The sequence below is a fragment of the Mesocricetus auratus genome, unplaced genomic scaffold (assembly GCF_017639785.1).
Source record: "Mesocricetus auratus isolate SY011 unplaced genomic scaffold, BCM_Maur_2.0 Super-Scaffold_100026, whole genome shotgun sequence".
Classification (NCBI taxonomy): Eukaryota; Metazoa; Chordata; class Mammalia; order Rodentia; family Cricetidae; genus Mesocricetus; species Mesocricetus auratus.
Window position 1 is genome coordinate 14,384,646 of NW_024429207.1, and position 1,153,433 is coordinate 15,538,078.

General features: G+C 36.4%; 2 protein-coding genes, 1 non-coding gene and 1 pseudogene across 3 annotated transcripts; 2 read left to right on the forward strand and 2 right to left on the reverse strand.

Moving 5' to 3' along the window:
• Positions 1-35,876: 35,876 nt before the first annotated feature.
• Sgcz (sarcoglycan zeta) lies at positions 35,877-948,733 on the forward strand. Its single transcript, XM_005066630.4, has 8 exons — positions 35,877-36,847; positions 626,617-626,811; positions 795,096-795,197; positions 850,119-850,206; positions 918,477-918,599; positions 930,691-930,763; positions 938,013-938,136; positions 942,938-948,733. The coding sequence occupies exons 1-8, from the start codon at positions 36,809-36,811 to the stop codon at positions 943,127-943,129; spliced, it is 936 nt and encodes a 311-aa protein (XP_005066687.1). The 5' UTR covers positions 35,877-36,808; the 3' UTR covers positions 943,130-948,733.
• On the reverse strand, positions 580,041-581,381 carry LOC106020831 (annotated as a pseudogene).
• A 98,706-nt stretch (positions 948,734-1,047,439) lies between the features above and the next one.
• On the forward strand, positions 1,047,440-1,132,142 carry LOC121134106 (E3 ubiquitin-protein ligase Mdm2-like). The gene is given in 7 exon segments (XM_040731733.1): positions 1,047,440-1,047,453; positions 1,050,507-1,050,768; positions 1,051,000-1,051,053; positions 1,052,440-1,052,635; positions 1,059,689-1,059,792; positions 1,130,986-1,131,508; positions 1,131,511-1,132,142. Coding segments are annotated over 7 exon segments (1,785 nt in total).
• Positions 1,132,143-1,137,002: 4,860 nt separating this feature from the next.
• On the reverse strand, positions 1,137,003-1,137,133 carry LOC121134203. Its single transcript, XR_005871242.1, has one exon. It is a non-coding gene; the product is annotated as a small nucleolar RNA SNORA76 (small nucleolar RNA).
• Between the last annotated feature and the right edge of the window lie 16,300 nt (positions 1,137,134-1,153,433).

Here is a 1,153,433-nt window from a genome sequence, read left to right on the forward strand (position 1 = left end):
GAACAGTAGCTCCTCCAATTTTAAGTCTCTATGTAATAGAGGCATCTAAAGAAAGGATTCCAGTATGATTTTGTATTTCTTAAAGCCACAAAAATAAACAAAGATGAGGAGATTATTACAATGAACAAGGGATATTTTTTATTTATGCTAAAAAGCTCTCAGAAAGAATTTTCTTGGCCTATACCCCTAAGTAACTCTTTGACTTCTTTTACCAAACTTTACAGGCATCTGACCTCTTATTCTGTTCTTATTGACCTCTCAAGAAGAGGTACAATTCAGCTTGGAGCCATTTATGTCTGTCATTAATCAACCTAGAAATGATGACAGAAAGCACTGCTTTATGTGATATGTTTTTACCATGTAGCATTGGTCAGAATTCCTCTTCTTGGCAACTGAACATTTGTTAATAATGGATAGACTTGTCAAATACAATGCACAAGGCAGAAGCAAATAGCAAATGTGTTCTTAGAGAGGTTTCAGCTATTCTGATGTTCAGAACACATTTACAAAAGAATTTTACTTTGATTTTTATATCTGAAATGTTTTAAAATTTTATTTATATTTTACATTCTTATTGATGTTAGCAAATACTAATTTTCACTTACTCATGCATCATAACTGGGCAGACATATTATTTTTGTAAGTTTCTGTGTGAATGTGTTTGTGTAGTGTGCATTGTAATTACAAGATCTTCTAGTTTGATGTTGAGGCCTAACTCTGCAGAGCGGGGGTACATCCTTAACCTTCCCAGGGTTTCATTTGTGAGTGACAGAGCTAAGGTTTTCACATAGTCCTTCTTTGTTTCAGTGGATAGCCTACTACCTAACTGTTCAATCTATGATCACATGTCCCTCTTATAGAAAACTTACTCAAACTGGTAGACACCTTAAGGCTGTTGCTTGACTTGTATCCTTTTTATGGCCACTTAATAGTCATTCTCAGAGAGCCCTGGCCAGGAAATGAGTTATGTTCAATTACATATTTCAGATAAGTCATAGAAACAATGACATTCCAAAACACACAAAATATAGATATTTTAATATTTACAGATCCCAGAGGGAAGATAATAGCATTCTCACTAAGGCAATGGTCTGCACTGCCACCTGAGACCATGGTAATGCCTGGGTCAGTGCAACTCTCAAGGGCCACATCTGGGTCTGAGGCTCTGCTGCAGTCCAAGTCTGTGTTGATATTCATGATTCAAGTTACTGCAGTAGGCCATGTTGATGCCTGAGGTCTGTGGTGCAGCCTCAAGCCATGTTGATGTTGTAGACCATGCTGCCACCAGAGGCCATGGTGATGTCTGGGCTCATTTTACCACCAAGGGCCATGTCTGGGTCCATGGACCTACTGTAGCTATGGTTTGTGTTGATGTCCATGGTCCATGATACCACTGAAGGCTGTGTGAAAGTGCATGGTCCACGCATCCTCCTAGGACCTTGTTTAGGTACATGTTTCTATCTGTAGCATGGGGTTATGTTCATGGTTTGTGTTGTCACATGAAATCAAATAGAGGCCCATGATCCATGCTCCTGCTGACTGTGAAAGGCAAGGAGGCTACTTTATGTGTTATCCATAACTGCAAATGTATAGTTGAAAGAGAAAGAAGGCTTCTATGACAACTTCTACCCCACAAACATCCCCTCCAAAGTAATAGCCTGGATAGGTAGTCACTGAAAAGAACTTATAAAAAGTGTGACAGAGAGGCTTTTGAGGGGGCTGTTAGGGGAGGGTCACAAGGGGGAGTGAACATAGAAGGGTTGGGAAGGGATTGTGAGCAGTGCATTATGTGAAACTTCCAGAGAATCAATAAAATGTTATATGTTAAAAAATAGAAAGCTTAATTGATTAATGATTCTAAAAAATTATATTCTAATCCAAAAGAACATTATATGAGTTAGAGGCAAATTACACATGTCATTAAAATGCTTAATGCAGCATCAATAAGGGCATTTGTTTCTTAATTACAGACCATTGATCTCCATATGCATGGGTGGCATACGCATGCATGCAAGCACACAGATAATAAATGTACTAAAATTTTTATAGGCATGATGCCACAATCACAATATGTAACATGAAAAATAGATTTTTTAGATTTCCTAGAAACTAAACATTTAGTTTTCCAAATATAAGGAAAAGAGAAGCCCACATGGCAGAATGTAATTGGCATTTATATATCCAACAAAAGATTTATGTTCATAATACCTCAAGAATACACAAAGTGAAGAAGTAAGAAAAGAACTTCAATTTTTAAAAAAAACAATAATTTGAATGAACATTTCACCAACTGAGGATTTATAGATGGAAAATAAGCATATGGGAAGATATTTAAGCACCAGGAAATGAAAATTAATGCCATGATGGAAATCCAACTTATACTTAGGTCCGTATTAGTTCTAAAATAAAATTAAAGTACAGATTGTAGGAAGAGTTACCTCTAACATGATAGATCACTACATTCATGACTTAGTAGTGGGAAAGTGATGTGACAGCACTCTAGGGGGAAAAACAGTCTGACAGCTATTTTTATTTTCTTTTTAATTATGTGTTATGGGCATGTGTGCCTAACCACTTTGTTTGTGTTTGGTGGCCACAGAAATCCAGAAAAGAATATGAAATTCCCTGGAATTGGAGTGAAATACAGTTGTGAGGTTCCATATGGGTGTTGGAAATCAAGCCTGGGTCCTCTGGAGAATAGCAAATTCTCTTAACTGTCCCTTGTGGTATTATATAAAGTAAGTCATATTCAGCATGCATTTACTTTATGAGCCAGCAATTTAATTGCCATAGATTTACTCCAGACTAATAAGATCTTTTATCTACATATAGTCTATTTATGGATTTTTACTGTAGCTTTTCTATGATCTTCAAATTGTACATGTAATTGTCCTATAGTTAAAAAAAGCAGAATGTGACATACTCACACATAAATAAAAGGAACAAACTATCTATGTACAGACCTGGGTGGACTTTAGTCTTCATATAGGATGGAAAATCCAGTCACTGAAGATTACATAATATATAGTTTTATAGGATTCTACTCATATGCTACCAAAACTAATAGATCACAGAATAGAGAATTCATCTGTAGTTGCTATCGTTTTAGGATAGACTTGGGACTTCTTTTTAGGTATAGGTGTTGGGAGAGGAGGCTGTAGAAGAAATGTCTCATGTGCAAAATCCCAACTTGATCTTTTCTCAGCTTTCTGACTGAGAATCCAGGTCCTCTCTCTCCCCCTTTCTCCAGCTGTGTAATGGGAAAGCCTCAAAGCCACTTCAGAGGACGTAGCCAACAATTGGTCATCACTGTGTCATTTAATGTCTGGCATTCTTGTGGCTTGATTAGGCTGATGAGTTTTGAGATCTATGCATAGGTTGTGTGCAGAGAATACCGCAAACATGTTCTACTGCATTAATTAAAACACAAAACTACCAGAAATGCTATAAGGACTACTGGTTTATAAGAGGGAGAGAATACGTGCAATTATTTCACATGCTTATCTTCTCTTGAAATTCCTTCCTCTTTATTTCTGCTGAACACATTGAAATACTAACAATTAGGGCAAAGAGTTATGGCAATGCTAAAGACAGTGTTGCAAACTCTTCTGGGAAATAATGAGTTAAAACAGTTGGAAAGTAAAATGACACTAAACAGTTATCTGAGAATAGTTGGCATTGTTGCCAGTAGGTTGTCATAATTTCTTTCAAGATGTGGAGTGAGGCCATTAGATACCTTTATCATCCATTATTCCGGGTGAATAAGAGTTTAAGTGGAATCTAGCATTTGTATAGGCATTAGTTTTCCTGACCATAAATAACAGGAAGACAGTCTAGAAAAGAGAGGGCACAGTGAGAAATAAATTTTATGTTGGCTTTAAGCCTAGTACTAATGAAGGAAGAAGAAGGTGGGCTAGAAGGAGCCATAAGTCTAAGTGGATGATGAATAGCCTCTGTTTTATTCATAGGGGTCATAACCCTGGCATATCAGAACTCGTGACCAAAACTGAGGTTTGTCAGCTCGATAGTAGATGTCTCACCTTGGGAACTCCTTGACAGACACCAAGATATAAAACAATTTTCACACTCTCTCCGTCTCTCATGCTCCCTCACTAATTTCCTAACACTGATGCTGGCTAAGTCAGTAACAGGCAACTCCTTGTCTTTTACCCACATTTGATCCAGGCATCACACAATCACAATCACAATTCAAGACTGAAAGTACTTTCTTTAGAATGTGATAGCCTTGCTGTAAAAAATGTAAAAATTTCAGGAACCATACAGAAACCTCTCAAGCTTCTCAATTATATTTACACAGTAGAGAATAAAAACACACAGTAGCAAGCAATCGGATTTCACAACTGCATCCATTTACTTGACTTTGATGTTTTCAAAATGTTATCCATTCTTAATAGTTACCTGAATTCTTACAAAGGTCTGGGAAAAATAACAAAGCAGGTTACATTCATAAAAGAGACTTAGGAGTCAGCAGCAGTTCTGAGAAAGATGCTGTAGGCATATATCACCAGAAGAGAAATAAACACTGTAACATTGGAGATATAAATATCATATCATGCCTTTATTTTATAGTTTATGGACAAATTCTGTAAAGTATTTTTCACCCATAACACTGCTGTTTCCACATTTTATATTTTCTATGATTTTTTGTTTAGATATTATATAACAGAAGTCACAGAGTAGAGCCATGAAGCTGGTGTTTAACATCAGGCTTTGTCTTTGGAATATGCTTGGTGAGGGTGGTTCATCTCCGCTACTCATCAAGTAAGAATAATGCCTGGCCTGCGTGTGTCACTGAGTCATTGTGAGGCTCCTGTGTAACAGGAGGTAAAGTCAGGCTCCATGGAACTGTAGATTTATATCATTACCTCAAAACGCCGTGAATCAACTTCCTCACATTCCCCCCACAACCCTAACCCTAACCCTAACCCACACCCTAACCCCTAACCCTAACCCTAACCCACACCCTAACCCCTAACCCTAACCCTAATCCTCTAACTCTAACCCTAACCCTAACCCTAACCCTAACCCATAACCCTAACCCTAACACTAACCCACCCCAGGTGCATAATTCTTGCTAAAGTACATGAAATGGAGGAAAAGAAAAACCAAAAAATTCAAGAATGTTTAACTTGCAAAAATGGGGAATATTAACATATTAATCTGCTCTATTATAAGAAAACTAAATACCTTTCTTGTCATTGTGATAAAATATATGACATAAATCACTTAAGGGTAGAAATTCTTATTTTGATGTATAGTTTCAGAGAGTACAGCCATTATGTGGGGGGAGGACAGAGAGGTGCTGTGGTGCATGGTGGCAGGAGCTTTCAATCTGCCTTGTTCGCATAGCCACCATGGAAATCAAGTGGTCTGAAAACAGAAGGAAATACTAACTTTGAAGAGATCCACTTCTAGCTAGGTCATGATCTCTAAGATTTCATGACTTCCCCAAACAGCACTGCTATATAGCTGCAAACATTCAAATATATAATGGAACATTCCACATTGTAACCATAGTGACGACCAACATAATGTATTTACCAACATTAATCTGTTCAAGGAATTTTTAACAATCATGAAATAATTGTGTGATCCATGAGTTCCTTTCTTATCTATGGAAGTCCTATTTTATTTACTTCAAAATTATTAACACTTGAGGTGATGCATAACAAATATTTGTGGAATATGCAAATAAAGCAAGCAGTTATCGGAAAGGGTGGGGTTTTTCAAATTCTAAACTTCATAGACCAAAAGGTGTACTGTTATGAACATTTTGAATTATAGTTATCAAATGAGTTAGTACATGAATAAATACACTTTAATATTTGCTTAATAAGATAAAATTGAAAAATGTTGTGACTGTTATTACCTAATCAATTTTCTTTGGATGAATATAAAATGATGTTTACTATTTCCTAAACAATCCATCCTCTTTCAAAAATCATGAAGCCTGGAGAAAGGCCATCACTTAGCTGCTCATACATGAGTTTAATTATAGACCATAAGCTGATCATTTAGAATATTTTTAAAGTACAACTTAGAGAAGTGTAATGATAATTGTTAAATACTTTGCCCCTAGTCTAAACTAGAATCAAAGAACATGATCTTCCTGCTATTCCACACACAGCTTTTTCATTAGCATCTGGTTGTTTCCTGACCCTCTTTTCTCATTATAAACGTAGCAAATGGCCCAGGTTGAGATTATTCTCCAAGGGTCTTTAGAAGAGAGCTGACCAGGTCTGTTTATTACTTTGCTTTCCAAATGCTGGTATTGTGTAGTAATCAATGCATGACTAACATTCTAGAACCTATTAAGAAGAATGAATTTGGGATCTGCTTGACACTAGGCTTTGCTTCTAGTTGAAAGGGTAATTTGCTTAGATGTCTATTGAGAGGCCTATTTAAAAGATCCACTCTTCCTGGAACTTCATTTTAAGTAAGAACTTTGCCTTCACAGATAGTGTCTGTTTACTCTGGTAAACCATTAACAGATCCAATGATTGGAACAATTTTCAGAAGCCTTGATAGGAATGCATATCATACACTAAGTAGTACTGCATCATATGTAAGCACTCATTCATGCTGTCAGTATCCTCTACTTGTCACTCATATTTCTTGGTGCTGATGACATACTGCAGAAAAAGACAGATAAGGTTCTTTTTCCCATGGAGGTCACTATTTCCTGCTTGATTTTGTGGTGGTAGTGAGATGTGGAGGAGATAGGTAGGATATAAACAACAACATAAAGAAGATAATGATATAATGCTAGTGATTGATAAAAAAGAAATACAATCTCTGTAAACAGAATGATCCCTACAAAGCCACAAATCAGAATTATAGGGAAAGATCTGAGGCAGTGAGAAGAACCAAGGTGGGAATGATTTTGCTACATTCACTGTTTCTCACTTCACCTCTTCTCATTATGGCATATGCTTGACTCTATAAACTTATAAAGGGGATAATCTATTTTGGCTCATAGACACAGGCCACAGTCCCTTACACACACTACTATTATGGGGAAAACAGGCAGTGGAGGAATCTGGTTTACTTCATAGCTGGTTGGAAGAGTGAAAAAGAAGAGGGTTAGGTTGCTCTGCCTTCTTCAAGGGCCCATCACCAATTTTATAATGTCCTTTCATTAGGCAACTCCATTTCAAAGTTACATCACCTTCTAATACCAGCACAAGCTGGAGCAAATCTTTTTAGCATTTTTAGACCCTTTTAACCTTAGAGACAAGTTCTAAGCTGTAAAACTAACCATCATGTAGCAGTGACTTCTTATGTCTTTCTCTAAACATTGTGAACGGGTAGGACTCAATGGGACACATTTCAAGAGAACATGCAGTTAGCATAGACAGTCCCATACTGGTTTGCACTTTGTTTCTTATCCATAAGGTACAATAACTGTCTCATAAATTATTAGATTAAGAAAAAAGAACCAGATAAAATATCTGGTCCAGATAGCTACTTAATAGCTCTTGATTTTTTTTACTCTCTTATATCAATAATACTTAGCATGCTTATTTAAGTAAATATAAAGGGAACTACATTTGAAATATAGTTATTGAAAATCGTTGATTTATTGATGAGAACATGTCTGGAAGATTTAAGTTGGTTATTTTGTTTAAAAATGAGTCTTCCAGTCTGATTGAAAGAAAAATATTAGGCAAATTTCATCTGTGATTCATTTTCCACCATTTGAAAGGAAAGGGTGAAAACGGAGAATATTTTCAATGTGAATAGAAAATTGCCTGTCAAAACAAATACTTCCATGTGACTTATTAAAAATCTACTTAGAAGAATTATGAGGGATTTCTGTTTAAAATCTTTAAGCTTAAACGTACAGTCTTGGGTTTGACATCACATTTTTACGGTTGGCGGTAACTTATAGGTAAAATAAGATTTTCCTTAAGTAATGTGTTTTCATCCTTACTGCCACAGAATTCCTATGGGGATTTTGACAGGCAAATTTATTCACAAGAGGATAAATGAGCAAAATGAACATTGAAGGGCTAGTATGAAAAATGGGAAAACTTTTTAAAATGATTCAATAAGCCCTTAAAAGTTATAGAATGTATGTATATCATTCAAAAACAAAGATATTTGGAATGTCTCAGAATATTTCATGTTCTTTATAGTCTGCCAAATATTTTTATACAAGAGGCATTTAATATAAGTGCTATTATTAGTTACCTTTCTGCAGCTGTGATATGCCATGACCAAAGACAATTTTGGCCTAGGTTCTCAGAGAAAGATCCTACACTGGTAGAGGAGGCATTACAGCTAGAGGCCTGGCATCAGGAGGAGGAAGCTGAAAGCTAATTTCTCATCTGTACACAGGAAGCAGTCAGAACAAGAACTGGAAGTGTGTGGGACCATTGACCCTCAAAGTCTGCCCCTGAAGCACACTTCTTCCAGTGAGTTTCCACCTCATAAAAGTTCCATAAACAGAGGACCGAATGTTCAAATACATGAGCTTATGAGGGATATTTCTCATTTAAACCACCAGAAAAGTACGTATTATTAAATGCAGTAGCTTTTCTTTTTTGTAGTGTTCTTTAAATTTAATTTAAATTAGGAACAAGCTTGCTTCACCTGTCAATCCCAGCCTCCTCTCCCTCCCCTCCTCTCCTAGCCCCCTTTACAATTGCCGCAAACAACATAAAATATCTTGGGGTAACACTGATGAAACAGGTGAAAGACTTGCCTAGCAATAACTTTGAGTCTTTAAAGTCAGGGACTTTCAGCTCTATTATAGAACTATAGTCCTGAAAACAGCTTGGTATGGCACAAAAATAGACAGGTAGACCGATGGAAATGAATCGAAAACCCTGACACTGACCCACACACCTATGAACACTTGATTTTTTACAAAAAAGCTAAAATTATATATTGGAAATGCAGCAGCTTTTCTATTTTTGAAAATTTTCTTTTTTTTTTTAGAAGCAGAACCTAATCTCTCTCTCTCTCCCCCCCTCTCTCTCTGTCTCTCTTTCTCTGTGTGTGTGTGTGTGTTTTCCCACTACAGGTTTGGAAGTTGGGAAATTGAGAATTTGTTTCATCCATGTCAAGTTACTGGCACAGTCTCTATCATCTAAGAGTCCATTTCATGGTATGAGAAATTGGAATTCATCCATTTACCAATTTCCATTACCCTGCACTAAACTCAAATTTCTTACCATAGCCTTCTACTAACTTTATTAGTTACCATTCTTCAATTTTGAATGATTAAGGGACTTGGCTTCTCTGTCTCTAAAGCAGTAACTCCACCCTCTTTTGGGTCCTTCTCTCTGTACCTTTGACCTTACCATGCCAGACATATATCTTAATATGACTAGGTCCATCTTCCTATACAGATCTCAGCATAAATGTCATTGTAACATAGATTGATTTGAATTTAAAGTAGTTAGCCATCTGGTTCATCAAATCACTCAGAATTTCTATGTAATTATTTTTTTCCAGGGTGTTGGTCTCCTGAGTGGACCACCATGCCTAGTTCTGTACCAATTCCTTTTACCCTGAAGTATAACTTTCTAATGTTCATATTACATCATACTTATTTTGAATAGAATTACATGGATAATATCAAATTCTATGTATTTAATTTTTTAAGGATTTCCTTTTAGATGATTTGAAAACAAAATGCTGCAATCTCCATTTATTTTCTCTTCTACTTCCTGAGAGAAACATAAGACCATGATGTTTCTTGTGATTATTGATTCATTAGTATCTAGTTTTTCCAAACTTTATGCTTTGAGAACTTTCCTTGGTTTGTTCTTTCCTTTTCCTTAGTGTTCTAAGGAAACACTCTTTAATTAACTCTTTCTGTATTATATTGATCTCTACTGATTTTGAAGTTGTTTATTGATCTCATTTCCTTTAGTAATTAAGTTCAATTTAACAAGAATTAATCACATGAGTTATTACAAATATATAATTATGCAATGTTTCTTCCACTTCAAAATCAATAAAAAGGAATTCATGGTGCTGTGATTCCCACTTGAAGTTCTTATATATTGCTTCCTAGAGTTTTAGCACTATTAAACAGAACTAATTATATTACTACAAGACGTTAAATTTTACAACATAAGACTTTCAATATTTACATTTGTTGGTATGGTTTTAGTCTGTAATTATCTGTCTAAACTTATGCTACCAAGGAAGCACTTAGTTGCTGAATTATGTCTCAATGGGAGAGCATGTGTTTAGCCCGCGGAGGCCAAGGATACACTCTTCTGTCCACACTGCTAAAGTGGGATAAAGTTCTCTGGACTGTAACATGTCTAACTTGGGTTTTGTGTGCTTGAAATGTCTTTATTTTGCCTTAGCTCTACAAAGACTACTTAGGTGAACGTAACACTGTGTTCTTTTCCTTCACTTTGAAGATATTGTTCTGTTATTTTTTTAGTTTTTATTATCGCTGTCGAGAAGTCAGCTTAGGGCTAATTTGAAATCCTTTGTAGGTAATCTATCTTTTCCCTCTGGTAAATTTTAAAAATTAAAAAATGAAGTCTTTGATGACTTGCAGGTTCCCAGCTCTGTGGTACGTCTGCATTGGTATTTATGTGCCACTCATTTCCTTGAGGAAACATTTGATCTGAGAAGACATTTTTTTAAATCTTGAAAGTTATCATTTCTGTTTTGTCAAGTGCAATTTCTATACTATTTTCTTCCCTCTCTTGAAACTAATGGAATAGATACTGAAACTTTTCGATCACACATTCTTATATCTTGCTTGTTACTTTCACAATTTTACCTCCTTATGAGTTGATTTTTCAATAATGTAAACATTGCTATGTTTCCTTTCTCTTCCTCTGGGTCTGGTATAGACTCCATTTCTTATGAATTACTTTATTTCAGTGGTTATCATTCACATCTGAGATCCCTAGCAAAGCTGCTCCTGAGCTTATGTTGAAATTATAAACAAGTACATATTAACTTTAAAATATCTTAAGTCAAAAGCAGAGTGGCTTAACTCTCACCCTGAACTCTTGGGGAAGGGTCTAGGTCCTGCCCTATATGAAATGACAGACTATGGACACCCCCATGGAGGGCCTCACTCTCCCAGGGGAAATGAGGGGATAATGGGGGGGGTGGGGGGAGGGCACGGGAGGAGGGGAGGGAAAGGGAGAGGGACCTGGAACTGACTTGTGAAGCAACCTTGTTTCTTATCTAAATTTAAACTGAAAAAAAAAAGCAGAGTGGCTTAAGTGACTAAAATCTGTGTTGTCAACCATTTCTAAGAAGCCTGAGATTATTTTTTAGGTAAGGTAAGTTCTCTTCAGTATTGCTTAGGAGAAATCAGACAGATTTTTCATCTAGCTTCGGGAGGTATGGTTTCTATATTTGGTGAATTTTAGGACTACCATCGTGACTACTGTCAATATCTGAGCATGATGGTCTCCATGTGAGTGAGTCTCACAAATTTCCTAATTGAATTTTTTTCTGAGGAGTATATTTATATTCTCCATGGAAAGAGAAGGCAATGGACTAAAGAATGATCATTCCCAAGGCAGTCTTGGAGACCCATTGAGTTCATTTTGAGTTCTTACAGGAACCTGGCAAATCTTGTGGCTGCATTGCTGTCACCATATATGACAACTCATTTAGTCTCCTGAGAAACTTTCAGGCATATATAATCCAGGAGTTACCTCTGTCCCAGCAGTTATTTACCTCTCATTTAGCCTAGTTGTTGGTTTGTGATATTTTTGTCTGAAAAGCTCTTTGAATTTAATGAGCCTCTTGAGAAACCTTCCTCCGTCCATAAAGGAGTGGTCCTACTTACAGGAAACAACTACACATTTTCTGCAAATAAAGTTACATCCAGAGATTAGGACCTAGATAGAGGAATTTTGAAGGGGCCATAAATTCCTTAATTACACATAGTCACAATAAATTTCATTAATGGTACTTCCTTTGGGGCTTTTGTAACCCACCTCTGTGAATGACTGCTAGTACACACCTGAATTTCTGATTTTCATCTCTAAGAATGGCTTTGGTTGTCTATGAGCCCAAAAAGGAGCAAAATGTTAGCTTCAGTTCCCTTCAGTTTTCTTTATCATTTCCATCAGTCTTTATATTTGTTGTAATGACTGCGTATAAAAGTATGAACTATCACCAGCATGACATAGTATCTCTATTTCAATTCCAATAAGAATAGAGAGGAATTATGTTTTTGGAATGAAGAATCTATAAAGTGTATACCACCAAGTTAAGAGAGAAAACTACCAACTGGACAACTGTGTTAAGAACTAAGGCTTATTAAAATGCATGTTAAAACCTGTTATTTGCATCAATATGATATGATCAAGAGAGTTAAATCAATAAAGTAAAAGAGAACTCTGAGAGTCCAACACTTGTCCATGGAAATAAGTTGTAGATACTCTTGGAGTAAATCTAATTTAACAGAACTAATATGACTCCTCAGTAAGTACAGGAAGTTAAAACTCTGACTCCTACAGCTAACATGGTGACTATACAATAAAATTCAACAAAATACAAATATTGACCATAGCATGAGTGTATAGAGAATACTTTACCAAAATTAAAATGATACCATTGATGGCAAAATGTCATTTATAATTGATCACCAAATAATCCAGACAGTAAATGATGTCAGATTCTTTATAGAATCCTGAAAAATAATAATAGGTTAATTTGAAAAATGAAAGCGACTAAAATCAATATTGTAGCTCTTGCTCATCTGTGATTTTGCCTTCAGTGGTTTTCATTTTGTGAGGTCAAATGATGTCTGGAAGTATTAAAAAATACTTTCCCATGTCTAGTTTATATTATTCAACACAGCAATTTCCAAATCATTCATTTTCCTGTACGTGACATAATTTCATTCTTATTTGGGATTGAATAATATTCCAGCACATATATGTATATACATATACACATATATGTTATATTTTCCTTAATAATTCATCTATTACTGGCCATCTAGGCTGGTTCCATGTCACTGCAATTGGAAATATTGCTTCAAGAAATGCAGACACGAAGGCAGTACTTTTATTTGCTGACTCTATTTCTAATTTGCATACCTCTATCACATGGTAATTCTACCATTAGAAATTGAGGATCTCAATTTTGATATCTGCATTCGCTATACTACTTTGTGCATTACAGTATGTAGGTGTTCCCGTTCTTCACTGTAAGTTGGGAGAATTTGTATTTGTGTAAGGTAGCTTGAAACAGTCATTATGGAGGGTATTCTTTCCATGTAAAAATACAACTATATATTCTTTCAACTTTCAATTTTCATGAATTCAATAAGACAAACCAAAAATTTATATAGGTCACTATTAAAGACATATCTATCATCATAGTAACATACTGAATAATTTCCATACCTTAAAAATACTGTGTCTCTTCATTCATAGTTTTGTGATTTCTGAAATACAATCTAGTTTTCAGCCCAGAATTTCTAGGCTTTCTGTATTGGCTACTTCTATGTGTTTAGATTTCCTCTGTAACTTTATATTACTTTTCTGTGAAATATGACATTGTACAATTTACTATTTGTTTATCCAACAAAGATCAATGATTATATAAATATATATAAATTCATATTAAATTATATATATGATATGTGCAAATTATTGGTTAACTGGTATCACATCTTGTAGAGAGCAGATGAATCATAAATAAATGTGTATTGCTGACATAAGTATGGCCATGTCAAGGATAACAATGCCTTAGACCCCCTGGAAATAGCAAGTCCTTATGTGGGACAGGCTTAGGGAAATACAAGGTCTTTCCTTTGTCCAAGTACAGATGTTGACAGTGTGAAGAAAGTCTGAACCCCAGCTTCTTCCTCCTGGATAACTTTAACCTGAGACTGCTCCCTACAGAAACTCCATGAAGTTGAGCTATCCTGCGTCTTTGTTCAGCTCTAATAATAAACCCATTTCCTCATTTTGGTGCATATAATAACTACATTGAGTTTCTGTGTGGTTGGTGTGTCTCAATCAGAGTGCAGAGCTTACCTGACTCCAGCTTTTATGTATATGTGTCTGTTGTCTTTTAATTCATCATCATATATGTCAGAATAATCTCAAAGCCATGTATGTTGGGCAGTATAGTTTGGGTATGATGCTAAAAATATAATATATTCAGTGGCTTGAGGGATATATCAGTGGTAGAGCACTTGTCTGGTTAAGAAAATGGTCCTGGCTTTGATACCTAACACAAAATATAAAATCACAAATTGATGAATAAAGATCATGTATGCTATTAGCAATCAGCTTCAATAATAAGAGTAATTGATTTTTATTCTTATATTTTCATTTTGTAATTAGAATAGCTTTTTGTATTAGCAAAACAAAAATAGTTTTAAGTAATTTTCCAGAAAATTCTTCCTTATTTTTAGACCAACCCTCTCATGTCATGATAGCACTGGTTTTTGTTTATTTATTTCTTCAGTTTGAATAACAGATAATTACTATTCTTTCGCAAATGACCATGACATAATTTTAGGTATCCTAGAACTGTTTTGGCATTGCCATAAACCTCCTGGTTTCTCAATAAATTAGCTAGTTGCTTCAGTACTTTAATGTATGTCTTAAGTTCAAGTCTTTCTGGCTATCCTGGGTCTTGTTCTGAATTCTTCACTTTTGATGTAATCAAAATAATTTAGTATAGGAGCAGGAAAATATATAATGTGGGAAAAATGGTCAATGTGGAAAATCAGGGATCTGCTCCAACGAAATGCTGTATTGGGAAGTTGGTGGATAATAGTGAGCATAAATGTGTCTCTTAGTAATGCTGTGTGCCTAGATCATCCTGGGTCTGTTTCCTGGCAACAAATGGGACTTTTGTGAGAAGAAAGAGTTAATGTTGCTTTGAAAACCACCCAATTTGTTTCCAGGGACTGTTTGGTGCATTTAAGGAATTTGTTACACCATAACACAAGTCCCTTTGGTAATAGCATCAACAATAAAAATTCCTAACTTCTCTTTTGTTGTTTTCTAGCGTGATTGTTTGTTTTTCTTCAACTCTCATATCAAGCATTTTCAAAGCTAAAAGTGCCATTTTCTGAAGTTTGGGGTATTGTAAATATATGGGTATTTATAGACTACTCTGAGAATTTGTCATGAGGAAATGAACACATCTATGAGTCTAGAAAGTTGATTTATATGGATGCAAAAATAGGCCAGTTTGTATAAAAATGTTAATAACATTGACATATAAATCAGTCTAGTTTACAAAGTAAGATAAATTATGCCTTGTTTTCCAGTGTGCTTTTATCATAATAATATGACTGGGAGTTAGCTATAATAAGCACAAAGACTTGAGGCAAATGAGTAGTAAATTTTCCTTCAATTAAGGTCTATAAATACTACCCAAGCTTTGAATTCTACATGTATCTAGTGCATATCACAGATGTATTTCAATCAGCCTTAGCTTTCATGGTAATTTGTGATTCTTTATATTTTGAAACTCAGTTCTGTAGTAAGCTTTCTTATTGGTACCACCAGCCCACAAATAATGACATTGAGACTTATTCTTAATTATGAAAGCTTGTCTCTAGTTGAGACTTTTTTCTAACTACCTCTTATAGCTTAATTAAGATAGCTTATTTATCTATGTTCTCTCATGTGACTTAGTTACCTTTCCTCCATTCCCTATGTCCAACTTGTTCTGTGTTCTGTTCGTGGCTTCTGCTCACCTAGATTCATCCCTCTGACTTCCTGTCTCCTCCCAGAAGTCCTGTCTATTCTCTCTTGCCTAGCTATTGGCCATTCAGCTTTTTATTATACCAATCACAGGATCACATCTTCATACAGTGTACAGATATCCCAAACACAGTTCTCATAAGTAAAAATGAACTATTGATTATAAATGTAGTCTTTTTAAATTGCATGACTTTTTATCATATTGTTAATAATTAGTTGTACATTAGCAGCCAAACTGAGAGGAATGTATTGATATTTCCTATAAGATCTTACCCTGACACCTGTATAACTAAAATACAGGAATCTCTGATAATTCATTCATCTATATTGATATGCTGTGTCATAAAAATGTCATAATTCTCACCTGGTGTCATTCTTAGTGGTATATTGTCTAAAGGTTCACACATGTATATTGACATGTTTCCAGCAATATAGTAACACACAATACTTTCATTAATGCTTAACGACTTCTGTGCTCCTCCCATCCATCTACTTCTCTGTGACCGTCATTTCCATTCCATAACCATTTGGCAATCCTTTTGGTGACTCTTTACCTTTCTTAGATTTTGTTTTTGTTAATTTGTTTGATGAGCCATAATGTTTTTATTATCTTTTTTTACACATAGGCTTGGCTTTATCTCTCCTCTAACCACATACTTTTTTCTTCCTTTAAAACTATTTTGGTGTGTGTGTACTCATATATGTGCTGTGGGCATATGTGTATGTGACAGGAGGGGCCTCAAACTCATGCCATTTCTCAAGGGCAGTTCACTTTGCCTTTTGAGACAAGGTTTGTCACTAAATCTAAAGATTGTCAATCCCAATAGATTGGATTAGCTCCAGGGGATATCCCTATCTAAATCTCCCTAGCCCAATGATTATAGATAAGTACCTTGCACTGCTACTTGTTTGTGGGTACTGGATATCTAACTCAGCATCTCATGCTTGTGCCACAAGCAATTTTCCTGATGGTATTGTTTCCCCAACTCTCCTAACCCCAAGCCTCCAATTGCTTATTGTAGAGTTTTCATTGTACTTTTAAAAACACTTTATATCCAGCATCAATGAATACCATCTTAGTATGAAGTTACTTTATTCTAGATGCTGTGTTTTTAAAACAACAAGAAAAAGACAGATGCTCTACAAATTACAGTTTTGAATGATTTTTTATGTTGTGCCAACTCTATATTCCAGGACTTCTGTGAAGGAAAATATTTATTAATAATTTACAGTTATTACATTTCATAAGCAGATCATTCAGATACCAAATACAGTGAGTAGGAAGGAAAACTGATTGTTGATTTGTCTACTCAAAGTAGAGTCACAGTAGTGGAAATGATCTAAGGATAAATTCTGGAGAGAAAGTTTCAGAAAAAGGCAATATGTTTTGACAACATTTTTAATGGTGAAGCATGAAGGAAAATCATACCTGATGTTTTCACTTGAGATTTGGAAAAAAAAGTCTCATTCAGCGGGAACTCTACAGGTTAACTCCCATGTATATTTAATATATGAAGCTGATGGTGTGTTCAGAGATTGGATTTTTTTCAGTATAAAATAAAACTCTCCTTTGAATTATACATATAAATGTGAGTTTCATAACTACCACATGTCAGAAAACTGTAATGTTTTAAATGTGACTCTCTGAGAGAGCTGGAAAGAACCAACACAAACAGAGAAATTACCCTGAACACAAAATGCAGAAGGAATATGATCAGGAGAGTACAGAAAAATCCAAGAATAAAGGCTAAGCAAAACAAAGTAAAACAAACAAATGAACAAAAAACCAGTAGCATCAGGGTTGCATAGACATACATACATACTAGAGAATTGAGTAAGACCAGAACAAATATAAAAATAACAACTTAGAATTTATATACCCAAGTTTAAGAATAACTGTGATGGAAATATTTGTGAACAAAGACTTTCAGCAGTACATACAACTGATTCCAGTGCAGAAGTTTAGCCTTGCAAGTTCTATGACATTGTTGCTATATTGGGATATTATCTTGTTCATATTTAATTTGGAAAGCCTTTCAAGAACTATCAATTAAAATTTATATGATGAAATCATTTATTTCTAGATACGTTTAGATATGTGTGAGAGACAGATATAGGATGAAAATATTTAAAAGTAGCAAGGATGGGGTAACTGCATAGTTTGACAGCTCGGGGAAATGTGTTAGACACAGAATATAATAGGAATCTACCAGAGATGTTCTAAAGGAATGGCTGCAGAAGTGTGACATGTTTTAAAATAAAACTTAGCCTTCACTATGCACTTCAGTTTGGAACTGGAATGTGCCTAAAAGCCTATGTACTGTTGTCTCAGGCCCCAGCCTGTGGTGCAATTGGAAAGAGGTGGAACTTGTCCCACGGGGGGAGATAAGTATGGAACTATGTCCAGCCTACATTCTTCCTGAGGCCTGGGGACTGCCATCCTGTCAGAACAGCCCATGAAGAGACTGCCAGAATCCTAGTCCTGCCTCCATGCACAGGAGGAGTTAAATGTGGGCCAGTTGCCTTCCTTTCCCCTGCTTGGAGCCTCACGAGGCCAGGCAAGTGCATGGGGGAAACTGTCCCAGCTGACCAGGCAATTCACAGTCTGACAGCATCCTACTCCTGCCTCCACCTGTGGGAAGAGGAGAACCATCAGATTATTGGACCTTCTTGTACACACCAGAAGAGAACCTTGGAAACATACCCATCATGAGAAGAAGAAACTCCACATGCACCCACTGGAAGAGGGATGGCAAGAACACATTCAACAGCGGAGTCTAGGAACTCTACATCAGCAAGACCTGAACGTCTCAGTGCAAATGAAGCAGAAGATAATGACCTTAAAAACAACTTCATGAAAATGATAAGGGCCCTCAAAGAGGATATGAGAAAATTCCTTAAAGAAATGGAAGAAAAGATGAACAAAAAGGTACAAAAATCAACAAATTTATTTAAAAAAAAACAATGAAAGCCAAGAAAAACAATCAAACAGATGAAGGTAACAATTCAAACAGTCCAAAACATGAAAACTAAAATAGAAAAAATAAAGAAAAAACTGAAGGAATTCTGGAAATAGAAAAATAGAAAAGCTGGGTAAATGATCAGGAACTACAGATGCAAGCATCACCAACAGAATAAAAGAGAAGGAAGAGAGAATCTCAGGAATTGAAGATACACCAGGAGAAATGGATTCATCGACCACAGAAAGTCTTAAGTCCAATAAATCCCTAAAACAAAATATCCTGGAAAAATGGGTCACTGTGAGAATACTAAAGCTAAGAATAATGGGTATAGAAGAAGGTAAAGAAACCCACCTCAGAGGTGTAGATAACATATTCAACAAAATCATACAAGAAACCTTTCCCAACCCAAAGAAAAAAATTCCATTGAAAGTACAAGAAGCTTATGGAACACCCAATAGAGTGGACCACAAAAGATGTCACCTCTCCATATAAATAATCAAAACTCCATAAAGAAAGAACATTAAGAGCAGCAAGGGGAAAAGGCCAAGTAACATATAAAGATAAACCTATCAGAATTACACTCGACTTTTCCATGGAAACTCTGAAAGTCAGAAGGTCCTGGATAGATATTCTACCAACACTAAGAGTTAGTTCTTCCAGAAAATCAATGAGATCGACATACCTTTCTCCAAACTTACCAACAGGCAGAGAGAGAGCATGAAAATTAACAAAATCAGAAATGAAAAGGGGAACATGACAAAGGACACCGTGGAAATCCAGAGAATCATAAGGTCAGACTTTGAAAACCTGCACTCCACAAAATTCAAATTTTACTCAAATTTCTAGCTAAAGCAAGAAGACAACAAATGAGATCACGAGGATACAAATTGTAAAAGAAGTCAAAATTTCACTATTTGCAGATGATATGATTGTTTACATAAGTGAACTGAAAAATGCTGCCAGGGAACTCCTACAGCTGATAAACACTGTCAGCAATATGGCAGGATGCAAGATTGACTAAAAAAACAATCAGTAGCCCTACTATATACAGACAATAAATGGGCTGAGAAAGAAATCAGAGAAGCATTACCGTTTACAATTTCCACAAACAACGTAAAATACCTTGGAACAATGCTAACAAAATAAGTGAAAGACCTTTATATCAAGAACTTTGAGTCTTTAAAGAAAGAAATTAAAAAATATACGAGAAAATGAAAAGATCTTCAATGTTCTTGGGTAAGTAGGATCAACAAAGTAAAAATCGCAATCTTGTCAAAAGCAATTTACAGATTCAATGAAATCCCCATCAAAATCATATCTCAGCGCAATTATTCAAAGTACTTGAAAGAGCAATACTCAACTTTATGTGGAAAAGCAAAAGACACTAGATATCCAAAACAACTCTGTACAATATAGGAACTTCTGGAGGCATCACCATCAATAACATCAAGCTCTATTATAGAGCTGTAGTCCTGAAAACAGCTAGGTATTGGCAAATAAGTAGACAGGTTGACTAATGAAATCCAATTGAAAACCCTGATATGGACCCACATACCTACAAACATGTGATTTTTGACAAAGAAGCTAAGATTTATACAATGGAAAAAAGAAAGCATCTTCAAATAAATGGTGCTGGCATAACTGGGTATTGGCATGCAGAAGACTGCAGATAGATCCATGTCTATTGCCATGCACAAAACTTAAGTCCAAATGGATCAAAGACCTCAACATAAATCCAGCCACACTGAACCTCTTAGAAGAGAATGTAGGAGGTACTCTTGAATGAATTGATACAGGAGACTGCTTCCTGAACATAACACCATTAGCACAGACATTGAGATTGACAGTTAATAAATGGGACCTCCTGAAACTGAGAAGCTTCTGTAAGGCAAAGCTTCTGTGTAGTCAACAAGACACAAGGATAGCCCACAGAAAAGGAAATGCTATTCACCAACCCCACATCTGACAGAGGACTGATTTCCAAAATAAATGAAGAACTTAAGAAGCTAAAAAAACCACCAAATAATCCAGTTAAAAAGTGGGTTACAGTATTAAATAGAGAATTCTCAATAGAGGAAACTAAAATGGCTGAAAGACACTTAATAAAGTGCTCAACATCTTTAGCCATCAGGGAAAAGCAAATCAAAACAACTCTTGAGATGCCATCTTGCTGCTGTCAGAATGGCTAAAATAAAAAAAAAAAACAGTTTATGCTGGAGAGGATGAGGAGAAAGGGGAATACTCCTCCACTGCTGATGGGAGTGCAAACCTCTGTGGCCACTTTGGAAATCAGTATGGAAATTCCTAAAGAGAATGGGAATTAGTCTACCACAAGATCCAGCAATCACATCCTTATGCATATACCCAAAAGATGCACATTCATATAACATGGACATCCTTTCAACTATATTCATAGCAGCATTATTTGTAATAGTCAGAACCTGAAAGCAACCTAAATGCCCCTCAACTGAAAAATAGATTTAGAAAATGTGGTACATTTACACAATGGAATACTACTCAGAAGGAAAAAACAATGGATTCTTGAAATTCCCAGGCAAATGGATGAAACCAGAGAAAACCATCCTGAGTGAGGTAACCCAATCACAAAAAGAGAAACATGGTATTTGCTCACTCAAATATGGATTTTAGACATAGAGTAAAGGATTACCAGCCGACAGTCGACACTGCCAGAAAAGCTAGGATACAAGGAGGACCCTAAGAAAGACATCCATAGTCCTCCAGAGTAGGGGAAAGGGACAAGATCTCCTGAGCTAATTGGTAGCATGTGGGAAGGGGAGATTGAGTTAGGAAAAAGAAGGGAAGAAGAGGAGGGATGAGGAGGGTAGGAGGGAGCAGGAAGATTGAGTCAGGGAATCAGTAGAAGAGAGCAAGAAAGAAGATACCATAATAGAGTGCGTCATTATAGGTTTAAAGAGAACCTGGCACTAAGGAAACGTCCAGAGATCTACAAGGATGACCCAAACTAGCAATCTAAGAAATATTGGAGAATCTACCTTAAATGCCCTTCCCAGACAATGAGATTGATGACTACCTTATATGCCATCTTAGATCCTTCATCCATTAGCTGATGGAAGCAGAAGCAAACACCTACAGTTAAACACTCAACTGAACTCCTGTTATCCAGCTGCAGAGAAGAAGAAGTGATGAGAAAAGGAGTCAAGACCAGGCTGGAGAAACCCACAGAAACAGCTGAACTAAACAAGGGTAAGCTCATGGACCCCCAGACTGATAGCTGGGAAACCAACATAGGACTGATTCAGACCTCATGAATGTGGTATCATTTGGGAGGCCTTGGAAATCTATGGGTCCCCGGGTAGTGGATCATTATTTATCTCAAGTACATAAATGGATGTTGGGAGCCCATTTTACATAGAGGGATACTGTCTCAGCCTAGACACATGGGGGAGGGCCTAGGTCCTGCTCCAAATTATGTGAGAGACTTTGAAGATTCCCTCAAGGATGTCCTCATCCTCCCTGGGTAGCATAAAGGGAATGAGATGTGTTGGTGGGTGTCAGGGAAGTAGGGGTGGGAGAGGGATCTGTGATTTACATGTAAAACAAGCTTGTTTTTTATTTAAATTAAAAAAGAACAAAACTAAAACTAATTTATAAGCTACAAAAAAAACAACTGGAACTTTTTTTGTTATTGCTATTGAAAATAGATTCTTCTTTCTTAAAAACCATCCAACCACAGTTTTCCCTCCCTCCTTTCTTTGTAGCTCCCTCTCCCCTCCCCTGTCTCTCCCCCAGATTCACTCTCCCTCTGTTTCCTCTATGGAAAAGACAGGCCTCCAAGAGAGAAGGGCCAAATAGGATAAAACAACTTCAACAGGACAAAGCAAATATATTCATATAGAGACTGGAGAAGGCAACTTCAATAGGAGGAAAAGAGTCTCAGGAGCATCAAAAAGTGTCAGAGACAAACTTGCTCCCAATGTTAGAACCCCCACAAAAAACACCAAGCTAACAGCCATAACACCTATGCAGAGTACCTGGTACAGACTCATGCAGGCCCTATGTATCCCACTTCAGTCTCTTTGATCCCATTGAGCCCTGCTTAGTTGATTCAGTGAGTCATGTTCTCTTATTGTCCCTAATCCACCCTGACTCCTACAATCTTTCCTCCCCTCTTCCACGGGGATCCCTAATCTCAGGCAAGGGACCCCATAGAGGCCTCCAATTTACTCTCCCTCTGTGCATAATAACTGGCTGTGTGTCTCTGTACCAATTCCCATTTGCTGCCAGAGGAATCTTCTGTGATGATGACTAGACCGTACTCAGATCCATGAGTGCAGCTGAATATCATTAAGAACTGTTTCATTGATTTATTCCCCCCCCCCCAGTCCTCTTTGGTTCTGCCTCAGTTCTCTGGTCTCTCCAGTCTTGAGATCCTGGCCATCCAGGCAATATAGGACATGGGCTCCCTCTCATGGCATGGGACTCAAGTTACACCAAACATTGATTTGCCACTCCCACTACTCATGTGCCACCATTGCCCCATACCACTTGAAGGCAGGACTGATTGTAGATGGAAGGTTTTTTGACTGTGTTGGTGTCCAGACTCTTTCTATAGCCACAAGAATACCTTCTTGCTCCAGAGACTGGAACATACACATGAAGGGAGCAGGCTTGAACCAGCTCGACATCTCTATAGGAGTTAGGACCTTTAAGGCGCGGGTTTACTGGAAGGAAGTAATGTTATTAGGGACATTTTTCTTAAGGGGCATATTGGTGAACTAGTCACTTCCTATTTGTGGCTTTTCTTGCCAGCTACCATGAGCTGAGCAGCCTCCAACACCACATGTGTATGTAAGGATGAACTGTGCCATTATAGGCTCCAAAGCAAAAAGGGCCAGGCAACAGTAGTGTGAAACCTACAAGGCTGAAAATCAGAACAGTCATTTCTTCTTTTTAAATGTATTCCTGACAGATATTTGTCACAGTGATAAGACTTAACTAACACTAAAGGGACACACAGCCATTATTATAGTATCCATGAGCCCCAGCTTATTTTCCATATAATGTAGATTTTATGATAAATCACATAATATAATCAAGAAATGGAGGCACACTGAAAATAAACACACTTGGTCTATCCCAAGAATGACTCAGGCAGGATAAATGACATGGACACAGGGTCTGAGGCAGGAAATGGGTCTGACACTTTGAGAAATTGTATATGGTGCTGACAGAGAAGTATGAGCTGGTTTTGTTGAGTGGAACCTAAAACTAAAAGATGAAGTCTTGTAAGAAATGGCAGGAAACCTTACTTTAAAACAAAGACTTGCCTTGCATTTGCATTTTTTGAGATATATTTAGGTGGTGATTTGGATCAATCAGTTTTAAAGAGAATGGAGGTTAATAATCCTACAAATGTATGGAAGGCTCATCTAGACTGAAAGCATAAGGACATCATCATGGAGCCTGCACAAGGGAGTTAAGTAGAAGGATTATAAAATTTAATTTAATGAAAAAACAAGGACCTATTAGACAGAATCCCCAAACTTCCCATGGATCTGAAAGCAATCTCATTTCTCACCAGCTTTTCTGTTCCTTTGGGAGAAGAAGGTAGATTATACATGTCTGAATAGAAAGGAAAAGGACAATATGGAACAAGTAAGTCCACCCTAAGTTTAAAAGTTTGACTGGGAAGGGAAGATGGACAGTAGTTGTATGTTTTAAGAGTTTTGTATGTTTAAAGAAAAAATTATGTGGTAAGTTTATAAAAAAAAAAAGCTTAAAAATAGCATACAGTAAAAAAATCACTTTGAAAAGTAAAAGAATCCATCCAAAACACAAGTAGAGGAATGAACCCCAAATAGCACGTGGGGTACCTGAGTCGGGCACGGGAGGAAAGGTAGCCCTGCAATTGAAATCGGCAAGTTTGCACATGGAAAGCTCGGGTTGCCTATGGCAAAAATGCAAAAATGCCTTATAGAAACTCATTAAGCAATTTTCAATTACCAAAATAAAAGTTAAAATATGAATGTTTAAACTGAACTAAAAATACTACTAAGGCTCATTATAAAATATTTGAAATAAAAACAGATTTACAAGCTAATGCTGTTTATTTTCCTCTTTGAATATTGACTTTGTTTAATTAATAATATGCCCTGTGCAAGAATATCATCTATGAGCACATTATTATTTTCATGAATATGAATCTATAAATAAAAGTTGAGACTACCTATTGGTATCTCCTAACCATTTTTCCTCTTCAAGAATTCTCTTTATCCTGCCAGAATTTCACCGATTGTTCTTTTCGTAAAGACCTCCCGGTGACATGTAATTACATTACTATCACCTTTAAGAAATGAGATCACTGTCTTATTTCTTGTAATTCTGAAATTTTCTAGTGTATCATGTTAGAGTCGCTGATCTGGTTTTTAATTATGAGGCACATCCCACTTCAGTGTGCCGAAGCATAACAAAATGAAGCAACAGCAATGCCTGACGCATAGGAGCAATGTTTGGGGACTCCAAATGTTTGATGGAAATTGAGTCTTATTATGAAGCAAGGTCTGGCACATGCTGCTCATCCGGGCCTTTGCTGTGTCTTGGATGCATCAGCACTCTTGAATATGGGCAGCCTCAGTGCAGACATTAGCAGGCATTGGCAGGCACAGCCTTGACATTGGCAAAGGCTGTGTGCAGTGGAGGCACCTTGGGGAAGCTCAGTGGTGATTCAGATGGAGGGCCCTGGAGGCCTGGCTCCTGACATTGGCACAAAGATAATGCAGAGATGTGCACAGAGCAAATGACCGGCACCGTGCTATTATTCAGGGACTCATCTCTGAGGACCAGTGAGGCGTGTCCCTGTCATTCTCAGGGGAAACAGGGGAGAAACTGAGGTGAAAGTTGTTAAGTGTCCAGGAAGCAGAGGCAGAGAATTACACTCTAGTTGATATTAAGAGTCTTGCTTCATTCCCCAAGTAGGATGGATACAAAAACAAGGGCTTCATCTTCATATGCCTAAAAACCTTTTATTCTCTCCTATTCTGAAAGTCATATCCATTATATCAACTCCTACTCCTAAATTTTAATTCACTTATAAACCTATTAGACTGAATTATTATGTATTTGTATATTGCATGTAATATAATTATGTATACGTATGAAATGTGTGTAGTAGTAATAATATTACAGATAATACAGTTTACATAAGATATAAATAAAATAGAATAAGCAACATAATGCATTATAATTCATTGTAGCAAACTTATGTTCTATTTATCTGTGTTCTTTATATGTACTACGATATTTACTGTTGCTAAAATGATAATGAAAGCAGCAATGTCTCCTTGCAAGCCTACCCACTATGCTTTCATAATTCATTAAAAGTTTTATCTAAATCATCTCATTTCTGTTTCACAAATACAACCCCAGAGGAGAGGTAGTATCACTTTTTATGGGATGTAGTCATTTAAAAAGATGGGTATTAATAAACTCATTCACACACATGGTAGGGGGAAGTAGGACTTAATGCGATGGACTCTGCTTGTAGTACAGAAATAACTTTCACCCCGAAAGAGAATCTGAGTTTAAATCTCTTGTGATGCTTCTATATATTGAAGATTTGTCCCCAGAGTCTCATCCTGGTTTAGGAAAATTCTGTGAGTCTACGAGATGGCATCAAAGCCAAGGTCTTTATAGTTCTTTGTGTGCTTTTGTGTGCATGCTTCACCATGTTGGCTGGAGCACACAGTGGTCTGAAAATGAGTGCCTGGAACAATTTGTTTTTCTCATCTTAACCACTGTGTTTCTGAACTAATGGGTTGTTTAACTATAATGAAATGTTCCCATTAAAGGCTTTTACTCTGAAAAAACCTGCCTCTTGTTAAAGGTCATAAGCGTTGTGTCTAGGCCACAGTCCTCAGGGCCTCAGCTATGGGAGGGTCTCAATGAATGGTAATGAATGAGACCATCAATGGAGAACAAACTTATAGTATCATAAGCTCAGTGATGAAATTAATATTTTTTTCTTTATTTCATTAATAATTATACAACATAGGTTTGTATTATTAAAGAGAATTAAGCATATTAATGTGTTCCTTGTTTCTATTATTAAGTGTATGTAATAAGAACCTATGTGTGTACATGCATTTCACTGATAATGTACATTTGGGATATTTTGATATTGGTACAATCAACAAATATGGAACACTTTCTATGGCAGTGGTCCTCAACCTTCCTAATACCATTACATTTTAATACAGTTCCTTATGTTGTGGTGACTCCTCCAACTGTAAAATTATTTTCATTGTTGCTTTATAACAGTAATTTTGCTACTGATATGAATTGTTATGTAAATGTCTGATACCTGATAAGTGAAAAGATAATTTGACTCCAAAGGGGTCATGATTCATAGCTTGAGACACACTTCCCCAGAGTTTTATCTCATAGAATCTCTATATCTGCTCACATGTGTGTTGTCTTCTAAACAGAGTTATATCTTTTAAATGGAGTTCTTAATAGGAAGATATCACCATAATACCTTCTTCATTTTCTACTCTTCTGAAACCCAGAGGGGTTAATATGGCAATGACCATCTGTGTTCAATGCAACATGGACAGAAAGAATCTGGTATTGATAACAAATAATAAATAATAAAATAAAATACATTATATTAATCAGGCATTAGTCCCATGCATGTCAGATTATCCAGCTGCTGAACATTTAGTTCAAGAAGAAAGCAATTCAAGAGGAACAGTCATGGTCTGCCTTTGACTAGCTGCTAAAAGGAAGAAATATGAAGAGTGAGGACAAGGAAATAGAAGCAACCTAGAAATCTGAATATCAACTACATAGAAATATCAACTGATTTTACATACTGTAAAATGAAAACCAAGCATTCTAAGAAGCTTTCACCAGAAAAAAAAATCTTTCTGGTAAAATCAACTATATTTCCAACAAGACTTAAGTTGTCATTTGATCTCTATTTTACCATAGTGCCACTTTCTAGTTTAGCAAAGGGATGTTGATGGACATGTATAGAAATAAAGCACATCTAAAAATTCTAGATAAAATTTGGTATGTTTTCCCACTCCTGATATTAAACAACAGAATATTATAATTATAATTGGCATAGCGTCTACCAATTCTAACTAATTTTTTATGGTTTCTAGCATATTATATGAGATTTGGGGAAAAAAGAAACACCTATAAATTTATAATGGTTAGTTTTCATTGTCAACTTGACTGGATTCAGAATGGCCTAGGAGACACACTTCTGGATGTATTTACCCGTGTTTCCAGATGTTTAACTGAGGTTGTGAATATGCATCCTGGATGTAGGTGGCATCAGCCAATAAGTTTGTATTCCATATTGAACTGACCATCAGCGTTTGCTCTCTCAACTTCCTGACTATGGATGCAATGTGACCAGCTACTCAGGCTTCTACCACTGCTATTCTTTCCCTGCTATGACTGAATTTACTCAAATTTGTGAGAAATTTTGCATTTTTGTCTCACAGGTGTGCTCTGAGATGTACCAGGAAAACAAGTGAAATCCAGAAGTATAAATGATAGGTCTAATTTCATTCACATAGGGTAAGTTTCATAATATGAAGAGAAGCTACTAGACTCTCCCTGGGGAGGGGTACTTTCTTGTTTTGAATTATTTTCCATAGTGTATTTTACATTTAACTAGGACATGAGAGGATCTTCCTGACTTTTCAAGAACTGGATATACTTTTCCTCCCTAAAGCTGTTTTGTCAGACTTTTTAAAACAGTACTAAGTAACTAACCCATTGTTTCATTAATAAAGACAACAAGACAACAACTCTTTTTTTTTTCTTTTGGTTTTTACAAGACAGGGTTTCTCTGTATTGTTTTGGAGGCTATGGGTCCAGCCGGGACTCGAACTCACAGAGATCCGCCTGCCTCTGCCTCCCGAGTGCTGGGATTAAAGGCGTGCGCCAACACCACCCAGCCTAAGACAACAACTCTTAATCAGTTGTTTATTATTATTTACTGAATGCCTGTGAGGAAGTTCATTATAGAGTTTTAACACTGGAAGTGGCATCAAAGGGACCCAGTGTGTCTAATAAAATGCTTTTTTGTCTGTTATTTTACTGAAATTGATCTGTTTATTGAAGGGTGATGTAAAATAGTTCTAGAAATCATAATAGAGTCTAATTTTAAAAATATTTGTTCTGAAGAGATCCATTTGCCATGAAGTCTCAGCTATGGAAGGGCATTGTCTTAGTTTCCAGTTTATTTGTCTTTCCAACTAATCTTATGTTAAGTATTTTCTATAAAAGTACATTTTCATTTTATCAAAGAAGTATTTTAAAGTATATGGTGATTATCAGTCTATGGAAATTTCATGTTCATAATAATGTTGGTTATGTACATAACAGGGTTATTAAAAGTGCATAATAAAAGTTAGGTAGTTTTTTATATTAATTCATGGCCATAAAGGAAGAAATTGAAAATAGTTCTTCAGTATTACAAAGAAGTCATGCTAAACCTTTATAAAATGTATTTGAAAATGTAGTTTTGTGAAATTCGTTTTTAATGAAAATATAGAAAATACATATATTGCTTCCATATCAGAAAAAAACAAGCAGGAAATTAAGCTTATAATATTACCTCATGAAAGAGACCAATATAATAAAAATGAATTATTTAGGTGGTTTTATAACATGAACTACAATTGCCCCTCTAGTAAGCCTGCTTCTAAAGTGAATTATTGAAAGAAAAATCTACACATATGTTTCATTCTGTCTCTGGCATTTGGAGTCATATTCAACATGTACTTTATGCATATGTGCTTTACAAATAAAAAAATGTACTTACTCGCAGACAAATTAAGTGACATTCTCTATACCAAAGAAATTCATCCATGCTCAGTTATGCATTTTAGAAATTCCTCCCATAATTCCCAAAAACATCACCTTTGAAAATCATCAACATTTGCATTCTTTCTCTTACAGGTGTGCTGTGAGATGCACCAGGAAAGCAAACTAAATCTGGCAGTAAACATGGTAGCTCTCACTGCATTCAGAGCAGCTAAGTTTTATAATATGAAGAGTCAACTAGACTCTCCTTGGGGAAGGGACACCTTCCTGACTAGATATGTTTGCCAAGGTGTATTTTGCCTTTAATTAGGATACAGTAGATCTTCCTGTTTTTCTCTCTTTTTTTTTTTTTTTAGGAAACTGTTCATCATTCTGACGCATACTATTAGTCAGGTTGCAATCTGTGGGCAATGCACTTTCTGTTCAATATCAAGAGTGTATCAGTTTATGTAACAAACCTTTCATATAAAATTTTGCTTTAAAAACCTTGAAGAGAAGCTCTCTAAGTCGGTCCTCACAGCAACCACAAATGTGTACCATTTAAAATGACGTAGGCAGTACCACACTTCCAGGCGCTCACGAACCCATAGCTAAAGATTCAGTGGTTTTTGGTTTGTTGGTTGTTATTTAACTTTCACCACGGGGTGGTTTTTCTGGCATGATGTATGATCCTGACTACAGGCTAACAGACAGCTGCCTGCTTGGCTGTTCTCAGTTGTCTTGGTTATTGTTATTATTTTCACTGAGTTAGTGACAGCTTAACATGGTGTTGGACTACATTTTTAAATTGTTGACTCCACAATCTTGGAAAGTTTCAAGGAAGAAGAACTTTATGCAAAATAAGAACATTTGCCTGGTTCATGCCTTTCCTTTAATTCCAGAACTCAGGAGGCACAGGCAAGTGGATGTCTGTAATTTGAGGACAGCTTCGGGTTTACAAAATGAGTTTCAGGACAGCCAAAAGTGTTACACAGAGAAATCCTGTCTCAATAACAACAACAAAACAACAATAGCAACCCCCCAAAAAACAACCAGGATTACAATAACATAAAGGAATATTTAACAATGGCCCCTAAAATAATGTCTTCCACAACATTGGCAAAGCTCCTAAAGATCCATGACAAAAAAAATGTCAAAGACAATAGATAATTGCCAACGCTACTAGTAAAGTTAAAGTTCTGAAGATCCTGGATAATGCTGATCTCCCCCAAAATAATTAAGGAAGCCTCAGTCAAAATTCCTTTGTTATTATTTAGTTTTAGCATACCAATTTTATATTGAGGCAATAATTAAAATATATCATAAGCAATTTATTCATTGAGTATAATTCAATCTGTTAATGTATTTTTATTTTAGTAACGGCAGTCATAGGAATAAATGGAAAGGATTTCTACCTTAAGAGATTTCTTGAAAATCAATTTAAAATCACAGATGGATGTCAATAAACAATGGAGAAATGATAATCCCACCTTGTGTGTTATCGTTGACATCCATGTCATGGGAAAATTTCCAAATTAGAGGTGGGAGTTCTATTTTAGGATTTAATTATGTTAACTATTTTTTCCAGGTTTTTCAGCTTTTTTCTCCCCAGTTGTATATTACATGTACTCATAGCTTGGTCTTCTTGTGGTACTCCTCACAGTGGGAGCAAGCTGTCCTTAATGCTTTGGCTAGAACTTGGGAACCTATTCTGCATACTGGATTGCCTTGCTCAGGCTAAATGCAAGGTGTTGTCTTTGAATCTGTAATGGTGGCCACACCCCTTTAGGCGTGGCTTCAGGTGCTGACTGAAGAGAAAAGAGCAAAGGGTGGGGCATGGTCTATCTGTCACTGCTCTATTTCTCTTTGGTCAAGGGTCCAATTGGAAGGGCAGAGAAAACGCTGCTGCAGTTATCTGTACTGTTCTGTGTAAGTTGTTTCCCAATAAAACACCCATAATCATTTATCTTGGGTGAAATCATAACACCCATGCCTTCAGTTGGAGGTGCTTCATCCTATGGAAACGATATGCCATGCTTTGTTGGTACCCATAAGAGGCCTGCCCGTTTCTGAACAAAAACAGAGGAACAGTGGATTGCTGTTGAGATGGAGGGTAGGTGGGGGGGAAATGGGAAGATAAGAGGGAGGGGGGGACTATTGTGGTCAGGATGTAAAATAAATTAATTGATTAAATAAAAGAGGTGTGGACTGGATGAAGGAAGTGCATGGCTTAGAGTGAACTTTGTGATTTCAAAAGACTGGTGCCATGTTGAGCTAGCACTTTCTTCTGCTTGAGGTTTGAGCTCTCAGCTGCTGCTCTAGTCACCTACTGCTTTCTACAACCAATTTGCCACCGTGGACTTACTCCTCTGGAAATGTAAGCCACAGATAAACTTTCTTTAAAGAGTTTCCTTGGCATGGTGTTTTAATAACAACAATAGAAAAGTTTTAATGACAACAACAGAAAAGTAACTAATATTACTAACATATTCTAAACATGTCCTCATAGGGATTCTTGGATGGATTTAAATCCCATCAAGTTCAGGACAATATTATGTGTCATATACCATTTTGAGTTTTAAATTTTGGTTTAAAATTTATATTAATTTTGTTTATAGAAATGACTTTTGCAGAATAATTAATGATATTTAGTCGAAAACACCTATCTTATATAGTCATTATAAAAGTATTGGAGCAGAAGGCAATTTTTTTTTTGGTTTTTACGAGACAGGGTTTCTTTGTATTGTTTTGGAGGCTGTCGGTCCAGCCCGGCCTCGAACTCACAGCGATCCGCCTGTCTCTGCCTCCCGAGTGCTGGGATTAAAGGCATGTGCCACCACCGCCCGGCCGGCAATTATTTTTGTAATAAAAAAAGGCCTGGTCCAGTTACCATTAATGTTTAATAGTAAGGTTGTTCATCTCAGAATAACTTTTTAAAAGTAATATCTTTTATTTTCCATGTTATTTTTTCAGAAAAATGGGCAATGAAGATAAATAGCCATTTTGATAAATGTATTGAGATCTTTTCTTTTCCTTGTGCTTTTATAATTCTGACATCAGGATCTATAATGTGGACCAGCATCAGTTTTAATTTTGCTACCGTGTTAATTTCTTAACTGCTATTCATAAAGCACTAAAATTAATTCCATTCTAATTATGCTGTTTATTCCCAAGAATCCAGATTACATATGTGTGCAGATACACCTTTGTCAGTTACTTTTTGTCACTGTATCTAAAAGGAAAGAAACACTTCCAGTATGAGCATTTTGGTAGCTTTGATTGCATATTCTGTCTTTATTTGGCCTTCTAGCTGGATCATCTTTGTCCCCACTGATTCATTTTCTTTATTTTCATTTCCCATTTTTTTTGTTTCTTGCTTTATATTTGTACCTGGGATATCAATTCTATTTTCTTTTTTCTCTTTAGAGAAAACAATTAAGAGTAAATACATAAGATCTGTGTTGAAGGCTATCAGAAACTACTTTAATTTTAGCATTATTTTCTATGGAAATATATATCAATGCTCTAATTAGAAGTGATGAATTAAAGGAGAAAGATGAAAGGTATTTTTTATCCAAGTCATAATAGCAATACTTCATTTAACCTATTTCCTCCTTAATCCTATATTGGCACATAAGACTTATGCAAAGTTAAAATAACTAATGTCACACACTCACATATAAATATAATTTTTAAAACCTTCATGGAAAAATAATACCATTATAAGGTAATGCCTTCTTTGATAAGCATTTGGAATAAATGAGCTGATCAGTACACATAAAATGAAAAACCTGTGAAAACAAGCTATTTAATAGTGTATTTTAGTAAATCATGATGCATTGCCTCTCCTTTTAATAATTTCAAAACATGGAAATAAAATATTGCCTTGCTATGTAATGCAGCATGAAAAATCCAAATAAAAGCATAAAATTACAAATTTGGCAAGAGGGTTTGAAGAAAGGAGTATAAAGGCTTACAAAATTTAAAGCTCTGTAAGTGATTTTATACCACAGACAAATAAGAACTATGACTGGAAAAAAAGCATATTGATTTACAAGTAGCCTACTTTTGTAATTTAAAGATGTTCATGATAGCAAGTATACATCTGCTGTAATATCTATGGTTGAAGGTGACATTGATGAATGTATCTATGGATGAGTGAACCTGAAGTGTAAAAATCTCATGACCTGCAGGTGTTTTTACACTGCCTTCCTCTTGCTTGGGTATTGTAATCACCCAGTGCCTTTTGCCTTTGAATTGCACGTCTTTGCTAAATTGAATGATGCACCTTTCAGAAACTCTGTTATGTTCCAGGGTGATTTTTTTCCTTCACCATCATGGGTAGCTGTCTTATTGTTGGAGTTGTGATTTAGGACATCTAGAAAATATGGATTTCTTATTTTACACCCTCATTTTTGCCTGCCTGATTTTAAGTGTAAAGTCAATTCAATTTTCAGATATTTTCTTCATCTATTTATTGCTCAGATGAGGTGGAACGAAGTTCTGGTTGCCTTGATACATAATATAAATATATCTTAGTAAAATGAATCACTTCCTTTTATCAACTATCATTGTTTGAGTTTTAGGAATATTTAGTCTAATGAATTTATGTGGAAATTCATGTTAGCCATTAGAGACTCAGTAGTCTTTGGCTACATCAGTCTTTAATTAGATGCAATATGTTGCTGATATAGAGATCATCAATAGATTCTGTAGCTCATGAACATGGAAGTTGGACCAATATCAAATGCTGGACATACTTTGTTTTGAATTTCAAACTTATTAAAAATGAAGTCATTATATATGTGCTCATACTGCATATACCTATCTATGACCATACATATGTCTTCAAAATACAATTTTACTATCTTTGTTGAAAAGAATAATAGTATAATAGAATGATAATACTTATAGTATATATTATATGTAATATAGTAATAATCTTTTTTGAGGTGCATATTGCAATTACAAATTTAAAAATCATCTGTGTCTGAAAATAAATCAACATATATCATGTTGTTTTATTATTTTCTAAGATTAGACACTATTTTCTTGGGAATATATAAGTACTTCACATGAAAGACTTAAAACTCACCTATTTTCATGTTGAATCACTGATACTTTCTAGAAAAGAAGCTCTTGAAGGAGTCGTGTTTAATATAAGTTCATGTACTGGCAATGTGCAACTTTATTTTTTTCCATCATATGTTATGTAAGATAATTATGTAAACAGGACATGTAATATTCATTTTCAGATTTGATGTTCAGCCTACTCATTATGGACGATTGACTATTTGATGTTATCTCTGAAGGCTGTAGGCAGAAGTCAAAGAAGAAAGATGGTTTTGATAATCACATGAAATAGAAACAGGCTAAAGTAATGAACCTAGCATGCTTAGTGATGAGCTTAGCTTAGCTGCAAGCAATGTATATGTATGGAATATAACTATAGTTAGTGGGGAAGTGGGGATGAAGAGAGGATATTAGACATTAGAATTGCAATCTTAACGTCTTGCATACATTTATCTACTTATTGCACATTTGCTTATCATCTGCTAGGCTCTTGACATACTTGGGAATCAGAATGGCACAGAAAATGCCTCAAGATAATATTGTTTATTAAGGAAGTCACACAAACAAGCAGCTAATCAATGCATATATGCAATAGTGATTAACTGGGGTTCTGCTATAACAAGATAACTATAGAGACTCTCCAAGGGACTTGCCAATAGAAAATTCTTTTCTGATGAAGGGGCATTAGACTGAAACAGGAGAATGGAAAACATGCAGAGTCGAGGGGGAAAGAGATTTCCTTACAGAGAGGCAGAAGCATGTATTAGCTGACATTACAAGATATGGACCATGCGAAGTAGACCAGGTGGCTGGAACTCAGCAGTGCAGAAGTATGAAAATGAAGTTAGAGAAGGAGTCCAAAGAGTAGATGGAGACGCCTCTAAATTTTGTCAAGATACATACATATTTTTCAAAACTAGTAGAATCCACACTGCTCTTTTTTTTTTGAGAACTGAATTTTTAAGTTTGGGATTTTTATATACCACAATAAAGGGAGACTGAGTCCCTTAAAATCAATCACGGTGTTTTCACTAAAATATCTAAATGAAGTAAAAGAGCCCTCACCTCTACATTGAGAGATTACAAGTGCAATGCATTGACCTGTTAGAATAGATTCACAGAGCCGGCAGAAAACTTACATTCTCATGATGTAAGTCTTGGAAAGAAATCTTTAGCAATCCTACTCCTTGCCATTTAAAAAAAAATAGTATTTAAGGTAAAAGCAACCTGACATTTAAATAGCTAAGATCTAATTGGCTACAGCCGAGATCTAATTGGATGCATGGGAACGATACATGCGAGCCTGTGTCTCCCCATGCTTTTCTGAGCCAGAAGCTGGAAGAGCAGAAGTGCATTAAAATGCCTGTCACCTAGTAGATTCCGGACAGAGGGCAGTCTTTAAGACCCAGCGACTGTATTTGTCTGAAGAGGAAATGTTGCTTTTTGACAGATGAGAGAAATCCCCTTAGTGCTGGCTGTGGGAAGGGAGAAGTGAAGTCAGTCACCTGGTGGTGAGGGCCAGTAAAACAGCAAAGCGGGAGGAAAATTGCTGTCTCCCTCTCTCTTCTCTCCCTCTTTTCTCTCTGTGGGAGCCACCTCCTATTCTCTCAACTCTTTTAGTATAACCTTCAAAGGAGACCGGTCCCTTCAGACTCTATTACCGTCTTTTCCCCACTGAGAGAATACCTCTAAGCTACAAGACGTTTTTTAAGTCTATGCAGGACTTCGGAGATTCGGTTATCTTGCCAGGGAAATTGATGATTGCTAATGTCTGGGACTCACAGCGTGCTAAATTAGCTTCCAGAGTATGCCTGACGGAGGAAGGCTTTTATCACATACTCTTCTCTCCAGTTTGAACACATTTGCTTGAATTTTGCCGCATGATGCTGTCCAGGGAAGCAGCTTTTTTTCTTGGGATGCAGCAGCAACTCGCTGGTTTCTAAGCTTATTGCAGAAGACGAAATAATCTGATATAGAGTGGATCTTTTCCCCCCCTCTGCTTGATTCGACTGAGCCGTGTTGGACCGCGGTAAAGATCACCTGTCCCTAAATCTCTGAAGAAGTAAAACAAAGTGAAATATCATTAGTATTTATTTATTTATATTATTTTTTAACCGGCGGAGGCGGCGAGACCACGGAGAATGAGACTGAGAGAAGCTGCCAGGGCTTGGAGGAGGATAAAGCTGAGTTTCAGCTGGAAACTAAAAGACTAGATCGGTTCGGGGAGCAACTTGGCCGGTTCCTCTCCACTTCATTTAGTTTCGCTCCATGGATAGATCCACGGACCTGGACATCCAGGAGCTCAAGGTACGTGGTCCTGCGGCGGCGGCGGCGGCGGCGGCGGCGGCGGCGCTGGCTTACCGCTCTGCCGCGCTAGCATCCCGGGCTCTGCTCGCCGTTCCCCGGCGTCGCTGAAGTAGTCGCGGGTCCCGCGGGACGGCGAGGGGGCATCTGGGGCGGGGTGTCCCCCGGCACAGCGCCCCTCCCAGGGCCGCGGACACACAGGCGGCTGTCCCTCGCCCTCCAGCGCGGGGCTGCCCTTTGAGTCGTAGCTCCCGTTGGAGGCCACCCGGTGCTCTCCTCGCGGGTGACAGTAGCATTTGGGCTGCAGGACCCGAGGCTCCTCGGTGCCCCGGACATGGCCCGAGGAGGCAGAGGCCGCCCCATGTCTACTCGAGGTCGCCCGCTTTCCCGGCAAAGTTGTCCGAGATGCGCGGCCACTTTGCCTCCGGTCCCCGCCCGTCGCTCTCCTGTCCCGCTCCTGCCCCCGCGCGACACTGGGACAGCCTGTTTCCGTTCGCAAATTCGCTGCACAGAGGTGTCTGTGGCCACCGCTAGGCAGAGACCCTTCTTTCCATCGCCGCCCACACCATTTCCCTTTTAATGGTCACTGCCTTGGGCGGTTAGGGGTGGTGGTCATGGGGCGGGGGCAGGGAGAGAGGAGAGACTTAGGGGTCCCCTGCTGGCCTGTCTCCACCAGCTGTACAGAAAGACCTGCTAATCCTGTAACCAGGCCGGGTATGAGGAACTCGGTAAGCGGAGACTCTGGTGGAATCAAGTCTGGAGGGGGCGGGCGCCCCTCCTCGCCCAGCCTCCCGGGTCAGACACCCCCTTTCCTGCAGTCTGTTGCTGCACCCCATGTGGTGCTTGTCCTTTTGTACCTTCGCCCTATCAGTCCTGAAGTGGCCCCAGAGCACCCAGGTCACCAATTTGCCACTCTGCTCTTGGGTATCTCTGCCTGCAGGGCCCGTTTAAAAAGAAAGACAGAACTTAAAAATCAACAAATCGCCAAAATAATTTAAATGTCCCGCTCACTCTTGGATGATGATGCTGAAAGGGAGAGGCTCTGGAACATTATATTAAATTATATGCATGCATACATTATATACATATGTTGTATGTATTCATTCTACTCTTCCTCCAGGTGTTTTTGCTAGAGATTTACATGTAAGGACTTGGTCTAGCTATGGATTTAATCGACACCCCTTTCTGGCTGGGGAAACTTGACCAGTAGAGGTTAGCTGAAAAGAGTCAGGGAAATGGGTTTCTTGAAGAAGCTGGCTCAGGGATGAGAAATCCCCTGCAGCAGCTCTCTGCTGCAGTCACTAAGCCTGCCCAGCCCCAGGGGGCACTCAAGTATCCTGGTGGTTCCCAAACCACAGGGGGAAAGACACTGGTAGAGCCTAGAGCCCTCTGGTGCCCGCCTGTGCATGAAGCTCTAGGGAGCCTGGGCTATGTGAAGACACCTTAGACAGTACTTCAATCCAAACTTCGGGGTACTTTGGAGGACATGAAATGGGGAACAGGCAGATCTAATGTTCCAGTTAAAGTTGGCAAACAAGTTCCTGTGCCTTGGCCAAGGTCACAATCAATAGACCTCGGCCTGGGTGGAAAAGTCCTGTTACCTCTGTATTCTACCAAGACAGGACACATTGCCTTGTATTTGAAAAGATCACTTGCTGCAGTCCCCAAACATTCTTGTATCTTGGGAGAGATTAGGCTTTATTTGGAAGAACACAGGAATGTGATTTGTATAGTACAGAGAACTAACTGGGTAACGGCTTGCTTATTTATTCATTTATGTTTATTTATGTATTTATTTTGCTAACAATAGGGCATAGAACAAAGGAGAACATTTTTTCTTCCAAGAAAAGGAAGGAAAACACGATTTGAGCTGATCATTCCTCCATGACATCCCTTAGGTTCCTAACGATGAATTCCTGAACACACAGGCAGTGCATTGTTTAAAGGAACAAAGCAGCATTGCCCACTGTGGAAACTTTTGTCTGGTGTTAGTCAACAACAGCAACTTAACCTTAATGCGGATACGACTCAACCACAGTACACAGTCACAGTGCACTAGGCTTTATTGCTGGGAAGCCGTGGGTAAAGGACCAGAAGCTTTGATACAAAGACAGTTCGAGGATGACTGGGGGAAAAAATGAAGGAATGCTTAGAAGAAAAGTTCTATGGAGGATGCTCAGAAGTTGTATCAGGGGCATACTTCTCTGAGGGTCAAAGCAGACAAACGAGGCAATGTAGTCAAGCCTTACTAAGACATTGTTGATATATCCAGTAAATTTGTGTTGTCACCTTTTGATCCACCTTTGGAATACTTAACCTCTGAGAAACATGTGGTCTGTGGTGACATGGCTTGTTGGAATGGCTTGCTTCCAGCAGCAGCCACTGGCTTGGGTTTCTCAGATTACTTCAATTCAAATTATTCTGTGATGGCTTTATGGTAGAAAACCTCCATTGCAGAGCAAAAATGCTGAGGGCACTTATTTGGGAGCATTATTTGATGTTTTGACTTTTTTACCCCTTCATTCCAATTGCACTTTTACTAAGGCAAAGTTATGCAAACTTTAGTTTCTGGGAATCCTTAAAGTACTGGGATGTTTACAGAGATTAGACAAATAAACAATGTATAGGATATTATAATAATTCAATCTAGCTCAGTTTTAAATCATCAGTATCATTAGATGTAGCTGCCAGCATCAGCTTTTAAGAAAGGGTTACTCATCATGTTTGTTTCAGGGCAAATGCCTTTCATTTGACAAGAATATGTATGCATGTGTATATATCTGTGCTATGAGTGTGGTATTTACTTTATGTGGTAAAGTAAATAGAGTTTTCTGCTCCAACTTGAAATACTAAAGATTAACCTTAATAATCAGATGTCAAACATTGCTATCATTATCATAAATATGGCATGCACATTAAAGGATTTGATGGTAGATAATTGAGGTAAAGTTATGTGTGTAAAACTTGCCAGTGAAGGCAAGAATATCCTATTCTGTTTTACACGAAAGCCTCTGATGGAACAAGCCAGTGTTGAAAAGGGATCCATTTCCCAGCCAAAGAATTTTGGTCTGTTTATTTTTTCTCTTTGATCTGTTTCTTTTTGAATATATAAACTTTGCTCTGGATTTTGCCTCAGTATTTGTTTTAAAAAATAGACAACATCAAACAACCCAGAATATGGGTTTGCTGCTTTGGAAATGTGGCAGCTAATGAATATTGACATCTGAAAGAATATTGTCAGCCCCGGACTATCTCTAGTTGCAAGGTACTGAGTGCCTCTGACTAGTTGATATGTAAATATTAACTCTGACTTGAACTGAGCTATACACTTTACACCTTTCAAACAAATTATCTGAGAGTAGAACAGAGTACCACTGATGCCCAGAGTGAACCGGTTAAGATATGTTCTCTATAAGTATCATTTGTGATTATGAAAAACTGAGGATGAATAAACAATGGTAATGAATGTGAATGTTGAGTCTTAGAGGTTCTAAGTTCTTGTGTTCCCATGTAGAAAATTAAGGTTTATAGTGAAAATTATCCACTCCTGAATAATTTGATTTTTGTTTGAGGTTCAGAAACATGAAAACCTGAAACACTATAGTACATTTTTACAATTCTATTAATTTAAGCTTTTACTTATTAATTTTCAAAATGTCTTTAAAAAGAAAACTGGTTAGAAGTTAGAACAAAATTTTCTACCATTGGAACAGCCAGAGAACAGTGCTTCTATTTTAAAATTCTTTTCTAAGGACAAAATGGTAAACTACTTAGTTTATCCTGCTATGAATAAACCAAATGTTTAATAAGGACAGTTTAATTGTTGGAGATAATGTAGTAAAGATAGACTACAGTTGCTTAATATTATCTCTTTAAACTGAACACAATTTCATCAGCTAAGAACGTGAAACTTGACCTATATAGGCAAGGCAAAAACATCCCAGAATGATACAATTAGGCCATTAGGAAAGTACTGTATGGGAAGGAAATGATTACCTAGCAAAAACTTGCATATATTTAAACAAGTGGTTGATTCCAAAATGCAGAAATCTGTAACAAATACCATAGTACATTTGTCTACGATTGCATCAAATAAGAGAGCTGGCACTTAGATGAATTCTAAAAATGATTTTTTTTGTTTCATCAATAAGACACTCAGCCTAGAAAAGTGGAGATTGCCGCAGTGTGGGAGGCTTTGCAAGAGTGTAAGTAGGTGGTATTTTTTATGTTAGTCATTCCATAGTGAAAAATAGTACTCTCCAACACATGTCATATTTTTAGCAACTTGCTTTTTATATTCACACTTTTTAGTTAAGAATAAGGAATCATATATGTGAACAGTATCTTATTTGACTTCTTTCACATCTTCAGGAGATATAATTTCTCTTTGGTTATGTCCAGTTCCAACTTTTTGATAATAAGAACTAGCCAGAGATTTAGTAGCAATTAGTATTATTAGTTAGTTAGCAAATGCCTTTCATTTGACAAGAATATGTATGCATGTGTATATATTTGTGCTATGAGTGTGGGCAATAGTATTTACTTTATGTGGTAAAGTAAATAGAGTTTTCCGCTCCAACTTGAAATACTAAAGATTAACATCAATAATCAGATGTGAAACATTGCTATCATTATCATAAATATAGCATGCCCATTAAATCAGTTTTAAAGTTAGTATTATTTTAATTATTAGATAATAATTGTATATCTTTATGGAAAACAACATGTTTAAAGATTATTTGTTGAATATTAAGCTAATTTATATTTGTTATCTCATTTTTTGTGACGAAGACATTTGAAATTTATGTTTATATATTGTAAAATATATGTATTTTAATAGTCATGATTTAGTTATTTCTCTTTTTTCTTTTTTATTTAAATTAGAAACAAGCCTCTTTTACATGTCAATCCCAGTTCCCTCTCCCTTCCCTCTTCCCTTGCCCCCAACTACCCCCCTATCCCATCCTCTTTCTGCTCCCCAGGGAGGGTGAGGCATTCCATGGGGGATCTTCAAAGTCTGTCATCATTTGGAGCAGGGGACTTGCCCTGTGTGTCTATTCATATACTAGGGATAAATACTGATCCACTGCCAGAGGCCCCATAGATTGTCCAGGCCTCCTCCTAACTGATACCCATTTTCAGGGAGTCTGGGTCAGTCCTATGCTGTTTTCCCTGCTATCAGTATAGGGTACATGAACTCCCCCTTGTTCAGGCCAGCTGTTTCTGTGGGTTTCTCCACACCTTTGCTCATCACTCCTCCCTCTTGCAACTGGATTCCAGGAATTAGGCTCAGTGTTTAGCTGTGGGTGTCTGCTTCTGCTTCCATCAGCTACTGATGAAGGCTCTAGGATGGCATATAAGGTAGTCATCAATCTCATTATTGGGGAAGGGCATTTAATGTAGCCTCTCCACTATTGCTTAGATTGTTAGTTGGGATCATCCTTATAGATTTCTGGACATTTCACTAGTGCCATATTTCTCTTTAAACCTATAATGGCTCCCTCTATTATGGTACGTCTTTTCTTGCTCTCCTCTATTCTTCCCCTGAGTCAATCTTTCTGCTCTCTTGTGTCCTTCATGATTTAGTTATTTCATAATGTATATATACATCAAAACATCATGAAATATCTAAACATAGTTTTTGTTAATTAAAAAATGAAGAATCTGAATAAGGATAGGTATAGAGTATTCCATTAAGTAGTTTGACTATTGAAGAGTGAAATTCTCCAATTTCTGTCCTGTATAGGTATTACCATTTGTTCTTTTGAATCTTTGTCATTAAATTATGTATTTATTCTGTGTGAATGCTTGCGTGTGTGTGTGTGTGTGTGTGTGTGTGTGTGTGTGTGTCTGTTTGTAGGTATGTGAATTCCAGGGTGAGCATATGGAGGTCAGAGGACAACTTACAGGATTCAGATCTACCATGTGAGTCTTGGGGATTATGATGTCAATTTTTAAAAATAATATCCAGAAATGTAGCTAATTGAAGTGGAATAAACTTTAAGTAACAGAAGTGAAACATATTTATAGTTGAATGAGGAGACATATTTGATATTGCTAGGAAGAGAATTAGGAATGAATTGCTCTTGGGACAACTTGTATATTTCATTTGAGAACTGTCAGTCAATTGCTGTCATTAGCAAGCTCAGATCCCGAGATCCTGTGGGTTGTTACAGCTTTGCTGATCTCTGGATGCATCAAATTTTGAAGTAGCAGTAAAAAGGATATTTCAAGATTTATGGACTCAAAATCATAGCTCTGCAAGATGGCTTAATGTTGTAAGACAATAAATCAGCGTGCTTCTTTTGGGGCATTCCTTTTATATGATATTTAGTTACTTATTTCTCATATAGTATTGGGATTTCAGCTAAAGTGCAATTCAGCAGACACAGATTTAAGGTATTAAAGAAAATGAACATTTGCTTTGGTTCTCTATGTATCCCTATGGATTTTTGGTATATGTGCATTTAAATTTTGACATATTATATGGGCAAATGTTCATTTAACAAAATCAAAGTTTACAAGTTTAAAAATTAAACATTAGCTATGGTTTGTTTTTCTTAGCCTTTAAAACTCTGAGAGTCAAAGCTATCTCCTTAAAAGGAGGTAGAATCTAATGTGCTAATTTTATTAGCATATGTGTTTTTCTTGGCTGTATTTTTTGGATAGATATTAGAAGTTTGAGGAGATTTTATTTTCAATAATATTGACTAGAGAATTCTAAGTTAACCAAAGAATGAACAAATTTAAGGATGGGTAGTATTCTTCTGGAAAAAATCACAACCCTTCATGCTTTAAATATTTAAAAAAACTGTATAATGTACCTTGGGAGTTGTCTTGATACATGTCTAGATGAGTTTTTGTAGGTTGGTTATAAAAATACTGTAAGTCATGGTTATATTTTTGTAGTGTTAGATTGGTAACATGGAGTGTTTCTAAGCCAAGACAAAATTAAAAAACTTTAAATTAAAATATTTATATATTTACCAACAAAGACTCTGATTTCCATGTCAGTGCCTATCAGAGAAAGAGGGCCCAAAATATAGACTTAGCTGTTACTGTAAACATTTAGTCTCAATATTAGAAGCCAGAGATCTCCAAAGGCACCACAGCACTTAGTTTGCATATAGCAGCCTTAGGAGCTTTTGCTTGGTTCAGTTTTATGGTGTAAGTTGCAACGATTGTTTCTACAAGCAGATACAGTTCAAATTCCGACTTAGCTCTGCAATAGATGTAGCTCTGTGGACACAGCTCTCAAACCTGCTCACCGTATTCATGTTTCACAGTGTAGAGTATACTAGGGTTTGAATTGGGTTTTATTGGAGTGTTTTGCGCTAATCATTTTTACCTATGACTGAATAAGTTTTGAAAAGTTAATTCAAAATAATTCCAACATTTAACCAATTTACTGGAAGTACCTTTGGTTGGGACTGTTGACTATTCTGCTTGCTCTTAGCTTGCAGTTCACCAGGGATTCTGCATAGAACTGTAAGATGAAAAAGCTCTTGGCCATCTGCTCTCTTAACTCTCTAGCCTATGAGTCTATGTCTACCTGAACTTTTTGAAAATGACATGCTTGTATCTTCTTCAAAGAAAATCGTTTTCAGACTGATAAATTTAACATAGCTGTTTCCATTCTTCAAATATTTCATCTGAACATCAAGCCAGGTTATATGATATCATATTTTCATTTTGTGGGTCAAAATTGTAGCTCAGAAAAATGAAGTCTTCAGAATCAAAAGGTTAATAAAGAAATTAAACAGTGACTCAATTTTTTGTCCTGTGTTTCCAAATTCTGTGTTATTGCATACAGTTTAAAATCCAGACATGCTTGAAAGAGATTTCTCATGGAATACAGGCTTTTCTCTGACATTCTTGTTTCCAGTCTAAGTGATGACATTTGAGCAGCAATCAGCATGTTTACTCGAACTACAGAAAAGCTCTTCATGCCTTTGAAAAATTATCCTGATCCATAATCTTTGGGCTAAATTACTTTAGGTTGATAGTTAGTAATAAAACACAATAGTAAGTGATAGAAGCCTAGGCATGTGCTCATGCCAGTAATCCCAGCCACTGGGAGGTGGATGAAGGACAATCAGAATTTCAGGTTGTCCTCAGCTCTACAGTGAATCTGAGGCCATTCAGACTACACAGGACTTCATCTCAAAAAGTTTCTTTTAAGTGAGGATAATAGTTCCATAACTGTAAATAACTCTGGAGGATTAAATCCTATACAATTTATATACATTTACATATTTTCTCCAGTATTTTGCTTTTCAGCTTACTACCAATTTTAATTTTGTTGAAAAACCTAAACTGAATTTAACTTGTACCAAGGATTTTCCACTTCAGCTTTGGTACATTTAGTTTCTCTTAAAATTAATACACACATATGTGTATATGTGTGTGTGTGTATTTGTGAATTTTCATGCACTTAGAGTACTGTTAAAGAATTTTGAAAGTCAACACTAGACAGTTTAATTCACAATGATGCTAAAGATCTGCATAGAAATTCTTCGTACTTAATAAAATTAAATACATGACTATAAAATAAATTTGGTTTTACCTCTTGACATAATTTTTGTCAACATTTTCACGTATTATTCCAGAAAGGCATTTCTTTTATACTTATGAGAGTTCGATATTTAATAATGCTTTCTAAACTTTTCAAGTCTGAGTATTTCTAGGTCAAACTTTGACTAAATACATAGTACACATTTCCTATTGACTAATCCTCACTTCTTAGAGGCCTTCCCTTTCACCATCAGTGCTGGAGGTTGGCATTCTTTTGAACATGCTTTCCTCAAGGAAGGTCTGTGCTTCTAGGACAAGAAATCAACAGGATGAAGCTGTTCCTTTTGAACTTTGGAGTAGGATGGGGAAACAGACTGCATTTTGTTTCTTATCCTCATACAAACATCTTGCTTAGTCTTTCCCTCACTGTAATTAATGATAGCTATTAGCCACGAACAGTCTGGGTTACTTCTGAAAAATAAGAATTAAAGCCTTAACTCTGTGAAAGTCACAAAAGTATTATATTAGTCTTTGCTTGGGGCATGTATACTCAAACACTAGCTCACATATGATCATTTTCTAATTTTCACGTTTATTGATAAACTCTCATATTTCTGTGGAATGCCTTAAAAGAGAAATGTATTATCTACCTAATCTAAAAAAAAGGGCCTTTGCAACTTTGTTGTGTAGAAACAACCACATCAACTTTCATGGGCAAGAATGATTTTTATTAAACATAAAATAAGAAAAATCATTAATGGGAAAATACTTTATCATCATTATTCTAGGAGTCTGCATTTACTTGGTGTATCTCAGCATTTAAAAAAAACCTCAAACAGAAGAAAAAGTTAATCCAAGGAAATAAATTGCTTACTGTAATGTGTATTCTTCCTGCCTGCCGCCTGGGTCCTGTTGCTGTTTTCAGCCCCCAAATAACACACAGGATGCTATACTAATTATGAAGCTGTTGGCTGTTTGCTGTGATTTCTTATCGGCTAGCTCTGACTTAATTGTTAACCCATAATTGCTAATCTGAATGTTTCCATGTGGTCTTCGCTTACTGGAGAACTGGGTGCGGATCTCTTATTCCTCTGGCTTCCTACATCATGACTGTTTGTGCCTCTTTTTCTCAGAATTCTTCTCGACACCTAGTCTTGCTTCCCTATTGGCCAACAGTGGTTTATTCCACAACCAATAAGATAAGCACAAACACAGAAGAACTTGCTCAATTAGCTTACGTCAAGATTTATAGAATTGTATTTGAGTTTTCAACCTCTCCATCAACACGAGACTCATGAGAAATTTTATTTTGTCTTAAAAACAAAATACGTTTCACTTATCCTAAGCAGTTACTTGGGATTTATCATTAGGAATCCTTTTTTTTTTGCCCTAAAACTGACAGTGTTTTCAGCTGACTTTAATAATATTTACATTCCACCTAAAGACATATTTGTGTTACCATTCTGACAACTACTTGTATCTTAAACTAAGTATTAGGCACAGAATACAGTTTTTTAAAAGTTGTGAATACATTCACAAATAAGCATTTATTATGAACAAATGTATACATACTTGAAATTACCTACGCAACTTGTAAAGTTTACAATCATAAAAACCATGCCTTAGTATTATATATTTATTGCAAAAGGCTTCATCCCTCTATGAATTTTCTTGTTTGACAGAAGCTACAAACTATAGGCAAACAGGTTAAATCAGAATGCTGTACCTATACAGGTATGTCATATGCAGCATTTCACTATGTAGTAGCTCAGTAACATCTGAGTCTCTTTGCCACAAAGTGAAACCCTGTGTGCCTTTGGACTGACAGTCTGATCATTAACACTGATTTTTGGGGAGCTTTTTAAATTCAAATTTATTCTGATATTAGTCACTATTCCACTTTTCACTGCTTTCAAATTTGGCCTTTTTGAAGAGTAACTACTTGTATTAGCAAATCTATGAAATTCCATTGCTCCTTAAATTTATCTGGTGTGGAGACTTTGCTTTAGGAGAAGTTAAAATAAATCTACCCATCTAACTCAGCATTTTGTTTTATGTTTTCAAATACACTTGGTAAAAATCGATATGTTGATCCATTGATTGCTGTAGGCAACAGAGGCAGCAAGATTTTTATTTCATATCATCAACTTTCTCAAAGTTCATATGTGAGTGAGTCATGGTTTGAAGAGTGAGCAATTCCATGTTCTCTTACTGATAAGACCTCTCATTAAATCATTCCTGAAAGAAGTTATGGGCATTTAGTAATAATGGAATGTGCAACACACAGTGGAATCAGTTAAATATATTTCTGTCATGGTTCAATGGAGCTTAGTACATTTCATACACTTCCAGTCAGCTCACAATACACACTGCCTTCATCTTTAAAAATATTGTTTTGTAGTATATCCTTAAATTGAGTTTTGAATCTCTAATACTTTAAGCACTATAATAATCATAAAAGATACTTGGCTTTACAATGTCTAACACTGGAATACAAGTAGTGACTATTATGGCTAAAATTTCATATTTAGACACAATTGAAGTGGGTTTTGGAAACAATTTGAGAGGACAATTGGAAAAGTAGAAATGGAAATGTTCTACAGATAATATAGTGTAATTGTGTATTTTACCCTGATAGTAATAGACTCCTGCCACTATAACATCACCTGAAAACATGCTTGATGAATATTTCTGTCTCCTGTGTCTCAACATTCTGATACTTAGTGAGATACGATATCTACCAAATTTGTAAACTGTAATCATTCAATGTTATGAAATTCCTTTCCAGCAGACACAGGGATATCAGAATTCAAAGACTGAAATACCATTTTCTACTTGTTAAGTTACTGACAAATAGCAGAGTATAAACCAAGCAAGATAATAAGCTGAAAAGTCAGTGAAAAATTATAAATGTTTACTGTAGCATACATTTCTCTCAAAGAGAATGATTCTAAGTAACTACAAAAACAGAGTAAACATTGCTTCTCTCCAACAAGAACATTTTTTTCATATTCTACCCTGTTCCTTGATTTAAAGAATCCAATGTCTAAATTTTGCATTAAAATACCTATGATGCACTGTAATATTATTGAATGTAAGCCTTCAGCTCTGGCATATACATTATTGAATTCTTATTGAGGGTTTGACAGAGTATTTTCAAATGCATATGAAAAATAGGGATTCTTAGCTATATGATTGTCAGTTTCAGAATCTTTTATAACATCCTTCCATGTTTGTTTTCTAACACTTTAGTTTTCTGGGAGTTAGTCCTTGTTCAATTGCTTTTGTCTCCTTGTACACAGCTGGTATGTAATCTTAGTTGCTTGAGAGTAGGCTACAAAGAGACAGCGGCCAGAAATCAACACTCATTTCCCACCTCTCACTTGAATTTTTTTGTCTCTACCATGGAGTTCCACAATCTTCTAGAAAGCCCTGTCTAGATGTTTCACAACCATTTCAGGGTATTAACTCTGTCAGAGCTGTGCCGTTGGAATCACCCTCTAGTTTTCTAGTTTAGTGTTTCATCCTTCCTGAAGAACCTTCTCTATAGACATTGCTTTTCTTCATTTTCATCTAATTCATCAGTGAGTTCATCATAACTTATTTGTTTTTTCTTTCACAGTTTTTGTTTAAAAAAATCATCAACTTTTCCATTTGTCTTAACCTCTCCCAGGAATCATGTGTGGAGCTCTTGTAGTACTGGTGGTCATTGTAGCAAATGCAAAATATGAAAAATAAGATTACTCTAAGGAGCCTGGTGGGAATCACTGTTGACGGATTTATGCGATCTTGTCTGCTTTTTAATTTCAAAGAATTTAACTCAGAGTAAGTTGGGAAAGACTAGACATTGGACCACAAAGGCTGGCCCCGAGTCTACATAAAAAAGGGATTTAGACATTTCTGGAAATGCCTGAGGGTATCTTGTAAAAGGAAGAAAGATGGTCTCTGGAAACTAGTCCCCACAGCAGCCAATTATCAGCTTTGACAAGACTGAGCAAGCTGAAGTAAAAAGTACATATTCTATGAAGATGGATTTTCAAATTATCCATTTGCATTTCCTGTTTTGATGAAATTCTTGCATTAAGTTTTTAGACACTAAAACCCTGATGATTTCCTCAGCTGATTTTCTGTATTTTGGGCATAACCATCAGGGTCCTTACAGCTAAAATTATTATGTGTTTATGAGAATTTGAGAACTGCATCTTCTTTTTTTTTTTTTTTTTTTTTTTTTGGTTTTTACAAGACAGGGTTTCTCTGTATTGTTTTGGAGGCTGTCGGTCCAGCCTGGCCTCGAACTCACAGAGATCTGCCTGCCTCTGCCTCCCGAGTGCTGGGATTTAAGGCGTGCGCCACCACTACCCGGTGAACTGCATCTTTTTAAATTGGGCTGAAGATACTATGCTAACAGAGTGAGTCACCTAAGTTAGCCGCAAACCTATTCTGGAAGACTCTCAATGACACCAGGCAAGGGGCTTGAGATGAGTGAATCCGGGCAATCTTGTTCTGTTAATTACCTGTAAGTCTGTTGGTGTATGGCTCTACAATTATTCTATACATTCCCTTTAGTAGAAGGTAGAATGTGGCCATATGGCTTCTTGGCATAAGGTAATATAGACATGTATAGAACAAAGTAGGAATGAGTTCACAAAATCTAATGGAAGATGTATGTTACGAACCTTCAGCAGTGTGAAATCAACAAGAATGAACAGCAAAAAGGACTGGTAGCTTGTCTATGACTTCTCTACTTCTTTTGACTAGCCTCAAGCAGCTTATGCCCAAGCTACCCACAATTCTAAATAAAACAGGAGTTCATTTCTTACCTGCTTAAATTTTGTTGTTTATTCTCTGTTTCTTATTTTATTTAATCCCCACACTTCAGCATGATACAGTATAATCAGCATAATGTTGACATGGCTCATGCCAGGGATTTTCCCAGCCACTAAACTTCGCTAAATAATTTATTTCTTCCTGATCATGCATTTCCTCTCTCTGTCATATAATACTGCCTACGCACTTGCTGGAACACATTTCTTATCCTTTGCCAATAGATTTTCTGCTCACTGATCAATAACCGAGGAAGATACAATTTTTTCCTACCTTTGTATTCCTACACACTGTACATTGCACCATACATTTTTATGTCAGCTGTGGGAGAAAAAGAAGAGAATGAGAGAATGAGTGAGAAGGAAATCAGGGTATGTTCTATAATATCCTTTTAAACACTTTAAAGATTTTTTTATGTGTATAGGTGTTTTGCCTGCATGTATATCTATACACCAAGGCAACTGTGGAAGCCAGAAGAAAGCAGCAGATTCCCCTGGGATTGGATCTATATCTATCTTGAACCACATGTAGGTGCTGGGAGTTAAACCTTGATCCTTTGGAAGAGCAGCCAATGTTCTTAACTGCTCAGATGTCTCTCTAGTCCGGCATAATAAATATTCTCCTAAGGCTTGTTAAGTATGACTTTAAGAGCAGCATGCAGTCAGTTATTATATAGTTTTTGTGTTTCCTTGAAGCATGAAGAGTTTTTTTCTCACTTGTCTCTACCTGTCCATTAGGTTTATCTTACTATCTTGCTTTTCAGGGATTATATTTATTTATTTTTTAATTATGAAATATATTTGTTAATTCTTCTTAATGACATATTTTGGCAATAATTGGTTGAAGACTGGAATTTTTATTGTGGGGAAGATTATTATTCTTTGAAGATTGCTCTTTGGTTTGATTACTTGTCCAACTTGTGAGTTAAATGAGGACTAGGTGGTACCTACTGCCAATTAGTAATGCTTAGTTACTGATGTCCAGGTTATTTTTTAAAGCTTATTACCATTTAATGATGGCAAAGAAGTTGTTTTTGTGCAGGTGGAAGAATTTCCTCTTTGAGTTTCTCTGTCCAAGTTATCAAGTGATGTTTGCCAAGACATTGTAGAAACCATTTTTGTAGCTGAGACTTTTCTTGTTGCAAATATCCCATTACATAGCAGATTTTTAGGATTTTGTTTTGCTTTGTAATGTATAATCTTCATTAAAATTATTTTCTACAGTTCAAAACTGCGAGTCTATTTTCTGAAATTAGAGACAAGTAATGCTATTTCAACACAATTTTATATTAGCCACAGGCTAGGGAATTTTCAGGTATTATAAGGTATGCTCTACATGTTTACGAAATGAAAAGTAACTCGTGTGGTACAGTTAGGATTCTATAATATCTAGGCTCCAGGGAGAAAGCAGGTTCACAATTGATTCAAATTTCCATAATTATTTTAGATTGAATGGGGGAGGAGTTCTCAAACTGCCTGCTTATTAAAACCTAGTTATTTGCAACTGAAATTGAACACCAGCAAAAATCAACTTTACCTTTCTTTTCTTTATGGTACCATTGCTTTCAGCTGTTGGAAGAAATCACTGCTCTTCTGTCCTAGAAAAATGTTTCTTTTTCTAATTTATTCACATACAGAGTAACACACAAAACACACATGCTCATGTACATACACACATATATACAAAAATACACACACACACATGTCAGTTTATTTAAACATAGCAATATATGTGTACACATATTAATATCAGTTTGTCTAAACACAGCTGCAAAATTGACCTATTGCCTTGTATTAGTGTATATTAATGATACAAATGGTTCATTATGATGTTTCTATATGTACTTATTTCATAGTTTAATCATATTCACCTCTTCTATTTGATTTATTTTATCTTCCCTTATGACTTTTGAAATGCCAGTTTTACAAATGCTAATTTCTCAAAAACGTCTAGGTTTTGCATATTACTTAGACTTTGACTTGTGTGATTTTTCTCATTATTTTGATTGCTAAATAGAGTTTAAGGTACTTGTTTGTAATTTGCTCTTTAAGTTGTCTTAAGGTCTCTTCCCATTTGTTACAATGGTATTACAGAGTCACACAGTTAACAGACAAATATATTTTGCTTATATAGTCTTTTTCAAAGTATCATAGATCAATTTTACATTTGAAAATTATTTATTTATGGCACCTAAAATGTTTTTTCAATAGCATGAATTTGATGAATATTTGTTAATTATCTTTGAATGAAAATTGCCTTCCCACTGACCTTAAGGCATTTTTTTCCTACAAAGTCATCATGACATTAATGTAAATATGCAATACAAATGGTTTGTATGTCCTGCACACATTTCTTCTCAGTTAATTCTCTTGTTTCATTCAACATTCCTTTAGGTGAGGTTGATACTATTCAGCATTCATATCAACCAGTAGCCTACACTGTCTCCTCTTAATATTCACACTAGTGCATAAGACACTTAATGCTATATGAATAGAAACACGACATCCCGAAATTAAACCCCACCACAGGCTGACAGTCATGAAAAGCAAAGCATGTCCTTTCCACATGGCAGTGACTGAATTTGGCATTTCTTATTTTGGACAAGTAACTAATAGGAAATAAATGATAGTGTGTGAAGGCAGAATCTACAGCTGAATCTCCGTACGCAATGTATCACAGTTGGTGCATTAAACTGTTTAGCAATACATTTAACCTAGCTCATAAAATAAAGATTGTTTATATTTTCCTCAAATTATATGCTTTCATGTCTATAAATAATATATCAAAGCAAACAGTCTTAAATTCATAGAAGTGAATTTTATGGAACGTATATCATGACAATAATCCACACATATGATCTTTGAGTAAAATTCACAGATTGTTAAACCCCGAAAAGAAATGGAGTTAAGTAGTGAGCAATGACTGTAACATATTATGCTGATATTCTCTTACCTAGATAAGTATCTTGGATTAAAGCATTCAATACCTGGTTATTGACTAGAATATAATTTCACCATGGGGAGTTTTCTTAAAACATTTTTTAACTCATAGAGAACTCAAGAGTAAAATGAGCTATCATCTACACATTGACAGAGAAAAGTGATATAATTTTTGAGATGCTGATTATAGAACTTATTTATTTTTGTTCAGTTTGGGAGCTAAATAAACACCAATTAATTGCAGACTCCCCTTGTGAGCTATGTGACTTTTGATGAGATAGTTAGCATTTCTAAATGTCCTTTCCTTCAACTGGTAAACTGAGATTAATAACTATAGCTTCTCCATGTAGATTATGGGACCATAATAAGCTAGTTACTGAATGTAGCCATCAATGCTTAGCTTAGAAGCATAGCCATGTATTTGTTATTAATCAATTATTATCATTAATGGCTATTCAAGAGGGCAAAGGAGGATGAGTAAAGCATGGGCAGAATATTAGAAATAGTGAATGTATTTCTCACAATATATTGAGGTGGGTTCCTGGGAAGATAATTTGGTGAGCTTGATTTTGGGACAGAATTGGCACATGACCACACTGAAGTCAGTCCTGGGATGAGACTTTTTGGTCTTTGCACAGCTCTATGGTAGAAGTAAAAGTAGGAGCTTGAGTTTAGTATTACCAAATGTTCTCCAAAGGTCCTTAACTGCCTAAAGGCAGCGTTTCACTTTAAACACTGAGAAAAGTCAATCAGCTTCCACCTAAAAATATGCATTAGAATGTGTTTTGCATGCATTAAAATCTAATTTCACATCTCAACAAGTTTAACTACTTTTGTGCTCAACTAGTCTCACATTGGGTATTTTATTTATTCCTGTTAGGGCACATAATGTGCTTTACCATGTATACAGCTCAAATAATTATTTTTATATGATTTCTTTCAGAAGTATTGGTTCTTTCAGATATTCTAAATTTTTTAATTGAAAATAAATTATCATCTCACACAATATACCTTGACCACAGTTTCCTTTCCTTCCACTCCTCCCAGATTCTCCCCCAACCGCCCCTCTCTCCCAGCCTCTAATTCCCCTTCATTTCCTCTTTAGAAATGAGCAGACCTCCAAAAGACGACAGCAAAACAAACTACAGTTGAGACAAGGCAAAATCATTCATATTGTGGCTAGATAAGGCAACTCAATTGGAGAAGAGTCCCAAAAGCATGAGATATTTTAAATTTTATATCTTTCACATAGAACTTAAGAAAAGTTACAGACTAAGAATAAATTTCTCAACCCACAGAGAGAACTTTGAGTACAAAAGCAAATTTTATTAAAATATGTTTATATGATATGACAAATGAGCTATATTTTCCAAAGTGTTTGCTTACTTATTTATGAGTTTTTGATACAGGATCTCATGTCGCCCAGGCTGGTGTTGACCTTACTATGTAGCCAAGGACCACTTTGAGCTCCCTATCTTCCCAAGGTGATTCCTCAATTCCAGAGTCATGGAATTTGTTGTGTGTATATTTCCCACATTAAAAATTATTCTGTCTGTTGGCTATATATGTGTTGTTTTGCGATCAACACAGTCTTTTCCCCTTAGGTTTTATTGCTACTGCTTTGCTTTGCCTATAGATATTATGTAGGAGAAGTTTATCTTTTGGTTTGCAAAAGCAGACAAATAATGTTGTATGTGCCACCACTTAAAAACTCTCAGTGGAAAATAGTTCCTGAAAACAAACAAGCAAGCAAAATAAAACAAAATCAAGGAGATGGTGTCGGTTCTGATGAATCTTGCTCTATGGTTCACCCTGAGGTTTAAGACAGAAACCTAGGGCTCTTTCCCTGGTTGGTGGAGTTTGTTATTGCTAAGTCCTGCCTCTGGTTATGGAACTCAAATGAAAATTATCACTGAAATTTAAAAGAAAATGGTAACTTTAGTATAATTCCTGAGCTTGCCAGTAGGAGTCTTTCCTGTGTAATTTTTCTTACCTTTATTTAGCTACAACTGTAGCCAAAATTTTTTCTTTATATTTATTATGGCAGATTAGAAAAGAAACAGTACCAGAAGACATGATTTTATTCTCTGCAGTTCTGCCAGTCTGGCTTCTTTAACTTTCTTTCTGCTGCAGTTGTAACTAAGATGAACATATTTTGCCTCTGTGCTAGTTTAAAAGTACTTGTCATTCTGAAGGTAGAATTACAGAAATATAACCAGATCTTTTCTATTTATTTTTTGATGATGAGTTGTTAAGAGCAGGGATATGTATGAAAGGATTCAGGCATTAAGCTGATCTGCCCCAGCAGAATGCACTCAGGCAGTACTCTGGTCAGCCCAGGGTTCCATGAGTATTGCTCTGTAAGCAGCACCATGCTGACCACACCCCATGACAATGGGTGGGGCACACACACGGTGGCGTGGCCATGACTTCATTACATCACTTGTTACGGGGCTGTGCCACTCATTATGGGATTGTGTAAGGACGCAGTATGCTTGTGCAAGCTTCCTCTTTTAAGTGAGCACATCTACATATTCGACCCTTCGCCCTATTTATTCTCTTATACCCTGCCCCTTCACTCTCTTTTCCCTTCTGTCTGTCTCTCTCCCCCCACTCTCCTGCCCTGTATTAACTCGATGGTTAATGTAGTCTCTATGGTTCGTGCTCCATCTCGCCTCAGTAATCTTAAAGAAAAGAACAACAATGCATATAATATTTTTGATAATTTTCTAGAAATTCAGTATATTTTTATAGAATTTACATGGTGCTGTCTATTATTCTTAGCTTTATTTTATTTTGGAATAAATTATTAGGTAAAGTACATTTACTTCATACTGGGAAGTCCCTCTTTTTCAACCATAGTAACAGAGAATGAAATCAGTGCTCTGGACAAATGTTAATAGCAAAGTGTACAACAGTAGAAGTGCTTGTTCATGAGACATGCTGTTACATCAAACCATTCTTCCTTGAACTAGCAAGAAAATAGGAGAGGTGCTCTGTTGATGAAGGAAGGTTTAGAGCACTGGCAAATATACTTTCCTGGCACTGAAGAAGAAGGAACGAAAATGAACATTTTTACTGGATTACACTTTGTAATTCCATCACTTTTTTGATTTACAGAGTGATGACTCAAGACTTTTTCAATTGAAAACAAAATGAGCTTCATCTGTTTAACATTAGTGAAGGTACTATGCATGACTTTCTAATGGCTGATAGACATTTTTTTCACCCTCAAACTGATCAGGATTTAGCACAGTAGTCAGCTTGCTGTAGTAAAGTTTTAGTTCTGTTTATATTACTCATTGAGTTTTGTTATTTAGACAATAGCTTCTATTTCCTTAGAAGAAAGGGAAACCATCACGTTCCTTAAACAAAATAAGGTAATATTCTCAATAGTCTCACATCCATTGGCCTTGACCATCCTGATGTCATTAGCTAGACCAATGTAGTTGTACAGGTGCTTCAAACAGAAATCTGAAATCCAGACTTCTCCAACAACACAGCAGTCATTAAAATAAATGGTTCAGCAAGAATCTGATTGTTTTATTTAGGTAACATTATTTTCCTAAAGCATTAATCAGCTTTAGGTATTCTTGGGAATACATATTAGCATAAAAGAAAATATAGTTAGAATGTATAGATGTACTCTAGCAAAGTCTTACACATAATATGATACATATGCATAGTATTCACATATTAATATTTAAAAAGCAAAGATGATGTTTGTTGTGACTTTGATAGCCATGAGATGCTACAATCCACTTCAGTTAAGTAAGAGACTTGTAAACTAATTTCTTCCAGTGTTTTACATATTCAGCAATCTACATTGTCATTACTTAAAGATGAAAAGAGGGAGTTGTTTTGAGATTGAATGTTAAAAGATGCAAACTAACTTGCTCATTTAATTAAAAAAGCATGCAGATGAGCATGTGGGAAGAGAATCAAGCTCAACATTGTGTTTTATACGTTGTATCCTCCACTAGTTTTCATCATAGTCTCATTATCCAAAACTTCTCTTTTCCTCTAATTGAAGGAACACCTGCTCTTCCTTTCTTATTGAGTTTGCTGTTTTCATTTGCTTATAGTATCTCTAAAGACCGATTGCCAGATTATATCCTTAAAATTGCTCCTTCAGCAGCCTGGATAGGCAATTATCTTGGAAAGGGGAAGGGAAGTCAAAGTGTTCAAAATTCATGTCTGATGTTTCTTAAATATGACCTCTACAAGGAATATTCCTCCCTTAGGAAGATAAATTATAATATGAGCTCCTTACTATGCAGCGAACCAGTGTGAGATTGCATAGGAAGACGTGCATGTCTGGCATGAGAAAATGTTCTGACAAAACCTAAGAAGCAATTAGGAGCTACACAGAGGTTTTGGATTTCAAATTTAATTTTGATTAGCTAATATACTAGACATTATTTAAATGATTTATACTCACAGACACATTAAAGTTGGATGAGTTAAAATTGAAACAGTCAAATAAACCTCAATGCATATTAACATCCAAAACATTTAATGAAAGAAATGGTATTGGGATTATGGAATTTCCTGTAAAGCAGCTTTTGAAATGATTTAAATAACAAATAACCTGGCTAAGGTGTATGCTTTTGACACTCTTATTGTGCATGTTTTTTTATGAAAAACAAAACAAAACAAAATGAAAATCATAATTCCTGTTTGTTTTGTAATAATTATATTAGAATTTAGGAAAAAGGATCTAACTACTTTTGTGTTCAATTCACTTGCTTTACTCTGTGTGGATGATTTTAATGCCAGTTTCAGTGCTCCACTTTTCTTCTATAAGGTAGATAACATGTGTGTCATGTGTTACCACTTGGTATTTTAAATTGGGAATGAAGGCATAGCTGCTATGAATGCATGCATAAGAGCTGCATAAGATTAAACCAAGCACAGTTCCATTCTGGGAAGGGGCGGAGCTCATGGAGGCCCACTCCTTGCTGGTAAACTGTTGGCAATCAATGACTGCTAAGGGCAGGGTAAGTTTACTTCTAGAATGAAGGCTTGAAAAGCTGTCAGTGTTCCTGTGTATGGCCATGCACCATGTACATATAACAGTGTTAAGTGGACTCAGTGGCGTTTTTAGGAAAAGAGAGAAGAAATGAAGTTAGGAAAGAGGAAGAATGGTAGGAGAAATAAAGGAGGAATTGAAGGGAATAAAATGGGGGTAGGTTTTAGTCAAAACACATTACATTTAGGTGTGAACTTCTCAAATACAAAATGAAAACAACAGCGGGGAGAAACAAAAGAAATCATGAAAGATTAAAGTGAATATAGTAGAGCTTCTGTAAGTCAGTGGAACTAAATAGGGTCATCTTTCCAAAAAAACACTTATCGCACGTGAATTTAAAACTGGATCCTTCTGAATTACAGTGTAGCCGCCTCTACAAAAGGAGCATAATTCTTCATTGTTCATAAGTATCCAAATCTGTTATGCTTTACTAGTTTTCTTTGTCAATAAATACTTGTTAGCATGGGAAATTAGAAATGTTCCCTTCCTTTTAGTAAAGATTTCTAGTAATTATAAATTATGAGTTCACTGTCTTCGCAAGACCTGCAGAGTAGGGAATTTATGGGGTTAGTGTTGTGTTATTCTCACTTTTCATTACAATAATGATCTAATAATTAATTATATATTCAAATGAGAAGTTTCTGTATTGTACAAAATTTATAAGTTTATGCAGCAATATAACATTTAGGATTTCTTAGAAATTGAGATATGTAATTTTATCTATAACTAATAGAAACAGAGTAGAGGAACTATAAAAACATTTTATATAATTATTGTGGTAAATAATAAAATGCTTTTACTAGAAAATCATTTTTCTACAAATAGAAAAGAAATATTTTATTTGGATATTCTCAAGCATTTCTATGGAGAAAATCTGAATTTTCTATAACATATGTATATATATCTGTGTAATTTCTCAAAGGAAATATTTTATATGTATTTTATTTATGTTTAGCTTATATTTTAAAGACAAAATTTCTAAAAGCTATCTGATAAATACTCTTAGGTGTTGAATTACTTTGTTGCAATAATATAGTTAGAACCATAAGAACTATATTGATTTAACCTAAATTTTATGTTATCTCTAATTATACAGTTTGCAAAGCACATTTAATAGCAATTTTATTGTTTGCTTAAATTTATTCTTCAACTTTTCCCTTAATATAAATTTAAATGGTCAAAAATTGTCATTAAATGTGTATTCATATGGTCAGTTCTGCCAATTTCTATTAATTGATACTCTAACTTTTTTTTTGGTTTTATGAGACAAGGTTTCTCTGTATTATTTTGAAGGCTGTCGGGCCAGCCTGGCCTCGAACTCACAGAGATCCACCTGCCTCTGCCTCCTGAGTGCTGGGATTAAAGGCATGTGCCAGCACCGCCCGGTGATACTCTAATTTTTATTATGTCAGTAAAGGCATTTAGTGATAAAGAAATTTCATTGATAGTGAAATGGAAAACCCTAAACAAAGCCCTATGACTTCAAAATGACCATTTTGACTGCATAGCCCACTGCAATGTGCAGAGGCTGGCACTGGGCAAGTGGTTAGAACTTTCCCTCTTCTTTTTGAGATTACAAGTTACAGCATTTCCCTTCCCTTTCATACACTGAAACCATCTCACACTCCCTAATGTAGGGGATTGTTTTCTTTTACTCTTTTTCGAAGGGGGGGGTCTGCCACCCAGCTCCCAAGTAAAGCACACACATGGAGATTTATAATTTTTATGAATGCTGGCCTTAGCTTGGTTTGTTTCTAGCCAGCTTTCCTTAACTTAAATTATCCCATCTACCTTTTGCCTTTGGGATTTTTCCTTTTCTTCTGTATATGTAACTTTCACTCTTACTCTATGACTGGCTGCATGGCTGTGTGGCTGTTCCCTAGCATCCTCCTCTCCTTGTTCTCTTGCTCCTTTATCTTTTTCTTCTTTCCTTTTCTTTTTTATTTATTCTCTCTGCTAGCCAGCCTGTCTATCATTTCTCCTGCCTTGCTATTGGCCATTCAGCTCTTTATTAGACCAATTAGGTATTTTAGACAGGCAAAGTAACACAACTTCACAGAGTTAAACAGATGTTCCATAGCATAAACAAATGGAACACATTTTAAATAAATATTCCACAGCACCCTACTCTCTTTCAAGTTCATGCACTTTCTTATTTTAAACTAATTGTCATTGCATGTATATATGTACATACATGTACATACATAATCCAAAACATAACCTATTCAGCAGGTAATACTACTCATATTTTTTTTCAGGACTGATAATTTGGCACTGGGCAACAAATTAGTGTGCTCTTCCCTGAGAGAATCACTTCTTTTGTTAACAGCTTTCCTAGTTGCTTATAGTTCTTTGTGTACGATTGAAACCTCATGGGTTTTTTTCCTATTTTTTAGCATGTTCTTTAATGTGATACTTATTCAGGTTACATTAGAGCAATCCTGCTGGTTAAGTTTCTGATATTACTAGGAAATGCAATCTCACAGCAAACTCTGATCCTGTGGCTCCTACAATATTACTACCCCTTCTCCTGCAATGTTCTCTGACTGTTAGGTGTCAGAGTGCTTTGTATCTGTGTTGTGTGAGGCTGGACTCCACAACTCTGCCTTTTTTTAAAAATCAGTTTTGGTTTTCTGTAGTGGTTTCTGTCTGTTGCAAAGAGAAGTTTTCTTGATGATGGGTGAAGATACAAGGATACTCTTATTTTTGTGTATGATTACAAAATTAGTGTTTGATGGACAAAGATCACAGAAGACAGAAAAGAGTCAATCGGGAATAAGACAGAACCAAAACTAAGTTCAATAGTAAGTTTATGAAGCTAAGTAAGTTTATCATGGGGTAGAGTTCTAAGGGCACAGTAGAAAGATTGAGAGGGAGCAATGGGATAGGATACTACAGAAGAGACAGAGAGTCACTAGATATTCTTGTAAGATGATGTGCCGGAACACTAAAGATACAGGAGTGATTACTGCATCTTGACATTGCCTTTGAACTACAGTGCTTTGGGCTGTAGCATTAGAGAGCTTATAGTTCCACATCAATAGAAATAGAGTTTGTTCAATTCCAGTGTTAATTTGGAATCTCAGTGATGGTAGGATTCAATTTCATTTTATTCACATAAAAAGAAATTTGTTTTTATTATCCCCATGTTCAGGCTTTTCCTCTAAGAATCATAAATACCATGTAACAATCATTGAATTTTCAAATGTCCAGAGCTAGGGGATAAACAAAACAAATGATTGTATTTTAACTGTCAGGGAAGACCTCCCAGAAATATCATAGCTGATAATAGATGGTATATCTTTAAAATTTAACCAAAATTATATTATAGGTTTATAAACACAACCCTGACTTTATTAGATTAGAGAAACTACTGCAATTAGCTAATATAAATGCATATAAACTTCTTGTGGTATGGGGAGATACAGCTTAATTTTCGAGTAAGAACGTAATGATGCTTTGTTTATGCCATGAATAGTGTCTGACATTTATTGGGTATCTACAAATAAAAATTTAAAGAATTTAGGTAATTTATTTTTATTATTCTTTCTCTCTCCATATACACATATGTTTGAATGCACACATTTGTACATACACAGAACCCTACTTTATCATTCTCTGACTATTCTTTTGAGTCCAGTCTTTCTCTAAACCTGGTACTCCATTGTTGTCAATTGTGACCTCTCATTTCTGGTCAAATAGAATCATATTCTGAAAGCCCTTTCCTAATTGTATCTCTTGTAGGGTGTTAACCTATGGATTCTTCTAAATCTTAGTAGTTTAGGCTTTAAATTGAGATATTTGATTCATTTGGAATTTTTTGTGCAGAGTGATAGACATGAATTTCATTCTTTTATTTTTGGAACATAAAAGTTAAAATGCTAAGTATACAGAACAAAAAAGAGTAATTAAAGCTTCAAGAGAAAAAAACACAAATCATATTTATAGGAAAACCCATTGGAATAACAGCTAATTTCTAATAGAAACTGTGAAAGTACCTGGAGCAATGTACGCCAAGTTCTAAAGTCACATACTAGCCTACTATACCCAGAAAAGCATCTGAAATAACTGGAGGAGAAAGAAAATTGTACCATGATGCAAACAGCCTAAAAATTCTTATCCACTAGAACAATCCTAAATGATAGTCTTATCATAATCAATACTTCAGATTAAAGAGAGGACAAACACAACCTAGAGACAGAAAGAAAAAAATTGCAGTTATAATAACAAAATAAAAAGCATGACCAGGAATATAAACAGTGAACAAAAGCCAAAACAAACCAAATAAAATCCTAAACCAATCAATCATACAAACAAACAAACAAAAATCAAAAATAAAATGAGTTCAATTAATAGACACAATAATAACTTTAAATATTAATGTTCTCAACACCAATCAAAAGACAAAGCATAGTTTAATGAATCAAGAAACAAAGTCCACCTATCTGTTTTCTACAAGAAATTCATCTTAGCTTTAAATATAGGCACAGAACTAAAGTAAAAATATGTAAAAAAAAACATTCACGCAAGCAAATAGGACTAGGAAGCAAATGCTTGTGACTTTCTTAATATCTGACAAGAATTAACCTAGAAAACATTACAGTGCTAAACACATGAGTAACAAACTCTAGTACATTCAATTTCATAAAAAGAGTACTACTGGGTTTAATAACACAGATTAACATTAACCCAAAAATATCAGGTAATTTTAGTACCACAGTTTCTCCAATAAACTGGTACAAAGTTTGAACAGAGAAACTTAATTTTAAATAATGTCCTACAATACTTGGAATTTATAGATATCTATGGAATATTCCACACTAACACAAAGACTACACATTCTTCTAAGAAGTCTATTAAATTATCTTTAAAATAGACCCTACCCAGGGGCACAAAACTCATCAAATTAAAAAATTGAAATATTCCATACATAATGTGACCATTAGGCAATAAACATAAAATCACCAGCAAACAAAACAAAACAAAAAAAAACCCCAAAACCACAAAAAACTAAAATCTCCAATAAGTGCAAAAAGTCATTTGGATTAAGTAATTTACTACTGAATTATGAATGGTCATGGAAGAAGTCAAGAAAAAAAAATAAAATGGAAGTACATGAAAATGAAAACAAAATGGATTCTCTGCGACACATTAAAAGCATCTATGTAATAGAAATTTATAGCTCTAATTGACTATATTAAAAATCAGAAAGAGCACAAATTAGTGACTAAAAGATAAAACTCAGCTTAGCACTGAGCCGAACTCCTATAATCCAGGAGGGTGGACAAGTCCATGCTGGAGAAACCCACAGAAACAGCTGACCTGACCATGTGGGAGCACATGAACCCCAGTCATAAAACTGTGGAACCAGTATTGGATCAAACCAAGCCTTCTGAATGTGGGTGTCAGTTAGGAGGCCTGGGCCATCTATGGGACCCCTGACAGTGGAACCAAGATTTATACTTAGTTCACAAATGGACTTTTGGAGCCCATTTCCCATGGTGGGCTACTCTCTTAGCAAATGATATGACAGTCTCTGATGAACCCCCAGTGGAAGGCCTCACCATCCCTGGGGGGTAGATGGGGGTGTGGGATGCTAAGGGATTGGTGCCAGACATTGGAGGATGGGAGGAAGAGGGAACTGGCATTGATATGTAAAATAAGATTGTCTCTAAATTTAAAAAAATAACTCAAGAATTTGGAAAGATAAGAATAAAACAAACATAAATCAGTAGACTGTAAGAAATAACAAAAATCAGAACAGAAATAAAAAAAGCAGAAACAAAGCAAACAGTAAAAAGAAACAATTTCTAGAGACATAAAAAAATAAAGATAGACTCATTGCTCAACTAACCAAGGGAAACAAAAAGATGATCCTAATCATCAGACTAAGGAGTAACAGGAAAAACTATAACAGACACCAAAGAAATTAAATATTATAAAGGATTACTTTAAAAACTTATGTTCCACTAAGCTGGAAAACCCTAAAGAAATGAATGAATTTCTAGATTAAGTAAACCACTGAAGTGAGATCAAAAAGTGATCAACTACCTGAACAGACAGACTCTTGATAAGTACAGAGATTGAAACAACCATAATAAACTGCACAAATAAAATCCCAGGTCCAGAGCCAGGCATTGGTGGCACAAGCCTTTAATCTCAGCACTCAGAAGGCAGAGGCAGGAGGATCTCTGTGAGCTCGAGGTCAGCCTGGTGTACAGAGTGAGTTCCAGGACAATCTCCAAAACAATACAGAGAAACCCTGTCTCAAAAGACCAAAAAAAACAAAAAACAAAAAAAAAAACAAAAAACAACAACAACAAAAAAACCAAACCGAAACAAAACAACAAAACAAAAGAAAAAAAAAACAAAACAACAACAACAAAAACTGCTCAGGTCCAGGTGACGTCATAGCAGAATTTTATCAGACTTTCAAAGAAGATGTGGAACTAGTATCTTTTTTAAATAATTAAAAAAATTAAACAGAAGGAATATTCCCAAACTCCTCTTGTGAAATCAGTATTGCTCTAATAACAATGCCAGGTTAAGACACAACAGCAACAGCAAAGCTCTGCATAAATATCCCTTATGCACACAGCTACAAACATTCACAATAAAATACCAGGAAACTGAATACAGGTACATGAAGATTGCCCACCATTTACCCTCTTGACTAAAGCATTTAGTGGTTTCAACATTTTCATATTTTAAAGGCTCAAGGCAGCACTAGTCTTTCATTCTACCTGCTCACTTAAGTCCTTATTAGATATTTGTCTTATTGCCAAAACCTATTATCCGATGTCTTCTTCCTAGCTTTTATTCTAATTCCTGTTCTTTCCATTACACTAAAGACAAATACATATTTCTCAAGTGCCACTCTAATTATGCCATCATAAATATAATCTTAGTTGACTCTAATGTTGGGAAGAATTCTCTTTAGTGACTCATTAGACTATGGCTATGTCCCTGATGTAAAAACTGTCTACCATCCTATTCTTACTTTTTTTCTCAAAAGGACCCTCTGCTCCAGTGTAATTGGATCAGTCACCACTTTTGTGAAATGCTGATCCCTCTGTTGGCAGCCTTCCCAGAATCCCCTTCTTATTGCTAACAACCAAGTCAGCCAACAGGGTGGAGCCCAGTTCTCATTTCTGAGAATGCTATTTGAATCTTCTTTAGGAAAAACATATTTATCCTCTTTGCTTTTTAAATTTACAGATTATGAACTCTAGCACACTTTTCAAAGTTTTTTCTTGTTGTTCCTATTCTGGAGCCTAAATGTCCTATTCATGAGTTATAGAAACCTCAAGTTTTTCTCTAAAAATCTTTAGGAACAAAGGAGACATAGGGTGATCAAGACCACAACAGCTTAAATGTTGGTATAGACAGTGGCTTTGAATGAGGAGGATTTGAGAAATTAGGAGTCCCTGTCACTAATTCCTTCTTTATGTATGATAAATACAAAGATAAATAAGCAACAATACAATGAGAAATATATTCTTTGAACAGTAGTTAGTTTTAGGCCTAAAGGGTTTTTAATAATAACAGAAAACTTTAGTTTTGAGACAAAAATCTGTGTATAAAGTAAATACCATTTGAATTGTTTCTATGGCAAATCATTATAAAATTGTAGTACATTGTTTTTGCTTGTTCTTTAATCATCGTGATTTCTTGTATATTTCTTTTGAAGGAAATGAAAATTATAGATCCTAAAATGTGTTACATGTAATGTTTCAGCATAATTGTACTTATTTTGTGACAATCCTGATAGTTGACCTACAAAATCTTTACACTTCAATCATTCCATTTCTTATTTGCAGTGTATCCATCAATTGATAAATTAACTGCATGATATATTTGGAGATCAAATTCATCTATTAAAAAATCACTTGAGTTAGTAAAACCAAAACCAATTTAAGCTAAAGTAGCCTGTGGCATTTGCATGAAGGATCAATATGCTTTTTGCACTATAGTTAAATCTCTAAAGCCAAGTTCTTGTTTTACATCAGCCCAGTATATTTTATTTGTTCTAAGACTAATAACAATGTACATTATACAACTGCAGTTCCATCAAGGCATGTGTACACTTAAGCTTGGAATTGCTGTAATTGAGAAGCCGATTCTGAGCCCCATCTCCATAGATTTTGTTTTCCCCTGTGACAACAGAGAAAAAAGGCAAAATAATGTTTAGGAACTTTCACAATATATATTTACTTGAACCTTGATTAAAATACTTATAGAAAGTCAATATTATTTCAGATCATGGGATGGAGCATACAGTTCCAGGAAAGTGAAATAAGGAATAATGCCACAGGCAAGAGGGTTAGCCAAGAATTGGGTTTATGCCTTTGCAATGATTTTGCTAGTATTCTGACCTTGTTCAAATTATTTTAACTATATCTTTAGATGATATTATCAATTCCTAGAACTCAGGGGTATATAAAAATATCAGGTTATAGGAAGATTTTAGTCCAGATGGCTATTTTGTAGGCACATGATAAATGGCAGATTCTTGTATCTGGATTTTTTTTTGCTTTAAGGACTTAGCTATTATTTTTGAATGTAGCATTGCTATGTCATTGATGATATTGCATTTTAATATTGTTTTGTCATCTTTCTGGTGTTAAAGTGGACATCACTGGCATTAGGAATGGCTGAGCTTGGGGAATACGAAAAATATTCCTAATTATTTTAATTATGCATAAGGAGAAATAATGTACCTACATGTTTGAATAAACCCTTTAGAAGTACAATGTATACAAGAGGAGAGACTCAATTGCCTTGACACGTTGATACATAACTCTTGGCTAATGAAGAAAGTAAAAAGTTTAGGGACAGGTAATGAAAGTGGGAAAATGTTCCACTGTATCTGTATTTTCAAATATGTAAAAAAATATAAGAGAGATTTTAAGGGTTGCAATATGTGACTCTTTTTCATTTACATAACTGCAATTGGACACATCTTCCCCATTATCTCAAGAAGGCAATTTACTTCCTTCAGGAACCATTGAAAAGCTACTGGCAGAAAGTCTAGACAGGACCAAAGAGATTCAGGTGACTCACAGAGGTTTCGTCTTGGGCCTCCAACTTGGGTTTTGTAACTGTATGCCTCTTTAGACAAGTTACATTTCTCTAAGAACATTTCCTCACACAGAAATGAAATTGCTATTTCCAATAGCTTTCTGTATTGCTGTGAGGACTAATTGGGATTGTAGATGATTAAGCATGAAGAAATCTTGAATCATGCATAGCTGTTTTTTGAATATTTTGTTCTACTTCTTTTAAAGTGGACCTAAGACTGGTAAAATGATTCAGTTGCTGTGCATTTGAGATCCCAGGTATCATGAGATTGAAAGCTCAGCTAGCCCACTTGAAAAAGTCCCAGACCAATCATAGACCTTGTCTCAAGCGGAAAGGTTCTAGAAAACACCTGAGGAATGATATGCAAAGTTGCCCTCTGACCTCCACACTCAATCTCACACATGTGCATGTGCTCATCCACCCAAACACACCTCACCAAAGCTCCTCTCCCATACATATTAATGAAACAGATTTAGTTGCAAATATTTTAGAAGTGGAGATTCCAAATTTTTTGTTTGGCAATATGGACTCAAAAGGAAAATAATGCCTAGAACTTTCTACAATATATTTAGAAATTTGCAAATATGTATTTAGGTTGTAATTTGATTATGATTCTAATCATAAGTGTTATGTATGGGTTTAGAGTGGGCCTGAGATGGAATGGAACTGATAGGAAGAATTTGGAGTCAGCCAGATGTGGATATGCATCTCAGCTATGCTGAGATTTCTCTCATTTCCGAAGGGTATTGATTACTCCTTTAGTTAAGGAACTTTTAAAGAGAACTTCCATTTCTGATCCACTCTACTCACTATTGACTTGGAGGGAGTTATGAGAAGATGGAAAGATATGACTCCATATGCCAGCAACGTGTTTGAGGGGGCAACTAGGACAGCATGAATTTGCAGGGATTTTTTCATGCATCATACCATCAGGCTGTCTATGTCACCCCCGACACTCTGGTATCTGGTATTAGGATTTCTGAGACTCAGACCTTTTCCAACTTTGTCATGCTCACAGCTCAGTAGAGATATCCCCTCTGCTACCCTGTAGGGAGGGGCTTCTCTCGTTACTGGGAGAGGAAGAAAGCTGCAGAGCAGAAGCTCTGGTGGAATTCTAATGAGGTTCAAACTGAATTTTTCAAATTTTCATACTCAGAAATAAGAGATAATTTATTTAAATCCTGGAAACTTAACAGCCCCCAACATACAGTGCACCATTTGCTCCCTCAGAAGATTTAGTACTGGAACTTGGCAAAAACCATTATGTGTTTACCTGGATGGTTTATCCTAGGTGAAGAGATTTATATTTCTATATTAGGAACTTTTAATTAAATAACTATCCTAAATAGAGAAAGCAAATAGAGACCATAGTGGAGATATTATATAATCAGGTAGGTGCTATCATTCCTTATCACAAAGCTTCCCACTTATATTCTAATTGGCAGTTATAGTTTCATCATGTTAGGACTAGCTGGTCAGAGATCAAGTTGCATTTACAAGTATTTACAGTTTCACTTAATTAAACCAAGAATCACAATTTCCATATGCTTTATAAGTTATAGCATAGGTGTCCTAATCATTATCTTTCAATAATGGCTTAGGAGAAGGTACATGGAGACTACTACTGTTTTCTACTTCACTATTATTGACCAGTAGGAGCAGATTAGATTTATATGTTCTTGCCTGCAGAGGGGCACCAGCTGGTCCATTTCTTGTTTACAAAGAATATCTATTAATAAGCTTTCTAAATTCTAAATGAAATCCATAATTTCCTTCATGCTTTCCCTGCTGGCTGGAAGTCATTATTAGTGATGACTCTAGAGTATTGCAGAGTGACAAAGATTTTGAGAACACATGGATCATTCCAATCTCATAAGTAATGGTGTTGTTTAACTTTATTACACAAATTTAAAGGATTAAAAAATTAAGCATTAGACAAAAATAACTTCTGTATTTAATGGGGATTAAATTACTTTAATGGTTGAGGGAATTGTATTGATGAAGGAGTGAAATGAGTTTCAGGTATTTTACTTGTTGTTATCACTGACATGAAAGAAATATTTAGGAAGCACATTAAGAGGTAGTGGTGCTGTGGCTATAATACGGTAGAAGTCACTTAAGGTGTTAAACTAATGCAGAAATGGAAAATGAATGAATGAGTGAAAGAATGATACAACGGAAAATCACTCCAAGTTCTGTCAAAGTACAAGAATCTTGAGGTACATTTCTAGATAACATGGTTTCTCAAAAACAACCATTAGTACCTAGTTTTAGCAGACAGAATTCATGGTGTGGCTTTTAGGCAAATAACTCAGATATCATAATGTATAGAAGAAAACATGAGTTACTTGTGTTAGCTTATACTAAATGTGCATTTCAAATTGTGTCTATTGCCCACAAAAGTGTACTTTTTCTTGATATCCACGTATGACTCTGGGCTGATTTCTTGGTAGGAAGTCACATGAGGTATAAAATATGAGTCACAGGTTACATTAATATAGAAACTCTGTCTAGTTGTTCCTATCAATTATACTGAATTAATAGAGTAATATAGCAGTCTCACTGTGTATTCATTAATGTTACCATCACTCTCAGTACTGTTATTAATGTATCTTAAGAAAGTTCCTTCTTTACACATCAGTAACATCTAAAGTGTGGTTCTTTCTATTTCATATTACTGTTCATACACCTGAATACTATTAAAATAAAACACAAACATTACTTTCATAAGACTGCTTAAATAAAGAGCTCAGATTAATATGATTTTTACATATTCCTACATTAAATGTTCAATAGTATATCATTAGATTGATAATCATTAAAGCCCCATGGAAATCAATATGTATATTGATTACACAGGAAACTATAAGGAACTTTCTTCTTGAAAGACTTCTTTAAATGGATGAGTCTTTTAGACACATGTGTGTCTATGTACTATGTGCATGTCTGTTGCCTATGGAGACCAGAAGAGGGACTCAGATAACAGGACCTAGAATTATATAGCTGGTTGTGAACCACTGTATGGGTGCTCAGAACTAATATTGGGTTGTCTGGAAGAGCATCATCTGAGGTATCTTTCCAGCCCCAAACTATAAGAAACTCTTTATTTGAAAATTTCCCTTTTATTCTTAAGATGAGTTTAATACAAAATATTAAATATTTTTTATACTCCAAATCCACAAGATGGGGCCCATGCCTGACACTGCTTGGGTAACCAAGAATCAGAGGCTAGAGAACACAGAGACCTAGGGTAAAACTAAACACTACTGATCTAAAAAAAGTGTCAATAAAATGACTCCTAATGATATTCTGCTGTATTCATAGATCAGTGCCTTATACAGGCATCATCAGAGAGGCTTTGTCCAGCAGCAGATGGGAATAGATGCCAAAACCCACAACTAGACATCTCACACACACACACACACACAAAGAGAGAGAGAGACAGAGACAGAGACAGAGAGACAGAGAGACAGAGAGACAGAGAGAGAGACAGAGACAGAGAGACAGAGAGACAGAGACAGAGACAGAGACACAGATACAGTCTAAAAGGAAGGTCTTCATAAAACCCCTCCCTTCAGAGTCTCAGAGCTCAGGGAATCCCCGGGAAATAAAGACGTAGAAAGTGTGTAAGACCCAGAGGAAACAGAGGAAACCAGGATAACAAGGCACTTAGCATCAGTTAAGCCATACACATATGAGCTAACAAGATTACAGCAGTAATCACAGGGCCTACATGGGTCTGTATCAGGTCCTTTGTGTATATACTATAGCTATTAGTTTAGTATTTTTATGGGACTACTGACTGTGAGAACGAGTGGGTCTCTGACTCTAGTGCCTTCTCTTAAGACTGTTTTCCTTCTATTGGGTTGCCATGTCCAAATTCAATATGATAGATTTGCTTCATCTTATTATATTTTATTTTGCCATTTTTGGTTGTTATCACTTGCTACTCTTTGCTAATGAGAGACAAAAAGTAGTAGCTATGGAGGGGAGGAAATGTCTGGAGAAACTGGTATGAGTAAAGGCAGAGGAAGCTACTATAATCAGTGTACATTGTATGAGAAAAGAGTCTATTTTTAATATAAAAAAGATGGCCTCACTCTCTCTGGGGTGTGGATGGGGAGTGGGACTGGAGGGGGCAGGGGAAAGAGGAGTCTGTTGGGGTATAGAAGGATGGGAGGGAGAGGGAACTGGGATTATATGTAAAATAAGATTGTTCCTAATTTAAGTTTTAAAAAGTGAAGGGAAAAAAGAAAGAAAGAAAGAAAGAAAGAAAGGAAAGAAAGAAAGAAAGAAAGAAAGGAAGAAAGAAAGGAAGAAAGAAAGAGAGAAGAAAGATAGATCCATCCAGGTCTCATCAGTTAAGATCGTTCACCAGTTAAGAGTACTTGTTGGACTTTGAAGATCCCCCATGGAAGGCCTCACCCTCCCTGGGGAGTAGAAAGGGGATGAGATAGGGGATCCGTGGGGGGCAAGGGAGGAGGAGAGAGAGAGTGAACTGGGATTGACATGTTAAAGAAGTTTGTTTCTAATTAAAAATTAAAAAAGAGTACTTGTTGCTCTTGTAAAGACCTAAAGGTTGAATTTCCAGCACCCACATGACAACTGAAAAACATCTGTAACTTCAGATTGAGAGGATCAAACACCCTCTCCTCTCCTAGCCTCCATAGGCACTAACACACACACATATTGCTCATGCATATATACAAGCAATATACTCATACACATAAAATAAAAAATAATTTTTAAAAATGAAAAAGAAAAAATCCAAATGTTAAAACTTAGCATAAGCTTGCTTAATTTATTATTAAATATTAATCTACATTTAAATATTTATAGTTGTAGCATATATATGCTATTTTATAGTTCATTTTCTAAAACACACAAATGCATTACAGGTTGAAAATCATTAACCTAAACCTCTCAAGTTCAGCATTTCCCCATGTTTCAAACGTTGTGAGCACCAAAATAATGCCACAAGTTATATTTCTCATGATTTGATACATGAAAACTTAGCTGTGCTTATAAAATGATTAACATCTTAATGTATCACACAAAATTACTTGAGGTTATTTATATGAGATGTGTGGTAAACATGAATGAATTTCATGATTTGTGTTGGGTCCTTACTCAAAGATTCTCTCCTTATGCCCATGCTAACATAGCAAAAGTCTGAAATCTGACACATTTCTAGTTTCTAGCACTTTAGTCTGTGCTCATATTTAGAATTGAATTTCTCCATTTTCTATGTAAATATATTCACACATGCATATTATTTTTTATATATACATATATTTATAATCTCCTATGTAGAACAGATTAAGTAACTGAAAACTGACACTGAACTTGTTCTGTTCTGTTATCCATATTTTAAAAAAAGTCACTGTAAATTGCTACTTTTGTGCCACCCCCCTATTTAAGGAAGGTGCTTCTGAAGCTGGCAGTCAGTGGGGCGAGTGCTGAGGTTCTGCAGATGTTGGCACTGTGACAGTTTTTGTGTATGTCTGCTTCTCATTAGGTTCTAATACATTCCTTTTCTGGTTCTGGTTCTGTGACTAACAGTTTGCTGAGATTTCTAACTGGGAACATAGCAATCTTTTCCATACCATATTCTTATTTTCAGTTATATTATACTACAGTTTGTGTTTCAAATTATTATCAATTATTTAATGTTTTCCTTGCCACATCCTGCATTGAAAGCCATCCCTGTATGAAGGAAGTATATTTATTTCTTCTTTATTAAGAAGTATTCATATCTATTATGAAGAAAACATAAAACTCATTCTTTCAGAGAGTCATGACATGGCTTAATTTGGACTTTGTTTCCTACAATAGGTTTCAGAACAGGACAGACCCAAAATAACATTACTTTGCAAGCGAGAAACACACTGTGTAGCTTGCTTGGACAAATGTAGCTGTGGTAATTTCAAATCCCTCTCCCCCTGAGAAGCTTGAGTTCCTCTACACAAAAATCATGGCTTGACTTGTTACTCCCCTTGACTGAGATTATAACATTATAGCACTAAGATTATAGTCAGTCTGAGTCTGTTTACAGACCCTTCAAAGTGTTGCCTGATGCTGTGGTGCGAAACTGCTCTCTCACCACTATGAAAAGACCTAATCCTACTAGAACAGTGGTCCTCAATTGACAGGTCATGACGCCTTGAGGAAACATATTGAATGTTTGCATTATAATTCATAACAGTAGCAAAATTACAGTTATGAAGTAGCAGCAAAACAATTTCATAGTTTGGGGGGTCAGCCCAACATGAAGCAAAAAAAAACTGTATTAAAGGGTCACAGAATTAGGAAGGTTGAGAACCACTGTACTAGAATTTAAGAGGCCGTATAGAGATAGAGTAACACTAATATGTTTTAGCAGGTATCTAGGGAGGCCAGGTCATTATCCTATGTTATTTGTCAGATAAATGAAGCTATCAGATTGAGGTCCAGCAATGCTAGAATTAAGACAACCGGTGGCCTATACAATTACGGAGAAATGAAATTTTAGTTGTTTGGAGCTACTAACTTTTTGCATGCTTTATTTTATATTATAGTTAACTGAACAATTATCATTCATTTTTTTCATACAATCTTTAATCTAAAATATTTGGGTAATTTCAAGGCCTGAGGTTATTGCATTCATATCTCTCCTTGTGAAATGATGGTTCATGAACTCTAGCCTTTTCATACACAGTTGCTCCAAGATAATTGTAACTGGAGACACCTATGGTGAGGTATCTGGACACACATTTGCTTTCTTCGTGTGCTCTGTGTGGTATATACTTAGAGCTTCAGAACTTGAAATGGGTTAGTATTAAGTAATAAATTCTTTTTCTGGTAATCTTTAAAGCTATTTTCTACACATATTATATGACCATTTGGGGGAATCTCTTGAGTTAAACTAATATAATAAGATAATTTCAAACATAAATTAAAACTTAGCATTATTTCCTCTGAAGAAAATTACTTGAATTTAAAACAGACATTCTATCTGTAGTGGGCTATTTTTCAAGTTCTGGCATTGAGAAAATAAAAGTAGGCCTAATTTTATAAACTCTATCATGAATGTACAAAAGAATATATTTGCTTGCATTGTATCATGGTAATTATAACACTTAAATGACTTGTTATAAATTTACCTCAGCATGTGGGAGGTAAAAATCTTTGAGGTGAAAAGTTAGCTGCAGACATCAGTTCAGTGTTTTCCTTGAATTTGGACTTCAGAACAATCACTCTGGATGATGTTTAATTGTGTTACAGGAGAACTTCAACTGTGTTGGCGCATTGACAGCATCTGAGCTCTAATCGAGCATGCAATCTTGTCACCCAAGCGTTAAAAATACAGTGCTTTATTTTAGCATTGTCAAAGAGGAGGCTGATGACAAAGGCAAGAAGATTATGATAGACAAAATTAAACATAGTTCCAAGCAAAGACCAAGAGAGTTAGTGTGTCAAGGCCTGAGACTGTAGACAAAAGGTACTATTGCATCCCCAGGTCAGCACAACATGTTTAGAAGTTGGAGGGTGAATAAATATTATAAATCAATTTCCTGACTTTGAAGGGGTGATCACAGACCATGTATGTCATTGTCAAGATGATAGGTAATCTGGCAGGGACACATGTCTCCTGGGAAAATTTCTGGGTACCCATAAAGTGATGAGAGTAATAGCAGTTTTATTGGATTTCTCAGAATATTAATGTTCTCGGTTTCCTGTGCTAAGAAAAGCTGATTCATGCTCTATGGAACTCATTGCATAGTGGTAATTTATTAGGCTGATACAGATGCTTAAGGAAGCATGGTGGGAACTGTATCCTAGAGTCAATGATTAGCAATTTTTAAGATTTCCCTTTGTGTTTGTTATGAGTCTATGTCACAAGCTATAGATATTTTCCAAATACAGTACTTTGCTATAGTGGCTTAAACAAACCAGAGACTTACTTCTTCAAACACTTCCAATTTATTATCTTCTAGTGTCAGTTCATAAGTCAAAATGGGTTGCACATAGCTATAATCAATTTTCATCCTGACTGCAAATTTCTTCAGACTCTCACAAGGATACTATATTCTTCACCTTTTTGTCCACCAAAGACTGCCTAGCATTCCTGGGCTTCCCTCTCTACCAGTAAAGATAGTGTTTCATCAATAATCAATCATCAATCAATCAATCAAGTCCACCATTCCCTCTCTCTCCTCTTGCTGTCATCTTTGTATCCTCTCCCCTATGTCCAAGACCCCTCTAATTTGGTTGATTATCTTATAAGAACTCTTGTTATTACTTTGGACCCTCTCAGAATATCCAGAATATTTTTCCATAGGAGCATCCATAGCACAAGACAACTGCACACTAATTTGCCCAGTAAGGTTAATGCCTGTAGATTATCAGGAATAGGGTTAGACATCGTGTTGAAGGGGATTCATTGTTCTACCTACTGTGTAACTCATAGAACACAGTATTGCTTTGATTTTTGGTTGTGTGAACTTTTGGTAGATTGATGAACAAATGAGTATTCTTTACTGGTAGTTCACCAACAGCCAACAGATGAAATAGTTCCATTCAAGTTTGGCTTGATTAATCAGTGATTTTTATTGAGTTTTCTTACAGGAACATGAGAAACTTATGAACATAAATATTACTGAAAAATTAACCCCCAATTTCCCCCAGAAATATGAACTGTCTATAAGTCTTGGACATAGTTGAGTTTCATGAGCCCTCTCCTCCAATAATCTTCAACCATCCTTGCCATTTTCTAAACCTTAGGAATGGGGCAGGCCTCATGCGATAGTCTCCTTATACTCTTTAAATTTCATAAACACCTTGGGACTGGGCCTCATGAGTACCTTACCATCTTCATGACAGGACGTTGACAGTCACTGTTTTATACAGATCTTCCTCAGGCAATCTTAGCTATCAACGGTTTTGACAGTCAGAGGGGATACTGGCCATGTCATGTTTGTAGGGCAACATTTTAAAACAACCTGAGGATTACCTGATTCTCATGCTCAGTGTAATGTATCAAAGGGAGTTTTGTGTGTATATGTTTAGACAGAGGGCATGAGGACACTTCCATGAGGTAGCCAACAGTGATGAAATACTAAAACTCGTTTAAGCATAAATATTTATATATAAATAGCTATGCTTGCTTAAAACCCTGCTTAAGAATATTTTTGCATAAGGGTTATCACAGAAAACATTAAATGTTAATGGTCCTGATTTTATTGTAGGCAAAGTGAAAATAGTTTCATCTCATAAGTAAAGGAATGCACACTCTGCCAAGCAATATTATTTAGAAGAACACCACTGAGAAGTTTGGCCCAGTTTTTCAGCTCTTATAATGCTACCATGGGGAAATGTTGAAAAATAACTATTTGAAGAGAAATAACAACTGCTTACTGCTTACTCCCTACTGCCTCCCTACATAGCTCTGATTGTCCTGGTACATGCTATGTAGACGAGTCTTACTTTGCTTCTTGAATGCTGGTATTAAGGCATACACCATTAGGTGCTGCCTATATTTTGTCTTAAAATGAAGTACATTACTGGTTGTAGATGCAAAAACTAAGTAGTTCCTGGTTTGTCTTCCTCTTCTTAAGCAAGATTTCAGATTTCATGTGGTCACATGTTGCCCCCAGCAGAAAGTTTTATCTAAATGAACTTGCTCCTGTAGGCTTTTACAGTCCATCACTAGACATAACATTTTCTCGACCTAATGTCGGATTATGGAGATATTTAAGCAATAAGAATTATAAGAAATTGAGGTACAGGAATGTGGCAACATGAGCAAAGGGCCTGATTTCAAATTCTCTGCGTGTCCCTTTCCTGCTCATGGCACTACAGAGATAACTGCAACACACCATGCCATGGTTCTATCTTTCTCTCTCCTTTGATGATTGTTTTTGCCATCTGCAAAGTCCCATTCCAGAAAACTTCCTGTGTAAGATTTCTATGAGAATTCAATGATTTCATACAATAAAAGCTTAAAATGGTAGTTGGCATATAGACAATATTCAGTAGATGTTCAAACAATAGGAGATCAGCCAAGTTTGTTAATAATGTGAAGAGTGGTGGTTGCAATGTATCACCTTGATTATCATGGAGCTATATTGTTCATCATTCTTTCTTGGGATAAAATTATTTTCAGTTCATGATCAAACACTCTTCCATGTTTCTGGCAATTCGTGGTTTTACTGAATACCCTTTGGAAATACTGTCCTGATGTCTGTACCTTGACACACAGGGAAATTGAGACTCTAAATGTACCATCCAGTTGAAGGCAGGAAGATTTTCATGAGGGATATCACATCCTACTACTAAGCATTGCTGGGGGCTCACTTACATTTTTATACAGCCATATGCCCCATTTCCACTGTCACATTCAATGCATATTGCTTTGAGGATTAGAACTTTAGTGGCTGTCATTAAATTAGCTCCATTAGCAGCAACAAGAGTACTAGCTCTCCTGACACTTAAAACATGTACTTGGTATGAATCTATTTATGTAGGAATTTTATTTTAGTACACTTTTGGAAATTCCTTTTTTTCTCAGCATATCTGCTTCTGAAAAACAAAGCAAAGAAAAACAAAGCAGTTCAGCCTATTTTTTATTTTCTTGGAATGACAGAACACAAGGACCCAATACCCAGCAGAATTTCTTCAAAGCAGCTCAAAATTCTCTCTAAAGTTAACTGCAAGAGAGCAGAAGATTTGAATGGAATTGATAATTTTAGAAACTATAGAAGTCCCAAATAAGAGAGCACCATGGAACTTCCTGGTTGTGAAGCTGTTTTATTTTGTATTCAATCTGCTGATTTTCTGGGCAGTGGTGCCAGTAACCATTAAGCATTGATTCTGAGATTTGGATTTACAGGTCGTGGTTCTCCTGCCAAATACTGAAAAAAAGGACATTCACATTTCAATGTTGCAAAATAGATTGAGGGAAGACCGTTTTCAATTGATATTCAGTCACAATGACTTGAAAATATGTAAATGAAATGGTGCCAATCTTTGTTTTTTTTTTACCCTAGATATTTCTCTAGTATATCTGATTTACTCAAACAAAGTAACCAGTGACATTCCAGGATTTCCAAAGTTGATTTAGCATTCAGGTGTATTTAAAGATTAATTAGTATTCACATTTCAATCTTCTTTCCATGTTGTTCACCAAAACATAATTCTAGTGGAGTAAAGCAGTATTCCTCCCATCTTCAGAAACTTTGACTATCTAACGGTATGAGAGAATGTTTCCAAAGCAACTGTCATTATGAGCACAGGGATTCAGGACCAGTTTTTACAGAGAAATCGTACGTGAACCAATATTATGTTAAAGACTTTTGTTGCTGTGTTTTGGACAGGAGGCTATGATGGCAGAGCAAAGACCCCAGTAACATAATAATGGACACTTTCATCAAATTCCTCTATTGCAGATTCCTTTATTATATTTTTAGTATATAAAATTCTAAGTGCTTTATATATATTAACTATTTAATGGCTATCATATATGTCTGCTGATGATTTTACTGTTATATATCTTCTGAGAGACCTGGGCCAGTTTTCCCACCCAAATCTCTCTCTAACTCTAACTGAGCCTCAAATTAACAATTATGTTATTAAACACCAGCCTTGGAGTGTAGGGAGATTTAAAAAATGTATTTCTTCTGGACTGTCTTTTTACCTTTATTATTTAGATGGATAATTTTAATTGGTGTCATAAAATTTAAACAGGATTTAATATAAAATATTTTTAAGTACTGTTATCCTCAGGATATTCTTTGTAAACAAGCCTCACTTTCTACAGACAGCAATCCTGTTAGACCCTTTCTAAACTTGGAATTTTTACATTCTGCATTATCTCTTTTCTCTAAATCATAAATATCCCACGTTCATTTGATATGCAGTTAGTCTGAAGACAACAATGAATTCACAGAGAGACTGTGTAATGAAAGTTTGAACAATAAAACAACTTGGGTTTTGAAATAATAGTAGTTTTCTAACTTCAAACAGCAATTCAATCTGCTTTCAAGGTTAAATACAATTTACATTTTCAAGTTTATAGTTGAGTACAAATCCCTAAGGAGTAACATTCAACTTGGTCAAATATATTTTGCACATCATCAGTTATACTTAGTTTACCTGCTTGTGTTAGGTGTTCTTGAAACTATGAAAAATATAATGTTAATGCTTGATTTAGATTGAGAATTATTTCCCTATCATTTAAGACTTGTGGGTACCTAGTGCAATGGAAATTCCCTAGAATCGGTGAGGGTGACCCTAGAAAAGACTCCTAGGACTGAGGGATATGATGGATACAGAGTATGAAGTGGCTATCTCCTGTAGCCAGGCAAGTCTTACAGTGGTGGGACTGGGTCATTAATCCAGCCACAAAACCTTCGACCTAAGATTTGTCCTGGCTGCAAGATATGCTGGGAAAAAAAGTGGTGCTGAACTTGTGGGAGTGGCCAAACAACAACTTCAACTTGAGACCCATGCCAAGAGAGGGAACCTATGAGTGACACTGCCTGGATGGCCAGCAACCTGAGACTGGTTAGCTCAGAGACCTGGGTTGTAGTCCAACACAACTGGGAAAAAAGTCAATGAAATTATTCTTTACGATATTTGCTATGCACAAAGACCAGAGGCTAGCTTAAATGTCACCAGAGAGGCTTCATCCGACAACTTACGGAAGTAGATGAAGAGACCCATAGACAAGCATTATGGGGACCTCAGGGAATCCCATAGAAAAGGGGGAAGAAGGAAGGAGGCAGGGGGTTTAAGGACACCCCAAGAACATGACTCACAATATCAACTAACCAGGGCTCATTGGGACTCACAGAGATTCAAGCAATAATCAGGGGACCTATATGAGTCTGACCTAGAACCTGGCATGTATGTTATGTCATGTTGGGTTGTTGTCCCTGGAAGGTCTATTTTATGTGGAAAGATATGGAGGAGTAGATGTGAAGGGGGAGGAGTTGGTGGGTTGTACTGGGAGGAGAAGAGTGAGGGGAAACTGCTTTAAGGATGTTATATATGAGAGAAGAATAAACTTAAAAATCTGAGAAAAGATGACATAAATAAGTGCATTCATTTTCCAACTGCTGTTTTATTAAAAAAGAATCCTAGTCATCAGATGCCACAAATAAATTTTATCAACACTGTTTTTCATGCTATTGTTACTGAAGACAACTTTTTCAAAATTGTCAATTGTCTTGATAGTTTTCTGTGCTAAAAACAAAAAATTTTAATTGCTATAAAACCAATCACTCTCTCATACACACACATCCATACACACACACACACACACACACACACACACACATATATATATGTATATATATATACACATACACACTTTTAAATAAGTTTCTATCCAAGAACACCAATGGCTTTGAAACTTCTGCAAAGTATCTCAATAATATGGAAAGAAATAAGACAGAGTCAGGGAGATGCCATGTATGTGCTGAAGGAGTAAGATGCCAGATTATTACCAGTCAGCTATGCCTGCATGGTGATACACAATTAACCCATTTTTTTCTGTCTAATCTCTGTATTTCTATTTGGATTTCCCACTTAGCTATATTTTGCTGTGGCATAGGCCAAAATAGCTTTATTCATCAACCAATCAAAGTAATAAATGCACAGCATATAGAAGGTCATTCCCACACCATGGGGGGATCTTTGGAACTTGGTTATCATGAACCTGAGTGCCAAGAATATGGGACACAGGAGGCCAGGGAAAGGCAAGGGGGAGATGAAAGGCAGAACATCATGAAGATGGTAGAAGGTTTCTCTGGGGAACACTTATCAGGTCCTCCTGAAGTATTTATCCAGAAAACTGCACACTAAGAGTCTGGAATGAAAGCTTGAGCTTTGATGATGTGGGTTCCAATGAATCTTCTGGGAAGAAAGGTTTCCTTACAAAACATGAAAAGGAGGCTTTTGTGGAAAACCATTCTCTTAACAAGTCATAAGTAAAAGGTGTTTGTGAAATAAGTCTATTGATGTAATAAATGAATAAAAGTCCTTGCTTAATCCCTAATCAAATACATAACTCTTAGTTCTAGCTGCTCCCTCCTAACACTGACTTCCCTAGTTACTTTCCTTTTCAAATACAAGCAAGGATGTCTTCTGTATAGATTTCTTATGCAGAAGAAGGGTCCTGTATGGATGCCCATCTTTTTAAGTTAACGAAAAACAGTTCCACCTCCTTAAGTCTCTTTCGATCACCAATTATTTTAATATTCTCTGTTATGTACTGTGCTTCCAACCATTTTCTGAGAGATCGGTTCAAGGTTTTTTTCATGGTAGCTCATAATTGTTTTACTGAATAGTATGTAGACATTATAGGGGATTGGTGTGATGGGTAAACATATCTGCATCATTTGGGATTTCTTCCTTCTTCCTGCCTCCTTCCTGGCTTTTTGCAAGTTAATACTTCATGAACTACTCTGACAATGCATATCTTAAAGGAAGTAAGAGAATGCAAATAACATCACAGTGTGTGTGGTTACTACTCCTCTGAAAACAACAGATTGGAAAACTCGAACACGTTAATTGTTTATATGCAAATAAATTCTGTTAAGTACAAATGATCCTTATCTGTTTCTTTAAACAAGCACAACGGGACTTTTACTTGAAGAATGTTTCTAGTGTTTAAAGCTGTTCTTTGTAGGGAATGCTAACTGAGATATGCCAGTGAGTAAAACAAAGCAGAATGGTCCTCACATACTTTGTGACTACCAAATGGGAGAAAAGAAAGACACAATTTTTACCACGGTGAAACTAATTTATGTCAATTGTCATCTGACAATTCTGTGTTCTTACCTAGGTAATTAAGATCTATAGATATATCAAGAAGGCCTTACTTTTTTTAAAGGACATTTAAAAAATATATTAGAGAATATATCCATACAGGCAATCGTCCTTTAGTAGATGCCTAGGAACTAGCTCACTTTAAAAGCTCACAGGTACAGACAAACTGGCATGTATTACTAGTGGTACTCCTTTACTCAGAATCCTTTCTTGGTTTATTTTATTGAACTATGTGCACATTCATTTTCATTTAAATTTCAGGTTAATGAATTATTTGGGGGAAATATGTTAGAGTCAATATTCTTAGAATACTTTAATATGTTGGAAAAATTATTATATACTGTGCGAATTTGTTCTCTCCTACTGTTACAAGCTTTATAAAAAATGGATTTAGTCATGTTTGACTTTCCTTATTGATTTTGCGTGTCATGCTTGGGAACCCTCACTTCAACTGTAGCTGGGAAGTGAGAGAGGATGGGCCTCGATTCCTATGATTCTTTTAGGGAAGCATGCTGTCTGGTGAGCCAGGACCTTCCTCAGGCCCCATCTATTAAAGTCTGCATTACCTCACAACACTGCCAAGCTTAGACCACAGTGTTAACATTCTAGATCTAAGCCATAGATTGACAGAATTTCCTTGGAAATGATGTCTGATATAAGCTATTAGCAAAGGAAGTATTTTTTTAAATAAAGAAAATAATTAAACACTCCATTGAAACTCCAAATTGAAACTTGAAAAGAATTTCTCTGTGTAAAACACTTCCTAAGGTACAACTGGGCTTGTTAGATATTTCATGTGACTAAAAACCAGATTATTAACAATTACAAATGTAGAAAGACAAGAGAATGTGATACCAAAAAACAAAACAAAGCAATTGTGGCATCTAAATTTCTAAATAATAGCCATTGCATAGCAGACAAATCATTAGCAAATTAATAAAGTTTATAGTTTTGTAGTATGTTTTATATCAGTTGAGTATATTACTGTATTCTTTACATTTTCCAATGTAACTCAAACATAAAAACTTTATTTTCTGATTTTGAAAAAAATTATTTAATTTTATACATGTTTTGTCTATATGTATAAAATAAATTTCTCATCCTGTGCTATGGGAACACCAGGGTTATTATTTCTATGTTGTTCTCAATAATAGGATATTCTCTGACATGGAAAGACATTACTGGAATGGACACATGCCATCTCTTTCTCTGATTCCATCCTGTTAAAGGTATAGCATCTGAAGGCATAACTGTAAGACTGGTTTGAGGCTGAACAATAAAAAATAATAACAAAAAAATACAAAGATATTTAATTCCAATAAAACTACTTACCTGTAGACTATTATGTAGAAAAAAAAGGAATTTCTATCTGAAAGAGAAGTTAAACAGAAAATGATATGTTTTAAATTAATTCAGTAAGCATGCCCTTTACATAGGAAATTATTATAACTATTTTCCAAGATCTGAAGGATAAGTTATTTCAATATCTTCTAAATCACAGTACATAGAGCTTGAGCATGCAATTATACTCTTATGTGGTAATCACAATATGTGATACAATTTGGTCCCATAGCACTTGCTGAGATGGTCAAAGGAGATATAACTTGTGCTCTCCAGTATGAAGAGCCCATGAAATGGGGCTCATGTGGCTAAGGAAATGAAGTTCTAACCTTAAGCAATTTAGATGTCACTATGCCATGTGGCTCATCGTGGTAATGTTGGATTACACAGGTGGAAGCAATGGAAAACATGGGACCAGTCTTAGACTGTACTGTGAAGCACACAAACACAATTTTGAGTTCCCCCTTTTTTATCACTGGAGTATCCCCTGGCTTTCTGGCTTTCTTCCACACATGCTATCCTATGAGAAGCAGTGGGGAATCATCTATCTATCTATCTATCTTTCTTTCTATCTATCTATCTATCTATCTATCTATCTATCTATCTATCTTTCTTTCTATCTATCTATCTATCTATCTATCTATCTTTCTATCTATCTCATATTCTATCATCTGTCTAGAGATAGATATATGGAGACACATCATATAGATACCAATACCAGAAATATATACATGTAGTTGCACTCATATATATGAATACAGATGAATGTATATAAATTAATAATAAATAGAATCTATTTAAAGTGAGTAGGTTCATGAAAGGAGTACTTTTAAAAAGTAGAAGCCTAAATATATTTAAAGTTAGATAGTGTGACAGTCACCTAAGGATTATTGTAATCCTTTTCATAAACCTAGAAAAATTTTTCTGAAAGGCAAGCATCCCTTAAAGGGCAGACTTCAATCTCAGCTTTTCTTTTGATTTCTTTCTCCTAACTATGTAGTGCTCAAATGCAGAACTTGGTTTCAAAGAATTATGAGGTTTCCCTAATCCTTAATTAAAATGCCATTGTGATTATGTTGCCTGCAATGAAGAGCTGGTGAATTTGCCTACCCCTGGGAATAAAGAGTTTCTTGCTCTGGAAGGGCATTTGGAAAAAAATGCCCTTTGACTCTCCAATTTTAGTTTTCACTTGCTGCTCAGGGGCTAGGCAGGAAACAGATGGTACACTTAGCTAGAATTTTGATGAGTTCTTAGCAAAGGGACTATTTAAAGGGAATCAACAAGGAATGTCGAAACAGACAAAGATTAGAAACATCTGGAAACCATTACAAGGCTGAAATGAAGAGAAAGAATCAACATTACTTATCATTACCAAAAACCAGGAGTAGACTGGACAGATGACAGCGGCTTCTAGAACACCAAATCAGGAAGGTGGTGGGTGAAGAGGGAGCAATCTGTTCTCCTGCCTTACCTCCTACTGGCTCCTTCTGGTGACTCCCATTGCCTGAGTCTACTGAAACAGAGTACAAGTAACTGGGGTGAGTGGAAGGCAGGGAGGGATAAGACAGTCATTCTAGACAGGAACAAGAAATGGAGATTAACTGGCACAACTTATTTTCAGTCCAGTTCTTTAAATTGGATCACTACACTAAAGATTTTCATACTTCAAAATGGGATGGTTTTGGTTAGAGGGAGATGTAGATGTACCTATTTTAGTTTGCCCAATACTAAGTGAAAATGATTTTTACTTTTTTAATCTTGGGTATTTGCTTAACTTTTAATATAATTGAATTTTTTAGATTATTAGGTCTCACAAAATTTTTCTGTTTGATACCAAAAGTGTATATAAGAGTGTTTCTCAACGTTTTTAATGCTATAACCCTTTAATAAAGTTCTTTTGTTGAGGTGACCCCCATCCATAATATTATTTTCATTGCTATTTCCTAATTGTAATTTTTCTATTGTTATAAATCATAATATAAATGTCTGATATGCAGGATGGTTGATATGCAATGCCTATGGAAGGGTCATAGGAACCAAAAGGGGTTGCAATCCACAGTTGGAGAACCACTGTTCTATAAATAAAACAATATAAAACAAATTTCTGTGTCATGTGTCATGGAATGGTGAAGAATTTAGAATCATAATATTCTTTTAAAAGCAAATATGCTAAGGAGAATCAAGCACTATAAGAATATTTACCCCAGAATATAGCATGTTTCAATTAAAAAAAATTAATTAAATTCAATTAAAATTATAGTGAAAGATGAAAAATATATATGTGTGTATATGTGGTAGATATGGATTTTAACTGTCTAGTAAATAAGATTTTTTTATTTAATTTAAGAAGTCTGTGGAAGTTAAAATAACCAAGAAAGCTATCTACACAATTTAATCCCAAGATTTAATAAGAAATGTAGATTACAAAGAAAGAAATGATTACTAATAACTGTTTGTCATTTCCTATAAATATGTTTTGGCTGAATCTTAGCCCGCTTGACTTTCATCTCTAAACTTGAGCCCTGTAATGGTTAACATTATAAATGACTTAAAAAACTACATGAAGTCAGAGTTGACTATGAGTTTTCCAAGGTTTATTGCATTGTATTTCACAACATCAACTTCTAATGTTTCTTTAGTGTATTTCTTTAATCATGAAAATATATCAAGATGGCCAACACTTGTGACTTTTTTATTTTACTTTTAAATTTAAATTTAAATTAGTAAAAAGGTTGCTTCACATGTCAATTCTAGGTCCCTCTCCCTTTCCCTCCCCTCCTCCAGCACCCTACCACCAATACCCCCAATATGCCCTCATTTCCCCAGGAAGGGTGAAGACTTCCATGGGGGTGTCCATAGTCTGTCATTTCATCCAGGGCAGGGCCTAGACCCTCCCCCAAGAGTCCAGGGTGAGAGTGCATCTCTCATTGTTGGATGGGAGCCCAAAATCCATTTGTATACCCAGAATAAATACTGATTACTACCCAAGGCTCAATAGATTACCTAGGCCTCCTCACTGACACCCACATTCAGAGGGTCTTGATCAGTCCCATGCTGGATTCCTAGCCATCACTCTGGGATTCAAGAGCTATCCCTTGTCAGTTCAGCTGTTTCTGGGGGTTAAAACAAAGTCTTAACCCCTTTGTTTATCAGTCCTCCCTCTCTGTCACTGGATTCCTTGAGTTCAGCTTAGTGCTTAGTCATTTGAGGGCTATCTACATGTCCGTCTGCACTGTCTTCTGAATTGTATGGAATCTCAAACTTAAGATCAATTTTAATTTCATTTTATACTTATACTAAGAACCTGTGTCCTACATATCTAGAACTGTGCTTGGCAAATAGTGGAAGATCAAAGAAAATTCATATAATAAATTGATGAGCTATTTTATTTTATCATTTCATTTTTTGGCAGTACTGGGGATTCATCTCAGTGCCTCCAATATGCTAATCAAGAGATCTTCCACTGAGTCACATTCACAGGCCCTAATTAATCTTTTATATTTATAAAAAAACTACTAACTCCACATTTTTTGTCTACCTGGAAGATTAAAGTTCTTTGTTAAGGTTAAATCAAGTATCATGTCAAGAGCATATTAAAGTATAAATTGTATTTGTCCAACACCATTATATCTATCACTTAAAGCCTCAAAAACTACAAAAAGCATTTCCTTAACTCAGTAATAAAGTTAACAGTGATATTAACAAAAAACTAAATGGAACAACAACTGTTATGAATCCTGCATTTCTAGCAAATGCCTTAAAGGTCAATGTATTGCATGTAGGAATGTACTCCATGTCTAAAATAATTATAGAGATGAACTTTGAAATTATGATGCAACAATTATAAACATTCCCTGAATTCCATATCAAAAGCTAGACTGTACTAAACTCTTGTATGAATTTATTTAATTCTCATATTTACCATGTTGGAGAGACTATTATTCTTCATATGTTACAAATGGAAAACTAACATATGTATCAGTTCTTCCTCGTGTCTCAATGGATAATTTTTATCCACATTGGAATCTTTTAATTTAGCCTGATATTCATTTTTATGTAATCTGTGTTTAATTTAGGATTTTCAGTGCTTTCTATTATCAGGTATTTAACCTCTCTTTTATAATTTAATTAGATTTCTAACCCAATTTGTTATGGATAATAGCATCAATAATTCAGATTCAGTTTTAATGCTTCAGAATGCATACCTTCATGTATTCAAAATTCATATATTGAATAAATTTTATTTTGTATGTTTCACCCACACATCCAAATATCACTTTTGCATAGCTGTTTATATTTATAGGTACATTTTTCTGAGTGAATTTTTATTGCCTAACTTGAAAATAATGTTTCTGGGATTCAAGAGTTAACCTTTGTCTGGTCAGCTGTTTCTGGGGGTTAAACCAGCCCAGTCTTAATCCCTTTGATCATCAGTCCTCCCTCTCTGTTACTGGCTTTCTTGAGTTACTGGCTTTCTTGAGTTCAGCTCAGTACTTAACCAGCCGCTAAATGAAGTTTCTGTTTCCCAGACTCTCTGGCCATAGGATTGTAGGCTGGCACTCCCCAGATCTATGTCTAAAAACCATATTAGGGAGTAATGCAATGTTTCTCTTTTTGTGAATGGGTTACCTCACTCAGGATAGTTTCTTCTAGTGCCATCCATTTGCATGCAAATTTTAGGATTCCATTGTTTTGTTTCTGCTGAATAATCCTCCATTGTGTAAATGTCCCACATTTTCTCTATCCACTCTTCGGTTGAGGGGCATCTAGGTTGCTTCCAAGTTCTGGCTATTACAAATAATGCTGCTATGAACATAGTGGAACAGACATCCTTGTTGTATGAATGGGCATCTTTAGGATATACGCCTAAGAGTGGAGTTGCTGGATCTTGTGGTAGGCCTAATCCCATTTTTCTGAGGAAATCTCCATACTGATTTCCAAAGTGGCTGTACAAGTTGGCACTCCCACCAGCAGTGGAGGAGTGCTCCCCTTTCACCACAACCTCTCCAGCATAAATTGTCGTTGGGGTTTTTGATTATATCCATTCTGACAGGAGTAAGATGGTATCCCAGAGTTGTTTTGACTTGCATTTTCCTGATGGCTAAGGATGTTGAGCACTTTCTCAAGTGCCTCTCAGCCATTTTAGACTCCTCCATTGAGAATTTTCTATTTAGTTATGTAGACCACTTTTTAATTGGATCCTTTGGTGTTTTGGAGACTTGCTTCTTGAGTTCTTTGTAAATTTTGGAGATCAGCTCTCTGTCAGATGTGGGGTTAGTGAATATCTTTTCCCATTCTGTGGGGTGCCTTTTTGTCTTGCTGACTGTGTCCTTTGCCTTAGGAAAGCTTCTCAGTTTCAGGAGGTACCATTTATTAATTGTCTCACTGTCTGTGCTACTGGTGTTATGTTCAGGAAGCTGTGTCCTGTACCAATTTGTTCAAGGGTACTACCCACTTTCTCTTCTAAGAGGTTCAGTGTGGCTGGATTTATGTTGAAGTCTTTGATCCATTTGGACTTAACTTTTGTGCATGGCGATAGACATGGATCAATTCACACTCGTCTAAATGCCACCATCCAGTTATGCCAGCACTATTTGTAAAAGATTCTTTCTTTTTCCATAGTATATTTTTAGCTTCTTTATCGAAGATCAGAAGTTCATACATGTATGGGGATTTTTTTTGTGATCCACTCTATTTGGTGTTCTGTAAGCTTCTTGTACCTTCATTGGCATGTCTTTCTTAAGGTTGGGGATGTTTTCTTCTATCATTTTGTTGAATATGTTTTCTGTCCCTTTGAGGTGGTTTTCTTCTCCTTCTTCTATACCTATTATTCTTAGGTTTGGTCTTTTCATGGTGTCCCATAATTCCTGGATGTTTTGTGTTAAGGATCTGTTGGACTTAAGATTTTCTTTGGTAGATGAATCCATTTCTCCTAGTGTATCTTCAACACCTGAGATTCTCTCTTCCATCTCTTGTATTCTGTTGGTAATGCTTGTATCGGTAGTACCTGACCGTTTGCCCAGCTTTTCTATTTCCTGTCTTTCTTCACATTGTGTTTTTTTAATTGTCTCTATTTCAGTTTTCAACCCTTGCACTGTTTGAATTGTTTCTTGCAATTTTATGTTTATCTTTTCATCCATTTGTTGCTTTTTATGAAATTTTTGGTTTGTTTTTCTTGCATTTTTTGGTTTGCTTTTTCTTCCATTTCTTGCATTTTTTTTTCGTTTGTTTTGTCTTCCATTTGTTGTATTTTTTGGTTTGTTTTTTCTTCCATTTCCTGAATTTTATGGGTTTGTTTTTTCTTCCATTTCTTTGAGGGATTTTCCTATATCCTATTTTTGGGGCTCTATCATTTTCATGAAGTTGTTTCTAAGGTCATTCTCTTGTGCTTCATTTGCATTGGAATGTTGGAGTCTTGCTGGTGTGGAGTCTCTAGAAGCTGGTGTGTCTTATTTGTTTTTCTCTTGCTGTGTGTGTTTTTGTTTTTGTTTTTCTTTCCCATCTCTTCTTCTAGTGGGTGCAGAAAGAGCCACTTACTGGTCTGGTGGTTATGGGACCAGAGTCCCCTTTCGGTGGGTGCAAGCAAGTCCAATACTCTGGTAGTTCCTTTATTCCTCATCCTAGTTCTCTTCCTGGACCTGCTGCCTGACTGCTGGTCCCCTGGTCTTATTGGTGGAAGAGAAGACCTGGGATCTGGGGTGCTTGGCTCCTTCTGGGATGGGAAGCTTTGTGGCAGTCTTCAGGCAATCCCCAGGCACTGGAATGCAGGCCTGGATTCAGGGCGTGTTTACCCTGTCCAGCTGCTTCTGGACCCTGCTTGTGACTTTTATGAATCCTTAAGATACGGTTCAGATTCTTCTAGGGGTGTAGGTAATAATCTGTACTGATTACCCTCCCTAATATAAGAGTTAAGAGTCTCCAGACTATTGGACCTATTGACTTCTCTCAGATAATTTTCACTTGCGTTGTGTTACACAACTTACCTCTAATTTCACCATTAAAAAGCCAGTTCTTACATGCTTCTTGGTGAACAGAATTGATAGAATTATCAGTGGAGTGACAATAGCAAGAAGAGAAATTTTGGATATTGTTCATGCATGGACAATCATCTGTGGATTATTAAGTACACATAACTGGTTGTATTTGATGGTGAATAAAATACAAAGATAAGAGGGTCCTATGTTGAAACTTTAGGTATTCCATTAATTTTAGAAGACTGAAAAGATTTCATTTTGAGTTTTAAGGAGTGTGTTCAGAATGGTGAATTATAGAAGTGTGCCATGCTGTGGCCTCTATGCTCTTCACTGAGAATTTGTTATGAATGAGCTGAAGTGGAAGGACATAATTTGCAGTTTGAAACAATAGAACTATAGAAACATTAGAATAAAGTATCAAGAGACTGGTAACAGGAAGCAATATTTTCTTCCTATATCCTAAAGATTTTTGTTCATTTTTCACTTTATAGAGTCAAGAAATGTACTCAAACACAAACACACACATATATGGCTATTGACCTTATATAACAACTAGTTAATATTATTTTTGTCTGAGTAACTACTGAAGATTATCTGGCTTTTTAATATTTTCACAGCATATTAAAAATTGTACTGTGACATATGAAAATGGGACGTTTCAACAAGATGGCTGGCTGTAGCCTGAGTTGCACAGTAGAATCTATAACGAGAAAATGAAAAAAGTTTATTGCAGCTCAGTAGGTAGAGTGCTTGCCTCATAGGAGGGTAACCCAGGACTTGATCCCCAGTACTTCATAAAGTGTGTGTGGTAGAACATGCCCATAAGTCTGCATTCTTGAGGTGGACGCAACATGAGGATCAGAAGGTCATGACATCCTCAGCTGCGTGAGCTCAAGGTCAACCTGGGCTTCAAAACACCAAAATGTTTGCATAATAGAAATTTCTACAATAGCTTTGCATATCTTCAACAGTCAGTGTAAAAGCTAAAACAAAATGTGTTGATGATAAGATGTGGAATGTAACACTTTTGTGGAAAGACTTTATTTGAATGTAAGAATATAGATACAATCTTAATGTTTGTATAACCTTTATTTTAGCCTTTAGGTCTTTTTTAATCATATTTACATTCCCAAATACTGTTGAATTAAAAGGAATTATAATTATAAGTGGCAGATAATTGATGATATTTAAGGCACAGAGGGAAAATAATGATTTAATAACCTGTTCTATTTTGTATAATAACTATTTAAATTATTATTTGTCATATAAATTTGCACTATCCAATTGACATATTGGAGTATGTGTATGTGTGTGTTTATGGGTATGCAAAATGGGTGTTTTGGATTGAAATAAAATTATGATAATGATAATTTTCCCTTTAAAATGAATGAAATTTGTCCCTGTCTGTCTTTTTGCCAAGTGACATGATTTTCAAAGTTAATAACTTTAATGTAGAGAAGTCAATAGTGTTGCATGACTGTGAACTTTCATCTTCACTGTGAATAATTCTTTTATCATTTAGCTTAGTATTAGTATAGGTTATGTGTTGGTATCTTGTTTTATTCTGTTTTATAGCTTATTTGCATATCTGTTAAATTTGTGATCAGATCAGAATAAGCATAGATTTTACATGAAACAGAGCAAAAATAAAAGAGCTGATAAATTTCAGACTAAATATTACTTTCAGCATATTTCTGAATTTCAAAGCATGTAATCCTGCAAATAATATTCCATAAAAAGCCTATCAGGTCAGCACATCAACATACTAACATAATTGAGATTCCACAATAGCTTTACCTATCTGTACTAGCTGGTGTCAATGCTAAAACAGACGTTTTTTGATGTGCCTGTGCTGATATTAGCTTTCTGCTCATGGGACTCACTTAAATGGTATCAGGTAACTCTGTGCAACATATCCTTTTAGTGACAGCATGACTTCAGTTCTGTTTGGTCTAGAGGATAGTGTATTTTCCTTGTGATCACCATCAGGGTTGTCTTTCTAGTAACAGTTTATGTGGATACTTGACTGCCAACAGGAGGAATAATAATAGAGGTCTGGAAAGAGGAGCCGTTTTTTGTATATGAAAAATGTGTAACACCTAGCCAGCCCACTGCTGAGTAGGAATCGGAATACCAATGCCTAGCCATGTTTCTAGTTCCCAGTCATCCAGCTATTATGAAGCTTGCAGGGTTACTGTTTACTGTACACACTACTTATTTTCGTTTGACCATGTCTCATGCTGTTAGAGAAGTTTTCTCTGCTTAATCTTGCTAATGATCCTGCTAGGTGCTTTCTAAACCTGTTTTTATTTCACCACCCTTGCTTGATTTCTTGCCATTCTCCTCTGATTAAATTGCAGAATTATACATTGAGTCTGTCACTTCTTTTTTTCCCTTAGGGTGACACCAAAACACTGCTCATTTTCTCCCTCAGTCATAAATTACTTTACAAAGCAATGGCTGTGTACACACTTCAAGTCATTTAGTCATGGAATAATGCATTTCTCAGCTTGAATTGCAGGCTGTTCACATTCCCAAAGCAATGACAATTGCTTGTCATTTTTGGTTTCTTGGCTTATGGCTATAAGAGCATCTTGAAATCATGAGACCCGAGTGGTGCTTATTTGGGGTGATTGCTTTTAAGATATCAAGACTGAAGTTCTGTGATATAATAATAGAAGCACACAATCAGTCTGATCTTTTCTCTCACACCTCCTTTTTAAAATTTAAAACTTATGTTTTCATAGTCTGTCATTTCATCCAGGGCAGGGCCTAGGCCCTTCCTCAAGAGTCCAGCCTGAGAGAGCATCTCTCATTGTGGGATGGGCACCCAAAGTCCATTTGTGTGCCAGGGATAAATACTGATCTACTACCTAAGGCCCCATAGATTACCTAGGCCTCCTCACTGACACCCACATTCAGGAGGTTTGGATAAGTCCCATCAGTCCGGGGTTTAAGAGCTCCCTCTTGTTCAGGTCAGCTGTTTCTGTGGGCTAAACAAGCCCAGTCTTGACCCCTCTGTCAAGTCCTGCCTCTCTGTCACTAGGCCCTGCCCTGGATGAAATGACAGACTATGAATACCCCCCCATGGAGGGGCTCACCCTCTTGGGAAAGGAATGGGGATTAGGGGAGGTGGAATGGGGGGTTGGTGGGAGGGCATGGGAGGAGGAGAGGGAGAGGGAACTAGGATTGACATGTGAAGCAACCTTGTTTCTAAATTAAATTTAAAAATAAAATAAAAACAAAAATCACTTGAAGGGAATGATCTAGGGAAAGAATTTTAATGAAGAGATAAATTTTTTAGTTTGCCCATATTTCTTTCCTTTTTTTTCCTCCCAGAACCAAATCATTTGAGATTGACTTCCATTATTTTATTGTTTGGTTATCATTAGATTTGAAAACAAAGATACCTTAATAGGTCAATTTCTATCATTAACACCTTATATTCCAAGAGTATGAGAATGTATCTCAAGATATTTGGAAGTTATTATAAGGTCCATTTTTATTCTGAATTCTTCTTCCTAAGCAAAACAAAACAAACTATAATCTTTCCACTTTCATATCCACAGATCTAATTTGTATTTTATCAATATAGTACATAAGAGTGATAACAGAAAGTATCACAGTGTAGTCAAACATCAAAGTCACACACAATTTTCCTGTATTTTTGACACAACTTCAAGTCCAAGTGTAGCAGTGATATGTTATTTTTAGCTTAAAAATACATATTGTTTCTTGGATGTAGAGTCTTTTATGTTCATATATAATACATAGTTTCTAGAAGAAATACCTCTGCTCCTCATTTTTTTACCTCTTCTGCCTCACAGCCTCAGTTAAACATTAAAATTATAGTTTGTTTTCTGGCCATCAACTCAAGCCATTTTGTGTTGAAGTGACTATAGAGTATGCCCTGGAGGAGTAGGATAAAGAAAAGTATTTAAGATATATATTCCATGATAAGCTAAAGAGATTCTTTAGGCTCCTTATTATAAAGGTAAATGCGCTGGGTTTGGTGGTAGGGAAAACAGAAGGGAGTGGTTGCATGGATCATGCAGGAAGCTCAGGTCTCAAGCACAAGGCCAGAAAAGAGCTGTGGGAAGTCGGGGAGGGGGGTAGCACTTCAAACTGTGCCATATACACAGTGAAACTGCATTTGAGAACTGAAATACAGAGTTTAACAGCTCCTACAAGTATATACACAGGGGATAGGACTGCCACACCTGAAAGGTTCGCCAAGACTGCTATTACAGTGTCTTGGGGAATAATAGGACAGGGCGATGGCTCACAGAGAAAGATGCCTCCTTATTTGTAGAGAACAAAATGGTATATTGTGTGAGACTTTTCTTAAATTTAGAAAGCTAATGTTTTCATACTGCACGTTAGACCTTTATCTTGCTTTGAATACTGACCTTCACCAGTTTATTTTTCCAAAATTAATGTCTTCGCTTTCCTTATCTAATAGTCACCTCTTTCATTAGTGTTGACAGATGGGATAGAATGAAGTCTTGCTCTACACAATGCCACTGGCTTAGGGAAATTTCTGAATCACTTGCTAGTTTCTCATCTAGTTGGGTACCAATTGAGATGAGTCTTTCTCCACTTCTTGGAGGATGCATTTCAGCCCATATTGTGCATTGACTTTTCTTCTCTTATCCATTTCCTGCTATGAGAGGTACCTTTCCCTATGTTCTATCATATGCATTAATTTAACAATTAGAGCACAGTAGCTTCTATTTGTCACATTGGATTCTTTATTTCAATACATGTGTTTGATTCTGTATGACCATTGGTTTTAGCCAAGGATCATATTTGATTTAATGAAAAAAAAATTTAAGAACCTTGAGTTTGCTATCTGTGGAAAGAAAAATAATTGCTCCAAGTTATCTCTTATAGTCAATGTCACAAAGCTCAATGTGGTATTTTTTAAAAATACAAAGTTGTTTGTGTTTTTTTAAAAGATAGAGTTGTTTGAGGAAAATATGATGTTACTTTGTGCAGAGAAAGCAATTTTGATTTGTTCATTTTTTAGTTTATTACTTCATCATTGGTATTGGGTTATTTATTAAATTGAGTTATATACATAATAATTCTTCATGAAATATTTCTTGGGCATTTCCATAGTATATTAGACATTGACCTGATTCTTAGAACTTTATTTTTTTTTACTAAAATCTTGATATGTTCATTTGCTAGACTATTTAAGCATAAATATGTTTTAGTCTTTTTAATTGAATCTCTTGCAAGCAAATGCAAAATGTTTGTTGTTGTCAAAATATTTTGCAGAATCATGAATCATCATCTTATAAATTAAAAACATTTTGTAAATGAAATTTGAAAAAGAAAGATGGCAGTATTTTATGGCTAAAAGAACCAGGAATTTATGATTAGGTTTTCTCAAATTATCACCAGAGAGTAAATTTGGTGCCACAATGCAGAAAGTGGGCAGAATCAAAGCCTCTCCATTTTAACTGTTTAGTTAAACTACTGGTTTGCTGTGTTATAACTGTAATATTGCAAAATCATGGATAGCTTACATCCTTATCTTAATGGGACTAGTAAAAAATGATAGAATGTCTTTCAGATATTCATTTATGTTGTTTTCAAAGTCCATAGAGGTATAAGTAGCATATTTAATATGTTCTTCATCAAAAGACCTTGTGTCATTTTGCACTCAATCTGTATTCATCCCTGCTTCCTTAACTCACCACAAGTGGCAACTTTCCGTTACCACTACAGGGCAGATGAGGGAGGTATGGCCAGTTTTCCCACTCTGGGAAACAGGATTGTCTCACCTGTGCCTCTGCCATTAGAGTCAGTTCTAATGTGTTGCCTAGACAAGGAACAGTGAGTGTCCACATTTCTGAGTGCTGCACATGGTAAGCAGACCTCTGGGAACAGGAACAGAAGAAGAGAAATGAGAAATTTGAACGGGAAGGGGGGGGGAGTTAAAGAGACAGAGAAGCAGAGAGAGAGATTAAAAACAAGTCAAGTCTGTATTTGTATCACTGTATCATTTTCAAAGTTATCTACTCTAGTCAAGTGTTCTGAAGTGATTAAATATCCTGTGAAAGCCCTTCTTTGCATTTCAGCATATGTAACATCTTCTTCCAGGAAAAAAAATTAAACAGACTCCAAGATTGAAGCTACTTGTCTGAGATGCGCTCAGATGTAAGATCTGGTCAGGTGTTTATTTCATGTTTCACTAGCTACACTAATCAGATAGAAGAAAAAAAAATTAGATTTTTGTTTTAATATTTTGTGAACTAAGGTTATGAGAACTGGGATGATTACATAGTTTGTTCAGTTTTTAAAATCCTCATTCAGTGTTTTTGTTGTAGGCAGATGCATCCAATTGATTTTCATTTTGTTGCAAAATACAATAAAATGATTTTTCCTTTAAATTAAACAAAAGAGAATGCTAAATAACTATTTTTAATCTTTGTAATGTATCTCATGTTGCAATTGGTCTTTCTTGTATAGAAATTTTCAGTTTAGAGATACTAATTCATTTTCCTCTCTCTCTCTCTCTCTCTCTCTCTCTCTCTCTCTCACACACACACACACACACACACACACACACACACACACACACACAGGGACAAGCAGTCAAGGTCTCTCTATGCCTTGCTAAAGTAATGAAATACACAGTGCCCAGTGGATTTGTGTATTAGTGTTCTTTTTTAACTATAGATTGAAAGCAATTTAGATTATGAAGACTATGTGGGTGAATGAATAATTTTAGTTGGAATTGAATGCAAATTATATTATAGGCCAATATAGTTCCATACTCAGAATATCATAGACTGTGAGGAAATTATCCACAAATTTGGTATTTTCCTGGTTCATGAGAGAAGAAGAACCAGGACTCACAGATTCACAAACATAGTAGACAAAAGACTACAGAGTTCGCAGCGAAATCAGAGCTTCTATATGATTGCTGAAGAAAAATCTTAGCTCAGTGAAATTTCTTAAACTACTCACTCCAGTCCCTACCTAAAAAAAATATTTTTGACCAATGGTGGTTAATGGTGTTTAAAGTCCCTGAATGACAGCTGGCCTGTCACCTGGTGCCTTCCCTGTTGCAAGAACACAAGCCTGTTATCTCTTGTGCTTGTTAAAATTAACCAAAATAGTACACAGAATGAAAATTATTCATCTTTATAGATCTATTTCCAGCTACTCAAGTCAGAATTACTTTTTTTCCAGAGCCAGCAATCTGATTGTGAATCAATACTACATCCTTTCACCCTACAAAATCTCTTCTTTACTTTTTTTTCTTTTTTTTAATTAATATTTTTTTTATTTTCCATTTTAAATTTAGATAAGAAACAAGGTTGCTTCACAAGTCAGTACAAGGTCCCTCTCCCTTTCCCTCCCCTCCTCCCGTGCCCTCCCCTCCATCCCCCCGTTATCTCTTCTTTACTTTAAGACTTTAAACTATACTTTGTTGATTATGATAATACTGGGAAAATAATTACCTCAAAGCCCACTTTATCTCTTTTCAATTAAAAGAGTACATAGCAAATTATATCTGTATCCAGAGAGGCAGCTGCAACAGGGAAATATCTGGAGGACTTTTTTTTTATCTTTCTATTAAAGAAAAGTGCTCCTATCGTTGCTGGCACTAGAGATAATTAAGTATTTATATTTCAAAAACCACACAGTATGTTTTTGTTATTCTAAATATATTCTGCATTATCAATATGATGCGTAGAATGATGCATAGAATGCATAGAATGATAAGAGATCACCTCTTAGTAATCTAATTTCTGTCAGTGTCACTTCTCCAAAGCATCTCATAGGATTGGGCCATGACTCCTCTTATTTGTCTTGGTGCACCATTATGGATATTTTGTAATGTCTTAAACTTACCTTCATTATGAATCATTTTCATAGTCAACATACAATTTCTTGTTGATTTTTCTTTATGTAAGGAACTAAGAAATGTTGTATGGCTACAGTGAAAGCTCATAGACTGAGCTATATAAAAATTAAATAGTTCACATAAGGGACTATGTCTGTATAATTCAGGTAAAGCATCTTTCCCCATGAAATAGCAAGAGCCTGTGTTACCACACATATCTTCCTGCATTCTGTGACCATCATTTCTAAGAACAAGCATAGGTGAGCAAGTGATTTTGAAACAATGCATTAACATCTGCTTCCTCTGCTTCTCTGTCTCTGTCTCTGTCTCTGTCTCTCTCTCATTCTCCTCTTCATTTTATCCAATGCAGGCACACACACTTTATATTTATTATTCTTAAGGAATATTTTGGGCAGAAATATTAGTGGTATTTCACTGATGAAGCATTCCACACACAATACTAGACCCCTCTAGGGCATGTTGCTCTCAAGTTTCCCAATGCTGTGACCCTTTAATACAGTTTCTCATTTTGTGGTGATGCCCCCAACCATAACAGTATTTTCATTGCTACTTCATAACTATACTTTGCTACTGTTATGAGTCATAATGTAAATGTATGACATGTAGAATATCTGATATATGACCCTTGTGTAAGTGTCATTCAACCCCACAAAGAGCATGCTACTCACAGGGTGAGAACTAGTGTTCTCAAGACCAGCACCAAGATTCCACAAAGACCCAATAAATTACAGGGATAGTAGGATAAGTGAAGAGGAAGCATTGAATGTATTAGAAAGGCAGGGCTTTCCAAATTTTTACTAAAATCACAAGGCATATGTGGACTGGGATGTTGACATCAACGTCTGCTGCCTTCCACATATGGGTTGTGACAATTTGAAGCGATGGAGCTTGTTCACTAGACTAATTTTTCCAAGCATCAAAGCATATGGGAAACCTAGAATAGTTAGAAAAGAGTATCTCTCCTTGTGCCTTGGAGCTGAAGTATATATCACTGTCCAGGAAAGTAATTTACAAGCAATTTGTGATAATAAAATGGTTCAGTCTAGTAGATCTTGAATGCAACATTTCCCAATTACTCCACTTGCTCTTTCTTCCCAGGGCTGGAGTGGCACCTACCCAGAAAATTTGGGCCTGGCGTAGTTTCTATATTTTTATTTTTTAAAGGCTCTTTAGTCTTTTACTGACAATTAACCAATTCTAAGGAAGCTTTTGCCCTTGTGATTTTATAAAAAAAAGTATATACAGCATCACAAATGCCCTCATTCAACCTAAGATTTGCTGCAAGTATAAGATTGTTTCTTAATAAACTGATTTATTGTATTATCTCATTCCTGCCATGATAGGATTTGTTTCATAATGCTCTTGCTTTCAGTTAAGGGATGTTCATCCTACCTTGACTTTAATATACACATTAACATGCTTCTCTCTTACTTTATGTATAAGACCATTATTTTGATTTAATATGTTAAATATTTTGGTTTTTTTTCGTGCCCACAATATAGGGAAATATTTTCTTTTCACAGGAAATCTCTGGAATCACTTAGTCAAATGAGTTTTTTCTTTTTAATCACAATTTTTATGCATTACAATTTGAATGATACTTTATATTTATCCAAGCAAGTAAAATGTAAGACACTTAGTTGACTTCAGTTTCTACATAACAGCCTTTCTTGGACTGCCAGCCTCCAAATCATGACACAGAGACTTGTTATTAATTTTGAAAGCTTGGCCTTAGCTTACGCTTGTTTCTAACTAACTCCTATAAGTTAAAATAACCTGTTTCTATTAATCTACATGCTGTCGCATAGCTTGTGGCTTTCATGTTTACTCCTGCAGGTCCTTGTTCCTTACTGTCTCCTCTAGCATAGCAGGTGTCCCATACCTAGATTCATCTCCTCTTTTCTCTCTGCCTGGAAGTCCTGCCTAACTTCTTCCTGCCTAACTATTAGCAACTTCGCTCTTTATTAAACAAATCATAAATCTCATTGACAAAGACACATCTTCACAGTGTAAAGACTAAAGGTTATTGCAAAAATATTTTTGCATTTCTGCTGTTCTACCTTTTTACTCCAAAACCTTATATTATCTGTTAGTTGATGAATTTGTATTTTCTTTCATTCATGTGTCTAACTTAGTCAATAGAAATTTGTTAAGCTCTTACCAGCTTCTTGGTATTGTTTGTTGCTGAGAATAATGCAGTGTGACAACCAGTTGGCATTCTGGTGATTCCTGGTGTTGGGATATGCACAAAGTCTCAGAAAAATAAGTACAATGTGTTCAGGTGGAATCCAGACAGGGAATGGTTATTTCAGGAAATCAGAGACTTGTTATTATTAAATGTTGCTATATAACAATACCTTGCAGGAGATCTGTTATGGGAGATAAGAAAAAAATTGGGGTAGGCTGTCATTCCTCATCAAATGGCAGAAGTCAATATTGCTGACCCAGGTGAGGAGAGCAGAGAGTAGGAAATTCAGAGAAGTGTTCTGGTAGCTGACCACAGAAGGACTAAGGGACAATTTCAAGATCTGTAGCCATTAGATTATATTATTGAAGGATTGAGCAAGGGCATCATCACTTTCAGGTAAAAATGAATCCCTTCATTAGCTATGAAGGGAAGAGGCAGAACAAGGCCCAGATGTTCTTTTCTACATTGTTTTAGAGAATTAGGATGAACATCTAACTTTCATGGTGGTTTCCTTTGAAAGTTGGTCCCTTTGGAACACAAGACTGTTGCTGGGTTGTTGTCCTACCCAAATAAGAGATGGTGGTGGCTCAGGGTACTAGAAATACCTCCTACAAGAATATGATTTGAATATGTCAAATGTTAGATTTGCCAGTGGAGAAACTAAGTCACAAGTAAAGTATGAAATGATGTACTTTGCCTGAGAGGTGAAAGAATGTACTTGCTGTTAATGTTCAAATGCAGATCACTGCTTAGCAGCCTGCAAATGGGAAGATATGAAGGTTAGTTATGGCATACCAAGCTTGAGGCTCTTGCCTATATTTAAATAGAGGTGTCCATTTCAAGGTATAGTTTTTATGTAAAAGTTTTTTTCCTAAGGTTAAGAGAAGCTAAGAGATGACAACATATGTAATAGGAAAAATATTGAAGGTGTACCTTTCATGAGTAAATTTCTTTTCTTTCATATCTTTTGTCAGTCTGTGATAATGGGCCAAGCAATTCAGGACTTCGATTTCATTTCTCTCTCTCTCTCTCTCTCTCTCTCTCTCTCTCTCTCTCTCTCTCTCTCTCTCTCTCTCTGTCTCTGCCTGTCTGTCTCTGTCTCTCCTTTTCTCTCTCTCTCTCTCTCTCTCTCTCTCTCTCTCTCTCTCTCTGTGTATGTACATATGTATGTATGTTTAACAAAATTATTCACAATAGCCAAATGTAGAAGTAATTCAAGTGATAGATTGGTAGGCAAATGGATTAAGGAAAAAATATCATAGATATGAGAAAGAAATATTCAATCACCAAAAGGAAGAACATTCTAATTCATGTTTCATTAACATTATCATATCAAGTAAAATAAGCAGTCAAAAGATATAAATTCTGCATGATTGTATTAGTTTGGGCTATGTATAAATTAATATCAATCAAATCAATGTATAGCTCAAATCATAGACACTTGAATATGTACCAGACTTTTTATTTTACAAGATGATAATTATTTTATATTGCATGCACAATAGTGTGTGTGCTTGGTGAGTCATGCACTCCAAATGGTCATTTCTCCTCCTGTGCATATTTTACCAATTAATAAGCCAAAATTTCTATATTTCTGTCCTTCTTATGCCACGGACAATCATCCAGATACTCATTCTTCCGTCAAAGGCTTAGATACTTAGTGGTCACAGGTTGGAATTCACTTACCATTATAGATTTCAGCAATTTTCTGTAAAGTGATATATATATATATAAACTCTTCTCCTGAACATCATGAGTAAGTCTCTTTAGATTAATATTTACTGAAAGCAGCATTAAGCATGGGATAAAGGTATTTTCAAGAGAGAGTTTCCTCTCATTTCAAGATAAGAACATAAAATACTGATGTTAGAAAATAGTGATACTGAAAAATCAGGAAATTTTGGTTTCTTGCATATGTGTTTACTCAGTGGATTAACTATTTCAATAAATAGAAAAAATGAGTCTGTCAAATTTGATGAATTTTTTTAGGACAGGTAACAGTCCTCAATGTTTATTTAGGGGGATCATTTTTACAACTCTAATGTATCAGGTGGGAATAAAACTTCAGTCTTTGAGTGCCTTTATTGTTTGAATTTAAAATATTGACTTTTCATTTCATTAGTTTATTAATTAATTGATATTTTGATTAATTGTGTCTAGAGAAATAGTTTAGCAGTTAAGAGCACTTACTGCTCTTCCAGAGGACTCATGTTCCTTATGTACCACCCATGTCAGATATCAATATTTTGGAATATCTCCTTATCATGTTTACTGTTATATATATTTTATTAATACATCAAATGCACATATTAATGAGGTTTACTGTGATAACCTCAAGCACACATACATTATGTATTGATTATATCCATGTACCTTCTTTCCATTTGTGCAATACCTTACACAGGCACACTTGCTAATTCATAATAATCACTGTTTTATTTTGAATAGACTGTGGCTTTCTGCTACCCCCATCTGAAGGTGAGCATTAGATACTCAAGTAACTGCATTTGGCAATTTATTTTGCTGAATGGTGATCTCTAGTCCCAATTATTTTGCTAAAAATGGTAGGATTTACTCTTGGTCATAGCTTAATAGTACTACATCATGCATACATGCCATGTTTCATATATATATGTATATATATAAGTATATATATATATATATACATATATATATATATAGTGCCCAAATAAACTGCTATACAGACATCATTTCTCTATGCTGATTTAATGTTTTGGATGAATACCCAAGAGTGAGGTAGTTTCATATAGTATTTCTATTTTTAGCCATATGGGGAAAGCATACTGTTTTCCATAATGACTGTACTAATTTACTGTTTTGCTAACAGTGAATACATTCCTTTTTAAACTTTCATCCTTGTTAATGTGTTGTTTTTATTGAATCCTTGTTAATAGCCATTCCACACTATTTTTGTTGTATCATTTTACAATTTGAAGAGCATTTTCCCGATAGCTGAGAAGACAGTAATATTTTCATATGTTTATTGGTTGCTTTTACTTCTTCAATTGACAATGACACATTTGGATAATTTGCCAATTTTAAGAGGAATCACTTTTTGGTAAAGGCTGTTTTTTGAATTCTTTGTGTATTCTGAGTTTTAGCAATTGATCAGAGAAATTGCTGGCAAATATTTTATTCCACCCTATGGATTTTTTTATTCACTCTGAGGATCAATTTCCCCATTTAATGCACTCATTTCCTTAATTTGACATAATCCCATTTGGCTTCTGTTTTCTGTGCTTTGGAAGTTCTATCCAGAAGACTATTGCTTTATCACAGTCTTGAAATACTTACCCTAGAAATTCAGAATTTCAGAACTGACAGTGTGGTCTTCAGTGTATTTTAAATGAGTTTTGTACAGGATGGGAAATAGGAGTCAAGTTTTAGTCTTCTGTATGTGATGTCCAGTGTTGCCAGCATCATTTGTTGATGGCATCATCCTGTCATTTGTTTTTGGCATCTTTCTTGTGAATCAGGTGGCTATAGAAGTATGGGTTTGTTACTGGATTTTTACTGTCCTAGTTAGCTTTTTATAGGTGTCATCTTGACACAGAAAATTATCTGAGGGAGTCTCCATTTGTAGGGTTGCCCAGGTCAGATTGGCCTTTTAACAAATCTGTGAAGAATTGCTTTGATTATTGATAGGCGTGGGAGGGTCTAGCCTACTGTAACATGTGCAGTTCTTGAGCTGGTGGTATAAAGCTGGATAAGAAAAAAGAGTTGTCCATGAACTAGCATGCAGCATTCTCCCATGGTTTATGCTTCAGTTTAGTCAGATTCTCCTATCATTGTACTAGGAAATCAACTAAACTAACCACTCTCTTACTGGTCTCTTTCCCTTTCTCTCTTTTCTTCCCCCTCTCTCACCTCTGTCTTCTCTCCTTCAATTCTCCCTCATCTCCTGTCACCTCCATCCTTCTATGTGCCAGGTCTCTCACACCCCCTCCCCTAAATTCATGCTGCTTTGGGTACTAGGCTTTGTAGTGTATTGAAATCCAGCTTTGTGACTGTACTCTTCCAGATTTGCTTCTTTTTCATACTATTTTATTTTCCTTTCCTCAATTCATCATTCCTCCTTCCCTAGAAACTTTCTTGTTTTTTGGTAATTCTGGGAAAATGTTGTCAGTGATGTGGTAGACATTACATTTAATCTGCAGATCTTTTTGGTAGTATAGTTTTAGTAATTTTATTTTTCCTGTCCATCAGCATGCAAGATCCTTTCACCTTTTGGTGTTATATTCATTTTCTTTGTCTGATGACTTGTATTTTTCAGGGTAGAGCTGTTCATTGCTTTGGTTAGACTTATTTCTAGCTATATTGTTACTCTTTGTTCACCACCATAAATGGGATTGTTTTCCTAAATTCTTTACAGAAAACCCATTATTATTAGAGAAAAACTACTGGCTTTTGTGTGTTGGTGGTATATCATGCTACTTTAAAGAATCATTTTTATAAATTATTCAAAAAGCTTATTAATGGGTAATAATTGCATGTGATGATTGTGTTCATAAAGATACTTTCTTTCATACTCAACATGTATTGTGACCACATTACTCTCATGTAATCTCCATTTTCATTTCTTCCCCTTGCCATTAATCTTGTTCTTTCTAAATAGTCTGACTTATAAAATCATCTCATCTACTTATAAATCTATGTTAATTATTTTAAAAACAATGATCTATCAAAGAAAACATGAAGTTATTTAGTTTAGTGTGGTGTTCTCCATTCATAATCATTTTCCTGCACACTACATAATCTCATTCTTTATAGAGAAATGAAGCTCCATTGTGCTTGTATTTTTGTATTGTCTTTATGTTGACTAATGCCTAGGATGTTCCAATAACTTGTGTATTTGGAATACTGCTGTAATAAACACCAGAGTGAAGGTGTCCCTGTAATGTGCTGACACAGGTTCATTTTGGCATATGCCCAGAAAAGATCTAGCTGAGTCTTTGTAGTTCTTTGTTTATGAGGAACCTCCAGATTGATTTTCATAGTGACTAGGCTAATTGCACCCTTGACTACCAACATATAAGGACACCCTCCCTTTCAACATTCTTTCTTGCCAACATTTATTATTTATCTTCTTAATGACAGTCATCCTGACTGTGGCGAAATGGAATCTCAATGCAGTTTTAATTTGCTTCTCCCTGATGGCTAAGGATAGTTAACAGTTTTTCATATGCTTATAGGCCATTTATGCTTCAACTTTTGAGAACTGTCTATTTATTTCATCTGTTCATTTATTGATTAGATTTAGAGACTTTTCTATAGACCTTTTAAATTCTTTACTCTATATATTTAGTCTGTCAGATTTCTTTCCATTCTATAAACTGTCTCTTCATTCAATCAATTATTTCTCTCAATTTCCAGAAGTTTTTTTTATATCATTGAATTTTTCATCTTTTAGTAATGATTTATCAACTTTTGGAATCCATTTGACATAGTCCATGCCTGTCCCTATGTCTTGAAGCATTTTATCCTATGCATTCTTCTCACTGTTTTAGAGTTTAGGGATCACATTAAGGTCTTTGATATGAAACAAAATCCTAATGGCTTTATGTCTACAGATTAATGTACCTTCCAACCCTCATCTTAGAAGCTTCTATTTGTAGTGGATAGTGACTAATGCAAGGACTCCCTGCTAGCCAAGGTGTGGAGAGTGGGAGATTGTAGTGTGCTCAGCCCTAGATGTAACACCTCTCTCCCCAAGGTTTGGGGGTGAACAAAGAGTATGAGTCATTTTGAATCAACAATTTTTGAATCTTTAATTGTTGATTTTCTTCATTTGTTTTGACTATTTTTCACTTGTCTCATTTGTGCTTATATTTTTCTTTGTAGTTTGAAGACTTGTTGATAACATTTGATCTCTTTAGTATATCTTTTTGTATTTAAATGTTCTAATGGGATTAGAATTTTGACATGATGCCATCATGATGATAATTACATTTCTTCTACTAGATGTGGAAATCTTTAAATGACCACTAAGACTGACATGGTGTCATCAGTTTCCCCACTTCTCAATTATCTTGGAATATCCTTAGTTTTCATTCATTTCAAAGGAAACCTGGTTTAGTACATAATACTTTTGAATAAAAAGTTAACCTTTGTTTGTGTGTTTATTTATTTATGTGCATACATGCTCATGTGCCACGATGCACATGTTTCACTGAGAGGACAATTGTGGGATTTGTTCTCTTCTATGATGTAGGTCCCAGGGATTGAACTTGGGTCATCAGACTCGGTAGCCTGCACCCTTACCCACTAATCCATGTTGCTGGTTCAGGATAAAGTGTTCAGGATAAAGTGACTGGCATTTATTCTTGTTTAAGGTAATATTTTTATTAATCCTTGAGAATTTTATAGGATATATTTTAATTATTTGTCCCAGACTTTTCCCTCACCTCTCAGGTCTACCTCCATTCCCCACTTCCTCCTAACCAAGTGTCCTCTTTTTTCTTTCTTTTGGTAACTCCTTAAGTTTAGTTTTTGGTGGCCATATAGTCTTGTGTATGTGCCCACCCACTGGAACAGGGTTGACCTACCATGGGCCTCACCCTTAAAGAAAACTGACTCCATTTCTCTAAGAAGCCATCAGCTGTCAATAGAGCAATAGGACTGGGGATCATGAGCCCCTCCTCATTCCAAGCTGGAACACTGACTAGCTGGATAGTGTACAGATGTCGTGTAGGCAGCCTCACTGCTATGAATTGATAAATGCAGTGGTCCTGTAACATCCACAAAACACTGCTCTGCCCCTCCCCAACCCCTAGCTCTTACAATATTTCCTCATTGGTCTCTGAAATTAGGGGAGTGGTACCTGTCCCACTGTGGCTTAACACTGTATTGGTACTTATTCTTTGCACTTTGATCCCTTTCTTTTTTTTCTAATATCTACCTCAACTACTGTTTTTGCTTTACTCATCTAGCTAGCCTCAAATTTAACATTGCCAACATCCCTGATGATGGGTTCATGTTTATCCCTGTAGAGGGGACAATTGGCTTTCTCTAGCTGTATGATCATAGGTAGAAAATTTCTACTGCCATATTATTGTCCTTCTCTGGGTCACAGTGTTTCTAATTTTCATCTATGATTTCCAATATGCACCCATGGTCACCACCTCAGCATGCCATTGCATACCTGTTGTTTTAATTCCCTCTTTTGGATGGCCAAATAGGTGCTGGAAGCCTCTTTTCAGTCACCATCTATAAACTTTTATTTATTTATAAAAGCAAACATGTTTTATTAAGCAATTTTAATGGTATTTATTGACTGGTATACAGTGATTACTCATATCATATTTCATAGATATATTTTAAATATGTTGTGTATTTTTATGTGTCATTTTGCTGCTGGCAAAGAATCTTATTATAGATGAACTATTATTTTTCAAGCCCAACTTTTGGCTCAGTTATGACAGCTGGTTGGTAAACATTGCTGTGTTTAACATTTTTTGTGAATCCATCTGCTGTGCTACTGTGAGACTGTCTAACTAAAGGAAGAGTCCAGAAGGTGGAATTCCTGGGTCAATATAAGAATGTTTTTATGGATTTTGGCAAGGCATTGAAAAGTTTCCCCTAAGAGACTGTAGCGTTTCATAAAAATTCTGGCAGAATATAAATACAGCAGCACTAGGGTGGCAATAGTCTTATTTGAATTATAAAATGCTCTTGGCTTTCATTGGAAATTGTTTGCAGTCAAATTCCAAAGCAAAGTCTCCTCAAGTAGTTTCCAAAGGATGGCTTACTTCTCCAGCTTTCTCAATGGAGTTTGTGGTTCAAGCAGGACTTAACTTTTAAAACACTTTGTGCTCTCAAATACTATGATGTTGAATACTACTTAATTCCCCAATCCTTGGTACTTGGGAAGAATAAGTACTATGCTCTAAACACTGCATTTGTCCATAATTGAAAGGCTGAATAATGTTATGAATATAATCTCCCCACCTCTGTCTCTCTCTCTCTGTGTGTGTGTGTGTGTGTGTGTGTGTGTGTGTATAAACTATGGACAGCTTCAATAATATTCTTAAGCTTGGAAGCTGAACGAATTTCAAAATGAAGTCGTACTATGTAACTTAGCCTCCTCCCTTGCATTTATGTTCTCTTTACTCCCTCCCATGCATTGTAATTTTCTAATATGCCCATGACTGCAGGCCTGGTTTGTCCACTAGATCTTGCTGTTCCATGCTCCCCTCAATCAGCATGAACTTCCTTCCTCTTGATCTTTGTCTGTGCTGTCGTGTGCCCTGTGCTCTCCTGACTCCAGCTATTCCAGCCCCAACAATTTCAAAGGACCTTCTCTTGGTTCTCTGTATGTATTTAATTCCTGAATGTACTCACTTAGCTCATCATTCCGTGGGAATTCTTATCTTGATTTAATTTTCTATTGTTAGTAAAGCAACTCATTTCTGTGATTCCAAAATCCTGAACTACATTTCTGACAGTGTGGTAACCTTTGTTATTAGATTTCCAAGTACTTCCAATCAACCTGAAGACGCTTCATTCTTAACAAATCAACCAACAAGTAAACATAGCCCACACAAGCAATTCTTTTTTTTATTGTAACTGCATTATAATTTTAATACTCCAGTTAGTGGCCATCAAAGTGAAACACAAAAGCAAATTGCTAGTGGGGACAACGAAGGGTTGTTATCTTTAATATTTAAAGATTGTTTCTAATATCTACACATGGGATCTGAGCAAGGTCCATCTTCATTCTCCTGGGCCTCCAGTTGTAGCTTTTGTCTATTTCACACATGGGTTAGGACGCCTTCCAGACTGCATCTCTGAACACCTACAGTCAAATAAGGTATGACAGAGTTTCTTTACAGTCAGCTTTACACAGAGAGATGAAAGAGAAGGAAAGAGTTATATTTGTAGGTTTTATGGCTGACCCCGGGAAAGAGGAAGGGGGTTGTTTCTATGATTCACTTGGGGAAAGGAATTCTACTTGAGGGAGAGAGAAGGAGGGTGCCACACCTAGCGAGCCAGTCCTTGCTTCTGAGTCCCGGCAACCTATGTAACAAATTGCTTTCTTTTCAAAAACCCACATTTTACACTGGATGCAGTGTTGCACATCTTTAATGTCAGCACTCAGGAGGCTGAAAAGGGATACAAGCGGTTCTTCAAAGAGGAAATGAAAATAATTTAAATTTCCCATGATCTTATGGTTTTTATTTTGTATGGCATGTATTTTAAACTAACTACAGTTTGAAAGATGTATGTTCAATATCACAGTTCTTAGCTTTCCACATTTTTCCTAGTAATGTAGTTTACACATGGATGAAGAGACTCTGCCATAGAAGATTATTTTAAAGCCAGGAGTCGTCTGAGAATAATAAAGCCAGCACATTTGTGGAAAATTATTGTTTGAATTGGAAAAGTGCTATTACTTTTAGATAATTTACTTGTTTATTCTTTTATTAATTCAATGTTTCTATGACTCAAGTTTAATCAAAATTGTTCCTTAAGATTAGTATTTTTCACTTAACCTGAAATACATTTTAGAATAAGCTTTATGTTATAATAGACAAATATAATTTTGAAGTAAATTTATAAGGCAGTCTAAAACAAATAAGTCTTCAAAAATGTTTTGAAATTTTTATTGTAAACATTTTACTCCAATAACAAAAATTACACAATGTTCACTTAGATCTTAAAATTTTACCTTGCTACCTTTTAAAATAATATATTTTACCTATTTCTATAACATAGGAATGAAAAATATGTTAATAAAATTTGTAATGTATAGAAGAATATCAAATGACTCAACAGTCAAACTATCTCAATGATAAATACTTATGTTTCCCATGGTTTAAGTTGACTGTGAGTCTGAGAGCCACTGTACAAGATGATTCAGGTACAGTAATCATCAAAAATTCACCATTGCATGAGATTCTGTCACATGCAGGCACCAATGCCTCTATACGCATTCTTAGAAGAAGCTCTTTCACATGGTTGACAGTTGGTATAGGTTGTCTCAATGGAGTACTCCACAACCTAACTACTATTCTCCATAGCCCTTCCAGAAGACCCTTTCCAGAAGGAGATGTCTAGACTTCATAGTATATGACTGAGGTATGTAAAAATGTGAAGAAGATGATATGGGAAACAAAACATTCCAATTATCTTAGATGGAAGGAGAATCTGTGGAAACAAATGCAGTTTCTGTAGAAAACAAGCAGAAAGTACAGTTAGGCCATGTAAGAGAACCTATGAGAACAAAGCAAGAGAGTCACTTTGTTCCTGTAGGTGCAATTTCCCTTCTCTGTTTTCCTTCCAGTGCCCTGATAGGAAAGGGCTTCTAAATTCTTTACATGCTTTTTCAACCCCTGCATCAAGAGGGAACAAAGCCATCTACTTTGTTGTGATTCCAAAAAGTCTTTGAGACAGGTGCTGTCATTAGCATAACTGAATCTTTTGTCCATAGTCTGTGTGTGGTGGGAGTAGGAGTTGTTAGACATGGACTGGCCAAATAAGGAGAATGAGTTCATTCAGCTTTGCTTAGCTTAATAGAAGGAATGACACTAGGATTTTGAAAAGGGTTTCTTCTAAGAGATCTAGTTCATCCAATTACTAGCTAGTTAGTTCTCTTGGTTAACAGCATGATTGTGATAAATGACTGGTAGAATTAAGTACAGAGCAGTTATGAGAATTTATATTTTGTATATTGAGGCATGGATATAGTGAGTATTTTATTACTTGAAAATTCTAATAATATTATAAACGTTACCCATGTTAAATTTATGAGTACACTCATTTCTGATTTTCACTAGACAGTATATAATACATCATTTCATGAGCTATTCTTCATACCTCAAGACTTTTCCTGATCAATATTTTTGTGGGTGCTTTTTTATTAACCTTCAAACACATTGCAGTTTTTTTCAATATAACCAAATGCAGTCATAAAAAATTTTCAAAATCTTTGCATTGTGTTCCATGTCTATTCCCCTTTAGTTTCTAGTTATTCAGGATTAACAATAAGATACCTTGCTTCTGTATCTCAGAATGCTTGTCTAATTGTTATTGTGCATTTTTAGAAGTAGAAGGTCTGAGTCAGGAATACACATTTAAAACTGTGAACATTTTTTAAGGGTGCCTGCTTTCCCCAACCTTGATAAAGCTGATCCTTACTCAAATTGTTAGATGGGCACCCAAAGTCCATTTGTATGCCCCAGATAAATACTGATCTACTACCCAAGGCCCAATAGATTACCTAGGCCTCCTCACTGACATCTACATTCAGGGGGTCTTGATCAGTCCCATACTGGATTCCCAGCCATCAGTCTGGGATTCAAGAGCTAACCCTTGTCAGGTCAGCTGTTTCTGGGGGTTAAACCAGTCCAGTCTGAAACCCTTTGCTCATCAGTCCTCCCTCTCTGTCACTGGATTCCTTGAGTTCAGCTCAGTGTTTAGCTGTGGGAGTCTGCCTCTGCTTCCATCAGCCATTGAATGAAGGTTCTGTTTCCCAGACTCTCTGGCCTTGGGATTGTAGGCTGGCACTCCCCAGATCTATGGGGGAGGGTCTAGGTCCTGCCCTGGATGAAATGACAGACTATGGATACTCTCCATGGAGGGCCTCACCCTCCCTGGGGAAATGAGGGGATATTGGAGGGTTGATAGGAGGGTGTAGGAGGAGGGGAGGGAAAGGGAGAAGGACCTGGAATTGACATGTGAAGCAACCTTGTTTCTAATTTAAATTTAAAAATAAAAATTAAAAAGAAAAAATCTGACACCAACATTTTCTCTTTGCCATGACAAATGAAATGTGATATTTCATTTTTGCTTTCATCCACATATTAAAATCACATTTTAAAATGGGGGATTCCTGGGGCATATTAAATTAACTAGAACCTCAAGAAATTGGGAAAATTAAAAAGTACAGGGATTGAAACAGATTAACTTCTGTCCCTTCCCTAGATATTTTTCAGTCCTTCATTGTAGGTCTACAAAAGTGTGTTGGTAATTATATCTTGTGGATCCATTTGTAAGAAGTCAAGACTTTCTATCTTGTGAGAATTTTATACTGTACATGTAGTCTCAAAGCTTTTTATTTTTAAATTTAAATTAGAAACAAGCTTGCCTCACATGTCAATCCCAGCTTCTTCTCCCTCCCTTCCTCCCCTGTCTCCCCCTAGCCCCTTGCCCAATCCCCACTCCATTCACCAGAGAGGGTGAGGCTCTCCATAGGGGATCTCCAGAGTCTATCATTTCCTTCAGGGCAGGGCCTAGGCCCTCCCTCAAGTGTCCAGGCTGAGAGAGCATCTCTCATTGTGGGATAGGCATGCAAAATCCATTTGTATGCCAGGTATAAATACTGATCTACTACCCAAAGGTCCCTATGTTGCCTAGGCCTCCTCAATGACACCCACTTTCAGGGGGTGTAAATCAGTCCCAATCTTGACATGACAGTACAACAGTGGCCAACAAATTGTTAAGTTTCAGCCTTGTCTCATTTCCTTTTGACCTACCTTCTGTTTTATAGGAGCTGGGTTCATCATTGAAACATCACCATAATTAATTTGATTTTGACCCAAACAATGACAGAACTAATTGCTCCTCTTTCCCTTTAGCCTTGAGAACCTTTCAGTTTGGGGATATAATGGGGTCTCTATGACCATTGACTGCTTTCTCAAGGCAGGGACCATTGAAGGAAGCTGAGAATTTCCTTGTTTTCCTTCCTGCAGTGATGATACAGAGACCATCACTGTACTGTTAAGAGCACTAGCTTTGTTATCTTTGCCTTAGTTTTCATGCAGTGGTGTATTCATGATGCATGTTTGATAATACTCCTGGTTCTAATGCAAGTGTGAAATTTTTCCCTGATTCTGCCTCTCTCCCTCATCCTTCCTGTCCACCTCTCTCTCTCAACCACCTTCTTGTGTCACATTGTCAGGTTTCTATAAGCATACACTGATTTATCTATTTCAGTAGTCCCTTCTCTGGACCCTAACATGTTGGGAGTTAATCTTGTTATGGCAACCAACATCCAATTTTTGTAATAGCTTGTATCAAAAATTCATTTATAACTAAAATATCCAGGCTTGCTGGGAGAATAAGGCCCAGTGTCTCCTGACAGACTCTTTAAATTGGAACATACTGGTGTCTTCACTCCTACTAACCACAGTATTAATGAAGCTCAAGAAGACATTATATTCAGGGGTTGTAGTACACACAAAAGTCATTTATAGACAGAGATAGTAGGGAGCACCCTGCGATTCCTCTAACACCAGGAAACACAGTTTCAACCTTTGGTTTGTTAATTAATTATGGAGGAAGTGGTCATCCTATAAAATACTGGGATCACAGGGCAGTACCCTTAACTTGCTTTTATGGGAAGGCAGCAAATAATCAAAAACCAAGGCTGGTATCAAAGCACCTCTTCTTTAAAATGAAGCTCATTAAACATTGATGGGTTACTCAACCCAGACCATTGTGTCAGTGTAATGATCATCAAATCTTTAGCTTGTCCTCAGCTACTGCTGCCCCAGTCATTGACTTGATTGTTGTCATCAAAGGGCGAGACAACTGCTGTATACAGTTTAGTAAAAAGGTAGTAATGTACATGTTTTATTTTATAAATTATTATTGCAAAGAAATAGAAAATCCTTTTCAAAATGTGGCCTTGCTATTGATCTTGGTCTAAGAGACTTTGTAATTATCAGCTAATACAGGTTGGTTCTGAGAATAAAAGAACACAGCTGTAAATTAGAATATAGGACCAAAGTGGGGCTTCTGGTCCCCCTGCCTACTCAATGTTTTGCCAAAAGCCCAGAAGAAAGAGCCTAAATCCATTATGACAAAAGAAAAATGCAATTCACATTTTACAAAGTTTGTTCAGGGGTTAAAAGAGAAATATTTATGCTGTATATTATATTGGAAAATCAATGTACTTCTTCACCATTTTTCCCTCCACATCAAAATATCTCTCTGAGAATAGAACTTCATCATTTCCTAATATCGATCTGCCCAGGGGTTCCTTCTGAGTAGCTCCTATTTGGTCAAGGGTGATTGTGGAATATCTTCTGATGGGGCATTTTTTTTCTTAAGTGTTCTTCACTGGACTTTATTTTGTCCAACAACACAAAAATAACACAGACATGATGTGTTATTGAACACTGAAGAAGACACACACACACACACACATTGAATCATTTATAACCTTGTGATTGAAAGACAGCTTCAAGCTGATCTAGGTCAAGTTTAATGGCTACTGTGTTTCAAAGATTCAGAGGGAAAGTATCTACTGAAAAACAGTTGACACCTTATTTTTCTTGAGAATATATGTTAGGGCTTATGGAGTGATTAATTGTATTTCTCTTAGGATGCTGTACATTTTTAATTTAATTGAATTAACTTATGATAGCTCAACCAAGTGATATTTATTAAGGTAATAAATAAGCAGATATTAAAGAATAACTTAGAATTTCATGCATTTGTTAATGCTTTTACAGAGTTTCATTCCAAATTAATTCATATATAATTTAAAAGAAAAATGATACCCTGAGGACTCTAATGCAAATGAGTAGTTGTTTTACAACCTTCATCCACCCAAAATTCTTTTCAACCTCAAAAAACCTTTTGATATTATATTCATAAATAGAAGAAAAACAGCAAAGTTCCTCAAAACTATAAGTCAAAGTAAACCAAGTACTCAGCTAACAGTATTCCTCAACTATCCAAAAACTTTCTTCCTGAGATGTTAAAAATTCAGTTGTTTTGTATTCCAGCACCCACAAGATTGTGTAGTCTTGCACATATAAATACTGAATATGCAATGTTGTCATGTCCTGTGAAGACTATCTAAAGGTGGGTTCTTTTGTATTTTGATTGCATTTTATTCCCCCCTGTCAACCAGAGCTAATAGTTCTTTCAAATAGTTCACTTTGTTATTTCTCTACATCCACTTACATTCTAAGTCTTCATCAATTGCCAGGCACCAATGGAACTGATAGAGGTGATGTTTCAGCTCCACAGCCCTGCCTGCAGTGGACCTGGTGCATGTGCTTTGCCCTTCAGGAGTTTATCTGCTCATTTTCCTCTCGTCATTTGATTCATTTCTGAGCAGGGAGAGGAGTAAGATATGTCTTTTATCTTCTGTGAGTGACAAAATTTCTGAGCCATGTTGTTTAAATATTTTATGCCTGATCACATCTGTATAAACATTGGCGCATCTATTGTCATTCTCTTGGTGGGTAAGCATGAAGATGCTTCATTATTCCCATTTGTACACTTAGCAGATCTGGGATTTCAAAGAAATTAGCGGCAACATATCTTGGTCTTGCTCATTACACTAGCACATCTCTTGAAGGTAAATTTACTGACAACTTTCAAGTCCGGAGAATATTTTGTTATCAACATATATTTTAATGTTTTTGTGAAATTTTGGTTAGTTTTATCACTGAACCACCTAATTGAACAGTCAATCAAAATAGGCAGAAAATAGAATGTATCATTACCATGCCCTCACAGAGAAGCCTGAAAGCCTGTAGAGAGATGACTATAGTTGAGGAATAAAACCAACAGTTATCCAGTGTCCTTGAGCAGAAATTTGAAAATAAAATACAAATTAATATGTGAAAACCCAGAGGAGAGTTTACTAGCCACAGGAGTTGGTCATTCTAAGCAAATATGATTTGTATTGCTTTGAAAAACCACATAGTGAATGAGGAGATTATAAGCATGGGGGGTGTGTGGGCTTTAACAGAACAGTACAGTACACTACAGAAAGGTAGGCAAAGAAATAATTAAAATTTGTACATCTCCATGTGTACATATCTTCACTGGAAACTGACTGAAGCTAATTAATTCTAAGTGATGTCAACCTGTTGAGATGAGTAATATTTACACAAAAGCAAAGCTTGATTCATAAGTAAATAAATAAATAGAATAGAATAATGCCACAGAGCCACTTTCTAGACATGCTGCTTTGAAATAAAATGTATTAAATCAGGGAAGAAGTAGATTTTTAAAGTATCATGATATATAAAAATAACAGAAGTTGTTTTAATGCTGCAAATGGAGGTACAGTAGAGATCAAAATGAAATAGGGCAATAGATAGAAAAATGCTTATGAAGTATTTTATATCTAAGACTGCCAACAACTGTGACAGTGTGGAATTCAATCCTCTGATTACATATCATTTTTTATTTCATTCACTCCAAGATGCTGGCAGCTAATGTTTCATGTTACCTGGACAGAAGAAATAATGTGCATATTACATGAAGTTTTAGTAACATAGTGACACAGTTATATAAAAGATTATACTGGTTATGTTAAGAGGAAGACTACTGAAGAGATGGAAATTCTAAGCTTCAGGAGTATGGGTTGGTTTTTTCCAAATATCAAATATAGTGGCCACGTTATTAAACAAAATAACTTTTCTTTAAAATTAGTCATGGTCTTCAGAAAAATGTATTTTATAACCAACAAAATGAAAATGGCACTAGATTAAGGTCTAGTGTTTCAGCTGTTACCAATATACCCTTGAAGAACTGAAGACAAAGAATATGATGAATGCAATATTTCATCTTCTGTTTTTCTTTTGCTTTGTTTTTCAAGACAGGGTTTCTCTGTGTAGCCCTGGCTAGCCTTGAACTCAGAGATCTGCCTGCCTCGCCTCCTGAGTGTGGGAATTAAAGATATGTGCCACCACCACCTGGCCCCCTTTTGTTTTTCTAAAGACATTATATTTATGTTTCCTAGAATACTTACCTTGTTGAATTTTTCAGATATCACTCTGCTTTTGAGTACATGTGTGAACCATTATCCCTTTAATAGAAAACCTTTTAAACATCTATGGGCTAAAGTTGTTCTTTCTAGAGGATCAGAAAGATAAACTGATATATAAGGCCATTTCAACATAAATATTCCTTGTGGGGGAAATCAGATTTTATGTTGTGTGAAACTGGTGAGCTAATTAAATTCACCTTATTTCTAATGTCTGGGGTTTCTTTTTTTCTAGTAACTATCTCATAATTATTCTGACATTATACACATATGGTTATGTTGATAGCCACGGCTGTGACATTTGGTTTCTTAGCAACTGAAAATATGTCTTGCAAAGGAAAATAATTTGTCACAAAATACTCTAAGACAATGCATCCTTATCATTGTTGGGTAATCTAGTGCGTGTTATCCTTTAGTAAGTGGTAAAAAAGTATCAAATTAAAAGCATGGTATAAAATGACATTTTCTCTGGTAGTTTCCTGAATGGTTGAAGTTAACCAGTTTTTGTGAATAAGACCAGGCTGAAGGTGAAGGTGATATATCTGAGATTATGCCAGGTTGATTGGCGGGTGGTGGGCAGCATAGGTGAAGTACCACTTTCCAGACTTGCAATATGCTACTGTGGCTTTACATGCTTCTACTCTAGTCTACAACTCTACTCACTCAGTTCATACAACTCTGCCCCATAGAAGGCATACAAGGTATCCTTTGAAGGAATAAATATGTTGCAATCCCTACTCACAAGCAAAATAGTATATTTTTATGTCATTCTGAATTTAATTGACTTAAAATGAGTATTTTGGGGCATTGGAATCTTTCAACTTGACATACAAAGAATCCAATCCACATAAATGTAAAGATAGTAGTTTGTTATGGCTGGGGTGGGGACATGGCAACAATCAGGAGGCCTGATGGCTGGAGCAGAGACTCAAGGCTCAACCATGAACTTGAAGCATAGAGAGCAAACTAACAGTGATATGGGATTAAGCATCCAAAACCCATTTCAGTGACATACTTCTTCAAAAAGGATGTACACCCTAAGCCTGCCTAAACATCCCCCATGGCATGGGAACAAAATATTCATATATTGGAGCTTCTAACGGACATTCTCATTTAAGCCACTACACGTATTAAGGTAATTGTCATATAAATACACAAACATTCTGCTTATCGATCAGAGCTCCTCAGAGTATGGTCAGAAGCCATGTCCTTCCTGCTCACTGCCTACCTAAACTCATGCTGAGGATGAATTTGTTCTTTTCTAGAAACCCATATGCTCACTTATGGTGACAAGTCATATAGTCACTTCATAGATGAGCTAATTTGTGTTGGTAAGAAATAGGTAGGTTGTAGTGGATATCTAAGATTGATGCAGAATCAGTGCTTTTCTTACCCAGCTACCTACTCATTCTTGCCCATGCTAGTCATGAGGCTATAAGGACCTCCTGTTCTGTGTTCTCCAATGCAATTTGAATGCATTCAGTCCATTTTCCAGGGAGATCAGTTGCTTTACGGCCCTTCCCTTCTCCATCTAACAGCTTTCCTTCCAGTCATACTTTGTTCAGAGCCTTTGTAAATAGGGCCTTTTATGAAATAAAGTGACAAACAATTCACTTCAATGTGTCATCACTGAAGGTTCATTTGTTTTCTCAAATTTGTTCCCTTTCCATAACCATGGGGACCTTAATCTAGTAACTGATATACACACTCTTTTTGGTTTTTATGAGCTATAGATAGTCTGTCTGTACAAACTCCATGACAAACATATAATATGGATTCAGCTCTAATAATTTTATAACTAAGCTCACCTGATTTTTTTGCAATGCAAAGTAAGTGTGGAAACAATTGTCCTACCAGGGAAAGCATGGATTGTGGAATACAGGACAATGAGCTCTGGTTTATAGCCTCCTTCCTATTGCTTAGATATTCAATCTATTGCATAGCTAGTGAGGGCAAGTCAAGCTACTTAATTCTCTTTAGTATCAAATTGGTTAATCAATAATTGCTTCTTCAATATTTTACACACACACACACACATACACACACACAAACACACACTAATACAAGTGGAAATTAAATCAAATAAATCTGAAGTGGCCAAAAGACTATAGGGATAGAAATTTGAGATAAAGCCAGAATTAATTTTCATGTGAGTGTGTGTGTGTGTGTGTGAGAGAGAGAGAGTGTGTGAGAGAGAGAGAAAAACTTCTTTGTTGCTTTAAATCAACACTATGTCATAATTTCTTGTTAATTATTGGATGGTTGTCATTCCTGCAGATGTATACAACTCATCATGGCAATGGCTGCAAAAAATGCCCGTTTTTCTCTTTCACACTCTATTTCCACTCTGCTGAGTTTATCACAGAAGATGGGAATAGATGGATTTTAGAACACGGAAGGACAGTTCAGGATGAGTGAACTGTCTTGATGGATTACAGGTAAAGTTCAGAGTAAACAGAAAGCTACCCTCTGAAGCTAATGAAGATATACCACTACTAGTGGAGGACATAACTCTTGTGATTCTTTATGTAAATAGTTTTGAATCATTGTAGGGAAATCAGTGAGGTAAAAATTTGGACTTTTAGAATTAGTATTAATATTAATTGGCACTTCACATTTACTGAATCATTAATAGGAACTCATCTCTTAATATAAACTATGTTACTTATTTCTTTAGGGTGAACAAATGTTTGTAATTACTTAATGGCTAGGATATTGAATTTTTAACAGATCAAATTTATCCAGGGAGACATAGTACTCAAGAATACTAGTATATTTTAGCTCCTGTTATGTTTATATTGTTCATAGGCTCTAAGTAAGCACTTAAATCATGGTCTACCTACTAGATCAATAAATTGACTAGTAGTACCAAAGTTTTATATTAAAACCCACCTTACAATTTAATCAGGACAAAGTAGTAATGACTTCTACAATGTTTATTAAAATGTAACACATTATGGTGCAATTTCAATGACTGTAACATGGTCATTTCTAGGGTATCTTTAATTGAAAAGAGCATCTTCAAAACTAACTATTTTATAATCTCTAATGTACATTCTGCACTAATGTGTCATAAACCTGAAATTCACATAGCTAACTGTATTTCTTAAAATTTTTTCCAGAAACACTGAATATTTATTTATAGAAAATTGACTTGTTTATGAGTGAATAATTTAGGACACTCTGATGGTATTTTTTTATTCCTGACAAATTAGGTATAGCACACCTAATATGTAAACAGCTTCAGCACTTTCCCCATGGGTTCCACAATTGCTAATGCTTTCTCATGAGCCTTTCTACTGATTATGTACTTATCCATATGCTTGCTGTGTTTATGCCTTTGTGTGGAGATTATGTGTGTTTGTTCTGGTGCATGTACAAACATGTAGAGAGTGCAAGCTGATGTCAGGTGCATTGTTCTACTGTGTTCCATTTTATTATTATTATTATTTGAAATATACTCTGTCACTGAACCTACTGTTCACTGATTGTTTAGATTGGCTGGCCAGTGACCGACCACTGTCTTCACTTCTCCAGCCCGAGCGTAGGCTACCTGGCCTATACTTTGCATGCATACTGAGGATCAGAACTTGGATCTTATGCTTGCATTGCAGGTACTTTACCAACTGAGCCAACTCCCATAGATCTATAAATCCTCTATTCAGAATAAATAGGAAGCATTAACATGAGAACTCTGTACAAGTAGGTGGGTCTGTGAAATTACTAGAGTCTTTTGGGTTTGGTGCTAATTCTCTTACTTAACAGCAGAAACCAGGGAACAGCTAAACTCTCAGTAAAGATGGTCACAATCTGTTCTGTTTATAAAGATGTTTACTTACACCATTTGTTGGGCTGGAAAGAAAATTTGGGGAAACATATAGAAAAGCAAAATATTCAACATTGGTCCTACTTAACCTCAACATAGACACAAGTTTATTTTGTCTGTAATGGTACTACAAAACATTACAATTCATCTGTCTTATATAACTTATATTTTACATTTTTCTTTTAAACTCTGTCCTCTATGTCTTCAGTTCAAATCTTCCTTTTGATGCCAATTTCTAAGGCACAAGACATAAAATTTCTACTCTTTGCTTCACCAATGACTCTCTCAATTCATTCCATTTCCCAATCAGAAACAACCCTTCTGTGAGGGGATGTTACTTATCATGTGTGACTGATACCTCCTACACCAACAAATCACATAGAGCATTCTAGGCCCTGAAATGTTCTTCAAGATGGTTTAAAACATGCACCATGTAATGTTTGCATTGTTGAGTTAGTAGACACTGATTGAGATAAATTATATTGAAATTATCCTAGCCTTGATTAATGAACATGAAAGGAGAGTAAACATTCTAAACATTATTTTGTATGGCTATTCATTCAAATAAAAATATGGCGCTATGGTTCATTAGAATGGCCAGGATTCCTAGAAGGCTGCCACCTGTACTGTGACAATGCTGACAGTATTCTCATTTGCATGCAGCTCCACTCAGACAGTTGGTAAATGTTTAGACAACAGAATGCACAAATTTCTACATACTTTAATAAGCTGCTGAATCTTTTTGACAAGGTGACTTTGTTTCCTTCGTATGCTTGGAAAATGTGATTGGAAGAATTATGAAATGTCATTTTTTATTCTCTGTCATCACATAAATCTATTTTCAAATGAAAAAACTAGATTAAAATACCAAATCAGTGAAAATGATTCAATTGAAGCAGATCTGCTTTCTTTGTAGTGTTTATTTATCTTTAAGTTTCCAGTTGTATTTCAAGAGGGGAAAATGTTGCTAGAATATTTGCATTTAGGGAAATTATCAATTCACCTAATAGTAGAGAAATAAAAGGTAAATTGAATCCTCAGGACCATAATTTATCTCTAATTTGGAATGACTCATAGATCACCAGACAATCTTACAATTAATTTTTTTAAACCTTATGTCTGTATGAAGCTATGTGCTGGACATTCATAAATTAAGGTATCTCAGTAAAGTCAAATCACTCCATTTTTGCAGTTGTTAGTGTGAGGGTGATGGCATGCTGGTTCAGACTCTGACAATAACATTTTTTGTAAATGCAGTTTTTGAAGAACTGTCCATGTGAAAAAAATCACCACATGTTCAGTAAAATTGTTTCATATTCTGATGCACACAACAACTACCAGAGATTCAAAAAGTATATTTATATGTTCAAAGTTCTGATATAGCTGTTTTTTTCCGCAGTTTTCCAGGTTTACTTGCTGAGAATATCATTTCTGAAGCACCATCCATGGAACTTTGTTCAAAAAAATATTTCATAGAAAGGCTATGAGACTTTTAAAAGTTGGAATGTTTTATATTGTAAAGGTGATGTTAACACGCCATATTGAAGAAAAAGAGAGATTATAATTGAAAAAGAAGCATGTTTGTGTGCCAAGTTTCCAAGAGGTCAATTGCACTGGCTAGTTTTATATCAACTTGATACAAACAAGAGTCACTTGGGAAGGCAGAACCTCAGCTGAGACTATGTCTCCATCAGACTGGCCTATAGGCATGTGTGTGGTACATTTTCTTGATTGATGTGTGTGGGCCCAGCGTATGGTTTGTGGTTCCATCCCTGGACTGGTGTTCCTAATTACTTTAAGAAAGAACTGAGCAAGCTATGAGGAGGAAGCCACTACACAGAACTCTTTCATAACTCCTGTTTCAGTTCCTGCCTCGAGTTCCGGCCGGGACTTCTCTAGTGATGGACCATGACTTGGAAGTCCAATATGGAATAAATTATTTCCTCAAAAATATTTCATAGAATCATAGAAGGTAGCTTGAGATATTCTGAAGTGAACTTTACTTACATGGTATATAATCAGCTATAAGGCCTTTTATGGTATACAATTAGTTATAAGTTCTTAAGTGATGCACTATGTCCCAAGACGAGTATGATACATTAAGAGTGAGGGATTGGGAGGACTGGGGAGTGGGGGAAGAGGGGAGGGAGAGAGAACTGAAAGCGACATGCATAAAAAGTTAAATAAAAACTATAAGGAGGGCCTCCCCCTCCCTGGGGAATGATGTGGGGATTAGTTGGGGGGCTGGAATGGCTGGTGGAGGGACAAGGGAGGAGGGATGGGAGAGGGAGCTGGGATTGATATGCAAAGCATTCATGTTTCTAATTTAAATAAAAACATATATTGAGAAAAAAATAAAGATACAAGGAGGGTCTGGGACCTCCCTGGAACAAATATATATATATATGTATATGTATACATATATATATATATATATATATAGAGAGAGAGAGAGAGAGAGAGAGAGAGAGTGTGTGTGTGTGTGTTTTCATTCACATTATATAGCCAGTTCTGAAAATCGAACAATTTTATTCTGAAAATGAAAAAATACGCTTACTTTAATATATAGTAACTTTTATCTGATTTCTGAAAAGGCCTTCTGCTTCCTTAGAGGTTATAATTGTTCATGGTTAGAGATCATAATTGTTCATGGACATTGCTTTTGCACAGAGTTTAAACTGGGAATTCATTGACTATGTAAGTCATGTGCCACCCAACAAAATTTTGTTCCATCAAGGGTCTCATGTTCCACTTACGTTGTAGTCAGATTACGCGCTTAATAATATCTTAGCCAACTTTTATAAGTACCCTCAGCAATGCTCATAAAAGATGAAATTGCCTAATGACATACTTCTCATAATATCCCTGTTATTCGGAAATGCACTGCTATAATTAAGTTTATGTTTAAGGGTTTAAAATCAAATATTCAAAGTCACAAAATAAACCCTGTATCCAATATTCCTGGTGCTCCGACTCTTGGTGCTCTGACTCTTTAAATGCCTCAGGTAAGGCTGTGAGATGACATTATCCAAAACTGTCTCAGCTGATACCAGGATGCCTTTCTATATTTCATCTTACTATAAATGGGAAAGCAGTGTAAATGCAGATAATAAGACTTGATTTAAATAGATGTTAAAATATGTATGAAATGTCCTTACAAAGGCAAAATACAAAATTAATTGGCCTCAGTCATCTGCCTTAATCAAGTATATTGTAGATGATAATCAGCACATACTTAAAAGATAAAGCTGATAAATCTAATATGCTTAATATTAATTTCCAAGATTGGTTTTATTATCATTGATAGTATTGAAAACCTGAGGCTCAGAATAGAAGTCTGATTCTAAGCTTACTAAAAATAGATCTTTCTGGAAAATTAGAATGGGAAGCTATTAATTTTTTCCAAATGTTTATATTAATACCCTCCCATGATATTTGTAATTAAGAATTCAACCAAGTCCTTTTCCTGCTCTGAGATAATACAGATTCAACTGCCAATTCCTTGGATATGGTCTGTCTTATCTTAGTTTATTGTGAAAACTTGGATTTTGTTTTGTTCTTGAGGTTACATTTAGCCCATGCATAAAAGCAAAGCACCGAAGACATACTTCTGCATGGTGAGGCAGCAGATGTTGTGATGTTTTGCTGTTGTAGGGTTGTTTTTTGTCTTTGTTTTTGGCTTTCATGAGTGAAACTCTGCAGACACATCTGATGTAGTATTTCGGGAAAAAAATCAACCTGTAAAGAAGTGCTTAAAAAGACATGAGAACAACAGAGGCTCAGCAAGTAAATATGAGAAGCAGAAAGAGAAGTCCAGGAAGGGATTTCACACCTACTGCTCTTTTTAAAATTTAATCATTAAAGGTATTTAATTGAAATAAAATTGCGCCACTTCTTCTTTTCCCTTTCTGCTATTAGCTCCTCTCCTTTGTACCTTTCTTCTCCTATGTCCCTTGACTCTCAAGTTGATAGTTTTTCTTTATTTGATTATGTTTGGTATACACATACCCACAGAAATTCGTATATGCCTGTAATTATGTGATTATATAATGTATATAATCAATCTAAAATATAATAGATATTATATGTTAATCATGCTGAGTCTGTCTTTGTTAGTTGTGTGTATATGTTTCAAGTCTGAAACCTCTGCAACTGTGCATTAGATCCCCAGTAAGGGGACTCATGCCTAGGAGAGATGAATTCTCCTCCCAGCAGTGATTCTCTGCCTAGTGGTGGGACCCAGTGAAATGTCTCCCCTTCCACATTAGCACAACCATTGATTTTGTTGTTGCTTCTGTCTTGTTTATATACCCATTTTAAGCAGAGAATGTCTCACCACAGATTTCCTGGTGTTCTGGTTCCTACAATCTTTATGCCTCCTAATCCAGGCTGTCCCCTGAGCAATAGATGCAGGCTCTATGACATAGTTTTATCCACCGTGTTTAGATCCCATTATTCATTGCTCTCTGTATTGTGTCCAGTTGTAGTTCTCCATGATTGTCTCCATGAGTGCTACCTAGAGAAGCTTCTTCAATGAGAGGGCAGTAGCTACAGTTCTCTATGAGTATAAGGATAAGAATTATGCTGTTCTAGTAAAGTAGGTAGGTTCTTTTCTAAAGCTCATGTTCGTTCTAGAACCAGGAAGCTGGCTAGGTTTTAATTGCAGTCATTTATAGCTGTAGCTGAGTAGGACTATTTAACTGCTTCCTTTTGCTTGGCAAATTACCTGTTTTCTGGAACCATGAAAGCTAGACTGCAGGAAAGAGGTTTTTATTTTCTCTCAATATATTTTTTATTTAAATTAGAAGCATGCTTGCTTCACATGTCAATCCCAGCTCACTCTCCTACCCCTCTTCCTTTACACCTCTACCAGCCCCTCCAACCTCCACCCAATCCCACACCATTCCCATGGAGGGAGAGCCCCTCCATGGGGAATCTCCAGGGTTTGTCACTTCATCTGAGGCAGGGACTAGGCCTTCCACCATGTGGCCAGGCTGAGAGGTCCCTCCACATGGAATGGACTCCCAAAGTTCATTTGTATGCCACGGTAAACACTGATATACTACTCAAGGCCCCAGAGATTGTTGTGGTCACCTCACTGACACCACATTCAGGGGGCTCTGATTCCATCCCATGCTCTCAACCATCAGTCTTGGGTTCAAGAGACTCCCCCCAATTGTCAGGTCTGCTGTCTCTGTGGGTTTCACCAGCACCATCTTGACCCCTTGGCTCATCATTCCTCCCTCTATCTCACTGGGTTCCAGGAGTTCAGTTCAGTGTTTAGCTGTGGGTATCTGCCTCTGCTTCCATCAGTTACTGGATGTAGGTTCTAGGATGGCATATACGGTAGTCGTCAATCTCATTATCTGGGAGGGGAAATTAAGGTAGTCTCTTCACTATTGCTTAGTTTGCCAGTTGGTGTCATCTTTGTAGATCTCTGGAAATCCTACTCGTGTTAGCTCTCTCCTCAAATCTATAATGACTCCTTCTATTATAGTTCTCTCATCCTGGTCTTCTCCATTCTTCTCCCAACTCAACCTTACTGCTCTGCCATATATTTTAAAATTAGAACCAGCTTACTGCTCCCCCATATCTCTTAAAATCAGAACCAGCTTACTGTTCCCCCATATCTATTTAAATTAGAACCAGCTTATGTCATCTGAGTTCTATGTTCTAAATATGTGGTGTCTTCAGGAGTTAAGTTCCCACTCTCAAATCCAGAGAGGTAAGCAAAGGCCACATTAACATCTATATTGTTTGTGGAATCACTATATTGTTTGTGGAGTCACATGGACTACCCTGACTGACTCTTTAAAAGGATGATTCCAGTGCCAGGTACTGTTTTTTGTTTTGTTTTCTCTTGTTTGCTTGTTTTCAGTGTATGGATTTTGTAGGGAGAATTGCCTGCCCAAATGGCTTAACGTCCTTTAAAACATTTATTAACATATCTGTTTGTCCACTTATCTATTCACTTATATATTTTGTGTGTAATTTTAGGTAAAGAGAATATTGTATGGTTCCTTTAGGATTTATTGCATAACCTTGGTTGTTGTTTGTACATTCTCACCTCTTCTCCAATTGAATACCCTTCCTTATTTTTCTGCTTTTCACCTCATATGAACAGTGTCCTGTTATCCCCCTGCCTCCAACCCATTGTCCCTTTATACTTCCCTCGTTTGTGTGGTTACCTCAGGTCATATACTCACATCTGAGAATTTGAAGCTAATGACCACAGATGATAAGAACATGAACCTTTGTTCCTTTGAGTCACTTAAAATCTTTCTAAGTCCTTGCACTTACATGAAATCATAATGATTTCATTTTTCTTTATTGAGGAATAATACTCAATTGTATATATTTGCCACATTTTCATTATCCATTCATCTATTTAAGGGCATTTAGGTTGTTTCTAATTCCTGGCTATTGTGAACATGGCATATATGAACATTACTGAGCAAGTATCTGTGGAGTAAGATGTCTAATCCTTTGGTAATATTCCTAGGAGTGATAGAGATAGGTGACATTCTAAGCTCACTTTTAGGTGTTTTGTGATTTTTCTCTACTGATTGTCAGTGTGGCTGGACCATTTTGCCTTTCCACCAATAGTGAATATAGGTTCCTTTTAAGCACAATCTCACTTGTGTTTTGTTAGTTTTGTTGATACTGACTTGGCTGAGTTCAAATCTTTAAGTAGTTTTAATTTGCATTTTCCTAGTTTCTAAGGATGAAGAGTACTTTTTGAGGTATTTACTGTCCATTTTTATTCTTCCATGGAAAACTTTCTATGTAGATCCCCAACCCATTTTTTAAATTGGGTCATTTGTTTCTTTGACTCTTGTGTTTTTAGTTCCTTTAATCTGTTAAAGGCACAAAACAGTGTAAGAGAAACAATGCAGTATTTGTCCTTTTGAATTTGTGATATCTGACTCAGGATGATCCTGATTTCATTCACTTGCCTGCACATTTCATAATTTCCATTTTTCTTGACATCACCATGCAATGGGAGAGGCAATTTTCCAACTATAGTATTTACAACACAGCAAGTAAACTCCATTGCCATGAATGGGTTATATATTGTTGAGTCATTGGCCAAAGCAGTGCTGTAGATGGCCTTCTGTCCAAGAATTACAGGCTAATGGCAAGGCTATTGCTTACCCTCTATAACCAAATTGTAGTGGCCTATTGTTGATTATGGCATTGAACATGAAGAAATTTAACTGATGGCCAACTAGAAGCTTCACCCTTTGTGACTAGCATTTATGGTAAGGGAGGGTACCTCTGGAATGACACCAGAAGAGAAAATTAATCATTGATATAACCAAGAAACAAACCTTGTGCCTTGAAACTCTCACTTGCCTGAAAGCAATTGTGGCACAAAAGATTTGGAAATATCCAAAAATATTCTGATTGGATTTTAGGCTCATCCTGTGTGTTGGAATCCATACTTGACACTGCTAAAGTGGTCAAGGACCTGAGATTAAATAGGTGATGTACCCTAGGGGAAAACCTTCTATTATTAATCTGGCAGCAGATAGTAATTATCACACAGACCCACAACTAGACAATATACAGAGAGTGAGGAACTTTGGAGAACTCAGCATTAGATGGGATATTTCCATCCAACTCCTCCCTCAAGGCTTCCTGATCTAGCATAAACATATAATAGACAAATGTGGTTGATGGCTCCAAGGCATCAGCATGTTTCAGACACAACAGGGTTGCCACACATAAGAACTCAGAGACTATGACAGCATATGTAAGACAGTATTTGTTTAGGTCAGACAAAATCCTAACACAGATAAGTGGGCAAAAATCCCATCCCTAAACAAGATGATATTTGTAATTGATATCTATTTTTCAATTCACAGTTGAAAATTGAGAAGCGAGTATGAGGAAGCTCTTCTTGCTCAAGGAGTATCTCCAGAGACCTGAGACAACACAGGGTATCAGTTAGCAAGAGGATTCATACAAATATCAGGGATAATTTGGAGTGTAGTGCAGAGCCTTGGAGACAAACCATTTACTCATCAGTTCATTAACCCATGGGTGAACATAAATCTATTCACAAGGACAGAACTCATATGGCCTCTTTACTTCTTATAATTTGCAACTTATTTCATCTCAAAACAACTCCAGTGGAAATTAAATTTAGAAGTTTTGGTAGCATCAAGGTCCTGAGGACAGGAAGACTTGGTAGAAGAGGATATGGGGGTTGTCTTAGGGTTTATGTTGCTATTTCATTAGGGTGGCTTTCAGTTCAGAGGTTTAGTTCATTATCATCAAGGCAGGTGGCCTGCTGACATACATAGTGGAGAAGTAGTTGAATTCTCTACAACTTGATCTTCAGGAAGCAGGAAGTGATCTGTAACACTACATAGCTTGTGCATAAGTGAACCCAAAGCCCATCCCGACAGTGACATACTTCTTTCAACAAGGTCAAACTTGCTCCAATAAGGGTGTACCTCCTAATAGTGCCACTCACCATGGAAATTATTGTCTTTCAAAGCCCCACAGGGAGACAATTAAGTATCTTCTTGAGCAATAAGGGATAGTGAACACAGAAAGACAAACATTACACACATACCTACATACAAGCAAGGAACAGAGTAATGGGTCTGAGGAATGAGCAGACATAGCATGCTTTCCAATTACTGTGTGTCACTTTCCTTTAGCTGCTCCCAAGTCGATTGCAATGTTGAAAGGAGTTGTATAAAAAATAATAGCAAAACAATGACTTATAATTAGTGAGGCTAACAACTTCATGTAAGCAAAATGAACAATTTCCAGGGGGCTTTTATGTACTTTCACCAATGCACTGAAAGAATAATGATTAAGCATTTGTTCTAGAAAGTGACTAGAAGGTGTTAAATTGCTTAGCTTTATTACAAATGAAAGACTTGCTTGGTAATTAACATCAAGGCATTCATTTCATAAAAGGGTATTAGCTAATGTCTTGTCATAAAATAGGACAGATTAAAATTTGAAAAGATGAAGTGCTAAGAGTTCTTTCAGGCTGAGGGAATCTTTGCCTTTCCCAAACTTGGTTCAAGTGAAAAAAAATTTAGGCATTTTCAGTGCCAACTTCATGACTGACTCTCCAAGGCAATGCACGAGTTTGTCCCTTGGTGATCTGTATAATGAATGGAGCTGGTTCTAGTCAGTTTCCCATAATAGTGTTTTAATGAGAAAGGAACACTCTACTGATGAATATTTTTGCTCCCTTTAAAGATTTTCTAGAAGTCCATAAATATTGAAAGAGTACAATGCTTATATATTGACAGTCTACAGAAATGTAGAGTTAATTCAACATTTGACTAAAATGTTAAAAATAAAAAACAAAACCAATTAGACAAAACCCAAAGAGACCTAAAACATGTCTAGTTCACTCTATTTAGACATAAAACATATGAATAATATGGCACTTTTTAAGGCATTATTTATAATAGCTCCACACATGATTAGTTTTTATTAGTTACCAACTTTCATATATTGGAATGTGAATTTTGGCATTTACTGTGTATACATATCATATTTTAAGAAAGAATTGGAAGTTGCAAATCTCTTGGTTCATTCATTTTTGAAAACCTTACTGTGACTGGCACATAACACTCAATTAACAATTCTAAACAGATGGAAAGATGTTGAGAAGTATTAAGTATTAAAACTATTTGCATCTTGACTTATTTACTGATGATTTTGCCATTTAGATCTTTTCTGTAGTGATGATTTGTGAATGTTCAAAAACACCTTAAAAGGTGATTTCAGGCAGTGTGCATAATTTTGACATATAATCACTGCTTCTAGTGTTTACAATTATTTACATTATTTGACAGTTACAGAAAATATTTTCAACAGGATTGACATAAGCACATTATGTCATTTATTTTTAAACTAACCAACATCAAAGGAATTTAAACAAATTAACCAGCAGTAATTTCACAGAAATGGTAATGTTTCTTTCACAAAGGAAATGTCAGCCTGCTGAGATGAGGAACTTTTCCAATAACTTCTTATCATGGTGCAGTTGAGCTCCCTGGTGGATTTGTTTACTGATCACACAGGACATGCCTCTCTTACTATGTGTTAGTTAGCTGTTGTCATCTACGTGGCTGGTTCAGTGTGCTTCCACTGTGTGCTCCTGAACCCTACCTGACTCTGCCATCATCACTGGAGTTATAGATGCTTGCCTTTGCACATAGATTTTGCATAGATGCTGGGCATCACATTTCAAATAGATTTGATTGCACAGCAAGCACTTTACTCATTAGCCATCTCTCTAGCTCATAAGCTGGAGCTTTTATGCTGAAACAAAGTGCACAACCACTTCAGCATTTCCTCTCTGCCTGCAGCAGCCTTAGTCTTCTCTGCCTGCCAGGAACTTTTAGAAACAAGAAGGATAGAAGATTGGGTATGGGGGAAGTGCCAGCATTTCCTTCAGGAGTTCCATTTCAGGCAACACCAAACTCAGTTAGATGGATAGAAAGGCAAGAACAGTTCATGCCTTTGGCTTACATAATTCTGCTGAATGCATCACAAATATCATCTTTAAAACACCAAGATTGCTAACTGTATGCATAGGTATATGTGTACATGCATATTTGCAAGTATATTTATCTGACTTTGCAAGACAAGCCCCAGAACAGGATATGCAGCAAAGGGATACGGGCTTCTTCCCAGGTGTTTTCTATGTCCTCTGAAACCTAATAACTTCCTGAAAAGAGAGTTGCACTAATGGTTTTTAAAAAGAAATTTTAAGGAGAACTGTGATTTTTGTTTAAAGAAATAGATCTCTGAATTTATCTGTAGCAAAAACTGTAGTCTCAAAACGTTTACATATTTATGCTTCAATGTTACATCTTTGTTTTTCATTTTTTAAGATCACATCATTTTGGTCTTTCCTTTCCTACTGCCAAACCTTCCCATTGCTCTTCTCTATTCTTCTTCAAATCTATGGTCTCTTTTTTCCCACTAATTTGTTCTTTTACTCATATATATATATATACATATACATATATATATATATATATATATATATGAGCATACATATATATTCTTAAATATGGCCTGCTACGTCTCTGGATTTTTCAGAACTGAGAGTTTGGCATTGGGCAACCAATTTGTGCTCTCCCATGGGGGTAACCACTTCTCCTCTCCCAAGCTTTCCTCATTTCTCTACAATTCCTTGTATAGGGTTGAGATGCCTGGAGGGCTTTTCCCGTCCCCTTTGGCATGTCAAATCCATTCACCCCACATGTGGGCAGTAATGCTGGTGAGTTTCTATGGATGTGGCTCATACATGTCTAGCTATCAAGAACTTCTCCCAAGAAATGAAATCCATTTTTTCATACTATTTTTTATTTGCTTGGAGTATCTGTCAATTTACTTTCAATTCATAAGTCTCTTATTCCAAATGTATAAGATGGTGATATTTGGTAGCAATGAGACCATGGCATCTTAGATGAATATTCTGTAAAAGAATTTTCAAACTATAGTATTATTTCTATTTCTGACTAAAGATTATGAACTGAAATCCAATAACTGGTAGTATAAAGATTCTCAAAATTCTGGTTTCTTTTCCTTTGACATGGGAGATATCACTCAACACGAGACCTGCCCATATCCAGTTTCTTCAACAAGGGCTTTACTTTAACAGGGTGGAAAGTCAGACTAGGATAAACTAGTCCCAGAAAGTTAAGGGAAATTGAATTTCTCTGACCACAGACTTGAGAGTGTTTTACACACAATCAACTTATTCTTCAAAGTAGCCAAGAGTGGGCTATGTATGAAGGTGGGGCCACTTTGGAGGCCAGAGGAAGGAAAGAATTGCTGAAACAAAGTTTGGTTAATAAGCATTATTTTTTATCAGTTGTATGTATATGATACACAAAACTAATGGTTGGAAGATATGGGATAATCATGAGCATGCATAAATTATAGTTAACTGTGTTTATGTGGGAGGCATGTATTCAATAAACCATTTCTGGCAACAGAAATGGGAAGGTGTCTTATTCTTCACAGTTTACTTCCCCACTCACCCAAATATTTTGGTGTTCTGGCAGTAAGAGGTAGTGCAGAATGCTGGGAGTCTCGATAGAGTTCTGAGGATTGATCTGAGGTTCTAGAGGTACAGCCAGAGCTCAGTACAAGGGAGTCCAAGAGTGAATGGCCAACTGCCATCAGAAAGGCAGGCTGGCCAGCAAAATGCCTGCATAAGGACATTTGCTCTAGGCAGTAGGATCCCAGAATGGGGCTGGAATTCATTCCTCAGGGAGAGGGTGCAGAGACATGCTCAAATCACAAACTTAAGCTTGTGTGGGGAAGACCTTACCTCAGTTAGGATAGAATTTGCATTTATATGGATTCTTGGAAGTTTCCCCAGCACCAGATTTCTACCTAACCCCAAAATGACTCCCTCTATCAAGATTTCTCTTTCTTTGCTCCCCCTCTTTGTCCCTCCCCAAATTCAACCATTCCATTGTCTCAAGTTGTCCTCATCCCCTCTCCTTCACTCCTTTCTCCCCCTCCTAATTTACTCAGGAGATCGTACCTATTTCTCTTTCTCAGGGGCATTCATGCATGTCTCTCTTATGGTCCATCTTTTTACCTAGCTTCTCAGAAGTTAGGGATTGTAGCCTGCTTATCCTTTTCTTTTTGTCTAATATCCACTTATGAATGAGTACATACTATGTTTTTCTTTCTGTGTCTGGGTTGCCTTACTCAAGATATTTTTTTCTAGTTCCTTCCATTTGCCTGCAAATGTCAAGGTGCCATTGTTTTTTTTTTTTTTTTTTTTTTACTGCTAAGTAGTACTCCATTGTGTAAATGCACCACATTTTCTTTCTTTATTCTTTGGCGAGGGGTATCTAAGTTGTTTCTGGCTATTATGAATACAGCTGATATGAAGATAATTGAGCAATATGTCCTTGTGGTATGAATGCGCACCATTTGGGTGTATGTGCAAGAGTAGTATTGCTGTTTCTTGAGGTAGATTCCGTTCCCATTTTCTGAGAAACTGCCATACTGGTTTCCAAAATGGCTGTACAAGTTTGCACTCCCACCAGCATGTAAGAGTGTTCCCCTTTCTCCACATTCTCTCCAGCATAACTATCATCAGTGTTTTTGATCTTGGCCATTCTGACAGGTGTGAGATGGTATCCTACAGTTACTTTGATATGCATTTCCTGATGGATAAGGATGTTGAGCAAGTCTTTAAGCCATTTGAGTTTTTTCTGTCGAGAATTCTCTGTTTAGAACTGTACCCATTTTTTACATTGGATTATTTGAAAATTTTAAGCCTAGTTTCTTGAGTTCTTTATGTATTTTGGAACTCAGCTGTCTGTCTGATGTGGGGTTGGTGAAGATCTTTTCCCATTCTCTAGACTGCTATATTATCCTATTGATAGTTTCCTTTGCCTTACAGAAGCTTTTCAGTTTCTGGAGGTTCCACTGATTTATTTTTGCTCTCAGTGTCTGTACTACTGGTGTTATATTCAGGAAGTGGTCTCCTGTGCCAATGCCTTCAAAGCTACTTCCCTCTTTCTCTTCTATCAGGTTCAGTGTAACTGGATTTTTCTTAGAAATAGTGGAGAGGATGCCTCAACTGGCCTTCCCCTATAGTCAGATTGATGGCTTTCCTAATTGTCATCATAGAACCTTCATACAGTAACTGATGGAAACAGAAGCAGGGACCCACAGTTAAGCAGTGAGCCATGCACCTGGAGTTCAGTCCAAGAGAGAGAGGAGGGATTATATGAGCAAAGGGGTCAGAGATAGCTAATCTGAGATAGTGAGGGCTCAAGGACTATGGTCAAACAGCTGGGGAACCTGCATGGGACAGAACTAGACCCTCTGAATGTGGGTGACAGTTCTATGGCATGGGCAGTCTGTAGGGCCACTGGCAGGGGAACCAACATTTATCCCTGGTGCATGAACCGACTCTTTGGAGGCATACCTTGCTCAACCTCCATACAGGTAAAAGGAGGGAGGCTTGGTCCTGCCTCAACTTGATATGCCAGACTTTGTTGACTCCCTATGGGAAGCCTTACCCTTACTGAGGAGTGAAGGGCAGAACTGTGGTTGGTATGTAAAACAAAACAAAACAAAACCTTTTAATGAAAAAAATGAAAAAGAACTTACAGATTGTGGGGCCACTAGCAGTAGAACCAGTATTTACTTAGTGCATAAACTTTCTTTTGGAAACAATTCCTTATGTAGGGATATCCTACTCAACCTAGATACGGAGGAGGGGGGAGGTCTTGCCTCAAGTGATATGACAGACTGTTGATTCTCCATAGGAGGCCTCACTCTCTCTGAGGAGTGGATGGCAGATGTAGTGGGGAGAATCTGGGGGAAGCAGGAGGAGGGGAAGGAAAGGGCACTGGGATTGGTATTTAAAATGAGACTGTTAAAAATAAAAGAATAGTAAAATATTTTTCTAATTGTATGTATAAAAACTTTCCATTAAAGCATCCAAGACCTCGGAATTGCTGAGAAATCAGATGTAAGACTGATAACATAAGAAGGGACTACTTTGCTTTCCAGTGGATAAGAATGACCACAGATTTTGCAACTCAAAAGTGGTTCAGCTCTTGTAGACTACGGGACATGGTGATATGTAGAGAACCAGAAAGCAGGCAGACCTGGCAAGTATTATATTTAAAAAGAGGGTCTATTCTTAAAGAAATCTAACTTATTTTCAGCTTGAATAATAGCCTACTGCATCTTGGACCTCTGTCATTTCCCTGGAATTTCTTTTTGTTTTGTAGGTCAGCTTTCTGAGTCTCATATGGGAAAACGCATAGATAAAATTAGGAAGGAAATAGAATATAAATAGCTATTTTAGAGGATTGTAAGGGTTGAAAAATTACATGTCAAAGTTGAGAATGTGAAAGTTGGATTCTGGGTTTCTTTACTTTAAAATTCTTTTCTATTTTTCCTATGTTGATAGTATTAATATGAATATTGAATTATATTTTCCTTCAAATCTCGAATATGCTGTTTATATGCAACACAGACTTTGTAAATGAATTGTAGGCCTTTCACCATTTATTTTCTATGTGTAATTTTAAATTTATTTAAATATCCCAGAAGTACTCATAGTATATAAATATAAATGCAAGGAAATGGAAAAAACTAGAGTTTTATATCACTATTTCAGAAGAGTATTTGTGAAGGTTTTATGTATAGGAAGAAAACATTATATTGCTGACCCAGTGTACCAAAACTCCCAAGGATGAAATCGAACACTTTTATAATCTCAGAACCATCCTCTTTATTTGGACTAGTCAACCCTGAATTATTGCATTCAAAGTCAAAACGTATGTAACAAGGTATATAGTGTCTTTTTTATATTTCTCATCTGAACACTTTCTCATATTGTATCATTTATTTATAAAAGTGCTGAAATTCTTACTGTGGTATTTTATATTAAGCATAAATTTCCCTTATCAGCATAAGGTCTCAGAGGATGGAGGTTGTCTTCAACTTTCTTTGACAACCCATTAGATCTTGATATGGTGTCATGTGATAACTGTTAATTGACACATATATGCATGCAATACAAATTAGTGAAAAAAACCTCTCATGAAAGTATGTGAGGTTTGAGGGAAGGATAAAGAGTTGCAGTTGCACTACATTCTTAAAACAGTAAATAAACAGACAAAAAATGAGCATGCGAGGCAACTGAAAAAGTGTTTCTTGTTTGAATTTTTTATATGGAAAGTTATCCCTTTAAAGTTTGCAAATTAATCTCAAATTAAAACTGTAGATTTTGGTTCTCTCAACATGTCTAGACATTTGCATGTGCTGCAAATATCATCTAAGGTTTTCCTCCCTTATATCTGGATCAAAGCTAGTGTCTGCCCTGGGACTTTTCTCAGTCCTCACTTTAACCTTCATATTATGGCTGAAATGAACAATAAAGAAATCATGGAACCTGTGTTACTTCCTAAAACAGAAATTTGTTGTATATAAGTGTATGTAAGTCATCTATAGCTTTTGAATCCTTTTACTTTCTCATGTTACCATGAAATCTATCCAATTGGTATGTGGCCAATCACATGCCATTTGCAAAAAAATGCCTACTAGATCACAAGATATCAACACTACACATTTAACATCACAACTAGGGACCAAATAATCTTTCTTTCTAATGTATTTCACCTCAGGAATTTTCTTTGGCAACAGAAAGTGGAATGATATGATGGTATTGGTAATCACACTATTATATTACTAATGTTATTCACTATAGTCTCTATCATTCGTATACCCTTTGAAAACCAAAATACAGTACAAGCACTATAAGCAATATTTCATGGGAATGAGCAATGATTTGTTATGATCTATTAAGTATGACCTGATGATTATATAGGTCTTATTTATCTAAATATATTTATGTAACTATCCCATCTTTGTAACTAACAGATTGACTTTTTCAAATTATATTGATGTGAGAAAAATCATAGCAATTTTTCAGTTAACTTTGAACTTGGCAGTCAAAAATATAATAAGAATGCTTGATGGAGTCAGAAAGAATCATTAATGCTTCATGAGGGCATCAGAGAAATGTCATAAGGAGGTCATTGTAAATGTATTCCTTGGAGGATGAGTAAGCCTTTTACAGGAAGTAGGTACCATTCAGAACCCCAGCACCTATATCAGAAGGGATGGGTTGATACCAGACACAGAAGCAGAAAAGAGTAAGAAATGTTAAGGAAGAGCTACTCGCTTGGGATGTCACTGCAAAAATAACAGATGCATCCAATAGTTATTTTTCTTTCTTAAAGTAAAATATTGTCAATACCATACTGTGTATTTGAGTTTCCTTCAATTTGATGAGAGTATTAAAGAAGTAATGTATTAATGAAAATGTAACTGCCAAACTAAGATGTTAGAAGAAAAGGTCAACATTCCCAGTATAAATATGAATTCTTACAGATTCATTTTAGTGTAGATTTATATTCAATTTCAGAAAATACAATATTTGAGTAAATTTTATTAAACCAATAATTACATTACCATTAGTTAATATTTTCTCTATTTTACACCTGATTCAGATTGTTCAAGGTAATTGCCAAAATCTTAGGGCAGTAATAAAAACTTGCATATATTTTTTTGGGGGGAGCCAAATTTGTAGATTGCTTTTATGTAAATTGCTATTCATTTTTAAAGATAATAATAGCATTCTCTTGTTAATGAATGCATCAGAACTAAAGTGCATTCATATTGTTTGATCTTATTTTTCTGTCTTGGCATTATTGCCAGTGTTCAGTTCCTAATAATTTAAAAAAAAATTGGTTTGGCACAAGTGCAACAGTGCAACCACAAAACTAGTGAGAATTGGCTGCTTCATGGGGAGCTTGGCTGATATTTTGGCACTTTGCTATGCAACTGAAGAGGAAACCTTCAAATGAATAGACTCTTCCCATAGTTTGGGTTTCAAGAAGGCTTATTTTCAAATTATTTTCTACTTTTAATTAAGCCATGACTATTCATAGTTAGGAGTGTTGCCTTGGCACTTCATACTCCATCTACTTGTTCAGAACTGTTTATCCTCAGAACCATAACTGTGATGAACTGAATAACTGTGCATTGTAATGAACCATTTCAGTATACAATAATTAAGGTTTAACATCTAAACTTCCATTATGTTAACTTCTTCCTAGCCAAAGTTTATTTGATTTCCCAAGATAACCCCTTTTTTTAACATGTGAATGTGTAGTTGAATTTTTTTTTGGGTTGCCAGCTCACAAATTACATGGTGACTTATTATTAGTCATGAAAGTTTGGCCTTTAACTTAGCCTTGTTTCAACTGTTCTTATAGTTTAACCCATATATTTAAATCTATGTTTTGCCATATAGTTCTTTATCTTTCCTCTGTACAGCATGTCAGACTTGCTCCTAGTCTGCTGAATAAGTCTTCGATCCAATCCCAATTCCTATCTCTGTCAGGAAGTCCCGCCTATCTATCCTGCCTAGCTATTGGGCATTTAGGTTTTATTAAGCCAATAAGAAGGCACCTTAGGCAGAGACACATCTTTACAATATACAAAAAGATCATCCTACCACATACTTGTATAAAAAGAATTCTTCTTTTTGAAATATTCTTTGTCAATTTGAGATGTAATATATCACTGGCTTCTATATGGTTACTATACAGTGTTTTCAATAATCTGCTTTTAAAGGTGTAGGAATCCTCAGTTTCATTTATCTATCATATCACAGCTGGAATTATCTTTCTAGATGCAAGTATGATAGTGTTTTCTTTCTAATAAAAATCAGGTAACGAGTATAGCATATTTATTAACATAAGGCTGCAAAGACATTCATGATCTATCCATATACCTAATGAGGTTTTTCTTTTTCCCTCTCCTCCAATCCACTCCTATTCTGTTTCTATGACTGACTTTTCTGTCAACCTTCACAATAAACTTTAATGAATTCTTCTGTTCTCGCATGACACATATTTTGCTTCAGAATGTCTCCTTTGCCCTCCTGGATTTGTATGATGTTATGCCATTCTATTCACTATAATACTATGCCTAATCATTCTTCTATTCTGCCTAAGCATAATTCCTATCCATTTTCTATTTCCAGGACATGTTTTATTTATAATGACATAACCTGAGAGTTGGAGTGTTTATCTATTTTCCTAATGGGATTATGTACCTTATAATGTAACATTCAACATGTATTAAATGAATGAGATGAGAAAACAATAAGATCATTAGGGTGTTGACATTCTCTGTATCAACTAGCTGAAAAATCTTAACTCATCTTAATCTTTTTAAGGGTACTAAATAAGTTTGCATTCCATGTAGTGTCTGATTATGTAACTATTTTATTGTTAGAAAGCAAAATATATCTGAATATAGACATTCTTTGGTATAGTTGGTATATTGGTTCTACAACTTTCATTGCATGGAAAAATTTTCACACCCTCAAATCTCTCATAAAATAGTGTAACATTTGCATATAACTAACACAATACTCTTGTACACTTTAAATCATGTCTAGAGTATTAATAATACATGAAATGTATGTATAGTGTAAGTAATTGTTACGTTTTAGAATGCCTGAAAACTAATGACAAGATAAAACAGTCTAGGGGCTGGAAATATTGATCACTAGGTAAAATACTTGCTACCTAAGTGTGAGGACCAGAGCTGACATGACCAGCACCCATATACCCACATATCTACTATGGTAGCCTGTCTGTAAACATAGAACTCAGGTGATAGAGATAGGGAATTCCTGGATTAATTAATTAATTATATTAGAGATTTGGCAAAGTTGGCTTCAAATGATAGACTCTTCCTCAATATATTAGTTGTAGGATGATCAAGATAGACCCCCAAGAGAGCTCTTGGACCCCAGACAGACAGCTGGGAGGTCAGTATGGGACTGATCCAGACCCCCTGAGTGTGAGAGTCACTGAGGAGGCCTGGGCAACCTATGGGGCCCTGGTCAGTAGATCAGTGTTTATCCCTGGCATACAAACAGACTTCGTGTGTCCATAACACAAAAAGGGATGCTCTCTTAGCCTGGACTCTTAGGGGAGTGTCTGGACCCTGCCCTGAGTGAAATGACAGACCCTAGATATGCCCTATGTGGATGGAAGTGGCGATAGGGTGGGAGGCTGGAGGGAATGGTAGGGGAGTGCAGGAGGAGGGGAGAGAGAGGGAACTTGGATTGACATGTGAAGCAAACTATTTAAAATTAAAAAAAGACAGACCTCCAATATGCAAAAATGGACAGGTTCAAGCCAGACTAAGCCCCAGCATTGAGAGAAGGAAGATGGCATCTCTAATCAACAAGGTATCTGTAATCCGTGCCTACTTACAAAAGAAAAGTTTTCTCCAATGGAATTACACTTCAGGGCAGGTCCCATACCCAGTAGTAGTTTTGTGGTACTACTCCTACAACTGGGACTACTAACACAATATAAAGTCAATGGTATTCTTGTAGATTTTTGTCTCATATTGCTTTGTGGAGACATTTATTTTTGGTCTTTTTGCTCTTTTGCTTGTATATTTTTATTTCAGCTTGTGTTTGTGTATTGTCTGTGTGTGTTTGTGAGGAGTAAGAAAAGAGAGAGAGAGAGAGAGAGAGAGAGAGAGAGAGAGAGAGAGTTTTCTGCTTTTTTGGTTTTTTAAAGAGAGAGAGAGCTGGGGGGGCTGGAGAGATGGCTCAGAGGTTAAGAGCACTGACTGCTCTTCCAGAGGTCTTGAGTTCAGTTCCCAGCAACCACATGGTGGCTGACAACCATCTACAATTCAATCTGGTGTATATGTAATAAATAAATAAATCTTTAAAAAAAGAGAGAGCTGGTTGATAAGAGTGATCATTATATACTTATATATTATATGAAACAATACTTCTTATTGAGAAAAGTAATAAATACAAATCAACTCAAAGGAAAAATTTAACACATACACACACACATACACACACATACACACACACACTCACATACACTCATATACACACTCACACACATACATGCACACTTACACAAACTTATGAATATACACATATACACATACATACACACTCTCACAACATACATACACTTAGAAACATGAATACATATGCAAAACAGATATACACACACTCTCACATACTCACATACACTCATACACATACACTCACACACATACACATACAGGAACACTCTCTCACACACTTAAGTATATACATACATACTCTCACAGTTTACACACAAAAAACCACAGACACACATAGATGAATACATAAACACACTCTCATACTCACACACACTCATACAGACACATGTATACATGTGTGCATGCTCACAAACACTTATAAATATAAACATATACACTCTCACAAAAACACCCAGACGCACATGCATAGATGAACACATATGCACACATACACAGTTACATACACTCACACATACACACACAATCACATACTTATAAACAGCCCCCCCACAGAAACCATATATGTGTCTCCAATCCATTCTTGTACACATGTACACACAAAGATAGAAATAAATGTACATGCTCAATGCAGATGCAGTATTCTGCATAAATTTTCAGTTTTTAGTTGACCAAATCAATGATTGTGAAATTTACAATATGGATTATCAGGTTAAATGTGTTTTCCTAGAATAATATTACATAAATATATCATACAATGTTATCAAAAGGATATTAATCTAGTTGTATAAGGAAGTCCTAATTATAAGTGTAATGAGAATAAATGACAAAGGTCTTTAAAACATAAATCCTCGTATTTCTCAAGCAGAATGAGCCAAATGAATGATGGCATCTGCTGGTTTATTTTTTTTTTTTGAGAAATGAACTTGGGAGAAACATACAGTGATACCTAAAGTTAGAAAGTATTGCAAAGTGAGATTATTATGAAGTTTGGCATCAGTGCCATTCCTATGATTCTCATATAACATCTGAAGCGCACTGATACCTCAAAAATTTAATTTTAAAGTTGTAGTATCATTGTAGATAGCTACTAGGTGACAAATATTTGCAGAAAGAGTTGAGGGTGGTATTTGGGTCAATTTAATTACACTGTACATTCTGTTACAGAGCACAATACTACACTGCACACTGGCAGCTCAGTTTTTCCAGATAACAGTAAGAATTCTTTGCCAGCCTAACAGAGCCTTGGTTCCCCTGTGCCTCCTCTGTGTGTATGGTTTTCAGTGGGTCAGAGATGGAGAATCTTGTGAATCTTGTGATACCTTTAGAGGTGAAAGCAAAGTACTAAGTGTTCTTGCTGATAGCTGTTCACACCTAAGTTTATTTCTGTGAGTTTGATTTCTAGTCATAAAAATAATCAAGATATCTATTTATCTATATATGTCTATCTATCTGTCTGTCTATCATGTATGTATGATGTATGTATGTATATATGTATCTATCTGTCTGTCTGTCTATCTATGGTGAATATTTATTATTCACCTTCAAATGAGCTATAGCCAATAAAGTACTGAATATAGAGGAAGGCACATTCCAGTATCTCAAGTACTGTCACATCCCCCAGCTTCTTCAACCTCAAATATTTATATTTCCCTATTCAATCCTTTCTAGAAAGACAAAAGGCATTTTTAAATTTTATTTATTTTGATTTTACAAGCTTGCTTCATATGTCAATCCCAGCTCCCTCTCCCTCCTCTTCTCTCCCATTCCCTCAACTCCCCCTAAAACTCCACCCAATCCCCACTCCACTCTCCAGGGAGTGTCAGACCCTTCATGGGAGACCTCCAAAGTCTGTCATATCATCCAGGGCAGGGTCTAGGCCCTCTCCCATGTATCCAGGATAAGAGAGCATCCCTCTATGTGGAATGGGCTCCCAAATTCAAAAGGATTTTTTAATGATCCAAGATATAAGATTTTTTTATGTATACTCTACCTAATAGGTGTGACTAGAGGTGATTTTCTATAATAAAAGGAAGTTTTCAAAGACAGTCTTAGTCATCAACTCCACTGTTTCTGTCTCAAATGCCTTTGTTCTCTGTTTAACTTTATTAAACTTTTCTCATGCTTTCCCAGAATTTGCAATATGTTTTTATTCAGTTCTCTTGGAAGAAACTGATTTTTTTTCTCTATGTCATTGAACACTATGTGTACCACAAGGTTTTTAATTGAGTATTCTCATATGCTACTAAGGATGGGAGAACATTGAAGTTATTTTGCCCAATCTCTAAATGTGAACAATGGGGAAAGATTGCAAAATCTTTTAGTAAGTTGTTGTTTTTTTTCATATGTAGTTTCTTTGAATTTCAGACTATAGTTATGATGAATCAGTATATTTAAAATATCTTCCACTTTAAAAATGACTGGATTGAAATATTCTAAATATAGCTACACTGATATTTTCATCTGCTCAAAACCAAACTTTTACCAAACCAACAAACAAACTTGGTTTTATTTTTCCAAAATAGACTTTCTCCTGATATCATAGTAGTGCCCCTTTAAAAAATATTACCACTGAATTTTACAATGCCTTCTGGGTTAAGATGATTTTCATTCATTCATCTTGCTGATCTACTTCTGGAATAGGCCAATAACCTTGATAGAGACTGATTTTATCAATTCCTTCAGGGTACAATCTAATGCTTCATGCATGCATTTCCTATGCCATAAATTTCTACCTTATTGTATATGCACAGTTTGTTCATTGGTTTTCATACCTCAATAAAGAGGTTAGTAAATCATCTTATGGTTAGAGATTTCTCTCAATGTGATTGGCTTGGGTATTCAATGATTCTTTTGATGTTAAGGAGGATAATTTACTACATGCCACATTTTATAACCATTGAAGTTACAATGAAGGTCTACAGAATGTGATAGTTATGTGCCTAGAGATAATGTAATTTCTGGTCCTATAAGTAATGTTATTTGTTGTCATTTATTAAAAGAGATTAGGGAGATATGGTAGGGAGAAAGGATACTGGCAAGACGTGAAGAAACGGGATATTTTTCCTGTGCAATACTGGTGTGCATAACTATCAAATAGCTTTTAGTTGAGAAGATGATTTACAGTAACCAAATGAGGCCCAGATGAAATTGTATTATACATTCAGCTAGGATACTTATTAACTGGCTTATGTTCCCATTACTTAGTCATTGTGGCAACCCAGTGAAAACGTGGAGAAAGTGGTTATTTCAGAGCACTTATCCACTGGCTCAGTTACTCAATGTGTTCAGATAAATGAAATCTGACAGGATTCCCAGCAGGGTTGCTGTCAGGGTAGTGATGCTTTTGATTAGATACCAAAGAAGGCCATCTTCTGAGGCAATTATTTGGATTAGTTCCCAGGGCTGAGAGTTACCACCACAGTATCGTTAAGAAGAAATTGTCTTCCCAAGTATTCAAATACAAATAGGACAGTGATTTAATGGTACAAAGTTTAAAAGAATTTGGGAAAGCAGCTGAAAATCTCTTCTTTGAAATTGTTCCGACTATGTAGTATAGAAATGAAAGCGATAACAGATTTGTGAGATAAAGCCTAAGCATGTGCCTAGCATGCCAACTGTCTATCTCAGAAGGCAGAACTTCAGCTTTGTAGAAGTCCTTATCTATTACATCACAAGACAGGCTTTTCCAACTTTAATACCACATTGCTAACATTATTACTGTAAATGTCTAGTAAATGTAGAGTTCTGGTAAATTGAAGAGCCAAGACAAGCTTTCCTATACATCTGAAACTTAGTGCCACTTTTAAAAAGATAATTCTTTGATAACAATAGCATTAATTCTCTTATATTAATCAATTAATCTAGCTGGAGGCAAATACAGCCTCAAACAGATACATGTGTGATAATATTCGGGCAAAATACCACAGGTATTGAATTTCGTAAAAGTCATCTTAATAGCCATGAAAGTAAATTATCATTGTATGAAATTTGCTTGAAACTTGAAATGTACTCATAGAGTTCCTTGTAATTAGATAATATCATACAAAACCACAGGATTAAAAAACTACAAAACGTGATTTGCTGTTTACTCTTTATCATCAGGATCAGGAAATTTTGTTAGAAAAATGAATGTAGAATGGAGAATGGTGAGGAGATGGAGAAAGTTCAGGATAGTGATAAGGGATGATGGAACCTAAAGGAAGTGCAGAAAATGGTGTCTTTTCAATGGGCAGGATATATGATCACTGACAAAAAGTCAAGAACAGTATCAATAAAGTCTGAGATACATGACAACGAGTAGGTATCAAAGCTGTCTTCTAACCTAAAAATATTCTGAACTGATTTTAATATGCATGGGTGTTTTATAACATAATATGAAGGCAGTGATCAGAGAAATTATTTGATATTTTAAACTGTTGGCTCCAGTAACACTATATTTATTATTTATTGCTATTTATATAAGCTATGCTTTATTAAGAATGTTTAGAATATAATAGATGGTTCATTGCACCCTTAAAGGAGGATAAAACTAAAGCTTAAGCATAAAATGTACCTCTGAAAAAGAGCATCAAATTATAATTTATTGCATAAGCAATTGCTCAATAGAGTGTCTTAAATATAGCAGTGAACTGGAGGGAATAAGTCTAGTTTATAATTTAGAAAGCCATTTCAAGAATAAAATCTCAGATGTTTTTCTCTATAACATGCATGATTTCATCTGGTATATATTCACACTTGCTTTGAAAACCACTGTATTGCAGGTATTTGAAACTGATCTTCAAGCCTGTCATAGGGGGATAATAACCTTTCATAAAAGGAAGGCTCATTCTTAGGATGACTTTTTCAAATGTGTGTACTCATATATTTCAAGTTGGAGTTGAGGGACATCCCCCACAGAATAATGAACTTCTGACACTAGAGTTCCAGTGCTATATGCAATTGACCAGTTAATTTTATTATTAGAAAAAGATCCTGTGAGCCATCTACAGAAGTGGCTTACAATTGCCACTCTTCTCTCTGTGTCTCTGTCTCTGTCTCTGTATCTCTCTCTGTCTCTCTGTCTCTCTGACTCCCTGTCTCTCTCTCACTGCCCCTCTCTTTGGCACACACATACTATATAACTATATATGTATTATTTTAATATTTTATGTATTCTTAAAGGCTTTTCTCCATTGTCTTATTGAATTCAAACATATAAGACACATTCAAAAATATTAATATATATTGATTGCATTTCAGATGTTAAAATATTTTTACTAAGTTGTTTCATTGTCTACATTAAACCCCTTGTGTAGTATATAAACATCATATTTTAATGAGTCTTGGAGTCTTTAATTCTCTGATAAATATCAAAGTACAGCATGAGAATCTGTTGAAGCAAGTGGACAAATTATAGTTTTGGGGAATTCCTATCGTCTATAATAATTTAGCATAGATGTACTCAAAGCTTAAGTAGATGCACATAAGGCATACAAACAAGTATTAATTCCAGTTGAACATGCTCATTTATCATGTTGAATATAATCCTTATTATCAAGGGTATATCTGGAGACTGAATCCTATCTGGAGGTTTTTGGTCTTACTTCTGGTGTACAGTTTACATGTCATTGTTAATAAAAGTGGCAAGGATTATTTCATCATCATTTTGTATTTTTCATGCAAATGATGGGTTAGATATATAATAAACAATTCTTGGGCATCATTCTCTGGCATGTCAGATATTTGAAAGTCCATTATCCTGTGAGATGCTCACAATGTACTTGTGGAAAGATAGGTGAAGGGTTGTTTCCTATATCTACTAGCTGAAATAAATACTCAGAAAATTATATACCCTATAGTAGCATAAAACTTACACATCTCAGTCCAGAGACTGAGGTATGCTTTCTGATTATTTTCGGATTCACTGTCTTGATGGAATTGGATGGCAGTAAAGGGCCAGAATCTGGCTGAGTGGTAAAATGACAGCATAGTATGCACAAAACCTTGGGTTTGTTTCCCAGAATAGTAAAACAAAATATCTTCAACAATGCAATCCCAACAAAAATCCAGGCAAAATTCTTCACAGACTTTTAAAGAACAGTAATCAACTTTATATGGAAATACGAAAGACCCAGGATAGCCAAAACAACCCTGTACAATAAAAGAACTTCTGGAGGCATTACCATCCCTGACTTCAAACTCTATTATAGAGTTTTAGTCCTGAAAACAGCTTGGTATTGGCACAAAAATAGACAGGTAAACCAATGGAATCGAATTGAAAATCCTGCTTTTAACCCACAAACCTATAAACAATCAATTTTATACAATAGAAAAAAGAAAGCATCTTCAACAAATGGTGCTGGCATAACTGGATATCGTCATGCAGAAGACTGCAGATAGATCCATGTCTATCGCCATGCACAAAACTTAAGTCCAAATGGATCAAAGACCTCAACATAAATCCAGCCACACTGAACCTCGTAGAAGAGAAAGTAGGAGGTACTCTTGAATGGGAATTGGTACAGGAGACAAATTCCTGAACATAACACCAGTAGAACAGACACTGACATCGACAATGAACCAATGGGAGCTCCTGAAACTAAAAAGCTTCTGTAAGACAAAGGACAAAGTCAACAAGACAAAAAGGCACCCCACGGAATGGGAAAAGATATTCACTAATCCCACATCTGACAGAGGGCTGATCTCCAAAATTTACAAAGAACTCAAGAAGCATGTCTTCAAAACACCAAAGGATCCAATTAAAAATCGCTGTACAGAACTAAATAGAGAATTCTCAGTAGAGGAGTCTAAAATGGCTGAGAGACACTTGAGAAAGTACTCAACATCCCTAGCCATCAGGGAAATGGAAATCAAAACAACTACTCTGAGTTAACATCTCACTCCTGTCAGAATGGCTAAAATAAAAAATTCTAATGACAGTTTATGCTGGAGAGGATGTAGAGAAAGGGGAACACTCCTTCACTGCTGGTGGGAGTGCTGACTCATACAGCTACTTTGGGAATCTGTACAGAAATTCCTCAGGAAAATGGGAATCAGTCTACCACAAGACCTAGTAATTCTACTCTTAAACATATATCCATAAGATTCACATTCATACATCAAGGATGTCTCTTCCACTATGTTCATAGCAGCATTATTTGTAATAGCCATAACCTGGAAGCAACCTAGATGCCCCTCAATTGAAAAGTGAATAGAGAAAATGTGATACATTTACACAATGGAGTACTATTCAGCAGAAAAAAAAATGGAATCTTGACATTTTCAGGGAAAAGGATGGAACTAGAAGAAACCATACTGAGTGAGATAACCCAGTCACAAAAAGACAAACATGGTGTGTACTCACTCATGTGTGGGTTTTAGGGAGTGCCAACCTACAATCCCACTGCCAGAGAGTCCGGGAAACAGGATAGAACCTAAGAGAGATATGCATGGTACCCCAGAGAAGGGGAATGAGGCAAGATCTCCTGAGAAGTTTGAGAGCAGGGCAGGGAGGGAATGGGAAGTGGGAAAAAGAGAAGGGGAGAAGAGAAGGAGTGAGGTCAGGGGGGAGCAAGAAGGTTAAGTTGAGGAAAAATAGGGGCAAACAGGATGAGAAATACCATAATAGATGGAGTCATAGGTTTGAGGAAAAATATGGCACCAGTGAGACCTCTAGTAATCTACAAGGATGATACCAACTGGCAAACTAAGCAATAGTGGAAAGACTCCCTTAAATGCCCAACCCTGATAATGACTTTGACGACTGACTAACTTATATATGCCATCCTAGGACCTTCATCCAGTGACTGATGGAAGCAGAGGTAAGCACCCACAGCTAAACCCTGAACTGAATCCCTGGAAACCAGTGACAGAGAGAGAGGAGCGATGAGAAAAGAGGTAAAGTGTAGGCTGTTGAAACCAACAAAAATAACTGACCTGAAAAAGGGGGAGCTCTTGGACCCCAGACTGACAGCTGAGAGGCCAGCATGGGACTGATTGAGACCCCCTGAATGTGGTTGTCAGTGAAGAAGCCTGGACAATCTATGGGGCCCTGGGCAGTAGATCAGTATTTGTCCCTGGCATATAAATGGACTTTGAGTGTCCATACCACAAAGAGGGATGCACTCTCAACCTTGACTTTTGGGGGAGGGCCTAGGCCCTGCCCTGAACAAAATGACAGACTCTGGAGATCCCCTATGGGGAAGAGCGTGAGGATAGGGTGGGAGGCAGGGGGTGGGGGCTGGGGTGCTGGGGGCCTGGAGGGGGTGCAGACAGAGGGGAGGGAGAGGGAGCTGAGATTTACATGTGAAGCAAGCTTGTTTCTAATTTAAAAATGTAATAAATAAAAAACAAACAAAAATCAACCATTGCCGAGTTAATGAAGAACAGATAATACACATTATATTACAGGTGAAATAACTGAAATAGATCTTTATTTCCCATTATTTGGGGAATGCATGTATGTATTTTAGGAAGCTTCCACTGTATTAGGGTTTCATACTGCACCACAAATGGCCCTTAATCTTGAACAGTAAATTCTGATGCTATCTGCTATCCATGCATATGCATTACTAAACCACTTTTAGGTTTTAAGTCCCCTTTCAATAATTTGCTGACATTTTGGCAATGAGAAAAATGATACAGCACTAAGCAAAAATGTTTCAATATAGACCAATCAAGCCAGTTCCATTGAGTATAAAGCAGGGTACTTGATTTCATTCTCCTCTCTATCATTGCAATTATTTGTGCATCACTTCCAGTAATGTATCCTTCTCTCTTCCTGTCAGCCAGCTCTTAGATCAGAGTTATTAAGAGGCAATCATGTAATGAGTTTTAATGGAGTAGGGTTTGTCACTCAGCCAAAAGAGTTTTCATAACATCTGTTCTGCATTTTTACATTGACCCAAAGCCATTTTTATCTGATATGCTAAACATTTACCTGTGACTTGTTGAGGTATGTTACACATGGAACACATTTAGTTTTGGAAGCATAATACTAATTTAAAATTTTGTTATTCAGGTATGTCAGTAGATAAATGATTACAATAAGATTTGGGCAAAAGTCATAATGACCTTTGTATTGTAAACTGATTCTCAGTTACAGAAGGGAAATTCTGTTGAGAAAAATGTATATATTCTATGTTTGATGAGATTACATTTTTCTGTTTTCTATTAGAGATTACATATTTAATGTAATTTCTTTAAAATTATTTTGGGAATTTTATATCCTGCACCCTGGTTACTCTCATCTGCCAGTCCCCCCATATTTGCCCCTCACTCTTGCAGCATCCTCCAAAAGAAAACCAACTAACGAACCAACCAAACAAACAAACAAACAAATCCTCTGTCATTCCTGTCTCTCCAACAGCTCTTCAGTTTTCTTAGTGGCATTGGAATCCACAGTTAGTCACAACATACCTGTTTCGTCCAATCAGCCTTACTTGCAAATGTTTATTGCAATGAGTCACTGGTCTTGTTCAAGGTCTCTGATTTCTTGTACACCATTATCACTGGGTCCTCATTGACACTCATCTTGGATATCTCACAGCCATGCTGGGTCCTGGACATCCTGTGGATTCATTCCCCAGTACCAGTCCCTTCATGAGCTACAGCAGGTCATAGATGGGGTAGAAGTTAGGGTGGGCCCACCCAATCCCCAGAGTGTGGGCCTGGATAGCAGCTGAACCGGTCAGTCTAGGCCACTGGGGCTGCTCTCTCAGGTGAGGGGAAGAACCAGCTCTTCTAAGCCCACGTCCTCAGGACCAGTTCTCTTACACCCATGGTGAGAGGTAGGGCCACAGAGATTAAGTTTTAAATGACTAGATACATAATATAGAGTATAGTGAAACTAAGCACTGTTTTATAACTGTGGTACAGAGATCAACAAATTATGGTCTGTAGACCTAGTCTGGCCACATGATGTCATCTTAAATCAGGCCTCATTGCAGTACACCCTCTAACTTATTCATGTATTTCTTGGGACTGTTTCAGACTACAAGGGCCAAGTTCAACTTTTTAAATCTACTCCATACGTCATTCAGTCTCTGGCTTTAACTTATTGCAGAGGGAGCTAGTGATGCTAGGATAATTTCCAACTTAGTTTAACCAGTGCTGTTTCTCACACCTATTTAAATTCTTACAGTCTTTTTAATATTTTAATCCATATGGCATTGTGACCCCTTGTGTGCGGAGACTCCACTGTTGTGGACTGAGTCTTGTTATACCATGGAAATGCTTGGATTTTAAACTAGCTTGAATTTCTCCAAAAAACATATTTGAAATACAACAGCATAACATGCAATTTTCAGGATAGGACATATGAATCTGCTAGTGCTGAACACTCTACCACACCTGTGTATCATTCATATAAACAGTGTTTCTCATGAAAGCAAGGGTTGGTGCAAGTTTCTAAGCTAGCAAGTATTAATAGCTAATACACAGCTTTAATGAATGATTAGCATCTCACAAAGGTATCACATTTGAATAAATAAAATGTTTGGCTTACAGCAGAGCAATCTGGAAAAAAAATCTCTAGATGTTATAAGAATTATCTCAAGAGTCTCCAAATGTCTAATGATTTTAAGAATTATCACAATACCAACAGGAAAAACAGATAACCTGCATATAACACTTTCTATGTGTGTATGTGTCTCATGTGTATTCATTGATTCAGTTTGTTATAGCTGAGCACTTACATTGACACTGTGGTAAGTAGTGGGGTTGTTTGTGTGTCCCTGGTGTAATGCATCTTTCAATAAGTTCTAACTGCTCCAATACATATTTGATTGTGTCATTGAATTGCTTGCAATGTAGCTACTCTTCACAATCAATCAGATTTACTATTATATTTGTATATTGTTATAAACAAATAACGATATCACTAATGTCTTAGTATTCCATGGTCAATTTGTGGTAAAACACATTCTGCTTCTCACTCCGCAATATTTGAAATACTCAATCACTCATCTTCCATTTGACAAACATTTCTTCCCCAAATGGAACACTCTTCAACAGTTAGATCTAGGATCATCAGTATTGTGTTGACTTTTTATGTTTTTTTTATTAATTTAAATTAAAAACAAGTTTGCTTCACATGTCAATCCCAGCTCCCTCTCCCTCCCCTCCTTCCCCATGCCCCTACCAGGTCCCTCAGCCCCCCCCAATCCCCACTCCATTCCCCAGGGAGGGTGAGGCCTTCCATGGGGAATCTCCATAATCTGTCCAGGGCAGGGCCTAAGTCCTCCCACAAGAGTCCAGGCTGAGAGAGCATTTCTCATTGTGGGATGCACACTCAAAGTCCATTTGTGTGCCCGATATATATATATATACTGATTTACTTCCTAGGGCCCCATAGATCCCCTAGGCCTCCTCACTGACACCCAATTGTATTGACTTTTAAGCTGATTTTACATTGCATCTTGCAATTCATTAGCAGGATTTGAATGGATTTCTAAAAATCATGGGCCCAGAGACTCTGTAAGCTGGAAAACAGAGGAGGCACCACCTGCTTGCCCCTGTTTCTGAAGGACACAGGATTGTTCATATTGCCAAGAAGACCAAGTTGTTTTCTTTGCTAGGTGTTAACGGCTTTGGTTCTCTCTTACTTTTTGACATTTTTGTTGTATTTTATTTCTTCTAATTATATGGAACTGTAGCAAAGTTCCTCATTAACAGTCATCAAAATGGAGGAAATTGAAGCCCAGTACATTCCTCTTATTTATTTTTATTTTATTTCTCATAGCAGTTTTCTCTTGATTAGTCATTTCTAAATCTTTCAAGGCCTCAAGGACAGCCTGTATCTGTAGCTATATGTAATTACAAAAGACACTAGGCTTGTTTTCTGGTTCCGTCAAAATGAGAAAAGTATTCCATGCTATATTATTTCATTGAGCCAATGACAGGGACAATAGAAATGTACACAATTTACAATTTAAATTGCATTCATAACAATGGTTTTTACTCATCTCTTGGATCTTAAATGATTTTTTTTTACTTGTGATGCATATTGAAGAAACTAAGGTATAGATAAGGGTCTCAGATGTAGTAGGTGTATTTCTGGGACTGGAAGTCCAAGTTGCCTCTTTAATACTTGGTGAGAACCAGCACTTTTTATTTCATACATCAGCTTTCTGTGAGAATTCTTTTCCTCACCCACTTTGCATCCTGCGCCCACAGGACAGCTGCTTCTGGTGGCTCACGGGACATGTAGATGTATGGGACCAAGCATTCAAGGGCCATTTGCTTTCATTTGCAGAGCTTCCCAGCTGCTAGGCAGAAAAGGGATTACATATATTTACTTTTTTCAGCCCTCCAGAGATTCAACACAAAACAGGGGCCTTAGCAGTGAGAATCTTTTTCTTTAATCTTATGTGCCATAAAATATCTTCTCTTGAGAGTTTTGTCTCTAAAAACAATTGAGAAGTGCATGTTCAAGATGCCATTTAAAGGTGATTTAATGGTATCAATTAAAATTTCAAATTTAAATATTGTCAGTACAACCATGATATGTATCTACAGGAAAAGGAAGTAATAAATTAAGAAATATAAACGGAAAAATATGAAAGAATGTAGAGTTGTTAAATAAAAGCCCTTTTTAAAGGAAACATATGGGGAAAAGAAAAGACTAGTACTATATCTGAGACTTTTTTTAAAACCTATGAATTGGAAATGAATTAGACAATATTCACAGGTAGAGATGGAAATAAATGGCTTATATAATTATACCTTATTCATATCTGTTCAAGTACAGATAGTGAATAAAATGGGAATTTCTAAGAGCACATAAATATCAGAAAACTTAACTCAGAAGACATACATTAGCATAAAAAAATGGTGAATCTTTTAAAGAGGAAAAGTTCCCAAACACTTATCCAATATATTTTCTAGCAAATTATCTAAAAACGTTGGAGTATAGAGAACTCTGTGCAATTCAAACTCTTCCCATCCACCTAAATGACATAAAAGTTCAAAAATAATCTTTGAGAACTCTTATAGACAGCCTGAGAAATCTATAGGGTGACTTCTGAATATCTACCTATGAAATTATAAACCTACATATTGGACTGTGGTAACATATTAACATAGAGTATGAGCTCTGGGAAGACAGAGGCAGGCATTGCTGTGAGTTTGATGATAATTTGGTCTACAGAGTAAGGTCTGGGACAGTCAGTGCTACGCAGAGAAACACTGTCTCAATAAAACAAAACACAAAAAACAAACACATTAACAAAGCAAAACAACCAAAAAAAAGCATGTAGTAGGATATGATTGTACATGTTAGAAACACAGGTTTTCTCAGCCATCTATCAAGGCAAAACTGCAGAGCATATAACTGAGATTCATATTAAAAGACACACACACTCACACACACACACACACACACACACACAAAGTAAAACAGTCTAGAGGCCATGTAATTGAGAAAGAGAGGGTAAGTATGCATTCTATACATGGGAGGGACTGAAGTAAGGAAATTGAAGGGTAAATGATATATTTAATTTAAAAATTTTTAACAAATATATTAATATCCTAGAAAGGAAGATATAATTTTTCTTTGACACACAATCTCATAATAATTATAATTGGAATTTCAAAGTAGAATAGAAAATGAGAATGAAGAGTATTTTTTACTATTATCAGTGAAATATTGCTAGAGAATTTCAGCTTCACAATTAGATGAGAGAAAAAGTACTAGAAACTCTGGATTGAGAGAGATTATTTGATCATCTGTATGATATATATGGAAAGTTTAAGAAAAACAGTTACAAATATATCTGTTTATAATTAAGTAAGAAATTTCAGTGAAAGGATGTCTTTTAAAAGATGGAAAATTATAAATTAGTAGCTCACATGTAATAAATACAGTAGATAGAAAATTTTCTTTTATAATGCAAAATAATATATAAATATTCACTTTATTTGTATCTGAATTCTAGAGAAACTTACAGCAGAGAAATTTCACATTTAAATTGGACATATAAGTGAGATTTTCAATGTGAAAATAATTTTATCCATACATATATATGTATGTTGAAAAGTATCAACACAAAAATTCCCTCTAAAGTAATTAAAGAAAAACTGAAACATGTTTAAAATATTAAAAGCTTAAGAGAATCTATCAATGTTATTATGGATAAACAAGCATTATGAGTTTTCTAAAGAATATACAAAATAAAAGGTGACATAGAAAATTATAATTGTTATTAAAACAGTAATATCTCATTGTAATTTCGGGCAGTTTGAAATTGCCACTCAATGAAGTGCATAGATTAAAGCATTCAAGAATATCTGGAAATCAGTTCAAATATGTACCATATATCAAGTTACATAAATGATAAAAACGGAGTGCTCAAGTAATTATGGGGAAATTGGTCAAGTTTTAGCAAAATGAATTTACAATATCCTATAGCAATATAGCTAATGAAAACTAAAGATTTAAAGTAAAATAATTTGGGCAGGAGAGATGCCTTAGCTGTTAAGAGCATTATTTCAAGGCTGGGCATTGGTGGCACATGCCTGTAATCCCCGTACTTGGGAGGCAGAGGCAGGCAGATCTCTGTGAGTTCGAGACCAGCCTGGTCTACCAAGTGAGCTCTAGGACAGGCTCCAAAACAATACCGAGAAACCCTGTCTTGAAAAAAAAAAACAAGAAAAACAAAAAGTGCATTTGTTCAGTTCCCCAGACAGCTCACAACTGTCTAACTCCAGCTTCAGGAGTTATATGGCACCTTCACACAGATATACAAGTATGGCAAAATGCCCATCAACATAAAAATAAATAATTATTTGAAGTTGTTTCTGGAAACATATCATATGTTTTGTAAGACTAGTGAATTTGACCATGATTGGGAACAATTACAGAAGAAAATAATGAATAAAGTCAAGGAAGTGAGTGTCAAGAGTCTTCATTACTTTAGTATACAAAGAAGTCTTGCAGCCAATAGCAACATCCTAATTAATAGGAAAATATTCAAAGACATGTACGGATTTTTTTTCACAAGAATAATCTGAATGGCTGATAACAGAAAATATTTAGTTTCATATAAATTGTGGTAATTGCTCAATATCAGGTTAGCAAAAAAAGTTTGTAATGACAAGCAATTAGTAATAATTTGATGAAATAAGCTTTCTCAAGCTGTTGGGAAATAAAGGAAAAATGGTATCAAAGCATTTGATGACAGTTTGGTGATATCTCCAGGATAGCAACAAACACTGCTCCTTTTCTGTCTAAAAAAGAAGGTGTTTACAAGAAATTCATTTGTATTTACCTGTTATTTGTGACTACAAAAGAGAAAAGTTTTAATTGGGTGGCAGTTTGGATCATAACATACACTTTCTAAACTTGAAATGAGAGATGTTAATATATTGCTATTAGCTATCCTGTATCAACATTAATTCCCTAATAAAATGTCTATAGGAACATCTTGGGAAGAGTACAGAGGACACTGTTTCCTTGGCTATTTAAAATGTTTAAAAATGCATGTGATAATAGTTTATAATTTTTAAAACTTTATAAATATTTGAGTAACTGTCTTTGATTAAAATATTTAAAAAATATTGGCTACACATATATATGAAATATATGTTTCTTTGTCCTTTCCTTCTTGCGGATCAGTAGCTGATGTATGATTTTGTAAGTGCCTCTGAACCCTCCATTTATTGGTTCACACACATCTCTTCAGGTGTAAATTTCCAGCCCAAGCTCTATGTAAAAGAGATTCTATTACATAATTGATCTCTGAGTGGCCTAGATGGAGAGTCAAAATCCCAAGGAATTGTTTTGAGGGTGACCTCAGAAACAGAGCATTGAAATGAGAAAGACTTGACAAGTTGAGACAAAAATCATAATAACATTCCTGACAATTTCCTAATTGAGAAGTGGTAAGAGTTAATATCTGCTAGAGAAACACAAGAAAGGTCACTCTGGGCAAGAAATAAAATTTTCCAGAGTTTAAAATAATTCATGAAGGTGCCAAGACACACTTATCTTACACTGAATACTACAGCCTAAAAGGAATATTTCCACTGTCTGGTTGCTTTATTGTATTGAGTTTCTGGCACTCAGTACATAATGGCTACATGTGTTATTTTTTCATATTTATGCATTTTAAATCTCTAATTAGATATTATATTTTCTTAATGTGCAGGCTGTTTCCCCTTTATTTTCTCACTACCCTAGGAGTATTTAAGATGTTTAATAAGTTAATTTCAGATTTCCTAATTTTAACCTTTGATCACATTTTGATTATTTTTCCTTAATTTCTTACTCTAGGGTGCCCATGTCTCCATACTTAAACCAGATTAATATTTCTCTGTATATTCTTTGTCTAGTTTCCTTAATTAGTTTCTTATTACCTAAAAAATAAGGTTCAAAGACTAAGGAGGTCTCCATGGATAAAGTACTTGTCATACAAACATGAAGATGGGAGTACAGATTCTCAGAACCTGTGTAAATCCCGAAGCAACAGGCAGCTCTAACCTATTGTTCCTGGTGTTGAGATGGGAAATGAAGACAGAAGAACCTGTGGGCTAGCTAGCCTGGGAGAATACACAGAAAACACACCCCCATCCCCCCATCCCTACCAGTACGTTTACATATGCAGAAATATTCGCATGCACACATGTTCATCATACATACACATGCACGTAATGTTCATAGAGAGGTACAGGTGAAATACATAAAATAAAGACACGGTGCCCAAATGTTTCTCGATGTGGGCCCTGTTCTTCTTTTTATTTATTTAATTTAGAAACAACCTTATTTTACTTATCAATCCAAGTTCCCTCTCCCTCCTATCCACCCATGCCCATCACGGATCCCCCCCCCCCTCCATCCACTCCTAAGGGAGGGTGAGGCCTTCCATGGTGGATTATCAAAGTCTGTCATTTCATTTGGAGTAGGGCTTAGACTCTCTCGGTGTGTCAAGGCTGAGAGAGTATCCCTCTATTGGGAATGGGCTCCCAAAGTCCATTCCTACACTAGGTATATATACTGATCAACTACCAGGTCTCCTAACTGAGACACATTTAGAGAGCTTGGTTCTGCCCAGCTTTATGATTGGGGTCCATGAGCTCCCATTTGGTCTGGTCAGCTGTTTTTGTTGGTCTCTTCAACACAGTCTTGACCCCTTTGCTCATCCCTCCTCCCTTTCTAAAACTGAAATCCAGTTCTTCTCATTGTATAGTTGTGGGTGTCTGCTTCTACTTCTATTAGCTACTGGATTAAGGCTCTAGGATGGCATATAAGGTAGTCATCAATCTCCTTATAGGGGAAGGGCATTTAGTGTAACCTCTCCACTATTGCTTAGATTCTTAGTTGGGGTCATCCTTGTGTATCTCTGGACAATTTTCTAGTGCCAGATTTCTCTTTAAAGCTATAATGTCTCCCTCTATTGCGGTATCTCTTTTCTTGCCCTCCTCTATTCTTCCCCTGACTCAGTCTTTGTAATTCCTCATTTTCTCTTCTCCTCTTCTCTTCTCCCTTCTCTTTTTCCTCCTACCCTCCTCCCTCACCCCATGCTTCCAATTTGCTCAGGAGCTCTTGTCCCTTTCCCCTTCTCTAGGGGTGGGGGCATGTATATTATTCTTTGTTCCAGCTCTTTTCTTATAACACTTTTTGTTGTAACAAAGCTGGTAGCTTCAAAATATGTCGTTGTTCCTTCTCATTTTAATAATCTTCCTCCTAAATTCTAGCTGTCTATCAATTGATTTTTATTTCTATAGTCAGTACGATTTGTCCTACGACCCACAACATATGGTATATTATTTTGTCATGTAATATGTCTGTGTGTTGTTTGCATTACTTTATAAGGCAATGTGATATATTCTATGTACTTTCTATTTGTTCAAAAATGAACAAGACTGTGAATACTCAAAGAGACAGAATAATCTATGTTTCGTCATGTTATTTAATATATATACATATATATGTAATTAAGAAGAAAGAGTTTCTGGTAAGTCTTGGATAATTATCAAGGGTTTGACTGAAATATTGGGATTCATTATAAATAGATTTGTGAACTAAAGCTTCTAAACAAAGTTTTTTTGAAAAATTATATTTATTTAATAAAAATTTCAGTAGCTCACTTCAGATATTAATCATATTTACCAGTATAAGCATTTCAGGACTTGGGAAGGGAAGGAGATTGGGGGTAGAGGGAAATAGGGATAGAGTTAAACTAAATATATATGATAATACCAAAAGATATCATTTACTTTGTAAGAAAATAAATGCTTGAAAGACAAACCAGTTTATATCAGCGTAACCATATTGGCTGTAGATTATATGTTTGAGAAATGTGTTGTGCCCTGTATCTGAAAGTGTGAAGAGTAATTACAATGATTTAATAAATCTATTTTCTGGCTCTAGGTGTCTCACCTCGCTGTTGCCCTCCTGAAGTCACTGATCTTTCGTTTTCTTTATAATTTTACCTGTTATAGAATATCACGTAGCTGGAATCATGCAGTAGTAATCTCAGACTACATTTTCTTTTCACCGAGTAAATATGCACTCAAAATTCCTTCGTGGCTTTGTGGCTCTTTAGCTTTTTAGCTTATTTCTTTTTTCCTTTGTATTACAAATTGTTTGAAATATATTTTTGATCATACTTCTCCTCCTTGAACTCTTCTTAAATCCTCCCAGCTCCCTTCCAACCAAACTTCATTTTCTGTCTCTCCAAATATAATGAAATAATAATGCTAAAACAATAAAAGGGTTAAAAAAGCACAAAATACTCTAAGAAAACAAAGTTACACACACACACACACAAACACACACACTCAAATGGAGTTTGTCTTGTATTGTCCTGATCTAGAGTTGATATACATGGGTGATACTATATTAGAGAAAATTAGTTTTAACTCCTTAGCAGATGTCAATTGCAAACGCACATTGATTAGTGGTGTTACTTTGTGTGCATTTCCCTTCTCCTTGCTTGGATTTTGTGTGGTTTGAATTTGTGTAGGCCTTATGAGTCAACATCATCCTGTTGTGTTTACATAATTCTATTTCCTTAGGTTAAAGTGTCTCTACCTCCTCTGTTTCTTACAGTCTTTCTGCCTCCTCTTCTATACAGATGCCTGAGCACTGAAAGAGGAAACTTGATAAAGACATCATCCCATTCAGGCTGAGTGCTCCAGATCTCTTACGGTCTGCACATTGTACAGTTGTGAGTCTTTTTGTTAGTACCCAGCTACTGCAAAAAAGAATCTTCTCTGTAGAGGATTTAGTGAGATGGTGATCTGTGGGTATAAAATATGTCATAGGACTTATTTTATTTTTTATTTTCTAGTCTCAGGTTCTTGGCCACTTTATCAGTATCAGGTATGAGTGAGCTTTAAACCTAATTTAAAAAGTGAATCATTGCTCACATAACAAATGCACCAAGTACATCTTGGAGACAGGTCACTGTTGTAGGTCACAGTGTTTGTAGCTGGTGATAATGATGACTACCTCTACCTAGTAGTCATCATGAATGCAAGTCAGTATGGTGGACACTTCTAGTTAGACACCAGCTTAACTTAACCATGTTCAATAACAAAAGTACGTGCTGTCTTCAGAAAGCAGCCCCTAGCATTAAGTTGCAGAAAACAACTAATAACCTTAGCAATATCCAGTAATGATTTAGCCTTGGGTAGTGACTCAACAATACATAAATCTTTCTTGGAACTGAAGGTTTTACTTGGTTTTAGGAAATTGTTTCCCCCATTATATTATGACTCCTTTCACGTTCATTCATATATATGTTTATATACACACATATATGAAACTTCCATCGCTGTTTGTTTACATAGTTCATTTCAGTGATCCTTAGTATTAGTTTGCCCTCCAGATATTCCTTTCATTGCCCTGCCTGCCCATCCTTTTCTTATTTAATATTCAGATTCTAGGTTCCCTTTATCCCCTTATAACACTTTATTCTACTTTCCTTTTCTTAGAATGTATCTTCCTTACCACTGGTCACTTATTAGATACATGACCTCTGTAGTTATTCTGATTGAAACACATATATTTAAAGTTTAAAAGCTAACATCCAAATATAAGAGAAAACTTATAATATTAGTCTTACTTGTAGCTCTATCCATTTACCCACATATCTCTCTTAGGGTCCTCCCTGCTTCCCAGACTCTCTACAAATTTCATTTTTCTCAAATTCTAAACAGTTTTCCATTATATAAATGCATCAAATTTTCATTTTCTATTCATCAACTGGATATTTAGGCTGTCTTCAATTCATTGACATTTTTACAAAAGTTTTACTTCATTTTCATTTATTTATTTGAATTTATTATTACTACTAATCTTAGGATTATTTTGTGTTTATGAATGTTTTGTGCAACATAAATGCCTCATGCCCAAGGAGGTGGTGAGCTTCCACGTGGTTTTGGGAATTGAACCTGGGCCCTTTGCAAGAACAAGTGCTCTTAACCACTAAGCCAACTCTCCATCCAAATTTATGACTAGTATGAATAGAGCAACATTAACCATGAGTAAGCAAGTGTCTCTATAATAAAATGTAGAGTCCTTGAGGCATATTTCCAAGAGTGGTATATGATGTTCTCTTCCTATTGCTGAGCGATATTTAATTACAAATGTGGCACCCTTTATATATATTTTTTCTCATTCTGGTTTTATTCATAACAATAGACTTAACTAACTCTGTAATTCAGGTAGACTTGGAGGTTAATAAGGAAGGAGGTCAATACTTCAGTGAGAGACAATATTATGGAACATTGCAAGTGTATGGGTTGGGGCTCTCTTGAGCTACAGAAGGAATAGTCTGGTACAAGCAAGTCAAAAATATGAGTCATTCAAAGGCACTATGGTGATACTCTTTCTGGTCTTGTCATTCTGGACCCAAAGCCTCCATGGTTTCCAGAATGCTAATGACTTCTCCACAAAGCCCACATTTGCCACCTATCCACTAATCTTATCAGCATAATGTTTGGTTCAGCATTTGCCATGGAAACGATGGCAGGAACTGGATGGTTCATGATGAAGTCCTCATACTCAAATTTATACCTGTAGATGGACTTGCCAACAGCACCATTATGGTGTATTAAGTCACAGCCATGGCACATGAATCCTGGAATACTGCAAAAAGAGAAACCTTATATCCAATTCCTTTTTCTCCAGTGTTCAGAATATGATTTTTTTTGGATTTTTGAAAATTATTTTACATTCTTTTTTTTATTTTATTTTCCAGTTTAAATTTAGATAAGAAACGAGGTTGCTTCACAAGTCAGGGTTGAATAACGATTACTCTTGCTTCACCTCAGTAGGATTTGTGATTGTCAGTAGTTTCAACTTTACCCATTCAACTAGTATGTAGTAACATGTCATGATATCCCAATTTGAATTAATTCACGGAACACAGATGATGTGGGGCATTTGTATATTCTCACTTGACTTTTGGCATATTTCTTCATATATTGGGCTCACTTTTCAATGAGGTTTCTTTTGGTTATTGGGTTTTAAATTGAGGATTCCTTATGAAGGTTTTTGTTAGATATATGATTTGCATAACTTTTCTACCCTGTAGATTGTTTTTCATATTTCCCTTTTGATGTTTGTTGTAGAGAATATATTTTCAGTTTTAACTAGAACATTTCCTTTTCATTACAGATTAAATTTGTAGTTGGTTTTATGTCTAAAATATTATCTTTAATACTAACTTCATATAGATTTTCTTCTTTGTTATCTTCTAGGTGATATATAATTTCTGTATTAGGAGAAGATAGTTACCCAATGAATATGTTCCTGCATAAAGGTGTTTATAATTACTTTAGTTTAAAGTCTTTCACTCTATAAAGTGTAAGACAACAGCTTCCTGGACGTATGTTTCATATTTTTGAAAGATCACACATTCATGTCAACTTGGGAAAGTTCTGGTTTATGCCTATGTCTCTACCACAGTTGTTAGTAGAGCTTCCTTTTAAAGTAGACAGTGCTCTGGTTTGGAAATTGATTATATGAGTCTTCAGTTCACAAATGCTCTTGGAATGAAATGAGTCATTTCTCTTATGAGTGGAATAGGAAGAGTTCAGTTTTTGACCTACTGAAAAAAGCTGATGAGTTGATGTTGCTGATAGGCAGTACTGGTCAGTCTCTGTCTCTTGTTGCATCACTCAGGGACAATTACAATAATTAAGAATTAATTTTTCAAAGTACAGCCGGGCGGTGGTGGCCCATGCCTTTAATCCCAACACTTAGGAGGCAGAATCAGGCGGATCTCTATGAGTTCGAGGCCAGGCTGGACCGACAGCCTCCAAAACAATACAGAGAAACCCTGTGTCGTAAATACCAAAAAAAAAAAAGGATTAATTTTTCAAAGTACAGAGGTGTGCACGCTCCAGAATCAACTTATCAGTTCAAAATTAAATTTAATTGTGAAAATGCTTGGTTGATATTGAGAATCAGCCTGGATTTTACATAGGTGTCAACATTTCAAATTGAATTTTTCTGAGAACACAAATTATTGTGTCTGTAAGAATAAATATATGTTGCTTTTGATTTGCCAACTCTTCAGTTGAATTCATAGAAAACTGAAAGGTTCTGAAATGTAAACTGTGGCTGCTCTTGCCCTGTGTAACCTTCTGCTTGCTTCAGTCAGGACCATACAGAGTGGCCTGAGAGGTGACAGGGATTTTTGGTCTAGCGAGCTGTACTTGATATCGGAAAAATTGGGAGATTATGGAGAATAGATATTCATTTTGGCAAAAACAAGTGAAGTCCTAATTCATTTCAGGGTTCTAGTTCTGTTATTGCCCCAAAATAAAACTGATAACTACAATGGATTAATGTGTTAAGCAATGATTGATTATCATAACAAATGTAAAAATAAAACCTAGTAAGAGACAAATGGAAAGCATATATATATATATATGATGAAAATTCCACATACTATGCAATGAAAATGTTTTTCTCAAAATGTGTTTACAAAGCAGCAAATCTTACAGATTTGCACCGAAGAGCTGACAGTGTAAGCAATGTAACGGCTTAGATCCTGGTTATCTTATGTTCTACTCCTATCTACCATATTACCAACCCAGCTTCTTCCCTGTTTTGGAATGTTCTAGTCTTCCCTTAATTTAGGACATTTTATATCCTTATTTTCCTGCTCATCCCATAAGGGAAGCTCTTTCCTGTCTCTTGGTTGCAGTTCAGATATCTCTTCAGAGACTGCCTAGTAGAACATAGGTTGCATGTCATTTCCCATCCAAATGTCCTGTTTGATTTCACTCACAAAACTCTATTAAGATTGGCCTCAACATTCTTTATTTATTATGATTGTCCATCTCTTGTGTTTTGCATTAGTGAGAATGACCCTTGAAGAAGAGTTCTCTCTTACTGATGTGTTTTGCATTTTTCTATGTTGCAAATACTGACTAAAGACTCTAGTATTATTCATTGTCAATGACATCTGTATTCTTCTAAGTTAATACCCCAATTAATGTATGAAACATTTATACAGATTATTTGATGAAAAGACTATTTTATAGAGTGCTGAAAATTCTGGGCTCAATTTTAGAATTTTTCATTTTGCTTACCATATCAAATCATCACAAACCGATTGACTTCAAGGATAAAATAGCGCAATTAAACACAAATTTCATTTTACGGCACAGTAATCATGTGGTATTAGGTCACTATTCTCCAACAGATGAAGAAAAATCAATCACTAATTTAAAACAAATACAAAATTAGGAAATTATGCATTTCAAGTAATGTTATACTTACTATTCATAATAAATGAATATTATTCCTGATGAAATGAATAGAAAATAAGCCATGGCTTCCATTTTAAGCAATAATTGTGCTGGATATGCCACCTAACTGTATGTTTTGGGTCTGTGTATGTTGAACATGAAATATACCCCACTACTGGTGCTGTATAGAATGTGAAAGAACAGTTTTTGAATTGATCTATCAAGCATCCCCTTCTGTGATTTTAGATGAGTCACCTTCAGTTGATAAAAGCAAATATGATGACTCAGAGCTCATACAGTAGCTACCACTTAGGTTTGTACATCTGCGAACTTCTGTGAGAGATAACAAGGTCTTTTTCAAAACCAATACAAACATTTGTGATGTTACCTAGGTTTAAGAAAACTTAATACTTTTCATGTTACAGAGAAGTGTTTATTGGATTTTTTTTATTATTGCTGAAGAGGATGAACTACCAAGGCCTGTTTGAGATTTAAGTAGGGATTTTTTTACTTGATAAAGCTTACTTACCTACAAAAAATAAAATAAAAATAAAAAAGTCTGACAGTTCCCTGCACAGTGTGATAGTAGGTACCTGTGTGTAACTTGTATGGCTGCCAGTGGTCTTTAGTATCCAAACAATATTCCATGGACTGTTAAAATCTGTTTAAATTTTGTTTCAATGTTCTTTATTTACTGCTGGCAGTACAACCAAATAACTAAAGTGGGGTTCCTTGAAGTCTCTGACAGATTTTCCTTCCTGAAACTCAGTAATGCCTGTGATGACTGTCAATTCTCTCCTTGGGAAATGATTTTACAGCTTGGTTAGTTTACAATACATATATATTAAATGTGGCTTAAAACAAAGAAGAAATGTAGTTTTCCTAGTTCTTATAATTGTTGCACTAAAAATCATATTTAAGAAAATTGTCAGAGAATTTACAATTGACAGGTGTCTTTTATCCAGATGTCAGTGTACAAAACATCTTGAAAAATTCATTTCTCTTCTCGGCATGCAAAACAATGAATATTCATTCAATATATGTAAATAAGAATGTCTCTCCCTTCCGATTTTGATTCAATTCAAAGGCTAGCTATATTTCATTAAAATATTTCCCACATCCAAATTATTGAAAACCCTAAGTGAGCATCCTTTATGGGTTCAGCAGTAGAAGTAAATACACATATGCATGTTACCATTGAAAACTGGAAAGCAATAGTTATTGTGTCCCCTATTAATTTCAGTGGTCTAAGGTCTGATTATAGTAACCCATGTAGTACAGTTCCAATGCTAAAATTAGGACCAGAGAGAACAACTCATAGTTCTCACTGAGTCAAAGGGTCACAGGAAAGGTTAGAAAAATCCAAGACTTTCTAAGGCAACACTTACTAAGCCTCATGGTATTTATATCCCATGACTGCAAGTTTGGTACTTTTATTGATTATATCATGCTACCTTTTATATACACATTCTTTAGGTCTTGTGTATAAACAATGGCCTTCATATGATTGCTTACACAGTAATCTATATTTATGGCAATGGGTCTCACATTGAGGTGGGGTGTGTAAGAATTATACCACCAGAGAAGCTAGGAAACTAGGAGGACTGTAAGAGAGTCATAGATGGTCCCCCAGAGAAGGGGAAAGGGACAAGATCTCCTGAGAGCCTTCATCCAGTAGCTGATAGAAAAAGAAGCAGACACCCACATCTAAACACTGAACTGAACTCCTGGAATCCAGTTGCAGAGAGGGAGGAGTGATGAGCAAAGGGATAAAGAACAAGCTGGAGAAACACATAGAAACAGCTGATCTGAACAAGGGGGAACTCATGGACCCCAGACTGATAGCTGGGAAACCAAAATAGGTCTGTTCCAGAACTCCTGAACATGGGTGTCAGTTTGGAGGTCTGGTTAATCTGTGGGGCCGTTGGTAGGGGATTAGTATTTATCCTTTTTACAAAAATGGATTTTGGGTGCCCACTCCACATAGAAGGATACTCTTTCAGCCTAGACACATGGGCTAGGGTCTAGGCCTTGCTCCAAATGATATGACAGTCTTTGAAAATTGGAAGGCCTCACCCTCCCTGGGGAGCAGAAATGGAATGGGATAGGGAGACCATGGGGAGCAGGGAAGGAGGGGAGGGAACTGGGATTAACATGTAAAACAAGTTTGTTTCTAATTTAAATTAAAAAACATTATACCAGTACCTTTTTAAAAGGTGTATGTGTGTGTGTATCCTGCATGTGTATATATTTTCTAGTGTGGCTATGTGTGTGTACACATGGTGCACATATGTGTGGCTATGGAGGTCCGAAGTTAACTGATGTTAAGTGTCTTCCCATTATTGTTTACCAGATTCATATATTTACTATTTATTTATAGCTGAGACAGTATCATTCAGAGAATCTGAAACTCACAGATTCTGCTATACTGACTGACCAATGTGCTTCAGGTATTCAGCTGTATCTGCTTCCCTATTTGGGGATTATAGGCATGTGCTACTGTGCAAGGCTTTTTACATGCATTCACAGGATGCAAACACAGGCATACATCCACATGGGGCTGGTTCATTGCAGAATAAGGCCATTCCCAATCATTGTCCAAAAATTTTGAATTCCATGTCTGGAATGGATCTTGCAGAATCCATGGTAGACTTCATCCCTGATTTTTAATGACACAATCTGATGATTCTTATATATGATATATACTTGGAAAATTAATTTATATGAAATGAAGCATATATCAAATAAAATATGAAACATGCCTGTTGAAAGTGTTACATCTCAATTTGTTTTTAGCTAGCTACATCTTTGGGAATGACCAGGTATTAAGTATAGGAAAGTAACTGTAAAAATTACTTGATCAGTTCTCTGCCCTGTGTCTGAAGTATACAATGTCTAACTAAGAGCTTGTAGTACTTATGTAATTAGGAATGTGTGTGTGTGTGTGTGTGTGTGTGTGTGCCTGTGTGTGTATATATAAGCAATGAAAAAGGGTGCTATGAATTAGAAAAAGAGCTAGGAGGTATATATGAGAAGGTTTGCAAAGAGGAAAGACTAGGGGGTAATGCTGTAGTTGCATAATAATCTCAAAAGATAAAAGAACTATTTTTTAATTATTGGGAAATAGTATCTATTTTCCTCATTTAATTATCTCAGTCATAAATTTATTGACTGTATAAAACTATCCTCCTGCCCACCTTTGTTTAAAGGTGTTAAAAAAACACGGTCTATTTAAGAAAATGACTACTCTATCAATTTAAATATGTCTGTGGTTATTGAGCCAAACACTATAATATGAAAACAGTTATTAGAATAACACTATTTTCTATTCTGTGTCACTGTCAATCAAGTTGATGTCACAAATTGAATGTGCAGAATCAAAGTAATCAGTCTTAATTATTCAAAAAAAATACCAGGTCACCTATCATCCTCAATGAAGACACTCAGATTTATTTAGGACACTTACCACTTCCCCTGCAAATTCCCTATTTCAATTTTCTAGCCTCATAAATTAACTATGAAACCTTTTGATGTTCAGATTATTTTGCACCTGTTGAGCATGAAGATGCAAAGGGGAAGAAAATCAGTGTTTGTGAGATTAGTCCCAAGCCAGGTCTGTTACTGACCTATACATCATTAGCCATCTGTTTGCTTTAGAATAAACCCTTGGGTTTTCTCTCCTTTTTTACCCCTGTTGGAGCTCTTCCAGACTGAAGTCCTGATTAATCAGTTTTTCTGGCTCTTAATCGTCCACTTAATTACTAAGATGAGAGCACATTTCTTCCTTTCAGGATATACTTGTTGTCCCCCCCCACCTCCCTACCAAGCTCAGTTGTGCTATTCAGATGTATTGCCAAATAATACCATGATGCCAAAATATGGAGAAATCCACAGACACTAACTAGCCTCTGGAACTACATTTAAGGGTGTTAATTTTTTTAAAAAATTATTTAATTGGAAGTGGTTTTCATTTTATCAATCACAGTTCCCATTCCCTCTCCTCCTCCTGCTCTCCCTTTATATCCACCCAAGCCCCATCCACTTCTTATTAAGGGTAAGGACTCCCATGGGGAGTCAACAAAGTCTGGCATATCAAGTTGAGGCAGGATCAAGCCTCTACCCGCTTTTTCAAGGCTGAGCAAGGTATCCCTCCATAAGGCATGGGCTCCAAAATGTCAGTTCATGCACTAGGGATAGTTAATTTTAAGAGTAGGCAGTGAGTTTGTCTAAAATATGTTTTTTCTATATGTCATCACTGCATGTCTTGTAATCTTTGGTTTAATATTTGAATAAGTAGGAAATTGTGATTAATTGCATTTTTTCTTTAGGATATTATGATTTTGCGAATAAACTGTAAAATTCAGTCAATATAGTTCCATGAAAAATAGATTTCTATTTCTAATGTACTTTGGCTATAAATGGAAAGTCAGCAATAAGAAAATATTGTATAATGATATATAAGTCCAAATAGAGATTTTCAATTTTCACTGTTGCATTCAGTCCCCAGACTTTGCATTTTGGTGGGGTGACAACTGAATTATAAAATGCAATATGTGTGCCCCATATTTTGTCAATCAGTGCCTAAAAGCTCAATTGTTCTTTCCTCATTAGTCTGCCTCTGAACAAAATACTAACTCACTTAGCGATAACTTCATGCACAAATTAAAATGGCAGCACCAAAGTTTGCCAGCGGCATTGATATAATACAATTCATAATAATATTAAGCACTTCCTAGGTGTAGGGCAGGCACTTTCTGTCTATTCCCTCAGTTCTTGGCAATATGCTTGTGAGTGAGCCCAATGAAATTAAGCAATTCATTCAAGATCAAATATGTCAAAAGTGGCGGAGCCGTGTGTGAGGAACTTAGAACCAGAGTTCTCAATTATATTATTTTTACCTCTCAATCTTACTGTAAGTTTGACAGAAGTAAAGTAGTGTTTATCTAAGGGATATCACCATTAGATAAAAAATTAAGTTTTGTCACACCTTTAATCCCAGCACTTGGGAGGCAGAGGTAGGTGAATCTTTATAAGTTCCAGACCAGCCTGGTTTACAAGAGCTAGTTCCAGGACAGGCTCCAAATAGACACAAAGAAACCCTGTTTAGAAACAAAACAAAACAAGAAAACAAACAAAAACATTTTGAAAATTTTATAGGATGCCATTTGTGATTTTGTTTGTATGATTGTTTATCTTTTTAGATAGGGTTTCACTTACTGAGAGCTGTCTCAAACTACCAAGGCTTTTATCTTGAACTTCTGGTTCTCCTGCCTTTCCCTACTGAGTATTGATTGAGGTTACAGGCATCTACTTCAGTGCTAGACTCATGCAGTGCAGGATCAAATTAAGCACTGCCTCCATGCTCAGCATGCCTAGTAACAACTGGGCTCTATCCCCTACCTTGGGAATGTTAAACTGGATTACCATCTAACTGGCTTTTGAGATGCTTAGGCGATTAATGAAGTATACAGACCTATTCCTATCAGATGTTTCCCATAAAGGATTAACTAAGTTAGAGATGCCCGCCTAGAGTGTGGAGCATGCCACCCCAAAGGCTACAGAAAAAAAGAAAGAGAAGAAAGCAAGAAACACCATCTCTGCATCATTTTAATCCCATGGGTCACTCCTGTTTCCCATGCTTCCTGATAACACTCAAATTCTGAACCAGGGTCAATTCTGACCTTCCTTATGTTCTTAGATACTTTTACTATATCAGTAAAATTTCTGGCTGTGATGGATAATATGTCAATGGCTGGATCTAGAATTACTAATAATAAATCTTTAGGTATACTCGTGAGGAATTATTTAGAGTGAGTTAATTAAATTGGAAGACTCACTGTGACTATAGGTAGCACCATTCCATGGGTTCGGGACCTGGACTAGATCACAAAGGAGAAAGTGAGTCACAACATGAGTCAGCACTTTCTGCTATAGAAAGAGTGTGATCAGCCACATCTGAGTTTGCTGTCAAGACCTCTCCAACTATAATTCAAAATAAATGGTTTGCCCTGCAAGTTGCTTTTGTCAGGCATTTTCTCATAGCAATAAGGCAAGTAAGTAATACACTGACTAAAACAGTAATTTAATAAATATGTATTAATTTAATCTTTAGTTGAATAAGTGCTAGTCCGATAGGAGAAATACTCAAATGAGTATTATACTCATTAGAATATCTACTCATCTGTAATCCCTTTGTTCTAACAATAGAATAAAGGAGATAGCTAAATTAAAGTAATCAATATCATCTAGCTATGGATTTTATATCAGACAATTAAATCAAATTATTGAACAATATATCTGTAGTTTGGCATGGTGATATGTTCTAGTGATCTCAGTACTCGGGAAGATGAGACCCATGAATTGTAAGTTCAAAACCAGCCTGAGTTACATATTGGGACTCTGTTACAAAGATTATAGCAAAAAAAAAAAACAAAGAAAACAACAAAATATATCAGAATTATATATTTAATTTTATAAAATCAGGTTAAATACCTGTAATAGAAACCTATGTTAAGAAACCAACATTTTAAATCCAAGTTTTCAATGACTTCAAGTCTATTCTTCTATTGGTAATGACAAAAAGGTAAATTTAGTATGAGTGACTTGTATGGACACTAGTTTAAATAAAAAGTTACTAATAACTGCAAGAGTAAATAACACTCTTTTGTGAGTGACATCTTTTAATTCTCCGTAATTTCCAAAATCAAAACTAAAGGTAAAATACGTTTAGTTTATAAATGTGTGGATATCACATAAGGCAAGTCTATGCCAGTGACTGTTCCTGGAGGAAGGTTTGGTAGCGTTTCACACATGTCTTAGGCTGGTCTATAAGGCTTATATGTGTGTTTCATGACATGCACTTCAAAGAGGGTGACACAAAGTCAAAGCACAAAAGGGCATCCATGTAGTAAGGAAGAGTAATGTTCTTTCTTGGTTCTATGTTTTTTAGGCAGTGGCTCTCATGTTCTCCCTAGTTTTGTCTCTAATGAGTATGTTATGAAAACATTATTCATGGTATCTAAAAAGATCTAGCCTCTGAGAGTTATTCCATATTAAAATTTCCAATTATATGAAATACATGTTGCAATTGATCTTTATTGAGTAATCAGAACCCAAATATTTTGTAGTAAAGAAATAGAACAGATTTTTCTGAAATGGTTAGAGAAAAGGTATGTTCATATTTAAAAATGCAACACATTTAAATAGAATTAGTATATCTGGACAGCAGAAATCGAATTTCAAGCTTTACTTAGGTAACATATTCGGAGGCTATAGTTGGGAGAGCTTGCATCTCAATTTCAATGCTTATTGAATGTACAAGTTAAAATACATTTCTTACCTTATTTTCTTGTGTAAACCATGACTGATCAATCATATAATCAAAACACAACATGCATAGTATCACATGCCTTGGACAAAATATGCATACTCAGAAGATGGCATTCAACTGTGAGTTCAGTTCTGTATTCAGTGTGAGTGGTTGTTTCAGAAATACTGTGTTTGAGAATCACAGTAAATACACTGAATATAGATATATTCCCTTTATATATTTCCATTTTTCATGAACATGAGATGAGAAAGAAAAGTTTCATCAACTCTATAGTAGAGATAGTAACTAGAAATTAGAAAACCCATTTTGCATCCTGTGTGAGCTTTACTGTCTTCTTTTACCTTGAGGTCATCACCTGAGCTCTGTTGATACTGGTGTTCTTGACTTTATGGAAGTGTGAGCTAAATAAACATCCTCACATACTGCAACATACAAGGTATTATTAGATACCTAAGTTCATATGCTTTTATTTTTGTTATGGGAAAACAAAAGTGACTAACACAATTTAATATCACAGTCAGTGTTGGTGAAAAGGTACAAAAGGATGTCTGATGCTAATTTATATGGTAATTTGTAAGAAAAGTTCATAAATACATATCATAGGAATGTCAATATTTTGTGTGAAGAAAATGACCTAACATTTTCTTTAATTTCTTGACTGTACTCTTCAGCACTATTTCTAAGTATTTGGATTTTAGTATGTTATGAGCTTAGTTGAATCTTTAGAGAGAGAAAACTTTTGGCAGTGCCTCGGAAAGTAAAATTGATATCATGGAACAAATGATGTTGTTTTTTTCTAATGCATTATTTCATGCACCCTGTATAAGAAATTTACTCTAAAGAGAAGCCACTGAACCTTAAGGTTTTGAGAACCTGTCACAATTCTTTTTTCACAGTACCAATATTGACAATGATACCTCCCATTTAGGTATCTCCACATCTGCATCAAAGCATGTTGAGAAACAGAGTTATGACCTCTTGATATCAGACAAAATCTGCTGAGGTTTTGATAGGTAGATTAGAATTTGGTCAAAATCTACTACATTCAGCAGTATCACAAGTTAATAGTTTCAAGGTATGACTTTTTGGACAGATGTCCTTTCTAAGGATTGTTTATTAAATGAATTAGAAAACACATTTTAAACTCCCGAGACAGTAGAAATACAAAAACGAATGTCTGTTCAGAGATCATGGGTTACAAGCATGGTCTTTACAGTGGATGGCTAGTTCAGGTACCCTCTTCACTATTGCTAGGTGACTTCGTTAATTGGCATCAGAGATACTGTATCCAGTAACTGAAGGAAGAGGAGGCAGATATCTATAGACAAGCACTGTGCTGAGCTGCAAGAGTCTTGAGGAAGAAAGGGAGGAAGGATTGTATCAGCCATGGGCTCAAGTAGGGAACCCACAGAGACAACTCGTCTGAGATTAGTTGGCTTTTGGTAACCTGTTCCCCAAGCTGGGTTACCTCACCCCACTTTGATGTAAGCAGAGGAGCTAGGTCCTGCCTCAACTTGATGTACCACGCTTTGTGCAAGCCCATGGGAGTTCTTTCCTTGTCTGAATGGAGATGGAGGAAGGGTAAATGGGGAGGGTAATAGATGGGAAATGGGAGAGGAGGGGATAAGAGGAGGAAGGGGAAACTGATTGGTATGTAAGGTAAATGAAAAAAATGTTATTTAAATAAAAAAGAAAAATGGTCCTGAGTATAATGATTTTAAGAGGTATTAAGACCTAAAAGAACTAGGACTGAGAAGAAAATCCATACAAACCCAAAAGATACAGAACTTTGAAGGAATTAACATATTTTACTGATTTTTATCAAGAGGAGGCTGATAACAGAATAAACCTGGCTAGTCCCTGTCCTCTTTGACTTCCTGTGTGATTGATTTTATTTTATTTTTTCATTTAAGTTAGAAACAAGCTTGTTTCACATGTCAATCCCAGCTCCCTCTGCCTCCCCTTCTCCTCACCAGGCCACCCAGTGCCCCATTCAATCTCCACACCCTCCCCAGGGAGGGTGAGGCCCTCCATAGTGAATCTCCACAGTCTGTCATTTCATCTAAGGCAGGGCCTATCCCTCCCCCAAGAGTCCAGGCTGAGAGAGCATCCCTCATTGTAGGATCAGTACTCAAAGTCTATTTGTACGCCAGGGATAAATACTGTCCAAGGCCCCATAGATTACCTAGGCCTTCTCACTGAGACTCACATTCAGTTGGTCTGGGTCAGTTCAATGCTTTCCACACAGCCATCAATCTGGGGTCCAAGAGCTCCCCATTGTTTAGGTCAACTGTTTCAGTGGTTAAACCAGCCAAGTCTTAACTCCTTTGCTCAACAGTTCTCCATTTCTGTCACTGGATACCTTAAGTTCAGTTCAGTGTTTAGCTGTGGGTGTCTGCCTCTGCTTCTGTCAGTCGCTGGATGAAGGTTCTGTTTCCCAGACAAACTGGCAGTGGGGTTGTATACTGGCACTCCCCCTGATTCATGTCTAAAATCCATTAATGAGTGAGTATATACCATCTTTCTCTTTTGTGACTGGGTTACCTCACTCAGGATGGTTTCTTCTAGTGCCACCCATTTGCCTGAAAATTTCAAGATTCCATTGTTTTTTTCCACTAAATAGTACTCCATTATGTAAATGTACCACATTTTCTCTATCGACTCTTAAGTTGAGGGGCATCTAGGTTGCTTCAAATTTCTGGCTATTACAACTAATGCTGCTATGAACATAATGTAACAGATGTCCTTGTTGTATGAATGTGCATCTTTTGGGTATATGCCTAACAGTGGTCTTGCTGGGTCTTGTGGTAGTCTGATTTCCCTTTTCCTGAGGAATCTCTGTAAAGATCTCCACAGTTGCTGCACAAGTTGTCACTCCCACTAGCAGTGTAGAAGTGTTCCCCTTTCTCTACATCCTATCCAGAATAAACTATCACTGGAGTTTTTGCTTTTAGCCATTCTGACAAGAGTAAGATGGTATCTCAGAGTTGTTTTGATCTGCATTTCCTGGATGGCTAAGGATGTTGAGCACTTTCTCGTGTCTCTCAAACATTTTCGACTCCTCTATGAGAATTCTGTATTTAGTTCTATACCCCACTTTTTGATTGGATCCTTTGGTGTTTTGGATACTTGCTTCTTGAGTTCTTTGTAAATTTTGGATATCAGTCCTCTGTCAGATGTGGGGTTAGTGAATATCTTTTCCCAATATGTGGATTGGCTTTTTGTCTTGCTGACTGTGTCCTTTGCCTTAAAGAAGCTTCTCAGTTTCAGGAGGTCCAATTTATTAATTGTCGATCTTAGTGTTTGTGCTACAGAAGTTATGTTCAGGAATCTGTCTCCTGTACCAATTTGTTCAAAGTTACCTCCCACTTTCTCTTCTAACAGGCTCAGGGTGGCTGGATTTATGTTGAATTCTTTGATCCATTTGGACTTAAGTTTTGTACATGGTGATAGACATGGATCTATCTGCAGTCTTCTACATGTCAGCCTCCAGTAATGCCAACACCATTTGTTGAAGATGCTTTCTTTTTTCTATTGTATAATTTTAGCTTCTTTGTCAAAGATCAGGTTTTCATACATGTATGGGTTAATGTCAGGGTGTTCAATTCGATTCCATTGTAATATCTATTTTTGTGCCAATACCAAGCTGCTTTCAGGACTATAGCTCTGTAATAGAACTTGAAGTCAGGAATGGTGATGCCTCCGGATGCTGCCTTGTTAAACAAGGTTGTTTTGGCTATCCTGGGTCTCTTGTTTTTCCATATAAAGTTGAGAATTGTTTTTTCAAGGTCTGTGAAGAATTGTGTTGGGATTTTAGTGGGGGTTTGCGTTAAATCAGTGTATTGCTTTCAATAAGATTGCTATTTTTACTATGTTGATCTTACCTATCCAAGAGCATGGGAGATCTTTCCATTTTCTGGTGTCTTCTTTAATCTTTCTTTAAAGACTCAAAGTTCTTGCAATTCATGTCTTTCACTTGTTTGGTTGGCGTTACCCCAAAGTATTTTATGTTGTTTGAGTCTATTGTAAAGGGTGGTGTTTCTCTGATGTCTTTCTCAGCACTTTTATTGTCAGTATATAGTAAGTAGGACTACTGATTTTCTTGAGTTGATCTTGTATCCTGCCACATTGCCGAAGGTATTTATCAGCTGTAAGAGTTCCCTGGTAGAGTTTTTTTTTTTTGGCCACTTATGTAAACTATCATATCGTCTGCAAATAGTGAATGTGTGAATTCTTCCTTTTGCATTTGTATCCCCTTGATCTCCTTTTATTGTCTTATTGCTCTAGCTATATCTTCAAGGACAATATTGAAAAGATATGGAGAGAGTGACAGCCTTGTCTTGTTCCTGAAATTGTGTTGAGTTTCTGTCCATTTAGTTTGACGTTGGCTGTTAGTTTGCTCTATGTAGCTTTTATTATGTTAAGGTAAGTTTTTGTTATGCCAGGTCTTTCCAGGAGCTTTACCATGAAGGGGTGTTTGATTTTTGTCAAAGGCTTTTTCTGCATCTAGTGAGATGATCATGTGGTTTTTGATTCTCAGCTTGTTTATATGTCTTTACTGTGTTCATCTTCATTGTGGTCATCAGCAGAGCTCAGCTGATGTTAATGACCTTGAATTCCTGAAGTGTGTGCCAAATAAACATCATTGCTTTATGAAATTGCATAAGCTTATTTATTTTCCTTATGGTAATATAAAAGTGACTAATTCCATATGCAGAAAAGCCTTGTATAGAATGCAATGCGTGCCATACATGACTCCAAACCAACATCCTTCTGTGTAGTGGTGTCTTCAAATCCAATAATATAATTCCTTCTCTCTAGTGCTTGCTATCAGATCACAAAAAGTTCATTCTTACTAGGAAATATGCTATATCAGTAATTTCAACATTTACTTGGGTGGTTGGGATCTCTTTTGACTAAAGATTTCATCTAGCTGAGGAAAAATTGATCAAGGATTTTCTAACAAGAAAAAATACACAGAAAGTATTTTCCATTAGAGAGATGTAGAGAGTATCTCTATAATTTAAAGACCATCAAGTGCTGTAAAGGCTTAGGGAAGGAGATTTTATTTTTCTTGGATTCCTATTTGCATAGTGTTATTGAAGATGAATCAAAAATAATATGATCAAATGCCATAGTCTATGCATGCAAGCAATTAAGTGTTCTTCAGTGGGAGTGGAATCCACTCAGAAGCAGAGCTTCACCAAAGTCCACCATATAGACTAATGGATAGGATACGAACTCTGTCTTTTGCAAATTTAAACTTTCATGTATCTTTCACAGCTATAGTGTATTTTTAGGAGTATGAAAAATGATTTTTTGGTCTCTGAGCACAGATTCACTGTTGAAACACTGTAGGATAAGTTATCTTTCAAAGACTTCTAGAAGTTCCTGTTTTGTTTGTTATAACGCACCATTTTCAATCTGCCTCATCTGTTCACATTCTTTTCTTATAGACCCTTATTGCACTTCAATTTTATTATTCCATATCATTGGAAAGTACTTACAGCTTAAATTTCCTAAAATTACTGGGCTTTACAAACAGATTTAATAAAACACATATAAGGAATTTTTATTACATATGGATATATTTTCATCTTATATCACAAACTAGATTGAAAACCAAACTCACATTTTGGATCATTTGTCATCAAAATGTCTTGTGGTAGTGTAGGAATGGCTGGGTAGATATGTAGACAAGAATAATACAGGCTGTCCTCACTTAGATATAATATAACATAATAATATAAAAATGTTTGACTTCTGTGGAAATAGTGCTTTCTCCGAAGAATAGTTAATTTAAACTTGGGGAATTATATTGATAAGAGACAAAAATAAGGGCACCTATGTTGTTATCTATAATAGTATTCACACATCAAGCAGCTACACTATCCTCAAATAAGGTTGAAAGTTATGGGATGTCAGGTATTATTATTTTTCCATGGTGAAAGCATTACAATACTTAAAAATCCTAAGCAGATATTGACACATATCTTATTCATACCCTCCTATGTTCCTGAAACTGATAATGCCCCTACTGGGAATTTAATTCTCTTTTTTTCAGAAATAGAAAACAAGGATTAGGGATGATAAATTGATTCATCTAAATTATTTAACCTCGGAAAATCTCATTTTCTGTATCAAAATGGAGATAATTGATTGCATAGATCTCTAGGAATTATTTTGAGGACAAAATTAGATAATGTTTATCTATGAGATTACTTGGTCTCTTGGGACTTAGAGATTGAGCCCGTGATTCTAAATACTGTCCCTGAATTATAATCACATTGCCAAAAGATCTAGAGAGTGAAGAGAAGCATTTGATGTAGTTATAACGCAGTCTATATTCAACTTATAAATGTCACACACTGGTGTATCTTCTAAGTGATATTCACACAGTATTTTAGGGAAGTAACCAAAAATATGTTACCTCAGACATGGATCATGTTTTCTTGTGAAAGGCATCTATGATCACCAGATTCTTTTCTTTCAACAGCTTATTTTGTGAGGTCACATATTTATTTCACTTATTTGAATAGACAATAGTATGTAATCAAATATCTTTGGACTGTCATATCATAATTCATAGAAGGACTATATAGTTAATAAATTCATACTGTTTGAATTTTTGAATTGTTGGAAAGCATCATGAACTCACACATCAAGAAAAGAAATCAACAGGTGGGCTCCATGTTACTTATGAAGACCACAGGAGGGAAACCAGAGAAAGCATAGAGCAGAAGATTAATACTCACATGCCACCCAGAGCCCAGAGAATTGCTTCACAGTAATAAGACATGTCATCCTAGAATTTTGTGTGCTTGTGGTCATGAGACTGTTTTGTGACGATTTCATTGATCACTGCCTACAAAGAACTGAGACAAAGCAATTATAAAGGTCAAGGACCATAAAACATATAGAATTTAACCTAAGAAATTAAACTTTGATGAATAGAAATACTACAGAAAATAGTCATAGTACTGCTGAATCATTAGGTCTGTTTAGCCACTAGCATCATATCTGAGCTAAAGGCTGCAATGCTAGGTGAAAAGCATACAAATGAGCTGATTATATGGATCATAATTTACCCATTTTATTTTTAATGAGGAAAATTTAGGTTGAATAAATTATATGCATAATGATATTAGTAATGCTCTTTTTTCTAAATAAAAATGATTGGTTATATGTTAATTGTTGCCTAGGAAGTGCAAATTATCATTTCTTAGCATTGATAACAAAGCAGATCAATATTTTATAATTAGCCAGGCATGTAGAAAATCGATATGCATGATTATAATATACAGTTTCCTTGCCTTTCCCACACTTGCAAATTTTCATTGACATGCATGAGTCTATTTAATAGTATTCTTTGGTGTTAAGATTTGTTCTTCTATAATGGCAGAAATTTTATCCAATAATACAATTAGTCCAAACACTGTACATAGAAGATTTTTCCCATTCTCAAACACAAATTTGCATGTAAGGGTAAATCAGATGAATAAATAAACTAGAAACTGACTGTGAAATCCAGTGCCATGATCTCCAGTGTAGAAAAAAATTCCAGAACGTTAAGCACTGTCTGAGTAGTAATCTCATCTATAATGATCTTCAAAGTCTGCCTTTCAAAGTAAGGTCGTTTTCATTAATGGCAGAGAGTCAACTGAGCAGTAATGAAGGAATTGTTGCTTTATTCAATTAGAGCCCTCTTAATGGTTCTTTAGGTCATATTGACTTGATAAGAAGGTACAGATGAGCAACCCCGGGGAATCAAAGGTCTCCTCAGGAATAATAGATGTAAATTTTAGACAAATAAGTATTGAAACCTAATTTCTACTTCCTGCTCACCCCGCTGTGACTCTTCACTGAACATTTACACACTCTGTGACATGTGTCCAAGAGTATGAGAGGAATAGACATTTCACTTTGTCTGCTTCCCTAATGGATTTACTTATTTATATAATTCAGGGATTTGGAAATCACCTTTGTTTGCCTCCCAGTTCCTCTATATGGTTCCATCCTTTGTGTTTGGATTTGTATTACATTGTCTTTGTAAAAAAGAATGCTAATGGGTCAAGATATAATTATTGAACACCTAATGGTGACTAAGCCCTGTGCTAGGAGAAAGATTCAAAAGATACCTAAACTCTTTGTCACTGAAGAATACATAAAGTATTTAATACATGGTTTATAACCTTAAGTAAAGCATATTCTAATTGACAGACAAGATCACTAAAAGTGACAAATCTATAGAAGTATGGGAGGTATTGCTTCAATTCATCTAGTAAATATGGTGTTTATTTTTGTTTTCTCTCTCTCTCTCTCTCTCTCTCTCTCTCTCTCTCTCTCTCTCTCTCTCTCTCTCTCTCTCTCCCTCTTTCTTTTTTTCTTCTTCATACCAGCCAATTGACAGTCAATACTTTGTGAGGATCCTTGCCTTTGCATCTTAGTTTTGCTGCTGACCTTTCCTGATACATTCACTGTACTAGATACACATAATAAATCGCCTTTTCTATGCTAGTCTGTCAGGCTACCTGACAGGGTTAAAAATCCTAGAAATGAAGAGATTGTGGACATTAGCATTATTATCACTTCATATTTTTCTCTTTTTTTGAGACATGATTTCTCTGCATTACAGACCTGGTTTTCCTAGAACTCACTCTGTAGACCAGGCTAGCCTTGAACTCATGGAAATACACATCATGATGTAAATATCTCTGTTTTCTGATGATCTTGGGTGACCTCTGTGAAAGGATCATTAGGCCTTGGAAGATATCACAACCAGCAGTTTGAGATCCACTGGTTTTGACCAAAGCAAACTGAATGTTTATCAAGTATGAAAGGATAGACAAAAGATTTTTGAGTACATAATAAGCTAGTGAATATTGTTTCCATGGAAATCAAGGTGAATTATTAGAATATCCAATAGAGTAAATTCTAGCAATGAATATTGAATCTAACTAAATGTTAGGATAAAAGGCTAACTCAATTATAAGGATTATGGCTACAACAATGTGTGAAATTAGAACACTGACCATGTATGAATCATGTCTTTTAAAAGCTTGTGTTGCTATGAGGATCGAATAATAGGATGATAGAGCCTAGATTCTGGTTCATAACTAAAACTTTCAATAATACCTTGTATGTTGCAGTATGTAGTAAAATTAGGAGGAAGTGTAGAGGTGTGATTTCACAAAGTAAAGTTGAAAAAGAGTTTTAAACAATACAAATCAGGTAATATAATTAATATATAGTGCTTAGATTTTGTAACTATTAAGAATATATCATAAGCCAGAAACTTGAGAGGATAAAACGTATATAAATTCTTATTTGAGGTAAAACATTAAATTGTAGTTAAGAATAAAACCACAGTAACAAAAATAAAATTACAAAATTGTCAGAGAAAATGCATATATCTAATCTATCTAGTATGTATGTGTATATACTCAATGACAGAACATATTCCCTATTCTGCTCTAACAAATAAATTTTTACATAACAAGGGGTATATAACCTAAGATGTATGTGTGACTAAGTTATGAGTAAATTGAGGTATATGGAAGATGGAAATTCGTATCTTATTACATAAAAGTATCCAGCTCTGGGACCAAGCAGATGTGATACTTGAGGGATACCAGATCCTTCTGATAACTTAGTGGAAGTCAGCTGGCATATGTAAATGGGAGACTAGGTAGAAAGCCACCAGTTTATCTCAGAAGTAATGACACCTTGATATGAACCAGAATGGATCAAAATATCAAAAGCCTGAGAGCATGTGAAAGTAGAAGAATTTGTTATTAATTAGATATAGTCTAGACAGAGATGGGGTGTGACTGTTAGGTTAATCATGGGAACATAAAGAGGGGTCAAAGTTCAGAGGTGGGTACCTGTATTTTGGCTCTCTTGTGCTGCATGGGGCTGGGAGACACTAACACTAGATCCTTTAGGTAGATAGTGTCTATACTAATTTGAAACCCACTGCATATATCCAGGACAGAGCCATTGATTTGGAACTTTTCCAAACAAGAGAAGTTAAATAACATTCACACATTTTGTTGAGATGCCCACTAAAGATCAAAGTGAAACAAGGCAATCAATCCTAAAAGGAACAAGATGTCAATGATGAAGGATGAAAGATGATGACATAATAGTATCAGTGAATGAGAAAGTAGAAAATTTGTTTTTGTCATGTGCACACTCTTTCTTTTGTTGGATACCATCTGTTGGGCAGCACTGTGATATTTTAATAGACAACTGTTTTCTGATGCCTATGATAATCCAATTCTTGCATTAGCCTCTTATCTTTATTACTTTAGAGTGGAAATTGTGCCAACCACAGCACTCCAAATTGCTGCTATAACTGTTGTAAATCCATGGGATGCACTTAAATTCAAATTCACGGGCTTGTTTAATGCTAATAGTTCAATTGCCTTAATTTATTTCTTGTCATATTCATATTCTTAAATGATTTTGTAAGTGTATTTAACTTGGAAGTCATTTAATGCCTATTAATGGTACAGTACCATTGGGTCAAATGTATCCTGAAACCACTGAGTAAACTTCTGACTTTTCCTATTATTAAAAATATCCATTTCATTACAGAACAGTCTCCATAAGGAACATTCCAAACAAGTAATTTAACATTTCAAGTTGCTAAAATCACTTTGCATTTGGCTTCCTAGCTTAAAACACTGCACAAGACACGTTATAATTATGTAGGAATGTGCGACTTGTCAAATCTCATAGCTTTTAAACTCCCAATTGATTGAAATGAGGCATTTTCTAAGAAACTCTTTGCCAAATGATGTTCCTTTTTGGGAGGTAGCACTGGAGAGGATTATTCCATATTTTGTTCTCTGTTAGAGGAAAAGAGCAGTAAAAGGAACATTGGGGGCAGAAAAGATAGTGTAGGTGATGTTCAACAGCATGGCTAGACTTTATATAGAGAAAAGCAGGCAGGCAGAGAGAAGGGTAAATGCTTACTGACCTCCTTAAGTACTTTCATAGAGTAGACTACCTTGGCCCTTATCTTGTTGTCTCTGTTCCTGTTGGTCCTGGTGGTAGGCATAAATGAGAAGCAACGAAGTGGCAACCTGAACCTTAGATTATGGTTAGAGTGGATCACAGGATAAAAGATGGAGACCTTCAGCTGAAAGCTAGCCTTCCTAATGTATGAAGAGGAAATGATGATAGGTCTACCATGAAGTAGAATTATATAATCACTGAATTGAGCCGTGTGTGAGAAGTGTCAGCTGTCCATTTTCTTCTACACGTCTGTCTTTGGGGCTGCTGCTACACATCCTTCACTCTGCAAACACACTGCTCTTCCCTTTCCCCCTTCATTCTCATTCCCTCATTATTATCCGCTTCCCTTTTCCACCCTCTGTCTTCTTCCCATTGTCTTCTAGTTTCCACACCCATCCAAAGCTCTCTTGTATATAGGTTTTCCTCTTCATTGTTTCTTCCCTAACTTCTAATGACAAAGTTTCTCCAAAGTTCTGAAAAGTTAGCTCAGATGGGCAAGAACACACAATAACCTCAGACATGAAAAGGCCAAAATTTTAATGTGTTTTTCCTTGGTCTGTGGGGAGAAAAAGAATGTGTATTTTATGCATGAGATACAAGCTTTGTAATTCTAGTATTAGACGTTAGAGCACAGTGCCTAGAGTCATGTCCTTACATTTCTTGCATGTGTTATATTTGTTCTATAGAAGAATTAAGACGTGCAATTTTTTCTTTTCTTTTTCTTTTTAAATTAGAAACAAGGTTGCTTCACATGTCAATTCCAGGTTCCTCTCCCTTTCCCTCCTCTCCTCCCATGTCCTCCCACCAACCCCTCCAACATCCCCTCATGTCCCCAGGGAGAGTGAGGCCCTCCATGGGGGTGTCCATAGTCTGTCATTTCATCCAGGGGAGGGCCTAGACCCTCCCCCAAGAGTCCAGGGTGAGAGTGCATCTCTCATTGTTGGATGGGTGCCCAAAGTCCATTTGTATACCCAGGATGAATACTGATCTACTACCCAAGGCTCAATAGATTACCTAGGCCTCCTCACTGACACCCACATTCAGGGGGTCTTGATCAGTCCCATGCTGGATTTCCAGCCATCAATCTGGGACTCAAGAGCTAACCCTTGACAGTTCAGCTGATTCTGGGGGTTAAACCAGCCCAGTCTTAACTCCTTTGGTCATCAGTCCTCCTTCTCTGTCACTGGATTCCTTGAGAACAGCTCAGCCTTTAGCTATGGGAGTCTGCCTCTAAGACTTGCAAATTTTATAATATGTTGAATTTTTCCCTTTGGTTTGAGATATATCAGATAATGCATGTTTCTGTCTAATTCTTAATGATTCATTAATATGTTAATTGCTTTAAAACACTTGATAGTAGACTAAATTATTCTTGTGAATTAGACTTCATAGCAGGAAAATATCTCCAGTTATATGTAAAAAGTTAGAAGTACTTGCCTCTTTTGAATATGACAGTGAAGACATTTGTGTAATTACTCTTGTCGATGTCAATTGCTTGTGGTAATGCCTTGAGTAAGCTAGAGACAGCCAAGGGAGTGAAATAGATGGAACTCTCCAGGCAGAGAGCTAGAACAGACTCACCCTAACTGGAGTGTCACAGTTGGTGACATCTCTGAAATTCTCAGACTTCTGGATTCTCATTTGCTGACATTGAGGGTTTTGTGTATGGCTATAAATAAGTCACTTAGTTATTTTATCATGTTACTTTCAAAAGATAATAAACAGAGGTTATCATATTCATCTCCTTCTTAAGTTTCAATGTGTTTTAAAAGTAAATGACCCTATAAAATGTCAAGACATTTTAAAAATGAATGATATTTTAAATTTAAATGTGAGCTATTCCTAAATTATTCAGATTCATACAAAAATCTGTGGAATGGATTTCTTAGCCTAGAAGCCTATCTCTGTGTGAACATGATAGTTTATCTAAATGTTGAACATAGTAGCTATATGCCACCCCAAACAAATAAATGTATTATTTTGCAAAGATCAGTTATGAAAAGAGACTTCAAACTGAAAGTGTTAATTTTCCTGAGATGCTATGAAATATCTTCTCATAATCTTTAAATGTGCAAAACTATGACTATTCAACCAGTTAATGTGGTATTTAGTACATCTTGGCCAACTATTTGATTCAGCACTGAGTTTGTTCTCAGATGTTCAGTCTGGTTAAGGAGACTGAGTTGAAGCACTGAACAATGGGCCAATGGATACACAAATTCAGTTGATTGAGAGTGGATTTGACATGCTGCAAGGTGAGAATCTGCGGACTTGGATTAGTACAACTGGCAAAATGTATATTCCCTCTCATATCTAAATGGCAAAAAAAGAACATAGGTCCATATAGGAAAGTGATTCCATATGTTGGAGAAAAGTACCACTTTTAGACAGCAAAGGACAGAAGGGAAAAGAGCAATCAAGGGATTAAGTGACTAATGTAAATATAAATTTTGTCAATAAAGAAATGGAGAAAAAAATTTAAGAGTGTGCTTTGGAGATCTATATCTATATCTATCTATCTATCTATCTATCTATCTATATATATATATATATATATATATATAGAGAGAGAGAGAGAGAGAGAGTGTGTGAAGTAAAGTGCAACAAAGGAGGAATGAAGAAAGAGGGCATATATACAATTTTTTTATTTTTTATTAGTTTTTTACATTTCAATTCCACTTCCTCCTCCCTCCTTCCTCCTCCCCTCCCACTTCCCCTATATTTTAAGGAGTTGCTTTGTATATTCTGGAAGATAGCAAGTATACAACTCAGGAAAACATGGAGAACTTCAGAAGTTTTCTGAGTTACACTTTTTGAAATCATTTCTTTCTTATACAGCAAGCTGCTGCCTTCCTCAGAACTGAAGAGGTTGGAAAATCCCCATCCACATGATGAAGACCAATGCACTCTTCAAGTCACCACAAAGCAGCCAAGACACTACATGATATTGACCACTTAACTTGTCATGACTGTATGCTACAGTCATTCATGATGAAATATTATTCAGAAATTATCAACATTGCAAAATATTTACTATTTGTCTCTGCTCCCTGCCTCTCTCTCTTCTCTTTCTGTTTTTCCCTCATTGTGAAGGTTACCATTAATTATCACCCTGAGAGCGCCTGGAATTATTAGGGAGAAAATTATCTGGTCATGTTTCAGGGATTTTTCTAGATTAGTTGGGTTTCTGGGATGTGTGAAAAGCAGAAAGTGAGCTGAACACTAGTATTAATCTTTCTCTGCTTCTTGACTTTGGATGCAGTATGATTGTCTGTCTTAGTGCCTATCCCTTTGACATAGGGTGTATTGCTTAAGTTTGCTGTAGCAGGAATTTTGTTACTGCAATAAAAAAAGTAACCAATACGTTCACTCAATACAGACTTCAAAAAATCACAATTAGGATTCTACTAGAAACAAAAGTATAGGAAAGCAGTATTATTTGTTTCTTATTGGCTGTTGTGGGGATAATTTAATTATTAAGACAGCAATAAAGGATTCTTTTCTGAAGTACAAACACATGTAGTGCACACGCGTGTGCGTGTGTTTGGATTGAAAGATGACCGTTGTGTACATGGAGTTGGGTTTACTTCCATAATATGAACTAGCTAATCCAATTACTAAGTATGTGTGTTTTATTGTTATGACTTCATTATTACCTCTTAATGCTTGTATTTTCTTTTTCAAGTTTCAATTGTGACCCCTAGTACACTCTGGAATTTATTGCTCTTGGCACAATTTCTTCTCAGTTCTATGGCTTCTCTCCCAAACTCAACTTTCTATATCTGACTTTTGTATAGCTTTGTGAAACAGCAACAAAATTAATATTTAGCAGGAGGTTGTGGTGTAGGTCATGAACGGAGGATTGTTGCATATTGAAGGCAGTGTGAATGCTTTCTTTTTTAAAAATTTATTTATTTTTCAGTTTAAATTTAGATTAGAAACAAGGTTGCTTCACAAGTCAGTTCCAGGTCCCTCTCCCTTTCCCTACCCTCCTCCCGTGACCTACCCCCAACCCCCCCCATTGTCCCCTCATTTCCCCAGGGAGGGTGAGGCCCTCCATGGGGGTGTCTATAGTCTGTCATTTCATGCAGGGGAGGGCCTAGACCTTTCTAACAATCATCTTTGTAGAGAAAGTACTGACGTGAAAAGAATTTGGAGTGCCACAGAAGGAAGATGTGGTCAGTTGTAATAGGATTTTGGTGGTGGTGTTACTCTCTTTTTATACCTCAAAAATATAATAACAGGTATATGCATTGAATATTTTAAGCAACAAATGCAGCTCTAATGAAAATCAAAAAGATCTTAACCTTATAACCTAGGCTGACCTTGAATTCTTGGCAATCTTCAAACTTCCTTTTATTTCTCTCATTGTTTTCTACTTTCCTTCTTGCTTTCTTTGTTTCTGTCCTCCTTCCTCCTCCCCTCACCCCTTCCCTTCCTTCCTTGTTTTCTTTCTTTTTTCATGTCCTTTCTTCCTTCCTTTTCATAAATGGATGCTTATTAAAAGTTTAATCAACCAATTTAGCATTATCCACCAATTCAGGGGTGGTTTTTTTAGTCTTGCTTGCCTCTTATGTTTGTGAGAGCCTTGGCAGAAGCAACTTATTCTTCCTACATGCTCTCTCAGCCTTTTTTGCTTCTTGGCAGCCCTGATAGCTGCCTTTCTCTGAGATTTTCTACCTTCTGGTTTCTTATTCTTCTTGGCCACAGTATTGCTGATGGCCCACTGGAATTTGACAGTTGGCTTCTTTTGAATTTCTTTAAGTCATTCCCTTTAAGTGCCTTCTTCTGCAAGGGACAGTCTAGTCTATCAGTTATGGATTTCTCTTAGAAACACACTCAGGCTTGTATGTTTCATTAAAAGCTGGAATTTTTCTATGGGCCTTCAGGAAAATTTACTTGTTCAAGATTTATCTTATAGACAGAAAAATTAAGTTTGACATTCTTGGCTACACAAGAGAAGAAAAGATGGTAAAAGGCTTAATTTGTTTTAAAATTTAGTTCCCCTTTCATGACATGTAAGTTTTCTATGAATCATATTCATGTACAAAACACATCTCTCTTCACTTACTCTGAATTTCCTTCCCATGTCTCAGAATGAGGCATGATCATTATGAAGTTAGCCAGAAAATGAAAGCCGTTCAAATGGACAGTATTCCTCTTCAAACTACACCAGATCATGGACAAAATTTCATATCACCAGTGAAGAGAAAAGCTGATTACAGATAGCTTGTGGCAGAAGATTCATCTGTGGATATGGGTACTAGCTGTTCTTAAGTCTGTTTTTAGCAATTTCCTGAAAGACAGCACTCCCTGAACATTACATTTCCATTCTGAGTGTCCCATGGAAGGTCAAGAGGATTGAGCAGCCTTTGGTACATTCAGTTCTATGTGTGCATTCTCCTTTTTCATGCTTGCCTGTTACATAATCTTCCACAGTGGCTATTGCATGAAAGCTCACTCACATCATATAGGATATCCTCACAATTTTGCTACTCAAAGGAGATCAACAAGGCTGGTAAGTATTATAACTTACAGGTAGGGATCCAGACAAAATTGTTACCATTGTATTTTCAAAGTATTTCATATGTATACCAGAATGCTGATTTTGTATGGTCTGTGTGTGTGTGTGTGTGTGTGTGTGTGTGTGTGTGTGTGTGTTTGTGTGTGAAGAAATGTCGTGAATAGGTGTCTATTATTAAAGATTTTCAAAGAAACCTTATTAGTCTTTAAACAAATACATAGAATTATATATTATTTACCTAGAATGAAAATAATCTAAGAACATTCATTGGGCAAACACTCCTACTTGTTGTTTTTTATTCGTTTTCTTAAAGTTCAAGGTTTCACAAAATGATCATATTTGAACATATTTGTTCCCCAACTCTTCTCATATCCATCCCTAATTCCTATCCCACAACTTTTTAGTCCTCTTTTATAAAATCCTTCGAGACAAATTATGCTGCCCAAATATTCTTGGATGTGTGATCTTCCACTCAAGGATGATCGATTTACCAGTGGTTACTCTTAGAGAAGACTGATTTGTCTTTTATCTGCAGCTAACGGCAGCCAGTTGCCATAGGCTAGGGGTGGGAACTTGTTCCCAGCTCCCTTCTCCATGCCGGGATTAAATCTGACTTGATCTTGCACAGGTTTTTTTTTTTTTTAACATACTGCCACACCACTGATCTTTTATGTGCAGATACTGTTGTATCTAGAAGATGTTTCATTGTAGTCATCCATAGCCAGTGAGTCTTGCATACTTTCTTCCTCTCTCCTTCACTGGCACCTGAACCTCAGGCAGAAGCAGACATGTTTCATTTAGGTTGAACAATCTGAAGTCTCTTAATCTCTGTTTCTTGGCCAGTTCTGTGACAGCTAATTTTAGTAAATTGTTCCTTAAAACAGTTATAAAATCTAGACTATGTTACTTGACCATATATTATATAGATATACTTATTAATATTAAGTTTTTCTTTAACAAACTAGTTTTCTTTCCCTTATTAATTGTAAGTGTCTGTAATGTGTTGCCTTCAAACCAGCCTGCTCCCTGAGCCGCATCAGTCCCAAATAATACACAAGACACTATATTAATTATGAAGCTTTTGGCCATTTGCTTGTTTTCTTATAGTCTAGGTCTGACTTGATTATTAACCCATAGTTACTCATATATATTTTACAAGAACTTATCTTTTTAGGATGCACTCCTGCCATGTCCATTCCTCCTGGGAGTTACATAGTGACCAGCTTCTTCACTACATTTCCCAAAATACTCCTAGACTCCTACTCCCACCTAGCTTGCTTCCCTATTGGCCAGCAGTGCTTTATTGACATATACACAGGGCTTTCCCATCAAGTGTCACTAATAGGAAATCAATTTTTTTTCTAAATTATATCCTAGGTTGGGAACCTGACACTTACATGTTATACTCATATTCTACCCTTAATAAGAGAGATGCATTTGTTCTTTCTACATCTTTATAAGTAGCTTGTTTGGGGGGATTATGGCTAAGAAGAATATCTATGGGAGAATCTCAATGATTAAGCAGAAAATTCTGTTCTTTATCTGTTCTACTACTGTGTTGATCTTTAAAACCATCAATAGTTAGATGACTAATATACTCATTCAGTTAGAAGACTACATTACATTTGAATTTCAAGCAGTTAAAATAAGTTAACTGTAAAGCTTGTAAAATATTAAATCTAAATATCACACTGAGCCTTGAATTGCTCTTTAAGTAACATCCCTATGCTGAAAAGATCCATTTGCAATACATTTTCATATGCAAGCTAAAGGATTTCAAAGTCTTCTTGAAAGCCCATGGGCCCTGAGTAATTTGTATCACTTACATTCTTTCCTCTGAGTGCTCAGACAGTCATTGTTAGAGTGACTAAGTCTATTACCTTAAACTCAAGTACTAGTCAATTATCACATCTTCATTTCACTTTTGTGTTTATAAATGGTTTGTTGTTACAAGAAAAATTTCATGTACTCAAAATATGAGCTGCATATTACCAGCATAGAACAATGAAATAAAAATGTGGCTATGGATATCATCTACAGTTGCCCTTGTATATAGAAGAAGGTTTTTCAGAGAGAGAGGCTTCCAATTAAGCTTTCAGAATAAAATAAAAATGGAGCCAGGGTTTATAATTTTAAATGCAATTATTTATGCATTGCAATGATTCCAAGGTTGTAATTACAGTGACCAGAGGAGTTCTTTGAGGCTTCCATCAAAAGTGGAAGTGTCTTTCTTTGGAGAGTTAGTATAAAGTGACAGGTAGCACATAAGGGAACACTTCACATCTCATACTGGGAAAAATCTGTTGATAGCTTTCTAAGTATTAACGAGAGGAGAGGCTTAGCACTGAAAACATTGGATTGATTCATTTTTCTGTCTCCTCACCCAGGTGTATGTGATTGCTTATGTATGTATACACACCTTGCCATACACACATGCCTAACAAAGAACAAAAGAGAAATATATATGTGCATACAAAGCTATGGCTTATGCAAAACAAATCAGTATTTATTTTGAGACTTAATGTCATTGTTCCAGGTAAATAGACTATTGGAACCCTTTCTATGTAGTCAATAGTCAAACATGATTTTCAACAACTCATTTTTCTACCTCTATATTTCTAGTACTGGTAATAGAGGAATGCACTGTAACTACTGATATTATGTAGTACTTGGGGTTGGACCCTGGACATTATGATAGGCAGGTATTAAACCCACTGAGCTACATATATCCCAAGCAAAATGCACAAGTTTCATGAATGTTGGACAAGAGAAAGGTCTAAGTTTTTGGTTGTAAATGCATTGTTCAATATTTAAATCAGCGATCTAGAATGGAATGAATGTAGGTAACCCTTGCCTTGTTATAATAATGTACTCAGTAGAGATAACTTCAAGAAGAAAAGATGTAATTGAGCTCATGATGTGGGAGGGTGGAGCTTATCACTGTGGGAAAATGTAGTGGAGCTGAGGAGTTAACAGCATGGAGGGCTAAGAGAAGAAGAGCATAGGTAGCACCAGTGCTCAGCTGCCTTTTTCAGTGTCGTGCACATTAGCAAATAGGTCTTACTTCACCCTCTCACTCATGCTTGGAAAAGCCCTCGCAGAGGCACCCTGTGATGCATCTAAATCACCAAGGTGATTCTAAACCAAATTAGATTGACAGTGAAAACTGACAAAAGCACAGCTGCTGATTTTATAGTTGCTATTAAGTGACTCATGATAATAATATGCCAAGATGCCCCAGATATATGCAGATGTTTGAGCTGACAATGACTCTGAAGTACAGTGATCACAAATCCAAAGGACTAGGAAAGGCTCTGTGGTAGAGCACCAACTGTGCATGTGAGTAGTCTGGATTCAATTCTCACTTTCCTCATTTCAATAATAAAAGAGGAATTTTTACTAATAAGAAGTCACTGCAATTAACAGGGGACACAGGAAAAGCAGCTAGAGGCTACTGTTCTAAAAAGTCTAGGCCAAGTTAACTGCTGTGTTGCCTTTACCAGAAAGACTGTCAGGAAAAAAAAAAGGAATAAGGTTTACAAATCAGGGAAAAATATATCACTTTAATATTGACAATTATGTATTAAGCCTTCTAAATAATAGTTAATGTAAGACATCAAACAACATGCATTCCAAAATCTGCATGTCATAATTTATCACATGAAAGCTGTATCATTATGTATTTGGATTATATGGATTTTGCCTAAACTATGAAGAAGGAATGATCTACCATTGTTCTGTCTGTCAGTATGATTCAAACTCGATCATTTCTTTGTATCAAACAGCATATAATTTTTCTGAATAGAGATTTCATTTTGTTTTTTCCTATGATTTAATAAAAATAAATACAAAACCTGAAAAATGGAAGGGCTGATGCTATTAATAGAAACACATAAATTTAAGACGATAGGGAATATTGGACCCAAAGAAATTTGCAACTGTTTATATTCAGGTTCAGCATTGTTAGTTTTAGTAGGCTGATGGTGAATAATAAAAAGATATTTAAGTACAAATATCCCTAAGTTAGGAAAATATAGTAAATTTAGTTAATGTCTTTAAATATTCGAAGAAATAGACACCTTACAAAATTTGGTCATTATTTTCAAGTTTTGCATGCTAAATTTCAGATATTCTTTGCAAAATTGCATACAAAGAAGGGAATATTCTTTAAAAGAACATAATTTTTAAAAATAGCATAGCAAGATTTCTAGCTGTGTAATTTACGATAAATTATATAAAATTTGTTCTCATCTATAACAGTAGCCAACATGGGCTATTTCTTAGATTTTATGGAATTAAACTAAGATAATAAATCCAAAACATTTAGCAAAGCCTGAGACATCAGTAAGTGTTTAATAAATTTCTTCCTCCATTAACTTTAAATCTGAGATTCTTTGTTACTAGAGAACATTGGAGAAAGATACTGAATTGGAATATTGTTAATCAGGCTGGTTGTCCTATAAATAAATATCTTTAGCATGGTGGTCAGAAACCTAGGGTCTTCTACAAGATCATGAGTAGATTCTTCTGTATCCGTAAAGAAAACTTGCTCTCCTTCTTCAGTCAGCCATCAATTACCTGGCCCTTCCCCATCCATGTTGAATTTTGTCTGTCTTGATCTCCTCTGAATTTTGTGCTTGGAGTCACAACTACTCTGAGTTCACGTGCAATTCTGATGTCATGTCACAAACGTTGTTTCTCTACAGACACCTAAGACCCCTGGCTTTTATAATCTTTTTCTTGCTTTTCTATGATGGTCTCTCACCCTTGTGGGGAAGGGAATGAGATAGATGTTCCATTCATAGCTAAGCACCCCATGGCCTTGTATTTTCTGCATGTTGCAGGTTGTGGTGCTCTGAGTTAGCTACCATCTACTCTAAAAGAGTCTTCTTTGATAAGGATTGAAAGAGGAAGTAATCTTTATGTATAAAGATGTGAACTTAGGGGGTCAGTTTCTCACTGTGACCATTTAACAGAATTAAAATATTAGGTTCTCCTGTAGGGCCCATGGCATAGTCAGCTATGGGGTCCTGGTGTAGTTAACACTGTAAGGCATGAGTTTTCCTCTTGTGGATTAGATCTTAAATTCAAGTGGTTGGTTACTCTCACAATATTTGTGTCACTTCTAAATTGGTGGGCTATATCTTGTCAGGTCAGTAGATTGTGTAGCTCAAAGGGACACAGCTGGGTAAGACTGTTGATTACTTTTCATTTCAAAGACATTAGTTAGAACCTTCCAACATGATGACAGCTAAATGATAGAGATGAATATTTAAGATCTGTGCCTGTTTGATTTCTCCATTTTTATAACTCAGGTAAGTGGTATCTTTAGCAATGGAGTTCTTACCATAGAGTTCTGTATGGTAAACAAGGGTGTGCACAGGAGATAGTAATAAGCAGACTTGGTAATCATTTATTATTTATTTATTAATTGATTAATTTGTCTGATTAGTTATTATCTCTCCTATATTACATCCTGACTGCGGTTTCCCCTGCCTCCACACTTCAGTTGCCCCCTGCCCCTACTGAGACAAGATTTTATTTAGTAGTGGAGACTACTCTGGGACTCATTATGTAGCCCACGCATATCTCAAATTCACAGCATTTCTCATTACCCATCCTTCTGAGTGCAGGGTATGGGAGGATAAGCCATCATGCCTGACAAAATTACCTTAAGCAGTCATAACCATTTTTTTCTTTTTAAAAGTACAGACGGTTCTACATAACCCACTATACATGTTTAACCTTAGATGTTGTATGTGACTGACATCATATAAGATGCAGTTCAGTTTTCTTTTAGTACTATGCAGATGTTATATATTTCTTGAGACACTGATTTTATATATATATATATACATATATATATATATATAATTTTTCGACAAACTGAGACTTGTATGGAGATGTTACTTTTGAGAGAGATATATTTCCTTGTCTGTGCAAGACATTTTCCTATAGAGAAATATCACAACTATAATAATCTTTCATGAAACTGTATTGGGCTTAGTATCAATTTTTTATGGATAAAAGTCTCAATGAGAGTCTGGATTGCAGGATTTGGAATTATATAATAGAAATAATATTCTAGAAGCACAGGGATACACAATTTTTAAAAGAAAGACAAAAAAGCAAAGTAAAATATTCCATGTAAAATATTATTTCTAAATGGAGAAAGAAGTAATTGAATATCCCTGTAGGACATTGTAAATTTAAAATACATCAAAAGATCTAAAATGGAGCAGGAAATAATGAATTGATTGCAAGAATCACCAAAGAGTAAGTCAAATGTAAATAAAGCAGAAAATAAAAACCCAAATAAATTGCTTATTTAAGATAATATTATCTTGATAAATATAACTCATGGTCAAATAGAAAATTTTAAATGAACACAGAGAGTCAAATATGAAAAGATGCCATAAAAGTTGGAGGATCTGTTGGAGAGCTGTGCTTCAATGAGAGAGATAAGGAAAGGAGAAGGGGTAAATGACTAAAATTCATTTTATAAATGTGTAAACTGCAAAACAAAAATGCTAAATGAAGAAAAATAAGATTGTCGTGTTAAATCCTCGTAACAATTGTCATATTACAAAAGAGACATGGGAGTTTAAAAAATAATCCAGAAGTTACAGGAGAGTTACAAAATAAGATAGATTCATAAAGTGATAGAATAAAGCCCCAATACTAATTTGAATTATGATAATATGTGTACATGTATGTAAAAATATCTCATCGTTCGAAATTATAGCACTGCCTTTCATTTATAGTTCCTACTATGTACTGTTAGGTTAATTGACATTTAGGTTTCCAAGGCTTATTTGTGAAATTAGATAAACATTTCTGTGTTTATACAATCATATGACAACTAATTGTACAGAACTTAGAAACTAAGCATAGGGTTTTAACTAACTCTGACTAATCAGGGAAAGAAACTCTTTGCATATAGTGGATATTTAAAATCTTCCTTGAAAAATCTCCAAAGTTAATGATAAAGTTCATGTGTGCATTAGAAAAGCTGGAAAAAACTAACTAGAACATAACACAAACCCACTCACAAGCAAAGAAGAATGGCCAATAATTGGAGAAGATCTATCTGGTTGGGTAATATGGATGCCTGTACTATGCATACTATTGCAGAAATTTGTTCATATTACAACAATAAAAACTGTGTGTTGGTGTCAAGATGGCTAAGATATGATCAATGTTTTGACTAGAAATGTTGGCATAGTATCTCTATTTTTCTTTCACTGGTGTTGTGTAGAGTCAATTTTAAGAAACCAAGGCTAGAAACACCAGGTGGTGGTGGTGCATGGCTTTAACCAAACACTTGGGAGGCAGAGGCAGGCAGATCTCAATGAGTTCAAGACCATCCTGGTCTACAAAGCAAGTTCCAGGACAACCAAAACTGTTACAGAACAAAACCCTGTCTCAAAACAAAGAACCTAAAAGCAAAAATAAGAAATAAAGGCTGGAGATAGGTAGAGGTGACAACTATGTCGATAGCTTAAGAAAAATAAAGATACAGTAGCTGCTGCTATTAATTTGTACCAACGTAGTAATAAAAGTGGCCATGAAATAAAGAATAGTATATGTTTTATATTCACAGGTGAGTAAAGGACAATATTAAAATGAGCTGTTTGATAACTTATAAGGGAAGACTGATTCTGCCATTCTTGTAGGCCTAGGGTGATAAATGATAAATTATGTTTCATGTATTTACGCATTTTTCCTTTGCAATTAATGTGAATGATTAGTAAGCATTCAAATGTCTGAGTTTTGAGCCTTTAAGTAAAATGCTATTATAGTTTGGACCACAAACGAAGTCACATATGAAGAAACAGTTCAAAAGAATAATTTGGGGAGTTGAAAACCATAGAGCAACAGTGCTGTTCTAAAAATAATTGGAGAAAAGATGCATGGAAGAAATTTAAGGCTATGTCTTAAAATACAGCAAATATGAGTCCTGGCTGAAGGCCTGTATTACACTATGAAGACTAGAATAAAAATAAGAATACTGGCAATAAAATAACTTTAACAATAAGTTGAGTGTTTGTAACCCATCAGATATAGGCAAAACTAAACTGTGATGAAGTTCAAAATGTGAGGTATTTAAAATTTCTCCTTGTTAGAAATTTCAGTAAGAAAATTAAAAACATTATAGTGACTTACATTCAACTAGCAATATCCCATGACTTCATATAAATATTGTTTCAAGTTCTTTGATATTATGGCAGTTATAACCAGTTACATATCCTGGTTCACTGGTCCTCCTAAATTACTATGTATGTAAAAATAATTTAAATCTTTGGAAAAACAATGTCCAAAATCATTTCAAATTAAAGAAGATGCTACAGCTGTGACAGAAGTTGAAGTGCATTAAAAGAATCTGAGTATTAAAATGGATTTTTTTAAAGAAACCATTGATGGCAAAAAACAAATAAATAGGGTCACCTTTCATTGCAGTAAAACTTTAATTATTAACAAGTAATTTGTCAGTAGAGATTTTTGGAATTGTTTTGAAGTAATATTGTTCCTTTCTTGTTTATATAACAGCTTTTTCTTGTAAAAATGATTATATATGTAACCTTTTTTAAATGCTCTGCAAAATTGCCCTTCCAGAAGAGGGACAATATATGCAATCAACAAAGCAATCACATTCCTGAGTTGTGAAAGTATTGGATATTACATGTTCTTGTTCTCATTGGGATTTCACGGTTTAGATTGCTAATGCATTACAGTAATTTTCCTGGACCCTTATTTTAATCCCGAAAGACTCTAAAGTAAAGAAAATGAAGTTAAATATATCTGTAAGAAACCTTCCATTAGACAATGGGACTTTTTTGCTGTTGGACTAGAAAAAGTTTACTTTTTATTTCTTCTTTACAAAGCACTTTTAAAGCAAACCCAAGATATGTATGTGATATGAAAAAGTGTCTTAATGTCTTGAAACCATCTTTAAATAATCTTAATTATTAACATTCTAGCTAGTTTGTTCTTTGATTAATCCTACCCTGAAGTATTCAATGAACTTTTGCCTATTTAAAATAAGTATCCTTGGAAAGGCAGAAACTGGGTGTCCATTAGCACATTTTGCATTTCTGTATCTTCACCAACTTGACCTAGCTAAAGAGGTTCATTAACTATAGGATTATAATATTATATATAAGATGATCATTTAATCTACAATTCAAATTGAAGCATTACATTTTACTTTTAAAAATTTATCCTCAAAATAGTATCTTCACCTGATGGTTCTCTTCATACTTGAAGTTCACAGTGTTATATTACTATCACCCAAAGTCAAAATTCATTACACAGAAATCTCTGTGTCCTATATGTTAGCTCTTTATGAAGTGTTGGACGAAGATCCCAGAGGCCCCAAATGTATAGACTCTTGCCATTTTGTTTGTGCTCACCAGAACTAGTGGATAATATCCTATTGCTGAAAACACCCAGGATCTTTGTCACAATATATAGAAGAATCAAGTTGAAACAGTTCTAGAAACTTCCTCTTGTTGGCTATCCTTCTTAGTCACACAAGGAGCTCAGAGGTACTCTGAAGGCTAGTAGGAAGAAAAATCACCAAAGCAGCTATGAACTCTAAAATACTAACCTGCCAACAAGATGCAGCCACTCTTACAACATTGGCACATGTATTTGCAGTAATCAACCACTCTGGGCTTACATTTGAGGCACAATTCACAAGTAGGAATTCTTGCACAATACTATATAAAGTTAACATTCACTGAAACACACCAGCATGTATATATACCACACTCACATACATAGTAATATATTAATTGGAATAATTAATCTGTGTAAAATTATCACCTTGTGTAAATATTTGTCATGTATATTTTTCCAGTAAAATATGATTGTTTTTTATATTTGTTTATCATGTCTATTTCTTTTTCTTTTCCTCTTTCTGCAATCTGAGTTCTTCATATTTTAAAACTGGGACACAACAACACAACTCCGGTACCTAAAGTTCAGGGATCATAGTAGAAGAAGGACAGAAAGATTATAGGAGCCAAAGAAACATGAAGTTTGCTGTCAAGTTGTATAGGGCAACCAAGAGCATTGGCAATGGCCTAAACAATACATGCCTCTAAGAGACCTCTCTGACCAATTACTTCTAGAGAAGTATACCATTCCTATCACTAGGCTTTTTGAGACCTTATTTCTTGCTGCATACAGAGTTAATTGATTAGGTAGATGGCTAAAAAGGTTCCAGAATATGTTCATCTCTGGCCCCTGACGCTGGGCTTCATATGCCAGCTACTATGCCTGGCTTTTGCATGGGTGTTGGAGATCAGAAATCAGGTCTTCATGCTACATGAGAGGCACTTACTATGTTTTCTGAAACTTCATATTTCTTTATGAACTTAACACATATTACTTACATTATTACTTGGATAAGATTGCTCACATGTATTTCACTGGTGCTATAACAATAAATAACAAACATTTTCCCAAATGTAGACTTTTAATACTTCCTAAAGAAAAGTAGTTCTTGTGATGTAGAAGCTATGCTTACGTGAATAATCAGCACATGGACAGTCAGTCAGATTGTAGCATAGTGTGCTTTAAATTTTTCTCTTTTTAAACAGATAGTGGAAAGAAAAGTTACTCAGTTGTGTTGCAGTAGATTATCTGATGTTACTCTGAAGGTGTTGATCTTAGGTCTTATTATGGCCTAGGAGACATTTTTCTTCGTCTAAATTTACCTAGTTTAAGTGCTTGGTAAAATAACAGAAAAGGCAATACAACTCTCTTCAGAGGAGAAATCTGCACAAAACCTAGACCACAAGGAAAAGATACAAACATGTTCTTTGTCTCCAAAAAAAGACAATATCCCTTTACTGAAGACTCCTTATTGCAAACATATGCCCATAATGATCCTGGTAAATAGCATTCAAAAGCTTGGGTTGTTCACACCTTATGAGAAGTTTTCTTTGAGAGTACTCAGAGCTGAGCTGTTGTTGCTCTCATAATTTATTGTTCTATTCTAACTTCACCTGGTTTGGTGGAAGGAAGACAAAGGCCCTCAGACAACCTTAAAGTGAGACTGCCTTGGAAAAGGCAGAACACACAAAAGTAGAACACTTTAACACATACACAAGGAGGGCATTTATCTTAAATTTATAATATACTAACTTGTTTACAAGCTAATTATTTGGTAATCATATGCCTTTATTAGTGGTCATATATGTTGAGAAGTAAGCTATACAAATAAAATGTTAAAATCCCATTGACGTAGGAACATTATATTTTAATGAGCATGACAGTTATTTTGTTAAGTATCAACTCAGGTCATCTGCTCCATCACAGATAATATTCAATATATGAATTTAGCTGCTACTTATATAAACTTTTACTTTGTTTACTTAAAGTCATTCTAATTCCTTAAAAAAAGGCTATACAAATAAAAAATACAAATGAACAAGTTTAGGCATTTTAAACTTACTGATAACACTTCTAGAATGGTAACAGATAGGTATTTTGATAAAATGATTAGATAAAGATGAAAATATATGAAGCAAAGTGCCATTTTAAAGAAGCTATTAGTTCAAATTTTATGACAATATATTTTCACAGTATATTTTATGTAAATGTGATGCATATTTTCCCTATCAAATTCAAACATAATTTCTTATTATTTCTGTGTCTGATCAAAAAAACTCTAAATGGTGCTATACTAGGAGCAATTCAACCAATTTTGAGTTGCAGATGTATAGAGAAAATTTAACAAATTGCTGCAATGTGTTTGTTTGATGAACATTATTTGGCATTAGATTTTGTCAAAAGAAGACGTGGGATCTAAGAAATGAAATCACACAGAGAGATGTTGACAGGACATCCTAGGACCATCAAAGATCTGTACAGAATAAGCAGAAGGAAATATTTGGGTAGGTGAGCTCCAAGGACAGAGGAAGTGGATTAATAGATTATCTGATAATTTTGATCAGATAGTGCTTCAATATGTTTGGCAAATCCGTTAAAATGTTAGTAAAAGTCAAGTATGTAGATAATTAAATTGTTTTAATGCATGTGGTAGAATATATTATTGTATGCAAAAACTCATGATACAAATTTCTGATGTAGTGCCAAACATGTAATACAGAAATTGTAACTGGATAGGAAAATCAACTGAAGCAAACTTTGTTAGTAATTGCCACAATGACAGAAAATTATTTGTTAGTTACAAATAAGGATATAACTGAGTTCATTTCAGTTCCCTGTTTTTGCCTTATGGGTAGCATGCTCACAACTGGACCATCTTCTTCATTTTTAAGATTTATTTTTATTTTATGTATGTTGGTATTTTCCTACATATATGTCTATGTGACAGTGTCAGGTTCCCTGGAACTGGAGTTACATACACTTGTGAGCTGCCATGTGGGTGTCAGAAATTGAATCTGGGTCCTCTGGAAGAGCAGCTAGTGCTTTTAAGCACTGAACCATCTCTCCATCCCTGGACCATCTTTTTTCATATCAGACTAGAGTATGAAAAAGATACAAGCTTCAACCTGAAGCATAAATATATAAAACATAATGTATTTTCACTCCTCTTTAAAACAGAAATTCAAAATAATAGGCACAACAAATATTACTTTGTTTTGCTTTTATCAAGACATCCTCACTTTGTAAAATTATCTTGTTAATTACTGGTGCACTATTTCTGGTAAAATGTAACAGTAACACTTTGAGTATCCTAGATGAATCATTTAGTGACAAGACTATAATTTATCTCTTTTCTTCTCCTGTGTCTGTAGCCCTACTAAGTCCTTTATCTATATTTTTCATATACTGACAGGCTAAAATTTGTGTTGCTATACCAGAGTCTACATTTCTAGCAGTCATTAATAGCTCCACCACCTGAAACTGTGCCTGCCACAGATTAAGCACTGGGATAGTCAAATAGACATGTTCATGTATAAATTAACAAGAATTAAACTCATATTTTGGCCTGGAAATACATTTCTAATCATGTGGAAATGGATTAGCACTGCTTGAGAACACTGAGGCCCAGACAGCACAGTTAATTATTGGAAGCACTGGGACTATGCACATAACTGACATCTAATTCACATTTCACTGTAGCAAGTCAAGTCCTTTATAAGGGAATGAATCCTATTTTAGACCTTCAGTTGTCTGTATCCATTATTTCGTCAATATTTCTAATTTGCTATAGATGCTTCATAAAGTTGTTTAATTAAATTTAAGTAATATATACCATATATTAAGAAATAATATGACCTGGGGGTATTTGGACTGTTTTAACTTAACCTGCCATGGGGCATCTTTACTTATTTCTCTTATTTATTACTAGTGATGATCTTTTATTTTCAATCATAGAGAAAATATTTATGGGCTTCAAGGACAGAATGATTTTTAGAGTCATGATGCCTAATAGGGAAGCAAGTCATTTTTGTCTTTGCAAGTGAAACTACTAGACTCTTTCACCAAGAGGAAATCATTTAGATGCTTCCTGCTTATTCTTGCTCCAGATAAGCTATGGTAATTCTTTAAGGAGGCACACTGACTGCTTGTGGGTGAAGCCACCTCTCAAACATCTGCACTTCCCATATGCTCTTACCCTGAAAGTGCTGTGCTCCAGCCTAGTGCTGATCAGCCCACACAGAGCTAATCAGGGCACAGCGATGCCAAAGCATGTACATCCAATTAAGGGCGCTGCAGCCCACACTCCCCTCGTGGCTGTTGGCTGTGTGACCTTGCATCCTTAGAGGCTTGTATACCCAATCTGGCAGGGAGGGTGTGCATGGCTGTATTCCACTATTTACGCATTTGTCCTTCACCTTCAGCTTGATTGTCAGAAACCTTGCCTGTCAGTATGCTGAGCTATAGCTCCACAAGGTGAACTGGGTCTGTGATGACTAACAGATACTGTTTTGCTGACCTTTGCACAATTTGGGTGCCTCTTAAAAATAAATTTCACACAGTACAAGTCTCCATGAAGGTGGGTTTAATGAAGTATGAAACTCCATAGGCACAAAATATCTGCTGCCCAGCTGTAAATATGACTGGATAATCTATTAGGTAGAGGGGGGAAAATGTTTGGATTAAGATGGGATTATAAAATAAGAAATGGGTTATATTGTTTCTTGTTTTAGATACTGTCAATTTGCTTTAGTTTTGTCATATTAAGACAAAGAAGACAGAAAACAGATTTGCTTCCTGTATGTATCCATTTATTCATTAAGTATCATTTTTCTTGTTTATTATTGTTTTGTTTTACATTGCTTGACTTTATTGTTTATCGTGTCTTGGGTCTGGCATTGTGTTAAGATGACAAAATACAAGTTCCTATTATCAAGCTACAGCATTATAATGCAATATATATAGAAAGGTATGTCATTTTTTCCTCGTTAATATTCATACTAGAACACAAAACAATGGCATGTTCTTTTTCTCAGCTCTGCTCACAAGAGTCTATGTGAAGAAAAAGAAGGATGGGAAGAAATCATATTCCTAGTTGAAAGGTTCAAAGGATATTTCGATCTAAGAGTCTGAAGGAAACACTTCTTGTGATTAGTGTTATAAGAATAACAAGGCTTGATCTGAGCTCAGGGTAAGGATCTGGGAGGGTTGTTCTACAGAGAAGAAATTCTAGGCTAATCCCTTCAGAGAGGATTTAAACTGCTCTGGGACAAAGATCTGCTTATGTGCATTTTTAAAAATAGGTTTAAAAAATGAACAGCAGAAGGACATCTCACTGCAACATATCATCATCAAGCTATAATATCAGTTTATAACAGTCAAATGAAATATTTAGTTATTAGAAAAATAAAAGATGCCAGAGATTGGAGGAACAAGTCAAGTCAAAGGGAACAGAGCGCTCAGATATATGGAGTTTCAAAGGCTTGAGGAACTATGCCTGAAGCATGTGTCAGAGTTTCTGGATGGAAATTTAACTCAAGGACAGTGATCTGTTTTGCTCCCAAGCTTTATTGAGCATCACAAGCATGTGACTGAGCCAGAAGAGCTTAGCAAGCACAGCTTCTCAATATCTCCTTGATGATCTTTGTTGGATGATAATGGCAGCATGCAGACATAGATAAGTGAGGAGACTACAAGTCTCTAGCATCCTCTGTCATAGAGATTTCCACACTGGGACATTTCAGTCCCACAGGCAATATGCTATTTTCTAGCTATGGTTTGTGCTCCATGTAGACCAGTAGTGCTGCTATTCATGATGTCACTCAGTTTCCACATTTCTTCTGAAATTCCTTTACAGTCATACATTATATGTTCCTGACAGTAGGACTTATGGAATTTCAGTTTTATATACCCAAAGTCATGCTTGGCCACTATCCACACACATTATCAAAGTAAACAAAATAATAATAATCATTATGGTAGTAATTTCACATTTGAGAATTTATATGAACCCGATAGTACATTGTGCATGATGCAGTCCCTGACTTACCAAGATTGATTTATACGTTCTCTGATGTTACAATATTGTATAGAAGATTCACATTCTGTAGTAAATATATTTTGAACTTTGCTATATTCCCTGGCTGGTGTTTGAACTTGATTATATTTCTTCATGATACTTAGTCACAACAGCAAGTTAACTCTCCCTATCAAACATGGCATCTAAAGGTTCAACAACCAGTACCCTACCCTGTACTGTGTTAACAAGTTATGATGTTCAGGTTAAACACTTTAAATTCATCTCAGCTTACACTACATTTAAGTAATCATTTTCAAAGCCTTGCAACCATCATAAACAAAGGGCCTCTGTGTACATTATTCAAATATCTGTTTTATGCATGTTAAACCTGATAATGCCAGGCCCTTACACACAAGTTTGTATAGTGGCCCATTGTTAGTGACTGGCTCACCTGGAACGTGGTTGCTGGTTGGAAGAATGGGACTCATATTGTGAAGATATTTCCTATATGTTCTGCTAAAAGGATTAACCTGTAAGTATGTTATTTCAACCTATTTAGGAGCTAGAAGTCAAGGAACGATGTAATAATATACACATTAAGGTAGGTCAGTTTACAAAATTGAGTTTTAGAGAAGGTTAACAATTGTTATTACATTTAGTCTCTACCCCTCCTCTCTGTAAAGTGTGTGTGTGTGTGTGTGTGTGCGTGTGTGTGTACACAAGTGCATATATCCTCCCATGAATGTGCACACATGGAAGTCAGAGAGGTACTTGCAGGAGTCTATTTTCTACTTCTACCATGCAGTTCCTGGGGATCAAAGTCAAGTTCTCAGTTTTCTTGGCTTTTTTCTGCTCAACCATCTTGCTGCCCTGGTAAATAATTAAGTGGACACACATATAGACTAGCCAAACAATGAATCCAAGTGTGACTAGAAAGTCTACAGAATAAAACCACCATCACTTAATGTTTCTTTCCATCCAGGAAATTCTTTTGACAGTTTTACACAAGCTAGAATAATTGAAGATGAGGAAAACACATTAGAGAAAATGACTTAGGCAAATTTGCCTGCAAGAAATCCTACGGGACATTTTCTTAATAAGTGATTTATGAAGGAAAATACAGACCATTGCAGGATCTTCCCTCAATCCACAGGAGGTCCTGAGTGTATGAAGTCCTGAGTAGTAAGCCAGTACGTAGCATTCCTCCATGGTTTCTGCTTCAGTTCTGGATTCCAGGTTTCTATCTTGAATTTTTACTCTGAATTCCTTCAGTGATGGACTGTGATGTAGGCGTGTAAGCTAAATAACCCTCCCCGCAATCTGCTTTGTTTCATGGTATTTTATCACAGTAATGCAAACTCTAAGACAGAAATTGATACCAGGAAGTAGACTATTCCTCTGACAGAACTAACTATTTAGTTTTGGGAAGTTTTGTAGGAGTTTTGAAACTTTGTGCTAAAAAACCCAATGGGTTCTGTGAGCATAATGGAATAATTATGAAATCTTAATACAGGATCTTAGAAGATAAGAATTTGAGGATGACACAGCCAATAGAACCCAATTTGTGAAATTTCAGAAAGAAGCAAAGACTACTGATATCATTTATGCTATTTTTTGTATTAAGATAATGTGATTCTGCTGGGGCTGAAGAGTTAGCTTTCATTAACAAGGTCCCAGAACTACTAAGGAGAAACCTTTGCTTTGTTGAGACTATTGATGGTGATTTATGGGGACTAAAAATCAGCTGCGATTAAGATGGGAACAGCATCATTGAAGTGAAATCTTCTGAGAAGTGTTTCTTCAGGGTCAGCACATAGAAGCTGTAGTTCACAAGAGGTGTAGGCTGCACATTGTGAAATCAGGTGAATTTGGGAATGTGTAAACATTACCCAGATGGTATTGATTTTGAAGACATAAAGGGGTCAATGAGAGCAGCTAAGTCCTGGCACATACATAACTCAAAAAAGGCCAGTGGTGAAGGTAGCTTCCATTGCAGGAGAGGTCTTAGGAATGAGAGATCCATGACAAAACAGATGAGGGTTGAAACCATGTTTCAGGGTTAGAGTGCCAAAAGGGAACCCAGAAAAGACTGTCTCCAAGAATACAGCCCAGTGGTACAGAGACCAAGAATATCAGAGATACTAGTGATGGGATGACTACTAAGGACATCAGTGAGTAGGGAATGGAGCTGGTTTGACTCTAAAAATGTTCAGTGTTCTAGAGAAAAGGATTCCATTAGAACCCATCAGATTGTCAGTAGGTCCCATTCTTCATTCACTGAACTTTTTACTTTGTCAAATTGTGATTTGATTTTGAATGTGAATATACCTTCTTTCTTCCTTATTGTAATAAAATAGCATTGTTTTTCTAATTTATAGGTGTCCACAGTTTTAATATTTTAGATATCATACCTGGATACCTTGGATACTTAAGAGGCACTTTAAAGATTTAGGGAGACATTAAAGGTTTTAGGAAAAAAATGCTTCAAAAATATTGCTCCTATACTTAAGCTTCAGTAAAATTATTTGACTCTCAATGATTTGGGATGAAAGAAAAATATTGTAAGACTTTAATGAAATTAATTATATTGTGTAAATTCTTGATTTGTATACTAAACAGGATGTTTCAAGGAGCCTTTTCATACTTTTAAGAAACAGTCTTCACACTTCACAAATTATAAATGTTATTGGATATGATTTATTTTTTATTTTCATATCAAAAGTCTTTAAAATTCAAATATTCACTTTGAATACAAGACACTCATAAATGAGAATAAAATATATTCTCAAAAAACATACAGAGGAGAAATCTGTGGAGAAAAATACTGCATGTTTTTTTTGTGTGTGTGGATGGAGTTTGCCTTGGAAAAGGCACAAGTAGAATTTATATGGAAATGGAAATATTAAAAATGAAAATAGGTATTGAATACATTTATGAGTACTTTTGTCAATGGATTTACAATGTACCTTTTAAAATGATAATCACCTCTTAAAACAATATTTTGTATAGTATAATTTTATTTAATTTTTATAATGGGTGGTTCTATATATCCACAATAAATAACCTATTAAGATAGGGGCATCATGTATATCTATATCTATGAATGAAGCCAATATATTATTCACTTGCATTTTTCTATGTATTGTATAAAATGAATTATATATAAATATTAAGTTTAAATTTAAAAGATTCATGACTCCAGACAATACTATAAATTGTTATATTTTAATGTTCTTTGTCTTTAAATCAGTCAAACTGAGAATAACAGATATATTTCCTCAATGATAAGAGAAAGACTCACAATTAATAATAATAAATGGAAAAAGGTAGCATAGACCCTAAGACATGAGATTGACTGTAACAACGTTAACATGTTTCTGTATTCTTGTCTCTGTTGTCTGTATTCTTGCTCTGAGAGACCCTGGAGCAATCACACATCAACAACAATAGCAGATCTGTCACTCTGATTCCAGTAGTTGATGCCATTCTTCGATCACAGAAACTGGTACTATTTCACTAGGCCAGAAGACTTAAGTCTTTTTGCACTGTTGGCAAGGTAACACTCAAAATTGAAAGGAGCAGAGCAAAGGGACACTGAGGCAAACTCGGAGAGACCGATTTGGAACATTTTAAGCAACAAAGTTAATAAAAAGATTCATAATGGATGGCCTTCATTGAAAAGTAAGGAATGCAGAGGGCATATGGATGGAAATCAAGAAGGAAATAAATGATAGTTAATTTATAAGAGTTATCAGTTGTCATTAGTTGTTGGCAAATTATATTTTGGCTAATTCTTACTAATAAAGCTGATATTTGTATATCCAATATTTGTGCATTCTTTGGTAATGTGTTGTATATATGAAAGTATGCAATCTATTAACTTATTTAAGTACACAGCATGCACATATATTGCTTTAGTTTGTTATTTTATTTTAAAAAATATTGTCCATTTTTTATCCAAGCTCAGGTCCCCCCCCACCTCTCTCACCTTTTAGGTTTTATTAAGTGTACTCTGACATGGTGACAGAGCTTAGCTCATAGAGAGCTGACTCAGCATGCATGAGACCCTGGGTAACTTTCCTAGGCCCCAGGCAGTCAGCTGGGGTGTTGTATGCTGTAATCCAAGCACTCCAGTAGAGACAGAACAGTCAGAATGTCATGATCATACCAGCAGGGGATACATGATACCTTGTCTCAGGTAAATAAGTAAACAAACAAACAAATATATGAAGCACTATGAAACACTAAAATTATCTTATCTTTACAGTGGCTATCAGTCTGAAATCAAGACTCAGCACCTTTATAAATGTAAATAAGCATACTACAGAATTAATTTTGGAGAACTAAATTTATATGAAATTACTACAGGTTGGATATTAAAGACTCTGAAATCTGTCAGCATTTGTGTTAGGAAACATTTAATGGCGGGAAAGCATCTATTGACCTGTATCTGGGTGTTAGTTTATCTCCTTATTGACTGTTCTGTAGAGTATTCCTGGTCGTTTTTTCCTAATTTGGTATCTCTTTGGCCAATGAGAGCCTGTCTGATTGTATAGCTTCAACTTTGAAGGGAACTGACGACTGCTCTGATTAGCCACTTTGTCAAATGTCAGTTGCAATCAATTTGGCTGATGGAAGGAGCCTTCAACTCTGCTCGGGGAATCAGTTTTGTCAGGGGAGTGGAACACCAAGATGCAGACCAATGCAGTCACTCTAGTTTCATGTCTGAAAGGGCGGCATATAAACACAAACAAGCATAAATAATTGAAATTAAGTGATATGAACAAACACTCCATTGCTCAACTAGCTACTGATCTAATTTCAAGCTTATACTCAAAGTACTGTGGCTAATACAAAGAGAAAAATAGTTGAGTGTTACTGAGTTAAAAAGCATGTTTGCAAGCATGTTCTAACATGAGGGTAAAATATAAACATGCACAGCCAGCTTCATTTATCCTTGCACCTGTGTATGCTGCATCATTACAATTTCCTTTCAACAAGATACACACATATCTATCATGTTATGTTATATTATACTATATGACAAAGACATTTCACGCACACATTATAAATAACTGATCACATAAGGCTTAATTTCTGTTGATTCTGCAAAATTTTTGGTCTCCAAATCTATTTTCATTACTGCATATTTGCAGTATGCTTTGTCACTGCTAAATAATATTTATTATATGATTTGCCTTGAATTATAATCTGGGCATGTTTCTTATACCGATGGTTCCATTATATGTATTAACTTCAAGTGCAATGTGCAACAATAAATAAGTATAAAACATCTAAACATTTCTTGTGCTCACAACTTACACATCTAATATTCAAATGGTATGGCCAAGACCTTATGTGAACCCAACAGCCTTGAATCCAAACTATTTATGAATTGAAATACACTTTCTGTATTCTACTGTAAAAAGAAATAGTTATAACTTGTTATTACAATAAATTATATTCATGGCATTGTAATTTGCTATTTCATGTAATTAAAGATTCTAGGTTTACCTTCACAAATATACTCATTCTGCATTTTACTTCCTTTGTCGCTCTGGTTTTCATAGGATATTGATTTCTTTATCCTAACCAAACTGTCTGAGACCATGTGGAGATTAATTAACCCCTAATCATAATTAACTCATAATTATTATTTTAATTTTTTTCAATCTCACACCTCCTAGGTTAGTAATTTTCATACAGCAGATTTTCAGCCAACATTTTGCTAATTTCAATAGTTAACAAACTTTCTTTTATTCATGAAAGAATTTCAGAGCTCTTTTAAAGTTTCATTTGTTTTACCCAATAAATTGTAACTCTATATACCATTCTGAAAAGAATATTCTTTTATTTTAATAACCTTGTAAATGAATTACATTGAATAAACCAATTGGACAAATATATCAAGGGCTTCATAGAAAATTATACAGCAGATGCTTTCCAAACAATTTCCACTTTCCCAGTGGGACAATTAATAAGTCAATAAACCAAAATGGAAAGTAATTTTTTAATCTAAAAGGCAATATAAATGGCATACACTCAGGGTTGAACTGACAGAGAACCAGGTTAAACAGTGTTCTATGGCCAAAAAGATATGTGTGAAGCAAAAATAATTTTGACTCTAGCCTAGCATTTGGCTTTCAATTGCATATTTTTCACAAGAATTTTTTATTTAAATTAGAAACAAGCTTGTTTCACATATCAATTCCAGCTCCCTCTCCTTCCCCTCCTCCCCTGCCCATCTCAACCTCCCAGCCCCCCACCCAATCCACACTTCTCTCCCCAGAGAGGGTCTGTCATTTCATCCAGGGCAGGGCCTAGGCTCTCCCCCAAGTATACAGGATGAGAGACCATTCCTCCCTGTGGAATGGGCTCCCAAAGTCCATTCAGGTACCAGGGATAAAAACTGACCTACTATCTCAGGCCCCATAGATTGCCAAGGCCTCCTGGCTGACACCCAAATTCAGGGAGTCTGGAAAAGTTCCATGCTGGCCTCTCAGCCATCAGTCTGGGGTCCATGAGCTCCCCTTGTTCAGGTCAGCTATTTCTGTGGGTTTCACCATGCTGGTCTTAACCACTTTGCTCATCACTCCTCTCTCTCTCTACTGGGTTCCAGGAGTTCAGTTCACTGTTGAGCTGTGGGTATCTGCCTCTGCTTCCATCAGCCACTGGATGAAGGCTCTAGGATGGCATTAATACCGTCCTCAAGCTCATTATTGGGGAAGGGCTTTTAAGGTAGCCTTTCCACTATTGCATATTTTGTCAGTTGGTCTCATCCTTGTAGATCTCTGGAAGTCACACTAGTGCCAGATCTCTATTCAAACCTATGACTCACTCTATTATGGTATCTCTAATCCTGTTCTTCTGTTTTTTCCCTCAACTCAAACTTCTTGCTCCCCCATGTTCTCCTCATCCATCCTCTTCTCCCATCTTTTTGCCAGCTCCTTCTACTCTCCCCCCATGCTTCCAATCTGCTTAGGAGATTGCCTTCTTTGGGGTAACATGCATATCTCTCTTAGTGTCATCCCTGTTTCCCAGACCTTTGGCAGTGGGATTGTAGGCAGGCACTCACCTGATCCATGTACAAAAGATGGAGAATATCCTAAACAACCCTGTTTAACAAAGCAACATCTAGAGGCATCACCAGCCTAACTTCAAGCTGTATTATAGAGCTTTAGTTCTGAAACAACTTGGTATTGGCACAAAAACAGACAGGTAGACATATGGGATCAAATTGAACACCCTGATATTAATCCAAACATGTACAAACACCTGATTTTTGACGAAGAAGCTAAAATTATACAATGGAAAAAAGAAAGTATCTTCAACAAATCATGCTGGCTTAACTGGATGCTGGCATGTAGAAGACTGTAAATAGATACACGTGTATTGCTATGTACAAAACTTAAGTCCAAATGAACCAAAGACCTCACCATAAATCCAGTCACACTGAACCTCTTAGATGAGAAAGTGGCAGGTACCCTTGAATGAACTGGTAAAGGAGACAACTTCCTGAACAAAACACCAGTAACGCCGATACTGAGTTCGACAATTAATAAGTGGGACCTCCTGAAACTGAGAAGCATCTGTAAGGCAAAGGTCACAGTCAACAAGACAAAAAGGCAGCTCACAGAATGGGAAAAGATATTCACAAACCCCACATCTGACAGAGGGTTGATCTCCAGAATTTACAAAGAACTCAAGAAGCAAGTCTCCAAAACACCAAAAGTTGCAATTAAAAAGTGGGATACAGAACTAAATAGAGAATTCTCAAAAGAGGAGTTGAAAATGGCTGATAGACACTTAAGAAAGTGCTCAACGTCCTCAGCTAGTAGGAAAATGCAAATCAAAACAACTCTGAGATATCATCTTACTCCTGTCAGAATGGCTAAAATCAAAAACACCAATGAAAGTTTATGCTAGAAAGGATGTTGAGAAAGGGGAACACTCCTTCACTGCTTGTGGGAATGCCAACCTGTGCAGCCACTTTGGAAATCAGTATGGAGATCCCTTAGGAAAATGGAACAAGTCTAACACAAGAACCAGCAATTCCACTCTTTGGATATACTCAAAAGATGTACATCCATACATGGACATCTGTTCCACTATGTTCATAGCAGGTTTATTTGTCATGGCCCAAACCTGGAAGCAACTAGATGCCCCTTAACTGAGGAGTGGATAGAGAAAATGTGGTACATTTACACAATGGAGTACTACTCAGAGGAATAAAACAATGGAATCTTGAAATCTGCAGGCAAATGGATGGAACTAGTAGAAACCATCCTGTGTGAGGTAACCCAGCCACAAAAAGACAAATGTGGTATATACTCATTCAGTCACATATTTTGGAGAATATATACATTATATAGACAAACGTATAAAATAATTTCAATTTAAAGCTTTATTGAATAATCAGCATTGCAATGATATGAAAGTAGAGAGATAGCCATTAAAGTTCATTTTTTTCCATGAAAGATTTGAGTTGTCTTGAATGCTTGGAGTTGTTGGGGTAAGATTCACATTGCTTGTCACACTACTTCCCATGGATGAGTATTTTACTTCTCAGCATGTAGTATCACGAAGAGCTGAACAAGGATGATACCAATGGACAGTGGATAATGCCACAGTAGACAGAGAAAATCCCACAAGGCCTCATCTGTACACAAAGAACTATAGACAACTGAGGAAAGCTGGGAGGAGGAGAGGTGACCTTCTTCAGCAAGAGCACACCCATTGGTTATGCAGTGCCAAACAGACACATAAGCAATATGATACAAACACTTGATCAAACAATTAGTCACAAAAGAGGCCACAGATTTGAAGGAACGTGGAGGTGGGTACATGGAAAGGTTTGGAGTGTTGATAGGGAAGGGGAAAATGTTGTAATTTAATCTCAGGAAGATAAAGTCTTGCCTCCTCTGCCTGCAACACCACAGCACTGAGCACTACAACTTACTGAAATAGGCATTGTTTATTTTCTAATGAACCTACTTGTTGTGTGAAATGCAGTCTCATTATCATTCTAAAGAACAGAATATTTTCCTCACTTTTTAAGGTTATTGCCTTCAGATTTTTTCCAATTTAAGGAAGATTGTTATTATTTTAGAAAGTGTACTTTGATTTCATTTTAAATAAGTTTTAGAGGCTATTTTAAAACAAAGCATCCCTTTCCTTTTCATTAGTTATTTAATTTACCTCCATCTAATTATGCCAGAAAACAATGATTTATTTAAATATATTCAAAAGCATTCTGTTCTCTCATGTTTGGTGTGAATTAGCTATGTGATAAGTCATCTGAAATGGACTAGTGTGGACTTATCTAAGAATAAGAATAATTGAAAATTATATAGAATCTAAATCACCAAGAAAATTATTAGTCAATTCAACTATTCATATAACCTCTCTAAACATGGGGTATGGTTAAAGCTTCCAGGTTCTTCTGCTTATAGAGAGAAAAATATTCCAGTTTTTGCCAAAGGGATTTCATAAAATTTTCCTGTCCTCGTTAGTAAACAAAAATCTCAGTTCTGCAAACTAGAGGTTGGGAAGTCATTGAAAAATATCAGCAGTTGGAGTATGTTGCCATGGCAATGTGCATCATGGGTTAAGTGTTAAGTGGTGATGGAAATTAGCAGAAGTAACCAAGTATTTAAAAGAGAATCTTGATCTGCCTCTGAGAAACCACTGACTCCTGTCCTTTGTAGAGGACATAGCATTCAAAGAACTAATGAGTTAAACCGTGTTATGAACTTAGATGAAACAAAGCTGTATTCTCTCTTTGCTTCTCAAATTGGAGACTTAGCATGACTGGAAAAAGCATTTCTCATGTAGGAAAGAGAAAGCAGTGTAATATCAAACACCACTTTGCCATATTTGAAGCAGGATTTCTCAGAAGTTTATTAAGTATCAACTTGTGTCTTTAAATAGTTTTGGCACAAATAACTAGTTTTAGAAGACATGGATGAATTTTTTTCTATTTTTAGTTGAGATGAAGACTTTAAAAGTAGTAAAATATCCTCCTGTATTATGATCTAGTTTTGGACTTTATATGTTACTTATAAAGAGGTAATTGTTAGTTACTTTTAGCCAATATCAAATCTTCCAAATTTAGAAGGAACATAATGAACACAAAGGAATTTCTCTGTGACACGGTGGGAGTAGATTCCTCTGGAGTCCTATAGCAAATATGGTAGTACCACAATCTGAGGCCTAGGTTGATCACTCTAGAAGGGTGAATCTAAGAGAGGGAGAGACTTGTAGGCTGTGGGCCCAGGCAGAAAGATACCAGGAAGTGAACTGGTATTGAGTTGGGCTCTGATTTTCATTCCTTCCTTCAGGGAACAACCAAAGAAATGAAGGGTATTTTAAATATATGTGGCGGATGGCTTTTATGTAGGTGATTCAAGGATTGATTTGTTAAAAATTGTCATGATGCCAGAATTCTTTCCTGCTCTTCTTCTTCCCATCCTTCTCCAATTATTGCCTTTTCTTATCTTTCCCATTCTGTCTGCCTCTCTGACTGTCTCTCTGTCTCTCTGTGTCTTTCGGTCTGTCTGTCTCTTTCTCCTGTCTAGGTGTCTCTCTTTCCCTCCCCATTTCTCACTCCTCTCAGTTAAAAGCATTAATACAGAATGACCTCGAACTCAATGCCTTGAACACCTACCTGCATCCTGTGAGTGCTCAGATTACAAACTGGAACCATGAAGTCTGGCAGAGGGCAGAATCCTCACCACTTTCTGAACACCAGTGTCTCTCCTAACAAAATCAGCAATCTTCCTGCATGCGCTAAATAAACTAACAGGAAAAACTGCGTCAAAAATAAACCCAAGGCCTATACACACTAATTTAAAAACTATTCTCCATTTACAAGTTTCCATTTCCGTATAATGTGTGTAGAGCATTGACTCAGTCTCACATGAGAGTATATTGAGGGTCTTTTCAAAGTAGCATCTAAAAATAAACAGAAAGTGTTCTGGTGTGCCTGAGACTCAGTCGCTTTGGCATATGTATTACATTTTAAATGGCCAGAGCACATATTTCACTGATATTGGAATTGAAACGATCCAGGTCTCCTCTCTCAAGGATCTTCCATCTGGGAAACCTTTTGTTCATACATATTTAGATCTTGAAAAAAATTGGTTTATTCTTGTTTTCAAGCAAGCAAACCCAGAAAATGTTAAAAACCAGTGTGTACATTTCCAAGAAAACTGTTTCAAACTGATGAGGAAAGGATTTACTTTGTGGCATTGTCTGATTGACTCAGTGTAGTTGCATAATGTCATAATTGCCATCCCAAAAATGTGCTACTTAGTTTAAAACATGTAAAAAATGTCATGTAAAGAAATCTGTGTAAAAACATTATCATTGGGGCTGGAGTGATGGCTTAGCAGTGAAGAATGCTAGCTTGTCGTGCAGAGGACCTGAGTTGGTTCCTAGGTTAGGCAGCTCACAACTACTCATGCATTCAGCCCCAGAGATCTGATACCTCTTCTTAAAGCTATCAGCATCTGAACTCACACACACACACACACACACACACACACACACACACACACACACACACACAGAGTCTTTCTGAACTCCCAGACCTCCCCAGGGCTGACCTCAAACTCAAGTGGATAGACAACATCAATTAAAGTAGATGAGTTTTTGAACAACAAAAAGGGGGTTGTAATATGTTATTTTTAACATTAACAGAAGACACAGTTTTTCTTATATTATAATTTAAAAGCTGAATGTATTATTCTATATTATATATGATGATTATTGTAACACTATTTGATATCTACGAAATGTACTCACATATTTATAAATGAATTGACCTTATAGAATTTAAATAAAATTTTCTATGACATTAATATAAAATAATTTCTCTTACTAAATCTTTTCAGAAAAATACAGAGAAAATGAATTGACCTTATAGAATTTAAATAAAATTTTCTATGACATTGATATAAAATAATTTCTCTTACTAAATCTTTTCAGAAAAATACAGAGAAGTGTTTTTAAAGGATTAAGTGACATAAGCTACCTCATATCTGAACAATGATCAGAAGATGAACAGCACTTCATACTCATGCAGAAAATAGCATTTGGCTAGTTGGTATTTTGTATCATGAGTTGATCCAATTTAATTCATTCAACAAGTTCAAGAGAAAGGCTTTAAGTTTGATATGTATGTTTATTTTTTAATGAGGGTTTCTTCTGAATTGGGATTATCTATTATTGTATATTGTTCTTATAATATTTACCAGTGTTACAATGTTGTCAATTGCTTCAGACTAGACATGTAAACTTAAAACAAAAATCATCTTTTGAAACACTTGTAGCATACTGTGACTCATTAAACATGGTAGTCTTCCCTAAGATTGTACTGGTCTTCCTCTGTTACCCTCTCACTTATTACTTTGAGCCATGGTCCCTTTCCCCACTGCATGTTTTCAGAAGTTTTGTAAAAATTAAACTGACTCTAAATGTAGATTTGTATTTCAATTTTTTGTTCTGTTCCATTGTCCTGTTAGGCTAAGTCTCCTGGTTCCATAAAACTTTTATGCTAGTTTCTTTCTGTTTCTAACAAAAAATGTCAGTGTAGTTTGATAGATTTTGCCTTTAATCTGTAGGTCTCTTTGGATAGCAAAGAAAATTTAATAGTATTCCTTCAGCTTCTGGGTCTCTATAAAATTGATGATGAGCATTTGCATGGACCACACTAGACTTTTAAAACTGGTTGTAACCCAGTTTCTGAAGTTTACAGTCCATGTGCTCTGTCTGGATCTAGGCAATATTAACTTTCCAGATCAATTTTTCTCTGTGAGTCAGTTTTTCACTTATGTGATAAATACCCACCCTTTTAGGTTCTATGGTGAAGAAAAATATGTTGTTATCAGGGATGTTTGGTAGTGGAAATTGCCCCCCCCAATCATCTAGAAAAGGGGAGAAAAGGTTCTAGGCACTGAGAGGAAAGGACAGGGCCAATATAAGCCGCCATGCTTATGGTCCATCCACCTCACAATAATTGACTCTACCAGGTAAGGGTCAAACTTCCAACACAGGAGCCCCATTGTATCCAAATCATAATACTTAGTGTACTTTTCAGCTGTAGAATTACGTCTGTGTAGAATTTATAGTTTTCCTGATCTGAATTCTTTCTTTGAGGATTCTTGAAATTTGTTGAGCTTTTTACCTGTCTTACTCTCACTGTCTCTCTCTCTCTCTCTACCTCTCCATCTCTCTTCCTTTGCCAATCACTTCTTAATACAACCTTTGGACTTCTTCATAGGGATGTAGATGTATTTCTACAGCATCTGCTACTAAATGATTATTCCATTATTTGAAAGGCATATATCTTCTTGATTTTTCATGTTCCTTATTCATTATATTAATATTTGCATTAAAGACATTAGATCTAATTCCAGATATGCAGACTGGCTTTGTCTAGGAGAATCCTTCACCTCTTTTCCTATCCAAATATTCTATAGCAGTGTTTAGCATGATTCACAGATGGGCTTTTCTCTGGATCCTCTAGCATGCTGGCTTTGCACCTGGGTTTTAATCTCTGGATTAAACTTGTTGATTGGATATGTGGGGATGAGCCTGAAGACTATATCTTTAGTATATGTTCTAAAGACTACCTCTGATATGTTGAACTAGAACTGGGTAAGCCTTAAGCCTGAAAACACAGTGACAAACTAGGTACCATGGTTTTCAGGTATGGATAGAGTCTGGGTGTGTAGAATCTCTCCTGGAAATTGGGTCTGCATGGGTGAACTTGGAGACCCAGTATGAAGACCCTTGCTGAGTACTATTATCTCCTAGTGTAATCCTAAACCTTGGGTCTCCTACTCATGGGACTTACTGGGAGCCTATGGCCAGATTTAGATTGAAGTTGGTGTGAGAAAGCTAATCTAGAACCTTAAATGGCAGATTTTAATCTCATTCATGGAACTATAAACACTCTCTTGGGAAATGGACCCATAGAAGTTAGTTTAGAGACATGATCCACTGAATTTATAGGGAGACTGTGTGAATTAATGCTTATCTAGTGGCTGCATCCATGAGAGAAGCTGCAGATCTACTGCTGCAAGACTCTGCCTGGACTTTGCTTCCATAATGAGGGGTTTCAGTAGCATACGCTTGAAGTTGAAGTTAAAGACAGACTACAGTTCAGTTCTGTCTCCTTTCCCTGGTGGGCAAGGGTTTGTATTTGAGGAAGGGTTGTATGTCTCTATTTCTGCCCTTCTTGAAGTACATCTTTTCCCATAATAACATATTACTTAACAGCAGGAATATGTTCTGAGAAATGCTGGCTAGGTGATTTTATCACTGTGGGAACTCCAGAGTGTATGCTTTACTCAAATCAGTAAGGAGTAGTCAGACACTATGTGGCCTCTTGGTAATCAGGAAATGATAAACATGAGGTACATGAAGATGCTCCAAGTATAATGCTACACACCACTTTAAAGTGTACTTTTATGTATGAATAAGAAGAGAGTGCTATAAATTGATGATGTAAAAGCTAAGCATAGTAAATATATGTGATAATAGACATTTGTATTAAGTATCATTATTATCAAGTATTAAATATTTACACAATCATATGTGGTATACTATTGTAGACTTGGAATATAGTGATTTGCTTAAATCAGCATCTCCACAAATAGTTCAGCAATACCTTTGCCTTTGTGCTATGATGTTAAGAAGGCTATAATATAAATGAATGAAGCTGGAAATAATCATTCCATTGAGGTAACCCAGATTCAGAAACAGAAATGCCATATGTTATTTCTCAGATGTTGATGCCAGATTTGAATATTTGGATATGTGTGTTTGAGTGGGCAGATTCAATATTATAAGGTAGTCAATTAATAAGGGGCCTTTTGGGGGGATTTAAGGACAGAAGATAAAATGTAAGTGTGGGGAAAAAGAGAAAGATGTATTAGGAAGGGCTAAATGGGATGGGAAATTAGGGCACATGGTAGAGGAAGGGGAAGGATAACCAAAATTAATTATCTTCAAAAATGCCACATGGAAAATTATTGTAGAAGCAGCCTGAAATAGGTATATATACACACATAAAAATCATATGTTAATAGGGTTTAAATGGGATTACTCTACAATATGGGTGTGATGACACCACCCTAGACACAATAACAAGCTCAGTGCAGGTATGATATATCCCTTTTTCAGCTGTTGGGCAGTGGAGTCCCACTGATCCACACAAAAACAGTAAAGGCCATTGACCTTTGTTACCCTGTAGAACTGGATTGTACAACCTCATTGTTTAAGACACTACATCCCTGAAGCATAGGACATGGCAAAATTAAACTGGTATTGAACTGGAATCTCCATATCTGCTGGATAGTTTTCATGGTGCTAGAAGATTCTATTTATGCCACAGGGGGAAAAAAGTCATCCACAGTTTTTCCCAGCTGTGAAACCTAGGAGCCATAATAACTACTCATCTGAAAATATATGCCACTGGTGCAATCTTTGCATGAATGTTAAAATTTCTGATTGGAGTTAAGATCTTTTCTACAAGATGTAACCTATATTTGGCACAGTTACTGGTGCCTAAAACCGATGACAGATAGTTAGGCCCCAGAGAAGAATTTACTACCAATACTCAGCTTATGGGTTATAGTATTAACTGACTCCCAAGGACTTCTCATTATACATATAGATGAGTTCATCTCTCAACACTCATCACATAAGCTCCTTTTTGCATTAGATAGTAATTGACTTACAAATGAAATCCTCAGCCATAAGGGGGATAACCTTATGCTCATCTCTAAGGATCAGAAATCCTCACTGAAGAAGGAAGAATGATTGTTTCAAAAGAGGCTTTCGATGCTCGAACAAATGGTCTGACACTCATGTTACACAGGTAGTAATAAATAGATTCAGTGGTACTAAAAACAGAAAAAGAAAGCAATATAAATATGGGAGGAGAAAAAGAGTGGGGATAGATGAGAAATTAGAGAGGATAACGAGGCTGGATATGGTCATAATGATATGTGTGTGTGCGCGCGCGTGTGTGTTATTATTAAACAAAATATATTGTTAAGTTGTTATTTTATGGAGCCGCTTTCATATATATGGCTTGTCATGAACCAAAACGTGGTCCTTATGCCACACATGAGTGCATTTCTCTGCTCCACTCAGGTGGAACCCTGAGTAGCTCTTATGATGGTCTCTTGGGTCAGGAATTATTATTCCAATTAATGTTTCTGTGAATTATGACTGCTACATACCCATATTTCCCTATCTTGTGACTTGAAGAGAATATTAAATTAATATTATTTTAATAAGTTGTATTTTAAATACAAAGTTTAGAATTTGAGTTCATAAAATTCCCAATCATACAATTTCTACATGTATGATAAACCAGAAAAAACCTGGGTGAAACTTCAGAGTATTTAGAATACACATCACAGAGTATAAAGATGGGGAATATGGCATACAGAGGGTTTAGAGTGCAGACATTATTATAACAATGAAAAGGAAGTCTGAGTGTGTTGAAGTTATAGGGGCAAAGGACAGATTATGACATCACTGTGTTTCCTGTTGACCGGATGCTCATGTAACATTTAAATATGCATTCCTGATTTTTTAGATCACATCTGATATAGATGACATTATCCCATTAACACTGTAGCAAGTAGCTAGGATCTCTGACAAGGGGACTCTTCAATGCTGACAAGAGCTCTTTTCCTGAAGTGAAATGACAGTGAGGTCCTCAGTAGTTGAGAAACTTGAGCTTCCTTGTTAGCTATGTAGTAGCAGTTGAGTGAGTTAATATATGTAAAGCTCTTCAGTGGTGGAGAACATGTTGTAAGTGCTCAATAAACATTAGCCATCATTGACATTATGGATTTTGTTTCCCTAGATCTTAGCTTAATGTAAAATAAACAGCTTCTTAGAGGACTAGGTTCAGGTTCAACATTGAACCACTGCAAATTGGAAGGCAGTATGAATGAAATATGGCCATATTTCTATAATATCTTAGGATCCTCAATTTTAAATTCATTACCAACCCCTAAGACCGTGTTGTAATTGGTGAAAAGTAGGAAACTCATTTTGTCACTCTTAAGGATTATTTCACAAATTAATAACTTCATCATACACTAAGAATAAGCAACAAAACATGCTGTCTAGAATAACACTAAATCCAAACAAATTGAATTGAAAAATGTACTTTCTAACAGTGTGTTCTAAATCATATAATTTATATCCTTAAATAAAACATGGTCTGGAGGTAATGAATTTGGATGATATAAAATGGAAAGTGGATTTCTTTCCTGAATGATGCTCCAGGTAATATGTCTCTCTATATTATTATCTAATCTGTTGCATTCTGGCATCATCAGGTAGCATTTCCCACAGTTTTTCCAGTCTGATTTCCTCCTTTATCTTTACCTTAATGACTGACACCTGGGAAGTTTTGTGTGGCTCTCCATTGCTTTGGTAGCATCCCTCTTGACTTAGTTGTTTTTCAACTGACACAGTGTTGCCACAGCCCCATCCCTGGGAATGTTCTCTTCCTGACCACACAGTAAACTATCAAATGAAGGAATACCCCTTTTTACCTTCAATTTCTATGAGCTTGGGATGATTCCCTGGATATGCCAGATACTCAATGAATGTTTAATGTAGTAGAGACAAGGCAGGTCAGTGTATCAGATGATATCGATCTTCCACTTTGCTCAGGCTTTGTATCCTATAGTATTTCTTTTAATCACTTAGGAGCTTTGGACAACTAAAATCTACTCCTTTAGATGAAGATTTATCTTTAAAAGTTTTGATCCATTACCATAAAAATTTGAAATGTTATCCTAGTTTTAAAATTATCACAGCATTATTTTAAAATCATTTTATTGATCTAGGGAATATATATGCATATATATACAAAATTATTTTATCACAAAAATATAAAAACATATTATTGTACATTAGCTGAAGATGGAACCCAAATTATAAAGGAAAATAATATTTGTGGTGTTCAGAAAACTGTTATCAACCTTCAGAATCCCTCCTATATACTGCTTTATAATGGAATGAGGCAAGATCTCCTGAGCAGATTGGGAACATCGGGGGAGGGGAGGGGGAACCAGTAAAAAGAGAGGGGGATAAGAGGAGGGGAGAAGGCATGGGGGAGCAGGAAGGTTGAGTTGAGGTAAGAATAGAGGAGAGCATATTGAGAGATAGAAAAATGGATGGAGTCATTATGGGTTTGAGGAGAGAGCTGACACTAGTGAGATCTCCAGAGATCTACAAGGATAACACCAACTGGCAAACTAAGCAATAGTGGAGAGACTACACTAATAGGCCCTCCCAGACAATAAGGTTGATGACGTCTTTATATGCTGTCCAAGAATCTTCATCCAGTGACTGATGGAAGCAGTGTTTACCATGGTTTATGAATGAACTTTGGGAGCCCATTCCACATGGAAGGATGCTCTCTAAGCCTGGACACATGGGGAAGGGCCTGGGCTCTGCCCTGGATGAAATGACAGACTCTGGAGATCCCCCCAAGGAGGGCCTCACCCTCCCTGGGGAATGATGTGGGGATTGGGTGGGGAGCCTGGAGGAGCTGGTGGAGGGACGGGGAGGAGGGATGGGAATGGGAGCTGGGATTGAAATATGAAGCATGCATGTTTATAATTTAAATAAAATATATTTTGAGGAAAATACTGTCTCTGATTAGGTTCCCTCATAGGGACTACTGAAACATCTGTGCTGTTTCCATGCCTTGTGCACAATACTGATACTACACAGACCACTCTATCCTGTGATTATTTTCATGTCCATCTTCTTAACAAGAGAATGGGCTCCAAGACCATGGCTTTGATCTTTTCTGGCCACTCATACTAAGAACAGGGCCTGGCACAAGATTAGTACTCAGGAAACTATTTTTGAACTGAAACTGTGTGACAGTGAATGGAACAAAGAGGCAGCAATCCATTTCAGATCACTTGCCTGCTTTGAAAGTGACTACATAAAGGATTTCTAATTCAGGATGATCTATTATAAACATCGCATGGAAGCCATTATTTTCAGAGAGCATGATGATAGCTTTGGCGTGTGGAAACAGATTATAAAGGCTTTGGCTTGAAATGTTGCTGCTCAAAACAGTGAAAGCATAATCAAAAATTGATAAACTTGTAACAAAACAAAAATGAGCTTCAGTGTTTCTGTTATTATTCTAACAGTGGACAAGGGATTTCTAGATTGCTCTCTAAGTTGTCAAATAACAATTTTTTGCTCATGGATTAAATGGAAAAAAATAACAAGTCACTGAGGATTGTATTCAACTTGCATTTGTCATACAACAAAAGGTTCCTTGACTTGATTGGGAAAGCTCAACTTAATCTACCAGTAAGATTTTGCACACACAGGTATGAAAATACACGCACACACACACACACACACAAATATACACACACATGCATGTACACACACATAAAGAAAAACATGTATGCACTAGCACACATATAAGCATTTACATACATACAGGCATATACATAAACATACACATACATGCACACATACACATATATAAACATGTATGCACAAACACACACACATACATGCACACTGACACATGTACATGAACACATACAAACATACAGAAACATGCAAAAATATACACGCACACATATATTCATGCATATACATACATGTATAAATACACAAACACATGCACATACACATTCTAAGCAAAATTCTGCAGTCAAAAACCCATTATATTTATTTAGAAATTGATCCAGATGTAAAATTTTTCCAAATGGATGAACATACAGATATGATCTTTTCTGCAAAGTTCTAATTTCAAATACCATTCAATCATATTTCAACTGTATTTTTTCAAAACAAGTGACTTTCAGAAATTTCAAGATTATTAAAATAAGGTACTAAATATTTTCTACTCATGGTATAGTGTTTGCTCTTAAGTCTAGTTAGCATATGTATCATCATCTATTGATCTATCAAACTATCATATGAAAATCCATCAATGTAATCCACCATATAAACAAGCCAAGAAACAAAAATCACATGGTCATCTCACTAGATGCTGAAAAACACCCCTTCATGATAAAGGACTTGGAGAGATCTAGGGTAATAGGAACATACCTAAACATCATAAAAGCTATATACAGCAAACCAACAGCCAACATCAAACTGAATGGAGAGAAACACAAGGCAATTCCTCTAAAATCAGGAACAAGGCAAGGCTTTTTTTCTGACAGGATATTTATACTTCTGTCTTTGCTTATTTCATCTGAATACAAAGGTGATAAGAATTAGCCTTTCATGTGTTTCATGCACAAAAATCATAGTAATAATCACACACTAAAGAATGGTTCCAAATTCAGAATAAAAAAATAAACAAGTGATTATCTTTATTACAATCTACATCTTAAACATTAGATGATGGTGATGCTGCTTCTCTCTTCAAAATCATGGTAAAACATGTTTTTTTTCAGCTAATAGACAAAATGAGGATGCTGAATAACCATAGGCAAAGAACATAGTCATTTGCTATTGGAAGACACTGTCCAATATAAAGGATATTTCAAGTCTCAACTTTATATCTTGTAATGCATTTTTTCTAACTGATAAAATGCTACTTCCTATTTCATGATTTCTCTGTATCTCTAAATGTAAATATCATTTCAAAAATTAGAAGATAACAGGATATTCTTGAGAAAGAAGATTTTACTCATATTGTGTTAAGTTTAACACTATGCCTTGAGCAAAGTCTAGTTTCACAGTCATGTAGATGGTAAAATTCTCAAAAATTCTTTTTTATTTCATCCCAGATAAGTTTTAATTTTAACAAAGATTACATTTTAACCAAAAATGCTTAAAACAAGATATAATTTGTATAAAATGAACATGGAGCTCATCCTTCATAGTTTACTCAGAAAGACTATATAAACAATGTTTATAGTACAGAGATGAATGGGCTCCTTTATTTGAACTCCTTGGAATTACAAAATTCAGGTACATACTGCAGTGCCAATAGTGAAGGATTAAAATTATATCTAATAATTATTCTTTATGCGGGGTAGAGGTTTCAAGAACTAACGTTTCCTTAAAGTGGCCCCTTTTATGTCTTATAGACCATGCGTATCAGGGAAATGAGATTTCAGTTCATCTTTAAACAGTAATCATGGCAATCTTTCTTGCCTGTGAAGTCTGTCATTGGGGCCTTCCTATTCCTTAAAACTAATTTCCTTTGCCAAAGATCTAAAAGAAAGTGACCACAATAAAATGTGGTCACTTAAGACTGACTGAGGCTACCCAAGGGATTCATTCTATAGTTCTCCCGTACTCTGTATCATGTGTGTACTCCTCCAGTGTCTCAAAGGGAGATTAAAGGAATCTAGAGCTTTATTTAACTTCATTATTTTAAATTAATATATAACCAAATCTAATGGAGACATGCAGTAATATTTTTAGCCGCACCATTTATGCTTATTCTAGGAGACAATAATGGAAGTGGACTGACACAGAAGCTTTATTAGGGAATGGTTAGGGCAATGAGTTTCTCAAGCCAAGCTCTGATTGGCAATCCATTCCCATTTATGTCACAGCTGTGCACTATGCTTGGGTGGTGTCTGTGTACAGCTGGGGTGATGCTGTTGACAATATATAGAAATGAAAATCATTGTACTTTTGTTAGAACTTGTTCGTGATTTACAATGACAAACAATAGCAGATTCTGTCTGCATTTTTCTTTTCTTTTTATCATTATCTGTTTTTCCTTTCTGGAAAATAACCACTGCAAAATCTCCTAATCACTGAAAAATTAAAACTCACCCTTCCCGCAAAGTGGCAGTGCTTGAAAACAAATACAAAATTGTAGGACGCTTCCTATCATATGTTTTTTTTAGAACCATTAAGAACATTTTTGAAATACTGGGAAGACAAATCATGCAATCTGAGAATTTTCTCCTTTACTAGACTACATAATGGAAAGCATTGGCCATTCAAATTGAATTTGGTATAATACTGAAAATTCCATTTCTTCCTACACGTCCTGTAGTAGCCCCCAAAGAAACAAAATTTGTATGAATGGAAGTAAGGACTGTAAAAGAAGAAACAGAACATGGTTTCTTTTTTTTCTCCATGATGGGTTCAAATTACAGATGAGTTTGTCAAATAACTTTTCACCTACTATTAAGCACTCTGTAGATAAGTATCAATGGCAGGGGTAGTCTTTAAAAATATTAACCTGTTGCATTTCAACACTTCTTTAAATATTAATAAAAAGTTTACAGCACCATCAAGATGATAATGATGCTTCACAGTGCCATTCATTACAAGCATTTGACTGATAACAAACAACTCAAACATTGGCTTTGGCATGAGCTTCATACTCTGGGTAGTGGGAGTAAATATACATAGACAAAACAATCAAATATTCATTACATATTCATTAATTGTCCTTTTAGGCATAAAGTGGTGTGGGGGGTGTTTTGGGTGTGTGGGTGTGTAGGTATTATTGCCTTGGTGGTTCATGCAAATATATTCTCAGATCAACTGACTGGGGACCTGGTTTAATAATAGTTTCTTCTGAACTCAAGTCACTCACCAGGATGTTGCTATGGAAAAATTTTGATTCATTTTAGTAATCAGCCTTTGACTTCTGTACAAGTTTATGAACATCAAGAAACCTTTGTCTTGTGCTACTTGTTCTGTTTCATTCCAATTTTCAGCAAACTTGATTATTTGGTTTTGCAGCTTATATACTAGAAACAGATGACAGCTGGTTGCAGAAGAAATAACTGTTACTGTGTTGTGGAAAAAGAAAAAAAAATGGTATGTGACTGAATAATTATCCCAAAGGTTGAAAAATTCTCCCACTAGTCATGGGCCATTTAATGTATAGCCAATAAATCTTATCTATTTGGTTTCTATCACAACCTCAGGCTTTACTACGTGGGGATTGTGAGCCTTAAGGTGCTTAAAGGTGAATCCTTATATTGCTCGTGGATTAAGTGTGGGGAGTAAAACCATGTGCACAAAGTTTTTTGGTATCAAGTAATATATATTAAAATATGTTTTGTAATTTTGAGAAAGTGTATCAATAGAGGTTATTATTGTTATTATATCTATACTTCTGCCACTTGAAGTTTGACACACTGATCCTATGTGAAGATAAATTAAATTTTTCTGTTAATGAAATGTTTTAGTAAATTTCATAAATAGCATGTAGTGGCAAGTTCTTTTTATTTTATTCTTAAAGTAATAACTTACTGAATGAAACAGTCACATTGTCATTTAATATTTTAGTGCATTCTGTCTAAACAAAATGGAACTACATGCAAAATGTTAGAAATCCACTTATGTGGAATCCAATATATCTTGCAAATGTTATATTTAAGCTTGGAATTTCCAAAATTGTGTTGACCCAGTTGCTTTTAAAGTTTTGAGTCTATCTCATTGTGAAACCATGTACTATACTCCCAGAGTCAGAATATAATATTGTAAACATTAAAATACAAATTTAGTGTATACAGGTTTATATTTTCATTTCCTTGTCTTGTTTCTATAAATTGGGGTCACCAGGGTGTTTCTTGGAAAGGTTATAGAGACAGAAGGAGATCAAATATTTGAACAGTAAGCCAATAGAATTACTGAGGTATGTCATCCAGATTTCATCACTGTGATGTAGTATTCAGAAAGGACAACTTGAAAGAGGAATTATTTATTACTTAAAAGGTTTCAGATTATGTCAGTAGCATCTATTTCTTGGGTATGAAGTAAGGCAGGAAATGATGGTGAACAAGGTCTGGTGCAGTGAATACGGTTCCTCCCTGGCAACTAGGATGAGAGATACAAACAGGATCAAGGTACAAACTAGAAGCCAGAACCAGCCTATCACCTTGAAAGTCATACCCTCATTCACAGCTTGCCCTTGCCTACTATCAACTCATTATGTCTTGTTAAGTATGAACTCAGAGAACATTATCCCAAGAACGAAGTTAGGGCCCTAATATCCTATCACCTTTCAATAGCTCTAGAAACTGGGGGGAAAGTCATCAACACATGAGAATTTTGTGGGACTTTTCATATCATAAACAATGATATTATATGCCATTCTCATGGTTGAAGTAGACCTGTCTCAGCTACATTGCTTATTAAGAAAAATTAGCTAATAACTTGACTGATAGAATACTGATTTTAATGAAAAGTAGAACTTTGTGATTAAAATAAATTATGACCCTTTTTGTTTGAAACCAACCAGCATGTCAATCATCTTATTTAATATCCTCCATTCATTCACAGTAAGAGAGTTTAAATGAGATAACTTTAGAAGTTAATGTTTTCTGCTAATAAACAATGGATATATTTTAATGAAAAGAATGACAAAAGCAAGCGACATTGAGAGTATGTGTCAGAACATCTCTTGATACAATTGTTAGTGCTGTTCTGATCTCTTGTCTTTCTAGGATCTGAACAGCACTGACAAATGCAGGAGAAGCAGATCAGTTGGCAAAAGTAAAGAAGTTTCAGCGGTGAAAAGAGGATTTGGGGACAGTTTTCTTTTATTTTTATTAGTTAAATCCATCTATTTTACACAACCAGCTGCAGCCCCCCCACCTTCCTTCCATTCCCTACCACTTCCCCTCTCCCCTTCCCCCAGTTTGTCTTCCGTGTCCATCCAGGAAAGGAAAAGCCCCCATGAGTATCAATAAGACATGACATATTGAGGTGCAGCAAGACTAAGCAACTTCTCATGTATTAAGCCTGGGCAAGGAAACCCAGTGGATAAGTAGCCTGAATAGGCCATATCAAGTTACAAGATTGGTGCCTTGACCTAGTTGTCATCTAGCAACTGATGGAGGTAGATGCAGAGACCCACATCAAACATTATACAGAAACCTGCAGGAGTGTAGGAGCCAGAGGGATCAAGGACACCCCAAGAAAACACAGAGTCAACTAACCTGAGTTCATAGTGGCTCACAGAGACTGACATGAAAAGGAACCTGCATGGAACTGACCTAGTCACTCTGCATTGTGTAGCTTGGTCCTCTTGTGGTACTCCTAAGAGCACAGTGGGAAGAGGGCCTGTCTCCAACTCCTTCACTTTATTTTGGGACCCTACACCTCATACAGGGTTTGTCTTTCTCGGTTTGGGTTACCTCATTCAGGATGGTTATTTTCTCATTCTGTCCGTTTGCCTTCAAATTTCCTAGTGTCCTTATTTTTAACAGCTGAGTAATATTCCACTGTGTAAATGTACCACACTTTGACATGGATAATTTTAGAAAGAAAATATCTTTTGATTTTGGACTATTTTAATATTTCTACTAAAATTTAATTCTAAAACATTTTAATCATTGGGTTGATCAGGTCAAAAGATATACATTTATGCTACCTTTTAAAATACTAATATGTAGATAGATCTAACTTTTCTATTAAAAATTTCGTGAAAAGAACATAGGAATAATTCTGCATTTTCTCTGTATAATTTTGCTCAAAAATAACATTACACTCTTGTATTAAGTACTAAAATTATTTTAACTAAAGTTTTAAGTTTTAATAAATTTATATAAATTAATCTTTATTTAAAATTAGAATATTGAAGGAAAGCATATATTTAGGAAATACGCATGTAGGAATATTGTAAACAAGTACTTCTATTTTAATTAGTTCTCACCTCTTTTTAAACATATTGCCTAATAATTTGACAGGCAGGACACTGGCCATAAAAAAAGGATTATCTGATGATAAGATAAATTAAGATAAATGGGAAACCATTCTATTGGAAAACCAACATGTCTACTATTTCATTTAATATTATCTAATCATGCATAGTGATAGAATCTGATTATGAGCTGACAATGCATATATTTTAATAAAAAAATAATGACAGCAAGGACCATTGAGAGCATGCTTAAACATCTCTTATAAATACATTTGACTCTGTCTCCAACCTTCATTCTCAGCTCAGTTTGACAGAAGGCTGTAATTTTATCAGTGAGGGACTGAGCGGTACAAGCTTGTTTCTGCATTGTTCAGTAGGACAGACATCTTCAATTACTATGACAATGGGCACCTTAGATGAGTCAGAGGTAAAGTGTGTGGGATTTTAATTGAATTCTATCTGTATCTGATCAGTTGCCCTAAGCAAGCCAGGATGAATTGCTGGTGGAAAGTCTCTCATGAAGTATCACAGAAGCTCTGCTGGGGTAGCCTGACTCAGAGAGGTCCAGATTTGGGGATGGTGATGCTGATCCAGTTTGGAGAATCTAACCTTATTTGGGAAAGAGGAATATTTCTATTAACCATTGCTGCTATAATCCATTTGCATTATGACAAATAGCCACAAAATACATTTTATATAATGAGGGCACATTATTTGCATTTTAATACATGACAATTATTATCCTGTTTACTTCTCATCTGTACCCTGAATGATCCCTCTGTGCCTACTTGAAATACCCAGCTGCCTCTGAAGCCTAATATATCCCAGGCAGAATTTTTGCTTCCTGACATTCCTTTACAGATTGTCATGAAGTTTAATTCAGTTGTAGAAGAGATGCTAGACACAGATAACTGAAGCTACAAATGTTTATTGCTGATCAAATCTAGATGGAAGGACAAGGCTTTCTTGTAGTATCCCAGGGAGATTTCTTTGATACATCAGCTCCCAGGCTGAGCCAGATCACCTGACTCAAGCCCAACCTGTAAACACATCCCTGAGCTGCAGAGAAAGTATCCCGTCTCAAGGCAAGCAGACATGGGCAGCAGACTGGAGGCTGCTGTCTACACACATTTATCATCTTCTTATGTTAACAATCAAGTGAGGCAAGCCTCTTCTGTAAAATAGGAAGAAGAGCTGCTCTCATGGAAGTTCCTTAGCTTTGAAATGAGACTCTGTCAGACAGCATGTCCTCCAGTAGCACAGCAGAACTCATCTTGGTAAAGGGTTTAATGTTCCCATAGGACTTCAGCAAAAAATTAACAGTGCCCTCTACTTCTCAACCAGTTTATTTATCTATTTATCTATCTATTTATTTGATTTTATTTCTCCAGAAAGGGTTTCTCTGCAGCTTCAAACCCGTTCTAGAATTCACTCTGGCCTTAAACTCACAGAGATCTGCCTGCCTCTACCTCCTGAGCACTGAGATTAAAGCATGAGCCACCACTGCCCAGCCTTCTCAAACATTCTTATGTTCAAACTGAAAACACACTGAATTCTTCTCTGCACTAGAAGTGTCAGAAATCTTGTGCTGGCTCCCACGTGTGTCCTTCACCTCCACAGTCCTATGCTGTGCATAGTTACCATGACAAGTCATGTCTCTTTAAAACTTCCTAAGCAAATCTCATATGAACTCAGAGAGACTGAAGCAGCAACCACAGGGCCTGAACAGATCCGCACCAGGTCCTCTGTGTGCATAGTATGGCTGTCAGGTTAGCATTTTCATGGGACTTGTGAACGTGTGAAGGAGTGAATCTCTGATTCTTGAGTTTTCTCTCGGGGCCTGTCTTCTTTCTGTTGGTTTGCCTTGTCTAACTTCAATGTGATAGTTTTTATTTTATCTTACTATATTTTATTTTGTTGTGTTTGGTTGTTATCTCTTTGAAGTCTGTTCTTTTCTAATAAAAGGCAGAAAGAGAGTGTATTCAGAGTGGAAGGGAGGTGTAGAGGGAGGCCAAACTGTTATCAGAATATATTGCATGAGAACTGAATCTATTTTTAATAAATGGGGAAAATAAAATAAAATGTGTATTGGAAATAAAAAGAATGATAAATCCTCCCCCAAATCTGCCAGTGGCTTCACACATATTGGAAGATTCAGCACATTATATAAACCTTCTGTTTCATGTTTTCCTTTACTACCTCATTGTTTTTAGAAGAAAAATAAAAGAAAATGTCTACAAAATATTTTAAAGTGTTCAGCATCCTTAGCCATCATAGAAATACAAATTAAAACTATGTTGAGATTATCTCATTCTAGTCCAGCATAGTCATGGAGTTGCTATTGAAAAGACACCATAACCAAGAAAACTCTCATCAAAAAAAAGAAAAGATTCCATTGGGGCTTTCTTAGAGTTAAATTACCACCATCATGGCAGGGATTATGGCAGCATGCAGGCAGACGTGGTGCTGGAGAGGAGCTGAGAGTAGCAGGGAGAGAGAGGTAAATAGGCCTGGCATGGGCTTTTGAAACTTCATAGCTCACTCTCAGTCACACACATCTAATCCTAGACAGTGCCACTCCCTGATGACTAAGCATTGCAATATATGCTCCTATGGGGGTCATTCTTATTCAAACTACCATATACATTCAGAATAACTCAAACCAATAAAACAAAAGCTGGTGACGATATGGGGAATTGGCGGGCATACAAGCACTGTTGGTAGTAATGCAAATTGATGCAGTCACTTTCCAAATCTAGGAATGCTATGGCTGGTTCAAAAGGTAGAATGATTTCTATGTTTTAAAGGAACAGACACACTTATTTCCAGAGTGCTATATCCTTGTTGAGTCTTTGCATTTGTCTTTTTAAGTTATAGTACTTACCTAATCGAGGGAAATAGAAAGAACTGATGAAGAATTGTAGGGAGAAACATCACCACACATATTTCTCTGGTATTTTCTACTTGATTTGCTTTTTTACTCGTATATTTACAAATTATGTCTGTTTCTACTTTTATAAGAAGAATAAGCTCTCTGCTTTGTTTGTTTACTATCTTGAAGATAGTTTTGAGCTTTGACCAGTATCTATATCATTGTGAAAGTTAGTAGTGGGTCCCGAATTAGTAAATTCATGGCAGAGAAGTGAGATTAATGAGCAAATCTGTGTATATGGAATGAAACTCTTGCAGGAGACATGATGTAAGTTGTCTGTTGGCAGGCCTTCGGTGGAAGGGGCATGATACATATGCTTGAGTGATTTATGCTTTACTATCTTCTGTCTGATGTCATTCACCGTCAGTGCCTTAAATGCAATCCTTTTGTAAGATATTTTCAATTATTTAGAGGTAACACTTCGGGGAACACAGGTCTGCTTTTGGTTGCATTAATGTAGCCTACATTGCTGCTTCATAGCTATCAGATGAATAAGACTTGAAAGTTTGGTGCAAACATCAGTTTGGATTTAGACTTTTTTATGTCTGGGATTTCAGTAGATAGAGATAAGAACATTCAGCCTTCAGAAACTTGTACAGAGCTAAGGGTCAAATAAAAATTCAGTTTTTAGTCACCGTTTATCAAACACAACTGTATAACCCAAACAAGTGAGTGCATATGGTGATAATAAAAGTGGCTGTTCTTTCTTGACTATTTGGGGAAACTTTCAAGATCTTTGCAAGAATCTTATACCCAAATCCTTTGATGTAGGAACAGTGATTATTTTTCACTTGATCTTAGCTGCAAGTACAAGAAATGACTTTTTTTTATTCCCGTGCTGATGAAGCAACAGAGTCACAGAGAGGTGAAAATAAATGAAAATGATGTCAAGTTTTAGAGAAAAACTCATATTCAGGCTTGCAAACAGAGACTGATATTTTTCAAACTAATATTTTTCCAAATAATTTTCAAGTGCACTAGGGAATAGCCTATGAAGCAATTATTGAGGTACTGGGGTCTTATTTCTGTTCAAAACCCAGATTAATTCTGCACATATAATGGACATCTTCAGATTGGTGCATGCATGATCTGACCCCAAGGAGGAGCTTTCTTTATTTTCTCTATATCCCTGTGTTCTATACATCACATCAGGCATGGTATTTTGAATGGACTGAGAGTTTGTGATACAAAGGGGACACAGCTATTTCTACTCTGCTCCCAACCTATCCATCTAGCACAAAGACAGGTAATTCCTGGGACATGCAAGTCAACATTCATTTTCTTAACTGTTAGATGGTAATTACTATTGTAGACATGTGTGAGTGCCAAAATCAGGGGTAAATTGAGAATGCAATGGAAGAGTTCAAACGAATGGCATGAAATGGAAATAAATGGAGCATGCATGAGCCAATGAAGAGTTCTCACTGAGTAATCCCAGAAATATTTGGGGCTACTGTAAGGAAATAAAATTTGGATTAGCTTATTAAAGGGACATTAATTTTATAGATTATGGTTCATTTGTAGAATAACATGGGAGACTATAAATTTTTTTAAATCAAATATGAAATCTGTTCATGGAATTAAACTTCTGTAAACTTGCCAGATAGAATGAAAGTTTGCAAATTTTATTAGTCTTTAGACACCAGAGAAAGCAGAATAAGATGAAGGCCATGAAGATTAGTGATACAAATACAAAAAAGCAAGATAAGACCATCCAAGAGAGCAGTGATTTTCAAAAACCATGGGTTTTAATAAGTTGCTATAAAGGATGGATTGGAAGCTATCTGAACCATACTTATTTTAAATTTAATTCTATATAAACACACATAAGTCAAGTAATAATAAAACACATTAGAATCATCTTCAATGTTCATTTAGACATCCTTTTTTTTTTTTTTTTTTGGTTTTACCAGACAGGGTTTCTCTGTATTGTTTTGGAGGCTGTTGGTCCAGCCCAGCCTCTAACTCACAGAGATCCGCCTGTCTCTGCCTCCCGAGTGCTTGGAGATGTGGTCACTGCCACTTTTAGCTGTGCTTACACACATTTCAATTGTTAGGAGAGTCTCTTAAAAGAACTTTGTTTTTTTGTTTTGTTTTGTTTTGTTTTGTATGCTGAGTCAGGAAGACCCCTTAAGCCAGCTGCATGAGTCTTTGCTTGTTGCTAGCAAAACAGAGCCCATCTAAGAAAATGCTAATACTAAAAATCTGTGCTTCTCTCTGATCTTCTGTTTCTAAAATTCCTTTAAAGCTTTTATCATTCGACATGGAAATTCATGATCTCACTCCTGACGCCATTTTGTAAAGAGAAGCCTTTTCCTTGAGAGAAGCCTTCCCGCCAGCTTGGTTCTAGAGCCACATCAGTCCCAAATAAACACACAGGAGGCTATATTAATTATGAAGCTATTGGCATTGCTTGTTTCTTACCAGCTAGCTATGACTTAAGTAATTAGCCCGTAATTGCTAATCTAAGTATTTCTCTTACCGGAGAATAGTTCCGGGCTTCCTACCCCGTGGCGTTACATCTTGACTCTCCGTGTTTCTCCTTCCCAGAGTCCTCCTGGACTCCTAGTCCCACCTATCTAGATTCCTATTGGCCCAACAGTGCTGTATAGACAAAAGACTTCCACATCAGTTGTTGGTTATTCCTGTAACAGTTGTGCCAGTATTTCATCAGTGCATGCCTAGTACACTCTTACTGTAGTTGGGATTGTTTAATTCAAGCTCCTAGTTGTGCTCTCTTTCTCCTCTGTTTCTCTCATACTCTCTCCCCTCCCCTCTACTTTGCCAGTGTCTGTATTAGCTGACATTTACTGCAAAGAATATCTCTCTGATGAAAACCAATAATCACATTGATTTGTGGGTATGTAAAGATAATCATTGAAAAGGCATGAGTCATCTTCAATGGAGCAGCTCTGAAATCCAATCAGAAAGCAGTTGGTTGACCCTACAATGTTCATACCACTATTGCACTAATGGGTGCTACTTTCCATGCCAGTCATTATTGCAACTTAGTGAGACTGTTAATGCCTTCTTTTTCTCTCAGCAGCCTGCATAGACCCTTTCAGCATTATGAAAAATAGCAGAAGAGAGGAAGGCTTCAGTTCAGTTGCAGCTTCATTTCTCCATGTTGGGTCAAATTATATGGTGTCTTGAGCATTCGATTCTTACTGCTAAATTCTGGTAGACAACCATGAGCAATTAAAGTAGCTTGTATTGTTTTGTTTATCCCTGCTACTTCCCTGACTGGCAATTCCTGGGGAGCTTTACAACACCACACACACTGGGCTTTTTATTTAATGACCTATGGTTTCTAGTAGGAATAGTATTCCCCACTTGTAGTGTAACTCTGAAAGTCCATGTTATCTCATGGGTTCTTTCAGAGTCTTAAGGTCTGTAATATAGACCCAGGTTTAAAATATTCTCACAGAAGTATTGTTGGACTGGTTTGTTCAATCTGGAGTTAATAATCCTATATAGCAGTCACTGGAAAAATCACAACTACACACTGCATAGACTTAATTGTATCAAAGGAATTGTGAGAGTATTCCAATGCTTATCCCTAACCAGGAAAAACCTTACCTAAATCAATGAGAACTGCATGTCAGAGAACTACCTAGAATATTGGTGTGTCTGTGCGTGGAAAGCCTGGATTATGGACCTCCTTTCATGTTAGTAGTCATACATGGAGCACATGCGCTGAGTGGGAAAATGTTATTGGCACCTAACTCAAGAATCTGGCAGCTTCTGACCTGCATCTTAAGTAAGATGGAAAGTATAGCCAATTAAAACAGCTGCACTGAGACACTCTCAGCAGTAACCATAAGCATAAAATATTTGTTATCTGCTCACTGAAGAAAAAATAATAATTAGCTTTTCTCTACAAGGAAACACATACAGAGCCACAGTTTCTGAGTAAAGCAAAAATACCATTTGAATTAGTGTCTTTGGCAACACAAATAATGGTAGCATCATTTTCCAGAGTCAGCAACCCTGTGGGACTGATTTGATCCCCATGCTTTAGCCTTCATAGACTCAGTCCAGTGTGAGAACAGGAAGAAGGTTGGGCCATTTCTTCACTGCAAGCTGTATTACATGGACTTATGGGAACTCTCGTAGCTTCAGCTGACCACATTAATACTGACTAACTCCTGGCTTCTTGTTGTACATCCTAGCAGACATTTTGAGACCAGTCTCATTTAGGCTCATTGACTTTTATCATCAAAAAAGTGAGATGTTGGAGTACACTGATATTTTTTGTCAGTTGAGCTACCCTTGAGAAACAGAGCTTTGCCTTGTTGAGGTTTCAACTCCAAATGAAGCCACCTTATATGCTTTGCTTCTTATGGAGTCATCTTTAGCATGAATTAAAAGCAGCTGGTTAAGGTGGTTCTCATCTGTAGTCCTAGTACATAGTAGTAGTACTTAGTAGTAATACTTAGGAGGCTTCCTGCGATTTCAAGAGCAGCAAGGCCACATTGTGTGATGCTGCCTGTTGAAAATGCCTGCCCTTTCTGAATACAAACCAAACTGCCAAGCAAAAGTGACAATGAAGCAATAACATGTATAGAATGACTCTTCTGGTGAAATGTGGCTACTTTCTACATGAGCATTCCACAAACACGCATCATTAGCTGATTCCAGTGTGTCTGGCCAAGGTAACTTTAAAGTGTGTATACTAATACCTACTTAACAGTCATATCTATTTTGTATTACACCTTCCAAGTAATTCTGCAATGAGGAAATCTAAAAGTCATTCAGTTTAAAGTATTGTTCCAAATGTATTGAGCTGGCAAGTGCGCAGAAGAAAATCTGAAACAAGATCTGCCAGTTCTGATTCTGGTTTCATTCTGGTAAATTTTTTTGTTTTTGTTTTAAACTTTTTACACATGTTACATTCAGTTCCCTCTCCCTTCCCTCCATCGCTCCTTTGCTCCCCAGGGAGGTTAAGGGCTTCCATGAGGGATTTTCAGAGTCTGTCACATCATCCTCGGTAAGGCCTAGGTCCTCCCCCATTTGTCCAGGCTGAGAGAGCATCCTTCCATGTGGAATGGACTCCATAGTCCATTTTTATGCCAGCGATAAATACTGCTCTAGTCTCCAAGGTCCCATAGATTGCCCAGACCTTTTCTCTGACACCCAAGTTTGGGAGAGAGTGTCTGTATCAGTCCCATGCTGGACTGTCAGTCATCAGTCTGGGGTCTATCTCTTCCCCCTTGTTTAGGTCAGCTGCCTCTGTGGGTTTCGCCAGCCCAATCTTGATTCCTATGCTCATCACTCCTCTTTGCAACTGGGTTCCAGGTGTTCAATTTGGTTGTCTGCCTCTGCTTCTGTCAGCCACTGGATGAGGGTTCTAGGATGGCATATAAGGTAGTCATCAATCTCATTATCATGGGAGGCCATTTAAGGTAGCCTTGATGCCAGTTGATGTCATTCTTGTAGATCTGTGAAGATTTCACTAGTGCAAGATCTCTCCTCCAACTTATAATGGCTCCCTGTATTATGGCATCTCTCATCCGTCTCTCCTCTATTCTTACCCTGGCTCAACCTTCCTGCTCTCCCATGTCCTTCTCTCCCCTCCTCTTTTCCCCTCTCTTTCTCCCATCTATCTCCTTTGCCCCCTCCCCCACCCTCTACCAATCCAATTAGGAGATCTCATCCTATAACCGTACTCCTGGGTACCATGCATATCTCTTTTAGGGTCCTCTGTTCTTCCCAGACTCTCTGGCAGTGGGATTGTAGGCTGGCAATGCCCTGCACAATGTTTAAAATCCATATATGAGTGAGTACATACCATGTTTGTCTTTTTTGTGACTGGGTTACCTCACTTGAGAGGGTTTCTTCTAGTATCATCCATTTGCCTGCAAATTTCAAGATTCCATTTTTTTATACTGAGTAGTACTCCAGTGTGTAAAAGTATCACATTTTCTCTATCCACTCTTTAGTTGAGGGGCATCCAGTTTGCTTCCAAGTTCTGGCTATTACAAATAATGCAGTCTACCACAAGTCCAGCAAATCCACTCTTAGGAATAAACCCAAAAGATATCCTCATACAATAAGGACATCTGCTCAACTATGTTCATTCTGATAATGTTTTAAGTTACCTTTTCTCTTCCTGCCAGACATTGATTATCTCTATGCAAATATGGGACTCACTGGATCAGAAACTAGTCAGGGAAAAAGGAAGGAAGAGACAAGAGAGGAGATGGAGGGAAGGAGAGAGAGGCAAGAAGGAGGAAGAAGGGAGGAGTATATTAAGCAAAGGAAATTGGCATTACTTAAGTAATTTCAAGTGTCTTTGAGGAGCTGTTTGAGGCTACATATTTCTATGTATTATAGATGGTAAGGGAAAGATTAAATGCACCCACTTCAATTCATGAGAATAAAATACATTTTCAAAGAATTCTTTCCACCCATAGCAACTTTATGATTCCATTATTCAGATCATTTTATTTTCAATCTGCTTTCCTGTTCATAAGGGTTCATAACTGTGAATTTTATTTCAGTATACCCGAAGAGAAATGTATTGAGATAATCCACACCATCTAGATTTTCATTTCTGAAAGGGATATAAGTCTGTGCATAAAATAATTAAATATCACAGATAAGTTGACTCTTGTTTCATGGAAGAAGCTACCTTGTAATGTGTGCTTTTTTACTTTAGTGCATACCAGCCTTTATCTTTGAAATGTAACTGTAACTTAGGTCCGGAAAATAGATCCCATTGCGTGGAAGTTTGCACCAGCCACAATTTCTTTAAACTAGCTTTTAAAATAATGTACCTAAGGTGATGATGACTTTGAAAAGTATAAATATTATATGATAATTCACAGGAAAACAAAACCAAATGCCATCTTCAGGCTGTTACAATTGTACTTACACAGTTTATATAAAGGAGACAATCAGCATTACTTTAGACCTTCACCTGCCAGATAAATAAAATACAGGCAATACTTAGAAAAATCTCTCTAAAAACAATCCATTAGTCCAGGTAAAGATAAGCCTGATAATGAAACAGGGTAATGTGCAGAGAGTTTTACATTCAATTTCAGAAACAGATACAAGCAATTATGCAGGATTTTTAGTTACGGTTTCTATTGCTATGAAGAGATACCATGACCACTGCAACTCTCATTAAGAAAAAAATAACACATTTAATTGGATTGGCTTAGAATTTAAGAGGATTAGTCTATTATCAACATGGTACAACATGGTAGTATGCAGGCAGAAATGGTGCTGGGGTTGAGAGTCCTTCATTTTGATAAGTAGGCAACACGAAGTGAGCTGAGACACTAGGTGATATCTTGAGCATTTATGATACCCTAAAGCCCATATCTACAATGACACACTTCCTCCAGCAAGACCACACCTAGTCCAGGAGGCCAAAATTCCTAATAGTACCATTTTCCTTGGGAGCCACATATTTTCAAAACACCACATATGACAAATAGAGACATCAGTGTTTTAGTAGGTTAGTGGTACTCAAACTAGGTTTCTGTTTGTAATTACTACAGATATATGAGAACAGAAAAAATTTATCATACACATGTATTTTGTCTTTATTAGGATCGACATAATTTGTTACTATATTTCATATCCAATGCACTTTTAATTTAATTTTATATAAAACATTTTGCATAAGTATGACTGAATATTTTCAATTTTGACAAAATTTTAGGTTTTGTAAAGAACAGTGATAGAATAATATGTAATAGTCTTTGCCAAAATATTTAGTAATATTTAGAAGTTACAAAAATAAAACAAACATTCATTCAAAATTTATGTAGTTTGTTTTAATATCTAATATAGAAATTCAGATGACTATTGACTTATATTATCATGAAATTGGTTCTCCTTCATGGGCCCTTATGAATTACTACATTTAGACATATGAGAAATTTTGGGTTTTGTTTAATACATTCTAAGAATTTTTGGGAACTCAAACTTACCTTTTCTTTTCCACTTAAACTTTAGTAATTTGGTGAACACTGATGATTTAATTTTTGTTTGTTTTGTTCCAGTATTTAGAGTTGAACCCAGGCTCAGGAAAGTTCCCACTTGCTCAGGTCAGCTATTTCTGTGGGTTTCTCAGTGTCATCTTGATCCCTTTGTTTGTCACTCTTCACTCTCTGTAAATGGATTCCAGGATTAAAGCACAATACTTGGCTGCGGATCTCTGATTCTGCTTCCATTAGCTACTGGATGAAGGCTCTAGGATGGCATTTAAGGCAGTCATCATTCTAATTATAGAGGAAGGGCATTTAAGGTAACCTCTCCACTGAAACAGACAGATTGGCAAATGGAATTGAATTGAAGACCCTGATATTAACCCACACATTAACATGATCATTGATGAAGAAATTAAAACTATTAAATGGAAAAAAAGAAAGCATCTTCAGCAAATGGTGATGGCATAACTAACTGGATGCAGACATGTAGAAAATTGCAGATAGATCCATACCTATCACCATGCACAAATTTTAGGTCCAAATGGATCAAAGACCTCAACAAGCCACTCTAAACCTCTTAGAAAAGAGAGTGGGAGGTACCCTCGAACAAATTGGCACAGGAGACCACTTCCTGAACATAATGCCAGTAGCACAGATACTGAGATTGACAATAAATGGGACCTCCTGAAACCAAGAAGCTTCTGTAAGGCAAAACATACAGTCAACAAGGCTAAACAGCAGCTCACAGAATGGGAAAAGATCTTCACCAACCCCACATCTAACAGAAGACTGATTTCTAAAATCTACAAAGAACTCAAGAAGCTAGTCACCCAAACACTAAATAATCTAATTAATAGAGTGGCTGAAAGACACTTAAGAAAGTTTTACATATCCTTATCCATCAGGAAAATGCAAATCAAAACAATTCTGAGATATCATCTTACACCTGTTAGAAAGGCTAAAATCAAAAACACCAATGGCAATTTATCCTGGAGAAGATGTGGAGACAGGGGAATACTCCTCCACTGTTGGTGCAAGTGTAAACTCATAGAAAATGTGGTACATTTACACAGTGGAGTACTATTCAGGAGACAAAAATGATGCAATCTTGAAATTTGTAGGCAAATGGATGGAACTTGAAGAAACCATCCTAAGTGTGGTAACCCAGTCACAGAAAGACAAACATGGTAGTGCTAACTCATATATGGATATTAGACATAGAGCAAAGCCTGCAATCCACTCCTCCAGAGAAGATAGGAAACAAGGAGGACCATAAGAGAGACATACACAGTCCCCCAGTGAAGCAGAAAGGGACAAGAGCCCTGAAAAGTGGACAGCACTGGGGGAGGGTTGAGGGAGGTAGGAGAAAGAGGAGGGAAGAAAAAGAGAGGGAGGAGAACATGAGGGATAAGGACAATTGAGTGGGGAGAGGAATAGAGGAGAGCAAGAAAAGAGACACATCAATAGACGAACCACTGTAGGTTTAAAGAGAAATCTAGCACTAGATAATTGTACAGAGATCCACAAGGATAACGACAAGTAGGAAACTGGTCATTCTTTTGTAACCTCCTGGACTGTGAAGCTGTTCAAACAAAGCTATGCCTGAATCCTCTTGCTGTATAGCAAATTATGGAATATTCCACAACACACTGTATCTTTCTATAGTATTCCATTGATGTGAGATAACATTTCCTGTCTTTGTGGCCTGTAAATTATCCTTGGCAGTACCACAGCATGCATCCTTGATCTAGGAGAGTAGGAAAGAAGTATACATATTAATCAAAATTTTAGTGGTTGTGCTATAACTTGTAAGTTGATATCCTGGGGATTTACAAATGGAACAGCCAGGGGTACCTACACTGTGTGATGATGTACATTTCATGAATTAGGAGGTCGCAAAATTAGAACAGGTACTCTCTTTTGTGTTAATTATGAGTATTCAGGCATAATTGCCATCTTTTAAAATGCATGTTTTTAAAAGGTGCTGACAGCTTGCTCTTTGGAATATAGTTTATTAGGAACCAAAGCCTCACAACCATGAGAGTCATGAGCAGGGGAGAACAGAAGGAGATATACAGTATCATGTCATGAGGCCTGGTTGACAGAGAGAGAGATAGGAAGAGAGGGAGGAAAGGAGGGAGGGAGGGATAGAGAGAGAGTGAGAGAAAGAGAGAGAGAGAGGGAGAGAGGGAGGAAGGGAGGTAGGAGAGAGAGAGAGAGAGAGAGAGAGAGAGAGAGAGAGAGAGAGAGAGAGAGAGAGAGAATTCCTTTTTAAAACCTGGAGCAGAGTGACTATAGAGAGACAGCTGTCTGATCACCTCCAGCACTCAATCAAAGGCCACCTTAAAAGAGCATCATGTGGACCATACTTGAGTACACAAACACACACCAGGATCAACTTCTGAGAGTGTTTGGAGAAAGATGTTCTAACCTACCACTTCAGATAGACTGAATCAGAGCAGGGAATGAGGATGAGGTAGAGCTGACAGTCTGCATTTGAACTACATGAAAGCATATGTTTAAATATTTGTTTAATTTTCATAGTCATGTGGGAATTCCTTGTTGCATACTATTGGTAAGGTAAGCATTCAATTTACTGATCCCATAATCTGTTGAATAATTATTGAGTTGTATGAGATATATTATAGGCCATCTGTCTTTCATAATACTAGACACCTCCTGAGGCTTTCATTGATCAAAAACATTTGTCATCATCATATCATCATCTACACTTTTCAGGGGTTTTTTAGATATTATATTTAAATCTTTGTGTGACATTTTTATGTGTGTGCTCATGTGTTGTGGTACACTTAGATGTGTGTGACAGAGACAGAGACAGAGAGAGAGACAGAGAGAGAGAGACAGAGAGAGAGAGACAGAGAGAGAGAGACAGAGAGAGAGAGAGAGACAGAGAGAGAGAGAGACAGAGAGAGAGAGAATGTAGAGATCCCAAGTTCACTTCTGGTTTCTTCTTTTATTGTTATCTACATTTATTATTATTATTATTATTTTATTATTTCTGCTTTGATTCAGAGTCTCCTGCTGAACCTGGAGTTTAGTATTTAACTGGGTTTGCTGGCCAGTGTGCCCTTGTGGCTGAGTTTCTGGATCTGGGATTATAGGTTTGCAGATTAATAACACACAATCAGTCTTCAGCTGAGTGTTGGGGATCTAAACTCAGTTCTCCCTGCTTGTTCAGGAAACACTATTCCATCTGACCATTTCTCATTCCTGTATTCAAATATAACAATGAACAAATGATGTTATATTTTTCAAAGAGTTCTAAAACCTAATTAGTTTGTACAGCTTACTCTAATCATAGGTAAATTATTCTACTTTCTACTGTTTCACTGCTGAGTTTTCCTTATTTATTTTTCAATGTTGCATGTAAACAATTTATTAGAACAACAAAATACCAATTATGTATCAGTACAACTTAGTGTGCTCTTGTAAATGCCCTATCTAGCCATCAGTCGTTTAAACAAAAGGCTGAAATGGTTGGCACACATCTGTTTCTGCAAGATAATTACTCTTAAATAGTGAAGATACTCTGTTGTTGGAGGAGAGAACTACTTTTTGTTGTGGCAGTGACTGTCCTACATTCATTTAAAATAGGCAAATGGAAAGGGTAGCGGTGACGGAGATGGCTGCACAAGGCACTGAAGGAGATGTGTGTGTGTCACTAGGATGGTGTTCCTCTTGCTTGCTTCTCATTCCAGGTTTTATAGTATTTCATGGGACTTATGATCACCTGTTATTGCCATGTAAAACTGTTCATATTTTCAAGCTAATGGCACAGCTATACAAATTATCAGAACTGAGTCAGACATCTTTCCTCCTTAGGCAGGCTAGCCATACAAATAAAAGATATGTTAGTTAAGTTCTTACTATGCTTATCTTTGCCTAAAGTTACATTGTGTTGGACATACTTCTTAATTAATTTGTTCTTCACAAATGAATATTTAATATATTATAATGTATATATATGTATATATATATATATATATTATCAGTTCTCTAAGCTTCTTATTGACACAATGCTGGCAATGGTTTACTTACTATATCTGTATTCCAAAACCACGATGGATGGAAATATTCTGTGTGTTTGTGGTTATTCTCAGTCCTATGTGCCTTGCTTAGCCTATCTGTGTGCTATTTCCAGGGAAACTCTACATATCAATTTTGAAAAGGATGGGATGTATTTGGGGTATTCTTTACTTCTTGCTGTATTTCCCCTAGACACTAATATTCACAAACTATCTTATTCTGTTTACTTCTTTTAAGTTAGATATAAAGGAAGTTAGACTGCCAAGTTCTGTAACAGTTTGACTTCTTAGAAAGTAGACAACCATGGACAGACTGTTCATTTTTCTGGGACCTCATTTCAATGTTTTCCAAATGATAATAATAATGCTATCTGATTATAGAAGTGCTTTATGAGTAATTATTATCAAGTTTACCTTGAATTGCTTGAATCACAGAATAATCAACACAATTCTGCAAAGCTGACACCCTTCAACCCCAAAAGGCCAAAATTTCCTTTATCCATGACAAGCCAGAAAGTGAAGGTAGAGGTCCTAATATTGTGTTTTCAAATTTATTGAAATTTTTTATTCATGTACGCTTATTAGACATACTGACCAGTTTTATCAAGACATTTTATTCATGTATTTCATGTGCTTTGATGATATTTACCTCATCTATTTCATTTTTCCCAGATATCCTTGCTTCTTCTTTCTTGTAGATATTATGATTGATGTACATTGTTGAACATTAGTATCACCTTAGAAACACATTTTGTGGGTATGTCTTTGGGGCTTTTACTAAAAAGATTTAACTGAAGAGGGAAGACATCCTGTGGCTGCATAAAAAGGAAGAACGTTCTTTCTTTGGTACTTAACAGATACAGCATAACCATATATTCATAAATTCCCTGACATAGTTGACTGCCCTATCAAGTTCTGAGACAAAATTAAGTCTTATTTCTTAAGTTGCTTTCTATTTTATTTTATTACAAAAGTGGGAACTGTAGTAATAAGTTACACTTACATATGCATGATATGTCTTATATTTAACATATATATATGTATATATATATATATATATATATGTACAGAGGTGGGGGGAGGCATAATGGGATACACATGAGAGAAAACATGGTATTGGCCTTTCTGAATCTGGTTCATTTCATTTCAAGCGATGATTTCCATTTTCCTTTAAACACTGTAATTTCATTTTTCTCTTTCTGGCTGAATAAAACTCCATCTGTGTGTGTGTGTGTGTGTGTGTGTGTGTGTGTGTGTGTGTATGCACACACACACACACGCACCACATTTTCTTTATTGATCTGTTAAGGAACATTTGAAGTTATTCTAGCTATATGATAATCCACCATGTCCCTACTTTAGCAACCATTCTCTATTTTTTCAAATTCTCCTTGGGTCACTTCTACTATGATATTTGTCTTGAAATTTAGAGTAATCTCGTCTTTCCTTTCTCTACTAGTGCTGCTGAAATGATTCTAAGGAACACGTTGTTCTGGCACTGATCTCCACCTGCTGTAGCGTAACAAGGGCTCTAGTATGAGATTTATTTTCCTTTCTCTTTCTCACCTATGTTATTGGGACAGCTTTGAAACTATCTATTTTAATGTCATTGGCTTTTTCGTGAACTTACTGGAGATGTAGCAATAGAACACTGTCTAGCTTTACATAAGAAATTAAAGAATCCCATCATTTTCCAGGGATCTGGGGCCATGAGATTAAGGACTTTCTCTGATAGGATCTTCTGAGGCCTCTCTCACTGGATCCACACAGAGAACCACTGGCTGACTCTTCATGTGATCTATCGGGTGTGTTCACTGTGCTTCTTTGTATGGGTGAATTTTTTTAACTGTAAAATTTTATGACCAGTTTACATGTCTTTTCAAAACAATGGCTTAAAAAAAATCAGGTTATATAAAGACTTGAGTTGAATTTGTGTGTTAATGTGTATTCTGCATCTAGATCCTTGTTGTAAATTAGAGCTGTAAATCAATGCAAAGGAAGATTCATAATAATAATAATTGCCTTCATGTAATGATATACACCTAGTAAACTTCCTCTGTTGCAAATCTCTGAAAGAAATCTGGCCGAATCTTTAACTTGCTTGGTAAGGAAGATGCATCCTTAATGAGCCATGAAGCTACTGTCTTGAAGAATTAAATGGGAATGTTCACACTCAACCTCAATCTGAGTAATTAGTGTTGCCATGATATCTCCAATCACAAGCATTTACCTGAGAGTGGATATATGGAACAAATCATATTTTCTCATTAGAGAGATCATAATCACAAACTTGTAGTTTATTCAGAAGTAATTTTCCATTAAGGAGTATTTGTAATTTCATGAGAAATAAAAGGGCTTGGTCTAAGTTAACCAAGCCTGTTTTATCATCAATAGTTTTTTACTGTTTTTGGTGAGACGTCTGGAAAAGATGTTTACCCAAAGGTACTCACTCATTCCTCTCTCTCTAGGTTAATGCTTCTTGGTCTTTAAGTATTGATGGCTTTTCACAGTCTACATTCTCTTCCTATTGTGTTTGAAAGAGGTACAGTCATTTAGTAGCTGTTCTGTTCCTTTGATGAATATTCGTACCTTTTTTTGACAAAAGAGAGAACACAATTGGGAAGTTTCATTTCTTTACCTCACATGTTGAAAGTGGAGACATGATGAGGACTATTTCCAAAAGCACAAATCTTAAGTATAATGACACCTCACAGCTACTGGTGCAGAAAAGAATGGCAAGCTGCTGCTGCTGATTAATATCATCACATATTAATAATATCTAATTAACTTTCACTTGAAGCATAGCAGCTGTATCATATGATCTTTGCATAAATTTCACTGTGATAAAGGGAACTGCATGCTAATATGTTTCTGCTTTAATCTTTCTTAGTAATTCATTCATTTACAAAACTGTACTGCTTGTATATCAAGATGTTCTTACTGCATTAATAAGATTTTTCTTCAAATAGGATAATGCATACTTCATTGTGAAAGTTTATGGCAAATAATACTTTTACCCATTGCAGTAGTAATCCATAAATATATTTACATAGATTGAAAACAAGAATAATATTTCATCACTGATTAAATCATAAAAATTTTAAAGAAATCTAGAAGTGAACACTATTCTCCTAATAAAATTAGTAAATGGAGTAATGTGTAGAGGGCTAAATAATAAACTTATTGCTTTGCATGCAGGAGCACATGAGGTAAAACACAGAACTCATATAAAAATATCATCGTATTAGTGTGTGTTTGTAATCTCAGCTCTTATAAAATAGAATAGGCAGGTCCCAGGGCTCACTGTTGAGCTGCTAGTGTATTAGGTGAGCTACAGGCTAGTGTACATTCTGCCTTAAGAAACAAGTTGCATGCTGTGAAACAACATCTGAGGTTATACTCTGCCTCTTACATCCACTCCTACACATATGCCAGTCCATGTCTACACATGTACACATAGTATAGTCACACAAACAACACAAAGTAAATATAGCACTGAATGTGTGTGTGTGGGTATGGTGTGTGGTGTGTATCTATGTGTGTCTGCATATGTTTGCGCGCATGCGCGTGCGCGTGTGTGTGCATGGAGAGTGGGAGGGAGAGTAGGAGGTGGAGGGCATCAGGAGAGAGAGAGAGACAGAGAGAGAGATAGAGAGAGACAGAGACAGAGACAGAGACAGAGACAGAAGACAGAGAGAGACAGAGCGAGTTAAAGAGCTCGCATTAGATGGTTGTACTGGGAAGAGAAAGAATGTGGTCCTCTTTATTGATTTTGCCACTTCATCCCTATCTATTAATGCAGTGTATGATTACTAAATTCAATTTTCATGATCCTCACCCCTACTGCTTATTCCATTTTTGTTGTTTAAACCACATGAAACTGATGACATCAGATAATAATTCTAAAAAAAAAACATCCAATAAATATGGAAGATGTTTCAAATTTTCCCAGAAAAAATAATGGGGGATATTTCAAGAAAAATGATACTCTATTATTTTAAGATTTAGATGTATATTACATGAAAACCTGAAGCTTGGAAGTTTTCTATAGCATAAAGAACCTCATTTGAATTGTATACAACAAAAAACAGAAATAAATTCATTCAAGGAGTATATATTGAATGTTTAAAAGGAATGTGCTATGCACTATTCTAGGTGTTCTGAATATAACAGACAACTACATAGATATACACTACACTACACTACACACACACACACACACACACACACACACACACACACACAGCCCCCTTACTTTGTGGATCTTAAGTGCCACACGAATAAATACAACATCACTGCATGACTTAGGAATATTTAAAGAAGTACAAGATTCATATTATTAGCCCATGATGAAATGTGACATGAGGAGACCAGGGAGTGTTTTCCCTTCAAGTTAAGTATGGATTTATTTAAACATTAAATAAGCCAATCTGAATGCAGTGAAATTACACCTTGGAAACTATAAACTAACTACACACAGGATCTGGAAGAGTCTCACTACAGATATATCAAGCTTATAGTAAAATGTGTCTCTGGTAATTGGGAACTGATACTTAAGGATGGACATAGGCTTGGACGGGAGTGCTCCATAGTGAGTGGAGAAAAGGTGATGAACCAAGATCTGCTTAGTCCCCCAGGAACCCAGGAACCAGGACAAGTGCCTTGCTACAGAGCCAGAGTGAGAATCAGGTTGATTGTGGAAGTGAAGGTTTGAGGATAGTCTTCCTGCTTTGCTTTGCTTCTCTGGAGGGTTGGCTATGGGTTTCTTGGGAGTGCTTGGTAGAGTTGGGGGCTGGGATAACAGGATGAGTGGGGAAGAAGTTTGGAGGCAAATACCACAGTGGGTGGTCTGCCTTAGAGCTGGGAGGAGACTAGGGGATTGGAGTATGAGGGCAGGGAGCCATGAAGATAGGCAGTTAGACTGTCTGTTTAACTGGAAAAGTTTCAGAACAGTATTTAACAATATTTAAATACCTTTTAAAAATCTACCTTAAGCAATTAGTATTTTGTTATCATCTATGGAAGCCTCTCTGACTTGAATATTGTGACTCAATAAGCACATAGATATGGGAAGTATTTAAATACTTAGAATAAGCAAAACTTTTAAATTGTTTCAAATATTCAAACTGTTTTTCTTTTTTATTTCTTATGAGAACATTTCAAAAGTAAGACTTCTTTACTGTAGATTTGCTTTCAGAGGCAAACTTTTCTATTAAGATATACTAAAAAAAATAATAAATATGGCTGAGAAGTTCTCTGAACATATGGTAGAATAATAGCTACATGTTTTAATTTTTAGTGGTTGTGCTATATTTAAAATTTACTAAAATGTATTTATTAGCTATGGAGAACCTAAAAGTTGATTTGAAATGTGATCAATTCTACTTCAGAGAAAAAGAAAAAAGGAACCATAAATCTTAATACATATATAAGCAAATAATAAATTTTATAATATAAAGAGCAACAAGGACTGGCATATGGTCATGCATACCTATGCTCCCGTAGGGACGTTAAGGAAGAAATGTTCCAATTTTTGGTTTTATAAAACAATATTGACTATAGAAAGTAGATTATATGTTACATCATGGAAGATGGAAGTAGCATTGGTGGGAATTTGCTCTGTTTTCTATAGCCAATTTTGTTAAGATGAATGCTTGTTTCTATTAACATTTAAAATTCTTTATTTTATCATATTGTTAGATCGACTAGCTACACTTTTCTAATGACACAGATTCTGTTTTTCAGTAGAATGAGTGACGCCACAAATATTAAATATTTTAAATTATGATTTATATTTATAAAATTAATAATCTTGGGTTTATCTACTTATGCCTCAAAATTAAGATGGAATACTAAAAGAAGAATTTGATAAACAGAAACACGATTACGTTCTTAATGATTACTGTAATTAAATTCACTCTGTATTTTATTTGTGAATTACTTGACATTGAGACTGCAATGATGAAATTTCTGTTGCTCTGAAAGTTTAGGAACAAATTAATTTTTCAAAACACTTCTGGCAATTTAATGCACCTATTAATTGATATTTAACTTTATGCAGTAAAATTGTTTCCTGAAAATTAATTACCTTATCCTCCATTTGGGTTAATTATGAAGCAATACAGTCTCAAATTAAAAGAGTAAATGGTTTTGGTTTAATTACATTGTGATAATTAATAATGCAGGTAAGTTTCTTACGATAAAGATAGCCATGATCAAAGGATGTATCCTAAAGGATTTGGAGGATAATTTTTTTGTCATATTCTAGAGAAGAGTGCCTGGGTATGTAAGTGGAAGATGAAAGTATGTTAGCAAAAAATAATTAGTAGTGAAACTCTTGTGCAGACTCTGAATTGAAACTTTAATAGCATCAATATTTGCTTAACACAATGTGTGTAATATTTATGTGTGGTAATATTATCAAGTTATCCCGAGTATCAATTTTTGGCAGGTAAGTAGAACTAAGTAATTACATAGGATTTATCATAGAGATCAGGGGTTTAGTTCAGTGGTATAACATCAGTCTAAGGAACTCAAGGCCCTGAGCTTTGCTCTCAGCTCTGAAAAACAAAAGATGGATTGTGCAATAACTGAATTATGTAAGAGATGATCTAGTATTGTCCTGACTTTATGAGCAGCATATTGATGTTTTAATACCTTCATTTCTCTTTTGAACATTTTCTCTTCTGTGCAAGCCCTTGATCAGAAAACACCAATGTTTATGTGTAATACCACAGAATAACTTTTACATATTCATATTATTATGAATAAGATACATTTTCAACTTAATACTCTTCGGATGTAGGGAAACCACACCAACTGTAGAAACACTGTGAATTATACTTTCCTAATTACAGTCATTTTCACTAATTGTTCATTAGTATACTGTTCCAATGTAAAATAAGATTCAAATTTGACCTTCAGACATTAGGATATGCAATAATTAAATTTTTAAAATATTATTTTAAAGAAGTTATGCTATTACTACTCGTCAATTGAAACTCCTCACAAATGGATCTTTAAATGCTTCTGTTTTAAACATCTGTGAAAAACCACAGTGTTGCTAGCAGAAGTTGTTCCACTATTCTTCACACAAAAGCAATGCAATGATTAATGCACAATTTAAATTAATTTCATTATTTAATTAACAGATTGTGAAGGCTTTCACTCTACTTTTATAGCTCAATTACCTGGGAAAGAATCGTATCAAGAATTGTTGCCTTAGGGCAGAGAGATGTCTCAAATCTTAGGAGCATACTCTGTTCTTCTAGAACAGTGGTTCTCAACTTGTAGGTGTTGACCACTTGGGCAAACCTCTATTTCCATAATTATTTACATTATGATCCGAAGCTGCAACAAAATTACAGTTATGAAGTAGCGACAGAAATAATTTTATGGCTGGGTGTCACCAAAACATGAGGAGCTATATTAATGGGTCTCAGCATTAAGAAGAATGAAAACCACAAGGTGTGAGTTCAGTTCATAGAATCCTCATTAGGAAGCTCACAGCTGCCTGTAACTCCCATCCAGGTAATCCAGCAGCTCTGGTCTCTATGACACCTGTAATTAAATGAAAAAACCCAAACACAAAGATTCACACGTATACATATAAAAGGATAAAATAAATCTGGAAAATGACTGTCTTTCGCATAGAATAATTTGCTAATAACGTTTCAGGCTAGTCATCTCTATAAATAATTTGAAAATATAAAAGCATTGAATAGTATGGTCTTCATACGAAACACACTAAAATACTATTAGAAAATCTATATTTTTCACAGGGGGATTACAATTTACTGGAATCAGATCATTATGCAATCACAATTTGAGATGCTTAATTACCTCTAGGGATTTAAACAGCATTTCAAAGGAATGTACAATAACCCATCAAATAATGGAAGTAATATGTAAACATGTCTTTCCAGTGACACCAAAATCATTGTGTTCTGGGAGATATTTTTTTCTGTATGTAAGAATGCATTCTCTGCAATTTACTGTAAAAACATCAATAATAGATATACTTATTCACCAGAGCAATACTAACTTTTTATGTATTATAGTTCATAGTATAAAACAAAAATATTTCTCCCTGTTATATTTAATGCAGTTGGTTTCCAATTCAAATCCCACTCTTCTGTTTATTTCAGAATATCACAATGATTGGTTATGCTATTAAGGTCCAAAACCCCTCAGATATTTCATTCTTACTCTCCTGCATTTATTTAATTGAGAGAATTACATTTATCTTTTGACTCAAAGCTTTGTTGTTCATAAATTATCCTAAGAGCTCACAGCGAGGACTTATATTTCAGTGGTGTTTCAGGCTGTGACTCAGCTACCTGGCTTGCAATACAGTCTGTGTTGTTTTACTAATGCCCTAAATGGACTACTGCGATGCCCTCCACACATTCCATCCTTGAATCCCTCCTGCATCTTTGACTTGCACACAATGCAACAATTCACTTCTGGCAGTGAACTGAGTGGAATACATTAAGCACACATCCTGCATGCTGAGCAGCTTTCTGTTTACTTTGAATTGCAATTCAAGGCATTGAGGTCAGACTTGAAATCTCTGGACATTTTAGACCCTAGTTTTCTCACAATTTTTTTAGTCCCCTTTGTTCCTCCTATGATGGAAAGTGGTCTGAGATACTGTTGACTCAATGTGTACAATTTTGGTTGTAGAAAGAGTGCAATGTTTTCTTTTCTACTTTGGTGAAAGAAAGCATAAAGATGTGCCTTGCCATGTGTGAAACAGAGGCTGAGAGCAGGCTAATGCTGTCTCCAGCTTAGGGAAGCTGTAGAATTGAGGACATTTTATTCTCCAGTTCCAAGGGAGACTATAGAAAAGGGCAAAGTGATGTAACTTCCCTCCAATTTTAATATACTACTTGTCTACTGGGTAGTGACAAATAATGTAACCTCTCAAATGTATTCACACAAATTCATCCATTCTCTTACATTTCCTTATTTTCACATTTGATCATTAAATATTTGCTTATTTTCAAATAAGTGAAACCTTGGAACTGAAGAAAGCATAATACAATGGACACCACCCCCAGAGTAAAGAACCCTGATATTTTGGAAGAAAAGAAATGCAACACTGTCCTTGTTAAATTCCTTATATGACCTATACAGAAATTTCCAACAAGCAAACCAAACATCAAACTTCCTGTAAGCTAATAAAAAGAAATAATGCTGTGGAAAACTCAGAACACAAAATTCTATCGCATACTAACTAGAAATCTAAAATAAATATATACCCTAATAAGAGGAATTTAATTTTGGCTCAATGCAAAATTATTTTGGAAGAGTATGAGATAAATTACCAAGATTATCATGTTGGTATTTAAATTAGTACAATTCAAATTATATTATTTGAAATATATTTGTTACCAAAAAGTTCACCCTGAATATAAACAGATTTCTAGATCAGATAACTAAATTCATAGGCTTCCCACAACTCACAGTCTATGTAAATGATTGTGTAGACATAACAGCAAGAGAAGCAAACTCAGTTTGATGGTACTCTGAAGAACAGTGTTTCAAATAATTATTTGTGTGTGTGTGCATGTGTGTGTTTGCATGTGTGTGAGAGAGAAAGAATGTGTGTATGCACATGCTTGTTACATGAGTGGTTCATGAAAAGGACAAAACAGTGTCAGATGCTTTGCACTTCGAGTTGCAGGCATTTGTGGGAAGTCTTGCTTGTTAAATGAGTGCCGAGGCTCAAACTTGGGTTCTCATTACAAATCAAGCACATGTAACCACTGTGGCAACTGTGCCATCTCCAGGCGTAATAATTTTCTAAGCAAACAAATGGAAAGCTAAAAATTCATAAATTAAAAAAAGTGATGTGAAAGAACTCTAAAATTTAAGTTTAAGTTTATAAAAATGTACTATATAGGAAAACACACTTGGAAATATGCAAGGTCTTCTATTTCAATGTTATATAAATGGACGTTTACTGCAATGAATCATAATTGGATTGCAGCTAAGTTTCATCAATGATGCAGAAAACATTAGAGGTGAAATCATAACAAGTGAAATCATTACAGGTAAAATCATTGCAGGTGAGATTACAGGTGAACCTACTTCAAAATAATTCAAGAGGATTGGATAGTACATGAAGCAATACTATCTTAATGAGGTCTATGTGGGTACCTTATATTTGCCTTTCTCTACATTTATCTTTATTAGTACAATTGCTCTAATAAAAGGAGGGATGCTCTAGAAGTTAATTTGATCACAGCAGTATTACAAACAGGACAAATATTTAAAATCTTCTCAATTCACATGTGCCATTATAAGCCAGAGATCTAGTGTACTAAGCTTCATGATGTAAATACCTGAGAAATGTCATTTCACAGGAGGAAAGTATAGCTTTGGATCATGGTTTTGGGAATTTTATGCCAGAGTCAGGTGGTGCACAGTAGCATATCATTGTGTGGGTGGAGAAAGCTGCTTACCTCGTGGATGAGAGATGCTCTGGGTTCTCAATATCCCTTTCAAGTCCACATCTAATTTACTCTTAGTAGGCTACACTATATAAGGTTCTGTGACCTTACAATAGCAGCAGAGGCTTGGAAGCAAACCTCCAGTACTGAGTTCATGAGAAAAACTTACACACAACACAGCATTTAGTATAAGTCTGCATTCATGGATAACACTAATAGATGGGATGTATTTCTGATAAAATGTAGTTTTGTAGGGCTAAGCATGTAAAGATACTAAAGAAGGAAATTGTGACATACAAATTGATCAAGGTGTATTATGAATTCGAAAATATTGGGAAACAAAGGTTGCAGAACTGTGAGGCCTGGAGTTGTGCTTTGCTATTTGCCTTGTTTTAGGAGTGAGGTTCCTTGCTTCATATCTCCAAAATTACAATACATAAACTTACCTCTGAGGACCGTTGTGGGCATTTCATAATTCATGACATCACCCAATATAGGAAATCAGCACTGTCACTTACATAATACTTAATTTGTTCTGAGAATTGTTAGCATGGGTTGATTTATTTCATTTTCGTAACAAACCTGTGGCATTTTTCAACCTCATACTTTATAGAAATGAGGGAACAGGAATTAACTGACTTGTCTGAGTGGCTGACATTTTTCCCTGATCTATTTGTCACCAGGATCGGTGGTCTTTAGCAGCTGCATGAGTCCTAGAAAGAGGGCACAGCAGCCAGTTAATAAATTGATAAGAATAAGGTAGTGCCTTTTAATTATTGGATACACATTAATTGGTTATACATAATAATTAACACTTTAATTATTGGATAAACATTTTATACCATGTCTACTAACTTCAGTGTCTCCTGTCCTGAATTTTAAAACTAATAATATACTCTGTATCAACTTGTTTCAATTTTTATAGAAATGGAAGGTCAGCCAGCTGTTTTGAGAACTTACATTGTAGCAATCAATGCCCTCAAGACCAGCCATAGTTCAACTTGAGTGATTTCCTAGCAGTCACGGTGGTTTTAAATGATGGGGCATCTTCAAGAGGTCAAGGCAGTGAAGTGCATAGATGGAGAGTCATTTCCAGATGTCCCCAAGCTTGTGATGACTGGAACTGTACGTAGAGAACAGTGGCGATGACTCCACAGGCTGTTCAGAGAATTTTATTATCCTATTCTCTCCCAGAAGGAAGGAGAAAATAGCAATTAACCTTTGGAGTATTATACTGAAAATTTCAATAAATATTATCATACCACACTCTTTTTACAGTCTTCTGAGAAAGTCATTAGTATTTCAAACTCTATAGCAGTTTGTAAAAGTGGAAGCTTCAAAGAATTTAAATCATTTCCTTAAAATTAGACATTCTACAAATTATCTAGCAAGTTTTAAACATGCTTGATATATAATTAAAGTCCCTCCACTTGGATTTATATTGAATTTTGGCTGTTTTAGCATCCAGTCCTTGGAGACAATGAAACACAAGCCTATTTTCAAGCCAAAAATACTACTTTCATTCTTATTTCTATTTTCACACAAGACCCACTTTCCATTTTCTGTTCTCTATGCATTACTGCCATAATTTTTCTTCCTCATTGCCCTCTTCCTCCCCCTTCTGTTTTTGCTTCAGCTCCAACCCAGCATTTGGGTATATGTGAGGCAGGTGCTCTACCAGTGAGCTGCTATCTCATCATTTACATGCTTTTTCTTAAACAGAGAAAAAAAAACTTCTCCAGCTGTTTCCTTTCCAAATAGAAAACACATTAGGTTGGAGAGAATTGGTGTGTCTTACTAGAATTTGTAAGAATTATTTATTGTCATGCCTTTATGTAATTTATGTTTGTGTATCTGTGAACTGTTTATAACCATATGTAATACCTATGGCAAATTGGAGATATCAAGTTTTGAATCATATGAACTGTAAGTCACTGGATTTTGTCATATAAGAAACAGACAAGGAAATATTTTTTTTTGCTCTCATACTTTTTTATTATTTTTTTAAGTTTAAATTTAGATTAGAAACAAGGTTGCTTCACAAGTCAGTTCCAGGTCCCTCTCCCTTTCCCTCCCCTCCTCCCGTGCCCTCCCCCCACAACCCCCCCATTATCCCCTCATTTCCCCAGGGAGGGTGAGGCCCTCCATGGGGGTGTCCATAGTCTGTCATTTCATCCAGGGCAAGGCCTAGACCTTCCCCCAAGAGTTCAGGGTGAGAGTACATCTCACATTGTTGGTTGGGAGTCCAAAGTCCGTGTGTATACTCGGGATGAGTACTGATCTACTACTCAAGGCTCAATAAATTACCTAGGCCTCCTCACTGACACCCACATTCAGGGGGTCTTCATCATTCTCATGCTGGATTCCCAGGCTGATGCCTGGGATTCAAAATTTAACCTTTGTCAGGTCAGCTGTTTCTGGGGGTTAAACCAGCCCAGTCTTAATCCCTTTGGTCATCAGTCCTCCCTCTCTGTTACTGGCTTTCTTGAGCTCAGCTCAGTGCTTAGCCATGGGAGTGTGCCTCTTCTTCCATCAGCCACTGAATGAAGTTTCTGTTTCCCAGACTCTCTGGCCATGGGATTGTAGGCTGGCACTCCCTAGATCTATGTCTAAAATCCATATATGAGAGAGTACATGCCATGTTTCCAGTTTTGTGACTCTGTTATCTCACTCAGGATGGTTTCTCAGACAAAGAAATATTATTCTAAGCTTTTAATGTACTTTTAAGTAGTTAAAGGAATTGTAAAGGAAAAATGTGCCCTGGATTTCTCTGGCCTTTGCATGGAGAAAACCTTCAGAATTAACTCGGCTTCATGAGGTACCAAGATTTTTTTCTGGGTCATTCCCCACTCAGTGAGTCACAGGAGTGCATCTAAAGCAACCTGAATTTTACTCCATTCACTTATGCATCATTTTAATGCAGGTGGAAGACAAAAATAGGGTGGGAATTACATTCAGATGACAACACAACTTACAAACTCTTAAGAAATCAATTTAATTTGCAACTAAGAAAGATGGATATGCTTTGCTGGAAGCGAAGGTATGTGAACTGCACGGCTAAGGAGATGTTATAGGAAACGATCAGAGGGCTTTCTCATTACATTAGAATACTCTCCATTTTCTCTGGACCAGGTGGGATTCAACAGCAGACATCTGAGTATGGCAGGCAGCATAATTCGAATCCTGCTTGTATAAGATTTAATGTGGCAGTCTTAAATATGGGGAATTCTGTCCATGAATGTTTGTGCATCAATATGATGCCTCTGAAGCTGCCTCACTGTTAATGGGATGTAAGGAGGATTAGAAGTACAGTTGAGAAGAAAGCTTGAGGATGTGAGAAGGTCAATAATGCATACATGGGTAGCTAGATAAATGGCCAATAAGCAGATTTTTCTATACTGATTCAAGCGATTAAAATATATTATGCCTCATAGCTGTAATACATATTAGACTCTAAAGAAGTAATGGATCATTTTTACTGATGTATTCTTGTTATATTGGTGAATGAGAAATGACTTTCTATCATACATCTGCTTCTGGGCTGTATTCTCGGCCTCATCTAGTTAAACATATTCTTGGGCTGATAAAAACAATGTGACCAAGACAAGACATTTCCTTTTAAACAACTGAGGCTGTTTCTGCCCTTATGTCCTACAGTATCACCAAACATACCAGAACATACCCATGTCCAACTGAGAGAAAGCACAAACCTTCTTGGATCTACTCCAGTGAAGATTATACTAAACTTCTCTGCATCATTAGACACATTTAAAATGATTATATAGCAGGAATTGAACTTATACATTTCAAAAAAGGTACAAATATGGTATATGTTTAACACAATAAATACAGGGAACAAATAATAGAGATTAGATTATTAAATTCATTTTTCAAAAAAAATTCATTTTTCCAAAATCCTTAAATGTAGCAACCAATATCTTCATTCATTTTAAGGCTAATTTTCTTTCACTTGCCTCAAACTATTACTACTTATCCACAAACTAATAACCAGAATAAACTATTTAAATACAAAAATTGAGAGCTTTTCACTGAAGAATATAAACAGGATGGTTTTATATTTTAGGTGCTGGTATTAACAGCAGTGCCTAAGAGTCAAGAGCACTACGAAAACATCGTCAACAAAGAAGGCTATGCCCAAGGTCAGCTTCATTCACTCCCTTAAGTGAGTTTTTTTTCAAAAAAGATAATGAGGTAGCTACTAACATTGAAAGGCGAGACTGAGCAAGTCTAGCAGAAAGGACATATCCATTAAGTTTACAAAAGGGATTATGTAAGCATACTGAATTACTTCCAATTTTCTTGTGGAACATTTAGTTTTTAGCGACTCCAAGTTCTAGGTCCTGAGTTTTGAAATATAGATGCAAATAATTTCATGTAGTTGTGCTTGAAAGTAAAATAGAGCAATTCTATTGGAATTAAACTTACATATATAGTTGTTTGTCTTACTGTCTTGCATATTTATGTTTTTATGTATGTCTAGTCACTGTTCATGGGGGTAGATTTCATAAAAGCAATGTTTTTCATGCATACCGTGATCTCTGACGTTTCTCCCCCTTCACCTTCTTTCCTATTCCCTACAATTCCCTCCTAAGAGTCTCCTTCCTCCTTCCTGTCCCCATATCGCCTCCTTCTTTCACAACATGAATGCATAACTAGCCTTATTATCTAGGTACATTTTGAAAATCACAAATGATAGCAGACCTATAATGTTTGTCTTTCTAGTACGTTCCACCAATGTCATGACATCCAGTTGTATTTATTTTCTAATAGATGTCATAGTTTTGTTCAAGTTTATGGTAGAGAAAATCTCCATGTACATACCTACTTTTCTCTATCCACCAAGGCTAACTCAATATCTTGGGTGTTGAGAATAGTGCCACAATAAGATTAGTTGATCAATTATTTCTGCTGTGTGTCAATTCAGTGTCTCATGGGTATATACACAAAAGTAGCCTAACTAGGTATTACCTGAAGTCATTTTTCTTTTAATAAAGATCCTACAGAGTGATTTCCATAGTGTTTTGACCATTTTCCATTCTAAGAGTGAGCAAAATTTACCCTTTCCTACATCTGTGCAAACATTTTTTGTTGTTGTTCATTTTTTTATTTTGAGATATTATTTCTCTGTGTATCCCCTGCTGTCCTGGAACTTGGTCTGTAGATCAGCCTGACCTTCATCTCAGATAATCACCTACCCCTGAGGTGCCAAAATTAAAGGCATGTGCCATCACCACGTGGAATATTGTTTGTTTTCTTGATGACACTAATTCTTACTGGGTGACTTGGAAACTCAGTTTTATATCAGTGTTATGTCGGTTCCAAGGTGTTGTATTATAATTGTTCCATGGTATCATGTATTTCTATAAAACCCCCAGTCTTGATTTTTACCTAAAGTTGTCTTGGCTATCTGAGGTCTTGGGTGTTTATACATGAATTTTAAGAGGTTTTCTTTTTTTTCTACTTCTGTAAAGATGAGAACTGGAATTTGATAATAATTGTATTGAATACGTGGACCTTCTTTTTAATGTGATCATTTCACCCCTGTTAATTATGGGGGCCCATGAGCACAGGAAGTCACTTCATCCTCTAGTTTGTGTTTCAATTCTTGTACTGCTTTACACTTTTTATTGCAAATATCTTTCACTTCTGTGGATATTTTTATTTCCAGTTGTGTTATTTTTTTTAAATTTCTGCTTTGAATGAGATTTCTTTCTCAGCGTGAGAATTTTAAGTATTTAAGTAAGCCTATTATTTCTGAATGTTGATTTTTTTATCCTGCTACTTAGCTGAAGTTTTATGTTTGTTTTAAATGAAGCAATTATAGAATTTTATTTCTGAAAATAGCTGCTACTACACTCTTATATATGATCTTGTTAGTGCCATTTTATTACTGATAATGTTTTAATACATTTCATTATTTTGTACTTTTATAATTGTGAGAAAATAGAATGCTTTCATGGCAGGAAACAGGTAATTGATTCATTGGGACCCCTTGGTGATACAGAAAAAGTGGGTGACCATAAGCCTTAATTTACTAAATATAGGGCTTATTGTCACAAAATATATTGAGGAAGCAAAGACCCGAAGACATGTTTCAGAAAACCAGGCGGCCAGAGTGCAGGTAGAAAAGCCAAATATAGGTAATAGTTATAGAGGCTGGTATACAGAATTATTTGAAAACATTTTGATGGGAGGCAGAAGAAAAGGTACGATACAATTTTTAATCATAAGACAAAATTAAATTGCATGTGAATGTTTAAAATGTAGGAAGTCCTCTTTGGAAATCAGTATGGAGATTCCTCAGGAAAATGGGAATTAATCTACCACAAGACCCAGCAATTCCACTCTTAGGCATATATCCAATTGAGGCAAATTCATACAACAAGGGCATCTGCTCCACTATGTTCATAGCAGCATTATTTGTAAAATGTAGGAAGTCTGTGGTCACACATGTGAAAGTGAATTTGTGGAGAGATAACTGAGAACAAGAATGCTATAAATACTAGGTCAACACTTGGGAGATGAACTATTGGCTTGAAATGATCTGCAAATTTTAAATGAAATGCTTCTGGATACATGAAAAACAGCAATGATTATATGCTAAACACACATAGACAAGTACAATACATTTTATCAATTTCAAAGGACAAGAATTACACCATTGTGTACTTAGTATCCTTTGAAAATGTATATTTTGAGACCATAGGGATTTTGTTACTTTAAAACGCAAGGGAGAAGGTTTCCACATCAAGGTTGACCTTGGTTCAAAGCTATGAACTTTACCAGAGTGTGCTTCATACACCACAAAGCCTCAGGCAAGCTTTCTGTGTTTTCATATTTTTTTGTCCCTGTCTTTCTTTTCCTCTGTTTAATATGTAAATGATTATATCATTAAGCTTAAATGAAGCAACATACAAAACACCTTCTATTGTGCTCTGCAAGAGATATGGATTAAAAAGAAGTAATATTTCAACTAAAAGAAATAGGAATTACTGCATAAATCCAGGGATGAAATAAGTGTTAATATTAAATATCTCTTCAGTACTTGGTGCAAGCTAACCAGATCACTGACTTAGCCTGTTCTTTACATGGAGACACAGTACCTAACAAAGCACATGCTACCACCATCAAAGATATTTGTGGAGAGAGACAGAGTGGTAGCTTAATGTTGTAAAAGATACAATAGCTGCTGTCAATAGTCAATCAGAATAGTCCTACCTACATTTCTACACCCAAGACTGTTAGAAAAACTTATGTGTGTTTAAGATGTACATCATATATATATATATATATATATATATATATATAAAGTACATGTTTAATATATATGATATATATATACATATATATATACTAAATTTTCATGAACATAGCTACAATAGCAACATGAATAGCTAGTATTGGCCAGCTCAAAATTTCCCAAATGCCTTAATGTATTTGAAATGTAGTTCCTGTGAAGAAAGTGGTATCTACAAGTAATCTCAGGCTGCACTAATTTTAATGTGATAATATACCTCATCCACATTTAAAAGAAAATTTAAACCACTGCAGATGGCAGGTTAAGGGAGATATTTGGCCTTTCTATACTTTTAATTCTTAAACTCCCAAGTAGAATCAGTGATGTTCTATAATTCATGAATTTAAAATAAGGCAAGAATTTAGCTCAAGATTAACATTGGAGTAGGTGGTATAAGCTTTGCCTTTACTATTTTTACAACATGTATCTAATTTCCACTACTAAAAGAAGTGTTATCTTGATCACTAGAGTGATAATTCTTTGAATAAAATATATCTGAAGTATTTGTAACAGGCTAACATAGTGTTGAATATATACAGTTGTCACAAGTCAGAGACTTAAGGAAGAGGGGGCTAGTTATACAGTAACTTTCAGTAAGTGGGAAGCTTAGCACTTAAAAGTCTGTACATGCATTTTATTAATCTTTGAAAAGTTGTAAATATGGTTCTAAACTAAGAGAGGAAGCAGTAGATGAAACAGATTATATTACCTTTAAGATAAAAATGTATCACATTATAACATAAATTCCATCATTTTCTTACCCCTGGGGCTATGGGGTGGTTAGTTTTTTTCTTTGAACCATATATCCAATCCTGGCTTAGACTTAAAAATGAAAGGCAAAAATGGAAGCACTGCTCTCCCTCTGTTGCACTCTCTCTCTCTCTCTGCTTATTATATTTTTGCAGTGTATAATGGGCTTCTAAAGACACTTGTGGCACCTCTCAATACAAGCTGAAAATCCACGCTATGTATTGAGAACCTGAAGTTTCAGTGCAGGGTTGAAGTGGTCAAGCTTCCCCTTCTTCACTGTTTGGAGCATATTTTCAGATTGTCTATGATATTACTTTACAGTGTTTTCTTTAATTTTGATTGAAACAAGGAAAATAATTTTCAATATCCTTTGATGACAATGGTTAGACATTTGTTCTTTAGATGAGGAGCTATTTTCAATGTGGTTGGTTTGGGGACCTAATGCTTAGGGATAAAATAGAAAAAAATCCCCTGAGGTTCCCTTTCCCACTTCAGATGTATGAGAATTTCAAGTAACAGTTAGCAAATCCAAACACTTTGCCAAGTAGAACATAGACACAAAGCAACTCCTGTTCATTTTCACTCAGTCTCCTTTTCATTCGTCATTTTCACTCAGCTCAGTATGAAAAAAGTTACTTCTGCTCCAAGTGTTTTGTTCATTGTAGTAATTACAGACTAAAGTTTATAGCAGAATTGTACTTAAGAGTGTGGTGGTGAGAAATCTCATGAAATTATGCATGCAGATAGTAAGAATAAAACTTAGTACATTGGTTTCTACTATTGTCTGCCTCTTAGTATCTAAGTATAACCTGGAGTTGTAGAAAAGACTAAGGCCATGTATCTCCCACAGCAACTAGTATGTAATTGGTCTAGGTGGTGTCCTTGACTTTGGGAGCTGAACAAGTCTTATGGGTAATTATAATGGTTATAGGAATTAGCTCCTGACAGATGCTCATCATATGAGCTCTTTCTCTTTCCAGATATAGCTTTATGAATAAGGAGGTGCTCTGTCACCAACAGCTAATTTTGAGGCACTAAATGAATATTCAACATTATACACATGCCACGCAAAGTGAATTTGTTTGTTTTTTGTTTGTTTTTTTAGAGAGCACACATTTGTAAAGGTGTAGTCAAACACTGTATACTTTATACTTCTAATAATAATTTTCTACAGTGAAATTTTAAAAGAAAGAATCATGAATGTAACAGTCACAGGCAGTTCAAGAGCTGACTTTGCACAATGTCAACAAGTAAAAAGATGTGCTGAAGTTATTTGCTAATGATTTGCAAGTCAGCAAGGGCTGCCAGCAGCTGCTTTATAGGTGGAGAGAAATTGCACATCGCTTTTACCCTAAGGGAATATTTTCTAATTCATTTCCTGTTGCAAATGTGAAACTCCGCATTAGACTTAAAAAATGTAGTACTTCATATTAGGAACATAAAACTGATATGGATTAAACTTGGAAAAAACACGTGGATTCACTTGGTTAGTGTGGATAATCAATGCCAACCCTGGCAAGAACATTAGCTCTATCCCTTCTTGAGGGGTTAATGATTATTAAGAGTTGCTGGGGAAGAGATGCCACTTTCTCTAATAATGTATCCATTAGATGATTAGATGGATTAAAAGGGTTCAAAGAGCAATTAAAATGATACCAGATGGTCACGGGGAATGGATTTAATTTCAGTGTATATATGAAACTGTCAAAATAAAGAGAAATGTACAGATATTTAATAAAAATAATTTTCAAATATAAAAATGAAAGTAAAGGCAGATGGTAAAGAGGCCACCTTTCATAATTTCCCTACTGCATTAAATTAAGAACTCTTACAATGACATCCTTAGATCTTCTATATATGTAAGAAAATCTCAGAGACAATACCACAAAGTCATATTTAATCTTCACAGAGTTTTCATTGTGTGGTGCTTGCCTCTGAAGAATGAATTGTATTGGAAGGCAAGACTTAATGATTAAAATCTGTATTTCTTTAGACTGGAGTAAAAATTATGAATAGGGTCCCAAAGGAAGGAATGTAAAGATAAGTGAAGATGGAGTATATAATACAAAAGGTCACAATAGACGAGAGAAGAGTAAGAGTGAGCATAACTTCCAGATGAAACAGGGTAACAGAGTTCCGAGGGAAGGGGTATACAGTGCTGGGATGTGCAGGCCATCCAAGTTTGTCCACTGTCTTTACTAAGAGTAGAAATAAAATCTCTGTGGCACATTTATATCCCAAGCATTTTGCCCACTGATTCTACTGGAGAGACAAACTGCTAGCTGAGACTCCCATGATGAGAGCAGGGCAAGTCTACCAAGAAAACTGAAGAAACATGTCACTACCAGGATTTGGAGAAATGCATTCCTGAGCTAAAGTGAAGCAAAATTATTTGAATTTCTAGGATGCAGCTTCAGAGAGAAGCCTACCACAGAAAAATATAGGGATACCCTTTCATATGTAGTTGGATTCATATTTTTTTTGAATAAATTTGAGGAGAGGAATTCCCAGAACATTTACAAGTAATAACATATAACATTCGCACAGGGCTAAGAGACGTACTTCTTTCCATCTGCCAAATGGGATAAAACAATGACTCTTTTTCCTTGGGTAAAGTACACAAAAATTTCTTGTCTCAATGTTAGAAATAATTATTTCTATTTGGGCCTTCTTTCACTTTCATCAAACACAGGATCAACACATTCTTTGGGTTCATTATTTGTAATATAAAATAAATGTCATTTAAGAGTGTTCAAATATTTGACACAAAATGAGTTAGTGTTCACATTTGGAATCTGAAATTAATTCTCACGTGTGTAAACACAGTTAGGACAAGGAATGTAGAAGGAAATACATATCTACAGTAATGAATGAGAGTGGAAATAATGATCAAATGAGTGGATATACAATACTCTATCATTTTGTAAATGTCTCTAAAGCAATATTGACTGTTAAAAGGCTATTATTAGCAATGTTTTGGGGAGAGTATGGCATATAGAAAACTAAAATGTATGACTGTAATACAATGCTTAGTAGTGGATATGTAGACACATATTTTTGCAGCTTCTTAAACTGCATAAAAAATGACATAATATACCTTTAATCTAGAATTGAAAGGTTAATTATGATTGCTATGAACCCCAAGGCAGCTACAAAGACAATGCAGTGATTTGCAGTAAGCCAGATCATGAAGAAAATGACCTAGAATGATAATGAATTATAAGTCAATGTTAGGTAGAGCAGAAAGAGAAAAAAGAACAAGTAGACCAAAAAGCAACAACATGACACATAATCTTAGCCATACTGGTAATCACATGTTGTCTTGAATGCACAGATGCAAGTGTGGAACTTACCATACTTGGTAAAACAACATTCAAACTGTGCCACCTAAAGAAACTCACTTTGGAAGGAGAAAGGAGAGGAGAAGAAATTGAGTAATTATATTTTAATAAAATAACATTGAAAAAGATGAACACACAAAGAACTGAAAGTAAAATATGTAATAAGAAAATACTTTGGTCATACAACAAGTTACATAAATTAGGAAAAGAAAAGGGGAGAAAAATGTCACAAATCATAAGGCACATCAGGACTGAAAATGGAAATATTCAAAGGAAATGACAGGCAAAAATAATGAAATATTTTTAATAGTTTTATACTAATGATTTCCAATAACTAACATAAAAAATAGTTGTGAAATGGAAATTTTGCATTACTTAATTTTACTGAGTGATATTTCCATGTACTTTAGGAAGAAATTATGCCAATACTATGTAAGAGGTTCACAAATATTTTAAGGGGAGAAAATATAGTTTATTTTACAAAGTCACAATACTCATTCTAGAAAAGAAAATTGTATTTCAATATGCATCATCAATATAGACACATAATCCACAGTGTTTTTTCCAAAATGGAAAATAAATAATGGCTGAGTGGGATGTATCCCAGAAATACAAGATTGGTTTACCCTTTTAAATTCGTCGGTATAATTTGTGTTGGAAAAGTAAAGACACATTATAAATTGCCTGATAAACAAACAAAAACATTTGGTACAATGTGGTGTTCTCATCTGAGAAAAAATTTTGCCATATAGTGCACATACTTGGACTTCTTTGAATAATAGAGTATAACTCTGACACATTCCAAACAGGAGCATGGTGAAACAGCAATGCCTACCTGAGCTCCCTTAATGTGATAAGATAACAAGTACATTATTTTCTATTGCTTCTTGTCTTGTAGAGAATTTTTTGTCAGTGAAATGATGGGTGATGATGTGTCATCTTATAAATATGAGACAATAAACTAACATGGCAATTTATATAGATAATTAGATGCAAAGTGTTATCGGAACTAACTATAGTCATGTTTAGATAAATGATTAATTTACAAAATCAATTCTATTTCTCAAAATGTCATCCAACAGTGAGAAATCTGCTATTTTTAAGAGAATCGAAAAATATTCAGAAGAACAAATCTCATAGAAGATAAGAAAACTGTAATCTTTTCTAAAGGAAATGAAAATTACCTTAATAACAAAGTATGTAGTGTAGCTCTACTGTGAGCTCGGCCCTTCTATTCAATTGACTTGTAATTTTAAGAAAATGACAGCCAATATATCATCAGACAGTTTCGCTGGAAATTAGCAAACAAATTCATATGGAAAGGAACAAGAACTATAACAAAAAAATTGCAACAAGATGGTAAAAAAGAATGCTACCAGGTTTCAAGACTCAACAGACTGTTATAATTAATTGTGGTACTAACAAAAGAGAGAAAAGTTTGCTAAGAGAACATAACATAGTCCTGAAATATGAGAATCCGTGATATATGGATTTTTACTTCCAGCTCATAGGCAAAGATGACTATGAAGGTAGTGATCCTTTTCAAAGACTGATACAAATAAATGAGCCAAATCATCCTTCATCCACACAAAACACACTCGCCATGGAACATCAGTCCAAATTCAAATCTACCATTGTAAAGATGATGAAAGAAAGCAAAGATTAAAACTTTTTCCTTTATGAAGCAATATCCAAAGCATAATGGGCCAAAGAACAAATTAAGTAGAATTTTTGTTTTTTATTGACAGGATTATGGAAGACAAAAAGAAAACCCAATAAATTGAAAATGTTTGTGAAGCGAGCATTAATTAAACTAAAATGATTAACTGTCAAATGTTAAAAGCACGTGTGGGGGAATAGGCACTCTTATGGGAGATGAAAATATACAACTATTAATTTGTGAGACAGTTTTTGTAATTTCATAATGTTGAAATACACACACAGACATGCAGACACACACACACACACACACACACACACACACACACTGTTCATATATTTTTCCAGCAATACCAGTTGATATATTGGCTTTTTCTTTTCTTTTCTTTTCCTTTCTTTTAATTAGAAGCAATCTCCTTCCCCAGTCTCACACCCCAGGGAGAGTGTGCCTTTCCATGGGTGATCAATAAAGCCTCTCATATGATTTTGGGCAGGGTCTAGGCCCTCCCCTGTGTATTTATGCTGAGAAGAGAGTATCCCTCTGTGGGGGAATGGGCTCCCAAAGTCCATTCGTGCACTAGGAATAAATACTGGTTCCACCGAAAGAGACCCCATAGATTGCCCAGGCCTCCTAACTGTCAACCACATTCAGGGGGGCTGGTTTGGTCCAATTTGGTTCCCCAGCTGTCAGACTGGGTCCATGAGCTGCCACTTGCTCAAGTCAGTAGTTTCTGTGGGTTTCCCCAGCATTATCTTGACCTGTTTGCTCATCACTACTCACTCTCTACAACTGGATTACAGGAGGTCAGCTGAGTTCTTAGCTGTGGATCTCTGCTTCTGCTACTATCAGCTACTGGATGAAGACTCTAGGATGGCATATAAAATAGACATTCTTCTCATTATAGCGGAAGGAGACTTAAGATAGCCTCTCCACTATTGCTTAGATTCTTAGTTTTCGTCATCCTTGTGGATTTCTGGACATTTCCCTATTGCCAGATTTCTCTTTAAACCTATGATGGCTCCCTAAATTAAGATATCTTTTTTCTTGCTGTCTTCTATTCCACCCATGACTCAATCTTCCTGATCCAGCATGTTCTCCAATTCTCCCCTCCTCTTTCTCCTACCTCCCTGTCCCTCCCCCATACCCCATGCTCCCAATTTGTTCAGGAGCTCTTGTTCCTTTCCCCTTCTCCAGGGGACTATAATGTCTCTCTTACCGTCCTCCTTTTTCCTTAACTTCTCTGGAGGTGTGGATTGAAGGCTGGTAATCCTTTGTTCTATATCTAATATCCATATATGAGTGAGTACATACCATGTTTGTGTTTCTGTGACTGAGTTACCTCACTCGGGATGATTTCTTCTAGTTCCATCCATTTGCCTATGAATTCCAAGATTTCATTTTTTTCCCACTGAGTAGTACTCCATTGTGCAAATGTACCACATTTTCTTTATCCATTCTTCTGTTGAGGGGCATTTAGGTTGATTCCAGGTTCTGGCTATTAGGAATAATGCTGCTAAGAACATAGTTGAACAGATGTCCTGGTTGTAAGAATGTGCATCCTTTGGTTATATACCTAAGAGTGAAATTGTTTGATCTTGAGGTAGACTGATTCCCATTTTCCCTAGAAACTGTCATACAGATTTCCAAAGTGTTTGTACAAGTTTGCACTCCCACCAGCAGTGGAAAATTGTTCCTCTTTATCCCCATCCTCTTCATCATAAACTGTCTTTAGTGTTTTTTATTTTAGCCATTCTGGCAGGTGTGAGATAATATCTCAGAGTTGTTTTGATTAGCATTTCTCTGATGGCTAAGGATATTGAGCAATTTCTAAGTGTCTTTCAGACATTTTAGCATCTTCAACGAATGGTTCTGGCCTAACTGGATACAGACCTGTAGAAGAATGCAGATAAATCCGTGTCTATCGCCATGCATAAAACTTAAGTCCAAATGAATCAAAGACCTCAACAAAAATCCAGCCACACTAAATCTCCTTAAAGAGAAAGTGGGAACTACCCTTGAATAAGCTGGTACAGAGGACTACTTCTTCAACATAATGCCAGTAGCACAGACACTGAGATTTACAGTTAATAAATGGGACATACTGAAACTGAGAAGCTTCTTTAAGGCAAAGGACACAGTCGACAAGACAAAATGGCAGTTCACAGAATGGGAAAAAAATCTTCACCAACCCCACATCTGACAGAGGGCTGATTTCAAAAAATATACAAAATTTTGGTCTCCAAAATACCAAACAATCCAATTAAAAATGGGTTACAGAACTAAATAGAGAATTCTCAATAGAGGAATCTAAAATTACTGATATGTTGACTTTCTTTGATTTAAAATTATAATTCAATTGAATAGTATGAGCATGCTAACAGAATAGATATACCATGTATATTCATTATAAAGGTAATTTTTGTTTCCTTTAGAAATGTCTACATTTTTCCTCTCTTCTATTAGATTTATTCATTATAACATTTTTTTTTTGGTTTTTCGAGACAGGGTTTCTCTGTGGCTTTGGAGGCTGTCCTGGAACTCGCTTGGTAGTCCAGGCTGGTCTCGAACTCACAGAGATCCGCCTGCCTCTGCCTCCCGAGTGCTGGGATTAAAGGCGTGCACCACCAACGCCCGGCTTATAACATTTTTGATTATCTAATAAATAATAGTTTGAAATTTCTAACTGCTAGATGAAATTTTGAGAAATATAATTGTTTCTCTGTATTAGATTAAAATGCACACAAATATCTCTTTCAGCTTTATTTTAGTAGCATAACCGGACACAACTCATATATCCAACAAGTGAATTGATTAAAGGAAAGAAAAGCTAACATAAAATTGTAAAGAATTCAGTGAACATAATGTATGAAAATATATATTTGCTGCAACATGATGAATCAAAATGTAAGTAGTTGAGTAAAATAAAACATGTAAAATCACTATACAACCCCACCTACACAGTTTTATAAAGTAGGAAGCAACTCTTGAAGACAATACTTTAGGGTACTTTCAACATGAGAATGTTTCACAGATTGGTGACTATCAATGATTAGATAAACATGCATTCTTACACAATGGTAATTGTGATATATATTGTCAAATATAATACAATTATTTATTGGCCTAGAGTTTTAGTAACTTATAGCCATTTAAGTTTAATTAATATGATTTAATGTTAGACAGACATTAGAAATTGTATACAAAACATCAGACTTAGAAGAATTAATTCAGTCATATTTTTTCTTGAATCATTTTACAAACAATTTAATGTTCTCAGGCCTGAAAGTTCTGTGTTAATTGGTCCATAGTTTACCAATAGCTTTGTACTATTTCCATCATATTTCCTAAATTACCATAAGTAGTATCATTGTCATGTGCAATGTTGTAGTCTACATGGGCTAACAGAAAATTGTACCTTGTAAAAATCTACTTTAATTTTAATATGAAAGTATTATTTGTGGGAAAAAAGACATCATGAGACACAGTTTATGTTGCTAAAGTAATATATTTAGAATTTCATTGGCTAGGAAATGCTTGCCTATCAGACATTACCAATAGTAGAACTAAAAGTTAAGTCACAAACTCTGTTGCCTCTAACATTTGAAGGAGTCATTTTTACTAGGAGGATCATTCCAGTGCCAATTTTGTGCTGCCAAACCATTATTACTTATTTTCTTGTTTTTCTCAATAAACTACATGAATATTTTCTATAGCACTAAGACCATGTTTTATATATTTATTGAGTGGTTTAACATGCCATTCATATTTTAATATCCCCAGTGAATTAATATGATATTCCCATCCCATGTATTTTTGTCACGTCTGCTTCGCGGCCTGTGTCCGAGAACGTGCGGAGGGTGTCGGGGATTGAAAACACAGAGACTTGTTCAATGATGTAAAGAGGTCAGGGCAGTTTCCGTGGGAAGGCCTCTTCCAGGAACTTATTGTATCGTTTTTAGTAAACATGTTTTTACTAAACATTGTCTTACAGCTGCCTACTCCCAGGCAGAAGGGGAAGTGGGTCTCTGCTCAAGGTCTGGTGTTCCCACAATTTACCCCTTTTTATTTTCAAATGAGGCACTCCTGGCTTAGGTCAAGTAGGGTCACCCTCCCTTTCCCATCTTTGGGGGACCTTGAACCCCTGTCTTAGGTGGGAGGGGTCTTCCCCACAGGTTGCCCGTCGTCGGAGACACTCCAACCTTAAATCATCTGTAACCAACCTTCATGGCTATCGGGATTGCCATGGGCTAAGCTAGGCAACACTTGGTTACAGATCTCTTGCCTCTGGAACAAGGCACGTTTGAGCTCGGCATAAAGCCAGAATGTCTACTGCAACTGCCACCATTTCCAGGACCCCCATTGACATAGCGCCTCTCCATCACCATACCCATCACCAGATCTGGGCCATAACATTCTACCAGCCTTCATCTGTTACAAGGGAAACATGCACGTGATTTACATTCTGTTACAAGGGTAACCCGCATTTCATTTCCAATTTGATAAAGTTTACAATCGTTTCAAGATCTGCTCAGGAAAGCATTTAGAAAGTGCACTTGCACAGATACATTGGGCACAATCATTGATGTTACATATGTAGCATTATGAAAAATATGAACAATAGTTGTCTCATTAGGACAAGTTGCATTTCTCCAGAAAAATACACTGGCCTAGTCGTGATTCCAGAAACAGGAACCATCAAGTCTGATATTTCAAGTGACCATATCCTCTTCAAATACTGAAAAGAGGCTTTTGCCACTCATCATAGTCCATACCAATGTCCAAATGCTTTAAATGGGTCCTTTTTTCTCTGATGGCTTCACGATGAAAACTCATGGGTCCAGAAGTTTGATGCAGCAGGTCTGTTGAGAAACTGGAGATCTCGAACCGACTGTTTTCTTTCTTTCTTGGGCTCTAGATTCGATGACATCAAGGGTCAGGAACACTGATTTAGGAGATCTCACTCAAACTGGCTTAGGTAGGCTCCCATGGTCTCAGGTCCAGTTTTTCTCTGCTCCATGCATCTCACTAAATGGTCTGACAGCTGCCAAAGCTTTATTCTTTTCCTGCAAGAAAACACAAACATGCCCTCGACCCCAAATTAGGGTCTTCTCCACTGTCTAGTGCATGGATGTCTCCATTTGACCTGAACAATGGTTGCAAGTTCCATCATGCCAGAATCTGTCTGAAGCTCACTGGCATTCACATTATAAAATTTTTAAATGAGGAGTGTATTATTTGATGAGTCATGTGGGGCATTATTTCCCCTTTTTTATTTTCTAAAAAAATTTTTTTGAACTGTTGAAGCTGGACCATAACAGTAGAAGGATTTGTCTACCCTCCTTGGTTAACTATCTAGGTAAATTGGGATTATTACTTAGATTATTTGTAGATGCCCATTAAAAAGGGACATATCCATTAAATATTTCCCAAAAACTTCTGAAAATCACTCAAAGATTGTAAACTATACTGTGTCCAAATAACTTGTGAAAATTATTTGAAGTCTGTGAGCAGTCTTTCCCAATCTAACCTGTAGTGCTCTCACTACCTGACAAGGCCTCATTTGCATCTTAAATTTTTCTGTTAAAACATTAACAGACTGGCTGGATGTTCCTTTTGGCTATATATAAAGCAATCTAGGTAGCTTCTGAACTATTTTTGAAGGGATTTAAGTATACTTTTAATCATATAAGCAGTTCATACTCACGCATTCACAATCACATTTCATACATATCGGTGTGGCCACACCATACATTCAGAACATACATGCATCTTTTAGTCATCCTTTTTCCCTAGGTCATGATTAGTCTGTTGCAATGAAGCTCCCTTAATTGAAATCTATGTAAAAGAACAACTCCAGCCAATCCTTGAACTAAAAGGGTTAAAAAGTCCTGTATGTTCTTTGTCATTCCTCCATTTGAGCTACAGTCATGGGGTACAGCTGTACCTACTTCTTGTAACTCTGTAGATGCAAGGTGGAGAGGCCAGGCTTTTGGCCAAAAGTTTTTAGAGATGACTCACAAAATAGAACTTAAATGTAAACAAAATTTTCCATTCCATATACCTTTGTCTTTTTCTTTTTCTTTACTTAATACCAGTACCTCTTTACTGTTACCAATTTTTTTTTTGAGTCAGGGTTTCTCTGTATTGTTTGAGGCTGTCAGTCCAGCCTAGCCTTGAACTCACAGAGATCCACCTGCCTTTTTATAGAGTAAATATTTAATGGGGTGTTAACTAAATCATCAGTTTGGGTGTATTTTCATAGTTTATATCAAATCCTGAAAAATCTTCTTTTATCAGGAGGTCTGCCTATAAATCCAAGTTAGAAGTTGACATAAAATGCCAAGATTCTCAGTGTTGCCAGAATATCTATTCAGGTGTTTTTAATCAATCTGTCACAAAAATCATAATAAAAATTACAATTATGTTATACACTATATGTTTGATAGGAACAAGATAAAATACTACAAAGTACTAGAATAAATTGAAGGCAGGATACATATGAATTCCATATCCTAAGGATAATTCACTCTTTAGAGGTACACAATAATTTTTAACAAATCTGTGGAAGACTTGTTGTTTTGTGTATTTTATTCTTATGCTGATTTTAAAGCCTTGCCTGAATTGGACTCAGTTTTATTTGAGTTCAATCCTGTACAAGATGGGTATACTCTAGTGCATACTCATTTCATTTCAAAGCATCCTGAATACTTTCATAATTGGAAATGATGGGTGGAGAGTCATTGAAGGGTGTGGCATGCCCCAAACATAAACTGACCCCTTGAAATTACACCATTGTTTGCTGTGGACATACAAATTCATTCTATGAAAAACTTTTAATCATCATTTCAAGATTGTCTCCAGTATTTTGTTTGAAATCTGAAGAATTCGCGTCTACATTGGACAGCATTAAGTTCCTTATAGTGTTTCATATATTAATTGAATAGCGACATCAATCAGAGAAATACCCCATTCTGAAAGTGACACAAAAGGTAGAACAGTCATAAGGGAATTTGATGAATGAGATAAAACGTTTGACAAAGTTATGACAGGATGAAAAAAAAATACTATAAAGCAGGAAAAATAGGGGGAAGAGCACAGTAGCCAGAGGTAACAGAAGGTGTTGTGCTGGAGGGGGCCATGGAGTATCGGGATTAATAATAGGTCTTGGTGTCCCAGCTGGAAGAAGAGAAAGTTATGTATGAAAAAGTCCTCCACTAGTAAGGCCAAGGATCTTTTCTTGTCCTCATAGGAAGACAGACATTTGAATAGTGTGGCCCTTGAGCCTGGAAAATAAGTGGGGGAAAGTTGAAGAAAAGCCAATAATAAGTTGTGAAGTCATTGGAATCATGTTAAATCAGGCTAGTGGGAGAGATGGGCAAAAGGGGGAGTGGGTTAGAAATGAAACGGGTTCTATACTGTACAGGGACAGATTGGAGACAGTGAGGAGTTTGTACAACTAGGAAAATGATGTTTTATTCACAGAAAATAAATCTTGCAAGTGTTTTATATTTTTAAGGGGCTTTTGTATAGGAAAGTGCAAGGACTTACACCTGTTACACTTTAAGAATTATAAAAACAATTATCAGTCAGGTCTCAGGATAAAGAAGGTAGAGGTGGAATTCCTGTACCTTATTTACTAAAATTATAATTGGACACAGGACTGCAGACATATCAACTAGGAAGAAAATAAAGGGGTAAAATGATGCTGGGCATAACAAAATTCGTGGGAAATGATAATCTCTGGGTTTGGGGGATAATCCCAAGAAAAAAAAGGCTCGTAACTTGACACCATAGATTGTAGTTTGGGAACAAGAATGTTTTTCAAGAGTTTTTTTTTTTTTTTTGCTGGCTATACTAGTGTCCATTACATATATACCAAAACTTTAATATTTGTCCAGTAAGTAAGTACATCTAAGATCAGAATAGAACAGATGCTAATGCCATTTTTGTATACAGTTTCATCTAGTGTTGACCTTAGTTGTAGTTTAAATGCATTGTCTCTTCATACCTCATTGTTAGCCATTTTCTTTCCTTCAGTTCCTATACCAAATGCTGCCATGTTAGACAGTACATCTCTCTTACACTCTTAACAGAACAAAGAAACAAAAAATGCCAAAGCCCATTGTAAGAACTCACGTATATATATATTTGTGATGTCCTGTATTCATTTCTTTTCTCTATTTTGGTGCTTTCAAAGAAATAAATCAGTAACAACATTATAGATGTATACCTTAGAGGTTAAATATCTTGCACACTGCTTTTGGTGAACCAGATTTTAGGTGTATCATTGAGGAAGAAATCTCAAAGTATAAGACTCATAATCAGGCCAAGTTGTAATAGTTATTGGCTCCTTGAATTTGGTCAACTGTGACCATCGACTAATGGCTTCAAGGGATGATATCATAAATGTAGATGATCCTAGCAGACTGTTATTTCTATATTCCTAATGCCAAAATATGGTGAATTTTGATTTATACAATTATTGTTGCAAGAAGAATGAAAAAAGTAAGCCTCTCCTTGGGTATATAAGATGTAAGATGTATTAGTAAATGACTCATCAATGTGTACTCCCATATGAGATGTGAGTAGCATTTAGTTTGAGAGACACTGAATAATGTTTATTACTATAGGCATTGCATCATTTTCTCATTTTTATATCAGTAACAGTTGTGGTTACTCACAAATCCTTCCTTGTGGAATCAATGCAAGTTCCTCAGAGCTGGGGAGTACTAGTATCCAACAGCCACTAACACAGAATTCTAGAGATCTGACGTGGATTTCAGAGATGCAATTTACTCAGAAGCAGTTAGCATTCAGTATCTCCCAAATGTAGTACCATGAAGGATCATTTCATTTTTCCAATTCAGGAAACTCCTGTTCATCCTGAGAGTTCCTTTAAAGGAATTCTCACATACAAATTCATCTCCAATCTGTCTTTCATGGAATTCAGAGGAAAACAATATTTTTTCTACACATACATGAAGCTATAAAGACTTGGTCGTGGAATCATACTTCCTTCAGGAGCTTTGTGAGGCATCCTAGAAAGAACTGAGAAGCAAACAAAACTCAAAGATGTATATTAGAGCAACATTGTGTTTTTGCTTCATGATATCATACTAAAATAAGGTTTTTCTCTAGGTATATTATAATGGATTTACGTGTTACACTGAAACTTGAAAACAATGCTAAATTGGGGCAGGAACTTTTGATGACATGACCAAACCCTTCTAAGAGTGACAGAATCACTGACATGAAAAGGGAGGGTACTTTAGTTGAGGCAAAGCTGTCAATGTGCGGCAAGATGTGCGTATTCTGTGTTTTCAGTGTGTGGTTTATGAGATCAATTTATTTTTAGTCCTGTAACCTTTGCATAGGAGTTAATGAAGGGATTCATGCACTCTTGTAACCTTTAGCAAACCTATGTGCTGTCATAGTAGGAACTATACTGAACAAGTTAAATACTTTTATTTTCCGGAGCTGGAAATATAGTAGGTAAAACATTTAATTTCTCAAGACAGTGGAAATAAATGAATACATTTAAAGGACACAATTTCAATCGAAGGCTACAAAATGTGCTCTTTCCTCCAGAAGAACATGTGATGCAGGAAGCAGAATTTGAGTGAAACTGTGAGGAAAATGTGTGAAAGTATCTACTCTGTGTATTTTTAAAGAGTTAGCAATCCTATCTTGAGCTTGAATTGCAGAATGATACCATTAGTATTAGGAGAAAACCCTTATACCACCCTATGAACTCATGTTTCTGAAAGTGCGAAATTTCCCAACCCATTTTCACTTTATCACTTGTACATATTGTTTCTTTCCATGGATATAAGAAAATACAGTGTTCTAAGCCAACTGGGTTAATTCTCTACCAGAAATGTCAACCATTATGTAGTTAACAAAATCTGTAGGCTTTTTTAATGCAGTAAAGGAATATGTGTAGAAAAGCTTTAAATGCAGTACCAGATCATGAGTCATTTCTGGAATTATGGGTTAGATGAAGTACTGAGGCATTAGGTACTGAAACACCAAGCTGATGATAGCTAGGATTTAAAATCAGTTAGTTACTCACACATAGTGGAAAATGCCATGTGGGTGTGTTGGAATCTGAGGACAGAGTCATAATTGCAGGTTTCTTGTAGTTACTTCTGAGGAGATTCATACCTATTTCCTTTTACAACAATCAAACTGAGATATAGAGAAATTAAGTCTTGGTCAAATTTATGTGGCCACTTTTCAAAAATTCAATAAAACCAAACTTTCAAGTCCAAGTATTTCCTCATTCTGTTGTCCTGTTCTACCTCTTATTCTACAGTTTGCCTAGAGCAACTGTAGAACTATTTTTCACTAGAACAGGGCTCATCCCCTATTGCCAGTAACATTTTATGTGAATTTCCCTTTCTCTGTTTGCCTGCAAAGGAAAAGAACAAATTGTTCTCATAATATGTGGCAGGATTGAATCTCTTGTACTGCCTATCTTATCTCTGATGGATTTCCTTTTTTGGTATCCTTAGCCAAGTGCAAACATCATGTGTTGCATTGGCCCTTATTATTTTTAATCATTCTGTTTAAACAATGATCTCTGTGTCAATCTTTCACATAAAATCCAATTTACCTAGCCTTTACTTAAGCGATTAGTAACTGTGTTACTGTTTTTTTTTGCGTCATATCAAATATACCAAAGTGAATTTCTGCTTGTTTAAAGTGGAAAATATTTGTGTAATTCACAAATATAATAAAGAATATACCAATAAATGATCAAATTATATAATTCCATGTGTTTTCTTAGTATCATTTGTGGGAATTCTATATTATTAATTTATCTATATACGAAATAAAACATTAGTTTATCTTTGTGTATATATAGTATAAATTGGCCAAACTTTTATAAATGAGATAGCATATATATATATATATAAATATATATATATATTCTTTGCCTTTATTGGTAATCCTATTCAGGGAGGGTAGTGACTATTAACTTAAGGCATCATGTGTTTTCATAAATTCTGATGCATTATGTTAAATAGTTTATCTGTACATACAAACTGTGGTCTGTATAAGGAAGTTATAATCCTTAAAGGAAGTAGGGAAGAAAAATAAGGTAGAATCTGGTGAACATAACAACTTACATATCACTAAGAGATTTAAATGTCATGTTTCCATTAAAAGATAAATGTTTTTTTTCATGTCCCCTTTCTTTTGTCCTTCTTTTAACCAATATTTCTGATGTTAAATGTGTAGTCTTGAAAATAGTCAAATAAACATATATAAATTAATTGAAGGCTAATGTAAAAATTCTCCTGAATGTGGGTAGTAAAGTACTTAAGAGCCTGAGTGAATGGTGAGATGGGTTTTATTCCTTCAACTATAACTAGAGAGTCAGCTTGGGTCCTGTACTATTAAATATAACTTCCCTGATGATCACTGTACTATTCAAACTGCCCACTACTTGTACTAACTGGGTTCTCAAGTAAACCTGTCTATCGGTGTTTTGACCTTCCTGTGGTGATCTTTGTAATTTACTTTGTGTTCTTCTACAGCTGTTCCTTCTCTTTTATCCTTTTTATGGAGAATCCAATATATTTTCTTAAGTGTCCCAGGGAAGTTCACTGCTGTTGAATTTGACATTTGTCAACTGGCCATGCATGGGAATCTAGAATGGTACTTAGCATTTTGAGAGGTTTACTACCTGATAAAAATATTAATGAAAGAAAAATGAGGGACCTGGAAAGCTTAGCAGAGTATTTAAGCTTATTAGCAGACAAAATGTACGCACAGATTAAAAAGCTTGAGTCAGTGCAACTCAGGCATCATCGAACTGTTGATCCCCACCTGGCTACCAAGCAGCTTACACTTATCATGGTCAGCTAGCAAAAAGGATACTCATGGATAGATAAACAATATCCCCAATGATAAAAGTGATTTCGTGTGTATGGGGGAGATTCAAATGTGTGGTGTGTGTTTACATGTGTGTGTGCATACGTGTTTATGAACGTGTAATTGCAATATATTTCTTTCATTTTCTCACGGTAGAAAAACAATCTTTTTTTTCTGTTGTGAATAGAACACAATGTGTTCAACGGCCACAAGATTCTCTATTCTTGGCAGTAATTTGCTTCAGAGTGTACTAAGCATAATTACTGATTTATATAATTAACATAGTATACAGCAATAACCACTGGTTGATACTCGATAAGTGATTTTTCTTTTGCTATTCCTTTAGTCTCACCAAAGTGGTACAGTACTTATAACTGGTGATTACTCACATAATAGAGTACAGCTATAGTATTTCACATTGTTGTCTCAGTTTTCTATTATAGGGATAAATTAGTTCCTTTATGTCCTGGCATTGCACATCATGCAACCCAGTACTCTGGCAACTGGAAGTGCTATGAAATATAGAGGAAGCAACTCAAGATTAAACATGAAGATGATGCTCTTCAACCACTTTGGGTAGAGTTCAAGGAAAGTTCCTACTTTGCAGTACTCCTAGAATGTGAAAATATGACTAGTAATGTTTCCTGTGAATCACAATTCAGGTGATAGCTCCTACTTGCAGAAGTGTCCTCTTAAACATTTGAGATACAAAAAAGTACTTCAGTAGAAGTTACTCATGCTCCAAGTATCCCAACTAGTGATCAGAAAGCAACTGACTAAGCCAAGGAAATTATAGAATGTATTATAAAAGCAACTGATTCAAGGCTTACAGTAAGTAGTGTCTCTACTATACTTCTTTTTGTTGAAGAAAAATGCATTGTTGTGGGAGAAGTGCTAGTAAACACAGTTATGGATTGAGGGGCCAGTGATCTCACAAAGTTACAGACTGCCTATTATTTAGTTTTAACACGTATTTCACTTCTTTTCTTGGTAATTATGTGGTTCCTCTAGCAGTAATAGTTGTAGATTTGGGGAGACTTCTGAGCTGAGGAGTAATCCTTCTGTACTCTGTAAAGATGTGTTGTTCTCATTGTTAATAAAAATCTGATAGCTAGGCAGAATTTTCAAGCAGAGAGAATGCTGGGAAACATGAAGTGTGAAGTCTCTAAGAGATACCATGAGACATAGTGTAAGCAGGATGGAAAGTATGTATGTGAGGTAGATGAGCCTCAGGGCAGCACATAGGTTAATAGAAATGGGTTAATTTAAGTCATAAGAGCTACCTAAAAACAAGCTTAAGCTATCAGGTGAGCATTTATAACTAATAAAATTTCTCTGTGTGGGTACTTGGGAAAAAAGTGTAGGGACAGAAAAGTCTACCTACACTTCTGACTGGCTGTTGGGGTCCACAGTAATCAATCAAAGTCAGTACTCCAGAAGACTTCATAAATAAACAATAAAAGAGGTAAATTCTTGCATTATATTTCATTTTTAGTTATGGGTATAGAGTCCTTGGAATTACAAGCATTTGTGAGCCATAGGCACTTAGAACTAAATTCAGATCTTCTTCAAAAGCAGTATGCACCCTTAAATAGTAACCTATATATGTGTAATAAGCTTAGCAGTTTATTTCAATGAAACATGGGAAGCAAGATAGCTTCATCATCTTGTTGAACATTATATAAATAATTTATAACATTCAGAGATGCAATATGAATATGTATATGAAATCTAAAATATACACCTTTTTCAAAATACAGTTTTCAAAATAGAGAATTGAATACTTAAAATTGAAAATATTAACAATTTCAGTTTCAGTATGTTTTATAAAATATTTCTAAATAATGTAACTACTTGTAAATTTATCATAAACATATGGCAGCTCTTTTGGATATTTCCATCACTAAAGTTTTGTGTTAACTGTATTGTTGGAGATGATAAAATTTAATTATATTTGCAATTTGAATCTTATGTTAGTATATATGAATTTAGCTAAAAGAGCTCACCATCTGTTGCATGCTTTTATGCCTAGTAACATAAAAATACAGAACAAAATTTTCCAGAATGTATTCAACAATTACAGTTAACTCAATTTTATGTAAAGAAAGTTTTGTGGGTAGTTAAAAAGTAATTTTCCTACTATCCTTAAAATTATTTTAATCTAAAAGGCTATAAAATTATCCTATTCTTCTCTTATATTCTAAGCATAAGGAGTTCCCTAACGCTAAGGTAGACATATATGAATGTGTATACTTTTATGTTTGTTTGTGTGTATGTATGCCTGGCAAAAATATTCATTCTCAGTTGAAAACAACTTGTAATTCAACAAAAATAAAAAGTAATCATTAATATCCTCCCTACAAAGTCAACTAGTAAAATCATATTATTATTCTATTAATAACTTAACAACATGAAGATCATATGTTGGAAATTTTGCTTGAGGTTATATTCTATAAATATTTTACTGTAGAAATCTGGAAAATACAATAAAAGATGATTGACAATACAAGATTACCTTTACATATCTAACTTTTTTCTCAAATAATACCTTTTATAATAGAAGATGATTTGTGTCATGAAGTGAATTTCTTGCTTGGTGGATTGATATCTTATACTTAGTAATCTGATCTCAGTAAAACTATTGATGTCTTTTCCTCCCCAGCAACCTTCATAACACTTTCAGGCTCTATGAAAAATAGCCAGCAAGGGAAAAGCAGTTAGAGATGAATGGGTGTTGATGAGATGGAAGGCAGAGAAAAAAATGCATAGGTAAAAGATAAGTAGGATGCATTATATACTTGTATGTAATTGTCCAAATACTAACCTAGTTAATAAAGTTTGTTTCTACACAACATAGTATATTCTGTGAATGGAATGTAAAATCCGTCTTGTCTGTTTTTTTCTATTTGTAACCTAGTGTTGCAAACACTAAAACAGCTAAACTTTAAAAATCCACATAATAAATTCAATAGTACCTGATTATAGTGTATAAACAGCATCACACATTTGTGAGAAAGAAATAAAACTTTCAGTCTTAGATACTGATATTCAAATAAAAGTCTCATTAAGTTAGTAATTCATATGAAGTACTAAAGAATTTCAAGCCATTTCTAAACCTCAATATGAAATTAAAATTATATGGGTTTTATAAAAGCCACAGTCACATTGGGAAACACTGATATGTTCAACAGCATTAAAATTTAAAATTGTACCTTGAGAGATGGATTAGTGAGTAAAGCTCTTGATGCATAAGCAGAGGGACAGAGCCTGCCTAATGTAGCAATAAAGCAAACCCCAGGATACTCCAACTCAAACATGGTAGAAGTTGAAAACTGACACTCAAGTTTGTCCTGTGACCTCCACATACATATCATGGCATAAGTACTCCATGCAAATGCATCATATACGAATATAAACACACCAAATTAAATTAAGTTTAAAATTGCTAATCAGCCAATAGCAAAATGTAGCTCAGTGGTACAGCATTTGTTTAATGTCTACAAGACTTGGTTTCAGTCTCTGGCCATGTAAAATAATCAATCAAAAACACCCAAAACATAACTTTCAAAGTGGAAAAGGTATAGGTATTGCTAAAACTTCAAGAGGACTTTAGACTTGTACATAATTCAAAACTGAAATGTATGTTATGTTTAAAAATTGAGAAAGCTTTTCTAAATCAAACCAACGAGTCTTAGTTCATTAACAACTCTTAGAAAAACTCTTAGGAAAAAAGTGAAAATATACTTGTCAATCATCTGATAATTAAACTCTGTTGTAATTAGGAAAACAAAAATGTAGCACATGTTTACATAATTATAACCCTAACAGATTGGTAATAGTGAATAATACTGACACTGTAAATATTAATGCAAATATAGAACAACATGAATGCTTACATACTCTTGATGAAGTCAATTTGGAAAATAATTCTGATGATCCACAAATAAAGATGTTCTCATACTATCACTAAGCAATTACATAGTTACAAACATTTTGGACAAGAAATATGCAGTGATTCTCATAGCATATTGTCTCAGTGAATAGGCTCCAACCTGTAACTAATAACCAGGGTATATGGAGTAATAAATGAATATGCTCAGATAGAAGAACAAGATGACATGAAAAACACAAAATAACTAGGCATATTACTTTGGTTGTTTTTCATAAAGTAGGGATGAGACGAAGAACGAAGTCACAAGAAGAAGTGAAGCTTTTACTGTTTATTAAGGCTCTTTTACAGTGTTGGAGATGAATGTATTGTTGATCCACTATAGACAATACAAGGGAAATGTCATCAGATGTGAGGAGAGTTTGGGTCATGACCCAAGAGTATCAAAAGGTACTTGAAGCTTTTGAAAATCTTAATTCCACATAAAGTAAAACTGCATAAAGGGAAAAGTTCTGTTTATTCAGTTACATAGTAACAGCATAGAAGAGCTCCCGTGAGGCAAAGCCCTTTTTTACAGGCTCTTATACCTCCATTAATTAGTTTTCAGATAGGCTGTGATAGCTCACTACCAAAGCAGTGGTGATACAACGTACACTCTTTTCATCAATTTCTACAGTCAAGAATTGGAGCACTTAGCTCCATGCATTTTAGTTTAAGGTCCATCATACACTCAAGATGTCAGTTCTATCTGAGGAAGAACTGGAGTAGACCTTCCCAAGATCACATGAGGTTTAGCAAGATGAAACTCCTGTAGGATTGTAAAGTCATATTTTATTTCATTAAGAGCTGTTGGGATTGTTTCAGTTATAGCCAATACTCATCATGCTTTCAGATAGTAGTACACTTCATCAAAAGTGCTGACAGGAGCCTTATGCAGAATCTTCCAAACTAGTTGCAAAGATTTTTGTTTTATTTAGTTTTGTTTTTGATTTCCATGTGTTGTAGGCATACATATGTATTTGTGGGGGCATGTATACCCCTGTCCAGGTGCATTTGGAGGTCAGAAATTGACTTTCCATGTCCCACTGTCTTGATTATTTTAAGGCATGATCTATCATTGAACCTGAAGCTCATCATTGTATTGGCAAGATTGTCTTGTCCAGCAAGGACTGTCACCCTAAACTCCTCCTATACCTCCTTATCACTGTATATGCCTTCACAGCTGGAACTTACTTGGGTTTTCTGTGTCCAGTCTCAGCACAGAGAGTACTTTATTGTTGTGTCAACCACAGAATTTGAAACTGTAATTGTGGAAATCTAATTTATTTGACTTCTACATTTTCTTGTATTGGTTATCACAAGTCACAGGTCCTACCATGCTCAGTGGGAAAACATGCCTCATAGGCTTTGAAGTCATTTGAGGGCTATCTACATGTCCGTCTGCACTGTCTTCTGAATTGTATGGAATCTCAAACTTAAAATCAATTTTAATTTCATTTTATACTTATACTAAGAACCTGTGTCCTACATATCTAGAACTGTGCTTGGCAAATAGTGGAAGATCAAAGAAAATTCATATAATAAATTGATGAGCTATTTTATTTTATCATTTCATTTTTTGGCAGTACTGGGGATTCATCTCAGTGCCTCCAATATGCTAATCAAGAGATCTTCCACTGAGTCACATTCACAGGCCCTAATTAATCTTTTATATTTATAAAAAAACTACTAACTCCACATTTTTTTGTCTACCTGGAAGAGTAAAGTTCTTTGTTAAGGTTAAATCAAGTATCATGTCAAGAGCATATTAAAGTATAAATTGTATTTGTCCAACACCATTATATCTATCACTTAAAGCCTCAAAAACTACAAAAAGCATTTTCTTAACTCAGTAATAAAGTTAACAGTGATATTAACAAAAAACTAAATGGAACAACAACTGTTATGAATCCTGCATTTCTAACAAATGCCTTAAAGGTCAATGTATTGCATGTAGGAATGCACTCCATGTCTAAAATAATTATAGAGATGAACTCTGAAATTATGATGCAACAATTATAAACATTCCCTGAATTCCATATCAAAAGCTACACTGTATTAAACTCTTGTATGAATTTACTTAATTCTCATATTTACCATGTTGGAGAGACTATTATTCTTCATATGTTACAAATGGAAAACTAACATATGTATCAGTTCTTCCTCGTGTCTCAATGGGTAATTTTTATCCACATTGGAATCTTTTAATTTAGCCTGATATTCATTTTTATGTAATCTTTGTTTAATTTAGGATTTTCAGTGCTTTCTATTATCAGGTATTTAACCTCTCTTTTATAATTTAATTAGATTTCTAACCCAATTTGTTATGGATAACAGCATCAATAATTCAGATTCAGTTTTAATGCTTCAGAATGCATACCTTCATGTATTCAAAATTCATATACTGAATAAATTTTATTTTGTATGTTTCACCCACACATCCAAATATCACTTTTGCATAGCTGTTTATATTTATAGGTACATTTTTCTGAGTGAATTTTTATTGCTATTAGCCTAACTTGAAAATAATGTTTCTGGGATTCAAGAGTTAACCTTTGTCTGGTCAGCTGTTTCTGGGGGTTAAACCAGCCCAGTCTTAATCCCTTTGATCATCAGTCCTCCCTCTCTGTTACTGGCTTTCTTGAGTTACTGGCTTTCTTGAGTTCAGCTCAGTACTTAACCAGCCGCTAAATGAAGTTTCTGTTTCCCAGACTCTCTGGCCATAGGATTGTAGGCTGGCACTCCCCAGAACTATGTCTAAAATCCATATATGAGAGAGTACATGCCATGTTTCTCTTTTTGTGACTGGGTTACCTCACTCAGCATGGTTTCTTCTAGTGTCATCCATTTGCCTGCGAATCTCATGATTCCATTATTTTTTTCTGCTGAATAGTACTCCATTGTGTAGATGTACCACATTTTCTCTATCCACTCTTTGGGTGAGGGACATCTAGGTTGCTTCCATGTTCTGGCTATTACAAATAAAGCTGCTATGAACATAGTGGAACAGACATCTTTGTTGTATGAATGGGCATCTTTTGGATATATGCCTAAGAGTGGAGTTGCTGGGTCTTGTGGTAGGTTTATTCCCATTTTTCTGAGGAATCTCCATACTGATTTCCAAAGTGGCTGAACCAGTTGGCACTCCCACCAGCAATGGAGGAGTGTTCCCCTTTCACCACATCCTCTCCAGCATAAATTGGGAATCCAGCATGGGACTGATCAATACCCCCCTGAATTTGGGTGTCAGTGAGGAGGCCTAGGGAACCTATTGAGCCTTGGGCAGCAGATCAGTACCCATCCCAAGTATACACACGGACTTTGGACTCCCATAGAACAATGTGAGGTGCACTCTCACCCTGAACTCTTAGGGAAGGGTCTAGGCCCTGCCCTATATGAAATGACAGACTATGGACACCCCCATGGAGGGCCTCACCCTCCCTGGGGGAATGAGGGGGTAACGGGGGGGGTTGGGGGGAGGGCACGGGAGGAGGGAAGGGAATGGGAGAGGGACCTGGAACTGACTTGTGAAGCAACCTCGTTTCTTATCTAAATTTAAACTGGAAAAAAAAAGAAAGTTATTTGAATGCATGTTAAACATTAATGTAATTTTGAAAGGTTATATCTGATTTGTTTTACCAAAATAAATCTGGAGAATAAAAAAATAAAATAAAATAAAATAATAAAAAAAAGAAAATAATGTTTCTGGAATCACATGGAGAATGTGATGAAAGAAATGTATCTACTCACAGATATCCAGTGGCTTTGAAGATGACTGCTGATATATTGTCATAGTACAGACTAGAGACATTTTGGCTATTGGCCTGAACACTTTTAAGAGATAGAAAACTTCAAGAATAATCAATCAAAAGTGGAAGAAGAAAGGAAAGAAGAAAAACAGGAATAGGAGAAGGTGGAAGGGAGGAAGGGTTACTTGTTAGAATATCTGTATGTCCACCTGTTAAAGAAATAAAAATCAGAGGTTTCATGTGCCAATAATCTCTAACACTTCTTTCTAGATGATGCAAATTCATGGCAGATTTCACCTTTCTCTGACTCTGATAAAGCTTTCTGTTCTCACTAATGTGATATTCCTGTAGCCTTAGGTATAGTGATTGTAGGATGTATTTAGACATTTTAGTTGGTACTGGGCACCAAAGGATCACTTGTTCTCTCCATATTTATCTGTTGTGGTTTTCTGTAGTGTTATTTCATTTTTGAATGGTGAGTGCTATACCTGCCTGTGGTGATAAGAATAAATATTTAGAATTCAGTTAGGAATTATGCTGCTTTACTAAAGTAATAATTTTAGGTTCTCCATGAAGACTTATGACCCACAGTAGCCTCAGTGAGCTGACTGGGTTTCCAACATCATTCACGTTTTGCCTCTTGTTGAGTGAGCCTCAAGTCAAATTGAAGAGTGGTTGATTATGACCAATATATGGTTTATTGTGACATGATAGTCCTTGTTGCAATTTGTAGGCATAGCTGGATAGAACTGCTTCCTGCTTCTGCTTCTTTCTCTTGGATTTTTCGTGATACCTTTTGATGTCATAAAAGATAGTTCTCATCATTGGGAATTTCAGGTCAGATCCACATGAGGTCCTTTGGGTCAAAGTAAATGTCTTCAGCAATAGAAACTGACCTTTCACTTCTGGGAGACAACCAAAGGCCACAACAACATCCTTATAATGTTTCAGAGAGTCTCTTAGATCTACTGACGATCAACTTCAAAGAGGGATTCTCATGCGTGTTTCTGGAATTTTTGTTGGATCATCTATGTCCTTGGGAGCGTTGTCAGCAGAGGTTGGAAATTTGTATTTCAATTATATATGTATATGTATTGACATACTAACAAAGGTGGAAATCTCATTGTTCTCCAACACTAGACAAGGAATGATAGACAACAAAACTTGTGGTTGTCTAAGTAACAATGTTGAGAGTTCGATAGTCCTCCCCAGGGAAGAGCCCTTCCACCCCCAAATTCATTATCTAGTATCAAGTGGTTGTTCATGAAATCATACTTAAACAAGTAATGTAATCCATATTGAGCAGATTGTACTTACATATCTAGTAGTATATATTCATAAATACTATACAAAAATAGACATCAAAAATTAAAACCAAAAGGCCTGAAATTTGAGGAAAGCAAGGCAGGTTACATGATAGACACTTTATGGGGAAATGGTGTAATTATATTTTAATTCCAAAAGTAAAAATATAAATATTTTCTCAATATATGTTTTTATTTAAATTAGAAACATGAATGCTTCACATGTCAATCCCAGCTCCCTCTTCCACCCCTCCTCCCTTGTCCCTCCACTAGCTGCCCCATCCCCTCATCCCATCCCCATATCATTCCCCAGGGAGGGTGAGGCCCTCCTTGGGGCATCTCCAAATTCTGTCTTTTCATCCAGGGAAAAATATAAAAATTTAAAGAACTAAAATTTGGGAAAAATAGCTACCTCAACAGGGAGCAGCTGGGAAAACGTCGGATACAGAAGATATAATCAACTGGTAAAGAAAAACTTTTATTAAGCATGAGCAAGTACAAAGCAATAGAGAGACGATGCTGTAAGCCAAATCTGGCCTTTCATGAGGGCTGGTAGTCTTAAAGTGTTACTGACAGTTTTTCCTCCTCTAAGTTAGGCTTGAACAATGTCATTTTGAACAAAGACTAGAAGCCTGATATGCGCATACCTTTGGAGGAAACATGTACTTACCTGGTCTAATATTCTTGGACCAGTCTACTGACAAGGAGCATAAAGAAGAAGCCAGAAGGTTGCCATCTTTATTATCTATCTCTGAACCCTCTTCTTCTCTGTCTGCCAATCAGGGATCTGTCAACCTCCTAGTCCCAAAGAAGGAAGAAAGAAGGAAAGCAAGGTTACAACTACTCCTGTTAACATAGGGTTTTGTATTTTGTGTTTATCTTTATAGTTTTCCATAAGTATTCTTATCTCATTTTTATTCATCTGAAAAATGAGCCATAAAGTGACTATTTACTAGATGTTCCAAAAGATGGAATTAATCTTGAAGAGTTAACAAAGGAAGTTACAGTATTTTAGAATGAGTTACAATTAACTTGAATCCTGGTTTATTGAACGTGTTTTGAAATTTTTAAATAGGAAAACAGATGCAGTATTTGGAAAAGATAAAATGCTAATAAAATGTGATATTTTCTCATATACTATACCTCATAAGAAAGACTTAGCTTACATTCATTTTCATTATAAATGAGAGATTTAAGGTTGAAGAATATTAACTTAACCATTCTAAGATAACCATCCTTACACTGTATTTGGATGAAATATGATTTTTGAAGCAGAATTGTTAGATCAATTGTATATATACTTCTTTTTCCTGAGAAAAGATCTAGATGTCCTGTAACTTGCTATGAATTCCAGACTGGTCTAAAACTCATGGAAATATGCTTGTCTCTGCCTCAGGAGTTCTGGGATTGAAGGTACCACCAGAACCAGAGAGTGTATACTTAATCAGCTCATATATTAACTGTCTTGGTTTTATTATGATGGTAATGCAACAACAACAATAACAACCTTTGTATCCAAATGTAGAGTAATACATATTGTTAAAAACTAAGAAAGGATGTAAAGAAAATAATTTGTTTAAACCAGTATTAACATGAAAAATGCCAACAAAATGACCTCTAGAGATCCTCAAATATAAATGCCCTCATGTCCCAATAAAATATCCTGCCTTCAATGTTCAATTCATGGCAGGGTTTATGATCTTTGAAGTATTGATTTTATCTTTAATTTCCTGAAATAATAACTTCTTATAATAATACATCTCCATGTTCTAAACAAATCAGTCATGTGCAGAAAGATCAATCTTTCCTTCTACAAAGTAACTCCCTTTTCAATACATATATTGAAGCTTTTTCTTTTAAAGAAATAGATGCTTAGTTCTAACTCCAATTCTCTCCTTTTTATTCTCTTTGCATATTCTTCATTCCAAATGCAAAAGTAATTCTACAATTCTACTCATTATATTTGCTTAAAGAATCTAGTAAGCACCTTTTCCCACATACTTCATCATACCTGCACTAATTTTACCTAACTCAGTTATTTAGAATTAAATATGCTCAGTACCTTAAAGGGAAAATGGGAAACCTCAGATCTAATCCAAGCTATGAAATATGCATATTATATTTCTGTTAGTTTTCTCAGTTGATATTTGAGTTTCAGATTACAAATTACAGTGTTTGCAACTATGGGAAAAGTACTCTAGGCGTATTTTGGTTAGAAGTATCTTTATGGGTCTGTCTTTCTGATATCTATCATCTATCTACCTATCTATCTATCTATCTATCTATCTATTATTTCTATCTATCCACTCACATGTCTATCTAACCACATATCTATGTGTCTTCTATCTATCTAGCATCTATCCGTCTAGCATCTATGTATCTATATCTACCTATCTCTGTATATACCATCTATCTATCATCTATCTGTATATATCAGTCTATCTCTATATGTTATCTATCTATGTATATGATCTATTACCTGTATATACATATATCAATATATATATACATCATCTATCTATCTATCTATCTATCTATTTATCTATCTATCCATTCAACATCAATACACCTCAATGCACTCACTCTGGGCTCATGAGACAGAGATAAGATCAGTAATCCGCAAAGCAACAATAATTTAAGAAATTCATATTTGAAGAGACATGGAATTGGAGAAAACTAAAGTTGAGTCAAATATAATATGTTTAGGAAGATAGGAAAGAAAACTAAAAATGATCAAATACTCAACAAGCTATTTTTCACAGAAGTCAGAAGAGGAGAGTGTGTAAGAACTCTGTAATGTGACCCCATGAAACGTGTTCAAGAAAAGAAATAATGTTGGGATGGAAGCATCTATGGAATATGCAGAGTGGACAGTAGATAGAGTTTGGACAGGAAATGTTTCATTAAGGAGAAAGAAACAAAAAAGGTAGTGATTTAAATGAATAAATATGGCATGCAGGAATCAACAGAGGTAGCATGGGTTTTGCTTTTCAAAAACACAGTACACAGACTAAAGAGATTGCTCAGTATTTGAGATCAGTTGTTGTTCTTCAGAGAACAATCCCTTTACCTCTAGTCAGGGATTCAATGACAGCAATCACATGACATACAATGAACATTAACAACACACACACACACACACACACGTGCACGCGTGTGCGAGAGAGAGACAGAGAGAGAAAGATACAGAGAGAGAGAGAGAGACAGACAGACAGACAGGCTGACAGGCAGACAGACAGAGACAGACAGAGACAGAGAGAATGCATAAAATTTACAAGGACAAAATATAAAGAAAAAAAAGGAAGCCAGGTTTATGGAAGGGGTGTCTTTGGGTTACTTTTTCTCTTCACATGAGAAAGGTAAGTTGGAAGAAAACATTTCTACCATCTTGTTCCATTTGCTCAAACCTAATATCTTACTTGTTTTGTAGTGAAGAGAATGACTTTTAGTACTTAAATGGTCTCTTAAGTAATAGCTACTGACTTGAAAGTGGCTGAAAGCTAACAGGAAATTATATTCTTTTTTTCATTTTATCATGGTTACAGTTTGTTTCTCATATGGCTTCAGTCTCAAACAACTAGTTAAGTATTGAATGAGAACAAAGAAAGAAAGCAGGAGTGATGTTTTCCTATGTATTTGTATTAATCAACTTTTACCATGGATAGTCTCAAGATAATCCCTAACAAGATTGTAGTTCTTCTGATTACTATGCTTCTGAACTTCCTGTGGTGGTTGGCAGAATGCTCTTTTACCTCCTCTATGAAAGCAAAATCTCAGAAGTTTAGTTTTCTGAACAGTACAAAAACACTTTCTTAATAACCTCAGCTACCATTGCTGTAGGGTAGAAAGGAAGAACTAAGATAATTGAATCAACCCAAATCATCAGGTTTTAAAATTCAATATGATAAATTTTATACAGATATTCTTTTTCTGCAGTAGCTGCCCACAAGGCAAAGTAAATGGATTATTAAAATATTAATGCTGTGCTTGTAGCAGAATTGATGTGGAATCAGGTGCCTTAATGTCTCATAGATTAAAGTTGTAGTACTTTTGTGAGGTGGCATCATATTTTGTGTGACTCTTCCTAGTATCATCTATAATGGATTAAGTACAGAGGACAAAATACATAATGATATTTGCTCTCGTCCTGTCTGCTGGAACTTATTTGCATTGCAGAGTCAGTCTGTTTTGAGGAACATATAAGATTTTTATATGCAGGATCTTTTTAAAACTATGTTAACTCATGAGCCACTCCTCCTATTCCACTATCATACATATTTCCTGTAGAGATGCACTATTAAAGAATCAAGTTCTGAAGGTTTTAAATCTTGCAACGGTTATCCACAGCAGAGCAAATGCAGAGTTTAAAGGAAAAAGAGAAACAAATAGTGTGATCTGTTTATTCTGCTGCAGTGCAATGCCAGGATCGATCTCTCTGGTTTTAGCCAGTGAACAAAAGCATTGCCATCCAACCAAATCAGGAGCTGTGCCTCTCAATGTTTGCTAATGGCCCATTAGGGAGTTTGAATGACTTCCAAGATATTTGCTTCTGTCTCTGGCACCATTTCTTCATTTTGTGGCAAGATCAGCTTGTCCTTCCCCATACACTCACATTGTCAACTATTGAGACAGATGGGACTATCTCTAGTCAAAGTTGAATCAAACTGTAGTAATGTAGCTAAGGTGCCTTTTTCCCCCTAGAGAGGGATCTAGATAAAAACATGTGGAAGAATTTGCTTTATTTTCTCATAGCTTGTTTTATATGCTTAAGTACTTACTATGGAAAGAAGAAATGAAAGTTCCTTAAATATTCATGTTGGAGTACAAAGGGGTCCAGTTCTTGTTATCTGGTGACATATGTAAATGCTGGCTTAATATAAGAACACTTATTGGCACAGATATACAGCAGATATCATAAATAAAAGAAAATTCATTTCCTGCCAGGAAGTTTATACCTTAGAGTTGAGCTAAATAATGCAGGTGGGAATACTAGAAAAATTATTCGTATCAAAACTGACCTGCTTTGAATGACCAAGGGCAGCCAGTACTGTGGTGTACCTTCAGACTAGTAGCATGTGAGACAATGAACCTCAGTGACTACTTCCTAAATAGAGGATAATGATTTCAATTATATTAGACTGTATTGACCACTGTGAGGAACTATTGAGTCTTCAAGTGTTTGCCAGCAGTATGTGTGACATTGACATCTGTATCCTTCACTCTGATTTTTCTTACCTTCGTCACAAGCTAACAGAACTATAGTGGTATTTTTTTAAAGTTCTTTAGAGGGACAGACCAATAGTAAATGGATAGATAAACAAAATAGATAAAATAGAAACAGTGGGAAACTCAGATGACAAAAGATAGAATATGTATTAATAGTGATGCAAGTTAAGAAGAAGGCCCATGATAATGATGGAGACTTTTGTTGCCTCAGATGAAAAATAATTTGGAGCCTAGGGTCCCAGAAAACTTGTGACTGAAAATGCTGTTCCAGGAAAATAGCTTCCAGAATCTTCCACAGGAGAAAGCTAAGAATTTATTTCACAGACAACAGGTTAGTTGGTTTTAGAAAGGAGCTCTGTTGTAAGAAATAGCTTAGGACAGAAGAAGCCAGCAGAACTCTACACAGGGTAAACTTACTCAAGAAAGACAATTCCCTGGCACTTATTCAAACTTTATTTGTAACTCACACCACCACAATGTATTTGTATGCCTCAGTTTGGGACACACCATCCAGTGTATGTTCTAGACTATTATGAATAAGGAAAGATGATGAGAAACCAGAAGAAGAATGAGTGCCCCTACACCCTTCTGGTGTTTCTGATAGAACCACGATGATTGGGTTGAATCCCTTCTAGTATTTCTAGATTAACACTGAAATCAGAACTGCTTGCTTTCAGAGTCTCTGTCCCTAAATTGTCTAATAACTTTCCTCCCCACATTCTCATCAAGATATTAAATAGGTAGTTGGGTACATGATAGATAATACAGATAGATAGATATGATAGATGATATATATGAGAACATATGTATGTATGTATGTTTGTTTGTATTATGTATGTATTTGAGAACTTTCTCTGACCTTTGCTTGTCTTCTGGCCCCCAGGCAATAGTATGGTGCACATCCATATGGATGAGAAATCAGCCTGACTTAATCCCACAGGTGAAATCCTGGGAACACCCTCAAAGATACCAAGAAGCACTGACTTATTTGTTCTGTACATATCGGTTAATCAGATCAAGATGATGACAAATATAAACAACCACAATATTCTAGAAACAAATTAGAAATATCATTCACGTAAGTTTTGAAATCTCATCACTCTGTGCTATATCACCTACATAACTACCAAGCACAGGACCGTTAGAACACACAACTATGGGGTTTATAATTAGATGTCTACTATATATTTCATAAATGATGCAGGGGAGTAGACTAGCAATGATTATTTTGTGGCTGATTTCATGGAGGAAGTGGAAAAATTAATGCGAATCTAATTTGTAGTCAGATGCTTAACATCATAGTTGATCATGTATGTAATTTGAACTTCATAAATTTTGCTTTACATATGTGGCAGTTAGGAATCTGATACTCTAAAACACCACATTCATTATCTTTTGATAATACCTCATATTGTAAAGTTTCCATCCTTAGTGGATTTCTTTGTCCATTTTTTGCTGGGATTTTTGGCTTTCTATAACACTCTTTCAAAAGATAGTTGTGGGCCTTCTGTAATTCTAGACAGATGTGGTAAAGCCTAGTGTTTTTGGATAATACTATCTTAGTACTGTATGCTGCTGAATAGAACCCATGAATACTGTCGTACTTGTACCTTGATTTTGGTGTCTGAAGTATGTACAAAACATATACAAATGTACAAAAATATTTGGACACTCATACTATTAAAACAATAATTCATCCTCATGCCATGCATAATTTATTAACCTGTAATATTAGCAGTAAACTAGGTTCCATTAAATACCATTTATAGTTTTATCTATGCTAAGTTAATATCCTATAACTATTTTCACTTTCCAAAATGTAGCTTAAATTTTCATGCATATTAATAGCATGATTTTTTTATGATCATTACAGTGAAAACCACATTCTAGGAGCAAAATGCCGGTATTACTTTATTGAGAAAAAAATTCACTCCTTTTGTGAATATTTTTGTCAAAATTTTGTATATTTAACTCTATAATATAAATTTTATTTCAAAGAATGGTAAAATGAATATGGATATTTGGAAACACTCTTATTAAGACTGTATTGTTATTAATAAAATTTGCAATTCATAACCAGATTTTTTATATTTATGAGCTTCACATAATAAGTGTTTTTGTACCGTGTGCATCTCTGAGGGCAGCCAAGATAAGAAATGGATGTCAAATTCCAAGTAACTGGATTTATAAGCATTGTGAACTTTCACATAGGTGACGAAGACAAAACTTAATTCCTCTGTAAGAGAAAGCAACAAATGTTGATAATCACTGAGTTCTCTCTTCTTCTGCTCCTCCCCCCATCTATCTTTGGTTCACTTCTGTCAGCAATCTTTTTGTCATTGTTGTTTACATTATGATACTTTTTCTGATTTCATTCAATCATAGAATTAAATATTCAATTTCATTTATCTTGTATCCTATCTCTTTGCATTTTATGGACCTAAAATTTTAATAGTTGTGTTATCTTTAAATATATACTACTATGTGGCCAGTGTGGTCACAAATATGATGTTCAGAGGGTAGGGCTTCAGTCAGAGATTTCATGCATGTTTACAATAAAATGTGATCAAGTTATGGTAAGATGGAGCATAGATTGCATGTCAATTGGTCATAGAGAGGTGGAATATTAGAGAACATTTTGAGTGAAAAATATAGCACTTCCTATGGATCTCCTGGGCACATGGATCATGACACAATTTGTTTGCACAATAATGTACTTTTCTTAAGGAATTAGTATTATTAGAGCAAGGTGTAATGTTAGATGAAAATAGGAGTGGTTCTAATGTTCCAGAATTGACAGCAGGCTATATACCTGTTGAAGAAAGCTGCAGTAATAAGCTACACGAGTGATTGAAGTTTGTCAAGAGGTGGCAAAGCCAGTGAGCTTCAGACTACAGATCCCCATAAGATTAAATAATGCGGGCAGAGGAAAGATAAATTCTTCTGATTCTCACGTGGATAGCACATATAGTGGTAGCTTTTCCCTTCCTTTCTCATTGAACAGGTAGGCTAGGAGACATGTAGATTTTCTAACACTCAGATTACCTATAAAGGAGGTCAGCAAGTCCCACAGGAGTATATGCACATTCATACAGAGACTAAGCATTTTGTGAGTTTAGAATCATAGTACTTGTTCTCAGAATGTTACGTGCTTAGTATAGTTTTGGGGCTACTTGATAGCCTTGAAGCAAAACAAGTGCTTTGCCAGCCATTGTCCTACAGGTTAATACAGAAAATTAAACTACCATTTTTTATTTCTTCCAAATAAATAGTCCCATTTTAAAATGCTATTTCCATACTCATTCAGAGGTTCTTCTTTATATATTTGAAAATGGATCCCTTGCTGACACCTAAATAGCCAAGATTTAGTGAGTCAGGGGAGCAGCACAAGTATCTTGAATGTAATGTTGTGAATCACTTTTTCTATATTCTGTAAAAACTACTGAAATATCACCACATTTTGACAATTTCTTGTAAATAATGTTTTATTTTTCTCAGTTAGAAGATATGAGTTGAATATGTCTGAAAAAGGAGTTATGATTCAACAATCAATCTAAAAATATGGGTACATATGTTTAACAACATACTCAGAAGAGTTGTAATATAGTCTGTTGTCAGTGTGTGGGGAAGGACAATAAAGTGCCCCAGGAATCTTAAAATCTTCAAATCTTCTACTAAAAGTTAAGGTGACCACAGTATCACCAGTGTGTAGTTGTGAAATCACCTCAAATACGTAATTATATCTGACCTTGGTAATGTGGGAATATGTGTTAATTACTTTTCTATTACTGTGATAAAGTACCATGGCCAAGGCAACTTATAAAAGAAAGAATTTGTCTTATGATTTCAGATTAGAGTCCATAATGGTAGAATAAAGAATTGAGAGTCTACCTCTTGATCAGTAGCATGTGCCAAGAGATAACTGGGAATGGTGTGATTCTTTTGAAACTTCAGTGCCCACACCCAATAACATCTACCTTCTAACAAGACCACACGACCTAATCCTTCCCAAGCAGTTCCGCTAACATATGAGCCCAGAGGTGCCGTTCTTATTGAAATGATAGCTGCTGATACCACACTCACACACACAACACACACACACACACACACACACATATATATAAACACATGTACACCTGCATATATATATACATATATTTAGGCATTCAGTCATCATTTGAGTCATGATTTTATTTCTAAATTGATGTCATATTTTAGAAAACTTATGTATTTCAATTTTCCCAGTCTATTAAAAGCCCAGTAACTAATTGGCAACTACTACTAATCAGATGCCTTTTTAATAATCTAATTTCTCCAGACAATTAAAGTAATAGTCATTGCTATCTCGCACTATAAATATAATGCCATTTAGATTTTATTCTATTGAAATTTATATGTAAATTAAAGCATTAGCATTCTGATTTTTATATGTCTTTCTTGGTTGAGTCTGAGCCTACCATGTAGATGGAGTTCTCATCTGTGAACCTTCTCAGACATGTTCTCACACACTAGAGATCTGGAACTATGCCCTGGAACCAGACAGTGCTTAGCTGTATAAGATGTTTCTATGGAAACTGTCTAAGCACAAGCAGTGTTTGCTGCCTGGATTTCCTAATGATATAGACCCAATAATAAGGTATTAGGCAATTCTTCTGAAACCATTAGTAAAACTCAGTGTAGCATATTATATACAGAAACAATTATTCTTTCATGCAACTTGGACATTTTATATTGTAAAATTTTTATACTATTTTAACTTTCATGGTCATTGTCAAAAACCTACTTCCTGCAAACATACAGTATAATAAAGTATTTGCTTCATATCCCATAATTTCTTGCATATAATGTCAGGGGTTTAGTAGCATTAAAACTAGAAACATAGCATAAGTACTTCTTTGCAACTTGTATTTTTTCCATTAATTATACAAATATGTTTAGAATATTATAATGATCATTTAATTCCTATTATCTGCTTTCTCTTTTGTTCCTCAATCAATAATATTTCAATTAATAGTGTTAATTATAGATTTATTTGTACTACAAATTTTATAACATTGGGATAGTTTTCCAAAGAGAAAAATTTTTTAAAAATATTTATTATTATATATTATATCTATTATTTATTTTATATTACTATAATATATTCTATATCTACTTACAATGCACATATGGAAGCCTCATGCCATCCTATTGGATGTTTGCGTTCTTGTTCTCTTTGCCTATATGATGGTCAAATATTGTCTCTGTGACTTAGATAGTGACTTTTTGAATGCTCAAATTTTTATCATTGTTCATATTACTTGGATTATTACTTGTAAATCTTGTATCTATTTAAATATCCCCATTTCCCCTTACTTAACTCATGAAATCCATGGTTGTATAATTAATAATGTAATATTTTATTAATTGTTTGAGAATTTCATAAATGTAACCTGACCTTATTCACTCTTCACTAATTTCCCCAAACCCTAATTCTGGTCCTCTGACCCTTACATTCTTTCTGACCCTCTTCTGTGATGTTCACAGAGTCTTAACTATATAGATTACGTTGCAAATGTGTTAACTGGGGAAAGGCACCCCATCGTTAGTTGATTTCTGTAATTTGACGAGTTGTGGGTTTCTGTAAATACCTCCACCTATTGTCAAAAGAAGCTTATTTGGTGAGGTGTGAGCACTACACTTCTCTGTGGATGTGAGGACAAGTATTTAGAATGCAGATAGAAATTATAATAGTTCAGGTAAATGGCAATAGTAGGTTTTCCTCTATGATCCATGACTTCCCAGGCCACATGCAGTGTGCTAAGCTCACAGTGCCAAGCATGACTTCTTTCTACTAAGTGGGTCACAAGTTCAGTTATGAACAATATCATTCTCTTTGATCCATATGTGTTACAAAATTTTCCTCTCATTTTATGACCTCTTTTGAAAATTTTCCCATGTCTTTAATATTCTATCCATATGTTATGCATGGTTTCACCTTCTTTATTTATGTTACCCAAGACCAACTGGGTAGTAATCATAACAGGAATTTCTTTTTCCTTACATTCAGTTTCACCAGTTTGTTCTCACAGTATATCTTAATGACTGTAGCATAACATATTTCTTTCTTTAATTTGAGAATTTAACACTTTATTTTAATTTATTTTATTATTTATGTATTTAATATGTATATATTGTTCAGCCTTTATGTATAACCCTGCAGGCCAGAAGAGGGCACCAGAGCTCATTACAGATCGTCAGGAGACACCATGTGGTTACTGGGAATTGAACTCAGGATCTCTGAAAAAATAGCCAGTGCTCTTAGTCTCTGAGACATCTTTCCAGCTGACAACCTAACCTTTTCTAATAAAGGAAAACTTTTTAGCTTCTCCTTGGCATCTACACATTTCAAAAATCACTACAGTTGTACCTTGGGGATGTTAGTAATAAAAATAAAGATTATGTGAACAGAACCAATTTGATACCCTGACCATCAATGTATAAACAAAGCTAGCTGTTTTGAGATATTTTGAGATAGAGTTAGATAGAGATAGTAATGATAGAGATAGGTAGGGAAATAGAAATAATTAGAGTGATAAAGGGAAAAAGATTACAGTAACTTTTTATAGCATAATTTTTCTATATCATGTTTGTTATTAATTCTTATTGTGTCTAATATATAAATAGTGTCATAGTCATTGACATAGGTGAATATGTTTAACATGAAAATCATAACCTGTATATCCATTTTTGTAATATTTACTACATCTGTAGTTTTAGGGAGCTACTTTAGTTCTTATAGTTTTAGAACAGAAATAGAACTATTGCATATATAAATCTTTTGCTTGCATTTACTTATGCTTATCTAATTTTCCATGTTTTAGTCTTTAATGAAAATAAGGCAGCCTGTGGGTCTAGCATGATGGCTCAGTGGTTAAAGGTACTAGCTATGCTTCCAAGAGTCCTAAGTTCAATTCCCAGCACCAATATGATGACTCACAGCTTACTATAACTGGAGTCCCACGGGATTTGATACCCTTTTCTGATATGCAAATGTACATGCAGACAAAACATCTATATACATATGTCTGTAAGTACATACATACCACTTTCTGATTCATGAAATTCCAGGAACTCTGATCTTAGTAACATGCTGCATAAACAACTGCATACTATATTAGTTATTGTCCTGTCACTACGACGGGAAAGTCAAAATGGAAATAAGAAAGGGCTTATTTTGGCTCGCAGTTCAGTAATCAACTCATCACAAGGAAAGCATAATAGCATGGGCAGTTCTTGGATGAGATAACAGAAGCATGTGGCTGCCTGCTCACATCATGTGAGCCACAAAGCAGGGGTAGGCAGGAGGTAAAGTAGGGCTATACACATGAAGGCCGGCCCCGCTGACCATTTACTCTAGTGAAGTTCCCCACCCCAAAGTCTCACAACCTCTCCTAACACCACTACGTTTAGAGGCCAAGTACTCAATGACATAGGCACATTAACATTAAAAGCAATTTGTTAATAATTACATAATTGAATCAATTCTGCTAATTATCTGCTGGACAAGTGCACATGAACTGCCATGCATGTTTCTAGTTAAGGACCATACCATTCATGCACTATCCTATTAAACTCCAAAGATACTGAAGCAGTGACTCTTCAGGTTGATGTCAACGTGATCTTAAGTCTTCTAAGACTGACAAATTAGGAAGTAGCTGTAGTCAGGTAGTAAGCATGATGGATATTGTGAAGAGGACATCACTTCAATGATTGCAACTTGCATTAATATTACCTGGAAACTTTTGTGTGTTCATATGAAATACATCTGTGGATTAGTGATGAATTTTTGCCAGATTTTAGCAAAAATAAACACTTGCACAGGATAAATATGATATCAATTTGTCAGTTGTTCAGTTTCCCAAGATGATAATTTTAATTTTAAAGTATCATTTGATTAACCCTGAGATAATTGTTTAATTGATTAGTTTCATTTTTTGTTTAACTTAATGTGTAAAATGCTTGTTTACCTTAATTTTTCATTAAATTTGTTTATTGTGTGTATGTATATTATTCTGTGACATATAAAATTTAGAAATCATTGATTACTAAAGCGTCGTATTTTAATATATGTAAAACTTGACCGTACTTTCAAAAGTTTGCTGAGGACACAGCTGTAGGCTCTTATAGATTCCAGGCAGTTCTTAATTTTCATTTCCTACATTTCACTGCAGTCTTAGACATCTTAACCAGAGAAGTTGGGATCCAAGAAACGTTAGCTTGGAAATTCCACCTGGTAGTTATTTTGGCAAAGCTTGACTTAAATTAAGCTCAAATGGCTCCAAAACTTTGGTCCTCGGTATTTGCTGGAATCTCATCTAAATTGGCTGAGAACATCCAAGGTTGATGTAGCAATAAATCATTATATAAATCCTGGAAAGGATTGAAGAACCTGGTGAGACCCCAGAGCTCTTTAATGAGATGTCTGTGTGGGGTGGTGGCTGAAGCTGATTGCCTTGGTAGAGTAGCTACTGTTTGATTTGGTCCTATTTTGCTAGAGTTGTGGTGCCTACTGGAGGTCACCGAAGCAGTATAGGCTCCATGCAGGAGAAAATCATACTCTATTAGTAATGTCTGCTCTGAGCACAGCTGGATGGAGACACACACAGTGAAATAAGCAGATGTTTAACATTCCTATTACAGTTCCTTTTTCTTAAAGTGTGAGGTAAAACAAAAAGGAATTATTTTGGTGCATGGTAAACACAAGATGAATTTTAATGTTTACGACTGACAAGTACTAATTATTTGTAGTAAATTGAAAGAAACTGAATAGCTTTGAAATAGTTATTAGAACTTAGTTCAATGTATTAATTTATTTCAAGTTTTTAATGTATATAATAAAATCTTTTTTAAAGAGTCAATTCACTTTTCTAAATCATTTCAAATCAGAGAAAACATTTTAAAGTAGGAATTTTATCTTTTTTCAATTGAAAACAGATTCTTTTCCCATAGAGTACATTCCAAATACAGATACCTTTCCATTCCATTCACTCTTCCTAGCTCCCCCCACCTCCTCTCCAGATACAGTCCCCCCCATTTCCTCCTTAGAAAAGAGCAGGCCTCCAAGAGAAGAGAGAAAAACAGGACAAAGCAAGATAAGACAAGCAAAGGAAAAAGCCCTCATATTGAGGGAGAACAAAGAGGAAAAGAGTCTGAGGCACAAGCAAAACACAGCCAGAGGTACATCCGCTCCCAATGTTAGGAGTCTCACCAAATGACCGATACAGCAGCATAACATATACGCAGAGGCGCTGGTACAGACCACTGCAGAACCCCATGAGTGTCTATGAGTCCATGTGAACTGCTTAGCTGACTCTGTGGGCCATGTTCTCTTCCTCGTTCATGTTCTATCCCCTCTGACTCCTTCAACCTTTTCTCATCCTCTTCTCTTGGGTTCCAAATCTCCGAGGGTTTGGACCCGATGGAAACCTCCAGTTTAGACTCTCTTCACACAATGTCTGGCTGTGGGTCTCGGGACCTGGTCTCATCTGCTGCTGGAGGAAGCCTCTCTTCTCCTGGCTGGACTATCAGGCTGAGTCCTGTCCATCCAAGCAGTGTGGGGCATGGGCTCCCTCTAGTGGTGTGGACTTCAAGTTAGACAAGAAGTTGGTTGGCCACTCCCATAAATACTGCACCACTATCACACCAGCTAATTAACTAAGTTTATCTTTCCTTCTTTAACCTCAATGAGATAATATTAAGCATGTGCAGTCAAATTCAGCTTTGTGTCACCGCTTTTAACAGACATATTTATAGATTTATAGTTTTTATTACTGACAAAATGTTAAAATGACAATGTTAAGTATACTTATTTTCAGGTATTAACACTGTCTTTAAAATCTTGTTAATATACACAGGCATTTTTTGATTCTATGCATTTATTACACCTCTGGTTATACAGTATATGTTTTTAATCTCCTAAAAACCTGTGTCTATTTGTGGATTTATTATATAACCTTTAAAATTAAAGTTGGCAAAACAATCACCTGATAAAATTCCTCTCATAGAAAGTATATATATGCTCCTCATGGGTTAGTGTTGTCATTCATTTTGTCTCACAATATCTTTGGTTTATATAACAAAGTGATTTTTAAAAAGTTAAAGCATTTTTAGATTCAAAATGTGCTTCTTATGGATGCATTGATACAAAGTTGGAATTACTTGTGTCTTGAATTTTTTCTAGAACTGAGCTGACCTGAAAAACCATCTGGACCTATGTTTTATCTTGGTGGGAATATATTTAAATGAGATTCAATATTGCTAGTGTTCATGATGTGTATGTGTGTGTGTGTGTGTGTGTGTGTGTGTGTATAAAGTTTTCTGATCTTTCATCACTTGATATTTTCTATGTAACTTAAGTTTTTAAGTTGTCTTATTTAAGGATAACATTAACATCAGAAACCCACAGCCAATCATTATGCAGAGAGTGACGGATCTTAGACAGATCTTAGAGCACTCAACGCTAAATGGGATATTTCTATCAAATTCCTCCCCTCAGGGCTCAGGGAATGTCACTGGAAGGGGAAGTAGAAAGAGTGGAGGAGCCAGAGGAGGACACTAAGAAGACAAGGCCCCCTGAATCAGCCTCATTAAAACCCATATGAACTCACAGAGACTGAGGCAGCATGCCCAGGGCCTGCATTGATCTGCACCTGGCTCTTGTCATATATATTTCCAGTTTAGTTTTTATAGGATTCCTGAATGTGCTAATGAGTAGTTCTCTAATTCTTGTGCTTCTCTTGAGCTCTTTCCCTTCTGTTTCTTTTGTCCAACTTTGATGGGTTAGCGTTTTTGTTTTACCATGTTATATTTTATCATTATCTCTAAAAAACCCACTTTTTTCTAATGAGAGATAGAAAGGGAGTAGGGATAAATGAAAGAGAAGCAGGGAGGAATTGAAAGGAATACAGGAAGGAAAACCCATAATTAAGATATATTATATAGGAAAAAAAGGAAAAAAAACAGAAAAACATGGAAGACATTTTTTTGTTCCTTTTAGGATACCCAGATGGTTAATATGCATATAAAAGTTGTTAAATATTAGCATATGTAATTATTTAGAATAAGTATTATTATATCAAAATAATTATTAGAATGGCTCAAGCAAACAGTTCTGTCACATCAAATAACATGTATCTACATGCACAAAACCTGTCCAGGATAACAAAGTCAATCAAAGTCCCATGTGAATGCAGAGAAGTATGGGGGAATTACACATATTTGTTCATAGCTATAGTCTTTGGAATTAAGAAAAAAATCAGTTCACAAAATGTTCAGAATAACATCTTCATCTGTGATGAGAACACCTGAAGTAGAGTCACAGAAGCACAGCATCATGCCCATTTTATCTATAATCTTGTCTAGGTCCTATCCCTCTTCTGGTGTTTATAGTGCCAAGGGAGGTGTGGTCTCTGTCTCAAAACTGGTTCCCCTTCCTCATTTCCTTCTCCTATGTCTGTTTGTTTTCATATAACCACACTGAATAGACCCACACTCTTTTTTTTTCATTGCTAACACGAAGCTCTGGTTCTGTTAAAATTAAGTTACTGAAATTTTTGGAATGCCAACTTCTTTATGCGGAATGAATGAGCTAAATTTACTTTATATAGCATGAAGAGTCAACTTTCTTGCATCTTTTGCAGATTTATGCAAGAGATAATTTGATATTCATTCAGGTATATTTGGGGGTAAGCAATCTTTATTCTTTGATATGAATAAGGCTATTATGATTATAGCTTGCCAGAACCAACCTAGAGGCTAATTGGGAATTTTCATAACTACTATTTTTAAGGTTTTCCTTTCTTTTTTCTTTTGAAACTTACAAGCTCTAAGCATTTAAAGTTTCACAATGTATTAACCTAAGTGTAATTTTATTGAGGCAAGGTAAATTTTCATTTATCATGAACTAAACATTCTATATTATTTTCTTTCTCAAAAGTTACATATTCCTACAAACAGGATACATTAAGTTAAATGACAAATTTTGAAAGATTTATTTGAATATTCTATACTTAACATGTTTCCCACTTTGCTGTGAACATTACAGAATAGAGCTCTCCATGAAAAGATACAACACAAAGATGTTTAGTGAATAGTCATGATATATTTTTTTTCATATTGAATAATGGTGGTTTCAAGGTTTAAAAAGAGTAGATAAAAAAGCCCAAACCACTATTTTGTTCAGAAAAGTCCATTAGAGTATCTACAAATGAGTTACTAAAGAATTTCAAGAAAATATTCATGCCATAGACAAACCCATTTTTAATGACTTTTAAGATAACTGAAATGTAAAAAAATTCAAACATGACATCGATTTTATAATCTCCTGTCCTCTTATGTCACATAAATTTATTTATATTCAAATGGAGTATTTGAAAGTGATCTTCCATAGTTCACACTGCAATGTTCAATCCTAATCAGATTTTTTCATGAATAAGCATCAGATTTCCAGTGCTCCTAACTACTAGTTTGTTGCTGCTGGCTTAGCCAATCACATTATGAAGGGAACAAGAAGGATGTGCAGGTATTTTGCTAGGACAGCTGAAAAATAAACCCAAGGAGCAAGATCAGTCTCATTCAGAAATGCTGTGTTATGACGATTATATGTTGCTCAGACAGAAAATTATAAAAACTTGGGATAAACAGGAATAACAAAGTTTACTAAACAGTTATAAAATGCCTCAGGATTTATGACATTTACAGAGGAAGAATATGTGAAGAACATATGACTTTTTCTGTAGCTATGTGACAGATATGAAATGATCAGAGTGTATTGTGTGATCAAGAACCCACTAACACTTGAGGGAAAATGAACTTTAAGTGTGGAATGGAGTCACACACCTAATATCCCTTAGAACAGTATACCTAAAAGCCTTATAATAGGATTCTGGCCTGAGAGAAGGAAAAAAATATTTGAGAAAATTAAGCTAATGCTTCACCTATGCAAATTACAATTAATTTCCAAACTCAACTGGTTTATGAATCATTCCAGAGTTAATAAAGAACATCACCGAGAATCCAAACACCTCTAAGTGTCTAAATTAACCTTTGCCCAATTTGCAAGGCTTCCCAGATTTAGTTCTGATGCCAGAAAATAATACTAAAATCCATTGCTCAAAACAGTGAAAAACTGTTGTTTAAAAATGTCAGCAGTTAAGTTCCTGGGCATAATTATTTAGTCTATGACAGGCATCAAGTCTAAGCCCTACCCTGTACTTGACATTCTGTTGAAATAATGATGAGAAATTGCTTGTGCCAAATTCCACATGCAGATAACATTGAAGCATTGCCTTTTAGTACTCACTAAAGATGTTAATTAACTGTGAAGTCCTGAGTTCAAACCCTCAGTCCACTGGGAATGTCATCCAAGGTGATATTGCACTATTTTCATACAAATAATCATAACAAAGCAGATCTCCAAGTTTGGATTTGAAAAACAACGATGGGTCTATTGGGTATGCTTGCATCTTTGGAAACATTAACATAGGTCAAAAAATTCTCTCATTTGAATTTATGCATCCTTTGAGACCTACCACATTATGAGACATGGATATGCCTGCTGATATTTCAGAATCTGCTGAAGTTATTTAGGGTATTATTTTCCTAATATTATCTAAATTATAGCCCTAACAATGCATGTGGATAAGATTATAAATGTGACACTTGGACTTTCTTGGCCTAGTAGCCATTGAGTCTCTTCTTATCTTTAGCAGACCCATCTTGCTTTATATCAGCTGTACAGTCTTTCTACACTAGGGGCATTTTAAAGAGTGCATTCATGAATTGAATATGATCAGCTTCTTTTAAAGGTAGGCATTTGGGATTGGAAAAGTTACCTATGTGTGAGATAATTTAATAGGTTGATTTGGCTATTCTGGGTTTTGTTTTTCCATAAAAAATTGGCTATTGTTCTTTCAATGTCTGTGAAGAATTGTGCTGGTATTTTAATTGGGATTACATTGAATCTGTAGATTGCTTTTGGCAGGATTGCAATTTTTACTACATTGATCCTACCTATGCAAGAGCATGGGAGATCTTTCCATTTTCTGGTGTCTTCTTTAATTTCTTTCTTTAAAGCCTCAAAGTTCTTGTGATACAGGTCTTTTACTTGTTTAGTTAGCATGACCTCAAGGGACTTTATGTTGTTTGCGGCAATATTATGGGTGATTTTTCTCTGATTTCTTCTCAGCCCTTTTATTGTCTTTATATAGTAGAGCTACTGATTTTCTTGAGTTGGTCTTGTATCCTGAAACCTTGCTGAAAATATTTATCAACTGAAGCAGTTCCCTGGTAGAGTTTTTGGGATCACTTATGTAAACTATCATATTATCTGCAAATAGTGAAATTTTGACCTCTTCCTTTCCAATTTGTATCCCCTTGGTCTCCTTTTGTTGTCTTATTGCTCTAGATAGAACTTCAAGTACAATATTGAAGAGGTCTGAAGAGTAGATAGCCTTGTCTTGTTCCTGATTTTAGGAGAATCGCGTTGAGTGTCTGTCCATTTAGTTTGATGTTGGCTGTTGGTTTGCTGTATATAGCTTTTATTATGTGAAGGTATGTTCCTGTTATCCCAGATCTCATGAAGGGATGATGGGTTTTGTCAAAGGCTTTTTCTGAATCTAGTGAGATGATCATGGGATTTTTGTTTCTCAGATTGTTTATATGGTGGATTACATTGATGGATTTTTGTATGCTGAACCATCCCTGCATCCCTGGGATGAAACCTACTTGATCATGGTGAATGATTGCTGTGATGTATCCTTGGATCCGATTTGCAAGTAATTTATTGAATATTTTTGCATTAATATTCAAGAGGGATATTTGTCTGAAATTCTCTTTCATAGTTGTGTCTTTGTATGGCTTGCGTATCAAGGTTATTGAAGCTTCATAGAAAGAGTTTGGCAAAGACCCTTCTGCTTCTATTGTGTGTAATACTTTGTAAAGAATTGGTATAAACTGTTCTTTGAATTTCTGGTAGAATTCTGTACTGAGACCATCTGGACCTGGGCGTTTTTTGGTTGAGAGACTTTTATGACTGCTTCTATTTCCATAGGGTTTATAGTTCTATTTAAATTGCTTATCTGTTCTTGATTTAATTTCAGCAAATGGTAGCTATCTTTTATTCCTTTAAATTTTTGAATTTTGTGGAGTACAGATTTTCAAAATATGACCTGATGACTCTCAGAATTCGTTGTTATGTCCCCCTGATTTTGTTAATTTGCATGTTAACACTCTGTGGTTTGATAAGTTTGGACAAATGTTTGTCTATCTTGTTGATTTTCTCAAAGAACCAACTCTTCGTTATATTGATTCTTTGTATTGTTTCTCTAGTTTCTACTTTATTGATTTCAGCCCTTAATTTGATTATTTCCTGCATGTACTCCTCCGGGCTAAGTTTGCTTCTTTGTGTTCTTGTGTTTTCAGCTGTGCTGTTAATTCTCTAGTATAACTATTCTCCAATTTCTTCTTGTGGGCACTTAGTGCTATGAACTTCCCTCATAGCACTGCTTTCAAAGTGTCCCATAGGTTTGGGTACGTTGTGTTTTCATTCTTACTGAATTCTAGGAAGTCTTTAATTTCTTTTTTTATTTCTTCTTTTACCCAAGAATGGTGCAATTGTGCATATTTAAATTTCCATGAGTTGTAAAGTTTCTACAATCTGTGTTGTTGTTGAATTCTAATTTTAACACATAGTGGTCTGATAAGATGCATGGAGTTATTCCATTTTTTTTGTACGTGTTGAGGTTTGATATGTTGCCAAGTATGTGGTCGATTTTTGAGAAGGTTCCATGTGGTGCTTAGAAGAAGGTATATTCTTTTTTATTTGAATGGAATGTTCTATAGATGTCTGTTAATCCCAATTGGGTCATAACTTCTGTTAGCACCTTTGCTTCTTTGTTGAGTTTCTGTCTGGTATTCCTGTCTAGTGGTGAGAGTGATGTGTTGAAATCTCCCACTATAAGTGTGTGGGCTTTATATTTGATTTGAGTTTTAGTAATGTTTCTTTTACGAACGTGGATGCCTTTGTATTTGGGGCATAGATGTTCAAAATTGAAACTTCATCTTGGTGGATTTTTCCTGTGATGAGTACCAAATGACCTGCTTCATCTCTTTTGATTGATTTTATTTTAAAGTCTAATTTGTTAGATATTATGATTGCTACCTCTGTTTGTTTCTTGAGTCCATTTGATTGGAAAATCTTTTCCCAACTTTTACCTCTGAGGTAATGTCTGTCTTAGAGTCTGAGGTGTGTTTCTTGTATGCACAGAAGGGTGTGTTCTGTCTTCGAATCCATTCTGTTACCCTGTGTCTTTTTATGGGTGAGTTAAGACCATTAATATAAAGGGATATGAATGACTATTGATTGCTCATTCTTCTTTGATTTGGAATGGTTGGTGGTGGTGGAATTATGTGTGGAATTCCATGCCTTTTTTCTTTTGGCTGTTGGTAAGGTGGTATTATCTAATGCCTATGTTTTTCTGGTTGTAGTTAACTTCCTTGGGTTGGGGTTTTCTTCCAGAACTTTCTGTAGAGCTGGGTTAGTGGATATGTATTGCTTGAATATAGTTTTCTCCATCTCTAGTGATTGAAAGCTTTGCTGGGTATAGTAGTCTGGGCTGGCATCCATAGTCCCTTAGTGTTTGTAGAATATCTATCCAGGACCTTCTGGCTTTCAGAGTTTCCATTGAGAAGTCAGGTGTAATTCTGATATGTTACTTGACCTTTTCCCTTAGCTGCTCTTAATATTCTTTCTTTATCCTGTGTATTTGGGGTCTTGATTATTATGTGGCGAGGGAACTTTTTTGTGGTCCACTCTATTTGGTGTTCTGTAAGCTTCTTGTACCTTTCTTCATTGGCATGTCATTCTTTAGGTTAGGAAAGTTTTCTTCTATGATTTTGTTGAATATATTTTCTGGCCCTTTGAGCTGTTTTTCTTCACCTTCTTTACCTATTATTCTTAGGTTTGGTCTTTTCATGGTGTCCTATATATCCTGGATATTTTGTGTTAGGGATATGTTGGACTTAAGATTTTCTTTGGTGGATGAATCAATTTCTCTTAGTGTATCTTCAACACATAAGATTCTCTCTTCCATCTCTTCTATTCTGTTGGTTATGATTGCATCTGTAGTACCTGAGCAACCTGAGCATTTGCACAGCTTTTCTATTTCCAGCCTTCCTTCAGATTGTGGTTTTTTTTAATTGTCTCTATTTCAGTTTTCAAACCTTGCACTGTTCAAATTGTTTCTTGTAATTTTTGCTTTGTCTTTTTATCAATTTGTTGCATTTTTTGGTTTGTTTTTTCTTCCATTTCTTGCATTTTTTGGTTTGTTTTTTCTTCCATTTCTTTGTGGGATTTTCCTATATTCTCTTTTAGGTCCACTGTCATTTTCATGAAGTTGTTTTTAAGGTCATTCTCTTCTGCTTCATTTGTATTGGAATGTTGGAATCTTGTTGGTATGGAGTCTCTATAATCTGGTGGTGTCATATTTGTTTTTCTGTTTCTGATTGTGTTTTTATATTGTCTCTTTCCCATCCCTTCTTCTAGTGGGTGCAGAAAGAGCCCCTTACTGGTCTGCTGTTTAGGGGACCACAGTTCCCTTTCAGTAGGTGCAAGCAAGTCCAATAGTCTTGATGTTCTCCCATTCCTGGTCCTAGTCCTGGTCTTGTGGGTAAAGAAGAAGACCTGGAATCTGGGGTACATAAGCTGCCTCCTGGAGGGGAGACTCAGTGACAGTCTCCAGGCACTGGAGCACTGGCCCAGAAACAGACCCCAAATTGCCTTGTCCTGTGGGTGGAGAAGAAGACATGGAAACTGGGCAGAAAATAACTTAATCCTTGAATGAGATGAAATCATGTGTGTGCTTACTTCTTAAATTAAATAAATGTATGCCTTTTGATACATTATCATATGACAAGATAAGGAACAATTATGATAAAATCATTTCTGCAGTCCCCGCAAACAAGACCTGAGCCCTTTCCTTTTCCTGCAGATAACTTCATTGTATTTGTCTCCCTCCCACTTGTTTTTAAAAGATTAAATTAGAATTATACCATTTGACTTCTTTCCTCCTGCAGATCCTCCGATATTACCCCCTTATTTCCTCATTCCCACTCAACTAGACCACCTCTTTTTTTCAAATATATCCTTCTGAGTCCATTTAGAATGGTTTAAATGAATCTGATCATTTGATAATGAATAATCAATTAGAGTGCTTATTCCAGGAAGGATTCATTTTCCCTCCCTTGGTGGTTTCGATGGCTGATCTTGTCCATCAACTTGAGTACATCTGGAATTAGGAAAAACCCAAATAACTTGGTAACTCTGTGAGGGAGTTGTTTTCTCAAGTAAACTGAAGTGTGAAGGTCCACTAAACCCAGATATTCTGAGGTAAGGTGGTGGACCTTTAATCTATATCCTTTAAGGTGAGAAAACTCACGTTTAATCATCTGGTCCTATAAAAGCATATAGGCAAGGAAGATTTCACCCTTTGCCTTATTGCTCTCAGTGTTGCTGACAAATTCATTCTTTCACTCATATCAATTACCGCCTGCTTCTTTGGGATTCTGGCATATACTGAAGACCATCTGAGACATCTACTAGATTCTTAGACCTTCAATTGGCAAGCAGCCATTGCTGGACCACAGACTATAAGCCTGATATATAAATTTTATTTTATTCTCCTACAAAGCCCTGACTAATACAGCAGCCATTAGTCACTCAGAATTCTTTTTTTCTATAAAGAGAACCTACATGTTTGCATGTCTATTGCTGTTGCCATTATTCTCGTTTTATTTAGGCAGCCATATTTTCAAGATTTCGTGAATATAGCTTCCTTTTCACATTTAGGAAACACTCACAGCAGGCTTCATATTCCTCTAGGATTTTGCAATCTTTCCTCCTCCTCCTCCTTCTCAATATTCCCAAGCCTTAATTGTGGGTTTCTGTTATAGATTTAACAATTGGAACTGAGTATCCCTGAATTCATTCTCTGCATTTTGAGCCATGTATGACATTCTGAAATGGTTTCTATCTACTGAAAAGAGATTTTTTTTTTTGGTGAAAGGGTGAGAGCTACATTTTTCTGTGTGTAAATGTAGAATGCAGTTAGGAATAACACTGCTTTAGTAAAGTGTCAGTGGTAGGTTGTTGTTGTGGTCCACACCAGAGGAGCAGCAAGTTACAATCAAAGTTCCAGGTGTCAGCTGCCAGAAGGAAATCCTCTGATGGGCTAATGTGCTTTAGGCAAGGCCATGTGAATGCAGACCCTGGAATGTCTTTACTTCTGCTGTGCCATTATATGTTTGCTGTAGCTCTTTTTCTCTGGTGTGTAACATAGTGTGAGCAGATGTAATGCAGTGTATTCATCTCCTGGAAACATCCTGTTTTATTGGACATTTTTTCTTGTGGATTGTCAAAAAGATGACATGACCCTAATATGCACTTTCTAATTTGGTAATAATAGTACCATATACAGAGTCTTGATGAATAAAAATAAATACAAGGATATTCTTTACAGCCAGGGTCTGTGAGTTTCACCTAAGGAGCTGAATGGATTGTAGCTCAAGTGAAAGACTAACAATTGAGTCCCAGTAGCCCAGCTAGTATAGATTCTTTTAATCTTAATGTTGGGAGTTGTGTTCACATGTCTCCGAGTGCATCACAACTGAAACAAAGCTTTGACAATAACAAAGTTAGAATAAGATGCTTTTGTTAGATAACTTTAAGGTAAAAAATCCAAGAAGACAATCTAAAGTTTTAGAGAGGCATGTAGTTAAATGTGGATCTCTTTAAGGTCACGAAACAAGAACAAAGCAGCCCAATTATTACCGGTTGACGCACTCTCCTTGCTAGGTTTGGTTGGTGATTATTAATTCCTTATACTCATTTCTGCCCTCAATCTCCTGATATAAAAAGAGACTATTAAAGAATGGATATGTACCCTAAGGATTTAAAGTAGAACTGACTGATTCTTTTTCAGATATAAAAGTTTAGGATTATTATTCCTTTAAGATTCCTTATAAGGTTACCTTTCAAGATGATTAATAAAGTAATTGGCCCTTTGTTTGTAACTGCAAAATGCAGCCTGCTAGTATAAGACCTGACAAGAACACCTTGTTGGCCCACACAGTTAATCTGTAACAAATTGCTTGGGAATGAATATATATGTGTTCTGGGGATAATTTGTTTCTCACCTGTAATACATATACTATTTAATCATGTGAAGGAGATAAAAAATATGTTTTTACCTATAATCACTCACTTGAGAAAAGGCAACCATTTTGTTTCATGTACTGCCTGGAAGATTCTATTGGCATATAAAAGCTGTGAAAAAAACATGAGAGGATAGAGAGACAATAAAGAGAGAGAGAATAAAGAAATAAGAGAATAAGGAAGGAAATCATAAAGAGAGTTTGTAAGTGCCTTTTCCCCTAACTCCTTTCAGAAAAAAAGTCTGTTCTCACTGACTCTGAGGATTCCTGTCGAAGCCCTGTGCTGCTGGTAGCTGGCCCCCAGACAGCAGTAGGTTTCTATATTTAATAAAGTATCCTAGACCCCACCCCTTCTTTTTCCCTTTGCACTGTTTCCTTTTCAGTCTTCTAAGGTCCACTACCTCACTATCCCTCAGAGGTTGTGTAAGTTTCCATTAACAGCATTGGAGAGCTCTTGGTTACCACAAAGATGCCAGTGCCACTATTGCATGGTTCAGGATATCTTACCAAGCTGGGCATTGTTTCTTCCCTATGCTTGTTTTCACTTTCTTTTTAAACTTCTCTCTCTTCCCTATGTACTGTTTAACTCAAAGTAAGTTCTGCCTTTGTAAAATAAAAAAAAATCAGTTTCTTTGGCATAGCATATGTTGAAATTTTAATTTTATCAGTAGGTTAATTAATACTGGGAGGCCTTCAAAATCTATAGAACTGTAAATTTAAGATATAATTCTAATATTCAGTTTTATCTAAGAAGCAGAATGCCATTTTGTTTTTAAATTTAAATTTAAATTAGAATCAAGATTGCTTCACATGTCAATTACAGGTCCCTCTCCCTTTCCTTCCTCTCCTCCCACCAAACCCTCCAATATCCCCTCATTTCGCCAGGGAGGGTGAGGCCCTCCATGTGGGTGTCTATAGTCTGTTGTTTCACCCAGGGCAGGGCCTAGACCCTCCCCTGAGAGTCCAGGGTGAGAGTGCATCTCTCATTGTTAGATGACAATGCAAAGTCCAATTGTGTACCGGGGATAAATACTGATCTATTACCCAAGGCTCAATAAAATGCCTAGGCCTCCTTACTGACACCCATATTCAGGGGGTCTTGATCAGTCCCATGCTGGATGCCCAGGCATCAGTCTGGGATTCAAAAGCTAACCCTTGTCAGGTCACCTGTTTCTGGGGGTTAAACCATCCCAGTCTTAACCCCTTTGGTCATCAGTCCTCCTTCTCTGTCACTGGATTCCTTGAGTTCAGCTCAGTGCTTAGTTGTGTGAGTCTCCATCTGCTTCCATCAGCCACTCAATGAAGTTTCTGTTTCCCAGACTCTCTGGCCATGGGATTGTAGGCTGGCACTCCCCAGCTCTGTGTCTAAAATCCATACATGAGAGAGTACATGCCATGTTTCTCTTTTTGTGACTGTGTTACCTCACTCAGGATGGTTTCTTCTAGTGCCATCCATTTGCCTGCAAATTTCAGTATTCCATTGTTTTCTTCTGCTGAATAGTACTCCATTGTGTAAATGTACAACATTTTCTCTATCCACTCTTCGATTGACAGGCATCTAGGTTGCTTTGAAGATCTGGCTATTACAAATAATGCTGTTATGAACATAGTGGAACAAACTTCCTTGTTGTATGAATGTGAATCTTTTGGATATATGCCTAACAGTGGAGTTCCTGGGTCTTGTGGTAGGTTTATTCCCATTTCTCTGAGGAAACTCCATACTGATTTCCAAAGTGGCTATACAACTTGGCACTCCCACCAGCAGTGGAGGAGTGTTCCCCTTTCTCCACATCCTCTCCAACATAAACTGTTATTGGAGTTTTTGATTTTAACCATTCTGACAGGAGTGAGATGGTATCTCAGAGTTGCTTTGATTTGCATTTCCCGGATGGCTAAGGATGTTGAGCACTTTCTCAAGTGCCTCTCAGCCATTTTAGCCTCGTCTATTGAGAATTCTCTATGTAGTTCTGTAGGCCACTTTTTAATTGGATCCTTTGGTGTTTTGGAGACTTGCTTCTTGAGTTCTTCGTACATTTTGGAGATCAGCCCTCTGTCAGATGTGGGGGTAGTGAATATCTTTTCCCATTCTGTGCACTGTCTTTTTGTCTTGCTGACTGTGTCCTTTGCCTTACAGAAGCTTCTCAGTTTCAGGAGGTCCCATTTATTAATTGTTGACCTCAGTGTCTGTGCTACTGGTGTTATGTTCAGGAAGCTGTCTCCTATACCAATTTGTTCAAGGGTACCACCCACTTGGTCTTCTAAGAGTTTCAGTGTGGCTGGATTTATGTTGCAGTCTTTGATCCATTTGGACTTAAGTTTTGTGCATGGTGATAGACATGGATCTATCCACATTCTTCTACATGCCAGCATCCAGTTATGCCAGCACCATTTGTTAAAGATGCTTTCTTTTTTCCATTGTATATTTTTAGCTTCTTTGTCAAAGATCAGATGTTCATACATGTATGGGTTAATATCAGTGTGTTCAATTTGATACCATTGTCCTACCTGTCTACTATTGTGCCAATACCAAACTGTTTTCAGGACTACAGCTTTATAATAGAGCTTGAAGTCAGGGATGGTAATGCCTCCAGATGTTGCTTTGTTGAACAAGGTTGTTTTGGGTATCCTGGGTCTTTTGTTTTTCCATACAAAATTGATTATTGTTCCTTCAAGGTCTGTGAAGAATTGTGCTTTATCATGAAGGAGTGTCGGTTGTTGTCAAAGAATTTTTATGCTTCTAGTGAGATGATCATGTGATTTTTGTTTTTCAGCTTGTTTATATGGTGGATTATGTTGATGAATTTTCATATGTTGAACCATCCCTGCATCCCTGGGATGAAACCTACTTGATCGTGGTGAATTATTGTTTTGATGTGTTCTTGGATGCGATTTGCCAGTATTTTATTGAGTATTTTTGCATCAGTGTTCATGAGGGATATTGGTCTGAAGTTCTCTTTCTTAGTTGTATCTTTGTGTGGTTTGGGGATCAAGGTTATTGAAGCCTCATAGAGTTTGGCAAAGACCCTTCTGCTTCTTTTGCATGTAGTACTTTGAGAAGAATTGGTATAAGCTGCTTTTTGAATTATTGGTATAATTCTGCACTGAGGCCATCTAGACCTGTTTTTTTTTCTTTTTGGTTGGGAGACTTTTTATGACTGCTTCTATTTCCATAGGAGTTATAGGTCTATTTAAATTGCTCTGCTGGTCCCTTGCTCTCATTGGTGGAAAAGAAGACCTGGGGTGCTTGACTCCCACCTGGATGGGAGGCTCTGTGGCAGTCAGTAGCAGTCCCCAGGCACTGGAAGGCAGGCCTTGTTTACCTGGACCTGCTGATCCCCTGGTCTCATTGGTGCAAGAGAAGAACTGGGATATGGGGTGTGTGGCTTCTGCCAGGATAGGAGGCTCTGTGGCATTCCCCATGCACTGGAAGTCAGGCCAGGTTGCAGGCCCTGGTTTACCTGGTCCCACTGGTCCCTGCTGGTCCCACTGGTCCCCGAGTCTAGGTGGCTTTGGGCTGGCTGCTGTGGACTTCCAGGGCAGTTTGTCTAGAGTTGCTTCTCTCCACCCTGCAGCAGAGGCCACTGTCTGAGGAGCCCTTCTGTGAAAACATCCATTTTGTTTTTATCTGGCCCTTTAACAGATTGCTATAATGTTTTTAGGACAATGAAACTCATTGTCATTCCATCATCAGTTATTAAAAGAAATGCAGTATACACATGTGAAGTTCCAAAACACTTTGATAGCAATACTTTCCACAAAACAAACTCTTTGAAAATGTAAAAAATACAACAGAGTTTATTGTTGTTGTTTGTTTTGAACCTTAATGGTTTCATTTATATAGCATAGTTTAATTAACAGTGCTCAACAAACTGTACTAGTAACTCATTGACAAAATAATCCCATATGATGTTATACATTTATTTTTATATGAATTTTTTTAAATCACTGCATTTTAATTAAAACTAGTGTATATATTTTTACTAATGTCTCTGGTACTGAAATTGTGAAATATTTTCATTAAATTCTGTTTAAGAATCCTGATTTTCTTCTTACTAAATACACTATAAGTTAGTCATGACTTATCACACCCTTTGGTGAATTCACTTACATTTTTTAGATGATTAACTGGTTTAGACAACTATGTGTCAGTCTGTTTGTGAACCCTACTTCTGTTTTTCCCCATCATATTAATGCTTGTCCAATATGTCCTGAAGAAGCATGCCTCTTTTCAGAATGCTTTCTCCCAAACTCCTAAAGGATTTTCTTATACTGTTGTCTATCTTCTTTCTCTTGTTCTTGAACCAAATTAAATAAAGTGTCTATTTCCTCTGTGTGCATTTAACTTTGCATGGAATACTGAAGATAGACCAAACCATGGGAAAGGAGAGCTATATAGCATTAGAGGCAATTTAGTCTTACTGTATCAATCTAGAACACCAAGATTGGTTTTTAGGGATTTTCTTTTTCCTTTCTTGTCTTCTTCTTTCATTCTTTTATAAACTTACTCCAGGCAAGCTGTCACTCAGTAATTCCCACTCATCTATTTCCAGATATTTATTTTCTAGAGAAGGAAATATGGTCTGTGAGAATCATTTTTATAAACCATTCCTCCTGCCCCATCAGTTTTTAAATAATTTGATTTCTTGGTACATGAAAACAAAGGATGCAATTCTTAGCAGACTATGTTCTTTCCCTTTAGCAAGAATTGCCATGCTGTGTGTGCAATAGAATCAGAGGGAATTAAGAAATTAAAATGATATGATGTGCTATGTAACTTAGAATAATGTTCTGTTACAAAAAAAAGATTTTTGTCTTTGGCAGTGATAGAAACCAGACTAACCCTGTGTGTCTACAAACACCTTACAAAAGGAAAATAAACCTTAATTCCACCTCCTGGAGTATAATAATTGCCTTAAATTTCTAGATAATATAATAGAATAAATACACCCATAAGAATCATAAGGTTACCATAACAAAAGTTGAAGAAATAAAAATTTTGCAACATTGAATTACTTTAGACTCAAATTTAATTCATTATATTGAAAAAGACATGAGGATTTTATTCAGCTTATTGCCATCTTGGTGATAATTGACCATACAAAAATAAGCCTTAAATAAATATTTCTAACTGAAGCATGGCTATTACAGACACCGAACATGTTCACATTTAAAGATTTGTAAAATACTTTATGTAAGTGGGAAGCTAAGCTTTCTTCCTTTAATAATTGAATTGTCTTGTTTAAATAATACTGCAAAATGCAAATCTCTAAAATGGTTTTTGCTTTTTGAAAAAGAAAACAGTGCTAATTTATATTAACTTTATAGATGATACTGAACTGTTCTCCTGGTACCTTGATTATTTGTGTCAAGGAAAGATGATCTTTTATTGTCAGAGGTTCTGTCCCTGAAATCAGTAAGCTCAGCTGATAGGAAATACAATAGCAAAAAAAAACCAGGCGATCTATCATTTAAAAAGGAGCTATCATCACCAGCCACACAGCAGACACAGCTGGCTCATTGTTGCTAAAGAAAGGAGTGACACATGTGCTGGTTGTTTCAAAGAAAGGAACAATTCAGGGCAGCTCTTCATTAGGGGCCTCAAGACCACAGCATTCTTGAAGGGGCCTTGAGGTAGGAGAGCATTGAGGTAGGAGAGCATTGAGGTAGGAGAGCATTGAGATGGTTCTGTGATTAAGTGAACCTGTTTCCCTTGCAGAGGACCCAGAGGCTCTCACAGTGGCTCATAACCATCCATAACAGAAGTTGCAGGGAATCTGACATCTTCCATTGACTTCCACAGGGATGCAACATGCATGTGTTGAAAATCCACACATACAGGCAAAACACTCACACATATAAAACAAAACAAATAAAGCTAAACAAATAAAAAGGGAATATATATATACCAAAGAAAACAAGATAGGGGCCATAAAAATAGGCGATAAAATATATGGATAGCTTAAAAGAAAACTAAGAGGGTGGCTCTGCTGAATAGCCCATTGGGGCGACTAGGAGAATGAGCCTTCAAGTGATGTGGGTGTCTTTGGCCTTGCTTATAATATGGATCAGTGATGTAGGTGTCTTAACCAGGTTTGGAACTGAGAAGGCTTCTGCCTGTGTTTCTTAAACTCCACACTTCTTCAGATTAAAACTTTGACACCATTTCTAGAATTCTGAGGTTTTTATACAAAAAGTACCGATTTCAGCTGTCTTCCTAGTAAGATGATCTGCCCAAATGAACACACAATAAAACTTATAAAACTCAAATAAACCCGGAGATACACTGTAACCTTATCAAAGTCTTAACTTCTAAGCAATCATTTCCTTGATTTACCAGACAGCTTTATGTCTCCAATGCTTATCAATATATTCCTTGCTTTTGGAAGCCTCTTCACATACAATAGACTTGAGAAATAAGTTGGATAACCCCCTTATTAAGGCCATAGTCAACATATCCAGATAGCTCTCCATGTGAGATGGGTACAAACTGGAAGACTTTCTTTCTCAGCGGAGCTTCCTCTTTGGGAGAGATTCTCGAAACAGGCATAACTGACCTTATTTGGAGGATGACCCCCCGGGGGGAAACCCACAGAGACAGATGACCTGTGCACTTGGGAGCTCACTGACTCCAGAACAACAGCAAGGGGCCTGCATGGGACCAAAAGAGACTCTGCATGTAGGCACCAGCTGTGCTGTTTGGTTTTTTTGTGGGACCACTGGCTTTTTGGAACCCATTCCCCATGGTGGGTTGCCTGGCTCAACCTCAATGCAGCAGGGAGGGGCTTGGTCCTGCCTGAACTTAGTGTGCCAGCCTTTGTTGACTCCCCATGGGAGGTCTTACCCTTTTGAGGAGTGGATTGTGTTGGGGGAAGGGAGAGAGGGGGAACTATGATTAATATGTAAATGAATAAAAAGAATAAATAAATATATTAAAAAAAAGATGACCCTGTACAGCACACCTTATGAATGCTGAATGAGTTAGCAAATAACTCCTGCCCTTTCCTCGATCTCCCATATGATAATTAGGTGGTGTGCCATAACCAATCAGTCCTTCCCATGGTAACCCTAAGAACCCATGTATACTTTACCCCCGAAACAATAAGATGAGCTGTCTCTCTTAAGCAGATTCATGACCATCCAAACCCTGCTAGCTACTTCTGCTCCTTTTCCCTTCGTGGACTGGTGGCCAATGACCCCCAGAGGAAAAGGAGACCACACACATAAGTCATTTTTAATAAAATGATAAGGAAGGGTCACAATTAATGTAAGCCTACTAAGGCTTTTGTTAAGGATCATAAAAAAATAACGTTTATTTGCTGTATATAATGTGCCCTTTTGAAGCCATAGAAGAATGCCGTGTGGAACTAAAGCAGTATTGTTACCACATTAGAGTGTTTTCTTCTTGAAACTGGCCTCTTGCTGCCTCTGTGGTCTGAGGAAGACATTTGTCATTTTAATTCCATTTTATTTATTTTGTGTATGAGTACTTTACCTTCATGTATATCTGTGACTCTCTTCCATGCTTTGAGTCTTTTAGGCTAGTAGAAGACATTAGGTTCCCTGGAACTGGGGTTACAGACTGTTATGAGCCACCTTGTCCCAGGCTTCATCAGGAGAAGCAAGTACTTTTAACTGTTGAGTCATCTCTCTGCCCACCCCATGTTCAAGTTTATACTCTAATTGATTGTTTCTTTTGATTAGTCTATCTCCTAATTTTAAAGGATTATTTTTAACTTAACAAAGGATACTGGAATGCGATACCTGGTTTACTAGTTCTAAGTCTTTGTACATAAAATAATGTCAAATAAATTTGTCTTCTTTCTGTAGCTATTAAGGGAGCTAAATATGTGTATTTTATCAAAATATACTAAATTTATAATTAATTTGTAATAGAAACACCATAATGGGTAACAGAAAACTTTCTATCAAGGATGAATGAGGGGGTTGTTCAGTCACCAAATTTATTAGACACTAATGTAATTTTGCAGTTTTGAGAAAAATGAAAGTTAACCAAACATAAATTCTGCAGTAACTGAACAATTTCACTTGCTCCCATAGTTCTTTGTCCTATCAGAAAATGGCCTTTCAAACATTCACTTAGGAAAACGATCCAAACCCTGTCACAGAAGCAAGATAAAGGACATGTATAGAAGCTCAATTCATGATGATACTTAACATAATCTTTGCTAGAAAGTGAGGAAAATAGCTCATTTTATTCCTCTTGGTTGGATTAAAGTTCATAACCCCGAGTAAGAAATCACCCCCTCCCAGAAACTATGCTGGGCTTCCTTGAATTGTGGCAACTGGGTCCTCAATTCATTTCTTTTCAGGGTATTTTCTCATTCCTTGTTCTCCATATTTAGTACTTTTTTGTGCTGCTTTTGAATTGTTTTATCATGGCAACATAATTATTTTATAACTTAATAGATAAATATCATATATTGCATTATGACTCACCCAAGATTCTGGTGAAATACTCCTAATGAATCTACAGTTTAACATTTTTATACTTTTAGATTGTATAAGAAAAGTTCAAATTATCATGTTTGGAAACTCTTGAGGTTTAATTATGTTTGAAAAAAGCCCATATTCACTGTATTTGCTGTATCTTCAATTTATAGATTCAGTACACATGGTTTTTGTTCAGAACACACATTTAATGGGATATGTGCTCTTTTAAATAAGTGGGTATGATTTCTGAATAACTGTATTTAATCCATCTAAGTGAATTGTATGTTCTAAAACCCTGGGAGCAAGAGCCAAATGGCACACTCAGTTACAATTTTGCACAGCTGCTTTACATTCCTGGCTTTTCTCAGGCTGTTATGTCTTACACATCTGATTCCCCAAGGTCATTGGCTGACTAAGGGGTATTTAAAGTACAGCAGTCGCAGCACAGATTAAGTAGCACTTGGCCTGAGTCCAAGTTTCATCCATTAAGGAAAATAGATTCAACGATAGTGAAAGGATGAAATTGTGTTTTGAATATTTCTAAGTCATCAGAAATTTCATAATAACTTAGTTTTACATAAAATATGTATTCACGATTGATAATGCTTAGGACTGGAAAAGCATACAGAAAGTTTGTCATTTTAATTCCATTTTATTTATTTTGTGTATGGGTACTTTTACCTGCATGTATGTCTGTGACTCTCTTCCGTGCCTTGAGTCTTTTAGGCTAGTAGAAGACATTAGGTTCCCTGGAACTGGGGTTACAGAGTGTTATGAGCCACCTTGTCCCAGGCTTCATCAGGAGAAGCAAGTACTTTTAACTGTTGAGTCATCTCTCTTTCCACCCCATGTTCAAGTTTATACTCTAATTGATTGTTTCTTTTGATTAGTCTATCTCCTAATTTTAAAGGATTATTTTTTAATTTAACAAAGGATACTGGAATGCTATACCTGGTTTACTAGTTTTAACTCTTTGTCCATAAAATAATGTCAGATGCATGTGTAATTTATTTAAAAACAAATTCTGGAGGCTATGTTTGTACTTTGATGGTGTGATTAGATTATTCTAGATATTGGCCTGGTAATCAAATGCTTATTGGGGAGATTTGTCTATAACACATTAGAGATTGAGAGAAAGAGAGAGCATATAGCTGGTGTTTTTTACATTATACATATAAGTACTGTACTAGTTACTCTCACAGTGCCTCTTTAGGTAGCCATCACTTCGGTCTCCATTTTGCAATGGAGAAATTATCTAAGACCACTGGATCATGTGGACATAATGCTTGAATCAGGGGCCTGACTTCCCATCTCAACTGAACATTTTGCTATTCAGGAAGTCCTCTGCCACACCATAGATTATCTGGGATCTGAAAGAGACCCCCAATTGTGGGGATTATGGGCTGTGTCTGGGCATGATATTGGGGGACTTTTCTAGAGGAAAATAAAAAGCTGAATTGATAGGAAGTCCTTTCACTGAGTGCTCAAGACCTTCATGGTCCTTTGGCACTCTTCTAAGTCACAGTCAGTGAAGACATCTTTTTCCAAATAACCATTAGTAATTGTAAGCGGGTTATTCTGACACAAAAGGCAATTGGCTATAGTCTGCCCACCTAATTGCTGAGTCCCTTTCTTTAGTTAATATCAATATCGCAGCCATGAGCCTTTTAGAAGCTATCACTAAGCTCCTCCTAGAAAATGAATTTTCAAGTATGTAGAGTTAAAGAGTGCTGTTAAGTGTAAAGTAAATACACTACTGATCAAAACTTTTCAAATTGAACTTCTTAAATTGTGTAACTCTGATCCAGTTCAACTTGTTATTTATACTAAAGAAGAGTCTATTACTTCTGTGTTGATGCCTTTTTTGCTTATCTTCCTTCATTGGGTATATATTCAAAGATTCATGCCTTCTCCATACATTTCTTGGTCTTTGAGCTCCCTCAAGTCTGTTTTTGACCTTCTTCTAGATTGGTGAGTTCACTTTGCATTGCTTTTCTATGAAATATTGTTTAAATATTTGGAAGGATGTTCATCTTACCTCTGTGCTGTTCACACCACCACTTCTATTGAATATTACCTTCCTTTTAAATTCAGATTTACATTCAGTTCAGAACTTACCATAATAGCAGCCCTTTGAGCAAGGTTGCCAGGATTTCTTTTTAATACTGACAGTGATGTGTGATGTGACTGCTTTGCTGGCATGTGATCCATGAATCATCAGCTACACCTCTGTGTCTTATTATAGCACCGCTTCACTTTGGGATATAGTGATATTCTGAGGCTCTACTACAAGGAATGGGGAAGCTATCCAACAGGCAGGAAAATTTTTTCCACACACTCTTAGGCTACAACACAAATCAAAGTCATTGCTTAGTTCATTCACCTTTGAAAGTGTAAATAATATACCAAAAGCAGCAAGGTTCATAGCATTGTTCTACTTTAATTTATGGTCTGTCCAGGATGAAAACAAGGCACAATGTGGACCATATTGTCATCTGCAATAATTTTATTTGGCAAACCTAAGTATTACTAATGATAAACGTTAATTTCTAGAAACTTTGAAATAAGAATTCCTTAAGTCATGACAATAACTTAATCCAGATATGATTCATAATTATTCTTAATGACACAAAAAAAGATCAAACAATACCCTAGGTCACAGAGATAGCACAGTAAGAGAGGTTTGTAGTGCCCAGTCTTCCTTGGGGGGTCTATGTTTTAACCAACGCATATGCTGTTTCCACGTTGATTAATCACATTTGTGTGTGAAGTCACAGTTGCCAAAATGTCATCATAAAATGTATCTAGCTGTCTCTTGGCACCAAGCATACACTGCATGCTGTTCTTAAACAGAGAAATCCTGATGTGATTTGTGGAAGACAGCTCTACTTAATTTATTTGTTCTTTGATATTTTAAGATTATAATGTAATCACATCATTCCCTATTTCTATTTTCTCCCTCCAAAACTTCCCATATACCACTCATTGCTTTTTTTCTCAGTGTTATCGCCACTTTTTAATGACCCCTCAAAACTACAGCCCCAGATGTGACCAGAATTTCAGTTTTGGTGCCAAGGCTTCTGTTCCCTTCAGAACATCAATGAAGTCTTCTCCAAATAGAGTAAGAACCAAAATCATTTGTTGAAAATCAGAATAAAAAGTATCACATATTTTGAAACTGAAAATACAGAGTTACTTTTTTAAAATGATCCATTAACTTGCTTCATTTTATTGAATGCTCTCTATTATTTATTTTGTCTATAAACAAATACCCCTGAACTTCAAATGAAAATTGCCTATCTGTAATGAAAATGATGACGCTTCTTAGTGTTTGTGAGAAAAATAAATGGAATTACTTTTTAAATGATGCTGGGAGAGACAGTCAGTATTTAGAGGGATATGTGTAAGCTATACCCTGTACCTGGATGTAAAGATGTGTTTAACTGAATAACAACTGCAAAACTAAAAAAAAAAAGAAGTCAAATACAGGAGGGATACAAATAAACAAAATACAAATTATTTATAAGAAATGCATATAAATACGTATACGTGAAATTCATAAAAAAAAGATGTGTTTAACTTACACCACCTGGAACCAGAGGCTTATTCTTTGAACTGGTGGGACAAAGCCAAGGGATGTTACCATGGTGATCCTTATTCCTGCTGCTATGGTCTTTCATGCAGGTAGTGTAATCATCTACAGTTTCCCTTATAGGACTTAACACAGGAAACTGGGAGAAAGGGATGCAGGTTCTTCACCTCAAATACTTCCTAAGAACTCATAGCATTTTCCTGAATCTGAAGTACAAAATTAAGCAATCATGTTAATAAGAACTTTGGCTCTAGTCTGTATTTGGGGTTTCCAAGAGGACGATTTTTTGAGGTCCATTGCAAGGATTATTTATCTTGCCTAAGTGAAATAATAGCAAGTGCCACAATAATTACCCTACTAACTTGAAGAAATTGAGGAGGGGTAATATGAACTAATAGCACTTATGGTTCCCTGAAATGTCAAAATTCAGGTAAATGCTATGTTATTACTTCATTATTATTTATTATGCTGTATTCATTTCCTAATTAGTTTAATCTGTAATAAAGATACAGATGGTACCAAGTGGAAGGAAAGATACATACTTTTCAAAAGCAGTCAGAATGTGTATGGGTCAGACAAATGCACACAGAGGAAGCATGACCTTCCTTTTACTACTTTCTGTCTAACCCCACTGTGAGTTCTGTGGGAGTTCTTATATATGGAAATAAAACACAAAGTAAGTGACCTGTTAATTCATTGTTTGGAGCTATCAAAATCTGCATTGAGCTCCTCAATTGATAATAAAAGGCATTTGCTGTGAATCAATATGTAACCAGGATATATCTCACTAAAAGTTGTTTCACTTAGTTAAAACATCAAAGAACCTGATTATGGTATTATATAAATAAATGTTATTTGAACAGGTTCTCTGGCCCAATGCTTTTTTTTTTAACAGCTTTTTTATTTTATTTTATTTTTTGTTTTTGTTTTTGTTTTTTATATCATTTTTTATTTTAATTTTAAATAGCATGTTTTACATGTCAATCCCAGTTCCCTCTCCCTCCCCTCCTCCTGCACTCTCCTTCCCCCCCCCCATTGCCAAATCCTTCCACATAGGGGATATCTAGAGTCTGTCATTTTACTCTGGGTAGGGTCCAGGCACTCCCCCAAGAGTCCAGGCTGAGAGAGCATCCCTCTTTGTGCTATAGGCACACGAAGACTGTTTGTATTCCAGGGATAGACACTGATCCACAGCTCAGGGCCCCATAGGTTGCCCACGCCTTCTCGCTGACACTCACATTTGGGGGGTCCAGATCAGTCCCATGCTGGCTTCCCCACTGTCGGTCTGGGGTCCAAGAGCTCTCCCCTGTTCAGATCAGCTGTCTCTGCTGGTTTTGCCAGCCCATTCTTTGCCAATTTGCTCATCACTCCTCTCTCTCTGTCACTGGGTTCCTTGGGTTCAGTTCAGTGATTAATTGTGTGTTTGCCTCTGCTTCCATCAGTCACAGGATGAAGGCTCCCGGATGGTTATAGACATCAAATTCATTATCAGGAATGGGCATTCGAGTCTCTCCACTATTGCTTAGCTTGCCAATTGGTGTTATCCCTTTAGATCACTCGAGGTCACTCTGGTGCCTGATCTGTATTCGATCCTATGATTCCCTCCTCCCCCTATTCTACTCCCACCCCCTCAACTTCCTGTTCCCCCATGACAAACTCTCTTCCTCTTCACCCCCTCTCTTCTTCCCAGGTCCCACTCTCCCCCACCCCTCGCCGTGTTCCCCATCCATTCAGAGGATCTTGTCTCAATCCTCTTCTCTTGGGTACTATGCATATATGCATATCTTTTAGGTTCTTTCCTGTTTCCCAGACTCTCTACCAGTGGAAGTGCAGACTGGCACTATCCTGATCCATGTCTAAAATCCATATATGAGTGAGTACATACCATGTTTGTCTTTTTGCGACTGGGTTACCTCACTCAGGATGGTTTCTTCCAGTGCTATCCATTTCCTGCAATTTCAAGATTCCATTGATTTTTTCTGCTGAGTAATACTCCATTGTGTAAATGTACCACATTTTCTCTATCCACTCTTCAGTTGAGGGGCATCTAGGTTGCTTCCAGGTTCTGGCTATTACAAATAATGCTGCTATGAACATAGTGGAGCAGATGCCCTTGTTGTATGAACTTGCCTCATTTGGATATATGCCTAAGAGTGGAATTTCTGGGTCTAGTGGTAGATTAATTCCTATTTTCCTGAGGAATATCCATACTGATTTCCAAAGAGGCTGTATGAGTTGGCATTCCCACCAGCAGTGGAGGAGTGTTCCTCTCTCTCCACATCCTCTCCAGCATAAATTGTCTTCGGTGTTTTTGATTTTAGCCATTCTGACAGGAGTAAGATGGTATCTCAGAGTTGTTTTGATTTGCATTTCCCTGATGGCTAAGGAGGTTGAGCACTTTCTTAAGTGTCTCTTGGCCATTTTAGCCTCCTCTACTGAGAATTCTCTATTTAGCTCTGTACCCCACCTTTTAATTGGATCCTTTGGTGTTTTGGAGACTTGTTTCTTGAGTTCTTTGTAAATTTTGGAGATTAGCCCTCTGTCAGATGTAGGGTTAGTGAATATCTTTTCCCATTCTGTGGCCTGCCTTTTTGTCTTTTTGACTGTGTCCTTTGCCTTACAGAAGCTTTTTAGTTTCAGAAGGTCCCATTTGTTAATTGTCGATCTCAGTGCCTGTGCCACTGGTGTTATGTTTAGGAAGTGGTCTCCTGTACCAACTCATTGAAGAGTATCTCCCACTTTCTCTTCTAAAAGTTTCAGTGTGGCTGGATGTATGTTGAGATCTTTGATCCATTTGGACTTTTGTACAAGGCGATAAACATGGATCTATCTGCAGTCTTCTGCATACCAGTACCCAGTTATGCTAGCACCATTTGTTGAAGATGCTTTCTTTTTTCCATTGTACAGTTTTAGCTTCTTTGTCAAAAATCAAGTGTTCATAGGTGTGTGGGTTAAAATTAGGGCTTTCGATTCGGTTCCATTGGTCTACCTGCCTATTTTTGTGCCAATACCAAGCTGTTTTCAGGACTATAGCTCTATAATAGAGCTTGAAGTCAGGTATGGTGATGACTCCTGAAGTTCCTTTATTGTATAGGGATGTTTTGGCTATCCTGGGCCTTTTGTTTTTCCATTTAAAGTTGATTAATGTTCTTTCCAGGTCCTTGAAAAATTGTGATGGAATTTCGATAGGGATTGCATTGAATCTTTAGACTGCTTTTGGCAAGATTGCCATTTTTATTATGTTGATCCTACCAATCCAAGAGCATGGGAGATCTTTCCATTTTCTGGTATCTTCTTTGATTTCTTTCTTTAAAGACACAAAGTTCTTGATATACAGGTCTTTAACTTCCTTGGTTAACATTATCCCCAGATATTTGATGCTGTTTTTGGCTATTGTAAAGGGTGATGTTTCTCTGATTTCTTTCTCAGTCACTTCATCATCTGTATATACTAGGGTCACTGATTTTTTTGAGTTTACCTTGTATCCTGCCACATTGCTGAAGGTGTTTATCAGCTCTAGGAGTAACCTTGCGGAGTTTTTTGGGTCACTTATGTAAACTATCATATCATCTGCAAATAGTGAAAGTTTGACTTCTTCATTTCCTATTTGTATCCCCTTTATCTCCTTTTGTTGTCTTATTGCTGTAGCTAGAACTTCAAGTACAATATTGAAGAGATATGGAGAGAGTGGACAGCCTTGTCTTGTTCCTAATTTTAGAGGAATTGCTTTGAGTTTCTCTCCATTTAGTTTGATGTTAGCTGTTGGTTTACTGTATATTGCTTTTGTTATATTCAGTTACGTTCCTGTTACCCCTGAGCTCTCTAGGACCTTTATCATGAAGGGGTGCTGGATTTTGTCAAAGGCTTTTTCAGCATCTAGTGAGATGATCATGTGGTTTTTCTTTCGCAGATTGTTAATATGGTGGATTACATTGATAGATTTTCTAATGTTGAACCATCCCTGCATTCCTGGGATGAAGCCTACTTGATCATGGTGGATGATTTTTCTGATGTGTTCTTGAATCCGGTTTGCGAGTATTTTATTGAGTATTTTTGCATCAATGTTCATGAAGGAAATTGGTCTATAGTTCGCTTTCTTAGTTGTGTCTTTGTGTGGCTTGGGTACCAAGGTAATTGTAGCCTCGTAGAAAGAGTTTGGCAGTGAGCCTCCTGCTTCTATTGTGTGGAATACTTTGAGGAGTATTGGAATTAGCTCTTCTTTGAATTTCTGGTAGAATTCTGCACTGAAGCCATCTGGGCCTGGGCTTTTTTTGTTTGCCAGACGTTTGATGACTGCTTCTATTTCATTAGGGGTTATAGGTCTGTTTAGATTGTTTATCTGTTCTTGATTTAGTTTTGGCAAGTGATATCTATCCAGGAAATTGTCCATTTCCTTTTAATTTTCAAATTTTGTGGAGTACAGATTTTCAAAGTATGCCCTGATGATTCTCTGGATTTCCTCAGAGTCTGTTGTTATGTCCCCTTTTTCATCCCTGATTTTGTTAATTAGCATGCTCTCCCTCTGTCTTTTGCTTAGTTTGGACAGAGGTTTATCTATTTTGTTGATTTTCTCAAAGAACCAACTCTTTGTTTCATTGATTCTTCTCAGTGTTTTCCTGGTTTCTACTTGATTGATTTCAGCCCTCAGTTTGATTATTTCCTGGCATCTGCTCCTCCTGGGGGGAGTTTGCTTCTTTTTTGTTCTAGAACATTCAGCTGTGCTATTAATTCTCTAGTATGACTGTTCTCCAGTTTTTTCATGTGGGCACTTAGTGCTATAAACTTTCCTCTCAACACTGCTTTCAAAGTGTCCCATAAGTTTGTGTATGTTGTGTCTTCATTCTCATTGAAATCGAGGAAGTCTTTAATTTCTTTTTTTATTTGTTCCTTTACCCAGGGATGGTGCAATTGTGCATTGTTCAATCTCCATGAGTTTGTAGGATTTCTGCGATTCGTGTTATTGTTGAATTCTAATGTTAATTCATGGTGGTCTGATAAGATGCAGGGGGTTATTCCAATTTTTTTGTATCTGTGGAGATTTGCTATGTTTCCTATTATGTGGTCAATTTTAGAGAAGGTTCCATGTGGTGCCGAGAAGAAGGTATATCCCTTTGTATTTGGGTGGAATGTTCTATAGATGTCTGTTAAACCCAGTTGGGTCATAACTTCTATTAGTTCTTTTGTTTCTTTGTTAAGTTTCTGTCTGGAGGTCCTGTCTAGTGGTGAGAGCAGAGTGTTGAAGTCTCCTACTATTAGTGTGTGAGATTTTATGTGCATTTTGAGCTTTAGTAATGTTTCTTTCACGAATGTAGGTGCCTTTGTATTTGGGGCGTAGATGTTTAAAATTGAGACTTCATCTTGATGTATTTTTCCTTTGATGAATATGAAGTGTCCTTCTTCATCTCTTTTGATTGATTTTAATTTGAAGTCTAATTTGTTAGATATTAGGATTGCTACACCCGCTTGTTTCTTTGGACTGTTTGATTGGAAGATCTTTTCCCAACCCTTTACTCTGAGATAATATCTGCCTTTGATGTTGAGATGTGTTTCTTGTATGCAGCAGAAGGAAGGGTTCTGTCTTCGTATCCATTCTGCTACTCCATGTCTTTTTATAGGCAAGTTGAGGCCGTTGACATTGAGGGATATTAATGACCATTGTTTGGTGATCCTTGTTTGTGCTTGATTTATTGTTAGTGAAGTTATTTTATGTAGTTTCTCCTCCCTTTTTCTTTTGGTGTTTTGTAAAGTGTGATTATATATTGCCTGTGTCTTTGTGAATGTAGTTATCTTCCTTGGCTCTAGGTTTTCCTTCTAGCATTTTCTGTAGAGCTGGATTCATGGATATGTATTGTTTAAATCTGCCTTTGTCATGGAATATTTTGTTTTTTCCACCTATGGTAATTGAGAGCTTTGCTGGATATAGTAGTCTGGGCTGGCATCCTTGTTCCCTTACTTTTGTAGGACATCTGTCCAGGATCTTCTGGCTTTCATCGTTTCCATTGAGAAGTCAGGTGTAATTCGGATAGGTCTGCCTTTGTATGTTACTTGGCCTTTTTCTTTAGCTGCTCTTAATATTTTCTCTTTACTCTGTAGGTTTGATGTTTTGATTATTATATGGCGAGGTGACTTCTTTTTCTGGTCAAGCCTATTTGGTATTCTGTAAGATTCTTGTACTTTCATAGGCATATCTTTCTTTAGGTTAGGGAAGTTTTCTTCTATGATTTTGTTGAATATGTTTTCTGTACCTTTAAGTTGAATTTCTTCACCTTCTTCTATACCTATTATTCTCAGGTTTGGCTTCTTCACAGTGTCCCATATTTCCTGGATATTTTGTGTTAAGGATTTGTTGGTTTTGAGATTTTCTTTGGTTGACGACTCTATATCCTCTAATGAGTCTTCAACACCTGAGATTCTCTCTTCTGTCTCTTGTATTCTATTGGTGATACTTGCATCTGTAGTTCCTGATCGTTTACCCAACTTTTCTATTTCCAGCATCCCTTCATTCTGTGTATCGTTTCTATTTCAGCTTTCAATCCTTCAACTGTTTGAGTTGTTTCCTTAATTTTTTTGGTTGTTTTTTCTTGGTGCTCTTTAGATTCTTTGAGAGATTTGTTTATTTCTTGAATTTTTCCCCCATTTCATGGATTTTTTTGTTTGTTTTTTCTTCTATTTCTTTAAGGGATTTCCTCGTTTCTTCTTTGAGTGTCTCCATCATCTTCATGAAATAATTTTTAAGGTCTGTCTCCTCTTCTTCGTCTATGTAGTGCTTTTCAGGTCTTGCTGGTGTTGGATCCCTGGATTCTGGTGCAGTCATGTTGGTGTTTCTATTGCTGAGTGATCTCTTATTCTGTCTTCTTCCCATCTCTTCTTCCAGTTGGTGCTGCTGGGGTCTTTCCATTTCCACTGGTCTCCTTCCTTCCTGTAGCTGAAGCTGGGGATGCTGACATGGAGTTTGGGTCCTGGTAGGGCTGATGTCTTTCCTGAAGCTGGACTCGCTGGGGTTGGGGTCTTGGAAGGGCTGATGTCTTTCCTGAAGCTGGACTCACTAAGGTTGGGGTCTTGGAGGGGCTGATGTCTTTCCTGTGTGGGCAGGTCTTCTGGATGCCAGGAGCGGCCCAGAAGATCAAGGGGGATGGGTGATGGGCGGGCGGTCCCCGGTGGAGACCCAATCTCACCTGAAGCTGGACTAGCTGGGGTTGGGGTCTTGGAGGGGCTGATGTCTTTCCTGTGTGGCCCAATGCTTTTAAACTTTATAAAAAATAAACTAACTAATAAACAAAATTGGATTTAGGTATTCTTTTGACATTCAGGATCCCATCAGTAGATTTTCCTTCTATTTGGTTAAAGTTATAATGCAAGTAAAGGAAATAATCCCATGACAGCACACAAAATTTGCGTGCTTAAATGGTCTATCTCTATTTGTTATCACATTTTTTCACTTTTCATTATCTTTGTCAGCATGACATTATGTAAAATTGATCGCAGCCACCATGTGGGCAGTGAGCCCTCTTGTTACCATGAAACTGATAAATTATGACTGATGAGTCAGGCATGGAGGGATTTACTTGGCAATGTGTATGCTGTTAGCTAATAGCTATACCAGGACACATTTTCTCTAATGAGGTTGACATAGCCAAACCATCTATTTAAGTAGTAATGACTACTCCCAAATTTATTGCTAAGTGGAAAGTCATATTTTGAGTGTGGTTATTTTTTTCCCTGACATTTAGTAAGGTTATTTACTATACTTAAATCCAGCTGTGAATTCATGAGAAACTAAAAGTCTTCCTGCACAAGACTCATACATTATTCTTCAGAAATTATTTATGCTTCATGTAATATGTGCGAGATAAACACATGAACTCATATGAATAGACCTATGTTACATGTGTGTGCAAGACTTTTCTACTCTGTAGAATAGTAAGAATCATGGACATGCCTTAGTGGTGGCTCATGCCTTTAATCCCAGCACTTGGGAGGTAGAAGCAGGTGAGTTCCAGAACAGATTCCAAAGCCACACAGAGAAACCCTGTCTCAAAAATCAAAAACAAAATAACAAAACAAACAAAAAAATCATGGGCACGTGATATGTCAAATCATATATTTTGTTTTTGTTTTTGTTTATCCCTGTATTTCCTGTAGATCACTCTGTAGACCAGAATGGCCTCTAACTCCCAGAGTTCCACCAGTCTCTGCCTCACAGGAGCTGGGATTAAAGGCATGCACTATCACTACCCAACTAATTGTTTTCATATATGCGACACCTTCCCATATAATATACCCTTACACTCATTTCCTTTTGTTTTAAAGAAGAGCTTGTTGAGTCGCTAATTCACATGGGAAACTATGGTCTTCCAAAGCTGAATAGTTTCTGATGGTAGGCATGAATTGCTCACATGGTAAAATCACTAGTAGATATGAACAGGATGATACAACAACTTATCCAAGTTTTAGGCATTATTAGACTTAGGCATTATTGTTCTTAAAACATCTCCCTCCATTTTTCAAATTAATTGTATTCTGGTAGAAATTCTACCAAGTGTTCAATATAAGAAAACCTTTATAAATGGGGGAATGATAACTATTGTCTTTTAGGGTACTGTATATTATACTAAAATGGCTTTTCCACATTTCTGCTTATACATATTTCATGATTCTGAAGTGATAGTATGGAAATCTAAAAATAGTAAATGTTTGATCAATAATTTATATACCAATGTCTCCAGGTCTACCAGTTACTGAAAGCTGTCTCTCTGAAATGCAAATATGCTTTTGATCTGCATAGGTATGTCGGTATACTAACATATCTTGTTTTTACTCTGTAATTTAAATGCAAAATATAGTTGCATTTTCAAATATAATTTCTTTGTCAGTTTGCTATAAAACAGTAAAATCATCTAGAGTTTATTAGATTTCTTAGATTGACAGTTTATTTTTTTAAGAGCACTCGGATGCTCAAGTTAATTTACCTCAATAACTGATACATATGGTCAAGTGGATTATAATTTTCAGAGGAAGTCTGGTGCTGCACTTGCAGGTATCATTGTATTGTGTTTTTTATGTAGACACATGAACCTTTTAAAACTATAGTAGATAATCATCCTTTCTGTGTCTCTAAGCTTTTAAGATAAGGACGTAGGAAAAGCAATGAGATAGATGGGAAAGAGTTTTCCCAGGCTCAGAAAGAACTGCTGTTATGGAGCAAGAAACACAATTTAGTAAATATGTATCATGCTTACTTTGAATGATGCTACTTCCCTGTCAGCCTTGTTTTTGCAAATGTCTGTGTGAACAACCTTGGAGAATCCTAGAGGAGCTGTTGGACTGGTGCACAGCCATGCAGCAAATTCTTCTAAACTGTCACTGATTCTGAAGTGCATGCATCTTTGAAGTTGCCAAAAAAAAAGCTCCTAGGTGTATGCAGAGAGAAATGTGTCTTCTGAAATTGTACCAAGACATAACTAATGTTTCTGGGGGAAATCCATCTTCCCCTAGTTTTACCCATTCATTTGATAAGACTGTTGGGATGTATTTAAATGAGTATTTTCTAATTGTTCTACACATCCTAATTATTTAAGATTTCCTCATTTAGATTTCAAATTACCATCCTGGTAGGTTGTTTTTAGAATGTATGCCTGTGACTAAAATAACTGGAAATACATCCCTGTAGGCATTTTAATAGTGTTTTACCTGCTTTCCAGCAACGGTTTACAAGTAGTCTTCATCTGTTGACCATCTTGTCCTAGTGTATAGGGCAATTTCTCCCAACATGAAAACATGCAAATGTCACCAAGATGTAGACAAAGGATAGGCTGGTGGAAAGAAAACATATTTGTCATTGCAAAGGACAGACAGAGGCTCTAGAAGAGTAATAAAAGATATTCTTGCTGATATTTTATTACGTGACTTTGTCGATAAAATTCAGTTAATTCACATTAACATCAAACATAGGTATACACATTCACATGAATGCAAATGTACGGTATGGAAGTTACTGTAGTCTACTTAATTTTTCAGAACGGATTTTACCTTCTATGAATCAGAATTAAGACTTAGCTGCATGGTAGAGTACTATCTGTGCATTATATTAGGCAATGGCTTCAGTCCTCTGACACACAATAATAAACAAACAAATAATAAACTACGAGAAATCCCCAGTTCCTTTTAAAAAGACAATATCAGTGACATTTCCTTTATTTTTTTCAATTTTTTTCCTAAAATTTTATAATATTATTTTGAGTGTGTGGGTGCTTTGTGTGAATGTCTATGTACCACATGCATGCAGTTCCACTAGAGGCCATAAGAAGGCATTGGATGATCTGGGACTCTTGGGAAAGGCCATGTGTTTTGGTCATCAAACTCAGCATCTCAGAAAGAGTAGTTGCTGCCTTTAAAAAATGCTGAGTACTTCCTCCAGTCAAACTTTTTTTTCTATTTAAAACTCTTGGTACTGGGCCAAGTGAGATGGAACAGCAGGAGAAAGTACTTGTTACCAAACTTAATGACTTGGTTTCTAGCTCAGGATCCATATGGGGAGAGAAGAGACTTCTGAAAAAATTATTGTCTGACTTCATCACACAGGTTTTGGCATGTGCACACCCCAAATCAACTGTGCATTCTCTCTGTCTCTCTCTCTCTGTCTCTGTCTCTGTCTCTCTCTTTCTCTCTCTCTCTCTGTCTCTGTGTCTCTCTGTCTCTGTATCTGTCTCTGTCTCTCTCTCTGTCTCTCTCTCGCACACACACACACACACACACACACACAATAAACTTAGTTTAAAATCAAAATTTAACAAGGATATTCTCACCTAGAAGATATCTATGTTCTTTCCCAACCTTGCTTGTTCTAGACTTCCAACACATGTGTAAATCAGAATTTCCAGAGACCGCTTGTTCTGCAGCAAAAGTGCTTTGCTTCTATCGTCTCGATTGACTGAGAGTCTGAACTTATTTCAGAAGAAGCAATCCTTATTGCTATTCTTGCCAGGTGTCATTAAACTAGATTACTAATTTGTAATGGTTTGGAGTTTGTTTTTTAAATTCAGAATTTTACAGTTTTAGTATTTGTTAAAATTTTGCCTACAGAACATGGAGTTTTATTTAATGTTCGAAGAAAAAAGTGCATCAACTATTGGGCAGGCTGTGGCAGTAGGAGAAACTATTTAAATTCCCAACCTGTTGAAACATGTGTCAGATTATTGGCTACCATGTACTCAGGAAATATTTTTAAGCCTGTATGATAAATACTTATCTTGAACAAATGCTGTGAGCTACATGAATTACAACATTACTGTTACATTTACCCTTACAGTCAACAGTACACAAAGATAAAGATGAACGTTTAAGAATGTAGTTTCTCCTACATTTATAACCCTTGAAAAAAAAACATGTATTTTTCAGAAAGAAGTTTCAAAAACACGGTTTAATGTAACCGGGATTTGAAGACCAAAGACTTGATTCCTATACAGTGTCTGCATTTGTTAGATAATTATGTTTTCTTTTCTATCCATTCAAATGTCTTTAAACTTAAAAAATAGAGTTATTTCATTTCCTTCCAATCTCTTTCCTTCCTCCAACTTCTCTAATGTCCCTCCCCTAGTTATCTGGTTTGGAAACCTTGCCTTTTAAAGAAGACACTGAAATATTAAGAAACTATTTTGTCTATTTTTGACTAAATAAAATAGGATATTTGCCTACATATATATGTTTTCAGTCATTGTTTTTTATCTAATCCATTACATGCCTATTTAAAAGCACAGGCTTTATTTAAATTTATTTCTATTAAATTTATCATAATCTTCTCAGAAAACAGAGCAAACAGTATTCCACTAAAAGCAAGACAGGGATGCTGACGTAACCATTAGATTTATTTTTCCAGTGTTGTGTTGGGTATTAGACTTTTAAAAAAATTATGGCACTCCGGTGAGATTTAGCAGCAGACCTAATGCAGGAAGAAAAATTGCTGGGCACCCTCCAAAAGGTGGAAGGATGGATTTCATTTGCTGTTGAGAGCACATTCTTCCCAATGTTCGTTTTCCATCAATTTCAGGAAGTTCTAGGTTCTAGCAAACAGTGGAATGTCAACTCTCTGCCAAGATCTAAAAATGCCATCATCTGTGACATTTTTATTTGGACTTTCTCAGATGAGTAGTGAGTTCCAGAGTATTGCTATGCTGTTTTAGCTTGACAGCCATGGTACAGTAGTTAGATATATGACATGACAAGTAAGTCACCATGACAACGTGGAAACATCAGTATTATATTTAATACTATGTAGTCTTTGTTTGAGGTGTGCAACTTTTAAAATTTTGTCTAAACATGAAATGACACATTAAAATCTATATTCTAAAATAAGTACAGTTATAAAAATGTATTATCAAAATATTATTTAATCATTTCTATGCTAAAGTGACATGGCTTTTATTTTCTTCCAAATGGATGTTTTATGGACCTTTTGCATTAGGCAGACTTTTCATTTTGGAATGTGGTTGCATCTGGCAGGATTTGTACTCAGCAAATAAGGACAAATGGGTAGGTGCTAATACAATTCTGATATATGAAGAATCCTTTTGTAATACAACATGTAAATAAAATGTTATTTCATGTTAATTCTTAACATCTAGCGCTCAGGGCTTTGTTTAGTTTTCCAAATAGAATATACAACACATATAGCTTCTTGTCATAGATCTTTAGAATATAAATGAAACTAAATGACAGAAATAGACTAAAAATAACTCTAAAATATCATATGTATTTTAAATATGATAAATATTTTAACCCTAATAAATATCTCATGGTCCTGACTGTGTTTATTTCAATGTACAATATCTTGAAATTATAGCAAATTATTTCATTATTTAATGAAATACTTCCATAATCAGATGTTATTTTAATATGACTAAACATTCAGTTAGCAGAAAAATTATCCATCACTTCTGAAATTTTGTTTGTATAAAAATTCTTCAATGGATTGAGATAGTTCATCAGGGAAATGTACTTGTTGCCAAGCCTGACACTCTGGTTATTGCTGATGGCCTGAATTCTATCCCCAGAGTCCACGTGGAAGGAAAGAACCAATCGCCACAATCTCACTTCTACATGTGTCTTGTTGCATGCATGTTCCTGTAAATACATGTAGAGGAAACAAAGAAATAAAAATGAAATAAGTTAATTCATGTAAAATGAGATAAAAATGTCTGTAAGATGATCAGGTGCCCAATGCTAGTTGCCAGGATGACAGGGCTGACCAAACATTTGTTTAATAGTGAGGTTCTTCTGTGTTCAACAGACGTCTCAATGGTCTGGGTTTTGCTGGTAATTTTATTCAGCACACTCTAATAAAATGTGGGGATCGGTATGACAGTCTACAGACATTGATTTTGTGGAGAAATGGTAGACTGGGGGTAGGTGACAAATAAGCATTAGGTTCTAGCAGGTGCAGAGCTACAATCCATGGTGACAACTCTTGACAGTTACAGCAGCTTTCACAGCTATTAACTGTCACCCCTAAGAAATCATGAAAGTGAATTTGACATGTGCCAGAGAGTCAGAATAGGTAGTGTCTAATGAAGACAGGATAAATATTTCTATTCCATCACTTAGTCAAAACACAAATCATACATGTAGAAGAACCCATTTAACTTCCATTATTATAATGAAAGCAAGACCAATTTACTACTCACAAGATAGTGGTTTAATTCTTAGAAAATTTAAAATAATTTCCCTGCTATTTGGTGTCAGTTATTTTTAATTAAAATATAATTACATCTTTTCTACTGCCCTCTCATACTTTTACTCCTCCCATATCTTCTACCCTCAGAAATTTATGGCAGCCTCTACTTCACCATTGTTGTTACATTAACATATAAACAAATAATCATAAAAATACAACATCCTTAGTCCATTTAGTGTTGCTGCGCATATATTATGTTTTATTCATCCTTTGAGAATTTCATGCACACACATGATGTACTGTGGTCATATTCAACTACCATTTCTTCCCAACAACTCTCCACCCATGCCCAACACTTACCTTTTAAAACTTAATGTCCTCATATCTCTTTCCCACTTCTATCATTCTATATATATATGTGTATATATGTATATATATATCACACACATGCTCTGTGTGTGTGTGTGTGTGTGTGTGTGTCTCATATTCTTTCCTGTTCCTCTCACATGAGCCTCTGCTGTGTAGCATTACAATAGATGTCCCACTCTGAACTTGGAATTCAAGCTATTCTCATTGCTTTAGCCAAACATGTGTCTCTGCATCAACTATTAACCACTGTTCATCTATTGCTGGATATTTTTGTCATATATGCTTTAAGTTTACAGATCAAACACAGACTGTATTAAAATACCCGAAAAAAAGCACCCTAGGCAAGGAAGGCTTTACTTTGGCTCATAGTTATAGGATGCAGTTTGTGATTGTGACTACTTTATCATGGCAGGTGCTGGAAGCAGCTGCTGACGTTGCATTAAAATTAGGATGCAGAGAGCAAGATGAATACTTGTGTTCAGCTGGCTTTCTCCTCTTTATTTAGCCCAGATCTCCAGTCTGTTGAACTACAGCACCCATCTTTAAAGTACACCTTACCATTTACAGTAACCTAATCTTGCTAACCCATCACAGGCATACTCAGAGGATTCTAGATCCTGTTAAAGGCAATTAGTCTTTTTTTTTTTTTGGTTTTACAAGACAGGGTTTCTCTGTATTGTTTTGAGGCTGTCGGTCCAGCCTGGCCTCGAACTCACAGAGATCCGCCTGCCTCTGCCTCCCGAGTGCTGGGATTAAAGGTGTGCGCCACAACCGCCCGGCAAGGCAATTAGTCTTAACTATTGCTGAGACCTTCTTTGAAATATTCTAGTCTTTACCTCCTAAAAATACTTTCATCTTTAAATAAAACACTGAAGTTACTGTATAAGTGAACCTCGGTGGCTTTTGACATTCCATCATTACATTTCCACAATTGTGACAGACAGAAATAAAATATAAATTAGAGGCATTATTAACAAAGTTCTGCAAGGAACCATCAGCACAGGCTATCAACCTGTCTTTGCAATGGGTAGTACCTATCATAAAATATCACATGTTCACAAAATTAGGATCAGAAACCTATATTAAAATTTCCAGGAGAAAACGTTACAGACTTTTGAGCAAATGATTTGAAAATTTTTTACAGCAAAATGTTAATATTTGGTATGTAATAATTTTAATAAACAGAATAAATATATTCTTAGGTATTCATAGAAGAATTATTGTAAGTTAGAAAGATTCTATATTATTACACTGGGAGTTTATATTCGTCATTATTTACAAATAACTAAAGTGAGTATATGGAAGAATGAACTTTGATTTTGAAGATGATACAAGTTTGAAAAAGAATGATTAGTGGCCAATTTTTTTCCTCTGAGAAAATATTCTTTAAGTAAAATAATAATAAATTAAACTGAAATACAGTATTTTATATTTTAAACAGCCAATTGGATGAGACAGACAATTAGTAAAGTTCAGAAAACTTTAAGTAATGTCTGTGCTGAAATTATAGAGATGAATTGAATGCCAGATAAATCATGAGTTAATGGGGTTAAGTGGTTATTAAATGCAAAGTACAGATTTGCTGATGATAAAGTATCTGACCTAAAATGTGTTGCCACTTTAGATCCACCTTTCTTAGAAATCATATGAAATCTTAGTGGTTTATAAATGATTGAATTGAGAGACATTACCAAGGGTAAGATGGACAGAGTATCTAGAGGAGGGTACAATATTAATTTCAGCTGGTATAATTGCTTAATACCATGTCCTATAATAAAATGTCTCATATGTCTAATCTAAAAATCTGACATGTTTTTGCTAAAGAATTTGTCAGGCATATTTATGTAAAATATTAAAATATCAATAATTAAGTCACATTGATCTATAAAAATAATAAAAATAAATTTTCTCTCCTAACCTTTACCATAATAGAGAGAGCCATCATAGGTTTAAAGAGGGTGGCCTGGGAGACAAAGTAAATTGATTAGCTGTATAAATTAATCCTCTGAATTTGATGCAATATGTGATCAAGGCGACATAAATGATTTTCAAACGTCTTGTTTAGGAAAAAGTTGACTTATGAGTCCACGTTTTACATCAAGCATTGTGTTTTCTTCTATCAGAGAAAGTGATGAAAAGTTTATGGCCCTTGTTTTCAGAATTTTATGAATTAAATTATGATGATGATCTTACCTTCAATAAAACTTTAGAGAGCATAAAAATGCACTTGCAAATTCAGTAACCCATACATCTCATATAAATACAGTGCAATTTTTGTTACTTCAGAGTATTAAAAACTTTATACTTTTTAATAGTCTTTGATGAATTTTGTATATGAGCATTTTATCTATATCACTCCAGCCCCTGTCCCTTCCTTTACCAATTATGTCTTCCCCTCACAAACACATGTTCTATTCTCTAAGTATTATTTAGGTAGGATCATTTAGGTTTGTTCTTATGTGCATGTGTCCCGTTTGTAAAAGGGGCTGAGGTTGGTTTTGAAGAGAGAAGTGAATAAAGACTCATATGAGTGAACAGTTATATACGAAACTCCAGAGACCCTATTCTCTGAATCGTGATACAAATCTGTAACTTGAACATTCCTGACTTTTCTTGATTATCAAATCCATTAATGTAGCCCAGTTTCATGGAGACTATAGCTTAACCACAGTAATTTTTATGATGAACACAGGATAAATATATGTTGCATAAATTAAAATTTTCTCCATATTTCATATAAGCATACTTATCTTTTAAAACTTTGTGAATGATTTTGAAGGACAGTTGAGGTAATTAAGGTAAAAACAAATACATATACTTGCCAGGGCATATAAATATGTAATTTTAAAATATATTTTCCTTAACCAATGAAAGAAAAATGAAGAGGAGGCTGGAGAGATGGTTCAGTGTTTAACAGTACTGACTGATCTTCCAGATAATCAAGGCTTAATTCTCTGTATCCACATGGCAGCTCAAAATTAATTTTAACTCTGCACCAGGCTGGTATGGGGTGAGCAGACATGCATGCACATAGAGTACCCATACACATAAAATCTTTAAAAATTAAAGAGAGAAATGAATCATTGATTAATAATCTAATTTTTCCTGACCAGACACAGACACAAATGATGAGAAATAACAAACCAAAATTCTCCTTTTCTCTGGTGTTTAGTTATCTGCTTGAGTGGAAACAAGAAAGAAAGAAACTATTTCACATGATTCAGTATAAATACATTTGTTTTCAAATCAAAATGTAGTGATATTATCCTACTAACAAAATTTTCTTTATACTCTGATGTTAATTTTTTCCCTTGGAAAAATGCAGTGTGAACATTATTTGTAACTGGTAATGTTTGGGTTTATAGGTGTTGGAATCAATGGTTCTAAATACCTTGTTTTAGAAAAGATAGATTCTGGGCTCTCCGTCATCAGTCTGGGGTTCATGAGCTCTCTCTTGTTCAGGTCAGCTGCTTTTGTATGTTTCATCAGCCTGGTCTTGACTCCTTTGTTCTTCACTCCTCCCTCTCCTGATTCAGAAACCGTGAATGTGGGTGTCAGTGATGATGGCTTGGTAATCTTTGGGGCCTCAGATAGTAGATCAGTATTTATCCCTGGCGTACAAATGGACTTTGGGAGCCTATTCCACATGGAGGAATGCTCTCTCAGCTTGGACACATGGGGGAGGTCCTAGGCCTTGCCAGGGATGATATGGCAGGCTTTGAAGATCCACCATGGAAGGCCTCACTCTCCTTGGGGAGTGATGGGAGGATGGGGCAGGGAGTCTGGGGGCAGGGGAGAGGGACCTCAATTGACATGTCATGCAAGATTTTTTGTAATTTAAATTAAAAAATGTAAAATAAAAAGATAGCTTCTGACTTCTTTTAGGAATTTCTTATAGTCAAAACAATCTGACTACCACAGGCATACATCCTTCCAAATTCTGTTTCTTATAATAATGTCCCCTTATGCTAAGACTGGCTAAGAACTTTCTTATCTTTCCTGATTTTAATATCTGATACTATATATTACCATGAGATTCCCCTATTGTCCAGCCATAAGGTTGACTTAAATCCTAGAACAGAGAGAGGGAAACCACATCCTAATTGGCCTCACAAAATTTTATTCTTATTAAAGACAAAAGCTACAAGTGACAGGGTTTACTGGTAGAGATGTGAAGGTCATAGTAGTCATATCGAAACAAATATTTCAATTTATATGCCAGTGAAGTACCTTGGCAAATAATGAGCATTGTATTATGAATGTGTCTCTATAAACAAAATTATTGTGATTTCATAGACAGATAATTTGAATTTCAATGTGTCACCGTGTATAAAGCTAACATCCTACTCTTAAGGAAAAGAAAAAGTAAAAGAACATTTTATGGTAACATTTTGAATTGTTTATGAGACATAATTTAAGGTTATTGAATTGCTATAAACTCTCTGAGTGGCATAAATACAATTTTTTTCTGCAGTGAATGTATTGAAAAGAGACCAAGTTCACAGAAAGGCATTCTCTAATTTATTGCTGTGGTGATTCTCCTGTCATATAAGTGCCTAGAAAGAGATGTCTTCTCACAATTACCCAAGTTAGTCAAGACTATCCTAAGACTAGAGAAAACTTTACAAACCTATTGGTGGCCTCCTGTTGGTCTCCTGTGTGGCTCTGTACCCAAATCATCACTCAAAGTTATGTTGTCTTAGTGTTGAAGACCAAAGGGACATTTTAGGTTTAGTTAGAGTATTTGAATAGTTAGTTCTATACCAGAATGAAATTCAAACATTTTTACCAGTTACAGGATTTCTTTTATATTAAATTTTCTGTGAAAGGAATGTGAATTTTCCTCATTTGAAACCAGCAAAGCAGATGAATTGGATCTTTGTATATATCTTCACGGAATTCAATAATTCCACATAGAATGGCTTTAGGCAATGGGTAAACACAACAGAAATTTTCTTCATTAGTAAGTTTTGTAACTATTCATTTAAAAGTTGTCTATTTTAAAAATATTTGCTAAACAATATTCATAAAATACTAATTCATATGTTGATATTTTATCATGCATTTATAAAGATCTTTCTGATTTACACAAATAGTGCTTTATATAAAGTCATAAGGAACATTTTAAAACTTACTGCCAGAAATTATAGGTATTGTACAAAGGGATTTAGAGCAAATCTCTTTAATATGTGGTTAGTCTTTTATTTTCTTTATTTTTAGGAACAAACAACCATAGTGTTTCATTAAGCTAAGTGAATTGTATGCAGAAACAGTCATCTTTGAAAACTATTTCTTTGATGTTTAAAATTTGTAAGTTTATTCTTGAAGCATGTCCCTCACATAACCCCTCCTTCTTCTTACGCAAATGCAGTATTTTACTTAGGAATATACTTCCAATGGAAATATGCATATGTAGCTGTGCATAAGTAGATGTTATTTTGGTGTGTATTTCATTTATATGAATGAGTTTAAGATTTAAATTTCATTCTTGGGTTGTCAGGGTAACTCCTTGGGTAAAGCTCAGACTTTGATGATTTCTACAAATATAAATACTTGATATGCTTTAGTAAGCAAACTCATTTCTATTAAAATTTAGCTATCAAGTTAGTGATAGATAACAAGAAAGAATTTAATTTGAAATAAATATAATTTTAATTTTTCCCTATTAATTTTGTGATTTGGGGTAAGGGGTTTAAGAAATCTTTCTTAGATTTGGGGAGACCTCAGGACCTGTGTTCATTTCCCAGCATCCATATGACAGCTCAGAACTGTCTGTAACTCCAGTTCCAGGAATCCAGTTCCTTCTTCTGACCTCGGCAAGCACCAGGACATACATGCAAACAAAATATTCATGCATGTAAAATAAAAAGAGATAAATCTTTTGCCAGGCACTGGTGAAACACGCCTTTAATCCCAGCACTAGGGAGGCAGAAGCAGATGGCTCTCTATAAGTTTGAGGCCAGACTTATCTACAGAGTCAGTTCCAAGACAGCTAGGGCTGATACACAGAGAAATTTGGTCTTGAAAAACCAAAACCAATCAACCAACCAAACAAACAAACAAATAATCCCTGTCCAAAGAAAAACTAGCAAACAAACAAAACCTTTCCTTGTTTCCTTGTTTTGTTGAGATGATTCAGCAAGTGAAGTTGTTGACAAATGGACTTCCATCCTTTGGGTCTAATATAATGGAAAAAGAGTAGCAGCAGGTTCTTACATGTGTGGCGTGGCACTGATACACACGCATACACACACACACACACACACGCACACACACACAAAACACACACACTTGTGTACATGCACACACACCACCATTCACATACACCTACATGAATGTCCACATGCCTTTATATATGAAAATGAACAATTTTCTAATACCAGTGGGAATTATTTTCAGGAAAATCCGAGGGCAAAATTTTAAAGTATATATTTTTCTTTCCCTTGGGTCTTAATCTTAAGATTCCTAAGATGGGATAATAATGTAGGATTAGAAATTGGAAACATCGTTGACTATTTTATTTAAAAATTAATATATTACCTTTGTAGTTTTCTGTTGTTAATTTTACTCTAGATATAAAAAAGCCCTTTCACTGTGTTGTACTTACTACTGGACAATTCACAGATACCTGCATTAAAGTTTTGCTAATCAGCAAAGAAGGAGAAATGTGTTTGGTTTATCTTTCTTATGTTTCTGTGTATTACTCATATTTGAACTTTGTGACTTTTGCCTATGTCCTGTCACATGTGTTTTGTCTATCATTTCTCAGTCATCTCCTCTTTTCTGATAATAATTATTCACCTGCTGTACTAAATATGACCCTAGACTGCACAGTAACTAATAACTAAGTTTATGGATATACTCTGGACTTAGACTGTGAACCTAAGGCCCCTATGTTAAAGTCTCAGAGCCTGGCTTGGCACAGCTGGAAGACCGGTGTGGGACTGTTACAAAGCAGGAAACATGCAGAGGGTTAAAATCATTGGAAAATTGTCATCAGAGGTACAATGGCTCCTGGGCCTTTTCCTCTTTCTGCTTGACGTGAGGTGATCAGTTTGACTTCTTCATGTAGTCTCCATGGGGATGAGTTGCCTCAGAATGGGTCCAAAAGTCACAGGGCCTTACTTAGAATGCTCTGATTTTCCTTAGGCATTTGTTATAATCATGTTAATCTGCATTGCATGGGTATACATCATTCTAAATGCTGTTTCCTGGGACAATGCCCTTCTTTGGTAGGACTAGTTGAAACATTTCTCATTTTTTAACAGCTAATATCTTCTAATTTTCATCCTGATATTCATTTATTCACTTGCTTATTCTTCAACAATTAGTTCAAATGCCTAAACAATTTGAAGCACTTCTTAATAGGAAACATAATACCTCACTTACAGGCTTTTGAAATTTACATTCCATTAATTTTACCCTCGCTGGGCATGTTGGTGCAAAGCTACAAACTACACTTGAAATGACTGAGGAAAGATAATTGCGAAAAGTTCCAGGCCATCTTAGACCTTAGAGTATGCATCTGCTTCAAGTAAACAAAACACACAGCAAAAACAAACAAACAAACAAACCAAGCCAAACAACAACAGCAAAAACAAAAGGAAAGAAAGAGAGCAAAACTAACTTACATGAACATATAAATCACAATAGCTTTGATAAATGTGATTGCCGGTTTCAATCTGCCATTAGAGGGTTAAAGAAGAAGTGCTCCTTTCTAATAAGTCATTCTTAGTTCCATGAGGAAGTCTTTGGAGAGATACTGCTTACACATTTATGCATTTACATTGTTTATGAGAAAACTTTAAGCTTGGTACTTAGTGTTCTTTCAGTTCTCTGTATTGGTTGCTATTCTAAATTCATAAACGTTACACACATAAATCATTGTCGCAAATGCTTTAATACACTAAACAAGATTTGATGAAAGCTTTTTGTGAATAAGTATTCAAAATGATGTTCACTCACAATGAAGTATAAAACACTTTTTGCAACAATCCCTGGGGCCATCTCAATACAAGTGTGTCTATATTTTATTTATATACTGTTTATGTAAGAGGTTTTTTTGAAAAGATTTTAACTCAATTTGCATCTCAGCAAAAGTTAGTTACTGTGAATTGTATAGTGCTCAATCATGGTACTGACTTCAGCAGTAAATTAGAATACCTATGTGTGGTAAGTATGTGTGGTAATATGTTTATTTTGTGATGTTTCTGTTCTTATCAAATGCCAAATTCAGGAAAGCTAGTAGCCTAATTTCCATCCTTCTGAAGAAGTGTGCATATGTGACATCCGAAGCACAATGCTGCTTCTTCCATTTGGGAAGGTTTTGATTAGAGAGTGGAATGATATATATGAAAAATGAGCTTTTGGGGAGTAATGAGGGCACTTGCATCATCTTAGCCCATGTACTTAACCACATGGTACATAGTCTGTGATGCCTTAAAACAATGGTTCTCAATCCATAGGTTGTAACCCTAGGAAAACATATATTTCCAATGGTTTTAGGAATCAAGATACTGCTCAGTAACTCAGTAGCAATTATGAAGTAGCAATTCTGGTTGGGGCTTACTACAACATGAGGAAGTGTATTTAACAGCATTGACATTAGGAAGGTTGAGAACCGTGGCTTTAAAAAGAGACATTTCCAACCAAGGGCTAAGTGCAAAAGTGGCTGGAAATGATGAAAGGAAATGTTCAATCAGAAAAGACAGAGAGAGATGGAGGTTTGCCATAGGCTTGGATATAAGCAGCCAAGAATGGAAATGACAGGTCTGACTTTTATAAATCTTTTTTTTTTCTGGTCAGGTTCTGCCAGACATACAAAATGAAGTAGGTCATCAGCCACTCAAATGAATCCCTAGTCGTTTATTGAGCAAACGAGTTTGAAATTACATACTTTTGTCAATATTATTATTAATTTAATTTTAGACCATACCAATTATGAGTGGCTTTTGCTTACTCCCAAAATATGGGTAGTATTTATTCTTGCCATTGCATGTAAATCACGATTGACTATTTGTGCTTGCTTTATTTGTGTGCTTTATTTTCAGTGATTAAAGATAGAAGACTTTCTTCTCATGTATGGTTCTTTGTATCATTTTGTTCACATGAATAAACCAAAAGTGTAATCACTGGTTCAATTTGTACACTCTGCTGAGCACTGTGTGGGTGTAGGGTCTGACACATTGCTGGCACAGCTTGAGGACATCTTCAAAAGGTCTGTATCTGTAATCTTTATCCCTTCCTACACTGTGTTTGCATTATCCTTAAAGTCCAATTCTGACTAACGGCATGTGAATTTGAAATCAGTTACACAGTTAGTAGCAACTCTAAATGCACTACTGTCAAAAGGAGATTTTTATATTCCTACGTTGGGTTTTGCAAGTGTCCTGCCTTCTTATCATCACAGAAAATTCACTCAGGTCCTAAATAAGCAATGACCTTGAGTGTGATGACTCATCAGTCTTGTTTGAAACATCAACTTTCAGTAATGGTCAGATTATTTCTGCTCCTTAAGTTCATCACAAAGCTGTCATCACCAGTGAATCATCATTGGGGAACTTTTTTTAGACCAGTTATTTTTTAAGTTTGTTCCCCACCTGAGACTATGATAGAGGTGTCTCCTAGCTATTATTGTAAATTTGATCCTAGATTTCATAGTCCACACCTATACCTGGACTTATATGTATGCTGTAAAAGTGCCAAGATTTTGAGTGTCAATATTCAAAAGTTTCTTTGAGTAATTTCTTATAATGACAATCATGGTATTGACAACCTAGATTTCTTACCTGGAAACTGGAGGTATTTAGGTAACATTTTCTAGTGAAAAATATCACTTACAGGCAGTTTTCAATTTCAGAATAAAGATCATATAAAAGTAATAATTCACTTTAATATTCCTACAAAGTGCATTTTGGGAAGTGTCTTTTTAAAAAAGCATCTCAATTTTATCTTTCCTTTAAAAATTTGGAAAATATTCAATACTATCCATGATTTTCTACTACTTTTATGGCTGGGAGAACATCCCCAAACCAGCTGGTATCACGGCACTGGAGCAAACCCTGAGAGCTTACATCTGATCCACAAGTACCAGGTAAAGAGAACAACATGGAATGGCGGATGTTCTTGAAAGCTCAAACGCCATTTCCAGTAACGTACCTCCTCCAATAAGATCACACATCCTAATCCTTCCCAAGCAGTTTTAACAAAAGGTGACCAAGCACTCAAATAAGTGAACCAATGGAGAGAATCCACAACTAATTGGCTATAACTATTGAGTCCGTTTAATTTGTATTTTTGCCTTTTTTCTGACTTTAGTAATAACATATCTTTTAAATCCTATTCCTATGTATAAGTAAATTATGAAGAAGCAAATTTCAACATGGGTTTCACTGTTCTAAAAAGAAATAGAATTTAATATTAAATCTGAGATGAATGGCCTTCAGTTATTTCAGCACTGATTAATAAGTTGAGTTATACAAATGGGTTGCTAGGTGCAATCAAGACATTCAATCAAGATGGGAATCAGGTTATTTTGGAATCAGAGTCTTTTGTGTTAAGTTAGTGTTTTGATAATTGGAGTACTCAGTTGATTACTCTAATTGCAGTACACTTCTGGCTTTCAGGAACACACTTTGTAAATTTGTCTTCTATGTAGTAACCGTCTAATAATATGGCTCATTAAATAATATCCTTTCAGAAAATGGGGACAATATGGCATACCATAGTTTTCACAGCAGAAACCCTGTGTATACCATTGGTGACTGCAAACTATGTAGTTTGATACTACACCTAAAAAAATTTAAGCTTCTCTTTTTTGCTCTCTCTGCTTACTGTTTTGCTCCTTCCTTTCTCTTATTATTTTTCTTTCATCCCTTCATTCCTTCTCCCTCTTTTCTTCCATCCTATCTTCCCTGAAGTATATGATGGTGACCATACTATCCACCTTTCTCAAATACACACTTTCAAGCTAAATGATCATATGTTTACCAGTTGATGAAATATGTGTAGAGGATTGGTTATCCACTCTAGCATAACTATGAGTGTTGGAGCCAATCAAAATCGCAGAAGCTTTTTGGGGGCAAGGAATGCTGTAGAGCTAGAAAAAGGCTACATACAGAGGATTATTTATTTTATTGTGGTAAGAGATAAATAGCAGCACCTTTGTAGAGTTTAGACATATCTTCAACTCATATTATTTGCTCTTGTGCTACTGACACTGTTTTAACTGGCCTATGAAACCTTAGGGCCAGGCATTTCCTCATACATATTATGTGTCTTCATATTCTCCTAGTTGTTCTATGAATATTGGAGGGACTGAGAAGGGGAGAGAGGAAGGAAGGGAAATGGCAGATGGAAGAGCAGACTATAGCAGCAGAGACATGAAAGTATAAACTGAGTTAGTAAGTGGTGGTACAAATTACATAACATTTCATAACACTACTTCTCTCAATGTTATTTTATAGAGATCTGTATTGTAAAAGAAGCTTTTCTGTATTATTTTATATATTCGCTGAGGTTTTTGTGAAAGGTGTTTAGATCATGCTAGCAATTCCTTTGACTAATACGGATCCACACTCCCTGTCACAATACTTTCAGTGTTGTACTCCTCTAATTTTAAACCCATCAAGCACAGTTGGTGCTGCCCATATGCTCCTGGATGTGTGGATTTTGACCGGCGCGTAGTCAACCCACCAAGGGATACATCCTTAAAAGGAACCAAGTGTTTATCTCATAGTGGCTTTCAATCATCAGTACTCCCTTAGAAAAGTTGGGGCCTTCATTTCTTACCTCTTGCTGCCAAAGTAAGGCTTAACTTAGCCTGATTATGCAAAGGCCTTGTGCCTGATGTGTCCACTACTGCTGTGCTGTGTTCTGAAAAAATAAGTTTCCTTGTGATCATCCATTACAAGTGGCTCTTCCCATGATTTTGACCCCTCAGCTTCCTCGATGATCACTTTTCACTGGGAGGAGGGGGATGATAACGATGTCCCAATTAGGATGGGAGATTCTTTAGTTTCTCCTTTGTGCTCTGAACTCTCATGGGTTGACCTGTTAATGGCCATCTTTTGCAAAAAAGAAGCTTCTCTGCTGAGGGCTGAAAAGTGTAATACTCTGTGCACATGATGAAGTCATTGGATGTTAGTTTAATACATCCTTTTAGCAAAGTGATAGTATTAGGTTTTCCTCTAGGGACCAGGACTTGTCTAATCAAAGTTTCTTGCCCCCCCCCAAGTGCCAGATGTGTATTGCAACTTTTAAATCAAGACTTTAGTCCAATCAGAAAGTGTCTGGTTACTGCCAGAACATTTATGCCACTGTTTCACCAGCTGGCATGTCTTGACAGGTTGATCATTACTGTGGTTCTCAGGGTTCACATTTTCTAGTAGCTCACACAGCACCTTCCAGCACATGAAAGCTAGGCAGTATGGATGAGGATTTCAGGTGAGCACTAGTTTTGATTTTTCTCTGTTCTATTACTTCAGGAATACAATCGGAATTCTTTTATAAAGAAAATGTCTCAGGAGTTCTTGTGCCTTTCCCCTTCTTTATGGGACCATGTATTTCTCTCTTAGGGTCCTCCTTGTTTCCTAGTTTCTCTGATGGTGTGGATTGTAGGCTGTTAGTCCTGTGCTCTGTGTCTAATATCCATATGTGAATGAGTACATAACATGCTTATCTTTACAAGCTTTGATGATCCTCCATGGAAGGTATCACTGTCTTTGGGGAGTGGGTGGGTGGTGGGATGGGAGCTCTGGAGGGGCATGAGGGGCTGGGAGGGAGAGAGAACTGGGATTGATATGTAAAATAAGATCTTTTCTAAATTGAATAAATAAATTTAAAAAACCAAATGGCTGAACGTCAAAAACAATTTGTGTCTGTCCTGAGATATAGAGAAACTGGTTGATAGTTTATTGTATCTGCTATCTGTGCTGACACTGTTTTTCATGTCTAAATCTTCACCAGTCTTTTCCGATGTGGAATTTTATAATAAAGGAATAGGCTACATCATAAAAAGTAATGACTACTCCCTTTAAAAAAATCTCCTGAAATGTGGTTTAAAAAATCTCCCTTCCAAACTACCTAGTAATCTTGTCATCATTGTCTCCATTTACTACATTGCCTTCACTATAATGGATTTCTTTCTTGAGAACTAAAGCTATATATCATTTGTGTCTCTAGAATAAATTTCCTCTTTAACTTCCATGTTGATTATTTCACTGTCTACAATTATCATGAATATATCCAGTACATAGCTCCACTGACCTTTCCAAACACTAAATATCATAAAATAGTCCTCACTGTCCTGGGACTGATATTTCTACTAAGGATATTACATCAGATGTCAGGGAATCTTTGTTAGACTTGACTCGCCCTCACTTCTCCTGTGTAATCCATTTAACAATTCCTTTGATACTAACTCACACATATTCTGTCTATTTCTGTCACACAAATCCAACTGCAGTGTTTTACAGTATGTTTGCAATTTCAATTTATTCTTCATGCTGAAACCAAGAGAATATTTTAAGACCTAACCCAATCATATCAATTGTTTCTCAGTGCTCAGAATAGTGCCAATCATTTAACAGTGGCATGCCAAATCTTCCTTGATAGCCCACATATCCTGCTTCCTGTTAATCAGTTGCACTGTCAGTTATCCCTGCATATTGCTTTCTCAGGACCCAGTCTGTTCTCCCTGCAGAAATACTTCTTCCTATTGCTCTTTGGAATCTTCCACCCCCGCATTTAAATTCATCTCAAAATTTACTTCTTCAGCGTGCCTTACCAGATAATTCAGTTTACACACATGAACCATGTTTATGCATGGTTCTTTTCTCTTCAGTATGATTCTAATAGAATTATATTGCATTTGTCTTAAAAAATCTTCCTTTATCTAAACTGTGTAAGCATCTGAAGGAAGGAGAATATTTATCCTCTAAACCTACTCTATCCCGTTGTGACCACTGTAGTGTCTAGAAGGACATGCTCAAAAATATCCATATTTCAAATGTAGTATGAAGAAACAGAAAGTAATAGAAAAATTTAGGAAGACATACTGTGAAATATAAGAAGAGATAGTAGATAATAAGCCAATATGTTTTAAAGACCAGAATTACTTCTTTGTAATACAGCAGTACAGTGAGTGCACTGTTCAGAAGTATAGCATCATATCCTACAAAAAACCCAGAAGTTAATCATTTTCTAGGGATTGTGGCTTATAAATGATTAGCAATACAAATGACAATAGAATCTAATTAGATCTATACAATGGAGTGAACTATGAAGATAGTTTGGGAATTTCTTCAATGTACACACACTGAGGAAAGGTGAATTCTGTTAAAACAGAAGGAAGGTACCATCCCAAATTGTCATGTGTTGTTTTGCAGGAAATTATACAAAGTTTAAGGGGATACATTAGGAAACAAAGAGATAGGTTGACTCAGTAAAGCATAATGAATTGGTTAACATTCCATACACTGTACATTTTTTATTGTTTGCCTTTTTTAAACAATAACATCCAGAAGAATATCAAATATAATTTGATGTTTAGTTAGAAACTTTACCTTAAAATATTTACATGGCATGTTTGTGGTGACACATAACTATAATTCTATCCTTCGCAACTCTGAAGCAGGATAGTGGGACACTACATCAAAGCAGGAATGGTTATCTTATTTTTTTCCAAAAAACCTGTCGAAATAATATTATCCTCTTTTTTGGGGTTTGTTAAAATATGGAGAGATTAAAGAAGTTTAACATGTTTTGTCTACATGAAATATAGATTTGGTATTTATATGGGCATAACACTGTACCAGATATTAGAGCCATATTATTAATATTACCTACCAACTTTTGCATGATTAGAGATAGGAAGTAGGAATTTAAAAATCACAAGTCACCTTCACTTGATGCAAATAAGAAAGGTTAGCTTTATTTTGTAAAATCCTCATCCCTGGATGAGTGAAAAAGAATTTACAGCATGATTAAAACATAAACAAATAAGCAGAATTGAGTCCTCATAGCTGTATTTGTTCCTTTGTTGGGAAAAAGCAATTGACCAAAGCAACTTAAGGAAAGGAGATATTACTTTGGCTCATTGTCTGTGGTACAGGGCCATCATGGTGGACCTGTCTTGGAAGTAGGTGCTTGCTACAGCTAGGAACACTGTGTCTTCTCTTAGGAAATAGAACCAGGTCTTCTAGCACTCAGTTTGCCTTTTCCTTTTGTATTCAATAGAGGGTCCCAGCATAGAGGAGTCCTGCTCATATTTTCATAGTTCCCATCTTAGTTATTTTAATGTAGATGATTCCTTACAGGCAAAGCCAGAAGCTTGTGTCCTAGGTGAATCCAAATCCCTTCCAGTTGAAAATCAATATTAATCATCACTCCAAACCATAAAAATTTAATTCATTGACTTTCTGTTTGAAGAATGAATTCTAGATACTTTAATTTACATTGACATCACCATCTAGCACAAAGCAGTAAATATATGCTGCATTAAGAGAATTGACTGACCTTTCCAATGACCTTTTCAACAACTGGGCTAATCTGTGGAAGCATGTTATACACATGTGATCTCTTAACCACATGGAACTCTTATCCACATGTGACTCTTATCAACATGTGACTCTTACATATACACATTTAAAAAATTAACAGATTCACATTGAAAAGGAAAGTGACCTTTGCCCACATATACACATCTAAGTACAAGAAGATTGCTTAATAAATGTAAATGTCCAGTTTCCACAATGGATAAATCAGTTATATCTTCAGCATTGAGTGTTAGATTTTAATACTTTGAAAGCTACTTTAGGGACCCATATACAGCCTTGGTTGAGAACACATGTCACCTACTACTGCTATTGCAAGTTTAAACTCCATTTAAGACTTACAATGACAGCTTTGAAAAGGGCATGGTAAAGTTTCCAGCACAAGCTATTATTTACATAGAGGTTAATTATTATTAATGGTATAGGCTATCAACATTGCCCTAGGTATTTCCTCCAGAATATGATTCAGCACTGGATTCTTCTTCCATGCATCTTTATACTTACATAAGCAACAAAAATCCTTTGGGAAATTTTGGTTGTTACTGTTCTGAGAAAAATACATTAAATTATTGTACCTTTGATATTTTTATTGTGCTAGTAAAATAACTGAGAATATCATATGCGGTACCTTATTTCTCTCGTCTGCCACACTGCCAATTATGTTAGGACACATTCTAATTAATCGATTTAGTTTATTTGCTCATCCAAACTATTATATTTAGCCATATTTTGGGATGAATAAACTGAGAGCCATGAGTTAAGTAATTTACTCCAGACACCTAGGCAGAGTTTTTACTTGAGCCATAGGTTCTATACATAGAGTTCCCAACTTTGATTGTCAGTGTCACACCACACACACAAAAAAAAACCAATCTGAAACAAATGGTGATAATAAAATTAATAATTACTGCAATGTAACGTATTAATTTTATTGATTAATGTTTATCAATGATGATAATTGAAGATGGTTTCAAATTCTATATAACAGTTTCTACTGTAATCTTAACAATAGTGCTATTCAAAGTATAATAATTTCAACACAAACAAATGAATTAAATATGGTCATTGTTATTGCTATGAATAATCGAATTCAAGCATTATATATGAAAAGCACCAAATTGTATTGGGATTTAGCATTCATGTGCTTCCAAAGTTTTTTTTCAAGTTTTAATTTTTTTTTTACTTCTAAAACAATCTTATTTTACATACCAATCCCAGTTCCCTCTCTCTCCCCTCCTCCCACTTCCTCACCATCTCCCCAACTCACCCCCATCTACTCCTTAGAGAGTGTGAGGCCTCTCATGAGGAATCATCAAATATAGTCACATCATTTGGGGCATCACCCAAAGGCCTCCCCCCTGTATCTAGGCTGAGCAAGATATTCTTCCATAGGGAATGGGATATAAAATGCCAGTTCATGCACCAGGGATAATTAAGGGTTCCACTGCCAGTGATCCCATAAACTGTCCAAGTCCTCCAACTGTCACATCAGGGGGCCTAGTTTGGTCTGATGTAGTTTCCCCAACTGTCAGTATGGAGTCAGTGAGCTTCCACTAGCTCAGATCAGATGTTTCTGTGGGTTTTCCCAACATGGTCTTGACCCCTTTGCTCATACTATTGCTCCTCCCTCTCTACAAGTGGACTCCAGGAGTTCAGCCTAGTTCTTAGCTGTGGATCTAAGCCTCTTTCTACGAGGCTACCAATTTCCCTCATGAACATTGATGCAAAAATACTCAATAAAATACTTGCAAACCGGATTCAAGAACACATCAGAAAAATCATCCACCATGATCAAGTAGGCTTCATTCCAGGAATGCAGGGATGGTTCAATTTTAGAAAATCTATCAATGTAATCCACCATATTAACAATCTGCGAAAGAAAAACCACATGATCATCTCACTAGATGCTGAAAAAGCCTTTGACAAAATCCAGCACCCCTTCATGGTAAAGGTCCTAGAGAGATCAGGGATAACAGGAACGTACCTGAATATAATAAAAGCAATATTCAGTAAACCAACAGCTAACATCAAACTAAATGGAGAGAAACTCAAAGCAATTCCTCTAAAGTCAGGAACAAGACAAGGCTGTCCACTCTCTCCATATCTCTTCAATATTGTACTTGAAGTTCTAGCTACAGCAATAAGACAACAAAAGGAGATAAAGGGGATACAAATAGGTAAAGAAGAAGTCAAACTTTCACTATTTGCAGATGATATGATAGTTTACATAAGTGATCCAAAAAACTCCGCAAGGTCACTCCTAGAGCTGATAAACACCTTCAGCAATGTGGCAGGATACAAGGTAAACTCAAAAAAATCAGTGGCCCTAGTATATACAGATGATAAAGTGACTGAGAAAGAAATCAGAGAAACATCACCTTTTACAATAGCCAAAAACAGCATCAAATATCTGGGGATAATGTTAACCAAGGAAGTGAAAGACCTGTATATCAAGAACTTTGTGTCTTTGAAGAAAGAAATCAAAGAAGATACCAGAAAATGGAAAGATCTCCCATGCTCTTGGATTGGTAGGATCAAGATAATAAAAATGGCAATCTTGCCAAAAGCAGTCTATAGATTCAATGCAATCCCTATCAAAATTCCATCACAAATCTTCAAGGACCTGGAAAGAACATTAATCAACTTTATATGGAAAAACAAAAGGCCCAGGATAGCCAAAACATCCCTATACAATAAAGGAACTTCAGGAGTCATCACCATACCTGACTTCAAGCTCTATTATAGAGCTATAGTCCTGAAAACAGCTTGGTATTGGCACAAAAATAGGCAGGTAGACCAATGGAACCGAATCGAAAGCCCTAATTTTAACCCACACACCTATGAACACCTGATTTTTGACAAAGAAGCTAAAACTGTACAGTGGAAAAAAGAAAGCATCTTCAACAAATGGTGCTGGCATAACTGGGTACTGGTATGCAGAAGACTGCAGATAGATCCATGTTTATCGCCTTGTACAAAACTTAAGTCCAAATGGATCAAAGATCTCAACATACATCCAGCCACACTGAAACTTTTAGAAGAGAAAGTGGGAGATACTCTTCAACGAGTTGGTACAGGAGACCACTTCCTAAACAAAAACTGAGTTTTAAATAGTGTAAACAATGTAACTTTGCTTGTGATTGAAAGAGATGGACTGAATAGTAATATGTCCAAGATCTAATACATATTGATTATAATAGGATGTGTGGATAATTTTTGTTCATTTTGTTGGTATTCATACTTTTGTTTATATGTACATAATATTAAGTTACCAAAATAACGGTAAAGTAATTTTAACAATTAACATTAAAGAAAAAGCTCCTGCAACTGCTATGCAACCTGTGTCTGAGAATGTGCAGAGGGTGTCAGGATTTACAGAGACTTATCGGTGGTGCAAAGAAAACTTCAAGAAGGCTTCCAAAAGGCTCCTCAAGAAGGCTCTCCTTTATTCCTACCCTGGCTGATTATATATACCCTGAGGGTGGGTGGATCAAGAAGAGGCGGGTTTTTCTTTGGAAAAGGTCAAGGTCAGGGTATTTCTGTGGGTGAGCCCTTATCAAGAACTTATTGCTCCTGGCACCTTATTGTTTTTAGTAAACATGTTTTTAGTAAACATTGTCTTACAGCTGCCTGCTCCCAGGCTGATGGGGAAGTGGGCCTCTGGCCAAGGTCTGTTGTTCCCACAAAATGTTAGCATATCTGGTATGTTTTTAAAAATTATCATTTTCACAAACATATATTCGGTTTTATTATTACTCTCTTCAAATTAAATTTATTTTGATTTTCTTCTTACCTTTCTTCTCTATGCTCCTTTCTGTTTGAACCCTTCCTGTTCCTTTTCAGTCACATGCATCCTTTCCCCACCCCAACTGCTCTTATTCCCCTCTTTATTTGGCTTCATGGCCTATTTCCCCTCATACTGCTATACATGCATATATAACTATGTTATCTAAGACCTGAAATGCACTGGATATAAGTATTGGATTATCCAACAGTAAAATATTTTCTAAAAAATCCATATAAGAATTAAACACACACACACACACAGACAAATCCAAACAACAAATACTTCTGTCTTTCAATAAGTGGACAATTAAATGAACAGGAAGTTCTCAAATAAAGAAGCACACATGGACAATAGATATATTTTTTATTTTAATATTCAGTACCTTTAATCACCAGGGAAGTGAAAATTTAAACTATTTCATGGTCCCATCTCACACACCAGCCAGAATGGAAAATAAATATCAGAAAAGACTAAAGGGACAGAAATACCTTTCTTATTTGCTGGTGAGAGTGTAAGTTGCTAAAACCACTGTGGAAAGCAGTATAGAGATTTTTTTCAAATAATTGAAAATTGAACTAATCTATGGTCGAGTTATAGCATTCGTGGGCGTATTTTTGAGAGACCTCTGTCTTACCACAGGGGTAATTCATGGCTGTTTGTTCTGGCTGTATTCACACTAGAGAAGAAATGAGACATGGATAGAGTTCAGTTAATCTAATTATTCTTCCACATGCTCCCTGATATTAGTATGAATTGCACTGTTCTAACAGCACACCAATAAGCAGAAATATTCTGCAACCACTTCTTAAAAAACACTAATTAAACTAGCAAGATAACCATAGCATTTGATTGACCAGCTTAGTATTGTATATTAATTATGTCCTGTACTTAACAGGCTTCTTTGGGGTGGCAAGCACTGTTGTGAAATTATATGACAAATTCTTCTTCCTCAGGGTATCAGATGAGAGAACAAGGACATACCAGATCCAAGACAAGTATTCTTAGTCTTCTTTGTGCTGGTTACATTTATTGAGAAGTTCATTCCTCTTGTTTTGACATTTTTTCTCCAATCAAAGAAAGTTCCAATCCAGTCAACTGTGTTTTACACAATGGAATTTGTGGCATTATTAAAAATCAAGGCAAAGAACCCTAAAATTATAAGTATAGTGTCAGCATATATGCATAGCAAGTAGGTACATGACATAGTAGTTGAACTGCCACCAGATGGTCATTAATTCATTTACTCTGTAAGTCAAGCACTATGTTGCTGCCAAAGATATGGGAGAAATTTATCTTCTTTCTCCAAGGGAGTTACTGAAGTATTTGTAACAAATAAATTCATGGACATATTAAGTAGATAGTGTTATGTGTTACAAAAGGGAAACATTATAGAAGGTTGCAGCTATGAAAATCTACATTAGAAACATTTAATCCATTTGAGATGTAAGTCTGAGTCCTTGATATGCATAAGGATTTCCACAGAAGGTGACATTTTAATGCAGCTAAACAAGGCAAACAGAGATTTACTGAGATATGAGAGAAATGAAGGCTGAGAATGGGGAATTCTGTGAACCTTGTAGAAAAGAAAAGGTCACTTAGAAGTCACAGATGAGAGAGAACCCATCTGGAGATGGATTTGCTGTGGGTTGAATATTGCAGAGCAAGGAAACTAAGAAGACAGAGTAGGGAAGAATGAAGCTTGGCAGTTTCTCATTTACTTTTAGATATATTGTGAAGATCATTTGTAACATAAAATAAATGAATATGAACTATGAACACAGCTTTGTTTCTACTTGGGGATCAGGTTTCCTTTAAAATAAACTAAAATGTAATATAATAAAAATGCCTAGGTAAATTTGATATCCATTATATTAGTTTTACCATTCACCTACCAAGAAAGAAATCACACATGAGTAAAAATCATTAATTTTCAGTTTACTCTTCAAATAAGCAGTAATTTTGGATTAATGGTTTACAAGTTTATTATGGGATCATTACTTCCAAACTTGATGTCTTTGTAATCTTTACAATGTACTCAGACCATGTTGGAAGAATATGACTAGCTAAAAAAGCATTGTGGCACTGAGAGAAAAGTTCACATAGCCTGCACACAGTGTGGTACATTATAAAAAAGACAGTTATAGTTAGAATTAATCAGATTCTTAGCAAAACTCATTTATTGTTTATTGAAATTTAAGAGTGATAAAACAAATGGTTGGCTCCATTACAATTCAGTATGCAATTATTTAGTTGATATTCTAAATCTGTGGTGGGTACAAAAGGAGTGTTTCCATCATTGTGTCTCTAAGTTACACAATTGCTTCCTTCTGTAGACATAATTCTGGGAGCCCATTCCACATGGAGGGATGCTCTCTCAGTCTGGACACATTCATTTCAGTTGCTCTCTGGAACTCTTTGCCCTTTCTGAAGAAAAAAATCCCCCTCCTCTTTTTTATTCCTGTTCTTTTCTTTGAGCTGAGTTATTTGCAGGGCATAGCTTTGGGGATTCTTTATTTACAGTGTGTGTTTCCAATACCAAGCATTATGTACCTTATTCTATTTAGTGATTTCATTTTCTCTGTTCCTCCTATGGATCTTGACATAGCTCCTCTGAAATTCATTCTATATGTATATATTTCTTTAGTCAGAAGCATCCATGACACTGCCATACCATTAGGAAAGAAGTTAACATTCAACTTTGATATTGCATAGGGGACATCTAACCTCATTCCCAGTGGATAAGAGAATGCAGGCCAAATGCAAGCTGCATCAGAATCACTGTGCTGCTCATGCCCCCCATCTGGTTAATAAGACACGCACACTCCCCCTTTGATCCCAAATCACCCCAAGTTTTATCTCTTGCAATACCTCATCATGATTTAAGTTAGCAAATAAATCTACAATCTGTAGGAAAGTCATATGTAGCATTTGTCTAAAATATGACAGGCTCTTAAAAATGAGAATATTTTAGAAAACATTATAATGCTAAAGAAAAAGAAGAGAACTACTCTGCTCCTTTCAAGCAAAAACCCACATCTGCATTGTGATGGTTCCAAAGTTCTTCCAATGAAGAGCGGTATGGGCTTAGGTTTCATCTTGTCTACTTAGCACTTGCTTCACAGGAGCCAATCACTTGGAAGATAAGCTGTTCTTTCGCTCATTCTCCTAGATCAATGCATCTCAACATATGGGTTGCAACACCTTTGTGGGTCAAATGACCCCTCCACCGGGATCATATAACAGATATCCTGCATATCTCATATTTTACATTATGATCTGATGCAGTATTAAAATTGTAGTTATGAAGTAGCAAGGAAATTATTTTATGCTTGAGGGTTACCACAGCATGAAGAACTGTATTAAAAGGTCACAGCAACAGGGAGGTTGAGAACCACTGTCCTGGAGATGTTGAAGAAAGGGTGTTCAGTCTCAGTTCTGAATCACTAAAAGCTCCAAAATCCACGGTAAAATAAGGAACAAAACTTCATAAATGTAATGCCAACAGGAAGAGATATTGAATCACCAGAATCATGGCAAGAATTATGATATACCTTATTGTATCTTCCATAAAATGCATCATATTATAATGCTGCAGAAATGACTGAGTGATTAAGAGAGTTTACTGCTCTTGGGTAGTACCTGGGATGTCTTTCCAGCACCAGTGTTGGGTAGCTCACAAATGCCTGCAACTCCAACTCCAGGGAAACTGATGCCTCCACCCTCTCTGGACAACTGCACACACACATGCACACGCACACACACACACACACACACACACACAGAGAGAGAGAGAGAGAGAGAGAGAGAGAGAGAGAGAGAGAGAGAGAGAGAGAGACTATATGTGTATCCTCAGTTTAGAAAAAAGAAATAGGTCAATCTCATTTATTGAAAGATGAATTGTTTGAGGGGTTCAATTGTGAAATGAAATGAACTGTATCTTAAAATCTCATGTGAACTACTTAAAAGAGAAGGTGTACAAAACTGAGAGTTCTAGCACTAGGGATATGTCAAGAGTCTACAAGGATGACTCCAACTAAGAATCTAAGTAATAGTGGAGAGGCTACCTTAAATGCCCTTCCCTGCTAATGAGAGTGATGACTACCTTATATGCCATCTTAGAGCCTTCATCCAGTAGTTGACAGAAGCAGACTGAGACACCCACAGCTGAACTCCTGAAATCCAGTTGCAGAGAGGGATGAGCAAAGGGGTAAAGACCAGGCTGAGGAAACCCACAGAATCAGCTGACCTAAACAAGGGGGAGCTTGCTCATGCTGCCCAGATTGGCAGCTGGGAAAACTGCATAGGACTGAACCAGATCCCCTGAACATGGATGTCAGTTAGGAGGCCTGGGAAGTCTATGAGACCTCTGGTAATGGATCAGAATTTATCCATATTACCCAAATGGACTTTGGGAGCATTCCACATAAAAGGATACTCTCTCAGCCTAGACACACAGGGGATTGCCTAGGCCTTGCCTCATATGATATGACAGACTTTGATGATCCCCCATAGAAGGCTTCATCCTCCCTGGGGAGCAGAAGGAGAATGGGATGGGGGGCATGGCAGGATGGGAGGGAGAGGGAACTGGGATTGATATGTATAATAAGATTGTTTCTAATTTAAATTCTAAAAAACTAGGAAAAAAGTGAGAGTTCATTCCAATCAACACAAAACAAAATAATATTTATACATATTTTAAAATTCATAATATTTCACTTGTGGTTAAGCATATCATCTATGTGCTGGTTGGTTTTCAGTAAATTGACACACACATAAGTTTATCTGTGATGAGGGAATCTTGATTGAAGAAATGCCTCTTCCAGCTTGCCTGTAGGCAAGTTTCTACATCATTTTCTTTAATGATGGATGGGGGCAATGTCATCCCGGCCAGGTGATCCCGAGTTGTATAAGAAGGCAGGCTGAGGAAGTCCTTAGGAGTGAGCCAGTAAGCGGCTTCCCCCTTGTTGTGCTTCAATTCCTGCTTCCAGATTCCCATCTTGAATTCTTACCTGACTTCCTTCATGATGGAGAGTTGCTTGGAAATGTCAAATAAATAAACCCCTTTTTCCTAAGTTGGTTTTGGTCATGAAATTTTACCACAGTTATAGAAACCCTAAAAAGACAATCTAGGAAATTATTGTCTAGCTCGAGTCTTGACGAACAATTGTTTTTGTTGTTTATTGTTTTTCATTATTTAAAACCTACATATAAATAGTAGATACATTCTAAGGGTTTCTCTCTCTCTCTCTCTCTCTCTCTCTCTCTCTCTCTCTCTCTCTCTGTGTAGTAAGCCAGGATTTCAGATTTTTAATTTATTAATTCTTTCATAAGTTAAAACACATATAATATTCTTTCATCAAAGTTACTCTTGTTCTCTTTTTTCTCCTTCCCGCTGAAACAAATGCCATCTTCCCAAGTACCACTCCTACTCTAAACTCATTATAGAGGGAGCACTGAATGGGAGTTTATTTACTTGAGCAAGGATAATGTACCAGGAATTACACCACTGAATAATATAGCTGCCTTCACCTGCAACTTTTAGATTAATCATCTGATAGAGGTAAAGTCTTTGGCACCCCTCAGGCACTATTGGTAGAATGCTTAAGGACACAGTCTTATGTAGTTCTTGCTCAGGTAAGCACCACTACTCCAAGTTCACAGGTGCCACACGTCACTTCCAGAAATGCACATTTTACCAAACTCCTCATTTTCCAGCTCCTCTTCTCTGTCCATCTCTTCCATGATGTACCTTTGTGGCACAACTGTCTGTTTTAGGAGTGCCAAGTGTCATTTGTTTTCACCACACAGAGTAATTGTGTATCATGCAAACAAAGTATGTGCTGACTTCAGTAAGAGGATTTTGTCATCTGCTTCTGTTGTACAAACCAAGGGTAATGTCTGGAGAAGGTGTTACTTTGGTGTTTTCTGGGGTCCGCCTGATGAGAGAGTTCATCAGGAGGTGCCCCACACATAACACTACTAGATATTTCTTTTCTTTTGTAATGAACCATGAATCCTAGGGCCAGTATTTTCCAAAAATAGAGGATATTACCAATGTTTCTTTCTTTTTAATTTGCTTAGGAGACAATGAGTTAATACATGACATTTCGTGCACCCATTGTTTTGCTTAGCCTTTCCCCATTCCTGGCTATTTTCCACCCACTCCTCTTTGACTCAGGGTAAACCTATCTACCCACAGCTCTCCTTCTCTACTTTCACTTTATGAATATCTTACCTTATTTGTTCTATTCATAAGTCTCATTCTCCCTAATAGTTTTTTGGAACACACAAATCTAAAAATTCAATGATAGCATCATATGAAATAGAATGTGATGTTTGTATTTTTGTGCTTGATTTAACTCAATCTGCATAATTTTTTCAAGTTTCATACACTTACATATATTTTCACCATTCCATTTTTTTTACAATTGAATAAAATTGTATTGTAGATAGGTACCACATCTTCATTATCTACTCATCAGTTGCTGGACATCTAGAATGATGTTTCACCCTAGATTTTGTAAATATAACATCAGTGAACATGGGTATATACATACATATATCTATAGGAGGATACATAGACCTTTGGAACTCTGCCAAGGAATAGTATTGCTGAATCATATGTAAGACTATTCTTTACCTTTCTTAGAAACCTCCACACTGATTTCCATAGCATTTGTCTGAGCCTATATCCCACAACAGTGAATGAGTGTTCTCTCCCAACTGTCTGAGGTGAAATAGAATCTCAATGTCTTTTCAATTTGAATTTCCCAGATAGCTTTTGATGTTGTTCACTTTTTAACCTGCTTATTAGCTTTTAATATTTTTAATTGAAACTCTCCACTCAGTTCCAAAGCCAATTTTTCTTTTAACTGTTTTTAAAACATATATGTATATATGATGTTCAGTTATTAGAGCAACATTTCTGTAAAGTTGATACTTTCCCAGTTAATTGTATTTATGCCTAGTTTAAATCAATTCACCTTATTTGGATTCTAATTATATTCTATTCATCTGTGTGTGCAACTTAATGCCAGTACTATGTTGTCTTGAATGCTATAATTTACACTTGGTTTCAAAACTGATAGATTGGAGAATTTTAAAGAAAACTTGTATATTTTGATATGTTTATAAATTTTTGGCAGAACTATTTTAGAGAGATTATGGTATATTATAAGTGATTATCTTAGCTATGAAAATTACCTTTAAGATCTGTTACCTCAATATGCATCATACGTCATTAATATTTAAGTATTTAATTTACATGTGTCATCTTCAATATCTCCCAGCAATGTTAGGATTTTCTGTATATTTACTAATTTTCATTTATGTATGAAACCCCTTTCAGTCTTGAACTTCTTTGGTAAACTTATTTTGTGTATTGTCTTACTTTCATTATTATTAAAGGTATCCTTTCACTAATTTCATTATCAGAGTGTCCATTGCTAATGTACAAAACTAGGTGTGTGTGTATTAAGATTCAACCTTTGATTTTATGATTTTTGTTATTAATGATTTGATTTGCATCTAATAAGTTTAGAATATAAACAGTTTTCTTGTTTCTGAACAATAAGATTAGGCTAGTTGCTTGGTGATTATTTTTTCTTCTTTCTTAAATCTTGTTCAGATGTCACCTGAATCCATGCATTTTAAAATCCCATTTTTCATCATTATCACACAACTGCAATGGGGTTTCTTCTGTAGTGACTGATTGTTCAGTATGTGTTATTAATTTTCTATTATCTATGAAAATCACAGCATCTAACAGTTTGAGCAAAGTCTACTTGCTTTAAGAGTTCTAAGAGTTCCAGGGATGAGAGCACTTGTTCACTCAAGGCTCTTGTTAATTCTAAGGGTTCTCAAGTGCTTGTGTTTGTTAGTTATACCGTACCACATCGCTATTGTTTGGGAGAATGGGAGAATTTATCACTGTGCCCTTCTGAATTCCAATTCCCAGAAACTCTGTTGATCTTTGCGAAGAGTTTTAGGTTAGAATAATGTTATTCTACTTTCCAAACAACAGAGCTAGTGTCCCATGATGAAATACTTCTCTCAAAATTGTGCTACTTGTGGATAATATAGATAGAATTTAACCCAAGGTTTTTCTTCTTCTTCAACTACCATTATTTTTCTATATATCATGGCCAGTACACTTATTTTCCTGCTACTTAAGTTTGGGTCTTTGACCTGAAATAAATTATGGAGCTGAATGGCCCTACTCTCTCATTTCCCAGATGAGGAAACTACAACTTGAAGTGGGATATTATTGACTACATTAATATGTGATTTTTTTTTACTGTTTGACTCCTGGATATAATCATGGAGTAAATTGGCACATTCCGTGTAGGCTTCTTATATCACAAACACACATTTGTTAATGTTACAGACATTATTTTTGTCTCAGTATAGAGCCACACATTTAAAAGGCCAGTACTTCTCAAACCACGTTATCCATGTACTGGCTTTCTGCTATTACTAATGGTGAAAGGCTGATGAGGTAAAACACACAGGGTTGCCAGATTGCAAGCTTTACCCAGTGTTACCAGGATATTTTCACTGCCAAAGAAACAATTTAGAGAGAAAAATGATTAAGGAACAGAGAGGGATTTATTCCAAGGCCGTGGAAGACAATTAACATTGCTTACAGATCTTCTCAGGATAGAAACATCACTGGACATTAGGAAAATTTGCTTGCTGTGTAATTAAGGTGAGAATTAGTTAACACAGAGAAAGTATACAGAATTCCAGGAATGTATCAGAATACTCTGGAGTAGGGTCATTCCCTTTTTCTGTCTGGGTTATTCTGATGTGACTATACACACAGTATGTGATGTATTTGTAAGGATAATCACCCAGAGAATGTAATGAAGAAAGGACAATTGTGTCATGCTAGTCAGTGCTGTTTTATGGTTGCTTTGTTCCTTTATTCTTTGAATGGTCATGTGACATTCTGTTGTGATGTAGATCTAAGGATGTAGCTACATGTAGCTTCTATGCCTCATTTTGTGTCTTTTTGCCCTGTGATTTTCTGGGTTATTTTACTAGTGCTTTATCAGAAAAGCACCACATATTCAGCTTCTTAAATTAACAGCTAGTTATCAACTTAATCTATAGATAAAATGCTCTTCTGAAATTATGTAAAGTATGGCAGAACCAACCTATTAGGTATGAATCCCAGTCTCTGCCTGCTTTTAGTGGTGGGCTGTTACCAGCTGCCTTAGACTGAACTCCATTCTTTCTTCCTTTAACATACATAGAATGTCTATTTCCAATTTCTAAGCAATGAATTGGCTATGCTTTGCCTCTAAAATCTGTGTTAAAACACCATCTCTACTGCAATGGTAGTAGGAAGTGTGGTCTTGGGCATATGATAAAGCCCATAGCAGACACTAAACCTGAAATTTGAACTTGGATGTCTCAGTTTCCAGAATTGTAAGAAATAAATTGAAATAAATATTTTCTATGTTGTTGTTAAACTTATGCAGTCTCAGTTTGTAGCAGCAAAGAAGGACGGGGATACTTCCTTTGCTTTGGATGTTTTTCTGGGACTGCTACATTCCTTTGAAGGCCTGGCTCACTTAAGTAGGTCAGGCTCAAGCCATGTAGCAGCATATTCCCCCAAATCAGTTGCTTTGGGGCTTTAGTTACATGTGAATGATTTCTTCAAAGCAATAAATAGATTGCTGATGAAAAATAGAAATGAATATATATATATGGCAGGTATCTTGTGTGCCATTTTAAAATTCTGTCTTCCATGGGAGATATACATTCTTTCTTTTAAAACTTCTAATTCTATTCCCAATGTACAATGCCTGTGTACATTCGTTGAGAATGTTACATGACAGATATAAAGGTGGTCTGCACCGTTGTCACTGAGTGGAAGAGAGGCAGTTTACTAATTCAGCCTGGATGATGTCAGGAAAATAGATAAGTTCTGCATACCAAGAGAGACATCTAAGTTAAACAAAGTAAAATATATCTCTATATTTCCTTTTCTCACTGTGATCCATTTAAAGTTAAAAGGTGGTGTATGCTGGTTTGTGAACACCTATTTGGTAAATAAATAATTTTTTATCTACCACTCAAGCAATTTCATTTGTAAACATTTTTTCTTTCATAAAATTGCTATTAGCTCTACTTAGAAGTGTGTGGGTGAGAGGCCAGGTAAGAATGATATGCCAAGTCCCTTGGAACACAGAGACTTGGGCCAATTATCTTTTCAATAGCTCTCAGTAAGTCATTTTGTCTAATTAAACAATACAGCAGGACAGGCAGATTGACTGTAAAAAGACCAATTTCTGCATAAAGGTATTGAAATAAATGAATGACTTCTAGGGAAAACCAACAGGTCACTTTGCAGAGGATCACTTCCTCTATAACCACAAGAAAATGAAGCTAGACTTCCACCGACAGCTGGCTTCTCTAACTGAATTCTCAGTTGGAGAATTTATCTAGACATTCACTGTGCTTTCTCACATTTGGCATTTGTAATTATTTATTTATCCTATTCATTGCTAACTTTTGTGACTTTGTTACCACCAGACAATCATGCAGGTTTTGCTTTTCATTGAATTACATATTTCTTGCAGATTCCGGACCCGTTATGAGAAAAATGATAGCAAGATGGCTTGCCAATGTCACTGTTCTGACTTATTAATTCCATTCTGAAGTTTTTTTCCTGATTAAATATGCACCAAACCAAGTGTTTTTAATACTAAAACAGTATCTTTTAGAGAGTATGTAAATGAATGCAGACCAACCCATAAGAGCTGAAGGAGTTGGGGTCACTCATAGAGTAGCAATGAAAACCAACCTCATCTCATCTGGCCTGGCCTGGGACTGGGCTCTAGCCTAGACTAAATGTAGTGTTTCTGTGACCCCTGAAAAATCATGCTTCATGATCTTAAATGACGAACACCTGAATATCTTTTTAATCTATCAGTATTTTAGAAAGTCACTTTCTAAGGATAGTTAAAATTTCTGAGGTCATTAGGGATCATTATTGAAGTCTATAAAATATAGAATATCCAAACTCAATATACCACTCAATATGATTGCATGTATGCAATATAGGAGAAATGTTACTCTTTATTAAGATAATCAGGTTAAATTACTATATGTTTCTAATATTTAACCATGACATTTATCTTACAACAGTTAAGAAATAGTTTTGTGGAATATTTGCTTAACTAGGCAAAGATGTGTTACCTTTGTTTATGCTGTATTTGTTTAACAAGGTAAAGATGTGTTGTATTTGCATTAATTGAGTAAAGTTAACCTGAGCTCAAAGAGGCACGTTTAGCAACTAGTTGACAGGAAGCAACAGGGAGGATCATACATGTATTTCTTTTATTTAAATTGTTTTTTCAATTTACATAACAACCCCAGTTCCCCCTCCATACCCTTTTCCTGCCCCCCTACCTCCTCCGCTTCCCACTTACCATCCCCTCCTCAGAGGGAGTAAGTCCTTCCTTGTGGAGTCAGCAAAGTGTGGCATACCAAGTTGAGACAAGATCAAATCCCTTCCCGCTGCATCAAGGTTGAGCAAGGTATCACACCACAGGGAATTCTCTCCAAAAAGCCAGTTCATGCACCAAGGTTAGGTCTTGGTCTCACTTTTAATCCCTCCCCACAAACAGATCATGCCACATAACTATCACCCACATTGAGAGGGCCTAATTCAGTTTGCAGCTGTCAGTCCATAGTTCTTGAGATCCTACTAGCTCAGGTAAACTCTCTCTCTGCAGTTATCCCCATCATGTTCTTGACACCCCTAGTTCATATGATTCCTCCTCCCTCTCTTCACCTGAACTCTAGGAGCTCAGCGCAGTACTTGGCTGTGGGTCTCTGCATCTGCTTCCACCAGTAGTTTTTATGATAACAATTAGGGTGGTCAGTAATCTGATTAAAAGGGAAGGCCTGTTTAGACATGTGGAAGGAGAGAGGCTTCTTAGACATCAGTAAAGAGAGAAAGTTTGTCAATTGCTACTCTAACTCCATGAACTCACAGCTAGCCTTTAAAACTGGAGCTTTATTGGAACAATAAAGATTTAGTTAAAGCTACCATTAAAGGCAAAAACAGAGCTATTGTCTAGGGGAACAGAACTACCCCTAGACTATGGCCTGAACCCTTGGGCTGCTAGTAGGTTAAAGAACAGGCACATTTGAGAAAGGTATAACAGCACTCATGGGATATGTCTAATCTCAGTCCCACAGGAAGGCTAGTCTTCACATCCCTGAACTTGACTTGAACATGTCTGCCACTAGCAAGCATCTTACCTTATGTAAAATCCTTGTCCCACTAGATAGGTGCTGCATTAAAACAGCTACTAAAAATTTTATCCAAACTTTGACAGACTGTAACTTATGGAAGAAATCTACCTGCTCTCTTGAACCATTCATTATTCATCAAATTGTCGAGTATTTAAAGATAGCTTTTACAGTAAAAACTGAAGTTTTATTTGTGTCTGATTCCCTGGACCAGTGACTTCATCCTGGCCAATTTCACCAGTTTTAAGAAAGAAATCAGGAATGAAGAGACTTCTTTTCCAGAGGCCAACTTTTCATTTCCTGAAAGAATCTGATTCTATTACAAGTGCGTAATTCCAATTAAATAGTGAACTTCTTCAGCCATTCTGGATATTAATAACAAACATTTTTATAATGCAAGCCTTTAACCCCAGCATTCGGGAGGCAGAAGCAAGTGGATCTCTGTGAGTTCGAGACTAGCCTGGCCCACAAGAACTAGTTCAAGGACAGCCTCCACAGCCACAGTAAAAGCCCTGTCTCAAAAAACCAACAAAAACCCCCGAAAAAAACCCAAAAACCAAAAAACTTTCATTTAGAGATAGCACTACCAATGCTTGTGAATATCTTGGAAAAAAATAGGTGATAAGTGTCATAATTATTATACATATTATTACATATATATAATTATTATATGTAAAGTTGTGGAGTCTTGAAATTCCTTATAAAATTATATTTGTATAGAAGATTACAAATATTATAGTTTGTATAACTTCACATTTTATGGACTTGGGCTTATTATTGATTTAATATTTATAAATACCTTGTAAAAGACTTGAGTTGGTCTATGTAATATAGATTGAATTTAAATAATTTGATAAAAGGCAACCAACTATCTGATTTGGTCATTCTTAATCTACTCATTTAGTTTAGAAGCATTATAAAAGTGAGAGATATAGAAAGCTCACTGCTTGGTAGGTAAATTGAGTAAGTAAGTGGTCATGGTAAAATATTATGGACAGGCTTTTAGCTGACATGGCTTAAAGCAAGATTAATGAGTCTTGTCAGAATAGCATGGGACAGTAGAATAAACAGAGAAAGCACAAGATCCAGGCAGTTTACCAGGGAAGCAGGGGTACCAGCTGACACGTGGGCAGCAGCTATAAGGATGCTTCTGCTCTTATCCTAGGACTCATCCTCATTTTTCACACAGAGTAGGCTTCAGGGTGCCAGGGAGAGTGCAACCTCCAAGCATCTAATGCATGAAAATTCTGAAGCTGCTATGTTATTTTTTATAAGCATAGGGACCAAAGGTAAGAAGAGACTCTATATGACTTTTCCTTCCTTACATTTAGAAAATCAATGTAATATTAATGTTTGTTATTGAATTCTAAGTGTTGATAGTAAAATAACCAAAGGGAAATTGCAGTTTTAACCCTTAATCTATAGGAAAAAATGTCTCATTTATACCTAGGTGAAGAATCATTTTAAAACCAATAATATAGTTAACTTCAGTTTTTTAAAAAAATTATCATTACTCAGACAGAGGAGAAAGTGCCAAAATGCTGCTTCAAATTTAAAGAGACAGAAATAGCAGCACACATCCTTTATTTTAAACATAGGAAAATTTTATTGCATTTTGCCTGAAAAGGAAGAAATTTAATATTAGTGCTACCTGTGGAAATTCTTTTCCTAACTTTATGTTCAAGGTTTAAATCGAAAGCAAATAGAACTTTATTAACATTCTCCTCTTAAAAAATATCAAAATTAACATCTTAAGTCATCCACAATGCAATTTTCTTTGGAAACACAGCAATTTCTTTAGAGTTAGGTGCTTCTAGAAACTCTTTACACTGAGAAGTCCCCCCAAGAATTGCTTGGGGATAAGCACTTACCTCCATAGACATTTGTTAAATAAATTAACAGTAATTATTTGTTTTGCCAAAATAGTCTCCCATTACAAGTGTTTCCCCAGAGGACCCCTTTTATTAGCTACCTCATCAGATAGTGAAAGGTGGAGTCCAAGATGCTATGCAGCAGAAGTCCTTTCTGAAAAACACACCCAGAGGGTTCCGAGTTAAGTCAGAGCATCTGAAAAGATACCTGTGTGCACATTCAAAGAACAAATAGATGTCTCGCACCCTTCAGGCAGCCATAATCAACTGACCTTGTTACCTTAATATACAGATGAACAACTGCCTGGGAATTTGTTGTGCAACTTTTTCTGATCACAGAAAAAAAGAAAGTGAGCCAATGAAGTTTGAAGTATTATTACAAAGACATGAGGCAGGGGATTTTTGAGGGAGCAGAAACACATGTAATAGAAAAGTGCCAAGGCCCCTTGGACCATTATTAGGTTAAAAAAAAGTCTGTTCACAGTCATAGCAGTGTTATATTTGAATATAAATCCCACCCAAGAGCAGGAGGTAGGATTGTAGGAGCCAAGTCAAAAGGTTGAGGACAACACAAGAACATGCCCAACAAAATCAACTAGGCAGGGCTCATAGGGGCTCACAGAGACTGAAGCAATAACCCTGAACGCTTTATGGATCTGAGTTAAGTCCTTTGCATATTTGCTATGGTTGTGTAGCTTAATGTTCTTGTTTGACTCCTAGTATGGAAAGTGGGGGTTGTCTCTAACTGTTTTGTCCTGTCTTGGGATTATTCCTCCTGCTTGGTTGCCTAGTCCAGCCTTGACATGAGGGTTGTGCCTTGAAGCTTGTTATGCCCTATTTCAGGTGATATATCTAGGAGTTCTGTTTTTATTTTTTCTGTAAGGAAATGGAGGAGGAATGGGTCTGGGGAAGCCCAGATGTTGGCAGAGGCACTGAGAGGAGTGGAGGGAGGGGAAACTGTAGGGAGCTGGGATGTAATATATGAGAATAATAATATAATAATAATAAAGAAGCGGCTGAGAAGGACTAAGGAAGGTAAGTGGGATGAGGAAAGAATAGTAGGATGGCCAGTATCATGAATACAAATTAAAAGTAGAGCAAAGGAACTCTAAGACATCAGGAACCATTAAACACTTTCAGTGTTTCAATACTATGTGATGATATTGATTTCTTAACTGAAATTAGAGAGTACAAGAAGAACTTAAGACAAAGAGAACAGGTAGAAAGTTTCACAATCATCTTAGGTAAGTTAAAGTGTGAACTGCAGTTTCAGCTTTGGGAAGGATGGCAAGGAGTAGATTTGATACATAGGGAATGATAGAATTATGGCAAATGTTGAAGAGACATAAAGGCCTTCAGAATGATTATAGATGGACTTGCCATCCACATAATGGAAAAGACACCTGAGTGAGAAATTTATGTATTCTGTATCTATCATTAAGATGTATGACCTTTGTTAATACATTTCCATGATTTATCTTGGTATAATTGTAAACTGAATAGTAAATACAAATTAAAATTTCTTGTTTTATAATGTTAATGCAGAAGCTATATTTTTGGCTATGTATTATGATGCAGAACAATGCATAATTTACAAGCAATTTCCATAAGTTGTTTCCTATTGTCTTGACTATATCTTTGAGACTTCTCACTGGGAAATAAGTATTATACTACAAAAGAAAATAAACTCATTCAGTTCATTTGATTAGAGTCTAGGGTTGGAGAAATTTTCTTTTTAACATGGTAGAATTTCATTCATTGTTCTTTTCACCTGTCTTTGATATTTTCATGACTTTAGTATAAAGTCTACAATTAAGCAATATAGCTCTTATCATTAATTCATTTATTGACCAACACAAGTCACCTAGACTCTAGTTTCAGGTTGAAAGGGCAGAGGTTAATTCTATTTATGTAATTTCAAGATGGAAGATGACAGGTTATGTGATGATGCTTATGTGAGTAAATGTTTATTATATATGGCTGAGTATTCCATCATATCAAAATCATATCCCCACATCTTTATATGAAAACTATGTTAAATAGCATGATTCAGTTACTTTGTTCACACATATTTAGTATTCTCATAATTTTCACTAAGCTACATAGGTTAAGTTTATGAGGATGAAATTTTCCAGTGTGATGAAACTAAGCTAAAATAGGAAATGACAGCAAAGTTGTAGTTGGTTGGAGATGTTAATGCAAGTGTAAGAAACTATTTACAATTTCACAAATGATGAACACTGCTAAGGATCCAAATGCAATTCTGACCTTGATTTCTAGATGGATACATTAGTTCAAGAATATGTTGACATAAATAAAGCACTTCCACTGTGAGGAATACATCGATACTTAAAAGACCGTTATCCATTTCTTTCACTAAAGAAGAGTAAAATGGTCACATGGGGGAGGAGAAAGAGAACTGCCTCTTCACTCACCAATGGTATCATTTACCCACTGAGTACATTAGCATATTCTCTGCAAATTTAAGTAAGTCTGTGAATCATGTTGGTAATTCCATCTACTCATCCTTGTCCAGGAAGATTGCCATCCCTATTCTTGAGCAGGTTCCTATGCTTGTACCATCAGCAACACTTTACAACCTGACCCAAGAATTCATGCAGTAGAGAAATACATTTCCTCAAAGCAATTGATTGCTCAGACACATTAAAGCAAGAAAATGTTAGTGTTTGGTAGGAATATCAGTAGTGCTAATTTTCTTTGTGCATGGGTGACTCAGTCACTAATTTAGTGTTACAACAATAGAAGTTCACTAGTTAGATTACCTATCATGATTATCTCACTATGGCTGGGCAGAAAGGCACTCTGCAAGATCAGCCCTGTGGGAAGATAGGAGGCATATAGGACTATGGTCAGAGTGGAAATCCTACACATCAGACCTTGACAGGGCAAGCAGCATGACTCGTGGGGAGGTGGGGGAGGAGGGAAGCGAGAGGGAGCTGGGATAGACATGTGAAGCAAGCTTGTTTTTAATTTAAATAAAAATTTTTAAGAAGATAAGTTTTAAAAAGCAGGAGCATGTAGATGTTTCTGATATTTTCAATGTGTGGGATGAAGAGTCCAGTGATGAACCCAAATCTTAGCTCCTCAACTATCTCAATAAAGAATATGATCTTTCTTAGTTCAATGAATAGTCTTTCTCATTACATCCTTATGGCTGGAAATGATAGGAGATCAGAATCAGCTTTGTAGTGAGTCTGCTAGAGTAGATAGTGAAAACATCACTTCTTGAGTCTGGTGTCTCTGATTATGGGCTCCTGCTTTCTGCAACAGAGATATTAGCTGGGAAATCAGATTTCTTTCTCCTCTATTCATCATAAACTGAACAATGGCCAATGGAACCTAATGAAATTGCTGTGCTAGTTCTTCATATTATAGGCTTTCTGTAATAGTCAATTCATGCTGAGAGCAAACTGGAAAGAATGTTTGAGAAGTGTTTTTCAGTGGATACTTACTACTTTCAGGTAAGGACAAGATGATATCATCATAGATCTTTTGTTGTCACAAAACAAATTGCAGCTTAGCCTTATTTCCTGAAATAATTTTAAGATTAAGTCTATTTGACCAGCATCCCCATATACTTTGCTCATTAAAATATTACTCACTGATAGTATGTTCTATAGTTTCCACAATAGAACTATAACCACATAGAGATATATAAATATAACACCATGAAAAGCCATCAGTGTGCAAAGTATAAACTTCTCAGTGGTAGAAATGGGAAGAGCCAAGCTCAGAGGGAAGTTATCAACAAAAGACTATAAGGTTCTCAGACAATATTTCAGGTTCAAATCAAATCACAAGTTTTATCTAAATTATTTTCTAGTCTTCACCATGGAGTCGAAGATATATTGATAGTCTTATTCTCACTAGGCATCACAACTGGGAATTTTAGCAGTTTAATCTATTAATACAAAGAACAAAATTTGTAAAACCCACTGGAAAATGAAAGCAAATTTACCCCTCTCCAAAATCTAGACTCCTACTGAATCAGCCTCTTCCTTTTTTCTAAGCATTTTCTCTGAAATAGTCAAGGCATATTTATTTGCTATTTAATGTTACTCTATGTAACGTTTAGTTTTCCACACCAGCTGTCTGAGCCCTGCAACAGTTGCAGTCCCCAAATAACACACAAGACACTATATTAATTATGAAGCTGTTTGCCATTTGCTTGGTTTCTTACTGGCTATCTCTGACTTAAGTATTTAACCCATAATTGTTATTCTCAGTATTTCTTTTACTGGAAAAATAGGGTCCGGACCTCTTACTCCTCTGGCAGTCTACATTGTGTCTGACTTTGCCTCTCTTTCCCAGAATCCTCCTTGATTCCTAGTCCCACCTATCTTGATTCCCTATTGCCAACAGTGCTTTATTCAACAGCCAATAAGAGACAGATTTACAGAATGACATCTCCCATCAACTCTATGTATAGGAAAGGTTAATATTTCAAATCTTTTTATAAATATTGTCTCTCATCCTTATATCTCATAATATCAAATTCAAATTAATTTATATTAGAATCTAACTAGTAAGCATGAATCACTGAAATATATAATTAAATTTTATAACTATTTTACGCATATGCATTTTAGACCTATCAGAACAGTAAAATTGCTACACAAATCATGTTCTCCACTTTCTGTTTCAATTGATAATATATGTGTCTACTAACACTACTTCTTTCAAATTTCTCATGAAGAAAAGACAATTCTGGATTGTCATAGCCCTCCATGTCTGGGTCATTTTATCAATGTGACTTGCTAACATAAGGTAAATATGTCATTGGGCATTAATTGGATTGCTTTAATATTTATGGTTCTTAAAACAAGTTTTCTTCATTGTAGACAAATTCTAGTTCTAAATGAAAACATACTCTTACTCTATGTTTAGATGCCATATGTAATCACTGCTGAAGTTACCTTAAAGATTTGTTTGAATCTTTCTATAATATGTGGAGCTCGTATGCCCATGAGGTTGATTGTAAGATTTATTTCACAAGAACTAACACAGAAATAACAATTCTAAAAGAAAAAGCTGTTAGGAACTTCAAAATGGAATCGGCAATGTATTAGGACAAATTTCGGATCCATATGAAAATGGACTATGTAAATACATAGTTGCAGGCCCACTGAGATGTCTACTGCGGTGACTGTAGTAACTCTGTTTTTCAATCTTCAGAAAAGGCTATAGCTGTTCAATTATTACAGAATGGACTGGGTCAAAGGTGGTTCTTGTCCACTTAAGCCATACTTCGAGGAGATGCACAGTCTGTGTGCCAGCAATTGACAAATCTTTAATCACATCCTTACATTTCAGTATAGCATGAATTTCTGAGTTAAAGCTTGGGGCGTTGTGATCAGGTTTGGTCACCCTCCATCCTCCATCAAATGCAAAGAATGTAGGTATAAGTAATTAAAGGGGAGACTGGTTTTCAACAAGAATTCTCCTGCTAAAGTATAGGAATCTGCTTGCAAAGGCCCAGGTTGCCAAATCAGATTACCGGCAGGCTGCCGAACATGGCCTGCTCTCTACCCTCCTTGGGTCTCCTGTTTCAGTTCTCTGCTGGCTTCCAGCTGCCAGTCTTCCTACACCCCATCCGGCCTGTTTTCTCTACACAGCCTGCTTGAGTATTTTCTTCGACTGAGTCTTTGCTAGCTGGTCCTTTCTTGAAAATGAGCTGACTATTAACAGCGGGTTATTGTTAAGACTTGAAAATAACTCAGGCTCGTCTTGAGGACCATGCGTTTTAGTAACAGTTGCCATTAGACACAAGAAGCTAGATCGTACGGTGGGGTTTCACAGCTCTCAGAAAGGAAAATGAAGAGAGTCATTTTACTCAATGACTGTGGATTGTGTCGCCTTAAGTCTCATTTGTTGACTAAAGGAAGGATGAGGTATCACAGACAGCAGGCATTACTTGGTGGGTTACTATTTCCCGAAACAGGGCACTATGTGTTTCTCTGAGATTCATGCAGATTATTATCACCACTAGGGACAGAAAGGCCTGTCCTTTCCAATCATGAATATTTATATATAAGCACGGAAATTTTTCAGCATGATGCAAATGTAGTGCAGCTTTACCTTGTATCTTCATTTCTGATTATTATAGAACAAGTAGAGTCAGGTCACAAAGTAAAATGTCAGTTTAAAAGGAGAATCATTGAAAAGGATAAAACAAACAAAAAATTTTAAAAATGATAACATGGATAATCTCCATAAGGTTTCATGTGTCGCACTTAGAGATATTTTAACCCAAGTAAGAGAAGTGGCATATGCAAAATCACACATGTAAAAGTAAATGCTGATAAGTGATGATTCAAGAACAACATTCAGTGAAAGTATTAGTTCAATTCTTAATGTATTAGAATTGAAACTATATTTCCATTCAAGTTCTCATCCTTAATCTTACTCTCTATATTTTACAATATGTTTCATTTGAGTTCATTTTTTTAAAGTGCTGGTCAGAGGTATAAACACTTCAAGTAGAAAAGCTGGAGAAATTATGTTCTTCAGACAGTAATTGAATTGTCAATAACTATAACAGAACGCTGTTTGTTATCACTTGCAAACTGTCTTGAAAAATTCAGGGAGGCCCTTGGTGAAAAGTTGGGCATGTTCCTATTGTAACATAATATCAAATCACCAAGAGTGCAAGTCACAAGAAATGAAAGCCTTCGAATTCTATCAAGTGAATTACATGCTGGCAAAAAACTATCACACGACTGCCTGTGGAATTTGACATTACCATTATGTTCCAGGGCATGCACTGCCTTCAAGATCATGAAAACCAAGGGGGGTGTATTTCTGGGAAAAATTCCTAAGACTCTTGCCTCTGTGGGTTTTTGCAATAATACAGCTGCAGTCTGACCATATGCTTCCTTTCAGTATTTCTGATAACTTCTGGGATTTGGTTTCAGTTTGTCTGTGTTGGAAATGCCACTTTGTGACTGGTATGAATGCCTGGATATAAAAGGCCAGAATTTGATCTCCTAGTCAATGCTGATTATAAATTAAATCAAATGACCATAATCTATTCTTCAACTTGAGAATGAAATGTGCTACTTTTTAAAAACATTTGTTTATCGCTGTGTTTTCTTTAATTCTTTCACAATTTTACAGACACACACACACACACACACACACACACATACACACATACACACAGTCCTTGGGTCATTTTCATCCTTTATTATTTTATTTTATACCTCTTTTGTTCCTACCTAAACCCTTCTTCCCAACTGAATTTTTAAAAATAATTTATTTTCCTAAATTATAGTATGATTACATCTTTTATGCCTTTCCTTTAACATTTGTGTACACACATGTGTATTCATCAGTAATAATAATAAAAGAGGCAACGTAATGTGTATGAGAGGGTCTGAAATGACAGCTTGGCAGGAGGGGCTAGAAGGAGAAAAGGGAAGGGAGACATGATATTTTCTTTTTCAATAAAAATATATTACAAAATAGTTTTCCTTTGTTGTAATACAAGATAAGAAATATATCTTGTATTACATATATATATATATATATATATATATATATAGAGAGAGAGAGAGAGAGAGAGAGAGAGAAGATTTTAGACTCACAAAGATAGAATAAATGATAGAATATTTTCTTTAACTCTTGCTAATGGTTAACAGACTAAATATTGTATTTATAGTTCTTGCTTAATAAAACTGCCTTGTCTTATATTTTACTATGTCAAAGTTAAAACCTTTCTTTTTATTTAGACAGAAAAGAGGAGATTATGGGGGAAGCCCTTCTGTGTATATGTTGATGAACAAAACACTATTGGCCAATAGTGAAGCCAGATATGCAAGACTAGGAGAGAAGGAGGATTCTGGGAAACATAGTCAAGAATAGGGAGTCACCAAGTGATGGGGACTGGCAGGAAGACAGGTCAGGATGCCATCCTATGAAAGATAAGTCCCTATAGAAATATATATTAGTAGTCATGGTCAGTGCTTAAGACAGAACTAGCCAATGAGTAGCTCTGGGCATTGGCCAACAGCATTGTAACTAATAGAGTCTTTGTGTGGTATTTGAGGTTGATGCAGCACTGGGGCCAGGCTGGTGGGAAGAATGCTCATTACAGGTAAAACAAACACATTCCTTGTCAATATTCTTGAAATAATGAAAGTATTAAAAATCATATTTAACAATTTTTTGTTTGTTTCATTTGTTAACGTAGGTTCCTGTATATTTTAAGATATTTTACATTTGCTACATTCATATGCAGAAAGAATACACAAGAATAAGGGAAAGTAATTTCCTATTCTTTTCACAAAAAATCAAAATTACTGCCTTTAATATATCTATATTAGAAATACCTTAAAATTCTTACTAATTTTTTGTACTTAGTGTCAAAATAATTATGCACATTTTAATATTTTTGATACTTTCCTTCTTGATGAGAAAGAGATGACTTAAGTAAATTATATGCTTACCAATTTTTATGTATTAACTTATTTTCTGTAATATGAATTAATGCGTGATCCTGTTAATTTTTAAAATAATTTTACAAATGTCACCTGTCTATTAAGCCTGACATGTGGCAGGCAAAAATATGTGTGGTTTCAGTGATTCCATGAGTAGTGTCAGAAAATACAAAGGGCAAGGTGACAATAATGTTTCAGTTGCATTTCTGTGACTGCATTAGTGTCACTATCATAAATGTAGGTAGAGTACATAAGAATCAAAGAAATCAAATGGAGTATCTGCACTAACAAACTCAAGTTTGTGGATCTGTCAGCCTTCGGTCTAAAAACAAAAACTGCTTGGAGATTGGTGTGCTATGTAGCAACAAGGAGGAAGGAAGGGTTTTGGCCATCCACAGTGCCGCAAGATCATTGGTTATCACAAATAAATCGGTTTTGTATAGCTGAAGAAATAAAACAGAAAATAAAATTTGTTCTATAATTGGCATTTGCTCATGTTTTCATCCCTTCCTCTCTCCTTTCATAAACTCTTCCCTAGGAAATAATTTAAACTGTCACGCAAAATGATGATTATTCAACACTGTCGTGGTAAGTGCTACCAATGAAGGACAATTCATCTTTGATTCTTTAAAGGACACAGCCATCCATTTCGTGACTGACGTTTTCTTTTGTGAACTGTACTATTTCCTATGCTTGCGTGCTTTGTCAAGAGCCTCCAGAAACTCTCCGTCACCTGCTCCTCAGATCAGAAGGTGATTGTGGCTTTGGGTGGATAGTAATGAGCCACAGCACTGCCTGGTCAGAAAGAGCAAGTGTCCTAGCCTTTTACCTCATGCGACCTTGTGGGTTCATCCAGCGTAGGTTCAAAGGGAACTGCGCGTGTTGGACTGGAATGGCCAGCATGCTTTCAGGTGAGATGATCAACCTGTGTCTAGAAGCTTCCCTTTCTCACAAGAAACAAAATGTTTTGATCACACGAGCACCTGTTACTATTTCTTCTTTATTCTTTACCATTGAATGCTATGAAGAGAAAACAACTTGTGGTTATTGTGCGAGTTAGAATTCCACGGGAAAATTTCAAATTGTAAATTACACACGTCTAATTAAAGTGTTTCTATCCAACATGAGCACTGGTTTCATTCATGACAAGAAAGGCATTACTTTTTCACGTTCAGAAATGGAGCTGGGCTGTGATCGAAATCGTGGTTGCCAATCTGAGCCTCACAAATCTGCTGTTCTAGCAGGCAAGATCATTATTGGTAAAGTGAAAGCCCAAGAGAAGAATTAACCAATATGCTCAGAAGCAATCACTTTAGCAGAATCTGAGCTAAGGTAAACCTGAGAATAAAACTGAAGCACTCTAGGAAAGACTTTGATAGAGAAAAATGGTATTACTCTCTAAAGTACTGGGGCTGGGAGGTGAGCCAAAGGAGAATTTTGTGTTTTGTAATTTTTCCTAATTTTGGACCTGCACCAACATTGTGCAATTACACAAGGAGTGGTTGCCAAAACTAAATATGAACAGAAATTGAAAAGACAAGATGTTTGAAGGGAAGACTACAGGCATCTGGTGTGAAGAAAAAGGTCAATAATATGTTCAATTGAGATGAAAAATAACTAATTCTTGAATGTTTACTGGCAATTGTTGGCAAGGTATTTCTACAGGACTTGTGCCTAACAGCAATTCTTGTTGAAATAAGTTTCTATTTTGATTACATTTTTATTCAGCCATACAAACCACTTCTCTCCTGATATTAGAGCTGAAGGTTTTCCCTGTATTTAGGAAGATAAAATCTCTTATAGGTGTATATTATTGGAAAATGCCCTTAGATATTTTATATCAGCTATCTATACTTCATCAACAGTTTGGAAAACTTATTTTTAAACTTGATGCAATGTCCCTGCTTCCCAAATGATAGACTAGTTTGATAAGTAAGGTTATCCTGTCTGTCTTCCAAATATTTAGAGAAATTATTTTGTATTGTAGTACTTTGAAAATGGCTGATATTCAGATCTTGTGCTTTTAATATCAAGACGTTGTTTCAAGGAAAATTTTAAGGTATATTTTCTTTTAAAAGTCTGATCAAGAAAGATCTGAGATCAATTTTTTTTTCTGAAATTAAGGTGGTGAATGGTGGACTGATGAAGTATATTATTGGAAAAAGTTAAAATAGATCTAATACTCTTTCTAGATCATTTGTGTATGAACTCGGCCATCATGGTTTTTCATTACTACAGCCTATTATCTTGTACAGAAACCACCTTTCTTTCTAAGAGGAAAAGAATCAAGGAATTAGAGAAGACCCACCAATACACCAGTCCTAAGAAAGTATTTCACCTAATGTTCAGCAATTTCTAATTTCTGTCTGAGATTTGTATTTTATTGTGACAGATTAGGATACTTTTTGTTTTTATGTATTTGCATATACTGCCTGATTTTTCTACTTATCCTGATTACTTTGAGACTTGTTAATGAAGTTGTGTGTATTGATCATGTATGCCTATTAATGAGCAGTATTTCACTGGTTAGAATGTATACATGTGTTGTTCTGAAATTTAAAAAGGTATTTTATTAATGATAAATTCACAATCTTTATGTGTTACTTCCAGCTATTTTTAACTAGTTATTTCTTAGAAGGTTTTTGAGATAGGACATCATTCTTTTGCCTTGGCTGCATTGGAACTTGCTAGGTAGACCTGGCTGGCCTCAAACTCACAGAAACCTTCCAGTCCCCATGTTTTGGGTGCTGAGATTAAAGGTGAGCACTGTCACACACAGCGAGTTTTTTCTCTTTAATTTTTTTTAGTATTTTGAGAGCTTCCTGTCTCTTCTACCCATTTTTTCTCTACTGGCAAAACTCTTCCCAGGGCTAACCCCTTCCCTACCTAAGTCAATGTTTTTTTTAAATAATGTTTTGGCTTTTGCTCTTTTTTATGTTTTATAAAACCATAAAGATCACTTTGTGGTCTCCAACTGGTAAGTGGTCAATTCACCAGGGCATCCATTTTTATAGAAAGTTGTTCTTTCCTTCTCCCAGTAGCTAATAGTTGCCAATAACTCTACAATTATCACTGAATTTCCTGCCGAATTCCCTCCCTAAGCTGGGATTTGGAATGGCTTGTGCTTATGCAGGTCTTACGAATGCGAATGCTGTCAAAACCATTGTGTTTTCTTGTGTTTAAAAATGAATAGTCTGCTCTCCCAAGAAGACAGTTTCCCTGCAGTCATTCATCACTTCCGGCTTTTAGGTTCTTTCTCAATAATCCCTGAGACATGGAAGGAAGATGTGTAGTTTATCTGTTCCATTTAGGGATTAACATTCTTCAATCCCCTGTCCTCAGTTGTAGACCTCTGTGATAGTAAAAATCTACTGCAAATAGGAGTTTACAGATGCAGGTTGGAAGATGCATTGGACAATGGGTATAATGATAAACTATTAGGCATTGATTTAATATATGTCCATTTATCAGAATAATAGTAGCAGTTTTTGCCTCTGTCCTGTGATCCACCCTAGCCATAGTGTCTTGGCCTGATAATGGTGCTAGGTATCAGTTGTCCCTTGTAGAGTAGGACTTGAAGGCAATCATAAAGTGATTGGTTATGCCTAATAAGTCCATTCCACTTCTCTAGCTGTGGACATGTCTTATGAGAATAGTTATTATTGTAGCTTGAAGGATTCACCTCTGATTTAATAGGTGCATTTATCCTGCAGTAGCACAGTGCAAGAGTAGCACTATGAAAGACAACCAGGAATAATGAATCTTCTCGGTCAGTACCAGCTTAATGTCTGAGGGATATATGCTCAAATATGTGGTGTTTTTGGAAATAAGGTCTTACCGTCAATTTCTGGAGGGTATCAAAGAGAATTGACAATAGTCTGTAGTATTTGGTGTCTGTGGGAAATCACTCACCAATAACTATCCAAGAAGTCCTTCATTCCTGACAGATTTTTGTATATATTAGTTTCTGTTGTCTTGTGTAACTGTTCCTCTGTGATAGGATAATGCCATGTGTGTGTATGCATGCATACATTATATATGTATATATAATATATATATATGTGTGTGTGTATAGTAGTAGGTTTTCATATGACTTTTAAAAAATGGTCTTCAGTATTATTTATCTCATATTTCTATATCTGTCTTGTCCTCTACTCCTTCAACTCCAACTACTGACATTATATGCTTAAATATATGTGTATGTGTATATATGTTTGTGATATATTTTTAAATAAATTTATTTCTTTTACATCCAAACTTCATCTCCCCACTTCTCCTTCTATTCTACTCCTCCTTTGTTTCTGTTTAGAAAGGGGCAGGCCTCCCATGGGTATCAACAGGGCATATCATATTAAGTTAAGGTAAGACTAAGCACCTTGTCTTGTATTAAGGCTGTACATGGCAGCCCGGTATGATGACTAAGTTCCAAAAATAAACACGCACATGTACACACACACACACACACACACACACACACACACACACACACATACACACACACACACTCATGCATATGGCTATTGCGACTTCTTTTCACTCTACAGTAACTACAATTTACTAATTCTGCTTTAAAAGACTCTACTTTACTCATATCTGTTCAGGATTCAACTATATTATTCTGAAGCTTTTGAAATATCATTTTATTTTAATTTATATTTCAATTATTGTGTGAGAAGGGTAATTATGTGACATTTCCTATTCCTAACAGGTATAATGTATATTTTCTTCTTTTTTATCTCTAAAACAGACCCAATTATGAATTTCTTTTCTCGTTAGTGAGTCATGCTTTTATACTTTATAATATATAGCTTTCTTTTTATTTCCTGTTTCATGAACTTCATATTTATCCTCATGAAGTCACGTCTTATAAGTTCTCACATTTTCCTAACTTTTTCCCCTTGTATCTTGAGGGGAAAAAGTGAGGTTTTTAGTGGTTTGTAGCAATTCTTTTTGCAGCACAAATATTCAGTAGGTAGAGACATCTGTGCATTTGATAAGGTATGTTAGTTGAAAGCTGGTTTTAGTCTGCTAACAGCAATGAACAAACTTTTTTCGCACTCTGTTCAATAAATCACTTAGAATGCTGTTTGGAAAACTTTGATTACAATTATAGGATATATGTTTCTTAATTCACTTATTATATATATACTTGGTTTTTAGAGACAGGATTTCTCCTGTCCTGGGACTCACTCTGTAGACCAGGCTGGCCTCAAACTCACAGGGATCCTCCTGCTTTTGCCTCCTGGATGCTTGTATTAAAGGGGTGTGCTGCTACTGACAGACTGCTTTATGTATCTTAATACTCTATAATTAGTCATGTGATTATTAAGAATTGCAATATTTTTAGACTAATTTACTACTGTGACCTTAAGAAATGACTCTTTTGTGAGGAAATTCTTTTGATTATAAAGAGTCTCAATGTCAAGTTGGCCATGAATTTTTGTTTATTAAAGCTTCAAGTGTGTGGGACACTACAGCCAGCCTGGCATGTCCTCCTTATACATGGTAGTAGTCTTTCTTTCTAGCCTTCTTTGTATGACATTAATATAACTATCTTTTCTTACTTTTGAGACATTTAATTATTCATGCTATATTTTTCTATCAGCTTTTGTTACTTCTGTCTTTATATTTAAAATGTATAACCCAGTAACAAACAAATTTTGTCTTTCTTTCTAACTTGTTTAATGCTAGCATCTTTTCTCTGAATATAATATTTTGGTATTTTATTTGGAGATTTATTTGGAAATAATAAGTGATCTCTTATTAATCTACTTGTTTTTCTTCTTATCATCAAAATTGTTAGCAATTATATGCTCTGAAATTTTCACAGATGATGTTACTTTCAGCCCAATTATTTAATCAGAACTTTTTATCTTAATATTTTCCTTTCCTCTATATAAACTTGAAAACATATGGGGTATAGATCGAAATCATTTCATTGTCTTTTCTTCTGGCTAGTTTGAACATTCTTGATCAATTTTAATTGATGTCCTTTTGACTTTTTCTAATTAAAGTTATTTGTTTTCTGCTTTTTTGTTTTGTCTTTGTTTTTTAATTAGTTTCCAGGAATCTTGATACTCCCTGTGTATTCATTTTGTTTTTGAGTTTTAATTCATATTGTTGAGCTATATATCACTTACTCAGAAACTGTCCAATAAGAATCTAAAAATTGCTCAGCATGATTGTGGCTAGACACGACACATCCGTGTATTCTAGAATGACACTGAGTCTTAAGTTTTCAGTTTGGTTGTTAGGATTTGGCGGTTTTTGAGTACTGTATGCCTGGTGAACATTATACCTAGTCTTCCATCTGTGCCCCCCCCCCGTCTTACCCTGGTTAAGTGAATGTAAATGGATAACTTGCAGATTTGCAGGCTGGTCTCCCCTCCTGTGTCTTTCACTTATTCAGACTTCTAAATTCTAGCTGCCTTTTTCGTTCTCCCATCAACTTAGGAACTCTAGTGCTTTGTGCTTGAACATTTCCAAACATTCTCTGAGTTGACTGGCATTGTGACATTATGGAGCATCTACGGGGATTAAAATGCAGTGGCTGTTCCCATACTATACTCTGACTTTTATCACCTAATATCTTGTGTAGTAAAACCACTGTCTCAAATAATTTACTTTTTCAAAAAGTTCAGTTATCTTTGTTTTAATAAATATTTAATTTAATTAAAGGTTTAACTAATTATTTAAATAAACGTGTTTGTCTTCATTTATTTATGTGCACTATGTATATGCCTTGTGCTTATGGATTCCAAAAGAGGGTGTCTAGATCCCCTGGAACTGGGAGTATAGACAATTTTTAGCTGTCATGTGAGTATTGGGAATAGAGCTCTGTTCCTATACAAGAGTAGCTAGTGCTCATAATCATTGAGCCATCTCTTTGGCACAAAATTTGTTTCTTTTTTTATTATGTCAAAGAGAGAAAGATGACTCAAGCTTCTAATACTAGAAGCTGAAATCTGGAACATGTTCTGTGATATATTTTAAATGTTTATAATATGCATTTTGATTGCAGAGTTTATTAATCAGTACAGTACTTGTATAATATGCTTGAGATCTCAAGTATAGAATACTGTTTTAGATATTATGACACTAGTAATAATAATAGTAATAATAATAGTAATAATAATAATAATAATTGATATATGCTGCTTTCTTGTGTACATGGGTCATCATTTAGTACAATCATTTTAGATAACATGCTGGTCTGTCTGGTCTGTGTGGTCTGAGAAAATCTACAAAAGCTGCATTTGCAGTTTTGGATGTGTGAGTTTATTCATAAACATCTAGCAAAAGGCAAATAGTGACCAGACGATTCAGAGATACAGCATTGTCAAACTAGGAAAAAAACACATCTGGCAGAGAAGCCTGGAGTTGCCCAGTTGAGAGCAAAGTAATTTCATCAAACAAAACACCTAGCAGAAATCAGGCTGGGGCAGCCCGCTGAGGCAGCCAGCTGGAGTTCTAGATCTGGAGTCACACGTTGGGTAAATTGTCCCCTGGGGTGAGCCTTCCAAATAATGGAGAAATGGAATTGGTTACATAACATCATCAAATCCAGTGTTTATAATCAACCGTTGCCGATGGAGATGCTTAGGGAATCAGCTGGAGTACACAATTGAGAAAGTCCCGCTGGTGAATTGTCTTCCTACTCTTCTACAAGGGTTACCTTCCAGATTCCCATTTCCACTGTAAGTATTTTAAATTATGGCAATTGATAGGATAAATAGTGGGAAGAAATACTTTCCTATCTAGCTATTTTCTTTTTGTTTGGTTTGTTTGTTAGTTGGTTTTTGTTTTGTTTCCTTTGTTTTTGTTTTTGTTGTCTTTTTCTAAGACCTGCTGTGTCTTATCTCCTTATTACACAGTAAAGGTGCCAGCCTCTCCTAGAAAAAGGTTTTTTGGAAGGGAAAAAGGAAAACTTTTTCAAGAAATGTAGACAGCATACAAAAGTCTGTCATTAGAGTATATATTACACACTTGCCTCATATTTCCAAATGTGAGAGTTCATTTTCATTTCTTGTTTTGATATGAAACTTTGTGCTTGAGCTCACACACACACACACACACACACACACACACACACACACGCACACACCCCCCCACACACACACTTCAGGTAAACATAAAATGACATGGTTTCCTGTGGCTCTTCCAGACACCCTTACTGTTACTTATACATCCCTCTTCCATCTCTTTGTTACCTGCTCTTCCCTATAACATCTTTTCCTTTCACAGTACTTGCAAACTGCTATTTCCTCTCTAGACTTCCACAACCTCATTACACCACAAATTCCAGCATCTTTTAACCATTCTCGATTCTACAGATCCTCCAGTTTATGCTCATATCTAAAGATCTGAAAATAGGAACCACAGGGTTGACTTTTCATTCATATGTGTGCTCACTGTGCACCTCTGCTACAAGCATTCTCTTCCCAATGATACCACAAAACTCATGGCCATGGGTACCGAGACATCCATTTTTATGGTGAAAGAAAAAGTGAATAATTAGGTATGTTCCTAGAACCTACTCTGCAATGTACACAAATGTGTAGAAAAGAAAATATACAAGTAATATGAATGCAGGTCTTCTATATACAGTTTAAATTCATACAATATGAACAGGATAAAAACCTGTTTGATATTTCAGAGAAAAAACAGAATACTTCATGTTCATTTACTGTATTAAAAAGGAGAGACTTTGATGAAGAGGAATTTAGAAATACTCTGCCAAATAGATACCCTACAATGAATATTCATACACACTTGTGTCATTTTTCACATTGTTGACATGTCAGATCCTAATCAGCCTATTTTGATTTTTCATTTTCTAAGACAGTCACAATGAAGCAACATAAATCAACAGCACTTTTGAGAATGTACTCATGAGTCATGCTTGAAGCTTCTGAGATTGAAAAACTCTTTTTTTCTCCCAAATATCTATGAAAGTAACAAAACAGGATTCTAACAATTGAAGACAAAATGGTTTGGCCAGTGAGAATAAAATGAGTGACTGCAGATAAATTCCAAGCTCTGGTCTGAAAACTCCACTCTCCAAGCTACCTTCACTGGTAACCTGAATTGCTACTTGAAATTTCCTTGAAAATATTCATTCATCAGCATTTCAAGTCAAGTTGACTAATCTTTACAAAATGATGATTTGATATTTAGTCTCTGAGGACTAAAATATTCTTATTACTCTTCTATAATGACAAAAATTGCTTTAGAATACCTTGTAGTCACTTGTATTTTCACACTCTCTGATGCCTCTGCATAGTGTATTACTGACATCTGTTATATGGAGTTTTCCCTCCTTTACTCTCCCCCTTTCTCCTCCTTTCTCACCTACCTACTGCAGCTGTGTGTATTTTGACCTTTGGAATTTGTTTCCCTCTGAGTTTGAGGGATTACTAGCTCCTAAGCACAGTATCTGGTTTTTTGGAAACACACTTTAAAATTTCTTCCCAGATTGTGAAATACCCTGATCAGATGGTTATGACTTCCTGTTGTCCAGCCATCCATTTACACAGAGAACATAATTCTCAAGTGGAATAATTTTAGTTCTTTAACTAATACAAAACCAGCTCAATTTAGAATCTGATTCAATAAACAAAACACTAAATAGTAGAGTTTTTAAATTGCCAAATTGTCTCTTTCAATAGCTTAGTATATCCTTGTAGACATGGCAGGACAGAAGTAATTAGCTAATGACTCTATCATATATATTTGGTGGTTGAAAGACAGCACAGTATATTTATAGTGTCTTTAATAGCCATTACTTTGATGCTTTAGCCACTAAGTATTTAAACAAAGAGAAAATCTTGAAACCCATTATTTTTATTTTGCTTTTCTCAAATCATATCCTTAAAGTAATGAGATGAATTCAGGTTTCCATCTTCTTGCAAGGAGATTTCAGATAAAAGTATATGTAAAAATGTCTTCAATTATAAGTTATGTAGGAATGAGTTTACAGACAAGAAAGGGAAAATGGCATGCTTGATGAAATGTAAGATGAATAGCTGATCCATAAGCTTACTAATTGGTATCTTTCTACTAAAAAAAGCATGGCTAAGAGGATGACTTAGTGGATAAGAGTGTTTGTCATGCAAAAATGAGCACATGAGTTTGAGTCCGAAGCATCCCCATAAAAAGATGACATGATGGCACATGCCTGAAATCTTAGTGTTGGTGAATGGAGAGACCGGCAGCTAGTAACAGTTTGATGGACAGCCAGTGTACCAGAATGGCAGTTTCCAATTCAGTGAGAGAATATCTATGAAATAGTAAAGCAAAAAATGGTAAGGGAAACACCCTATGTCCTCCTCCTGCTTCTATGACTGCATACACGTAAGGGTATGGTCACCTACACACTCACCTATATACACTCCTAAATGTGAATGTACACACACATATACATGCACACTACACACAGCAAAACAACACAATGATGATGCAAAATAACAAAAAAATCTGCTAGTTTTTGAGACACATATAAAGGTGTTTCTACCCAAATGTCTTCTTCTGTTTTATTTACATGGCTACATGTTTGATGTTTGATAACCAACTAGTGTATTCTTCCCTATGAAGAATATTTCCCCCATTATCAGCATTCCTTAATAGTCTGTAGTTCTGTGTATAGAGTTGAGGCCTCATGGGCTTTTGCCTATCTCCTTTGTCCTGTTGTTTGGTGTCATCCTTGTTCAGCTAGCATTTGGACTGTTGTGTTGCTGAGATTTATGGATGTAACTTCTGATATTTTTAGGAGGCACTCGAAGCAAACTCACTGATTCCCAGGCTCCTATAATATTTCCTCCCCCTTTTTTCCACTGTTACCTTAAATGTATAAATGTTTTGTATACCTATCCTTTGTGACTGAGGTACAAAACTCTGTAATGTGATAGGTTTGGATTTCTGTAATGGTTTCTGTTTGTAGCTGAGAAGTTTCCTTGACATGTGGGGAAGACTACAGTTACCTGTAGATATAAGGACAAATGTTTAGAATGTAGTTAAGCTTTATACTACTTTAGTAAAGTGGTGGTTATAGGTTCTCTTCCAGTATTTACAACTTAAATAGAACTAAGTAGTTATCTAAGATTTCATACAAAAGCATGGTTTTCCTCTTGTTGATTGGGTCTTAAGTTGTATTAGAAAGCTGTTGATTACTGCCATGGTAGGCTTGCCATTACTTTACCCTTATGGTTATTGTGTTATGTAGTAGTTACATGGTTCATAGTCATCATAACTGGGTAGTACTTTTGATTGCACCCCTTTCTTGGAAGCTGATAGAGACCCTTTCATAAATACAATATTTTTGTAAATATTAAGTGACTTATAGAATTTAGTTTTTCAGAAGATAAAACAATTAGGCATCCTCAATTTATGTCTTTCTTTAATTCTGTGTGGCCTGAAACTAATCCCTACAGATCAATCTAAGTGACCTAGAGATAATACCTAGAGCTCAATACAAGTTCATTTTAGGGACTAGAGGTTGGATTGGCTTGACATTGATTCTCATTACCTTCTCCATTAGCTCCAATCATCGGAATACAGAATTTTAATGGGTAACATCAAAATTTATATTCTCTAGAATTTAACAAGTATCATAGTTTTGATTAGACAGCCAACATGGATATAGTGTCCTTTCTAAAATGTATTCTTACCACTGAAACATAATTAATGTACATTTAAATAAGATATACCATCTACTATAAATAGTTTGTGATTTGAATTTTAATACTATCTCCTAATAATGTATAGTAGTTGGCAAAGGTACTCGACTGAATTCTGATCAATATTCATATATTTTGAGTTCAAAAAATTACTAAGCATAGTCTGCTTTGCTTTTGGGTGAGTACTCATATGCAAATCATATTAATAATCTTTCATTGAACATCTGCTCCTCCAAGGCTTGCCTCTTTTAAATAATGTGCCTCATCAATTCAAATCTTTGCCAAATGTCAATAATGCAGAGTTAAGACTTGTTTTGTTGCTCTAGTTTTGGTGCCATGGATCTTTAGATATGAAAAGTGCAGAGCATTCTACAGTGGATTTTCTCTGCAAACCTTTACTGATCTGTGGCTGATTGTTTAGCAGTGACTCTGTCAATGCATCAGTGGAACAAGGGAAAAGCTGGTCCCTCTTTACAATTTCTGGGACATGATCCTGTTACTTACTCTTGTAATGGTGACTCCCTGATGCCTTAGCTGCCTCAAGCACTAGAATAGGGAGAGGACAGAGAGGCTCCAGAAAGGTTTATGACAGACACTATAACTTCAGGAGTTTGGTTCGAGAATACTAAAATGGTTGAAGTTGTTATCTGATCTGTTTGAAAAGTAATAAGAGGGGCAATAGTTAATGACTCAATGTAGATAAACATAGTAAGACTCAGTAAAATGAAAAACAGTTAACAGAACACTGGGCCTATTTAAATAATTCCAAGTGCTTGGAAGCTTCCTTTTGTGAGATTATTTAGTGACCCTTGAAAATCAGAGAAAAAAAAGAGAACATGGTCCATGTCGTTTTGGAAGCCTGTGGTGAATTATAAAATGGGATGTCATAAATGACAATAAATGGATGTAAATCAACAGTTTATTATAGAGACCACTGCAAAGCAAGTAGACAATATGTATGATCACAACTCCATGACATGCAGAAATCAATGCTGTTGTGATAACTGGAGTCATTAATAGAGTAGTAAGGATAACATTAGCATTTCACTTTGATGATATAATTTTGTATTTCTTAATTTTTATTTTTATGACAGCTTGTAGTATTATATAGTCAGTTGAATACTCTATTATTTTTATTTACTTTTCTTATTTATGCTTTAATAAGTTAACAGAAAGGTATTTTGTGTCCACAACTCCTTTAGCATGTGGCTGCCCATATCTTATAACTTTGAAGAAAAGTGGTAACATTTAAAGAATTCTGGAAAGCTTGGAAGGCAGAACCAAGTAAGAGTCTGTCTTTTAGAGGCAGGATCAAGTAAGACAATGTCTTTTAGAGGTAGGACCAAGTGAGATGATATAGGTAACTGGAGGGATGTCTTTGAGACAGTATTTTGCCCTGGCCTTTCCTGTGATCCTCTCTCTGCTTCTCTGCTCCTAGCTTCCATAAGATCAGAAACTTTCCCTGCCATGGTTTTTTCTTCTGGTGTAACACCCTACTACAGGCCCAGAAGAAGAACACAGTATTCTGAATCTAACCCTCTGAAATCATGAGTTTGAATGAATCTTTCCTTCATTCATTTCTCTAAGATATTTATTGCAATTATTTCTACAATAAATATATAATATTTACACAATTATTACAATTATAGAGAACCTCAACAATATATCTGAATTTACACTTTCTCATTAATTCCTAGTTTTATAACCATATTCAATGTCATCAGAATCCTTCCTACATGCCTTCAGAAATGGATCTTATCTCAACTTTCACTCTCTTAGTAAACCAGACGTTTATTCCTTTGCCCAGTGATTCAAGTTTAAAACTTCACAGTTACCATTCATATGCTTTCTCCTTCCCAGTCTAATCTTTTTACTTGCACTCTCAAAGATGCAGTTTGAATGTTACTCCTCCATACCCTTATTATGAGCATAGTAGTTTAAGCTATCATCTATTCTTATTGTAATGACAGCATTATAGTAATCTATTTGTAGTGTATCCTTGAGCTCAGCCTCTTTCTACCCATTTTTAGGTCTATCGTCCACAAGGTTATTCTTCTAGAGCTAAATCAGGTGCATTTATTCATTTTTTTAAACTCTCCAGAGTCTTTCCTTAGTATTAAGCATCTCAATTGAAACTTCATCTTAACTTTGTCCTGACATTTTGTTTAGAATACCCAGTAAGAGTTCTAACATCTGCTTTCCCTTGCTGATGTTATCCACAATCTGGCCCAAACTTGGCATTTGCTCTGTTATCACAGCTCAGCATGTTTAACCCTCTTTAGCATCTTTGAGTGTATTGGTGTCTGCTTACCTACACCTTTCTTGTATCTTCTCCTATGGACACATGTGACTAAGTACCAGAAATAAGAGCAAAATTGTTCCTAGCGATTAAAGTTAGTGCATTATATGAATTAGATTTGTCACCATGGTGATTACACAGCAATATCTGACAGGAGCTGAAACAGAAGATTTATAAAAGGTGGCAATGGATCAGACAGGCCAAATTTTGATTAGAGCCCTCAATAGCTCAGGAGAGTATTGGCTATTCTGGGAAACAACAAATATAAACCTGAGTTCTTTATTTGACATCCTCTTTGCCTGAAAGAGACCTCATCATGGATCATTTCTCACATGTCACTTTGATGTTTGTGCCAGCATAGTCTTTGTGCCAGCATTATAAATTGCAATTAGCCTTCTTAACCAGTCACTGTATCTCAATGGACTCTGCATCCACTTGGTACCATAGCACGTATTTCTGTTTATTGTCATCTCCACACCAGAAAGCTGGAAAAATTGTAGTTTAGCAAACTCAGAGAATAAATAGATCTTTAAGATTTTTCTTTATCACTCCAAATCAATCTATCTGCCTAGGGATCAAAATTTTGGTTTTAGGGTGGTCATACCAAAGAGTGTAACAGACCATTGTTAAGATGACTGCAGACGGGCAGGACAAAGTATGAGGGACAAAGATAGACAATGGGAGCAATGAGTTAATGACATTGGATGACATTAATTAAATTATAAGACTTGCAAGAATAATGGAGTTACCCCAGGAAGGAACAGTGATTTCAGCTGGCTTGCTTGGAGTTTCATATGCAAGACTATTTTGAGTTAAAATATGTTGAGCTAAAATCTAACACATCACTGGAATTCTGATATCAACCATTGCTTTCAGGATGTTGACTATTTATCAGGTTTAATTCCACAGTTCTTATTATAGAAATACATTAATGCTTTGTGATTAGTATTTCAATTAAAAATACTTGCCAGCACTTGACATACAGCAGTCTCCCGCAGAATGGAGCAAGAATGACTTATAGCCTGAGGAATGCAAACGCATCCACACAGCCAGCCTCCCTATGACTTGCTGGGATTCAGTTGTTGGGCCAAGCTCAGACTGGAGGCTGCGGCATACCAAACATAAGTGATGATAAATGGTGGGATATGAAATTAGAGCAAGGGTCTAGCAGGGTGCCTCAAGGATTGTTCCCAGGCCCAGAATTAGTTAACTACCTCACTAGTGATCTGGAAAAGCAGGTAGGCAGTGTGTCAAGCATTAAGACATGCTGTAAAACCAAGGGAAAGGTAAGAGCCAACAACTACATTTGTTTTTCAAAAACAGTTTAGTTTCAATGAGTGGAGATAGACTAGGTAGTTATGAACTATAAATAGGTTTATATAGCTTCACAGCAACACACATATGCAGGCCATCTTCTGGATTAATGCCTTACAAGTTTTCACCAACAAATCAGACAGGAACTGCATATCTCATTTTGATCTCTAATGAAACAAATTATGTTTTGTTGAAAATGATATGTCCAAGATACCAACTGTTCTAACATATCGGTAGCCAATTATTCATGGAGGGAATAAATGGCATCCATATGTGTAAAGCACAAAATATTGAGGTACCATAAGAAACACCAATATATGGTAACATTACTTGGGAAAATCAGTTTCTTTGATTGGGGATTGAAGTAAAACTGTCCAGGCAAAAGTGACATAACTTTAAATAAATTCACTATTAATTTGAGATAAGGGTCATTTCAGAGTCACCTAGAGAATTGCCACAAATGTCAAAATGGTGGCAGAGAGTAGTAGGTTAAGGAAGATTTTTTTCTATATTTTATTGTAGTTCTTGAGATGTTTCACAAAATCACAGGGAGAGACAGAGATAACTTATTTTTTAGGAAATGGAAATAAGGACCTAGAGGACAAAATAATTCCTTCCAGATCCTGGATGTGGGGAACAAGTAAAATTCAGAATCTGGGTAACTGGACCAGACAGTTCTGCCTTTTGCTCTTTGTCTAAAAGAGATGATCTCCAAATATTCCAGGTGATTGCGTGTTCTTTCTGGTTTCTTTTTGATATGTTAGGGCATACGACAAAGCTGACTCCATGAAATTTGGCAGATCCAGACAGATGGTATGAAAAGGCCATTTGATAGTTTTCAGTTTCTCCCTTTCACTGTCTGTTAGAAACCACTTTCTCTTGACCAGTTGGTGGTGACACAGTCCTTTAATCCCAGCACTCAGGAGGCAGAGGCAGGGAGATCTCTGTGAGGTTGAGGCCAGTATGATCTACAGAGCAAGTTCCAGGACAGGCTTCAAAGCTACAGAGAAACCATGTCTTGAACCCCTTCCCCCCGCCAAAAAAAGAAAGAAAGGCACCACTTTACAATGTGTCATGCTCCTCAGTTCATTTTTCTTTAGTTATATATTGCTTAAGACTGAAACAACTGCCTTGAGTACAGTGAACTCCTTCATCTTAGGTCATCTTCAAATATATTTGATCCGTGAAGCTTATTCACTCTAGCTGATAGCCATTGGGAAGCTGGGACTTTCAATCCAAATCATCTACCAGAAAGCTCAGCATAATCTGTCATAGTATTTAGAAATGAGCTCATATTCTGAATGCATGACTCCTGGATCTGTGTCAGTCAGTAGGTCAGAAGTACCCACCCAGAGTAAACCACAAATAGAGGGGGGCCAGTGTAGAATTACTGAGCAGTCAAATAGTTGTGTTGTTTGGCCATTCTAGAACTTTCTTAGCTGAATATTTGAATGCCATTACATGGGTGTTTCCATCTGCACCTGCCACTTCCGCTGCTTGGCCCTAGTCCACCTGCAACTCCTTTACTCAATGTGACTCCTTGCAGGTGCTTGAGTGTGATATCATGCTAACTCCATGTGGCTTCCTTTCTACTTAAGAAGCAACTATTTCCCCTTTCAAACATATATCACTTCACTATTATTAAAATGTGTTTTCTAATTATAAATACTCTATGCCTATTAAAATACTTATTGAGATATTTAAATTTTAGTTTCTGTAGTACTTCATCAGATATGGAAAATAATTAGAGGTAAGCAATTGTTTTCTTTTCTTTGATAGGGATCAGTTGGTGCTCAGGATGAAACCTAGGTCTTTACACATATTTAAAAGGTATTATCTCAGTAAGCTTCATGCCAAGACCAAGCATTTGCATTTAGAAATACAATGAAAATTCACTGATAACACTGTTCACCTTAGGAAAATATAGATTATTTTAAAGTTAATAGTATTTGAATTACCACAAGTAATTGTTGTCCTTTCAGTATAATAACCATTAGCATCTTCATTGGAATACGAGTGATTATTCAAGGTAGGAATTCCCTGTTTCACTCATAGGAGGAGGCATTGAAGGGTCCTATTACAGTTTTCCAAGAGTCAATATACCTACATAGTTTTGTCCTGATTTTGAGGCAGAGAATTACCAGAACAAACATTTTCATGCCCTCTTAGTGACACCTCTATGATTTTTCCATTAAAAATTTCAAATGCATTTCAATTTCACCAAGTATGTTTAATTTTACCTCCACTACATTATGAGACTTCTTAGGTAGGAGTCATCACACGTTTGTAGATAAATGCTATGTGTAATGTATGTACAACAATGTAAGGAATTTGTTCTTGTCAGTCATATGTATATCCTATATCCTGGTCTTACAAAACATTAAATATATAGTGCTAAGTCCAGGGAATCTTTGTTCCATTTTTATGCAAGATTTTTTAGAATGGATTATAAACCTGAGGAAATTCATCCACAAAGTTACCAAAATATAGTTAGGTTTTGCAGTGATTGTTTTAGATATTGCTGAAAGAATTATTCCCTGGTCTTTGTCAATCACACAATAAATAGTTTACCATTAACTCCACTCTGTTGCCATATATTATATATACATATATATATATATATGTGTGTGTGTGTGTGTGTGTGTGAGTGTGTGTGTGTGCACACGCATGTGTGCGTGCATGTGTGCATGCATGTGTGGGTACATGTGTCTGTGTATGTGTGTGTGTGTGTGTGTGTGAGAATATACTGGAGATGCATTGCTCTTAACATGCAAGAGAGTTTCTATTATGATCTTTGCAAGCACCTTAACAGTGTAATTATTACTCTCAGTACTGTGATGAGAAAGCAATAATGTATCAACATAGTTATTATTATTGCCATCACCATTCTGCTTATACCCATTTTCTTCTTGCTGCTTTGTTTCCATTGCTAGATTATAAAAACCAGTGACTTTTTCACACACCTCAATAAAGCAAAATACAATTAAGTACTCATCAAAAACACTTATCAGTAGGAATTAATATTCTTTTCTCTCCCATCTCTTTCTGTGTGTGTGTGTGTGCATGCGCACATGTGTGCACACCCATGTGTGTATGTGCATATATGTACATGTCATTGAATTTTAAAGAAGTACTTGGTAAAGTTAAACATATTACCAGAAGTAATGTGTATAGTAATCTATAAAACATTTTAACCCCAGAAAAGTCAGATGCTTAGGTATCTAGTACCCTGATTCACTGAAAATCATCAAAAGACACAGAGAAGTATGGTGGTAGCCATATTCTAAAAGAGTACATGGTCCAATTTGCTTCAGTTTGCTTCACATGTAGGCATGGCAAGGAGATAGTTTACCTACTTTAATAATCAATCACTGTTTTCTCATGCTATTCATTACAGAATAACACCTGCTGCCAAATACCCACACAGAGCATTATGAACATTTTATCTCTGTAATTCTAAAGCTCTTTTGAACCTCTGTGTTTCAACTCAGTCTTCAAATTCAAACATAATCATTAATACCCATAATCATGAATACACACTTCTCAAAAGAACCCAGAGAACAAAGAACCTGAGGCCAGTACAGTAAAACCAGTATCCCTAAAGTCATATAGTAACTGGAAACCCTCCCCCAGCCAAAACTCTTTAAAATAGTTGATATCCTTCAACAGCTTATTCTACTCTTCTTCTTAAATTAATTTGAACATTTAATTAAACTTCTCATTTGATGTATAAAGTTTTGATCTTTCTATTTTTTTCAGCCTGCTAATTTTAGGATATTTTGGAATGTAGACCTTTTTAAAAATATAATTCCTGGAAGGGATTCATACCTTTTATCTTTTTTGTGACATAGTATGTATTTACTACAGATGTACTGACTGGTTATGCTATTGGATACTGATTTTTAATCTTGTCTCCAATGTCAGTATCTGGGCCCCTTCGAAGGTTGACTTTTAGAAATCATTCTGTCAACTTGGTGATTCCAAGTTAAATTTTCCAGAGGACAAATAGGACTGCGAAGGCAAAATCATCGTTTCAACAGTCAGCACATTCATTTGGTTCATTCATTAGCAGTAATACCCACAGATAAGAAGGTGCTTCAGTTCCCTTATTAGTTCAGCTCCGTAAGGATTATATGATATGGGGAAGGCATTTACATCATGGTATGATTCAAATATCCTCAAAGTTCAAATTAGTTGAAAAACTCAAATGAATTAACACTTAGGAAATGTTAAATTTCACAATGACATGCTCTTCAGAGCCATTCCCTGGAGTCACAGCCTGGGATGCATCGTTACCTTCCTGACAAATATGTCTATTATAGTATCTATATTTCAGAGGTCAGAAATAACTGCAGGATTTATATAACACAGCATACACAATTGCATTTCCACCCACTGTGAACTCATTGTATTCATGTTTGCTTTTACTTGGTGTAACAGTCTCCAGTCACATTGGTGAATTCCCCAAAATTTTTGTAGTAATTTTTGATAGCTCCCCTATCTGATTGGTGCTCTTGGTATACCTTCAGACATTTTCAATGATCATGCCCTAAGAATCTTGAGAACAATCTCTTCCTTGTGTTGCAGATGAGGACTCTAGTTCAAATCCAAACTACCTACTCAGAAGTACAAATGAAGAACAAAGAGAAGGGCAGATGGAGGAGAGGAAGGACAGGGAGACTTGAAGGGGGTATAGTAGAGGAGGAGGAGATTAATCATGTTATATCATGAGTTGAGACTGAGTAAAATAAATGAGCAGCAGCATTTGAAACCATTCTTGAAGCCTGTGCTAATGTTGTACTTGTCATTTGAAGAATGGAAAAAGAAAATAGTTCAACTTATTTAAACATCAAATGCTTATATACAATCAAAAAGACAACAACTCTTTCAATGTAGATCCTTTAAAAACATTAATTTTCCAAAGTTACATTTCACCTGAGAAATAATTAAAGCAGTAACTTGGTGATAAATTCAGCCAATAGGTTTTTATGTAGTTCTGATGTCAGTAATTACTTCTTTTCATCACGGACTATGCTTCTAACAATCAGAAGTTGTGCCTTGGGGAAGATGAGACAATGACAATTTGATGTTCTTTCCCTGTATCTCTTCAGTGCAATTATATAATGTACATATTAACTAGAGCAAATGTTTTTCTTCTCTGGCTGTATGTTATAAGAACAATAAATTTTGAAGTTGGAGCACAATGCAAAGTACAAACCCAACTATATTGTGTCTCTTCACAAGCATATTATTTCCAGCAAATTGCTTCATATCTGGTATCTACTTTATGTATATATGAACTTTAATTCCATAAGGAAAGTTAATAAAAGGTAATTAATAGACTGGTACTTTTCAAATTTATTTTAGCACTTCAACTTTTATTTATACTAAGTAATGTGATGATACACACACATACGTATTATGAATATATATGAATTTCATTGGAACAGTTTGCTGTTGTAAATTTCAATCCATGACATTTATTTATAGTGAAGACATTGAATGGAGCACTGAATTAATTAAAATGAACACAGAATATGAATCATAATGGCATATTTGACAGAAACATATTCAATGATATAATTTTAACATATTTTTATATTCTGATTTGTTACCAAAAATTTTGCCAGTTTGGAGGACAATTTTCAAGAGCTTTATCTTTCTACTTCAGAAAATTAGGATAAAACTTGAAACACAGTTTTAAACAACACTAAGAGCTTTTTATCAATCTTTAAGCCCTGATTACATCTGGAAACCCCTCACATTACTTTTATAATTTCCTGTTGAGAACAGAACTGATGATAGACTTCTAAAGTTGATTCTCCAAGTTTCGTTGCTAGTGACTTTAAATTTCTTGTTTTCTAGTCTATGGTAATGCTCAATAAGAAGCTCAGCAAACAAATAAACAAGCACACAAAACAATCCCTGATCCATACTGTTTGCTAACTTCTGTAGTTTGAGAAAATCCCAGCAAAAGTGGCATCATTTTTTTACAGGCAGCCACTAAACTGGAAAAAATCATTGCCTCTCTTTCCTTTTTTGCTGATGCTAGTGTCCTCAGCACAGAGATTGATTCTTATTGGTTAATGTTTCAGTTAAAACCTCTTAACTATCTAGAACCTGAGCTTGATGTTAAGGGTTTCAAAATAGTTCATTAGTTGCCACTGCTATATCTAAACCTGAGCATTAATTCCCTTCATGAATGCATTTGCTGAAATATCGGGACATGTGCTAACACACTCAAAATCTGGGTTTACTTTTAAAAGGTAGAAGAAAATAAACATGACTTAAGAATATGACTTTGGGGTCAGATGTGATGGTGCAGGTCTTTGATGCAGAGGCAGAAGCATGTGGATCTCTGTGAGTTAAGAACATCTACATAGTGATCTCTGTCCACAACAGAGAGTATTGATTCTTACATTATGCTACCTACAATGATCTGATAATTTCGACTGGTCAGTTTTTCTGAACTGTTCTTGCTATTATTTTTCCACAATAATACAATTTTATGGGTCTATTTCCCATCAAATGATGTGAATACATGTTAAAAATAGACCTAAATTTACATACTTTCTCTTGACATGTATGTTGGGTGCTAAAAATGGCTAAATTTCTTCTTACTCAATTAAATAAACACAGGTATATTAACATACACATGTTTCAACAAAGTAATTATGAATATCTCAGATCTTCCTTTTTACTACTTTAAACATTTAATTGGATTTACATTGGAAACACCAGTATTGATTGTACACTTGCCTTATTACTATTCTTGGCATCCTTTGATACCCCTAGCCTCACATTGACACATGGTTTCTCTGAGAGTGCATGATTGTCATTCTCAGTCAATTGCTTAGACATGCACTTTCATTTTCAGATTAAAATTTAGATGATCACTTGTGATGTAACCAACAGTTTTTCTTTTAAGCTTTAGAGAATTGACTGTGCATTGTACAGAAATGGCTGTGACATTCACCAACTGGTTGTAGTCGTAGAAGCCAATAGTTAAAGAGTGTTTAAAGATGGAAGAATCAAGAGAACCTAAGTTCTGAGTTGGTGAGTTCTACAACTTCCTTCACTGAGGACTATAAAAACAAGTCAGCAAATATACCAGACATGCAAGAAAAATAAGCAACTTGAAAGTCAGCTTGTCTTACATTTTTCTTAAACTTAATCCTGATTTGAAGGCTTTATTTTAATGAAGCTAATTTAAAGACTACTGAAGAGAGTTCCATTAGACAAAAAAATCAAAATCTTCAGAAACATCAGTGAGAATCATTTCAATAAATCTCCAAATATTTTAAAGTAACTTGATAAAGGAATAGATGTAATGGGTGTCATCATGCCTATTATCATTGTTAGGGAAGCCTGAACTGTAGGGACTCAAAAAACTGTGAAGACATATGGACATTTGATTGGTTTTTGGTTTTGAACTTTATATGTTTTTAGAGAAAAAGGCTGGCATACCTCCAAATATTAGTAGTAGAAAATATCATGTCTAAATTTCCATTTCCCATTATCAAACATTTTTATAAAGTATATATATATATATATATATATATATTAATTTGTTAGAAATATGTTTTGAAAGGTAATGTTTACCTAAAGGATAATTTAGTAACTTGTGTGATACAACTTTGAGTTCAAGAGATGAAATTATACTTTTAGTTTTTCAAAACTACTACTTTTTATTTACCTATAAAATACATGGATTAAACATGTTGGCAACTAAGAAATGCATGTCAAAAAGTAAGGCTTATTCCCATAATTCTATTACACAGAAACCTTTTACCTCAGAGGTAACTTAGGCATTCCTTTTTGTATCTCAGTACTCCTGTGGAAGGGAATTATTTTCTAACATACAAGATGTTGGGACAATGAAATTGTTTGTTTGTAAAAGGCTGTTTTAAAAAGAATCTGAAACTCTACAGGATGAATTCTAGAACAGCAAACTTTGTTACCTAAGGGAGTCAAGAGCCTTCTGATACTTGAAGGAAACCTGTTAGGTACCAAGTTTTTATAATTTCTTTATTGTTTTTTAAAAAGGTAGAGTTCCATTATTTGATTTATTTTTTTAATTTTAAATTTAAATTAGAAACAAGGTTGCTTCACATATCAATTCCAGGTCCCTATCCCTTTCCCTCCCCTCCTCCCATGCCCTCCTATCAAACCCTCCAATATCCCCTCATTTCCCCAAGGAGGGTGAGGCCCCCCATGGGGGTGTCCATAGTTTGTATTTCATCCAGGGCAGGGTCTTGACCTCCCCCATGATTCCAGTGTGAGATTGCATCTCTTATTGTTGGATGGGCACCCAAAGTCCATTTGTATACCCGAGATAAATCCTTATCTACTACCCAAGGCCCAATAGAGTACCTAGGCCTCCTCACTGATACCTACATTAAGGGGGTCTTGATCAGTCCCATGCTAGAGTCCCAGCCATCAGTCTGGGATTCAAGAGCTAACCATTGTCAGGTCAGCTGTTTCTGGGGGTTAAACCAGCCCAGTCTTAAGTCCTTTGCTCATCAGGCCTCCCTCTCTGTCACTGGATTTCTTGAGTTCAGCTCAGTGTTTAGCTGTGGGAGTCTGCCTCTGCTTCCATCAGCCATGGAATGAAGGTTGGGTTTCCGAGACTCTCTGGTCATGGGATTGTAGGCTGGCACTCCCCAGATTTATGTCTAAAATCCATATATGAGAGAGTACATGCCATGTTTCTCTTTTTGTGACTGGGTTACCTCACTCAGGATGGTTTCTTCTAGTGCCATCCATTTGCCTCCAAATTTCAGGATTCCATTGTTTTTTTCTTATGAATAGTATTGTACCGTTCTACTCATCAAACTTGGGGATTCTGAAAGCTCTGACAATATATGACCACAGAGACATAACCCATCCAGTTTATAAGTTTTAATTCTGTATATAAAAGGGAATATTTTTTCTAAATGTAATAATAAAGATGAGAGTACTCGTGAAAGCAGTAATAACAATTATCTAGTGCTTTAAATGGACCAAAAAACTAAAAGACAAATTTTCATTATCCACACAGTTAAACTTTGAGGCAGATGGCAGTGACTTCTGCTAACATATCTGTTTGTCACACAATACAAATTATCTTTATTTTCTAATAAAGTATACTTCCAAATGTCCAAAACCAGAAGAATAATCATTAACTAATTAACTAACACATTCCTTCATTTGCTGAATCTCTGTCCAGTTTAGAACTTTCATTATTCCCAAAGTAAGCAGTATCCAGATGGTCATATGATGGCAGGCACCAGATCCAAAATAATTACTGTCAAAGCGTGTTCTACTTTAGTTAAATCTTAAAACAACACACTAATTTTAGTGTGTGTGTGTGTGTGTGTGTGTGTGTGTGTGTGTGTGTGTGTGCATGTGATGTGAAGGCATCATGAAAAGATTGTGGAAGTTACTGAGAAGCATGCGTGGGTTCCAGGGATCTATCTCAGTCATCAAACCAGGTAGCAGTTATCACTTTTCCCATGAGCCTTCTTGCTAGCCTTACCCAACATTTCGATGAAGCATTCAGTTCCTCCATCTTGGTTTTATAAGTCCTTATTGTATACTACCTTTATTTCCTATTTCCTTTATCATGGACACTCTTCTCCCAGATTTCATAAAACCAAACTCTCCCTCCAAATCTTAATAAGGAGAATTGAAGAGGCATCTAAAAAGATGCTCATCTGAAAAAAAAAGGTGTTGCTATGCTCACTAATTTATTTTATACTTAATTAAGTAAAGTGTTCTTATTTGAAAACCATTTTCCTTAATGTGTTTGAAGATTATCTTTTGGACTTGCCGTGACTCCCTGTGCCTGTTGTGAAGTCAGAAGTTGTGCTATTGCTGAAAGGTTGATGTACTAAACTATTTCCATCTCTGATTCTCTCACACACATGATATATCTCTTATGATCTCTGCACACATAAGTGCCAACAATTTACAATGCTGTGTTTTCTAAGGCTATTTTATTCTCTGTGCTTTTTTCCAATTTATTTTTATAAGACAGCAAGTCTGAACAAACACAAACAGAATGAACAAAAAATCAAATGAAGATATTCAGATGTGGTTTGAGATGCCAGCAACATATATTGAGAAATATATGTGTCCTAAAACTTTTGAAATATAGTCAGCTATGGGTTAGTTTAAGCAGTGGGAGAATGAGAAAATGGCATGGTACATAAAATATTCTGATTAAGGTGTTTCATACTACATTATAATCAGAATCAAGTGGTGATTGAGTATCGACAAGTCAATTGTCCAAAGTAAAGCTGAATTGGAGAAACATTTTTGAAAAGCATTAATATACCACTAGCATGTAGAATTAGGAAACTTCTTGTGATAGCCTACAGAGATGGTTCAGTGGAGTTGGAGTGGAGCTGCTCACTCAGCTTGCAGAGACAAGTGCATAGATGTAACACAATATAGAAAGATAAAAAAGTAGCTGGTGAAAAGGCTAAACCCAAAACTAAGAACCAAACAAACCAAAATAGCACAGCAATTTGAAAGAAAGGAAGGAAGGACAAAAAGAGGGAGGAAAAAATCTCTTGTTGAAGCATGTAAAATGAGATAAAATAAATCATTTACTGGATCTTTTCAACATGAAGATAACTTTTTGTCCAAAGCATAAACATTAATAGGAAAGAGGATATTTTCCCAACTAGACAATTAATGATTATAAGGTTTAAGTAGGTCCTTAACACCAAGAGCTGTTTTTCTCAAAGACAACCAGAAAAACTGTATTAAGAATCAAAGCAATATGTAGAAGATTTTACAAATCTTTATGAGCTGGTATGTGTTATACAGATTCAAAATTCAACATAATGAATAAGAATTTAGCTGTGCAGGTCAGCACATTGGAGAATATGGGGGGTGAAAACATAATCCTTTTTCTGAGGCCAGTGTACTCAACATTACCAGACTTTGCCTCAATAACAATAACAAAAATATTTTTAAGTGCTTTTAGTTCTCCAGACTCTGGAGATCCCTCATGGAGTGCCCCACCCTCCCTGGAGAATGGAGTGTGATTTGGGTGGGGGTCTGGGGGACATGGTGTTGGGGGGCAAGGGAGGAGGTAGGGAAAGTGATGTGGGATTGACATGTGAAGCAAGCTTGTTTCTAATTTAAATAAAAAAGTTTCTAGTCATCAATTTTATGACAATATAACAATATTTTATATACTAAATTTTAAAGATAATTTAATGACCCATTGTATTTATTTTTATGCATGGTTGCTATTGTTTTTTAGGTTATTATAACTTTATTCAGGGAGAATGCGCTTGCACAAGTAATGGGTGACTGCCACGGTGCAGGTTCCCTCTCCAAGGATCCACCCAGGCTGCTCCCCGTGATCCAACCAGAAACAACAGAGAGAGCACCTGTGTCCTAACCCAGAACTAAACCCACACTCCCTCATGTTGACACCTGTGACCATGCCCAAGCGGTCAGTGCTACAGGGCCAGGCGGGGTGGATTTCTCACTACAATTCCCTTTTAGTCTAAAGAAAAAATTAGGCTTGATACAGAACTGTATACAAAGATAGTAAATATCAAATATGCTCTAGGATAAGGGAATGTAAGAACACACACACTTAAGACCTATTGCCAGACACCCACAGCTAAACACTGAACCGAACTCCTGGAATCCAGTGACAGAGAGGGAGGAGTGATGAGAAAAGGGGTCAGGTTGGTTTAACCCACAGAAACAGCTGACCTGAACAAGGGGGAGTTCTTGGACCCCAGGCTGATGGCTGGGAATCCAGCATGGGACTGATCCAGGACCTCTGATGTGGGTGTCAGTGAGGAGGCCTAGGCAATCAATGGAGCCTTGGGTAGCGTTTATCCCCAGCATACAAATGAACTTTGGGTGTCCATCCCACAATGAAGGGATGCTTTCTATTTTAAGACCACAGCTACAAAGGATTTGACCCATAAATCCTGCTTTATGTAATGGTATGCATTTACTGGGAATTGGTTTTATCATGGAACTGACCATCTCTACACAGTCTTCTGATTATCAAGTGCAGTGTATCACTACAAATATTCTGTCATTTAACTCCTCTTTAAATAAATAATGTTTACACCAGAAGAGTGTAGCTGGAATCCATTTAAGTAACTTTTCTGTTACTTTTTGGTGAAAAGAAGACAGTTTATTGTATGTGAGTTTTTGAGTCAGACAGCCCACAGGGCTTTAAATTTAATGCTTGGACCACTTAATGAAACTCATTGCTATTGTTTCACAGAGGTCATTGGGAGTTGAATCAAAACTACAAAGTAAAATGCACATAAGATTCTCTGGGGTTATGTGACTATCAGAGGATACCAGTGTGTGCAGGTTTGTATCATATAGAAGGTTCAGCTGATGCTATACACTTGGTCTTAGATTTTTTTACTTTTTTATTTAATTAACAACAAGCTTGCTTCACATGTCAATCCCAGATCTAATGTAGGAATATTAAGATACACAAAATAGGGATGCCCTATGATATTTTATTGAGGAAGAAATCACTTACGTGAGAAGCCAAGAAATTCGAGAACCAAAGGTCCCCACGCTGCTCTCCAGGCCAAAACTGGAACCCAAAGAGTCTTATCCCCCCTAGCTCTTTTTATCCCCAGTATGTTCTACGTACCTGTGAACACACCCACTTGGCCATGGTCAACTCTACAGGTATATAAGATCTCTCCTTACATTGCTCCCTCTCCCTCCCTTCCTCCTCTGCATCCCCAGCTTCCCCAGCCCTCCACCCAATCCCCCTCCATTCTCCAGGGAGGGTGAGGCCCTCCATGGGGGATATCCAGAGACTGTCATTTAGTCCAGGGTAGGGCCTAGGCTCTTCCCCAAGAGTCCAGGCTGAATTAGCATTCCTCATTGTCGGAGGGGCACCCAAAGTCCATTTGTATGCCAGGAATAAATACTGATCTACTGACCAAGGCCCCATAGATTGTCCGTCCCGGCAACCTCGCTGACACCCACATTCAGGGGAGTCTGGATCAATCCCATGCTGGCCTCCTAGCCATCAGTCTGGGGTCAAACAGCTCCCCATTGTTCTGGTCAGCTGTTTCTTTGGGTTTCACCCACCCTGTTTTGCCTCCTTTGTTCATCATTCCTCCCTCTCTGTAACTGGGTTCCAGGAGTTCAGTTCAGTGTTTAGCTGTGGGTCTGCCTCTGCTTCCGTAAGTCACTGGATGCAGGTTCTAGGATGTCATATAGGGTAGCTGTCACACTCATTATCAGGGATGGACATTTAAGGTAGTCTTTCCACTACTGCTTAGTTTGCCAGTTGGTGTCATCCTTGTAGATCTCTGGAAGACCAATGGAATCAATTGAGAACCCTGATATTTACCCACACTCCTAATAACACTTGATTTTTGACAAAGAAGCTAAGATTATACAATGAAAAACAGAAAATATCTTCAACAAATGGTGCTGGCATAACTGGATATTGAAATGTAGAAGACGGCAGATAGATCCATGTCTATCACCATGCACAAAACTTAAGTCCAAATGGATTAAAGACCTCAACATAAATCCAGCCACACTGAACCTCTTAGAAGAGAGAGTGGGAGGTACTCTCGAATGAATTGTTACAGGAGTTCACTTTCTGAATATAACACCAGTAGCACAGACACTGAGATGGACAATTATCACATGGGACCTCCTGAAATTAAGAAGCTTCTGAAAGGCAAAGGACACAGTCAACAAGACAAAAAGGCAGCCAACATAATGGGAAAAGATATTTACTAACTACATATCTGACAGAGGGTTGACATCCAAAATTCACAAAGGACACAAGCAGCAAGTCTCCAAAACACCAAAGGATCCAATTAAAAAGTGGGGTATAGAACTAAACAGAGAATTCTCAATAGAGGAGTCTAAAATGGCTGAGAGATACTTGAGAAAGTACATTTGGTCATTTTCTAAGTGAAAGAGAATGGGTTTGAAAGTGGATGGTGATATCTTATGTTTTTAAAAAGACAGTGTATCAGTTTGAGAGCCCACTCCACATAGAGGGATACTCTCTTAGCCTAGACACGCAGGGGAAGGCCTAGGCCCTGCTCCAAATGATGTGACAGACTTTGAAGATCCCCCATGGAAGTTCTCACCCTCCCTGGGGATCAGAAAGGGGATGATATAGGGGGTTAGCGGGGTGCAGGGGAGGAGGGGAGGGAAAGGGAACTGGGAATGAGATAGAAAACAAGTTTGCTTCTAATTTAAATAAATAACCTGAAAACAAGACAGGGCATAAAAATACTGTGAAATCATTAACTATTCCAATGAGTACATATACATACACGTATGTATGTGTGTCCAATGTGAAAGTATGCTTGTATATGTGTCTTTTCTTGTCATAGTATGCTCACATTGTACAAGAACTCTCTACCTCAATTAATAATAATGTGAAGTAAAGTAACTTCAAAATTCAAAAGAAAGCCCTTAACTGCTTCTGTACAGATGTTTATTCTAATTAACTAAATAATGGAGTATAATGACCATGCATGTGACTTCTGCATCATGTTAGGTACCATAAGTAAACTACAAATTTTTAAATTAACTTGGGAGTGTAAGGAAAGTACAATATACACAAATCCTACATATTTCATTTTGGAAAGTCTGTCATATAACAAAAATCTCTTGTAGTTACAGAGGAAAAACTATGGATGTGTGTGTGTGTGTGTGTGTGTGTGTGTGTGTGTGAAGATGTGGATATATATTTATATATAGAATGCTATTAACGAAATACATTAGTTTGCTAAATATTTTAGCATTCTTAGAAAATGAATATTTGCTAGATTACCTTTATTATTAAAGCATTATAATATAACATTTTCATCTCTTAATTTTTAATTATTATTTCATTAATTTTTAAAATAGATTTCTCAGAAATTTTAAGTTAAAAGCCACACACTTGTAAACTACGAAAACAATTCTAAAGTTCACTAACAGTAAATAAACTACTAGGATTATCTTATTTTAATGCTTGCCCAAATTGTTTAAGAAATCACAACCTGTTTCATTTTAGAACTACTCTGTTATTTTCAAATAATTATTAATTCATATTATTCAGTGTACTTACCTGAATTATCTATTCATTCACAAACTTCTGGTACATTGGATACTTGGCCCTTTCTTCCTTTTGGTAACATTTTTGCATTTGCCTGTATAATTATCATGCAGCATGTTCGTGATTTGTGTCTTTAGAATATAAATAAACCCTTGCTTAACAAGACCTGATTTTCTTCATTAAGATGACAGACGTGTACCTTTAATGATGCTGACAATTTACTTAATGTTAAGGAAGTGATTATTAGATATTAGTGTAATTTACCTAACAGTTTTCTTCATGACAGCATTCTCTGAATCATACAGACAAACTCTGTTACTTTGTGAATATAGCAACTGGGTTGAAATGACTGAAACTATGTGTTGAATATGTCAATAACAATGTGTGGCATCCTTAAAATCTCTTCCTCAAGTGTCTCAAAAAGTAATCTAGTACATACCACAAACGTAGTCACTGTTTATATGATATTATTAGATATGAAAAGTAATATTAGAGAATCAATGGCTATTAATATATTACTGCAAGATAAAAGTTTGATAAATTGTAAAAAATAATATTTTAAGGATGGAGAGCAGTATAAGTGTTTACTTTTTGTAGTATAAATTCTTAGAAATAGGGTGACAAATATCATAAATTACACTGCTAATTTTAACTTCACAATGAAAAGTCTATGTCTAGCACTTCTAGAATGTGTCAGTCATACACACTTGTTTAGTTCCATCTATATATGTCTGTAAAGTTGTGAAGAAATGGTAGTTGCTAAGACTAAATGCTGTGGACAGAAATTTCAATATCATCCCTAATAACCTGTATCCATTGTATCTTTGTTAATGAAAACTCTTTATTATCCATTTTGTTAACACTTAAGTATTTGATTTTTTACTGTTTCTAGATAAATTAAAATTATTGTTTCAAAAGAAAAAATGAATATAATTAACACTACTTTCACAGACAGAATAACCACTAATTTCAGCAAAGAAAGAAGTTTAAAAAGCTAAGCAAGGTGAATTTAAGAATATGCATATTTAATAACAAAACCAAATCTGATACACTGTGTTCAGAGACTGAGAAACAAAATTTATGTGGTAGAACATTATTTTAAGGTGTGTGACTTTTGTTTATGCTGTATTTGTTGAACTCTGCGAAGCTATGATTCTTTGCCTGTCTAAAACACCTGGTGGTCTCAGTAAAGAGCTTAAAAACCAATAGCAAGGGAGGAGCAAGTGTAGATGGGGCTGGCAGGCAGAGAGTATGAGTTGAAAGAGAAAATAGGAAAGGGAAGGCAAGAGAACAAGGAGAAGAGGACATCAGGAGCCAGCCCTCTCAGCCCCCAGTCAGTGATAGAGTATGAATGAAGGTAAGGAAATGCAGAAGTAAGAGACAAAAGGGAAAAGGTAGGCAGAGTAAATTAAGGAAATCTGACCAGCAACAAGCCAAGCTAATGTCAGGTATTCCTAAGTCATAATAAGACTGTGTGTGTGATTTATTTGGGAGCTGGGTGGTGGGTCCCACAAAAGCCGAAAAAGTTTCTCTCTCTCTCTCTCTCTCTCTCTCTCTCTCTCTCTCTCTCTCTCTCTCTCTCTCTCTCTCTCTCTCTCTCTCTCTCTCTTGCAGAGAACACTGAGGGTCACATTTTCTTCTTTCATTTACTCTTCTAATGAAACCACCCTCCCAGACTGTATTTGATAAAATATAGAAAGATGCTTTTGCTGTACAGCAATTATTTCTTTACCATGATATGACATTCAAAAACCCTCAGTAGAATTTAGAGCCAGGGAATGTCCCTACTCATCTGTCCTAAATCAGAAAGCCCTATGCTCTTCAGGCCAGGTTGTAAAATGTGTCCTTTCTTTCATTTTCAATTCTTTTTTATTCTGTGAGAATTTCACATCTGCATTTAATGTACTTGGATTAAATCTATGATTATTCCCACCCCTCAAATTCTTAGTTTATACTCCATTAACACTTTTCCCTCCAAACTGTATGTCACATTTTATCTTTTTTAAACCCAGTGAGTCCACTTAGTACTGCATGTATATACATAAATAGAGAATCACCTACTGGAGTCTAGGTAGCCTCAAGGAGGATAATGTATCCATGAAAAAAATAACATTATTTTACTCCACATAACAGCCATCATTTGTCAATATCTCCTCAACTAGGCTCTGACTTCAAGAGTCCCTTCTTTGCCTTCGTCATTGCTGGTATTTTAGCAATCTTTTCATATAGAACATCTCTGCAGAAAAGTTGGATTCAGAATCTTACATGAGACTAAGGGAGAGTGTGATCTGGATTTTAGTAAGTAAATGACTAGAATTTAGATGGACAGTCATCTTCAATATATGCTAGGAATGTGCTTCATAAGTCAGTGGTATGAAACTGATTCCTGTAGGGAATTTGGGTGTGATCACAGGTACATAGATCTCTCCCTACATATTCCTCTAGGAGTACAACTCTTAATGAACATCATACCTCTTCCCATGACAGAAAATTTGTCCTAAACCATGGTACATAATGATAAAGTTAACTTGTGTTATCATCAAAGGGCTTGAGATTTGATGTCATGTATATATTCTTCAAACACAATCTGTTTGGAGAAGATGCCACTTAATATGTAATGCATTGTACTATACAAAGACAAGGGAAAGAAAAATCAAAGATTGTAAGGGCCATCATAAATATTAAGTCTTACATCCTTGGTATTTTTCTGGAAATACGATAACTTGATCACGAGTATGTAATTGTTCAGTACTATATAGACATGATCTTGCTTTTGTCTTTTCAAGTACAGTTATACAACTTTGCATCTCAGAATTACGTAGAGCACTGTTAATCCATATATCCTGACATTAGATGTTTTTGGGCTTCATAAGACTCAAAACTGTACATGTAATATCTCTTTTCATTATTTACCTTCATTTCTCTGATTAGTAATAGTGTAAAATACCTCTTGAGACTTGAAGTGGCCTTATGTGCTGCCTCCATTTTTATCTTCATTTAATGCCTCTCACCAAGTTCTATATTAGATTACTATTTTCTTGTGGTATCTTTAATGGATTCTGAATATTAGTCCCTTGCAATCACACGTACATAAATTTTTCTTTTTCTTATTAATCATTTCAGTCTTTGTAAGATGTATTTTGATGTAAATAAAGGAATGTAGTAACCAGCTATGAACATAGAAATGATTAAATTGTCTTGGGGTGGCCACAAATTTCTGATAAAACTATAGACTCTTTTCCCAAGAAAAACCCCGCACATACTTTTTTTCATACTACTTGAGGCATTCATGAACATAATTATACTCATTCATACCTGTGAGTTATCAGAGTCATATCCTTAGAAATGATGTTCCAGAATTTAGATGCAAGGGTGCCATAATTTAAGGTGCAATTGTAAGATTCAGGAAGTACTAAGAACTCACACCATCTAATATGACTTTTAAGAAATGTGTTGTTGCTTTGGGGGGAGAGGAAGTAATTTCAAACATTTATTCATATAATCTGTAAGAAAAGTTCAGAAAACATCTGCAAATTTTGGACTCATATTCAGTGAGCATTTTGCTACATCAGTTTCATTGTCACTGTCACTTTCATACATATGCACATGGACTCCAACCATTTAAAGTATCATACTTTCAAAACACCTTGAGTATATCACCTCCCACGTGATATGATAGCTTTAGATTTACCTTACTTACCACGTTACTTTTATTAGAAGAGCAATGAGGCCCTTCAGAATACATCACATATTATGCATGGGCTAAATGGAAATGCAAACCCTGACTGGATTCTCAAGCTGAAAAATAAATTTCTTCTTTCAGGAAAATTAAGGAAAGGAATTTTGTAGTTCTTAAGTAGCTCTGTGGTAATTTTTGGTATTAGTCATTCATAACAAGAACTCTTCGTCCTGTACTGTTTAGTGGATACTAACATATTTGTTTCTTTTAAAACAACCAGCTTGTCCTATTTTAAATAGAACATTGTTATAAGTTATGACTCTGACACAATACAGCCATATCTTGGGCTTGACTATTCATGTCTAAGTGTCTTAGTAACATTTCTAGATTATCTAGGGGTAAATTTATTCTGATAAGTTCTTGTGTTTTGAGTTCAACATCCTGCAGCTTTGGCTAAACTTAAGCCATGTAAAATAACCCATTGCATTCACTGCAGAGATTCGCCATATGGGTGACTTTGATTACCTCCTTACATATTCAGTACAAACCAGACTGCATCTGGCTCTCCCTGAAGCTCTCACGCATTACATTTAGGTGTCATGGAGTTAAGTTATGTATTTTACTCTACTACTTTTTCTCCAAGGGGTATATGAAATGACAAAAATCATTCTCTGTCTTGCCTGCTACCTGCCCTTCTTTACCAGTTTCACACTTAATTTACTTCAGCATTTTAGCAAAAGGAAAACATATCCAGTTTTTAGTCGTTTTATTTCAAATTCCAATTAAAAGGCATAAAATATGAACAAACTATCACATTTTAAATTCTATAAAATAAGAATTTAGGGTGCACATTTTCATCTCCTCTCACAATTTATTGACTTATAAACAATTCCACTTTTCTATATCTATTCCAAAATGTATGCATTTGAAAATATTTACCTATCCCATGCTGAACATAGTGAGATGAAGGATGCACATGTTTAAAATCTCATATACTCTCTTTTATGCCACCCATTTATACATATCTTTTCTACATGTTGAAACTCTATATTGTCTTCTAGGTAAAAGAAAGGTTATTTGCTCACACTTTGCTGTTGTTGCTAAATTTCCCTCTCAGGGGATAAACATAAGCAATGTCTACCCCTCACACAAGGTCTCAATGTCTATTAACATTCACTGTGGAAGAACTAACGAGATTTTTAGATTTTCTAACAGAGCATATAGTAGCACCAAGGAGATCTTTGGGTTTTCTTACAGAACATAGGATAGGAGTGATTTGTAGAGTGTTTTAATTCCTCCCACAACTATCTACACCTAAAAAGCTTTATACAGCAGGGTGATGTCTTACTCATAGCTGGTTACAATCCAAGTAGCCCCTGCTCCAGTTCTCTCCTGTTTCTATAGACTCTCACTTGACCACAAGCAACATTTAGAGTTGCCAGGTCATAGGGAACAGCTGGAATCTTAGATGAGAATCTGTTGCCCAGATCCTATGTCCAAGCCCAGTTTAGATGAAAATTTCAAGGGGCAGTCAGGAGGGGATATAAATGAACTTTCCAAGATGGTGGTTTCTTGGCTCATAAGAGTCACTTATGACATCAGCCTTCTCCCATTTATACATATGTCAATTCAGCTAATGCTCCATGTCATGTTTGGTGGTAAAATGTGGACCTGTTAGACATTCTAGATGCTTTCTTTTCTCACAAAGATAAATGTTAATCACCATTTGCAATATTAAATGCAATTAAACTTTAGATACATGTGTTTATATTATTATGCATTACTTAATATATAATATATTATTTTATTTATTGCAATATTTATGATTCATAGTAATATGAGAACACATCAATTATTCCTTTCCTCTTGAGGCCAATGAGAAGAAGAAGAAGAAGAAGAAGAAGAAGAAGAGAGAGAGAGAGAGAGAGAGAGAGAGAGAGAGAGAGAGAGAGCAAACTAAAACATGTCATCCACAAATGAATAATTATGTGTGGAACATAATGGAAATATTAACTGTGAATAAAACTTATGAAACAAGAATTTTCCAATTATTGACTACACACTTTCAAAGAATACAACTTCCTAATTGACTGAATAGTGCTGAATAGATTGTATAGTCTAGATCCATTGATACTCAATGTGTAATTTGGTACCCAATTGAAAAACAAATAAAATAAATCTACAGGTAACCTGTATGCATCATTATATTTGAGAAACAGCGTACTTTGTTGAAAATGCAACAGCTAATCTAATATCCGGTTTTGCATTTGTTAGTGCTTTTAACTTTACAAATAAGTCTACTCTAATGGTGATCATTTTTCTATACCCTTGAGCGTTTTTTTATTTCGGGATTTTCTTTCATGTGGTGATTGAATCAAAGTCAGCACAATGATAATTTCTTTGACTATAAGAATAAACCTTCAAAGCCCCTTACTATAACCAGTATCTCAATGTAATTAAATGGGTACTTAATAGGTAATGATGTGATTAAAGAAGTAATTAGGAAGGAAAACATCAAGGATAATAAGAGATTAGGGAACCTTTTGAAAGGGTAGTAGTAGTTCATGTTGGCTTATATGCATTGCTTTTGTGCTAATGAGGATCATTGGTTCATTAATGATGTTTCAAGCTAGTGCGTTTGCAAGACTTTGAGCAATATAAAAGCCAGAGAAACACAACATGGTGAGCTTATAGGTCCTCTAATACAAGGGGAAATATACGTGTTATTCATAATACTTCTAATTCACCAATACTTCTAATAATGTATTTCAATGTAACAGATTTCCTAACCTTTGGCAGTGTCCATAAGAGTAGACCTTCTTAATTCCAGCTCTCGGGGTTTATCCTCTAGTAAGAGATACAAATATGGTAAATACCCATTCTTAATTGAATTCTAAATGACAGTAGCATGTTGTAAGTTATTTGAGATCTGCACCAAGGTGTTAGTGAAGTTGGACTGGAAAGAGGGACACCTGTAAGCAGGCTCACTGGGCTCAGAGTGAGACTGGAGAGATCATAATGGAGGACAGGAAGGATTGTGAAAATTGTCTACTTTATCCCCAGCTTACTGTGGACACTGCTTGCCCCTGAAAGAAAGTGCTTCTTGGTTAGGTTGGATGCCACAATGTAACAGATTTAAGTTAGAAAGCAAAGCTGAGTGTCTGCTGAAACAATTTTCAGTCAATTCTTCCTTCCACTTGTGAAAAAGTATAAACATTGAAAATGAAATATAAGCTACTGCAGGCACAACGCTTCATTTCATTTTGTTGAGGTAGCTTTTTTTCATGTTTTTTATTTTGCTTTACATTGCAACCACAGTTCTCCCTCCCATCCCTCCTCCTATAACCCTGCCTCCTCCCACACTCCTCACCTCCACCCTAGTCTATTCTTCCTAATGTAAGGGTTCCCACGAGAGGTTAACATAGTCAGGCACAACAGGTTTGGGTAGGACCAGGTCCCTCTCCAGTACATCAAGACTGAACATAGCATCCCATCATAGGGAATGGGCTCCCACAAACTAGCTCATGTACCTAGATTATATAGTGGTCCTACTGCCACTGGCCATGGCATTTCACTCTAAGGAATGAGCTCCAATCAGTTGAGCTAGCTTTTTAAGTTACTTTGTAAAATATGTCCTTGCACAGATATTCCTATCTATGTAAATATGTAAATTAATTCTCATGGCTCATGAGTCCCATGCTATGTTAACCTTGACTACATGACTACACAGAGAATGTTTACTTAATTACTTAATTACAGTAATCTTGGAAAAGGATCGCTGTCCAACTGACCATTTCAACTGATATCTTCAGTAATTAATGTCAATTCTGCTTTGATCTAAACAGAAATTCTCTCATGTCCCTTTTGGCCTTGTTCTTGCCTGGAAGCTCTGCTGATTTATGCTTAATGCAAGGAAAAGCAGTAGCATGTCAGCACTGCAGGTCTGTGTACTATAGAATGTTTTTATCTCTTTACTGGGTGCTGAGAGAAGGTACCTTGGTATGTGTATATGGTATGTAGGAGAAAATTAGGAGTCTTAGTCTTTTATGACTCTACATATTCTAAAGGTAAGCCTCTTTCTAAGAATAGAGCATCTTTCCTAATGATGATGACAGTGGCTAGAAGAATCCTAAATGGCAACCCTATGTGGCTTAACTTTTTCCATTTGGATGTATAGCGCTATTATCAATCTTGCTAGAGGAAAAGATTTTTCTCATTTTCATATGTTTGCTTTGTTTTCATGACTGCATGACACATACAAATCAACACTGTATTTGAAAATTTATATAAACTCTGACGTCCCAATATATAGGGCCAAATAAGTATTTAAAAATTTCTTGGAAAACCTAGTTGTTTTCTTGAAAAAACCTAGTTGTTTTCTTGGAAATTTTAGAGTTGTAATGAATTATATCTTCAGTAAATATGGAAGAAAGTATTTTATCCAAATATTTGTTTCTTAAAATATTTAAAGCAATGCCTGTAGTTATCTCTGGCTTGCAAGTTACTATCTCGTCAGTCTGGGCTCAAACTTACAGAGAACTGGCTGGCTCTACCTCCTGAATACTTGGATTAAAGGAATGCTCTTGTGTAGAAATTCGTATTGGCCTTTGAACTACAGAATGCCTGTTTACTAAATGAACTTTAAAGCAAGAGTGACTAGAAACCCATGGAAATATGGCATGCTGAGGAATCTATGTAGAGCAATGAGAGCAAACCTATTCTGCCAGTAGAATCCAGCTGTTTATTTATGTAAATTAAAAACAAATTTATTTTACATACCAATCCCAGTTCCCTGCTCCCTCCTATCCTCCCATTTCTCCCATTAACTCCCCATGCCATCCGCTATCAACTCCTTAGGGAGGGTAAGGCCTCCAATGGGGATAATCAAAGTCTGTCATATCATTTGGGGCAGGACTTAGGTCCTTCTCCATGAGAAATACACATTTTTAAAGCAATAAATTGGGACTGTGGAAGAATTTTATAGCATCAGACTTTCCTTTAATGTAATACTCAACAAAAGTAGGATTTGTGTTTAAATGTATCAATTTATGTCAAATTTATATTTTTTTCTTAAGTTTTTTCAAGCCTCTTATTTACTGTCCTTTAAGCTCTTCTTTTTCTTATCATTACACAACCAGACATCCTTCACAATGAATTGATTGCCTGTAATCCTTTTGTTCATGTGAGACATCCTTATTTATTCTTTATATGAAATATATCATACAAAGGAACATTTATTGTTTTTCCTTATTTTATTCTCATTATCATAATTTGTCTTTCTCCACCTGATTTCTCCTTTTTCTCTAAAGGGTTTTTTTCCTGATACACTTCATTTTTCTAGAGGAATTAGTTCAATTTCATTATATTTTTGCTGCCTTTTTTCCTACCTGGTGTGTGTGTGTGTGTGTGTGTGTGTGTGTGTGTGTGTGTGTGTGTGTGTGTGTCTGTATGTCTGTATGTCTGTCTGTATGTGTGTGTGTGTCTGTTGTGTGTCTATATACCAGAATGCATTGATAATGGTAGAAATTCCAACCATGTTTCTGCTCATGACAGCACATACCTGATCATAGCACTCAAGAGACAGAGGATTGTTAGAAGTCCCAAACTATCATGGACTACATAGAAAATTTGAAACCAGTTAAACAAGATTCTATCTCATAAAATATCAAAACATAACACAATATAACAAAGCAAAACCCACCCAGCATATAGTTGCTTGAAGAGAAATCAAAAGTTAAGATCCATGAAATTGCCATTGTGTTTCTGTATAGTTACATGAATTGGGAAGAATATTTTGGCTGTGTTCTGCTGCTGAACACAGTTACCAGGAAAAAATAAAAGTGTCTGTAGCAGGACTAGTGGAGACATTTTATGCAATGAGTCTAGAAAAACCAACACAGTCCTTGTGCTGTATTCTCTGGCAATATATTTTTGTGATGCCCTATGGTCACTTTAAGCAAACAGTGAATCAAACACTGAAATCTGTGGAACTTAGGTATATGTATGGTGGGTGGGTAGGAAATGCTGGGTTCTGTCATTGTGGCTCTGGACCTTGAGTGGGAACAGATGCTCTGAAATGGAGGTGATGAAAAATAATGACACAATTTAGCTGGTAGAGATTGGTATTTGCTCAAATATTCTATTTTTAACACTTTATTTAATCAAGACAAAACTAGGAAATTAGAGATATATTTTATGAGACGTTTGAATATTGTATTCTCCATAATGATTACACCTCACTTGGATGCCAGATTATGGGGGGAAACAAAGGACTTTTTTTGTACCATTCCCTGAGTAAGACCTAGAGTTTTATAATGAGACTAATACACCCACAACTGCTTTGTCATTCAGAGATTTCCTTACATGTGAATGGGTTAATAATCAGACATGTCACAGAGCTTTTATGAATTGTAATATATGAATGAATATAGTTCAAAAAACAATATATATACATACACATATATGAATATATATATTCTAAGACTGTCATTTGTGGAGTGGACCTTGTGGTTTTGAAATCAATACGGCTATGGCAGTTTCTCAGAAAATTGGAAATGGATCTACATAAAGAACAGCTTGGGCATACACCTAAAGAATGTTCCATCCTACCACAAGAACACTTGCTTAACAACTATGTTCATAGCAGCATTATACATAATAGCCAGAACCCTGAAACAAAGTATCTGTAAACTGAAGAATGGATAAAGAAAATGTAGTATGCTTATATGATGGAGTATCACTCAGCTGTTAATAACATGACATCATGAAATTTGAAGGCAAATAGATGGAACTAGAAAAAACATCATCCTGAGTGAGGTAACCTAGCCCCAGAAAGGCAAACATGGTATATACTCACTTATAAGTGGACATTAGTTGTGAAGCAATGGATAAACATGCTACAAAACACAGACCCAGAGAAATTGGGTAACGAGGGAAGCTCGAGTTGATGCATGGATCTCCCTGGAAAGGGGAAGAATAGGGGCAGGTAAAGATGTGAGCAGTAGGAATCAGGTGGGGGGGTGGAGGGGAAAAGTACTGGGGGAGATGTCCGCTATTGGAGACCGTATGGGGGAGATGTAGAAACCTATTGTATTGTAGTGAAACTCTCTAGAATCTATGATTGTGACCCTAGTGAAGACTGGTAGTAATGGCAGACACAGAGTCTGAACTGGCTATCTTCTGTAACCAGACAAGGCTTGCAATGGAGAGACTGGGACAGCAACAGAGGCACAAAATCTTCCGCCAACAAATTTTCCTGCTTGCAAAATGTGCTGTGGTAAAGGTGGCACAGAGCTTGTGAGAGAGGCCAAACAATGACTGGTCCAACATGAGACCACACCATTAGAGGTAACCCACTACTGACACTTCCTGGAGGGTTAGAACCCAGAGTCTGCACAGCCCAGAGATCCAGGATAGAACCAAACAAGACTGGCAGAAAGAAAAATGTCAGCGAAATGATTCCCAATGATATTCTGTTTTTCTTATAGAGCACAGCCTAACATAACCATCATCAGAGAGGGTTCATTCATCAACTGAGAGGAGAAGATGCAGAGACCCACACTCAAACATTAGGTGATGCTTGGGAAAGCCCATGGAAGTGAAGGAGAAAGGCATTTGGGAACCTGGGATGCCAGAAGAACCCAGTGTACAGAATCAACTAACCCTGGCCTATCGAGGTTCACACAGACTGCAGCAGCAGTCAGGGGGCCTATATGGGTCTGACCTAGGTCCTCAACATATACATTATGGCTGAGTACCTTGATGTTCTTGTCAGACTCCTAACAGTGGGAACGGTGGCTCTCTGACTCTTGTGCCTGCCTTTGGGACCCCTTTCCTCCTCCTAAATTGCCTAATCCAACCTTGATATGAGGTGTGTCCCAGCCCCATTATAACTTGTTATGCCATGTTGGATCGATTATTTCTTGGAGGCCGACTTTTTTCTGTATGGAAACAGGAGGAGTGGATCTATTTGAGAGGGACTGGGAGGAGAAGGAGGTGGGGAATCTGCGTTAGGGTGTAGTGAATGAGAATACATAAATCATTCTTAAAAAACAACAACCAAACTCTAATCTTCATTTTAACCTATGAGCAATATTTCTCCTATGTAGATTATTACTCTGTGACATTCTTTTTTATTCTGCTGGCTTATTAAATAACAGCATAGGGTGTGAATGGTGTGAGGATGTTCTAGCTGAGGTAGGAGCTACAAGTAAATGAAGCATTCTCTGCTTTTAAGGCATTATTCAGTCTTTTGTACAATGGCTTGTACAGAAAAGACATGGGTTTCAGAGGAGTCTCATAAGCAGCCCGTGGCCTGGTCTCATTGAGAACACCCTTTCCTTACATTGGCAGTAGCTCCATTGGCCATAGTTTTGCTAAGAGTCTGTGCATATTTCATGAAAAATAAGGAAAACAGCAGCCAAACATTTTGAAATGTTGAGAGGCACATTTGCGATCTGCCCTGTCCATATTGCTGCTGGGGACTGCACCGTTTGTATTCTCAGGCACACCATTTGTTTGATGGGTGCAAACTGTAAATTTCCTCCCCAAAATGTCACAGTAAAATTACTATAAATAGAAAAAATGTGGTGCTCATCCTTACTTATGGCTTCCTGTTTATTTATCAGTTGATTTATATTATCTAGTAATGAGCACTAGATTTTTTTTAAAAAATCTTATTTTGCATACCAATCCCAGATCTCTCTCTCTCTTGTCCATCTGTTCTCCCCCCCCATCTCCCATCACACCCCACCACCCCTCAGAGAGGTTAAGACCTCTCATGGGAAATCATCAAAGTCTGTCACATCATTTGGGGATGTACCAAGTACAACCCCACTATCTAGGCTGAGCAAAGTATCCCTTCATAGGGATTGGCCTCCAAACAGCCCATTCTTGCACTAGGGATAAATACTGATTCCACTGCCAGTGGCTCTGTAAACTGCCCAATCTTCCCAACAGTCACATTCAAGGATCCTGGTTTGGTCTTAAACAGGTTCCCAGCTGTCAGTCTGGAGTCAGTGAACTCCCACTTGCTCAGGTCAGCTGTTTCTATGGCTTTCTCCAGCATGGTCTTGACCCCATTGCTCATCACCAGTTCTTAGCTGTGGATCTCTGCATCTGCTTCCATCAGTTACTGAATGAAGGCCCTATTATGGCAATTAAGGTAGTCATCAATCTGATAGTCTTTTTAATTATAAAAACATGCTATAACCTAGATCTAAGAGTAGTCTGTATAAATAAAAAATTCACTCATTTACATGTTAAAACTGATATCCCATGCTGCCTTTCCTATATGGTTGCAGGGAAATTCTGGGGAAACAATGTATCATATGGGGCTATGAAGGCCAAGGTTGTAGATTTATGTAGAAGCCACATGCTATTATTAGAGTGGATCAAGAAGAGCTGTTACTTTACCCATATCCACTGGCAGATCTCAAAGTGCTGTGGAGGAAGAGTAAGAAAGTGTTTAAACATAAATTACCATATCATGGTTTATAATGTTGTATGGCTTTCTGCTGTTGAGAATGGGGGATTTTCATATTTCTTGTCTGAAAAGAAGCAAGCACTTTTAAAGTATTTCTTCAGTTTCTCTATAGAAATAAATGTGTCTTGGTATTAAAACAATTTGAAAGTAATGAGAATCCTAGTTTTAAACATGCATCAAGTATTATCATCTTCTTGATTGAACACTTACTGAAATTTTGTAACTCAAGGACTATGGTAAATTCGTGCCTAACATTTTGAATACACTGTCTTAAATATACAAAGTTCATTATTTTGATAAATATCAATTTATGAACAAATGCATTATTATAATAAAATATTCTCTCAGAATAACATGCACTCCTGTGAGACAATACCATAACGATGCACATGAAATTCATTCTCCAATATTTAGTGGATTTAAAAAATGAACATTAGAGTTTTTCAATAAATAATCAGTGATATGAGGTTGATAATTATGATAAACCTGATATTGTTTCTAAGTATAAGTGCTTATGCTTTTAGCTGGTTTTGAGTAAAGACTTTTGTGTGAAAACTGATCTTCACCATGATTTTATCTGCTTATCATTCTCATAGATATTTTATGTCATTTTTTATTTTCAATACTTGTCAACTAAAGGTTTTGGTTTTTGATAATTGCAATTTTATGGCTGTTGCTTTTATGTCTAACTGGTCTTTGCTTGCTACACACCTGCCAGCCCCACAGGAAATATAAGGGGCAATACATTCCTGCTGTCTACTTATCTGCTTCCCATTTTTGAGAAGACTATGACAGAAGATGATATGCATTTTTATAAGAAGAAAAAGGATGGGAAGTTTTAGTTTCATAGCAACAGGATTAAAATATATTTAAAGGCTTTAGTTATGAGTCTGCCTAGTCCTCATTTTACAGTGTATTATGAGATAAAATGTTATATTTTACATTAATATTTTATATAACTGAAACTTATGCTTCAGAAAATTCAAAAATGCATTCATTTGACACAGAATAATATTCTCCTTATTCTGTATCATATCATGTAAAAGTTATTGAAAATATTCAGAGATGTGACTGGGCTGTTTATTGATTGATTGGCTGACTAAGAACGTAAATGAAAACCAACAGCAGGTTCTAAAGTAGCATGGGGTGATGTCAGCCAGAAGTGCAGGGGTTCTGAGGCATCAAGAGTTGGAGACCTGGGCTTTCAAACTAGATTGAATTCCTGGTTGCTAGACCATGCCTACTACTTTTATAGGGAGGTTTCATGTTGTTTTATCACATAACAAATGCAAGGATAATAAATTATAGAAAATTTAAAAGAAAAGGACAATGGACATTCTTCATAACTTTTAAAGGGACGTTCACATATATTTTGTATATACTTTGTACACATAAAACATATTACTTTATGTAAGCAACAAAGACCCTGGCTTCTTATCTATAAATATTTTAGCATGCATTTTGTTAAATTATCTTTGGTACTAATGATGTGATTTTTTTTCTTCCTCAAAGGTTTTTAGATTTTACTCAGAAAATTAATTGTCTTAGATATTTTTTATTTACTACTAATACACTCAAGGCATCAGTTTTCCACTCACTACTGTGCCATGAGGCCCATGTCATGGACAACTGTGACGCCACTACCTCTCCCACAAGACATTTACAGGACAAAGACATAGATGAGGAAATTAAACCAGTTACATTATAAAGTAACGTTAGAAGACTGGTTTGACAAGAAAGCTCTCTGGTTGATGCTGAGCTCTTACTTTTTCATCACATCAGGAGACATTATGCAAGTTTATTCCACTACTCAATTCTGGGTGATGAATTCTTTGGACACGTGGTGACTTACATGATTACCATTTAAGGATCTGATGTTGCTTCTGAGATTAAGACATGATTTCTTGGGTTATGTTTTCAGGTTGTCTGTCAGCCTTTTCTCTTCTTGTCTCTTTATGCCTTTGTGAAAGATGATATTTTTAGAAATTCTAGTATTATATATTCATTCCTATCTGCCATTTCTTTTCTCTGAAATGTGATTCTTTTCCACTATTTTAAGTTTGGTTTGGAGGAGCTTTTAAAAGTGGCTGATTTGTTTGCTTTCATATTTGTGTCCATGTTCCAACACTCTCTTCCCTTCTAATAGCATTCCCTGGTCTACCTGTCATCATCCATAATCCAAGTACATTTAATAGGAACTAATATGTAGAAACTAGTGTTTGTGTATAAACACAACTACAGGGGCAGGATGTTTATCAAGTTTATGCACTGGACAAAACTAGGATGATACTTCTAAAGGCAGAGTAGCCTCAAAATGTTGTGTAATACAAAGTTGTTGTGTATCATACATATGGATGGCATTCAAATCAAGCACTAAAGGCTTCTTCTACATTCTTGTCACCATGCCACATATTGTTTTTATTTTATTTTTCTCCCACAATAAAACCAATAATTTCAATTATCTCTTCAGTCTCATCCATTTATAAATTATAAAGCAATTTAAGTACAACTATATAGCTCCTTCCAGAAGTTATATAAACTTTCAATAGGGTCTTCTTGAACTTTTTCTATTATCGACGATGGTTATAACATATAAACCTGATCTTTACTGGTAATTAAATCGTAAGTTTATTTTAAATAATTTCTTAGTGTGGATATAATGTTATAATTTATTAAATTACTAAAGTTGAAGGTAAATATAGGTTATAATTTTAAAATTTTCAATGTACTAAGGTTGAAGGTACATATGGGTGTTAATTTTTCATAAAGAATTAAAACTTGGCTGAACTTTGACACTATACTAGGAAATAAATTCTTCAAAACTTGTCAAAGTTGATCAGTGTTTAGATTTCACAGTCATCAATGTTGAAAAACACATTTTTAAAAAATACATAATACAAAGTGCCTAAAGTATGTTTATGGGAGGTTCAGAAATCCTGTCCTAACCTCAAACCAAAGTCACTAAATAATTTTTATGAAAATCAACCAGTCAAACAGCAAATTTTAAAATCAAATATTCCAGCACAATGCCTTCCATGGATACACTAAAGTTTTCTTCGTGTTATTTTAAGTTATACTAATCTGATACCTGAAGAAGATTGGCAATTGGAAAATCAGTCTTGAATCCCATTATTAAATCATTATGTTGCTATAATAGTGGAAAACTTCTTATTTAGAAAAAAAGACATCAATTTGTAGCAAGCAATAGGCTCAAATGTGGTTAGAGGTGCTATGGGTAGTATTTAATGGCACTACATGGCTCACTGACACTTGTAGTTAAGCCTTAGCATGTGTCTTCAGCAGCAAGACTTCAGTGATATCATATAATACTGAAGTCATATTATGTAGCATGGGAGAGTGCTTTAAAAACAACTCAAATCCATTGTTTTTTATTTGAATTGTTTTCTTTGGCAATTACTTGGAAGGGTTTTGTTTTGTTTTTGTGTTTTTGTGGTGTTATAGTTTTTAAGGCTCCCACATTCAACCAATCCCACATGAAGAGATATAATTTTGACATTCTGTTTCATGGACTACAAAGCTAATGATTTTGTTTGTATTTTAACTCACTTTGCCTTAAGCATTATGCTACCAGTACATTTTCTGCATGATAACCAGGTAGCACTATGTCTCCAGGGTTCTCAAAATCTTAGGAGTTATAAAGTTGCTGAGTTATACTTAACCCAAGCTGAGAATTACACTTAGAAATTAGATATTCAGGCATGCCTTTTAGAGACTTCCTGAAGACTTTTCTTTACCATATACAGAAGTAATGTAGTAATATAGTTAGGTCTTTTAGTGAGGCAGACAGATTGAACTAATCTCTAGATACAGCACAGGCAAGGGTGCTTTGTACTATATCACTCTAATGATGAACATGATAAGTAGTCCCAACAGTCAGTTTTGTCCTGAATTGCATTCCAGAGCAGGGAAGGGAGCAGATAAAATAAATCCCTTCCCTCATGGTGCTTACAGTCTGGAGTGTTGTGTAGCAGCTATCTGAGAATAAGGCATTTGAGGACTCTACTGATATCAGTGAAAATGTCCTTGAGATTGGAAGTTTAGCTTTATATTATCCAGGGACAACATTAAAAGGAAATTGCAGAACATAAACTCTAAAAAATACTTTTTAAATTTTGTTTACAACATCCTGAGAAATGCTATTAACACAACGGGAGCTGTGTGCATTTCTGAATCCACTGTGAATTTGTCATATGTTGTGTGAGTACATGTGTATATGCAGGTGAACGTGTTCATACATGGACATAGAAGGAGAAGAGCTAGGCACAACCTTGAGTGTCATTTCTCAGCCGTCACCCATGGTTTTTTTATTCTTTCTTTTTTTTTATTGATTCTTTCACTCACAGGACTTCACCAAATAAGCTAGTATTTGTCTGCTGCTGTCTCTCAACACTGGGGCTACAAGTACTCACCTGCATACCTAACTATTTATGTGGGCTCTGGAATAAAATTTAGGTCTTGTGCACATAAAGCAAGCAATTTCCCAACTGAACTATCTCTGAACTTCTAAGAAAATTTAATATTTTGTGAAGGACTATGAACCATCTTTCTGCTGCTGACTATATTTTCCCTTTTATAGCAGACATTAAACAAGTCTTGTTCTGGAGGAGACACTATATCAGCCCCCACCCAAGCCTGTTTGTTTGACTATATACTATGACTATGTACTGTACACAGTACAGCATCTTTGACTATGTACTGTACAATGAAGCATTTCAGGCTTGATCACAAAACAAAGGGAAAGGTGAGGGTTTCATAAGTCTTCTATTACATTCTCTTCTCTGTATTACTAGCTTATTTCATGGCTTTCCAATGCATTGATCTAAGGAACAACCAGTTATTGTGCATATCATATGTAAAGAATAATGTGATAGATCGATCATAGATGCAATGGGATTAGTCATTCTTTTGTACAGAAGAACACAGATTTACAAAACTATTGGTAATTTGATATCTCACAGTTAATAAATTGTGCTCCTTTGTTTGATTTTCTCTTCTCAGCTACTTTCAATCATAAAAAGAACCAAGCATTCAGCATGAATATATGCATATAAAATCACTGTTACATATGGAACTTCTTCAGCTTAAACTCAAGGTCCATATCAGGTGACATTCACATCTATTTTGCTTCTAATACTTTATCAGATTCTTTCTGAGAACAGTTTGCTGTTAAGGATTCTAGTCTCTTGAGAATTGTGTTAACAGTACTGTCTTAATGAGTTATTGAAAGGGTGTAGGCTGACTCTGCAGACACTTTAAGATAACTATGCATGGTCATTCTAGGCTGAGGAGTTAGAAATGTTTTTATAGAAGAAACATCTGTATTTAAACATGAGACAATCAACATATGGTTCAAAATAGGACATTGCACTCCCCAGGTGTTTTTGAGTAATTATTTTTCATTATAAATATCTTCTGGAATTGGAATTGGTTAAATACTTAAGAATCTTTAGTGAATCCTTGAGCCTTATTTTAAAGACGGAAGTATCAACTGTAGTATTTTAATAGAAAAAAATGGTGTCTTAATTTACATGATTTCCAAAGTTTATTAAGCACATTTTATTTTCGTTTTGTGTGGATATTTTTGTAAACTGTTAAGACTTGCTTTTTTATAATAAATGAATGAAGGGTTATGAAGCACTATGAAAGAATAATTATCTTTAATTATTCTAATTTGACAAATTCATAAAAGCCTTTATTAAAAAATCACCTTATGAAAATAATAATTTCCTATTAGTTATTGACTCTTCTTGAATCCCTGCCACCTATCACTTTTTTTTCAACTACATTTGATAGAACTTTGAACACGTGTCATCTTCTATAAATCGACCTTCTGACACTTTCCATAATTGGAATTATTATGTTTGAATTATTTAGTGAATAAGAAAATGCAGCCCTTGTGATTATAAATTTCAGATATACAAACATTGGATATTTTGGCATAAGTGGCTCACAAAAATAAATATCACCAAATAAGAAAAGATTCCTTCAGATAAATTACTTCAAATAATTTATTTTTTATTTAAGTAAATTTGTTTAGTTACAGAAATAAAATTCTATATTTATATTTAAAACTCAAAGTAAAACTACCCATTGTATATTATAATAGTAAACAGGAACGGAGTGAGTACATGTAAACTTTAAAAAGTACAACACATCAAAGCCATTTTTATTGAATAATATTTATCCATTATTACAGCAATTATATGTATCAGAAGAGTTTTTTCTATCCACTAGTTTTAAAGGAAGCAGACATTTTTATTAATTTGAATGACTAATAATTATTTAAATTTCTACTAGCCTTCATGGAACAAAAGACTTATTATGATTTGTTTTATTAAAATAATCTTAAGAGTATAATATAAATTAATTTCTCCATTCCCTTTCCTCCTTCCAAACCTTCCCTGGTACCAAAACTAACATATTCTTACTTATTTAATATCTTTCAAATTCCTGACTTCTTTTTTATATTTTCTGGTGTGTGTGTGTGTGTATGTGTGTGTTTATGTATGTGTTCCTAGATACATAGATAAAATTCTCAGTCCAAATAATATTACTTGAGCGTATATACTGTCAGTGATGAGCATTTGGTTTGAGTAACCAATTTGGGTGCTTTTCCTTGGGAAATTATTTCACCACTCTCAGCATTCTTTCATTGGCCATTGGTCTTTTTCTATGGAGGAGCATATCTGAGATTTACCCCTTCCATATTATATAGCAAGTCTACTGTTCTCATTCTTGTATAGGTCATGTTTAGGCAGCCATATTGTTTAGACCTAATGAGTGTCGTTTCTGGCATTTCTAGGAAACACAAACTCATAGTAAACTTCCTGCTGCTCTGTCCGTGGAAACATTTCCTCCCTCTCTTCTGCAATAATTCCTGAACCTATAGTGCAGGAGTGTCATCACTATCTCAGGACTGGGTTCCACAACTATGCATTTTAATATTGATTTTAGTTTTCTATAATAGTGTCCATTGTTGCAAAGAGAAGTCAATTCAATGAGGGTAAGACTTACTCTTTCCCATCGGTAGAATAAATATTTAGAATTCATTTAGGAATTATATTACTGTATTAAAGTAGTCATTTAGGCTCTCCTCCAAGAGCCATGACCTGTCTATTTCTAGGTAGCTATTAACTGACAACATCCGTGAATTATTTATAAAATGGCTTTGTGTAATGATTTCTTCCTCTATATTTTATTGGGTGGAAAACAAAGTATTCAGGAATTAACTTATTTTACATTGGTTATTTTCTATGAGTGAAAAAAAACTACAGTTGATGCCCTTATTTACAGATAGAAAAATCATTCATTTGTGTAAAAGGTATGGAAACTTGAAGCAAAACTGTATTTAATTTGAGATGATTGTAGTAGCCATGGAAACAGAGAACTCTAGGTACATTGTGCATTTGTGGGGCGCATAGGCTCTGCTGCTATCTACTAAAACGATCTTCGATTGTTACAGATTTTCACTGAAGGTCATTTATAATTACAAGTTTTTAAGTAAAAATGGCATTTGCTTTGAAGCCAACTTTTGAGCTCTGTTGGTCCTGTGGTCATTGTGGTGTTATGAAAGTTTTTCCTTTTTACCAGGACAGTTTTAGAGTCATACTGCAAGGGCCTCTCTACAAATACTAATGTGAGTTTAAATACTGTGATGTCCTTTATCAAGGAGAACTGACACACTTTCAACGCTGTCACAACTGGATAACTCTGGTCAGATTCATAAGGGATTAATTGGCCATGGGTGCTTGTGAGCTGAAATACTGTCATCGTGGCTGTAGATCTGTCACTTTGATACACAAGGTAATCAACTCCAGTAATAGACTCTCCATGAATGTTAATAGCTTACCTAGCAAGAAATCATTAGGTGCTGTTTATTAGACATGATGTGGAAGAGTGTGTTCTGGGATTTAAGTAAAAGATTATTACATTTTGTGGAATAAACTTCCTGGAGCTAGCCTGAGATATCAAATGTGTTGTGATTGACTTTTGTGAGGAATTGCAAATCAAACGAAGTTTTATGAAATAAATTTTGAGAACTAAAATTGGAGTGAAATACAGAGGTAACATAAAAAATTTCCATGTTCCTGTTAAAATTTTGTCAACAATTATAACGTTAAAACATCAAATAAAATATGAACGTTTCTTTTTACATATCTCCAATTCTGTCCCTAGAGAAAACTTAATTTCTTTCTAGAAAATCTTTGCACAATACAGAATTAATTTATATATAGTTATATGGAAGAACTCATGTGAAAGCATTATATATTTTACTTTTCCCATATTATACCTCCTAACTCTATTGCTACACACACACACACACACACACGCACGTGCACACATACCTCAGCAGGAGGTACATCTGTGCCCTCTATTGATGCTTAAACTTTAAATGTTAATGATCTCAAGTCTTCAATCAAGATGCACAGGTTAGTTGACTGCATCAATTAACAACAACAACAACAACAAAACCCAAAACATAATTTTGTTATTGACAAGGAACTCAACTGATCTTCAAGGATCAGTACTAACTATAAGTGAAATGAGAGAGATAAGTGGACCAAGCTTAGTGAAGAAACATAGTTCTACTTGAATATCTCTCAAAGTGGACTTCAGAGAAAAATGAACAGAGAAAAAGAAAGACATTTTATCTGATCAAGGAAGCAGTTAACCATGAAGACATTTATTTATTTATCTGTGGTTATATGTCTGGATATGTGACAGTGAGTGAGAATTGCATCTATCTGAGTGCAGAGTCCTAAAGGATCCCATAAGTAACAGATCCTACCAGAGCTGGAGTAACAGGCACCCACTGTGAGCCTGAGTTTAGAATTGAACTCTCATCCCCTGCAAGAGCAATATGCATGCTTTTAGCTTTTGAGTTTTATTTTTAATATATATGTTTGTCAATATTTTTGTCTTTTCTTTTTACTGAAAATGATTTTATACCATATACTCTGATTATGGTTTCCTCTCTCTCATTCACCCCAGAACCTCCCTACCTCTCCACAAATCCAAGTCTGTGTCTTCTTTCTCTCCCTTTAGAAAACAAACAGGCAAATTAAAAACTAAACTAGAACATCACAAAACAAGTGAACATTGGAAAAGCAAAAGAAGCACATATCTATTCACACACACACAGATAAACACACACACAGACACACACAGACACACACAGAGACACACACACATACACGAGACAGAGAGAGAGAGAGAGAGAGAGAGAGAGAGAGAGAGAGAGAGAGAGAGAGAGAGAGAGAGAAGAGAATGTAGTGAATAGGCACAGGTGGTGCTCTTTGTGGTAACAGCTGAGGGCATGTCCTGTCGGAAGTCCAAAGGCAGGCCAGTACAAATGCCTAAATACTAACGGGATAAACATCACAATAGTCCCAAATACTAAATGGTTAACGATTTATTCATAGCTATTTAATGATAACCTGTATATATATATATGCTCTGTCATAAATTAGGCACATATTCTTGAACTTGAGAAGCATATTTTGTGGTTCAGGGGATACAAATGTAAATCCATAGTGAGGGTATAGAGAGGAACACATCCTATATTTCAGTATAGAAGCAGGTCAAGGAAGAAGCAAGAAATTCGTGAGGGCTTCTAAAATCAGAGTCATCCAGACTGTGTCTACAGTTTTGTCAGCCACCACTGTTTAAATGTAATTGCTCATATATCCTCATGAGAAACTCTCTTGCTATTTTCCATCAGTTATTAAAATGTATATAATCAATTTCTTTGAACTACATGTCATGTATTAAATTTTAGTCTTTTCTTCATGAACACAAGTGGCATTATCCTGGGTTTGTTCCAAATATGTTTTCCACTTCTCTGCAACCTGGCTATCTGTGTGTTGTTTATTGTAGCATGCCTGTTTTACACGAACAGCTTTATAGAACACAGTGTACAGCTGCAGGTTTATTGTAACAGATTCATCATGGTGATGAGCAATCAGGACACTTGGCAGTGCCTTTGTTGGAGTAATATTTATCAATAGAGATGATGGACTAGAAAATGAAGTTTATGGCTTTCTCATGCTGCATCCCATGATCACTTTGGATCAACAGAATCTTATAAAGTTTGAGTGTCGTTTATTACTCATAGATATTGAGGGCTTAAAATTGTTTTTAAGAGCTGACTATATATAGAAGACCATTACAGGCAATTATAAAATATCCTTCTAAACTTCCAGATTCTGAGGATACAAGTAAATAACTAACCCATAGTTTATGTGAAAAAGTATCTGACACTTAGAAAAAGCAAATTAGGGCAATTACTTAATTGCTCATTTTGATTTATGGACAGCAAAGTAAGTTTGTTTGCTATGTTTTCGATAACAATGAATGTAAAGTACAGTTTAATGTAATAATCAATACTCAGTAGAAATTTACAAAACACAACAAACCAACACCAAAAAATTTGCTGTTGGGTATTTTTTGTTAAATCTGCTAATATATAAGTTTGAATTCTATTATCCCATGTCTCATTAGAAAACAATAGTCAATATAAGTTAGGACAATTTAAAAGTCTAAGTATATTCACAAGGGTATTTTAAGTGAACAATATGAGTAAGGTTTTAAAATAAGAACCAATAGAACATTATAGATTACAAATGAACCTATCCTAAGTATGATATTATTCTCTGATTACAGAAATTTAACTCAAAACTAGGAACAGGTTCATCTGCAGTTAGTTATGGGGCACAACAACTATTCTATTGATTGCTTCAGACTCTGGAAATCATTTATGAATGAAATAAAAAAAATCATCTGATGGAGATTGTATTTGATGAGTGGAGAGATGAGTAGCCGGAAAGGAAGAGCAAGCTATAAATACCAGAATACATGCATTTGTCTATTCGACCTTAGGCTAGTATGTAGCATCTGTAAAGGGGAAAACAAAGGAAAAGGCAACTAGATTGACCACAGAAGGAATAGTCAGAATAAGATTCTAAACGGGTAATCTTTTGCGGTGTCTATAAGACTCGTTGCTTCAGATATTAGAAAGAGGTGAATGTGATGTAAATGTAATGTACTTTGATAATTATCACAGTTAGCCCTTGGCTGCAATTATCTATTTGTTACTTAAGCACCGAGATGCATGTGTACATCAACAAGAGACAAGTCAAATTTGCTAAGTGTTGTGTTTGAAACTCACTGCAGAATTCTGTTTGTGTTTCTTAGACTTAAAAAAACTTCTACTGTCGTGTAACTGTGAATAGAAATATTAAGCAATGGTTCCTTCAACTTCTTTTGTCCTTCTGATAACTAAAACAGTCTTGGAGCTAACCCTTTATGTGACAGAACAATTCAGAACTATTTTTGTCTTTTGGTGACAGAGCCACTAGAGAACTGATGGTCAGTCTACCATGAAAAAAAAGTAACTTTCACAGAATCTGCCATTTAGGAGAAAGGGAGGATAGCATAGAGAATCTGCGTTCTTGACTTTGCGTCTTTGTATAGGGACAATAATCATATCAACAAAATAGAAACACAATTACAGTGTTCTACTCAGGTAATTCTAGCTCAAAATGGTACTGTACAATATTCACCATTTACAATAGCACCCCTTTTCACAAGGGAATCACTAGTTACAGAAGATTAGTTTATTTTAAAGGGGCATGGGATCAAGAGTATGTTTTTATCTTTAGATCTTCCAGAAATGAGGAAACATAGCATTACATGAAAATCATTTCCGTTTGAAATAATTCTTCAGGGCTTGGATAATCTCCTAACCAGCCATCCTACCCCAAGTGTGAAATACAATGAGAGACCCAGTCTCATTTAAATAAAGAACCATAAAATAAGAAACATGATTTCCTGCTGTGACTTCTGCATGATCACACTTGGGCATAGACACCTAAACACTCACTTTGTATCCATGCACACATATACCACATATATACACACACATTCACACACACACACACACACAAACAGACATACACACTCCCCTGATACACAAGTATATATTTAAAGGAATACTTATTCAAAGTGCTATGGAGATAAGTTTCTTTATGTTGTTTCTATTCTGTTGTATTAGTAAAACAGGTATAAGAATTATTCTCTATGAAAATATATACCTATAAACATAGATGCATTATTTTACAAGGAGGGTTGAGATACATGGTGAATGGCATTTATGTGGGTGGTTGAAACACAGTTATTTCAGAATTCCAAAATTTAAGAAAAATGATGGGCAAATTATGTCCCTTTACAACAAGATTACCCTTAAAATAAGCCAATATTTAAGTTAACTTATTACTGCATAAATGCTCATTTTAATGGCTCAGAGTTTTATCTAAAATTGACTATTTCCATATAATAGAAGCAAACAGATTTATACAAAATAAACAGAAAATTATTTAATATATTATACTATAATATATTCATGCATATTATACTCCTATTATAAAACATAATAGGCTGGCACTCCCCAGGTCTATGTCTAAAATCCATATATGAGATAGTACAGGCCATGTTTCTCTTTTTGTGACTGGGTTACCTCACTCAGGATGGTTTCTTCTAGTGTCATCCATTTGCCTGCAAATCTCAGGATTCCATTGTTTTTTCCTTCTGAATAGTACTCCATTGTGTAAATGTACCACATTTTCTCTATCCACTCTTTGGTTGAGGGACATCTAGGTTGCTTCCAAGTTCTGGCTATTACAAATAATGCTGCTATGAACATAGTGGAACAGACATCTTTGTTGTATGAATGGGCACCTTTTGGATATATGCCTAAGAGTGGAGTTGCTGGGTCTTGTGGTAGGTTTATTCCCATTTTTCTGAGGAATCTCCATACTGATTTCCAAAGTGGCATGGCCAGAGAGTCTGGGAAACAGAAACTTCATTCAGTTGCTGATGGAAGAAGAGGCAGACTCCCTAGGTTAAGTACTGAGCTGAACTCAAGAAAGCCAGTAACAGAGAGGGAGGACTGATGACCAAATGGATTAAGACTGGGCTGGTTTAACCCCCAGAAACAGCTGACCTGACAAAGGTTAACTCTTGTATCCCAGGCATCAGCCTGGGAATCCAGCATGGGACTGATCAAGACCCCCTGAATGTGGGTGTCAGTAAGGAGGCCTAGGTAATCTATTGAGCCTTGGGCAGCAGATCAGTACCCATCCCGAGTATACACACGGACTTTGGACTCCCATCCAACAATGTGAGGTGCACTCTCACTCTGAACTCTTGGGGGAGGGTCTAGGCCCTGCCATGTATGAAATGACAGACTATGGACACCTCCATGGAGGGCCTCACCCTCCCTGGGGAAATGAGGGGATAATGGGGGCCTTGGGGGGGAGGGCACGGGAGTAGGGGAGGGAAAGGGAGAGGGACCTGGAACTGACTTGTGAAGCAACCTTGTTTCTTATCTAAATTTAAACTGAAAAATAAGTTAAAAAATAAAACAATAAAACATAATAGGAAATAATACTTTATTTCTTACCTAAAACTCTGTAGACTATCATTCACTAAAAATATAAAATACACTTTAATGACTTTACTTATCTTTGTTGGCATACAATTCCTTGTGGCAGCTACACAGTTTTATCTTCCTAAAGAAATTTACCACATCTTGGGGGCTCAGCCAAACTGCCACCATCACGACAACCTTTCTTTTGCTCTCTTCCCTTTTAGAAACTAAAATTTTTATAATTTATTTTGCCTTTCTTCACAGTTTTGATGTTGACTTTTTTTATTCATATCACTTATTCACTCAATTTACAAATACTTATTAAGCACCCTCTACAACAGACAATATTTTGTTTCCTTTTTGTTCAGGTTGATGCTATGCTGTGTTTGTGCTTTCAGAGAGATTATGGTTCAGTTGCCACATATGGATTAAGTCAGTATTAAAGGACAATGAGATGGTGATAGTGAATAATTAATGATGTAAAGGATAATGGAATGGAATAACTTTAAATTTTACCTAAGCAAAATTGAACTATAGTTTTTAAAACCACAGATAGTATAGGCTTCACATAAGTTGTGACTGAGCAGCTGAAGAGATGCTCACAGCTGTATTTGTGAACATACAAATACCTGGTGGAAATAACATGGAAGAAATGAACTATTGGAACTACTGAGTAGCACATACAATGGTCAGCTGAAAATAATAGGAACTCCACTAAAGAGGAAACTCAACTGAAGCTTTGTATCAAATGGTGCTTGCAAACTGAAAATTGAAGAAAGGAAACAGAGAAAGAGAGGGAGGGAGGGAGAGAGGGAGGGACAGAGACAGAGAGAAAGAGACAGAGAGAGAGAAACAGAGAAACAGAGTGACACAGAGAGAACAGATGATAAAAAAAGATGAGGGGGTGAGAGACGGGGAAAAGATACGTAGGGCAGAAAGTAAAAGAGACCGAGATGGGAGATAGAAGAGTAAGCTGGGAGAGCTGGGTGATCAGGGTTATGGAGGGAAGGAGAACCACTACAGCACACTTTGTTTGAAAAACCCCGCAATGACATCTAATGCCTTGAATACTGAATGTATTGTTTCTGAAAATAGTGTAGAAGGAGGTTATGTTTGTTCTATGTTCTCTTTGGTGTTTTCTGATAGTATTTTTCTCAGTATATGTTTTCATTTAAATTAGAAACGCGAATGTTTCATATGTCTGACCCAGCTCCCCTCCTACCCCTCCTCCCTTCTCCCTCCACCATCTCCCCAGACCACCACCCAATCCCCACATCATTCCCCAGGGAGGGTGAGGCCCTCCTTGGGGGGGATCTCTAAAGTCTGTCATTTCATCCTGGGCAGGACCTAGGCCCTTCCCCATGTATCCAGGCTGAGAGAGCATCCCTCTATTTGGAATGGGCTCCCAAAGCTCATTCATAAACCATGTCTACCGCCATACCACCCTGAACACGCCCGATCTCATCTGACAGTATTTTTACCTTTTTTTTCCTGTTTGAATTTTATTTTCAATTGTACTCTTCTCATTGTAGCAAAATTGTGCCTATGCTTGTTTTTCACTGTCCTCTAATTTTGCAAGGGTGTGATTCTACTCATTATTCATTTATTTTTTCAAATAATTTCAAAAATGCATTTAGTTCATCAGGCAGGCATTCCCATGGAGCAGAGTTGCTGTTAGATCAAAAAGGATAAGAAGGGAATTTATGGACATTGACTCTTCTATTTTAAGCTCCAACTATATAATTAATGGAGAAATAGAATATTATGGAACACAACATATATAATATAATATGTAACTAATATAATATATAACTCTTATATATGTATACCAAATGAAGGCTTTGTGAAATCTGGAGAAGTACTCTGCCACTGAATTACAACTCTACTTCAAATGGCTATTCTTTACCCATTAAATTACCACCTGTGTTCTGACCATCAATATGATATAATTGTACACATGTTTTAATAACTGACTTGATTTTATATCAAAGTCTAAATAAAATATCACAAATGAAAATACTTCATAAGTAAAATGGGCCTGGTAATTGCTCTGTATAGAATTTTCTTGATGACTGTGTTCTTATAATTGGCTGCTTTAGGAAGCTGCTGGTTTCAATGGAGAAAACTTGCTATTTGCTCATTCATTAAATCAAGTAGAATATCAGTTTATAATATATTAATTCATTATAAAGCTTAAGATTTATATTTCTGACCTCAAAAAAGATTTACAAAGCTATTAATAACAACAATTCATGAGCATATTTGCTTAAAGATAAGCTCGTACCAGGAAGAGTGACTCGAAATACTTTCAACACAAATATGAAAAGAATTATACATTTGATAAGAGCAAATTTCATCATTTTCCCAAAAAATGCAATTTTAGCTTACTCAAAAGGATGACTCAATAGAAATGCCTGTTGTTAATGATGTCACTATGATTGCTTCCTGACTGACATTGAAAATTAAACAGAATGTGTTCAATTCATACAAACTGGGTGGTGAAGGATACAAGGGAGGATTTATTACCAAATCACTAACTTAAATTGGCACTTACAGTAATATAGATTTGCAATTATTCTTTGCCCTTGCACAGAAGTGACTTTTCCAGATTTTGGTGTGTGTTTCCCACTTGATTAAAGATGTGTGCCTGAAAATATCATCTATCTGGGTACTTTAAACACCCCACCTTGTTTCTGATGAGATTTTATCCATGTCATATTATTCTATCGTTGACTTGCCTTTCTGCTCTCATGTGTAATGTATTTCCCCTTTTAAAGAAACATTATTCTTGAAAGCCTCATGCTTACAACTATTTTCATATGGTAAGAAGATGAATGTCTAAGACCATGATGATAAAGTGAACACCAGACAGTTTATGGACTTGCTCCTCAGTTTATGGACAAGAAAGTGGAAAGCACACTTTAAGCCTTCCTTGTTGCTTGTTTCATTTTTCAGATGAGAAAGATTTTATTCCAGCCTTAATGAAAAAGGCTTTATGTTTGTAATCTTATCAAAAAAAGGACTATAGATATTAAGAAACCGTTGCATCCCCTGGCTTCATCTTTTATTCCTGTCAATGATATATAACTCTTTTCTTTTTAAAATATCAATCACACTTGGTTATCTCTGTCAGTCTGTGTAAGTGCTCAGGTCATCAACTCAGTACATAGCCCTTTACTGAGCAAGCTGTCTCACTGACCTTCTACCTCATTTCTAAAAAAGGTATTTTAACATTTTTGTGATATTTTTAACCATGTTGAAACTTGGCAGTTCTATTAATTGCACATTCCTAAACTTGGATGTGTGATATTCTTTCAGTTTGCCAGTCTGTTTTATGTACTTCATTTCTTTTTCCAACTTTTGTAAAGTAATATATAAAATGTGTATATTACTAATGTAATATGGGATGCTTTTGCACAAAACTGTTTATTGTCTTAGTTTGGTTGCTATTACTGTGGAGAGAGACCATGGCCACAGCAACTTATAAAGAAAAACATTTAATTGGGGCTGGCTTGCAACTTCAGAGGTTTAGTCCACTATCTTCAAGGTAAGAAGCATGTCAGCATGCAGGCAGACATGGTGCTGAAAATAAACTGGGAGTTCTACAGCTTGATAAGCAGGTATCAGGAGATATATGTCACACTGGGTGTAGCTTGAGCATATCAGACCTCAAAACCTACCTCCCCAGTGGCACACTTCCTCCAAGGCCATACCTCCTTAAGTGCCTCTACCCTTTGGCCATGTATTCAAACTCATGAGTCTCTGAGGGCCATACCTATTCAAACCACCCCATATAAAATATTTAAATCAGGTTGAAAATATTTATTTTCTCCACATTTGTTACTTCTTTATCATGAAGTATTTAAAACCCCCTTTTAAGCTATGTAAAACACATAGCATGTTTTTCTTAGACCATCCATTTTACAGTGCAATAAATAGCATACCAGAGCTAGTACTGCATGACTCTAACTCAGAACCTCTTGGGTTATCCTTTCCTCATCACGCCCTCCTCAATGCTTTCCCAGGGCCTTATAACCATTTTTCTACTCTCCTGTGTTGACATTACAAATACTTTAAAAAATACTATTTGAAAACTGCCTTTGTTTCTACTGAACTTAACAAATTTTGTCTGAATAACAAGAATTTGTATTTTTAAATCCTAAGCACTTTCTTTTTATGATTTTATACACACACTTATTCTAACAAACACAGGTAAATAATCTGATGATCTGTTAATATACCACCATCATCAATAAATCTGCCAACATTTGGTTACTGTTCAAAAACAGAATTTTAAATGAAATTCTTTCACCATGTTTTCTTTTTCCTGTCAAGAATCACAGACTCCTTACACTGGACACCATACAACTTTTAGAAGTGTGTTTCAGAGTATTCTATTACAATTTGAGCAGTGATTTTTTTCTTGCAGTTTAACAATTTACTGAAAGTTACACTTGCAGATGGACCAATCTAATATTATGGAGCATTGTTTAAAGATAATGTTGGTATGAATAACTTCTTTATCTGATGAAACATTCTGCTGTCAATGAAAAGAAGACAAAAATGAGAGAGCTAAAGTCATTGCATGATTTTCATAGTATTGAGCACCTGCTGTCAGGAAAATGTGACAGAGTACAATATAAATTAGATTTAGTCTCTTTTCCTCCTCATCTTCCTTTCAGTTTGAGCATCTGTTAAGTCAAAAAGTGTATCAAATAGGAATAAATCAAGCTATGATCATCCCACATATTTTGTAATTCTGTCATCTAGCTTTTATAGGGGAAAGAATTATTTATTTAGTACTATGAATATTATTTATTATTATTTAGTATGATGAATAAGACTACTGTATTTAATGAGATAAATTATTAGAATATATTGTATTAAAATGAGCTAACCAGGTTATCATATGTAAAATTCATATATATATATATATATATATATATATACATGAAGAGATAGGTATTGCTACACCAACACAAACATACATGCATATATAAATATATAAGTACACATAGACATCATGGAACTGAGGATTATTGTTTAAGTTTCTCTAGTTTCTATTAAATCATTTATAAATATAGAAAGCATCTCTACCTACCTTGTAAGCTATCAGAGTATAGCAGAAAAGGTAGTGGATCAGGATTACATCACACTTCCAAGCATATTATAACTGCTCAAAATAATAGACAGTTTACTAAATTGTATTCTGGAGAAACAGATGAATGGGTAAAGAAAATGTGATACAATGGATTATGGATTGTGGATAAACTGTTTGAAAAAAGGAAATCATGAAAAATCTCAGGCAACTGAATTGAGTTAGAAAAAAAAATCGTAATGAGTGAGTAGACCCAGCTAACTCACGCACCCACCCCTCAAAACAGGGAAAGTGGATGAGGCTCTATCTCAAAATAAAATCTCACTAAGTTTCCCAAACAGGTCTCAAACTTGTGATGCTCAGGCAGCCTGTCTCGCACTCCCCCATCACTGAGACTGAAAATACACAGCACCGATTTCCACTGTCTTGTTAACTTACTTTGTTCATAGATGACTCCTCATCTGAAATACTCAGCGTTTCATTCCTTTTACATTTTGCTAGAAATCTCATTACAGAGTTCTCAGAGAGAAGTACGGGCAATGCTCCACTATTTGAGGCTGAGTTGGAAAGCTGAATTATGCTTTGAAAGTTATTTTTATTTTATGTATATTAGTCAGGGGGGAGATCTTTGTTTGTAAAGGCCAGAAGATGGATGTGATCCCCTTGAGTTGGAATTGCAGATGATTGTGAGCAACTTCTCTTGGCTGATGTGAGCTGATTTTTGTTTGATCCAACAGCAGTAATTTTAACCATTGAACTATTTCTCTACACTCTCAAATTATATATAGTCTCACAATGAACAAATATCTCAGAGTTAGATCACATCTGTATCACCACTATGGAGACCTGGGAAAAGGTATATAATCACAAGGACAAGCCACACATGGCAAAACATTTTCTTCTGGCTGTATACTGTTATACACCTACTGAAACTCCACTGGAGAAAACTATATTTCCTTTGAAAGATATTTCCAATTGAAGATAGCTTCTTGGTTAGGGGTGGGAATTTCAGTCCACTTCCCCATTTCAGTGCTGAGAACCCATGAGACTTATACCTGCGTAGTCTCTGTGCATAGTTTCTCAATCTTTGTGAGTTCATATGTGTGCCAGTCTTGATCAATACGGAAGTTACTGTTTTCATGGTGGCATTCATCCCCTCTTGCTTTTAGAATATTTCTGTATCCTCTTCTACAGAGTTTCATGAGTTCCGAGAGAAGTTTGATGAAGACATCCAATGTAGGACTGAGCTCTCCAAATCTCTCTCGCTGAACATTTCCAGTTGTAGATATCTATTTTTGTTCCCATCTACTTCAGAGAGAAGTTCCTTTGAGTATAGCAGTGAGGTCCTGACTTATGGTTACAGCAGAATGCTATTAGGAGCCATTTTATTGCTGTTTTCCTCTAGGCTCATGGCCTATGTAATGTCAGGGTTTTGACCCCAAAAAAGTGTCAGCCAGGTGTGCAACGTTTGTGCGTCTATTACCACCAGCGTGTCTGAAGGCAGGACATCACTGTAGATGAAGAGTTTTAATTACTTTTAATACGTTTTGTTATATTTTATTCAATTTTAGGATTTTGACTGTAGGAAAACTTTTAAACCAATGGAATTAAACATTTTCCCTCAATATATGTTTTTATTTAAATTAGAAACATGAATGCTTCACATGTAAATCCCAGCTCCCTCTTCCACCCCTCCTCCCTTGTCCCTCCACCAGCACCCCTCCAGCCTCCCACCCAATCCCAATATCATTCCCCAGGGAGGGTGAGGCCCTCCTTGGGGGGATCTCCACAGAGAGTCTTTTAAAAATATTTCCATTTTGTTCCTTATGGGTTTTTTAAAATATTTCTGACTATTCAAAAATGGATACTCAGTCCATAAAATGAGAGCCTTTGTTTCCTACTTGCCTAGGGAACTTACACTGGGAAGAAATTCCACATATTGTCTCAAATCTTTCCATTGAGAGTAGAGGATAAAGCCCAGATTCTTCAGGTAGTGAAACAAATTGATAACATAAGGGAAATCCAAGTGGAGAAGTAAAAGCCAATGAGTATTTTTTTTTAAGATTTTATTTATTATGTATACATTACTCTGTCTGCATGTATGCCTCCAGACCAGAAGAGGGCACCAGATCTCATCACAGATGGTTGTGAACCACCATGTGATTGCTTGGAATTGAACTCAGGACCTCTGGAAGAGCAGTCAGTGCTCTTAACCTCTGAACCATCTCTCCAGTCCCACCAATGAGGTTTTAGTAATTGAAATTTCACTGCCCCGGCTGCCATATGATGCAACACTGCATGTATAGGATATTGAGTAAATAAATTAGTGACAGACATGTTTCTTCAGCAACAGTCTCTCAGAAATGTTTTTATTAGGGAAGAAAAAGTCAGTTACTCCTTATCCAACCTTCATTAAAACATACTTTTTTTCTATATTTTTCCTGAACTGTTAGCTCCAAATCGAAGTTATATCTTTTTAAAAAGATACAAGCAGAGCACACCTTTCTACAGACTCAATTTTCCACTTATTTCTTCTTTCCAGGAAATCCACATGCAAGTACTGATTTCAGTCCCCAGTCTGTGTCCTTCATTCTTCAGAAACAAATAGAAGGAGATCAGGTGTAGGGTGCAGTATAGATGTGTTCTACAGCCAGCCATTGTGGCAAAACAAGTCCTCCCAAGTAGAGGCAAGGACTTGGAAATTCTAGAAAAGGTACATGATTGTGAAACCATTGGCTTAAAAAGAGGAGTGATAATTTTTAGTCTAAGATGGGCATATTTGCCATTTACAACTGTGAGCATTGTAGAAGAATATGTAGAGCAGGTGGGTATGCACATTTTGCCCAAGGAACAGTGACCCTGTTTATTGCCTTCTTTGTCATTTTCTTACTCTCCGTGTCTTGTTTTCTCAGAATTATTGTTGTTTCCTATCTTTGAAAAAATTTAGATTATATAAAAATCATTAAAACATGGAATCACGGTTCAACCTCTTTCTAGGCATTTGGAAGACGTGAGGCAGAGTTCATAGGGCAGAATTTGGTTGAGGAAAGAGTGTGAAACAATGGGCAGAGTGCATCTGATCTGAAACACACAAAGCAATAGGGACCCGATGGCCTTACTAAAACACAGAAAATGACTGCACTGTCATTATCTGGACTGGAAGTCTCACTTCTAAGCCGGCGCACAATAACTTTGATCTAGTTTTTTTCTTCATATGTGTGGCTTGTGTGTTTAGTTTTGTTTTTAACAAAAGGTTAAAAACTAATAATAATAATAGTAAATGCAAAATATGGCTAAATAAACTGTAAGTGGTAGAAGAAATGAGAATAATTTGAGAAATGTATTGCCTTTTCTTTGTTAAATATTTCTGCAAATAAACATGACTGTAATATACCCACCTGTAGATTATATGTGAGTTTATATATATCAGTCTTACTTTTAAGTAGAGAAGCCCCTGAGGTGCCCAAGTCTGAGCTCTCATAGTTTCAGTTACTGTAAAGGAAATTGACATTGACTTGTGGTATCCACATGTGCATGAATGGACAAGCAAACCCACATACACACACACACACACACACACACACACACACACACACACACACGCATGCACAGGAGTTTAACAAACATTGTTACCATAAAAAAATAAATCTCCTTCTTCATAAATATTTATGTGTATAAGGGAATCCAACTGAAATAATGTTTCAAATCAAAACTCTGTTCCATTAAAGCTTTAAGGTTTCCTGTAATAAGTTTTAAAGGATATGAATAATTAAGTAAAGCTAGGAAATGGTTGTATTATTCACATTAGAATAGACATAAACTAATAGCAATTCATGCTTAATGAGAGTGTTCTCAAAATAAGAATCATGTAGAGATAAATTAACATTTATATTTTGGGTTTTATTAAGATTCTCATATTTGTAATCATTATCTTCCATTGTGAAAATTATAGTTAATGAAAGAACATGCTTTTACAACATAATTTTCTTAACTCAAGAAGTTCCATACAACCAATTAAAAACCAAAATTGCGGCCACCATCTTCAGGCTTGGCTTTGCAGAGAAGCTGTTCTGGAGGTCTTGCAATCAGTGCTTTGAGCGCTGCTTCAGGGAACTGAGCCTAAAGGAGCTGAAAAACCACAACATGCTGCCTACCAGGATTCTTTGTCCTTCATATTTGCCATTGAAGAAATCAACAGAAACACTCGCATTTTACCCAACACATCTCTAGGATTTGACCTCTACAATGTCAACAGCAATCAATGGGATACTCTGGAGGCACCTTTTCTTTGCCTCACAGGAATGGGAATAATGATTCCCAGTTACACATGTAGAAGACAGAAGAAGGTTGCTGCTCTACTTACTGGAGCACTATGGCCAACATCTGCACATTTGGGACACTGCTGAGTCTCTACAAATATCCACAGGTTTCTTTTGGGTCATTTGACACTATCCTGAGTGACAGACACCAGTTCTCTTCTCTCTATGAGACAGCAACCAAGGACACATCTCTGTCACATGGCATTGTCCTTTTGATGCTGCATTTCAGCTGGACATGGGTAGGACTGGTTCTCATGGATGACCACAATGGGGATGAGATTCTCTCAGATCTGAGAGGAGAGATGGACAAGAACCATGTATGTGTAGCTTTTGTAGAAATGATTCCAGACAATGTGGCTTCCTTTTACTTTAATTCTGTAATAATTTTCCAGGTCATGATCTAAACTGCAAATGCAGTTATCATTATCCCGTGATCTCTTCCCTGGGCCTCACATGGCAACTCTCCAAACTTGACTACATTTTCCAGAATCCTCCTCAACTCCTGGTCCCACCTATTTTGCCTCCCTATTGGCCAACAGTACTTTAATCATCAACCAATAAGAACATATACACAGAAGGACTTTCCCCATCACTCTTCAGTGCCTGAGATTCCATCTTTTGTATTCTGTTGGTTATACTTGCATCTGTAGTTACTGATCATTTACCCAGCTTTTCTATTTCCAGCAAGCCCTCAGTTTGTGTTTTCTTTGTTGCCTTTTTTTTAGTTTTCAGGTCTTGAACTGTTTGAATGGTTTCCTTCATTTGTTTGGTTTTTCTTGGCTTTCTTTAAGAGATTTGTTGATTTCTTGCATGTTTTTGGTTTGTTTTCTCTTCTCTTTCTTTAAGAAATTTTCTCATATCTTGTTTGAGGGTCTCTGTCATTTTCATAAGGTTGTTTGGAAGGTCATTCTCTTCTGTTTAATCTGCATTGGGTTGTTCAGTTCTTGCTGGTGTATAGCTCCAAACTGAGGTTTTATAAAAACACTGAGCATATTATTTTACACTGCAGTGATTTTGCCAAAAAGCACCTGAGAGACAGTATGCATTTTACTAACTAGAATTTGTTGTAGACAAATATGCCATTGTTCCTGATGAATGGATAGAAATAAGTAGGTTTAAATGTGTGTAGGCCATTATCTACTTTGTGTTACAATTAACCTCAGATTCTTCTCTTTATAATATAATAAATTTAACCCCCCCAAAAAAACCAAAATTGCTGTTTAGTGGATCAGAGAAGCTGTGACTAGTAATGTAGTTAAGAAATACAAACTCCCGTGGCATAAGCTGTGTAGAAGTGTAGATTCCAATAAATGCATGAGCAATTTGAACAGTTTGTCATTTATTCTTATAAAATAACCTTCTGCAATTTGTTTTTAATTTCTATGCTTAGGGAGAAACTCAATTTTGTGATAACAAATAAAAACTAAACATTAATGTAACTTGCATCCTTTGATAAGAGAAACATGTGCTTTTATATTATCCATTACTCTGAATTCAATTCTTAGACACAGTATCTGCATATCAGCTGACATTTTATCCTGGTTGTGTTTATATTAAACATGTGGACTGTACACTTTGCTAAGGATAAACTAAAGTACTGAAAACTATATATGTATTTTTATAATCATAGGAAAATAGTAAAGTGAATATGCAATTACATAAAGTATATAGCCTTGTCTTTCTCAGTCCCACCTACATTTTCAAAAATGTAAACTGGTGATACATTTTCATTATTCCTCATGTTCTTTGTTTTATTAAAGGATGATACAGGTACTTAAAATGTCCCCTTCATTTATAGAGAAGAGACTAAGAAAATGCAGCATTCGCAATTAGACTGTCAATGTTGAATTTCAAGAATAGTAGTAGTGCAGAAATAATGTCAGTGGTTGAGGTGTATGCATGTAAGCTGTGCATATGTGCTTATGTATTTTAACTTGAGAGATTTATGTTGACTGCTCACCTGTATTGTCAGTGTTTAAATATCTGCACAGATGGATCATCAGTGTGTTACAGATGGTTTATTTGAATTGCATGTTTGGATTGTTAGTATGGTGTATAAACTTTAGACCCATGTTTCCTCTCTAGAATATATGAATATTTATGGAGTTAAATCTAGTCATTTCCTCTAAATGCAGTGATCTAGCTATCATTGCTATTCAGAGGTCAATAAATAGTTATGCTTATATACTCTGCACATGTAACTGAACAGATGGGAGTGTTTAACTGGTTTAAGTTTTGAAGCATCAAGTTTACATGAATGTTGAGGAATCTTTGGAAAAAGAAGTTTAAATCAAGTTAGTAAAGGAGAAGTGGATATTGGTTTTCCATTTCTATGGTGATTTAATTAAGATTTACCAGAAAAATTAAGTCTGTCCATATCTCAATGATAGTTTGACTTTATTAAATGATTTGTGGTGTTCAAAGATCACATTTAATTTTCCTTCCAAATGTGATTCTGGGAAAGCAATTTAGGAAAATATCTTTATCTTTGCACATGTTGCTAAGATGGTTTATTGACAACATGTTCTAGCAATGTAAAAAAATTAAGATACTATGAATTTCTCAGATGTACATTTAGCTGCTCTGTGAAGTAGCAGCGTGTTCATATTTGCATTGAAAGCACATATTAATTATTGACACAAAATTGTGTGCACTGAAAAAGCTAAAGTGCTTTAAATTAATTTGGGAATGTTTTCCATTACAAAATATATAATTATTAATGTAACACATATTGGGAAGAGACAAACCAAAAATGGAACAGTTCAAAGAAGGGTTTTTAACCTTCATTTGTAAAAGTCTCCTATTAAAAATTAATAACTTGTTTCTTATTTAATAGTACTAAGGTCTACTTCATTTTAGTATATTTCATTTATGTAACAGTCAACATTTTTCGAAATACAGTGTGATCCCATAGAAAGTTTGGGTGCAGAATAAAGACACTCTCAGTCATCTCTGAAAAAGAGGAAGGGAGTTGGTCATGGGGGAACAGGAAGTTGAGGGGGTGGGGGTAGAATAGGGGGAAGAGGGAATCATAGCTTCGAAGACAGATCAGGCACCAGAGTGACCTCGAGTGATCTAAAGGGACGACACCAACAGGCAAGCTAAGCAATAGTGGAGAGACCACCTCGAATGCCCATCCCTGATAATGAACTTGATGTCTATAACCATCCGGGAGCCTTCATCCTGTGACTGATGGAAGCAGAGGCAAACACACAATTAATCACTGAACTGAACCCAAGGAACCCAGTGGCAGAGAGAGAGGAGTGATGAGCAAATTGGCAAAGAATGGGCTGGCAAAACCAGCAGAGACAGCTGATCTGAACAGGGGAGAGCTCTTGGACCCCAGACCAACAGTGGGGAGGCCAGCATGGGACTGATCTGGACCCCCCAAATGTGAGTGTAAGTGAGAAGGCCTGGGCAACCTATGGGGCCCTAAACTGTGGATCAATGTCTATCCCTGGTATACAAACTGTCTTCGTGTGCCTATAGCACAAAGAGAGATGCTCTCTCAGCCTGGACTCTTAGGGGAGTGCCTGGACCCTACCAAGAGTAAAATGACAGACTCTAGATATCCCCTATGGGGAAGGATTTGGCAATAGGGTGGGAGGGAGGGGGGGAAGGGGAGTGCGGGAGGAAGGGAGGGAGGGGGAACTGGGATTGACATGTAAAACAAGCTATTTAAAATTAAAATTAAAAAATGATAAAAAAGAACAATAGGCAACTGAGAAAAGATGGAAATGGGAGAGGTGTATTCACTGAGCAGGTTATATTTAGGAATATATATATGAATATACATATATGCATTCAATAACAATTAGTTGAGGGCATGAATCAAAGGAGAACATGGGGTATAAGGGAGAGCTTTGAGATAAAAAGGAAAGGATGAAATTATGTGATTAAAATATAAATATACACACACATATATTTAAAGGAATAAAAATGCTTAACACAGAAAAAAAATAAGAAAACAATTGGGAATTGATTCCTCTTAATAGTTATACACACATCATTTGAAAATGTACAGACAGGAATTCAATTTCTGTTTTTCTAATTATTATAATTAAAAGGAACCCCTTTAATGGTTTTCTTTTGAGTTAACAATTAAATGTGCCTCTATTATTCTATGGAAGATTTTGTAAACATGGTTTTTATTGTAGGACCATGCACAGGCTTTAGTGTCACTCATTCCTGTCACCTACATATTACTGATAAGAGTCACTATATTGAGAACATGATGGCTTTTTGTCTTGGTACATGTCTTTAAATCTGTATATCACTTTTGCAAGATGATTAAACAATATCTTTTGAGAAGGAACTCAAACCAACTCAGGATAAAGTAAGGGAGAATACTTAAATACAATAAAATTTTATTCCCCCATGTCATCCAAAATATGTTGTAAGCACTCTAGCAATCCCAGAGTGACCAAGAAAGCACAGAGTTGATGAATATTAGCTGTGTGGCACCTCAGGAGCTCAAGTTATGCCAATGTCAGCTCTTAATTAGTGCAGCTCCACACTGTGAAGGAGATTTAAACACAATGGGGCATCATTAGTGGACATTCATAGTACAATATTTTGCCAACTTACCAAATGTCTGTTTATGAGACTTCCACAGGGTCCCACTAAAAAGAAAGCAATTTCTTAACTCCTTTGGTTGTCTATGAAGTAAAACTTCAGCTGCAGGGACCAGCTTATAAAGCAAAATGGAAGGAAAATAAAAGGTGCATGGCTACTCATGAACAGATCTGTGATTACTAATAATGTGTCCATCGTGTAGAGTGGACTAAGTCACCAGCATTTCAGGTGCAGATTGCGCTCTGGGGCCTTCCATCTACCTTTCTTAAGAAGGTAAGTATTCAATATCACAAAATGTTTGATGTATATGATTTTCAGATCAGTTTTCAGAGGCATTTAAAATAATGACTTTAGTGTTACAGTTGTGAAACCTGAAAACAATGTGTGCAGAGGGTTCATAATGTTGAATAGTTGCAGTTGGTGATCCCTGCTGTGATATGATCTTCCACTTTTCTTAGCTGTTAATTTCAAATGAACTTCCAAAATAATCTGCCTTGTAACAAGACATACAGCTAAGCTTACACAGGAACATAGGGGACTATATGTGACTACTACTGACTGTATGGTAATTAGGATACGGCCTGTAATCTCTGTGGTGATGAAGAAATGCATTGATGTTGTAGAATTGAATGTGGACAGGCAGTGGGGCTTTTACTGGATAACCTGGGAGATTCTGATGCTTACTATAGTAGTGACTATGTAACTATTCCTGTTCCCTTTAGATTATGCATAGGGTTCACACCAGGGTGTTAAGTAGTACTCTTTCTATGTTCTGATTCTTAGTAAAGAAATTAATTGTAAATATTATAACTATTACTATACCATCCATAGGACTTATACTCTTCATAATAAGCATGGTTTTATTGAAATAGAGTCCTTTTCTAGTAGAAGAATGAGCATTTATACTAAAGCTAAACAATTAAAATAGAAAATGAGTAGAATTAAATAGATTTCCTTGATGTGCTAATTATCTATTAAATTGTTCTTGAGCTCATTTAGAAAGAGAAACATATATTGACCTCTACATTTGAAGTGGAAATCTGGATAATTGATCTTAAAGTCTGTTTGAAAGTATGGAAATAATATCTCAAGGTGCATTGTAATTACATGAAGTCTCTGGATAAATAACTTAGTTTTAGTATTGTCTAACATTGCATATATATGTGTGTGTGTGTATGTGTGTGTGTGTGTGTATTAATTAGACACCTCCTACTCGTATGCTATGTTCTTCTTTATCAAGATTTGATATTTTGATATTCATGTTTTCTATTTTATAGATATAATTATTAGATATAGATATAAATAGATAAAGATATCGATGGGAGACACTCATCTAAAGTCTCTTGAAACCAGAGGAAATAATAATTTAGTTGAATTTCTACAAATAAGCATAGATTATCTTATATCTAGGATGAGGTACATCAAAGCAGAATAGAATATGTGTAACCAATTATCCCAAGGAACCTACTGTTATAATCTACACACTGTGATTAAAGGCATGCACCATCACCAAGTGCAGGAACTTGCTTTTTGGAGCCCATTCCACATGGTGTGATACCTTGTTCAGACTTGATACAGGGACAGGGGGGAGATGGGGGTTTTGTCCTGCTTCAACTTGGTATACCAGACTTTGTTGACTTCCCAAGAAAGTCCTTACCCCTCTGAGGTATGAATGGGGGTTGGGAAGGGGGAGGTAGAGTACAGGAAGGAAAAGGAGGAGGAACTGGGATTTGTGTAAAATGAAAATTAAATTTAAAAAACAATTAACAAGCTGGAGATACTGTGAGACTAAATGAATGGTAGAAATCAAACCTTGAAATGTTGCTTCTTCAGGTCTCCACATGCTTGCAATCTCCATATTAAAATACACTGATCAAAATTTCTAAAATGCATGATGTATTTCACTTGCACCATGCCCTGCACATTTTATTCCTTTGGTCTGGAATAGCTTCACACATATTGCAGCTTCCATCCTAGAGAAATTTCTGTCTCAAGTAGATTCTAATCCCACCCTCAGGCTTCTTAAACAGCATAAAAAATATCAATAGTGTTTTCACAGTATGATTTACTGTTACTGTTTGAATCTGAAATGTCCCATATAGGCTTGAGTTTTGAGTATTGTGGTTTATGGTGCTGTTTTGAAGACTGTGAAACTTTTAGTCAATTGCCATTGTGGGCAGTAGCACAGGAAAGGAGTAAGCCTTTAAGATTGTATCTTCTGGACCAGGCCTCTTTTGGGTTTCCTGGCCAGGTATAGTATGACTGTCTCCACATTATCTTCCTGTCTCTAAGAACAGAGTCCCTTCTACTATGTCCTTCTTATAAGGCCACAATGCATGGGGACCCTCTGAAATCATTAGCCAAAATGAATCTTGTCCCACTTAAGCTGTTTCAATTGGCTATTTGGTCACAGGATGGAAATATAAACAAGTGTATATTATACTTACATTAATCCATGTAAATATGTAAGTAGCTATAATTCTAGGATCTCATAGGCAAAGACAAAGTCTCTAAAGTTAGTGGTCATTTGGGATGCATAGTAAGTTCCAGGTCAGCATTAGTTATATAGGTAATAGATAGAATGTCTCTCAAACAAAAGTAACAAAAATAGATTTTTATTAATATACTGCCAAATTTAGAAAATAACGTTATTTGTCTGGATGACATCAGGCAAAGCCAGTCATTAGGGATGTTTAAGGAAAGAAAAAAATCAATTTTTCTTAAGAATATCTATTCCTAGATTTGAGTTCTTAGCACATAGATTTCATATCCTACCTTCCATCTTCATGTCCCCTATGCTTATGTTTATGTGACTAAACTAAGTTACTCACTGTTGTATTTTATTCTGAAATAGATGTTCCTCTATTGTTTACATATTAGGTGTTGACTAATCAAATACTTAATGATCCTGAATAACCACTTCCAAATCAAGACAAATGAGAAGAGTCATGTTCAGTCTTTTTGGTGATTGTTTAAACATTCATTAAATTTGGTGTTATAATAAATGGTGAAAAATTTTGAGTGGAACTATTTTTACAGTTAAAAATGGCAAGCTGCACTTTCTTCATATTCATCTACTATAATTTCACAGATGTTTGTGCTTTGTAGGAAAATATTTAATGAATGTGTTGATGTTCATAACATCTTTGAATTTCAAAAGTTGAATGAAACTAGAGACTATGTCAACAAGTTGAGTTTTTTGAGTTACCTGGTCTTGCTTTAACTCTATGATAAGAACCACAAGATACAAAGGTATACAAAACTTCCAAAGCAAATGCATGCATGTTGTTATTGCATCTCTTTTAACCTCATTTAAATCTAATTGAATGTCTTTCTCGATGTTCTATTGATGTGAAGAGGCACCACGAACAAAGCAACTCTTAAAAAAGAACGCATTTAATTGGGTACTTCTTCACAGTTTCAGAGGTTCAGTCCATTATCATCATTGCTTGGAGAACAGGGACACTTAAGGTCTGGGCCATTAGATAAGAGCCATATCCTGACCTATAGGAAACAGGATAAATGAGTAAGTGAGTGAGTTAGTGAGTAAAAGAGACTGGGTGTGTGGCATGGGTGGGCAGGGGAGACTGGACTTAGTTGGCCTTGGGCCTTTGAAACTCCTAAGCCCACCCCCACTGACATACCTCCTCCAACAGTGCCACATCTCTTAATCCTTTCAAAGAGAGTTCCATTCCCTGGTGATTAAGAATTAAAAATCATGAGCCTACGGGGCTATTCTTATTCAAATCACTATACTGTATTTAAAGTTTCCAATACCCTGACTTCTGATAGTTGGACTTTCCTTACTTAGGATGATGGTTGGCACTCATTTTATTTCATTTGTACAGATACTCTGTTTTCTGCTCACACTTTTTTTTTTTCGCCTTAACTCCCAACTGTGGGAATTCAATGTTTGTAACAGAGTATAACCTTGTCATACCCCGTTTTGGACTGACGACCACAATCGCAATGCATTTCAACATTTGCTGTTTTATTCCATAAATTTATGTCAGGGCCCTACAATGCTCTCCTCTGACTTCTTGATCTGTAACAGTTTCTATGATTGCTGCTTCTGTTATTATGTCAAAGGCTTTTCAAGGAACATAAATGACACACACAATGCCTGAGAAAACTTGTTCAGCTTCTCCGTTTACTGACTTATGGACTGAAGAGTTCAGAGAATAAAACTTCTTTTCAATGCCACTCTATCACTTGATTCACTATCCAGATGAGTGTCTAGTTAAAATCAGAGAAATAAAATAGCCACCGGTCTACATATAATTAGACCTTGAGATTGCTGTTACCTCATTCTGTTTTGTACCAAGATTTTACAACTGACTTAAAATCACTATAAGGTTTGTGACTTCTTATCAGAATATTTGAAAGGCAGGATCATTTTTTTTAAATTCTCCATCTTCCCTTGTGGTATTTATACAGTTAATACACAGAAAGTATTTATAGAGATAAATTTAAGAAATTTCTCTAAGCAAGATGTGACTAATATTTCCTTTCAAAAGAAATCCCCCCAAAGTAAGGAAGGGCTTTATATAAAATATCAACTCACTATAATTATTCACTGACAATTTATCATGTCAGATCTTTATTTTCAACTTAAGGTTATAGAGAGTAGGACATGAAGAAACAAGAAATAGATTGTAGGCTCATATATTCCCAGCAGCAGGAATCATAACAAGCCACACTGATTCAAATGGGAAAGCAGGAGGTAGTGGAAATGGAACAGGGTCATGCACAAAGCAGGAATGTGTACTTTGGTTTCTGATGAACATAATTCACAAGGAAAAGTTTTATCCCTGAGTAGGGTCATCATTAGATAGTATGCAAGGTTTCAGTGGGCTCACCACTGTAAATCCTGTCCTTCAATGGCTGTCATCTCTTCATGGGTTGATTAGGACAGGTGGATGTTACCCCAAATGTTAGACCCATGTTAGCAGGAGGAAGGGCTGCCTTGAGATCTCTGGACTTTGGCTGGGCTGGTTTAAATGTTAGTGGGATACTCAGAGGAGATTTGTTCGCTAGGCCTAAGGAATTCCATGGTCTGCATAGTGCCAGTGACAAACTATCCAATACACACAAGTAATGGATTTCTATGATTTTAAAATTTAGGATGTAACTAAAAACATAATACTTAAGCTATTATGTCTGTATCACTTATTACAAAAAACAATACGGTGCTTAGTTCCTTGTGCTTAAACTGTAAATTTAAAAAGACAATTAAATCTAAGAAATTCATCTCCTCACCAAAAACGATCCTGTCTAGAATGGTTTGAATAATGGTGTGGAAAAATGTTCCAAAGTATTTCATTTGTCTAAGCCTCTGGATGCTGGTAAAGCCCAATCGTATGGTAACTTTTCCAGCTGTGAAAATATATGAACACTAAGCCCCTGCCAATGTATCACAGGCATAGTCAACAGAGTACAGGACAAAGAGAAGAGTTAGGAATTGTAAATGTGGCTTCTACTGATATTTTCCAAGCGAATGATTCAGGCAGGTTACTCATCTCCTTGAATGAATTGTTTTCCAGACAAATAGAGTTTAACATACAGAAGCTTGTGTGCATAACAGCAACAACAAAAACAAAAGTTTTATTCAAAGGAGCTTCACATGACTTAATTGGAGTGTGAATGAGTAGATACAATTATGGGCATAAGTGATGAAACATATAAAATTACTTATTTTTCTGGTTCCATTTCTGTCATAGTTATTGTACTGAGACACAAGCCAGTAGAATCCCAAGTGTAGAGTGGCAGAAGAATCTTGGGTGAGAGGGAAAGAGACATTTTCAGTGTTACTCCTCAGCAAAGCTGCCAAGTCTTTGTCTTCTTGATTAAACTGAGGGCTGTGAATAAGGGTGGGCAGTGAGACTAAGAAGTAAGTTAGTGAGTTACAGTGGGTATAAGTGATGTGCACAAAGGAACTGGATACTGTCATCCATTAAGTAACCTGAAGATACTGGAGCTCTCTCTAAACACTAAACTTGTGCTAAGAAGCATTGCTGTGTCTAATGAAGAGGCTCCACAAGTTCTACTTGAATCACAGTTATCTCTGAGGTTCATTATAATTCTTGGTTTCTTAAGCACACTTGCCCCACTTCAGAGTCATCTTTCAACTTAGGAGTATAGGGAATGGAACAGTCATGGGGTTTGTCATGTGTGATACATAAAGTACTTAGCTTGATAATGAGCAAGAATGAGTTTAGAATTATTAAAAAGAGAGGTCAAAGAGTATTTGGAGAAAGGTACAGAGGAGAAAAGTCACATTTAATTTGACTGAATAACTTAGAAAAAGAAATTGTATTACAATTATGAAATTTAGTAACAGATTGATCCAGATAAAAGAAAACAGAAGTGGATTGATACTTTGTATTGTTATTTAAATTGAATGTGATTGTTAGTTTAGTATTTTTTTTTAGCATTTATTGATTTTAATTCAGCTGGGCATGGTGACACATGACTTTAATCCCAGTAGTCTGAGGCAGTGAGTTTGAGGCCAGCCTGATCTGTTGAATGAGTTCCAGCACAACCTTCAGAGCTAAAGAGAAACCCTGTCTAGAAAATCAAAAGAAAAAAAAAGACTTTAATTTAACAAATATTTATTTACTATCTTTTAAATTTTCTCTTAATTTTTTAGATGTAATACATTATTTCCCTTTTTCCAAACCCATATTTCATTTAGTCTTAACTACCTCTTCAAGGGGTCCCATCCCCCAACTCTCACACTGAACACAGTCCTTACTGTGTAAAACGTAAGTATATACAATTCTACGATAAAATGAAATGATAATGTCAAATTCATCTGAGTCAAGTATCTGCCACTGAATGCTTTGCTAGCAGTCATCAAGCAATGTTGTTACTCATTGTGGCTATATCATTCTCTGGGAACATTGGATTAGAAATAAAATTTGAGAACAGCAAGATGGACAAGAGGGTAAAAATGCATATTATACAATTTTGATGAAATTAATTCAAGTCCTTGAACTCACATAAGTGTAGGTGGAGAGAACTGAACCAACTACTAAGTTGTCTTTCAAAATCCACATAAGGCCCCTCCACATATCATAAACAAAAATGATAGTAACAAAACCTTAAAAGTGGAAGAAACCTATTGATTTGGCACTGGGATAGGTAAACAGCTAATATTAATGTCTCTTCATATTATAAATATGATAGAATGGCTATCCTTTGGGAAATAAATAAGGCTAATTATAAAATTATTTTTAACTATGTGACTCCTATCTTGTATCCTGATCTGATTTAGTGACCACATTACATTAAAAGCTTGGTCATCATGATAAGATATTTTGTTATTTTAGAAAGTTTCCTCCATGATCTAACAAGCTATACCACTTCCTTTCTGTGCAAAGTTTCTATTTATAGAATATCATAAATGGAAACACAGAGTAGTTAGCCCAATCGTGTTGTTGCTTAGAGATAAAGTCAGATCCTTTTTTATTGGTTAGTAACTTTTTATATTTAATTTATATTTTTCCTTTTGTTGAAAATGGATTCTTTTATCATACAATATTCCCTCTTTCCAATCCTTACAGCTCTTGCTCACCTCCTCTGCCCTCAAGATCTACTCATTAGGAAAGAATAGCTTTGCAGTAGACAACAAGCAAACATGACAAAATAAAATACAATAAGATGAATATAATCAGATGATGCAAACATGTTCATATTAAGTTGTACCCAGCAACCCAACGGGAGAAAGAGTCCCAGGAGCAGGCACAAGGGTCAAAGACCCACATTTTGTCACAGTCAAGAGTCCCATAAAATCACTAAACTAATAGCTAATACAATAGCTTACATGATGCAGAGGACCGAGTGCAGATCCATGTAGGCCCTATGCTTGCTGCTTCAGTCTCTGTGAGCTCATGTGTGCCTTGCTTAGTTGATTCAGAGAGCCCTATTTTCCTGGTGCCCTCCATTCTCCTTGTCTTTTACAATCTTTCCACCTCCTCCTCAATGGGATTCCTTGAGTCTATATAACCTCTCTCTTATGCTTTTATGTGACTGCTGGCGGTCAGAGCTGCCAAAATTCCCACTTTTAATTTCTAAATTGTAAATTATTCTTATAATGTTTGAGTATCTATCATTTGAATATCTGCATGTTTTTGACAAGAGATGTTATACCATTAATATAAGTCCACATTAAACTACCCACTTTATTCCTGCTAGATTTCTTTGAATACTGCCAACCTTTTAAAGACAATATATGTATGTGTATATGCATACATAAATTTATGCTAAATTTCATGTACTATGTGATTTTTTGTTCTTTTCTGTTACTCTCAGAGTCATATTTCTTTTTTCAACTATATTATCCACTTGCATCTTTTAGAAAGTTTTTCTCTGTCTGAATTTTCATAATGGAGCAACAGAGATTTAAAGGAGACTACATTCATGATACTAACGTTCTCTCAAACACAAGGTTGGAGATATTTTTGGGAACAAAATAGGAATATTAGCTATATATCATGCTTCAGATGTTAAATGAATTTTTCAAGGTTGTAATAATAATATAACCTTTATTAATATTTTTCATATTTAAATCCCAAATTCATTTTTATATTTGAAAACGAAAAGTATTAGATTGATCTATACATGCATATTTTTCTACACCTTTATTTCTGTTATTGTTTCTTGTTTCTAAGGTAGCAGTATAGCTCAAATGTTCAGGGTCAAACAATGAAGTTCTTTTGTACACCACGCTTTTGAGCTAGAATTAATATGTAGGATGACATATTTTTTTCCAAATTACCATCATTCATTAAAAAGTAGCTGAAATATTGTTCTTTGAAGATTTCATTAACTTTAAGCAATTGTTCTTTAATATATGGGCATGGATAAAATATTCATTGCAATAGGCCATTTATGTTTTAATAGAGGTGGGACTTGTTACCGTCATGCCACACTTTCAGTGACCTCTATGCTGCCATAAAGTAGTGAGCCAGGGGTGACCAAGGAAGGGCCTGCCTGAGCATACTTGACTCTGTTTTAGACAGCTCATTTCTTGATTATGCTGTATTTCAGTTTGTGCTTATGTGTGTCTGTCTGTTTTTCCGTTTACTATATGCTTTTCTGTAGATGTAACGATAAACAGTACATTTTTGAGGGTATACTTAATTATTTATTGTAGAAATTACTTACAAGAGAATATGGGCAACCAAGGTGAGTCAAGTAGCCTTCGCCACAGAACCAGAAGCCAAAAAGAGAGCATGCAGCTCTCCTGTATGGTCTTTTATTCCCACCTCCATACATGCCTCTAGCCACGCCCCAAAGTGGGTCTGGCTAGCGGTGTAGTTCACTGCCCTTTCATTTCCACATCCATATGAGCCTCTAGCACACAGAATTGCTAGCGGCCCAGTCCTAAAGTGTCTTCCTACACTTTCCCATTTCAATATACTCCTAGAATTTGTGCTCCCCAGAATCAGAGTAAAGAACATCATGAGAAACTAGCGGGTCTGTGACACATGGTAATATGTTTCAATTTAATCAAAGTCTGGTTATGATCAAAGTCTCCTTTAATATATTAAAATTCCACAACTAGGTTTTTAACCATTCCTAGAAAAAACTATTCCTAAGAGTATCCTTTTGAAATCAGCTCAGCTGTTTTCCAAATACATAATTTCACCAATGTGTCAAATTGGATTATATATAGGTATATGGATTTATATGATTAGCATAATAAACATATATGACCTAAGACAGTTTATATATATATATATATATGTATATGTGTGTGTGCGTTATGTAATAAAATAAATAATTGAAATGTATATATGTATTAAGTATAAATAATGATCAAAAGAGTGGAAAAGGGATGAGAAATAAGGAAAGTAGACACTAGAAGGGGAGAGAAGGGCAGAAGGCAAATGGAATGATGGGATGATTTACAGAGTATGAAGAAGAAAGTGGGAGGGATAGAGGAAAGGAGTAAGGAAGAGAGAGAGAAAGAAGGGAGATTTTCATAGTCTTCCATGGTGTTACTACTAATATGTATTCCTACATGAGTGTTCAAATTTCCATGTTTTTTCATATTTCCAAAAGCTTATTATCTTTCAAACCTTGGCCCATTTTGGCCGGTGTGATGTAGTACTTTATTCTAGTTTTAATTCACATTTTCCAAATGATCAGTGGTGCTGGGTTCTTTTACAGATTTAACAGCCGTATTTACATTGTCATTTGAAAATGCTGAAAGTATTCGTTTGAGTGTTTAGTTCAGTTTTACATCAGTTCATTTGTTTTCTTATGTGCTGTACTAACACATAATTGCCATGTGATCCAGATGATATCTAAAGAATTGAAAAACATTATGTTGAGGACACAGAGGTATGCATTCCCAGACTCCTTGCATCATGTTTACAATAAGCAAGTTAAAGAATCATCCTAAATTGTATGATGGATACACATAGTGTATGAATGAACAAAGAAAATACAATGTGTATGTATTATATTATTTTAGAGCTAAAATCCTGATATAACACAGATCACTCTGAAGTAGATTATTGCTGATAAACAAATCACATAGAAACATAAAGATTCTCTAAGTATTATGTAAAATCTAAAAGCACATAAAGTTATAATAGGCAGTGAAATAAGTGACTGCCAGTGCTAATTTTCTTTAATGTAGTAATACTTTAATATTTATGAGTATCCCACTACACCATGCTGTGTACCATAAGAAAAGATAGAAAGATATGTGAAAAAAGGCAGTGTACAATAATACCAAATAGATACTGCTTCTGCCTTTAGCAAGAAAATGAAAACTATATCATTTGCAGCAACACACATGAACCTGGTGACCATATTGCTAAGTGAAAGAGATCCACAAATACTGTGTGTTCTTCTTGTAAGGAATATAAAGCAACTCAACTCAGAGAAGCAGAGGGGAAACGTGATAAATAAATGTTGAGAGAGCAGGAATTAGGAGTTCAACATATGCAGTTTCACTTAGCTTGCAGAATTAGTCTTGGGAGCTATGTGTGTCATGAATGGCGACATGAGTTACAACAAGTAAAATATTAAAATAAAGCAAGAAAGAACAGAAACTGAGAAACAACTACCAGAGAACATTTTTGGTAGAGGAATCACTGAGCTAGAGTCTCTAAGATTTAACTATATCTAAATCATCCATTGGCCATCATGAGGCATAGAGTAATTGCATAAATGAGTACAGAGAGGGATCATCATGAATTCAACTCGATATAGAAGATAGCATCAATTGTCTAATGAGTAAAGGATTTCATAGGGCTTTTGGGACAGCAGCACTTTAGTTAAAATGGTGAATGTTGGGGCAATAGTGCTATTATCAGATATCAATACCAATATCATTACCATGACTGCTTTGTTAACAAGTGACTGAAATAATTAGGGATAGAAAGAGTGGATAAAATTAGAAGAATACTGCAGCAGTCTAGTCAAGAGCTGGCTGGCTTACAACAGGTAATTGAAAGCCGCCTGTGAGAAGCAGACAGGTTCTTTGTAAATAGAGGATAAGAATCATTAGTGGATCAACTGTAGCAAGAGAAATTCAATGAAGGCTCACAGAAAACTGAAGAAAAAAATGAACTTGCTATCATTGAGGTATATGAATGTTGCAGAATAAATGTTTTGCCAAAGTAAGTAAGAATCAGGAATTATCTTTTAGATAAATTGAATCTGAGGATTTAATTGAAGCATCGAAGTAAAAATGTCCATTGGGAAGATAGAAAAATGAATTTTGGATATTGAGGAGGAGATGAAATAAAGACATAAGTTGTTTTTAATCTCCAGACTATAGCTTATCTTTTAAGCCATGGACAAGTCAAAATTGCCAAAGAAATACATGCCAATCACCAAAAGTAGTAATATGACTAAAATTTGAGATCATAAAAATTATGATTAAGGAAACAAATGCAAACTGAAATGAGGATGAGACAACCAAATAATAAGGAAGACTCTTAAACAACACAAGTATGTCTAGAAATAGGTGTCTCTATGAGAGAAATTCTTCTAACACTGAAGACAACTAAGTATGTTAGAAACCAATGACAGATCTAAATTTACCAGTTTAAGAGGCATGTGAGATCCTGAAAAGAACACTTTTAGAAATCTCATTGGCATAATCCTAATAGAAATGGGTAGAATAATCAACGCTAATATAGAAGATATCACCATGGTTGCATTCATTTTGTCGCATTCTAACAAGACACCTTGGTCTTGACACTTAGGACCAGAAATGATTTCTCTCCTTCTGTAGGCTAAGAAGTACAAGCTCTAGTCATTAGCCTCTGACCATTTTCTAGCTGTATTCTCATGTGGTATTTGTAGAAGGTCAAATTTTGAAAGAGAAAAAAAATAAATGGAAGCCAACAGTATTTTTGTAGACTTTTTATTCCATTGCTTTGTTTTCCAGTTTTATGTCTTACTGGTCTGTTGCATCTATATTATGTTTTCCAGTTTTGCTTTTATGGGCTTTGGTGTGTGCATGCACATCTTTATTTTGTGTGTGTGTTTGTTTGTGTGCATATGTGTGTGTGTGTTCACTATGTTTTGTTATTGTTTGTTTGCCTGTTTATTTTTGAAAGAGAGAAAGAAAGTTTGTAGAGTTGGATGGATCGGGAGGTGAGAAGGATCTAGGAGGGGATGTGGGAGAGGATATCATGATCATAATATGTTGGATGAAAAAAAATCAATTTTGTAAAGGGAGAGGGAATTCTATATCCTAACCTTCCCAAAGGACTGAGGCAAAAAATCCCACTCCCCAAACACTTCCCTTCTGTTCCTTCTGCCCTGCCCTTTGCTTTAGATTATTAGAGACAAGGTGTCATAGACCATGGTGGCCTTGATGTTTCTATGTAACATAGGATGACCTTGATCTTCAGATCCTTCTGCTTCTTAAGGGCTGACTTTGCAGGCAGGTATCACAGTGTCTGACAAGTTCCTTTTTACAGTGACATTTTTCCACTGATGAGCGTGTTGTTTTCAGTGTTAAAATGCTTTCTCTACTTAACACACCACTCTATTGGGGTTTAAGTTTCCAACTTGTGAGATTCTGAAGGATCTATAATATGAAAGCTATAACATATTCTCAAGAGATTTTATTATAACACAAAGGACTTGCCATTAGTTTTGTCAACATAGGGACTGTTTCAGCATTTATGGGTTACAAGGTCTTTGTTTTTTGTCGGCTGCATGAAATCTTTACTGTGGAAGGAGACAGAGCAATAACAAAGTACTAGTATGGCTGCATTGACGTCCATTTTTTTTTAAATAAAACAGTCCCAGGCTTCAATTGTGAACCATGGTTTGCCAAGTATTGTCTAGAGAAGATGATTAACGGACACCATTACTTAGTGGCTTAAGAATCCAATAGAAACTTGTTTAAATAGTAATGAGATTATGAAAGTGTTTCTTTGAAAATTGAATACTGGTAACATTTGCCTTTCTTCAATTTGACTGTTTTATCAGAAATAAAGGATACTTTCTTGCACTTTAGTTCCATGAATACCATGGTTATTATTTTTTTAAATCCAATTATGGTCAGAGACAATATTTTTCATAGTAATAGACTATTAAGTATTTGAGTATTTATAAGTTGTTCATAGGCCAAAGAGAGCTTTTTTGAGTCCAAGCACTTTTATTAAATATCAGGCATGCTGTAAAGAAGGAAGCAAGTCAAAGAAAGAGGAATAGAAGCAAGAAATAATGAGAAGGGTTTTCTAAAATGTCTGCATTCTCTGAATAATACCAGCAGTTACTTTTCCAACCAACTCTTAGGCTATCATTAATCATGGTGGACCAAAGTCTTCAAGACTATAATTCAAATGCAAATTGTTCATGATGGGACATTCTAATGGAGACACATGATTTCCTAAAAAGGTCAAGACATCATTCTGAGTCATTTGGCTATATATATGGCTTAATCAAATTTTCTGGACATTTGTGTACAGCAATTGTTTTAAGTTTAGATTAGTAATTTTAAGGATGTTTTGACTTTTTGCCCATTTTAGTGGGTTTTCTACTAATATGCCAGATTCATGTGACAGGATGATTTATACAAAATGGTGATTTATTTGTGTTTTAGTGCTGGGCAGTTGAAGAGAGAGATCCTACATCTGGCAGAACCCTTCATTTTGTTTCATGTTATGGAAGCAAGAGGAAAAACAATTGACCATGTAAGGCCCAGAAACACTCTTTTTAAAGTACTCCACTAGCCTAGTGATGCCTTTGCTTTATGAAGTGACTGAGCCAACCCAATCACTACCAAAATAGCTTATCTCACCATGACATTCCCCTCCCTTTTTATTTAGTTTGTTCACTGAAAGTTTCATATATGTATATAATACATTCCAATTACTCTCCTCCTACACCTTCTCTTCCATCTCCTTCAACCCAAATGAACCCCCCACCTTCCTAAGCTGCCATTTCCCAACATTCAGTTTTCATTGTGAACCACTGATTATATCCAGCACTGTCTGTATGACCTTAAAATTTAAAGGGACATTCAGACACAGCAGCTGCTAGTAAGTACTTATACTTATAACAACAAGTCATGGATTATTCAGGTTTTAAGGAGTTATGATAATCAGCAGCTGTCACCAAAATTTAATAACTTAAGGGGGATGACCCTACAGATCCAAAACAGCAGGATCTCCATGACAGAGAACAACAACAGGATATCAAAGAGGAGCTCCAGCAAGAGCTCATTATCAGTGTTTTGGCAGAAGCCAGACCTATAACTTTTGGTAATGAACTCTTGCAAGTAAAGATGAACAGGCTAAAGGGTGTCTCTAAAGTCCACACTACAGTTTCCAGACAAGATTATTCCTCCTTGTCCTTCTCCTTCTCCTCCTCCTCCTCCTTCTGTTTTAGTTATTTGTTTTTTTTTTCTTTGAATTTTGGTTTTGTCTTCAGGGTGAAGTTGCAAAGGCAGAAAGGGCAAATTTGAGAGAACAGATAGTGACATCAGGATCAATTTTAAAAAAGGTTAAGTAAAAGCACAGAGAAAAAAACAACAATTTTCATGTATTAGAACCCACATCACTGGGGTTACATGTATGATGGTGACCAGGCTCTGTTTTTGATATAAGTCCTAGGATCTGAACTCAGTTTTTTAAATTACTTTTAAAATACTTTAGTTTATGTGTTTGGGTATATCTGTGTATGATATGTACTATGTGCCTGGTACCCCAGAGGCCAGATAGACGGTCAGATCCCCTGGAACTGAAGTTACAAATGGTTGCAAGAAACCATATGGGCGCTGGAAATTAAGCCTAGGTCCTCTACAAAAGTAGCTAATGCTATTCTCTTACCTATTGGACTATTCTCCAGCGTCCTGAACTCAGCACTTCAACACTCAGATGCAACAAGCATGTTTCTATTTTAGAGTCATCCACAGTTTTGTATTGATATGTGCACAAATATATGTTTATCAGGATATAATTACATTTGTATGGAGATAGTTAAAAGTATACATCTGTTTAGTTTATGTATCATGATAGTTATTTAGTTTTTTAAAATGATGGGGCAAATGGTAAAAGTTACCACTTGGAGCTCTGATAAAATGGCTGTGCAACATCTGTGTGTAACTTATTTTGTGATTTATAGTTCCCTAAATTTTATCTGAAAATAGATACAGCATTCATTTTGTTTTACACAGAGAGATTATATAAAATCAATGGAAATGTTATGATCCAAGATTTTCCAAATAATAATAGTAGAGATTCTAAGTTATGAAATTTTGTAAGTTTTTGAGTTTTATATAGTATGTGTGAAAATTTTATAATATAATTCTAATATACACTATTGTAAACGAAACATTTTGAACAATCTCTAAACAACAATAGACATCTATCAATTTTAGAGGGTCTAAATCTTTATTTTCATACTATATGATTCTAGTTCAAGCTTATGGGGCCTCAGGTAGTAGATCAGTATTCATCCCTGGTGTACAAATGGACTTTGGGTGCCTATTCAGCATGGAGGGATGCTCTCTTAGTCTGGACATATTGGGGAGGGCCTAGGCACTGCCCAGGATGTTAGGACAGACTTTGAAGATCCCCTTTGGATGGCGTCACTCTCCCTGGGGAGTGGAGGGGGTATTGGGTGGCGGGTTGGGAGAGATTAAAAAATATGTTAATGCAAAGAAAAAACGAACTTGAATAATACAAAACAAACATAACAAGTAACAAAGAAAAAAAGCACACAAAACACATATAGACGCATTCACACACATAAATCTCATAAAAACACAACAATGGAAACCATAATGTGTAAACAAAAGACATGCCTAGACAAAGTATTATGAGATAAAATATGATGTTGAAATTCATGACTTTGAACTTTAAGTGAAGGGAAATCACAAAACTATCTTGGACTGATCACATAGTTAGCAGTCAGGACTTGCGTAATGTACAGGGGATTTTGCATTTGATCCTCAGCATCAGGAAAATAAACAAATGTCTATGAATAACCTGAAAACAGAGCTCTAGGTTCTTGCTTTTTTTCACTCTGGGTTTCACGTCTAATTTCTGTTATTCTCTCTGTCTTTTTCACGTCTGTGTTCATTGTCCTGTACACCTCCAACATGGACACATGGTCGAGCTACTACATTCATTTATATTTTCTAGGTATAGATTGCAAATTCCTGTAGACTCATTCTCAGAACATATCAGGGGAAATTTTCATTTTGTCTTACCTGCCCGCTATTGGTTATTGGTTAGTTTCTTCTACACATACTATTGTACTGGTGGACATTCTTTACCTATAATCTCTTATGTTTAGGATCCAATTTTTGATGTGTGTGTGTGGGTTTGTGCGTGTGTGCGTGCGCATGTGTGTGTGTATATGTGTGTGAGTGTGTGTGTGTGTAACAGAGAGAGAGAGAGAGAGAGAGAGAGGGAGATTCCACTGGCGACTTTATTTCACTCTTGAAATTCTTTTTAAATTTTATATTTAAAAGTTATACCAATCAAACATTTACTGACTACAAATCATAAATAGATGATTAATAATTTTTGGCACATATGATTTTATCATTTTTAAAAAGGAATCAAGCTGGAATACTAGCATTATGAACATTCATGCTTATTGTTATATGAAGAATTACATTGGCAAAATATCTGTATAAAATGTAGAACATTTTCAACCATTTTCAGAGTTCATGGACATTGCAGTTTTTCAATCACCAATGTGAAAACAGATCATATCAACACATTCTACAAAGTAATGGCAATAATATATCTGGACCAATTCAGAAACTGTTAGGATTTCTATCCTTAGTCTAAACCATTTAACAATACTTTTTGACAATCATATCAGCAACTCACATATTTTTAAAAGCAAACATTCGGAATGGATAAATGCAAAGATATACTCATTTGATATAACAATGATGGGAACTGACTTATAAGAGTATTAAAATGACTTTATTTTCTGAAATTAAATCAGACACTAGGGGATGTTGATATAGGTATTTCATCCAATATGAGTACTCACAATTACTTATACTTGTCACTTTGGCAATTTGTGAGTTTCTGCATTGACAATTATCCATGATGAAAGAGTCAAAGTTGAAAGCAACAGAAGTCTATGAGTGTGAATATAAATATTTAGAAGGTGGTTTTGATAGTATGGTAATTAAACAAGACAAAAATATGAACTATGATTATGGAGATATTTGGTTTATAGTACCAAGTGTTAAGGCTTTATGTGAAAGAGACCTCATATACAATCAAGAAGTATTTATTTAACTTCATATCTATTTTGCCATTGTTGTACCAGTGGGAACTACTTGCCAGGTTATGTTGGATTGTAGCATACACTGTCCAGTGCTGAATAAAACTACTGATGCCTTTTACCCCACCGTTGTCTGCACAGTACCTTCAGGAACTACAGGATTAGATAATAAGGGCTTTCCTAGGCAATCCAGGTTGATTTCTCTCATTCTACATCCAAAGTGAGTAATAGCTTCATCTATAAAGACTTTCTACTTGGTTATTGTGAACGACCAAGAGCAATGTCCGCAGCCTATATTGTTTGGAGTGCCTTAGAGAGAGTTATTCCATACCTAGATCTGATGTTTTCACTTAAAAAGCCATGTTTTCAGGGAGTACCACTGCCTACCCATGGAAGATGTTAATGTTTGAACTCTTTTTGAAATATGTTATATCTTAATTGTCTTGTAAACTAGTGAATTTCTATAAGGCTTCTTCATGTATTGTTAGTTTTCACTAACCTAACTCCTATTCGTTCCTAGCATTCACTAATGATAGGCATTTCCCTTAAGTATTCTTAGAAAAATAAAACAAATATGATGATCAAATTTATGTTGTTACATATTTATATTCTCTCCAAACCTCAAACTACTTTACTTGATAGATTTTAAGATCTCAAACTTTCCTTTCCAGGTTTTCTTGAATATATAGCATAGAGATGTATTCCTTTTAAAAGTTTGCCTGAAGTATTTACATTAACAAAACAAAAGAACCCAGAACAACAAAAAACATCCTTGACTCAAGGGGAAACTCCCAAGCTCAGCAGTATTAAGCCAGTACTTCGTTTGTAGTAAGGACATTTAGGATGACCATAGTTTTTGTGACTCTTTAAACTTGCATTGATGTAAGTTTAAGTATCAGCATGAAGAAAAAATCTCTGTATATTCTGGTGACTAGTGATACAGTGTATGAAAGGGTGCTGGTGAGGCTGATGGCAGAACTTGGGTCCTGTGAAGTTGGGAATGGAAAAATGAAAGGAATTTAGCTGAGGAGGATTAAGGGAGGGGAATAGAGTGAGTACTTTGCCTGCTGAAGAGATCAAACACATCTGAAAGTCAATTACGCCTCATCTAAATATCTCGATGACATACTAATTTTCATCTGTTCTCTTTGTGGTTTTTTATGAACTCACATTCAAGCTTACAACATTATTTTTAATCATTATTTTATTTTAGATATTTTCATTTAATAAGTGCTAGCCATCTGTGCAATAAAGCATACCATAAAATAAAAATTAAAAAATGCACCACAAGTAGTTTACATTATAAATGGAAGATATTGATTTAAAATGGTTTAAACTTCAAAATGTAAGGCATTCATCTAAAAATACATGCATATTGTTTTTTGGTTTAATATGGGTTTGTATTATAATAAATAATATTGTTAATTCTTTGGCTTAATGGAATCATTAGTTTTAAATCAATTGTGTACTTCAACTGCACTCAGATCTTTTTTTCATTGTATAATTTTTAATGAGTATTTTGATTAATTCTTAAATTTAGTTGAAATAGTGAGGCTTTTGTTTTGTTTGTTGTTATCATTTTTTGCCTCTATTATGTGTTTATAATAAACAGATTATACCAAATAAAAGAGTATTTTACCAGAAGGCATTCCACAATTAGTCACTGTGCCAAATTAGCACAAATATTGCTGTTTATGTTGATGAAGGACTAGACATCTGTGGATGTAATTTGTTACTTAGGATATAATTTATCCTTTAAGCTGCGGCAGTGGAAATAACTGCAATTGTAGGATCATTTTTATTTCCATGTCAACTCTCCTCTTCATGGTCATGAGTATTCAAAATACATAGATGTTCAAAGTCTTGGTATGTTATACTGGCTGTTTAGTCCAACTCTTATTTTCATTTAGATACCATTTGCACATTGGGGATTATGTATGTAAAATTATCCCTATGTATCTCAAATTCCTTTTATTCATTTTATACATGTTTTCTTTCTATTTTATTTTGCCTGCTGCCTCCTCAGATCTTAGTGGTAGTGACTATTATATAAAACTGTAACATTTTATTCTAACCAGTTGATCAAAATATCTGAATATTCAAAACAATATACAATTCTGTAGTTCATGCAATTTCTATTTAAGTCTGACTTTGATACACTTGGACATTTATTTAATCATTCTGATTTTCTATGAAGATACTGAGTATCTTGTCACAACTGATGCAGTTAAACCTAGTACTAGCAGAAGTTTCATTAGTTCTAATCATAGCTAATTTATTTAAATTCCCAAGAAACTCTCCTAATAGACCTGTGAGCCTTATACTGTACCTAGTTAATTACTTTTTTAGTAAAGTGAGCACTGAGAGACCCACATAGTAGTTCAGAGAATGAATAAATTTGTCACCCAGATGTTCTACTCTTGAGAAGGTGTTGTATCTTGGCAGTACTGGGATGTCTTCTAATTAGCTTTTGTTCAAAGTACATGGTCACAGATTGAAATTATGACCCTTGAAAATGTTTTAATGTCAGCATTATAGACGGTACAAAAGCCTCTTCATGGACTAAAAACAAAACTAAGGTAATGTTACATCAAGATTTTAGAGTATTCGGATGTCAAATCAGAGTTTGGTAATGCAACCAGTAACCAGAAAGCAAAACTTCTGGGCTTCATCTTTCATTGAGCGTTGCCCGCTATGTTTCAAAGTCACCTTTGTAAGAGTCCAAGAAATGCAGCCGGGCGGTGGTGGCGCACGCCTTTAATCCCAGCACTCAGGAGGCAGAGGCAGGCGGATCTTTGTGCGTTCGAGGCCAGGCTGGACCGATAGCCTCCGAAACAATACAGAGAAACCCTGTCTCGTAAAAACCAAAAAAAAAAAAAAAAAAAAAAAAGAGTCCAAGAAATGCTATTTTATTCGTTGGACCAAATGCCAATAGAACTAGTTCTATCTGTTTCAGTGGAAGATTACATTTCCAAAAATATAAGGGCAGCACGAATTGTACATTGTGGGCACAGAAACAAACAAACAAACAAAAAACAGAGGATAAAAATTGGGCGAGTAGGTAAGGTGTAAATTTGAGAGAAGGGAGTAGAGGAGACAATGAATATAATGTTAACACATCGTGTAAAATTAGCAAAAAACTAATAAAAATAAAAATATTGTTATCATCTTAGAGACAGCATTTATTTCCCAATAAGTGGTGATTTTTTCTTAATATTTTGCCCATTTATTTTACATGCAATATCCCCTCTGAATTTATTAGCCTTAAATAGCAGCCACAAGTCCTTCAGCCTTGTACCTTTATGAACATCTTGGGAATTAACAAAATAGCTTTGCTGATGCCTTCATTAAAATCAAAATGAACAAAAACAGATTGCTATAAAATTTAAGTGAAAAAATGTAAATATGTTGAAAGATGAACTTCAGCACATTAAAACTCTTCTGAATTTATTTGACCATGCAGAAGTTTCTTCAGGAATTATGCAGCAAAGGGAACTAGATCATGTTGTAATTAAGGAATGAGGAAGAGATGCATTTGCAAAATGCTCTTAGAAACAACACAATTAAACCGTGCATTTTCAAGGGAATAATAATATAAGAGAAACCTTACTGTCTCTAGTTAGTGTCTGTTGTCAGTTTCTGCTTGAATAAGATAAATTTTCATTTTCCTAGAAGAAGAAGCCTACACTGAAGTGTGTAATGTGTTTCCATAGTGACCCTGAGTCCTGCAGCATCATCCCCCACACACTTATCATAAAATAAGGGTGTACATATCAATAGGGCATGTACTATTTTAATTGATGTATTTATGCATAAGATGTATTATTTCTTTGTGATGAGAACATTCAAAATCTTCTCCTATGCCTGTTTTGAAATAAGAGTTACCATTACTGCCTAAAGTCACCCCATATTATGCCAGAGAACTCCAGGCTCAATTTCATTCATCTGTTTGTAATTCTTCTTGTCTCTTAACTACCATCTCCTTGTTTCTCTTCTTGTTGTCCCCTCCTAAATACCCAGTAGCCACTGTTCTATTCTCTATGTCTATAATATCAACATTTTCATATTCTGTATATGAGTGAAGTCAGTAGGAATTTGTCTTTCTGTATCTTATTATCTTTACATGATATTCATTTGACTTACTAATGTTGCTACATGCAAAATGATTTCATAATTTTTGTATATTACATAGTTGTAGCTTATTATTTTGTTATTGTTGTTGTTTTGTTTTTCCCATCTATGGATGCGTACTAAGCTTGTTTTTTATCTTGACTATCATCAATGGGGCTACTGTAAATATGGGGGATAGATGTCCCTTTAAAACACTTCCTTTGTATCCTCAGAAGTAGTATTGCTAGATAGATTGCTAGATCTATTATTTTTTAGATTTTTACTTTCTTTTGTTAATTAATGTTTAGGAATCATTATGTCTTCTCTGTAACAACTATACTAGCTTCTATTCACTTATACACACATATATGGACTCTCTTCTTTTTGATTTTTATTTTTAAATTTAAATTTAAATTAGAAAAAAGGTTGCTGCACATGTCAATCCCAGGTCCCTCTCTTTCTCTCCCCTCCTCCCACGCCCTCCCACCAACTTCCCCAGTACTCCCTCATTTCCCCAGGGAGAGTGAAGTCCTCCATGGGTGTGTCCATAGTCTGTCATTTCATTCAGGGCAGGGCCTAGACCCTCCCCCAAAAGTCCAGGGTGAGAGTCATTGTTGGATGGGCATCCAAAGTCCATTTATATGCCATTCATTTTCAGCACTGTTATTTATACTCTATGTGACCATAGTCATTGCCATTGCCATGAGATGGGATTTTATGAAGGTTTCCATGTGGAGTTCCCTGATTATTAGTGTAAGATTTGGAGAGTCTACACTTCGTAAATAAATGATCATGGGTTGAAGTTCATTATATCAGAATGAAGGAAACTTTTCGTAAAATACAAATTTTAAATGTCCCACTGATCTAAGTTTTAGTCTGAAGACAGTGCATGGTTATTTATATTTGCTATGTTTACTTGGGTTCAGAAATGGATAACTGGCCTTTGAAAATTTTGGGAAAGACATCATTCTAAAGTGAATATTATCTTAGAATACAGTTTAAGTCTTAGTTTTACCATTAAATGTGTGATACAGAATCTACTAAGTAAATATAAAATATGTAATAACATATGGAACACCACCTACTTCATCAGTAAACAGTGTGTAACTATATTAGGAAAGTTGTGTTGGTTAAGTCACTTCAGGAGAATTCAGTAATCATTGATTGTTAGTAGCATTTGAATGCATGTAGGGTACTTGCTTCTTGGTGTACTAGAACTGGTTATTTTTTATATCAGTGTCTTTACTTAAGAGAAAATTAATCTAAAGTGTTTATTTTATATTTCTTACTTGTTTTTCATAAATGATTGATTGAAGTGCTTTCTGGGTCATAGTGCATTTACTTTATAAATGACTACAAAGGAGAAAAACGTGTTTTCATTTTGCAGCTGTACTCATAGGATGAGATTGTAAATTTTCAAAATTACTCTTAGAAAACTGCATAGTTGAAAAGAATCCCTACACCCACAACAAGTATCTATAATTAGCAAATATTTTATATTTTACTATCAGTCACTTGTGGTTAAAATCTAGTGTATACATGCTCAAATACATAGAGCAAAAAAGCACATGGGAATTAATGCTTAGTTTTAAGTATATTCTTAAGGTTGGTTTATATGGTTAAAATTCTTAACATATGTAAAATATTTACATGGAAAAAGCCAATAATTATTTAATGCCATCCATAGATCACTTTATTACAATGAAGTAATTTATGAGAACACTGAAATCTTAAAACTGATTTTATATAATTGCATAACTTGAATTACATTGATATTTTGCCTATAGTTTGATTTCTGACCTGTAATGCAATTAAACCATGTCTTTGATATCATTATAAATCCCTTTCTCAGTGCTGGTGTTTTTGTCTGTTATCAACCTGTGCAGATCTTGTGAGTCGCTGTCTCAGTCTCTCTGAGTTCATATGTTTATCAGTCTATTATATTTGGAAGATCTATTATCTTGGAATCATCCACCATAACCTCATATACTTCTTTCTACTCCGTCTTTCTCATAGATTCTTGAGCCTTAAATAGAGATATCTGATGAAGAGATCCCATTTACTACAGAATGCTCCAAAGTCTCTAACTCTCTACACACTGTAGCCATTGTGGGTCTCTGTGTAATTTCCCACATATTACAAGAAAAAGCTTCAGAGATGAGAGTTGAATCATATACTGACTTATGTGTATAACAATATATTATTGGGACTCATTTTATTGCTATGTTATTTTTGCTCATCTACTTTTTCTGTTGTAATTTATAGTTATCATTATGAATATGTTTATAATAATCATAACTATATATATAACACACTTAATATACATAATGCTATGATAAAGTTATAAGCATTTTCTAATCGTGTTCCTTAATGGCTGCCAATATTCTTTTCAAAAGAAGATATATATACATAAATACATATATATATTTATTCATTCGTTCATTCATTCATTTATTATGTATATAATGTTCTGTCTGCATGTATCCCTGCAGGCCAGAAGAGGAAACCAGATCTCATTACAGATGGTTTTGATCCATCATGTGGTTTCTAGGATTTGAACTCAGGACCTCTGGAAGATTAGTTGGTGCTCTTAGCCACTGAGCAATCTCTCCAGGTCTAAAACTGTTAATATTTTTAATAAGTATTGAATTGGAGATAATAAAATAAATCCAATTAAGATAAATCCAAATGCCACTTTACCAGAGAATAGTTGTAATCTATATTGCTTAAGGAAGAAAACGTCATAGGTGTAAAACACTGTGTTTTCCATGATTCAAGTCAGGCCAGACAGTCTGGTTCTTTCTTTAGCATCTTTTCTCATAATCACGAATTTTAGCTTGCCCACAAGGACTGAGGTCATAATTAGGGTTTTAGAAATACTGATTTTATTTGAAATGGCAGAAATGGTTGCAGATTAGGAAATAGTTTTTTACTGGAGTAGGGGCAAGTCTCTAGCTACTATGCTGATAGAATCCTGAGCTGTAATTAGAATAAAAACTACAACTGGAAACATTTCTTGATCTTTTGTGTATTATGGGAAAAACAATCTGTTTGCATTCTCTTAACTGTTTATAAACAAGTTCTTTCCCATCACAAACTTTGCCCATAAATTCTATTCAATAAATACATTTATAGACACATCAAAGGGTTATTTTATTTTTTTATTCTTCTTTCATACATTACATCACCACCAAGGTTTTTCATCCCTCAAATACTCCCAATCTCACGACCATTTCCCCTCTCTCCAGGATTCACCATTCCCACTTTGACCTTGAGAAAAGAGCAGGCCTCCAAGGGATATTAACTGAAGATGGCACAAGAAGATACAGTAAGATTAAGGCATAAACCCTCCTATCAGGGTTGAAAAAAAAGCAGTCAAAGGAGTCAGAGACACCCTTACCCCTGTTTCCACTGTTAGGAGTCAAATAGGACACAAAACTGTACAACCATAACACATATGAGAGAACCTAGGTCACACTTCTACAGGCTGTGTGGTTTTTGCTTCAGTCTAGTGAGCCTCTATGATCTCTGCTTAATTTATTCTGTGGGCTGTGATCTATTGATGTCTTCAGACCCCCTAGCTCCTATAATCATTCCTCATTCTCTTCTGCGGTGTTCTTGAAGCGTCAAGGTAAGGGGACCAATGGGAATCTCCAATTTAGACTCTCTGTTGCAAGAACAAGTGAGAAAAAAGATAACATTTCAAATCATAATCTAATCATAGGATGTTTAGTGGTGCAATACAGAACTATCATTACCCTCCCTCTCACATTCTAGCAGACAAGAGAGGTTGATCCTACAATAATGCTAATTCAGTGTTTAGACATACATGCTAAAATAAGTTCTGTGGTAAAGTGGATTATTTATAAATTTTCAAATTTGTTCTTGTTAACATACGATTTTAATTGATTCTTTACTTCTTCAAATATTCCATAATTTGAGAGTGTATCTAAAGCATTGAAGACTCACTGATGGGATTTAAACAATTAGGGTTCTAAACCCCAATGTTGACTTGGAAACCAATGACTTATATATATATATATATATATATATATATATATATGTATATACATATATATGTATATATATATGTGTGTGTGTGTGTGTTTCAAAACCATTCTATTTAGTTGTCTGTTACTATGATTAAACCCTATGACCAAAAGTAACGTTTATGCCTCCATCTTACCCAATCACTGAATAATCCAAAGAATCAACTTTGAGGCATTGAAACAAAGATCATGATGAAGCCACTTACTGGCTCACTTCTTCTTGCTTATTCAGCTACTTTCCTCATACTGTTCAGGCCCAGCAACCTAGATCTGGAACCACCTACTGTGGGCAGTGCCCTTCTATACTACTTAGAAAATTTCTACAGGGATTCCACATCGAACTTTTCTTCTCCTCAGATTAAACTAGTTTGTAGAAAATTTAGAAAATAAAATCTATAGTTAGCACTCAATTCAAATACTAATTTAAGTTAAGGTTGAGAAAATATTACTACCCTGCTTGAGTGTATGACATACTTAGAATACTAAGGATAATTAATAAAGGAAGAAACTCAACGAGAGAGATTAATATTATAATAGTCATATAATCCATGTGTCATAACGAAGATCAGAAATCTCAATCTTCAAAGCCCTAAATGTATGTTCTTCATGATCCTATTTGAAAGCATAGAAAATATTTTATGAATATGATTATCTTAAAGACATGCATTCTAACTTCCTTATCAAATTTATATGAATCCCAGAATATGTGTTTGTTACAGTTATGAGGAACAAAGATATATTTTCAAAGGGTTTCTAATGGCATTCACCCTGGATTAATCCATTCAATCATCAGTCATACAATGAAGATCTTAACATTCATAGTTTTAAATTTTTTGCAAAAGAAGGAAGATCTATTTTTTAATTAAATATCCAGACTTTACAAATTATGATGAAATTAAGTCCTATTAAATCAATTGTAAATTGACAACATAAATATCACAATACTGCCAAACCCAGATTAATTGGGCTCAAAGCCTCATTTAAAATCAAAGTCCATTATATTAAATAGTTTTACATATCTAATGTAGGCATGCAGACTAATGTTTATAGGATTGTTGGACATAAGCATGTACACATTATCTAACTAACTCTGGCAACTTAACATACTGCAAAATACTGATTGTTTTCATCCTGATCCATGACAGACTAGAAAAGTTGACTGCATTTAATTGGTTTATGAAAAATTAAAAATAAATTATCTGGTATATGATATTTGCTATCTCATAATGCTCTCCCACCATCTTACTATTAAAAAATCATGCTGGAACAATCCTTTAACAGGTACTGAAACAACCCTAAAATTCTGTGACTTGAGATAACTTAGCTTTAGCAATGTTTTCTTCTGTGTGTGAATCTCAAGTATGTATTTCAGATGAGAAATATTGTCAAAGGCCCAGGTTAAAAGATTTATCTCCATCTTGACACTGACAGCAGGTAGTGGAACTATAAGATGTGTCGCTTACAGGAAGGTCTTCAGGTCACTGGGGATGTGCTTCTGGAGAGTACACTTGCATTCTTATCCCGTTTTCTTTTCTTCTTTTACTTCTAGCCATGAATTGAGAATCCTTCCTCTGTCTCAACTACTACCTAATATGATGTGCTGCCTGTTTAATGGTCTAGAACAACATAGTTACCAATCACAGACAGGACCCCTAAAACTAGGAGACAAAACAAGTGTTTTATTTCATATTCTGTCTATCTCTGGTATTCATCACAGTGACAGGTAACTAAAACATTGAGATACTGGGTGTTTGGGGGGATGTTCAGTTTAGTTTAATTTATGCAAGTATTGATCATGAAAGCTGACAAATTGCTTCAATTCTCATATGACTTTTGAATAAACAGATTTGCTTATGTTTATCACTATATTGGGAATTATGTTTATTTTATGCCTAATAAATACCTTTTCTGAGGATTGGAAGAATAGATTATTATTATTTCAAACATTGTGGAGTAGGAAGGAAACATTATATTTTGTGCACTTTATGCAAATACATATAGTCACACCATGTAACAGTTCTTAACAGACATATTCACTTTGAATATTGAGAATTGAGCCTTGTACAGTAGAATATACTTACCAAGGATTGCAGCTATATAATTACTGACCTGGTATTGGTTTCAACTCTATCTCTATTTTAACTGTTTGATTTTGAGGAAATACTTTTCTCATCCACATAATCATTCAAGGAATTACAAATATATTCCTTAAAACTTAACAAGAGATACAAAAAATAAGAATATTGTATAAGAGTAGTCACAAGGAAGACACATTTGATTATAATGATACATCTTTTTTTTAAACCTCACTTTTATTTCTTTTTTATTTTTTAAAAATTTTAAAGGACTTATTTATTTATTATGTAAACAGTGTTCCACATGTATGTATGTGGGCCAGAAGAGGACACCAGGTCTCATTAAAGATGGTTGTTCGCCACCATGTGGTTGCTGGGAATTGAACTTAGGTCCTCTGGAAGAGCAATCAGTGCTCTTAACCTCTGAGCCATCTCTCTAGCCCCATAATGATAAATCTTAAAGCTATATGCTCCATATTTCATGTTGAGGCCTAATGTATAATGATTTCGAGGGAGTGCTATTAAATGAATACAAATGAGTAATTGGTTATAACTGTAAAAATTTTTTAAATGGATTTGGTGTTATGGTAAAGAAAGAGAGGTCTTAGATTTCTGTCTTACACAAACACATTTTAAAGCTCTATGAATACGGGTCTGGAGAGATGACTCAGCAATGAAGCGTAATAGCTCTCACGGAGGACTTTGCTTTGATTCCCTGAATCCATATGGCAACACACAACCCTCTGTAATGTCAGTTTTAGGGATTCTCTGCCATCTTCTGGCCTACACAGGCATCGTGTGTGTGGGATCCATAAGCATATATGTAAGGTAAATACCTACACACATAATAGAAAAAATAAACCTTATAAAATGTAAAAAGTTGGAAATATGATTAACTGGTTTGCCATGAGATAGTTACAACAAAAAGAAAACCTTGAGCTATAATATATAGTGAATACTATGTTTTATCAATGCAAAATACACTGGTATAATGGATGCTGACTATTAGTGAGACAATATGTGGGACCAATAATTCATGAAGAAAAAGTAAGGAAAAAAGTCACTATTACTAAAGTGTCATTAATTCACTGGCATCTCACTGCTTCAGAAAAATTACAGGGGGAATTTCTGCTCATTAAACTTCTGAGCCGCCGTAACAAATTATAATGAGTTGCTTATTAAATTAGCAATTTTCTATAACTGGTATGATTCATCAACTTCTCTTTTATTCTCAGTTTTCAGATTAATAACTAAAAGTGCAAATTGCTTGATATGCCTCTTCATTCAAACTTGGTATTATTATGTGTCCACAGCCATTAAAGTATTTCATATAACTGATTCAGTGGATACTCTTTTTCCACTTACTGTCCACAAAGCTTTCAGAAATTCACGTGAATTTATAATCACAAGGGGTGCCATGCCATTTATTTACTTATTCAATATACATCAATTATCTTCTGTGTATCAGTCTGGAACAGAGATACCTCCTTCATAGAGAGTCTATAGAGTACATCTGCTATAATTAGCTATCAGGAAGAATAATCCAGCAACATTTGGAAATGGAGAGTGCAGATAATTTTTAGAGTGCACAGAAAGCAGTATCTCTCATATGGCCCATTGCTTGAGAAGTGTCTCAGGTAAAAGGCTAAGTCAGTTAAGCATCTGTAACAACCACCCAGGGGAAGAGGTGAGCAAAATCAAATTAAGATTTTCATTTGTAATGGGAACATTTTGAGTGTTCATATTGTCATAGTTATATGATATAATATAAATTTAAAAGTTTATATTGATTGTAAAGTATACTCTGGAGACATGTTATAAAGCTATTGTGTCATCCCAGGAGAGCATGATGGATGACTCCTCCAAGATGTTAGTGACTGTGGATCTAAGGATGGGGAACTAATCAGATTGTAGATGTAAAGACTAACACTATATACAGACACATATGGTGAGGAAAGCAGAATTTATAGACATATGGAGTGGCATTGTTTGTTTCATAATGGTTCATAGTGGAAGTGGGCAAACAATGATGTCCTTTGTTAAGACTCAGAACACTAAAAGGGTTTGGAATTTGAGAGTTGAGAAAATATTCTGCATATAAGTTTGAGTTAGTCCTTAGTTATTCATTTGGAAACCAGGAATGATAGGAATGGAATGGAGAAAATCACAATGTTAGAGACAGCATTATTCATAATTACCAAAACATGGAATCAACGTGTGTCTGTTAATGGATGGAATGATTAAATTGTGGTATATACATAATGACATTATTCTGCCAAGAAACACAATGCAACCTTCTCATTTGTGATATGCTAAATTGGGTAATGTTTTAACAGAGGCATGGAAAATTAAGTATTGCATGATCTCACTCATCTGTGGGATTTAAAATATTGATTCATTCAGTGTAAACAAGAATACGGAAGAGGAGAGAAGAGAACTGAACAGAATAATAGTAATTACTATAGAGGAAATAAGAGAGGTATTTTTTAGAGATATAATACTTTAACTAGATTGGAGGAATAATGTCTGATATCCTAGTGCATAGCAGGTGGATTATGGTTAACATGAGTTCAATATATAATATGTTTATATTGTATTATATAATAGTGTATGCATATTATGTTGTATATAATATATTGCATTCTAAGCATATATTATGTTAAAATAATTAGAATAATGAGTTTGAGTTTATTCATCACAAAAAATTAGGTTTTGAGGTGATGCTATTGCCAAAACTTCTGTATAGTTTGATATACAATGTGTAGGACTGAAACATCATATTCTACCATATAAAATGTGTATTTGTTAGTAAAATATAAATTGTAGGAGGCAGAAATAAGAAATGGAAGTAGGCAAATGGGGAAAATGTAGATTGATTTTATGATATTTTTTGAAAGAAAGTAAATAATTGCTGTAAAGATTTTTGAGTGTAATAAGAAAGAAAGTTGATCATGAAATAAGAGAGTGCAGGTTTATTAAGGAGGGAGTGAGCAGATAAGAGTGGGTGGGCCTAGCCCCCACTGAGGCTCATGTTTAGGTACTGACTATGAATAAGATGTATAGTCTACTTCATGCAGTATGTACTGGGTGTCATAGTAGTAACTGAAACAAACTCTGTTGTAATTGTGGTTTGTTTGTTGGTTTGTTTTTGTGAAAATAGAAAAGGAAAAAGTTTACTCAGTAGGTAGTAGAATTTGGAAGTTCAGGATGTATGGATTAGTTCAGCTAGAGTGTGGACTTAATCTAAAAAGAAGTGCAGTAGGATTACTGGCAACAGCATTGGCTTATGAGATTTGTGGTGCTAAGTTTAAAGCAGTGATGCCTCCATGGCTATTTCTCTCTATCCTCATTCATCTGAACAGGGCAAGGCACTGAGCAGAGGGACTGAGTGAAGTAAGGATGCAACTTTGTTTTAGACGGGAACTAAAGAATGGTTGTCGAAGAAACTATATTGATTTTCGGGGGCAGAATGTTCTCACCATTTCTGCCAATGAAAGAATCATCTGTTCATCCTTACAGTTGGGAGGTAATTCCTTCCCAAATGGTTTATAATAATACAAAAGAGAGTAAAAAGCTTAAATTCCTCTGGAATGTTTCAACATTTGCCCAATTTCACTTGGCAATTACCTTCGGCAATCTGTCATGGTTTATAACATTTACTCTTCATTCAATTTTCAATAGCCTTTATCTTTGATGAAAAACTCCCATATGAAACTTTGTCCTGAATAATTGATGCCTGTGTCTTGTCCTTTATGACTTTTGTGTCCCTACTGTCTTTTTCTATAATTTTATTAGCCAATTAAATTTAAAGGTTTTTAAATAAAATAATTGAATTTGAGGCTTAGTGTATAAAATATAGATAAAGTAAAGGAATTAGCTGTTCATTCCTGGAATTCACTTTATACTACTGCCTTTCACTTACCTATTAGTCCTCAGGCATTCCTTCTCCTTGCTAATTATTTTTTTATTTTTTTCTCTAAATTTCATTCTATTCCTTAGTCCTTGACAATTTCCTTCCAACTACTGGCATTGGTTGTAGCTGAAAGTTTCTGTCCCACCCACCAGTTCCCATATAACTGACACAGAGGCTTAATATTTATTATAAATGTTCAGCCAATAGCTCAGGCCTATAACTAACCAGCTCTTACAACTTAAATTAACCCATTTCTATTCAGCTCTGTATTGCCACATGGCTCATACCTTTACCTGTCCTCCATTCCTTGCTCTGTCTGTGTCTCCAGGTGACTGCTCTGACTCCTCCCTTAGTCATCCCAGAATTATTGTTTTTTTTTTCCTATACTTCCTGCCTGGGTGCCAGCTAATCAGGTTTTCATTAAACCAATGCAGGTGACAAATCTTCACAGTGTACAAAAGGGTTACTCCACAGCACTTGGTGGTTTCAATTATCCTCTGATTAAAACAAGTGTTGATTTTTTTACTGTGGTTTTTATTCCTATTACTCTATTCAGTAAAATGTAAATTGGTGTGATTCCCTTGCAGGCTTTACCCAAGGCAGAGGGAAAATGAACCCTGAAGAGACAAGATTGAAACTTGGGGGCTTAGTTCAATTTTATTGTAACCAGTGCTGGACATAGACTTTTAGAGTCTGGCTCACATCATTTTATGTAAGTCATATTTAAGCACAGCACAATTTTGGAGAAAAAAAAGCTTTAAGGTAATAATTAACTCAGTACCAAGTGCAAAACAATTTAATTCATATTTACATTGCGATCCCCTACAAAGTGCATCCGGCTTCTTTCATGAGAATGGGTACTGTTGACAAAGAGACAGCACACAAGATTTAGAGTCCAGGGAGCTTAACTGAAGTAAACATAATACCTGTGGGTGTCAAGATTGGCCTAGCCCTAAGATAAAATAGAAGCCACTTAGGCTGTTATAAAGTGTAAGTGGCATCACTCAATGAGTATGTTCTATGGTCTAAAAGCAAGGCTCATGATTTAGGGAAAGGGGTCTTAGTTAAGTTAAAACATAAATTCTGGGAGATACTGCAGAGACTAGCTCATCAGAAAGGACCACCAGGTTATAAAACTACAGCATTCCTGGCATTCCAGGAAGAGCCACTGCACAACTCTTTCTATTGAAGGGGTGAGCTGTGTTTAACTTTCCTAGATTCTCCAGGGCTTACCTGTGTGCACAACACCTTTTTGTCCTCTATAGCAAAAATCCACATATTACTGTGTATTTCATAACTGTTTGCAAAAGAGACTGCTTACAGAACATACATTTTCCTTAACAAATAATGAATACATTATTAAATTAAGAGGATAATAGCAACTACTTGATTTCTAAACAAGAATGAATTTTGAAATGACATGATACACTAATATAATAATTTATACTTACAACACACAACTTATTGTGAGTTTGAATATTTGTGCAGAAACTGCGCAAATTTAACCTTTGTGATGAAACTGCTATGAGGTGCTAAGAATGCCATTAGGTCTATTTGTAGATAAAGAAACAAACTGAGACTACTGGAACAAAAGAGAAGTGTCAAGCTCATGCAAGAGCATGGAGTACATTGCCTGAGTTGGATTCTGAAATAATGTTGTAATGTACCCATGTGTGCGCATGTTTAACACTATACTCATTTGCGCTATACTACTTTGTACCAGGATTCTATAGCAGGTGATTATACAAGGAGAAAATTACAGTTGTATTTATTTAATCTAAGATAATGTCTACTTCCTAAGGTTAGGATATACAAGGCCAAGTCATATACTTAGAAACCATGCATATAAATGTATATACCATCTAACTTTGGTCATATATGAATGATTACATACTTATGAATACACACACATATTGAATACAGAACATATGCAAATTAATATAACAAGTTAGTTTACAAATTAGCAACAGTTCTGTAGAAATATTTTCCCCTTGTGCCATTTTCCTAATTATTGAATGTGGTGCAACTATAAATTATGTTTGTAAATTACGGTTTAATGAAGTAAACTTCATTTAAATGCTATTAGTTTTTTCAGTGCACATTGACTCTTATGGCATTTTAAGTCATGGTATTCCCAAGCTTACTCTGAAATTTAACAAGTTGAAAAAACAGAAACATCTTTGTCCAGTCAGAGGCTCATTTCATGCCCCGAGACCAGTTGTTGGACTCAGTATGTTAGGAAATATGCTCCACCACGTGGAGGCCATTAGCCATAATTTCACTGGGAGCATCCTGTATTGTGTTCCTAGGCCTAAAACGCAAGTAGTATGATTTTACTTTCAGTAAGAAAAGGGGCACATCTACATTTTCCTTGACCTTTCAGAAGATGATTACTTGAATATGGAGTGGTCATTAAACAGAACAGGCTTCTCTCAGGCTATGTAGCTATTTATTCTAAAAGGTTACATGGCAAAATTTGAAATGTCCTTTTAAAAACGAAAACAGTTCTCAGAAGCAGATGGAACATTCAACGAATAGCTGGTGATAGAAATGTGCAGTGTGTGTGCGAGTGTGTGTTTGTGTGTGTGTATGTGTGTGTATGTGTGCAATGGTAATAAACAAAATGTTTGAAAAGAATAAGGTAGAAAATATTATGGATTTTAAACAGAACAGATATTGAGGAGTATTGGAGTAAGATGGAAAGGGTCACTGTTGTGTTGAATGTAAAATAAGATTTTTAAATTTAAACTTTTGGAGCAGAGTTGTATAATATAATGTAATATTTAGAGTGTGAGAAACACCAGCAGTCATTTTGTAAAGGGATGAGCTAGTTGGCCATAAGAAAGTAGAGATATTCTTAATCACATTTTAGATATAGTCTCAAGCAACCATTGCACAAGGGATGGAAGGCAAATATTGAATTCATTAGAATCAGCACACACATACTTAACTGCAGAGATTGTACAAATGTGTGCATTATCATTTAGTATAGAGACTGAGACCCAATGTATTTTTTAAAAATTAATCTATTAAAATATACTAAATTTGGAGCTTTGTGGTTGTTCTTAATGAATTGTCTCAAACATGAACTGGGTAAGGATGACACTAATAAATATTGCAGAGTGGATAGGGAAAAGCCAGTGAGACCTCTCCCTACACAAACAACTACAAGCAACCAAAGAACGCTAACAATAGGAGAAATAGTCTTCCTCCATAAAGAGCACACCAATTGTTTACACAATACCACATGGTCAGACCTGAAAACATACATATGTGTCACATTGAAGAGATGATGCAGGTTTTATTTTGTAAGATATATGTATATAGATATATTCATGTAACATCAATAATGAAAAAGGAGACCATGAATTTTAAAAGCACCAAAAAATGGGTACATAGAAGAGTCTGGAGGGAAGAAAGGTAAGGGAAACATATGATTATAATTTTAAAAGTAGAGTAGTTTAAATCAATTGTCTAATATTCTAAGCAATAATTTAAATATGAGGTACAGTAGATGACTCTCATCTCGTCAAACTGAAAAAAAAGGCCCAGAGAGCTTTGCAAAAGCCAAGTTTCTACTGTGTAACCAATTCAAATTTTGAATCAAAGAATTGTGATTTCAGACTGCTCTCTCCCAACAAAGCAGTATTCTGGCAAACCATAGAACTTAGTGATGTAAATCCATGTATGATTTCTCATTTAGTTTTCATATTTTATATTGACAAAGAGACAGGTAGAATTTTAATATGTTATTTATCATAACTATTATATACTATTTACTACAAGATTACAGAAGTCTCATACAGATAATGGGAAATAGTTCCCTTTTTACTACATTAAAATATTCATTTACAATTAATTGACTATGAAAACTGGTTTTCTTGTTATTACCTTCTGAACTTTACCACTATATTCCAAGAAATGTTTCTCCTTTGGAAAACATATAGCTACAAATAATCCATGCTGTTCATTGGGTAAAAGACCATGCATCCCCAAAAGGTTATTTACAAAGGAGGAGAAAAATGTGAAAGAATCTAAAACAGTTTGAATACAGTTCAATTAATAATGACAAAGCCTGAAAATAAAATGCTGTGAAATAGAAATGATTGGAATCATACATTTTCTATAAACCATTAAGAATCTTATTTATGGTAACTTTCGGCCTCTTATTACAGAGGCAAGCAACATTCCTTTGCTCTGTAATTATTTTTCTATGGCTGTGTGAGCCGAGAGGCTTTGACATTTATATTTTAAAGCTCAGGGAAGGTAATGCTTTAATGAACAGCTTGTTATCAGCCGACTCTCACTTTGCTTTGCTTGCAATTCCCAGTTTCATTCAGTCAGGGAAGAATCTTTGTGGAACGTGTAAACATCTTTCATCCTGATACAGCTTCAATGTGTTGGTCCCCAAAGTTCTCATATTTGGTATTTAATTATCTGCTAATTAAATCACCCAGTTTGGAGAGGATTTAGCTTTAAGGGATATTAAACGTCTGACTTACTTTTACAAATGTGATACAGTGTCAACTTCTATGCCACAAAGGGAGCAAGCATTTAGAAAGATACAGTTTTAATGGAAAAAAACTTGAATACTAGAACTAGTCATTCTTATATGACACATATAAAGACTTGTGTGAGGACCACTGGCAGTGGAACCAGTATTTATCCCTAGTGCATGAACTGGCTTTTTGGAGTCCATTCTCTATGGAGGGATTCTTAGCTCAGCCTTGTTACACAGGGCAAGGGGGAGTTAGGTCCTGCTCCAAATGATGTGACAGACTTTGATGATTCCACCTCGCCCTCCCTGAGAAGTGGATGAGGGGTGGGATGGGGATATAATGTAGGGGAAGTAGGAGGACAGGGAGAAGTGGGAGGCCAGGAGTGAGAGGGAACTGGAATTATTATGTAAAACAAGATTGTAATTTGAAGAGGAAAAGAAAAAAGAATTGAAAAAAATGTCATCTGAGCTCTCTAGAGAATTCAGATATGCAAGGTCAAGATGTCTTTTAACATTGGTATCATATGGTACTATTATAGAAGACAATTTGTAAGGTTCAAACTTTTAAGACTTAATTTTTTGAAGTTAGGTTTGAGGAAAACATGCTCATTAAGCATTTTCTAAATTTATTTGGCATTTTTTAAATGTATGTGCCATTATTTCTAAACACATTTCCATTCTCACACCTTTTAGAGGTGAATATGCCAATGGGACTAAGAGTGCCCTCAGACACACGTGAATCACTGAAAATATTTAGCTATGGATTCTATTTATAAATATATTTTTAAATAATATTGTGTTGTTCAGGCTTCCCATTATTATCTCTTATATTTCTTTCTATGGTTAAGATATGTTCCATATTGCTGTCAATTAAGGCCAATAAATCTCTGTCTTCAGAGTTGCCATTCAATGACACATTACATTTAAGCCTGATTTGGTAAAGGTGAGACTTAACATTTCAAGAGACTTAACATTTTCTAAAGATGTATCATATATGTGTAATTATTTTATCTGTATATATGTGCATACACTGAGTGCCTGCCTTGTATCCACAAAAGCCAGATGAGGGCACCAGATTTGCTGAAGCTGGAGTTAACAACAGTTGTAAGCCATCATGTGGTTGCTGAGAACTGAACACTAGAACTGCTAGAAGAAATTCACTTAACCAGCAAGCCATCCTTCAGCCCCTCAAGAAGTACTTTTTTTCCCACGTGTTAGTCTGGCTTTATTCCGCGCTGGATGTTCGTTCATACTGTCCATAATGGATCTGGTGGGCCCTTGGGTCTAGTCCAGGACAGAGACAAACCCATCACCCAGAAAGAAAGGTGCTACCCAAGCCTCTTTGCTGCAGGTGGTGTGCTGTGGAGGTCCTAGGGAACCTTTCCCCTAGAAGAGTACTCCTTGCAGGCAGGAAAAAACCCAGAGGAGCTCCAGAGCTTGAAATAGCAGGCCTCAGGAACCTAGCGCTGGCTGAAGAATCAGAGCAGTAGGCACAGGCAGGACGTCAGACCAGACTGGTCTTTCTCAAGGGCATCCTAGAGCCCAGGCCTGCTAAGTGAGGTTTGGCTTTAGTTACCCAGCCCAATTTGGCCATGCCACATAGGATCCAGATTCAATTCCTGCCTGTTGCCAGCCCAGGGTGACTGAGCTTCCATAAAACACTAGTGGGTCAAGATACTCATTTCCTCCTCCTGAGAACATGAAGTACTTTTGTAAGCACAGAATAAAATACAATTGACCTTTGCTGTTTTTTATATCTCCTTTTAAAATAAATTTATTGAGCGATTCCTGCTAGGGGTATCAGGGTTACTAATACTCCACTTTTTCTTCTTGTTCTGTCTGTACTTAATGTTCAACAAGTGTAAAACCAACTCTTGCCCTTTTATTCTTCATATGTTTCAAGACACAATTTTTCCAAATATGGATGTCTGTGAATTCATGTGCCACTCTTCATCAATGGTATGTATGTTTGCCAGAGATCAGGAGCAGACAATTACAACAGTCAGTACCTGATAACTTCACAACCCTGAGCTTTCATGGCACACACTTGCTGCTTACTTAAATCATTTCAAATGAATTAATTGTTTCAAATCCCCTTATAACTCTTGCTTCTTTCAAAAAGATACCAAAACCTAATAAATTAGCATGTGTAAAGGATGATGGCAGAATTAAATTATTTTTATTTAAATTAGAAACAAGTTTGTTTTACATGTCAATCCCAGTTCCCTCACCCTCCCCTCCTCCTCGTTCCCTACCTGACCTTCTACCCCATTCCCTTTCTGCTCCATAGGGAGGGTGAGGCCTTCCATGGGAAATCTTCAAAGTCTTTTATATCATTTGGAGCAGGGCCTAGGCCCTACCCAGTGTGTCTAGGCTGACGGAGTATCCCTCTATGTAGAATGGGCTCTCAAATTTCATTCGTATACTAGAGACAAATTCTGATTGACTACCAGATATCCCATAGATTGCTGTGGCCTCCTCACTGATACCCATATTCAGGGGTTCTGGTTCAGTCATATGCTGGTTTCCTAGCTATCAGTCTTGTAACCATTGTACTTCCTTCCAACCTTGTCCCAGTGTCCTCCTTGTTTCCTAGCTTCTCTGGCAGTGTGGATTGTAGGCTGGCAATTCTTGGCTCTATGTCTAAAATCCATACATGAGTGAGTACATACCATGTTTATCTTTTTATGACTATGTTACTTCCCTCAGGATGGTTTCTTGTAGTTCCATCAATTTGCCTGGGAATTTCGAGATTCCATTGTTTTTGTTTTTGTTTTTGTTTTCTGCTGAGTAGTACTACATTGTGTAAATGTATCACATTTTCTCCATCCATTCTTCAGTTGAGGGCCATCTAGCTTGCTTCCAGATTCTAGCCATTATGAATAATGCTGCTATGGACAAATATGAACGTACGTTGCTGTATGAATGTGCATCTTTTGGATAGATGCCAAAGATTAGAATTGCTAGATCTTGTTGTAGACTGATTCCCAATTTCCTGAGAAATATCTATACTGATTTTCAAAGTGGCTGTACAAGTTGTCACTCCTGCTAGCAGTGAAGGAGGGTTCCCCTTTCTCCACATCCTCTCCAGCATAAACTGTCCTTGTTGTTTTGATTTTAGCCTTCTGACAGGAGCAAAATGGTATCTCAGAATTGTTTTGCTTTGCATTTATCTGATGGCTAAGGATGTTGAGAACATTCTTAAGTGTCTCTCAGTCATTTTGGACTACTCTATTGAGAATTCTCTATTTAGTTCTAATATGAACCCCACTTTTTAATTTTATTATTTGGTCCTTTGTGACTAGCTTCATGAGTTCTTTGTAAATTTTGGAGATCAGCCCTCTGTCAGATGTGGGGTTGGTGTCTGGGGCTTCCATTTTACCTTGTTGGCTGAATCCTTTGCCTTACAAAAGACTCTCAGTTTCAGGAAGTCCCATTTATGAATTGTCAATCTTAGTGTCTGTGGTGCTAAAAGGGAAATTGTAGGGAGAGATCTACGTATCCGTAGCGCTAAGGGTATGTGGATCTCTCCTACAGTGTTATGTTCAGGAATTGGTCTCCTGTACCATTTTGTTCAAGGGTACTTCCCAATTTCTCTCCCAAGAGGTTCAATGTGACTGGATTTATTTTGAGGTCTTTGATCCATTTGAACTTCAGTTTTGTACATGGCGATAGATAATGGATCTTTCTGCACTCTTCTACATGTTAGCATGACAGCATCCATTTGTTGAAGATGCTTTCCTTTTTCCATTGTATAATTTTGGCTTATTTACCTGAAATCAGGTGTTCATAGATGTGTGGGTTAATACCATGGCTTTCAAATCTATTCCATTAGTCTACCTGTCTATTTTTGTGTTTTCAGGACTCTATAATAGAGCTTGAAGTCAGGGATGGAGATACCTCCAGGAGTTCCTTTATTGTACAGGGTTGCTTTGGCTGTCCTGGTTCTTTTGTTTTTCCATATAAAGCTGATTATTGTTTTGTAAGTTCTGTGAAGAATAGTGCCAGTATTTTGATGGGAATTGCATTAAATATATAGATTGCTTTTGGCAAAATTGCCATTTTTACTATGTTGATCCTACCTATCCAAGAACATGGGAGATCTTTCCATTTTCTGGCATCTTCTTTAATTTCTTTCTTTAAAGACTCAAAGTTCTTGCTATAAAAGACTTTCACTTGTTTAATTAGCATTAACCCCAGATATTTTATGTTGTATGTGGCTATTGTAAAGGGTGATGGTTCTCTGATTTCTTTCTCAGCCCATTGATCATCTGTATATAATAGGGCTACTGATGTTTTTGAGTTAATCTTGTATCCTGCCACTTTGCTAAAGGTGTTTATCAGCTGTCGGAGTTCCCTAGTAGAGTTTTTCAGGTCACTTAAGTAAACTATCATATCATCTGCAAATAGTGCAAGTTTGACTTCCTTCTTTCCAATTTGTATCCTCTTGATTTCCTTTTGTTGTCTTAATGCTCTAGCTAGAACTTCAAGTACCATATTGAAGATATATGGATAGAGTAGACAGCCTTGTCTTGTTCCTGATTTTAGAAGAATCACATTGAGTTTCTCTCCATTTACATTGATGTTGGCTGTTGGTTTACTATAAATTTATTTTATTCTGTTCAGGTATTTTAGTGTTATCCCTGATCTCTCCAGGACCTTTATCATGAAGGGGTTTTGGATTTCGTCACAGGTTTTTTCAGCATCTAATGAAATGATCATGTGTTTTTTCTTTTGCAGTTTGTTTGTATGGTGGATTACATTGATAGATTTTTATATGTTGAACCATCCATGCATCCCTGGAATGAAGCCTTCTTGATCATGATGGATGATTTCTCTGATGTGTTCTTGGAATGATTTGCCAGTATTTTATTTTAGTATTTTTGCATCAGTGTTCATAAGGGATATTGGTCTGCAGTTCTCTTTTTTAGTTGTGTTCTTGTGTGACTTAGGTACCAATGTAATTGTAGCCTTATAAAAAGAGTTTGACAATTACCTTTCTGCTTCTACTGTATGGAATAATTTGAGGAGTAGTGGTATTAGTACTTTTTTGAATTTCTGGTTGAATTCTGCACTGAAGCCATCTGGCCCTAGGCTTTTGTTGGTTGGGAGACTTTTGATGATTGCTTCTATTTCATTAGGGGTTATAGATGTGTTTAAATTGCTTACCTGTTCTTGATATACTTTTAATAAGTGGTATCTATGCAGAAAAAATTTGCATTTCCTCTAAATTATTGAAATTTGTGGAGCATAGATTTTCAAAGTATGAAGATTCTTGGGATTTCGTCAGTGTCCATTGTTATGACCCCCTTTTCCTTTCTGATTTTGTTACTTTGCATATTTTCTCTCTGTCTTTTTGTTAGTTTGGATAAAGGTTTATATATCTTGCTGATTTACTTGAAGAACCCAACTCTTTCTTACACTGATTCTTTGTATTGTTTTCTTTGTTTCTATTTCATTGATTTCAGTCCTCAGTTTGATTATTTCCTGGAGTCTACTTCTCCTGGGTTGAGTCTGCTACTTTTTGTTCTAGAGCTTTCAGTTGTGCTCTTAATATTCAATTGTGACTATTCTCCAGTTTCTTCAGGTGGGCACTTAGTGTTATGAACTTTCCTTTAGTAATGCTTTCAAAGTGTCCCATAACTTTGGATATGCTCTTTCTTCGTTCTCATTGAGTCCTAGGAAGTTTTTAATTTTTGTCTTTATTATTCCTTGACCCAGAAATGGTGCAATTGTGTGTTGTTCAATTTCCATGAATCTGTAGGGTTTCTGCAATTTGTGTTGTTGTTAAATTCTAACTTTAAAGCATGGTGGTCTGATAAGATACAGTGGTTTATTCCATTTTTTTTGGTTCCTGTTGAGGTTTGCTATGTTGCCTAGCATGTGGTCAGTTTTAGAGAAGGTTCCATGTGGTGCTGAAAAGAAGGTATAGTCTTTTTTCTTTGGATGGAATGTTCTATAGATGTCAGTTAAGCCCAATTGGGTCATAACTTCTGTTAGCTCCTTTGTTTCTTTGTTAAGGTTTTGTCTGGTGGTCCTATCTAGTGGTGGGAGTTGGGTGTTGAAGTCTCACTCTATAACTGTGTGAGGTCTTATTTGTGATTTGAGTTTTAGTAATATTTCTTTTAGGAATGTTGGTGCCTTTGTATTTGGGGCATAGATGTTCAGAATTGAGACTTCCTCCTGATTGATTTTTACTGTGGTGAATATGAAATGACCTTCTTCACCCTTTGATTGGATTTGGTTTGAAGTCTGATTTGTTGGATATTAGAATAGCTATACCAGCTTGTTTCTTGTGTCTATTTGATTGGAAAATCTTATCCCGACACTTTACTCTGAGGTAATGTCTGTCTTTGAAGTTGAGGTGTGTTTCTTGTATGCAGCAGAAGAATGGATTCTGTCTTTGTATCCAGTCTGTTAGCCTGTGTCTTTTTGTTGGCAAGTTAAGACCATTAATGGTTTTGGAAATTAAGGACCATTGAGTGTTAATTCTTGTTTGTTTTGGATTTGTTATTGGTGGTGCTATCGTGTGAGGATTTCCACAGCTTTTCCTTTTGGCTTTGATAAAGTGGAATTATCTGTTCCTATGTTTTTGTGAGTGTTGTTAAATTCCTTAGGTTGGAGTTTCCTTGCAGTACTTTTTGTAGGGCTGGATCAGTGGATATGCATTGTTTAAATCTGGTTTTGATGTGGAATACCTTGTTTTCTCCATCTATAGTGATTGAATGCTTTGTTGGGTATAGTAGCCTGGGCTGACATCCATGGTTTCTTAGTGTTTGTAGAATACCTATCCAGGACCTTCTGACTTTCAGAGATTCCATGGAGAAGTCAGGTGTGATTCTGATAGGCTTGCATTTATATGTTACTTGATCTTTTCCTTTGCTACTCTTACCATTCTTTCTTTATTCTGTATGTTTCATGTTTTAGATATTATGAGACAAGGGGAATTTTTTGGTCCAAACTATTTGGTGTTCTATAGGCTTCTTGTACATTCATTGGCATGTCTTTCTTTAGGTTGGGAGAGTTTTCCCCTCCTCCCGTGCCCTCCCCCCAAACCCCCCATTATCCCCTCATTTCCCCAGGGAGGGTGAGGCCCTCCATGGGGGTGTCCATAGTCTGTCATTTCATATAGGGCAGGGCCTAGACCCTTCCCCAAGAGTTCAGGGTGAGAGTGCACCTCACATTGTTCTATGGGAGTCCAAAGTCCATGTGTATATTAGGATGGGTACTGATCTGCTGCCCAAGGCTCAATAGATTACCTAGGCCTCCTCATTGACACCCAGATTCAGTGGGTCTTGATCAGTCCCATGCTGGATTCCCAGGCTGATGCCTGGGATTCAAGAGTTAACCTTTGTCTGGTCAGCTGTTTCTGGGGGTTAAACCAGCCCAGTCTTAATCTCTTTGATCATCAGTCCTCCCTCTCTGTTACTGGCTTTCTTGAGTTCAGCTCAGTACTTAACCAAGGGAGTCTGCCTCTTCTTCGATCAGCCACTAACTGAAGTTTCTGTTTCCCAGATTCTCTGGCCATAGGATTGTAGGCTGGCACTCCCCAGATCTATGTCTAAAATCCATATATGAGAGAGTACATGCCATGTTTCTCTTTTTGTGACTGGGTTACTTCACTCAAGATGGTTTCTTCTAGTGTCATCCATTTGCCTGCAAATCTCATGATTCCATTATTTTTTTCTGCTGAATAGTACTCCATTGTGTAGATGTACCACATTTTCTCTATCCACTCTTCGGTTGAGGGACATCTAGGTTGCTTCCAAGTTCTGGCTATTACAAATAAAGCTGCTATGAACATAGTGGAACAGACATCTTTGTTGTATGAATGGGCATCTTTTGGATATATTCCTAAGAGTGGAGTTGCTGGATCTTGTGGTAGATTTATTCCAATTTTTTGAGGAATCTCCATACTGATTTCCAAAGTGGCTGAACCAGTTGGCACTCCCACAAGCAATGGAGGAGTGTCCCCCTTTCACCACATCCTCTCCAGCATAAATTGTCATTGGAGTTTTTGATTTTAGCCATTCTGACAGGAGTGAGATGGTATCTCAGGGTTGTTTTGATTTGCATTTCCCGGATGGCTAAGGATGTTGAGCACTTTCTCAAGTGCCTCTCAGCCATTTTAGACTCCTCTATTGAAAACTCTCTATTTAGTTCTGCAGCCCACTTTTTAATTGGGTCCTTTGATGTTTTGGAGACTTGCTTCTTGAGTTCTTTGTAAATTTTGGAGATCAACCCTCTGTCAGATGTCTCCAGTTATGCCAGCACCATTTGTTGAAGATGCTTTCTTTATTCCATTGTATATTTTTAGCTTCTTTGTCAAAGATCAGATGTTTGTACGTGTGTGGGTTAATACCCGGGTTTTCAATTCGATTCCATTGGTCTACCTGTCTATTTTTGTGCCAATACCAAGCTGTTTTCAGGACTATAGCTCTATAATAGAGCTTGAGGTCAGGGGTGGTGATGCCTCCGGAAGCTGCCTTGTTGAACAGGGTTGTTTTGGCTATCCTGGGTCTTTTGTTTTTCCATACAAAATTGATTATTGTTCTTTTAAGGTCTGTGAAGAATTGAGCTGGGATTTTAATGGGGATTGCATTGAATCTGTAGATTGCTTTTGGCAGGATTGCCATTTTTACTACATTGATCCTGCCTATCCAAGAGCATGGGAGATCTTTCCATTTTCTGAGGGCTTCTTTAATTTCTTTCTTTAAAGATTCAAAGTTCTTACGATACAGGTCTTTCACTTGTTTGGTTAGCGTTACCCCAAGGTATTTTATGTTGTTTGTGGCAATTGTAAAGGGTGATGTTTCTCTGATTTCTTTTTCAGTCCTTTTGTCATCTGTATATAGTAGGGCTACTGATTTTCTTGAGTTGATCTTGTAGCCTGCCACTTTGCTGAGGTGTTAATCAGCTGTAAGAGTTCCCTGGTAGAGTTCTTTGGGTCATTGATGTAAACTATCATATCGTCTGCAAACAGTGAAAGTTTGACCTCTTCCTTCCCAATTTGTGTCCCATTGATCCCCCTTTGTTGTTGTATGGCAATAGCTAGAACTTCAAGTACCATGTTGAAAAGGTATGGAGAGACTGGACAGCCTTGTTTTGTTCCTGATTTTAGAGGAATTGCGTTGAGTTTCTGTCCATTTAGTTTGATGTTGGTTGTTGGTTTACTGTATATAGCTTTTATTATGTTTAAGTATGTCCCTGTTATCCCAGATCTCTCTAAGACCTTTATCACATACTTGGCAGAATATTAAACCACAGCAGCTACAAAAAATTGGAATAACTCCATGCATCTTATCAGACCACTATGCTTTAAAATTAGAATTCAACAACAACACAAATTGCAGAAAACCTACAAACTCATGGAAATTGAATAATGCTCAACTGCAACATCCCTGGGTCAAAGAGGAAATAAAAAAAGAAATTAAAGACTTCCTCGAATTCAATGAGAATGAAGACACAACATACCCAAACCTATGGGACACTTTGAAAGCAGTGCTACGGGGGAAGTTCATAGCACTAATTGCTCACATGAAGAAACAGGAGAACAGTTACACTGGAGAATTAACATCACAGCTGAAAGCTCTAGAACACAAAGAAGCAAACTCCCCCAGGAGGAGTAGACGCCAGGAAATAATCAAATTGAGGGCTGAAATTAATAAAGTAGAAACCAGCAAAACAATACAAAGAATCAATGCAATGAAGAGTTGGTTCTTTGAGTATGCTTCTTCACCTTCTTCTATACCTGTTATTCTTAGGTTTGGCCTTTTCATGGTGTCCCATATTTTTTTGGATATTATGTGTTAGGGATTTGATGGATGTAAGATTTTCTTTGGTCGATGAATCTATTTCTCCTAGTATATCTTCAAAGTCTGAGATTCTCTCTTCCATCTCTTATATTCTGTTGGTTATACTTGCATTTGTAGTCCCTGATTGTTTACCCTTTTTTCTAATTCAAGCATTCCTTCATATTGTGTTTTTTTATTTTCTCTATTTCATCTTTCAAACCTTGCACTATTTGAATTGTTTCTTGCAATTTTTGGTTTGTCTTTTCTTCCATTTTTAAAAGCAGTTTCTCATTTTCTCTTTAAGGTTCTCTGTCATCTTCCTGAGGTTGTTTTTAAAGTCTTTCTCTTCTTCATTATTTGTGTTGGAATATGCAGGTCTTGCTGGAACAGAGTCCCTAGTCTCTGGCAGCGTCATATTGGTTTTTCTGTTGTTGAATATGTTCTTATAATATTGTCTTCCCATCCCTACTTCCAGTGGGTTCAGGTGGGGTCTCTTCCTCTTCTGGTCCAAAGTTCTCCTCTGGTGGGTGCAAGCAGGTCCAGTATTCTGATGGGTCTTAAGGTGAGTGCAGGTAGGTTTGAGACAATCCCTTTCCCAGTGGGTGGGACCTGAATTAGCTCAGATATGTCAGCCCACTGGTGGTTGCTTGGTCTGCACGGGGCAAGTTGACCTGACTGCAGTCCTCAGCCAGGAGATCCCAGAGTGGGAAAGCAGAAGTCGGATCCACAATGGGCAATCACCCCGCCTGCCATAGCCAGGCCATAATATCCCAGAGTGTGCAAGTGGAAGTCCCCGGGTTAAATTTTTATGATGGGATACTATTTGTTTTAAATTCCTCTTTAAGAAAGTATGTGATAGCCAGGGTTGCAGAGAGGTAAACCACCATTGAGGGAGTTTAATATTCATGAGAGACCTAAAGTAGAGAGATTCAAGATACAAACTTAGGGGAAGCCTTCAAGAACCCTCTGAAACATTGCATCTATGCGCACATGTACAGTTTCTGCTTCTTCCAGGTTTTAATGTAGGAGCCACTATATAGGATGATGTTTTTCCTATCAGCTAATCAGTTGCTAATCAACACTACTTCTTCTTCCAAGTGTTCATCATAAGTTATGTCTTTTTATAACTGCTTCCTAAGCAGTATTTATATTTAGGAAACATGTGTTTATACTATATTTCGCTGTACACTGTTACACACTGGAAATGTCCTTTAATAAGGAAAGGAAAGTTGTTAAGGAATAGAATTCATTGTAGTCATTTCTTCAGATTATATATTCTACAGAACACCAAAGACATTCAATGCTGACTTTATCACTAAGAGGAGCACATGTAACATGGAGCAAATAATTTACTCAATTCAAGTAATTTTGATTTTAAACTTTATTTTTAACTTATTTGAAAACTGTAAATATGGATGCCATGTATCATCATTATATCTCCATCAAGGTTCCCCTCCAATTACCAGTAAGAACTCCTATCACATCCCTATATCCCAACTTCATGTGGGCATGCATAGACAACCTATCTAAAGCCACACTTCTAAGGAGCAATGATACCCTATGTTCCAAAATTCATCAACTTTATGGCTCTACAAATAAAGGTGGAACCTCAAGAGAACATGCTTCATACATGCTGGAAATGGTACAGGGTTGATCTCTTGCTGATCTTCTGTGATGAACCTTTGCTGCTATGAGTTGGTATGTGCAATAGCCATGTCATGACCAGCTTACACAATATTCCTGCCTACTGACTTGTAATGCATTTCATTGTTCCTGAAATGGATAAGAAGAGAAATTGTTGGCCAGAACTTCCACTTCCTCCTATAAAATTTAAGGTCAGTCTAGGAATATGCTGAGTGGTCACTATAGGGAAAACAACCAACACTAATGTCCTATGGATCAGAAGTCAGAACGGTGATTTATGTCTACGTCTATGATATTGCAGCAAGAGAATTCAGAAAACCAAAGCTCAGTGGCCTAAGATTCCTTTCTCTGACTATTTTCTCCAAAGAAATAAAACATCTTCCATGATTTACTAACATCAGTCTTCCAAAGTAAGATTTAAATGTTTTTCCCCAAGATAGATATAAAGGCATTTCCAGATCTCACACATAAATTTTACTTGTTTCTTAGCATTTAAAAATTGAAATTAATTTTAAATGTCACATAAAGCATAAAAGCAGAAGAGTAAATTGATGCTTCATTACATTCATATTAATATATAACATTTAAGAGAGATTTCATAGTTATCTCTGCAAATATCATTATAGTGAAAATACATAAAAGCCATTATAACAGCTCTTTTTTGAATGTACCTTATTTTGTTACCTGTAGGCTGATGCTAACCCTAACAACTATTGTGTCATACCAGAACAGAGCCTTTTACAACTGCTTTGGACCTATGAAGTAGAATGGATGAACACATGGGTTACCTTTCCCCATCCTTTCTTATAGTATTTCTGTTATAGATCCATGAGTCACCATGTGGAACTAATTCTGTGATAGATTATAGATTACTGCATTGATTTTTTTCACCTCTATTCCTGTTGTTGAAAGTGACACAATCTCACAATTTTTGTGGCTGAATATTTAGCTAAAATGTTTGTGTTATTTTCTTCGCTTGCCAGCTGGTAGGCAATTTGCTTGTTCCCATTCCACAGCCTTGTAAATAGCATTGGTGCGCAAGAAGTGCAGTTGCCTTTTCAGCCTACTGAATTCACTGTGAAATATGTACCAAGTGGCAACAGAAGCATTTCAGATCATCTGTGTTTGAAAGCAAGTATACTCACAGTTGTTACTTTTCCATCAGAGTGTGCAGTCAGACACTTGGTAAGAAAGTTCAGAGGAAGACATGTGTTGATCATAAGTATACTGAATGTGTGGCAAAGGTGACCTTAATGTGGAAAATCCATGACTCAAAATCAGTTTTCTGCATAGCTTCAGCTGACACACAAATGTATGTGTTGGGCGCATCTTACATGTATCTTCCCAGAAAGTCACTCTTTATTATCACTTCATACTCCAACCAACCCTGACTTTAAAAGTTTTGTAAATGTATCTCTGAATCTTGTTAGCTTTTTAGTCTTTGATAACTATTCACACATTCTACTTCAAATTTGAAGGTATTATGTGAATATTCTTCTCATCCATATTGTTCACAATGAGACCATTAATTTCTTTACCCATCCAGGAATCACTGAGTGGTCTTTGGAGTATTCTTTTAAATTTTGTATTAAATACGTCAATAGAATTTTTGTACATGTGTGATAAATTGATGATGCTCTTCTTTCTCAACAGAGATAGTATAACATTTATTTTGGATGAAATTTGATTTTTGCACAGAGACTTTAAAAGATAATAAAATTCACCAATTTTCTATAAATACTTGGTAATTCAAATTTCATTCTCAACTACATTTTTTATATCTTTGTACCCATAAGTTAGTGTTGCTTTCAGAATTAATCAGATAAGGTTCTTTGTTGAGTGGATGATGTCTAGTGGAGAGACTCAGAACTAGTCAAGATTAAATGAATATAGTGTCAGTGGAGTGCAGAGACACAAGTGTGACATCTCTATCACACACCTCCATAAGGACCACTGTACAAGAGGGTACAGAAAGATTATAAGAGCCAGAGGTTGCAGAGTGAAGGTGACTGTGGAACATGATAGGAAGATGGTACTCACAAACTCACAGCAACTGCAGTTATCTGTACAAGTCGTGTACAAGATCAAGTCAGACAATGTGGGAAAGGTTCATGAACCCATACATTTGGCTAGTTTTGGAAGGTTGATGGCTTCTGGGGAGCAGAAGTCAATTTTCACTAATGTTATGTCTCCTGGTTGGTCAACTAAATTTTGTGGGCAGTCCCATACCAACGAGTATATGAAAAGCTCAAAAAGGAGTAAACTGGTTGTAAAAAATAAACAAAAAGACATGAGGTAGGGAGACAAGAGATGTAAGCGGATCTGGGAAGAGTTATGGAGAACAGATGGGCTAAATATGCTTAAAATACATTGTGTGAAATGCCAAACCCATTAATAAAATATATTTTAAAGAATAACATCATAAGATTAAAAAAAGAAAGCTTTATAACCAGAAAAAAATATTTCTTTGAATGTAGAGATAGCCATTAGTAAAAGATATCTGGGACCATTATCTAAGTAAATTTCTCTATATTAGAAATCTAAAACCACTTTAATTATTACGGTCATCATTGGGTATAGTGGTTTCAGACTTAATAGTTTAATAAAAACATAATATATTTATTCTTCACCCTCCTCAAATAAATGAGGCTTCAGCATAATCAAGTCTTGCCACTCCAAATGAGGCTTCACCTTAGTCAAGTCATTTTGCTTTGTGATTTCATTTTAATCAGGTTTACAGTGAACTTTGTTGACTAATTTCCTTGTTTTCTTACATAGGAAATCATTGACATCATCATAAATAAGCAGTTTCTGCCAATTGTTCTTGCTTTCTTCTATGTCCATATTGCTTACTTTAAAAAAAATGCCCCTCCTGCCACAGATAAGTATGCTCTCTGTTTCTTAGGTCTAGAGAACTGATGGTGACAACAAAGGTGTCACCACAAATAAAAGCAGTGCAACAATAAGTAGTAACTCATTACAATTTAATTTGAAGACTTCTTTATGACAAATTACTTCTACTGGTAAAGAGGTGTACTTCAGTATATACCAGAAGTCACTGTCTAAAATGTAATTTTTATAGAATTGTTTATTATTATTATTTATTTAGTGTGCTAAAGTATTTATATGTGTACATATATTATATATATTATATATTATATATACAGTTTCTATCAAAGTAATTACTGAAAAGGAAGTTAGTAATGACTAGAAATATTTCTTATGGAGCAAAAGCATAAATTAGTACCAACCCACTATTGGTCATATTGGTTAATGTTAATCAGATGAGAAATCAGAATCCTTAAATTTTAGTATGTATCTGTATTTTTATTGTTTCCTTACATGTAAAAATGAATATTTTCAGTTTAATGAGGAATGGAAGTCTGTGTTATACATATGAGAAAAGTTATATTTAAGACATACTAAATAATGCCAAAGATCTGAAGAGTTACAGTTTGGAAGTCTAATTTATTTACTCTTTGAAAATAGTTCTGTAGCCAAGCTGTAAGGATTTCACACACTAGATTATGAAATCAGGTGTGACCTCCACAGATTCATAATTTCTTTTGATAATTCTAAACTATAGAAAATATCCTTTATTTTGGTTGTTATCTCCCTTGTTGTTACCTTTTGGCATTTGGAGGTTTCCATCATTCCTTTTCAAGTTTGACATGCGTTGAAAATGGCTGCAGAAGACTATCATTGGTAGGTTCCCTTGTCTACCCAACCCAATGTTTTTGTTTTGTTTTTAAAATCATATTCAGAATTAGCACACAGAAATCCACAACAGAATTTTTATCGTCAGTGAAAGCTCAGAATTACTTTTTCTTTTCATTTTCTTCCAGTTGGCTCGCAAACTAATGGTGTTAATTACAATGTTTTCATGCATATTTTTGTCAGTATGGTTTGTTTTTATTACTTCCCATCTTTACCAGCTTTCTTTCTCATGCACTTCTTCCTCTCAGATATTTTATCTGTGTATTTTCCTATCACATACAATGCTGTTTTGTGTGTCTATTTTTTTTCGTTTCACTTTGTAAGCTACATTGGGATTTCTTGAAGATTTGTGTTTGTATTCTCTTACTGTTACTTGTAGATTTTAAAGGTAATGACTTAAGTGTTCTTGCTAATTGAAATACTGTTCTAAATTCATTGAAAGAATGATTTGGGTCATGATAACAGTGCTTATCACCATCAATCCATTGTTATATTTTCAAACATTAAATATATGCATTACAAAATTAAAATCACAGTGCATATTTTTTCATTCTCTATAATCATAAATTAATTCTATTTGTTATGAATTTAAAATTTTCAAATGTCTTTATTCATTTCACCAATGTATTTTAAGTTACTTTTAAAACCATTTCCAGAATATTTGTTAATTAGGAAATATAGTATTACTCTTTAAGTAATAATTCCTGAATAGAAACAGCAAAGTTGAGTCTGCTTGAATTTAGAAAGTAAAACTTATGAAGTATATTTTTTATTAGGTGAGAGCAACAACTTGGAAAAGGATCATATTTTAAGTTCTAATGTTGCACTGTGATTGTAAGATTTTAAAACTATATTCATGGCAATCAAAATAAGATTATATTTACATAGGTTGAAACACATGAATTTTTCAGTGTAGAATGTGGCTTTGTTTGTGGTGTTTTAAGTTTATGAAAACTGGTAACATTACATTAAAATAAATACTGAAGATCTCATGATCTGTCTTACAGGAACATTATACATAATTAAATAATTTGGTTGTTTTTCCTCTTTTATTTTTTGGGGGGCAGGTATAGTGTCACATACTTTTACTTCCCACACTTGGGAGCCAGAGGCAAGCAGAATTTTTGCAAATTTATGGCCAGCCTGGTCTACCTATACATAGTAAGTTCCAGACTAGCTAGAGATACCTAGAGAGATTTTGTCTTAAATAAAATACAAACAACAACAACAAACTTATATTCTGCTTATATTTTATTATTTCTTTTATTGATTTTATATAATTGCATCATTTCTTTCTATATTTCTCTCTATCCCAATCCTCTCTGACACCTCTCTTTGCTCTTTTTCAAATTTATGTCCTCTTTTCATTAGCTGCTGTTACACACACACACACACACACACACACACAGTCTCTCTCAAATACTAAGTATTGCCTTCTCAGTACATATAATGTTACTTGTATGTGTATTTCCAGGGCAGATACTTTGCTATTGAAGAACTGATTAGTGTGCTCTTTCACGGGGAAGACTATTTCTTCTGCTCTTAACATTGCTTAATAGGCTATAGTCACTTGTAAAGTTTGGAGACCACATGATACTCCCTGTCAAAGTTAGTTGTCTATTGTTATTGTGTTGAAATGGCTAAGCATATTTGGCACTTTAATAGCCATCACATAATTTGTAAAATTTAAATAGAATTCTCTATGCTATAAATTATTAACTTAATTTGTATAATCTAACTGTTGTATAATAGTAACAAATGTGGACATATTTATGGAAAACACCATTCAAAATATTTAAAGCTCATATTAATTCATTAAAAGGAGCAAGATCACAGCAATCCAAACAGCATCAGCCTTTTAAATGGGCAGACAAATACCTCCTGGCTATTCAGTATCTAAGGAGATTAAGACTGAATTATTTTTAGTTTGAAGCTAGCACATAAGAATAAAGGCCTCATATAATAAAAATGCACATATATTCATGAATAAATGTATTAATAAGTAATTGATTAGTTGGACAAGACTTTGCTGTAGCATTTTTCTTAAAAACTTCATACCAGAAGTATTATTTAGTAAATTCAGATGTTTAACTATTATGATTTACTTGATATTATGGTAAAATAAGCAGATTTAAAGTTGTTCATATTGAAATGTGAGTTTTTATTTAATATTTTTAGAAATACATTAAACATGGCTTAATATATTAAACTAAACTCAGACGGGTCTTACTAGTGAGCAATAAATTTTCTTTATAATAATTCTTACTTCATTGGTAATGCTTGCCCAAATTTTCACACAACCAAAAAACTTTCTTCTGGTAAACATTGTTTATTATTTTATCTATTCTGTTCACAGACAGCTCCTTTATTACAGAATACAAAATTAGCCTAGCACAAATATTGCTTGAAGACTTAATCTCCTCTAACACTGTCAGTGCTAGAACACTTATATTTATGTCCAATTAAGGTAGTTTAATTATATTATAAAAAATGAATCTCATTATACATTCAAGGTATTGATGATTTCCCCAAAGATTTTAAATTAGTGTCTTTGAAAAATTATAAATTATAACTATTTGCACATGATGATACATAGGCAAAATTTGGATGTACCATTATAAATTAAATTAAAATGGAAATACCTTTGTATATTTAACAATGACCATAAGCAGATAATGGAACTAATTCTCCTACACATAGTTGTCAGTAAAGGCTGTGATGTGAATTGGAATGATTCAGTAATTAATAGTAAGGTAAAAATCATTCCATAACAAGAGATTTTGGCATGACTTCACTTGAGATGTTTTACATAAAATAGGGCAAAAGTTTTGGCCTGACAAGAAAGTAATTTGTTCATCTTAAATTTTAACTACATTTTATTTTGTAATCTTTTATTCAATTGAATGCCATGCTCATTCACACACACACACACACACACACACACACACACACACACATACACACACACCAGTATTTCAGCTAAGAAATATACTGAAATTAAATTACCACTTCCATAGTGGAAATATTAGTAAAAATAAAGTAAAGTGAATTTAGATATATTTAATGAAGTACTCACAACTGGGACAACTACTTTCCTAAGACTGCCAGGTCCTTTTGCATCACTTCAACATTGTGCCCTTAAAAAAATCATCAAGACCAATTTGTGCTGCCTAAATATTCTAGGACCTGTTGGTATCTACTGGAGCATGGATATCTCAGTAGACTACATGCTTAGAGAAAACCTATACCTCTTCCATCAGGAACAATAGTTCCATGAATAGGGGTGAGACTGTATGCCAATATTCCCTCTTCATGTTTAGATATGGTCTGTGCTGTCCTTGTACAATTGTAGTGTATGCTATCATAATTGCTATGAATTCATATGTATAGAGGCTCTGCTGCATGTAGAAAACACTACTTGTCTATAGTCATTCAATACTTCTGGCTCTCAATGATAAATCATTATGAAGTGATTTAACACTATATCCATTTAGCAAAATAATAATAGTAGGTACTCCACTAAGGCATGCCCATTGAATATCCAACTATCTAATGGTCCTTGTACTGAGGATGGTGGTGGATATGAGTTTCATCTTATATAAGGTGACTTAATTCCAACCAGAAAGTGGTCAGTTACTCCAATGATGATTATGTCCCTATTCAACCAAATGGGTGTGTCCTGCTAAGCCTGTCATTATTGTAGCTCACAGGGGTCACCACTGTGGACAACCAGTGACTTTGGTATCTTAGTGAGCAAAGTACTTGCAGCACTATGAAAGCAAACCAGTATAGATGAAACTTCCAGTTAAATACCAGCTTGATTTCTCCAAGTTCTATAACTTACATATATTGTATCCTTTGAAATATGGTCTAAAAGTCAAGTTGTGGATGGTTATCAAGAGCAATGGTTAATAGTATGTAACGTTTCTGAGATCTGAGAATTCACTTTCAACAACTCTGAAAAAAACTCATTTCTTTCATAGCACTAGGGTTTTTATGTTATTCTCTGAAGCCTAGTAGGCAGATTGTTGCCCTATTAAAGGATAAGTCATTTGTATGAATATATGTATACATGATTCCATAGTGGTAATATTCCATGTCATTTTTAGATTTAGTGTTATTTTTCTCTCCCTGTATTCGCTCTGCTGCCTTGTTCCCCACTTCAATTTAACTTTTGCTGTTCTATTATTCATGTTTAATCCTGATACAAGTGTGTTGCATCACCCTTCTCTGAAAAGACTTCCCAAATGCTGAATAGCAATCCTGACTTCTATGGATATTCCAAATGAATCACACATATTTAAAGATTCAATGCTACAGTCATAGATGAATGAAAATATTCAATGTTTGTCTTTCTGATGCTGGGCTACTTCAATCAAAGTAACTGTCATCAAAACATAGTTTTGAACAACCTCTCAACAAAAATTATAAGAATTACAAGTCACTGAAAGCCAGATATGTGGTACCATCTTTAATATAGGAATGTAACAATCAAAATACAGAGTCTCTACAAAATACTCCCTGAGCAAAGCAACTCAGAAAACATACATAAAAGTATTTCAATTGCAATAATAAACATAACCAAATAGCTCAAAGATGATATACATAAATGCTATTAACTAATATGGCAAAACCATAGAGAGTTAAATGAAATAATGGAAACAAAGATATATAAATAAAAATATAGAGATAGAAGCTCCGAAGAAAAGAACAAATGGAAATAAAAACTGAAGTGAAAAATTTAGGAAATGAAACACAAAATTTTAGAGAAAAGTCTTGCCCATAGGTTGAATAAAATGGAAAAGAGAACATCTTGTATTGTATACAGGTTGAAGGAAATAGATCCCTCATTGAAAAAAGTATCAAATTCCAAAACACCCATGAACAAAAATGTGTAGGAACTCTGGGACAGTATGAAAACAACTAAAGCTACGCATCATAGAAATAGAAATAAGAAACAGAAAATATTTTCAATAAAATCATATAAGAAAACATCCCTAATCTAAGGGAAGATGATAAGGAAGATGCTGTATTAAATGGAGGCAACGAGAAGAGTCATCCCAACATAATATTAGAAATAAAAATTATGTATGTAATAGGGAGTTCTGAGACTATGTGAGCACAAAAATGTGGGAAGCTGTCTTTGTGGGGCTACAGTTGGAGCCGGTTTGACTTGTCCAGTTCATACCTGAGAGGGGTTGTATGGATTGAGCAAGGGTAGGTAAAGATGTTAAGAGAAAGACAGAGACACAGGATAGAGTCAGGAGGGCCATCCAATCAACACCAAAAGCCTCCAGTTTATTCTTCAACAGTCTTTAGTACCCAACAAATAGGGGGGACATGGCAGAATATTTCTATTATTATATATAATGAGCAAAAAGACATTTGGTAGCCATACCTGCTATCAGCCTTCAGGGCCAAGAGGAAACACACCTGAGTCCAAATATGTTGTTATTTAGATAAGACAACTGCTACCAAGGCCAAAACATCTTGCAGTAGTCAAGCATTAAACTTTACTAAGGACAGCTTTGAACTCTCAGACTTGAGGCAAGAAGAAGCAGACCCGTGTTTATGGGCCCAAACACAAAATCATAAATAAAAATTATTCTAGCGGTAGGTGATGGTGGATTATCCCAAACAGAATACAAACAATTATTGGAGAGAAGCTTCAAAGGGAAGAATGGAATCAGAGTATAAAGATATAAAGAACCCTATACTATAAAGCCGAATGGCATAAGCAAGGCCCTGCATTTTATTAAAATATTATTATTTTAAATGATATAATTCATCCATTGATGTATTTTAGAGAATACATGTCATGATTTTTCCTTTTAAGGAGGATAGTCTGGATAGACCCATTTTTTTTTGTTTAGTAAGTATAGCTGTAAATGCAGTGCTGACAACACTAAGCACAAAACTTGATTATAGCCTAAAAGGAAGAAATTTTAAGTTGTGAATGACCCTCAAAACATACAACACCCATCTCCCGGGGGTTGACAGGCTGCCCTTTTCCAAACTGTAAGAACAGAGGTAACAAATAAGTTATCTTGTTCTCCTTGGAGACTTTTCCTGTTACAACAGAAACAGTGCCATGTTCACACCACGTTCAGCAGCATAAAGTGCAATATCCACTAACAACAAAATCCCAGTGCTCTTTCACTCACAAAGAAAGAGGCTAAAGAAGTACTTATGAAATTCTTGGTAGGTAGGAAGAAAGTGATAGCACAAACCAAATTGCCTCCCTTTACAGAACTCAGTGTTTTGATCAGCTTGAAAATGGCAATCTGTTGATTAAAACAATTATTGTGGTAAATGGGGTAAATGATCACTGTAGAAGCCAACAAGATTATCTTATAAATAGAATGCTTATATTTAGACTTTCACTTAGTTAGAAGTGAACATGGCATCAAAAAGCAAGCCGGTGGATGATCTCATGAGAAAAATATCTGATTTACCTTTGCAGAAGTGGCATGCTGTAATTTATCACCTTCCAAGACTTTGTCATACATAGTTTCAATACATATCATTAAATAATCACAATAATTAAAACTACAACATACCTTAATTTAAACACACAGCATGTATAAGTTGAGACACTTTAAAAATGTCAAAACTGGAAAATGTTGCATTTTTTAGAATAAATTAATTTTAATATTTGCTGACACTAAATTATCAGAGGAGGTGAAATCTGGTTACATAACAATTCAATGTTCAAAGAGAAAATCTCTCCAGTATTGGAGCTGTAAGTTTAAACGTGTTAATGTCCATTGAGTGTCTCAGAATGTAGAAAATAACTAACACTCTACTCTAATATTCTGTTATTTTCTTATAGAGTATTGGTTGAAGGTATAAGGAATAGACTCTTCCATTACTGTTTTATGTAAAAATCTTTTACTTGAAGTATTGGTGATTGAATGCAGGGCATGCTAGACAAGTTTTCAACCACAGAACTACACTCAGTCCAGGCATTATGTATCAAGATGGAGTTCTATGTTAGTAGTTCAGAAGATTTAGTGAATTTGGAAGAAGATGTATTTCAAAATTTCGACTTTATGGCACAAAGGAGTCTAAAGTGACTTCATTTTTCAAGACAAGCACTTATCATTTCAATACAAAGAACTTACTTTTTTTTCATTTTTTGTGCACATATGTGTGACACTGCCTGTGTGTCATGGAGTGCACATGCATGTTATGTTCAGGGGTCAACCATGGCTGTCTACCTCAGTCATTTCTTCATCTTCTCCTTTTTAATTGAGTCCTCTTACTGAGAATGTGAATTTTACCAGTTCTCTAAGACTGGCTGTCCATCGAGCCCAGAGAATCTGCTGTCTCCATCCCCATGGTACTGGGAATGTGGTTTTCATCTCCTTGCAATCAGCTTTAGTGGCTCTGGTGATCTGAAAACAGGTCCTCAATTTGGTGTCGCAAGAGAACTCAGAGAGAGACTCCTTCTTCCAGGCCCAGAAATGTATATTTTGAAGTTTACTCATTAATTTATCTTTACAATTATTAAATTTCTTTATTATTTCTCTTTGTAATATTCCTCTGAAATTTTTCTAAGTGCTATTTAAATGGTTGTGGCTCTCTTAAACATATTGTCATTAGTTTGTTGATAGAAAATCCTGATAACGGCTAAATATTAAATAGATTGTTATCATAAATATAATTATAATTATGATTTGGGTTATTCCCTGACAATTTTGCTATGATATTTGAGCATATTTAATACTCTGGTGCCTTGCTGAATCATTCAGTTTTCTCATTTCACAAACAACACTCTTTATCTGGCTTCATTAGAATAAACACTGTGTTTCCCAAAATATGTTTCCAAAATTTATTGTCCACCATATAAAATTATTTGGCACTTGGGCTTATTGAATTAAGTATCCTTATTTGTTCTCTTCCTTCTTTGGTGTCATGTGATTATTAATTCCAGACATAGACTTAGAAGCTTGGCCTTTATCATCTCCCCCTCATGTTATCCATGTTGTTATGGATACAGTATTAAGATACTGGACCAGGCTGCTTTCACTTTCAAAGCAAATAATTAGAATTTAAGAAAGTTTATCTACCTCTAAAAATTTTATAAAGTAAAATGTTAGGTATGTGGAAAGTTATATATGTATCTTTTAAGAAGTATGTTGTGGTATGTTTTCTCAATTTTGGATTGGAGGCATGTATTTTAATGTATTTCTCATACTTTTCTGAATGGAAATTATTTCATATACAATCATCATCTGGCAGGGAAAGTGGAATTTCATGTATCAACATAAAAAATCAAATTAATTTTATAATTACAATAGGAGTAATAATAATAACAATAAGAACATACACATGAAAGGGAAAAGTTCCCCATAACACAGACCAGTCTTTTTTATATTCCTGTTAAAGTTTACTGTTTTACTTTATAAAATTTGATTCAAATATATTAACTGAGTAGAGCCTTTCCTTTGTCATCATTTACATCAACACTGGAATCACTTCTCCATAATGGTTTATTCATCCACGTGCTAAGCATGACAGCCTGGAGTTGGAGGTTGGACCTCAAACTGTGATGTCTGGGCAAGGATTCTTATTTTCTCTTTGCCTCAGATGCCGCCTCTATTTTTATTAGTATTGAAGTCGTTGTTATCAATTGTCTCTAATGTTATTGATTGCTCAAACTAATTCCTCCCAAAATATCTCTTGAAATTCTTTGTATTGTAGAAATATAATCTTCGGTGCTACATGCATGTCAGTTCTAATTAGTTGAAATAATTGGGTTTACTATGACATAAGAAGACAATCCTGAGGAAGCAACCCTAACTCCTGTGAAGTCGTCCTCAATGTAAGCAAGCTGTAGGACTGTTTCTTGTGCTTTGCGTTTCTCATCATTATATGACTAGAGTGAATAATACATTATTCCCATGGATAGATATTTTTTCTCTTACCTCAGGCTGAATTTTCAAACTCTGAATCACTGCTTCTCAGGAATTATGATAAATTTCTGTGACTTTATTTGGCTTTGGGTTTCCTGAGTTTCTTGAATCCTTGGGTTTCAGGTTATTAAATGTTTTTTACTGTTTATTTTACTGTTACTTCTATACAGGTTTAGCATTCTTATTGTTACCATTCTCTTTTGACAAGGTATTTATTGATTTATCATTATTTCTTCATCCTATTTTTTTTAGAGTGTGCATGTATGTGTGCAAACATGCATGTATGCGACATGTAGGGTATGGGTGGAACATTTGCATACTCTGGTGCATATGTAGAGATCTGGGGACACTTTTGGGGGTCATTGCTCTTCTTCTGTCTTATATGCCTTATTTTCAAAGAACTCAAGTGGTCAGATTCTCAAAGAAAGTGCACTAATTTCCTGATTCCCCTGCTGATATTAGTCACGTTTCTGTTGTTATAGAGACATGACCAAGACAACTCTTGTGAAAGAAAGCATTTAGTTGAGAGCTTACTTACAGTTTCAGAGACTTAGTTCATTATCATCATGGCAAAGAGCATGGCAGTATGAATGCAGGTGCTGAAACAATAGATGAGAGCTACACGCTTGTCCATTTAAATAAGTTCTTAATGATAACGTGGTTCACGGTTCATTTTCATTGTCCTGGTATTGTACGACACAGATATTTTTTTTACATACTTATTTCCCATCTGTATATTTTCTGTGACAAGATGCTATTGGTAGGTTTTCTTTTTTAAATTGCTTTTTTTTAATTGGAATGGGATTCTTTCATACAATACATCCCTAGCACAGTTTCCTCTCTCTCCACTCTTTCCAGGTTCCTCCATCACCCCTTCCCCATGATCCACTCCCCCTCTATTTCCTCTTCTAAAATGGCAGGCCTCCTAGACAGCCAAACAGCACAGAACAAGATACAATAAGACAAGAAGAAAGAACTCATATTGAGGCTAGACATGCCAACTCAATAACAGGAAAAGATTCCCAAGGGCAGGCAAAAAGTAGAACTTTAGAGTAGTTGGACCAGAGACTTAGGGTTGAACCAAACATGGCTGGTAAAAATTAATCAATGAAATGACTCTTACTCATATTCTGCTATACTCATAGATTGGTGCCTTGTCCACAAGTCATCACAGAGGGCCCTTATGGCAGCAGATGGGAGAGTGAGGGTACAGAGACTCACAATCAGGTATTATGTGGAGAGAAAGGTAATGTATTTTGAGATCTCTACAAACTATATCCCCCAGCAATGTGGAACCCCTGAAGAACAGGTGGAGGCAAGACTATAGGAGTCAGGGAGGATGGAGAATACCAGTAGAACACAGACCACCTTATCAACCAATCAGGGATTATATTGGCCCATAGAACTGATACTACAAGCACAGAGCCTTCTTGGGTCTACATCAGGTTCTCTGCGTATACATTTTGGCTGTTAGCTTGGTGTTCTTTTACTAATCACTGATGGGTACTAGTTAGTTATTTTGTCTAAGTCCTTTTTCATATGTGTTCTTAGAGGGGTCTCCCCTCAGTATGACAGCTACTTCTTTATGTTTTATCAAACAGAAATCACTACCTGGGTCTATTTTACTCTTCTGTCCTGTCTTTCATATATTCTCATTTGATTATTGAGGCTTTATGTTTGGTCAGGAGGTGTTATGAATTCACATATCTACTCCTTTTATATAATGTTATCTGTTCTCTATAATTTGTCTTCCCTTGTAAATGTTAAGATAGATTTGTTAAAATCCACTAGATAACTTACTGCGACTGGGAATGATGTTCAAAAAACCTATAAATCAAATTGACAAGAGCAGATATCTTGGCAATATTGAATCGTGATATTGTCTGGACTTTTTTTTCAGAGTCATGAACACTTGCCCATTTACTCCAGATAGTGTACCAGTCACAAAACAGAATCAATTCCTTGCAGGTGTACCATGGAAAATCAAGGAGTTTATTGGAATATTACCAGTGGCATGAGTGAGGGATTACTTACAAGTGCATGTTTCAAAGTACCTATGTCATGGCAAGGCCTACCCAGCATGGCTGGCAACTATGAAACCTGCTATGCTAAGAAGCCTGGAGTTCTCTGGTCAATGGCTGGAACATCTTTTCATTCTTAGTGCTACAAGCTTCCTTCTTCTGTCCATTAAGGAACACTTCCATTTAGGTGAGATAGCTACCCAGCAATGAAAATGGATTCTCCATACTTATTTAATTCACTGGTTGCTTTCATCAAAATCTATATCTTCTTCATATAATCTGAGCCTGTTTTTATAGTTATACCCATGATGTTTATTTCATGGAGCTCTAATATGAATAACGTTGTGAATTTAGCTCCACATTTCACTTGTTTATTGCTGTTGTAAAACACAAGTGCTCACTTTATTATATAAAACTTTTGTCTGCTTACTCTGATTGGTTATAGACTCAAATAGATTTTTGTCAGTTCTTTCAGATTTTCTATACTGACAATCATTGGACAAAAGCTATTTTTTACATTCTAATTTAAATACATGTGGTGGTTCTACTATATTTTAGTGTATTAGCCTGGATTTATAGCACACCATTTAAACTTTCTTTTTTTGATATTGAATTTATTTTTACTTTGTTCTATGGATGTTTTGCCTGGATCTACGTATTTACACCATGTGTGTGCAGTGCCCCCAAAAGGCTAGGTGAGGGTGGGAAACCCTTTGGAAGTGGAGTTAGAGACGTTGTTTGTCACCAGATGGGTGCAGATCACTAAACTGGGGTTCCCTGGAAAAGCAGCTAGTGTTCTTAACCACTGATTGATCACTTCCTTCCACCACTTGTTACTATTTTGCCGAGAGGGAGTAGTGATGAGCAAAGGGGTCAAGACCACGCTGAGGAAACCCACAGAAACAACTGACCTGAAGAAGAAGTAGCTCATGGTCCCCAGACTGACAGCTCAGAAACCAGGATAGGACTGAATCAGACACTCTGAAAGTGGAAATCAGTTAGGAGGCCTGGAAAGTATATGGGGCCTCTGATGGTGGATCAGTATTTACCCCTAGTGTACGAATGAACTTGGGGAGTCTATTCCCCATAGAGGGATACTCTCTCAGCCTAGATACATAGGGAAGGGCCTAGTACCTGACCCAAATGATGTGAAAGACTTTGATGATCCCCCATGGAAGGCATAGGGGTAAGTGGGGGGCATGGAAGAAGGGGAGGGAGAGGGAACTGGGATTAATATATAAAATAAGATTGTTACTAATGTAAATAGAAAATTACAGTATGGAGTTTAAATGAAGGGACCAGAGAATGTACTGGACTTGTTTCAGAACTTATTGTCTTAAAAAGACTGAACTTTCTCTTTCATCACAAAAGAACAAGGACTTCTATTTTATCTTTCTATAACTGTTTGCCCTGTAGGATTATGTGGTATCCCCATCATATACTTAATATTATAATATGCAAAAAACTGTTTCATTTTCTTAGAGACATATACTGGGGCACTATCTGTTTTTATTTGGGCAGGGTATACCCATGATGACCATAACTTCTAGCAAATATGTAATTACTGAATCAGCCTTTTCTGAATTCAAAACAGTTGCCCATTGAAAACCTGGATAGGTGTCAATGGTGTGGTGTATATATTTTAATTTTCCAAATTCTACAAAATAGAACATAACCAACTGCAGGATTTCATTTCTTTGTGTACCCTTTAGCTTGTTTCCTGCAGGTAGTGGAATTTCGTCATATGAAAAACAAGTAGGACATTTTCTTATAATTTCTTTAACTTGTTGCCAAGTGATGGAAAAGTATTTTTTCAAACTTTGCTATTGATATGGTGTTTTTTTGTGAAATCCTGATGCCTTTAACATATTTCCTATCAATAGTTGACCGAGCTAATAATTGCCATGTACTAAAATGCCTGGCAGACATGTATGGGATCAGATGTGTGTTATATATGTGGGAGGATTTCTATTCCTGATTATGTCTTGTAACTGAATAAATAATAAAGTCAATTCCATAGCATCTGGTATAAATTCAGTTATTGCAGTATGTAAAGCAACTCTTTTGGCATATTGTGAATCAGTAACTATGTTGTGAGGTTCTTTATGATACATTAATACCATGAGAATTATAAGGACTTAGATCCACTTTACTTAAATTTTCTTATTTGTATCCTGCCTTTCCTGTTTTCTTTATATCAGTATAGAAAGTAGGGACTCCAGTCATTAATACTTCCCTTACTAAGTGAGGAAAGATCCAGTTAGGGGAATACTCTTGCTTTTGGGATAATTGTTGTTGACCTCTCCCAAAAAACTACTACAAGTTCTTTGCCAGATTTCACTTTTTAGCCATAGTTTTTCAATTTCATCCTTAGTAAAAGGTACTACAATTTTCTCCTGTATCTATTCCTGCTAGATTGACAAAGTTTCAATTTTCCTTTTGGAATCAACTCAGAGATCTTTTCCATGTAAGTTTTTAATTTCTTACTTGGTTTATGTGGTAAAAAGTTCCATTCTAAGATAATATCTTCCCTCTACATTCAATTTCCAGTAGGGGATTCTTAGAGGGTAGAATGACTAGAGTGCACTTAAGCTTTGGATCTACACAATCCACATGTGCCATATGTAATTTGTCTTCCACCAAAGACAATTCTTTCACCGTTTCAGCTGTTAATTCCCAGGGACTACTGAAGTCCATGTCACCATCTAAGGTTTTGTTTATGTGAATCAATTGATAAGATTTTATCCTAATAATATGCCATAGATAGGAAATGGCTCCAAGTCATCTCTGAAAGCCATTTAGAGTCTGCAATAGATTACTCCTAATGTATACTTTTTGGTGTCTAATTTTTTATAAACTTATTTTATAGCCTAAATAATTAATAAAATCTCCTTTTTTTCTGGAGCAATTATAATCCCCAACAAAGCAAAACTTTTTTATTTCTTTAAACATTCTTTCTAAATTATCTACATTTGAATCAAACAATAAAATGCCATCCATGTAATAGTAAAATATAGACTGAGACTGAGTGAATTTCTCATGTATTAAATCCAATGGCTGCTATACAAAATATTGGCAAGGGTAGAGCTATTTAACATTTCCTGTGGGAGGACCTTCCACTGATATCTTTTAGCAAGTTGTGATATATTGTAAGTAGGCAAAGTGAAGGCAAATGACAGGATAGACCATAACAGATGATGATACAATGTTTAATAAGTCATATCTGACTTTGAAAGATCATGGTGATTTTAATTTTTTTATTATCTTTAGTTTGTACCTTAGCTTCTGGTGTATCAGTTTTAAGAAGGTTTTCTATGGCGTATAATCTATTCATCATTGTTTCTTGGAGCATTCGAACTATCTTAGAAATTATCTGAATGGCATGGAGATTACCTTCCAAAATCAATGTTCTCTCTGCAAGCTTAACAATACTATTAGACATGGAATGATTTTTTTCTGTTAAGAGTTTATTACCATGTTCTGTTTTATGAATTTTTGTCAAATTATGATTTATATTCTGTAAATTCAGTATCATTTCTATAAGTTCCTTATTCTTAGCTCTATTATTAAACCATTTCTTGAAGGATATGATATGAATTACCAAGCTAATTTGAAATTTCATTTATGTTGTACATATTTATTGTACTTGGGATCAAGTGATACCCAGATATAGAAAGCTATTACTGAATACTTACCTTTAAGAAGCTATTTCTGCCAGTCTGCATCTGGGCTCCAGTTGCAGAGAGGGAGGAGTGGTGAGAAAATGGGTCAAGACTGGGCTGGTGAAACCCACAGAAACTCCTAACCTGAACAAGGGGGAGCTCATGGACCCCAGACTGATAGCAGAGACACCAGCATGGGATTGATCCTAAATTTGGGTGTCAGTGAGGAGGCCTCAGCAATCTACGGGGCCTTGGGTAGTAGATCCGTATTTATTCCTGGCATACAAATGGATTTTGGGACCCCATTCCATATTGAGGGATGCTCTCTAATTCTGGACAAATGAGGGAAGGTCTAGGCCCTGCTCTGAATGAAATGACAGACTCTGGAGATCACCCATGGAGGGTTTCCCCCTCCTTGGGGAGCGGAGTGGGATTGGGTGCAGGACTAGGTGGGGGGCTGGTGAGGAGTAGGGGAGGAAGGGAGAGAGAGGGAGCTCTAATTGACATGTGAAGCAAGCCTGTTCCTAATTTAAATTAAAAAAAGATTAAAAAGAAGCTATTTCTGAATAGTCTTTGATTATTTAATTGCAAATTTAAACAATTTGTGAATTCTATTGATTTATTTGAACATTTATAACTTTCTGCAGTATTTTACTCACGGTTTAAACTGAAAGGAAAAAAAACACCTTAAAGCCACATAAATGAAAATTCAAATTCGTATTTAGAGACAAAAGTCATTTTTCAGAATGCTTTTAAAAATTTAGAAAATATGTTTTGCGATTTTCTTTTTACTTTTTATGCTGATAAAGAAAAAATTATCTTACTATCCCAGCTATGTTAGAGATCTCTAATCATATCTCTGTACTTCTTTAACACATCTAAGAACTAAATGATAATCATTACAAAACAAATCACAACAGTGACATCACATTACCTACTTAATATGCGCTGTAAAAAATAAGTGGTTCTTAATGTGGTGCACTTGACAATGTGCCTTTTAGGCCTTTGGGTGTTTTTTGTGGAATGACTGTGCAATAGATTTGGAAGCTAGGTTAGAAAAGTCATTGAATGCTGGAATCAGAGCTTAATGGCTTTTCTAGTGGGGACTTAGAAGTCAAGAATGCCGAGAAATGACCACTAGGAAGGCCCAATTGTAAGATTTCAGAGAAGAGCAAAGATTCTATCAGGAACTTGACTTGGAACAATTTATACAATTTTGGCTAAAATTGGGGTATAATTTTGCGTGTTTCCTGAGAACCTGAGTGACTTTGAGTTGAGAGGTGATTAACTGCTTCAATCAGGATAGGACAACATTCAAGCTGGTGCTGCAAAAGCACCTGAGGTTGTTAAAGAGAATAGCACCTGTGGACAGAAGTTTCTGTCCTGCTCAGTCCTGCAGGTTTACTCCCAAATAAACACATGGAGACAAACATTAATTATAAAGAGTTGGCAGATGGCTCAGGCTTCTATTGGCTAGCTCTCTATTAATTATTAACCCATTTCTATTAATCTGTTTATCTCAGCTTGGTCTTGGCTTACTTGTAATACCAGGTATCTTCCTTCCTTGACAGCTACATGGCATCTCTCTGGCAATCCACTCCCTGTGTCCCTTTTCTCAGAATTCTCCTAATTTGATCACCACACCTCTACTTCCTGCTTGATTACATCTTGCCTATTCATTTTCCAAAACAGTGTTATGTTACAACCAATAAGAGAAATGTATTCACAGCATATGGTAGGATATTTCCCATCAGGGACTACTGAAAAGAAGTCTCAAGTTCTGTACTGAGACAATAGGGAGGGTGTCCTGAACACAAAGGCCTACCTTTAAAGGTTCTATCCTGGGATGATTCAGGTTCACTTAAAGGAAGAATGCCTACCCTTTTGCAAAGGTCTGGGCTCCAAGAAGCCAACTGCATATGAGAACTTCCCCAAGGTCAGACTACAGATGGTAATATAACATTGTTCAAAGGGAGACAAGCTACATGTCAAACTGGCAGCAGAGTATGGCAATACTATCCACCTGGTACTGGTTTTACAAGCACAAAAGATGAAAGATTACAGCATTTTAAGGAGCAGTTAAGGTAGTCAAAGTTGTTAGAATTCCCACAAAAAAAAGCTACAAAGGGCTATTATATATATCTGTGAAGGGAAGCTGTAAAGGGAAACCTTTTCCTTGAAAGAAGCCTTCCTGCCAGCCTGATTCCAGAGCCGCATCAGTCCCAAATAAACACACAAGAGGCTATATTAATTATGAAGTGTTGGCCTTGCTTGTTTCTTACTGGCTAGCTCTGACTTAAGTATTTATCCCATAATTGTTAATCTAAGTATCTCTCTTACCGGAGAGGTTTCCGGGCTTCCTACTCCAGGGCGTTAAATCTTGACTCCTGTGTTTCTCCTTCCCAGAGTTCTCCTAGACTCCTAGTCCCACCTATCTAGATTCCTATTGGCCAGCAGTGCTTTACTGACAAATGCACAAGACTTCCCCCCAACAGGAAGCCCCAGTTACAGGTGAGACATGGGTCTTTGGAAATGAAAGGACCTAAGAACAAGAACTAAAAAGACCTGGGCATATAGAATGGGGCCAGCGCAGGAGAGACTTTGTATATGTTGAGGGTGGCAGCAGCTTCAATCGTTTTTAAGGGGAGAACATTACAAGTTCTGAGGCCTAAGTGCCTTATGCAGAGCTCCAGAGTTTGTTGTCTTTATTGATGTGCTTTATTTATTTTGTTTTAGTGCGGTGGGTCCATATGCACCAATTCTTCCGTTTTGGTAGGAAATTTTAACTCCATGCTGGAAGATTATAACTTGGTTTGGATTTTTATAGGAACTCAAATTTAAGAGACTTGGGGCTTTTAAAGTTATAGAATAGTGGATATTATGGTATTTGCATTTTTTAAATATACGTTATAAGACAAACAGTCTTTAGGACAAGAAATGGGAGGTTGTTGCATAAATATGAAATGTTAAGTGTGTTGATATAGACTGTAGTCTGGAGGGTTAGTATCAATTGTCTATTTGATAGAACCTAGACTCACCTAGAAGATAGGTCTTTGGCCACATCTATGAGGGATTATCTTGATTATATTAACTGAGGTGATAAAATATGACCGATATGGACACTGTGATTACCTAAGCAAGGGATTTGAGGCAGGTGTTGCAGACTCTGATGGAGTGACACTGACTATTCCACATGTGAAACCTCAGCATTTTTGTTACGTACAGCACATAGAGAGGACTTTAACAGTCTAGGTAGACAGTCTCTGTAACCAACAGTTTCAGGCTATAAACATCCAGAAGGAGGAGAACGCAGTTGTTAGCTCTGGGACACAGTGGTTGATTGTTAGTAAATACTCATAATTGTACACTCTGTCAATATTCTCACTTGGACCTAAAAGGGCTTTGTAACTCCTCTGAGCCTCATCAGGTAAAATGTTCTGCCAATATCTCACGGGTCTGAGGCCATGATTTTTGACATAGCCAGCTCATGTAACACAATCACATTCACTTAAAACTTCAGTTCCTCGGGACTTCATTAGATCTGTATAATTTATTGAAGATGAATGTAAGTTTGCACATGAATGATATGCATATACTTGTTTATTTTGCATAATACATGAAATTTTGGCTGAGTATTCCATATGAAAGGATCAAGCATCTTCAACACATCTCAGAGTTAATCAATATTTTGATCGTGTAGTCATCAATGCTAAAAACACTACTTTACATAAATATGAAATAAAAAGCAACAGAAATGTGTTAAGGGCTATTTTAGAAATTGTTGAAAATTCTTTCCTAATATCAAGACAATGTTTATTAAACATTTTATGAAATTAAAAGGAGAAACTTATAACTTTGTCATACCTAATATTCTAACATGCTAAGATAGCGTTGTCTTTATTTTACACATTTAGAATATTCTGCTTCTACCAGAGGAGTAATTTTGTGTGTTGAGTGAAAACACTATAATTCACAAGAAATATTTGAGCACATGTCCAGTAGTATTGTGGGGAGTTAGTACACACACTTTGCAAATTCGCATGTATGTTTAGATTCAAGCTTGCAATAAATATGCATGATGAGCACTGGCGAGCCCTTCCAGAAGCACCCCAGATTCATACAAAGTTGATATTGTTGATCCTTGAGACTTCACGATACCCTTACTATTTCCATATTTTTTCTGTGATACTCATAATCAGTTACTGAACTTTATAAGGGTGTGCAATTCATAGTTTTGAAAGTTCATATCTAGAGGAGTCTTGAGAAAACAAAGCCTTCAGGGTAATTTCTTCCCATTGTATTAGGTAAATTATGTTTGGCTGGAACACAGGCAAACTAATTCATTTCTATTTGTCTCTTTTATCTCTACAAAACAAAAGTGGAACACTTGAAACACTGTGGGACCCAGAGACTATAAAGTGTTTATTATTTGCTATTTAATGATGTGATCCATGATATAGGTCATTTAGTCTTTCAGTTAAATCAGTGTAAATAGAGAGCAGTTCATCAGAGAGAGAGATAGAGAGATAGATAGATAGATAGATAGATAGAGAGAGAGAGAGAGAGAGAGAGAGAGAGAGAGAGAGAGAGAGATTCATGTAAAGACCATGTTAAAGGAGTTTTGGAAGCTAATCTAGCAGAAGCAGGTTTAACTAAGGTTGAGGAAGATAGAAATTTCTATGACAGATGAATGACACAACCACTCCCTTCTCACTGGTATTATTCATTACTAAAAGCTTGTCTTACATCTATCTTTTTATTCAGTCAGTTCTTCCCTGCTAAAGCCTTTTTATTGATCTTTTTAATGGAACTCCTTCAGGTGAATTGTATGCTATTAGAGCAAGCAACATCCTCATTCACCTCTGAACCAATCTTGAATAGTGTAATAATAGCACTTCAGAGAGTAATGTTGAGTAAACACAGAAAGGCAGAACTGTAGATCAAGTTGACTCCCATAAGTTAAATACCTAAAATTTCTTCAAAGTGTATTCTTAAAATAGTAAAGCTGATCAAACAACAAATGTTTACAGCTGGCTTCCCAAGAATGAAATATTAGGGTCTAGAGAGGTGGCTCAGTTGCTAAGATCATCATTTCTCTTCCAAAGGACCCAGGTTTGGTTCCCAGCACTCTCATGGCAGTTTGCAATCTTCTGTAACTCCAGACCTAAGGGATCAAACACCCTCTATGTTCTCTGATAGCACTTCCAGCATGCTGTGCACATACAGGCATGCAGTCAAAATTCTCATTTACATGAAATAAATAATTTTTAAGAAATACTTGCATATTAGATATAGGACATTGGTTTAGGAAATGGCATATTACTTGAGAGTTAACTATTCAAAAATTTCATGGTTTGGGGTTTTAATTGGATAGAGAATAAAGCATTTAAATGTGAAGTTGGTATGCTTTATTGAAATCCACATTGCCAAAAAGTCAGTAGACATATGCCTTTGAGTCACACGCATTCCAAAGCAATAAAAAGACATAATGCTAGTACAAGTTATTTAATACATATTACTGTTGGGGACAATAGATATTCTAGAGATGTAGAAGATGAATAAAACTTGTAGAGCTTTTAGTAATAACCACAGAGCTTAAATCCAATACTCGTCTCTTATTTCCAAAGGAAGGGGTTCAAAACTTTTTCTCAAAGCAGTTTTCAATGTAGCAATGTCTTCACTTTTCAGAAATCCTGATTTAGGAAACTGTGGCAGTTAGCACTGCCCACTAGATCGAATCAATGGAAAAAGATGGGAAGCTGAACAAGTCTGTGGGAGGTTACCTTTATTCTATGGTTTGAAGCAGGGAGATCTTCCCACTGTGTGTGATGTCATTACCCCACTGAAATTTGGGACCATCATAAATGTAGAAGGGAAAGTGAGCAGCAATTTGCGTTCACTGCTCTTTTCTAACACAGTGAGAATAGATGCTGAGAGATTCCATTGCCTAGAATTTCCCACCATGATGCACCAGATCTTGAACTATAAGCTCAACCAAAACTTTCTCCTTTGTTTGTTCTTGTTGAGTTCTTTTTTTACATCAAAAAGAACAGAAACCAAGACAGAGATTAGGAACTTACACAGCAAAGATTGTTAGGACATTTTAAAAGTTAAATATGTTAACATGCTCAGACTGAGAAAACTTATTCCTGAAATAAAATATATGGGAGGAGACAGCATCCATTGCACAATGCACATTTATAAGTAATATAGAATTAAACTACTTATGTGGCCTGGGCTTTTATTTTTCTTTTGTTTGTGATTTGGTTTTGAAATAATCAGGGTTTATTTCCTCCCATTAAATGACTGTATTGGTCAGAATGAATATGACTAGGAAGTGAATATGCAGGGATCATATACTTAGAATGTAAATGACTCATGTTTAATATATAGGTTTTCATGTTTACCTCCTTAATTATAGTCTTTCTAATCCCTGCTTTATCACAGCAGGGATCCCTAATGCAGAGTTTGTAATAAAAAGTCGTAAAGTAAGCCCTCCTCAAGGAAATTTAATTGTGTTTGCACTGCCCTCTAATCCTTTTCACAAACTTGCATAGCAATTTGTTAAAATAGGATTCGTGGAATATGTAATGCCTTTCAATGTTAAGAGGTTCTTTATTTCCTGGGTAAAAATTAAAATAAAATTATGCCATGCTATCTGTTAGTAAAATAGTTTTGTTTTCACACCTAATAAGGGATGCCTGTTAAATGAATTAGGGCTTCCAAATTGGAGTTGTTATGAAATGCCATTGCAGAAAAGGGTACAGAGGGCATAAAAGTGTCTGCTGTCACTTTGCACCACAAAGGTTACCACAGCTTCTCATCTATACATTTTCAAGATTTCGAGAAATAAAAAAGAAATCATTTTTTTTGTTTTTTTCAAGACAGGGTTTCTCTGTATTGTTTTGGAGGCTGTCCTGGAACTCGCTCGGTAGACCAGGCTGGCCTCGAACTCACAGAGATCTGCCTGCCTCTGCCTCCCAAATGCTGGGATTAAAGGCGTGTGCCACCTACGCCCAGCAAAAGAAACCATTCTTGGAGATTGGTGAGTCAGCTTCGTGAATCTCAATACAGGTTCAGAGAAAGAATGACTTGCTTAAACCTGGGTGAACTGCAGAATGGGAAAATAATAAGCTAAAGGATCAACACATAGCTGTGTATCTTTACATCAGTGCCTTTCCTCACTCATGTACAAAGGCGTTTATGCCTGTCATCTGTGTACTCACGAAGAAAAATATGTTTGATTATTTTATCATTAAAAAGGAAAGAATCTGGCGGGGCAGTGGTGGCGCACACCTTTAATCCCAGCACTCGGGAGGCAGAGGCAGGCAGATCTCTGTGAGTTTGAAGCCGGGCAAGACCGACAGCCTCCGAAACAATACAGAGAAACCCTGTCTCGTAAAAACAAAAAATAATAATAATAAATAAATAAATAAAAAAGGGAAAGAATCTGAAACAAATCTGAGTGAACTCCAAGTTCATTGTTGACTTGTTATCATTTTTTCTTTAATTAGTTAAACATAGCACTTAAAAATGTACACAATAAAACACATAGAGATACTTCTTCCTCTAATAGATGACATCAAACATATATGTAATTTTATCACTACAAATTGTTTAACTGAGACATTTTATCAAGCTTTGGAACGAAACTAAAGAACTATATTTTTTTCTTATTATAACCTTGAGTGCCCAGATTTACTTCATTACTCCAAATTGCTCAATGGAATATTCTTCCCACTAAGAAAGAAGGTAACTGGGTTTTCCTTGAGGCTCTTTCCTGGAGACATGAGGCACAAGTTCTTGCCAGTAAAACATGAATAATATGCTCTCTGATAGCACTATGTCTTCATTCATACTCTATTTTCTCACCCACTCTCCTCTTCTTTCCAGCATGGCAGAATTTCTTTTCTACTAACTAAAGCTTAAATAAACTCTGATAGTATCGAATGATCCATTTGTGCCTAAAACCACCTGGTCTAAGTCTACTGTATGATTTCATGTGTGCTTTAAAATCCAGAGTCTTGTGACCTAGATCTGAAGAGATGACTTTCAGGATACACAGTACACACGAATGCTTGTCCACACCACTGCGGCCTAGCTGGGGCTCCTATTTTATTTTGAGTGCATGTAACGTTTAGACTCACCCTGCCCTTCATCTTTTGTGCTCAGTCTTTTTCTTTTACTTTTATTGAAAATATATTCTTCTTTTCCCATACAGCATATCCTGATTGCAGTTTCCCCTCCTTCTACTTCTCTCCTCACAGTTCTTTCCCACCTTCCCATCCATGTGGGTCCACTCCATTTCAGTTTCTGACTAGAAAATAATAGGCTTCTAAAGATAATGTTGAAATATAACTAAATAAAATATATGAGAAAGAAAAAACATCACATTGAAGTTTTACAAGACAAACCGACAGAAAGAAAAGACCCCAAGAAAAGGAGAAAGAATCAGATATTCACTTATTTTCACGCTCACCCCGTGAAAATCTTAAACTGGAATCCATACTGTATACGCAGAGGGCCTGGTACAGACCTGTGTAGGGCTATCCATGTTGTGTTAGTCTCTGTGAGTTCATGTGAGCCTCGCTCATGTTGATTTAGAGGGCTTGTTTTCTTGGAGTCCTGTATCCCTCTGACTCTTCCACATTTCTGCCTCTCCTTCTAATGGGTTTGCTATGTTCTGAGGGGAAGGATTTGGTAGAGACATCCTATTTGGTGCTGAGTATCCCAAGGTCTCTCACTCTATGCATAAGGCATTGAATAGTGTTCTACATGGACCCAACAGGGCTACTTCAGGGTTTATATCTGCATCAAAAAGAGGTATCTGCACCCCCAAGTTCTTTGTGGCTTTATTGACTATACTCCAGGTTTAGAAATATCAAAGCTATCAATGGATTAATGGATTTAAATAAACATTGTATGCACAGTGGAACACTACTTAAAACGAAAGAAAAGCATCCCTGCACCCTGAGATAATGAGGAGGAACCAGGGGAAGGTTGTGCTAAGTAAATTGCTCAGAAGGTAAATGATAAAGGCTTGTAATCTCAGATATATGTGAAATATTTACTCATGGAAACAGAATAAAATAGAGACTGTTAGGAGTTAAGGAGGGAAGCTGATAGATGTTGAACAAGAGACACAAGCAGTCAGTTCTTCATAATGAATGATCCCTGAAGAGCTGATACACAACAGTGTAAATGTAAGTAATAAAATATGACCATAATATTGATTATTTAGCAATGCATTCTCATGAAATCGTATGCAATAACTATGTGCAAGATTTAGTTTTCTAATATTCTTCAACAAAACATATCTTTTTGTGATTAATTTACATTTTACTAAACTTTAGATTCTATTTCCATCAGCTTCTGGGTGTCACAGGTCCCAGCACAACGGTTGTTTTAATCAGTGCCTTTTCTTCTTCAAAGGACCTTGGGAAACTATAAAGTAGAGACGTGAAAAGCAAGGACACATTTGACAGGTGTAGGGTTCAAATTCAGGTTGTATTACCTCCTACTAACACCTCTATGGCCATTTGTCATTAATTCTACTTCTATTTTTTTCTTTTCATTTGTCTGAAAATGTTTCTCTTCTTTTTTTTAACTTTTTTATTACTTTAGTTTTAAATATCTTGCTTCACATGCCAATCCCAGTTCTCTCCCTCCCCAGCCTCCCACCCTGTCCCCACTTCCTTCTACATAGGGGATATCCAGAGTCTGTCATTTTGCTCTGGGCAGGGTCCAGGTACTCTCATAAGAGTCCATGCTGAGAAAGCATCCCTCTCTGTGTTTTAGACACACGAAGTCCATTTGTATGTCAGGGATAAACACTGATCTACTGCCCAGGGCCTCATAGGTTGCCCAGGCCTTCTCACTGACTCTCACACTCAGGGGGTCTGGATCAGTCCCATGCTGGTCTCCCAGCTGTCGTCTGGAGTCCAAAAGCTCCCCCTTGTTTAGATCAGCTGTCTCTGCTGGTTTGGCCTGCCCATTCTTTGCCAATTTGCTCACTGATCCTCTCTCTCTGTCACTGAGTTCCATGAGTTCAGTTCAGTGTTTAAATGTGGTGTTTGCCTCTGCTTCCATCAGTCATTGAATGAATGTTCTAGGATGGCATATAGGGTAGACCTCATGTTCATTATCAGGAATGGGCATTTAAGGTGGTCTCTCCACTATTGCTTAGCTCGCCAGTTGGTGTCATCCCTTTAGATCACTAGAGGTCTCACTGGTGCCAGATCTCTCTTCTAACCTATGACTCCCTCTATTATGGTATTTCTCATCCTGTTCTCCCCCTATTTTACCCACCATTCAATCTTCCTGTTCCCCCATAACCTACTCTCTCTTCCTCTTCTCCCCCTCTCTTTTCCCAGCTCCCACTCCCCGCCATCCCTTGCCGAGTTCCCAATCTGTTCAGGAGATCTTTCCTCATTCCTCTTCTCTGGGGTACCATGCATATCTCTCTTAGGTTCTTTCCTGTTTCCCAGACTCTCTGTCAGTGGAAGTGCAGACTGGCACTATCCGGAACCATGTCTAAAATCAATATATGAGTGAGTACATACCATGTTTGTCTTTTTGTGACTGGGTTACCTCACTCAGGATGGTTTCTTCTAGTGCCATCCATTTACCTGTGAATTTCAAGATTTCATTGTTTTGACATAATGTATCATTTTTAGCAAAAATGAAAACTTATTTTATGATGTATAGTGGAAAGGGTAGTTAAATCTTGCATATTTAAAATAATGTATGAAGACCAAAGGAGAGTTAAGTGAATTAATGATTATATGTATAGGTTGGATTTAAAGTCTTAATTTCCTTTAGAAAGGCATCAAAGTGTCATATGTATCATGTAATTTTTAGTCTAGTAAACTGAAGAACTTGAGATATTGTTACTGAAGCAGTCAAAAAACGTTCAAACCAAATTGAATGTGATGTTACTTTTTAATTAGAAGAAGACAATATATATTCAAGGGTTAACAATGATTGTAACATATTTTGCTGAATAGAATGATTAATTTAACTTGAAAATGAGTGATGGCTGCCTTATGTACTTTATGTCTTAAAGAGAGTCAAGCAACTCATCTATACAAAAAACATTTAGCAAGTTACCAGTAATCATTCATTTTTAATCTACCTGCCTAACTTCTCATCTAAATATCTGGGTGTTCATATTAACTTTGTTTATAGGAACTATGTGTTATTCATTCTCAAATTATAACATTATGCCATACACACGATATAAACAAAACTATGTTCAATATTAATGATAACTCAGCATAATGTGGTTTTATAATAGAAATATTTTCAGGATTTGGTGTATCTTTGTGGTATAACTAATCACTAAAAATCACAGTATAAGAAACCTATAGTTATATGTTATTTTGCTACTGTTTTGCATGTGGAAATATGTAATACAGATATTTACACTTATCCGTCTTTCATTATATTTCTGGAAGTGTACTGGTGTGTTGTGATGAACCTTAATGATACCAGAAGACCAAGGGTTGTGATTTCCTTTTTCATATATGTTTGAAAGTCCTATTGAGCCAAACATGACACCATGAGGAGCTCTGAAAAGCCTGTATGAAAATGACTCTATGGGTGGTATTTTCCATCTGCATATTTCCTATCCCCCAGTTTAAGAATTAGTGTCCACCATATATCGGAAGTAAGCACACTCACACCACAAGGACATTAGCTCACATATGTTCATAGCAATTTTATCTGAAATAGTCAGATCTTGGAAACAGCCTAGATGACCCTCAAATGAAGAATGGATAAAGAAAATGTGGTATGTTTACACAATGGAGTTATACTTAGCTGTAAGAAACAATGACACCCTAAGATTCCCAGGTAAATGGATGGAACTAGAAAGAACATCCTAAGTGAGGTAACCCCAAACTAGAAAGACAATTGTAGTATGTACTCACTCATAAGTAAATACCAGACATAAAGCAAAAGATATCCAGCCTATAATACACAACCCCAAAGAAGCTTGAATCTTCCTCCAGAAACAGATAGAAGCAGATGCAGAAATCCACAACTAACCAATAGGCTAGGCTCCTGGAGTATAATCAAAATAAGGGAACAGCAAAAATATGAACAAAGGAGTCAAGACCACAATGGGGAAACCCACAGAATCAGCAGCACTGAGCTAGTGATAGATCACTGGAAGAGGTCAGACAAGTGGGAAATCTACATAAGACCAAACTAGACTCTCTTAATATAGGTGACAATGGTGTGACTGGAACAATATATGAGACCACGGGCAGTGGGTCCAAGATCTAACACTAATGCACAAACTGACTTAGTGGAGCCCATTCTACATGGAGAGATACCTTGCCCAGCCTACACACAGGGGTGTGGGGATGGAGAGGTGCCTTGGTCCTGCCTCAGCTAGAAGATGGGACAGACTTAGTAGGCATCCTATGGGAGGCCTTACCCTCTCTATGAAGCATATGAGATGAGGGCGGGGAGGAGGTAGTGGGAGGAAAAAAGTGAGGGGAACTGGGATTGGAATGTAAAAAATAAATTAATTTAAAAAATAAAAAAATAGTGCCCACTTAAGTTGTTTTTGATTGCAGGTAATATTTTCATTTAGTAGATGAATTTGGAGCACGCACACACAACACATAAAGCTTTTAGTTTATTAAAGATTACTTTCACATGTACTTAGGTAGACTTAGTTCTCTAAGGAATATAGACAGAGGAGTTGCTACCAATACCGCCAAATCTTTAGATTCTAGCAATGATACAGACTTCAGTTATCTGAGGCGGGATATGGGATTGATTAAATGTACCTAGTTTTGTTATCTTCTTCTCTCAGAAACTTATACTTTAATTCAATTCTTTTTTTTTCAAATCCTAGAAGCAAAGATATGTCCTTGTCTCTCGATCAGGTTATTGAGAAAATAACTTCTGCTCTCTTTCTCAATCCCAAAATACTGATAAACATGTTTTGGTTTATCTGCCCTCAAAGCCAGACAAAATCCGTGTGCACTTATCTGTGTGCTGATAAGATATAATTGACATATTATTTCTGATTTACTTTTTTACAGCCCCTGCTGTTTTTTTTAAGATGACAAAATAAGGTAGATTGAAAAGACACTAAGTTTTTTATTCTCTTTAGTTGGTTACTAGTTACCATCACATTAAAAATATCAATTAATTTGGAACCGATGTTAAGAATCTTGTTAGTTTTCTAGCATGTGGTTGGGGTGACTCATAGAAGGAGCAATGTATAAATTAGACACAAGAGAGGAAACTTTATAATATAGACATTACCTACTCTTCTTTTGTGCTCAGCAGATATTTCTGTAATGGAATTCTTTGTGGGATTTGTATGCAGGCAAAGTATTTGTTAGAAAATTTGAAAATCACATGGATATTTCGAAGCATCAGATACTGAGAAGCCTCTAAAGAAAATCTGGAAAGCAGAAAGAAACTGATGCTTGTCTAGGCGTCAGGAACATGTTCTTGGTATTGCTTTTTCTAGGCCTTTATGATAAAGATGTCCCTATTTTTTTAATGATGAATATTCCCCTGTTGTCTTAATGATGAAGGTGTCCCTGTTCTCTTAATGATGATGTCCCTGTTCTTTTAATGGTGCAGATGTCCCTGTTTTCTCAATGATGAAGATGAGCTGCTCTCCATACTCTCCTTGGAGTCCTTTTGTTAGGATTGCTATGCTGATATAGCTTACATTTGGCATAAATTGCAGTGAGAACTTTTTTTTTCTTATTTGAATTGGGTGTATGAGCCTTCTTGGTGACAGAAGGTCAGGGTCCCTAAGGTTGTGACCACTCACTTTGTTTATGACAAACAGTCTATCTGTTGTAACTCATAGGGGACAGTGAAATCTTTTCAAGACTAATCATCCACATATGTTCATTTTGAAAAACATTTAATTGAATTAAAGGGTCTTTGTCTCTTAAGTGGCTACTAGTAAAGATCCACACATAGATATTCAAATAATGGAAGGGAGATGTGCACATACAAATTTGTGTTTCTTTTGCTCCATTTATAAAATTCTAGAGATCCAAAATAGTTTACATGAAAAAAACCCCAATTAAATTAGATTTTAGCAAAGGTATTAGTGATATATTGTTATATAAAACAATGTTGTAAATAACTGATGTTTACTGAACAATTACTACATGTTATCTACTGTGCTAACTTAATTATAAGTCAATTTTAGGTCATTTATTGACTTCCTTAAAAACTAAAGTATTTTAAAAATTGCTTGCCAAGGCACCCTATGACAGGCAGATGGCCAAACTGACTAGATTCCAGAGGCAGATTGCCTGTTCATGATCCATATGGCAGAGAGAATTGGACCAGTGGTGGGCTGGCCATTTAACAGGAGATGGCAACTGCCGTTCTTTGAACATCTTCCTGTGAGCACCTCATTCACCCTGGCCATGCTCACACAACCCTGGTTATTAATGTAAGCAATACCATCATGGATACAAACATAAACCAGTAGAAAGATCTGGTACACTGGATAGTTCTCAAGTAAATAATTTATAAAATTGTATACTAGTTTGTAACAGGTTTATTTCTTTTAAAATCAACTCAGCTGATATATGGAGAGCTTATTCTCATTAGCATCAAGATAATTAGATAAAAGCTACATATCTTTGCCCACTCAAATTCCCAATTTCTGTTTGAATTCATATATGTTTTGATACAACCTTTTGAACTTTACTAATTGCCTTCTATCTCTATGCAATTCAATTAAATAAATAAAATTAATTTCATTTTTGGCAGTCTTCTAAGCAAACGATGAAAACAGAATGACCTGCTATTTCAGGAACGCTAACACAATTATAATTACTGAATGTCATTTACCTGAACCTACAAGCTGTGGTAGTAAATGGCTTGGAGACACGTTGGCCTTTGTCTCCCAAATTTATTGAGTATACCTTCTCTGTCCTCAATGAGATGAAAAGGCCTGCTTCTATGTTTTGGTCATACTTAGACACTATTGTATTTCTAATACAAAGGAATATAAAACTTGTGGAATTTGAACATACAAAACTTAACACCCTTTTATTTGGCCCATACTAAGTGTGAAAGTATAATATTTAGCTCTCTGAACAACTTGCACATTGCCTTAGTGGATTCATATCCCATCAAGACTTACTTTTTATATGGCAGAAAATAATTCATATTTTCTCCTATTCTCTAATCACCTTTCACGTGAAGTTGCTTTTTTATGAATGAGTCAGAGACAGATAGAAACAGGAAGGATGTAGGGGCTAATAAAATGTCACCAGATTAAAGAAGGAAACAAAATAATTAAGGGATATTTATGATCTACCTCCAAATAAATTGTAAAAAAAGTCTTTCAATATAAAATATGCTTACAAATAAAATTTCAATAAAAATAAAGATTTTTTTCTGGAGGTATAGTAATAGCTCAAAAAGCTTAAAAAGCCTTTGCTGCTCTTGAAGAAAACAATGTACACGTACCAAAGACCTATATTTAGTGAGTAACAGATGTTGTGGGAACTGCACACGTCCTTGCTTACAAGTCCCATGAACATACATGAAAGTTTTAAAAAGCTATTTTGAAGGTTTCACATGAAATAAAGGCACTGGCATGTAATACTATGACATAAAGGGATGTGTTGTTTGATTTAGAAATAAATAATAATTTGTGAAAAGCAAAAATCACCTCATTTTAGTGAGCACATGTATTATACTGTGTGCTGCCCTGAGGTCACCATGACAATCAAATGGAAGAGTTATTACTGCAATTATTTCTATTTGAAAGTTGTATGCCCAGGGAGGCTAGACAACTCACCCAAAGGATTACAGCTGTGAACTGGGACACTAAACATATAATGACATTTGATATTACAAGAGATGTTGTCTTGCAAATTAGCCTAGAACATCATTCATTATCAAGTATTATTCAGTGATATCCTGTGAATTTATAGGACTTGAAAAAAACAGAAAACAATATGATAATAAAATAAAGATAATTTATTATTGAACTATTTATTTGTGCTAGGTTCTCTAAGCCTTTTTAGATTACCAATAATCGTCAGTATTTAAAATTTTAATAATATTGGATTGTACTCATTTTCTGTTACTGCTGCAATAATTTACCACACACAATGGATTTAAATAACACACATAGTATCATACTGCTCTGTAGGTCTTAAACTTGTTACGAAAAGTGAAGTTCTTAGCTTCTGCACCTTTGTCTTGGTGAATGCCTGTTGAAAGATCTGCTCTTGTATTGTCATTTTGATTCCTGAGATCGTTGGGATTACTGGACAGACGTTGTGGTATCCTGGCAGATTTCACATCAGAACCTTCACTTTCTTAGAGAGCCTTCAATACCCCGTTCAGGTCCCTGAACTCCAGAGATAAAGCATTCTCATATTGCATCTCCCAGACTCATCATTTTCTTCACTTTCCTCTATTTATGTCTCTGTGATTAATATCGGAAAGCACAGACAATGCTGGATCACAACTCCGTCTCAAATACAAGGGCTTCACAACCTGAATTTCATCAGCAATTATGAATTAATTGATTAATTAATGCTATGTATTGTAATATATTCACAGGTTTTCAAAAGTTAGGAAAAGCAGGTTTTTAGGTCCATGGCTGGCGATACTAATCAAATTAATGTATCTAAGGTGGGGAAAGACTCCACTGAAAACACCCTAGAACTCAAGTTCTTCCATTTAAGTTACTTCTAACTTGCAGGGTAATTCTGCATTAAGTGACAAAGGTGGGAAAGGCACATTCCTCATATGTGCCCCCAAAATTGTTTTGTGTTTTTTTTTCTTCTTCTTAGTTTTTAAATCTGTTTAATTTACTGGTACCAATAAGATGGAAACAAGTTATAACTCATGTGTCACGAGGAGACAATTGTACTAACGTAACTTCTTGAGATCATATGAGTAAATTTTTGCAGAGAAAAAAAGATGAGCCTTATTTGTATCCGAACTAATCATTTGTGGCAACAAAAAAAGTAGAGTAGGGAAAAGTGAGAGAGAGGAATGGAGCAAGAATTTCCTGCTGAGCCTTCCTTAGCTAGTTCTTATTGCATATGAGATTTTTTTCTGAATTAGATATTCATTCAGTCAGCATTCATGTAAGTAACTCAGCACTATGAAATTCCACTGGCAAATTAGTTAGTAAATCAATCAATGTTGCATACCTAAAATTCAACATTTTTAATCAGTTTGCAGGATATCAAATTTTATGCAGCTATAGGAACATACGGGTATAACCATATCTTTCTTTTAATTTGAGAGTACACACTTTACAGCAGGAACTGTAAGATTCATTGTTAATATTTGCGAATTAAGAATTTTAATTATTTTCTGACACGTGAAATACATGTGCCTCTATGTTCTATCTCACCGTCAAGTTTCTTCCTGTAGTTTTTAGGATTTGCAAAGGCGATTTATACATTGACATATGTTAAAGCAATAATTCACCCTCAAAAACTACAAAACTGTGAGCTAAAGCAATGATCAGAGCTCACATTTCTTTAACAAATTTTAACAGTTATTTTCCTGGTGTTGAAAAAGTAACTTAGACAGAAATATATGTCTAACTCTTCTATGATGTTACAATATCTCTTGAAGTGATGATATTTCTCATGAAGAAAATTTAAGTTCCACATTATGAGTTTTAGAGTGCAATATTTTCATTGGGTATGTTTGGAAAACATTATACAGGAGATGGAAGTGCACTGTACACATGTCATCTAAAATAATAAGGTATTTCTTATGTGTTTCATGAGCACACTAGTTCCCATGCATGAATTCTTCATATACGACCTTAACAAAAATTTTGGTAACTGTACTAGCTAGTTTTATGTCAACTTAACACAGATTACAGTCATTTGATAGATGAGAATGTCAATTGAGAAAAGGCCTTCCTAAGACCAGCTTGTAGGGCGTTTTCTTATTTAGTGATTCATGTGGGAGCACCCAGTACATTGTGAGTGGTGCCCTCCCTGAGCTGATAAGTCCCAGGTTCTATGAGAAATCTGGATGTGCAAGCCATGGGAAGCAATCCAGTAAGCAACAATAGTCCCTTGCCTGCAACAGTTCCTGCCTCCAGGTTCTTGTCCTGTTGTTGATCCTTCCATCCATAGAGAATGGGCTCGAAAAGCCAGTTGATGCACTGGAGATAAATGTTGGTTTCACTGCCAGAGGCCCCATAGACTGCCCAAGCACCACAACTGACACCCACATTCAGGGGGCCTGCTTTGGTCTTATTCAGGTTCCCCCAAATGTCAGTCTGGAGTCTCTGACTCCCCCTTGTTCAGGTCAACTGTTTCTGTGGGTTTCCCTAGCATGGTCTTGACATGTTGGCTCATCACTCCTTCCTCTCTACAGCTGGATTCCATGAGTTCTGCTCAGTGCTTGGCTGTGAACCTCTGCTTCTTCTTCTATTAGCTACTGGATGAAGTCTCTATGATGGCATTTAAGATAGTCATCAATCTCATTATAGGAGAGAGCATGTAAGGCAGCCTCCCCACTATGCTTAGATTTTTTTAATTGGGGTAATTCCTGTGGATTCCTGGGAATTTTCCTAATGCCAGTGTTCTCATTAAACCCATAATGGCTCCCTTTAACAAGGCATCTCTTTGCTTGTTCTCCTCTGTTCTTCCCCCAATTAGACCTTCCTCAGTGGGTTAAAATTCAAGTAAATGGTTATTTGGAAAGTGTTTTACTCTACTTCCTCAGTTGAATATATTAGTCAGCAGTTACTGACTATCTAATTTTCACTGTTTTCTGAAGCTCCTTTAAGATTAGTTTGTGGCAGTGAAGATAGTTGTGGTCAAAGAAATGTGAAAGGACTTACGCCAGTTATTTTTGAAGCTATTGCAAGTTAGTGTGCTTTGTAAATGATCTCCCTCTCTACCACTGACAAACATGGAGGCCATGTACTCCTGATATGATGGTTACTACATGAACAGGAGAGATTATTTGCTTACTAGATGCTCATTGTGTTTTGTCCTGATACCATCCAGATATTGGTCTCTCTGTCATTGCAGGATAGCTTGGTCTATCTTTGTCAATATCAGGGCCAACTTTCACTGGTTTAATTATTGTTTGAAACCAAAGAGCTGTTAATGGCTAAGAATGAAATAAATTAACACTTGCCTTTCCCGAAATCATTCTGTAACATAGACTGTACAGAGATTCTTGGATCAGTTTTTCGACATACTACCTTGATAAAGAATAGACTCATTTAATCACCCCTGCTTCTTATGAATCCTTTAGTATCTGTGTGTTCAAATTACCTCACATAGCAAAATGGGACCAGGCAACTGATCTTCTGTCCTCTATAGGCATGAGATATACATGTATTACACAGGATTACATTCTGACCAAAATTACATACACATAAATTATAAATAACAATTATATTAGAAGTTCAGTTTACAAAGAAAAGAAAATAGAGAAGACAAGGCAGTATATCAGATTGAGGATATCTTGACCAAAATATCTTTTAAAAACTGCATAAGTTCAAATTCATTTTTTCTCATGCTATTTAAGAGTATTTCTATCAATTATAAGATAATATTTGACCATGCTTTTAAATAAATAATATACTAAATATTTCCCAAAACGTTGTAACAAAATTTTGCAAATTCAATTTATTCTTCCATAGATAGGATTAAACTCTTAAAATCAATTCACATCTAATTAATATTTTGCTCACTCTACATACAGTTTATATTTAAATGCAAGCTTTAGCAGGATGAAATTAATTATGGTAATATTCATAGCAATATATGTGATTATTATTGGCTAGGAAGAACTGATAAACATCTGCTAATTATCCAGATTCATTAAATTGTCTAGGGTTAAACATAATTACAAACACTAAATGAATATGCATTCTTTGGTTATATAAGATATAGTTTGAGAAAGTATAAGATATACTATGTTTTACACCATTTGTACTGAATTCTGATTTAAATATATGCCATCTTAAGCACACTTATAGATCACAAGATTTCATCATTACAAAGAAACAGCATGATTCTTTCTATTATAGTCTACAGCATTAACATATATTTCAATGTTAATAGAACTGTAATGAGTAATGAGATAGATTAAATAGAGTACAAGCCACAAACATGATAATTTTGCATCCATGCTCTTTCGTGCTTGTTATGTCACATCCTTTAGCTTTTGTTTGTTTATTTTTTAGTGGAACAATCTTAGTTTTAACTGCAGATAATAAGTTCCACTTTCAGGTTATACAGTTTATGTGTAAGACATATCAAAATAATATCTGCTTGCTGCAGGCCAGTCTCTCGACCTAAGTTAAGCTCTGTTGATGGAATGCTGCAAAGTCACTTGCTTCTTGTTATGTCGCGCCACCCCTGCCTCACTTACGATCTGACATCCAGTTGAAACCAAATGTTTTAGTGAGAAATGAGAGTAAATGAAAATCCTATACAAGAATAAAAATTGTAAGCGGTTGACATAATTCTTTGTGGATCACACACTGCAGGTGTCTTGTACCATGTGCACGTAACAGTGAGGCAGGTACCTCCCCTAGGCATTTCTAAATAGTTTCCTAGCAAGAAAATCTTGCACTCAGCCTCTAATAAATCACTCTCATTTTGTTGTTTGAATGACTCTAAATCATACAAATTCTCTGCACTGGAATGAAGCCACTGGTGTCCTGTCCATCTATTTAACAGAGATTTTTCTTCCCTAGGAAACCAAATCTTCCCCTCCATGCTTTGAAGAGAAGAACATACTAAGCCTTAGGTGGGAACATAATTTCTCTTCTAAAACATTCCATAACTGATAACTGGGAGCATAAATTGACATTAGGACATTAACACTTACCCAAGTTTTCAATGGAATAATAAATGGATAATTTTGTTTTATGAAATGTGGCCAATTGTTTGCTTCTTCTTTTGTCTGTATCTGAGGGTTCAGAGATAAAACTCAGACATTTAAAAGGACAAGTTTTAAAATCATGGTGGACCAATAAGATAATATTATCCTCAAGAAAAATTATGCTATGTTCTCCTTCTGGTATACAGAATAGTGAAACATTCTAAGATCTATTTTACCCTACTGTATGGTTAACTTGAGTTGTATTACTTTTGGTTTCAAGGCTCTTGCTCTATATAATATTGCAATGATAGAATTTTTCAAAATACCATGTGAAATTATTTTACTCAATTTTAATCTATAATAAATTTCACACATATTTTTAATGTTTCAACTTAATATACAATTATATATTTTCATTCCCTCTTCCCTTTTCCCTATCCAAAACCTTTTATGTATTCCCCTATCCATTTCGTCTCTCAAATTCATCACCTCATTCTCTTTAATTATTATTGATATATATATGTATATATATATAAATTCACATGTGTGTGTGTGTGTGTGTGTGTGTGTGTGTGTGTGCAAAGGCAATCTACTAAGTACTTTTAGTGTTGTTTCTGCATATATAATTTCAGGGCTGACCCCTTAAAATATATTAATCTAATTAGATTTGGATCTGGTTTATACATAAACAATATTATATTTTATGATCACTCTCCTACTATCATTTAAAATACTCTTTAGTCAAAGAGAGCAGCTGTCTTGTCCCTGAGTGAGATTTCTGTGGCCTTCTTGAATGTTTTACTGTAGAGGCATAGTCTGTTCTATGAGTTAAAACCGTCCCCCCCCCAAATACCCAATTGCCAATACTTTAAAGATAGCTATTACTTTCACTTTACAGTAGTTGAGAATAAAAACAGATCATTTAAAATGTTCTTGTTTTCTGAATACAAATTGTGTATGAATTAATAATAATGATAAATGCTGTTATTGCTTGGAGCACATCCTTCTCTTCTATTTCTTGCTGGTATTTTCCCCAAGTCTTCTCTTTGCATGATTATTTAAGAAAACTGCATTACTACCATAGAGAGAACTTAAAAAAAAAGTAGCACTTAGAACAAATCTCAGATAAATATATCTGTCTATCAGAAAATATTCAATTAAAAAACACTTTAAAATGAATTTGCTTTCTGTTTCCCAATGGCTTAAAAGTAAAATTAAAACAATGCTTGAAATTATTTTTTAAAGATATTATAGAATGAAGTAAGATGGAATACTACCTTCCTTATTTTATTTCTAATAATTAAATTAACAATAACTCTCTTTATTCAAAAAAAACTGACCAAAATAAATAGTTACTTCATATTCATCACTCCATTGGATTTGAGACAGTGTTAATAAATATTGTTACAAACAACCAGCCTGAACTTCTTGTTCATTTACTCATTTCATATTTTTCACTACTTGAAGTATATTTTAATTCCTTATTTATACTACTATTTAGTTGACAATTTATTTGTAAAGCTAATTGAAAACATAAAAGATAACGAGGTAACATACAGAAACAGCTGATCTGAGATTGTGGGAGCACAGGGACTCTGGACCAATAGTTAGGCATCTGGTATGGGACCCACACAGGCACTCAGCATCTGTGTGACAGTTGTATTGCTTGGTCTTTTGTGGGGCCCCTAGCAGTGGGACCAGGACCTGTCCCTGATGCATGATCTGGCTCTTTGGAATTTGTTCCCTGTGTTGGAATGCCTCCTTCAGCCTTGATGCTGGGTGTAGGAGCTTCATCCTGCCTCAGTTTGATATGCTATGCATTTTTGTTTCCCATGGGAGGAGGCCTTATACCATCTGAATGGAGGCAGAGGGGGAGGTAGAGCTTGAGGAGGAAGGGAGGTGGGAGAAGGAACAGGAGGAGAGGGAGGGAGAACTGTCATTTGTATGTAAAATATAAAAATAAGTAAATAATAAACAAATAAATGAATGAGAGTTCAAAGCTAGGTACCCTACAAAGTTAGACAATGCTGGTCAAGGCAGTAATGTATCATTAACAAAAAACCACAATGCTGTGAAGGCTTAGCTTGATTGTCAACTTGATGGGATCCAAAGACATGTAAAATATTAGTGAATTCTTCTTCTGGGAGTGTTTTCCAGATATAATTAGACCATAATGGCTCTGACCTATGAATGTCTAAGTCATTGGCAGTTTAAACAATTTGAGCTGAATATTGAGAGGTAGGACTGGTTGGAGGAGGTAAGCCTTCAATAACATGGCCTTCTTGGCTGTTTGTTACCATGACAACCTGTTACTCTTCTGCTGTTTCCTCTCCTCCAAGTTGTGAGATGTTCTACTGTCTTGCCCAAAACATGAGAAATTAAGCCTTTGCTCTCCTGAATTATTTCTTTAAAGTTAACTAGTCATGGCAGTTTGCATGACAATACATCATTTTCAATTGTGGGTAGTGAAAATATTTATAAATACCAAAAATTCGCTTTTATTTCATTAAGTATTAATTCAGTACTGAGTGTTATTCAGAATAACATTTTTGATAATCTCTATGAAAGGGTGGCATCCAGTGATAGAATGGCCATTTAAACACATAGCACATTTATCTTGTAAGAAATTTTCCCCTATTTTTCTACCACTAGCCAATAAGGAAATAGGTATCTGCTACTAATTCCTTTTTAAGTGCCATCCATATCACTACGGAACATTATTATGCAATGTTAATTACTATCACATTTTCATGCCAGCTAATATCACCATACTTAGAAGTCTTAGTTACTGTTCTATTGCTGTAGTAAAACAACATGATCAAAGCAGCTTATAAAGAAAGCATTTAATCTGGAGATTAGAGTTTCAGAGGGTAAAGGACCATTATAATAGAAAGCAGAGCAACAACCGAGCAGGCATGGCACCAAAGCTGTAGTTGAGAGCTTACGTTTTGAGAGACAACCACAGTGTAGAGAAAAAGACAATGGGAATGGCAAAAGTGTTTTTGAAATTGCAAAGCCTGCTCCCTGTTACAAACCTCCTCCAACATCAAGAAAACACTTTCTTCTCTAACACTTCTACCTTTTGGGGAGCAGTATTCAAATGTATGCACTTATGGGGATCATTCTCATTCAAACCACTGTAATGGACAAAGGTAATTAGTTTTGGAGAATTTGCATTATTATTGATATATGTGTGACAGTCTGAGGGAGAAATGAAGAAAGGCTTCACTTATATGTAAAAATTCAGGAAAACAGTTCTACGTTATCTATCAAGTATAGGGAAGTAGAAGAGACTCACTGAGACCCCAGAGATTTTTGACAATAAGCCAAACATTGTCATCTCTTTTTTTAAGAGGTATTTTTTCAGTTTTCTCATTGTTCCTTCAGAAAAAACGGATGAGTACATGCCACCTGATTTTCCTGAATGTTGATTTTTTTACTATGAAAATAAATGATCTAGTATTAAATTTTCCACCACAGTACTCTGGTTACAGCTGGGACACTCATCCTGGTGTGCTGTAGGTGATAGTGACTCCTTGGGGAAAGCAGTCACTCCTTCAGATAAGAAAGAAGACAGACAATATTCTACAGACTCTAATACATCCCAGTTGAGACATAATTTATTCTTTCAAATGGCTCTGCAAAGGATTTATGCTGGTAATAAATATACAACTTGTCTGTAATAAAATTGCCACTATACAGCATAAAAGTTGTCATTTTTAATACTGACATTAAGATGCCAATGAAGCCTGAACGATGATGTAAATATCTTACCCTCCCCAATTGCTGCAGTTCTAGGACCTCCCTCCCTTACTAATTCCCTCCACTTAAGAGAAGAATGAGCATTATTAGAGGGTATTTCAAAGCATTTAAAGAAAGTTCAAAAACCTTCCTTGAAAAAATAAATCTTGTATTGGGTAAAGGACTTTATCTGTTGCTGGATATCAGTTTCCAATTTTTAACTTCACGTTTTAGGTATATGTTCAACAACTTAAAATACTACAATGGATAATAATAAATACAGAGACACATGTGTGGTTAGTTTTAAAGTTAGTGAATGGACTTAATGATTGTATGTGCATTGTACAGGTACATCTATTGGATCACATGTAGGTTCTCTAAAATATGCATTTTGAATAAAAGCAGGCATAAGTTGACTGTATATCCTAGACTCGGGGTGGGTCTTCCTGAGATCCTTCCCCTACCCAGACTAGGGTTTCAGGAGAAACTGCCCTTGTGCATGCCTTCAACATATATTCACAGCCACTGTTGGTTCATGTGTACAATGATCCTGCTATCTGGGCAAAGGGATTTTTACTGCTAATGTCCCCTGCTTCTGGTTCTTACAATCTTTCCACCCTCTATTAAGCAATGATCCCTTAGTCTTGTGGAGAAAAGGATATAAGATCGATGTCCCATTTTTATTTTGAAGGCTAACATTTTTTTATTTGTAGCATGTTAGACCAACCTTGGGTATCTGTACTAATATCCATCTACATAAAGAAGAAGCTTCTCGGTTCTACACCAAGAGTTGACCTATGAGGATTTGGAGGTCAGTGTACAATTATGTCCACTTAGCAAAATAATTGTAGCAGCTTTTTCTCTAATGACTTAGGCAATGGCAGCTTTTTGCCCAATTAATGGTACCAGATGTGAGTTCCAGCTTAGGAGAAATCCTTATATCTATCTTGGAGCAGTTACTCCTCTAACATCTGTGTCATGATTTCACAAGTGGGTATATTATGCCAGAGCAGACATTTTTGTGACTTACAGGGTACACAACTGGATGAAACTGTCCCTTGGTTTTTTCCTCTGTATCTTGTGAAATTCCAATGCTGTGAAAGCTAGCCAGCAAAGTCATAATACACTCATATTTAGTTAAGCAATCTGGGACATAAGAATGAGCAAAATATGATGTAGTATTAAGTATCACAACAACAGAGAATTAGAAGCCATTAATTTCTAAGATGGATTACTACCACTATCATTAGCAATATTGGGGTTCAATACCCAGGGCTTCTCACATACAAGGCTAATAATCCATTACTAAGCTAAAACCTCCATTTCCAAGTTTTATTAACTTGTTTTTAAGACCATACATATAGCTGTCCACCTGGGATTGTAAGGATTAGAAAATTATTGCTTTGTTTTTCACTCATAAAAGCATTTTTCCAAAATAGTTGTTACCTAGAATTTATTTCTTAACTGTTGATTATATTTTTCTCTCAAATTATGCATGACATTGTTCTGTGAAAGCAGTACTATGACTCATGATGGTGCAGCCATCAGTCCAGAAAGCCCTTTCTTTGAAAGACATGCAATGCTGGGATGTGATATATATGGCTGGGTGGGTTTACATTTCAGTGACTTCTGAGCTTGGAGGTTTTACAGTGTATTGGAGAGATTGCCAGAAACTATCAAGAGGGATGTTCCTGTGAAATCCAACTTCTCGGTTGACATTCTATATAACACAAATGGTTGGAGGCAGAGGCACTGTTATGCAATTCATAAATTTATTAAGTTTCTTTCTCAGTTTTATCCAGTTCACCATTTAGCACCTTTGAATATCATTATGAAACACTGATGCTCTCTTCATGTTGGACCCATGATCTTGCACTCCAGATTTTTTGAATGTTTTTATAAACTACTCTGTCTTGTATATTTTTATAGGAACAGAAAAACAAAAAAATAATATTAAGCTAAGGAGCAGGTTAAAAGAATTTAAAATTAAAATATCAATGTAGATAAAAGTTTCTTTCCAGCCTGGTCCCACAGTCATTTAGCCCCAAACAAGCACACAGACACTTCTATTAATTTAAGAACTGTTTGATCAATGCCTAGGGCTTTTTACTGGCTACCTCTCTCTTGATTGTTAATCCATTTCTAATAATCTAAGTATTTCTACGTGCTCTTGGCTTAGCCAGTAATGCCCTGGCATGTTACTCCTTCTGCCTCTACATAGCATCTCTCTGAGGGCTACTCTCTGCCTTCCTCTCCCCAGCCTTCTCCTTTGTCTGGTACCCCTGCCTATGCTTCCTGCCTGGCTTCTGGCCAATCAGTGTTTTATTCATAAACCAATAAGAGAAACATATATGTATATTTGGACATCACCCATTCACCCATCATACCAATCCATATTACCTAACTTTACATGTCCTGTTCATTTTCCGGAAAAATTTTTGTAATTGAAATATTGAATTGTACCATCTTGCCTTATTCTCTGTCTGGATCCTAAGCAGAATGTTCTTAGTTCACGCATATTTGTCTTGGAAGAAAGTCTTTCTCTAGTCCATGAAAGTGATTGCAAACCTAATGTTAGGGACATCATAATCTAAAACATTATTAATTATATCTTAACTTTCAAAGGTACTCACAATTATGACAGTGGTATTCATGAGTCCATATAGTTGTCTAATCGATATTATTTCATGTAAATTTAAGAAGTCAGTTGAAAAAATTATATTGGACACTAAAAATGAGCAAAATAATTACTCACTGAAGCCACATAGACTAATAGTATATGAGAGGAAGTACATAAAATGTTATCTACAGTATAAAATTGTTGATTTATAGAAAACGTAACTATGTTAAATATGTATTCTAATCACATATTACTGAGTATGGCCTATGCATATATTGTTATTCCAAAGGTCTGGATTTCATCAGTTAATGAAACAGAAATGTCAACCAGTATTTTCATTCAGTAGTCATGCATACTACATACATAATATCTAGACCAAATGTGGCTCTGTGCCTTCCAAAGTGGAATGCTTACTTTTCAATAACACCAGGAGTCACTTATTTAAAAGGATTTAGACAGATAAAAATCATAAATTAAATAAAATAAAAAAGATACATATATGTAAAAGTCATTAATGCTCTCCCACTCTGACTTCACTGTGGGAATCCAGTCCCAGGTAAAACAGTCTGTCCTGGTAACAACAGACTGTCAGGAGATATATATTACTGTCATGAGCCTCAAATGCAACATTGACATTGGACCCTACAATGTCTCCTCCTACGTGGCGGAGTAGTACTGAGCATAAACTCATTGAACCAATCACTTTCTTAAGCATGACATGAAAGAAAAAATATGTCAAAATTTATTGACGAATAATTCACTTAAAAGTACAAAGGGAAAAAAGGATTATTTTCATGTTATTCATTTCAGCATTATCATGGAGTATCTTTTGATACCACTTTTCTTCAACATACTAACTTACAAATTTCTTTATAATTGATACATTTGTATTTGTAGCCAAGAAATTAAGTATTAACATGGTACAGTGAGACAAACTCTATGGTGTCTATATTGATTTTTAACTGGAAAACACTTTGAGAATAAAAGAAAGTCCCGTATGTAAGATAACATTTGGAAAATATTGGCATGTTCTACTAAACAGGTTGGTGGTTTCACTTTGACCTCAGGTAGAATAAGTAGGGTTCCATGCGATTTTCAAAAAGGCCTTTGGTCTTATTTATCCTTTCCCATATTCCCTCCTTCATCTTGCCCTCCCATTCACCCCCAACTTAATCCTATAATTCTAATTTCCTCCTGTATTGATCTTGGCAGTATATATCAGTTTCCCTTCCTTGAAAGGATACCCTAGTCTCTATATCCCTTGGGACCTATGTAACTCTGTGGTTATTTGTATTAAAGCATACTTATCTAATTTTAAAAGACAAAATTCACAAATAGGAGAAAACATGTAGTATTTTTCTTTTTGTACTGAGTTACCTTTTCAGAATGGTTGTTTCTAGCTTCATTAATTTATCTGAAACTTTCTTAATTTCGTTTATTGTAAGTGCTGAATAATATTCTTTTCTGTAAATGTACCACTTTTTATTATCCATTCCTAGTTGGTGAGCATTTTGACTGTCTAATGAATATGGATATACAAGTATCTCTGTAGTAACATGTAGAATCTTTTGATTATCTATGCAAGAGTAGTGTAACTGGGTTTTATTGTACATCTATTTTCAGCTTTTAGAGGAACCTAAACCATACTGATTTTCATAATGATTGACGGTTCCCTCTCACTAGCAATAAAATATATTCTCTTTTCACTGCATCCTTGCCAGCATGACTTGTCATTTGCTTTACTTACCTTGGCCATTTTGTCTAAAGTAATTTTAATTTGTTTCTTCCTCATGGCTAAGGATGTTGAATATTTTTACACAATGTCTCTCTCACATTTGTATTTCATCTTTTGTGAATTCTCTGCTTAGCTTTATGCTTACATTTTAATTGAGTTATTTGTTTTCTCCATGCTCATGGTTTTTGTTGTTAATTATATATTGTTGATTGAGGGATACATATATAGTGGATAAAGGTTTTTTCTCATTCTGTTGGCCACCACTATGCTCAAATGATGGAACTCTTTGCTTTATAGAAGTTCCAACTTTATGAAATCCTATTTATTAATTGTTTATCCGAATGCCTGCCATAACTTTCCTATTCTGAAATTCCTTTCCTATGTCGAGTTCTACCTATTCCCAAACTTTTTTTCTAACATGTTCCGAGTATTTTATCTTATGTGGAAGACGTTGGCCCAATTGGAGTTGAGTCTTATTTGGTGATAGATGGACCTAGTTTCATCCTTATATATGCAGCTGTACAGTGTGATCACCACTTTTTGTTGAAGATGCTGCTTTTTCTTTACTTTATACTTTTGGATTCCTCTTAAAAATATCAGGTGACTGTGGAATTATATTTTGATCTTCAATCAATTTTGTGATTAACATGTCTGTTTCTGTGCCAATACCATGCTGTGTTTACACCTATAGCTATGAAATACAAGTTGAAACGTGAGATGGTCATACCTCCACCAGGTCTTTATTCTCCAAGAGTTTCAAGAGTGTATCAGTTTTCCTGTTAATGTGTGTGTGTGTGTGTGTGTGTGTGTGTGTGTGTGCTTACGTGCACACATGAATTTGAAGAATTGTTTTTTCATTTTCTGTAAAGAATTGTATTGTAACTTTTATGGGACTCTGTAGACTGTCTTTGGTAGGATGTCCATTTTCACAATATTAATCCTGCATATCCATGATCCTGATAGGTCTCTCTATTTTCTAGTATATTCTTCAATGTCTTAATTTTTGAATATACAACTGTTTCATTTGCTTGTTTAGAGTTATCCCTAGAAATTTGAAACAAATAATTTTTGATTCACTTCTCAGATTTACTCATACCCATATAGGAAGGCTCCTCATTTTTTTGTGTTAATTTATATCCTGCTATTTTGTTAAAATTTTTTGTCAGGTGTGGAAATTGCCTGATGAAGTCTTCAGGGTCTTTTATGTAAAAAATATGATCTGTAAACAATGATACTTTTACTTCTTTCATTCCTATTTGTAAACCCTTCAGTTGTCTGATTGTTCTACCTAGTTTTTCAATTACTATGTTGATTTTCATGGAAATGAATCAAATTTCTCTACATGTAGGTTGATATTCACTGTGCGCTTGCTGCATATTGTCTTTATGATGTTGAGGTATGTTTCTTGTTCACCTAGTTTCTCTAGGATTTTTATCATGAAGGGATGATGCATTTACTGAAAGGACTTTTCTGCATATACTGAGATGATAATGTGTGGGTTTTTTGTCTTTTAGTCTGTTTATATGTTAGTTATTTTAAATTTTAATTAAAAGCATTTAAAAATATAGTTGTTGCAGACATGAATGATGCTGTTATACTTATTTAATCCATCAATATTATAAAATTATTTAGTGAATATGTGTACGTGTGCCTGTGTGTGTGCTTCTGTGTGAACTAGAGGGAGCATCACACACACACAAACACACACACACAGAGAGAGAGAGAGAGAGGGGGGGGCAAGAGAGAAAGAGAGGTACATGCGCCAGCATAAATATGTAGGTAGACAGACAACATTTAGAATTGATTCTTGCCTCCCATCATGTTGCAACAGGTTCTCTACTGTGTTGCTTTTCTGCTCCTGAGGTTTACATTCCTAGCTAGCTGACCCATAAGCTCCCAGCATTCATCCAATCATGCTATGTCTTCCTCCCTTCTAGGCCCAGGAGTGTTGGAATTGCAGATATTTGCCATTATACCTGGTGATTTACATGGACTACAGGTTCAAACTCAGGTTGTTAGGCTTATAGCACTTTTATCTGCTGAGCCAATTCCACAGTCCTGATCCACCTTTGAAGTGATTTTATTCCATTATTTTTCCAATCTGCTCCCAAACTGACAAGGCATAATGAAGCACTCACATTTGAGTTTCATCATTAGCTAATGCTCTTGGTGATTTCCCATTATTAAAACACTCTCCAGTGAATTGTACTGACATACCGTGGCAATTCTCTCTTTCAAGAGTAATGAAATCCATTAATAAGTCTATTTAGTGTATAGCAGTAAAATGGAGACTCTGTAGGTCATTTCCCAGTTCCTTCATCTGCTGATTTTCACCTCTAGGATATAGGTAGCTTTTGTTCAGGAGTTAGTCTGAACGTTATTATCATCTTTGGTATTTTGTACTGTATTCATTTTTAATAGCAAGCTTGCCATGAGTAGAATTTCACTGGAATAGATTCTCTTGTAATTGCTATTCCTGTAGTAGTAAGATTATATAAATAGGGAAATGAATCCAGGCATTTTATTAGACTAGTGGCATCAAAGTGGGTTCATTATTTATACAGGAGATTCCAATGAACAGATTTTAAGAGAAATAACTCACAGAACCTTCAAAAGAGAACATTAAATTAGATGCTTTTAAATTAAAAAATGTTTGAATATTGTAGATGATGACTCCTGAATGATGTTGAGTATTATGTTGAATACAGTGTATCCCTTATTTCAATGCCTAGAGACAATGGACAAAGAGCATTGGAACATCTGAGATTACCAGAATCTTACAATTGTGTTAAGATATTATTCTCATCCATTTAAAACATGTAATATATTCTTCTATATCACATTAATTTGTATAAATAATATCAAAGTATTTAAAGAAAAGGGGTGAGGGAATGATGTAATTATGTTGTATTCTCAAAAAATAGTAAAAATAATACTTATAATGCATTCTGTATGGGAAGCAACTTTGAATTGTGGAGTTGCTTTGAAGTCCTGCAAAGATTTCATTTTTGTGTATAGGATATATGTATCAATGTTATGTAACTACCCACTTCTTAATGCTTAGCGGGCATCATTGGTATCAGAGATATTGACTTGCTATATCACAGTTCATGAACTCAAGTGACCCTCAATTTCATCAATAGTGGTCTCAAAGTCACTAAAATACTAGATTTCAGAAATTCCTGAATGCCAGATAAGCATCCTGTAAGAGAAAGCATTAGTTTTATTATTATTAATTAATGAATCTAATAAGGAGGGAAGGGGATCTTCTCCACAATATGTAAAGTAAAAAGAAATTCATGTCAGATCTTCTGTTGTGTTTCATGCTGCAAAATTATGGCCAAGTGCATGCTAAGTACTAGCCTAATAAAAATTTTAAAAAGACATTTATTTGTTGGGATTGATATGATACAGCATTTCAAGCATCCACTGAGTGTCACAAAACGTACCATTCTGGTTAATGGGACACTCAATATAATTGTTATCACTGTGTTCTCTCAATTTCCCTATTTCTTCATGTATTGGTTTTTTTAAAAAACTTACATTCCAATAAATTGGGTTGGTAAATAGCAATGATTGTTTAAATGGACACTTACATTTTAGGCTTCGCATTAATACATGAGGAAATATTCTCCATGTGAGTGAAGGCTTGTGGAATTAAGCATTTATTTTCCTCTTCTAAATTTAATAATGCACTTCTCTCTTTTGGAAATGTGTGATTTCTTCTGTAATCTCTCCAAGTACAATAATATTCACCATTGTCTGATATAATTCTTGAATGTCTTTGGAATTTTCCTCTACATAAAAATAAAACAGAATGTTTAATGAAAAACTTTTCCTACATCAACATACAATTGGTGTGGATGTTATTTTGATAATGTTCTGCAGATTTATATATAAAGAGTAATATTTAGGATGGTTTTCCTGTGTTAGAATTCAATTTTAGATAATAATCTGAAAACAAAGCAAAAGTATACTATACATGAGATGAATATGTGTTAAGTGTAGTAAATATTTAACATTCCCCAAGGTTATCCTACCTGCTAATTCTACTTGGCCACTGGGTTATATTGTGAAATCTGTTGGGTTTTTTCTTTCTTTCTGAAGAAGAATAACCTCTATAGAGCAGCAAGATTGAATAGATTTATCCCCTTGATAATTCCTAATACTCCCATCCAGTAACATGTTCCTTTTGCTCAGGAATATGGCCCTTAAAAGCATTTTATTACTCTTTGATTCGTGTTCTTATCACCAATAGTGGGAACTTGAGAAAAAGTCATTCTTAATGGGCCTTCACAGATAGCACTTAGAAAGGGTGTATTAGTGGTAAGAAGACAAGTGGATTGCTACCTCCTGTGACTTTTAACAGAATGGCCACTGATAAGCTCTTTTCAAAGCCCTTATTAAAAGGGATCCCATTTATTTTGGTGTCTTATTCCTAATGATACAAACTCTGTAATCAGATATCATTGTCTATAATTTGGGTATATTTTTATTAATGAAAATGCTCCTAAATAAGTGCAACTGGCAGTCTGCCACATCAGAATTTATCAGAGAGACTCACTCTTGAGCGATTGCCCCAATTAGGAAGACCTATGAGTATGTCCATGGGGCATTTTCTTGATATATTAGTGATATATAACAGCCAGTCCTTCATCCTAACCCAATAGGATTGTCTAACAAAGGTAACTGAGGGTTGGAGAGGTGGGTCAGAGGTTAAAAATATTTCCACTCTTCCTAGCATCCCACGTTGAGTAACGCATTACCACCTGTTCCAGAGGATCCAGTACATTTTCTGGCTTCTGTAGGATACAGACACTTACCCATTCACAAGTAAAAATAAAACTAATAATGGAAAAAAACTAACTGGTCAGAAATTAGTGTAAATCAGTGTGCAGAATCCATTAAATATTCCTGCTTCAGTTGCTGCTTGAGCTTCTGCCTTGAGATCATTCAGTGATCAACTATATCTAGAAGTGTGAGCTAAAGTAAACCTCCTACTCCGTCAAATTACATTTGTTTAGGAGTATTTTGTCACAATAAATGGCAAACTAGAAAACAAATTAATTGTGATATTTCCCTATAAGTACATCAATTGTTTTATAATACATGTTGATTATCTACTATGATTTTTGTCTTGTTTCTTAAATGGTCACAGTAAGGTGTTGGTTAAAAAAAATTCATGTTCATTAAATTCAGAAGAGTGAGTGATACTGATTAATCTCATCAGAAAGAAGAGTAGTAATGCAACAGAGTAAGTACTCAACTGTCTGCTGATTTGAAGGTTTTGAATGCCTATTGAGGAGATGAGAGCTCAGAACTCCTCTGAGTGAGAATTCACTGGCCTAAGGAAAGGGGTTTCTCTTTCTAGATGGGAGTTAAGGCAACATTTAACTATATTGTTAAGACACAAAAAGCTAAAATTATGTTTCTGGGCATAAAACCTATTTTATACAGAAATGCCTGTTAACTCAAAGAATGTGAGTTAGCAGACTAAATTCAGATTTATCAAAACTACTTCAAGAAACCCCACTTGCTAAAATCAAAATCATGTGAAAGAGATGGGGAGATGTTTGGAAAAAATGGTGAAACTCGAAGCTACCTTCAGCATCCTTTCAAGAATTCTGACTTAATTATCTTGAATAGGAACATAAAGATAATAAGAGAAATATTGACTTAAAATACTTTGTCCAGAAGGATAAATGACCTCAGTGCTGAGTGTTAGTTGTGTTTTCCTGAGGTCCTAACTAGACAGGTCAAATTTTTCAAATACTATCAGTAGTAAAGTAAATTTGAAACTCCTCAACATATAGGGTTACTTAAAATCAGAGAATGTGAAACACTCAAGGATCATGAAATTGTAAATGATTGAAGAAATAGGAGATTGATATAAGGCCCAAGGAAAAAAAAGAAAATATGATTATTGTGGAAACCATAAAAATGGGAGCTCCTAAAATGCTAAACATATTGAGATATATCCATGTGTGTTTTTTTCTTATTCTTTCTCTCACAATCATAATATTGTTTATTGATGTTTTAGGTCATGAAACCTTTTATCCTTTGGTAAATCAACTTATTTGGGTCATCTGAGTTGTAAATATTCTTGCCATCTAAAGTCACTCATTCATTAAGTCTCAAGATTTAAGAGACTTTCTATGTCCTAGTGATGTTCAAGTTAGTATTCAATGAAGCACATTTCTTCCTGAGTTCCCGATAATTGTACCATTTATCAAGTAGAAATCCCCATTGTGGCTCTCAATTCAATTGAGTCGAAATGACCCAAATTACATCTTCCACCCACAGAGCTGCTGACAGACAGTCCTTCAAGGTTGAATACTGGCATCAAGAGAGTTTCTTTGATGTTTTCGTTATTCACATCCAATCTGTAACACTATCCTGGATTTACTTTATTTCTCCTCTACTTTTTGGGGAAATCATTTTACTAAACTCTTTGGCCCTAACTCAACCAAGGCTCTTACTGATTCTATCTTGGTATTTGAAATTTTGTTTCCAAAGTGAAGATGCAACATGCCAGAATTGTTTTTAAAATTCTGTCATTTCTTATTTACTCATGAAATAATTTGTGATCTGAGAATAAGTACCTGTGATACTGGTGAGTCATTCTACCTCCAACAAACTAGAATCACAAGCCTGTGTCTCTAATCTGGTTAATTATGCTGTTTCCTATTTAAATGTTTTTGGTATGGTACTTAAATTTAATGAATTTTTATGTTTAAGGATCATACTTTGAAAGTTTTTCTACATGTCATGGAATTATATAAGATGACAAAACTAACCAAATCATTCTGTAGTAAATCATTAAACTATACATTACATCTCAACTTCCAATATGAGTTTGATTATTTCCTACTTTTTTTCAGAAAACAATCACTCTCCCAGAAATGCGGCATATCTCCAACTAAATTTATAATAATGGACTCTCTTACTTTATCCAAGAGCTTTCTGAATCATTGTTCTTCATCATGTAGAATAATCCCCTTCATTCAACATATTCATAAAATATGTATAGAGTAAATATTATTTTTCACCTATATTAACTGATTCTTGAAATCAAATACAGATAAATGGATACATTCATGTCATATAAAATTCTTTTGGTAGATTGTGGTATACCAGAATTTCATCATTTCCTATGTACAAAATTGATGAACAAAACCAAGTCTACCTGACTCTGTAAACCAAAACCTAAATCTTCGTGAAGTCCAAAAATAACATCAAAAATATCACTCCCAAAAGATTTTTCACCTGTTATATATAATGCCACTGGTAGATTATATACCCCTTGTGAATTCTGGTCATGTTTCCTTAGAAAGGAATTTAAGAGAATTGAACATATCCTGCTCTTTTGCTAATAAAATGCACTGAAATATTAAGGTATATAAAACTGATTTGATTCCCTTAAGACCTGAATCACCAAAGCAAAATGAAATATCATATCTTCATCCTTCCCCTACATTTTCACTTGAGTGTGGTGAGCAATACTTAAGGTCATCTATAGATATCAAGGCTCTGTAGTCATGAGATGATTTGAACACAGACATTCTCTTTCTAATCATAGTTGTATATATTTATATAAGTACTTCTTGTGTTAACAGAGAAATCTAGTTGTTGGCTTGTAATAAAATACCAATGTGGGAAACAATTTGGTTTTAGAGGTAGCAATGTTAATGTTATACCCCCTTGTGATGAGGCCTTTAACTTTGTTAATAGAAATAAAGACTAACAAACTATTTAATAGAAGTATGTGTTTGGAGATATACTGAACCAAATCTAGGGAGGTTTTGATTCCTTAATCTTATAAATGAGACTTAAAATACAGGATTGATGCAACAAAATCCTTTTGAAATAAATGCATTTTAGGAATTCTGTATCTGAAGAACTTTCTGTTTTATGAGTTTTCTGACATTGGGTGACAAATATGTATTATAGTTCATCTGGGAATGTCATCCATCTGATGAATTTTTCCTATAAAAATGTTCAAGAGTATATATATATATATATATATATATATATATATAATTTACTTTTTATCTTATATTATAAATGCTTTTACATACATTTTATTTTGTGTGAATTTTATCATGAGTAGTGTCTTTATATCATTTCAACTGCATTCTACCCCCTTACACACTACTCCTGTATCTCCTTCCACTCCCTATAAATTTCTTTCATGAAACCCCCCTCTGTCTGTGGCACTTTGGAGAAGATATCAGAAGATCAGGTGTCCAAGGCCAACCTCAACTACACAGTCATTCTTCTACTATGTTAATCATATCTATGTAAATATTCAATGCAAAGCACATTACAAACCCAAAATAATCTTTTACAGGTGTTTGCAGAACAATACTCAACTTCATATGGAAAAGAAAAAAATCCAGGAAAGTTAAAACAATATTATACAACAAAAGAACTTCCAGAGATATCACTATGCTTCACCCTGCTTTCTTACAAACCAAGGGCTACCAGATCAAAGGTTACCTCACACAATAGAATGGGCCCTCTCCCACCAATCACTAATTAAAAAAAACTTCCCTACAGACTTGATGGGACCCCAACCTTACAAGTTATCTCAACTGATGTTTCTATCTCTAAAATGACTCCTGACTGTGTCAATATAAAACTATCCTTCAGTATTATGTTAAGCTTCAATATTTACATTAAACTTTAGTGTTTTCAAATAATTCAGAAATAACTCTCGGCAAGATGTTTCTAGTAATAAATAGTAATGATTTGAATTTAAATTAATTATTCTTTATAAATATTGCATCATCTTCAATAGCTCAGTTGGTAGAGTGGAGGACCTTTATAAATATTGCTAGAATACTTTTGAATTGTTCCTGTCTGTTGAATCATCATTATCTAAGACATTGAGGTCTATTGTTTGAAAGTAACCCATTTTCGTTCTGCATGATACCATGTCAGCCATTTATCATTTCTTCATAAGACAAAAATTCAATGGTTTTTACTATCTTATAGATACAGATTCTGATCTTGAGCTTAATTTTTTTCATAAAGAACAGTTACTGAAGTCAGTGGATTGAATTAAAAGAATGTATCAGTTCACAGACCTGGAAAGTTGGCATCTAAACTTAGGCTCTCAGTTTCTAATTTCAGAGTCAAGTGGACATGAGGAAGAATCACTTCCAAGTCTCTGTCCTGAAATTTACATCACGTTCACTATTTTGGCTCATTATGCTGTAAACTCCAGTCTTTGCAAGCATTCTCAGCATGCCTTGCTTTGTATATCCAAACACCTCCCTTTTATAAGGACAACTATTATATTGAACATTTTACCCCAATATGATTTTATCCTAACTTTATTAGTTTTCATCTCCAGGAAGCTTATATTCGAGTCAATTTAAATTCTGGGGTTCTTAACAAAACTGAGGTGACGGTGAGGAAGAAGTGTACAACTAAACTCAGAGCAGAGTGAGCAAGTATCAACTCATTGCCAGTGTATTCGATATGGAGTAAACCTACATCTCCAAAACTCAGTAGATGGAACAAGGACGATCAGGAGTTCAAGGCCATCCTCAGCTATACAGTGAGTTTGAGCTACACAGGCTCTTCTCAAAACAATAATTAGAACAAAATTAATTGAGTACTATTGGAAAGTAACAACATGCAACATAAAAGCACTGCTATAGGGGCCTGGGTTGCTCAGCAGTTTAAGAGCATTTGTTCTTCCAGAGGATCTAAGTTCAGTTCCTAGCACTCATTCAAGGTATCCCATAAGCTTCTTTAACTCTCTAGCTCCAGGTCCCCCTTGTAAACTCCATTCAGTACACATAACTGTATGCACACACACATCTGGGCTAACACATAATTAAAAAATAAAAACAAATCATCCATATTTCAAAACTAACCCTGTTATCATTCAGAAAATTTGGTAAAGACTAAAAGTGAAGTTGAATCCTGACTTAGTGAATCTTTCAGCTTTTTGTTAAAATTTTAGTCTATGAGATACTATGTCTCAAACATCTGCTGGAATAATGGTGAGCACCTCTTCTCTGTGAATGGGATTTTACTTTTTGTTCCATCTCAACTCATTTCATTTTATTTCACATTAATTTATGTATTTCAATTCATTTTTAAGTGTTCCAGACTCCTGTGAATTCTGGTTTGACCTTTTAAGATTATGGTAATTCCACTGCCATGAATGTCATCTTCAAACTTAGTGAAACAATGTGTATTTCATCTATGCCATTATTGTGGAGGATACTATTATGGTATGTAGAATTTAAACTTTGTGAAGTATTCTAAAACTAATCACTTATGAGTAATGGTCAGCTTTTGACAGTTTAAATTTCCTTTTGCTATGAAGCCTCAGTGTTATTAGCTCTAGCATTTACTCTGCCCTGTTTATGCTCAAAAAATGGATAGTAAACAAACTATAGGATTAAAAAATTAATATCCTAAAATACATATTCTGCCACTTCAATCTTAAGATGCATTGGTGTGAAAACTGTCTATTTTTTTTCTAAAAGAGCCTGAGCCAGGAGTGTATCAAAGTGGCAGAGTGCTCGCCCTGGATATATAGACACTGAGCTGGATCCAGAACACAAAAGAAAATATATAAACATAAGCCTGTAAAATAAACATAAGAAGCTATCTGCTGCACCAAGTGTCTGTGTTTTAGGCAAAGCTGCTCCTGTAAAATGTCACAGGATGATCCATAGTAAGAAAACAGTAATCAATTATGAAGTTTCAAAGTAGACAATCTAATCGAGATGTATTGCAGTGTGTTAGCAACCATTTCAATTCTTCAGAAGGAGCAATAACTTATCCTTAAATTATGGAACACCAAACACAGTGGGCCATTGCTGAATGTACAATGTCATTGTAGCTGTCTTATCATTGTTACTGCCAACTAATTCATGGAAAGAACAGGAATGTTTATCAAATGGTGGCACACATACTTTTAAGCATTTAAAAGCTAACTCACAGGCTTAAGGTGTTCCTTTCATGGATGATCACATCTAAGACTGGGGACTCACATCACATGCCTTCATAGTTGCTCCTTTTTTATATGAGAAGGAGGAGTTTGATGACAAGAATAATACTTATGTTTCCTGATAATTTGTTTTCTTTTTTATCATGAATCTGCATTGGGAAAACCACTGAAATGTCTATTCACTGACCACTATTATTTATTGTAATTCGGTATTTCTATGGTTAAATTAATTTGAAAATCCATCAAACTTTCATTCTAAACTGCCCAAAGATTCCAGTCTAACAGCAACTGGTACAGAACACTGATATTAGGACTAGGAGATAATAATTTTGCTGAAATTACAACCTTAAAAGTAATTAAAATCTGTGAACATTATTGAGGGAATTCTGAAGGATTTCAGTAGAAGTGGCTATTGACCTATTGCCACTCTTGTGTCGTTCATGGGACTCTTAACCTGTGCATGAATCACACCTCAGAAGGTGAATGCGCATATGTAGACTCATGAAGACTGAAAGAGGCACATGATAATTAGACACATTGAAAAAGTTTGAGTATGTATTACATATTCTGTAAGTTTTCTTATGCCAGTAACTTTGCTAAAACCGTAAATCAGAATTAATTGGAGAATAAACTAAGTTACAGGAAAAAATACAGATTAAAAGGCAATAAAGCAGTGGCCAAATAGAAAAGTTTAGTTCTCTTATACAGAAATGTCCAGGAGTAGTAGCTGGAGGGCAGACCAGGGGGACCTAGAACACACAAACCTTCAGCTGTTTAGTATCTTGTGTTACAATATAGAGTACTAACCTTTTCTTCATGTAAAAGTGAAATCCAATCACCTCAACTATATTCCCTCACCCCAGGAGGTAAAATGTTCTGAAAAGCAAACTTCTTTTCAAAGACTAAAAATATTACAAGTGCAAATTATCCATACTCTTGATAACCCATCATATACAAAAAGCTACAGAGACTGAAGCATACAACTGTAGTTGAGTTTATGTTGAAAAAAGAACAAAATTCACAGAAAAAAATGGTAGCTGCCTCATTACTCAGTGTGTGATTTTTTTCTCCTATCTGCCAGAAAGAAAATATTGATTATCCTACTTCCTGCATTACATCAGAGAGGTCTGCTTCTTGGTTTGGCATGGGATTGACAGGGTACTGGATACTTTCTGAATGTTGTAATTTACAAAGCAAGATCTTTCCTTTAATTACAGAAACATTCAATCATCATGTATGTGCTTTACTCTTATTAATAAGGTTTTGGTGAAAATAGGCTATGAATGTTGTTTTGAAGCTTTGTAATTATTGTTTCTATCGTGGTGTACAATTTTGTACTGAAAAACTACTGCTAATTGGCATTCAGAAGTCCTCACTCAGTTTTGCAGACACTGATCAGGTCAGGGGATGGAAGAGGGTTCTGACAAGATTCATAGGTGCAATACTTGTTTCAGTTTGTTTCCAGAGAGAATTCTGACCTCAAAGGTGTCAGGAAAGTCATCACCCTTTTAGCTCCCAATCATTCTTTCACTTACATTGTTAAAGATATTAAATAGATTTGTGAAGTTTTAAGTGGAAACAAAGAAAATTTGTGGTGTTTCCTGTTTAGGTTTCAGTTCTCAACACTGGAAACGGATATAAAAATGATGTCTTTAAAAATTTCTCTAATATTTAGAATTATAAAACAAGTTAAAGCCATTAATAATGCTATTGAGTTATATTTAAATTCCTATTGGGCTCCTTGCTCCCTAATGTACATTTTAAGAAATATTCCCACATGAAAGCATTATTTCCTCTTTAAAGCATGGCCTAGCCTTGCAACCTGGTAGAGAGAAGCCTTTTCTTTGCCAGCCACTTTGGTTTTTCCCCACCAATCGCCTGGGCTCTGCCATGTTGCAGTCCCCAAATGCACACACTGGATGCTGTATTATGAAGCTGTTGGCTGTGTGTTTGTTTCTCACTGTTGTTTCCCATCTAAGTATTTCTCTTACCAGACAGACATCTTACTTCTCTGGCAGGCTACATGATGACTCCCTGTGTTTCTCCTACCCATAGTCCTCTTGGACTCTTAATCGCACCTATCTTGCTTCCCTATTGGCCAACAGTGCTTTATTGACATATACACAGGATTTCCCCATCATCTCCTCTTTTCTGTCTAAACAAAAGAAAAGTCTTAACTTTAACATAGTCAAATTACATATAACAGAACAGTTATCATGTGAGAACACAATTACAATATTTTGTCTATCAACATTTAGGAAGATTTAAAGAAAATATCATCCATCCCATCCTTGTGAGTCCAAAGTTCTATATGTAGCTTATCTTTATCATAACTAAGGAAAACTATAACTATCTGCCTTCAACTCTATCAAAGACCTCAGAAGGAAGTATATAAACACTAGAATTGACAGAGACATCTTGCTACCTTGACAGTCACCTAAAGTTCCTCTATAATGTTAGGGCATCCATCTTCAGCCCATAGGCCACAGTATGTCTGGAAGACTTCTCAGCAAAGTAGGAAATTTCAAGCTGTCCATCTGCATTGGCAGTCTGTCAGTCATTTTTCTTTGTCCTGCAGAAAGTCTGGCAGACTCTTCCATGAATCAGAAACCCTGAAGTACTGTTTGAGTTTAGAGGTCACTTTCCTGTGGGTCCTGTGTATCCAGTTTATACAGAAACAGTCAACCAGCCTAGGCAAGAGCAGTTTCTTGCCCAAATAGCTAATCTTGCCACGTTGAAAGCAAACTCCATAATGAGTTATTTCGATGCCCATCTTCCTCTCAGAGGTAATTGATGTGCCAGGAGCAGACATTTCTCATTGTCAAGAAAAACCCTAAACCATTTTAAATCCCATTTTCTGAAGGTCTTTGAAAGGTTTGAAGACTGTCATCTATCTCAAATATATCTCTGTATATCTAGAAAACCTAACTTATCTAACTATAAGTTCTGACTATTATAAGTAACTATCTATAATCTGTATTTAATTATGCATTATGTTTTAAAAGAATAGTATAAACACAATACTTAATCAAGGGGAGAAATATACACATCACAAAATTGACCTTGAATTTGTATCAATAAATGAAAAACCATACTAATACAAAGTAATCATTTCCATACCATAATCCCCTTTTTCATTTAAAAAGAGATTGGTTGTGATCATTAACCAATTATAAACAACCCCATTCAAAGGAAAGCAAGGATTTATAAACACTGTGGGGATTTGGACGTCGCTCATTCCAAACTGCTTCCTGCTGGAGGGGGCGCTGTTCGTACCATGGGGATCATGACCAAACTCAGAAACCTGTATAAGTCCTTATTTTCATGGTCTGTAAAGCTGTATCATCTTAGCTGTTTTAGATGCTGAATCATTTGGGACATTGCTTCTGGGGGTCTTGGTTCATCAAACCACAGAAGCCTGGAAGGAATCCTCAGTTTTTCATTTTCTGTAGAAACATAAACAAAAACTCTTTTCCAAAATAACATATCCTTAGACTTAAAATTTTAAGTCAAGTCATTTTTAAAAGGTATAAGTTGAATTAACTTAGCAGCATTTATAATCAAGTGTACTTTAGTAGTTGTTCCTTCCTTAGCAATCAAAAAACTGAAAAACACAATAGCATACAGTATCCGGATTCTCTGTGTATTTTCCTTCTTTAAGTGGCTTATTTATTTATCTATTATTATTACTTTATTTTTTTACATTTATTTCTTTATTTATTTTTCTGAGACAGGGCTTCTCTGGAAATCTGCCTGCCTCTGCCTCTGTAGCAAATCTTACCGGCATGTGCCACCACAGCCAGCTCCTCTATATATTTACCACTATGCCGTTTCTTTTTCTCTCTCAATCCTATGTATGTTTTTAAACACACTGTAAACCTTTAGAGTTTTTTCTTCATCCAAGTCTGACTTTACTGTAAATCTTTATGTTTTTCTGGCCAGGTGTCTCATCTGTAAAATTGAGGCTTTTATAAACTGTGGTTTTTCCAAGATGGCAGGCTTTAGCATGACACCAGCTTACTGTCTCAGTCTATGTTGACATCCAGCAAAAGCTGTCAGCTTGGAGGTGTGGTCACTGCCACTTCCAGCTGTATGTACACACCTTTCAATTGTTAGCAGAGCCTCTTAAACGAACCTTGCTGTTTTTTTCCTTTTTTTTATGCTGTTTCAGGAAGACTCTATTAATCGAGCCTCGTGAGTCTCTGCTTGTCACTAGCAAAACAGAGCCCACCCGAGAAAAATGCTGCTTCCAAGAACCCATGGTTTTCTCCGTTCCTTTGTTTCTAAAATTCCTTTAAAGCTTTTGTCATTCCACGTGGAAATTCATGATCCCACTCCTGATCACCATTTGTAGAGTGAAGCCTTTTCCTTGCCAGCCGCTTTGGTTTTTCCCCATCAGTCACTTGGGCTCTGCCACGTTGCAGTCCCCAAATGAACACACTGGGCGCTGTATTAATTATGAAGCTGTTGGCTGTTTGCTTGTTTCTTACTGGCTATCTTTGACTTAAGTATTTAACCCATCTAAGTATTTCTCTTACCAGACAGACATCTTACTTCTCTGGTGGGCTACATGATGACTCCCTGTGTTTCTCCTACCCAGGGTCCTCATGGACTCTTAGTCCCTATTGGCCAACAGTGCTTTATTGACATATACACAGGACTTCCCCATCACCACCTAAACTATTTTCCTATGATTTTACTTGCTCGTGAACTGTTTTGAGTAATCATATATTTATCTTAAAAATATGAAGTAATAAAACACATATGCCATATATTTATTCAATACCAGTTTTTTATTATATTTTTAATTGCTCCTGGACTAACTAATGAACTTTTCTGGTTTCGCTTAGCTTTCCAAATGGACATTTAATTTTCAAGATTGAAGAACACTACATCTGACCTCACAACTTGTATTTCCTAAGTCTGTGTTATACTATGAAGAAGAAATAAATGTGATCATGGGTTTGCATCAAGAGCCATAGAGGCACCCATGTTATGCAGTGGTACTTTTAAAATTAATTTTATTTAAATTAAAAACAATATTATTTTACATACCAATGTAAGTTCCCTCTCCCTTCAATCCTCCTATTCCCTCCACCATCTCCTCAGCCCACTCCCCTATCCACTACTCAGGGCGGGTGAGGCTTCTCATGGGGGATCATCAAACACTGTCTCAACATTTGGGGCAGGACCTAGACCCTCCCCCATGTGTCTAGGCTGAAAGAGTATCCCTTCATAGGTAACAGGCTCCCAAAGCCTATTTGTGTACTAGTGATAAATACTGGTTCCACTGCCAATGGCTCCATAGACTGCTTAAGCCACCCACCTGACTCCCATGTTCTGATGGTCTTATTTGGTCTTATGCAGGTTCCCCATCTGTCAGTCTGGAGTCCATCAGCTCCCACTTGCTCAAGTCACCTGCCTCTGTGGGTTTCCCCAGCATGGTCTTGACCACTTTCCTCATTACTCCTCTATCTCTACAACACAGGAAGGTTGAGTTGGGGGAAGAACAGAGGAGAGTAAGGAAAGAGATACCATTATAGAGGGAGCCATTATGGGCTTAATGAGAAACCTGGCACTGGGGAAATTTCCTGGGATCTGCAAAGATGACCCCTACTAAGAATCTAAGCAGTAGTGGACAGGGTACCTTAACTGCCCTTCCCCTACAATGAGATTTATGACTAACTTAAATGCCATCATTGAGCCTTCATCCAGTAGCTGATGGAAGCAGAAGCAGAGATTCAAAACTAAGCATGGAGTCCTTGAATCCAGTTGTGTGCATTGGATCTTCGTTGTTCTAAATGGAGTGGTCTGCTCTCAATAGACAACTTCAATGACTGTGCTTGATGGCTGCTTTCTGCTTTTCCCTGACACATTTTATGTTAGGATGTCAGGACAAACTGTACCTCCAAATCCACCAATTGATTCATATCAGGCTTTTGCTAGTTTATCTCCTGGTGAACACCTTCTCTTTTGGAGATTTCTGTGGATGAGCCTTGGTAACTCTTTTCTTCAGTGTACAGATTTCTGAAAAAATTATCCCATCATATGTCTCCTAACAACCTTTTCATCATAGTTCTATCTCAAAAAATGTTTATCTACAGACCACAATTCTCTGTTAAAATCCAGATTCTTATATCCACTTGGTCATAAATTAAAAACACAGCACAGGATTTCATTATACATAAGACATATTCTGTTCCATTCTATTTTCCAACTTAGTATAGTATTAATGAGTTTGTCTATTTGCCTTGGCCAAATCTTAGCTTCAACATTGACTATTTTATTCTGATATACTTTCACTACAAATGGTTATATTTTTTGCTCTGTCTGTGGGAGGAGAGGAGGGAAAGGGAGAGGGACCTAGGATTGACATGTGAAGCAACCTTGTTTCTAATTTAAATTTAAAAATAAAAATTAAAAAAAGAAAATGCTAGCTTAAAAAATTATGACAAGATAAGCTGTCCATGTCTCATGCCCTTTTGTAGCTGTTAGCCTTAAGGTATACTCTTCCTCTCTTGCCTGAAATGCTTCATTAACTTCTTGGTGAAACTCCCTAAATCAGTACTGTTATCTGCTTGTCAAGATAATTTCACAAGAATACTGAATTGTACAGAATCAAATATAGTGTTACTGATGAGTGTACATCTAAGTAAGGCTACTCCCTCATCTTCTCCAGGGTATCTTGGTGGTTTTGTCTTACTATTCTATTTCTAGTATCTTGGTTGGTACTTTTGTGTATCTTGGAATACAGAAGTGTTCTTCTTTACAGTCTCCCTGCTGAGCCTCCATTCTTCCTTTGTAATTCTTCAAGAATTCCTTTGGGCATGGGTTCAAATTCAGCACTCTAATACTAAGGCTTACATTCCTCTTTCTTGTAATTAGTCAACTCACCTCTCAAATTGATTCTTCTATATTTAACTCCATGAAATATCTATATAACACAGTATTACATGCTGTAACATTTATTTAATCCCATTAAAGTACCTATATAACACTGTAGGACAGACTGTAACACTTATTAATCTCCTTATAGTAGCTATATAACACATTTAGACAGAAAATCTGTTCATTATTTTGAAAATCTAGTCATTATTTCTCATTCACTTTATAAAATATGACCATTGTAATGATAGATTTTAGTATCTTTAGCAATGTTTCACTAACAGCAGTGGTTTTGTAAAGGCTTGTTGGATATACGAAAAACTGAGATTAGTATATGATTTGCAATGTAATAGTTTATGCTTTTACCATGAAAAGTAAAAGACAAGTGAATCCGTGGACTTAAAGATATTTATTTGTGAAACAGAAATGTTTTCTCCTCAAAAAATAATGTAATTATAGAATAAGCTCTTGACTGTGGATATACCTTTCTTATATTGAAGTTGTATATACACATAGACTTACAAACCATCACACATTCTGTGTCCGAAATGCTTGCAGACATACATTATTTCCTTACAGCAGATCTAAGACATTTTCTGACATTCACCATTCTTCATGTCCTCCTTGCCTGATACCATCTTATTTCTCAAAGCTAAGCATTACTCGTTGTTGAAGCCATCATTACTACCACTTGGCATCTCCCGTGAACTATCCACTATGCACTTATTTCTTGCACTCTGACCCTCAAGTCCATTTGTGGTTAAGGATGTAAAGCTTGGAATCAAGAAGTTATAGCTTTTTCAAAATATATATTCTGCAAGCTGTATCATGAATGTCTTCATTTTCAAGTAGACAGAATCTTATTATTTACCCAGGGCATGGCTCCCATGGTCTCACAGACTGAAGTACCAAGCACCAGGTGCTCTACATATGCGGTATAGCTGTTAGCTTGGTGTTTGTTTGTGGGACTCCTATCAATGAGAACAGGTGCATCTCTGTCTCTTTTGCCTTCTCTTGGGACTGTTTTCTTCCTATTGTGTTGTCTTGTGCAGTCTCAGGTTTTTAAAAAAGATAAAGCTTCCTCCTTGTCTTATTTTATCCAGAGAGGCAGTGGAGATAGGAGGAGAGGAAAAAATGAGACACAGAAATAAATAGTATGGGTAAAAGAAATTTGAGGCCATGGAACAGTAAAACAATTCTACAAATTAAAAAGGATTCATATACTCACAACAAAGTTTTCAAGGATCCTAATATAGTTTATAGTTATAAATAACAGAAACAAATGCAACGTTTTTAACATTATTTTAAAAGTAACATCAAGCATAATACCAGCTACTAATTTCTTTCACTTTCTCATCATTCTTAAAAAGATAGTCTGTGTAGGTTAAAGACAATATATTGAATATATTATTTTAAAATGCAACTAATGTATTATTTAAAATTGTTAGTAGTCCTGTATTCCTGACTTTTTGAACATTGTTTGGAATTTTTTAATCTATGAAAAAATGTGAGCTACATAAATGTTGAATAAAGGATTGGTAATATAATATTGAAAAGTAAAAAAAAAAAAGTTTAGTGGCCAGGTGTTTGTGGTGCACGCCTTTAACCTCAGCACTCGGGAGACAGAGGCAGATGGATCCGTATGAGTTCCAGGCCAGCCTGGTCTACACAGCGAGTGCTAGGATAGGATCCAAAGCTACACAAAGAAACCCTGTCTTGAAAAAAACAAAGAAAAAAGAGTTTACTGAATAGAATCAAGTGCTAAAAGGGAAGTTTAAAGTAATAGCGTCTTTGGTCACAATTTTCCATTAATCATTCTCAATTCTTGCTTAGAATGTATTTCATGTGGAGGTGCTCTCTTTACATAAATATCTAGGTTATCCTTTCTACTACAGACCATGGTTGTGCAATAGGCTATACTGAAGGACTGGTAGAGAGACCAAAATGAAATGTTTTATGAAATTGCTTGGAGACAGGAGAAAGTTAGTCTGTATGCAATCATGCTACTTCCACCCAGCTGGACTATTAAATCCCTTGAAAATTTCCTGAGGTTGTGCTGGCATGCATAGGTAGACATGATGCAGCTATCTACATGACTGACAGTAAAATATTACAGTCACTTTATGTGGAGTTTATCAGTATTTCTTAGTGATCACTGCAGTTCTGTGAGAAGACTCTTGTTATTTCTGGTCCAAGTAAAAGGTGCCTGATATATGGGTAGAGATGTTTTAGATAATATTTCTCAACCATGTAAAGTAGTTTGAATTATATTATTCATATGCCCGATACTGCACTAATTCAATGAATTACATGATTTGTTAAGTTACCCAAAAGAATTCCTTTAACATTCATGATACTTGGTAGAATGTGAAAGTAAAATGATTGTGCCAATGGAGAAGTGATGCATGAGAGAACCAAAAAAAGGAAAAAAACTGTCATGACATTTTAAATAAGGTACAAATACACCAAATACACAAATACATGTGCGCACACAGACATATTCTGGACTAATGAAATATTGCTAGCTGAAACAAGTTTCTTTGTCCAGATTATACTCATTGCCTGTCTGATTTTTTACCTTCATGTTGAGTCTTTATCTCCAGTTGGAGATAAACAAGTTTATCTCACCACTTCCTTAATAAATTGCTTTCTGTCATTGAAAATGTTAAGAAAGCTGTTCCAAATTATTTAAATTTAGTCTTGAAGGTTTGCACTTAGTGTCTGTCACATAATTCACTGCACATTTTCAAATGAGTTTAGGGGGTCTATACGCACTTAAGCTAGGGCCAAACTAACATTGTATAGTTAATTTAAAACTAACCAGTTGGTATTAAAGTGGCAGTCATGATCCTGTTATCTTCAGGTATTGAAACGTACATCATTTATTTAGTGGAAAACCCAGATAAGCCTAGCATTTCTTAGTTCTGAGTTTGACTTTCTCAAAGTTTCAGGTCCCATCCCTTGACACCACGCATGTAAGGCAAACTGCTCATCATTTCATTCTAGGTAAGTATTTCCCAGAAAGGATAACCAGTTTCCTTACATTTTATTCCAACTTCACATTTTACGAAGAAACGTTTCTATAATTTATAGCTCTGAATATTTATAAGTTACAGAATGATTGAAGAAAATTTGGTAGAGGTTTTAATATCACTGTCTGAAGGCTTGTCTCCTCTACTGCATGTAGACATACAATGAGTTAGTTTTCAACTCGCTCAACACTCTCAGAGCTTGCTCTTGCAAAGGTTGTTGGCGTCTTGGCATATTATAGAACTGATATATATTAATTCTTTTATTTCCTTATGTTAACATGTAGTGTCCAGTTTTCTTTTTCTCTGAATCTAGTTTCACAATTTAAACAAGGATTTCGAAGGCTATTTTAAAGTTTATTGTAGCTTTTGTACTTTCTAAATAATTAGACAAACTTTTTCTTTGCCTTGGGGTATAATTACTGAATGTGTTTTACATATAATTTACAACACATAATGGACTATACAGTTGCAAACTGTGTGAACACTGTGATTTAGAAGATTTGTTTTCAATAATTAAAGGTAGCTAGAAATAACATATTAAAGTGTTGCTGTCAAACGATTGACAAACAGAACACTATTTGCAAAAGTATATAATTATGAAATTGTTATTCATTGCTTGCAGTCTGTATTACCTACATTTCATGGCCCATGAAGAGCATACTTTACTAATTACCTAAACATGCAGTATTATACATTTGCAGTGAACCATTTTCATTCATTATTCAAATAAGAATGGTTTAAAACATAGACAGATAATCCTTAGTTAATTCAGTTCAATAGGACAGAATTAACAGATGATTAAGGTATAGCTCTTAAAAAGAAAAGAAGAAAACTAGCTTGTAAAGGCAATTATAATTTAAAACCTAGCATATTGTTTCCAATGGCAGCTGTCAGTGAGGCCCCATAGCTAAGTGCATGCTACACTGCAGTATTTTATTTATTTTTTTTTTATTTTATTTTCCAGTTTAAATTTAGATAAGAAACAAGGTTGCTTCACAAGTCAGTTCCAGGTCCCTCTCCCATTACCTCCCTTCCTCCCGAGCCCTCCCCCCCCCCCACGTTATCCCCTCATTTCCCCAGGGAGGGTGAGGCCCTCCATGGGGGTGTGCATAGTCTGTCATTTCATATAGGGCAGGGCCTAGACCCTTCCCCAAGAGTTCGGGTGAGAGTGCACCTCACATTGTTCTATGGGAGTCCAAGATCCGTGTGTATACTTGGGATGGGTACTGATCTGCTGCCCAAGGCTCAATAGATTCCCTAGGCCTCCTCACTGACACCCAGATTCAGGGGGTCTTGATAAGTCCCATGCTGGATTCCCAGGCTGATGCCTGGGATTCAAGAGTTAACCTTTGTCTGGTCAGCTGTTTCTGGGGGTTAAACCAGCCCAGTCTTAATCCCTTTGATCATCAGTCCTCCCTCTCTGTTACTGGCTTTCTTGAGTTCGGCTCAGTACTTAAGCAAGTGCCTCTTCTTTGATCAGCCACTAAATAAAGTTTCTGTTGCCCTGACTCTCTGGCCATAGGATTGTAGGCTGGCACTCCCCAGATCTATGTCTAAAATCCATATATGAGAGAGTACATGCCATGTTTCTCTTTTTGTGACTGGGTTACCTCACTAAGGATGGTTTCTTCTAGTGTCATCCATTTGCCTGCGAATCTCATGATTCCATTATTTTTTTCTGCTGAATAGTACTCCATTGTGTAGATGTACCACATTTTCTCTATCCACTCTTCAGGTGAGGGACATCTAGGTTGCTTCCAAGTTCTGGCAATTACAAATAAAGCTGCTATGAACATAGTGGAACAGACATCTTTGTTGTATGAATGGGCATCTTTTGGATATAAGCCTAAGAGTGGAGTTGCTGGGTCTTGTGGGTAGGTTTATTCCCATTTTTCTGAGGAATCTCCATACTGATTTCCAAAGTGGCTGAACCAGTTGGCACTCCCACCAGCAATGGAGGAGTGTCCCCCTTTCACCACACTGCAGTATTTTAATATAAGCTTTCCTGGCATGATTCAGGGTGCTGCCTCTGCTTGAGCACTCCTAGCTATAGCAATACACTCTGTCCCGCAAAGGCTTGTGTGTGTTTTCCTCTGTTGCTATTTAATCTCTTCATTCTTTAGAAATAGAACCCTGAATTTATTTAAAAACTTAGGATCGCTCAAATTCTATACCTTTGTGTTCCATTAATAATCTAACATTTGTACTATAAATCTTAAACCCTTTAACTATTTCAAAAAAAAAAAAAGAAAGAGAGGGCTTGCTTGGTCTTACATATGAGAAAGCAAATTTCAAAGACAACACATTTCAAAATCTGAATTGGAAATACATGTCTCTAAAATTAGTGTCTCTCTCCCAAACCCTCTGCATGAAATAGATGGTTTGCCTCAAAACAATAAGAATTACCTGTTTTCTATTCTTCTTTGAAAGTTTCATTTAAATTCAAATATAATTGCATAATATTCCCCTTTTCCTTTCCTCCTTCCAGACCATCCCATGTCCGATCTTTCCAATTTCTCGAATGTTTACCCTTTTCACTCCCTCTCAAATTGATTGCTTCTTGGCTCCTTTTTCTTTGCTTATTATTGTTTTACACACACACTCACACACACACACACATATGTATACCATACATTTATGCACACAAATATATGAATATAACCCGCAAAGTCCATTTAGTGTAGTGTGTATACTTAAGATCTCAGGGCTGACCACTTGGCATTGCAAAGGAAACTCATCTCAAAGCAATTGTTGACTCTCTGTAATTCTTTGCATAAGTACTGTGTCCCATGAGGTGATTCTCCTCAAAGGTAATAGTTTTATTTGTGGAAACATTATTCAGGTCTTGTTTATTGTTTAAATATGGTGACTGACGCTTTCCTATCAATTCTAGAAGACAAAGTCTCACAGCAGTCTTCCTTGTCTTCTGGCTTTTCTAGTCTTTCCACTTTTTTATTTTTGAAATATTCCCTGAGCTTTAGGTTCAAGAGTGTTTGTTTGTGATTGAAAATAGTTCCTTCTTTCATACAATGCATCCCGACCAGTTTCCCCTCTCTCAGGCCTCCAAGAGACAAAAAGCAAACTGAATGAAACAAGATAAAATAAGACAAGGCAAAATTCCTTGTATCAAGGGTGGTCAACACAATGCATTAGGAGGAAAAGAGTCCCAAGAGTAGGTGAATTGTCAGAGACACACCTGCTCCCACTGTTAGAATTCTCTCAAAAATAATAAGCTAATAGCTATACCATATAAACAGAGGAGTTGGTGCAGACACTTGCAGGCACCATATTTGCTCCTGCAGTCTCTGTGAGCCCATACGAGCCTAGATTATTTGAGTCCATCATGTTCTCCTGGTGTACTCCTTAGTCATCCCACAATTAATCGATCTCTGCATTTTCAGCAGCTGTGTTTTTCTGTAATGGTTTCTATCTGATGCAAAGAAAAGTCCTTGGTGAGGAGTATCAGCTACACATATATGGGTGTATAAATATAATTGTTTAAATGCAGTTAGGAAGTATACTGGTCTACTAAGTAGTGGCAGGAGGTTCTCCTCTCACCATGACCTAACTAGCCCCCGGTAGTTGGCTAGGTTTCTAGTGCCAGGAATAATTACTCTCATGTTGACAGGACTTTAAGTCCAATTAGACAGCTGTTGTTTACCATGAAGATATGAGTGAAATCATTGCACCCTTAGGACTATTGTGCCATAATGGTCATTGTTGTGGTTAAAAGACATCACAGCTTGATTGAACTATTGATTGTTTCCCTCCTTTGTCAGCTTGCATAGTGCTTTTTGATACTATGATAGATAGAGCTCAGGAGTTTCTTTTTTTTAGATCCATTCCAACTTGAATCTTTGGATTCCTGCCTATAAATTGTGTGTTGTCTTCAGCAATAGGGAATTACCTTCATTATCATGGGATCAAAAAGGACAACACTAACAGTCTGCATTGTGTTGAGATGTTCTTAAGAGTTACTCTGCTGACTAGCAACTCATTCATTGCTGTTCTTAACAGTGTGAAAATAGAGCTGGGTATAGAGGCACAATGCCTTGTCTTGTGAGACTAGAAGTTGTAGAGAGACATTTATTTTCCTATGAGAACTCAGAAGCCTTTTATAGAGAAAATTGTTTTTCAAGAAAGAGTAAAATAAATATCCTTTTAACATTTTTTGTTCATGGATACTTTTTTAAACATCTTGGTAAATAAAAGCTGATGTAAAATAATTGCCCATAAAATATCAATCATAGAAATAGGTTACGTCTTTTAAGAAAGTATCAGTAGCTGCAAGTTTTAGGTATAAAAGGGTCAAGTAGTAGTAAACGGTTAAAATAAAGCAAAATGAGACTCTTGAGGTGTACAGATGCTAATTTTGACATTAAACTAACAAATTATTATTTAGTTTTCTTAACAACTCTTTGGATAAACTGATTCTGGATATATTTCAACAGAATAGTCATGCAGAATGATAGTCAATCTTTAATAACTAAATCAGGGCAAAATGTGCAAACCACATTCATTGAGACAAAATAAATTCTAATTGCTCAGATGCCTAAAACCATCTATAATTCAAAGCAATATATCTGTATGCCTGAGATTGAAATATTTTCATTTTCTAATCTAACTCTGACTCATAGTATTGATATATGTCTGAATTAACATGATAAACTTAGATTTTCTAAAATATTGGCCTCTTCAGAGAAATGATCAGGTAACATTTATATATTTTTATTCAAAGACTAATGATAAATTTATGAAGTCCATTTTTCTGGAAACACAATACTCCTAACAATATAATTAGCTGGGCATGGTGGAAATTGCCTTTAATTCCAGAACTCTTGACACAGAGGTAGGCAATTGTCTATGAGTTCCAAACTGGACTACATAGACAGTTACAGGACAGCCGGAGCTATAAAGTGAGATCGTATCTCAAGCAAAAATGTGAAAAAAGGCCTCTCATCCATACACAGTAATATTGTACAACATGAAATGTGAGATCACAAAGTGCATATACACATGTGTTGCCAAAACTTAGTTCACAAATTAATTTCATTTTTAACTAAAATCCCTTCTTAACAAAGGAGTAGAGACTGAAATATCATAATATCTAATAAAAGTATGCATTAAAATCTCCAAAAAGGCTAGTATTAGTTATTTTTAAACTGCAACATATAAAAAATAATAAACTCAAGTGAATCTTAATTGTAGCTTTTTGCCTGTGGCTTGTGTGTATTTGCTGAAGTAACAACATCCTTTTATCATTTGCTCCTTACTCTAGCCCTGTACCTCAAACCCAAAGATAAACCCAACAAAACATTACACATGCACCTTTTTCATAACCATTTTTGTCAATACCTTCAAATTGGTGTGTGTGTGTGTGTGTGTGTGTGATGTGTACTTATAGTGTTTTCAGACATTCTTGGTATTAGTTATCCTTCTCCCAAACTTCTCCTCTGTCATACCCTTTCATTCCTCTCCCCACTTAAATATCTTTGCTACTATTCACATTTTTAACCTTCCTATCATTTTTGTTCAACCATTTGTCCTCCATCAAGATCTTTCATCCTCCTCCACAATAATAATCCTCTTGTAGCTTCCTGGATTCTATTATGTATTCTAAATTAAATATCCAAATCTAAATATCCAAATGCTGGAATTCAATTATGAGTAAGGGTATGTGGCATTTGTCTTTCTGAGTCTTGGATACCTCACTCAGTATAATGTGAGCAAATTCCATACTTTTAAATGTAAATCTTATCATGTCATTTTTTATAGATGAATAAAGTTTCATTTAGTATAAATGCCACATTTTCACTTCTCATCCATGAGATGAACATCTAGGGTGTTTCTGTAACCTAACTGCAGTGAACACAGTAGTTATGAACATGGATGAGCATGTGTCTTTATTTTATGGAAGGGATAACTTTGGGCATAGGCATAGGAGTAGTATAAAGCTAATATGATAGATATGCTTCTAGTTTTCTAAGGAGGCTACACACTGATTTCCATAGTGGTTGCACCAATTTGCATTCCCTGTAACAGTACATCAGGCTTTCCCATTCCTACATGCTAACCAAATTTTGATTTCTATTGTTCATAAATCTTAGTCATTCTGGTTGGTGGGTAATATGGTGGGTACTTTTTAAAGAGTTTTTTGACTTTTATCATGCAAGGTTGTTTTATTTTGTCAAAGGAATTTTCTGCATCTAATGATATGGTCATATGGTTTCTGCCTTTCATCTACTTGTGTAATGGATTACATTTACTGATTTATGAAAATTGAACCCATCTTGTATCTCTAGAATGAAGCCAACTAGATCATAGTAGATAATCTTTTGATTATGATCTTAGAATTTATTTTGCATTCATTCAGGGAGATTTTAATATATCTTCATAAGAAAGATCATTTTTATTTTTGTTACTTTCAGTAATAAATAAATAAAATGGAGTATAAAGCAACTATAAATTCTAATATTCCAGGATTATTTTTATATCACCAATGCCCAGCCCTATAAAGTAGCATTTAAAGCTTCATTTTGGACAAACAATAACCCCTACCCCCAAAATCCATCAACTATCCAACAAAAATCTGAACAGCGAGCATGTGAGACTCTCTAAATTGTTCACAGGGGTTGCCCAAGAGACACCAGAACTGTTATAAGCTACTGCTGCCCTTGGTTTCCTCTCTGATGTAGGAAGTAAGTCCTTACTACTAAAGATACAATGTGCTTTGAACATAGGAACTGAAAGACCTCAGATGGGCCTGAACTAAATTCCTCAACCCCGGGGCTAGTTTTTCCAGTACCAGAAGGCACAGCATTTACAAAGTATGGAAGAAATCAGTAGTTCTACCAAGCTAAGAAATCTATGGACCACAATTAAGGCCAGTATGGCATGATAACCACTTAGGTGCAATGTTGGCACGTCTAACTTGGGTGCAACCAACATCTTCCTAAGTGTACTTAAAACCATTCTATATGAGGTAAACAATACCTGGTATTCCATATGTAGCCAAAAACTTAGGGCTACTTAAATCATGGAACATAGGGGAGAACCTAAGATCTCCACTTTACTAAGTAAGCAACATCCCTAAGTAGTTTTTAAATATTGATTCCCCATACCCACAGTAGTTCTCCTTCCTCTTCAAGGAATCTTTTCTTTGCAACACATGGAGATGATTGCAGAAAGCCAAAACCAATCTAAAGCAAGATTTTAGAACCCAGTTCCAACTGATACAGCTTGAGCACCTAAGGCTCACTGTAGTGGAGGGTTCAAAAGACCTGTAATAATCAAAGGAAGGGAAAGTTTGCTGTGAGATTGTGTTGTCAAGACGTTCCAGAGAAGCTGCAGTCATGAAGGCTCATCAGCAGGGTTGCCTTAACAAAACAACAAGAAAGAAGACATCAATAGACATGCTAACATGGAAGGGAAGAAGCTCAACAGGCCTTAGCCCCAAGCAAACCTACTGACAACTAAAGAGTATTGAGAGCTAGAGAAATAAACTTTTCCCAACAAAAGAGAACAGAGTGTTGAATTTATATATTTAGGAATTTATATATTTAGGAATTTATTATATATATTATATATATATAAGACTGCTCTAGATTATCAAAGGCCAGAGTCAGATATAGAGGGAAATGCGAAAAGATCAGAGAGAAGGAGTAAGTCATAGCATACTTTACCTCCTAAGTATCTCCACAGAGAAGAGAGCGATTTTCTGTTTGTCCCTGCTTATATACTCTTACTGCCCAGCTATGTCACTTCCTGCCTCTTCGTGCAGACCTCCAGACCTCTATGGTTAGCTAGTGGCAAGCTCCATTCTCTGACCCCTAGAAATAAAATATACCACCACATATAACAGCAATTTTAAAAAAGAAGCCACTAATTTGATAGGAATAACATAGGGTACAAGAGAGAGGTTAGAGGGATGAAAGAGAAGAGAAGAAATGATATGATTATAATAAAATCTCAAAAAGTAAAAACATAATAAAATACACTATTTATAATCTTCAAGGCTACTTAAGACATTAATTTTCGTTTTTTAAAGATAGTGGAAATCTTTGGATTGCAATACAACAAAATTTATCTGATCTTTAAATAGTATTTTTTCAAAATTTTATGCATTTATATAATGTATTTTTGTCATATACATCCACCAGTACTTCCCTGTAACTTCCCTAGTAATCACCATATCTCCTTTTAAGCTTATGACCTGTATTTTCACTATACATTTTGATATTAACACCAGATTTCAGTTACTATTGCCTATGTACACATGGATATGAGAGTATCCAATGGAAAAAAGCACAACCTACCATTGGATATGTTCTCAAAGAAGAGAAACATTCCTTTAACATCCATCAATTGCCCATAATTTCTCTGCCAAGTGTGGGGCCTTAGGGGTCCCTTCCCCATCCATATTGGAATTTTGAATATGTTGATCTTCTGAGGACCTTCGTGCAGGTAACCTTAGCTGATTCAAGTTGACAGAAGAAAACATCTCATAGCTTGCTTCCCTATTTGTAGGCTCTTGATTCCCTTTTTTAAGAGATTAATTACTTTATTATTGAATTATATTTTAAAATCTACATCTAGGAATCAATAAATGCTTTGCATTTACATCAAGGACATATTTACCTTAGTGGAATAAAACAGACACAGACAAAAGTCCAAGAACACTTTAAAAAAAAAAGGCATGTTTTACCTGGCCCTACTTTTGCTATATTGGACCATACTGTTCCTATTCCAGACTGACCTTGGGTAGGGTATATGTTAAGTTTGATTTATCTCCCCACATTTTAAAACATTAAATGGGGCTTCTCACAATTTTTAACTATAAACAAAAGGCTAAAAGCCATAGGAGAAGCAATGTCTGAAAACAAAGGAAGAAAGATGGCTATTACCTTAGAGTGGAAAAGTTGAGTAAAACATGGTTCCCCTGTGGCTCATCTCAAAGAGACATTTTTACTCCGAGAGGCAAGCACTTCAGATCTAAGTCAGTTTCCCACATGCCCAACATGTTCCAGTCTCAATGGCAAAAGTTTACTTAAAATGTCTATGAAATATCTAAAAGCTAACTACGGTAATAGAAAATTGTGTGGTCTAAATATTCATCTTCAGCTTCCTCCTTTTTAAAAATTAAAATTATCTTTACATTTTGAATGTTATTAAAAATAATTTACATGTTTAGTGTGCTGTACGGTCAAAGACTGTAAAATTGCAACTTAAATAACTAAGTTTAAATTTTTTTGCTTTACTTTATTCTACTAAAATTTAAATTTACTGCAACTTTAAGCCATACATGAGGTAAATTTCAGCTAAAAAACAAGACAACCATAAGGATATTGTTAATCACTTCAATCATCATTCCCAACCTATTTGAAACTACAAATGAAGCATTCACTACTACATATGATTTAAAAGAAAATGATATACTTTTAAATCAAATTACATCAGGATATTATATGATTAAGACAAACAAAAACCCCATAAACATCCCTCCTCAAGCTAAAACAAAAAAATCCCTAGAAAAGTAATTTTTTTGATAATAGAAGACATTGAAACAATGAATCCAAATGAAACAGATGACCAGTGTTTAGTTCCTAACTTCTAAACAAACATCACTGCACACTTGTTTACCTAAAGAATATATTGACAATATATTGGATTGACAGGATAAATGCTCTGCTGTAGACAGCTCTTCCAAACGCAGTCAGCTAATAGTAACTGAAAACAGGTGTCTATGCTTCCCTACAAGACCCCTGTGGAGAAGCAAGTGTACATAAATGGTTTTAATGAAGTAGGACTTTCATGATATGAAACTATTTCAGGCAGCAGTATGACAGGGATGCACCAGCAATGTTGTCACTGCCAGAAGTCACAGAAGAGCTTATTGCTAACCCTTCCTTAAACAACACACTGCCACATTACAGGAAGGACAATTGGGTAACCCTTTCTAACTCAACTTCATTCACATTTGTGACATTTTTACTCAGTAGAGAATAAGTTATACATCTTTCCTGTAAAAATTCCAAGTATTTAATGTATATCACATTAATTACATTACCATGTTTTGCCTTATTTTTCAAATACACAAAAAAATGCATTTCCCCAAAAGTGAAATAAGATGTCCACATAAAAAAATAAAGCCTACAAAAAAGTTTCAGAGCTAAAAAATATATTCACATGGTACAGTGTGATCTTCAAAGTCCAAAATATTGAAATATGTTCCATATATGTGTCTCATTGGCTTTTCAATGCAGCACTGACTTTACTGAGGTGACATCACAATGTTAGTTCTTCAGGCAACAGCAGACACAAATGTTTTTCTACAGTTATTAAAAACAGGAGATCAAGTTGAATGTACTGAAGTGACTTCTTCAGTTGGGTATTTTACTGTCTTGAAGAAAATTAGTGAAGGGATTTCCTTGGTTGGTTTCCATAGCTTGATAGACCAAACAAACAAACAACAACAACAAAAAACTGCTACTACAACAGCAACATTTTTATTCACATGGGAATGGACCGTCCCTTCTTTGTCTTTTCTGACTTGGCATCCACCAGGGGAGCATACTTGGGGACATACTTAGATGAGAACGATTCTTCCATCCTGAAGTCCCTGAGCTCGAGCAGCAGACCTGCAGCCCCTATGATTGGTCTGCGGCAACTAACACTAATTGCTGTTGGAGTAGATGCTTTATAGGAGAACATTTCCTTAAGAATATCCCTTTCTACTCATCTTTCCTCTGTCTTTTCTCCCACTTCGGCTCTCAGCAATGGTTTCTTTGGTGTTCTTCTGGGTATGTCTGAGAATTCAGTGATTAGCAGAATAGAAGATGCATAGTAGAAATTTCCAGTCAACCTATTGACAACTAAGGATTTGTTGCTTGAGGCCTTTATAGTTTCAGCTATGGGAGTACTCTCTGAAATTACTGCACCATCTATACGTAAATGTTGTGCAGTGTCCACCCTTTTTCTTGGAGTTCTTCTTGACCCTCGTGTGGACTCTCTAGTTAATGTCTGCAGAGGTCCGCCTTTGGAAGATCCACTTGTCCATTCAGTCTCAGTTACCCAGCTTGAGAATAGCTCTGGTTGTGCTCAATTCTTCTTTGCTTGGGTGTTAATGGAGTCTTTGCTATGCCCGTTAGTGGCTCTCTCTTCTCAAGCTTGAACTCTATTTTAGAGTCTTCGTCATTGTCACTGTATCTGTCGGAGTCCTGCCATTCTGTCTTCTATTTTCTGCTGAGGAAGAGACTGTTATCAGAGGAGTAGAAGATGGGGATTCTGTTCCCTGTTCCCTCAGTTTCAACAGCTTTTTATCATACAGCTTCCTGGTTGTCCCCACAATGGGACCAGGTTCACTCCGTATCTCACAAGCTGATCCAGAAGGTCTTTATTAGAGAGCTCTGTCACATCTAGGTCATCCTTATCCTCTGGTCTGAGTTTGTCAGTTTTCTTTGTGGCTTTCCTTCCAACAGCGGCATGGCCGCTACCCGCAGAGGTCCCTGTGTGGGCTTTTGCTCCTAGTTGCTGGAGAAGTAGGGGTGGGCGGGTCCCTTGAATAGGAAGAGAGAGATGGGTCATCCACAGCTGATAACTACCAGCGCTTGTACTCATTACACAGATCAGCATTAACTACTGCCTCATACAAAATAAAGGTTTCTCGGACCAAAGCTAAGAGCATTCTTCAACTTCACATATCCACTTCCAGAGGTGAAGTACTATGTGCACAGTGCTATTAATTCCTTCACATTTGCATCTTCCATTCTGTTTGAGGCAACATCTGTAATTGTATATTATATCATCTTATAACAAATGAATGCTACCATTTCTTTTATGAAACATGTTTTTGATATCTTGATACCATCATTTATGTACACCCTGTAATGGAGGCAGAACTTTGTACCCACCGTTTTAAGGTGACATGTAGAATTAAACCAGCATAAAGCAGATGAAGATAAAGATGGCATAACAATATAATATACAATTAGGTAACATATGTCCCCATATAAATATAAATAAAAGAAGATATGAAGAAATATTGAAACAGACATGTTTTATTTTTGCTAGATTGAGAAATAAAGAATTATATGAGGAGGGTATATGATTGTTCATAAGTTTTTAACTATTTGAACGATCTAATTGTCATAACAATGTTGTTTTTTACATAACTCTTTTTTGTTTGTTTGTTTTATGAGACAGGGTTTCTCTGTATTGTTTTGGAGGCAGTTGGTCAAGCCTGGCCTCAAACTCAGAGATCTGCCTGCCTCTGCCTCTGGAGTGCTGGGATTAAAGGCGTGCGCCACCACCGCCTGGCTTTTCATAACTCTTACAGACACAGTATAACTATATAATCTCCTGTCATCTGTAACTTAGTATGCAACCAAGTCTGCAATCATGTCAATCCTCCTGCTTGTGCATGTTAACTACTGGAATTATGTGTACGTACTATCATACCTGGAATAATCTTAAACAACGCAATTACTATAAAAATGTATATTAGGGCTTCAAACATATTTTCCTGACATTGTTTTCAGGACTAAAACAGAAATGGGATAGGAGGATACAATCCTGTCCTGGTTCTGCTGATCTTCTGGTAACTTGAGGTTCATTTCATCTGTGTCCAACAGTGACATAATTGAGGAGTACTCAACTCCACTCTTCAAATCTTACTAGAATTCATCACCTTTTCAAACTGGATTTGATTCTACCACAAGCCCTAAGAATATGACTTATTAGAGGTTGAAATACAATAGTCATGCAAGGCTGAGCCCTCAAATATGTTTACACTTGGCACTTTCATCAAATATGATTATCTGCCTATTAAAAACCAAAATCATTGTTTTCTGACAAAAGTTGAAATAAAAAAATTTTGCCAATATAAATATTTTTCTTATTTTTTATTTAAATTAGAAATATGCTTGTTTTCATTTACAAGTGTGGAGGGCACAAGGAATCTATCCCCTTCAAACACTCACCCCAGAAATACTGTGGTTATGGCTCCTTCTTTATATTGTTAATGCATCAGTCTTTATTCATATACGATCTCCTCATGTTTGTTGACATTTCCTTTAAAACAGAAAAAATAATGTGTACATAAAAAAGTGCCCTGAATAAAATGAAATAAAATGTCATGGTGTGTGTAAATGAAACTGTGAAAACGGCTTATTTTGTAGACAGTTTAATTCCAAATCTGAGAATTTTATCAAAACATGGAACGGAGATTGTATATATTCCATCCTAAGCCAAAATACAGTAAAAAATAAAATGTCAAGCCAAAAAAAATAGAAAAAAAGAAATATACTTGTTTTACATGACAACCCCAGTTCCCTCTCCCTCCCCTCCTCCCCTGCACCCCACTAGCCTCCTATCCCATCCCCTTTCTGTTCCCCAGGGAGGGTGAGGCCTTTCATGAGGGATCTTCAAAGTCTGTCATATCATTTGGAGCAGGTCCTAGGCCCTCCCCAAAGTGTTTAGGCTGAGAGAATATCCCTCTATATGGAATGGGTTCCCAAAGTCGATTCGTATGCTAGGGATAAATACTGAGCTACTACCAGAGGCCCCATAGATTGATGAGGCCTCCTCACTTACACCCTCGTTCAGGGGGTCTGGATCAATCCTATCCCAGGTATCAGTGTGGGGTCTATGATCTCCCCTTTTACATTTCAGCTCTTTCTGTGGGCTTCACCATCCCTGTCTGTACCCCTTTGCTCATAACTCCTCCCTCTCTGAAACTGGATTCCAGGAGTTCAGTTCAGTGTTGTGGGTATCTGGTTCTGCTTCCATCAGCTACTGGATGAAGGCTCTGGGAAGGCATATAAGGTAGTCATCAATCTCATTAAAGGGTAAGCACATTTAAGGTAGCCTCTCCACTATTGCTTAGATTGTTAGTTGATAACATCCTTGTAGATCTCTGGACATTTTCCTAGTGCCAGATTTCTCTTTAAACCTACAGTGACTCCCACTATTACGGTATCTCTTATCTTACTCCCCTCTATTTGTCCCTGGACTCAACCTTCCTGCTCCTTCATGTCTTCTCCCTTCCTCTTCTCCCCTTCTCTTTCTCCTAACTCCCTCTCCCCTCTCCCCATGCTCCCAATTTGCTCAGGAGATCTTGTCCCTTTCCTCTTCTTTGGGGGACTATGTATATCTCTCTTAGGTCCTCCTTGTTCCCTAGCTTCTCTGGCAGTGTGGATGGTAGGCTACTAATCCTTTCCTCACTTTGCCAAAAGCCAAAAGGAAAAGCAGGGTAAATCCACACACAATACCACCACCAACACTAAATTCAAAACAAGCAAGAATTAACACTTAATTTCCATCGATGGTAATGGTCTTAACTTGCCTGTAAAAAGACACAGGATAACAGAGTGGATAGAAAGACCAATATAATTGTTAAACATTTTCACCCAATATTCATTAGCTAAGCACAAACAGTAGGTTCCCACTAAGGCCTGTGAAGTTCTTCATCACAGAATTCAGAGCAGGTTACAGCACCACACATGAAATGTCTTATGTGAAATGGGCTCATATTCAGTCAGAAATCTTTTGGCTGCCTCATTACCTGCACCCTGCTGTTTTACCAGAATGTACAGCTTTGTTATCTGGCCTGCATTATTGTTTATCATTAAAATATTATTTTTAACATTATAATATTACACCATTCCTCCCTTTCTCTTTCCTCCCCCTCAAATCCTCCCAACGTTGTACTTGGTTTTAATCTTCTAGATCTCATGTTGCCTTTCTTCCAATAGCTGTCAACCTCATGTAGTATTTATGAATGAATGAAATGTATCTCAAAAGCTTAAATTGAACTTAATATTTTACTCAGCACTTCTGATCTTGCCAAACCCAATAAATATTTAGCAAAAAAGAAATGTTATTGTGTGGCTAATATAATCCTTTAAATGAATTTCATATAAATTAGAAACATCTAGTGATAGATACTACTAAGAATACTGGTTACCACTAATTTTTTCTGTTCTCAGGAAATTTTTAACCAAAATAAGTAATGTATTTTATTGCAATAATAACGCTGACAATATATACTATGGAAATAAAGTAGCATGAAAGTAAATAAATGAACAAAATGTTGTCACAAGCAAAATCTTGCTTATTTAAATCATAAAAGGATTTGATTTCCATATTATCTCAACCTCAGATGGAATCTATATTTAACTAAGGCAACCATTAAGATATTCTAATTGCATTGCCTAAAAATAAAATTATACATAATTCATCAAAAGTTTCATAAAAGAAACAAATATTTGACCACTTCCTTGTAAAAATAACATCAAGAATCAATCCTTCTATTATGTTAATGAAGTTAAAAGTGGAGTGATTTGATTTGAATTTGTTTCATTTTATTTATCTACTTGAAGCTTTTTCAAATACATTTTTGAAAGAGTTCTATTATTGCTGTAAGTCTGATGATCTTGAAAAAGGTCAGGACTTTTGTGTGATTATTTTAAAGACTAAAACTTGCTAATGACAATTTTATGTCCAGGTTAATCTCAGTTAGTACTTCTTTTAAAAAGACTTTAAGTAAAACCTGTAAATTGAAAAGAATATGTAATAAACTTCAGCAATCTTTTCTTTCTTCCATATACAACATTTGAAATGATACTTTTGAAAACCATTCCTTTAGGCTGTGTTGTACTGTGATTATCTTTTTATTTGTTCAAGACAATTTAGTGAGAATGTCTAAGGAAGTGATTTTCTTATGGCTAGTAAACAATGATGCTGCAATCTTAGTTCTCATTATATGAAGCACATGATTTTTTCTGTTGTTTACAGGAAATATTCAGAGAATTGATTTTGTCTCTTATGGTAGGAACAGTGATTCGTGTATAAATACCATGATTTGATGTGTAGCTGCAGCCTTTAAATGTTTTAGAATAACTCTCATGCTAGGTTTCTTCTGCCTTGATAAAAACCTAAACCAAAGCAACTTGGAGAGGAAACAGTTTATCTCATCTTAAACTTCTGGGTGAAGAAGTCCATTGTTGAGGGAAGCAAGGCAGAAAGAAAAGAGCCTGGAGGCAAAGCAGAAGCAAAGTATTTGGGGCTGCTCCTCCCTACTATACCATCTGTACTCACTTGGTCTCCAGTGCTTGCCTCTTTGCCTGGAAGTACCATGAGTTAAACCCTTGAAGATGCAGAACTCATTATAACACAGTAGAACTGTACATTCTGTGGTGAGAACCTAGAACACATAAGGAAGGAGGTGGCGTCAAAGTCAGGACATGATAAACAGTGTAAGCACTACAAACATTGAGGGATGTAAATCAAGAAATAGAAAAAAATACCTTGGTATCTAAGCAAATAAAACTAGTAGATAACAACTGGACTGGAAATAATGGGCCATTATGTAACAGGGGTGATAAATACAGAGGCTACTTTAGCAGTATTGAAGAAATCATTATATCATGCCTGTAGGTATCGATAGAAAGGTTAAGATATAATTGATGAATTGCTGGTATACTTTAAATAACTGATAAGACACTGGAAATTTATGTGTGTCATAAATGATTAAATATATACCAGGAATGATATTCAACTTTGTAAATATGTTAAGAACATTTTCAAAAAGTCTGGCTCTTTAATGATGTATTGGTAAGTAAAATTATGGAATTTCTTTCTGACAGCATTTTCTTATTTTATAGTTCAGCAAAAAATGTGGGTATTATTCATTGTCTTCATTGGGGTTATGAGATTTTCTATTCCGTTTTCTACCTTAAGTACTCAGTCCTACTTTATCTTCACAAAGATGCTTACAAATGAACCTTAAAGAAACACTGGCTGAACCAGAAATGGAAATTTGAAATAGTTATTTGCCCTTCACACTAAATAAAATGAGTGAAGTGCAAGATTTTGGGGGACATGTATTATTTATAACACAGAAAACATTAGCTTGTTATATTTAGAATTCCTATTTCTAGACGACATTCTAAAGAAAAGTAACCCAAACTTTCTTTTATTTACCATTTTGGGCAACTAATTTGATGACACTGTCAATATGTACCCTAGGGAAAGTTAGAATCAGAATAGGCTCTGGTAATTATGTTCCAGTTTGGAGAGAAAATCATGCTAACAGTAATAACAGAGTTAAATTATATTCTGATAGTGCAAGTAAAGCATTTGACATTCATTATTAGTTAACTTTATTCTTGTAGTCATTTGATTTTGACCAGTCTAGACTCAAGGCATTTTTATCAACTAAGATGAAAGTCAGAAGTTTAAAGAGGCCAAACATTAGCTCTGAATATCATTTTTTATTTTGTTAAGCAGATTTTTTTCCTTAACATCAAAGACCACATTAAAATGCAGTTGGGTAGAAGATATAAATAATTCTCTCTGGGCTGTATTTTTCTTTCATTAAAGATGATTCTCATAGCTTTCCCTTAGATGGTTAAGTCTAGATACTGTACTATTCACTGTGACATATCATTGTGTTAAAGATATTTTCATGAAAGAGTGTCTTCCTGGCACTCTGTTATCTCATGAAAGTACATAGTAACATAGGAAACAAGGAATCTCAAAGTAAATAGCCTTCTCAGAGTTCATTAAACCATGTGTGAGGCTGTTTTCACAATGACACTCACTGCTGTGTTTGAATGACTCTACTTCAAGTGCTAATGCACAAGTGAGAAAAATCATGTCTCCTGTATTGTGATCCAAGTCTCCTGTAAACCCAAGGCAGGCATCAATGAGTGACTGGCATTATTTCCTGAATAGCTCATTCAGCACCTCACGATTCCGCTCAGCAAAAGAGAACACTGCAGGTAACTCCCAACAATCAATTGAATTTTGTGTCTGAATGATAGTATTTTATCATGCCTCTTCTGTAAGGGTCAATTTGTACCATGGTCTATATTGAAAATGAAATCCTTATGTAACATTAATAATTATGATATGTATCTCACTGGATTTTAAAGAGTTAATGGAATAGTTAATTTTAAGTAGAGAGAAGGCATAAAAATTAGGAAACAAATAGTGCGATATCTCAGCTTTAGTTCTGCTTAATAGGCAAGGAAATTGAATTCTTTTTAGCACTGTCTTTGCTCTTCCAATAAGAATCATATTATGTAAGTGCTAAACCATGTCAGTGTGACAATAGGATCAGTAGTTCATGTATTTGTAAATCATTGCAGCATATAGATTTTGAACACTAGCAACAAATTGCATATATTATGAAAAATAGAAAACAAAGATAGGACTCAAATCCTGACCTCATAGATCTAAATCAATGGGTGGAATTTATTGCAAATATGCTGAAAACTCACTTACAGATTATGAAAAATGGAGAATATACATCATGCCTTATAACTAGCACAACACTCACACATTTGGGGGGAAAATAGGACAATCATATCAATTGTGTTTGTTCTGTCTTACAATAGGAACCTAAATGAAAGTTTACAATTTTAATTTAAAAATCATAACATAACTATAATGGCATCTCATTTTGTTAAATGCTTGAAGCTACAGGTATTTCTTTTAGACACTTGGGTGCTTAATTTCCCTCACAACATTTTTAATAAAGATAAATTTTGTTTTGAAGGAAATACGAATAAAAACAGGAAGATGGTTGTTGAATCTTGAGGTTTTAAACTGTCTGTTTTCAAAAATAGTTTACAGTGTTGAGATATCACAGATCCAGTTCAAAGTTCTTTACTATAAAAATATGTTGCTTTAATTTGTTATTAAATTATTATGACTCTCTTTGCTGCCTAGGTGCCGAGCATCCAAATACTATTCTAGATTACAAAAGCACAATGTTTGTTTATTTCTAAATGAGTGGTTTTCCAAATGGAAGATTTGGAATGACTATTTTGCAGGTACTATGAAGACACTGAGATGACTTTCTAAAAGTAACCCTGTCCTTAGTGACTTTAATTTGAGACCCTTGCAAATCCCCTGCCTTAAATCACTTTGAATCTTGTTTTGAGTGATGCAAGATTCCCTTTCTCTATGACTTCCATTTCTTTGAACCTTCAACAGTGTGTTTATTCTTTTATACTATATATTTTTTTTATTTTAGAAACACTCTTATTTACATATCTACCCCCCATTCCCTCACTCTTCCATCCTCCCATGTTTCTCACCAACCCCCAAACTCACCTCCACCCACTCCCCAGGGATAGTGAATCCTTTATCTGAGGAATAGTAACCATGACATATGACAAGTACACTGTTTAAAATAATGGTTTTCAAGATACTTAAATTCTAAGGAATGATATTGTATCACAATTTTAATCTATTATTATATTTAAGTGTGTGTGTGTGTGCATGACATAGATATGGTCAGGAGACAGCTATGTGGGGGGTTCATGGGTCTTTCCTACAAATTAACTTGGGTTCTGAATATTCACTCAGGTTGCAGGAATACACAAGTTCTTTTACTATCTGAACTACCTTGTCAGAGTAATAGCATTACTGTGACATTGATAATACTGTGTAGAGTACATAAATTATTTTGTAGAAGATCCAGGGAAAGAATTGTTTATACATATTAGTGGCAAAGAATTGTTGAAACTTGTTTAGGGTACCAAAGGAAATAGGTGATTGTAAATTAAAACTTATAGCTGTTTAACTGCGCTTTGCAGTATGTCTGGCTAGTTAAGCAAGTTTGTGTGAGTCTCATACATACCAGTTAAATTCACTCCATTTTGACAGAGAAAGTCTGTCCATAAGATATTTCTTTATTTGGTTGGATATATGACTTTGGAGTAATTGTTGTAAAGCAGAATTACTATAGGACAGCATCATAAAGATTAAATAAATCATTATCAGATATATATATGTGTGTGTGTATAAAATTTTAATAGCAGAGGACCTAGAACACAAAGGAAAGATTATTTTCCATTCATTTCCCTTTCTAATGCATCAATACCAGACATCACTATTGATTTTTCTCATATGGGTACATTGAACAAACAAACACATAGATAGATAGGTAGATAGAGGATAGATAGATAGCTACATAGATAGATACATAGACAAAAAGAAACATGGATACATAGATACTGTCACCTATATCTTAAGTAAAGCAATAAAATTGCAGGCACTATCTAATATTTTCAGGATGTTAAAGAAAACTCAAATAAGAAAACCAGCTCAAAAAGTCAAAAATATAGACACGAACTCAACATTGTAGGCATTTCTTTGAAGATCTGTTTTTTATTATTATTATTGGCATAAAGTGAATCAATCCCCAATTGTTATGTATGTAATCTCACTTATTTCCTTCTAAATAGAAATTGAACATACACTTCTACATAAAATTTCCTTCTGAATGTAAACATTAGAGGAAATCATACTCACATATGCAAAAATGTATAGACAGAAGTGCATTATCTTCTGCATTTTATAAAATGAAAACAGAGCTAGAGAGAAGGCTCATCACTTAGTAGAGTGTGATGCTTTTTTAGAAGATCTGAGTTCAGTTCCCAGAAACCATCTTAGGTGGATCACAACCACCTGTAACCCTGGTGCTGTCTTCTGTACCCCTAGAGTACCTGAACTCACATGGGCATATACCCACACAAAGAAACACACATATAATCATAATTAAAAATTAACAAAAATGCTATAGTAATACTTAAAAAAGGAAGAAAATGAAAAATGAAATATATAAATACATGAGAACTTTTTTCATTTATACTGTGACATTATGATAGAAAATATTAACAGTGTAGCTATATATGACATTCAAGGGAAGAAACAAAGTCTACGAGTTCTTATTCACATATGGATGGCACAAAGTTGCTCTCATAAATGAGGACCTAGACCAGTGTTTACTTTACCCAGGAATGGTGGGATGGAAAGAGAGTCCATACAAGGTGCAGGAGTTGGGTAGGACGGCCTCTAGTGCTCTACAGCACCATAGGGATACATGGGGTGGCAGCATGATTGTGCATTTCAAAATACAAGAAGAATATACCCATTGGTCCACAAATAAAAATAAAGATGTATGTTTGAAGGGGTGTTTTACTCCATGGCTGAGGACAAAACCTGAAGAATAATGAGGCTTAAAACAAAATGTGTATTACAAAACTATTTATGGAGAAATTCGTCTGATATATTTTTAAATGTATATTGCAGTTTTTTCCCCATGTGAAGTGAAGCAGAGACAAGAGATGGTAGATAACCCTGTGAAGCCAAGTGTTCTCCTTTCAGAATATTTCTAGAATGCACATGTCTTTCGTGCAGAGAGACAACTGCTGATCCAGGACTAGAGAATGCTGTCCCATTGGTAGTAAAAGGAGAAGCAAATGTCTTTTATTTACTAGGGGAAGTAAAGCAGAGGTTATGGGTGTAGGTGAAAGTTAACTTGACATGCAGAGGAAGGAGGCTTGGGAAGCCATTTTGCAAACTATTTGGTATTCTCCCATGAGAATAAAATAATAGAAAGATAGACTGGAGAAGAAAAAGACATAAAAAGTCACTTGGGTAAATATATCTATAGGAGAGCATCGAAAGAAGAATGAGATACAGCGACATTTATTATTATTATTATTATTATTATTATTATTATTATGTTTATTTTTGAAACAGGCTCTCCCCTTTATGAGTTCTGGCTGTCCTGGAACTTATTTTGTAGACCAAGCTGCTCTTGAGTTTACAAAGAACTAACTTCCTCCTTTTACCTCCTACATACAGGCTCCAAGGACATGTGTCACAACAACTGGCAACACTGAAATTTATAATTGTGCAATCAGTCAGAATGCTCACCTATCTCAAATCCTTTACCTGTGAGGATTCATTTGTTGAATAAGCAAAATCATTGAATTTCAGTGCCGGGACAGCTTTGAGCAAGATAATACAAAAAGGCATTTTGGGGAGGAACCAAATCTATGAAAATGTGTTTATGGCACAGATTCTAATACCAGGTGGTTGTTTTGGTGGTTGATATGCAGGACATGACAAAGTAGCAGGCATACTTTTGGAATTAATGAACATTTTCCTCAAAAACAAAAAAAAAGTAAACATGTTACATGGTATTTAGATTAAAAGAAATAAGAATTCATCAAAATGAAAGTGTGTTCCAAATTAAATTATAATGAAAGGGAAATATTGGTGATCTGGGGGTTTCTAATATGATTATATCAATTAATAAATATTGTGAGAGAGGAGGTCTAGATTCTGATACATGTGCCTATGGAAACACATGAGAGTTAATATAGACTAATAGTGAGAGAATTTAACCTATGGATAAATTCTAAATCAAGGCCTGGGGTCAGATAGTACTGAAGGCATGAGTCTGGAAGCTCCCTAGATTACCAAAAAAAAAGAGAGTAGAAATAAAAAGTCTTAAAAAGCAATTTCTATGAACATAAACTTAAATGAATAGATAAAGCGATCTAATAACAGGCCTGAATGATTAAAGGCTACTTGAAGCTTAAGGCTTGAACATGTGGTATGGGAAAGATACCTGGGTGGCAAGTGTGATTTGCTTAGAATTCTGTATTATCCATGACTACAATTTACTATTTAGCATTTCACCTGGGAGAATAAACATTTTCTGGTGTTTAATGATTGCTAATGGAAAGCAGATATTCCATCTAAAGCAATCATTTGTGTTTCTAAAGTGGCTGTTGTTATTAACTCCAACACTACCCCACTTTGATTAAAAAAGAAGAAAAAACAATAAGCCACATACAGTTTATTAGAAATAAATTCATATAATCCTTTAAGACACACAGAAACCCCTACTTATAAAAACACAGTTGGTGCATTGTCACTCATTAATTGTGCAATTGAGTTTCTTAATGGATGATAAACATTTCTCATCAAAATGCTGTACTCAAACGAATTTATGCCTTCCTTCCTATATGCCCTGGAACATCCTCTATGCTAATACCTTCCTAGGCACTAGAGAGAAGGAAGTTGATGCAGGCTTCCTCTTTACCTTCCTGTAATTGGGAAGACTGTAAAAGTGCTTTCCACAGCCTGACAAAAAGGGCTGTATCTGGGGCTATCAATCCATTAACATGAAAGGCTTACAAACACTGCTGGCCATATGCCCACCTATCATTATGACAGATACTAAGTGAGATAAAACCTCAACCTGTCTAGAGGATTCAAAGTCCATCCATCTGAAGGTGGCAGGTTTTATATCGCCTAGTATTTAACACTGTAAACTGATGAGCTGAAGGGCCAAGACTTTCTTGGCTTCCTGAACATGTACCCTTCATTTATATTGAGTGGCTCCATTATTTTTCCTGTAGATTAGCTAATTTAACTTTCTTTTTCCTTCAGGGAAATTTATGTATAGCTTTGTACAATTGTTGTGTTAACAAGGCAGAATTTTGAGACTGAGAAGAGTCACTATATTTCAACCCACACTTTTGCCTTCCAGACAGTTTATTAAGGATCAGTTAATTTTGCTGCCCAGAATCTGGCCTGACTGAGTGGATGGGAGGGGTACAATATTGTCTATGTATGCCTGTAGGTACTTATATTTATGTAGGTATACTGACTGTCACAGACATGCTTGTTTTGATACCTTATCAAGTTCCAACTTTAAGGAAATATTTACTATTTAGACATTTGTTTGGATTATCAAACAATTCAAATTTTGTGAAAATGTGTGTGAGCCATAAAGTCATTTTAAAACACAGCAACAATGATTAATAAAAAGTTGAAGCTCTTCACCATGCCATGCTACTTAACAGCTTCCTGACAGCAAATGGATTAAATATCTATTGACCATGTTCAGGTACAATAATCATACATGACTAATTTTCAAAGTATGAAGAAAGGTGAGATGTGAGGCTTGGAACATAGCAGCATGGGAAAGTACTTGCCCACACATGCAAGCACCTAAATTCACTTCCTAGCACCAAACTGACAAACCAACAAAACTGTACCCAAATATTTACTAGTGCCTGTGTGCATGGGCACTGATGTTCTGGTGAGGATAAACAATCTGTGTTTTTTAGTTTGATAGCCAAGTACTTGGTGTTTTGATTTAAATTGTTCTTACTTAGAGATTGTGCATGACAAATTTCACACACCACAGATTTATTATGTTAAATTTTAGAGCGTTACTGACAAAATACAAGGGACAGAAAATAACAAATATTCTTTATTCTAACTAGTGAAACATTTGCTTTATACTTGAGATGTGTCTCTAAAACAAATAATAGTTCATCTCATTTTATTTATTCGTATTATATATATCTGTGTCTGCAATGCTACCTTGTTTGGAAGGAAAGGGGGTTAATGCACCAAAAAGAAGGCAAGTCTGTATAGTAGCAGAATTACTGTATGAGCTCATCTCATCTCACTAGCATGCTCCTGCTGCTCCATCCTTTTCAAGGTTATTCCCTGGAGGGACCATGTCACCACCATCCGGAATCTTATAAAGATGCAAATTCTTTGAGTCTCACTCTAAACTCTGATAATGACACTCAGCCATCTGCAGTACAGAAAACAACTTTCTAAGTGATTCTGATAGGTATCAAGTCTCTAAAGTGCTACCTTATCCAATAATAACCCCTTTGTCAAACTCAGCCTGTTCCCTTGAAGGGGAAATCTAGGAATGAAATCTAATCCACTGTATTATCACTCAGCACATCATTCAATAGGCAGTTATCTTTCAACAAAAATGGAATTTTTACTTTTTCCTTCTTCCTCTTGCATAGGTTGTTTAACTTTTATCTTCAGTTATCTCAGTGTTTTGAAGCAGGCAATCTCAGAACTGCAGCCATACTCTTCAAATTGAAAGTTGACACAAGGTGTGGACATAGGAAATTACATTATTTTCTTTGAAAAGAACCATATTCATTCCTGAGTGCTTTTACAACAAAGATCATAACTAAGTGATTTCTAAGAACACAAACCAATTGTCTTGCCAGATGGAAGGTGTGAGTTTGAAACTTCAGATGCCAGAAACTCTGTACTCATACCATGCCTTTGACTTTTCTGCTTGTATCCTTCTAAGCACCAGCTTCTGCCTTCAGACCCTTAATCTAGTGGTAAACACAAATGAATAAAACCTGTAGTTGATCTATACATTATATGCACTCTAAGTGAATAAATGAGATACCTAATCATAGACATATCCCATAATTGGACCAAAGGACACTATGAGGTCCATTGTTCTTGACAACTTAACTGAGTTCTCACACTATCCTGGGACAATCTATTTTCCTTCACTAATGTTTAAATCCCTGAATTGAACTTATCATGTGGTCACTAATTACCACACAGTAAAATTTCGTGGAACATAGAGACAATACAAAATAAAGAATTTTCATGGAGGTTTCATAGAATTTTGAGTAAGGGGGTTATAATTACAAGTTTGTTATTTGTTTGGAGAAAATGGCCATTTTCTTTGCTGTTTTGATTTGGTTCTTTTAGTAAAAGGAAAGTGGCAAAAAAGTGTAGGTATTAGAAGATTCAAGATTGTGTACAAGATATATCACTCAGAGGCAGATGGTAGAAAACAATTCAGAGGAGATAAAACCATCCTGACCAAAAAAAAAAAGAGGAATGAATTAACATGTGATTGTAAAGTAGAATTATGAATATGAATCTTACACACGTCAAACTGTGAAGTCTAAAAGAAATTCTGTAATGCTACACTACAGGAAAATAAGATGTGGATGTAAATGTTAATTCTGAAATTTATGTTATTGTAAGTATATATAAGTACATAATCAAGAAAACATGTCATTGCTATTGTCATTACTAATGTATGAGAAACATATCCAATATTCATAAATTTTATATTCAATCAGAGACCCAGTTTAAAACAAACTCTGAATTACATTTAAATAAAAAGCTAGAAATACCATATTTTTAGTAACATCCCCAAATCAGACAGATGGGAAAAGAAAGATTTTCCTGCTCTTCATTTTCTTTTTTAGTTTTAATGACTGTATCTTTTGTTGGATTATTTAATGGCATAACAATATGTAAGACAGCCGTTTTTATTGAACTTTTGTAGACCATAGTTCCCATAATGGTTTAGTATTGCTGGCATCATAGGAAGAATATTGTATACCTCAGCTGCTGTCTTCCCTGTGGCTGTAATGAAGTCCCTGTAGTAATATAATTGTATCGACTTAGCAGGAAAGTAGAATTACAACTGACAGTACAAAGCCAGGAAACTGCGGTAACAGAGACATGCTGACTTAAGTCCTGTTGAGTGAATTCAAAGTGATTCTTTATTAGCTAAACTTTATCATCTCTAAATTATTCAACTTTCAATTATTAAAATTATGTGGGAAATCTTACAGCTGTAGTGAACACTTTAAATTTTCTGTCTCATTCTTATCTATCACCTGAGAAGTGAACTAGAAAACTCTGTGGACTTTATCAATATCCATTTATGCTATCATAAGATTCACCAAATATGAATTCAAGAATGAAAAATAAATATTGAAATGAATCCATCACACATACTGATTCCATTTTGCGTATTTCCAATTTAAAGGTAATGAATCGTTTCTGTATTATAAACAACAATTTAAAAGGCTCCCTGCAAATTTTCAAAAAAGCGTTAAAACTCAAGTGACAGAACCTAGAATAAAGGGCCGCACTGCAAAGGAGAATAGTAATTTGAAATATTAGTTGAATAACATGCACATGGTTCATGGAGAGAGGACAAAAGTAGTTAAAGCTGGATATTTAAGGAAAAGGAACTGTCTGGTCCATCAGTAGGCTCCAATTGCAAGCCCCAGAAATGTCAGAGAAACATCTAAAATTTCAAAATAAGATTACAGAGTTATGGGTTGGAGAGGTTTTATTAGGTATGGTTCTATTACTTTGGTTATTACTTAGGAAGAAAGAAAACAAATCTCATTTAAAAAGTGCATGACAATTGGAAAATAGTCTTTGTCTTTAGTTCCACCTGTCATTTAGTATTTCATAAATTTTAACATGTCTGTTGGAATCTATTTGGCAATAATATTGCTTACACAGTACTTACAAAAAAGTAAAACAACATTACACAAAGATCTGTCTATACACATAAATAATTAAGACTCTTAAAATAACAGTATAGCGCAAATACATGCATTATCTAAATATTAGAAAATTTCTCTTAAAGGGAACAGAAGTCCAAAAAAGTATAATAACATAAAGAACTAAGTGTATACACGTGTAATTAAGGATTGTATGTCCAGTATATAGTAATCATTTTGACTTTTTGTTTTCAATGGCGTAATGTAATTTTTTAATGATAATGTAAATCTCCTTTCTCTTCCTGTTTTCAAAACCTCTCAGGTACCCTTCCTTACTCTCTCAGATCCAAGGACTTCTTTTTTCACTTAGTCTGTAGAATGTTACTCGTATGTATATTTTTCAGAACTGGCCATCTGGTATTGGATAATCAACTGACAAGCACCTTCCTGGGAAAGACGACCACTTCTGCTCCCCATATTCCTCAGTTTCTCTTAACTACTGATTCAACTTTCCAGCCTTTTTGTTGTACATTTCTTTTACCTTATTTATCCTGCTAGACAGGTACTTATTGAATACATTAAAGGCATGAAAATGTTCACTTGTTTTTGAGTGGCACAATGTTCTCATCCAACAGTTCTGTTCCTATACTCGGAACAGAGCTCTTCATATATAAGGGAGTGAATGCAGAAGCATAGGCTAGGTCAACATCTGAGTTAGCAAGCCAGATGGCCTTTATTGTTAATTAGTTCACAGAACTAAAGACATTCAGGGTTACTCTCCCTTCCTCAGAGGAGTGTAGCTATCTGTCTCATCCAACTTTCTTTTGGGTCCACCAGCTCCCGAATATTAACACAGAGACTTATTATTAATTATGAAAGCTTAGAATTTAGCTTAGGCTTGTTCCTAGCTAGCTCTTCTAAATTTAATTAACCTGATTTTATTAATCTACCTTCTTCCTTGTGACTTTTTACATAACTTCCATTCTGTATGTCTGACAACCTCTGTTTCTCACTGCCTTCTCTCTTATGCTTTGATTCTCCCTGAGTTCCTCTCTTTCCCCAGAAGTTCTACCTATTTTCTCCTGTCTAGCTATTGACCATTCAGCTCTTTATTAAACGAATCACAGTGACACATCTTCAAACAGTGTAAAAACAAATATCTTGCAGCTGGAATGCATCAATTTTTCCTTAACAGAGCTTTGAATACAATGTGTATTCTTTATTTTTTCAACCAACCAAGTATAATTAAATTTATAAATATAAATTCAACTCTTATTAGTAATTGAGAGAGAGAGAAAGATAGAGGGGGGAAGGAGAGATTTCTTCTTATTCTGTTATATGTTTCCACCTTCTAAACGGTCTGTACTCTGAGCTGTTATTTTGCCTTTTGAGGGATATGACTTTCCTGTAGAATTTGCCTGTAAGTCAGGTTCAATCATACATAAAAAGTTCTTATACTGTAAACTAAAGTAGAAAAATGTTGTTCTAATCACACACACACACACACACACACACACACACACACACACATAAAATAAGTAAAAGGTGCCTTCAAAGGTATTCAAAATGATTTCAGTTTAGGGGGCTCTCCATCTTTGAGACAAAGGCAGCTCTGTCACAAGCATCACTGTATTAGTCCTCTCTCTGTTGTGATTACCATGACCAAAGGCAATTTATAGAAGAAAAAAGTGCATCTGCCTATTCCAAAGAACTTCCATAATTGCAGGAAGGCTTGGTATCAGGCAGTAGCAGCAGAAATCTGGGACCACATTTTCAACTTAGAAAAGAAAGAAACAAAGTAGGGTGTGGTGATAGCTTGTTTATGACACAACAAATAAAGCTTGTCTGAAGATCAGAGTGCAAAGCTAGCCACATTAGTCAGCCAAACAGGGAGGTTATGAACTCTCAGAGTCCAACCCAATTACATGTTTTTTTTTTTCCATCAAGACCCTACTTTCTAAATGTTCCATAACCGCCTCAAACAGTGCCACTGACTTTGGGCCCAGTGTTTAAACTCATGAGCCTAAGGAGGGGATTCAAACCACTATGAGTCTTTGCCCGCATTCTCACTATTGTTCTTATGTCTTTTTACCAGTAGAGGGTCCATTTGCCACAACTAAATATGTTTCAGATTGAAAAAAAGAACAAAAAACAAAATACAGAAGTGTATTGGTTGTTTACTAACAAGTTAAATACACAATTAAAATGCAGCCCAGCAAGCAGCATTACTAGATGTTTACACAAGGGAAATGGAATCATAGATCTATAAAAATAATTCATATGAATATTCATAAGTTTTATTTATAGTCTCTAAAAGCTGGAGGCAAGCCAAACTTCTGTCTGCTAGTGAATGAGTGAGCAAACTTATATTTTCACTTTATTTGTAAAGAAACTGCTTTATCCAATGACATGAATGGAACTTCAGAAGCATGTATACTAAGACAAGGAAGCTGGGATCAGAAGTGTATGTGTTCTGTTTTGTGTTTTGGATGACATTCTGTAATTTAAAACTGCAAGGATGTTGGGCTGGGGCTAGACGTTTGTACAACAGCATGAGTTTGAGTGTGTGAACCTTGGTTTCAGTGTAAAAATTAAATAAAAAGTTAAAACAAAAACAATATAAAGATTAAAAGGAGAAATTTTCAAGTAAGCAAAGAAAAGCGCCAGGACAGAAATCAATCTTGTACATCCCATAGATGGGGTTTTATAGAGAGATGAGAAGGTTGTAAATTAAATATGGTCTCTCTTTTGGGGATAATGGTCATATATCACACACATTTGTTAAAATAATAGAATTATACCTCAAAAGTTTTTAATATAACAGTTTGATTTGTAAGCCAACAAGTAAAACAGATAAAATAAGAAATTAATAACACCTTTACCTTATGTTAAACTTTATTCCCAGTAGAGTCTGTAACTACACTCTACAGAATTTAAAGATTTTTATGTGAGAGTTATAATGGATATACAGAGTATGTCAGTCAAATTTGTTTTCTTATAGTTTTAGAGCTCTTAGATTTCACACTTAAAAATAAGGTAATTTGTGTGGTCAGATGGTTCAGTGTGGAAAAGCACTTGGACCACATCTCAACCTGAGTTCAGTCCCTAGGACCCAGTACGGTGGAAGCTGAGGTCTGAATCATCATGTTGTCCTCTCATCTTCACATTCCTGATTTGGCACGTGTGTACCCACATCCCACCATGCACAAATAAGTAATAAGTGACTACATGTAGTAAATACATTAAGAAAATAATAAGGTATTACTGGAAGCTACAGAAAAATAGTATCTAATTTATTTTTGTTATTAATACATATTTATTTTTAATTAAAATATAACAAAATCTTAATTGCCCTTCCTTTCTTCCATTCCACCCTTTCAAGTATCCACCTCTTAAATTAATGGCCCCTTTAATCTTATTTTATCTATATAAGTGCATAAATAATTAAGTACAACCTGAAGAGTCCATTTGCTTATATGAATACAATATACATTATTTCAGCGATGACCTATTGGAATTTTATAAGCAATAAAATGGCTTATCTCTTGGAATGTCTTATTCTATCTGTCTCAGCAGTCTTTAGTTGTCTGTAGTTTTGTTGAGGAGTGGAGCCTCATGAAATATTTCCCATGTCATGACAGCATGTCTTATGGTGTCATCCTTATTCAGGTCCTCTTTAAGCAGGAATATAATATCTAACTTATATATTTGCTCTTTAAAATGAGCATCGAATCAAGTTATGAAAGTTTTAGCTTCAACAGGGAAAATTTAAATGACAAAATTTTAAACTAATATGTAGTTCCCTGTTACTTGCACTACTGTTTTCAATCAATTCATTTTACTAGTACATAGAAGCACAAAAGGTATGCATATTAATAGTATTTCCATATAAATATATTTATAGCTTATATAAATATATTTAGTGTATATTTAATATATTGATGTATTTTTGGTAAAGATAATAGCCTTTGCATGATGACAATAAAGTAAAACATACTAAAATATATTGTAGAATTATTTTTGACTAAGTTATGAAATTTATCTTTTTTAAAATAGTATTTAAAGCTTATAGAAAACATAAGAAGTGTGATATGAGACATGTTACTGAACTATTCCTAGTATCTTTAAAAAAAAAAACAGGAAAAAAAGCAGAGCAGAAGACTCACAAGTGATAATTTCAGAGGGATTTTAAAGGATTTTAAGTATTATTACACTAGAAAAAAATAAATATTGTGAAGTTTAATCATCTAAAATCTTGTCAATAACAAAGCTGCCACTGAGGGACTGAGTTGAATGCTGCATACATCAGTGATGTGAGGGGTTTACAGAGGGGAAATAACTGTGTAAACATGAGATTTTAAAGGAATAATTCCTTAAATGCTAAAGTTAATAATTACTAGTTTCCTTCTTGCGTGTGTCACTAAATGATAGTGAGTTTTGATAAAGGTGTGTAGGTCTCTGACTTACTTAAGTCATTGCATTCCCCCTGACACTTTCACTTTCTGTGGCTTTTAAACATTCTTCTTGCATGGTGACTTACGTTCATTAGACTTTTCTTATATCGTGAAAGCCAGTGATACTCAACATTCCTAACACTGTCACCACTTAATACAGTTGAACATGGTGTGGGGACTCCAACCATAGAATTATTTCTTGCTACTTCATAACTATAATTTTTCTACTCCTATGAGCCATAATGTAAATATCTGTTATGTAAGGATATCTGATCTGTGACTTTGTGGGGGTCAAGAACCACAGGTTGAGAACCAGTATTTTAGGCCATACTGTTGAAAATGAGTCTTTCTCATGATTTTTGAAAACTTAGTTGCTAAACTCTTACAAATTATTTACCAAAACTTTTTAAGTGAATTTCTCGTCATCCAGTTTCCTTATGTATAAATGAGTATAGCATTAGTTGTCATTTATTCTCATCACACAACCAACATTGTGTGCAAAATTGTCTAATCCAACACTTATCCCAGAAGTACTTGAACAGTTATTATATTTGATGTATCTGCTTTTCTCTATGAATTATTAAATTCTATTATATTGGAGGAATTGTTTTAGATACAGTGAACAAAAAATTACATTTATCCTGCCTATTGTCAAGTAATCTACATGACTTGTTTTCAATTTTACCATTTGTTTAGAATAAATTTACTTTGTAACATAACCCTCTTTACCCCTGAACTTATGCCTGTGCTGTATCCAGGAAAAGTGTGTGGGCACACATGTTTCTGTGGGTCTATGTGCAAGTGCACCTATGTAGAGGCTTGAGGCTGGCACAAGGTGTCTCTGTCAATGACTATCCAATTTTTTCATGGAGTAAGGTTCTATTGTTGAACTTAGGGTTTGCTATTCCTGGATACTTAAGCTAGTCAGATTTCCTCTGACTTCCAAATGGTGTGACTCTAATCCTCATACTCACCAAGTGCTTTACCCACTGAGTCATCACCCCAGTGTTCATTTTTCTTACTTATCTTTTTTTCTTACACCCAACTCCCCACTTTCTCCAGAAATTCTAATCTTATATTAATATCTCTTTTATAATTAGGATCATTTTTCTGGCTACTAGCACCAAATTTCCTCTGTTCTCTTTTATATATATGTGAAATATTTTCATATTAAATTTAAGCGCTTTAACCTAAAGCATAATCCCTCCCAAATCTAATTCAAATCTGTGCCATAAAATAAGCTCATGCTAACTCAACCATTCACCTCACAGTTCTCAGCTGCATAATGCAAAGGCCATGAGTGTCATAGGTGACCATGCATTTTGCCTGCTGAAATCCTACTTTCTCTTTTTAAGAACTATTCAAGTTTCCAATGTTTATTTCTTGCTTTTCATTCAGTTTTCTTACTCAGATCTCATTTCTAATAGCCATCCATACTTCTGCAGTTTAAATCTACAAACTCAATTATACACATTTCAAACCTAAATCCATAACCAATGTTAACATTTAATATTCATAAAGCATTAGCTAATTGAGATCAAGAAAAGATACTCTACCAGGGAATTCCTACTGCTGATAAACACCTTCAGCAAAGTGGCACGATACAAGATTAGCTCAAAAAAATCAGTAGCCCTATACAGAAGATAAATGGGTTGAGAAAGAAATCAGAGAAACTTTACCCATTACAATAGTCACAAATAGCATAAAAAGACTTGGGTTAATGCTGACCAAATAAAAGAAAGACCTGTATAACAATAACTTTGAGTCTTATGAAAGAAACTAAAGAAGATATCAGAAAATGGAAAAATCTCCCATAATCTTGAATAGGTACGATAAACATAGTAAAAATGGCAATCTAGCCAAAAGCAGCCTACATATTTGATACATTCCCTATAAAAATACCACCACAATTCTTCACAGATCTTGAAAGAACAATACTCAATATTATATGGAAAAATAAAAGACCCTAGATAGTCAAAACAACCCTGTACAATAAAGGAACTCCTGGAGGCATCACCATCCCTGACTTTAAGCTCAATTATAAAGCTGTAGTCCTAGAAACAGCTTGGTATTGGCACAAGATACACAGGTAGACCAATGGAACCGAATTGAAAACCCTAATATTAACCTACACACCTATGAACACCTGATTTTTGACAAAGAAGAAAGTAATACAATGGAAAAAAGAAAGCATCTTCAAAAAAAGGGTGTTGGCATAACTGGATGTGGATATGTAGAAGATTGCAGATAGATCCATATCTATCACCATGCACAAAACATAAATCCAAATGAATCAAAAACCTTAACATAAATCCAGCCACATTGAACCTCTTAGAAGAGAAAGTGGGAGGTACCCTTGAATGAATTGGTACAGGAGAATGCTTCCTGAACATAACACCAGTAGCACAGACATTGACATCGACAATTAATAAATGGGGACCTTCTGAAACTGAGAAGTTTCTATAAAGCAAAGGACACATTCAACAAGATAAAACGGCAACCCACAGAATGGGAAACCAGCATAGGACTGATCTAGACCCCCTGAACGTAGGTGTCAGATAGGAGGCCTGGGAATCTATAGGGCCTCTTGGCAGTGGAGAAATATTTATTCCTTTTAAAAGAATAGACCTTGGGAGCCCATTCCACATAGAGGGATACTCTCTCAGCCTAGACACATGGGGGAGTGCCTGCACCCTGCTGCCAATGATATGAAAAACTTTGAAGATTCCCCCATGGAAGGCCTAACCCTCCCTGGGTAGCAGAAAGGGGATGGGATATGGGTATGGTTGGGGGGAGAGGCAGGGGAGAAGGAGAGGGAGAGGGAGAGGGAGCAGGGATTGACATGTAAACAATATTAATTCTAATTTAAATAAAAAAGAGAAAGTATACTGAAATTTTATATCCCTAACAGAGTGATACTTAGAGAAGATAAAATATTTAATGCAGGTAAAGAAAATTTTTAAGGAATATTGTATAATTTCAGACTTTCTCATGATGCTTTGAAGTGGCAGAGGAAACCTGACTAAAAAACCTAAAATATTAAAATTTTGTACCTGTTTTTTCATATGTTATTCATAAAGGTATTGAAATAATTTGGAGATTGTAGTTGAGTACATATACAGAAGTGCATTTACTCAATGATTAACAATATTACTTTTTATCTTTTTATTACATGGAAAGTATTGAATATAAGTAGAAACACTTTCATCTTTTGTATATTTATAGAATATGATTGGGTTGAAAGGGGTTTAACACGTTTCCTGAAAATACAGGATATCAATACTATAATTATATTATAACATATAAATACCATCTGTGCCAATACACACTCCACTTTATTTCCTGCAATATTATAATAAATAGAATAGTTAAAAGTTTTTGAAGGGAGGGAAGTTGAGCTTTACTTTTCTACTAACCTCATTTATTGTAATCATAAACTGGTGTCTATCACAAGCTCCACACATTCTATATTCTGTAACACAGGGTATGATGGACAGCTTGGGTCATGGCAAATGCTTCATTTTTGGTGCAGCTGGACCTGGAATTAATGCCATGCATGTAATTAATGAGTCATTTTGTCTCTGAGCTCTCTGGAGTGTCTCACCCAACACCATCTCCAGGAGCCTAATGTCTCCTCCTGAAAGTTTTGAGTGATCATATGGGCCTGTTCTCTAATGTAACAATCAGTAATGCACACTGAGCACTTACACATACACACACACACACACACACACACACACACAATGAGAAAGAATTGTATGAGAAAACTTACTGCTTAGTCTATGCCTTGTACTATTGTAGAGGAAGGTATGTCAGGTGGCATGTGTGTAGGCTGGTGTGACACATCAGATCTGTGTCAAAATAAGCATTTTCCACTGAAATGAAATGACAGTGCTAATGTTTAATTTACTTCTCCTTTGAAATGAAGAAAGAGTGGTAGATATAGGCATTTGTGCTTGAGTGAGTCAGTCTTCTACCTGTAATCAATCATGACATGCCACCCTCTGGAACCTGGGAGAAGCACTCTCCATCCATCTCTCTAGACAGCACCTGCACATTGATCAGGACAGACATGTGCATTAGAAGCCTTTGGCTGTTCTTGTGCCACACACCTGTTTGACTGTGTAAAAACATCTTCATTGCAAATTACCGAATTATAGAAACATAATTATTTGTCATGATGTACCCTCCACAATTAAAACTACCACCATTTATTTTCTTTATTGTCAGATAAAGCTGATTTCTCAAACTTCACTCCTTGTTGCTAATACTTTCCTATTTGTAAATTCAGTTTTATTGCTGTTCCCATTCATTTGGGAATTTTAAACTATTCTGTATTATATTTTATATTTTTGTTATTTCTCTCAATGTTTTTCTTCAGATAATTGTCATAAAGTGATTTTAGTACACTAAAAAGTCGTATAAATTCCAATTTCTTTCTTTTCTTACTGTTTTGTTAATTAGACATTTCCTCTAGATGTTACACCTTTTAAAAATATACAGAATAATTCTTGAAAGGGAAAACCTACAGTCCAAAGCATACTTTGTATTATGTAAGCCATACTTTGTAATATGTATTGAAATGTAATACATATCTCCATGAATAATATACAATTTCCATTTTCAACAATAATTATTGAATATGCCTTCCTGGTGTTTGCCAATAGGCTGACTGTCTTTTTTTTCTCTGTCATATGTTAAATGATCTTCTGCATGGTGATTTTTTTCAAAATGAATTCTTCCCTTTATAGAACATTCTTCATGCTACCTTCATGAGGTTTAGCAGTAAAACAGTCTTTGTATGATCACACCTTAACCAACATGCTCGTTGTGCTTCAACACCACCCATGGCAGCTTCTCTTTAGGTCATGCAACAGAAGTCCTGTGTACTAAACAAAACAAAAGGACTAATCCTTAGCCATGGATTTTCTGTCAATATAACATCTATTTAGACTGGAAACTCTACAATGGTTTTACAGCCTAGATATTCGTATCTATGGAACGCCATAGCAAATGAGCAAACATGAGTGAAAACCAAGAGAAGGTACTGTAGTGCCCAGGCATATGACATCTGTGTGCTCATTGTTATGTCACATGATCTCATCTGATCCTTAACTATGTTCTTTGCTTGAGAATCTTAAAAATAAACATAATATGAGAATATGAGAAGGATGTCAATAAATGCCTGCTAGTTGGCATTTATTCACCAAACCAAATCAAATGTTGCTGTCATCAAATTAATACCCTCTGAGTTGCATTTTCCTCATAATCCCAGCAACAAAGAGCTCAGGCAGGTTTGCCACCATTGCCCAGCCTGGGCTACATAGTAATTCCTTGGCCAGTTGTGGTGTAGTGTGGATCCTGTATGAGAAATTAAAACAAAACAAAAATTAAGAATTATGAGATGTCTCATTATTTGTCAAATTCAATATCTTATTTCTAAAGAAGGTATATGATAGAGTACTTACTAGGGACAAAATGTCCATAGTGTCCTTCATTGGCTCAGTGTGCAGATGAAAGGAAGACTGCAAACAAGGGCTTTATAACTTCTGCCACTTTAAATGAATGTGACATTTTAGCTTGTGTTTCCTAATCACCTAAACAAACTTTCCCTCATTTATTCCTTTGCACCCTAATGGAGCAAATCATTAAGTAAAATGTTAAGCATTTGTGATGACTGGTAACATTGCTTGTTGATATTTTGGATAACAGAGCATAAATGAAAAAGTGTTAAGTTGAACTATGTTCTAAATCCTATTCTTTATGCTGCTAGAAAGTAAACCAAAATACATTATTTAAGACTTTGTGATGATCTTGTTCTGTGGAAATAATGACATTGCTAGAAACAAAACAATAAAGACCTGTTTAAATATGTATATTAAATCTAGGTAGCTTTGGCAAAAAGGTGGAGAACACATCCTTATACCTCAACAGACAGTGAGAAGAATTATCTATGCAATAAATCACCCATTTTAACAATGGAAGTTAATTAAATAGTGATAAATGCACAAATCAGATAGTGTTTGGTAAAGATCATTTCATAATTGAGTTGCATTCAAAGATATTGAATCATAGAAACAGTTCTGGGCCCTTGAGAACCAGATTCTTCTTCCATGGGATAATGAATACAAATGTTGTTCATCTTTATGCAATAATGGGAGGTGATTCACTGATACTATTATCCATTAGTGACATTTCCAACATTGGCTTCTGTAGATCCAAGACCTCAGCATCCATCATTCACATAATAGTAAACTTAACTCTAAGTAATATTCATTTTTCTATCTCCCCAGGTATTAGAGAGTGAGCCAGTAGTGTATTAATATGCTCTCCATTGTAATTCTAGAAGATGCTAATGTTGTTCTGTGGCATAGTCAGTAGAAATGTGTTGCTATGACACAGACAGAACATCCTCAGGCAACCATTCAGGCAGCTGCAAAGGAGAGAAATAGGGCAGAGACTTCTCTAGTGCTGATCTATTTGAGTGCACCTGATAGATACAAAGCAAACTTCCTCCCTCTTCAAGGGCGAGGCAGAAAGATCTAAATGCAAGAAAGAAATAAGATGTGCCCATAGTTAAAATGGCTTCATGGGACTTGGCAATTGGTTGTATCAACTAGTAACAATAGGGTAGTTAGTTATGTTGGCTAGCAGTTCTTTTTAATTTCTTTATTGCAAAACTCTGCACAAATCTCTCCAAAATGTTTATCACTCTCTCCCTTGACAATCTGACCTAATTTTGATTAAATAGGTATCAATGTTCTTTCAGGTGAAGTGTAAATAATGTGTAGAGGAAGGTGAATGTGTCTCATAATTTATTGGTCCCCTATGAACCATATAGTTCACTTAATTGCTATGCACATCAAGGTCATTGTCATGAAAATAGATGGTCGTGGTACTAGCAGTTAAGTGTATGTTGGCTAAGTTAATGTGGAATAAATCACCTTTAATTCAACCATACATAAGAGTAGACAGGCATAAGTGAGTTTGAATCCACCTGGTCTAACAACTGATTATGTGTCCCTGATGCATGGATCCCTGAATGCACTCTTCTGGAAGCAGCAACCTGGTAACACTTGCTTAATGCCTCAAGCATGCCTTCATGAACCTATTCTTTGCAATATCTTCAGTTTAGCAGATTAGAATGAAATAGGACACAGCTCATTGCAACTCCCTTGGATAGATTCCAATATATGTAGAAAAGCATTGTGTTGTAAACATAAGGATATGGGCACACTGAGGGTGTATTGGCTGAAAAACACATGGTCCACACCTCCTGGCTTTTCAGTATAGTCATATAAACAGGGGATCAGGCAAATCCTTCTCAGCACAAAAAGATGTGAAAGAGAGAAAATGATCAATCATGCTTGCTTGATCACCCATGAAGAAGGGCATTTGCAGAGTCTTCACCAGAAATGTACTACAAAAACCTGAATAATGAAGATTCATATCATTTAGAGTTATTATGCTGAGTATGTAAATATAATTGAAATGCAAATACAAACTCTACATTTGTTTCATTACTAAGATTTTCAAGTTGCTAAGAGACAGTTAAATGGGAATTGAATGACTAAATTAAAATCTAAGTTCTATGAATCATATAAAGCACACTTGAGAAATCAGCATTCACTAAAAACAAGAAGTCTATTCTTGTATGGAATTAGTAACCACAGACTAGGCTAACACTAAAACCAGCTTACTACTATTAGTAGGCTATTGACTACAAATAGTAAACATAATTTGTATCTGATCTAACTTATCTCCATTTTACTATAATAACTATATACTGGTTTATGTATGTACATTATAATGTGGAATAAGCAAAAGAATCTGGAAATTTAAAAAATTCTGGTAAAATAGTCAGGATATGTCATTACAATCTACTCCAATATTGACATACAAAATGCCTTCTCTGATTTTCAATGAGTACAATAACATTCTGTATATATCTTAATCAAAAAACCTATTCCTTCTAAATATAATTCTAATGATGAACAGCACTGGATATGTAAATAATTAATAAGTATACTTTGCATAATGTGGAAGTAAGTTTAGGGTCTGTTCTTGTTTGCATTACATTGCTATGATAAACACCTTAACAAAAGGCAACTTGGGAGCAGGGGATGGTTCATTTCATTTTGCAATGTATAACTGAAGGAATATAGTGTAGTAATTTAATGCAGGAACTTGGAGGAGAAATCACAGAAGGACACTATCTACCCTGACCCTGAGCCCGGATCAAATAGTTTTCTTATCCATCCTAGCCCTATATCTCATAGGAGGATTGGCTTCCCATATCAACCATGACAGACTCTTATACACATGACCAGGAACAACCATATTCTAAAAAAATTGATGGTTTCTGATAAATAAAAAATAATTTTATGAATGAACTTTGGGAGTCCACTGCAAATAGAAGGATGCTCTCTCAGCCTGGACATATGGTGAAGGGCCTAGGTCCTGCCCAGGATGAAATGACAGACTTTAGAGATCCCCCCAAGGAGGGCCTCACCCACCCTGGGGAATGATGTGGGGATTGGTGAAGGGACATTGGGAGGCTGGTGGAGGGACAAGGGAGGAGGGGTGGGAGAGGAAGCTGGGAATGACATATGAAACATTCACGTTTCTAATTTAAATATAAACATATAATTGAGAAAAAAAAGAAAAACTTTGAGCATCAACCATCTTTTTTGTTTTAAAATTTTGTATTTGCACTACTTCTCATGCTTTACTTTATTCTCAAACTTTTTAGTGTGTGTGTGTGCACATGTGTGTCTGTGCCCATACATACATGCATATGTGTCATTTGTATATGAGAGATAACTTTTGGAAAGTCAGGAGTTTGTTATCTTCTTGGACCATACAGATTCTAGAGATCAAACAACTGTCAGACTTGGCAACAAGTTCCTTTAGTAACTGATTATCCCATCAACCCTGATCCTTACTAGTTTATTGTCATACTTATTATTTTCCCCAAATATGTAGTATGAGTTTACATTACCAATTGTGGGACAGATCAGAGGAAATAATCCACCCAAGTCTAGATGAGTGACTCTATGTATTTATTGGAGTTGCTCAGAGGAGAATAGGTGAGTGGACACCTATAGGAGTATGGTTGGAGGGTTATTTACAGGAACATGGGTATCTGAAAGGTCGTTGCATAAACAAGACTATAACAGCATGGATGATAACACAATAAAGATGCATCTTTGGAACTCCCTATACAATGTTCACGCAGCTCCAAAATAAAGGATCTCAACTCCACTAGCAACATTTTACTGATTATCTAACCTTGGGAATGGGGACCCGTGTATCCTATTAGTTTATTTGCTTCCTGCATCTTATAGGTCTCATTCTTTTGCCAAGAAGCAATGTTTCAATTAGGAGCAAATAGCTGCAAACAAGGGATGTCGAAATAATTCTACAAAATTATTCATATAGTCACCTTTCCTACGCCTTATTCCTTGAGTATCTGATACTCACAAAGAACTCATCTAAAAAGTCTGATCTGCTGCTCTTGGGCCACTGACTCCTTGAAGTCAAAGTAACTCAGCATCTCCTTTCCCTACAGTGAATTCAGGTATCCTTGTGTAAATTGTGTTACCGGCATCCAACATTTGACTTCTGTTAGGAGAGCTACCTTCTCAACTGGTACTTTTTCATTTTTACAGCATAGTCATAAACCTTTTCTATTTCTTACTTAATGCTTCCCATATATTCATATATTCTTTCTGCAATTTGTTAAATATAATGAACTCCCTGCATCTATTTATATGAAAGTACATACGTGCATGCATGTGTGTATGTGTTCATTTGCACATATACAAGGATATGTACAAATATAAGTATGAACATGGCTGTGATGGCCAGAAGACACCCTTGGTTATCTTTTCTTGGTTCACATCCACATACATTTTGGATAAACCATCTCTTACTGACTAGAATTTGCTCAATAAGCTACCTGGGTGTCCAGTAAGCTCCAAGTAGTCATCTGTTTTTTTTTTCCCATCACTGGGATAACAAAACTGCTAACATGCACTGGGTTTTCAAAAAGTATGGATTGTGGATGATTGAATTTATGGCCTCATGCTTGCCCAGCAAGCACTTAACTGACTGGCCTAGCATCCAAAGCCACAAATGAAAGTATTTTTAAAGAAAAGTTTAGATTATTGCAGTAATCTTGAAACTGGTCTCACATGCCATACTATAGCAGAAAAGAAATTTAAATAAATAAAGACAGGGGGTGGTAATGGTGCACTTATGCTTGATATGGGGACCTGAGTTCCCCAAAACTCAGCTAGCCAAAAATACCAGCCTGAGAAGGTGGCTCTCTTTTGTTATCTCATGCTGGTGTAAATTGATGACATGGACATCCCTAGGCAAAATAGAAAGACATTTTAAAATGTGAGATTTCAGAAAAGTGAAAGATCACATGAGTGAGAATTGTCCCCAGATAGGAAGCTGAACATGAGCTTCTTTTTTATTTAAATTAGAAACAATCTTACTTTATATATCAATCCCAGTTCCCTCTCCCTCCCATCTCCCTTATCCCCCACCAGCCCCATCCCATCCCTCTTCTGCTCCATTGAAAGGGTGAGGCCTGGAGCTGGAGAGGTAGCTCAGAGGTTAAGAGCACTGGGATGCTCTTCCAGAAGTCCCGAGTTCAATTCTCAGCAACCACATGGTGGCTCACAATCACTTATAATGGGATATAATGCTCTCTTCTAACATGCAGATAGAACACTCATACATAAAATAATTAAAATTTTTAAAAAAGAAAGAAAGGGTGATGCCTTCCATGTGGGATCATCAAAGCCTGTCACATCATTTGGGGAACAGCCTAGGCCCTCCCCCATGTCTCTAGGCTGCAAGAATATCCCTCTATGAGGAATGGGCTCCCAACATCCATTTATACACTAGGGATAAATACTGTTCCACTACCAGAGGCCCCATAGACTGCCCAGGTCTCCAAACTGACTCCCACACTCAGAAGGCCTGGTTGAGTTCTATGCTGGTTTCTGAACTGTCAGTCTGTGGTCCTTGTACATTGTCTAGGGTACTTTTTATAGTATCTAAGTGCAGTAACTGATCAAAGACTGAGGTAATTTTCTCACTAGAATTCCATACTCTGTCTGTTCCACTGTTCTAACCAGGGGTCCTTCTGCTCTGTTCACATACTGCCTTCCCAGTGGTGTGTGGGAGGGGAGGATTGGGGGATGGTGTTGAAGAACTCCTACTCCATCTCATCTCTGACATGCTACACTAGACACTCTAGACAGTAATCTCCACTGTCTGCACTTACTGGCTCATTAGTCCTGAACCTTGAAGATGTCTTGCTGACTGTTCACTATGTCATACTCTGTTCTCACATGTTTGGTTCATTTGTAGCTTCCTCATAGAGTAACCCCTATCAAACCTACCAGATGTAGCTGCTGTTGCTCTTAGCAATACAGTGTTCAGCACCATGTTCATGGAGCATCCTTGGGGTGATTCCTGTCTTTAAAAAGGCAGGATTTCTTAGAAGCCATCTTTACTTACAATTAGTTTGTTGCTATAGGGACTCTTTTCCTCCTATTGTGTTCCCTCCACCAGTCATGATGGGAAGGCTTGTGCCTGGTCTTACTGAATCTTGTAATGCCATATTCTGTTGATATCCCTGGGAGGCCTGCTCTTATATGAAGGGAAATGGGGAGGGGTAGGTCCAGGAGAGAGGGGTGGCAGAGGTAGGGATGACAGGGAGGAGAAGCTGCAGTTTACATGTATTGTATGCAAGAATAAAGAAAAAGAACCAAGAATGTCTGAGAGCTCAAAAATCCCTTCTGTAGATTCCTCAAGAAAAACAGCAAGAAAGCCTGTAAATTCTGGCTTTGGGCCATTATAATCCTGATCTTTTTATCCCAGAGTCTGCCTTCCCAATACATTGTGAGCAATTTAACACCTTTCTCTAGGTCCTTTTTTTCTTACTAACCTTGGACTTGGTGGATATTCCCTCTAGAAATATAATTTTTGACTGTAAATATCCGTAAGTCTCTTGTATTTTTTCACTTACTTTTGGAAGTGTGCTAGCAATATGTTTGCTAGAGTGAAAAAATTGGTTTCCACGTAAAATAACAAGAAAATTTAGAAACATGTGTAAGAAAGAATGGATATCTTTTGATATCAGTCACTGTGTTTTGTGTCATGTTTACTCACACACAGGAAACATTACATTTGCCACAGAAATTAATTGTCCTGTTGCCAAATGTATAATGCCTCAGTGGGGAAAGCACAAATTCAGATTTCTGTATATTCATTCAAAGACAGAAGCTATATATATATATATATATATATATATATATATATATATATGAGAGAGAGAGATATCTAGATAGATATAGATAAGATATAGGTATAGATATATAACTGACAAAATTTTGCACCAGGAAAACTATTGGATCCATAGTGAGGTGCATTTTGGAAATGTAAAATGGCGTAATAACTATGATGTCAAATTATAGGCATCCATCAAAATAACCTTTTATGTTTATTTATATGTTTGACTTTGAGTGTGCTTACTCTCTTGGAGTTTTACCTGTTAATTAGAAAAAGGGACACTGATACTCATATGGAGGTACAGGCATAGTGAATAAGTAAATGCAATAATCTGGGCTATGGTCTGACCCTTGGTCACATGACTTTGTGGTGTCAACTGAGAAGTGGAATAGAAGCACTCTTATTTACATATCAATCCCTCCATTCCCCCACTTTTTGCATCTTCTTTCATTTGCAACAGGAGAAACTTGTATTTTTTTATTTATTTTTCAGTTTAAATTTAGACTAGAAACAAGGTTGCTTCACAAGTCAGTTTCAGGTCCCTCTCCGTTTCCCTCCTCTCCTCCCGTACCCTCCCCCAACCTCCCCCCAATACCCCCTCATTTCCCCAGGGTAGGTTAGGCCCTCCTTGGGGGTGTCCATAGTCTGTCATTTCATCCAGGGCAGGGCCTAGACCTCCCCCAAGAGTTCAGGGTGAGAGTGCATCATACATTGTTGGATGGGAGTCCAAAGTCCGTGTGTATACTCAGGATGAGTACTGATCTACTGCCCAAGGCTCAATAAATTACCTAGGCCCAGGAGAAACTTCTTAACCTCTCAGAATATCACTGTTTTTAATCTTTGAAATAAGAAGTATGGAAATAATATGATGTTTTCTGGGTTGGGTAAGGGTGAGGTGATTCTGAGCATTAACATCTTTCATACTTCAAGAGCGCTGACAGAAGGCATATGGCAAATTCATGTAATTGCTGTTAATGTTATTTTTGTGAAGTCTTGTTCCCTTGAAGTTAATCATTCAGTATTAATATGTATCCTACTGAAAGGAATTTTTAGTCTATTATGTTAGTGATCCTATGGGAGTAGGCACAAATAAATAATGAATTACTCCATTTGTTTTATTTTCTGGTGGAAAAATAGAGACATTAGTGTAAGGTATTATAAAACAAGTTCAGAGTTAATGTGTCTGGGAAGGAGGCATCACTTCTGTGGATATACAAAGCACATGATATGAGAACATGCTGCCATTTGATTTTATACTAATTCTGTTTGAAAGAAATAATCTGGTAAAATGTTATACTATTTGTTAAATCAATAAAATGTTTCAAAATTTTGGATATCTCACTTTTATACTAGTTTGTCTTTTGATTAAATAAATTTATTATAATTAAGTTCTCAATTTATTTAATATATTTTTTCTAAAATAATAAGCTTAAATAAGGACTATTAAACAAATGAACAGATAACAAATATCAGGTTGGTGGTGTATATTTTTGGTTGCTCTCAGAGCATTTGTTTTGAAAGAATTTGTGTGCATGAATTTGTATGCATGTATGTGTGTGCGTGTGTGTGTGTGCATGTGTCTGTGGTTGTGGGTATGCGCAATCACACTTCTGGTATTTTACTGGATTTTGGTAGAAAAAATTATTTTAGGCCAGATGAATGCAATCTAAAATTGTCATATATTCATACTATGATTAAGGGCTTTATAGTCTTTAAGTAGCTGCCAGAATCAGGCATTTAATATATACCTCTCAGACTCTTGCAAAGGTGAATTTCTATAAATATAGAATTTTATATAATTTGCGCACCAAATGGCTTATACTATGAAAGAATTAGGAAATACGTTTTCCATTCAAATCTTTGCAAAAGTTGTGTGATTCTAATAAAAAACAGCCAAAAAGATGGTGACCTGACAAAACAAACAACAAGCTGTGTGCAAGCAATCACATATGTCCCCGTGCCGGTGTTCATAGAAGCTATGGATTCTTATCTTGTTTGTAGCAAAATTAATTAAGCAATTGATCTTTTGAAAGTTATTTACCTATGAAGGTACATATGCCTCTCAATAAAAGGTATTTAATTTAGGCTTATTTAACATTTGCCTAGGAACCATTTTGAATAGTTCTTATTATTTATGACTTTTTAAAAAATATTATACAATTGGACATTATGCCTGCTTATAACAAACGACAATTTCACTGAGTGGGTTTCGTAAATTCACAGGGAACTTAATAGGACCCTGTTTCAAAACCACATATTAAGTAACACATGGAGATTCAACTTTGTGGTCTAATGTTTGCCTAACATGTGTGCAAAACTGTTTTAATCCACAGGACTGAGGAACTGATGGTGAACAGATAGTCTATAAAATGATTTCTAGGTTCAAATGATATATTTTTATATCAACAATATAATGAGTTTATTTTCATAATCTTCAAGTTTGGAGTTTTTAGAAATTTACTCCATTGTTTAAATCTTTAGAAACAGGTCACAGAAATACTTCTAAATTGTTGGTATACATTGATACATTTAACATTTGTGCGTTTTGCTGAGTTTATCCTCAGATGAGGAAATAATTTGTAACGAAGAAATGAATGTTTAGAATGAGATAATAGCCTATGGTAAAATAGACAGTAAATCTCTAAGACTCTATAAACCAGTTCTTTGACTACTATGCTTGATATTCATATTTAAGAACATATACCTTAGGAATGAAGGAACAATGTCAAATTAATTCAGTGAAATATTTTTGAGCACCTGCTGTATGCATAATAACATCACACCTACAGGGACCACATTATCTAATTATTCAGTGATGTTATTAAGCACCTAATTTTTCTTTTATAAGGAGTGAAAAGTGCAAAACACCCATTTCCCTGTCCTGATAGGCCATCAGTATTAATGGAAATGACCAAAGTTAAACAAATTGATATTTGGCTCAGAGGTGGAAATTGGTACCATGAAGAAAAAGAAAACCTCAGTGAGGTATAACTGTGAACACAGTTTTATATGAACTGAAGTGTAAGGTATGGTTGAAAGAAAATAATATTTCTTTAGAGACCTTCTTCTCTTCATTTCTCTGATTTAAGTTGACCTTGGATTTCTCTTCTGTTGCCCAAGCTATCCCTCCACTGTATCCCAAATGGGACAGTTAAGTATGTTCTACCTGCATATGAAGTTCCTTTTTGCGTCATCAGATTTTCCTGGTTTATTGAAGCTTAGGTTTTCAATGAGTCCTTACAATGCTATTCTGTCTGAATTTTGCATACTTTTATTATTCTCCTTCTTTTTTTTTCTTTATAGATTTTTTTCTTTTTTTTTAATCATTTTTTATTTTAATTTTAAATAGCTTGTTTTACATGTCAATCCCAGTTCCCTCTCCCTCTCCTCCTCCCACACTCCCCTTCCCCCCCTCCCTCCCACCCTATTGCCAAATCCTTCCACATAGGGGATATCTAGAGTCTGTCATTTTACTCTTGGTATGGTCAAGGCACTCCCCTAAGAGTCCAGGCTGAGAGAGCATCTCTCTTTGTGCTATAGGCACCTGAAGACAGTTTGTATACCAGGGATAGACACTGATCCACAGCTCAGGGCCCCATAGGTTGCCCAGGCCTTCTCACTGACACTGACATTTGGGGGGGTCCAGATCAGTCCCATGCTGGCCTCCCCACTGTCGGTCTGGGGTCCAAGAGCACTCCCCTGTTCAGATCAGCTGTCTCTGCTGGTTTTGCCAGCCCATTCTTTGCCAATTTGCTCATCACTCCTCTCTCTCTGTCACTGGGTTCCTTGGATTCAGTTCAGTGCTTAGTTGTGTGTTTGCCTCTGCTTCCATCAGTCACAGGATGAAGGCTCCCGGATGGTTATTCTCCTTCTTTTAAAAATCTAACTTCTAGTTGCCACCCATCAAATGCCACAAATAAGTGAGATACCCCTTTTATAGAGGAAAAATCTTTATTTAAACTCAAGGCTTTGAATGGTTCACTTCTTGATATAGTTTAGCCTGTGATAAGGCAGCATACTGCAGCAAGAGCACATGGAAAACTTCCGTGAAGTGATTGCTAGTGAAAGATAAGGATCTCTATGAACAATACAGCCATTGATTATAGGAGCCTTGGGTAGCCAGAGACCGTCTCATTTGATATTTTGACATTTATTTGTCTTTTCCCTATTTATGTTCAATAAGACCACAAAGATTTTTACTTATTGTCATTACTGTAGAAAATTCTAAACTCACCTTCCTTCAAAATGTCACTGAACATTCCATACACACACACACACACACACACACACACATATATATATGTATATATATATATATATATATATGAAGCTAGCAATAGAAACTGAATTCTGAATAAATAGAAGCAAGGAGGATAAGGATCAAAACTGTAATATCTCTTTCGTGTCTCCATCAATAACAAAATATTTTTATTATTTTAAACAACTTTAAATTTAAATATATTTTTATATTTTGATCATATGCTTCCCCTTCCCCATTGCCTTCTGATCCTCTCCCCCAACTAGCTAAACATTTCAAGTTCTTTCTCAAAAAGTAGAAATCCACTTCAAAATAAAAAATATTTAAAAAGCAGATTGGAACCAAATAAAAGCACACAGAAAACTGTGGAGTTCAGTATGTTGATCAACTAATCCGGATATAAGGCCTATCCTGGTGTCTAGTGTCACTCTATCAGAGAAAATTTGTTTTTCCCTCTCCAGAAGTTATAAGGAATAGTTCAGCTGTTAACATTTACCCTAACATAAATGCCAAAATAGACATATAAGGCACAGTTAAGATGTACATATGAAAAACAACATAGATAGTTAACTATGGATCCTCTGGTTCTCTAGATGAGTGTTGCAACACTTTTCTCCTGGCTGGTGGGGATTTTAAGACATGAACGAGGTGCTAACACAATTAGAAAGTTTTGGAAATTAATAAACCAGGAGATATTAAAAAGCTCAGACAGTTAAAAGATTCAAAAGCCCCATCACTGACATTCTAAAAGCAGCAAGCAACTGCTGAGAGGGAGGAGACTACTCAGTGGGACAGAGTACAAGCTGGGCAGGAAGTTCCAGGGGGCACCTTTCATGAATCCTCATTCATGCTGAGCTAGAATTTGCAGTTCTGTAGATGCCTTTGAGCCATCCATTCTCCCATAAGCCACCTGTCAGCCATGCTGTCAGCCAGGAAACTTAAGGCTTAACCGATATGGATTTTGGTAGAATCATGTATTTTGTCTAATGTGATGTTTTAGGGTGAGTATACATTTGTTCATGTATCCTAAGTAAAACTTACATAAAATTAGCCATAACCTCTAAACAGTAATGAAAGTATTAGTTTTTGGTACAGTGATTATCAGCACTTAGCCACAATGAATCTGCAACATCTTGCTGATGAATTAGACAAATTTTAAATTTAATGTGACCCAGAAAATTTTTAATCTATAATGCACGCATGCCAGAACTTAGATTGGTAATTGAAGTGTGAATTAGAGATATGATTTTAAAGACAAGAGTCTCTAAAAGGTTCAAGATCACCTGTCCTAATATTAATAAATGACTTGAGATACCTATAGTGTCTCCAATTTGCAAAATTAAAAGCTATTATTATGATTGAAAATTGCTATGTTGAGTCACATGTAATTCATTTTCCTTTCAATCTTTTCTAAAATAGATTTGTATTTTTCTGGTTCATGTCCTTTCCATACATATTCACTCATCTATCCAACCATCAGATATTCATTGAATTACTTAATGAAGTCCATAAATGCAATACAAATGTCCAAGGTGGTACTATGATTACAACCAAAGTCAACTCTTTATGTAAATTGAATAAAATTCATCTCAGCTTCAGTTAATATATACTTATAAGTCACCAAGTAAATGTCCAGCAGCGATCATAGCATATTCCTAAAATTGAGTTTAAAATCAAATATCCTTCATACTCTACCTACTGCTATGCTTAAGTTTAAGGTAATTATAAATGAATTGTAATCAAATGAGTTTTTAACAAGCATCACAATACTAAATTACAAATGTTATTTTAAAATTAGCTATTAGCAGTCAGAAAACTACATCAGTTTTATTTTTATCTTTTTGTTCTTTTCATACTGACATTGAATGTATATGTATGTTGGGATATAAAACAATAGGAGGAGAAAGAACAAAAATGTTAAAATGGCATCACTATTTCTCTTGTACTTTTCTACCTTTGTCATGTTCAGGGAGCTGATGCAGCCCTGAGTATATCCGTAAGGAGAAGATGAAGTCCTGAGTTAATGTGTATTATTCCCAAGGACCAAGGCTTCAGAACCTTGGGAATTTGCAAAACCTTCCTGTGGTTGCTATGTGGCTATGGGCAGAATGTACAAACATTAGCAACTGTGCCTTCATCTTCCTGGATGACTGCAACTGGAGACTGCTCACCTACAAAGTCCTCTCATTGAGACAAACCCTCCACTAACTAAACCTCTCCTGGTGTACACAATAGAATCTCCTAGGTCTCAGGTTGTTGCATACTAGGTTGTGCTCCATTAGAGTGAGTATACCCTTCCAAACCCCAGATGTTTATATGTTTGCTTGTCCCTTTTCATCCCCCATTACCCCATTCTGGCTGCTAGGACCATGCAATGTTGAGCATGATGTGTGTGAAGGCAAACTGCACAAGATGCAACCTTGCCTAGCTGGATTAGCATAAGGAATAATGGTTAAATAGTCACCTGTCTCATACTCCATGATTTCCTCTGTGGTTCCACTCATCTCTCTGTGTCTGTGTTCTCCTTTGATGGTCCCTATGAAATGCCAGTAAGGGAGGAGTTCAAAGCTTAGGAAAAGAACATAGTATGACATCGATTAGGCCCTGAAGAAAGATTCTTTGTATTTTTCAGGCTTCCAAATCTCTTTAAGTGCCATTGGAATCTAAGGTTGATCCCCCTTCCTGAACTAGCTTGCCACATAAAAACTTATACTAAACAATTGCAAAAAAATAAAGCATAATTATCAGACAACTGTTTTTATTTGTTTTATTTTGACAATCAATGTTAACTAATGTCCTCAGCAAAAGTTAATTTTAACCCAGATTTTGTTGTTCTCTACTTGGTCATTTTTTACTAATCCATTTAAAGTTGCACAAGCCATACTAAAACATGTTTACTAAAGTGACCAACCATAGTTCTTCATCTGCAAAAGACAAATAATCAAAACAAAGCAAATTTCCCATCACTGTATTATACATAATGTCAAAATGAAAATGATGAGAAAAAAATGGACATTGATTCCTTGAGTTGTGACCAACATCAAAATAGAAAAATGACTTTCACTAGAGTATTAAAGAGGCACAAAATGATTTGTAGGAGCCAGGGGGGTCAGGGACAGAGGAAAGCCCACAGAAACAACTAAGATGGTTCATAGGAACTCACAGAGTCTGAATCAACAATCAGGGATCCTACACAGGACAGACCTAAGCCCTCCACATATATGAAACAGTTATGTAGCTTGGTCTACTTGTGGAACAACTAACAATAGGAGCAGGGGTTGTTGCTAATGCTTTGGCTCACTCTTTGTAACCTAGTCCTCATATTGGATTGCCTTGCCCAGTCTAAATATAAGCAGGGGAGAGGTGCTTAGTCCTATGACAGTTTGATATGCCATGCTTTGTTGATACCCATGGCTGTCCTGCCCTTTTGTGAACATAAACAGAGCAGGAATGGATCGGGGGGGAGGGGATAAGAGAAAATGGGAGGGTAGAATGGGAAACTGCTGTCGTGATGTAAAATGAATAAAAACCAAACAAACAAAATAGAAACTCAAGAATTTTCATAATTACTTGTGTTTTGAAATTTATCACCAGGAGAGCAGAGGCCATACTCCATTAACTATGCTCCTTCCCTAAGACTTTTTCTGTTTGTGGCAAGATTCCCTTTCTTGCCATTGTTCTGCAAATGTGTGATTTTATCCTAAATAGTGAGGACCTTTTGCTTCCAACATTCAGTTCTTCCACTGTGTTTCTAGTAAATCTGTATTTTCTTTATAGATTTTTTTTCTATTCCCCATGCTCAGTGGGGACAGTGGTCCTTGCCAAGAGGCAATCCTTGCTTGAAGTCTTAGTGAAAATGGTGCCTAAAGCTGTCTTGGTTTTAGTTCTTGTTGTTGATAAAAAAATAGTGGCCAAAACACCCTTCTGAGACATCTTTAACAAGACACTTTATGGACCATTTATTTGTATATATATAACATAGGAAATCTTAATAATTTAGTCACCTTTATGCTAAATAGCTAAATCCATTTCACGTTAAACAACTGAAGTTGTGCTAAATAAATATCAAAACTGAAATTTAATTTTTACCTAATTTAATATCGAGTAAAGATTATTTAATAAAAGTGCTTGATTTAGTGTTTAGGAGGCATAAAATAAGTCAATGGTGACAGATAGATAACTGAGCCTTCTCTTTAAAAATGCTTACATTATTAATAACTTATTTGGCTGGGTATGTGCATCTCTTTAGCACCCATTCTGGCTTCTCTTTCATGTCAGTCACGGCCTGATTCTTCTCTTACCTATCTCAAGAGGCAGCCCATCTGATCCTTGTTTTTCATCACTCCCTAAATTCAGTTTCTATGGTCTTTAATGCCTAATTCTATAAAAGGCTAATTCCAATACTTTCCACAAAACATCTAGTTCAAATGGGCATTTTTCTTAAACAGCAAAATTTTGACTACCATTGTGTTGAAATGTGCCCTTGTGAATTATGTCTCATAGACAAAGATATGTTTAAATTGCTTGCTAACTAGACTTGACTTTATTGTTTTCACTTTCTCAAAGCATTAGTAGCTCTTTAGAGACTCGTTTTCTTGGAGCAGAAAACAAAATGTGTTTTTAATGTGTAAAGTTCAGATCATGTAAGTTGGACACTTCAAGCATTTGACCCTTAAAACTGTATTTTAGTAGTGTATTTTACAATTAACTCCAGTAAAATTATTTATACAGCAGGTAAAAAAGAGAAAACTAGATATAAGGCAAAAGATACCATTTTTTAAAAATGTAGCTTTGTTTTTAGCTATTAGAGGGAAAAGTGCATTTAACATCCTACTTTTTAACTCTCAGATTATCTTTATATAAGATACTGTAATATTCATTTGAGAATTGGGGAAAGTGGGACAGAGAGTAGCAAAGGTCCTGGCCCGAGGTCACAACCATGGAATGGGTGTACTGGGATTGCTTCTCATGCAGCACAGAAGTCTACTGAATCTGCTGTGCTCCACTCCTGGATAGAATCAGAGTCAGACAACTGTAGTCCTCCATATAACACCATAAACACTCAATGAACAGTGACACTAATATGAATTACCACTTCTGCTGTAACATAAGCATTCCCATGGTGGAATTTTGGAGGCTTTAAAGCAGAGATAAAATTTTTATGTTGGTAAGAATGTTGCATATTGGTACTTCAGCTTGCCAAGTGCTATTTTTATAATCCAAAATTAAAAACGATTTCACAAATTACCTAGGTTTTTGTGTATGAGGAGCATGCTTCTCTCTTTTATTCGGTTTGCTCATAACAGGAAGCACAGGTTTGCATAGAAATTAGATGCCTCATTTATATTTATTGTAATGGAATCAAACTAGTGTACAGAATAAGCAAATAATTTATTCTATTCGTTGCAGTCCCATGCTTAATTCTCTATGTTACATATGATGTTTGTGTGATCTGTATAGTAAAATTGTTAGACGTGATACTTTAAAAACAATTTTTATTATACAATACACAATTTGATTCTATTTTTATTTTTATCATCAGATTACCTTTAGTGGTAAAATAAAATTAGTATTAATAGAGTCTCAATATTTGTTCTTGGTCTATGTTTTGAATGAAACTTGATAAATCATGTGAGAAAGTGTGTGTGTGTGTGTGTGTGTGTGTGTGTGTGTGTGTGTGTGTGCATTATAAGGACTTCAGGTATGTGTAAATGCAAGTGCCTGGATTCCTTTTCCATATCAAGACATTAAAAAATCATGACACACAACTGTCCTTTAAAATTCTCAGTTCTTGAAACCATTTGAAGTTGTCTCAATCCTCTCCCAGATAGGGTAACAAGGATATAGTGATATAGCACATACTTTGGTGATGTATTTTACTCCTTATAGATAACTATCACTCCTTTGTAGAAAATAAAATACAACATTATTCGATTGGATGTGGTGTTAGTTTAAATAATGTAATATAATGATCTTAGTCATTGTGATTTCCTCCTTAGTTTCATGGGTATGATCAGTGTTTACTATTTCTAGTTCTTCCTGTTCAAATAGAAAGATACCCAAGCTGATAAAGTTTATGTGTGCCGTCCTTCATTTACATTCATAGATGATAATCAAACGTAATTAAAAATAGAAGAAGTATTTGGGTAGAAAACTGAATAGTGTACTAACACCTACAGATATTCCATGCCAAAGGCACTGACATTTAAATAAAGGAAGTTGGTAGTAAAAAGCCTGTAGGAATCATGAAGAGAAGATTGGTTTTATGTTTATAGCATTTGTGCCGGGCACCTAAAACAGTGAAATTCAGTGGAGTAGATTCCATTCCTATATAATCTTTTGTGTTTCTCAACACCAGAATCTTAGTGACTAGGGTCAAGGAATAGTTAATGTGTTATCATAAGCATATCTTTCCACATAACCCTAGTATAGACTGGTCCACTGTTATCTTCTCCCGTTAATCAGCTATCAAGGGACTCATTCTTTTATTCCATCTTTATCACCACAAGTTTTATTAACCCTGTACTGCTTTTTGTCTTCTATTTTCCTTACTCTATCTCTTTCACTGCTGATGAACTTGAACTGATCCCAAGTTAATCCTCCACATGTCTAATCTGATGTGTTTGTTCTCCTTATTGCTTAAAAGTTACCAGATGAGTCTAACTTTTGTTCTTAGTACATTCCAGGTCTGTAAAGCATATAGAAATTAACCCCTCTTACAAGACTTTCATGAGTTTAGACTCCATTGTTACCTCCTTGTGGGCCATTCTGTTTGTCTCCTTAGTGGTTATAATTTATCTTTACAATGATAATTATTTTGTATAATATCTGATACTGCATAATATATATAGATTGCAATTTACATTGTGTTATTAATTATTTTCCTCATTCATGTTATTTTTGATAGATCATTTTTCTGTGTGCTTACTTTTTCTTTTCATAGTATATTAAATACTTAACTGTCTAATATCATGAACTAACCCTGCACATAACTGTCAATACATAAACATTTGACTAAACTAAGACCCACTTCATGCCCCTTTTACCTCTGCTCCCAATTCTGGTGGTCTATATAAAATACTATAACACACGTTATGTAGGTTAGAATACTTACTATATCCCCAGGATTTTACTATGTTAGATATTGCTCCATCTGCAGTCATTTACCTCTCTGAATAAGTAACAAATAGACTTTGTTGTTCTAATTTATTTCTTTCTCATTCAGCTCAAAAGACTTCACCAGGTTTTCCCAGGGCTACATGATTAGTCACAAGTCATGTTAAGTCACTCTTGATTAATCATTCTTTTTCTGTTGTTCTGTAAGCTATGCTCTTACGAGACAAAGAAAACAACTAGATTGGAAAACATATTTTACACCTTCAGATGAAAGAGTTGAAAACTCACAAGATACAGTTTGGTTTGACTGTATGTCCAACTCTAAAGGCCTTGATGGAAATTTTATTGTATTCTAAAAATATGTGATTTTATTTTTGTGGAAAAAGTACAATATCAACATTGAAAGTAGTTCTGCCCTCAATTACAAGGAGAAGCTCTTAGATCCTTTTACATTTTCAGAGGCATCAGTAATTGATCTAAGAAGGTGGCCCAGAGAAATCAGTATCTTCATCTAAGAAGATGGAGGCGTCAGTTTATGAAACTAAGAAACATTAGACCTTTGATTGTAATGATTTTCTTTTTGTATACGTAAGATGGTGGTGCAAGCATAATACAAAATAAAGACACAGTATATCCTAATTGGTTTAAATCGCCAAAAGAATGAGCGTATTCAACTCATTTTACAAAAGGAAGAAATATATTAAGCACTAAAACAGTTCTCTGGAAACAGCGATGATCTTTCTATACCCTTGGACACAAGAGTCAATATGGTAATCATATGTGACAGAGACCACCTCAAATCCTGTGGTCTCTGTCAGATATATGGGTGCTAAAAAGTCTTGATTTGCTTTCTTCTCATCTATGTTAAGTGTATTGGAAGTACCAATAAACTTTACATTTGGCATAGATATACACAAGGAAAACTTTAGGATGGGATTTCCTGTGAGATACTTGTCAACAGGAGGGGGAAGTGGCTTACAGAATGGGGGAGTGATAAGGGCAAAATTTATTATACAAAAGTCTGATAATTAGAAAATTTCTAAATATATACCTGAATACTCTGGAATATAGTTGTATTTTTCTTCCACAGTTTCTGGAAAATATAAAAATATTTTCATGTAAAGGTATAAACTTAGCAATTTATATACTGTCTTTTCAGAGAAAGGTATAGAATCTTGGGAATATTTAGGGATGCTGAATCATAGGCAGCAGGACTCAATTCTGAGTGTTTATTGACTCAAGAGAGAAAAGCTCTTTGTTGGAATTAAATGGTTTTGTCTTACAGAAGAGTCAACTGAAATGTGCTGGCAACACTGATGACAACAGTTTGAGGGCAGTTGTTTCATTTGAATTACACAGCAATAGTTATTTGAGTACTCTCTTATCATTTTTGTGTGCCTTATACCATTTAAATATAAAACTAATGATTGGTTTTATTATTAATCTCTCTCTCCTTCCCTCTTCCTCTCTTTCTCCCTCTTTCTCTGTGTATTCTCTCTCTCCCTTGCTTGTCTCATCTATATAATTTGCAACGTCCTTTCTTCCTTCATTCCGGCCTCACTCAAACCACCCATCCACTGTCTTCCCCTCAATCCTAATTTTCTCTTCATGCTCACTGGCCCTCCTAATTTCCCTTCCTCTAACACGTCCTGTCTCCCTCCATCTTTTTCTTCCTTCCCATCATCATCACTTTCTCCTTTACACCTCTTTCCTGCTCATTTTTCTGTCTTCCTGTTCTCTTTCTCCCTTTCTGTCTTTCTTTTCAGATGACACGAGAACAATTCATACTGGCAACACAACAGAACAACCTGCCGAGAACTGAAAATGCACAACTTTACCCTGTGGGGATTTATGGATGGCGAAAGAGGTGCTTATACTTCTTTGTCCTTCTGCTGTTGGTTACCATGATAGTTAACTTAGCCATGACAATATGGATATTGAAGGTTATGAATTTTACTGTGGTAAGTACCACCATGATTTTACATCTATTGCTTTGGGATCAAAGATGTTTGAACTTTATTGTTATTTTCAATCTCAAATGATTCATTTTATTCTTCACAAGTGTATACCTTAAAGTTTCCAAAGTGATCACAAATTTTACTTTAAAATTGCTTTGAATATCTTTGGATTTTGGTGTGTATTTGCTATTCTATCTGTCATTTTAAGACTGGAAAATTTAGTTTGTTACAATAGAAGAGAAGCTTGATTCATAAACAACTTACTCTGTATTTATAGAATAATCATTAGTCAATACTTGTTACCCTTTGAACAGAGAAATACTTTTTTAAACTTCAATATTCTAAAACACAACTGTTTTGGGTTAATATTAATATAGACTATGGTTGTATATTTATCTGTATTTGCCTTATATGTTCTGGTTATTCTCCATTGATGAATGAATTATAACTGACCTCCCGAGGTCATATCATTCCTTCAGAAATTATGCTTGGTATATAGAAGATAAAACACAAATGGACCAGAAATAAAATTAATGATTAGTAACAGCTTAATAGCAAAATGATTCTGTAACTTATTAATGAGTTTGGATTCACATATGAATAACTTGTCATCTTTAAAAAAGTCAAGTTTAGATTGCTTTAAATTTTCAAACTCAAGGCTTAAACATTTCAAGCATTCTCTTAAGCCATTCTGTTGTGCCTTTGCTCACATAGCTCAGATATATTTACAGTCTGGGGTATATCTTGCTACACGAATTCTTCTTATTTTATTTCCTATATTCTCAAGTTGGTTGGTGTGATATCATTGAATTTTGGGTATTGGACTGGTTATTTATTATTTTTCAGACACAACTGGATACTGAATTAACAACAAAGACAAAAACCCCTTTTTGACTCTACTAACACAATTATTTTACCCTGAAGTAGAATCTCAGAGAGGAAATGGGCTAGGCATCATGTCACAATGGAGAATGTTGCTGACATGTGCAGAAGGAACCTTGTTGGGAAGGTAGCCCAAACTACCACCCAAAAGAAACTAAGTTTCAAATTACAATTCAAGAAAATATATTCATGGAGAAAAATGAGCTCAGAAACTATTCCTTTTTTTTTCTGAGACGAACTAAAAGGAGAAGACCTGTACTAGCAGGAAACTCATTTGTTTTCATTCCTTTCTAAAACAAACAAAAACATATTGTATAAATGATTTGGAATCTATGGTCTTGGATCAGGGCAAGGAAGTATGAAGGAGGTGAGATGCAGAGGTAATGTTTGCTAATGAGATTCACTGGTAATGCATCTAAAGCACACTAATATCAATTGACTCCCTAAGTTTCTCCTGCTGGTTAGGGAAATTTGGGTACAGAGTTTGTATTCTATGCTCTTTATGTGCTTTTCCAGATCACTGTATTATTGATTGATTTATTGCATGGTGAATGACATGCTTATACCTCTGGAGAAAATTCTCTCTTACTTTAAGCACCAACTAAACTAATGTTTGCTAACAGCACTGTTTCCAACATTTATTTTTTCAGTGTTTGAAAGCCAAATAAAACCAAATACATATATTATACAAACATAATATAAATAAATTGTATATAATTGTAAGATAAATATAATTTATGTATATATATAAAGAAATATGTAATAAGTATCACATTCACAAATAGGATACCTAACTAAGGTGTGTTCTTTTATTATTAACATTTTAAATAAAAAAGTCATTACAATATAGTTACTATATAGGTATAAGTATTTCCCCCATATACTATGTTGGTAGAATAAAAATAACAACTTGAATATCTTTTAATGAAAGAAATAAATAATGTTTTTAACTATTGCAATGTCAATAGTTTGATTTCCTCTATTAAAAGCCATATGTTATTTTTTGAAAGAGCAGGTCAGCTCTGTCACACTAGAAAGGCTTGCTTCCAACCAGGGACCACAAGCCGAATAACCTTCTAGAACATATTTAAATTAATTAGAAAGGATACTAACCACATAATTACATGGCTGTGTGCCTCACACTCATAGGACATGGCTCCTGCTGACACAAAGGCCTACAAGTCATTTTGAATTCTAATTGAAAGCATCATCTGTGTCTTCAGGATTCTTATAAGCCTTGGTGTATCTATCACCCATGGAGCTACATAATTTGAGCCCCAGTTAGCCCAAATTTAAATGTTGTATGGCAACATAGTCTCCCCTCTCATGGTTTTGTTTTCATTCGTTGCTTTTTCCCTTACTTACTTTTTAAATCTGGATTTTACTTATGTTAAGATAAAACTGTCCTTTCTTTAAATACTGAGCTATTTGCATATGGTCTCATGCAAACAAAGTTATGATTGTGTCAAGATAATATTTCTAATTACCAATCTGCTATAGTATAGATTTTCATAATTTTCAGAAATAATCGTAATTTGCGTCATTGAATATTGAATTTTCTAAGTTAAATACAGCTACAAACTCTGAACTAATTTATAAACCTCCTACATACAGCAGTCAAAGTGAACTTTATGCTTTCTTAGTATAGTATGCATGGATTTCTTTACCCAGAGTATGCCAGATATCGTTGCTATATGATGGAGGACAGAAAATAATGTGTAAATTATTTGGGGAGTCTTGTTGCTCTGTACAAAACATATTTCATTTTCATTATAACTGCTACCTTCCACCAAATGGGGATACACAGCTGCTAAAATCCTTTATTTGAACACGGTGGACATGTTATTCTTTTCAAAATATTGGGCTTTCATCACAACAAAGCTACATAATGACATGTTTTATGATGTTGCTTAAATTACATCATTGTGCCTAGTGCTACACATGGTCCATGTGATTGATATGACCTTATTAATTGCCAGTTATTTTTGTGACAAATAAACTCATTCTGCATATTGAGATGCCTAGTAGTAGAAAGCAAAGAAGAAGGAAATGAGTTAATGCTGCAGGGAGGAAAACAGGAGAGATACAAATAATAATTTCCTGGCTATGATAGTTAATAATAATAGGACTGGCTGGGCGGTGGTGGCGCACGCCTTTAATCCTAGCACCCGGGAGGCAGAGGCAGGCGGATCTCTGTGAGTTCGAGGCCAGGCTGGACCGACAGCCTCCAAAACAATACAGAGAAACCCTGACTCGTAAAACCAATATAATAATAATAATAATAATAATAATAATAATAATAATAGGACTGAGTTGAAGGGGGGGGAGAGACTTTGAAGCTCATTCTCCCACATCAGTGAAAGCCAACTAAAACAGAATTTGTTGATGTCAGTCCATTAACTGGTATACTTTTGTGGTTCAGTATAAGTTAAGGAACCGTATAAGTCTATCTGTACAGTCTTTCAGATCCCACTCTAAGTAATTCAACTTTGTATTTGAAAAATGAAATTTATATAACCAAGAAGTATTTATTTTAATGATAATCACAACAAAAGTCATTGATATAAATCTCCTGCAGTATAACTTTATAGGATATATCAAGTAGCTAGTAATAAGGTATAGGGTACGTTGGAAGGCAAATGGGTGATGAATGAGTTTGTAACATATTACATACATTTTTTTAAATAAGGAGAGTACAAATGCCATCAATTAATTGAAAGGGAATCATAAAATCATGAACTCCTGACAGAGAAGCTAACAATTCTCTCTGTTGAAAATAATTAAAATAACCAGTTAAGGCAGACTTTTCATATACATATCTGAAGGGTGATATTATTAGTTTAATGGATGTTGGCTGAAAGGAAGTCCTAAGAGAAAGTTGTTTGGGTATTTTAGTCATTTTATATGAGAGGGGACGTATAAACCCATAATTCAAACATCTATATATTGGTAGAGTTATTTTGTGACTATCACATCTATCTAGACATTTAGTATATACCCAATCATTCTTATAATGATGGATTGTTTAGCCAAGTGTATGGATTGTATCATTTTTAGTATCCTCATATTTTGATGTAGTCCACGAAAAGCTAAATTCGGGTTCCATTATTTAATCTGTTATAAATTTATTCTTAAAGTATTATCTATTGTTTTAAATAACTTGTTTATTAATAGTCTATTAATTCAATAATATTTTGTAAACATGTCTATTCAAATCCTTAAATGCATTTTTCTTTAATGGCTAAAAATCAGGATACGGGAAATATTTTGTAGAAAATAAATTTAATCACCTGCTTTTCTTTATTTCAAATGTTACAAATTGTATAAGCCCAAGATAACCAATCTTTCCAGGGTAGATTTTTCACTTTTTGATTATAGGTCTGAGAGTGGTTTCTGCTTTATCTGCTGTGTTTTGGTTTAAGAGATTTTTTTCTGAAATTCAGAGTATAAATATCACCCATATTTATTCATGAAAATATCTTTGACCTTAAATCTTGTAGTTTTTTTTGATCACTATTAAACTGTCATCTCTTCTCCTGTCACACTTGAGACCAGTAATCTTTAATTTCATCATTAGCCTAGTGACAGTTTTCACTGCTCACATCAATCTACCCAATAAGGCTAAATACACTTACATTATGCTCTTACTAGTTAATATGTCCTTTCATAGCTTACTCTCCACGCTCTCTAAATCAAATCATTTTTAAGTGAAATTTACCACTTTTACTTTACTATACCTAGCATGTAAAGATGAAGACAAATATATTGGCAGTTGAAATTTAAAATAGCCACAGGTTTAATTTGCTTTCTTATTTTTCTCCTAAACATATTCATTTCAATTAGTTTGTTGTAATTGATGTGTTCCCTACACTCTCGACAAAATGTAAACTTTGTGGAACAAAAGCTCTTATTCCCTGAATGGGCGAAGTGCAATTAATTCATTGCCTCTTGTAAATTTCTTAGAATAAATCTCCTCTGTTTATTCACCCTGTTAATAATAGGATTTCTTTGTCATTTTGTTGTTTGGTTGTTTAATTTCCCATTACAAACAATGATCCTACAAAGTTCCCCATAGATCACTATTGATGGTAGGTACACAAATTCAAGATTCACTAAATTATGTAGTTAAATTACAAGTCTAATAACTTTGACATTTAATGACAAGTTTTGTTCCCAGTGTGATTGAGGTTTCTTTGATTGCCATTACCGGTTTAATCTTTTACAGACAAGTATGCTAACCTTAAACTTAAACCCCGATTGGCTGTCCTATTTCGTGGAGTCTCTTATTATGTGAATCTAATTTTTTTGCTCTTTCTGGCACACTTATTATTTTCTTTTTTAATCCATGTATTTATTCATATAGTTTATCCTTGTAATAGGATTTAACATGTTATATTGGATAATTAATGATGGTTCATCTAAATATTCTTAGCTTTTCTGCCACTGTCACCTGTCCCTTTCATAGTAGAGTACACTAAATCTCAGAATATAGTCAAAGCGCCTTAAATTGGGTCCTGACAGGCATTTAGGAGGAACTCAGATTAAACAAGAATATAGTATATTTGGCAAGACTATATGTTACACAGGTCAGAGATTATTGAATAGCATGATGTAGAAAACTATCGTATACAGTTTGGAAGATGAAGATGACTGCTGAAGGGAAAATATGATCCTCCAAGTCAGACTGGCTAGAATTCTGTGGTGTGCTTTCAAAATGGGAGTGTATGCATGCAAGGCGCTTCGAGCTGTGGAAGTCAGAGGGAAGCTTTAAGGAGATGGTCCTCACTTTCTACTTTATTGAGGTGAGGCTTTGTTTGGCTGCCAGCAAACATCAGACTAGCTGTCCCTCAAGCCTCTGACCAATTCTCCCCTCTTGCTCTCATCTTAGCAGTGAGAGTGCTGGATTGCAGATACAAGTGACTGCATCTGGCTTTTTACCCTGCATGGAACTCTCTACAACTATTATCCAGTTCCAACATTTTAATGTAGCATACGGTATAACTTACACAGAATATGTAGTGATTTTCAGAAAGCACATTTTATCCTCTTGATTGCAGTCTAAGCTCTGTAGTAATTGAATAAGTAATTGACTGTGATGAGACCCTTCTGAAAGTTACTTAGGACCTTTCTGCACTGTCCCTTCCATTCTCCCAACTCATTCTTCAGCGCATGGCCCAAGGTGCTCACCAAGGAGTGAGGTGCAGCGCCACCTTCTGGAAGGAGACTGTGTTTCTCCTGGTGAGTGCCCTCAGCAGGTAGCTGCATGGTTGAAGGGTGGTCTGTGGATTTATTACAGAGTTTATGATAGTGAATGATTTACTTAATGTGGCAAGACCGTTTCCATTATAGCCCTCTGTTTCTACCTCCTCATAATTTTCTGACAAATTGTCCCTCTCAGATGAAATTTTTCATGCTTAGTTTTGGCCCAGCAGTACATTTTCTTTCACTGACTTTATAAAGAAAAATTTAGTCACTTTTACCCAAATTCAAAAAACTACTAAGGGGTAGATTTTTTTCCTGAAAAACATTCTGTCATAAGAGTAGCTATAAACAATAGGTACTTTGTGAAATATAAGGGTCATTAGAATATAAGGTATGCTACAGGAAGGCAACAAGGATAAAGAAAGTCATTTAGGGCCCAGCAAAATGGCTCAACAGTAAAAGGGCTTGCCATCAAGTCTGGGAACTTAAATTATATCTGCAGGGCATACATGATAGAAGGAGATGACCTGGCAAACTGTCTCTAACACACGTGCAAACATGTATACATACAAACACACACACACACACACACACACACACACACACACGGGAGATAAAATTAGGCCTTCAGTGTATTTTTTGCAACTTTTAAAACATTTTAATTCTTTATTTTATTTTTAAATTTAAATTAGAAACAAGGTTGCTTCACGTGTCAATCCCAGCTCCCTCTGCCTCTCCTTCTCCCATGCCTCCCACCAATCCCTCAACCCCACCAGCCCAATCCCCACTCCATTCCCCAGGGAGGATGAGACCCTACATGGGAGACATACAGAGTCTGTCATTTCGTTCAGGGTAGAGCCTAGAGCCTCCCCCAAGCGTTCAGGCTGAGAGAGCATCCTAATTGTGGTATTGGCACCCAAAGTCCATTTGTATACGCCAGGGATAAATACTGACCTACTACCCAATATCCCACAGATTACCTAGGCCTCCTCACTGACACCCACATTCAGGGGGTCTTGATCAGTCCCATGCTGCACTCCCTCCCCTCAGTTAGGGGTTCAAGAGCTTCTCCTTGTTCCCATCAGCTGTTTCTGTGGGTTAAACAAGCCCAGTCTTTACCCCTTTGCTCCTGAGTCCTCCCTAAATGATACCCAGAGAAGGCCTACTGTTTTCCAGAGAGTGGCCAAAATCAAGGCAGTGAAACTCATACAACATCTATTTCCATAGTAAGTATCTGTTGTGCCTATTTAGTATTTCAAATAAAAACAGAGATAGTAATTGGCATATGGTTATGCATGGGGGAAAAAAGAAATGGTTAGGTTACAATGTCTGTATTATAAATTCAGTGAGCTTTGAATGTGTCTATTTGTCTATTTCTACTTTGGCAGCGTAGATTAGAGCTTACATAGAAATAAACTAGCATATAGAGCATCTTAATCATTTTCAAAACTGGGTCAAGTAAGTTTTGAATATAAAACTCACAGTAAATCAGGTATACTTGATTAGGAAGAATTCTTTATTATTTTGAAGTCACAGTCTCTATTTACAAAATCACTTTATTTGACTCCTGGCTTTAGGCAGTTTTATTTTGAAAAACAAACTTTCATGGATTTCATTTGTAGACTTTTATTTACCAATTTAATAAGTAGACTGTGATGAAAATAAATGGTGAAAGACAGTGACAGAAAGTAATCCAAATTTAATTGAGGAAATATTATATTTAAAATCTCAACATTGTTGATATGAAACACCTTACTCTGAGAATTATGAACCTGAAGTAAGTTATCGTTTTTTATAAATTTTACTTAATAAATATAATCTGATAATTTATTCATATAAAAGAACTATTTCATTAATCTTCATTTGCATTGTTTTAAAATTAAATGCTTTAGTTTTTCAAAAATCATTAGTGACTTTTCACTACCAAAATGACATAAAAGTATTTCCTGTATTTTGCCAATTTCCAAATGAAAATATGAGATTTGGTGAAATGAAGTCGAAAGTATTTTTTAATTTGTTTCTAAATTTTGTTTATTTATGTATCTGTAAATTGTGTGGGCAGCATCTCCAGGTGTACCTGTGGCAGTCAGAGGGGAACTTCAAGGGGAAGGTTTCCTCCTCCACCAGTAAAGCAGAAGACAGAAGTCTAGTACTAAGGATTGCACAACAGCTTAGAAGTCTAGTACTGAGGATTGCACAACAGCTTTGCTGTTCTGTTGTTTGTTTTGCTCTTTTTTTGAGTTGTCCCGTTCATCAGAGAAGCATATTTTTTATTCATAGGATTCACATCTTTGTTCACTTCTTCTCAGTATTTCCATATAACAATCACTGAATCCTGGGAAATTGCCTAAAATAGGTGACATGGGATTATTTACCACTTAAGCAATCCTCTTAAAATAATCGTTCTCTAAAACCACACTTTGACGATGTTTTTAAATTTAATTATAGAAATGCGATTATTACTGCCTAAGGAAAATTTTTTATAATTTCCTGATTGCTAAAACGTAGGAACAATTTAAATATTAACCATGTAATTTATGTCATTTCAATTTTTCATAGTACCATTAATAAATACATGGCAATTGTCACATGAAAAATACGACTTACTATGTATTCAAAAGTGCTTACTTCTTTATGACTAACAGAATATCAAGAGAATGATACATGTTAGCAACTGTTCATATACTTAGATAGAAAGCCATAGGCTGACAAGTGTTTATTCATATGAGTTTCTCTATTAAACATAGTTAAGCACAATAGCCCATGAATGTATTATGCTATCTATACTTAAGGTAACTTTTTTTGCTTGTTCATTTTTGTTTTTCATGACAGAGTTTCTCTGTGCAACAGTCCTGTCCTCTTCTTATCAGTTTCTATTATTATACCCACACATTAAATTAACATTTGCAAATGTGTGCAAATACCAAAGAGTGCCACTAGAATCTCAACACAGAGTTGAGATGCTGCTACTATTCTTGTTTGTATTTCATTAAATAGATCCTAGATAGTTGTTTATAAAGCAAGAAGCTTTAAAGATCATATCATGTCAGCCCTAAATATTCAGGATTTCAATGATTCAACATTATAAAAGTGGTTAAAAAACAAAGCTATATTTCTTAAGGCATCACTATTTGTATTATGTAAGTTTGGAAGATTTTAAAAAATGTTCACAGTTTCTTCTGTCTACATTCTTGTCCACTGTATATAAAGGCTTCTGTACCCCATACCTTCACCAGCATTTGTTTTCTTGATAATAACTACGAAGCAGGAGATGAGATAGAATCTCAAAGAAATTACAACTCAGATTTTCCTGATGGCTAAGGATGCTGATAATTTTTTTTCAAAATTTTTTGTCATTTGTTTTTCTTCTATATAAAACTCCTTTTCTTCTTCACTGGACCCTTGGCAATTACATGCTCTGGTTTTAATGTTTGATTTTTGGAGTTATAAATGGGTTTGTGACAGTAATCCTCTGCCTATTTAGGGGTTGGCAAAGCTGCTCTAGCATTCCCTAAGCTGCTTTTCACTCTGTTGATCATTTTGTCTGCTTGGTATAAACTTCTCAATGTTATGCAATGGCATTTCTCAGTTCCTACATGAACTTGGGAGAACTTTCTATTTTACAAGGGGGCAAGATGACTTTTGAAGTCTAAATTGGTGTTTGGTCCAGAGTTTGTCAGTTCCCATGAGTTTGGTTCAGCTGTCTCTGTAGATTTCCCCTTCAGGATCTCCACCTCCCTTGCTCAGGTATTTCCCCCTCTCTATCTTCAACTGGATTCCTAGAGCTAGGCCTGGTGCGTGGTTGTGGATCTCTGTATCTGGTTCCATGAGTGGAGGGGTGTGAGGGAGAACTATGGTTGGAATGCAAAATGAAATTTTAAAAAACCTCTAAAAATTTAAATAGGGGGAAAGAGAGTCTAAATGAGGAGACAAAGGCAGACAATTCAGATGGGAATATAAAAGAACTAAGCAGAGCAGCATGTATATATGAAAATCCCACAATGACTCTCAAACATTACCTGGCATGCAGTTTCAAAATTATTCCATTTCATAACAAAAATGGTTAGAATTCATCAGTGTGGACTAGGCTAGATACAGAATGCCTAATCCATGAGTAGTTTTGGCTCTTGGCCACAGAGACAAGGTGCTACAATTCTCAAGACCAGGATGTTTTCATTTTAAAAATCATGGTGTTTGCTTCTAAACACAATTCAGTATTATTTTTTTAGAGGAAGAAGCTGAAATAAGATTTTCATTTCTAGTTGACCCTCCTCTGACAGCCTAATGTTAGCATCTTGAAGTGAGAGAATACTGATAACTTCTGCAATTAAAAACCTCAACCACCATGTTATGATTTGGACTCGGTGTAAAATCCAGAAATAGCTGTTAATATCATGCTGGTGTATGGCCTGGATGATGCATCTGCTGCTGCCAGTTTCTCTAATTTGAATTTTATCTACTTTGATCCAAATATAGCAAAATGATTTTTTATTTTATTAGATTCTAAAATACATATTTCATATTACTTTTTAACAAGTAGGAGACTGTATTTTAAGTCTTTTATTTTCTTAAAGAATCCAAAGACATCATAGTCATTCTTATTTGGTGTTCCTCTGAACATTTGCCTACATAGTTCTCATTGCCAATACCTGTTTAAGCCATGCTTTTTTTTTAGAAACCATCGTGAATTTCTGCTTCTCCCATTTATTTAATTTAATTTAGTTCCTTTTCATTCTTTCAGGATCTCAAAAGAAACAACACCAGTGAGATAGATAGAGATCTAGAGAAAAAAGAGATTGAAAGGCATGTGACTTTGCAGTAAGAATGAGGAAGCCCATGCTTGAGGTCCCCTGAATAGAGATCAATCAGGAATGGGTACTACAGCTTCCTGCTTAGGATCACCAACTGGTATCACTCCTTTTGGGGCATGTGTTCAGGTGTCCAGTTCTGTTTATTTTATTTTGTTTAAATAATATTTTTTCATTTATTTTACTCACTGACCTCAGTTTCCCCTCATTCTGCTCCTCCTGCTTGTGTATAGCGGGACTTAAGGCCCACTCAACAGGAGGAAATTTTGCTTGCATGGTGCTACCAAGGTCATAGATCTTGGAGAAGGATCTAATACCACTACTCTGCTAGAGCTGTGTATTCTAAATTTTATCCATACACCCACAGTAAGGTGCAGATAAGACACAGCTTCAAAGAAGCTTCTCTTTACAGCAAATGGAGACCATAACCAACTCACAACTGGAAACGATGCAAAGTTCAACAGATTGTGGGGTGTCATGTCCCAGTTGTATAAACTTAAATCACAGCACCTACATTGATGGCTTAGGGAACATTGTGCAGGAGTAGATGGATAGATAAGAGCCAGAGGGCCAGGAAGTCAGCCATGAAAACATATTTCAAAAATGGCTACAAACACAATATTAGAAGGATGGGAATGTCAATAGACCTGCTAATGTGGAAAGAGGGAGATTTTACCTATCCCCACTCCTGGACACACATCCATAGACAACTACTGACTGTTAGGAAAATTAGACTTCGCCTCTCACAGGAATGAAGCTTGTCCTAGTTAGGGTTACTATGCTATGATGAAGAAACATTACCACGGCACCTTGAGGCCAAATGGGTTTATTTTGCATCTCCTTCTTCATCACTATTCTTCAGAAACGGAGTCTGGACAGGAACTCAAACAGGGCAGGAATCTGTAGTCTCAAGCTCACTCAGAAGTCATGGATGGGTGCTGCTTACTCTCTTGCTCCTCATAGCTTACTTAGCCTGCTTTCTTTTCTTCTTTTATTTTTTGATTCTTAAAGTTAATGAATGAATTAATTAAATAAATAAATTGTTCCCAACCCAATCACAGTTTCTCCTCTCTCCCTCTCATTCCTTGACCACATCCTCCCCTCCCAAAACCATTCACCACTCCTTTCTTTTCAGAAAAGTCCAGGCATCCCATGTATATCAGGAAGCCACGGAATATCAAGTCGCATTAAGACTAGACAATTACTCTTATTACAGTGGGCAAGGCAACCCATTACGGGTAAAGCTTCCCCAAAGCACGAAACAGATTCAGAGACATCCTCTGCTCCCTCTGTTAATAGTCCAAAAGAAGACCAAGCTACCTGCAGAGGGCCTGGGTCAGTCCCATACAGATTCTCTGGTTGATGGTTCAGTGTTTGAAAGCCCCTGTCTTTAATCCTAGGTTATTTGATTTGGCTTTGAGTGTGTGTGTGTGTGTGTGTGTGTGTGTGTGTGTGGGTGTGTGTGGGTGTGGGTGTGGGTGTGGTGTTGTGTCCTGGCCTCTTTAGCTCCTATAATCCTTCTTCCCCTTTTTCCACAGACTTCCCTGAAGTCTGCCTAATGTGTTTTGCTGTGGGTGTCTGCATTTATTTCCAGTTGCTGGGAGACAACTCTCTATGACAATTGCCTTAACCCTGCACAAAACTCAAGTATAAGTGGATTAAAGACCTCACCATAATACCAGACACACTGAACATGATAGAAGTGAAAATGGGAAATGGCCTTGAACACACTGGCACAGGAGACAACTTACTCAACAGAACACCAATCATGTAGGCACTAAGATCAATAATTCATCAATGAGACCTCATGAAACTGAGATACTTCTATAAGGCAAAGGATATTGTCAATAAAACAAAATGGCAGCATACAGAATTGGAAAAAATCTTAACTAAACTCACATTTAACAGAGGACTGATTTCTAAAATATATAAATAACTCAAGAAGCTACATATCAACAAACCAAATAATCAAATTTAGAACTGAGGTACAGATCTAAACAGAGCATTCTCAAATGATGAATCTCAAATTGCCAAAAAAAAAACCACTTACAGATATATTTGACACCCTTAGCCTACTTTCTTTTAGAACCGCGACTACCAGCCCAGGGGTACTCCAATCCACAATGAACTGCCCCCTGCAGTATCAATCACTAATTAAGAAAACTCCTGACTGGTTCGCCTACATCCCTATCTTATTGGGTGTTTTCTTAATTGATATTTCATCTTCTCAGGTGACTTTAACTTGTGTCAAGTTGACACAGTACTAGCCAGAACAACCCCCCCTATTTATAATCAAAAGCAAGTGGTTAAACCTGCAACCATGTACCCATATACAGCAAACAATGAGCTCATTAAGTGATATGTATGCATTTGTGCATATATATCCAGTATATGTGTCTTTAGCAATAATAATAAAAGCAAAGGGGGTTATTGACTTGAGGGGGAGCACATGACAGGGCTTGAAGGAATGGTACCTGGGAGGAACATGAGAGAGGAAAGGAAAAGAAGAATGCAATGCAATTCTAGTTTAATTAACATTGCATTAACAATTTTAAAAATATGGAAATAATGAGTTTACTTATCCATATTAACTGCACATATTACCAAGAGTTAAGCACATGTGAACCATGTGCAAACAACTATCTAATCACTGTAATAAAACTTCTGTATCTGTAGATTCTCTGTAGCCTTTATAGGCTTCTTCTCTTGATCTCTATAAAACAGATAACAGGCTAATATTAACTGTACTCATCCCTGACCAAACTTACTCCTTTTATCCATTATGTTTTTGTATTTATTTATCCAACCTCCTCTTTACTCCCTTCTAGTCTCTTATCAACCATTAATAATTATTATTTTACATTCACATAGACTCTTAGACAAGAGTGCCTGACCTCTTGCTTTCCTACCTCTAGTTTGCATAGCTTAAAAATTTATTAAATTTTATTCATCATTAAGTTGTAATAAAAATCTGTTGCAGAGGCTAGAGATGTAATCCAGCAGTTTTGAGTCCCATTGGCTCTTCCAGAGACATGGTTTTGATTCCTAGTACCCACATGATTGTGGCTTACAAAGATCTGTAACTAAAGTGCCAGGGAATCTGATGTTCTCTTCTTGTCTCCAGGGTTACCAGACATGCATTCATGATAGATTCACATGAAAGCAAAACACAGGTACAAATAGCATTCATTTAAAAATTCCAAAGAGTAATTAATCTGTTGCACAAATGTTGCAACTTTTCTTCCCATTAGTCCATTAATGTAACCAAGGTTGGCTACATATTTCAAAAATATATTTATTAATATACATATACACATATAATCATTTTAATAACAGTTAATGAAAAATGAGACCATGACTTTGAAAGAGCAAGGAGGGTATGGTAAGGTTTGGAGGGAGGAAAGGGGAAGAAGTAATGTAATTATACTATAATTCAAAATTTCAAAAATAGCAAAAATATTTGAGAACAAATATACAGAATTTGTAGGTTAATTTAATTTTTTAATGTAATTTCTTTAATGATAGAATTTAAGTAAATTTGTTCATTTTCAATTTACTATCACTGCTTCTTCTTTCAACCATTCTGTTTGATACTTATGTTGTTCTTATTAGAAAATGCTTCTAAATCATAAGGTCTTGCAAGATGTCACAAAGTTCCAATACACCTTGACGATTTCACAAAGATTCCTTGATGACGTTATGCATGTGTATTGTGCACCTTAACCTTAATGGATAAATTTGGTCACACCATCTTGCACATCTTCCTAATTGCCCCAAGGAGTATCTTTAGATATCAGTGCCGTGTTGAAGAAACTCAGAAAAATTCTGAAGAGTCAAAGAATATCTGAGCCCAAATAAAACATAATTAAGTGAAAGTATAACAAATGTTTTGTTTTTCATAAAATCAAGTATATTTACAAACAAGCATATTGATAGGATTCTGTTTCATTTCTATTTATTGCAGCATATTATATTTTCTTTAGTCACTCATTGAGTTTTGGAATTAAGTATAAAAATATATCATTTATTTATTCAAACCTGGCACGTTATATCTGTGTTGATAATATATTTACAATTAAATCATATAATGGAATATTTTAATCCTGTAAATTCATCCCTAATAAAATGTTACATATTATTTATGTGAGCATATTTATTAAAATTTATATTAGTGTGTAGACAAATGCAAAAGCCGGGGTAAACACTATTATTCGTGTCATAAGGAGAGCTAGAGAAAAAGAAGCAATTTGAAGAGAGATTGCATCATTCTCACTTTAATATTTTATTTGTTGTATATACTGATTAATTTGTCAAGGTGATACAACTTAGAATAACCTACAAAGACAATAACATTGAGGAATTAGAGCGTGCTGGTCCTTGGTGGTTACATTATTGATTTAATTGAAATGGGAATACCCACTGTGAATGAGGGGGGCATCATGTCATAGGCTGGGCATTGGACTGTGTAAGAGTAAAGGCAGCTGAATGAACATAATCAGCATGCTAGCAAGCAAAGATCCATGTGTTTTATTTTTTCTTTGTTCTTACCTGTGCTTGAAATCTTGCCTTGGCTTCTCTAACATGAAAGACAGTAACCTAGAATTTGAAGCCCAATAAACATTTTCTTCTACTGTGTTTGTCACAACAGCAGAAATAAGACCAGAACATTTTAAAGTAACTAAACAGGCTAATAATGATCTTAGAGTCTAATTTCTTCACCAACCACATTTCCAAAATGAGATAATATTAGCTGACTCAACAAAAATTTTCAAAATTTGCTTCTGGTCATGCTAGTCTATTCTAAATGTTGAGGCCCTTAAAAAAGCAAAGAGAATAAAAGATTGTTACTTTCAATGAATTCTGACATATGGAAAGACATAAGTCTATACATTATTCCATACTCACAAAATTCTCTTCATACAGTACATAATCTGTGTATATTGGTTGGATCAACCATTGATAGGTAAGAAAAAATAGGGAGGTTTAGAAAGCACCTGATGTAAGATGACAAAGCTAAAGATGAATATATGGTTCTACTGAGAAATTCTGCATTACAAACAAAAAGCTACGCTTGTGAAATATTAAAATTTCAGGAGAGTTTGGGCAGCCAAATAAGAGAGAACTGGAGAACACAGCTTCTCCAGTCATTTTTTATGGCTCTCTAATTATTTCTGCTTCTCTTTTCTTGAGGTTATCAGGTTTGTTCTCTACTCTCTTAGCGTCTGTTCTCTCACAACTCCAATTTTGAGGTGACATCTCACCAAGTCAATTGTGTCTTTTTTCCCTGAAAGAACATATTATTTTGGTGCTTCCCTAGCCAGTCCAGGCCAATACATGCTTGCCCTTGTTCCTTCTCTTATTTGAATAGCTCAGACTCACTGCTTTCTGCAATAGCCAGTCTCCCAGGGGATGAGTCTGGCTTCTAAATTCCAGTTTTTCTCCTTGTCAGCTGTCTGTGTTGCTTTTGCTGGAACCTAGGCTTGCAAGAGCTCAGTTTACACTCTGCTTCTGAATGATGCTAGTTACTGTGCCAGCCAGATCACTCACAGACATGTAACTACATTTAACACAAAACTTTCTCTGAACCCTTAGTGATTGGTGTCTAAGTTAATTTATTAATAATTCATTTTTAAAAAATAAAAATGTATTTTAATAAGTGTTCTTAAACCAATAATATATTAAAATTTTCAGAAAGAGCCATTTAAAGAAAGAAACTGTATGTCAATAAATACAATAACAGAAAAAAAATTTAAGGAACTTGTATGAGCAATACACTGGAGTTGTGTTTTTACCACTTCAAATTTTGCAGTTGAAGACCCACAGTGATGCCATAATGATCCTCTTTGCAGCAGTAACTAACTGAATAACTATTGCTAAATCATCTGTTTGCTATATTGAAATATTTTGAATAGTTTATCCTGCTAATTACTCTGTAGGATACAGTCTAATATAAAAGGCCTGGCTGAAGCCGTGCTGGTGGATGAATATTCAGCTAGCAGTGGTGCTTGACAAGGTGAGCCAGAGTCAACTAGCATACTTCTTGACAGAAAATATAAGGAATATATTGCATTTGCTTGATAAATCACCTCAAGCTAGTCATAATTGGGTGTTATATGAAGGAAAATGTATTTATCTTAGAGATTAATGAAATTTATTTCATATGCATTTTCATTTTACCCCTAGACCTTTTAAGAACATGTAATTTGTTATGAGGGTTCAAATAATTATAATATTGTAACAAATATATACATATCTTTATATACTGGAAAATGGAGTAATATTTAGTTTAATATCTCTCAGATTAAGTGTTTTGAAGACTTAACATGTTGAACTATTCAAATTGTTTATATGTTAAAAGCCTAAAATCAGTCAGTGACTATTTCACAGCCAATGTGAATTCATGATTCACAAGTAATTTTCCTTTAATTAGCACTCCTCATAATAATTCAAAATAGAATCAATTTCAAAGCGCATTACACAATTTAGAAATGAGTTTCTACAGAGAATCTAATATATTTAAATTTAATTATTGCTTGCAATGAAGAAAAGATTATGGGAATGCTTGAGGAGTTAATGTCAAAAGAGTTTATCTAAGCCTACTATGATACACATACAATGTCTGCTGCAAATGTACTGTTTGTGATGAGAGACATATTTAACATTCAGATCTCATGGTAACTCTGAGGCAAAAATTAGATGTATTTTTTGAAAGGTAGTTATAGATCCAAGGGTTCCATTCACAGGTATGATTATATACAAAGTAATTTTGGAAAAGGCTAACACATCCTACTGGATTTCACTCTGAAGTCATTGAAGTTGACAGCCCTATGTTATTTGCAAAGGGGACTTCACAGGGAGTTGGGAACAGATGCTAAACAATATGGCTTATCTGACTTCACACTGCTCAAGCATGCTAGCTTCTGGAAGACTTTATGAGGTCAGAAGATTAGTAAAACTGTAGTCAGCAGGAAAACGGTTTTGTAAGGCAAGAGCCAAGCAGGTGTGATGAGATGAAGTAGGTATGGATTTCCCCCAGGTATGTCTTGTTTACCCTTCAGCTTTTGCCAGTAGGAGGAGGGGAAAATAAGACTTGGATAATTCAACTCTAAAATAGATTTTGTCAGCACTGAATAGGAAATAAACATGTGTGCTGAATATGGGAGTGGTATTGCTTTTATAATTTTCACACAATAGTTGTATGTTAGAAATATGCTAGAAAATATATTGGTTTATTCCAAAAAGTGTTCCGAGTTCACACTAAGAAGTTAGATAATACTTAGAGAATAGAAGACTGCTTTCTTTCTAGAACAAGACATTGTTTTTAGTGCATCTACTTCAGACACACAGAAGAGAAGTAAGCCATTCATAAACACGAAGAGAGAGGAGCCTGGATTTTTAGGTTTTTATAGTTAAAATTAAAGATTATTTGTCTTCTGGTGAAGGAGTGTTACATCTATGTATCTCCTAATTTGTTGTTTTATTGCTGTGAAAAAACAATGACAATTGGGGAAGCAAAAGGTTTGTTTGGCTTAAATATCCAAACCACAGTCCATCATTGTGGGAAGTCAAGAAAGGGAGTTCAGCAGGATAGAAACCAGGTGTCAAGTACTGCAGCAGAGACCTTGTAGGCAAGCCAATTTTTATCTTTCTTCCATAGTTTGGTCTGCCTTATTCCTAGTATGACCCAGGATCCCCTTCCTATTGGTGGTATATTCCATAATGAGTATTAATTATTACTCATGATTAATGCTATAATCATTAAACAAGAAAATGCCCCATCGCTCAATCTCATGGAGGCATTTTCTCAACAGAATTATCCTCTTCCCATACTGTGTAATGTGAGGTTTTTCTCAGCCTGGCTAGGTTCTGCTGCCCTTCTCTGCTTGAAAGAAATACACAGATGCTATATTAGTTTGAAATACTGTTGGTCTTTGGCTAAGGTTTCTTATTTGCTAGCTCAGTCTTAATTATTCACCCATTTTCTAATAATCCATGTATTTCCATTTGACCTTATCTCACTGGAAAAAAAGGTCCGGGCCACTTCCTCCATGGGGTCTACATCAAGCCTGTTCTGCATCTCCACAGAGAAGAGAATAGAGGGATTCCTGGCTCATCCCTGATTATATATTGATTATGCCCTACTATGTCACTTCCTGCCTGGATCACATGGTGACTTCTTTTTATTACATTTCCCAGAATCCTCCTCTACTCCTAGTTCCATCTATCTTGCTTTCCGATTGGCCAACAGTGCTTTATTCGTCAACCAATAAGAAAACATATACACAGAAGACCGTTCCCTTTCATCTCTTTTCTGCCTAAATAAAAAGTAGTGTTTTAATTTTAACACAGTCAAATTATAAATGACAAAACAATTATTAAGAACTATAGTTATAATATTAAATCCATTAATATTTAGCAAGATTTGAAGAAAACATTCTATCAACTATCCTATCTTTGTGAGTCTAATGTTGTATATGTAACTTATCTTTTATTCTACGGAAAATCTATAACCATAACTTTGTCTTCAGCTCCATCAAAGACCACAAAAGGATAATATATTAAACACTAGAATTGACAAAGACAATTTTGCTACCTGGACAGTCACCTAAAGTTCTTCTCTAATGTTGGGGCATCCCATCTTCAGGCCATAGGGCATAATGTGTCTGGAAGACATCTCAGCAAAGTAGGAAATTTGAAACTGTCCTGTCTGTATTGGCAGTTTATCAGTCAATTTCCTCTGTGTCCTACTGAATGTCTGGCAGACTCCTCCATAAAACAGGAACCCTTCAAGACTGTCCATATTTTTTTGCAAGTTCAGCAGTCACTTTCCTGTGGGTCCTGCATGTCCAGTTTATCAAATAGTCCAGGAAAGAGTAGTTTCTTGCCCAAATGGCTAATCTTGCCATGTTAAAGGCAAACTCCATATTGAGTTTCTTTGATGCCCATCCTCCTTTATGATAAAATTTATGTGCCAGGAGCAGTTGGGTCTCACTGTAATGAAAAACTGTAAACCATTTTAAATGCCATATTCTGAAGGTCTCTGAAAGTGTGAAGAATATCTATTCATCTCAAATCCATCTCTGTATATCTAGAGAACCTAACTAATCTAACTACAAGTTCTGACATTTTAGGTGACTATATACAATCTGTATTTAATTATGCATTGCATTTGAAAAGATCAGTATAAAACAATACTTAAACAAAATTATATATTATAATATATCACAAAATTGACCTTAAATTTGTGTCAATAAATGAAAATCCATTCCAATCAAAGTACTCATTTCTATATCATATTCCCATTTATTCCATTAAAAAGAGATTGACTGTGATCAATATTATTTATACCCAACAACATTTAAATGAAAACAAACAATATTTGAGATGTGGGCATTTTCGTTCTCTCCAAACTGCTTCCTGCTGTTTGGGGGCATTGTCATGGGGATCCTAAGAAAATGCAGAAATCCTGGCTGTAGTTGTTTGCTAGCCTGCCTTCTTCTAACTGTTTTGAATGTTGGATCACCTGGGCCACTGCTTCAGTTTGTCTTGCTTCATCAAACCATATTAGTTTGGAAGGAATCCACAGCTTTTCATTTTCTATGGAAACACAATAAAATCTCTTTTCCAAAGTAACATATCCTTATACTTAAATTTTGAAGTCAAAGCATTTTTAAAATATGTAAATTGAATTAATCCACCAGCATTTCTTTTAGCAGTTGTTGCTAGTTCCTCAGAAGTCAAACAATTCAAAGACAACACAATAGCAAGACTGTGTCAATTTGACAGATATACAATCAGCACATATTACCTATGAAGGCATAGGAAAGGATATCATTTATCTACATATGATAACATGGATGGAACTGAAATTATTGGGTTAAATGAAATGACTTTGACACTGAAATAAAAATAATGTAGAACACACAGAGAACAGACAAATGATCATCAGAGGCTGAAGAGAGTGAGGAAGGGTAACTAAATTAGTATCTTCCAACAAAATTGTAGATTGACATGAGAAATAATTTCCTATGTTCTGTTGTACAATACCATGACTATAGTTAATGATGCATTTTATGTTTCAAAACAGCCTAAGTGAAATAACTTAGTGTTTGCTCCAAGAGAATCTGATAGAAATTTGAGGTGCCAATTGTGTGAATTAAGCTGATTTATTATTAAGTAATATTAATATATACAAAAAATTACAAAACCATTTAGAAGAGTCCAGAGCATTTTCCTTGTTTTATCATTGATTTTTGTCATTGTCACCATTAGTAATATCCTCAAATCACAGATGATTTTTAATAAAATCATTTTTTTTAATTTGAGATGGTTTTCCAACTGCTATTGAAATTGAAATAAATGTAGTCTCTTCACTTCCATGTGATGTCATACAACTATCATGATAAAAATGAAAGGTTAATAGTAAATATACCAATACCACATTTTATATTTTCCTATGTTAAGACAATATAAGATACCATTTTTATTTTTTTCATTTCTTCTTCTAAAGACGTGATATTTACCACTACATGAAAACATCTTAAATCTAGTTGAGGACTATCAACATGAAAATAAAACTTGGCAAGCAACAACAGTATAGCAATAATAAATAAATAAATAATATATATAATTTATGTACACATATATATATGTGTGTATATAATTTTAATTGTGTATTCAACAAATATTAATTTATAAGCATTAAAATTATGTAGAAACAAATTTATAAACACACGTGTATACATGTGTAATCTGTGGAGTAGTTTAACGGGTTTTACAATATTATTGTGAAATTGTACTTAGTTTCATGAATACATGGTGTTAGATGTCCTAGAATAAATGTTACATTTCATTGTGAAATTTGTGAGCAGCCATGTGGGTGCTAGAACTCTGCAGGAACAGCATGTACTCTTTACCACAGAGCCATCGCTCCAGGCTCCCAATATGTCTTTTTAAGAATCCAATTTCAATGACCATATGGTCAAAGAACTACCTTAGTGTTTCTGTAATTAAATTGATTATTTTCACAAATTTTCTTTAGCATATGGACATCCTATCCCATTCTTTGCACATATATGTTATTTAGAATATAAATACCAATTCTATCGTGAGAACACAATCAGTTGCCATTCTTTAATTAGGTCACACAACTTTATGTAATAGTACATGATATGGAGAATTGGACATTCATAACTTGAAGAATTCTCTCTCTTGGAAGGTTATTAGATCCCAGAACAAATTGAAAAATAAAAAATGACACAGAAACAAATTGAAATGCATTCAGAACCATTCGTCTTCAGTGTAAAACAAAACAAATTACTTATCAAGTTGAAAATAACCAAGAGTTTTTTACAATAAATTGTACTCCTAATCATGCCTAAAATCTGCCTCACTTCCAGGCCATTATTGGAAGTATAAATCAAATGGCTTACCTTGATTTCCATAAGCAACATCCACAAATACTTCAGAATCATCAGAATGCAGCTATTTCATTAATCAAACATAAATTTACAAAGCGAAGTGTATTTGTATAACAATGCTTCCTGTGTATTTTTCATAATAATTAATTATAAATTAACTAAGTTGCAGTGACAAGATTATTTCTAGAATAAAGCATATTAGTGAGAAAATTAAGTACATGCATTTATGGTTATATTACAGATACATACTTCAGCCTAAGACTTTTTGAAACATTAGAAGTCAAGATGTTAATCAGTGAACATATTGTTTTAGTCTAGTGGCAGCATGCACATTCCATCATTTGTGCCACTGAAGAATCCATATAAAGCTAAATATGTAAAAGTAAAATAGCACTTCTTTAGACATAATAACCTATGATTACTTAAAGTACTTTTGGACTAGAGTAGGAAAACGAACTAAAGTCAATGAATGATTGAATATAATTTACCTTGCATGTCTATAGCCATCACGTCTCCTAGAGGTTCAAATTTATCAGGAGGAAGAGTCAAATAAAGCAGTCATAAAATATTGGCAGCCTAGGTGTTTAGTTCACAAGTCATAGCACAGAACTGGCACAAGAAGTGGAAGCATGCCTACTCATACCAGAGAAAAAACTGACTCCATCACAGCATTGCTTTTATCATGTTAATAGTTATGAAACATTTTAATATACTTACTGGAGTGTATCTTTTATCAGAAAACAAGGTTATTACCAAATGGAAGTTGCATACTTTAATTTTAACTATTTAATTTTTTCATTTATAAGTTGTATAAATTAGGTAGTGGAATTGGAGTGAAATAATTTTTTCCCAAAAGTTCTGAATAAATATACAAGAAATATAATAGTTTTAGTAAACTATAGGTATACCATTTATTCCTACCAAACGGTTATAATTCATAAATGTAATAATGTTAATTTAAGATATGTTTATCTATAAACTAAATACCAATTAAGTGATTTTATCAACATGGGACTGTTTATTGATTGATGCTTTCAATAAATCAACATATGTGTCACCTAGTAGTTTTCAAATTTCTGCTGTTCCTGAAATAAGTTTTACCATGAAGCCGAAAGCTTAGGAGATTGAATAACACACACACACACACACATAAAGAATCTATATACAGTTCCTATTAGCTGGCTGCCTTAAATGATGTTTGTTTTTATTTTATTATTTCATGTCATTTCATTCAATTTACTGTTATTATTTGCATCTGTGCCTTGATGATAAATGTGTGAGAGGGTGCGTGTATGCACATTTTCAAGTACGTGCATACCAAACCTTGTGTGGATTTCAGAGGGTCCCTGGGAGTCGGTTCCCTCTTTCTAATGTGTAATCCTGTGATCTTACTAAAACCCTTACTATTAGAGGCATCTCACCGGTCTTAAAAGGATATTTCTAATGGTGAAAATTTTGCACTTTGCCAGGTGGTAAGAGGTCATTGATTTTTAATTTGGCTGGGTACTAGGCAAAATAAACTAATTGCTGACAACCTGTATTTTCTAGTCAAAATTCCTTCTCTGGAGGAAAAAATGATGCTGTCATCAGGACAACTTCTAAGATGTCCTAATTATGCCTAGTCCAGCGCACAACACCTGAGAGTGAAACTCTATTCCAAGTCAACCATTTTCAATTTGATCAAATCTAATATCTGCAAGAGAATTACTGGAATATGCAAAGCCTACTGGTTCCCACATCCCCCAAAGCATGCTCAACGACCGTGGGTATTAACACTGACACGTTTCCTTGGTAGAAGATATAAATAGATTTTGATGTATTGATACAGCTGCATACATTAAGTAAAATGCTGCTGAACAAGAACAAAATTAATGATTCCTAAAAGTATCTTTTGAAGCATTGATGGGGGATAAGTCACTAGCACTCTCATTAATTGGATGAGTTGTTAAAGAACGTACATGAACTATGCACCTGTAGGGCTAAATTCCATGCCTGGATAATTAAATTCATTGCAAAAAAGTATAGACAAGCCCTCAGATTTATATACTTGTTTATTATACCTCACAGTCAAGACTGTAGTAATGCAAGTCAGTCTAATTAAGTAAACAACACTATAGTTCATTAACAAAATAAGTATTTGCAAAGTTTTCTTTAATTCTATTTCTTAGAAACAAACAATACTTTAATGCAACAATGTATTAAAAGAGCAAAACCTATTGACACAGGCAGTAATGAATATGTTCTAATTTTATTGTTAATACTTCTGCTGACATTTTGTAATACATGTACATTTTTGGTGAGGTAGACATTTTAGAGATGAAGGATGGATGTGGAAAGCTTCTAAAACTAAATCAGGAGACCACCCAGGTACAGACAGCACTCTGCAGGTTACGCTACACACAGAGATGGAAGTTGTACAAAGTCGTATTTGGTTGGTTTGCTCCTATGCCTCTGCAGTGAGAATTACTTGATACTAGACAAACAGCTCAACAATTAAGAGAGCTTGTTCCTCCTGCTGAGTTCTGTTCCTACATCCCTCATTAGGTTCCTATTACTATAGTGTCCAGGAAAACCAACACCATCTTCTTTTTTGTGAGGGTACCACACACTTAAGTAAAGTTAATTAATAGACAATGAATTTCTTGACTGTTCTCACAAAGTGGCCATGACCATGAGAGTGAACTTGGAAAGCTCTTTCATAAATACTCCAGAGAAATATTTTTAAATTTTTTATTCATTCTACATACCAACCACAGTTTCCTAGATTATGAGGTTTAAATATAAAATCCTTATTTGAAAAAGCTAAACTTTGATTAGTTATGTTCTGCATATTACACAACAATGGACAAACAGTAAAAACACTAACAAAAATACAACAATAATATCGGTACATAGTATGTACTCACTATTTAGTTAGAATTATCACTGTATATAACTGATGAGAAAGTCCTGACATACAAATGCCTCCTTATATTTGCATATCTGATTCTTCAGCTTCTACTGTTTATGCTACCAGATGATGCTATATTGTCCCTTCCAACACCCATTTTCCACTTTCTGAACATAGCAGTCACATTATAAGCATGTAGCCAAGTATACAAACATATTAGAAATTACCTTCACTGAAAAATCCACTCATATGGCTGTGGGTTGTCATGGCCTTAATGATTAGTGTGAAAATATTATGTGGTAATCTGGAAAGCTTTAAATGCCAGGCACATCAACCCCTGTTTAAGAATCCCAATTTCATTGTTTGTTCTAACATTCTTTATTTGCTCAGCTATGGTTTCTAATTTAACTATACAAAATGATAAAATATCTAAAGTGTAAAATGGTGGCTAAATAAACCCTATAGTATGTCCATGTGATCCACATATAGTCATAGGATTGCCTGTTCTTCTTAAGTTAAAAGAAATGAACTATCTAACTCTGGGGGAGTTGATGGAGTGTTCTGTTGCCTTGACTACAAGATCTTACTTAAGAACCTGGATTAAGTACAGTGCATTTAATGGCATCATCTCCTAAAATTCTTTCATACCTTTCTTCTTATTCTGAGCATTGAAAGGACATAGAGGGTATTTATACTAAAAGCATGACTCTCCACTTACAGATTCCTGATGTGTCGGTAAAAAGCAGGATCAACCTTGATAGCTCTACTTTCAATTTTTATCTGTCTCTCATGCCTTCAATTTGGATCCAATTTCAGCTGTATTCTGCACACAGGCATGTTAATCACTTAAGGAGTGCTCATGCATTCATCTCCACCTTTCAACCCCAAATGAAAGCAAAACGAAGGTATTCTCATTTAACTTTATAGTTAACACAAAAGTAATGGATTTCTTTCTGAAATTATCATGTGCCTTACCTTATGCTCCTCCTCCTGCCTTTCCTATTCCTTATTCCTTCTCTTGCTTCTTCCTCACAAATAGTTACCTTTCTACTTTTACAGATAATTTATGTTTACATGCATATGTTTTAAACCTAGAATCTGCACATAAATGAAAAAAGGAATATTTCTCATTCCCTCTTTTAGACCTCTCCTCTCTCTAGCTTTTCTTCTTCTGCTTGCATGTCAAATATCATATACAACTATCTTTTTTCCAATTTATGCACTTAATATCTTTGTCAAAAATACTTGACTGAAATATTTGTGTGTATGTCTGAGTCATATATTCTATACCATTTGTCTACATGTCTCTTTCCTCTCACAGTACATGTGATATTGTCATCATGGCTTCATATTATGGTTTGAGATTAGGTATTTTGATGCATTATGAATTAATTTTTTATTATTTTTCTGTGCATTTTGTGTCTTTTATGCTGACACATTAGTTTTAAGATTCTTTTTGTAGTTGTGTTAGTTTCATGAGGGTCACATTGAATGTGCCAGTCAGTTAGCTGTGTTCACAGAGTTTTCTGACAATCTATGAGCATGAGAAGCTTTGCATCTTCTAGTACCTTTCAATTTCTTTGTTAGGTATTTTACAATTTTCATCTCCATCACCTGTTTAGATTTATTTCTAGGCATATTTTAGAACCATTATGAGTGACACATTTTTGGTTGTTGTGTTTTTAATGGGTGTTTTGTGTACATGTATGTCTATCCACACCTTCTGTATTATTACTAAGAAAGCATTACACTGCATTGTGATGAGCATCAGAGTGGAGGGTTTAAAGGACAGTAAGGAATCCACCTTGTTGTGTGGAAGATCTATAACCCATGAAATACTATCTGAATACAATAACAGTTTCTTCAGTATGACGTGTTAGAGCCATTTATTACAAACAATCCATCCTAATTTCATCTAGTAATTCGGGTATCCACCTGTGTTTGCTAGATTTTGCCCCAATCAAAAAAATCCTGTCTCCTACTTTTGTGGAAGGTAAATTTGCAATGTAGATACCAGTTATACTAGCAATGGTTAGGCTTTCTACAGTCCCCCAGTAACCAGAACATATAAGGAAATAACTTCTTGTATTTTAACTTCCAGAATTAAGTGAATTTCATGTCTTTAACTTGTAAAGCTGGAAAATGCATTATACCTTTAAAAAGATTTCCATACACCTAGATGGAGCACAAAATAATTTACAATTGCACATTTTCAAAATGAAATGCTCTTAGTAAATGGAAGGAAGAAGTATTTCCTTCTATTTAGTCAAAGGAAAATTCAAATTGCATTTTTCTACTTCTAATTTCTGATTGGCCAGACAAATTTCATTCATGATGCAGCAACATATTTTTACTCGCATAATCTGATATATGGTATACTCACGGGAACAAAGGTACCTAAAGGCAACTGTAATCAAATTTCCAAGGCCTTTTACTGTTTACAATTTGCCGTTTAATTGTCATGGATACTAATGTTCTTGAAATTTGTTAGTATGCCATAGAAAGTTCTATTTCAATATATTGTCCAGAATAATAGATTCAGAAATTGTTAAACCCTCTTTGTAGGTCACCAAACTAGTAACCCCATTCTTGTGATGCAGATGAACAAATGCATTCTGTGAAAGGATGTGAACTAAATCTTTAAATAAACTCATATTTCACCACAATATTCTGCTATGAAGGGAAATATTTATGTTGATGAATCCCATATGTATCTATACAATTTGATTTTTCTAACTGTTGACAAAGAATTTTCTTTGTACAAGGTACTTTGGCTTACATTACTAACTCTTCTGGTAATTATTTTTGGTGGGGCAACTGGTAGAAAATTAGAAACTACAAATTATTCACAAATTTTAGGATACTACCTAAAATCCTATAAAATGTATCTAATGATTCAGAAATTAATTTTAACATTATAGCTCTAATAGGAAGACACATTGCTCCTCCTAAAATATAAATGTCCTGTTTCTTATAAATAGATAAGGGGTGATTTTAAAATTAAGTTTTCTAATCTCACACTTAATAGTTTTATTTTTGCATTCATTTGTTTAATATATTTTGTGTTGTCCAAGTTTAATAAAATCTTAAAAGCACTAGGAGATCGGAAAGATGGATCTGTTTGTTAAATTCTTGCTTTAAAGGCCTGAGAACCAGAATCCAAACACACAGAACTCATGGGGAAAAAAAGGACAGTGACTGTGAGCAATTGAGGGATGTTGAGAGCAAAGAAATAGTCTTCTCTGGGGAAGAGTGTAATGATTGGTTATCCAATACCAAAGAGGTCAGCTCTGAAAACATATATACCAGTAACATGATACAGAGTGAGCAGGTTATAGTTATGTTTGTGTATGTGTGTGTGTGAACAAATGGTGAGAAATGAGGCAATGCATTTGTAAGAGATAAAAAGTAGTATATAGGAGGGTTTAGAGGGCTAAAATATGAGTATATGAGGTAGTGGTATTATGACCTTATAAAGACAAAAGGAATAATTTTTAAAAACAGTAATCTAGCTTTTAATTATAAGGAATACACCTGTGAGTCTTGTCCTAGAGAGGTAGAGACAGGTGAATCCCTGAGACTAGATTGCCAGCCAACCTTGCCTTGTGTCGAACTCCAGATCCATGAAAGGAAACATCTAAAAAATAAGGTGAGCAGCACCTGAGGAACAGCATACTAGGGAACACATGAAGTAGCAATTTAAAGATTTAGCTCATATTTACTATCTATTTTAACAGTTACAGCTGTTTCGGGCATTGTCATTACTATTAAGTTTTATACAACTGTTGTATTTTACATGTTCAATCCAATATGTGTAAAACTGTGCATTATTCGTCTGCATTGGAAGTTACTCAGTACTCTGAATGTGACAAAACAGACATGTATTTCAAAGTTTTAAAGACATTGAATTCACCTGTCAGCAGGGCAGCACATTTAAGCATTAATGATAAAACTTTCAAATCTGATAATCTTTGTACTTCTCTTCACTTAAATTTAAGTGTCAGCTGAGAGAAAAGTGACTATACTACATTATTTTAGTATGGATACAGATATATTGAAAGTATTAAGATATATATATATACATATATATATATATATATATATATATATAATTACCTTCTGTGTTTAATGCTCATTCCATCAGGTAGTAAAATCTTATTGAAGACTGCACAATTTATTGCAGCTAATTTAGGCACTCAAACATTTTATGAGACTTAAAAAGCCTCTAAGGCTTTTTCACCTTGGGAAAGGCAATTGATGTTTCTTTCTGAGAAGAAATTGCTTTCCTTTAAGCATCCCTCATCTATTAGTCTCCCTCTTGCAGCAAAGGGCTGTGCATAAAGGCTGGAATTAATGATTTCGCAGCAGGTAAAACAGTCTATATAAATTTGGACACATCGTATTCTCTAAGCAAAGGTAAGGGCTATAGTCAAAGCAGATTCCCAGTTTTCAAAATCAATTATATACTCTACTATTATTTCAATTCCCTTTTGCTTTTAAATTGCAAGTAGACTCACAAGGACATTTAAGCCAATAGAACTGTTTCATGGGCTGTAGGTCTTCAGTGGTGCACTCACCTCACATACCCACAGCACTAGGTTCTAATTACAGCAACAACCAATCAAAAAGTATAGCTTCTTTTATGAGTACCTTAGTACTCTGAAATACACGGTGGTTGCCTGAGAACTTTAGGGGATTAGTAAAGGCTAGGGAACCCAACTACTGTGGTTTCTGGCAGATTGTTTATCTGCCATTCCCTGTTATATTATCTCCCTGCCTCTGTCTAATTTAAACATGAAAAGAGACATGCATATGAGACAGTATCATAAAATTTTCAGAAAAAAAATCCTAGAAACTTCACTTTTTATCAATTTTCATCACTTAAGGCCAACAGCGTACTGATCCAGACTCCAGGAATGTAGTGTTAGTGAGGAGGCCTCAGAAATCTCTGGGGCTTTGGGTAGTAGACTAGTGTTCGCCATGGCATACAAATGAACAATGGGAGCTCATTCCACATGGGATGCTCTCTCAGCGTGGACACATGGGGAAGGGCCTAGGTTCTGCCCGGGATGAAATGACAGACTCTGGAGATCTCCCCACGGAGGGCCTTACCCTCCCTGGGGAATGATGTGGGGTTTGAGCTGGGGATGAGGGGGTGGATGTGGGACTGGTGGAGGGAGAAGGAGGGAGCCGGGATAGACATTTGAAGCATGCATGTTTCTAATTTAAATGAAAAACTTACAGAAAAAAAGAAACAGCTATGGTTTGAATTCATCCTTTAACATAATATTGACTATGTCAAAGCATACACTCATGATACCTGAAGCTCACAACTGGTACATCTTTTCACTTGGAACTATAACCTCACCAGAAGAACATAAACAATGCATATTTAAACATATAAAACATAAACTCACATTCACACACACATAATTATAACTGTTGCATAATCTCAGTAAACCAGAAACAGACAGCTTAACTTTAAATACAATAAATACAAAGAAGACATGTTCCTAGGTATACAAAAAAAACCCCAACAACAATACAAAACAGAAGATTACAAACTGAAAATCACTACATTAAATTAGAAGTTAGAGGTAGGCATACGTTTTCTTTGGCTTGTAAACGTTAGATGCTGGTAATAAAACTGGGAAGTTAGAGTCTCTAGAAGTGGTTCAGCTGTTAAAAATACTGGCTACTCTTTCAGAGGACCCGAGTTCAATTCCAAACAATCACATGTTAGTTCTCAACTAACTCTAACTCCACCTCAGAGTATTTTACTCACTCTTCTGGCCTCCTTCAGTACCATACACATAGGTGGTACACAAACATGCATGTAGCATAAACACTCTCACACATAAAATATAACTGGAATGCAGAATTCTTAAAGGATGAGATAAAATATTGGTTTGAAAGTATAGCTGTTCAACTGACAGCATTCATGGAGAGAAGACAAAGTGATTCACTCGAGTGAAGGGTGTATCCTCTTCTAAAAGGCATCACGTGGGTTAGGATGTGGAGATGTTTGACAAAGAGCTAATGAGTTCAACAAATTTATAGTAATTTGTTAACTAGTTAATTGAATAGGTTATCCCTCAGTTTCTTTGGATGGAAATTACTTGGTATATCAAAGACTTCTCAATATCTCAGGATAAAAGTAATTTTTTTCTTGATGCCTAATTACAATTTTTACATGCTCTACATCAAACAAAACTAACTAATTTGATTTTTGTTGCAAACATTATTTTTCACATGTGGGAAGAGAAATGTATCTGCTACACAAAATAATGTTTATGAGTCAATGTTATCTTTATAAAACATTGTATCTTAATATGCATTTGAATTATGATTTAGTGAAGTTTGGCATTATTTTTGAACCATAAGTTTATGTAGAAAAGTTCTCTGTATAAGTAGATAACCAAAACCAGACACCACAATCATCTAGTAACAGAAGTTCTTTCTTGTACAACGTCTGAGATGGGCCAGAGACAACTTCTGGGGTTGAAAAATGGCCAAGGCGTAGAAGATGGTCTCTCTAACACCTGATTTTATTCTGTAGAGATTTATTTTAGACTTTTGAACACAAGAACACAAAGTATTACTATATGCATTTCCCTGTCACTAAGTTTTTCTTTATTTCTAATAGCAAAAAGATTAAATTATATTAAGAAAATGATGAAAGTCAACTACTTCAGTTTGCTAAATATTTATGTTTGTTTTGCTTTCTGAATATTTTGTTTTGAGAAGATGAAATAAGGAATATATAAAAATGAAGAAAATGGTCATTAGCTTGTGAGGCATAATTAGCAAAATTACCAATAGAACATTTAAAATCTACAATTGTTATTAGCAATTTTGGTTCTAAGTAAATAAACATAATATCAATACCAAATTAAGACTGATAATAATAGATAATTATGCAACTGTGTTTGTGTGTGAGAGTGTATATATGGTTTGAAATGAATCTTTTCTAATTCTATAAAATGTAAATGAAAGTATCTACAAAATATCTATAAATTCTGGTGATTTTTGGAAATGTATTATTTCCTTTTCCTCCTGAAATACTTTTCTCAGACACTTCTCAGTTTCCTGAGGAAGAAGTGTTTACAAACAATTGGAAAGAGGAGATTTATTGAAATTTCTCAAAAGCCATGTTTAACTATCAATGATTCCTGAATTCCTTGCACTGTCAGGGACTGGAGGGCCCTACATTCCACAAGGTGCTGCCAGACAAAAGATCTGAAATGGGACTGAAAACGCAGAGTGTTCTAAATACCTATAGAACCCATACAGGGTATAGTCTCACGAAAGTCATCATCCATCCTATTTGAAATGGTGGTTTTTTTCTTAGCAGAGTATGCATGAAGCTGGGCTCTCAGGTATTGTCTCAACCAATCATGTTTAAACCAACCAAGACAGTGATGCTTTGCTCCAAAGTACTGTCTCATGCCCCTTTTGTGTTCTGGTTCTTTTTATACTAGTAATAATAGCTGGATTAAATTGAACCAAACTAGAAGATTTCCCTTTTCAAGGGTTTTGTAGAGATTCAAACTACAGAGAACATAGAGAAGGGATATTGGCTAGAACCTGAGAGTAGGGATATAACGTTCAAATTTCCTGTTAAATATTTATGTATGTCACAAAATATTAATTACGATGAATTAAAATAGTTTAAATAGATCTTCAGATTGCATGGCAGTAGAGTCAATAATATGCTTTTCATAACAGCTACGAAATCCTGTAAATGAAAAGCAGAGATAAGAATACATAAGGTACATATGGTCCAAAGCAAAATTTATGTCGTGATTAAAATATGATGATTGGAGAGTGATATGGCTTAGGGATAAAGGTCCTTGTCATCAAATATGAAGCCCTTATTTCAATATTTCTGGTCCCCACATAAGGAAAGAAGAAAACTGACTCTCCTATGATGTTTTATAACTTCCCCACACACAAGTAACACATTTACATGAGCTCAAACCTCAACTGATATAAAAAAAATAAGCAGAGGAGAAAATGCCATGCATTTATGTAAGCAGATTCAATAATGATGAACAAAGTTATCAGTCATAGGATCAGTCAATAGATATTTACATTACATAAATAAGATACAAGTTATATTATTGGCATTAATATCAATTGCCGGGCTAATGTACTCATAAGAAAAATAATCAAAGCCACAATATGTTCTAATGGGGATTAGTTTCTCAATAACAAAAAGACGTTTGTCTTTTAAACCTGTATCATTTTTCTTTATCAATAAACATTTTGTTTATTTCCTGTTATTTTGCTAAATATCATCTCTTGTGATAGATTTGGTCTTCTACCCATCTAAGCTTCCAAGATAGACGCGTTATTTCATGGAATTTAGCTCCTTTACGTGTGTGTGTGTGTTTGTGTGTGTGTGTGTGTATTTTATAACATATCACTGATTAATTCCAAGTCACTAATAGTGCATGGGTATTACATTGAAGAAAGAAAAGCACTTCTCCCCCTTGGAGTTCTTTAACCAACAGATAGTACTGATTCGAATTCTCTACTTCATGTGCCCTGAGTCTTCCATCCTCTGTCTCTTTGTTGTTCTGTTTGAATCTTTGGCCAGCTCAAAGTTTTCTGTTCCAATGTCTGTGTGCAACTGTATGTGCCTTACGTGTATCCTTCTGTGTGTCTATTGATCGTGCGTTTTTGTTCCTAATAAAGGGTTTCCCTCTTTTTTTTTTAATCATTTTTTATTTTAATTTTAAATAGCTTGTTTTACATGTCAATCCCAGTTCCCTCTCCCTCCCCTCCTCCCGCACTCCCCTTCCACCCTCCCTCCCACCCTATTGCCAAATCCTTCCACATAGGGGATGTCTAGAGTCTATCATTTTACTCTTGGTAGTGTCAAGGCACTCCCCTAAGAGTCCAGGCTGAGAGAGCATCTCTCTTTGTGCTATAGGCACATGAAGACAGATTGTATACCAGGGATAGACACTGATCCACAGCTCAGAGCCCCATAGGTTGCCCAGGCCTTCTCACTGACACTCACATTCTGGGGTCCAGATCAGTCCCATGCTGGCCTCCCCACTGTTGGTCTGGTGTCCAAGAGCTCTCCCCTGTTCAGATCAGCTGTCTCTGCTGGTTTTGCCAGCCCATTCTTTGCCAATTTGCTCATCACTCCTCTCTCTCTGTCACTGGGTTCCTTGGGTTCAGTTCAGTGCTTAGTTGTGTGTTTGCCTCTGCTTCCATCAGCCACTGGATGAAGGCTCCCGGATGGTTATAGACATCAAGTTCATTATCAGGAATGGGCATTCGAGGTGGTCCTTCCACTATTGCTTAGCTTGCCAATTGATGTTATACCTTTAGATCACTGGAGGTCACTCTGGTGCCTGATCTGTCTTCGATCCTATGATTCCCTCTTCTCCCTATTTTACCCCCACCCCCTCAACTTCCTGTTCCCCCATGACCAACTCCCTTCCTCTTTACCCCCTCTATTCTTCCCAGGTCCCACTACCCCCCCCCGCCCTGTTCCCCATCCATTCAGAGGATCTTGTCTCCATCCTCTTCTCTTGGGTACTATGCATATATGCATATCTTTTAGGTTCTTTCCTGTTTCCCAGACTCTCTATCTGTGGAAGTGCAGACTGGCACTATCCTGATCCATATTTAAAATCCATATATGAGTGAGTACATACCATGTTTGTCTTTTTGCGACTGGGTTACCTCACTCAGGATGGTTTCTTCCAGTGCTATCCATTTCCCTGCGAATTTCAAGATTCCATTGTTTTTTTCTGCTGAGTAATACTCCATTGTGTAAATATACCACATTTTCTCTATCCACTCTTCAGTTGAGGGGCATCTAGGTTGCTTCCAGGTTCTGGCTATTACAAACAATGCTGCTATGAACATAGTGGAGCAGATGCCCTTGTTGTATGAACCTGCCTCATTTGGATAAATGCCTAAGAGTGGAATTGCTGGGTCTAGTGGTAGATTAATTCCCATTTTCCTGAGGAATCTCCATACTGATTTCCAAAGAGGCTGTATGAGTCAGCATTCCCACCAGCAGTGGAGGAGTGTTCCTCTCTCTCCACATCCTCTCCAGCATAAATTGTCTTCGGTGTTTTTGATTCTAGCCATTCTGACAGGAGTAAGATGGTATCTCAGAGTTGTTTTGATTTGCATTTCCCTGATGGCTAAGGATGTTGAGCACTTTCTTAAGTGTCTCTTGGCCATTTTAGCCTCCTCTACTGAGAATTCTCTATTTAGCTCTGTACCCCACCTTTCAAGTGGATCCTTTGGTGTTTTGGAGACTTGTTTCTTGAGTTCTTTGTAAATTTTGGAGATTAGCCCTCTGTCAGATGTAGGGTTAGTGAATATCTTTTCCCATTCTGTGGGCTGCCTTTTTGTCTTTTTGATTGTGTCCTTTGCCTTACAGAAGCTTTTTAGTTTCAGAAGGTCCCATTTGTTAATTGTTGATCTCAGTGCCTGTGCCACTGGTGTTATGTTTAGGAAGTGGTCTCCTGTACCAACTCGTTGAAGAGTATCTCCCAATTTCTCTTCTAAAAGTTTCAGTGTGGCTGGATGTATGTTGAGATCTTTGATCCATTTGGACTTATGTTTTGTACAAGGCGATAAACATGGATCTATCTGCAGTCTTCTGCATACCATTACCCAGTTATGCCAGCACCATTTGTTGAAGATGCTTTCTTTTCTCCACTGTACAGTTTTAGCTTCTTTGTCAAAAATCAGGTGTTCGTAGGTGTGTGGGTTAAAATTAGGGCTTTCGATTCGGTTCCATTGGTCTACCTACCTATTTTTGTGCCAATACCAAGCTGTTTTCAGGACTATAGCTCTATAATAGAGCTTGAAGTCAGGTATGGTGATGCCTCCTGAAGTTCCTTTATTGTATAGGGATGTTTTGGCTATCCTGGGCCTTTTGTTTTTCCATATAAAGTTGATTAATGTTCTTTCCAGGTCCTTGAAGAATTGTGATGGAATTTTGATAGGGATTGCATTGAATCTATAGACTGCTTTTGGCAAGATTGCCATTTTTATTATGTTGATCCTACCAATCCAAGAGCATGGGAGATCTTTCCATTTTCTGGTATCTTCTTTGATTTCTTTCTTCAAAGACACAAAGTTCTTGATATACAGGTCTTTCACTTCCTTGGTTAACATTATCCCCAGATATTTGATGCTGTTTTTGGCTATTGTAAAAGGTGATGTTTCTCTGATTTCTTTCTCAGTCACTTCATCATCTGTATATAATAGGGCCACTGATTTTTTTGAGTTTACCTTGTATCCTGCCACATTGCTGAAGGTGTTTATCAGCTCTAGGAGTAACCTTGTGGAGTTTTTTGGGTCACTTATGTAAACTATCATATCATCTGCAAATAATGAAAGTTTGACTTCTTCTTTTCCTATTTGTATCCCCTTTATCTCCTTTTGTTGTCTTATTGCTGTAGCTAGAACTTCAAGTACAATATTGAAGAGATATGGAGAGAGTGGACAGCCTTGTCTTGTTCCTGATTTTAGAGGAATTGCTTTGAGTTTCTCTCCATTTAGTTTGATGTTAGCTGTTGGTTTACTGTATATTGCTTTTATTATATTCAGGTACGTTCCTGTTATCCCTGATCTCTCTAGGACCTTTACCATGAAGGGGTGCTGGATTTTGTCAAAGGCTTTTTCAGCATCTAGTGAGATGATCATGTGGTTTTTCTTTCGCAGATTGTTAATATGGTGGATTACATTGATAGATTTTCTAATGTTGAACCATCCCTGCATTCCTGGAATGAAGCCTACTTGATCATGGTGGATGATTTTTCTGATGTGTTCTTGAATCCGGTTTGCAAGTATTTTATTGAGTATTTTTGCATCAATGTTCATGAGGGAAATTGGTCTATAGTTCTCTTTCTTAGTTGTGTCTTTGTGTGGCTTGGGTATCAAGGTAATTGTAGCCTCGTAGAAAGAGTTTGGCAGTGAGCTTCCTGCTTCTATAGTGTGGAATACTTTGACGAGTATTGGAATGAGCTCTTCTTTGAATTTCTGGTAGAATTCTGCACTGAAGCCATCTGGGCCTGGGCTTTTTTTGTTTGGGAGACCATTGATGACTGCTTCTATTTCATTAGGGGTTATAGGTCTGTTTAGATTATTTATCTGTTCTTGATTTAGTTTTGGCAAGTGATATCTATCCAGGAAATTGTCCATTTCCTTTAAATTTTCAAATTTTGTGGAGTACAGATTTTCAAAGTATGCCCTGATGATTCTCTTGATTTCCTCAGAGTCTGTTGTTATGTCCCCTTTCTCATCCCTGATTTTGTTAATTAGCATGTTCTCTCTCTGTCTTTTGGTTAGTTTGGACAGAGGTTTGTCTATTTTGTTTATTTTCTCAAAGAACCAACTCTTTGTTTCATTGATTCTTCTCAATGTTTTCCTGGTTTCTACTTGATTGATTTCAGCCCTCAATTTGATTATTTCCTGGCGTCTGCTCCTCCTGGGGGAGTTTGCTTCTTTTTGTTCTAGAACATTCAGCTGTGCTATTAATTCTCTAGTATGACTGTTCTCCAGTTTTTTCATGTGGGCACTTAGTGCTATAAACTTTCCTCTCAGCACTGCTTTCAAAGTGTCCCATAAGTTTGTGTATGTTGTGTCTTCATTCTCATTGAAATCGAGGAAGTCTTTAATTTCTTTTTTATTTGTTCCTTTACCCAGGGATGGTGCAATTGTGCATTGTTCAATCTCCATGAGTTTGTAGGGTTTCTGCGATTTGTGTTATTGTTGAATTCTAATGTTAATGCATGGTGGTCTGATAAGATGCAGGGGGTTATTCCAATTTTTTTGTATCTGTGGAGATTTGCTATGTTTCCTATTATGTGGTCAATTTTAGAGAAGGTTCCATGTGGTGCCGAGAAGAAGGTATATCCCTTTGTATTTGGGTGGAATGTTCTATAGATGTCTGTTAAACCCAGTTGGGTCATAACTTCTATTAATTCTTTTGTTTCTTTGTTAAGTTTCTGTCTGGAGGTCCTATCTAGCGGTGAGAGCGGAGTGTTGAAGTCTCCTACTATTAGTGTGTGAGATTTTATGTGCATTTTGAGCTTTAGTAATGTTTCTTTCACGAATGTAGGTGCCTTTGTATTTGGGGCGTAGATATTTAAAATCGAGACTTCGTCTTGATATATTTTTCCCTTGATGAATATGAAGTGCCCTTCTTCCATCTCTTTTGACTGATTTTAATTTGAAGTCTAATTTGTTAGATATTAGGATTACTACGCCCGCTTGTTTCTTGGGGCTGTTTGATTGGAAGATCTTTTCCCAGCCCTTTACTCTGAGATAACGTCTGTCTTTGGTGTTGAGATGTGTTTCTTGTATGCAGCAGATGGAAGGGTTCTGTCTTCGTATCCATTCTGCTAGTCTGTGTCTTTTTATAGGTAAGTTGAGGCCATTGACATTGAGGGATATTAATGACCATTGATTGGTGATCCTTGTTTGCGCTTGATTTATTGTTAGTGAAGTTATTTTGTGTAGTTTCTCCTCCCTTTTTCTTTTAGTGTTTTGTAAAGTATGATTCTATATTGCCTGTGTCTTTGTGAATGTAGTTATCTTCCTTGGCTCTAGGTTTTCCTTCTAGCATTTTCTGTAGAGCTGGATTCATGGATACGTATTGTTTAAATCTGGCTTTGTCATGGAATATTTTGTTTTCTCCATCTATGGTAATTGAGAGCTTTGCTGGATATAGTAGTCTGGGCTGGCATCCTTGTTCCCTTAGCGTTTGTGGAACATCTGACCAGGATCTTCTGGCTTTCATCGTTTCCATTGAGAAGTCAGGTGTAATTCGGATAGGTCTGCCTTTATATGTTACTTGGCCTTTTTCTTTAGCTGCTCTTAATGTTTTCTCTTTGCTCTGTAGGTTTGATGTTTTGATTATTATATGGCGAGGTGACTTCTTTTTTCTGGTCAAGCCTATTTGGTGTTCTGTAAGATTCTTGTACTTTCATAGGCATATCTTTCTTTAGGTTAGGGAAGTTTTCTTCTATGATTTTGTTGAATATGTTTTCTGTACCTTTAAGTTGAAGTTCTTCACCTTCTTCTATACCTATTATTCTCAGGTTTGGCTTCTTCACGGTGTCCCATATTTCCTGGATATTTTGTGTTAAGGATTTGTTGGTTTTGAGATTTTCTTTGGTTGACGATGCTATGTCCTCTAATGAGTCTTCAACACCTGAGATTCTCTCTTCTATCTCTTGTATTCTATTGGTGATGCTTGCATCTGTAATTCCAGACCGTTTACCGAGCTTTTCTATTTCCAGCATCCCTTCATTCTGTGTTTTCTTTATCGTTTCTATTTCAGCTTTCAATCCTTCAACTGTTTGAGTTCCCTCTTTTTTATTGAACAACATAGACAGTATCACATGGGGAGGAATGGGATACTTTACAGAAATATTAAACACAGTTTTACAAAGGATTAGGTGGCTAGCTCCAACTAGTCTCACCTGAGCTATATCACAAACATCATTGTTTATCAAACAACAGCCATAATCAGTTACTTTCAACCTTTATGGTGGATATTAGGAAGTTGCTTTCAAAATTTGTGTTTGTGACTTTCATAAAATGATAAACATGCATTATCTGGGCACAACTTTATTTGTATGTAGACAAAAATTTAATTAAATTTTAAGACATGATCCTGTCAAGTTCTCCAAGATGAGCAATTAAAATGAAATGCCCAAGAAATTCCCCAAGACAGCAGTTTGCAATATGCAGCGTTGGATCACTAGGTTGACATAGTGTAATCAAGAGTACTTACTCCATGTTTTCCTGTTCCTGAACTTTTACTTACTTCCTTTAATTTCAAAAGAGTTCAAGTAATAAAAGATGAATTTAAACATAATGTAAAAATATCAACAGCAGCTTTGCTTTATTCAGTAAGGAGTATAATGCACTTACATTTTCAAGATCATATAAATCCTTGCTCAGTGAAATGTGTATAAATCCTTTAAAGCTCCAAGTACATTTTAATTATAAAAGAACAGCTGATCTTTAGAGAGCTTAGTACCAGGGAACATTGGAAATTTCTGTATACAAACCTTGACTGAATACTGCTAATGAATCACATGAGATTCCAAAGTATTCTTCTCGGTTGTGTAATAGTTTTACTCTTGACTGTTATAAATTCTGAGCCAAGAATACATTTATATATGTTTAGGGCATAGGTATTATTATGTAGAAATGACTGTGTACATTCACATTGATTGAATTATGTATATGCATATATAATAGTTATATAACATTAAATATATAACCATTTTTTCTCCTGATTTATTGATTTATTGACTTATTTATACACTCATCTGTTATTTAAGACTGCATCTCACAATGTAGCTCAGGCTGCCTGGAACTCTTCATATTGTATATAAAGTATGTATACAGTTGTATGTATATATATATATATATATATATATATATATGTAAAACATGACCCAAATTATCAAAATAGAATCAGTTAAATATAAATTCATTTTGAGAATGAGAAACTGGTGATATGACTCATCTGGTAAAGCAGCTTTCCACCAGCATGATGATCTGAGTCTGAAACCTGAAATCCACTTACTGGAGGGTCAGGAAAACGTCCTATAGAAACATTTTATTACCACAGAAAAGGAATTACCTAGAACAAATTTTTTAATTCCATATTATCCTATAGCGTGTATCCTTATTTTAAATAAAAATAAACAGTAAAATGCAGTTTTAAACCATACAAGGTTAACAAGAAAAAAAGCCATACATTGGTACATGCACCTTTAATACCAGTAATCTAGTGATACTCATACATGGAATAGCACTTTTAAGTCAGAGGCAGGGATATTGCAGCTCAGTGTTAGTCGGAACTATATAGTGAGATCTTGTCTCAAAACTATTTTAAAAAACAAATAAGAATTACCAAGGGCTGAGAAGGGAGCTTATTACTTGAGATGCATCATGATGGACAAAACCCTACATGGATGCCTGCATTGCAATTTTTATATAATATTTTGCTTTTAGAAACCTGGTATTTAGTAAAATATTTGAGTACCATCAGTGTAATACTGGCATGGATGTTATAGCTTAACCAACTGTTTTCTGATGGAATCTAACATCCATTCTATAGAAACAAAACATAATAGAACCTTGGTATTGTACCATGAATTGGATCTCAGAAGACCAAAATTGAATCTATTGCTATTTTTTGCTAATTGGATATAGACTGAAACTGCCCTAAAATTTATATATCTATGTCTAAATATTAGGGGAACTCTCAGACCTCATTTGAGAAGAAGCTTTCTTTATGCAGTGGTTAGTATTTAATGGAGAACCTCACAACTGGTCAAAGTGTAATGAATAAGTGTCTATTTAGTACTCAGTTACAAATATGAAATTGATATGACCCTTTCACCTCAATGCTTAAAACTATCCAGGAAGAGAAGGACAAAGGTAGTAGATCAGTATATATCCCGGGTATACAAATGGACTTCGGAGTCCCATCCAACAATGAGAGATGCACTCTCACGCTGGACTCTTGGGGGAGGGTCTGGGCCATGCTCTGGATGAAATGACAGACTGTGGGCACGCCCATGGAGGGCCTCACCCTCCCTGGGGAAATGAGGGGCTATTGGGGGGGGTTGCTGGGAGGGCATGGGAGGAGAGGAGGGAAATGGAGAAGGACTTGGAATTGACTTGTGAAGCAACCTTGTTTCTAATTTAAATTTAAAAATAAAAAATATATATTAAAAAAAAGATTGTAAGAACTGGGGGCTAGGGAGGACCATAGTTGAAATGGGGTCTTGTGGATATCGAAGGGTCTCTGCAATCATGACCTTACAACATATGTGGATTTCTTGGGAAAAACTTCACAAGAACAAGCTATCCAGTATTAAGTATGGAAAGATGGGTTTATGAGACTTCACCCTATTTGAGGGTTTATAGACACTTAATGCTTGCTAATGAAGAGAGAATAAATAAGTTATATTTGTCAACCATGCTTCAGTGGACTGCTCCACACCCATATGTAAACAGCCAACACAAACTGGACATAGTATGTAGCTTTATTTAAGTAATAAAAGAGAGAAACGAGAGATATATGTGAGAGTATGTGTTGAGGCAGTATATGACAAGAGTTGGTGAGAATATGACCAAAATAAGCAATATGCATCTATAAATATTGTCAAATAATTGATAAAATATTTCATTAATAAAAGAGCATAGTGTGGGTGTATTCAGCTAAGTATATCAGCATGAAAATTCATGATTTTCTGAGATATACATAAAAATAGCCTGCTTATAGTAGATATCAAATTAGATAATTAAATCAACCACTTTGATTCAGTGAATTCAAATTTAATGTGAAAACTGACTTTGTGTACTCCTCAGTGAGAGAGACAAGAGCTGGAACACAAGGAAAGACCGCACTTATGCCATTAGATGTTATTTCCTACAGGGTACCCTTCTGAAGCATAGGTAACAGTTCTGAGAAAACTAACTTAACCCTCAAAGAACACTGGAGTATCCCAGGTGAAACACGCAGGGAATCTATAATTTTATCCTGTAATAAATAATACTAAAGAGCAAAGCTGGCATATACTTATAAGAAATTCTGTTTGAAATACAGAAAAATTTATGTTGGAGATTGGTTCGTGGTCAAGGTATGGTTGAGTGACCCTGGAAAATGCATTTATTGCTACACATTAAAGTCTCCAACTTGTATCAGTTTTACATTCTTTCTTCTCTAGTGTGTAATATGTTGCTTTCATTTCATATCATTAATTAGTACATGTATATGCCCACAATAAAATAGAAATCAATTAGATAGTCTCAAATGTTCCACCTTTGCCTCTCACTCCGTTTTACACACTCACACACACGCACACACACATGCACACACACACACACACACACACACACACAGACCAAAATTAATTTTTGTGAACAAATGTGGTCTTCCGGGATACAGGTATTTAATTTTTCTTGTCAAATTCCCATGCCAGTTCGAGTTTCATTTTTATATTTGCATTCTTTTTATCTTTATTACCTTTAAAAATTGGAAATAAATGAAAGCATTACACACCAAAATTAACCAATACAATGACTATTATATACAGTTACAATTGTGTTCCTTTTATGAAGAAAGATCTTGATTAACTTTGCAAACATTATTTTTATGTATTTTGTAATTTTATAGCTAGTGAGACAGTTTTTCCTAACCATAGACCCATTGAAGAGGATAACAATAGCTTTAAACATATGGATTTTTATTTTTCTCCTCATTCTTTTTCTTAATGTGACTGCCACTTCTTAGAAATAACCTGGCTAAAGTAATTTGCTTATAATTACTTCTTAAATTAAAGGGTGATTTCTATGAGGTATTATATTTCATTTCTATAATGCTTTATAATAAGAATAGCCCTAAAAGGCTGATATATTTGGGGAAATTAAGTTACATTCTATTCACTTTCACTGACTAGTGACCAATGTATTACTTTTATATCAGAAATAATAATCCTAAATTTGGGGAGGTAAAGGAAAAATGTTTTTCACATATTTGAAGACAGCCTAGAGTACACAAGAAAAAGTTCTAGGCCAGCCTGAACCAGAGTGTGAGACCCTGTCTCAGATAAAAATCAAATAAATAAATAAATAGAAAGTAATTAGTTGATTATTTTGCTTTTTGAGGCTGCGGATTGTTTTTTTCTAACTTTTAAAAGATTTTTAATTTAAATTAGAAATAAGCTTGCTTCATATGTCATTCCCAACTCCCTCTCCCTCTCCCTCCCTTCCTCCTCTGCCCCACCACCAATCCCTCCAAACACCCACCCAATCCCACTCCACTCTCCAGGCCAGGTGATGCCCTTCTTGGGGAATATCTAAGGTCTGTCATACTATCATATGATCCCATGCAGGGCCTAGACCCTCCCGCATGTGTCCAAGTTGAGGGAGAATCCCTCCATGTGGAATGGGCTCCCCCAAACCATTTTTGTTCCAGGGATAAATACTGATCTAGTACCTGAGGTCCCAAATATTACCAAGGCCTCCTCACTTACACCCACACTCAGGGGGTCTGGATCATTTGCATGCTGGCCTCTCAGCCCGCAGTCTGGGGTCCATGTGTTCTCCCTTGTTCAGGTCAGCTGTTTCTGTAGGTTTCACCCACCCGGTCTTGACCCCTTTGCTGATCACTCCTCCCTCTGTGCAAATGGTTTCCAGGAGTTCTATGAAAAAAATGTTCATATATTCAGTATTCTTTTAAGTTAATATTTATTGAAGTATCAAAAATAATTGTAAAGGGTGGAGATAAACAAATACTAGAAAATTCTCTCATGGGTATTGCATGTGACTATAGTGTCATATACCTGTGATCTCAGTAAAAAGGAGGCTGAGGCAGGAAAATCACAAGTTTGATGACACCTGGACTAAAAGACTAATAGCTGGGTTTCCCATGACTGAGTAGATAAAGTTACAATTATCTTTTAGAAGATAATAAACTTTATATAAAGAGTTTTATTTTTAAAATGATGACATGATACAGAATCATTTTATCAAAAATTTATTCTTGATATAATACAGAGTAAACATCAGTGATACAGCCTTTTTTCTTTTCATAATAGTATGAAATGTTTCTCTATGTTATCACAAAGAACTAATGAGTTAGAGAATAACAACCCTGGAAATTAAGCAGGGGTACTGGGGAGATGTTTCAGTGGGTATATTTCTTGCAACTCAAGTATTATGACCTGAACTCAGGTCCCCAGAACCCCATTAAAACCTGCTATTGTTGGAGTTATCTCAATACAGGGAAGATTCAGAGACAAATGCCAAGTCCACTGGCCACCCAACCTATGTGAATTAGTGAAGTCTTAGAATTCATTAAGGAAGACCCTGAGACGCTGTTTCTGAAATAGGGTGTACAGAGACAAAAGAAGACACCAAATGCCTATGTTACATCAACATACTCATACAAAGTTACATCTCCACATGCATGTATCCTCCCTCTCTCCCTTCTTCCCTCCTTCCTTCCCCCCCTCTCTGTCTCTGTCTCTGTCCCTGTCTCAGTGTAGCTCTCTCTCTCTCTCTCTCTCTCTCTCTCTCTCTCTCTCTCTCTCACACACACACACACACACACACTTACACATATTAAATAGGATCACAGTCAACACAACTTTCAGAACTCTTGAAGTCAGGGCATTTCATCATTTTTGGGTGGCATCAAAACAGTGAATCTCCACATTTACAAGGATGAGGATACTTCTTAACACTCTTCAGGAACATGAATACCATCGTCTTATGTGATCAGGAAACCCAAACTACTATGCTCTGAACAGGATGACTAAACACAAACACATCCTTCATAGCACTTGCTGAACTTTGTGAGTTCATAAATGAAGAGGTGTGGAGATCTAAGAGGAGATGGGGGAGGGAAAACTGATCAGAATATATTGAATGAATGTTTTTAAAATTGTTTTATTAATTTGTTTTTTTAAAATTCCGATCCCTGTTCCCCCTCCCTCTTTTCCTCCCCCTGGCTCTAGTCCCCCCTCCTCCCGTCCCCTCCACAGAAAGTAAGGCCTCCCATAGTAAGTGTACTAAGTCTGTTCCATCATGTAGTTGAGGCAGGACTACTGTACCTCTCCACCCCCAGACCCCATTGTCTAGGTTGGATTAGTGTTTTTAATTAAAAAAGAAGAAAAGAAAAAGATGTCTGCAGAACACTAACTAAACCTGTAATGATACAGACAAGATTTCCACAGGGAGGGCATGCAAATCTCAGGTGAGTGTGAAACACACTTGTAATCTAACTCTAAGGCCATTAATCTCAAATGGACTGGGCAAAAGTAGTTCTCTCTAGGATTAATTTAAAACCAGCTGAGGATACAGAAATAGATTAAATGCCACCCCTGGTCCCCCAAAAATAACAGCTATAAAAAACTCGCCTCTACACAAAAGAAACGGTTTGAAATAATGACCATTTCTTCTCAGACCCCTAGAATCTGAAGCAAACAGGGTATATGGAGTTGGAGGAAAAATTTCCAGGAAGATAGAATGCTAATGTCATCTAAGCATATGATATATATTGTCTCATTATCCACTTCATTTTTCATAGGCATCATGTTCTTTGTACATTATATAAAACTCATCAGCCTTTCAGGGCATTTTAATTAGACTTGAGTAAAATACTTTCATATTCATATTGAAATTGAGGGACGTTTTTGCCTTGACAATATGTAGTTATGATTTAGAAAGGGATTTAGACTTGAAAATATGACTTTAAAGAAATCCCCAGATTTCACAGAGTGCTCCACAGTCACCAGACTCTGGACTCAAAGCTACTCCAACTTTTCTGTATGTGATATTTAGGTGACACCTGTATCTTTTACAACATGCTGCTAGTAGCTGAAAGCCTGCTTTGCTATGTGATCTCTTTGTGATAATCATTTCCCAACGGAAGTGCTCTGTAGGGCTTCTGTTTCTACATTGTTTTCACTTTAATAATAAAGTTTCAAAGCCAATAATACTACATGAAATTAAATGAGTCAATAGTTGTACACACTTCTGGTATGGTACTTAAGATGAGTGCTTGACGGTTGTTAGTGACTGAGTGAAAAGGTTACTTAGGTTACAAACTCAGTGCTAAAGACACTGTTGACAGTAACTGTGAAAAATACAATAGGGAAAGGACATTTTGCTGATATAAGGGAAAACTAATGATATTTCTGGATCAGTCAATCACCATGAGTCCTTAATAGGAAGGAAGTCATAGCCACCAGAGGGAATTAACCTTAGGAGCAAAGGCAGTTAATTTATATAAAGAGAGGGAGAACATTTGGATGGATATGTAAAAATACGCTGATATAGTGATGGGATATTTGGAAGTTCTCATCAAATTATTTCATTACATTGGTAACTGTGAACTATAGTCCTCAGTAAAAACTTATAGTAAATAAGAAATGGAGGAAGGAGTAAAATATATTCTCAGATCTGTTGGGGAGGGGGTGGCCCTGGACCCATGCCAGGGTCATGAAACTGGTTTTTTGGAGCCCATTACCTATGCTGGGAAACCTTGTTAACCTTGATACAGGGAGGAGGAGTTTGGCTCTGCCTCAACTTGATATGTCAGACTTTGTTGATTCCCCAAGGAAGGCATTACCCCTCTCCTGATGAAGGGATGTGGGGTGGGAAGGCTCAGAGGTAGCAGAAGAGAAGATAAGGCAGGGGGACCTGGGATTGGTACCTAAAATGAAGATATAATTTTTAAAATAAAAAATTTCTCATATAAACACATAAACAGATGGAGCAGGGAAAGATAATATTTTTATTTGTTTGTTTGCTTGTTTAGAACATAGGGGGGACTCTTAGATTTTTTTGATAAGGAATCTCAGGGGAAAATATCAATTGAATTCTAAGTTCGTTCCTACAGTCTTCTCTTTACTTATTAAAAAGGCTTAAAGTGGCTACTCTTCAATTTTATTTTGTATCTGACAATTGCTGCCTATGAAATATTTGTGAAGGGATTCTCTGGCTTCCATTTTGCCTTGTGGCTTCTTTTCCACACAAGTACACATGCCATCACTATTAAGGTTGCATGGCCAAAGGGAATCTTTCCCAGAGACTAAAGCTATATGGGTTTTTACTTCCAAAATTCAACTAAAATAATTTCTTTTAAAAATAGTTATCTTGCCTCAGGGACTTTGTTATAGAGGCAGAAAAAAATCGACTAAAATAACATACTCTATAGTTTTTAACAGAGTTCACACTTAGGAATATACTTCAAAAGGAAATAACAACTGTAGCAGGCATTTTTGGACTGCCAGCCTTCAAATCATGATATAGACACACTATTAATTATGAAAACTTAGCCAATATCATAGGCTTGTTTCTAACTAGCTTTTATAATAATTTTAGTTAACTCATAACTTTAACTATATTCTTTTACCTGGCTTGGTTACCTTTACTCTGTACTACCCATCCTGCTTCCTCAACATCTGGCCGGTGATGTCCTCTTCTTTCCAGCTCTCTTTGGCAATCCCACCTGTACCTCCTGCCTAGCTTTTGGGCATTTAGCTTATTATTAAACCAATCACAGTGACACATCTTCACACAGCAAACATCTGTATTAATGACATATAACTACCCTTGTCTTATCACCTTGTAAAAAATTAGTGCTAAATCTCATATATTTCTCATATTTCTGTCCCTTACATCACCCATCCCTTTGCTAACCTCACCTACTTCAACCTCTCCTTTATCATTGTCTTTCCTTTTTCCAGAATATCATATAGTTGGAAACACAGTTTTTAGTCTTTACTAATTAATTTCATTCATTAGTAATATCCACTTGAAGGAATGCCATAGTTTTTTATGGATGAGTATTTTTTCATCATTTTTGATTGTGTAGGCATTGTCCTTTTATTGGAAATAGATTTTTTTCACACATGTACTATGATTAACTTTTCCCCTCCCTCTAGTCCTCCCAGTTGCTCCCCACCTCCTTTCCCATCTGAGTGCACCCCTTTTCTGTCTCTGGCTAGAAAACTTACATCTAAGGGATAAAACAAATTTATAATATAATAAGATAAAACAAAGGCAAACAAACAAATTAGAATAGGACAAAACAAACAGAAGAAAAGATCCCAAGAAAAGGCACACACAAAAAATATAGATGACATATTCTTTTATACATTCAGGAATCCCATAAAAACACAAAAATGAAAACCAGAGTATATACACAAACCTTGTATGGTAAAGAAAATTAATTAATTAAAGTGACATAAAATAAAATTTAAAGAAAAAATAAAATAAAAAGCTCTGATGATACATGAGACAAGTAATCTGCAAAAATGATGCTGACTTTGTTTTCTATTAGACATGTGTTGGTGGCATGAGCCTAACCTTAAGAGTAAATAGTTTATTTTCTCAAAGAGACTCCCATGCTGGAGGTTATAAATTGGAGATAGCTTCTGGGTTAACAATGGGTACATGTGTCTACTTCTTTCAACTCTTGGACTCCATCTGGTGCAGGTCTCTGTAGGCTCTGTGTTTGCTTCCTTAGTCTCTGTGAGGCCATGTGTGCTTGGTCCTGCTAAGTTTAGAAGGCCCTGTTTCTTTGGTGCCCTCGATCCCTCTGGCTCTTTATACTTTCTGCTTCCTCTTCTCCGAACTTTCCTGAGCCCTGGGGAAAAGGAGTTGATGGAGACATCTCATGTAGGGCTGAATGTACTGAGTTCTCTCACTCTCTGCATAAAGTCTGACTATGGATCTCAGTATTTGTTCCCACTGCCTGCAGAAGGAAACTTCTTTGATCATGTCTGAAGAAGGCACTGATCTGAGTAGGGCAGAATGTCATTAGGAGTCATTTACTTATTAGTAAAGCAAATTATTATTTGTCAAGTTAATTATTCTTAAAAGCTATTAGTAAATTCTAGCAACTCTCTAAGAATTTGGCATTTCCATTACATTTTCAACATCCCTTTTCACATAAGATTACATGCTATTACCATGAGATTTAAGGCATTTCAAAAGAATTATGATGTTTAGACATTTGAACAACATTTTCATTGTAGCAGATTAAGCTAAATAGAACCATTTGTTAACCTGATATATATACTGCTTCAGGCAGCTTTGATATATGATCAGCTATAGAAGGAAAGTAAAATATTATACAACTATTTTGAGGGGATATGTAATAAAAGAAAGACAATTATGTCACTTCTAGTACCCAAACTCAATTGAAACTAATAGAGTAATAAAAAATACTAGTATTAAAACAACTCATAGTGGTAAGAATCATAAATATATATATAGTAAATTTCAATGAGTAATATTCATTAATGAGCTCATAAAATCATGTATTTGAGACCGATGTGCTTCATTATTTTCAATGTTTGCTTTAAAGAATTTCTTATGCAAGGAGCTTTGAGTTTTCCTTTATTAATAAAAACAGTTACTAACCAGTGAAAAATCCATACAATAATTACACATAGAGATATTTTATATAGTCAATATTAATAAGTTTATACTTTATACATTTAAGGTGGTCACAGAAGGTAAAACAAAAAAGAAATGAAGAAAATATGAAGTGAGTGGGCAGAATATACAGAAATCATACATTAGAGGGAGAACATTTGCTAAGAATATGAGTTGTACAGAGATTTCTCAAAAACCACAATGTGTGAGCTGGGAATACCCTATAGGGTCACAGCTGCATTCACAAGTTTCAAAAAGCATAATGAAATATAATTTAGTATAGATTCAGTAAGTTTCTATTTCTGGAAGTGCATAGAGAGTCATAGAAAGCAATTCTTGAAAATAGTGGGACCGAAAGCAAAAGTTAGTTGTGTGTTCTTGAGTTGTAAGTTTTAATTTCCCCTTCGTTATTTAACTACACCAGTCCCCTATAGTTAATTTACACATTTTCACATGTACTAATGTAAGTACGTATAATTTTCAGGTATTTTCAGAATATAATCAACACTTAAATATAAGTTCACCTGAGATATTTATTGTAGCAATTTCTTTCATGATGCTGGACAGCAAGGTATCTGATGGTATGCTGTCTGCAGTCTAGAGAGGTCTCTCCACTCATCTCTTTATCCTTACCAGACTGCAACAGATTGTGTTACTGACCACCCACATGATGATGGTTGTTTTCCTTTCTGCGCATTCTTAACTGCTAGTTTTCGTTTTAGACATAAATACTTGTTTACTCTATAGACATCCTTACAGGTAAACTAATAAATATTTCTTTCCCAGCTATCTGAAGAGCCTCAAGCCCAACCATGGAGACAAATGTGCATATCCAGCACTGCACCTTTTGTCCTGTGTAATATTGTAACTTCATATATGGGACTTCTCATCACTTCTGTAAACGGGGATTGTTTCCAAATGATTTATCCTCTGACTGTCAATATCCTAAAGGTTTGGAATAGGCACTTTATTTTAATACTTTCCTAATAGTTTCTCACATGATGTTGCCATATAAATAGAAGTTACAATAAAATAATATATAAAAATATTAGCTTTATTGTGACCTGCAACTAATGATTTATCCTTAATACAATTTAATCAAATTAGTTTTCTCTATATTGTAGATTTTCATTTGATTAAAGTAAATAATTTATGGAAATGTCAATTGGTTAAATGATTATACAGGATAATTCCAAGTAAAACAACACGCTTTGTTTATTTGTTAGTATTTTATTTACTTATATGATTTCCAGATTGCTTAATCATATATCAATACCAATTTCATGATTTTTTATTGAGTTCTGTAGCACACACTTGATAGAAACTGATGATCATAAATGGAAATAGTGAGAAAAATAAAAATACATTTCTTACTCTTAAATTCTAATCTTTTTGCTCTTTAAGTTTTCATTTTGAGATTTATAGCTATTTTATAAGGCCTTCTATAATATGCAACATTCAATTTTCTAAATCCATAACAACAGACAACATATTGAATAGAACAGCCATATGATGCTACATTGACAATAATAAGAAATTTGTGTGCTTAAATATTTGACCCAGCTGACTTTCAACTTTAACTATAAATAAATCCAAAGAACAGCCTTAGTTACAATGGATTTGACCTTTTCAAATTTATCTCACACATTTTGGGATGATATACTTACCAGATTAAACCTGTCTGTGTCTTTAAATTTTTTTCAGTATCATTTTAGTGGCTTAAATAATTTGTATATAATGAAAGATTTTTTCAAGGGCAAGTAATTGATTTTCAGTGTGAATCTAAATCTAACAGTAAATTTAAGTATTTTAGCTTCTGAATATAGCTTCAAATTCTTTAGAGTAGAATGCAATAGTAAGAATATTCTTTTTTCTTTCTAATGGATAAATACATCTTAATTTTCATATAAAGATACTTTATATCATTTATTTTCCATTGTTGAGAATAACTCAAAATTCTCTAGAAGTCCAAGGTTATAACTAGCCTTTGAGGGTGAATTATGAAGACCATAAGTGCAAAATGTACCTCTGATATTGATCAGTGAATTTTGTAATCTAATATTTGGTATCTCATTTTATGTGACTATTTCACTATGTTTTCTGCATGTATGTGTGCCTATTCACTAAGTACTAAATAAATAATTTTTATCATGTATATCCCTGGGTAGTGGTGGTGCACACCTTTAATTCCAGCACTCAGGAGGCAGATACAGTGAATTTGAGGACAGCCTGGTCTACAGAAAGAGTTCCAGGACAGCCATGTAGATTACACCAAGAAACCCTATCTCAAACACCAAAAAAAGTATATAGTTTTGTAGGTAATTTATTAATTTAGTTATCCATATTTGCAGGAGTAGATCATATAAGACGGTACAAACTAAAGAGGATTTTTTTCATTTCATATATTTAACAAAATAGCTTTAATATTTCAAAACTAAATAGAAAATCGGTTTGTATATTCAGAGAATATTAAATTATTGTATCATGTGACATACTTACCAGAAGGACTTGTTCCTCTCCAACAGAAGTAACTTTTGATAATAGCTAATATATATGTACATATCTCCACAAACCATATATCTGTATATAACAATAGTAATCATAGAAAAAGATTGTTAGTGGGGAAGGAAATGGGAGGAGTTGGAAAGAGGGTACCTGGAATTAGGCGAAGGAGAAAAGTAACGGAATTCTATTTCAATTGAAAATATATATATATAAATAAGTAAGAAAAATCCCCGACACATATGTCTACAACACCTCATTGAGTTTTTGGCCACGTAATTCTAGAAAATGTGGAGCTAGCAATTAAAACTAGTTATGACAGATTGGGGAGGTATTAAAATATTATAATTTCATGTAAAATTTTTCATAAAGTTATTTTCACTTCTTATTTATTCTTTTGACTTTCACATCATGCGTCTCAATCTCATTCATCTCATGGTCCCTTTGTAACTTCCCTCTGCCATTGCAACCTCCCCTTCCAAATAAAACACAGTAAAGTTTAAAAGAAAAGAAAAGGAAAAGGGAAATTTCATCTTGGAAGCTGTAATGTAACACAGTAAGTCACACAGTATATCTTTAGTATATATATCTTTTACTTGCAAGTGTTCATTGTAGAGTCATTGGTTTGGGTTGAGGCCTTTGGTTTTGTTCCACTATTGATACTAGGCCCTCACTGGACTCCTCTTGGATATCCTGTTGTTGCTCTGTTGTTGTTGAGATCTCATAGATTTGGATGTGGTTCTGTGGTCCCATCCTGTACTCCAGGAGGGGGTGGATGTTGGGGTGTGCCAACTCAGCACCCTGGTTCTGGGCATGGGAAGTTGCAGGATTGCTCAACCCACCAGCTCTACTGCCTCCTCACCTTTAGTGTGAATACTCCAGCACTGCACTGGCTAGTTAACCCTATGCAGCAAAGAACAAGGGGCAGACCTGATTCTTCTGCACATAACTAAGTATTTTTTTGACAAAGATGTAAGCAAAAAAGCTACTTGTAATAATGGTTGAACCATTTTATGTCCACCTGACAAAGACTGAAGTTTTTAATTTACCATACAGTATAACAAGCACTAATCCAAAATCAGTGAACTAAATGTAAGACCTTTAATAATAGACATTTTTGAAGTAAAACACAGGGCAAATGTTTCCTGATATTATGCCTTGACCTGTTGAACACAGCACTAAACACACAGGCAACCAGAAAAAAAAAAAGAATGTTTCGATTTTGCCAGTTTTAATTTTTAATGACTGTCATCAAAACACAATGATGTCAGAATAAAGAGGTAATTTACGACATATGAGACAAAAAGTGTAAAAAAAAACCCGTAAGTACATTAGAGAATGTTCATCATCAATGACCCATATCACCGCTCATCAGGGGAATGAGAATGAAAGATACTAAGATGACTGATGTTAAACACAAAAAGAATATACATGTTAGTGAAGGATACAGAGAAATTGGAAGGTCTTCCAAAAGCACACAGAGTTGTAATAATATAAAAGGGAACTAAAAATTAATGTGAAAATTTTAGGTCTGAGAATGTATGTGACATTTGGATGTAGACTCTAGAAGTTATGTTTACACACACATGGTTTTGAGAAGAGTAGCTACAATGTAGAAGAAATAAAATTCCCCACCGATGAACAGGCAAAATAGTTGATATATGTGATGAAGTATTGTTTAGCTGTTGAAGAAAATATTTTGCTGCTGCAAAAATTTGTGGAGTCTTTGTGACATTATGCTAAATGAAACAAGTCATTAATTAATGAGAACACTGTATGCATCAAACAATAATGTGTTATTTAAAGTACTGAGAATGATATAAAAAATGAAACTTTAAGCCAGGAATTGAGAAGAGAGGAGAATGGACATTAATTATTGATTTTTCATAGATTCATTTATGCAAGAAGAAAGAACATATGAAGCTGAAAATGATGGATGGTGTACTGGTAAATCTAATTGTCAATTTAACAGAACCTAAAATGACCTGTGGCACTTTCAGTGAAAACTTGCATAGAAATTTCTCTGTGGTACACTGTCTTGACTAAGGTAATTTAATGTTCTTGTTAATGATTTAAAATATCTCTGAGCATGGAGTGAATTATTCTAGACAATTGATAAATTAAAAAATATTGAAATGATTTTGAAAGAGATAATAAAACTCTGGAGTACTGGAAGTAAATGTATCATGTTAATAAAATAAATGATAATAATAAGGTAACCCAGGAAACTATTTTTCAAAAATCTACTTAGTTTTGTACTATTTCCTCAAAATGGAAAACACATATTCTTAAAAATATTGTCCAAGGAATATGCCATATTTTATAGCTTTACTGGTCATGAAATATTTATTATATAGCTAAATTAGACACATTTTGTTTTGAAATTTTTCACAATTTTGTCACAAGAAGTAAATTTTTAATTATTTTAAATAGACCTTAAGGAATTACTGATGAAGTACTTAAGATACATTTTAGCATTTTTCTGTAGACAGCTTGAAAATTTAAGTTGTAGTTTGCTTAGAGTTTTTTTTTTCTTTTTCTTTCGAGGCAGGGTTTCTCTGTGGCTTTGGAGGCTGTCCTGGAACTCGCTTGGTAGTCCAGGCTGGTCTCGAACTCACAGAGATCCGCCTGCCTCTGCCTCCCGAGTGCTGGGATTAAAGGCATGCGCCACCAACGTCCGGCTTGCTTAGAGTTTTGGAAAGAATTTTACAGCAAGCTGCCATTGTGACATCCCTTGGGGGCCTTCCTGTAAGCTAGCTTTTATACATGGTACTTAAATATCACTCTCTGGTACATGCTACTCAGTGATTCTTATATTGGTCAAAATAATCACCTGGTTTCTTGTTAAGAATGAAGTTTCAATATGTAATGTGCAAGGCCCGAGAATCTGCATTTCTGATAGACACTGACAATCACATTTAGAGTATTATTGGTTAGCTCTGAAGCAGATTAAATGTTTGCATTGGGGAGAGGTGATGGAGTGATGGCAGGTGCTTTCACGTACCATATTAAGAAACATAAATTTCTTATGGAGAGGATAGAACATTAAATCAGAGTTAATACAGATGGGAGACTTGGACTTATAGAAGATATCTTTAATAGGACCAGCTCTGGAAATTTCCTATTTTGAAAGCAAATTGTGACCATTGAGAAAAGAACCTGAGCAGTTTATGGAAAATATTGTTAATGAGACCTGACAGTGAAACCCAAGGGGAGCATGCCTGCTAAGGGAACTTTTTCATATGAAGATAAAAGTCAGGTACACCACCAACACACCCTGAGTTCCCCTTGACATCTGCTGTCAGTAGAGCTTAAGGATACTTCCATATCTAGATATTGAGGAAAGAATGTTTGCATACTAGTTAGACAGAGTTTAGACTAAAGTCCTGATTAAAACGTAGGTAGAAGCTGGAATTTTAATTTTAGAAAGCTAACCAGAAATGCTAGCTGCCATTTTACTAAAATGTTAAATGAGAGACAGAGAGATTCTTGTTTCAAAACATGTATCTAAACTGAAGAATTTCGTATTCCTAATTTATATCTTCATAAGCTTAAATGTTTCTTAATAGGCTATCACTGATTAAAATTAACTTTGTTTATCTACCTATTGTGAGTGACTTAAATTTTCCATTTAACATTTGGTAGTAGAGCCACTGCTACATTTCTGATCATCAATACACTCTGAACTCAGATTGAGAAAAGTGAGTCAGGAATCTCATTCTCTTCTATTCCAATCAATACTATATACCCTGATTGAGAAAAGTAAATCAGGAATCTCATTCTGTCCTACTCCAATTGTATAAGCTTTCCCTCCATTCCCTGGCATAGACCCTACTCTTCTATAAGTAATATCTTTTTCCTGAATAATAAACACATGTATGTTCTTCTATCTCTCCTTTTTCTGATTACATTTTGATACCTTGATTGCTATATAATTTATATAACATCACTTTTCTATGTTATATGTTCTATGACTCTCTGGTTAAGAGCACTTGCCATTCCTACCGAGGACCTAGGTTTGGTTCCCAGAACTCACAATGACTAAAAATTGACTAACTACAGTTCCAGATCCCTATGACTACTTGTGGCCTCCATGGGCACTACCCATAGACATGGCACACATAAATGGATATAAGCAAAACGCTATACTCACAACACGAAATAGTGATTTCTTAAAGGATAATAACAGTCGTATAATAATAAAGAATTATTCAGTTGCACCTATATGGGAGTATTTAGCACTATTCAATAATTATCATGGTGTAACTTTCCTCATCAAATAGACACCTTATGTCCCATAATGACCAATATAGTTCTCTCAAAGTTGACACAGTTTATCTGAGTGCATTTGACTCCTCCACTTCATTCTACATGAAAGGTAAACTACTACGGTGATTATTTTTATAGTTATCACTTAATTATCATACATGTTAAACTAGTATCTTTCTCTTTTTCTTTCCCTTTTTTTGGGAGGGGGAGAGTTAGAGACAGTTTCTCTATGTAGTCTTGGCTATCCTAGGAACTCACTCTGTAGATCATATGGCTTGGAACTCGGATTCCTGATTGCTGAAATTAAAATTAAAAGCATGTGTCACCAACACCCAGCTGAAGCTAGTCTCTAAATGGAACTTGTCTTCATTTTCATTTTAACACTGCTAAGTACTCCCTTTGTGCTAATGTGCCATAATTAATTCAACCACTTCCCTGAGATTAATTATTCATGTAGCTTCAGTGTTTGATGATTGTAGACAATCAACACACTATGCCATACATATGAATTTTCTTGTTGATCTGATATACCTTTAGAATAAATTCCTAAAGTGGGGAGGGGATTCCTGACCAGAGAGTAAGAGAAATATATATCTCAATTAATTAGATCTTAGCAAATTCTCTCCAATGTCCTTTACTCTGGGGTTGTTTCCATGAGCAACTTGAGTGCATGTTTACCCTGACTAATCAATGCTAATTTTGTAATTGTTGTCTAAACGACAAGCAGGAAAGAATAACCTAGTGTTTCAAAAAAAAAGCATTTCTGAGTCTATGAGTTTAACATTTTCTCTAGGTGGACACTGTGCTGGTTAGATTTGTTCTATTAACTGGAAGGAGAGGAACATAAGCTATCTAGCTGCCTGGTGTGAACATCCATGTAGTGTTTTCCTGACTAATGTTTGCTGTGGGAAGGTCACATTTGGGCAGGTGGTCCTAAAATATGTAACAAATCAAGCTAAGGAACCAGTAAGTAGCATTTCTCCATGGCTTCTGCAGCAGTTTCTGATTTGACTTTGATGGACTGTGACTTGAAGCTGTAAAATAAAACACTTTCCTCCTCAGTTTACCTTCAGTCAGTGGTTTTGATAGTACCATAGAACAAACCCTAACAGAAATTGATACTAGGGACCAGGGGTTGATGGAGGGGTCACTGTTTATGAACCTGAGCATGAGACTTTTTAACCTTTTAACTTTTTATACCTTCTAACATTTTATGAGAGGAAGGTGTAGAAATTTGAATCTTTGGTTCAGGAAAAGCACCATTTAAATAGCTGTTCTGGGAACTCAGGAGAGAATGGTGAGAGAAGCTCTATTGATGGAGGCCTGCTCTAAGAACTTTTAGAGGGATGAAAAGACTGGCAGAGCTGTATAAAATGACATTTTGGATTAAGAATCCTTGGAAGCAAAACCTGAACTTCACTGTTGATTAACTGGCTGAAGAATCAGTTGTGAAATCCATTGTCAATAATAGGGACAAAAGCTACCTTAAGAAAAGAAGAAAAATCAGTAATACTGCAGTTTCTTCATCATGTGGTCTTAAATTCTTAGATCAACTAGATTCAAAAGTATAGCAGAACCAGGGTGGCTTTACCTATCTGTGTTCCCAGTCTCCCCCAAGTTCATTTGCAAGTGTGGTTCCAGGCAAAAGGTGACTCTCCTCCCAAAACTGTGTAATCGACCTTGGGTTATATAGAGCCTCCCAACTTCTGGCTAAACATTCTGAGATGAGTTGTACAAATTTGCTTCAATGATGGTATTGGTTGTTCTTCAGCCTTAGCATTAATCTCTTTAACCACTTAGAAGAAGCCTTTACCCTCCTGGCACACTATGTCACTTCCTCCCTGTGCATCCTTGCATTCAGACTGCCTCCTACCAAAAACACTAGAAGGGAGCATGAGTTGAACCACTGCTTCCAAGCTTTTCTGGGTATGACTTTTAGGAACACATATGACTGCATGTAAAGAAGCTGCTTTGTCTTCATGACCTATTAACAATGTCCTGAGAAGTTGTTACATCTGACTCTCCACACAAATTAGAAGACTGACCTTGGAGCTGTAGGAGTTGAAAAGTCAGGGTGTTTTCTATGAATAAGCATTTCAAGAACCTGACGCAGGTCTTAAGAGGATACTCATGGTGTTATATGTGTTTATAAACCTTGATAAGGGAAGGCATTTTCATCACCGTTATTTAAAGCCACCAGCTCATTCATCTCATTCTAGCTTGTATTCTGTGGGAAGTGATGCCTTTCAAAGGAGCATTCAATTAAGAATACACACTTGGGGGAGCTAATGGACCCCAGACTGATAGCTGAGAAATCAGCATAGGACCGAACCAGGCCCCCTGAACATGGGTGTCAGTTAGGAGGCCTGGGCAATCTATGGTCCCTCTGGCAGTGGAACAGTATTTATCCCTAGTGGATGAATGGACTTTGGGATCCCATTCCCCAGAGAGGGATACTCTCTGAGCCTAGACACATGGGGTAGGGCCTACGGCCTGCCCCAAATGATGTGACAGACTTTGATGATCCCCGTTGAAGGCTTCACCCTCCATTAGGATCAGAAGTTAGATGGGATGGGGGCTCAGTGGAAGGCATGGGATGATGGAACTGAGAAGGACCTGGAATTGATGTGTAAAATAAGATTATTTCTAATTTAAATAAAAAAGATACACACTTTTAATAACATTTGGGAAGATGCCATGGAGCAGTTCAGTAAGAATTCCACATTCCTGATTTCAGTGGGGTTTATATATAATTTAAAGAACTAATAATTTTGTGTTTAAAGGTAACAGGATAAGAAATAATAGTAATAGAGAGACTAGTAAAGTTAATAGAAACTAGTGCTATGTTAGGGGAGTTAAATTGTTACAATAATATTCAACACTTGGGCTATAGTAGCCAAGGTATTGTTATATACAAATTTCAGACAAAACATTTGAAGGAAATGATCATTCCTTGAAAGCAAGTAATATCTTGTTGAAGATGTTATGTTATTTGTGACTTTGCTGGTGGTGGATATTGGTTATGTCTTGTGGTTTCTTTTCTCATTCTAAATAAACATTGGCTTTGATACTTTAAAAAAAGAAAGAAACTATAGTGAAATCATATTGGAAGTATTTACGTAGAGTCAGTAAACAGAAGCTGTGGTTCAGAGGTATCCAAGGCTTCCTCCAAACTGGCAGCTAAACATAGTAAAGTGTTGTAGTGTTTCATGTGGTATGGATTCTGGAGACATGAAAGTTAGTACTGAACTATTCCTCAGGAGAAGTGAAGACATGGCATTTTAGTTATCCTTGAGGTGTTTATTCAATAAGTCAGAGGTTGAGCTATGTAAGAAGTTTGTAGGTGCACTGCTATATTTTGTGTTGTTTAAGATGTGATTGATTTATGCCATGCATGTTTTTAAGAGTAAGAAAGCATTTCACATATTTATGGGATTTATTAAAATTGGTCCTAATTCACTAAAATACAAATAGTCATTCCAATAAGTCAACTGTTAACAAGGGAATTGGAATTAATTAAATGCTATTAAGTTACAGTTCAATCCAGAAATTTTTCTGAAATATACACATTGTTTAATCAAAACTGTGGCTTTCCTCAATAGGACAAAATTAATACCTTTTTTACCTTGGCTTCAGTGTGGTAGAAAAGGGTTCTAGACTCTTGATATGCTGATGGGGGAATATCCTTCTGTATATATGTTTCTGTTATTGGTTAATGAATAAAACACTGAATGTCCAATAGCCAGGCAGGAATCCTTGTTGAGGCCACCAGACAAAGAGAATTCTGGGGAGAGGAGGCAGAGAGAAGTCAATAGAGTGACACCATGTAGCATAATGAGTAACAGATCTGGACAGTCTCGGGTAAAATAAGGCCAAGTAGAAGTACATAGATCAATAGTTATGGGTTAATAACTATGAGAGAGATAGCCAATAAGAAGCCTAAGCCATCAGCCAAACAGTTTATAATTAATATAAGGGCCTGTTTATTTGGGACTGAAGGTTGGCAGGACCAGGCAGAACAGAAACGTCTGTCTACAATATTCAAGTTTATTTTGTTTTTCAATTTTCCAGTGTTCCCAGTAGTGTTTTTCTTTTGGCAACATGTAAGCATCAACGTTTCCTACTTATCCACTTGAAGTTCTTAACTGTATCTTGGCTCCAATCATGAGACTTAAATACATCTAAAAGTTTACCAGAAATAGTCAAACTGTCCTAAACATTCTGTTCCCAGCCTCCCAATGCAGGATCACCAAAATTTTGTCTTCCAATAGGAGTTAGTTAATATACATTATTATTATCATTATCACTGACATTGGTAGAGACTCAAATGCAAGATTAAATATGTTTGTAGTTTTGTGTGTTTATTATATTTGTGGTTTATTATGTTGAACCAAAAAGGAAATGATTTTAGGAGTTATCTCCATATTGAAAGATCTGTATAATTAACCTATATCTTTTTATTAAGGTTTGGTTTGGTTTAGTTTGGTTTTGGAGAGGTTTTTTCTGTGTAGCTTTGGAGCCTATTTGGGAATTCACTCTGCAGACCTGGCTAGCTTCAAACACAGAGATTCACCTGCCTCTGCTTCCCATGTGCAGGGATTAAAGGTGTACATCACCACTGCTTAGCTGCCTTTTGTTCTTAATTAAATTTTTTCATTAATTTTACATCAGGACCGCAGCTTCCCCTTCCTCTCCCCCTCCCCCATCCTCCCATATGCTAACTCAACCTCCCTTCTGCTCCTCCTACCCTCTGTTCCCCACTCCCCAATCTGTCCCTCTTCCACTTCTGTTCAGAAAGTTGCATGTCTCCCATGGGTGTCAACAAGACATGTTATATCAAGTTGAAGTAGGACGGATCTTCTCTCCTTATATCAAGGCTGGGCAAGGCAACCCAGCATTAGTAGCAGGTTCCTCAAAGCCAGCCAAAGTGTTAGGGATAAGTCCTGCCCCCACTGTTAGGATTCCCAAAAGGAGACCAAGCCACACAATTGTGTCACATATACAGAGAGTATACGCCAGTCCCATGAAAGCTCCCTAGCTTTGGTTAGTTGTTCTATGGGTTCCCTTATGATGACCCTGGACTCCCCTGACTCTTAGTACAATTCTCCTTCCCTCTCCTAAACAGGATTCCTTGGGCTCAGCCCATGCTTGGCTGTGGATCTCTGCATCTGTTTCTCTCAGTTATCCCATGACAACTGGGGTAGTTACTAATCTGATTACAGAAGGGGGCTTTGTCAGGCTACCTATCCACTATTGCTAGGAGTCTTAACTGGAGTCATCCCTGTAGATTAATGGGAGTTTCCCTTGCATCAGGTTTCTACAAACATTTACATTTTGGTTAGTATAGATAAAGGTTTGTCTATCTCAAAGAACCAACTCTTTGTTACACTGATTCTTTGTATTGTTTTCTTTGTTTCTACATTATTGATTTCAGCCCTTAATGTGATTATTTCCTGGCATCTACTCCTCTGGGGTGAGTTTGCTTCTTTTTGTTCTAGAGCATTCAGGTGTGCTGTTAATTCTCTAGTGTGACTATTCTCCAGTTTCTTCATGTGGGCACTTAGTGCTTTGAAAGTTCTTTTTAGTATAGCTTTCAAAGTGTCCCATAAGTTTGGGTATGTTGTGTCTTCATTTTCATTAAATTATGGGAAGCCTTTAATTTTTTTCTTCATTTTTTTCCTTGACCCCAGAATGGTGCAATTGTGCATTGTTCAGTTTCCATGAGTTTTTGGGTGTTCTGCAATTTGGGTTTTTCTTAATTCTAACTTTAAAGCATGTTGGTCTGATAAGATACAGGGGGTTATTAAATTGTTTGTATATGTTGAGGTTTGCTATGTTGATGAGTATGTGGTCCATTTTAGAGAAGGTTCCATGTGGCGCTGAGAAAAAGGTATATTCTATAAATGTCTGTTAAGCCCAATTGGGTCAAAACTTCTGTTAGCTCCTTTGTTTCTTTGTTAAGTTTTTGTCTGGTGATCCTGTCTAGTGGTGAGAGTAGGGGTGGTGAAGTCTCCCCCTATTAGTCTATGAGGTTTTATGGGTGATTTGAGTTTAGTAATGTTTCTTTTATATATGTGGGTGCCTTTGTATTTGGTGCATAGATGTTCAGAATTGAGGCTTCATCTTGATGGACTTTTCCTGTGAAGAATATGAAATGACCTTCTTAATATCTTTTGATTGATTTTACTTTTAAACTTAATCTGTTAGATATTAGGATAGCTACACCAGCTTGTTTCTCGGGTCCTTTTGTTTGAGAAATCTTTCCCCAACTCTTTGCTCTGAGGTAACATCTCTCTTTGAAGCTGAGATGTATTTCTTGCATACAGCAGAAGGAAGCATTCTGTCTTTTTATTCATTTTGTTTGCCTGTGTATTTGAAAGGTGAGTTAAGATGGTTGATATTGACAGATATTAATGTCCATTGATTGTTAATTCTCGTTTATTTTGGATTTGGTGGTGGTGGTGTTATTCTGGTAATATTCTGTGTGAATTTCTCCCTCCCCCTGCTTTTTTCTTTCTTTCTTTTTTTTTTGGCTGTTCATAAAGTAGAATTTTCTATGTTTTTTGTGAGTGTAGTTAACTTCCTTGAGATGGAGTTTTCCATCCAGAACTTTCTGTAGGGCTGGATTAGTGGATATGTATTGTTTAAATCCTGCCTTTTCATTGAATATCTTGTTTTCTCCATCAATATTGATGGAAAGCTTTGCTAGTTATAGTAGTCTGGGCTGCAATCCATGATCTCTTAGTGTTTCTAGACTATCTATCAAGGACTTTCTGACTTTCAGACTTTCCAAGATGAAGTCAGGTGTAATTCTGATAGTTCTGCTTTATATATTACTTGGCATTTTCCTTTGCTGCTCTTAATATTGGCACCAGGTATATATTGACACAGCATTCATACACATAAAATAAAAATGAATAAAAATTCATCTTTTTACCTATTCTCTCATAATTTTTAATCTTTTGTAAAATCATTATAATTGCTGAAACTGTTGCAAGAAATATTTGGGACAACTCTCAACTGAAACAAATAAATACATTTTGTTGATTTAAGGTAAAATTTAATTGAGAATTATTATACGTGATCCTTAGTAAGAGATTTATCATAAGTTGCTCATTGGATTGATATGAAATTGTGATGCCAACAAAATACGTTTGGTTCTAAATTAAACCTGAGAATTATTTGTCTTCATTTTTAAAATGTACATTTTTATTTCATTTGCCTGCTTGTATGTCCATGTGAGGGTTCAGATCTTGGAGTTACACACAGTTAATTATGAGCTGCACTTGGGTGTTGGGAAATGAACCCAGCTTCTAAGGAAGAACAGCCAGTGCTCTTAACCACTGAGCCATTTCCCCAGACCTTGCTCTTCATTTTGTATAAGAAAAAATTCTGTTGGGCTTTCTGATTTTGTTTTAGTTAGTAATTGCTACCTACAAAAAATATTTGCTTCAAGCTCTGTAGAACCCTATACACTTTCTGTTCCCAGTCCCACACAACCTTCTCCTCTATCAACCTTCACAAGGAATTATATTTTAACTATAAACCAGGATCCTAGGTTAACAATGTAACTATTCCCAATTAATAGTTTGCATTTGTTCACCTGTGTATTATACATTCAGCACAATTTGAGTGATTAATTAGGGCTTCCATTGCTGTGATAATTGTGCCAGGACACCACGATCAAAGGTGATTTGAGGAGGAAAAAATGTACATTTCAGCTTATAACTGTTGGGTCACACTCCATTACAGAGGGAGGCAGGATAGGAAAGCAACCCAGGAACCTGGAGACAAGAACAGAAGCATCATCTATGCAGGAATGCTGACTCCCACAACATGCTGAGGCTAATTCTCTTTGCACCCAGAGCCACCAACTTAGAAGCAACATCCAAAATTGGCTGGGACATCTCTCATCATCAATCAAGAAAATGGACCACAGTCTTGCCCACAGGATTAAAAGGGCTCTAAATAGTGTCAAACTGACATAAAATGAGTTAGAACATTGTAGGTTTGAAGGAATGCACAAAACCAGCTTTCAGTTATCAATAGAACACATAGAAGGCCACTACCTGGAAGATCCTCTGTGCTCTGCTGAGCCACCTCACAGTCATCCCTACCCCCACTGCCCCACCCCCACTCCCACCCACATTTAACTCCCTGTAACAGCTAACATGGTAATCTTTTTGCTTTCTCCATTGCATTTGTCTGTTCCATAATGACATATATGGTCCAAACCATTTATTAAAAGTACATACAAATATCATACTTATTTATTTCCATCAGTACCAATTTCTTCATTGTTTTTTTTCTTTGTTTGATAAGATGATTTCCCATTACTGTAAATATCCTACTGTCTCTGTGCATGCATTTTTTTCTTTGACCTGCTGAAGAACATCTTGGATACTGTCAAAGGTTATCAAGTGTTATGAATGCACCTGCTATAGACATTCATATGCAGGATTTTATTTGACCCTGAAGTTTCAAGTCACTTCAATAACATACAAAAAATAGCAAAATTTATATTATCTGTAAAGATTCAGGCATTGTGCTTGGCCTGCCCTGTCATCTGGCAGTACCCTGGTCAGCCCAGGGTTCCATGATTGCATAGTTTCCACACAGGTGCAAAGGACTCCTTTAAAAGAAAAGACCCTGACCACTTAAAGGCTGTCTTTCTTGCTCTCTCTTTCCCTCTCTCCTGCTCCTCTTCCCAAGTTTTCCCTGGGGCAGAGAGTACTTTTCTTGTCTCCCTCTTCTCTCTGTCGTCTTTGTGTGTCTCAGGGTCTCTTTACCTCTGTTCTCTTTCCTTCCCCCTCCATTCCCTTTTTTATAAAACTTCTCACTAAGCTCTGTCCACCTGGTGTGTTTGTTCCTCCCCTTGGTCACCCTTGCCTGCCTTGGAATCTGGCAAGTTTCCACTTATGCTCTATCATAACATTGTCTAAAGATAAGTATAAGCTTTGCTTTGTATGAAAGTGCCAAACAATCTTGCGCAATGACTGTGCCACTTAGTATCCCTACCAACAGAATTTCTATAGCTTTTCTCTCCATCCTTATAGCTCTGGTATTGCCAGAATTTCATACTTTTAAATTTTGTATTCTTGGGCTTCCAGAAGAGCCGCCCACACAAGAAAGACATCAGCCCCTCCAAGACCCCAACCCCAGAGAGTCCAGCTTCAGGAAAGAGATCAGCCCCTCCAAGACCCCAACCCCAGCGAGTCCAGCTTCAGCATCCCCAGCTTCAGCTGCAGAAAGGAAGGAGACCAGTGGAGACGGAAAGACTCCACCAGCACCCACTGGAAGAAGAGATGGGAAGAAGACAGAATAAGAGATCACTCAGCAATAGAAACACCAACATGACCCCACCAGAATCCAGGGATCCAACACCAGCAAGACCCGAAAAGCACTACATAGATGAAGAAGAGGAAACAGACCTTAAAAATTATTTCATGAAGATGATGGAGACCCTCAAAGAAGAAACGAGGAAATCCCTTAAAGAAATAGAAGAAAAAACAAACAAAAAAATTCATGAAATGGGGGAAAAATTCAAGAAATAAACAAATCTCTCAAAGAATCTAAAGAGCACCAAGAAAAAACAACCAAGAAAATTAAGGAAACAGCTCAAACAGTTGAAGGATTGAAAGCTGAAATAGAAACGATAAAGAAAACACAGAATGAAGGGATGTTGGAAATAGAAAAGCTCGGTAAACGGTCTGGAACTACAGATGCAAGTATCACCAATAGAATACAAGAGATAGAAGAGAGAATCTCAGGTGTTGAAGACTCATTAGAGGATATAGAGTCGTCAACCAAAGAAAATCTCAAAACCAACAAATCCTTAACACAAAATATCCAGGAAATATGGGACACCGTGAAGAAGCCAAACCTGAGAATAATAGGTATAGAAGAAGGTGAAGAACTTCAACTTAAAGGTACAGAAAACATATTCAACAAAATCATAGAAGAAAACTTCCCTAACCTAAAGAAAGATATGCCTATGAAAGTACAAGAATCTTACAGAACACCAAATAGGCTTGACCAGAAAAAGAAGTCACCTCGCCATATAATAATCAAAACATCAAACCTACAGAGTAAAGAGAAAATATTAAGAGCAGCTAAAGAAAAAGGCCAAGTAACATACAAAGGCAGACCTATCCGAATTACACCTGACTTCCCAATGGAAACGATGAAAGCCAGAAGATCCTGGTCAGATGTCCTACAAACGCTAAGGGAACAAGGATGCCAGCCCAGACTACTATATCCAGCAAAGCTCTCAATTACCATAGATGGAGAAAACAAAATATTCCATGACAAAGCCAGATTTAAACAATACGTATCCATGAATCCAGCTCTACAGAAAATGCTAGAAGGAAAACCTAGAGCCAAGGAAGATAACTACATTCACAAAGACACAGGCAATATATAATCATATTTTACAAAACACCAAAAGAAAAAAGGGAGGAGAAACTACACAAAATAACTTCACTAACAATAAATCAAGCGCAAACAAGGATCACTAATCAATGGTCATTAATATCCCTCAATGTCAACGGCCTCAACTTGCCTATAAAAAGACACAGACGAGCAGAATGGATACGAAGACAGAACCCTTCCATCTGCTGCATACAAGAAACACATCTCAACACCAAAGACAGACGTTATCTCAGAATAAAGGGCTGGGAAAAGATCTTCCAATCAAACGGCCCCAAGAAACAAGCGGGCATAGCAATCCTAATATCTAACAAATTAGACTTCAAATTAAAATCAATCAAAAGAGATGAAGAAGGGCACTTCATATTCATCAAAGGAAAAATACATCAAGACGAAGTCTCGTTTTTAAACATCTACGCCCCAAATACAAAGGCACCTATATTCGTGAAAGAAACATTACTAAAGCTCAAAATGCACATAAAATCTCACACACTAATAGTAGGAGACTTCAACACTCCGCTCTCACCGCTAGACAGGACCTCCAGACAGAAACTTAACAAAGAAACAAAAGAATTAATAGAAGTTATGACCCAACTGGGTTTAACAGACATCTATAGAACACTCCACCCAAATACAAAGGGATATACCTTCTTCTTGGCACCACATGGAACCTTCTGTAAAATTGACCACATAATAGGAAACATAGCAAATCTCCACAGATACAAAAAAATTGGAATAACCCCCTGCATCTTATCAGACCACCATGCATTAACATTAGAATTCAACAATAACACAAATCGCAGAAACCCTACAAACTCATGGAGATTGAACAATGCACAATTGCACCATCCCTGTGTAAAGGAACAAATAAAAAAAGAAATTAAAGACTTCCTCGATTTCAATGAGAATGAAGATACAACATACACAAACTTATGGGACACTTTGAAAGCAGTGCTGAGAGGAAAGTTTATAGCACTAAGTGCCCACATGAAAAAACTGGAGAACAGTCATCTTCAACAAATGGTGCTGGCATAACTGGGTACTGGTATGCAGAAGACTGCAGATAGATCCATGTTTATCGCCTTGTACAAAACTTAAGTCCAAATGGATCAAAGATCTCAACATACATCCAGCCACACTGAAACTTTAAGAAGAGAAAGTGGGAGATACTCTTCAACGAGTTGGTACAGGAGACCACTTCCTAAACATAACACCAGTGGCACAGGCACTGAGATCAACAATTAACATATCGGACCTTCTGAAACTAAAAAGCTTCTGTAAGGCAAAGGACACAGTCAAAAAGACAAAAAGGCAGGCCACAGAATGGGAAAAGATATTCACTAACCCTACATCTGACAGAGGGCTAATCTCCAAAATTTACAAAGAACTCAAGAAACAAGTCTCCAAAACACCAAAGGATCCACTTGAAAGGTAGGGTACAGAGCTAAATAGAGAATTCTCAGTAGAGGAGGCTAAAATGGCCAAGAGACACTTAAGAAAGTGCTCAACATCCTTAGCCATCAGGGAAATGCAAATCAAAACAACTCTGAGATACCATCTTACTCCTGTTAGAATGGCTAGAATCAAAAACACCGAAGACAATTTATGCTGGAGAGGAACACTCCTCCACTGCTGGTGGGAATGCCGACTCATACAGCCTCTTTGGAAATCAGTATGGAGATTCCTCAGGAAAATGGGAATTAATCTACCACTAGACCCAGCAATTCCACTCTTAGGCATTTATCCAAATGAGGCAGGTTCATACAACCAGGGCATCTGCTCCACTATGTTCATAGCAGCATTGTTTGTAATAGCCAGAACCTAGAAGCAACCTAGATGCCCCTCAACTGAAGAGTGGATAGAGAAAATGTGGTACATTTACACAATGGAGTATTACTCAGCAGAAAAAAAAAACAATGGAATCTTGAAATTCGCAGGGAAATGGATAGCACTGGAAGAAACCATCCTGAGTGAGGTAACCCAGTCGCAAAAAGACAAACATGGTATGTACTCACTCATATATGGATTTTAGATATGGATCAGGATAGTGCCAGTCTGCACTTCCACAGATAGAGAGTCTGGGAAACAGGAAAGAACCTAAAAGATATGCATATATACATAGTACCCAAGAGAAGAGGATGGAGACAAGATCCTCTGAATGGATGGGGAACACGGTGAGGGGTGGGGGGGAGTGGGACCTGGGAAGAATAGAGGGGGTAAAGAGGAAGGGAGTTGGTCATGGGGGAACAGGAAGTTGAGGGGGTGGGGGTAGAATAGGGGGAAGAGGGAATCATAGGATCGAAGACAGATCAGGCACCAGAGTGACCTCCAGTGATCTAAAGGTATAACATCAATTGGCAAGCTAAGCAATAGTGGAGGGACCACCTCGAATGCCCATTCCTGATAATGAACTTGATGTCTATAACCATCCGGGAGCCTTCATCCTGTGACTGATGGAAGCAGAGGCAAACACACAACTAATCACTGAACTGAACCCAAGGAACCCAGTGACAGAGAGAGAGGAGTGATGAGCAAATTGGCAAAGAATGGGCTGGCAAAACCAGCAGAGACAGCTGATCTGAACAGGGGAGTGCTCTTGGACCCCAGACCGACAGTGGGGAGGCCAGCATGGGACTGATCTGGACCCCCCCAAATGTCAGTGTCAGTGAGAAGGCCTGGGCAGCCTATGGGGCCCTGAGCTGTGGATCAGTGTCTATCCCTGGTATACAAACTGTCTTCATGTGCCTATAGCACAAAGAGAGATGCTCTCTCAGCCTGGACTCTTAGGGGAGTGCCTTGACCCTACCAAGAGTAAAATGACAGACTCTAGATATCCCCTATGTGGAAGGATTTGGCAATAGGGTGGGAGGGAGGGGGGGAAGGGGAGTGCGGGAAGAGGGGAGGGAGAGGGAACTGGGATTGACATGTAAAAAAAGCTATTTAAAATTAAAATAAAAAATGATAAAAAAATTTTGTATTCTTTGATAATTTCATACTTAAGTGAAATGTACTTCTGTCATTTCCAATGCCACCAACCCAACTCTTCCTATTGACCCTCACTCTTTCATGAATTCTTGGCCTCTTTTATAATTTCTGTTAAATAAACAGAGAAACTGATGTATGTGTATGTATATGTATTTACACACATATAAATTTATATATAATAATATATATGCATGCATCTCATATGTACCTACTCAGGCAATTCAATACTGACGACTGCCCTTCTGACATGCATATAATACATATATATATATATATATATGCATATATGAGTCTAGTTAGTGTTGTTCATATGCACATGTGTTTACAGCTGACCACTTGGGATGGATACCCTATTAAAGGCTCCCATCTTACAGGTAACTCATTTTCTCTTCCTCTTACAGTTGATTGACCTGTTGTTTTTCATCTATATGAAATTTCCCTAGTAATGTAGACACGCCATCTGATGAAGTCATTATGCATGTATTAAGCATAAAACCATGTTGTTGAGATGTCATGGGTGCAGCATCCTTGTCATGTTAAGAGCACTCATCTGATCACATAAGTGTGTAGCGACACCTTGTCATTTTACTTTTCAGTTTTTAATGTCATGTCTTTTCCTGTGCTTACTTAACACTTATCAATGATCTTTTATGAGAGTTGTGTCAAAGTCCTTTCTCCATTTTTGAATCAGATATGTTGCCAGATATATTGTTGTAGTTTTAGTTTTTTTTTTTTTGTATTTCTTGATAAGTGTTGTCTTCTACAACTGGTCTCTAAGTCTGTATCTTGCATGCCTATTCTATTGAACTGGAATTTTTATAATCTTTATAGATGAGCTAATATTCTTTTGTTCCATGTTAAGCATGGACACTGGCAGGTAAATTTTTCAGACACAGAAAATATAAAGTATAAGGTAAGTCATGTGCTTAATAATTCATTGTTGTTATTGCTTGGCACCACTGAATCCTGACATCTCTGTGCTTTCTGTCATTAACAGTAGGCAGCAAGCTGACCGTCCATTTTCTAGTGTAAAATCTCCAAACCTCTCACTGCATAGTGTAAATATTTATAAAAATGAACACGGAGCAGAATACATTGAGGGTGGTTAATTTTCTACAGTGTTTATTTTTGTTTTGTTAATCTTCCAAGAGGTCAGTTTGTGAGGAAAGAGGGGGAGGCTGCTTTTCTAGATCACTGGATGCATTAAAGGAGACCCTGCCTTAAACAGGCACAGCAAGATGGATAATTTTCTAACTATGAAGTAGCTAACTAGTTTTGACCTTGGAGACCACTTAAAACAAGTGCCCTGTGCTCTCCTAGTGAGCTTAGAGGAAAGCAGCTGTATTTTGCACAGCACACTGAATCATAATGGGCCATGTGCTGCTGTGAATATTCATAAGGCAACCATATTCTGAGTGCCCCATGACGATTCTGTGGATGTTGCTAGAGGGATTTGAAATACCACTTTTGTAGTATCCTTGAAAAGAATACACACATCAGGAAAAATAGAGCTAGGACTCAGGTAATTCTGTCCTTAGTGTGCACTTCAGAGAGTGTCTGCAAACGATTTTGCCCTGTAGCAATGGCATAGAAATCCATCATAATGACAGAGATGAGAGGTTTAAACTTTCTGGGAATCTTAAAATAGGTTAAATTAAAATCTAAGTGGTCACGGTGGTGTGGTTTTACTGACTGCTAAACTTCCTCATACATAAAAGGAACTGGTCTGATTCCATAAAATAGCAGTGGTCACTGGAGGTTGAGATTTCACATGATACATTTAAAATTACAGCTACTTTAAAACTGCTACAAAAGGTACTGGGGTACTCTCTGTTATACAGATAATGTTTCCATACAGACATTTTCTCCCAGACTTTTCAGTCTGCTCACAGCCCCCCTGACTCTTTATGTTGGGCTATCCTGCATATAAAGCCTATTTTACAATTTTATTTCTTAAACTCTCTGGCACAGATTGGAATCAAATAGTCACAGGCTAATGTATGCATGTAGGGATTCTCAGAGGACTTCTGGGTCATGGAGGTTGGTTGTGATCCAAACTGCACTCAGCGATGGGATATTACCTTGCCACTAAGACATTTATTTGTTGAGAGCTTGGACACCATGTGTCTTGGTCTCATTACATGCAGATGGCCTTCCTGTACACTGGCATGCCACTTTTGTCCCTGAAAGCTAGGAGGTTTTTATTTCCTACTTGCTTCCATGGCATGATAAATATGGAACTTTTCTTTCAATGTATTTCCTTTCTCTCTAAAGGAGTCATTCAATTTAATAGATTATTATCTGGGATGCAAACCTGTGATAGCTTGGATATGAAATGTCCCCAAAGCTGTTACACTCTTCAGAACTGGGGATTTCTGGAATGAATGGATCTTAAGAGCACTGACCTAGTCAGTAGATTAAACTACTGAAATCATTAGCCAGGGGTGGCGGGAAACAAGCATAGAGAAAGGTCTCCTAGTGTTCTCTCTATCTCTCTCACTTTCACTCTCTTGCCCAGATCCTTTCCCCATCCCCTTCACTTATTTCTTTTCCTTGCTCCCTCTCTCCATTCCTCCCTCATTTGCTCTCTGAAACCTCTTTCCCATGAATGAAAAACTTCTACCACCCACTGTTATTGTCATGATATTCTGCCTCAACATAGGCCAGGGAATTGGAGGAGTTCAAGCATGGACTCTGAAAGTATGAAACAATAAATCCTTTCTCCTTTTAGTTAATTTTCTCTGATACCTTACCAAAGAATACAAGATCTGATTACCCCAAAGGCACTATATATGGTATGATTTCACATTATATTAGTCACACCTTATTTTTAACTTTATGTATAATGTGTTCACATTGACACTGTTTACTGTAGTGATAGAGACTGTATCTGGGGGAATCCATATGCTGTTCATATTAGGCCTATTTTATTTTCCTCTTTATTGAAAGTATTTTTTTCTTCTGTATTTTTTCTGTCTGCTGCAAGAAATGGTGATGGATGAATAAGACACTAACCTTAAAATATAACATAATATCATTAGGAGTCATTTTATTACTATTTTTTCATTTGTTTGTTTAATACCAGTACTATTTGGTTTTACCCTAAGTCACTGGGCTCTCTATTCTCTGATTCTTGGTTACCCAAGTAGTGTTGGATATGAGTTTCATCTCTTGGAGTGGGCCATAAATCAAACTAGTTATTGGTTGGTAACTCCCATAGGCTTTGTGCCAATGTTGGCCTAGCATATCTTGCAGGTCAGACACTGTCGTAGACCAAACAGTTTTGCCTGCTTATGTTTCTCTGCTGATAGCCTGCAATATACCTACCTGTACCAAAGACTCTAGGACATAGGAAATGATTAAGATTCTATGCACCCACCAGTGTGACTTCTCCACATTTAATGAGTTGTGTAGGTGTTGACTTCATCACTGGGGTCTTGCTGTCATTTTGTGGAAGGCACCCTATTATCTTGGTAGAGAGTAAGAGACCTTGAAATACTCAATCTTAAATGGGATAAATGTAACAATTCCCTCCCCTGAGGGCTCAGGAATCTTGTAGAGTGGAAGCAGAAAGAGTGTGAGAACAAGAGAGGATGGAAGATACCAAGAAAACAAGGCTATCCAAATCAACATGATCAAAACTCATGTGAACTCAGAGACTGAAGCAGCATGCATAGGACCTACACATTCCGCACCAGGTCCTCTGCCTATATATTGTGGCTTCCAGTTTGGTGTTTTTATAGGATTCCAGAGTTTGTGAACAAGTGGGTCCCTGATTCTTATCCTTCTCTTGGGCTCTTTTATTTCTGTTAGTTTATCGTGTGCAACTGATATGACAATTTTGTTTTATCTTATTGTATTTTATTTGTTATATTTTTATAGCCTCTTTTCTAATGAGAAACATAAAAGGAGTGAATCTGGAAGAAGTGATGCGGAATGGGTACAAATAGAGAGAGAGGAAACCATAAGCAGGATATATTATATGAGAAGAGAATCTATTTTCAATAAGAGTAAAATGAAATAGGCTTTGTTTTGTACAATATATCTGACTATAATGGTTTCCCCTCTCCAAACTCCTGCCAGATCCTCTCTATGAATAATCTACCTAAATGCATACTCTTTTTCCTTCATTAAAATACAAACAGGCATCTAAAACAACAACAATAAATAAGTAAAAGAAAAAATAAATAAAAAATAAGAATAAGATGAAACAAAAAGATGTAAAAGAGGCAAAGAAAAGCACATACAGATGCAGGCACATGCATGTTTGTACACACAGAAATTTCATAGAAATACAAAACCAGAAAACATAGTATTTGCTCAAAGAACCTACCAGGGTTAAAAACAAAAACGAAACAAAACAAAACTGTCGCACCTGCTGTGCGGCCTGCATCCGAGAATGTAGCGAGGTGGTCGGGATAGATGACACAGAGACTGGTCGGTTGCTTTAAGAAAACTTTATGCTTCCCAAGTCAGCTTAGGAGGAGACTCCAAGTCCGCTTAGGAGAGAGAAGTCTCAGGAGAAGTCTCTCCAAGAAAAAGGAGCTTCCCTTTTTTAAGGACTTCTGTCATCCATTTACATACAATTCTTTCCTGACTTCTCACCCTCCTGGCTGGTGGTTTAATCTCTGGCCCCAGAATCGGAGAGACACAGCAGGGGAACAGGAAGTGGCATCTAGCCTTAGGGGGGTGTGAAAGTCATGGTATCTCAGTGAGTGAGCCCTTATCTGAGCCCAACATCAAACTAAATGGACAGAAACTCAACGCAATTCCTCTAAAATCAGGAACAAAACAAGGCTGTCCACTCTCTCCATACCTTTTCAACATGGTACTTGAAGTTCTAGCTATTGCCATACGACAACAAAGGGGGATCAAGGGGATACAAATTGGGAAGGAAGAGGTCAAACTTTCACTGTTTGCAGACGATATGATAGTTTACATCAGTGACCCAAAGAACTCTACCAGGGAACTCTTACAACTGATTAACACCTTCAGCAAAGTGGCAGGCTACAAGATCAACTCAAGAAAATCAGTAGCCCTACTATATACAGATGATAAAAGGGCTGAAAGAGAAATCAGAGAAACATCACCCTTTACAATTGCCACAAACAACATAAAATAGCTTGGGGTAACGCTAACCAAACAAGTGAAAGACCTGTATCGTAAGAACTTTGAATCTTTAAAGAAAGAAATTAAAGAAGCCCTCAGAAAATGGAAAGATCTCCCATGCTCTTGGATAGGTAGGATCAACGTAGTAAAAATGGCAATCCTGCCAAAAGCAATCTACAGATTCAATGCAATCCCCATTAAAATCCCAGCACAGTTCTTCACAGACCTTGAAAGAACAATAATCAATTTTGTATGGAAAAACAAAAGACCCAGGATAGCCAAAACAACCCTGTTCAACAAGGCAACGTCCGGAGGCATCACCATCCCTGACCTCAAGCTCTATTATAGAGCTATAGTCCTGAAAACAGCTTGGTATTGGCACAAAAATAGACAGGTAGACCAATGGAATCGAATTGAAAACCCCGATATTAACCCACACACGTACGAACATCTGATCTTTGACAAAGAAGCTAAAAATATACAATGGAATAAAGAAAGCATCTTCAACAAATGGTGCTGGCATAACTGGAGACTGGCATGTAGAAGAATGCAGATCGATCCATGTGTATCGCCATGCACAAAACTTAAGTCCAAATGGATCAAAGACCTCAACATAAATCCAGCCACACTGAACCTCTTAGAAGAGAAAGTGGGTGGTACCCTTGAACGAATTGGTACAGGAGACAGCTTCCTGAACATAACACCAGTAGCACAGGCAGTAAGATCAACAATTAATAAATGGGACCTACTGAAACTGAGAAGCTTCTGTAAGGCAAAGGACACAGTCAGCAAGACAAAAAGGCAGCCCACAGAATGGGAAAAAATATTCACTAATCCCACATCGGACAGAGGGTTGATCTCCAAAATTTACAAAGAACTCAAGAAGCAAGTCTCCAAAACACCAAAGGACCCTATTAAAAAGTGGGCTGCAGAACTAAATAGAGAGTTTTCAATAGAGGAGTCTAAAATGGCTGAGAGGCACTTGAGAAAGTGCTCAACATCCTTAGCCATCCGGGAAATGCAAATCAAAGCAACTCTGAGATACCATCTCACTCCTGTCAGAATGGCTAAAATCAAAAACACCAATGACAATTTATGCTGGAGAGGGTGTGGCGAAAGGGGGACACTCCTCCATTGCTGGTGGGAGTGCCAACTGGTTCAGCCACTTTGGAAAGCAGTATGGAGATTCCTCAGAAAAATGGGAATAAACCTACCACAAGACCCAGCAACTGCACTCTTAGGCATATATCCAAAAGATGCCCATTCATATAACAAAGATGTCTGTTCCACTATGTTCATAGCAGCTTTATTTGTAATAGCCAGAACTTGGAAGCAATCTAGATGTCCCTCACCCGAAGAGTGGATAGAGAAAATGTGGTACATCTACACAATGGAGTACTATTCAGCAGAAAAAAATAACGGAATCATGAGATTCGCAGGCAAATGGATGACACTAGAAGAAACCATCCTGAGTGAGGTAACCCAGTCACAAAAAGAGAAACATGGCATGTACTCTCTCATATATGGATTTTAGACATAGATCTGGGGAGTGCCAGCCTACAATCCTATGGCCAGAGAGTCTGGGAAACAGAAACTACATTTAGTGGCTGGTTAAGTACTGAGCTGAACTCAAGAAAGCCAGTATCAGAGAGGGAGGACTGATGATCAAAGGGATTAAGACTGGGCTGGTTTAACCCCCAGAAACAGCTGACCAGACAAAGGTTAACTCTAGAATCCCAGGCATCAGCCTGGGAATCCAGCATGGGACTGATCAAGACCCCCTGAATCTGGGTGTCAGTGAGGAGGCCTAGGGAATCTATTGAGCCTTGGGCAGCAGATCAGTACCCATACCAAGTATACACACGGACTTTGGACTCCCATAGAACAATGTGAGGTGCACTCTCACCCTGAACTCTTGGGAAAGGGTCTAGGCCTGCCCTATATGAAATGACAGACTATGGACACCCCCATGGAGGGCCTCACCCTCCCTGGGGGAATGAGGGGATAACGGGGGGGGGGGGATGCGGGGAGGGCACGGGAGGAGGGGAGGGAAAGGGAGAGGGACCTCGTACTGACTTGTGAAGCAACCTTGTTTCTTATCTAAATTTAAAATGGAAAATAAAAAATATTAATAAAACAAAAGAGCTTTATAGCACTGAATTGTTTTCAGTAAACATTACACAGCTGCCTACTCCCAGGCCGAAGTGGAAGTGGGTTTCTGCTCAAGGTCTGGTGTCCCCACAATTCACCCCTTTTTATTTTTAAATGAGGCACTCCTGGCTTAGGTCAAGTAGGGTCACCCTCCTTGGCCCGTCTTTGGGGGACCTTGAACCCCTCTCTTAGGTGGGAGGGGGTCTTCCCCACAGGTTGTCCGTCGACGGAGAGACCCCAACCTTAGAATCATCTGTAATAAGGCTTTATGGCTATGGGATTGCCATGGGCTAAGGCACTTTGAACTCAGCATGAAGCCAGAATGCCTATTGCCACTGTTACCATTCCTAGGACCCCCCACTGACATAGTGCCTCTCTGTCACCTGCCCATCCCCCGATCTGGGCCTTAGCATTTTACCACCAGTCTTTCTTTGCTACAAGGGTGATTTATAGTTACAATTTGACGGTTAAAACAGTGATAAAGTTTACAATTATTTTAAGATCTACTTAGGAAAGCATTTAGAGAGTGCCCTTGCACAGATACATTAGGTACAATCATTGATGTTACACATGTATCATTATAAAAAATATGAACAAGAGGCTTGTTGCACTATTTACAGAGTACCAATTTGTTCCTGTGGTGATGTAGTCTGTCGATTTAATGTCAGTAGTATCAGCCGAACATGTAACCCGAGTCAAAGTCTTTTTGTCGCACCAGGACAAACCACATTTCTCCAGAAAAACACACTGGCATAGGTGTGATTCCAGAAACAGGAACTACCAAGTCTGATATTTCAAGTGACCATGTCCTGTTCAAATACTGAAAAGAGGCTTTTGCCACTCATCACAGTCCATACCAATGTCCAAATGTTTTAAATGGGTCCTTTTTCCCCCGAAGGGAAAAGCTGGCAAAATGAATTCTGTTGTTTTAAGGTGTATCAAAGGCTAGCTGCTAATCTTCCAGTTTTGTTGGCTTTGGGATGAAAACTCACGGGTCCAGGAGGTTGATGTAGCAAGCCTGATGAGAAACTGGAAATCTCGAACTGACTGTTTTATTTCTTTCTCGGGCTGTAGATTTGATGACATCAAGGGTCAGGAACACCAACTTAGGAGATCTCGAACTGGCTTGAGCAGGCTCCCACGGTCTCAGGTCCAGTTTTCTCTGCTCCATGCATTTCACCAAATGTTGTGACAGCTACTGAAGCTTTATTCTTTTCCTGTAAGAAAACACAAACATGCCCTCGACCCCAAGTTAGGGTCTTCTTTACTGTCTAGTGTATGGATGTTTCCATTTGACCTGAGCAATAGTTGTTTAACTTTCATTATGTCAGAATCTGTCTGAAGCAGATTCCTCACTGGCATTTACATTTTAAAAATTTTTAAATGGCCGGGCGGTAGTGGCGCACGCCTTTAATCCCAGCACTCGGGAGGCAGAGGCAGGCGGATCTCTGTGAGTTCAAGGCCAGGCTGGACCGATAGCCTCCAAAACAATACAGAGAAACCCTGTCTCGTAAAACCAAAAAAAAAAAAAAAACTTTTTAAATGAGGAGTGGATTATTTAATGAATCATGTGGGGACTGGGGACATTACTCCCCCTTTTATTTTTAAATTTTGTTTGAACTGTTGAAGTTGGACCATAACAGTAGAAGGATTTGTCTACCCTCCTTAGTCAACTATCTAGGTGAATTGGGATCACTATTTAAATTATTAGTAGATGTCCTTTAAAAGGGACATAACCACAATAAGTACCTTTGAGAATCATTTAAGGATTGTAAACTATACTATGTCTCAAATAGTCCCCCCCCCCCTTTTTTTTTACCCTGTAGCTCTCCCTAGCTGACAAGGCCTCAATTGCATCTACACAGACACCTTTGGGGGTGGGGGCCTGCCAAAGCGGCAGCACAGTTCCCTGAAAAAACCTCTCTCTCTCTCTCTCTCTCTCTCTCTCTCTCTCTCTCTCTCTCTCTCTCTCTCTCTCTTTTTTTGACTGGCTCTGAGGGCTTAACTTGAATTTTTTTGTTAAGATATTAACCGACTGACTGGATGTTTCTTTTGGCTATATCTAAATCGATTTATGTAGTTTTTAACTGTTTGAAGGGATTTAAGTATCCCTTTAATCATATCCAAGGCAGTTGGAACAGTTGCTTTTGTCAACATTCACGCATTTACATTTCACACTTCATACATACTGACGTGGCCACGTCCATACACACAGACCATGCATACATATCTCTCCTTTTGCCTAGGTTATGATTAGTTTGTTGAACTGAAACTTCTTTAACAGAACAATTCCAGTCAATCTTTGAATTAGAACAAAAGGTTGAAAAAGTCCTGTATGTCACTCATCATTTCTTTATTAGAGAAGTTTTGAGCTACACTCAGGGGCTACAGCCATACACATTCCTTGTAATTCTGCAGATGTAAAGTGGAAAGGCCAGGCTTTTGCCAAAAGTTTTTAGAGATGACTCACAAAATTGACCTTAAATTTGTATTAATAACCTACCCCATAAAAATGTAACTAAACATTTTTATTTTATATACCTTTGTCTTTTTCTTTACTGAATACTAATACCTCATTTATTAACTGTTACCAGTTTATTTAATTTACCCATCTTTAATCTATCTTCCCATTGAGGATGATCCTCCAATCTACCCTCCAACTGAGGGCAACTTCTTATCTTAGGTTCCCTTTCTTTTTTGACCTTTGTTAGGTGAGGGCCTAGACATTTAATCCAATCCACCCTTCAACTGAGGGTGATTTCTTAGGTTCCCTTTCTTTCCTGACCTTTGTGTCAGGCAAGGTCCTAGACATTGCCTGACCCCTAGCTTGGTACCCCCTTTTTAATACATACTTATAGCCTTACTTGTTGGCTATCCTTTTAGATCTCTGAGTTTTCCTTTATTTTCCTGACCTCAGTGGATCAGGTGAAAGACTGGCCTTATTTATTAACTTTACCAATTTTTTAAATTTATCTATCTTTAATCCATCCTCCCATTGAGGATGATTTTCCAATCTACCCTCCAACTGAGGGCAACTTCTTAGGTTTTGCTTTTCTTTTTGGACCTTTGTCAGGCAAAGGCCTAGACATTTAATCTGGTACCCCTAGCTTGGTACCCCCTTTTTAATACATCCTTATAGCCTTACTTGTTGGCCAGTCTTTTAAATCTCTCAGTTTTCCTTTACTTTCCTGACCTTAGTGGATCAGGTGAAAGACTGGAGGTTTTTTATTTTATTTCTTATTTTACCCTCCTTTTTTTTTTTTTGACTGGGTTTCTCTCTATCCTTTTGGAGGCTGTCCTGGAACTCGCTCTATAGATAAGGATGGCCTCCATCCTACCTATCTCTGTCTCTTGAGTGTTGGGATTAAAGGCATATGCCACCAACACCCGACTCTAGAAGATCATAGTGAACATCCTTCCAATCTGGGACATTTAAGTCTCCCCCAGTAATGAACCATGGACTCGCACGTTCAATCCATTTTAAAAAGCCTTCCAAGGTTTTAGGCTTTACTGTAGTCCCATGTCCTTCAAGTAACTTTTTAACTTGATACTGTAATTTAAGCTTCCCAGAACTATTCCCCATGGTTTCTTTTCTTTTTTCCCCAATCTGTCCCTGGCCAGAAAAAGAGACGAAACCGCTCACTTACCTCGCTTTCATAATCTCGGTGGGATCCTCCTATTGTCGCACCTGCTGTGCGGCCTGCATCTGAGAATGTAGCAAGGTGGTCAGGATAGATGACACAGAGACCGGTCGGTTGCTTTAAGAAAACTTTATCCTTCCCAAGTTCGCTTAGGAGTGAGAAGTCTCAGGAGAAGTCTCTCCAAGAAAAAGGAGCTTCCCTTTTTAAGGACTTCTGTCATCCATCTACATACAATTCTTTCCAGACTTCTCACCCTCCAATCCCGATAGCCATAAAGCCTTATTACAGATGATTCTAAGGTTGGGGTCTCTCCGTCGACGGCCAACCTGTGGGGAAGACCCCCTCCCACCTAAGACAAGGGTTCAAGGTCCCCTAAAGACAGGCCAGGGAGGGTGACCCTACTTGACCTAAGCCAGGAGTGCCTCATTTAAAAATAAAAAGGGGTGAATTGTGGGGACACCAGACCTTGAGCAGGCTCCCAGGCCGAAGGGGAAGTGGGTTTCTGCTCAAGGTCTGGTGTCCCCACACAAAACAAAAAACCAGAAGCTTGACAAAGCATTCTGAAACAAAACAACAGACTTCCAAAAATTTGACTTTGTTTTGTGTTGGCTATCTACTGCTGGCATGGGAACTTTAATTATGGTGTGTATACACAGTGAGACACTGTGGGAGAAGACTAGTTTTTCATTTGTCAGTGATTATCAATTGGAGATAGCAACTTGATTAGGGAGAGGGGTTTGTTTCCACTTTCTGTCTTGGCACTGGAACTCTGTTTTGCTTAGACATACACTGTTCCTATGCAGGCTGCCACAGCCTCTGTGAGTTTCTATGTGTCTTGGACATGCTTCATTTAGAAGACCGTGTTTCCATGGTGTCCTCCATCCATCTGGCCCTTACAATCTTTCTGCTTCCTTTCCCAGGAGGCTCACTGATCCCTTAGAGGAGGATTTCAGTGAGATATTGGAGAACTGAGTATGCCAAGGTTTTTCACTCTCTGCACATTTTCAAGCTCGATACTCAGTACTCATTCCTATCTACTGCCAGAGGAATCTTCTCTGATGATGGCTGAACAACACACTGATCTATGAGTATAGAAGAATATTGTTATGAGTCATTTTATTGTTACATACTCTAAATGCACAGTCACACTTGGTAATTTCCTAGATCCCTTGCCTTGCTAATACCTATTAGGTTCTTGATCATATGAGCATTGGTGAAGACAGGTTCGATCTTTTGGGGTATCCTTGATTCCAGTCAGATACTGGTTGGTTTCTCCCACAGCTTTGTGACACTTGCACTAGCACCACTTATAGGTAGTCCGCAATTGTGGATCATAGTGTTTGTAGCTGGATTGGTGTTTACCTTTCTCCTTTGTAATATGTAGATTACATTGCAGTACCATGAACACTAATCAGTAGTGTTGAAGGATCTTAGCAGGCACAAACTCAAATTCTGTTTAGTGAGTCATTTGGGTGTTGTCTTCCAAAATAGGGCCCTACCATCTGTTTGTGGAAAGCAAACAATAGGCTTGGCAATGCTCTGGGTTGTTTGGGGGCTCATAAGAACCACTTAGGGGCATTTCTTCTATGTTTTATTGTACTGTCCCCTTTTATCCAAAGTGAGATAATAGTGTGACATCATGTTAAACCAAAGATTTAGACATTGCACAACTGTAGACATTTCAGAAAAAAAATTTCCCTTCATGAGTAAGCATTAGCTTCCTGAACAAAACTCCCAGTCAAATGTACTAGTAAGAGTTTGAGTAGAATATCATAAAATAATTATTCCTATCATAAGACATGGGAGAAGGGACCATGTTTTGACAAAATGGGCTGATTTAAATGTAATGCCTTAGTATATTCAGATAGAAATAGTGAGTTGAGGAAAAACTGCTAATGGGACTCTGCCTTAAGGTAACAATGAAGAGAGTATAAAAGTAAGAGTTGATAAATGAGAGACAAAGTATCATCAAGAAACATAGTCTTGTTTTGTAAGATTATATCTAAAGGGATAGATGTAGTGAAAGAAGAGACAGACTTCAAAAACTGTCAGCATATGACTAAAGGCCCCGTGGTGGTAAACGCCTACATGGGCATAAGTATGAGTGTAGAGTCAAACCTGGGTCTGCAGCAAACAGAATCTTAGCAGACTGCCGCAGGTCTGGGTGAAGCAGAATTAAGGGTCCTGCTCAGCATGCAGCATCCAGAAAGACTGTGTGAACGATGACACACAGGCCAGATGCCATATCTCTGCCCATAAATACATCCTAATGTCTATGAAGTACAATCATATGAATTATTACTGTCAAGAAGGCAGCAGATATTTCACTCATATCTACAGCCTATTTTTTGGTAGTAATTGTCAAGTGAGCTTTTCTCAAATATTTTCTTTTAGTCTTTTAGGCATTAGGCACAATCCTCACAGACAAATGCATTTTGACAAAACTATTGACTGTTCTCAATTCTATAAATGCAAGACTCTAATCCAGAGCTCATGTGTAGAATGTAAAGGATGCTTTGGATTTTTCAACTGACTTTTGGAATCCATGAGACAGTTTACTCCAGGGGAAATTGGAACTTTCAGATAATTGTGGTTAGTTTGTCCTGTAATGTCAGAAAAAAAATCTCCTATGCAGCTCATTTTCATTATTTAATAATATGTGCCCACACTTTAGACAGTACTAATATCCATGTCTACAAAGTGCTTGCCAGCCAAATCCTATAGCCAGCGGATCCTGAGTTTTCATTTTTCTTGTATCTGTATTACACCCCTGCACACTATTGTAACTGTTACTGGTATCATACAGCTTGTAATTTTCAATGAAACAAACATATTTGTCACTAATTACTCTGATTTTTCTTTCTTAATTTTCTTCTCATTTATAGCCTATCCTAACTTATAGAAATTTGCACCTAAGGGCATAATTATCTTGGCTTTTTGAAATGAAGATGGTGTTTAAGACTAGGAGGCATATTTCATATGTGTCTTATAAAGCAATTGTATTAGCTTTCTGCTCCTGTGATAATATAACTGGATTCCATATTTCTGTGAAGAGAAAATATTTATTTCAGTTGATGGACTCAGAGGTACAAGTCTATAGCCCCTTAATATCATTACTTTGGATCACTGATAGCGATGGCCTTCATGATAGAAGTCTGTGACAGAGGAGTTCAGCTTACATTATAGGAGTAGACAGAAGAGAGAGGAGGGAAGTAGGGTACCAATGAACTGTAAGCCGATCTCCAGTGTCATTTTACACATTAAACTCTATCCAGGCCTAAGTGATGTAAACTCTGTCAGTCATAGGATAGTCTCCCAACATTTAATGCACAGGCTATGGGGGGCATTGAAGATAGAAACTAGGGATATTATTCCTGAAAAAAGATGAGCTAGAACAACAAAAGTTGATTAATTCAAGACAACATTTGGTATTGTGGAATTAAGGAGCTAAGTCGCTGTGGAAAAACATGTATTGCCTGGTGCATCTTGGCTTTTGACTCTCTGTGGATGACTCCCTAACTGTGAACTCAATTTTCATTGAAAAATTCTCTTACTTCATTCATGATTTATTAATACAAATTTCAGTATTAACTGGTATTTCACTAAGTTATATCTGGATCTCTTTTTTATATGTTTGGCTACATTAAATTGAAAATTTAATACCGACCAAATACTTAAATGGCTCAAGATTCATATTATTTTCTAAATAGTCATAATGTGCTAAAGATCATGGAAAGACAAAAAGTTCTCAAAAATATTAATACATAAAAAAGGAAATTTCATTTTGGTAGGTTCACAGGGGTGTGAATTAGAATACATTACTGAAATAGTTTAATGTGTTTGCTTAGTAAGGCTGGTTGACCCCAAGTCGAATATCGTGCATCATTCTTAATACAGATTAGCGTTCTTGTACTTTAAAGGGATAATTTTTTTAAATAAAAAAGTGTTATCTCCAGGAGAACATATTTCTTAGAAAATCAAAGCAATGAATTGTGTATCTTTCCTATCTCTATCCTTAATTTCATTAGTTTCAAAGATTTAAAGCTTTGCATGAAAATTAATCTTTTGCCAACAAACCACTTTGAAACTAATGGGAAGCCATATATCAATGGAGATAATAAATACAAAGATTTGATTTTTTATAATGTACTGCTTATCTTTCATAAGTATTCCCTTTATGCTTTAGAAAAATAATAGCATAATGGCTCACATTTATATTGGTTGGTGCAGTGAGTGAATTTGTCTGAATTTAATTTACATCAGCAGGTGTTGCTGACTCAAGGGCAACCTGAGTCAGCACAACGCAAATCAAAATGAACCTTTCATTTTGTTCACACAATTACCTCTAAAATAAATCTTCCATGATGGCAAGTATTTCTTAAATGTTTGTGAATTAAAAACAAAGCCATCGATAGCATGGGCAGGAAAGCAGGATTAAGCTTTCACAGGAGAGGAACTGAGCTTCCTAATACAGATAGCATTGTCAATAGACATGTACTCTGAACACTATATCACAGATAATCACTGATAATAGCTGAGGATGCTCACATGATTAACGTTAATATGATAATCCCTCTGTCTTCCTTGGCTCTGAAACTGACTCTGGATGAGATACACACACACAGATAAAGAAAGCCATTTATGAGATAAAACGTTAGAGAATTATCTGTCAAAATTTATTATCAGGATTAGAACACCCACTGAAAGACCACATACCAACTACATGAACATATATTGTCTTCCAGTTCAATTAAATTACATTTTATTTTAAACTTGATTTTCAAATATTTTATTTTTAGTTTACTTTTAGTTAAGATAATCCTTTTCTCCCTTCCACACTCCCACCTCTACCCCATGTAATTCCAGTGCCCTCATAAATTTATGTCTTCTTTTTCTTTATTATTGTTAAAAGTGTGTGTGTGTGCATGTGCATGTAACTTAGTTTTATGTACACTTAAAATTGGTGTATTTTATGGTATATAAATAGAATTTCAATATTTATATATTTATTTATTTATTTAAATTTTAAATAGCTTGTTTTACATGTCAATCCCAGTTCCCTCTCCCTCCTCTCCTCCCATACCCTCCCACCATCCCCCCATCCTCCCACCCTATTGCCAATTCCTTACTCATAGGGGATATCTAGAGTGTATCATTTCACTCAGGGTAGGGTCCAGGCACTTCCCTAAGAGTCCAGGCAGAGAGAGCAACCCTCTTTGTGTTGTGGACACACGATGTCTGTTAGTATTTGAGGGATAAACACTGATCAACTGCTCAGGACCCCATAGGTAGGCCAGGCCTCCTCACTGACTCTCACACTCAGGGCGTCTGGATTGGTCCCATGCTGGCCTCCCAGCTGTCAGTCTGGGGTCCAAGAGCTCTCTCCTGTTCAGATCAATTGTCTTTGATGGTTTTGCCAGCCCATTCTTTGCCAATTTGCTCATCGCTCCTCTCTCTCTGTTGCTGGGTTCCTTGGGTTCTGTTCAGTATTTAAGTGTGGGTGTTTGCCTCTGCTTCCATCAGTCACTGTATGAAGGCTCCAGGATAGTTATAGACATCAAGTTCACTATCAAGAATGGTCATTCGAGGTGGCCTCTACACTATTGCTTAGCTTGCCAATTGGTGTTATCCCTTTAGATCACTAGAGGTCACAATGGTGCCTGATCTGTCTTCTAACCTATGATTCCCTCATCCCCCTATCCTACCCACCCCCAGTCAACCTTCCTGTTCCTCCATGACCTACTCTCTCTTCCACTTCTCCCCCTCTCTATTTCCCAGGTCCCCCTCCCCCTTGCTGTGTTCCCCATCTGTTAAGAGGTTCTTGCCTCATTTCTCTTCTTTTGGGTACCATGCATGTCTTTTAGGTTCTTTTCTGTTTCCCAGACTCTCTGACAGTGGAAGTACAGTCTGGCACTCTCCTGATCCATGTCTAAAATCCATATATGAGTGAGTGCATACCATGTTTGTCTTTTTGTGATTGGGTTACCTCACTCAGGATGGTTTCTTCTAGTGCCATCCATTTACCTGCGAGTTTCAAGATTCCATTGTTTTTTTCTGCTGAGTAATACTCCATTGTGTAAATGTATCACATTTTCTCTATCCACTCATCAGCTGAGGGGCATCTAAGTTGCTTCCAGGTTCTGGCTATTACAAATAATGCTGCTATGAACATAGTGGAGCAGATGCCCTTGTTGTATGAATTTGCCTCTTTTGGATACATGCCTAAGAGTGGAATTAGTGGGTCTTGTGGTAGATTGATTCCCATTTTCCTGGGGAATCTCCATACTGATTTCCAAAGTGGCTGTACGAGATGGCACTGCCACCAGCAGTGGAGGAGTGTTCCTGTCTCGCCACATCATCTCCAGCATAAATTGTTATTGGTGTTTTTGTTTTTAGCCATTCTGACTGGAGTAAGATGGTATCTCAGAGTTGTTTTGATTTGCATTTTCCTGATGGCTAAGGATGTTGAGCACTTTCTTAAGTGTCTCTTGGCCATTTTAGCCTCCTCTATTGAGAATTCTCTATTTAGTTCTGTACCCCACATTTTAATTGGATCCTTTGGTGTTTTGGAGACTTGCTTCTTGAGTTCTTTGTAAATTTTGGAGATTATCCTTCTGTCAGATGTGGGGTTAGTGAATATCTTTTCCCATTCTGTGGACTGTCTTTTTGTCTTGTTGTCTGTGTCCTTTGCCTTACAGAAGCTTTTTGAAACTTCAAAGCTCACCTCCAATGGAAAAATTCCTCCAACAAGGCCATACTCACATGAGCACTACAGCTCCACAAAAATTAGGAACCTACTGAGAGTTCTTGAAATAAAATAGATGGACTTCTACCTCTTTGTTTTTCCATGTGAAATTGTTTCATCTGTGGTAAAATCTTTTCATAATCATCCATATTTTAGAATAGTGCCTATATCCCCAAACATCTTGCTAAGATTTTGACAGAAATCAAATTAAAATATTATCATAGTATATTATTTGGGAAGAATTTTAAATTTTCTGTTCAAATGTCAAAATCATGAATATAATATGTTGTTCCATTTCTGAAGATTTTCTTTTTCATACTTTTAGTACCTCAGGCTGGTCTCAAACTCACCATGGAGGGAAGGAGCTTTGAACTTGTGATATGTCTGCCTCTGTTCATTCAAGTGTCTGGATAACGGGATTGTGACATAATGCCTAGTTTAGGTTTATGTGGTGATTGAACTCATAGCTCTGTTCCTGTGAGTCATTTGATCCATTAATTTAATTACTTCTCTATTGCTATTAATATAAAATTTCCTTCCATGGTGTTTTATACTTTTCAGTGTCCAAGTACTGATAGATTTATAACAAAATATTGACATTTTTACTTAGTGATTGTAAATGATACCACACTTAAAATTCTAGTGTTTTATTTTCATTTCTTATACTCAGATATATGATTTATAACTATTTATCTTTTATAATATAACTTTATAGGAGGCTATAAAATATGTCATAATATTTACAAGTTTTAGTGTATTCTTTAAGATTTTTATACATAGACAATCTTGCCATATGACAATCGTACAAGTTTTAATTTCTGCTTTCCTGTCTTTAGATTTCCTATTACCATTATTTTGTTTTATATTGGCTTTAGTGTTGAGGCATTCCAATACAAAGGGAAAGATTAAAATATTTTTTTTCTTACTACTAGTAAGGACAGCCACCTTTGAGCCAGACAGCACCTTGTCCAGAAGGGGGTTGAGGTGGGCCATTCCTATAACTATTTATGTCTTAGGAACCAATATCAGAATTACCAAGTGTTAAGTGAGCTCCAGCAGAGAAAGACAAAAATATTATTTTGGGAATGTGTTTTAATGAATTCTCTAGTGCCTGTGGCCTGACCAACAACTTTACAATATCCACTCTTCTAAGACTCTTAAAAGCAAAACAAATGAAGTCATGGGTCCCAACTTGACTGGATTTCCCTGGAAATCACAGCTTTCTCGGTTTTCCACACATACCCTCTAGCAACTTTGCAATCGTAGTTGAGTCTTTCCTGCCATAGAATTTGTTCTTCAGAGATTTCTGCTTTCAGTTTTCCATCTGCTCAGTATTTTTTCTTCTGTGTTTTTTTTTTATGCTTTTGAGATCAGAATTCAGATAATTGATGATGTCCCCTCCTTACTTATAGATGTATGATTATAAGTATCATGCTGCCTGTTTCCCAAAAATTTTGGTATGTTCTATTACTCTGTGGATTTTCAGATTTCTTTGGGTTGGGGTCCCCTTTAATCTATGCATAATTTCATATGTGTGCTGTTCTGTTTATGAGTGTTTAATATTTCCTGTAACCCCAATTATTCATTTCTATCTATCGCCACTTGTGTTAGAGAACACATTGTTCTATAAAACTGCAATTCCTTTAAATTACTTAATGTTGTTTCAGTGAGCAGGATACTACTCAATTGGTTGTTTCTTCTGTGAGCTCTTGAAAAAGAATCCAGGAGTTCCTTTTGTGAATCCTTATGTAAGGAGATTGGGATTTAGGACTCCTTCCAGAATACTTCCCTTTTCTCCCCCTAACCTCTTCCTCTATGCCCTCTCTCAAACCCTTTCAATAACCCCCTTACTCCTTGTCAAATTAATGAAAGCTTTTTCTTTGATTATTATTGTTAAATATATGTAGATGTACATACATAAAGACAACCTGCTGATTCTTAGAGTTGCTTACATGCACGTGATTTCAGGGCTGTCCATTTAGTTTCAGATAACAACTTAGGGGCATATCCCTGGAGATAAATTCATCCGTCTTGGTTTATTGATTTCTTCCTTTATTTCTTTCATTCCTGGTTCTTTGCATGGGAACTTATTTTCAATTTAAATCTGGACACGTGGATTATGATTTTATAGAAGTATGGATGCTTCTGTCTTCCTTTGGACCTGTTCTGCCAGATGAGGACTGTCCTCTGCTTCACCCAACCTTGATTTGCAGTTGAGCAGTGACTTTTCTAAAGCTGGGTGATGAGATAAGATTCTGGATTCACACGAGTGTACTCAGACTCAATACCAAGGTGAATAGCAAGTGTCTTCAATATTTCTGTCATTGTTGGAGTCCAAAGAATCCGAGGAGAGAGAGACAGACAGATAAAGGGAGAAAGAGAGAGAGAGAGAGAGAGAGAGAGAGAGAGACAGACAGACAGACAGACAGACAGACAGACAGACAGACAGAGAGACAGTGAGAGACAGAGAAAGAGATTTTCTGTTCTGGATAAGCTCTATGTTTATATTTAGCCTTCTCTGATATCACTCACCAGGGGCCATGTTGATAGTCTCATTAGTCTACAGTGGTGAAATCTGGGCTGCGCTGTCAGCTACTGCTGCTGCAATGAGGTGGGTCCCTGTGATTTTACACTGGAGTGATAGGGTAATGGCCTACAGCTTTTGCAAGAACGGTTTCTGTTCTGTTCTGTTTTTCTTTTCTCCATCACTTCCTGTTTCAGGTTGCCACCTTCTTAAGTCCCATGTACAAAACCTATGGGGCTAAAAGGAAAGACATGCTGAGGGAGCTCACACCTCCTGTCTGTCATCCTTCTTCTGTCCTCACGTCGGCGAAGCCATTCACTGATTCACATGCCTCCTCTTCACGTTTCTCAATCTTATTATATTTCTTTTATGTCATGTCGAACAAATTATGTTTTACTTAGAAGGAGAAATAAAGAAAAGCAATCCAGCCATCTTCTTGAACATACTGCTATTGGCGAGGGGTTTTTTTTGTTTGTTTTTTTGTTTTTCAGGTTTTTTTTTTAAATAAGCATTGTTCAGATTGAAATGTCAAGGAATATTGAAATATTTTCTCTGATGTACTAGCAGTATCCAGAAGATAAAAGAAAATGAGTCAGATAGTGTTTATAGCAGTGGTATTTGGAAATAATGAATTTTATATTACATCAGTTTCTTGGATTTTGAAATGAAGAGTTTTAAAATGGCAAGGTCAGTGGGAACAGAGTAGCCAATCTGCAGTATTAAAGGTTGGTTTTGGCTCTTTGAATCAACCATGTACCTAATGTTGTTTTCAGTCTGGGCAGCGTCTGCAATTTTGAGCCTTTTTTTCTTTTCACAGTCTGATTTGCAACACTCTACCTTGAAGTAGACCCAGGAAAATGAAAATGTAAAATTTTGTTTGATCTGTTCTTTTGGCTATATTTTTGTTCATATCCACTAGCCTTTTACGTTCAGTTGCTTTTTAAAGATGTTGGTAAGGATAGCAATCTGAGAATATAGAGTATCTTTTTCAATCCCCATGTGCACATTCCTGTCATCTATTTACTTACTTGAAATCAGATACAGGAGCTTTTGTCAGATACTGGATTCAGATTATCAGCCTTCAAGCGAATGCTGTTTCCTTGTGGCCCACTTTGTCCTGGGAATTTTTAATGCCTGCTTGAAACAACTCTTTTGTTTAATAACTCTATGTTTTGACATCACTGTCAGTTCATCGTGTGTTTTAAATGACTTTACTGCTACTTCCATTTCAATCACTCCAGTCAGCCCATGTTCCAACATCACCCCCATCATTCTCAAGAGAGATGTTGATTAGTTTTTGTTTTCCATATTTTCTCATTTACACTCCTTTGTCATTTTAAGTAATATATTTGAGTACAAGTTAAGTTTTTCCTGAAATAGATTTTGAAAAAAATGGATGAAGAAAGAAATACTTTGACAAAATTGAAACTAGGGGAATAATGAAAGATGTCAGCAGGTAGATGGGCTTTTTTCTGATTATCATTTTTTCCCTCTTATTCACAATTAAGGGAAATAGTGTGCTTCCTTACATAAGTGATATAGTGACTGTCAGGCCTGTAGAATATACTTCAATAACTCTAATAAACAAGTGTGTCACTATGCTTTCAAGTGTCAATTTTGGGGATAGTTAGTAGTTTGCATAAGAATGGGCTCCCTTGTCTGATGCAGTTTGGGCCAAAAGCATAATTCATTTAGAAGTGTCAGTAGGAAACTGATATATAAGTGAATAGAAGTAGAAACATGGGAAATAATTAAATATATTTATTATTATTATTATTATTATTATTATTATTATTGTCAAACATGCACCCTTGGTTTAGAAGAGCTCCCCTCTCCTTTATCAGTATGGCATCCTGGAGATTTATGACTTGCAATGTAAAATCAGATATTTGCCCAGTCACTTTGCTTGAATTCAAATTCCAATGTGTGACTTTGATATTTTCTTTTAATATTTAACTTCTGAATTCCTATTACAGCCAGTCACATGGCTAAGTAGTTTGTGTTTAATGACCTTATATAACATGTACTCTGCCGCCACCTGGTCCCTGTTGCTGCTTTCAGCCCCCAAATAACACACAGTACACTATAATAATTATGAAGCTGTTGGCCATTTGCTTGGTTTCTTATCGGTTAGCTCTGTAGCTCTGATCTAATTATTAACCCATAATTACTTATATATATAATATATATATTATAATAATTTATCTTTTTGAGGACACACTCCTGAGCACCCTTTGATCCCTGGAGATTACATGGTGAGAGCTCTTCTCACTGTAATTCCCAGAATTCTCATAGTCCAACCTATCTTGTTTCCTTATTGGCCAACAATGCTTTATTCAAACCAATCAGACACATATTTACAGAATGACGTCTCCCAATAACCTTATCCTCTGTGGTAGTATTTGCATTCATTGTTTTATTTGATATTTATTATAACTAAAAATTATATATGTGTACACACACACACATACACACACAGACACACAGAGAGAGAGAGAGAGAGAGAGAGAGAGAGAGAGAGAGAGAGAGAGAGAGAGAGAGAGAGAGAGAGAGAGGAGAGAGAGAGAGAGAGAGAGAGGTCTAACACGTAATTTGTTGGAAAACCACAATCCCTCAATCTATGGATAATTTATTATGTAAGGCAAATAGTAACTATTTTCTCTATAGAAAATAATGACTGCTAATATAAGCTGGGTATGAAAATGAGATGAATAATGAAATCTTTGATCCAGATGTTTAAAGGCACTTGTTTCAGAATATGAGGTGATAAATATGGCTTGTGATAATATATTTGCATGTTCTTACTGACCTCATAAACCTGTAAAATAATATCATGTTACTTTCTAGAATTTAGTTATCTAGAATTGATTCTTAACAATTAGACATGGATAAACTCTATTATATGTTTTCAATACATAGAAGTTTGAGACTGGTAATTATTCTTCAGTGTCTTTGAACAAATCGCTCCATGTAGGTTCCCTAAAATAAATTATAAAATTGGAAAAACTTATTTACAATGTGTGATCACTTAAGAAAATCTTTTATGGCTTAATGACCTCTTAACTAAAATACTCATAAACTTTACAGTAGACTATCTATTTGAATAAGTGCTAGGTTTTATATGCCAAGCTATCAACAGCACATATCAGTTATTATCAAGCTTGCTTTAATAAAGGAGCTTAATTTAACATTTGAGTTTAAGTATAGTTGTTAAAGGATGCAGACCTTTATATTAAAATTTTTTTGTATGTTACAAAATATAAAATGTTTGCGGTGCACAAAGTAGGAAATTACAATAGTGATATTTTAAAACTAACACTAGTAAATATTTTAATTAGATGTTACACATAATCTTATCGTTATGACCAATATAAACACCATGAATTCAGTGTCCTTTTATATTTTTTAAACGTATTGAGGATTCTGAAGAACCATTGTTATATAATTTTTATGAGTTAATATTGAAAATTAAAACAAAAACTTATATAGTAATATAGTTAAGAACCATCATATGTTAATATAAATGCATATTTCATGAAATTTTAATTTTATGCAAAAGCTATTTTTCATATAATTGTTTTGTTGATTGTTATTATGCCATTTGAAAATCTGATATTGGCTTTTTAAATGACATATTGCATGCTCTTTTAACATGATGTATTGGTTGAGTCACAGGCACAAAGTCTGACTTCATACAGATATGTAGTTCTAGAAATAAGTGTTCTGGTAGGTGTTTGATGCTACAACAAAATGTGGAAACTGATATTTGTTACACTTTTTTATCATGAAAAGTTGCTTCATACAATATTCTAAATATTTCTTTAGCCATAGTGTCCATTTTAACTTTATACAGTCTTAGAAGTAGTTAATCCAATGCGATCAAAACTCCCAGCACCTTTTTGTGGATACATGCATTTTAAGATACTTCTGATCTCTCTACAAATCTTAGGGGATATTTTTATATCATTTTAAAAATATTTTTCCACACAGTATATTCTCCTCATTGTTTCAAATACCCCAAACCCTGTAAGTTCCTCTCCTCTTCACTATCTTCACAAAACACACCCTTTCTTTCTGTCTCTAATTAGAGAACACACAGGCAACTAAAAAAAAAACCAGTAAGCAAAACCAAAAATGAATAAGCCATGAAAGGACAAAAACAAACAATCAAATGAAAAGGACCTTGCTTATTTTGAGGAAGTTGTCACAGGGCATTGCCAGCAGTAGTGCAAATGCCAACCCAGCTCTAGGACAGAAAGGACTTACTAGCGTTGTAGAAGGGGTCTTCACATTTTCGATCCCTTAAAATGGCCTTAACCATCTAAGAATCACTATGAACCAAGCAGGTTATATTAGTATTAGTAAACTAATGCATTTCTTTTAATTTTATAAATAACAATCAAAGAAAAACTAGTGGAAGTAAAACCTCATTTTAAATGTAACTACTTTCAATGTGCACTGGTCCTTATTATTTCCTGTTACATAACTACCCTCTCTGCCATATACACCACAGGATAATAGTTGCAGTGGGCTCTTTAGTTCTTATCTGTAGCTTCCAGTCACTGTGTGCAATAAAAACACCAGATGAAGCCAGAAGCAATATACAGAGAATCTATACAAGAAATAATGTGCGTATTCTCTAGGTTTTCTCCTGTCATGTGGGAGTTGTTGAACCACACCATATCTCTAAGGAAAGCCATTTACCACAACATGACCACTACTCAGTTGAGGGAAAAATTATATGTTGTTGCTATTGCTGCTTTGACTATTATCCAAGAATCAACATAGCTATGATAGCTAAACAAGTGAGATAACTTTTTAAAATTATGTATTTAGTCTATAAATGTTCGTATAGTAACTAAATTTGACAAATCTCATAGCTTTTTTTTCTGGGTGTTGTTACCAGAAAATATATTTGCCAAACTATATTTTCCAGAGTATATTTGCCATATAGTCTAGGATCGCCAATCATTCTTCTGAATATTCAGCTTCGTGAGAAATTAAATTGCATATGTATAAATAGAATTGACAGTATGACTATACTGTGCCTGAGTTGCCTTAGTATTCAAGTTTGGATACTGCTCTACGAAAATTACCCTTCAGCGATGGCACTTTATCAGAAATGTTTTAAGTCATTAGAATAGAATGATACATGTACAAACAGAGCAAAAGTTTGTGCAGAACTGATCCACATGTGTAGGCAATTGGAGCTAACATAAAGAGACTATTGATTTGTTTATGCAAGTGCTTGAACTTGCAAAGGCTTTAACAATCCATTCTGCTAATCGAAGTGTGGCTGAATAAAAGCCTGTAGTTTGACTGGTATTTTTGTAAGACAAGAGAAGAGTGCAGAGAAAGTACTCGCTCTCTGTAAATAGAGCACAGTCAGTGATGTGCTGGCAGCCATTTTACTTAGATCAGTTGTCAGTCAAGAAACTAGAAGCACCATGAAGATCATAACCCAAACCCTGACTAAACCTTAACTGACCGCTTTATGTGTTTATCTCCGTTTATCCCAAATTAGGACTTTTTTCTGAAGACACAATAAGAATTATGATTCTGTCCTTCTTGTCATCAACATACCTTGAATATAGTACTGGTTATAACACATATTCCCAACATGGCAGCATGAAGCTACTACACAACACATGATGAATGTCTGAATGTTGCATGTCTTAACAAATAATGGGTTAATGCTTTGTGGCTTTTCCTTTGATTTCTGAGGTAAGGAGGTGAGGTGTAGTCCAGGTTGACATGGACTTTGTGCCTTAGTGCCCATGTGGTGGTATTACAAATAAGTTCCTCTGTGCTCTACATAAAAGTTTTTCTAATGTGACTTTTCTTTAATTCCCAGAAAACTGACAGCAGTAAACATTTATATTTTAACTTTATTTCATTTTTGGCAGTTGGTTAAGCTTGGGTAGAATGTCAAAATAAAATATTAACATTGATTGTATGTTACCCACTTACTATAATTATGAAATATAATTGATTATCTTTACATATTACAAATTGTGTTGTGAAATTTTAATTTATACAAAAAATAAATATGTTTACCCAGGTTAAGTAAGTTGGTTGAAATCATACACATGGCACATGAAACTCTAAGTTCTTCTCGGGTTACTGATTATTAGACACCAGTTAACTCACTGGCGTCTCACCTCATGACCTCTAACTTAACTACTTTTGCAAAGATCGTGCATACAAATAGGGTATCATAACCATAAGTTGAGACAAATCACATAATGGACGACCAGACTTCAGCTCTGCCCTGTGGCTATTTCTAAATGTTCATTATTATCTTGTCCACTGATGCTTCCATGCCTGCCATTATCTATCGTGTTAATTATGCCTTAACTGTGCTGCTAGCTGTCTTCTGTTTCTGGTTAATATGACTATCTAGAAATCTTTGGGTATTATTCACGGCAATCACCTTTCTCTGAACCAAACACACACGGCTTGTCTTTCATTCCCTCCTATCAGTTTGAGTCTTTGCTCAAGATGCAGCAACTAACTCAATAAACAACTTTCCCCCCATTTGTAGATAAACCGAAGTCATACCTACAGCTTCAGTATTGTCAATCCCTCTTCCCAGAACATGTTTATGCTCCAAAACATTCAATTCATTTCTGTCTACAACAACATATTGATTCTGTTTGTGTTCACTGTTCATCAGCCCAGCAGATCATAAGTCACGAATACTGGTCCATGATTCTCACTGAGATGTACTGACAAAACACTTCCTTAAGAGCCACCTGCACATAGGCTGGGACTTTCACTGCAACTTTACTAGTAAGGAAACAAATGTGCCTCTGTATTTATAATAAGCTAAACCAAATGATTTTCTCTAATTCACAAGTGACTTTCTGTGATTTTGATGGTGTAGTCTGGACTTAGAAACAGTTAAACAGACTAAAAGTTGTGATGTAGGATATTGAAGTTTTATCCAAATTATGGTAAGCAATAATCACAGCCTTCAACTTGTGTTTTGCTTCCTGTTTCTTTATCCTCTCTGTATTCTAACACAGTCTTGCTGAAGTATGCATACATCTGTAAAATTCCAAGTAAATCAGTTAGAGTGTGGCAAATGTTTAATTCTCCATTTATGGAATTACAAATCTGAATACTTGGTTTCAGCTTCTTCTAGTCACTATAATAAATCCAGAGTAAATTTTGGAAAATTGGGATAAACAGATACTACTTAAATTTTCTAAGGGTATGAGTTTTTAAAGTAGTTGTTAATAAATTTATTCTTGATATGCAGAATTTCTTAAATGTTTCTAGATTATGAAAGACCCATTTTACACTGAATTTATTTCACATATAAAATAATATACCCAAACTATTATATCCAACAATATAAAAATTTCAAATTTACATTTTTATTACTGAAAAGGAAAACCTGGTTGGAAAGTATCTAAGCTAGTAATCAATTGAAAAAATGCAGCAAATATAAAATGATGAAAGAAAACATATGTAAGCATGAAGAATCTATACATATGATTTTTGTTATACTAATTGATATTAATACACATACTACATAGATATGTCATATGCATACATAATGCATATACATTATATGGGCAAATTGTATTTTACATAAGCAAATATATATTCATGAACACATATGAATATCACTGTTTGTACTCCCCTGCTCAACACATTAAAATGAGTTACTGTTCCTCATCCATATTCAACTTTCTTTGATTACTATCTGTGTGGTCAAAAACCTAATTTATACCTATTAACTACAAACATGTACATGTACAGACATGTATGCAGGTGTGTCACACATACAAATACATATATAATTCTGCAATGGCATCACATCCTACATAGAAACTTCTTCTCAGTTATCGATAGCCATTGCCCACTACTTTCACAGACAAGTCTATTTCGGTTTTAAGTAGATTTTTTACACCTCCCAGGAATATGTATCTTTCACCATTTTAGAATAAAAGTTGGTATGTGTGAGAGTGAATGTTTGTTGGTCATAAGATTCAATTCAAAGGCCAGTTCCCTGCTTACTTGCTGACATTCTGTTTTTTTCTAATACTATTACTGTGTTAAAGAAATTAACTGTACTTTTTTTATCAAATTAAGCAGCAATTTGAAAGTTCTATGAAACCTATATAGAAAAAGTATTGAAAACCCGGGTATTAACCCACACACGTACGAACATCTGATCTTTGACAAAGAAGCTAAAAATATACAATGGAATAAAGAAAGCATCTTCAACAAATGGTGTTGGCATAATTGGAGACTGGCATGTAGAAGAATGCAGATCGATCCATGTGTATCGCCATGCACAAAACTTAAGTCCAAATGGATCAAAGACCTCAACATAAATCCAGCCACACTGAACCTCTTAGAAGAGAAAGTGGGTGGTACCCTTGAACAAATTGGTACAGGAGACAGCTTCCTGAACATAACACCAGTAGCACAGGCAGTAAGATCAACAATTAATAAATGGGACCTACTGAAACTGAGAAGCTTCTGTAAGGCAAAGGACACAGTCAGCAAGACAAAAAGGCAGCCCACAATGGGAAAAAATATTCACTAATCCCACATCGGACAGAGGGTTGATCTCCAAAATTTACAAAGAACTCAAGAAGCAAGTCTCCAAAACAGCAAAGGACCCTATTAAAAAGTGGGCTGCAGAACTAAATAGAGAGTTTTCAATAGAGGAGTCTAAAATGGCCGAGAGGCACTTGAGAAAGTGCTCAACATCCTTAGCCATCCGGGAAATGCAAATCAAAACAACTCTCAGATACCATCTCACCCCTGTCAGAATGGCTAAAATCAAAAACACCAATGACAATTTATGCTGGAGAGGATGTGGTGAAAGGGGGACACTCCTCCATTGCTGGCGGGAGTGCCAACTGGTTCAGCCACTTTGGAAATCAGTGTGGAGATTCCTCAGAAAAATGGGAATAAACCTACCACAAGACCCAGCAACTCCACTCTTAGGCATATATCCAAAAGATGCCCAGTCATACAACAAAGAGGTCTGTTCCACTATGTTCATAGCAGCTTTATTTGTAATTGCCAGAACGTGGAAGCAACCTAGATGTCCCTCACCTGAAGAGTGGATAGAGAAAATGTGGTACATCTACACAATGGAGTACTATTCAGCAGAAAAAAATAATGGAATCATGAGATTCGCAGGCAAATGGATGACACTAGAAGAAACCATCCTGAGTGAGGTAACCCAGTCACAAAAAGAGAAACATGGCATGTACTCTCTCATATATGGATTTTAGACATAGATCTGGGGAGTGCCAGCCTACAATCCTATGGCCAGAGAGTCTGGGAAACAGAAACTTTATTTAGTGGCTGATCGAAGAAGAGGCAGACTCCCTTGGTTAAGTACTGAGCTGAACTCAAGAAAGCCAGTAACAGAGAGGGAGGACTGGTGATCAAAGGGATTAAGACTGGGCTGGTTTAACCCCCAGAAACAGCTGACCAGACAAAGGTTAACTCTTGAATCCCAGGCATTAGCCTGGGAAGCCAGCATGGGACTGATCAAGACCCCCTGAATCTGGGTGTCAGTGAAGAGGCCTAGGGAATCTATTGAGCCTTGGGCAGCAGATCAGTACCCATACCAAGTATACACACGGACTTTCGACTCCAATAGAACAATGTGAGGTGCACTCTCACCCAGAACTCTTGGGAAAGGGTCTAGGCCCTGCCTTATATGAAATGACACACTATGGACACCCCCATGGAGGGCCTCACCCTCCCTGGAGAAATGAGAGGATAACGGGGGGGGGGCATGGGAGGAAGGGAGGGAATGGGAGAGGGACCTGGAACTGACTTGTGAAGCAACCTTGATTCTTATCTAAATTTAAACTGGAAAATAAAATTTAAAAAAAATTTTATGGACCTAAAAAAAAAAAGAATAATAGATGAAGAAACCCACCTCAAAGATGCAGAAAACATATTCAACAAACACATAGAAGAAAACTTTCCCAACAAAAAAAAAGTAAACACAATTCTAAATTTCCATTTCTAAACGAAAGAGTTTTTCATAGTATGCATTGCTTATGGTAGAGCAGCCAAGAGAAGAGTAGTTTGTGGCAATGAGGACACCTGCAAACCCTCTGACCACACTGTTGAGAACACCATCACTTAGTCTGTTGGGAACTTTTGTAGGCAAGGACCTCAAATATTTCTGTCAAGTATTCAACAGGTTTATATGTGCCTCTTTAAATTTTTGAGACTTATCAGTCATTATTCAAACAAAAAAACTTACATATTTATCTTGTATATATATATATATATATATATATGTTAAATAATGTATTTATGCATGATTACGAGTGGCCGGGTAAAATAGGGGGAAGAGGGAATCATAGATTAGAAGACAGATCAGGCAACGTTGTGATCTCTAGTGAACTAAAGGGATGACACCAATTGGCAAGCTAAGCAATAGTGGAGAGACCACCCCGAATGCCCATTCCTGATAATGAACTTGATGTCTATAACCATCCTATAGCCTTCATCCAGTGACTGATGGGAGCAGAGGCAAACACCCACAGTTAAACATTGAACTGAACCCAAGAAACCCAGTGACAGAGAGGAGCGATGAGCAAATTGGCAAAGAAGGGGCTGGCAAAACCAGCAGACACAGCTGATCTGAACAGGGGAGAGCTCTTGGACCTCAGACCGACAGCTGGGAGGCCAGCATGGGACTGATCCAGACACCCCGAATGTGAGAGTCAGTGAGGAGGCGTGGGCAACCTATGGGGTCCTGAGCAGTGGATCAGTGTTTATCCCTGGAATACAAACAGACATTGTGTGTCCATACCACAAAGAGGGATGCTCTCTCAGCCTGGACTCTTAGGGGAGTGCCTGGACCCTACCCTGAGTGAAATGACAGACTCTAGATATCTGCTATGTGGAAGGAATTGGCAATAGGGTGGGAGGCTGGCGGGGATGGTGGGTGGGTGGGTGCGGGAGGAGGGGAGGGAGAGGGAACTGGGATTGACATGTAAAACAAGCTATTTAAAATTAAAATAATAATAATATAAAAAATGCCCCTGACCCTCACCTTCCAAAATGGCTGGAAGGAGCACTGGGGAAGCAGACTCTGCATGTGCTAGGTGTGTATGAAACCTTTTCCGCATAAAAAATAGCTTATACATTATATATATACATATTTAACATATTCAGTATCTTCTTTCTTATTTAAAAGTGATAAATATGGTTCAGGTTCAGAGAAACTAAAACTTAATGGAAAAAGACAGCTAATATACAGGAATTATGTTGTTCCATAGATAATGATTTCCATATTCTTATGTACATTCCTCTGTTAATGGTTCTTTAATACTTTAAGAGATTATGACAATTTGTTTTTATTCAAATATTCAATAATTATTCAAATTAATTCCTATTTTGAGACAGAGACACATCAGTTGCTCAAATATATTTCAGTCATTTTCCTCTTAAATTTAAATACTGAGAAAAGTGTTAGAAATTACTAATATGAAGTAAAATGAATGTCTATTTAGTATAGGCATAGACATGCGTATCTAGTGTGTGACATACACATATGTATTTGAGTGTAATATATCATGTCTAATTGTTGAAAGTTTACTTGAAGATATCCATTATAATGTAAATTGCAACCTATGTAATTAAAATGTATATTTGTATTTAAACAGACTGTGAATGCTTATGAGGCATTATTTAACATTCTTCCTTTTCATCAATATCAAAGGAATGAATGAATCAAGTGTTATTTCTTTGAAACTATAGAAATTTTCTACTTCAGGGCATCACAAAACAACCCTCTATTAATAAAAAGTAAGTAGCAGGGTAATTTTGTAAAATCTTCAAGCACCCCATTAAACACAATTTTCCAAAATATTATTAAAGGAACTATGAAATGAATAACAGTGATTTTCTTGAAGTGCATCCCTAATTGTAAGTGTCTACTTTAATCAGCATTTCCAGAAACAATAATTTCAAAGAAGGTTGCCAATTATGTTAAACCTTCCAGTGATAAATTTACAGGTTGGGTTTCATAGCCGTTCATGAGAATAGTCGTCATCAGATGTTTTAATAACTAAGGCGATTCACTTCTTCTTTACTTACTCTTTCTCCCTGGGTGTGTGGCATTTGATCCCTGAGTGGTTACATTTGCTATTCTGCTGTGTCACTCCCCTCAGGTATGCTGAACTTGAGTTCTGAGTAGTCACACTTGCTATTCTGATGACTTAAAAACTAGTCAGAATTTTGTTCTTGTGTTTATAACTTTGATTTGAGATGACCCGTTTTACATTTTCCCTGTTATCCTTACACTCATCTGTATTTGCTACTATTTATCATATACGTTGATTACTCATGTGGGGATTTATTCAATATTGTGTAACTGAGTAATTTATCAGATTGAAAATGAATGAATTGTGAATACTTTTGAGGTATGTTTTACACATTCTTTGCATTAATATTCAAGGAACTCAAGTGTATTTCTTTGACACTCACTGGAAATATAAAAATCATACTTCAAATGATTACACCCCAATCCTTTACCATTATCTTTCAAGGCAGGGCCTTGAGTGTAAGCTAAAATCCATCAGGCCTCACTTTGAGTTTTCATCAGTCAGTAGGTCAAGAGATGGAACCCTGGAAATGAGTAGAAAGTACTCTCTAGGGAGCTATTATCCTATTTATTTCAGAGATGCACCAATTTTAAGACACGGAGGCCTTAAAGTTGCAAATGTATGAATTATATAAAGAGCAGAAACTGATCCTTCACTAAGGATATAAAATGAATTTGTATTTTAAAGTTCTCTCTCCACACATATCATTTCATGTGAGAGAGTGTGTGGGGGTATGTGGGTATGGGAGTGGGTGGGGTTTATGCATGTTTTACTGTGTGTGTCTGTATTAGTGATATGTATATAAGTGTGTGTGTTAGAAATTATTAATAGAGACCAATATCTCTGTATCTGTCTGTCTCTGTCTCTGTCTGTCTGTCTGTCTGTCTGTCTGTCTCTCTCTCTCTCTCTCTCTCTCTCTCTCTCTCTCCCTTTCTCTCCCCAAAGACTTGATAGGTGTGAACTCAGTTCAAGTATTCTGTTACACATTCACACACACTCACAATACACCACTGATACATGATATGCTGCACACACACACACGCACACACACACTCACAGACACAAACATGCCCACAAATACATAACCCCCACATACAATACTCCTATACACATACCCTCATAACTATGCACACATTCTTACCCCACACACACTTGCATTTTCTTGTGGTTCATACTCTTGACTAGCATGCTTGTGGTCTTGTTAAACTATAGGAGAGATACATGTCAGAAAACTACAGAGAGCAGATGAGGTATTATTTTTAGAACATATAATAGTTCACAGTTAGTGTAAATTCTAAAGAATTAATGTTTTCAATATTAATAGGACAAATGTTTTTGAGGCTGTGAATAGAGTTCAGCACTGAGCATATGCCTACCAAGTCCTAGATGCAATTCTGGAGATAGACAGAGAAAAAGAGATTGAGATGAGAGAGAGACAAGGCAGAGTGAGACAGAGACAGACAGAAATAGAGAGAGAGCGAGAGAGAGAGTAAAAAAATTCCTGAGATAGACTTTAGCTTGAAATGGATTATTATAGAATCTATCATAAAAATATATTCTGAAAAGAATGTTAAAACAAAATAATAAATACACCTTTTACAAAAATAAAAACAAGCATAAACACAAGAAAGGCTTAAAAGCGATTGAAACAAAGTATGAAAACATTAATCATTTATATTAGGTTCTTTCTTTCCTGTTTCTAACAGAAAAATATCATAAGGAAGATTAAATTTTACAAAGGGTTGCTTCCACACAATGGGGATTTAAGATTGTATATAAAGGCCCATTATTGGCCACCATTGCCCTCTTTGTCCATTAGACCTTCATAGTAACATTAAACACATGCTGTTTTGTTATCTTGCTGTGTTTTATCCCGCAGAATATCACTTTTAGGTTAATGTGTGTGAAGAGGTTGAGACATACTGAGCTATGCAGTATGAACAGACCTAGAATCTGATCTCTTTCTCCTGACCCCCAATGGTAGAATTACAAACATGCTCAATGTCTGAAGGTCAGTTCTAACCCCAACATGGGTTTGGTGTCAGTGGTGTCAAGAGGTCCAGGACACAGTCATGAAACAAATAATGCATGTCCCTATATTTAAGTATGCACTGTGGCTCTGTGTTCTTTCTTTTCATTCTCTTACTATGGGAATCTCCAACCCATCATCCCAGCTTCTTCTGCTTTCCAACACTCTTAAAAATTCATGTTTGCTGATTTTCTCTCCTTCAAGACACTTGGGAATTTGTTTTTTATTTGTTTATTTGGTTTGGTATTTTTGAATCAGTGTCTCTCTATTTCGTATCTCTGGCTGTCCTGGGACACCTAATGTAGGCCAGACTGGCCTTGAACTTAAAGATCCATCTGCCTCTGTCTCATGAGAGCTGGGATTAAAAGCGTTCACCATCATGCCTGACCTGTGCTTAGGAATTTTAGGTAGTGTTTTAAAAACAGAACACAATGTGAGAGTGCTGCATTGCATTAGTTATCCATTACTATAAATTAACACTTGATGGCATTTGATTAGGACAGATTATCTATTTGGTCTCACATTACAGAGAATTCATTCCAAGAATGTGGGTGGGACGTTTGCGTTGGGATTTTGGCAGTGCAGCAATATTGTAGCAGAAAAATGTGCAAGAAATAACTAGTGACATTCCCAGCCTGTAAACAAGAGAAAAAAAGAAGACATACTTCTTCATTTCCCCTAAAGGACAGGCTTACAGAAGTTAAGGTCCTCTTGTAAAATCCTGCCTCTTAGAATTTAGTTTTCCAAAGCACAACTACTTGATGAACAGGGCTTTAATCAGTGGACGTCTATTGACATGAGGCCTCCAAACTATAAAATATTCATGTTTTGGGTGTTTTTCAATGATTAACATTAAATATACATATATATCCCTGATCCATGTGCATATATAACATTTAAATATTATCTATATGGATAGCTGTCTTGTTGGATAGAGAACATTCAGTTTTCTACTATAATAGCAGGCTCCATTCTCTGAGTATGTTTGGAGTTATCAGGGAATAGTTAATAAATATATAATTATTCTTATATGAGCTTAGACTTCACCCATTATAGGAAGCAGTTTATTACATTTTTTATCTCCCTGGGGTTATGTCATTATAAACTGAATCTTGGTTTCAGTGTTATTAGGCATTTTGTGTAATGAGCCAAAAAATTTTCTAAATTGTAGATGACAGGACCTAAGAAATTCCCCCAATCAGAAAATGCTAATGTGTTTTGTGTCTAATGAAAAAAAGAAATGGCTTCCATGGCAACGTGTATACAGGAACTCTTGCACTTTGATTTGTCGAGATCCAAGATAAATCCTGTGGCCATACCACCACGATCTTGTCCAGTCTCAGAAGTGAAGTGTTGTAGGACTTATTAGCACATGGATGGAGGAGCAAATGTATGGTATCCAAAGGGTGTGAGCACTTTAAGCTTAGTAAGGTTGTTTTGTAAAGAGATTATCCTTATTATCATCTAAGGGATACTATCAGATAAATAGTACTAATTTTAAAACAAACCTGAAGAATGATAAAAATAAAGATCATCGCTTTGTTCAACAGTTGCGTGATTCCAAATGTACAATGTAATGCTTTACAACCCCAGTGATCCTTAGCGTTCTGAAGTTATTGTTCCCTCTGGAATCATTACTGTTTTAGAGAATGCAGAAGCCTCTGACTTGTTTTTTTTAAAGTGACATTTAAGTTGTCAGAAAGAAGAGAAGCACTGAAGGAAAACCATGCACTGTTGGTAAGATGAACAACTAATGATTCGTAGTTGTTTAATGCTCTCCTTGGAGAGAGTGATGTTCAGTTTGATCAGACAAATGTAACTGAAACTCTTAAAAAACCTTTCCTATTTGAATTGTTTATCCCTATAAATGTTCCAAAAATATTTTTTCTTTCTACACATTTTGAAATATAATATTCATACTTCAAGATTCACTTGAATCATTGCAAATCAACCATTTATTTTCCTTTTGATAATATTGGTTTTACATTTTAGAATTATCAAAATAATATACTTAAAATATCAACAAAGTTTCATCTGTTTATTCATTTCACTCAATTTATAGTGAGCTATAAATTCACTTTGAAATACTCCTTTTTCCCTCCTACTGATTGTGTTGATGCATGTATATACATATATATATATATGCATTGTATACCTACATATGTATAGCCATATACACAGAGCAATATGTAATTTATGTAGTATTCAAGGAAGGATTTAATCAAAGCTTTCCTATACAAAGTTTATTACATTTTAAGAAATGACATTAGGACCAGGAAACAAGAGGAGGCTGGGAGTCCAGGGAAGCAGCTGTTCCTCCGGCAGCATCAGGTAAACAGGCCGGCTTCCCGGCCTGTGTTCCAGTGCCTGCAGATCGCCTGGGAACTGCACAGAGCTCCCAATCCCGGCGGGAGCCAAGCACCCCAGACTCCAGATCTTCTCTCCCACCAACGAGACCAGGAAACCAGAGGAGCCAGGGAGACCAGGGGAGTAGCTGTTCCGGATCAGGTACAACAGGACCCAGCATAGGGTCCAGGGGACCAGGTAGGAGGCTAAGCGCCCCAGATTCCTGTTCTTCTTCTCCACCCACGGGACCAGCATTTGGACAAGGAATAGAAGAACCACCAGATTATTGGACTTGCTAGCACCCACCAAAAGTGAACTCTGGTCTCCAGACCAGTAAGGGGCTCTTTCTGCACCCACTAGAAGAAGAGATGGGAAAGAGACAATACAAAAACACAGTCAGCAACAGAAAAACAAATATGACACCGCCAGATTCTAGAGACTCCACACCAGCAAGACCCCAACATTCCAATGCGAACGAAGCAGAAGAGAACAACCTTAAAAGCACTTTCATGAAAATGATAGAGGCCCTAAAAGAGGATATTGGAAAATCCCTCAAAGAAATGGAAGAAAAAACAAACCAAAAGTGCAAGAAATGGAAGAAAAAACAAAGCAAAAAATGCAAGAATTGGAAGAAAAAACAAACCAAAAAAGGCAGGAAATGGAAGAAGAAATGAAGCAAAAAATGCAAGAAATGGAAGAAAAAACAAAGCAAAAAATGCAAGAAATGGTAGAAAAAACAAAGCAAAAAATGAAAAAATGGAAGAAGAAACAAGCCAAAAAAGGCAGGAAATGGAAGAAGAAACAAAGCACAAAATGTGAGAAATGGAACAAAAAGCAAACCAAAAAATGCAAGAAATGGAAGAAAGAACAAACCAAAAAACTCATAAAAGGCAACAAACGGACGAACAGATAAACAGAAAATTGCAAGAAGCAATGCAAACACTGCAAGGGTTGAAAACTGAAATAGAGACATTAAAAAAAAACACAATCTTAAGAAAGGCAGAAAATAGAAAAGCTGGACAAACAGTCAGGCACTACCAATACAAGCATTACCAACAGAATAGAAGAGATGGAAGAGAGAATCTCAAGTGTTGAAGATACACTAGGAGAAATGGATTTATCAACCAAAGAAAACCTTAAATCCAACAAATCCTTAACACAAAACATCCAGGAAATATGGGACACCATGAAAAGACCAAACCTAAGAATAATAGGTATAGAAGAAGGAGAAGAAATCCACCTCAAAGGGGCAGAAGGCATATTCAACAAAATCATAGAAGAAAACTTTCCCAACCTTAAGAAAGACATGCCAATGAAGGTACAAGAAGCCTACAGAACACCAAATAGAGTGGACCACAAAAAAAAAATCCCCTCGCCACATAATAATCAAGACCCCAAACATACAGAATAAAGAAATAATATTAAGAGCAGCTAAGGAAAAAGGTCAAGTAACATATAAAGGCAGACCTATCAGAATTACACCTGATTTCTCCATGGAAACTCTGAAAGCCAGAAGGTCCTGGATAGATATTCTACCTACACAAAGAGACCATGGATGCCAGCCCAGACTACTATACCCGGCAAAGCTCTCAATCACTATAGATGGAGAAAACAAGATATTAAATGACAAAACTAGATTCAAGCAATATGTGTCCACTAACCCAGCCCTACAGAAAATTTTGGAAGGAAAACTCCAACCCAAGGAAACTAACTACAACCAGAAAAACATAAGCATTAGAGAATCCCTCTCTACCAACAGCCAAAAGAACAAAGGGGTGAAATTCCACACATAATTCCACCAACAACAACCATCGCAAATCGAAGAAGGATGAGCAATCAATGGTCATTAATAACCCTCAATATTAACGGCCTTAACTCACCCATAAAAAGACACAGACTTGCAGAATGGATTCGAAGACAGAACCCTTCCTTGTGCTACATACAAGAAACACACCTCACCCTCAAAGACAGACATTACCTGAGAGTTAAAGGTTGGGAAAAAAATTTTCAATCAAATGGACCCAAGAAACAAGCAGGGGTAGCAATCCTAATATCTAACAAACTAGACTTTAAAATAAAATCAATCAAAAGAGATGAAGGAGGTCATTACATACTCATCACAGGTGAAACCCACCAAGATGAAGTGTCTATCCTGAACATCTATTCCCCCAATACAAAGGCATCCACATTCGTTAAAGAAACATTATTAGAACTTAAATCTCATCTAAAGCCCCACACAGTTATAGTGGGAGATTTCAACACACCACTCTCACCACTAGACAGGAATACCAGACAGAAACTCAACAAAGAAGCAAAGGGTCTAATAGAAGTAATGACCCAACTGGGATTAACAGATATCTATAGAACATTTCATCCACATAAAAAAGAATATACCTTCTTCTCACCACCACATGGAACCTTCTCAAAAATTGACCACATACTTGGCAACATATCAAACCTCAGCAGCTACAAAAATAAATGGAATAACTCCATGCATCTTATCAGACCACCATGCTTTAAAATTAGAATTCAACAACAACACAAATTGCAGAAAACCTACAAACTCATGGAAATTGAATAATGCTCAACTGCACCATCCCTGGGTCAAAGAGGAAATAAAAAAGAAATTAAAGACTTCCTCGAATTCAATGAGAATGAAGACACAACATACCCAAACCTATGGGACACTTTGAAAGCAGTGCTACGGGGGAAGTTCATAGCACTAAGTGCTCACATGAAGAAACAGGAGAACAGTTATACCAGAGAATTAACATCACAGCTAAAAGCTCTAGAACACAAAGAAGCAAACTCCCCCAGGAGGAGTAGACGCCAGGAAATAATCAAATTGAGGGCTGAAATCAATAAAGTAGAAACAAGGAAAACAATACAAAGAATCAATGCAACGAAGAGTTGGTTCTTTGAGAAAATCAACAAGATAGACAAACCTTTGTCCAAACTTACCAAACAGCGGAGAGTGAACACGCAAATTAACAAAATTAGAAATGAAAAGGGGGACATAAAAACAGACTCTGAGGAAATCCAGAGAATCATTAGGTCATACTTTGAAAACCTGTACTCTACAAAATTCGAAAATTTAAAGGAAATGGATGACTTCCTGGACAACTATCATTTGCCAAAACTAAATCTAGAACAGATAAGCAATTTAAATAGACCTATAACCCCTATGGAAATAGAAGCTGTCATCAAAAGTCTCCCAACCAAAAAAAGACCAGGTCCAGATGGCCTCAGTGCAGAATTCTACCAGAAATTCAAAGAACAGCTTACACCAATTCTTCTCAAAGTGTTCCACACAATAGAAGCAGAAGGGTCTTTGCCAAACTCTTTCTATGAGGCTTCAATAACCTTGATCCCCAAGCCACAAAAAGATACAACTAAGAAAGAGAACTTCAGACCAATATCCCTCATGAACGTTGATGCAAAAATACTCAATAAAATACTGGCAAATCGGATCCAAGAACACATCAGAACAATCATTCACTACGATCAAGTAGGTTTCATCCCAGGGATGCAGGGATGGTTCAACATAAGAAAATCCATCAACGTAATCCACCATATAAACAAGCTGAAAAACAAAAATCACATGATCATCTCACTAGATGCTGAAAAAGCCTTTGACAAAATCCAACACCCCTTCATGATAAAGGTCTTGGAGAGATCTGGGACAACAGGGACATACTTAAACATAATAAAAGCTATATACAGTAAACCAACAGCCAACATTACACTAAATGGACAGAAACTCAACACAATTCCTCTAAAATCAGGAACAAAACAAGGCTGTCCACTCTCTCCATACCTTTTCAACATGGTACTTGAAGTTCTAGCTATTGCCATACGACACAAAGGGGGATCAAGGGGATACAAATTGGGAAGGAAGAGGTCAAACTTTCACTGTTTGCAGACGATATGATAGTTTACATCAATGACCCAAAGAACTCTACCAGGGAACTCTTACAGCTGATTAACACCTTCAGCAAAGTGGCAGGCTACAAGATCAACTCAAGAAAATCAGTAGCCCTACTATATACAGATGATAAAAGTGCTGAAAGAGAAATCAGAGAAACATCACCCTTTACAATTGCCACAAACAACATAAAATACCTTGGGGTAACGCTAACCAAACAAGTGAAAGACCTGTATCATAAGAACTTTGAATCTTTAAAGAAAGAAATTAAAGAAGCCCTCAGAAAATAGAAAGATCTCCCATGCTCTTGGATAGGTAGGATCAATGAAGTGAAAATGGCAATCCTGCCAAAAGCAATCTACAGATTCAATGCAATCCCCATTAAAATCCCAGCACAATTCTTCACAGACCTTGAAAGAACAATAATCAATTTTGTATGGAAACACAAAAGACCCAGGATAGCCAAAAGAACCCTGTTCAACAAGGCAACGTCCGGAGGCATCACCATCCCTGACCTCAAGCTCTATTATAGAGCTATAGTCCTGAAAACAGCTTGGTATTGGCACAAAAATAGACAGGTAGACCAATGGAATCGAATTGAAAATCCGGGTGTTAACCCACACACGTACGAACATCTGATCTTTGACAAAGAAGCTAAAAATATACAATGGAATAAAGAAAGCATCTTCAACAAATGGTGCTGGCATAATTGGAGACTGGCATGTAGAAGAATGCGGATCGATCCATATTTATCGCCATGCACAAAACTTAAGTCCAAATGGATCAAAGACCTCAACATAAATGCAGCCACACTGAACCTCTTAGAAGAGAAAGTGGGTGGTACCCTCGAACGAATTGGTACAGGAGACAGCTTCCTGAACGTAACACCAGTAGCACAGGCAGTGAGATCAACAATTAATAAATGGGACCTACTGAAACTGAGAAGCTTCTGTAAGGCAAAGGACACAGTCAGCAAGACAAAAAGGCAGCCCACAGAATGGAAAAAATATTCACTAATCCCATATCTGACAGAGGGTTGATCTCCAAAATTTACAAAGAACTCAAGAAGCAAGTCTCCAAAACAGCAAAGGACCCAATTAAAAAGTGGGCTGCAGAACTAAATAGAGAGTTTTCAATAGAGGAGTCTAAAATGGCTGAGAGGCACTTGAGAAAGTGCAGAATATCCTTAGCCATCAGGGAAATGCAAATCAAAACAACTCTGAGATACCATCTCACTCCTGTCAGAATGGCTAAAATCAAAAACACCAATGACAATTTATGCTGGAGAGGATGTGGTGAAAGGGGAACACTCCTCCATTGCTGGTGGGAGTGCCAACTGGTTCAGCCACTTTGGAAATCAGTGTGGAGATTCCTCTGAAAAATGGGAATAAACCTACCACAAGACCCACCAACTCCACTCTTAGGCATATATCCAAAAGATGCCCATTCATACAACAAAGATGTCTGTTCCCCTATGTTCATAGCAGCTTTATTTGTAATAGCCAGAACTTGGAAGCAACCTAGATGTCCCTCACCCAAAGAGTGGATAGAGAAAATGTGGTACATCCACACAATGGAGTACTATTCAGCAGAAAAAAATAATGGAATCATGAGATTCGCAGGCAGATGGATGACACTAGAAGAAACCATCCTGAGTGAGGTAACCCAGTCACAAAAAGAGAAAAATGGCATGTACTCTCTCATATATGGATTTTAGACATAGATCTGGGGAGTGCCAGCCTACAATCCTATGGCCAGAGAGTCTGGGAAACAGAAACTTCATTTAGTGGCTGATCGAAGAAGAGGCAGATTCTCTTGGTTAAGTACTGAGCTGAACTCAAGAAAGCCAGTAACAGAGAGGGAGGACTGGTGATCAAAGGGATTAAGACTGGGCTGGTTTAACCCCCAGAAACAGCTGACCAGACAAAGGTTAACTCTTGAATCCCAGGCATCAGCCTGGGAATCCAGCATGGGACTGATCACGACCCCCTGAATTTGGGTGTCAGTGAGGAGGCCTGGGGAATCTATTGAGCCTTGGGCAGCAGATCAGTACCCATCCCAAGTATACACACGGACTTTGGACTCCCATAGAACAATGTGAGGTGCACTCTCACCCTGAACTCTTGGGGAAGGGTCTAGGCCCTGCCCTATATGAAATGACAGACTATGGACACCCCCATGGATGGCCTCACCCTCCCTGGGGGAATGAGGGGATAAGGGGGGGGGGGTTGGTGGGAGGGCACGGGAGGAGGGGAGGGAATGGGAGAGGGACCTGGAACTGACTTGTGAAGCAACCTCGTTTCTTATCTAAATTTAAACTGGAAAATAAAAAAAAGGGAAAAAAAGGAATGACATTAACAAAAACTTTGATCTACATGTAATGCTAATTATGTGTTAATTGACAAATAGTTTATTAACATAAATTAATGCAAATATATGGATGCGGCAACTTATACAAACTTGAGTTTAATAATATTCCTGGTATTGGCCATATATGGTAGTGTGTAAGACATTAAAAAAAAAACATTCTTTATGTTCTTAATTTCTGAGTGGACTTTCCCAGTTACCAAAGGAATGTGTTTCTTAAGTGATCAAAATGGGTTAAAGAGGAATTAATTATCACCCAACATATATAAACCTCAATATAATAGAATTATAACCTCATTTACTGCTTTGTGTGAAAGAGAAAAAGGGAGGGCCTCCTACAGTAAGGGAATCTTCAAGGAGGCATTCACTTTAAAATTCAAATTTTAGAGTCAGAGAGAGCCCCTTCTCCTACTGTTAGGAGGTCTACAAAAAGACCAAGCTAATCAACTATCACATATATGCAGAGTGTAATCTCATGACTTATTATCAGGAATTTGATGTCTGAATTATATCAACATTTTCATATTTAATTCTCTAATTAACCTGTTTTTAAATTTATTCACCAGACACAATGTAGGGCAGCTTATTTCTTAAGTCATGTTTTAGAAGCATATTTGTTTGCCAACTAAATCTGATATGCTATTGAGAGGACTGTATTATTTATGTGTCAGTGATATTGAAGTTGATGAAAATAGTTGTAAAGTTAAAATATATTGTAGTGATACTGTGCTTTATGTATGTATAACAACTTCAGTCTTAATGGAATATGTGTAAGAAAAAGAATAATGGGGGAATACATAAGTGAATAATCACATTGTTGTCTTTAAACAATGAAATACATTCTGGTAATTAACTGAATTACATTATATTTTTCCAGGAAGCTCTAGTCAGAAACACAGTTCATGCCATGAGTTTTAGCATCGACAGCTCAACATAGGAAATTACAGAGTTACAAAAGGAAGACAAAGCAAGTCAGACATAATACTGATGAGAAGTTGTAGTCAAAGTAAGAGATGAACAAAAGGGAAGTAAGGGTTAGTGGAAAATTTTTAGAGCAAAGGGCAGAAGGGGAGGTGATGTCTAGGATTAAGCCCCTGGCTTTGCAGGCTGAGCCTTAAATCTTGGAAGAGAGGCTATTGCACCAGATGTGAAGCACAAAGGACATCAAGCCATAGCCACACAGAACGCAAGAAGAGCAGTGAAGGCGCTAATGTCACCCTGTCCCTTTCAGTCCCACTTGGGTGCCTTCGTTTGCACAGGACTAACTCAAAGGACCGAAATATAGGAGTCAAGGTGATACTCTTGTCAGAGTAAAAGCCAGACATGGAGTTGTGAGTGGTAACAGGAAAACACCTGGATTGTATGTCAGGTGCACAAGTATAAGAGTATAGATGCACCAGTGGAAAACAAGACAGGCAGAAAGTCCATATTTCTTCCCATGATGAAAGCCAAATGCTCTCACAAATCTCCCGTAGTAACACATCGGAAGGATCCTGCCTGGCTCTGAAAAAGATAATACAACACCTAATCTGAAGTGACAACCTCAAGTGTGAATTTCCTTGCCTAATTTAAGAATCTAAATGTCATTTTCATTATTTAGCATTATATCTGAGGAGAAAAACACTTCTCAGGTTGCAATAATCTCATGCTAACATTTTCCTTTCACCTCACTCAAAAGTAGAAACCAGCAAGGACCTTAAAATAGTATTTCATTTTAACAAAATGTGTTGCCATTATATTAGAATTAATATTTCATAGAAATGGCCAATTTTATCAATTATTGGATGAATTTTTAGAAAACAATTTGTAGCATGGCTTTGTATAAACACTGAGTACTTTAAGGAATTTCTATGTTGGAAATATTAAATTATACTAATAGTTGTAGATTAATGGGATTCTTTAACATTTATTTTTGTATGTATTGTGGTTTTGTCCAGGTGTGTGTCTATGTGTGTATGTGTGTGTGTGTGTTGGCATGGTAATTCCAAGGCCCATGTATAGATGTCAGATAAAATGTGTGGGAGTTGATTTTGCCTTCTACTACACAGATTCTGAGACTCAAACTCAGGTCATCAGCTTGGTGGCAAAAGTCTACATGCTGAGCAAACACAGGTCCTGCGGCAATATATGATTTATGATTTTTAAAAGCTTGCCTGAGAATTCAGAAATCAGAGTCACTCACAATCTATAGAGGTCCAGCAGTGGTGACCTTTAATCCCAGAAGCCATATTAGCTAGTCAGACAATGGTGACTCACACCTTCATTCCCAGGACTTAGGATACAGGCAGATGCATGTCTCTGAGTTCAATGTCATGCTGCCTTACTCAAAAATGGAGAGTAACAGAGCTAATGCCTTTGATCCCAACACAAGGGAGATATAAAACACAATGGATCCCATGTGGTGAATTATTCTCCAGCCATGCTCAGGAGAGACAGCAGCCTGAGGCTTGGTGGAGAGCTCCTGGAGACAGGATAAGCCAATTCAGTCTGCGGTAGAGGTAAGAGCTAGTGGCTTGGGTGCTTTGCTTTCTGAAGGCAAGCTTTAATAAATCATAAATAATATATCACCATGAGGTTCACCAAATGGAAATGTGTACTTCTCAGTGCAAAAAGAAAACAATTGTATGTTATGAGAGCAAGATTAAAATTTCAGCAAAAATAAATGCTTCTCCGCCCCTGACATCACACCTTCTCTAATCAATTAATGTCTACTGCCTCTCCTTTCTGATACAGATACATCATTTTTTTCTCACTCATCCATCTTCTCTGCCCGCTTTGTTTTTTCCACTCTGCATTTTATGCACAGCACATGTTTACCTGCCATAATTCCCATTTCTCTTCTCCTAAATTCCTGTCAAAGTATTTTTAATTGACTGCTAGATTTCTTGGCTGGGTCCAGTGATTTTGAAGCAGTGAGGAGCCAGATGTGTATTGACAAGCTTGACAGTTTTGACTTCTAGCTGCAGTTACTTTAAGCATAGGATTGGAGATAAATATTACAGATATATTTTCTAAAGCTTAAAAGCATATACCCTATTGAAGGAAATTGACTTTTTGCATTTGCAGGAGAGTAAGCCTTGTTAGGAGACAACTCATTAATGAAATTGAGTTTTATTATGGAAACTTATAGATCCAAATTACTATTTCCCAAAGAAAAGGATGCTGCCTTATTACTGAAGGGAAGAGTTTTTCCTGTGATAATCACTGGTATATTTTTTAAATTAACCTAGGAATTGCTAGACACAAAAGTTTATGTTTTTTCAGGCTAAGTACACTAATTCATCATTTCTGTCTTTGTTTTTTTTCCTCTCTCTCTGACAGCCTCCACCTCTGCTCTTTTGCTTTCTGTTTCCATTATGATACTATTGTCTATAATTAAGACCAAGAGACACTTGGCATATGACAACTTTATAGTGTTTCCTGCCTGTTTTAACCATCACAAGAATAATAATCAACTCACATTTTTAAAAATATCTTCAGCGTCTACGTCAAACACCAATATTTTACTGATACCAGGCTTGTTTCACAGAAAGATTAAAAATACCATATGTCATATATCCACATGGCCAGATTTTATATGGGAAAATAATTCATGTATTTGTAAATTTGAGCTATAGCCAACCAGTAGAATACAACTTCTGTAACTTTCCAAAGGGTTCAAACTTGAACATTCTAGACACAGGTTTTTTGCTTATTCAAACTGAATGCTATGACCTATCTTGTGACATGTGAATTTTTGGCATGAAAAGGAGACCATGCCACAATTATGTTCAGTAGGAGGAAATTGGTACACGGGCTAGCACCAGCCAAGCTTAGGATGAAACTTTACTTCCCAAGCTGTCGTCTACTGAGTGCCTGGAACTCAGGTAGCATGCAATGCTTGGTCTAATTGTTATTGTCTGAAACATATGTAGTCTAACAGCACAAATACACAACCCAGTTACATAAAATAATGTGAACTCATTGTAGATCAAGAAGCAAATTAATTTCACTGCAAAGGTAACTATTTGTTGGGTTGTTTAGTGCTTCATGAGGATATTTAAAGAAATACTGGGCACTCATTTTACTTTTCAGAGCCCATTGATTATGAAATTGTTCTTTATGAAAATGTAGGCAAAAATAAACACTCATGCAAAACTGAATATGATAACCCAAACATGAAATATTTGAAACTAGGATAGACTCTAAAACTGAAGGAGAGAATTCTAGAATGACAAAGGACTATGGATAACCAGAGCTTGTCACAAGGCAGATAGGTCATAGTGTTCTCATTTTAAATAAGAGAAAGCAGTCTAGAATTTTCAAATAACATGAATATCTTAAGGGAGCTACAGAATCTGGATTCAAATCAGACAAAGCTTATCATACTTTATATTAGTTTTTGATTTCCTAAAATAGATTTATTACATTAGATTGTTTCTCTTTCTGTCTCTCTGTTTCTCTGTCTCACTCTGTTTCTCTCTCTCTCTGTTTCTATCTATCTCTCTCTGTCTCTGTGTGTGTGTGTGTGTGTGTGTGTGTGTGTGTGTTTGCACATGAAGCAATGGCATATGGTAGAAATTCAAAGGATAACTTTTGAGAGTGAAGCCTTTATTCTCATTAGGTTGACATCAAGAATAGAACTAAGGTCTACATGTTTGGTGGCAAGCGCATTATCCCGAGACATCTTGTTAGACTTTTTTTTAATTTTTAATTTTTTGAGTCAAGAAGGATAGAAATTCTAGTCCTTAGCTCAAGGGCCTTAGTAAACTTCTGTGGCTTCCAGCAACCAGAGAATCAGGGCTGTTGACATGCCAGGTGATGTATTTGCATGAAGAACGAAGAACTAGGTGTGCAGCACTTATCCTGGCAATGGCAATGTTGGCTGATGTTGTGAAATATCTTTGTTATACATGAACTTCGATGGAAAGATTCTAGTGAAATATCAATAATGTTCTTCTGAGTGCTTGTATTCAATATGGAAACCATGAATAAATGCTACTGTCTCAGGAAACATAAAAAGGGCTAAACAGCAAATGAAAGTTCTCCAAGTTTAGCTTATCTCATTCTTTTGGCTACATACATGGAGTTAGATGCAGATTAGAGAATCATATGAACCAGTTACTCAGCTACCCTAATTGCCTCTTACTTGTTTGTTATAGGACTTAATCATCAAGTCTGCAGATCAATAGAAAAACCATTTCAATAATCTCATTGTTTACAAAATAGGACAAATTGAAGTCTTCACTTTTACTCCAAATTGAAATCATATCTCATAGGATCCACAAGAAGACATGGTGAAGAGAGAACTGAATTAGGGAGTCTGTCTGGCTTAACCTCAAAGGTGATGCTCACAGTGTGTCAGAAATGGTTAGAAATCTAAGCTGTCAGAGTCAAATACTGCCAGGGGAAAGAAATAAAAACACCAATACCCTGGCCCTACCTTTGTAACAATTCCTTTTGTACTTTCTCCCTTATCGAAGCACACATACAATTAAGATACTCTGAGTTTTAGTGCTAAGCCTGATTTTAATTTTTAGAACCCACTTAAAAATAGAATATTTCTCACTAAAAGTCATTATAATATTTGAAAATGGGTGTGGTTTAGAGTAGTTAAAATGAGTAGTTAAAATATCAGATATCCCACCTGTTTAAGCAAGCTAATAAGTATTATGTGCCAAATATCCTCTGATGGTCCCTAAGATTTACCCAGTGCTACTTGACTCGTGTCACTCTGTACTCAGAGTTATGGTTGTGTTCACTCAATGGATTACTCCAACCATTTAGAAATGACAAAGAGAGTAAGGTCAACAAAATAATGAGTGGCACTTTTTCCTGGGTCTCCTCTGATTGGCAATGAAGATCAGTACATTTCCTCATATGATTAGAGTTTCTTCTATTAGCATTAAATTCTTTAAATGGAAAAGGTGACATAAAAAGCATGCAGTGACACCAGGCGGTGGTGGCACACACCTTTAATCCCAGCACACAGGAGGCAGAGGCAAGCGGATCTCTGTGTGTTCGAGGCTGGGCTGGACCAACAGCCTCAAAACCAATACAGAGAAACCCTGTCTTGTAAAAATCAAAAAAACAAAGCATGCAGTGACCAACCTATGGGAACACTGTGCTAGCAACATGTGGGTGATCTTGTAATAGGTATCATAATCATAATTGCTGGGCTTCTTACACACACACACACACACACACACACACACACACACACACACACATATTCAAGTTACCCAGTAGTGAAACAGTTTCTTCACATAGTTGGGAATCTTGATCTTCTAGTTTCAAAACTAGCACGGCTATTCTTAGCAATATTGCTTGTCCATTGAAATCTGATTCTCTGTTAAGTATCTACTTTTGCTGGAGTCCTTTTTCTAAGTGATGACAATCTTTCTAACCTTTGTGTTCATCCATTGCCTCCTACTTGCTTGACCGATTGACCTACACTTTGATCTTTTCTCAAACCATCCTCTTTTGTTTCTGTGGAATTATTATTACAGTGATTTCTAAGTTGAATGTCCACATCTCAACCTTAGGGGGACTGTGAGTTAATTCAGAGGCTTTTCATAAAGCACATTAAATGAGCCACAAAATTATTGAAAGTGTGGGAGAAAAGGTATGAACAATTACAGCTAGCAATTACCATGAAATTTTATGCTGCTTCCTAACAAAAAGAAAACGACAAACAAAAGCCTACCTGATATTTTTGCATTCTTTTTCATTCCCTTAGTCACATTGTATGTAGTCCAAGCTGTCCGGTAGCTCATGACCCTTTTATTTCTAAGCATTTTGATTTGATTCGCAGAGTCTGCAGAAAGAATTGTTTTTCTGCTAGGTTTAAAACTATAAAGTCAAGATTACAAATTGGTAAAAGACTTTCTATGTCTCTACTAGTATCTAGACATATACATATATACATATGCAAGAAGCCCAGCAATTTATTCATGATACTTTTTGCCAGATCTCCCTTATATTGCTAGCACAGTATCCCCATGGGTTGGCCCCCACATGCTGTTTATGCTGTCTTTTCCATTTAAAAATTTTTTTTGCTTTTTCAAGACAGGGTTTCTCTGTGTAGCTTTGTAGACCAGGCTGTCCTAGAATGCACAGAGATCTACCTGGTTCTGCATCCTGAGTGCTGGGATTAAAGGTATGTGCCACTATAGCTGTTAAAAATTTTAATGCCAATAGGTACTTCTATAATTTCACTCAAATTTAGTGCCCATCCCTTCTATAGCACTAAATGTTTTCACTGTCTTTTCAATGCCACAATGATAGTATAGAAGTTTGAGAGTTTACTCACAGATACTGTCTCAGTGAGGGTCTGAAGAGATCCAAATGACTTAGTTAAATCAATAGGTGATTGACATGTCAAGCAAGCTTGTTTCTAATTTAAGTAAAAAAAAATGCTAAATGGAGGTAAGCCGATTTTGGCATGAACAAAGAGGTTAAAAATGAGAAAAAAATAGAGAAAAAGAAAGTTTAAAGTTAGAATGAGCAAGTAAGAATGCATGGAAAATAAAACTTCAGTTATTTATGCTTTCCTGTATAAAATAAACAAATAAATCAATAGATGAATGAGCATTTTAGACAAGCCTTACAAAGACAGGCATGACTCAGACTCAAGTATTGAAGCTATATATAATTTTACTTGGTGATACCCTATAGCAATTATTGAATATGATGAATACATTTGAGGACATTTGACTGATGGAAAATGAAAACTAGTTTGCAATATAATTTGTATTTACATTTTAGTTCTGTTAGTACAGCTGAAGTATTAAATATGTAAAATAAAATGCATCCATAGAAGATATATGGATATTTACATTTAAAAAGTGCTTCTGTTAAAGCCCATTTTAGTATTTAATTTATATCTTCTGGGAAAGCAAAAATCAGTTTTCTCCAATGCAGTGCTGCTGGATGTATCAACCACACCCCAGGGCTGGCCCCATGCCCAGGAGTAGCTGGCAAACAAAACAGACCCCATGTTGGTTTTGGCACATTTTGCTTTGTTTTGGTTTTAATTCAGGCATTTTTTGTCTATAATTATTGTTACACTTGCATCCAATTTTTAATTTCAGGTAGATGTTTATAAGACTCTTGGATTCCTGCACCTCTGCCTGGGCAATTCTTCTTCCTAGGGAAGACTTTCTTTCATCGAAACATGACCCAAAGACTGTATTTTCTGTGACACTATGGTGAGGAGTCCTCCAAGTACTCCTAACATCTTTGTTACTTTATACTCCATTTAGGTTTTATGAATTTGGATATGTCAGTTGAAAATTATCTTGAATAAATACATTAATTGAAGTCTGTACTTCATTGTAATTCATTAACTTGAAAGGTCATTAACTTTGATATTATTATAACCATCAATAACCCAATTTTTCTGTCATTTTAGCTTATAATTTTCTCTGGATTTTATGTTCAGCAATTTCAGCTTGCTATTTATTTTGAGTTTGGTTATATTATTTCTACTTAGAACACAATGTGCTAATTTTAGTCACGTACACATTTTCCTTCAATTCTGAAGAATTTCAATACTACTTTTGAAATCCTTTCTTTTATATTCTCTACTTACTCCCAAACACCCTGTTATATTTTAGCTAGAGTATATTACCGATCTTTATCTCCCTTTGAGTATAACCAGTGTGACTATGCCAAATGTATTTTTCAGTAACCAGCGTGGCTACTACACATGCATTATCCAGTACATATTCTCAGCTTCTTTAGTTTTACTTAAAAAGGTATTTGTACCACTGTTGAATTTACTTTTGTAACTAAGGAAATAAACACTGGGCAAGTGACATAACTTGCATGATAAGAGTACTTGCTTAACAAATACTAAACACCAGACCTCACAATCTGGAAGTAGTAATGTGTGTTTATAACTCCAGCCATCTGGAAAGAGAGGCAGGAGTGTCAAAATTTCAAAGCAATTCTTGGTTTCATAGTGTATTCAAGACTAATCCATGACACTTGTTTCAAAACTCTGAAATAAAATTTCTATATTTTTAGAATTAGAAACTATTCTATTTTGACATGTTTAAATGTATTCTGAGAATCATACATGTAAATGTTTTAAATCAACTGGTAATTGTAGAATGGATTCTGCTAGAAGAAGAATAATGTAGTCTTTTAATTCAACTCTTACATTTATAATACAAAAGTTTTACAACTATGGTCTCCAAGGAATGTTATTTCTAATCAAATAATATGTTAAGCAAATATTAATATATAACTTCAAATATTTTCCTTAAAATAATCCCTCACACTTAGACTTTAAAGTGTAATTCCATTCCCATTCCATTCTAATTTTTTACAAGATATGGATTTATTTCATTCAAAGTAAAAAAATCTATCTAAATAATGTAATCAGAACCTAAATTATACACAAAATTCAAAGTGCCTCCCTCTAATTATACCTTGTATTCAGAAGCATACATTTCCATTGATATAAAGTTCAGTATCTTAGGTTTTAATATATATATATATTATATGCAAATAGCTTTGACTCAAGAACTTTGAACATGTTTTGTCTGTAATAATGGTTTTCCCAATTATCAAGATGTAATGTATTTGATAAAAGCTTGTTGACACTGCACCAACAGAACACACAGATTGACTTTCAGCTAATACTTAAATGATCCAGACATCTCCCAGAACAGGTTGATGAATCAAAGATAAAGTAGGAACAGATCTGCTGAATGTTTGTTCAGTGTTCTAGGATATATTTGCAAATGTATTTTCTTTTTATCTCTTTATAACTGCAACATCTATTTCACCTGATAAGTTTTCATAATTTTGTGGGGGATTCTTTGGTAATTTTAAGCACACCACAATCATTGCTAGTGGGAATGCAAACTTCTACAGCCAGTTGGAGATCAACATGGAGTTGTCTTAGAAAATAGGGAATCAATCTACCTTAAGACCCAGTTATACAGCCCTTGTGCATAAACCCAAAGGATGCTCCCTCATACCACAAAGACACTTGCTCAACTGTGTTCACAACAGCATTATTTGTAATAGTCAGAATCCATAAAACAACCTAGATGACCATCAACTAAAGAAATTAATAAAAAATGTGTTACATTTACACAGTGCAGAATTACTCAGCTACTAAACACAATGACATCACTACGTTTGAAGACAAATGGATGGAACTAGGAAAAGATCATCTTGAGTAAGGTAACCCAGACACAGAAAGACAAGCATGGCATGTGCTCACTCATAAGTAGATATTAGCCTGTTTTTTTTATAATGGTAGTCAGGATGGGGGTAGATGCCCCTGGGAGAGAAGGTGGGTATGAACAATGAAGATAAAGGTAGTACAGGAAACTGTATGCAGATTCCCCTTATTTTGAACATTTTATATTCTATTTTATGTTTTTTAAATCTCTTTCAACTTTTTCACTAATAAGGGTGTCTGAATCTCAAAATACGTAGTGTTATTTTTCAACTATGATATTCATTTAAAATCAAATGTAATATAATAGTCAGAATGGATTAGCTGTTTAGCTTTCAACAAAAACTTTACTTTATATCTGGGCCTGGTGATACATAACTTTGATCCCAGTAGATGGGAAACAGAGACCAACAGATCATTAGATTGAGGGCATCCATGGCTCCATAGTGAGACTGTCTAAACTAATAGAGTAAAACAGTTTCATTGTTCCTATGTCCATCATTGAATTCTTGGAGAGAAAATGTAGCATCTGAGCTGTAATGAATACATTCCAATTTCCTTAACTATCTCATGTGTTATATTTATTTACTTTAGGTGGTTTCAAATGATGTTTTGTCAATTAATCTAAGAATTACCAATTAATAAAATAGTTATGATTACTTTTTAGTATAAATGACAAAAACACTTGTTATAAGAACCTACAGATTATTCTCGACACTTAAAACCATGATTGCTCAGTCTTGAAATCCTTCATGCATTCAAGGACTTATGTTTCCTAATTTTCTGCCATAAGTTACCTGTAGTGTTTGAACTTCTAAAAGGCTGTGTCATAGACCATAGCAAAACCACCTATGTACTAAGTAATCAGCAAGGGCAGCAATGGATATACTTCTCCATTACCTGATCAAATAAGGAGATGATTTCATTTACTTAAATGCTGTGTTACATTGGTTTTATGTGCACAAAACCCGTATATCCTTGAAGGACCTTTCTGAGAAACTTTCAAATTAGATATTACCACATCCTTAAGGTTTTCAGGTGGGGTTTTATAAAGTGTGTGGGGGAGCTGGCTAATACTGAACCCAAAGTACAATGGCACTTATTTCCAAGTCAATGGTAATTCAATTTGCATAATTTGAAACAGTCTTTTCTGGGAATTGTATGTAAGATGAAAATCAATCAGTGACACATATCCAAATTCATTTGTTTTCATAAGTAGTTAGGGAAGAAAGCAGTAACTTATCCTAACATGGTCCAAGTTAATGCCAGGACGAATTCTTTGCAATTAAAAATGTATCCATTAGAAATCATTAGGGAAACACAACGAAATATTTAAAATGGATATAATGAAATATCTGAGGCTAGGTAACTTTATAAAGAAAGCAAATTTATTCAGCCCGTAGCTCTTGGCAAGGATGTGATTCTGATTAGTATGTTACTCACTGTGTGTCATTATGGTATATAATGTAATAGAGGGAACATGTGTACAAGCAAGAGAGAAATTTAGGGATTACTTCAGGTTTTCATAACATCATTCTTTGGAGCGCAAATGTGCCCCACTAGTCACATGAAGCCCTTCTGAGGACATATCTGTCACTATCACATTATCCCCCATCTCTTAAAGGCCTCATCACCACTCACCTCTACACATTAAGAATCATGGCTCCAATTAATTAACCTCAGCAACACACACAATCCATATGCAAACCTCAGCAATGATCACCTCTGCAGATTAGAACTGAATATCTGAAAAAGTAGTTTTGCTCTTTCTATCTCACTTCTTTCTGCAAAAAGAGGCTTATTTGATCAGTACTGGGAATATCAGGGATCCATGGATATAAACATAAATATTTAGAAAGTAATTATTGACCTGATCGTTAAGCAAAGTAATAATAAGTTCTACCCCAGGGCCTGTTTTCTCTACACTGAAACACTATTGTGTTTTTAAAATGCCTTTTTAACTCATGACAGTTTTCTTATGTCTATTAATATGCATGCCTTAATTTTCTTCACAGCATTTCTTAATCAAATGTCTGAGAATATATTGTTACATCAGCTAATTCTCAGACATCAGCTGGATTCTCTAAAATACAATTAAATTCTGACAGTTTGTACCTGGAGTCAGAGACATCTCCCATATGAAAAGGTTCAGTGTCACCAACTATACCCATAGCTCTTTCCAATAACAATACTCCAGAGATCTGCATGTTTAATAGGACAGATACAAATCACAGGTTCCCAGGACTGCCTTCATAGATTTAATAGTTTGCTGTGATGATGTGGGCAACTCAGGATAGGAATTTACTCACTATTACATCTTAAAGATGTATACAATGGAAGATCAGACAAGTGAAAGAAATACACATGGTATACACACATCCCTTCATGTACTACATGTGGTCTGAACATGAAATACTTCTCAATGTTTTCATTTTGACTTTTTATACAAGTTCTATTAGGAGAAATGTTTGATTAGGTGGTTTGCTCTTGGTTATCCACTCAGCATGCTGTCTCTTATTCTTTATTGGACGTTTAGCAAGAGTCTGAAAATTCTAAGACCCTAACCACACAGCTGACGCCTCTGGAAGGCAACCCTCATGCTGCAGCTGTAGAGGAGAGGAAGAGTCCAGATCAACACACTAAGAGTCCAGATAAACAAAGAGCCAGGGGTGATGTATAAGGATGCTTGTCTAGTTAATAGAGTTGGACTGATCCAACTTAATCCCAATCGTTTAGGAAATCCCAAGGGTTTTATATTTTCTGAGTCTCCTAATAAGACAGTATGTTGATGTGCTTTGCATAGTCAGTGCTCAGTCTTTCATGTAACACCCAATTGTATCTGCATCTTCATTTTCCTAACACGTCATTTGATTCTGTAGATTGAAGTTTAGGGGTTTGCCCAAATGTCCCTAAATCATAATGTTTTGATTTTTTGTCTGAACTAGACACTTATGTTTGTAAAAAAATCATTTTTGAAACAAAATGGACTCACTATCTTATATGCATATGTTTTTTGCATGTACATACATATATTGTGTAACTTTAAGAATAAAAACAATGAGGTTACCCACTTGAGAGTGGGGGCAAAGGAAACTCTGAAAGAAGGCAAGGAAGCAGTGAAAGTGATATAATTACATTTCAATTAAACCATATTTATAAAATAATATATTTTTGTTTCTTTGATCTAGAAAATATATGAAGCATTTGATATTTATTTTTGCCTGAAAGAGTAGACAATGTATGCCGTAAAAGCACTGATATTTGATAGGATTCATCTTTTTTTCTGTTAAGTAAATTGGTAAAGTGTATTTTCTTAGGCAATTTCACACTTCATCTAACTTCTCAAATTTATGTATAGTCTTCCAAATTGTTTCATTGGTATTTCATTTTTTCATTTCCATTATAAATTTTACATCTTTATGATTACTTGTACCATTTGTTTCTCATCTAATTTCATTAGCACTGTTTTGTATGAAGTGTTCTTGCCAAGGATAAGCATTTTGACATGATAATTTAAGTTTTTTACTTTTCTTTTCTCTGCATTTTTTCTTACTTTTCCACTGTTATTTCTACTGTTCTGATTTCCTATTGCTTATCTATGGTTCTATGTCCTATTTTCAGTTGCATTCTTTGTTGAATCTTTATAGGGTATGGGTATCAAGGTAATTGTGGCCTATAAAATTAATTGAGCAATGTTGCTTCTGTTTATATACTATTTTGACAGTTTCCCTTACAGCTTTTATTATTCTTTCTTTATTCTGTAAGTTTAATATTTTGATTATTATGTGGTGAGAGGAATTTCTTTTGTGGTCCAATTGGTTTGCTGTTTTGTGTGCTTCTGTATGTTGATAGACATCTCCTTTTTTAGGTTAGGAAAATTTTCTTTGATTTTGTTGAAATATATTCTGGGCCTTTGAGCCAGAACTCCTCACCTTCCTTTATGTTTATTTTTCTTAGATTTTGTTTTTTCAAGTTATCCCAGATTTTCTGGATGTTTTATGACAGTAGTTGGAGCATTTTTGTTTTGTTTTTGAGTTTAGTACTATTTTGTCTTGGGGAGTGTTTTGTTTTTTTGCTATTGTTTTAGATTTAAATTTTTTCTTTGATGGATGTTCCATTTATTCTCTCATGTCTTCAATGTCCTTGTTTCTCACTTCTACCTCTGGTGTTCTGTTGCTGAAGCTGCCATCTGTAGTTCCTGTTCAAATTCCTAAAGTTTCATCTCCAGAATTTCTTCAGTTTGTTATTTTTAATTCTTTTTGCAGTTTTGGGTCTTGAACTGTTTTATTTATTTCCTTCACCTGTTTGTGTTTTCTTGGCTTTATTTGAAGAATTTATTTATTTCCACCATCTTTTTTGTTCATTTTCCCCCTGGATTTCACAAAAGGATTATTCATTTCCTCTTTGAAGATCTCTACCTTCTTCATATAGTTTGTTAAGTTCTTTCTCTTGTTCTCAAGCTTTGTTGGAGAATTCAGGGCCTGCTGTCATAGGATGGCTAGGCTGTTATCAATTTGTTTTTACACTGGCATTTGGGTTGATTATAGGTCTAGGTGCAGATTTGTCACTGTTGGTTGATGTTTTGTTCCTTGGTTCCTCTCTGCATTTTTCAAAATATGTTGTGTTTTCCTGGTCTGCTCAGCTGGTGAGTTCACAGGAAATACCTGCTGATGGTGGAAGCTGAGATATTGGGATGAAGCTGGAGGAAGGAAGGTTGGAGAATGTCTTTGTAATCCTATCAGTGGGGGGTTCCAAGAAGAAAGGGAGACCACAGCAAGTTTCCAGCTACAGAGCTGGAGTAGACACTGGGTGGAGGTGGGGATTGGATCTCAGGAGAAGTAGGAGATGTATTGGACTACATTCAGCCTTCTTCTTGCCCTGTAAGGAGTGGCTTTGTGTTAGCATGGAGTGCCTGATGGAGTTGAGATCTGGGACAAAGCAATAATTCAGGGGAAGAAGATTAGAAGGGGAATATCTGTGGGATCCACAAGAGATGGAAGCAGGGTGGCAGTGAAGGCTGCCAAGAGTGTTCTTCTTCAAAGCTGGGGACGAACCTGGGGAAATGGATCTGGGGGAACAAAGGCAGAACAGAGAGTCTGCAGGCAGCCTGTTTTCTGGCAGGCTTGAACATGTTTTACTCTTTGCTAGTTTTTTGTGCTTTAATTTCATAAGTTATCAGAGATTCAAAATTTTATTGCTTAAATTATAGTTTGTTACTGCATTTTATTAGTAATTAAATTTGATTTTGATATTTTTATGCATGTACATAATGCTTTCTGATTACTCTCTCTCAACTCCCTCTTATCTCCTTCCAAGACTCGATAGAACCTAGACTTTTCTACAAATATTTTTCCTACCTTCTAATTCAGAATCTTTGAATAGTTAAGCAAATAGCTATGCTTCGCAGAACATCTGATTTTTGCTAGCTCTTAATATTTATGAAAATGTAAGCCAATTAGAATAATACACTATAATAAATATCATATTTATGAGCTAGTAAAATTTAAAATGCCTTTGTCTGTGAAGCTTTGAAGTTAGTTCAGCTTCAGGAAGCTGAATAGCCTGGATTCTGTGTCAATGACTTTTCAACATTGAAAACATTCCTTTCTTCTCTCTCACCAATCTCTTATCTTGAGCATGTCACCCCATCAGAATGAATGCTTTTTATAATTAACCAGCTGAGCTCTGTAATTAGATTTATGGACACAATGATAGGAATTAAAGTTTTGAATTGCTGGGAAGTGTCCATTAATCCTGACCACATATTAAGTTGTGTTCTTAGAAAATATTGGTTTATAATCTGATCTAAATCTAGAAAAGTCACTTCCTATATTTTGTGTATATTTTGTCATCTTCTTCATGCCTGAAATTCCATAATGTATTCTGAACAAATCAAATAGTAACTAATTAAGCCAGGATATGGGACAGTCCCAATAACTGTTGTTATATGGTCTTCTTATGAATACTAATTATAGAATATTTGATGCCTTTAGACCAGTGTACTATTCATATTATACATAACACCCAATTCATTTAATCTACCTAAAAAACCACAACTTTTTCACTAAATGTAACAGACATTGAAAGTTGTCACCTTGTATTTTCTTCTAAATTGTTATTTTGTCTGTATAATACTCTACATCCTGTGATCTAAATAATTAAGTTGAATAGAAGAATCCTTGCAAGAGCCAGATTACAGGGCTTAATAAAATTGAAATTAGTAATTTAAAATTAATTTTATTGGTTCTTTGAGAATTTCACCTAACATATTGTGATCAGGTTCAAATAGTTTTATCCTTATTCCTCCTAGACCCATATATGCCCCCAACTTTGTATCTTCTTTTAAAAAAGCAGTACAAAACAGTTGTTGCTGACTGTACTACCAGAGCTCTCACCCTTTAGAAAACTGATTCACCCTTTTTCAGCAGCTATCAATTGCCAAGACCATATCACATAGGGGTGTGCTACATCCTCTTTCCATGTGGGATTTTCATCTGGCTTGACTGTTTCCAGGTCTTGTCCATGCTGTCACGACTGCATTGCTATGAGTTTATATATACACATTTGTCCTAGTGTGTCTGAATCACACAGTTACCATGTGCTCTCCTACAGTTTCAAATTTTTATAGTCTTTCTTTCCATCTTCTATGATGATCCCTGAGCCAAGGAAATAGGAGATATGAAATAGATGTTGCTTTTATGCAAATAAATGTTAGTTCATAAATAGTCTATAGGAATATGCACTATTAGATTATATGTCCATTTGTTCACTTCATATTGTGTTTTGAATATTCTCTATAAGGTCCTGTAAAGTGCCTGAAGACAAAACAATCAACATGACCTTGTCCTTTCCTTTATATTTTGTGCTTTCTGTGCAGGAAAACAAATAATCAGTTTATTAATCCTACTAAGAACCTTGTTTGTTGTTTCCTATTTGTCTCTAACAAATTGTCCAAGAATAGAACTTTGTGATAGGCATTGACCATGTCATGAACTCAGTTTTAAAAATGGAAAACTAATCAGTTACCAATTTTTTCATTAAAAGAATTCATTTATTGATGAGGAAGTCCTGTGCATATGTTAATAAAGCACTGTTGGCCAATAGGGAGGCAAGATAGGTGGGACTAGGTGTAGAGGAGGACTCTGGGAAGGAGAAACACAGGGAGTTATCATGTAGTTGCCATGGGGGTAACAAGCCCGGTCCCTTTTCTCTGGTAATACTTAGATTAACAATTATGGAGTAAATCCTTAAGTCAGAGCTAGCCAATAGCTAGGCTAACAGCTTCATAACTAATACAGCATTTTGTGTGTTATTTGGGGACTACAACATGGCAGAGCCCAGGTGACTTGGTGGGGAAAACCAAAGCAGCTGGCAAGGAAAAGGCTTCATCCAACATATATTTAATCTTTTTAATTTATTCTCTTTAAATTAGAAACAATCTTGCTTCACATGTCAATTCCAGCTCCTTCTCCCTCCCTTCCTTCCCTGCCCCCCAACCAACACCCCCAACCACATACCCCTTCCCAGCTCTGCTTCCCAGGGAGGGTGAGGCCCTCCATGGGGGATCTCCAAAGTCTGTCATATCATCCAGGCCTGGGCCTAGGCCCTTTCCCACATGTCTAGGGTGAGAAAGCATCTCTCCATGTGGAACTGGCTTCCAAAGTCCGTTCATACACCATGGATAAATACTGATCTATTACCCAAGGCCCCATAGATTGCCTAGGCCTCTTCACTGACACCCACATTCAAGGGGTCTGGATCAGTCTCATGATGTTCTTTCAGCCATGAGTCTGGGGTCCATGAGCTCCCTCTTGTTCAGGTCAGCTGTCTCTGTGGATTTCACCAGCCTGGTCTTGACTACTTTGCTAATTACTCCTCTCTCTCTGCAACTTGTTTATTGTTCAGTTCAGTGTTTATCTGTGGGTGTCTGCATCTGCTTCCATCAATCACTGGATGAAGGCTCTAAGATGGCATATAAGGTAGTCATCAATTTCATTATGTGGAAAGGCATTTAAGGTAGCCTCTCCACTATTGCTTAGATCGCCAGTTGGTGTCATCCTTGTAGATATCTAGAAATCTCACCAGGGCCAGATCTCTCATCAAATCAATAATGGCTCCCTCTATTCTGGTATCTCTCATCCTGCTCTTCTCTATCTTCCCCTTACTCAACCTTCCTGCTCCCCCATATCCTTCTCTCCCCTTCTCTTCACCCCTCCCTTCTTCCCCTCCCGCATGCCTGTTTCATCTTGATTGAAATTTCATAGTTAGTACACATGTAGATGGACTGTTTTCCATCCTAGGCCAGAGTAGAGCAGTGTCTGATTGAGGCGGGCAGCAAGCAGTCCCCGTGCTCCCCCCCCCCCTGCTCCGTGCCCTCCCGGCTGCAGCCACCAGTCTCTGACCTCAACACACCTGGGGAGCCACCTCTCTGCCCTGCATCAAGGAGGAGAGAAGGCGGGCAGTTGGCGTGGAGGGGAGAGGGATAAGAGGAGTGAATGGGGTAAAAGGGGACTGGGAATGCTGGGTAAGAGGTCGGTTTTTTTGGGTTGAACAAATGGGCGGACCCACGGAGGTGGATTGTGGGTCAGGTCTTCCCAGGTGACAATGTAGGCGATCTGGTTTGGGTATCCGTGGGGTCCTGTATCAAAAACTTTGTCTTTCACCTGCAAGATAACATTCAGGTTAAATGTGTCGTCCCGCGGCCAATTAACGTTGAAAGTTGGCCACTCGGAACTGCAGAGGGTCTGCCATTTCTTCTTTTTAACATCCATGGATTGATTGTGTGTTCCAGTTAAGATGTCATTCCAATGGTCTAGAGTCAAACTTAAGGGGGTGGTTAGAGATTGTCCCATGCCAAAAAGATTTTCCAAAAACAACAAAGGACAAACAATAACAATAGAGACAATAAACAAACAAGAGGCCAGATGACGAGCAGCACAGGACCGATGGAAAATCGGATTTACAGACGGAGGGACAGGCAATCTTAGCTTGTCCTCAAATAAGGTGGCCTGTTCACCCTCAGATACAGACCGAGCCCTGAAAAGCCAGGGCCCCAGGCACCCTGGGACATCTCCCAGGGTGGCAGTACCAAGCGAGTACAGAATTTGTCAATTCCCTCACTGGACACCCAGATTCAGAAGTGTGCACACCAGACCACAACAGTGAGACAAAAGAACAGACAGACAGACAAGGGGTACCCAATAGTCTCACCTCCCAACGTCTAGGTTATTGAGAGGGGTCACCAGATCTTGGTGGGACCTCCAAATGAAATACCCCATGATGTCCCGAGCTCAATAAGCAGACAGTTGGATGAAAACTACAAGAGGTTTATTGTTTACACAGGTGCCTGCGGGCACTCCAGCAGCCTTAGCTAGCTGAGTGCAGTGGGCTTTAGGACAGTTTTCTTTTTATATACATAATCTTGGCAAGCAAAGCAATAGGGATATTGTAAGAAGTGGAGCTGCTGCAGGTGCAGATCTGGGAAAGCAATAGGGATATTGTAAAAAGCACGGGCATAACATAGCCTTCCTGGAGAAACCACAAGGTCAAAATTAAGCTTATCCTAGCAGTCTGCCAGTTTCCTGTGTCAGCACTCTGGACCAGATGTTCTCTTTGATCTGACCTTGTTCCCTGCCTAGGGGACCTTGTGGAATTTTCCACTGAGTCAACTTTCTGAGTCTCGAGTCTCAAGGGGGGTGGTGTATTGAGGTCTTTCACCAGCTAATGGATGTTCTTAACCATATGTATAAACAGAGTTGAGTAGTTGTTGTTTGTTACCTCACTGTACAAAATTAAAGAAGCAGGATTGAAACATTGTTTCTAAATCTCATGAGAGCAGCTCATATATTTAGTACAATTCTTTTTTTCCTCAAAGACCTATAAATTTTAACATAATAAAATAAATCTAATAAGGTAAACCAGAATATCACATAGAAGGTGGACCGGACAAATCAACCGAAGGGAAAGAGACCAAAAGAAGGAATAGGAATCAGAGACTCTTGTTTGTACAGTCACAAATTCCATAAAACCACTGAACTGGGTTAAGCACCTAGAGCCTTGTGCAGAACTTTGCATGCAAGTTAATTGAGTCTCTGTGAGTCTGTATGAGATTTTCTTACATTGATTTAAAAAGCTTTGATTTCTGGGTGTCTTATATCATCTCTGGCTCTTGTATGCATTCTGCCTCCATTTCAATGGGGTTCCCTGAGCTTTGAAGCAAGGGATTTGATGATAATATCCCACTTAGCACTGAGTGTTCTGAAGTTTCTCATTCTCTGCATAATGTTTAGCTGTGGGCTCATGTATTTGTTTCCATCTGCTACAGGAAGAAGCTTATCTGATGATGACTCAGAAATGCACTGATTTATGAGTACAGCAGAATATCATTTTATCACTGTATTTTTAGACCAGTAGTTTTTTGTTTGTTTGTTTGCCTTTCCCTATGTCCCTGAGCTATCTAGTCTCTAGTTCTTGGTCACTGAAGCAATGTCACATGTTTCATTTTGTGGAGTAGGACTGAAGTCAAATCAATTGTTGGTTGGCTATTCCTACAAGTTTTGTGCAAGCTTGGTACAATTCTTGAGAAAAACCTGATTGATATTAATTGGAGAAATAATTGGCAGGTTTACTCTAAATTTTGTAATGTCTAACATGATAGACAATACCGAAAGAATTCATAAAAGGTAGCATAATGGGAGAAACCACACTATTTAGTATATGTCTCTACATATTATCCATTGTGTACAGATTATGTAGTATATACTGTACTCACATTCACTAGTCAGCATGTACATAACATTATATTGAAAAATACAGAATCTTGAAATTTGCAGGCAAATGGATGGCACTAGAAGAAATCATCCTGAGTGAGGTAACCCAGTCACAAAAAGACAAACATGGTATGTACTCACTCATTTATAGATTGTAGACATGGATCAGGGGAGTGTCAGCCTACAATCCCAGGGCCAGTGAGTCTGGGAAACAGGGATGTTCTCAAGAGATATGCATGATACCCCAGAGAAGTGGAAAGAGGCAAGATCTCCTAGGCAGATTGGGAACATGTAGGGAGAAGAGAGGGAACCAGGAAAAGAAAGGAGGATAAGAGAAGGGTAGAAGAAGACATGGGGGAGCAGGAAGGTTGAGTCAGGGTAAGAATAGAGGAGTCCAGGATGAGAGATACCATAATAGTTGGAGTCATAGCTTTGAGGAGAGAGCTGACACTAGGGAGATTTCCAGAGATGTACAAGGATAACACCAACTGGAAAACTAAGTACTAGTGGAGAGACTCCATTAATAGCCCCTGCTGATAAGGTTGATGACTCCCTTATGTGACATCCTAGAACCTTCATTTTGTGACAGACACTCACAACAAAACACTGAACTGACCTCCTGGAACCCAGTGACAGAGATGGAGAAGTGATGAGTAGAGTGGTCAAGACCACGCTTGTAAAACCCACAAAGACAGCTAACTGGACAAGGGGGAACCCTTGAACCCCAGACTGCTGACTAAGAGGCCAACAGGGGACTGATCCAGACTCCCTGAATGTAGTGTCAGTGAGGAGGTCTCAGAAATCTCTGGGGCCTTGGGTAGTAGACTAGTGTTCACCATGGCATACAAATAAAATTTGGGAGCCCATTCCACATGGAGGGATGCTCTCTCAGCCTGGACACATTGGGAAGGGCCTAGTTCCTGCCCTGGATGAAATGACAGACTCTGGAGATCCCCCCCAAGAAGGGCCTCACCCTCCCTGGGGAATGATGTGGGGATTGGGCTGGGGGGGTGGGAGGGTGGGGTTGGGGCTGGTGGAGGGAGAAGGGGAGAGCTGGGATTGACATTTGAAGAATGCATGTCTCTAATTTAAATTAAAAAAACATACTCTAAAAAAAGAAATAGAACAATGGAATAGAGACACAAAGAAGCCTAAGAAAAGCTACCCAAATATTACCTGTATGTCATCAAGGTTGCAGAAACAATTCTTTGGGGGTAAGGACAAGTTTTTCCTTGACTGTGAACAGCAATGAACAAACCTTGACCCAAGCCTCATACCATATAAATAGTAGATCAAAATAAATTGTGTTGCAGAATGTAAAATTTATAACTAGAATCCTCTGAAGGCAGAAATGTGCGTATTTGTGATTTAATGCTGAAAAAGAAACTCTCAAAGGAAAAACAATGGTAACTTAGAAGTCATAAAAATTGCAGTATTTTGAGGTCTCTCAGAAGTCCACAACTAAGTGTACATTCCTTTTAGACATGTATAAAGGATAATGCATAAAAGATGAGAAGATAATCCAGAGGGTCTAAAAATGATGAAAAAGCTTATGAAAAAATGTTCAGAATCAGTAGCTGTCAGAGAAATGAAGCAAAACACAATGAAGTATTCCTGTACTGCATGGATAGCTAATACGAATGACAAAAGCAAAACAAACAAAACCCTCAGTGCAACATCTAATGACAGTGAGAATGGGGAGTATCTAGATGCGCATATGTGTTTTCTGACAATTGGGAAGGCAGTTGTTATTTTGGAAATAAGTTGACAGTTTCTCACACAAAAACTGTACAAAACTGTACTTAAGCCATTTATTATAGAGCAATAAAAGGTGTCACACACAAAGAAACAGAAAATAATGAAGTTTGTTAGTATCAGTGCAAGTAAGGAAAACAACCTAGATTTCTTTTTGACAGACTACATACTAAATTAACTGCTCAGCATTCATAACATGGACACTATTTAGCAATAAGTAATAAATTATTCATTGTGACATTGTCATAGTCAGTAGGTATGAGAAAGATCTGGTATTTCTTAGTAAAGTTTATGTTTTCCTTATGAAAAAAATATTACTGAAACTTAACTATGCATATCATTTTGTTATTGCCTTTAAAATTATATATTAATCACAATTCCATGATGAAAAGTATCAAAATATTTACTTATACACAAAATGTATTCATCTATCTTTAAAAATATAAATATAAATAGCCATCAATGAATTTTTAAAAATAACAAAAATTTCCACATACAAATCCTAATGTAAAAATTACTTGCAATTTTAGAACGTTTTCTTTAATTTTTGAGATTATAATATAAATACATTTCTGCCATCCCTTTTCTCACTCCAATTATACCTCTAATTTCTATCTTTAAAACTGTTGTTTTTTTCTCCCATTAATTATTATCTCATGCACATAAATATTTACATACATAAGTATAACCTGCTCAGTCTGTATATTACTATATATAGGTAATTGTCTTTGCCTTTAATCAAGAGGTATGTTAACTTCTAATAGTATAGACAGGTCAAAAATATGTGTCCATGTAAAGCTTTATTTTCAGTTTTTCTTAAATATTATTACACTTTACAAGCTATTTTCTAGTTTAGTTATATCCTCATCCTCATGTTGCTACTATCTGTATATGTGTATATGTATATGTACTGTGTCTTGAATTCAGGTTGGCACCCATGTGAGGAAGCACTCTATCACAGACCTTCAGCCCCAGACACATATTTGACATTCTATTTTTAATTGTAAAGCTACCTGCTCTTGTACCTGTGCTATATCCCTTACAACGGAGTTTGTCCATGTGTTACAAAATTATGGGCAGTGGAAAGGCCAAGACACATGAACAGGGTAGTATGACTGTGTCATCTTTCTTAATTGATTACTGTGATTTATATGTATTCCATCAAGTTCAATGAACACAATATTCCAGTTATCCACCTTGCACATGAAGGAGAAAGTAGACATGATGTGCTAATTTGGCCTTTGGATGTTCTCATTGACCAGTTCCTTGGTGATGATATTCAACAGCTCTGTGTTCTAGCTGAAATTTACAAAAATCTTTCTTTCTGGTCTAACCTATTTGATATGAAAACACTGATCTGACAATGATCATATAAAATATTTAATATAACTATAGCTTATTGATCTATTATTTTGCACAGTTGGTAAATATGTAGTCAAAAATCGGTGACAGTTCTGTCATAGGTAATGGGAAAATGAGGACACAGACACACAGATGGACCATGTGTGTGGGCAGCTCACAGTTTAGTGGTAATAAAAGTGAGGGTTTATTTTATTGAAGGTTTGATTTTGCCTGTGGTTTTGTGTCACTGTCAGAGAACTCTTAGTTTATTGTTAATAAATTCCTTTTATCTTTTCTAATTTAAATGTCAAGATCTTATATATTAGTATAATTGATTGGATATAGTATGAAATAAAGGACCAATCTTTGGTTTTATGCAGATAATTCAGCTTTTTCAACATACTGTATGTGTTACCCGTGTGTGTACATATGTGTGTGCTGATTTTCTTGTGTATATGCAAGGAAGCATGTTTGCATATGCATATGTAGGCTAGAAAAATCAGCATTTGTTGATTTCCTCTAATTCACTTCATCTCCACATTTGAGACAAGCTCCCTCACAGACTCCAGAGCTCATCAATTTGATAGGTGCTAGCCCATGAACTATAGCGATTTGTGTGACTCTGTTCATCCAGAGCTCACACGTGTGCATTACCTTCCTCTGGGTTTTCACATGTGAGCTGAAGAGTGGCACTCAGGTTCTTGATGTTTGTTGAGCAGAAATTTTATAATATAGTCCATATTGCCAGCCTCTCAAAATGACAGTTTTGATGAAAACATATTTTTTCTTACTGTGGTCTTGGAAACTTTGTCATGTAATATTTAAAATTTTTTGTTAACCTTGTTTATGGACCAATATATGCATATCAAAATAGGTTAAATATATTGTTAAGTCTATGAAGGTAATATTATTTATTTCACTTCAGTAGTGTGCTTATATAGTAGTCTTTATAATCATGTTTTATTAAAAATTTGAAACTCAAGATAAAATAGGAAAAATTCTACTATTAAAGATACTTAATATTTTTGAACTCTATCAGGTACTCAGATCATATATTTATTTATTTGGCTTCATATTAGCAAACTTTTCTTTTTTCTAAATTATTTATATTTAGTCATGAGAGAAAATGTATTTAATAGACTTTCATCATCAGAAAATCTATATGTTCATTTTATAAATTCTTGATATGTTTTCTAAATGCTTTTTGTTCTTGTTATTTTTTTAAATTTCTTGAAATTAAAACACAATAACCTCATCCCCCAATTCCCCAATTTCCTTCTAACCTTCCCATGGCTTTTCCCACCAGTGCCCTTGCTTTCTCTCAAATTCAAGGCCTCTGGCCTCTTTTACTTTGTTGTTAGAAGCACATAGAAAAAACATATTTAGTCCATATGATGTTACTTGTATGTATGTCATTTCAGAGCTGACTGCTTCTTAGTAGATAAACATTTGCAGGAATTACAACCTGGGGAAGACCCTATCTCCCATTTTCAGCATTCTTCACATACCTGTTGTTCTTTGTCTAGGATATGGAGCCTGTGAGATTTCTTCCTTCCAAGTTGCCATGCTCATTGCTTGGTGTCATTCATGTTCAGGTCTTATGTGGGAAGGTCATAGGTATAACGTCCCTGGCATTTCTAGGACACACCGTCTTAAAGTATGCATGCTGTTTCTCTGGCTCTTACTGTCATTTCACTAGTCTCCATTGCATTCAAAGAGCCTTAGGTATAAAAGTTATATTGAAGAGGGTCAGATGTGTCTGGGCACTTCCAGAGGTTGAAGATAATTCTCTCTTACTGAAGACACCATACATTTTGTACACAGGAACTAGAGAAGCCAAGTTAGAAGTATCCTTAAAATCTCTTCCCTGAGGACTAGTATTCATGGTATCAGAAGGCACCCTGAAAGCTTTAAAGAAAAAAAGCAATCAATAGTTCTATCAAGCTATGATGCCTATCAACTACAACAAATAACAGTATGACATGATAACCCTACAGGTACAACAGTGGCACTCATCTTTGTTGTCTAAGGGGACTTAAGACCTGTAGAACATGAGGGAAATCATGCTTAGTATTAGAAACCAAGCTTACTATTCCATTTGGTTGCTAGGTAAATGCATCATATTTCATTATTTAAGAAACTTCAGTTAGTCCTTCAATTTATATACTCATTGTGTTATATCTTTTTCTCCAGTGTAGAACATTTACATGAGTTTATGTTTATTTCTTTAATCTTTTTTATTACTCCAAGTTCTAGAAACTGTAGTAGGTTATTCTTAATTTTTAAATAAGTCACTGTGTTGATAACTAGTACTTATAAATTCAACTGGGTAATTTATCATCCAGTTGCAAGCCATCTTTCTGATCTTTCATTTGCCTCAAAAATAAAAAAATAAAAATGAAAATTAGATCTAACAGGCTCAGATAGAATTACTTTGTAATTGGAATTTTGACTTTCTTGCGCTCTCCCTCAAATAGATACACATATTTTGCAAGATATTGGCAACTCCCAAGACCATGGAATTTCCAAGAGACCCTCTCATTTGTAAGGCTTGTTAATGACAATCAAAATCTTCATCATTTTTCCTAAGGCTTTACAGTGTTCAGTAATTTCTAAAGATCATCAGTTTCTCCCAGTTAGTCATTCTCAAATCTCTCATAAAATAGCAAATATGATTATTCAGTTTTATGAAAGATCAAATTAAATGTTGATTAAGTAACTTTACTAAGATATTGGTATGACAAATCAAGTCAAAAATTATCATGAAAGCCAAAGAAATCATCCAATATTTGCTGATGAATAAAAGCATCTGTTCTTTGAGCAACAGACTTACTTCATCTTCATAAGGAAGAAAAGTCAGTCTAGTTACTAGGTTGGCATGGCCTAAAAATAAATTTTAAATTCATATGAAGACAAGAGAATGGAGAATATACTCTGAATTTAAAATGCAAATAAAATTGTGTCTCTGTTTTACTGCTGATTGATGACATAAATTATCTTGTGTTTCTGACACATTTATAGCAAAACATCTGCTTCTGGCTTATAAACCAACAAAGTGTACACATATTGTGTGGATGAATAAAATGTGCAATAAATATGGAGAAGACTAACATTACAAGCTAGATGTAATACTAACATATTTGGATTCAAGGACAGAGCTAGGACAAATATCTCACTCACCTGTGACAATGGAAATGCTAGCTTCCTAGGTTGAAATTGAAATGCACCAACAATTTTTAAAACATTTAGAAAGTACTCATTGTCCATGTTTACTACCAAAAAATGCAGAGAAATTGAACAGTGAGGTGGCTATTACAGTAAAATGTACTTGTCATCAAATCTTATGACCAGAGTCCAATTCCAAAACTCACATGCCAGAGTGAAATAAACTATTTCCTCTACAAATATACCATGTTACCTGCCCCCAATAAATTAGAAAAAATATTGAGAAATACATACAGGAGCATATGATTTCCATCTGCCATGTGTTGAAAATATACTTACTATTTAGAAATAATACAAATTTTATGTTGTTTCAGTTGAAAAGATTTTATAACCAGTCATAACAAATTATAATTAATCAGTAAAAGTAAAGGCTTTAGTTGGGCAACAGCTCAACTCTGTGTTCATTGAGCTGTGTAGTTGTTGTCTGAGTTATATTTTATTCTGTCTAGCTAACTAGTATGTCTCCATATGTTATATCAATATCCTACAAAGATTTAAGGGTTAGTACGCTGAGCCATGCCTGGCAGTATATGTCAATAATCCTAGATTCTGGAGAGGCTGAGACAGGAGGATCACAAGCTCAGTGCCTGACTGGTGTACAGAGTGAAATCAATACCAGCCTGGGCAATTTGGTATCATCTTTTCTCGAAATTGCACAGAGAACAAAAACAAGAAATGGACACATAAAGAGCAACAGAGCAAAAATAAGAGCCAAACTTGCGAATTGGAAAGTTATTTTCCCTGTGAGTATTTTCACGAAGAATATGACTACTACAAGTTGGGATGAGAATGACATGACCTATTTCAGAAATGTTGAATTTTTTTTGCCTACACTTTCCTGGGGAGATACTAACAAACTTGCACTTTTTCCTCACAGCTTACCAACTAATGGCAGACCATAGTAATAGTTCTGTGAAACTCCAGCATGGAGAATTAATGAATTTACTGGACTTATGTACAGAAAACTGGTTGGGATTACTCATAGTAGAACTAAGTGATCCCCCCATTGAAAGGTCTCATTTCAGATGGATTCTTCCTTTTAGCTGTTTAGTAGAGTCAGTCCTTTTCAGTTTACCTCCCACATTATGTGTACTCTGTCACCTCACGAGATGAATGTATTAAGTGCAGCTTGAACCAAATTACAGAGAGATAGAAAAGAGATATAAGGAGTGGCTGAGATTTCCAGGGGAAGGTTGTATGTTCTTCCACATCCACTGCTATGAGAACGCATCAATTGGGCAATACAGAAGAGCTCTTTTAAGTGGTCAAAGCTTCTCTGATGCTGATGCTAATGGTTGGTCTGTTAGCGGGATAGTGTTCTAGAAGCTATTGATGCCTCTGACTAATCAGCCTGGATGCAAGGGCTGCACAAATGGAAATAGTACCATGTTTTCAAAAGAGTTCTGAGGTCCCTCCTAGCTTTGGGACTGGAAAGAGAATTACCAGCGAAGAGTTCTTGCTTTTCTTGCAGAAGAAGGTTCAGTTCCTAGAACCCAAAAGGCAGCTCACTACTAGCCCTGACTCCAGCTCTAGAGGATGTAAATGCCATTTTTTGGTCTCCATTGGCATCAGACTCACATGCAGCATACATACACATATGCAAGGAACACACACACACACACACAAACAAATAAATAAATATAAAAGTAAATAAATCCTGAATACAGAATTCCAGGTAGTAGGTGAACAATTCTTAAATAATAAAACAAATTTAAGTCACTTAAGTGAATGTGAAGTTGAGAAAAGATAACCAAGAGTAGACTCACAAGGATATATACCTTTTGATGCTGGTTATAAAATAAGAATAGTAATATCTAATGTTGATAGAATACATTTCCAGCTCCAGGTACACTTTAAATATTTTAGTATTTTAGATATGTAAATTTCTGCTTTTGTTTCTGGATTATAATATAATTACATCATCCTTCCCTCCCAATTCCCCCTCTTGCTTTCTTTCCAATTCATGTCCCTTTATACAGTAATTGTTACTTAATGAATATACGTGTGTGTTTATACATGTATAGTCATAATATAATCTGCTGAGTCTGTAATGTTACCTGTATGTATGTATTTAGAGTTGATCACACTGAATAACAAATTCCTTTCAGAAGGAAGACCACTTCTGCCACTCTGAGTATTCCTTAGTTTCCTCTAGTTCTTTGTGGCCTGGAAGGTTATGGTCTACATAAGAACAATGATAGAAAGAGGATGGGGGAAATGTCATAGACCTCATATTAATATTTAACTCACACAGAGGAAATATCCTTCAGTTCTTAATATTACTTTTTAGAGGAATAAACTGAGACAGAAGTAACTTTCCCACGGAAATAGAATTAATTTGTGTTAGAAGAATTTCTCAAACTTAGCACCTGAGCCACATTCTTCAAAACTTGTTCATGTTTAATTTTGATGGTTGAGAAAACTAAACGTGATCCAGGGTTGTCCAGAAATGTTAGAGCCCATTCAGAAGAGTGCTTTCTCACTAATGTCAAGTACTTCAAGATGTGGTATAGGCTCAATATCAAATTATATGTAGAGATGAATTACGTCAGAAGTAAGGCATATATTAGGTTAAACAGATATCAGTGCCAGCACTTTTAGTTTTGAGAAAGAGAACTAGCACTGAGATGTGAAGAGGAGAATATACACTCAAATTTGAATGTCTAGGTTTGTAGAATTAGCCTCCACTGGCAATGGGGAACTCATGAGTTTTGGGAACTTGATTTGTTTTATTGGGAGCATGTGCCCAGTTGGTTGTCTCCACAGGCAGTTGGCACTGCAGCCTAGTATCCACTATTCATTAGTTCTGCTGAAAGCATTAAGGATTGGTACATTCACTTTATTTTCATTTGGGATAGAAGAATAACCTTGAACTGTTTCTTCCTACACATATCTGTTACATCTTCAATCAAGCCTCGCATGTACTCATGCATACACATTTTGTTGGAAAGCTATCATTTTTGCCTTGAAGAAGCTACACTTACACATTAGGTTCCTAGACAAAAGAAGGTTATAATAATGTGTTTGAAGGGTATCCTTTAAATATACTTAAAATTACATAAAGCATATAGTTTTATATATTCATGTTTATTTATACATTATTATTTACAATGACTTTTCATTGTGTAATTTTGATAAGGTTCCTTTTGTGGTTTTAAAACACAAAAATATGGTTTACATGAACATTAGCTATGGCTTAAAATTCCGTTTTGAAAATGTGATATTTCAGGGGCTGGAGAGATGGCTCAGAGGTTAAGAGCACTGGCTGCTCTTCCAGAGGTCCTGAGTTCAATTCCCAGCAACCATATGGTGGCTCACAACCATCTGTAATGAGATCTGGTGCCCTCTTATGGCGTGCAGGCAGAACATTGTATACATATTAATAAATAAATAAATAAAATCTTTAAAAAAAACAAATCTTTAAAAAAAAAGAAAATGTGATATTTCATTTCATCGTGTTTTTACAGAGGTATGTACTAAAATGACTAATTCTATAAACAAATTATATAAGCAAGTTCTGATCCCCCAATTTTTTCAATCTTCACATATACACACATACTTTAATTTTATGGTTTTACTATGAATGCAGCATATGGTCCATTTCCAAATTAATCTTTACAATAAAGTATAAATATTATTGACTCAATATTAGTTATAACCTTAAGGTTAATTCTTAACAAATTCTACTTTGAATCATGTGTAAATATAGCTTCATAAATTACAATTTTAAATTATATCTAATACTCCAATTACTAGGCTACATTATAATTGACAAAAAACAAGAATATATTTGCAAGTAAATTTCAGTACCAATAGAAAAATATAAAAAATGTTATTCCAGAAAGCAAAGCAATACAAAATTGATATAATTATCTTGAATTTCAGTACTGCCTAATCTAATCCAGGAGCTGTGTTAAGGTTTGCATTTTTCAGCACATCAACTTTGTTACATAAAGAATAACTTAGTCAGCAACTTAAGTTCCTTGATCAGGGTGATGAAAGAGTTATTAATAGGGAGAAGAATACCAAAAACTGTGTGTGTGTGTATGTGTGTGTGCGTGTGTGTATGTGTGTGCGTGTGTGTGTGTATGTGAACATATAAGAAACAGAGGGCTGATATTAAACAGATGCATAAATTAATTGCAACAAATAGAATGGCATAAATTTGCTTGAAGATAGGTAATTAAATTAACAGGTTTTGAATTAGAATAATCTATGTTTGGTTCTTTATTAAAATTATATGTATATAATTATATATGCATATGCAAATGAGGAAACACTCACACGAAAATGTTAAATGGTTTTATGGAAATTTTTATATATTTTTTATTTTTAAATTTAAATTTAAATTAGAAACAAGGTTGCTTCACATGTCAATTCCAGGTCACTGTCCATTTCCCTCCCCTCCAACTGTGCTCTATCACCAAACCCGCCAAATCCCCTCATTTTCCCAGGGAGGGGGAGGTCCTACATGGGGTTGTCTAAAGTTTGTCATTTCATCCAGGGCAGGGCCTAGACCCTTCCCCAAGAGTTCAGGGTGAGAGTGCATCTCTCATTGTTGGATGGAAGTCCAAAGTCCATTTGTGTACCCGGGATAAATACTGATCTACTATCCCAGGCTCAATAGATTACCTAGGCCTCCTCACTGACACCAACATTCGGGGGTCTTGATCAGTCTCATGCTGGATTCCCAGGCATCAGTCTGGGATTCAAGAACTAATCCTTGTCAGGTCAGCTGTTTCTGGGGATTAAACCAGCCCAGTCTTAATTCCTTTGGTTATCAGTCCTCCCTCTCTGTCACTAGATTTCTTGAGTTCAGCTCAGTGTTAGCCGTGGGAGTCTGCCTCTGCTTCCATCAGCAACTAAATGAAGGTTCTGTTTCCCAGACTCTCTGGCCATAGGATTGTAGGCTGGCACTCCTCAGATCTATGTCTACAATTCATATATGAGAGAGTACGTGCCATGTTTCTCTTTTTGTGACTGGGTTACCTCACTCAGGATGGTTTCTTTTAGTGCCATCCATTTGCCTGCAAATCTCAGGATTCCATTGTTTTTTTCTGCTGAATAGTACTCCATTGTGTAAATGTACCACATTTTCTCTGTTCACTCTTGGGTTGAGGGTTATCTAGGTTGCTTCCAAGTTCTTGCTATTACAAATAATGCTGCTATTAACATAGTGGAACCGACAATCTTGTTGTATGAATAGGCATCTTTTGAATAAATGCCTAAGAGTGAAGTTGCTGGGTCTTGTGGGAGGTTTATTCCCATTTTTCTGAGGAATCTCCATACTGGCAATCTTACCAGCAGTGGAGGAGGGTTCCCCTTTCACCACATCCTCTTCAGCATAATCATTGGTGTTTTTGATTTTATCCAGTCTGACAGGATTGAGATGGTATCTCAGAGTTGTTTTGATTTGCATTTCCCGGATGACTAAGGATGTTGAACACTTTCTCAAGTGCCTCTCAGGCATTTTAGACTCCCCTATTGAGAATTCTCTATTTAGTTCTGCAGCCCACTTTTTAATTGGATCCTTTGGTGTTTTGGAGACTTACTTCTTGAGTTCTTTGTAAATTTTGGAGATATGCCCTCTTTCAGATGTGGGGTTAGTGAATATTTTTTTCCCATTCTGTGGGCTGCATTGTTGTCTTGCTGACTGTGTCCTTTGCTATACAGAAGCTTCTCACTTTCAGGAGGTCCCATTTATTAATTGTTGACCTCACTGTCTGTGATACTGGTGTTATGATCAGGAAGTGGTCTCCTGTACCAATTCGTTCAAGGGTACCACCCACTTTGTCTTCTAAGAGGTTCAGAGTGGCTGGATTTATGTGGAGGTCTTTGATCCATTTGAACTTAAGTTTTGTGCATGGCCATAGACATGGATTGATCCACATTCTTCTACATGCCCGCCTCCAATTATGCAAGCACCATTTGTTGAAGATGCTTATTTTTTTCCATTGTATATTTTTAGCTTGTTTGTCAAAGATCAAATGTTCAATACATGCGTGGGTTGATATCAGAGTTTTCAATTTGTTTTCATTGGTCTACCTGTCTATTTTTATGCCAAAACCAAGCTGTTTTCAGGACTACAGCTCTATAATAGAGCTTGAAGTCAGGGATGGTGATGCCTCCGGATGTTGCCTTGTAGAACAGTGTTGTTTTGGCTATCCTGGGTCTTTTGTTTTTCCATACAAAATTGATTATTGTTCTTTCAAGGTCTGTGAAGAATTGTGCTTGTATTTTAATGGCGATTGCATTGACTCTGTAGATTGCTTCTGGCAGGATTGCCATTTTTACTACATTGATCCTACCTATCCAAGAGCATGGGAGATCTTTCCATTTTCTGAGGGCTTATTGAATTTCTTTATTTAAAGATTCAAAGTTCTTGCGATACAGGTCTTTCACTTGTTTGGTTAACATTACCCAAAGTTATTTTATGTTGTTTCTGACAATTGATAAGGATGATATTGATCTGATTTCTTTCTCAGCCATTTTATCATCTGTATACAGTACAGGTACTGATTTTCTTGAGTTGATCTTGTAGCCTGCCACTTTACTGAAGGTGTTAATCGGCTGTAAGAGTTCCCTGGTAGAGTTCTTTTCGTCATTTGTGTAAACCAACTTATCATCTGCAAATAGTGAAAGTTTGACCTCTTCTTTCCAATTTGTATCCCTTTGATCTCCTTTTGTAGTCGTATGGCTCTGGCTAGAATTTCCAGTACAATACTGAAAAGGTGTTGAGAGAGTAGACAGCCTTGTCTTGTTCCTGATTTTAGTGGAATAGTGTTGAATTTCTGTCCATTTATTTTGATGTTGGATGTTGATTTTCTTGATATAGCTTTCATTATGTTTAGGTATGTTCCTTTTTTCCCAAATATCTCCAAGAGCTTTATCATGAAGGGGAGTTGGATTTTGTCACAGGCATTTTCAGCATCTAGTGAGATGATCATGTGATTTTTGTTTTTCAGCTTGTTTAGATGGTGGATTACTTTGATGGATTTTCGTATGTTGAACCCTCCCTGCATCTCTGGGATGAAACCTACTTTATCATGGTGAATGATTGTTTTGATGTGTTCTTGGATATGATTTGCCAGTATTTTATTGAGTTTTTTGCATCAATGTTCATGAGGGATATTGGTCTGAAGTTCTCTTTCTTAGTTGTGTCATTGTGTGGCTTTGGGATCAAGGTTATTGAAGCCTTATAGAAAGAGTTTGGCAAAGACCCTTCTGCTTCTATTTTATGGAATACTTTGAGAAGAATTGGTATAAGCTCTTCTTTAATTTCTGGTAGAATTCTGCACTGAAGCCATCTAGACCTGCACTTTTTTTGATTGGGAGACTTTTGATGACTGCTTCTATTTCCATAGGGGTTATAGGTCTATTTAAATTCCTCATATGTTCTTGATTTAGTTTTGGCAAGTGATAGCTATCCGGGAAGTTGTCCATTTCCTTTACTTTTTGAATTTTCTGGAGTACAGGTTTTCAAAGTATGACTTGATTATTCTCTGAGTTTCATCAGAGTCCGTTGTTATGTCCCCCTTTTCATTTTTAATTTTGTTAATTTGTATGTTCATTCTCTGCTGTTTGGTTTTTCAAAGAACCAAGTCTTCGTTGCATTGATTCTTTGTATTGTTTTCATAGTTTCTAATTTATTAATTTCAGCCTTAATTTGACTATTTCCTGGCATCTAGTCCTCCTGGGGGAGTTTGCTTCTTTGTGTTCTAGAGCTTTCAGCTGTGATGTTAATTCTCTAGTGTAACTATTCTCCCGTTTCTTCATGTGGGCACTTAGTGCTATGAACTTTCCCCGTAGCAAAGCTTTCAAGGTGTCCCATAGGTTTGGGTATGTTTTGTCTTCATTCTCATTGAATTCTAGGAAGTCTTTAATTACTTTTTTGTATTTCTTTGCAAATTTGACCCAGGAATGGTGCAGCTGTCCATTATTCAATTTCCATGAGATTGTAGGTTTTCTGCAATTTGTGTTGTTGAATTCTAATTTTAACGCATTGGGGTCTGATAAGATTGATGGAGTTATTCCATTTTTTTGTAGCTGCTGAGGTTTGATATGTTACCAAGTATGTGGTTGATTTTTGAGAAGGTTCCATGTGGTGGTGAAAAGAAGGTATATTCTTTTTATGTGGATGAAATGTTCTATAGATGTCTGTTACTCCCAGTTGGGTCATTACTTCTATTAGACCCTTTGCTTCTTTGTTGAGTTTCTGTCTGTCATTCCTGTCTAGTGGTGAGAGTGGGGTGTTGAAATCTCCCACTGTAACGGTGTGGAGCTTTATATGTTATTTAAGTTTTAGTAATGTTACTTTTATGAAAGTGGATGCCTTTGTATTTGGGGCATAAATGTTCAGGATAGAAACTTCATCTTGGTGGATTTCACCTGTGATGAGTATGTAATGACCTCCTTTATCTCTTTTGATTGATTTTATTTTAAAGTCTAATTTGTAAGGTATTAGGATTGCTACCCCTGCTTGTTTCTTGGGTCGATTTGATTGGAAAATCTTTTCCCAGTTAATTCTCTAGTAATGTCTGTCTTTGAGGGTGAGGTGTGTTTATTGTATGCAGCAGAAGGATGGGTTCTGTCTTCGAATCCTTTCTGTTGCCTGTGTCTTTTTATGGGTGAGTTAAGGCCATTAATATTGAGGGATATTAATGACCATTGATTGATCATTCTTCTTTGATTTGGAATGTTTTTTGTTGGTGGAATTATTTGTGGAATTCCACCCCTTTGTTCTGTTGGCTGTTGGTAAAGTGGGATTATCTAATGCCTATGTTTTTCTGGTTGTAGTTAACTTCCTTGGGTTCCAGTTTTCCTTCCAGACTTTCTGTAGGGCTAGGATAGTGGATACATATTGCTTAAATCTAGTTTTGTCATGGAATATCTTGTTTTCTCCATCTATAGTGATTGAGAGGTTTGCCAGGTATAGTAGTCTGGGCTAGCATCCATGGTCTCTTACTGTTGATAGAATATCTATCCATGACCATCTGGCTTTCAGAGTTTCCATGGAGAAGTCAGGTGTAATTCTGATAAGTTTGCCTTTATATGTTACTTGGCCTTTTTCCTTAGCTTCTCATAATGTTCTTTCTCTATTCCATATATTTGGGGTCTTGATTATTATGTGATGATGGGACTTTTTTTGTGATCCACTCTATTTGGTGTTCTGTAAGCTTCTTGTACCTTCATTGGCCTGTCTTTCTTTAGGTTGGGAAAGTTTTCTTCTATGATTTTGTTGTTAAGTATAAAAATATTTTGTCAAGTTATAAAATATCAATAGCTTTAAAATATAGTCATAATATGTTTAAATACTAGTGGCTTCTATATTTCCTAACCATCTGCCATGTTCTTTCTTGGTGAACTTTCCAAAAAGTGCAAAAGACCTGATAACAGCTTGGAGAGTTGCTCAAAAATGTTTTATTTTTGTAAGTTTTAAGCATTTTTTCAAGAATAATGACAGATTGAAGGTAAATGCCACTAAAATTTTTGAAGGAATATATTCCCAGTATCTGAATTGATGATTTTAATAAATATAGATACATCTGTTAAATAATATTATAAAAACAAATACTACTACTCTTTAGAGAGATTTTACTTATAGTTTCATGCTATGAATTTTGTGCATGTTTTCCACGTAATTGATGCAATCAGCCTGTATTGAGGGCATTAGCCACATTTATCTATGGAGATAAAAGCTAATGAACACCTTACTCATGTTCACATAAACTAATGAGTGGGTGGGAAATCTATCCCCTGCTTCTACTAAAAGTTTGAGTTCATTGGCATCATGAATATTCTAAGCAGAAAACAAAAGGAAAACAAGCAGCAAAACAGCCATTTGTCTCACAGTGGAGAATAGAAGAAAATTAGCCATTGAGTTTGATTATTATTATAGAGAAATTGTTGGATAATCCCCACTAAATTCCATCCTATAAAAAAACCTTAAGTCCTTTATGTTATCTTTATCTTTTTGTATTTTTCATGAAGTTACTTAAGTGATATATTGTTCTGAATACAGTCCTTATATCCCATACATTCATGTATGCCTTTAACAGTCTTTTTTCTGAAAATTGTTCTTTAACATAAGAGCAAATGATATAGCAAGGTAAAATAAACATTTAAAATTGACACTATGATGGAGAAAAGATGAGTTTTAAAAAAAGATGAAACTTATTACAGGCTCCCATCAGGAAATACTTATGTACACTTGTCTAAGCTACATATAGGGATCATTCAAATAAAACATATGATAGCTTCCTTGGAGCACACCAGCCTTAATAGGAGAAAGCGTAAAATGAAGTAAAATAAATCAAAGAGAATACCCCCCCAAAATACAAGAATATAATCAGGATATATAATAGGAAAAATATTCTCATTAAAAATAAATAAGTAATATATATATTTAATAAATACAAGTAATTGTTCTCTCTCTTTATATATATATATCATAGTTACCTTTATTTTACACACACACACACACACACACACACACAGAAATACACACATTAAACACACACACACACACACACACACACGTGATACCATGGTTTGACTTTGCTTCCAGTACGTCAAAATATAAATGCTTCTATGTTGTTTTAACTTTGGCAAGGTGGCTGTGCCTTAATCTACTGATTTTTCTGCCATCAACTGCTACACAGTACCTGGCCTGCTTCAGCTGTTAGTAGCCTGGATGCTCAGGTCTTAGCTTGGGTGGAATTCTGTTCCTGCAGGCATGAGGCCTGTCTCTGCTGCTAAAAGTAGCTTTAACTTAATCTTCATTGTTGTATTTGTGAATAAGATTCAAGATTCATAGTCTGGGGTGAAAACCTACCAGCTCAGAGAGGCAAAGCAGAACTCACAAAGGACTCCAGGAAAGAATGAAAAACTGAGTCACACAAAATCCCTCCAGGATACTATCTTTGTGTCTCTCTAACTCTTCAGGATGCCCTCTGATGTTTTACCTTATGCCAACTAATTGCTAACTCAGCCTCTCGACCCAAGGTTAATTGTATTTAATTAATGACAATGCAAACTCAGGGTTCACGGTGTGATGGAATATCCCCCTAACACAGCGTTTTGTTTTTGACATACACTTCTATTTTGATAGACTCTTTTGATGGACTTTAGAACAATAGGCATTAGTGAAAGTTATAAAATAAGACAATGATGAAAACATAATCACTGTGCCTGCCTCTGAGGAAGAATGTGGGTGTCACAGACAGAGTAAAGGGTCAGCACAAACCCTTGTGAGGCTGTTCCACCAGAATGCTTGTTGTGAGTAATGATAATGTCAAGCTTTAGTATACATTAACAAATCCTCTAACATACTGATGTTTATGGTTTTCATCAGGTAATCATTTCATGAAAAGAAGCTTAAATTGTGTAACTGTGGGTGACCTAATTGCATTCTGAATTATTGTAGTAGGTTGGGAGCCCTGAGAAACAGTGTCTGAGATGGAACTTTCCAGCCAGGAGGATTGCTGCAGAATAAAGTCAAGGTCAATACATGCTTATAAAATAATGGAATAATAGTACTACTCACTGAGAAGAGGTGATTTTACATAATTGCCATGAAGGCATAACTATTCCACAGAAGCCTTCGAACCCAGGATACTACAATATGGGACTTCAGGCATCAGGGCCACAAACAGAGTTCCCTGGTTGGACCTATTTACATGCACAGAACATAACATATTCTGGGCAGGGCAAAACTGGAGAGAGATTCATCTGAGAATCACTCTCCACAACTGCATCAACAGTGGGAGAGAAAATATGTTCTAAAGGAATGGTCTGAATGCAAAAACAGTGTTTAAATCAAAGTGGAAAAACAATGAAGATCAATAAAGATTATTATATATGGTAGGTACGGTGTTATCCATCTATAATACTAGCACTTAAGAGACAATGCAGAAGGATTGCTTGAGGCCACCTTAAGCTACACAGGGGGAGTATATCTCAAAAAAAGCAAACAAAAACAATACAATTGCAAAAAACAAATATTCTCTAATGTAAAATATCATTTGGAAGAATTTTAAAAATGGTAACTTTTAGTCAAGAAATCTTCATATTTTTCCTTCCTCTAATACACATAAACTATGATAGAGATCTTAGATGGTATCCAATAAATACCATACTAATTTAACATCAATGACTGGGTATGGTAAAGAAATATATTTATTCTGTCAACTGAAAATATTTTAGTAGTAAGAAGTATTAAAAAGGTTTCAATATCATTCAGGGCAATGTGACAAAATAAGATTTAAAAAATCTGATTTCTAAAGTCTAGGAAGAGGATAGAAGAAGATCTCAGAAGAGCATGAAGTACACTATTAAAGGCATGAGTGAAGGGAGGACATTCTGAAGAGACATAAAATGTGAAAGTCAGAGTAAAGCTCTTGACCCTTTAACCTCCATCAGACAACTGGAGAGAGACTGTGAAATAGCAGTTTGGAACAGACATCATTGCTTACAGTGGGAATCCCTGGAAGGCTATCTGTCAATGTGCAAAGAGAAACTAAGAAACCTAGCAAGACAAGAGAAAAGAGGACAAGAATTGGTATTACAAATATCATGCCTAATGTGAAGCATCAGACTGTGATGCAAAGTCTTGCATCAGCCAATGTACTGGACTTGGGATTGGAAGTTCCCATATTCTAATGAGCATTCTTCCCGCCAGCCTGGTCCCAGAGCTGCACACAACCCCAAATAACACACAGAGACTCTATTAGTTACAATGCAGTTGGCCAATGCCCAGGGCTTCTCATTGGCTAGTTCAGTCTTAAGTATTAACCCATAACTGCTAATTGGAGCATTTCCACGTGGTCTTCTCTTGCCGGAGACAGGGTCCAGACTTCTTAGTCCTCTTGTGTCCTACATGGTGATTGAGTGTGCCTCCATTTCCCAGAATCCTCCACCTCTCCTAGTCCCACTTATCTTGCTTCCCTATTTGCCAACAATGCTTTATTCATAAACCAATAAGACAAACACAAACACAGAATACCATTTCCCATCACCATATGTATATACTCCCCCATTATTCCCATGTACATTTGTCAGTATAAGTCTGGAGATATTTACCAGAGACCATGTATAAACCATGATTAGATTCATTCCTGTAAGAGTAATGGATAGTGTTTGTATACACCTTACTATAGATGATCTCTCAACTACTTATTAAAAACAATGCAATATGAATGATATGTAAATAATTGTTACACTACACCGATTGTATTCACACAGTTATTGAATCACGTATCTTGCCAGAATGCTCTGTTTCTCACAGAGTTCCAGTTGAATGAGATTACTGCTTACTTTTCTACCCTAGTAGCCTGAATAGAACCTTCCAACACTGTGATAGCTAGAAAATAAGTGAAGCTTTCAGGCCAATACAATGACCAAAGCAGCTTGTAGAAGGAAGAGTTTATTTGGACTGATGGTTCCAGAAGGACCAGTGTTCATTACCATCACCCGTATTTCTTATTTACATTCTTCCACATGGTTGAGTACTTATTTTCAACATGGCATGTTCATCTTGCTTCTCCTGGTGACTCTGTCCTCCTTCATCCCAGCATTCTTTCTTGGTCTGCAAGACCTGCCTAATATATTCTTATCAGTTAGACCTTTATTAAACCAACAAGAGCAACATCTTTACAGTGTTCAGAAAAAATTATTCTACAACATAAACCAAATAAACAGAAGAAAAAGAGCCTAAGGGAAGGAACAAGAATCAAGGACCTACTCTTTCACACACTCAGAAATCTTATAAAAACACTAACCTGAAATCTAATATATATAGCACCAGAGGACCTGGTGCTATTCCAAGAAAGCCCTGTGCATGACTGCCACAGTCTCTGTGAGTTCAGATGAGCTTGAACCATGTTGATTTAGAAGACTTTGTTTTCTTGGTGTCCTCTATCCCCCCTGCCTCAGCTCCTGAGCTAAAGAGGAAGGATTTAAGGGAGCATTCTATTTAGGGCTGGATGTTCCCAGGTCTCCCTGTCTACATGAGGTTGCATGTGGGTCTCTGCATTTGTTTCCATCTTCTGCAGGAGGAAGCTTCTTGATAGGGATTGAGCAAGGCACTGGTTTATGAGTATACCATAGTGGCATTAGGAGTCATTTTATTGGTAGTTTTTCTTTGTATGTTTGTTTTTATTCTTTTAAGATGTGATGTATGAAAGATTCTGTGTCAGAATGCATCCCTTAAGTGGCGGATGCATATGTATATTCTTCCTCTATTATAAAATAATGTGAAATTGTGTGTTTATAAAATAATGTGAAATTGTGTGTTTATAAAATGCCTGTACTTGCTTCACCACAGTAGACATTGAAATGTGTAGAAGAAAATGCGTGTTATAAAACTATACTCACTTTTTTGACTAAGCAAATCACTAAATATGATGAGCCAAAAGAGGAAGAAAACACACTTCTAAGCCTGATAAGAAAAAAAAATTACACTAGTTTTCTGGGGAGAACAGTATTTGGATCTTATTACCAAATGGTAAGAAAATTTCTCATATAGAGAGCACAGTGAATGGTGTAACAAACAGATAGTCTCAATATAAGTTTTATGAAAAATTTAAAAGTAGATAGAATGCATGCAGCTGGCTATTATAGGAATCCTCAATAAAAGTTTAGACAGCATTGTAGCGTTCTTCAGTGCAGGAATGTTGCCTGTGGCTCTACTCATATTATCTCAATGTGGAACCGCTCTGCTGCCAGGCTTCATCAGATGCTAGAATGTAGGTTTCTAAAAAGAAAAAAAAAGTTTTTCTCTTAAACTGCTTTCTTTTTTCAACAAGAACAATTTAATCTCTCTTAGCAGAATTTTGATAGCAAACTACAGCCTGGGGCAGATAGTTAGAGCAAGTATACTCTTTGACTGATTAGGAAGAGATTTGTTTATTTGAGCAGGTGTTAGGATAAACATTTTATTATGAAAAGTAAAGAAACAAAGAAACAAATGGAAAACTTATCTACTATGATGGAATTCAAAAACTATTGTTGTAAACAATAATGCTTAATCAGTATGTTATTAGATAGCAGGGGGAAAAGAAGGTAATTTAAACTTATCTCTAGTTTCAAAAATTTGCATTCACACATTTACAGGGGTAGATACATATATCTACAATGCAAAATAGATTATTGCTATTTTAATCATTGACCCTTAAATGTAACCAATCTTTTAGTGAATTTGGCACCTCCTTTTACATACTGACTCAAATTAGTCTCAAAATTTAAAATACTTTTGGTCTTAGCTTTACCATGTAACTTTTTTTATTAAACTTTTAAAATTTATTTTACATACAAACCAGTTTCCCCTCTCTCCTCTCCTGCCATTCTCTCCCCACCACTAGTATATTTTGTTCGAACATCAGTAACGGTTTTACTTCTTACACATATTTGACACACAGCTAGTTAATATATCTCTCACTAAAACAATTATATAACACAGTCTTTCAAAGGCAAGATTGTATTCACTTAACCAATATCCCCGATCCTGAAATTCTCACTCATAAATTCTTGTTTGTGACTCTATCTTTAGATCACAGGCTTTTATTAAACCAGAAGACTTGAAATAGGAGAACATTGATTCACTGACATGTCTTTATCACTGGAGAAGATTAAGTTTCTATTAACGGATTAAGTAAATTCCCCTACAATTTAATCTTCTAATCACAACAATATTACAATAGAACAATGGAATAATTCATTTCTGTATTTTATTCTCTGAGCAGTGTTTAAGCTTACAGAGAATTTAGTATGTGATGTAGAGATTTACCTTGCATTCCTTTCTCCTATATTCACATTTTAATTGCCTTCTGAATTTTTAATATTTCAGGGACCAATAGTGAAATAGAATACATAACAAAGCCCATCATTTATATTACAACTAACTCTGATTTGTGTGTACATTGGTTGTGGGTTCTGAGAAGTGAATTTTGACATGTATTTTTTTTTAAAAATGTTTTCATCATTTGAAGAACAAGAGTGCTCATTCAGAAAAATAGATCTTGCATCCATGGGAAGTTAAGAAAGCACCTGGGAAGTCCTTTCTCCTCTCATCTGATTAGTAATTGAAGAAGCTCGAAGTTCAAAGAGATACCAGCCACTCACACACTAGGAGAGGAGCTAAGTGTTCTATAGAATCTGGGTTTCCCAAGGCATTGATGATGATTGCTTTTCCACAACATTAAATATGGAGAAAAAAGGTGTGACTATGTCAGATTTAGAACACTTTCTCAATTGTTAAATTCTTAGGAACTAAGTAAGGAAATTCATACTTCTGAGAACTTAACAAAGAAAGCACTTTTGGGTAACATCAGGCTTATAAAGCCTTCAGAGAAAGATGGATCTCTGTTCTCTTTTGTGTTTATTTGTATTATCACAAAAACATATGCTTGTAATTTTGCTATCTATAGGACAAATATATACATTCTTTACTATGGGATGAATTCTGGAACTGAGTGGCTAAGGCTTTTGTTTAGTTTTGGTTTCTTTTATTGTGATAATATATCATGACTATAAGCAATTCTTATAATTCCAGGGAACAATCCATCATCCAGGGAAGTCAGGTCTGAAACTCAAGTAGGGCAGGAATCTCTCTAGTACTGTACTGGCTGTTTCACCTACTGCAACTAACAACAAGGAGCAGGGCCAGTTCTGTTCTTATAACCTTGGCATGGCTTACTGGCATGCATACCACCTGGGCCAGCTCTACTGTTTGCCCAGGTAAGAATCAGTGGCTGCTGTCCTAAGAGCTGCAGTTGGTGAGGGACCAGGTCTCCTTTCTGCCACAGCTGGAAAGTAGGGGAGCATCTTTCCCTTACCATGCTACTGCATGTCAGAGGAGGGCAGAGTCAGCTCCCTGACCTCATTCTCTCAGGCCTAGCTCACCTGCACCCTCTGCCAAAATGTCAACTTTATATGTAATATAGCTCTACTGTGTTGTTCAGGCAAGAGGCAGGGCCCTGCTTTCTGGAGTGATGGGGGCAGGGAAAGTTCTCCCTAGTGCTGCAACCAGTGGGAGACAGGATGAACTCTGTGTAGCCCTGACCTCAATAACTTCTGTGGTAACAGAGGTCACAGACATCAACACAGACCTAAGTTGCATCAGGGCCACAGGCTTAGACATAGCCCTTGGCAGCAGCCCAGGCCCAGATGACACCTTTGCCCTTGGAAGTAGTGCAGGGCACTCAGATCTGTATGAACTTAGGTGGTGGCCCAGACCCCAATCATCCATGTGGTTCTTGTGGCAACAAGGGCCATGGATATCAACACAGACCCCAACTGCTGTTGGACCATGGTACTTGTCAGTGATGTTAGCCATGATGTCACCATGACCCCGGCTGGCAGTACAAGTCATTCAGATAGTGATGGACACAGCAGCTGTACAGCCCTTGAATACTTACATGGCCTCATATAGCAGTGATATCCCAAGCATCCACATGGTAATCAATGGCAAGAGGAGCTTTGAATATCAACTATATACTCTGGCTGTGTATTGGCCATGAAGAGCTGGGCAATCTTTTTTTATTTAACATTTTTAATTTTTTTCTCATTTTATATACCAGTGCCGTTTCTCACACTCTTCCCTCCTCCCACCCTCCTTCCTTTTCTCTCCTAACCCTATCCACTCCTCAGAAAGGGTAAGCCTTCTTATGGGGAGACAAGGAAGCCTGGCACATCCCTTTGAGTCAGGAACAAGACCCTCCCCACTATATCTAGTCTGAGAAAGGTATCTGTCCAAAGAGAATGGGCTCCAAAAAGTCAATTCAGACACTAGAGATAAATCCTGGACCCACTGCCTCACAGACTGTTCAAGCCACACAACTGTCACCCACATTTAGAGGGCCCATTTCAGTCCCACGAAGGTTCCCTGAGCTGGGCAATCTTATGTTAATCACCAATTAAAGACATGCACATAGGTTTGCTCACAAACCAGTAGTGTATGAAAATTTTCTCAATTGAAGTTGACTCTAGTTTGTATTAACAAAAAACCAGCCTTCACATAATTAAGTATATGTAGACCAGTAAACTAATGTGTTCCCACTTCCATGCCCCAGCTGAGGACAGATGTTCTTCCCAGCTGTTAGCAAATAAGAATCTGGGTAAACCATGTTCTCCCTGAACTAGGTACTGCCACTCTGTTTAAGATTTCTCACACTAGTCACTAAGATAAAAAGTATTAAATCCCAGATGTATTTGTTTGTTGAAAATGACAGAAGTAAACTTTCATATATGTAAGGCCTTTTAAATTTCCTTTTCTGTTAAGTTGCTGTCTGAAATATTTTTCCTTACTATGTTGGCTTTCATTGCCTTTGAGGAATTATTTCTTTTAATTAATGCTTATTTAAATTGAGAACAATCTTATTTCACATATCAATCCCTGTTCTCTCTCCTTCCCCATCCTCCCATTCTCCCCACTATCCCTCCATCCCATGCCCCATCCACTCCTCAGGGAGGGTAAGGTCTCCCATGGGGGCATCATCAAAGTCTGTCACATAACTTGGGGCAGGACCTAGGCCATCCCCCATGTGTCTAAGCTGAGATAGTTTCCTTCCATATGGAATGGGATCCCAAAGATCATTTATGCACTAGGGATAAATACTGGTTCCATTACCAGAGGCCCATAGACTGCACAGGCCTCCCAACTGACACCCAAGTTAAGGGGACCTGGTCCAGTCTTATTTTGGTTCCCCAGTTGTAAGTTCCCAGTCAGTGAGCTACCAGTTGCTCAGGTCAGCTGTTTTGTGGGTTTCCCCAGTGTGGTCTTGAGGCCTTTGCTCATCACTCCTCCCTCTCTACAACTGGATTCCAGGAGTTCGGTTCAGTGCTTAGCTGTAAATCTCTGCTTCTGCTTCCATCGGCTACTGGATAAGGCTGTATGATATAGAGCAAAGGATAACCAGCCTACATTCTACAACCACAGAGAAACTATAAACAAGGAGTACTCTAAGAGAGACAAACATGGACTCCTGAGTAAGGAAAAGAGACAAGATCTCCTGAGTAAATTGGGAACATGCAAGGGAGGAGGATAGAGGTAGGAGAAAGAGCAGGGGAGGGGAGAGAACATGATGGATCAGGAAGGTCGAGTTGGGGGAAGAACAGAGAAGGTGAGCAAGTAAAGTGATACTTTAATATAGGGAGCCTTTATTGATTTAGGAGAAACCTGGCACTAGGGAAATCTCTAGGGATCCACAAGGATGACTCCAACTGAGAATCTAAACAATAGTGGAGAAGTTATCTTAAATGCCCTTCCCCTATAATGAGATTGATGACTACCTTAAATGCCTTTGAGGAATTCTTTATAAATTCTGGACACATTTTTGTGTGCGACTATGCAAACACAGGTACTTACCTGTAACATTATACTCCCAAGAGTAATGTCTGAGTTTCAAGTGTTGCACTTGAATTGCTTTCCTGGTTTCCACTGTTCTAGTGGTTCTGTCTGGTTTGTGTTGTTATCTCATTGTGATTAATGGACTTCTTTATTTGGAAACAGGTGAAGTCACTATTCATTTCAACATTGTACTTGTGCTTTAGTGGGTTTTCTATATAAATAACCATATCATTTTCAGATTGCAATTTTTGTTGTCATAAAAATGTTATCATTCCAGTTTTCATTTTCTGTTCTAATTGTGAAGGCTTTAATTTTATTTGTTGTAAACTGTAGCTTTAAAGATACTTTAATTCGTTTTTTAAAGTTTTAATTACCCCTACATTGTAGTTTATATAATTCTTTTTATTAATCTATTTTAAAAGTTATCAGTCTCTGAATGTGTTTGTATGTGTGTGTGCCCATGCAAATGTACAAATGAGCTTACATGCTCTATGTGTTTGTGTAGGTGCATAAACTTGCAAAAGTGTCTGTAACTTCTTCTAGCTCCAATTACATGTATGTTCATAAAAAGATAGACAGATAGACAGTGAAAATCCCGAAGAAACTTCAGGACCACATCTCTTCCTGAAGTAACTCTCATGAAACGGGCAAAGTTTGTGTAATTTTCAGTTCCTTCCAGTGTTTGAGGATGACTGAACTACGGCAGAGTGGAAAGCTGTATATAACTTCTTTGTAGATATGGAAGAACTGGGGATTTTTAAAAATATTTTCTTTCTGGGGTTCTCTTTGGTGGAGAGCATCACCCTTTAAAGGATTGTCTGCATCATTTGTAAAATAGAGTTGATTATTCAAGGATTTCCACAGGGTATAAAAGGGAAATTATTTGACCTCCTTGAAGAGTAAGATGTATAGGAGCCCTCTTCGACAAAGTGCCCCAGGGAACTCTGTATTGCCTTATTCCACAGCACGCTTAATATGCTAATATATATTATGAATCTCTGAGTGAAAATATATCACATAATGGTTTCTTAAATTGGCTTGAAAGGGGTCTTTCCAATCACTAGTCATCATTCTGGCATTCTTTTAAGAACAGTTGGAAGAAACACTCATGTAATGGGGGATCTTCAGGGTGTATACATTTATTAAAATAATAACATGTGGAAATCTTCCAGCTACTCACTTGGTGATGACAATTTTTAAGTAATATAGCATTATTATTTACTTATATTTAAGGAAAATTCCTGATACTATTTTCGGCTGTCCCCTTTATCACTAAAATGCCCATTTTGATATCAACACATTTAATCTAATTTGTTTCTCTGTGATCTTTCTCTGTCACAAACACTGATGTTTTTCTCAAGATGCAAACTTAATCATAAGCATAACTTTTATGTGGGTTTCAAATAAGATTACATAATCCTTATGAGTATCACAAATATATTTTCCTGGCAGTCTTATAGTGCTTTCCTATTGTTTAACACAATAGCAGAGATATTATTATTTATTCTACCTATTCCTTGCTCACAATTATTTCATGTGGATATTCCCATATGTGATGTTCCAATGATAACAATTTAAATTAATTATGTTCCTAGGGAATTGCTGTATTTTGAGTACTTTGTATCTCATAGGATATGTTGGGAACACTAATTTTTACACTATATGTTGCATGATTGTGAGCCTATCTGACTTGTCACATTACAAACTTTCATTTTGAAATGGTTTTGCTATTTATAAACTATATGCTTCCATAATAATAGTGAATTATTTCTCAGTGGAGTGAGAAAGAAAATACATAATGTATTCTGATTGTGATTTTTTTCCTCTCCCAACTCCTTCCAGATCCTTCCCCACTTCCCTACTCACCAAAAACCACATCAATTTTTCATTTTCTCATTAGGATACAAACAGGCAATTAAATTAATAATAATAGTAGTAATATTAGATAAATTAGAAACAAACCAGTATACCACAAAACAAACAAGCAAACAAACAAATAAACAACAAAAGAACTGAGGAAGATGCTCAGGAAAACCTACAGAGAAATTCACATTTGAACACACAGAAATCCCATAAACACAAAACCCGGAAACCATGTTTTATACACAAAGGACTTGTAAGGAGGGAGGGTAGGGGTTTGGAAATCCTACTCAAGCATTATGAGACAAAGAGCCTCTAAAAATTCCATTGAGTGTGTTTTGTCTCCTCCATCTACTGGTGGACATGGGGACTAGCCTTAGCAGTGCATACCCAGTGAGACTCCATCAGAAAAAACCTAATTTTTTTATTTGTGAAAACTCATTAATTCACTTTTCTCAAGACTCAGGGAACCCTGTAGAAGAGGAGTGTCTCAGTGTCTTAGCTAAGGTTTCTATTGCTGTGAAGAGACACCATGACCAAACCAACTCTTATAAAGGAAAACATTTCATTGTTCCTGGCTTACAGTTTCAGAGGTTTAGTCCATTATCATAAAGGCAAGAAGCCTGGCAGCGTGCAGGCAGACATGGTGCTGGATAAGGAGCTGAGAGTTCTACATCAAGATCTACAGACAAGAGCAAGTGAATTCTCTCCCACAGTGGGCATAGACTGAGCATTTCATTGACCTCAAAGCCCGCCCTCACAGTGATACACTTCCCCTAACACGACCATACCTATTCTAACAAGACCACAGCTCCTCACAGTATAGCACTCTCTATGGGCCAAGCATTGGGGGACATTCCTATTCAAACCACCACAAGGAGGCTGAACATTTTAAAAGCCAGAGCGCATGGAAAATACCAAGGAAACAATGTCATCCAAACACAGAAGGAGTGAAGCACATATGAACTCACAGTCACACTGTGGCAGCATGCACAGTTCATAGTGAATGCACAGGGCTTGGACTGATGAGTCTCAGGGCTACGAGAGAGGAAGGGGACTTAAGCCTACATCCCTAATACAGAATGTATGTAAAACTGTTATTTTATTATATAATGTGCTTGTTTGTTAAGAAAAAAAATTACTGTACCCAAAGGAATGTCGGTATAATTAAGTAGTGCGAACTAACTACAATATGTATTGTCATATTCAATACACAAAATGTTTTAAATCTTCTCAAAACTTTAACACACCAGGGATTAATGACTTGGGTAATTTAACCAACTGTTATAAAAGAAAAAAATAGCATTTTAAAGGATACAGGTCAATGTAATAATAGCAGTCTTTAACAGTGTTTGAATGCAAATGAACTAGAGGTCAAATTTCTGTATGTATCAATTGCTAGCACAATAGTATTTACATCTTAATTATATGTAAGGAAAAGTAAGCCAATTAAACTGAATAACACAGCTTGTAGCAAAACAGCACAGTGAAAACACTCCTATGAAACAGCTGTCAACTTTTGTTTGTTTTTCTGCCTGGGCGTCTAGAAATCCAGCTCATTATAAAGTATAAATAACACCCACCAAAATAGGTGAGAAAAAGAAAATGCTTAGTCTTCTTAAAGGCCATTTCCCCTTTAATCATGAGACAGAAATTACATATATTTTATCAGAACAATGTGTATTAATGATTGAATATCATAAAGTTCAAGTGTGATTTTTATCTTCATTTAATAACTCAGTGTTTGTTTCTTTCCATGAATTTTCTTTTGTATTGTATCTTAATATTTCACAAATAGCCGGGCAGTGGTGGCACACGCCTTTAATCCCAGCACTCGGGAGGCAGAGGCAGCCAGATCTCTGTGAGTTTGAGGCCAGGCTGGACCGACAGCCTCCAAAACAATACAGAGAAACCCTGTCTCGTAAAACCAAAAAAAATTCACAAATAACTCAAATTAGGCTCTAATTGTATTCTATTTACCCTCTACAAGTTATTTATTTCTTTATATATATTGAAGTTTACAATGTCTGATACCATTATCATATCAAAACCATAAGCCATATTATTACTTCCCTTCCTGACTGGTTAAGAAATTTGCAATATTAGGCATTTGGAAAAACAATGTGTGACTTTACAGAAAATAATATCTGTAATTTTTTGTGCCTTATTTCTCTCAACTCTCTTTGAAAGTTTTAACACTAAATGACATATATTTTTTGTATTTCTGATGAATAGACACATTTTTTTAATTGTTTGAAGTACTCTATCAGCAAGCTGGTCCTGCTTATGTTACAATTTCACTGTTAGTGATTTGTCACATTTTAGCTGTACCTAGACTTGAAGTAAATTTTGGTCTAGAGTGGCCAAAGGGATTAAAGATGTTGGAAACATGGCAAATTATTATGAAATCATTATGCAGTTTTGGATGTGGATGTTAAGTGTAAATAATGGCACACAAAATATTCTCTTTTTAATATTTGCAATACAGTATTTAACAGTATCACATAGTAAATTCCGCAAACAGTATCTCATTGTAAGAAATATTCTCCATTTAAAAGTCAGACTCATGAAAATTGTGCTAAAGACTATAGGGGGCTAGAAAAATTCTCAGTGATTAAAAATGCTGAATACTCTTCCAAAGGATCTGGATTCAACTTACACATTGATTCACAAACATCCATGACTTCAGTTTCATAGGATCCAATACCTTAATACCACAATGGGTACCAGGCATACACATAGGGAAACTACCCATACACATATAATATAATAAATAAATCTAAAACAAAAAGACTTACTTACTTTTAGACTCAAATACTATGAGTTTTGTGATGTTAATTATAATTTAGCATCTGTAATTATTTTTAGTTGTTTTTAAGAAAAGAGTTTTAGTTCACTGAACACTTAAATATTCAATAACCTCTTAGATTTTGTTTTGTAAACTTTGTTTAAAAGAGTGTGCAAGGTATAAGGGTATGAATAAAACTAAAAATAACATTTTAGAAAGAGATAAAATGCATGTATAGTTAATAAAAACGCAAATCATGAGAAAACTAAATCCTACTGTTTTGCTAAAGGAACATTGCCAGAAATGCTACTCCTAATGATATTATGCTATGGCTATAGCATAATATCATTAGGAGTAGCATTTCTGGCAATGCTCAGCCATCATCAAAGAAACTTACTCTTGGAGAAGGGAACAAATATAGAGACCCACAATTGGACCATGCACATATCTTGAGAAACTGTAGAACACTAAATTGTAAGTAGGATTTCTTGAGCAAGTCCCTCTTGGCAAGGTTAAGGACTCTACGACAAAGAGAAGGTGGGTACATTATAAGAACCCATGGGGATGGAACACACCAAGAAAACAAGACCTTCTACACATACTAACTGTGATATTTAGCCAAGAATATCCAGGATATGAAATTTATTTCCCTGTCATGTATCATGTTAGTTATTCTAGCTATTTTATCACACTGGATTACAGAGAATTTTCCTTTCTTCTTAACTTTGAAAACAGTATTATCACCTTCTGAAGCATCACCATGTCTAGAAAAATCCCCTCACCGTCAAAAATCTAAAAGGCAAAGTTGCATTTTCTGATGATACACTTTTATTTACAATTCTCAGATTTAACTCTTTAATAATATGACTACTTTTATTTTTTAACTTTCATATATATATATAATTTTTAAATTTAAATTTAAATTAGAAACAAGGTTGCTTCACATGTCAATTCCAGGTCCCTCTCCGTTTCCCTCCACTCCTCCCGTGCCCTCCCATCAACCCCCCCAATATCCCCTCATTTACCCAGAGAGGGTGAGGCCATCCATGGGGGTGTCCCTAGTCTGTCATTTCATCCAGGGAAGGGCCTAGACCCTCCCCCAAAAGTTCAGGGTGAGAGTGCATCTCTCATTGTTGGATGAAAGTCCAAAGTCCATTTGTATACCTGGGATAAATTCTGATCTACTATCCCAGGCTCAATAGATTACCTAGGCCTCCTCACTGACATCCACATTCAGGGGGTCTTGATCAGTCTCATGCTGAATTCCCAGGCATCAGTCTGGGATTCAAGAGCTAACCCTTGACAGGTCAGCTGTTTCTGGGTAACCTGCCCAGTCTTAATCCCTTTGGTCATCAGTCCTCCCTCTCTGTCACTGGATTTATATGACTACTTTTAAATCTCCACTCACTGTGTTTGCTTTTTTGCTCACCTTACAGCCCTTCTGTGATGTTGTTTTTGCCCTTTGAAGAGAAAACAAATGCCATTTTTTTTTAATTAAGGGGAAATAGACTCTCTCAAACATTACTTTTCCACACTTATGAATACCACATACTTATGACTTTCTTTTTTAAATGTAAAATGTCTCTTGTCTAAGCTAAAACATAAGTATACACCAAACATACTTGTTTGGTCATCATAAAAATTTTTCCTTGCTGATTGAATTGTCATATACAGTTATGTAATTTTAATTGGTTTACATACTAGGCATCTGAGGGCCAACTCGATTTCTACGCTTATCTTAGTTTAGTAGATTCCTTCCTAGCAAGTCCTAGTTTAATTCATTGGCAGACTGTATCTCCTCCCCTGGGAATATTGAACTTTACAACTTCATAAAACACTCCCCACCTCTCTCCTTTCCCTTTCCCCTTTTCAATGGTCTCTGATTTATTCTTCCTCACTCTGTGTTTCATAGCAGTTACATACTGTTGCTAAAATCACCATGTTATACTATGTCATTCAATTCTGCAAGGTAGAAGGTAGAAGTTGAGCTTACCATGTTCTCTTGATAATTCTTTTATAATGATTAAAGCTTCTCTGGGGAATGAGGAGAAGGCTTAGTGGATATGTGATGTGCCAAGTGTTTGGATGCCCAGAATCTATGTAAAACCCAGGTGTGCATGATGCACAACTGTAACCCCAGCACTCTGGGAACAGATACAGGGGGTCCTGAGGCAAATTCTAGTCTAGCCAAATTCTGTGATCTCTAGTTTCATCAAGAAGTGAAACCCTTCCTCAATAAATAAAATGTGTTATAGAAGAAGACAAATGTCAATCTCAGCCTCCACACTCATACGGACACATGTACACAATGCCTACGTACATTTCCCACAGACATGTATATGCATACACAGACCCAGACACACACACATACAGACACACACACACACACACACACACACACACACGCACACACACACACGGTCTACAAACACACACAGGCAGAAAGAAATACTTTTCTGAATGTATAAAACACCTTTCCACACCTGTAGAACAACTTGTTATTCAACACTTTCTCTTGCTGTTAAATGCATATTTGTGCATGTAACCTACTAGTTATCCTATCACGATAGATTCAAATATGCCTTAATCGGTTTTTCTCTTTCCGCCTTATTTTCTGCAGACATACTGCTTGATGAATTGCAAAGTGCTGCAAAACTACTCCTGACATTAGCCTACAATTTTATTCTTTCAGTTTATAACAACTTTTACTCACAATTGTGAAGCCTGGAATAAGTGATAAATAATACTCTTTTTCATGTCATCAGTTGAAATTAGTCACCAAGCCTATAAATTTTTCTTTCATCACACATCTCATACTTATCAGAAGTCCTGTGTTATTAACAGCTTTTAGCCCTGTACAAGATTCTGCCAGATAAGCTGTCTTGAAACATAACACAAATCACCTCTAATCAGTGAGCTGTTTAAATGTCTCTTACATTTTTCCTTTCATAACTTCATGTTGGAACAGCATCTTTAGCACAGCAACTATGGTGTCCCTTGCTTTGACCTTGACAACATAAATCTCCAGATGTTTTCTCTATAAATATCTCCAAGTAGATATTGTATACATGACCAAATGTAACTAAAATAGACATTGTCCCTTATTTCACAGTCATTTCCTCTTTAAATTCCTTTTAAAAATTTTTATACAGGCATTTTCTTACTATACAATTCTTAAAATTACTACTACAACCCTGGTTTAATTCTGTGTCATCAACATTAGTTTTAACTGTATTTATCTCCTCAGTGACAATTGTTTGCTAGACTGGACATGTGTTTCCTATGGTTTTTCTTCAGTTGCACCAGGTTTTCAAACATCAATCATTGATTAGTTGTTACGATTATTATACCATTGAACTGTTGGAAAATGTAGATAAGTCTTATACTCTTAAGAATATTATTACACATCTGCAAACTTTTAACAACAGTCAGATATCAAGTACCATATCTAATGAAGAGTTTAACGTATTAAGGAAGTATTTATTCATTGATAAATCATGACAGGGGACCCACCAGGTCCTTTATCATCCTCTTAGCTTCTCATGAAAACAGTGCCCTCTTTTGCATGCGAAATGCTGTGATCTTTACTTAAGCAGATCCAATCTCATTTTTTCTTAAATCATCATAGATTTGAGCTCACTGTTTTCTCAACTTAACCCTAAGAAAACTGTGGCCAGATGCGCATTCTCTAATTAACCTAAAAGTGAACTATATTTCATTGCTTGTAGGATGGTATGGGGAATCTGAGAGTCACCAAGAAGGGAATCCGACTTGAAGGTATATCTGAGTTTCTACTTCCATTGTATGTGAAAGAAATTCATTCCCGAAAGGTATGTGATATGGCTTTGGCTTACTCTAAGATAATTTAGAGTTAAATGTTTTCCCTCGACATGGGAGAATCAGTCTCCTTATCCCCTTCCTTTGCATTTAATTTCTTTAAGCTAAAGACTTATTTGAAGGAACCAAAATAATCAATTTAAGAACAAAACAGCTTTGAATTGGCAAATCTGAGAGCATTTGAATTGAAGCTCTCTACTGCTTTTAGCCTTTGGATTGTGTTCCTCTTCTGTCACTTGAAGCTAAATGCTAGGGCAGCATTTGCAGAAGAGGTTTTCTCAGGAAGCATATGCGGATCACTTTGATTCAGCGTTATCATACATTTTCCCCCTTCAATTCAAATGCATTTCCAAGACATAACAAAAACAAATTAAATTCCTTATTTAACTAATACCAGAGCATTTATACTTTGGACATGAGTGTATGCTATGCTACACATGTAGCAGCATGCTAAAAGAAAAATGAATGATCTTAGTGATCATTCATTCTTATTTAAGAGTGTTACTTTGAAGGTATCAGCTGGTCTGCGGCAACACTGTATCTTCAAACTATCTGGATGTTTTTTGATACATATCCATGAAAGTGAATTTATGAAAACAGAAGGAAAATATTATTATTAATAAGTTACAGAAACAGATTTGAGTTGTAGCTCATGTTCCTACCTGACAGGGAGAGTGTAGATTTTGAAATGGCAGCTTGGTATGTAAAATGAGAAAATACTGTTTTAAAATTTATAAAATACTAAAAATATGAGAACTGAAAACAAAAAGAAATAGCAAGTAAAGATACTAAAGAAAAGACAGAGACACAGTATAGAATGGATGGTACCCAGTGAGTACTGAACTGCCCAATGGTTTTTATTAAGTCTTGTTATACCCCCATCAAAAGAGGACGAGAAGGTAAAAGACTTCCTTACCAAGACACAACCAACCTTCTCAATACTCAAAGCATTAAACAACTATCTCCTGAGTTAAGTATTGCATTGGTCAGGCAGGACATGCAGGGACCACACCCTATGCCAAACTTCTTGTTGTACTCATATCTTAGGCCAGAGAAACTATTGTCTGACATTGAAGGAGCATTGGCAGACAAAAACTCCCTGACATTAAGTCAAAATGGAAAGGAGTCAATTCTATGAATTCCCACAAATTTGTGTCATATAAAACTTATATTTAGATTAAAATAATTTCTCAGTGATACTAAGCTAATATATTAGGAGATTTCTATGGTAAAATTTGGATAAGTCCCTTTCCTGCTATTATCAATATACAATGAAAAAGATTTATTTTTAAATTTTTTGGACAGTTGTATCACCAGTTTTTATAACACATGAACTATATTGCATAGACATTATTGAGTATACTTTCAGAAGCACAAATTTAGTTTAATATTACTTCACAGATTTCAGTAAGATATAAAATAATAGACACATGTTCACACATGACCTTGAAAGTTTAAATTCTAAAAATGACAATTTAATATTTGAGATTAATTTTATATATGAAAACTGGACCAAAATGCTTATAAACATCTGTGTATTCCACTGTTCGCTCATATAACATATACCTCAAGAGCTGGCCACTATTAAATAGTTTAGTGAAATTAAAGAAATTAAAATTCACATTATAGAAATCAGAAAAAAATATTTAACCTAGATAAAAGGTAAGAGTGTTCACACATACACACACACACACACTTTAGTTTAAATGCATCTTATTAGTAATTCCAGAGGCAGCAATGGTGACTTACCTCTAAACTTACCCAGGCTGATTTACATTGTCTCTCTGGGAACACAGCCTAAAGATGGGAAGTCCTATGCCATTGAGACAGCTGAAAATTTATTTTCTGTGATGGACATTTTGGAGAGTATAACAAAAGTTGGTCTCTGAAAACCTGGGTGAGAATTGACCTCCATCTCTGGATAACAGAGAATACCAACTTTGTAGCCTAAATGTGTGAAACAGTGGCACTTGTACTTCCTGCCTAAAGTATCTGATCTCAGCTTCACAAGCATTTGCAAAGTCAGCTGTAGCGATGGGGAGCTGCCGTCCTTGTTCGTATCCCCATTCTTTGCATCTCCAATTTTTTAACTGCTGGTAATTAAGAAGCAATGTTGCAGCATTGGTGGCTGTGACTTCATTGTCCAGAAGGGACATCCACACTGACAACAGATTACAAAGGAGACTACTTAGAAGATTTCTCTATACATACGCTACAAAAAAAATTACAATTCTCTTGCCCGTGAGTGCATATAGTTGTTTATTATGGTTGTTAAGTTTATTTATGCCACTCTTTGATGAATACAGGCACACAATTTTCCTCAGCTCTAATTTTCAAGTTAATGAAGGTAGGAATGCATTTAAATGCTTCTCTCTTAGATTCAGAAGATATACACAAGTCATTATTAATACTAGATACAGAATTTTAATTAATTTTTGAGATATATTCTTGTAGGTATCTTCCCTTATGTCTTTTTAATTTTTGTTGCAATTATTTGTAATTTGGGGTGTGTGTTTGTGTGTGTGTGCGTGCACATGTGTGCATCAGTGAATTCTTAACATATTTTAGGAGTCAGTTTCCTCATTCAACCATGTGGTGCCAAGCAGCTAAAACTCAAGAAATAGTGCAAGATCAAGTATCTTTCCATCTAAACCTGCTTGCCAGATCAGTCTTCTCATACATTTTCATGTATTTAGATTTATAGGAAATTGCCAAATTACTATAGTATCCAGGTAAGAAAAACTATTAAAATAAAAAGCCACCTTAAAAGATTCAACATAGCCTGGAAAATGTAGCATTATATTACTTTGCCTTTTGATGTTTCCCCTCTTCATTTCAGCCTGATGCCTCTTTTTATCAAGCCAACTGATATTATTTAAAATCCCTTTTTGGTAGCAGGACATAGTGACTCAAACCTGTTATCCTGGCACTTAGCAAGCTGATGAAAGATTATTGCATGGGTTTGAGGCCAAGCAGGGCTTCAAGATGAATCCTGGGATAGAGTGAGTTTTATAGTTATTTTTGAATTTAATCCTACACATGAAAACAATTCCTTCTGGACAGAAAGTACAGCTATCTACAAACACACATTGAATTACTCAACCTGATAACACATGGTTTTGATTTAATTTCCCAGAAAATTTTTCTCATCCTCACCACTCTCCAGCTATTATACACACACACACACACACACACACACACACACACACACACACACACACAGACAGACCACTACAGATATCTTTCTTTAAATATCTTCTATAATCAAAAACATTTTCCATCTGACTCATTTGAATCAAACCTATCCAGTTAGACCACAATAAATGTTTTATAACACATATAGTGAATATTCCACCTTGAACATACTTAGGATTCAATACATTTTGCAAATTTTTTAATTTGAAAAATATTAATCAAAGCAATGTTTCCCAGCTGTATCACTTCCTGCTGGTTGATGGTTTGTGAAGTTAGCTGCACAGTTTTGTTTTGTTTTTCAGATAGAAAAAACACAAAAGCTGTATAATTTGGGTTACTTAAGGAAAATGATATCTGTTAATACTCACATACATCTTCAAGGCACATGGTCTCATATTAGAACAAAATATTTTACAATCAGGAAATTAATACAATAACATTTTAATGTAGTTGGTGTGCAGAATACTAATGAGGTTAAATAATTTGCATTTTTACTGAATCTACACAGTAAAATTTGTATCATGTCGTTTTATTGAGCCCTTACTCATCTGAATCATAATATTATATGATTTACGTTATTCCTAGTCAATGATCTTTACTTAAATTGCTTCTTCATCCTACAGAAATGGTGTATTACAGTCTAGTAGTTATTCCCAAGCAGCCACCCTCAGCTAATTCTAACTACTGTATATGGACAACGAAGCAATGAAGTCTTGATCCTAAGAATTCTGAGTGAACAAAGGATGAAGAGCTCTGTTCTTCTGATGTCCAAGCATGTGGATCCAATGCTGTGCTTCTGTCTCCGTGTCTGGTTACCATTAGTTTTGTGCTTCGTGTGTTGGGGACTTTCTAGGGTTCATACATGAAGACACAGGCAAGGCTATCAGAGAAAGTGACTCTTAAGCCTATGTAGTAGCTTGGTAAATTCTTTCTGTCTCCTTTGCGTACTCTAGTAAATCTCTCCTACTAAAATTCCTTCCTCCATATGCATATCAATTTATATAAATAACATAGAAATTCCATAACTAGTTCATTATTATAATCAGCATTATCATTATTTGCAACTGGATGTTTAATCTGGCAGACATCTGTGACTTTTGTAGTACTACCTGTTTAATCCAGTTTTCAAATAATATGTAACATTCCAATATCCTCACACTGGAAAACAACAGAATTAACAACAGTCTAATATTTAATCAGCCTCACCTTAGTTATATAATATTTCTGTAAAATAAAATTATAAAGAAAATATATGTTTAGTGAAACATGCACATGCTAACTGAAATTAACATGGCATTTAACAGAAAAAAACATAAAGTCAATTGAAAGAAAAATTGCTATGTCAAATATATCCTTAGTGTAACAGCATTTTAAAGCTGTCAGTATGGTTAAGAACTAATGACTGTGGATACGACTAAGAAGCTGGGCACATTAGCCTCATGATTAATGTCACACAGCTTTTGTTACTTCCTTGCAGTGTAATTTGAAATGATTACCTCTTCTCAAATCTGTTCTTCCTTTACTTCTTTTGAAGCAATATAATTTTAATTTTGTCATAGTAAATAATATTTACATTCTGCTTTGATTCTTTATTACATGAACACTCTAGTCTTGATTCTGCCTATTACTAGCATTTTTGTTACTGTTAACAGTTCAGTAGACATCTAGCATTCTGATGACACTTGCTTTAAGTCACTTGCTTGTCTGTTAATTATTGGAACATCTAGTCTACACGAATGTTGTTTTTGGTGTTTTCTTGGATTATTGGTGATGAGAGTTTCCTTCATATTTGTAATGTTTGTCTAGTCATTTTTACCAATGACTATTGTCATAAACTCTAGGATAATTCCTATTTTCCTCCTGTTGATGATTAAGTGTTGTGTCTGGAGGTCGGAGGAGTATGTGAACTCACTTTTTCCATTTCTCGGAAATTATCACTCTTGAGTGACTTGATGGCTTTAGTGTTGTTTGCTGGTTGGTGATTGGTTGTTGTGAGAGGAAGCATCATTATTCTTCCAAGAAATCCTCTGGTCTCATCCTTCCACCAGCTGATAGTGCATATACTTCTGGCTCTACTAGACACTAGCTTCAAGTTGTACTTGCTGACATCCTTAGTTCAGGGGAAGCAATCACCCTTATATCTCAACTTCTCTGATTATTTAAATGCTTTGTTTTTTTCTTCATACCATAAGTAGTTGTAATCTAGATATCCTCTTCTGTGAAATTACTTTCTCCATATGAATTTTGCCCTCACTCTCTGGGATGTTTTAATCACAGGGATTTCCAGACCATCTTTTTGACATTATAATTTTCTTTAATCCCTCTGTTCTATGGTAATATTAATTACATAAAACTTAGATAAATTTTATATTGCTTATAAATGTTAAAACGGGTCATTTAGCACTTACTGTTTGAGTGTTTCAGTGGGTTAAATTATGAAGTAAAACAACTACCGTGCAGTTTGTAAATTGGGCTACAGAGACTGAGCAGGAAGACAAAGGAAAATTGATATGCTCCATCATCTGTGGTTCTGAGGAGTCCCCAAATCCCTTCATCCAGGACATGGATGAAGTTACTCAATCGGTCCTATTGGTTGTCCATCTCTCCAGAGTTCAGTCTGTGTAACACTCAGGGACCAAGTAGTTGAACTATCTCAGGACACTTTGCTTGCTACTTTGTTTTCTCCATGCAGATTGTAATTTGTGCTTGACCTTTGGTGGATATACAAACTACTGAAATTATTAAAAAGTTTTTATTTAAATTAAAAACAATTTGTTTTACAGGTCAATCCCAGTTCCCTCTTGCTCCCCCCCTCCCCTGCACTACACCAACCCCCTATTCCATTCCCTTTCTGGTCCCCAGGGTGAGTGAGGCCATCCATGGGACATCTTCAAAGTCTGTTATATCATTTGGAGCAGGGCCTAGACCCTCCCCCATGTGTCTAGGCTGAGAAAGTATACCTCTATATGGAATGGGCCCCCAAAATCCATTAGTGTACTAGGGATAAATACAGATCCACTGCCAGAGGCCCTTCAGATTAATCAGACCTCCTAACTGACACCAACATTCAGGGGGTCTGGATCAGTCCTAAGCTGGTTTCCCAGCTATCAGTCTGGGATCCATAAACTCCCCCTTGTTCAGGTCAGTTGTTTCTGTGGCTTTCTCCAGCCTGATATTAACACCTTTGCTCATCACTCCTCCCTCTCTGCAACTGGATTCCAGGAGTTTGGATCAGTGTTCAGCTGTGAGTGACTGCTTGTGCTTCTTTGTTAAATAGTGAGGGAGAAAGAAATCTACAACTTTCCTAAATTTCAGTGAACAATCTTAGGTAGGAGTCTTCTTTCTTATCTCTCTTTGACTCCTCACCTTACCCATACTCCCCTCCTACGTTTATGAACAACAAATAGATCACAATACAATAATCTCAATAGTCCATTTCCATTATTGGTCTTCTATGCTTCATTACCAAATATGTTCATTTCTTTTCTCTCTATTCTGTCATAAAGACCCAATTTTAGCTTTAAGGTTCTTACAACTAAGATAATTATTATTTGTTATCAGTGAATTGAAAACATTTTGCCAATTACACATTACTTTTCTTCTCAATGAATTTAATCATCATCCATCAAATTTCATAAAAATCCCTGCTGGGAAGATAATAATAGGTACACTTGATTTCATGTACATATCACATTTAAATATTGTTGTGTCTTCCCAGCTGGGAGTATGGTGTCTTTCAGTATTTCCTGGAATCTCTGTACATTGCTCAGATATTCTTCTTACCATTTCCTTGTTGCACTACAAATTCTTTTGTAATCACTTAATGATTCCTACTAGCTGTGCGAATGGGTTTAATCACCTGTGTTTTCCACTAGGTTTGTGAATAAGTTCCCATTCCCTTTTTTTAATGGCCTCTGCTTATATAGAAGATACTACAGTTTCTTGTTTTGTGATTGTGACTAGGATATTTTTGACTTTTTAAAACAATTTTTTAATTTAAATAGAATTATATCACATCCCTCTTCCTTTCCTCCTTCCAGCCTTTTCCAGATGCCCTTCTTTAAACTCCTTTTATGACCCTACTCTAAAGTTGATATTCTCTCTTTCTTTTGTATTTGTTACTCACAGGCACATACAAACATATATATGATAAATTTATATATTATTTAATATATAATATACATGTAAATAGATAAAATGCAATATATTTTACATGCAATCAATATAATAAGTTTACATGATATAATATATATGCGTATGTATACATACATATATTGTTTAGTCTCCTTAGTTTCCGGACTGACCATTCATTCTGCATTGAAGAGTCAACAAGGATGCTCACCTCTGGTAGAGGCTAATTCTCTTCCTCCCAGCAATCAATAGTTGCTTTTAGTTATTTGTCTAAGTATGTGACTGCTCAAAAATTTCCCCTTCCACATTAACAAGTCTTTTGATATTCTCATTGTCCAAGCCCTACTATGAAGTTTTGTTTAAATGGTAGACCAAATAATGTTGTATTTTATTGAGTAAAAAATCTGGATTATGATAACTGGCTGTGGGCACCCACTCAAGCTCTGGATTCTAACCCCTGTGTTCAAATCAAAAGTTTGTGATTCAGCCTTGTGCCTTGTAGCAAGCACTATTTCATCATGCAAATTAAAGTACGTAACAGTCCAAGATACATCAATACTACACTACTGTGTTTAGCGTAAAGTGAAGTAAAGTTTTAAAAAATTAAATATAACATTATCCTCATTCCAATAGTTATCATTCTAAATTTATAGAAAAATAAACATATGCTGCTCATTTTGGAGCATTTAGTGAATACTTGTCACCAGCACAATTAGCAAAAAGACTGGTTGGAAAGTGAAACTTGATCAAGTGGAAATCATATTTATGACAAAAAGGAGAGATTTTAATATAATGACACAATTGCTTTGGTTTGTACAGTAAATATCAAATGTGAAACAGGGAAATTAAGAACTTACTTTGGAGCTGTTTTGTCTATTAGATATATGAACACTCATATATAGATATATAAATATAAATAGATATATAAATAGCAATTAATCTGTATTTCATGTTAGAGATGAATTCTATCAATATTTTTTAAATTATATATTAATTTGAATGCATACTTATATACATAAGTATACTTATGTATACTTAGTGCTTGGTTTTCTTCTTCTTTTTGTTTTATTTGTCTATTTGTTCTTCGGATTTTTGTTACCTTTTGTGTGATTTTTCTAAGAAGTACCTTTGTAATACTATTGATAATTATTATAGTTTGTTACTAATTTTTCCACTTTCTCAGAACTTAGATTTTTGTTTTATTATTCCAGTAATCAATAATTGATATCTGTATTCCCACTTTTCCTCTTCATTAGCTTCTTAACATAAAATTATTTTCATTATTTATAAAACTTTCACCACTTATATGATCGCAAGTTTTGCATTTCTACATGTATGTCAATGTTCAACAACTTCAGAGATTTTATTTTAAAGCAGTCTTAGTATGAATTACTGGTTTATCTGGAACTCTGTTGATGTGGTCACAATGTAGAACAGGCTGGCCTTAAACTCACTGAAATCCACCTGCCCCTGATTTCTTAATACTGTGATAAAGTAATGTTACATAATGGCTGGTTAATTCTGTTATTTAACTTTTTAATATTTCACTTCTAATTTATGTCAGTTCAAAATATCTTCTTGACTTTTCTTTGATAATGTAAACAATAATTTCTTTGACCTTCCATTTGCCGATATGATCCTGTGATACATTTGTCTCATTTCAAATGTTTTAATTCATTGGTTCTATATCACTTTTATTTATATTTTATAGTAAGTTAATTGATTTCCTGTCACACTGTTAGCCATACTTTGCTTTATCTAGGAGTCAGAAATATGCAATATAAATGTGCCCCCATGTATCCAGAGTTAACATTATATTAGCTCAAATACGATGTTTTTTTCAGTTGTCATATGACATTACATACATGTCAGTAGTCTACCCAAAATTCCATTATAAATTGAACTTACACAGCTTAATATATAGTACAATTAAAAGTGTGGAGACATATTAAGTATTTCCCCAACATTTACTGTCCATATTCTTACAGATTATCTTTTGTTATCTATTGTTATGTATTTACTACATTAAAACCCAGTACTTACTGTTTTTCCCTTGGACACCAGAAATTTCTGTTATATTTTCTTAAAGCTTTTAGTATTATTATCTGTACATGGGATACAATGATTTTAAAAATTCAGTATTTTATTATTTCTTCAAATACATTTCAAATATGTTTGTTTCTCTTCCTCTGTCTTCCTCTCTCTCTGTCTCTGTCTGTCTGTCTCTTTCTCTTTGACATGCAACTGACTTCCTGCCAAGTCACACTGATCTTGCTAAATTCTAAGTTAAGGCTTCATGTGGGGGGGTGGATTCTAAGGTTTGTGTACCCCTCCAGAAATACTTGCCATTTAGTGGACTCAGCTCTAATTTGTGTGATCAATAATCTCTCTCTGAACTTCTGAGTTGAATGTGAACTCCCAGTCATGTGTGACCTCAGCTCACAGTTCCTCAGCCGCCCTTTCTTGACAGCCATTCCAGACTAGTTTCCATGCAATTATCTTTGCACTTGGATTTAGACTCTATTTGAGACTGTTGCAAAAACTTGGAGTTCTCTATGTGAAGCTTCCTCCATTGCAGAACACTGTTCCCAAATTCTAGTCAAATCCATGGTTTGGATTCCCTTCCATTTGATTCTCTAGAGCTGCTTGTTGCCAGAGCATAACAACTACAATTTGAAAAGTGTGCCTAGCAGAAAGTCTTCACAAACATCAAATTCACCTGATCACGTTCCTTGTCAATGTGTTTCACATCTGTGCTTTCTGCTCCAAATAACTAAAATTGTTTGTTTCCTTTATTAATTCTGGTTATACTTTTTTATACCAGGAGGTTAAATTCCAAATTATCTACTCAATGATAATAAGAAACAACTTGTACTCTTACCTATCACTTTTTATGTTTTTTTATTTTTATTTTAAATTTAAATTTAAATTAGAAAAAAGGTTGCTTCACATGTCAATCCCAGGTCCCTCTCCCTTTCCCTCCCCTCCTACCCCACCCTCCCAGCAGCCCCTTCAATAACCACTCAATACTTAGGGAGGGTGAGGCCCCCCATGGGGGTGTCCATAGTCTGTCATTTCATCCAGGGCACCTCCCCCAAGAGTCCAGAGTGAAAGTGCATTTCTCATTGATGGATAGCCACCCAAAGTCCATTAGTATGCCAGGGATAAATACTGATCTAATACCCAAGGCCCAATAGATTGCCTAGGCCTCCTCACTAACAACCACATTCAGGGGATCTTAATCAGTCCCATGCTGGATCCCCAGCCATCAGTCTGGGAATCAAGAGCTAACCCTTGTCAGTTCAGCTGTTTCTGGGGGTTAAACCAGCCCAGTCTTAACACCTTTACTCAGCAGCCCTCCCTCTCTGTCACTGGGTTCCTTGAGTTCAGCTCAGTGTTTAGCTGTGGGGGTCTGCCTCTGAACCATCAGCCATTGTATGAAGATTCTGTTTTCCAGACTCTCTGGCTGTGGGATTGTAGGCTGGCTCTCCCCAGATCTAAAATCCATATATGAGAGAGTACATACCATGTTTGTCTTTTTTTTTTTACTTTACCTATCACTTTTTAAAAAATTCAGTATTATCAATTAAGGTTGACAATTTGCTAGATTGTGTACAAAGTACTTTATTATACACAAGCCCATTGTATTTTATCAGCAATGCTGCATACTAGCTGTTGTTATTCTCACACACAAGGTAGGAAAGGTGGGACTGAAAAAGGCTAAACAACTTACTCTGGGCCATGCATCTGGTGGAATGCCCACTTTTAACTTGGGCCCAGCCATTTTGGCTAAGCAGCAATCCAACCATGCTCAAAAAATGTCTCTTATTTGTAAACTATTCCAGAGAACTGAAGGGTCAGAACAAAGCAGGATGTTTATATTAAATACCTATTTCTTTAAATTCCAATAAACTAATCGAGAAGTTATGTGGAAAAAGGAAGTAATGTAGACAGGATCTTAGTTGTAAATTATGCTCTACTGATACTCACATACCATTACTTTTACATATGGCAGCTACAACACCATTCCCAATATATATACTGGAACCATATGACATAAGTACTTCCTGAAATTCATTAATCCTATTATAGCCATCAATATTATAGATCCTGCTTCAGTTACTATGTAGTCCACTGAATTCCTGGTCTACACTTTCATAACTAAACAGAGAATTTTAAACAAAAATTGATATAGAAAATGAAGTTACACAGCTTTTGAGTGAATAGACATTTTCATTCATAAATATTCAAGAAAGGAATTACTATATATAGGAGGTAGAATTTAAAAGAACATAATCTAAATACTGGTACCTAAATCATCTAATACCATTTGTCTGTATTCATTTTACATGGTCTCAAATACATAAGAGTTATAGATGCTGCACAATATTGTTAGCTCTTCACATTATAGGTATTATTATTATTATTATTATATTATTATTATTGGTCATTATTGGGTAATTTTAAAGGGCATAAAATAGAAGTTATTTGTACCTTAACTGGGCTTACTCCAGATGTTTAATAGTTATTTTACATGTTTATGAACAATCTGTATATACTCTAGGATGATGGACATTTGTATATGATCATTTAGAACACTCACTAAATACCATTTTTGTTTTCTTGATGAGTTTTTATATTATCATAAGTACCTGGCAAACAAAACTTGCCATTAAAAATGCCTGTAATAGCAACACCAAGGAGGCAGAGGCAGGTTCAATACCAGCCTGGTGTACAAAGTGAGTTCCAGGAGAGCTAGGGCTGTTTTACAGAGGCCTATCTCTAAATTCAAATGCACAAACAAACAACCCCCCAGAAACAAAAGAAACCCATAGAATTCAGAACACCTAATATCAAGAAAAAATATCCCAATTAAAAGGGGAGTTTAAGAGTTAGAGTTCTCAAACAATGAAACATAAAAAGACTGTGAAACATTTTTTATATCATTAGCCTTCAAAAAATGAAAATTCAAATTACTTTGAGATTTATTCTTACCCAAAGCAGAATGACCAAGATCAATAAAGCAAATGATAACATTTGTTGATGTGGATGCAGGAGACTAAGTATACTTACTCATTGCTCATGGGAATGCCAAACTAGTACAGCAACTTTGAAAACAAATGTAGCATTTCCTCAAAAAATCTGAAAAGAAATCTACTGCAATATCCAACTATACCACTCTGTGATATATAACTGCACCATCATACACTGATATTTGCTCATTCATGTTCATTGCTGCTCTACTCATAATAAGCAGATTGGAAATAGCATGTATGCCCACCAACTGATGCAAAAATTAGGGAATTGTGATACATGGATACATTCAGCTGTTAAGAAAAATGGAAATTGCAAGTAAATAGATGAAACTAAAAACAATCATCCTGACTAGGGCAACCCAGATCCAGGATGCCCAGAACAACAAATATTGCCTATATTCTCTTACACATGGCTATTAGATATTAAGTGGTTTGTGTGTGTGTGTGTGTATTTTATTCATATTGTAATCACAGGTTATGTATCTTGTAGGCAATCTTATAAAAGGGAGAAATAGTATAGTTTCATAGACAGACAAAGGGGAAACTAGAATAGAAGAATTAAATGGGGAGAGAAATCGTAAAGGAAGCTAGAGATAATGTGGAGAGGGATATTAAGACAAAAGACCTTTTTGGAAATCCATATTGAAACCAGCTACTCCAGAAATTTCCTACAATATATACATGTATGAAAGTAATCTAAATGAAATTACTATATAATGGGGTAGAGAGTGCCTCAAAAAGGTATCACAGGCAACCAAATAAAAATCCCAGTATCAAGAGTGGATTGCATTTTTTGAGTCATGGCCAAAGAGGTCCTAAGGATATCTGGTGAACATTAAGGGCTATTGCCAAAGCTATTGGTTTCCCTCTACAACCTACTAGATCTTATTCCTGAACACATCTTTATGTCATTGGATATGCAGAAACTTCATGCCTACTGACCAATTGCCTTAATAGCATAGAATTAAAGCAGAAAGTAATCATCGATTCCTTTCTGGTATAAATGCTGTGAGCTAAAAAGTGAACTGTCTGCAAGATACACTGGTAGAATAATGGCACAAATGCTGTGAGAGTAAACACTACATTTTTAACTGGCATTTAAGGCAAAACCCATATTTGACAGCATTCCAAGGCTAAGATCCTGAGACTAGATAGGTCATGGAACATTGTTGGAAAACACACAGACACACACATACACACACACACATACACACACACACACACACACACACAGGAAAAGGTAGCAAAATTATGTTGCAGAGAAGACAAGGAAAGCTATCAACAGCAACCACAAAATAGAGTGATATGACAATGCTTGTGGCATTCTTATAGAGAAAAGTATCTGAAGGTCCCAAATAAATACAGGACCTAAACAGTTCTCAGAAAATTTCTGGAAAGCACCTATAATTCTGAGAAAATGAAAATGAGGCAAGAGCTGCTCATGGGACATACTTCTTTAGAGTTCAGTGGGCATCAGCAGTATGGACAAGTCACACCAAACAACAAGCTTAATGCCAGTGCACATGGAATGCTATGGAAAGTGTGTGACCATTCAGTGGTTAACTGAGTTCAAATCCAAATCTTAAAGATTGAAATAGTGAAATCCACCAGGGAGACAATGTCAGGACAAAGGCATCTAGCATGATATTCACTAGCTGTGACTAATAGCTTTTCAACATAACCTTGATGTTTTGCCAAGTAGTTGAAACAATGAGGGGGGGTAAGTGAGATTATTGAAATCAAGAAAAATGAGAAAATACATTTTATTAGTGATATGAGGCTATATGGAGAGAAGTTAAGTAGAAATTAAAATAAATCTAACAGTAGATTTAGTTAAGACTATGCCAGTGTTCATAAATCTATAACATCCCCAAATACAAGTAACTTTTTACTAACAAGGTGACATAATAGAAAAGTCACAAACACCACTTCTCTAAATAAAAGGTCTGAAAATCTAATTTAAATACTTAGTTTTTATATAACCTATCTAAACTTATCCAAAAATAGCCTAAATATTTGAAAATGGATTAACATGTTACTTTGATCTGACAACGTAAAATGTAGTAATATAAGCATCTTTATTAGGAAACTTGCCACCCTCCCACCATGATACTTTCCCATGGTTCTTTCTAGAAGTGAAGTTTGAAAGGAAATGAGGTGATTCTGTGCCATTCTGATGATCATCCTAAAAACTGACTATCGGCTTTTAGAAGGTTACAGATTTCTGACTGACAAAACTTCACATCTGCTGTTATGCAAATTAACAAGTCAATTCCGACCCTCTGTCACTCTGCCACATCCTGTAAATCTATCTAATTCAGTTGTCTTGTTCCCTGTGCTCAACTAAGGACTACCTCCCTACTCCCAAACCTCCAGTAATTTAAGTAAATGAACAGCTCTCTTGTCCTGACATCACACTCCCAATGAAACTCAGTGAAGAATTCATGTCCTTCTCTTGCAGTTCATTTACATTTCTTAAACTCTCTGTTGTTGCCCTCTGGTCCCTGCACAGCAGGCTGAGTCTCCCTCTCATTGGGATACATGAACACACATAGCTTTGGTTTCCCTGAGCCTCACCCTTGTGGTGAAAATCATCTCATAGACGATTACCAAAACTCTACAACTAAGTGATTTAAGAAGGACCACAACAAGCCTAGAGAAAGTAATATTATGTTTTGTGGTCACTATTGGAAGTGTACAAGAAAGACATTATGATAGTTATACACAGCTGGAGACTATGAACTTGACCCCCTTGGCTGAGGTAGTTTGAAGAAGGTGGGTGCAATGGAAAAAACTGAAATGATAATTTATATATATATATATATATATAATGAACTATTTTATATAGTAGTTCATTTTAATGTTAGTTTTATGCCAACTCTAATACATTTAATTTTCAATAAATGTCCGTATCACAGATGAGGACATCACTATGAGTGTGAGTGTCTAAATTACTGGTGTCTCTACATGGTAATAAGCATTTTGGTTTTATTTTATGTATTTCATTATTCCTAAGGCTATTATCTATGGAAATAATAACTATTTCTTCTTTTGAATCATATCATACTCACTAATGCAAAAAAGATGAAATATGTTTTATATATAATAGTCATGGGTTTTGAATAAAATTTGTGTGCATCCATTCTTACTATACCAGGTTCTTTGTTCTCAGGACTTTCCCTTCATTTTCATTAGAGATAGGCAAAGTAAAATTTGTCATATATATTTAATTTTATCTTCTTAAATATATCTTTCTGACAACTTTGTTTAACTTTAAAATGACAACTTTAAATGTATTTTCTAAATCATTTCTAAAATGTAATTGCCATCTATCAATCTTGGACAAATTATTATGATTACTTCTCTGGGGATATGAAGCTCATCAGTCTATTCTCTGCATTTTGAAATCTAAATTACCATAAAAAGGTTTTGAAAGATATAAGTTTCTTATGTATTAATATTCTCTATCACTGTTTCTTTTGAGCACTACTATAACAAAATAATAGCAATCGTAACATCCTAGTGAAAACTAATACTTAACTTGGTAATCATTACATATAACATGTTAAATATAGTTTTAATAACTTCAAGAAGAGAAGTCTTTTATGGTTACTACCATTATGAACATGATTACATGATTATGTTTTCTAGATGAGGAACTAGAATTCCAAATAATCAAGAAGCTTGTCTGTGGGCATATGTCAATTAAATGATAAAACCAGAATTTGACCCAGATACAGAGTTAAAAGTCTTCCCCAGTATTCACTAGAATAGATTACCCCATATTTCCATGACATAAATACAATCATAGACTAAATTAGCAGTTAACATATGCAAAATACCTTTTCTTTCATCAATATCAGAATATTTCCTAGTTACCTGCCTTATACTTTATCTTCCAGGCATGCTGAGTTTGTGTGCACCTGGAGTTTGTTTCAGTCTTTGACCTTTGGTTTTCTACAGGTCTTATCTCCCTCCCCATTAATGCTGTCTCAGATTTTACTGGATTCCCCTTTATTTGCGACTTGTGTCTCATAAAGTACAACCATGTTTTGTAGATTTTTATTTTGTAAGTTGAAAAATTAAAGCAGTGTCTCATTTCTATCTTTGCGTCTGTCAATTAGACCTACTTTATGACTAAAATACTAAATTATTATAGCTACCAAAGAATTGAGCCCTGGAGTTAAAAAATCTTTATATATTGAAATTTAATGGGGTGATATTTTTGTTACTGTGATAAAACACTATAATCAAAAGAAACTCTTGGAAAAAAGTTTATTTTCATCTTAAAGCTCTCAAATCACATTCCAATCACTGAAGGACAATAGGTAGGACAGGAACTAATGACAGGAGTCAGGGAAGAATGTTGCCTGTTGAATTGTTTTCCATGATTTATACAGCCTGTTTTATTACACAACTCAGGACTACCTTCTCAGGAGTAGGAGTAACCACAATGATCTGAGCTCTCCCAAATCAATTGTTAATAAAAATAAAATGCCAGACAGGTTTGTGAACAGTCCAATATAGTATACAAATTATATTAACTGAGATTTCATCTGCCCAATGACTATATTTGTTACACAAATAATAACAGCCCAAAGACAGATGTTGGGCTTCAACCTGAGTATCAGAGAAGCAAAACAGCCAGCCATTGGAGAGTACTTACTTCTAATAATGCTCAGACAGAAAGGGTGATCCACTGAACCTCAGATTGCATCAACAGACTACACTGATCTCCACCAAACCTCATAATCCTAGACTGCTCTCTGAGATTGCACTGAACTCCTTAAATACTCTCTAGTGCTGGGATTAAAGAAATGATCTCTGTTTCTCTTTTAGACTAATTCACTCTCATGTAGGTCTGGGTGTCCTTGCTCAGAGAGATCCATCTGCATCTGTCTTCTGAGTCCTGGGATTAAAGGTGTGTGCCTCCGCAGTCCAGCTTCTACAGTTGTGGTTAGCTTTGCATTCTTTTCTTCAGTGACTTTACTCGATCATAAACAATGAATCACCACAGCATATCACTACATATATCTTCTTTCAAGTTGGCATGAAACTAATCAGGAAGGAGTTGCTCAGGAAAGTAATTTATCATCTTTTAAAATAGTGAGAAAAAGTTTGGGAAAGTTTATTATTATCACGTCATTTTTGTCTGAATGTTATTAAAGTAGTTATGACTTTTATTATAGAAGATCATACTTCAAGGTAAAAACACAACTTTTGGTATATAGAAAAAGCTAACAGATTTTCTTAAAGAAATAAATGTAACTATTTGTTATGAAGACATTTTTATTTCTTTTTTTAATTTTAGGAACAGTCGTATTTTACTTATCATTTCCCCATTCCCTCACCCTCCCATCCTCCAATGCCCCCCACTAACCCCTCCAACCCACCTTCCACCCACTCCCTAAGGATTATGAGACTTTTCACAGGGGATCATCAAAGTCTGCCTAGGCCCTCTTTCTTGTATCAGGGCTGCAATGGTGTCCCTCCATAGGAAATGAGCTCCTGAAGCCCATTTGTGCACTAAGGATAAACACTGACTCCACCATTAGAGGTCCCATAGACTTCCCAGGCCTACCAACTTGCACCCACATTCAGAGGGCCTGATTTGGTCCAATACTGGTTCCCCAGCTTTACAACTAGGGTCTCTGTGTTCTCACTAGGTCAGGTCAACTATGTCTGTGGGTTTCTCCAGCATGGTCTTGGCTCCTTTGCTCATCCTTCCTCCCTCTCTACAACTGGATTTCAGGAGTATGGCTTAGTGTTTATCTGTGGGTGCCTGCTTTTGCTTTGATCAGCTACCTGATGAAAGTTCTAGGATGGCATTTAAAATAGTCATCCATTTCATTATGCAGGAAGGGCATCAATGTCAGTCTCTCCTCTACTGTGTAGATTATTAGTTGAAATACCCCTGTGGATTCCTGAACATTTCCCTAGTGCCAGACCTCCCTCTAAACCTATACTAGCTAAGTCAATCAAGGTATCTCCCTTCTTACTCTCCACTATTCCTCCTGTCTCCGTCTTCCTGATCCCTCTTGTTCTCCTTCCCCTCCTCTTCTCTGCTTCTCTTTTTCCTACTTCCCTCCTCTCTCTCCTAGTGTTCCCAGTTATTTGACAAAGTTTACAGTAACAGGTTTAAATCTACCCCACTGAGCAGGCCACATGTTACTCCATGCTAAAAGAGCTATTCTTGCATCAATGTAGATATCTTGCCTTATAGTCATTACTGAGGTTCATAAACCTCTATGCCTGTTTCTTTCCTTTGGTATCTTGTATAATACCTCCCAATACTGTAAGAATCAATGCTCAAGGAAGAGGTTTCCAAGGCAATTCCAGCTCAAATTTTCCTTGTTCTGTGTCTGAAGTGTACAGTCACTACTGCAATAGGGACTTCCATTCAAGTTCTGTCAGGCAAGCAGTCAAGGGCAACAGCGATAGCCCACACTCTTTTAGGAGTCTCTTGGATTACTGTAAGCAACAACAAAGGAAGGTTTCCCATGCTTGGCTTGGTGTTTTTGTTACATAATCTGTGGTTCTGGTGGAGAAGCAATATCATACCATTTATATCACCATTTAAACTACACACACACACACACACACACAAATTCTCTATTTTTAATCAAGTGTATAAATGAAATTCTTCCTATGACTTGTCCAAACATCTCTAGTTTTATTTATTTCTCCATTCTCCCTTCTTCTCCTTATTATTCTCTTCCATTTTCTTTTAAAGTCCCAACTCCATTTTTCTCATTTCCCCTATTTTCTCCTATGTGGAACTCTTCCCTCCCATTATCTCTGCGGTTTCTTTCTATATTTATGGTATCTGCAGTTACTTTTAAATTCAACTTTTACATTTAAAGATACATATATAAAACACACAAATAAAAGACATACTGTTCCATTTGTCTTCCTGTATCTTCCAATTTTATGATTTCAGTTTTCTTTATAGTCTATTAAAATTTCACTGTATATATGCACCACTTTTAATTGTTCATTAATAACTGGAAAAATATTTATATTGTGTCCATTTCTTACTTACTGCGAATAAAGTGGTAAAAAACTGAGGAAATATCTCTGCAATAAGATATGGTGTACTTAGGGCATGTAAAGGAATTCTGTGGCTGAATCATAGGGAAGATCCACATTTAGTTCCTTGAGATGTCTCTACTACGATATCTCAGAATGGCTTTACAAGTTTTCAATTCCATCAACAACTAACCGGGTTATCTTTTCCTCATATCATTACCAGGGTTTATTGACAGTACATTTATTTTATCTTAGTCACCATGAATTCTTGACTATGATAAATGAAATCTCAATATATTTTAATATGAATTTTCATAGCTTTTGAAGGTATTATGATAGCAATAATATTTTGATAGAACATAAATGTAAATTAATGATTTGGGAGAGAGATTGTTGTTAAAAGCAATCATTGCTCTTAGAGATAAGTCAGATATGGATCCTGGAAACCACATGTCAATAACAACAACTCTGGTGGCTTGAATGACAGTGGCCTCCATAGGATCACATATTTTAATGTTTCATATACAGTTGATGGAACTGTTTGATTCGACAAACAGCATTGGCATAAACAAAAATGCAAGTCTTTTGACATCACAGTAAATGTTAATGGATTTAAATAGAAATGACACCCACAGGAATTCCAAGAGAAAATTGGCATTAAGGAAGACTTTTAAAATGAAAAAAAATATATTCAAAATTAGGAAAACCATTGTTTGACATGATCAGCAGATAGTTCCAGGAAATGACAAGGTCAAAATCAAAAGGAGGACACCTTAACCTATAACAATATGAATGCTAATATTAATAAGTTGCGTGAAAGCTTGATTTGGAAACAGTAATCATAATGATAAACTGAAATGATTTAAAAATAAAATGCTTTAAATTAAGCAAGTGGATAATTTCAAAACAGCACAGTGAAAAAATATAGCATATCAGTGTTTGGCAATTACTGTAATAAAATCAGACAAAGCATAGTCACATGGAAAGAGAGATGGAATCTTAATGATAACTAGTCCATTCAAACCCTAAACATGTATATTCAATAAAACTTCAAAAACAAATACAAAGTTTGAAAAAGAGAAATACATCCAAATAGTTTTTGTTTGTTGAATGATTTATTTTTATTTTTCTGCTTGAGACAGGCTCTTGCTGTGTAGCCCGAGTTGCCCTTGGGCTTGCAATAACCCTGCCTCAATCTCCTGAGTGCTGACACTATGAGTGAGCACTACCACAGATGGCTAACAGAATGCCTGTGTGCATGTATAGGGTCTTATTGGAAAACTAACAATTTTGAAATAGCAAGTGGCTTAATTCAGAATCTGCTACTTGTTTTGTCATAAATCATCAACACTTATTAGCTCATGTGTTGCCCAGGGTTGCTTTCAGTGCCAGGGTAGCGTTAAAATCTTCTGACATGTGACCCACGAATTCTAAAATATTGACTGTCTGGCACTCACTCTTCAGAAAGTACTTTGTGACTTCTGTTGGATAAATGTATCACAGAATGCTTCAAACATTAGTTGTGAAGATTGGCCATGGTTGTATATGAAAATACTAGGTCTTCTTCCTTCCTTCTTCCCTTCCTTCTTATCTTTATTTCTTTAATTTGCACTTAAATATTTTAGCAGAAAAGAACAATGTATAATTAAGGTACTCTCAAAACATTTTGGAAAGGTTTATGAAAGAGATTAAAGGGTGGCCAAGTGTGCATACAGATAATGATGTTTTCAAGTAGAGAATGTTTATTGACTGAGAAAGAAAAATACTCATATGCTTTAACTTTTATAACAGTTGATTTTATTAATATGCTTAGAAATTTTGAGAGAATAGATAGTTTCAGAAAGAAAATATGTTAGTAATAATGGAACATATTGACAGCATTTTCTAAAGGCACAGTGAATTATTAGGAATTACAGAATCTTAATCCTGATTACAAAAAATTTGCCTAGAAATCTCCTTGTTTGTGAGATGACTTACATTCATTTTGAGTTATTTCTGAAAAGGCATGGATATGTATAAGATATATAGACATTAATTTTTCCATGAATTCTCAGCAAAGGGAGAGGAGCATCATGTCAGAAGTATTGAGTTGTAATAAACTAAATAGTGTGAAGAGAAAGGAAATGGTCATAGGATTATTAGATGAGAAGTAGGTTTGATTTAGAGATTAGAGAAACAATACAGAAAAATCCAAGTACTGCAGTAGGGACATTTGAACAAGTATATGGAAGGGAGTTTTCTGGGAATAAGTACATGAATCATTACTTTGTGACCTTGAAAAAATACATATTCTACTGCAAAATGTGAATTATGAATAAGTAGCTCAAAAGACCTATGTGTAGTGGTGCACACCTATCCGTCTTCCATGGTGATGGCTTAAACAGAAAGACTGCAAGCTTGAGAGCAGATGCTCAAGATCAAAACCTTGTTTTAATAAATAAATATAAAATAAAAAGACGGTGGCTGAGCACTTGAGAACTGATAAAACTAATATTAAGGTAGACTGTAAAAGAATATAGACATGGGTTTTTCAGACACCACAGATGGATAAATAGAAGACAGTGATGTGTTTTTATAGAATTAGTCCTGAGGAAGTATTTACAGGAGTGTAAGGGACAGGTGAATAATAGTGAGTGTGAGGGAGAGATTATTATTGGTACAACAAGTAGAAAAGAGTGTCGAATAAAGTGAAAATAATATTCTTAAATGAGTAGAGATTTTAAGGAGATGAAAATTCTGTTAGTCTGGGTACAAGCTGAAAATACCATATATATGCTGTCTAACTGTGGCAAAAAAAGCACCTAAGAACCAATGACTCTCAGAAAACGATGCAGAAGGAGCAGTATCCTATGGAGCTCCAATCCTTTGGTGACAATCAGACTTCAGTTAGAACAAATGGCAGAGAACTCCTAATGATGTTTACAGTAGACACATGCCTTTGTTCCATAATGCTTACAAGAGTGCACACTTTAATAAATAAATAGTACTGGAAAGATATCAGTGTAAACTGTCTTTAGTGTTAACTCTGTCCCTAGTTGGAATGAGAGCATACTCAATTAGGGTTATGGATATTTTCAATCTCACATAGTACAGATTCATGAACTCATTTCTCATGATGTTCCCTTCCATGTACTTGTTCACATGTCCCTACTGCAACTTTCATTTTTCTGTCTCATGTTCTCCCATCTCTGAATAAAACTAAGCACATTTAGTCAAAACAATGTTTGTGAAGTGGGTCAGTGATGTTCACTTAAATGCACATGAAATGAAGAAAATTATGGTTTGAAGATAAATTGAGTACATTGATTTTGATATTCAAAATCAATTACGCATCTCAGAAACAAATTCTTTTGTGTTTCAGAAATTCCACATTTTAAGTGTTTTTAATGTCTTTTTCACAGCTGTTGTTATAATCTAACTACTCATATATGTTTTGTAATAAGAGCTTCAGCTTTTTTGATCTTTCATAATACATATTTTAAATAAATAATAGTGCTGTTGTATTGTGTATGTTCGCCAAGAGAGTTAACCATGGTCATCTTACATCCACAACACAGTGTATGAATTCGTTAGTTAACTTTTCACAGCCCACTAAATAGCCTAGAAATTTGGGTTCCCAGTCTTTAAAAGTTGTATATAAATTTACATGCATGCTAACTTTCATTTTTAGAAAGTTAAGTAATTTTTCAATATGTTTCTCAAATTTCATAGCATAAAAACATTAAGAATAATTAATTGCAAAAATCTCAAGGTATAGTGGAATAATGCTAATAGTGACAATTTCCACTACAGCTGATTTAAAGTTTTATGACATGATTTTGTCATATTGCATAATAATTGAATATTTACACAATACATTCTTTAAAAAGAAAGCAGTGTTAGCCTGGGGATGGTGGCACACTCCTTTAGTCCCAGTACTTGGGAAGCAGGGGAAGGCAGATCTCAGTGAGTTTCAGACTCATCTACAAAGTGAGTTCCAGGACAGCCAGGACTGTTATACAGAGAAATCATGTCTCAAAAAAAAATAACAACAACAAAAAAACTCCTCAAACAAGCAATCAAACAAACAAACAAAAAAATCCAGTATCAATTATGTTGCTCCAGTTGTCACTATTAGGCTGGCCTTGAATTCACAGAGATTCACCTGCTCTATCTTCATAGAGAGACAGCTGACCTAAACAAGGGGAATCTCTTGGACTCCAGACTGATAGCTGGGAATTCAGCATGGGACTGATCCAGACACCCAGAATGTGGGTGTCAGTGAGGAGGCCTAGGAACTCTATGGTTCCTCAGTTAGTATTTATCCCTGGTATACAAATGGACTTTGGTTGCCCATCCTACATTGAAGAATGTTCTCTCAGCCTGGACACATGGGAGAGGGCCTAGGCCCTGCCCTGGATGACATGGGAGACTCTGGAGATCCCTCAAGGAGGACCTCACCCTCCCTGGGGATCAGAGAGGGCATTGTGGGGGGAGGGGGGTTGGGGTAATGGTGGGGGTGCAGGGAAGAGTTAAGGGAGAGAGAGCTGGGAATGACACATGAAGCAAGCTTGTTTCTAATTTAAATTAAGAAAAAAAAGTCAAAAAAGTGCCCACTGTCACACCTGGCCAAAATTCTTATCATTATTACAAGATAGTATTTTGTTTTGCAATAATGAACTTGATGTGTAATAAGTTCTATTGAATGCAAATAATATTTCACTGACCACCTGTTTGGAAAGATTTTCCTAATCATCTCTGTAACAAGATATCAATCCAAATGATACTGTCCCAAGAATGTGAGGCTAAAATATAATTTTACCATTATTGTGTAAATGGAGACTAGTGAAGAACACTGCTCATCTAATCTGGAATGTCATTAAATTCATGTATAAAAGGATATACTTCTGAAGTAACCGGAACCACCTATTCTTCACGTGTTTGACGCCCTAAATTTTATCTTCACCTTTTCCCTCCTTTACCCCCAATTCTGTTTCCAGATGCATATCAGGAAAAAGAAAGTGACCTTCCACACAGCTATGTAAAAAAAATCCAAAACAAGGATTAGGAGAACTAAATGAAAGGTCAGAAGAACAACAGGAAAAGTCCAAGGACATAATTTCCTTGTTTGAAAGATGTTCAAAGTAAATTTCACACCAGTTGTATTTCTCATAGTGAGGAGAGTAATAATAGGTATCATCATTAGCAATGTCATCTCGTGATGTTTAAAATACAATATATGAAATCCAAGTGCCATTAAGACACCATTAGAGATTTCTGATTTAAGGACATAAGAACAATGGTACTAAAAGTTGTCAAGGGAATATTCTTCTTAGAATCATATTTTATATGAATGTAATATCAATGATAAAATATCACATAATCTGTTCCCTTAGAAAATTTACTGGTAGCAATATTCCTTCACTTTAAAGATGAGGATTTAAAAGTCTTGGATGAAAGAATAAAATGCTACCCTGAGATTATAGAAACATTTAATCATGCTAATTCTTTCCTACTGTGTTGTAATATATACAACATTAACCAAATTTCAGTTTTTTAAAATAATTTTAATGTGAGGATTTTCATGTAATATTTTTCATGTAATTTTTATTAATATCCATATATTATATTTTGGTTTTATGACTAAACAATTCCATTTTACCATCTACAGTTATTTTGCTGTACTTGAAAATGGTTCAAGATTCTGTGTATCATTCTCTGCTTATACCTGTAAAAATAGATTGTATTATTTAATTACTCAATTAAGGTTCAGTTCCACTTGAACACAACCCAAATATCATATGGTTGGAAAATAAATTCTATCCTAGATTTCTCCAATCTGAAAATATATTGACAAAATAAAACCCATTATTAACAAAATAAAACCACTTTTGGCAAGGCTCAAAGTTTATTTTATTTTCAATTTAAATGGATCTAAATCAAATGAACAAAACTGAGATAGTACATAATAGCTCACATTAAAGAATAAGTTTACACAGGTGGTCATTTGATATTTATTTTCTCAAAGAACTAAATGAACAAAAATTAAATATGAAAATGAGGCAGGTGAGAGCTAACAGATATTTACTGAAATTTCTGAATCAGTAATTATAACAGTGAAACCTACAGACAACTTTAGAGATACTGCATTTGGTGCTCATCTATGATCTGTTTGATGGAATACTCATGGTTTTAACATGCATACACTTATTCATGGATGGTAGATATGTCTAACTCTATGTTGTGATTAAGATCTATTCTGATGAATTCTTCTTGCCTATTTACTTTTATGTTGCTCTTCAACATTTATTTCTATCATGAGTAGACTAGTGAGTTACATAGAGTTTTCTAATGCAGACACATTCTATAAGAAGAAGAATCTCCTTAATACATTGTGAATTAAAAAATTCATCCACTTAGAGAAAGTGGCTTACCCTAAGATGTCAATCCATGTTCATACTTTTGTATTAACCTGGAGTTCAGAATTTTAAAGCCTGACTTTCAAATCTTCAAAATTCCTGAATGTCTTGTGAAATTTATGTGTTATATTTTGAAACATCCTTCATTTCAGTTTCCAAATTAAGCCTAAGGCAAACTCTCTGCTTATTCATTCCTCTTTGCTGTTCCTTGAGGATACATCTTATTCTTAATGAAGTACTACCACATGAGTTTTATTCTATATCCTGATTTGTAGGGTCTTCAATCTAAAATGGTAGTTAAAGTTAAATTGTACATTAAGAAGAAAAGTGGAGTAATATCTTCCTATGATTACACTTGACAGAGGTATTTCCCCATTAGATGCTGAAGTCTTACAATCATTTGACACATTCAATTATCAGGAATGAGAGGGGGATTTTATAGGCCTTCATGATAGCAATTATTAGGCTTCTGTTCAATGGACCATTTAAGAACACCTTGAGGGTTATTACCAATATCTCCCAGGAGTTCTGTTCATATATTAAGTGCATCACAAACACACATTCCTAGGTGGAGGTAGCTCATAGCAGAACACCAGCTCATTTTATGATTTCTTAATGACAAACTGTCACAGTCAGTGACTTCAATATATGACAGTATTTAAAAGCAAGTAAAACACACAGTGCTTGGAAAACAACAACCTAGACAATACAGTAAACTCTGAATCTGTTTCTGTATTTTCTGCTTTCTTTTGAAAAATTTTAAATGTATTCAACTTGCACAATAACTTTGAGTAGGTTAGTTGGTCAGGAGAATATTATGTATTTAAAATCTCACAATGTACATATTTATGGCATTTGGATGACTACAATTTTACTATAAAGGACAGGGGGATGAATTGGAAGGAACTGACCATGAGGATGCTATGCTATTGTGTGCTAGTGACTGCTATAATATATGAAAATAAATGAAGATAACCCATGCTATATAATTTACATAGACAACTATTCTTTTTTAATCTCCCTGTTGATGGTCTACTACAGTGTATCCCAAGTTATTTTTTCCTGCATACTACCATTAAGGTAACTTTTTAATTCATTCTATACCCATTCCCTCATTTATTCATAGACTCTTTACTCAATACTAAAAAGCAGATACATAAATATAAATAATAGCAATGAATTAACAGTTACTGAGTAGGATTATAAAATGTCATTTGAGGTGAACTAAGTCAGTGGGAACAGGACATGTGTGGAAAGAGCAGTATGCAGCAATATTCATTGTGTACATTATTACTATTTCCTAAAATATATGTGTTGAATCCATAAGGGAAAAATAAAGTCAGAATAAATTTTACATAATTTAAATTGACAATCACATCTTAATATAATAACGCTTCATTTACTGCTGTGCATTGGCATGAAAGCTGAATGACCTCTAATATGCTGTGAAAGACTGTTGAGAAGAATTGTGTTACTCAAAGTTGCCAATCGAAGGTCAGGTATATACATGCCACGTTGAAAGGTGATATATGAAACTATGATGAATAATTCAAAAAGTGGTGTCAGCTAATTAGCACTATTCCTAAATCTATTCATACAGATACAGGGACTTTTTAGAGACAAGTTTTTGAGAAATATTTTCACATATGTGTATTTTGCTTCCCTCCAAGGGAGATCATGTCCACTTCTATCAAAGAAGTAAAAGCACTCATTTTAATTTTGGGATGTGATGATTTCCACTAAGATTTCAAACTTCAGTAGATCAGTGTTTACCAGCATGAGACATTTGAAGGGAAGAAAGGCTTTTACTCCTAGAGTTTAACATATCAAAATATGGAGACTTCTCTTACTGTCTCTTGTATCTAGGTGAATGGTGGTGAATCTCGCCAGCTGCAAGAGATGCTCGACACACTATCAGTGACATTTGAGTGTCCCCTTCATGTCTCCTCAAATGCTTTTTAATTACAACACTGAAAAAGGAGAAGGGAGGGAATTACTGTGTAACCAAAGGGAAAAGAGCAATCAAGACCCCTTTACATGCAAAAGAAACCATTTCCTAAGAACATCCAGACAACTCACTAAGTTATGATTAGGTTTTAGTCAAAGAGACATTGAAGAGGTTATTTCACTGAGAGGGTTAAAATATGCTATGAAGGAACCAGAGTTGATATTTTACAATATTACAAGCAGGTGGACTGGAGATTGCTATGGAAATATTTGAATATTTGATTGAATCACTGACTGAAACATGACAGTGGTCTTAGCATTGAGCTCCCCTTGTTAACCCTGGGCACGTTGTTTGGCCACTCCATGTTCTCTGTATTATATCATGAAGTCAACAAACTTGGAGCTCATACTGGGGATTCGTGTTGAATCCTAAACTTCTGGGTTTCAGATGAATTATATACCCTGGTACATTCTGCTCGTTTAAAATATATTACCACGTGGATTTTATGGTAAATGGTAAAACCTGAGACAGAGAGTTTTGTGAAAACCCTAGGGAGAAAATAAGTACAGAATGGCAATACTGCTCAGATTATTATCAATATCTTTATTAGAGTTGCATTGCATTCTGAGTAACAATGTGCTCTATTAGAATTCCTGAGTATAATCCTAGATAATGACTCGACTAAATGTATTGAGAAAAGACATATTTTAAGGTGTTAAAATGAAAGTTGAGAGGCCTCCTATTGAGCACAACTCGAAAATTGAACTATGTTTGGAATAAAATTGAAATTTTTTCCTAATACACTAACAAAGGAAGAAACAAAGGCAAGTCTGTATCAAATAATCATGACAGTAAGGAAAGTAAATAACAGACACTAGCTTGTAGATGTTTCCATTTTTCATAGCATCTGCCTCTGTTCTGAAGTCAAGCCCTTTGAAGCCTTGTCAAACATTTCTGCTTAAATGTCAGCAGAGTTTAAAGCCAAGGATTGATATCAGTCTTAACATTCCATAGATGAAATATTTATGTAAATGATCTCCTTCAACTCTTCCAGATTAATAATCAATCTAAAGAATACCAAAACAGGACAGGTGTTAGATCACACTGATACTTCCAGAACATGCCTTCTGCTGGGTTCCACATCTTGCTTCTTCCTGACAAGTGGTTGGAATATGGTTCACTCTACTAGCACTTGAAAGTATAGCACCAGATACTGTGTGCTTACAACTTGACTTTAACCTATACAAAGAAGCCCTCAAGAACAAATAACAGAATACAATGGGGCACAAGTTCTACAGAAGAAAAAGCATCCTAAAGAATTTTAGTCTGAAGGCTTTTCCTTTTTTTTTTTTTTTTTTTGGCTTTTTCGAGACAGGGTTTCTCTGTATTGTTTTGGAGCCTGTCCTGGAACTTGCTTAGTAGACCAGGCTTGGTCGCAAACTCACGGAGATCCACCTACCTCTGCCCCCTGAGTGCTGGGATTAAAGGCATTATAAGAGAAGCTTAAACATTTATAGAAATGTGCAAGTATGTCTGTTAGAATAATTCCATTCTCTCATCCAAAACAACAAAAATTGTATCATCCATATTTTTAAAAATATGTCACTGTTATTGACATGAGATAAAATACCAAATAGAAGATTTATTAGGCATGCCTAGACATGTTATTACCATTATCATCAGTTCCAGTATTTAATATTTGTGTTGCATTTAGTATTGCCTGTGTTCTCTACTTTGTTGAGCACCACTACTAAAAAAATATGGAATTAAAGTTTTATTATTTTTTGCGTTTATGTGTCTGAAATTTTTATTGAAGATTCAAGAATTATTACACCAAAATTCTGAACCATTAAACATAAACATAAAGGAACTGTAAGGGAGTTTTCATCCTGTTTTATAAAAATCTAAATATGAATGTGACTTAAACCAGGCTATGTCATAGGAGAATGGATAAACAATGCTTTCACTGAAGGTTTGGGGAAATTACAAGGACATGAAGTGATTGTCCATTTCAGGAATCCTGTGTAGGAGAAATGTTTGGAATTTGAGTGAGAGATAAAACTTCTCCCCAATTTCAAAACCACACACATTTTGTGGACAAGTAGGAATGGGAAATATAAGTTATTTTTAAAAATGTATAAATTTATCATAATTAAAATGGCATCATTAAGTCTAAGCCTAAGTTGTGAAAAGAAGAAATTATATTCCAGTGGTTTTCAACCTGTCAGAACCCATTTAAGGACAAAGGACACTTTTAAGGGTTGTTTATCAGATATCCTGCATATTAGATATTTAAAATGTCATTTGTAACAGTAGAAAATTTACACTTATGAAGTAGCAACAAAAATTTTATGGGTGGGGATCACCATAAAGAGGAACTGTAATAAAGGACTGCAGTATTAGGAAGGGTGAGAACCACTGTATTATAATTTTAATATTAATCTCTTTATGAATATTTTCCAACTTAAAAGCCTCCATGAGTTATTAACAATAAAAAATCTTTTCATAGTAAAATGTAGGTGGTTAAAACATTACTTCCAAAAAATTCCAAAATTATGAAGCTCTCTTGTTTGATGTTAACTTCATTTGTTCTTAATTTGATATTCACATTCAAACATTACTGTTAAAAGCAAAAGTGGAAATTATTTTGTCACCATCTGTTTTAATTAACGACAGTCTTTTATTCCTCTTTGCAAAAGAGATGTACAATTTTAACACAAATACACACATGGAACGACCAGTTATTGAAAACCCCAATTCAATCAGCAGAGAGAATGTTAAATGCAGTATTAGAGAAACATTTTTCTTTTTACATTCTTCTAATTTTTCCAGTCTTAGTATTTAATCCAGGAATGTATATACCCTATACAAAATCTCTTTAATTGATTAGTCAGAATACATTATATCTATTTACCTTTCTGTATTTTGTCTCATATGTTTTTCTTCATTTTTAATCTGGGACCCTGGAAAGATGTTTTAAATAGGCTAATTTTAACTTTTTACTGGGTCTTTTCTCAGAACTACCAATTTCTTGAAAATAACACTGAAAAAATCATAAAATATCCAAACAAAACAGCTCATATGTATTTCTATATAAAAGTTATTCTTTGTGATATCTGCTCAAAAAACACTTATTACAAATAGAGCCAGTTTTCATCTTACTTTATCTTGCACATTGAAAACATTAAATACAACTAACTGTTTAAGAAAGAGCTATGCGGACATCAGCCCTTCCAAGACCCCAACCCCAGCGAGTCCAGCTTCAGCTTCTGGAAAGACATCAGCCCTACCAGGACCCAAACTCTGTGGCAGCATCCCCAGCTTCAGCTGCAGGAAGGAAGGAGACCAGTGGAGACGGAAAGACCCCATCAGCACCCACTGGAAGAAGAGATGGGAAGAAGATAGAATAAGAGATCATTCAGCAATAGAAACACCAACATGACCCCACCAGAATCCAGGGATCCAACACCAGCAAGACCCGAAAAGCACTACATAGACGAAGAAGAGGAGACAGACCTTAAAAATTATTTCATGAAGATGATGGAGACCCTCAAAGAAGAAATGAGGAAATCCCTTAAAGAAATAGAAGAAAAAACAAACAAAAAATCCATGAAATGGGGGAAAAATTCAAGAAATAAACAAATCTCTCAAAGAATCTAAAGAGCACCAAGAAAAACAACCAAAAAAATTAAGGAAACAACTCAAACAGTTCGAGGATTGAAAGCTGAAATAGAAACAATAAAGAAAACACAGAATGAAGGGATGCTGGAAATAGAAAAGCTGGGTAAACGATCAGGAACTACAGATGCAAGTATCACCAATAGAATACAAGAGATAGAAGAGAGAATCTCAGGTGTTGAAGACTCATTAGAGGATATAGAGTCGTCAACCAAAGAAAATCTCAAAACCAACAAATCCTTAACACAAAATATCCAGGAAATATGGGACACCGTGAAGAAGCCAAACCTGAGAATAATAGGTATAGAAGAAGGTGAAGAAATTCAACTTAAAGGTACAGAAAACATATTCAACAAAATCATAGAAGAAAACTTCCCTAACCTAAAGAAAGATATGCCTATGTAAGTACAAGAATCTTACAGAACACCAAATAGGCTCGACCAGAAAAAGAAGTCACCTCGCCTTATAATAATCAAAACATCAAACCTACAGACTAAAGACAAAATATTAAGAGCAGCTAAAGAAAAAGGCCAAGTAACATATAAAGGCAGACCTATCCGAATTACACCTGACTTCTCAATGGAAACGATGAAAGCCAGAAGATCCTGGACAGATGTCCTACAAACGCTAAGGGAACAAGGATGCCAGCCCAGACTACTATATCCAGCAAAGCTCTCAATTACCATAGATGGAGAAAACAAAATATTCCACGACAAAGCCAGATTTAAACAATACATATCCATGAATCCAGCTCTACAGAAAATGCTAGAAGGAAAACCTAGAACCAAGGAAGATAACTACATTCACAAAGACACAGGCAATATATAATCACACTTTACAAAACACCAAAAGAAAAAGGGAGGAGAAACTACACAAAATAACTTCACTAACAATAAATCAAGCACAAACAAGGATCACCAATCAATGGTCATTAATATCCTTCAATGTCAATGGCCTCAACTTGCCTATAAAAAGACACAGACTAGCAGAATGGATACGAAGACAGAACCCTTCCTTCTGCTGCATACAAGAAACACATCTCAACATCAAAGACAGACGTTATCTCAGAGTAAAGGGCTGGGAAAAGATCTTCCAATCAAACGGTCCAAAGAAACAAGCGGGTGTAGCAATCCTAATATCTAACAAATTAGACTTCAAATTAAAATCAATCAAAAGAGATGAAGAAGGACACTTCATATTCATGAAAGGAAAAATACATCAAGACGAAGTCTCAATTTTAAACATCTACGCCCCAAATACAAAGGCACCTACATTCGTGAAAGAAACTTTACTAAAGCTCAAAATGCACATAAAATATCACACACTAATAGTAGGAAACTTCACTCTGCTCTCACCGCTAGACAGGACCTCCAGACAGAAACTCAACAAAGAAACAAAAGAACTAATAGAAGTTATGACCCAACTGGGTTTAACAGACATCTATAGAACATTCCACCAAAATACAAAGGGATATACCTTCTTCTCGGCACCACATGGAACCTTCTCTAAAATTGACCACATTATAGGAAACATAGCAAATCTCCACAGATACAAAAAAATTGGAATAACCCCCTGCATCTTATCAGACCACCATGCATTAACATTAGAATTCAACAATAACACAAATCGCAGAAACCCTACAAACTCATGGAGATTGAACAATGCACAATTGCACCATCCCTGGGTAAAGGAACAAATAAAAAAAAATTAAAGACTTCCTTGATTTCAATGAGAATGAAGACACAACATACACAAACTTATGGGACACTTTGAAAGCAGTGTTGAGAGGAAAGTTTATAGCACTAAGTGCCCACATGAAAAAACTGGAGAACATTCATACTAGAGAATTAATAGCACAGCTGAATGTTCTAGAACAAAAAGAAGCAAACTCCCCCAGGAGGAGCAGACGCCAGGAAATAATAAAATTGAGGGCTGAAACCAATCAAGTAGAAACCAGAAAAACAGTGAGAAGAATCAATGAAACAAAGAGTTGGTTCTTTGAGAAAAGCAACAAAATAGATAAACCTCTGTCCAAACTAACCAAAAGACAGAGGGAGAGCATGCTAATTAACAAAATCAGGGATGAAAAAGGGGACATAACAACAGACTCTGAGGAAATCCAGAGAATCATCAGGGCATACTTTGAAAATCTGTACTCCACAAAATTTGAAAATTTAAAGGAAATGGACAATTTCCTGGATAGATATCACTTGCCAAAACTAAATCAAGAACAGATAAACAATCTAAACAGACCTATAACCCCTAATGAAATAGAAGCAGTCATCAAAAGTCTCCCAAACAAAAAAAGCCCAGGCCCAGATGGCTTCAGTGCAGAATTCTACCAGAAATTCAAAGAAGAGCTAATTCCAATACTCCTCAAAGTATTCCACACAATAGAAGCAGGAGGCTCACTGCCAAACTCTTTCTACGAGGCTACAATTACCTTGATACCCAAGCCACACAAAGACACAACTAAGAAAGAGAACTATAGACCAATTTCCCTCATGAACATTGATGCAAAAATACTCAATAAAATACTCGTAAACCGGATTCAAGAACACATCAGAAAAATCATCCACCATGATCAAGTAGGCTTCATTCCAGGAATGCAGGGATGGTTCAACATTAGAAAATCTATCAATGTAATCCACCATATTAACAATCTGCGAAAGAAAAACCACATGATCATCTCACTAGATGCTGAAAAAGCTTTTGACAAAATCCAGCACCCCTTCATGATAAAGGTCCTAGAGAGATCAGGGATAACAGGAACATACCTGAATATAATAAAAGCAATATACAGTAAACCAACAGCTAACATCAAACTAAATGTAGAGAAACTCCACGCAATTCCTCCAAAATCAGGAACAAGACAAGGCTGTCCACTCTCTCCATATCTCTTCAATATTGTACTTGAAGTTCTAGCTACAGCAATAAGACAACAAAAGGAGATAAAGGGGATACAAATAGGAAAAGAAGAAGTCAAACTTTAACTATTTGCAGATGATATGATAGTTTACATAAGTGACCCAAAAAACTCCACAAGGTTACTCCTAGAGCTGATAAACACCTTCAGCAATGGGGCAGGATACAAGGTAAACTAAAAAAAATCAGTGGCCCTATTATATGCAGATGATGAAGTGACTGAGTAAGAAATCAGAGAAACATCACACTTTACAATAGCCAAAAACAGCATCAAATATCTGGGGATAATGTTAACCAAGGAAGTGAAAGACCTGTATATCAAGAACTTTGTGTCCTTAAAGAAAGAAATCAAAGAAGATACCAGAAAATGGAAAGATCTCCCATGCTCTTGGATTGGTAGGATCAACATAATAAAAATAGCAATCTTGCCAAAAGCAGTCTACAGATTCAATGCAATCCCTATCAAATTTCCATCACAATTCTTCAAGGACCTGGAAAGAACATTAATCAACTTTATATGGAAAAACAAAAGGCCCAGCTAAAACATCCCTATACAATAAAGGAACTTCAGGAGGCATCACCATACCTGACTTCAAGCTCTATTATAGAGCTATAGTCCTGAAAACAGCTTGGTATTGGCACAAAAATAGGCAGGTAGACCAATGGAACCGAATCGAAAGCTCTAATTTTAATCCACACACCTATGAACACTTGATTTTTTACAAAGAAGCTAAACTATACAATGGAAAAAAAAAGCATCTTCAACAAGTGGTGCTGGCATAACTGGGTACTGGTATGCAGAAGACTGCAGATAGATCCATGTTTATTGCCTTGTACAAAACTTAAGTGCAAATGGATCAAAGATCTCAACATAAATCCAGCCACACTGAAACTTTTAGAAGAGAAGTGGGAGATACTCTTCAACCAGTTGGTACAGGAGACCACTTCCTAAACATAATACCAGTGGCACAGGCACTGAGATCGACAATTAACAAATGGGACCTTCTGAAACTAAAAAGCTTCTGTAAGGCAAAGGACACAGTCAAAAAGACAAAAAGGCAGGCCACAGAATGGGAAAAGATATTCACTAACCCTACATCTGACAGAGGGCTAATCTCCAAAATTTACAAAGAACTCAAGAAACAAGTCTCCAAAACACCAAAGGATCCAATTAAAAGGTGGGGTACAGAGCTAAATAGAGAATTCTCAGTAGAGGAGGCTAAAATGGCCAAGAGACACTTAAGAAAGTGCTCAACATGCATAGTACCCAAGAGAAGAGGATTGAGACAAGATCCTCTGAATGGATGGGGAACACGGCGAGGGGTAGGGGGGAGTGGGACCTGGGAAGAAGAGAGGGGGTGAAGAGGAAGAGAGTTGATCATGGGGCAACAGGAAGTTGAGGGGGTGGGGGTAGAATAGGGGGAAGAGGGAATCATAGGATCGAATACAGATCAGGCACCAGAGTGACCTCTAGTGATCTAAAGGGATAACACCAATTGGCAAGCTAAGCAATAGTGGAGACCACCTCGAATGTCCATTCCTGATAATGAACTTGATGTCTATAACCATCCGGGAGCCTTCATCCTGTGACTGATGGAAGCAGAGGCAAACACACAATTAATCACTGAACTGAACCCAAGGAACCCAGTGACAGAGAGAGAGGAGTGATGAGCAAATTGGCAAAGAATGGGCTGGGGAAACCAGCAGAGACAGCTGATCTGAACAGGGGAGTGCTCTTGGACCCCAGACCGACAGTGGGGAGGCCAGCATGGGACTGATCTGGACCCCCAATATGTGAGTGTCAGCGCGAAGGCCTCGGCAACCTATGGGGCCCTGAGCTGTGGATCAGTGTCTATCCCTGATACAAACCGTCTTTGTGTGCCTATAGCACAAAGAGGGATGCTCTCTCAGCCTGGACTCTTAGGGGAGTGCCTTGACCCTACCAAGAGTAAAATGACAGACTCTAGATATCCCCTATGTGGAAGGATTTGGCAATAGGGTGGGAGGGTGGGGGGGACGGGGAGTGCGGGAGGAGGGGAGGGAGAAGGAACTGGGATTGACCTGTAAAACGAGCTATTTAAAATTAAAATAAAAATGATAAAAAATATTAAAAAAAAGAAAGAGCTATGCACCAGGCATTGGTGGCACAAACCTTTAATCCCAGAACACAGGAGACAGAGGCAGGCAGATCTCTGTGAGTTCAAGGCCAGCCTGGTCTATAGAGCGAATTCCTGGACAGCCTCTAAAACAATACAGAGAAACCCTGTCTCGATAAACCAAAAAATAACAAAAGAAAGAAAGAGCTATGCATGAAATTAGACATTGTTGTTCAATACTATGTGAAGTCCACCTGAATACACACTCATCCCCCCCCAAAATGCACACACCCCAAGTCACTGCATCATCAAACACTATCTGATACCAATGAAGTGTACAATGAGATGTCTTCTATCCACCAATATGATAATAATATAATATGATAATAACACTATATCATCAGCTATATTGAAAAATACCTGCCTCAAAGTCAATGTGTCAATAGTCTGTCACTTAGTGATCATCAATAGTTGAAAATGAATATGCAGCCCTCATAAAAAGCGCTCTCTGGAAACACCTTGTTAACAATGCAAATGAACTGCAGCTCCAGATTGCCTGTTCCGGTGAACAAATATTTATGGCACAATGCCTACTTCGGAAAAAAATCAGATATAGCATTTAGACAAGTAAACCACCATGATGCTACATCTGGGTATGAGTGATGAGGCTTTAGAGATTTGCATATTAGTTGTCATTCAAAATAGTTATCTTTGAATTACTTCTCAGACCAAATGCAGGAATCCCTTAACACCTAACAGTGGTGCAATTATTCACTAAGTCAATACACTAGGCCAAATTTATTTGAGATATTAACTTTATATTCTCAAATATACTTAAGTATGAATCTGCTCAGAATATAAAACTATGGTGAAATTTTGGACTGATCTCTGTTACAGGTTAGTCTTTATGAAATGAAATCACAATATATGAGAGTGTGTCTTCTTAGAGAATTGATGAATTTTGAATAGACTCAGACTTTTCTGAGAAACAAAAAAAGACAAAGAATGAAGAAAAACCATTTAAGTATTCAATGCATATGAGGGCTAATAAAATGTCAGTGATAAGGGATGCCTTGATTTTTCTTTTTTAACTTTTTGTGACCTAGTTAATGTTTAATTGTGTAAATTATATCCATCAAAATTCACTTTCATCTGAGTTCTGTGCCCTTCAGTTTTTGATTAAATATTATAAATGGTCTATGCAGCATTCATTCAGAAAAATGTTAGGCTTTATCCCCATTTATCATGCTGTCTTTTCCATGATGATAAATGATATTTATATTTTTCATTCAAAACTTCTTGAGGTTTTAAATTGGACTATGGGAGAAAAGGCAAAGACTAAATATAAGAAAATATCTTGAGTATGGTGATAAAAAGTAAATGATTTTTAAAGTTGAATATAAAATTTAAAGAACAGACTTTAATTTATTCATTATAAGAATTGATGGTTTTATATTGTCAGTGCTATAATTTTCAGTACTATGCTACTAGCTACCAGTGGATATTAAGTTTTAAATAATCAAAATGAAATAAAATGTAAAATAAACTTGTGCATCAATTTCTTCAATAATTCTCTGTAGCTAATTGGTTCTATAATAGATGGGAGTAAACCATTCATCTTGTATTGAAGTTCTTTTGGACAGAAATCAATGGAAAATGTAAGACAAGTAGAGACAAATTAAATACTATGTTTTAATAAATCTTCAGCTTTCCAGACATTCATTTTTATTATGTGCCACTATTGTTCATTGTTCAGTAAAACAAGCTCACCTGATTGTGCTTAATATGTGCCTGTGAACATCTACAGTAGAAGAAATTTGTTACTCAGAAGCTGTACCCTATAGCTTATGGCAGTAGAGAACAAAAAATATTGTAACTATTTCTTTTTCTGTTTTTATTTAAAATGAATTTATTAATAGAATATTAACTAGTAGGTGTTAGTTCCCACTTACTGTAGGAGGAGCCTTCAAACTTAATAGTGGTTAAATAGGACCCTGATCTATGAGTGAGGCAAAAAATCATTAGGAGTCCTGTTATTGCTACAGTCCTTTAGCAAAACAGTAACATTTGGCATTCCCTAAGACAATGACCTACCTGGGCTCAGATTCTAGGCCACTTGAGCAGTGTCAGGCATAGGTTCCATCACACGGAGTGTGCTTTAAATCCAATCAGATACTGGTTGGTTTGTCCCACACATTTTGTGACACTATTGTACCAACATGTCTGACATGTAGGTCACCATTGTAGACTGAAGGTTTTAGAACTGGTAGCATGCAGAATAGCATTCAGTACCATGAATAGTGTTCCATAAGTGAGAAGGATTTATGTAGGCACCTGCTCAACTTTTCCATGTTTAATGAATTGTTTAGGTGTTGTAGCAATAGGGTCTTTCCCCCAGCTTGTGAAGAGGAAGGTCTTGGCAATGGTCTGGGTTGCTTAGGGATTTCAATGGTGGCCCATTGGCCAACAACTCAATTAAATGAAAGCCATTACCTGCTCTGAAAGTTTCATTCGATAGAAAGACAGGTCTAGTCGGGCTTTGTCTCCCATTTTATTTGGCGTTTTCATTTATATTTCTTCTATATATGTATATATTTTAAAAATCTTTTTTGATAAGACAACTCAAATGACCTTTAGTTTTAGCTCCAAGCTCTGTAACTCCTCCCTTACCCACTTTCCTCCCCCTCCCCATTTGATAATCCATTCCATTATGTTCCCCTTCCATGCATATCTATTCTATTTTGCCTTCTTAGGAAGAGCCTTTCCATCACCCTAGTCCCTTATGCTATACTTATCCTCTGTGATTACATAAAAACATCTAATTTTCCAACTCCTTAAGTCTACATGTATACATATACTTCCCTAATAGGACAAGTATGTTTTATCTGTGATAAATTTGAAATATTTCATGAAAATTTACTTTTATTATAAAATATAGTCTTCAAAGTAAATTGTTGAAGTTTGCAAAGTATCTTTTGGCATCCTTTGAAACCAAAGAGGAAAACACAGCCAAAAACATGAGATGATAATGTTTAAGCTTCTTACTATGCACTTTGTGAAGTTTGAAACATTCCCTGCTTTTGCATTCACATTATATAATTGAAAAGTCTAATTATTTTTAGATGCTAGTTTGTCCACATAAAGAAAATCATGCCATATTCTTTAATAATTGCTATAATGTGAGCCTTCCCTTTTTTATTCCCACGCATTGTACAGGTAATCCTCACATGTTAAGATGATAAAAGTTGCCTGAAGCAAGTTAAGAAATGTAAACTACAGCTGAATGTCTTGCTTTTCTTCCTTGGCAGTTTGCATAGCATCTTTAGTTACTCTAAGGATTAGCCCTCAGGGAGGAGCTTTGAGGTCCCTTCCAGCTCAAGTCTTCCTTTACTCAAAGTATGTGTTATCTTCTCAATAGGATCTTACCATTGTGATTTGGTGGTGGAGGGGAAGAGGCAGCCAAGCATCCTCCATTCTTTGGGATGCTCTTTCATGGCTCTAACAAAACCTTGAAATGAAGTATCCCATGCATAATACTGGGAATTTGGGTTACATAATCTAGCCCCTAGGGAAAGCATTGTCATCAAATATGTCATGACTCCATTTATGTAATTAGGTTACCTCACTGAGAATAACGATGTTTAGTTCCACTTTTCAGTAAACATAAAACAATGTACTACTTTTCAAACACCCTTGGGGTTCTCTCTCTCTGTCTCTCACTAGTCTCTCTTCTCTCGCTCCCTCCCTCCTGCCCTCCCTCTCTCTCTCTCTCTCTCTCTCTCTCTCTCTCTCTCTCTCTCTCTCTCTCTCTCCCCCCTCTCCCTCCCTCTCTCTCCCTCCCCCTCTCTCTCCCTCTCTCTCCCTCCCTCCCTCCCTGCCCGCCTCCCTCCCTCCCTCCCTCACCCCCCTCTCTCTCTCTCTCCTCCTCCTCTCTCTCCTTCTCTCTGTGTGTGTGTGTGTTTGTGTGTGTTGTGTGTGAGTAAGTGTATGTGTACTTCTGTCTGTCTGTCTGTCCATCTGTCAATCTACCTGCCTCCCTGCCTGTCTCTTGCTCTCTCTGTAATTATGCAACCCTAGGTAAAGCCACCCTATTTTCCCATTTCCCTCCTAATAGCATATGTGCCTTATAGCACTCACTTTAGAGCTCCTTCCCCAGCATCTCTTGGTCCTGGTTTTATTGTTACTTCAGTTATGCTCTTACATCTAAAAATCCAGAGCTATGACCAACGAATAGAAGAGTTTATGGGGCATTTGTATTTCTTGTTGTAGACCACCTCACCCAGAATAGTTTTTTAGTTCCATCAGTTTCTTTACAACTAAATGAAATTACATTATAAATTCATTCCCACATTTTCCTACCCACTCATCAATTGAAGGACATTTAGTTTGCTTCTATATTCTAGCTATTGTGAATAGAAGGGAAATAAACATGGCTGAGCAAGTCAGTGTCAAAAACGATGTTGAGCCCTTTAGGTATATGTCAAAAAATTGTAAAGGCATTGGGTCCTATGATAGATCTGCTTACAGTTCTTTGAGAATTCTCCACACTGTTCTCAAGACAGAAGTACCAGGCTGCGGTCTCATCAACACTGAATCTTCTTTCCCCTTTTTGTAACATCCGTGTTACTACTTGTTATCAGTTGCTTTCTTCATCTGGGCTATTCATTTTACTGCATTGTTCTAAATACACTGCCATGTAAATTTCTATCCAAAGCAAGAAAATTCCACACCATTGATAGTTTTATCTTAACATTACTGAGAATACCAAGACAGGCATTTAAGAATAACAGAAAAATGGGGCAATATGAGAAGAAACACTAAATTTTAAACTCAACTCAATAAATGTTTATCCTTTTATTCCATTTTTACCTTCAACCATGAACAGGAGAGGAACTGTAGTTGCTTGTGTAATATAATTTTAGAAAATTATCCATAATGAAAGAAATAACACTTTCCCAAATAAAGTTCTAATAAAATTGACCATATAGATTTTCATAACAATATCATGAAATAAAAGCAAACTTTTTTGTGAAAATTGTTTTAAATTAAAAGCAGATTTCTGGCTAATATCACTTCATATTATATAAGCATAAAGATGATAACTATAATAAATAGAATGGAATAATTATTTTGAAAGATACTGACAATGAAGTAACATTCTGCATGCTTATGTAGAATCTATTGTTCAAATTATCTATACACATTTTTTTCTTTACTGAGATTCTTAATAGCAGTAATTTCAAAGAGTTTGATAACATAACTTGTCATGTAGAATATGGTAAATAACAATTCTTGTATTGTTAGTTTTGTGGCAGATACTTATGTTTAGGAACTGAGAAATGAAGATTACAGTGATTTTGGCATTGTACAAAGGTTGAAGTTCTTATCTGAAAACAAAAGAGTTAGGTAAGATCAGAGTGAAGCTATATCTTATACAAATGAGGAATTGGTTCTTACAATAAATGTACCTTCTGTTATGGTACCTCTCATCCTTCTCTACTCTATTCTTCCCCCCACCTCAAACTTCCTGGTACTCCATGTCCTCCCCTCCCCTCCTCTTCTCCCCCTCTCTTTTTCCTGACTCCCTCTCCCCTCCCCCCATGCTCCTAATCTGCTTAGGAGATCTTGCCTCAATCCCCTGATCTGGGGTACCATCCATGTCTCTCGTTGAGTCATACATGTTTCGCAGACTAGAGGGAGTCATTATAGGCTTGAGGAGAGTTCTGGCACTAATGAGATTTCCAGAGATCTACAAGGATGACACCAACTGGCAAACTAAGCAATAGTGGAGAGACTACCTTAAATGCCCCTCCCTGATAATGAGTTTGACTCCTTTCTTATATGCCATCCTAAAACCTTCAGCCAACAATAGACACCCACAGCTAAACTCTGAAATGAACTCCTGGAACCCAATGTCAGAGAAGGAGGACTGATGAGCAAAGGGGTCAAGACTTGGCTTGTTTAACCCACAGAAACTGCTGACCTAAACAAGAGGGAGCTCTTGGACCCCAGACTGATGGCTGGGAGGCCAGCATGGGACTAATCCAGAGCCCCTGAATGTGGATGTCAGTGATGAGGCCTAGGCAACCTATGGGGCCTTGGGTAGTAGATCAGTATTTATCCATGGCATACAAATGGACTTTGGGTACCCATCCCAAAATGAGGGGTACTCTCTCAGACTGAATTTTTGAGGGAGGGCTAGGCCCTGCCCTGAACGAAATTACAGACTTTGGATATCCACCATGGAGGGCCTTACCCTCCTGGGGAATGGAGTAGGAATTTGGTGGGGGGTTAGGGGGATTGGTGGAGATGCATGAGAGGAGGGGAGGGAGAAGGAGCATGGATTGACATGTGAAGCAACCTAGTTTCTAATTTAAATACAAAATCTAAAGAAAAATCAATAAATGTACCTTAAGTTTTTTAAACTTTCATCAGAGAGAGAGAGAGACAGAGAGACAGAGAGACAGAGAGACAAGAAAGACTGAGAAGGCAAGGGCTAAATTGGCTAAAATGTTTTATATTGATCTTATAGAACTTCATTCCAAAAGCACCAAGTAGTTGTACTTGGTGACTTTTTCATTTTCTATTTCTAAGTCATGCCTACTAATTACTACTATGCTGTCCCCCCAATTAAGGACAGTAACCCTCTGCAATTGTAAACCAAATACAATCTTCTGGATTTTGTTTTGTCATAGTGTTTCATCACAATAACAAAAACAGGAAAAAATACAAAAACATATCTCTGAGTTTCTTCTTTTCATTCAGGAAGAAATTTGAAGTATACAATCAACATAAAGTAAACGGAAAACTTGGTTCTAACATTTTCAAATACTTGGAGATTTAATAAGCCTACTTTAGTTTAAGAGAAAGAAGCTGTGTGCTTATTTTTCAAGTAGTGAAAACTTAGCTACATGAATGAAGATATTTCTTGGGAAAAATAATCTAAAACTCATTATCTCTTTCCCTACTTGAAATTAAAGATCCCCTTGAAAGCACATATATCTTATTGAGAAACTTGATTTTTCTCATTTAGCTGTGTTGCATTTGAAAAGTAAAAATTAGAGTCAGGGAACTTACTTTTCTAAATTGCCAAGTTCTATGAAAAGAAAAGTAAACTAACTTAATGAATATGCTTTATTCTTCTTCTTTCATTGTATACCTAAAGCATGAAGTTTTTCACATACAAATAATATACCTAATAGTCTCTCTTTGTTTCTGTATCAGTTTGCCCCCACAAGCATATACACACTCATTATTATCATTCCAATTCCAGAAAAATTTACTAATTTAGTTGATTAAAAATAGAAATATCGATCAATCTGTCATATCTAATTACGTGATCTCTGGATTGTCCACCCTACTGTATGTAACAGAAAAATTTTAAACAAATGCTCTAAAATTTCTATGTGACACACCTTGTAGAATTACATTCTACTTCCTAACACAGTGCAAATCTGTAGAATTTAATGGGCACAGTGAACTGAGGTTACATCTGGGGCTAGTGCAAAGGCAATGTCCTAGAAAGACTGAAGGGACATCTGCAGTGAAAATGGACACAATGCTTTGAGCGGAAGTAAAAGACGAAGAAATGTTTCTGGTGCTACAAGCCATGACCAAGCAAAGAGGGACCACTAGTACTGTTGCACATCTAATTGATAGAAAATAGCAACACCTTACTTACATGAATCTCTTTTTTGGGGAGTAGAGATGATTTGCTTTTCATTCAGGGTCCTTACTCATTAAAAAAATTCATCTGTAAGGCTACCCATAGGTAAAGTTAAGACATTTGAAAGATGGAGGAATGGGCTGATTCAGAGGTTCTCCTGTAATTGAAAGCAATGGGTAAAACTTCTCTGGATGACAATGCTTGATATGCATTTATCAGTGGGATATGGGTAAGGAAAGGCCAAAAGAAGCTTATCTATATGACTATGGCCACTGTGTAACAACAAAGAGGCAGGAGTGAACATACAAGAACTTCAATGTACAGAAATATTCCTAAGAGTCAACATCACTGCGGGAAATTCTCAGTAAGAATATTGGACTAGAAATGTATGCAAAGCTGAGTTTCAATACATACTTTCTCTATACTATTTCACACTCTATTAAAATTATTAACCAGGAATCTGACTACACTTTCTTAACAATCTATACCTCTATATTTAAAATAACAATTTCAGCAATTATATCATTTGCTTGCTGAGAGAAATTAAATTTCCAATAATCTTGTTATTAAGCAAAGAATTTTTAGTTACCTGTTTTGCAAGTTCTTCTGTAGGTCAAGTAAGAAAGGAAATAGAGAAAAAAATTAAGTTACTGCATACAGTGCAGAGAAGAGGAATACAAATTAAACCCTGTGATTCAGCTTGCTCAATTTAAATAGAATTGCAGAAATCTCCTAGAGAAGAGGATTTTAAAAACAAAACAACTAAAGAGAAGCAGAAGTGACAGCAAGACCCCTAAGGTGTCTGTGATCTAAACACAAATCCAGAAGTGCTAAGAGAGCTCATCCAAGTGTTTGCATTGTAGATGTGTTCTGCACAGTCATTCAAATTGTGTCTGTTAACCTTAAACCATGTGTCAAACATTAAAAAACCTATGTTGAAAAGTCTGCATAAAGAAAAGGAATAAACAACACAATCCATTCTCAGGATAGTCCAATCAAGTGGAAGACTTGGACACATGAAAGATTGCGCAAAACAAAATGCCTGTAGCAAATACTGTAACAGGTATCAGGCTGACTGTTAAAGGAAGTTGAAGGCAGGAGCTGGAAGTTAGCTGCAAGGCGAAGAGAGATGCCCATGGAATGCAGCCTTGTGCTGTATCTCAACTGTCATCAAGCCAGATAATGAGAAGTGGACATGAGTTTAGACAAAAAGAAACTAAAGGTATGGATGAAGAGACATAAGGGAAACAAATAAGTTTCATGGTGTGAAATGAAGCTAAGAAAGTTAAAGTGTCTCACGTCATAAAATAAAATGTTACAATGAACCTCTAACAAAAAGGAAGTATTATTTATCTTGTTTTGTTTTAATTCTAGGATGCTAATATATACTGTAAATGTATAAGTGTACATTAAAATTACTTAGAAAGCAACACTATATAAAATAAGAGTGAAGAGAATGTGGTTGTTCTGAGCTCCTTATATCTAATAAAGTGTGCTGAAAAACAACATAAAATGGTGTACTCAAAAATACAATTCACGAGGCTGAAGAATTGATACAGTGGTCAAAATCACATGCTATTCTTTAAGATGAACCTGGTTTGATTCTTGGCACCAAGACGGTTGCTCACAATAGTCTGCAACTTCATTTCTAGGAAAACTAAACCCCCTTTTCTGGTCCCTGAAAGATGCACAGGCATATATGTAGACAAAACTTCCATACACATAAAAATAAAATCAATGATAATAAAAATTATAATAATAAAGAAAGCATCTTTTATATGAAAGTGATTGACACAAGGAAGGTTGGGAGGTTGGACAATAATGTAGGATTGTAAAAATAATTTGAAATTTCTATAAATGCAAAAAAGAAAATATATCCACACAAAATTATCATTGAAGAAAATGAGTCAACAAGGATATTCTATCAGAGTATGTGAAAATGTGAAAACCTAAGTATCTTGGGTTTGTGTGTGTGTGTGTGTGTGTGTGTGTGTGTGTGTGTTTGTAAATTGACATAAACCTGCTGTATCTGGAAAGAAAGAACCTCATTTCAGAAATTTGCTCCAGTAACACTGGTCTGTAAGCAATTCTGATGAAATTTACTTGATTAATGAAACAGGAGGGAAGGATCAGTCAGATATGGGTGAAGTGACTTGGGGCTGTATACCAAAGCAAATAAGAAAGAGAAGCCAAATGGAGCAAACCAGTAAACTCTACTCCACTATGATTTCTCTGACTCCAGGTTCCTACCTTGAGTTCCTGCCTTAATTTCCCCTTCATGCAGAGCCAAACAAGAGATTAAAAGGGAGACAGTCTAACATTTACCAATGAAATGCAGAATATTATGAGAAGATATCTTAAGAATTAATATCCCATTAACACGGAAATAAAAGAGTAGTTGAATTTCTAGATGAATATATCCTATAAAAATCCACAATGACATATGTAATTCAAAACAACTTACAATAATAAATAAGACTGAACTAGTAATTAAAATACACCATCTAAAAGTAAACCTTTATCAATATTGATTACAAGCAGAAATCTATCAGATATTCAAAGAACCAATATCAAAACTTCAAATTATTACCTAAAACAGAAATATAAGCTTATAAACTCCAAGTATCATCATTAAATGGATTCAAATCTAGATAAAGAAGTAATAAAATAATACAACTGACTTCCCTGATAATCATAGACACATAAAATATTTTAAGTATATATAAAATATTTGCAAGTGATATTCAAGAATGCTTGAAAGCATATTCACCATGGTAAATTAGTTTCATTCCAGGTGTATTTAGTTCATCATAGGTAAACCAATAAAAGTAATTCATCATAAAATGGTCTCAAGGACAGAAATCATAAAGAGTGGTGGTTTGAATAAAAATAGCCCCTTAAAAATCATTTATTTGACTGTTTAGTCAACTAGGAAGAGACACTATTTAAATGGTTAGAGGGAGGTAGTATGTCACAATGGGTAGTCTTCAAGGTTTAAAAAGTCCATGCCATGCCCAGCATCTATTCATGATACCTGAGGACCAGGATATGTATCGAATTCTCAGCTACTTCTCTTGTACCATGCCTGCCTGTATCCCACCACGCTCTCCTTCATGATGATAATGAACTAAGCCTCTGAAATTGCTAGCAAGACCACAATTAAATGTTTTCTTTTATAAGATTTGCCTTCATCATGGCGTCTCTCCACAGCAATAGAAAAGTGACTAAAACATATGGTAATCTCAATAGAAGCAGAAAAGTCCTTTAATTAAAATCTACCTCCCTCTTTTTTTGTGAGAAATTCCCTGGAGTATTTCACAATAAATATTATGTAAGATGCCTATAGCCTAAGGATACATCTAGGAAACACTCCCATTGTTGGTCATGACACAGCAGGGGCTGCTGCCAAAAACCGTGCCTGGGTCCTTGACCCCAGGACTGGGGCCTCAGCTTGAGGCCTTGGTGGTATCCGGGAGGCATGCTGATGCCAGAACCATTCCCACCTGTGTGACCATTCCTTCCACCCAGAGCCAGGATGTCGTCCTAGCCCAAGCAGTCTGGGCCGGTGATTCAGCCTTAGCTGGGGTCCATGTTAATAAAATCAGATTCCTACATTAGTGAAGTGTGCAGTATAACACATTGACTATTTAAACACTTTCAAAGCACTGGCAGTATCATTGTTGATCCCTGAGGTAATATCATATAATATTTCTCCTTTATTTTTATAGAAATTATGAAACATAAGAGGATAGTGCTCTGTTTCATTTAATCTCTAAGACTGGGTACTAGTGTTCTCAGATTGGAGCACGGGAATAGAAGAAAATATCAAGAAATTTTTTTTAAGAAAATAAAAAGCTTCTGTAAGGCAAAGGACACAATCAAAAAGACAAAAAGGCAGGCCACAGAATGGGAAAAGATATTCACTAACCCTACATCTGACAGAGGGCTAATCTCCAAAATTTACAAAGAACTCAAGAAACAAGTCTCCAAAACACCAAAGGATCCACTTGAAAGGTGGGGTACAGAGCTAAATAGAGAATTCTCAGTAGAGGAGGCTAAAATGGCCAAGAGACACTTAAGAAAGTGCTCAACATCCTTAGCCATCAGGGAAATGCAAATCAAAACAACTCTGAGATACCATCTTACTCCTGTCAGAATGGCTAGAATCAAAAACACCGAAGACAATTTATGCTGGAGGGGATGTGGAGAGAGAGGAACGCTCCTCCACTGCTGGTGGGAATGCCAACTCATACAGCCTCTTTGGAAATCAGTATGGAGATTCCTCAGGAAAATGGGAATTAATCTACCACTAGACCCAGCAATTCCACTCTTAGGCATTTATCCAAATGAGGCAGGTTCATACAACAAGGGCATCTGCTCCACTATGTTCATAGCAGCATTGTTTGTAATAGCCAGAACCTGGAAGCAACCTAGATGCCCCTCAACTGAAGAGTGGATAGAGAAAATGTGGTACATTTACACAATGGAGTATTACTCAGCAGAAAAAAACAATGGAATCTTGAAATTCGCAGGGAAATGGATAGCACTGGAAGAAACCATCCTGAGTGAGGTAACCCAGTCGCAAAAAGACAAACATGGTATGTACTCATTCATATATGGATTTTAGATATGGATCAGGATAGTGCCAGTCTGCACTTCCACAGATAGAGAGTCTGGGAAACAGGAAAGAGCCTAAAAGATATGCATATATGCATAGTACGCAAGAGAAGAGGATGGAGACAAGATCCTCTGAATGGATGGGGAACAGGGCGAGGGGGGGGTAGTGGGACCTGGGAAGAATAGAGGGGGTAAAGAGGAAGGGAGTTGGTCATGGGGGAACAGGAAGTTGAGGGGGTGGGGGTAGAATAGGGGGAAGAGGGAATCATAGGATCGAAGACAGATCAGGCACCAGAGTGACCTCGAGTGATCTAAAGGGATAACATCAATTGGCAAGCTAAGCAATAGTGGAAGGACCACCTCGAATGCCCATTCCTGATAATGAACTTGATGTCTATAACTATCCGGGAGCCTTCATCCTGGGACTGATGGAAGCAGAGGCAAACACACAAATAAGCACTGAACTGAACCCAAGGAACCCAGTGACAGAGAGAGAGGAATGATGAGCAAATTGGCAAAGAATGGGCTGGCAAAACCAGCAGAGACAGCTGATCTGAACAGGGGAGTGCTCTTGGACCCCAGACCGACAGTGGGGAGGCCAGAATGGGACTGATCTGGACCCCCCAAATGTGAGTGTCAGTGAGAAGGCCTGGACAACCTATGGGGCTCTGAGCTGTGGATCAGTGTCTATCCCTGGTATACAATCTGTCTTCATGTGCCTATAGCACAAAGAGAGATGCTCTCTCAGCTTGGACTCTTAGGGGAGTGCCTTGACCCTACCAAGAGTAAAATGATAGACTCTAGACATCCCCTATGTGGAAGGATTTGGCAATAGGGTGGGAGGGAGGGTGGAAGGGGAGTGCGGGAGGAGGGGAGGGAGAGGGACCTGGGATTGACATGTAAAACAAGCTATTTAAAATAAAAAAAAAGAATAAAAAAAAAAGAAAAGAAATACAAACAAAACATTGATGACAACTATTTTCTCACAGATAGGGCTTTGGAGAAACAGTCAAAAGGGAACACAAAAAATGTGCGTTAAAATCTTTGTTTAGGGTAACATTTCCTAAATGTCTTTCTGTTTCCAAAAAAAATTTACTGTTGATTCACACTGAAAAATATACCTACTAACAAACTTACTAATTGCAAAGCATTGCAGGATTATATTCTTGTTACATAATTCAACTGGGTTGCCATCATTTTCATCACAAATGAATTTATTCAGAATCCATTGGTCCAAGGTAGTGATTTGGTCCTAAAATGCATAAGTAGTGGTGCTAGCCTCAAAGTAATCACTTTGCTGATTTATGTACAAAAATCACCATTTAATTTGCCAGTGAACATGCTGCACTCATACAGAATATTCACTCATATTAAAATTTAAGCTTAACAGAACTTAAAAGTCAGAATAGCATAATAATATGATTTTATTCACATGAGTATATTGTAGAAAATTGCTCATCACCCCTGATAGCTCTGTTTATGTTTCCAGTGAGCACAAAGATTGCTGTTGCGATCACAGTAAAAATTTAATCTGGATATAAAAATTTAATTCTAAGAGGAAATTTAGTGGAATAAGCAGAAAGGAAGTGAGCCAGGGACAGAAATTCAATAAGATTCCTATGGTGAGGGTAAAAGTGAATTGACATCTTGTAAGCAAAAATGCACAGTAGTTAAACCCACAGTTACAGCATGTCTACTTCTGTATTAGATCAGATGAAATGCCTGTTGACTGTTGCCTTTAAAATTTACTTTCCTTTGACCTTAACATCTTTCATACAGATCTAACATACTTATAACACTTCCACAGTCCATTACTTAAAAACACCAGGATGCTAGTCTTCTCATTATACTTATATTCATATGTGATCATTTTAGTATGTCTAGTAATTCAAATGAAAGCAAATAATCTCATAAATTTTATGGATATAAACAAAACTATATATAACATATTTAAAAGTAATGAAAATTCAAATTTGACTAGTCAATTATTCACAACTTTTGAATTATGAGGAGCATTTCTTTTATTTCTTACATCCAAATTACTATTTAATATAGACTCCTTTTCACTGTTTATTTTTCAGATTTTAAGTACACCTCTCCCTTCCCTCTCTCCCTACAATACCTTTCCATACAACTGTCCCTGCTCTCCCTAAAATTAATGGCCTCTATTTTATGGAACTCTTTTAAAATGTCTGTATTTATTTTGCCAACATAGAATATAATTGTTTTGTGTATGTGTATGGGCTACACAAATATATTCTATGTAATTATCAGATGCTTTACTGTCCTTATTGGTGTAAGTACTTGTCTAAAACAGAACTTAGTAGACAATCTGTGCAGTCAACAGAATTTGGACATTTTACATGGTAGGAATGACATAATGTAATTCGGTTGTATTCAAACATGGATGCCTACAGTACCCATACACTTACAGAGAAATGATGAGAAATATTTTTAGATTTTTTTATTTCTAATGTTATACTATAACAACATCATTTCCTCTTACCTGTATTTTTATTATTACTTTAATTTTTAAATACCTCGCTTCACATGTCAATCTCAGTTCCCTCTCCCTCCTCTCCTTCTTCAACCCCCTTACCATCCTCCCCAGCCTCCCACCCTATCTCCACTTCCTTCCACATAGAGGATATCCAGAGGCTGTCATTTTTCTCAGGGCAGGGTCCAGGCACTCCCCTCAGAGCCCAGGCTTAGAGAGCATCCCTCTTTGTGTTATGGACACACGAAGTCCATTTGTATGCCAGGGATGAACACTGATCTACTGCCCAGGGCCCCATAGGTTGCCCAAGCCTCCTAAATGACTCTCACACTCAGGGGTTCTGGATCAGACCCATGCTGGCCTCCCAGCTCTTGGTCTGGGGTCCAAGAGCTCCCCCTTGTTCAGATTAGCTGTCTCTGCTGGTTTCACCAGCCCATTCTTTGCCCATTTGCTCATCACTCCTCTTTCTCTGTCACTGGGCTCCATGGGTTCAGTTCAGTGTTTAATTGTGGGTGTTTGCCTCTGCTTCCATCAGTCACTGGATGAAGGTGCTAGGATGGTATATAAGGTAGACTTCAAGTTCATTATCAGGAACGGGCAATTAAGGCAGTCTCTCCACTATTGCTTAGCTTGCCATTTAGTGTCACCGTTTTAGATCGCTAGAGGTCTTACTGATGCCAGATCTCTCTTCAAACCTATGACACCCTCTGTTACAGTATTTCTCATTCTGTTCTCCCCCTATTCTATCCACCACTCAACCTTCCTGTTCCCCCATGACCTATTCTCTCTTCCTCTTCTCCCCATCCCTTCTTCTCATATCCCACTCCCCCCACATACACATCCAGCCATCTTCCCAATCTGTTCAGCAGATCTTGCCTCATTCCTCTTCTCTGGGGTACCCTGCATATCTCTCTTAGGTTCTTTCCTGTTTCTCAGATGCTCTTTCAGTGACATTGCAGACTGGAACTATCCTGAGTTTTTCATATCATTTATGTAATCTATCATATCATCTGCAAATAGTAAAAGCTTGACTTCTTCTTTTCCTATTTGTATCCCCTTGATTCCTTTTGTTGTCTTATTGTTCTAGCTAGAACTTCAAGTACAGTATTGAAGAGATATGGAGAGAGTGGACAGCCTTGTCTTGTTCCTGATTTTGGAGGAATTGCGTGGAGTTTCTCTCCATTTAGTTTGATGTTAGCTGTTGATTTACTGTATATTGCTTTTATTATGTTCAGGTATGTTCCTGTTATCCCACATCTCTCTAGGACCTTTATCATGAAGGGGTGCTGGATTTTGTCAAAGGCCTTTTCAGCATCTAGTGAGATGATCACATGGTTTTTCTTTTGTAGTTTCTTTATATGGTGGATTACATTGATAGATTTTTCTAAAGTTGAACCATCCCTGCATTCCTGGGACGAAGCCTACTTGATCATGATGTATGATTTCTTTGATTTGTTCTTGAATCCGATTTGCTAGTATTTTACTGAGTTTTTTTTTGGCATCGATTGGTCTATAGTTCTCTTTCTTAGTTGTGTCTTAATGTGGCTTGGGTAGCGTGGTAATTGTAGCCTTGTAAAAAGTTTGTCAGTGAGCCTCCCAATTCTATTATGTGTAACACTTTGAGGAGTATTGGAATTAGCTCTTCTTTGAATTTCTGGTAGAATTCTGCACTCAAGCCTTCTGGGCCTGGCCTTTTTTTTTTGTTTGTTTGGGAGATTTTGATGATTGCTTCTATTTTGTTAAGGTTTATAGGTCTGTTTAGATTGTTTATCTGTTCTTGATTTAGTTTTGACAAGTGATATCTCTCCAGGAAATTGTCCATTTCCTTTAAATTTTCAAATTTTGTGTAGTACAGATTTTCAAAGTATGGCCTGATGATTCTCTGGACTTCCTCAGTGTCTGTTGTTATGGCCCCCTTTTCATTTCTGATTTTGTTAATTAGCATGCTCTCTCTATGTCTTTTGGTTAGTTTGCACAAATGTTTGTCTATATTGTTAACTTTCTCAAAGAACCAACTCTTTGTTTCATTGATTCTTTGAAATGTTTTCCTGGTTTCCACTTGATGAATTTCAGCCCTCTATTTAATTATTTCCTGGTGTCTGCTCCTCTTGGGTGAGTTTGCTTCTTTGTGTTCTAGAGCATTCAGTTGAGCTATTAATTCTCTAGTATGACTCTTCTCTAGTTTCTTCATGTGGGCACTTAGTGCTATGAGCTTTCCTCTCAGCACGGCTTTCAGTGTCCCATAAGTTTGGATATGTTGTGTCTTCATTCTCATCCCCTTTCCCTACATACTCAACACCATCTGCTGTCATTTGTTTTATTAATTATATGCATTCTTTATCTTTATTTTTTAAGGTTATGATTCCCATATTTTCCATTCTTTTTCTTCACTCCATACTCTCCCAAACATACCCAGGGACCAGAGAAGGGAGTATATCAGTCATACTCTCAAGCAGACACCACTTTCATGAGGAGTTGGCCAACACAACACAAATCCAACTCTGATTTCCAGGGGTTTCATTCCTTTGTTTTCTTTGTCTTTTGTTTAAGAAAGAGAAAGAACATGAACTTATGTGGGTATGGAAGTGAGGAAGTTCTAGAAAGAGCTGAAGGATGGGAAAGAAATGATAAAATATTTTATCTTATATTCTTAAAATAAATACAAATTTAAAACAATAAAAATAAACTGCACATGTAATGATTTCAATGTAGAAATGGAATACTAAATGGATGGGAAAAAATTTAGATTTTTTTTAATTTTCAAAAACCAAACTTTCCAAATTAAGCTCCTTAAAGGTAGACCCTATAAAGTTATATTATGCACAAGAAATAATAAATATTTTTGCATAAATGTTTGCATAATTTGTCAATAATCAAATTGTTTAGATCATGTAGATATTTAAAATGTTCTATAGTCCTAGATACGCCTCTTATGGGACCCACAGAAACAAACACACATACAAGAAAACCAAACAACCTTCAGGAAACCAACTTGTAATTCCTTGCTTCATCTATTGTACAATTCACAGAGCATTCTCACACAGGGAAGATGAATAAATTACTAAAAATGGATTATTAAATAATCAACTAATTAACTAACTGATTAATTGTATAGGCTTTTTACTTAATAAACTTGTAGCCAATACTTTCTGTTTGCACTAGGAGAAATAGCAGATGTGCAGACTGTCATAGTCTTTTTCATTTTGGACACAATCAAGTAAACAAAAAGGAGATAAACATGTAAACACATGAGACCAGTAAGTTGTGTATGTGATAAATGCTTTAACAAAAGAAATGTGGATAGGAAGTTTGTGAGTTGAAACAAGCAGTACTTACAGTGATCAGAGGAGGACATTTTGAAGAAATTTCATTTAATAATAAGGTCTGAAAGTTGCTTAGAAGATATCCCTTTTGGATTCTCTATGCCAACAAGCTTACATACCATTAGGAAAGTGGATGTAGGGGATTTTTATAGCCTTGGTTATGAGCCATCAGTAGAATTGGAATTGCTGCCTTCAGATGGCTAATACCTAGGTATAAACATGCAAGCATCTCATTCTACTGCAAACCTATTTTGAGACACCATCTCTTTACCCAGTTCAAGCAAAGAAACTTGAGAGACCATGCACAGCATGGTTGCATGTGTTCTGACTCCAGTCACACTGTTGTTTGATTTGTGTTTCATAAATGTTTCCTAGGACAGTCCACTGGTCTTACAGTCTGACAGAAATGTAACAGTGAATGCCAGAAACCACATGGGGCAGCTCACTGGACAGCTGACAGTCGGTGAGTGTTCAGAGGTAAAGTCTGTTCATTCTGTCCTTACTCCATTTTAGACTCTGTGATAAAGTTGAAATACATGAAGCTGTGTTTCTTCTCCAATTTACTACTCCTAAGTTTCAAAATGTAGTGTTTTTCCCTGAAATATTTTCATGGTATATCAAAATAGATAGAGAAAGCATATGGGGTGGCCTTACCCTTTCTTAAGAATGGATGAGGTATAAGAAGAGAAGTAGGAGGAGGGGATGGGAGGACAGAAGGGTAGAGAAACTGTGGTTGGTATGAAAAATAAATCTTAGAAAATAATTTAAAAAAGACATCCTCAGTCCTAAATTATTTTACTTGTATTATCAAATACATTTTAATTTAGCAATTGAAATTTTACCAAAATTGCATGTGTAATTATTTCACTCAATTTTTATATAGAAAAAGACAAATCCAACACAGTTATAGCTATATAAATGATATATACATATTTGATATGCATGTAATGCTTAATTGTTTTGATATAATATATATGGCCTGTGATGAAATTACATGGTACTGTCATTGCCTGACCCATGAACATGTCACTATTATCTGCATTTCTCTATTTAACTACATCATCTATAATATGTGTGATATACATACAGTGTTAGAGGGTCAATTTTCAATGTTGAGAAATGGATTGTCCTATTTTAGTGAGAAGTTAATATTTTCAATATTTCTAATTGAGTTTTAGAAATATAATAGTCACTTATAATAAGACATTTATAAATATGAATTAAAACTGTATCTATTTCCTTTGCAGAAATATAAGAATTTTGATAAATTATTAGTTTTATTGAAGCTAAAAGGATTAATTTGGCAGTAAATATCTATTGTCATAACTACATATTTTGTGATAAACTAAAATATAATACTTATAAAAGGGCGCTCAAATTAAATTTACTAAAAACTACAGGAATCAAATACTTCTATGCATGCATAAATGTGCCAGAATCATCAAGCCACCAATATTAATTGCAGTAACAATTTGTAATTGTCTCAAAATTGTATAAGATGCCCGGAAGAACTAGGCCTAAGTTGAGGACATTTTCCAAATCAAAATTTACTCATAGTTAAGAATATTTAGTGGAATAGAATTTTCTCAGTTCAACATAGCTGAAGTGGTTCTTAGTGGAACTGTCAACAGATAAGTTAAAAACACACAGACTATATTGTAAAACCCATTGTCAAATAATAGTTACATAATCCTTGCCTGTAGCATGAAGCAGCTGTTTGATTACAGGGTGTGTAAACAATGTCATCTGCATTCAACCGCACACTTTTATGCATGAAATGTAAAGAAAATATTTTCCTTGCATTTTACCCATTCTTGCGGACTCTTTCAACGTAATGTTAATATCATTCAAATGAGAGAAAAGAGAAAAAGATGTTTAATTTTAATTAATTATTTCTGTGGTTAAAAATACATTTAAAATAGAAAAACTTAAACTAAAATCGGTGATTTGGGCACATTGTGGTTGACTCCTATATTATGATTTCCCTTTGTAACTGTCAATAAACAAAGAACAAAAGCGCATTTTCTTTAGAGTGGATTGTAACACATTCAATAACCTTGCATATCTAGGTGTGGTAGGGCAAGCGAATTCCAGGACCTAGATGGTTAAGGTAGACTGTTATCTGTTAGCTTGAGCCCACCCCTATCGACATAGTGAATTCCAGGTCAGGTAGGACTACACAATGAGAACTTGTCTTGAATACAAACTTATATATGGATATCTACCACTTCAGTGAATTCTAAGACAATAACGTGTCTTTTGGAGATCAGGTTTTCCTTTTCTAAAATAGGCATGACACTACTTTGAATAATGCAAGAAAAAATGGGAGTGATTTTGGTGCCTTTCAATGAAAAGCAATAGTTATATGTCAAATGTGTCATTATTTTGGTGGTGATAACTGTAAATATGAGAACTTTAGTTGCAATGTTTTGCTACACTGTGAAAAATTCCAAGATGACTTCCTATCACATTATCTTCCTGATGGTAGTTAAATGTGGTATATCATTACTGTTACCATGTGTCAATGTAAACATAACCTAATTATACACAATGTATTAAAATTTGAGTCTTGGAAAGATAGTTTTCCTTCCTATAGATTTAAAGAGGAGTACACTCTCATAATGTATTTAGTCCTGTTTCTTTTTTAAAAATGTGATGACACAGGTAACTTTTTAACAGTGTTTTTTGGGGCATGGCATTGATTGTAATTCTTATGTATGACACTGTTTATTGATTTAAAATACATTGCCTCTAATTGCCATATATTATGGGTTAAAATTTCAGTTATTCTGCAAATAAAATATTACCTAACAACATATCAATTTCCAGTGAAAATACACAGTAAATTCCAGTTTGTAATGATTTTTTCTAGATTTTTATTTGTTCAGTTATGCTCACTAAAATGCTATTTAAGAGGTATGAACAAACCAAATCCCTGGCTACCATGGGTCCTGTCTTGCTTCTTCAGTATAAGCCAACTTTGCTTCTTATTCCATGTAAAAGAGACCTGTAATTTAATCCAGAGATGTGATATGTGTGGTATGTTAATTCTAATACCATTTTCTGCCATTTAAATAGAAACCAAATTATTCCACTTTCAATAAATGCATAGAAAATACTATTTACGTATGTAAATGTATATATGTATTCCTATGTACAATTTAACTTTACTCAATCTAAATATTTTTAGGCATTAGGTACAAAGCCAAAGTTGACAAATATTTTTTCAAATTATAAAGATCAATAGTTTATGTTAAAATAGGCTATTTAATATCAGAATTTGCTTACCAAACCTACAATTCTGTTTTTTTTTTCATGACAATTCTAACTTTAGAAGAGATACACAAGGACTCAAGTTTCCTCCTCCAAATTTGTCTTATTATAAAGCTGAAAGAAAGGAAGGAGATTGTTGTTGATAAGGTTTAAAAAGTACAGCATACTAAGGTCAGACTCCTTGAAAAAAAAAAACAAGAACCCTCCTAACCAAGTCTCAGAATCACTTTCCAGGTCAACATTTCCTATTATTTGTTCACTAATTATGTTTGTTAGCAAACCATTCATTTATGTATAGGAAGAAAGTGGTATGTGGTTTTAGTTATGATATCATCACATGTGTTGGGAGCCTGATGACAGTTTCCACAACTTTCATTCAAGTAATGTATTTTAGCTAAGGACAATTTTGTGAAGCATATTTGCTCTTCCTAGAGAGCCATTGCAATGTGAGATATAGAATAAAAGTTATTTCTTTGTGCCATTGTAAATAAAATAATCTTGTAATTTTGATATAAAAATTGTGACAGATGGTTCACTAAAGATGTATACATACATTTATACATGTACCAACAATTAATGAAGAAAGGAGTTCATGAGCTTAAAAGAGAGCAAAGAGGAGTATAAAGGAGAGTTTACGGAGAGGAAAAGGAAAGGAAAAAATCATGCAATTAAGTTATAATCTCAAAAAAAAGAAAAAATTAAATGTCATGACCACAGCTAAGACTCCCATCAATGTGAAGAGGGTTCCTGAATGTGGCCACCTCCTGGAAGCATATTAGTCAACTCCTTAATTGCCATAAGAGATACTCTATCCAGTAACTGATGCAAGCAGAGCCAGAGATCCACAGATACGCACTGTGCTGAGCTCTGAGAGTTTTGCTGAAGAAAGGGAGGAGGAATTGTACCAACCAAGTGGAGAGGGGGATTCTTGATGGGAGAACCCACAGAGACAGCTGACCTGATCTCCTAAGAGCTCATGGACACTGGACCAACAGTCAAGGAGCCTGAATGGCACCAACCTAGGCCCTTTGAATGTGTGTGACATGTATGACAATCATGTAGGTTGGTCTTAGTAAGGTTTTTAGCAGTGAGTGCAGGACCTCTACCTGGGGCTTAGCTGACTTTTGGCAACCTGTTCTCCATGCTAGGTAATCTGATCCTACCTTGACATAAGATGTGCCATGCTTTGTGCAAGCCCATGGGTGACCTCCATTTCTGAATGGAGATGAAGGAGGAGTGAAGTAGATGGGAAATGGGAGGAGACAGGAGAACAGGAGAGAGGGGAAACTGTTTGTATACAAAAATAAATGAAAAATGTCATTTAAATAAAAATATACTATTAAATTAAAAATAAATCTCAAAGTGAATGTCATATATTCTGAAAAAACATTAAGATAATTACCCATAATTTTTATAATAACACCCTGATCTTTAATATAATAGATTAATTACATTTAGACTTAGATAGGAGCTTTGATTTTAGCCATTTGGTTGCTGTCTAACACGTCTTTATAGCATAAACTCTTTCATATTATACTTTTTATACTTACACTATCAAAATATTTCTATAAAATAATCTCTGTTTGCTTTCAATTACTATAATAAAATACTCTTAGAAAAGTAACTGAAAGGAGGTCAAAGTTGGCTTACTGTTTCAGGGAAGTTGAGGCACCAGGCTTTTGAAGCAACTGGCCATGTTGCATCTAAATTTAGAAAAGAGAGCAATGAACTCCTTTGCATTAGTTCCCAGCTTGCCCTCTCTGCTCTATATAATTATAACCAAGGTCATTACCTACAGATGTGACCAAAGGTCTGTCTCAGTAGATTCTTCCAAGTGGAAAATAAAAACTAGCAATCACAAAGGCAGAGGCTGAATTTTAACCTGATTTTTCCCTTTCATGTGATTTTATCCATCCTACACATGAAGGATATAGATAGGCAACTGAGAAAATTAGCAAAGAAAAATCTTAAAAGGTATAACTTGTTTATAATTATTTCAAAATAATGGGTAGCTACCCACACTTGAATTTCAGTAGTGACTCTTAAGGAACTTCGTTGGTTATTTGTACAGTTATGTGTCATAGGAATAGAGACACTTTACATCATGCCAAGCCTGCATCATTATCTGAGTAAAACAATAGAGATAATTGGGCATGTAAGAACTGTAATACCATTTTGAAGATTTATTTTTAAAGTGTGTTTAGAATCACAACCCTGTGCTTCTGCTAACATCTTACCTTTTATTATTTTTCTCTTATTTAATTTTCAATCAATTTGGGAAAATGAATTCTAAAAGAATTAGCCTCTGGCCACTGCTAGTGTCATTCTCAAGAATTATGTAGTCATGTTCCACATTATTAATTTCCAATTAATAAAAAAGAAGTGGCATAAAATGTTGCATTAAAAATCCCTAATTTCAGCCCACTTCCTCATTGTCAGTTACTATCGGTGATTATTGTGTTAATATGACCCTGAGTGTCTCAATAGGCCAAATTCTATGAAATAAGAAAAAACTACCTGTATTTGCAAAATATTTTGTGCTTAGTACAGTTTCCTTCCTTCCTTTCTTTCTTCTTTCCTTCCTTCATTCCTTTCTTCCATCCATTCATCCATTTTTATTCCAGTTTTCTAATTCATGTTTGTAGTTTTGAACGCCACACATGTGAATGTCATGGCAGTCAGTTCCTGCAGCAGGGTTGTCTGTACAGGCAGACCTATGAGGTTACCAAACTGAGAGGATAGGAATTATAAACTCACCAGGTGCAGATTTTCAAGATATAAGTTCAATCAAAACTGTTTAAATGTGTGTAGACATACAGATTTTTCACTAATCATAATATTACAAGTAAATTCATATGATTTATACCACATATAAAGATGTTACAGAGAGTAATTTCTCATTTTAAAGGACATATAGTTTAACAATTTATTGCATTTTATCATCTAAATTCTCTACACGTGACTCCTAGAACATCTCCTAGCATACATGTGTGTAATACCTCCTACAACAGATGCAGAGAATAAAAGACAAAGTTCACATGAAGGTTTTAGAATGTTCCCTGGGATGTAGTATTGTTATGTATATGCTAGTGTTTGAAAATTTCAGTAGGTCTACACATAAGTTATTCTGACCACTTGACCAAACCTCTGGACATTCATAGTGAGCCAAATAACTCTATTTTGCTAGATTGTTCCTACATTTCTTCTCTATTACCTTAAAAGTAATAGCTTACTTTTTATCTTTTGTGAGGGAAATTGTTTGAGGAACTTTCTGATAGCTTACATTCTTTAATATTTAGTGATCTAACAAAAATGACATTGTCTTTCCTTGCATTGTAGGTTCTTATTTTCATACATGCATCATTTTTTAAATTAAGAATGTAAAGAAAAGGTAAGTAAGGCAGCATCCTAGATAATATGTTTTTCTTCAATTCTTGGCTCATTCAAAAAGCTTTTCTAATTGAAATTTAATCCACAGAATAATTCAACAAGTCCAATTATCTTTTTGTGTGTCATTACTAAACATCAGCATGTTTTGTGCCTAGATAAATGAGAAAAATGTAGAGGAGAATTTTATAATAAATATTTAGAGACCAATAAAGTGACATGCAATCATGTGTTAAAGCAATTACCATGAACACCTGGAAATCATTTAATTGACTACAGATGGTGTAGGACAGATAAAAAGTAGGTTACATACTACCCTTACATAGTAAATTTATATTTTTGTCATTAGCTTATTTTGCATATGACTTAGAAATATTGTAATGGTCTTAGACAGCTTGATAAGATTGAATATTTTCTTTGAAATAAGCTATGGAACTCTTAGAGAACACCAAAACTGGAAAGAAATCTATTCTGGTTTAATGCTACCTGTTAATTTTAAGTGATTAATGAGTTGTTGATTTTAATCATTATTAATTGTTTAATTAACTCATTAATATTAGTTACACTGATATGAATTGGCTTAACATTAATCATTCTGCAAAAGATGTAAGTGGAAACAGATGCCTATCACATTCAAGAGCAAGATGAAAAGCTTGGAAATCAGGATGTTTAACTAACTTGAAGGAGAGACACTGACATTCAAGTTGTGAAAAGTCTTAAAATATAATCCTGAACCATTACATGAACACTCATAAATATTTATGTAATGTGAAATTTTAACTGTATTTTGAAACTATTATTGTTTTAAAACATAAAAAATTGGCTTCCCCGAGTATTCATTAAATTATGACTTTAAAAATTAATAAAAGCACAAAATCAGGGAATTTAGTGTATTTTTTCTATCAAAGTAGGACACACACAGAGGGTGGGAGGAGGCATTTCAAGCTGTGCCTCCTGTGTTTCCAGGCTCTCCAGGCACTTGTCTAATATCTGTCACTGTGGGTCTCCATATCACCTTGGTAAAGATTGTTCCAGAAACACTGACCTCCACTCCTTATGATCATTGGTGAACAGTCAGAGAAAATGTCAGCAGATTGTCATTCTTTCACTGATAGAAAGTAGTCTGAAATGACCCTCTCTTCAAACAGAACATAACCTTTAATGTACAGTCTGTGGTAATCTGTCATTCTCAAAGGAGTAAATTGACTATTTGGGAATAAGGGCAAATGGATCAAGTGATGAATGATGCTTCCTTAAGAACTCATCATATTAAGTGGCACATTTCTCCAAATTACCAGTACCTATTAGATGTCAGAACCCTTATATATGTTTAAAAGAAAATGGCTAGGCTAAGGGAAATATACTGAATCAAGTTTAATGTTAAAGACATGTATAAAAAGGACAGTCCTACGCCTGATTCTGGTAGCTCAAAACAAAGTAACTGAAATTAATTTGAACAAAAATAATCTATTTCTAAATTTACAATGTTGCAGGCATCACTGGCTAGACAAATAACTATTGTCTTAATTGTTTTAATAGAATATGTTTTATTTAAAAGAAGATTCTAGTTTACCATCTTAAATTTTGAGATGATTTGCACTGAAATGCACTTTGAAAGATTTACAATATTTTGTAAGGAAGAAAAAATATGAAAAGATAATCAAATTTCAAAAGCGCACTATTTGGCTTCATAATTTAGATTTGATACTAGGCCTGATGGCTTGTTCACTAAGCCAATCTCTGTTTTTAATATTTCCTTGATAGATCTAGGTTATCAGGAGCATTTATGTTCATGTATAATTCACTAATTGAATAAAATTTTATGTCTTTTCCTTCATTGAAAAGTTGTTTGGGAATTTGGTTGTTGGAAAACAAAATTCAGAAATTCAAAACTTTGTGTGTGTGTGTGTGTGTGTGTGTGTGTATGTGTGTGTGTGTGTGTCTAAACAACATTTTGAAGGATAAGCCAAATACTGTTTCCATATCACTAAATAGCACTGTTAATTGTCTATCACAGGAAAGAGAAAGGTAGACTTTGGAAAGTGAGTGCGACTCTTTAGTAACTATATTAACTGTTGTCTAATTCTTCACTGTTCATTTTGTTTCTTTGTAATATCTGTATATGTGTGAATGTTTTATAAATGTATGCCACACATGTGGGTGCCTAAGGAGCCAGAAGAAATCTTAGAAGCTCTTCCAGTTAGAGGTACAGGCAGTTGTGTGCCCCGAGGTGTGGGTACTAGGAACCCAGCTTGAATCTTCTAGAGCAACAAGCAATCTTAACCACTGAGTCATCTTTTTGATCTTCTGCACCTGTTCTTATGCATAGTTTGGGGGAATTTCCAAGTAATGTATTGTGCGTATCAGAAGAATAAGGGGCATTTGGAAGAGAAAAATGATCATAGAAAGACAAAAAACAAAACAAAACAAAACAAAACATCTGTCTCTTTTTATTTGTCTCTTTATAATACATAGTTCACAATAATGAAACAGCATTATAAAGCTTTCTTCAAAATCCTCTAAGATTTCAGTTTTGTCATCATTTGTGTGATGTCTGTTGTTCTGAGATTCAAAGCGAGAAGTCTACACATGGCAGTCAAGAATTCCATCAATGCACAACCTCATCCCTTGCCTCCTCCTCTACCTGTTCCTCCTCCTCCTCCTGCTCCTCCTCCTCCTTCTTCTTCTCTTCTTCCTCTTCCTATTCCTCCTCCTTTCTCCTTCTCCTACTCTTTCCTACTTCTCTTCTCCTTCTTCTTTACCTGGTTCTGTTACTAAAGTTCTTAGATAGCCCAGATAGACCTTAGACTTGATATCCTTCCACGTCAGCTGTGATTAAAAGTGGGTTGAAATTGCAGGCCTGTATTACTTCATCAAGTGAATTAGTAGGGTTTAATTACAATATCTAAATAGGTCTTAATTCCATTGCAAAATTTTCTGCAATAGTACCTCTAGATGTTTTGCTGGATTTTCTAATGAAGTCAAGAATATCTAATCCTGATTCTGTATTATGAGGAAATGTAATTTTTGTCCATTCATTTGAGGGTTATTTGGTTCTTTCTGCTTTCAATTTATATTTATACCTAATGCTTTGCAAATGTTTACAAATCCGTTGGTGTAATAATGTATAATCAGTACTCTCCCTTCTTTACTATCACAAAGCAGCTGGAGCATGTTGTTTAATCATAATTTGCCATGGACCCATGATTCAGTAATCCCAGAACTTGGAAAGTGGAGGCAGATAGACAATCCTCATTTATATAGTAGATTTAAGACTATCCCAATCACCCCAAAAGGATAAATGCATTTAAAAATGAATACTAATTTTTCTCTTGTTGTTCTATCATGGCAGAGCATGGTGGTACTTCTACAGTATTATTCTTCTCTTTCCATAATTGTTCTGACGGAATCTACTGTGTTTATCAACATCAGATTCATTGCACACTTGATAGGTGAGATGTTTTCAACAGATCCTAAACATATTTCAGCATCCTAATGTTAATGGAGTAATTTAGATCACTATATCTAGGGAATAAATCCTTCAGTAATGTGGACCAAAAAATTAACCATAATTGCTCACATAGTAAAGCTTTGAGATAGCACAATCACAGTAATCACAAAACTTAAATTTATTGAAAATTCCATCCAACAGACTGAAGGCACATGTACCATAACCTTAGGCTGTGTTCCTTGGAAACTGTATGGGAAGACTGTGACCATGAAGGGAATAGAGGAGTGCCCTTTGAGTGTGCAAATGCAAGAAAATAAACAATACAAGACAGCAGAATGAGAGAAGAACCAAGTGGCCTTCTACTCTGAATGTTATCCTTCATGCGACCTTACATGGAAGATCTCATTAGCAGGGAATTGAAGATTAATCTACACCAGCCTAGAAGGCAAAATTTAAAAAGAATTTCATCAGAAAATTGATTCTGCAGTTTAAATCATATGCCTAAACCTCATGCTACCACCATTCATAAACCGTAGGATTTGGGTGAATTTAAAAACCTCTCTGTGTCTCAACTCTCTGACTAAAAGTGGTTTGATACTCTCTGACATTGAGGGTATTTTGATGATGCACTGAGATTATGAAGAAGTTCTTAGCACACCTAGTTACTACAGAAGGGCTAGCTGCTTTGAGCTGCTTTGACGTATTTGATAGTTGTTTCTCAATGGTAAAGCAGCAAAAGATAGTTTTGTTTAAACATTATTGTCCTAAATAACACTGTGTATTGTGGATGATCAATTTTCATATCATTTAATTTTAAGGGTTATCATGATTTATCAGCCTCAGCAGGTGCTTCTGTGGGTCATGACTTGTAGGATATTGCTGCTGGGTGCTAAGCACAATTAAATTACCCATAGCATCTGGCCCCATAGCAAGTCACTGACAGGACATTAAGGTTTTATATTTATTCCCTTTTAGTTTTCTGACAAGCCAATGGTTCATTAATTCTGATAAAAATATATTATTCTGGAAGTGACTAGTTTAGATGAACATAAAAATGAATAGTAAATTTAATGTCTTTATCTGTTGAATTATCTCACATGAATATTTATTGAACATCTAAAAAGCAATTTGAATACTGTGATACATATCTTTATTATAATTATTAGTTTTTCATCATGTTAACTAACAAATATAAAGCAACTCTAATGATGATAAATCGAAATAAAAAACTCAAGAAAATCTCACATATGCATTTTTAAAGACACAATATTTGGTACAATATAAGATTAATATAAGTGTAGACAGATTGAGGCTAGTAAAAGAAGATAATAACCTGGAAAGACTTCATGTTTACATTTAAAAAAATCAATAAAAAGTATTCATTTCATATTAATAATGGAATGTCCTTTTAAATGAATACAAATGATAATCTTAGAATCAAAGTTTAATTCTTTACAGACATTGCATACATGTTGAGCCTGTATCAGAATTTAAACTATGGAATACATGCCTTAAGTATAAAATGCTAAAGTTTGGAAATGAAGATTAATGATTTGTTTGGGCTTGTATGAAAACAGTCTTGAAGATTGTATGCTGTGTCAGGATAATGGAGAGTTACCAGTGAGTTACATGCACAAAAGTTAAAACTACCAAAAAATCTAAAAGTCCCATAATCAAAAGTGGGTCCATGTCATAGCAACCAGCCAGTTTCTAAAGAGCTACTCTAGCATTTCACATTGTAAGTAAGGATCTCAGTGAGTGTCATAAGACCTCTCACGATCTTCATAATTGTCTTGAGAATTAAATCAACCAATGCATGAGGTGATTTTTTTCACTAAGTAAACACGTTAGTCCATTTCACTGCATTTGAATAACTTACGACAATCTTTGAATGTTTTTATTCACTTACTAAATATACAATTGGTGCCAACTTATATTGGAAACTGTGCTGAGAATGGAAATATTAACAAGGATTTAAATAATAAGGTCCTATAGTGGGCATGACAAGTGACCCTCAAATAATTGTTAATTTAAATCTAAGTGCCATTCATGGTAGGTAAGAAAGTTAATCATTTATATATTATTTTATAGCATATGAATTCCTAGTTTAGAATGTTTGATTAGAAAAATATTCTGCCTTTTTTTCTTTATTTTCTTTCCCTCCCTTCCTTTTTCCCTCACCCCTGCCCAAATCTGATAATTTCCACTTCCATCCCAATTTTTTTGTGTACATATACACATAGGACCTGATTATTCATTTGACCTACACTTTGAGTCAATAATGACTCCATGTGTCTCCCTTTTTACTTTTATTATTTTCACATTTCTAGCTTCTCTAGCTCTGTGCACCTTCTCTTCTCACAGAGTCTCATGTAGCCAAGGCTAGCCTTGAACTGAACACTCCAATACTAGGATCACAGGCATATTTCACTAAAACTAGCCAGGGCCTAGTGGTATTTTTCAGAACTTAGGTGTCCTGAGCCAAAGGCTCACAGATGTGCTATTCTCACAAGCACTATTGTTACAACAGCTGCACCAAATGACTCAACAAGTTTGGAGCATCTACTCTTCCTTTCTTAGCTTCCCACAGATCTATGTGGCAAATGTGGCAGTAGCTCCTTTCTCTTTACCATGGGTTGCACTGTCACAAATGTACACAAAGAGTCTGAGAGGTTTGATACAGAGCTAACAGCTTCATAATCAAGATACAGAAGATACAAAACATGATCTAGTCTCATCTCCAAAGCAGATTTCTGATCACACTTCCTTTCTACTCTGGAAACCCACTTCTGATTTTCTAAGATTATATAAAGAATTCACACATTTCATATTTATCTGTGTCATCTGCAATGATTATGTGTATAGCACTTCACTTCTTTGTGACAACCAATATTCCTTTCATAAACATGAAATAATCCTTGTACCTATTTACCCAATGATCCTTCATTTATGTTCCATATGGTGTTATTATGAACATGTAAAATTATTCTCATGTCTTTTATTATAGTCTTATATATCTCATTGGGGAATTACTAGAATTAGAAGTAGAGTTCTATACGTTGATTGAGGACATAGCTTTCACTCTGTAATTCTTAGTTTGTCAATAATGGGTCATAGAGTCTGTTGTAATTTAAGAAAGGTGACACATGAGAGAAAGACCCCATGTGTCTGGGTTCAAGAAGAAGATTTTTTATTAGATAAAAGTACCAAAAAAAGGGGGAAAGTAAAAGGGGGAGACTGGTCTCCAGAGACAAGAGCAGCAGGAGAGAGGAGAAAGGAAAGATGGGGGAGAAGAAAAAGGGGGAAGGAGAGAACAGAGAGAGGGAGAGAAAGAAAGAGAGACAGAGAAGAGAAGGAGGATGGGGGGGTGGGCAGGGCCCTTTTAAAGGAGAACACAGTGAATGTGCACAGGTGGTGCTCTTAATGACTGCAGCTGAGGGCGTGTCCTGTCAGAATCCCAAGTACAGGCAAGTACAGATCCCTGAATACTAATCCCATTGAGTAGCTCATTTCTTGTATATTTCAGTAATTTCAATCTTCAGAAAATGGATTTGAAAGTTTTTCACTAGTTATATTCCTAGAGATGGTTTCTAAAGGGTTGTACTATTGAAACCAGAAAAGATTAGAATTTTCTCTGCTAATTGTTACAAGCAGATGAAGAAATTACATTGTATTAAAAGCATGATCAGAATATATGCCATGAAAAGATAAGTTTCAATAAAAATATCCAGTTAGGCATATCAAAAATTTTACTATCACGTAATATTCTGCAAACAAAGTATGCCACTAAAGGAAACAAAATTCATTTCTGCTTTCCTGTTTTCCAAAATTGCATTCTTTTTACATAGGCTATCCTATCTTTCTTAACCAATAAAATATAAGCTATCCCTCTGACAACTATCGATGTCCTTGTGTGACTTTAGTTCATCTATCTTTATCACTAAGGTTATTTTAGCATTGATTGATTATTGGTTTTTTGAACTTTTCATTTAATGCTTAATGTTGTGCCTTTTTGTCTGGTTACCCTGTTTTTCTGTGTTTACCTTCTCATGGAAACTTTATTAATATTTTTTCTGCCTTAGTCCACATGTCTCCTTTCGTCTTTATAATTCTTCTTCCCTTACTGAGTTCCTGGCATTCCCCTAACAGTACATGCTAACACTTCAAGAGCTACTTTACAACTATTCTTCATGGTTAAACTTGAGAGTAACAGATTCCTATGCTTTACCTTATTTGAGAATACTCTTTTCCTGCTGTTTCCTGAAAGATAACCTAACCTCATGTAGTATCTGCTGTTTTCATTTCAGTTTTTTTAAGCCACTCAATCTAGTCTCCATGTTTTCAGAGAACAAATTGGCTCACAGGGGAGCAGGTGTTTCCTGGTGGCTAATACGTTCCTCCTGTTTGGTTGGTTTCAGTGTTTTGTTTATCTTGTCCAGAAATATAATTTTCAGGTATCATATTTCTTTGGGTGTATTCACTTTTTGCTTATTGAACATCTGGTTTATGACTTTCTCCAAATTTAGGGAGATTTCATCCAATGTTTCTTTGAAAATTTTCATTCCTCACTCTTTAACTCTTTATGGAATTGATATAAATGCTAGGTTATTTCCTTTGTCCCCACATTCCGGAGAGTCAGGGCTCATTACTCAAACTACCTTTCTCTTGTTCTGATTAATTCTATCATCATAGTTTTCATTGCTTTTATTTGAAAATAGATTATTTCCTCATAAATTATGTCCTGATTATAGTTTCACATTTCCCTACTCCTCCAATGTTATCTTGGTGGATTTTTTTCCTTTGATTAGGACAGTGTAAGTGTTCTTCACCTTTTCTTTTAGGTAGTTTCAGTTTGAAGTCTATTTTTTTTTTTTTAGATTTTAAAATGTCTACACCAGCTTGTTTGTTAGGTCCAATAGCTTGAAATATCTTTTTTCCAACATTTTACTCTGAGGTAACATCTATCCTTAGTGTTGACATGTTTTTCCTATATGCAGAAGGAGGACAGATTCTGGTTTAGCATCCATTCTGCCAGTCTGGGTCTTTTTGTTGGGGAAGTAAGATAATTGATATTGAGAGTCATCAATGGCCAATGACTGTTGATTCCTGTTATTTGTTGCTGTTTTTGCTGTTGGTTGTAATGGTGGTGGTGGTGGTGGCATGTGTGTGTTTGTGTGTGTGTGTGTGTGTGTGTGTGTGTGTGTTTCCTTTTGTTTGGTTTTAACGGTGTGATATTATGTATTTCCTGTATTTTCAAGGACATGATTAACTTCTTTAGATTGGGTTTTCCTTCTAGCTCTTCTTGTAGGACTGTATTTGTAGACAGATATTGTTAAATTTGTCTTTTTGATGGAATATCTTATCTTATTCATCTATGGTGATTGAAAGTTTTCCTGGGAATAGTAGTCGGGGAGTACATTTGTAGTCTCTTAGAATCTACACCACATCTGTCCAAGCACTTCTGTCTCCATTGAAAGGTCAGGTGTAATTCCAAAAGGTCTGCATTTATATGCTTCTTTGTGTTTTCCCCTTGCAGCTTTTAATATTCTTTCTTCATTCTGTATGTTTAGTGTTTTATTTATAATATGGTGATAGGACATTTTTGTCCTGGTTTATTTGGTGTTCTTCATACTTCATATTCCTTTGCAGGCATCTCCTTCAGGTTTTCTTTATTTCTTCTATTTGTATTACCAGGATTTGAACAGTTTTATTTGTTTCCATAAAACGTTTGTGTTTCTTGATTTTCTTTAAGGCATTTATTCATTTCCTCCTACTGTTCATTTTTCCTGGATTTCTATGGGGTCCTTTGTGAAGGACCACTATTAACTTCATCTAGTTGGTTTTAAAATTTTTTGCTTTTACTTCAGCTATGTTAAGGAATATTTAGGACCTGCTGTGGTAGGATAGATGGGTTCTACAGGAGACATCTGTTCTGGTTGTTGCTGATTGTTTTCTTATACTGGTGTTTCAGCTTCTGGGTTTGTGATGATTATAGGTCTAGGGGACAACTATTGGGTTTGTCTTTGTTGGGTGGTTTTCTTCCCTTGGTTTCTTTTTCTGTCTTTAGTTTTGGAGAGTGTGATGGCTCTGTTTCATGTTTCACTGCTCTGCTAGTCGGCTGTATTTACAAGGAGGCTGGGATCCAGGGATGAGTAGTGTGAGGGGTTTAGGAAGGAATGGTCTATGGGACATGCAGGCAGTGAGGGCATAGAGTAAGGGAGGTTGCAGCTGGTCTTCTGTTATAATTCTAGGATTGCGACAGATGGCCTTTGCTGTGTGAATAGAGAGGGCAGAGAAGCCTGTAAGCATATTTTGAAATTTTCTGATTATCTTCTGTCATCTTTATTCAAAGATACAGAAAGTTGTTCAGTTTTGAAAGTTTCATTTTTCCCCATGATGTCTATTAGGTTATCTGAATTGTCTTTTGAATAACTCTTTCACAGAGAATTTGTATTACCTATTGAACTTTCTCCCACAGGGCGAGAACACTACATCACAAAGAAGGCTGCATTTATCATTTAATACCCCTGCAACAACCTCTACTGACAAAGTATAGCATCATGCCAGCTGCCTGTCAAGGCCAAAGAGGTCTGGACTCCTTTTCACAGGACTAGCAAAAGGCATACATCTGTAACTAGGAGACCACCAATAGATAACCTGTGTGTTCTCTTTGGGAACAAGGTTCTCTCAATGATGTTTTGTTGCCATTAATGGTAATAGTAAATGGAATTGAGTCTCTCTCTGATTTGGACTACACTGGGCCATGCTCAAAAGAGAAAAATAATTTAATATGTATTGCAAAGTTTCAGATGTGCTGCTAGACTTACCATGGTGACATTTTATAATTGGGACAAAGCAAGTTTTTAAATAAATTTGAAGTAATTGATAAAAATATAAAGGATAAATTACATAGTGGCATTCTAAGAAGAGTATTAAAACAGAATGATTGAAAGTTACCATTTGTTAGTGTAGATGACTTAGGGACATAGTCATAAAAATTTCAAAACAAAGTTTTGATAATTTAAAAATTCATGTCAAGTATCATAAGTACTTAGAATATTTTTTTTGCTTGAAGACATAGCATCCATTTTACTTAAGCAGAGAGAGGAGGATATATTTAATCAGATAAAAATTAATGTTTTCTTTCTTGTAAGTTTTCATGAGATTGGATGAACTACTTATAATTTATTAGCTCATCCTATCTGTATGAATGTGTGAAATTCAGCAAAATATCAGTACTGACATTCTTCCCACTTATTGACTGACTACATAATTGAATATATCCATTACAAATACTCTATTTTGTATATCACATAAACATAAATAATATAGTGATATAAATGAAATTCTCATTAGATATAAATGTACATTACACCATTATTTATTCTAAACATTTTCTCTTATATATTTATCAAAAGCATGATGTAAACGTTCAAACAGCATTATATAGTTTGGCTATTTAATTAATAATCAACCACTATGTATATAGTGAGAGAAACACTGTTCACTACTTCTGGCTAAATTCGATTATTAGACATAACACTAATATCAGCAACAATAGAGGAAGCACTTGGTACAAAGACAGGAGCATTCCTATGGGATAGGCCTCCAGTCAATTGTTAAATCAATTTTCAATAATTCTTTTAAAGAACAAATAGCAATCTGTATGTGATTAACTGTTCCAATTTGCCTCTAATAAAAGTAGCACAAATGTTCATGCTAATAAAATATGAGTGGAAATATTCAAATTCATTCTAGTCTAAGAATGATTTTAATACAGAAAAGCAAGCTGTCCACTTGGACTACTTGAAAAGGAGTGTGCTTTCATTGTTTATCTCCTTTTTAAGCCACTAATGTAGCTGAGGAACATGTTTTTGCTTTTAGTTCTTCATATTTGTTTCCCTTTTTCTCATTTGTTCTCACCTCTGTGCTTACTTTAGACATTTTCTCATTGTATTAGAGTAATTTCACTTTCACACAGAGTCCTAAATTACCACCTTTTGAATGTTTTATGCTACCAGATTTCTACTTGAAATCAATGCAATTAATGTCTTAAAAAGTGACACACACATTTCAAATGTTAGTTAATTGTGTTAATCATGCGTATTTCTTTTGAATTATCTGATCTTTTGAAATCGGCATGGAAATTTGGTGTCTAAAACTTTCAATAGAACTGATTGGTTGTCTGGCAAACTTCCACTCTAATGGAGTGCAAAAAAGGAATTTTGTTATGTTAAGCTAAACATGGTTAGTAAGAAATACAGTGAATATGGGCATTTAGACTTTTGTAGTAAATGAAACTTGATTAGATTTAATTCAGTTTCATTTTCTCTTTGTGAGGAGGAACCATTAACAGAACATCTCACTGTGTATAAAAGGAATTCAACATATTTCACCTTATTCAGTGGCATGAAAATCTTGTAGGGAAATAGGATCTGCTCATCGTCACTGTCAGTCAGTTCAAACTTAATGGAGTGGTAGCAATCCTACCCCAATTTGCTTCTCCATCATTTATACTTACACAAGCTAAACTATTGGGGTAAAGGAGATCCTTTCCTGAAGCCACCTACATTTGCAGTCTATGGGGAGTGGCTTTGATGGTCAGAATTAATTTAAAAATCTATACAAGCTCAGAATTCTTTGTAACCAACCTAGTTTGTATCATCTACCTTCTATTTAATAGTGGAATACCCATTACCCCATATACAGAAAATCATACTTGGGACTGAGGATTTTAAATAAATGGATATTAATTAAAAATAATTTCTGTAAAAAGTGAAAAGAAATCACAAATATAATAATGTTTCTCAATGTTGACTCTACTTACACATGTGTAACTTAAGTCCTAGATGTTTAAATTCAAAATATTGTGCAAGAATTTCCTGACATATGTTATTTATACAGCATTTTTGTTTCCAAGAGAGAAAAGATGGGGGCAGAGAGAATAGTTTTAAAGATAATGATGAGCAGAGCTCTTAATTATGAAGAAACTCAATCAGTGAACAGATATTTTCATCAAGGGTTATCAAATCTTGCATTTAAATTGAGAAACTAGTTAAGTGAAACTTGATTGACAGTTAATTTCGTACTCTGGTGGAAAAGCCAGACTGTGTCTCAAACTAATTTAAGCCAAGTAGAAAGATAGAAAATGTTAAATATTAACTTTTCTAAGTAGCCACTATCACCTAGACTCTGTGAAAATTGTTTTCTACATTGTTAATATTATAAACTATAGATTTAAATTAGTCTGAGAAGTGACTAGTGACTCAGTTTAGACAGTATCACTTAGGTGTGTTACAAAATTAAATGTAAATTTTTAGCTGCCTGTGACTAATGCCAGGGGGCACATGCCATGCTGAATTGTTAGCTTGTCTCATTAGGAACAGAAGGCCACTAGTCCCGTGCCCAGATCACCTGCCATCTCCAAATGATGAGAGTCAAAGTTTGGAAAACATAGACACAAAAGTATTTTCTAAGTGAGAGGGATAGGGATGGAGAAAATTGATTGTTTCTAGAAATAAAAAATTAATGTTGCAGAGGACACCATGAAATGTGCCCTGGTCACATGAAATGAATTCATGGAAATGCTCAGGAAACAAGCATGATTCTATCAAGTTTCATACCTTGCTGCCTTTCAATAAAAGTCACACTGTGAGCTTCAAGGCCATGTTTTCAAATCTTCCAAAATGTGACTGTAACAAAACAATATCTACAAAGCTGGACATTAAATGTTTCACTTCTTTCTTCTGACATCATTGAATTTTTCCACAAATATTGAGAACCTCTACATTTTTCTTTTATATTTTAATGGAATAATCTTATGTGGCTTTTATCCATGTGTATAATTTTATTTAGTAATATTCACATAGTTATGCATCTTTAATACAGCAAGGTCTGAAAGTATCGAATGACTGGCTCCTGGTGCAACATGCACATATTTCTCAAAATAAGTGTTGGATTGGTAGGTAAAATAAAATTGTTTTTTAATTTAACTAAATAATTATTTAAAATAAATGCTCTTTTAAATATGTATATATGGCTAAATGACACAAATTTTAATTTCTGTATTATACTCTACAATAATATAAAAAGTAAAATTTGCTAAAGCCAGGAAATGTGTTTTAATTTGTTTTTTGTTGCTGTGATAAACACTATTCCAAAAGCAATTTGGAGGAAAAATGATTTCACCTTATGTTTCCAAGTACCAGATAGTCACTGTAGGAAGTCGCAACAGGAACTCAGGGCAGAAACCTGTAGGCAGAAATGAAAGAACAAACCATGGAGGAAAGCTGCTTGTTGGATTTCTTCCTCTAATTTGCTCAGCTTGCTTTCTTCTATGACCCAGGCTCACCTGCCCAGGTATGGCAGCACCAACAGTAACCTTGACCCTCCCCTTTCAAGAAAATGCCCAAACAGTCATGTCTTTTGCCAGTCTTATGGTGGAAATGACTCAATTCAGTCTCTCTTCTCCCAGGTGACTCCAGTTTGTGTCAAGTTGACAAAATATAACCATCAAAAAAATGTCTATGAAAACCTTGGTTTTTAACCCTACCGTAAAGTTATATTGTAATCTAATATTAAAGTTACCTTCTTTATTTAGAAACCTAATATATTTGTTTATCCAAACAAGATATTTTTATTATTAAATGTTATGTGTTTAATTAGAGAACAGCAGAGTGATGGAAGCATTAAATTAGGAAATAAGAAATTGGGTTTTAATATCATCTATGGTTAAAGAATTTTGACCTGTTTTCTTGACCTATCTGAACCTCAAATTATTTCCCTATAAAATAGAGGAAACTATCACAAGAGGTTATTATGAGCAAAATTGAATTTTTCTCTTCGATACAATAAGCATACTAGCTCATTATGGAATAAATATTCCTCTTTACCCTGAACCGTAGGTTAATCTTGACTTGATGAACTTGAATAACATGATAATGGATGATAATTTAGAATTTTTGTCAGAAAATAGAGATAAATAAATGATAGATAATGACAATAAAATAGATGCATGAATTATAGAACATAGGATGTGTCACGTCTGCTTCTTGGCCTGTGTCTGAGAACATGCAGAGGGTGTCAGGGATTGACAACACAGAGACTCGTTCAACGATATAAAGAAAACTTTAAACAGGCTCCAAAAAGGTTCAAGAAAACCTCCTAAGAAAAGCTCCCACCAGAGAAGCTTCTGCTCTCTCCTCTCCCCTGGCTGGTTCTGCTCTGACACCAGAGGTGGATGTGTGTGGGTTTGAAGGTGCGGTTAGTCTTTGGACAAGGTCGAGGTCAGGGCGGTTTCCGTGGGAAGGCCTTTTCCAGTAACTTATTGCCCCGGGCATTGTATCGTTTTTTTAGTAAACATGTTTTTACTAAACATAGTCTTACAGCTGCTTACTCCCAGGCAGAAGGGGAAGTGGGTCTCTGCTCAAGGTCTGGTGTTCCCACAATTTACCCCTTTTTATTTTCAAATGAGGCACTCCTGGCTTAGGTCAAATAGGGTCACCCTCCCTTTCCCGTCTTTGGGGGACCTTGAACCCCTGTCTTAGGTGGGAGGGGTCTTCCCCACAGGTTGCCCGTCGTCAGAGACACCCCAACCTTAAATCATCTGTAACCAACCTTCATGGCTATCGGGATTGCCATGGGCTAAGCTAAGCAATACTTGGTTATGGATCTCTTGCCTCTGGAACAAGGCACGTTTGAGCTGGGCATAAAGCCAGAATGCCTACTGCCACTGCCACCATTTCCAGGACCCCCATTGACATAGCACCTCTCCATCACCATACCCATCACCAGATCTGGGCCATAACATTCTACCAGCCTTCATCTGTTACAAGGGTAACATGCACGTGATTTACATTCTGTTACAAGGGTAACCCACATTTTATTTACATTTACAATTTGATAAAGTTTACAATCGTTTCAAGATCTGCTCAGGAAAGCATTTAGAAAGTGCACTTGAACAGATACATTGGGCACAATCATTGATGTTACACATGTAGCATTATGAAAAATATGAACAATAGTTGTCGCATTAGGACAAGTTGCATTTCTCCAGAAAAAAAACACTGGCCTAGTCATGATTCCAGAAACAGGAACCATCAAGTCTGATATTTCAAGTGACCATGCCCTGTTCAAATACTGAAAAGAGGCTTTTGCCACTCATCATAGTCCATACCAATGTCCAAATGCTTTAAATGAGTCCTTTTTTCTCTGTTGGCTTCACAATGAAAACTCGTGGTCCTGAAGGTTGATGCAGCAGGTCTGTTGAGAAACTGGAAATCTCGAACCGACTGTTTTCTTTCTTTCTTGGGCTCTAGATTTGATGACATCAAGGGTCAGGAACACTGATTTAGGAGATCTCACTCAAACTGGCTTAGGTAGGCTCCCATGGTCTCAGGTCCAGTTTTTCTCTGCTCCATGCATCTCACTAAATGGTCTGACAGCTGCCGAAGCTTTATTCTTTTCCTGCAAGAAAACACAAACATGCCCTCGACCCCAAATTAGGGTCTTCTCCACTGTCTAGTGCATGGATGTCTCCATTTGACCTGAGCAATGGTTGCTCAAGTTCCATCATGCCAGAATCTGTCTGAAGCTCACTGGCATTCACATTATAAAATTTTTAAATGAGGAGTGTATTATTTGATGAGTCATGTCGGGACTGGGGGCATTATTCCCCCTTTTGTATTTTCTAAAAAAATATTTTTTTTGAACTGTTGAAGCTGGACCATAACAGTAGAAGTATTTGTCTACCCTCCTTGGTTAACTATCTAGGTAAATTGGGATTACTACTTAGATTATTTGTAGATGCCCATTAAAAAGGACATATCCATTAAATATTTCCCAAAAACTTCTGAAAATCACTCAAAGATTGTAAACTATACTGTGTCCAAATAACTTTTGAAAAGTATTTGAAGTCTGTAAGCAGTCTTTCCCAATCTAACCTGTAGAGCTCTCACTAGCTGACAAGGCCTCATTTGCATCTTAAATTTTTCTGTTAAAACATTAACAGACTGGCTGGATGTTTCTTTTGGCTATATATAAAGCAATCTAGGTAGCTTCTGAACTATGTTTGAAGGGATTTAAGTATCCTTTTAATCATATAAGTAGTTCACACTCACGCATTCACAATCACATTTCATACATACCGGTGTGGCCACACCATACATTCAGAACATACATGCATCTTTCAGTCATCCTTTTTCCCTAGGTCATGATTAGTCTGTTGCAATGAAGCTTCCTTAATTGAAATCTATGAAAAAGAACAACTCTAGCCAATCCTTGAACTAAAAGGGTTAAAAAGTCCTGTATGTTCTTTATCATTCCTCCATTTGAGCTACAGTCATGGGGTACAGCTGTACCTACTCCTTGTAACTCTGTAGATGCAAGGTGGAGAGGCCAGGCTTTTGGCCAAAAGTTTTTAGAGATGACTCACAAAATAGAATTTAAATGCAATCAAAATTTTTTATTCCATATACCTTCGTCCTTTTCTTTTTCTTTACTTAATACCAGTACCTCTTTACTGTTACCAAATTTTTTTGAGTCAGGGTTTCTCTGTATTGTTTGAGGCTGTCAGTCCAGCCTGGCCTCGAACTCACAGAGATCTGCCTGCCTCTGCCTCCCAAGTGCTGGGATTAAAGGTGTGTGCCACCACCGCCCAGCTTGTTACCAATTTTTTTTTTTCCGAGACAGGGTTTCTCTGTACTATTTGGAGGCTGTCCTGGAACTTGCTCTGTAGACCAGGTTGGCCTTGAACTCAGGAGATCTGCCTGCCTGTGTCTCCCGAGTACTGGGATTAAAGGCGTGTGCCGCCAACGCCCGGTTATTCACCCATTTCAATCCAACTTTCAAACCAGGATGTTCCCTCATAAAGGCGTGTTGGGATTAAAGGCGTATGCCGCTGGGATTAAAGGCGTATGCCACTGGGATTAAAGGTGTATGCCACTGGCAATCTCTTGGGTTCCCCTACTTCCTGACCCTGGTATCAGGCTTAGGAGGGGGAAACTCAGAATGTCTAGTTTCTGACTTTTTAATCTCATTGGCAGCAGCCACTTCCAATGTATTATTGGTGTTATAAAAATTGATGAACAGGGAGCTGGAATGACTAACTGGCATTAACATGGGGGGGGAATCCTCACCAACGCCCATATTTCCCTTACCTGAGTGTTCAGGAATGGTTGGATCTTTATCATGGTGAGCATTCCTAGTATCCGGAGTAGTATTGGGGTCGACATGCCTGATGCACCGTTCGGGGACCCAAATGGGCTTCTCACTTCTTGGAGGGAAAACACAAACAGCCCCTTGGACCCTAGCTAGTAGGGGAGTGGGTGGCTGCCATTTTCCTGTAATCAAATCCTTCCATCTGACCCATCCCAAGGACTGGGAGGGTTTGTTCCAATGTCTCTCCATAGCAGACAAATTATTACGGTCTATGGTCAAAAAATTTAAAATGTAAAGTATGGTGGATAACTGAATATTGGGGGAGGTAACATACTCCCCCCTTTTTATTTTCTTAAAATACTGTTTGAGAGTGGCATGGGTGCGCTCCACAACAGCCTGTCCCGTGGGGTTGTGAGGAATACCAAAAGAATGGACAATGTGATGTTCCCTGCAAAAGGCCGCAAAGCGACTGCTGGCATAGGCAGGGCCATTGTCCGTTTTTAGGGCATCGGGTACGCCCATGTAGGCAAAGGCCTGCAGGCAATGAGAAATAACATCTTTAATCTTCTCTCCTGAGTGGAGAGGGGCAAAAATCAGTTTAGAATACATATCCACCAAGACATGCATGTATTTTAATTTCCTTGCCTGCGGCAGGTGAGTGACATCCATTTGCCAGAGATGGTTGGCCCTGAGGCCCCGGGGATTTAACCCCTCATTGGGAGAATTATGATAAGGGGCACAATCAGGGCACTGAGAGGTAATCTGTGTATCTATGGATAAGGGGCACTCAGTGTGAAATTTAATGGAGCGGGCATTTAGATGATATCTCTCATGGAGCTGGTGGGCCAGCTGCTCCTGAGTAAATAAGACCCTAGGGCAGGTCAAGGAGTCAGCAATTTCATTGCCCTGGGCAAGGGGTCCTGGAAGGTTAGTATGTGCACGAATAAATCCCACATAAGCAGGGTGGATGCGCTGCCAAATAAGATGTTGGAGCTGAACTAATAAGGAACGAACCTGGGAGGTTGGAAGAACATATGGAGATGTTTCTAAAGGTCTAACAATGTTGGCAACATAAACAATATCAGTATATAAATTAAAGGGCTCTCCCTCAAACATTTGGAAAGCCATCAAGCAAGCAAACAACTCAGAGGCTTGTGCTGACATCTGCCCTATGGGTACCCTCTTCTGCACCTGAGAAGAAACCACCACCGCGAAACCCTTGGAGGAGCCGTCTGTAAAGACTGAGCGAGCTCCAACTAGAGGGTTCTCCTTTAAAATCTTGGGAAAGATCACAGGGTGTTGTTTAAAAAAAGACATCAAGGGGCTATTGGGATAATGGTTATCAAACTGGACGCCTGTAGATGTAATAAACAGGGTCTACCCATAATGGAAGATCTGTAGAAGTTCCACCTCCTCCTTACCATAAGGAAGGATAATTTTATCAGGACTCTTTCCAAAGGTTTGAATGCTAAACTTGTGTGCCTTCCACAACAATTGTAAAATGAGATCATAGTAAGGGGTCACTACCTTCTTAGGGGAGGCTGACAAATGTATCCAATAAATAGGACCAGTCTGCCAAAACACGGCAGTGGGCAAAAAGCTAGATGAAAGTACAACCAGAACAAGGGGCTGCCCATAATCTATATGCCAAAGGTGGGCTTGCTCTATACTTCTTAACAACAATTGTAGGGCTTCCCTGGCCTCTGGGGTAATCTGTCTAGAGGAAGTTGGAGCAGGATCCCCAGGAAGAATATCATAAAGGCCTTTAAGAGCCCCTGTTTTAACAGAAAGAGAAGGGTGAAACCATTGTACCTCTCCCAAAAATCTCTGCCAATCATGAAGTGTTTTTAAATTTGAACAATCGATAAGGAGTCTTTGTGGCCAGAGGCCAGTTTGTTGAATTTGATGACCCAAATAGTTATAAGGGGTCTCTTTTGGATCTTTCCAGGAGCCAAAATAAATCCTCAGGCCTCCAGAAACTCCTGTAGCTCTGCAAAGGCTATGTAACATTGTCTTTCTTCGGCCGCAGCCAAAAGAATATCATCCATGTAGTGGATAATGTAAAGATCAGGGAACTTATGTCTGAGGGGATCTAAACAGGCAGCTACATAAATCTGGCATATAGTTGGACTATTAGCCATCCCTTGGGGGAGCACCACCCATTGGAAGCGAAGGGCAGGCTCCCTAAAGTTAATCGCAGGAAGGCTAAACGCAAACCGAGGACTATCTTGAGAATGCAAGGGAATAGAAAAGAAGCAATCCTTCAAGTCAATGACAATCAAATGCCAGTCTCTAGGAATGGCCACAGGCACGGGCAAGCCAGGCTGCAGAGCCCCCATAGGCTGCATTGTCGCATTCACGGCCCTCAAGTCTTGTAGTAACCTCCATTTCCCTGAAGATTTTTTTTTATTACAAATATAGGGGTATTCCAAGGGGATGTGGAAGGAACCAAATGACCTGCCTCCAATTGTTGTTGAACTAGCTGGTGAGCTGCCCTTAGTTTCTCCGCTGGTAAGGGCCACTGTTCCACCCATACCGGATCATCTGATAGCCATGTGATGGGTATGGGGGCTGGCGGCGCAACAGTGACCATCATCAAAAATGACCAAAACCCTTCCTATCCCCTGGGTCCCTGGTCTCCAAAGGGAGGGATGCCACAGGGCAAACCTCTCCTTGTTCTAGTTTACCTAGTTCCCTCCCAGGGCTCCAGCCCCTCCCTTGCGTCATCTGGGGGCCCCTGCTTTTGGACTTGGGTGCCTGGGTGGTGAGGACCATTCCCATTTCTTGCATGAGGTCCTGTCCCCAGAGGTTAACAGGGAGGCCAGGCAAAACATATGGCTGGAAAAGCCCTGTGTGGCCCTCAGATTCTTGCCACTTTAGGATTCTGAGGCTTTTTTGGGGCACAGCCTGTCCTATTCCCTGGAGGGTCACTGTCCCTTCCTCTTTCGGCCAGGCAGGGGGCCAGAATTTATCTGAGAGGAAAGAAAAATCTGCCCCAGAATCTAAGACGCCCCTAAAGGACTTGCCTTCTATCTTTAATGTAAGCTGGGGGCGGTTCTCCATAGTGGCTACCCAAAATGCTGCCGGGCCGGTACTTCCAAAACCTTGGTTGCCCCTTTTCTCTTTAATTTTTCTAGCCTCACAAGGAGCTGTAGGGAGGAGGAGTAACTGAGCAATCCGTTCTCCTGCAGGGATGGCAACAACCCCACTGCCCACTGATGTCATTATTTTAATCTCCCCCTCACTATCCTGGTCTATAACACCGGGGTGTACCTGGATGCCTCGAAGAATAGTACTGGACCATCCCAACAGTAGTCCAACTGTGCCTGGGGGCAACGGCCCATGCACCCCAGTAGGGAGGGCCTGGATCCCTATTTCCGGTGTTAGGATTGCCCGGGCAGAGGGAGAGAGGTCCAATCCTGCACTCCCCGAAGTGGCTCTAAGGAGGTCTGAGATATGAAGGGGTTGCTCTGGGGGACAAAATGAGTCCTGCCACTGCCCGGAGCAGGGGTTATTGCCCCGTACACATTGGTTTTGGGGCCCTGGGACAGGGCCCTCCTCCCGTTTCCCTGATTATTATTAACAGGAAGGAAATTTCCCTCCCGGTCAGTTTTAGAGTAGCAGTCATTGGCCCAATGATATCCCCTTCAGCAACGGGAGCATAAACCAGGTCTCTTGGGACCCATAGTACTATTTTGAGGGCACTCTCTACGGAAGTGTCCCTCTCTACCACAGCTGAAACATGTTTTTCTCCCTCCCAGAGTAGGTCTTTCTTTCCCCACTTGGGGCCGAATAGCAGCAGCTAACACTTGGCCCTGGATGAAGTTCCCATCAATGTCCCTACAGATCCGGATATAGTCATTTAGACTTTTATTGCGATAGGGGCAAAGGGCTTCCTTACAATATTTATTTGCATTTTCAAATGCCATCTGCTTGATGACTGGCATCGCAGGCCCAATGCCCCCAAATATTCTTTCTGCTACTTGACTGAGATGGTCTACGAAGTCTTGAAAAGGTTCGGAAGTTCCTTGAAGGACTTTGGACAGATGATCCCCTCCTTCCTTGGAAGGCAATGCTTTCCAAGCCCCTTGGGCCGCTGCTGCCACTTGGGCATAGACTGCGATGTCATATTGCATTTGTTGCTGAATGGTGGCATATTGACCACTCCCAGTAGGCATCTCCACATTTCTCTGGTGCTGTCCAGCCTGTGTATTTCTTTGGGCTGTCTGGCTGCATCTTTCCTGAAACTCACCTCTCCAAATCAAATAATCTCCCCCTGATAAAGTCGCTCGGCAAAGCTGCTGCCAATCACTAGGTGTCAAGTTAAGAGACGCAAAAGATTCCATTAAGGAAAGTGTAAAGGGAGCCTGTGCTCCATAATTTAAAGTTGCCTCTTTAAGTTGTTTTATATCCTTAAAATTTAAAGGGTTATGATGCCGAATGACCTGTCCAGAATTGTTTGGATCTGGAACTTCCATTACTGGGGCCACCACCGGGCAGCATTGGACCCTTCCTCTGGGTCTTCCCTCCAGGTCCGAGAAGGACTGGGTTATCTCATAGGAAGAGTCCCTTTTTTCAGAGTATGGGGAAGGGTTTCTCTCCCTGTCCTGTCTTTCCTTAATTCAGATCTTTTTTAGTTCTTTTTTTAAGGGCCGCGATCTCAGCAAGTAACCGTTTCTTTTTGAAAGACCCCTACCTAGGACCCCCTAGGAAAAGAAAAGCAAGGCCAGGCCGTTGCCTAATGAAAGAAACCCAGACCAGGTGTTTCACCCTCAAAACAGGATGTCTGTGATCACTATAGCAGTCATGGGACCCGGATAATAATTGCTGAAGCGTGCTGGGAACTTTCATATGACAATACTAGAAAACCTAGTCCTTGGCAACTACCCTGGCCCCCAATTGTGTCTGATCACTGTAGCAATCATAGGACCCGGATACTAATTGTTGAAGCATGCCGGGGTCTTTCATGTAGGAAACCTAGTCCTTGGCAACTACCCCTGCCCCCCCAGATGATCTCAGCCCATGCTTCAGTAGCCAATGAAATATCTGTTGCTATGCTGATACTTATGTAATCATTAAAACTCCATAAATAGTGTACTCCCTACAAGCCCGGGATGCTCTGCACCCGAGTTGCAGTAGCATCCGCAGGCGCCTGTGTACTCAATAAATCACCTCTTGCATTTGCAGCCAGTGGTCTGGCCCCGGTTCTTGGGCAGAGGGTTCGGTTCAGTGCCCGGCACTTTGATGCCGAGGTTTTTCATTTTCAGACTGTGACGAGTCTGAGTCTGAGCTACTTCCATTTTCTAGGTCTGATAGAGAAGGATATAACCGATTCTGACCGGAGTCCTTCTTTTTTGGGTCGCGCCCGGAGATCTCTACCCCTTTTTTTGTTGTTACTAAGAGACTCCTCCTCATCCTCACTAACAATGGAGCCTCTAGTTTCAGTCACCGTCTCTTCCTCACTCTCTGCCCCTGAACTCAAGGAGGCTTGAGTCTCAGTCTCTTGTAACTCTAAAAAAGCCTCTTTTGTGTTCTGAACTACCTGGTGGTGACAAACCTTATCTGTCAAAAGTGCTCCCCTCTCTAATCTCCATAAGGAGAATGTCGTAGGGGGCAAGGACTCAGATCCCTCTTTTCATAAAAGTCTATGAAGATCATGGCGAACCTCCTCCCAATCTGGAATATTTAAGCTTCCCCCCAGTAATGAACCATGGACTGGCTCGTTCGATGGATTTTAGAAAGCCTTCTAGGGTTTTAGACTTGACTGCAGTCCCATGTTCTTTAAGTAACTTTTTTAGTTGATACTGTAATGATTCTAGCTTCCCGGAAGTATTCCCCATAGTTTCTTAACCCCGTCCACTTACCTAGCTTTCACGATCTCGGTAGGACCTCCAATTGTCACGTCTGCTTCTTGGCCTGTGTCCGAGAACGTGCGGAGGGTGTCGGGGATTGACAACACAGAGACTCGTTCAACGATATAAAGAAAACTTTAAACAGGCTCCAAAAAGGTTCAAGAAAACCTCCTAAGAAAAGCTCCCACCAGAGAAGCTTCTGCTCTCTCCTCTCCCCTGGCTGGTTCTGCTCTGACACCAGAGGTGGATGTGTGTGGGTTTGAAGGTGCGGTTAGTCTTTGGACAAGGTCGAGGTCAGGGCGGTTTCCGTGGGAAGGCCTTTTCCAGTAACTTATTGCCCCGGGCATTGTATCGTTTTTTAGTAAACATGTTTTTACTAAACATAGTCTTACAGCTGCCTACTCCCAGGCAGAAGGGGAAGTGGGTCTCTGCTCAAGGTCTGGTGTTCCCACAAGGAAGTAGATGGCAGAAAGAAGAGAGATTAAAATTTAGTGAAAGATGATAGAAGATAAATGATAAATTATGGTAGATGATACATAGAGATGATAGATAGATAGATGGATGGATGATCCATAGATGATAGATAGGTGATAAATGATAGATACATACATAGATGATAGATAAATACATGCATAGTTGACAAATGATGGATATATAGACAGATAGGTAAACAATAAAAATATTAAAAGTTTTCTCTAATAAAAGGGGGTTAAAACTCACATAACCTTGTGTATGCAAACTTGAGAGGCTGGGGCATGTTGAGTATGGCTAAATCCACATCCAGAAACTGAGAACAAGATATCCAATAGTGCAACTTTGACTCTAAGGCTAAAGATCTGAAAACTTAAGGAATCACTGGTATAGGTCATAGAATCCAAAGCTAGGTAACCTCAACTATGGAGGAGAAGGGTGTTACAGCTCTTTGTGAACAGGGGAGAACATTCCTTTCCCTGCTTCTTTGTTCTTTATGAATTGAAGGTGCCAACATGAATTGATGTCAAGTGTTCCTTACTTCATGCTGAGTCTACACTAGAAGCAATCTCATAGGAATTCTCAGAATTATAGTGTCACCCTTATTGTGTCTTTAATCTATTCAAGGCCAGATAGCACAGGCAAGGAAAACAACATTTATACCATACTTTCTGCAGGAAGGATCAATAATAGTGTTAGCAGACAGATGGGAAGAATTAAAAGCATCACTTGTAAGCATGGACTTCTCATTAATATGTCCTTCAAATAAAATAAGAGAAAAATTAGTACTCTATACCATAACTAATAATGGATTGTATATAAAATAGAGGTATTGGTGTTAGCTAATATAAAACAACATAGTTTTTTTAAAAGCTCTGGGAGTCTAAAGAGGAAAATAATCCAACTTCTAGTACCAGCTACACAGAAAGAATAGAGGATACCAGTGTGTGTGGAGTTTTCCTGTCCTGACCACCTATTCCCAACTAATTAACACAGAGGCTGAATGCTACTTACGAATTCTTGGTCAATAGCTCAGGCCTGTTATTACCTAATTCTTACACTTAAATTAACATATATTTCTTATCTATGCTTGACCACATGGCTCATGACTTGATACCTCATTTTCTCTAAATCCTGCTTCCCTGGCAGCTAGCTAGTGTCTCCCTCACTCTACCCTACCTACTCCCAGACTCCTCTGTGTCAGGATGCCCCACCTCTGCTTCCTACCAGCTACCAGATTGTCAGCTTTTTATTAACTAATGAAAGCAATACCTATTCAAAGTGTACACAAGGATTATTCCATAGCATGCCAGGTACACTCCCTCTTCATGTCCACAAAGTTCACATGTCCTAATACAGGGCAGAAATAATTTCTCTTTCCCAGATGGAAACGTTAGTAATCAGTGTAGTAAATTCCATTTCCAATGTCTGCTTTAATCTTCACTTCAATACAACTCCTCCTTAATTTTCTTGTGCTTCAGTGTGCTTTCTAATTCATCCTTTTATAAATACTGATTCTGTTGTAATTACCCAGTGCTTTAACCACAACTCTCTCAAAGCTGTAAGACCCTTAATGGTAAAATCCATGTCTCAACTGAGGATGTCTTCCTAGTACTCATTCCAATGACCTTTGCCTATATTCAACTTCAGATGTACATTCTCGTGGCAATTTGACCATCAAATAATGTAGTTAAATTTGGGTCATTAAAGAATGTAGTAAATTTGGGCATTCTAGAGTACAGCAATGGAACCCTTGATCAAAACCTCCCATTATTAAAGCAACTTTAATTTAACATATCATCAGTCAAAGCATCCATGAAAATATGTAAAAATATCATTTAGGGTAGCTTATGATTGATTTTAGAGAAGGATATATGAGCATATGAGCCAAAGACATCCTTGTAAAAGAATATGAATCTTGTAGATTATGTACTGAAAATCAAGAGATTTATTAGTATTAGAAATGAGAAACATTTTATATTAACCCAAATAAGTGATCATGTCATCAGTAGCCACAATAAAATTACTCATTCATGAACATAGATAAGAAAAGTTCTAGCTCCCTTCTAATTTACAGCACACATCAAAATTTTGTTAAATAATGTCTGTTTAATATATCTTTACAGATTTTGCTTTAATAAAATGTCAGAGGCACGAATGTATCACCTGAAAATACTAAGACTAAAATAAATGTGTTTTCCAAGTATTTTAAAAATGTGTCAGGGTAGATCTTCCTAGGAAGGAGAAAGTTGAATTTGCACATATAGAAGTGAAATTTAATATAAACCCCTTCACTAGATTAATACAACAACAGCAGGTGGGTCCATAAATCATAAAATGCCTTCAAAAGAGATATTAGAGAGAAAAACTTTAATCAAATGTTTGCATTTATTCTCATATCAGTGCAGCTTTATAATAGAATGTAAAGCCATTTACCAAGGAGAAGTGTTAAAGATTCTCTGTAAATGACCCTGGTTCACATTTTTCTTTGGTGAAAGTCAGGAGTTAATTAGACAGGATTGACATTTTATCTATCCCCAGCTGATACAGCATATTTCCACACACCAAGTGTCTTAAATCAACACAAAATTATTATTCACTTCTTGGAAGCAAGTGGCTCAGTAGTTGTCAGTAGGCTAAAATCAAAGTGTTGGCCAGGCAATGAACCTTTTGGGGCATCATAGGAGCAAATATGTTCCCTGTTGTTTTGAGAGAATTCCCTAATGACTTGGTTAGGTCTTTATTATATTCACAGTAACAATTGTCAATGGCCGGTTATCAGAATCTGTTTCATAGATCCATTCCCTAAACTGACTCTTTGAAGTCACATAAGTAATTCCATGGATCCTTATTCTTACATTCAAACCAGTCTTCTCCCTAGACTAAGTTTGGCCATTCAGAAATTCCAAGAAAAGGGTGTAGGGATAATTTCTCTTCTTCAGAAGACTCACTTAACACTTATCTTACTAATATCTCACTTGTCATTTACCTGCTATGTTAATATCTCTATTCATACTTCTTGACTTTACCACCATTAAAAGTCAACTTTTATACAATTAGAAATAATCATCTTAATATTTTTTTTGGTTTGACAAAAGCATCGGTCAAACACCCACCACTGGAACCAAGGTATACACTTATATGTATGAATCACAATTGATTAAAAAGAGGCTATGATTTTGAAAAAGAACAAGAGGGAATAAATGAGAGCAAGGAAAGGAGAAATGATATGATTATATTATGATCTCAAAAAAATAATAAAATAAATTTCAAGCTCCTTAGTAACCAAAACAGGCATCAAGTCCCTGCATTCCCTTAGTTCTCTGACCCTACAGGTTAATTAGTTCTAGAGCATGATGTATTATTGTGCAGTGTGTAGTTTGAGTTGGTTTCTTTCATTTAGTGCATTTCCATTCATTTACATTATTGTATTGGTCAGCAATTGTATTCCTTTGTTCCTTTTTATTTCTGAGGATATTTTGTTTCTTGATTTACCATAGTTTATCAGTTAAAGGACACTTAATTTGTTTCCACATTTTACAATACTTTTTATCTGAATTAAAACTACTACAAACTTGTGGATTCATATTCCAATTGATGAAGACAAGTGCCTCTGAGTCCAAATGGGAGAACTGTTTTGCCAGGAACATACAGTGTTTACTGCCTTATAGATGAACATTTGCACTCATTCTGTCTCCACAGAAGAATAAAGCCAATATACTTTAAAAAGTCTGCCAGTCTAGCAAAAATGTAATGATTTTAATTTGCATCACCTTAATGAGTAATTGTACTGATTCAGTTTTTATGCTATAGTGTTCTGCTTGGTGATCATCTTAATGAGATGTCTGTGTAATAACTTGGGGAGTGTTATTTGTGGCTTCTTCAAAAATCATGGAATCTTCAGATATTTTTGCATATTTTGAATCCCTGTGTTCAAATATGTGTTGTTTTATCCTCTGTTATGTAGCATCTGCTTATTTCTTTGAAGGATATTTTTATCTTGAAAAAATTAGATTCATAAGTATTTAAGTGGATAATATCTGGTGTCATTATAAAAAATATGGTTGACTCATTCAAAGTCGCTAAATTTTTCTTGTATGTCCTGCTCAAAATTTTAGTATATAAGCAATTTGACTTAATAGCTTTCATCAATTTCATTGCACACTATTCCTCATCTCTCAGAAATCATTTGACTCTATGACAAAAAAATTACTGGCTTTAAAGATGTGGTCTATTTCCTTAATCTGTTGGTTGTCTCTTGTATATTTACTTCAAAGTCATCATTCCTAGAGTATTAACAATGGTTCTACATAATGAGCAATGGAATTCGTGTTTTCCAACATAGATGTAATGGTAATTTTTGAATTTTAGATATTTTAAACACTCCTAAGTGGTTTCATCAGTTTTTCCAAACATTTTGCTGTGATATGATTAAGAAAGCAATGAATATATGCTCCTTTTTGAAATTTTGCTTTCTAATGACATTAATTCTTTCTATACATGAGTGCATGGATCATTCCTCTAATTCCAGCCTCCATTGACTTCTTTCCTTTTAAAATATTTTTGATGATTTCAGACATGAATGTAGAATATAATGTATTCAGATTATATCTACTCCTCTTTTTCACTGCTAACACCTCCTAAACATCCATCCCCAATAGTGTCCCCTCCCATTCTCCCTCCTCCTCCTGCTCCTGCCTCTCTTCCTCTTTCTTATCATTCTCCTCTTTTCTGAGACTGACTATTCATAAAGTGCAGCATGGGCAACTCCCCATGGGCCACAGAAGGCCCCCGAAAAGTGCTCCCCACCAGGTGGCTGTCTGCTGGTGATAGTGCCTCTGCTAGAGAAGGGCTTGTGAGCTCCATCTCTCTCCACTCTTCTGCAGAGTTGAGTGGATTGCTCTTACCTACTTTCTTCATTTGAAGTTTCTACCATGCAAAACTTGACTCTATACAGAATTAAAACCAGGTATTTGTTATAGTAATGGTATAATTAGCATTGAATTGAATGACTTTCATCAGTTGATTATCTGTAAAGGGTTCAAAATTTCCTAAGTAGATAACCATGTCTTCTATATGAGTGCTATTATGCCATCTTTTCCAGGTTGTGTGTTGCTTATTTGTATCTTTCTGCTGGATCCTACATTACCATGTTCAACAGGAGGAACTGCAAAAATTCTTGCTTTTCATCATTGGATTTAAGAAGAAAACACTGGGACTTTATCTGCTTTAGCTTTAGAAACTTAGCTATTTATCATTGCCAGCTTAGTGAGGCTTCTACAATTACTGGAACATTAATTTTGACAGTGTTCTTCTGAGTACTGAGATTATTGGATGTTATTTCTTATAACTCTGTTGTAATGTATATTGATTGATTTCTAAATACTGAGCAAACCATTCTTGAAATTGTAGGGTAAGATTTTATGCATTATGATTTCATAAATACTTTTTCAACCCCTCATAACTGCAGAATTTCTGTTGTTTTTAATGTGAAATGATGGCGTGTGGTGATACGTCCTTATATGATATCTTTCTGATTTTTGTAGCAAAAAATATTAGCTTCAAAATGATGCATACTAAGTTGTGACATTATCTCCCCACTTCCATTTACAGGAATAGTTAGCATTGAATTCATTTATTTTGTTGTTGTTAGCCCACATGAAAAGGTTACACAATAAAAGAAAATTTTAGGTAGACTGATTACTACATAAGGAAAGTCATTTGGATATTGAATTTTCCTTAGGAAAATTTTCATGGCTTCCTGTAATATATTTAATTTACCAAATGCTAAAGTTTACTCTTTAAATTTACTCTAATAAATTTAAGTGAATTCATGGTTGAACTAGAACATTTCAATCCAGATCTAATCGTCCATTTGCCATTTCTATTTTCCCATGGCTTCTTTAAATCAATCAAATATCTCTGAGCTACATCACTCCTACAACATAAATCAATATTTTAGTAGTTTTGTTTTAAAATATTATTAATTTGAATGTCTTTATCACATGATTTTTGGTGATATATTGCTTAATATCCCACAAATAATGCTTGCCTAACGATCAGAGTGAAAAGTTAGCCATGCTAGTCAGCCATACAGAGCAGGTAGTGATGGCACATACCTTTAGTCCCAACAGCGACACTAGTTAGCCATACAAGCCAAGTAATGGTGGTGCAGTGCATGCCTTTAATATCAGCACTGTAGAGGATTATAAATGGGAGGAGAGCAGAGTCTGTCAGTCTGTAGTCACGCTGGGAACAGGATCAACCCTCTAGTAGCTTGGCTGCTTTGCTTTGCTGATCTTCAGCTTTAACCCTAATATCTGTCTCTGGGTTTTAATTAAACATGGGACATGTTTCTTCACTCAACAGGTGAAAATTGTGAAAGATTTTGTTTGCAATGATGTCACTAGGCTTATCAGTGGGCAAATTTTTTGTGTCACTTAACGTTTCCTTTCTCTTTGTTAGATAAGTAGGTGTTGGACTGTGTAGTCATGTAGTTAATTTTCTTTTGAGATTTTATATTTTATTAATGGGGGAGATAAACAAGCCATGACTGCATAAGGATGTGAGGACATATTGTAGAGTCAGTTTTCCCCTGCTACCTCTTAGTGGAATCTGCAGATCAAACCCAGGCTGTCAGAATTGTCCTGCAGGCACCTTTCCCAGCTGAGTCATTACCCAGACCACAATATTTTTACTTGAAATCACTGCCACAGTTTTCAAAGTAACTTAAAAAATGCTTTTTAAGTCTCTCCACAAATTTGTCAACAAATGTTATTTTCTCTTTGGGAACAGTGTGTATAAGTAATCCTTGCTTCTGAATTGAATTTCCATTTACCTATTAGTGTTTGGGGCTTCTGCATGTAGTTTTTTTGTAAGTATCATTGTATCATTTACATGGTGAAAAATAACCTATTTGAAGATGATCTGTTTCTTAAATTGTGTTGTTTGTCTTCTAACTGAGTCCTTAAAACTCTGTGGAAAGGGCTGGAAACAAAAGTCCACGTCTTTCTTGAATACCACATGATGCACCTTTTCTCTCTGAAAGAACTGTGGTACTTTTTGTCTTCCAAGAAAAATTTTCATTTCATCGGTGTTTTCATAAGTTGTTTATACCTTTCTTTGATTTTAATAACTATCAAACCTAATTTATTTAATATCTGACATAATTTGTCTTCAGATTTTCTTTCTCGTATCAGTCTAGCTATATATTTATAAAACATTAATTTTCTCATTGATATTTTTCATTGTTTTTCTCTTTTTTCATTTCTTTTTTCTACTTTACTTTCTCTTTTTGCTAAGTGCTATTTTGCTAAAAGTATAGATTTAATATGCTTTTTTGTTGTTTTAGAATGAAAACTGAAGTCATGAATTTTTGACTCCTCTCTTTTTCTTCAACAGGTGCTAAGTGTTACAAATGTGCACCTGTGCCAACCTTAGTGCTTACAAATTTGTTCTTTTCTAAATACTTTCTAATTGATATGTTAATTTTTGATCCCTGAACTGCACTTATGAACACTTGCCTATGGTGGGGGTTTACATCCTGAGAAACCCTTCATTACTTACCAGAATGTAGGTTTAAAAAATCCACTTTATCACTAAACTACAAAGTATATAGCTGATCTATAGTACACTGTACAGTACTGGAACTGTGGCTCACTGTCCATACCCTTCATTGCCAGAGAAGACTACACTGCACACTCTATCCAGCCTTTCTCCAGAATGTCTATTGTCTTCACACATTTTAAAGTCTCAAACTCAGGCCACTCAATCAAGAGGTCATCTGAATCCCAGCTTCTTTATCTCTAGGTGGCTACACAAAATGTGAATGTGGTGAAACATGAAGCAATAACAAAAGGTTTCTGCAATCAACTGATCATCAAACACATAATGAAGCCCAGGGTTTCTGTATGCCCTTGGCTTCCTTGTATTGCCCAAGTTCACTGCACTCTTGGTTCTGAACACATCAAATGCTTTGTCTTGTTCCTTCTGATATAACATATGTTGCCAACAACCAGTGTCTAAAATCCCTTACTTTAGATGACAGACTGGTCTATGTTATTGACTAAAGTAACTTCAGAGCACATGGAAAGTTTTCTTCTTTGGTTGCATAAGTAAACAATAAATTATTTTATTATTTTCTGTCTTTAATTAGCATATAGGTACAAAATTAGCATATTCTCTGACTGTCTCTTCTGAAAATGAATTAGTTATCAGCACCTGTGTATCTGTGTATCTGTGTTGTACAATGGACATGCATATGTGCTGTTGTACCTGCTCATGTTCACGTGCAGAAATCGGAAGTTGGTGTCAGATGTCTCTTTCTGTCTCTCTTCCCCACAGTTTTTGACCCAAAATCAGGGTCTCACTGAATCTGGAGGCCATAAATGTCTCCTCTGGCCTCCAGCAAGCTCCATGCATCCTCCAGTCTTTGTCCAGGTTTCTACTCTCCAGCTCACAGGGCTGGGATTGCAGAAGTACACCACCATGCTTACTCTTTATCAGGTGTGGTGGGGATGCGATCCAAATATTCATGCATTTGTTGAAGATGCTTTCTTTATTCCATTGTATATTTTTAGCTTCTTTGTCAAAGATCAGATGTTTGTACGTGTGTGGGTTAATACCCGGGTTTTCAATTCGATTCCATTGGTCTACCTGTCTATTTTTGTGCCAATACCAAGCTGTTTTCAGGACTATAGCTCTATAATAGAGCTTGAAGTCAGGGATGGTGATGCCTCCGGACGTTGCCTTGTTGAACAGGGTTGTTTTGACTATCCTGGGTCTTTTGTTTTTCCATACAAAATTGATTATTGTTCTTTCAAGGTCTGTGAAGAATTGTGCTGGGATTTTAATGGGGATTGCATTGAATCTGTAGATTGCTTTTGGCAGGATTGCCATTTTCACTTCATTGATCCTACCTATCCAAGAGCATGGGAGATCTTTCCATTTTCTGAGGGCTTCTTTAATTTCTTTCTTTAAAGATTCAAAGTTCTTACGATACAGGTCTTTCACTTGTTTGGTTAGCGTTACCCCAAGGTATTTTATGTTGTTTGTGGCAATTGTAAAGGGTGATGTTTCTCTGATTTCTTTTTCAGCCCTTTTATCATCTGTATATAGTAGGGCTATTGATTTTCTTGAGTTGATCTTGTAGCCTGCCACTTTGCTGAAGGTGTTAATCAGCTGTAAGAGTTCCCTGGTAGAGTTCTTTGGGTCATTGATGTAAACTATCATATCGTCTGCAAACAGTGAAAGTTTGACCTCTTCCTTCCCAATTTGTATCCCCTTGATCCCCCTTTGTTGTCGTATGGCAATAGCTAGAACTTCAAGTACCATGTTGAAAAGGTATGGAGAGAGTGGACAGTCTTGTTTTGTTCCTGATTTTAGAGGAATTGCGTTGAGTTTCTGTCCATTTAGTTTGATGTTGGCTGTTGGTTTACTGTATATAGCTTTTATTATGTTTACATATGTCCCTGTTATCCTAGATCTCTCCAAGACCTTTATCATGAAGGGGTATTGGATTTTGTCAAAGGCTTTTTCAGCATCTAGTGAGATGATCATGTGATTTTTGTTTTTCAGCTTGTTTATATAGTGGATTACGTTGATGGATTTTTGTATGTTGAACCATCCCTGCATCCCTGGAATGAAACCTACTTGATCGTGGTGAATGATTGTTTTGATGTGTTCTTGGATCCGATTTGCCAGTATTTAATTGAGTATTTTTGCATCAATGTTCATGAGGGATATTGGTCTGAAGTTCTCTTTCTTAGTTGTATCTTTGTGTGGCTTGGGGATCAAGGTTATTGAAGCCTCATAGAAAGAGTTTGGCAAAGACCCTTCTGCTTCTATTGTGTGGAACACTTTGAGAAGAATTGGTATGAGATGTTCTTTGAATTTCTGGTAGAATTCTACACTGAGGCCATCTGGACCTGGACTTTTTTTGGTTAGGAGACTTTTGATGACTGCCTCTATTTCCATAGGGGTTATAGGTCTATTTAAATTGCTTACCTGTTCCTGATTTAGTTTTGGCAAGTGATAGCTATCCAGGAAGTCATCCATTTCCTTTAAATTTTCGAATTTTGTGGAGTACAGGTTTTCAAAGTATGACCTAATGATTCTCTGGATTTCCTCAGAGTCTGTTGTTATGTCCCCCTTTTCATTTCTGATTTTGTTAATTTGCGTCTTCACTCTCTGATGTTTGGTAAGTTTGGACAAAGGTTTGTCTATCTTGTTGATTTTCTCAAAGAACCAACTCTTCGTTGCATTGATTCTTTGTATTGTTTTCCTGGTTTCTACTTTATTGATTTCAGCCCTCAATTTGATTATTTCCTGGCGTCTACTCCTCCTGGGGGAGTTTGCTTCTTTGTGTTCTAGAGCTTTCAGCTGTGATGTTAATTCTCTAGTATAACTGTTCTCCTTTTTCTTCATTTGAGCACTTAGTGCTCTGAACTTCCCCCCGTAGCACTGCTTTCAAAGTGTCCCATAGGTTTGGGTATGTTGTGTCTTCATTCTCATTGAATTCAAGGAAGTGTTTACTTTCTTTTTTTATTTCCTCTTTGACCCAGGGATGGTGCAGTTGAGCATTATTCAATTTCCATGAGTTTGTAGGTTTTCTGCAATTTGTGTTGTTGAATTCTAATTTTAAAGCATGGTGGTCTGATAAGATGCATGGAGTTATTCCAATTTTTTTTTGTAGCTGCTGAGGTTTGATATGTTGCCAAGTATGTGGTCGATTTTTGAGAAGGTTCCATGTGGTGGTGAGAAGAAGGTATATTCTTTTTTATGTGGATGAAATGTTCTATAGATATCTGTTAATCCCAGTTGGGTCATTACTTCTATTAGACCCTTTGCTTCTTTGTTGAGTTTCTGTCTGGTATTCCTGTCTAGTGGTGAGAGTGGTGTGTTGAAATCTCCCACTATAACTGTGTGGGGCTTTAGATGAGATTTAAGTTCTAATAATGTTTCTTTTACGAATGTGGATGCCTTTGTATTTGGGGCACAGATGTTCAGAATAGACACTTCATCTTGGTGGGTTTCACCTGTGATGAGTATGTAATGACCTCCTTCATCTCTTTTGGCATAACTGGAGACTGGCATGTGGAAGAATGCGGATCGATCCATGTTTATCGCCATGCACAAAACTTAAGTCCAAATGGATCAAAGACCTCAACAGAAATCCAGCCACACTGAACCTCTTAGAAGAGAAAGTGGGTGGTACCCTTGAACGAATTGGTACAGGAGACAGCTTCCTGAACATAACACCAGTAGCACAGACAGTGAGATCAACAATTAATAAATGGGACCTACTGAAACTGAGAAGCTTCTGTAAGGCAAAGGACACAGTCAGCAAGACAAAAAGGCAGCCCACAGAATGGGAAAAAATTCACTAATCCCACATCTGACAGAGGGTTGATCTCCAAAATTTACAAAGAACTCAAGAAGCAAGTCTCCAAAACATCAAAGGACCTAATTAAAAAGTGGGCTGCAGAACTAAATAGAGAGTTTTCAATAGAGGAGTCTAAAATGGCTGAGAGACGCTTGAGAAAGTGCTCAACATCCTTAGCCATCCGGGAAATGCAAATCAAAACAACTCTGAGATACCATCTCACTCCTGTCAGAATGGCTAAAAATCAAAAACACCAATGACAATTTATGCTGGAGAGGATGTGGTGAAAGGGGGACACTCCTCCATTGCTGGTGGGAGTGCCAACTGGTTCAGCCACTTTGGAAATCAGTATGGAGATTCCTCAGAAAAATGGGAATAAACCTACCACAAGACCCAGCAACTCCACTCTTAGGCATATATCCAAAAGATGCCCATTCATACAACAAAGATGTCTGTTCCACTATGTTCATAGCAGCTTTATTTGTAATAGCCAGAACTTGGAAGCAACCTAGATGTCCCTCACCCGAAGAGTGGATAGAGAAAATGTGGTACATTTACACAATGGAGTACTATTCAGCAGAAAAAAAAATGGAATCATGAGATTCGCAAGCAAATGGATGGCACTAGAAGAAACCATCCTGAGTGAGGAACCCAGTCACAAAAAGAGAAACATGGCATGTACTCTCTCATATATGGATTTTAGACATAGATCTGGGGAGTGCCAGCCTACAATCCTATGGCCAGAGAGTCTGGGAAACAGAAACTTCATTTAGTGGCTGATCAAAGAAGAGGCAGACTCCCTCAGTTAAGTACTGAGCTGAACTCAAGAAACCAGTAACAGAGAGGGAGGACTGGTGATCAAAGGGATTAAGACTGGGCTGGTTTAACCCCCAGAAACAGCTGACCAGACAAAGGTTAACTCTTGAATCCCAGGCATCAGCCTGGGAATCCAGCATGGGACTGATCAAGACCCCCTGAATGTGGGTGTCAGTGAGGAGGCCTAGGTAATCTATTGAGCCTTGGGCAGCAGATCAGTACCCATCCCAAGTATACACACGGACTTTGGACTCCCATAGGACAATGTGAGGTGCACTCTCACCCTGAACTCTTGGGGAAGGATCTGGGCCCTGCCCTATATGAAATGACAGATTTTGGACACCCCCATGGAGGGCCTCACCCTCCCTGAGGGAATGAGGGGATAACGGGGAGGGGGTTTGGGTGGAGGGCACGGGAGGAGGGGATGGAAAGGGAGAGGGACCTGGAACTGACTTGTGAAGCAACCTTGTTTCTTATCTAAATTTAAACTGGAAAATAAAATAAAAAATGAAAAAAATATTCATGCATATACAGCAAGCTCTACACCCATTGCTTTGTGTCTCCAACCTATTAGAAATGTTTGATTTTAAAATTCCTATTTGTGTTTTGAGTTTTGTGGTTTGCTACATAGAATATTGATTGGCTTGCACAATTGAGTTCTTTCACAGGCAACAACAGTTGTAAATTTAGTAGTGGAGTTGTCCTGTCTCATCCAGAAAACACTATTTTTTCCCAAGTCTTACTGGAAAACTGGCTTTTATAGTCTTTCAGTTTCTGCTTCTTCTTTGTCCCCTGAGCCTTGATATGCTATAGACATTCTTTTTTCATGTAGATTTAAACATGGAGTTAGCAGAAAGAGAGGCACTCAGAAAAAGGATAAAACATACCCACAGGCAAAGAAGAGATACCCTTTATTGTCCTTACAATGGTTATATATGTGATTTTGGTGGTTTCTCATGTTATCTTCAAAGGGTGGCTAGAGAATTTTAAATGAGATAAAAAATATACGTAACAGGAATACAGCTGATGAGGTAAAAATCCTATTTAACACAGATGAATAGAATGATAAGAAATTCGTTATAAATAACAGCAGTCTGTGAGTTTGCTGGAAAATAATAAGAGAAATGAACAAGGTTGAATATACTCAGGTTTTGAACATGGCTTATTTTAATATTGTTATTTGACAATCTTGATATATGTGCTGGCTAGTTTCATGTCAATTTACCATAAGCTAGAGAAAGTCATCAGAGAGGGAGGAGCCTTAATTGAAAATAATGCTCCCATAAAATAGGTCTGTAGGAAAGTCTGTGGGCATTTTCTCAGTAACTGATGTGAGAGGGACCCATCCCATTGTGCATGTAGCCATCACTAGGCTGATAGTCACGGGTTCTATAAAAAATTCAGGGCGACCAGTCCATGGAGAGTCAGCCAATAAGCAGCACTCCTCCATGGCCTGTGCCTCAGGTTCTTCCTCCAGGCCTCTGTCCTGTTTGAGTTCCTGCCCTGACTTCCTTCAGTGATGAAAAGCAATAAGGAAGTATAAGCCAATAAACCCTTTCCTTCCCTAGTTGTTTTTGGTCATGGTGATTCATCATGGTAATTATAACACCAATGAAAACACTGTATATAACAAATATTACCTTTATGTAGGTAAGCCTCACAAAAAAAATGTGCTAGAATTTCCTATTCTCAGCTAACAAGAGTCTGGATTTCTTTCCTCTTCTGCCCCATTTCTAATTCCTGAGTTAGCAATGAAGTTAATTGAAAATGGATTGAATCTTCCTTATCCCACTCTTGAAGCACCTTAGACAAAGCAGTGGTATTGGTAATTACTGAACCATCACTTCATATTCTGAGCTTTGCTAGAAATCATGCTAAATATGGTATCAAAGCCTCGTGGACTATGGGGTTTGGTTTTGTTCTTTTTTCACATATAGTAAGAAGGTCTCCTTCATCCCTAATATCAGAATCTGTACTAATAGTGTGATCTAATTGCTTCTTTGGGCCTTGGAGGAATTGGGTTTTTTTTTGTTTGTTTGTTTGCTTGTTTTGTTCCTTCAGTGTCTTAGGAGTCAAAGTTTCAAATATTTCATGTTTTTATATTGTTTCAAATGAGAATAAATCTGAATCCCCAAATTCCATCTGGTCAGACGAAAAACATTTCTTTATAAAGTATTTCCAGCCATGCTCACACAGTCTTAAGCAGTTTAGTGAAGAATAGCTAATATGTGTGAGAAATTTGTTCTTGATTCTTTCCATAATATCTTATTAATCCGAACAATAAGTACTCTCAGTGGAAGTATTAAAATATTAACTCAGGTCTTTATCACTTCATTAAAAGGGGTGATTCAAAATTTGTAACTTTTTAAAAAAATGTTTATGAAACATGCCTTCAACAATTCGTCCCATGATAAAATGGAATAATTCAGATGAATACATTTTAAATAATTTATTTAACTATGCCCATGTTTTGGATCATTATGTCTGCATTTCTCTTTATACTTTCTGAAGTGATGTTTTCTTCTTAAATTCATACAACTTACATGCCCACCAAAAAAACACCTTTACATATATTGTCAAACGTCTTCATCTATAAAATCTGCTTGGAATGTTTTTCAAGGCATATTTGCTTGCAAGTAAACATATTTGCTTGACCCAGCTGTATTTAAAGGAAACATAATGATTCACATTGTCCATGACATTGGAGTTCTGGTTGTGTTTATGCATCTCTGCTTTTCCAACACTATGTAAAAGTATAATTATCATGATAACTCTGTTTCATCAGAAGTGACAGCTAATAATACAGGCTATTCAAGACAGGATTTTCCTTACTAAACTGCATAGAGTTATAATTTACCACAATGAATTTATGCAGATGTAAAATAAACATACATTGAAATAAGTAAAAAGTAGATTTTGAGACATAAGAAAATTTATTAGACATAAAAATCTTAGCTTTAAAAAGATGTGGATATGCGTTTCTGTAAAATGAGAGAGCTTTTTCTGGAAATCAGGATTAACAGCATGAAAAGCATTATATGGGGGTGCATGAGGGTGACTGTAAAGCAGCGCGCTATTTACATAGAAGGGCTGATTTTTAGTTATTTCATATTCTTTTCAAATGTAATACTATATTAACAATGGGTGTAGCAATTTAACGAACACAATGTAATACTACAGATTATGTTACTGTGGACAACCACCCACAAAGGATTTTCCAAGATGCTTTATTTTGTTAGAATGATTTTAACAAGTACTATCACACTTAATTTCATTTTTAAGTTGCTACTTAATGATAATCTTCAAAAGTGACAGAAAGCTTTTAATCACAATCTATTATATTAAATGAGATATGGGTCATGAACCTCTTTTTTCTGTTACCTTTTCTCTAATTCTGTTACAGATAAAAAGTTAAAGAATTTTTTCAGTTAAAAAGCAGAACTGTGTGAGGATAGAGAAAGTTACAATAAATGAAATTGAAGCTTCACAAAAGAAATATAAAAATAAGTGTATAGAGTTGAACTTTGGAATGTTTGAAATTTAGCATGGGATAAAATTTAATTTCCAACCTAAAACCACTTATATAATGTTAAAGGAAGACATTACTGTTAGCTAAATATTACAATCCCTCCCTTTATGTTTTAGTGATGTACTCAGAGATCTTAAACGGGTAGATGACTACTCAGATCAAAATTACACATTTACCTTGCAGCCAGGTGTATAGTGACATGCAAATATATTGATATTGTGACTACGATTCCAAATGATATCCTCAATAAGACAACATAGAAATAAAACTAGATTTAGTGGGTAATCACTTGGTCAAAAAATTAGTAGGATGAGGCAGGAGAATGAAAAAGATTAAGAATAGATTTTCAAAATCTGAAATATAAATTTTTAAAACAAGTTATGAAAATGATTAAGGGATACCTATAAAGTGCTAACCCTCTCAAATCATTAGGTAAACAAAATAAGAAGTGACAATACTTCAGCCCTGTCAGAATAAATAATGTCAAAAGGATCAGAGTTCAAAATATTGTTGTGGACAGTAAAGAAAAAAAAACGTTGTATAATATAGGTAGATAAATAAATGAGTAAAGCTAACATGCAATGCTGTAGAAGAATTACTAAAAATGGAATTGCAATATTATGTACCTAACGTTAGGATACACATGTTTCATATAGGTACCACATAACCACTTTTTTGTTCATTAAAACATTTTTCACAATATCCAAGTGAGAGTACAAATCTTAGTTTCTGCCAGTGGATGAAGTATGACATATATAATATTAAGTATATGTATTATAATATTTCCATACGACATAATGTTCTTGCATGATCACATATATCTATGCGTGTATGTGTACTTATACAATAGAATACTATTCAATATTTTAAAAGCAAGATAGCCTATGATGTAACATAACATGAATTGATCTGGAGGACAGTATTTTAAGTGTCTTCTGTTAAGCTAAATGCAGGAAATCAAAAAACATTTATTCTTACTTATAATTTTAATATAATATATTATAACAAAAAATCATCATGGAAAACAAAAACGGGATGATGGTTACCAGCGACAATATAGGTTGGAGAAGTTAGAGATTATTGCTCGAGTTCAAAGCAACTACACATGATATAATCATACCTACATCACAGACACTTGAGAGGGTTAGGGGGTTAGACAGAAAGACTGAGTTGAAGTAGAGCCTGATTGATATACTGAGACCCTGGCTCAGAACTGTTACACATACACACACACACACACACATGCACATCACATCATACCACATCAAACCACAATTCACATCACATCACACCACACAGAAAGTACCAAGTGGAAAATAGAAGGAAAGTTGAATGTTAAATGTCATTTTTGTTGTTGTTTTTTGGCTTGGTTTGTCAAGACACGTTTTCTCTGTGTAGCCTTGCCTGTCTTGAAACTCACTCTGAGAATCAGTTGATCTCAAATTCACAGAGATCTGCCTGCCACTGTCTCTCGAGTGCTGGGATTAAAGGCATGCACCACGAATACTTGGATTGAATATTGAATGTTAAAAACAAAAAGTGTATTTCCTGGTTGGCAGCCTCTCCACGCATTCCTGTCTTAGACATGAAGGGAACAGGCATACAGAAATACAAAGAGCAGGGACTCTGAGGGAGAGACCCAACCCTCAGCACCAGCTAGGTGAACGGTGCTGACTCATGAAGTTGCTGGTTTGTTTGTGCTGGTTTGTTCCAGAATGAAGGTCCAGCTAACACAGCCATTGCTTTGTTACAGCAATGCGCATGTTTCGTTGCAAATTAGGAAAAAAAAACCTTTCCTACTCGCATTTTAACTATTCAAGGAGAAATTATAACAATTTTCTGGACTGTGTATTTTATTTTTAGACATTATTTTTTGTGTATAAAATTTCCAGAGAAAGAAGCAGGCTTCTGAGATATGGTGTCCTGCTGTGCTAACTCTCTCTCCATCCTGCCATTATGCCAAAACAAAAGCTGTGAGGACAAGTGCTTGAGAGAATGCCTGTTGATAAGAAAATGATTTCTTTGCAGATCTAAGCCTTTGTCTCATGAAACTACCAAAAAACAAATGTCACCTTTTTCTTTTTTATGAAAGCAGAGAATATAAACAGAAAAAATTTTTTAAAGTTGTTTCATTGTATTTTTATGCTTACAAAAGTTTCTTGTCCACTTTGGTTTTTGGTATATCTATGTAAAAGAAATTCTTTTTGTTGTTTACTATGGGATTAGTATTATATTTTGAGGTAAACAAAGAATTTGGTTTTTTATTTATTGCATTTTTAATTAGACAAAGCTTGCTTTACATGTCAATCCCAGCTCCCTCTCCCTTCCCTCCTTTCACATTTTCCACATATCCCTATCAGCTCTCCATAGCCTCCCAATCCATTCCTACTACCTTCCCCATGGGGGATATCAAGAATCTGCCATTTAGTTCAGGGCACTGTCTAGGCCCTCCTCCAAGAGTTCAGGCTGAGAGAGCATCCCTCTTTGTGGTATGGATACACAAATTTCATTTATATGCGATGGATAAATACTGATCTACTGCCCAGGGCCCCATAGATTGTACAGGCCCCTTCTCTCGCACCCAAATTCAGGGGGATCTGGATCAGTTCCATACTGGCCTCCCAGTTGTTGTTCTGTGGTCCAAGAGCTCCCTCTTGTTCAGGTCAGCAGTTTCTCTGGGTTTCACCAGCCCATTCTTTTTTTTCTCTCTTATTATTATTTTAGTTTTAAATAGCTTGTTTCACATATCAATCCCAGTTCCCTTTCCCTCCCCTCCTCCCGCAAGCTCCCACCATCCCTCCCAGCCTCCCACCCTATCGCCACTTCCTTCCACATAGGGGATATCTAGAGTCTATCACTTCACTCAGGGCAGGCTCCAGGTACTCCCCTAAGAGTCCAGGCTGAGAGAGCATCCCTCTTTGTGTTATGGACACACGATGACTCTTTGTATGCCAGGGATAAACACTGATCCACTGTCCAGGGCTCCATAGGTTTCCCAGGCCTCCTCATTGAATCTCACATTCAGGGGATCTGGATCAGTCCCATGCTGGCCTCCCTGCTGTCGGTCTGGGTTCCAAGAACTCTCCCCTGTTCAGATCAGCTGTCTCTGCTGGTTTTGCCAGCCCATTCTTTGCCAATTTGCTCATCGCTCCTCTCTCTCTGTCGCTGGGTTCCTTGGGTTCAGTTTAGTGTTTAACTGTGGGTGTTTGCCTCTGCTTCCACCAGTCACTGGATGAAGGTTCTAGGATGGTTATAGACATCAAGTTCATTATCAAAAATGGGCATTTGAGGTGGTCTCTCCACTATTGCTTAGCTTGCCTGTTGGTGTCATCCCTTTAGATCACTAGAGGTCACACTGGTGCCTGATCTGTCTTCTAACCTATGATTCCCTCTTCCCCCTATTCTACCGCCACCCACTCAACTTCCTGATCCCCCATGACCTACTCTCTCTTTCTCTTCTCCCCCTCTCTTCTTCCCAGCTCCCACTCCCCTCCCCCACCCTTCGCCGTTTTCCCCATCTGTTCAGATCTTGCCTCATTCCTCTTCTCTTGGGTACCATGCATATCTCTTAGGTTCTTACTGTTTCCCAGACTCTCTGTCAGTGGAAGTGCAGACTGGCACTCTCCTGATCCATGTATAAATCCATGTATGAGTGAGTACATACCATGTTTGTCTTTTTCTGAGTGGGTTACCTTACTCAGGATGGTTTCTTCTAGTGCCATCCATTTACCTGCGAATTTCAGGATTTCATTTTTTTTTTTTTGCTGTGAAATACTCCATTGTGTAAATGTACCACATTTTCTCTATCCACTCTTCAGTTGAGGGCCATCTAGGTTGCTTCCAGGTTCTGGCTATTACATATAATGCTGCTATGAACAAAGTGGAGCAGATGCCCTTGTTGTATGAATTTGCCTCTTTTGGATATATGCCTAAGAGTGGAATTTCTGGGTCTTGTGGTAGATTGATTCCTATTTTCCTGGGGAATCTCCATACTGATTTCTAAAGTGGCTATACGCGTTGGCATTCCCACCAGCAGTGGAGGAGTGTCCCTTTGCTCATTACTCCTCCCTCTCTGTCACGGGTTTCCAGTTCAGTTCAGTGTTTAGCTTGGGTGTCTGCCTCTGCTTCTGTCTGTCACTGGATGAAGGTTCTAGGATGGCATATAAGGTAGTCATCAAACTCTATCAGGGATGGGCACTTAAGGTAGTCTCTCCACTATTGCTTAGTTTCCCAGTTGGTGTCATCCTTGTAGATCGCTAGAGATTTAACTGGTGCCAGATCTCTCATAAAACCTATAATGATTCCCTCTATTATGGTATTTCTCATCCTGTTCTCCCCTATTTTTCCTCAACTTAACCTTCTTGCTCCCCCTGACCTCCTCTCTCCTTCTCTTCTCCCCCTCTCTTTTCTGCAGCTCCCAGTCTGTTAGCCCCCTCCCCCCAATCTTCTCAGGAGATCTTGCCTCATTCCCCTTCTCTGGTGTGCATTGCAATGCATATCTCCCTTAGGTTCTTACCTGTTTCCCAGACTCTCTGACAGTGGGATTGTAGGTTGGCACTACCCTCATTCATGTCTAAAATCCATATATGAGTGAGTACATTGCTTGATTAAACTATTAGCTTGTAAATTAAAAAAATTCTGTACCTCAGTTAACTTAAACTCATGGACCAATAAACCTATAAAAGATGCTTTACTTAAAAAAAGTAAAATATTCTTCTACCCACTGTCCATGTGGGTAGACACCATTCAGAGGACCAGTACCAGCCAAAGTGGAGACTACAAATTGAAAGCTGCAAAACAACCAGATGGAAGACCTATGACCTTGTCAGGCCTGAACTTCACCACCAGCCATCCCGAAAATCCAGAAGTTTTGGATATGCAGAAAATGGTTGGATGAGGTATCCAGAAATTCATTTTTTATATTTTGAGATGTCTTCATTTCACACCTGAAATAAATGAGTAGAAATAAATATATTTTAGAATTTATCACGTAGTTTTTTTCAACTTTTCTGATCTTCCTCAATTATTTACAGCCACTGAGCATCAAAGTTGGTTTCAAAGCTAGGTAGAGGATACACAGCTCAGGGGACTTTTGTTTCCTATTAGAGGTGTGCTGTCTTTAGCTATATTACTTCTTTTTTATGCTTACCTGGGTGAACTGAAGACATAAGTTGCCATGGGTTCTAAATCTTTGAAACTACATTATTAAATAATAAAGCAATATGAATTTGTAAAACACTGACAGGTTCAATTAAATTAGAAGAACTTTTCTATTCAATCTGTAAAAGATATTGTATAGGTATATTTGAACAAAAGGGAAGTGAAGATGATAAAAATAAAATAAACTATATAAGTAACCAGGAAACTAAAAAAATAAAAATGAAAACACATTTCTGTAAGTTGTTTTAAAATACAGTTAAATTTTATCCATAGGAGCTCAGGCTCTCAACAGTATCAATTGACCCTTGATATTTACATAAACATTTTCAGAAGACCTATTATCACTTACCCCTAGTCTAAGGACTGGGGAATATTTGAATACTTTAAAATTATTTTCTGAATACTTTGAAATACCAAAAAATTACAAACTATTCAAATTCTGAGAAATATAAGAATATTATTATATTATGATTGATTATAATGGAAAAATAAAGCTTAATCTTTCAATTTACAAGCCAATAGTTTTATGCAATTTGCAAAACAAAATAAAACAATCATTTTATACACAAGAGAAAAACCACAGACTGATTTATTGGTTCTAAGAGAAATAATTGATAATTTTAATATTGATAATTTTAATTTTAATATGGAAGAGATGTTATTTTCCAACATTTTCATTAAAACATAGAAATAAACATATTAGTTTTGTAACAGTTGGACTGTTGAAAGAAAAGTTAGCCTAGTGAAATGTTTAATTAAAAATACCTTTCACCTTGTATAAATTTGTGAACAATTTCTTCAGTAAATTCTTAAATATTCCTTTCTCAGCAGGTTATTTCCTAGACATCAGAAATAATTATGTATTAATGGACACAGTTTTGAATTCTATTTAATTATACTAAAACTGCACATTTAATAATCAAGCAGTAAAAACTGCTTTCTTCTGAAAACGATTTAGGTGAGAGGGTGTCAAGAGGTGTTTGGAGAGTACTGGCTCTTCAATAAACAGTGTTGGGAAAATCAAATGTCTGGAGGACAATGAAACTGCAAACATTCTTTAAACCATATGCAAAACTCAAAATAAAACACTGAAAATAGGAAAGAAGCTAAATATAGCACCAGAGTCATAATACTAACAACACAATTCTAGAATAACTCTATCACCACCAAAAATTAGAATAATCTCAGATTAACACTGTATGTCCCCAAACCCACCTATAGGCAACTATCAATCTACTTATGTCAATTAAAATTCCACTTTAGTTGTACACAGTTACAACAAAATAGTTAGGCTAGTAAGGACCTTCAGCATATGTACCAATAGTACTTTCTTGACTACTGGTATTTATTATTTATTAGTTTGTATTAGCTTTTTGTGACCAAGTTCATCAGAAATTGCTGAATTTAATTAGTTGATAAAATAATCTACTTTTATCATAGTCGATAATGTGTAATATTATTTGCAATCTACTGTGCTAATATCTAACTTTAACTTCATTTAATCATTACCTCCATTTTAGAAGCTGTGTTTTGCTTCTATTTTTCATTTCCGTTATTTTCTAACTTCTTAGCCTAGATGTTTCATCATTCAATTTTAAAAGTTTTCTTCACTTTTAATATAATTGTTTTAGGTACTAATTTAATAGTTTTTTCCTCGATGTATATTTTATTTAAATTAGAAACATGAATGCTTCACATGTCAGTCCCAGCTCCCTCTCCCACCTCTTCTCCCTTGTCCCTCCAACAGCACCACTCTATCCCCCCACCCAATTATTCCCCAGGGAGGGTGGGGCCTTCCTTGGGGGAATCTCCAGAGTCTGGCATTTCATCCAGGGCAGGATCCAGACCCTTCCCCATGTATCCAGGCTGAGAGAGCATCCCTCTATTTGGAATGGGCTCCCAAAGTTCATTCATACCCCATGGCCTCCTCACTGACACTACATTCATGGAGTCTGGATCAGTCCCCTATTGGCCTCTCAGCCATCAGTCTGGGGTTCAAGAGCTCCCCCTTGTCCAGTCAGCTGTCTTTGTGGGTTTCACCATCATGGTCTTGACCCCTTTGCTTATCACTCCTCCATCTCTATCACTGGGATCCAGGAGTTCACTTCAGTGTTTAGCTGTGGGGATCTGTCTCTGCTTCCATCAGTCACTGGATGAAGGTTCTATGGTGGCATATAAGGTAGTCATCAATCTTATCATCAAGGAGGGGCTATTAATGTAGTCTCTCCACTATTGCTTAGTTTGCCAGTTGGTGTCATCCTTGTAGATCTCTGGAGATCCCACTAGTGTCAGCTCTATCCTTAAGCCTATAATGACTCAATCTAAATGGTATCTCCCATCCTGCTCTCCTCTATTCATACCTCGACTAAACCTTCCTGCTACTCCATGCCTTCTTCTCCCCTCCTCTTAATCCCCTCTCTTTTTCCTGGATCCCTCTGCCTGCCCCTGATGTTCACAATCTGCTCAGGAGATCTTGGCTCATTCCACTTCTCTGGGGTATCATGCATCTCTCTTGGGAATCCTGTTTCCCAGACTCACTGGCACTTTGATTGTAGTCTTTCCCCATCTGTTCAGATCTTGCCTCATTCCTCTTCTCTTGGGTACCATGCATATCTCTTAGGTTCTTTCTGTTTCCCAGACTCTCTGTCAGTGGAAGTGCAGACTGGCACTCTCCTGATCCATGTCTAAAATCCATATATGAGTGAGTACATACCATGTTTGTCTTTTTGTGACTGGGTTACCTTACTCAGAATGGTTTCTTCTAGTGCCATCCATTTGCCTGCAATTTTCAAGATTAAATTGTTTTTTTTCTGCTGAGTAATACTCTATTGTCTAAGTGTACCACATTTTCTCTATCCACTCTTTAGTTGAGGGGCATCTAGGTTGCTTCCAGGATCTAGCTATTACATATAATGCTGCTATGAACATAGTGGAACAGATATCCTTGTTGTGTGAATGGGCATCTTTTGGGTATATGCCTAAGAGTAGAATTGCTGGGTCTTGTGGTAGACTGAGTTCCATTTTCCTGAGGGATCTCCATAATGATTTCCAATGTAGCTGTACAATGTTTCACCCCCACCAGCAATGGATGAGTATTCACCTTTCTCCACATCCTCTCCAGCACAAACTGTCATTTGTGTTGTTGATTTTAGACATTCTGACAGGAGTAAGATGAAATCTCAGAGTTGTTTTGATTTGCATTTCCCTAATGGCTAAGGATGTTGAGCACAGTCTTAAGTGTGTATCAGCCATTTTATACTCCTCTATTGAGAATTCTCTATTTAGTTCAGTCCCCCACTTTTTAATTGGATTCTTTGGTGTTCTGGAGACTTGCTTCTTGTGTTCTTTGTAAATTTTGGAGATCATCCCTCTCTTAGATTTGGGGTTAGGGAATATCTTTTCCCAATCTATGGGGTGCCTTTTTGTCTTAATGACTGGGTCCTTTTGACTTACAGAAGCTTCTCAGTTTCAGGGGGTCCCATTTATTAATTGTCAATCTCAGTGATTTTGCTACTGGTGTTATATTCAGGAAGTGGTCTCCTGTTCCAGTTTGTTCAAGGGTACCCCATACGTTCTCTTCTAAGAGTTTCAGTGGGGCTGGATTTATGTTGAGGTCTTTGAGCCATTTAGACTTACGTTTTGTGCATGGCTATAGACATGGATCTATCTACAGTCTTCTACATGACAATATCCAGTTATGCAAGCACCATTTGTTGAAGATACTACCATTTTTCCATTGTATAATTTTGGCTTCTTTGTTGAAAATCAGGTGCTCATAGGTTTGTGGACTAATCTCAGGGTTTTCAATTCGTTTCCATTGGTCTACATGTCTATTTTTGTGCCAACACCAAGCTGTTTTCAGGACCATAGCTCTATAGGAGAGCTTGAAGTCTGGGATGGTGATGCCTCCAGAAGTTGCTTTGTTGAGCATGGTTGTCTTGGCTATCCTGGATTTTTTGTTTTTCCATATAAAGTTGAGAATTGTTCTTTCAAGGTCTGTGAAGAATTGTGCTGGGATTTTGATGGGCATTGCATTGAGTCTGTAGATTGCTTTTGGTAGGATTGCCATTTTTACCACATTGATTCTACCTATCCAAGAGCATGGGAGATCTTTCCATTTCCTGGTGTCTTCTTAAATTTCTTTCTTTAAAGACTAAAGGTTCTTGCAATACAAGTCTTTCACTTGTTTTGTTAGTATTACCCCAAGTTATTTTATGTTGTTTGTGGCAATTGTAAACGGTGATGTTTCTCTGATTTCTTTCTTGGCCCTTTTATCGTTTGTATATAGTAGAGCTACTGATTTTCTTGAGTTGATCTTGTATTCTGCCACTTTGCTGTGTTCATCACCTGTAAGAGTTCCCTGGTAGAGTTTTTTGGGTCACTGATGTAAACAATCATATCATCTGCAAATAGTGAAAGTTAAAACCTTCCTTTTCAATTTGTATCCACTTGTTCTCCTTTTGTTGTCTTATTGCTCTAGCTAGAACTTCTAGTACAATATTGAGGCAGTATGGGGAGAGGTGACAGCCTTACCTTGTTCCTGATTTTAGAGGAATGGCCTTGAGTTTCTCTCCATTCAGTATGATTTGGCTGTTTTTTTTATAGCTTTTATGATGTTTAGGTATGTTCCTGTTATCCCAGATCACTCCAAGACCTTTTTCATGAAGGGGTGTTTAATTTTGTAAAAGGCTTTTTCAGCATCTCATGAGATGGTCATGTGATTTTTGCTTCTCAGCTTGTTTATATGGTAGATTACACTGATGGATTTTCCTATGTTGAACCATCCCTGCATCCTGGGAATGAAGCCTACTTGTTCATGGTGGATGAGTTTTCTGATGTGTTCTTGGATCTGATTTACCTGTATTTTATTGAGTATTTTTGCATTAATGTTCATGAGGGATATTGGTTTGAAGTTCTCTTTCTTAGTTGTGTCTTCGTGTGACTTGGGTATCAATGCTATTGAAGCCTCATAAAAAGAGTTTGGCAAAGACTCTTCTTCTATTACATAGAATACTTTGAGGAGAATTGGTATAATGTTTTATTTGAATTTCTGGTAAAATTCTGCACTGAAGCCATCTGGCCCTGGGCTCTTTTTGGTTGGGAGACTTTTGATGACTGCTTCTATTTCCTTAGATGTTGTAGGACTATTTAAATTGTTTATCTGTTCTTGATTTAATTTTTGTAAGTGATAGTTTCTTAAACTTTGAGGATAATCACAAGTGACTATTGTTCAGTTTGAAATATTTTACAATGTGCCATTATCATTTCTCAGCTTTGTCGTGGCCCATTTAAAAATGAACCCATTCACTTTTAAATATAATGACTCCTATAGTCAAATGCTGCTGTTGAAAGATTTTTTTTTTTGCTCTGTGGTCAAATGAAAACTCTATGATTTCATTTTTCCTCCTTCTTCTGCTATTCCTGACACTGTTTATGCTCCTTAATTTGAATATTGGTCCCATGCATGTCACAAAAATGCCCACCACTAACCTACACCAGTAGTACCTTTTTATGTCATTGTTTACTTTTTGACCTTTGGTTTTTTTTTTTTTTTTTTGAGTCATGTTCTTACTAGGTTGCTCAAGTTTAATTGAGCTTGCTCTGCATCCAGGGGTAGACTTGGACTTGCTTGCCATCTTCCTAACTTAACCTCCCTTGGAGCAGATTTTATTGGTCTGTACCAAAAGGCCCAAATAAAAGTTCCATAATTTTTGACACAATTCATGCTTACCTGGTCACACTTCCTACCTGTAGCATTGTTTATAATATATTTTTTAGCTAGAAAATTAATAAAGAACTGGAATCTAAGTGTTTGCAGAAATAATAATTCAATCCATTGAGATTATTTTGGAATTCATTATCTGTTTACCAGATGGTGCTAATATTTAAATGCTTATCTGAAATATCAAAAGAACACTCAGTTGTTTCTTTCAAAGAATTATCTGTATTTCTTTTAGACGAAGTATGCTATCGAGTTGTAACAGGTGAAACAAGATAAGGACTTAATGAAAGATTTGAATAGTAGCATTAAGGCACATGGTAACTTTACACAGGGGAAGGGATATGTAAGATGACAATTCTGAGTTAAGAGCATAGATTGTCACTGTAGAATGATATCCCAACACACCACATGATAACCTGTTATTGTTTAGCAGAGATTAGACTTTTAAAATTTGCTAATTTGCTAATCTCTTTTCGCACTTTATTCACTCATTAATAATAAATAGGTTCTTGGCTTCTACAAGAACCAAGACAAACTACGCAGGCAAGACTACTGCCAAGGGCCAATAATTTCATAGCATCAGTAACTAAACTCAGTCAACATTTAAATCTGTAGACATCTGCCACTCTGTGCAAAATTTTAGCCCATTATTAGATTTCTTCCACACTTGTGCCTACCATTGCCGGTGATCCAGAACAGAAATGCAAATCTCTCATCAACAGATAATTTCCTAAATGTTTTAAATAGGTTGCAATGTGATTTACAATATGCCAATATCTATATTGAAAAATGAATCAGTATATTTTATGTATATATCAATTAATCTAGATGAACTATTGGCATTTTCTCTTTATCTCTCAATACTAAAGAGCACTAGTTGAATGTCAGCTCATTATAAGGTATTATATTATGGATATAGTGAACGGTTAAAGCAATGTGGAAATCTGTAATTTTATTCATATGCTACAAAGTAGTGAAAATGGCTTATCTTAAAATGTTGAATTGAGAACATCATCTTCAATATACAATGGCCACATGGAAAAAAGTAAAGAAGTGAATTCTAAAAGACAAGGAACAGGGATAGGCAAGTGGAAGTGTGCCAGAATAGATGAAAATAGGAATTGCATGAGTGTAAGATCTATCTTCATTGTCAAAGTGAAGGGTTTTGCACCTAGGAAACAAAACTTTGGGCATGTCTATGCGGAAATCTATAGACTGGGTTAGTTAGTGGGGAGACAAAACTTAATTAATTGTGGGCAACAATTTTCCATGGATTAGAATCTTTGTCTGAATACGAAATAGAAAGTAAAGTGAATGCCTGCATTAATCTCACCTTTCTTATTGGTTTAGACACGCTGTGTCCAGCTACGTCATACTCCCACCCCTGTAACTCTCCCCCCATAATATGCATTACCCTCCAACTGTGAACTTAAATAAACCCTTTTGTAGGGGACTCTGTCTTCCCAGCAAGAAAAGTAACTAAAACTGAATGATTAAATATAATAAAAGCACATTTCATACAGAATTTTCACACAGAGAAACATTTTATTCTACACATTCAATATATGCCAATATTTTATTTCACATTGGGAATGCTGAAAATGATTTCAGATGAAGTCTTCAGCATTTTTTCCTCAGAGTGACCGCCGAGATCAAAGCACCAACAAAGCCCTTAAAAGCTGCCAAATGGTTGTATTACATCATGAGTTAGAAAGAAAAGGTGTAAGACTGATTAAAGAAATTCCAAAACAGAAAAGACATAACCACAATGAGGAGAGGAAAGTGACTGATTCTTGTAATTGAACAGTGCAAGCTTAGATGTTTCCACTTTTGGGGACAACAGTAAGTTTTATTCTATTATAGCAAACCTAATAAACTAATATATGTCACCCAAAACACACACACATATTTAAAATGTATAAGTTTCACCTTAGTAAAGTGTTTCACATTTTATGATTAAAAAAATTTAGAGATTAGTTCAAATGAATAAGTTTCTAGGGAAAACAAGTATTAACTGTCACATACCTTCTGAGAAGAAAGACAGAACCTAAAATACTTAATTACTTATTTTAGCAGCTTAAAATTTCCATGCCAAGAATAAAGACCAAGACCTCATAAGTTCTTTGTTCTGTTAATTGAATATTTTATTGGTAAACGTGTATTCCTTCCAAATAACTCATAGGTAGCAAAACAAAGAAACAATTTTAACAGGCTGAGCCTACCAGGCAGCCTTACAGCAGAATTGGTGAGCAGTTATATAGAAGGACCTGGGAACCTCAAAGGCAGCAGCATCACCTAAAAAGTTAACTCAGTATGGATAGCAGATCATGAAATGTTGGTCCTTGAACCCCTGGCAAATCTGCAGGCAGCTCCATGGCAATCCTTTGCTGACTACATTACCTTTGGGTCAGGACTGTTGAATCTTGGGACTTCTTTTCCTTGAGGTGTCTGAGCTTCTAAGTCCCATTAAACCCTGAGTCCTAGGGTCCTAGCCCTTCCCCCCAGATGTGACTGTTTCAATTCAGAGTGTGTAGCTGCGCAACACTCTATCCTTTCCTCTAAATTTTACAAATGTTAAACTATTTATTCATTTGTTGAGGACTTCATATATGAGTACTGTATTTAGTTCATTTCCTGCCTCTTTTATTTTTCTTTTTCTTTTTTTTCATCGTTAGTTTTTTTTTTAATTTTAAATAGCTTGTTTTACATGTCAATCCCAGTTCCCTCTCCCTCCCCTCCTCCCGCACTCCCCTTCCACCCTCCCTCCCACCCTATTGCCACATACTTCCACATAGGGGATGTCTAGAGTCTATCATTTTACTCTTGGTAGGGTCAAGGCACTCCCCTAAGAGTCCAGGCTGAGAGAGCATCTCTCTTTGTGCTATAGGCACATGAAGACAGATTGTATACCAGGAATAGACACTGATCCACAGCTCAGAGCCCCATAGGTTGTCCAGGCCTTCTCACTGACACTCACATTTGGGGGTCCAGATCAGTCCCATTCTGGCCTCCCCACTGTCGGTCTGGGGTCCAAGAGCACTCCCCTGTTCAGATCAGCTGTCTCTGCTGGTTTTGCCAGCCCATTCTTTGCCAATTTGCTCATCATTCCTCTCTCTCTGTCACTGGGTTCCTTGGGTTCAGTTCAGTGCTTAGATGTGTGTTTGCCTCTGCTTCCATCAGTCCCAGGATGAAGGCTCCCGGATAGTTATAGACATCAAGTTCATTATCAGGAATGGGCATTCGAGGTGGTCCTTCCACTATTGCTTAGCTTGCCAATTGATGTTATACCTTTAGATCACTCGAGGTCACTCTGGTGCCTGATCTGTCTTCGATCCTATGATTCCCCCTTCCCCCATTCTACCCCCACCCCCTCAACTTCCTGTTCCCCCATGACCAACTCCCTTCCTCTTTACCCCCTCTATTCTTCCCAGGTCCCACTACCCCCCCTTGCCCTGTTCCCCATCCATTCAGAGGATTTTGTCTCCATCCTCTTCTCTTGGGTACTATGTATATATGCATATCTTTTAGGTTCTTTCCTGTTTCCCAGACTCTCTATCTGTGGAAGTGCAACATACATCCAGCCACACTGAAACTTTTAGAAGAGAAAGTGGGAGATACTCTTCAACGAGTTGGTACAGGAGACCACTTCCTAAACATAACACCAGTGGCACAGGCACTGAGATCAACAATTAACAAATGGGACCTTCTGAAACTAAAAAGCTTCTGTAAGACAAAGGACACAATCAAAAAGACAAAAAGGCAGGCCACAGAATGGGAAAAGATATTCACTAACCCTACATCTGACAGAGGGCTAATCTCCAAAATTTACAAAGAACTCAAGAAACAAGTCTCCAAAACACCAAAGGATCCACTTGAAAGGTGGGGTACAGAGCTAAATAGAGAATTCTCAGTAGAGGAGGCTAAAATGGCCAAGAGACACTTAAGAAAGTGCTCAACATCCTTAGCCATCAGGGAAATGCAAATCAAAACAACTCTGAGATACCATCTTACTCCTGTCAGAATGGCTAGAATCAAAAACACCGAAGACAATTTATGCTGGAGGGGATGTGGAGAGAGAGGAACACTCCTCCACTGCTGGTGGGAATGCCAACTCATACAGCCTCTTTGGAAATCAGTGTGGAGATTCCTCAGGAAAATGGGAATTTATCTACCACTAGACCCAGCAATTCCACTCTTAGGCATTTATCCAAATGAGGCAGGTTCATACAACAAGGGCATCTACTCCACTATGTTCATAGCAGCATTGTTTATAATAGCCAGAACCTGGAAGCAACCTAGATGCCCCTCAACTGAAGAGTGGATAGAGAAAATGTGGTACATTTACACAATGGAGTATTACTCAGCAGAAAAAAACAATGGAATCTTGAAATTCGCAGGGAAATGGATAGCACTGGAAGAAACCATCCTGAGTGAGGTAACCCAGTCGCAAAAAGACAAACATGGTATGTACTCACTCATATATGGATTTTAGATATGGATCAGGATAGTGCCACTCTTTTATTTTTCTAATTCCTTCCATGTTCCCCACCATCTCCTTCTCAAACTTAGGGCCTCTTAGTCTTTAATTAGTTGTTACATATATGCATTCACATATTTAAATTATAAAAACAACCTGCTGAATTCACACCTTGTTGCCCATGTGTATATGTGTTTAGGTCTCACATCTTGAACTTTTGCATTCTTTCTGCTTTCTTTTTTTTTCATGAGACTTGGAAGACATAAAAGCTTCATTACTCTCCTCTGTATACAGCTGAGAAGGTGGCCACTGTGTCATGGCAAGAATCACACATTCTTAGCACTTTGCTGAACTCTTAGTACCAGAAGTATTCGTTGCCCACTCAAAATAAAAAGGAGACAAAGAAAAGTTGCTCTCCATCATGTGCTGTGAGTGCAAACACTAATGTGTAGGAGGCAATTTCACAGGCACATGATATCCATTTAACAAAACAGTAGCATTTGTTTCTCCACTGGCGAGTGAGCCTGTCCTTCCTGCCTAGGGGCTTTTGCCCTAGCTTTCATTACCGTATATGAGATCTTTCCTGTGGTGTGCACGTTAAATCTAATCACAAAACAGTCGGTTGTAATCATAATAACTGTGTCACAACTGAATTAGCAGGCATACCATGCCGATTATGTTGATAGTAGAGTATGCAGAGGCTGTGACCCAGCAGGATGGTCAGTGACTGTTTTTGTTTTTGTTCTTCCAAAACCCTGTATATTTCCTTCTGGTTTTACAAGTACCCATCAGAAGGAGGTAACTAGCTCCTTCTGTTTGATTTCTCCACATCTGGAGACTTCATATAGATGAGCAGCAGTAGGATAGTAATTACCGCTTCCTCCTCTCCTCTTTCCATCACTTCTTCCTTCCTTTCTTCCTTCCTTCCTCCTCCCTCTCACCCTTCCTTCCTTCATCTATTTTCTTCTTTCTTTTTCTATTTCTTCCTATCCTTTGTTGTTTGCCTTTGTCTGAGGACAGGAGCATGTGTAGCCAATTTTAGATTCATCTTGAATTCACTAAGTGGCTGATGACGATGTGAGAGAAAAAGATTCTCAGGGTATAATGGCAAATTCAAAGAATAGCATAGGTGAAACAGTTTTCACAGTCCAATCCTAAAAACCCGAGATGCTACCTTAGAAAAAAGTCAGAAACAGATGGTGCAAGAATTGTCAGATTTCTCTTTAAACCTATAAAGACTCCCTCTATTGAGGAACCTCTTTTCTTACTCTCCTCTATTCTTTCCCCAATTAGATCTTTCTGATCTCTCATGTTCTCCTCCCCACCATCTTAAATGCCCTTCCCCTATAATGAGATTGATGACTACCTTAATTGCCATAATAGAGCCTTCATCCAGTAGCTAATGGAAACAGAAGCAGAGATTAATAGCTGAACACAGAAGTGAATTCCTGTCATCCAGTTGCAGAGAGTGAGGAGTGGTGAGTAAAGGAGTCAGGACCATGCTGGGAAAATCCACAGAAACAGATGACCTGAGCAAGTGGGAGCTCAGAGACCCCAAGTCTGACAGCTAAGTAACCAGCATAGGACTGAACCAGGCCCCCTGAATGTTGGTGTAGTTGGGAGTCCTGGGCAGCCTATCGGGCCTCTGCCAGTGGAACAGTATTTATCACTAGTGTACAAAAGGACTTTGGGAACCCATTCCCTATGGAGGGATACTATCTCAGCCTAGATACACCAGAGAGGGCGTAGGTCCTGCCCCAAATGATGATTCCTCCATGGGAGGCTTCACCTTCTCTGAGGAGCAGATGCTGGGCATTGGATGGAGGTTTGATGGGGCCATAGGAGGGTTGGAGGGGAAGGGAATTGGAATTGGTATGTAAAATCAGATTGTTTATAATTTAAATAAAATTTTATTTTAAAGAAAATGGCAGGAGAGCATAGTCTTCTTTGTCCCATCGGCCAGTACAATTTTCAAGCTCTTCCAAGCATAGTCCCCACCTCCAAATTCTCGACACAAATGTTTCTCCAATGGATATCCTAGGGCTTGAGAGTGCACCGCTTTCTCATCCTGGGCTCAGTAATGTGTCAAACTGCCTGTAACTTCACTCCCTGGAGTTTGGAGAGAAGCAGGTACCAGTTGCCTTCTAGGGAAGAGTGGGAATAATGTCTTCTGCTTATTTGTGATGCTTTGAAGTTAGAAATATTTTTTCTGAAATTATTCTGAAAACAGACCACAACAATTTATTTCTTACAATGACCTTGAACTCCTGAGACTTCGGCTTCCATACCCTTATGATCCTTCTTGCCTCCACATCCCATCCTGGGATTACACTTAGGAAACTCCTGCCCAGCTTTGCAATAGTCTTTACTACACATGAGCCCTGTGAAGTAACAACAAATTAAAAGTATAATTAACACAAAAAATATACACACATATAATACAGAGAGACAGAGAGATACATATGGGAAATTAAAGGTATAATTAACACAGGAAATAAAAATATGTTAAATGTTTATTTATTGAATCTAAGAAAGCATTTGAAAAGCACACACCACATAAAATTAACAAAATGAAAGATGAGGCTAATAAAAACTAATTTCACCAGAAGTTGAAGTGTTAATTCATTAAATTTAAATGAACAGATTTAAAAATATTAATGAACCTAAAATAGATGACCTATATCTGAGCTATAAATCATAAAAATATACAATTGAAAAATGGCTATAAGTTATTCTGTAGACTAAACTTTTCTCAGGGACAAGGATGGAGAGACATGTGCTAAAAAGAAAGTGACAAATAATGGCATTCATCACAACTAAGAAGTAAGCCTTTATTGGGGAAAAATAACTGCATACTGTTAGTATAGGCAAAGTTTGATGGGTGTTATCAGGGAGAGAAAGAAAAGGAAAAGGTACCTCTGAATTTGAGTATTCCCATCACTATATTAGTTCCTGCTAGTCAAAGGACGGCTGTGGCCTTAATCCATTGGTCAGTGACTATAGGGAGGAGGGATAAACATAACTTTCATAGAGTCCCAGGAGAATGGCATACGGAAGAATTCAGAGTCAGGAGAGAAGAATCCTCCAGCCTGGCTTGAGATTCTCTTCTTTATTCTCTTCATTTTCTAACCTATCTTCCCCCATGAGAGACATTCCTAGGATATAGTCCACATGTAAGTTTTAATGACACTTGTATTACAAAACAAAGTAAAGTCTAACATACACTGATAAAAATGTGTATTTGAACATTTATTGTCATTTTATGTTCAGGAAAGAAATATATATATTTATATGTATATGTATATATGTATATGTATATATTTCCTCCAAGGAAGCTGGCTGTTGCTCAGTTCCTCCCACTTATTCTTGGCATGGATGTGCTTCCTCCCCCAACTTCTTGATGATCAAGTAGGAATGCTTGTACTGGAAAGCCCTGAGCAGCTCCATGGTGCATCACTCACAGGGCTTGAAGCAACACACATCTCATCATGTTGCACATGGTCTTGGTGTGTTAGCTGATGCTCTCCATGCTGGCTTGCTGGCATTCTTCTTCATCTGTAGCCATGAGCTTCTGCAAATCCATGGCTGTTGGTCTCCAATGGTGACTGTGACAGTGTAAAAGCAGTTTGTTATTTTTTCTTCTTAGACAATGCCAAGATAGTAGTTCATTATTTTTCCTACTTAATGCAATTATGCCTTTAGACAAGTGTACTTTGCCTATAAGTGAAAATGACACTAGAAGCAAACAAATGATAAGCAACCAAAAACAAGTTCAAATTATACTATGTTCAGTATCACAATGTATAATATATTAATGACAAACATTGATAGTCCCAATCACTGATTATGTCTCCAACTATATAGTTTTACTTCTTGCCAATTTGTAGAAAAGAAAAGCAATACATGTAAATATAATGCTATATAATTATATTCTGATATAAAACATTTATTTACTATCAAGTCATTGCTAATTGCTTACAATTTTGCCAACTGTAATTATGTTAATATAATGAATAAAGTGTACTCTGAAGAATTAATTTTATATCTGTTTTTCAATTGGATGCTTTTTGCATGCATGAATTTATGACTTAGATGCATCTCATCTATTCTGCATGCATAAATATTGTGCAATTTACTTATTTGTCTTTGCTCATTTAAAGTTAATGAATTAAAATTTCAACCCTTTGCCAGAGCCAGACACTACCATACTGAAGTTTCTAATAACTTATTTCTGATAGTTTATTTGTAATAGCTTATGTGGTATGCCACATATTTTAATATTTATATAGCATCTTCTAAATAAATGCATTAATCACTATACCTAGAAAATTCTTGCTCATCTGTGGAGGCATATAATGTTTTCATATGTGTATAATTATCTAGTGCACATCTATGCCATCAAATAAAACATGTGAATCAATTTACCTCAGTAATTGAGTATATTTGAAGATGGTAATGTGGCATGATTGTTAAAGATTTATGTGTAGAAGATCTATAAAATCTTTTCATATCATTGAGGCTCATTGTGTGCCCAAGTCTCTTGAAGACAAATATGAACCCCGAGGTTTGTAAACCTAGAGTTCTAGTTTGTGAACGAGGTGGCTTCAATGTTTTGATTGTCTATCAGTTGAGTTACATTGCTACAATACCTAAATGCAAACATACACGTTTAGACTATAATTAGATAACAAAACATTCAAATGAATACTACCTTTTGAAATAATATTCACAAAATGAAGATGATGACCAATGACAGTAAGCCTTCGATGTTTACCTCAGCATTGTCTTTAAATGATGTAAGAAAAGATCTTTGATTTTAAAAAAGATAAATGATTTTAATTGATTGCAGTTTACAATTTGTTGCAAAGAAAGAAGTGTTTTCTGGATGAGGGGTAAAAACTATATTTTCTATGAGTTTAAGGACAAATGTTCATAGATTGTTGTTAGTGATTATGATTGGTTGGTAAATTAGTGCTTATGGATTCTCCTCCAATTACCATGAATTCACTATCAGTGAGCAGTTAGCAAAATTTCCAGTACAAAGAAATGTTTCCCTCCTGTTCAGGGCATCTTGCCCCAAATTAGAGATTTATTGGCTACCTAAAAGGTATGTAAGGCACTACTGAACCCTCAGGGTTATACTGCTATGCTTTTAGCTGATGTCCTTCATAGGCATCAGGGCTAGGTAGGACTATTCGCTGCCTCTCTCTTTTTGAAAGTACCATATGTTACCATGAGAGCTGGGAGAGGTTATTCAGAACACTTCCAACTCTGGAGTCTCTGGGGTCTATATATGAATTATAGAGTATATACAGCAATAGGAACTTATATTCCATTTCTGGGAATAACGAAAGGCAAGAGAAATGGGCTTTTTTGTGAAAGAGGTGGCAAAGAAAAAAAAAACAAAAACTGTAAGAGCCAGAAGATTAGGAAATTTCTGTGAGATTGTGTCTCATTGTAATATCAGAAACTACACTCATAAAGTCTCACCAACATGACTACCCAAACATGAGCTGAACAAGAACTATCCTAATGGACAAGTCAGCATGGATGAGAAAAGAAAATGAGGCCACAGGATAAAGAGCTATGTGCAGATGGGGAAAGCTGCGACTGGGTGAGGTGGTCAATTGTTTCTTCAGTGCCAAATGGTCTGCCCTAAAAACATGCATACAAGTAACATCATACGGATTGAACAGATTAAATTTAAGAATGTATATGTCATAGAACCTTCATCTAGTAACTGATGGAAGCAGAAGCAGAGATTCACAGCTAAGCACTGAGATGAACTCATGGAATTCAGTTGTAGAGAGGCAAACCCACAGAAACAGCCAACCTGAGCAAGTGGGAGTTCATGGCCTCAAGACTGGCAGCTGAGGAACCTGCACAGGACTGAACCAGGCACCCTGAATGTGGGTGTCAGTTGGGGAGGGAGCTTTGGGCAGCCTATGGGGCTGCTGACAATGGAATCACTATTTATCTCTAGTGCATGAATGGGCTTTGGAAGCCCATTCCCTATGGAGGGATATTCTCTCAGTCTAAATACATGGGGCAGGGCCTAGGTTCTGTCCCAAATGATGTTACAGAATTCAGTGATTCCCCCATGGAAGGCCTCACCCTCCATGAGGACTGGATGGGGGGTGAAATGGGAAGGTGGGAAGGAGAGGGAACTGGGATTCTGGGATTGATATGTAATTAAGATTGCTTTTAATTTAAATAAAATTAATTAACAAAGAATGTATGTGTGTATACATATATGTGTGTCCATACATGTATAATATACATTCAAATATATCTATATACATGCACAAGAACAATTAGTTCATTAGTAAAAAGGGCTATGAATTTGAAGAAGAGTGGAGAGTAGCATAGGGGACGGATTCCTCTTTCCAGTTTGAATTAGACTTTAGAGTAGTTAAGATGCTTACTTTAGAGTAGTTAAGTTTGCTTACATTTCAAGGAATAAGGAGAATTTAAAAATTACTATAAAAACAAATCTATTGCAAGAGTGATTATAAATGGATTTAAATTCATTGACATTAAAGGGCAAGAAGAAATCTACACTAATATCTATGAAATGTGAGTAATTGAAGATTCACAAATGATTGGTTCCTTAGAATACCCAAAGAGGTAGCAATGCGAGTTCTGTGGTCTGCACTGCAGAGGGAAGTGAGTCACACTGGCCCCATTTATTAAGCACCTACGTACCACATACAAGGTGAAACGAACGAAAAATCTTCACCTCCGGTAGAGATCAAAGCAGACATCATGTCCCCTGTGGATATGTCAGATGTTTACATCTGGCTAAACGCACATACTATATTAGAACAACCTTAAACATTTAAAAGGAATATGCATGGCCATTTAATATAGCATGGAAACATTCAGTGAAATCAGGGGCTTTTGATAAGGATAACATCTTTAAAAAATGTTCATTCTGGTGTATAATATGCAGCCAAGATGAGCAATACGTGCATTTCTCTTTTGTTTATGAAATTATGCATGCAAACGGTGTTGTGCATCCCAGCTTCATTTTGAAACCTTCCGTCTCACTACAGGCGCTGAGGCTGTGGAGGCACAGTGTAAAAGATTTGAAGTGAGAGCAAGCGAAGATGGCAGGGTGCTGTTTTCCGCAGATGAAGATGAGATAACTATTGGGGCTGAGAAGCTAAAGGTCACAGGTACTGTAATGGAGGTCTTGGGATGTTGTTTACCTAATAAAAGCATACACAATTGCATAGAAGATTCTTTGCATGATTTCTGGCTTCCTTACTGAAAACTGAGCCTCTGGTATTACAATATATTTACCTTTCATATAACTTGAAATAAAGTCACTAGTTTGTGTTTAGAGAACAGAGTCTAAATATTAATTAAAAACCTTATTAGTGTCTCAAATGTAAAGCTATGGCACCCAGCTGAACTAATGAAAATGGGTTAGGTGATAAAAGAAAATATGAGTAAAGATGACAATTCTAAAGGTGCTATATCCATTGTCCTTCTTGTATATCTTACATATATATGTCCCCCAACACATACAGAAACAAACACATACAAACTCATGCTAAATCCTTTCTTCTTTATCAAGATACCATGTATTAACTTCAGAACAACTTTATTCTTGCCTGTGACACTCCTAAAATGAAAGTATCAAAGACAAATGTAGTTTATAATTTCACATGCATAGGAGAGAAAATTGTAAAGAGTATAGAAGACAATATGAAGGCAAGGGATTGGCTGGTCCCCTTACATAGCTTTAAAGCAGTACCCTAGTCTTTTTACAAATAACACTACAAAGAGACACTGACTCCAGGGTGCTCCATATAAATTAGGTAACTGTTCTGACAAGACTTCAAAGTCCGTGTGACAAAAGATCCGTATGAATTGTAAATTAGTGACACGAAGGTTTTCCTATCCAAGCAATATCCATAGGAATTCAAATTAAGATGAATCCTTTCCCACTTCCTTTCTCTTTATGAATAATGATAATGTTTGACAGACTCTAGTTTCAGAAAGAAGTGGATGGCTTACACAATGGCTGTGTTTATAAGTCTGAGACAAAATCACCATATATCTGAAACAAAATCATGGTGCTTATAGAATTTAGCATATTAATATTTAACCTACTTAGAACGCAGGTGTACAAATTAGAGGTCCTATTGTAACCTGAACATCACTGTTTAGTTTTCCATTGCTGCAACAAAATACACAACGTCAAAACAAACTAACTAACCAACAACAATTTGAGAGAAGCAAATAACTTGGCTCATGGCTCCAGAGGTTTGGCAGTACGTATTAGCATTTGATTAGCTCAATAGTTTTAAGCCAGAACTCATGCTGAACCTGAGAGCAGAGAGGGTGTGATATAAAAGTCCTACTCAGTGCAGATGAAGAACAAAGCCATAAAGAGAAAGAGTAAATTCTTCCATCAATTAGCCCATGCGGAATGTAGAGCCCTTGAAGATGTCAACTTCTAGCCAACATTTAACACATGCACTATCAGTGTGAAATTTTAGATTCAAGCCATAATAAGCAACATTGTTATTCTGTGCAATAATAGATAATATTTTACTCAAGAGTCATAAATAACTCTTGAGTGGACTACCTTTGCTTGGCAGAAATTTGCTTGAAGTGACTACAATGTGTATTTCTTCTTAATATTCCTAAAGATTCCTTGATAAAGTGGAGTTTTAGTTCAAATATAAATCCTTTAAAACTCTATTTATTTTGTATTCCTTACTATGAACTCAAGATATCACCTAATAGAATTGTCTTGCAACACCCAGTAAGCACATAGAGGACATAAACCTTTCTATACAGCAGATTCAAATCCACTGCTTTCAGGCTGCATCCATCAAATGTAATCAGCACTTTCATTTGTAGTCCAGATGCAACAGTAACCCAGAAAACCAAGGGAAGGTAAACAGTAAGTCTGACTTTGGAAGGTGAAAGTCTGTAAGTTAAAGGAAAATTATTAATTGGATTCACACATCTGTTTTGCATTGACAGAAAGCAGAAAGTAATGAAGTGCAGGAGGAGAAAGTATCTCTCTCTCTTCTCCAAACAGCAGCAATTAAAAGTGGCAGTCTGTGAGAGTAGAGAAATTCAACTGCATGTATCCTTTGCCCTCCTGTTTGTTGGAAAGTCAAGAGCATCTCACCTCTGTGTGTTTCTAATGGAATGATTGTAAGGATAGACAGGTTCCAGCACTTGCTTGACAACACAAAAAAGGATTTTCTGAAGAGCTGTCTTTTAAATTAAACAGTCTGCTGCTGGGTTGGGATCAATATTTCCTGGTTTGTTTTTATTACCCAGCTTCTATTTCCCCGTTCTTGTCTATTACATTAGCCCACTGTGATGAGGTCAGCTTTACAATCAGCCTTTCTTTAGGTAGAAAGTTTGCTCCTGAGAGCTGTCCAAATGCTAAGAACATGGTAACACTCAGGCACCAGGAAGAAGCAGATTATCTGAAAAGCTGCGGGAGAGCTGACAAAATCATGTGCTAAGAAAAGTGATGTATTGTCACTTAATTTCCTCTAGTGACAATTTCCAGGTTTATACACTTGACATAATCACTCAACTCAGCTTTCTAGTTGCTTCTTAAACTTCCCAGTCATGGTGACTTCAGAGACATGAGACAACATTGACCCTATAGAGTTCTAAATGGCAGTTGAGTTCCAGTTTTGAAGTACATATACAAGTCAAGCAATTGTCACAAATAAGCTGATTTGTCAGAGGTATTCATTAGTAGACATTTCTGTGGCTTATTTTTATTCAAGGTCACAAGGAAATGTTCCCTATTTTTTTGATAAAGCAAATATTGCAAATTTAATACCTAATATGAAATATGAAGACATTCATAATGAAAGGTAATGTGCTTCCAAACACTAACCCCAGGCATAGGACTATAAGCAACTAAAGAATGCTGTGAATGTGATATAGTCTACTCCAGGAAAGACCCACCTCCCCAAATTAATTACAAGCCCTGAAGTCATAGACATATAAGAAACTGTATAAGAATGAACAGGTTGTAATCATATATTTAGAGGTATATATGCATATAAATTGTATGTTATTCTATATTATTTTATTCACATATTTTATGTTGATGTAACCCAACAATTAAATCAAAAGAGAATATGAATTTAAGAGAAAGCAAAGAGCAGAGGGGTTCATGGGATGGGTTGGGAGAGGAAAAGGAAGGGGAAATTTATATAATTGTGTTTTAATTCCAAATTTTAAAACTAAATATTTTTAAAAAGGAACATCTCTGTTCAAATCAATGGATTCCATTTGATGCTCAAAGTTCTTATATGTGCTATAGCTATAGATTTTCTTGTGGGATATAATCCATTTTGCTATAGCATAAATAATTGTCTACTTCTTATTCATCACACATTAGTGGGCATTTTTGCAATATCTTCTTTCCTTACTTGCTGTGGGTAAGAGAATGATGACTTTGGCTTCTAGAAAATGCTTCGGCTTATTATGCCTCCCAATAGATCCTGCCTGCAGGCAGAGTGTCTTCAACCTCTTCTTTAATGTGGGTTTCTCCAGCTTCTTTCCTGTTACACTTTTCTTATTCCATTTTCTTCCATCAGCTGGTAAATGTCCACTTTTAGTGATTCACATGATGGGGTTGTAGTCTAAGTTTCAATTGTTGTGATAAAACAACATGACCAAAAGCAACTTCAAGGGGACAGTTTATTTCATCTTGTAGTCATGGAGAAATTGTGCTTACTGACTTGTTCATTACTTCGATATAGCACCCAGGAGTAACACCATCCACAGTAGCCGAGTTCCTATCGCTTTGATTTTCAAACAAGGATATGCATCACAGGCTTACTCCCATACCCATCTTGTGGGAATATTCTCCCAAATCAGATTCCTTATTTTAAAATGAACCTTGCTTGTTTCAGGTTAACATAAAATTAGGCAGCACAAAAGGCATTTGTCCTACTATGCTATTCAGTTTACATCATCAAACACCTGGACATTTCAGGGAAAAACTCCTAGTTCACTGATGAAAAAAAATGCGAATTAACAAATACAAAATCTGTTTTTCATGAAACATAAAATATATAATACGTCTTATCCATATTCACAAAACCAAAGACATGAACTCCTTAGTCTGTTAGGCAACAGTCGCTGTCACTCTGCCTAACACTGCAGAAAGCATTGATTCTGTTAGGCCTGATTTTCTTCTTTTAAGTTGTATTTTTTAAAATGTTCAATATGTAGGGTTGGTGTAAGGAAAAAACAATAAAAATAAAGACAATTCCTGGGTCAAATTTGTATCTAGGAGATGCTATTTCTACTAAAATTATAATTTTAAATGTCACCACTATTCTTAATGAGTTTTAAACTTGTTAAGTACTTGTAAAAAACAAAATACATTTGTCAAAATATGAAAATAGAAGTAAAAAGTAGAAAAAGTGTTGTAGGAAAAGCAAATGTAAATTTATACTAGTCATTACATAACTAGAGGTATAAAAAAAACCCCTCAAGTAAGAAAATGCCTCCATAAGATCAAGTTGTAGACAATCCTTTAGGGCATTTTCTTAGTTAGTGATTGATGAGAGAGGGTCAAGTTCATTATAAGTGGGGCCATGCCTGGGCTGATGATCCTATGTTCTATAAGAAAGCAGGCTGAGTATGCCATGGCAAACAGGCCAATAAGCAGCACCTTTCCATGGCCACTACATCAGCTCCTGCCTCCAGGTCCCTGCTTTGTTTGGGTTCCTGTTCTGACTTCCTTCAGTAGCCATGGCCATGGTGTTCCATCAAAGCAATACTAAACCTAACTAAGATACTATATTGCTCCAGGATGGGTGACATGTGTACAAAGAGAATGTATGGAAAATATTTTTAGAACATTAAAACCTAGAAATAGCTTTGTCCTTTACACATCCCATTTATCTAATTTTAAAATTGTGTTTGTGTGTAACTGTAAGGTAAACAATAGCATTTAAACTCTATCTGATCCTCCCACATCCCGCCTCCTTCCTGTTTTGCTCCTCACAGTAGACATGATATCAGGGCACTAAGAATTCTTGTTTCAGTCATGTGTTACTGCTACCACAATTTAACTATACATATTTATGTGTGTGTGTATTCTTATTTTACTTATTAATCCCTCATTCCCTGTCTGTCCCATCCTCCCATGCCCCCCAGTTCCCCCCAACCTAGGCCCTCCTCCATGTATCTGGGCTGAAATAGTATCCCTGCGTAGGGAATGGGCTCCCAAATAGACTTTGGTAGAATAACTCTGATGTTCAGCACATAATGAGCCAAAATTAAATGATAATACCTTGTTGGATACTCTGAATTTGAAGTAACTACTTTGAAGCAATGAGAGGTGGTCCATGTAAAAATGATGCTTGCCACATAGTAAGGGAGCGGCAAACATTGGAGGTTATTATAGATATTAGAGTGAATAAATAAGCATCATAATGTTATATGAGCGAAATGAATTTTGTTTTAAAGCATTTCCTGTGAAGATATTTTAAACTTCTTTATGATTTTTAGTTTCCCTTTTCTTTCTCTAAAGTGCATGTAGCTATATACAAATAGTTAATTTTACCATTTTATAAATATCACATAGAATCCAATGTAGTAAAAGTAGTTTTAGGGGTTATTTCAAGATACTGGGATGAAAAACAACATGACAAGAAAGAAAAATTTTGAAAATATATTACCCAACAAAATTATTTAAGAGTTAGAACTTTATCACAGTTCATTAGTCAAATTAATGTCTTATAATCTGATTAATAACATGAGTATAAGTTTGCCATTGATGAGAATCGGTATCTGTAGTAACTCTTTAATTCCTCAGTATTGAGGGTGTCTTATTAGCATCACTCAGTACACCACGTCTCAGTTTAAGCTAGTTTCAGGAAATGAATTCTGTGCTCAGTGGCAGACAGAGGGAACTAGATCTGTGTCTCCTGGCTTATCGTCCGTTCTCATTTCAAATTCATTTTATCTGTCAGTATTTGTCTGTTTATACAGCACATCTAGTCCTTGAATAAGTATTTCTGCAACAGATTTGAGACCGTTAAGATCTGATTAATTTACTGACCAGATTTGCCTGATAAAATGTAGAAGAGAAGGTATCTGAACATACTGTGCGTTGAACTCTTCAACTAAGTCACAGGTAGCCCCCAGAAGAAACTCTGTGTCTTAAAGTGGCTATGAAAATTGAAGTCTTAGCAATGCCTGATGAATGAGGACAGGAGGGAGGGATTTAGTTTGCAGTTTCTAAGGTCTGTTGCTTATTGAGAAAGACATCATTTTAGCTTTGGGTCAGCTGGACCACCATAATCAAGCTGACCACTGTCCTGGAATAGAACTCACTATGTCAGGGGAAAATACATTTCCATCCCAACGTCACCTGGACACATCTGTATGAATGCACTTTGTGTAAGTTGGAAAAGCTCTCCATGATCATGCTTTTTGTCACTGATAACCAGTGCAGTGGTTCATTTCCTCTTAAAGTTGGAAAGGAGGCAGAGGAGAAAGGAAAAGAGAAAAGAAAAACATAGTAATTGGAGTGAAATTACTAAGTGGTTCTCTTAGTTCCCTATTGCTAATTTTTTCAATTTCTTTTATTAAAAAACTGCTTTTTATTTCTAAATCCAGAACTTCCAGGATCGAAGCATTTTCACTGTCTTCAAACCAAGTGTTGACTAGATATTGTTGGCTTTCTGAAAGTATCACACCTTCTCCTTTCCTACTTTTGGAGTCCTCCTTACCTGTTTCCAGGCTTCTCTGTCTTTATTTTCATTAAGTTTTTTATTACATTTATTATGTAATATATTTAGTATACTCTTCTCCCTCCACCAGTTCCTCCCACATCCTCCCTATCTCCAAACCCACTCCTCCATAAATTCTCTCTTTCTGTCTCTCTCCGCTGTCTCTCCCTCCCCTGTGTGTGTGTGTGCGTGTGTATGAAGAAACAACAAAACAAAAAAACAAAAATCAAACAAACAACAAACAAATATAATAAAATTCCAAACCAAACCAAAAAAATACAAACACAGAATTGAAAACCATGTTGGTCACCTTTTCCTGAGCATGTGGCCTGTATGGAGTATGGATGACATAGTCATGTGTAACTTTATAACCTCATGAAGCATGAGAACAGTGGTTCTCAATGTTTGTCTTGCATTATGTTTTGGAAGTAACCAATTTAAAGTGTTTGTGGGAACTATTCAAAATGGCATGTTAATTGATTTTTTAAAAGCTAAAACATAAGAGCTAGCTCATTACAAATAGCATTTGGAGTGACATCTAATTTTAACTCTTCATTTCAAATTATCAGCATACGTTCTTTATAAATTTTTATTGTTTTATATGCTTTTGATATATTTTCATTTTTCTTTTTCCTAACTACCATGTGGTTGATAAGAACACAGCATTGCACAAAGTTGAGCTGAAGTTGTTAGTCTAAACAGAAGACAGTCTTATTCAATGTGGTTAGTTGAAATACCTTAAGTAAAATGTTGTAGCATGTCACCAGTATGTTAGAGTACACTGGATGTTTTACTGTAAAGGATTCTGTTGGGTGAAGGAAGTAATTCCCATTCATATTTACCTGACTGATGCTAATTGTCATTGACATTGATCATGGAAACTGATTAGGGTCCTTTCACTATGATGAGAAACTGACATAGTTTATGTCAAAAGAGAAATGGTTTATTTTGATTAGCATGGGTATTGAAAGAGGGTTAGAGGGCTAAAACCCCTGTTCTAGACACTATAATTGTATGCCAAAGTCACTTTCTTTGCCTCATTTTAAAAAAGAAGCAAGAAAAATTCGTTGTCATTTTAATTGAAAGCTAAAAACGAAAAATTCCTCTTGACAAACATAAGAACAAATACAAACATAACTGAGATATTTCCTACTTTGCCTAAGTATCTAGGTGAGAACTGATGTGTTCCAACTTTTCCCTTACACTTAGTAATATCTCCTTCTCACTGTCACTATTATCTTTGTTGTAGAGCTCTTTTGTTTGTACTTAGAAAATCATTTCTGAAAAGGTGTATAATCCACTTAGTAGATAATGAGCACCGAATAGTAATGATTATGGAAAATACATTCAGGATGTAGACAATACGGATTACCTGTTCAAAAGGTGCATTTAAAGCAGGTGTGGTAGTATTCACTCCTAATCTAAGCCTTAAGAAGAAGCTCTTGGAGCTTTGGCATATACCAACATGTTCTACTTAATGACTTCCATGTCAGCCAGGGGTAATATTGAGATCTTATCTCTAAAGAAGAAGAAAGATTAGGAAGAAGACGAGGAAGAGAGGCAGGAGGAAAAAGAGATACATTTAATTTTATTATCATTTCTATATTCATTAAACATGATTTTTAGAGATGTGTAAAGGATAATGTCCTAAGTAATGTCTTATATATTCCTGTGTATATGGACTAATATAGCACATATTTTCTATTGTTTGTCATGTGAGTTCATGATATATTCTGAAGTGAGACAAATTAAATTTTTACTATGTCCCAATAAATAATGAGCAATTATCTTCATGACCAATTATTATGAATAACTTTTCTAGATAAATTTATAGTGCCTTATTTAATTTCAATTCATTTGAATATAATTTAAATTTATTTGAATATTCAAATTAATTGCATGTACAGCTCCTGAAAGCAAAAAAAAAAAAAAAAATCACACAATGATTTCTTATTTATCTGAAACTCAGAACTGACTCAGTTCCCTGTGAAAATTGACAAATATTAGCAGCCTGGTACTTGAGAGGATTCGTAATTGAAGGAAAATTAATACTTGGTACTTAATTTCCCAATGTTATAGTGAGTACCTGGCTTGTACAGTTTTGGTCTTCAATTAGATTTCATTGATCATCATGTCTGATTTTGTGCCAATATTGTTGTTTACTTATACCTCTTAGTAACTTGAGGTTGGGGATGGTGATACTTGCAGCATTTTTTATTCATGATTATTTTAGCTATACCGATATTTTTATGTTTCTGTGTGATGCTGAAAGTTGTCCCTTCATAATTTGTGTTAGAATTTTGATGGAAATTCATTGAATCTGTAGATTGCTTTTGATAGAATAACCATTTTTTTCTATCTTAATACCGATCCATGAAAGTGGAAGATCTTTCCATCTTCCTATATCTCCTTCAATTTCTTTATTATGTCTTAAAGCTTTTAACATGCAAGTCTTTCTCTTGCTTTGTTAGAGATAAAATAAAATAATTCATTTCATTTTACTTAATTGAGGTTATTATGAAAGGTGATTTCCTGCCCCCCACCCCAATATCTTTCTTGGTCCATTTGGCCTTTTGTACATAGGAAGGTTTGAATTTTGTGAGTTAACTTTGTATGCTGCTACTTTGCAGAAAGTGTGTATCAGATCTAAGAGATTGCTGATAGAAATTTTAGGATGACTTACTGTATTTTGACTTCTTCCTTTCCAGTTTATATCACCTTGCTCTCCTTCAGTTTAGTATTGCACTAGTTAAGGCTTCAAGTGCTATATTGAATAGATATGGAAAAAGGGTGCAACCTTGCTTTGGTCCTGATTTTTGTAGAATTTCTTGAAGTTTTGTTTTTTGTTTTAGTTTTTTATTCTTTTTCCCTTTTCGGTTGATGTTGGCTGTGGGCTTGCTGCACACTGTGTCCCTCGTATCCCTGATCTCACCAAGAATTTTATCATGAAGGGGGTGTTGGATTTTGGTAAAGGCCTTTTATGCATCCAATGACATAATCATATGGTTTCTGTCTTTCAATTTATATGGTGGATTATCTTGATAGACTTTCCTATGTTGAACCATCCCTGAATCTCCGGGGTGAGCCTACTAGATCAGGGTGGATTATTTTTGTTTTCATGTATTCTTGAATTCAGTTTGCAAATATTTTATTTAGAATTTTTGCACCTAGGTTAATGAGGGAAATTGGTCTATAATTTATTCTCTTTGTTGGGTCTTAATGTGGTTTGGGTAACAGGGTAAGTATCCTCATAAAACAAATTGAGGAATGTTTCCTCTGTTTCTAATTTGTGAAATATCCAGATAAGCATCAGCATTAAACTTCCTCTGAAGACCTGGAAGAATTTGTCACTAAACCTATTTATACCTAAGGTTTGTTTATTTAATTTTTTGGTTGGTAGACTTTTAATTACTGCTTAAACTTCACTAGGGGTTATAGGTCTGCTTAAACTGTTCATCTGCTCTTATTTCGCTTTGGTGGGTTATAGAGAAAATTAGCCATTTCTTTTAGATTTCTCAATTTGGTAGAATTTTTAAAGTGTATCACTGTGTGTGATTCTCTGGATTTCCTTGGTGTTTGTTCTTTTTTATTTTTTGGTTTTTCTAGACAGGGTTTCTCTGTACCTTTGGGGGCTGTCCTAGAACTTGTTCAGTATACCAGGCTGGCCTGGAACCTCCTGTCTCTTCCTGCAGAGTGCTGGGATTAGAAGCATGCACCACCACTACCTGGCATATTTTTTCTTATGTTCCCCACCCCATCTCTAATTGAGTTCATTTGGATTTAATCCTTACTAACAAACTGAAGTTTTGATTGTTTTCTTTTTTTGCATTCAGCCATACAGATTTTGTACTGTTACTAGTGGTATGAACCATTGCTTGAAAATAAATATTAACACTGTTCTCAAATCTTATTTCTGTCACCTTGTCTAGAAAATTTTCATAATCACCCAGCACTAAAGATTAGCATTTGAACTTTGCACAAGGATAACCATCCTATCAGGATGTTACAGTCTTATTAAAATGTCAGCCACTCTCCTTGAGATATGTAAATCTGCATCTGGAGATATTATTTCAAATGCCACCCCAGCCAAATCACAGAATTATTAATTTCCTTGTCTGAAACCATTATACCACCTTTCAGGACCCATAATAAGAAATTTTCCATTTGCAGAATCAAAGAATCAAATGAATGAATCATTTAAAGAAATGAGTGTTGTAATATAGTGAAAATCATAGAAAACAAACAAAAATAATCAGCTTTTGTTACAGAGAAATAGCTGTTATGGCTCAGAGTCAGGCAGATGGCAATACCTTTAGTTCAGGAAGTGAAGTCTGTAATTTGGGAGCTTACAGTGGCAAAACTAATAGTCTTAAAAATAGTCTTCCTCCATGACTCCACATTACGGTGTACCTTCATATTCATTTTAAAAGGTCATTAAGTAGATCTAATCAATTTCCCTAAGACATCAGTTATTTTATGATATTTTAAGACTTACCACTAATTTACATTTAATGATGATGTCCCTGCTTACAGAATTGACAAGTTTTATATTTGCCTCCACAGTATGTACAGTCATACTGGTTCAGATTTCAATGAATAGTTTGAATTGCATTGTATTATTAATATGGCCTTCATGACACTTATGAAACAAGCATGACATTCTTCCATCAAAATATATGAGGAAGACTAGATCAAATGAAAATAAGACATAATCTGAAAGAGAAAGACATTTGCTTGAATTTATTTTGCAAAGTGACTTTGTCTTTATAACTTTAAAAGAAAAAGACTTCACTTCTTTTTTAGAGAGAAAATCACTCTCCTTTTTCACTCAAATTGTAGCAAAGCTCTAGTAGCCTGGAAAATCAAACAGAGTGAGTAAATGTGCTTAGATCAGGTGTCACTCAACTCTCTGAACAAGATTCTGGAGTCCTTGACCTCTTCAGACAACAATGACCCCAGGTGAACTCAACTATAATGAAATGAATTAAAGTGGCTCTCAGTTCTAGATAGAGCCTAAACTCCAAAGAAGTCAAAGCACTGTGGAGTCCTGTGGTCTCTGCAAAGGTCTCTGGTACAGAGGGGGCTAAGTGCTGTTTAAAACCTGTCTGTAAATGTCTAGCACTGTGCTGCCCTGAGCTCAACATCAGCAGTTTCATCGTGCCCTCTTAGATATGAGAAATCTGACCTAAGTAATTCAGCCTATCCTATTTCTTTAATCCACTTAGCTGTGAAATAAAGCTATGAAAGAGACGGATCTTTGTTCTTTGATTAGAGCAGAAGGTGACTTGTCTCTATCTAAAGTAGCAATAATTTAATCTTAAAAGTAGTTAACACGGGGTATTCATATCCACCACCCTTGGCTCCTCTCTCTGGCTTGTAGTCCTTTTCCAATGTTAAATTTTCAATTGACCTGCTACTGCTTTTAGTTGAGGGGAGAATATTGATGCATAGAATCAGACAAAAGTCACTGTGTGTGTGTACATAATGCATCTACTGACTGCTGTGTTCATGCTGTCTCCAGGAACTGAAGGGGCAGTATTTGGGCACTCTGTGGAAACACCTCACATCAGAGCAGAGCCATCCCAAGACCTCAGGTAAGTCTTCCTTCTTCTACCGTGTCATAGTTCCCCCTCACAATTTATTACTTTAACACATGAACAAGTAAAATGGTGCCAGTGCTATGAACTTGAACAAAAACAAACAAGCAAACAAACAAACATCCTGGAGCTTCATAGTAGTCAGATATCTAAGGCAAAATAATGAGATATCCTAAACTCTATTTACCAAACATACATGACATGAACACAGAAATACACGTACTAATGAGAAAGAGTTTAGAAAATGAAAAAAGGCAGCTGTGGAGGAATTATAGGGAAGTACTGGTTAAACTAGGCAGTCTCCAAAATAAGATAAGGCTGACACACAGGATATTGATAGACAGGCATAAAGGGAATGAAGGAGGAAAGACCAGTAGAGAATATTAAAGGATCACACCATGTGACGTAGGTAGAATGCATCCCTGACAAACTCACAAAATGATGTTCATGCACAAAAGATTTGTAGAGAAGCTACTCATGACCTAGTATATGACTATATTCCTAGTGCTGTGGGAGAGGAGGTGGGATGGGGAAATGGGAAGATCCTATGACTTTCTGGCCACCAACCTAGTTATAGATTCAAAAAGACGGTCTCTCTTAGAGGAATAAGACAATAAGTGATAAAGCAAAGCACTCAGTGTTCTTCTCTGGCTTCCACACTTGGGTGAGAAAATATGTATGTTTGATCACACTCATGCAAACATGTAGATGAACAGTGCATATGTTACAAACTAAAAAACAAAACATGCATTCATTCACACACACACACACACAGACAGACACACTTTATAACATAAAAGTCATTGTTTAGTTTTTTTCATTGACTAATAAGAAAAATGGTCAAATGAAAACAGAAAATAGAGTTCACTTTTCTGAAAGTGGAGATAGATTATTCTCTCATATATCTCTCATATACTATATCCCAACCACATCCCCCTCCCCAGATCCATTCCCAATCCAATTTCCTCTTCAGGAAAATGCAGATGTCTAAGAGATGACAGCCAAACAGAACAAGAAACAATAAGACAAGGCGAAATCCCTCATATTGAGGCTGGACAAGGCAACCCAATAGGAAAAGAAGAGACTCAAGCAAATGAGTCAGAGATACACTGTTAAGAGTCTCAAAAAAACATCAAGCTAACAGTCATAATATAACATGCAAAGGAGCTGGTGCAGACCCGTGCAGGCCCCTTGCTTGCTGTCTCAGCCTCCATGAGCCCTTCTTATTTGATTCAGTGGCCATGTTTCACTCCTGGAGTCCTCCATCTCCTCTGATTCGTGTAGCCTTTCCTCCCTCTCTTTCATGTAGTTCCCTGATCTCAGAGGGGAGTAGAGTCCTGATGGAGACATCCAATTTAGACTCTCTCTCTCTGCATAATGTCTGGCTATGGGTCTCTGCCCCCCCACTCCCATCTACAAAAGGCACCAATCTATGACTATTGCAGAGTATCATTAAGAATCTTCCTTCCTTTCTTCCTTTTTTTCTTTCTTTCTTGCTTTCTTGGTTTTGTTTTTCCAGTCCTTTTTGGTTCTACCCTAAGTAGCTAGTCTACCTAATTTCTGATTCCTGGCCACCTAGGTAGTGTAGGAAATGGACTCCCCCTTGTGGTATAAACCTCAAATTAAACCAAACATTGGTTGGTTACTTCCACAAGTTCTGCACCTCCATTGCTCCAGCATAAGTTGCAGGCAGGACACATTGTTAGCAGAGAGTTATGGCTGCATTGGTGACAAGTTTCTCTTTCCATAAATCACAGAGGACCTTGTCACACACCCACAAAATGAGTTGGAAATTATAGTATAAAAAAAGCAAACATTTTTACAGTAACATATATTTAGAATCTCATAGTTTTGTAATATTTTCTTGACTTTTGTCCTAACTGAGAAACATAGGTTCAATAATTTATTGGTTATTACCAGAGGGTGGTTTTTTATGTGATCCTTATTTTTTAATGTTAATTAAGGTAAAAACTACACATTCTATGCAAAAACTCAAGGGATTGAGAAATGTTAAGGGCAGTGTAGAAACCACACTTTTAGTGTACTTTTAGTCTTGAGTGTCTGTCTCAAGGAATAAAATAACAGGTGAGTAAGCATAGCATTCAGTGTTCTTCTCTGGCTTTCACATGTGTGTGTACAAATGTGTATGTGCAAGCACAAACATTCATACATGAACATGCATACTATATATGTTACAAACATAAACAACACACATATTCAAACATACACATAATCACACACACACACACACACACACACATTCATGGCCCTTGTGAATTTAGGTAAGTTTGAGGTAACTATGATCCTTCTCCACTTAAGATAGCACATTCCTGGTTTTCAGGACCCACTTATTTTCTGCATATTCTTAGCATTATAACAGTGACTAAATGAATGTGACTTAGGAAATAGAATTTCCTCAGGATACATATGGATGGCATCAATGCCAGTTGTTGTAGACTTATCAAATGTAGTTTCCATATACAGTATGTTCATGTTATCACTCACATGACATATAAACACAGTTGACCTCTGCAAGTTTGGAACCAAAGGCTTTTGGTTTGCTTTCAAAGGCTGCATATGAGGGAGAAGTTGAGATTGAGGAGATGTTGAGTCAATGGATGCTAAGCTCTAGTTGAGATGCTCAAGTGTCCCTTTTCATGGACCACAGAAAATGATGATATGGAAGGCTGAAGAAATGACTTCCATCGTGTGGAAGCAGTGAGCTTTGTGAGATGACTGGATTCTGTCTGATTTCAGCAATGCACAATATATGCAAGTCAACAATCATTTCCAGTATTCTATAAAGATTTGTGTTTTCTTTCCTTTCCAATGTTGAAATTAATTTAATTTTGGCATTCAGCTATAAGTGAAAAATTAGAATATACCTAAATATAAACTGTATGTATCAGAAGAGACTAAATCATTCCTGTTGGTTTCTGAGTTCTAAGAAAATCATTATGGTTCTACAGTTTTAGTAATTATGTATGTGTTGTATCATCTACATATGGCTTTAAGTGTCCTAAGGATGTCTCAATATTTGCAAGTGTAAGAGTAAAATAAATTATAGTTAGTATATAATGTTTCTGATATTTTCTATCCTGACCATCCATTACTTTAGCATTGAATAAGCGTGACTTACCATCAATGCTAAAATTATCTGACTACTCCAAGATAAGTGTGTCTAATTTAAATTTCAGAACTGAGGCAGAAACAAAATACAGTGATAATTGGGCTATTTAATTATTCATCTGTGTACTGAAATCTAGAACAGAGTGTCTGGGATCTTGACATACATTGCTGACAATTTTCAGCGGAAGTGTTTTCAGCTGATGCAATAATCATCAGGCAAGTGAAATTGTTGGCTGAGGAAAAAAGCAATGCATAGTCATGACACTGTTCTCAAGACACAATAGCAAATAGATAGCTGTTTTGGAAATGTGAATTTGTACAGTTTTTTTAACAATTTTTATGAGCATCTAATATGTTTTAAGCTCTGCACTAGATTTCAAGGAAAGTTTAAATACACGCTTGAAGCCTTTGTGTCTTTACTTTCAAGATAATATTTCTGCACATTAGAACCTAATATATCAAAAATACTATTATTTAAGCAAACTATTGATAAAGGTTTATATATGTGCAATATTTTATATGCAATATTATACAATCATATGTACAATATTATTTAATATTATAATGTTATATAGACTCACAAACATATACACATATACACATGTGTACATTTGTGCATGATGTTTCTGCTTGTTAGACTCTATGTCAAATTGCCTAAGAATTTTTTGGAATGCTTAATGTCTTTGCACCAGAACACTGTCATTTGCTGTCCAGTCTCAACAATATTTGGTGTTAGCAATCTTACTGATTTAAGTCATTGCAAAGGAAACATGCTGGTATTGCATTTCTGTTCTGTTTGCTATTATTCAAGAGGTAACAATATGAACCACTTTCATGAACATATCTGGCAGCTATGTGTCGTTCCTAACATGTCCACATATTCTTTAAATATGGGGGAATTCTTTTTAACTTATCCTAGTACCCCCAATTTGTGATATATCATGTTATTGATACTGTTTCTCAATCCATTATATATTCACTTGATTGGTGATAATTTTGAATGCACATTTTAATTTAACAATATCAAGCATGTTGTTAAATAAGTACTAATTACTATACATTGTAGCCTGTGACACTTTTATTCTCTACAGCCACAAAGATATTTTCATTGAAAAGCCTTATGATTTCAACTTCTACATGATAGTGTGTGGTAGAAACTAAAGTTTATTTTGTCATATAGATATCCAGTTTTTCCTGTATTATTTGTTATAAAGACATTGCTTTCTTCCCAGAATAGCTTCATTGCCGTTCTCAAGGTCAGATGCTTATACAAGTAAAACAAGCTGTGACATACACTTTATTTCACTGTATCAATTATGGTGTGGTGTCAATTCTGTCTTGATTACTGCAGCTTTGTAAGAAGTTATTCAGGTCTCTAACCCTGTGCTTAGTCAAGATTGCTTTGCATACTTAGGGATCTTTGCACTAGCAGCATAACCCAGGGGAAATGAAGCAACCACTGTAATGTTTAAGCATGCTTTAGGTAACATATGGATAATTAGAGCATACAGTTTTTAGTGGGAGTGTAATAATCATGGTTTAACTACAGTAATATTCCAGTATTTGAAGTTATTTCATATTACATTACTGTAATTACATAGCTAAACCATTATTTGAGAAGGGAGAATCTACATATTGTGAGAACTGTGACATTCTTATTTTTAAAATGCTTTAAACTATGAGTAGATAGCTTATCACCAGAAAGTTTATCAGCAACTGATACATGAAGTAAAGAGCATTCACAGTTTCTTATTCCAATTCCTGTGATGAATTTGCTCATTAGATTGATATGGCTTTTGCACATAGTAATTTGGTTTCCATAGTTTATACTTCAATTTCCTACATTGTTGATCTTTGGGAGTAATTGCCATGGTGATAGAATCTGCAGCACTATGTTCAATATAAGCAATGCCTTTCTATTATCCTGAAAATTATATCATAGCTCCTAGATGTACCAGCTTCTAATAATGCCTGAGAAATATTGATATGAATGAAGTCAATAATTACACAGTGTCCAACCTATTTTGATAAGCTGTGATAGCTAGTTATAATGCCTTTTACTGCAAATATTGGAAACTTTGTCTACATCTATTTGTTCAATAATGTACTTTGCAGATTCTTTGTAAGCATCCTAATGCCTTTTGAAATTGTGATAAAACTTTTGAGTAATTGTAATCTTTGTCTTATTATTGTCAACATATGAAAATTTCTTATCCTCCTGTGTGTATCTGAGTGGAAGCACCCTGTGGATATAATGTTTTTATAATGAAGTGCCTTCTTACCTAGTCAACACATGCTACAAGAGAGATTACCCCATTGCACACAGTTCAAGTCCAAGTACCTATTGGTCATGCATCCAATTACAAATGCTGAAGGCAGATAACTCAGATAAACCTCATCTCTAAATGTTCAAAATGAAACACTCCCATTCATTACCCAGTGGTAATTTGAGATGTTTTATATCTGGATCCATACATCATGTTACTATGTTATAGCTTGATTTATCCCATGAAAAAATTACACTAAGAATTCAGGAAAGCTTATCAAAATGCTTAAGACTGATTCAGTTTTCATGTGCTTAAGATATACTTGATGACTGCCACTTATTATGTTCAAAATTAAACTAAAAATATAAGAAACCCTCCAACTAGTCTAGTATATTTCATACACATACTCTTTAACTAAATTCTCTTTTTAAGTTATCTGTGTATGCTACTTGTCTAAAAACTATTTATTATTCATAACAGAATGTGCTATTTTAATAACACTTGGATTATTTTTCACAATCACCACATTTAATTCTATCAATACTAGCAAAGTGTACAGTTGAGACTTATTTAATTCAAAGTCTGAATTAAGGAATTTTTCAGTAGTGTAAGATTTCTACCATTAATAATGCTTAAATATTAGGTAATGCATAAATACAAATATATAGCATGTATACCTTGTAGACTTTATTGATCAATGAAACTCTCTTTTCTTTTCAAACTTTCTGGTTTGTTTTTACTGAAAATAACAATATATTAGTATAGCTTAAAAACAGGTATTATTGAAGTCTTTCAGCTCCAGTAACATTTGGAAGATGTTCAAATGATCAATAGAGGTAAACGTTTCAAATTTGCTTTCATTAATGAATGTGGAATAAGGCCAATATTTACAATTGTTGAAATCACTTCTAAATTATGCGTCTCCTTTTGGATGCCACCTTCAAGGCTGTAAGCATGGTGTCTCTATTGAGCATTTATGTTTCAGAGACCAGCTTCAAGGAGTTCTTTCCACAAAGTAGCCCTTGTCTCATTGGAAAATGGTCAGTGACTGGGTCACATGATCCAGTGACTCTGGATCATGGTGACAATGAGAGTGAGGGAAGCCTCTTTCTGACAGGCTGTCATAGAAAGAAATGTAGCAGCTGCATCAGCAAATTAAGGACACACCACAAAAAGACTAGCTGGTGCCTTCCTCTTTTCATGCTTGGGATGTTATAAGTATATTCTGTTGTCTTCTGATTCTGACTTTCTTCCACAAACTGAGTCATTTAGACTGGAGTCATTGAAATGACCAAGGAAGGTCATTCAACATGTAAAATGGTAGTCTTTGCTATTTCCAAAAATTTTTATGCACATTTTGAAATTTTTTGAGTTCACAAAATTTTGAGGGTGCAAGCTTGAAGGACTGTAATATTAATGAATTTCATTAAGTTTTTCATAGTCACAAAGCTGGAATTCTTTATCGAAAAAATATGTACATGTTGAATTCTGTCAATTCATTTATTAAAACCTCATCAGTAACATTGATAATATATTAAAGATTTAAATATGTGAACTCATGATAACCTACTTTTCCAGTGTGATAAAAAGAACTGACATGAGAAAATCTTATTAAATTATTATACATGAGAATAATCAATAAGAACAAATGAAGATTTTATAATGAGCCAAAAAGTAGATAAAGTAGTGAAAAATATCCTAAAACTTAACTGGGCTTGTAATCCTTATAATATATCGTGATGATTTGGATTTATGCTAGCTTTGTATAAAGGTAAGCTAAATCCTAATGCTTTTTTCCCAGTTCATTATAAGTTTCCATCTTTTGTAAATGATATTTTGCCTTCATTTAGGCTTGAATCACCAACCAGATCCTTGATAATGGAAGCTCCCCGAGGGGTCCAGGTGAGCGCTGCTGCAGGTGACTTCAAGGCTGCCTGCAGGAAGGAACTGCACTTGCTATCTACAGAAGGGGAGGTGAGTGTCCAAGCAGGGCTGGTCCTTGACTGCTGAATTAGCTGCTCTACATGTTGTCTCATGCATCAGGTTCCATGAGACTTGAGGAGCCACTTCTTGAAATGTTGTAAGCTTTGGAAATCTTGATTCCTCTTAAGCAATGTGTTTATTGAGGTCCTTTTACTTTCTACTAAAAAGTATTCATTCCAAGGAAAGTTTGAAATAGGCTTCCAAATTCCTGTTGGTTCAATATTAGTTTTAAACATTAAAATGAAAATGATCCTTTTTATCTTTACTCTTTGGATCATCATAATGTTTCTTCCACAGATTAGTCAGTATGAGCTAAGTTATAATCAGAGAGGAGCAAGAATTTTGGATACATTACTGTTGTCCAAATGGGCCACTCTAGATAGAAATAATGATGTAGATATTTCAGAAAGCTTGAAGGCAAAATTCGGACAGTTGTCACCATAAAAAATAAGTAAATTCTCTGAGTAACTAAATATGTTTAACCTGATTTAAATTACACAGTGCACGCTATGTGGTAAACTGTATAGAATCCATGAACCTACATTTTTTATAGTTTTATATACCTGATTAAAATAAAAAAGAAAGGAAACATTTTTGCCAAAGTACTTTGATGTTGGTGTTACTTGTTCATTTCTGTGTTCTACAAAAACCACACCACAAAAAGAAATTGATCACTATTTAAAATATAAATCTCTACACTTAGAGTCAAAACTACTTCATATCGTCAGATACCATATTTAAGCATTAAACATAAGATTTGAAAGGAAGTAATATGAATTGTACTGAAAATCCAAGGTTGTGCTGTAAACAATCAATGTCAATTTAGAGTCAATGTAAAAAGGAACTCCAAATGTAGCATTGAAGGAAATAAGAGTCATAACTGTAAATGAAGTATTATAGTGATATGACCACATCCACACTGCAATGACACACAATCACATACATGCTCGAACATTGATGAGGGAGACATTTTTGTTTTCATTATTTTTTTATTGAAATTAGGAACAAGTTTGCTTCAAATGTCAATCCCAGCTTCCTCTCCCTCTCCTCCTCCTCTGCCCCCCTCAACCAGGTTTCCCCAGTCCTCCACCCAATCCCCACCCCGATCCCCAGGGAGGGTGAGGCCCTCCATGGTGGATCACCAGAGTCTGTAATTTCATTCAGGGCAGGGCCTAGGCCCTCCCCCAAGACTCCAGTCAAAGAGAACATCCCTCATTGTGGCAGGGGCAACCAAAGTCCATTTGTATGCCAGGGATAAATACTGATCTACTACCCAAGGCCCCATAGATTACTTAGGCCCCTTTACTGACACCCACATTCAGGAGGGTCTGGATCAGTCCCATGGCGGCCTCCCAGGTATCAGGGGTCCAAGAGATTCCCCTTGTTCAGGTCAGCTGTTTTGGGGGGTTAAAACCAGACCAGTCTGGACCCCTTCACTCATCAGTCCTCCCTCTCTGCCACTGGATTCCAGGAGTTTAGTTCAGTGTTTAGCTGTAGGTGACTGCCTCTGCTTCCATCAGACACTGGATGAAGGTTCTGTTTCCCAGACTCTCTAGCAGTGAGATTGTAGGCTGGAACATCCCTGCTCCATGTCTAAATCCATATATATGTTTGTCTGGGTTGCCTCATTCAGGATGGTTTCTTCTAGTGCCATCCATTTGCCTGCAAATTTCAAGATTCCATTGTTTTTCCTCACTGAATAGTACTCCATTGAATAGATGTACCACATTTCTTTATCCACTCTTCAATTGAGGGGCATCTAGGTTGCTTCCATGTCCTGGCTATTACGAATAATACTGCTAGGAATATTGTGAAACAGACATCCTTGTTGTATAAATGTGCATCTTTTGGGTATATGCCTAAGAGTGGAATTGCTGTGTCTTGTTGTATACTAATTACCATTTACCTGAGGAATCTCTATTCTGATTTCCAAAGTGTCTGTACAAGTTGGGACTCCCACCAGTAGCAGCGTATTTCCCTTTCTCCATATCCTCTCCAGCATAAACTGTCATTGGTTTTTAGCCATTCTGACAGGAATAAGATGGTGTATCAGAGTTGTTTTAATTAGTATTTCCCTGATGGCTAGGGATGTTGAGCACTTTCTTAAGTGTCTATCAGCAATTTTAGACTCCTCTATTGAGAATTCTCTATTTAGTTCTGTAGCCCAGTTTTGTGTTTTGGCAACTTGTTTCTTGAGTTCTTTGTAAATTTTGGAGATCAGCCCTCTGTCAGATGTGGGGTTAGTGAATATCTTTTCCCATTCTGTGGGCTGCCTTTTTGTCTTGCTCACAGTGTCCTTTGCTTTAAAGAAACTTCTCAGTTTCAGGAGGTCCCATGTATTAATTACTGACCTCACTGTCTGTGCTACTGCTGTTATATCCAGGAAGCTGTCTCCTGCACCAATTCATTCAAGGGTACCACCCACTTTCTCTTGTAAGAGGTTCAGTGTGGCTGGATTTGTGTTGAGGTGCTTGATTCATTTGGACTCAACTTTTGTGCATGGCAATAGACATGGATCTATTTGTAGTCTTTGGCATGTCAGCCTCCAGCTATGCCAGCACCATTTGTTGAAGATGATTTCTTTCTTCCATTGTATAATTTTAGCTTCTTTGGCAAAGATCAAGTGTTCATACATGTATGAGTTAGTATCAGGGTGTTCAATTTGATTCCATTGGTCTACCTGTCTATTTTTGTGCTTCTATCAAACTGTTTTCATTACTATAGCTCTGTAATAGATCTTGAAGTCAGGGATGGTGATGCTTCCGGATGTTGCCTTGTTGAACAGGGTTGTTTTGGGTATCCAGGGTTTTTTGTTTTTCCATATAAAGTTGAGAAATGTTCTTTCAAGGTCTGTGAAGAATTTTGCTGGGATTTCAATGGGGATTGTGTTAAATCTGTATATTACTTTATTATGTTGATCCTACCTATCGAAGGGCATGAAAGATCTTTCCATTTACTGGTATCTTCTTTAATTTCTTTCTTTAAAGACTCAAAGTTCTTGCAATACAGGTCTTTCACTTGTTTGGTTAGCGTTTATTCCAAAAATTGGTTAACTTTTTTGAGGGGACAAATTACACTGTTTTCAACAGGTATGAATAGATAAATGAATTCTTGCTACGCTGAGCTCAAAGCTCTGGGGTACGATTCTAGTCACAGTCTTGACTTTCAGAGCAGATGGATTGTATAGTTTATGGGGCAATACAGAGCAGACATACCAATTTCAGGAGTTATAAAATGAACATTATCACAGTAACTGCCCTTGCAAAAGAGGAAGAGGTGGGCAAGCCCATCCATGCTGCAACCTCGAGAGGCTCAGATCTGTGGTGGTATCATCATCTCAGTTTTCCTAACTTCCTGTCTTATGTTTCCATCTCAGTGAAGGAATGGCAGCAGCCAATGTGAGTGAATTTATTAATAAAATATCCCTTTTGGAAAATACAAAATAAAAGTCAGTTGTAGCTGATGATGTTAGGGTAAGTGGGCAGAAAATGTAAGGTATGTGTCCCAGGGCAAACACCTGTTTTTATTTGAGAAATATGGTTCAATTTGCATTTCTTTAAAGTCCACCATAACAGTATAGTGAATAGACAGGGAAAATACAAAATAGACGTGGATGGCAGCAAAGTCCACAACAGAAGTACTATAAAATAACTAGGTCAAGAAAAAGGAAAATTGAATTTTTCCTAATCCTTGTGTCAACTTTGGGAGTCTATGAGTAAGTCAGGGGCCAATGAGATAGCATAATGGGTAAAGGCACATGCTGCTGAGTCTGATGACGTGAGTTCAGCCCTCAGGACCAGAGGGTGGAAGGCAAGAACCAACTTTGGTTAGTGTTCTCTGATATGTACACAGGGTCCATGGTGTGCACACATACATACATGCACACACACACACAGAGAGAGAGAGAGAGAGAGAGAGAGAGAGAGAGAGAGAGAGAGAGAGAGAGAGAGAGAGAAAATAGAAATCTTTAAATAAGTGGAGCAACTCGCCAAATTGAAACAATAGAAAATGAATTGCTAAACCCAGGTAAAGTATAATAGAGAATTCAAACATAATGATATGTAGAATTATCTCTTCTCATGATTTCTTTGGTCACCTGATCTTTAGACTGTGAGGACTTTTCTGCGTGTTTTGGAAATGACTTTACTCATTCTCTCATGGGTCTTAAAAAAACAGGTAATGGAGTATGTTATTAATTAATCCCCCTTCTTCATTAATGTCATCCCATCTGGTATCCTTCTTTCTCTATATAACTCTCAGACATGACTAAGAAGCTAAATGGAATGGCCAGTCATTCTCTGCCTGTCTCTCTGTCTCTATCTGCGTCTATCTGCCTCTCTCTCTCTCTCTCTCTCTCTCTCTCTCTCTCTCTCTTCTCTCTTCTCTCTTCTCTCTCTGCCCATGTATGTGTGTTATTGTTTATTCTCAATATATTTTATTTAAATTAGAAACATGAGTGCTTCACATATAGATTCCAGCTCCATCTCCCACCCCTCCTCCCTTGCCCCTCCACCAGCCTCCCAATCCCCATGTGCCATGTTGTTCTTATTGTTTTTAATTACTGTTGGCCCCATGAGCAGATTATTCAATACTATACTTCTTGCTGAAGGCTTGCTCTCAGAACTCTGGCAAAGTGGAAGACAGCATCAGAAGTTTTGGAAGATACAAAGGCTTGTAGCCTGTTCAAAACTTCATGAGGAATAATAACCTCTGTTGCCAAGTCATGTTGAATAGCTCTGAGGGAGATACCATGCTGAAATGAATTGAGATTATTTTTCCCTTTTCTTCCTAGATTTTTCTAAATGCAGATACAATCCGGCTGGGAAATCTACCAACCGGTTCCTTCTCTTCTTCACCCAGCTCTACAAATACTCGACAGACAGTATACGAACTGTGTGTCTGCCCCAATGGCAAACTCTACCTTTCCCCAGCTGGGGTAGGCTCCACCTGTCAGTCCAGTAGCAGTATTTGCTTGTGGAGCTGAAGCAACTGATTTCTCCTCACACCAGAATAGCCTTTTGTTCCCGTCCGTCTGCTTCACGGTTTTGCTCGGTTTCCCCTGTGATCAGTGCAGAGCTTCTTCAGATGGACCACAGAGCAAACTGGTCCAGGATCAGCAGGGGCTCGCTTACACCTCCAGATTCACCTTACTCAACACAAACAGTGCGACTGACTCGGCTGTGGGAAAACCATCTTCAGCAGGAAACCTGGATCATGACATTTGCTCAAAAGGGAGAATAACTTAGGTGCCTTTGCTACGTGGAGTGAAGCACACAGTTTTAGAATTTTGCAGAACCTGGCTACGAACTGTGCACGAACACATTACCCAGATGAAATTCCCAAATCCAATGGTGACATGAAATGCTTAACCCCATCAGAAGACTAATTCTGCAGTCTGAAAGCACAATTTTTCCATTCATCTTTTTTGGACGTAAACTTTTATCCCCGACTTTTAAAATTTTGAAGCATTATGTAATGCTTGCTTTACTAAAAAATTAAATTCAATACATGGTTTTTAACTAAATGAAACAAGAGAAGACAGAATTCCTGAGTTGTTTTTGTTTCCTTAAATTCAATGTGTTGGTACTCTTTGACTACTAAGTCTGGAATTTTGTACATTAGATAATTTTGAAAGCTCTCAGCAATATAATATTAACAAAGTTAACAAAAAACGCCATTATGCTGTCATATGTCTGGATGGCCTTATATTTATGTGGCTATTGCATGCGACACATTTGCTTTTAAGAAAACATCTGAAAAATTGCAGTGTATGATAGGAAGGGTATACTTACAGTGTGGAACCCATCAGATTTTTCTTTAAAAATTCACACAGTATCCTTTGCCCTTAGGTTTTAGTAGTACTCTTTTGTTCACTCCATTTACATTAAACTCAATTTTTAAATGCAAAAGTTAAACCAACCTCTAATTAAATGCAAATGTTATGCATAATGCTGAGAACCAGTTCACTTTCCAAGGGGACATCATTTTCAAATTAAGTATCCTTCTTTTAATTTCAGGTTAATATTTAAGAAACTTAGACATTAAATTATAAATTCCAGAAAAGAAAATGATAAAAAGACTAACGTTCACAAGAGTGTTGGATATGTGCTTTCTCTGTTGAGGAATCTAGTTACCCTTCTATTTACTGTTAGCATTTAGTCACATTTTTTAGACTGTTAAGTTATGATGACATCATGAACCATAGCTGTTTCCAATCTCTGATGTTTATTTTTGTTAATGAGGTCCTAATTAATAACTCTAGAAGATTATAGATTTATTCATCACAGTGCACTTAAACTCATTTTTTTGAAACTGAAGAATACAAGAATGGAAACTTGTATTTCAGGTTTTCTAGTTTGGGAAGGTGACTTGATGACTGAAAGGTAAGTCCTTAATTTTCCCTTCATTTCCTCCTTGAACCTGTGCACACCATTAACAGATGTGTGGAAGTTGCACTCCAGGGCTCTGAAACTGCAGAATCTTTGAAATCCTGTTCTCTGTTGCTGAAATGAAGCAAAAGATTGAGACATGCTGAAATAATTTGGTTAGCAAAAATTAGAAAATTGGATAATGCAACTGGCAAAGTGACCTGCTTGTCCAAAAATATCTCGTTCAGATCCCCAGCATTTCTAGTAACAGGCAAAGCTCAGTATCACTGAGCACATTCCAAACTCTGCAGAACTCTCTATAAGGTATTTCACTTTGATCATTTTTAAAGTAGTATTGAACTTGTGCTTTGGGGTTATTATATAAATCTGTAAACTAATATCAAAATAAAAGTTGGAACATATAATTGCTTGAAAAGTCATAACAGAGAGCTTAATTCATTTTTAAGAAAATTTAATATATAAAATTTTCACATTAGTCTTTGCAAATGAGTCACACAGTGACTCAAGAAATTTGAGAGACATGGGTGCTGATTGCTGTGTTATGTTGAAGAAGACAGTCTTCATTAATTTGGTACATAGTGGGGCTTTAGCCATGCTAAATTAAAACAATTAAAGAATTTTCTAATCAAAGAATGCTAATGCTTGTGGTTCGTAATCCTTCCTGTTTCTAAAGTCTTTTACTAATCAATTAAGCTGAGTCTGGGGCACTCTGGGGATACCTCCAGGCTTCAGTTTACAAAGAACATTTTACAAGCAACAAAAATATCAAATCAAACATCCTCTGAAGGTTTCTTCTAGCACTAACATGGTCTATTTCGCAAGGCAAAGAGGAACAAGAATTTTATATGCTTAATACAAGATGCCAAGGGTGAAAGGTGTAAGAACAAAGGATATGAAAAACAAATTACAGACTGGAAGTGATGGCTCACACCTTTAATTCCAGCACTTGCGAGGCAGACCAGGAGGATCTGTGTGATTTGAAGTCCAACATGGTCTGCATAGGGAGATCCAGGACAGCCAGGGCTTTACAGAGAGACCCTTTTTTAAAAATAACATAGAAAACAAAACAAAACAATAAAAAACAACACAATAAAGTAAGAAGGAAGACTGGCAAAATTTTCAACTCAAAGATATTCTGAAAAGTACAAACACAAAAGAATCACATAAACTTGAGATACGTGCAAATATTGTTCAAATACCTGTTATGTATAAAAGATAGAATGTTGTAGATGACTTCCTTCTACAATACTAAGTGATTGACTTGAACTGATTGCTTGACTATTGAAGTTTCTTCAGGTACAATAATTTCAAAGTTTAAGCTTTTATTAGAGGCTTGGAAGTCTTTGAGGTCCTAATAGTGAATCATTGTTTCTTTGATGATAAAAAAGGTTCAAGAGCTAAAGAACAGATTTCTCCATTGCTTTCCATTGCAATTTTACAGATTAGAATAAACACACAAGCAGACACACACAAACACACAAACACACACGCACACGCACACACGCACACCACTGCAGCCTATTTAAATGATGCAAATTCTATCTCTCTAAATCACACTGAAAAATATAGGTGTGCCACATAAACACAACTCAGCTACTCCTGTCTTAGCATCATATTTAGTATAGATCCTGCAGGCAAGAAGGGAAAAGGAGAAATTGGAGTAGGAAAATTGGTGGCATTTCAATTATGATCTAGAAATCGATAAACTCACATGCATTTTTAAGTTCAGTTTCTCTGGAACTCAAAGAGATAGAAAGAAATTACATTATTATTTTGAGTATAAAATATTTCAGTGATGAAATTTTTAAAAATTTCAAAACAATTCAAAGCAAACAGTGAACAAAGGACAATTTCAAGATTTCATGGCCCATTTGGTCTGTATTTCCAACATGCTGTACTGTACTTACTAGTCTGTATTTTTATTGTGAATCATAATTTTTGTGATATGAAAGATAATCATTTCTATAAGTTTAGACAGTACCAAAGTTCAATTATATTACAATTTAGAAATCTTAGACTATAGTCCTCTGAATCTTTGAAAATAAAGAGTAGGAATTCGGAATTGGGTTTTGGTTACATGAAACTTAAAAGGTTTACATCTTCTTTGGAAATAATCATTTTTGGTTGAAGTATAGTGGTCTGTGAGAAAGTTATATTAATCTATGTATTCTCCTTAGTCATAATAATCTCTTAATTCTACTGGTTCTTTTATAGAGATGTTTAATGACCGTCTATGAGTTCATCAGACTCTGTCAAGCTAGAATTTGTGATGATCCATTCCTTCAAGAGCTGTTCATCCATGTCAAAAGCAAATCTTACAAATATCCTATTGTTTTTCTCCATAATCCTGATTGTGCTCTTACCAATTGAATACCATTTCCTTTTGGGGAAATCATCTTTGATTGATGTGTTCAGTGATATGGATGATATTAAGAATAAGATGATTATGGCTCTTATTTAAATACTGTTTTAGAACTTTAAAATAATGCTTGCCAAATACAAACATCCTGTTACTGTTCCATTAATATTGACCTTCATCAGATTAAAAACCATAGGTATTTGAAAAATGTTTTATTTTAGCAATATGGCCAAGTATTAAACTTTTATACTTATGAAAATTCTTTTATAATATACCATTTTAATGTCTCATTTCAACAGTGCTTCATTTTCCAAACACACCATTGGTATATTAATATCTCTGATGGATTTCATCATTGCAAACATAGCAGATCTTTGTAAAGTAGCAATATCCAGGAGAATATCTGATGCTGTTAGCACTATAGTTTAGGACATACAACATCAATATCACATTAAATTATAGTTGAAGGTATTTAATGGCCTTATTTAATATATACAATGGTCATCATCAAACTCATTTTTGAATTTTGTGCATTTGAGGTATTGTACCTTATTTGTCTGTAGCTTTGATCTAATTAGAATTGCTCATGTGACCCTTCTTAGAGATTCATTAAGTTATTTGCTGCATACATTAGCATATATTATGGTAATGACCACTGCAGAATGTCATTATCAAAAAAGTAAAGTAATATCACACTTATCTCCAATTATAAATTAATGAACTGTCTCATTGGACACTTTTGTAGATATTGCTTTAAAGGGAAGTCTAGTAGTCATTGAAATGTCAAAGACCAAAGACCAGAATTACTATTGTATTTAATTCTAGACTGCTATTGCTTCTACTAATTTATTGAACTAAATAGGGGTTATAGCTATGACACAAGGAAGTAAATGTGTTTCTGGCAGGAATCTGAGCTACAGCCATTAGTTACTGCTTTAGTTTTAGAAAGACCACTTCAGTAGTGTGCTCTGCATATTTTTATAAATGTGTAATGAATGTTTCCGTATTCTTAAAACCAGGACATAAAGACTACACCCAAAATGTCCTCAGGATGGATTAACTTAGTTGGGTTCAAAATGTCATTGCTTGCCAAAAAGTATCTGTGGAAAACATAATTAATTTGAAGTTCTTCTAGAACTAGAGGGCTACTTTTTAAGAGTTAATTGATGTGGGTGAGTCTTGGGATAGTAATGACAAACATTACAGGATGTGAGGTGTAATGAACTGTGATTATTTCTGGGTCTCCAGTATTAATATTTCTTTTGTTTGTGTATTTATAAATAAAAGACAAACAGGGTTAAAGATGTGCAAGGACATTTACTAACAATGGAGACACACAATTTGGAGTTTGTTTCTTTATTTATACAATTCTCTCAATCAGGTCCACTATCCATTTATTTTGTTTTGTAACTTTCATGTAAATGTTTTCTTGTATATATAGATATGAAAAATGGAACTATTTTCTTACATATACTATGCAATATGTTTGTACAATTGCAAAATTACCAAAATTACAAAAGCTGTGCTTTTGTACTCTATCTCGCTTTATGTAAAAAAAATCAACATTTTTCTATTTAAAGGGACTCCTTCCTATGAACTGTAGATAACATATCTATTCAAAATTTAGTCTGTTGTATCTTTTGTTTAGTTTGGGCAGGTTCTATTTCTTTTCAGTGAAAACACAGCAAAATTTTGGCAATTGGAATTCCTTTCTCAGAAATGAATCCTTACGAAGCATGCAATGAGCCCATATCTTTTAAGATCTCTCTTGTAATTCTTGTATTTTGTCCTGATTTTGGTGCTACTGTGTAACCATTATTAAATGTGATAGTCAAACAAAGAGGACCTGAACTCAGGTGCTATCATTTCATTTATCTTCCTGAAAAAAAGAAACAGTTTGGGTGACTATTAGCCTGGAATGGAGACCTTTCCAGTAACATGTTGAATGAAATATCACTTCCATGAGTATATGTGTTTTGACAAAATTAAGTTTAATATATACACTTGATAAAAATTCTTCACTATATTTTTCCTCTCAAACTCATATGCAGTGAAACTAAGAACCTAAAAATGATTTAGTAATAAGATTAATTCACTTGTCAGGAAATTAGCAAATAGTTTATCCATTCTAACACTCTTTGCTTTATGCTTGGTGTAAAATTAGACAAGTTGGTTGGATGCAGAAACACATATATGTTTATATGTCTACTAATTCCAACCCAATATACCACAGTAAGTAAAAACACAGGATAATAAGAATTCCCTATTTTGGGTTTCATTTCTTCTTTCTTCTGTTATATTCAGTAAAGAACTGGTCCAGTTTGAAATAAATGACAAGAATGTTGTTACAATGTTACCATGTGGACAGTTAATTTTATAATCCTTTGAGGGTGACATTGTTCTTGGTCAATTCCAAAAATAAGTCAGTATCCATTGAAAGTGTTCTTTTGGAAAATGGTGATAACCTTCTTTATTTCTTCTTCATTCTTATAAACTGCTCTAGGTACTTAAAACAAAACTAGAACATGTATACTCAGCCACATGTTTCAAATATTACTTCTAAGTAGAACACAAAAGAATGCTTTCAGTTTGAAGATAATATATACTCCTTAGCTACACTTAATCTTCAAAAATGATTTGAACAGTTCCAAATGTTTGTTTGCATATTTTTTCTCTTAGATCCTCAGGCTATTTGCCAGCAAACCATTGTAATATAGCAATGTCTCATTTGGTACACACTTTCATTGCTGAAAAGGAAGTTTGGGAGGGAGACAGAGGGAGGGAGAATTAAGACAGAGAGGGAGAGGAAGGAAGAGCAAAGTTAGAGTTTTCTCTATATTCACAGCACTGCTTATAAGACCAATGCATGTATTATTTTTTTTCTGTAGCAACCAAACATCTTGCACCAGCTGGTTTATCTTACAATTCAGCTGTGGCACTAAGTGTCATGAGTCCAGGACATGTAGGACAAGAGCTCAGCTCTATAACACCTCCTGCCTACGACCTGTAAAACTCAGATTATGCACAGCTTTTGTCTCAGAGGACTAGCAATCAGAAGCTCCCTTGGCTCTTCCTTAGGTTCAGTAACTTGCTAGAATTGTTCAGGAAAGCATCCCACTTAATGTGTTGCTTATTTATCACAAAGAATATTCTAAGGCTACAAATCAACAGCTCAACAAAGAGGCACTGAGGGCAAGTTCTGAAGGGATCCAGAGTGTAGAGTTGGCATGGGTTTGCTTCCCTACATGTCTTCACTAAGTGACAAATGGCTGAACCTCTGACTTTGAGACTTTATAAGAAGTTGCATCAAATAGTCATGTGGGGCTCTCTCTTCCTGGGAAATCATTGGCTAAGATAGTCCAGGAGTGAGGAGGGAGGAGAAGCTGGGAAAAGGGTTTAGATATCTTGTTGGCACAATGGAAATATGTTTCTTTTTTTAAAATTTTTTAAGTTTAATTTTAAATACCTTGTTTTACATGTCAATCCCAGTTCCCTCTCTGTCCCCTCCTCCCGCACTCCCCACCCCCCAGCCTCCCAATGTGAGTGTCAGTGGAAATAGCTTTCAAGGAGACTGCTTCAATGTAACAGCTCAATTTTATTCCAGAGTGAGGGGAGATATATAGGATGGGAAGAGCATCTGGGGAATCACCTAATTTGTGTTTGACAGCATGGTCCTACCATATAGCTTGGAGCAGAAAACAGAATCAGCATATGGGTAGCAGAGGTGAGGACTGTGTCAATGATCTCCCTTGAGATAGGTCAGGTATCCAGGCATAGGGACACCTTCCAGATAAGGTCAAGCCTCTGAGCCTAGAAACACTACCCAAGAAGGGATAGTGTCCTGCAGAATGGGAGTCCTCCATTGTGCACCGAGCCCAGAGAGATGTCGGAAACAGTAGACTGCAATCTTAAGGGCAGGGTACACCAACATAGGCATGATCACTTCTATCTTCATACATATGAAGAAAAAAGTAGGTTGATATTAATAAAAGCATTGTATTTGTTTTGTCCTATTTTATTTTATGACTTTCTTAGATGCCTATTTATTTTATATTTAGAGACCTGAAAGGGTGTGAAACCAGAAAGTCAGTAGGTAAGGAAAACTTGAAGAAATTGTATGTGGGGGGACCCATAGTCAGAATATATTGTATAAAAAATAAATATATATTCAGCTAAACACAGTTGGAAAATCAACGAAACAATTCCTAATAATATACTCACAGATGGGTGCCATGCACAGTCATCATCAGAGAGGCTTCCTCTTGTCCCAGATGAGAGCGAGTACAGAGAGACTCACAGCCAGACATGATGTGGAAAGATAGTCTTAGATTCAAAGTCTCCATAAGATCCCTCCCTCAGACATAGAACCCCATTAAAGACAAAGAGGAATGATTTTAGAACTTAGATGGATTGGAGGACACCAGGAGAACATAACCCACTGAATCAATTATGCAGGGCTCCCATGGGCTCAGAGATGGAAGCAGAAATCTCAGGGCCTAAATGGGTCCACACTAGGTCTTCTGTGTATATGCTATAGCTGTTAGGTTGGTGTTTTTGTGGGACTCCTAACAGAAGAAAGAGGAAGATCTCTGACTCCCTTGCCTGTTGTTAGGACTTTTTTTCATCCCATTGGTTTGCCTTGTCCAGCCTTTTGCTTTTTCTTACTGTATTTTGTTTTGTCCTACTTGGCTGTCATCTCTGTAGGTTTGTTATTTTCTGAAGCAGAAATGGGAGGGGGCAGTGGATCTGGAAGAGAGACGAGGTGAAGGGGCCCTGGGAAGAATGGAGGTAAGGGAAACTATTCTCAGAATATGTTGTATGATAGAAGAATAAAAAGGTAATGTGAAAAGAAAGGTAAATTAATCCACAATCATTAAACACCATAATAAAATTTTAAAACACAGTACATTTCCTTTTATGTTTTGTTTTTTATGTTCTTAGATTGTACATTTTTATCATAATCTGCTATTCATCCTGAATTAAAATTCTTGCATAAAAATGAATTTGATGATTTAGAGAGAGAAGAAAGTAAATCAAAACATAAGAATCTAATTATCATGCTGCTTAGTATGTCATGTGATGACTTGAATACTCCTAAGCTAACTGAGGGCTTGGGGCAGTCTCTGACATACATGAAACCACTTTGCATGCTCCTGTGTCAACAGCCTGAGGCTATCAAGATGGAGCACAATTCCAAGAACTCTTCAGGAAAGAGTGAATTGAGGACTAAATGTCAAAGGATATGGAGTACTCCATGTCAGATCTGCTCTAGATAGGCAAGTGATATGATTTAACATTCACTCCAGTGGACTGTGGGATTTATTTTGTTGAATTACAAATGAAGGGGGTCATACAATGAATCCATAAGACACATTGATGGTACTTTAATAAGCTTACAGTTGCACATTTTCATCTGTTATACACAATTTCCTTTTACTCTAATGAGGAAGCAACATCTAAGCAAAAAGAAAAAAAAACTAAATTTAAGGAATGAGAAATAGAGGTGACAAGCTGTCAAGCATTTGATAAATTGTTCTATCATGTAATTCAAAATGCAAAATGAATTTATATCAGTTATGAAAGTTGTCTAATCTATCCAGAAAGATTTTACTTGATAAACTATTTTTCAAGGCATTGAACAAAAGACATGAATTTAGCATATACAAAATGTGTCAATTTAAAAATATTAAGTTAAATGAAACTTAATTACTCCTGGTTTTATACATACAAAATACTGTATTTAATAAATTAAGTAATTAATTTAGTGCTTTTTACAATTTTTAATGCATATACCAGTTCATTGATTTAATATGTCATGTTAACTACTGAACATCAGATGCAATTGTGGAGACTATTAAAAATACATACTTATCAAAAAATAGACAGGACTGAAGTATTTCTTTGATGAGAAGCAAAACAGATCATCAATAATGTAAAAATGAATAAGCATATATCAAAATGTGTCATATGTGGTTAGTTTTATGAAATAATATGTAAGAGATGGTGGCATGGCAAATATTTTAATAACAATGGCCATAGTAAAACCAAAATGAGCCTCAATTCAAGCCATGACCTTATTCCCCATATTTATTGTATTCTTCTGCAATGTACTTATTGAGTCTGGACAATATCAAAATATGCTTTGAAAGGAGGACTAAAAATTAAAAACATGGGAGCCCTTACCGTGTAGAAAGAGTAGATGGGGATGGGCTTAGGGGACAGGGGAGAGGCAGGCAGGATGGAAAACTGTAGTTGAAATGCAAAATGAAATTAAACAAAAAAAAACTTGAACAAATCTAGTACAAGTGTATGCTTCAGTTTTCAATTAGCAGCTCACTTCCAAACCACAAGTTGATTCCAATATTTCCATCCTGACATTCTGTCTTCTCCAGACCCAGTAGCCCTCTTTTAACACACACCAAAATGGCTGTCGACTTTGTCTCCTGGTCACATGTAGGGAACTGTACTTACTAGAGTGTGAGTGTAAGAACTTGTCTAGCACATATAAGAATTCTATTTCCATAAGGAATGTCTCTCTCAAGAAAAATGACATTCTAATGAGAATTAGGAGCTTTGATACCAGAAAAAAAGGACTCAATTGGTAGTGTGATCACATTCTACCAAGAGGTCATAGTTACTCTGAATTTTTGCCTTAATAAAATCCTTGAGAGTATTGTGTGACTCACGTTACAGTAAAGGATGTCTTTTTCTTTCTTTTTTTAACCTGTTTCCATCTTGATATGGGCCCTTTAAAATGAACAGCCACACTGCCCTAGGGGCTATTATAGTAAAATACAAATGGAGCCAGAGTTGAAGTGAGGTTGATCTCCTGGGATCAATATGATTACATTAGAAATGTAAAAACTACTGATTTTAAAGATTGTGTGAAAGTGAAGTTAGAATGATGTTTAAACCTAGAAGTTATTTTTAGTTTAGTGACTCTTTTTTCATCTACATATTTTTTTAATTAAAGTAATTTAAAACTTCCAAAGAAAAGTATTTTCTTCTCAATGCATTCTTTTGCTGCAATGGGGACCTGAGGTAAGTTACTGTGTAAGAAGGAGAATCGTTTATCTATGAGGAGGTGACTCTTGTGCTATGATCTTGAAGTTGTACATTGCTATACAGATGATCAGGTGATCAGAGAGATGCGAATAGCTCCTGGCCAAAGTCCATTGTTCAGAAAAGAGTACCTGTGTTCACACATGTGAATGCATCATATAAATTTGCTGTGGTTTGAAAACTAAATAAAAACAGATTATCAAAAAATTAGTCACAGGTCCCAGGCAGTGGTAGCACAAGCCTTTATCCCCAGCACTCAGGAGGCAGAGGCAGGTGGATCTCTGTGAGTTCAAGGCCATCCTGGTCTATAAATCAAGTTCCAGGACAGCCACAGAAACCCTGTCTTGAAAAGAAAAAAAGATTTAGTCACAGGCCGAATCAATTGTTCTCTACTAAGACACATAGTTGACCTTAAATGAAACATTGGTATTTGTACATAGGAATTCATCCACAATAAATTCAGTCAATTAAATATTTTCTAACATATAATATATAATGGAGATGGATCTTTTTAAATTCTGTACTTGTACAGATGCAGGATTCTCAGTCAATAATGTTGGGGTTATTCTTCTTGCATTATGATTCCAGAAAAGTATAATAATCTCAAACCTAATAGGTCATATATGTGTAAGAAATTACCTGTTTCAAAATAACTTTCTGTTTGTAAAAATTGGAATTTTCCTGAACCCTGTACTCTGAAGACAAGGCCCCAGGTGATCTGGTAGACCAAACTGCTTGTAACTCCAACTCCAGTTGGGTCTGAGGACACTTGCATTTATATGCACACATCCCAAGCATATAATCAAAAACAAAATAAATAAAACCACACTTGCATATTGGAACACACATTAGCTTTTTGATGAATCGAAATTATTATATAACAGAAAATTTCATAATTCCTAATTTTTGAGTAACAAGAAAATAAATTTTATAAGAGAAGACCACTTACAGAGGCAGACTAACATCAGTTCCCCTGATTTGCACTAATATAATTTTATAGTATGTAAATATACCTCTCAATGGTATATCGCCTTTCAACTTTTAAAAATCACTTTAGCTAAATTGTTGCTATAACAGTTTCTACAGAAAATATTGTATTTTTTAGAAATATTTATATTGGAGTATTAAATATTTACACATGATATATATTTCTAATTATAACACATAGCATATTGAGAGTCAGGCAAATATAAATAAAGTAGTGAAAATGATAGTCACATATAACATGTTTCATATTAAGTTTATGCTCTTTCAATACTAAGAGATAATTTTTATGAAACAATAATACAAATAATTTCAAATTTTATGACTTCTGAGCTTTGATGTTTACAAAGAAGGCAAGCAAATCTTTTCATTTCTTTTCTGATTATAATATTGTGCTTTTGTTTTTCGTTACTGAAGAAATTGTAGAAATACCTATTTCTAACAGTTTGTCTAAGAGCCGGCGTCAAGGAGATCACAGTCTCAATCACCAGTCAGTGTGGGAAAAAAGTTTATCACTGACTGAGAAATGTTTTTAAGTGTTTGTTTCTTTGAATATTAGTTCTGAAAAGCTCCTACCCCCGACCCTCAAAAAGTTTTGTAACTGTCCTCAGCAACAACAAAGCTCTGAGCAGCCCCCTCTCTTCTTCAGAGGGGGTGAAGAGGAAGAGAGTTGGTCATGGGGGAACAGGAAGTTGAGGGGGTGGGGGTAGAATAGGGGGAAGAGGGAATCATAGGATCGAATACAGATCAGGCACCAGAGTGACCTTGAGTGATCTAAAGGGATGACACCAATTGGCAAGCTAAGCAGTAGTGGAGAGACCACCTCGAATGTCCATTCCTGATAATGAACTTGATGTCTATAACCATCTGGGAGCCTTCATCCTGTGACTGATGGAAGCAGAGGCAAACACACAATTAATCACTGAACTAAACCCAAGGAACCCAGTGACAGAGAGAGAGGAGTGATGAGCAAATTGGCAAAGAATGGGCTGGCAAAACCAGCAGAGACAGCTGATCTGAACAGGGGAGAGCTCTTGGACCCCAGACTGACAGTGGGGAGGCCAGCATGGGACTGATCTGGACCCCCCAAATGTGAGTGTCAGCGAGAAGGCCTGGTCAACCTATGGGGCCCTGAGCTGTGGATCAGTGTCTATCCCTGGAATACAAACAGTCTTCCTGTGCCTATAGCAATAGGGTGGGAGGGTGGGGGGGAAGGGGAGTGCAGGAGGAGGGGAGGGAGAGGGAACTGGGATTGACATGTAAAACAAGCTATTTAAAATTAAAATAAAAATGATTAAAAAAGCTCTGAGCAGCAGCAAACAATAAAACAAAATGAACATAACCAGAAACAGAAAGCAACCCATCTTTTTGTCAAAACCCTTATCATGGACTGAGTCATTTGCAGAATGAGGCACATTTGAGTGAGTGCTATTTAAAGGAAGAATTCGCTGTACAGTGACAATAACACTGGATTGTGTATCAATCCAGCCTAAAGCTATACAAGTTCTTATTTTAATTTTCATTTGAAATAGGTTAACTTTGTATTGCTTTCTCAAAGTAATGCAACCTACTTTGGTATTTCACCAACGGTAACAGTGTTTCACTTGGAAGATTTGGCACATCAGATAGACTTTCGGTTTGGGTTTTGTTTGTGTGTGTTTTTAGTGAGGATAGTACAGTTTACAGTGTTTGTTTATTTCTTTACTATTGTACTAAGCAAGTCCATATTTCATTATGGAACTTTTACACATTTTTTAAGTTCTCTCCTGTTGCTAATCTTGTCTCTGCCTTTCTCCACACTGCCTCTTGAAGAACTCAATGTTGAAACTGTCAAGGGTAAAGATAAGACATATTACTTATTAATGCTAAAGGTTTAACAAAGGTCCCACTACGTGCTAACCAGGCACACTACAGCCTCCACCACAAGAGTCAACTGTGGCATTGGTCAGTTTTCAGGTTTCCCAGGAACCACCAACTGAAGTGAATTTGTGTGTTCTCTTTAATGGCTACAGCCATCCATCACCTCCCACCAAGGGATGAATGCTTATATGTATTAGTTACATGTCTACTTCCTGTGTTTAAATATCTGACAAAAAAAACATGGCAAAGATGGGAGTGATTTTCTGGGCTCTTGATTTGAGGGTACCTTCTACCACAGAAGGAAGGCAGATTAGCATACGCATGAGTGTCATGATAAATAGGAAGCTAGTACTGATATTGGTGTTGACCAGATCCATTGGAACTCACTAATATGGGACCTGGGAGAAGAGCTCTTAGCCACTGATCTCCACATTCAAATTAAAAAAAAAGTCTGAAGGGCAAAATGCCAGTACTTTATTGATGGTGAAAGAACTGTCAGTATCAATCGCCTGGTTGATAAGTTTGGCACATAAGTGTTACCCTTAATCATTTTTATTCACTTTTATTTAAAGAAACGAAAACACACACAAACACAAACACACACACAACACACAGGGTGGGGGAGAGAGAGAGACAGAGACATACAGAGAGAGACAGAGACAGAAACATACACAGAGAGACAGAAACAGAGACAGAGAGTCAGAGAGAGACAGAGAGAATATTATACAGATCAAACTTTTTTCAGACCTGAAAATCTGAGATTCCCCTAACACAAGGGGGAAGGAGGGGAGTTCTGATGGCAGTCTACTGAAGGGTTAGTGCTAAGAGAGATGGGAGCACTTGAGATAAATCTGAGTTGGGAGAATTTCCAGAAATCCACACTCTATTTGCATGATACAAAGACAGCCCCTTGACAGTGGATTGCCAGGTCTGTGGTAGCCTAGTAATTAAATCTAGATTCTAAATACAATCCAAAACAAGGAGTGAGAGTATTCTCATGAAACCATGCATGAAGTTAGAAGCCATAGCTGTAGGATACTGCTCAAGGACTGTGACAATTAAGTTTTTGTGTAGGTTCAAAGTAGGCATTAAAGAAAAAAAAGACTGTGTTTTCAGTGTGAAAGTTCAAATGAGCTCAACAGATTCCTCCTTTAAGAACATAAATTCGTATCAAACTAGACGATCAACATCACATATGTGATATATCCATTATATGGGTAGGTGGATGCAAGATGGTGTGTGTGTGTGTGTGTGTGTGTGTGTGTACTTGAATTATGAACAGAAGTGTTTTCATGTAGCAAGAAAGTATTCAATTTTCTCTAAGTTAACTTGTTATTTGTAACCAGTATTCATTGGTAGAGTACACTATAGAAAATACAGTCTTAGGATATAGTTCCAACACTTGGGGAAATGGACTGAACTACATGTGAACAATGCATTTTTAATGAGTTCTATGTCTCCTGCTACCCATAGATTTTTGTCTGAGGAGCTTAATGTTCTTTTGATCCAATACTGAATCTCAAAGTAAACTTCTGAGAGTAGCTCACAGACAGCACACTTAAATCTAGAACCACCAGCAATCCTTACATTATATATATTCAGAGAAAACCCAGTAGGGACTGCTGGGTAGGAATATGAAGGTTTCAGGACAAAGTAGTATAAAGTTTAAGATAAAACCCAGATAACTACCCTATAGAAAACTACTTTAGTAGAATTTTGGTTGTGTATGTGTTGTTTTTGCTTTGTTTTGTACTCCTCCTGAGAAATGATGATAAATACAAAAGCTTATAGACATAATGGAGTAACATAAGGATGCCTCAAAACATGTTAAATTTTATACAGATTTTCAAATAAACCCTTTCTGTTTTCTAAGACAGCCTAATAGTAAAGTCCTTAAACGAAAATAAGTATTGGTTATTTGGTTTGTATTTTATTTTACACACTTTATAACCCTAGTCTCTGTATTTGCAGAAATGATCAGAAAGAAAAATGTAACACCCACTGAGTTAACACTAGCAGGTAATTGGGTCAGAAACTTGGAACAAGACACATCATGAGATTAGACTTCCTTTTGGCTTCAGAAATATCATAGTAGTCTCTGGGCTCTGTTCAGCATACTGAAGAAGCCTGCATCAATCATATCTTCAGGGACACTGGGACTTGGAGAAAATTAATGGAGCATTTGTTCTGAAGATGACAAGTTCTACTTAGTAGAAATAAGAGAAGGATTTGCTAGAAAGATGGTCATACTACAAGGTATTTTGCAGAACTTTGCCCACTTTTGAAAGCTGGTGAAAAAGATGAAATAAGAATAAGTTTGAATATAAAGCAAACATAATTAAGTTGTAGGAGCTCCTCATGTACTTCTGTGAGCTGCTGTTACAGTGGTCTACTTCCTGAATATGCAGGTTTGTGTTTATAGAAACTGGTAATTTTTACCAGCTATTTCAGCTTTTGATGCCCAGTAATTCACATTACTCCCCTGTAATAACCTGTTTCTTAATTTCCATAGAATCAATAAAACTCTCCCAAATTTATTTCTGATTTTAGTAAGTTGGCCATGTATTCCTACCATACCCTTTGGTATAGATCAGTATGTGTCAAGGAATCAATACTTGCTTTCATTGATTTGGGGTATTTCTATTGTATTTTTTTATTTCAATTAACATTTCTGTCATACGTATTATTTTTTTCTTGTGTGAGTTCAATTTGTTCTTTTTTTGTTTTGTTAAATGGAATGCTTATGAATTTTAGCATGTTATATATTTTTATCCTTATTTTCCAATTTCCATTTTATTTATTTTTGGGTACATTTGTTGTTTTAAAAATGATGTTAATATCTGCAAATTTATAAAAGCTTCAGTTTTCATTGTTATTGATTCCTAAAATTATCCTGTTATGACCAAAGAAGACATTTTGCAAGATGTACATGTCTCACTTCTATGGCAATTTAGCTTATAACCAAGTTATTATTCCCTGGAAGTGTTACTGGAAACTCAGAAAAATGTGTACACTTCTGTCAGTGGATAAAATGCTGCTTTTATGTTGAGTTCTAACTATAGAAATTATTACATTTAATAATTAAAGTCATACATATTGTGCATTTTAGCTAATATCAATATGTGATTTACCTAACTTATGTGGCAAAGATTGTAGACCAAACATATGTAATCTTTAAATCTGTCTTTAAAAATATGGTGTTGAGTTAAACAAAGAAGCAGACCTTTGATGAATGTGATAAAAAGTGTTATGCCACATAAGATTCCCAGGGTCATTTTCATGGATACATGACCTTTGGAAATTTTGCTTCTAAAACATAAACAAATGTTAGTGAATTGAGAATTTTTTTGCAACTGCAATATCCTCTACCTAGTTACAAAACAAGTACTTAAAGGAGGGATAATTTTGTTCAAGTATAATAATGCTAACAATTATTGCAAGCATAATGTTGAGTAAATACATCAGTACATCAGAATACCCAGTAACAAATAAACTATGTATATAATATAAGATATAACTGGAAATTTTCTATTTAGTTATCTGTTGTGTTATTAGTATTTTTGTTTTAATAAGTATAATTACCAACACTCCCAAGAAAGATACTTAAACAGAAAATTTGTTGCCCTGCTAATATCATGTTAATAGAGCAATTGCAATTAAGATGATAATACTAAGGACACTCAGTTACTTCTCAGTTAATTGTACCATGTTATTCATTTTACGTAGGTATGAAGCATGCAAAAAACAATGACAACGAGCATGAAAACCTCTGTTAGTCGGCAGTCAATTAAATATTAACAGGCTTTAATAACATCATTAAAAATGAATTACCCCTTCAAAACTGACATGTTGTAAAACTAGGGACTGAAATTTTTGGACTCAGGTTACTGTTAAAAAGAATGGAATTGCTGGGCGGTGGTGGCGCACACCTTTAATCCCAGCACTTGGGAGGCAGAGGCAGGCGGATCTCTGTGAGTTCGAGGCCAGGCTGGACCGATAGCCTCCAAAACAATACAGAGAAACCCTGTCTCGAAAAAAACAAAAAAAAAATGGGATTGGGTATGCCTGATTTATCCCATCCTCTACACTGAACTCTCCAGCCAAGAAACTGAGCACCCTTCCCCAGAAGCTCTTGTCTTTGTAATCAAATCATTTTGATTGCCCACCCATTTGTGTACCTTTGTCCTGGCTGCAGAACCTCATTCCCCTCTATCTTCCCCTCCCCATCTCTCACATGGTCCAACTGAATCTGGTCATATCCACTCTGTACTCTCCCAGATGTCCCTGCCTCTACCTACATTCTCCCTTTTATCTACAATAAACGTAATACTCCACCATACTTAGGAACAGTCATGTCCTTTCCTTTTTGTTTCTTTCTCTCTATTTTATTCTTTCAGTGATAATTTTGTCTGCCACTGGCTTAGGTTGACATAACCTTCCATCTCAGCTGCCCGACATGCACGTGGATTCTGTCTTGGACCAGCTTCATTCCATACCTGCAACAATGTACCTAGCATCTCCAGTATCCTGGAGTCTTCATTGGAACTTGGGGTTCACCTCCAGAATATTACTAAATGGTCTCTCAGGGCTTTAATGCTTGGATTCCAACCCTGAGATGCATTGCCTTGTGTCACTTCTTTCTATCCACAACTCTGTCAATCTTTTAACTTTTTTGCCTTCAAAACCAGTACCAAGTGCATGACACTGTCAAGTTTTGCTGCCAGATCATGGGTTGAGCTAGCTCTTTATACCACAGCTGCATCATCTTCTCAGTACTGAGCCTGATGAAACACTCCTATACAGCTACTTTTAAGAAACAGGGATGCCTCCTCAGTTAAGACCTGCTTCTTTTACATTAAATTCATAAGTATGAGCCTTTGAAGGGGGGTCTTTCATTCAAGTCATCTTTTCCACTGCCAAGTTTAATAGTGATAATCTCTTTAGCAATTACAGCTGCTGTGTTGTCTGCCCTCTCCTGGTCTGAAACTTTAGGAAGAGTCACAACCTTCTTGACTTCCTTCTGGGTAACAGATAAGTACATTTTCTGAGTATGTTTGTTTGTTTGATTTCAAGGCAGGGTTTCTCTGTAAGTCCTGGCTATCCTGGAACTCAGGCTGCAGACTATGCTTCTCCAAAACTCAGAGAACTCTCTGCCTGTACCTCCCATGTGCTGGGATTAAAGGTGAGAGCTACCATTGCCCAGATGTTAACTATCATTCAACTGAGATTCTCAGGGCAGGGACAAAATGAAGACATAGTCTTGGCCAAAGTATCATCCCTTGTTGAGTACTTGTTCCGCTCTGAAAATACTAAGCAAGACCTCCACTATCCACAATTTTCTCACAATTCTTTTTTCCCAAGTTTCCCCTAGAATGATGCTCTGAACTCTGCCTCTAGTATTCAAAAGTCAAGAGTTATTTTAAGGCAAAGTTCAAAGTCTTCTGAAGTGTAACACAAATGACCTAATAACAACACATCCAGATATATAACACAGTGTCCCAGTTCTAGGTACCAAAGTTGCAAATATTTGTTTATTTGCTTATTATAACAAAACACCCTTGACAAAGCAACTTAAGGGATTAAATAGCATATTTTGGCTCACAGATTACAGATATAGTTAATTATGGTAGAGTCAAGGTGGCAGGAATTGGAGACAGCTGTTCATATTGCATCCAAACTGAGACACATGAGAGAAACAAAGACATGTTTTTTGATTGCTCCATGTTGAAATAAAGGTATTGTTAATTCAACTAGGCAAGGATAAGACCACTACCACAATTCTGAGCCAAATTTGAAGCAAGCTTGATTTTATGGGGCACACCCAAGAACTGGACACTGACTGCCTAAGTCAGGTTAAAGAGAGTAGCTCCAGTCCATTCCTTGAGCTCTTATTAAGGAGTAAACTCATAGGTAGTTGCAAAACAGCTTTATAGAATAGAGACAATGGAGCAATGAGAACATACAGAAAAATTTAAAAAAAAACATGTGGTCACCACGTGATTAGGGAGGATAATTAGGGAAGGTTAAGGAGGGTCAGAATGTTCTCAAAAACAAGTCAAGGTCATGGGTTAGGGCAAACTGAAAATCAGCTACTTAGATGTTACAGTAAATGGAAATATATGACAGTAATGGCTCCTGCCTTCAAAATGGAGTCAGGCACATTCCTCATTATTACCTGTATTTTTTATTCTTTATTTTTATCAAATTTAGTTGTTTTACATCCTGACTTCATTCCCCCCCCCCTACTTTCCAGTGATTGTCTTTCTCCACCACCCCTCTGTGCCCCCCCCATTCCCCTTCTGATTCAGTTCAGTAAAGTACAGGACTCCCATGGGTGTCAACAAATCAGAACATATCAAGTTGCCCAAGATCTGCCCTTGTATTAAGGCTGGACAAGACAAGCCAATTTGAGAAATAGGTTCCCCTTAAAAGTAACCCAAAGTTCTAGGGACACCCCCAATCTGATTGCTAGGAATCCCACAAATAAAACAAGCTACACAACTGTCATATATATGTAGAAGTCATGTTAGTTCCATGTAGTGTACCTGGTTGTTGGTTCAGACTCTATGAGCTCCTATGAACCCAAATTGATTGTTTTTGTGTGTTTTCCTGTGATATCCTTGACACCTCTGGCTCTGAGAATCCTACCTGTCTCTCTTCAGCAGGGTTCCTTGAGCTTGGCTTAATATTTGACTCTTGGATGACAATTGTGGTAGTCACCAATTCATGAGTATAGCAAAGTATCATTAGGCATCATTACCTTGATATTTCTTTTTTCCGTTTGTGTTTTGTTCTACTCTAGGCCGCTGTGACATCCAGCCTCTGGGTCCTAGCACTCCAGGCAGTGTCAGGAGTGGGCTCACTCTCATGGCATGGGTCTCAAGCTTGACCAGTCATTGGTTGGCCACTCCCACAATCTCTGTGCCACTCGTAGCCCAGCACGTCCCACAGGCAGGACAGATGTAGGTTGAACGTTGTGTGGCTAGTTGGTGCCCAGTCTCTCCACTGGAAGTCTTGCCTGATTATGGGAGATGGCCAGTTTAGGGTCACTATCTGCTATTGCTAGGAATCTTTTGCAGGAGATGTCCTTAAAGATTCCTGGGAGTTTTCCTTGCTCTGGGTTCCATCTGACCCCCGTTTTCCAGTACTTTCCCCATCCATCAACCCCTAAACCTCAACCCAAGAGATATCTTCTATTTCCCCTTCCCAGGGAAGTCCATGAATCCCAGTTTGGGACCTCCTTGTTACCTAATCTCACTGGATCTGTGTATTGTAGCTTGGTTATCATATTTATCCACATATAATTGAATACATATCATGTTTATCTTTTTGGGTCTGGATTCCCTCACTCAGGATAATTTCTTTTCTAATTCTATCCATTTGTCTGCAAATTTCATCATGTCATTGTTTTTACTAGCTGAGTAATACTTCATTGTATAAATGTGCCATGTTTTCTTTACCCATTATTCATTTGAGGAATATCCAGGTTATTTCCAGCTTCTGGCTATCATGAATAATGTGCTATGAATGTAGTTGAGCAAGTACCCTTGTAGTATGACTAAGTATCCTCTGCGTATATGCCCAAGAGTGGTATAGCTGAGTTTTGGAGTAGAATGATTCCCAATTTTATGAGAAAGAAATCAGGGAAATAACACTCTTCATAATAGCCCCAAATAATATAAAATATCTTAGTGTAACTCTAACCAAGAAAGTGAAAGACCTGTATAACAAGAGCTTCAAGACTTCAAAGAAAGAATGTGGAGAAGATATCAGAAGATAGAAAGATCTCCCATGCTAATGGATCAGTAGAATTAATATAGTAAAAAAGCAATCTACAGACTCAACACAATCTCTATCAAAATTCCAACACAATACATATCTTGAAAGAATAATACTCACCTTCATACAGAAAGACAAAACAGGATAGTTAAAACAATCCTATGCAACAATGAGCTTCTGGAAGTATCACCATCCCTAATTTCAAGCTCTAATACAGAGCTATAGTAATATAAACACCATGGTATTGGCATAAAAATAGACAGGAGGTCGATGGAATGAAGTCAAAGACCCAGACATAAATCCATCACCTTCAGACATCCTATTTTTGACAAGCCAAAGTAGTACAATGGAAAACAAAAGCATCTTCATCAAATGGTGCTGGCATAACTAGATCTTGGCATGAAGAAGAAAGCAAATAGATCTATGTCTATCACCCTACACAAGTCCATGTGGATCAAAGACCTCAATATAAATCCAATAATCCAGTTCATAAACTGAATCGGATAGAATAGAAAGTGAGGAGTAGCCTGAATGAATTGGCACAGAGGACAATTTCATGAATATAACACCAGTAGCACAGATAATTAAGCTTGATAATAAATTGGACCTCATGAAACTGCAAAAGACAAAATGGCCGTTGGACTCCAATAGAACAATGTGAGGTGCACTCTCACCCAGAACTCTTGGGAAAGGGTCTAGGCCCTGCCCTATATGAAATGACACACTATGGACACCCCCATGGAGGGCCTCACCCTCCCTGGAGAAATGAGAGGATAACGGGGGGAGGGGAGGGCACGGGAGGAAGGGAGGGAATGGGAGAGGGACCTGGAACTGACTTGTGAAGCAACCTTGATTCTTATCTAAATTTAAACTGGAAAATAAAATTAAAAAAAAAAAAGAATGGGAAAAGATTTCACTCCACATCCAACAGAGAGCTGACTTCTAAAATATAAAAAGAACTCAGAAAACTAGACATCAGAAAAAAACATCGGATTTAAAAATGTGATACTGATCTAAACAGAGAATTTCAACAGAAGAATTTCAAATGGCTAAGAAACAAAGAAATGTTCAACATCCTTAGTCACCAGGAAAATGCACATCTAAAAGACTGACTTATACCTGTCAGAATGGCTAAGATTTTTTAAAAAGTATTTTCTTGTTTTTAATTAAAAGATAATTGTGTCATTTTTCATAATGCTTTGCCCAGATATTTCTTATGGGAATAAAATATTTCCTTCAACTTTTTAAAATTATTTATTCCTCTCTCCCTCCTAGTTAGCCCCTATCTCCTATCTCCCCTATATCCACTCCTCATGCATTTCCCTTCATAAAAAACAGGCCTCCCAGGATTTTAACAGAGCACAGAATAACAAGACACAATACAACTAGACACACAGTATAACAAGGTACAATACAATTAGGCACAAACCCTCATATGAGGTCTTGGCAAGGCAATTCAACAGGAGGACAAGTGTCCCAAGAGGCTGTGAATCAGGTTTTTTTTAAACAATTGCCAAACCACAGCTTCCATGTATCTAAAGAGTGTTATCATTTCAAGGGGCAGTGTGAAAGAATAAAGTGGCAAGTTGGGTACCTTTGGCAGACCTTGCGAAGATATGATGCTAAGAGAACACACCATGTACAACAAACAGATCTAGAGTAAGAGGTTTATTAGGGGAGGACAATCTCAGAGTGGGGACATGAGATAGGCACAAGTACAGTAGATTGACAGAAAGGTCAGGCAAGAGAGAAAGAGAGGAGCAAGAAAGAAGAGGGAGTACTGCGACAGACAGAAACTTTTAGGGGTGTGTGTGTCCATAGGAAAGGCCACAACCTTGCAGACAATGAAATTCACTGCACCTGGAGGCAGGTTATCAGCTGCAAAGGCAGGCTGGAGGCAGCTAACACAGTGCCCATCTGTCATCCTTAGCTTTAGTTGCCAATTTAACAACTTAAGAAGAGGGAACCTCAATTGAGAATTTGCTGCCATCAGACTGACATACAGGCATATTTGCAGGATATAACCTGTTTCTAATTCATATGGGAGGGCTCATGGCAGGTGCATAAGAAAGACAGCTGACCAAGCCAGAAAATCATGTTTGTCTGTAATCTTTGCTTCAGTTTCTAATGCAAAGTTCTGACTCTGAAATCCTCCCCCGGCTTCCCTCCATTATGAACTACAGTTGAAATAAACCTTCCACTAGTTTTACCTAGTGTTTTATCACAGAAACAAAAAGCAACCTAGGGGAAATCCAATATGATAAAAGATCATTGTGTTAAGTTGGGACAGTACGAAATGGCATTCCCAGCTTCTGAGCTTTTCATGGCAAATGGAGATTCTTCACTGCCTCTACTAACTCCCACCTCTGACATGTCCCATCTCTTAATAATATAACAATGAAATCTGCACATCAACATTAGTTTTAGAGGAGACATATATTCAAAGAACCAGAAATAAAGTGATAATGACCAACGTTTAAAATGAACTCAAAGGATTTACCTCACTTACTAATAGGAAATTCAATGTGAGGTCATACATGGTTTGAAGAAGGAGTTACTAAATAATATAATTGTAAGTACTCAAGGAATGCCAAGATAGTGCAGGCAAAATTGGAAAACTCTACAGGGTGACAAGCAATTGCATTCAATGTGTGACACTTTGCATTTCCATGAGCATGAATCATTGGCATTGTTTGGTTTTTCTATAATTACAGAGTTCTGAAATGGGGAGAGTTAGCTAAAACAGATAATGCACAGAAACACTCGCCAAAATCCTCATACCAACCAAAGGCAGACACAGAAAAACTCGGAGTGTCAGTTGAAGAGTAATTATCTATGTCAAAGGCATAGTACACCACATACAATTCCCTTTTCATTTCACTGAGTAGTCTATCCATTTTGTTTTTGCCATGATGGGGACTATTTATCAGTTGAGTGATGTCAAGAATCAGAATTAAATGAGCAAAAGACCCGTCCTCAAAACTTCCTTCCATTTCTTAGACTTGACCCTTTCTGGAAAAGCTCAAGACAAAACAATGGGGATGGATGTTAATGCAAAAAGCACAGTTCTCACCTTAAAGTAGGTAAAAGGGAAAAAAGAGTTTATTCTGGAGCCAAATGGAGCTTGATAAAACACAAAATTCCATCCTCCAACGGCATAACGGTTTCAGAAACTTTTATAGTAACAGAACCAAGAAAAGCATGAATAGGGACAAGTTCCAAATGCATTTTTTGGAAATAGCAGAAAGGCAGAATACAACAAAAGGGGAAATCATTGCTATAGACTTTGGATCCTGTCTGATAGCATCCCCAGCTTTTGGTTAATGGATGCTCATGGTCTGTTAATATCTTAGAACAAGTTTCTCCTGATAATCTCAGGAAGGCTAGACAAGAAACATATTTGGACAAGTAATAGCTAGCAAGCGGATAGAGATAACCCCAACTGCATCATAATTTGCCTCTGGGTTACAACATTCCCACCTCTCTAGGTCATTAAAGTTTTAATCAGTTAGGCTTGCAGAAGGTACAATTTTTCCTTGACCTATCATTCATGGGTGACAGAAATAGATTATAAAGAAGAAAGCCAGTGGTGGACATTAGTGGCTAAGAGAGAAAGAGGAATGTGGGAGGAGGACTCTACACAGATTGTGATGTTCCTGTTTGTATGTTTCAGACTAGATGTTCTGATTTGCCCAAGATAAAATACTGCTTGAAACTCAGAAGAAGGAAAAAGCCTGCATTATGCTACTTTTAGGGGAGATCTCACTTACCTGAGGTACTACTGACCATGCCCGTTTGGGGAATGGACAGAGGGATGTAGGAAAGGCGAGGGATAAAAGGGGATAAAGAAAGGGAAAGCTCTCTCTTGGATCCTAGCTGCAGTTTGGAGAGTTTAGAACACTAACACAGTTCTCAGCTTTTCATGAAAGTCACTTCTCTCTCTTTTAATCAATACGCAACTACTTTTTCCGGCATCCTTAGTTTGACTCGTTTCCCTTCACAGCATCTCATTCCATATTCATATTTTCTGATACATTTTAAGTTTTTCTTCCCTCCTTGATCGTTGACCACAAGGTTTTCTACTTCTTGTCTCAATGCCTGAGTATCCTGTACCTGCTTTTGATTATCTCCATCCATGTGTAGAAGCAATGGGGTATGGGAGATGGAGGGCAGAAAACTAAATCTGTTAAATATACTTCTTCATCTTAGCCTAACTTCCTCGGGGCATCACTGGAAAGTATGCTCCGTACCAGCGGTACTAACACCCGAGGGTGCTTGTCTATAGTGTCCTGCTTCCAGGGTCCCAGGATCAGTTTGCAGATTTAACCTCACGAAGCCAGGAGCTTACGAGTGTCCACTGGTGAGATTCCCTAGATGATCCACTAGGTCGCCTGGGTTTCTTAATCTTACCCATAGCTATGCACCACCAACATGTTAAACTCTTTTGCATTTCAATGCTGAGCGAACCATCTGTTCCCTGATGTGACCCAGACTCATACACATGGGATCTGTCAGAAATATCATCCAAAGCCTTTGAAGAGCTGATGAAATGTGAATGAAGCACTGGTCTGGGAAAAACAATGCAGTTTTTTTTTTACATGAAATATACTAGGTCAACATTACTCAATGAAATATATATATATATATCAAAATGCATTTAAAATTATATACTTAGTGATTGAAATTATTCTTCCATCAGTTTAATAATTTAAACTAGTACTAATAATTCAATACAAAAATCAATGTAATAAATTATCTTTTTAATTGTATACTATATCCCACATTTTTATAGAAGTGTTTCCTACTCAGAAAGGCTATCAAGGTGACTGGTGGGATGGGGAAGTATAAAGTCCCTGCTTCACAAACCTGATTTTAGAATTTTAGAGCCATGTAAGTGTCATCTGTAATACAGGCTAGCCCATTTAGAGGAAAGGGAGATAGAAGTAGAAAAGTTCCCACAGGCTCACAAGACAGTCTAACTAACCGTTAATAGAAGAGACCCTGTGTCAATAAGAAGGGGGTGCCTGGGTTTGTGTACCTGCTTCTGATGATGTACATCAATTTGAGGGAGCAATGAGGTATGGGAGATGGAGGAAAGACTATTCAACCTTTTAAACATATTACTTTCTCTTATACCAACTTCATCTGGAATATCTGGCTTGTTTTCTTACCTGTAGTATCAACACTTGTGGGTGCCAGTATATAGTTTCCCATCTTCACCTTCACAAGGTGAGGACTGACATTTGTTTTATACACAATATATTAAGTACGTCTCAGACATACAGAATTTCTAATGTCTCATCATATATCACTGCTTAAAATATAAAAGTCAATTTAGCCAAGCTTTATTAACAACAAAGTTCTTCAAGTTTTGGGACAGGATGAAAACTGATTAGATGAAACACCTCACTACATTTAATTTTACACATCTGTTTATGAACACATTGCAGCAAAAAATAGTTTTGAAACACAGATTTTTTTGATTATTAGTAAATTTAAGGAATGATTTTGCCTATACCCCAATTAGTATTATTAGCATATGGTTACCAGAAACTCCCATTTCTTGTATGACTTAAGAGTCACAGTTGGTGTTTGCATTGCTTTCTGATTATGCTTTTTGGTTTGTAAGCATGCTGTGTAAAGAATATCTTAATGCCTTGGATTGTAAACTAGCTTCAGGAAATTTTCTCCTCTTAGCATTGTTTTTCTTCATTTCTTTTTAATTAACACGTTATCAGTTCATATATAATCATTATTTATATATGATCTCCGTATTACCTAAAATACTTCAGAAAATTTCAGAACCCTATATGTAATGAAATATTTACCCATATTTTATTCTAAAGTCTTCATGGTGAAAATTTACACATAAATCTCTGAAACATTTGCCCTTATCTTTGTCTCCGATGTAACTTTTTACAAGTAGCTTGCTAGACATTTTATCACAAATGATATAATTTCTTTGAACCAAAAATGATTACCAAGCACACTTTCATCTTTATAAAGCCTGCACATGTTTGGCACAGTTTAGTAAATGATTTTAAAAGATTTTGAATCAAACATGGTCAATTTTGGTACCTATGAGTCTCATGTAGATGCCCATAAAGACTGCACTTTTCCAGCCAGCACATGATAATGCTTTTTATAAATTTTAATCTAAAATTTTGATTAGAATATTTCAAAATTTAAACTCTTTTGGGAGGAAATGAATTCTCATAAAAAGCTAAATTCTTGACATGTGTGTGGACATTCTTATAGCAGCAATGTGTATTGAAATTATTTGTGTATTACCAACAATAATGTCTTCCTGTAGCCATCATTTGTTGTAACTTGTTGACTACTTCTAAAAGAACATAACACATGTAAGCCATGTTGGAGAAAAGTAGATATTAATTTCCAAGGAGTCTATGAGCTGAGTTCTAGGGTCTACCAGAATCACCAGATTATGTATTGATTTTATAAGCTTAGTCAATGGTTCAGGAAAGAATACCCACTTTTCCTTTGATATGAATAATTATTCATGTACTCTGATGGTATGAGCTTCCTCTAAAGTATGCCTCTCCAACAGAAACTGTAGTCCATGTGTATTGAAAAGGGCAGGAAGATACAGCAAAACCATTATGACTAAGGTTAATAACGCAAAAGAGTGTTGAGCCATCAGTAAGCAAAAGTTCAGTTTTCCCTAATACACACATTATATATATATACAGAGAGAGAGAGAGAGGTAAAAACCACATTAAGGTAACTACAAGAAGATAATAATTAGGGAATGAGAGAGAAAAGGCAGAAAAGGAAAAGGCAAGAATAGCTGTGTGATCTCTTGTGGTCATGGACGATTTTGAAATGTGTCTGATAAAGAGCTGTATTCAAGTACTTTAAATCTCTCCTGGTTTTTAGAAAGACTGATTCAGGGCCAATCTTTGTTCAAACCATTAAATCCAGTTCACTACAAGTTATTCTTTTAACATATTGAGTAGAATTTCAACTTAATATTCAACTTTGCATGTTGTGAAGGAATATAGACCTAAGTGTTTTTGTGTGCCAGGAGTAACTGAATTGAAAGAACATCCATTTCTTCAGTATTTGTTCCTTCAATATAAAATCTCTGTTGCATGTATACTGATTAAAAAGTTGTATAAGCTGAGAGAGATTTAAGAGCTACAAACTCGCCAAAAAAATTCACAGGTGTCTCCTAAAAGCACAAGCAGATGAGATGGCTAGTCCACAGGGCATTTTCATGGTTGATTTTCTACACAGAAGACAGGAACAGCTGCCACTTGGAATAGACATACTTTCTGTCTAATGAGACAACAAGGCAAGTGACTTCTTCTAAGCAACTGAGCATAGTATATTCTGGGCATTGACTATCTGCTTGCAAACCTACAGCCCATACAATGAAGCTAAAATATGTAAACATATATGTGTATAACTACAATATTTATCTGTGCTCCTTATTAATTTCTTCATGTTATATAGGGAGTAGAAAAAATTAGTCTAGGCAATAAATGTGTGCAAATTTTATGGTAAAACACTGTTGTTGAAGTAGCTATATACTTGAATCATAGGAAATGGGGTGGTTGTTCTGATCTGAAATCTTCATCCCTACTGGCTTACTTGCATAGTCATGAAAGGTAGTATACACATTACTGGAGGAAAAGAGTAACAATCAATGTTACCAGTTGTAAACACGTAAGCTCTAATAACAATGGGCCTGGCAACAGATGCACATTGTTCTAAAAGTGGCACAAAATTTCGTGGGAGTGTCAAACCATTTTCTGACTAGGTTTGGATGTATACCTGGAACCATTGTCAGGGCCAGGAATCCATTGTTAGATAGGTCACAGGCATTATGCAATAACTGATTTTTACTATGCTAAATGGACATAGTTTCAAACTGACTCCTAATGATTTATTTCTGTGTCAATAGATTGGTGTATTTCTCAAGTCTCACAAGGGATTTTGCAGTAGATGCCAATTAACTGAGATACCAACAAGTGATCAAAGCTCAGGAAATAACAGAGAATAAAATTATCAATCCTAAAAAACAACATCTGTACCAGAAAGACCCTCCCAAGTTTCAAGGATCATGACAACAGGGAATGGAGAGATTGCAAGAGTCAGAGGTGGTGGATGAACATAAAGATAGTGTTTCCCAGAAATATCAAGGTATATGACGTATGAATTCATGGTGGTTGTGTCACAATGAATAAGGCCTGTATAAGTCAGACAAAATATTATTATGGAGAGTGGAGGTAGGCATAAATTATGTCTTTTTGTGAATTTATGTTTTTAAAAGCATTGATTCATTGTAGAATTTAATATTCATAGAAAAAATCTAATACCTATAGTTTGAATTAATGAATGAGTAAATAAATAAAAATAAAATGATGGATATAAGTACCTCAAGTCAGTTCATCCTAACAATATTTTAAAACAAATATTATATTTCATCCAAGGTTGCTAATACTGCCAAGTGTCCATCTTTCTTCCGAATTCGAGGGATTAAGATTTCACACCAAACACATAGTTATAAATTATAATATTCATTAAAATGTTATTTTGTCCCATGTCTAGAAACATCATTCCTCGGCACTACATCCTGTTATTTTTAGATTAAAAATGATAAAATATTAATCACAAGGAAGGAAGAAACTGGACCTTTCACTTGGAAACTAATGAGTCAAGCCTATCCACAAAAGAGTTCATTATGACATAAATACATTTTAGATATGTCAATTTCCATATTGTATTCTTTTCAAATATTGAGTCTTTTAACATGACTTCTGCTCTCCAAACACCAGTGTTCTAGTTTGAACACAATATATCATGTTAATTCACATGAGGAGAAGACATGTTTATAGGTCTATAAAATTAAGAGCGTGTTCTTGATGAAAAGAGGCTCATTAATGAGTTATGCATGCTGTTCTCATTTACTTAGGAATATTCATAAAAATCAAATTATTTATACAGGAAAAAATATAGCCAGCCATAAAGCATATCAACCACATTTTCAATTTTCCTTACATTTAAGATGATCTAGCTATGGTAGGAATGGTGATGGGAAATGGTTAGGGAAATTTATAACTCATCCATTTTGCTTTTTTGTGGGACAGAAGTTGTTCAGTAGTCAACAGAATTTTCTGGAAGAAGTGTGACTTGTAGGAGACAGTCGTAGGTGCTAAAATCATAAGGTTTAAATATTTGTCACTTAACAGACTGATGTTGTTTGCTACCTTACTGCATGGTCAAATAAACCTGCTCCAGACCAAGTGTTGGCATTTTAAAGAGACAGAAAATATTCCTTGCACCAGAAGAAAAATGCTCAGTTGGAGTCATTCCATAACAGGGATGAGCATTTCCTCCTTAACAATTATGTGAACTGCTTAACTATTGGAGTATCCTGTGGCACCTTGGAAGAGTCTATGAATGTTATGTGGATTAGTGCCTGAAAACAGCACAGTGTCTTTTGTGTTGGACAGTCTTGTATGAAGCAGTGAGACAGAGTTGTTTCTCTTTTATACATAGACATTTTCATGGACTCCCCTGATTCATAAGAGATAAAGCATGATGCCATCAAATAACATTGGTGAAAGAAGGGATTCTTGGCCATTTATGTGACAGTTAGTTGGTTTTAGCAAGAACTGTGATCCATCATGGTTGGACAACTGGACCTATGGTCCTCTTTTGTTGGCAATTTTTTAATACTTCCTTAGTTTAAAAAGATAAAGAAGGTAAGAATCCAGAAAATGTGCACTGAATCATGCCCAGAGCTCTGGGAAGAGATCATGGTGGTACTTTACAACCAGCTGCTTGCTTTATTGTATTTTCTTGCTCAGTTTTGAAACTTATCCCAAAATAGAATGGATCATGGTGGACTATTAAACCCAAGCCCTAATTGATATCAAAGGACAACCAAGCAAATAAGTAGAAGGAGTCACATAAAAACACACTAAAAAGCAAAGGGTCATTCTCTAAATTCATTCTTAGAGAATCAGGAAGGATATTTGCCTTCATTATGATGCTTGTGTATTTGTAAACATCTGTGGATCATGCCAAGAACTGCCATAAAATCAAGTTGACCATCTAAATGTAGTTCTTTATTGTGATCCTGGCAATGCATTCTTTTATTTATTTTTTAAGATTTTTTTATTATTTTAATTTTAAATAGCTTGTTTCACATGTCAATCCCAATTCCCTCACCCACCCCTTCTCCAGCACCCCTGACCAATCCCCCCAGCCTCCCACCCTATTGCCAATTCCTTCCACATAGGGGATATCTAGAGTCTGTCATTTTACTCAGGGTAGGGTCCAGGCACTCCCCTAAGAGTCCAGGCTGAGAGAGAATCCCTCTTTGTGTTATGGACACACGATGGATGTCAGTTTGTATTCCAGGGATAAACACCGATTCACTGCTCAGGGCCCAATAGGTTGCCCAGGCCTCCTCACTGACTCTCACATTCAGGGGATCTGGATCAGTCCCATGCTGGTCTCCCAGCTGTCGGTCTGGGGTCCAAGAGCATTCCCCTGTTCAGATCAGCTGTCTCTGCTGGGTTTTGCCAGCCCATTGTTTTCCAATTTTCTCATTGCTCCTCTCTCTCTGTCACTGGGTTCCTTGGGTTCAGTTCAGTGTTTGACTGTGGGTATTTGCCTCTGCTTCCATCAGTCACTGGATGAAGGCTCCAGGATGGTTATAGACATCAAGTTCATGGGCATTTGAGGTGGTCTCTCCACTATTGCTTAGCTTGCCAATTGGTGTCATCCCTTTCCATCACTAGAGGTCACACTGGTGCCATATCTGTCTTCTAACCTATGATTCCCTCTTCCCCCTATTCTACCCCCCACTCAACCTTCCTGTTCCCCCATGACCTACTCTCTCTTCCTGTTCTCCCCCTCTCTTCTTCCCAGCTCCCACTCGCCCCCAAACCTTGCCGTGTTCCCAATCTGTTCAAAAGATCTTGCCTCATTCCTCTTCTCTGGGGTACCATTCATAACTCTCTTAGGTACTTTCCTGTTTCCCAGACTCTCTGTCAGTAGAAGTGCAGACTGGCACTATCCTGATCCATGGCTAAAATCCATATATGAGTGAGTACATACCATGTTTGTCTTTTTGTGACTGGATTACCTCACTCAGGATGGTTTCTTCTAGTGCCATCTATTTACCTGCGAATTTCAAGATTTCATTGTTTTTTTCTGCTGAGTAATACTCCATTGTGTAAATGTACCACATTTTCTCTATCCACTCCAGTTGAGGGGTATCTAGGTTGCTTCCAGGTTCTGGCTATTACAAATAATGCTGCTATGAACATAGTGGAGCAGATGCCCTTGTATGAATTTGCCATTCTGACAGGAGTAATATGGTATCTCAAAGTTATTTTGATTTACATTTTCCTGCTGGCTAAGGATGTTGAGTTTCTTAAGTGTCTCTTGACCATTTTAGTCTCCTCTATTGAGAATTCTCTATTTAGTTCTGTGTCCCACCTTTTAATTGGATCCTTTGGTGTTTTGGAGACTTACTTCTTGAGTTCTTTGTAAATTTTGGAGATTAGCTCTCTGTCAGATGTGGGGTTAGTGAATATCTTTTCCCATTTTGTGGACTGCCTGTTTGTCTTGTTGACTGTGTCCTTTGCCTTACAGAAGCTTTTTAGTTTCAGGCAGTCCCATTTGTTAATTGTCGATCTCAGTGTCTGTGGCACTGATGTTATGTTCAGAAAGTGGTCTCCTGTACCAACTCGTTGAAGAATATCTCCCACTTTCTCTTCTAAAAGTTTCAGTGTGGCTGGGTTTGTGTTGAGATCTTTGATCCATTTGAACTTAAGTTTTGTACAAGGCAATAAACGTGGATCTATCTGCAGTCGTCTGCATAACAGTACCCAGTTATGCCAGAACCATTTGTTGAAGATGCTTTCTTTTTTCCATTGTATAGTTTTAGCTTCTTTGTCAAAAATCAAGTGTTCATAGGTGTGTGAGTTAAAATCAGAGTTTTCAATTTGGTTCCATTGTCCTACCTTCCTATTTTTGTGCCAATACCAAGCTGTTTTCAGGACTATAGCTCTATAATAGAGCTTGAGGTCAGGGATAGTGATGCCTCCGGACGTTGCCTTGTTGAACAGGGTTGTTTTGGCTATCCTGGGTCTTTTGTTTTTCCATATAAAGTTGATTATTGTTCTTTCCAGGTCTGTGAAGAATTGTGCCGGAATTTTGATAGGGATTGCATTGAATGTGTAGACTGCTTTTGGCAAGATTGACATTTTTATTATCTTGATCCTACCAATCCAAGAGCATGGGAGATCTTTCCATTTTCTCATATCCTCTTTGATTTCTTTCTTTAGAAACTCAAAGTTCTTGGTATACAGGTCTTTCACTTCCTTGGTTAACATTATCCCCAGATATTTGATGGTGTTTATGGCTATTGTAAAGCGTGATGTTTCTCTAATTTCTTTCTCAATCACTTCATCATCTGTGTATAATAGGGACACTTATTTTTTTGAGTTTACCTTGTATCCTGTCACTTTGCTGAAGGTGTTTATCAGCTCTAGAATTTCCCTTGTGGAGTTCAGGCCCAGATGGCTTCAGTGCAGAATTCTACCAGAAATTCAAAGAAGAGCTAATTCCAATACTCCTCAAAGTATTCCACACAATAGAAGCAGGATGCTCACTGCCAAACTCTTTTTACAAGGCTACAATTACCTTGATACCCAAGCCACACATAGACACAACTAAGAAAGAGAACTATAGACCAATTTCCCTCATGAACAACGATGCAAAAATACTCAATAAAATACTAGCAAACCGGATTCAAGAACACATCAGAAAAATCATCCACCATGATCAAGTAGGCTTCATCCCAGGGATGCAGCGATGGTTCAACATTAGAAAATCTATCAATGTAATCCACCATATAAACAAACTGAGAAAGAAAAACCACATGATCATCTCACTAGATGTTGAAAAAGCCTTTGACAAAATCCAGCACCCCTTCATGATAAAGGTCCTAGAGAGACCAGGGATAACAGGAACATACCTGAATATATTAAAAGCAATATAGAGTAAACCAACAGCTAACATCAAACTAAATGGAGAGAAACCCAATGCAAATCCTCTAAAATCAGGAACAAGACAAGGCTGTCCACTCTCTCCATATCTCTTCAAAACTGTACTTGAAGTTCTAGCTACAGCAATAAGACAACAAAAGGAGATAAAGGGGATACAAATAGGAAAAGAAGAACTCAAGCTTTCACTATTTGCAGATGTAATGTATTCTTTATTTGTTCTATTCCTTGTGTTTAGCAAATGGTTCAAGATATATACACCCCACAGTGGCCTGGAAATCTCTATGCAGTTGTCTGTAAACTCTTGATGCTCAAGCTTGTGCATGATGAGTGCTGAGACAATATGTTCAAGTTACAATAACTGACAGTTTAGAGTTTGCTGATAAGATCTCCACAATGATTCATGTTCACAATTTAGTGATTTCAAGTGACTTATCCACATATCCAGTTTATAACTGACAATATCTGGACTCTATGTCAGCCCTCTTTCTATATAAGGTTGGAGTTCTTAAAAATGAGAAAAATTATAGTACAGACTCTTATATAGCTCTAAAACAGAAATGAGCATGCTGCTTCAACAAAAGAAATATTCCAAAAAAGAAAGTATTCCAATTATGTTTCAGGGGATAATGCTAGTCCAGTTTTGATCATAATGTAATTTGTTTGTGAATAATAAAAACTTCATCTACTAGGGGCAGAAAATAAGTGTCCTTGATATCAAATCTACTACAAATATTGATATATTATAAAACTCTTTTTGTCATACAATAAAAGGTCAGCTCATTGCAGGCACATAGGCTCAGAATGGTCTAAAATTATCTTTGTTCCTGGAAGCCATGGATCTTCATAAACTTTAATTGTAAATGTACCAGGAAGGCTTCCTCCCATATTGCACATATAATATGCCATTTATTTTTGCAGTAAAATAACTCCTTGTGCCTCATATTTGAAGTCCCTGGCACCAGCTCAGAAAATGAAAATGGTGCTTTTATATTAAATAATAATTTCACAACATTTATCAAAAATAGAGTAGAACTTGAACATTATTGATAGTGGAAGTGTGAAAACATAAGCAAAAATTATACTACATGCAAGACAAAGTTGTTCTTAGTACCTTTTGAAGTATGCAGAGAGGAAATATAAATAACTACATACAAAGCATTTACTGAAGAATACTATCTTAAAACTGAATATTACTCCTCAAGCTTCTTAACTTCAAATGCAGTTTCGGAAAAGTCTCATAGTGAAGCACCAGATTTCACCTCCAAAAACAGACATGCGTCCCTCTGGCATCATCAGGTAAACAGGCCAGCTTCCCGGCCTGTGTTCCAGAGCCTGCAGATCGCCTGGGAACTGCACAGAGCTCCCAATCCCGGGGGGAGCCAAGCACCCCAGACTCCAGATCTTCTCTCCCACCAACGATTCCAGGAAAGGAGAGGAGGCTGGGCGCACAGGGAAGTAGCTGTCCCTCTGGCATCATCAGGTAAACAGGCCAGCTTCCCGGCCTGTGTCCCAGAGCCTGCAGATTGCCTGGGAACTGCACAGAGCTCCCAATCCTGGAGGGAGCATCAGGTAAACAGGCCAGCTTCCCGGCCTGTGTTCCAGAGCCTGCAGATCGCCTGGGAACTGCACAGAGCTCCCAATCCCGGCGGGAGCATCAGGTAAACAGGCCAGCTTCCCGGCCTGTGTTCCAGAGCCTGCAGATCGCCTGGGAACTGCACAGAGCTCCCAATCCCGGCGGGAGCCAAGCACCCCAGACTCCAGATCTTCTCTCCCACCAAAGAGACCAGGAAACTACAGGAACCAGGGAGACCAGGGAGTAGCTGTTCCGGATCAGGTACAACAGGACCCAGCATAGGGTCCAGGGGACCAGGTAGGAGGCTAAGCGCCCCAGATTCCTATTCTTCTTCTCCACCCACGGACCAGCATTTGGACAAGGCATAGAAGAACCACCAGATTACTGGACTTACTAGCACCCACCAAAAGGGAACTCTGGTCCCCAGACCAGGAAGGGGCTCTTTCTGCACCCACTAAAGGAAGAGATGGGAAAGAGACAATACAAAAACACAGTCAGCAACAGAAAAACAAATATGACACCGCCAGATTCTAGAGACTCCACACCAGCAAGACCCCAATATTCCAGCGCGAAGGAAGCAGAAGAGAACGATCTTAAAAGCACTTTCATGAAAATGATAGAGGCCCTAAAAGAGGATATTGGAAAATCCCTCAAAGAAATGGAAGAAAAAACAAACCAAAAAATGCAAGAAATGGAAGAAAAAACAAACCAAAAAATGCAAGAATTGGAAGAAAAAACAAACCAAAAACGGCACGAAATGGAAGAAGAAATGAAGCAAAAAATGCAAGAAATGGAAGAAAAAGCAAAGCAAAAAATGCAAGAATTAGAAGAAGAAACATACCAAATAAGGCAGGAAATGGAAGAAGAAACAAAGCAAAAAATGCAAGAAATGGTAGAAAAAACAAAGCAAAAAATGAAAAAAATGGAGGAAGAAACAAACCAAAAAAGGCAGGAAATGGAAGAAGAAACAAAGCACAAAATCCAAGAAATGGAACAAAAAGCAAACCAAAAAATGCAAGAAATGGAAGAAAGAACAAACCAAAAAATTCATAAAAGGCAACAAACGGACGAACAGATAAACAGAAAATTGCAAGAAGCAATGCAAACGCTGCAAGGGTTGAAAACTGAAATAGAGACACTAAAAAAAACACAATCTGAAGAAAGGCAGAAAATAGAAAAGCAGGACAAACAGTCAGGCACTACCAATACAAGCATTACCAACAGAATAGAAGAGATGGAAGAGAGAATCTCAAGTGTTGAAGATACATTAGGAGAAATGGATTTATCAACCAAAGAAAACCTTAAATCCAACAAATCCTTAACACAAAACATCCAGGAATTATGGGACACCATGAAAAGACCAAACCTAAGAATAATAGGTATAGAAGAAGGAGAAGAAATCCACCTCAAAGGGGCAGAAGGCATATTCAACAAAATCATAGAAGAAAACTTTCCCAACCTTAAGAAAGACATGCCAATGAAGGTACAAGAAGCCTACAGAACACCAAATAGAGTGGACCACAAAAAAATCCCCTCGCCACATAATAATCAAGACCCCAAACATACAGAATAAAGAAAGAATATTAAGAGCAGCTAAGGAAAAAGGTCAAGTAACATATAAAGGCAGACCTATCAGAATTACACCTGATTTCTCCATGGAAACGCTGAAAGCCAGAAGGTCCTGGATAGATATTCTACCTACACTAAGAGACCATGGATGCCAGCCCAGACTACTATACCCGGCAAAGCTCTCAATCACTATAGACGGAGAAAACAAGATATTCCATGACAAAACTAGATTCAACCAATATGTGTCCACTAACCCAGCCCTACAGAAAATTTTGGAAGGAAAACTCCAACCCAAGGAAACTAACTACAACCAGAAAAACATAAACATTAGAGAATCCCTCTCTACCAACAGCCAAAAGAACAAAGGGGCGAAATTCCACCCATAATTCCACCAACAACAACCATCGCAAAGCGAAGAAGGATGAGCAATCAATGGTCATTAATATCCCTCAATATTAATGGCCTTAACTCACCCATAAAAAGACACAGACTAGCAGAATGGATTCGAAGACAGAACCCTTCCTTCTGCTGCATACAAGAAACACACCTCACCCTCAAAGACAGACATTACTTGAGAGTTAAAGGTTGGGAAAAAATTTTTCAATCAAATGGACCCAAGAAACAAGCAGGGGTAGCAATCCTAATATCTAACAAACTAGACTTTAAAATAAAATCAATCAAAAGAGATGAAGGAGGTCATTACATACTCATCACAGGTGAAACCCACCAAGACGAAGTGTCTATCCTGAACATCTATGCCCCCAATACAAAGGCATCTACATTCGTTAAAGAAACATTATTAGAACTTAAATCTCATCTAAAGCCCCACACAGTTATAGTGGGAGATTTCAACACACCACTCTCACCACTAGACAAGAATACCAGACAGGAACTCAACAAAGAAGCAAAGGGTCTAATAGAAGTAATGACCCAACTGGGATTAACAGATATCTATAGAACATTTCATCCACATAAAAAAGAATATACCTTCTTCTCACCACCACATGGAACCTTCTCAAAAATCGACCACATACTTGGCAACATATCAAACCTCAGCAGCTACAAAAAAATTGGAATAACTCCATGCATCTTATCAGACCACCATGCCTTAAAATTAGAATTCAACAACAACACAAATTGCAGAAAACCTACAAACTCATGGAAATTGAATAATGCTCAACTGCACCATCCCTGGGTCAAAGAGGAAATAAAAAAAGAAATTAAAGACTTCCTCGAATTCAATGAGAATGAAGACACAACATACCCAAACCTATGGGACACTTTGAAAGCAGTGCTACGGGGAAGTTCATAGCACTAAGTGCTCACATGAAGAAACAGGAAAACAGTTATACCAGAGAATTAACATCACAGCTAAAAGCTCTAGAACACAAAGAAGCAAACTCCCCCAGGAGGAGTAGACGCCAGGAAATAATCAAATTGAGGGCTGAAATCAACAAAGTAGAAACCAGGAAAACAATACAAAGAATCAATGCAACGAAGAGTTGGTTCTTTGAGAAAATCAACAAGATAGACAAACCTTGTCCAAACTTACCAAACAGCAGAGAGTGAACACGCAAATTAACAAAATCAGAAATGAAAAGGGGGACATAACAACAGACTCTGAGGAAATCCAGAGAATCATTAGGTCATACTTTGAAAACCTGTACTCCACAAAATTCGAAAATTTAAAGGAAATGGATGACTTCCTGGACAGCTATCATTTGCCAAAACTAAATCAAGAACAGATAAGCAATTTAAATAGACCTATAACCCCTATGGAAATAGAAGCTGTCATCAAAAGTCTCCCAACCAAAAAAAGTCCAGGTCCAGATGGCCTCAGTGCAGAATTCTACCACAAATTCAAAGAACAGCTTATACCAATTCTTCTCAAAGTGTTCCACACAATAGAAGCAGAAGGGTCTTTGCCAAACTCTTTCTATGAGGCTTCAATAACCTTGATCCCCAAGCCACACAAAGATACAACCAAGAAAGAGAACTTCAGACCAATATCCCTCATGAACATTGATGCAAAAATACTCAATAAAATACTGGCAAATCGGATCCAAGAACACATCAAAACAATCATTCACCACGATCAAGTAGGTTTCATCCCAGGGATGCAGGGATGGTTCAACATACGAAAATCCATCAACGTAATCCACCATATAAACAAGCTGAAAAACAAAAATCACATGATCATCTCACTAGATGCTGAAAAAGCCTTTGACAAAATCCAACACCCCTTCATGATAAAGGTCTTGGAGAGATCTGGGATAACAGGGACATACTTAAACATAATAAAAGCCATATACAGTAAACCAACAGCCAACATCAAACTAAATGGACAGAAACTCAACGCAATTCCTCTAAAATCAGGAACAAAACAAGGCTGTCCACTCTCTCCATACCTTTTCAACATGGTACTTGAAGTTCTAGCTATAGCCATACGACAACAAAGGGGGATCAAGGGGATACAAATTGGGAAGGAAGAGGTCAAACTTTCACTGTTTGCAGACGATATGATAGTTTACATCAATGACCCAAAGAACTCTACCAGGGAACTCTTACAGCTGATTAACACCTTCAGCAAAGTGGCAGGTTACAAGATCAACTCAAGAAAGTCAGTAGCCCTACTATATACAGATGATAAAAGGGCTGAAAGAGAAATCAGAGAAACATCACCCTTTACAATTGCCACAAACAATATAAAATACCTTGGGGTAACGCTAACCAAACAAGTGAAAGACCTGTATCGTAAGAACTTTGAATCTTTAAAGAAAGAAATTAAAGAAGCCCTCAGAAAATGGAAAGATCTCCCATGCTCTTGGATAGGTAGGATCAATATAGTAAAAATGGCAATCCTGCCAAAAGCAATCTACAGATTCAATGCTATCCCCATTAAAATCCCAGCACAATTCTTCACAGACCTTGAAAGAACAATAATCAATTTTGTATGGAAAAACAAAAGACCCAGGATAGCCAAAACAACCCTGTTCAACAAGGCAACGTCCGGAGGCATCACTATCCCTGACCTCAAGCTCTATTATAGAGCTATAGTCCTGAAAACAGTTTGGTATTGGCACAAAAACAGACAGGCAGACCAATGGAATCGAATTGAAAATCCAGGTATTAACCCACACACGTACGAACATCTGATCTTTGACAAAGAAGCTAAAAATATACAATGGAATAAAGAAAGCATCTTCAACAAATGGTGCTGGCATAATTGGAGACTGGCATGTAGAAAAATGCGGATCGATCCATGTTTATCGCCATGCACAAAATTTAAGTCCAAATGGATCAAAGACCTCAACATAAATCCAGCCACACTGAACCTCTTAGAAGAGAAAGTGGGTGGTACCCTTGAAAGAATTGGTACAGGAGACAGCTTCCTGAACATAACACCAGTAGCACAGGCAGTAAGATCAACAATTAATAAATGGGACCTACTGAAACTGAGAAGCTTCTGTAAGGCAAAGGACACAGTCAGCAAGACAAAAAGGCAGCCCACAGAATGGGAAAAAATATTCACTAATCCCACATCTGACAGAGGGTTGATCTCCAAAATTTACAAAGAACTCAAGAAGCAAGTCTCCAAAACACCAAAGGACCCAATTAAGAAGTGGGCTGCAGAACTAAATAGAGAGTTTTCAATAGAGGAGTCTAAAATGGCTGAGAGGCACTTGAGAAAGTGCTCAACATCCTTAGCCATCCGGGAAATGCAAATCAAAGCAACTCTGAGATACCATCTCACCCCTGTCAGAATGGCTAAAATCAAAAACACCAATGACAATTTATGCTGGAGAGGATGTGGTGAAAGGGGGACTCTCCTCCATTGCTGGTGGGAGTGCCAACTGGTTCAGCCACTTTGGAAAGCAGTATGGAGATTCCTCAGAAAAATGGGAATAAACCTACCACAAGACCCAGCAACTGCACTCTTAGGCATATATCCAAAAGATGCCCATTCATATAACAAAGATGTCTGTTCCACTATGTTCATAGCAGCTTTATTTGTAATAGCCAGAACTTGGAAGCAACCTAGATGTCCCTCACCCGAAGAATGGATAGAGAAAATGTGGTACATCTACACAATGGAGTACTATTCAGCAGAAAAAAATAATGGAATCATGAGATTCGCAGGCAAATGGATGACACTAGAAGAAACCATCCTGAGTGAGGTAACCCAGTCACAAAAAGAGATACATGGTATGTACTCTCTCATATATGGATTTTAGACATAGATCTGGGGAGTGCCAGCCTACAATCCTATTGCCAGAGAGTCTGGGAAACAGAAACTTCATTTACTGGCTGGTTAATTACTGAGCTGAACTCAAGAAAGCCAGTATCAGAGAGGGAGGACTGATGATCAAAGGGATTAAGACTGGGCTGGTTGAACCCCCAGAAACAGCTGACCAGACAAAGGTTAACTCTTGAATCCCAGGCATCAGCCTGGGAATCCAGCATGGGACTGATCAAGACCCCCTGAATCTGGGTGTCAGTGAGGAGGCCTAGGTAATGTATTGAGCCTTGGACAGCAGATCAGTACCCATCCCAAGTATACACACGGACTTTGGACTCCCATTGAACAATGTGAGGTGCACTCTCACCCTGAACTCTTGGGGAAGGGTCTAGGCCCTGCCCTATATGAAATGACAGACTATGGACACCCCCATGGAGGGCCTTACCCTCCCTGGGGGAATGAGGGGATAACGGGGGGGGGGGATGGGGGGAGGGCACGGGAGGAGGGGAGGGAAAGGGAGAGGGACCTCGTACTGACTTGTGAAGCAACCTTGTTTCTTATCTAAATTTAAAAAGGAAAATAAAAAAAATATTAATAAAAAACAAAACAAAACAAAAAAAAACAAAAACAGACATGCACATTGTATTGTAGTCTTAAAGTTATACAAATACGATTTCATATTTAAAACCAAAATATAACTTATGTTAGATTGTTACAAAAACGTATCGAACTCTCCTTTGGCCTCATTCAAACTCATCCTCTATTATTAAGATTTATTTCATATTAGGGAAATATGTCAGTGACACAGTTAGAGATGCTTAACAAGAATGTTTATCACTTTTTCTTAGCTCTAGCAGCTGACTTTGATTGGCTTATATAACATGCTGTAAGAGATATTTTGTAAATGCCTAATAATATCAGGCTTGTATGCAAAATAACAATATAAATTAAACACGCTAGGCAGAAAAGAACCTTGGTGAATAAATGTTTTTGTGTGGCTGGTGCTTCCTACATTGGCATGGTTTGCCTTTTCTGAGATTCTAAGACCTCAAGTGCACTGTGATCTTCCACCCCACACATGTATTACAGGAGATGAAGTACTGAGAGAGTGGAACACACATCCCAACTCTGTTCTAAGTGTCTCTATCAAGCCACAAGTCATAAATCTGGTTGTCATCTATTTAAGAATACATTAAGAAATCCAGGAAGGAGGCACTAAGTCAATTGTATCAATTTAGCCTCCAAATTTAAAAAGTAAAAGGGATGACATGCCTAACATTATTATTAAGACAACCATGAAATGAGGTTCCTGTCCTCGTGGCAAGACTCAGAGAGCCAGATCAAATGGAAATCAGCTGGTGTCCTAATAAAGGTCTGTGTGATACTGGTTGATTTGTAAGAAGCAATGAGAACATAGAAATCTGTTCAAAGAGTTTGCAGAGAAGTCTGGTGCTGAGTTGCTGCCGCGACGTGCAGAAGCAATGGCAAGAAGGCACCATTGCTGCTTGTCAAAGGTTTGTTCTCAAGTTAAAACTGTCAAAAATCTTTCTCCTTTTAAAAGTATGAGTTCCCATGTATCATTTGGGAACTATTGGGAGGATTCAGCAGCACATTTGAAAAGTTACTTGTGGTTGGTGAAATACATCTTCTGGCAACAACATCAGCATCAATTATCCCCGTCTCTCTTGAATGGTGGAAAGACTAGTGAGTAGGACAATGATTTATAGAACTACTTAACAGGTGTCCAGCTGGGTAGGGAGTATCTATGGGAAGTGTCCATGGAGGAGAAAGTAAAATCAATTCTGTAATGAAACATTTGGCTGTACATGGCAAAAGACAGAGCCCTGCAATGGATCTCTTCTAAAATTTAAGTGAGAAATGAGGTGTACATTTTGTATTCTGATGCATGGGAGAACCCGCCTGGAGAAATGGAGAGGGGCATTGTATACTCTAGGATTTAGTGCTGGGGGTGCAACACAGTATACATTCGGAATCCACAGGAATCTCTATGAAAGAAGTAGAGCTTGCTAATTGTCAGTTTTAAAAGCCAACACTAGAAACTTAAAAATGAGAAGCTGAAATTTAGTTACTAATAAGATCTTTTATCCCAACTGTATTGCTATCTCCCACCCCTAAAATGCCATCCTATCTCTTCTTATCCTAACATAAACATTTTACCTTTGATCTCCCCCTTCCACACAACTTACCATCTCCAGTTTTTGATCCACATTATAAATTTTGTCATCTGTAAGTGCTATATATCCTGTTTTATATGGAAAATCCTACTGTTCACCCCCAAATAATAGACATGCCTTCTTCAGCAAACTTAACTTTTCTGGAAACTTCTTTAAGATATATCAAAGGACTTCTTTTACTTCATTTTCATTTTTAAATATCACAAACAAGTAAACAGGTATAAAAAACAAACAACAATGAAAACCCAAGAAATTTTTTCTACCAAAATCACGGTGCTGGATTAAGCACAACAATAGTAGTGAACTGGAAACTCTGGGGCCAGATTTTACTTCCATTGCCATCTAGAAAAGAGGTTCTCAGTTTGTGGATCATAACCTCTCTCACAGGATCACCTAAGACTATCAGAAAGCATCATAACATGAGGTACTGCCTTAGAGGGTTGCAGCATTGGTAACTTTGAGAACCACTGAACTAGACAGACAGGTTGCCAATGGGCCAAAGAGAGAGAAAACAGAGTCGACATTGAACTGGCTGCAGGTTGCCATCTGTGTTGCTAAGAGTTACTTCTTGGTAGTCTATGCTCCTCATACACAGTAAGGATGCACAGTAAGGATGACAATATCAGTTCATTCCCAGAACCGACAGCTGTACCCCACATACAGTCAGCAAGCATTAAAAATCTAACCAGCATAAACTGTCCTTCACATGCTCTTCTGCGAGTCATAGTCCTTTTTGCCATTTTCTAATAGTTTTTGGAATTCTCTAACGTTCTACTGAAACCAGTCTTTAAGACACTTATTTTTACACTTTTGCTCTACTGTTAGTCCTACTTGTAAACCTACTGGAATGCATTTTCTCACAATAGGCCCTTTTATACTTCAAATGCTAAAATTATATCTTAATTTGAATATAATGGCACATCAAGGAATTAGGTATATGGTAGCTAATTTACTTTTTCTCACATGTGTAATCTTGAGTAATCTATATTTATGTTTTTATGTGTTTATATCTACAATAGGAGATGTGTCTTGGGTTTCAGCTAAGAATATATCAAAACAATGCAAAAACTATCTGTGTCTTAAATACTAATATGATGGGTCTGTAAGCAAAGATATTTACCTATCTATTAAATAAAGATTATATCAGGAATGGTATTTTTCTTATCAAAGTATCTTAACATGAAGACAATCATAGTCACAATTTCTTAGTTTAAATATCTCTTCTAAATTTTCATATCACCTTTGCTATCATTTTTTAATTCTTAAATTACATTCTTCTATGTCTGTCGTGTGTGTGTGTGTGTGTGTGTGTGTGTGTGTGTGTGTATCACAATGTGAATGTGTGAGTGTGGAGGTCAGAGATCAAATTAAAGTCCTTCAACCAAGCAGTACCTAGAGATCTGCAATCTTGGTACAAGCATCGTTATTCACTGAACTGAATAATTTCAATCACTGAAATTTCAAAATAACGTTCATTTCACCTCCTTAAAATAAAACTATTTTTAAAATATATTTACCTAATTTAATAATAGAAGATAGAAGATATTTAAAACTGACTTGACTAGTTATGAGAAATTTCATTATGAAAAATTAGAGACCACAGAAATACTTAATATAATATAAATAAGAAATGAAAATTTCACTGACTCTCATCCCAAAAAGGAACAGGTTCTACAATTTCGAAAACTATGATACTTTCTCTACTGATTTTCAATGCGCTTAACAAATGTATATATCTGTTTCTAGACAGAAAAAAGAGGTATATATAAAATGAAGTGTGAGTATGTTATTCATATTCTGTATTGGTTTTCTTTGTTTTTTTCACTGTCTAATCAAATAATCCCTCACACAATTTTTTAAATTATTCCACTATTAGGTATACATTTACAGAAATTATTATCATTACATGTTACATGAACATATAACCAGATGTAAGTCTAATACTATGTAATACATAGCAACTCATCTATAAGTTTAAAATATTTGGTTTTATTTTGTAATTATGATAGCCAATGTACTTGTTTGAATTTTGCATTTTCATGTAACAAAATATTTACACATACTCACTTTTCCTTATGCCACATGTCTGACAATGTTGTTATTGCTTTTATCACTTTTTGGCATTCTTGTATATGTATCATTGCTACCTTGTTGGTTGGATTTGTATTTCTCTTTTCAGGGTATGAGTGATCGAAAACAGGGCTATTCACACACTAGACAAGCAGTGTGCGACTGAGCTATATCCCCAGTCCTATTCTATGGAGGCAGCTAGCTTTGCAAGCACTCTATAATCCTGGCTGGATTTGAACTTGTAATGCTCCCACTGCCCAAGTGCTGGAGATAATACAATGCAGCATTAGGACTGAATGGATTTGTTTATTTTCAATATTATGATTTATTCTTCTGGCAGTGGCTTTTATCTTCATTTTTTATTTATCTTATGCCTATCATTTTATAAAAAATTTATAAGCAATAAATATTAACTTTGTGTCTACTTGTCTACATGCCATTACCCAAATCTTTGGTTTGCTGATTGATTTTGTTTTTGACATCTGTTTGCTATTTTTCTATAATTTTACCCAAGCTTGCAGCTTTCTGGGTCGTTAGAAAAATATCCCAAGGACAGATATTTCTTTCCTGAAATGCATTTCATAAGCTGATTGTTGATTTATTTTTCTGGAAACTGATGTTTAGATGACAGTAAATCATTTTCTTCCTACTATTTGCTAAAATGTAAGGATGAGAATTGCCCTTGACCCTGTTTTCTGAGTGGTAGAGTTCTGATTTGTTGCTCTTCACAGTAGAAGCTCAGTATAATTCTAACACCCACATGGCTCTGCCACACTCAGATTTTATTTTAGCCTGATACCGTTACACCTTCTACACCCTTTGGCTTTGTTTTGTAAGAGACATCAACTAATGTTAATACATGTAACACTTAACATTGATTTATTCAGGTGACTATTCCCATGATGAGAACTGTGCACCATCCTCTCTCGTCTTCTCCCAGTGCACTTCCTTAATTAATACCCCACATTTGCTTTCTATTTATAACTTGACAAACGGGAGTGATGTCAGCAAGGTGCAATTCTAGGTGACAGAGAAAATACCTGCTTAATCTTTAATCCTTGAAGACTACATAGTTAAAGTGAATCTAAAGCACCAACACCAAACAGGAAGACATGGACATGTCTACTTTGTAAACATTCAGCCTCATAGGTGGCCATACTCAGGCTACGTGCCATTTCAGCAAGGAGTAGTGACTCCATTAACTTCTCAACCTGCAGCACAACACATCCTTCAAGACTGCAGATAGCAGATTGTCTTTACTACATCAAGTTCATAGTACTTCTTAGTTTCCAACATGTTTTGTAAATGTTGTGGCCAGTACATTAAGAACCTAAGCAAACTCATTCTTAGGTCATGGGGGAACAGGAAGTTGAGTGGGTGGGAGTAGAATAGGGGGAAGAGGGAATCATAGGTTACAAGACAGATCAGGTGCCAGAGTGACCTCTAGTGATCTAAAGGGATAACACCAATTGGCAAGCTAAGTAATAGTGGAGAGACCACCTCGAATGCCCATTCCTGATAATGAACTTGATGTCTATAACCATCTGGGAGCCTTCATCCAGTGACTGATGGAAGCAGAGGCAAACACACAATTAAACACTGAACTGAACCCAAGGAACCCGTGGCAGAGAGAGAGGAGTGATGAGCAAATTGGCAAAGAATGGGCTGGCAAAACCAGCAGAGACAGCTGATCTGAACAGGGGAGGGCTCTTGGACCCCAGACTGACAGCGGTGAGGCTAACATGGGACTGATCTGGACCCCCCCAAATGTGAGTGTCAGTGAGAAGGCCTGGGCAACCTATGGGGCCTTGAGCAGTGGATCAGTGTCTATCCCTGGAATACCAACAGTCATCGTGTGCCCATAGCACAAAGAGGGATGCTCTCTCAGCCTGGACTCTTAGGGGAGTGCCTGGACTTTTCCCTGAGTGAAATGACAGACTCTAGATATCCCCTATGTGGAAGGAATTGGCAATAGGGTGGGAGGCTGGGGGGGAAGGGGAGTGCGGGAGGAGGAGAGGGAGAGGGAACTGGGATTGACATGTAAAACAAGCTATTTAATATTAAAATAAAAATGATATAAAAAAGAAAAGATAAACTTACATTTGTTCCTGTAACTCTAAAACACAGACCCAAACTCTGAACACTTGATTTTTTTCATAATATAGGTCTTACATTTTACTCTAGTGAGTTTGCTCTTAATAGAATACTAAAGTAAGACAAGCTACCTCTTGGGGTTACAAAGAAGTGAGAAAGAAGCATGTGAAAGTGCTGAGGTCATTTACCAGTTTAGTATTAAAAACACTAAGTGGTGCCCCTTCCCCACAGTCACCATTGTCCTTCAGGGACGGGTAGGGTCATACGAGCCCTTACCCCTCTTATAATGAAAAGTTGAGGTGTCCAATCTTATACAGGTATAATAAGCACTAGTTTTTCATACTCCAGTAAGCAAACTCCCATTCATGCTAAGAAGACAAACTTATTTTTTAATCCCAGTGTGTCACAAATACAAAAAAACATGAAAGTAGTAGAATTTATTGGGAAGAAGAAGGAATTCAGGAGGAGAAGATAAAAAAAGGATAGCAGGAGAAAAGAATTACTAAAATTGATTGCATGTATGACATGTATGAATCTGCCATAATAAAAATAAGGATAAATTATATAGGAAGAAGGAAGTACACAGGATTAGAAAGCCAACCTGATTCTCATGTACTTTTCTTCCCTTGGATATGGGAAAGACTTGTCATGTAGGGTTTTCCCTCCCATGGATAGGTTATGCTTTCTTATTGAAGCCAGGAGTAGTGGTGCAAGCCTTTACCTCTGGCTCTCTGGAGATAGAGACATGTGGATCTCTGTGAGACTGAGAACAAGTCTATATAGTGAGTTCCAAGCCAGCTGGGGATACCACATAGTGAGACACTGCCTTGATACAATAATACATGTATACATGCAAACACACACATACACAACCTAATAGGCAGGTTAGCTTCAGGTGGAATTCTCTAAATGTCAGCAGACCTTGAAACTTTCAGGCAGAGAGAAAGCTAGAAAGCTGAAATGAGAGTGACCCAGGCAAAGCACTATGCTACTGCAAGAAAGCAAAATGTGACCATTATGAGTGACACATAGGGAAGAATGTATAGCAAGGACCGAATTCTCCTAAGAGCACCTCAGTCACTGCAGGATGTGTGACTGTCCATGTTCTCAGATAAGCACATGGGGAACCCAGAACAGTAGCACATCAGCTTGTTCACTCAAGGGAAGAGATGTATAGCCTGTTATCTTCCCTGAATGCTGGGAGCAGACATGCATTCTAGCCTGATGATCTTTGTGTTCTGTGGCTGAAGAGCAAACCAGACCCTCCCTCAGGCCCTTACCATAGGCTTATTTTCCTCAGTAAAGCTATAGAACCTACCTTTAGGGAAGTTGCCAAGAGTTTCAATGATGTTGTGTCCTATCTACAAGCAGACAACACAAAGAACATAGCAAAGAGACACAGAAGCTCTGCAGCTGCAAATACCTCGATTCTGTTGTCAGCTTGCATGAGCTTAACGTAATACTCTCATGTTTTGAAGCCACATGTACGCACATGTATAAAGACTAGAGGATGGTGTTAGGTATGCTCCTCGATGACTATACACCTCATTTTTAAGATGGTTTCTCTCACCGGAAATGGAGCTCACTATTCGTCAAGACCAGCAGGCTAAAACACACTTGGTGTTCTTCCATCTCCACCCCCCTAAATTTAAGATTACAGGCACACAAAGCCAACCTCAGGTGTTGGTAGTGGCAGTGTTTTATATGGTTGCTGGGAATTCAAACTAGGTACTCAGATTTGCAGAGGCCTTGTGATAACTCATTCACCAAAATGTATGTAATATATGCAGACACTATGCTGAACTAAAACATTTAAGACAAATGCTGCTAGTACAGGCTAGCTATTAGTTAAATAACTGTCCTTACATGTTGTGCACCATCTTTCTTGGGCTTACACAATGACAGAAGGAATATTTTGTAGACTTGGTACAAAACGTAGGATTAAAATCTGAAGGATTTGCCTCTGTCCATTGTGACTCTATGATATGACCTAGACCACAGACAGGGTGACTTAAAACAACAGAAAGTTATTGACTCAAAGATTCAGAAGCCCTTAAAATCAAAATCCAGCCAAGTTAGTTCCCTCTGAAAACTCTGTGTTTTCAAGGTCCCAAGTGTCCCAAATCCAGCCCAACTCTCTCTAATAGCCATCAATAGTCATTGCCATTTTTCAGTTGGTGTCTCAGTTCCCCTTCTTACTTTCCATGCTCAAATGCCTTCTCTGGGTATCTGTGTAGACTGTCCTCTCTTGTTTATAAAGACAATCTTAATGGGCTTAGGAGACAAGTAGGACTGAAAATACTCTGCACATAAAGCCTCCATTAAACCCACACATGTGGTACCATCTGTACAGCAGTGTGCTCTCCTGTACACTTATCAGTTAATATAATTCATAATTCAATTTTGTGATTGAATAATGCATATAATCATGCAATTAAATAATAATGAACTGTAAAACTGAAGAAGAAAAAATTGAAGACAAAAAAATTATAATGAAGGAAGTACACCCCCATCTAAGTATAAATCAAATCTATATCAGCGAGTTTGGGGTTTATGCAAATTTCTAAATTCTTGTTTTGACAGTTTATTTCATTATTTATGAAATAAATGCACTATAATATGCAAAGATCATATGTTCTTTCCAGCTTTTAATGTTCTGCAAATCTAGAAATCCTATTAATCTAATATTTCCATTTCTATTAAGAAGAAAATAAAGATGGCTAGCTGTTCCCTTAAATCTACCCACACACACTCATAAGGAAAGTTGAAGGACTCTGTCACTGTAAAAGGTCATATTCTGTGGGCAAGATCAGAGATAAAGGAATTGGGATTTGGATCTGTGCCCAGAAATCTAAAAGATACGCACATATTTTGGTACTAATACAAAGTTAGATATAATTGACAAGTTAGGGTTTAGAGATCAGAATCATTAATTAAAATAAACTAACCAAAATCATGTGATGTATATACCCTGGTTCTTAAGAGTAGAGAATAAAGGCCTTTCAAAGACGGTAATACAAGAATCAATGTCTCTTATCTCCTCGAATGTCAAAATTCTTCCTGTGCATTCTTAGTGATCTTGTTTTATCTCATCAACATGTTAGAAATAATGCAGAGTGACATCCACATGTGTCCAGCCAACATCCCTTCAGCTGGCACATTGTGCTTCTGCCTGCCTCCTGTGTCTATGACTCAGCTGCCAATGTCATCTAAGCTACGATGCAGAGGTTCTCACTTTCTGTCTTCAAGAACACCTGAGCATTCTTCCTCTCCCTTATGAATTAACAATTTGTTCTCCTCCTTAACTTATAGACATACTAAGGTTTCCATTGGGAAGAAAGGTGTTTAAACAACCAATATCTCAACCCCATTGCTTATCCTCTTTTTGTGATTCCTCAGTCAGTGGATCTTGAAGGCTATCCAACTCTTCTTTACTCATTCCATCTTGAACTTAATCATAATAACTTAATCAGGCCCGGACGATTCCTTCCAAGGCCCTGCAACCTGCCTCTTGATAAATCCCAATCACTTCTCAGAACAGACAGGATCTCTTAAGGGCCTCTGAAATGGTGTGATGGTTACTTGCCACATTTTTCCTTCCATGGGCTTCTAGCCAACGTTCTGCCTGGCTTCCATAGGCCACCTACAGCATCCCCAGCTGCTTCTGGTATCAGTCTGTGTCCTTGACTTCTAAGGGCATTTCTTCATCCCCACCTCTGTGTTTATTTTCTCCCTTTAATTTCCATCTAGTTGAACCTCCTAGTTTAAAATTGCAAACATATGTTTACAATTCCTTTGATGTTCAGACTAAAATGCACAATCTCTTTCTTTTCAGAAGACCAGTATTACTATGATTTAAACTATACAAAAAATCCACCTCTTTTACTGCTGTTGATTACAACTGAAAAATATGTCTTTCTCAGATAATTATAACTACTCACCTAGCCTTCCTCTGTTTCTCTCCTGCATTAACCTTTTACAAAATTGGAGCCTCAGAGAACCTGCCAAAGGAGAAACCAATAATTTTTAAACTGTGAGGAAAATATCAGTTAAAGTCTCAATCATCACAAGCAAGACTTACATGGCTTTTTGTGACTGGGTTACCTCACTTAGGATGGTTTCTTCCAGTGCTGTCCATTTGCCTGGAAATTTCAAGATTCCATTGTTTTTTCCTGCTGAATAGTACTCCATTGTGTAAATGTACCACATTTTCTCTACCCACTCTTCAGTTGAGGGGCATCTAGGTTGCTTCCAAGTTCTGGCTATTACAAATAATGCTGCTATGAACACACTTGAACAGATGTCCTTGTTGTATGAATGTGCATCTTTTGGGTATATGCCTAAGAGTTGAATTGCTGGTCTTGTGGTACACTGATTTCCCTTTTCATGAGAAATCTTCATACTGATTTCCATGGTGGCTGTACGAGTCAGCACTCCCACTAGCAGTGTAGGTGTGTTCCCCTTTCTACACATCCTCTCCAGCATAAACTGTCATTGGTGTTTTTGATTTTAGCCATTCTGAGAGGGGCAAGATGGTATTTCAGATTTGTTTTGATTTACATTTCTCTGATGGATAGAGATGTTGAGAAATTTCTTAAGTATCTCTCAGCCATTTTAGGCTCCTCTATTGAGAATTCTCTATTTAGTTCAAGCATGGTATATATTCACTCATATATGTATTTTAGACACAGATCAGGGGAGTGCCATCCTACATTCCCACTGCCAGAGAGTCTGGGAAACAAGAAGGCCCTTAAGAGAGATATATTTGGTACACCAGAGAAGGGGAATGAGGCAAGATCTCCTGAGCAGACTTGGAGCATGGGGGGAGGGGGAGCCAGGAAAAAGAGAGGAGGAGAAGAGAAGGGGAGAGGAGGACATGGGAGAGCAGGAAGGTCAAGTCAGGAGAAGAATAAAGGAGAGCAGGATGAGAGATACCATAATAGAGGGAGTTATTTTAGGTTTGAGGAGAGATCTGGAACTAGTGAGATTCCTAGAGATCTATAGGGATGACACCAATTGGTAAAGTAAGCAATAGTAAAGAGACTACCTTAAATGCCCCTCCCTGATAATGAGTTTGACAACTACCTTATATGCCATCTCTATGCAGTTACTGATGCAAGCAGAAGCAGATACCCACAGCTAAACCATGGACTGAACTGCTGGAACCCAATGACAGATACACAGGAGCGATGAGCAAAAGGGTCAAGACTGGGCTGGGGAAACCCAGAGAAACAGCTGACCTGAATACAGGGGAGATCTTAGTCCCAGCCTGATGGCTGAGAGTTCAGCATGGGACTGACCCAGAGCCCCTGAATGTGGGTGTCAGTGAGGAGGCCTAGGCAATCTATGATGCTTTAGGTAGTAGATCAGTATTTATCCCTGGCACACAAATGGATTTGTGTGCCCATCCACAATGAGGGATGCTCTCTCAACCTGGACACTTTAGGGAGGGTTTAGGCACGACCCTGAATGAAATGGCAGACTGTGGACATCTCCCTTGGAGGGCCTCACACTCCCTGGGGATTGGAGTGGGGATGGAGTGGAGGCCTGGGGATGGGTGGGTTGGTGGAGTGCAGGGGAGGAGGGGAGGATGAGGGACCATGTGAAGGAAGCTTGTTTCTAAGTTAAATATTAAAAAGATTTAAAAAATACTTACATGCCTCTGGCCACATCTCCTCTAGCACCTTCTGGTCTCTCTTCCTGTGCTTTGCATCTAAAGAGGTACTGTGTGGATTCTTAACCATGGCAATGCCTTCTGCTGCTGCCATACCTTCAGTTTCAGCCATTGCTCCTGAAACGCCAACACTTTGTTCCTTCATTATTTGCCCAACCTTGATTGTGGTGTAGAAACTTCCATTGAAAATACTAAATACTGTTAGAACATGTGTCCCAAGTGCCCCATTTCTATTTTCCTTAATCTAGATAAATTTCCCACAGCACATCCCCACTCTGATATACTGTATGTCCATTTTTTCACTGACAATTAGTTCATTCCCTCTCCAAATCTTATCTGTTTTCTTATTTGTTCCATTATAAAGTACTACCACAGGGCTTGACAACTACCATTCCCCACCCTAGTTTTGTGTAAGTAGCTGAGCAACAAAGGTTTGTTGAATGAATCCTGCACACTGATACCTTGAATGAACTGGTATAAATGCTAACATGTGACCACAATTGTGTTTTAGTATATACTATGTATCTTTTGAACTTCTATTTCATCTTTCCTGAATGGCTACGATGTACAACAGAAGAAACTGAAGCCCTCTGGAATACTCTTCTGTGGTGGAACTTAATAGCTTACAGTGAAGATATTTTCTTTTATCTGGACTTTAAATCATATGTTCCCTAATTGACTCCTGTCTATCTGGTTTCTAAAACATGCTCTGGTGAAATATCCAGCATAGGTTAGAGGTAAATACAGACATCTTTGCTCCTTCTGAAAGATGAAATTTGAAATACATAGTCAACAAATAAACCAGAGTCCATGTGCTACTGGTAGGAAAATTAACTTTGTTGAAGACCTGGTTTGGATTCTCACCTCAGCATCACCATCTACTCACAGTGATTAAAAAAATAAAAGGACTATTTTTTTCTGAATCTTGTTTTCTTCATTTCTAAGGATAATTTTCCTACTGTAGCAAGTGGTGCTTGCCATATCAGAGCTTATTTTTCAATTCCTCATGATGCTTAGTTTGAGCAATTTCCTCTTTATTCAAATAATATATGTCTGACCCTAGGTAGAGCATTTTAATATCTAACCAGAAGAAATGCTTTGGTGTGGAATGTGATTTTTAATTCAGATATCTTGCAAAATGTCTCCCATTTTAAATGTAAATAGTACTGTTGCAGTATCTGTAGTGTGAAAGTCTACGGGTCTTGGCTAGATTTTTACTTTTTTCTCCCTGACAACTAAAGAATTAAAGACATGAAAAACATCAGACACAGCAGACAGCAGCAGGTAACAAACTTTATAAGAAGTGAAGAAGCACATAAAAGGACACACAGAGAAAAAGACTCACCACAAAGTGGGAGGGGTGACTGGAAATCAAAATATATTTTCTGTCAGAAGCCAGAAGGGGTCCATGGCAGTAGGAAAAATATAAATGTTCTTCAGGCTTTTGTCTCAGGAGGATGAAGAAAAAGCCAGATGTTTGCTGTCTTTGTAATGTCTGTGTAACTGCTCTCCTTATTATATTAATTTGTTTGCCAGGAGTCTGTTTATCTCCTAGTCCCTCAGCAATAAATATAAAATTGAACTCTTGAAAACTTTATAATAGGCATTTGTAACAATGACTAGACTCAAGATAAAGTAGAGAACCAAGACCAAATAAGGAAGGAGTATGAAAAAATTTAAAGAAAACACAGGAAAATAACATATAGGAAATGTGAGACACCATGAAAGATATAATCTTTGAATTGTAGGCATAGATAATGGATAAAAATCCCAAGTCAATGGCATTGACAAGATCTTAGAAGAAAATTTCCCCAAACTTAGGAAAGACACATCCATAGTGATAAAAGAAGCATACAAAACACCAAATAGACAAGATCAGAAAAGAAAGCCCAGTGAGATATAAAAATTAAAACACCAAGAATACAGAACACAAAAAGTGAAACAAAAACTGAAAGAGAAACAAAACATAAGTCATGCATAACAGAAACAGGCAATTTCTCAATGGAAACTTTGTAAGCCATACGGGTCTGGAACAATATATTCCAAGTCCTAAATGACCACGAGGTTCAATCTAGACTAACATACCCCAAAAAATCTCCTTCTGCCATAGTTGCAGGAGAAATAAAAACATTCCACAATAAATTAGCCTTCAAAATATAATGCAATTTTTTTTAAATTTTAAAAAAACTTTATTATAAATGGTGTTCTTTATTGAGAAATTTGAGATTAACACAGATCTTCATTTCTTGTGGGTAAACAACAGAGAATAGAATTACTAATTAAAATATATATGTCCAATGTGGTGATATTTTGTCTGTGCTCTAACAAATAAAGCTTGCCTGAAGATCAGAGGGTGAAGCTAGGCAGTAGTTAACTATAGAGGCCAGGAAGTAGTGGAATATACCTTTGATTCCAGAACTTTGGATCTTGAGCCTTTGATCTCAGTACTTACGAGGTGGAGAGGAATACAAGCAGGTGGAGACAGGATCTCTGGCCCATTCAGTCTGAGGATTTGTAGAGGTAAGAGCCAGTGGCTGGCTGCTCTGTTTCTCTAATCTTTCAGCTTTCAACCCCTAACATCTGACTCCAGGTTTTTTGTTGTTGTTTTGTTTTGTTTTATTTTTTTTTTGGTTTGGTTTTTTTTTTTTTTTTTTTTTTTTTTGGTTTTTCGAGACAGGGTTTCCCTGTGGCTTTGGAGACTGTCCTGGAACTCTCTTGGTAGACCAGGCTGGTCTCAAACTCACAGTGATCTGCCTGCCTCTGCCTCCCAAGTGCTGGGATTAAAGGCATGCGCCACCAACGCCCTGCTCTGACTCCAGGTTTTTATTATTAAGATCAATTAGAATTCACACTACAGTCTTTTAAGAAACTGCTACTTTCCTTTTGTTATATTTTCATTTTACCTCAATATGTGTTCATACTACTATAAAAATTCACATAACAGAAATATGATCCACTAAAAGTTAAAGCATTTTTATTATTCAAAATTAATAAATTTTACTTGAGAGACAGCTCCTGTAGCAATAGACTTTGTGTGTGAGAATAAGGACTTGAGATTGATCCCTAAAATCCAGGAGAAAGACACAAGTATGGCAGCATGATTTTGTAATTCCAGCCCCAGAAGAGCAGACAACAGCTCATAGGTTTCACTAGCCAAGCAACCTAGCATGCTCAGTGTTCCAAGTGAAGTTAAGAGATTCTATCACATAAAACAAGTAGGAAAGCAACTGAAGATGACCCTCAGAGTTGATCTCTGTCTTACAAGCATGCAAACTCAGACACACACAGAGTAGTACACAGCGACACATGCACAAAATCGTGTGCACTTGTACAGATAAAGAATATGGACCCTCCTGACAAAATGGAAGGACATCCCTTACTTATAATTATGAGAAAGCTCCATTTTTACAAGATGAAGTTACTTGCTAATTACATAAATTTAAATGGACTGTGTGTGTGTGTGTGTGTGTGTGTGTGCTTGTGGTGGTCAGAAGAAAATTTGCATAGCAAATTCTCTTCACTGTATGAATCTCAAAGATTGAACTCATGGCTACTCAGATGGAAGGCTGCCAATAATATTCAGTAATCAGAAAATTCTTCCTGTGATCAGAGAAATGACAGAATTGGCCTAACCCACACATTCCCCATTTGTTAAATAGGATCTTTTCTCGCCTCTACTAAAAATACTGATAATCTTAAAAGTAAACATTTTGTTACAAGTTTTTGATAAAATAATATGTATAGTACTATGTCTCAAGTGATATTTTCTGTTAGAGCAACTGTATATGAGATATTGCAACTAAGAGTACATCTTATAGAGACAGAATTTCTGAAGACAGTATCATATTTGTTAGAGCTTGAACACTCTGCTATGTTCAAACTGTTACAAATGGAAGATTTAAAAAAACATAGCAGATAAGAAGCCACTCTCCAGAAATGCTAAATGTAAGGAGAAAGTTTAAATCAAGCCCATTTTATTAAAACAAACGTCACTCACAGAGTTCCAAAACCTCTGTAAACAGTAAAGCTCTGATGAACAAAAACTGAGGTCAATCAGGACTTCACAATAGAATTGCATTTTCATAAAAATTCAGAGCAAGTTATTTGCTGTTTTGCTATTAAGTTATGCTTTTAATAAAATTCAACTTGCTAAGTCTTATATACACACTAGAATAGTAGGATCTTACAGGAATATTTGTGCAAATATATTTACATAGTTGATAATAGACATGCTTAAACAAAATTTGGTAATGGATTTTACATATGTTTTCTTTATCATTTATTATATCTATGCTAACAGTAAATTCATAAGGTCAGCTCCCCCAGTGACATCAAGGAACAAAACCTTCAGTGACCCTTGAATAGCCAGGAAATTTGGATTGTGTTAACCTGCTCTTATGAATTGAGCTTCCCATTTCTTCTACTAATGTACTTCCTATTAAAAAGACACCAAATACCTTATAAATACATCCAATTAAAAAATACCTGTTTTGTGAATCTTGAAAATATTTTTCAAATATGTAATTCATCTTAGAGTAATCATTTGAAGATTATATCCTTTTAATTGCTTTACAGAAGTGACATTCAGCTGTCTCCAACGTTACCTTCTCCTATAAATGTGCTTGGGAGTTCAGAACCTCTCTCTCCATTTCAGATGTTAGAAAGACCTCCTGCATTTGTGGTACAGTTTGTCAAGATTCTGAGAAAGCATCTGAAAAACCATTTCAAAATTCCTGGGGAACATTGTGTCAATGCCCAAGTGGCTTCAACAGAGACTACAAATCAATTTGTAGTATTCTTGTTTCCCAAGTATCTTTGGAATTTGTTACTGTCATGTGAATCATGAGAGCACCTTGCTTTCAAAGCTAGTTAGAGGTATCCAGCTCCAGGTAAGGAAATGTGACTGCATATCTCTCTCTCTTTTTCTCCCCACCCCCCCTCTCTCTTTCTGTCTCTGTCTCTCTCCCTCTTTCTCTCTGTGTTTGTGTATGTGTGTATGCATGTGTGTGTTTCTATATGTGTTTATGTATCTATGTCTGTATGTGAATGTTTTGTTTTGCTTTTGTATTGAAGTAGCTAGCCACTGATAGAACTTGAAGCTATTATACCATTTTCCTTTCCTTCTAGATATCAGCACAAATCAGATAATCACATTATCCATGTCTAATGTAAAAATCATCCTATCCTCTCACAGCACATGATGCCTGTATCTACAGAAAGAAATTACTGACTTTAGCCCATTCCTTTTTGAACAGATACATTGTGTTCAGAACAATAGTGAGATGGTTCAGGAGAGTGGGGTGCAACTTTCTATTTTATTCTGAAGAATTATCACATTCAGCATTGTCATAGCAACAGTAACACACAAAGGAATTTACCATATAGTCAGAGTATATGTGATGAGGTCATAAATGATGGACTACTTCAGGAAAGAGATTAGTTAATGGGAACTATAATTATCCCATAATGGGCACCTGAAATAAAAGGGATTCCGTGGGGTTTCAGCAAGGATTTTGAAACAGGGAGAATATCAGATTAGATAGAGACTGGGAAATGACACAGCAGTTGAAGGTTCGCTGCTCTTGTAAAAGACTTGTGTTCAGTTGTCAGCAACGATGCCCATCTCATCAATTTATGATCCTTTTCTAGCCTGATGGGTAGCTGCACTCGTGTGTGCATGCCCCATCCACAAAGGACACACACATTTAAAACTATAGATAAAATAGGGGCGGGAAAGATGGCCCAGTGTTTGACAGCACCTGTTGCATTTGCAGAGGACTCGAGTTCTATTCCCAGTGCCCACTTATGATCACAGCTACCCACATCTGCTGTTCAGGGAAAGCATGCAGTACATATCCATATATGCAGGAAAAATGCTTATACACACATTATTTTAAAAAATAGAGAAATAACTTAAGAATTAAAAAAGTAAACTAATGAGCACAAATAAAGGAAAATAGTGCTTATTGGACAACTAGTCTTAGAAAGGCATTCTATTCAGTTTGTGAATAAATTAGCACCTTAGTTTTGATTTATTTATCACTTGAAGAGAGAAAACTTTTAGTGGCTGATAAATGTCTATTAGAACAAATATACAAGAATTACACAGAAAGTGATAACAGCTAGTCTGATATAATGCCTTCAGATCTCATATATAAAAATTGTTACACTGATGCCTGCTCTTCTGGTTTCCACAAGGTTATTGAGCAATAACTATTTCTTGGTGACTAAAAGTGGGAGTAGAAAGATTTTGGAAAGGCTACTAACCTCCAACATCTTCAATTGCAATACACCCCACAAAGATGTTCAACACATGAGACTGTAGACATAGTCAATGGCAAAGGACCTTAGCAAATACATTTAATAAAGGATATTTTTTGCCTGTAAGTCTAATCTCATCAGAACACCTCTTACAATCAGAGGATGTTTGTCTTGCTAGAGCCAAAAAGATACATCACAAAGAACAGAGAGTTGATGCAGAGCATGAATCACACAGAGGCATGAGCAGAGAACAGTTTAGCCTACTGGTTCTTGCTTTGATGATTAAGGGAATCTAAGAGACTGGTCCCTTGCAGGCAGAGAATAAAGACAGAAAGGGCATTACATTGTTAATCTTCTGAAATGCTTCTCCATGCAAATTAATTCTATCATTACCAGAAAAAGAAGATACACTGGTCTGCTGAAATATAAACTGGTGTCTGTCTTTCAAGTCCCAGAGTGGAGCTATAGCTCCATCAAGCTCCATCAGTATGTATAAACACTTGTAGAACTGTGTGATGGAATAGCTTCAAAGTGTTTAAAACTTCCATGAATTTCATTATTTCTTTTAGCAACAAAAGAAACCTCATCTAGTCTAGACACATAAGGATAGAAATATTGGCAAATGTGTGAAATTTTATCCTAATGATTAGAAATGCTCTTTCTGTAACAAATCACTCACATAGGCACTTTTAGTCCCCAAAGCACAGGGTTTTTTTTCTTCCTAAATTTAAAGCTTTTTAATAAACTTGACCAAGCAAACTCTTTGTGAGTGGGTGGTGTTTAGGAGATTTTGGTTGTTTGTTTTGCTTTTCTGAGACTGTCTCACTAGTAGCCCAAACTGGACTTGAACACATGATGTCCTTCTTGCCCCAGCCTCTCCAGTGCTGAATCCCAGGCATGCACCATCAAACTTGGTTGTTAAACCAGCTTGGAAAGTCAGTGACATTGGCAATTATGTTTCTATGTTATGAGTCAAAAACTGAAAGGAACTTTCAGGAGAATTTCTATTGTGCAGCCACATTTCTCCAAACAACTTGTGATGCTTTGGTCTCCCACACTTGGCCATCTCAAAGGAAATCAATATCTTCCCTTCTATAAACAAAAATAATGCTTATTTACCTAGCATTTACCTAGTGCGTTTGAAACTCATTGAGAAGACAGAGATTTATGAAAATATTTAGATTTCTAATTCATATTGGAGTACAACTTATATGCTAAATATGTGTACATAGATGGCATACAGTGATGAAAATTGATCCATAGTCGTACCTAAATATATATACCTATGAAACTCTCAAAGGAGTCAAGATAATAGACATCTTAACTCATCAATTTCCTACGGCTTTTTGTGTGTTACTTCCTCTCCAGATCCTCCTTCTCGGCACAATCCCATAGTCACCATACCCACAAGAATATACTGGTCTTTCTGTCACTGTAGATTGGTTGGTGTTTCCTAGAATATTTCTGAAGTAGGATCATCCAGAGAAAATTCATCTTTTTTGCTTCCTTCACTTATTAATTGTATTTTAAAACCCATATATGATTTTTGAAGAAATTTGAATACTGGTTTTAGGCATGCTTTAACTATTTTTTAGCTTCAGGCAAGCCCCACAGCCTCTAAAACTGTTCAGATCTCTATGCATCTATGTCTTGATAAGATGTGTGAGTTTTCCTAGCTCCATTGAGGAAATTCTCTCTGCTCTAGATTTTGACAGCAATACCAAGAAGTGCTTATGTAGAATTAGCGATCCAAGGTTTAGGTTTACTTAGCTTGTAGAATTTAAATCTTTGGCACATCTGGGATGTTTTAAGTGTTTCCTTTTCTGTTTCAATATCTATCTCCTTTCTTTAAAGAAGTATGTTTTTAGCATTTGTTTTTAATTTTAAAACCTCTATTCTCATTTTACATACCAATCCCAGTTTCCACTCCCTTCCCTCCTCCTAATTCTCCCACCCTCCCCCACCCTACTCCCATCCATTCCTTAGAGAGAGTAAGGCTTCCCATGGTAAGTCAGGAAAGTATGGCACATCACCTTGAGGTATGACCAAGGCCCTCCCCCCTCTATCTAGGCTGAGCAAGGTGTTTTGAAATTGTGTAAGAATTCCTCTAAGAGGATCTCCCATGGAGGGCCTCACCCTCCCTGCCTGAGTGGGGGAGCTGCTGGGAGGGCAGGAAGGAGAGGAGGAAGAAGGGGCTGGGATTGAATCAAGCTTGTTTCTAATTTAAATTAAAAAAATAAGAATTCCTCCTAGACCTTATTTCCTGCCAGCAGTTTTCCACAATCACATGGACACCTATGGGTTAGGGTTTGTGCCTGCAAAAGGAACTGCAGGTCACCTGGATGCCAATAGCACTGTGTTGTCTGTGATGCAGCAACTCTCTGGTTCTACCAACATGAAAAGGAAATACATCTTTAACATCAATTACGGCTGACCAGTAGGTCATGCATGGCTTCAGCTGTCCTTGGAAACACAGGGAAGAAGGGAACTCCTTGTCTCCTTTAGTGCTTCCTCTAAATATTTACTCCCAGCAAAAATTTGGTTTTTCTTGTTCACTTTAGAAAGCATTTGGATAAATATTTCTATATTTGTACATTTATTTATTTATTTGTATTTTGTCAGGAGTTTATGCTTGGCATTTTTTAACTTTAATATTTTCTGTTATTTTATTCATATGCATTTTCCCTGCATAAATGCCTGAGCATAACATGCATGCCAGGTGCCCACAGAGGTCAGAAGAGGGCATCAGTTGGTTCTGAGCTGCCATATGGATGTTGGCAATCAGTGATGGGTCCTTTGCAACAACAGTTGGTGCTCTTAACCACTGAGCTATTTTTCCAGGTCCCTGAGTTTGTCATTTCTGAGAGAATTATTACTTAGGAGTTAAATTCTCAATACCAGCAATTGAAGTCAAAAGAGCAATTTGAAACGATCTAAGTTTTTAAGTCCAAATTGTTTTGGTTTTAGCACTCTAGAATTATTATTATTATAACTGTATTTCAAAGATTGTTTATTAGACTCTCATTAAATTAAGTGCACTCTGCCTCAGCTTAGAAATTTCTATAGAAAATTTGTAGAATATGTCAAAATGAGAAAAGACTTTATGTCATTCCTGGTAGACTTGATAAGTGATTAGAGATGGTGATGATAACAGATAGATAGGTATATAAATATATAAATGATAGATAGATAGATAGATAGATAGATAGATGGCTAGATCATACAAAATAGGTTTCTGAATGACATTTTCAAATTTCTTTAGTGTTTGTTATCCATCCTCCAGTGTCCTCCCCTGCCTTAACTTCCCATCTCCTTCACCAGAAGGAGTGGTATAGAGCAAGCATATACTGGAGAAAGGGATATCTAAAGAGGGCATTTGATTTGAGTTGATCTCAACACCACAAGTTTAGAGGATAACTGAGAAACGAATATCTGAGTCAGGTCTAAATTCCCAGCTTTTGACTCAATTCCTTGCTTGAAGCACAGTTTCCATTTCCCTCAGAGTGCTCATGTGTACATCTGCCCTTGGTACACAGGGTTTGCTACCAACTTCTGCAGCAATGTAGTAGATAGCAGATACTCCAAGGCACAAAACAGTTGATGTGCTTCGCATTTTGGCAGCAAAACCTCCCGGTTTTCTATCATTCTCCGTTGTTTTCTGCTCATTATTGCTCAGACTCTTGTTACCTAAGCAGCTGTGCAGAGCAACACTTCCATATTTTTTGATATTTATGCAATGGTCAATGGGCTTAAAATAACTTCCTTCTTAGCTTATTTCATTTTCATGCATTATGTATTTTCAACATGATGTTTTATAAGTCACATAGAAAACAGCTTATTTCACATAGTTGTCTCTTGGTGTGTGGCTGTATGGTATTTTTTAAGATTTATTTTTCCTCGTGTGTGGGTACATGAGGAGGTCAGAAGAGAGCATTATATCCCCTTAAATTGGAATGAGAGGTGGTTGTGAACCATCCAATGTGAGTGATGAAAACTAAAGTTGGATGCTATGGACAAGCAGCAAGAATGCTTAACTGCTGAGCCATCTCTTAAGATCTGACTACAAAGTACTTTAATTGTGTCTATGTTTATTTGTTCCATATTTTCGCTTATACCATAGATGAATACATCACTCTGCTGTGTGAGGTTCACTCTCTTACTACATGACTTTTGACCTAAATGTGGTTGACTTAAAAGGTACTGCAATGAGATATGTTTTTTATACATTTAAGAACAGTGTGCATTTGTTTTACCCCTAAGTACATCATGAGAAAAATATAGAAAACTTGTCAATTGTAACTATTTGATATTTTCTATCTCCCCAGGGAAGTGGTTTCTCTCAGGTGTTAGATTATTGCCCCTGGCATTAGTCATTTCTAATAACATCTTCCTTATACAATTATGCAAGAAAAAGCTGGCTTCTTTTTAATAATCCAGTGGAGCAGTAATCTTTTCTTTTTCAATTAAAAATTAATTTGCCTCCTAATGAAGACAAATAAAACATCAAATCTAATTAAGTACGTGTGAAAGGTGGCATTAGCCTCTGTTAAAAGTCACACTAGACAGCACACTACAGAAATAGTGAAGCTGAGGCTCATCGCATGCTACACCTCCCCCTGGATAGTCCTAGGGGTAGACGCAGCTACAGATCATTATCCTTCCTTTTGTTTTAATTGCTTTTAATAGATGAGCTGGAAAAAGCATAATGCAAAATGCATCCCAGAGCTTTGCATAAAAGTAAACAGAACAATGTACCAGGTGACAAGTTTATGATAGTATATTTTATAACAAGTTGTTTTTTTAAGACATATTATCCTTGCCTCGATGTCACTGAGAGGGCAGGGGAAGTGGCAATGGCTAAGTCTATACCGTGCTTTCTGTACATGCATGACGAACTGGCTTCTGATCCCCCAGGACCCACACGAAACATCAGGCATGGTGATTCATTACTATAATCCTAGCGCAGGAGAAGCAAAGTCATGATCTCAGAGCCTGGGTAGCTAGGTAGTTATGAAGAATCCAGTGAGCTTCTGGCTCCATGACAGACCCTGTTTCAAAAAACAAACAGGTAAAGAATAAAGAGGTAGATAACTATCAAGGAAGACAACCAACTTTGAATTAGGCCTTCACATACAGGAGCACATATGTACATAAGCATCTCTATGAAAAAATACACTCACATGGACCTGTACACATGTATACAACACACAAAAAATGACGAGACCAACAAATAAACTAAGAAGAACAAATGAACTAAAGAATTGAAAGGTATCCTGGAAATGAGGAAGTAGCAACAAAGAAAATCTAAGCATGTCCAAAGGAATATAATTTGTTTGAGACAGTAACATGTGTGGACAAGGGTGTTATGTGCAGTATCCTTTCTCCTCTTCTACTTCTGTTTCTCCAGTTTAGGTTTTGTCCTCTAACACTTTGGATTTTGTTTTCTTTCCTATCCTCCCCCATCTGCTCTCCCTCAGAAATTTCTTCATGACTCTTAACGGTGGAGAAATTTCCCATAAAGCTGAACCCATACCCCCTAAACACCTCAGCCAGTGAGGATTTTGGAAATTTTCCATTCTTTTTTCTTCCTTATAATTTAAATTAGAAACAAGCTTGTTTTACTTGTTAATAACAGTTCCTTCTACCTCCCCTCCAACCCCCTATCCCATCCCTTTTCTGCTCCCAAGGGAGGGTAAGGCCTTCCATGGGAGATCTTCAAAGTCTGTCACATCATTTGGAGCAGGGCCTAGGCCCTCCCCCATGTGTCTAGGCTGAGAGAGTATCCCTTTATGTGGAATGGGCTCCCAAATTTCATTCCTATGCTAGGAATAAATACTGATCCACTAACAGAGGACCCATTAGATTGCCCAAGCCTCCTAAATGACACCACCCACATTCAGGGGGGTCTGAATTAGTCCTGTGGTGGTTTCCCAGCTATCAGTCTGGGGTCCACAAGTTCCCCCTTGTTCAGGTTAGCTGTTTCTGTGGGTTTCTCCAGCCTGGTCTTGACCTCTTTGCCCATCATTCCTCCCTCTCTGCAACTGGATTCCAGGAGTTTCAGCTCCTGGATTGGGCTTTTTGGACCCCAAAGCCCCAGTGACACATTTCCTCCACAAGTACTCCAACAAAGCCACACTTACTCCAACAAGGCCACACTTCCTAATGTCATCCCATAAGTATTCAAAAGTGAGTCCATGGGAGCCACTTTTATTCAAATCACCATAGTATTGATGATAGATATAGAACCAATCACTCACAATTTCACTTTCTCTATTTTCGTTTAGAGAAAATATAATCAGTTTGAAAGCATTAAATGTAGCATTCTAGAGGTTAATATTCAGAAGTTCTTAATGTGCTGGGCTGAGTAATGTAATGAATTCCCACAGCATCCACTCTGATGTACCTGGCATGTAAATGTTCCCTTTGATCACCCACAGTTGAAGAGTATATTGAATTACTCTCCAGCCTTTCGATGGATCCACTCAGGTCAGGAAAGTAAAGGGGAACTGAGAGATTGCCCTCAGAGGCTGGCCAGCAAGTAAAGCTATGAGGGTGTATTGGAAAGGGGTACCAAGTTAGGGGTACCAGATTAAATCTCCAGGCCTTTGCACGAACACCAAGGTCGGTAAAGAAATGGGAACCTGAAAGATCTCCTTCAGTTGGAGGGTGAATTGAGTAAATCTTAAGGCTTTTGCCTGAGGGATCATCCTCAGTTGGAGGATGGATTGAAAATGGGTGAATTGAAAATTGGTAACAGTTAGTAAATGAGGTCCTGGTATTAAGTGAAAGAAAAGGAAAGATGAAAGTATATGGAACAGAAATTACATGGAGAGTCTGGATACTATGTGCTGTTGTGTTGTCTTTGAACTGTTTAAATGCTAAGAAAGGAACAAAGATTTCTAAAAGACATTTGACTATCAATGATGCTAAATTAATCCAACTTATATATTTTGAAAATGCTTTGCCTTCTAAATTTAAATATAAGGATAGGTTACTTGGGAAAAGAATTTCTGCTTTTGTTTCCACAAACTAGCATGGTTTGATGAAGCAGGACTACCTGAAGCAGTGGTCCAGGTGATCCAACATCTAAAACAGCTGAGATGATGCAGCCTTGAAGACCGTAAAAACAAGGACTTCAACAGGTTTCTGGTTTCTTTTTTTGGTCATGATCCCCCTGGTATTTCAGTGTGGGAACAAAAGACCTTGGCCAGAGGCCCACTTCCCCATCAGCCTGGGAGCAGGCAGCTGTAAGACAATGTTTACTAAAAACATGTTTACTAAAAACAATCCGGTGTCCATGAGAAATGTTTACCTGAGCATTAAGTTCCTGATAAGGGCTCACTCACTGGAACACCCTGACTTTGATCTTTCCAATGGCTAGCTGCCTCTTCCTGACCCCCCCCCCACTGCCGACTCTGGAGTCAGGGGCATATAACCAGTCAAGGGGAAGCTTAAAGTTTTCTTTACACCACTGACTGGTCTCTGTGTCATCAATCCTGACACCCTCCGCATATTCTCAGATACAAGTAGCACAGCAGGGGCAGCATTTCAGTGCCCCTTAACAGCAGGAAGTAGTTTAGAAAGAACGATGCCCACATTCCCAAATATTGTTTATAAATGTTTGTTTGCATTTATACAGAGTTGGTTATTGATAGTAATTTAAGGTCAATTTTGTGAGTCATCTCTAAAAACTTTTTACAAGGATTGGGTACCGCTGTAGCCCCTGAGTGTAGCTCAGAACTTCGCAAATGGAGGGATGATGAGGGGCATGCAGGACTTTTTCAACCTTTTGTTTTAATTCAAGGATTGTCTGGAGTTGTTCTGTCATAGAGTTTTCAATTAAGGAAGTTTCATTTCAACAAACTATCATGAACTAGGGAAAAACGATGACTGAAAGATGTATGTATGTTCTGAATGTATGGTGTGGCCATACTGGTATGTGTGAAATGTGATTGTGAATGCGTGAATGTGAACTGCTTAAATTGATTTGGATATGATTAAAAGGATACTTAGGTTGCTTTGGAGACAGTTAAAAAGCTACTTAAATTGCTTTGGGTATAGCCAAAAGGAGCATCCAACCTTAACAGGAAAGGTTGACAATTTGAGTCCTCAGAGCCAGTCAGTGGAAAAATAGCAAAAACCTACAACATGGCCTGAGAGCCAAAGAAATCTGTATGGAAGATTCTATAGAGTAGCAAACATTTCAAACAAAATTTCAAAAACTAATAAAAGGGGAAGATGTTGGGGCCTAGCCCCCACAGGGTACCTGACTTGTTTGTCAACTGATAGATACAGGTGCATCCTGTTTTCCAGTCCTGGCTTACTGCCCCCACATTGCCCCACTGACATCATAATCTAGCATGAGGAAAACACTCTCTCTTTCACCTGGGATTTTTCCACTGTGCTGTAAGCCTGTATATATAAGACTGCTCCCTCCTACAAGAGAGAGACCTCTTAGCACTTGCAATAAAGACTTTCTCTCTCTCTCTCTCTCTCTCTCTCTCTCTCTCTCTCTCTCTCCTGGCAATAAAGTCAGCACATGCATTCTCTTAATACAAACAGCTGGACATCTGGTTTTCTTTTCCTGATACCTTGGACTTACTTGTGGCACGGGTGCTACAGGAGAATAATAAAGAACAGGCTCTATGAAAGACTACAAGGTTGATTGAACATATGTTGTTGAGTAAGATGAGATATACTAGCTCGTAAGCTAAGAACTGAAAGATGAGAGACCACTGGTAAAGCAAGCTATGTTTGGGAAGAAAGCATGGTCCAACACTGGTGAGATCCCTCTTTCTGCTGAATCAAGAGTCAAAATATGGAAAAGAGTAATCACAATATGTTACTCTCATTTATAGGACTGGAAACTTCTTGGTTTTTAAGATTGCATTCGATTGTCTTGGTCACTTATCTAATCATTTGGATAGAAATTACTGTATCACCAAATTCTAGGTCATTGTTATGAAGGCTACCACTATATAATTCCTAGTCATTAAACAAGGCTTATAATGAATTAGTTGTTTAACACATGGTTACTTCTTGAATAAATTTATGCCACACATTAAGATTCACATTTTTGAGCAGAAAATCCAGTGAGTAAAAGTGAAGTTATTAGGACAAAGAAAAAGATTACTTTCAAAACCAGCAAATCAAAGAAGATAGAGGTGAGTGTCAACAAAGGCTACCTTCCCATATAGTTACAGATTGACGAGCCTTTAAGAATCATGGGACTTCCTATCAGGGAGTAGTTGAAAGCCAGTGCCCTTCAAATTCAAGCCCAGGCACAACCAAGACTCACTGCATCAGAGAAAGCAATAGTAATCTCAAAAATAAAAAATGAAATGAAACAGAAAAAAATATTAAAGACATACTAAAGATCTTAGAAGACAGTGGCAGTTTTGAAATGAAACTAACATAAGTTATTGAAGGAGCATGAAAGAGCAGGAAGAATGACAGGTGATATTTGAATAAGTAATTTCATTATATCCAAATGTGGCCACTTGCTCTTAGATAGAACACAGCTAGAAGCATCCATTAAGCAAAGTCTTTGACATGCAGTACCTGCTCAGCTAATAACAGATACAGTGCTCTTAGCCTTGCTAAACAGGAAGACACCACTGTTACATTGGAAGGCAGTGCTTTGCACAGTCCTTTTCTTATATTTAGACTAGAAGAACTTGATTCAATTCTATGTGATTTTGACTTTAATTAATAGTGATTTAATTTTACTCAAATCATGCTTATAGGCATTGCAATTGTAGCTTAACAAGGAAATATGTGTCTTGAAACAGATGGTTGTTGGCTGCTGGGTGCTAGCTGTTGGTTTGATTTACATGCTGATACTGCTAAATAACAATTATAACAGCACAGGGGTTTCCTCTCTACCAAAACATGACTATCACAATGACAGAAGACATTGGTGGGGCATATTCCCCTTCAGTTCATTGTTTTTTGTTTTTTGTTTTTTTGCTAGAGCAAGGTCTGTACAATTAAGACTATTTTTCATAAAATTTACAAAGACTGCCACCACACAAATGATTGTTGCTCCTTCCAAAAGCTTCTCCCTTGAGTTCCTATTTACCCTGGGGTTTTGGGGATGAAAAAGGAAAGTAAAACCTGATACTTTATTACCATTGCCATTGAAATGAACTATTAAGGAGATTCTTTGATTTAGTGCTGCTTCCATGCATAACAAAAAAATTAATTGCAGTTAGACAATATGGAATAATTATAATCAACATATGAGACAGAATTAGCACGAAGTTTAGCGCCAGGTATCAACTCCCTTATACATATTCTGTCTCCAAGCCCAAGCTCAGCATTCTTTTTGTGTTTGTTTTGGGTATTTTATTTGTTTGTTTGTTTTGTTTTTGTTCTTGGGAGACATTGTAGACCAGGCTGGCCTTGAACTCACACAGATCTGCCTGCCTCTGCCTCCTGAGTGCTGGGATTAAAGGCATGCATGACCACAGCATTCTTTACTGTAATGTATCATAGGTTCTCACATCAGAGTTGCCAGAGTATGATATGTTTTTAATGCTGATATTAACTGGTATTGTAAAATAATGTGTATAGGATTGGTGAAGATAGTACAGTACTGACTCCAACACCGACACAAAGCCAGCTGCCATGCGGCAGTGTGTGACTTTAATCTCAAACTGCAGAGGCAGGAGAATTCCTGACCTTGCTGGTGAGATCCTCTTGCCAGATGGGTGAGCACAACATATGTTAAGATCCTTTGGCTCAAAATAATGTAGAGACTCATAGAAGGAAACTACCAATATCAGTGTCCTGCCCCCACACACATATACATCACTCACCACACACATTAACACATACATGCAGACACAAGTTTAAAAACCATTTAAATAACTAACATATTATAGGGTGTCAGCATTGGGCCTGCCAGTTCCTATCACTTAATCATAAAACATACATTAAACATCATGCAGAATACATCACCATGAGAAAAGAACTAACGTTGTTTGCTGCCAAACTTAAGAATGTTCTTCATTACTTCTTTCAATACATATCCCAGGCCAGGGGTTATAAGTGTGACACTTCTTCACAGCCTTACTCTTTCCCTCCTCATTCCTTTTTTTTTCCTTTTCTTTCTATTTTTCTGTGTGGGGTGGATGTTTGAAACACAATCCCTACTAATATTTACACTTAAGATTTCCCAGACTCGACAGACAGTGGTCACCTCATAAGTGAGCCCACAGAGCAGCAATCCTGACACCTGAAAACCATGCATTTGTTTGGTCAATCTGGCCTTTGTAAGAGGAGACAATTTTACCAAGCTTTTAGATCTTTGTAAAGTTGAGGGCAGAAAACATGACTCACTGAACTGTGGGGCAGAAGTCTGATTTTTCCACATGATGTGGAGTGCTTTCAAATGTCACTGTCCTTCTGAGAACCTTAACATTGAAACATGGATCCAAAATCCTTTTCTTGCTAACCTAGTTGCCAGTGGCACAGACCTTGAAAAAATATGACCTCACTCACTTCAGGAGAAACTCAATGCTAGGACATTAATTCAACACTGATGGCTTTTTCTTTGACAGGAGCCTATCCTCTGAAGCTAAGTCAGCAATGAAAGTCCAGATTCCATTTGCCATTACACACTTCTGTGAACCAGAGATTTTGTTTCAATATTGCCATTAATACTAAAGTCAGAAATGGTTGGATTTCAGAAGCAACTTGACTAACATCATCTCAAAAGTACCAGTAAAAATTTCAAATTGTATCCAAGCTGAGGGAATATCCTCAACATTAACATTTATATTAGGTTAAAATTAAAATGTACTATTCCTTTTATTGTTCAAATAAAGGGACTCCTTTCTTTTTTTAGAAAAAAATACTTAAATTTCATTTGACAAGCAGTAAGAATTAGAATACTATAATGTAAATATGTTTATATACAAGACTTTAATCTTCACTTAAACTCCAGTGTACTACATAAATGTGATGGTAATATAGCATATGTATACTTCAATAAGGTTTTGTATGTCTATTTCCATAAAGCTCCCATTAACATCCATAATCTTGACATATTTAAAAACAATTAAAATATGTTATGTTGATTAATTTATAAATATGCATATATAGTCTGCAAATTCAATTGCATATGCATTTATTTGTTAACAATATATTTACTTTAAATCATTCTGAAGAACTGAGTAGATTAGGCAGAATGCAGTTAAGCAAAGGCCCAATTTTGTTTTAGTCACTTCCAATCCAACAAGAATTGTGGCATTTTCTTGATCCCTTTGCTCTGTTGGAGAATTAGTCATTAATAATCATTCTTGTGGATTTTAAAGGATATGGACAATGACTAAACACAAAGTAAGAAGCGATGAAAACTAGCCAGAGAGGCTACGTCAAACTATTCAAGATTTATAACTTGAAAATACTGAAGGTTGAAAGAAGACAGGGACAGAGCCAAAAACCTGTGTGTACTCAACATTAAACAGTTTATTAACAGCATACAGTACTATGAACATTATGCACACTTCTAAAGGAAAAAATTTAAAGGGGGGTTGTTTATTGTGTCTCTTGTAATTTTGTGTTTGTCATTGTCTGCATCAAGATTATGCGCATCAAGTTTATGCATGTGCCTGTGAAGGCCTGAGGAGGGCATCAGATGCCCGGGAACAGGTTATAGTGTCAGGCAGTGATGAATCTCCTGAGTACTGCAAATACTCCTAAAGTTCCCAGCCAGCCCATCCATCTATCTATCTATCCTCCATCCATCCATCCATCCATCCATCCATCTATCTATCTATCTCCCTATTATTTATTTATTCATTCAATCATTCATTCAATCACTCATTTCCAGTGTTTCTGTCCCTGGTTGCTTAGTTCCTTTGTGTATGTTCCAGTACCTGCCAGTGGGATGAAGACAGTGAAGTTCATTCAGCTCAGGGAAGACTGAAAACAGAGCTGGGTGGTAACAAGAAGGGCCCAGACAGCCTCAAGCTCAGGGTGACCCACCTCCATTGATCCTCTTCCTCTAACCTGTTCCCTCCGCAGTTCCACAAACTCTCAACAGTCTGCTCAAGTTGAGAATCCATCAATGGAGTAAATTATGCATTCATCAACACCTTGGTCATATCATTGTATCTGTAACTGTCCTGGGACACAACAAGAGATATGTTTTAGTTTTTTCTTAGGATTTCAACAGAATCAGATTGAGTGTCAAAACTAACAAACACACTGAGTAATTCCCTTATGAATGATCCTGTGCTTATATTCACTCATGTTGTTTGCATTGTCATGAGAGTGACAATGTAGTTGAAAATTCCAGGACTGAAATTTGGGAACATTCAAGTTGAAATTAGAGATGATGTCTTTGGAAAGTGCTGTCTGTATCATAGAATGGACATCATCTTTACTAGTTCTTCAAATATTACAATTAAAAGATGCTCTTCTAAATGATGGTTGGCTGTCTTAATATTTTCATGTATTTCTAAACAAGTTTTTGTGTAGACTATATTTCAAAATACTTAGACTGGCCTTGAGAACAGTTCTTTACTATTTATCTGCAATGAACACTAAAATTATTACCACATCCCAAACCCAAATTATTTGTTACAGTAGCCAAACGTATAAGAACAGTTGTCTAGCCAAGTTACAATAATATAAGGAATTTGCTCACAGAATTAAATTTTTCAGCCTTTCAAAAACTTACAAAGATTCTCTCACAAAAATTATGAGCAAAACCCAAATTTTTTCATGTTCATTGATATTCAAGTTCATTAAAAATAAGTGAATTGAGACAGGGGAGGAACAGAAGAGGACAAGAAAGGAGATTCCTTGATAAAGGCAGCCAGTATAGGTATGGAGAGAGGTCTGGCACAGAGGACATGGTAGGGGATCCACAGGGATAACCCCAACTAAGAACCTAGGCAGTGTTGGAGAGGTTGCCTTTGATGGCCTTCCCCTATAATGAGATTAATGACTACCTTGATTACCATTCCTAGAGCCTTTACCGAGTAGCTGATTGAAGCAGAAGCAGACACCCACAGCTGAGCACTGAGTCATACTCCCAGAATCCAGTAGCAGAGAGGGAGAAGAGATGGCCAAATGAACCAAGACTAAACTAGAGATACCGGCAGAAAAAATTGACCTGACCTAATGAGAGCACGTAGACCATAGTCACAAAGCCTGGGAACCAGCATTGGACCAAACCAAGCCCTCTGAATATGGGTACCAGCTAGGAGGCTCAGACAGTCTATGGAACCTCTAACAGTGGAGCCAGGGCTTATTCCCAGGTCGCAAATAGACTTTGGGAGCCCTTTCCCTATGGAGGGATGCTATTGCACCCCAGATATAAAAAGGAGGGCCTTGGCCCTTCCCCCAAATTATAAAATGAACTTTGATGATCCCCATAGAGAGTCTCACTATCCTTGGGTGGTGGGTGGTTTGGGGTGTCGGGAAGCATGAGAGGATGGGAGGGTGAGGGAATGAGGGTATGGATATATAAATACTAGGGTTTCTAAAACTAAAAAAAAATCAGTGAATATTCTTTTTTGTTAATTTAGTCTTCTTACATATACTACAACCCAAACATAGTTTCCCCTCCCTCCACTTCTCCCTTTCCCTCACTTCCCTATCCCCTAAATCAACTTCTCCCTTCTTTCCCTTCAGAAAACAGCAAGCCTCCCAGGGATATAAACAGAACATGGCATAACAAGTTATAATAAGATTAGGCACAAAAATTCATGTCAAGGTTGGATAAGGCAAATTAATAGGAGAAAAAGGGTCCTAAGAGCAGGTGAAATAGTCAGAGATACTCCCTATTCCCACTGTTGGGAGTCCCAAAATAACAAAGAAACATAATAAATATGTGTGTGCTGCTATAACAAAATACAAGGTAACAGGATTTTATTGTTCATAGTTTTGTGGGAAGGAGACCTAAGATCTATATGTCAGTAGATTTGATGTCTGATAAGTAGTTTCTGCTTCCAAGATAATAATTTACTGCTGCTTCCTCATGTGGTAGAAAGCAGAATGCAAAAGCATCTTCAGTATACCATAAAGTATTAAGTTCATAGTTCTATGAGAACAGATTACTGTTTGAGTGCCCACTTTGAATTAGCAGGTTAAGACTGGAGTGGAAGATGGGATAGATATGCTTAGAAGATTGGCGTAGAATAAAGTTTTAGTAAATTTGATGACAATTCTCTCAAGAACACTGATTTAATAATGCCTGTCTCTAGCTTGGAAATACAGTATAGATTCAGGCAATAATAAATGAGAGATACATTGCTCTTTTCATAAAATCAGACTTTGTCCAGTGAATTCCTCCCTAAAGCCACCCAGGATAAGAAGTGCAAAGTATGGCAAATGCTTTTTCCTTCTCTGTGTTATTTTGAGTTCCACATTAAATCAGAAAATCGCTTGTCTGTATTTTCCCAGATCCTACTGATTTTAGCTACAATGGGGGAAACATTTTGCCTGAACAAACCCAACACTTTATTTAGTGCTCATATCTTCCACTTTAACAAGGAGCACTATGAAAACCAACTCCTCTAGTAAGAAAAAGAACCCGAGGGTATAAAATCTCCCTGGTCAGCATTTCGCCTGCAATTAAAACACATCCTGGTTTCCTCTCCAAGTTCTAAGTCCACTTAGACATATAAAAATGTAGAGGTATGTAGGAACCAAAGTAGGACACTAGTAAATGAGAAGGCAGATACTGAAGGGAAAAACATGTGTTCACAGGAAGCTGGACTTCCTAAGACCATATCCCCAGCAACACAACCACTCAAAAGCTGTCAACACAGTTTCACATATAATTTATTGGACAATTGGTTTTGATATAAGAAATGTTCACCATGACATTTTGATAGACACCTAGGTCTAACATGAGAGCCCTGGAGTCCATATTAGATGAAAAGTAGGATTGTGTCTTGTTAAAACATGGGCTGAATGTTTTATACATCTACTGGAATAAGACAGCCACACATGAATGGTACCAATTCCACATACCATCTGTCAAATACACACACTAACCGATTTCTGTTATTAAAACATAGTGATCTCACCTGTGCTCATTTAATATTGAACACTCACATAACGGCCTAGAGAACTGTTCGTGTGTTTATTTGGGGAAAGTGACAAAAACCATTCCTCCTCTTTCTTCTTTATTACTCTTGAAAGTCTAATTTCGCCTGATGAAAATCATTTTTCCAATGACAGAAAAAAGTAATTAGATATGTTCAGTTCATTGCTGTTTCATCTCATTGCCAGTCGTCTAAATAGCTGAGTAATTATGTTTGCAAATATTATGGCAATGTGGGTAACAGGAAATTAGGGGAATAGAATTTTCACCACAGGAATGGCCTTGAATTGACCTTCATGTGATCAGAATAGAGGGATGACTATTATTTATTTTTGTTGTGTCTTCCCCTGTCGCACTGTTGTGAACAGAGCTGAACTGCAAGGCAGACTATTCTCATACATATGAGTGAGAAAATCACCCAGAGTGTTTGACAAAAAAAAATTCTGACTCTAATCGTGATACAAGTTTCCCAAGGGCTCCAATGTTGAAAATCTTGGTCCCTAGCTTCTGACTTTCAGGTGATATTATAATATAGGTCAATAGGTAGAAGTTGGATGGGAACTTGCCCTTGAATGTGATATGAGAACCACAAAATGCTCAAATCTTTCTTTGTTTCCTGGTTCCTATGAACTCACTGGCCAACTCTTCTATAAGGACCCTCTGCAATGGTGTCTGCATCTCCATAGTCCCCAAAACAAAAGGCCAATTAAGCAAGGGATCCTCTAGACTATGAGCCAAATATGGTCTTTATTGATCATTTTTTTCTTTTTAGATTGTTATATTCAGGTATTCTATTAACAGAATGTTGTTAATAAAACACAGATCTCAAGAACAGCTTATTTGTACTTAACTTGAATTATTATATGTTATTTTAATTTTAGGGCTCTGAGAATTGAACTCCAGAACCTCATGCAAAGGCAGGCCACCGATCTACATCCCCAATTCATCATGTTAGTATTCAAGTCATTTTATAAGGGAAGACTGCCATAGAACATTTTGTTTAAAGTGAGACTACTGTTTAATATGTGATTTAATGAATGGATTAAAGAAGCAACAAGTATTTGCATAGTCGTTGGTGAGCAAGAGAGAATTTGCTAATTATACCTTGGACCTGTCAATCATCCAATTTCCTTATTAGGGGAAGAACACTCAGTATCTCTAAGCAGAAACTTGTTACAAAACATACCCCTGAATCCGAGTCCTCGTCCTGCAGAGGCTGTGCTGGGTCAGTTCACTCTCAACTGGTATGGACCTTGATTGGGTGATGCTCTTTCCTTGGTTCTCTTCATTTAAATAATTGTGTCTTGTAAAATCATATACGATTATATATGCTCTGACCTCAGATATTCTGAAATCTATAAAAATCATTCCAATTTGCATGAATGATTTTTTTATTTAAATTGGCAACAACTTTCTTCACTTGTCAAGCATGATTGAATTTAACTTACCTTGAGACCAAAATAAATACAGAAAACTATTCTGCTAATAGAGAAATGAATGAGAATTTTTGGTTAGTAGAATTTCTTTTATTTATAATTATCTGCAAGTATTGGAGATTTTTTTAAAGTCCCCACATGCAGCATGCTGCTTGGACAGGTACTCCAGAGATGAGATATGTACGTACTGGTCTGGGCTTTTTAATGACTTTTTTCCTCAAACACATGCCAAAATGAGTAAGAGCTGTGGGTTTTTTTTAAGTATAATAACATCCGAAATCTGTTCTAAGTGTTTAAAAATATTAGCATATAAAATATTATCAGAAATAATTCCTTCCATGCAGCACCCCTTAAATGTCATAAAACACGATGCCATTTATATAAGGCTACCAGGGCTGTAATTTGTCTTCTTGTCTAGGAAGAAGTAGGTGTATTCTCTCTCCTTGGTTAGTCTTGCTTCAAATCATGTATTACAGAGTAATGTCTTTCTGTTCAGTGTACTGGCTCATCTGCCTCCCTGCTTGGAAAGCATGACATTAATGGGGATACAAAAATCTATACCATAATCCTTTTCTATGAGATTCTCTGAATTTTCTTAACTCTGACTCCAACAGAGGCAGATGTTGATAATATATTCATGTCAACTGGGCTCAGACCTGAGCTAGCGGCAGAGAAAAATTATTGCCCTTTTTGAGAGTGAGTTGACCTCAGCGATAGATAAACTAGTGTGAGGAGCCGCCCTCGCTATCGCTATTGCCGTTAGAAGATGGCGCTGACATCTGCTGTCAGTTGGAGTTAACCGTTAGAAGATGGCGCTGACATCTGCTGTCAGTTGGAGTTAACCGTTTAAGCTGTGCCTCTCCCGTGGCGTCATCTGGGGTGATGTGCAAACCACCAATCCCGGCTCTACACGTCTCACTCGGAGCTCCTAGGCTTATATAAGGGGCTGGGTTTCTTAGCTTGGGGTCTCCCTCTAAGAAGCTGATCATCTATCTCTCAAGATGCATTAAAGCTTTACTGCAGAAGGATCCGAGTGTTCTGCGTCGTTCTTGCTGGCGAGACGGTAGCGCGGGACATCTGGTGCCGAAACCCGGGAACTCTTCAACATCGCCGGCGCCGCGGGAGACCCCTCGGAAGACGGGGCGGATTCAGAACTGCAGGGACGTAAGTTCAGAGAGGTATGCTTTATCCTGAACACCCCTTTCTCGACTTTGGCCTTAGTTTGTCATCACCGTGGGACGGGTCAGTGGAGGCTTTGGTGCTAGTCCTGTTTGTCCTTCTCCTTCATCGTGGCTGGTGCTGACAGAACGGTGCTGTCAGTCTGGTGCTGTCAGTCTGGTGCTGTCAGTCTGGTGCTGTCAGTCTGGTGCTGTCAGTCTGGTGCTGTCAGTCTGGTAACGGAGTTGAGCGCCGTTTTTAGATAAGCCGCTAGCGCGATGGGGTTGTCACAGTCAGTGGTTACTGCCCTACAGACTGTGCTAAAACAAAGAGATCTTAAAATTGCACCACGAACACTTCAAAATTTTGTGAAGGAGGTAGATAGAGTGGCACCATGGTATGCTTGTTCCGGGTCCCTCACTGTGGCCTCATGGAACAAGCTAGGTAAAGAACTAGACAGGAAGCATGCAGAAGGAGATCTCCACTTAGGTACCAAAGCCATTTGGAAGCTAGTTAAAAACTGCTTGGAGGATGAGGCCTGTCACCCTGCTATAATAGAAAGTCAGGGAACCTTAGAGGAAGTTCAGGATAGCATGTCAGAAACTGAACGGAGTGAGAGAATGGGAGCTCGCAAAAGGAAAGACATGTCTAAGAAAAAAGGCCCTCCCCAAGAAGTTAAGAAAGGGGAGAGAGAGAAGGGAGTGATCATTCACCCCCTAACAAATCTAAGAAAAAGAAAAAGCCAGAATCTAGTCTATACCCTACAGTAGAGCTAGAAGCCTTGGAGCTAGATAATTCTGATTCTGACACTCTGTATTCTACCGAAGAAGGTGGTCTAGAGGAGGAGGTGGCACGGTATGAGGAAGAAAGATATCACCCTGATAGACACCGGCCACTGAAAACAAAAATGAATGTGAGGCCACCGCCTATAAATCCGGCGGGCTCACGCCCCTCAGCGCCTCCGCAGTATGAGCTTCGGCTGAATACTGGTACTGACTCCTTTTTACCTTTAGAGGAACGGAGAAAAATACAAGTAGCTTTTCCAGTATTCGAGAATGTGGAAGGCGGAAGAGTACATACCCCTGTAGATTACAATCAAATCAAAGAATTGGCCGAATCCGTTCGTAATTATGGGGTCAATGCTAACTTTACCACATTACAGGTGGAAAGGCTTGCTAATTTTGCCATGACTCCCACTGACTGGCAGACGACAGTGAAAGCAGTGCTTCCCAACATGGGACAATACATGGAATGGAAGGCTCTCTGGTATGATGCAGCCCAGGCACAAGCTAGAGTTAATGCCACGGCTGAAGATGAGAATCAGAGGCAGTGGACATTTGAAATGCTGACAGGTCAGTGTCAACATGCCCTTAATCAAACCAACTACATCTGGGGTGTCTATGGTCAGGTGTCGGCCGCCGCTATTAAAGCATGGAAGGCCCTCACAAAAAGGGGAGAGTCCAGTGGACACCTTACAAAGATTGTCCAAGGACCCCAAGAGCCATTTTCAGACTTTGTGGCCAGAATGACAGAGGCCGCCAGTCGCATCTTTGGTGATTCAGAACAAGCTATGCCCCTGATTGAGCAACTTGTCTATGAACAAGCAACCCAGGAATGTCGAGCGGCTATCGCCCTCGCAAAAGCAAAGGTTTACAAGATTGGCTCAGAGTGTGCAGGGAGCTGGGGGACCCCTAACCAATGCAGGACTAGCTGCCGCCATTTTACAAACGCACAGGTATAGAGATTTATCTAGTCGAAAAGCTTGTTTTAATTGTGGGAGAATGGGGCACCTTAAGAAAGATTGTCAAGCCTCTGAAAGAACAAGAGAATTGAAGCTTTGCCATCGTTGTGGTAAAGGTTATCATAGGGCTAGCGAATGCAGGTCAGTCCGGGATGTAAAAGGGAGGCTTCTGCCCCCTATTGAAGAACCCAAGGTACCCCAATCAAAAAACGGGTCACGGGGCCCGTGGTCCCAGGGCCCTCAGAAATATGGGAACCAATTTCAGAAAAGCAATCAAGAGGAAGTAGAGGTTTCCGAGGAACTCCCGGAATGGACTTGCGTGCCGCCTCCGACTTCTTACTCATGCCCCAAATGAATGTTCAACCGGTCCCAGTCCATTCCCCTGGACCTTTGCCCCCTGCCACCATTGGGCTTATTCTGGGCCGTGGCTCCTTAACTTTACAGGGACTCATTATATATCCTGGAATTGTTGACCCGTATCATAAAGAGGAGATTCAAGTTCTCTGTTCTAGCCCTCGGGGTGTATTTTCTATAAAGCAGGGAGATAGAATTGCACAACTGGTGTTGCTGCCCTCCCTCGGGGATGGAGAAACCTACACTTTACAAAAAAGGTCTATGGGATCTTCTGGAAGTGATTCAGCCTATCTGGCTATACCCCTAAATGAGAGACCTACAATAAAATTGTTAATTAATGGAAAAGAATTTGAAGGGATAATGGATACGGGAGCAGACAAAAGCATTATTTCACTCCATTGGTGGCCGAAGTCTTGGCCCACTGTTGTTTCATCTCATTCTCTACAAGGTCTTGGATACCAGTCCTCTCCTGCCATCAGTGCCTCAGCCTTAACCTGGCGGAATGCTGAGGGCAAACAGGGATGTTTTACCCCCTATGTGTTGCCACTCCCTGTAAATTTATGGGGACGGGATGTGTTACAAGCCATGGGCATGACCCTAACTAATGAATACTCCCCCAGGCATCAGCCATTATGGCAAAGATGGGGTATACAAAGGGTAGAGGCTTGGGTAGGCAAGAACAAGGCAGAATAAAACCCATTACGCAACACGGAAATCGGGGTAGAAAAGGACTGGGTTTTATTTAGGGGCCGTTGAGGCTTCACGACCCATACCATGGAAAACAGAGGAGCCGTTATGGGTCTCTCAATGGCCTCTATCCTCTGAAAAATTAGAGGCTGTCACAAGATTAGTGCAAGAACAGGAACGGCTGGGGCATCTAGAGCCTTCTACCTCCCCATGGAATACACCAATTTTTGTTATTAAGAAGAAATCTGGGAAGTGGAGATTACTCCATGACCTGCGGGCCATTAACAATCAGATGCATCTTTTTGGCCCTGTTCAAAGAGGCCTTCCTTTGCTTTCTGCACGTCCTCAAGATTGGAAGCTTATTATTATAGATATTAAGGATTGTTTCTTCTCTATTCCACTTTACCCACGGGATAGACCAAGGTTTGCCTTCACTATCCCTTCTCTTAATCATATGGAACCAGACAAGAGATTTCAGTGGAAGGTACTGCCGCAAGGCATGGCCAATAGCCCAACAATATGTCAGCTGTATGTGCAGGAGGCTTTGGAGCCAATTAGGAAGCAATTTACATCTTTAATCGTTATCCATTATATGGACGATATTCTTATTTGTCACAAAGAGTTAGATGTTTTACAAAAGGCTTTCCCCATGCTGGTGGCTGAATTAAAACAGTGGGGATTAGAGATTGCCTCAGAAAAGGTTCAAATTGCAGATACAGGCCTCTTTTTGGGCTCAATGATTACTCCCAAAAATATAGTTCCTCAGAAAATAGAAATTCGCAAAGACCACTTACAAACATTAAATGATTTTCAGAAACTTCTGGGAGATATAAATTGGTTGAGGCCCTTTTTAAAAATTCCATCTGCTGATCTAAAACCCCTCTTCGATCTCCTGGAGGGTGAGCCTCATATCTCCTCACCCAGAAAATTTACCCCTGCCGCCCACCGAGCCTTACAGATGGTGGAAGAGGCCTTACAGGAAGCACAATTACAACGTATTGAGGAGTCACTACCTTTTAATCTGTGTGTTTTTAAGACAGCTCAATTGCCAACTGCAGTCCTGTGGCAACATGGACCATTACTTTGGATTCATCCAAATGCTTCCCCTGCTAAGATTATTGACTGGTACCCTGATGCTGTTGCACAGCTCGCGCTTCACGGAATAAAAGCAGCTGTTACACATTTTGGCAGGGATCCTGATTCCTTGATTGTGCCTTATACTGCTGCACAAGTTCAGACCTTGGCAGCCACATCTAGTGATTGGGCAGTTTTAGTTACTTCCTTTTCAGGACAAATTGATAATCATTTTCCAAAGCATCCAATTTTACAGTTTGCCCTAAACCAGGCTATAGTGTTTCCACAAGTGACAGCTAAAGACCCACTCCCAGATGGGACTGTGGTGTACACTGATGGATCAAAAACTGGTATGGGAGCTTATGTGGTCAAGGATAGGGTTATATCTAAACAATATAATGAAACTTCACCTCAAGTTGTAGAATGTCTGATAGTACTGGAGGTTCTTGAGGCTTTTCCAGGACCCCTCAATATTGTATCAGATTCCTCTTATGTGGTTAATTCAGTTAATCTCCTTGAGATAGCTGGAATAATAAGATCCTCCAGCAGAGTTGCTAACATCTTTCAAAAGATACAAGCTGCCTTGTTAAATAGGAGATTTCCTGTTTTCATTACCCATGTCCGAGCACATTCTGGACTCCCAGGTCCCATGTCCTTAGGGAATGACTTAGCGGACAAGGCTACAAAGCTGGTGGCCGCTGCCTTGTCTACCCATGCACAAGCAGCAAGAGAATTCCATAAGCGCTTTCATATGACGGCTGAAACCTTGTGCCGTCGTTTTGCTCTATCCAGGAAAGAGGCTAGGGAAATTGTTACTCAATGCCAGAATTGCTGCGAATTCTTACCTACTCCCCACATGGGAATAAACCCACGTGGCATTAGACCATTGCAGATGTGGCAGATGGATGTTACTCATATTCCCTCTTTTGGAAGGCTTCAATATGTTCATGTTTCTGTTGACACCTGTTCTGGCGTAATGTTCGCCACACCCCTAACAGGGGAAAAGGCCTCATATGTGATTCAACATTGCCTTGAGGCCTGGAGTGCTTGGGGAAAACCCAGAATTTTAAAAACAGACAATGGACCAGCATATACCTCTCAAAAATTCCGACAGTTTTGTCGGCAAATGGATGTTACCCATCTAACTGGCCTACCTTATAACCCTCAAGGACAGGGCATTGTGGAACGTGCCCATCGTACACTCAAATCATATCTGATTAAACAAAAGGGGAGTATTGAGGATGTTCTACCCTCGGTACCAAGAGTTGCTGTATCCATGGCACTTTTTACCCTTAATTTCTTGAACTCTGATGCCCAAGGCCACACTGCGGCCGATCGCCACAGTTTAGAGCCTGATAGGCCAAAAGAAATGGTAAAATGGAAAGATGTGCTAACTAATGAATGGAAAGGCCCGGATCCTATTCTAATAAGATCCAGGGGAGCTGTGTGTGTTTTTCCACAGGAGGAAGAAAACCCCCTGTGGATCCCTGAAAGACTCACTCGAAGAGCTCCTTCACAACTCCAGAATAAGAAGGATGGAGGCCAAGTGGGTGATGAAGACTCTCCTACTCGGGATGATGGTTCCTAGTATGATGGGAGAGTTACGGTGGGCCATCATGTCTACCTTCCCCCTACCGATGCCAGTGATGCAGAATGCCCAGGTGTTCCCTAGATTTTTCACAACTAATAGAGAGTTGGGGTTTGCCTTTTTGCCTTTAGATCCTCAGATACAGAGTTTTCAGGATGAGAGAACCTTGTCATTAGTAGGAAGCTTGTGCTTTACTGTGATTTCTTCATTAAAGGATAATTTTATTCATATGGATCCAGAAAGATCTAATGCTAATCCTTTTGAATTAATGGAAGCTGTACTGATCTTTCTCCTATGATAGTGAGAAGGGACAGATTACTTTTGATTGGAAAGGGGCATTAGGCAACAGTCTGAGTGAGGGACAGAGCTATGGATCATCTGATTGGTCCTCCTCCAATGTTAAGTATACCCCTTTTAAGAGAACTAATTATTCGGCTGCCCTTTATTTGGGTTGTGAGTAATGATACCTTAGGTAAGAATCAGAAAGAAATAAATTGCTCTGCTTAGAATTGTTTTTATGCATTATGCTGGGATGCTATTAAGCACCCTTTTGCTTTGGTAATGCGCATGCCTCGATTTGTTCCAGTTCCTGTTGAGGTGCCAAGTAGTTTGAGTTTGTTTAGGGAAAAGCGAGATTTTTGGGATCTCTGCTATTGTTGTGGGCCTGATAGCCACCGCCGCGGTTACTGCTTCGGTTACCGCCTCGGCCCTTGCACTTTCTGCCACTGTGCAGACAACTCAAACCATTAATGAACTATAGGCCACTGTGACCATGGTCCTAGATAAACAGGCCACTGCCAATTCTCAGATACAAGGAGGCCTGATGTTGGTAAACCAACAGATTAATTTGGTTCAGGAACAATTGGATATATTGTGGCAGATGGCCCAATTGGGATGTGAACAAAAGTTGCCTGGCCTTTGTGTCACTTCAGTACAATATGAGAATTTTACAAGAGCAGCTAACCTGTCACAAGCTCTGTCTCAACATTTATTACAGAATTGGACTTTTGAGTTTGAGCAGACACTCCGTGAGTTGAGAATGGCGATCCTGCAAGTGAATTCGACGCATCTGGATCTTTCTCTGATGGAAGGCCTCTCCTCCTGGATTTCATCTGCATTTTCTTATTTTAAGGAATGGGTGGGGGTAGGATCATTTAGCCTAGTTCTCTGCTGTGGAATAGTGTTGATGCTTTGGATGGTGTGTAAGCTCAGAGCCCAAACAAAAGAGACAAAGTGATGGTGGCACAAGCACTTGCTGCCTTAGAACACGGAGCCTCCCCTGACATTTGGTTAACCATGTTAAAGCAATAGGTCGCTGGCCTCCCAGCTCTTGCACCCCACGAGGCTAGTCTCATTGCACGGGATAGAGTGGGTAGGCTTCAGCAGCCCAAGGAGTTGCAAGGCTAAACACTGCACAGGAGAGGTCTGCGGTATAACGACTTTCTCCTGGGAGATAAGTCATCTTGCATGAAGGTTCTATGTCATGATCTCCTTCCCCCAGAAAAACGACATCGGACTGGTCAGGGCTCTCTCTGGGGATAAGACCCTGGAGAGGAGCTTTGTACATGTTCCGAATTTGCACATGGGGATTTGACCTCTATCTCCACTCCAAAGTTGTGGGTGTCCTATTGCTTCAAAAATAAATGAATAGGGGGAGATGTGAGGAGCCGCCCTCGCTATCGCTATTGCCGTTAGAAGATGGCGCTGACATCTGCTGTCAGTTGGAGTTAACCGTTAGAAGATGGCGCTGACATCTGCTGTCAGTTGGAGTTAACCGTTTAAGCTGTGCCTCTCCCGTGGCGTCATCTGGGGTGATGTGCAAACCACCAATCCCGGCTCTACACGTCTCACTCGGAGCTCCTAGGCTTATATAAGGGGCTGGGTTTCTTAGCTTGGGGTCTCCCTCTAAGAAGCTGATCATCTATCTCTCAAGATGCATTAAAGCTTTACTGCAGAAGGATCCGAGTGTTCTGCGTCGTTCTTGCTGGCGAGACGGTAGCGCGGGACAAACTAGGACAAATGGGAAACCCCAGAGCTGCGCACGCCACTCTGTAGGCTATTATTATCATCAGAACTCAGGTCTGTGAAGTTTATCTACCTGATGGCTTTATTGTGGTGCTCACTCCCCCTCCTTTCCCAGCCACTGCCTTCTTTCTCTCTCTCTCACCTTCCTGTTTTACAGTCTGATCTCCTTGTGTAAGGGCTGTGCCTCTCATCGCAGTTGCTTCTGCTTGTCTGTGCTTGGCATTAGTCCCTGGACTCACAGAGTCATGCCAGCATTGAATCTGACTGCTAGTCTCCGCATATCCTGTGGTACCATCCAGGGAGGACTAACTGCCCCATTTTTGGTCACACTTAACTCCTCAAATTTGTTGGGGTGACCAGCTTCATTCACTGATTCACCACCAATGTATTGGAAGGGTGGTATGTATGCCTGTTGACCACAGGAAGACCAAAGAAAAGACAATTTAAGGCAATTAAAGTCCTTGTACTTTAAAATATACCCTTCTGTCAGATTTATGTATAAAGATAACAGATAATGCCATGCTAATCCAATTTAAATAGATTTTAGTGGCCCTATTGCTATGATTCTCAATATGCTGTATGACAGTGAGATGTTAACCTATGAATATGCTGTGTTCTGTTGGTTTATTCTGTCTCAAGACAGTATTTGGACTGGAGTCAGCTCATGGGATATGAAGTCTCTGGTCTCTGATAACTAGTAAGCTTTCAAGTTAAGTGGTGTCTTTTCTAGAAATGGACCACGAGTCAGGGCCTTTTCAACTTCTTTAATACTAAGGGAAGTTGAGGCATTCTGAAAATAAAACAGAGGCAACCATTGTATACTACAGCAACATTGTCTCTTCATAGATGTGTATGTATATACGGACATGCATACATATGGTTTTTCTGTTTTGTGTAGGTAATTTTGTTTTCTTGGGAGTTTTTGTTTGTTTGCGTGGTTGGTTTGACCTTTGCTTTTTACTATAGATTTCCTTTTTCTGGAGAGACAGAGTAAGAAAGGGAAAGAAAGAATGAAGTTAGGTGCATAGGGAGTTGATGAGGATATGGGGGCTTTGAATGCTATCAAAACGGATACAAAAGTTTTATTTTGAAGAAAATATGTATTTTGGGGGATTTGTGCTTGTTTTCATTTTACTTTTTGTTTAATTTAGTATTGTTTTGGGAGATTAAAAGAAGATGAACTTGGAAAGTCAGAGAGGTGAGGAAGATCGTGGAAGACATGGAGTGGGAAAAACATGATTAAAATGCATGAAAGTATATTTTAAATAAAAGTGACTAGGAAAGAGCAAAAAGGTATGAAATTGGGTGAATGGGGTGGGTTGGAAGATCTGGGGAAAGCTGGAGGAGGAATCTGATTAAAATATTTTATATGATAATTTTATTTTCAGTAAAAATGTATGTAATAAAAACTAAAATGAAATAATAAATAAATCAAGTTGATTAGGTGCTCATTTGTGCTTTTAGATTTGGGTGCTGGTTAGTTTCTTCTGTTTGTCTTTTTGTGTTCTGATTTGTTTTTGTTTTGTTTTGCTGTTTCGATTTGGCACAAACTGGAACCCTCTAAGAAGAGGGAATCCTGGTCTGAGAAATTACCTTTATCAGATTGGCCTCAAAGCAAGTCTATGTGAAATTTTTCAATCAATTAATTAATTTTTAAGATCCAAGCCCAATGTGGGTAATGCCACCCCTGGGAATGTGGTCCTGGATTGTGTAAGAAAGCAGGCTGTGAAAGTCAGAGCGGAAGCCCATAAGCCGCTTGCTTGACACTGTGGCCTCTGCTTTGGTTGGTACCTGTCTCCAGCTTCCTGCCTTGAGTTATTGCCCTGGCTTCCCTCTATGATCTACACTATTCTGTAAAATGTGGTAAAGTCTTTCTTTGCCAAGTTGCTTTTGGATACAGTATTTCCTCACAAGAAAAGAATCAAAGGACAAAAGATCTTTTTCAAAGGTGGCCAGCCAGATACTGAGAAATCTTCTGAACTTATGAGAAGCAGGAGAACCTGTATCTACTCATCAACCATGAGGGTTGGTTGCCAAGGCTCTGTTTTGTTCTATTGGACTATGCTACAATGTCTAGTGGGTTAATAGAATTATAAGTATTTTCAAGTTAAGATTTTGTTGTTGTTGTTTTGTTATTTGCTTTTACTTTAATTTCATTTTATTTGTAAGCAGAGTTTCACAAAATCACCGTATAACTTTCCAAAGTCAGTTCTCACCTTCTACCTTGGTTCTTGGAATATAATTCAGGTGACCAGACTATGTAGCAAGCACCCATACCTGCTAAGCCACCTCAAAAGCCCAAGTGATTATGCTCTAATATATAGTAGTCTTTTGGGGATGTAGTTCCAACAATTAATCAATAAAACACTTATAAACTGGCAAAAGATGATTACACTGCAAGTTTGTGTAGTTATGAATTGAAATACTTGATCATATTTTCCTAAGTTCTACTACCTTAAATATAGATATCAATTTTAAATATGTCCAAATTTAGCAAATGGCATTTAAAGTTATTGGATGGTTGAAGACACACACATAAACATATGACATGTACTATATGGGACAAGTTCTCCCTGTTCAACTCTTAATTACCATAGTTACATAATTTAGATTTAACTATAGTCCCTCAAAACCTGAACACTATAACAAAAACTTTGAGCTCTTTATGATTTTTTTGTTTCCTTTTAAGGAAGCTGGCAAGGGAAACTAAACAATCATTTTAAAGGATATTTGGATTTAACACATTCCTGTCTCCTTTCATATGTCATATAGTCAACATTTTAAAAATTATTGTATGCTATCTAGACATCAAGAGATTATTTAGTACCTTGTTTCAATTCTCTGACTACTAATAATTAGTATTAAAGCTAAAGTAAAACAGAATCTTGTCTTTTAAGGTCCAAAGCTCTGTCAATATCTCTTCCATTAAAGCTGTCTCTTCAGAAACATTCAGTGGTTAACTGTTCTTTTAAAAACTTTGTTTGCTTTTAAATATGAAATAGATGAATTAGTTCATTACAAATTTAAGTCAGTAGAGTTCATTATCAAAATATCACATGTTAAATTATAACATATTTAGGCTATTAAAAACTGAAATCTACAAATTGCAAATACTCAGAATTATTTGCCCATGAAACAGAGTTTTGTAAGGTGAGAAATATTTTATAAATGTCATCAAATGTTATTAAATTGCTTCTGCATCTGTGAAACATTGATAAGTGTTTGAGAACTGCCATTCAACCGAATACCTTTTTGTATTTCATTTATCTTCTTCAAAATTAGACAGTGAGTAATATCAAGTAACTTATAATTCATTATATAACAGTGGGAAACAATAAACTGGAAAAAGCCCTAGATGCTATCATTAATATATTTTTGCAGTGTTTTGAAATATGATAGTAGCAGTCATCACTGAACTATCAACATGTTTTCCTAGCATAAATCTCCTAGATTTGGGTATTGAAAAAAAAAGCAAATAATTACCTAATCCCTCAACACTCCTCCAGGGCTTTGAGGAAAGTTCTGACTTGATGCCATGTTGCCTATCATGATTACCTCTTGGAGAATGGGGCAAACACAAAACACCTAAAGGACACATGGGATGATAACCCAAATTACATGACTTGTTTTCTTTTCTTTTTTTCTCTTTCTTTCTTTATTTAAACTATTAACATGTTTTACATGTCAATCCCAGTTCCCTCTCTGTCCCCTCCTCTCCTGTCCCCCACTGACCACCTATCTCATCCCATATCTGCTCCCCAGAGAGGGTGAGCCCTTCCATGAGGGATTTTTAAAGTCTGTCACATCATTTGGAGCAGGGCCTAGGCCCTCCCCCGTGTGTTAAGGCTGAGGGAGAGTATCCGTCTATGTGGAATGGGTTCCCAAAGCTCATTTGTACCAATCCACTATCAGAAACTCCATAGACTACCCAGTCCTCCTAACTGACATCCACGTTCAGGGGGTCTGGATCATTCCTATGCTGGTTTCCCAGCTGTCAGACTGAGGTTCATGAACTCCTCCTTGTTCAGGTCAGCTGTTTCTGTGGGTTTCTCCAGCCTGGTCTTTACCTCTTTGTTCATCACTCCTCCCTCTCTGCAACTGAATTCCAGGAGTTCAGTTTAGTGTTTAGCTGTGGGTGTCTGCTTCTGCTTCCATCAGCTACTGGATGAAGCCTCTAACAAGGCATATAAGATAGTCATTAATATCATTATAGGGGAAGGGCATTTAATATAGCCTCTCCACTATTGCTTAGATTGTTGGTTGGTGTCATCCTTGCAGATCTATGGCAGATCTAAAGATACGACATGAAATTCTCACCAAAGATTTGCAGTCTTTTTTAAAGAGAAGTTAAGTATGATTTGGTCATGACAGAAGAATCACTGGCAAGCTCCATATCTTCCTGCCTAGAGATAAGTCTGGCTTCTGAACAAGTACTTCATTTTTAGAATACTGTTTATGAATTTCATGTATGATATAAACTATTTAATTAATTCATCAATCACTCCTCCATCTCCTCCCTCCATCTGTCACTTTTGTCCATGCCAGTCCTTCTCAAGTCTATGGCCTTTTATTATTTATTTATTAATGTTGCATAGGTACGTATAGAAGCACATAAATACAACCTAATTAGGCCCTTTGCATACCTCATATGTATACGTGTCTATGGTTGACAGCTTGAGACTGGATAATGAGGAAAGTGGGGCATTCCTGGAGAAGACTGAGTTTCACTCTCTGCAGCCATAAATTGCTTATATGTCTTCATCTAAGGGTGGAGGCTTGTGAAATTTTCTCTAACTATGTTGGCATGTCAGCTGGTGTTATTGAGCAGGTCTTGTGTGGGTGGCTATGTAGTGGAGATTTCCTCCCTGACATTTATTAAAACACAAGCTCACAGCAGAAATCCTTGTTCTCTGGCTCTTATAATCTTCGTGGTCCCTCTTTCATGATGTTGCCTTATCCTTCAGTGTAGAGGTTATATTATAGATATATCAGTAGGTGCTGGCCACCCCACAGTCATTTATTTTGTATGTTTTCATCAGTTGTGACTTGCTGTAAGAGTCTTCATTTGCTACAAAGAAAGTTTGTAGTGATTCCATTTTATTAGTAAATATTTGTTTGGATATAGATAAAATATTTTAAAAACACAGTTTGAAACTGCAACTTTTTTTTGCAGAAACTTAATAGAATCTCTTTTTTTCTTCTCTTTTTTATTTAAATTAAATACAATCTTACTTTTTATAAATCAATACCAGCTCCCTCTACCTGCCAGTCTCCAGTGTATGAATAGACATTGGGAGCCCATTCCCCTATAGAATCTCTTTTTATACCAAATTGATACAATGATAATTGAGAACAATGTTTGATTGTACCTTAACGCCATCAGAGCTAAGATCCAATTATACTAGTCACATTGCGACTAGGTAACCTCTGAGCTAGGTTCACTATAATCACTACGAATTTGGTACTCAAGTAACCAATGCTAGGCATATTTCAACACTGAGATGTATTTCCCATACATCAAGAGGTGATGGGTCTGAAATTTAGGGAATGACTAATGGTTGTACTGGCAGAAACACAACATAAGCAGAATATTCAAACACAGGTAGAAGACCATGAGTGCCAAATGGAATAAATATTTGCTCACCATTCTTCACCCCATCTTCTTTTCAAGTAAATGTGTGTGTGTGATATGCATGATATTTGTATGTATACTCTCACTCTGTGTGTGTGTGTGTGTGTCTGTGTCTGTGTGTATGTATGTGTTGGACGGTATGTGGATATGTATGTATACTTAGGGATGGAAGTCTGAGACTGATGTTAGGAACTATTTCATCTTATTCTTTGAAACACGGTTTCCCCATGAAATATAGAGGTTGCCAATGTGGCTAGTCTTCCTAGCCAGTTTGCCTCAGGGACTGCCTAATGTCTATGCCTGCTGAAGATGGAACTACAGACAGGATACCACATCCATCTGGTATTTATATAGTTTCAATGGACAGCAATTCTGATACATTTCTTTTCACAAAAAGTACTTTAACCATTGAGCTATCTCCTAGGCACACTGTCCTTTATAAGTCAAAGAAGTCGTAGGTCCTCTGCATGTGTTTTTCGGGGTTCCAAATATATAAAAATTACAAGAGGCCATCATTGCTGATCTGATTTATAGAACAAGGTTAGAACAGAGATTACTAACCATATGTAGGAATGAGCTAGGTTGACTCACAGAATCTTCAGTAGCAGAGTGACTGATGGCCACTTAACTATAATAACATACTGAAATAGTTTGAATTTTATGTTTTCATTAAACCAAAATTTCTTATTCCTCTGGAACTATAAGGAAATTGCTCATTCCCTTAAAATTGTCTCACTCTAATTTCGTTATTCAATATTTGTATTTCATACATTGCAATTTAAGATGTTGCAATGTTCATTGAATTTTCTGTAAATATATTGAGAAAAATGAATTTTGGAACTTGCATTCAATGTTATACATTATATGCAGTTGTCAAAATCTCGATTTTAGATTTTTTAATAAAGGAAAATAAAGTTGGCTTTGTAAAAGGGGAAATAATAATACATTCCTATCAGCCTGACTTGTCACATTTAGCTGAGCAGAATAACACATCGAAGATAATACTGTTTCCATTAAAACACCTCTGGGGAAATGGATGGAGCAATAATTTTAAGCAATGACTTTTGTAAGAGTCAGAAAGAATAAAAGAGGAAGCATACAATCTTCTTTCTAATTTTGTCTAAAATGTAGGAGGGTATCAGTCTTTCCAGAGAGAGAGAGAGAGAGAGAGAGAGAGAGGGAGGGAGGGAGGGAGAGAGGGAGAGAGAGAGAGAGAGAGAGAGAGAGAGAGAGAGAGAGAGAGAGAGAGAGAGAGAGAGAGAGAGAGAGAGAGTGCGTGCACACGCACGCGCCTGTGTTATTTATCTTCTTGTAAACTCTGATGTGGAAATGGTGTGGAAGTAGCATGTAGAATATATCTTCCTTACTAGAGTTTTCAAACCAGATTATACTCTCTACCCTGCCTTTAGCCTTCTTGTGCCTGCCAGTAGATGCCATTTGCATAACGCATAGCAGATGCAATACACTATTTTGAGCATCTCACATGCATTATCATGTCAAATTAAAAGGACAGTCTGATTCAGCATGAGGAACAGCAAAGAAACTACCTTCCCAGTGAATTCCTGACATGACTGTGTGTGTGAAAGTGATCTTTTACCTTTCTGAGAATAGAATGGATCAGATTTACTGCTCCCATATGGCCCTATTTTATAGGTCCAGACAGTTATTCATTTTCCCACCCTCTTTCTAGCTCTTGTTTGTCTGACACTATATTTCTTTTCTTTGCTTTCTTCCTGCCTTGTACATTTTATACAGTCCATTCAGCTCCTAGAGATAGCTTGCCAGACAAAAATCAAATTGAACAGGCAGGAAACTTAGCTGGACATATTTTCCTTCTGGGTGGTAGCTTTCTGAACACTCTTTAGCTGATGTCACATTCTAAACTACAGAAAGTCTTGACTACATTAATCGCCACATTCATTAAGCAGAGAAATTCAAGCTCTGCCTTATTTCAAAATATTTTGAAGACTTAAAGCTCAAGAATGATAGGCATCATGCAGTGGGAATTTACTTATGTATACATAGTTTGCAACATTTGTTGTTCCTAAATTTATAATATTTTTATGGAATTTTGGAAAAATATAAACATGTTGCAAATCTTCTACACACATATAGTATTTAGCAATAAATGGCAAACAGGGATTAAGAAAGTATTCCAAACATAAATGCCGCAAAAATACTCAATGTTTTTATCAGATAAACACACAAATCACAGTACCAAGATATATTTTCTGGTCCTTGTTCTACATTGACATGTACTCTGCACAGAGAATTCTTTTATATGACATTTATAAATCCATCTACACAACATTATACAAAGTATAAAAGCAGGAATAAGAGGGGTAGACAATAAAAATATTGAGATCCACAAAACATAGAGACAAACAGTTCACTTTGTTACAGGACACCATGAAAAATCCTGATAATAAATACATACTTAAATATTTTTATACAGTATTATCAGATTATACATTAGTGTCTCCAAGAGATATAACCTGTTTAAATTAATAAATTTTCATTTTATGAATTACGGTCATCAATGGACACCAATATTTAACTGTAAAACATAGAATATTAGCATGTATAGTGTGAATGACTTTGCCGTAATGTTTGAAGTATAAATATGGGATCTTTATATAATATATTTAATAAATTTTAGTCTAAGAAAAATTACAATCATGTCCTAAAGATCAATTTACTGATTTCCATTCTTTTATATTAATGTCAATGAGGCACCTTTGCAACACTGTACATTGTTGCAATAATGAGTAAGACAAAAGTTAGTCAGCTGGTAGATGCACTTAGATACAAGTAAGAAGTTATAATGTGTTGTTGTACAGCAAGATGGTTAGAGAATGTGATCCTCTACTGGACATCTCACAAAGGCAAAAGAAAGAACTGTGGATGTTTTTGTCAAAAAAATTGATAAATGTTTGAGATCCTGGATATACATACTCTGAGATTTCAACAGACTTATTTGTCAAAATATCACAGGGAATCTCTACTAATATGTCACACATTTGTATTTTCATATATTAGTTATATGTAAATGATACTAAAATAATAAACTATTTTAGTCATTGTTCTATTGCTGTGAAGAGACACCCTGACCAAGGCAACATTTATAAAAGTAATTATTTAAATGGAGACTTGCCTACAGATTCAGATGTTTAGTCCATTATCTTCATGGCAGAAGCATGGTAGCAGGCAGGCAAGGTGCTGGAGAAGTAGCTGAGGGCTATACCCTGACCTGGAGGCAGAGACAGAGATGAGCCCTGAAATGGACTTTTGAAACATCACCTCCCAGGTGAAACACTTCCTCCAACAAGATCACATCTACACCTTCCAATCCTTTTAATCCCATAAAAGAGTTCCAATCCCTGCCATTCAAAGAGTTGAGTTTACTGGGGGAGATTCTTTCTTTATTTGTTTGTTTGTTTTTGATTTTTGAGACAGGGTTTCTCTGTATTGTTTTGGAGGCTGTCCTGTAACTAGCTCTGTAGACGAGGCTGCTCTGGAACTCACAGAGATCCGCCTGCCTCTGCCTCCCGAGTGCTGGGATTAAAAGCATGCACCACCAACTCCGGGAGGGCTTATTGGGGAGATTCTTAATTCAAACCACCACTAAAAATTTAAAGTATTTTTTCACAAAGGAATAACACTAAACAAAGCAAAAATGCCTATAATTAAAGAATAAGATGAAAAGTTCCAAAATAATAAGAAAAAGGCATACACTTATATATTCTAAAAACTCTTAAATTGCAATGGAGTCACATTTAATGTATACAATAAAGGTTAAGAACAGAAAGAGCATACCTTTCACATTGTGGTTATACAAATTATCCTAGTCTATGCATAAACAAAGTTATACACTGCTTAAATTACACACACAGCTCACCCATGGTCTACTCATATGTCTATTTCCCTACTTAGTCCTTACTCCAGCATCTTAACGAAAACAAACCATTCTACTATCAAACTGAAAAGTTTGAAACACTAATTTAGAGAGTTGCTTCTCTATCTTCTAATACTCATATTTTTTTCATAAAAGAACTGTTCAGTTTTGCCAAATACTATACGGTATTTCAGACTGAGATTTTCAACTAACACAAAGCATTTTGCTTCCTCCATGTGTTTTCATTTATATTCAGCTCTTAATACTATTTATTGTTTGTATATATTATACTGTTTGTTTATATTACAATTGATTTATACATTCCCCTAAGACACCTTGATGATGTATATGTTTCAGCAATGTGGATAAGCTATTCTACACCTCCACGTGCAGATTTTTTCTGAACGTGCTCCAACAACCTGGTGTCCATTCCAAGGTTCAATATCACATTATATACAGTAAGAGCTTGTTCAGGAATGTAGGAGACACTTAAATGTCCTCCAAAGCAGCTACACCTCTTCCATTCACATTGATAGTAAAGAAATTATTATATTTGTTAACCTTTCTTATTTCCAATGTTCTAGATTCTGGTCATTTCAATAGTTCTGTAGTGCTGTTTCATTATTGCTTTAATTTGCATTTGTCTGGTGATGCGTGATGTATGTTGCTACATGTGTCCATTCTTTTTGTGAAGGTCATTAAGGATTTTACCTATTGGGGGGGGGCTTTCCAGACAGGGTTTCTCTGTATTGCTCTGGATTCTGTCCTGGAACTTGCTCAGTAGACCAAGCTGGCTTCGAACTCACAGAGATCTGCCTGCCTCTGCCTCCAAGTGCTGGGAATAAAGGCATGTGCCACCAACACCCAGCCTGGATTTATCTAATCTTTTAAGTATGATATCTTCTTACTATTAAACTTTTAAAGTTCTCAGTAGGAGAATTTTATAGGATATATTTTTTGCATTTTCTCTGTGTTCTATCTTCTCATTCTTTATCAGTACCTTTCAAACCATGGAAAATGTATATTCTAGTGAAATCTGGGTTATAAATGTTTTCTTTAATAGATTATATTCTTGAAAGTGCCCTATTATAGATTTTGCATCTCATATTTTCCCATGTTCTGTTCTAGAATATTCATGGCTTTTAATTTTAGTTCATTGCTTTCAGCTCATTGCATTACAGTTCAGTGTTAAGTCCATGATTAATTTTGAGTTCATTTTGGTGAAAGGCACACATTCTACCTCTAGACTCATGTTTTCGATATGAAATTACAAAATGATTTGTAGAAAATTAGTCTTAGCTTCATTGTAGTTTTCTTTTGGTCTTTTTTACACATCAATCGACTGTTGATGACAGAAAAATCAACAGTTCTATTTCTGGGCTCCATGTTATATTGTGTTGATTGATTTTCTGATTCTTTTGTCAGAACCACACTATGTTATGATGATTGCACTTTCATAACAGGTACTGACGTACATACTGTCATTCCATAGCTCTCAAATTTTTTAGGCTGCTCTTGGTCTTGAAGTGACTCTAAAGATGTTGGTCGTCAACATCTTTAGAGTCACTTCACTGATACGCACAAAATATCTGGGCAAAATTTTGACTTTAAAATCAAAATCAGGTACAGAAATTCATCTTTTGTTCTACTCCCTTTCTAAGTTACTCATCTCTGTTGCCTATTTATTAGCTCACAGCTGTAGAAAAATACTTAAAACATAGAAAGCATCCTGGGAAATTATTTTTCAATGTACAGAACTCAAGTTTAAACATGAAAAACATTATAAGTGTGTCACGGTTGGTCAAGCATGTCTGACAAAAGCTTGAGGAATGATGAATAAAGTGATTTGATAGGACAATTTCTAAAACTGATAACATTGAGAAAACTTGAAAACTTCAAAATGTCACTGTAAACACTGCAGTCCCCCCTACACACAAGAGGTGACATCATTTCTACTTCAAATGAGGAAAATGAATACCCTTTACAACTTGCAGGCACGGAACTTCTAAGTTCTTAGGGAGAAAATGTTATCTCATTTGTTTCTGTACTGTAAAATTTCTGCAGAATAAAATGAATATAAGTGGCTCTCTCATAAGATAAATTCCAAAACATTCTCTGAATTTGTAAGCATGACCCATCCTCCATTATTCACAATAATCAGTGAAGTGCCTATGAATAAATCCAAACGGAATATATAATATGAAAACGCATGACTTTTTCTTGACCATATTTAGAATTTTGAAAAAATCTAATGTTTTCTTCCTGCTACTTATTCATCATTATTTGCATATTATTGTGCTTTTTGTTACATGAACAGAATAAAATCTACCTGTAATACATTACACCAACTTTCCTAAATGTTTAGTATTAGTTCATAGGAGTGTAGAAAGAAATTCTTCAAATTACATTGTTTATTACAAATTTCATTAGTAAATAATGGTTCTTGAAGTCAATTAGGAAACTTGAGAAAAGCTTAAAATCTTTCATAGCATCTCCTTATAAGTATGGATATCTGTACATCTATACACATGCATTCTTATAATTAGGACTTGTTAAATTCTGCTTTAAATCATTTATAATATAAAATATTAATTTTGTGTTATAGTCTTCTCTCAAGAATATTTGGGGTTTTTTGGTTTTTGGATTTAGGTTTATGTTGAGTTGAGATACCTATGTATGTATGTATTAGAAAACTCATGTAGTCCTACCAAAGGAATGAATGTATGCTCAGTTACAAAGTGTTTCAGTGCTCTTGGTCTTGACTGGGTTATTTACTCAATGTTTGATTCTGTGAGATCTAATCTGTCACTTGAAAGTATTTTGTAACTGCATGATGGAGTTCTTCACCAAGAAGACAGCCTCCCTTTCCCCTTTGTCCTCAACCCACCCCCATTCCCCTTTGCTTCCCTTAATTTCACTTCAATTTCCTTGACTTCTTCATTTCAGAAATCTTGACTGAATGAAATCAGACAGTATGAGTTTGGGGCTGGATTTATTTAATTCATATTCTTGTCGTTGAGGCCATTTTTGTTTTTTCATGTATTATTAGTTCAGTACTTTGAACTGTTGAGTAATATTGTGTGGATGTTACACAATACATAAACATCTATATACTAACGGTATTTGGTTGTTTATCATTTGCTTATTACAAATAAACATATCAAGAATAATCACCCATAAGCTTTGGATAGTCACTACTTTCTTCATTTGTATGAAATCTAACAATTGCAATTGATGTTTTGATTGAAATGTGTACTTAATCAGAGTAGCTGAACCATTTTTCATGCCTGCTTATAATGCAGGAGAACTCCAGCTTTTCTGTATCTTGCTAGCAATTGGTATATTCATTTTTCCCTCTAGCTTTGCTCTTGGCCATTCCATAGCATTATCTGTTTTTTTTCCAGTTTAATTTTGTGCCTGTACTTAAGTATAAATAAGTTTCTTGGAGATAAAATGGATCTGAGTATTGTGTACACTCTGTAAATCTCCCCTATTTTGCATTTACATCACTGAACATAGAATTAACGTTAATGTTTTGTCTTCTCCTAATATCTTTCAGAGGCCATGAGTTTCACGGACAGATAAGGCTCCATGAACCACCTCCCCATCTATAACTAAATGCTAAAAGGCCTGTCTTGTGTAGGCCCAGTGCAGATAGCATCAGTACCTGTGAGTTTTACATTCCCATGGTTGTCCAGCTCAGAAGATATCATTTTGTAGTCTCTTTCCCTGTTTTTCTCTCTCACTTTCCCTCTGCCACCTCATCTGCTCATACAATGGCTTCAGAAAGTTATTCCCATCATATGTTTAAAACATGTGAAGGGAATGAGAAGGAAAAGTTTTATTTATTTGTGTTTGAGACAGGGTTTCTCTATGTAGCCCTGTCTGTCTTGGAACTTTTTTGTAGACCAGGCTGCCCTTGAACTTCTTCCTAGTGGTGGAATTAAAAGTGTGGAGAAGATGAACTTTTAAGGCACCTCAACTAATAGTATCCAGTGATTCATCTACCTACTGTCATTATGATCTCAAAACACAGCGACTCTTAATATCAAAGTAAAGTGGATTTTAAATTTACTCACTGACAAGTATCTCAGTATGGGTTTTAACTGCAAGACATATCTTAAGCTTGGAATGTTCATTTTTCAACATACATGAATTAAAACTTCACATTCTAATCTACAAATAATTAAAATTATTTGTCAGTTGAAAATAAAAATTCAAAGAATTTTAAGTATGAGCTTGTTAAAGACCTCAAAATCATCACAAAAGTTAAAATAAAAATAAAAGCAAATTGTTTCATTTGTAGTATTTTTACACATTTGAGTTCAAGTTCCTTGAGTTAATAAATAAGTCATTATTATTAATGAGTGTGTGGGAACATAGCAACATTATTCTGAGAATATGCAATTTGACAATCTACCTATTTGTTAATAATGTTTATTTGTAGGTCACTGTTGTCTTATTTAAGCATTATTTATAAGTGTAGCAGAACAAAAATGTGTACAACTATTTATCTTCTTGCTATGATTCACTTTTAGTAAAGAAACTTGCTTTAGTATTTTAAAATCAATAATACTATTTAAATTAATTCTTTAAATAGTTGATTTTAAATATTAAACAAACAGATCAAAATTAATTCAAACTTAAACAATATTAGCTACTGGATGAATGCAAATGATTATTTTTACTGAGATTAATATAAATGGCACAACAGCTAAATGTAATCACAAAACGTTGGTAAAGCGTTTCAAGAAACAAAAAGGACAATAAGAAAGTCATCTATTTAAAGCAGAGAAAAACCACTGCTCCAAAATTAGGATGGTCATAGCCCTTGAAATTCCCAAATAACGTGTGAAGGGATCTGCTTACTTAACTTAAAAGGACAAGTTAAGCATCATGCACCCTTGTCTTCTGCTGTTACTGATCTATGGGCTCTGCTGGTGCTCATAAACCATGGTAGAAAATTCATTTCATGCTTGTCTATTCTGATAAAATTCATGACTGAATTGTTTGAAAATGTTGGAAACACAGAATGATTATAGGAATGCCCCCAACTATGGACCAAACTGGAATCAAAGCAGATCTTCAAGCCACTATAACATTGGCCTGTCTTTATATTTCAGTTTTTAGAAGTGTGTCAAATTATGGCACACATTTTGATCAATAGAATTTCTAATCAATAAAATATGCAATAGGAAAAATTAACTAACAACGATAAACTGTAGATAAAACATGCAAGATGGAAATAAAGATTGTTTGGATGATAAGATTTCTAATGTTAGTCTTCCCACACTCTGATTATCCTTATGTGTTCTCAGTGATGAATAACAACGATTCATGTTCTCATAGTCTGTATATGTTTTAAAGAAGGAAAAATCAATTGTTGTCCTTTCTTGACTGTATCTCTTAAAGTTTGCTGGAGGTATAGGGCAAATATTCCTGGAATTTTGAATAACGAGATCTTGAGAAAGTGGGCTTCCATGCTGATGTTCTTCTATTTTTGGTTGTGAGCCTAGCCTTTAACAACTGAGCCGTCTCTCCAGCCCAGCCATACTGACATTCTTTCATGATTTTTTCCTTAATAATTTCTCTAATCATTCCATTTTACTCTCATGAAGATTGTATTCCCATCCTTTAAATATGACTATTCTTCATTGATCAAGTTCTGACCTTTTATTTTTTAATCTGTACATTTGTACTTATTAGTGGGTTTTACAATGGTGACTCCATTTTTTCCTCTAGGACAGAGTTCTCTTCATATGCCTCACATTGGAAACTGATTATTGGGCATTTCCATACTTTCAAAGAATAAATAATTAAAATTGAACTTGCTTCTAATCTTACTACCTACTCTGTGCTCCCTATTTTAATAAGTAGAAATACCATCCTGAAAACAGACAATGTTAAAAATTTAAATAAGCAAACCACTCATTATTACTAATACCAAATAAGTAGTGAATACTGATCTGCATGTCCACTCAAAATGTACACACTCCTTCAAAATCATTGCCCTCAAGATTGCCTATCTTAGTTAAGTTCAAGAGGTGTCTTGGACTTTCTGCAATGGCATAACAAGAGGATTTCAATGCTATGCATGACCTTCTTTGGCTCCATTCTTTGCATATAACCCCATGACTTCTATGAAATCATCTTGGTTAAACCAATCAGGTTTCACCTAAGAAAAAACTCAGCTGTGGGGATCCTCAATTACCCATAAATTTGCCTGCACAGGCAAACGCAAACACGTTGCAAAGACAAAATAAATAGATGCTATAAATCATCGTGTTATTATCCCTTATTAATTTGTTCTCATAAAATTTTATTGCTTACATTTATTTGTGGAATAAAATAAACAGCATAGTGTTATAATTATTAAGCAGAAATCGTTTCAATTAATACACCACACATTTGGCCCATCTCTTTTCAGAAGGATTTCTGTGAGGAATCTGATTTTCAAGAAGCATCCCTTCTGCCTTATGTTCTTTCCCTGTGAGGACAGAGAGGATATAGAGCAAGAAAGATAATCAATAATCCTTGGAACAGGACCAAACCACTCCAGGACAAAGTAAAGAAAGGTATGGCAATGTCATCCGCAAAAGTCTTTTCTCTATCAAGTGGAAAGGCTTAACAGCTACCAGGAAAGCTAAGGTCTTAGGTGAAATGAAGCTCAGTATATTACAAAGTTTATGGGCGATGTCTGAAGCAATTTTGTTCCTTAAGAAACCTCTTGAATCTCAGTGAACAACACTTTAAATTGCGAAGTCAAAGATCGAGCTGTAACAAAGTCTCAGCGAAATGTTTTCCTAGTTTCTCACCAAGTAAACAATATAGATTGTGCAATAAATAAAATGCTGCAGGAACAATTCTGTCATGGATAATTCATTGGGATTGCTATATACTCATTTGATGCATATTAACATTTCCAAAGCTTTTAGTTGTAGGCACATTTAGAAAAATTTTGCCAATATTAATAAAAATGTTATAATTTAATTATCATGTTTGGAGGTTTTTCATCAATTGCAATGAAATTTATTTTCCTCAACTTGTTTTCTCCAGGGAAATAAATGTAATGGCTGAGAACATGAACAATAAAACCAAGGATTCCTTCATTCACATACTAACTTTAGGAATTTGTTGATAAAATTTTAACAGACTATTCACTTCATTTTTTGAAAGGTGATAATAAACCTCAATAGAAGTCTGTAGGCATTAACATTACCTCTTGGTTCAGAGTTTAGTACAAAGGGAGAATATGCGTATTATAAGTTCCCTGATATTTTTTGTGTGTCTGTGGTTTTTTTTGTGTGTGTGTATGAACACACTTAAGACTATATATTAAACTATATTCCCTATTTGGGAAATATAACAAAAAATTAGATGGTTATCATTTTGTTTGGGTGTTCTTTTCCCCAGATATATCAGGGAATAGAAATGGACAAAGAGATTTATCACAAGGAACTGGCTGTAATGACATTGCTGACAATGTCCAAGATTTATACAAAGAGCAGCTAAAGACTCAGGCATTTAAAAGGACTCCATCCCATAGGACTGAGGGCAGGAAAATGAGCATTTCTTAGCTTGAAAGTCAGGTAATTGAAACTTATCAGGAAGGGTACTTCCACTTTGTTCCAATGGATGAAACCTCCACCTGCCACCAGTACCAGGGACAGCAAGTTGCTTTATAAACTTTGCTAATTCAAGTATTAATCTGACTCAGATAGTTTCTTGTTTTGTTGTTGTTGTTTTTATGAGACAGGGTTTCTCTGTATTGTTTTGGAGGCTGTCTGTCCAGTCCAGCCTCGAACTCACAGAGATCTGCCTGCCTCTGCCTCCCGAGTGCTGGGATTAAAGGCGTGTGCCGCCTGGCCAGATAGTTTCTTAATATACAAAAAGAATAGTGTTTAACCTGATAGTTGGGTATCCCAGTCAATTTAGAACATGAAAGTATCCAACACAAATACATCCTGTTGACTTGGTAACCTATACAGAGATTTTTAAATCACATTTAATTTGTGCTGAAGACTCTTGAACTTAAACTTTCCAGACTTTAAAACTGAGGGGAAAAGTTCCATTCATTAGAAGGTATCCAGTCTCAGTATTTTTATTTCATCACCACAAGACTTAAAGTCCTGTGTCAGAGCCCTGTTCAAGGCCTATGAATGGGCATGTCAGCCCACGTGATCACTTTTCCTTCCACATATAGTTTATCAGCAAGTACTCAAACTTCAGCCTTAAGTAAAGTTTTACATTGCCGATATTATAGGTGATCTACGAAGAATCTCTGTTGCTATTGCTGTTCACCATTAGATGGTGTCTAAGTATTGTGAAGAACCCTATACTAGCAGCTCTACATTTTATCTTTCTTTATCAGTGACTCATAAGGAAACTCCATGAGGTTGCAATAGTGAAACAGGAGTGGGAACAATAAACATTTGGGCTTCTGTGCTATGGAAGTCACTCATGCCTTCAGGGCCTGCATGGGCTTTGTCAGGTAGGTCCTCTTTTCTAGATGATAGAGTAATCTTATGCACGCAGGTTTTTGTGTTGCTCATAGAATAACCAGTTCGTGGAAAATCAGACCAGATAACTTGATAAGTCTACCAAGGTTTAACTATGAGGCCAAAAGATATTTCTAAAAATGATAATGATTATATAAGAAAGATAATATGTTTGAGCTTAAACATTAGAAGTCCCCAAATAATGGTTCATTCACAGGAGCCGACTAAAGTTTACAAGCAGCATAAACTATTTCAGTTCTGTTGCATCTGTCATGTCAAGTTACCTGGTCTGAAAAGGAACACACATAGCAGCCTGTACAAATTGTAGTTCCTTCTCCAAACATGCATTATCTCAAATTTTCAGCTTTGGAGGCTATTTAATGAGTGGGTTAGTATAACAGAACTACATGAAGATTTGATGCCTCCAAAATCCAAGGATGCACAACAAAACTTGGGATTAGCATGATGAAACAACTTATCACTGACTTTAGATACAGCATATCAATATACTGCACACTGGATCCTAAGAAAATTACCTAATCAATGAACTAAAATAATATTTGGAGTCTCATCTCATCTAGATTGCATGGGTTCAGAACAAATGTTCACCCAATTCCTTGGTTGTCGTGGAATTGGTAGCACTCAAAAGATAATCTAGCATGCCTCTATTGTGGTATCATGCTATGGATAGATAATCAATGCTCATTGCTATTAGAAACAGAGTCACTAACCTCTTCAAATATAGTCAATTAAAATCAAGTAAGGAATCTCCAGAACCTAGCTGAAAAAGTAAAAAGCCTTCCTAAAAATTATTTCTCTTGAGGGCCTGGACCCTCCACCAAATGATGTGAAGGAATTTGTTTGTCTCCCATAGAGGGTGTTACTATACCTGGGGAGATGGTGGGGGTTGGGTTGGGGGATGAGTGGGGAGCATGGGAGGATGGCAGGGTGAGGAAATGGGGGGAGTGATATGTAAATAAGATTGCTTCTAAAATAAAAATATTTAAATATTTAAAAAGGAAAAAAATTATTTCTCTTGAACCACTTTCATCACTAACCAAACTTCTCTAAAAAGAAAAATAAATAGGATCAATCTCTCTTTATCTCTCTGTCTCTGTCTCCGTGTGTGTGTGTCTCTGTCTCTCTGTGTGTGTGTCTCTGTCCCTCTCTGTCTCTGTCTCTCTGTGTCTCTGTCTCTCTCTCTGTCTCTGTCTCTCTCTGTGTCTCTCTTTCTCTCTCCTTTTTCCTCTTTTCATCCTGTTCATTTCCTCTTTGAAACAAAACATTTACTTTTCCTACAACATTTTGTGCCTGTTTGGGAAGAATGGAGAAAGGAAAAGAAGAAATTGAGGAAGAAATGAAGGAGAAAGACAAAGAGAGTGGGAGAATCGGTTTTCTGTGAAAAATTGACTCAAGTCCCAGAATCTGCATTAAGCCAATGACTATTTCTCATGGAGGATCAGGGAAGCCAAAGGTTGCATTCAGCCCACATAAAAAGTTCTTGAATCTTTTATTCTAATTCTGTAAGTACTACTCTGAGTGTCACTCTGAAGGCAGAAAAAAGTTCAGGGCCCAGAGTAAGGCAGAGAGATTTCTCTATTGCTACGACTTTTGCTCTGTGGAAGCCTAAAGGAAGTAGGTCATGAAAGACCCTGGCCCAGTCTAAACAGGCAGCTGAGGTTTATGGAAAATTCCGTTTCCCCCACAGCTGAATAGTCATTGCTATCAGAAGGGAGCTCTGCCCAGGGACACAGGCTGCCGGGTGTCTGCTGCAACCAGATGGCCAGCCCAGCAAGATTGGGCAAGCACAGAGACCTATTGTTCCTCAGATAGGGCCAAGGCCGAGACTTGAGTTCCAAGAAAAACCTCAATTGCCCTCGTTCTGAGCCCTAGCCTCATTTAAATTGCCCAATCAGGGTCCTGTTACTAGGCTTCTCGCTTCTGTACTGCGCTTTTTTGCTATAAAAGAACCCCTGAGTCCCCAGCTCGGGGCTCTCAGTTCCCGAGACTGAGACGCCCCCGGGTACCCGTGTATTATCAATAAAGCCTCTTGCTGTTGCATCCAAGCTCATGGTCTCGTTGTTCCTTGGGTTCGGGTCTCCCTTCCGTGAAAGTATCCCTATTGGGGTCTTTCATTTGGTGCGTTGGCCGGGAAAGCCTTTGAGACCCCCACCCAGGGACCACTGACCCACATCTGGGAGGTAAGAATTGTCCGGACTCAATTTCTGTTTGTTGTCTGCTGTCTGTCTATGCCTGTTCGCGCCTGCGTTTGCGTTTGTAGTATACAGCTGTATGCATTTGTATTTGGCGGCACCGAGGAGGAACTGACGGGTTCGTACTCCCGACCGCAGCTCCAGGAGACATTCTGGTAGCGTTTGGAGTCCTTAGGGACTCATCTGGGTTTGGGGTAGATGTCTAGGAATCTGCCCCGTCTGTATCTGGAGTCCTTAGGGACTCGTCTGTTTGGGGTAGATGTCTAGGAATCTGCCCCGTCTGTTTGGGGAAGTCCCGCTGGCCGAGGGATTTTCCATCCGTGTAGGGGACGAGGACGGGAGCACGAGGCCCCCGTCCCCAAGCCCATCTGAATTTTTGCTTTTAACTTTACGTCAAAGCCGCGCAGCGAAAATCTGTTTGTTTTTGTTTCTTATCTGTTCGTCCGTCTTAGTGTCGTTTGTCATCGCTCTCGAGAAAATGGGCCAGACAGTTACCACTCCGCTTAGCCTGACCCTTTCACATTGGCAACAGGTTCAGGAATACGCTCACAACCGGTCTGTCGATGCGAGCAAGAAGCAATGGATCACCTTTTGCTCTTCTAAATGGCCAACTTTTGATGTTGGCTGGCCATGAGATGGCACCTTTAACCCTCAAATTATCTTCCAGGTGAAGGAAAAAGTCATGGATCCTGGACCCCAGGGCCACCCGGACCAAGTACCCTATATAGTTACCTGGGAAGTGTTGGTCTATGACCCTCCTCCCTGGGTGCGCCCCTGTGTGCACCCAGGAGGTCCCTCCCCCTTCTCTTCCCTAACCCCTGCCACCGCCGCAGCTGCAGGCACCGCTCGGGCTGCAGCTCATTCCCGGTTCGCGTTCAGCGTCCCGGCCGCTGCGCGAAGGGCGCCCTGAGTGTGACGGCGCGACTGGCGGCGGTGCAAGGAGAGCTTCGTCTGCCTCCTTGCGGCCCTCGGTGGACCGGGTACGGACAGAGAGCGGCCGCCACGCCCCTCGCCCCGCTCCCCGGCGGCCGCTCAGTCTCTTCCGGGCGGCGCAGCAGCCTCAGCCCGCTCCGGATTCAACCGCCCTGCCTCCCCGTACGGGCCCCGATGGCCAGTTGCAGTACTGGCCGTTCTCTGCCTCAGATCTTTATAACTGGAAAAATAATAACCCCTCCTTTTCAGCAGACCCCGTGAGACTGACTGATCTATTAGAATCGGTTCTCACTACAGCGGGTCCTGGGTTCCTGGGGCAAATGGACAACCTACGCAGCTTCCAAATGAAATTGATGCTGCTTTCCCCCTTGACTGTCCCGTCTTTATCGCCAGTTGCTTGTAGCGAGTCTCCGAGGGACGGGTAAGCGATCTACAAATTTGGCCCAGGTAAGACAGAGAGTTCAGAAGGCAGAGGAATCGCCAGCCACATTTTTTTTAGAAAGACTTAAGGAAGCTTACAGAATGTATACCCCATATGACAGGGGTATACACTACCAGATGTATTGAGGGAGGCAGAACGCATTTTTAATAAAAGAGAAGCTCAGGCAGAGAGAGAGAGAAAAGATGGAGACAGAATGTCAGAGACAGGAAATTAGAGAGAGGGAGATAGCAAGGGACAAGAAGCGTAACAGAGAAACTGTTGGCCACAGTAGTCGCAGAGCAGAGACAGGATAGGTAGAGAGAGGGACAAAGGGGGCCTCACTTAGAAAGAAGGACCTTTCAGAGACCCAAACCCCCTGCCGGTCCCCCTGGAACACTCCCCTGTTGCCAGTCAAGAAGCCAGGAACCAATGACTATAGGCCGGTCCAGGACCTCCGGGAAGTCAATGAGCGGGTTGAGGACATACACCCCACGGTCCCCAATCCCTACAACCTCCTGAGTGGACTGCCACCTGACTATATTTGGTACTCAGTCCTGGATTTAAAGGATGCCTTCTTCTGCCTGCGATTACACAAAGACAGTCAGCCACTGTTTGCCTTTGAATGGCAGGATGCAGACCTGGGAATCTCGGGACAACTTACATGGACTAGGTTGCCCCAAGGGTTCAAAAATAGCCCCACCCTCTTTGATGAGGCCTTGCATCAGGACTTGGCCGGATTTAGAGTCCACCACCCTGAGGTCATTCTCTTACAATATGTGGATGACATCCTGATAGCCACCAAAACAGAGGAGGAATGCCTTAGGGGGACAGAAGCTCTCTTAAAGACTTTAGGAGACTTGGGGTATAGGGCCTCTGCCAAGAAGGCCCAAATCTGCCGGACCCAGGTCACCTACTTGGGGTACAGAATCCAGGATGGAGAACGTTGGCTAACAGAAGCCCGCAAACAGGCCATCCTTGACATCCCTCCTCCCAAGACCCCCCCAAAAACTGCGGGAATTCTTGGGAATGGCAGGTTTCTGTAGGCTATGGATCCCCGGGTTCGCGGAAATGGCAGCACCCCTGTACCCCCTCACCAAGATGGGGGCTACCTTTGACTGGGGGGAGAGCCAGGAGAAAGCCTTCATGGACATCAAGAAGGCTCTGCTCAGCTCCCCAGCTCTGGGGTTACCTGATCTGACTAAACCCTTTGACAAATTGACTTTGGGGCAGCCTTTGACTATCTATGCCCCCCCCCCGGCTATGGAGGCGGTCATCAGGCAGCCACTGGGCCGCTGGCTCACCAATGCCAGGATGACAAGGACCAAATTCACTTCAGGGCTCCGGTGACCCTAAACCCCTTCCCAACCCCGACCATGTCTGGTTCACGGACGAAAGCAGCTTTGTACATCAAGGGGGGGAGGGAGCGCACTGTGGAGGATGGAGCGGGGGCGGAAGCGCGCCGACACGGAGGAAGGAGCAGCGGGAGCCGCACGGCCCGAGGCCGGGAGCTGAGCGGAAAGCCGGCGCGGCTGCGAGTGCCAGCAGCCTCTGGTTTCTTCCGTGACTGGGTCCCACCTCTGTTAACACAGGCTCTGAAGCTGGCGGAAGGTAAGAGACTTACTGTCTACACAGACAGCTGTTATGCCTTTGCCACGGCTCACATCCACGGTGAAATTTATAGACAAAGGGGGCTATTGACCTCAGAGGGCAGAGACATTAAGAACAAAAAGGAAATCCTGGCCCTCTTAGAGGCTCTGCACCTGCCGACCTCCCTCAGCATCATACATTGCCCAGGGCATCAGAGAGGCGACAACCCAGTCGCCCGGGGAAACCGGAGGGCAGACCGGGCCCCCCGGGAGGCTGCCCTGGCCATGGGAAACAGCAGTCACCTCCTTCAAGCAGCTGTAGTCTGATTAGCAGCCTACACAAACTCACTCATTTGAGCTCCAGGAAAATGCAAGAACTATTAGCCCGGGAAGAAAATACCCGCCACCTGTTGGAAATGGAAGAAACACTAAAACAAGTGACTGAGCGATGTGACGCCTGCGTCCGCGTAAATGCAACCAGGCTAAAGCTACCCATGGGGACCCGAGCTCGGGGGCACCGGCCTGGGGTGCACTGGGAAATAGATTTCACAGACCTCTTGGTTTTTGTTGACACCTTCTCGGGATGGACTGAAGCCTACCCCACCAAGCACGAGACGACAAAGGTGGTCACCAAGAAACTTCTTGAAGAAATCTTCCCCCGTTACGGAATGCCACAGGTATTGGGGACAGACAACGGGCCTGCCTTTGTTTCTCAGGTAAGTCAGTCTGTGGCCACCTTGTTGGGGATTAATTGGAAATTGCATTGTGCTTACCGACCCCAAAGCTCAGGACAGGTAGAGCGAATGAATAGAACCATTAAGGAGACTCTAACTAAATTATCGCTTGCAGCTGGCACTAAAGACTGGGTCCTCTTGCTCCCCCTTGCCCTCTATCGTGCCCGGAATACACCGGGCCCCCATGGCCTCACCCCTTTTGAGATTTTACATGGAACCACCATTCCCTTTGTTCAGTTCTTTGACCAAGATATTTCTGACCATGCCAATTCCCCCTCTCTTCAAGCTCACCTGCAGGCACTCCAGCTGGTCCAGCAGGAAGTCTGGAAGCCCCTGGCCCAAGCCTACCGAGATCAGAGGAGACACCCTATCGTCCCCCACTCCTATCACGTGGGAGACAGCGTTTGGGTCCGACGCCACCAGGTTAAGAACCTTGAACCCTGCTGGAAGGGACCATACACTGTCCTGTTGACCACCCCTACTGCTCTCAAGGTGGACGGGATTGCTGCTTGGATACACGCCTCGCATGTGAAAGCTGCCTCCCCTGAGGATCCAAACCCAGGATGCAGGGCTCAGCGCACTCAAAATCCTCTAAAGATAAGACTCTCCCGAGTTATTTGATTGCCTTCTTATGCTTCATGCTTACCTTTCCCCTTATTGAGGGAAGTCCTCACTGAGTACTCAATATTACTTGGGTGATAACCAATCTGGGGACAGGACAGACTGCAAACCTGAGTTCCCAACTTGGGGCTCTGACAGACACCTTCCCCACCCTATATTTTGATCTATGTAATCTGGTGGGGGAAGATTGGGACCCCTGATCATTATACTTTTCGTTCTGATGTTTGGGCCATACATCTTAAACAGACTGACCCAGTTCATAAAAGAAAGGTTACAATCCCTGGTCTTGACTCAACAGTACCAGCAGCTAAAGCAAAGGGATTTCGAGATAGCAGAAACCCTTGAATGAAAGATTCCATTCAGTTACAAGAGCAATGGGGGAATGAAAGACCCTGGCCCAGTCTAAACAGGCAGCTGAGGTTTATGGAAAATTCCGTTTCCCCCACAGCTGAATAGTCATTGCTATCAGAAGGGAGCTCTGCCCAGGGACACAGGCTGTCGGGTGTCTGCTGCGACCAGATGGCCAGCCCAGCAAGATTGGGCAAGCACAGAGACCTATTGTTCCTCAGATAGGGCCAAGGCCGAGACTTGAGTTCCAAGAAAAACCTCAATTGCCCTCGTTCTGAGCCCTAGCCTCATTTAAATTGCCCAATCAGGGTCCTGTTACTAGGCTTCTCGCTTCTGTACTGCGCTTTTTGCTATAAAAGAACCCCTGAGTCCCCAGCTCGGGGCTCTCAGTTCCCGAGACTGAGACGCCCCGGGTACCCGTGTATTATCAATAAAGCCTCTTGCTGTTGCATCCAAGCTCGTGGTCTCGTTGTTCCTTGGGTTCGGGTCTCCCTTCCGTGAAAGTATCCCTATTGGGGTCTTTCAGTCACAGCCATTCACTTTGGGGAAGGCAACTTGTTTTACTCCCTATTCTGGTCAAACTGTACATCTCCTTGAGGAACTTCTCACACACCCTTAACACTCATTTTGCAAAGCAATTATTTAAAATAAGTTTAATTTTCATTCTAGAAGCCAACTTACTTCTGCCAGTATCTGGTGTTGTTTTCTCATAATAGCAAACCGCAACCAAGTGCAAGTCCACCTTCTATGTTCCCATGAGACAAGTCTGTTTTCCAATCCAGAAAATCGTCCTGATTTCCCTCTTCTTTTCCTTCAGGCTTTTATTCAGACCCTTTAGTACTGCTATCATCTAGAGTTGGGGAGTCTGTAAAATCTGTCACAACAAGATTCTAACAAGTTCTTTCAGCCTATTTTCAAATCCCTTCTGGTATTTGATGGCCTTTTCTCCTTTTTTTCACCTTCATTTCTTTCTAAGTCCTTTCCTTCTTTGTCTCAACCATATACATTTTAAACTGTGCTACTTTGTCATTCTTCTTGAGGAACCATCTATATTTACATTAAGATTTGCTGCTGTTTGTCTCATAGTGGTGATTCTCTTTCATGCAGCTGCTTTAGTTGAAATGGGCAATTTTCATGAAAGAAAATCTTAGACTGCAAAATATGTCTATCTGAAGTATTTCCCAAGCACTCCCTGTTTTCTGACAATAAGCAAGTTTTTAATGCAAGACATGTCTTTGCCAACTTCATTGAAGTGAGAAGCCAGGCAATGGGCTAGGGGTTATGTCAATGAAAAGGCTGGCTTGCCTTCAGACAAATGGGAATGTACTTTGTAAAGATGTGTAGGTTTTGTGTGTGTGTGTGTGTGTGTGTGTGTGTTGTCCCTGGAAGTATCCAAATGAAGACAGTTGTTTTGTTTCTTATCTTGATGCTGGTGGCCATTCTGTAAATCGGCGTCTCACATCTTTGTTATATCTTCAAAGATATTTTGTGCCTTTTTCTTAAAGGGACCTAAGACCCGTGTTACCCAGCTAACTACACACTTTTTCCATATGTCCATTAATTGATTTGAAGAGGTTGTCCTTGTTGTCCCTGCTGATTCTGGTGTTGTAATTTGGCTGATGATATGGGGGGAAAGATCACTGTTCACTTCTCACACCATTGCTCTATCGCCACGTGAGTTTTCCCTGTGGGCCTGGTTTTTATGTTTACATAATCCTTACTCTGGTCCAGGGTGCTGTGTGCCTGCTTCCTGGCCTCAGTGCCTTAATGCATGTATTTCTTGTATTCAATGTGTATGCCGATCTAACATAGTCACTCTTATCTGACAGGCTTGAATAGAGTTTCAGCTTTCCATTTGTCATAGGATATTCCAAAATATAAATGGAGTGTATCTCACTATTTCATTAGCATTATTTCTTTTGCTACAAGTAACAAAACATAGACTAGAAACTTCTCCAAATTATTCCTCGTATAGGTAGGTCTTAGAACATTTTTTGTTGCCATTGAGCAGAAAAAATAATCCCTTTTAAAATTTGTGCTGTGAGACTTTTATTTCTACTTTATGTTTAATCTGCCTGCCATTGTGTTGTGAAACATATTTTCATGCCATAGGTAGATATATGAATTTATGCAACTATTTGCAATCCAGGAAAACAAATGAGAAAAAATGGTTTTATGTCACTGGCTCCCAGAAGTTCAGTTCATTGTTTAGCTGTGGGTGTCTGCCTCTATTTACATCAGTCGCTGGATGAAGGTTCTATTTTCCAAACTCTGTAGCAGTGGGATTGTATGATGGCACTCCACTGATTCATGTCTAAAATATATAATTGTGAGTACATACCATGTTCATCTTTTTGTGATTGGTTTACCTCACTCAGTATGGTTTCTTCTAGTGCCATCCATTTGTTTGCAAATTTCAAGATTCCATTGTTTTTTTCCCCATTGTGTAAATGTACCATATTTTCCCTATTCACTCTTCAGCTGAGGAACATCTAGATTGCTTACAGGTTCTGGCTATTACAAATAATGCTGCTATGAACATAGTGGAACAGACATCCTTGTTGTATGAATGTGCATCTTTTAGGTATATGCCTAAGAGTAAAATTGCTGGGTCTTGTGGTAGACTGAGTCCCATTTTCCTAAGGAGTCTCCATACTGATTTCCAAAGTGGCTGCATGAGTTGGCACTCCCACCAGCAGTGAAGGAGTGTTCCCCTTTCTCCACATCCTCTCCAGCATAAACTGTCATTGGTGTTTTTTGATTTTAGCCATTCTTACAGGACTAAGATGGTATCTCAAAGTTGTTTTGATTTGCATTTCCCTAATGGCAAGGAATGTTGAGCACTTTCATAAGTGTCTCTCAGCCATTTTAGACTCCTCCACTGAGAGTTCTCTGTTTAGTTCTGTACCCCACTTTTTAATTGGATCCTTTGGTGGTTTGGAAACTTATGTCTTGAGTTCTTTGTAAATTTTGGAGATCAGCCCTCTCTCAGATGTGTGGATAGTGAATATCATTTCCCAATCTGTGGAGTGCCTTTTTGTTTTGCTGACTGTGTCCTTTGCCTTACAGAGATGTTTCCCAAGCTTAGGAGAAAGTTCTCAGTCTCTGTAACCCACCAAGGGACAAGGGGAAAACTGTCACAAAGGAAAGACACACAACTGACCAAGCACTGGTATGTTCTAGTGACCTCCCCCTCAGTTTCCAAATAGAAGAAAATACCAGCACCACTGACTGCCTTCTAATAACTATTTTACAACATGCTTCATACGTATGAGAGGGCACCAAGGGGGGTAGTATTGTTTCCTAATACAAAGCAGGCCCAGCTGGACATGGTTTAAATGTCCATCTCCCTTACAGCTATGGAGTTGAAACATTCCTCATATGTTTACTGGCTGTCTTTATCACATCTTTTGAGAAACAATATTCATTAGTTCGCTTATTGGTTGTGTTTAATTTATGACTGTGTCCTTCTTTTGAAATCTGTATTTCAGAAACTTCTACATTGCTTTTTCTGATGAATTACAAATGCTAATATAGTTTTATTTCAAAGTATACCGTTTAATTTTGAAATATTTATTAATTTTTGTTACTTTCTTATTTAATTTCCTTTTGGGTATAGAACACATTTTATATTATTTCACTTATATTTATATAAAGCATTATATGATTAAGAATAGGATCTATCTTCAGATTTTTCTACATCTACTTATAAATAATGAATATCCTATGTTAGTTGGATGGATTAATTCTATTTTTTTTCACAGTGAAAATATGTCCTGTAAGATTCAGTTTATTTGTTTAAGTACTCATACTTCCTTTCTTCCTTTTTTCTCTACCTATTAATGTAATCAGTTATATTACTTACCCAGAGAACATGTTAAACTTACCTGTATTCCTAGGATAAACTGCAACTCTCCAGAAATCACAGAAAACATCAAAAATATTCATTTAATCATTGTTTCTGTACTAAAATGGGGACACACACACAGCTGACATTGTTTGTAGAGTTCACATGAAGAGCACACAAAATCAAGTGCCCACAAAACGTCAGAAAACATCCAACACCTAAATCTAACCAAAAAGGAATTTTGCACATGCATTTTGAAAACAAACAACCAAAAAGGGCAAAAAAACTGTGACCACTTTTTTCTGAACCAAAAACAAATGAAAACATTCTTTATATATAATGCATTCAGCAAATATTAAATTTCGAATTAACACACTATAGTTTCAAATTAATAGCATAAAATACATCTCTTAAGTATTCTCACTGTTAAATACATTAGCAAATTTTTCAAAACTTTTTGTCAGTGTGTAAAACAGAGAAAAAAATGTCAACTCTAAAAGAACTTTTGGTGGTGAATATTAAAGTGATTTACATGCACAATAAACCAGAAGCAGGTATTAAATCCACACTTGTATAAGTGTATGGGTTTAACTGCAGTGTAGCATAATGAATTTCACTGTAAAATTTAAAACAATAGAACAGATACTTCATGAGGGCAGTAAAGTCGCACTGATAGCATTGTATCTCCAGACTTGACATTTCAAATCGGGCCATGAATAATTAAGTACCAGACTGTTTCATTTCCATACCTTTGTTTCTCTCCTCATAATTTCTTATTCTTATTTCTTGTTCATAATTCCAAGCATCATTTTTGCTGCTGAAATATAGCCTATGATTCTCTTTCATTGCATTTGTCAATATTGAATATCATTGTGAATAGGCTGGCTAGAAATACTTCCTGTATTCTCCAGTTTTTTATATTAACCAGAACTACTTTGCTTTGGAGAAAAGTATCTTCTGTATCCATCAAAATGGACCTGCAGCCTTGAATTGTTCAGAAAGAAAGCTCTAAGAAATGTATAACTCGCTAACAAGCATAAAATGAGAGATCTACAGAAAGGTCAGCTCTACTATGAGTCTCTTGCTGTTTAAGGAGTGGTCCTATGGGAACACAGCATGTCTTAAAGGACAGTCCCAATGTCTTTATGACTTCGAGAATTAGGGAAAAGGCTGAGAAATCCCATGATGGCATTAAGCTAAATGTAAAAGTGCCTCTGCACTTCAGGACTTAGCCTGCATCCTGTAAGTTGGGAACTTGTGCTTATTATGACATCAGGGAATACTGATTTCCAGAGTGGGGAAAATTCTTATTTACATGACAGTAAAACAAATGATATAGTGAGCCAATTCCCTACAAAAGATATTTCATGTCTGCTTGATGAAGAAAGGATCTTGAGTACTATTGTGAAAATGTTTACATGCATTTGAGTGTGTGTGTGTCCCTGTGGGCTTCACTGGTAGAATTGAATTCAGCTTTTATAAACTGCTGTTTGGGCTTCTTGTGGTTGTTTTATTGTTTTTTTAGTATTGGTTTACAACTGTAGGATTATGATCAAATATCTAATTTTAGCCCCTACTCCTCTCACAGAACTCCGAAAATATGGAAATGCTCATGTGATGATTTGTGTGGTAAGGACAGGCCCCCTCTAATTTTCTTTAGCCTGGGGAGTGTTTACAGGAATGATTCAGGCAGAATTACAGAGATTCGGGCACCATCTCCCAACCTCTTGAAAGAAGGGTGGCAGTGAGAATTGATCTTCAATCGACAGTGATTTAATCATTTATTTTTTATCAATAAAGGCTATGGAAAACCTCCAAAGGACAGAACTTGAAATTGTTTGGATGGAGGAACAACTGGGTTCTGGGTTCTCCTGGAAGGGCTGCACTCAGAGAAGTTACAAAAGCTCCCTCACCTTCTTTCCCCTATACTTAACCATCTACGTTTCTTCTCCTGAACTCTTTATCTTATACTCAATTAGAAATAAGTAACAGTATCCCCATAATTTTGTGAGCCACAGGAATTAATTGTACCTGATGAGGGCTTTATGGATGGTTGATAAATGCATGGCAAATTAACCTGGGGCTTCCAGCTGGACTCTCAAAGGATGAACAGTCTTGATACTGAGCTCTTAACCTGAAGGATCTGCCACTATCTCCAGAAAATGTCAGAAGGGAATTGGATTACAGGACACCCACTTGCTGTCCCCGAGGAGTTAATTGAATTTCTGCTGGTGAGAAAAATTTCCCTTTCCTTTACAGTTACAGAAGTGACCTTGTGATGGGTAGTCAGCAAAACTTCTGGGTTGTTTTCAACTACAGTTCAACCTCTGTTCTTATATGATTCCAAGCCAGTTGATTGAATAATGTGATTTGATTTTAATATTGGAATGTTTTCAGTTTAATCCCTTTAAGGAAGGGCATGAAGCAGACTGGAACAGAAGTAACACTCCCTGAAAGCAGAAGCAATCTTTCCTACTATATTCCCCGGAAGTTGCATTCCTCTTCTTGGAGAAATGAGAAGGCTCCCTATAAAGGGTTTGTTGTTGTTGTTATGGTTGTTGTTGTAGATGGAGAAACCCTAGATGATGTCATGGATTGTCTTCTTGAAACCTGCAGAGTAAAACCATTTGCGTTTATAAATTCCCAGATCAGAATTGGGGGTTAAGAAGTGAAATGCCCCTTAAAAGTTTCCTGTTTGAATAGCTTGGTCCTATTGGAGCTACGAAGTGGTAATTGAGATCCTGAGGACACGATCCTAACATCATCCACGGTTAGCTCATGAGATCGTGTAGAAAGGGTTACTAGGAAATGGACTCTGAAAAAAAATGTAACTATGGGTGTGACTTTGGAGTCTTTACTTTGCCCCTGACCTCTTCCTCTTCCCTCTTCCCCCCTATTCCTCTGTATCTTTCTCCCCTCCCCTTACAGATTTCCTGTACACACTATGGCATGCCCTTCTACTCTGATGTATGGAAGACTCAGTATGGTGACACACTCCTGTGTTTCTGGAACTTGGGAGACAGAAGAAGGACTGACAACTCAAGGCAGCTCTTCCTGCACAGTTCCAGAACAGTCTGGGCTGCATGCCACTCTGCCTCCCCAAAAGGAAAACAAAAAGAAACAAATGAAAAAGCAACAGAGATGCTAAGACTAAAACTTCATAAACCATGAGACAGAAGAAATCTTTCTCCCTGTAAAAAAATTAGCTTTTCTCGGGATTTTTATAACAGAGATGAAAAGCATCACCTTCTGTAATCAAAATATAATTTTTATCAGAGAGAATGCATCCTTGAATGGCAACAACCTTTTTTTTTGTTTAGCAGAGACCATGTGGTGGGAAGAATTCTCTCCTTTTATGAAAAACATTGAACAAACACACACTGAACAGAAAGAAATTTTGTTACATATACATTTATAAGAAATCTTTATGGTGTATTTGTATCTACTCGTGAATGTGTTCACAGGTGTGAATTTAAGCTCATGTAGAGGCCAGAGTTTAATGACTGGCATCTTTCTCAATTTCTTTCTCTACATAATTTCATGTGTTTCATTTGGTTTTGTTGTTGCTGTCATTGGTTTGTTTATTTGTTTTTGGATACAATATCACTCACCGAATCTAGAGAATATTAACTCCACTGATTTGTTGACCAGAAAGCCATAGGAATTCTTCTTCCTCTGCCTCCTCCTCAGCTCTGGGCCTCACTAGTCTTTTTTATGTGGATGCAAAGGATCAGACTCAGATCCTTGCTAGGATAAGAATAGGGAGGGAGGGCAAGCATGACATTGAGAGCAAATTTTTTTTAATTTTTTTTATTAAATAGCTTGATTTACATGTCAATCCCAGTTCCCTCTCTCTCTCCTCCTCCCACAGCCCCCATCCCCCCCAAGCCTCCCTCCCTATTGCCAATTCCTTCCACATAGGGGATATCTAGAGTCTGTTATTTCACTCATGGTAGGGTCCAGGCACTCCCCTAAGAGTCCAGGCTGAGAGAGCATCCCTCTTTGTGCTATGGACACACAATGTCTGTTTGTATTCCAGGGATAAACATTGATCGACTGCTCAGGGCCCCATAGGCTGCCCAGGCCTCCTCACTGAATCTCACATTAGGGGGTCTGGATCAGTCCCATGCTGGCCTTCCCGCTGCCGGGCTGAGATCCAAGAGCTCTCCCCTGTTCAGATCAGCTGTCTGCTGGTTTTGCCAGCCCATTCTTTGCCAATTTGCTCATTGCTCCTCTCGCTCTGTCACTGGGTTCCTTGGGTTCAGTTCAGTGTTTAACTGTGGGTGTTTGCCTCTGCTTCCATCAGTCACTGGATGAAGGCTCCCGGATAGTTATAGACATCAAGTTCATTATCAGGAATGGGCATTCGAGGTGGTTTCTCCACTATTGCTTAGCTTGCCAATTGGTGTCATCCCTTTAGATCACTAGAGGTCACACTGGTGCCTGATCTGTCTTCTAACCTATGATTCCCTCTTCCTCCTATTCTACCCCCCCTCACTCAACCTTCCTGTTCCCCCATGACCTATTCTCTCTTCCTCTTCTCCCCCTCTCTTCTTCTCAGCTCCCACTCTCCCCCACCCCTCGCCGTGTTCCCCATCTGTTCAGAGGATCTTGCCTCATTTCTCTTCTCTTGGGTACCATGCATATCTTTTATGTTCTTTCCTGTTTCCCAGACTCTCTATCAGTGGAAGTGCATACTGGCACTCTCCTGATCCATGTCTAAAATCCATATATGAGTGAGTACATACCATGTTTGTCTTTTTGTGACTGGGTTACCTCACTCAGGATGGTTTCTTCCAGTGCTATCCATTTTCCTGCGAATTTCAAGATTTCATTGTTATTTTTTTTTCTGAGTAATACTCCATTGTGTAAATGTACCACATTTTCTCTATCCACTCTTCAGTTGAGGGTCATCTAGGTGGCTTCCAGATTCTGGCTATTACAAATAATGCGAGAGCAAAAATTTTTGAGGAAGGAAGTTTAGTAGAATATGATCCACAACATAACAGGTGTTCTGGAGAGAGGAGGGATTCAGGTCTCAACACTAGAAACTCAGTTTTGGAGGTTCCTGAAGAAAGGAGAAAAGTCTCATAAGTCAGGTTTGTGATCTCTTTCTTTTACATGTCAGTTTCTGGAGCTAGGGAAGGTTCCCATTTCGAAACTGCAACCAACCAAGAGCTCTGATTCCCAGGCAGGAGTTAGGACACAAGAGCAACAACTTCTTTGATGTTAACTCATTTCTCTTTGAGAAATTCTGGCACCAGGAAACCTATTAACAGGAGACACATAGACAAAGTCACCATACAGTGTTGCAGGTATCCCAAGAGGCTGCTTCAGCAGATACTGTAGCCTGAGCAGAGGCTGAATTCTAACATTTCATTTCTACAGTCCTCATACTTGTCCAGCAAGCACTCTACTAAATAAGCCATTTCCCCAGCTCTTAATTCAGCTTTTCAAAGAACACGCATTCCAAGACTGTGATGGTGTGTGGAACTTGAGATCTTTGTGTTACCATATGAAAGAATGGATCAAAGAACACAGGGAAAAATGAAAAAAAAAACAGAAGAAAATATCAGCAAAATCATAGAACAGAAAGCTAGTGTCCCAACTCCAGTGTTGGGACACATGAAGTACCACAGGTTCTAACAGAATTTGCAATCTGCCATTTCCATCTCTTCATAATAGGAGGCACTCTTTGTAACAGAGCTGGAGCCCCCAATACAGTCAGGCTGGAACCTTGCTACTGAATCTTGGAAGAAAGACATTGTCTTAATTGACAGTTGTATCTCTAGGAGATGCTGTAACAGGAAAAAGACCCAGAAACTGATAATGAATTCAAGCTTCAAACTGAAGATCAGAGACCCAAAGCAGCCAAGCCAGTAGATCTTACCACTACCCAGCTGAAATGGCTATCTGTCTGCACAAATCCTCAGAGGCAAAAGCTCTCCATTTCTACCTTTTATTCCTTTCTCTGTCCAGCCACATCATTCCTGCCTCCACCTCCCTAGTGCTGGGATTAAAGGCTTGTGATCCCAGATGCTGAGATCATTTTTGTGTGAGCTGTTTCTTTTGGGATGGGATGACTTTCGTATAGTCAGTGTGGCCTTGAACTAACAGATCCCTCTATCTCTTAATCCTGAGTCCTGGGATTAAAGGTGTGTACCACCATCACCTAGCTCTGGATGCTGGGATTAATGGTGTGTATCATTACTGCCTGGCCTCTATAATTTGTGGCTAACTTTGTTTTCTGAATCCTCAGGCAAGCTCTAATAATTTATAAGTAACATATCACCACAAGATGCTACCTACGATGTTGAAAGAGTCTTTGGTGTGTAACCCTCAGTAGGCCACATTCTTTCAAAAGTTGTTTCCTCAAATAAATCATCAGTATCAATTGAAATAAGTTCAGAAAGTTTAGCAAATGCAAGCCACTGCTTACTATGTAGAATATCAACAGAAACACAATGCACTTACTTACATGTCTACAGGCCAGGACAGAAAGGGAAAATTAAGAGGTAATGGTCAATGAGTAGGCATATTATAAACATTAAAGAGTATATGAACAACCTGTTGATGATTTTTCATAAATCTATGAACAAAAGATGGAAGGAAATAAAAAATTTTCAAAACTGAAAATAGAAATATAACAACTAAGAAAACCCACATTCAGAAAGTCCACAAGATGGAGCCTTTGCTGCTGCAGCTCAAGCTCCTTGCCTTGCTCAGAGTTGGGGTGCCAGGAAAGGCATAAGGGCTCCATCACTGCCCTGGCTGCAAGCAAGAGGATCCTGCACTGTGAGCCAGGGGCAGCCAGTACCAAGAACAGGAAATGATCAGGCTCATGCAGATCCTGCCTCTGATGCTGCTGTCATGAATTGTAAAGTCAATATTTTTGGAGACAGAGGTTTGCCACGGGTGTCAGGATCCACAGGTTGGAACTGCTGTATTATAACACCTGAATTTACAATGGAGATTCTAAATGCTGCAAGGGCCTGAAGACGTGTTCCACAAACTCTAAAGACCACACATGCCAGCACAAATGTCTATATCTAGAAAAATGTCAGTCATAATACATGAAAAAAGATATTCCATGAAAATGCCAAATTTAACCTGTATTTATCTAGAAATTCAGCCCTATAGAGCATGACAGAGGGTAAATTTCAACATGAAGAGATTAACCATGTCTAAGAAAACACAAGGAATAACAAATCTCAGACTAACAAATCCAAGAAAGGGGCAAAATCCCACACCACCACAACTAAACAATATGAGTCAGTAAGCAATGTTCATTAATGACATTCAGCATCAGTGGCCTCAGTTCCTCAATAAGAAGTCATGAACTAATAGATTGGATTTGAAAAAGGATCCAACCTTCTTTTGCATCCAAGAAACACACCGTACATTCAAGTACAGGTATCGTCTCATTCATGGTAAAAGAATGGGAAAAGGAATTCCAAGAAAATAAATGCAATAAGAAAGCCATTGGAGCCATTTTAAATAGATTTCAAACCAAAACTAATCAGAAAAAGGAGGGACACCCCACACTTAAAAAAAAACTGTAAGAGCACCCAACTGTGTAAAGGAAACACTATGGCTACAGAATTGGAAGAAATATTTACCAATGTGCATCCAATAGAGCATCAGTATATAAATTATATAAATAAAGACCAAAAAAGAAAACCAGGAATCTAAAGTATAATAACAAAATAAGATAAGATCAAATAACAACAAGTCAGAATAGAACAAAACTAAAAAGTAGAGGAAACAGATCATAGAAAAAGCACCACAAACACATATAGAGAAAAAGACACATGTTTGCTCATACAGGAATCCCATAAAAACAGAAAAGCAGAAGCTATGATATACTTTCAAAGGCCCTGAAAGACAATGAATAAAGAAAAGGGAAAAGGAAGGGAAGGGAAGGGAAGAAAAGAAAAGAGAAGAGAAGACAGAAAAATGCCATGATAAGGCATGAAGCAAAAAATGTCCAAAAATACTATTGAGTTCACTTTGCGTTGACCACCTACTGCTGCACATAGAGCCTGTTCTGAAGAATGATTTCTATACCCAGTGAAACCCTGTGGGAGAAAATTAACCTTTCATATGTGAGCAGTAATCAACTAGAGATAGCTTCTGAGTTAGAATTGGAACATTTTTTACTTCCCGTCTCAGTTCTGAGACCCCATCTAGCCCAGACAAGGGCAGACCCTGTACTTACTGGTACAAGTTCTGCGAGTTCTTTCATGTATTGGTCCTGCTGTGTTTAGGGTGGCTTATTTCCTGAATGTCCTCCATTCCCTCTGACACCTACAGTCTTTTCCCTTTCCCTTTCCAGGGTTCCCTAAGCCCTAGGGGGAGGAATTTGAGAGAGAGATCCCATTTTATGACTGAGTGTTCCAAGGTATCTCAGTCTTTATTAATGTCTAGCCACGGGAGGAAACTTCTCTGATGGCGATTGAGCAAAGCAATGGTATGTGAATATAGCAGAATATCCATAAGAGTAAATTGATTGCTATGTTCCTTTAGCAGAACAACAATATTTGGCATTCCTCTAGGTCCTTGGCCTTTGAGGTCTAAGTTCTTGTGATCAACTTTTAGTTTCATTCATTTACCTGCAAATTTCATGATCTTTGTTGTTCTAATGGTTGAGTAATATTTCATTGTGAAAATGCACCATATTTTCTTTATCTATTCATCCATAGACGGACATCTAGGCTATTTCAAATTTCTGGCTGTTGTGAATAGAGCAACAATTAACACTGTTGAGCAAGTGTCTCTGTGGTAGAGCATAATATCCCTTCATCCTCACCAGCATGAGTGGTTCTTTGTTTTATTTATCTTGCACATTCTGGCTGGTGCAAGGCAAAATCTCAAAGTAGTTTTGATTTGTGCATTTCCAATTTCCATGATCTTCATAACTAGGAATGTTGCATCCTTTAACGAGTTTCTCGGCCATTTAATTCTGTTTCAAACTGTACCCTGTTTTAAACTTAGGTTCTTTGCTTTCTTTATATCCAAGGGTATTTTCTAATGACAGAGAAAGGGTAGAGATTCAGATGGAAAGTGGGGTGAGAAGGACCTTTGAGGAGTTGGAAGAAGGGAGCCATAGTCAGAATATATTGTATTTAAAAAGTCTATTTTCAGACTTTAAAAAGGTAGTCATTTATCCTTTATAACCTGTGTCACACTGTTTTGCAACTGTGTCATCTTTACAACACCTTGAAGCCAAAATATAACCAGAGGACAGGAAAAGATGCTAAAAGGATACAGCCCCCATTAGATCCTAGGGGTCTTTATTATGATAAAGGGGACAGAGAAAGTTGTCATCAGGGCCCTAAAGGAATCATCCCATTATATAGCTTGATGCAAAGTAGATGTAAAGATTCCAAGCCCTTCTGAGTTCACACATGCAGGAGACAGCAGAAATCTAGGTCAGTACAGAGGGGAACTTTGATTATAATTCATATGTTCTTGTTTAAAAATAAAACTTGATTTTCAAAATTCCAGGCGAGATATAAACCTACAGATAAGGGTATAAGAAACATAGTTTGATTGTTTACAAATTCACACTGATATTTACCTGAGCTGCCCCTGGCAAAGCAGCCTTAAAATACAGGAAGCAACCAGAAGAGCAGAGGGAATAATTTAATTTAATTTCATGCTTGAACTTCTTTTTCTACAAGCACTCCTAACCTAACAGGTTCTCCTAAGGCTCAGAAGAGGTGAGCCAGTGGCTGGAGAAGCGATTTATTTATTGCATTTTTTTCACTGGAAAGACATACCAGATTTTGACTCACACATTATTCACTCCCCCTAACCAGTCTCATGCTAGTTTAGTGTTTCAACTACTTTTCTGTTTCCAGCGTTTCACCCCATTCCTAAATAAATGGTTTCTCTTCCTCAAAAAAAAAAAAAAAAAGAAAGAAAAAGAAATGGAGACCACAAGTCCTCTTCCTTTCCATATTCCTCCTGTCTTGATGAGGTTCCAATTGGTGAACAAAACACATAACCAAAAGCAACTTGGGGAGGAAAGGATTTACTTCTCCTTGCAATTCTCAGATCACATGCCATCATTGAGGGATTTCAGGGAAGAAATTCGAGGCAGGAACTGACACAGAGGCCATAGAGGAATGATGCTCATTGACTTGCTCTGATGTCTTGTTCAATTAAGAAAATAACCCACACACTGACCTACAAGTCAATCTTATAGATGTTTTCTCAATTAAGATTCTTTCTTACCAGAATGTCTACATTTGTGTTAGGTTGACAAAAACCAACCGGCACTCCTCCACTCTGTACCCTGCTTCACTTTTGTGAATTATCCCACACCATCTCAAGTAAGCTCCATGCTACAATTTTTCAATTGTCTTCATTGACGTACTAAGGCCTGTCAAAGTGTGCCCTTCCATGAAGTTCCCTGATTTCTACAACTTTTGTCATTAAGTGTAATTTAAGCACTTACTGATTTTCATAGTCACAGAAACATATAGCTACCTCAGTCATGTAAGTGACACAGCATAGATCTGTTGAGTAAATAAATTACTTGAAACTACCAATCAGCATATTGTTTGCTAAGCTGATTCCCTCCACAGAAATCCTTCGCATGTGTTCTCTAAGGAACCCAATTTGCAAATGTCTTACCACACTTGTTTTATCAACAGATAACCTAATTGTAAGCAATACAAGTTTATTTGCTTTATTGTTCTGGAAGCTCTCAAGTCTGATGTTAATGAGCTTCATCTAGGGTAGACATTGTTGCTGGAAGTATTGTAAAGGGAAAGAAGAGAGCATGTGCAAAAGAACAAATAAAACCTAAGAAGACATAGGGTAAAACTCATCAGAATGTATCATTCCCTCATGACTAAAACAACTACATTAGTCAATTCATAAGGACAGCACCCCCCAAACCAACAAGTCTTAATGGTTTGATCTACTACATCATTGCAGTGGTATTTAAGTTCCAATATCAGTTTTGGACAGTACACTCAAACTATAACAATGAGTGTTCTCAATACAGACCCTCACTGCTGCATCACTTATAAGTACTGTAGTCTATGGTTTTCTGAGTAAATTTCCAAACAAAGATTGCCATACACAAAGAACCCAGTAAGTCATTCATTTGATGGAAACAATTTGAGACTTCATTATCTATATTTTAATAGAACTTAACTTCCTTCCTATGTGCACTTTCAGCAATAATTTTAAGGCATGGTTCATTTCAGGATAACCTGAAGGACATGTTCTCCATCTTTTTCATTCCTTGAATCCAGGAATGCACATTCATCTATGTGTGAGGACTTGAGATGTTGTTGCCCAAAGCCAGGACCTGACAGATAACCTTTCCAGGGAAGTTCACATCTGTAATGGTTTCATTTGGTTATAGCTGCTGCTTACTGACATTTTGTTAAAACAATTACAACATATAAGGAGCCTTTAATCACATATAGAGAGGTACTGGGGAAAATATGGAGTTGTCCATGAACAGTCCCTTCCAATGTGCTGTGGTATAAAATTTCTCGAGATGAGTCTTTGAATATAAGGGTTAGTTCCAAATCATTTCTTATATTTAGTTCAAATATGAAAATGACTTGGATCTAACACTTGAATTCCTAAAGAAAACCAAAACAAATTAGCTGAAGCCTGCTGCTCAGACTTCTTTATTTCTTTATATCTTATATAAGTTTATATTGGATAAGTTTAAACTTATGAAATTGTCTACACAAAAATTTACATTAAGAAAACATATGTAAATTCATATCTTTTTTCTTTTTTAATCCATCCACTGTATGCTTAATTACACCATAATTTGCATAAATGCAAATTAAACTAAGAGACTTAATTCTTTCTGTGCAAAATATGGGAATGATTTCTCTTACTGCTTTGTTCTTAAGGCATTTAATTTAGACAATTGAAAATAAGTAGATTCTGTCTCTTCCAAATATGCACATGGGTTTTACAGTCAGTAGGTATCTGTTACCTTGATAACACAGGAGGGTGCTCCAATGTGATGAAGTTTGAAACTGTCCCTATCGCTGTAAAAGTATAAGGAGATACCACCACTACCTCCAGGTTCTGTGATAAAATAGGACTCTTGCTCCAAGCTCCAAAATCCTAGTTCACATATATGAACACTTCGTATTTTTTTGAATAAAGTTTGTTGGCTATCTCATGATGATACTAGATGAATTTAAGATGAAATGTGCATGTTAAGTAATATGTTTTTCCTCTGGGTTGAGCTATTATCTCCTGGAGGGAAGACAGAAGCTCAGGAGACTAGGGACAAAAGTGGAATATCTAAGACTCCAAGATGCTAGGAGACAGCAAAAACTACATGGCTTGGGAAGTTCAGAAGTTACAAGAGTGCTGCCGCCATTCCCCATGGTTATAAAAGACAAACGATTGTTCATTCCCTCTGATTAGTTGAAGTGACTAAAACTGTGTAAAGAACTCCAAGGATACAGCTTTATTGGTTATGGTCTATCTGAGTGGATTTTTTTGTTGTTGCAGCTGTCTCTGAGTCATTCGTATTCCTGTAAGTAACTTTTACCCTCGATTCCCTAATTAACCACAACAACCTCACCATTTCACCAAGCTAGACTTCTTCTTGAGTCTTCTATGAACATGATTTGTGACACACATTTCCCCCAGGAAGTCACCCAACCCTATGCATGTGACAAATCCTAACTACTGCTCTCAAATCCTTCTGCAAAATGTCTATATAACATGTTGTATTTCTGTGGTTCTAAGGGGTGGGAATTCTGTGGTTTGTAATTTTTCATCTCTTAGTTAATTGTCCATAATATATATAGTGGGAGTCAAATTCAGAAACAATCCTTTTTTTCTCTCTCGCCATTCTCTTTATTCACAAGTATTGTGGTGATAGGTCTCAAAAAGTCACCCTAAATGTATTTACTTACGGAAATAAAGGGAGAGATTTCTGAAATTGAAGAAACTGAAGAATTGAGAGAGAACACTCTCATCTCTATCTTCTGCTGTAAGGTTGAGATGGTTTGAAAGAAAATGACAAATAAAACGAGTGGTGTGATTAGGATGTGCGGCCTTGTTTTAGTAGGTGTGGTTTTGTTGGAAGAAGTGTGTCACTATGGAGGTGGAATTTGAGGTTTGAAATATGCTCAGCTTACCCGCAAGTATCTTAGTTCACTTCTTGTTGTCTGTAAGTACTACTTCTACAGCACCATATCTCCATGCATGCCACCATGTAGCACCATGATGGTAACAGACTAAACCTCTGAAAATGTAGACCACCCCAATTAAATGTTTTTGCTTTATAAGAGTTGCCATGGTCATGGTGTCTCTTTACATCAATAGAATCTCTAACTAAGATAGAGGTAAACCAACCAAAGCCTTCTCTTACACTCCCCCATTATGAGTGCTCTTCCTATACCAGAGGGTAATGGAGAAAAGAACAACAACAACAAAAAAAAAAAGCAGAAACACAGGAAAAGATAGAAGCTCATCAAATCCCACCCTCTCTTATCCCCATTAGGTCACATTGTATTCCTACTAGGTCACATTTGTCTTTGTCTTCATTTCTAAAGGCTCCCATTGTTGCAGAGTATTCCTTTACACTGTGTGAAGATAGGTCACTGTGATTGGTTTAATAAACAGCTGAATGGCCAATAGCTAGGCAGGAAGAGGTTAGGTAGTGCTTTTGGGGAACAGAGAGGACTGTGGGAGAAGAAAGGCAAAGTCTCCAGACAGATGCAGAAGAAGCAGAATGGGCAGTGTAGAGAAAGGTAACAGCACATCGTAGAACATAGATCAATACAAATGTGTTAATTTAAGTTATAAGAACAGGTTGAAAAAAACCTAATCTAAGGGTGAGCTCTCACAATTAATAAGAATTTTTGTTATGTGTGAGATGGCAGCCCAAAGAAACTCTGACTACATCCCATGGCATATAAAATCACATCAAGAGCATGCACATGCTTTTCATCCACTAGCCTGTCCTTTGTACTAGGACACTCGTTCTCACACCCTTCAATGGTTAATGAAACAATACATTTTCCCTCCCACCCTACACCAGGAGATTTGTTTGTAGTAGTTGTGTGTTCTCCATATCATCAAGTATAGTTTGCCAGTGAAGAAACAACGAAGTCACAGCAGTCACAGTGTTCACACTGCACAGGCAGGGTGGGTAGCTGCAATATTTCCATTTGGTTACCTCTCAGGATAGTTCTCACACTGCATTCTTTACTAACGCATTTACATCAAAATAGCTCTCCTCCACATGTTCAAATCTGCCCACATACAAAGTACTGCACACATTTTCACTCAATTTGAGGTGGGACAGGGATATTTGTGTCTGATATGTTGACAGTAAAGCCCTAACCCTGAAACATAAACACAGCACTGAAGGTAAACAAAATTGTTTTAATTGCTGCTAATTAACTCCACTCTGTCATACTATGCCAAAGATGAATTGCTGAATGTACATCCCGAATGCCAATTAATTTTGTAATTGTGAGTAACTGAGTAAATTGTGGCAAATGCTCATGATTTATATAAATGAGGGAACTGTTGCAATTGGAAAGTTAATAGAAATCATAAACTCTCTCATGACTATCTTGGTGCACAGCTGCCTTATTCATATGAATTTTTAATCATAATTACTGCTAATTTGGTATCCTTACATGCAGCTTTGCACCATTTTATTTTTAAAGTCTTCAGTGTGTCTAGAGATGTCCTTTAAATGTTTACGTTTTCATTTCATCAGTTGGAAGTCCATGTACTGCCCTCATTTACCGGACCTTTCAAGATTTAAAGACTTCACTACACATTCTCTTTTCACATTTATGTTAGCATATTGGTAAACATAAAATTAATTTTCCACTTATTAGAAGAGAATTAGCCTGAGGTAAAAAGAAAATTTTAAAAAGAACATATCAGATATAATAGGAGTAGCAAATGAGATAATAATGATTTTCACTTAAAACACTTATGAAATGTGATTAAACAATAAACTTGCCTTTTACACACACATTTCGCAGCCATGAGTTGGGTCCCCTCATGGTATGTTACAGTACATTGTTTTATAGGAAAGCAGTAAAAGAATGAATAAAATTAATTCGAACATCTGCTCAAAATGGCAGGAGAATTTAGAGCCTCACGTTCAAACATTTGCAAAAAAAAATCCACACACTTAAATCTTTCTTGTGATTTATAGTACAGTGTGCGAGAGGTTTCAGTTGTCACTCTGTCTGAACAACAAGAAAGCTCCTCTTCAATGCACCAGAAAAGCAGGAGTGATGGGGAGAAGCAGTCTCCCCACACTGGACCAGCAGGTAGAGAGATGCAGAGGATCAAAACTTACTGAAGCAGAAACCCACGACCCAGACTCAGAAAAGGAAAGCCCAGACTGCAACTGATGAAGGGCTGAAAGCAGTGTGTAAAATCTAAGAGTTAAAGCCCCCACATGACATGTGGTTCAAGGAACCTTCTGAGGCTTTTGTTGAGTTTGCCCCCCAGGATCCCCACCAGATTTCCACAGTGAAGCTCACGAAGAACTCACCAGTGGCTTCAATGGGGGAGGAAATAGCGACCATTTGGGAAAAGCAGAGTATTCTGTTCTTCCTAGTAAACGTCTCAAAAGAAAGCATCTCCCACAGATGAACCTTCTAGAGGTTTATGAGTCTAACTGAGCTGGGTAAGAGAAATGTCTAAGCCTGGCCACCTCTAGCCAAAGGAGGCAAACAGCCTCAAAAAGCACTTGTAATGAACTCAAGAACATAAGCTGAAGACATAATGACAGGACTAGGGGATGCCTCTTCTAGCCTTAGACATTACCTATCACACTCACTAAAATTTATCCAGTGACTATTGTAGGGCTGATTCTATCATATCTTCCCTTGACATAACTGCAGGGCACACTGTGACACAAAAACCACCGTTTCAGTCATGAAGGGAAGTTGGAATTATGAGGTTAGGAATTTAAATTAGATATGATTAATATGCTAAGATATTTGGTAGGAAAAGTACACTGTATAAAAGGATAGGTGAGTGACGTTAGCAGAGCAGTGGATTCTGAGAAAAAGTAAACATTAAATGAGAATGGTTAAAAACCATCCCACATAGAGGGATACTCTCTCAGCCTAGACACACGGGGGAGGGCATACACCCTGCTCCAAGTGATATGACAGACTTTGAAGATCCCCCATGGAATGCCTGACCCTTCCTGGGGAGCAGAAAGGGGATGGGATAGGGGTCAGTGGAGGTCAGGGGAGGAGGGGAGGGAGAGGGAACTGGGATTGACATGTAAAACAAGATTGCTTCTAATTTAAATTAAAAAAATGGGAGTCACAGCTAGTAGAATGGTCCAACCCAGAAATCCCACAACAAATGTTGTTGGTGGGAAGAGCAGAAGTCTTAGCCGGGAGAGTGTGTGAATGGAGGGTGTGCTCACAGAAACTGTTGAATGGAAGTTATGAATATGGAAACTGTGTTGCTGGAGATTCTCTTGTCCCCCCTAGGTCCCGCCGCTGCTGCCCCAAAAGAACACACAGACGGCATGTTAATTATTAGACTGTTGGCAGATGGTTAGGGCTTCTTGTGAACTACCTCTGTCTTAATTGCGAACCCATTTCTGTTAATCTATGCATTTCCACGTGGTCATGGCTTATCGGAGAACACTTTGTGCATCCTATCCTCCTGGTCCCCCCATGGCTTCTTTTTCTGGTGACTCTCTGCCTACCTTTCCCAGAATTCTCCTCATCTACTAGCCCCCCTATCTCCCTGCCTCTATCAGCCAACCAGTGTTTTATTCATCAACCAATAAGGGAAACATATAAACAGAAGGACATCCCCCATCAAAACTGTGGAATGGAGGTTATGCATATGGAAGCTGTTGAATGGAGGCGATGCGTACTGAAGCTGTGCCCCTAAGCTGGAAATCTGCAAGTGAGTGCAATGGTGTTAGGTCACTATATGCTTATTGAAACGGGCAGGGTCAGAAACACCAAAGTGACTGGTTGTTGGCAGAAGCTCTCATTCACTTCAGGTAGAAAAGCAATATTCACCTAATTTGATGACAGAAAATATCAATGCCTTCTATAACCAAATGTTGCTCATCATATATTCCAGTGTTTGTGTTGCTTGGTAGCTATTCAAGAGAAAGTCATGTCTCCACAGGAAATATGTAAGCTTTAAGTCACAACTTCTTGGTGATTAACGACACTTTGTGTCTCCCAAATAGCCCTCACTGTCCTACATCCAGACAATTAAATATTGTTCAGTGCTAGGGAGGAATGAGCACTCAAGCCATGGCAATCCATGGAGTAAACATTGCTAAGAGGAAATCAGTTTAACACAGCTGTATATTGTATGATTCGGGCTTTGTGACATTATGAGGGGAGCAGGGCTATGAAGGGAAGAGTGGACAGCAGATGAAGTGATACACACAATGAACACAGGGGGCTTGGGCTTTGTGGGAGTTAAGCTACTCCATGGATTAATAAAAGGTTGGTGAGGACTACTGTGTGTTTGTTGGGATCTGTGGAATGTAGGCCACCAAGACTGCAACCCCATTCTGAACTACAGGCTTGTGATAATGATGAAAGAGACACGTAAATCCTTCATTTGAATTTAAATTTAAAATCTTGCTTTTATTTAGTCCTGTGACAAGTTGTTCAACTTTAGCAACTTTACTGATAATCTTTAGGTTCTTTTAGTTTCCTGCTGTTTTTAGAACTGCTCTAAAAAGAGGCTGTTTTTTTAAAAATCCTTGTTTAAACATATGACTCTTTGAAATTCTATTCTTCCTCAAATAAACCACAAAGCTCTTTCTACAAGGATTGTAATGAATATACTTTAAGATTTATTTTCAATTTCACAAAAATGGTATTTGCAAGCAATAAATTAAACATTCAAGTAAATACTTACAAAATCATGGCCTTATGCATTAGTCAGTTTCAGAAAAACAAAATTTCAAATCATGACTTTCCAGTGTGTTTTTACCCATTCACATAAAGTTTTAACTCTCCTTGTATTTTCAATATCCAGAAGTTACTCTATACAAGCACCTGTTTTGTGCAATGTTTCAACAGGAGTTACTTAAAGGATTTGATTTCATTTGTGCTGCAGGATAAAATCGCTGACTTTCAAAAGGAATATTAGAACTCTTTGATCCTCAGAGAATAGAATTTAATCAGATTGAAGCAAAGATAGTGATGATGGACAGTTATTTATTTAAGAGTGATATGACTTTTTGGTTCTGGTAACCAAAGTGCTCTCTCTTAATATTAAAGTTGACAACTGAGATGAACTTACCTTTAAGTTCAGAAGATAAGATAATGTACTTTTTATAAATCCCTGGGAAGGTTTTTTATGTTTCACACTGGAAAAATAGTTGGGCCACCTGGATACCAATAAGAGTCTATAACAGAGGTTTGTTGCTTTTCTTTCTATTCCCAGAGAATTTTAAAACCACTTACTGGCTACCTTAAGTCCTACCAATGGACCCTAATTCCTTTTACTTCTCAATACCGGGCACACACAACGTATTCAACAAATACAGGAGGAGCAAACAACAAAATGTATGAGGATAATGTAAGTCTAAGCCATTCCATGAGGATGTATTTTTATCATACAGGAAGCTTTGTTGTTATTTCTTTCCCATAAAACAACACTAAGGAAGACTTTAGCACAGTATGCTAATAAAATACTTAGAAATAGCTTTTCTTATCCCAACCTAACAATCAGAGTGAAAGAATTTGAAGTCAAGTATCCTGATGCTATTGATGGTCTCTACTATTACTAAAGACCATTGAGATTGGAACACTCTCCTACAGTCAGACTTAGCCCCCACCACTTTTGACCCACTTAACACTGATAGCTCAGTTGCTGCTCACTGTTACCTATGAGAGTAGCTCCCTTAGCAATGTTTTCTCTAGGCATTATCCACTCTCACCTTAGGAGATTGCTATCCTCCACAATGGCCCCTTGGTCGTTACCCATTCTTGGCCTTGAAAAAGCCAGCAGCAATTTTTTTTCTGCCTCAAACAGTGCTACTGTACCTGCAGTTTCCACTCTAAAGGAACAGTTAATGACAAGTTTCACAATTAAGCAATTAACATCAATTGGTTAATTTGGAAACTTGTGACATTTCCTTACACATGTCCCAGTAAAGATGTATGGATGGTCATTTATGCAAGAGACAAAAGTAACACAGTTGCTTTCTTGTCAAATGTGGGATGAAATTTTGAAAACCTGAGCAATGGAATCTTCTTTGAGAAACACTATAGATTTATCCACCTGTGATTATTGGTGAAATGTTCATAAAACAAAAGATGAGATTCTAAATAAGACATTATATTATTTATCTGTACATGCCAAAGGATATGTGTTTAAATGGACCTGGTTCTGTGCCCGAGGCAAGAAACTGCTTTGAGATATCTTTTGCTGAGAGGAATGCCTTATCTACATAGTAGGGCAGAGTCTAAACTGATTTTATGTCGTTAGATTTTCTAGTTAGACATTTCCCCTGTAACTCATTTCCCAGGAAGAGCATAAATAAGCATACCAACAATAAAAGGGAATGGGCTTCAGAGGTCCACATCCCTCCCTAGCACACATGTATGGGAAGCACCCATAAAATAATTTCAGGAATCTTGCACTCAGCCATATTCCTTTATGAAAGATGGTGAGCCAATTAATGCCCACAGCATGCCTCTTCCACAGGAAAATAAGTGGCTTCCACAAGCTCTGAAGCCCTCTCTCACACCAAGCTTCTCGATGGGAGGTATTCGGGCCCCAGATCTGGAGCATCTGCTCTTATACCTAGTCTTTAGCTACACTAAATCTTCAATTCATAAACTTCTCAGGGAGTTTCTCTTCATAATCAGTATTTCTTTCCAAACTGGATCTTTATCTCAAGTAATATTATCCAGACTCTCTGTCAAGAAAATAAATGTTACACATTTAATTTTTACTTTAATGTTTCTGTCTCAAATGTAGGGCAGGTGTACATGTCACATGGAAAAATAGAGATGTTTCTCAGGATTCAAGAGCACTGAGGGACTTTATTTGAAAAAGAATGCTCTGTGCTGTGAAAAAATGACATAAAGAAGGTATCACTGCCTAATGGCAAAAGAAATTTACCAAGGGCACAAGGAGGTAAACAATTCATTAAAATATAGCACAAGAAAGCACAAGGTGAGTCCAAAAAGAGGGTACTGTGATTCTAAAAGGGGTGGAGTTTCTTTTGTAGTCATTTAAGTGAAAATTGCTTGGTGATGCCATAATGGGCCTCTTGTGTGTGTTCCTAAGTCAGAGTGACTCTTGCTATCATGTGAAATGGCAGCTTTTCAAGGTGTGTGTTCTTGTATTTGAGACTGGCTATTTGACAAAGGCATCGTAGGTTACTGTGAACTGGGCTCCAAACGTACAGGAAATCATGGGTCAGCTCCCAAACCTTATGGGGATTTTACCTTTTCTCTCCAGAATCTGAACAATTTAATTGTAATTTTACCATACAGAATTTAAATATAGTTAGTATCGATATCAAAAGTATCATGGTTATTGAACACTTTCTTCCTTTCTTTTCTCCCTTTTAACGAAGTTGAACAGTTATTATCTAGCCTCATATATTAGGTAATAACTAATGTGAATATAGTTTGTTAAAATGCCACCTTGTTTAGAAGAGCTTTGCTTAGATGGACAGTTGTTTTATTTCTCTTGTACTGTTGCTGATAACAAACATCTCTAAACAGACTAGACAGTTTATCAGGAAGATAATAATGATATTAAAATTTAGGACTACCTCTTCTTTGTGAAAATTTCCTCGCAAAACTAAAGGAATCTCTTCACTTACAATCTCATTTTAGCATCTCTGCAGAAGGCCAACAACACTGACTTGCTTACTAGTGCTATTGCCATGGGAAGAAGCAAGGCAACTGAACTCTTCTAATGATGACAAAGTCCACAGAAAAATGCCATCCTCAACCAGGCATTTTAACCTCAGCATTTAGAGGGAGGCCGAGGCAAGCAGGTCTTTGTTCAAGGCCAGTTTGGTCTACTAGTTAGCTCTGTGTCAGCCAGGATGATGTAATGAGAGTGTGTCCCATAACTATACAAATAAATAAACAAATAAATAAATTAAATTTAAGGCAAATAAAAAAGAAAGGAATGAAAGAAAAATGTTATACATACTCACTAATAGTGAATAATTGTATTACATTTAAATATTAAGTAATGGGACTCATAGCCATATAATCTTTCTGTCAATTTTTAAAAATTTATGTTGTTTCATAGAAAATAAACCATTTTGATTCATAGATAAGCCATAACTACTTTACATTTTCAATAATTTATTCTGTGTTCTATAAAACTTAGTTGAATAATAAAATTAATTCAATGCATTAATAATCTCCATGATACTTAAATACTATATATAATGCATTTCAATATGTGTATTGCTTTTATCAAAAAAGAAATTTGCAATTGGTGGCACTAAAAACATGGCATGTACTCTCTCATATATGGATTTTAGACATCGATCTGGGAAGTGCCAGCCTACAATCCCATGGCCAGAGAGTCTGGGAAACAGAAACTTCATTCAGTGACTGATGGAAGCAGAGGCTGACTTCCACGGCTAAGCACTGAGCTGAACTTAAGAAGCCAGTAATAGAGAGGGAGGACTGATGACCAAAGGGATTAGACTGGTCTGGTTTAACTCCCAGAAACAGCTGACCTGACAAGGGTTAGCTCTTGAATTCCAGACTGATGCCCGGGAATCCAGCATTGGACTGATCAAGACCCCCTGAATGTGGATATCAGTGAGGAGCCCTAGGTAATCTCTCGAGCCTTGGGTAGTAGATCAGTATTTATCCCAGGTACACAAATGGACTTTGGGCTCCCATCCAACAATGAGAGATGCACTCTCACCCTGAACTCTTGTGGGAGGCTCTAGGCCCTGCCCTGTATGAAATGACAGACTATGGACACCCCCATGGAGGGCCTCACTCTCCCTGGGGATATTGGGGGATTTGGTGGGAGGGCACGGGAGGAGGAGAGGGAAACGGAGAGGGACCTGGAATTGACATGTTAAGCAACCTTGTTTCTAATTCAAATTTAAATTTATAAATAAAAATACATATAAAAAACAATTCTGATAGTAAAAAATTACACTATAGTAAAGTGGAAGTTAATTTTTACTAATAAAAGTAATATATGCCAAAATAATAATGTATAGATTTAAAATAAAAAAGCTTTTTAAAATGGAAAGATTTAAAAAAGAAAAAACTATCATTGTTTATAGACAATACTAGTATGCACATAGAAAAAAATGAAACTATATATATTAAAATGGGTAAGACTAGCAACTATATACATAAATACATAAATGGCTTTAAATAATTCAATGAAAATTCAAAATTCCATTCCTAACTGAAGAAAATCACAAAGTGAATTGGAATTAATTTAATCATTATTGTATAGAGCCAGGCACAGATAATTAAAATGCATAATAGATATCATCTGTGAATGTGTAAGTCTAAACCCACGAGAAAAGTATGCACAATCAAGAGGTTTGGCAAGCAGGAGACCTGTTAAACTGCTACCACAGCAATAAGGCGGACACAGTAAACAATGTTGTTCTTTTGCTTAAGAACGCGCTAGATGGAACATGAACCAAGAGAAAGAATACATTAACCATAGAATTTATTAAAGGGGGCATGGGGAGAGAGAGAGAGAGAGAGAGAGAGAGAGAGAGAGAGAGAGAGGAAGTAAGAGAGAAGGGAGAAGAGAGAAGAGGAAAGGGAAGAAGGGGAATAGGTGTTAGCCAACCTGGAGCAGAGGTGGGGGGAGGTGAGGGCGGGAGCTTAAAAGAGGCTAGAGCATGCATACAGTGTTCTTATGGAATCCTGGAAGGAGTGAATTGGCCAAGCCACTGTGCACACCCTGCCCATCATCAGGGGGGTGGGATCAGTATGTTGTTGAGTTCCAACAAACACTGTTAGGGTGAAGAAATACACTCTAGAGCAATGACCAAAAGGCCACGATGCAGCTGAGTAGTAGAGCAAACTCATGGTGTTCAAAAACTCCTACATTTAATCCTAGTGTCACTCTGCTCCATTATAAACAGTGTGCAAGGAAAACAGTCATATGTGCTATGATTTTATTCATCTGGCACTACCACAGACATGTGTATTGTATGTTGTCCTATGTTGTTAAGACGTCTGTGATATTACCAAGTTCTAGGAACTTCTCTGCTGCATCATCAGTTTATGAGATCACATCATAAATACGGTCCATCTTCAAGTAAAATGTTATACAATCAAAGACGCCACACAGTAATACAAAGCACCATGCCACCAGTTCTTTTAGGGGTAAATTCTCTGTCTACCTAATATGTTTCTATGGAAGAGTTAAAATGTAATCAGTTTTCTCTACCCTGCTTTGCCTGCAATTAAACATCAGGAAACTGTTGTTTCCTACAGGATCAATTGCTCCAACATTGGCAGTGTACAGCACATCTAGCAACTTCTGACCTACCTCAGAAGATTAGGTCATTCTGGAAAAGCAATAATTTAATATGTATGGTTGAAACTGCTTCACATGGATTTTATATTAACAGTGATGCATAGAAACATAAAAACAAGCCAAGAGTCTAATCTTTTTGTATCATTGCTAACCTTTAGTTAAGCATTCTCCTTAACTGAATCCCAATTCTGTTACATCACTATGGAGTCAGCTTTCTTTGGTAAAAAAATGATAACAACATATGGATAGCTTAACCCTAGTTTAATAACCATTTCTATATCTTCTATCTTATAGCAAGTGATGCAAAGAAAATCTAACTTTGTCTACAGTGTTGTAATTGTCAGTATTTGGCTGGGTTTGATCTACCTAAGAAAAGAGCATTTTCCTTTTTACACTTTTGTATTATTGTATCTTCCTTTATACAGGTGAGTGAATAATGCAATGTATAATGTTCTCTTCCTTAGAGACTATTTCTCTCACTGCCAGCATTCTTTGATTGTCCGTAGATCTTTGTGAGGGTTGGGACCTCCCAACCCTTTATCTAGTACATGTTAGTGTGTCTATGCTTCTGTTGTTCAGCTCATGTTTAGATAACCCCATGGGTGTGGCTTTTGATATTCCTAGGGGACACAATCTCACAGAAAACACTCCATTCTTTCTATCATTTAAAGTCTTCCCTAAAAAAGAAAAATTACAATCTTTCATCCCCTCTTCTTCTACCGTAGGTATTAATTAATATGACATCTTTCAGAATAAGCAACTTGTGATTATTTGACATAGGAATCTTGTTATTTCACTGTATTTTTGATTCCCCAAATCTTCAGTCTATGAATCTGTCCTATCATTCAAATTGTCTGATGCATAAAGTACCATATTATAATTCCTTTACACTTGCATTAAAGATTTTACTGCACATGTCTTAGTTGGAAAGAAAGATAAAATGAACATTTATGAATGTAAAATGAAATATTTGATTTTTCCCTGCAATATTTAGTACATTTAGGTACTGAAATTTCAATTAAAGCTGTAAGGTTTAATTTGAATCATGATACTATCTCAGGAGGTAAACAGGAATGAAAATTAAACTTAATCATATGAGGGACTTTAATGATAAAACAAACAAGGAAGTTAATGGCAAGCAGGGTCTAATCATAAACCAAACCACATGGCTCCCTAGTGGCACAAGGTTCATGATTACAGAGCTTTCATCTATGAATGTAATCTGTGGAGATCACCACCTAGGAGACTGGCTGAAAAACCAAAGAAGGAAATTTGACTGTTGCTACTGCCTAGATTCAAGAGGAGTGTCTTCCTAGATATCTGCCTATTGGTCTAAACTGGAAACTTAATAAATTAAGCTAGGCTCATGTCTGTGGAGGTCAAATAGAAGAACAATGGCTTCCACTTAATAATCCACTCATTTGGAGAGGTAAGATGTCTTGAAAGTTTTTCTTATGTTGCATTTCATTTTTATATGAAGTTTGTGCAGTAGGATTTACTAATTCCCCAATGAAGATAAGGGTAAAACAGGAACAGGAAGCCATGACAACACTTGCACTGAACAATCCCATGTGATTGGAAATCAAATATTGTTAGAATGGTCCCAAATACTCTTTTCTCACATTAGCTTAACTCTTCAGTAACCAAATAATTAGGGACAGTTACTATTTTCTTTTGTCTATGCCTCACAAGCTTGCCTAGGAGATTAGGACTGAGCATGACAGCATTTGCAGGAACACACAGAAGAGTCCCTTCTTCTCAGCTCCATGCACTGATCATAACTTCTCTATACAAAAGAGTCTGCTCCTAGAATCAAAGAAGCCAAAGTTTCTGCAGCAAATGTGTGATGGTTGCTAATTTAGCGAATTAAACAGCAGTAATTTAACTTACTGCTGCCCAGAATTCTCCAGTGACAAGTTAATCTTTCAGTTAGACCTTGTCAAGAATTAAAACTCATACTCACAATTAACACAATAAAATGAAGATGGGGGAAAGTTTAAAGTAATCAGACACAGAAAATGCAGTTACTAGGTGTGGCAGGAAGCTATTACCATCTATAGGCCTCTATGGTGGAGAGGAATGTTTCTTCTGGAAAGCTGAGGAGAGAGACAGAGAGACAGAGAGACAGAGAGGGAGAGGGAGAGAGACAGACAGAGATAGAGACAGAGACAGAGATAGAGACAGAGACAGACAGACAGACAGTCCGACAGACAGACAGAGACAGACAGAGAGGACTCCACAAAAGCCAAGGCTATAAGACGACAGTTCTGTGGCCCATCAATAACAGAACTTGCATATTTTTCAGGGTTCTCTAGTCTAACATAATTTATAGAATGAATATTCATAATAAGTATTATATAAAGAGACATATATATATATGATATTTATTAGAATGACTTACATGCTTTGGCCCAACTAACCCAACAATGGCTGGCTGTGCATGAAAGTTCAGTCCACAAGGCTGGATGTCTCAGCTTATCATCAGTAGATCCTGGAATACAGAAGTAGGCTCTGATGATAGCGAGGAACATCCTTGCTAGCAAGTCAAGGGACAGCAGACAAACAGCAAAAGCTTCTTTCTTCCATGTTCTTATGTAGACCATCAGCAGAAGGTGTTGCCCAGATTAAAGTTCTATGTCTTCCTGCATCAAGATCCACATTAGAGCCATGTATCTTCCCTATGTCAAAGATCTTTTCAAAAGTAAAACCTTTTGAAGGGAATCATTCCTTTAACGAAGGGTGTGGTTACCTGGCGATTATGTCTTTGTTTGTGTTGTGTTTCTTTTGTTTTCATTTTCTCCCTTTCTGACAAGTAGGCTTTAGGTTTCACAAGGTCAGCTGTAGAACACAAAGTCCTTTACGGGGACAGCTATGGCACCTCGTGCTGTATGACACAGATTTCAGAGAACTGGGGCTGCCTAACCCTGCTCAGTAGCCGTGTAATTTACAAAGAACTCAAGAAGCAAGTCTCCAAAACACCAAAGGATCCAATCAAAGAATAGGGTACAGAACTAAAGAGAGAATTCTCAATAGAGGAGACTAAAATGGCTGAGGGACACTTGAGAAACTGCTCAACTTCCCTAGCCATCGGGGGAAATGCAAATCAAAACACCTCTGAGATACCATCTCACTCCTGTCAGAATGGCTAAAATCAAAAACACCAATGACAGTTTATGATAGAGAGGATTTGGGGAGAGGGGAACACTCCTCCACTGCTGGTGGGACTGCCGACTTGTACAGCCACTTTGGAATTCAGTATGGAGATTCCTCAGGAAAATGGGAATCAGTCTACCACAAGACCCAGGAATTCCACTCTTAGGCATATACCCAAAAGATGCACATTCATACAACAAGGATGTCTGTTCCACTATGTTCATAACAGCATTATTTGAAATAGCCAGAACCTGGAAGCAATCTAGATGCCCCTCACCTGAAGAGTAGATAGAGAAAATGTGGTACATTTACACAATGGAGTACTACTCAGCAGAAAAAACAATGGAATCTTGAAATTTATAGGCAAATGGATAGCACTAGAAGAAACCATACTGAGTGAGGTAACCCAGTCACAAAAAGAGAAACATGGTATGTACTCACTCATTTATGGATTTTAGACATGAATCAGAGAAGTGCCAGTGTACAATCCCACTGCCGGAGAGTCCAGGAAATAGAACCTTTATCCAGCAACTGATGAAAGCAGAAGCAGATACCCACAGATAAACACTGAACTGAACTAGAATCCAGTGTCAGAAAGAGAGAATTGATGGGCAAAGGAGTTAAGAGTGGGCTGATTTAACCCACAGAAACAGTTGACCTGTACAAGTGGGAACTCTTGGACTCCAGATTGATGGCTGTGTGGAAATCATGGGACTGACTAAGACACCGTGAATGTGGGTGTCAGTGCGGAGGCCTAGGAATCTATGGAGCCTTGGGAAGTATTTACCCCTGGCGTACAAATAGATTTTGAGTGCCCATGCCACAATATGGGAGGCTCTCTCAGGGGGTACTCTTGGGGGAGGGCCTAGGCCGTGCCCTGGATGAAATGAGTTACTGGAGATCCACCATGGAGGGCCTCACCCTCCTTAATGACCTGAGTGGAGATTGGGTGGGGGACTGGGGGACCTGGTAGGGAGGGTGGGGGAGGAGGGGAGGGAGAGGGATCTGGGATTGATATGTGAAACAACATTGTTTCTAACCTTTAAAAAAAAAAAGAATCCACCAGTGTATGCTGAGGTTCAATGAGACCCCAAAGGAGTGCAGTGAGGTGAGTGCATCTTGGGTAGCTTACTTGTTTGGCTTTTATCAAAGTTTTCTGCATGACAAAGTTCCAAATGTTTAATTCAGGCAAAGTGACATAAATCAAAATTTTAAGTCCAAGAAGTTTTAACCTACCCCTTTTAAATGAAGAAGCTGACAGTTTTGTGATTTATAAGTATTTAAGCTGTCATTTGGCCACCTAGTGCCTTGTTAATGATTTTTTCTCTTTTAGATGACAAATCCAACTGATTAACTGTCCTAATTGCTATTGTGCACATCTTTCCTTAGCAGGAGTCTAAGGAATTTAGAGGATATTTTAACTATGATTTTGTTTGAGACTGTAAAAAACAGATAGAAACCTTCTTTATATACAAGTGTGCAATGCTTAAATATACTTTCATGTCTTTGTTATAAAAACAGACTGATGCACCGCGTGGTTTCTGAGTAGCAAGAATATGACATGTTGGAAAAATTGTCTCATGGATAACAGGATACAATCAAAATAAGAATTTCACTTTTCTATTTGTTTTAACATGTGTTTGTGTGTGTGTGTGAGAGAGAGAGAGACAGAGAGAGAGAGAGAGAGAGAGAGAGAGAGAGAGAAAAGACAACCTGTAAGACATGGTTCTAACTTCCTCCATTGAATTCTGGGGATGAAGCTCATGTCACCAATCTTGGAGACAGTGGCTTTGAACACTGAGCCATCTCTCAGACCCTGAAACCAGCACTTTTTCATTGCTTATAAAGATAATGGACAAAGTTGTTAGTCTAAAGTAACTTTACTTAGCTCATTTAAAAACTTAGCAATTTAGAGGATTTAAATTATTTGTACAATATCAATGACATATGGAATCCATATATCACAACCTCCAAAATCCACATTTGGTGCTTAAAGAATATATATACACACATATATATATCCATCATCCATAATGCTATTGAAATGCTTGTGCTTTATGTCTTCACACTTTTACACTAAAATAAATATTAATCTACTATGCATCAGTAATGAAAAGTATATCTATATACATATATATACAATGTACATATATTCATATATATTACTATTTGTTTTTAATCACATTAAACTACCTTGCTGGCTGATTTTAAAATGGCACTTAGAGGGTCTACAGATGGCCTACTAAGTGGGATGGCAAGTAGGTTCAAGGTTCTATGACAAATTTCAGAAAATTATTTAGTTATAAATATATGTTCCATTCTGTGACTCCAGTGCAGATATTTTTCATCACTTTACACAACAGAAACATCACGCAGATAGATTAAGGGTTTTCACTCTAACACTTGTACCTAACTCTACTTAAGGCAATCTCTACGCCATTACACCAGGTGTTATGAAACCATGGAGCCTTCTCTAGGGTTTTACATTTTCCCCACCAATTACATTTTTATGCACTCACCCACTACAGAAGATTTTTAAAAGTCTTTCTCAATTCAATGCTGTCATATTTTTAGGCATTGTGTTAGCTTACATAACTGAATTTTGTTATGATGTTTTCATAAATGCACATATTATACTTTAATGTTCTTCACCCCAGCCCTTCTCCCCTCTCCTCCCATTATTCTCTTTCCTTTCAACCGCACATTCCCTGATCAAATTTCATGTGCATTCTAGATATGAGAGAAAACATACAATATCTAATTCATCTGGACTATTTTTCTCATTAAGATGAACTTATTGGTGCTAGTTAATTTTTTTGTTAAATTGACACAAGCTAGATTAACCATTGAAAAGGAATTTCAAATCAGAATCCCTGTGGGTAAGTATATCTGCTATTTTCTTGATTAGCGATTGATACAGGAGGCCCCAATTCACTGGGGGAACACCACCCCATACAGTTTTGTATGTTACAAAAAATCAGGATGAGAAATCAATAGGGAGTAAGCTAGTAAGCAGTGTTCTTCCAGAATTAATTTGTTTCAGTTTTTCCCCTTCTAGGTTCCTGCCATGAGTTCCTCCTGAGCTTCCCACAGTGATGGACATATATATGTATGTATATAGGTACAGATAGATAGATATAGATAGATAGATATTCAGTCAAATAAGCCCTTTTGCCTTGTGTTGCTTTGGGTCATTGTGTTTTATCACAAAAATAAAAGCCCACCAAGGGCACTAGTTTAATTAGTTTTCCTATGAAAGCTATAATTTTGTTCTTAAAGATTGAAGGAAATTTCAGTGTGTGAATGTACCACATTGTCTCTGTCCAGCAGTCCACTGATAGGTACCTGAGACTGGCCCTGTACCTGGCTATTGAGAAGACTGCTGCAGTAAAGATGATTGTGCAGAAGTCTCTACCATTTTCATGTCATCATAAAAAATATAGGTCCTTCTGAGAGATAAAGCAGAAAAACACATCTGTTCTATAAATTCATAAGAATTATGGCTATCATGTAACCCATAGACTAATACAAGAAAAGACTCTTCATTGCACTTTGAAAGGGGATGTGAGAATGTGTATTATCCCCTAATCTAACCGTGAAGTAAAACCTGAAAATTGACACATTATAGATGAATAAGCCTGAGCAACTTGGTAAAGAAAGAGAAAAAAGATAGCAGATCTAGTAAACAAATTATGAATTATGCAGCTCACATGCACTCTGGGTTGTCTCATTGTCTCATCCAGACAAATTTAATTCCTAGTACTCTCTTGATGGTCATTGATTATAGGAAATAACAGAACAGTTAGTTAAAACACACCATGGATATTTGACAAACTTTCCCAGCCAATACACAAATCATATTCTAGCAGTTCCCACGTGTATCCACTTAGAAAGATTGTTGAGGGCTTAGAATAATCATAATTTGGTCGTATCCTAATTAAGTATAGAAAATGTCCATAATAAAAGTATACAATGATAGAAAACATACAAAGGGTGTTCAGGTTTTAATTTAGTTAATTTTCTTTTCAGATTGGAAACACTAGAGGTTGGAAAAAATTGTCTAAGAAGCAGAGATCAAATTACTTTAAGCATGTTGACAGGTCATTTTAAAGTCTCTATAAGCGAGGGTGAAGTGCAAACAGTTACTTCCAATGGGGAGTAATATCTTGGCCTATTGTGCAGGCTCACACTGCACTAATGACATTATCTGAAATCAAGTGTTACTCTATTTCAAAGGGCCCCAGGCAGTTTCCTGAGTTTTATTTTGTTCTTGCATTTGTGTTTATTCTCTAAAGAATTTCAACTGGGAACTTAACTGTATTTTATTAAATAGTGCTGACCTCACACACACTTTTCAAAAATGTATCTTGGCTGTTAGAAGAAAATAATTTAAGAGAAAGCAAATTTTAAAACTAATCTTTTCATTCAGGGGGTTATTTATGGATTAAAAAATTAAAAGTAGCTGCTAGGTCATACATAGAAACTTTCTGTTTAAATGCAAACATTCAGGTTATTACAAAAACTGTTCATTTATGTATTTGCCCCAATGTAAAGTCCTGAAGTACTATCATTATACTAAATTATGCAAACTAATTTACAGACATCTGAATATTAATGAGAGTATTTTACAATTACTAATCCTACTATGTTAACTGTATCATGATGATGAAAAAATATGTAATTTATTTCTCAGTGACTCTTTTGGGATATCAACTCCTAATTTTAAGTTTGTTCAAGGCAATAAATATCTCTGTTTTACGTCACTCATACCCAACTCATAGAGTGTAACCAACAGGTAAAATTGCAAACTTTATTGGCAATTGAATGGATAGGATGGATAGGTATGTTTTGATTTTCCATGATATGAAGGAAAAAATCATCAATGTTAAATGTAGTACACATATACTAGTTATTGTTTAAATCTATTATTTTTGTTACCTCTTTGAGGATTCACACCAAATATCTCCATTACACTCACAAGCTCTTTCAACTACATTCATTAATTTATCTCCCCTTTAACTAGCCACCTGTGTGACATTTTTAACCCTTCAAGATCATTTTGTGATGCCCAAATATTATTGGAGCTATGGTCTTTCATTGGAGAAAAGTCAATTTATCAAGGGCTATAGTCATAAAGACCTTGAAGATCTAGATATGAGTTCACATCTGTTCCAACCTCCAAGTCTTTGATCAGACATCATGGACTCTAAATCTCTGAAACTTTAAGCCAATATAAGTGCTTTCTTTTATAAAATGCCTTGGTCATGATACTTTTTTATATTTTATTCAATTTAAATTAGAAACAATTTTGCTTCACATGTCAATCCCAGCTCCCTCTCCCTCCTCTCCTCTCCCGCCCCCCATTCAACCCTCCCCCAACCCCTCCTCCAATCCCCACTCCACTCTCCAAGGAGGCTGAGGCCCTTCATGGGGGATCTCGAAAGTCTGTCATATAATCTGGGTCAGGGTGGAGGCCCTGCCCCATGTGTCCAGGCAGAGGCAGCATCCTTCCACGTGGAATGGGCTCCCAAAGTCCATCTGGATGACAGGGCTGAATGCTGATATATTGCCTGAGGCCCCAAAGAATGCTGAGGCCTCCTCACTGACACCCACCTTCAGGGGGTCTGCATCAGTCCCATGCTGGCCTCTCAGCTATCAGTCTGGGGTCTTGTTCAGGTCAGCTCTTTCTGTGGCTTTCACCCGCCAAGTCGTAAGCCCTTTACTCATCACTGCTCCCTCTCTGCAGATAGGTTCCAGGAGTTCAGTTCAGTGTCTAGCTGTGGGTGTCTGCCTCTGCTTCCTTCAGCCACTGGATGAAGGCTCTAGGATGACATACAAGGAAGTCATCAATCACGTTATCAGGGAAGGGCATTTAAGGTAGCCTCTCTAATGTTGGTTAGGTTGCTAGCTGGTGTCATACTTGTAGGTCTCTGGACATCTCACTACTACCAGATGTCTCTACAAACCTATAATGTCTCCTTCTATTATGGTATCTCTCATCTTCCTCTCCACTATTGTTCCCCCTACTCAACTATCCTGCTACCCCATGTCCTCCTCTCCCCTCCTATTCACCCTCTCTTTCTCCCAGCTTCCTCACCCCTCCCCACCATGCTTCCAATCCCCTAAGAATATTCTGTCTTGTTCCTCTTCTCTGGGTTACCATGTATATATCTCTTAGGGTCCTCCCTGTTTCCCAGACACTGACTGGGAAATGTAGGCTGGTACTTCCCTGTTTCAGGCCTAAAATCCATATATGAGTAAGTACATTCCATTCTTGTCTTTTTGTGACTTTGTTACCTCACTCAGGATGATTTCTTCTAGTGCCAAACATTTGCCAGCAAATTTCAAGATTCCATTGCTTTTTTTCCACTGAGTAGTACTCCATTTTGTAAATGTACCCCATTTTCTCTATCCACTCTTCAGCTCATGGGCATCTAGGTTGTTTCTAGGTTCTGGCTATTACAAATAATGCTGCTATGAACATATTGGAACAGACATCCTTGTTGTATGAATGGGCATCTTTTGGGTATATGCCTAAGAGTGGAATTTATGGGTCTTGTGGTAGGCTGATTCCCATTTTCCTGAGGAATCTCCATACTGATTTCCAAAGTGGCTGTACAAGTTGGCAGTCCCATGAGCATCCTCTTCAGCATAAATTGTCATTGGTGTTTTTGATTTTAGCAATTCTGACAAGAGTTGTTTTGATTTGCATTTCCCTGATGGCTAAGGATGTTGAGCAATTTCTCAAGTGTCCCTCAGCAATTTTAAACTCCTCTGTTGAGAATTCTCTATTTAGTACAGCACCCCACTTTTTAATTGGATCCTTTTGTGTTTTGGAGACTTGCTTCTTGAGTTCTTTGTAAATTTTGGAGATCAGCCCTCTCTCAGATGTGGGATTAGTGAATATCTTTTCCCATTCTGTGGGCTGTCAGTTTGTCTTGTTGACTGTGTCCTTTGCCTTACAGAGGCTTCTCTGTTTCAGAAGGTCCTATTTATTAATTGTCGAACTCAGTATCTGTGCTGCTGGTGTTATGTTTAGGAAGTAGTCTCCTGTAACAATCCGTTCAAGGATACCACCCACTACCTCTTCTAATAGTTTCAGTGTGGCTGGATTTATGTTGAGGTCTTTGATCCATTTGGACTTAAGTTTTGTGCATGACTATAGTCATGAATCTATCCGCAGTCTTCTACATGCCAGCATCCAGTTATGCCAGCCCCATTTGTTGAAGATGCTGTCTTTTTTTCCAACGCATAATTTTAGCTTCTTTGTCAAAAATCAAGTGATCATAGGGGTGTGGGTTAGTGTCAGGGTTTTCAGTTCAATGCCATTGGTCTACCTGTTTATTTTTGTGCCAATACCAAGCTGTTTTCAGGACTATAGCTCTATAATAGAGCTTGAAGTCAGGGATGGTGATGCCTCTGGAATTCCTTTATTGTACAGGGTCGTTTTGTCTATTCTGTGTCTTTTGTTTTCCATATAAAGCTGAGTATTTTTCTTTCAAGGTCTGTGAAGAATTGTGCCCATATTTTGATGGGGATTGCATTGAATCTGTAGATTGTTTTTGGCAAGATTTATGTTAATCCTACCAGTACAAGAGCATAAGAGATCTTTCCATTTTCTGGTATCTTCTTTAATTTCTTTCTTTAAAGACTAAAAGTTCTTGCTGTATAGTTCTTTCACTTGTTTGGTTAGCATTATCCCCAAATATTTTATGTTGTTTGTGGCTATTGTAAAGGGTAATGTTTCTCTAATATCTTTATCAGCCCATTTATCGTCTGTATATAATAGGGCTACTGATTTTTTTGAGTTAACCTTGCATCCTGCCACTTTGCTGAAGGTGTTCATCAGCTCTAGGAGTTCCCAGGTAGAGTTTTTCGGGTCACTTATGTAAACTATCATATCATCTGCCAATAGTTGAAGTTTGATTTCTTCCTTTCCAATTTGTATCCCCCTTATCTCCTTTTCTTGTCTTATTGCTCTAGCTAAAACTTCAAGTACAATATTAAAGAGATATGGAGAGAGAGGACAGACTTGTCTTGTTCTGATTTTAGAGGAATTGCATTGTTTAGTTTGATGTTAGCTGTTGGTTTATTGTATATTGCTTTTATTATGTTCAGGTATGTTCCTGTTATCCCTGGTCTTTCCATAACCTTTATCATGAGGGAGTGTTAGATTTTGTCAAAGGATTTTTCTGCATCAAGTGAGATGATCATGCGGTTTTTCTTTTGAAGTTTGTTTATATGGTGAATTATTTGATAGATTTTCATTTGTTGATCCATCCCTGGAATAATGCCTACTTGATCATGGTAGATGATTTTTCTGATGTGTCATTGGATTAGACTTGCTAATATTATATTGAGTATTTTTGCATCCATGTTCATGAGTGAGATTGGTCTATAGTTATCTTTCTTAGTTGTGTCTTTGTGTGACTTGGGTATCAATGTAATTGTAGCTTCATAAAAAGAGTTTAGCTATGAACCCCCTGCTTCTATTGTATGGGACACTTTGAGGACTATTGGAATTAGCTCTTCTTTGAATTTCTGGTAGAATTCTGCACTGAAGCCATCTGGACCTGGGCTTTTTTTGGTTGGGAGACTTTTGATGACTGCTTCATTTCCTTAGGGGTCATGATATCTTATCACAGAAAAGGAAAACTAAGAATGAAATTGACAATAAAAAGTAGGACATTGGGATAGTCTTGATGGTGCTATTTTTGGAGGAATGCAGAAGGTTGGGAATCTGGACTAGAAAAGCAGTTGAATGCTGTAAGCAGAGCATAAAGTATCATCCTATAATGAGCATTGTAAGCAATTGTGCTGAGAGAAGCATGGACTACACATGTCCAGATTAAGAGGTTTCAAAGAGAAATATTAGATGATAGGTTGCAGCCAATTCTTGTGAGTTTTAGCAAAGAATGGGACTGCTTTCTGCCTTTACCCTAAGAATTTTTCTCAAACTAAATTAAAATGCAAGGGACTAATTTTTCTGGCAGAGAATACTTTAAGACAGTCTAATATTTTCTCTGTGGTATAGTTATAAGTTATAGCCATTCTATAATGGAAAAAAGGCAAGTGGGGGCAAAAAGCACTACAAAATGTACAATTTGAAGAGAAAAAGAACACCAGGAAATCCCATGCTGGAACCAAGGCTGGTGCTGAAAAGATGAAGAGATTAAGGACAGGCTTGATCTTCATTTTAGCCAACCATCCTACTCTTCCCATTTATGAAAAGGAAAGCTACGGAAAATATAGTTTGGAGGTGGGGGGATAGGTACCATCTCAAGCAAGTAGCTAAACTTCACTTCATGTGCTGTACTCATGGTTCTGACTTTAGAGTCATCAAAGATACAGTAGGAAAGTGGCTGTAGTCTCTTCTCCTATGGTTAAAGAGAGAGGCTGAGGTCAGGATGAGGCTGGAGAATCACTAAGAGACTATTGCATGAGGATGTGAAAGAGAAGTTTGAACTGTATTGGACACCCAAAGATTTTAGAGGTGCCAGAGCTGTGGAATCCTTATCAAGGAGTTCTGTATACAAGAACAGAACCAGCTCCAGACAGAGGAGTATGATGCACAGAACAAAGTCAGAATGTCAGAGCTTTGTTAAGCCCTCTACTGTCAGACATGGAGTTTTAGGATTTGTCATTTGACATGCTGGATTGCCATCTTGCTTTTGTTCAGTATTTTCTTACTATGCTTGCATCACCTTCATTAGGAATATACTATGACATTAAAAATTGGAGATACGTAACATGATTTTTTATTTCACAGTCATTTGCAATTTAGAGAGTCCCTTGAGTGTCAGAAGAGACTTTGAAATTTGAACTTTTCAACTCTTGAGACTAAAAACAATTGTGGGGACTTTTGAAGTTGGACTGCATGAAATTTTCATTTTGATATGGTTACAAGACTATGGGAGTCAGAGAATAGACTGTTGTGGTTTGAATGATAATGTCCCCAGTAGACTTGTATGCTTGAAGTTTTGATCCTCCAATTGATAGAACTCTTGGGGAAGGACTAGGATGTCTGGTCTTAAAGGAGATGTGTCACTAGGCTTTGAAGTTTCAAAAGACATGTTCCATTCCCAGTGCTCCTCCTCTCCATCTATGAATTTCTGGTTCATTTGTGAACTCTCTGCTGATCATGAATTTTGTCTGATATTATGGACTCAAATCCTTTGAAACAATAAGCCCAATTAAAACCTTTCTCTTATAAGTTGTCTTTGTCATGGTGTTTTATCACTGCAATAGAATAGTAACTAAGACAGTTACTATAGAGGCCAGGCAAAAAAGTGAAAGAAATGAGGGACTGGTATCCTGTTATCCCATGTCTTCAATAACATAGAGACTTATAATCAGATTCTACCTCAAAAATATTACAATCTCCCAATAGTCTCATGGATGGGAACCACACCTTTAGTATATTGGTCTTTGGAGAACATTGCAGATCCTCACAACAGTGCATACAAGGAAAAGATCAGGATGTTAGAGATAGACTTCAGTTCTTTTGCTGGAACCTCTGATGGTCATCCTTTCTTGTCTCAAATCTGCACTTCAGACTTTTCCTCCTAGACTTTGAATTTTAACCCTATGATCTCCATCTCCCTGCATTCACATTTGTAGTCTTTGTTTAATTTCAACCCGCAGATACAGCTTGAAGATGAAAAGCCTATGGGAAACGGAAGTTCAGCTTTCCTTTGTGGACTTTCTTTCTACAGAGTCAATGCCAAATGCTGCAGACCTCTAATAGACAGTTGTTCTTATCTGATTCGTCCCCACACCCATACCCACCATGGGCTTGGATAACAGCTTTTCCTCTCACCATTTTGCGCTGAAGTATTAGAAGGTGACATACTTTTGTGGACAGCAGTAGCCCTTCATGCTTTCATTCTATCCTGCCCATATCTTTATAAAAATCAATTTGTCAAACTTTCCTTGCTGTGAGAGATGTTTTTCCTGGCGAGGCATTGACTAATACAGTTCCTGACTTTTGAGAAGCTAAGGAAAGCATGTTTTTTTTTACCACTCAGGGTTTAGAATCATATCAAAATACATCTTTTTTTGCGCTACTCATATACTTGAGAAGAGATGAAATGGCCTCTTTGCTGAGGGTTAGGTACCACTGGTAATTCTGTAGTGTGTGGCAGCATCATAACTCAAGTTATCCCTAACAGCAGCATGAGACGGGTGTTGTGTGGATGGAGGTCAAGTGGCGAAAGCACTGGTAGCTATGACAACAGCCCTGATTATAAAGCTTGTGGAATCAGTTGGCTGCTTCTGACTAGCTTGGAAAGCATAAACACTGAAGAGGGCAAAGTGAAGTCCTGAGCACCCAACTACAGCATAAAGTGATTTAAAAAAAATCAGAAAATATTTAGGGAATTTTTCAAATATATTTTTTCTCCTACAGTGACAACATATATTTGCTGAAATATAGCTCAGTAATATAAAGGGACATGAACCTTAAGACAGTGTGTTTTAGAAATGCTAAATGATAGACCGCAAACTTCTCAAATCCATCTCCTCAGAAGTGTTTTCTTTCCAGTGTGTGCATGCTGCTCAAGGCAGGGGTGGACTAGCCTCCCTTTGCTTTTATTGTTGGTTTTTATAGCAATAAGTTTTATTTAAACATTTTCAAACAATATGTTATGATCATATTATTTCCACTCCCCAACTGCTGCCAGATCCTGTCTACCTCTCTCCACACCCAACTTCACGTTCTCTCATTATCAAAACAACAAAAAATGAAAATGTGGAATCTGCATCATAGTACAAGGCAGAAAACAAATGGTTCATTATTTCATTATTGTTTTTATTATTATTTTATTATTATTATTATTATTTCCTTTTGGTGTGTGTGTGTGTGTGTACTGGTGTTTTGGTAAATTTTTTTCTTATTGGCTTTTTGTTTGTTTTGATTTTCAGTTTCAATGAGGTATTTCATCTTCTGTGTCTTGATGCTTATATATCTAGGAACTATCCCTCCAGGGTAAGCATTTCCAGACACAGACATGAGTTTAATTAGGAGCATACTTTGCAAGTACAAACCAATTAATCCTGCACTCACAAACAGTCACCTCCTTTGGAAGAATGTTTTGTTCAAGCCAATAACTACGCACTCTGAATCAGGTACCAAGCAACAAAAGGCAACTCCTATACTCAGGAACCAACTGAAACTAATAAAATGAACCAGTCCTAGACCTGTACATCCTTTCTTTCTTTTTTTTGAACAATTATCTTGTTTATTTTTTTATTCCAATAATTTTTTTAAAATTAGAAACATGTCTGTTCACATGTCAATCCCAGATCCCTCTCCCACCTGTCTTCCCTTACCCCTCCACCAGGTTCCCCAGGCTCCCACACAATCCCCACACCATTCCCCAGGGAGAGTGAGGTCCCTCTATAGGGGATCTCCAGAGTATGTCACTTCATCCAGGGCAGGGCTTGGCCCTCCCCCGTGTGTCCAGGATGAGAGATCATCCCTCCATATAGAATGGGCTCCCAAAATTCATTCATACACCATGGTAAATACTGATCTACTTACTACCCAAGGCCCCAGAGATTGTTGAGGCCTTCTCACTGACACTATATTCAGAGGGTCTGGATTAGTCCCATGCTGGCCTCTCAGTCACCAGTCTGCGGTCCAAGAGCTCCTGTACATCGTGTCTTAAATGCTGTTATTAGCATCACAAATGAAATTATATTCCACAGTCTCCCAACTCTTCCTGCCTCCTGCCAAGCTCTGATATTTCCTTGTGTGGACATAGTCTGTTCTTTTCTAAAGGATATAAGTGATTTTTTAAAAATGTATCTTTCAAGTTAGTTTTCATCTGAACTGTTTTTCTTTTATCCTCAATGTCTCTATCCAAATATCTGTTTTAAATAAACTAGGCTGGAATGTCATGGAATTATTTGAGTGTGAAAAGGTAATACTCCAGATGTGTTACTGATTATTGGATGTCACTAATTTCTATTAGCGATGGTCTCAAGAGTACTTTATTATGGGACTCTACACTAGACCAGAAGGCATAAAACACAAGTGATTGTGATGAATGCCCTGAATATATGTATATAGATATATATATGTATGTATATATATATATATCCTACATATGTGTGTGTGTCATTACAGTGATTTAACATTTGCTTTGTTGTGTTATGCACCAAAAAGAACAAAAGAACATTAGAACATTGATGGGAGAATGTTAAACTCCTGAATTCTTTTTTTATATTAAAATTTTTTAATTTTAAATTTAAATTCAAATTAAAAACAAGGTTTCTTCACATATCAATCTCACATCCCTCTCCCTTTCCCTCCCCTCCTCCCATCCCCTCCCACCACCAACCCAATACCCCCTCCTTTCCCCAGGGAGGGTGAGTTCTTCCATAGGGGTGTCCATAGTCTGTCATTTCAACCAAGACAGGGCCTAGAAACTCCCCCCGAGAGTCCAGGGTGAGAGTGCATCTCTCGTTGTGGCATGGGCACCCAATGTCCATTTGTATGCCAGGAATAAATACTGGTTAACTATCAAAGCCCCATAGATTGCCTAGAGCTCCTCACTGACACCTCCATTCAGGGGGTCTTCATCACCCCATGCTGGATTCCCAGGAATCAGCCTGGGATTCAAGAGTTAACCCTTGTCAGTCAGCTGTTTCTGGGGGTTAAACCAGCCCAGTCTTAATCCCTTTGGTCATCAGTCCTCCCTCTCTGTTTCTGGCTTTCTTGAGTTCAGCTCAGTGCTTAGCCATGGGAGTCTGCCTCTGCCTCCATCAACCACTGAATGAAGGTTCTGTTACCCTGACTCTCCGGCCATAGGATTGAAGGCTGGCACTCCCCAGATCTATGTCTAATATCCATATATGAGAGAATACATGCCATGTTTCTCTTTTTGTGACTGCGTTACCTCACTCAGGATGGTTTCTTCTAGTGTCATCCATTTGTCTGCAAATCTCAGGATTCCATTATTTTTTTCAGCTGAATAGTACTCCATTATGTAAATGTACCACATTGTCTCTATCCACTCTTCGGTTGAGGGGCATCTAGGTTGCTTCCAAGTTTTGGCTATTACAAATAATGCTGCTATGAAAATAGTGGAACAGACATCCTTATTGTATGAATGGGCATCTTTTGGATATATGCCTAAGAGTGGAGTTGTTGGGTTTTGTGGTAGGTTTATTCCCATTTTTCTGAAGAATCTCCACACTGATTTCCAAAGTGGCTAAACAATTTGGCACTCCCACCAGCAATGGAGGAGTGTTCCCCTTTCACCACTTCCTCTGCAGCATAAATTGTTGGTGATTATGATTTTAGCCATTCTGACAGGAGTGAGATGGTATCTAAGAGTTGTCTTGATTTGCATTTCCCAGATGGCTAAGGATGTTGAGCACTTTCTCAAGTGCCTCTCAGCCATTTAGACTCCTCTATTGAAAATTCTCTATTTAGTTCTGCAGCCCACTCTTTAATTGGATCCTTTGGTGATTTGGAGACTTGCTTCTTGAGTTCTTTGTAAATTTTAGAGATCAACCCTCTATCAGATGTGGGGTTACTAAATATTTTTCCCATTCTGTGGGCTGCTGACTGTGTCCTTTGCCTTACAGAAGCATCTCAGTTTCAGGAGGTCCCATCTATTAATTGTGGATCTCACTGTCTTTGCTCCTGGTGTTATGTTCAGGAAGCTGTCTTCTGTACCAATTCGTTCAAGGGTACCACCCACTTTCTCTTCTAAGAGGGTCAGTGTGGGTGGATTTATTTTGAGGTCTTTGATCCATTTGGATTTAAGTTTTGTGCATGGCAATAAACATGGATTGATCCGCAGTCTTCTACATGCCAGCCTCCAGTTATGCCAGCACCATTTCTTGAAGATGCTTTCTTTATTCCATTGTATATTTTTACCTTCTTTGAAAAAGATCAGATGTTCATACGTGTGTGGGTTAATATCAGGGTTTTCAATTCGATTCCATTGGTCTACCTGTCTATTTTTGTGCCAATACCAAGCTGTTTTCAGGACTTTAGCTCTAGAATAGAGCTTGAAGTCAGGGATGGTGATGCCTCCGGACGTTGCCTTGTTGAACAGGGTTGTTTTGGCTATCCTGGGTCTTTTGTTTTTCCATGCAAAATTGATGATTGTTCTCTCAAGTTCTGTGAAGAATTGTGTTGGGATTTTAATGGAGATTGCATTGAATCTGTAGATTGCTTTTGGCAGGATTGCCATTTTTACTGCATTGATCCTACCTATCCAAGAGCATGGGAGATCATGCCATTTTCTGAGGGCTTCTTTAATTTCTTTCTTTAAAGACTCAAAGTTCTTGCGATACAGGTCTTTCACTTGTTTGGTTAGCGTTACCCCAAGGTATTTTATGTTGTTTGTGGCAATTGTAAAGGGTGATGTTTCTCTGACTTCTTTCTCATCCCTTTTATCATCTGTATATAGTAGGGCTACTGATTTTCTTGAGTTGATCTTGTAGCCTGCCACTTTGCTGAAGGTGTTAATCAGCTGTAAGAGTTCCCTGGTAGAGTTCTTTGGGTCATTGATGTAAACTATCATATTATCTGCAAATAGTGGAAGTTTAACCCCTTTCTTCCCAATTTGTATCTCCTTGATCCCCTTTTGTTGTCATATGGCTCTGGCTAGAACTTCAAATACAATGTTGAAAAGGTATGGAGAGAGTGGACAGCCTTGTTTTTTTCCTGATATTAGAGGAATTGTGTTGTGTTTCTGTCCATTTGGTTTGATGTTGGCTGTTGGTTTACTGTATATAGCTTTTATTATGTTTAAATATGTTCCTGTTATCCCAGATCTCTCCAAGACCTTTATCATGAAGGGGTGTTGGATTTTGTCAAAGGCTTTTTCGGCATCTAGTGAGATGATCATGTGATTTTTGTTTTTCAGCTTGTTTATATGGTGGATCACATGGATGGATTTTCGTGTGTTGAACCATCCCTGCATCCCTGGGATGAAACCTACTTGATCGTGGTGAATGATTGTTTTGATTTGTTCTTGGATCCTATTTTCCAGTATTTTATTGAGTATTTTTGCATCAATGTTCATGAGGCATATTGGTCTGAAGTTCTCTTTCTTAGTTGTGTCTTTGTGTGGCTTGGGGATCAAGGTTATTGAAGCCCGTAGAAAGAGTTTGGCAAAGACCCTTCTGCTTCTATTGCATAGAATACTTTGACAAGAATTGGTATAAGCTGTTCTTTGAATGTCTGGTAGAATTCTGCACTGAGGCCATCTGGACCTGGGCTTTGTTTGGTTGGGAGACTTTTGATGAATGCTTCTATTTCCATAGGGGTTATAGGTCTATTTAAATTGCTTATCTCTTCTTTATTTAATTTTGTCAAGTGATAGCTATCCAGGAAGTCGTCCATTTCCTTTAAATTTTCGAATTTTGTGGAGTACAGGTTTTCAAATATGACCTGATGGTTCTCTGAATTTCCTCAAAGTCCGTTGTTATGTCCCCCTTTTCATTTCTGATTTTGTTAATTTGCATGTTCGCACTCTGCTGTTTGGTAAGTTTGGACAAAAGTTTGTCTATCTTGTTGATTTTCTCAAAGAACCAACTCTTCGTTGCATTGATTCTTTGTATTGTTTTCCTAGTTTCTACTCTATTGATTTCAGCCCTCAATTTGATTATTTCCTGGCATCTACTCCTCCTGGGGGAGTTTGCTTCTTTGTGTTCTAGAGCTTTCAGCTGTGCTGTTTATTCTCTAGTGTAACTATTCTCCAGTTTCTTCATGTGGGCACTTAGTGCTAGAACTTCCCCCGTAGCACTGCTTTCAAAGTGTCCCATAGGTTTGGTTATGTTCTGTCTTCATTCTCATTGAATTCTAGGAAGTCTTTAATTTCTTTTTTTATTTCTTCTTTGACCCAGGAATGGTGCAGTGTTGCATTATTCAATTTCAATGAGTTTGTAGGTTTTCTGCAGTCTGAGAGCTCCTGTACATCTTGTCTTAAATGCTGTTATTAGCATCACAAATGAAATTATATTCCACAGTCTCCCATCTCTTTGTCCCTCCTGCCAAGCTCTGACATTTCCTTGTGTGGACATAATCTGTTCTTTTCTAAAGGATATAAGTGATTTAAAAAATGTATCTCTAAAGTTAGTTATCATCTGAACCATTTTTCTTTTAACCTCAATGTCTCTATCCAAATATCTGCTTTAAATAAACTAGAGTGTTGCTGATTATTGGATGTCACTAATTTCTATTAGCCATGGTCTCAAGAGTACTTTATTATTGGACTCTACACTAGACCAGAAGGCATAACATACAAGTGATTGTGATGAATGCCTTGAATATATATATTCATATATATCATACATATGTGTGTGTGTGTCATTACAGTGATTTAACATTTGCTTTGTTGTGTTATGCACCAAAAAGAACAAAAGAACATTAGAACATTGATGGGAGAATGTTAAACTCCTGAATTCTTATTTTCCCTTTATTTAATAGTTACTCTTCATTGTAAATATCACTGCATACAGAACCACCTAAGATACTGCTGAGGACATCTGTGGTTGTGTCTGGGAATATACTTTCTTAAAGGATTAGCTGAGAGGAAAATATCACTCTGAATATAAGTTGTATGGTCTTACGAGCTGTCAGCCAACATGAAAGTGGGAAAGAGAAAGCTAATTTGAGAACCGCAATTTCCCTTTTCTATACATCCTGTCACCCAGTAGAGAGAAGTAGCACTCCTCAATCACTTATTCCTGAGACCATGATGTTTTCCCAAGTGATCATTCATTGGGATAAAGTAGCCATTTACTAACCTGCTGTGGGATATTTGTACACAGGGTGAATATGTATTGTTGCAATAGGTGTAATCAACGCTGAACAGCCAATAGCCAGCCAGGAGGTAGAGGTGGGACTTCAGGGCAGAGAAAGAACTCTGGGAGGAAGATGGTTGAGTCAGCAGCCAGATACAGAGGAAGCAGCATGAGCAGTATGGAGAGATGAGGTAACCAACCACACCACAGATTGTACATTAAAAATAAATAGGTGAATTTAAGTTATAGAAGCTAGTAAGACAAGCCTAAGCTAAGGCTGAGCTTTCATAAGTAATAAGTCTCCATGGTATTATTTGGGAGCTGGCTGGAAGGACAGAGAAAGACACCCTACACTAAACCTTTTGAAATCATGTGAAAAAAATCATTCCTCCTTTGCTTATGTCAGTGATTTTTGTCACAGAAATGCACAATTAATATGCTACCAACTTCCCTTTGCTTAGATATGGGGAAATTCAACTTGAAAGTCTATAGCTACTAGCAAAGCATGCCGACATATCCTTTTGTACAGTTTCAAATCTTAATCGACAACAATGTTGGGCTATCTTACACATGAGAACGTTACATACATACACAATGATATATGCATCTACTTTCTTCAAAGACTCTGTGAAGAATCCAGTCTAAGTTGATGAGGAAATTATTAGTGACAGTATGTTCACCATACAATGCTCTGTAGTGACTGACTGCATAAGCAAGTGTTAACAACAGTTTAACTACTGTAAAGAAAGCAAACCAAATGCATTCTAGACCAAATACCGATACTAGTATCAGCTACAACACCTGGTAATTCTTGTGAAATCCTAACTTTAATTGCCAGTTAGTGCCTGCAACAATAATAACAAATGAAAACCAGGTCAAAGAAAAATAATGGTGTATGATCACAAAACTTCCTCATCATATAATAGTTACAGTCACATTCACATTGCTAGAGATATGACGTTTCCATATGAATACACACAGACTCTGGTATGAGGATAATTCTCTCCCTCATTCCTGTCAGTGAGATTTACCTTTTCATCATTTTTCACCTTTCTCAGTGGCAATATCATCATAACTTTATTTTCCAAAGAGCTGTGTCAGAATAAAGTCAAAGGCTCTTTTGATCATGATGATATCTCATTACTAACATTTAAATTGATGACAACATAGTAATTGACTCTCATTTGAATAAATTAATAAGACTTCAAATTGCTTTAGTAAAGTAAATGCACACAAGAAAATGTAATGCAAACCAAATGTTTTCTAGGACTATACACACTAGAAAAATGTCTATAAGTTTTACTAGGAGGGAGACTGCATCAGTGAGTGAAAATTGCTGACCTTGTGCCATTCACTGTGAAAAACTTGATATTTATTAGTTTTTTAGCAGTCATAAATTTGACAGTTTCAGTTGGTATTCAGAATAAAAAACAGAAGTGCCCTGGTAAGGAACAGTTGACTCAAAATTTGTTCTCAGTAATTAGACCATATCAGAAGGGTTCATGGTAGCTGGCTTGTCACTAGAGTAACACAGATCCATAGAATTCCCGAGTGAGGGCTGATTCCCTGATTTCTGCATGTGAAAAGCACTCTGTTACTTGTGACTGTTCAAAGTGAAAATAAAGTTGTTGACCATAGACAGCAGGTAATCATGTATCCCAAATGTATGGAGTAAGCAAGGTGTTTGCTGATCTCCTAAATCATAGAATAGGCTGAGTCCAGCAGCTTGTCATTGTGGACAAAAGGGGAATTTATGAGTCTAAGGATGTCTACATTGTAAGATAAACTGCAAATAAACTTGAAGAAGTTGGGAGTGTACATTTTCACTTCTTGCCACTTTTTTCTCATCTTGTATGTCTAAGCTGTTTAACCATCAAGTTCACATTCAAACTGTGTCACAGAGAAAAGCAATACTACTTGTAAACAACGTGGATCAGTGTATTTATCCTGTACTAGCTAGGAACTATTATCTTCTTGCACATAGCTGCTTGTAAAGAAAAAACAACATGAATTTTGGTTTACCAGATAATATGGTTCAGAAATTCCAAACATTCATAATTGAAATACTATACATTCCACCAAGAATGGTTTTGAGAAAAATTTTGCAGGGGATTTCTCTTAAGCTAATAATCCTTAAGAAAGTAGCCTGAACAATTTCAAATAAGAGGAAAAGTAGTCAGCAATTCCTTTGCTGATTCGTGGACAATAGCTAGTCAGAAAATTGGGGAGGAAGGAATGAAGACTGGTAATGAAATTTGCGGTAAGTTATAGACCTCTCAAACAAAAACAGACTGTAAAACTGTTTTCAACCTTTATAAATGCTGACCAGTGAGCTATCACTATGGATGAATCTCCCTATCAAAAGACAAAGCATATAGAACCCCAGTTTTGTAAGCCACCCAGGTGCTTCTCAGTAGACCTATTGATAACAGGACCATGGCAGCAGGATGTGTGTGAGCTGTGCGGGAGGTAGATCCACATCTAGGCTAATTTTTGCTGCTGCTGTTCTGTTAAACCTGCCAAAAGTAAATGCCAATGCTTCACTTCCAATTTGGTTTCATTCCCTGGGATAATAATAGGCCACCTGGTGACAACATGATTAACTTAGGTCTTTTGTTCTATGGAAGTGTTTATTATCTAGGTCTATTTTTGCAATGGAAATCAGTCCCCATCTATAAATGACTTGAGACAATGATGATAGCAGCACAACATATTTCTTGTTACAGGAGTCAATAGCAGGCTGATAATCAATTATGTTAATCTGCAATGGAGGTGAAGGAATGAGTCCAGTTGGGGAGTTACACTATTGTGGAATAGGAGAATGTCAGAAGCAGCTGTAACAATCCCATCAAAAGTCCTAGTCTGTACATTAGCAGTGTAAACCATTCCCATGCATTTTCCTTGCATCAAAGTAATTCATAAGGTTAAGCCCAACAGTTAAAAAGTAAAATTCTACTGCATATCTCATTCATCAGGAGGCTAGACAAATCACATGAGCAAAGAGCAGAGGTCCATCCTCTTCTAGGGAATAGCAGATGGCTTTGATAATAATGCAACCTTTTGCAAAACCATCTGCCTCTTTATGCACACATAAGGCAGGAATTTTACATATATATTTATTATAATTCTTCTTCCAGGACTAAGTATAAGATATTTCAGAAAGCTTTACCGATTACCATGTATTCCATATGCCATAAGCTTTTGTTATAACACATATGTTATAGCAATCTAAGGTTGGAAATGCATCCAAGCACACAGAATTTAGTCTTACCACAGCTTACATCACCACATGTTTGATAGCAAACTCATTATCTACAAAATTGATGTGTCAATCAAAAGATGCATTTTTTGTCTTTTATAAGTACCCAGAATATGGAAGGCACAATTTCAAGAGTCAAATAGTGAAATCACAAGTGCTTTCTCTCATAACTAAAATATGTTATTACTTGAATAATTTTTTATTTCCCAAAACCATTACTAGGTTTTCTTGAAAAAAGTTGCATCAGAGAGCATCAGCATTATTCCATTTAGTCAACATCTGAGTCCGTATTCTGACCTGTTTGTACTTGTGAGTGAAGTCAGAAACTCAGAACTTATACAAAGTATCTTTTTTTGCATTTTTATACTTATCAGATAAAGCATTATTGTGAATTTTCTGCCCTATTGTACTAGCCCATTTCACATGGGCTATGGCTTCTAGAACCTTGTAACTTTTGTTTATACATGCACACTTTGTTCCTATGAAGAACTAAGAAGAATGAATACCCAAAAGGGAAAAGGATAAATTGTGCTACATAAGTCTCACTTTTCTCGTATGCCCCTTCCAATATACTCCTCATTCCCCCTCCAGCCCTCTCTATGACAAGATGGAACTGTTTTAAGTTGTATCAACTGACACAGAAATAGATTGATGGGAAGAAACTGAGGATGTTAAGATATTTATGTTGTATAATCACTCTCACCAGTGAACATACAACACAAAAGAGGCATCCAATAATTCAGCAAGCAAAACTACTTGACAAATTGTTGCCAGTCAGCCTGTATCATAGCCATTATTGGCACACTGCTCCTCAATGGAGTAATCATGGATGAAAGTCAGGCATGGCATCAACAACAGACTCACGCAGAATGGCCAAATATCCAAATTTCTAGCAATTGAACCAAATGCCACCTGCTCATAAAAGCCCATTCCTAATGATACCCAACACACTAGAAGCTTACATGTCTTTATTCTGCTTGTTACTCAAGAGAATGGGAACAACCAGGACCCCGAAATGGCTGTTTCAGGTGAAGTGGGTAGCACACCTGTTTGATAACAAGAGAAGTGATGGTATGCATCCCAGATGTCATGTTTAAGACAAAACCAAACCTTTATTTCTACATCTCTGAGAATACTAGATTATGATGGATAACAGCTAATTTTTTCTTCTAAATGGACTTAACCAAGGAGAAATAGCATATCATTTTGGGGTTGCTGGACATTATTGTACAAAAACTAGAACTCTTGCTTATAATTAGAAGCACCAAGTTTTGAGGGATGTGCAAAGGAATGGCTGTGGGAATCTCATATAATGCCACTGCAGTATCTATCTGGTTTTACACCCCCCTGATTACTCCCTCATTGTAAGAAAATATGTTAAATAAATTCCCTCATTAAACTTCTACCCATAAACCTAGTCCCAGTTTGTTTCTTAGAAAAGCCATTGAGCATCAAGTGACAAAATAAATGATTTTTGGTGGTTTACATGACCTTTCATTTACTCTTATCTAAATAAATAACACTATAGAGTAAATAAAATATAGGCATATTATAATTTACTATAGTTATGATAATCTTTGTGGTTCTGTAATGAATCATTTTATGTTAATATGCTGTATTCAAAATGCTGCAAATTTTAATGAGAATTTTGGTATTCATATACACAGACACAAAACATATCTTTTTAATAAGCTTTTTTATTTTTCATAATTCTTGGATGGTAGATCTGTTTAGATTGTTGGCTTCCTTCTCATTATTTCTAATGCTGGCAGGAAGTGGTGTGGGTGGGATCAGCACAAGGCCAAAACCACAGTAATGCCTTACTGGATAAACCAAGTGGGAAAGTGTAGAAAACAGGGAAGGGAAGGGAACAAGCTGTGTTGGCTCCTTCTTTCAGAGGTGTCAATCCAAATCGCCAAGAGGGTACTTGAGCAGTTCACACAATAATGGCAAGAAAGGAACAAGGGGCAGGAAAATGTAATGAATGACATAAGATGAAAGGCCCACCCCCATTGACCTAAATCTCTCCTCTTTCTAGACCCCATCTTCTCACTAAAGTACCTGTCAAAATAGCATCACCAGTATTTTATACATGAACTTGTGAAGAGGCACTTCTTTTAAAAATATTTTATTAAGTATTTCAGAGTTTTATGCATTTTACTGCTCCTCTCAAATCCATTTCTCTTTCCCTACCCACCAAATTTTATGCTCCTGTTGACTGTTTTTATAAACCACGGTGTCCAATCATTGCTGCCTTTATTACCTTAGATGTCTCCATCGACTGGAGCATATTAGCCCTATCAGGGACAACACCCTTCAAGAGAACTAATCTCTCTCCTAGCAGATATCAGTTATCAATAGCTCCTTAACTAGGGTTGGGAATTTGTGCCTAACTCATTTCTCCATGCTAGGATTTTTGTCTAGCTTGAACATTCAGAGGTCTTGTGCATTCTTGTGCATTCTGTCATAATCATGTGAGTTCATATATGCAAATGACCCATTACGTCTAGAAAATATTAATTCCTTGTAATAACCTACTACCTCCTGGACCGTACAGTCATTCTGCCCCCTCTTCCATAGTGATTCCTGAGCCCTGGGAGGAGAGGTGTGATACAGATATCTTATATGGGACTTAGCAATCCTCTATCACCAGTTCTCTGCACCTTGGCTAGTTGTGCACTTTTATGTTAATGGGCATCCACAAAACAAGAAGCTTCTCTGGTGAGTTTAAAAAATACACTAACCTATGATTAGGAAGAGGACTCATTATCAGACTAATAATAGTAAGTGTTTCCTAAGGCCTATCTAGACATAGCTCAGATATCAATGCCAGTTATGAACTGCATATTGCAAATCAGACATTAAATCCAATTAGAACATGGTTGGTTACTTATTGAGATTTATGCCACTATTGCACCTCTAGGCATATTTTGCTAGGCAGGACATCATTGTTCACAGGACTCACAGATGGATAAGATTAACCTTTACTTTTATTTCCCAGTAGCAAGAAAAACATCTTCTAGCAATATGAAAACTGCCCAGTAAAAATGAAGCGTCCAAATCAATTCCATCTTAATTTTACCATGTTCCATGACTCAAGTATGTAATATATTCAGCAATAGGTTCTTATCAACAATTTCTGGAGGACAACTAAAAAAATCACATGATCCTCTCAGAAAATGCAGGACAGGATTTTCACAAAATTTAACATGCCTAAATGATAGAAGTCCCAGAGAAAACAGGACCAGAGGAAGCTTACTTCAATACAATAAAGGCTATATATAACACACACACAAGATCATCTTAGAGAAGATCTTGAAGTATTCCCATTGAAATAAGGAATGAGAAAAGTCTCTTCACTATGCCTACTCCTTTTCAAAGTAGTTTCTGAAGCACTAGTTAAAGCAGCAAGACAAGAAAAGAAAACTACATGGATGCACTTCATATTCAAATCACAACAGTTTAAAGATTTACATAGAGCAAAGGGAACTATTGCACACACTATTTAAAAATGTAAATTGTAGATCCATTATGGGACACTACAGCATGGAGATATGTTGTATCACTTTTCTTAGGAAAACGTGACCAAATGTCTATTCACTGAGGGAGGATAATGACAAATTAGACCAAAGAACTGATTGTACCCAAATCTATCTTGTAAGCCAATTACCTTACTTACAGAATCTTGGGAGATGAGTTACTTAAAGGAGCATGGGTGATTCAGGCAAATGTATCAACTCAGCAGAGCTGACAACTCACAAAACCTGCTTGGCTAAATTTCCCTGCACACTCTTTTTGCTTCCACACTAAAGGGTTTCTTCTTTTTGAACAAATATTCAAAGCTTATATAATATCAAGAAGTGGCCTAGGAGGCCCTGCAGCTTTCATAATATTCCTGAGTTTTGCTAGGTCCATGAACTTTCTACATCCCAAGAGCAACCTCTACTCCCCACTTAGAAGAATGTTTAAAGAGAAAGAAAAAAAGTAGATAACAACCTTCCTTAAAAACTTAAGAGAGCCTGGAGACATAGCTCAAAAGTTAAGATCACTTGTTTCCTTTTGGGGAGGACCTGAATTCCATTCCAACAACTACATGGTGGCTTCACAATCATCTAACTCCAATTCTAGATGTATTGTTGCACAGGATGGTTATAAATAGCCATAGGTTCTTTTCATCAAGCATGATACAAAACCATCAAAATGAAAATAAACATTTTTACCAAAAACAATAGTAAATGTTTAAAGTTAGACATATGGTTGAATTTATAAGTAGTTTATATGATGTATGAATATATAAAAATAACAGATATGCCCCAAAGATATTATGACTTCAAGTTTTTATTATCTGTTATATTGCATTTATTTTATACAATAAAATGAGCATTGGAGATTAAATACATAATAATTTTTAACAAACTGCAGACCATCGTGTTTCTTTCAAGAATCACCAAAAATTGATCAATAGTTTTGTGGTTTGGATGGTAAATGTCCCTCATTGGCTCATGTATTTGAACACAGAGTCCCCAGCTAGTGGTAATGCCAGAGAAGACTATGACATCTTCAGAAGGTACATCCTTGCTGGAAGAAATATATCACTGGGGGCGGGCTTTGAATGTTTATAGTCTTTCTAATTCCCAGTTCATTCTTCCAGCTATCTGCTGTGCTAGTTTTATGTCAATTTGGCACAAGTCAAAGTCATCTGAGAGGCAAGAACCTCAAATAAGAAAATGTGCCCTATAAGATCAGCCTGTAGGCAGGCCTATAGGATATTTTCTTAAGAGATGGATGCAGGAGAGCTCAGCCCATTGTGGGTAGGGCCACCCTTGGGCTAATGGCCCTGGTTTCTATTTCTAAAAAATGGATGAGCAAGATATGACAAGCAACCAGTAAGCAGCACCCCTCCCTGTCCTCTGCATCAGTTCCTGCCACCAAGTTCCTGCCCTGTTTGAGTTATTGTCTTGACATCCTCCCGTGATAGACTGTAATGGTGGAAGTGTAAACCTAATAAACGCTTTTCTCTCCATCTTGCTTTTTGATCATGGCGCTTCCTCACAGTTAATAATAACCCTAACTAAGACATCTGATTTTTCTCAAGTTTCTGCAGAAGGAATCAAATACATCAAAAGAATTATTTTATACTACATGAGAGAAATGGCATTTTTCTTTCACAATAAACTAAAACGTTGACATTTTATGCATGAAAAACAAATTATAGAGTCTCACTACAAGTGATTTTATCCCCCTGCAACTTCCACAACAAAGATGGAAATAATCATTAACTAAAGGGCTTATACTTTTGAATCATCCCACTGCTGCATTAATGTCTACTAAATCCTTCTACTGAATATGTATTTTTTCAGTAGGAGAAACATCCATGGGGAATGAAATCATCAGGAAAAATAAAGAACCTTTTGACCAATCTGTGTGAGGATGTAACCCTATTATTAAATAGCAGACATAGTTGGAATTGTTTAAACTGCATTGACCACCCCTAGTTTTTACCTTTCGCTTACTAGTGAAAGCTTGCCCATTTAAACTTTCTTCTTTTAAACATTGAGTCATCTCTGTACAAATTGAAGTTAACTTTACATACCAGCAGACCTGACTCTCTATTAAAATATAATGCTTGTTAAAATTTATCCTCATCACTTTGACTCATGTCCTTTGCAGTTAATAACTGACAAGAAACAATAAAAATCCTTTTAAGAGAGGATGTAGGGACTGTTGAGAAATTAACATCTATATCTTAAATAAAGGAAAAGGGAATGGATGAAATTTCCTGTTGTGTAATTTTTAGAAGTACTCCATAGCTTATTAGTGACTAGTTTGTAATTATTTGCCATGAATAACATGAACAGAAGTCATATGCATCTAATAATAGGTTTTATTTCAAACTTAATACTAATGAGGTTGAACAACAGACTGTGCTTTTCTTTTGTAAAGCTGTGATTCATTTTTCTCAATTTGAATTAGTTTATGCAGTTTTGTTACATATTTCATAAAATGTTCTTGAAACTAATTCTCAGTTGTACACATTGTTTGCATTATTTAAAATAATTACTAAATTACAGATAAAATAGTTTTATTTTTAATTTAATCACATCATTGATAATTTTTTATAACTCATTATGTACTTTTGCTATTACTTATATTTACAAAGTAAATGTAAACCATATATTTTTCTATGACTACATCAAGAATATTCCTAATAATCTAAACTTGGAAATATTCATAGGCTTGATTTCAGACCAAAAACATGACTGGAAGACACCAAAATAAGTCCTGTAGTAGTACTTGGATCTTCGAACGAGAAAATGTTTAATATTCAAAAGTGGGTATTTTCCTTCCTTGCCATTTATCTAGACTCAGCTTTTTTATATTTATTTTTATTTTTAAATTTAAATTAGAAACACGGTTGCTTCACATGTCAATTCCAGGTCCCTCTCCCTTTCCAACCACGCCCTCTCTCCAACCCCTCCAATATCCCCTCATTTCCCCAGGAAGGGTGAGGCCCTCCATGGAGGTGTCCATAGTCTGTCATTTCATCCAGGGAAGGACCTAGACACTCCCCCAAGAGTCCAGGGTGAGAGTGCATCTCTCATTGTTGGATGGGTGCCCAAAATTCATTTGTATACCCGGGATGAATACTGATCTACTATCTAAGGCTCAATAGATTACCTAGGGCTCCTCACTGACACCCACATTCAGTGGGTCTTGATCAGTCCCATGCTGGATTTCCAGGCATCAGTCTGGGATTCAAGAGCTAACCCTTGTCAGGTCAGCTGTTTCTGGGGGTTAAACCAGAAATGTCTAAAATCCATATATGAGAGAGTATATGCCATGTTTCTCTTTTTACAAATGTTTTGTGGTCTGCTAAAGGAGTCCCCCCTCCATTCAGATAAATGTATTAATGTAGATGGATAAAACTGTGTATGAATGTGTGTGTGGATGTGTTTATTAAGTGTAGGACTCATGAATAGGACAAAATCAATGGTTTGAATTTAAATTTTTTAAAACTAAATTAATTGGCATAACAACCAGTAAGTGTTCTAAGTTAGACAAGATAGATGGATGATTACGGGTAAAATATATAATTACCTGAATTTTCCAGAGAAATGTTATAAACTCAAGGCATTTGATAATTTACCCCTAAAGAAATAAAACCAATAATTTTCAATCAAATAGAAAAAACAATGGAATAAGCAATAATTATTGCCTTGCTGAACAAAAAGGAGACAGTAAAATGATTTGAGCTGCCCTAACGTAAAACCCAGTGCACAGCTAGAAATAAACACAGCTTTTATCATGAATCTTAGCTTTCTTCAGTCGTCATCATATTTCAACATTGTAACATTAAATAAAATGCTCTTTTAGGGAATTCTTACTATATCTACCTTCTACCAAATAGTATGCTTTAATACAATCTTTATTACTTCCAAGCCTACAAATTACGTTTCCCCAAAGCAATCATGTAAATTCAATGAAATTTCAGTCAAAATTAAAACAAGGCCTGCTAGTATGTATACACACTATGTACACAACATTATTCCATAAAGTTGTAAAGAAAAATGAAATCTTCATAGATGAAACTCGGAAACATCACATTGAATGAGGTAACCCAGACCTAGAAAGACAAACATCACTTGTTCTCTTAATCTGAAGACCATAGCCCTAAATCTTCAGATATGAATACATATCCTGGGGTATCTGCAGAATCCAGGACATGAAAAGGGTATCATCATCAGTGGAGGAATGGGGAGTTATAGATAGAAGAACAGCAAAGTAAAAGTGTTCTTAACCAAGGAAATGAGAAAAAAAGAGATAATTGATGAAGGGGAGGGAGATGAATACAGAAGGAAAGGGAAAATCAATGGTAAGATATGAAACAGTGATAAGGAATCATACTATCTACCTACAAAAAAAAAACAACTGCAATACATACAAGTTTCTGTATATAGGCATGTATAGTTTAAAGGAAAATTTCTTATCTCATTCTTCAAAGAGCCAAAGACTGTTTAACAAAAACTCCAACACTGGCCCTTTTTTTGAGTTGTTGGTCAGGGTTGTTGAAGAGACACCTCAAACTTTGCCTACTGTGCTATTTCCTTTGGGTGCCCTGTGGGTGAAAGGAAGTTTCTATTGGTAAACACAGGATGCACTTTAGAAAGACAGCACAGAGGTCCCTGAGCTGGAACTGACCTGAAAGCTCCCATTCTGAAGACTAGCTTCCATGTTATTAGACGGTACCATGCAAGCTTCCAAAGGAGAAGAACAACTAAACAGTCCTCTTCATTCATAAGGCCTGTGAATTGTAAGACACCATCATGGCAGTGTAATCATAAGGGTACAAAAGTAGCACACATAAAAAATTCTTCGTAACCAACAACTTTCAAACTGGAGTTATGACCTTACAAAGAGGGAACTGCTACTGGAAGCGTAGCCAACTCTCCTGGGCTAAAGAAGTCATGGATCTCAGAAGAGAACCAACAATCAACACTTTATGAAACCACATAATCCCTGTCTACATTCTAAATATTTGTCCTTACATTCACAATAAAGTGCTGTCCTTGTCCATTATTTAAAAAAAAATGATTATTTGCAATGAATGCAGATCATTAGAGAAAACCACAACCAATCAAAATATAGAGTTGTAGAGGTCAATCTCAACTGATGCATCTACAACACAATTCCTGTATATAATCCTCAAGGATCACTGTGGAATGGAGAGGATTAGAAAATTTTTAAGATCCAGAGGAAAGGAAGTTTGCTGTAAAATTGTGTCTCCTAGAAATGTTGTAGAAGCTACACCCATACAGTCTAGCAAACATGACTAAACATTGTCTAAACAAGGACAAGAGTAGACATGCTAAAGTGGACAGAATTATGAGCAACTAAAAATGCTGAAAGCTGGAGAAATAGTCTTCCCTATGGATGAGTACACCAACTGGTTATTTAATGCCAAATGGTAAGTCCTGGAAACATGCATACAAGTAAAATTATATGTACTGTGCAGGTTATATATTATGTACTTAGCAATATATTTGTAAATACATTACATATGTGTATATAAGAACGACTGATGAAAAATGAACCCATGGATTTGAAAGAGATCAAGAAGAAATACATGGGAGCATTTGGAGGGAAGAAAGAAATAGGGGTAGAGAAGTTGTGGGATTAAAGATCAAATATTTTTACTGCTGCTATTGACTAATCCTACCTGTTTCCATTAAAGACATTACTGAATTGTAAGTTTGACTCTTAGTTTTCAGATATTTTCTTTTGTTTTACATGCACTATATAAAATTTATATGGAGGGGATGGGGACAAAGTATCTTTATCACAGTATTTCCAATATTATAGGAAGATAATTATTCATCAGCTTGCTTGCTAACACAATATAATTCCTAAAATTGTAAATTTTCATAGAAAGATCCAGGAAGACTAGAAAAAAACTGTTCCTTTATAGCACAATTTCAAAAGATTAAATCAAAATTCTGTCTTTACAAACTGTGTTGTAATAGATCAAAATATTCTAAGTGGCAATTCTGTCTCTTATTTCCTCGTCTTCCCTACCACATCTCACGTCTCCTTAAGGACAATGGCTGTGTATCAGTTCGAGGGCTACAAATAGTGCACACGTCTACTCCTACCAACATGTAAGACTACAGTATTCATGACAGCACACATCCCATCTATTTCTCTACCAGCAGAAGGCCAATAATTTAAAATAGACTTGGCAGCAAACACAGGAGTGTGAAATCTTTGTTGGCATCAACAGAGGAGCCTTCCTTATTGCTTTTTAGTCACACTCCCAGTTTTTCCTCTCACTGCCAAGGTGTAAAATATTCTTGTTTCCCCCCTTTAACGGGTGTCACAAGGAGTCAATTTTTATGCTACATTCCTTCTTGAGTTTTTGGAAAATGTTTAACTTTAACAGAGATTCTAAAAAAAAGTTTTCTCTGTGGGAAATAAACGCTGTTTTCTATCAGCCACATTAGGGCTCTTATAGTTATTTTCTATTTTATGCAATCTGTTGAGGTCTTAAGCATCAGAAAATGGAAAGGACATGTATTCTAACAATGTCAGCTGTTTAAATTGCATTTTTACTACATTTATATTCTTCCACAGTATTGAAAGCAACTTAGCACAAGTTGTAATAAATACACAATGCTATAGTATACTCAAAGCAGAGTTGAAGGCTAAATCAAACAGCTCTGCTATTCTCCAAGCATTTGTTCCTTGTATGAACAATATTGACCTTGAGGCTTACAGGAAATATATTGAGAAAATTCTATGTATCAAGTTCAGTGAGGAGATGTACAAGTGGATCCAATATTAAACTTAAAGTACTTTCAACTTTGTCAGAAAGTTAAGTAAAGACAACTGAAGAACAGAGAAACCCATAGAGTCATGAATAGAATATTCTTCTGTTATACTCGAAAGCCAATTGATAAAACTAAAAAAAGAAAAAACCTAATATAATTAGATTCTGTGGAGAGTAGAGTGATGTGTGCAAATGAATTAAATAACAGTGGATGAAGTAGGGTTCTGCATTGTCCAGAAAGCACCATGTCCCCAGAGAAAGGAAACTAGTCCATCAATTTTCATAGATGACTCTGCTCTTAGGTAGGAGTGAGCCTAGGGGTTCTCGGTACTCCCTTTGGTTACTCTTATTGAGGGGTTATGATTCATGTAGATGCATTTTCATGTTGACTTTCAGGCTCAAGTTGTAAACAGTCATAATCCATAAAAAGCATTGTGAATAGAGTGAATAGAGCCCTTTCACAGGAAGACCTGTGTAAAGTACTCATGGGTTGGATATTTTAAGTAGACTGTTGGTTAAATTTTTATTTGTGTTCTACCTACATGAAGGAAACTAGATATTTAAACAAGAACATGTGTATCTCACTCACTTATGTATTTCTTTGCTTAAGAAACACTGTGTAATCAAAAGAAAAATGCTTCTAACCACATGCACTGGCTATTTAAGACATTATTTCATGCATATCTACTATATTTAATGACAAAAATTGCGAAAACATATAGTAGTAGTACAAGACTAAATAATAATATACACATAAAATTGTACAAGCCAATTTAAGAAAATCTAAAAAACATATAGTAAGTTATATACCATATACTAAGTCAAAAATAAAATAAACAGGAAAATGCAAAATATTAAGAATAACAGGTACTTCAGAGAAAGTATAGATATGAGTCCCTATGTACATTGAAAAGTAAAAGATGTACTGGTGTACTGGTGTTTACAGATATCACATAAAAGCCAAAAGATTTTACCCCAATACATTCCAAGTTGTGGAAGAAAAGAAGTATTGCTACACAAAAGTAAATCCCTCCTTGGAAAATAAAACAAGTGTCCTGAAGACATTTCAATGAAATTTACAATGTGGTAATTCGTACAATCCAGTGTAGGACCATCCTCTTCCAACTCCTGGCCACCCACTTGTGTCCCAAACCATCTATATCTCTACCCAGATTGTTTCAGTAGCTTCATAAATGGCCTTTGTTTGTAGCTTCTCTTTCATTATCTGTATTCAAAGAGTATGCAGACTGCACTTAGTTATATTTCATTGAAATCATATCATCACTATATTTAAAATCCTCTAGCTATCCTGTCTCAGTATGAAAATCCTACCTTCTCCTACAGTTACATGAGACTCTAAAGCATGTAGTTTTATTTATCTTCTCATCTCACCTGCTATCCACATCTTCCTCAAACATATTTGACCACTACAAGCATTTCCTTGTTCCCATGACAGGCAAACCATCTGCAAAGATGTTCATTCCATTCAAAATGCTCTGTAACTAAACCTAAAATAGCTTATTCCATAACTCAGGACTTTACTATGTTCTAACCAAATCTTTGGTGACTTACATGATTTCAAATGACTCACCTTCCAAATATCCCCATTCCTTTCTTCATTTAATTTTCACCATGAACATTTAATACATTGTATAATTTAACTTTCATTTTAGTCTATAAATGTTATATAAATGTCAGTACCATGGAAACTGGGATGATTTTTGTCTTTAGCTTACTAATGTATACCAATGCCTTGCATTTTACTCTGAGTACATAGGAATTTGTTAAATGCTCATTGAAATGCTGATTATGTAGAATTGACATCTACTCACCATGAATGATTTTTTGAGAAGAAGTGTATAATAAAGCATTTCTATTTATAGCACAGATGAAAACTGTGAATTAAAAAAGTAAGCATTAGCTTCCCAAAGTCCATGATCACAACCTAGAAGCTAGAAATACCATGGCTCAAAAGGAGCTCATTATAAAGCATATTAAAGGTTGTGCCTATGACAAACAACCCAGGATTTAAAAACTAAAGATTGTATTAAGCATAAAGTAAAACTATTTTCTTTTGTCAATATGATTGTCAAGTAACTTGAAAGGACTAGCGATGTGAAAGAGAAAATGATGTCTCCAAAGTGAATAGTGGCTTCCAAGGTTTCATGGAGAAGGAAGCCTTATTCATAAACATTATTCCAGATGAATTTGAGGGAGATTGACATTCCTCTAGAAGACAGTTATTAAGTATTTTGTTCTAGTTGTTATGGTTGTCTTTAAAAAACCTTCTCTCCCAGCAACTCCACTCTTAGGCATATATCCAAAAGATGCCCATTCATACAACAAAGATGTCTGTTCCACTATGTTCATAGCAGCTTTATTTGTAATAGCCAGAACTTGGAAGCAACCTAGATGTCCCTCAACCGAAGAGTGGATAGAGAAAATGTGGTACATTTACACAATGGAGTACTATTCAGCAGAAAAAAACAATGGAATCATGAGATTCGCAGGCAAATGGATGACACTAGAAGAAACCATCCTGAGTGAGGTAACCCAGTCACAAAAAGAGAAACATGGCATGTACTCTCTCATATATGGATTTTAGACATAGATCTGGGGAGTGCCAGCCTACAATCCTATGGCCAGAGAGTCTGGGAAACAGAAACTTCATTTAGTGGCTTATCGAAGAAGAGGCAGACTCCCTTGGTTAAGTACTGAGCTGAACTCAAGAAAGCCAGTAACAGAGAGGGAGGACTGATGATCAAAGGGATTAAGACTGGGCTGGTTTAACCCCCCAGAAACAGCTGACCAGACAAAGGTTAACCCTTGAATCCCAGGCATCAGCCTGGGAATCCAGCATGGGACTGATCAAGACCCCCTGAATCTGGGTGTCAGTGAGTAGGCCTAGGTAATCTATTGAGCCTTGGACAGCAGATCAGTACCCATCCCAAGTATACACACGGACTTTGGACTCCCATAGAACAATGTGAGGTGCACTCTCACCCTGAACTCTTGGGGAAGGGTCTAGGCCCTGCCCTATATGAAATGACAGACTACGGACACCCCCATGGAGGGCCTCACCCTCCCTGGGGGAATGAGGGGATAACGGGGGGGGGTGTTGGGGGGAGGGCACGGGAGGAGGGGAGGGAAAGGGAGAGGGACCTGGAACTGACTTGTGAAGCAACCTTGTTTCTTATTTAAATTTAAACTGGAAAATATAATAAAATAAATAAAAATTAAAAAAATGTTTAAAAAAACCTTCTCTCTAGGGTGCAGAGGTTTAGACAATATTGATTATATTTCATCATGTTTGTTAAGTAGGTAAGTTATCTTTTCTGTTTTTTTCTCTCACAAAGTCCTGTTTTTTGCTTCTATTATGTATTTGTTCCTCCTTTAACAACTCCTATTTCTTTCTGTGTGCATAAGTCAGAATTGCAAAAAAATTTCAAGACAATATCATGACAATAATGATTGTGTAAACGAGCATATTATATCTCAAAATCAGAGAACAATTTCCTGACCATACTGTTTCCTGCTATTTAACATAAATAGGAGAATAACATCATTGCTAGTGACATAAAATCAATCATCCCCAGAAGCTAACGATTGGCATAATGACTTTCAATTTGAGAAGTTAGTTAAATGGAATCAATCTCAGAAAAATAAAATAAAATAAAAAAACGGGTAGCATTTGATTACCTGGAAATCTGCTTTGACTTAATGTTTTTCTTACAATTTTCTTCATTCCTTTGTCTTACTGATCTTTGGAAAGTCATTCATTTTGGATACTATAAAGCAGCATAACTCTCAGAAGAAAACTGATTTCAAATATGTAATTATAGTCTAGTGCACATTCATTTACAAAAGCATCCTTTGTTGTGAGAAGATGGAACAGTCAATTTCCCACATGCTGTTGATACTAATGTATGTTAATTTTAAAAAACCTCTTTGAAAACTGATTGTAGAATACATGCATCCTATACAAAGAAGAAACTACGGTATGTATTTTCCAGAAATGAATGTACATATTTATTCACCAAAACTCAAAATAGGCTGATAAGATAGCATTCACAAAAATAAATGAATAAATGCTAGAAAATAGCCATACTGCTATTTTCACCAACTGAATTGGTTCTCCCAACATATTAGGAACCTTGCGTCAGGCCAAAATAGAATCTGAAGCTTCGATACAGAATATAACTTCTGGCCTAGCTAGCATGATGAAGCAGAGTTGGTCATTTTACTAAATTTGTTTTAATATGGGTTTAAGTACAGGTGTCAGGAGGGAAAAGGGAGCTGAGTAAGGAAGACATAAGAAGCTCCAGAGATGTGTCCTCAAGGGCGAATTGCAGAAAGATATCTAAACATAGATATGGACTTCCCAAGGGACAGTTGTTGTTAACTGTCTCAGCATTCCATTAGCTATGCACACTGTTTCATGGATCTCAGGTTACATCTAAAAGATTTGCTGGCAATTTATTTCTCTTTTCTCTCTCCTTTGATAAGAGAATACAGTGTTGCCATAGAAATGCCCTAGAGGAAGTTAGAGTCTAAGAAGGTAAAACCCGGAAACCTTGGGTTTGTACAAAAGGTTTAGTATAAACCCTTTCCCTGTAAATAGGGTTCCTGGGGAAAGCCCTAGATAACTGGAGGTTTACAGCAGGAAAGGATGAAAGTCCTTAAGATCTGATTATTGTGCTGCAATCCTTGACTCATTTCTGGGGAGGCACTTCTTACCAAATCCTGAGTGAGGGATTCATCTCCCTTCTTTAAGTCTCCAAGATTTTCCTGTTGTTCCATCTTGCTTCCACTTAAAAGTAATAAGCTTTGCTATTGACATGTTACATGCAAGTGATAAAGAAGCTTTCTTACCTAAGTAGTGCAGTAACTGGATCTAGAGGTGATGACTACAGTTTTAGAATGTTCAGTGTTTGCTGCAGTGGTCTGAAAGCAAATGGTCCCATTAGGGAGTAGCAAAATTAGGAGGTATGGCCTTGCTGGAGTTGGTGTGGTCTTGTTGGAGGAAGTGTATAACTGTGAGAGTGCACTGTGAGGTCTCTTATGCTCAAATTATGCCCAGTGTGACACATAGTTCACTTCCTGTTACCTGTGGATCAAGATGTAGAATGTACAGCTCCTTATCCGGCACCATGTCTGCCTGTAGGAAGAGAATAGAATAAACCTCTGAACTGTAAGCTACCCACAATTAAATGTTTTCTTTACAAGAGTTTCCATGGTCATGGTGTCTCTTCACAGCAACAGAAACCCTAAATAAGACAGTTTCCAAAACCACACCAGGCCAGTGGCTTCTGGATTCCTTGGTTTGAACACTCAAAGAATGAAGCTCGTGGACAACAGGGAAGGCAAGAATTTAGAAAGGAGTTCATTATAGGTTCTTAGATGAGAACACAAGACAGAGGAAGCAAGCAGAACTCAGTTAGCAATAGTGGGTCTCAAGAACTGGGCTGCCTAAGAGGATCTTTTTGGGTTGAGGCATTAAAGATGAGCTTGCTAATCAGCTTGACACAATCATGAGGCATTCATGTGCCTCTCCATCCCAGTTGGGGCTAGGTCATACACTCACATATGGCTTCTAGGAAGTTACATAAAAGAAGAAGAAAAATAATAAGAAACCAAACCAGAATAACAGCACACAAAGACTTCTGGTATTTCTGGCTTCTGGCCAGGGCAGAACCAATTTCTGTCTTCTAGGCAAAGATAAAAATAAAAATCTCTGTTTCTCAAACTGCCTGGCCAGTTCCTATTTCTTGTTGTTTATCACATACCACATATGTGATATGAATATATTTATTTGTGGATGTGCATATACATGTACACGTGTATGTGTATATATGAACTGAAGTTCTCTGAGAAAGCCACATCAGTATGGGGGATTCTAGGAATGGTGGACTGTCTGAAAACATTATAGTGCAAAGATAGGAAAAGTTGCAAGCTAAGAGCAAAAGTTACTTGGAGATGTCTTTACTTTCTTTTAGTAGCCATTTAATATCCAATTCTGACATGAGCTAAAATGCTGTGACTGTTAGCTTAAAATTTGGGATGGGTTGTACAATTGAGCAGGCAGCTAACTTTCACCAACTCTAAGAAGAAACTGCTGAACGTCAGAAACCTATGTAAGAGACATCTTTGCTCAGCTATAGTTTGCCTCCACTAATGTGTTTGAGGGTGCATTGATGCATGACTGTCCTTTAAGACTATAATTCTTAAAAGTCCTTATAGACCCTTTCCACAATGGAGCATGGTGCCTTCATGGTTTCCTAAAGCTATCAAACTGTCAGGGAAAACTATCTCTTATATTCTTTGGAGAAATTCTGTGTTTTGAATGTCATTACTTATATTTCAATATAACAAAGGGCATTTTGAAGATTTGAACTTTCAACTATGTACATACATGAGCATTAGACTAACCTATAAGAAATAGATATTTGTTGGCTGATACAGTCAAATCTACAAAGTTTTTGAGGCCATTTTGTCTCCTGTAAAGAATTCTGAAGCTAGAATGGGTGACCTACATTATTATTTGGGCTCCAACTTCTAGTTTATACTATAGTATAGTTTATATTATAACATATTTTATGAATTTATTTAACAGGTACATTTTCATGTTAACATATTTAATTTTTCCAACTATAAACTGAGAGAAATATACTAGCTGATGAACACAATTATGTTCCCCTTTGTAGATTCTTTGAACGTTCTGTGTAAGATAAATATAATAGTTTGCACTATTACTGGTTCTTAAGTAAATGAATATATAGAATGACCCTCTACTATTAAATGCATTCATCTAATTGTAAATAATTTTTTCTAATATGTACTAAAGGTAAAGTATATGTTTACTAGATCACCTTCCTTTTGGCTTTGGCAGTACTTGACATTTTGATTAAATTGTGAATGAATTCTATTGAAAAGCCAAGAAAAACACAACCATTTTTAAATACCAGGAAAATGTGAGATCACATTTCTCTAAGTTTCAGTATGATCCAATCATATGAGGTTCAAAATGTTTAATGTATGGCTTCTGTCTAGTAGAGCAATTATCCTATTTTCATTTTTATAATTTGAAATGTCCCATTAACTGCACTGGTATTGATCCAGATAATAAAACCGTAATCCATGTTCAATGAATTGAATAATTTTCTTATGTAAGCTGAGTGTCTGCTTTTATATCTATGTTTTCATTTTAGGTCCCTTGATACCTTCCTTTCACAAACCATTAAGTTTCTCAGTGTGTGGTAGCTTTTGGATTATTTAACTCACCATAATAAAACAGTCCATTCAGTAAAATTCCATAAAAAGGTTGAGCATATCTGTAACAATTTTATTTGTTCTTTTTTATACTAATAAATTGGTATGTTGGATGTATAAGTGCATGGATAAATATTCTGGCAAAAATTTCAGGCATCATGACTTTTAATTTGATTACAATATCCAAACCAATAGACTTATACAGTGCAGTTATTCTCATTACAAAAAAAAAACAAAAATCAAACCAAAATAATAAAAAGTGTCCATAATGAAGACAGGAAATTTTAGAGAAGCTGTAAACTCTGTGGAAAGAGTACTTAAATGTATATTAGCTATCCATGATGAAGTTTTAATTTTGAATACTATAACCCATGCATTTCAAAAGGAGATTACTGTTTCCATTAAACTCCTTTGGTGAAACCTGTGTCCCTATGTTGCTGGATTAAGAAGACTCCCGAGAGACAAATTCTGGCTGCCATTGGCTGATGTGGAAAGATTCCAATGATATCTGCAGATGCATAGTAAGCTATGGACCATTTCTCTCTTCTTGAAAAGTTTCAGGGCCACAAAATTCATTATCTTCATGAATATGTTTTCCTTGTGTACAAAGAACTCAATTTTCCTTAACTCACATCCATGAGAAAGGACTGAGTTATAGTAAGACCACCACCATACATATGAAAATTAGTAACTTTCAGTCAATTCCTCTAGACTTCTCTTTAGTTTATCTTGAGAGAGGACACTGTCCTTTCTCCCACAGTGCATTTCTGAGAAAGGTAAATCAGAATCTTCTCCATCTATGACTGTATAATAAATATGTCAGAATATATAATTAGAACTTCACTGTGACCACATATGCAGTCACTATGTTTCAATTTATCTTTGTAATAGACGTAATGTTCTAGGCTCTACTTATTGTCAAATAAGTCTTTCTTTAACCAGGAGATGAAAAAGGCATTAAGCAAATACAGACTTACCAGAGCTTTGTGTGCATATGTATATTTTACTTATACCTCTACTTTATTGATGTCTATTCACATATTGCAAAACCCATGTGAAGTGTATACAGCACAAAGAATTATATTTACAAAACTGTACAAGTCTAATTGCAGAACACTCTTATTACTTCCTAAAACAAATGCACTATGCATTAGCAACATTTTCCCTCTGCTGTCCACCCTACCTTTTGGTATCTACTAATTTACTGACTCTATGGGTTTATGTAATCTCCACATTTCATATAATTGGAATATGTGGCCTTTGAGATATAGCAGTATTTTCATCTAGCCGGAATTTTAGGTCCATCTATTCATTTAGAGTGAATCAGCATGTTTTTCTATTTCATGTCTGAATAAAATTAGATGGTTTGGATAAACTTTTTTAAAAACATTTTTATTTGTAAACAATCTTATTTTACATATCAATCCCCCCATTCCCTTCCCTTCCATCCTCCCATACCCCTCACCAACTGCTCCAACCCACCACCCACCCACTCCCGACTGATAGTGATGGCTTCCATGAGAGATCATCAAAGTCTGTCATATCATTTAGGGGAGGGCCTGGTCCCTCCTCCATGTATCTGAGCTGAAATAATATCCTACCTTAGGGAACGGGCTCCCAAAGTCCATTTGTGCACTAGGAAGGAACACTGGTTCCACTGTTAGAGGTCTCATAGACTGCCCAGGCCTTCCAGCTGACACCCACATTCAGAGGGCTTGGTTCGGTCCAGTGCTGGTTCCCCAGCTTTACAACTAGGGTGCCTATGCTCTCACTAGGTCACGACAGATGTTTCTGTAGCTTTCTCCAGCAAGGTCTTGACTGCGTTGTTCATCCCTCCTCTCTCTACAAATGGATTCCAGGAGTGCGTCTCAGTGTTTAGCTGTGGGTATCAGCTTCTGTTTCTATCAGCTACGGGATGAAGGCTCTATGATAGCAATTAAGGTAGTCATCAATCTCATTATAGTGGAAGGACATAAAGGCAATCTCTCCCCTACTACCTAGATTCTTAATTGGGGTTATCTTTGTGAATCTCTAAATGTTTCCCTAGTGCCAGATTTCGCTTTAAACCTATAATGGCTCCCTCTTTTTTCCTGAGGAATCTCCATACTGATTTCAAAAATGGCTGTACAAGTTTGCACTCCCACCAGCAACTGACAAGTATTCCCCTTTCTCTACATCAGCATAAACTGTCATTGGTGTTTTTTTTTTATTTTAGCTATTCTGACAGGAGTAAGGTGATATCTCAGAGTTGTTTTGATTTGCATTTCCCTAATGGCTAAGGATGTTGAGCCCCACAACTGAAGACTGGATAGAGAAAATGTGGTACTACTCAGAGGAAAAAACAATGGAAACTTGAAATTTGCAGGCACTAGAAGACACCATCCTGAGTGAGGTAACCCAGTCACAAAAAGACAAACATGGTATGTGCTCACTCATATATGGATTTTAGACATGGATCAGCAGAGTGTCAGCCTACAATCCCAGGGTCAGTGAGTCTGGGAAACAGGGAGGTTTTCAAGAGTTACACATGATACCCCAGAGAAGTGGAATGAGGCAAGATCTCCTGAGCAGATTCGGAACATCGAGAGAGAGGAGAGGGAGCCTGTAAAAAGAGGGGGGAGGGAAAGGAGGGGAGAAGAAGGCATGGAGGAACAGGAAGGTTGAGTCGAGGTAAGAATAGAGGAGAGCAGGATGAGAGATACAACAATAAATGGAGTCATTATAGGTTTGAGGAGGGAGCTGACACTAATGAGATTTCCAGAGATATACAGGATAACACCAACTGGCAAACTAAGCAATAATGGAGAGACTACATTAATAGCCCCTCTCTGATGATAAGGTTGATGACTACCTTATATGCCATCCTAGAACCTTCATTCAGTGACTGATGGAAGCAGGGACAGATACCCACAGCTAAACACTGAACTGAACTCCTGGAACCCAGTGACAGAAATGGAGGAGTGATGAGCAAAGGCATCAAAACCATGCTGGTGAAACCCACAAACACAGCTGACCGGACAAGAGGGAACTCTTGCACTCCAGACTGATGGCTGAGATGCCAACAGGGAGTGATCCAGACTCCATGAATATAGTATCAGTGAGGAGGCCTCAAAAATCTCTGGGGCCATGGTAAACACTGATTAGTGTTTACCATGGCGTACGAATGAACTTTGGGAGCCCTTTCCACATGGAGGGATGCTCTCAGCCTGGACACATGGGGAAGGGCCTAGGTCCTGCCCTGAATGAAATGAAAGACTCTGGAGATCCCCCCAAGGAGGGTCTCACACTCCCTAGGGTGTGATGTGGGGATTGGGTGGGGGTCTGGGGAGGCTGGTGGAAGGACAAGGGAGGAAGGGTGGGAGAGGGAGCAGACAAGGGAGGAGAGGTGGGAGAGGGAGCTGGGATTGAAATGTGAAGCATGAATACATGTTTCTAATTTAAATAAAAACATATATTGAGGGGAAAAAAGATTGCAGTTATCATCTAAAATTCAAACTCAGAATATATGGATTTTATTAGACTTTCAATGGTATCCAAAAATTTAGATACAAACATGCATAATATTTTATTTTATGATACTGGTTTTATAAATACTATATATAAAAATTTTATTTCAATCAAAATAAAAACCTATAATGGCTCCCTGTATTAAGACGGTTTCTTCCAGTTCCATCCATTTGTCTGGGAATTTCAAGATTTCATTGTTTTTTTTTTCCACTGAGTAATACTCCATTTTGCAAATGTATCACATTTTCTCCATCCATTCTTTGGTTGAGGAGCATCTATGTTGCTTCCAGGTTCTGGCTATTACAATGCTGCTATGACCATAGTTGCACATATGCCCTTGTTGTATGGATGTGCATCCTTTGGGTATATGCCCAAGAATGGAACTGCTGGATCTTGAGGTAGACTGATTTTTTATCTGACTATTACACCAGATGATGTTGTAAATATTTTTGTATTTCTGCATGAAAATGTAATTTTAATTTCTTCAGAAAATCCAATACTATTTTTCAAAGTCACTGTACCATTCCCAATCACATCAGCACACTTCATTTTCAGGACCCATTCTTCCTACATCCATATCAGTGCTTGTTATTGCTTGCCTATTTCATTGCTGCATCCTTAAAGGGTAGGAAGTAGTAGCTCATAATGGTCCTGTTTGCATTTTTCTAGTGAGTAATGATGGTGACCCTTTTGTCTTGTATGTACTTACTGGAAACTTTTATAACATTTTGGAGAAAAGATATTTTAAAATCCAATGCCCACTTTTAATTGGTTAGCTTATTTTATTTCTTAGCACTAATCATTTAAATAGGGCAAACCTTAATCATAAGGCACAGTTTTCTATTGGGTTCTCCAACCCATTATACTATCTTGTAATTTCTTAGTGTTCTTTGAATCACCTTAACCAAATTTTCCAAGCATTAAAATGTATGTGTTTTTATTTTACTTTGTCTCTGATTTTTTATTGAAATACCAAAAAGGCCACTGATCAACAAGGTCATAGGGCAGTACATTTGAGAAGTTTATTCTTGAAGTTCTCATATGCAGTTATTTGGCTCATTTTGAGTTACGTTTTATGTATGGTTATGTGTCTGTTTTAATCATACTCAAAAAAGCTCCCTGTTCACTGATTCTCTCTAACTATGACAGCACAACTTCTGACATTACTTTTTAGTGACTTATTAAGCTTAATCAACTCTCTGATGAGCTCATGTCTTCCATGCAATATTTTCCTGACATTACTCATTAATAACTTACATATATCTTAGTGAATTCTCAGTAACTTCAATCACAGTTTGAGCTCCCTAACCCTCAACCAAGCACAGTGGTTTAACCCATCACGCCACAGTTATAGAACAGGTGCAACCTCTTGATCCTATCTGATTCTAATCTTGCTTTTAATGATCCATTCTTCAAAAAAGAGGCAAAATTAGTAACATAAATATAATTGAAGAAATTCCCTTGCTTGAAATAGTCCAATACATTTCTCAGTAGTTTGGTTTGTTTGTTGCTTCTATTTTTGTTTTTACCTCAAAGAAAAAACAACGCAATCATTAGAAATATTTTTAACGGATTCATGGTTGCTGGGATGAGTAAGTGTTACTGACATTTTACAGAAGCTATTTATGTTGCTGAACGCTCTACAGTTGACAGAGTGGTCCTACGACAAAGTGTTATCTGGTCGGAAATATCAATATTACAAAGGCTGTAAACATCATATTTTTATGCTCACATTATTTTCTATGTGATTTATTCAATTTTAGAAACAACATGTAAACCTCATATTAAAGTCTAAAGAAAAGTCCCCAACGTGGAGTGGGAGATGCCCATCTCTCCAAGCTCATCTGCCCTTTCCATCTTTCTGCCCATGCTCCAGTTATAAATCAGCTCCCTTAACATACAAGGTTATTTTCTGAAACAAAGCCATTAAAATTGCTTCTCAATATAAATGCGATTTTCTTCCCTAAGTTGGCTACTTCTCATCTCTCAGGTATGTCAAAGCATCACCTGGTTAACAAAGGGAGCCTTCACACCTGCAGGGGATAAAAACTAATTCAGGATGGTAGCGCTTTAGATGAGAGGGTTATTGGGGGAGTAGCATGAAAAAATTAAAGGTAAATGAAATACGCATGTAAATAGCAGATGCTGAATGGCTAGGTTTTTTTCACTCTCTCATGTTCTTGTGCCTTTGTCCAAATCTCTTCTCAATGCTGCCTTCCTAATGACCCCATTTTTATTAACATTTTAAGTGATCCTTCGAGATAATGGATTTCGTTCTGGCATTTTCATATATATAGTTCTTATTCCTGCCCTTCCCCATTTCTGTCCTCCATCTATGGATGCCCTTCTTGTTCGTCCCTTTCTCCCCAGGCAGTCGCCCCTGCATACTCTTTGAATGACTAGTGTGAGATTGGAAATGCCATACATGAATGTTAAAATGTGGCTGGGAATTGGTAAGTAGACATGGAAGAATGTTAGGTAGAAGACTGAGGATTCTATTGAAATGAAAAGATAATATTTGAAGAATGGCCACAGCTGTGAGGATTTATATGCAGCTTGTGCAACATGAAGAGGGGAGTCTACAAGTAGTATTTGAAGTAGAGGATGAATAACAGCAAGAGGATAGAGAATATGCACAGAGATATCTTTCATAAATTTGTACATTAGGGACAAAAAGAATAGAATCAAGCAATAATCCATGTGATTAAAGAGATTTTTTTAAACAAAGGAATATGCAGGGGCACAAAAGGATCATTGCCTAAACAACATCCCCAGTGATAATGGCAGGAGATGGGGATGAGAAGGTTTCCAATATTGAGCTAAAGGGTTAAGTAGGATGGAAGGTTTGGGAGAGCAAACTGACACCAGTCAGTGCAGCTACCTGCTGCCATGGGTCTGTTCAGAACAGATCTAAGGCCAAGATTAGCAGGAAAGAGTGATTAGAAGGAAGAGAAAGTGATGGTGTCTATCCCTAGGTGTTTCTCACCGTTACAAGGAGCATCCTAACAGTTGAAATATAATTGAAAGAGAAGACGTTTCTGGACTTAGAGTTAGGATATATCTAATCCCTGTCGCGGGCCTCATTCCTCAACCTAGATGCTAAGCCACAAAGCACACGACAAAATGTGGATTGCTTCTTCTTCTTTTTTTTTTTATTCTCCTAGTGTATAGTCTTTATTTAATCATTGTCATGTGGGTCTAATGATGCCACTGTCATTGACATCTATGTTTACCTAGCATTAAATTTTTCCATTATGTTTATTTTTTATGTTTTATTTTTTATCATTTTTTAAAATTTTAAATAGCTTGTTTTACATGTCAATCCCAGTTCCCTCTCCCTCCCCTCCTCCCGCACTCCTCTTCCTCCCCACCCTCCCACCCTATTGCCAAATCCTTCCACATAGGGGATATCAGAGTCTGTCATTTTACTCTAGGTAGTGTCCAGGCACTCCCCTAAGAGTCCAGGCTGAGAGAGCATCCCTCTTTGTGCTATAGGCACACGAAGACTGTTTGTATATCAGGGATAGACACTGATCCACAGCTCAGGGCCCCATAGGTTGCCCAGGCCTTCTCGCTGACACTCACATTTGGGGGGGGGGTCCAGATCAGTCCCATACTGGCCTCCCCACTGTCAGTCTGGGGTCCAAGAGCTCTCCCCTGTTCAGATCAGCTGTCTCTGCTGGTTTTCCCAGCCCATTCTTTGCCAATTTGCTCATCACTCCTCTCTCTCTGTCACTGGGTTCCTTGGGTTCAGTTCAGTGATTAATTGTGTGTTTGCCTCTGCTTCCATCAGTCACAGGATGAAGGCTCCCGGATGGTTATAGACATCAAGTTCATTAACAGGAATGGGCATTCGAGGTGGTCTGTCCACTATTGCTTAGCTTGCCAATTGGTGTTATCCCTTTAGATCACTCGAGGTCACTCTGGTGCCTGATCTGTATTCGATCCTATGATTCCCTCTTCCCCCTATTCTACCCCCACCCCCTCAACTTCCTGTTCCCCCATGACCAACTCTCTTCCTCTTCACCCCCTCTCTTCTTCCCAGGTCCCACTCCCCGAGAAGCAGCAACACATTGTGTATTGTTCAAACGATCTTCTAGGAGATTTGTTTGGAGTGCCGAGCTTCTCTGTGAAAGACCACAGGAAAATACATATAATGATCTACAGAAACTTGGTGGTCGTAAGTCAGCAAGAGTCTTCAGACTCCGGCACATCAGTGAGTGAGAGCAGATGTCAGCCTGAAGGAGGCAGTGAACAGAAGGATCCTGTGCAAGAGCCACAAGAAGAGAAGTCGTCTTCAGATTCAGTTTCTAGACCATCTACCTCATCTAGAAGGAGAACAATTAGTGAGACAGAAGAAAATGCAGATGAGCTACCTGGTGATCGACAGAGGAAGCTCCACAGGTCCCTTTCCTTTGATGAAAGCCTGGCTTTGTGTGTGTTAAGAGAGATATGCTGTGAGAGAAGCAGCAGCAGCGAGTCCACAGATACCCCCTCAAATCAGGATCTTGATGATGGTGTAAGTGAACACTCAGGGGATTGGTTGGATCAGGATTCAGTTACTGATCAAGTGTAGAATTTGAAGTTGAGTTTCTTGACTCAGAAGATTACAGCCTGAGTGAAGGAGGGCAGGAGCTCTCAGATGAGGATGATGAGGTCTATCGAGTCACAGTGTATCAATCAGGAGAAAGTGATGTAGATTCCTTTGAAGGAGATCCAGAAATCTCCTTAGCTGACTATTGGAAATGTACCTCCTGCAATGAAATGAATCCTTCCCTTCCACCTCACTGCAATAGATGTTGGACTCTGCATGAGAACTGGCTTCCAGAAGATAAGGAGAAAGATAGAGGGGATGCCTCTGAAGAGGCCAAGCTGGAGGCAGAAGGCTTAGATGTTCCTGATGGGAAAAAATCTACATCGAGTGATTCTAAGGAGTCCTGCACTGAGGAGAATGATGATAAAGAAATATATACCTCCCAGTCACAAGAGAGTGAGGACTATTCCCAGCCCTCAACTTCCAGCAGCATTGTTTATAGCAGCCAAGAAGACGTCAAAGAGTGGGAGAAGGAAGAGACAGGAGACAAAGAGGAGAGTGTGGAATCTGGCTTCTCTCTTAATGCCATTGAACCATGTGTGATTTGCCAAGGGCGGCCTAAAAATGGTTGCATTGTTCATGGCAAAACTGGATTGCTTCTTCTTTAGATGCATGGCTGACCGGAACTGTATTGATTCTAACCCCAGTGTTGAAAGACTGTGTAGAGTTCCTCCTTCGACATCCAGTCTCCACTAAATATGCACACTTTTCACACTGTCGCAAAATTGAAATATTGGGAAGTGAACTATCTCAAATGGGAGATCATTTGTATAACAAAAAAATGAAAAATCTTAGGCTGTGGGGAAGGTAGAAACAACAGACAAGGTTACACAAAAGAAAACAGAGATTAAGGAGTCATTCTATTGACCTCCCCACCCCAAATACCTGTGCAATGGTGGCAACAGAAGATGACGCAGTGCAAGAAAATGGAGGAACTGGTCAAATGGAGATGAGCAAGAGGAGCAATAGGCAAGCAGCCAATGGAAACATTTGCAATAGGCAAAGACCCTTTGAGGAGCTTGGACTTGGTCTTTTATGGAAATGGTATTCCATTTGAGGAGTGAAACTTCTACCATGTCTGTGTATTTGGGAAAGGTTTTGGCCATTATCTACAATGAAAATAAAGAGAGGTTTTTGTTTAATTTCAAACAAACATCTCCCCCACCCCATTCCTTTATGCTCCAAACAAGAGTTAGATTTTCCACAAAATCAATCACAAGGCCTCACTAATTTTCCTAAGCTGTTATTTAAGTTGCTTTGTGTTGATTTCTATTACAAAAAAAACATGAAAGGAAAGAAGTAGAGTTTGATTATCAGTTAGACTGTCATCCAAGCTGAAAAAGCAGTGGGAGGAAAAGCCTGAAAGCCACTTATAATGTACAAGATGAGCATAAAAGGCTAGTCAAGTAACTAGATGTTGCCTTTAAACATCACACTAATCTTGCTATCTAGGCAAATAAATGCTACTATCAATGGTTCTTCCAGTGTTCAGATTAGTATTATTCATAATTCTAGTATATCTTTATAAGACACATGACCTTTTATTAGAGAATGTTGACTAGATACACTTACAGTAAGTATCTCGTGTCAATAACTAAAGTCACTAAGTACTCTTTGTCTTTTTAATCACAGGCATTCCAGTGTTTTCTATCAAATGAAAAGTTTTGTTCTCTCAGCACCCATTGAGAAATGTCACTGGTGAAATTCTGTTTTGAATACACTGGCATCATTTTTCTGAATATAAAGATGTGGTAATAGTGATGTCACTTCTGACATTGTCATCTTTGTTTTGGTAGTGTTAGCTATTTGCAAACTTTTCCTTAAGCCAGATTAGATCCAGTTTTATATCATGAAGCCAATGTTTCTGCACACTTGTCTGTAATCACTTTTTTCACAGGCTCACATTTTGTAAATCCTTAAGAAAGATTCATGATTTCTCAACCACAGAAGAAACAAACTTAACCATTTATAAGTTGTGTTTTAAATTCCCAAAAGGTAAAAGACGATATCTGTCGTTATGATCAGCAGGATCTCTCTTCACAAACCACACAAATGCATGGCATTATTAAGATATATGGAGGCAACCTACCACGAAATAAAGTTAAGTGCAGAGACAGGGCACCCCAGAAGCTAGCATTATTTTAATAGGACAAAATGAAAAGTGACTTATGTAAATACATTTTTACACAGCATTCATATACCATTTTGATGTTTGTTGTCTATTCACTGTGGAAAGTATGTCAGGAACTATGAATCTCAACAGAATGTAATAACACTCATTTTCTCCAGAAATATCTGTGGAAAATAATCTGAAAGAGAAAACTTCATTATTTTAACCATCCTGTATTTAAAACATAGTTTATGAGCAAGTAGAGTATTTAACATTGAACATTATGTAAAACTGCATAAGAATTCATAAATGTGAGGGAGGTAAAGACAAACCTGAAAACTAAAACGTCAACTGATACTCAGTTTTAGCCCCAAACTCGGCGTTCCTCAGAGCAGAGCACTCGATATGACAGGTACAAAGCATACCACCAGTTTGCAAATACACAAGTCCAGTTAATAGAAATGGGACTGAAGGCAAGAACTGGGTTGTTTTAAAATGATTATAAAATTCCTGAATATTTTAGCTTAAAGTTCTAAATTCAAAGAGAACCAAGAACTATTTTCTGTAATGTTTATGATCTTTATTAATTAATACAATGAAAACAAGTGCAGTTCACTCACAAATAATGATGATGAAACCTCTGATAGAGCAGTATAGTAGTGTACAAAGAATGAGACTTATGTCAGTCGTGCCCCATAATGACTGAGGTATGAGACCAAATCTATTTTAAATCTCTGATCATTTTAGCCACTTTCATGACCTCTGTATGTCTGTGTCTAACAGGCTTATAGTTACACATTAATTACTTAGAAAGGTAATTTCAGTAGAGAAATGAGCAATGGTTAAAACATCAAAAAGTGATTTTTTTGCAAATCATCTCCTCTAGGAAATATTGCAATAAACTAAGAAATGCAAAAAAATGAAATCAAAGTGGTAGTAACTGAATTGTCCTATTTGATCCTCCCATTTTATGTGAACCTATAAAATAGTCAAAAGAAGAGTTACTTTGCCCGCCTCCATATAGTCTGCTTTTTCCAGAGTATTGAAAGCCTTGTCCAGCAACCCCACTCCAGTGATAGGAATGACAGGAATGTGCTTTCTTCACACAGAAACAGAAGAAGACCCGTTTCTCTGAAATTTAAATTTTCTCTTCATAGTTTCAAGCAATTTTTGTCAAAGGCATTTCAGAATGTTCCAGGACAAGGGTGAGTTTTGGATGTAGTTTTGCATAAAGTCACACCTATAAAATCAACACAGAGGGAGTGAGACAGCATGAAAGGATGTCATATGTTCACAGACATTGTTTGCCTCTACATGTTTCAGGCTAAGGGCATCTGTACAATTTCTTAGAAGTAAAAACAGTGGTAGACTTTAGGTGCAGTCCTGCATTCCTTAACAAGGCATATATATTCTAAGAAATGCATCTACAAGGTATCTCACCATTTTCTGGACATCAGAAAGTCTGTTTATGCAAACTTAGATGATTCAATTCATAAGAGTGACCTGCTGTCACCAAGAGATTTTGTAAAAATAGACATATAAGAGCCCACAGTGTAATTCAACATAGAGGTTCACAGTGATACTTTTATATAAAAAGAGATAACACTCTAAAATAGTTAGAAAAGTCTTGCATAACAAATCATAAACCAGTCAGACAATCATTGTTATCATTATCAAATATGCTTACATTATTTTTATACTGCAGATAGTGTAAGAAGTTTATTATATCACAATGACCATGAGCAGGTGAATGATACCTCTATCATGATAGTAGGTTTCATGGAAAATGGAATTTTTACTCACATAGAAGTTTCACAGGAAAGAGAGTGAGTATGTGGTCAGTACCTGAATGAAAAATCACAATACAACACATAGATGTGCTATTAATTACTATGGTGAGAATATGAGGATAATTCTATGGTGATAACTGTAAATACATATAAACATAATATATATATGATTAATATATAAATATATATATATAATCATTTAATCCTCCCAGCGATGTTTACTAGTATTATTTGCAACTTACAAATAGAGAAAACAAGCAATGGAAAGTTTAAACATAGACAACTGTAAGGATAAGATATGAACTCAAATATTCAAGAATTAGAACTCCTGTGTTTTTCAGCATATAGCATATAGCCTCCAAGTCTACTGTCTACTGTCCTCACTGTTATTTGAAGACATAGGAATCTTGTCCCCTCATTTAGATTTAGAGGAACAAGTATTTTCATTAGGTTTTATTCATGGTGAGTGTTTCACAATGAAGACTAAAGTTGTGATGAATTCACAGTCACTCAGGTCAACTCAACTATACACAAAAGGAGGGGATAGTGATGTGCATGCAAATAAAATTATCCTTGCCCAAAATCATGTTTATTCTATGCAAAATTTAAAAATTCACATAATTTCTCATTAAAAACTAGCTAAAATTTGTTACTTCCCAGTAATGGAGACACAAATTATCACATTTAGCAAGCTAAGAGGTCGATAAGCTGTGTAGACAGCTTTCAAGATGTTCTGGGAAATTGATAAATAAAAGTGTCCTAAAATCAATAGAAGTAACTGCAAAGACTTGCCTGTGGGCTGTGACATTTCTAAGGAACTAGACATAATTGAATTCTAGTTCTTGAGGTTTTTTTCCAAGTGACAATGGCTAAGTTACTAAGAGAAGGATTCAGTTTGGAGAGATAAAACTAAAGTTATCAGTACAACTCAAAGCTCATTGTAGCAGGCAACTGAAGAATTGTACAGGATCTACCAATCAATAGAGAAGTTGATGCCATTCTGCTTCAGATTCACATGCATAGATTTTGCACAGTTTTCCTTATCCCTTTTTTCCGTCAAAGAGTCTCAGTGATTTGTTATTGGTGGGTTTGGGCCATTAATAAAAGTGATGTTTCTTCCTTTTTCTCTTCATTATCTCATGGAAGTTTAAGGTCACGTAGAAGGATTTTCCTTTGGACTGCCAGCTCACAAAAAATGACATGGAGACTTATTGATAATCATGAAAGCTCAGTCTATAGCTTATGCTTATCCCACTGGCTATTATAACCATCTCTTAACCTAACCCATTTATTGATCTATGTTTTGTTTCATGGCTTTTTACATGTCTTCCATCTTGCACTTCCTGTTTTCTCTCCATGTCTTCTGGCATCTCTCCTGTGCCTAGGTTCATCTTCTTTCCTTCTCTCTCTAACCAAAAATCCCACATAACTTTTTCCTGCCAAGCTTCTGGTCATTCAGCTCTTTATTTAACTAATAAGAAGGTGCTTGGCAAAGAGCCATCTTTAAGGTGTCCAAAAAGATTATTCCAAAACAAGGTTTACTTTTGTCCTTTCTTGAACTTCTTTTTGCTTGTAACTAGGGGTTGAAAGTGCTGCCAGCGATTTGGCAGCCAATCCGTTATGCACCAGCAACTGCTATGGTACAGAAGCTTAACCCTCAGTGCCACAAAGAGTGGTGCCAGGGGTTCAAAGACAGTGCATCATTATTTTAATACTAAATCCTTCTCTCTCTCTGCTGAGGCTAAATACAGCACCCACCTGTGTCTTGATTCTCTCTCTCTGACACAGTTTATTAATCTTAAATTAGCTATATTCACATGCTATCATCAAATACTAGTCTCTTTACTGGTACTATCAAATTTGCTTGTCCTTTGTGTAACCAAACTTCTGGAGATTGTTTGTTCCTTTAAAATTTTTAGTCCCATCTTTCTTTGAAATAATAAGCATTCCCTGGCACTGAACTTTTCACTTCTCATATCTCACTTATACATTTATCCATGTCCAGTCATACCAGAGTCTCGTGCTTTTCATCATTTTTCTTCTTTTTCAATTGAAAAATATATTGAATGATTTTGTAATGTAATATGTCACAAGTTATACACAGAGACATATATTCATATACAAATAATAAATCTATTTCCCTGAACTCAGTGTTATGCATCGGTCCCATGAGCTCCCTTGCTGTCCTGTTTGTTTTTGCTTCCAAAAGAGAATTGTTTTCTCAACCTTTGTCTTGCAAAATAGCTTTTGAAAAATTTGATCTCACACATTGTTACTTACAATCTGTTTTGCAATCTTTCTTCAGTAGTCTGTATGAAATCGCATCATGTTCTATACAGTCTTCTGAGGATTGCTTCTATCTCAATATCATATTGGCTTTTACACTTGTAATGCATTGACTTTTGCTGATGGATGGTATTATGACATGTGAGTCCACATCTCAAATTACCTACTAGTGTCTCTGGTGTTGTGGATGGAGTTTTTGTTTTCTACCTCATGTTGATTAAGACTACTATGAAAATGTTATATTTCTCTCCTGGCAAAAAGTTGTATGCATTTATGTAAGACTGCTGCCTAGGAGTAGGAAAAATGATGGTTTTTAGGATATGAGGATATCTAAATTCAAAAAAGCTTAATGAATTGTGTTTTCAAAATACTTTACAAATTTATGCTCCAACAATCAGTTGTTTCCTCTAGCCTATTATTAGACCAATTCACTTACCATTTTACTGTTCTACCTATTTTACTACCTCCTTCAACTTCCCAGATCTCCTGGGAGAACTGCATTGTTAATTTGCTTGCTTTAGGACTGTGCCTGAATGCCAGACAAATCAGCTGTATTTCTGATTCCTATAGTGTCTCCTATAACCTTCACCAATGTGGGTAGAGGAAAATTCATTTTCTTTTCCTTCAACTGTAGATTAGCTGCAAGAAAATTGATGTATTTTAATATATCATTTTATTCACTATGATCTTTCTTCTTGGCAATCTTAAAACTTGGATTTTGTGATGGGCTAACTCCTGGCCTCAATTCCACATGGCTTCCACTACATAACCTCCTGGAGTCTTTAATCCAAGTATGTTCATTACTAAGTAAATTGTTTGCTCTCCAAAAATGTCTGAGTCATATTTAGTAGTAATTTCTTGCATTTTAAACATTTATGACTGTACCTAGTGAACATAAAAATATTAGGTAACTTTGTGTAGAACTTGTCCCTTATTCCTTTGTCTCAGGAATGAGTTCTTTAATGTGATATCCAATACCAAGTGGAAAACCTACACTAAATAGACTCAACTTGTCGTATTTATATACTTATAAAGGTATAGGTTATATATGTATATATTTATTTGCATATTTATATGTAACCATCAAAGGGAAAGAGAACATGAGTTATAGAGATATTGAGGAAGCACCAGAGGGGTTGGATGAAGCAAAGGCAAGGGGGTAAACATGTAGTTATATTTTAATTCTTCTTGTTAAAAAAGAATTACAGAATTACTTTTAAGATACAAAAATCGGCCTCTCCTCTCAGCGGGAGCCTGCACACCCCAGATTCCTGATCTTCTCTTCCACCAATGGGACCAGGGGACCAGGTAAACCAGGCCCTGTATCCGGGCCTGCCCTCCAGTGCCTGGGGATTGAATTTATTATTCATGTTAATCATCCAATTGCTAACATCCATTTGTAGATATTTAGCTTCTCAACTACATTAATTAAAGATACCATCTTTTTCATTGGATCACTTACTACCTGAAAATGTATAGATTTATTTCTATACATCACACACACACACACACACACACACACACATGCAAACATGTTTGTGAAAAGGAGTCACTATAGGGAAAGTAAGAGTAAAGCACATACACACATATATATATACCAAAATTACCTTGCAATCTGGAAATCTAACATCTAAACATAAAAATAAATAGAATTTGCTTGTGTGCGGATGCCCATAATTCCATGATCTTTGCACCATGATTAACCTCAGCAAAAACATGCAAGTGGCTTGAATTCATATCAGTGTCAAAAGTTTTGGATCAAAGATGTGGCATAGATACACAATGGAATTGTGTGCTACCTTAAAAAGAAGGAAGTCAGTTTGTGACAAATAAATGAATCTAGGGGATATTATGCTAAGCAAGTTTAATTTAGTATACAGAGCAAAATTTACAGAAAACTGTAGCAAGCAAATACATAGACTAGAGACAGGAAATAGTTCTTAGTAGCTGGTAAGCAGGGACATAGATAATGATCAAAGAATTCAGAGATATAGGATCAAAAGATACAAAATTCCTGGTAGGAACACAACAAAGAGAAAGCTCACAGAGTGGGAGGGTCTTTTTCAACTACATATTTTAGAATTAATATTAAGAATACATAAAGATTCAAGAACAAGGAGCCAAGAAAACAAATAACTCAATCTTAAACATGGATTAATAGATATAAACACATATGTGCATGCAGGAACGCGAGCGCGCGCGCACACACACACACACACACACACACACACATACACACACACGCATGCACGCACACATGCACGCACTCAGGGAAATTGCCAAAATCATCCTTGCCATTAAGAAATGCTGGAAGGGAGCCGGGCGTTGGTGCCGCACACCTTTAATCCCAGCATTCAGGAGGCAGAGGCAGGCGGATCTCTGTGAGTTCCAGGCCAACCTGGTCTACAGAGGGAGTTCCAGGACAGCCTCCAAAACAGAGAAACCCTGTCTTGTAAAAACCAAAAAAAATGCTGGAAGGGAAGCCAGGCATTGGTGGCACACACCTTTAATCCCAGCATTAAGGAGGCAGAGGCAGGCGGATCTCTGTGAGTTCCAGGCCAACCTGGTCTACAGAGGGAGTTCCAGGACAGCCTCCAAAACAATACAGAGAAACCCTGTCTCAAAAAATGCAAAAAAGAAAAAAGAACAAAAAAAAAAAAAAGAAAGAAAGAAATACTGGAAGGGATGTGGGGAAAGAGGAACATTCATCAACTATTTGGTGATGCAAACTGATTCACCTATTATAGGTGCAGAGAATTCTCAAATATCTAAAAACAAATCTACCATTTGATCCATCCACACCACTTATTGACATATTCCCAAAGTTGACATCTGACACTAAAGATACTTGCTTAGCTGTGTCCACTGTCGTTATAGTCACAACAGTGAGGAAATGGAAATAACCTAAATGTCAATCATCTGATGAAAATGTGATACCTAAATGCTATGACATTTTATAGATCTGTAATGAAAAAAATTTGCATGAAAATAGATGGAATTTATTATAGTGAATGAGTAATCCAGAAATACAAATGCTGCATGTTCTCTCCCATTTAGATTTCTTGGCTCTTAATCTTTCCATGTGAGAATATAGCCTACAGTAAAACCCAAAACAGGAAAATAAGGGATGGTGGAGGATCAATAGGAGACAAGAATTCTAGATTGGAGGATAGTAGAACACATATGATACCCAGGGTGCAATAGGAAAATGTTCGAGGAGCAGGCTGGGGAGATAAGAGGGCAATATAGAAGGAGAAGTAGTTGGGGGGTAATATAATGAACACTAAGGATAATTGAAAAAAGACATATGAAAGTATATTCTTTTACATTTCTTTAAATATTTATAGTGCAAGCCAGGTGGTAGTGGCACACGCCTTTAATCCCAGGAGGCAGAGGCAGGCATATCTCTGTGAGTTCTAGGCTGGGCTGGACCGACAGCCTCCAAAACAATACAGAGAAACCCTGTCTCGTAAAACAAACAAACAAAAAAAAAAGATTTGTCACACAATCTTCCTCCTCCTTCCTAGTTTCCTCTCTCCACCCACCATTGAGTCGGGGAAAGAATAGAAAAGAGTAAGGAAAGAGATACCAAAATAGAGGGAGCAATTATAGGTTTAAAGAGAAGTCTGGCACTAGGGAAAAGTTCGGAGATCTACAAGGATGACCCCAACTAAGAATCTAAGCAATAGTGGAGAGGCTACCTTAAAGGCCCTTCCCCTATAATGAGATTGATGACTACCTTATATGCCATCCTAGAGCCTTCATCTAGTAGCTGATGGAAGTGGAAGCAGAGACCCACAGCTAAGTAGTAGTATGGAAGGAGAAGTGATGAGCAAAGGGGTCAAGACAAGGCTGGGGAAACCCACAGAAACAGCTGACCTGAATGAGGGGGAGCTCATGGACCCCAGACTGAAGCTTGGAGAAGAGCATAGGACCAAACCAGGCCTGCTGAATGTGGATGTCAGTCAGGAGACCTGAGCAGTCAGTGGGGCCTCTGGTAGTGGAACAGTGTTTATCTCTAGTGTACAAAAGGACGTTGGGAGCCCATACCCCATAGATGGATACTAGAAACACTGGTGATGGCCTAGACCCTGTCCCAAATGATGTGACAAAATTTGATGAAGCAGAGCAGAAGGGGGATGGATTGGGGGAGGTGAGGGACATGGGAGGATGACATGGAGAACTGAGATTGATATATAAAATAAGATTGCTCTAATTTAAATTAAAACATTGTCACTCATATTGGTTTAATAAAACGTTGATTGGCCAGTAGTCAGGTAGAACGTATAGGCAGGCAACCAGTCTAGAAGAAGAAAGGCAGAGACAGAGTCACAGCCAGATACAGAGGAAGCAAGATGAGAGTGCTTCAATGAGAAAAGGTACCAAGTCAGGAGGCTAAATATAGATAAGAATTATGAGTTAATTTTGGTTGTAAGAGTAGGTTAGTAATAGCACTAAGCAATAAGTCAAACAGTTTCGAATTAATATAAGCCTCTGTGTATTTATTTGGGACAGAGAAAGGCTACAGGACTGGGCAGGAGAGGAACTTCCATCTAAAATACTTTTTGCAGTAATGAGAAAAGCAATACACTCTCCCTCCTCTATCTTTTTAGAAATTTGCACTTCAATAGTCAACATGAGAATTCATATTGTTTTAGAAAAATATTCTTATTGTACCCAATATTCCAAGGGAATATCATAATTTTAATTTGCCATGCTAACATTGGAGTGTCTAAAACCTTTCCAAGAAATTAGTTTCTTAAGTTCCTTTTAATTTTAGTTTAAAGTATCTTGGATTAATTATGTAATTTTTGGCAAAGTCTCACTCTGCATAATCTATTTTATTTTTAAAAATTAGACAGCAAAACTGTGAACTTAAGATTTGAAAATCCCAATTTTATATTTCAAAAATATATCCCTGCTCATACAGAGCCAAACCTGTTATTCCAAGTTTTAAAGTGAGACATTTCATGTAATTAACTTCAGAAGGAATCATATTTGACTTGTGATAGTTGTCAGTAGAATAAAATGTAAGAGCTGATTTGATTTCTTTCATTCATATTTCAAGTCCTCTTGTATTATATATCAAATTTTCTTCAAAACTTGTCTAGGCCCCTTTCAGCCTCACCTGAGATACAAAAACAATCATATACATCATATATCATTAAAATACAAATATTTCTCCTAGAGTGATCTGCAAGCTGAAGGAATGTTGAAGCCAAGTGAATTCTTTGAAGAGGCGTTAAAAGTAACAGTGAGGAGCACCCTTGAACACATGCACAAATGAATATGGTGAAATCACTCAGCAGTCCAAATGCAAACTGCATGTGTTCTCACTTACAAGTGGAAAGAAAAGAAAAAATTCTGGAATCCACACAACGCCTAGCTAAGAAGAATAGAGGGGAAAGAGACAGGGATAGCATGGTATACACAGGTATACCAGAAGGAAATAAGATTATAGTATAGTGTGCCCATGTAGAATAGAGTGGAAAACAGGGGAATATAGAGGTAGGATGGGGTGTTCTGGCTGAATGGAGGGCAAAGATGGGAATAGGATGGTGGGTGCAGGTAAACCAAAAGGAAAGGAAGAAATAGCACAGTGTGCACGGGTAGAATGGAGGGGAAAGATGGAATGATGGTGTGTGGGAGTAGAATGGAGAAAAACATTAGGGGTAGGATGAGGTACAGGGAGAATAGAGGGGAAAGACAGGAAAGGATTGTCTGAGCATCCAGGAAAGTAGCATAGGATGAATATCTCCAGCACTCCATAACACAGAATAATTGTGCTTGACCCAAATTAATGTTGTATTTAAAAACAGCAAGGAGAGAGATTATTTTAATGTTTTCCTCACAAAGAAATAATCTATGTTTAAATTGATGAATATACAATTAAGCTGACCTGATATTACAAAATGCATACATGCACTAGACTCACATCCCATAAATATGTACAATTACTTTGTTAATAAAAATTATGAAATGTATCTGTGAACTGATGGCTGGGAGGCCATCATGGAACTGATCCAGATCCCCTGAAGGTGGGTGTCAGTGCGGAGACCTAGGCAATCTATGAGGCCTTGGGTGGTAGATCAGCATTTATCCTTGGCATGCAAATGGACTTGGGTACCCATCCCACAATGAGGGATGTTCTCCCAGAATGGACTCTTAGGGGAGGGCCTAGGCCCTGCCCCAAATGAAAGGATAGACTCTCGAGTTCCCCCATGGAGGGCCTAAACCTCCCTGGGGAAAGAAGTGGGGATTGGGTGGGGGCTGGGGGAGCTGATAAGGGGACAGGGAGGAGGAGAGGGATAGGGAGCTGGGATTAACATGTGAAGCAAGCTGTTTCTAATATAAATAAAAATATTTTAAAATTATGAAATGTATTTACTATACTCATTGAAAATGTATTTTAATGTCATGTGTCTATGTAATTGTATGTCATGTGTCTATGTAAGTGTATGTCACATGTGTACAGATGGTTTATGGGATGAGCAGAGCTATTGAATGCAGGCTGTTGCAGTTACAGACAGTTGTTAGCTGTCCAACAGTGGTGCTGGGAACCAAATTCCTATCTTCCACATAACAGCAAGTGCTCTTAAACACTGAACCATCTTTCCAGTCCATTTTCTAATTAATTTTATACACAATACAGACATTTAAATGATTATGCCCAGAGCCATCATCCTTTGTTTCCACAAGTGTCTATTTGTGTGTCATTATTTTTAAGTGCCTGAGTTAAGACAATGTACTTTTTGGTGCACTCATCTAAGAAAGATGGACGAGAATTGAAACAAATTGGACAAAATGCAGATTTCTTAAATACATATTATTGGTGAATTGTTGAACAGGTAGACTTAACTATACTATTTGTTGGGGATATATGCGATCTTAGCTTCTACCATTAATTTTCATAGACTAACTGGAGTTAAAAAGAAAAATTCAAGCCTATTTTTTAATAGTGAACAAAATATCCATTGGCTTACTGTCGGGATTATGCATGATATGTCATTAGAAAAGAGAGAAATCACATGAGGCCTAGCCTCTGAGGGGTCAAGAAATATGACAAAACCTAAGGAATTGGTAGGAGCATGACTGTTCATGGGCTTATGCTTTTAAAGTAAGAATTTAACTGTAGGGAAGCAGGCTGAAAAGTTACATAATCTGGATGTGTTAGAAATCAAGTCTCAGTAACCCCAACTGCCTCCTCTCCTTATCAACATATCCAGTCCCACACCTCTGGCAGACACCTCTGAGTCCACCAAGTCTACATACTGAACCACAAGTAACCCTCCCCACCGCACTTGATCAGCACAAGTCCAATGGTCCCTCCTCCTCGTGTCACCATAATACAGGCCATACCTCTGAGAGAAGCCTCCTACCCCACTAAAGGCCAGGCCAGTATCCTGAACCCCAGAGAACAAGCTAGCTCCCTGAAAATCAGGCAAGAGCCTCCTACCCCACGAGAAACTAGGTTAGCATCCTGAACCACAGAAGACCTCCCAGTCATATCAGATGCCATGCACTTAGCCAGAATTCGGGCCCCAGACTTGATTGGCAATCCATTGCTGGACCAACAACCATCCAGGCAATCAGAAGTCTGGCCCCCAACTTGGGCTGGAACACTCCACTCAACCACAGGCCACTCCAGCTAGAAGACCCCAGAGGAAAAAGAAACACCCATCCAAAAAGACAACTGAAAAAATTGTTACATAGACCTATAATCACCCCAAATCCAGATGCCTACATATCAGTGTAAGAATACAATCAACAACAGTCAGGCTATGTGACACCACTAGAGCCTAGTTATCCCAGTAAAGCAAGCCTTGAATATTCTAACACAGCTGAGCCACAAGAAAATGAGCTTAAAACCAACTTTATAAAGATGTTAGAGGTCCTTAAAGAGGAAATGAATAAATCTTGTTTTAAGAAAATCAGACAAAAGATGTCCAAAAAAATTGGAAGAAATCAATAAATCCCTTAAGGAACATCAAGAAGGCCAAGAAAAAAAATAACACTTGAAGGAAGCTAATAAAACTGTTCATAGACCTGAGAGTAGAAATTGAAGCAATAAAGAAAACACAAATTGAGGGAATTTTCGAAATTGGAATCTAGGTAAGCAACAGATGCAAGCAACGCCACCAGAGATATGGGAGAGAATCTCAGGAAATGAAGACACAATAGAAAAAATAGGTAATGCCAGTCAAAGAAAATGTTAAATCTAAAAAGCTTGTGACACAAAGCATCCAGGAAATCTAGGATGACATGAAAAGACCAAACCTGAAACTAATTGGAGTATAATAGAATGGTGGGAGATGTCATTCTGTAAAAATGTGTCTGATTGGTTTGAATAAAGCACTGTAGGCCAATAGGGAAGCAAGATAGGTGGGACTAGGAGTCGAGGAAGATTCTGGGAAAGAGAGACACAGAGAGACACCATGTAGGCACCAGAGGAGTATGAAGTCTGGACCCTTTTCTCCAGTAAGAGAAATACTTAGATTAACAATTATGGGTTAGAGATAGTCAGAGATAGCCAGTAAGAAACCAAGCAAATGGCCAACAGCTTCATAATTAATATAGTGTCCTGTGTGTTATTTGGGAGTTCAGACAGCGCAGCAGGGCCCAAGGTGACTGGCAAGGAAGACTACACTCTACAATAGAAGAAGAAGAAGATTCCCAGGAATAGCAAAGGAAAGGAGAAGATTCCCAGGAATAGAAGAAAGAGAAGATTCCAAGCTCAAAGATCCAGAAAATATTTTTAACAAAATCACAGAAAAAAATATCCTAGCCTAAACAAGGGCATGTCTACAAAGATACAGTAGCTTACAGAGCACCAACTATATTGAACCAGAAAAGAAAGACACTTTTTCAGATAATAATTGAAACAATAATCATACAGACAAAGAAAAAATATTAAAAGTTGCAAGAGGAAAAAGAACAAATAACATATAAGTGGAGACTGTTAAAATTATACCTGGCTTCTCATCAGAAACTCGAAAAGCCAGAAGGGCCTGCATAGAAGTGCTATAGACTGAGCAACCACAGATGCCAGGACAGACTATTATGCCTAAAAATATTTTCAAGTGGTATAGATGGAGAAACCAAGATATTATATGATAAAATCAAATTTATACAACGTCTATCTACAAATCAGCCATACAGAAAATACTAAAGAGAAAACTCTAACCCGAGGAGATTAACTATACCCAATAAAACACAAGCAATAAAATACCTCAGAGCAACATAACCCAAAGAAGAATACACACACAAGCATACACATACACACACACTCACACACTACCACCAACAACAACTACAACAAAATAACAGGAATTAACAATCATTGGTCATTGATATCTCTCAGTATCAATGGAATCAATTTACCAATAAAAAGACACAGACTAACATAACAGATGCAAAAACTAGAACAATCCTGCTGAATACAAGAAACATGCTTAAAAATCAAAGATTAGAAATCACCACAGATTAAATGATTGGAAAATAATTTTCCAACCAAATAACCCTAAGAAGCAGCTGGTGTTGTTATTCTAATATCTAACAAAATAGACTTCAAACAAAAGTTAATCAAAAGAGATGGGGAAGGATACTTCATACTCATCAATGAGAAAAATCCGCCAAGATGATATCTCAGTTCTCAAAATCTATGCCCCAAACACAAGGGACCCACATTTGTAAAGGAAGCACTACTAAATCTTAAACCATGAATTGACCATCATACGTTGATAGCAGGAAACTTCAATACCCCACTCTCACCAGTGAACAGATCATCCAGACAAAACTTAAACTGAAATACTGGAGGTAAGTGTTATGAAACAAATGGATCAAACAGATATCTTCATGACATTTCACTCAAACACCAAAGAATACACCTTCTTTTCAGCACCTCATGGAACATTCTCCCATATAAACTAAATGCTTGTCACAAAAAATATGTCACAACAGGTACAAGAAAGTTGAAATGACCCCCTGTATCTTATCAGACCACCATGGATTAAAGCTAAATCTCAACAGCAAGAGAACAGCAAAAAGCCTACAAACTCATGCAAACTTAACAACGCCTTACTTAATGACTACTGTATCAAGGAAGAAAAGAAATTAAAGACTTCCTAGAATTCACTGAAACTGAATGCACATCATACCTGAACTTATAGGATCAACAAATGCTGTGCTAAGTGAAAAGCTCATAGCAGTAAGTGCCTTCATAATAAGTATGGAGAGTTCTCCCACTAGCAATTTAATAGCATACCTGAAAACTATAGAAAAAAGTGACATAAGTACACCAAAGAGCTGTAGATGACAGACAGGGGATAATCCAAATAAGGTCTGAAATCAATAAAATGGAAACAAAGAAAACAATACAAAGAATCGATGAAACACAGAGTTTGTTCTTTGAGAAAAATCAACAAGGTAGACAAATCTTTATCCAAGCTAACTAAAAAGTAGAGAGAGAATATCCAAACTTACAAAATCAGAAATGAAAATGGGGGCATAACAGACATCTAGGAATTCCAGAGAATCATTAGGTCATACATCAGAAAATTGTACTCTATAAAATTGGAAAACTTTAAAGACATGAACAAATTGTAATCTAAACATCTGATATTCAACCTCCAGACCTCCAAAGGGGAGGCGGATGGTGAGTAGGTATAGTGACTGGGGAAAACAGTGAGTCAGAGTCATGAAAACAAAACAAGGGTGAAACACTGTAAAGACAGTCATTACTTCATATGTTATCATTTTAAAAATTTATAAATAAATATTTTCTTCTGAGTCAACAGTTAAAGGTCTCCAGATTCAAAGATCTTCTATTATGTGAACCCTTCCAGAAATCAGAATAAAAGTCAAGGAACTATTAATCTGAGTCTTGGCCTTTAGAAAGCACCAGCTTAGAAGGGGAAAACCCCGAGTCAGAGCTACACAGTGTACCAAGTGGTAAAAGTCTGATTAACATTCATTCATTCAAGAGAGAGGAACAGTAACAAATGTTAAAGATAAAATATTGCAATTTAAGGCATGCCAATGGAAAATTTGCAGACAACAATATACAATATGTAGAACTGAAAAATGCCATTTTTATATATAAGTCTCATTGTATTGCCCATAAACCATCATAAATTTGGGTAATGGGACAAACAAGACACAAATCAATCCAGGAAGCATAATATCCAAAAACTTCTCTTCTAATTGCAAAATAACTCAAATAGCCAAAGAAGGAAAATGCAAGGTAGTGTATATATAGGAAAGTGGTGACAGAGATTTCCTGCATAAATACTCAGTTGAGTGATCACCTAGAGACAGACTCTATATAAAATGTAACTCTAATTTTGTAGAGATTCCCCCCCACCCCATGGGCTGTCCATCCCCCATCTCCATCCCCCACCAACTCTCAGATAAGCTTGATCTAAGGCTAGGACTTCTCCATGCCTCAGTCTAGTGGTCTTAGAAATATTTTACAAGGCATTGTTACATCTGTTTTTGCACAATTTTCTCTTTTCGTTATGCTTTTATCTAAAGAGTCTTATCCTTAGTCTATATTTGTTGCTCTAATTATTGTTTCTAGTTTTAGTCAACTTTCTTTGCATTTCTATGCAGATAAACTAATATCTTACTTAGAGCACACCATATTATCCTTGTTCCAAAGTTATGGACATTTAGTGGAAGTTTGATGTTTTTAGTTGGTTATTACTATATTTTCATTGAAAAGTTATTTGTCACCTGTTGTTAGTATTCTATTCATATAGTATTATTAGAGGTTTTTCCTGATCCCCTTAATATGTGGGCTGAGTATTTAGCTACACAAATGAACATCGCAAGAACTTCCTCTAAAGAACCCATATGATTTATTTTTTAATCCAAAGACCTAACCCAAGGTATACAAATCACAACACTGAAACATAAGAAATACTTTTTAAAATCAAGTTAGTGTGACTACTCCAAAAATTATGAAGTGTATACTATTGGATTTCAGAGAGGGTTAATCACATTCAATTAAAGAGAACCAAATCAAAAGAATGAGTGTAAAAACGCCCAATGCAATTGAAGAGAGAAAAAAATGAAATCCTGAATGACTTCCAAGGAAAATTAAAGTAAAAAGTGAATAACAGGAAGTCAATGCTAGATATGAAAGAGGAATTCAGACAAAGACAGAATTAAAATAAAGGCTCAAGTTGAAAACTTGGAAGTGCAAACCCCATATAAATCTAATAAAAATCTAAGTGAAAAGCTTCATCAGTAGAATCCTTCAAGCTGTCCCTGAAGACAAGGTCAGTTAGAACATTCCGACCTCAAAGGAGTTTAACACAAGAAAGAGCAAACAAAACATGCAAGAGCTGCGGAACACCCTGAACATGCTGTTTATCAATGGTGAAATGCTGTTACTGAAGACAATACCCATCTTGCTTGCATTATATGAAGAAATCAAGCTAGAACTGAGCTGGAAGCTTCTTCCCTAAAAGTTAAGTCTCATCTTTCCAGAAGGCACAAAACAGACTGCTGGGAAATAAAAGGCTTCAATGGTGTTACCCACATGTGAACCCTGCAATCTAGAGACCAACCTTTTGGGAAAGATGCACCTAACTATGTTTTGAAATATGTTTTTAACTATGTAAAGATATGTTACAATTGTTAATACTGTGGAGTATTAATTGAAGTATGTAAAGGTGTGTTACGTCTGTTTAAGTTGCTTTTGTTTAACAATGTAAGGGTGTGTGCTTAATGATGTAAAGATGTGTTGCATTTGATTCACCTTGGCTACCTAAGCCACTTAATTGGTCTAATAAAAGGATGAATTGCCAGTACCTAGGCAAGAGAAGGACAAGCGAGCCTGGTGGGCAGAAAGAATAAACATGAGGAGAAATCTTGGCTCAAGAGGAACAAGAAAAGGAAAAGGAAACCAGGAATAAGGCCCACAGCTTACAGCCAGTCAGACACAAGAGACAGTGAAAGAAGACACAGAGAAGAAAATAAACATAAAAAGGCCCAGGGTTAATTTAAGTTAAAAAGAACTAGCCAGAAATGAGCCTTAGTTAGGCCAAACATTAAAATGTAATGAGAAGTCTCTATGGCATGATTTGGAAGGTGGTTGGTGGCCTAAAAATACTTGTATATAATGGTGTAATTATATCATAATAAACAACCATCTTGGATTGGATTTAAGGCCCACACAGGAGGAGGAAATACATATCCTATTGTAAACCTAGTTAAAAACCCTTTGGCAGAGTCAGGGAAAGTTACACACTCTCTGGTTAACGGAATATCGACAATGAGTGTGCCTGGTTTGGTAGGACTTCCAAATTTAGGCCACTCTCTAATGAAATGAGACTCTAGAACATGGGACACAAGCTGCAGCACGTAGATGAAGGGATGGTCAAAGAAATATTTGTCAGCACATCCTTCTATAACCTTTACCATCCCAGAATGTCTTTGTAAATTCCAGTGTGTGCCCTCTCAAGAGAATGGTCAGAAATTTCACACTGTCACAGAAATAGATGTCACAAACACAAAAACAGAACGAATAAGAAGACAAATCGATAAACTTGTACCAATAACAACTTAGATTAGAAGAGATGGGCTATACTCAAGGCTACTCTAATACATTATCTACACTTCAGATTCTATATTGCAAACACTAAAATAAAAGTATTATTTGCAAAGAAACAGGAAAACGTGGCCTACATAAAGAAAAAATAAAGCCACAGAAACTGCCTGTGAAAGGAACTGCAAATCAGAATTATCAAATACAATCTTGAAAGCAGTCAGTGTAAATCTGTTCAAATTAATTTTAAGAAACATAATTTCAAAGCTATGATAATAATGCTGTATCACAGATTAAATTGTGATGGATAGATGTGGATAGTTAGCATTTTAAATGTAAACTCTGGAGCTGCAAAATAACTGAAATAAAGTACATTAGAGGAAAAGAACATTTGAACTTGCAAAAATATGCTAATGAATATAAGAAAGTTACAAATTGGTCACTTTTAAAAACCAAAAGGATAAAAGAGTGGTGTAAAATGAACAGATATTCAAGGAAATGTGAGAGACTTATGTATATGTTCATGCACAAAATAGGAAACAGTAAATAGAAAATGAAGAAATCTATGTAAGCAAAGTAAATAGATGAGGAAATAAAGGCATGGGAATGAGTGAAAACTTCTCAAACTTAAGGAAAAATTATTGATATACACATCCAGGAAACTTAGTGAACTCTAGGCAGGATCAACCAAAAAAGGGCCACATAGTCACACAGAAGGAAAAATTATAAAAACCCCTGACAAGAAGAGCATTTTGAATCAAACTAAAGACAAATAACTTTTTACTTATAAAGGATTCCCTGTAAAATTAACAGGTTACTCATCACCAAAAACAGGTAGTAGGAGGCTGTACTGTACATAATCAAAGAAAAATAATGCCCCCAACAAGTCCATGTCCAAACCAATATAGGATAGAGTTTGAATATTAAAAGTAAAGATTCCTTACTGGCAGAACATAGTTGCTACACAATATCAGTAATCAGATCACAATTCTAGGAACACAAAAAGAAAATTAAAATCTCAAAGAAAAATGGACAAAGCCCAATGTTACGTTGGAGGTTGGGCATACTTTTATTCCACATCCTATTGTGCTGAAACAGTTTAAATTATTTCAGTTAAGTTATATAGGTTAGCTTTATTGAAATTATATAGCCAGAAGTTTAGTAGAATAGTTTTAAATGTAAGTTGTATCCAAAGTTTTTTAATGGAGACATTGTGAATATAGAGTTATTTCTAGGTGGAAAAATACTTCAAAATGCAATACACATTCTTTGAGAATATAATACTTACAAATTGAGTGATGGAAATGTCCATTGGCATAATGGAAACTAAAATTGAGTGCTGAGCTGTCAGAATCTTTTCCTTACAACTGCTAATAGTCCTTCATCTTGGTATAATATTGCCAGAAGCACATTTTTAGCTTTCATTGTACTGTTATTGTGTAGCATTTCATATCTTTGCTTTTCTTTGATTGCCAATAACCTCTTCTACCTACAGTTAAGTGTCTGGTCTAAGGAATAACAACCATATTATTCTGGGTCAGATAAAGTCCTTATGCACAGATTCAATAAATCCAAATAAAGAAAATAGCACTCTAAGGCTTAAGAGCCTTTGATGTCTGCTTGGTTTCTGAAATGAATCCCTGAATGCTGCTATTTATCTGCTTGTCTTTGTTTGGTTGGTTGGTAGGATGGTTGTCAAGGGCAAATGATATTAGTAATATCCATTTTTAAAACACTCGGGAAACAATTTCAGCATTTTTGGTTTCCCATTCATCTTCCCATAGGTGGGAGTATTAATTCGGGCTTCATCGGCAGAACAGTAAACTATAGTAACAAGGTGGATGCTGTTAATAGCAAATCTGAAGTGCAGCTTGCTGGTCCTCTATCCTTACATTTAGTAATGCCATCTTGCCAAAAGGTAGAGTGTGTGCTTCAAAATTTTTATTGCTTGCTTTATTTTACTTTAAGAACCTCATTTTGTTAATTGTCGATCTCAGTGCCTGTGCCACTGGTGTTATGTTTAGGAAGTGGTCTATGGGACCTTCTGAAACTAAAAAGCTTCTGTAAGGCAAAGGACACAGTCAAAAAGACAAAAAGGCAGGCCACAGAATGGGAAAAGATATTCACTAACCCTACATCTGACAGAGGGCTAATCTCCAAA

What these genes read in the sequence shown, in the direction of transcription:
- Sgcz (XM_005066630.4), top strand. Translation starts at nt 36,809, where the DNA reads ATGGATAGATCCACGGACCTGGACATCCAGGAGCTCAAG. An exon ending in TGGACATCCAGGAGCTCAAG is followed by an intron (nt 36,848 to 626,616) that starts GTACGTGGTCCT and finishes CTTTCTTTTCAG; the next exon opens with ATGACACGAGAACAATTCAT. An exon ending in TGCTATCTACAGAAGGGGAG is followed by an intron (nt 938,137 to 942,937) that starts GTGAGTGTCCAA and finishes TTTTCTTCCTAG; the next exon opens with ATTTTTCTAAATGCAGATAC.